The sequence below is a fragment of the Aythya marila genome (assembly GCF_965140915.1).
Source record: "Aythya marila genome assembly, chromosome: 12".
Taxonomy (NCBI): domain Eukaryota; kingdom Metazoa; phylum Chordata; class Aves; order Anseriformes; family Anatidae; genus Aythya; species Aythya marila.
This window is the reverse complement of record NC_139053.1, coordinates 17,226,415-18,358,390: the sequence shown is the minus strand read 5'-3', so window position 1 is coordinate 18,358,390 and position 1,131,976 is coordinate 17,226,415. Positions and strand designations below refer to the sequence as shown.

Sequence of the window (1,131,976 nt, the reverse complement as noted above, 5' to 3'; positions counted from 1 at the left end):
TGCCCAGCACCAACATTCCCTGCACACACACGCCGCTGCCGGCACAGAACGAGGAAAATAAAAAGTGAGCGAAGCATCTGTGCAAGGCTCACCTCTCCTGCAGCAGGATAGCCAGCACCCAAAGAGCCCCAGCCCAGCTTTCACAGCAAGATCCTTGCCTGCGGTTGCAATCCCACATGCACTGTTGAAACATGGTTTGATTCACTGCAAAAGGAAGTGATTGAGCAAAAAGACAAGCTGAAAGATCCTTTTTTTTTTTTTTTTTTTTTTTTTTTAATTAAACAAACAGGAAAACACAAAGCAGTACCGTGAGTAATTACATGAGTGTCTTACAGCACTTCTGCTGCAGCAGCAGGAAGCTGCTGTGAGCGGAGCAGGTCCGGGCATCACCACCCACGGGCACCAGGATCCCCATGGGGCTACACATCAGGGGACACCAGCAATGGGCCAGCACAGGGACAATTAATAATAAAATAGCTTTATTTTTTCCTAATATCCCATCCTGTCCTCTCTTCGAGGTTCTTGGGAAGAAAAGTCCTTCCATTCTTCTAAATAGTAAATATTTATTTCTTGAAGCCAAACAGCAAACTACTTTATTTATTGTTTAAAGAAGGACGCTTGCAAGATATTCTGCCACTAAGTGGCTTGCTTCAACTCCAGCAGTGCTCAAAAAGCAGGATGATGTTTATCAGACTTGTTCACAAGCAAAACAGAAATATTGACAGCTCACAGAACAACTCCAGAGGGTGAAGGCAATGAACCCTGTGAAGTCAGGCCCGTGATATCTCTGCTGATTTAATGTCTTGCACCGTTTTCCTGGGATAACTTTTGCAGATATAGCAGATTCTCATCACCTGGGGGATGTTCAGCACCGTTTCTGGTCTGCGTTGCAGCTGGGACATGGTGGATGCAGCCCCCCCAGTCAATCCCAGTCTATCCAGTCAGTCCCAGTCCCCGCTGGCACTGGTACCATCCCCTTTCTGGCTCATAGATGTATTTAAAGAGAGTTTCTATTTACTTCAATGCAAACCATACGTGTGAACCAACAATATATGCTGCTTCATTCCTAACAAGCACTTCTACCTTGCCTACAGTGATTCAGAGCTATTCAGGCAGCTCACTCCCAAAAGGGCTGAGATGCTGCCACAAACATGAGCAATTCAAAGACAGCACAAAACTGGGCTGAACGAGGCTCTGCGCTGCTGTACCTTGAAATCTCTGCATCCTTCCCATTTTTCTCTCACTCCTCCAAGACGAAGGCTGTCCCCAGGGCAGCTTTACAGCACTGACTCATGGGTCCCCAAAGGTGATTTTCACTCCACTTACCAGAAACTTGGATTAGCTCGTTTAACATCTCACGTACCAGCATACAAATTATTTCCAGCTCTCTGAAAAACTTGGCATTTTGTAATCTCCACAAACGTTCCTATGGGAAATTATTCCTCATAGGTTGGTCAGAGCTGTCTAAACCCTCCATCAACTCTGCTGCCTTAAAAATATTTGATTTTTTTTTTTTAATATATACCAGTGCAGTTTCACTGTGCACAGTTTTGTTCAGTGATGAGCACAGCCTAGAATGAGGCTTTTTATTCATCTTGTTTTGTTTCAAGTCAGCAGTTTCAGGTCATAAATGCGACCGAAGCCAAAACAATCAGGTTACTTTTAATCATTCAGCGTTATTACTGCCCTGATTATAACGTCTCAATTTCATATGTGGTAAAAGCCACATAAAGCAGGCTGCATATGTAAGTACATATTAGGAGAGAAAGCTTTTAATGTAATAGCCAATGCATAGGAAGAAACACAGATTTCACTAGTCATCCCTAATTGAACATGCAGACAGCATGTCTTGATTTTCAACCTAAACTAAATTCCCCTTTATTTCTTATTCAAATATGAGCTCAGTAATAACGGCACCATTGATGAGCAGGGACAAAGTGAAGATCTGGGCAAGAGACCCAAAACTGTGGTACTAACTCACATTTATCATTCTTCTCCAGAACCAAGGAGCACAAGTAGAATAACGTGGATGAAGGAAACCAAGTGATAAAAGAAAATGGAGAGAAACTCAGCCATAATTACGTACCATGAGAAAAGCAGGAGCTGTGAGCTCCCCCTGTCCTGTGGGTCACCCGTCCTGCCTCCCGCAGGCTGAGGATGCTGCTGGACACAGGGAGGCTGCTCCAGCACTGAGGGAGCAACTGCATGGGGATCCTGAATCACTGCAGTGAAAGCCATGCAGGTATGGATTTCCCCCAAAACACTACTAATATTTGGCACCAAGAACCCCTATTTGATCTCTCTTGCTTCTCTCCCGGTTTGGGGCAGCCTGGGCTGAAATCTCCTGGGTTCATCTGCAGCAGCTTTTCCTCCTTTTTGGAATAACAAACATTTCCCAAAACTTTTAGTCTGATGGTGATGTGCAGGACAACAGCTTCACACAAAACTTCCCAAAGCCTGGGATGTTTCGTGAGTGCCTATTTAGGCACTAAGACAAGGACACTAAATTTAGGACACTAAGACAAGGAAATGAGCACACAAGCAACAGAAATTTCAGAAAATTAACTGCTGAATTTGGGAGGTGCCGCTGACCTCACTAAGCACAAATGAAACAAGAACACTGAAAACTACAAAGGCCAGCACCTTGTTATCGCAGCTGGCCATGTTTCCTGGTCTCATCTGCAATAAGCAATGTTGAAACACTGTAAAAGATTTTTGTTTTTCTTTTTTTTTTTTTTTTTGCAGAGAACTGCAGGCTGAAACAGCTCGGAAATATTAACCCAACTCTGTCAGCTTGGGAGATTTTACCCCCAGGTGGAGAAGGTGAATCACAATCGCGTGCAGTGGGTGAAGCTTGGTTGTGCGTCTGCTGACAGAAACCCTTCCCAAATTCCTCGGGTCTTCAACAATAATAGGGAATAAAATACACAGTTGGATGAACCCCTTAACACCTCGGGAACATCCACCACGTGTCACAGCCATGCTGGTTAGATGAATAGGGTGTTTGTGACGGGAAAGCCCTGCCGTTGTGTGCCACCACTGCCCTCTGCTGCAGCAGCCCTGCTCCAGCCCAGCCTGTTGGGCCACTGCCACGGTCCCCTGCCACCCATGTCCCCTCATGGTGCCTAAGGGCAGCAGCACGGCCACGAACAGCCTGCTAGATTTTCTGAAGTGCAGCTGATGTAAAACTGCAGAGATCCTGAGGCACATTTGGGCTGGGCAATCCCTGACTGTGTGAAATTTAACATGAGCGAGGCCGGATTCTGTGCCCGGGACAGGGCAACGCTGGCTGTACATGCAGATGGGGGACAGGAGGCTGGAGAGAAGCCTTGTGAAAAGGGATTTAGGGGCTCTGGTTAATGACAAGATGAACGTGAGCCAGCAGTGGGACCACCTGAGCCCCGGGGTGCCTGAGGCATGGCCCTGCTCTGCTCTGTTGGGTGCGGCCTCACCCCAAGCACAGTGTGCAGGTTTGGGTGCCACGACATAAAAAGTACATAAAACTATTAGGGAGCCACTAAAGGAAGGCTATGAAGATGGTGAAGGATCTGGAAGGGAAGGTATATGAGGAGTGGCTGAGGTGCCTTGGTTTGTTCAGCCCCAAGCAGAGCAGGCTGAGGGGAGGAGGCCTCATGGTGGCCTGCAGATCCCTCAGGAGGGGAGCGGAGGGGCAGGCGCTGAGCTCTGCTCTCTGGGGGCAGCAACAGGACCCGAGGGAACAGCATAGAGCTGGGACAGGGGAGGGTCAGGCTGGGGGTTAGGGAAAGGTTCTGCACCCAGAGGGTGGTCAGGCACTGGGACAGGCTGCCCAGGGAAGTGGTCACAGCACCGAGCTGCCAGAGTTCAAGAAGCATTTGGACACCGCTCTCAGACATGGTTTGATTCTTGAGTGGTGCTGTGTGGAGCCAGGAGTTGGACCTGATGATCCTTGTGGGTCCCTTCTAACCCAGGATATTCTATGATTCTGTGATTCTAAAAACCCTCCAAACTTACTCATTTTCCTTCCCTCTCTCCCCAGTTAACCAGGGTATTTTCCACTGTTTGCATCAGCACAAGTCATGTCATTAAAAGCAAGGCACGTAAGCTCTCCGTGCTTTGATTTCCTCACAGAAAATTGGAGCAGAACAGCTTTTCCCTAAAAATCACACAAATGCTGGGTGCTGGCTGCCCCGCTGTACCTCTCATCCCAGCCCACAGCCAGGCACTCACCCAAGGCAAGGACAGACTCGTGTCCTGTGGCAGCTTTAGGGAAGGGGCCAGCTCGTGGGGTCTCTTTCATGGTCCACACGGGCATTTTGTCATCACAGTCCGTGTTCTCTGCTCATCGCAATGGGGCAAAGGAAGAAGATGCCAGCATGGCCATACAGGAGTGGGGTTGCAGCTATGTCCTCCTTACCCCCCCACCTGGCAGCTTCCCTCAGCCTTTAAGTGATGCTCAGAGACCACAAATGCTTTCTATTGTAGGCAATACACAATAAAAGATACTCTAAAAAGAAGTATGTTTTCTTAAATAATTGAAAAATAAAACCCACAACATCCCCCACCCACAAATACCTTCTGGTTTTGGAAGTCTTTCTCCCCCATACCATCAAATCCTTCCCCATGAATGGCTTATGGCATAGGATTTTCCTAACATCACACATGGCCAAAGTTTCTGGTTTGGAAAACTAGGTTTAGTTTCTTAAAATCTGGTTTAAAAATCATCGAAGAACCACCAAATTCATGGTGCATTCATGTGGGTTGGGGGGTGTTTTGGTGGTTTTTCTCTTCTACATAATTGCAGACAAAGCAATCAAAAGGCTGCAAAATCTTTGTTTTGGAACAATGAGAAGCATTTAATATATATAAAAAAATGTGGTTGTGCGTGTTCATGTCAGACTTGCCACATGCTTTTACTTTTTTTCCCATTTTGAGCAATAGACTGCAGAAGACAGATTTTAGCAACAAGTGCATTTGTAATACCCCTACTGAAAATCGAATAAATGAATACCAGCTGAATAACCTCCGTTTCATAATAAGAGAGGATTTCAACGCTGGCTTTTTAAACTGGCAGTTACTCATTGCCATTTCTTTAAAATAATTAACAACACTTGTAACCTGCTCATATCAACTGAATGTACCGACTCAGAGTGTATTGCAATTTTGCAACATTTCTGAAGACAAGAGCTCCTCTTTTACAACTTTATCTGACCTTTTAATATTTTCCAAATATATTTACTTGTTTAACACTTAAGGGGAGTTAGGATACAACTTTTCTAAGACACCCATACAGGTCTCTTATAAACATTTAAGATTTAGATTTTATATTAAAATCCAAGTTCACATATAAATTCCTTCTCTGTTCCTTTTGAGCAGGAGAAAACACAGAGGACATAGGAAAAGGCCCTGGATCTGCCACAGGTACAAGGGAATGCAGAACCTTGTGTCTGAACACCAAAAACCACCTGACAGCAAAAAATATTTAATGGATTGTTCTTATGAACACAAATAGTATTCCCCAAAATAAAAAAGCATTTTATTACCCCCGTATTTTTAATATACTTGTATTACAAACCCACCCATAGCTGACGAGACCTTTATAAATACTAAGTTTTTTGTTAGAAAACCCCTTGCCACTGTGAGTTCTCCTGTTAGTGCAGGAGTAGATCAGGCAAGAAATCCAATTTGCTTCTACTAAACTTATCTAAGACCTTATCCACAAACTTGGACCTGTAATTTTTGACATCGGTCAAAACTCACCAGCCTATCACCTCTTCCAGTCAAAACCAACACCTGCAGCAAGGACTTGCTATCAAGTAATATTTAAATTAGCGATCACATGCAATTTTAGCTGGAATACTTGGAAATGCTCATTTTCTTCCCTGTTGCCATGACTGGCACAAGACAAAAATTGCTGCATGCAGCTGTTGTAGTTGTGACTCTGAAAGGTCACCACAAAGGCAAAAAGCACACAGTAAGCCTGTTACCTAAAACATAGGTTTTCACAATCCACTGGAGATACAGTTAAATACCAGATGAACATCATTTATCTTCTGGCAGCAAGAAAAAATGATTTCTGCAGAACAGACAACTAAGGTACAATACACTCCCATGTGCAATTTTCCCAGCAGATTTTAGGCAACACAACAGCACATGCCTGCACATTTAAGCCTCTTTGAAAGAGATCATGATCTCCAAACTGATGCTATAATGTGCATAGAGATGCTTAAACCCACAATCAGAAAGATTATTCTGTCTCATTTGGAGAAAAATGTTTTCATTTAAAAGATATAACAGATGAAAGTACTGCACAAGTACTTTTAATTTGAGGTTTACGACATCTTCACAAAGCTCCCAATGAGGGTATCAGAAGCTGCAGAGATGAGTGCCTCTACACAGCGGTAAGGTTTTCCTTCCAAAAACCAACACTTTGGACACATACAGCCGTAAGAGCAAAAGCTGCAGCCGTAACCATCTGTTGTAGGTGTACAGTGAGGCTAGGAGACAGAACAACCAATTTTTTTCCCCCAGACCAATCCTACAGCTGCACAGGCTGGGTATTAAGCTGCAAAGAAAGGGGACTTGGATATAACTACCACAACAGCTGAGCAGAGAATAATAATCTCATTTCACAGATTTCAAAACATGGTTTCTCCTATTTGGAACAACTAACACAGAACCAATGTCTCCAGAGCACCAGCTCCAAGGTAATTCCTCTGATGGGCAGCCCTGGAAGCAGCAGCCCCCTGGCACATCCCCTTGCTAGCCCTGGCCGCAGGGACTCAGGAGGGATGTCTCAAACCCAACCTTCAAATCAGAAAATAGTAAGGATTTGGTGATCAAACAACTAAGTATGTACTCGGCTACCCAGAACAATTGAGAAAATACTGTAACATTTTCTCAGCCTCAGGATTGTGGCACAGTGTGCAGTTGACGCTACCTAATAATTTTTAAAAAGCCAGCGAAGATCATCCATCTGAAGATCATCCAACTTGGAGACACGGGGCTGAGCACTCCTACTGCCTGCTGGCTGCATCCCACGGGAGTCAAAACCTGGGAAGGGGCCCCAGGCAGCACACTCATTCCTTACGCGGGAACAGCACCTCCAGGACTGACTCACTGCAGGAAAGCCCAAGTTCTCCACCATCCAATGAGAACATAGAAAAGTCCCAGGGCAAGTCAGCAGGGCTTGCTCCAGCAAGCCTTGCTCCTGCCACCGCCAGGCTGTTGACTCAGCAGCCTCGGTGCCAGGACAGCTTCGCTGCTCCTCAAACACGTGGGCCTGTCGCGGGAGTTTCGTTTCCGCTCCGGGAGCCACGTGTCCGCTGCCCTGCGTGGTGACATTGTGTAAATTGCAGCCACGACTTCACATCTCCAGCCTACTCCTTTCACAGAGCAGCCGTGAATAAACTTCCCGTCTTTTGTAAGGTGACTAACTGCTGTTTAACTTGGGCAGAGAACACAAGAGGGAATCCCATGTCAACGGGCAAGTGTTGAAACCTAAGGCATTTACAGAGCTGCGTCCTTCTTTTGGAAAAGCTAACGCTGCTAAGACCTGCACCCATCCATCTCCCGGACACGCAGGCAATGCAAATTAAATGCAATCGGCAGTTTAAGGAAATGTTAAAGAAATCTATTGGAACAAAGTTCCTGGAAAATTAATGCAGCTATACTTTCTTCAGAGCTTTGAGGAAAATATGATTTTTTAAAAACCTAAATACCATCTAAAAATAAAAAAAAAAAGAGCAGTGTATTTGATCAAAGTATATACACTTTAACCTCACATTGGCTATGCATGTTAAAATCAGCCGTGTTTTTTTAATGAACACATTCTTTTAGTGAGACAAAACCACATCTACCTCAAAGCATCTGTGCTGGGCACAAAAGGAAGTCACCCCCCCGCCATTTGCTCTGGGACTAGGACAGGCATCCCAGGCGTGGGCCCTGCAGGAGCCTCGTAGCTCCTCCAGGCTGACTGATCTCTTCTCCCTTTTCCTCTCTCCTGAAAGCTCAGTTGGATCCCAGTGCCAAATGGGAGCATTTCTGAAGTTGTAAAAGACAAAAAGCATCTGCACTTCATTTGGGGGACATCATCTCCACCTTGTAAAAAGTGTTCTGAAGCCATTTTCAGGAGCTTCCAAGGCTAGAATTTACACTAGAGGAAAAACAAAACCCACACGCACACACCTTAAACCAACTTTGTGACTTTTATTGATGGGCGACAACTTTATACTTCTAGATATCACTAAACTGTGTACAATTAGGAACTCAACATTATAGGAGAGCAGACAGCAAAATTAAACAAAGCAGACTTAAAGAAATATCAATCTTAATTATTTTGCCCATTTTTTTTTAATTTCATGTACACAGAAGCACAAATGCAGTTTGAAATTTCTTAATAGCAATAAAGTTACAATCACCCATCTATATAGACTAACATCTTAACTCCAAATATTTGATCTGCAATGTGTACTTAAGCAGTTTCTCATCGCACAATTATTAAAATGTGTCTTCCTATTAGGAACCAGCAACTCTGCATTTTGTACGTTTGTACATTTTTTGAAGCACATAGGACCATTCCCATCTCATACAGATTGGCTCATATTTTACCACTTATCAAAAACTATTGGGGAAGCAGAGAGCGCTTTTTATTTTTTTTATTTTTTTATTTTTTTACTTAAGTAAAGATAAAACATTTTCACAGAAATCTACAAGTTCTGTTGCTGGTGCAGGGTTTTCTTCTACTACGCAATTAGAAAGTGGGAATCAAATGCAAATCCCCTTTTATTATCTTAGGATTCAGCATTAACTCAGATTTTTCTTTTTTTTTATTTTTTTTTTTTTTATTTTTTAATATTTTTGTGATTCTTGAGACTGAGTCTTTCAACCAAGTGACTTCATTCTGCAAAGTCAAAAGTCAACACAAACTATGTTGTGCACAAACCCAAGGTAGTTTCCTTTTTCACTCTATCCCATAGTTGCAAGGGAAAAAAAAAGATTCACTCAAAAGAGCATTTACAGGAGGAAAAAAAGTTAGTGATAGTTGGCGTTCTACAAAGCAGGTATCTTGCACACACAGCATAAAAGGGAGAAGTTTCACAGCAGGTCAACTCGGCGGTAGTACAGGAGGTAGGCTGTGCGTTCTGCAGACGGCTTCACCACCTGGTACTGATTTATCACTTTGACTGCCTGGTCATCGATGCGTAACCAGCCATTTAGACCAATTTGGAAGACGTCCGTAGTGTAGTGGCCACCAGTTGCGCTGTTTCCGTGATGATAGACAACTGCAAAGAGAAATTCATGATGCACATACACTGTATACATAGATAAATATCCCCTGAAAGATGAAATCACGAAAGAGTCACGTCCTGCTTTCTTCATAACATACTCATGGTGGTTTAGCCAGATAGCTTGATCTGGCTTAAACGAGAATCTGTAAGTGCTTCCTTACACTTGGTGATAAACTTCAGCCAAAACCTCCACTTACAAAAACCTGAACGCTTCATGATAGCATTCATTCAGAGGAATTTCTTATTCCAAAGTGTTAAAACTGTGTTTGCAAAATGTAACTTCAGCCTAAAAAGTGCAAAATACTCCATATTATTAGTGATGTTTCTCCAATATACCAAATCTCCTGATTCTAAAGGACACTGAATTAAGAACAAAAACTGCCACAAAGCATTTTAAAAATTCCTGGAGAATTTTCTGGGAAGGGATTTGCCTTACAAAGGACATCTGCAGCAGAAGGCAACCCTTTTCAACTCCCCACAGATACTGCCATGCTTAAGAGATACTACAAGATACATGTTCTGTCTGCTGGTGACAGTATTTTATTGAAGCTACTTATTAAAAAGAAAACTCAGGCAGAACTACATGTTTTTAAAAAAAAAAAAAAAAAAAAAAGAAGGCAAGACTACTATAGGGCATTCTATATGGCAAACAAGCGTAAAGCTTTCCTTTAGGCAAAAAAAATAACTGAAGATATATGAGTGGACAATAAACTCCCAGCAGAACACAACACTGTTCAAATCACACTGATTATTATACAGCAAATTATTTCATCCATGATGATTCTTTTGTTTTAACTAGAATTTTGTTCTGAAAACAGGTTCTGTTGAAGTACCAATGTACACATTTCCCATATATTAGTTCTCAGTAATTTCCTTAAAACTGTGAATGGGACATAGCTGATTGACTATGAATACTACTACTTCCAGAAGAGAATCAAACTGTCTTCTCTCCTCAAATATCTTCACGTCCAAAATGTTTTCAGAGGATACATCTTAACTCTCCTTAGAGAAATCAAACCTGAAACTCAACACTGAGCTCTCGGTGTTAGGTGCAGACAGTGCCTCTAAGTGGAAGAAATCTTTTATATGTGTAAGTGTAAGGATGCATAAAGTTGAAAGCCATTTCTTTCAGGAACACATAAGCCATAACCTTATGCCTAACAAGCACAAAAAAAGGCAGAAATATTGCCATATTTGACAACAGCAAAAGTACATATTTATGAAACATTTTTCAATCTGTCTTTTCAGCCTAAAAACACACTTTGAACTTGCTCAAATTTTCTTCATACTTGTACACAGCCAAACATTTTACAGCAACGTGAACTAAGCAAAGCAAAAAGGCAAAATATACCACATCTACAAATTCTGGGGAATTTGTGAAATAAGCCTTTTATGGCAACTTCAACTTAAATTATCCACGTTCTAAAATGTAGTTTATCACTACGTAATTAGGACTATCCTGTGTGGTATCTGTGGATTCTTCAAAGCCTTATTTAATGATTTAAAAGTCATCTAACTAGCTGAGTTTCTGTGGATGAGAAGTCCTAGACTGACAGAAGACTGAAGTACTCTAACTTTTCCATAGAAGAAATCAGAAAAACACAGTGCATAAACGCTGAACCACCCCAACTCCCTCAGTCTATCTCCATAGGAGCGGTGCTCCAGCCCTTGATCATCTTTGTGGCCCTCCTCTGGACTCCTAGTATGCTCATGTCCTTCTTGGGCTGGAGGCCCCAGACAAGATGAATTTTCTTCAAGCCATTTAAACACAGTCTCCGAACTTGTCCCATGAAATCTACTACCAATAAAAAAAATTACACTGCCAGGAATAGTTCTGAATTTCCAAAAAGACAGTTTCTTTTTTCTTGTTTTTTTCCTTCTATGACCTCAGTGATCACAAAACTGTATCCAAACCACCAAGTCACATAAGGCCACCAGTACTGGCACAGATTTGGTGACATGAAAGTTAAAACCTCTGGTTCTCCCGTTTATTATGTTCTCTTAATGCCAAGGCAAATAGGCAGGTGCAGATCGTAAACTGTGTAGGAGTGCTAAACTGCAGGAAATCCATTGCTGCCTAGAGACTGTTTTGTCCAATATTAAAACGCTGCTTCAGAGTTCCTACATGAGCTTCCAATCTTAACTACCAATTTAGGTATTCCGTATACATCGCAGACTCTCTTAAAAACATCATTTCTTCACACAAAAATCATCATCTCCTCCAAGATAAACTTTTCTACCTACAGCATGCTATTCATACACTGCCAGCAATATTCATCTCGAGGGTTGAAAGCGATGCAAGGACAGCATTTAAACAGCTATTTCAATAGGTGTTTGAAACGTTATTGTGAAAACCAGTGGTGTATTTTAGGCAAAACTATATTACAGCTGTATTTCAACTTTTGGTGGTATTTTTCAAGATGGATCTGCTACAGAACTTTTTGTAAGAGTTTCAAGCTGAATAGTCAGATATATAAAGAGAGAGATAGCATTATATGTATATATGCACATAAAAAAAATCACTAATAGAACTTGATAATCCCAAGTTATTTCAGTGTAGCTTAAAAGAAACTATTATGTTATCCAGGAAACTCCACGGTTTCTAGAATTCTATACGCAGAATTTGTATTTGCAATACAGGAACTAGAGGCAGACAGATAATTACAGATAGCATACCTGCAAAGAGCCGGTAGGTTCTTTGGCCTTTAAAAATTTTACTTTTCACACCGGGAGACAGTAGCTCTGGAGGAAGGAAAAAAGACAAAGACAGTAGTTAGCTAGTGTGGAAATTCAGTTTCAACAGACATCAGTTATTTCTAAAAACAGAGAAACCAACAACACCATAACGGAGAAAGTTTTAACTAAAATGTCTCCTGTAATTTTTAAAGCATGTTCAAAATTCTGATACCTGGCAATGAAAGCAATGAATTTTGAAGTTTGATGAAAGCTAGTATTCACGGAAGGCTTAAAACTACCATTTAAAAAAAAAAAAAAAGAAAAGGAAAAAAAGAAAAAAGAGAGAAAGAAACATGCAACAGATCAGATACACTAATTCTACAAATACCCGTAATACCCATTAAGGCATTTGAAAATGAAATATTAAGTAAAACAAAAGCATATTACTACCCGACAAAGCATGTTATCCAACCTGAGATCATTACTAATAGTTAGTAATAATTGATTTTATTTCTTTTCCCTATCTAAGCTGGATGGCTAACAGTCATCTTGTCAGATCAAAACAAAATGCATTTAATGTTGCAAGCTTCAGATGCTGGATTACATGCAAGTTCGTAAAAATCAACGTCTCTTAAAATAATTATTAAAAGGCAGACCTTTATCATTTAACCTCTGAAATGTTGCTTACTAGTCTGTCTTCAGGCTGTATTTTCTATAAAGTGCTGATTTCCTTTCATCAGCCACTATTTATTACAACAGTTTGCCAAGTCTGAGTGAAATCTGACATAAAAGTATCTAGTATTAGTTGGCACCAGCCTCGGGTAGGGACATAGCCCTTGTTGAACAGGGTTATTTCCACTGTTTGTCCTCAGCCTACAACCTTACTCCTTACATCTGCAGGAAACTCTTATTCAGCCAACTCAATGCCTAGGATGTGGCAGAGGTTTTAAGATCTTTCACCACTGCACAATGGTGGCCCAAACTGTGTTACAGACAACGTCAGAATCAGCAAGACTGAACCCAGAAGCCTAAATATAATATATTCTCTTTACAGAGAAAAAGAAAGCATACAAGACATTCATCCAAATTACTGAAGTTTCTAGGTGGCAATACCTTTCATGGAAAAGGAATCTTGTGCACAAAGCTGGGAGTAAAAAAGGAAAAAACAGTAACACACTACAGAATTTAACATTATTCCTTCCAAAAAAAGGGGAAAATTCTGTTCCAAAATCTTTACCTTTACTAATTTCCAGATCAACAGGATACTCAATGTTCTTGATAAGCTTCTGACATCCACCAGTCTTCTCATATACAAACCGCTTGAGGTGTAAAACAAGAACAGGGGGGAGTTCTTCTAGTGTCACTCTTCGACTGATTTCCACCTAAAAAGAAAAAACAAAGATCAAGAAAAACTGGTTCTTGTTGACTGCTCAAAATCACTCCTTTAAAATTTGTCTTTAATTCGAAATACATCAGTTCAAAAGAGTCTACATAATATAACACAGCTTATTTATTAACTTATAATAAAAACTGCAGTTTAAAATCTTAAAGCATACTGGACCTTTAGCCAAGCTACTCATAAAGTTACTGTTTGGAAATTAAAACTGGACTCAGAAGAAAAAAAATGCCTTCCTAGAAATTCTGAAATAAAAAACAAATCTCCAGGTAATTACTTTAGTGTTTTTTTGTGTTTTTTTTTTTTTTTTCCTGAATTTTCTGATCGAGAAACGCCGCTTTCATGGTCTTTATGATAAATCAGCATGTTGTATTCCAACAAATTCTGCTACTGAATGTGGAATAGAAATTCATGCGGAAAAGCTATCACTTTTCCAAGCCTGACCATTAAAACTTAGGCCTCTTAAGATGCTGAAGCAAGCAGATTTTGTAGGGCACTTGACTTCCTCACGGATTTGAGCTAATCCGATTTACAAGAAATAATTTGACATTTGAAACAGAAATAGTCTCTACAAACTGTAAAATTTTACCTACATCCTAAGGGTTCAAAATACACCTTCCTGCATCCAAAAACCATCTAACCACTGGCAACAGTGGCAGCTTCTGAGCTTTAAGAGAGGTTTTATTTTGTGCTTTTCGTTGTTGTTGTGTTTTTTTTTTTTAAACCAAGCAAGCCAAACAGAGCCCTGTTCTTTTCCACTCAACTAAGTGCCTGCTGCTGCCCACCTGTCCATCTTCCAGGAATAACAGGCAGAAAAAGAAGCTGTAAGGCAGACTGTGAAAGGGAAGGTGACAAGACGAGGTTCACACAATTCTCCCAGGAACTTAAGGGAGCATGTATGTACCATGCATCTTAGCACAGAATGGCTCCTGCTTTTAGGGAGCAAGTCTGTATAGGTTTATATATATAGAAAAAATATGCACTCAGTTCACACAGTTAACACTACTTCAAGATTTTCCTGGAATTGAGTCTTCTCAATCTCAAATCTTTAATTCAGTTTTGAGCAAAAGAAAAAAAAAAAATTCACAGACCCCAGCCCAGACCAAGAACAGAAGGGTGCTGAAGAACATCACTGCAGGGGTTTCAGCAGCTGCCATTCTCCACCCCCAGTAAGCCAGCTGGTGTATGGGACCAGATGCCTGCCCCTCAGCTGTGCCACCACCTCCAGCACATTGGCTTAGATCGCAGATCAAAGCAGCTGTGTGTGTGTCTGTGCCAGGCTGGAGAGCAGCAGCTGAGGAGCAGGCACACGCTCTGCTGTCCTGACACTGCTAGGGGCCCCGATTCCTGGCAGCAACACCACCAGCAAACACTGCCACAAACGCCTGTTTAGGGAACACGACTCAGAGTCCTAAGAAAATATTTGTATGAGCCTCAAGGAGCAGCTTGAGAGCTCCAGGGGATGTGAAGACTCCTTAGAAGGAGTTTGTGGAAGGTAACCTGGAAAAGTAAATGAAGCAAGGCTGCTTTGCTACTCAAGAAGATTCACTTCTGGTAGAAAAACGCGAACAGGTCTGTGAATAAGAAAAAAATATCATTCTAATGAAGTTAAAAATTAAGCTTTTCGAATACACATATGTATTCACTGTTTAAATGTTCAAGATTTCAGAAACTGATCTGCTTAACCACGAAGAACCAGAGAGGGATAAACAGCAAGAGAATGACATTCCATTTTAAACATCTGTGTAAACTACCTATTTATTTTCAACTCAACTGCAACTCCCTGAGCGATTTCCTGTTTATATTAATACACACATAAAATTCAAAATTAGCTCTAATGACTCAAAAAATTAAACTGTAAGAGAAATCATTCACATACGTGGAAGATTATTCTTTTCACATATATTGCTTATTCCTCGAACTCGTAAAGAACACAATTCAGATTATAAACAAACAGAAGACAACAAAAAAAAAATCAAATAATACAATCAGATTTTTAGCTTGAGCAAAAGTTCCTGAGTTTCCCATCTGGAAAATGAGGATGGAATGCTTCTTCGCAACACATTTAGAAAATTACTATCTGCAAAGTCCTAAAAGTCAACGTGTTCAGTGTTTTCTCTACAATTTGTAATACAAGAGCAGCTATTTCAACTTGAATTTTTCCTTAAAAAATCTAAAAGACATTGTGAATGCTTGTATTTCCATTCAGACTCTAAAATATAAAGCAGACCAAACCTCCAGCACCTAAACTGAACACCCATTTATTGCAAACGGTATAATTGAGCACTGGGTTGTCAGTAAAGAAGTTAATACCATCTGCAGTAAAGACCAAAAAAAAAAAGAATGACTAGCAAAACAAAATTGATGTGGTAAATTTTGACGAGTATGCATTGCAAATGTTTCTTCTACTTGGAAGACAACCAGAGAAACAAATGTTCACTAACACTCACTCACTCCTACTGAGCACACAAAGCAGACAAATTTCAGCTATCCACCTTCAGGTTTTCAAATAAAGTAGTCCATGCTCTCTTAATCTGACCCTATTTTTATTTGGCATATTTAGAAGACTAACAGGTACAGAAATAAAATGACAGACAGAACAACTACAACTGAGGACTCTTTCCATACTGGACTACTGAAAACAATTACAAAAAGTGTATGAAAAATTGACATCTGAGCAATCCATCCACAACAGAGATGACCTTCGTTAGTAATGCATTCCGTAACAAGCATGACACTAGGGAAATAAGTTTAATTTATTACTCTGTATCACAAGTTCTCAAGCAATTACTCCTTTTACGTACAGTATTATTTGAAAACTATGATAAGCAGTCAGCAGAACTGCATGAGTCTGGTGGCTTCACCTGGCAGGGCAGGTAAACTGCACCACAATCACTCTCACTCCTCCTCAAAACAAAACAAAACCAAGAAAGGCTATAGAGCAGCAAAAAGGAAAAAAGCAGGGAAAGTTAACTCCAGCCCAGCCAGACCCAGCACAATGAGGGTGCAGAACAAAACGTCTTGGTCCTCCAAGTGACAGAAAATCACAAGGCTTGGAAATCTCTAAAGGTCCTCCAGTGCATCCCCTCTAAATTCAATGATAAACAGTTCATATAAATCCTGATGGGTGTTTCTCTAACCTTCTCTTAAATAGGAACGACAACTCCACAAGCACCTCAGGCAAGCTCAGCCTGGTTCCTATTTCCTGTTCAAGTATCACAGAGTAATTAGTCTCTTCCTTTTTAGAGCAGCCTTTGCCAAGTCTTAAATCCAGTTTCATCCCTCTACTTCCATATCATTTCTTCTTGAAGTTGAACAGCTTCTGCTGCTTATTCTTTCCTTTTGTAGCAGAGCTTTTAGCCTGCCATTCACCGTTTGCTCTCTTCTGGATATTCCCCAGCTGTGAAGAATATCCTTGTTCAACTGATTACCTAAAACTGAATACAGTATTTCTGCAATATTGCATACAGCAAACCAAGCAACTACGTAGTTGTCATGGACACTTGAGCAGTTCTATTGGCTATTGAAAGATTTTAGATTTTCATTCCAGACAACGATAATGACCGTTATGTGTTTTAGGGAGGTTCTGCATGGGCCTCTACCAAGCCAGTGATCGACAACTAATTTCATTGCTGACTTGTAAGTTAAATGTGTGAATAAAAACCCATCAGGGACAGCAAGGCAGTCAACAACGCAGGTGTAGTGCTTCCAGAGCGTTCTTCCTAACATTACGGTGCGGTTTCAAGCAGTGCTCTGAAGAGCTGCTCCTGTGACAAGAACACCTGGCAGTCCCTAGGAATCAGCACGTTAAGATTAGCTAAAGCCATTTTGCTTAGAATAGTACATATTATTATCACAGTTTACCCTGTTAATTTAATATATACTCAACTAAAATCCTCAACCAATTACTACGCCAACTCAGAAACCATACCAATTTACAGGCACAGTCTTGCTTAAGAATTAGCTCTCTTCTTTGAATGACTTTCACTGTATGTATTCAAATGTATTACATTTTACCACTGGAGAACACTGAAAAGGTTAGCACCTCTTTTATTAACATAAGGAATAGTGTTCAAGTAACTATTTGTAAACCAAGAGCTGAATAAAAACCCTTAAAAAAAAAAGTTTAATATTTGACTGTAAAAAGGGGTCAACAAAACACACCTCTTGCTTGGTTTTTGTGGTATAACCCTGGACAGACTCTCTTGCCACCAAACTTTCCAACGCATCCTGAACTGTGCGTATCTTGTCAGACTGGATATCCAGTTGTAGGGTGAAGAAAGGTTGCAGTGTAGCAGACTCCTTGGAACTCTGCTGGTAAACAACAGATCTACAGGAAAAAAATAAAAATAAAGTGTAAAAAAGCAAGGTAATTTTCAACAATGTAGAATTTTTTAAGTTAAAATGGATCGAAGTCTACCTTAATAACGCAATTAATAGTTTAACCAAAACCAAACAAGCAAATAACAAAGCTTAAGCATAAGTTTCAACAACTTAAATCCATTTTAAAGCAAGTAAAATGACTTTCACACCCCCTTAGAGCATACTGGCTGGAATTATATATGAATTGTTTTATTTATGCAAGGATTAAAACAGTTATTGGGTAAGCATCAGATAGTTAAAGAGAAACATAGAAATTCTTGATCACGCATTTAAAAAGATTCAACTCAGGACAATTTTTTTCTCTCCCATGTAAACATGAAATGTGAATACAGGAATGGAAAATAATCTATCATAAATTAGGACCAAAAGATAAAGTATCAGACATTAAAACATTTATGATCAAGTCTACTGAATTGCATCTTGAGCCTTCAGACAGTTCTACCATTTTATTCTGAGCTGGAAACAAAAACACTGATGTGTTTCATAGCAGAGCACAGCCAAGTATGATTTAGGTTAAATAAAAGTCTCAAGAGTGGGAATAGTTTACACTAAAAAAGCAGGTAAGATACCGCAGGGCTATAGTTAGATTTTTGTAAAAATTGTAAAACACAGAGCTTTAAAATAAAGTCCAAACTATACCTAATTGTATTCCTACCTTGGTCACTAAAGCATGTTTCTACACTGCCAACCACAAAAATATTTCTGCTCTGTGAAACATACCTACTTTTTGCAAGTATGTTTGGAACCCAGCTCTTTACGCATGGAGGCACAGAATGCTTGTATGTAAATCTAAAACCATGGCTCCTACCATTTTAAAATCATCCCTTATCACATCAAATCTCTGAAGTTATGCTTTTGAAATAAATATTCAGAAATGCAAAATATTAATCTTTATCTAATCTACATTTTGCTGTAAAAAATGACAACCAACTCTAAATTCTGCAATAAAAACACATTTTTTCAGCCACTTCACTAAGTCCAATTTCATACTGATTTTAAATTGTTTGTTTAGATCTTGCCATAGGAAATATAAACTATGCTCTGTCAAGGACTGGCGTTTCCTTTTCCTCCCATCATTTTCTGTGTCCAGACTTTGTCTATGTACTCTTTTGTACAAAAACTGGAGACTTCTGCAAAACTGGCAGTGCTAGCGACCTAGGGCATGGGAACATGTTTCCTATTTGTTTTTGGGTTTTTTTGTAGTACATTCAGTTGGAGCCTGTAAGTAATCTGGCTTGGTGCTAATTGTTTCGTGCAAAGAGATAGTACGCTCTTCAAACATGTCACTGCACTGAGTGGACTCTTCCTGATTTCCTGAAGACCATCAAACACAGCTCAAGAATTTATTTTAGTTTGAAAGCAGTACTTACATTAAAAAGTCCCAGCTGTTTGTTTTATACTAAAGAAATGATTTGTTTATGATATTGTTCAGTTTATTATTGTGCCACACTAAGCCTGAAAGCAGTGAAATAATTAATATAGTCCTAATTCATGTAGCCATGCTGAAATTTCTTTGCATTATATATAAAACACTAACATACAGGTTTTATGCCTCTACTGCAAATTCCTGTCAAAAGACCCCTTTTGATTCAGGCAAAGCCCTGACACAGTAACAGAAAGCCAATGCATCTTTATATTGGCAAACATATATTCTTCAGAGGGAAGAGAGCCTATGAAAAACAGTAGCATCTTTATTTCAGTTTAACACTTCCTCCTTGGCTATATTTAAGGACAAAACCTTCAACACATGGCAAGCACAGTGTTCCAACAAACAAACTCTCCACTGTGTAAGTCCTTGCTGCTTTTGGATACATTTCCCAGCCCCTTTTTAAGCTAACCATTATTTAGTGCAATAATCAACAGAAAATTGCTAGCAATTCCAACTGTTTTCAAGTCCAAAGATTAAAGACTTCATTAATAATATGGATGATATTCTGAAAAGATAACACGGTGTTTGTTTTTTTTAAGAAGTCACATGAAATAAGATTGCAACATTTCTTCAAAATGCAGAAATGGATCTGGCAGCAAAACCTTTGATGGAATTTAGTTTTCCATAGATAAAATGAGTAATCAGAATAATTAGAAATTTCAGTTGATCAAGGAAAAATCCATCATTTTCAGTAAATAATCTCATGTATTCTAAGAACTCTGAAGTTAGCAGTACTGTTCCAAAATTACAGTTAGCAGTACTGTTCCAAGATAAAAATTTTTTCATGAAAACAGGCACTTCTCATTGCTATCCTGCTTAAATCACACCAATACGTTATATGTATATCCTTTTAAAATAAGAGTTCATTCGAAGGGAAGAATTGTTGCTATTTATGGAAATATTTAGCAGGCTTCTAACTGGATATAAGCTAGCTTGTGTAATTAATATTTGAAATTCACGTGAGCTGAAAAAAATCAAAAGGGACTCTGCACATGAACAGATCAGACCCTGACAAAACTCTTCTATGTGCTTACATTTAAGCCTCACATTGCCCTAAGAAAATAAGTTGTTTAAGTGATTACACCTAAATAGGCATTTAATAGTCTGACCCAAGCCAGAAGATGCTAACGCACACCATGTTCTCCTAGCTGCTTTTTCCATGGGATTTTTTCCAAGTTTTGATGCTTCTTTGGTAGACTTCTACTGGCAATTCTGTATTCAATCCTTCCTATCTCCACCCTCAGCCTCAGAGGAGGAAGCCTTCCAACATCACAACATGGGATACTGTTTCTGTGGTAAATTGTGTGACCTAGTTTGGAGGCTAAATAAAATGGGTGTGGTGACTGTAGACAACAGATGTCAGATCGGACCTTGTGGTTCTGTCGCTCAGTGCAAGTTTTTGCCTTTTTCAGTACCATCTCTATTTCATGTCATTTCCTGTGGATTTCTACAGAAGACAGCATTCCCTAAATATTCGTAATTTAACATACTGATGGATTCCTACTGAGATCTTGACTCCAACCATGATAAAAACACTACAGGGTGTTAACAATACTTTGGGTAAATGAAGATACCATCAACATGGAAGTTCAATACGTACAAACAGCTGTCTGCCAATTTTTATGGAAAATATCATTTTATTTGCCAGCTGTCTGACTGAAATCCCTAAAGAATAATTTCACTGTATTTCCCAGGCAGAAGGCATTATTCACACCTCTGGACTGAATACCTGGCAACGTAAGGAGTCAAACACTAGCAATTAAGTGTCTGTCTCCAATATAAAAATAATTCGTCAAGTCTAGCATTTTTGTTTCAGAATATGTTTTTAATAAGTGTTTACCTTGTTTTCATTTTAAATTACATATTTCTCCAAACAAGCCATGAGGCGTCCTTTCCAAAAAATATTCCTTCAGTATCCACTTTCTGACTTCCTCTGGTATCAGACCTGAACACAAGCAATGTCCCACATTCTTTTCATTCCTGTAACATCTTGTAGCGATTTACATTTTTCCAAACTTTTCGTCTTTAACGTTTTATTTATTAACTATTACACATAACTTTCCTGCCGCTGTGAAGCACGTGTCTAAACAATAAAAAGTTAATAATTTTTTTGATTATATTTCAGTTCTCTTACTGATTGCATTTAGCTCTTGACAAATCTCGCTATACCTTTCTGTTCTGAGGAAAGACTCCTCAGAGTTCATAAAAAATAGGCAGCTGTAAAGTTCTTTGGAATTTTTAGATATTAGTATGACCATACAAAGCACACATTTCACACTCCTCCTCTATATGCAATTGAGTTTTGTTCCCTGAATAACCTGTTTACTTAAGTTGCTTACAAAAAGATTCATACTCTACAACAAATCACAGAACCATTTGGAGCAATCTTTTGATCATTCTGGTTCATTTTCTGAACCCTCACATGCATAACAAATGCTTCATGGTACAACGGTTTGTTCCTGCTGGGAGAGATGAATGTTTAAATTTCTTCCATCCAACTACTGTGAGAAACACAGAAGAGGAATAAGGTATTTGTGAAGGCAAAGCAGCCTACTTGTCTCAACATCTTTTGTTAACAAGTACTATACCTTATATGACCACCAAAAATATCAGTAATTGGAGTCTGAACGAAGTCAGCCTGTCGAGTGACTGATGACTTGTTGCGAGGTCCCACTTGCTCCCATTCATCCTCACTGCCTTCTCCTTGTTCATCTTGCTCCTCTTCTTCATGAACAGTCTGAGCCTCAGGGCCGTTGGAAACTGTGAGTTCTTAAAGGGAAGAAGAAAAAAATATTTTTTTTTGCAAATAAACCTGCATCTAAGTAAAGAATTTAAAAGGAAGATAGGAACTTTTTTCAGAAGATAAGATGTTTTCTTAGATTATCTAGATTTCACAGACCATAGATTTGAGAAGAAAACTTAGTACATTCCTGGTTTCCTCACAGCTGGACCTATCCATATCCATATACAAACAGAAAGCAGCTCACTAATGTGTATGTAAACAGATGTAATTTCCTAACAAAGCTTCATATATTTCAGTCAAATTTGTTGGTTAGAAAACTAGAAAGTCAAGTGTTATTCTGGAAGCATAATTATGCTATTATTAAATAAAACTCCCTTTCTGCACATGTATTTTACAGCGAACCCAAGACTTAGCAAATATTTTCTTTGTGAATGCCAAAGTGAGGAGGCTATAAACTGCATACAGTTAAACAACAAAATATGGAATGATCATTTTATATCATAGAAAAAATTACCCTGCTAAAGAGAAATGGGTAGCTGGTGATCTAAACTCTATACTTGGCTAAGTATTTTGTTTCATTTTTAATAGGGGACCCAGACATAAAGCCACCATAAAATAAAATGGTGTTTTAGGCTGTGTACATCTCCTAACACTTCTTTCAAAGAGAACTTGTCTCTTGTCTCTGCCTGTGTCAATAAAACTTTAAGTTATAGAATATGTTCCGTTTTAAATTAGATATAAATTAGCCGTTAGTCTAGAAAACTGCACTTCCAAAAAGAGATCTTAATCAACAGAGGTTTACAGATCAGTGACAAAATACACATATTTTTGAACTTCTATGGAGAGAGCCAAAACCCCAGTAAACAACTGACACTGGAGATATTATAAATGGCAGAGAAACATACATATGCTTAAGACAAGGCCAACGAACTTGAGTTAGCCTCAGATAATGTTCAGTTGAGCTCAATAAAGAACTGATGTCACTCAGTATCTATAGAAGCATAATGCTTTTACAAATACAGTGCAAAATTTTGGGTTATTTGTAAACAGGATGGACTTACTTTATCCTTTGGAAAGACTTTATTTAGCAAAAGATTATTTTTTAAACACATGAGTCCTTGAAAATGTAGCATTCTAAACCTATCTCAACTTCTACTCCAAACATTTCTCGGTGTTACAAAATTAACACAAAAAGAGGGGAAACATCTTTAGTGACACGTATTTGAATGAAATGAAGTTCGCTACAGAAAAAAAAAACTAACTTTCATTATGTGGAGAGAGAAGTTTCTTTAGGGTCAGCATTTCTTCGTGTAGTCCATTGAGAATAAATCCCAAGTATTCTTCAGCATCCTCTTGTCTGCCCTAAAAAAAAAAATCCAATAGTTGTATAGTATTTTCATATTTTCAATTTAACAGTAGACAGAAGACATTGAACATCTGGCTTTCCCATTAACATTGTATCAACTACTGAGTCTGAAGTGCAAAGTCAAAGTTTTTATTTTATTGTAACAGCCCCCCATTTTTATTTCAAAAAGAACCAACATGTTAATTGATAACCTCCCATGACAGTGAGTACATACATAAGTTCCACCTAGATACAAGCATTTTTTCCACTCTTTTTGATACGTATTTAATTTAACGTGCTAGTTTATAATATTTTTGCAATTTCCTTTAGAAATAAGACTAAAGTTGCAGTCAAAGTCCAAATCAAAAGATGGCTTGAACCATTATAATTTATTCAAATTTAAACTAAACCTGAAATGGTATTTTTAAGTCTCACTGGAACTTCCATCATTCCATGCTGAATCCCAACCAGAAATGAGTAACTGATTATTTCTTAAATACGAATCAACACAGTACCTTCCCTATAGAATGAGAAGTTTTTCCGTTCCAATTTTTTCATTATTCTGACACACCGAACTGTTAAACTTCTTATGAACATCTTCCTACCATTTAAGTCTAGTTTAATTATAACTAACTACCAAGTAGTTGATTTTGGTGATATTTAGGCATGGAAACTGATGTATGTATGGCGTTTACATTGTTTTAGGTACAGTGACTCTCCTGTGATGCAATTACGGAAATAAGAGACTTGTAAGCCACACCTTTTCTGACAGACTTGACTTGATAACTGTCAAAAGTCTATAAATATATGTAGGTTCAAAGGCAGCTCCTGGTCGGATGTCTCTCACAATTTTTTCGCCTAAAGCTACAAGACAAAGAGAGGTATATGTAAGTAACACCATACAGAATTTTTTCTACATTATACCTTCATAATCATTTCATACATCACTAGATTTTGGAATCCAAAATTCAGTTTCATTAACAGTTTTATTACAGTTTCAGCCAAGTAACTGGAGCTCAGAATCATTAAGATACAACTCTCACATCCATAACCTTTTTCCAAGAGGCATCTTACATGATTCCACATTTACTTACAGATGGTCTGGAAAATGTTATTACTCTCTTTTTGCACCCAACACTATGAAGATTAACAAGAATATCCATAACCACCACAAAAAAAAAAAATCTGCTTCTATTTAAATTTTTGTAATACTTTTGTTTTAGGGAAGTATTTGTAATGGATCACTTTTCCTTCCTGCAAGGAAGGAGGGGAAAAAAAAAAAAAAGACACCCCTGAAACATTTTGACACAGCACTCAACTTAAAGGTGATACAAAGAAGGCCTCAGAAAATATCCTTGAAAACTACAACACAATGAAAATGACCTAGAAGTAAAGTAAGTTGCATAAGGCAGTAAGATTTGTTTTACAGAAACAAAACTTAAAAGCAGCAAACCACAGAAATGTCTGAACTGCTTGGAAATCACTGGAACAATCAAGGCCTAGTGGTATTTTCTTATAATGTTACATAAACACATTCCTGAAACTGATTTTTATTTCTAATTTGTAATTTCTATTTGTAATATAACAGATTTGGTTTAGAGATTGAACAATGAAACCTGTAAGACAGTTTACTTACACTGAAAAACACTCTATTCCCCACTACGTCATTGATCCTAAACACATATTATCAAGAATCATACAAAGTTTTAACACTGAGATAGTGCACAGGATGGTGAGGAATTAAAAGCCATGATCACATTCCTGCAAGGAAGCTCTAACTGCTCAAGAGACTTGTTATGGCCCTGTCTTGTTATGAAGTAATGTATGTGCAATGCATTTAAGGAAAAAAAAAGAAACAGCACAGAATTACAGAATTGAGCAAGCTGATAAACCGAACAGCTGGAAGTATCTAAGGAAGGAAACAGTGAATACCAAATGATTTGTTAGGATGGGGATGTTTCCAGGAAGACATCTCAACAATTAAGCTAACCTTTATAAAATATATATATATTCTTATTGCATTTGTACATTTGATCTACCAAATGGAATAAAGTACGTAAGGTCCAACATGTACGACTTCTTGATACAAAACGCCAATAAGGAAAACCATGACACTGACAGAAAAGTAACTGCAAACTTTTAAAGATACCAAGAAACCCTGAAATCTGAAGACCAACAGAAGGGATCAAACACCACTACTCACATATCTTATGTACATCGCAATGTAGATCCTTACCCCAAAGCTTTCTTATTATGCTTTTAAAAGACTTTTCTCCTTCTACTCCCACTCACCTTGTTTGGCTTTAGGAGGTACAGGCATATTAGTGAACTCATTCATTAAACGAACACTGAAACAGAATGGAAGGAACAACTACACATGAGCAGCAAGTTAAGACTTAAAAGGACAAATAATAAAATTAGATCATTGTCGTTATAGACAACCAAAAGCCCTAAATTATCACTACAGAAGTCTCAATGTTCAGATATAAAAATTAACCAGACCGTCGCTGATCATGATGAGGTGCGAGATTAGCTCTTGCAGTTCTCACAGTTCATTTTTGCACATAGAACGCTAATTAAAAGCTATACTTAGGCAACAGGAAGTATCTTCCTTGACAATGCAAGTAATTATAAAGTATAAAGTTCATGATGAAAGTCAAGTGTCATCAAAGAAAAGCACAAGAAACTTTTGGATAGATACTAGCTTTTATCAGTTGCAGTAACAACCATTTCTTAGAGCTTTCTTAATAAGATTAATCCGATCGCAGATTATTTTTTTAAACAAGCTACTTACAAACTGTCTATCATTGGTGTTGAGGTACACGGCCGCTGTGATTTTGAATACATTGGAATGGACTTCATTAAATGATACATTGGAGGGCAAGCAACCAAGGCTTGCAGGGTCTACGCAGTGGCATTAAGGAAATATTCAGAAAAAATAATCTGCATATTAACCAAATATTCAATCATATTAAAACTATATACATAAACTTAATTCTTTATTATGTAGACTAATCTGATAACTATAGAGGAACTCATGGATGGACTTATCTTAAAACATTAGCTTATTAATGTACAGAAGTCCTGCTTAAAAACCTCAGCATCTTGAAACGTGCAGTGATTTCACTGACATTTTAATCATTCCAAATACTTTAACTAAAGAAGAAGGTAGCATTTGGTCTAGGAACAGAAGAGGAAAGCTATTTTCATAGGAATGACTTCACAGAATTAACTATTTGAAAGTCAGCACGTGATAACCTGGAAACATTTGCGTGTTAGACTAAGAAAAATGGAAGAAGCCAGAAGACAAAAGTGGTGATTCACCCTCATAACCGAAACAGTGATGTGAAACATTCTTTGGTTTAAGGGCAAGTCTAGAGCAACCAGTAAAACTACAGTACGCCTTGGGAGAAAAATATTTTAAAAACATCAATCTGCTACTATATGATGAAAACAGTGAACAGAGGAAATGTACTACAATACTGAAGGGGCAAAGAAATAAAAAAGGCAGCTGCCTCAACAGCTAGTGAGATATAAACCTGATTCCTAGACCGTGTAAAAATTCAGTAACAAGTTCTCATGGAACATGTTAAGAGTGAACAATGGGAGCTAATAGAGAAAATCAGATAAGTGCAGAATCAGTTATAAGACAGAAGTGGTTATTTAAAGCAGAACTGCTCACCTGGAAATAGGTTATGAGGTTCTGCAACGATCGGTCTTAAAATTAGTTTTCATATTTTCACTAGCAGTACTAGCACTTCACAAAAGAAACACTTAAGTTGTTGCACAAAGAGCCACCAGTAGACACAACTAGAATTTACAAGGAGGTTTCCTTCCAGTCATGAGACAACTACAGTTCTGAAATATTTTGACAGAGCTAAGAGAAACTGAACAGGACTGTGCAACCAGCTGCAGGGAACCTCAGACACTGAGTTCAATGACACCCGAATACCCAGATGCTAGCATTAAACAACTCATCCACAGCATTACGTTACGTGAAGATACTTTTCTGTAGCACTTACCAGAGTAAACCAGGAAAACTTTGAGACAGATAGAATACATTTTAACTTAAGCATATTATTTTTTTCCAAGGTAAGGATACAGCATTGATGTAGCACCAGTTTCCTTTGTTGATCAGCCCTCGCGGTTGCAAAGACACTGGTTTATGTATTAGTTTTACATTTTCCAGTATTTCTGCAGAATGAGAAACAGTAAATTGAGCATCAATAAAATGCACATGCTAGGCATCAAAACAAGAGTGTAATGCTTTACACAATAATGCAAATGAGTTAACAAGATTCACAGAAACTTTAGCAAGTAATTTTAACTTCATTTAAACAGGATTCGTATTTTAATCAGACAGATTTCTTCAGCAGAAGACATCCTGGAATTTGGGTCAGGTGTATAAAAAAATTAATCACTGTTGTTTCAAAATTGAGAACTATTTTTCTTAATTGTTATTTTACTACTGTAAGACTATTTTATTTAGATAAATAGATATAGATGCATATGTAGATGCAAATTCCCATTAGCCGTAATCCCTTGCTATCAATTTTATGGAATATTTGTGAAATTCCTCTCCTGCTCTGAAGAGAACTGATACTGATGTAGCAGCCTTAGTTTACAAGTTTCAACACACACTATCATACAGCGAAATTATCTCAGTGCAAACAGGATGGGCGGATATTAACCTAGTCTTCTGAACAGAACATTTTATTTACTGCTTTAAGACTTAAAATCTACAGGATTACTTAGTGGCTTACACAATATAAAGCTTACTGTTTTCACACTTTCAAATCTATCAGCAATGGCACAAGCGTAAAAACTGTGGCCAATAAACTGAAGTCTGTCACAGCTATGAAATGCAGAGCAAGCAGGGAATTTTTTCCTAGAAGGCTGACCTATTATTTAGGTACCTAAATAAAACCTGTTTAAGGAAAATATTGGGTCTGGCATGTTTTACATTTGCAAAACAAGGACTAGAAGCATACAAGACAGAAAATACAGAAAATACAAAAACATAGCAACTGCCTACCAAGAGTGCTATTTGGTTTTATAATGAACGTGAGGGCCTCTAAAGCCATCACGCTACACACCGCATAAACTTAAGAGCTGGAGCTGTTCACTAGAAGAATTGTCTAAATAGATGCAGTAAGGTGACAGGAGAACAAGGCACGGAGCAATAAGTAGAGGAGGCGATAATAGGAAAAATCCACAGCTTGCTTCTTCCAACCTCTCTGCAGCTATAACCTCTGAAAATGCCAGTTCTAACCAAAACCCAGGAGGTGTAAATATCAGTCCTCTGTTACATTAAGAGCCTGGCATGCGAAAGGGCAGATGACAAAAAGGTCTAACAGCAGACCTTAGCATCTACTGCAGGTACAGACAAAAATCCTTCTGGGACTGAAATGCATTTGTCATTGAATTATTAATGCTCACATATTTCAGAATATGTTAACGCAAAGTTTTAAATGTGTTGTCCACACATTCGATCTTCCTGTTAACATAATTAATCACTGTTGAAAATTAGGATAAAAATAACCTAAAGGCTCTCGTTTCTAAAGCCTACCAATACCTTTTTAGGCTAACTTTATTTTTCCTCACACCATATCATATGGAGTAAAAATATTAAAGACTTTAGCATCCTCTTGTGGTCATAAAACTGCTTTGGAAACAACGTCTAAAGTAACTGCAGCACATTTTGTTTCTTTTAAAAAAGAATTGCTTTTGTTTACAGTAATTACATTCAATACAATTTTTTCATACCACATCTAACATTTACACAGTAAAATAACTTTTACAAGAGTATTGGAAGAAAGCAAAATACATATAATACCATAAGGAAAGTTTCTTAAGATTTGAAGTTATTTTAAAACACACATCACTAACTGGAATTCACATCTGCTTTATGTATTTAAAGTTAAAGCCAGGGTAGCTCCTACAATCTTTTCTAAGACAAAGAAAATCCTAATTTTCCACGTTTGTTGAAACATTAGTCTTCAGATTTTACTTCTCTTTCCTCTGCTGCACTATTACATCTTCCCAGAGAAGTAAAGCTCAAAGAGGAACAAAACAATTTCATCAAGCCCTCGTCAGCAACAACAGAATTACAACAGTTACCTTCCATCTTATTACAGCTGTATAAATTGGCATTAAGACAAACTGGAAATCAAATTTAGTCATCTTCAACTCTACTCAGGACACTTATCAACTCCCTAGAGTTTACAGAATAGCTTACTCTGAGCCTAGATAAGACTATCAACTATCATCCAGTTACGCATCACAGTGTAGTTATTAGCTGTGAAATGTGGCAAGTTAAACGTGACCAAGTTTGTTAATTTTTGACAGATACAGAATATTTATAACTGTACTATCCCTTAGAAATGAATTATTAAAACGTTTATCCTAGCATTTAAATTAGGCTAACATGAAGAACTTGTACTGTGCTCCCTTTCTAAATATGCAAGCCCTGCACATGTTCTTTTCTACCACTCTACATGTATTACCAGATTTCCTCGAAATTTGCTAAATTAACATCAATTGTTCATAACTTGCTTCAAAAGTTCCCTTTACCTGTTTAGTAGCTATGCCAGTAAAGCCACTCGTAGCACACCTTAGCCACTTGCTGAAGTTAACTGTTCAGGACTTTTGTCCCCATGAAGATTAACGTGAGAACTGTTTTGTTTTTTGGTCCTGATTCTCACCTCCTGACCTATTGCAGGTTTCATTTGAATTTGAGGACTAAGAAGCCACAGACCTTTGTGGATGAATGAAATAGCATCAAATTTCAAGGTGCCTGTGAACCATTAATCCCCATGTAGCAACTGGTGAAATTAAGGTAAGAAACACTGATTTATCCATGGAAAAGGCACCTGTGCTTGTGTCCTGAGCACCTGTTTTAAACAGAAGCTATACAGAAGGGCCTCAGAGCTCCAACATTAAGTCAGAAGATTTACTAACATTGCTTGCTGAACTCGAGATACTTATGTAACACCTTTTGTAAGTGGGTGTAGAAACAAAGGACTTAATAAAGTGTTCTCAGTCCTGTTTGGGAAACAGGTACATCATCTCTTTTCTTTATTTTTATTTTTTAAAATCCCCTTCTTCCACAGAGCAAAGCACTGATCACATGGCATTCTGATGCTTGTGTAAACATTTTGTAGTGAAATCAGCAGCATCTGAACAACAGGAATTGCAGCAATGTAATTCCTATCTAAATTAACTGAAATGAGAAGATGTATTCCTATTCACTGGAAACATATATAATCAAATTTTTCCTCTGCAAAGCAAGCTAATAGTGAAGGTGCAAAAGAAAACTGCATAAAAATAATATTGCTATTTCAATACATTGAGACAAAATAAAAGCTCTGCTCCCACCTGGTGGCAAAATACTGTAGACATTTACTGTTTCTGTACGAAGTTAACCTAAAACTGAAGCAACTTGGACATGACAAAGTAACTTCATCTGTGGTAAGCAGTTCTATTTTTACTGTTACCACAAAAGTTTTTAAAGTTGCAATTAATCACCAAGTGATAGCGTAAGTTTAGAGTGTAACATACACTGCAGGTATGGGTTCAAACGAACCAGCATCTGTACATACACACACACCGTAGTCCAGCCCTCTATGACACAAGTGAAAAATACATAGAATAAAGCTTTCCTCTCAACAGACAGGTTTAAGCAACGAGACAATTACTGAGCAAGCATGTGGATATGAGGCAGGCATGTACTTTGGGGTATCCTGAACAGAAATCTCCAGGTCAGCTTCCAGTTAAGAGTAGAAAATGATCTTTGACTTGAAGTTGTCACACACGAACTGCTGCAGTACTTGTAAATTAGCTTCTGGCTTAAGTCAGCAGGATTTCGCACAGACCTTTTCACACACGGACTATTTCACAAATTTAAAATACTTATTTTTGTTCAGTGACATAAAATACAACTGGCTGTTTTTTTTTTTTCCATGTTTTTGCAAATTTAACTGGGAAACATGTCATTCACATCCTAGTATTTCTCATTAGAGCCACAGATACAATACCAACAGCGCAAGCCTTTATATCACACGTTCTTTCTGAATGTACCCTTTGGACGGTTTCTTATAATTACTCTTAACAGGCAGGAAATAGCATTATTTCTGAATAAAATAATATCATTTAAAATGGGTAAGGATTATTCTTCAAAATTTGGAAGACAAACCATTAAAACAACAGATCAATAAATATAAGTACTATTTTCTAAATTAAAATTCCTGAAGCAGAACATATTTAGATGTTACACTTTAGCTCCTGCAAGCATCCAGGAATTTCAGGTACTTTGGCATAGAAATATTAACGCTTTTCTGGAACGCATTACAAGATCGTAAATACCAGATAATATGACACACTGTTTTCACAACAAACTTTTCTAATGTGTTCTCCCTATTACAACAGTATACAGTTGAATCTAACTCGTACATTAAAAAAAAAAAAAAAAGACCATTTAAGCATATTGTTTGAAAAGCAGCAGTATTTTTACTGCACTTGGTACAATATGACAGTGTCTTGTTGCTGTTTACTCAGCTCAGGGGGACGCAAACCTAGCTGATTTAAATCACACCTTTCCCAGCTGTATATTAACAGTCATCTTATTAAGAACATTAGCAGAGGAACCTTCTCTCAACACTGTACACTCCTGTTTACAAGCGAGGAAACAATACCCTTCTACTGTACCATCCACTTGTGTGTGTTAACTATACCTGCAATCTTTATGGCTACAGGATCCTCTGAAACTGGAACAGGCCCCTCTTTGACTTCAACCTGTTTTTCAGGGACCAGAGGAGATGTGGCAGGAGGGGTATACTTAGTCTCAACATAGACCACAGATGTGGAAGCAGAGGGCTTGGAATTGTGAAAAAGACTAGCCCACGATTTTGCAGGCTGATTAACAGGGACTGATCCTGCAACCGGGACAGTTGCCTCAGTAGTAGGTGAAGCTTCCTCAGGCTTAGCTTGGTCTGAGTCAGTGCTTTCCACAGTGTGCAATTCTACCCCATTGGCAGCTGTGTCCTCACCCGAGGATTCAAGTGTTTGTCCATTAGTAACGCCAAGAGTTTCAGTAGTATCAGTACCAGCATAAGACTGTACAACAGCTGTCCTTAAAGGGCTATCTCTGCCAGTCTCTGAGGGGATGCAAAACTGTTCAGAATTAGTAACACTGCATACCTCAGGCTGCCCTGCAGTCCTGGTATTGTCTAGTGCGCTAGAAACAGAATCATCAGAAACAGCTTCGTTAACGAAGTCCACAGAATTGTCCGGGCTGTTGCAAGTCCTTGGGGTGGCCAGGGAGGGGATGTCTCCCGTCAGTTCCGTATCCTCCGTGCTGTTCAGTCCCGATGAATTGGCATGGCCATTTACAAGAGCTTCTGTGGGAGCGATGCCGTCTTCCAAGTAGCTGTAGTATCCAGGGGGTCTTTTTTTCTTCTTTTTGCGCTCCCTTTGCCCAAGGCCTCCAGACAAGCCATCGTTTTCAGCATTAGAACCGCTATCCAAAGCGAGGGTTGGATCGCTGAACTGGCAGTCAATGGAGTTGTAGTTTGTTTCGCTGAGGCTATCATCAGGGGTTTTCTGAGCAGGTGCACAACTGAGAATGAATTCTGGAGCCTGAGGATTCAGAGTGCTTGAAATACTGTAGTCAGTGTTATTTAGTACAGAGGACTCTGTCTCAATAACTTCATTAACACCAAATTCAATTCTCTGATACTCTTCCCCTGGACAAAAGAAAGCAAACCTGAGTTACTGGATGACATCTAGTCAAAAAGCTACAAAAGTCAAGGAAAAAAAAAAAGTATTTTCCTGCAAGCAACATTCCCTCAAACAAAAATTGTTCTTATTCTTTATCTCAACCCTAATGACCATTTCAAAAGCATCATTTTCCTGAGGACTACAGAATACGTCTCAGCTTCTCTTAAACAGTTTTTTCTTTAATTATGTAATTTTCAAAACCACTGCACTGTTCCTGCAAGGAACACCTGTTAAACCGACCTATTAAGAATAACTATTAAAACCTAATGACTTTAGCAATGTAATGCATTAAGTTAATTACTCAGTAAGTGCATCTAGAACATGGTGCAATATTTAACTCCACACTTCTTCCAAAGTCAGCCTTTTCCACAGCCAACTAGAAAGTGCAAGACTTAAACAGTTTAGCCCTTAAAAATGTAGAGTTTGTTGTTGTTTTTTTTTTCTGGCATGTAAAGATTTATCATAATCATTAACAACTGAAAAATATTTTCATTTTAAATTGTACAGAAACAGTGCAACTAGTTTTTCGAACTCTAGGCTCATCAGTAACTTTTATGACAGCTGAATGTATGACTGACAGTGTGATATGTATGACCAATTGCAAGACAAGAAATGGAACAGACATACCTCAATGCCAGTCAATGTTCAACTCTTATGTACAATCAATGCTGAGAAATTTGTGGATTACATTTTTAAAATTTATCCTGGAACTTTGACATGAAATGCTAAGAAATATTCTCATGGAAGGCATGAGAGTATCAGTATCACTAAAAATTATCAGTCACAAAGTATCGCAATTTCATGGAACTTAATTAGTTTTATAATGTATGTGCTCCAACTACTAACACTGACTATCTCAGTTACAACCATTTTAACAAACAGAGATAAAATTAATGAAATTTCTGAGTCTCAGAAACGTTAAAAGTAAGCTCACATTTTAGTGCTTGCAGGTCATTTAGTTTTGCAAGTCTTCCTATGATATGGATGTCACTGTGTCAAATACATTAATTTTAATATTTTCTGTTCGCTCCAAGATGAGGAGCTAAAAAGCACTTTTCAAACTTTTACAAGAGAACCAAACAACACCGAGCGCTATTTCCAATAGAATAAGTTGGCACACCAAAAACTTTCAAAGTTTTTGACCAACTTATGTATGACACGTCAACAGGCGTGTGTTTTCAAGTATATCAGTGAAATCACTCAGCAGAAGTTCCCAAAGAAAAATAAAGGAAATAATCCTATGGAAGAATAGAGTCTAGTGGAGAAAGCTTTGCTACGTAACTGTTTCAGAACTCCCCAAGTCCTTTCTAGAAAAGTCAGTTGGCAAAAATATTAACTTCAAAAAAAAAGAAGTGTGCATATTTTTAAAATCAAGTGAAGAATAACACACATTCAACGTGTGTTGAGGTCTAACGCATGCAATAGCAAAATACTCCAAATTAATTAATAAAGATCAGTCAAGTAATCATATATAATGTCTTGCATGATCAGTAGCTCACACAATTTCAGAATAGAACCATGCTAAATTACAATATAAAAATATAAATACAGTTGTTAATTGCTTTTCTCTCAATACGTTAATTAATGAGCTGTAAACAGATGTGACCTCTATCAATTTTGATCTGGCTGCCAGTTAGGCTAAAAGAAACTTTAAAAGGGAGAGAGAAAAACTCTCCATACAAACCTTCTATCTTTAAATCATGTTAACAAGAGCCTGAATTTCAAATTCGCTCAACCTCACCCCCACGCCCAGGATTTCCTAACACTGTGCCTGTCAAGCCACCTTTCACCAGCTACTTCTGCAATCAGCACTACCTATCACCCAGCAGAAGAGAGAGCTTAAGTTTCTTTTTAAATCCACAGCCTGGAGGCAGGGAGGTGGAATGATGTTGCCTGATACCACTTAAGAGGGAAGGGCTGGGAGATCTCAGGCATCACCTAACTCTGTTCAGCACCAACACTAACTGGCTACTGAATCAGTGCTACGCGCTGGCTGCCTTGCCAGGATGCACAGCTCAAAACCAGCCACAGCTTCATCTGCTTGCAACAGCTGGCCATAGGTTTTAGAGGACATGGGACACAAATCCACAACATAACTAGTCCTCATTAGTTCATCTGAGGATGTAGCAACTTGTTAGTTCACACATGATCTGAGAGCTAGTTCTTTACCTGCTGTTAAAACAGTAAAAAGCACAAGCAACAACTGGTAACATGTAACATTCCTCCAGCCACAATAAGAGTGAATTGTTTCAAATCCCTGCCAATTAAAAATAAACTGGAACTTTTTGTTTCTTTTCCAAAATCTGTTTGGAAAAGAATCAACAAATAGTAATTGCTTTGAAATAAAGACTGGGGTTTCCTTTCATGGGCGAGTTAAGTCTACCACAGCTAAAAGCGAAGGGGCTCAGGTCTGTCCTCCCAGCCTGCTCCTCCATTCACCAGCAAGCTTCCAGCACTTGTGCTACCAAAGGCTAACCTGGCAAAAAAAATAATCCACGGGAGTATTTTCTTCTGTTCTGGTGAGCTAATCAGCTTACTGTACTCTAGACAATCGCAAGAGCCAACTCAGGGCAAGTGGGGAACAGAAAACAAAACGTACCCTTTGTAACTGTGGCAGAAAGTTAATTTAGCTGAAGGTGCAATGCGAAATTTGTAGGATAATATCTAGTCAAGAGAATAACTAATATTCTAGTATTTAACACAAATTAGGATGTCACAACTGAATAATTGAACTTTACACCTTACGGCAGGAATAATAATAAACACCAGTATCTACGCTACAGTTAGTTTATGGGTGGCTGGCAGAAGCTCATTTGCCTTAAGATTGTGTCAAGTTCTTTGAAAAAAATTAGTTTTTTTTATTATTACTTGTTTTGACCTTCCACTTTGCTTCTGGGCAACTTTGTTTCAATCTAGTTCAGAGCACACCCCCTGAATAGACTGAAACAGATGCATCTGTCAGGAACAACATGGAAGCATATTGAAACAAGCATCAACAGATGCTCACAGGACAGGGTCTACGTACAATAACCAAAGCTGTGAATACTTGGCACTAATTAGTCTGAGCACAGTTCTGAATATTAGAGCTTCAGCCATGATTTGATTATTTAGGTATTAACAAATCTTCTAATTATGTAATAAAGTTAAATACTGAAGACGAGCAGAAAAAATTAGGCTAGGGGGTGACAACATGGTCAGTAGGTGTCGTCTCGTTGTAATTACAAATACTCTGCATAAGCACAGCATTCCATTTTAGTTTCCACAGCTTCCTATGCAGCCATCACAGTGTAATATGCATGCACAGTACAGTGCAAGCTTGTTAAAGACATTTTTCAGGCAAAGCCTAATTTGCTGTCATTACCTAATCTCAAGGCTGGGAGGGATTCTCTCAGGGTCTAGGAATGATCTGAAAAACATTTGTACAAACCAACTTTCTGCATGGCTTGTTAACATTGAAATCTAAGTCTTAACAGAACTTAAACCCACAGGTAGACAAAACAGTATGTGACTGGATGTCCCTGCCACCAGCAGCAGCTTGCGCTACTCCATGGGCCTTTCAATGAACTCGTCAAACGCCTCCTTCAAACTATTCAGGGTCCTAAAAAGGGTCTTGAGCTAAAATAGAGTTCCCCAGTTTTCAGAATGCTGTACATCTGCTTTCAGATAGGATCTGTTATCCCCTTTATGACTGGTTATCTTATTTACCTTGAAATATAAGGCTATAGTTGCTAAGCATAATGATCATGTGTTCTTAAACTTTAATATGTGCATGTTGGTCCTCTTAAATACTGAGCAATGTCCTGTCAGAAAGCTGGATTATTTTGAAGACTATCTGGATGTCACTTTTATCCCTCTCATATACTCTATCTGGGTAAATCTCAGCTTCCTTGCTCTTCCCTAGGGTTCACCGTAAAAACAAACAACCAAAAAAAAACCAACTGTAATTTACCTGCTGCATAAAACGTTGAGAAAGTTTTATACCACAAAAAGCTATAATCTCAGGGTGACTCCTACTTAGTTTTCAGCTTTACGCGACTATGAAGTAAGGCCAGATTTCTTTTTCTAACTGTAAGGTTTAGGGCTAAGACGGAGAAGAAATGTGACCGTTATAGCCTCAAAACAGGAACTCTGTAACACATTCTTACATCGTGTCATAATTTCACCAAAAAAAAATCTCCCAAAAAATAGCTGAGCCAGACAAAAACAGTGTCAAAGGGAACACTGGAGAGAACAACGCTTGCAGAGCTGTCTTCAGGTTAAAACTGCCAGAAAATACTCAGTCTGTGGCCTTAGAAGAGGGCCAGCTGAACGCCACACAGGTTAGTTGCTTCTTCAGTACGAATTCTCTAGCAAGCTCCAGGCCTCCAGATTTTTACAGCTACTGCACTATTTCAGCAGGACGCTAAGACTGTGTGGTAACACAACTGAGGAGTAAGCACATCCACAGCAATAAGCTGGAGTTCAACGCAATATTTTTAAATAGTCTCACCCATCTCATGCAATAAATGGGTTTAAAAAAGCAACCTGCCAAATATACACACATGACTGAGCTCCAAAGAATAAATTTAAAGAGAGCTTGTAGCAAGTCTAAGGAAAGTTTCACCAACTATGTTTTCAAAAAAGGATGTTGATTTCTAACCATGATGACACTTACCTGTGGACTTAATACCACACGTAACTGTTTCATTGTAAGGGGGAAGCTGTATGAAAAAAAGAAATGAAAAAATCATTAAGAACAATTTCATTTGAAACATCTGATTTCTTTAAGAATAACCCCATTGTTAAGATCTAATTTTCTGAGAGTGTGTCTTGAACTCTTGTTTCTATATTTATCAAATCCCGCACGGCAGCTTCAAGTGTCCTTGCAGATTAGAACAATCACTGAAAGATAAAGATTATCTTGGTTACACATCGTAGGCTCATCAGCTTCTCAACCGATTCACCTCCCGGTATCAGGATCTTCCTTTATCAACAATAACTCACCACAACCTTAAAAAATGAGGAATCTATCTTCCTTTTATATAAAAACTGAAGCAAAGACAGACCAAATTACCTGTGAAAGGACAAAAACAGAGCTTTGCACAGACAATATTCACATATAAACCTTATGACTCTCAACTCAGTTCAGCTACAGTGCTGCCCTTCAAGCGTTTCACCTAAAATCTATTGTTAATCACATTTAACAAAAGCAAAGATTTCTGAACATCAGCCTAAGCATAACATAATCAACCTACACAGAAACCATCTGGATTGTAAATCACTCAAGTATAAAACACTGGCATCATTTTATGAACTTGGTGGCTGACAGAACTCTTTGTGCTGTGTAACCAGAGGTGGGCAATTTCTAATCCCCCCCATCAACTCCGCCCAAACTTCCCCAGCAGCTGAATGCCTTCTCTTGTGCCTGCCATAAACTGGTAACCACTGCCTCTGAGCATTCCAGCAGCTGCCTGGAGAACAGCTGAACTGTTTCTGCAGTGGGAGATAAAGCTGTAAGAGTACAGTGCAGTTTTATGAGACTATTCTAAATATTAATTCAATAATCAATAATTTTAAAGACATCCACTGAAGTCTTCACTTGTGTAAAAGTGCAGTCATTTGAATATTGCCTTCTTAAAGCATCATAGACAACAATGTATCAGAGGTAGCAAGAAAAGTATTTCTAAAATTGCATTATTAAGAAGTACATAAGATTGCATATCATAAAATCCACAATACATCAACTTTCCAGGTTGAAAAATCAGAATCCACCAGTGGAAAAAAAAACTCCAAAATGTTAGGAATCTATTATCTAAATTAACTTTGAACACCACTAATATATTTTTACAGTTAAAATTAGAAAAAAAAATGCCCTAGAAGTCCACAGTCAGTAGCTTGTGGCTAAAATAGTGATTTATTATTTTTGCAATTCAATGGGCTTTATAAAATACAAAGTGAAAAAGAAAATTAGAAAAGAGTAGTCCACCTACTGGTCACCTATGTATCTGGTTAATCATCAGCACATGTGTAAAGTTCAGATTTCTGAGTTGACTTTTTTAATGCAGCTGCGTCATCTGAATCATCTCAGTCAACAGATGTCTGACAGAATATGTTCAAAATGCCAAATAAAAAAAAAAAGAGACATTCTAGACAAGGTTTAGCTTTAATTAGTCCCTTGCCTCAGCCTGTGTGTAAGTAAGGGGCTTCAGAAGGACACCAGCAGCAACAGATGCTGGGACTGCCAGAGCAGGCACTGCCCCCAAACAGAATGTATGTCAAACACCGCTGCAGTTTTATAATCTAACTCTCCTCTTTCATCATCCAGATAATTAAAACATTGAACTGAACCAGATCAAGGACAAATGTAAGGAACATCGTTCACCCATTTTTGATTTTGACAGCTAACCAGCAAGTGGTACTCTTGAGACAGTTATTTGAACCAGCCTCGCATCATTTTACATTATAGGTTTATGTTTCTTCAACATGCTGTACAAGAATAGCTTTAAAGAAGTCAAAATACAACATCTTCATCTTCCACAATGCAAGTGTTAGAATAGCTGCTGTAGGACCTTACGGTGACAGGAAGTGGAACACAAGCTTCATGCTATTAGGCTTACTGTATTTAATGGTGGAGTAACAGTAATAAAAACAGAAGTGTATTTTACCTGAAGATCTATTCTGCACTGCTTCCCATCTCCCAGAGAAGGCACAAAGCTATCCCTGAAGGGGAGCAGAAGCAATCTTTTTACTTCTGACCCACCCCCAAATCCCCTTCACACATTTTATTGTTGCTAGAGGTGCACTACTCTAGTTAGACCAGGAAAATTACGTTACAGGAAACGAATTGACATTCGCAACGCTCATCGGATTTGTAAAACGTGACAAAAGACTAGGCCTAGCTACAGCTGAAGCAGTCGCTTCCTTTATGGAGAGGGAGGAAGACTGACACAGGATGGAAATGTTTGGAGGAAAAACATGGAACTTGACCTAAAGGAAAAATTATTTTTCAAGTCTGGAGATCAGGACAATGACATAATTCAATACTCTTCCCTACACAGGGAATGGTTTCTTGCTCTCTACCAAAAACTAGAGAGTAAGAATCTGCAACAGTATCTGTAGTACATTATACACTCAAATACACATTAGACAACTGTTTCCACTCTGTGGTCCTCACGGCAATTGTAATTAGTTCATTATTGATCCACAGATCACATTAATTTCTCATTTCTCAGACCTCATGCACGGCCTTCCTTTTAAGTCTAGCTTTGATGGTTAGCAGTGTTCCACCTGTCAAAATGTATTACAAAAACCTGTGCTTCAAAAGACTCAAAAGATTTAAAAGCTCACCTTACAACCAAGAACACTGCTGAAAAAGTTCTCTATATCCACTTCTAATAAAAAAAGCAAATCAAAGCTGAGGTAATAGGGCTGGATAACTCATTTTTCCACATCCTGTCACTACAATGTCAGCTATTCCAGCTCTGAAAGACGGCATGAAAAAGAAAGAATAATTCATTTCTTATTTCTAAAAATGGATTTAATATCCACATACACGAAAAGACTCCTGTTGAATATCTTCAGTTTGTAAATTAGCAAGCTAAGAGCATGATAAAAATTGTTCTATTTCAAATAGGACATTTTACATATTTATTGTAACATATTACAATATATGTAGTTTTAAAATGTTATTTCTAAACAAAATCTTTAAAGTAGATCTTACCTCAACAGAGCATCGTGGAGTCACAAAGAACTGATTAAATTCATCTGGGCTGAACTCCCCAAAAATATACTACAAATAAAAGAGAAGGATATTTGTTAAAGGATTTGTATACTATGCAATTAATAAATTCATAGTAAGACATTGGCAATCATAATGACCTGTGTGTTGGAAGCCAGAATCTCACCTGTTTGCATCCCAGTCTCCACTCTTCCTGAGTCATTAGCAAACTACATCACAGTCTCTTAAAAACCTATACAAAGGATTTCCTTCAAATTCCCAGGAGAGTTATCCACAGCATCAGCTCCAGCTCATCCCATGACTAGTTCTAACCCAACAAATGTAGGGTGAGGCTTTGCATCAGTTCATACAAGCCCTAGACATGATCTGTTTTACCTTCTAAAACAACATAGATACTTACGCTTCGCAACAGAACCACCGAACTGAAACTGTCCAGGTGCAGAAAAATACACAAGGTCTAAATAATCTATTTCATTACAGTTGCTCTGATGGGTTTTGTTACCCCAATGCCTGAAGTTCTGCATAACCAACCTAAGATGAAATGCTTTTTCCCAACATCAATTCCTGCACTCTCAGATACTGTCTATATTATAAAAAAGTACCTACCCAGACAGAAGAAAAAAAAAAAGAAAAAAAATTACATGAAGATGATAGTTTGCATTTAGTTTACAGCAAACGAAACACTGGCAACCAAAAGGCCTGATATGCTGGCACTTCAGAGCACTTAGAGTTTCTCTAAAGCACCCTCATCAGTCGTAACTAGCTGAAGAGCATCTGAGCACTCAGGACAGCAATTTAACCATTAATCAACATTAATTACCCCACAGTCTATTTAGAAGACAAGAAGTATACACTAGCACTTGATAAAACTTCTACAAGCTGCTTCAGACTCTTTCAGTTCCAAGGTTAATACTTTCAGATACGCATCTGCCCAGAAATCAGACACATCAAATTATGATTCCTTCAAATGCCCGCCTGGAATGACACCGCATCAATCTCTGCGCCTCCACGCCATTCACATAACCTCAAAGTCCCACTCATAGATAATAAATCAGTTGGGACTTACACCACACAAGCTCCGAGGAAAAGGGACTTCAGACCCAGATTGCTTACACTCAGCTTTAATGCAGCAAGAGCTTCACTTGCTCAGAGGTAATGCTGCTTGTCACGGATGTTTCCAGGGCACAGATCGGGGCATCAGCAGCCTCTTACTATACAGCAACTCCAGCCCCGCAGTTACTTGAGCAAAGGATGAGCACAATCACTGGCAATGCTTACAACAGGGAACAGGTCCAGCCTCACACAGAAATCATTTGTCTTACATCACCACTTAGTCCTCAGGCCTCTTCAAAAAGTCTACAAGTCAAATACTAAGGTATGAAAAATTAAAATACTACAAAAAATTTGGATGAAGAGGTCATGTTGAGATGAGAAAGGATCTTGTTTTCTTGCACATTAAATAAGTCCATCTCCTATAAAAATTTCATACAAATTCCCTCCGTGTTTTCACAGAATAACAAAGTGATATTACATAAATTAGTTTACCAAAAGGAATGCTAGCACTTTAGAAGCACTGGGTATTTGAACAGTGAAATGCTACATTACAAAATACTATCAGTGAAAATCTAAAGCTTAATTACACCAAGGACTTCAAAAATTTCCTTTTAAAACAATAATTAAGCAAAAATATTGCTTAGCACTCAACTGCGTATTTCAAAAATTAATCTTGATCTATATCTTCAGCTGCTGAACAAGAGCATCTGCTTGGAAAGCATGCTGAACAGTTAGCAGTGTCAATAGCAACTCACAAAGCAGAGCAGGAATAATGGGTGGAGGAAAGTCCGGTCTTCTGACAACACCAGACTGGGGAGAAAAATTGAGAGGACAACACAGAGTTTTGAAAATTTCCTATTGTAACGTTGCCCATAGTCTTTTACAGATGCATAATCCCTAAGAGGCTTAATTCAGAGTCAAATCTGATCTCCCCCTCCTTCTCAAACTACCTCTGCAACCTACGTACGAGCTTTCTGTTCCAGCTCCTGGGAAGCAATCCTCCCTCCCATTTCAGTGAGCAGGTATTTTGCATTGCATTTCTCCTGCTACTCCCCAGCCCATGTACCTTAGCAGAGCAGCCATCTACTTCAAAGTGCATTCATGGATCCTTTAAGATAAATCAAAGTCCAGTGAGCTTGATTTCTGCCATGGATAAAGAGCAATGTGAAAACAGCCTCGTATTATAAATTTCAACTATCTTCCACTTGTAGCTGTTTTAGAAAAACAACTGGAAAATAACAGTCTCTTCTGCAGGGGGCTAGAGGAGGAGACTTCATGGAACTCTTGGGAGAAATAAATCCCTCTCTGCCACCTTCCCAGTTTCTCGTTAGTGTTTCCAGACCTCTTCTGGGGAATGGAAAAACAAAATACCAATCCTTGAACACAGGGATGGATCCCTTCCAGCTTGGAATTCACAACTATAAACCAATTTGACTGTTTGCCAGACACATACAATATGTTATTAAACGCATCAAAACAAACATTATTTTAGCTAATGTGAGTAATCACATAGCAACGCAGCAAAACGCCTTCCCTACAGCACAGGAGCAGAAACTGACATTTTTGACATAAATTCTAAGGTTTTTAACCATATAAACAAGACAGCACAAGGCATGATGGTAAATCTCTTCTTTCAGACACTGACACAACTGGCACACAGGTGACAAAAAATCAAAGCAGCATGAAATATAGTTTGTGCACATCTGAAACAGAACCTCCTTCACATGAAGCTGCTAATGGCATGGGTGCTCCAGGTTTTAATTAAAATTTATGTTATCCGTATTTCAGATTTATCTGCTTTATTTCCACCTATCAAAAATTTGCAATTACAGTTCTGGGACTGATTCAAAACATTCTCATACAGCTTTGGATAGTGTCAAAAAAACAAAAATACTACTGAATTCCAAAAGGTTTCAAAGAACCAGGTACAACTGTACTCTGAACTTCCTATCTGAGCAGAGCACATCAAAAGACCTGGACCTTTGCCTCCTGCTTCAAGGACTTAAAATTGTGACAGACTACAATATTATACAAGTACTAGACAGATGTATTTTTTTTAAAGCTCATGTTTACATTTTTTACAATAATATAAGTTAAGAGTATTGAATGAATGAGCCCACTGAAGCTGGTAAAGCAGGAAGGATTTCCAAAACGCACAGCCCACTGAAGCTGGTAAAGCAGGAAGGATTTCCAAAACGCACAGCAAGCCTGGCATCACTGGTTCTTGCTTCCAGCCTGCCGTGCTGTAAGGGATCACATTTCCTTTTGTCGAGTAGGAGCCTCTCAGAGTTCTCATGTTAAACACCTCTTTTAGAGCAACATCTCCAAAGCCCCTAAATGTCACCTGAAATACCACCAACTGGTAAGAAAACTAAACTAACTTTTTAAGTCTCTACAACCTGATTACAAATTAACAAAATACATCTGCATTCCAGCAGATTTTATTCCATTTTGAACAAAAAAAGAAAAAGAGACAAAGAATTAAACAGCCTGACCTGCAAGCTCTCTCCACACCAACTTTTCTTGCTGTGCTCTCCTTAAACACTTATAAAACGAATGCAAATGTTACCCCTCTGCCTGGAATTAAACCTCCGCTGTATTCCAGTCTCACCACATGAACGCTCTCCAGAGGAGCACAAGGAAGAAGAGCACGTTACGCAGCTGCTTGTCCTAGAAAATTGGGTAGAAATAGCCCTGCTCATGCATCATCATCTCGGCATCACCTGTGCAACGAGAAAGCTAGGAAAATGAAGTGTCAGCTTTTGCTTTCAAGATGCATTAATGTGGCTTTCATCTGATAACCAACAGCTTCAGATCTTCCAGTCAAATTAGTTTAAGTTGCAAATACTCCCACTTCAACGGCTTTTTCACAAAGGAGTTAAAAATACAGCTTTTTACTTAATGGCAACAAGGAACGTTTCGAGCGTATCTAAGCAGAAGGCCTGACAAGTAAAAACTAGTTCATGTACAAACTGACAAACTAGTTTATGTACACCAGAAGCTGTACAATCTTGCTCATCGAGATACTTCTAGAAAGCGTGGTTATTCTTGGAGCTAACAGAATGACCCGGAGCGGAGGAAGGAAGTGAACCACGCGGACAGAGGCCGCAGTGGAAAGCCACGTGTCTGGGTGCACATGGGTTTCAGTAGTAGAGAAAATATTCTTCTATTAGGTATCCCAGCGGCACATGAAGGGTCTCTCTCATCCTTTACTTCACTTGCGCTTTGTCGGGATTTGTCAATTCTTTTTTTGTTGAAGGAAGGTTGTTTTTCCCTACATCTTCAGGTCTTTCCTCCTTTTGAGACAGAAATCCCTTTAAGTCCCAGTACATGGATTGTTACTTTGTTTGATACAAGACTGTCTGAACTTTCAAATCCCATGAAACATAATGCTTAGATGCTCATAAAAAACAGACAAACTCCCACATCCAGGAGCTAAGACCACTGTCCATCCTTATGGTGGTATCACAGCAGAAACAAGTATTTTAGACAAACCAGCTTCTGAAAAATGATATATTCTCTACAAAGACTGCACAAAAATAAAATACAATTAGTCCTCTGCGTTAATGAAATAGGAAAGTCCATTTTTAAAGACAAATACTACAGGAATAAGGTTGTACTTGAGGGTGGAGGGGCTGCACATTAAAGCCTGTAACAGTTGAAAACCCAACAACCTCTTTGCACTGCTCACAGGCCTCTCACTCGCCTGCAGCCCGTAACCAGAACACTAACAAATCCACACAGTGCCCGGAGGAAGATCAGAGCTAGGTATATGTAGGTCAGCTAAGCCCATGAGTCAGTGCAACTCTGCCTGCCTACCATTTGAGCAATCGCAGGCTCAAAGAAAAAAAAAAATCCAGGAGTGCGTGACTGTACTTTCCCTTTTTTTCCAGTTTGGGTTTCTGGGATGTTATTACAGAATTCTTCCAGCTGCATAATGTTAGGCATTTTGCACACATTTTGCTTGAATTAATCTGAGGGGTATTTATTCCATTATTTAAAAAAAAAAAAAAAAAAAAAAAGGATGACAGTTTTCAAAAACTCATTTTCTGATCACAGGAAAAAACGTATCACTGACTAGTACGAAAACACAAGTTGGTGAAGTTTCACTTGCCTCCACGGAGTTCATAAAAAAAATTTAATGAACAAATGGCACCTACAACCTCATGCCATCACGGGGGCACAACATGATCTGAGCAGTTTTTCCTGAAGATTATAATCCACAAAAGCAGAGCTGGTTGTGCTCTTCCACGACAATTAGTTCGCATCAATTACCTAACACTTTAAATAAGACCAATGCACTGATCAATCATCAGAAATCTGCCTAGACTCTAGCTCATTTCTAATACCAAAATTACTTCTCTTCATGTGCTCTCTTCTTTTTGTTACTAAAAATAAGGTACTTACTGGAGTTTGGTATTTCAACCCAACAGAAGCTGCCACAATGAGCAACTGGTCCAAGGAAGCTGCCCACAAAGCGGAGATTTTTCTTCTGTTCCACAAAAAAGAGGCCCAAAACCATTGGCTGGCCACCCTTTTTTTTTTTTTTAAAAAAAAAAAAAAGCAATTCTAGTGTAAAGAGGGGAAGTTTTTGTCTTTGAAGAGGGTGATGCACCTTTATTACTTATATGTGATCATAAAGCAATGGCTCAGTGACAGGAGGATATAACCATTATTTCTATACTTTTTAATTTGCATTCTTTTGAGACCATCAGCTCCTCTCACTTCAGTCCCTCTCAAAATACAGAAAAGATCTTCCTTTGGCCTTCCCCTGGAGCCCAACGTAAGCGTGCAACAAAGGAGAAGCAGTAGGGAAGAGCAGCCCCTTTGGGACTCCAGCAGCAAGACCCAGTAAGCGCACTCCAGCCTGCAGAAGGGTAGATAACTGCTGAACTGTCAGAGCTGATCACATATCAAAACTCTGGAGAGCAAAAGATAGAATTTCTGACACCCCTACACCAGCAGCTCCTTCACTGCAAGCCCACAGAACATCTGCCTGTGACCCACAGAAGTAACTTTTTCCAATCTATTTTCTTGTGATCTCTTCAGTCCTAACAAGAGCCAAACAAAAAATTCTTTCCTATTGAATTCCCCAGGCAGGCAGTCATTGCAATTAGCAGCAGAAAAATAAATGCTTCCCAAATGGGCAGATAGGTCCTTATGCAGTTTGGAATTCAAGAGAAGTTGTTGGTAAAACATGAATGCTAAGCCTCCACTTTCACACCTTTCAAAGAGTTTGAAAACACCAGCTTCGAGCTGGTTGCTCACAATCAGCAGACATTTACTTCAGAGCTCTGCTTGCAGTGAACAAGTTTCCAATGTGCAAATTCCGAGCTTCTCCTACAACGAGAAATGAAAATAATTAAGGCCTAACTATTCTGATTTATTATAGCGTGATAAGGACTGAGGAGACAGAAGCTGGAACATGAAGTTTTTCAACAACACAGCCACTTGAAAACTATTTTATTATAGGTGGGGCAGACAAAATCTCTTACTAAATTTATCTAATACTTCCCAGCAGAAGAACCTCAGTGATAACCATTTTTCTCTGCCAGACTAAATCATTAGGGCTGCAACCTTTTGTGCCACATACCTACAGCAGAACGAACTTCTAAGAACACAGCAGTAAAATTGGTTTTGCATCTGGAGAACACCATCTTGGCCACGGTAAATAGCAAATTGTCTTTGAACAGCTCACGGAAGTCCACCCAAATTCCAGGCATATGATACAAATTGGCACTTTTCTGAAGTTTACAGAGCTTTATTTAGCAGCTGAGATTTGGAAGGATTGGTTTCAACAAGCTTTTCCATTCCTCCAGGTGGAAGAACAGCACACGTGCCACCCTGCCTACCATCCGTACGTTCCTAGTATCAAGGAGCCTGCAGAGGATGCTTGGGGCTAGCAGAACCCAGCCAGCCTTTCCCCAGAGTGGCTGCCAGCCAGCAAGCTTCGGAGGTACTTGGCAGAGGAAAGTCATCCTTCTTCTGTGCTAACTTTACCTGCATTTACCTCATGGGCAACTTTTATCCTTCAAATTGATGATGCAAAAAAAATCAAAACAAAGCCAATGCATCTAAACTTGAGCAAGGTTATTATTAAAGAACAAAAAAGGGAGGTAGAGTTATAGAAAGAAAATCACCAGCAAGGCCCTGGGCTTTAGAAATTAGACATGTTTGAATAAAAGCACATTTTAAAGTGAGTTTAAGGAGATTACAACTGGCTTGATAGGCCAAAGATGAAGAAATAAATGTTAAATGAACAGAAGAGATGGGATCAGAAGTTATTGGTGGAGATGGCATAATAAAAAAAAAAAAAAAAAAAAAAAAAAAAAAAAAAAGAACTTATCTGTGCCTGCCAGACCCTTCTCCTCTGCAAACGCTGAATTCTCACCCAAAATTCTGGAATCATGTCACTCTTCTGCTGCTGTCAGAAGTCTCTCTAATCCAGCTACAGCAATCTGTATCTTGAATCCTTTTAACAATGTTCCTTCTCTTATGAACTGCTCCATGAGCTTAAATAGCTGCTGTGGGTAACAGTGCTCACCTTGCAGATGCTGTGGGTGAGGCTCCAAACAGCACCCTGGTATTTAAGACAAGGAAATTACACCAAGAAGTTACACTTCTAAAGTTGAGTACTCAAATACAAAGCTGCCCAAAAATTAAGATGGCTTATATCTGCACTTCGCTCTGCTCACCCAGTTGGGTACATCCCGTATTTTTTGCTCATTTTCCACTGCTGACACCTTCCCAGAGGACTAATGCCTCACAGAATCAATGCAGACCTGTCCCAGGAGACACCATGCTGGGCAGTAAGGGGACTGCTGCTCTTCCAGTTTGTCAAGAGAGCTAAAAAATGCATTTGGAAATAAAGAGAAGTGGGAAAAGAATGGATAGCTTGTGCTTAACTGTAGTTGTGGAAAACTAAAATCCATCTGCAACAGCACCACAGCTGAACGAGTCACCCACACAACGCTTTTCACAAGCAATTACTCAAGGCAGGATTTAAGATGGCTAAGATTAGGCGAGGTAAAAATTAGCTGTCTGGACTCCAACCTGACAGGAGGGCAGATTAGCTCCCTCGGAAGGCAGAGGAGCTCAGCTATCAGCTGCACGCCCCTTCTGAAGGCCCAGCTCTGCATCCCAGCCTCACATTTCGGAGTGCTCAACGCTCACAGCTACAGCTGGGTGAGCCTTAACCTAAGCAGTTTAATATTAATCTAAATGCCAAGCAAAGTCCTATCAAAACCACAATCACATTGTCTTTTTTTTATTATTATTATTCTTGGTGGCCAAAGCTAACGATACCAACCAACGTGGCACAGTACCGTGCGTTTAACAGTGACAGCAAGAGGAAATGCTGCCTGACCATTAAAGCCAGGAGCCATCTGCTTCGTAAACCATGGCCGCAGCTTCTCCTCTCCTCCTGCTGTATGCACAATCCCACCTTTTCTCCTGTGCCAGCGCTGGCACACACTGAACAGATCGATGAGATGATGACACTCTAACAGAGAAAACTATCCATGTTTTTTCTTTGCAGTGGGGGGTGGAGATCCCAGGTGAGGAACCAGTATAAAGCAAAAGGTGCAAGTGGTAGGGAGCAAGGAGCAGGGAGACTTCCCTTTCTGCTGAGCTGCAACTTGCCCACAATGGATTAGAATCTCATGGAGAAACAGCCAAAAATGAAAAAGTCTGGGAAAAAAAATATCATGATTTGACTCAAGGGGGTCACAAAAATGAAATACAACTATGACCACATTAATAATGCCAACCCTCCAGTCCTGCTGAAGTCTGGCACCAATCCTACAGAGGTTCTTTCCCTGTTTTCTCTCTGCAGGACCTCCAGCCCCTTCTGCTACTTCAGCAGGTGACAAATGCGTATGTCATCCACTCCCCTGGCAGAGGCTGAGGACACCATTTATCACATTGATTCCTGGTCCAGACGCAGCCATCCACCTCTTCTACCATCCTGACACGTGGTAGGTAAGTGGCAGCAGAAACCCGAGCGAACGTGGCACTGCCCGTGGCAGCAGCTTTCTATTTTGCACTGGTATTGAAGTTAAAATGAAAATTGGGACACCACACATATGCCACCCCTGCCACCTCCTCCGAGGACGGTTTTAGAGCTTAAGTAGCTGCAACACAACTTTATATAGCTACAGGATAGCTGTTAGAGTGCATTCACAGATTTGTACACTGCCGCAACTAAATCCCAGACAGTCAGTGCATTAAACACCCATATTTTTAAACGGCAGCCTTAAAAACTGGGCATGAATACGGCAGTAGATTCACTGTATGATAATGCTGTTGATTTTCAAGCCATTTTTAGGTAGCTCATTTCAAAAGAGCAACACTGACTGTGATGCTACTTAACATCTTCCCTCATGCAAGATCCCCCGCCAGCTTTCTTCTGCACAAATGAGGGAAGAAAACGCAAAACAGAGCGCCCAAGGTACTTCCAATGCTTTTTACAGTATTGAAAACAAGTTCAGTATCTTGCTTCCCGAGGAAAAGAACTTAGACTGGAGCAGTGTGGTGTGTAACTGCTGCTGAAACCAAGGCCCTGGGAGATCAGAGCACATCTCCTGTACCAGCAGAGTCCCTGCATTGCTGTGCAGGAGTGGGAGCAGTGGCGGGACCCCACACATGTGCCACCAAAGTGTCATCTGACCTCCAAGGCTGGCATGGCTGGGCCAGGCTGGGAGCAAACCCTCATGCCTCAGCCCGCACACTGATTTCATAGAACTCTCTGCTCTCAAACAGCACCAATTTATGAAGCTTTTGAAAGAATGTGCTTCTAACCTAAGCGTGCAATGACTCCTTTGGTCCCAAATCCAGGAAAACAGATTCTTGAAAATCATTAAAACAGCTGGTAAATACAATCAGTTACTCATGTCGTTGTCTGAAATGGCTGTTTTGCAAATAACAGAAAACCCAAACTAAGTTTCCAAATACTGGCATCTGCCATCATCAAATATTGCAACTTTTGGCTTCTCAGTAAGCAGACCAGATGTGGCAGCCTTCCACTTGGAGGCAACCTTCAAAGATAATTGAATCAGCTGTTGTTCACTAACTGCAGGCATTTCTTTAAATGCTGTTGTAAAATAAATTTGAAGCACAAACACCAATAAAAAAAAAGGTACACAAAGCAAACTGTGATAAAACACCGTAGCTCTTAGCTAAACCCAAAGATTTTGAGCTGTAGAAAGCGTAAGAGCTCAGACTAACTGTGAAGTCGTGCTACCACGGAAATGTCTCACCCGCACACTGCACGTAGCTCTGCATGCAGCCAGGAGCCATCGTGGGAGCGAGGAATCCCCCGCCAGGGCAATTTCTCATCCTGGAACCAACAATCACTGGCAACACCATAAAGAAAGGAAAAACGGTGCACAGCTGGCCTAATCCTTCCAGGAGTAAATGCTGGTGAAAACGCTGAAAAAACTATCTTAAGGATGCACTTACAGCAAAGTAGAAACTGTAATGGCCTTCCCATGACTTCGTTTAGCACTGAGCATATACAGGCATGTTGCCTTTATCCTCTCCATTAAGGCAAGTTACTGTGACAACACCCGAAATGCCCCTTTTGCCACACGCCACCAAGAGTGACCATCACAACCCAGCGCTGGGCTGGGACAAAGGTAAAGTTCCAGAGCCCAAGAACACAAACTTGTTGGCGTGAGCACTCTCAGCAGCTTTACTTGGCCTGCTCCGAAAGCTGACTGCTCCTCTTTCACACTTTTATGATTCTGCTGCGCTTACAGTTTTTGTTGCTTGCAATTGATTGTCGCTTGCAATGGTAATTTTATGTATTTCATCCTTGCATGCCATGAGAGCACATTAACTGCACAGACACTTCCATAAACACTTTGTTGTTGTCGCAAGCTTTGTTAAGGAGTTTTCACTATCTAACTTGCAGAAGTTTAACTTGTGAAGGGGCAATAGCCCACAATCATAGCTTTTAGCTGAGAAGTAAATGAATATCAAGACTTGCCTAAGTAAGTTGTCTTTGACTTTCTTCCAGTTTTACAACAATTAACTACAGTGCTCCCCAGAACTCTCCAAACAGAGGCAGCTTTGGTTTTCTATCCTGAAGGCAGCAAAGGAACACCGAGGTTTTCCACATTATATGGACATTTATAGCACCACTTCTTTCTTTCTTTGGTAACAACCAGCTATTATTAGAGGCCGTATGATTTAACGGATAGACCGAGGTTGACTGGAACTCAATAGATCAGGATTCTTGCAGTTCAGCTGGAACTTGTGCTGACTGCGACTCTCTCTGCTTTATTTCCCCTCTCCTTTTATCACACCTATTCACATTTAAACTGAGAACACCACCCCACATCATGCACAGGTAGAGCATCAATTTTAATCAAATCCTCTCCCAAGCAGCACAGTCCAAAATATACTGGGTGTGATTAATCTAATTGCTTATTGCTACCATTAAAAAATGCAGCTGAACTTCTTCCATTTGCCTCCTCATCCAACCTAAATCTCGCAGCAAGAAACGAAGAGAATATCAGAATCTTGCCCCGTCTCCCCTTCACTTCTGTCGATGTAGTTTCCTGAACTCCCACCTTGTATAGAAGCACAGTTTGAATTCATGTCCCTCACTAAAAGGTATGTGAATCTGACCAACCAAGTGGCGTATGCAACAAAAGCTCTGCTTCACCAGAAAACCAGGAGAGAGAAATCCGTGGTGTGATACTGAGGCCTTGCCCTCACACACTGGAAGCCTGCACATCCAAAGGACTCTCTCTTGTTGTCCGATACATGGCGATCTGGTCTGCAGTTCAAGACTCTTCGGTGCTACATCAGGTGATCTTAAACCAACCTCAACCACATGTGTTTTTGTGACACAGTCTGAGGAGCGAGCTGTGTACCAGTTCCCACTGAGATAGGTTTGTGCGTATGGTCATGCTGGTAAGCACCCGTGAAAACAGCAGCATTACCTTGCTGCTGTTAGGATCGCTATGGGGAACACGTTGCTACACTACCTCCAAAGGAATCCCACCCCAACGAGACAAAATATTTTCATGACAAAAGCCCTGACTTCTTTGCATGAAGGATATACGATTCCTGTATTTTAAATTACACTTGTAAATCCGTCGCCAGCCTGCAAAATTCATGGGGAAAAATGAGGCAGGAAGCCTGTGAGTCACTCCAGCAGGCTCAGAACGTACGAAAAAAACATGCCTGCTGCACTGAGGGAATACAGCACGGCTATTTCTGCTCGCATGCTCAGCTTCATTCAAACAAAGAGAGAAATGTCTTCCATACACAGGATTCTTGCAAAAAAATCTACTTTACATTTTTTTTTTTATAAATGCGTCTTTTCACACAACCTGAAACAAGATGTTTCTTCTTACAGATCGGGCATTCTTCTCTTCCAGCTCAAAGCTGAACCCCAATTCTTTTATCAAAGTGAAACAGTTACAGAAGGGGTTTTCCAGTTCATTCAGGGGAAGCTGATCCACATCCCTTTCTTTCCAAACTTAACTCCAAGACAAACAACACCTAGTACTTCTTTTAAAACTTTCATAGACCATGCGAATCCACATACAATGCTATAAACAGCAGAATTCCCCAAGGCACCTTTGTACGTTTCATTTGTACTGTGCTAACTTTTGTGACCATCATAGGATTGCAAGAACACCTTTCTTAATTTTGTGTTAAACTTTTTTTTTTTTTTTATATACTTTTCCATTGGGTATATGCTTTAAATTAGCCTTACACAATCACTTTATCAGGGCTACGGTGATTTAAACTACCTCCTGCCTGTAGGTGAAAAACCAGCCCTTGCAATGTGCGCTGCAGATTAATAGATCTTACACCGTCAAACAAAGAGGAAAAGTTCTTAAATGTATTTAAAATATCAAGAACATCTGCAATTAAATGAGGTATTAGCGAGTCAAATACAAAATGAAAAAGACTAATGTACTTCAAAGTTCTACTCTATTAGGGTGTTAATGAATATATTACCACGAGCTCTAATCTAGCAAAATCCTTGAAGTGTTTTCAAACTAATCCACATGGCACCATTATTGGGAATAACACTTAAAATACATAGTAATAAACCTATACATTACAACTTCATGAAATAAAAATAGGGCTTAGAAACCCAATTTTAAAGTATTAGCTTCTCCATTACTGTGTTGGTGCATATGTACATGTGTACACACACACACACGCTATTTTTCACCATGAAGCGCAACCCTTTGTCCCATAATCCCGAGTTGTATGTTTAATGACCACACATAAAACACTTCCATCAAAAAAGAAAAACCGCAGTTCTAGCATGTTTAATTCTTTGGAAATGAACATCTACATTGCTGAAATGGCATTAGAGTGACAAATGACTATAATCCAGTGGCCCAAGGCCAGCAAGTTCTATTCCAACGGCTCTGCCTGTTTTGTACGACACAGCATGTTGCACGTATATCACCCACCAGAAACCAGACAGCTTGGTTTACCTATAAGCAAAACCCCACTTAACTTTACAGCTATTTTAACAGCTACACAAATGGAAAAAGCAGCGTGTCTATGCAACTGCCTACAAAATTTGGATTTATTAATAGGTAAATGGCAGGATCCATTCTAAAACATCGCTGAATCAGTGCTGTACTCTGAAATTCACAGAATAAACAGGAGTGATTCACAAGAAGTGTGGTTTTCATTCTATTATTTGCATGCTGCCACACAGCTCCAAATTTAAGTTGTATGTCAGTTTTCCCAGACTTCCTTTTTTTAAGCTAACCAGCCCACACTCACGCACTGCACTGCAGGGATTCACCATTCACATTTTGGAGAGACAAATGATACCTTCTGGCTACCTAAACTCGCAGCTTCGGTTGCAGCCTGAATTCCCCAGACCTGGACGCTGAGGAAAGCTGCTGGCTGCAGCAGCAACAGCTTCAGGGCAAGGAGCAAAGCAACCAGTTCTCAGCAAGGAAAGAGGGGCTCTAAGAACAGGCTGACATGAATCCAACCTCTTTACTCCCTTAAAACATGGAAAAACAGCTGAGTACAACAGCAGCAACAGGATGATGAATGCACCTCTCTCCCAGTCCATCCACTTACAGCACTGGCCCAAGGCCACTTTTTGTGGTCGGAGTGCTCCCCAAACCCAGAGCTTTCCATTTATTTCAGGATCCCAAAAGAAGGAACCTATGCTGCCCTCTCTTCAAACCCTTCTGCCTGTAAGGACACCACAGCGTTAGACACATCTGCGCAGATACAAGCAAGCTAGCACAAGAAACCCCTCCAGCTGCATAACAAACTTTTTTTTTTTTTTAAGGATTATTTTTGAGACGGATCAATTTCCTAATCAAAGTCACTACTCACAAACTTCAGGCAGCACGCTGCCAAGACAGCACAAGGCACGTGCCTACGGATTTTCTTTTACCCCTCCAGAGTCGGCGCTGGCTTTAGGGAGCAGCAAAGCCTCCGGCCGCGAGGGAGCACCGCTGCGAGGAGCCGTAAAAGCCGAGGTCTGCAGCACGGTACTTCAGGGAGCCGGGCTGCGTGCCACGCTCCGGCTCCGACTTCCAGTTCTTCTGGTTGTCGGGCCAGACTCAGGCTTGGGTGAGGATGAGCAGCTCAGCAGCTTGTTCAGCTCCTGCTGAGCACAAACTCTACTGGTTTTTATTTCAGCTGGCGTTGGGGCAATACGGTACGTTTAAAATGGCACCAAGTTAATTTGACACCGCACTAATGGTGAAAGAACAAAACAAGCATAAATGATTCATTCCGCTACAGTATCCTTTCTTCTGCTCACCTTGTTTTCACAAGATTTGTGCTTGAAATGTTTGTATTAATTCACCCTACCAAAACGATAGGAAAGGGGCTAAAACAACTCTGCGTGCAGTTCCTACAGAGCATTATTCTTCCTCAAACGGGAAAACAGTTGTTAATTATTTTTCTTTAAAAAGAAGAATTTAGGTGTCCCTGTTGGAAAATGGTTCCCACTACATCCAGCATTAACTCAGCTCTCCCTCTGTGGTGTCACACAGAACCAGGAGTGATACAACAGGTTTACTTCTAGCTTGCCTTCAGAATTTTGAATACACTCAGAACACGCCCAGAAAACTGACAGCAACACTTTAATATCTCATTAAATGATTATGAAATAAACGACAGGGACTACAGAGGTACGAATGAATGACCAGCGTTATCTGAACTGTGTCACCACCTACTCGTGTGCTTGCTGACCAGCCGGCCATCCAAAATTAATCCTCCCTTTGAAAATACGCAGTATGGTCATGTTCCTCGACTCATTCATTGCAACACGCAAACTGAGTGATGAAGTATTTCTGCACGCTGCTACGTGAATCCACGAGCCGGCAGAAATCCGACGATGCATTTTAACTGTTTAGAAGAGCACAGTTTCCTAGAAGACTTTCTCCCATGGGACAAAAAATGCCTGTTATCAAATCACAGCCGTACAGCAAACCTCTGTGTTCCGCCTAGAAGCCAGCATTGTGACAAACATAACAACAACATTAGTTACTCTTGAGCTCAGAATTTACAACTATATCAGAACACTTTAATTTTTCTACTGTTCTTCAATACTACCACCCTAAAATAAAAGTTTAGAGATGTAATTTCCCTTTATCTCCAGGTTCTCCATCTGGCAGAGTCCAAAATATTGCTACCTCAATGCAGCAGTACAGCACTGTATTACTCTAGAATAGGAATTCGTATGAATCCCAGAAAACACTTAAATAAATCGTTTGAATTAGGAAAAAAAGATAATGAAACAAACAAAAAAGATGCTGTGCTCAATAACACAAACAAAACACTAACTGTAAGATATCTTCCAGATCCATTTCCTGAATTATATATAAATTGAATCCTCACAAGATGTAACTATCTATCTTTACCTATGGTTTGATTTAAAAGAGTACATACTGCAAGTTACAACTAAAGATGAATGTACAGCCTACTTTTAATTACAGCTTTGCAGTGCTTCACCATAAACTAGATCATCAGCTGAACTCTTTACTTTTTCATTCCAAGGTACAGCAACTTAATTAAGTACGGACACAGAAATTGCCTTTATTCTTCTAAATCAAGACAAAAGCTGCAATGAAGAACTCAGCCTTATCAAACAGACTGCATGTGCTGCTGTCTAGTACTAGAAGGGAAAGGAGAGAGTCAAAGAGCTTGACACGACATCTTTTTGTTATATACCACGTTCTCTATATCATCAATTAGAGCAGTCGATGTGCAAAACCGAGTTTCCTCCACTTTGAAATAAAAATTGAAGGATGCCAAATATTGTAATCCCAGACTACATGACTAAATTTGAAACAAACTCCTGAAATACAACTGCACTGTGAACATCCGCATCAACAAAACCAGGTCCTGCTCTCTCTCAAGCACAAAAAAAATCCCATGGGACAAGAAATATCAGGTCAGTTTTCACCAATCACAAACTTTTCTTTAAGGAAAAATCATAGCACCGCTAATACGCACCTTTATTACGTGTGCGCCTTAATCACCCTTTGGAAGAAACAGAGTACAGGATAGCACATCACCTTGTTTAAAACAATTTTCTTTTTGTTTTTTTTTTCCCACCAGAGAGTACACTATTTGTTAGCAAAACTATTTTTTAACCCCAAGTTTCCTAAACTTTATTTTTTACTAAAACCAAAGTTGCATCAAGTTTTGCAAATGCACACCGCAGGTCCTGCCTAGCCTTTCCACTACGAAGCGTTTGGGGAGCAAAAAAAAAAAAAAAAAAAAAAAAAAGAAGAAGAAAACCCTTACAAAGGCCACTCTGAACTTAACCCATTGAGCCACCGCCGTGCCTCGAGCACACGGGGCTGAGGCTGGGAATGGGGCCGGGGCCGGGGCCGGGCGCTCCCCGCCCAGCTGGGGCTGGGGCTGGGGCCGGGGCCGGGGTTGGGGCCTCTGTGCCCGCGTCCCCACGCCTCGATCTTGCGACACCCGGCCCTTTGCACCCCGATGGGCGCAGCCCGGCCGAGAGCCGTGCCTGGAGGAGGGGGGAGGTGGGAGGGGGATTCCTTCCCGGCCCCCTTCACCGCCCCCTTGTTCCCTTCCCATCCCGGAGCGGCTCCCGGCGCCCCCCTCCCCACCCCAAATCCCGCCCCAAATCCCTTCCAGCCCTCCGCTGGCTCCTGGAGGGGCCCAGCAGTCTCTCCGACCCCTCCCCGGGGGCTCCCTCAGGCCGCCCCTTCCTCTCCTTCCCCCTCAGGGCCCCCCGCCGCCCTTCCCCCGAGCTCCCCTCAGCGGGGCCGGGCGGTGGCGGCGGGACCCCCCCCCCCAGCAGCGCCCCCGCCAAGCTGCACAATCACCGCGGGCCTACTCCCAGCCGCCACGCTCCCCGCTCGCGGGGCCGGGCCCGCTCTCCTTTACGGAGAACCAGAGGAAAAGACGGAAACCTCCTCGGCCTGCCCCGGAGGGCCGCGCTGAGCTCACCTGGGCGCTGTTGAGCGCCATGGCGCCCCCGGGGAGCTCGGCGTCCGCCGTGCGCCTCACGCCGCTGCCCCCGCCGCCGCCATCTTCTCGCTCCGCACGCAGCGGGCGGGCGGGCGGCGCGCACTGCGCGTGCGCAGCGGCTCCTGTGGCGGGGCGGGAGGGAAGGGGAGGGGAGGGGGGGTGGTGGCGCCTCTGCGCCTGCGGAGGGAGGGGGCGGCCCTGAGGGGGATGGAGGAGGGGGGTGCTGAAGGAGTTTGGGGGTTTTAGGGGGGGGAAGGAAGCCGCCTGATGGACGTTTTGGGGGTAGGGGGATGGGGGGAGGCAGGTTGAGGCGGTGGGGGGATGCTAGAAAGGTTCTCATCCTGCTCTGGAGTGGTTTAGAGCGGCTGTGGGGAGATCAGCATGAGGGGATGAGCACCTCATGAGGGGTGAGCCCCTCATGGGCAGCCCTCAGCTCGTCCCCGTGTGGGAAGGAGCCAACATCCATCCCTGCTGGGTGACCCAAGAGAGGCAGCAGGGTCCTCCGCCACCCTGCTGCTGAAAAACCAGGAGGATGTGAGCTGCCGGGCTGCCCCACACAGGACATGGCTCAGTGGGTGCTGTTGGTAGTAGGCGGATGGTTGGGGCAGATGATCTCAGAGGTCTTTTCCAACCCTAATGAATCTGTGATTCTACAATTCTATGGTTCTATGATCTGTAACCCACTGGGGTTCTTGCCAAAGGCCACGTGCATGATGTCACCCCAGCAGGTAGGCTGGAGGCAGCCACCACTCGAAGATGCAAGGGCCGAGGGATCTGGCAGCGAAAAGCCTTGCTCCCGAGTAGTGAGAAGGGAAATGAGGGCAGCACGTGTTTGGGGAAAGAAAGTAAAAATAAGTGACTAAGCCAATCTCATGATTTTGGGAGGGCTGAGTCATGAGTGGATGCTGAACCCCCCATGCAAGAGCCCATCGAATTAATCACTGATACGCTCCGTAATTTTTTCCTTAAATTGCAGGACTGCAAAAGTCCGCTTCAGTTGGGGAGGAAGCATTAGGAAGAAATTTAGCATGCCTGAAAGTTGAAGAGAAGAAAAGGGAGTAACTGTGAGTTTGGCAGCTCAAAGAGGAGGTTCACTGGAAACACAAAGACTTCACCCGCCGCATTATCGGATAAGGACATTTGCCTTTCATTTTATGAACTGCAACACTTTGTCTGTGCTCGTGACAGTAATGTGAGGAGCAGTAGATGATTTTCTGTATCGGCTTTTGGCCTTTTAGTCGACACACCCTGCTGCCACTCCCTTTCTTTTGTTTCTAGCAAGTGTTGCTCTTCTGTCCTAAGGCAGAGAACCGGCAGTGAAAATGGCTGTTTAATATTAAAATAGAAAAACAAAAAAGGGAGAGAAATATATAGGGTTTTTGCATATAGCATTTCAAATATCTGAAACCCTCTCTCCCTTCTAGAATCTAATTTACAAGGTAAATAATGGAGTGAAAACCCTGAAGCGGCTCATCCATCTGAAGGCAAAATTTCCCTCTGCCCACAACACTGCTTAAGTAAACCGACTTTTTGCTGGAAAGGTTGCCCTTTCAAATGGCTGAAAATACAAACACGCATAGAGCTTCCCATCTGGAAGCCAGTTACTTCACATACCAGTACTGCTGAAAGCCATAGCTGATGATGGAAACCGACCCGTGGGCAGAAAGGATGTTGCTGTCTCACACTTCAGCAACATCTAAAACACCTTCAATTTTATCCTGTCTTAGTAGAGTTTCATTGTAAAGACTGTTACAACTTCACCACGATGTTTTGTAATAATGTAAGTTTTGTAAGCTCTATGGTAATAGCATGCTTAGAAAGAAATTTCTACCTGCAAAGAGTTTCATCCTCAGTTCTGCATTATCAAGAACAAATGAAGGCTATGGCTGTGTAAATCAGAAAGAATCGTCTAACATTAGCTGGAGACCTGAATAAAGTACTCCAGGTCGCCTTCCTCTCACTAACTGCTGGAATTGTTCTTACCCTACCGTAAATGCTTGGGAATGGCTTATCCTCCCATTCCTTACTCCTCATGACTTCACAGGATCAAAAGACCTGTGCACATGACAGTGCCCAGGAGGTGAAGGATTTGCACATCTGACTTCTCCACACTGAAGCACCTGATGGGACCCGCACATCCATTCTTTCAGGAACTGAACATCTTCCTGGAGTGCTGCATGAGCTAGTTGATCGCTGTGGAAGGTTGACTGATGTCCATGTAAAGCTCCCCTGTAGTGCTAAGAGCTTTAGAAGCTCTAGAGACTTTCCTTTGGAGATCGAGAGCTTTCATTCCAGTAGTTTCTAGGTACAATAAAGGCTTTGCTATTCCTCCAGTTATTCTGGTAATAGGATTCAACTGGAAATTAAAAAAAAAAAAATCAACACAATGTGTTGAGGGGACTAAGACACAAAGCTGGGGTGGCTGCTGTGTGTTTAAAGAAAAATCAGAAATAGTAAAGCATCAGGAGTCTAAGGGACCATACTGGTACCAGCCTCGTGCCTGCAGTGGCACAGAAACAGCATAGGGAAGGAAGCTCTTTTAGTTCCATCTACCCAGACACACGCCATAAAGCACTTAAAAGAAGCAGTCGTGTCTAAGACTTGCTTAGGTCCTCGTTGTGAAATCCCTCTTGGACAGCTGCTTGCACAGCGGACAGTGTTCTGCTGGATAGTTGCTCCCGGGGCTTTTCCCAAAGCCTCAGACTTTCAGTGCTGAAACCTGTGCTGAACAATCGTAAGCTCTGACCTTTCCGTGACCTAAACTGCACAGGCCAGCACCAGGCATCCTGGATTTACCAAAGGAAGTCAAGGGAGCAGCTGGAACGGTTGTACAGGTGGAGCAGCACAGGACACCGATAGGAGGTATTTTATTCCAAAATAGATTAACGAAAACCCGATTTTCTATTCCTAAACTTTCTGAAAAGCTGTGAAAAATACGTTTAATTTGTTGACGGAAGGCACTTTAGTGTGAACTAGTTCAAGTTAGCCTGCAACAAATTTCAAGCCTGGACAGGTCTCTAATAGATCATGTGGATGCTTGACTCCACATACTTAGCGTTTCAATTATCTACGCAGACCCTTTGGCTGAATTATCTGTGCCTTTTCCAACCTTATCTCAAACACGAGCCATCTCTCATGCAACTGTACATTTCAGGGCTGCAATCTCAAAAGAACCTGCAAGTCTCTCTCACCTTCCGTTCACATTCTGTTGTCACTGAACTAACTCGTCATGATAAAAAACAAAGGTGTATTTTGGTATTTTTCTCCCAAAGCTATCCAGAGCTTCAGAGAAAGGCCATGTGATGCTAAATAAAACATTTGGTATCAGCAAACCTGCTACTGGGCTGCGTCTCTCATCAGTCAGGGAGTTGCCAGAAGGGAGAAGGAACCGTAAGGAGCTGGAGCTTGTGTACACTCGAACTTGCATTGCCACCCGGGCTGGGGGCGCACCTGCACTGACCACAGGGTCCAAAGACAACCCGAAGCCGTAAGTTCATGAAGCCATAATCAGCTCTGAAACAAAATAACATGCAAGATTGGTTGTGCCACCTCTTCTTCCATTGAAACTTACTGCTGAGATCTTTAGGATGTATCAGCAAGTTAAGAATCACAACTGGAATCCAGATTTTTTTCTGCGAGTTAAAGCACTTCTCTGAAACAGTACTAAAGGCTAATTTCTTCCTCTAAATTCTCTAGAGGTGAGACCCTTTGCTGTCACTCAAGAATACTGAATCCTGAGGAGCACACAGAAACCACCAGCGTCTGGAAGAAAGCGGTCTGATCTCTCACAGAGAAAAGGCAGACACTCAGGCCCATTATTCTTAATTTAAGACTTCAACCTGAAAACAAAAATATTTCCTGCTTCTTTCTCAAGCCTTCAAAACAACCGCATCTCACGCTGTGGTGTAATTTTTCCTTGGGGCGTCTCAAGGGATTTGGGTTATCTAACGCTAGCGGTAGAGGCGCAGCTCCCCGACGTGCCGATGCCGAGGCGCACGCACGGTGCAAGTGTGGGACGAGAGGAGCTGCAGTTATTGGTAGCTGTGTCAGGTAAAACGAGCTTTCCGCAGAATTTGGCAGCAGGAGCCTTTTTGGAAATGAGGTAGAGCAGCAGCTATTTCTCCCCAGGGCAGGAAGAGAGCTGCGCTTCCTGACAAGAAGCAAAGCACTGTATGAAGCGTGGGGATGAAGGCTGAGGAATGCACAGGTGCTGGGCTGACCCTGTAAGTGCAGAGAGCGGAGGGAGGCGCCTGCTCTCTGTTCCCTTCACCCTCATTGCTCCCAGACAGGCCTGTCTGGGCTGTGAGAATCGAAGCAGACATCCCTCACACCTCTCCTCCCTTTTGTTTTTGCTAAATTGCAGCACCCTTATTTCATGAAGCTGTTTTGGACCTGCTGCTGCCTAACATGCCACTGCCCTGTGAGCGATGCTGAGCCACGGCCGGGGCACCCAGAGGGGGCTTTTGGCAGTGCTCACTGCCCCGGGACTCGGAGGTGCAAATGGCAATCATCTGTTGCTTAAATAATGGAAAAAAGCTTACAGCAACAACAGGTACAATACCCTGGTGGCCTCTAATAATGGCAGAGATGTCACACACTCACATAGCCTTTGGTTTTGGAAGGATGATAACTGGACTGTGAAAAATGAAGCTTACTTTGTTGAGAACTGAGGTTATATTTTGCCTGTGTGATTAAGTTTCATATTATGAAGTCCTAACTGTGTTTACCTACTCCCCATTAAACCCTTGAAAATCACTATGTTTAGCTTCTGCCTTTTGTAACATTTCCATCATGATCAATGCCACCTAAAATAATTATAAAATTACTTCTTTCCAATTTCTCAATAAGGAAGACATCAGTTAAACTAATACACAAATCAGGCAGTGATGAATATAATATTCTAAACTGGATTTATTTGTTCCAGGCATTAATGTAATACATAAACACATTTAATGAAAAGGGGGTAGGGAGGGAAGGAGGAAATATAGTAACAAGTAACCCATTAATAAAAACAAAGCGAGTCTTTGAAATTTGTTTTACACTTACACATGAAAATGTCCCAAAAAGTTAAGTAGCTGTCAGTCAACATAGCAAGGATTTCAGATATAAAAAAAACAAACAAAAACCAACTCGTTAACGAGTTTGTCATAACCAAATTTTTTTTTTCAATTTTAATTTTTAGGATTAAAAAAATGAATATCAATTACCTCATGCAGTGTACAAAAGCTTTCAAACAAATCCATTAATGCAAATGAGACCAATTCCTTCAGCTTTTTTTTTTAAAAAAAAAAACTTAAGGAGTTTCCCAAAATTCATTTCAACTCTTTTTTTAAATCATTTCTTAGCACTGAAGAAGACACCTGTGACTTCCTTGCACTTGAAGTTTGTTCAGAGGTACCTCTTCCAACACAAATAGGTTCTTGCAACGTGAGACTTCTCTGCATTACAAGAGGTTCAAATGATGGTAAGTGCAAAAATGTTCTCTTAGTGTTTTCCAATTAATGAGGTAAATAGTTGCCAAAATAAAAAAAAAAAAAAAATACAACCTTAAAAAAAAAATTGGGAGGGTAGCAGGATATTAGCAAGGTATCAGCCATATGTACACCAGGTGGAAAAAGGGGCAAATGTGAAATACGGGGCTATGGCGCACAGGAGAGAGGTGCAAGAAGGACTGAGAAAATAAGGAATAACTACAATCAATTGTTCCCCAGCAGAACTTTAAATCAAACCACTCAGCAGATCCCCAATAGCTGAAAATAAACCGTGTTTATTAGCGTGTCTGGCGAGCTGGGCTGTCAGTGCAGAGGCCGTCCGCTAGTTACAATTATAGCTGACTGCCTGACAATGCTGGGAATGCAAATGCTGCTCTAACAGCTGCACTACATCCCAACCAACTACACAAAGACTAAAAGATCCGTCAAATTAGGAGTTCCTGACAGCAACAACGGGGCCACAAGAATGGAGCGGTAGCCTCTGTAGTAAATAATATAATATATGGCAAACAAGAGACTGGAGTTAGCAAAATGCGTTATAAAAAAGTATAAAAGTTTTTAAAAACTTTCTAAAAACTTATTTTGGGGAAGGGGGAATCTTAAATCTGTGGCCTGGCATTATTACAGTAACTGAAGTGGTTGTATCAGATTGCTGGTGATTGACTCGTTGTGAACAAGACGTGCGTTTGTAAAACGCCCCAGGGTGAATGCCTGCAAGCTGGCCAGACAGTCGGGGAATTTTAATATCTGCAGCAGAATCAGCTGTGTTTGTAGAGGGTGAACCAACACTTGGGGCAGAAATCTCTTTACTTGGTATGCAGAGGATAGTGTGACACAGGATCTAGCAGATTTTAGTTTGGTCCTGCTGTCTGGATCCCAAGCATGGTCTCGAGCATATTTTAGATTTCTTCCTTTGGAACCCACCTCGCTGGGAAGGGCTCTGTCATATACCTGATGGCCTGGGGTTCCCACAAAACCCATTAGAAAAGGCTACTCTCATGAGAAGCCAATCTGAGTTTGAAAAAGGAGGAAAGCAGGAGCGACTAGCTCAGGTAGAAAGTGAGTTGCTCTTCCTCAGGATTGCTGAGCCCCAATTAATCATCCTGGTTAATCTGCTGCTTGACAGCAGACAAGTCCAGTACGGGCCCCTGCTCCCACTGGCTAGCAGCTGGGACCTCTGCGAGGTCCAAGTTAAATGAAGCAAATCCCAGCTTGTACAGCTGGGCAGGGCTGGGGAAGGACATACTCTTGCTTCACACTTAGCTAAAGGATCCTCCTGCCATTTCCCTACCCTCTGTACCCCATTAAAAGCAAACCCCAAACTCATAGCGAGCTCTATCGGTTCCGTCTGCTTTGAAGCTCAAAGCAAACCGTGCTGTTTCCATCCACATCCTCAAATCTTGTTTCAACTTCTTTAAAGGGGTTCCTCTCCCTCTTTCCAGGGCACATTTTAAAACCTAAAAAATTCTCGCTATTGTGTCTAGATACGGAAAGTGTTGCAACGAGGGATACAAAAGTCACGTTGCCCCCTAGATTTCAAAGCTCACCACGCTATCAGTCCGAGCCCAAATAAGCCCCAGCTATTCTCTGGCCACACAATAAATAAGACCCTCTTGATCTTAAGAGCACAGTGGAGTTTCTTGTGCTCTGAGCTGATCTGACCTGCATTCACCTGAAGAATATTTCCTTTGAACACTCACATGTTCCAGAAATCTGATACTAACAACTCAAGGACGTATTGGAAATGGACTTTAATGTTACAAAAATTCAAGACTTACAACATCAAAGATGTTTCATTTTTTCAGAGCAGTTCCTTCCAAGTTCCTTTGAAACCCTCTGTTACTTCCAACCGATCGCTTACTACTCTGCCCCTCCTCACCCTTGACATTATCATCTCAGCCAAAGATTCAATCTTATTTTAAAAATGTCAAGATAATATGACGTGTGATGTAAAAGCCTAATCCTTAACATTCAGGAGATCAGCATAACCTCTTTTGCCACGCCATCCCTTATACAGTAGGAGGGACTTTTTGGTCTTTTTTGGTTTTTTTTTGCCTTAAACATGAGCTTAATCCAAAAAGCACATTCAACTGTACATATCTGAGGCTTCAGAAGATGTCTTCCCCTCCCACCCCCCCATTTAAAAAGAAGAATAAAGAATCAAGGTTAGGAAGAAATGATAAATACAAGGTTCTTTCGGGGTCCACCACCAAAGGGTGGTTATCCAGAAGTAGTCATCTTCCTCGATCTTGATGCTTTTTTGTTTTTGTCTTTTTCTTTTTGTCCTCTGTTTTGGGTTTCAACGCACAGACGCACGCGGACACACCAGCGATCGCTTTGGGTAGATCAGTTCCTTTGTACCACTTATTTTTCTCCTTATCATAAACCTGGACCGTCTTGGAGAAGACCGTTTCTTCCCAGCTGTAGCCTCCAAGTATATAAATTTTGCCTTCCCAAACAGCCACCCCCGACTCACTGTTAGCTTGCAGCAGAGGAGCAACTCTGGTCCACTGGTTACACTGCGGGCTGTAGGACTCCACGCTCAAGATGTCAAAACGGGCCATGGTTTCTATGTTGTCGTCGCTGCCACCGATGGAGTAGATGCTGTCCTGCAAGGTGCACATGCTGTGCCAGCCCCGGGCAGTGATCATCGGCCTCTTCTCCTCCCAAACATCCGTGCGGTAATCGTAACACAGCAGATTTTTTCTGTAGGGGCCAATCTGGTAGTCGTGGCCTCCCGAAATGTACACAAATTCCTTGTAGACTGTGCCGGCGTGGCCATAGGTAAACCTGGGACAGGCAACAGAAACAATCTGACTTAGTGCTGGTGGATTTCATCCAAATACACGAGCATTCAACAAGGACTGGTACTAAAGAAGAGAAATAAACAGTAACTACAGACAGAAGAATTCCTAAGCTGCTTAGTTACCCAGTAACTACTCTTATTCACGCTGCTTCACGCTGCTCTGCAGAGTGTGAAGGTTTGACAACCACTTTTTAAGGCATCCTCTTCATACCTGGTCGCTACAGAGAGCTAAGGTATGACAACCAGTTTTTAAGGCACATCCTCTGCAGTGTGTCACAGAACAGAGGTAACCTGGAGGTGCCATGGCCTCCACTCCCATTTTCCTGCTCCAGTGCTTGGGTTGGATCAGTCTGAGAGTGCCAGAGAGGAAAAAATCCACATCTCAGCAAGGGGTTCTATGACAGAAAGAGGAAATAATCATGACACCTCTCAGACTTACCGGTAGCCATTAACCAAGAAAAAACAGCAACAAAACCACTGTTGCCGTCCCCTTTCACAGCTTCAAGGGTCATGAATCGTGTTTCTTGCCCACCAGTGTTCAGAGCACCAGGTATTTACGGTCATGATACACACAGTGTCCTTTTTGTGTGCCATCCACTTGCTCTACCACTTCTGCTACACAGGTGATAACTTCTCTGGTCACCCCATGACAAAGGAACAGACTTTAAGCAGAAATCACATTTCAAATAAGACAAAATGAGATGGCAGAAGCCAACTTCATGCATGCCGTTTCCACAGGGCAGAGAGAAAACCTCTTTGATATATAATAAAGGCACTACAAACCTAATTGTTGCGGCTGTTAACTTCACACTAGGATATTTCTGACTGAGACCTTTTGAGCTCTTGGAACACTAAGGGAAGGAACAACCTTGGCCTCCTTGAAGATACCCTTCCTGCACATGCCTTTTTTTCTCCATTTTAAAAGGAATAGCACCAGCCACAGCAAACTGGCTCACACATTGACACAAAGAGCCCAAACAATTTAATACCCACAGGGCTGCAGAGCAACATACACTTCATGCTGCGCTCCTGAGCCTCTGCTACCATCCTTTGTAGTCAAGGATTCAACAACTCAACCTCTATGGCAGAGAAACCTACGTTAGCATTACTAGAGCCTGGAATGCTTTTGAACTGTGCCTGAACACGCTCAAAACTCAATGTGGATAGAACCTTAAGCTGTTTTCATTTCGTACTGTAATAGTTCATCTCAGCTACACAAACTGTATCATAACTGCTTCAACAAAGAAGTGCCAAGCACTTTTGTGCCAGGAGAAAAGGTGGAATAGAAAGAAAACCCACATTTACCCTGAAAGCATGATACTTCTGAGAAAAGCTAAGATGTTTATTATCCTGTATGCCTACCAAGGCTTCTGATCCTTGACCAGTGTCTGAATCAGATATTTTAACAAGCTCCTGCTACAAGAAACAGAAAAAAACCTTGACACACTTGGCCTAAGAACGCTGAGTGGCCAGGACAGGCATTGCAGCTACAGGGGCTGAGCACCATCCCTGGAGACCTTGAAGAGACAACTTATGCTGCTTCTTAGCCACTCAGAAAATGGAAAAAAACAAAACAAAACAAAACAAACAAACAAACAAAAAAACCTAAAAGGACTAAGGCATAGTTATGAAATCTTAACCAAAAAGGCAACTCAGAAATTCCACAGCTCGCAATCTGCCTACCCGTGGAAGAATGTAACTCATGCCTGGTGTGCCTGTTTGACGTGAAATTCCCTGAGCACGTGCCTGCCTGCTTTGGCACCTGCCAGAAATGCTGTGGCAGGTGTAGCGTAGAGAGATGCTGCTCTACCTTGTTTGTGGTCCCTTAGGGACGAGAACTGGGAGCATAAGTCTGCAGAGGCACACAGGCAGGTTGTCTTTGCTTCTTTATGTACACAGCAAGGGGTCTTAAAAGGTAGAGTACTTATCTGGGAAGTAAGGATGGACAACGCTTGAAAACTAGCAAAAATAACAACAAAAACCACTCCCACCACCAACATAAAGCATAAGTTATGAAAAACTCCAGTGACATTTAGAGAAGTAGACTAAATATTTTCCTTCGCTACCAGGAAAGAGAATTCTCTCCACATAAGCAAGCAACAGGCACTCCCTCTCAAGCACAAGCAGCCTAGCATAAACAGCCTCAGAAAAAGCCCCGATGCTTTTCTTTATCCCCTCAGTCCATGGGTATGTCCAGCAAACAGCAATAGCTCCAACAGCAATTGGAAAGAGACAATCATATCTGGAGCACAAAATTGCCCATCAAGTTGTTGTTTTCCAATACAGGGAGATCACCTGGTGAAACAGGCAAGAGGTGTTTCACTCAGCCTCATTTCTGAAAAGCCCATCCACGACTGCACATAGCTGGCTTCACATTAACAGAAAACTGCACAAAATATAGTGTGCAAATTGAAAAAAAATCAGTAACAATCCTCTAGATAAGCCCTGTGGTTTGAACAGCAGCATTTCCAAACCTGCAACAGAACAGGATGTGTCAATACCACGGGTCCAGAAACCCACTGACAGAAAGCAAGGAGCATTTTGGCAGCAGCAGCTACAGGAGTGGCCAAAAAAAATACTAGATAAAGGCATTAAGGAGAACGAGGTTTCAGTTCAGAATATCTATTAGAGTCAACTGCCAATTTTGAATTACTTTCCCAGACATAATGCTGCAAAAATTACAGCTTCTGTCACAGGGACACCATTCAGTGAGCCCCAGAGTATCTGGGATTTATTTTCTTAAGCAGAAGAAATGCCACACACGTGGCCCAGCCCGATAAAGCTTTGGGAATCCCCAGTTGCAAGCAAAGTCCTGGCAAGCTGGGCTTGCTCAGAATCCCGATGTCCACCTGTTGCAACCCAGCGAGATTATTCGTGACACGACTAGCAGAGCAGATACCATCGTTTGTTAACCTGCTGCAACACATTTCCTTACGCAGCTGCCGTCAGTTGTTCTGCCAAACTTTCACCTAGGGCCACTCCATTAATTTCACTGATGTCTGCAGCCGGCTTTTTCAAGGTCTGCTCAAGAATACGTTGCACAAACTTCTGCTCAGCCAAACCTGGACTCACTGCTGTTCCCTTCCGGGCTAGAAACTACGGCAGCAACTGCTCCCAACGAGCCTGGGAAAGTGGCTAAAAAAGAGAGGACGTCTCCTAAGAATGGGAAAAGTATTGCACAGCCAAGGCCCTAATGAGCAAAACGCTTTTAGCAGACTTCGACCAGGTCTCACTTGTAGCAGACTTGGACTGTGTGTGTCGTTGAGTTGGCTTAGCTAAAGTTTTCCACGTTAAGCATCTGCCCCAAGATGCTGTGCTTTCCTCTCCGGTAAGACAGCACTGCTTCAGTCCCAACAGCTCAGCTCCTTCCAAGAATTTGGTCAGGGAAACAACATGGTATTTTGGCCCTGTCGGGGCAGGGAGGAAGAAAAGAGGGAGAAAAAGAGCCTGAAAAGCTCTTCCTCAGATGAGCATTTCTGTTCCTGTGTACAGCTCCGTGGATGCAGAATCAGGCAGTGGACAGGAGGGCTCTGTGTCAAGGCTGCAACCATCACTGTTCCCCTGAGAATCTTCCCACCCAAGGCAAGCTATAACCCTTGGAAAAAAATCATTAAACCTTTTCTGCATGCTCAGAGTAGAATCTTTAACAAATGTAACCTCTGAGAGTCCAACACCACGCAGCTCAAACCAAACTATGTAAGACAACTCCCTAGAATGACTTAACAGGAGCCTTTTGCTCCAGCAACTGCCTGGAAAACTACTCCTTGGCTTAGCACAGCCAGAGAAAAAAAATCCAGAGCCGTGGGCAGGGTGCCTGCTTCTGGTGGCCATGCACCTAAGAGGACAAAAAGCTGCACATGTTCTCTTCAAAGGGAAGATGACAGAAGAACGCAGGAAACCAAAAGGCTGTATAAAGACGTGTTGCCTGATCAGACAATTGGGATGCAGAGGACTGGAACCTCTAAGTTCCTCTATGCAAGGAGAAAAGACTCACTTAGATCTCAGCTGGGGAAGATCACAGAATGGTTTGGGTTGGAAGGGACCTTAAAGATCCTCAGTTCTACCCCTCTATCACGGGCAGGGATCCCTGCCCCAGCCCAGGCTGCCCGAACTTCATCCAGCCTGGCCTTGGGCGCTGCCAGGGCTGGGGCAGCCACTGCTTCTGGGTAGCCTGAGCCTCACCACCCTCAGAGTAAAGAGTTTCTTCCTAATACCTAACCTAAATCTACCCTCTTTCAGCTTGAAGTCATTACCCCCTGTCCTATCACTACATGCCCTTATTAGAAGTCCCTGACCAAGATGTCCTTTGGGTTAAAAAAAAAATTGAGGAACAAAATCATATGATGGGAAGGAAAAGAGAAATCATATTGAGAACGTGCTGAAGGGAAGACAGTAGCACCCAGAAGCAAAACCAGCGTGTTTTCTCCAATTCTGAGCAGAGCACAGAATTCTCTCTCATCCTTCCACTGCTCTCAGCAAATACAGCTGAAGTACATCAGCAAAGGACTGCCCAGACCCCTTCCAGCAGCCAGCCACACCTCTCCGAGCTCCAGCAGCATTTGCTTGTCTTTCTGTTTCGAAACGCTTCTTTTTTGTTGCTCACCTTTATGCTGATTTTTGCCTTTTGCAACCTGCATGAAGTTCTTGCCACTTTATTCCTGCTGTGTAGAAGAGCAGTGGTTGCTAACATTGTATTGCCTGACAGAAAAACTCTCAAACAGGAGAGTACATTTAGATTTTCAGCCCTCTCTAAGTGTCCATTAAAATCTAACTTAAGCCATATTAACATGCAAGAGAGCTGCTACATGGGAAATTGGGAAACCAAACAGTTCCCTGTGCAGCTGCACAAACACCTGAGCTGGCACAGGGGACTGAGCACAGGACCCAGACAGAGCAGGCAGGAAGAGAGGACACAAAACCATTTCTTTGGGATGCAGCAGTAATTAAAAATAGTTGCTGTACTACAGCCTAGCTCTGCAGTTTAAATCAGGTGATCCAACATAAGTGGGGTCTATGCAGGGGAACTTTTGCCAATCTGAGTGGATCAGCTGGGCAATTTAATGAAAAATTCACACACTGAGAAAGCAAAGTTCATTTATAACTGCTGCAGCTGCAAAATTCCCAAAGCCAACACCAAGATTTTGGAAGGAACACAGAGGTGAGACTGCCCCTTTTCAGACAGCCAGCAGCCTGGCCAGCTCGGGCCAGCCACACGAGCTTCCCCAGGACCATTTATACACTGGGAAAAAGATATCCTTACCTGTTCTAAAGTGAGTGTTTTTTCTAGCAACATAGAAATCAGTCAGGTCACATCCACATTTCTTTGAAAATGCTACCAAAAAAGCTGTGCTACAATTTCTGTGAGTTGTTACCAGGCTCTCGCAGCCCATCCCAATTAACAGAAGGGCTTAGGAACAAAAGATTCTGTCATACACAGCTTCCCTGGAAAGAGCGTGGCGTTTAGCCTCGACTGTTAGATCTGCCTGTGTGAGCAGAAAGAAAAAGCATCCTGCTTCTTAAGAGCACTCGAGCCCAGCTGTTAGCCTGGCTCAGCCTCGCATTGCAGCACCTGCCCAAAATAGAACTGGGCAGCAGGCTTCTGTGCCCTCACTGGCTGCCTGTGGCTCTGCAGCTAAGGGAACGAGGGAAAAAGCCCCGAACTCCAAAATCACACTGCAAGCATCTCGTCAGCGATCCTGACAAGAAAGCAAGCAGTGCTGCTGAAGTTGCAGGCATGATGCAAATACCATCCGTATAGCCAATGCCCCTGTCATTTTCAAGATTAAAATATTACAGAATCTGAAGAGCTGTTTGCACATGGAACTCTGTCACACCATTTTTACCACTCAGATGTTGATTCAAGATAGGAGCAATATCCTGGGCTGCTGTCACTTACAGCAGGAGCTGCAGTACCAAAGCCTCTCAGAAGCAGAGCAGCTACGTTTTAACCCTGACTGCATTTTTGGACAGGGCACATTCGCTGGGGTTATGTGGTATTTGCAAGACAGGTAAACAGGATTCACTTGCAAAAGCCAACCTAAGCAGCCAAACAGACAAAAACACCTTACAGAATAACGATCACACCGAGGTGACAACGCAAGGCCAAATAAATTACAAAAGCCTTGGATCACCATCTCAACAGTGCCTCTGAAAAGACACAACTCCGAGTGACCTCAGGGAAAATATTTTGAGAACAGCATGGAGAAATTTCAAGGTCTCTTCCGTTCCATCCTTCAGATGTACCTCAGGACAGAAATTAAACCCAGTCAAGCTGACACGAAGCGCACTGCCTGGAAGAGATGGCTGCTCAAATAACCCCTGCTGATACGGTTTGTTACTTGCTGATAACACGATGCTGACAACATTTCTCCTTACTTCCCTCCGAGGGATACCCATTCATCAGCTAAGTCACCAAGCTCCCGCCACTGCCAGTTCTCAAACACCTTTCCAAATGCCCCCGTTACCTCGGCAAGCCTGCTATGTAGGACCACGAATCCTTCTGGGGGCTGTAGGTCTCCACAGAAGAAAGCGCCCCGTTTTCATTCCTGCCACCAACGGCTACCAGCATGTCGCCAATGGCTCCCAGGTAGAAATCTACACGACGCTGTCTCATGGAGGCAACCTGTCAAAAAACAACACGTTGACATCTTCAAGCATCTGGAAAGCAAGCCGACTTGACGTATATTCATGTCTGAGGATAGGATAGTTGCTTCTTCCTGTTTATTATTTGAGCTACTCGTTTTTATCTATCATATTCACAAAATACTGTTGTTTTTCCTGCAGAAGCATGTTTCATAGCACCCCTTGTCAAAAAAGGGGACAAGAGAAAGCATCTGAGAGCCAGGACACTCTATAAATGTCTCAGCGTTACACAGACCACCTTCCAAAACTTGGCAAGTAATGTACATTGGAAGCAATCAAAACCACAACTGAACTGCACAGGATGATTGACTGGAAACGTAGGAACAATATAATATTTTACAGGTCCTGCACGGGCTGCAGGGTTTTACGGCAGGACTGTAAGTGGTAAGTGAATAACCTGTTCTAAGACAGAGCACAGAGACGCTTCACAAATGTCAGAGACATTTTCTTTTTGCATTAGACCCATTTTTGGTTTAATTATGTAAGCTACTGCTTGGGAAAGATGAACTAAACAATCACCTCCAGGTTCACATTAGCACTATTCCCAGAAGTAATTTAAAGGGTTGCAGGTGGAGGTTGGCCAGGAGTTTTACAGTTCAGACGCCCACTTCCCAAGTGATGCTGAAAATCTCTCCCAAACTCTCGTGCTGCGTGCATAACTTAAGCATCCCCACAAGAGATTGAAGTAGCTGCTTCTCCACTTAGGTAACTCAATTTTCTGTTTGCAAGTGTTGCTGCCCGTTAGCTATACCTACACGCCAGCCCTTCCCTTCCATCAAAAAGGAAGAAAACACCCTAAACATCAACAACTTTAGGCAGAGAAATAATACAGCTTAAGTCTCACCTTTATCCACTGGTTACAGCGGGGATCATACCTATAAAGGAGATTTGAAGCTGCATCCCCTCCGTTGTCCCTTGAAAAGCTGCCCCCGGCTATGAAGATGAAGCCTCCCAGGACTGCAACGCAGTGGTGACTTCTCCTGGCTGGGAGAGGGGTCTCTGCTACCCACTGCCCCTTTCGCACATCCAGGAAGCAGGTATCGTCACTCAGTTCCAGGCACCGCTCGGAAACCTCCCCGCCCACAAAGAGCAGCCTCTCCTCGCAGGTCCGCAGAGCCGTCCGCTTGTTTTGCAGCACTGGCTGAGCGGTGACGTTGTTGTGGTAGTTCACTGCCTCCTCTATAAACCCCTCACAGTTTGCTTCTTTGGGAAGGAGAGAGCACACGGCGGGCTTGACGCGGTGGAGGAGATCGCTTTTAGGTATCAGGGGGAAGTGGATGTTATCCAGAACCTGGTAAGCCTCGTTCTCCCTTTCCGGGTACTGGGTAAGCCACTGCAAGGCAGCCTGCAGCAAGTCATGCTCACACTCCTGCTGCACGTTGCTGCTGTCCAGGTACTGGCACAATTTCTGCAGGGAAATGTTCTGCAGGAAGTCCGGGGTGAAGGACAGCGTGCCGAAGTTCTGCAGGATGAAGGAATCGATGTAGGAGTCAAGGCGCTTCAGGTTGTAGATAGAGGCGAGCTCCTGCAGGTACAGGTAGTTCTCCTCGCTGACTTCATTCTCAAGGTACTCACAGCAGAAGTCAACCACCTTCCAGATCTGCAGCAGGTGAGCTGTTTCCAGCACGTAATCGATGTTGCCTCCATCTAAAGAGAGCTCACTGCCATAAAGGAAGTCCACCACTGCCTTCAGACCGATGTAAGAGGCTCCAAAGAGCTCAACTTCTTTTTGATGGGCTTCTCGCATGCCAATGGTGAACATGGAGTTGAAGTAGTCACTGCAAACAGCGAGGAGGTTCCGATGGGCAGGGACCCTCTGCTCATCCACCACGAGGACAATATCGCAGAAGAGGCCTCGGTGCCTCTGCTCATTCAGACTCTGAAGGACCAGACTAGAGTGGTCGTCCCATCTGTACACCTGGAATAAACACACAGGAGTACCACATGTTGTCTTCACCAAGATAAAAATCAGTGTTTGCAAAGCGTTTTCCCCTTAGATATATTCAAACAGAAGAAAAAGTTATGTTGTACACAAATAACAAATTCTGATTTGAAGCAATTGGCACACAACATATTACCAGCCCAAGCTCCTCACCTTTACTTTGAACAGCCTAAGCAGAATCTTCCCACTTCCTACTACCCATTTTTGATATAATTCACTCCTACTTCCTCCACCACGCTGAATCCAAACCTCCTCCCTGATGATTTATACAGGCCGAGTTTTCTGAAACTCTTCCACTCATTGTCTCTCAGACATCTTGCTGACATTTCCTTTCTTTCTTGTCCCCCAAATGACTTCTTCACAACTAAGCTGCTTGCTAAGTATCTGGAGTGGGAGACACACGCAGAGCAACACGCCAAGTTTTCATTCAGCCCACGTTAGTGCTTTCTTGACAGCTACCCCCTCCTAAATCTTTTCAGAACTGTGCATTGGTGAACTCGTTATGGTAAAAGTCCTCTCTTTCTTTCCATATTATTCCAGACACACACACTGCATTCAGAAATAATAGCTGTTTATTTATGTGCTAAGCCACACATGTGGACGACTTATCCCCATAAGACTACTACGCGCTTCCAGAAGCCAAGGTAGTTTTTGTTTTAACAAATGCAACTAAATATTTTTCTTTTAAAGACAAGGGAAAATGCCTTTGGAATCCATCTGTTGAGTGCCCTTCTGGGACCATTCTGGTCCAGGCATTCTTCTGTACGTGCCATGGAGCTTCTGAGGCAGCCAGTGGTCCCTCCTTTCTCACAGACTCATGTTACCAGCCTTAAGAACCAACAAAAGGGAGACGTCCTGTTACCCTTTGAATGTCCTGCACAGCATTTATCGAAGGGGCTGTTTGCTCCGGCATGTCAAGCAACACCACTTTTAGGACCATCCTACAGAGGGAATGGAATGCTCTATGGTACAGTCAGTTACCTTGTGATCTCTCTTACTAAAAGCCAGGTTAAGTTAAATGCAAATACATAACTTTAATTACCAAATCCAAAACAGACAGAGCTGCAGAGCCTGTAAGAACATGCAGAAGAAACCAAAGGGGGTGGAAAGGAAGCACACCTTTATATTGTACCAACAGTGGCTTTAAACAGCTCTGGTTGTAGGACTCTGAATCTTGCCCAGTTCTATACCTTCAGACTGCACTCCTAGAAGTAACACCCCGAAAAGGGGCCTCAGTCCATATCCGTACTGGAAACAGACACACAGATGGCCTGAGGTCTCTTCAAGCCTCCCAGACATTCAGCCTTTCCTTTCCCAGACTGCTGCTCCTCCCTTACTGCTTTAGAAGTCCTAAATATCCTTGGCGTTCCCAGCTTCCTGAGCAGAAAGCACATGATGATTTCTGTCTGGCTAAGCCATTAATGGCTTGGTTAAATCATGGTGAGACAACTTCTCTACCCACCTGGATGAGAAAAGTTCAAGTCCTAGAGCCAATTTTTTTTTTCCCCTGCACGCAACCTCACTCTAGATACACACTCTGGGTTTAATAATTTGGTAATTGTACTTTTATACAACCAGATAACCAGGATTAACGTGCACAGCTCACCACTGTCCAGACACGATGGCAGCCAATCACCCAGAGCTAATACCAATTTTGAGAGCCTGACCTCCCACGTCTGCCTTTTAGCAGCTGGTAGTATACTGCCAGGCAGTCTGCCAACGATCAGACCCAAATTAATAACCAAATGTGCTGCAACAGAGAAGGTTCAGCCAGTGCAGAAACATTTCCATTCAGCAAGACAAGCTTCCACAACACGATGCATTACAGAAGCAGGCTTCCATAACAAAACTGAGCCTGTTCATTTACTTTGAGGATCAGGTTCTGAATTTGTAGAAAAAAAAAAAAACAGCCCTTTGTACACCTGGCAGGCTCAGAAAGGACCTGCAGAGGACATGATTGTTCCCTGAGAGCTTATGCTTTCTCACCTTAAAGCTAGTCCTGTTCCCCACCCCAAAAACAACAAAAAACCTACTTAACATTTACACAGGAATTTGCATTTTCCACCAAACTGGAAAACTGCAGGGCCGCTTAATAATCACGCTGTATTTGTTGACACTTCAGGTCAGGAGGAAGTGCAGCATGCATCTGGGCCTCTGCCTGCTTCTCTGTTTAGACGCCGACTAGAAAGGAAGTTTTATCAGATGTAGCTTCCCAAATGGGTGCTCTTACTGTGATATCCAAGTGGCTTCTCTTTAGTTTTGCTTATGCTCTTTTTTAAACAATGGAGACCAAGCTGCCAAAAAGCCTTCTGCTGGCCTAACTTCGTACACGCAAGTACACAGAGTTGAACCGATACAACTGAAGAGGCTTCAATAATTTTAAGTTTCCTGGGCCAAAACTCTTTAGTCTGCCTCATCATATGCCCTGAAATTAGGGCATAGACAACAAAGTAACCTCCACTGAATAATAAACTTGCCAGAGAGAAGTAACAGAGAAAAGTATGGGTTTTAAGGACTGTAAAGTTTTTATCTTCATTTTTCTTAGCTTGAGAAATGAAGATGCCACACAGTAGCCCAAGCAGAGCCCATGAGTGGAGGAGGTGGGAAGATGAATAAACGTGGCAGAGGACAAACCGTACGTTTGTGGCAACTGCGATAAAGGAGAGGACAACAGACACTAACTGACATCTCATAGCACCCTATTCCAAGCCTGACTCATAGGGCAAAGTCATTATATTAAACCAAAAACATCTTCCCTCTTGTCCTTGTAAGTGGCTGATCTCTCTCTAATATCCCCTGATACCACCATCGTGCATAACAAGATTACACCAGCCCGAAGAGCTGCCAGAGATCCCTGTTTACCTAACCGGCTGTGGAGTCAGCAGCATAATCCTGACCACAAATACATATAACAACTTGTACTCCTCAAATCCTTGTTGCCATGCAGAACTGCTGCTACTTCAGAAATCAAGCTTAAGACTACGCATGGCACTGGATGGACTCGGAATACATTAGCATATTTCAGCCACTTAGCACGTTCCTTCGTTCAGCGAGCAAATAACATAAGCTGATAGCTGCACATTCCAAAACCAAGACAATTTTTATATTAAACACAAACAGCTTTCTCAAGCTATTTATACTCCGTAGAACAGCTTCAGTATTATCTAGTAACTCTAAGTTTAACAGATAGTGACAGCTGCTGTCTTAGCAAGAAAATAAAACAATGCTGTCAAGTTAATTAATTTTTAATGTGATGAATTACTATTAACATTCAGAATAAACCACTTAAATGGCAGACAGGACCAGCACTCACGGAAAGACTATACTGCTAGGGATGCTTTTAAAAATTAGTTCTGTTTACCTTTTATCATTTATTATTATTGCTTTTAAAATTTTAACTTCTTTTGGATTCAAAGATCCAATTTCTTTCAGATTGTTAATGCAGTACCACTGCTCCCAGGGAAGCAGAAGAAAAGGAGATCTGTCTCATTCAACTTTGATAAGACAGATACTGGCACTGAAACTCAGCTATTCTAGCAACTCTTGGTAGCACCAGGTTTGTTCTTTGCAGCACCTGTAACCTAGTGCTCACACTAGAGCTGAAGAGCAGGTGTCACTGGTATGAAATAAAGTGAACATCACAATTACTGCTGATATTAACATTTTATAAAGCTCAGGCCATCACCCTAATTCTGGATGAAGGGTCACTTATGATGGCCTTCTGTGGATTCCCAATTGGGACCACAGTATTTTACAGAGACACCTTACAAAGAAAATTAGCCTCACAAATCCAAGAGAATATCCTGAGTTCACCAGAATTGCTACTGCTTATGGGATCAAGGCTCCTGATTTCTACAAAACATAGATTAAATCTGAAAAGCAATCCTAGCTTTGCTCCTATAACTAGCTTTGATTTTAAGCAATGTATCAATATGTAAAATTCCTAAAATAAACACCTCTCTTTTAATGACTGAAGTTTTGGTGTAGAGAAAATACTGTGCTGTGATGATGTGGGTTTCTTTTTTAAGTTATGAGTCATGATGAGCAGATGCCCATTTGCTGCTGCCCTTTTTTTTTTTTTTAATCACTAGGTAGCAACTTCTTATTTCAAAAATACGGCTGCAGGTAGACCAGGGTTTTTATACCTGCTTTTAAAAGCTCCGAATATTCGCCTTCCTCCAAAACTGGCCATCTAACAGAGAACCTTTCACCACTCTTGTTTATTTTTGCAATTTGTTTTTCAGTATGCAACAAGAAAACACACAGACCTTTGAGGATTCACTTATCTTGTGTGGGCGACAAATCCTGGTCTGCCGGGTTCCCTCCATGCCGGGCTGATCCGCAGTACTTCTAGAACAAAAGCCAGAAAGTTGTTAGCAGCGCACCGATCGTTGCAAGGTGCTAAAAAAACATATTGAATAAATAACAGAAAGGATTATGACGGACTGCAGCTTGAAAATGTTACGGCATAAAAAGCCAGGTGTTTTCCCTTCCCGGAGGGATGCTCACCCCTCTCTTCACTGACGTTTGTTGGTGTCAACAAGTTGGGGGTGCGCTAGGCTATCACCGAAGATGAGCGCGTGAAATATCGATGCCGCAGCTCGGCACACCTGGGTTAGCTCCTACAGCTTTGCCAGAGGCAAAAATCGCTGCTTTGTGAACAGTGCCACGCTCCGGACCCAGAAGGGCAGCTTCTCCTGGGGCACCCAGGGGCACCCTGAGGCACCCAGGGGCACCCACAACTTTCCGTGCCCTCTCGCCCCCAACCCTCGGTCCCCTCCCCACAAGGAGCTAACCCAGCCTCAGGCAGAGCCACCAGAGCTGCATCCGCTGCGGTTTTGTTTTTTTTTGTTTGTTTGTTTGTTTTTTTCCACGCCGTTTCAGCCACCGACCAAACGAAGGCGAGCGCAAACAACGGGGCTGCGAGGCAGGCCCCAGGGGGCGGCGGCAGCTCCTGAGGGGGCCGCTCCTGAGGGGGCCGCTCCCCGCAGCCCTCCCCGGCCGCCTCCCCGCCCAAACCGCGGCCCTGCGGCCGTTCCTGCCGCTGTCCCCGCAACGTTCCCCGCCCGCCGCGGCCCGGAGAGAAAGGGAAGGAAGGAGGGAAGGAGGAGGAAGGGGAGTTACCACAGCGCCGCGTCCCCACAGGCTGCGGGCGGCCCCGCCGCAGAGCCCCCCGCGGCGGCGGTGGCTGCCGCCTTCCCCCGGCCGCCCTGCGCGGCCATGGCTCGCCCGAGGAAATGCCGGCCGGAGGGAGGCAACGGGCGGCGGGGAAGGCTCGGGGCAGGGCGCTGGGAGGTGCCACGGGGGCCGGGCCACGGCTCCGCCAGCCCCGCGGCGGGGAAGGGCGGGCGGGAGGCGGCTGCCGGGGAAGGCGCCCCCCGAGCAGCGAGGAAATGGCGGCGGGGTCCCTGTGGTGCCGGGTCCCTGTGGTGCCGGGTCCTGTGGTGTTGAGCCCCCGTGGTGCCAATTCTGTGTCACGATTATTTGTTACAGAGGGTGCGGGACGATTGGCAGCGTTATTTTGGAAGCTGGTGCTAAGGTACGCAGCGTGTGTGTGTGACAAGAAGGTGAACATCAGGTCTGACCCGGGCTGAAACGATTTGATGGCAAAAGTCCCCGGCCTGCGGCTGGCAGCGTGCTGCTGTAAGGCTGCTTCTCGCAGAGGAGGGCCCTGGGGGATGAAAAGTTAACAAATTGCACTGGTGAACAGCAGGGCGGGCAGGGCACTCCTTCCTCAGAGAAGGGGTAAGAAGTGGACCCTTCTTAGACACCCCCCCAGACTGCCATCTGAGTGCAGTTTTTCATTACAACGCTACAAGTCAAACCCTTTGCTAATTTCAGGGTAACTTCCAGAGGTTATCATCAAGACAACAGAAACTGGTGAGGTTGTGTGCACATCGAAGCTCCACATGCTTCTAGGACAGCCCAGCATGGACACACGTCCCACATCCCACTGGTGGAGGATGTGTATGGCACGGAGCAGCAGCATTTTAAACAAGCAGTGCGCTAGGGTTGCCTTGGATGTTAGTGCCTCTACCTACTGCGCCATCATCCAGCCTGCAGGTGGCTGCTCCAAGAGCTGGGGCAGTTGTGTCCAGCCAGCTCTGTTGGTTTTTCACCTATCCCAGATAAACCAGAGATGATGATGGATTTCTACTAATCGAATGGATCATCAGTTCTGAAGAACAGACGCGTTTTTGGTAGCTTTGGTCTCTCCTGTATCCCTCATAACTGTGGAGGCCCAGGATAAAGATCCTCAGCTCCTGCATTGAGTAAAAAAAATACCTTGGTGTCAACCGTAATGCTGATTGTGATCTGTAAATTCATAGCTGCCTCTTCCTGAATGAACAGGAGAACATCAGACCTCCCAGGGCACCGCAGCTGAGCAAAGCCATCCTGTTTGCTCAGCTGAACATCAGTCCACCTATCCAGCAGTTCATGCTAGCTGGAGGGAGGGAGTCTATGTGCTTCTTTTAAGTCAATGACAATGTGTCAGAGACAAAAAAGCAGAGAAGAGGTTTGGTCCCACAAGGAAGGCATGTGTTTCTGGGGGTTGAATATATTGCTTAAAAGCATGAACCACAAAGTTCCTAATGAATGCAATTTGAACATTGCGGCTACTGGGTCACAGAGGCCTGAAAGAGGTTGAGCTTTTCTCCTTCTAAGGGAAATGACATTTCAGTCACCCACCTCTCCCCTAGGAAACATCAGGAGCTGAGGAACGAGTTAGAAGAGACAAGGACAACCAGCAGTTGTTACAGGTATAAATAGCAGTGAGGTGGTGCCAAAGGATGATAAATGCAGACTATGAAAAAAAAATAGGCAGATAATGGTCAGCATTAAGGCTTTTAAAAAAGAAAGAGTGTTCCTAAAGACAGTTCCAAAAGAAAATCAATAGAAATTCAGACCTATTAACGTGTGATTATAATATCATCTAGAGTCTACAGTCTGCAAAGGTACTATGTGATGCACGCAGATGCTGTGTCCTACACTTGTACTGACTTCAGGAATATTTCTCTGTTCCTGTGACCTCATCTTGATCACAGGGAGGCACTGCAGCAATAAGCTCTTGTTCTGGGCCCTGATGCTACAGCAAGCCTTACGTCATTCGGGACTCTGGAAGAGGCTGCCTGCTTCTTACACAATCCATAGGATTAGGGCTTCGTGCTGTGCGGCAGTAAATGATAGATCTTACAGTTAACACACGCACCGGTGATCTTGTTCCCCAAGGTCTCTGGAAGCACGGAGTAACTGTGGTAATGAGGTTTCCTAACTCTACAGACTTTACACATACAAAACATACATTCAACATCTTCCTGTGAAATAACATCGCATTGCAAACTTTGAAATAAAAGCAATATTTTTTTTTTTTAACCACGGGATGCATTTTTTATTAAAATCGCAAAAATCCAGCCTGACAGGTTTTGGCAGAAGCCTGCTAAAGTGTACCCTGGTACTTGTTTTGTAAATCCAACCTGTGGGCACGACAAAATCTGGTGACATCTCTGTGAAGCTGCGTGCTGCTAAGCCAAGGACCCATCTCTGCTTCTGTGGGCGCAGGCTTACAGACAAAGCTCATCATTTTGCCTCGAGCTCAGCATCCCCCAGCAGCGGGCTGACGCCGCCTGGGTGCATTTATTCTTTTTTTTAAGTCCCCAGCGCTGGGAGCGGAGCCCGGCAGGGGGAGATCGCTGCATCCGAAAGGGACCCGGCCGCACAGACACACAGACACACAGACAGACAGACAGACAGACACGGAGCTGCCCCCGGCTCCCGGCCGATGCCCTCCCCGCCTCCAGCAGCCCCCGGCCCGGCTCCTGCTGGCCCCGACCCCCGGGCAGCCCCCGGCAGCCCCCGGCCGCCTGCGGCACAGCAGCGCGCTGTGCCCGGGGCCGCCGCTCGCCCCCCGCCGGCTCCATCCCGCACCGAGCTTCTCCTTCCTCCCTCCTCTTCCTCCTCTTCCTCCTTCTCCTCCTCCTCCTCCTCCTCCTGCCGCCGGGGGCTGGCCAAGCACGGCGGGCTCCCAAAATAGCGGCGGCCGGACCGCGCATCACCGCAGCGAGCCCAACGCAGGCGCTCAGCCCCCCAAAACACACCCCTATACCCTTCATACCCCCCATAACTCCCCTCACAGCCCCCCATCACCCCCCACACACCCCTGTACACCCACATACCCCCCCACATCCCCATACACACCTCCCACCCCCCCCACAGCCCCCCATACCCCTCCACATCCCCCCCACGCCCCCCTCACACCCCCATAACCCCCCACGACCTCCCACATCCCCTCATCCCCCCCTTACACCCCCTACATCCCCTCCACGCCCCCCTCCCACCCCCAATACCCCCACATACACCCCCCACACCCCCTCCACGCCTCCCTCACACCCCCCCAATACCCCCCCACGACTTCCCACTCCCCCCATACCCCTCCACATCCCCCTAAACCCTCCTCCCATACCCCCCACATCCCCCTAAACCCTCCTTTTCCCCCTATTCCCCCCCCCCAATCTCCGGGCAGCCCGGGCGGGGCTGGCGGGGGCAGGCCGGGCTGAGGCCGCCGAGCCATTGGCAGGCGGCGGCGGGGCGGGGGCGGGCCGGGGGCGGCAGCAGCAGCAGCAGCAGCAACCGGGGCCGGGACCGGGGTTAGGACCGGGTTTGGGACCGGGATCGGGACCGGGCGCTGCGCGGAGCGCTGCGGGGCTGCGCGGTGCTGCAGCAGCAAGAGGCGGCGGCGGAGGGCCCCAAGCTCCTCGCCTCCCCGCCCGCCACCCCCCTTTCCCTCAACCCCCCCCTTCCCTCCCCCTTTTCCAAGACGTCCCCATGGCCACCAAAATCGACAAGGAGGCGTGCAGGGAGGCGTACAACCTCGTCCGGGACGATGCCACCGAGGTGAACTGGTAGGTGGCCCAGCCGCGGGCACCCCCTCGCTCTCCCGCAAAGGCAGCGGTGCTCCGCTGCTGCTCCGCTCCTCGTCCCCTGCCCCCGGGCCACCCCGTCCTCCCCTTCCCTTTTCCAAAGGTTTTTTTTTCTTGGAATATAATAGAGGCAGCCTTTAAATTTCTTCTCCTTGCCCATCTCCAAAGGCGGACTTCTGAATATCTCCTTCCCCCTTCTCCTCAATATCTCCTTTCCTCATCCCCAAAGGCTGACTTTAAACATCTCCTTCCCCCCTTCTCCTAAATATCTCCTTCTCCCCTTTTTCCTTTCCCCATCCCAAAAGCCTGACTTTTAAATATCTCCTTCCCCCCTTCTCTTTCCCCTCTCCCAAAGGGTGACATTTAAGTACAACGGCTCCACGATCGTCCCCGGAGACCAAGGGGTAGACTATGAAACCTTCAAAAGGAAGTGCACAGGTAAGCTCCCTCTTGCTGCCTTTGGCACGAGTGGCATTCCTCGCTGCCCAGGGCAAAGGGGAAAAAGACGGGAGAAAACTTGGGGGAGAAAACTGCAATTTGTGCCGCCGCTGCTGCCCCGTGCCCTGTCCTGCACGGCTGGGTCTTCTGCTGTCACAGAGAGCAACTCACTCAAGTCCGTAGTCCTTGCAGTTCTTTGTCTCACCCCTAGCCCTAAGGTCCTCCAGGCTTTTTTTTTCCCCCCTTTCCACAATTTGCCATTCCTTCCCAGCTATAAACAAGAGCCGAGGCTGGCTTAGCAAGGCTCCCATTGTTCGGCACTGCAGTTCGAAGGCACAGCCTCTCACTGGAGAGCAGCGAAACGCTCCGTTTCGGGGCTGGAAAAACACAGCCGCACAGAATATTCCGCAATAAAATCCTTCTGTAAACCCTGCTCCTCGTGCTCAAGTAACCGCGGACAGAAGGTTGCTCAGATTTTTTAAGAAAGTGAAACGTGAGAGCGGGTAGGCAGAGGCTGGCTGGAACAATACAGCCCGGGAACAATCGCCGCCGTGCATTGCACAACCGCACCAGTTGCGGCCCTCGCCTTAAACGTGGCAGCTGATTGTTTAACTGTCGGATGTGGCTGATTAACAGCAGAAACAAAGCCTGGGGAGAACGAAAATAAGCGGGCAAATATTTAACTTCATCCGATCTTGACTTTTGATGTGTCTTATACAAAAGCGCGCTTTGATTTCTCGCGGAATAACTTCTGGGGGGGGGTTGTGTGGTTCTCCCCGTCTTGGCGGCTGCTTAACGATATCGCAAAGTGATATGAGGTATAAAGCGTTTGTAACTCGTACTGCCCTATAACTGACAAAGCCTGCCTCCCTCATCCAGCTATTCTACAGCCAAGTGTTATGGTTAATCTGTAATTCTTGAGTGATGTGTCTGCACTGTAAAGGAACTGTGTATTGAGCAATTCTCTCTTCTCAAGGTGTGGTGAGCCCCGGAGGCGCTGCAGTCAGAGCCCCACATCCGTGGAGATGCTGGTGCCTGTCCCAGTTGGTCTTTCCAGTGTTAGGGTTCAGCTCTATTTTATGGAGTGGAGAGGAGGACTTCCAGTAACTTAATGAGGGCAGGGCTGGGCTGAGCAGTCAATAAATATCACAGGAGAGAAATACGTTGTAGTCTTTGGAAAGGAGTCACTAAATCAAAAGGGCTGAGACTGCTCTGCTCTGACATTTGCAGTGGGTTAATTTGGGTTAAAAGTGGGTTAAATTGACATTTGCCAGGATTAAGACAGCTACTCAATTCTAGCTGCTCTTGGGACCTCAGAACTGAAAGTAATCCTCCTAGAGGTGATGTCAGAAGTGCTGATACCTGTACCCCAAAAACTCCTTCCCACCCATCTCTCTCCATGTGCAACCTGAGGCAAACAGCAATTACCCAGCACACCGGGAAACCTTGGGCTCTGCACTTCTGAAGTTCCTGCCCACTTTATCTGGGGGGTTAGTAGTTTTCCCAGTAGGTCAGCAGCTTCAGCATCAGTGCCCTGTTCTCTGTCTCTTCCTGTGGCTGGGATAATATCTCCACTGTGTCCAGACATCTGAGGCTTGCAGAGGAACCTTCCCTGTTTACTTTTTCTCCTTATTTTTAAGGAGCTCATCTCTTATTCTGTCTGAACTGATATTTAATGTTTGTTCTGGAGCAGTACCCTCTTCAGGAACAGTTCCTGTCCCTTCTGCAGCAGATGGAATACTTCTGTCGAGTGGATAAGGAGCAGAGAGCAGTCACTGGTTGGGTTGGGTAGGATGTGTCTAACAGCTATTGAAGGCACATATTGCACTTTGGAATATGGCCAGTTTTGTTTTCTTGCCAATGCTTGCATGTGTCAAACCCTAATAAAATAGGGTATTAAAGCAGACAAGAGTTTAAGGAAACTTTTTTTATATCAACAGAGGGGCAAGCTGGCCTGAGTACTGAAGCATTTTTACAGCAAAAAAGGAAATTCCGCGTGTTTGAGGCATAAGTATGGAAAGGGAAGAGTTAAATAAGGGGCATCAGTGGGGTAGAAGTAACCTATTAGCCTTTGATGTGGAGCCAAGTCCCTCATAGCTGCTTGGTTCTCTTCCTTTCCCTCTTTCCTCATGCACCTGGCACGGGCTGCTCCTTGGCAGACCAGAAGCAAGAGGTTATATCCAAACCTTCGTCTGGAGCCTGGCTGCTTGAGGCTTGGAGGAGCAGGGAAATTCAGGTACCAGGCTCCCGGCTGAGTGCCAGAAAGGATCTTACCCCACCCACGAATTAAGGGCAGCGGTTGGGGAAGGATGAGACACGAGTTTTGGTGCCTCTATCCGTGCAGCTGCCCTTCACTTGGACCACTATCCATGGTCAAAACCCAAGGCTCATGCCAGCAGTTGCAGCTTTGGCTTCCCATCTGGAAGAAAGGTGCCAAATGAAGTAGAGCTGCTTGGGATATTTCTGCTGAAACAGAGTCAGTAAAAGGAGTAGGAAGAGATGGGAAGAGCTACTAAATATTATTCCTCCCTATTGCTACATCGCTTCCCTCCTGGTCCTATCTCATCTCCTTCTACATTTTGCTGGAGGGAACAAGGGCTGCTATCAATGCGAACAGCTTCAGAAAATGTGATTAAAGGTTAAAAAAAAAAAAAACTGACATCAGAATAAACTTCCTTCCTTGTTTCAAATTCCTGTTTTGTGAAAAACACTGCCCTGAAAGCCACAGTGTGCTGCAGCTGCCTCTGGTAGAAGCTGAGCATAATTTGGTGGTTGAAGGTGAGAGCGCGAGCTGGAATGGAAAACCTCAGCATGCAGAGCGGCACCAAGCCCCTCAGACAGGGCTTGCTCTGCTCCACTCGCTGCACCATCCATTTTGGTGCTGTTCTGAGTGGCAAACAGCTGTGTCCCCTGCTTTCTCTAATAAGCATTCTTATTAAAAGCACCTTTGGTGTGCTGTACATATTGCTTCCCTCTGGGGCATTAAATTACAGAGCAGGCGGTGTCAGCGTGTGCTAATTGTTGTGGCTCGGAGACCAAGAAGGGCTTTTGTACCAGCTGGGAAGGCATTTGCCTGTGGTGGATATCCGTCTTGTGCAGTGACAGAGGCTGGGAAGGGCTGCAGGGGGTTGTTGGTAGCAGAGGTGTGTTTTGAGTTTGATTTCCCCCATGCATAACCCTTTTCATGCAGACCATGGCCCAGCCCATTACCGATTCTGCAAACCTCCTCAGGGAGCAAAAGTGGTTGAGGACAAAGGGTGAAGTAAGAAATTACCTAAAATTGCTTCTTTTAATGGAAGTAGCAGTTTGTAAAGACCATGTTGGAAGCCAACTCTGTGAACCTGCAGCAAGGCTCCATGGTCTGCAGCCCAACAAGCACAGGACAGGTCAAGATGCAGTAAGGTGCATGCCCTGAGCTGGGGACTGCTGCCATACCTGGTCTGTCCTGTGTAGGTTTCCTTGCCCATCCTGCTTCATTCCCAGGTGTGTGTCATGCATCAGAACCACGTCATGCATCCTGGGCTCAGGGCTTTTTCTTCCTAATCTTTTTGCCCAGCTTTGTGTACGAGCAGAGCTTAAGGAATCACAGAATCACAGAATCACAGAATTTTCTAGGTTGGAAGAGACCTCAAGGTCATCGAGTCCAACCTCCAACCTAACGCTAACAGCCCTCCACTAAACCATATCCCTAAGCTCTACATCTGGATACTGGAACTGGATATCTGGAACTGGATATCTGGAACTGGATAATTAAAGTCTCCCTTCCTTATTCCATTGTTTGGAGACTGTGACTGAATGTGGTAAGGGAAGCATTTTCAGTGCCCTTCTGTTCAGGGTCCTGGGACTACACCTGTGCTGCAAACACAGCCTGAACCATGGACTTTGGCACATCAGTGAGTGTCATGCCAAGGGCTGTGCCCAGCCTTAGCATGACTGAGATATTTGGGCTGGGAGGCTGCAGCACTGCTATACCCTCAGGGAGCAGTCTTCTCTGCCTTCCAAAGGCCATCCCAGATGTTTGAACACCTCTCCTCCAGCCTATTCCAAAACAAAGTCATCAGGTTGGTTTAAACCACTGACACAGTGAAGTCCTTGTTAGGAGATTAGAAGGAGGCTGCCGATGGCACTTCCCCTTGCAGCCCCATGTAATGACCACCCTGCGTGACTGCTCTGGCCTTTGTCTGACCCAGAGAGTCTGGAGACCGTAAGTTGAGGACATTTTAACTGTGTCAGGGTCATTAAACACAGAGTAGACACCCCCTGTGTCTTCTGGCTAAAGACTGTTTTGGTTGGGCTTAACAGCGCAGATTACCTCTGCCTTAAACAAGGGCTTAATTCAAGGCTTTTGATCCATTTGACTTCACAGTTACAGCTCTTGCCTCTGCGGATGGCCCGGCTCCAGGCATAGCTTTAATTTGGTGTTTGGTGGTACATGCCGTGAGCATGCTCTTAAGCAAAAAGCTGAGCTGGTGGATTTGAAGCCAGAAACACAGATAAGAGTTGAAGGTTATTGTACGGAAGGATGTCAAGGCTCTTGGGCTTTGTTGTTGTTTTCTAAGTCTCATAATTGGGCTGGCGATGCTGCTGCTGAGAAAAGTACATTCGACTGAGATATCAGAGTAACTCAGCAGTCAAAAACATCCGCCTAAACTTTTGTGTGTATCCGTAATACCTGACTGCACTGGACAGCTGGGTTCAGTTTCCAGATTACAAAGCAGCAGAGCATTGCATTGTCTCTGACTGTAGTTCATTTTATTTTTATTTATTTATTTAATTTTCCATGTGCATGCTGTCAAGAAGTAGCAGAGAGGCTGGAAGACTGTTTTTGACTGCTTCCTCCCCATGCTGCATGTGAACAGTTGTTTCTCAACGCATCTCTGACAAAAGAAATAATGAGCCTTCTATTGGGGAAGCCTCAGTCCAGATAAATAATTGCAGTGACAGCATGAAACGGGATAGTTATTCATGTGTCTGCAAAGATCAGACCAAAAACACACAGTGCATTCAGCATGAGGAAGAGCTGAACATCTTCGGTCTGAAATAAATACCCTATAAAATCATTCCTCGTTGACATAAAATATTGGGAAGAAAAAAGACATAAAATGAGCTTCTAATACAAACGCAAGATCTTTCTGGCTCGTGACAATTGCCCAGTAAACCCAGGCCTGTATATAAAATTTAGGAGCTAAGACTTGAGAGACAGATCACCAAGATTACTTTGGCACCTTAGGTTGTAGGAAAGATTTGTAAAAATGCGCAAGGCCATATAATGAGATAGGTGCTTATCTGTACTTGGCAGCATCTTAAGTTGCTAAAATGGGCCTTGTAAGTCAGTCTCCTACTGGGTTTGTTTTTCCTCCTTAATGTTCGCCTTGCCTGCTTTCCCTTAATATCTATTTAAAGGAAGACCTGGGGCCGGTGGTGGCTGTGGGAAGTTGAAACTGGCTTTGTCTGCAGCGTGTCCCTGCCATGCTGCCCTCCCTGTGCTCTTTGCACGTTGTGAGCCTGCATGGCACGTGTCTGCCAGCCAGCTCCTGGCCACCAGCTGAGGCTGGGGATGTCCCTAGCAATGAACGGGAATTGGTTTTAGGGAGTATTCTCATTAATTTCGGTGGGAGCAACTCATTGGGTCAATTCTGTGCTGAAATAGCGGAGAGGGAGATGGGTGGCTGCCCCAGCTACAGCCCCCATGGTTACGGTCCTGTGGTCAAAGGTTACATGTTTGTCCTAAATGACTTAATGACACATCTGTATGGTGCAGGGCATCATCAGAGGTGCACAGGCTTCCTTACAGCATCAGAGAAGGAAATAACAGCGTGCTGAGAGGTAGGGATGGTTTTGTCTGTGCTTTTAGCCACGTGGCTGAAAGGGTGACTGAAGAGGTAGAAAATTGGCAAATGAATCTAAAATGAATACAATTGAAACAAACACAATAAATCCTTCACGAAAGCTGTCATACACTATCAGTAATTCAGTGCTGGGGAGACCACAAAAGCAAACCTTGCTATGAGCTACCTTGCTGTATCTGACCTTGACTTAGCAGGCAGGTGATGCTGAGATCAGTGGCCTTATCTTGGCACGTCTCTGGCTTGGTTGTTCAGAGCCCAAAGACAAAGAACCGTGAAAATTTGATGGTGTGTTTCTTTCTCACAGCTAATTTCTTTTACTGATGAGTCAGTGCATTTTAATCCGATGGGAAATTTTTTAGCACAGCTGAAACAAAGGGTTTGAGTGGATGAAAAAAATAAGAAATTCCATCAAGGAAATCTCTGCAGCTCAGCATCAAGCTTTGTTGACAGCCACGGGCAGCTTAATCAGTATATTTGGGAAATCCTGCCTACTGATAAGTAAGAGCTTTGGAGAAAAATACTAAGTGATGTTCATTAAGGCATTCATTGTACTTTTAATTGTTTGCATAGCCCTATTGCCTTGCTCTACAACACTTAGGGGAATAGTGATATTAGTACGAATTAAGGTTAATTTCTGCTGTTTGTAACTTGTGAGATCTTCTCAAATAAAGCTGCTGTTTCCCAGCTCTATTAATATTATTAATTGATTCTCTCTGCCCTGAAACCCATGGCTTAGTGACAAGGAAGCTGGTTGTGTAGAGCGAGGCAGGATTTCCTCTTGCAGAGGAAATCTGCTGTCTCCCTCTGATTTGTTGGACAATCCCCAACACCTAGCAAATTCCCAAAACCAGTGTAAGTGATGGGTTTTCTTTCTGAAAGGGGTTGGGGGCAGAAGGAAGAATATTGACGCCTTGGGGTTTCCTTCAGAGTTGGCACTGATGGCATCGAGGACTTGCAGTGTAGTGAGGTGATGTGGCAGGGCAGAGCTGATCAGCTGTGAAAGAGGAAAGCTGGCGGTGTTGATCCTGCTACCGCTCTGAACAAGCTTTGGACTCATTCTGAAACCCCTCCAGGTAGACCTGCCCCAGGTAGATTCTGCCAAAGACGGTGACTCAGCCCCGTATCTAACCTTCAGTTGCTCATTAAACTTTGTGGGACTTGACAAGATGAGGTAAGAGTTGCTCAGTCACCGGGCATTAGGTGATCTAATGGGCAAAAGCCCATGGGAATTGCTGGGCTTGGCTCTCAGAGCTGCTGTAGATCAGGCTGCTTTCAGGCAGGACGGGAAAGCACTCGAACGGTTCTGCTGGGAAGAGAAACCTGTTTCCAGCCATCTGTGGGCTCACCTCAAAGTGAAGTTCATGCTGGCAGATAAATCCTTTCAAACTCCTTTATGTGTTGATTTGAGAAAACACTGCAGAAAAGCTTGGGATTCTTCACATTCATTATATTTTTGCATTATGTTTACTACAAAGGGGCATCCTTCAAAGCAGCCCTCAGAATTTGTGATAGTTTTTGGAAGGAGAAGGGATCAAGACCCTACACAGTCGAGGTGGGAGGTGATCAGTCCACGAGAAGGGCTGCGACACACTTACAGCATTGTAGGGGCCGGGACTTGATGACCTTAAAGTGCCTTCCAGCACTGGGTTCCCATAGGAACCCCAGTACAATTCTTAGCAAAACGTGGCCTCCTTTAGCATCAGATCTGGGAAAGCAAGGTTTTTTTCCACAGAACTGTTAATAGTAACGTTTGGGGATTTACTGTCTCTCTTCACCTTGGTATTTCCTGGCTGTCGGTGCATTTATTGTTCTAATCAATCTTAGCAAGAGGATTTACTGTCAGGAACGGGAGTCTCACCGTGGGTTTCTTCTACTTGCCGGTAATAGGGTACGAGTGAGAAGTTTTGTTTGCCTGTGCTGTCGATACACGTGGCTTTTATTCTCCTTCAGAAAATCCATGTGGATTTTTATCTTTTGAATCAGATTTCTTTCTTTCTTTCTTTCTTTCTTTCTTTCTTTCTTTCTTTCTTTCTTTCTTTCTTTCTTTCTTTCTTTCTTTCTTTCTTTCTTTCTTTCTTTCTTTCCTTTCAAATCTGAAATCTTTAGAGGAGTTTGTTTTAAACATTCTTACAGGCTCACAGACCCCTACATACATTTTTCAGTTTTCCCCAGTAGTCCCCTGTCAGTAGCAAAAAATATCTAGAGAGCAAAATAGGAAGAACACAGGTGGTTTGGTTTATTTTTAAGCATTAAACCTTGACATCTTTCATTAAAGGAAGTTGTCTTTACCAAAACCTTGGCAAAACACAGTGTTTAAGAATCTCAGAGATATATGAGCTTTTAAAGAACATAAGAACATTTCATTTTTGGCCTTTTTTTTTCTTTTTTTCTTTTTTTGGTATTGATTTCTAGCAGCATATTTTCTAGGGATCCACAATTTAGAGCTGCTTTTCCTCATTCCCTGGAGCTCCAGGGGCTGGACCCAAGGAAAGGGATGTTGGCAGACATTGCTACACCTGGAGACTGTGTTCTCACCCAGCAGTAGTCAAGACAGCGAGGAGCTAGGCAACATTTTGAACTGGTCACAACAAGCGTTAACCAGAATTAACATGATTCTTTTCAATCAGCAAGCTTGCTCTTCTATTTTGAGTCATCTCATTTCATTAAAAAGGTCTTGAGTGGCCTATAACAGATGAAGTAGCTATGATTAGGTATATTCCACGATTGCACAACTGTCCATCTGTTCTGCTGTTTTTGCACAATCCTGGTTGAAGGCTCCAGCATCCTGCTTGCCACCGGGGCTGGGGATATGAGAGGATGGTATCACACAATTTCCAAGTGCCAGTGATCATGAAGGCGTCCGACTGCCTCGGGTGATGAGTCACCCTGCAGTGAAAGAACAAAGTCCCCGAGACAAGGAGTTTACAAGGTTTTTACACATATGGCCAGACTAAATAAGCCTAGTCTGGCCTGATATAGCAGAAACCAGCTGTGAAGCAAAGATCAGAACAGTTTTAAAATCCAAGGTCTTTCTCTGTGGGGCTTAGGAAGGAATAGAAAAGCACATCTGGGGGAGCAGTTGCAGATTTTCTTTCGCTCCTTCTTCTCTCCTCGTCTCCTTCATGTAAGCTCATGCTACAAGTGAGGCAGAAATGTTGCTGAAGGGAAGGCGGGAAAGGGTCCGATCTGCACCATGGCCAGTTTCTGGGTATATTTTACAAAACGTGATCCTAAACCTGCTATCCAGTAGGAGGGAGGCTGGGAAATCACTTTCTTCCCTTCTTGACCAGTGACCTGAATGCAGATTGGTGATCTGGCTGAATGTGTAACTTGGGTTAATCCTGGGCTGAATGTGTAACTGGGGTTAGCTTTGTGCTCTTGGACTGCCTGTTGACTGTATTTGAGCCATTTCCAGACTTTCTAGCAGTGCACTAGTGTGGCATGGCAGAACCAGCTTCCTCCCAGTCCCTTGGAGCACCCCAGGAATTAGCAGACCTAACACTAGCAACGTGTACCTTGCCAGCAAAGAACAGATAAGCAGAGCCTCTGTATTGCCCTGTTAGTCTAGAATAATGCTATCATAATGAAGTATCAGTGCCTTGACTTGGTCTTTAAGTTGGGAGCAATAGTCTTACCCCGGAGAACAGTGTGGCAGGGATGTTTCTGTTGTTAATCACTTTACCCCTATTGCTCTGTCCCACCAGATGACGTTCGATTGTTTGGCTTTGTCCGATTCACCACTGGCGATGCCATGAGCAAGCGAGTCAAGTTTGCCCTCATCACTTGGATTGGAGAGGATGTCAGTGGCCTGCAGAGAGCCAAAACTGGGACCGACAAGACTCTGGTCAAAGAAGTAGTACAGGTAACCACTTCCGTCTGCTTCTAAACACCAATTCTCATTGATTTTAGCTCTACGAACATCGGTAGAAGGTGAGACAGGGAGAAGGATTGGATCATCCTTCATCTTAGTGGTTAATCTTTTAAAAAGAAGACAGTTTCCTAGTGCCTGTCTTCTTACTATGAGGACGTAATATCTGCCTTTTGAGCACTCAGACATAAAGAAGCACCTTTGAGCTTAAGGTTTCCTTAACTATTTCATGAGGAGGGAATATGAACTCTGCTCCATGTCATCATTAAGATGTTTCCAATCTGCTTCCTTGATATGAGAATAATATAACATTGAGTGGTAAGGAACAAGGCACTATTAAATTAAGCAGGTAAAATTAAATAGAAAAATCCACGCCCATGTGTGAACTTTTCTCTCGATGCCTTTTGTCTCTGCACAATGTATTCATGGAGAAAATCAACTGGAGTCTGAAGTCCTTATCAGTACCAATTAACTAACAGCTTTTAATAGCTAACTAGATTTGAATAGTCTTCTGTTTGGCCTTGGGCGTATCAGCAAAAAAGATAAATGTGCTTAGTGCACACCTTGGAAGAGCTTCACCCGAATTTGTCTGTCCCAAGCACATCATTTAACTCTGCTGAGGCCTCCTAGGGCTTGCTGAGCTGTGCTCACTCTGTTGGGCTCCAAGCTCAGTCAAAGCAAGGGAAAACAAACAACTGCCATGAGAGACACGAATTGTGGAAGGGTACAAAGAATTGCTGACAAGACAGAGAAGATGCTAATGTTTAACATGTTTACTCTGGAGATGTTTTTAGAGCAAGGTTAGCTGTTTCAATGAAACCTAGGGCCAGCTTTTAAATGCGTGAGAAATGGTCTTTTGGTGTGCTGGGAATCTTGCAACAAGACAATATGGAGGATGAGAATGAAGACCCCCCCCCCCTCCCCACTGATAGTTTGTATGATACAGAAGATATTTTAGGTAAGAAGCATAAGGAATATAACAAAAGTCTTTCAAAATGGCAACTATGCTGCGGGGGCCATTCTGAACAGAGACTCCCATGATGATACCTGAGAGACAGAAAAGCAAGTCTCTGTTCATGTGAGGCAGATGAAACTGTGTTATTGCAACTGGGGATGAAATTATAGGGTACTAATGAATGACTCATGTAAGAGTCACTAAGACCAAGATTTTTTAAAATATGTTTAGACAGTTTATTCCTGTGGAGCTGAATAGCATTCCCAACTGCTGTTCTAAGATCTGTCTCTTAGGTCTGCTACATATTATTTGCAATTTCACTTGTTTCATGTTTGATTAGTAGCCTGTGCAAGTTAATAATCCGGTGGAATATTAACCATTCCTGGCTGTTACTTAAAAGCTTTCATATTCCAATTAACCTAAACTAAAATATAAAAGCAATATGTGGTTGTACACTTTTATTCAGCAACCGTGTCTATAACCCATTCTAAAGTGTTTCTGAATGTAAGGTCAACAGTGATCTCTCCATAGGAAAGTTTCTTCGTTATAGAGAAATTAAGACTATTTATACAGATGTCTTTGTGAGCATCTTACAAGACCACGAAAGAATACAGCATGTCCTGTTTGGATATTGTTGGATAGCTATGCAGAAACTCCACAGATCAGCCTGTGGCACAGGTCAAGCCAGTTCTACTTTGAAGACATTTTTAATTCACTTTTTATCACTGTAGAGATGTGTAGCAGGACAAATGTACTATTGCCAAGATGCTGTGGACAAAGAGAGGCTAGATAGTAACTTGTATTTCTTTGGCAGTCTTTTCATGCAAATTAAGTTAGTGGCTGGCTGTTTAAAACCAATGTAAAGGGGAAAAAGGATGTATGACATAATCCTAGTACGTAGTGACTAAGATAGCTATCCATACATGCAACAACGGAACCCTCACAGTGGAGTGGGATAAAAGTAGTACTATTGTCTTTTTTCTAATGCATGTGACCTTACAGGTAGCCAAAATAAAGGAGGACAGGAAAGTCCTGCAGTTTAGTTGAGGGAATTTATCCCAGAGCTATTTCTCTCTTACTAGTTCACTTGACCTTCATCTTCCAAAGTATATTTCCAGTCATCCTTGTTTCTGATTTTTACAGGGATTATTTGAGATGTGGGTTATACAAAGAAAAATAGTTCGTTTGCTGTGATGATAAACTACCAGTCTGACTCAGTGCTTGTTTATCTTTTGGAATAAGCAGTACCCTAAAGTGAGATTTGTCTTTGTTTGTTTTTAAATCTTGAAGAGAAACTAGATTTTTCATACAATTTGGCTCTCTGCAGTTTCAGTTATGTGCATGACCCGTAGGTGCACTTACTCTGTGCAACATGGCTGTCTTTCAAAGGAAGTGTGGCACAAAGAAACTTATTTATACAGCAGGTAATGACTTTGATTTTCATGATCTATGGAAGAGATTGGTTGGGATTATAGAACAACAGTTCTTCAGACTGAGAAGCCCTCCATGAAACTTGAAGGATGCTCACTCTCTTGTAATATTTGCAAAAGCCAACTGCAGCTCCTTATACAAGACCAAAGCTCCTGTGTGAGAGGAGATCTGCTTTATATTCTCGGATACGTTGTAGACGCATTGATGAGCTACGGTTGAGCTCTGCTGAAACCTGAACAAATGCCAACAGACATTGTTCTTCCACCGAGACACTTCAATACTGCCTAGCAAGCAAAACCCACCATGTTGCATCTGTACAATACAGAGCGTTCACACATGGTGATTATTAACTTTCCCCCAGAAGCATCTGCCGTAAGGAAAACGTAAGGGATATTAACTGTTGAAGAGTAGATTATGGGCTTTTGAACAAAAGGATGAAATGTTATAAAGCATGGAGAAGAACTGGGTTGCCCTTGGTTTTGTATTCGTCCCTTGGAAGGGGGATGCTGTGAAATCTATGGGGAGGTGGCTGGGAAGCAATGCAGCCAGTCATCGGAGGAGGGGGACAGCAAATCTCTCAGGAAGAAAGGACAATTGATTTTTAGCTGTAATAACTGTAAAATTATAGGGACACATCTCATCAGGTACAGTTCCCCTGTTCTGTACTAGTTGAGAATCAGGTCTTTCTTATTTGGGACTATCCTTATTACCTCTTTAATGTTGTTGGAAAGTGGGTTATTCATTTACTGCATTTATTTTGGAATGCAGAGAAAAAAAATGCATTTTGCATTCAAGGAACATTCAGCAACCTTTTTTCACAGCTTTTTATTTTCCATCCTTTCCTCTTCACCTCAGCTGGAAGTCTTGGGACAAGCCTGAGGCTTGGCCCAAGCAGTTCAGCTGAGAGCAGGTTGAAAGTAAGGGCAGGGTGGAGAAAAGTATTTATCTATAACTTCTTAAGGGTATGGCTAGGTATTGATGTGTCGAGGCTTTCCTGTGTAAGTGGAACCATGGAGTAAGGTGATGCAGTATCTTTTCTCCACTGAGTTTCTGCCTAGGCCAAGTACAGGCCTAGTGCTGGGAGCAGAAGCATACAACATCCCGTGCTTTTCAGACCATGGTTTAAGATATTTGGGAGGTCATTTCTGGGGTACAGTCTAAACCTAGATCTAAAATTGTCTACACTTACAGCTGAGGAACCTATTTTATGAAACAGTAAGTCAAGGATGACTTAGACTAAAAGGCTTCATCAGTTTTGCCATTGGCAGTAGCAGGTCCTGTCTTGTGCACAGGGGTGAACTGGTGGAGGCTTGCAGTAAACCACACGTGCAGCCAACCCCACAGCCCTTGTGCCCTCTGCACAGCTGTGATTTGATCTCTGTGAGCCACTTGCTGTCATGCCAAGGCCCTACGCAGCTGCCAGTAGATACCAGCTGAATAGAAAGGCTTTGGGCATATTTTTCACTTGGCTGTAAAAGAAATCATGCAAAGCTGGTCTTAAACTCTTCTTTTATGCCCCTGGCAGTAAGCTTGGCTCTGCCTTTTGCCTTCTTTATATGCACAAGCTGTGGCTCATTCAGCATTAGTACAAATCTATCCAGGAGACTCTCTCAGCTCTGAGGGCTGTTGTTTTGACCTCCTTTATCCCAGAAACCCAGGAGACACAGATAGGTCAGCCGGAGCCCAGAAACCAAGGCTGTTGTAAGCTGCTCAGTGTGGTTATCAACAGCCGGTGGCGTGAGGTTCAATTCAGCCATAAAAATTCCTGCGAGGTCCAACCTGGCAGCTGTGGGGTTTAAGTACAGGAGAGTCAGGCCTCACAACATGCAGCCCCATTCGCTCCGAGGAGAGGCAGGAGGATGAGGTTACAGTGCTTGTCTTCGAGGAAGGACAAACCCAGGCACTCCCAGGGGGAGGCAATCAGTGCTACCAGGGTCTGTTGTTGATGTAAATGCTGAAGAACTGAAAGCAGGACTTTGTTTCCCTCTGAGTGCTGCTTCCCCTCTGAGAACTTGTTTCCTTCATGACAGCATTTCCTACCAGGAGACTTTAACCCTTCATTAGGCTGTGTAGAGGAATTCAGGGGAATTCAGTTCTTGATGGACTGAATTCCCCTGCAGAGCTGTCTCAGCAAAGGAACTGACCAACCCTTGCCCATTTGTCTTATCTTCCATGAATTTTGGCTCTTCTCTGTTTTCTTCAGCACTCCTGCCCCCACAAAATCATGTGCTCTATTATTTGCCAAATCTTATTCAGGGTAAAACAGCTCCGTTTCTGTAGGCAAATATTTGTGGCATTTTATTCATTATTATTTTTGGTGAGGAATTTGCCTGACTTTAGTGATGTCAACAAGTTTACTGAGTTCGTGCTTTGGAGCTCATGATCAGATCTTTTTGTTGATTTTTCTCTTTCCCCTTGGATTCCACACTGCACCGATACTGCTCCTTCATAAGGACCGATTTATGGGATTACTGTCCCTGGTCTTGGGGCAGATACAACATATGTAACTCCATGTATGTACACTGAGTTTCTCATGTTAGTACAATGGCCCAAACAGAAAGAGGTTTCACAGATTTGTCAGAAGCAGTCAGAAAATCAAACTCATGTGTTACTGGCTATACTGGCTTCAAGACAGCCTTTCTCAGGACAGGGAGTGAGATTCTGCTGGGAAGGCAAACACAATTGTACTTTTTGACAGTTTTTCCTATTCTGGTTTACTGTAATGACCATACCAAATGGATATTGAATTAAGAACTCCTATTCCTTTTCTAGCGAGGGCGGTAACTTTATAAGTCATATCTTTCGGCCAGGATAAGCAGCCTCCCATCACCCCACATCTGAAACGCAGCCCTGTGACTTTCCCAGTGGGATGCATCAAGATAGGAAGAATTTGCAGATCAGCTGAAATGCAGTTCCCATTCCTGTGAGATATGTTTGCCAGAGGTTAGGGCTGGCTTCTCCCAGTGGCTGGAACTGGTGCGTGTAAAAATTGGCAGGGAGTTTAGTGGGAAAGAGGAGTTTTACTTAGACTCTGCCAGCTGATCTCAGTTTAGGTGCAGCCAGAGTACAAGGCAGTGGTGCTGTATTGCTGCAGGCACTTGTCACTTTAGAGCTGTCCTTGCACTTAGGGAAGCCCTGCTAGTACATACCTTTGCTGCAGCCAGAGCACGTGTCCTTTCTTCCCCGTGGCCCCAGCTCTAGGACTCACACCATGCTGGAAAAGAAAAATGGGAGATGTCATGGATGGGAGTAGGGACTGTAAGCACAGTGGATCTGAGGAGTTTGAACATCAGTGGAGGCCCTTGCAAGGCCCAGTATAAATAAAAACAGCAAGAAGCTGCTTGACTGCCTGGCCCCATCCCTAGCTGCTAAGAAGCCATGTGCCTGTAGACGATATAAGGATTTTCCTTCTGGCTCGAGGCCTGCACATGCTGGGATTTATAAGGGCCTCCCTAGACCTTTTTGGTACAGTATCTTCACCAGGCAGATTTTCCCTTGGCCAGCTTAGGGAAATTTTATGACCCCATATGCTAAACATTCAGAGCCTGGAATAGGCAGAAAATCTACTCCACCCTTTTCTTTTCCTCCATAAACTTCTCTGGAAGAGAAAGGCTGCACAAATTTCATGCCTCCCAGGGAGAGATGCAGGCTCTGTTTCTGTGACCTGGCCTGTCTGGTTGGAGCCCTTTGTCTCCATAGTGTCAGATGGGGGCTGACACAGAGGACTGGATCACAAAGTTATGACCCTTTTCTACTCAGGCACAGGGTGAAGCGTGTGCTAGATAGGTGTATTGAAGAGCCATGTGTAAACCTTACTTTTTGCGTTGCATTCAATGACTGAAGAGGCAAAGCAAAGACTCTGGTTACTGTTGTGTGATAAATGGGAGTGATAAATGGCATCATTGTTTTTGTTATCTGTAGGCTGCTGGTGGCTCTGGTATGAATACAAAGGGCAGAATTCACTCCCAGGGCTTGCAGTGGTTGTAAAAAGCTTGGGGGTTGGGGGAGGAGAATAGAAAAGGAAGTGGAGGAGGTAAAATGAAGATGCTTGTCAGCAAAGTAAGGGCTCAAGCATCAGTTATGCACCGTGCCTTAGGCAGCTGTAAGGGTTCTGCAGTTCACTTGAAAGGCACTAGATAATGCTGTGTGTGAGAGAAGAGGAACTGGGGACTTTCCCCACCCCAAAAAGAAAAGTCATAAGTAAAATCTGACGGTAGAGCAGAAATCTGACTGAAGTCGGATGCCTGTTGCCATCGCTGTTAGCCAGTTTGAAGCACCGATCTTGCCTGGTGCTTTGCAGGAGCCATTTCAGTATGATCAGTTATTTATAATTGCAGATGACAGTCATGCCAAATACAGACCATTGCCTGGTTTAGCTAACATCAGACCCCATTAAATCAGCTGGGAGTTGTTTTATATTCTGGCAGTTTCAGCAGGGACAAGGAAAGAGTGAACTCTGGGTAAGATGGCCCTTGACTGCAAAGTGCTGCTGTTGATCACAAGTGTTTGATCCCCTGATCTGAGAGCCACGGTCTCTCCTGCCTTCCTGTTTTGATGGCACAGGAGGCAGCAGATGCTTTCATCTGTCTCTAAAACACTTATATTCCTCCCTTCATCTTGTGATTTGTGCCCTGAAGTCTTCACAAAGCTCAACCCCAGAGAGCTCGGACAGTTCAGAGCAATGAAGGAGATATGGTTGAGGAAAGGTCAAGCAGGATACTGCAATCAGGAGTCCCAGGCAGCAAACTCACCTGAAACACCTTCTCTCCTTGGGGCCAGGCTTGACGAGATATCGTGGTGGGTGAGAACCAGTGCAAAGAACCAAAGAAGTCCCTGACAGCACCTGCCAACAGAAAGGAATAAACTGGAGTTATTTATGGCAGTGACCCAGATTGCTCGCCGAGGGTACGAATCTGGCCGAGGGGTGGCCGGGTCAGCTAAGAGGATATTTATGAGTGGCTGGGAACATAACCCATCTGGCCAACTGCAAGGGGGAAATTATTCAGACTTTGCAAGGTGGCACAGGGGTGTCGACATGAAATAGTGGCTGCTGCCCCCAGATCATCACCCAGGAAGCATCTGGGTAGCTGTCTAGTTGAGAAGACATTTGAGTAATTGTAATTACTTTGTGGCACATGTAATTTAGTTCCCTGCTATTAATACATGACTGGACTTGCAGTTTTAATTTCAGAAGCAGCTTGATTCTGCAGACTGGGCATTGAAGGAAACCCTCCCTGCATTTATAAAATACGCACATTTTTTGTGGAATCCCTCTCAGAAATGACTTTCTGGGCCTGACCCAATTGTCACTGACCCAAGTCAGAGACTAGTACTGAAGTCACCTAGTCCCAAATAACCTGTGTTTCCTGAGCTGTGAAAGTTTTCTTAAACCTGTTAATACATAGAGAAGAAACTGAAAAGGCTCAGCTCAAAAATCCTGGGGCCCCATACCTCGGTGAGCACCACATAGGTGGCAGTCATTGGTTCAGTCCCAGCAAGAGCTGAGCTTTGCAAAGATCTCACACAGGAGAGCTAGAAGGAAGACACATGCTCCAGACTTGTGAGCATGACCAAATTTGATGTTTTCAGGGGTTTGCCTCTATTTCCAATTTCAAAAAAGGATATATATATAAACTTTTTTTTTTTTGAAGAAACACTTTCTTTCCCATTTTCCCTGAGCTCTGCTATGACATGGAGGAGTGCCTGTAACGTCTGTCTGTCCTCACCCCAGCAAAGCCAAACATGGATGAAAGCAGAGCAGACAAGGCTCCTCCTGGCTGCTATAAGCTTTTTTTTTTTTTTTTTTCCTCCCCCGGAGCAACTCTTCAGTAGTGAGGATTTCCTACAGTGTGAAACAGGATCAGCTGCAGCCTGGGAGACTGGCGGGGGGGAGGGAGCCGTTTTGCTCCCCCTTCCATTTTTTCCACCGCATGAAAGAGGTGCTGAGGCTCTTTCAAGCTGAATCCTTCCCCACCCCCTCCTTTACCCAACTGTGATCCCAAACCGAGACCCTTGAGACGCTGCCAAATAAAGAGCTCTGCCATGGCTCCGAGTCTGAAACCAATTAGAAATCCCTTCTCCACGTTGTGCTGGGGCTGTTCCAGCTCTGGGGAGACCCGGACAAGATGATGGCATCTCCCAGCACATCGCCTCCTTCTGCCAGGCAGCCTCTGCCACCTTATAGGGCTCTCCCTGCCCAGAGAGCCCGGTGCTGCTGCTTCCCTGAGATGCTACAGCAGGGCTGCAGGGATTTCCCTTTGTTTTGTCATCAGCTGTTGGTGCCTGGCCATGTAGAGAGCGATGGGTGCTTGTGTTTTTCATGCTGTGCGCTGGGGGGAAGGGAAGGATGCATGAAACAGTTTCAGTTGTGGTTAGGAAGTGAAGGAAAATGCTAAAGCAAGAAGCAAATGTGCAAGTTTGCTTAAATGAGTGTGCACACGCATGCATGGTACCCTTGCTGTGAGGCGGGAGGGACATGAAGGAGCGAACCCTTGACCGCAGTGACACTGTGGTGACAAGTGCCCTAAAGGCTCCGCACGATCCCATTCACAGCGATCTGTTTCAAGAAAGGTTTTCTCTGTCTCCAGCCTCACATTACAGCATGCTGCCTAGGGCTTGCCCAGCTCACATCAGTTGCAAAGAGCATTCCAAGAGCTAGATAGCTGCCCTGCAGTACACAAGTGTGCTGATAAATGTGTCCTTAAAGGGCACTTCGATCATTAGACCGCAGAGCGTTCTGAAGCCCATTAACAAAGCCTGTCTAAGCGCAGCATCGTGGTTTTGGCCATGATGTGAATTAGATAGCTCAAAGGAAGGGTCAGTAAATCTGCTGAAGTAGATGTATTTGCTCTTGGTACTGTCTGCATCTTGCTCCGTCTTTAATCAAAGCATCCTCCCACCAGCCTGTGCAGTACACTACTGTAGTGTACTATAGCACTGGCTTTTTTTAGAAGAGCTCTGAAAAAGGACAGGGGCACCAACAGGATCTGTGACTTGCCCACAACCATACTGAAGGTCTGTGGCTGCTACAAGGTCCACAGTTCTGTGCTTTTTAATTTCCATACTACTTAGGAAGCTTGACATAGCCCAGCCTGGGCATTTATGACTAGGAATTGCTGTTGCACAGGGCAGGATTAGGCCTTGCAGATGGTGACTGTAGTAGTGGACATGAAATTTCTCCAGGATAAGTCCTTTTGTCCTTTTTATATGAGTACTTGGACAACTATCCTCTTTTTAAACAGTCTTTTTCTTTATCTCTTGCAGAACTTTGCCAAAGAATTTGTGATCAGTGACCACAAAGAGCTGGATGAGGATTACATCAAGAATGAGCTGAAGAAAGCAGGGGGGGCAAATTACGATGCACAGACTGAGTAAATGCAGGAACCTCCTGGCACCATCACCTGGATCTCGAAGGGAGAGGGAAGGCACAACAAACTAACACAACTGAGAGATGAGGCAACTGAAATCCCCAGCTTTCTGTGTGTGCACCTAAGAACTCCCTTTCTTTGCGTACAGCGGACTTCTGTTTTCCATTCCATCTCATAAAACATCCCTCTCTGGGGTTCTGATTTTCCCCCCATTTTTTTTTTACTCATAACTCTGTCCATGTTCTCGCATCTGTGGAATTTAGGTTTCACTCTGCTTTGGTCCATATTCAGCATTGTGTTTGTAGCAGCTTGCCATTGTGTCCTTCTTCGTCTGCATGCATGTGTGTGTGTGTTTAGCTGGGCTCAGCCTGGTCTCTGAGGGGAGAAAGTTTTGGGGAAGTTGTGAACATCCATTATTTTCTTTTTGTTTTAATTTGTTCTCACTGATATTTTGGGGAAGAATATTTTTTTCTGATCTAGGCTCAGATCGACTTGAATTGAGTGCACTCCAACTTTGATTAAATTGTCTAAGCTTAAATGTCCAGCTCAGATGCTATCTAGCAGCTTAAAACACAAAGTGAACAAACAAACAAAAATCATCTCTTAATAAATGGGAATAAAATTGCCTTAAACATTGCTTGACAGTTGCTATGCTATGTGCTACATCTCTACCCCTCCCTCTTTAAAATAAGATCCAACATGATCTGAATGTGAGGGTTTTGTTGTTTTTTTGGAGGTGTCACGGCACAGTAAACTGGGGGGCTTAGAAATGTCTGGACATTTGTTCACTATTTTGTGTACATCGGTCTCTGGGTTTGTATTTGACTTTCCTAATGCTGGGGCTCAGGAGGTGAAACTGAAACGCATAGATTTCCTTTTTAAATGTCTGCAAGAATAGCAGCAGCTGAATCCTAGCAGCCTTCTCTGCCCATGACCCCCATTTTTGCAGTTAAAACACAACATCTTTGTTATTTGGGGCCTTCAGGTAGTGAACCACCCTGCAGCTGTAACTGAGGGATGGAGCAGAGCAGCTCTGTCCCATTCGGGATGAAAATTCAACAGCATAGGCTCAGAGAGAACCTGGGCACAGTTTGTTCGGTACCAAACTGGTTGTTTGGGGGGCTTCTTTTATTCCATCAAAGGGAATTGTCCCCTGATCTAGGCATAGGGGGAAAACTGTGTTGTACTGAGGCTTGGAAGTCAGCGCTATAAACCCATTACAGAAATAAATGTTTTTCAAGAACAGTTCTCAGAGACTCTGTTGTTCTTTTACCTTCCCTGCAACAACAAGGCTATATTTAGGAGGGCTGTTAATCCTTGGTGTAAGGCTCTGAGCTCTTGCAATCTTGGTGCTATTAGGAGAATTAAACACTGGCTTAAATGTAAAATGATCTTGCTGCCTGCAGCCCTTGTCTGCTCGTCTCTGCTCTGACAGGCAGAGGTGACCATGGTGCATCCGACACACTTTTTGTTCAGCACCTCTACCTCTAAATTTTGAGCACCAAAAATCCAAGTGGGAATTGCAATTAGGTCAAAGAGAATTTCACACCCACATGAAATAAATGTAGAGAGGTCAGGAACAGATTTGGGAGCAAGAGCAACACTTCGGAAGTGAAGTTTGGAAGTCTCCTGCACAGACTTACACAGGTGTTTCAATTTGGGGCCTAACCTTATTAAAATTTGCCCTGAAAGGAGTGAAATACTGGTTATTTTAACAGGGCTGACAGTAAGGACAGGCATAACTAAAGGGGAAGAGCTTTGCAGAGAGCCTGAGATGCTCTGAGGCTTTGCCTTATCGGTTCAGTGACCACAATCAACTTTCATGTGACAGCTTGTGGGGTGTGACTGAGGCAGCAGCCTTGGTCTGGTCTCAAAGCCTGGTGGCAGCATCAAAAGAAATTTGTCAGCAGCAGCTTTGGTCTGGGGTTTGATGAAATGCTCAAGAAAGAGCTCAGCACAGAGGCAAAACAGCTCTCAGCCGCTCAGAGGCATCTCAGCAAGACAAAACGGGGCTCTTGGGCTGCTTTCAGTGGGCTGGCTCTGGGGATGGAAAAAGTGAAGGCCTCACCCTGGCTTTGGCTGCTTTGCTCTCCTCAGACAAGATAAGCCTCCTACAGAGTATTTTTCTGAAGACTTCCTAAATATTTTCTAGAGATTTGTCTTCTCCAGGCATGTCTGTCCCATACCCTCCATGACAGCCGCTGTCGGGGCTGGCTGCAGCCCATGTCCAGGACTAACTCACTCCTGGTGGCTGGATCGGCTGGGGGGGGAGCCCTCCGCTTCTGCACTGGTTTGAAGTGGGTGTTTAAAGTACTCGTACAAGATAACCATCCCATGTCCAGTTCACAGACCATACAAATCCCATATTCTGTCTTTGAATTGCCTCTGTGAGGTACTGCCATCCCATTTCCCATATTGTGGTCCCAGTTTGATCACAGGAATATCAAGCATGCAGTTGCTAGCACAGCAATTGCATAAGCAACATTAGATACATAGGAGAAATATGAGGAAGATAAGGAATTACTCATTCTCAATAGGACTTGAGGACAAATCCTTATGGAAAAAACAAGCCTGATGAATTATACCAATAACGGAGAACTAGTGATTTTTTGTTTTGCTTTGTTTTCAGCCTCAATTTCATCTTCTCAGGTAAACTACCTAACCATACGATCTCGCAAATGCTCTGAAGAGCTTCATGGGGACAAGGTGAGATGTACAAATGCATTTGCTGCTGCTCTGTCTCCATCCTCACTGGAGGTCATTTCTAAAAGTCCGAACAGGGAATTCTTGTCTGTACAGACCCGTTCCTCCATCACTGTAATGGCCAAGTTAATCAAGTCCATGCTCATCAAACTCTCGGTCAAATGTAAGATTACTTTTGTCATAAAGAATGTCTTGGAAACACACCCAGCCCCAGCCCAAGCTGATGAATGTATGTCCCAGATGGCTGCTTTGGAGTATGGGGAGAAAAATGTCTTTCAAGAATTTGATATTTCCTTCTCTCTCTCATGACTCCTATAAGAATAATCTGAATTAGAAATTAAATGATTTTGTTTTTTAAATGTTGATTATACTTCATCATTACCAAATGGTTTTTATTTTCCTCAAGAGAGTGACTTCACTGGTAGTAAGTCAAAGCCTTCTCGTGTCTGTAATAGGAGCAGCTCAGCAAGTCATGGGGGCTGTAGGCGCCTGGTGTCACTCACAATCTGCTCTGCAGGCTAAAACTTATCTCTGGGGTCTGCTGTCACTTGGCTGGAAAAGTATCTACCCCACAGTCTTTGCATGCATTATCCTTCCTTGTTAATGATTAAGAATGCAAGAAACAATTGACAAAAATTGAGCAGAAGAAAGACTGGGACACGAAGAATAAAAGCTTACCACCAATTATTTGTGGTGCATTTGGGATCTCACGCTTGGCGTATCACAATAACACGACATAAACTGGAAATTTTAAGTCTCTATTTTAAGACTGCAGGCCTCTTCAATATCATCTTTCACAGCAAGTTAGTGTTGCTGAATGTCTGCAAATGGCTGATCCTCTGATCAGATGTATTAGGGACAGTATTACAGAGTGCATTTTGCACCCAGAGTGGCGCAGGCAAAGCGGGAGTCAATAATACCTATTTTCTCTGTAAGACTTTTCAACAGGAGGTCTCAGAGTGTTTCGTAAAGATTAGTATAAGCCAGACGGTACTATTGTTCCTGGAGCACAATAGCCTTGTTTAGGAAAGGGCCTTTTACTATGGAATAGAAGCAAAAATAGCAGCCTGTGTGTTACAGGGCCCCACAGCACAGCCCAGGGAGTCAGCCTCGTCATATATACATTCCTCACCTTATCAGAGCAGTGCTGATAACGCTGCATCCTGGAAGTTATGCTAATGACCCTGTGAGACACGGATTTGCTTTTTCATTTTTAATGTAAAGCATCCTGTTTTGCCTCTATTTAGAATTCAAAGCCCATTTTTGCCTTATCAGCACTGCCATTGGACTTTAAAGACCCACTGCTGCACAAAGGCTTCCAGCCACGTTACGGGAGCCTGTTGTGTCCCTTGCACTGCAGCTCGGTGTTGTGCCAGGGCTTTTGCTTCAGGCTTTGCCATATGCCAGGGCTTGGGGCTGGGGAGGTTCTGCTCTGCCTCCAGCACAGCAAGGGAGAGCATGAGCGGCAGCGACAGCACGCTGGGGGCTGTGTCTGGCGAGGAACAGATTGAAACGGTTCAACGGCTGCTTTATATTTGGCATCGCCGAAGGATTTTCTATTCCACCGCATTAAGAGTGCAGCAGATAACGAGGCAGCATCCACTTTTAGCAGGGAGGGAGCAACGGAGCCGAGCAAAATATCCTCCAGCATCTCCTTGATTAATACAGAGGGTCAGACACAGCAGATGACTTCGTTTCAGCAGACCCAGTTTGGGGGGCTTTTATGCAGCACAGTCAGTGGGACGAGAGGGATGGGGTCAGTGGGCAGCCCCCAGAGGTGGTTAGGAGACCGTGGTAGCCATCAGGCAGAAAAGGGGTGAAGTTTGAGCATGGGTGACAGCAAGGCTGCTCTGACTCATGGCTGTCTGTACATGCAAACAGCCCATTCTCACCCCTGAGTAGGTTGGGCAGAATAGGAAAGAGCTCAGCCAGGCAACCCTGGCCACACAGACTGGCCTGCGGAAACTGTCAGTGCCCTCTGCTTGTGTTTTTATAGACTGCTGTCCCAAGGAGTGCATAATGCCAGATTACTGGCTGGTGTTAAGTAGGCTCTGCTGTACGGACCCCTGGGGCGATCTAATCTCTCCAGCTTGAATTGGCGCAGTTATTTAGCATCTAGGTACTGGAGGAGCTGCAGAGAGGGGTGGAGGGGAGCTGCCAGACGTTCTCTGTGTTATAGTATGAGTCTAGCTCAGTTCAGGCCCCCACGACACAGCACAGAAAGACACATTGTTCCGTTGCTGTCAATACAGGAGCTATAAGCTCCGTCCAGGCATGATGACAGCAGCTCATTTTCTCACCCTGTCCCGGCGGCTGCGCTTCCGCTTGCTGCTGGCGCTGCATCTCCCACGAGATGCCCCATGCTCGGGCAGCCACCGAGAGCAGGGCACTGGGGGTCCCTGCCCCATTTCCCCAGTTTGGACCCACAGGCTCGTGGGAGTGGAATATAATGCCTCTCTATTGAGCTATGCAGTGAGATCTCCACCCAAAATTTCACTTTTGGGACCTCCACCCCACAACCTCACTTTCAGGTGTATAACGGGAGCAACGTGCTAATGCAATCCGAACCTACAGCTGAGCTTTATAGCCAAATCAAGCAAAGCACTGAAAAACATTCTTTAATTGCAGCTTATATAAGTATATATGTATAAATATATATGTATAAATACACAACTGTATTGCTCGGTGGGAATGAATGACCACTCTCATCCTGCTCTTAATCTTTGTAGGGTCCAATCTTTCCTAGTGTAATTTGTGCTGATGCAGGCAGTCCATGTGCTAAAAGCACCGTCTCTTCAGACATCTGTTCCTGGCCTGGAGCAGCTCACTTTGCTCACAAGGAACGATTGATTTGTGTGAATTTGTCAGTGCTGGGAAACAAAGAGAAACTGAGAAACCTTCCAAGATATTTCACCTTTCCTCCTCCCCCCATCAAAAAGTCCAATAAGGTTTTTCATTAACCTTAAGACATCTTCAGAATGAAACCGCATTTCCATGTAAATACAGCTGAAGGGGAACAAACAGCATCTGTTCTGCAAATATTAAATGCGGGCAGTAGATGAATAGACTTATCTCCTTTATCATGATTAGCCACATTTCTGCCTTGTAATTTTGGCCTATCACTCAGCAGAAACTGTAATCAGGATGTAATACATCCTATTGGCAAATTACAGCAATGCAGCTGTTCAAGGCAGCAGCTGAATCCTTCAGCAGCTTAAGCAAGGTTTTATAACACCCAGGGCAAGACTCCAATCAGTATATTAGTGGCATGTTTTAAAAATAATAAGGGTTGGATCTCGTCCCACTGAAGTTAATTCTGACATTGGCTTTCATGGGAAGAAATGTTTTGCCAAAGTCAGAAATCAAACAGGTCTCAGAGGTGGCCTCGGTGAAGTCGGAGCCTCTGAGAGCAAAGGAGCTGTGGAGAGATCACCCCTATGCAAATGCTGCATTCCCCCAGTGGTGTCATGGCTATCTCACACCAAGAAAAGTGAGGAAACTGTTGAGGAAACTGTTGTACCAAGTCAGGCAACAGAACACAGGGCTCAGAAAAGGCTTAAAATGTGCTGGGATGAGCTCTGAATTCCCAGCTCACTTCTGTGTAGGAAGCGACAATGAAGGGTGTGCCATCATACCAGAGAACATGAGAAGTGTACTAAACACAACATTTCGGTGTTTCAGTTTTGCTGTGTTCCAAACGAAAATGAAAACTAAAGCTCTTATCACTCTTGAGAGCAGAAATCCTGAAAGAAAAAGAAAGAGAAAAAGGAAAAGAAAAAAAAAATTAAAAAAAAAGAAATAAAATAAACAACCACCAAAGCTAAACTAAAAATTTAAGCAAAAAATGCTGGTTTGTTTTAAAGAATCACAATTCTTTGTCATAAAATACTTATGTCATAAAGTGACCAACTATTCTGTCATTCACATACTACTAAAAGCATTTGAAAATAACTAGTAAGAATAAAGTGTAGCACTACACTCTTTTCAATATCAAAAGTGACTTCCCTATTTTGCAGTTAAATGATTTGATATTTTTTGACAATGTATCAATACTCACTGACTACCCAGAAAAGCAGCTGTTTTCAATATCCCTGTGCTGGGTGTCGTACCATATTCTATTTGCAAAAGTTTAGACTCTTTTTTTCTTTTTCTTTTTTTTTTTTTTTTTCTTTTATCAGCCACCTTCAGTTCAGGTGGAATTACAGGGTTAATGAAAAACCTTTAAGACAATCACAAAAAACCTTTAAAGTCAGAAATAAGCACTTCCTTTTTCCTTTAAGCTGTTTTCCAGGAAGCATCTTGCATCTAGCTGTATTGTCCTTCTAACACACTTAGGCAAACTTTATGGATAATTTTTATGCTTCCAGAATCACCCTGCTACTGGGATAACATCGATGAAAATGTGGAGTGATTTGACAGAGAATCCCAATGATGACCTGTACAGGGTACTACATCTCATATCAGAGCTGTAAATCAGAAATAATAGGGAATTTATTATCTTCATCTTGCTAACTTAAAAGCTAGAACATGTCAGATGAACCCGTAAATCTGTTAGCTGGCCCTTCTTGCATCAAACATCTCAATGTTCCTGTTCATGTTTGTTTCTGAAAAGTCTCTGCCAACATTTCATTTTCCTCTCATACTGATTCTTAATGCCTTAAGAGCTTGGAAAGATAAACACTGTCTTTAAGCAGTACAAGCTCCTGATCAGTTTATCTGAGGATTATTACACGAGTGCACAGAGGAGTGAGTCATAAAGTGAGCACATTTTTTGCCCCAGCTGGTGATTTCATTGCAAGCAGGGAGAGGGCATATTCCAAGAAGATTCATGAAGCTGGGACACGGAGGAGCTTCAGCTAACAATTTAATTCAATTAACAAACCCACTGTGGTGGGGCAGCAAACTACATAAAAGCGAAATAGGCAGATACACACCAGATACAAAACAGAGCAAATACAATTGTCTGTTGTGTACAGATGATTAGATTTGATATAACATCCTCTGAAGTTCTGCATAATATATAATTGACATGTATTATATTAACATGTGATATTCTATCAATTAATATCATATAGTATTATATTGATATAATGTATTCTGAACTTAAATTCCAAGCATCTTCACTCTCTCAGGTACAGTGATACAAAAACTGATTCAAAGTACATCTTCACTGAACTCTCACGCATTTGAAGCCAAGAGGCATAAACCAGACAGCTTTACTCTAGCCTGAGTGAAGGGACAGAGCAAACAGCTCTGTAATGTCTTAAAGCCTCACAGCTGGATCCAAAGACCAAACTTGTCTCCCATAGCCGTAAGGTTCTCAGCCTCAGATAAAGATACACAAGCCTTTGTTAGCAATAGTGCTCTTTTTCCTTTCAGCACCATTTTGATAGATTAAGTTGTCTGAAGAAGGGTTTATGACTTATGCCAAATGCTACTTACAGCACAGCCAGAAAAGCTGAAGCATCCCAGTGGGGAAAAGTATTTAAGAACTGATGTGGAATTAAATTAAACCAGCACAAGTTCATCCTCTTAAATCTGAACCAGGCAAGAAACCAAGAAAGTTTGGTTTTAGTGCATGTTGGACCAAAATATATATATAAAAAAAGAGTCTGAATGATGTGCTGGGAAAGAGCTCCAACAGAAATATACGGGTGGATTACAGTGACGGATGGAGCTGGTCACTGGCCCCCAGCCGCCTGCTCTGCCCTCCTGGCAATTGCTCCCACCCCAAACAACTGCCTCTGGATCAGCTTGCAGATCACCCAGTTTTCCTCCCAGCAGACGAAGAGAAACTGAAAGTCTCTTGAATAAACATCAAGAACACACAAAGCCACTTAACATGAAACAGAGAGGCAACCCCAAATAGCGGTTGTGGAGCCAGGAGGGAGGCCCTGGTTACATTCCTGCTACAGACACCACAAAGTAGTACCCTTCACGCAAGGCAGAAGGGCACAACGCTCTAAAAATTGAAGCAAAAGCAGTGAAATGTGTGTTCAAGTGTCTGTCTTTTCCATTGAAGCGTTTAAACTGCTCCCCACAAGTCAATCTCATCACTGGCAGGAAGCGCGAGTGTTGCTTGCCAATCACTTAAGGCGCGTGCAAGGAGAGGGGAGGAGGCTGCTCATTAGCTATTTAGCATAGCAAATCCTGTGCAAAATGACAACAATTAGAACTAACACTAACGTCCAAAGAGACCTGTTAGGGCAAAGACGATTAATTAAGGATCTATTAATGCAGCCATCCCTAATATCCCAGTAATGTTCAGCTTACGGCCTTTCATTCCGCAAGAATATTTTTCGGTGAGTTTTAAAATCTGGTTAGCAGAGAACATCCACGTTCTGCATCCACCAGCTTGCAAACACCCCACACAGGCCAAAGTTCTCCCGGCATTAAGTTTTACTGGAAATGTAAATCACAACAACAAACCAGTTTTCACTATAAACTTCTTTTCCAAGCCTAACTGTTCCCAAGATTGCTCCCTGGTGACACTGCCAGGCCAGTCTGCAATTTCTCTCTTTTATTTGGTTGCAGCTTGTAAAATTGATCTGCGATTGTGATCCAGTAACAATTATGTTGTTCCTCTATGAAGGGTTTAGTTTTTGAACTGAATACAGCTCTCCATTTACAAGAAGGTTCTCAAAACTGCTCCCCAGTTATGAGTTATCTTTGCAAATACACACAAATATTCCTCTGAATTCACATTTTACTACGTTATTTATACCAACAGATGTCGAGGCAAGAACACAGTTGAGTCCTTCCTGAAAACTGGCACTAATTTTAGTTTGGGAATACATTTTCCTAATAAGAAACACGTTAGAGACAAGGATGTTTTCAAAGCAACTGATTCTGGCATGTTACACGTTGAAACTAAAGACGTTTCTTTTCCAAAAGGATTCCATAAGACTCACACATACCGAGGACAACAAAAGATCTTTTTGTATGTGTGTGAAAATTGACCCATGGCTGGACCAAGAAACCCAAGCTAACAAACAAACCCGCAATGGCAATAGATCATTTGGGGACTCCTTTACAATGTAGGTTCTTGGACCATTCATAGCGGTAATTTTTGAAATTCTTTGCTTTTGAAAGGTTCTTTGTGAGGGAAATGTGGTTTAGATTGAATCAGGCATATGGGAGCTGGAATAAGAACAGAGTCCACTTTCTCACTAAACAGACTACTTTTCATGTTGCAAACACGACAGACCAGTATAAATCACAGATAGGCCCAAAATTCAGTGTGTGAATCCACAGCCAGATTTGACTTATTTCAAGACAAGGGCAAGGATGCGTCCACGGTTTACATTCAGACCCAGTTCAGAAATCACTGAACGGTTCAGAAAGAACCAGAGAGTTCCTGGTTCAGGTCTTAAATTGGTGTAGGAGATGGATTCAGGATACCCCTCCACGAAGCCCTGAAGAGACCTGAGAGAGCTGAGAGTACTCAGACCCGTCCAGGGACCTCCAGGATTTTCCAGGACCAGAACTGGCAAACTCTTATCAGTCCTGTCAGGCTACTCCACAGGTACTCCACAGGTTACTGCAGGGAGTAACTAACATGCTTCCACAATTCCTACACCCAAGTAAGTTGTCTCAATGTCTCCTTTCCTTGTGTCGTCTGATACAAGCTCTGTTTGTTCCCCCATCACTGAGATTGTACCTTACAATCCTCTTCAAAAGAACAAGAAGCTTTTTTCAGTTTATGAGGCCTTCTGATCCATATTGTGCTCCAATAGTTACAAATGTGCTGTGGTAGAAGCATCACCAAAGAAAGTGTCCTATAAAAAGTATCAGGGTTCTGTGTTACCCCCTCACTCTTTCTGAGATAAAGATGATGCTCTTCATTTCAGCAGCAAAGTACAGAAGAAATAATAAAGACCTTTTGTTACAGCTCTTCTGGTTCTTTTTTTCTGTTCTTTTTGATTAAGTGGAAAAGATAAAAACAGACTTAGAAATGTGATTTTTTTATTGTTCATTTACAGTTTTATGTTGGATTCAACTACATGAATTATTATGGAGCTACATGTATTAAGGAACACTGTCCAGGTAAGATCAGCATCTCCTGGCTCCAGCTCAGCTGAAATCAATAGGCATTTTGACACCAATTTTTATAGGATCAGACATAGAGATAACTCTGTAACTTGTAAGGGTAAAAAGTTTGGACAGGCAGGCAGACAGATAAAATGCGTCTGTGTAAACTGAAGCCAGAGCTTTTCTGCCTCTAGCAAGACTGTGTTCTTAATTAAGTATGAAAAGGAAAGATAATTTGATTCAGAAGTAAGATTATCTCTCTTCTACCTCCACTCACACCAGAAGGTACATTTGGTTCGCCATAATGAATCAATCGCACAGTGCATCGAGCTTATATTTGTGGTGCTCAGAGCTTCCCCTCTACTCTGGCTAAACCCAAGATCAGATTAATCTAGAGCACAGGGCCAGGTGTCCTGAACCAGCTTTCAAGCTGAGAGTGCTACAAAAAAAGATGGCTGGAGGTTGGGCACCATGCTGGGTATCTATTAAATGGAAATGGTGTTTCTCAGCAAGATCACTGAGCCAAGATGTTCTACTTGATGAGCTCAGGAAGAAACAATCACTGAAAGGAATGCGTTGCAGTGCTCCGACTCTGACAGCTTCATCGCTGCACCGAGGTTATGTGTCTATGCCTTCCTCTCACTGCGATGGCTTCATGTTGACTTGAGGAGCAACTTCATGTTGACAATGGCTCGTTTCCACTAATGTGATTTCCCTCATAGCTATAATCAACATTTTGATGCAGTTCCTTGAAAAGGAGCTACAAACAGAAGCGTTTTTTCAGGCTAACTTAAGAATACACAAGTGATTCGATAATTTTTAATTCCATCACAGATCTTCACAATGTCCCTGAGAAAGGCTTTAGAGGAGAGCAATATTTTCCATCCTCCCTTGCTACCTGACGATAAAGGAGAAGACATCCAGAATTCTCCTACTTCCTTCCCACCTAGACATCACAGCGTGCCAGAGGTCTGCAGTCTGGATCACTTTCCTGTTTATTTTTTGTTTCCTTCAGATTACCCCTGGATTGACAGAGAGGGGTAGCTGAACTCAGAGGACACATTCAGAACCTTAACACTACTGATTATTTTTTCTCTGACTTCAGTGTTTTAGACAATGGAGACACAGCAATGGCTACCTGTAAGCCAGCCTGACAGGAAAGAAATGGGTTCAGAAAAAAATAACTGACCCCAAAAGGCATCACCAAAGGTGATGAAGAAGAGGACGACAGGAAGGTTGGTTTTGAAGAGATCTTCCGAAGGCCTTGAGAGGGACTATCTGGAGTTATCTAGAAATTTTCTAGTGAGAAAATTAATTCCCTAGCCACAGTTCTCTGTGTGTCCAACACGCTAGGAAAATTCACATTAACATTTATTAACAGGCATGCATGTTCTCCCTTGTTGAAGCATTTTCTATCTTCTATTTTCAGCACTCTGGAGTGCTCAGATAACCCAACTCTGTGACTCAATCCCAGCTGGAGGCTATTTAACAAGAATTTCTTTAAGACCCTTTCATTTCTACAAAGGTGAAAATAAAGCAATATCCTATGGTCCTTTTCAAAAGAAACAGCATCAGAGAAGTTTGATGTGGAAAAACCCTTTTTGATCATCCTAGTCCCTTTCTCATTTCTGCAGGATACAGGGCTCCAGACTATCTGCCCAGAACACAAGTGACCGAGGTGCAGCTGTGGTGTGTGATGTGTGATTATGGCAATCAGTAGGGCTCATCTGGGGATCCTGATTTCCATAATTCCATTCCACATCCTTGCCACTGACCTTGGCATGTCCTTGCACTTACTCACATCTGTCTGAGGGTGGTTTTATCTTATTTTGTCTGGGGCTTGTGCTACAGCTACTGTCTGCCTTCCTTAGGCTGGAAGGGAACAGCACGGGTAAGTAACAGAGGAACCTGCTTTGTCTGCTCCAATTTAAAAGAAAATCCCCTCTACTGGTGTACCCCCATGTGTCCAAACATACTTAACTCTTGACTGAGCCTGACCGTACCATAATCTGCCAACCTGACACAAGAGTTCTGTTTCTTTCTGGATCCTAAAAAAGTCCCCAGGCTGCAGGCTGTGGCTTGTGCTGGCAGAGTCAGATGGTTTCATTTCACTCAGCCATGGGCAGTGGTAATCCTGCTCAAGTTCTCCAGTTGATCTGGTTAGTGTTTTCTGGCTCCATATCCCATTTTTAACTGAACCAGCACTTGAACTGTGTGTGCATTGCACAGTTTGGACTGTCTGTACAGGTGCGGACTTGCTTTTGTTCTGTACTTCGGAGAATTATTTGTGTAAGGCATGATGGTGGTTGTTTATTTATTTACTACCTTCATCTTTTAATTGCTGAGCACATTCCCTCCAGACTTCAGAATTTATTTTTGTAAAAGTCAGAGAGAAACATTTTGATTACCTCTTTCAACAGGTTTTTCTGTTCAGGTATTTCTGGCGATGAGTGGTATCAGCATCCCACCTCTACGCCTGTGTACCTGTGGACAGCCACACACGCTGGGCTCTCCTGAGACTTGGTTCTTCTGTCCTTTCTACATCTGTGACTTATATCAAGGAGAAACATCACTCTCCTGCCAGATGAGAAATCTGGCTCTTAGAGAGGAAATCTTCAGGCTTTGCATGTCACTTCACAAGCAGGAAAATCAACAAAGTAAAAATGTGCCAGGTCTAATGTACCGTCCAACAGCCTGAATTGCCAGAAACCAGGAACCAAAAGTCTTTTCAGCTTATTCATTAATCTTCTGCCTCCATACACCCTCAAGATAACAGGATAATAGGACAGATATTCTATTCCATTTCAACTATATTTCAAATGATGAGAAGTTTTAAACACCGCCATGGCTTCAGAAAACTTATTTTTTGTTTAGTGAAATTATCACTAGTGTTAAAAAGAGCACAGCAAGGTGAAGCTTAGATTAGGCAAGCTGCTTAGTGTACACACATCAGTGTTTACAGGATACTTCCTCAGGTGTCCTGCCTTACACACTATATATCAAGCCCCTTCTGAGTGCTGTTTCCCAGCCCTGCAGCTCACACGTTTACTGAGTTTAATGAAAATTGTTCTGTCTCATAGGACATGACAAGCAACATATAAATATATATATATATATATATATATTTTTAATTCTCCTTACAAGTGTGACTACAGCAACTGCAGTTTGCTTCAAAACCTTGCACCTGCCCTTTACAACATGCTTTGGTCTCCCATTTCAACTGGCAAAAGAACAATCTGGGAGCTTGGTCCTTCTCTGGCTGCTTCTGGATAAGGCAGTTGCCTTTCCTGGTGCAGTCAGGAAACCACCTTAGCTGTGCCTTTGTCTTCAGACACTGGGGGATTCCCTGCTTTTTGGTGTTTTACAGTTCCACCCAGTGCTAAAAAAGCAGAGCAACGAGTGCTGCAGATGTGCAGGAAACGCAGAGCCTAACATTTTGCACTCACACAAAAATGACCCGTTGGCTTGACAGGAGGGTACGTGTGCTTTCTTAGCTTAGAGTTTTCTGCGTATTACAGAAGCCAAAAGATGTTTTCAGTGTCTCTATATAGACTGCTGCTGAGATAAAGATTGACACCCTGAAAGATGTTGGTGCAAGCGGGTGTAAAGATAGTGAAGAAGTGGTGGGCAGGGACAATTCAAGGCAGCAACCCAAAACCGTGGATGTGGCAAGTGAGAAACTGCCAGAGCTGGTCTCTCGGTCACCCTGCCCTTTTGTCTTTTCAGTGTGGTAAATGTTAGCCAGTTCCTTTTCAGATGATACTTGACAAAAGCAGACAAAAAGCAAACTAACACAGTTTGCTTCCTCATCACCACAACATCCTGCATTGCCCAGCCCTGCAGTTATGGCTCGCTGGCCTCAGGGGCATAAGCACGGAGCTGAATTGCAGGAGGCCTGGACAGGAGAAACCCACCGTGCTTATCCTTCTGCAGCTCAGCTTCCCAGAGCGATGCTATGCTGCGTGTGGTTTGAGAGGAGACAGCTACAAGTCACAAAAAGGGAAGTTCTGATAAAATCTAAGAAAAAAATAATAATATGTATATATGTAGATATATATATATGTAGATATATATATACGCACAAAGAGAGTGGTTAGGCATTGTAACAGGGATGCAGAGAGGATTTGGAATCTCCGTTCTTGAAGAATTTCAAAATCTGAGTGGACAAAAGTCCTCAAAGACCTGATCTAACTCTGAAGTTAGCTCTGCTCAAAACAGAAGGCTGCACCACGTGGCCTCCAGAGCTTCCTCCCCGTCTCACAATTTCTATAAAGCTGCAATTCCAAACTTGCTTTGTTCCAAAATGGAAGAAAACACAGACACAAAGTTGTGATGCTTCTAGCAAAACAGATTTTTTTTTTTTAACACAATCAAACCATTTCATGCTGATTTCAATATTATATTTGTACGTGTATAAAGAGATGTAGATTTTTTTTTTTTTTTTGGTGACATTTCTTTCATTGTTATCTCTTCAAGAAATAGTAAGAAATAAATACAATCAATTCATCTTATCTCTCTTGTTTGTTTGTTTTCTTCAATGCTAAATTGAATTGACACATTCTGGGAAGGGGGGGGGGATCACGCTTGGTTTTGTAGAAACAGCACGTTCCAGGGAATTTTTGTCCCATAGGAAAATTTATCTCTTTGCATCCGGTAATTGTTCTATTTTTCACTTTGAAAAGAGCTCAATTTTGATCAGTTCAGATTTCCTACTCTGGTTTACATTTCTTTCCAACAGGAAGAAACATCTGTCAACATCTGAGCATTCTGCAAGCAATTGGAAATCTAATCCCACACGCAATATTTTTTCTTTTTCTAGCACATTGCAAGAATGAAAAAGGGGCATTTTGAACACATTAGGGGTATTAATATGACTGTGTTTCACATACTAGGCATTGTTGAATTGCCATGGCAATTATCTCCATGGAGATTTCTAAAATATTGATTCCTGGGTACAACTGTAAATGTTTTTGCTGTTGAACAGAGACTTGTCTGGAGATCCCTAAATCTGTTGGTAATATGTGTGCCTTGGTGGCTCTGGGTTTCAAAGGAATTAGAACCAGCTTGGATGTAATTTTGGTTCTACATTTCTGAGTTTGGAAGTCCACAAAGTTTATTTTAATTCACTTGCACAGTTTTCATTCACCATTAAAGTTTCAATTATTCCATTTACTCTAGGTAAAAGAAGTTGACAAGGAATGGAGTGGCTCAGAATTTATGCAGCTGTTAGTATTTAGTGTAAATATCCAAGAAGACCAAGAATGCAGAAAGAAGATCAAGAATGTATGAAGTCTTATAAGAGATAGGCTTTCATATTGCGATTTGCAAGCAACCAGGATTTCAAGGACTACTTCTAAGGGATCCATGAAACACTACTAAGAAAATCAATACCAACTGATGGTATTGGGCTTAAATTCGCTACATAGGGACCACACATCTAATAGAAAACCTACAGTTCAAAAATGACTGAAAACCTCTGCCATGGAATAGATTCGCAGCTAAGTATGAGAGTAGCATGTCTCGTTTTTGCAAATGATTTATTTCACGGCAATCAAGCAAGTAGGGAGTGAGATCCCGTCATACCAGTGTGGGAAGAAGCAGGCTCCAACTCTATTTTTGGCTCTGCCACGTAGCTATTGTCTGGCTTGGGGCATGTTACTCTCCTTCTCCCTTCCTCTGTCCTTCCCCAGCCTTTCCAAGTCTTGTTTTTTTTTTTACAATATAATTTCTCCAGGATAGGGGCTGCATCCTATTCTATGATTTTATGATTCTATTATGCATTTATATGACTGAGCACAGCAGAGCCTCCCTTCTGATTAGAATATTAACAGCAGAACATTTCTGTAATCTTTCTGCCCTCATAATCCCATCCATTTGTATTGCTTATACACAGTTGTCACTTCCTTAAAAACAAAACAAAACAAAAAACATTTGATTGTGATCATTTTATATGCCCAGGTATCATTCTCTTGTCTTCTGCCTCTCTGATTTCACTTTAGCACCAGGAACCCATCCCTTCCAGGAGCTCTGTGAGTTTTACAGACTCCAAGAAATTAAACTAGTGATTTCCTTACACACTTTCTTTCTGTTTGCTGGGATGATAATTTTTCCTTGAAATAAATAAATAAATACATAAATAAATTATATGCTAAAAACAAATAACACAATAGTTCAGAAAGAGGACTCTGTCCCTAAACATGTCCATCAAAGCCTTCAGCTTTGTAAACCCTGCAAACTCCTATGCTACCTCTGTTGGGAATGACCTGCAGGAGTACTGCAATAGGCTGCCTCAGTCGTCCATGGCCCGTGATGTACTGAGCTCACTGAGAAAATCCTTCTGGGAAGCCTCTCCCTTTTTTACAGCAATCCACTGCCTTCTGGAAGAGGCTGCAGAATTGTCCTGGCTATTGGGAATGTGATCTGAGATGTCTTCATTATCATTTTTGGCATCATGAGGGTGTAGCTGCATGGGCTGGGGACCACGAGGACGTGTCCCCAGTTAGTGGAAACTGCTCACCTGGCTCCTGTGTCGCACAATGAAGTTACTCCTTGAGTCTAACTGTCCTAATGAAAACGGGTAATAAAAGTTCAGTAACACACCTCACAGAGAAAAGTTTTCTTTTGTGGCTCTGAGCCACAAAACAACTCCAGAAAATCTCAAGCAAATTCGCAATCAGGGGTCAATTCTTTTTCTCACTAGGAACTCAGATTGGAACCGCTATGTGCTTTACATAAAAGTATAATTTACTTCCTTAAAATCAGATGCTAATGGTCAGGAATTTATTAAATTGATCGCATCAATTTGCTAAGCTTCTCCTTGCTGCGAGAAAGCATTTAAACTATTTCAGGCCTGACTGCTTCAGTCATTTGTGTAGACTTTTATGCTACCAGCAAATGTTAGCATGGGGCCATTTTAGGAAATCATCACGTGGTGGAGTGAAGACGAATGGCTCTCCTCTCTAGCCACTAAGCTGATGTTTCACAACCACTTTCTTGGCTGGTGATATCTTGTTAGACTCTTCAATCCTTCCAGTGCTCTAAGGAATAATTCTGCACAAGGATTCACCTGTGCAGCCATGCCCAGTTCCCTTCTGCAAGGTTCAGGAGAAGTGACTATGCTGAGTGCCCCTAAAAAAGCACCATTTCTTTTTCAGGCATCTTCCCACGCTTCTGGATGGACGCCCCAGTTCAGTGATCATTAATGCCAGTCCTCGGCACTGCTGATCTGCCAGGATTACACGTTTGATGTGGATCAGACATCGGCACATGGCTGTATTTCTGTTGAATTAGCTGCAGTCAGAACACGATGTTTACGCTAATTTTCCGCAGCCTAGATGAGGTCAGGCAGATTTTGATACAGTAAAAGACTTAGAGCAGTTGTGGCAGAAGATGCTTCATCTAGGAGTGAGACTTCTGGTCCAACATAAGCTTGTCATTATTTTTTAATACATTTGAATAGGAGGGTTTGCTTACTTTGGATCAGTGCTCTGTGTCATGACTTTTCTGATCTGACACGAGGAGCCCTTAAGCTGGATTTATTGTACTGTTGAATCCTGTCCTCAGGGATTTGCGAGAGAAGTGAGCTGCTGCCAAGTGCCAAAGATTTAAAGGCAATTTAGAAGTGAAATCTTGGCCATACTGAAGTCAACAGCAAAACTCTATTCTGTTTTGGAAGAAAATTGATGATTGCTGAAATGTGAACTTCCTGCAGGAACATGTGGAGCAGGTTCAGTGTGGCTTACGTTTCTGGTCTGAACCTTGAAGGAGAAGAGCACTCACCCAGAGCCATTTCTCCTGTCTCTCCCTCAGATTCTTTTCCTAAACATTTGAAGGTCTCAAGATTCATTCCATTGTGGAATGAAAATATTTTGGAAGAGGAAATGTAATGTGTCTGATATATAACTACAGGAAGCAAAAAGCAGCCCCACTAAGATACAGCCAAACATTTAATTTGGTTTATGTACCAGTTTCTGGTTGCTCTCTCTCTCTAAATACCCACAGGTAAAACTCTGGGTCCAAAGCCTTGCACAGCACTTCATGACTTGGGCCATCCAGCAGAATAAGGAGCTTTCCACACACCCCACTGTGATTTAACAGGACTAACAAGGACTATAACATGACTTCTTTTCTACTTATGCTGCAAATTCAAGCAGGTATGATTTTCATTTCAAATTTTAAACAAGTTCGGATTATAACAAAACAAGTATTTGACATTCCTAGAAAATTCCCTGTTGCCAGCTTTTCAGAACCACTAGGCCAGCTGAGTTACTTTTGAATGTTAATTTGGTTCCAACATGCATTTTCTTTTGACCAATAAATTATCCTAGCTAGAAAATGATTTGTATTAGTAGAGTGCACTGGTTGACTCAAAGACAAGATAATTACCGAATACAATTCAAAAAACCTTTGCCTACATGAAAGAAACTGGAAAAAAAAAAAAGTGCTATCTCTTTTTAAACAAAATTGCCTGTTACAGAGGTTGGTACTTTATTCAACATAAAACAGAATTTTAATGAAATGAAGAAGGAACAGAGAAAACAAGACTGTGAAGAAACTGGGAGAAAAAGAAGAAAAACACATTAAATAAAATGAGAAGTCTAAAGGACAGATTGGGTATTTTTTTTCTGTATCATTTAAAAGTGTCCAGGGGAGACTGCGGTAATGGTGGCAGATGGAAGAAGAAAGAAGACAGAAGTGACTTGTGCTCTGTCCAATCCTCTGCTGCTTTAAGGGAATTTCTGCACAGTTGCAGCAGGGCTCTCACGCCAAGAAGAGGAAGTTCTGGATCCAAACAATTTCTACGCAGCTACCACAGACTCCCTTGTAATTGTGCTTGGGAGCAAGGAAAAATCAAAGCCACAGCCTGAGCAGACCAGGCTGAGTCGTGCTTTCAACTTAGAATATCTACATGCAGAACATATAATTTCCAAAAATAGCTTTAAACACTAGGCTGATATAATTCTGCCTCTGTGTTGATCTCTTCCAGATTACACATGTGGATATGCATTATGTACGTAAATTTATGCTGGATACAATTAATTACATCAATTACACATGCTTATGGGCATAAACACGTGTGTGTCATTGCAAAGGCCAGGGAGAGGCCCAGCAGAAATTCTCACCAAAATCTTCTGGTCCCACTTCAATCCGATAAAGCCTCTTTGATAGGACATCTGGCAAAGTCTTTTTGCAGATTAGAGCCACTTGTTCCGGTACGGGACCATTCAGAGATGGGAAGCACACCCAGGCCTAACTTCTCAGGCCCCAAAACTTGGGATCACTAAAGGAATTCACCTGGAAAAGGAAAAGAAAAAAAATATGAGGCACCTTTTCCATAAACGTGTGTGTAGTAAATGCCTGCAAAGAGTCCAATCATTTTCAGGGTCATTCCATTAAACTTCAGTGTAAAATCTGCCTAAAAAAGCTTTAGGATCTAAAAATTCTTACATGAATTCGTATCAATATAATGAATGCCAGGTTGTCATCTGTGTTTCCTGACATTGCTTGTACAGGATAGAAAATTATAACATCACAGTTATAATTATGTTATCAAAAGCAGTGGATATTATGTGCTAGCTGGGTGCCTGCTCTTTTCTCTTATTGTTCTTTCCTCATTCAACCTTTCATTTATCCAGCATTTGGGAAATGAATAGCATACAAACCAAGCAACGCTTCCCATCTGACATTCCTCCAAAGCTCAGTATGGTTTGATCCATTTCCGAATGTGCCTTTAGCTCTAGGTCAGACAAATGGCGGTAATGACAGCTTTTTAGACTCATTTCAGCATCTCACATAAAAGCAGATTTAAGTCCCCGTGTTTCACAGTACATCACTTTTATGGGCTGTGTGGCAGGTCTGGGCATTCCTGAATTCTCTGCCTCTCAGCCAGCCCTTTTCTAAGCCACTCTTCTGATCATAAGTAAAAAAGGAAAACATTCAAATAAATACCTGGAGATTTACAGAGGTCTAGGAATGAAGTGGATTTTTTATTTTTATTTTATTCATCTTTTTACAGGGAATCACTAAATAGTTTGTGGTTTAATCACTACACAGACACAACATTCAAAACCTTCCCAAGCTGCGTGCAGTTTACACGTTTGGGTTGTCCTGTATTTTGCAATGACCACCTCTAAGAGACCCATTGAACGTTAATTTCCACATGTCTTTATGGATGTAAAATATTAATATATAATCCTATAATTCAAGTGATGGAGAAGATCTGTGGATGCATTTGCCTATTTAAGCTTCGCAAGCCAGGAATGTAGCCATAATTAATTCTCTGAAAACAATAAAAAGATTCAAAGATGTCATTAGAGGCATAATTTTGTCTAATGAACCGTCATTACAACATAAATCTTCTCTTGGCTCAGAAATTATTGCCAGTTTGCACCTGAGTCTAGACTTCCCTTGTGTCTGTATCAGCAAGGAGATAAATAGGTCCAGGCTTGGGGCAACGAGGTGAGACCTCTCTGGTGGAAGGCCAGGCCTGTGCTCTGCACTAATGCATGCTGAGAGGGCTTTTATTTGCCTCAGGGACTGTGAAACATAAGTTTCGTTCTAAAAGGACCCCGACATATCCCATGAGGATGGACGGAGCTTTGAGATAGAAGAAAATATTTTTAAGATCCAGTTAGTTCAAAAGGAATTTTGAACAGGAACAAAAAGCAAGCATATATGGACTCTGACTTCAAGCAGGTTTCTCACCCAAACACTGCTCGGATGTTTAGCATCTGGGAGTTGACCTACTAAAAATTTATCCATGACCTGGTGACTGAATTGGGTTTTCAAAGCCGATCTGGAGTCTAGCTGGGGTGTCCTGGCCAGGCAGATACAAACCCATCAATGCCTTAACTGGTGCCAGTTCAGGGTACTGCAGTGGCTATAATGCCTGCGATGTTTACATTCTCCTTCCACTTGTCTCGGCTTTAACACTGCCTAATTATCAGCTTTACAAAATGCCTCGGGGACATTCCTCTGTCTGAGCAGCACCACAGCAAGGCAGTGTTGGGTAGGTCTCCTATAGCATCAAAGCCAGAGTAGAATTGAGGAAACAGCACTTTAACCCTAATTTGACACGTTATTAAACTCAAAAAGGACAAGGAAAAGCATCCTAGTGAAAGGGGGCCACGATGAGTGGTTTTAATCCACAACCTGCCAGCAGTAAATCAGCATTCAGCACACTGAAGAAGGAATGGTTTTCTTGTGCTGTACCACTTCAAAACCAGCTCTTGAGAAAGCGTTTCGAAGCATGCAGAGAATAGCTGAAGATCTTGAAAGAAAGGGGCGCATTCAAACCAGCTCTTGGCTCTTGCAAAGTTTTTAGCTTTCTATGACCTCATGTCCTCCTGTTCTTCTATAACCACCATCCAAAAAGAAATATTTTCATCCAACTGGCATCCCATGTAACAAAATAAGCCAAGATCTTTGTGAGATGTACAGTGCTGACTGGTAAGCTTGGCATTTTTCTGGGATCTGGGAGCTCCTAGCTCTGATTTAGTCCCTCATGTGACATTTATTCCCAGCATGGTGGCATTGGCAAGTCACAAAGGGCTGCACCAGGACTGGCTCTGACCAGGGTCGGGTAATTATAAAAGAGACAAGAATCCAGGAGGGGTGAGAGTAGGACAAAACAACCATGAGCTCACCGCCCCAATGGAAGGATTAGTTTTTCTGTCCCATCCCTCTTCTGCCCCTTTACCTGACAAGAGCATCCTCGCCTGGACCTTATTTACAGAGTGGCGAAATTCACTTTGCCTTGCTACAAACCTCGGACAGATCCAAGATCCAGCTCATTTCCATTGTTTTGATTTAGCTTAACATCAAGTCTTTAATTCCCCTTAAGCTTTGAGTTCTTCCATGAAATTAAATCACTTAGCTATCTGTTCCTGATAATTTTCTTCTTTTCCCTCCCTAGGACATCAAGTGAGATTGTATCTGTAAAGCCCTTTGAAGATGTAAAAGCGCTTATTACTATATTCTGAAAGTCAGCAGACTCATAAAGTCGAGTACAAATACTAAAAACAGACACCCCCTCCTGCCCTCCTTCCCCACTGGAAGCTGGGTCCTCCTGAGCCTGATTTTGCTGTGGTTATCACCGACGGGACAAAAAGAGGCAGCCTCTAGTGCGAGATCTCAGCTCATTCCCAGCTGAAGTCATCCTCTGGGATAGAAAGCTCTCCTCCCCAAAGCAGAAAGGGTGCTTGAAGAAGCCTCTTCCTACAACTCAAACACATGCATGTCCCTCCCACCAGTCTGACTTGATGCAAGTTTCTGGAAAAGGAAAGGAATGCCCTGATCTACAAGCTATGACACCAAGAACTGTCTTCTCTCCATCACCAGAAGATGTATTTAATGACATTTCTTGATGATGAATGGCACCTAACTGGTGATCCTGTATACCCTCAAAGTGGGCAAGAAGTCTAATGCAGGACTACACGGGGTTAGGTTTCTCTGCAGGCAGCTGATTTCTCCTTTCCCTACTCCTTTCCCCAGCCATCAGCTTCACACTCCTCTCAGCTCCTGAATCACCACTTTCTGGCTTTGCATATGTAAGTAAATCTCTCTGATTTCATAACTCAAATATCATGGCCTGCAAATTACAGCATGATTCAGGATGCTGCTTCATATGCAGTTCAGCTGTCCCTCCTACAAGCCGACTGACTGCTGCGAGGTAGCCAGGCAGACTGCTGCCGCTCGGTGCTTCAAGTTGGTCTGTCGGTACTGAGGAGTCAACAGCCCAAAGGAATGGGAAGGAGGCACAACAAGGAGCTTTTACAAATTTGGGTCAGGAAGAGTCAGAAGGAACATCCAGCAGATGGATTTCCCCGTTCTCCAGTCTGGGATAATTGAAGAATTATTGTGCAATTAGTGGCAAGATAATATAGAGCAGAAAATAGATTCAGGGTAGATGTCAAAACTGGGGAGGAGGTATTGAAGGTAGTGAAAGGACATGTCATGCTGGCACATGGTTTATGTACTTTTATCTCCTGGATATAATCTATTTTGGGAAAGGTTCCTCCCCAGTCACTGAACGTCCTGAGTCGCTTTGGTGACCCTTGCCATATGGGAAAGATTTCAGTCAAACCAATCGGAACAATAGAGAAGCCTCAATTAGAACTGATTTTCATTGCTCATATGATACATCTTGCTGACCTTTCAGTGAATCTATTAGCACTGGTCACCGTGATGCTTTAATTTCCCCAAACAGCAAGGAGAAATTAACAACCAAAGGGCCTCAGCTGAGCTCTCCAGTACTGTGCAGTGAGGGTGCAGCTGGGCTGCGGCCAAGCTACGGTCCCCAAACCACACCACAACAGCATCCACAGCGCATCACTTCATCCCTGAACTCAGTCTAACAACATAATTTGAAGCTGTAGAAACTCACAACTATCAGGATCCTTTTACAAGCCTTAGAGAGTACAGCAAAGGAACAGCACCATGTGCGGAGTTTTGGTTCGGACATCCTGCACCTTCTTTGTAAAGAGCTTTTCTAGAGAATTAGCTATCTCCGGAGTGCTTCGTGCTTCTGACACAAAATCAGGTCAACTAATGCTTTTACAATCCAAAGAACCTCTTCAATCTGATTATTTTTGGCCACTTGAAATTACACTTTGAAACTGCTCTTACAAACGAGCCTTCTGAATTGATGAATTGATGTGAAAAATTAACTTGAGTGCCTGTCAGAGAAATATCCGGACAGTCAGCTGCTGCTGTGGAAGGAACAACTGTGCTGAGCCTAGAACAAGAAACACCAAGACCTCCTTGGTCCCTTTTTGCTTCTAAACAGGAAATTGTGCGAGCACAAATTAAGGAACCAAATGGGGAGCTCTGAGATCTGATCTCTGCCCAACCCCAGGCACGGCGGGGCTGGGTCTGCACTGCTGGTTTTAGCAGTTCAGAGGAATACGCATGGAGCAGGTGGTTCACAGACCTTAAATGCGAGGATATGGACAGAAAATCAGCACCTTTCTCATGCAATGTAAACAAAAAGAAGCCAACAAGAGTAGGAAAGTGTTGGTTTTAATTCTAGACCAGTGATAAGGAACGCAGTTCTTTTAATTTTCTGTCTCTATGGTAACTGCATAACAGGACACTCACTACACGCATTGCTCACTGCTTTTACCATTGCACGAGACATACACATATCTTCTACATGAACTCCAACATACGTTGAGTTCACTGCATTAACATACAAAAGACAAGAAAATGTGGAAGAAACGGAATTAAAATTCCCAATTGCAGATGTCAGCTTTGGAGCTCAGCAGAGCCGAGCAGTCTCTTTTCACTCACTGGCTTTATCAGTGAGAAAGCAGCGAGTGGGAGGAAAATATTCCCTCCGGTGCAAAAGGAGCTCTTTGTGGGCAACACGAGACGTTTTTTGGTCTGTGCCAGAGATGTGTCTACTTTCTGTCACCTGTACCAACTCTGTTTCAAGCATGGAGATAAGAAGAAGTTGTCTATTTTGTGTCTCTGAGCAATGATTTCGCCCTGACAGCACACAAAGGCAGACGTGGGGTGTGATCACACCACCTAACAAGCTTGGAGAGAGTGGACAGGATGGCCTCAGGCCTTCCTATCTGAGCTCTCACTGCATCTTTTTGAAATTCAAGGGACTTGTCTTGACTTCCACAGTGCCTAGATCTGGTCCTAAGGGAAAAATTGAATCTGCAGATAAGTCAGCCTACAGCATCTCAGCTCTTTTCCCTTACACAAAGATGGCATCTCGCATCCTCTCACTGACAGAGATAGAAGGAGAGGATGTGAATGAAATCAAACTCAATAGAAGCAGAGTTACAGATGGATGCACCTGTAATGCTGAAAGGAAGGAAATGGCTCAGGGTGATGAGAAACACCTTGGCTGTGTCTAACCTTTGGTGACAAAGCATACAACCTGGGAAATCCCTGGAATGGCCAGGAAGGACTTTTCAGTATAATCCCTGATGTTTTCTTATGTAAATATGAGAAAAGTGGCTGAGGCCATTCCAGCATGAGGAAAGCCTAACCATATAAAAATATTATTTTTATCTTTTTCTTCTCTTTTCTTTCCTGAATGATACTCTGATGCACATTGAGGTAAGCTCTGATTCACTCCAATTCCAGTAACTACTCTCCCCACACTTTTATTCCAAGTTAATATTACAAAGTTTAATAGTTACCATGTGTGTGACAGGTTATCAGCTCATCAAAGATAAAAGACTGGAGAAAGACAATGTCAATGTTGTCATTGTCATTAAGCGTTTCATGATGATGAGTTCTGAAAAGGGCACCATGAAAGTTTCTTCCTATACAACGCTCAACAATGGCAGTAACACTGTGGGCTTTTAATCGTGTTTTTGTTAGATGCTTCAGTATGCATTTCCCATTAAGTCTCTCTTCTTCTCAGTGTTTCTTCTTTCTCAGTTCCTCTCTGAGAAACTATTGCCTATCCCAGGCTGCTTGTGTTGTTTCAAGTCTGGGCTTACACAGAGAAAGTGGTTTACACAACACTGGGGCCTTGGAGAAAAACAGTCTTCTGTATCTCTTTAGTGTCTCAAGACTGAAGCAAGAACCTAGCACAAAAACAAAAGCAAAATGAAGCAAAAATGATAATGCCAGGAAACAGACCGAGTTCAAGGCAGATTAATTTGCAAGGGGTTTTTCTGCTTGTCTTTCCATTGAAGTACAGAGGAAATAAAAAACAATTAACCTACTTAATTTACTCATGACCTGAAACCAGTAATAAATCATTTTGGAAGTGAATTGAAAGTGTTTGCATAACCTCTCCTTAGTTCTCATAACCATGCCTGTCCCTGGAAAACACCACGGTGGGCTCTGCTCTGGTGGGACAGACGGTCAGACACTCGCAGGGTGGCTGCAGCTATGCAGCACAGTCACTGTACCGAGTCCTCCGAAATCACAGGCGTGCTTTATTCAAGGTATTAAACTATAACTACAATGAACTTGTGTGAATTGCAAACAGTTTTAAATATATAATGTCCTTATTTCAAGGAATTAGTGACCTCAGTTGGCTCCAGCATTCATAACTCATAACGCTTTTGCTAGTAAAAGAGAGAAGGAAATGTGATTTTGAAAGATTTTGGGTCAAGTTCACCTATGGCTAATGCACCAGGGAATAATCTGTCCCATTTTGTGCAGCTCAATTTGTTTGACTGTTCACACAGCAACTGTGCCTGTATCTGAGCAAAGAACAAGGCCTACACAGGCAAACATATATAATTCATGGACTTTACTACACTAACAAAAATGAAGTGGCTTTGTGGCAGTGACACGACGCAAAACAATGAGTTTTTACTGTGAATGGCTGCAGGCCACATCAGGCGTTACAACTAAAAGAGTGAGAGGGGGAATGTCAGCACAGCTGGGACACTGACAAGACTGGATGTTTGTACACTTCCTCTTGACAGTGCCTTTGTGCAATTTCCTCCTTCTAGCCCCAGACCTTGTCCTTTCACCTCATTGCTCGTCCTTCGTTCTCTTTTGTTTTGCCCACTGGCACTCTGCCTTTACCCTCTCCTCCCACTGAGCTTTTCCATATTCTCCTGCTACGTCCTTCAGCTGCAGCAGCTTTTCTCTCCCTCTCCAGCCACCTTCCCACTTCCCATCCCATCCTTCTTCAAATCTGGGGTTTTGACATCAATTTGGCATCAACATTTAGTAAAATGTTTTTGATAAAAGCTTACACTGTTGTGTTAGCCATGTTATGCATGTATTTCACACTCAGAGCAGGCTGAAATCAAGGTGTGGAAGAAAGCCTGGTTAATTTAGCTAGTGTTTGGTTCAGCTGATGTCCCCAGGCCAGTCCACCAGATCTGCTTCATCCCCTTGCAGTCTCCTCAGGCCATTGCCTCATCTGGGGATCTTCCAAAAAAAATCAGAATTAATCTTCGTGTGTGTTTTGTTCTGTGCTGAGCACACTGGTCTGTGCTGAGTTTTCCTGGAGGACATGGAGCTCCAGGAACCTCCGGTGTGCTGCAGGTTCTGCCTGACCAGCAGGAACCAGGAAGAACAAGGTGCAAACGTTCAGCTGAAATTTTGAGTAATCTTACTGAGTATTTGGCAGAATGATGAGCACTCTTCAAAGTCAGAAAATTGCTGGTGCTGTGACCATATTGCAGGCTATGCACATATGCTAAATACCAGATTGAATCTAATAGATGTCTGATATATATCAGCAAAATATTTTAAAGTAGATGCTGTAAAATACAAGCTAAATTTACTAATTTCCCTCCTACTTTATCCCTACAAAGGGATTTTTAAGTTTATAAAGATACCACAAGACCTGCTGCATCCCCAGTGACAGATAACATGGATGAAACATGGAAAGCCTTTAAGAATGCCCATAAGAGCAATTGCTCATTTAGGATCTCAGAGCCAGAATAGCATCCATTTGAAACAAGACAACGAATTTAGGTCAGGAGAACATAATTACCCACGCTGGAGTGTGTCCAGGTTACCTGGATTACTGCTGCTAAAAAAAGCAGAACGGGACCATCAGTGAGCACAAGTGATTAGGATCTGTGTTTAGCAAAAGCTTTTAAAGATACTAATGCGAATTAAGCATCCCATTCCAACCAATTTTTGGTATGAGCTGGGCATCTGCTTCATTAAAATCTCTGGGTTACGCTGTAGCATTCAGCTGGTGCTTTCTGGTTAGTCACAGCAGTAAATGAAATTTATTTTTCCCTAAGCTCTAAACGCAATAAATAAATAAATAAATAAAAAGACTTACATACCATAGAGGTCTTCCACAATAAAAAAAATAAATTAAAAAATGCTACTAAGCGCAAAACAACTGACAGCTAGACATCTCTTTTTGCCTTTTGTTTTTGGGCCCTTTGTGGTCTCAGTCCTGCAAAGAACCTCCAGACTGAACAGGATTAAGGGCTCTTATTCCTATGAGCCATAAATTGGTATCTCCAGCTCTGAACTTATTAGAAAGTCAATCGCTTCCCCCAAATCTACTGCAATATGCATCTGTAAAGCACGATATATTTCCAAATGTAGGTTAAGAGGGTAAACTGGGTAGCAGTCTTTGCACAACGGGCGCTTTGGTAGAACATCCTTGTGCACGGTTCCTCTCTGCGTTCATGCCAACTCGGTCAGGCTGACCTGCTTTTTTATAATCTGCCAAGAACCAACACTTCTCCTTGCCTTCTATGCATTCAGCTTTCAAAGAAATTAAAACTGGCAGACCTGTCATTCCCAGAACAATGGTTAGTGCTAACGGACACAGAAACATGGGCATGATCAGCATTGAATAATCCCTGACAATTTTCCTTTTTGTGCTGGCCTGTCCCTTGCAGACCTCTCTACTATGTTTGCTGACTCACAAATCCTTCCGTGCAGCAGACTTAAGACTTTATTATAAATACACTAATAACCTGAGCTGTCGCTACTGCTGGCTGCTAAGCTCCTGCTTGGGGCACTGATAATAATGAGTTCTTACATTCCTTTATTTTCCATGAGGGAGAGCTAAACTGAATGGATTTTTTTATCGGACATCTGCCCTGTAGGATTCTACAGCTACTTATTCCCACTTCCACTTTCTGGGGAAGGGACAGATTGCCTTGGTTATTTTGCTTGCGGGCAGAAGAAACTCCCTCCTTTGTCTGTGTGAATTGCATTATTCAGCAAGAACTGCTGCAGTTACTTATTTTGAAGGGCCGCTGTACTTAACACAAGGGCTCAGGGAACACGGATCTGCGACTCGACGGCGTGTCAGAAGCACAGCAGCCTTCTCTCCGTGCCTTTTAACATGAGCAATATGAACAGGACACAGAGCTGGCCCTGCATCCTGGCGAGAGACCACAACCAGTTCAGGAAGGAGGCTGGGACTGGAGCTGAGCACAATCAGGGAGGAGGAAGTCACACAAAGCCCCTCGCCAGCAGAAGGTCATCCTAGCTTCCCCATTCATACTTTCATTCTGCAATGCTAATCGAGAAAGCTAATTATATATAAGCCAGGGCTCACATTGGCAGGAATCACAAAATTAGAACGGCCTCCCACCCCCTCACACTTCTCTGTTCAGCCCCAGAGTATTATTAATCTCCTAACACCCTTTCAGTTTAATTCAGTCCATATAGTCATGGCAAACACATGTACAAATTAGACTTCTGCTCATTAATTTGCACATGCTCCTGGGTCTTGAACATTAAGTCTTCACAGATCATTTAGAGAAAATTGGTCAAAATTCAATAACAAATCGCGCTGCCACTACAAAAGGCAGTTGCTGCAAAACCTCTGCTTTCCTTGGGTACATGTTGATTTTCACATGTTAGCATGTGAAAGAGCCCTCAAAACATGATTTTTAAAAAAATATTAAAGTATTAAAAATTAAAATATTAAATGAATTATTAATAAACTTTAAAAATGTAAATATTCTACTTTGGCTTTATGCCCAGGAAATATATATTTATATATACACATAAACTTGTGCATTTTAATTCAGAAGTAATAGGATTGATACCCTAATTACTGCTAGGCTGCTGTGTGCTGTGCTGTGTTGCATGCCTGAGGTGGGGAAGGGGAAACCACTCATGAACCATTTCCCTGGGACTATCTGCATGTTGCATCTATCATTTTGTATGCACTGAAACTTGTTTGTTATCAGAACTACAATCTGAGAGGCTACAGCTGCTCAAACCCAGCATGACAAAAAAAGAAAAAAAATCTTCCCACAGTAAGCATGAAGGCACTACTGAACTGACCTCCTTATTTAACAAATGTACTCATGAAACACCATCGTGTAAGAGCAGGATTAAATACTGTACACTCTGTTCTTTAAAGCTCAATCAGACAATAACAATATAATCCCTCATGCCACCATAATTTTCCTTTAGTATCAGCAGTTCCTCAGATCATTCCTATTCGCTTTGGCCTTGCTGCTCTGCTACTTCTGTTTAAAAAATAAAATTAATTGAAATCTCTTTCCAATATATCAAGAAAGTAAGAGATAATCAAAGCCAGATATGTCTGGAAGCTCACCAAGGAATGTTTGCTAGAGAATTGAAAAAATCTTTTTGGCTGAATTATCCCAATTTCCTGTTGCAGCTGCTGTGATCCAGGAAATCCCCCCACCCATACAGCTGGTTCCCCTTTCAGCCAAAGGATGCAAGTGCCAATGTGTTGTTCCATACGTTGTGCACACCACACCCATTTGTATAAGACCTTGGACCGGCTTAGAGGGAGTTAACAAATGGACAAAATCAGTTGAGATAAATCAGGAGATATTTGGGATCGTACCTATAAAGAAATCTCCCGTTTCTGCCAATTGATAATCTTGCAATAAATTCTAGGCAGGTAGCAGAAAGGTGAATTGTGTAACCGTGGAGCCACTGATAACATCCAGTGTGACTCAGAGCAAATAAAGGAGAAGTTTTTCCTCAGAAGCAGAGAAAATATTAGCTGTGTAGGAATCGGTCCTGTCTATGAGGGACACGGACACAAAGGTCAGTGTGCTGAACAGAATCGCCTTTCATAGCCTAGTCTGGATGAGGAAAATGGTTGTGAAGTGCATTCAGCATATGGGAAATAAAACACTACGGAAGATCCCCCAGAGCTATTCTCCCAGACTATGGGCAAGCAAAGGAATTCCCCAAATCTCCTGCTCAGCACAAAGCTCATCTGATGGACAGAGCTTTGTGTGAACATGTTATTTGCATAAGTAGGATAAGGATAGAAAAATTAAAGGTCTAATTATGCCACCATAAAAAAAAAAATAGATATCCACAGTGGGACCAAGCAAGCAGCTAGACTATGGACTGTGATGGTTTGGGCAGAGAAGCCAAATAAGTTTCCATCCACGAAAGCTCACATCATGCTTCCAGCCTGCAGCTAGAAGGGTGCATGGAGCTAGTGAGTAGCTGCTTCTGCAATCAAATTAGTAACCTTTGGAAGCAGGGTGTAAGGAATAGGTGAGCAATAATCTCTTAAACCACTCCTGCAAGACCTAACAGAGCTTCTCTCGCAGGACTCTAAAAGTTTTGGCACAGAGAAACTACAGCAAGAAAAGCTTTGGTGCGTTGAGTGCCTTTCCAAGCAGAGCAATGCACAACCAGCAGTTACAGGCCTCACCCCACCAAGATGCTCTGGAGCTAAACTGGGTGATTTCATTGCTGATCTGAGCAACTGGGAAACAATAACCTGATATGGCCCCTGACCCCAAAAGCAGCTGCATTTGCTCAGCCTCGTGAAGCTGAGGAACAAAGGGCTCCCCGCACACAAAGGGGCCATGATGAAACTGCTACAGGCCCATCTGCTCAGACATGATTTCCGTGGTGGAGAAAATAGGAGAGGAAGAGAGAAAGCCCTTAAAGTGCGAACCTTTTTGGGTTTTAGTCTGAATCCTTCACAGCGTGTGATTGAGGTTGCCATAGTAATTCTCAGCCTTTTGGAATAAAGGTAGAACTGGAGCAACGTTGAAGGTGGCGGGCATGCCCAGGGCAGGCCACCCACAGCTGCCTGGGTCCTGCAACCCCCTGCAGCATCAATGAACAGGCAAAACGATTGCTACAACTACTTACTACAACTAAAAAGTGCCATTTAAGCACAAATTCTTATTTTGAAGCCTCTTATCCCAAGGTCTACCAAACCACCTCCTCATATTGCAGAGGGGCAGGAACAGAGGCTGCTCGCTCAGCACAGGCAGTCGACAAAGCTGGGCCTTTAGGGCAGGTCTGGGCCTCACAGCAGCCATGCTTGGGAGCTTCAGAGTGGAAAATTACAGACCTGGGATCTAGTCCCACACATGGTGAAATCAATGAAGTTTGATGCTACTTTCAGGCAGCAGGGCTGAATTCTGGATGGGGGAAAAAAACAACCCCCCCCCCCCCACACACACACACACTATCAACACTTACAAAACTGCCTTGCCCCCTTCAAAAAGCCAAGGTTATTTCTGCAAGGCATCCATTTGATTTTTAGGGCACACTTAGCACCTTAAATGGGGTATTTAACTCCCAGGATATATGGAGGGTGATCCCCTAATCCTGCAGGAGCTTTTTCTGGAGTCATATACAAAAGAAAGGCTGTAGCTCCACTCTGTTATAGAGAGGAAAAGATCCCACTGCAACTCCTATTCTGCAACTTTCTAATCAAAACTTTTAGTGGGGAGGAGGAGGCCATGGGAGGTGGGTGTAAAACCACAGCCATGACACATCTCTCTCCAGGGTATCTGTGTTTTGCTCACATTTCTTGGCTCCTGGCTTCCTTGTTACTTGCATGGGAGCTGAAGCCAACACTTCTGCAAGTCTTCCTGATCACTTGAGAAGGCACCAGCAGCTCCAGCTCAGCACCAAAGAGAAGCTGGATGTTAAATCAAACAAAGAAAAGGTCACAGCACTCAGCTCCACAGAGGCCCACTGGGATGAAGACAGCTTGCAAGGGATCTGGAAAAGACCTGTTCTTTTCAAGCAGATTCTTTACTAGTCTGAGACTTGGCACCTTCTGACACAGCCTTGTATGTCCCTGGGGTTAGCCACTGTCAGAGAAGAGCTCAGGGCTGAGACAGGGATGTAGGAGGCAGGCAGGTATGTCCTGCAGGCATCCTCGCCTTTGGGGAACACTGCAAGTCAGCTGCTTCTGGTACATAAATTACTTTGGGATAATGGGCCAGGGCAAAGGCATTGACTTGCTTCTTCTCAGGAAGGCTTTTTACATCTGATTCATTGTGTTTTCAGTGGAAATTCTCAACTCATTAGTATTTAGAGAGGTTTTCAGAGAATACATTTCTGACAAACTCCTGGGAGGTTAGTGATATTGGAGTAATAGTAAGGTACTATTAGTATGGCTGTAGGAACCAACTAGGCATTATCTAGAACAACCTCTTTTTGTGCCAGAAGAAGCAAAGGAATAAACCAGGCTATTTTGAGAGAAAAAGAAAAAAGAACAACACTTTTAAAAATAGCAGTTTTCAGCCTAACCAGTTCCCCAGTTCAGGTCACTGACTGGTCAACCAGAGAGCTGCATAGGCTGGCATTGCCATTAAGACAAAAAACACACACTGAACTTCCTCTCTGGCCTCTGGCTAGTTACCAGATCTTTGAGCAGTCAAATGACAACAGGCATTTTGGAAGGTAAAATCCACAGCCTATATTCAGGCTTTGGTACTGAATTTGTATGAAAACAACAGGATCTAGCCCTGGGACGTGTGTTAAAGAGGCAAATTATAATTCCTATAAAAACTTAGCATAAGTAGGACTGGATCTTGTCTCTGTTCATAAAGTACTTGGGGAGTAACTTCCCCATTAAAAATGGCAGAACTTATAATGATCCCAGGAAGGGGAAAAGAGAACATCTTTGTTAGCCAGAATTTCTGCACTTACCTCACTCAAGAAGTCAGCACAGCATGGCCTTTCAGGAGGAATCTCAAGGGAGTGAGGCTGAGTATTCCTCTTAACACTTGAGACAATATCATCCTTTTATACAGCAGGTTCCCCCCCCCCCCCCCCCCAAAGATTCATGTGCATTTTTATTCTATTACCATTAATTTTACCTAATTTTGATTCCAAAGCCAAATAGCCTGTGTTGCTAAACCTCCAGTGACAAGAAGCAGTGCTCTTTTAACCAAGCTCCCATTAACCCTGGTACAGTGGCTTTTTAATAACCCCCTGAATTCAGCATACTTTGTGTTGTTGCATGGCCTGGATGGGCAGTTATTGCACATTTTATAGTGGATACTGCATTAAACATCTGTTCTGCAAAATAAGCAAACTCTCCAGCTGCACAAATTGCTAGGTAGTGTTGGGACTGTTTGGTGCTGTGGTCATTCACTTGACTTAAAACAAAATCAAAACAAAAAAATCCACCACTCATGCAAGCCTTAACAAGAGAGTCCGGTGCACGCCAGCTGTCAGGATGGGAAAAGCACCGTAATTGGAGTGATTAAAAGCTCACAGCGGCAACAGACATGCTACTGTCTTTTAATAGTGTCATGGCTGCTCTGTGTAGCCTGCCAAATTACCTCTGTCATCTTTGCCTTATTGTTTTTCATTCTACAGAACTAACCCCAGCAACTTGGCACCTACATAAACTCCTCTAATCATTATTGTATTTATTACAATTATATAGCAGGTGCAATAAAGGGATCAGATAAACTCTTAAGTTATACTACAGCTCTCTGCCATAAAACCTACACTTTGACATATTACTAAAGTAGTGGCAATTTTGGTACCTCATCACTAAGCTGACCGGGGAGGGCCCTCATTTAACACTACAGATAGTGCAGGAGCAGTGGTCTAGGAAGGAAAGATTTCCACGTGCTTGGAAGAACTCAGATCTCAGACTACACCAATGAGCTTTTGCAAACGAATCAGCCTCTTTGTCACTCTACGAGTTGCCTCAGGCAGTGTGGATGTGCAGGATACCTGAAGTTTCTTTAGGTTTTCTATAAAATATTATCTCACCTCTCTGCAGTATAAAGGAGACCCTGAGGAAAGACAAACAACTCTGTCCTCCATTTCTGAATGATGTTTCTCCACACACATTTCATGTGGGATAAAAATAGCTTTAAACCCTGGGTTAAGTAAGCTTCTTAGAATCAGAAAACCTGCTTCAAGTGGGCAATGGAGCCACAACTGAGACACCACAAGAAGGCCTCGGTTTCAGTGAAAACCGAGATCTCCTGGTATCATTTTGTGTGTCCAAGAGGGAACTTACTAACATTGAAGTGCCGACAGCAAAGAGCAGAGTAAGCATGAACAGGGAGCTGTTTGGAAAGAGGGTGTGGGTGTCTACTTCTCCTTTCCACGTTTCTCTCTCAAGATCAGACTAAAGTTCCTTTTCAAGACTAACTGGAAGCTTTACAAATAAAAGTATATCTACAAGAAAAGTTGCAAACCTATTCTGCATATCTCAGCAATACATCAGGAAAGGGTAGTAAACCTACAAAGTGGTCAAGATCTTGGCTACAGACAACATCTGGAACATCTGAACAAATACACAAAGTCCCTTAACTTTTTTCTTTTACATTCCAGCCTGATGCAGTAGATGATCTTTACCTCTGAAAATTGTCAGTTAGGTGTTTCAGAGAGTTCCATTTTTTTTTTTTTTAATTGTATTTATTTTTTATTTTATTTTTCTCTTCCTCCTCTAAACAGCTTAACCAGGAAAGATCCTTGTAACCCTGAAAAAGGACAGGTCTCCTGTGCCTACTCAGTGATGAACCATAAGCCAAGTTTGTCAGTTTGTTGTTACATGGGCAGGGATTTCTGCTGCTGCCATGCAGTCTGAGAGCAGATAAACAACTCTGGCTAATTTAACAATAATTACTGAAAACAATTACTGAATAAACCAGAAGCAGGCAATGCAAAACTGCAGATTTGAATTTTCTGTAGAATTCTCCATGGATGATTTTAGTAGGAGAAAAGGAAGAAATTTGTGAGTCACTTAATTTCTCCCTTTAGACAAAGGACTGACTCACCCACAGTGGGCATAGGTATTATGCAGAAAACCCAACCTGTGCTTCTATTGGTATCTTTGGAAGGCGATTTACTCCTGGTGGCCAGGAAGCTGTCCATGCAGGGCTTTACAAGGCCTGAAGCCAGAAGTGAGGTACGTACCACACTGCAAAAGAGAGAGAATTGAAGGGGAAAAGAAAATTTCTAGTTTTCTTTTATTTCGAAATAGATACTCAGCAGGATTGTAATCCAGGATTATGACAACTACATAAAATAGAGTGAATATGCCTTTCCCCTACAAAAGTCAGCCACCAAAGCTGGCTGAAGCTAGTTAAAACACTCAACACAATGTCACATCACCAGTATCTTTTATTTAGCTATCAGCAACCCAGATGCTTCATGCAGATAAAGGGATGGTGGTCTGACTGGAACCAATTGAATAATGTTGTATGAACTCCGTACCACACGGCCATGACTACAGTCACTAAAATACACCATCTTTTGTGAAGACCAAGAAGTTTAAGAGCACCAGTGATAAGGTGGAAGATAGGGAATGATTTTTGGGCTCAATGCAAAAAGCACTGGGTGAAACCTTGTGGCCTCTGTCATGTAGAAGGCAGCTTAGAGCATTATAATCATCTCACTCACTTCAAAAATCAATGTGCTGTGGCACACATAAGGAAATAGACTTCCTAAGAAAAAGCAACACTAAATAGACATCAGAACTATGATGTTCAAGGTAAAGCAAGCAGATGATGCAGGTTGGCTTTACATATGCGAGCTACACTGATGGTCTAAGAGCAGGACCTCAAGTCCTCTGCTTCAGGATAAACAGTGCATGAGAACAGATTTGTAGCAGAAAGATTGGGCTACGTGCACTTTATACCACTTCCAACCACCCTGCTTATGGCTCATCTGATTTCTTTGGCAGTTTGTTCTCACACATATTAACAGATCTTTCACAGAAACTTTTCAGCATTGCTTTCCATGCAAATTTCACCTCCAAATGCACAGAGGACTGGGTGTTTAAGAACTGTTAGGACAGCATATGTAAGACAGCCAAACAAAAAAAGACAGTAAGCAGGAAATTCAGCAGGGGAAAATATAGACTGAACAAGAAGTTCACAGGAAAAGTATTTGATACACCACCATTTAATATTTAAATCATCAGCTTCCCTAATGCATATCATAACAAGGCAGATGTTTGTTATTTCCCCCCCACTAACAGTTGCAGCGAGTGGCTATCAGCATTTTAACATTTTATCCCCAAATTTGTCGTATCTCTGCTCTCTTCTATAGCCATTCTACACCCAGAGAAAACTAATTTCAAACCTTGGTTTTCCCTTTTTTTTTTGTATTTCAGTGCATGACTAAGAACATGCCCAGGTATTAGCTAGTTCTGGAAACTACCCAATAAAGAAATCTAAATACCGTGTTACTTAAAAAACTGACAGACTGTCACTTTATATATCTGTTGTTTTCAATGTGCCCAGCAAGCTAGGATTTATTTATTCAAAAATAAATAAATAAATAGTTAATAATTTCTAAAAACAAATCCCTCTGAGAATTTTGCAATTTGTCAGCAAACAAAGCAAGTGGCAGAACTTCTCAGATAAATTAGTTTTAATGAATTATTCACCAAAGCTTGCTGTATACGAAACAGGGAATAATTCTGCATTGACAGACAGGATGAAGAGAATAATCTAACGGATATTTTTCATCTTTTGTTTCTACGAAGTGAAAAGGACTAGAAACATCCATTTGTGTGCCCTTCTTCACTGCCTTTAGCAATAGGACCTAAGGCAGATTTAACACGCAGCATATGATAACATGTTTACTAACATAATATTGCATCACATATTTTTACTTTTTCTAGTACAATAAAAATAAAAGAAATTAATAAAAAATTAAAGGGAAATTACACCGAAATAACTACAAAGTCCTCAAAAGACATTGCCAGGGACCAGTGTACGTTCAGAGCAGCCCTTCTAGCAGTCTTACCCCAGGGCCTATTCAAAGCCACTCAATCACTCCACTTGCATCCTCATCATTTCCTTTTAAGCAATAGCTGGAAATAGCCCCATCTGCTTTAAAAATCAAAGAGCAGCAGCTGGCGATCAGTCCTCTTTATAGAAGTCTGTGAGACTTAGGGATATTGTCCTGAGCAACTCAGTCAAAATTAATTATAACCTAGATGGAATTAATTAGAGGCTATCTTTATTTCATCTCCATTGTTGTGCAGACAATTGTTTAGCTATCCCTCACATGGCTCGGTAATTACAGTAAGATGAAACCACTTGAAATGAAAAGTCCTGAATGGGCTTTGATTTAAATTTACGAGAGTGGGGTTGTGGAGGTGGGGGGAAAAATACTGATTGTTAAACGTATGGCAGATCTACACACAGAGAATGAGATTTGTCAGTTCCTGTTATCCATCATTTGTGGCATCCAAACAGAAAAGTTGCCTCTCAACAATACACTGCATGAGGAGTACAAACGGGTGGCTATATATTTGGAAGAACACAGTCCCATAACTTTGGTTAGATAAATGACCAGGACTTCAAGACTCAAATGCTTCACGTGGCTGAGGGCTTGGTCTGTTTGTTCTGAAATGAATCCATCAGCACAGCAAAGAAAAAAAGAATGCTATGTTAATGTCCTATGTATAAACATATACACATGTAATGGTGTGCACGTGTGTATAGCTGTATAATGTGTGTATTTCTGTATACAGACACTCACATACATCTGCTAACTTGACAGCATATGGTTCCTTTTGTTTCTGCCAGTAGGCACTCAGGGGTTGTTTATTAGGTATTCTTGCAGCATGGTGATCAGATGTTAAAATACCTTTCAGCTGGACATGAGAAAGGTGCTGCCAACTTGCCATGCTTAGTGAGGCCATGTCTTCTGGTTAGAGGAAAATCCCTTCTATTCAGAAGTGGCTTTTTGTAAAGAAAACAAGAAGAAAAAAAAAAAAAAAAAAAAAAGAGAGAGAGAAAAAAAAATGAAAAAAGGGAGTGGAGGGGGGAGTTTTGCTGGAGCTCTGTTATAATATTCAGAAGACTTCAGATTTAGGAAGTCTTCCCCTTGTAGCTGAAGGTCAAAGAAATTTCCTGCAATCAGTGATGTGCAAGGAACCAATGTTTTTATCTTGCACTGTAGGAGTGAGTTCCTCGAGGCACTCGAATACCAACCCAGATCAAATTGCTCCAATCAGCATTTCCACACCCTGCTCTGGAAGCAGGCAGGCATATGTCTACAAGCAATGCCCAGCTTCCCAGGCTGGCTGCAAGGACAGGCTCTCTTCAGGACTGAGAGGAGATGGTGGCAGTTCTCTGTGTGTCTCTCATTACTAATATCCTTCATTGTATTGTTGGAATCAAATTCTCTAATTTGATAGTATTAAAATAGTTTGAGAACAGAAAAACAAGCAAACAAAATCCACCCTGGGAGGGGAAAACCCACCCATTTCATTGTAATCTATTATAATGACCTCTCCCTATAGACATAGAGAAGCTAAATTCAGCTCAAATCATAATCTCTCTTTCACCAGGGCTTGTGGCAGGCTAAACCCAAGATGACTCCCTCAACAGACACAACTGCTCCATGCTTCCAGGGGTAATAAATAACATTGCCATTCTTGCAACTGGCAAATGTGGGTTTGGCCCTCCTGGGAGTTAAGCTAAGCTGAGCCGGTAGCACACAAGTGGAGGTGGAACTGGATGCTTAATTTATGTGGTGCCTGCTGCTAGGAAGATCCAGAGGCCCTAGGTCACGCAGAGACTATTTTTAGAGAATGAAACCCTATGAAATTATCATGAGCTTCAGATGTATAATACATGAGGGGGCAGGGAGGCCTGGACTCAATCTGGCTTTTCTTGCAGAGAGTGGCTCACGAGAGAAGCTTTGCCTTATCAGTCTGGTGGCAACCTCAAGCGAAGGAGGGGGGGCAGCAAAGAAAATTGGTCTCACTGAGAGCCCCCCAAAGCCTTCTGAATAGATACCAAACTTTTCTGAGAGTAACTCAAGTTAAAATCATCTCTCTGCACCAGTGCAGCTCCTTTTGGTACTATGCTACTGATTTTGCCATGGATGTACAGAGTTATACCTTGTATGATGAATTCATACACTGAAATGTCCTCAGTTATACAAGACAAACACAAAATAATCAGAAAAAAATAAGCTTAAAAAATTACATGACTCTCTTATGGTTGTCAGGGGTATGAGAGAAGAACTACCTGCAGCAGTAAATGGAAGATGCATTTTTTCCTTAGACCCTACCAGTCCTGTGACACTGCCTTAGTTTTAAAATATATAGTTAATTTAGTTTTATGTTTATTTTCCCCCCCTCTGGAGAACAACTACAGGTTACTGAGTTGCTTCCCAGAAATACTACAATCAAACTATGGCATGCAGGAAAAGGTCATCAATTATATTTCTTTGGTAGAGCAGGGAAAAACTTCATTAATTCAAAAAAAAACCAAAACCAAAAAACAAACAAACAAACAAACAAAAAAGTGTTTTAAAAAATGACATCTTTGCAAAAGGTAACTGGTTTAATGAATAGGAATTTTAGTCTAAATCCAAACTGGCCACTAAAGGTTCTCCATAAGTTAGCAAAAAAAATGTGATTTATATATGTTCTCGAAATCCTAAATATTTCACACACCGCTGTTCAAAGGTATCTTTCTGCAATACAGAAAGACTAATTTTAATCTTAACAGGGCAAGACAGATTATTTACAGTTTCTCTGGCACTAGAGGAGGATTTAATAACTATGTGTCCCAACCAGCCACACTATAAAAAATATTTCCCATGTTTAATTAGAAAATAGATGAGATCAGTTTATTTAAAATGGTACTCGAAGTAAGCAATTAAGTGCTTCACTAAAGAGGAGTACGTGCTGTAAATCTGGCCTTTCATTACACGTACAACTCCTAGCACAAAAGGTTTCCAGTAGCAGAGAGGAGCTTGCAGGCATTGCTTTAATAAAAATATGCTATTTAAGAATATTGTGATGTATTTCCACCGCCTCTGGGGGACTTAGGCTAATACAGCCTATTATCTGGCCTTATTACATAGAACTAAGTGTGCAATTAATTGGCAATCTGTAGTGGATTATGGCAATATTCCAGATGGATGGGGATTTATCACAGCATTTTTCAGCAGCGGCTACTGCAATTTCCTACATTTGGGACACTGAATTTACAAGAACACATTTTTTTCTCAGGTAGGTCTTCTGAGCAAGAATTTCCATTTCCTTTTGACATCAGAGGCAACAGCTCGAGATGTATCACAAAGCACCTGCGAGATAACACAATATTGCTACAGCAGACGTTTCTTTGTGATCAGACGCACAATAGGGTGTGTGGGCTGAGCGCTCCCCCAAGAAATGAAAATGCAATCAATTGCCTTAGTTAATATTTTGCTCTGTGGGAAAAACTCCATCAGACAGTCTGGAGCTTCATTAATCCGTGGCACTGCAGGAGTTGCCTCAGCCTAGGCGCAGGAAAGCTGCTTCGTGTTTTATTCTCTACTGTGCCAGCCCTGCTGAGCAGGCTGGGGGTGTTGTTAGCCTTCGCAGCCCTCCCAGACAGCACGGCTGGAGAACAGAAATGGGACGGATTGCATATTTGGTGCTGTGGCATGGCCAGCTCTGCTGCTGGGGCTGGTGGCCACAGGGAGGGAAAGCTCTCCTCAGTACCAATTCCAGGCTACATCTAGAGGAGGCCCTGGCGATGCACCACCAATGTGGGTGGGGGTTTTGAACCACTCTCTGAGGAACTGTTCTTTAAGACGTTCAGATCTGATGTTGTTGTTGTGCCAATATAGGCTTTTTCTTTAGGGAAACGGAGAGAAAATGTATAGAGAGCTCCTTCTGCTCTTGCTTTTTGCAGCCATTCGGGATCTACCAGCATGTGGACTCCTGCTGGGATGCACGGTGTCTACGCAGCAAACAGAGATGGAAGCACAGGCACGGCCCCTCCGACTACATCACAGTTTTGTACAAATTCACATTGTTTCCTTTCAATGGCAGCAGTAAGTGTTGCTGGTCCTCGGACTGCCTAGGCTGGTGTAGAGAAAAGGTCACCTTCAAATAGCACACATCATACAGCTGCTCTTATTCTGCGGTCTCAAGACTTCTGTTTTCTCCCCTCATCATAAATACACAAGTAGACTACTAGAGCACACAGAGGAGTGTTATATTCTTCTTGTTTGCCTAGGTACACAGCTCCCCAGCAGCGAATAGCTTACTGCTTTTTCTACATGCTCAGCAAGTATCTGAATTCTCGTGAAGGTTTATAAAGGCATATTTGCACTGGCCCCATTTCAGCTCAGTAACCTAATACTCATGTGAACTGCATGCCCTGCTCTAAGCATTTTCACTTTAATGTAACTTAAGATACGCATCTAACTGAAAAGTAAAATATCATTTTATTCTTCCAGCTATACCAAAGCCTGATCTGCTGATCCCCCTCCTCTTTGGCACTTACCACTCTCAATTATTTTCAGATGAATAATCACACCCCGCTCCCTCCCCCTTACGCTTCCATCAGCAGACCCACATGTACACGGTGCTCTCCAAATTGCTTGTGCCATGTGTTTGCATTAATAATTAATGAAACCAGCTGATTATTCCCAGTGACCTATTATCATGTCAGGGCAGAGATGAGCCAGAGAGAAGGTAGGCTTCATTTCTGAACCTCCAATTTCAGTATCAAAGTTCAAAACTGAAACACCATCAGCAACGTAAATCTATTTCTCTCAAGAGATCCATTTCTTCTGAGAGGTGGCCAGAGCAGCCCCCACAGCCTGAAAAGTAGATATTGCTATTCTCAGGGCATTTTAAACATAAAATACCATGTTTTCCTTTGGTACGTGATATTTCTCAGGACTTTCTTGACATTTAAGTTCCATCCAGGCGTTTAATAATAATAAGGAAGAGAAAAAGAATGGGAAAGAGAAACACACATTAGAATGAAGGATTAATGGAAATGAATATGTATAGGACATAAAAAAGAATAAAATGCTGGTACACAATGGGAAGCCACAGAGCAGAGTGGGAGGGCTTGCGTTCATTAAGTGTTGATACAATGGATTTAAACAAAATTGAATAAAATCCAATTTAAATGCTAGAATAAAAAGACTTGAATGATCAGCTAGGGAATAGAATGGCTTTCTGCCTCTCAGAGGTCAGATCATTGGGTGACCGACAACAGCTGCAGATGGTCTGACAGCAGACGCCTGCAAAAATAAAAAATGACGGGTTAGATCAGATCTGCTTTTTTTTTTTTTTTTTTTTTTTTTTTTTAACCCCATTCTTTGCTTCCATGCCTGTTCTTCTAACATCAGTTACCCTACAGCACACAAAATACCTATCGCAGACGCCACACCAGAGTTGGTATCTTATTAATTTTATCACGTTTCAAATTATGTTAGCTTCTATGTGTGTGAGCCTAAGACAGTACTATACCATTTTACAAGAATAATTAATACTTCAGCAACCAGCCAGTAAATACTTCCAGTGAGCAAAACCAAATAAACAAATAAATTACAGCTCATAAATTTATTCCAAGTCATGGGAAAAGCATTACTGGAGATAGCACTGCAGACCTTATTATCAGCCTCCTGTTAACACAGGGATCCCTGTTCTTTATGATAAGATTATTTAAGGATGACTAACTCATGTTACATTTATTTCCTCTAAACTTGCCCTGGACAACATGAAAAGCAGGAATTGGTTAACTATGAGGAGGAACCTTCATACAGGGCCACAAACAAAATTTAGACATTCAACAAAATGTTTCTGTGGGGTGCCATATTGCATGATGTAGTACCACTAGAAATAAAGATAAACCCAAACATGTAAAAATCATGTCTTTTCCTGTGCCCTGGAACATGAAAACCATGGAAGTGTTCAATATGTGAGAGAAAATGAGAGAATGAAGAGTTGGTATCTGGAAAGGTAATGCAATATGCAGTTGCATACGTTTCACTTTTTTCAATTGTGTCTGCTTTTGTGTCTTTGCTTTAGTCAAAGCAAAAATTTATCTCTCCCCACTCATAGTCAGCCTTTACAAAATGCAAGAGCTTTCTTACAAGTCATCCTGCTGCCACAGGATCAGTACATTTTCCAGCAAATGACTCACTTTTTTATTCCCCTGCATCTAACAGTAAGGCAGAGAAAACAAGTGCATTTATATTGTTTCTGGTTGGCTGTGCAGCTAGAAATTGTGCTGCTATGACTTCATTCTCACCAAGGGACTTGCCGTTACAGCAGGCTGATCATCGTGTTTTAGGCATGACAAAAGGGAAAACCTGTGCATGGTTATTTAAGGCAATCACTGAGCCACTTTTGGTAGTGTGTCATGATATCGATTCACTTAACTGTGCTTTGTGTTCAATAATGCTTATGGCAATCTCACCCTGCCACGAGCTACATTAGGTATCGCATGGTCAGGGCCTAAGTGTTCTTTGTTTCAAGGATCAGCCTCTAATGTAGGCTTTTTAGAATAGTATGGATGAAATAAGCCTACATGAGATATTCCTGCATTCTGTCTTAATGGAGAATATCTAACCAACACTTGGATTTTTCACTCAAAAATACAGGTTGGAAACTCCAGCATTAAGATTAAATACTCAGAGCAACCCTGCACTGGTTAAATGAACAGCTGGATAGTCTATCATGCTGCTCCTGGCTCAAATATAATTAAGATTATCAGAGATTGTCACACCATAATATAATGATACCTTTCTATATGGAGCCATAGTGCCTTTTATTCTTCAGCAACCAGCAAACATTAGGATGAACTCAATAAGGTGAACATTTTATCTGCAACCTTAGTGGACCGCATGTTTGGGGTACCTACTACCTGGTACCCAGAGATGTAGGTATCGGTGTCATTCTTCTCTGCAGGAAAAGAGAGCCTCTCCTGGGACTTTCTGAGGGGTTTGTAGAAATAATCTCTTTATTGTCTTAGAACTGGAGTTACTACACCACTTGGACATTAGAATACCAGCAGCCCTCTATCTTCATTTTTCCTCAAATTGTTTTAAGTGCGAGGAAATGATAGAAAAATCCTGGTGAAGCGGCTGTGCTTTATTTTGAGGCCTTTACCAACCATGGCCTCAAACACAGTTTCACATTGAAGGAATATGGCCGACCTGTGACTGATCCAGTCCTAACAACCTGTCGTAGAAAATAGGATTAACCGAGGGAAGACATACAGGTAACGAGAATCCACTTCAAACAGTAGTGTGCATTCACTACTAATTCATCTATAAATTCATTACATGAGTGAATGGCTAAATTGGCTTTGCTTGGTTATCATCTGACATGGCAACATGGTGATACCTGGGCCTAATGGATCACTTTGTAAGTTTGTAAGCAACAGTGTGACAGATGAGTGCATTCCCTACAGTTATACATGAACTTGACTTCCAGAGGACAAAAAATCCAGCTCAAGCTCGTGTCAGGTGAGAAGTGCTACTCTTCTCATACATCCTCACTCATGTTAGAAAACTGGCTGAAGCAGCTGGTTTCAGGGCTGTAGATCTGCCTTCAAGACAGTTGTTTTGCTTGCCCATCACACTGTTACTGGAAGGGGAACAACTCTTTCCAACCCAAGATGAAGGGGAAGAAATAGCCTCAAAAATCATACCTGTTGTCATGGAAACCAGAACAAAGATTTTGGAGCCCAACTGGATGCATTTATTAATCAGAGATGAGGAAAATCCTGCCCATTTGTAACAATACCCTAAGTGTAAAATGCTTTTATTATCAGAAGTCAAGTGGCTACTAGCTCAAATGCTGCAATGTAAAGAAGTACGTGGGTTATCATCTTCTATAATACATGATCACATCAGAACCAATGGTACTTGTGTTTGAGAGAGGCAGAGAGACAGCAGTAGCCATAGAAACAGCCTGCTCTTCCTCAGTGGCAGAAGGCATCACGCAACACAGTTTTGGTGGTGGCCTCTCACTCTTGCCAGCTGGGTTTCTGTGTGTGAGGCAGTTTCTGGTGCACCTCGAGCTGCTGGGATCAGCACATTTTATTTTGTGTGATTGCTTGGCTCTGAACTGAAAGGGGAATACATAGGGAATGTATGATACACAGGGAGGGTTTTCCCACCACCTAGATCAGGACCTTCTTCTTCTTCCGCAGTGGCTCCCAACCATTTGCAGTGTTTCGCTGCCTCACCTTCCTTCCCTCCCCACCTTGAATCCCCATTTGCCCACGTTAGATACCAGCACAAAAGCCTGCCAGAGCTTGTTGGTTCAGACTCTGGTCTGTGACGTACATTTTTAGTGTTGGAAATCACCACTTCAAACAACAACTTGAGCCCTGTCGGGGACACACAGGCTGTGAGCCAGTCCCAGCCTGCAGGTGACTAGCACAGCAGCCTCTCAAAGCTATCACAGCTTCCTGTTATGATCTTGATCTCTTGATAGGGTACCTTAGTATAAAAGCATACTGCCTCCTGCATGTGTGATAACAAGGCCCACGCTGTAAAAAGCCAGCCTGATCCTCAAGACTGTGTTCATTATACTGAGGAGAAAGGTAGGATTTAAGGTTTAAGTCCGTTTATTATTGACAGCTTCACTCTATTAGAGCAGGTCAATACAGCTTGGAAACAGAACACAGAAACAGCTGGTATGCTCTGGAAAGCATTTGTGAGAGATGGATCTGCCACACTCATCTTACAAAGGTACTGGACTAACTGTACAGGGGATAAACACAGAAGATGGAAGCAATTTGCTGCCCTGCTTCCCTCTCAGAGCCTATGGCTCCAGTAGCCAGGACAGATGGACCACACAGAGAGCTGCTCCAGAACCAGGCTTCTACAGCCCAAAATTTGGGGATAAAAATGTAAGTGATTGGAGTAATCTGGCTATGAAGAAAAGTGCAGGGACATGGCTGAATACTATCACTTCTACCAATTACTCCTGGAGCAGAAATCACAGCACAGAGCAGTCAGCAACAACTGGGTGCTGTCCTAATCTGTGCTGGTTTGGCAACTATTGCTTTGGGAGATGATCATCCCATCACGGTCTCTTGTTTATTCAGAGAAAAGTAAGCCAAGGACTTGGAAGTCAGATAGCCACATTCCACTTAATCTGGACAGAAATGTGGAAAGCAATAAAAAAGGCCAGCTACACCAGAAAATACACTGCACTGCACAAAAAGAAAACTAATAGATAAAATCCAACCTGTGCGGTAGGGAAGAAGGTAGTGTTACGGGAAAAGAAGCCACAAGTAACAAATAAAGCAGTGCAATACTAGTTGCACAAACAACCAAAAATGGCACAAAATTTATTAGTTTGCTTAATAGCTTTTCAAATCCCACAAGCCCTGATCGTGTTTCCATCACTTCTTTTCAAAACCTAAGAGTTCACCATACAGCACATGACAAAACACCGGTTTCTTGTTACATGGTGGGTGTAAATACTGTACAGTGCCAAGAAACACAGCTGTCCTGCTGAAAAAGACTTCCTTCACTAGTAACTACAGATCTAAGATGCTTGTAAGGGTTTTTCTCCCACTGTTTGCAGAAAAAGAGGGAGTCTGTATGTGTTACAGAGGTGAACAAGGGTGCAAATGACTTCAGGAATTTTACAGAAATTTTCCCAGCTCCTACTCATTTTTTTCCTTTTTTTTTTTTTTTTTTTTTGTTTCTGTTTTGTTTTGCTTTGTTTTGTTTTCTAGAGACAATGCTCTAAATTTGTTTGATTCCTTCACTGTATTTCCACCTTACTGTCTCTGCTGGTGTTAACACTTCCAGGGTTTTGGTCCCATAGACCAAACAGTCTGACCACGAGAGCACAATGGTGATAGCACACTGTGAGACTATCAACATTCACATACACTTCCAAAAATCCGGGCCACAGTGCTGCTACTCGTGGTGTTGTGTGCATTACAACTGAAACAGATGACATGCAGACTGTACTCTGAGGAGGTGAGACCTTCTGTTTCCGTCAGGAGCAAGCAGATCCTCTGCTTTTCATCCTCAAGTTCTCTATACGGAAGCAGTTAAAGTTATGAATTGCCAGTCTCCATGAAAAACTTCCCTGTTAGAACAAACACCCTTGAACAAATTCAGAGATTGAATGTTTCTGGTAGAAGGTTCTCTTGTTAAGGATGATTTGCCTTGTTAAATTTACTCTGGTTTGTATGAAGATTATAGCAGATTGTTTCTTAAAGATGGTTTCTAAAACCTCCAACCTGGGCCACAGGCCTTGGTATGAAATAAATTATAAGTGCTATATATCAAACCATGTTAAAAGCATGTTAAAATGGCCAATTTTATTATTCCAAAACTAGAAGATGCTGGAGTTCGGGGCAGCTGAACCCAGGGAATGTGAAGGCATTTGCCTTTGAAACACGCAGTAAGAGAGACACCAAACTAGTCTGTTACCAGACCAGGCCAGGGGAGCCCAGGAGAACTTCATATTCTCTCCTGACTGTGGCTGTGCATTTCTTCTAGTTGTCAGGATCTGGTTCACAGTCCCCAGTAATCTTTCTGATCTACATAGCTGCAACACACACTACAATTTAGTTTAGTAAAATTAGGCATTGCAGTTTTGCTGTAGACACAGAGGCTGCTTCTTGGTGACATCAGTTAATAAGCTGTAGCAGGAAGCTTTCATCCCACCTGTAAATACATTTTCTAGGATACCACATATTACTATCTTTACTCATGATCAGATTAACCTCTTGACTGCACCCTTTTTTTTTTTTTGCCCTTTTATAGAAGGGAGCTAGTTACTAGCAGGCAGAGGTTTTTGTAAAGGGAAGTACAAAGAGTTGCAAAATCCACAACTTCCTTTGTGACTACCTACAGCTACAGCTCTGATTAGTCAGAGTCTTTCTTTTAGCCGTATATGGCAATCTCATAAAAAAAACAGAAGAGAAATCAGGTAACTGGCTGCAAGGCTGGGACTGTCACAGGAGCCAATTAAATGCAGAGACGAATAATACATATATAAAAGGGCATCAGAGGGTAGGGTTAAGACGATACCTTTTAAAGTCAAAGGAATTTGGTGCTGAGGTCACCCTGCAAGATGACCAGTGGCCTAAGCCTACAACAAGTTTCATCAAATATCAACTTTTTTTTTTTTTTTTTTTTAAGGATTTAACTTGCTGTTAGTGTAGGTGGCCTGCCAAAAATCAAGTTTACAAGCAAAATAGAAAACACAGAGTGTAATGGCATTAAAAAGAGGTACAATGACTTTTGCGTTCAATAGAACCCAAAACAAGGTTTTTATAATCTCATTTCACTGTTTTCAAGAGGTCAAGTTTGACCTTGTTGGCAAAGGCCAGATTTAAGCAATGTAAGGTAACTAAAATGCTGAGTAATAATTGGAAGCTAGAAGTATTGAATGTGTTTCCTTCATGTGAATGCAACTAACAATAAGCTCTCTGGAACAGAAGTCATCGATATCTCTCTGCATAATCTTTGGCACAGTAGGGTCCCATTCTAAGCTGTCCTCTAATAATAATAATAATAAAAAAATATGTTACCACAGTGGAAGCTATGTATCGTATCAATGACAAACGGCAATGATTCTCTGCATCATTGCCATCAGAGAGTAATGATCTTAACATACGTGTACAAGACTGATCAACAGCAAAACTTCTCTCTGTTCTAACTCAAGGTAGGAAAAATGTAATTTTAAAGAAACTAAAAGATAATCTAGGTAAGACAAATGTGCTTGATATAAACAAGGGTGCTCAACACACTGTTCACATTCCAGGTCGTTATCTTGTAGTGGCTTCCTTAAACTGAAAAGCAGTACTGCTAGAATTACTGGGAATGAAGGCCATAGTCTTGGTAAACTAGTAAAACCCTAAAAAATCAATTTAATAATTTCATACAAGTCTAAAGCATACTTTTTTTTTTTTTTTTTTAATAAAAGGTGTTTTGAAGTTGTGCTTTTTGCACTCTGCAAATAAATTCACATCTATCACTAGTTCATAAAAATAGCCACAAACATTTCCAAATTTCTGTTGTTTCTTCTTTCCTCCACTTTTTTATATATCAGTATATTCTTGAATGTCCTTAAAAGGCTTCTTAGTGTATTCTCTCTTTCTTACTGGTGGAAACAAAGTGGCTTGAGAAACCTAACTCAACTAGAGCATCTGAAAATACATTTGAGGAAGTGACTAGTCATTTAAAGAGTGTTACAAACTATTACACTTATGAACCTGATTTCTAGCTTGTTTTTATGCACTCTTGGTGTTAAAAGATTATACAAAAAGGTGTTAGTGTGTGAAATTGTTAGTCTTGGAAATTCCCCCACAGTAGGAGCATAATTTGTGCAATTTAATGTTAGTATCCTGTGGCTTGAGGAGTACATCTGCGCTGTAGATTACAGCTTAGTGCTACAGGCAAGTGGCCAAGTGCCATCCAGTAGCTACAGCAAGCTCAGTTTAGACTGGCAGGCAGGGTAAATAAACCAAGCGTCATCTCTGTTACACGTGGGCAAGACTTAAACAAAAAGGGCAAAACATCACATCTTCTTTGCAAAAACAGCTGCTTGGAGCTGAGGAAGGCCAGATATCCTCCAGTAGCTTTGACTGATTCAGAGCTCAGCAGTTAGACAAGAGAGGTCATGAAATTACCATGCATTTGTGAAGATCATAGAGATGCTGACAAACAGATTTAGCATAAGGTCAGTTAGACTAGAATCTCTAGCCCTGTACTTCCAGTCAAGAAAATACAGCAGACAGAGATACAATACAAAATGCAAGCTTTAGGGAAAAAAAAAAAAAAAAAAGACTTCCAAAGTGTCAAAGAAAAGAAAAAAAAAAACTAACTTGAATTAAAAAATTTTGCTTTTATTTATTCTGTATGTTTACCCTTTCTCCTTAGGCATAAGCTGGAAATTCATTACTTCTGACAGAAACCAAGCAATCGCAGTAGACTTTCTAGTAAGCGCTTATGTAGCCCAGGGAAGGAGCTTTATCAGGAACGGAATTTTGTCCTCGTGGTACATATTATGTTTACCGAGCTCGTGGGAAAGAGATTAAAATAATTTATTATAAGAATTTTTACTCCCACATATATGCCAATAAACCTGAGAATCACATTTTTAACGCAGCTGAAGCACCCAATGTAAGCTTCACAGTTAACTTTCTTAACATATTTCGCCACCGTGTGGACAAATAAGCTTCAAGCAGTTTCGATTAACTGCTGAATTTGTGCTCACATTACATGAATTTCCTATTCTTTTCCTCAGGTTTGATTGCTATGTCTTAATCCCACTGACACAACCTGGTTATCTTATGTGGCTCTAGTGACGACCAAGGCAAACCAGAATCAGTAGGTATTTATTCATCCATGACCATCTTGGTATGCTGCTCAAAGTGTTTTTAACTCTGGACTGATAACAAGAATACACTACATGTTTTCATAAAGCTTTGCATACCACAAAAATTTAAGAAAACTGGGTATTTGGGGAAGTTAACCTTATCAGAATTTTTCCTTGGTACAAAACAATAAAACAGGCAGGAGCTCTGCCATGACTATATCATTTTCTTTCTTTTGTAATAAAGGAACTGTTGAAAAGACACAGATCAGACTGTTATTTCAAGTCACAGGCCAAAGCTGCTAACCCGCCCCATATAATCTGATTGTGAGAATATAACCAACACTGCTTTGAGGGGAATATGCATGGGCACATTTTCCCCTTGGCTAGAAGGATGCTTCTTGTTGAAGTCTGGCTGAAAATAAACTACAGCTAGACAAACCACAGGCAAGGCATCATTGCTAATAAGGCAAAGCCCTCAATGTATTTATTACAGGAACCAAACTCAGTGACTGCAAGTACAAGGGGAATGCTGCTGAAGTAACATAACTGAGGTGGAAAGAACCAGTTATCGATCTGAAAAAATTGAGTTTGGGGACAAGTATTTCAACCACTTGGAGTTTTTTCCTCAAGTATTCCTGCCTCATAGTGAAGGGCAGATGATGACTTTGCTTCTCAGCACTTGTATGGCCTTTACTTTCCAGCCTGGCGTGATTTTACAGCCATAAGATAATGTTTTAACCAACTCATTGAGATTTTTTTTTTTTTTTTGTATTTTTGTATTTTCTCCCCAATGCCAAGGCATTTTGCCTGACCGTATACCTTGAAAACTACCTGAGAAGGCACCTTAACCCTCTCAGAGGGGCACCACCCCGGGCAGTCGGTCTTCTCCAGTCACAACATGCAAACCTCTGAGTTTTCACCACTCTTTCCACCTCTACTCTGCCCTGGTGAGGCCCCACTCGGAGCACTGCATCCACGTCTGGGGCCCCCAGCACCAAATGGATGTGGAGGTGTTAGAGCAGGTCCAGAGGAGGGCCACAAAGATGATCACGGGTCTGGAGCACCTCTCCTATGAAGAAAGGCTGAGAGCTGGGCCTGTTCCGCCTACAGCAGAGAAGGCTCAGGGGTGAGCCCACTGCAACCGTTCAGTACTTGAAGAAGACTTATAAAAAAGATGGGAGAACAACTCCTTCCTCAATCAGATATTGACAGTATGAGGGGGAATGGTTTTAAAAGACAAAAGGGATGATTTAGAGGTTAGTAGTAAATTTTTCACTCAGAGAGTAGTGAGTTGGGCAGAGTGGCTGTGGATGCCCCATCCCTGGAGGTGTTCACGACCAGGTTAGACGAGGCCCTGAGCAGCCTGAATCTACTGGGTTGCGTCCCTGCCTATAGCAGCAGGATTGAAACTGGGTGATCTCTGAGGTTCCTTCCAACTCAGGCCACTCTGATTCTTTTCAGGCCACGCTTTAGGGCCGAGCTGCCCGTGAGGCTGAGGTGAGCCGAGAGCTCCTGGTCAGTGGGGATAGCCCCTTAACCGAGGAGAAGCCCCCAGTCAGCGGGGAGAGCCCTTCCCCACACCGCCCCCAGCCTCGGGGGCTCCCAAGCAGCCACTCCAGGTTCTCCACAGCTCTCTGCCACCGCCCGCCTCTCTCCTTCTCGCTCTGAGACGCCCCAGTCCCGCCCTGCCACCGCCTCAGGGGCGGTGCCGCCCGGCGCCATTCCTCCGCGGCGCTCCGCTCCGCCCCGGCAGCCTACAGGCGCCGGGGGGCGCCGGCTGTCGGGTACCGGGGGGTGTGTAAAGGTCCGGGGGGGTGTAAAGGTCCAGGGGTTTCTCCTGGAGGGGGCGGAGAGGGCTCTGGGGGGGGCTCCCGCAGCGAGGCCGTGGCATGGGGCGCCCTGCCGGTAAGGGGAGAGGGAGGCTGGCGGCTGCGGGGCTGGCTTCAGCCCCCTCCGGCTTCAGCCCCCGAGGTGGCATGGGGGACACGCCGGGGGGGTTTGCAGATCTGGTGGGGAAGAAGGGGCTCGGCTTTGGGGAAATAAAGCTAGAAAATTGCAAATCGCCAAGGCTTGTGCCTGGCTCCCTGCTGGGGACTCCTTGCCTTGGGTCGCCCCCTTCCCAAGAGTGGTGCCCTCCCTGCCCAGAGCCCTGCTCCTCAGTTGCCTGGTAGTGACCATGTCCTCACGGCTTTTTCTTCCAGGTTCCTGCCATTTCCATTAACCTTTTGGCATTTATCCCGCGACCGACATCTTCCTTGCAGGAAGCAAGGCTTTTGGGCCTGTAACACTCAGTTAAGGTAAATAAGCCCAACCCAGACTCCTGTGTACAGTTGCTTATCAGCCAATTTCACATTGGGTTAGCCTAAACAAAGAGCTTCTGACGCTTCTGAAGGGCTGTTTTATGGCCTTGCCTAGAAAATGAGGTTTGTGTGGAAGTGGTAATCCAGAACCCAAAGTGATGTGCCAGAAATAATGCGGAGTTTGTGGAAAGGAAAACGCAAAAGGGCAGATTATACAGTTTCTCCCCGTTTTGGGGTTGTCACCCCAGAAGCATGTCTGCCCTGGGAAGGCCATTCACAGCAGTGTCTGTCATAGTGAAATCTGGGATTTCAGGCCCCTGGGGCACTTAGGTCTGTGCCATGCTGCTCCAGGGAGAAACCCGGTGCATATGGCCTCGGCAGTGCATTAAAAAACACACACAAGTTAAATTAGTAATGCAGGTGAATCCTGAGAGTGGGAGAAACCACAGGCGTACGTTAAAGGTATTAAAAAAAAAAAAAAAAAAAAAAAAAAACAGACAAAAAAACCCACAACACAATTCTTTGGATACCAGCTCCCAACAATTTATTGAATTCATACGAAGCTGTGTGTTAGGTCTTAAGTCTTTCTCCTAAAGGTTTTGGTTACTCTGTATTTCTTAGCAGCGTTTTGATTGATTGCCGAATTGAGTCTGTAGAAACACGTGATCTTAAGAGTGATGGGGTTTTAGTGCCATATATTATTGGCAGACCTAGCTTCAGTCTGTTAATGCATTAGAAACATGTAGCATAATCTGTCATAAATAATCCATAATTAGGCTATTCCCTTCATGTTACTGATGCATTCCAGCTGACAGAGTCACGGTCACTTTGTACAAGCTCATTTAATCATTAAATCTTACTGGTTTTTCCATTTGATAAGACCTGAATGACGTTTGAATTGGTAGACAGGGTGGTCTTAGCAGGGAGATGAGCTTTTTAAAGCACAGTTACTGCTCACACACATTATTCTTCAAGTTTATGTAGTTTTGATATTCATGGAGGCTTAAAAGTAGTTCTAATAGTTTCCTAGCAAGCTAGTAATTTGCTCTTCTAAAACTTGCACTGGTATGTCAGGCTGTTTGGTGCATCTTTTGTGACCATTGTAATAATCTTCAGTATCTGCATTTTTTTTTCCATTTCCCTTTGCTTCAGGTTGGAAAGATGGGAAATGCAGATAGCAATGCCTATCGGAACCACCTTTCCAGATTTCTTCCTGAGGAGCAGTCTGACATTGATGGAGTATTCGATGCCATATCGGGCTCAAGTGGCTCATCAGCAGCAAAAAATGGAAAAGCTACAAAGAAAACTGTGACTCTGGGAGCGCTACAGGCAAGAGAATATGTTATTCTTGATATATCTGAAATGCAGTGTGTTGAACATAATTCTAGAAAGGCACTAAAGATGTGGCAATAATTAATTTTAAAGGATTGTTTGCCTTAATTTAATAGTTACTGTTTTGAATTAGAATGGATATTTAATATTTTCTTACAGTTTAGCATCAGTAATGATTATTGAGTTCATATTTTTCTCTTAAATTGCACCGTTGGATCAATTTGCAGCTTTCTTGATTCTGAAGTAACTTGGGAGGTATGAAAATACTTTTATATAGAATCCAGAAAAGTGGGAAGACTGTTCTTCCCCTGGGATTTGAATGCATGTGATTACTTACAGGTTTTCTCAAGATTCTGTCACAAGCTCAGTAGGTATTTGGTTAGACCTTTCTCCCTCAATTGCATCACTGCCTCTGATCTTTCCACTCGCATCAAAAAGTGAAAATTCAATTTTACTTGATTAAGCTGCAGCTCCCTATTTTATTTAATTAACATATATTACGCTCTCTGATTAACTTTGCATTCATTTTCTAATCAAGAAAGAAAAGGAGTGATTTGTTATAATACTTTATAACTTCAGTTAGACAGGAATCAAGTGTCCAAATGAATGTAGTATTGAAGTTCATTTCTACATATGCTACGCAGTTAATGGAATCAAATTAGAACTCCATGGCAGAGGCAGGATATTTTAAGGTATTTGGCAATGAGTCTGCATATAGACCAGCTTGGGCCTTATCACAGCCAAGCTCTTTATCAGCTATCACCAGTCTGAAAGCAATGATGCTGCTGCCCAGTCTTTTAATCCTGATACCTCCAAAAACTTGGTTCTTGGTGTTTGTTACTTCACTGGGACCTGGAAGAAATCCTCTTTCTAGCTTTGCCTTTATCTCAATGTAATGTTTGATGAAACTTTGTCTTTTCCCATCCTTTTTGTTTGCCAACTTAAATTAAAATCTTCTCGAGGACTGCACGTAGGTGTCTACCTAATTCCTTAGCACAGGGACTATTGCAATGGCAAGCCTGCATTGTTGGCATCTGTGCTTATGCCTTAGCTGGATTGCTGTGTGGCAGATTTGATCTAGCAATAATCTGATAACATTCACTGGGCCCCAACAACAAACTTATGTGTTCTGCTTAGCCTTTACTAGAAGGAAGCTGCATGGCTTGTGGACCAAAGCAGGCTGCACTGCGTAGCTTGGAAAGCAGACAGCAAGCATCTCTTGATATTTTCTTGAAGCCATTTACAGCAAGGATCCTAAACTATCAGAGATCTGCATTTGTTAGAGGTTTTCTAAAGCTTCTCTTTTTACAGTCCACCCTCCTGAATCTACTCACTGGAATAATTACAAGTGTAACAAAATAGGGCAGCTAAGTGGTGGGTGGGAAGGGGTACGGAGTAGGTAGGTAATACTGCAGCGTGAAGTAAAAAGCCCTTCAGTGTAGTGCATTTTTAACGATGTTCCCTGCTGCTTGCTTACTTCAGGCTCATGTAGCACTTTCAGAAAGCTCCTCAGAGACAGCTGTACCCTCTGTGACCGTCCCTCCCTCAGTACGAACCACGCTAATGTGTCAGGCTGCAGCTGTGAATTCTGCTGCTGCTGGAATCAATGGGACTTCTACTGCTGACGTCAGCAGTAGCAGGGTAGAGCTCAGCACGCTGGATCTCACCCTATATGCGCAGCAACAAGCATTAACATCAAACAGGAATGTTCCTGGTGGCTTCAATAGCAGTGGTATTGAGCCAGCAATAGATGGGTAATAGCAGCTCCACTGAATTGATCCGGAGTGCTTTTACGCAGGTGGAGGTCTGTTGATTTCGGTGTAGTCCCCACTGGGCTGTGGCTCTGCGTGTGAGCATCAAGCCGTGTGTTCAGCATGTCAGGCACAATGAAGACGCTGTGTAATCATATCCTAGTGTATGGATGTATTTTAGATGATTTATTTTTAAACCCTGTAATTAACTTGAACGCTCTGAACGTTTCTTGAAAGCAGAGTCAGATCTTCCCGCGGTGTTGTGATGTATGACGGTGTACACCAGTTAGCCTTCAATTCAAAGGGCCAGCCATGCAACTTAAATAAACAATCTCTGATTTCAACATCAGGGATGCCTTATAAAACTCAGGTGATCTCAGTTCTGTTTCAGGCTTCTCCTGGATGTTGCTATCCAAGGGAAATTTTCTACAGTTGTTCCTACACGTGCATTTAGGGTTAAATACTTTGCCTGCATTTTCTCGAGGCCAAAACTGAAGCTATGTGAAGAACTTTACTTGCCATTTGGTTTTAAGCGTCTGTGAGTTTGACTATCAAAGGCAGAATTATAATTTTAAATGTCAGACTAGCAGGGTTGTAAACCTTTACACCAGAATTGCCATATACAAATCATTTGCTACTATCCTGCTAACAATTTACATTGTGTTTTTTAATTTGTTTTTTAAACTCCATAGCATTTATAGAATAACTATATCAATTTAAATCAATTACATTGGAAAGGATATGCTATAAAAATAGAGGTTTTTATTTCTCTTGGAAAACCAGTACTTAGAAGTCTGTTTCTGTTAGTAGATACTTGGTACAGAATCCTTCATTCATTGCAGTATATCTCAGCACACGTTAGCTGAATTATATTAGTTATTCTACATTTTAAAAATATGGTTTTTGCTACTTTTCTGCTTGTAGGCATATTTGCAAGAACCATTACCAGAGCAAATGACTGTTCGGTTGTACAATGGAATGAAAAGTATTGACCTGACTGGGAAATCGTCTGAGCCCAGCGAACAGATTGCTAAGGAGCAGTTTGTAATTTTTATGTCAAACCTCTTGAAAGGGAATGCAGATGAGAAGATTACCATAATAATGAGAATGATCTCCACGACAGAAGGTCCTGTGAAGGGCAAGCAAATCCAAGAGGTACACCGAGAGGTTAAATGTGTGTTTTGGTGGGCAGTAAGAGAGCAGAGACTAGGGTAGGTAATCTGAAGGTAATCCTTACAGTGCAAGAGGATTCAGAATAGGGATTCCTGACTTGTTTTTTTTTTTTCTCCTCTCTGCCACTGTCTTGCTGATCTTGGACAAACTGTAGGCTAGAGGCAGCAAAACCTGTGGTGTGACTGGTGCTTCTGGGAACTGAGCAAAGTGCTTTCCAGAGCCTTAGCCACAGGACAGATGTATGGATTAAGTATGTAGCTCGCTAGGTGGAAGGGTGGGATCTCAGAAAACTGATTAACTAGTGGCTTGTACCACTGTAAATTTTCATCCCCATTTCCCTCTATCTTTTGTGATGTATTTTACAGAAGTGATTTGTGAGGTAACATTTACTGAATGTCTTGGAAAAGGATCCTTTTCAGGACCTATGACACTGACAAAGCACTTCTGCTATTTCTGACTCTTCATGAGAATAGATGTTTCTGTCGTTGGAATTACAGCACCAGTACTACTTGCCTTTGTTCTCTGAAAGTCTTTGAAAGTCTTTGGCAGTTTTATTTAAGAAATGACAAAGTGGTGATGTTTTAATCTTTCAAGTTCACAGAGGATCTGATCATGTCTGTGGTCCATGTACTGAACTACAGGAAGGAACTGAAAGGTTGGAATTTGGAGAATACGAGGGATTCCGCAGGTGGAGTAAAGGCTCTGGCTTCTCAACTGCTGTCAGAACTGAAGCTTGCAGGTAAGCAGCACTGACGTATTGTATTCCAGAATGGCACAGGGCTTGCATAATCACCAAAAGACCTTTGCTCTTTGGGTCATATTTTCACTGAGTTTAAATGATGAGACCAGTCTCTAGTGCTTTCAGAATAACTTGGGAATTTTGATCGTTCTACTTTACCATCTTTCCCTGTAAGTTCAGGAGTGCTTTTGCCTTAAGTCCCAATTCAAGTGGATGTGCAAAGCTGTTTATCACAGAACATGTCTGTTTTACAAATACCTGACTTGCAGGTGACAACTGTTTTGATGCATTTGCAGATGTTTATGGTGGTATGTCCTTTTGCAAAACCTAGATTTACCTTTGTACCGTTGTAATTACAGGTGAGATATTTTTTGCAAAATAGCAATATATGTTGTAACCATGAGTCCACATTTCTTAATCATGACAGTCCAATGAATGGGTGTCACAGTCCAATGTTTCTCAGCTCTGTGCATGCATCTCTTTAATGTAGCTGACAATTTACTATCTCCATCTCCTTTTTTTTGTGTTTTCATGCCTAAATAATGCAGTATCTTTTGTGCACTTAAATAAACCGATTATTTTCCTGAAAGAAGGTACAGGCTAGGAGGCTTACTACTCTTCCGTGTGTCTTGTTATTTAGATGGGGCAACACCTGTGGGTCCTCAGCTAATGGAGATGAATTTTGATCAAAGTGCCATTGAGGACTGGGTGTACCGAGTTCCACACATCTCAACTTTTCTCAGTGTTGTTATCAGGCAAGGCCTCCACGTTCTGCACTCTCTCCCAGACCAAACCAAAGAAATAGTCAACTTGGTTCCAGGCTGCAAAGGCATCAAAGGAAAAGGACTTGTCAGTCTCTTTGACATCCCATCCATCATATACATCAACTCCCATTTGCCAGCAGAGCTGCAGCACAAGTGGCGGCTTTTGTTTTCTTCTAGACTTCATGGAGAAAGCTTTTCACAGTTATGTGGGCATATAGTGAACAAAGGTCCCTGCATAGTGATCCTAAGGGACTTAGATGGCTATATCTTTGGTGGGTTTGCATCTCACTCCTGGGAAGTGAAACCACAGTTTCAAGGTAAAACACTTTTCTTTTTCTGTTAATATCTTACGGTTCTGGTAAACATTGCTTACTCTGTGCAGGTATAAGAATCCTGTCTACTTAATGGATACTGTCATTTTACTTTCATAACACATGGTATTTCCATGGCTTCAAGTGTATTTTCCTGCAGCAAAACCATACTCATTTTGGAAGCATGTATAAAACATACCAAGTTATTCTGCCCTTGTGCCCAGTCAGGCATATTCCTGATGAATGTTTATAGTTTGTCGTTGGATAAGACTTAAAATTGCAGGACTTATTGATCACGGCTTCCTTTTCAGTGAAAGCTATCGACTCCTGTAGCTCCATAGGTGAAAGTGAAGTGAAAAATGAATGAAATATAGTATAAACAAGGGAGTACAGTTTAAATAACATGTCCAGCAGATGGCAATGTTTGTCCAGCAGATGGCAACGTCAGCTAAGCCATTATCATTTGCACACTAGCTCTCTCTGCCTTTGTTTCCCTTTAAAAATCCAACATCGAAAAGTTCTGCTGTACAGAACAAACATTTTATTCCCTTGAAAACTCTGGAAAGAGAAGAGATGCTTCTTGTAACTCTATGGAAATATTTTTTTCTTTCTGGAAATATGGCTTTCTGGAGGAAAAAAAAGAAAAGATGGACTTTGGGTAATCAGTCCTTCTGGGAATCCTTGCTTTTGATACATTAAAAAACTCATTTGCTATACTTAAGCAATATTTGATAATTACCACCCCACTCAGTTAATACATTATTACATTGGTCACACAACATTTTCCTTCTGTTTTTTCCTGACAGAATAACACATGCAGTGCTATTCTACACACCACAGGCTTTCTGGGTACAAAACGGGGCATAACTCTAAATTCATTGACCCTAAACTGATCTGTATATCTGTACAGTCAGAACAAAGGCTGTCTGCACTCCTACCAGTTTGTATGGGTCCAGCAGTTTGCCAGTTTTAGATGACACGATGCAAGCCTGTGATAGGTGTACCCTTGCTTAGTAATGTAATGTACTAGTCATGCCTCTGACCGCCCTTGGTCACAGCCACATAATCCCATTGATTTCTGTGACCCTGCACAGAGTTAACTGACAGTAAACAATAGGTCTAGATCTCGATTAGACATAGATATTGGCTTTCTGAGATTGCAGCTGCTGTCTTTCATTTATTCAGCTGCATTTCTTCAATACCTTTTTCCTATCCTATTTGTAAGCAAGTTACTGTCTGGCCACTTGTCTGACCTCACGTGCTTTTCTGTTTGCAGGTGACAACAGATGCTTTCTGTTTTCTGTTTTCCCCTCTCTTGCTGTATATACATACACAGGATATAATGACCACTACATGTATTTGAACCATAACCAACAAACAATGCCAAATGGACTAGTAAGTATTAAGAAATGACAACTTGGAAATTGGATTAATGGCTGATGTTTGCAAGTGTTTTTTTTTTTTTTTTTTTTCTTTCAGCAGATTTGTTTCACTTGTTTTTTTCTCTGAGGATGTTTTCATCCTTTATCTATGCTATTTGTCTCACACTTTTTACTAGGAGGATATTTATTATTTTATTTTTAGCATTAAGTATCAGTGTCAAGTGTGAACTATGGATAATGATGGAGAACTGCTTACAGTACTAATAGAGTTCTTACTTTTCTTTGTAGTTGGTAGGTATTCTGAAGTATCAAATCAACTAAGATAGAATTTATTAATGTCTGGTCCAAGTAGGTGAGCTTTATGCAGGTTAGGATTATGAAGATTATGGGAACACTTTTTTTTTCTTTTTTTCCAAGTTCGATTATCACACACGCCCTTCTAGGCGTCCTTGATTCCTGTTTTCTGGAAGAATGGGCAGTGTGTATCCACATCATTGAAGCAACATAAGCTGGCTGATCTAACTAATAGAAGAGCCTTCTACTGGCTGTTCTCAATGCCACAGTAACTGTTTTTTAAATTACTGAAGACTGAGAAAGCCCAACAGAATTAGAGTATGAGAGTTCTACATAGGCTGCTGCTGTTGTGTGATTCCAGTGGCAGAAGCTCCCTTTACTCAAGCCCATGAGTGAGCTCTCCAGATGCAGATTTTCTACAAAACAGCAGCACACCATCTATTTTGAGCACTGCTTTACAGATTTGTTGTGCTGTGTGCCTGTAACTTAGGGAATTGTAGCAGTCTGAGGTAAATTTGCTCTGAAGAAAACAACATCAAATTACATTATCCATTTCTGTGGATGCTTTTCTAAACAGAAAACAGGCAGCTAAATCCAACGCTTCTGCCCTATTTAAAACAGAACTGTCAGTCAATAGATAAAAGCCAGGGGGCTAAATTTCTGGCACCACATTCAGTATCTGCAAGCAGTTCAGCTGTGACTTTGTAAAATACACAGGGAAGGCAGTAACACTCAAATAAACTCTGGTTTGTCTGCAGGAATACCAGATTTGTATAGTAGCTGAGGTTGACTCAGAATATCCTTTTTCACCTACTCACAGAAGTATGGCATAGATACTAAAACTGGCAATTTATACTCTAGGTTTCGTAACTTTTCCACTGCATTGTACATGTGTAGCAAGTGTTTATTGTGCTGCTTTGCTTCATAGGGTATGGGTGGACAACATGATTACTTCGGCCTCTGGGTAGACAGTGACTACGGGAAGGGACACAGTAAAGCCAAACCTCGATGTACCACCTACAACAGTCCTCAGCTGTCAGCTAAAGAGAATTTCACACTGGATGCCCTGGAAGTTTGGGCAGTGGGAGACTTGCCTGAAAGTACAGAGGTTGGTGAACAAAACTGAAATCTATGAAACTGTTTCCTGTTTGGAATGGGAGATGTGAAGGAAAAACAGTTTTGGTTTTCTCATAAGCACTCTCTTTTTACCATAGTGAATAATGTTTTCTTTAACTCACTCTGTGGTGCAGTATATTTTGTAGCAAGAAAATCATAAAACAGTCATAGAATTTTTGAGAAATCCAACATGAAAAAACATCAGGAGCCATGAGTTGATAGAAGAGCAATACTTTACTCTCAATTTCAAAATGCCTTTCTGATATTGAGGAATTGTCTCAAGGAAGAACCTCCTTGCAGGGGTTTAGTAAAACCCAGTATTTGTAAAACAGATACGAAGCACTAGCAATGCATAAGTCTAATCTGTAGCTCAGGAATGAAACTGAGAGAGCCAAAATATTTCTTTATCAGTAAGATGTGATTTATTGTTGTTTTACAACAGATTAGCCGTTTATAATCCTTGCGCCTCCAATCCCAGCACTTCCTTATCTGACAGAAGACTAATAAAAACATAGCAAGACCTGCATTTAAACAGCTGATACTCTGTATAGAACAGTAATATTTGAAGTGCCTAGGAAACCTGGTTTCAGCAAGGATACAAAGAGCTTTTTGCTTAAATAGTTTGTGAATAGATTATTGTTGGTCTTTCTGCACCTCGTTTATTCCTGGGAACGAGTAGGAGACCTTTCCTGCCTCCTCTCTCTCTGCAATTTGGCTTATTAAACTGTCTGCTTTGCACAGTTGCTTGTTTTCTGTGTTTTTAAACTTTATTTCTTTTCATACTAAATTAATGTACTCTGTCTGTTCACTGGACACACAGCTCTAAGTAGAAATGGAACAAATTGTTTACAAGAACTGTTAGATTTTACTTGAATCTCCTTTTTTAAAAAGAGTTGACATCTACACTTGAATTTGTGGTCAGGTTAACTAGTATGTGCTAGCTGACTTGTAACCTGAACATACTTGAAACAATTCACTGTGCTCTTAGGAAAATTTTCTGACTATTTTGTGTATCTGCAGCAATTAAAGTCACTTGATGTATCCCAGTGAACCTTAAATGCCTCACATGGAAAGTATGCATCTGTCATTGTGACAAGCTTGCAAAATCACGTTACTTGTGGATTGTTGAGTGTATCTCCTTCTTCTAGCCTAATACTGATTCATTCATGACATTGTAAATTGACTTTATTTTATTTTGCTTTACAGACAAAAGGGAAGAAGAGTATCTTGGATGTGGATCCCGAGGCCCAGGCCTTATTAGAAATGGTTGGGAAAAGTCGGCAGAGTGAAGGTTTACGAGAACCCATTGAAGATGACGAAGATAACTAAGAGATTCACAGTAACATGAAACCCCCTTTTTTTTGCTCCTGAATTTTCATGTTCTTTGGACAGGATTCAGGTTCTTCCTCTTTCATTTTTTTTCCTTACATTTACCTAATTATCTGGGACTAAGCATAAGTCTTGTACTTATGTAACATTTAGGTCCAGTACAATATTCTGCCTGAAGGATTTAGCCTGGGGAAGACAGAAAAATTAACTAGGTATTTAAAAGATATCTAATGATTAAGTTCTAGCTGAATGTGAACTTACTAGCATTTCTGATAGATCCTGCCTGCATATAGAGTTTAAAAACAAAAGAATAACTTATTGACAGTACTGCTTATTGACTTGGAGAATTAATGTGTATTTACATAAAGACTAGATAATACTTTGATTAAGGCTCTTACACCTTGACTACACGTATTTATTTGCATGCAATGAAATTAGGAGGTGAAGCTTGCAAATTGTAATTGTATCTTACATTGGTAAACATAGAATAGTCCTCATGATTCCATATGAAGAATGCTGTTAATTTGCATTGCTGCAATTAAAGCAGTGAATCTCAGTCTTTTCTAAGTCAGATTTTAAGCAAGTGACTCTATGGGCTGTAAGGTGCAGGATGCTAAGTATACAGTGTTGAGTTTTATGGTGATACACTACAGTTTAGTGAAGCTCACTTAATATGCTTCTGGAGAAACTTGCCTATTGTTCTTTAAACTTAGGAGAACAAAGCCATTGGAATCACTGAGACGTATTTATTCTAAGAATGGGCCAACCCTGTGCTCCCAGAACAAATATACCTCATGCAGAAATTCTCAAGGGGAGGTGCATTCTTTAGTAGATTTGCTTGAGACTGGAGAAAAAGATGAGGCTGTAGAAAGGATTAAGGAAGAAGCATCCACAGGTAATTGGGACTAGTATCTGCAGATAGCTTGTAAATAAATAAAGTTTTAAAAATCAGGCTTATGCCTTTAACTTCTCTGAAGACTAATGCACGTTTTATTTCCACATAATTGTCACTGTATTATGGAAAAAAGTGCAAAACATAACTAGCAGGTTGTTTTTTTTCTGTTTTGTTGGCTGTTCACCAGCCAAGCCCAGTTTTGTGAACTCTCCACTCAGGGCTTTTTCTACTTAAATCTATTCGCGTGTTTTTTAGTGTGACCTTGCTAATTTTCCGTGTAATTAACGTGTCAAAAATAACCCTAATTTCTATCAGGGACTGTAATTTCTAGCTCAGCAAATGGTGTTTGGTTATTAGGAAGAGAAAGGCTGACTGTCACACACACTAAGTAAAAGGACTGTGTCAGTTCCTCTTTGTACTAGCGTGAATTTGTCATAGGAAAAGTTTGATTTCCATGCATCATAGAGTAAAACATATGCTGTAAGTCTGTATTATTGCTGCAATTCCTGATCACGTGGCCTTCCTTCAAATGCTTTCCATTAACGTTTTCTTGTATGTGGTCTTTTCCCCCCTCTGATGCTTTTCAGAGGGAACCACTTTTGAATATTCTGAATAATCTGTGCTTGTGCCTTAATATAGATCCCACTTCTGTTGTTGTTGTAGTTAAACAATGTGAATTTAGCCTTGAGAGGAGAACATGGAAAAAATCTCTGCAGCCATGCATCCTGGAACTCAGCATTTAACATGCTGCCTGCACTAATGATCAGAGCATGTATGCTGTGAAAGGCCTGAGCTTTTATGTTGTGGCTAAGTAAATGAACAAGATAGTTTCCCAAGTTTGTAGCAGTTGGGGAGGTTAAAAAAAAAAAAAAAAGTAAGCCTTGTAGGAGTTATACTGATCCTTTATGTAATTTTCTATCTGTATTTTTATAAGAATCTTAAAGGGTATACAGTGGAAAATACTGTATAGACAGCTACTAAGTACATGATGCTTTCTGCAAGTGTGGCGATGCTGGCTTTGTTTTAACCTGGTATTGTCAAACTCCCACCATAAGCCTCAGAAGCATTCTTTGTCTTAGGCAATGGCTAAGCTTACTAAATGCTGCTGAAGTGGATGGCGTGCAGAAATGAGACAGTTGAACTTCTGCAATTACACGTTAAGCAAACTGCTAACCTTTCTTTTTGTCCCGTAATGAGGCAGATACTTTTCCTTGAGGACTGAAACCATTTGCAAGGATATTAAAAAAAACAAAACAAAACAAAAACAGCAAGAAGACATTGTTGCAAGCAGTAACTGGGGAGGGTGAATTGCACAAAGCCTACTCTACACCTAAAGTATTACAGCGGCTGAGTTTTCTTTGATTGAATGTAAGTGTCATTCTAGCTGGTTCTTCCTAGAGTATGAATCAAAAGTATAATCCTGTTTAAATATAATCCTGTGAAGACTGGCATAGCATTTTGACCTCTGAAATTGTGTTTTATGACAAGTTTGTATCTGAGACTCTTATCTTCACTTTAAAGTGAAGGTGTTATGCTGGGGCAAGAAGAAAACTGACACTTTGGTAATCATAGCAGATGTCAGTGGAGCACTATTTACTAGGAAACTACTGATCCAAGCAGCAGATGGGATTATTCAAGATTGGCTTGGAAGAGAGTCAACTTTTTTTCCTCTCTCCCACCCTCCAGAACCTAATGATTAAGCAATCTGTTTCACGTTCCTGCATCAACAAATGTCCAGAAAGTGGTCATCAGCAGTGAGTTTAGCTATGATATAAACATCTCTCACTCACTTTTATGCAGCTGTTGATCCAACTGCAAGGCTTAATATTCCTGCAAGTGTACAAGTCATCTTCATTCTCATGTGCTTGTGGGAGCGAATCCCTTCCCCATTAACTCTGTCTGCCACTGTGCATCAGGTCAGCCATCCACTTTTGCCCCTTTGTGACCAGTAGGAGTAAAAAATGACTGTGGTTTTCAGCAAAGGCTGACAGGAGTGCTAGCACTTCAGGTCTCTACTGTTCATTTGAAATCTCATGCCAGATTCCTTGAGAGTCTGTTAAAGCAAAGCTAGGTATCACGGACTCTAGAAACCTATAGGAAAACAAGTGCTTGGGAAGGCAGTTCTTTTCCATTAATCTAATTTAAAATAAAAGGATGGGTTTAAATCAAGAGTCTTGTTCAGATACATGAATGTAATGTTTTAAAACATAGATTTTTATTAATAAAAATCATTGTGATTTAAATAAATAAAAATTCAATTTATGCACAGTAGGTATTTCTGTACAGGTATGAAATTGCCTTATTTTGTTTGGGGGCTATCACAGCAGTCTTGGCATACAGAGCAACGTTATAAAAATATACCTGATCTTGGTTTAAAACAGGAGCCAGTCCAGAGGTTTCTGTAGACAGCTCAAACAGCTTAAGTACAGTGTGCAGAAGGAACACACTGGAGTAGGAGGAACTGTCGGTACAGATTTACTTGGGTATCTTCAGAAAAGACGTGCATCATCAGCAAATGGTGCGTTTGAGTTACCCAGCATCACAGCTTCAATCCGAGTATATTTTTAGAGGAAGTCTGCATCAGTTATGACACTCCTTTGTGTGCTTTGGTTGGCAGCAGTGTTTTTCACAGAGTTTGACCAACTCGGACACGATGAAAACTGAGGAAGCCAGTCCAGTAAGAAACAGCAGGTCTGCCAAGAGGAAACAGAGCAGAGGTGAACACGGGACAGCTGGATTTTGGGCTGGGGACGGATCCCTAATTAAGGGCCCTCCTGCAGTAGGTATTTGTGTTGGTGTAACTATGTAGAGGTAATATCTGACTATGCTTGTGGTAGCTGTTGAATTAGAGAAACGACTGCAATAAGTAAGTAACATGAAGTCAGTTGGTACAATCCATTTGATGGGGAGACTACATTAATCTGCATTTGGAATCATTGAACTCAGCTTCTAACATGCCTAGTGTAGATGTGATAACAGTATAGTATGGTAGAGTTTGCTTAGACTGATTTAAATGGTAAAATATGCATTGCATTTAAAACTAGTAAACATTTACCCTGATTTTTTTTTTTTTTTTAAATTGAGTGACTGCATAATGATCATAGATAGATGTGTTTAAAGCAAGATTATCATATAGAACTCATGGAAAATCTTAGCCTGTCTGCATTTACATGCATTTATGTGCAGTAAATCAAAATTCAAAACCTACCTTGGGATATCATTAAATACTAGCATTTTTGTATAGCTACGTGTATGCATATAGGTATATGAACTGTTGATTGATTTCCCCTACCAGCAGTCTCATGGGAGCTATCACATAGCAACTTGGCAGTTTTAACTGCTTTTTAAAGTATCTTATATAAAAAAATATATATATATATAATAAATTGTAACTTACCTAGGGCTCCTAAATTCTCTGTCTGGAAGATCTTCTGTAATGGAGGGACATATATAACAGCCAGCTGTCCCAAGAATGACCCAAGCACAGAATACAGGAACATGCGGTTTCGAAAAAAGCCTATTTCAAATATCAGCTTTGTCTAGAAAAAGGAAAAAATAAAAAGACACATAGCATTTCCCAATATCCTGTTGGTACTTGAATGTCAGACTGTTTCTTTGCACATAAGCTCTATTACTCTTTGGAAAACTGAAATTACATGCATGCTAACTGGGGCAGAACTAGATAGCTGAAAGTGTAGTTTCAGTTGAACAATGATGAATAACTTTATAAAGATGATAAAAATCACACTGTTTAAATGACTGTAAAATAAACAACAAAAACTTCCTATGCAAAATATTTGTGTTCTAGTGTTTATATAGTGTTTAGTTACTGTTTTTAGACAAGAAATTACTGCTGACACAATGATCTCACCTGAGAGCGGCATGTCAGGGCATTGAAGAGGTCAAAAAACACAAAACACGTGAAAGTCATTGTGGTGGTTCGGGGAGTTATGCCGCTTTCTGGATTCTGAAAGCACATGCAAAGTTAAGCCTTACAAAAATATGTCAATGCAACAGATGGACTAAATATCCCCTTTAATGATCTCTGGCTTCCTAACACTGCCCTTCCTAATCCTTCTCCACTGGATATTTCAGGAAGTTCCCACGTAATTCCTTCAGAAATTGCCCTTCACTTTGTTCTCCACCCTGATGAAAATAAGATATGATTGAAGATTTTCCTCACCTCCTTCCAGAAGACAAAGAGGGTTCCACTGATGATAATTACAGCTGACATGAAGATTTTCAGGATCAATGATTTGCTGAGTATAGTGTCCGTAATACATCGGGGGGGCTGTTTGATAGTATCCCTGTCGACAGGTTCAACTCCCAAGCTGTATCAAATAGAAGAGCACCGTGTTTAGTTAACGTGCATTTTCCTGAAATGGTACTGCTGATAGGATGGATCTGGAAAATTTATTTCAAAGAATTTAAGTGTGACAGATGCCAGGATTCTGGCAGGGTTACATAAAGCTCCAAATTTGTCTGAGAGACCTATGATAAAGGTCTCTTTTGGAAAATGAGCTGCTACAGTGATATTAGACTACCGTAGTTCATCATACCAGTGATCCCATCCTAGAGGGAGAGCTAGGTGTGAGATTTTGGCCAACATCCCTTCTGTGATGGAGCAGTTGTAATTATCAGGTGGATGAGGCTCTTGGATCTCGTGATTTTGGGCACATACAATTGTATGTGTGCAGAATTTCCTGTCCAGTCCGACCTACAGGGTGATAGCAGGTGATGCACTTCAGAGAGAAGACCGTTCCCCGTGAAAATGTGGAGCAGTTAACTGGTTAAACCCCAAAACAAGAACATGTAAAACCTTTAATACTGATGAAGTGCTTTAGGAGGAACCAGAAGGGAACAAAAGTACAACTTCTCTTATATAACTATCATATTTTGCTCATTTGAGTCTTCTATACCTTTGGGCTGGGGGCCCGTCCATGATGATGTTGATCCATAAGATCTGCATAGCGTTGAGTGGATTTGGTAGGTTGAGCACTGTTGACAGAGTAATTAGGCTCAATGCTGAAATGCTCCTGCAAAGCACAGAACATCGTTTGTTTGCGTGGCCTCACCCAAAAGGTGCTTCCACTGCAATCGAAGCAAACACGAACTTACGTGCTCAGCTGGAACCGGACAAAATTTTTTATGTTGTAAAATATTCCTTTTCCCTCTTCTATTGCATTCCTGCAAGGGAGAGGAGAATTTATTAAATAACTAAGACTAATACTATTTTATGCTGAGCTCCCTGTGACACCCTGAAGACAAATTATCTTCTCTAGCACTTACCTTGGTTGAAATTCATAGCCCAGCTTAGAAAAGAACAATGCATCTTCCCAGTTAAAATGACTTTATCAGCATTAATCAATCTGAAAGCACTGGTTCGTATGGCCAGGTTTTGATTCATAAAGCAGGCATGTGACCTATTATAGCCTCACTCTACTCTGGCTACCGTGCCCATTATGAACCAACAACGCGTTTCAAATTATGCAGCTTTCCTCTGAGCTTCTTGCATGAGGCAGAGAGCACAAGTTATGATCTACCCAGACATCCAGGAGCTTTTAAATCTCCAGTCAGCTACAGTAACTGGGGATTCTCTATTGCTACAGCAACAAGAAACCAGGGCTTTCAGATGAAAGGTAGCTTTGTCCCCACCACCTGAAACAAAAAAAAGCCATTGCAGTGCATACAACTGAACGTGAGCCAGGCCGACACCGAGGAATCAATCTCCACTTACTGCCAGCTGACTTACACGTCCTGCATCTCGGATTTTTCCAGGGCTAGTCACATAACAGCCTCATTGCAATGGATAGCCAGAAAGCATCTGAAGCAAGAAAGCAGATACCAAAAGTCTCTGAACCTACATTACTGTTGAGAAGTCATCGTCCACAAGGATCATGTTGGCAGCCTCTTTGCTGACATCTGTACCCGCTTGCCCCATTGCGATCCCAATATCGGCAGATTTAAGGGCCACAGCATCGTTAACGCCATCTCCTGTCATTGACACAACAGCACCGGCCCTCTGCAAAGCCTGTGGTGGAGGAGACATGAGGGACTTTGAAGCCAGGAGAAGATAAGTCCTGTTGGTGTCACAGGATTGGCACTTAACAGAACTGCTGCACAGTTTTTAGGGTAGACGTCAGTAGGCCACATCTATATGGATTGTACAGAGCACACAACCAAACTCAGACAGACTAAGAATTAAGACACTGGGTTTTCAAGAGTTCCAGTGTCTCACATTTTCAGCAGAATATAAAAGAGGAGACTGAAGTCCTCCTGATACTGTGCTTGTTATTATCAAACATAATATTACTAGCAACTCAAGTGACCCAGGCCAGGTCTGCAGGAGAAACACTAACGAATGTTGTAAATGGTGCCAATTTCCTTTAGTTTGAGCTGATTGTGCCTTGGAAGACCAAAGGTGGCTCAAAGAACTCCTGAGGGCCCCCTATACCTTGTTTTTGTGAGGCCTATAATGGATTTGAGAAGCTTTTAGTACCTTTATGATTTTTAGTTTGTGCTTTGGACTCGTTCTGAAGAAAATGGAAACCTGAAAAACAAAAAACACATTATTGTATGAGATGAATGCCACTGGAAGTGGAAGCAAGCCTAGTTGTTTTATTCAAAACCATTACATTTGTGACAGTGGCTGAGAGCTCTGCCTCTGCCAGTTGGTCCAGCTCTTCCCCAGACATGGCTTTCAGCTTCCCATTGCAGAGACCAATATTCTGTCCTGAAAAGAAAAGCCCAAAATAAGATCATCAGCTCTGCAAAAAGCCAGCTATTTCCTGACTTGAAGAACAGGCAGCAACTGAAGAATTTACAAGAAAATACTTCTCAATCTGGAGCACCTGGGAGGACACACAGCTCTGGCTCTGAGCTGGGCCGGTCACCCTCTCCTTACTCAACTGGACGCAATGCAATACCCAGAACTGGAGCTGACACTAAATCCAGCCCTCTCCTCCCTGCTAATTGCACAGTGCATTTCTAAAGGCAAAATGCAAAAATGCAGAGATGTTCACACTCAGAACATCAGCAGAGTCCCAGGAATGCCATTTGTCTCATTTAGGGTATTACACTTCTGACTCTAAAATAACAGAATTAAATAATGGGAATTTGGCCCATAGTTCATAGCTGCTTTATTACTGCATTTAATATGATTTGTTTAAATGGATTTCCAGTCAAAAACTCAGTAACATTTAAAACCTATATAGCACAAACGATAAAGCCGATTACTGTTAGGTAGTATAACATAACATTGGATTGATCTGACAGATAGAATACAGACCCACAGGAAAAAAAAAAAAAACAAAAAACAAACAAACAAACAAAAAAAAAACAAACAAACAAAAAAAACAACAACTAGGTTTGCTACCTATAGCCACAGCAGTTTCCAGGGCATCTCCAGTTATCATCTTTACTGATACACCAGACTCAAAAAGGACTTGAACAGCTTCTCTCACTCCAGCCCTGGGGGGATCGATTATTCCAACCAGACCTAAGAAGGTTAGCTTGCCAAGTTCTGGCCCTGAAGCCAAAGCGAGTACTAGAAAAAAAGGGAGAAAAAGAGACGACAAAAATAAATTATTTATAATTAATTTCCTTACATTAAAATGAACATTTAGAGGAGATTTTAGGATTTTTAGGAGATTCCAGCTTTCCATCTGAAAAAGTCATTAAAGCCAGATAGTCAGATATTCTTGAATAGACACTAAAGTTTGCTGTTCTAAATAATACTGGTTTATAAGAATCAAAGAATTTCTGTCTCAAAACTTTCCCTTAGGGTTTATTTCTGTCTAATTTAATGTCTACCAAGACTTGCCTAAATGCAGGTGTATTAAAATGGGACAGTGCAACACCAGAGCAGACACTATTAAACTGCTGTGCTAAACAGTGCTACTGTGAAAACAATGTTTATTTCTAGATCTAAACTGTAAGAAGGAAATTCAGTTAAACCAGCAAAACTTCCGTCGTGTAAACAGCAAGGCTCTGAACATCTTGTTTCTGTTCTTGGTGCCTAACTGGTCTTGAATAACTCAAGGATATTTTGCCAGGGGTTCATGCCAGTGTTGCTTTGATGACTGAATCACAAGCTCACAGCAGCTGCCTTTGCTAATCGCTTTCCTTTTGAAAGGTGATTTGCCATTCACAACATCAGATGAGTCAGATATTGTAAAGCAAGCTCCGTACATGAGTTACTAACTGCAAGACACAGGACTGGTGAATATGTACGATAACTATATCATCTTCCAGACCTGGTTCCCAAGACTTGTTCTCATCTACTCACATCCTGGGGACATGCACAGGAGATGGCGTCTTTGTTATTGTGTGAAAATCTAAGACATTTTTGAAATGATGTTTCTAGCAATGAAGGAAATGGCACACATAAAACTTCTGCAGGCTATGCACTGACATGAAGTCAGGATCAAAAGGAGATTGTTAAATTTGGTCCTAATAAAGAGCTGAACCACACTTCAAATGAAAGTCTCAGTGCTCAAATCTGTGCTCTGATCCCCTTTCAAAGTTGCTTTTTTTTGCTTTAAAAGCAAAACTTGGCAGAGCAGCGATTAGATCAGGTTCAGCATGAAGCTTTTCAATGCAACATTCAGACTGTATCCCAGACAATCACAACACTTCAGGAAAGAAAAACATTCACCAGTACCAGTGCTTATTTTCAGCTCCTTTCACTTTCACTACTTTAAATCCAGATAGAAAAAAAAAAAAAAAAAAAAAAAAGATATTAAAAAAAAAAAAAAAAAAAAAGATTAATGGTAAGCAAGCACCCAGCAGATCTAAGACAGGACTCTTGGCAAACTGACATAGAAAAGGATCATGTAAGTGATGCTAGGGATTAAGCCTCTGCCTATCCTAACGAGAATCGAGCCAGAAAGTATTAGGGCATAAAAATCTTAAGGGACACAGACAGCAAAGACTGACCCCGTAGACCTGAGGAGCCCATTCGTTTTTCTTCCTGCTGGTAGATGGCTTTCTGCTGGGGCGTAAGCGTTAACGAGATGCCACTGCTGTTATACATAGTGCAGTATCGAATAACTTCTTCAAATGCTCCTTTCATAAAGTAAACATCTTCCTGATCCTTTAAAGCAAGGAGATAATATACTTTATCAAAGGAAGAAAAGAGGATGTTTTAAAAATACCTATAATGTATGAAGTTTTACATCTTTTATAAAACAGGTCTTTTCTTTTCTCTTTTACCTGTTTTGTAAAATTTCCACGTGCATGTGTTATTTATAGGATGTGAGGGTTTTGCTCTAGCCTTTTTCCATGCTCAGCCATCACAGACACAGGCAGAATAGTAATGAAAAGGTGGGTGAGTTTTTAAATCAGAGCACAGTATCAGCTGAGACAAGCTCCTTAACCAGGTAAGGAAAAAAAGGCCAACATTTTCTTCCAAACAAACATCAAATCTTTCTTCCCCTGTCAGTTTTATCCAACAGCTTTTGTTTTCTTGCTCAAACCATTACATGAAAAGAGTTATCTTTTCCCATTCAAGCACAGCATTAGAAACTAAAATTACACCCAAGTCAGGAATTTTGAGGTTTGTTCAGTTTTTCTCCTGATACAGTTAACTTTTGAGAGCACTATTTGCTAAAGAGATACCATTTCATGCCCATTGTCAGAGTGCACAATTAGGAACACGAAACCAGCCAACAGCACTGTTTGCTTTACCTGATTTTTCAGCATGCATTTCACGGCCATCCACTTTTGTTCAGAGCTAAACGGAATTTCCTTCTTTCTTACATAAATATCTTTTATGTCAGCTAATTCCATCTAAAGCAGAGTGAAATAAAAAGAGCACTGTAATGCTAAACAGTATCAAAGCTTGTCTATATTTTCTGCAGTACAGTATACTTAAAGCACCGATGGTTGACCATGTACTTCCAGGCAGCCATATTTCATAGAGCTCAAGAGAAAGCATGTGGAGAATAGAACCTGTTTCAGAAACACCTTTTCCTTTCGGTGCCTGATAAATTACACCTCAGCCTGAAGCTTTTGCAAGAACTTCTGGCTTTTGCAAGAGCTCTGCACTGTTGTCCAGGCCCTCGGTAGGGTTTTGGACCAAAGGCAGCTCAAATCCTTCCCCTGAACCGATGGCTAGGTGCTGGGTTGGGCTCCACACATTTTTTCCAGCCAAAGCTCGGGCTCCCCTACTTCAGCTATTTCCCAACCATCCTACTTGAAAGAAAAAAGGAAAATTGCAAACAACTGAATAGTCTATTACAGGTGTGGTTTCAAATTCTTCCCTGATGACTTAAGCTCAAAATAAATTCACCACAAGAAGACCCTTCAGCTCTGACATATAACAATCTGAACCAACACACGTGCCTGCCCTAGCAGCACGCGCTGTACTCTGTGCACAGTTGCAGCCATCAGAAGTAGCTTCCAGTCTCTCTCTGCCCCTGCTCCACAATAAATAAATCAATCAATAAATAAATAAAAACAGAAGAGAACTCCCCACATGTTCTGCTATTGCTTGGCTACTCAATGGCAGAGCAGAAGAAAGACATACATTTAGCGTTTAGGGAAATAAAATGTCATTGTTTTCAAAAAAAAATCCAAATAACTAGTTTCACTGGTAGAGTTACAAGCCTAAAAACTTGGAGGTAAAACCAGATATCTCTGTGCATCATTTCTTCAGCCACCTTCTCTGCTTTACAGCCCACCTGAGGTCGGTGGACCACAGGCTGCATAACATGGATAAAAGGTGTTTTATGGCTCCCTACCCGTGAGTATGAATACAGTATTAGTAAGAAAAAAAAATAAATATTATTTTACAAAATTATGACCAGAAAAAAGGTAAACAGCCATCAGATGATCCAAATCCAGGATGATCCTGTGCTATGCTTTCTAACATGGCCAGTTTTTGCTCATTTTTCACACTGTCATCTTTCTCCTGAACTCTTAATTGCATCTACAGAAAATACATATATAGATGTTTTGTCTTCTGCTCAAAAGAAATCCATTATGCAGCATAATTGCTCAGATTAACCAAGCGAAATAATTACTGCTATTAGCACAGAAGCTCAGGGAAGGTGTTTGTCCATGACAAGAAGGTTACACTGAAGAGGTGTACATCTCCAGCCCCAGGGAGAAGAGACAAGGAAAGACTAAAGCCAGTCTGTGGACTTTAAAGAAGTCTGATCACTGCTGTCAGACTTACAATTCCAGCTTTTATTTTTTATTTTAATTCTGAAATGTTTCAAGTCTCAACAATCTTACCTTCATTGCAAGGGCAATGAGAGCTCCTTCTGTGGGCTGTCCTATCACACTGTTTTTCCTGATAATAGCGTTATTGACTACACAGCCAGCCTAGAGAAAGAAACATATTTACACGGTTTATTTATTCCACAACTGAATTCATATATATATATATAATCTCTTTAAATGAAATAAAGAGAGATTGGAGAATGAAAACAGCCACATCCCAAAATATGCACTATTGCGCATAGGAGCACCTCTTGAGATTAGTTCTTGTGCTTTCTAAACCTGCATAACCCCCAGGATATGCCAATATTTTGGTAAAATATTATATTTTGTATAAATTAACATGAAGCAAAACATGATATACATCAAACCAGCTTGGTAAGTCATGAAAACTCAGTCCCTCCTACTGTTGCTTCTAAAGTGCACTATGTGTACAGTAAAGCCTAACCTCCATTTGAGGCTCCAGCTCAGATCATTTCACTATCCAAACACTCTGCTTTAGTCTACACTTGAACGCACAAGATTTTGTTTAATGCTAACATGAAATCCAGAGACCGTCGCAGTGCATTTATGTATTGATTACACAGCTGGCTAAAGTCTACGGTCTGTCTGCATAAAAAACCTGGACATGGTAATGTTAATTGCTCTTTCCCCTGCCAGAGTTGTGTTTTGATCCAAAACAGCAATGACACTTAACTTGATGACTCTGGTCTCTCTCTATATGTCCTATGATTGCTACCTTTCACCAATAAGCTTCAGGTTTCATATCATAATTACTCAGAGCCTTTCTGTGTGACTGCCCTCGCAAGGCAGTTTATTTTAGAAATACAAAAGTGGTGTTTTCACACTCATTACCCAAAGTGATCTGTGCAAATTAAAATTGAATGTAAATAGGACAAGCTGTTTCATAATTTATACTTACCTCCACTAATTTCCCAACTGAGACATTGGAAAATTCTTTAAGAATTTCCTTTGATGGCAGAAGATAAACATTTCCTTCTCCGTTGTAGCCAACCCCACTAACCTGAGGAACAGAGAGAGAAAGAGCAAATTTCTCACTGTCAGGCAGGACTATACTACATCTGTATAATGTGGTGCTATTGAGGAAATTTCTGATTTTGAAGGTACCCTGGGATTTTTCCTATAAGTGTTGCCTTGAGCTAGAAAGATTCACTGCTGGTAATGAACGTATATTATTAATTTATAAGAACAAAAAGAATTGGCTTGTCTTCTCAATTATGGCAGACAAGTTCAGCAGCAATCTCTCAGCTCAGTCAGGAGATCCAGTCCAGATCCAGTCCTTTGGTCTCAGTGGGTTTATTGGTGTGGGAGGCTCTGTCCCACTGATGCAGGGTAGCCTGCACCTCCAATGCCTTACGTTTTGCAGGCCTGTGTTTTTCATCCACTTTGCATGCAGGTAAATGAGCGAAGTAAAAATATCAACTCAGTCACATAATAAATATTCCTACAGTAGGTGGTCAGTGGCTGGTTTCTGTGTTTGCAATAATCTCAGAGAACAGCAGATGAAATCAGTGTAGAACTTTGTTTATGATATCTGAGCAGCTTTTGTACACGCAGCCCCACCTCTGCCTGTCTCCAGCACTGCGAAAGTCCCTTCTTCTTCACAGAACCAGCGACGTACAAGAGAGAGCTTGTTTTGGGACTGACTCAACATTCCTCACCTGGGCCTCACTGAACTAAAAGCAAAAAAGCAAAACTAAAAGCCCCACTGAGCTGGACTAGGGAAGGCTGTATCAGCACCTCGTCCGTACCTCTGCCTGGAACCCGTCCGAGGTCACAAGCCGAGTCACCGTCATCTCGTTGGCTGTCAGAGTGCCTGTCTTATCGGAGCAGATGACATTGCAGCAACCTGAAGCAAGGAAGTTTTTAATCAGAACTCATAAATTACGCAAATAACGAGATCCAAGGCCCCAGAAGGAGGAGAGCACGTTCCCCTGATGCTGTTTAAACTGCACTGATAAGGAAAGGAGAAAATACCAACAGATGGATGAGTTGTGAGGAAAGGATGAAAGGAAAAGAATTTGATTGCCCTTCAGGGTATCGTGCACAGAATTTGGTTGTGGGATGTGCTAGGAGACATCTAAAGATGTCTTTACATTGTCACGAGAATCATCCTGTGAGCAGTTGGAGAAGGCCCTCATCCCCAGGGAGGTGACCAGCGTACCTGAGCTGCAGTATTACACCTGGACAGAACAGCTCTTATGTTCAGAAAAGAATTATCAAATTCTCACTCTGCCACATGCTTCCTCAAACGGGCCGTTTAACCCTTACTTGCCTCTCTTTATGTCAGGAACAACAGCACTCTCTGCCTCCCCAAGGGGTTGTGAGGCTGGAAAACCACCAAAACTGTTACCAAAAAAATACTTTAAAATCCACACCAAAGAGTGGAAGCTGCCCCACTTGTGCTCTGCTTTGTGGCCATAAAGCATATTTGTTCCAGAGCCCATTTACACCAGAACACAGCAAAAGAATGAATTAGCAGTCACCGCAGGCTAGTATTTACTCCTTAAAAGGGAAAAAAAAAACATGACTTTAATGCAAAAAAGAGAATCAGACTTCAGCTCCCTTCTAAGTCTGAGTATCTTTCATTGCTCTGGAGGTGACCACGTGGCTTAGCACAGACCCATAAACGTGGTGACCGCCAGGTAAAAGCCCAGAAAGAATAAATGAGATTGGGCTGTGATCAAATTAATTGTGGTTTTGATGGATTAGCACGGAGAAAAGCTATCACCACCAATATTTCATGTTTAATTATTTACAATCAAAGAATCAGGTAAAGCAGGATTGTCTTTCTCCCTTTGAGAGATGTAACAGACGCGGTGCAATTAATGTGCAGGAGAGTACAACTTTTCCACACTTTGTCTGTCTTGCAGAGCACCTGGACATCTGGCAGTTATGCCTATTTGGGCACAGCCCTTCCAGAACAAAATTCTTACTGAGATAAGGCGGTCTCAGATGTCCTGGGTCAGGGCAGGTACAATAAAGTGAGGGTGATAAGATCCCTTACCTACAGAACAAACAAGGGCAGTTCAAACAATAGCAGCATTTCTAAGTCAGACAAATCTTAGCTGAAGATCTGGCTGCACAGCAGACATTTGAGATTACTCGGGCCGGGCTTGGCATTTGTTGCACATTTTAATGAGTGGGACTAAATGCACAACATGTCTTCTTCATCTAATTGCCACACTGACCAAGGTCAGAGTAGCAAAGCCTGGAATAATGTGACCTGGGGTTGAGGGCCAATTTGAAGGTAAAAAGAAAGTTATTAAAAATAACGCTTTCATTATGGTTTATTTTACCCTGCAGTTGTGAGGATTACTGGATGCCTTCTCATCGTCCTCTCTATCCCTATTTTCCATGATTCTTTGGACATCAGGGAGATGGCTGCAGAGAAGGGCAGATGGTTTTGTCTATGTCACCAGGCTTGACTTGAGGGGCTGCAAATTTTTTTAGTCAGGCAGCAAAGAAGCAGTCAGGAGGGACCTGCAGGATGGTCCCACAGAATAGGGAGGAATGAGAAACCAAGCCTTAAACCCAAAACAGGCATGCCTGCAGAGAAGCACAAATTTTGAAGCAGATGAACAAACCACATGGCTCCTGTGAAGCTTTACCTAAGGTTTCTACTATGGGCAGCTTCTTCACAATCACTCTTTTCTTGGCCATCCGGAGAACACCCAGCACTAGCGTTACAGTGACCACGATGGGAAGGCCCTCTGGGATGGCAGCCACCGCGAGGCTGGGGACAGCAGAGAGACAACAGCTTCAAGACGTGGGTCAAACTGCAAGGACTGACCAAAATGTGCCAAAGGGACATCTCCATGGGGGTGTTTTCCTGCTTATATGCAAGTACCTGAGTGGAAACGCAGAGCTTTCTGTTGGGACTACTGGCACACCACAAATACAAAAGCAGGATATTTATAGAACCCTTCAACCTTTTTGGGGGGTGATTGTGATGGAACAATCACTTTTCTTTTTCTCATTGCTAAAGAGCAATACTTTCTGGCTAAGTGGGAATTTAAGGGCTGGGTTTCATTCATTTAACGTTCTGAGGATGGAAGTTGAATATTCCCTGGCATCACAGCTCACACATTAGCTACTGGCCACATGCATCTCCATATCTCCTGCATGTAGCTTTTTTTTTTTTTTTTTTAAAGGACTGATTTCAGAGCCATGACAACACCAAACAACAGGTTTTATGGGCACTACTAAAAACACATGGTTTATTATGTTTGATTAGGAGGTTGTGCATGCATTTCGTGTCACATAAAATGCAAATTCCTGTCTTTGTAAGTAAACCTAGTAAGAAAAGTAAAGGCTAATATTTGCTGTTGTTACACTCCCACTGAATTCATAGTACAGATAGGAAAGGACATTCATGGCATGATGAGGTGGAAATGTCAGTGATGGTTTTCAAAATACTTTGTTCAGAGGAAATAAGGAAAAAAAGATTTGAATTTGATTAATTTCTAAAACTAAGTAAACCCTCATACTTCTTTTTTTATTAAACTCTATTGTAAAGCAAATATTAATTGCAGCAGTGCAAGATCAACGTGTACTTATGAAGAGTCATATCCAAGTTCTCTTTTGTGGATTGTCTATTGTTTTCAGCAGTAAACTCCCTGGGACATATTTCATTATAATCAAAGAGAAAGGTGCTCTCCAGTCCTCACCTAACTCCAATTGTGAACATGCTGAGAAGATGCTTCCCTTGTAACCAGCCAATTAGCATTATTAAACCTGGTGAGGGGAAAACATCTGATTAAAATACATTTATACAAATATAATCTGCTTTAGCTGCTGTTGGGGAATAGAATATGCAATGAGGCCCCCAGATTTCTCCCTCCCAGGCATCTGTGCTTGGACACCCCCATCCAGGTAAGCCATATCGAAAAGTACTTGAAAAAAAATGGCCCTGGAGCACAGAGGGCTCTCACAGCTGACCGTGCAAATACAGGCTTTGTGTTCAACTCACCAATTATTCCAAAGGAGAAAAGAGTGAGTTGCTTCCCCAGTCTGTCCATGCTTTTCTGGAGAGGTGTTTTGGGAGTCTGCAAACAGAGAACAGCTGTTTTGATTTGCTTATTATGTAAGATTAGAATAGGATGTTAGGCCAGAGTGACTGCCCCATGCAGTCCTGGTTGTGATTACTGTGGTCCTTACTGCTGCCCCATGTACCCTACTGCTTACACATCCCAAACCCAAGATCAAGATTTAATTAGTTTATAAAAACACATCTGTGTTGGTTGGTTCAGAGATCTAGCCTGTGAAAGCTTGGCATACGTAGAAGTAAAATTTTATATACTTAGAAGAAATTGAGGAGGGAAAAAACAAAAGAACAAGGACAAGAAGCCATGAGGTTTAGGTGTCCCTTGGTCACACAGTGGCATTCTGTAGCAGAAACAGAGATGGACCCAGTGCATTAAATCTCAGGACCACTCCTTCGCACCAACTTTCATCCAGCACACCCACCATTTTCAGAGTGACACGGAGGTTCCTTTACCTCTTCAGCTTGCATCATTTTGAACACCTCTCCAAACTGTGAGTTTTCACCCGTCCCAATAACTATGCCCTGAAAAGAAGGAAAGAAAAAAAAAAAAAAAAAAAAAAAAGAGGAAAAAGAGGCAAATGAAAAAAATCCTATTTGAAAGATTCTGTGATGAATATCAAGTAGAAGGTTGCAGGTTACAGGACTCACTTTTCCCTTCCCATACCGCACCAGGGTCCCCATGAAAACAACATTGCTCAGTGTGGTTATGTCTCCGGCTTCCAGCAATACGCCGTCAGTCTTGTTGCAAGGCTCAGCTTCTCCCGTAAAACTGGATTCATCCACCAGCAGATCTGTAACCTAATTAACACCACACATTTCTGGCACTGTTAAGACAAATTTCCAAAGCAGGCTCATGTCCATATAGCTATATTTACCTCTATTAGCCTGAGGTCTGCAGGGACCCTATCGCCAACAGAAAGGTATATGATATCTCCAGGCACAAGCTCTCGTGCTAGAAGATGCTGCAGTTTTCCTTCCCTTAGGCTATATTAGACAAATGGAAAAAGAAGAAAAAAAACCAGGCTTTATCCCTTCTGCAGACTTGGGAACATGATTGGCAGGGAGGCAAGAGCCCTGCTCCAAAGAGCTTTCAGTATATATAACATACAATCTGCATAGCCATGAGCGTGTTCCCCCTTGGGCTCAGTTTTAATTCTTAAACAGATGGGCAACTTACAGAAGATTTACATTTCAGCAGTAAGTGACTTGAATGGCACTTAATAGGGAGGAGTGACAAGGAGGTGTGCTTTCCCATTGCTCACGCTTTAAGTAGTAACTTGCTGATACCTTAACTGGAAGAGCTTGAAAAACTTTTTAATGACTGGCACATTTTATTGTATTAAAAGGATCGCCTTTCAAGCAGATAGATGCTTATGGCATCATTATATTGGAAAAATAAATAAATAATTCAACAGTGGTGTTTGTAAGATCCAAACCCAGGTGAACTTTGGACCAGAATAAAGCCCTACAGAGCTTTTGAAACGGAACATTCCTCTGAGCCTCACAGCTTATTTGTGTTGGCTGTGACATGGCCGATTTGCAAAGACACAAGCAGAAAAGCACAATCTCAAGCACTGATACTGAGCATCAAAGCAGCCGGGCGTGGGCACCTGCCATGCCCCACAGCTGCCACATGGGCAGTGGCATGGCCGCATTCACACGTGGCTGGCTGTAGGCCTCTGTGCCTGTGCGTACAGACAGCGAGGGCATTTTTTTTTTTAGTTTAAAACTCTTAACCCTTGTCCTATCACTATATTCCCTGACAGAATCCATCCCCAGCTTGCCTGCAGCCCCCTTTAGGCCCTGGCAGGCCGCTGTAAGGTCTCCCAAGAGCCTTCTCTTCTCCAGGCTGAACAACCCCAGCTCCCTCCGCCTGTCTTCACCTCCCAGACACCGCTTTCTCATCAGGCACATGATGACCCGAAGTCACTTTCTCCACAGCTAGGTTTTGCCCTCATAACCCAAAGGACGCAGAACCACCGAGCCAGGCAGCCAGCCAGCCGTGCCTCACCAGTTGCACTCAGGGGGGACCAACTTGTTCAGCTCTTCCAGAGACTTTTCCGAGCGATACTCCTTTTGAACAAGAAAGGAGAAGAAAGCCAAGTTACGTGAGTGACCTGCTCATGGCACAGCCCTGGCTGTGGAGCAGAACCCTGTCTCACATACCTGGATGAAGGCCACGGTGACCACGATAAGCACCGCCTGCGGACAGAGAGGTGTTAGAGACACATGCATGCCAGCTCTGGGAAGCAAAGGGTTGGGTGACAGATGTGCCACCTACCACAGTGATGCTCGCCGCATCCTCATATTCTTTAGTGATGACGCTTACTAAGGCAGAAGCCAGCAGCAAGAGAATGAGGGGATTTTTGAACTGGGAAAAGAGACAAAAATTGCAGTATAAAGTTAAACATAGTCTGAGCCGGTCTCAGAAAGGATTTAGAGGTGCTGTTTTGCTGTATGGACTTTGCTTCCCAGACAGAGCAGGTGCAATGCCCGTGGCTAGACTACATGGCACAGTCAGCATCAGGGATTGCAGGACAAGGCTGAGGCTCTCACCAAGCCACAAAAGTTTCCTCTCTTTCCCCCCAGCTGCACAGGCAAGGCTTGTCTATGGAGACATACAGTGCAGGGCTGACTCTAAAATCTCCTTAGAGTCACGACAGGTGCAGACAAAACCTTTTATTGTCTTTTTAGAATTTGAAACCAGAAATCCTCTCTCTTTTTTCCCTTCTCATTAATCTGCTAAACTCTGCCCTGGTCCCAGGCGCCAGCACTATACAAATCAAGTGCTGCAGTCCCAAAATCATGGGAAACATCACCAAAATCAGTAGTGACTCAGGAGAATCATGTGCTTTTGGAGAGTTCCTTACTTCCCCCTCCCCCCCCCCCCCCCCACACACACTTTTAAACATGGATTTTAAGGACCTTGCTCATAATCTCAGATCTATTTAGGTCTATTTAGATCTATCTCAGGTCTATTTAGCTAATGTAGCATTTGGTGGAAGTGAATCACATTGAAGAGTTTGTTTGGTGTCCTCATTGGAGAAATAACTTTTTAAAGTAGTCAAGGAAGAGTAAAAAAAACAAAAACGTTCTGTTTTTGAAAATTAAAGATCCTTGAAGAGATTTAGTGATGCTTACATCAAAGAGCTAAAACAGTATTATTTGAGTATTATTTACATTAAAAAAAAAAAAAAAAAAAAGATCCGTGCAATAACAAAGTCTTTCAAAGAAAGGAAAATCTACATTATCCAGCTAAAATAAAACCAAAGCATGAAAAAAAAAATAAAAAAAATAAATAAAATTGCTGTCTGAAAACACACAAAAAAATTAAAACCACTCTTCCTGTTTGGTTAAGAGCTTTAAAAGAGAGGTGAAAGATACCTTATATACTGATGAGAGTTGTTAATAAAAGCAAGACTAAAAAATAATGCAGTTGGGGAAAAACTGGACAGCACATCCAACCTTCTGCTAGGCTTCTTGGGTGCAGCTGGCTTGAAGGGCACCAGTGACCGCCAGTGTAACCGAAATCACAGCTATGGATGGTTTTCCCAAACCTTTCATGATTTTATCACTTGCCTTAAAGAGAATAAATGTGCTCCAGAAACCAGGTCACCGAGCTATATCTTTTGATTTGCAGGCTGCATGGAGATAAAAAGGTTTATTTTTATTTTAAGATGTTATCTCCACTTTAAATGAACCCACATCTGCATCTGACAATGGCTTTCCTGTGGGAACAGACAGTTTCAGTATCCCGGGCACATCCTGTCCCAAGGCTGAATCCAGGAAAGTCGAAACCCTGAATATTTCAATGTACAGACACTTGGGACACCTCAGCCAGGGAAAATGAGAGTCTGTACTGAAAACCCTTACCTGGTCTAAGTATTTCTTCCATATGGGCTCTGTGTTATCTACTGAAAATTCATTCCAGCCATGTTTCAACCGGCGCTGTAGCACGGAATTCTCTGAGAGGCCAGTGTGTAAATCAACCTAGCAGGAAATCAAAGCAAAACAACTTTACACATGGTAGGATAGTCATAGAAAAAAGCGTAAAGCCGATCTCATTATTTTAAGAAATTGTCAGTAGACTGGATGTGATGCTCATGGTTCAGTGTCACAAAGTTCTGGGGCTGCTCTTTGAGCAGTGTGCAGCTCCACACTGAAAAAAAAAAAACCAACTGCTCTTCTCCTTAGGTACTTCATTTTGCTAAATTATAAGACTTGACCACCAGCTCTCACAGGAACTCATAAAACAAGCACAAGTTAATTAAAAAAACCCAACTATTTCCACAGGTGAGAAATTATACAAGGGATGACAAATTGGAAAACCACACTGCAGCAGCGGTGTCCGTGGTTTGCTCCAGGCAGGGGATGGTGGCTGGGCAGGGCAGGACATGGGGCCAGGCTGCGAGGCAGCCACAGAGAAGTCACCCAGGATGCTAAAACCACATGAGAAATTTTGCCTCAGAAATGAAACTTGCCACAAAAAGCAGGGGAAAAGGGCTGCATGCATTTGCACTACATTTCCTAAGGTGGTGAGGATAATTTGGGTCAATAGGTGTGCAGCCTGCAGACTGTGATGCTATTTTCACAAGCACAGCTAAAACACTTACGTTTAAGGCTTTTGCCAAGTCTTCTTTATGGCATTTACATGCGTCTTTCGGGGGCAGAACTGTCACCTCCTTCTCCTGCTCAATGACTTTCAGTTCACATTCCTCCTGGCTCTGCAGAAAGGAGATAAAGCGCTCGTTAGGCAAGAACCCCATTAACAGAAGCCTTTCAGCACCTCTTCACCTCTTCAACCTAGTCCCATTCCCTTATCTCATCAGCCTTATGGCTCCACAGTTAGCTAAAACACTTCCCACATTGCAGCGCTCTATAATACTCACTAATTAATCCTCAAAGCCAGGCGCACCTCCTTACACCCAGCAGTGAGTAGCTCAGGCACCCACCCGTGACCCCTCCAAGGATGGCTGGTGGTGGCACAACCCTTCAAGCAGGAGCCCCTTCATTTGGGTGATGGCAGAGCAGGGAACTTGCTGTGCTCTACCCAAGAAGTGCCTGATGATGTTATTGTGTTCAGTATCATTCAATAATTAGCCCAAATAGTGACACTTTTGCTCACCCCCACATACATCCAAACAGTCAGCAACAATCAAAGGAGCTCAGTGTAACCCCCCAGCCCTGCAGCATCCCAGGCAGACCTCATTCCCCCTTCCACACCAACACCTCTGGTCATCTTCTACCCCCATTTCCCAGCAGAACAGACCAGGATTGTGCTCTGGCCCTTCACTGGCATGTGCAGCTCCACACAGCAAGGTGACAGAGATGCTGGCAGCACACTTCACCCCCCTACAACCTCCCTTCCCCACCACTGTCCCCAGCTCATCACCCTTGAGATCTCCCCCAGCTGCTCAGCAGAGGAGGGCAGGTAAAAATTGGGCTCAGCTGAGTTGTTTTCTGAGCCTTTACAATGATTTGGATGCTGCCTTGGTTGAAAGGCTGAGCCTGAACCTTTTTTTGTTGTTATCAGCTAGTGGAAAGCAATGAGATTAGGAGCTGGATTACCCAAAAGACAAACACACAGCAGCACCACGGGCAGGAAAGCATGCAGGGCTCTGCTGTTTGCAGGGATCCTGCCCAAGATTAGCATTTTTCCATGCCAACGTCTTCCAGCCCACTGCACACTTGATGCTCAGAGCAAGGAAAAAACATTGTCCCTTGCTAAAAACATAAACTTGTCAGAGGGAAAAATCAATGGTAAACATGAACTAGAAAAACTCTCTGCTCCAACGGGAGGAAGCAAACCCCCCTGTTGAGGCTACACAGGGGATGCTTGCTCACACAAGGCTCCTTTCCCACCTCTGCACCCATTTTCCATCTCCATGCAGGAAAAACCCTCTTAAATCTCATTCTGACTTCTCCCTTTCATGATAAAAAAGACATAAACTGGGGCATTTGTTGAGCTCCTATTGCTCTTCCTTCAAATGCAGCACTCCTGGATGCTGTGGGTGGAGGAGGCTGGGTGCTGCAAGGGTGAGCGCAGTGCTGAGGACCCTGGCAGAGGATGCTCAGCCCATGGGAGGATTTCAGCACCTGGGGAGGTTGTGAATGGAAATGCTCAGGCCCAGGCGCTCAGCAGCACCTCAGCAAGGGCTTAGAGGATGTCAGAGATGCCTGAAGGTGTATTTGGGGAATTAGCCCTTATATGAATACTCAGGAGGTTTCCAGGAACCTCCAGCATTTTGCAGTCCTGAGGTAGAAGCAGAAAATCTCTCTTCCCTACATTGCAGCACTCCTGTTACCGCTGTTTAAGCAGTTTCTTCAGGCTCCTCCATGCTGCTGATGGCATGGACAGGTACCGCTGCCTCCGAGGAGGCTGTATTTTAATTAAAGGAGACAGAGGTGGGAAGAGACACGGGCAGAGGAATAACATGCCCACAGTCCCACGGAGCTGCTAGGAGAAGCCAGACCTGCCAGCTCCCCGCTCTATCACTGCTATTTACCCTCGGAAAGGCGTGGAGGAAATGAATGACAAGAGCACACAGTGCATGGCTACAAATCAATAGCCAGGCCAGCAGCTCCATGCTCCTTGCAGCCAGGGCTGCTCCGCAAGGAAAAAATTTTCCTGTGAGTTGATTTCTATTGATTGATTCTATTGATCAGCTTGTGCCTGACAGTGATTTGCCTGGGATGACCATGGCACAGCTTCTCCTCCCAGAGCAGCCCCAGCAATGCCCAGCTTGGCATGTCTCATCCATCACTTTCTTTGCTGTCTACCTTTTAAACCAGATGTGGGCTGACAACATTATCAATGCACACTTTTATCCCTTACACATAACTCAAGCACATAAGCATGATGCCATACAGCAAGTTAGCAAAAAGCAATGGAAGAAAAATTACAATTTATCCCCTGCTCAGTGGACTCGGGAGATGCTGGGGACCTGGAGAGGCCCCATCCATGCAGCAGCCCACTCCATGCTGCCGCTGCCCACCCTGTGCATCCCCGGCCCCAAAATGACCCATCCATTGTCACACCGAGCAGCCGTGCTGACAGGGAGAAAGCACAGGGAGCACGAAACCCTTGTTGTGTGCTCTGGCAAGCAGCCCAGAAGAGCAGTTCTTGGGATTTCAACTCCCCCAGCTCTGCTTTTCCTGAGCTTTTGGATATTTCTTAGCCCCTCCGTCTTAGGTTACTTTGGACCAGCTAGTGTATCATAATCCGGTCAAAAGTGGGCTGGGTTATTTAGTCTGACAAGGAGCCCTTTAAAACCTTAAACAGAAACCCTCTTCTTGTCTATTCTTCACGCCTGTTGAAAAAAAATAAACCAGCCTAATCCCTCAGAAGCCCTTCGGGCTGCTTTTTGGGCACACGTGGCAGCTGGTGGCCTGGGGAGCTGCGTTTCAGGGGCACAGGAACCCCATGCAGCAAACCCCAGCCCCCTGAGCAAGGGGCTGCCTCGCTGGGCTCCCTTATCAGAGCCACCGGGTCCCAAAAGGAACAAAAAGCCAGATTTAAGGCAGCTTTGGTACATAAGGTCTCCCGGGAGGGAGCTGCTGCATCCCCAAAACCCCGGGGGAGCTGGAGGGAGGGAATTAACTCCTTGCTTGGTAGATGTTTTTCAGAATACAAAAATTGGGCATGACACTTCTAAAAGTTTGAAAACGTGTGCGTAAGGAAAAGCCATACCACTACGTTGCAGAAGCAGTCTCATGGGCTCTCTTTCTATGTGCTATGGGAGAAAGGACAAAAAGGGGTTTGGTGATGCAATGTGCCTGGAGCAGGAGCCAGCTCTTCCTAAACCTAAGAGAAGAGCCCCTAAACCACAGCAGGTGCCTGTGAGCTGGCAGGAGATCCTGGCAGGGAGCTCCCCTCCTCTCCTGGTGCCCTCTGAGACCATAAGGATGTTCCCACCTTGCCCTGGGCTTCAGCTCTTTGGGGATGAAGGAATCAGTGACCAGATCTGGGCTTGGATGTTCTTCAGGTTTCTGCAGGAAAAACGGGGTTCTCTTAAACTGAAAGCCAGCTCTGCAAACTCCTTGTGATTCTGAATGTGCCACTGTGGACAGAGAACTGAAACTTTATGCATCCAAGTCTCTGCACCAGCTGCATTTGTGCTTTGCTGTGGAAGTTAACTGTTCTGCCACCTCCAGATAATGCCATTGGCAGAGCCCAAGGGCTGCCATCACCTTGCAGCTGCCCATGCTGGGGCTTCTCCTTTGCTCACTGCAGTCTGTGTATTTATGCAGCCAGTGTATTTATCCTGCTTGAGACTCATCGGATCACCCGGACTCACGTCTTTAAGCCCAGGACAACCTTTTTGACCTGACCATTTCAGAATTATAAAACTGAAAGTGTTCTATGGCTATTTTCAAATAAAGAAGCAAAATATCATCCTTAGAGGAGACACGAGTCATTTACCAGACTAAATCACAGTCTGGGAATATGTTCTTGATTTATCAAGTTGTTTAAGGCATGGCAGTTACTGAGGTTAATAATAATAGTGGCAAAATGCAAAGAATGGTGGCAAAATGCAAAGAATTATTTGTCAACTTTATATAGAATAAATTGGGATCTCCTTTCAGGAGTACAATAACTGCTATTCAGTGCTCTGCCCCAGTGCAGTGGCTTCCCAGCAGTCACCCAATTGCTTACACACATTGCTTGGATTTATTTAAGCCTCACTGTGATGGCATTGTAAAAAGGTTTTCTGGTGGGCATCTAAACGATAGCAACATCCACGTGGGCTTTGAAATCAGATTATTCCTGACACCCTCGAGTCTCTGCAGAGCTGCTCTGAAGTCACTCCATCACTGTGCTCACCCGTTATGGGTTCTCCCAGGACTTGTCTGGAAGTCGCTTCCCCACTGCACTTGCACGTTGCTGCCTACTTCCTATGCCTGCAGCCAAAACGCCAACCGTTTCCCCGTCATGTTACACAAGAATGACGCTGCACAGGCTACAGCTCACATTCAGGCAGGGTGTACGTTTGTCAGTAAATATGTATCATTATTTATTTTGGCATGACGGAAAAGTTACTGCCAAAGAACAAACCAGCCTAATTGCCATCGGCATCCTGACTACATAGGATTCGAAACCTCAGCTTCCTATCGAAGTGAGATTGCAGAAATTTGTAATCTCAGCGGCGCCTTCCTCTCCTTGGGGTTTCGAGCTGTGTTTAAGTGGCACAGAGCAGCAACACACAACGCACTGTGTGGTGCGTGGGATAAGAGCTCAGCGTCTTCTTTCCTTCTCTCTGTTGCCCTGACCATCCCCCTGCTGGAAAGACAGGCCTCAGAAATGATCAGAGGAATAGCTGAAATGACAGCTGACAAAGGCCTCAGTCAGAAAGGAACACAAGCATCTTGAAATGTATGGATGGTGTTGTGGGGACAGAACTAAAGGCCAACCCTAGGTGCTGAAAGAATTAGATCAGGTTCACGTGGGAGGGCACCCGATCTGTCTGTTGTGTGGGAGAAAAATGGGTCTTGAGCAATGGTAATCCCTGTGCCGTGCAAACACGTGATGATAAAATAAACCCAGCCTGTGAGTTTCAGTGGAGAGAAAGCAACAAGAGTGACAAACGTGACTCCCAAACCACCACTGGCCACTCTCTGACCCATCTGTGATGGTACCAAGGAGCGGTAGTGAAGGGAAAAATCAATGTTCGTAGATCAGCATTTTTCAGGAAAAGAAAGCATTATGTAAGAGTTATGAGCAGAGGTGCCCAGCTCATCTCGGCCACTCATTAGCAGTAATGAACGCTGGCAGAGCACACAGACAGCCCCAGGGGTCAGCCCGGCTCTCCCAACCCATCTGCTGCGGCCTGAGCTGTGCGCCCTGCCCGTAGCACGCAGCATGCGTATCCTCATCTTGTCCCGCTGCCTGGTAAACATCAGCAACCTCATCCCACTTACAGGGAACAATTCAGCTCACAGGGCATGGCCACAGCAACACCAAGTTAGCAGCCGAACAAAGCAGACCAGCAGGCAAAGGTGACAGATTCAACCCCAATCCCACAAATTATTTTTGGCAGGTCCAGGCAAGGGACATAAGAAATCCTCACCTCCTCTTCTGGCTCGGCGCTTCCCAAGGGCTGGTACTTCTGCGTGAAGCGGACGAGAGACCTTTTCTGGAAGAGTTTGGTGAAGCCTCCCTCCACCATCTTTGCCGGGGCGGTGGGAAGAGCCCCGGGGGCCGCGGTGCCGCTGCCACCCGCTGCGGCAGGGCTCGAATTCCCCTGCAGGCGCGGGGCTATGGTTACGGGCGGGGAGAGGCCGGGTTACCTGCCGCCAAGTCACGCCTTCGGCTGCAGGTGCCAGAAGGAGCCTGCGCACCTTTCGCCCATAAAACCCTGCCAGGGGAAACCTGCGAGTGTTTAAGACCCATATGGGAGTGCAGAATGTGCAGGTACAACACCCAAAGGGCACCTCGAGGGCTGTGGTTTCCTCTGCCTGCTGAAAATGTGCAGCAGGAGGAGCATCGCCAGGTGCTGCGTATCGGGCAGGCAGGGAGCTTGTTTTGCCAAGGCCACTGTGCATCCCACGCGGCACCGAGCCTCCTTGTAAACTTCTAGGCTGGGGAAATCCTGTTTGAGAAGTGCTCCGGTCAGCAAAACACCAGCACTTAAAAGCTGAATGCACCAGGAGAGGGCATAAATGCGTAATGTGTGTGTAATGGGAGCCCCCACCTCTTTTGGAGGTGAACCTATTGTGAGTTTGTGGTGCTTTTTTTATTAAAAAGCAACAGGTTTTCATTTGCCAGAGGGGAATGTTTTCATGGTGGACCTTGACATGTGGGGAAAGTTAATTGCTTGCGTCCTTTTTGAAGATTTATAGCTGTCTGTCAGGGAGCATTGTGCTCAGGTGTGCACTAGGAAACCTACGGGCTCCCTCAGGCAGCATGGCCACAGGATTCACTTAGACTTAAATTGTCCCTGTGGTGTAAACTGCATTCAGGGAATAAGCGTAATTCCCAGACAAAGAAAAAAAATTGTGCAATTTCCTGCAGAATAGTTCTCTCCCAGGAGCTTCAGGTGCCACCTTCCTGGCTCTGGGGCAACGGAGGTGGTGACTCCCAGACTATGATGGGGACAAGACCCCAAACTCTCAGCAGTGTGACAGCTCATGGTGCCCCACACCTGTCTCAATTCACCAAACTGATGCCTTCCCACACAGCATTTCAATTTTCTTATTTGCACCTCCCACATCCCGGTTCTCACAAAAAGTGAGGAGCCCCGGGGGACACCCCACCAGCACGATGGGGTGTCAGCCACAGATCACGCACGTCCCCCCACGCCGTGCCCCACTGAGGCAATCCGGAGGGAGGATTTATTCCCAAAGGCTGAGGGGAAGGCAAAGCGATTGGGAAACACCCTGCAAGCAGCTGACCTCTTGTAAATCACGGCTGGGACTTCCTACCTCCCTCGGCTCCTGATTGAGAAATGCTTTCTTAATGACCCAGAGCAGATGCGTCAGGCAGATGAAGGAAGTTCCTGAATCAGTGCAACAAGGCTCCTTCCCATGGGAAAACATCCAGCATCGTGCTTCGTGCTGATTTTCAGGCTGCTCACATCCAGGCCTTGCCCAGAGTTTCAGGCGCTTACCCAGAGCTTGAAGGCAGCCTGGGCTCCCAAAGGCACCAGAGGTTCAAACCTTCCTGAAATCTATGGGAATTGTGTGGCAAAATGTCCTAGAGCTCGGCATGCTTTGATCTGTTCTCTCCTTCTGTGGCTTTTCTTAAGGATCAGGAGGGCAGGCAGCTGCTGCCGTAGTCCCAATGGAGTACACACTTCTGGTTGTCTCAGTGAGCTTGGTCTGTTCACAGCTTTGGGACCTTACTGAGTCACTCCTCATGGCTCTGATAGAAAAGCAGCAAAACCATTTTCCCCCTCTAAAGGCTGGCAGGAAGATTTACCAGGGTTTGTCCTTGCCTTTCGTATTCCAAGGCCTCATCCGTGCAAGCAGCACACAAGAGGAGCTTGCAGCGCCGCTGGGGCTGTGTGATCCTGAGCACGGTGCTCATTAGCCCCGCGCTGCTGACAGCACAGCTAATTGAGCAACAGGCCCGTGCTGTTGGTTTCTGTGTTTAACCTCCCCCTCTTGGCCAAAAGCTGCTGCTGGTGGAAGCACAGGGAGCTGGGCATTGCATAAACAACCCAGAGGAGAGCAGAACCAGGGTACACGTGAGGAGAACGGAGGCCCATGTGCCGTGGTCAGTGTGGAGGCACCCGCTGGGTGCTGGGCCTGCAGCCCCACGCCCCTCAGGGACCTGCCAAGACAGGCAGGGCATGGAAAGGAGCAGGACGTGGTGAGAGTAAAGTGCCACAGTCATCGTGTGTCATGAATTGCTGTCCAGCAGGCCTGCAGATCATGAGAGAGTCTTTCAGGCTCAGGACCATGCCCACATCTGTCACATTTATGTTCATTCAGTCCTGAAACATGAGGTTGCGTTTTAGCACCAATGACATGGAATAAACGCAGAAAGAAAATGTAGTTATCGCTGAACATTAACCACGCATTCTGCCAAATTGCTGAACGAAGCTTCATTTTCTTGCTGCTTTTGATTTCTGTCTGTTAGGAAATCTAATAGAAAAATCCATGTGTTATGTTATCTGATGGCTCAGAAAATGTTGTGAATAAACTGAATCAGGACCACAATGTAAAGAAAACAACACTAATACAAGTTGTATTTCTTCATTCTTGTCACATATGATTTTCACACTATAAAATAATAAATAATCTGTATACTATACTATACTACTACTACTACTGCTGCTACTACTACTACTAATAATAACAAAGCAGCAATTATACTACCTTTATAGTGTTTCCTATTGAACAATAAAGCTGGTCAGACTCCAGTTCTAAGCAGGCTATTCAGAAAACTTCTATTTATTTATTTATTTTAAAATACATGTAGACAATATTTGTTGTGGATTGGTTTTCATATCCTGATATGCAGGACCACTTCCCCCTCCTGGGCCTGGCATCTTGGAGGCTTGATTTAGAGGAAGATGTGAGAGCAGAGCAGCCTAAGGTAAGGCTGGGAAATGGTGTCAGAGGGCTGCTTCATTCCCAGAGGCTTCATGGTGCATGATCCCTGAGGCACACAGGTGGCTCAGTCTCCTTCACCTGCTTTCTTCACCATAAGCAGGGCTGGACACACTTCTGCTCCTCTTGTGCCACCTTGAGGGAAAAATCCTCTGGTGCATGGGTTGGATTTAGTGAGTTTGCTTCTACCCAGATGTCCGAATGTTCTGCTTTCAGGTCAGGTTTTTCCCATGCCCCTGGGCAGAATAACCACTTCTCCTGGTGGGAACGCAGGCCTGCCTACAAGGGGACTTCTTGGCACAGCCTTCAAATGAAAAATCTCTTTTGCTCAGAAAAAGACAGTATTGTGTAGTGCTGTGCTGCACAGTCTGTGCAGCAAGGGGTGGTAGAGAATAAGGAGATTTCTGACTTGAAAACTCACAGCCTGTTATAAAAGCAAAGAACCTGAGCCACAGACCCTTTCATTTATTTTCAATGCTATTGAAAAAAGCCAGATAAAATCCTTGCTTCATTATTAGTCTGTCCCGAGGCCTGTCACCAGGAAGAGAGGGGGGAATTTAGTTCAATCCCTTGGTTCCTGTTTGCACAGCCTCTGCTGCTTAGGTTGGGAGACTCACCTGGTGGGGTGGCTCAGGCTGGGTTCAACAAACCCCATCATTCCTGTCCCCATCAAGGAAACTGTCAAAAAGCCTTGTTTGTATTCCACAGTTTCTCCCCTGGTTCTTGCTACTCTATCTACAAAGCTAACTAGGAGGAGAAAATCATGTGAAGAAATAGGACTTAACCAGAAAAAGGTGTCTTTTAATCTTGAATAAAAATGATGCTAAAATATGCTTTTCAGTTTCCATCGTGGTATACTGTCAGTCCAGAAAAAATATCTCTTCTGTGGTTAGAAAAACTCAAATCATTTTTAAAATAAGAAGTGCTTCACAAGCACATCTTCAAGATGGTCTTTGCCTTTAGGGAAATGAAAGGTAGGGAGTATTTGATCTGCTGCACCTCTTTTGTTCTTGCAGTTTGCCAGAGGCAATTGATGCCACCACCGCCAGAGGAAAGTCCAGCCTGAGTGCACAGTATGAGGTGGGAGAGTAAAAAACAGCCTACATGAACCCATCCTTGCTGTGTGCCACATCTCCATAGACTTCTGTGGATTGTCTCAACCTTGTAGACTTCTTCACTTTACATGAAACTATGGGACAACTTCCTGAAGGTAACCAGCCACTTCTGCACCATAAAGTTTAATTGAACTCTGAACTAGGCATGTCAAAACATTAGCAATTTTTTTTGTTAATTATTTATTTATTCTCATATTTATCACTTCTGCAGATTGCTGACCTACAGATGCACATTGCAGTTTTAATGCAGACCCCTGACATTGTGAAGATCCATTGTAATGTTTGTCCTTCTGTTGATTCCAGCTGCTGGGCTCTTGGATGCACTGATAGCACTTTGGTGTGATGTGCAGATGATGCTGTAAATCACTTCATATTTTCCACAAAGCCTGTTAGCCAGCTGCATCGGCAAAATATATTTGCTAGCATTAACATGGGTAAAATTAAAATATAATTTTGTGACGCAACTCCTTTTCTTGAAAGTTTGGGACTCTCCTGAAGTCCCAAGAGAAGGATTTCTCTTCAGAGACATGCTGTGACTAAGTGTTCACAGCAGGAAACAGGAGGCCTGTACACCCACCTTGTAATCTCCCCATCCAAAAGACCATTACCACAAGAAATTCAAGTGATCCCAAGGATCTCTGCCAGACTGAAGAGCTGACATCTAGTGCTAGCCAGCCTCTTCTCAAAAGCCACAGAAAACCTGTTTTAAGCAATGAAACCCACTGCTCTTCCCTCTTTGGCAAAATTACAGGCAGTTTCTCTCCCTGTGACTTCTCAGCTATGGTTTCAGGGCAGAAGGGACGTGACGCAGAGGCACTCCTGCCTACTCCAGCCCAGCAGGTAGAGCAAGAAGGGCACGGGTGGAGCTGGTGGGATGGTGAAGTCTGGCCTGTTCCTGGAAATGCAGCGCTCAGCAGCATAGCCACACAACACCAGGCTGCTCTTCCAGTGGGCACCAGCCCAGCACTGGACTTTGACTTGGTTTGTTTTTCCACCCTTTGAGGAAGACTCAGCCGTCCACAAAGCTGCCTGAGCAGCTGCTCGTACAGCGCAAACTGCCTGAGTTGACAGCCCAAGGCCATCCGGCAGTGAGCAACATCTCTGAATCAACACAGATGTAGCTGGGCTAAACGCCCAGTCAAATAAAAAGGTCACCTTTTATCTAGGTCATCATCCCTGCCGTCCTCACAGCACTCTAAGCTCCTCTTCGAGCAGAAACGAAGGCTCCAAGAACTGAGCAAGCTTCTGACCCACAAGGGTGGTCCCCCTGGAAGGGGACAGTGGTGGTGGAGGATGTGTTCTGGGGTCTGTTGCCTTCCTTCTAATGGCCAACTGACTTTTGTCTTCTCATGCCTGTGTTTTCTCAGCTTACCTAACACCTAAAACGCACATTTTTTTTTCTCATTTTTTTTTCTCCTTTTTTTCCCCCCTCCCCTAGAATTTAAAGCCAAGCATCCATCAAGAACACACAACTGAAACTAGGCAGAGTTGAAAAATATACTGGTCACTTTTTTTATTGAGCACCGAAGTGGCAGAACCCACACACATCCAGCAGCAGACACACGAACCAGGAGATGTTTTGCCTGGGTCTGGCTCAGATCCTCAGCTGCCACAAGGCAGAGCAGCTTCACCAACACCACTGGCAGCACTTGAGAATCCGGCAGGCCATGAGCATTTCTAGCACGCAGTGATACTTGTACAATTGATTATAGCACCAAACATACTTTAAAGTGTACATGGGGACATGAAAAACAAGCTACATTAGCTATTTCCTATTGTGCTTCATGAAAGTGTTGTAAAGCCATTTGTCTTTGGAGAGAAGATAAGGTGAGGACAACTCATTTGGTCTGTTTTCTTTTCAACGTGTGATGGATGACAGTGTTGAAAACACAGCATTTATTCAAGCTGCTTCTGTGGCTTTTGTTTCCAAGTTTGACAACTGATAACTTGAAAAACCAAATGTAATAGCACCATGAGGAAGGGTGATGTCTCTGATAACACCCCATAAACAGAAAACCATTAGCAAATTATTAATCTGTAATTTTTCCTTTTTAAAAATGCCTTATGCAATTAGAAAATATCTTTAACAACCCATCAGGCAAGGTGATCAGGTGTGTGCCCTCTCTAGCCACCAAAAAGCAACCGCTGCAGTGAATGTATTCACTAACATTAAGTAGTTTTGGATAAAATTACAAAAATAGATCTGTTGGAATACAGTTGCATTTAATTCCTAGAACTTGGAGCAAAGGCATGTAGAATTGAATGGAGTTCAATGAATTAAGAGATTTAGGAACATGTGGAGCTCTTCATCTGTTTTTTTGCTCCATAAAGCACTGAGGAGCAAATCTGTTTATGAAAGAAAACAAAGAGTGGTTTGGCATCTCTCATCTCTCCAGCTGCAAATGTCATATGCAAAGTATCAAGTGTTTTATAAGCGTCTGAGCTTTGGCTTAAACTATCAGTGAATGGAAAGAAAAACCTCTTAGTTGGTGGGGGGAAGCAAGCACTTGTATTTGTGAATCGGGTATTTATAAACACTGCTACTATTCTGCGTATCAAAATGCTAATTTTATGCATGCAGATGGGGACATGTACTAAACAAGGAACCCAAAATATCTTCCTTTGCCTAGTAATTCCGACAGATTTGTTGGAATGAAATGGAACCATCCCTTTAGGAGCTGCCATAGAAAAAGAAAGCATTAGCAGAAAATGTGTTTTCCATTTCCTACTGCTAAGTAGCTAAAAGAAGCTGTAAAGGCCAAAACACAAATAATGTGACCTTAAGGATTTATGGAGTCAACATAAAGGTACAGGACTTCTAGAAAGAAGGTGCCCACCTGCCAGCCAGTCCTTATAATCACACATTTATCCTGCTTTTACCTAATAGGTGCACAAAATAGCCAGACTTCAGCCCTACTGCTGACGTTTTGCAGGTACAAAAAGACAGATATAAAACTTGTGAGCATTAACTGTGCTGGCTAAAAACAACAACTTCAAAAAGTTGTCATGCATGTTTCTCTAACTGAATAGATTTTTCTGCAATATCTAAGCAATCACCAGCTCTTAGTCCGCAGCTCATCAGACTGAGATGCTTACGGAACATAACTTAAAGAATTTTATTTTTTTTTGCTCCTACCTCCTCAAATTTTTAATATTTCAGGCTTAGGGTTGTAGACTGGGTCTCAAACCTGGTGAACCCCAGCTATAAATAGGAAAAAAAGAAACCTGCAGGTTTCTTCAATCTTGACGCTTATGAGAAAACTTTCATGAAGTAATTCTTTGAGATAGGCAGGGACTGTTTTTTTACACAGAGCTCCTTTAGTCTTAGTCTTGACTATTTTCATACAATTTAAATATAATATTTTGGTATGATTCTGACTGCATTTCATTCTTTATACTACTGAGTTATGTTTCTGGTACTGAAATCTGAATCAGTCCCTTAAGATGCACACAGAGAGCATGCTGTGTGCCAGCAGCCTGATAAGGGCACTGCGGCTTGCAGGGATCCGCTTGGTGATATTTACATATTGTCAGTAGAAGGGCAGCTCATAAATAATGTGGTTTCTTTCAGGGAATCATATTCCTCCCCAAGATGATAGGCTTAAAATCCAGACTCCTCCTGTTTCTTGAAAAGTGAAGTCTTTTTGTCATTGATGGGCAGGGTTCGGGGTAATGGCGGAGACATGCTCATGTAGATTTAGGACTAGAATTCTTCCAAAAGAAAAACGTTGAGTAAATCATTCCTTGAAAGCTGCTTAACAGAGTGGTCTGGCTGGGCAAGAAATCAAACAGAAAAAGGAATTAAAATATTTATCCTTCCTGGGATGTTTATACAGAGCTTGTCCTTACGTAGTCATGGAATCTTAACCGTCACCCTGACGTAGGTACATAAAAGACACACTTAACTGCTTTGTTTTCTTAACTGCCAGTTAAGTTCAGGTTAGCTTTAAAGTGAAGCTAAAAGTGTTGAGAATACCATCTTGGAACAGAATCTTCAGTATAATAAATATTTTCACTCTTGCCTAATTCAAAGCCTGATGAAAGTCGGGGAGCTCTTTCGTCCGGCCAGACAAGTACATTTACTCACCTGAGTGGGACACATTCTTCAGGACAAATGTACATGCTCTTAAAGTTACCCCACAAAGTCACCCATATGCTTAAGTATTTGCAAGACTGACCCTGACTGCAATCCATCCTTTTACTTTGTCTTGCAGCAGCAGTAATACCTGCAGTAGAAGCCCCTAAATTAAAACTTTAAAGTCTTAAAGCTCACAAAGTTTCGCAGCATTTTTCACCTTGAAAATCACTTTGTCCTGTAAATACTTAGAAAGCAAAGGTTTTTCAAAAAACAGGTCCATCTTGTGGAATTCAAATAAAAAGTGGGAGGGAGAGAGCAAAAGTTGGGAAAGACGCCAATTTATCCGTGGACATTTTGCAGAGCTCTATCTGCAATGCCACAGATTCTCAGGATACTTCCACAGCACCATCTGTCTGCAGAGCTGCTTCAGCTCTACTCTTAGAGCCTGAGATATCCATCTGCACGCAGTTTTAAGGTGCTGTTATTATGCTTGTGTTTTGATGAGAGGTCATTTCAGCCTCAAACAACTATTTCTTTAAATAATTGCATACTAAGCACCAACTGCTTTCACCCAGCTCTCCCTTTACTCACAGGACACTCACCCAGGCACACCTTTGATTTTAGCCCAAATGCTTCTGCTGGTTTTTCACGTAGCCGACCACATTGTTGGAATTACTACCTGTAAAAACAAATCTCAGCAAGGTTAGATTGCAGATTAGTCTGTGGCAAATATTTTCACAAGTAACTCTTAGCAGTGCAATTTTATCAGGGTCATTATTATCTGTTCTCTGCTAGGGCTGTGATAGCTGGCTGGACTGAGGACAGGAAAACCTTTCATAGTTTCATCAGCTGAACTGGCCAAACTTGGCTGGCTGCAAGTCTGATGCTATCAAAGGTCTTGTCTAGTTATACCCGAATATCACTTCCAGCTTGACCTGACTGTTGCCCTCTGGGTCCATATACCCCAATATACATGTAAATTCTCAGCAACAGACCCTGCTTTTGACTGAGTTCTGTGTTCATCTGCAAGACATCCTGGGCCATGACCAAACCTCCAAAAATATACTTCAAAAGAACAAAAGGTTGCTGGATTGGGTGTTTCTCGCCCTTGGGTGGGAACCCCTGGCAGAAGGCTGTATCATTCAGCACCGTGTGTCACAGCTGGCAATACTGGTTCCTAAGATTCCCGTAGTCAGGGCACTGCAGATACGAAAATAAGATCTTTCAGCCAAGACACTGAGAGTTCAGACTAAAGAATCTCCTTCTGCTGTTCAAGGACCTTGATTTCATAAGCTGCAAATTCCCTGTAAGCAATGCAATAGCTATAGGGCTTAATAATAGCAAACACTTCATGCCAATTGCTTACCAAAATACTCCTTGTAGTATTTTTGCCTCAGGTTGCGTCCATCTGAAAAAGAAAGGACATAATGAGAATACATCTCACCAGCCTTCATTCCCTGTGTTAAACTGCAGCTTTCCATGTACAGCACAGATATAGAAGTAATAATCTCACAAACAAGAAAACTGAAGGCCTCTGCAGCTGAAATAGCTTAGACTGCTATAAACCTCTTATAAACCTGTTTAGATTATTGAACCACGCGGGCACAACTCACTTTCCCTGAGAGTGGTTAACTGATGGCCACTATAATGTTACGTCCTTTTCAGTAGCTATGAGTCAGGGAATCACAGACTTCCTCAAATGAAAGAAAATTGGAGTAAAATTTGAGACCAACTATCATTGATCTACAAAGTTCAAGTTCCAGCTAGTTTTTTTTTTTTGTTTACCATTTTATTACATAAAAATGACCCTAGAAATAGCTAGTGTCTAAGAACCATAGAGCTATAAATTACACTAGGGAAGTTATTAAAGAAAGCATATCAAATAATAAAATCAAGGCCAAAAACTCATCTCTCACTGGTGCTTGCTTGGCAGAACAAGAAAGGAAGGGAGATTTCCAGTCAACTGACCTGGATTTCCACGGAGCTTGATGCATTGGCCCCTGTTGGGGATTCCTTCAGCTGTGTTACCGGGGTTGATGATATGGCATTCATACCCTGTGGGGCAATGCAGAGGCTCATCTCCATCCTCAGTGGTGCTGCAGGCCTCAGCTGCAAGAGAAGCCTGAAGATCATAAATTGTGGCTTTATCACCCCTGGGTAAACACAATACAGCAGCAAGGCCACCTTCTTCTGCATCTCCTCCCAGACAGGATTTCTGACCACTTCCCAAGTGAGGCTGCCAATGACCTAACACCTCTAGAGAAGTCTGGCGGAGTAGATGGCCATGTTCACACTTGATACAGAACCTGATTTTTTTTTTTTTCCTAACTCAATATAGAGAGCCCGTATCAGCCCATCTGCCTGTACCACCACCCTACACACAGCCTGCTTTGCAGGGGCTGAAGTGAGGTGAAGACAGACCAACACTGTCTACTGTGGTGGGCACTGATGAGTGTCTCCCCACACTGGTATTGCCTCTGAGCAGTCTGTTCCAGCCAGTGTTTGGGGCTGGCTGGGGAATCAGGGAAACGTGAGCAGGAAGCTGTCCATTTGCTGCTTTATTCTTTGTTCCACACCCATTACAGTACTAATGAATTTAAACCTCAGGTGTGAGTCAGTGTGGATGGAGTAAGGCAGTGCCACCCCTGCCACTACCAGAGTCCTTAATTGCCTTGACCCTGGATATCTAGCAGGCGCGGAGCAGAATAAGAAGGTAAAGCTGGACTTTCAGGTGGTGCTTATGTATACTAAGCATACAGCCTATGCAGGGACACTCCACCCTTTCATTTGCCAGGTTTTTAATTTCAACAACCTCTGCTGTAATTCCCATGTCATGACTGATGGCTCTTCACTAATTATTCCCTCAAGCTGAGATAAAGGTGATAAAATAGTAACAAATAACACAAGCATGACAGGGATGGATGAGGAAGGACCTATTTTATCTTAATTCTAGCAGGGCAACTCCAACAAGATGGAAGCAGAATTTCCTCTTGAAGAGCGAGGTGTTTCCATCATGGATGGGAATTAAGGTTTGCTAAGTCTGATACCATCTGTGGAAGACCAAAGAGGGTAATTTACTGGCACTACCTGTGTCTGACTACAGCTGATCAAAAGCTGGAATAGCCTTTCTGTGGTGAAATGAAGAACTTCAGGCATAAATACATGTCAGGATGTGTCATAGAAGAAAATTTCCTGCCTCCCTGCTGCCTCCATGTTACATTTTGAGGTATTTGAAAAATGTAATTAAAAGTCCTTTCTCTGTGGAATTAATTGAGAAGCTCAATCTTGTTAGCAGTCCTCAAGCTTTGATGCTCCCAGCTCCATCTCAGCTTCCCTCAACTCTGCAGCATTTTGTCTGGGCTTCTGTTTAAGGCAGTCTTCTGACACAAGAGCCAGAACTGAGTCCCCATCCCAGGGCATCAGCGCAGTGAGGCCACTCCAGGTTATGAGACCCCCTGAACCAAGCCTGCACACAGACTGTCAAGCAGCTGGCAGAAAATCCATGTATACTGACAAAGATTTTTTCTAAAAAACCATGCATTTCTACTTATTTAAAGAATGGATAAAAGCACAGTTCCCTGGAGTATTCCTAGTGCTCTGCTGCCTCCCGGCTTCCCCCTGTGTGTTGCACTTTGCTCTGGAAGGGCAGATCTGATCTGATCAAGCTCTCCTAGCACAGGATTTCCATCTGTTCCCATAGAAAAACTGATTTATTGCACCAGAAACTAGTGCCCTGTACAACAGCGTCATTTGTGCAGAAACTACAGGCAAATATGAGCAGCCCCAGCATGCCAAAGTCCCTGGAAAGCCCTGTATATGATGAATATACTATTTACTGTCTTTTGTACAATTACCCATATCACAGAGAAGACAGTGAAACATTCTGTACCTTGTAAGACTTCCTCTGGGCCATCCAAAAGCCATCCATTTCCTCCCAGCCAGCGGGGTTTGGGCTGAACCAACCAGTCTAAAACTGTAAAAGAAATGAGAAAGCACAGAGTCAAGGTGCAGCTGTCAAAGGGCATGCTGTTATAGAAAAATCACAGATTCTGTAACTGGCAGGATGAGGCTGCCAGGATCCTGACGGATGGATTTGAGTGGATCCTCCATTCCCATGGCATGGATCAGGTGAGTTGGTTGTCTGGATCCTGTGAGCACTAATCCAGATTAGGATTCTTTATTTATTGATTTATCACAATCCCAGGAAAAGGGCTGGCATTAGAGGAATTCTACCACTTGTGCTAATAGAAATTTCACAACACCAGCTGACTTTAGCTAATTTCTTGACTCAGCAGTCATTCCAAACTCATCTGCAAGAATTCAGAAGTGCAGAAACAGTTTTATCCTCAAACTCACACCAACCACACCTCACACCTGTGACCTGCTGCACATGGGGGCGACTACCAAAATTTTTACATGGTTCTGCCCCAATTTGACTGCTGGCCTCTCTACCTGGCGGTGGCTGCACAGACTCAAGGCAGGCGTAGATGCACCCGTTGTAGCAGCAGCGTTTGTGCCTCTCGCACTCGGAATCGGAGCGGCAGCTGGGCACCTCGCAGGCTCGGTCAGGCAAAGTCTGGGGCGGAGGTGGGCAGCGGTCATTCTTCTGGTAGTGGGCACTGTGAGAATGAAGAGGGTACTCATAATCCTTGCAAAGAAAAGAAAAGAAAAGGAAAAACACAGGTTTGGCATAAGGAGAGTACCAACCGTCCCATAAATTGAAATAGAAGGGGGATTTTCAAAGCAGTTCTCAAGTATTCATGAGGCAGAACAATTATATGCTCTGCTTTCCCAGCCCCATCTTCAATGCACTGAAGACACAGCTATATAACCACATTAGCACCTTCTTTGGAAACCCCAAACCATCAAATTTTTGTGTGGAGTTCACACTTGTTTTGATCCCCAAAGGGATCTGGAACTGATGTCCCAGGTAGTACCTGTCTCCAGAACAGGTTCCTTCACCCTTCATCACCTCCTACTGGACCAAAACTTCTAGGGGAGAGGTACAAAGTCTTTCAAGCTAATCCACTGTAGAGGTCTGGGTTGTTAAATTAGAAACTATTTCGCAAACTGGAAATGATCTGGGTAAGAGCTGTGCGGGTGATGTCAGTTTAATCACACAGCAAATGAGGTGGTGTTCAACTACAGCAGAAAGGAGCCCAGCTGCTCCACACACTGAAAGGAAAGGGGGATTTAAAGTGGATTAACAGGCACAGGATTTTACCAGAAACATTTGTAAGAGGCAGCACTGAAATATTATCTGTGCTGGTGACATTTTAGCAAGCAGCCAACTCCCTCCATCAGAGGTGATTCACCCTGGCCCGTTCCTTTTTCACCTTTAGCTAAAACACTCATCTCTGGGCTTAAACCTAGCTCCCCAGAGCAGCATAAAGTGCTCACAAAGGGCAAAAATCAGTTCTCAGATTTATTAATAAACACACATTAATACAGCTCTGGTCAAATCAGAAGACAGATCCTGGATTTGCCTTTTTTTTATCAAGGCCTAGCCCAAAGCTGGAAGTAAGAGCACTGGCAGGCTGCTTGGTTTAAGAGCCCTGTAGATACTTGGCCCCATCACTGCTGTGTTTTGAAATCTGTGATGAACAACTGGGTTGTTATTCCAAGAAAAAAAAATGTGGTGCAACTGTCCCCGAGGGGGTCCAGGGAAATTTCACCATCAGACTATGGAGAAATTTGGGGTGAGACTAATATCCTTCTTTATCCCGATGCTGCTTCATTCTAATTGTTGAAAGCTCCAATGGCTTCTGTGGAACATGTGTGCAAAATGTGTTGCAAAACAGCATGTCACCACACATAGTGCCCAAAAACACATCCTAGGAGAGGCCCCAGGAGGTAGCCTGCACTCATCCCAAGTCCACAAGCTGAACGCTCCCTTGGTAGTCTAATACTTCCACTGTGTTTTTGAGCTGAAGGAATGAACACTGACTGTTGCTCACATCTAACATGAGAACGCTTGCCAAAACTTTAGCACTCAATTGATCTGTGAAGGGGCCCATAGCCCTGGGGACTGACCCCTGGCCTGCTCAGCCTCTGCTGCTACACACCACTGAATACCAAACAAAGTAATGATTCACATTATTTGTGCTACCAGTGTGAGAAGTTTTGCTTCCATGCTTTGCCATGTATTGTACCTAGGATATAATTGTATTGCTGACGTGGTTGTTTTTGCATCAGAGTTGATTTCATTTCTTTGGGCAATAGCTAGGGGGAAATGGAGAGCAAGTTTCTCAGCTGCCTGCTTTGCAGTCATTGAGTCAGCAAATACACAAGTACAGAGCAGAGTTAGGATGATTAGAAGTTTTAATTTATACTAAAAGGTGTACATTATTTAACCAGGTATAGGATTTTCTTTAATGTGTGTATATCTGCACATAAGACACAGAACTGCTAATGTTTCTGTAAACAGCCTTCTGCCCTGTTCCCAGTATCAGCCAGGTCCCACTATCAACAGTTCCCTTTCTTCTGCTTTTGCCTGAGTTTCTTACACACAGTGAATAAGAAACTACTCAAGATTCCTTCCATAAGATTGTCTATCCATGAACTGATGTGCTGTTTGATCCACAAGAAAAGTTTAAAAATACATTCCCTACTTTTCATGATGCTTCAATGTTAAAGTGCAAAGCAAGGTGCCAGCTAACACATTAAACTGTTCCTCAAAAAGTTGAAAACATTCCAGCTTTGAAGCAATGTGCTCTTAACCCCAATATGCCTAAAATTCAACTTGTTTGTTGTTGGATTTTAAACGGAGAAATACTTGGACCACATAAGTTGCAAACACTTAACAAGTCTCCCTATTTGAGGGGGCATGTATCTGCAGACTGAAAACATAGGGATCAAAATAACACTGGCAAATAATGGATACATGGGAAAACAGCAAACACAAACAGCTACTGCAGTGGCTTTACAGATGATTCAGAAACCAAGAAGCCAAAATTACAATGAACACCCAGCTCAATGAATGAGATTTCCGTTTGGGAACAATGTAAAGTTTTCTGCCAAATATCTTTGGCCTTCATGACCTTGCTGCCCATTTTCTTTGATCAGCTACTGCACTTAATCCCTGCCATTCTAAACCTCATAGACAATAAATTATTCCTGTGAATTTTGTCTAATAAAATTATCGCCACTGCTTTATGCCTGCTGAAATCTCAGTGGGAAACAGGATTCTCTCATTCATAAAGCAGCCTGGCTAAGGATGTCTCTAGGTAAGGGCTACAAGGTCTCTATAAAATCTCTCCAAGGATTCAGTTTGGCTTGGAGCATAGCTTGGATTCATCACTTTTACAGATTGTGACAACCGTCAGAATTCCTTCTTCTAAGAATCTTTTTCAATTCCGGAGGCAAACTGTCATACCCCATGGAAACTGATTTTAATGAAAATATCTGCATTAGAGTTATGCAGACACAAGGTAAAGTAAGAAGTTTAGAGTTCAGCTAAGAACCCTAGAAGTCAGTAAAGATGATCATGGAAAACTTGAATGCAACCACTCACTTCCAACTCATGTTTTCAATGGTAACTGCAGGATACCTTTAAACAATCCCAAATCTGTTCTGTTATTTGCACCTGAATCTGGACCCTGGACTTGTGCCAAAGCACGGCTCTCTGCTAATTCATATTCATAGCCATGTCTAAGATCACATGTGAGGTTTTTGTCAGCCTCCAGTCACCAGCTCTGGCCCTGGAAGGTGTTTCCAGACAAAAGCCATAAACCCCATTTTCTCTGAAACAAGACCCAGCATCTACAGTACTGGAAGACTGTTGTAAAATGCATGATAGTGATAAGAGGACTGGAAAACAGGGAATAGAGTGCAACATATGTATGTATGCAGGTTTTAAAGGCTGAGAGAGGCTCTACTTGTATGTTACTCTTAGCCACACATGGGATAGAAGCCTCAACATGAAGTGTGCTAATCTGATAGACAAAGAGCATATCTCCTTGTTGATGTATTACAGCTAGCTGTAGGGTAAATAAATTGTTGGAGGAACATTACAGCAGCTATAAGGAATTCTTTGTTTCTGGAAATCTTTAAACGACTGGATTTTTTTTTCCCCCCTAAAATGCTTGATGTAGTAGACACCGGAATAAATTCAGGACTGCCCCAGGTTTTCCCAGTAGACATGTGGGTGTCTTGATAATAAATTGAAGGCCATTCCCAGCCAGCTTCCTCCCTCTCCCCTTTGGGAACAGTCCAGACTGTGCAGCAGGCTGCAGAACAAAGCTGCAGATCACTGACCTCGAGGAGGGTCCCTCTGACTGGAAAATACAAGGATTTGCTAAAAAGCTGGCCCTCTATCCCAACCTGACTGCCAGACATTTCTTGTCATTACATTCTCCATCCTCTTTCTCTGTTCTCAATCAGCTCCTCCCTTCCAACCAAAACCTTTCCTCAGAGTCCATAATGAACAACTCCTGGCTGGAGCTCAAGCTGGTTCCTCATCGTAACACCTGCCCATCCATCATTCTGCAGCCCTTGGTTGGGTGGATGCATTCTCTGGACTGAGTTTTGGATTTGGACACCTATTCTGTCACCTCCCTGCCTCTCTCGTCCTCCTCCCCCTAAAAACCTTGCCCAAGTCCTCCTGGGTGTCTCCTGGATATGGTCTTTGGCCCATCTCCCGTATGGCTGCGCTCTGCCATGAGCGCCTCCATCTGTTATCTCTCTATCCAACTGCCTCCTAAATCAGCTGTTCCACCGAAAGCCTCTGATTTCCTAACTGTAGGGAACAGACAACATTTGGTAGAAAAAGAAAGCATTTCTCTGATGAGGAAAGGATGCTGCTGAAACCGGGTCTTGGTGGAGAAGAGGATGGGGAGAGGACGGCCTTCCTCCTCACGAATCTCTGAGGTGAAGGAAAAAGAAAGGCGCTTTCTGTTTTCCCAAATGAAATGTTTCTGTCAATATGAGCAGTTCTAGCTGAGCATGCCAGATCAGTAGCACCTGGGTTCATGGCTGCCAGAAAAAACAGCCCTTTGAAAAACTGCAGATTGAAAGAGGATTTGTCCTCGGGGGAGTGGGCTCCGTGCCTCTACACAGCACATTATCTGAAGATCAACATGTAAATACCTGTTCTGCTCCTGTCCTATCTCTCTGGGACATTTACACTACGATCCTACTGAACTTGAGCCTCATGTTGAAATACGACAGAAGAACATACTAATGAATACACTTTTCCAATGAACGGGTCTGTACAAAACACAGCTCTTTGGTTCATTTTCCAATTAAAGTGCAAACCAGACACTGTCCCAAGGGAAGCTTCAGTGAAGAAAACTTCAGGTCTGAAAATAACAGGTTACCTTTAAAGTATTAACACACATTTTCTGCAAAATTTCAGTGAGACAAATGCACCGTATCTAATTTCATTCAGCATGGGCAAAAGATAGATCACCCTTCTGAATCAGCAGTCACACAATCCAACTGTAGTTGTCCCCACACATCACTCTAGATGTCATGGGCCAAACCCCATCCATTTTAAATTAAAAACCTTTGTATGTGGCTGCAGAAAACAAGTGGAGAAACCCCCTGTGACACCAAGAAGCTGTTTATACAGCTGTTTTCAACTGCTCTAAAATGAAATTAAACCTGAGCATGAGAAAACAGACTGACCAAGGCAATCCCCCATGGCCATCTCCAACAGTTGGCAACTTGTTGCTGCTTCAGTTTCAATCCCAGTGCTACTGCTGTAAGTACCACAGCAGATTTGGGAATGATGCTGGTGGTGCTCAGTACCCCACTAGTGAACAGCCACACAGCTCATTTCCCCCTCTGGCACACAGGCACAGCAAGTGCTCCAGCACTCCCATTATCACTAGGAGATGGAGGTATTTACCCAAAGTTACCCCAAAAGGCAGCAGGGAACTGAGCAGGGAACCCTCCTCCCTGCTCTGAGAAGATAATCACATTATTTTCTTTTCACTAAATCTATTCCCAGCCATGTAGTTTTTTCATTCCCCATTCAGCCTTCCCTTGTTGCCCTATGAAGTTTCTAGGAAAAACAGTGACAATTGCAGCTCTGATATTTTCAGCATGCTTTACAAGATTCCCATTGCAACAGCTAGGTGGCAAAAGTTTAGCACAGCCTGGGAAACTTAACACAGCCCTTTTATAGAGACTGGCTGTGCATTCAAATGCTTCTTGTTCTAAAATGATACACACACATAAGGAAAGCTCCCATTTCAGAGTGAGCACACCCAGCTCCCCAAAATCACCCCACCGCAGGCTACTCACATCATATTTCTCCGTCATTTTCAGATGTAGAGCACGTTTCCAGAGATGTCTTGCACAGCCTGAGTCTGGCAGCAAAATTAAGACACACAAAGCTGCAGTGAAGATCTTTTTACAGAAAATCATCTCTGACGGCATCCTGGAATCCATTTTTCCCAATGAGAGATCAAATAAGGAGCTCAGCTTTCCAGGATCCAGGCGATTCAGAGTCCTGGCAAGGAGGGAGGGAGACGGAGAGGGAGGGAGAGTGAGGGCTGATCGCTGGGGAGAGCTGCTTTCTGCTGCGCAGCTTCTGGGAAGGGAAAGGGAAAAATAAAGGAAAAAAAAAGAGAGCCCACGAGCAGAAGCCAGGAGCTGCCGTTGAACTTCTCTACGCAAAGTTAGATTGGGTTCTCCGCTCACATGTTCACACAAAGCACATGCTTTCCTTGAATGATAGATGGGAAGATTATTTGGAAAGATTATTTTTAGACCTTTGTTCCCAACATCTGGCATCCTCAGAGAGCCCCATTCAAAGCCAAAGCGTGGGATCAGATGACAGCTGCCGCAGGGGGAAATAAAGGTCTTGGAGGGGTGGGCTCGGCAGCGTCTAGCAAACAGCTCACCCAAACTTTCCAGGCTACTCGGCTCTCCCTTTGTGTGCTTCCCGCTGTGCCTTGAGCCATGGTTTCAGATCATGTCTTGACAAAGTGATAACTTTGTATGAAGGCTGCTTGAAGGAAATGATTTAAAGACATGATAAACACGCAGAGGCTTTAATTAAACCAAGTTGACATTAGCTTTCTGCAAATGATTTTGAAGAAAGGGAAGATGTGGCCATCAGGTAAAAATAAATCCATATGCATGGGTGGGGAATAGGGAAGGAAGGTGCTTTGGAAATGACATGGCCAAATGGAAAGTGAGGAAGGGGACATGAGTCAGCCTGTGCCTGACAATGGGAGAGACTGGACATGGGGTTGAGACACCTGCATGATATACAGGCACCCCGGTGTCTGAAGGACCAGAATCCCTCTAAGAAATAAGGAAGAAAACATCCCAGCATCCTGCCTGGGAGGATGAGACAGAGACAGAAGCAGGTGCTAAAGAGTAAAGGAGCAAAGTATCTAATATATATACACACACACAGACACACATATATAGAGAGAGTACATACACATATACATCTATACATGTACATATATGCTTTCTCAGCCTTTAATAGTAATTTTTTTCAGGGATTCCTGAACCAAACATGGGGACTTATTTTATAATCCTCTTTGATGAACATCTCCTCCAGTAGCTTGTCCAGCCTCTACCAGGAATGAGGTAGAAAATGGACCCACAAAATTAGTCAAGATAAGAGCACTGAGTCCTGCTTGCTTCAGTTTACCCCAAATGTAAAGTCACACTCTGTAGCCAGAGCCTCCCAAAGGAGCTCTGAGGGCATCTCTGTGGAGACACAGTGACTATATACATACTAGTCTGTATTTATGTGGTCTTTACCATGGGTTTCTACTGCAGTAACAATAATATCTCCTTAAGGTGTGAGAAGGGTTTTGGGGTCTGAGCAGATCTGGCTGACAGGACATCCTCCAGGGGAAGGCAGAGTTCAGCAACCACAGGTGTCTGTCAAACCCACCCAAATTTCACCTAAACATCAATCAAAAATAGGAGTTGTGCCGGCATTAGAAAAAGGCAAACTCAGACATCATTAGTACACACAAAGAGGAATATATCACTACCATAAGTCTTCTAGTTGTGGCTTTACTTGTTATTGTTCAGAGGGCTTTGTCTCACACAACAGAATGTCTCCAGTTCTTCTTAAAAAGAAATCTCCCCTGTTTGCTGCAGTGTTAATATCTGTACCTTGATAAAGCACCTTTCAAGCACAACCAGGAGCTCCCACCAATATCCCAACTCCTGTGCCATGAGGTGACAAATGACACAGCTAGTTCAAAAGAATAAACAAGATTTTTTCCTAGAGTATTCGTACTTAATTTATGTCTTTGTGCTATTCCACTTGTCTGATCTCTCGCTGAAACACAAACCAGCGAGAAACAACTGTTCACGATAAATCTCCCTAATTTTATTTCTGTTGTTTGTTTCATAGACTTGCAATCTGGATTTGGAGCAACTAATGCTCAAGATTAATAGCTGCTACAGACACAGTTTTCTGGCCTTTCTTTTGGCAGTTATGAAGTTTTGACATTTACCCAGGTGAAACTAGGATCTGTGCATTACAGTTCATGGATTGTATGCTGAAGAAACATGAACACTACTTGCAGTAACAGATTTCAGCAGATGGTCATGGTCTTCACATAAAAATGAATGTTGATGTCGCAATATTTAGGTCTCCTGCACACAACACTTTTCATCTTCACTTCCCAAGGTACTGTGTGCAGTGCCTGGACTGGATTATTCCTGCTGGGGAAACTGAGGCATGGGGTAAGGGATTTACTGAAATTAGACCTTCTCCCATCTGCAGGGCCAGACTCCTTAGAGTTATAAACAGTGCAGACTAAGCTGGGACCCCACGTTTCAGTTCTCTATCCTCACATCTATTCCTCATGCCACCCATTGCCATTCCTTACATGCTTCTACCTCCAGCCTGTCTTAGAAACTAGGCAAGGAATTTCATATTCTTTACAACATTAATAAAACCTGCTTTAGCTGGAAACACCAGAAGGAATATATTTCTTGGCCTTTCTAGTTATTTTTCTTCCTGGTGGCCCCTGGCAGGGCTGTCCTCACAAGCTGTCTGCCTGCAGGACAGCTTCAGCCCATTTTCTGTCCTTACTGCCCTCCCCATTTGGAGCCTAATGAACACCAAAACCAAGATACTAAGTCCACCAAGACCAAGTCCACCCAGTTATGGAGGCTCCCTGCTCCTGCTCCAGAGCAGTTCATGTTTTACCCAGTTCACTTTTGAATGGCACATTCAGAAGGAAAAAAAAATAAAGCAGCAGCAGCTTTGACTTTCTAAAGAATTTCTTGTTTAACTAAGAAATATTTGGCAGGTATATAGCTCTAACTTAATATGAAGGATTCTTAGCAGCTTGTGAAAGAATTGTAGAAGTCAGACAAGTTCTCAGCAAACACAGCCTCTGGAAATAATTAGAAATTTTAAATTTACTACTAAGCAGAATTCTGAGTTGTCTTAATTTAAGTGCTAGGCAGTTGATAACATATGACTCTTGAAAAACCCTTATTATAAGAAGAGGAGAAAATTAACTGCCATTTTCTCTTGAACTACATCTTATCTATACACACCAGTTGGGGCACAGTCATCTCTTGGCATGGAGCAACTCCTTAAGGTTGGCTACAGTTACATCTGTATGAAGTTGCTGTGTGCCTATCCCATATACAAAGTGGAATAAATGATGCTGGCATAAGACATCCTCACAATATTATAATAACTTGGCTAGATTTGACTCCTGCTTGTCTGAAATCTTGGGCATTGAGCAAGCAGGGTTATCCTTTTGGGTGCTGGCAGGTGGCGTACCTGCTGAGGAATTGTGGCTGACCCCACAGCAAAATATAGATTAGGGAAAGCCATTGCAAGATCCCCTCTGGTGCTGTCATCACTGTTACACTGACATCTGGGAAAAAGAGACAAGTATACCAGGATATATAACTATATCCATGCTGACCAATCAGCCCAGTGAAGGTGTTAAAGTGGAAAGCCCCAGCCAGACACAATGACCAGGTGCAAAAATGTGTGTGAATGTTAAGCACATTTCCTGCTGGTAAAAGTGTCCTGCAGGGTGTTCAGCTGTGTTATTCAAAATAGGACTATTTATTCTATACATTTGTCCTGAGAATACATACTATTTTACTAAGTCAAGATTTCTCTGCTTCAAGATCTGTGGAGCAGTTGCTCACATGAGATTCCCCCTGCCTTCAAGGATGTTAAATGAGATAGCTTCATATCTCATTACTAAGAAAATAATAATCTTCAGTGTATGGATCTGTGCAAGTTTCCATTCCACAAATGGCTTCAATAGGGCAGGTTCTGCACTAAGTTGCAGTCAAGTGATAACGGAAGAACATGACTGAGACTTGAGCATCTCCCCAGGACCTGTGAAACCTTCAGCTTCACTTCTTACAGCAAAGAAGAGCTAGGGGAGAGGTATCAGAATGGAAAGCATTTTATCAAGCTAAGAGAATGGAGTCACATCTGGAACCAGGATTCATGCAGCCTGATTAGAATGAATTAAATAACGGTTTATGGAATAATGGTTCTCAGGGAGGTTCTGAGTGAAAGTCCCAGGGTGTTTGTGCAGCCGGGAAAAATGTCTTTGTCCAGCCAAAAATAAGTGAGGTAGGTCAGCCCAAGCTGACTTCCCCTTTCCCAGAGGAAAGATCTGACTTTTAAGGAAAGATTATGTCAAAAAGAGAGTTTCCTCAAAGCACATAACCCCAGCAGCACAGCGTGACTCATTTAAGCTTGATACAATCACCATACCTTCATGCCAGAGGTTGCTGTGGCTCCTTATCCATGGAAATAACAGGCAGGCTGTTTCCTCACCAGCCTTATATAGGTTCTGCTGGCAAAAGCAAAGGCCAGTGGTTTTCTGGAGTTTAACCAGATTAGAGGTTATTGGTATCACCTGGTCCTGTGTGAAGGAAAGGTTACAGCATGCTCTGCCTTCCCCTATCCCCTGCAAACCCTACTTGCAATCCCATCCTTGTGCACACCCAGGTGTATGAATGTGATAAAGTTTATTTTAGGACCAGCTGTATAGGAAGACACCAAATCTGGGGTTTTGGTGTGGATTCATTCCTTCTCTGAGCAGGAAGATCTGGCTATTGTGTCTGTGCCAGATGTATGCTACCAGTGAACCCCCCCGGGAATTTACAGGATGAAATAAAAGATCAAAAGCAATGCAAAACACAGACAGGTGATTCTTTTTAAGCATCTGGCCTCAAGCTCTCGCAAAGCCTGGCAGGGGTCAATGTTAGGTGGCCCCTATCCATTTGGACAGGCCTGTAAAGGAGAATAGAAACTATTCCTCCTTTTAACTTGTTTTATTGCATATGAGATATAAATTAAGCAGATGAATGTTATTAGAGAAACACTCTCATGCATGCTGCATCCCACTAACAAAATTAACAGGAAGTCTTAAAATATATGATCAAAATATATTCATTACGAAGGGGAAAGGTGTTTTGCTGGGGGAAAAGGCTGGGCTCTGGGGTGCAGCGTGCAGCTGTGCCTCCGCTGCAATGCCATGTGCCCCGGGGGAACCTCTGGGAAGCCCAAACAATTCATCTGGGTGGGACTGCTGGAGCTGGGTGGTTCTCACCCACACCGTCGGATCTGGTTGTGCAAACACAACACTTGGTCCCCTCTGGGGTCTCGTTGTCCCAAAGCCTTTTGTCTCCAAAGAGGAGAGCAGTGAGCATTCCTGCAGAGAGGAGGCTCTGGGGCTGGGGGCAGTGAGGACCCTTTCCCTCTCGGGCCATGGGGTTTGCTGCATGGCTTGGGTAGGGAGGATGTACCGGGAGCTCACACACTGTGACCACCAAGGCAGCTGAGTCATGGACTGGAAAGCTCAGAGAAATCTCCCTGGAGGACAGGCTTAACCCTAAAATGAAAGACACTGCGCGTTAGTCTTTCTGTGGATTCGCATGGATGTTACAAGAAATCCACAGCCTTGTACCGTGCTGTGTGTGGCAGCCAGACTGAGCTCCCCAGGGGCAGAAAAATTGAAGCCAGGCTGCCTAAAAAAGCAGAGCTGCAATCCAGGAGATCGAATCAGGAAGAAGTGTGGGGCACATCATATCTTGTTTGGACCGTGGTAAGGCACGAATCAGAGCCAGGGACCATGCAAGCATGTGAAAATGGACTTGTATAAATCCATCTAAAAGGCACATTCCATTAGGAAAGTCACAATTTTACACAAGACATTGAAACGGGGGATATTTGCTGGCTGAAGGTGTGTCTGATTCCCTGCACTGACCCATGATGACTTGCTCAGGGCCAGGCACTTTGGTTTTGGGCCTGCATCTCTCTGTTTGAAATCTGCCTGCCTGTAACCCCAGAGACAGATGGTTTCCCATTACAAGAGCACCCTGCCTACCTCCAGAAATAGCAACTTAATACACGAAATGCCTGTCAGTGGCACTTGCAAACAAGGCAGATGAAGTGCCATTCATATACACATCATCGCTGTGCCTGCAGATGATTTCCATAAAGGAAACCTTTAACCTCAGCTTCCCACACACCATTACAGGTGAACTCCCTCCTGCTTTGCTGGGGCTGCTCTGAGGCAGTGAGTACTTTGGCAAGGACAGTAAATGATTTTCCAGGTCCAACCACAAGGCAAATGTCTTAAGAACTCTGAAAAAAACTCCGTCTTCTTACGTCAGCTCTGAGGATGTGCCAATACTCTCCAGAACAGAGACACAACCTCAGTGCTCAGCAGGATCCAGCAGCCGTGCAGGGACCCAGCAGGGCAGGAGCATCGCTGCAGTCATACGAGGCTTGTAGTTGGTAACATTTCTTCAGGATTTCTTATGAGATCTAAGGATTTGGGAATCTGAGAGTCACATTTGACACATTATCCCATGGCTATAAGGAGTTTGCTGTGAGAAGGCAGATGTTTTTTCTTGTCTTCTCTTATCCAAGGAGCAGGGTTAAACAAGCTAAAGAAAATCCCACTTGCCTTTGACCTCCTGATAAAGGTCTTATCTCAAGCTGGTTGAAGATGAACAGCAAAATTTTGAACCATTGCAGACTGGGCTTATCTGGGAACGCTCCCTTTTATCTCCTCAAGCAGTGTGTCTGGAAATCAGCACATGTGTTTCCGTCATCTACCTGGTCTGAGGGGACTTGCATACTCTCTCCTGTCCAGTAGCTCTGCTAAGTGGACTGCATCTCACTCACCACTGACTCCTGGTGCCAATAAGCAATGTTTTGAATCTTTTCTTGGCTTGGGCTGTAAATATAATTAGATGTCATCCCAAAATCAGAAGCCAAGTGATGAAAACGTAGGATTGCAAAGCAAAAACTTCCTGCAAGAATGTTCCTAAAACTACTTGTTGACACCCACATGTGCGCTTGAATGCTTAGAAATCAGCCCAAAAAGCCCTCTGGGCAGTCAGAGAGCTCCTACAAGCTTTGGTGTGGCAGGAAAACACAGGAGACATCAGAGAGTGCTCTTTTTTTGGTGTATGTACCCCTAATAGAGAGGCTGCATCTCATACCTTTTATTTTAGCTTATATCATTTCCTTAGCCAAACAAGGCATTTTTTGTAACCGTCAGACATAGATTTTTTGAAGGTGCTGGAAGAAGTTTAATAGAAGGGTTTTCCTCCCCTCTTGTCTCCATGTGAGGTCTCTGTGTAATGGACCTGAACAGAAAGGTTTAGTATTCCAGCTGAATTCCTTCTGAATAGTTCAGCAGACCGGGAGAGATACATGGAGAGTTTCCATCTTTTATCTCGGCACAAAACTTTCCATCTGAATAGAGTCTCTTTAATGGGAAAGTTATTGTCCTCCAGTGAACCACTCATTTTTAGGATGACAGTAACTTGCATTTTCCACAGATGTTGCCAATTACAATGTTTCCCATTCCTGACATAAAGGGGAAACATGAAGGTACTTTGGATGGATGCACTGTGCCGCAGCCGCAGTCAGTCGGTGCTTTGCATTCACTGTCATGTTCACTTGCTTCCAAGCTCCGTGCTAGTGCAGCTGCAGTAAACTATTTGGGAAGGACAGAGAGAGGAGAACAGAGGAGGATGGGGGATGTTTATATTATGGAGAATAACCCATGAGAAACGGTGACATCTCTATTACAAAGTCAATGTTTTGAATATTGCATGGAGACTCTGTCAATGGCTGTCCCTATTTCTGCAGCAAAACAATCTGGAAATTGTTAGCTAAGGGCAAAGCAAAAACTCTCTAAACACCCTATTAGCACCAGGCAAAGAATAAAAGCCGTGCTAAAAACCTGACTATTACAGACCTGGGTCTGTCATTACTTAGCGCTGAATGTGGCTACAGAAGATGGTCACATCTCTAACTCCCAGGAGAGTACACTCCCAGCCCTGCATGAGGCATCTGCTTTTGCCATTCACCATGTGAATTCAATACACTGGAAAATGTTTCATTGAGTTTTTGTTCAATGTTCTAGTTAAATATTATGTATTATATAACTGCGTAAGTTATATAATAATGAAATTATATATGTATTTATATAATTTAATCTCCAACATGTTTCTGGTTTGTTCATAAACCCCAGCCTGCCCTTCTCCACCTCCACCCAGCCCACTCAAAAAAAGAAAAAAAAAAAAAAAAAAGAGTAATGGAGCAACATCAACAAATCTCTTTATCTAGAGCTGCTCGGTACATTATAGCTCCTTCTAATTCAGGATATGTAGTATTTGCAGAGTAGGCATGCATCTTGCCAGAGTTTGAGTTCAGATTTACACTCACATTTGTGTGTATACTCACATTCCCCAGTCGTCAACTTTTTTGCTTCATCAGGGTTCACTTTTTTTTTTTCCTGAGATTTCCAGTGCCCAGCAATTCTGGACTCATTCTAATGGAAATAACTTCCACAGAGCAAGTACTTGTATATTTTGTCCTGCCTAAGTCCAGACATGGCAATCTAAGTCCTCTGTTAAAAGGTACCTAATTAGTAGAAGAACATGCTCAAAATGTCATAGAGACCAGTAAACACACTATTCCTATGAGGTTTTGGTGGGCTTTGTGATGGTTTGTCCATGGAATCCCAAATGTTTTACTGGTCTACAATGACATGGTCTTGAGTGTAACAAGTCCTACCTCATCATTTTTTTCTCCTCAGTTTTCCCAAAGTAGCTGCATTGTTTCATCATTCATGTTTTCAGTATTCTGAAAGTGTTAAGGAGACTGGAGAAAGTGAATAATTGAATATTCAAATGCTTTTTTTTTTCACAATATCTCTCCATCTTTCCTTTGAAGTCTTGAATTTGAACATTTTTCCAACTTACATCCAACAAGCTCTTTGGCATGAGAAAGCTCAGATGAGGCTTGATTCCTTAATTACATTGTTGGCAGACTACAACATTCCTTTGTTAATTTCTTGATATAAATCTCACAAAGAGCTGCAAAAAAGAGAATGGTGGATTAATTTAATCATCATTTCATTTTCTGTGTGGTTAAATACCACTCCTTTATAGTCTACATACATTTGGGTGCCATGAACTTAATCTTTTCCACCTAGAGTGAAAGCCTCTTCCACTGTATTTTTTTTTCCCTTTCAGACTTTATGTCCAAGCAATAATGCAAACAACAGTTCATGTGTTGGGAGTAAGTGGAAACTTAGTAGCTTGGAGAAGAAAATTCAAATGCTTTCTTATTCCATCAAGTCTTGTAGAGCTAAGCTAATTCAGCTGGTGGCTGAAGGACACCTCCCATAGCTCCATGGAGCAGCTCTGGGCACTGGAAGGCTTCTGTGGAAGAAGGATGTACTGCAGTGTTGATAGTCTGTGCTGGAACAATATGGTTTTGAGGATGTTGAGGTTTGCAAGCCCCATATTCATATTTTGCTGAGTATGTAGAAAGAGTGAAAATCCTTCTCATGACAAGGTAATGGAGATAAATACTGTACAATTCATTTCATCTGGGGCTTCAATTCAGCAGAACCTCCAGTTATTACAAACTTTCTGTCTCAATTAACTCAATGCTTCTGCCAAAGAAACCCAGGACATGCTGTTTGCAGCAGGGCAGATTTACTTTTCTGTGCAGACTTAAACAGCTGTTTCAGACTGTGACTGAAAAGTTATGGCATTTACAGTTGAGCTTTTCCAGACTTTTAAATGAAATGTAATAGCGGAAGTGTTAGTTGTGTCTCTTCATTTCTGTATTCACCTCCCTCAAATTTGAGGCCTCTTGTCATAGTCTCAAGGGGTTAAATTGCTCTTCTCCCAGATTAGTTTTGTAGAAAACCTGTCTAGCTCCATCTAGGTTTCCATTCCTCTAGCTCCCTTTTTTGGGGGGAGCTTGTTGTCATCACTAGGTCCTGAGCAACCTTTGCAAATTAAAGCATTTTGTAGTCTGAGCCTAAGGCTCAAAGGGTCAAGTCCATGAGTTGGAGCTGAAGATCCTTGTGGTTCCCTTCCAACTGAGGATATTCTAGGGTTTTATAAAACAATTAGCACCCTCTGCATTGCTCTGTATTGGACAACGACCAGTTGGGTGAGTGGTTGGTCCTGCTTCTAGAAACTTCATGGAAGCTCTCTCTCTCCTTCAAACACAGAATGGTTTGGATTCAAAGGGACCTTAAATTTCATCCTCCCAATGACCACTTGAGCAGTGAACCCTTCATTCTCTGTATCAACATGGACAAAGCAAACTACAAAACATGGCTGAAGTAGGATCTTCCCAACTGGTAGCCTAGGATTTATTGCTGAGCTGCCTTGAGAAGAGGTTTTGTTTGGAGCTGTAGTCCTGAATTTCCATACAGGCAATTCTTCACTCTGCTGCCATTAACCTGAATATTTCAATGATCAGCTCATATACAATAGTTGTGAATTATTACTGAGCAATTCCTCATCTTCAAAGGCCTACCAAGGAAAACAGATTTAACTTTGAATGAATAGACGGAAGTTATTCAAATTAAGGGAGAATGACCCAATCCTGCAGTCTATCCTATAGAAAGGCACCATTATTCATGAGAAAACATTGGAATTTGGGTCAGAAATTCCATAACTTTCACACAGGTCACACATGACTGGGCACAACAGCCAAGCTCCTGTAATCTCCCTCTCCCTCTCATAGGAAGAAAATGATGCTGCCCTCCCTCTACACTTGGATTTATAATGGTAACATGCTATCATCCTGATTGGTTTGCATGTGATTATTTCCTAAGAGATTGGTGCAGATAATAAACAGGAATACAAACAGCTTCCTTCAAGCGAATATTTGTAAGATCAGCCTGTTTGTGAGAGTCCCAGTCAGCAATTTCCAAGTGGCTGCTGGGACAAATGCAAAGTCTCAGGAATGCATAAGCAAACGCATTAGGCACAATTCATCCATTGGAGCAGTGATTCATTAAACAAAACGGCTTATGGAAACATGGAGAAGGCATGTTCAACACAGAAATAACTAACAGCTTTCCCCTCCAAAAAGTGGGTAATTATTGGAAGTTGTCACTACTTACAAATTGGCCACATAAAATTGTATAATTTAGATAGTAATGTTCACTTTTAATATTTTTTCCATGTATATCACAAACCCAAATGTCAATATATTTCATCAGCTTCCTCATTGTCAGAACAAAAAAATAAAAAAAGAAAATCCTATGAACTTTGACTGTCTTTGCCTGGACTGGGAATTTCAGATAATTGAGAGGCTGAGAGTGTGCTGACCAGTTCTGAGAGATATTTCAGCTGGTTTCACCTTCTCTTCATTATATACCAGCTCAAATTGGTTTAAATTTCCATACTCAGTGGAGAACAGATGTAGAAAATAATTTCTGGTTTCTTTGAAACATGAGCAGCATATTTTTGATTCAGGCCTCTGTAAACTAGCTTCTTCCACATTAGGAGGCTTGGGGCCACCCTGAGAAGAGGGACTTGCTGCTCAGCCCTGAGGACCTGCCCCAAAACCACCGAGACATGGAAAGGGCCCCAGAAAGCCCCACTGAGCTTGCAGATCCACAAGAAATCTTGGCCATAGCCCTGCATATCTTGGGACGTGAGTAATGTCTGCTGCAGCTCTGGTCTAACAAATGCCAGGCTAAATGGCTGGATCATTACCCTCCCCGGTATGAGACTGATCCAGCTCCCACTGGAGCCAGCTGGAGCCTTTCCACCGAATGGAGTGGGGGGGGATCAGCCCCACGGCTGCAGTTTGTCCTTCTATGGTGCACGCTGCCTCCTTCCCATTGCCCATGGGGGCCCTGTGAGCCCAGGGCTGGGAAATGAGGGCAAATCCTGGAATCTGCAGCAATTCCTCAGAAGGGACGAAACTCCTATTTAAGGAAAGCAGAAAAATGGAGGGAAGGTTTTATGACTAGGTCCAGAATGAAGCAAAGAAAAACATTCCTGTAAGCAGTTTGAATCTAAGTGGATAGTCTTTATGTTTCAGCCACCCTGGCCCTTGAGAATTACTGGATGGCAGGGCCAAGGTGCATCCCAAAACCTGCCCCTTTGAGAAAGTTTCATCTGCTGACATTGCAAGTATGAGAGTAATACTGGGGAGGTCTCATCACAGAGCAGAACTTTGTTGTTCCAGCTACTGTACGAAATGAACACAATGATGGTCCCCACCCCAAAGCACAATTAGCACTTGGAATTAAAATTGCTCTGTGTTCCCCAGTCTGCAAATTTTGACCCTCTTTGGGGTCATGGACTGGAAGAAAGGGAGCAGTGAAAGGCTAGAAGAGCGGTGATGGTTGACAGCAGAGCAGTGTTGACAGCAGATGAGTGTTTCCAAGAGGCAAGGATGAGCAGAGGTTGTGTTTACAGGCTCTGAGGGCTTCTCTGGGTCAGAGCACTCTGAAATGTAACACAATCCCTTCCCCATCCCACCCAGGATAGAGAGGAAGGGTTTACAGTGGAGTGTGAAAGAAATTCTCATTTACAGAAACCAAAGTTCATCAGAGGGCTCTACATTCAACCCTCATGCTTGACCTCCCATTTCATACATGGGGTATATTTTGGGACTGATTCTCATGTATGAGTGACTTTCCTTTCTGTTTGGGGACAAGATGCAGAAAACAACAGAGAAGAGAAAAACCTCAGTCCTATAAAGCAGGAATGTGGGAGTGTAAAGTTAGAAAACTGACAACAGCAAGAGAAGAATCTGAAACTATTTCAAATTCATTTTTTAAGTGGCAATGTTTCAAGTTATGTCCTTCTTGCTTTAATTTTCTCACTTAGTGGCAGATCCTCTGCTGGAGCAAACTGCTCTGAGACCACTATATTTTAGGATGAATTCCTGTTCTCAATGCAAGTGACATTGCTGTTGAGTTGCATAGCACAGGATTTCCAGCATCTGTGCTGAAATCTGTGGGTTTCACACTCTGCAGGGGGGCAAATATTGGCTTCAGATGCAGTTTTCATTGAGGATTTTATGCAAGGAAACATTCCAATTGTTCAAAGGCTGCTTTAAAAAAATGCTGGTTCTGTAACAAATTTAAGTTAATACTTACTCTTTCCTCATGTCAGATTCAGCAATATGAAATAAAAATGACAAAGGGCTCCTGATTAAAATCCGAGAGGTGAGGTCAAAGGGGTTAAGGAGCTCTGGAAAACAGCAATCCTTAAGATGCATGTTGGGTTGTTTTTGTCAGGATGGGAAAGTTGCTTTGTTTGAGCCTTTTTAGAGATGGGGTTTGCAGAATGGAAACAATGTCTGCTGATAGAGATGGAAAAAGCCCCACATCTGAGAACAAAATAGAAGTGAGACTCCACCTCAGGGCAGCAGAAATACTGCCTGCCTTTTGGACGAACTGCTCCCTAGGGGTTCCAAATCTAATACTTGATCCACCAGAAAAGCAAAGATAAAGAAGTGACCTTATTGGTTCAAATTTCTGCAAGAATAAGGACCATACAAAAAAATGTAACTTCTCTTGATTTTCTTGGTGAAAAGACACAGTAGCTTGGCTATTGATGCTCTGCAAAAATCCATGATGGGCCACTCCTTGTCAGTGCCAATACATGCTGGGGACTGTAAACAAAGTGTTTCAAAATATTTGGGATTGAGAGAAAATAGATTGCCTGCCTCCGAAGGGTGGTACTACTCTCTCCAAGACTTTGCCTCCTGCATTCTGTAACCTTTTCTCAAAATTTTCAGATTTTTCCTTAGAGAAAAAAGTTTTCTTATTTCTACCTACACAGCCCTGGGCTGTGAATTGCTGGTGCATCAGGATGGATGGGTATGTGTCAATCATGAGAGCTTTAAGGGCAGGAGACCCTTGAGTGCTGATTCTGCAAAGACGTCAGCACCTGAACCGCTGCAATGGTGTGGAGCCAGCTCACTGAACTCTTCCCTGAACTGGGGACAAGCATTTGCAGGCTGTTTCTTTTAAAGAAATAGCCAATGTGCGTTCCTCTTGGATTACAAATTAAAATATCTTCTGAGAATAAAAAAAAAAAAAAAAAAAAAGGTGTTATTTTCTCTCGGATATGCTGTGTAGGAGTATAATAGGAGCACAATTACCTTAAATCACACATGGACCATAAAGGAAACAGATGCTTATTTCTTTTAGAGATTAGACAATCTTGCACACTGCCCAATAGAAAACAAAGTAGAAAAGAGAAAGCAGGCAATATATCTCATAAGCATCAAGTAAATGAGAACATTGCTCAGGAAATAAGTAGATTTTATGACCGGTGGGGAAAAAAAAACACAACACACAAAGAAAAGCTTTTTTTTTATTTTTCCCTTTAGTGAAGACTATAGTAAGATTTCATTCATTTTCAAATTTCCAGCCTCTAGCAATTGTATCTTGGCCAGCTACACCTTTTAGTTCTTCCTGGTGTTTTGAAAGAAGAGAAAATAAATTTTTATTTTTTTTTTCCCCCTGAAACTACACCCAGCATTTACCACCACAACAACCAACAGTCATCCCTGAGCTTGCCATTCAAGGTCTTCTGAGTTCAGGCTTTCTCAAGGCTGCTTCATCTCCTAGCACGGACTTCAAAGCTTAAACACCTCTGAGGACCAGGGGCAGCTCCCCAGACTGGAGCAGTTCCAAAAGTAACATTTTTTGCTTTCGGCCTTGACTGCCTGTACTAAAACCAGCTTAGGAGAGGCGGGAACCTTAAAGCATCCTCCTGGCCTCTGCTTAGCAGAGATTTTCTGGTTCATTAAAGCCTTGATACATTAATGGCCTGTGTGCGATTTCAGAGACTGGTGCGCTGATCTCCTGCCGTTCGGGCCTGGAGCTTGTTAGTGTAATTTTCTAAAGATTAGCAAGCATTGATTCCACTGGGAAGCCTTGGGGAAATGCTGTTAATCTCCCCTGACCGCTGCAGCAGTGCGTGTTTGTGGAGGGTGCCTGCTGGCACCGTCCTCGCTGCTGCAGGGGAGGCGTGATTCTTAAGGAAAGTTTTTCCTTCAGAAAACTGCATCAATTCCAACTGAGAGTCATTAGGTAATGGGAGCTTCATTGAGTCAGACACTTCATTTTGCCTCTCCCGGGTTGTCTGAGCCCTGGAGGCCCTTTGCAGAAGATAGATACTGACTTGATTCTGGCTTCAGTTTCCCTAGCTAACTCCTATTAACCCCAACAAGCTCAGACAGGTATGAATTAGGTGGAATTTTACTCAGTGGAAGGACAGCATATATATTTTAACACAGACAAGTTGTGTGTTATTACACAGTGAAAAAAGAAAACCAGCCTGGATAATTCAATTTCCTAGCACGAAGGTAGAAAGTACTACAGTTAAATAGAGGAGGTAATTCAATTTTCTGGTTACAAAACAACATTCTTGGTAGAATTAATGAATGAATACTGAGTTCTGGGCCAGTGTTTACAAATCAAATCTCACAGTATACATATGTGTAGGGTGTTCTGCTACACAAAGAGGATAATAAAGTGCCTAAATCTATATCAAAGCCCCTAAAGGTGCATCTTGGATGCTGGTTTATATATTTTAATAGCTGTTTATCAATTCTATATGAACCATGGAGAAAGGGATGTAAATGCTGCCTTTCAGTATCCTTTTCCCAATGCAGAATGATCGTCCCTGATTTAGTTTTACGTTGGTGCAAAGCTCAACCTTATCCCATGAAATGTGTCATCAGTTGTACGTCAGCCATCTCCCAAACAAGGAAACCGGGAAACCTAGAAAGAGAAAAGCAGAGTGGATGAGGAAGGACAAATTGTTTAGATCATCCAGGCATTGTTTTCATATCTAGCTAAACTGAGGAAATAGATTTGTTGGTCCTGACAAAAAAGCCCTTTGTACATTGTAGGAGAAAGAGACCCTGGGGAATGGAGAACAATAGGCTTCCCATGACACAGGGCCCGATTACCTTCAGGAAGCGCATGTGGATTGCTCAGGGTGATTGAATTCCAGTATTGCTTTTTCAGGATCAAGTAATTATATTACAGACTCTATCATGGTCCCTTAAATGGCCACAATCTCTTTTAGTGCAGTAATGAAATTATCACTGCTTAAAATAATGATTTTATTTTATTTTTAATGGGCTTAGCAGCCAGTGCTAGAGCAGTTTCCTGTTGGACAGTGCAGACAGCCACGTGGATGTGGTGTAGCCTCCAGCCTTCCTGCGAGCAGTGGGGTGTGGATCTGCCCCTTCAGCTCCCATGTTCCATAACTACAATTAGCCATGCTGGGATCCAGCCGCAAGGACTTTGTGGCAATGGGGCAGCTCAGCACCTTCCCCACCATTCATGGTGGCAGTGAAATGGATGCTGACCGATGGCTGCAGACAGACGTGTGAGAAGGAAGCAAGGGCACAGCTCTGGGTTCCCCTTTGCGGCAGCAGCCTCATGGATTTTGGCCATTGAGAGATGAAGGAGCTGTAACTGGCACAAAACTTTGGGCAGTGAGACCAGACATCACTGGCACAGTAACTTCTGGGAGGTTTTCCTTTCCTGCCGTCAGTGCTAGAACCAAATGAAAACTTTGCACTGCTTACTGTGGGGATCCCTAGATAATGTGTACGTGGTCCTTCGATGCTGAGCTACCAAAGACACAAACAGGTCCTGCACAGAAACTTGGTTTTTCAATAAAAGTGATGAATTCCAGAGATCACAAAAGCTAGAAAACTGTCAGCAGAGAGCTTGTGGCTCAGGGAAAGATAAAGCAGCCCCAGGAGCACCTCTCCCAGCAAGGCCCTGCCGTGACCCCTCTGCTGAGGGATCACTGCAGAAGAGCAGTATCCTGCTGCATGACCTGGCAGGTCACCGAGAGCAATGGCAGAGAAATTTGGCGATGAAAAAGGGCTCCTCAGGTTTTTAAGATGTGTGAATCAAAACTATGGGAGTAGTTTACAAAAGATGCTTTGCTAAAAAGAAAGCTCAAATTGCCGGAAATTCCACCATTGCTCCCTAGCAATATATCTCAACCTAATGACATTTTTTTTTTTTTCTGATTTTGTGCAAAAAAATCTTTGTGAGTCTTGCAACCCGAGTGTCTGCCCAGTTCTTCTGTGAGAACAGAGACAGGATCCATACATAAATCATTCCTCCTTTTCAAACTTGTCCTTTTGCTAGGGTGGATTAAAATCTCCACTTTATTTACAAACATCAGCTTACTGAATAAACTATTGAGGGCTGTAACTGTTGATCTATGCTAAGGCCATCTGAAACATCAAAGCAAAGGGTATTTATGGGGAAGGGTTGATAAACCATGGCAACTTGCCTCTCTTCCTTCCTAGCTAGGTACAGCAGCGATGGCTCAATCAGTTCGGCTTCTGTGAGCATGTTTTAGAAGTATGGTTTGCAACTTTTATGGGCTGAAGATGAAATACCAAATGCAGTCTCGATGGCAGCAAGCACAAATCTTCCGAATTCCTCAGCACTACAGTGCCATTTGCTTCTATGCAGTGAATAAATATGGAAGTAGCAGACATGGGAGATGACGGGGAGGTTAGACGTGGGCTTTGAAGCATCGGGGGTGGATCGATGTTGAAAGCACTGTGTTAGCTCAGCCCTCTGGGCTGTTTTACTTCAGCAATTAAAGCCACTGGTGCAAGAAGTCAAAATGGCTTTGTCAATGTCATCAAAATGATAGAAAATTCCTGCTTGCTCCTAACTTTATGTTAGCAAAGAAATCCCTTTATTCCCTCTGTCCTGGGAGACAGATCGAAGATGTCCCCTTGAGGTTGTCTCCCTCAGATTTCCAGGTTTCAGACCCCACTAATAACACCAGCCAGACTTTCTTCCCCATCAGTTTATATTTTCCTCAGTCCTATTTGAATCAAGGTGATTGTTGCTTTTTTTAATTATTATTATTATTATTTTAATTTATTTTTTTAATTTTCTATCAGGTTGAAAACCTTAAGAGGAGTAATTCATATTTTCAGATAAAATATTTCACTGAACACCCCCAAGTCAAGAACTGGGACACTTGTTCAGATTCATGAGCAACTTCCCCCTACTTTTCCTGCAAAAGAATAAATAAATATGCAAATCAAAGCTATCAGTTACTTAGATTCTCATCAGAAACCATAAATAGCCACCCAGTTTATTCAGAGGAAATGCATTTTGAAAAAAAAAAATAAAAAAATAATGTTTCAAAAAGGCTATAAAACAGTGCAAAAGGAGAGGAAAAATAACCAGTTTCTTCTTGCTCCCAGTCCCTTCCTAATATTTAACCTGAACATTTGCTATTTAACATAAAGAATTCCCACAAAATGGGAAGGTTCCCACTGCTGAGAGAGAATGGGCACAGTCCAGAAGAATACCTTTGAGGGTGGTTTCCTTCTGAGTCTGGCTGCTGACCTCAGAAAACGTTTTCCAGCTGTGAATGACATTCATATGTAGCTTGTGGGACATGCTTGGCTAAACAGACCAACCCAGAGCAATAAAGACCTTTTTGTAAAACTGTACCAGGACATCAATTTCACCAGGCATGACAGACTTTCAGCTTTGTCTTGCAATCAGGAGAAAGTGTGGCCTAATTAGTTAACAATCACATTCTTGTGGTATTGACCACTGGATGATAATATTAGATGGTCTCTCTAGTCTTCTTCCTTGCCACACAGGCAAATATTCTGCCACAAACAATATCCTATGACTTTCCACTAGCTATCCTCTTGCTTTGTGTGTTGAAGGACTCCTAATGACTTTATGTCTCCCTCATACCCAAACACCAAAGGGCCTCCACCTGTTTATGTGAAGTGCTGCAGACATTTTTGACTTTTCCAAAGCAGTCCAAAGGAAAAAAAAAAAAATCAAATTAGTAATCTTCAAGTGAATATCACTTAAAAGTGTATAAAAACAGAGCACTTTGTTTGAAGAAGGTTTTAGACATATGCTTAATTTTAAGTGGGTAAATCCCAGAGAAGGAGGATTGCTGCTCAGACTACCCATACGCTTAAAATTACACAAGGGCTATAGGGTTTTTCTGGTTTGGGACCCTGGACGATAAACCGCACAAAGGAGATCTGCCAGACTTCAGATGAACCACAAGGGTGAATTTAATCTCCTCAGAAATGTGCGGCTGGCTTGATACAGATTTTCTGGTGCACAGATCAAAGAAGGAGTTGTAAGCTGGGCTAGCGTGTGTCTCCACATGTGAAATAGGTGACAAAAAATGGAACAAATGTAAGAAAACAAGGAATGGGGCCTCAGTCTCGGTAAGATTGCTTATATTTAGTTAAGAGACTCTTGTGTGTTGGCTAGTAGCAAGGACTGGGGAAGGCAGGGGTTTTGTTGCTGCCTTGTGACTGCTTCAGACAACCGCCAAATAACTACTCTAAGTAGTTTGCTGCCTGCTTCTTTCACCTCCTTTGAAAAAGAAATAGACTCTTTCAGCCCCCTGGGAGAAGTGGTTAGGCAGAAGTGATTCCAGATGAGAGAGGATGGGGTGGCTTTTGTATTCACAACATCCGTATAACACATATGGCAGCGGATGATCCAGAGAGAATTAGGTGACAAGTTGTGTGGCTCTCCGAGGTCACTGCTGAAATCAAAGGGTAAAGAAAAGAGCTGGCTTTGAGGTTTCTGATCCATCTGGAGCATCTCTGCTGTAGGCACATGGCATGCTGCATGACTCCTTGCATAAAGGAGCTACAGAGACGTCTTGGTAGCACAGAGAGCATGGCCCAGCCAGACAGATATTTCCATCAGCCTGCCTTGTTGTCCCGGAGGACAGATGATATAACTCTGTGCCTTCTCAGGCTGCTGGATCTGGGGAATAAAGTAACGGTGTTTGTGGGAGAATTTAAGTGGCAGGATAGAAGTGTGCTCAGAGCAAGGGTCTGAAAATTTGGTATTTTTGTGAGCTGTCATAAACCAGGATTCTGTATCCTTCCCCAGACAGGTGTTTGACAGCAATCAATAACTAGAAAAATGAAGCGAATTGTTAGCAGCAGGATTTAATATCTCCTCAATATGGTACTTTGTTTTATTTCCTTGTCTGGCTGTCATCTGCTGGAACAAGATCTGGGAGAAGTGAAACAAAATCCAATTTTTGTTGCATCTTCCACAGTAGGAGAAAATCTGTTTTACACCTTGGGAGAAGACTGCATTCCTCCATAGAATAGCTGCTCTACTTGTCCCCCATCCCCATATTCCTGAAAACCTCTAAAAGGTTAAACATAGTTCTGCTTTGACCTGGAAAATGAGAGATGTCTAACGTATTTTTACGGATTAACTTTTCCAGGGTGCATTATTTAACTCATTACTTCGGTGCTCAGCTGAACTGTCAGATTTGGTCTCTGTTGTGACACTTGCAATAATCTCCAATTAGACACAACAGATTACGCTGGGAAGCCAGACGTAAATCAGGCAGTGCCGAGCTAAATGGGCAGGCTGAGCACAACATATGCTCAAGGGTGCCCCGCCACTCTGCATGACTAGACATGACGAGATTTGCGGGGAGGTATGCGATGTGGGCCAGCAGCAAAGGGAAGGTGCCGAGCTCTTGGCACACTTGCCTCGCAATGTGAGGAGACATTGGGCAAATTCCTCGGCTTTGCACAAAGGCAGGGCTGTCTGAAGGGCAAACACCAGCTTTCCGCTGACTCCAAGGACCACAGCCGCCTCCTTCTGCACAGCCACAACAATTTCCTTGCATCGGTGAGATAATGCCATTATCAGAGTTACTGAACAGCAACAAGTGCCTCAGCAGCATTTGGTTGTTCAAAGCCGGATCTCAGAGACGGTCGCTCCATGTGAATTATTCTGCATATTATGGGATTTCAAAGCAGTGCTTATTTTAGGGAGGGGTGATGCATCCATAGTCAAAGCTGGTTTGCAGGACCTTTGCAGGACCTTTTTGTTCTGAGTCTTTAATAGGACAATCCCCATTTAATCCTAGAATCTGCTGTAATTTTCAGATCACCAGATGAGATGGTTAATGCTGAGACTTGTAGGACAACTACAGTTTTTTTGTTGCTGTAATTTTATCTTAAACACTCACCTAAGATGTCATGGATGTTTCCTTTACAAACTCTCCCCTCCCTCCACCGGGAAAACATGTATTTAGTAAATAGCTCTGATGACATGAGGCACTTTTTATTGTTTGAGTTAAATGAATGTAATAGACTTAATTAGTTACACATTTCCCTAGCAGGAAATGGGAAGCCATTAAAACTACTGCACTAAAATATCCCTCAATTATTGCTTCTTATAGCACATGATTTCAATTTTACTCATCGGTCCTTCTGTTGGGTGGGTTCAGAAGAGGTGCTCTAAGAGCAGCAGGGGCACATGAAGGGTGCAGGGGCACACCAAGTGGTGGGGCTGAGAGGTGGAAGCAGGGCATCCATGGGATGGTAACATCTCTTCTGTCTCTCACTGGGGCCTCTCTATTGCGAACGCCCTGTGCTGGTTCCCCAGTGAGCCCCAGTTGCACCAGGTATCCTCTTCATATCCTCTCCATAACAACAACAAGCAAAGAAATAGAAAAAGCACAGGAAAAGAGGATGAGCAGACAGAAAGCCTTTTAATTTGAGTGAGTTCAAAGTGATATGCTCAGAGGATAACAAGTATGATATACTGCTCATATCAGTTCAGGGCCATGTTGAAATAAGCTGAGCCATTTAATTAATGAATGTACTGAAAACAAGGAATATAGAGATAAATATCACTGAGAGGTGCAATTATTTTGACAGATGCTGCAAATAAGGTTCTGTAATTCCTCATGGAAGGATCGTATGCTGTTTGCTTTCACAACTCAGCTTTGGATCTTGCTCTCTGCCCTGGAGAGGAGCAGGCAGAAAATCTGCCATTACGTATTTAAGATCTTGTACATGTGGCCTGTATACCAAAGTGTGTGATGAAAACAATACCTCTCCACAGCACATCATCTTTCTTTCATCTCGTTCTCTTCCTCACCTATCAATATTCATATAGATTACATGAGAAAAAACATTTGGGTGAGACACAACTGGAAAATAATTTCCTAATGAGCCCAGATTGTGATGGATTTTTTTTCCCCTGGCATTTGTGGAACAGTTTTGGATGTTCCTGATCTTTGTGTTGCTGCTTTGGCTGTGCTGGAGGATGCCACTTCATGTTCCAAGCACTGAGATCAGGAGGGGCACCTCCATGTGCATGTGGTTGGCAGGTTTTTAGGACAGGAGGCAAGGATATGCTTTTTCAGGATATTTAATTCACCTCTTTGCTAGTGTAAGATACTGCACAGCTGGCCGCAGTCTTTGCTACTAGCTTCTTTGTAAACATCATCTGTACTGGCAGTCTTAGAAATTAATTAAGATCTAAGGGGAAAAGGGGAACATAAACTTGCTATATATTTCAAAAGGAGAATGTTTTGGTTTCATGTCCCCTTCTTCCAGTGGTAGACACTTGATCTAAGCATCACTACCTCCAGCTAGGCCCTACAGCTTGGCAATTTAATCTTCAAAGACATCAGATTTAAATATTTAGAAGTTTCTGATACATTACCGATCTCTATCCCAAGCTTCCCAGGTGGCAGATCCATGCGTTTTACCACACGACAAGTCAGACACATTGCACTGGATAACAGCATCTCTGTGGGGTCAAGGCACATCATGCTGGTGCTCAGGAGCATGCCAGAAAGCCTGGGCTCTGCCCCTGGAACAGCTCTGTGTGTCTGCACTGCTGCTGCTGTGGTAGCAGCTGGATTGAAATCCTTTAACTCTGTCACTGAAGATTGAGAACAGCACATCTGGAGAATCAAACTCTTCCTCAAAACAATTATGCATGATTTATAGCATAGCTAACTATTCATACCTTTCTTAAAACAAAATATATATTTTTATCTTTGTTAGAGTATCCCAGATTGTTACACAAAGTTCATAATAAATCCTTACATTCTCTGAAATCCACCTGCTCTGAGATTCTAGATATAAATTCCAAAAGCAGGCTTGCTTTGTCCAAACGTACGTTGTGTTCTGCAGTGGGGACCTAGAAGTCAGGGGTGAAACTTTTTGGAGAAATCTGCCACTTGGGGATGAATAGGATGAATATAGAGGGAAGTATTCTATCTGAGTGAGGTCTGATTTTGTTTGGAAATGAAATCTCTTTGTACAAGCTCTTTGTGGTTTAGCAGCTGTGGTTAAACCTGTTGTGAACACAAACGGCATTATCACCTGTTTGAGTAAGGTACTGAAAGCTACAAACTCACATTTTCTAATTTCAGAAACCTGTTTACATTCTTATTTGATAGCATCCTGTCTTTTCTGATGCTTCATTTCTTCCATTTCCAGTTACAATTGACTCTTCCATTACTTCAGTCATATCAAATATTGCAAAGGATGAATTACACAGAAATAGATGTTTGGCACTTTGTTAATACTACTCAGCAGTAACAATACAAAAAGTATTCTAAAGACTCTAAAAGCCACTCAGAAAAATAGATAAGACTCATTTAATTTATTTTTGTTATGCTGTTAGTGTCATCTTCAAATGTCATAGCATTTTCTCTTCTTTAAAAGCCAATTGAGAATCTGACTGCAATTCTTTTAGCCATTTTGCTACAACTGTTGATTTAACTTGAAAGGATGAGTGTTTTTATTCCACAGAAAATGTCACAATAGAAACAATCTTGCTCTAAAATTCAACATCCCCCACCTTTTGAAAGCATGGCTTGGCACTGAAAACTGGAACTAGTTTGGGGTTTCTAACCCACCTTACAATATGACTTTGTCTAGACGTTTAAGAGTGTCTTAGTAATTTATTAAGAATCCAACTGTCCAAATAAAAAAGTTTTTTTTTCTTCCTTTTTTTTTTTTTTTCAATGAAGACACTGCAATGTTCATGCATATGATGTTTTTTTTTTTTTTTTTTTTTTTTTTTTTTTTTTTGTTTGTTTGTTTGTTTGTTTTTAATAGGAGGAAGATTCACAGATTAAGGAGCTATCTGAGAACTCCTGCTTCCAAATGGTCATTGATAAATAAAGTCCCATGCTATGGAGTCCGGGTCCTCAGCAACATCAGGGGCCATAGCCACAACTCAGCTCTGCAGATTGATTCTTGTTTTGCTATGCTACTTCCTAGCTTAGATATTACGAGGTACCTGGGATAACATCTATTTTTCTGCCTTTTACAGCATTGATTAATGTCAGCGAAAAGCTTTCCACTGACTTTAACATTCCATTGACAATCTTTGATTCAGATTTGCCTCCAGAGACATGAACCACATGTTCTACAGAAGAAAAAGGGATAGAATAAAAGCAGTGGGATTTTAAAATTTTTATCCCATACTGGCTCTTCTACATGTATAACATAATATTGATCTACTGCCATTTTTTTCCACTGAGCATCCATCTAAGAATAGAAGGCACTACAGTGGTATTAAGAGACCTCTTTAACATTGGCAGAATATACTAACTGCTTAAGATGAAGAACTTTCTCACAGCAACTCATACGGTCTCTCCTACATTAAAAGAAACATCTATCCATATTTCAATGACAGCTAGAAGGAGCACAGCTGTAGGAGTTACTGCTACTGCATTACCACAATATCATAAAAAACTACTTAGGATAAATTTCTACAACAGCCATTACCCATCCTCACAAAGCCGTCACACTGCAGCTGAAAGGAGAGGACTGTTTTTCTGATGCCCATGCAGTGATGTTCCACAGTTGAGTGTTTCAGACATTTTCATGTTAGGCAATCTTTCTTTATAGACAAACAGTAGGCAAAAATGAAAGGAAATTTTGGGATAGGTTTGTTAGTAGCCATACTAAGCACTACAGGTTAAGTGCACACATATCCCTTCAGCTGATGATGTGAACAACCACTCAGCTATATTTAAATGATAACTTGAAAAACAAACAAAACAAAACAACACTAACCACAGGGAAAGGAAGCATTTTAGAAAGAGCTTGTAGGCACCAAAATATTTACTAAGTCTCAGATGAACCTCCTAGCATCACTAGGGAAATACCCTCTTATGAGTTCCTTGGAACTGGTGGGGACTTTCCAAGAATATTCTTAAAGTTTGTCCTAGACCAGCAATTCTGATCTTCAAACATTTTTTTTTTTGCTTCCCCCAGGTTCCCTCATTGCCCTAGACAGCCAGCAAGGAGACCCTGCCTGAGAGACCTTCATCTCTGAACACAATGTGGGAACAGCTGATAAAGACACATTGAAACTTGCATACAGAAAAAAAGAAAAAAAGTCAATCACGCTGTGGTGCTGTGAAAGAGACCTAATTATAATCCTTTTTCATCTTCAATTAACCTTACAGACAAAACAAGAAGGCATCTAGTCCAAAAGTGCTGATGAAAGAGAAAGGCTAAACACAGACAGAAAAATCTCCACTGCCGCAGTGCTACTGTAAGCAAAATGGAAAATCAGGAACCCAAATTTGAGACTCCCTGTATCTGCCCTGTTAGCTTGACACATCGTGTGAGTAGTCACTAATGGGAAACTCAGTTTATAACAGGCATTTGGGCAAACTTTTGTTGACCCACACTGCAGTTTTAAAGCAAACTTTTAGCAGCTTAGGGGAGAGAGACATAAAAGGAAGAAAATACATTTCTTTAGATGCCGAGCATCCAGAGAAGTTACGTTTGCAATAAAGTGCAGAAATAAACAACTTCTTGTAGATACTGCCCTCATGCTGCCTTCTAATTGAACTACATAGATCAACGAGTGCAATAGGGAAGAGAAAAACAACTTGGTGAAGAATTTAAATGAGATGTTGGAAGGAATTGGGAAAGTCATAGTCCAGCCAGGATGCAGTTGTAAATACCACAGGTAATAGATTTCCATATATATTGTTTGCAGCAACTCTTGCAGACTCCTGTGCAGAGCATCCCCCTCAAGCCAGGCTCCATGTTCTTTACTCCTTTCTCATATGTTAGGGATGTTGTTGCAGATCCTTCTTGTGTGAGCCCCCACTCCTGTCATAACCTCCATACACGTGGATAACACCTACACATAACTCCAGCTAGGGTCACCTGGGATGTTTTGTATAAGACAGTCAGCTCTTTGGAGGTAAAGCCCTTACAATACACTCTGGGGTCTGAGAAAGGAATTCTGTAAAGCCAGGATCTCCCAATGGCTCTGTAATGGGGTCTTTGTCCTCACAACTCCTTCCCAAGGTACCAGAGATTGCCTGACACCCCCTTTACCTCTGCCAGCTTTTATATGAATCATTGAGCCCTTCTCATTTGGGACTGATATTTCATCTCATTAAATGCAAATATATACTCCTAAAAGAGTCTGTCTGCAGAGAAGTCTGGCTAGCCTCAAGAATAAATCATCTGGCCATAGGCAGGCACTTCTGAAGGTTTTACCACAGAGAAAGGAAAGCACTATGTTATGTTTTCTAATAAACAATTCGCTGCTATGACAAACTTTGTTAGTCTCAAGCTCTGCTCCTACTCCCTGCCTCATTCCACCTCACTTGGCTGTTCCATTCAAGGGCTCCTTCTGCTTCTCACATGGCAACATGGCTAAAAACAAATGGCCACTTCATCTGCCCAGTGCCAGCAGGTCTGAGCTCTAAATACAGACCCCAGATAATAAATAACTATAATTATTATTCTCAGAGGAGTCCAAAACCCAAAAAGCAAAATTTGAGTTCCACTAAAGTCAGAGGGAGTTTTGCCAGAAACTTCAGTGCTGGCAGGATTTCATCCAACATTTCTTTCACATTAGATTTAATTAGAGGTCGATAATGAGGCACTCTTAAAATTCTCCACATCTGGGGAAAGAAAACCGTGATTAGATTAGAGTGTACAGTTATAATTCACAAATTGGATTGTTAGAACTAGTTCTCCTCTGCTTTTTTTCCCCTTCTTTGCCAGGAATAACACAATTAAACTCAGCGTCTCCACACGTAATCCAGTCAGGAATGACTGAAGTATGGTGGTGGTGAAGAAACCTGTTGCAGACTACTGAAATGGAGGCCTGATTTAGGGTTCACATTTGAGATTAGATGAAAGTTAGATTGCTTTGCATATGGTGCTTTACAGAAGATTACAAATTAACCACCAGTCATCCAAGAAGATGCCTTCAGATGGAAAAGAAATCAAGAGGAAATTAGAGGAAGAGTAAACACCCCTTTTCTTCTATCAGGTTAATGATCACAGATTTTTCTTGCCAACATTGTCCCTAGCTCAAACAAACGAGGTTGTGTTCCTGGGAAACAGGAAACACCATTCAGAAAATCAGCTGTGAGCATGCCAGAAATGAAGAGTCTCTGGTTTTACCACAGGATCCCCAGAAGCCAAGGTGGGGACACAAGCCCTGCATTGCCATGTCCCACACTGCCTGCTCACTCCACATCATGGGCTGGCTTAGTCCTAATGGTGAGACTAATTCAGCTTCATATTCATAAACCACAACATTTAATTCCCATTTGTCTTCTAGGTCTTTCATCTGAGGACCCATAAGTATTATGAACTGCATAGAGGAGAGCATTTCTTATATTTATTACATTGAGCAGCAATAAAAGGTATGAATAAACATCCAGAAGTAGATGTTGTATTGGGGTCACAGTAGGGGTTCTTCCAGATAAGGGATTCTGGTGCAAATCTACCCACTGGCTTTGCAGATCCATGCAGGAATGTCCAAGTACTAGGAAGGAATAAATTACAATAGAGAAGGGTAACACTGCTGATACAAAAGATGCTAATGGGAGATGCATGATGAAAGGGTATCCTATGTTCAGAAAAGAGGGAAAATGGGGTGCTTCAGAGGAGGTTCAGAAATCAGGAATGTAATTTTCATATTTCTTGGAAAGATAATATAAACAAAACAGGTGTATTTATATTTCAGTATTCCATAGCAAGATTTTTGTTTGATTTCCTAAACAAGTATTTTCTTGTTCATGTTAAACTCCTTCAGCATTCCAGGTCAGAAAAAAAACACAGAGTGGAAGCTGGGGTTGACATAATGCTGCAACATAAAAACAAAGTCAGACACTAGTTGGAATAATGGCTGGAAATGTGGATTTCATTTCCATTTGCTTTCCTGAGTAAGAGCTCCCTGGCTTTTATTAACATTTGGAAGAAATCATGCTGACTCCAGCCCGATTAGAAGGGGAAGCCAGTAAATTTAACACGGATTATAGGATCACTGTCTGGATTAAACTGACCAGAGAATGGCTTCAACCTTCACTTTCAGAAAACACAATAGTTTCCATTTGTGAATGTAAACGAGTGAACGGTGTAGTTACAGCCATATCATTTTATCCATGACCACTTTTCATTTCACTTCCCAGAGGATTACTACTTTTGCTCAGAATAATAAACAATAACAAAGAAAGAAAGAAAAAAAAAAAAGTAGGCTGTAAAATCTGGTGATCTGAATGGATTTAGCCCCAGCCTGCTTCAAAACAGCAAATGTTTCTGATCCCTGGTCACAAATCAGAGATAACGGACCATGGCCAGAAGCCTGCTGCAGCTGTGGGAAGGACAGACACATATAAGATGCAGAAGGGGTGAGTGGGTAGGCAGACTTCCTCGGAGACAATCCACGCTTTAAGATTGTTCTTCTCCTTCAGATGTCCTTTGCTGTTTCTGTGGAAGTGTGTGGGAAGCCAGCACTGCTTCACTCTGCAGCCTAGAAAAAATATTAAGTTTCTAACCTGCTTTTGGACAGTTAAAACCAAAATGAGCAATGAAATTTAGCATGATCATAAGATCAAATGTCATAAAAAGCCCAGTGCAAATACAGTGTAGGCCCTAATTCTGCCCTGAAGGTCTCATAATTTCATCCTCATTGAGTATAATTGTGCATAACTCCCAATGTCACATCTACTGGAAAAAGAGTCAACTTTGCATTTTACGTGCAATGTGAGATCTGTGAGTGATGCCAAAGAAACTTCTGTTGCTGTTTAACACAGTCAGGCTCACATACAATTTACATGAGCCAGTTATTGGCATCCCAAGAAATCTGACTAAAACCACAGAATAGTTGTTGCTCTTGCACAACCCTTTTTCTGCTCAAGCAGTACTTATCAAAAATAATTTTGAAATGAAGAGACTCATCTCACTTCTCCAAAATGTTTCTGGAAACACACAGCCTTCAGAAAACAAGGTGATACTTTGCTCTGAGACTGACAAACAGCTAAGCAAATGTTATTGTACTATTTTGTGCAGTTAGTAGAACCAGGCATTATGGTGCGAAGGATTCCTCAAATATGTGGTATTTCTTAATAGCAATGGTAAAAATGGGGACCCGATCCTTAGATGAATAACTTCAAAGTGTTACAGACAAATAGAAACACAATTTTGAGGAAGCTCCCTCATATATTTGTAAAGTTTCTCCTTGTATGAAATTGATATGTTTTCATAAATCCTAATCCATTCACTTGGGGAATGTTGAATATATCACCAGAGTGTATCACAGCCTTTCTCTTTGCCAGAACCTGAAGCACCCCGAGGAGCTGTATATATAATTTTACCAATTCTGTGATATTATATAATAGAATTGTACTCTATCCCTGTCTGGCCAGCTTGTACAATCCAGAGGGAGTGAAGCTCTGCAGAGCCTACCTCCGCTCCAGCAGTGCTGGCACATGCTGCGTGCTGTTGGCGTGCTGAACTTTTCCCAAAATTCAGGGCTGAGAACAAAAATGCGTCCCTCCAGAGGCAAGGAAGGGAGTCTGAAACTCAAGCAATTGCTTCTTTTTCCACAAAATGTTTTCTCTCTATTGTAAGAGCATACCTTGTTTTCCAGTTCTTTTTAACTCCTAGGAAAGCAATCACCTCTTCTAATGGAAGTGATGGCCAAACTCCTGGGAGCACAAGCATGGCCCAAAAGAATATAAAACCTTCTCCCACTTCCTCTCTTAATCTCCACTAAATCCCCTTACATTATGTCGAATTAGATAACAGGAAGGGCATTAATATTTCTGCAGATAAGAAATAAGCTGCCCTCAGTTAAACAGCCCCTATTATTTATATCCATGTAAGCAATGATTGTGGTTTAGAAGATTCCCCTTGCCTGGCTTTTTGTTGTTGTTGATAAATCCATTTGCATATTTTATATAAACTTGTGAAGCTGCAGACACACGTTATTAGAGTAATGGGAAAAGCCTAATGTAACAAAGCTGATCCAGAATGTGGATTGAGGAATATTATATAACTATAAAATGTTTCCAGAAAGCAAGTGAATAGTGCCCTGAATCTGCAGAGATGACATCACCGCCTCCTAAGAACTTAATTCCCACAGATCCAACGTATCTTATTATTATTTACAGGGGAAGCACTGAGTGAGATTGCCTCCAAATCGCACTGTGCAGCCATTAGGCTTAGGAAGGGGTGTTGCCTGTAATGGTTTGTGTAACTGGGTTTGTGGGCTTCTCCTTTATCACTGGAGTGCTGCTGAGACGTGGAGCCCAGCAGCATCCACAGGCTTCTGAGGATGGGGAACTGAAAGTTGTTTGCTTGTTTCTTTTTTTTTTTTTTTTTTTTTTTTTTTTTTGAGCAGCACTCCCTGTCAGGAGAGAGCACCGGAATGAAGGAGAAAAGGATCTTTAAATACTTTCTCCAAGCCACAGATGGTAGCATTAGAAAACCCATTAGACAAGGACAGTTTTTGATATGCACTTGATTGCTTGAGTCTGAACTGTAAGTATGAAAGACACAACCCCAGGTAAAACAAGATGTCTGTAGTGATTCCAAACGAGCCATTTGTGAAACCATTAGCAAATAAACTGCCTGAATCGATATTTCTTCATTTCACTCAGAAATTAATCCACGCTTCTGTGGTACAGGTCTGATTGTCCATCAGTTAAATTAATCGTTGGTAGAAAACTCAGTATTCAAATGATTCAACCAAATATTCATTTGCCATCAGTTAATGTGTACAGCAAGAGTTCGATGAGTAACTCCTTTTTACCTACTGAAATTAGCAAGATCTAGACAAACTACCTGTAATAACTTCTTTGATGAATGGAACTTTTCCTCCTTGGCAGAGAGCACATATTGTAATTTTTCTGAATGTTCTTACTATTTTATATCGTTTGTTTTATCATTGTCCCAGCAAATGAAGGGAAATAGACTGTTGAGATGTAAATACCTGTAGTTATCCAGTCTGCATGCTTAGACTCATAAAATGCATAATTTGTATAATTTTCTGTTCCTGAGTGGAAATATATTCTTCCCCTGCAATATTTGCTAAGTATGTTCTTGCAAAACAAAGCAATTTTGCAACTAAGCATAAAGAAGAAACAGAAACAAGTAAAACAATGTTTTTCCATGCAGATTATGGCATATTTGTATTTCTGTTCAGCTAGCCCCTACACTGGGTACTCCTGCTGACAGATCTGATTTCAAGCCCTTCTCAGCCTATCCCACATCCAGAGCACATCCTTCCACTTGGCTTGCCTCGCTGTCAAAGAAACAAACCTGCCAATTTCCTGCTACACCTGCAGTTTCAGTAAACCCATTAAACACCTAGCTGCAAAGATTTCACAGCATCAGGCAGGGAGATCACGTTAATAAGTTACATCTACAGTGTTTAAGCCACATAAATCTCTGCAAGACTAATTATGTGCTCAACTCCAGCTTCAACCAACATGAGGGAACATAAAGCTAGAGGAGCAGAGGGAAGGCATCTTCCCTTGCCTCCTCGCAGACACTGCCCATTTCTCCTCCCTGGAAAGAGGTCTGGCCATATAACCGATTTTTGTCCTAGCCTGAGAGAAGCCTTTTGTGTGGTCAAGTGAAGAAACAGGCTGACAGACTGTTCCCTGTGTCTAATCCTGCGAATCAGGACCAATAATCGTCTTACCTCCTCAGCAGATCTATTTTTAACGAGTGCCACCCGCTATCTGACTTTCGACCCTGACTCCAGATGTAAAGCTATTGGCTGGTGGCTAATACTGGACTTTCACTGGGGCCGTATAATCCATTAGGATTATTCAGTGAGATGCTTCCCCCTTGCTCTTACATAACCAAGGGGACCTTTCTTATTTACCATCAGAGTCAAGTATTTTCTAAATTCAGGCCTGAAAAGCTGTATGCTCATGTCTATCCATTTACAAATACAGTAAACATTCTGGACTCAGATAACTGGGCTTCTCATCTAAAGCTTTCTGCTTTTCAGTAATTGTTGCAATTAAATCTCAAATAATAACATGTCTCAGTTTTGACTAGTTTCAATTTTTCCTTGAAAAAAAAATAATAAAAAATTCATCACAGCCTAAGTCCTCTGTAACTGTTAGGGATATGACTTATAGTGCAATTACATCTGACGACAAGTGCATTGTGAAAGATACACACATACATAGACATTAACGTTGTCTGCCAGAATATCAATTTTCTTTGAAATACGCAAACTCATACTGCTTTCCTTTGACTGAAGGAAGAAATCTGTCAATGATTTTAAAGTTCACTATGAAACACCTCCCCTGTGACAAGAACTGAGTGGAAAGATTTTTCCTGTTCTCTGAAGAACTGCAAGACTTTAGAAATGTTTCATGTTGTGCATCAGAACAATCTAGAAACCCTTTGAAAATCGTCAATGACTAGAAATCAGCTTTCTTGCCATTGGTTCTATGCAGCCAAACAGTTTGATTCTTGTGATTTGAAAAAAAATATTATTCATGTTTGAAGTTTTTGAGTTTTTGAGCATATTACCTAAAATATTGAAATGAAAAATCAATACCACCTAGAAAACATTAATTTCCTTATTCTGAAAATCATTTAAAAATGAAACCAATAAATTTCTGTAAAAATTTTCATTTATCAAAGAAAAAATTCTATTATTTTCATGTCACAATTTCTCAGGGTGACCATTTCCTTAGGAATCAATAGTTCTTTAGGACTCAGTTGCCTGTGTGTTACAATGGCTGAATTGAAATAATCAACTTCAACTTGAGTAAGAGTCAGGGAGTACTACCATACCTTGGCAGCATGGCACCAGTATAATACCTAGGAAAGACAGGCAACAGTGGATGACAGCTGGCTGTGTTATCTGTTTAATGACATACACGTTTCTACACATGAATCTTACAAATATGAAATATTTCCTAATAGATTAATCAAGGAAAATATTGTTTTAATTTACAGAAATTACAAGTTTACATTGGCCAAAACTTTGACTGTAAGACTGCAGTGTTTTTTTTTTTTCCTATAATTTCAATTAAAAAAAAAAAAAGTTTTTTTTCTTTTTTTTTTTTTTTTAATTTACATGAAAGAAAAAATGTTAAAAACCCATTCAGTAGATAGTCAAAAGTCTAACAAACAAAGGATTTCATAAGCAAAAGCATTACCAAAATTTATATGTCTGGATTTAACTTTCGTAACAGATAATACAATGAGTGATTTCTAGACTACATCTGTACGATGTCTTTTCCTCATGCCTTTCCATTCTGTCCTGTAGTGACCTGCACATTGCTGATGCCAGCCCCAAAACAGAGCCTGCAGATGTTTGACACATGCCCTTGCCATCCAGAGTTGCTGTGCAATCTTTGTAACTCAATCAGTGGGCTCAATCAGCCAGCTGGGGGATACAGGCTGGGTGATTGCAAAAATATGTTGCCTAGGAAACCAGAAAATCCTCAAAATGTAACATTGCCTGATGAAAAGAGTTCAGTCAGTGATTCAAATACTTTCTCTAGACTTAATTTGGTTTCAATTACTTTTTTTTTTTTTTTTAATTTTGACTCTTTAAGAAGAAAAAAAAAGTAATTTTATTTTTATCTTAATTTTTAAAACTATATCTCAAATAGTTCATAGGATTTGTGTGATGATACAAGAGAGGCTGCTGGCAGAACTGGAGGCTGACCTTCCATCTCCTGACCTTCTAGAGTTGTGCTTTAACCTTTCTACAGATAATTAACTTTGAGATATTTTTCGTAAAATCTGTGGTCCTAGTTGGAAGTTCAGCCTTTGTCATTATCATGTTTCAATGATTGCGAAGCATTGCAAATCCATGTTGTGTTTGTACCAGCTACCACAAATTAGTTACCCAGCTAAATGCAATGTGATTGCTTTATATGTTTTGTTCTTGATTGTCTCTCAATTGCCAAGTTGTAGATTTTTTCATCTTATGCATTTTAAAAAATACTTGATTAATTTTGAAGTGTTGGGTATAACATTTTCCCATGTTTTTCATTTAATATCACTTGGATAAAGGCTGGAACAAACAATTATGAGATGCAGCAAGAGATTAAGGGTGTGCAATCAGTGCCTGCTTAGCGTGTCTGGCTTGGGAAGGGCTGGAAGCAGACACCATGACGCTTGTTATGGTGCTCTCTGACTGGGGCATCACATGCAATACCCCTCATTACTTCAGTCCCTAATGGACTGGATGACTGCGTCACTATAATCTGTTTTTAAAAGAGAAATAGCCATAAATGTCTGCTGCACCAACGTCCAGGTTGGCTTTACCAAACACCTGGGTGTATTGCGATGGAGAAGCCACCATCTGTTTCTGAACTTCTTGTCCCTTCCATCCTCTGGGCCTCTAACAACAACCTCCAGGAGCAATAAAATCTGCAGAATGACTCAATGGCAGAGCAGGGCTCAGAGACCGGGGCTCAGTGGAAGATGTCACATTGCAGAGCAGGTCAAAACAACCATGCAGTCACTCACAGCTACCCACCCACTCCCCCAAATACATGAGTGTACTTGGAGGAGCTCTGGCTGTGGAGTCATCCCACAAGCATCTGTGCTATTTGCTGCACTTCATCCTCCAGAGGGCTGTGGTAATATGGGTTGTGTTTGGAGGAAGCTAATTGATGTTCCTGAGCTAAGAGGGGAATGAGAAGACTGCCTGTGAATCTGTACTATGAAACAGAAATATAAGCAATCCCAGTCATTGCATATATGGGTATGTTCATGTCATTTTCTCACATATTTTTCTACCATGAAAGAAAATAAACTACAGGAGATCCATCAGCAGCTTTATTCTGGCTGCTTCCAGCTGTGCTTTTATAAATATTGAGGATTTGGAGAATGTACGGTATTTCCTGACTCTCTCAGTCATGCTCCAGCCCAAGTGAAACTTGTGGGCAAGAGCAGCGGGCAGCACCGTAGACCACTTGTGTGGTTATGGAAGACCCTTTGCTCTGACCAGCCAAATTTTTCCTTGGCTTTTTATTTCAAACTTGGATACTCAGTTCTGGATCCCAGTGTTCCCATTCTCCAGGGACTTTTGCCTGTTAGACAACAAGCAGTAATAGTGAGCATTACCCTGTAAAAAAGCCCAACAACTTGGAAAGACTCCTTGGCAAATTCTCTACTAGAAAAAGTCCTGTTGTCTATACACTTAAAAACAAAATACATGTAATAGAGGAAGAGAGAAAGTCATGAATGACTTCCCTTTGCTGTTCAGATTCTGCTGTTTGGCTATGCTGTGCAGAATATATTATTCAAACACACACAATCCCCCCAACAAAATTCTCACAGACCTAAGGGCTTACAGGTTCAGCAGACAGTTCTCAGTGCACAATCACATGGTTGTTTCAGTCTTAAAATCTCTCTGTTAACTAAATTTACATAATCCAGTGACAGATTGTACTCTTTCTGTGGAGACAGAAGAAATAATCAAGTACAGGACAGAAAATCACAGACACCCGTATGACTTTACTACAGAGAATCCAGTTGGATTCTTGAATTACACAGAAATGTCAACAAATAGCAATAATGTAGTGAACTATGCCACGGAATGGTTTGATCTCTATTCTCATACAATGCTTGGCTTGTCCAGCTTGGGTCTAATCTTCTTTAATATCAGTGGTTAGAGAAAAAGGAAATACAACATTGGCACCAGTCTTGCAGAAAGATTTTGGTGGCAACAGAGAATTGTTCATCTCTATTTCATCTCTCATTACTTATTTCTTTGGTTGTTAAGTGGAGCAGTTGTGGAAGGAGGGCATTTTTCTTTCTATTTTTCTTGGAGAATGATTCTTTTTAAAATAAGGTCTGCTTACATACGTTACAGATCTCTGACCTGTGGCATAAAGCTAGCACATCCCTAGGACATGCAAGACCAGTGTCTTGATATTGAGCTGTTTCCCTTCCTGTTCAGGAAGCCATGGACACAAGACTCTTCTCCCTGGTATATACTTTCTCTTAATAGCAGCGGAAAAACAGACCACAATGTTTTACTTGTTTCAAATTTCACATCACAGAAATCCTCTCTGCATTAGCACAGGCTCCCCAAGCCCTGTGGAAGACATCTGTTTTGTGTAGATGATTAAATGTAGGGCTGGTAGTGTCATGCAATTCAACCTCCTTGTCCACAACAGTCAGGGGCCAGCCCCAGAAAATGCTACTTACCTTTCCCTCTCTTCTAAATAACTTAGTGAAATACTAGACGAGCAGGCACTTCTGCAGTTCAGATTTACAAACAAATGGGCAATTGTCAGGTTATCTACCTGTGCATTATAGTCACTGTTCTAAGTGAGAAAAGAACATTCAACTGTCCAAAGCCTCCAGAATGTTTGGATGAAAGAAAAAAAAAATAATAAAAATAATAAAACGTACTTTAGTGAGAGATGGTTCTGGATGGTTTTGCAGCCTTAGCAGATCTCTCCCATTTCTATCCAAACTATTTTTTTAAAATGATTTTTGACTGAGTTATTTAGTGTAATGGCACAGAATCAGCCTTCAGCCGAGAAATAGCAAGTATTTTACCAGGTTTTGTCTCCCTTGTCTTGCTTTTCATTCCCTGATCAGCAGTACCTCACTCAGTGTCTTATGGAGTAGATGTTGCAGAAGGGTTCCTGCTTCCCTCTGACACATTCAATGGTATTTTTGCTTTGCCCTTGCTTTTCTCTATCCCACATTATTCTCTCCTCCTCCTGTTCTTGTTTTCTCATTTTCCTTTGATTTTCTGTCTTCTTTATCCTTTCGCTTTGTTCTGAGCTGTAGGTGCCCCGCAACACCCCTGTCCTTCCAACTGCTTTTGGTTTTCAAATCCCAGCCAGGAAGAAAGCAGGAGTGAGGAGAGGCCAGAGGGTTGTGTGCTGGGGAGCGAGAGGGAAGCCAGGAGCCAGAGGTGGCCAAACTGACCAAGGTCGGTGAGGGACCAATACACTGTGGATGTAACCAGAAAATATAGCTAAAAATGACAACTGGAGAAACTGAGGGGGCTGAGGGTCAAAACTTCCATTTAATTGCAGTATTGCCTGGACTTCTCACTCCTTTAGATCACTTCAAGTTGTATTAAATCTTGTGGTCTTCAGGCCAGCAACTTGCCCACTGACTATTATTAAGTATCCAGCTTGTGCACCTCCTGAAGGATGTGTCAGGCCCTGTTTCCACAATGGAGAAGTGATTTATTCCAACTGACACACCAGATGGACACACAGCTCTCCAAAGATGTTAATTCCAACACCCGTCCTCTCGTTTGTTTGAGGCAACCGCAGTAATGAAAATAAATGCCTCAGGCCTGACAGAAAGCAGGCGTCTGATTACATTAACAGCCAGTTTTCTAGCCAAAAGTGGTAACAAATTAAATAGCCATCTGAGATGTTAAATAAGAAAGCCATGTATTCTGGCACAAATTGCCATCTGTGGCTTGCTCACTGAGGGCTCTGTCTTCAAAGGCACTGAGAGCCCTAGCTCGGATCCAGCAAAGCATGTGAGTGAGTGATTTGTTTTAAGCATCTGTAGTACCAATGAAGCACAAGGAACAGCCCACATACTGAACATTAAGCCTGAGTATTTATCAACTTTGCTACTATGAAGCCAGAAAATACTACTGAACATTTAATATATATGTGTATGAACGAGTGCCTCTTTAAATAAAACAAGTGCCGGCTCACTTCAAGTTTGAGCTATTAGGAATGAAATCACTATTTCTCTTGCAGTAGATAGAGATAGTCCATACTGCTTTACAGCAGTTAATATTTAAACCCAAAGCATTAAAATTATGTTAATTCAGAAAGAAAATAAAAAAGACAAAAGGATGTGAATGTCTAATATGATAACTTTAGCAGACCCCACAAGCAATGTTTCTCATACAGGGCAATTTCACATTCCTGAGGTTCACAAGTTCCCGTGTAAGCGTTTGCTCTCACCAGAAACGTAGCTGAAGAACGTCAGTTCTGAAACATAAAATCCAACATCTTGAGGTCTCACAGGTTACAACCCAGGTGTTCAAGCTCTTTCCACAAGAGGCACCTTTGTGTGAAAATGTTTCAGCTAAAGCCATTGCTGCTAAATAAGGAAAAAAGCCAAAAACTGGCAGCTCCACAGGTGTGAACTACCTCTCAGGCCTGCAAGTAACATTTTCATTGCAGCACCACAGGACAGAATATATGCTTTAATGTTTCACAGCAGCTAATCACAAGATAAAACTGTGCAGTCAGTCTCTTCAATTTTATTTTCCATTTTTTTTTGGTGCTTTTCTCTCTTTCATTAAGTTCCAGGTCCAGGAATTTGTTGGTTCTGATAACTTCAGTTAATATTAAAATAAAAACAAAAATTAAAAACAATATCAAGCAATGTTAAAACTTCATGATTGCAATGGAAGTATTTAAAATGTAGCCTAAATATGCCTTTCTGAACCAAACAGGAGATACAAGTTGGAGAATCTTTTTCTCTTTTTTAAAAACAGTAATAATTCAGGAGGTTCAATTTGTGATTTAATGGCAGGTGTTGGCTTAATTCTGTTAAGCACCTGATCCCTCCATGTGAAACCCTGTTGATCCAAATGACTTGTACATGAACCAGAGCTGCTGGTGGGGTATTTCCCAGCAAGACTAAATTTTAAGATAACGGGTCTCCAAATTTCTCTGGCAAAATTCCCTTCTCTACTTGCCTACAGAGGTCCCTCTCTCTGCCATGCTTCCGAATGAAGCTTTGACTTGATGATTGTTGAAGGATATATTTCATGGTGAGTCCACACCAGCTGCTTGCTCCTTCACTGCTCATCAAGGACAAACTGCTTCTGTTCACTGTAGTAGAGATTTCTGTATTTGCAAAAAGCCATTTGTGTTCCAACCCAGGGACAGCTGATCCCAGCAGAGTAAGGGAGAGGAAGGTTGGCAGCTGAATTACCATGCCATGCAACATTTTTCTTTGGCTACTGGGATGGGCTAAAATCCCCTTGGCTCACTGATAAATCCACACAAAATACAAAACTATCTAATATGTCAGACAATCTGTAGGGTTCTTCTGTACTAATTCTACAATATTAAAAAGTATTTATAATATTTTCATTATAAAGGCTTTGTCAACCTGACCCATGGACACACAATTTGATTTCATTGACTTTCAGCACTCATAAGTCTCTTGATTGTCTTCTGCTGCTTCAACATGTGCTTTATGGCATCATTAAGAAAATAAACTGGCAAGACCTGCTAACTTTGCTGTCATCCTCACCTGCTTAAAATTCAATTTATATTTAATAACTTTGAAATGAAGAAGATGCCTTTGGAAGATGCTTTTTGGAAGATGCCTTGGAGTAGACTATGGGATTAAACTGTTCTACTATACCAGATTTGTTAGTCTTTATAACAAAGAATACCACAGTGACTATGCTGCATGTTTATCGTACCACCAGGCAGATACTGGTCCTGCAGTTCCTCGCAATCCCATGGCAAGGGCACTCAGCACAATTTATACATAAATATATATATTTTGTTGCTGTTGTTATTGCATTTTTCTTAATAGATGGTCCCCCATTCCAGATGTCTATAAAAATTAGAGCATCTGAGTAATTCAGTTCTCCCAAGTACTAGCACTGTGTAAGCAGAACAGATGGCCAGTCCTACAGCCTTGGACGTACATTCTCCTGACGTGAGAGATGGAAACTGCAGTACAGGAAAAGTGAGGTACTGGGCTTTTCATTAGCTTTATCGGTTGACTGACATTTTGCTGGAATAGTGAGGCTATTTCTGGTTGCCATGTGTGCTGCTGCTCATACCTAAAATGGAGATGAAGTTTCACAAAGATGTAAAAACTGTCATGATGCAGCAGACAACATAAGGATGAAAGTGTAGACAGATTACAAAAGAGACACATCTCTTTAATTTAATATTGAAGGGCATTCCTATCAGCATTGGCAGTGAGTCAACACATTCTGCTCCATGACAAAATAACCAATACTCTCTGTACAAGGAAGCGGTATTATATAAGTAGCAACAAGTGATAGTAAACTTCTAATATATATAAATAGATGTAAAAGGTTTCTTGCATCTAATTTTGTAGATGAGAAGCTTTAGATAGGTTTACATATAAAGAAACAATATCTAGACAGTCAATCAGGTGTCAAGACTGCAGTGCCTATCATTAAGTAAAGGCAAAGAGCCAAGTTTTCTCCTAACTTTCATATTATTGAAATTAAAAGACAGAAGAATAAATTTGGCCCTGCCTTAACTTTGTGATTTAGCATCTCTGATCAGTAACAGAACCATCCCAAGACCTTTCAGCATCTTTGAGAAAAGAAATCTTAAATTTGTGGCTGCATTAATTTCTTCTATTATAAAGGAAAAATGTGTCTATTTCTAACACAATAACCTTCTCTGATATGTGGCTGAAATCACACACATTTGGTTAATTTTCATTGCTGATTTTGACCCATATTCACCCAATTGTACACTTCAAACTAAAAGCTTTAGTTAGAAGTTAAGTTTCTCCTATACTTCTAGAAGGGATGACTCTAAATCTTGCTCCATTGCTCACATTAAAGCTGTGTCGACATATGAAATGACTGGAGGGTGCTTTATGCTGCCTCTCATACATGATACTTGGCAACAATATGCAGCTTAATGCCTCCGTGGCTGGGAAAGTGAGAAGTAAGAGTTCTCCTGTGAATGCTTACAGATATAGTCATAACATACAGCCTCGGTAGGACCTGGGTCAGTTAATTTTATAAAGATCATTTACAATCCAGATGTTTTTCTGCCAGCTATTCTGTGTTCAAAAATGATTACATCTATTCCTAGCCACGGTAATATGTTATGCAAACCAGTCTCTGCTTTGCAGACTCCGCATGTTACTGGGTTGCTTGAACTGTTGCAAACACTACACAAACATCCTCAATGGTTTGATCCTTCCTTAGAATGGTACTGAAATTTCCATTACTTCTAAAAGTGCAGGATAAAGCTCTATTTTGCTGGTTTTGGACCCCCAGACTTCTGTGCGAGATGCTGCACAACACCACAGCCTGAATTATTTTGGTGTCTTTGGAAAAAAAAACAGACCCACAAACCAAAACAAATCAAAACAAAAACAAACAAGAGAAACCCAAAAACATTGTAGCCCGGGGTTGTAAAGAATATTATGGCCTATCTCTTGAAATAAGAGCACAGCAATAACACTGACAGGAGGTCTGGAAAGCATCACTTACAAGGAAAGTCTGGATCTGGGAATGTTTCATCCAGACACTAAAAGAAGTTATAAAAGCCTTAAGCTACACAAGATGATTTTGCTGACTGTTTTCCTCCTTGCAGTTCTCCATATCCACTGGTGATGGACAAGAAAGAATGGTCTTGAACTACAAGAACTGAAAATAAGAGCAAAGCCAACAACTGCCTTTCTGCTGTTGGAGCTCCAGCAGCACTGAAATAGATCAATAGGGGAACTTCTGAGTTTACCCTTATGGCCGTAGAGGGGGAGCGGACAGCAAGGGAGCAACGTAGGCAAATAGCTGCTAGAAATGGCATAAAAATAATTAAGCCTGCTGTGGGATCGTGATATGTGGCCTCTAGAAGTACCCTCCCACTCTATTTTTTTATTATTCTGTGTTAAGTATAACTGGAAGATTTCTGCAGTCCTTCCAGGTGGAGATGATTCTGTGACCGAAGGCAACAGCATTTCTCCCAAGGAATCTCACCCAGCAACAGAGGATGTATGGGCTGTGCTAACTCTCCCTCTGAGCACCAAGGAAGTAATTCATTTAAAGTGCAGCATTAAGCATCTCCTCCCTCGGTTTCTTAACAAAAACGGTTGTAATAAAAGCATACTGTTAGGTACTCAGATGTCTGTGGGACGGTCTAAAACTAAAATGTTTTACAATGAGATTTTTTTCCTATTTATTTCAATCCATAAACAATTCCCAATCCCACCTGATGTTTATAAACCACCACAGTCACATTGTCCTCCATCCTAAAGAAAACAACTACTGTACATGCACATTTTTCTGCAGCATGTGTATTTTTTACCAGCATGTAGCTTATGAACTGGGTGCTTGCCAGACTGCTGGTGTTTCAAAATTTATCACATGTCCCCTTGTTCTCTCTGAGGTACTTGTGTTATGCTGGAATTATAATCCAGGTATTTCATTTTGCTCTGTTATGTCATGTATTTTAGAAAGACCTTCAAAGAAGGATTAAAACAAAACAAAACGAAAAACCTATATATATATAGTAGTTTGGAGAATATCACTGATGCAGATAACGTGCTCTTGATATACCTGCTTCTATCTGCTTTACAATTTCATTATTTACTCTTAATATAATACATGAATTGATATAAATTCCTGTGGGAGATTTGTTATGGTGAGGAAACTAACCTCTGAGCCAACTCACAGTGAAAGAAGCACATGCTTTAGGAAACCACAAGGTAGTGGGATTGATACAAGACCAACGGGATCAGTTATGTGACCAGAATAGTAGCAATGCTGGGAGACTGTCACATACTCTGTGTTGTAAGTACTTAAATTCTAGTATACTGCAAGAATACTGTGTATTCAAGATGAAAAATGTTGGTTGAATCACGCTCCGCAGAAGCCTTTTGAAAAGTAAGAGAAGAATAATCACATATCAGATGTAATTATACTTCTGGAGGCAGCCGTACTCACACAACTACCTACCTCATTCAACAACTACAGTAAGTGTTGCCTGTGGACGTACTGAATGGCAAATGAATGCCTGGGCACCTTATTATTCCTAGTCGTTGAAACAAACGCTTTTATATTTAATTATGGCAAAGAACAGTCAGAACTCGTCAGAAACAGAGAAAAATAAGCAGTAGTTTCTTTCAGCTTTAAGGGCACTGTGTTGCCAGAGCCAGGCATACAGAAAACCAATACAGATCACACAGTCCAGGTCACCTGTGTTAGCAAGTAACCTGCAGACAGCACACTGCCCTGCAAAGAGCATCAGTTTTAGTAGCTGAGCAGCTTTTAGTACTTAACAGTGCCATCTCAGTTTGCCTTGTCTCCTGCCTAAATAGCTAGAGTTTGCTTGTACATTTCCCTCACAGATCTTTTCTTAAGCACACTATAATGGTTAAAAATATAAATCTCTCTCCCAAGTTCAAAGAAAAAATAGCACTAAGGAAAAAAATATGTTCTTAAGTGACTCCAAAGGCAACATATTATAATTGCTACTTAAATGAACTGCAATACTGCTCAGAACTCTGAATTCAGACCAGAAATTGGGTGTCATTATATCACGTGTTGTAGGAGATGCGTGCCAGTTGTACCAACTTGATGAATATGTCAAACAGAGTAATTTAATTTATTAACTTTTGCCTTGATCACTATTTTGCTGCTCCTCAGACACCATCATTAGAAATTAAAGCACTAGAAATGAGAATAAACCCATCAATAAAGTTCACTTTTACTATGAACACTTAGAAAACTCCACTGGAACAATAACCTCACTCTGAAGTGTCTTATCAGACTCTTTCTTGCATTGAACAACAGCTTTAGATGAGCAGAGATTACTAATTTTATATTGGACCACACAGCAATTAACTTTCTTCTAGCTGTGAAAATAATGATATACCAGATGACACTTTTCTAATAAACAAGTTAATGAAATTATTTTCAGTTTTAAAACCTGTGACTAATTTGCCATGAGTCTTAAAGGATAGCTACAAAAAAAAAATGCATAATAAGTAACACTGGGAATGTTCTAAAAATCCTTAAAATGTCTTTTGTTTTGATGTGGGATGTGGGTGTAGTGGAGAGCAGCTCCAGAGAGGCCCCTGGTAGGGATGGGGCAAGAGGAACACACTAAAAAGCACAGCTTCAGCCTAGAGGAGCCCTAGGTTACTGATAACTGTGGTGGGTGGGAGGTCTGGATGGTGAAATACCATCCTTACCTTTTGGGCAGCAGGGTGTGAAATACCAGAAACACAAGTACAAACCACAAGTGTGCTCTGTTCAGGATAGCCCATCCAAGAAGTACCACAGTCATCTCCAGTTTTTAAGTGGTCCTGCAGTCAATGTTTTTCGTTAGATTTACTGCAACTATTCTGTAAAAGATAATATACATGTAATACATGCACATATGTGACAGGTACAGTGTCACATAAACTTAGACACTAAGACTTGCATGACTCAAAGTCCCTACAGTTAAACAAATACCACCTAATAATATAACTGCTAGAATGTTGTGGTCGTTTTGCTGAGCAATTTTGTAGCTGCTGGACCCAGGCTCATGACAGTCTGAGAGATGGGCAGAAGTACATGTTCCTTCTTATTCTTTTCAGACTCAAATATAATCCTGAAGATGTTAAATATTTATGATACTAAATATTTAATTCTTCCACCCTGCTGTCCTGGATACTTCTACATTCAACAAAATAGGCAATGGGAAAAAAAAAAAAAAAAAAAAAAAAAGTTCTAACCTATGTAAAAAGTTAAACACAAAAAATGTGTTCAGAAAACAGAGATATTTGGGAAATAATAGCTTTAGTCAAATGGTGATAAAGTATTCCATATGAATTGGAGATGAATATTACAAAGGCCTGACAAGGATAAACAACTTTTTTCATTGTACAGTAACTCAAAGAGAACTGAGTGTCAGAGTCAGCTCATTTCACAAACTTGAACTGTTAGATTTAAAATTTGGATCCAGATTTGATTTTAGAGCTCTTCATACTTCTGAGTCATACACCACAGGCCTGCTACACTTTATTAACACATACTTTTCTTTCTTGCAACATCCAAGCCAGGGATGGAAGTCATTAGTAAAACTCACAAATGGGCAACCAGCCTGTCACATTTGGGTTTGATGTATTGAAAATATAAAGCTACAGAACCTCAGGTGAGACAGATTTCCTATTTATTTTTATTTTTTTAAACATCTTATTCACAGAATGTAGAAATGTAAGAGAGAGGTATAAGACAGTGCATTAAAAATAGATAATATCAGAAAACACAGACATAGGAAACTGCCTGATGGGAATTTTCAAGCCAAGCGCTGGTGACTGCCATGTCCCAGGAGCAGGCCTCAAACCAGATTTTGGAGACTTTGCAGGGTTGCAAACGAAGGAGCACCTGCTTATGAAAGGATCTACTCCCCTCCAAACAGATGGGAGAAGGATATTAAGTACTGGTGTTAAGATATTTATCCTTGGTGTTAAGGATATTAAGACCTTGTATGAGGGAACAATTACTTTATGAAATACATTTTAAGAACCACGAGTCTGAGTCCTAAATTCTCTCTTCTCTTTAGAAACTTATTACATAGGGCATCCAAATCTTCTTGCACTTGCAGTTTTTACTGGTCAGCCTTTATGTTTTCCAAAAACATGAGCCAAAATTATCCGCAAATCCATGAAAAAATGTTCATTTCAGTATGCTGAATATGAAAAACACATGAGCAAACATCCTTCAGATATATTATTAAAATGAAAGCAATAAAGTTTATCCAACTCTGCAAACATAAAGAAACAAGCCAACAAAAAGCCAAGCAAATAAGAGGCTAGTTTAACCTTGGCAGTTTCAGTGAAGCATTTCTTACATTTCCAGACATATGAATGATGCTGAATTAATATATAGGTCACATTTGAAAGCCTTGCTCCAATATTAGGCCTTTGAATATAATATTATATTCTTCTTTCTTTCTCCGACTCTCTTCCACAATCCTGGGATATATGAGGTACTTCTAGTCCTTTAGATATCCAAGGTTTTATTCGCCTTGATATAGCTGCAACCTCTTCATTGGGTCACTTATTGCAATATCAGAATATGTTATTCTCATTACACAGTGATCAACAACAAGAGTTCGGAGCTCTTAGGGAGGTATTAGTTAAGAGCAAAACATCTCGTAGAATGGTTTAGAAATACTATTCTTGGAATTTGAACTGACAGGGTAAAATACCCCAAGTGATGAAATTTCAGAGATAATTTCATTTTCAGTATTTGATATGAACCCAATATACGGTTCTTGGAATTTTCATGTCACGCTTTTAAATTTAAATATTGATTTTTTAAAATGAAGTATTTTATGAAATATTTAGAGTACAAAATGTAAACAACATTTCAAGATATGTAAAACATATATAGACTCAACTACTTCAAATATTGTGATTCTTTTTTTTCTCTTCACAACCCCATGCTGCCATGTGCTTCACATTTGCACCCATACACCAATAGATCACACACTCAGTGGGAGCTGTGGCAGGAGGGAGGACTGACCTTTGCACCAGAGTGAGCAGTATTCATGCTTGCATGAGGCTTTTTGTTCTTTTGCCTAATTTTGGATGCTGGAACTGATTTTGTTCTGACCAGTAGGGCGTAGGCAGGAAATCAGTTTTTGCCAAACAACAGACCGATTTTCCAAAAAGCTGTTGGCATAAGTAATATCCTGAAAAGCAGCTCTGATTGTGGCACATGTTCAGCTCTGACCCTACCGAAACATGATGGCAGGAACCTGAACCACCAGATGTGGCTTTGTTTCTCAACACAGCTAGTTTGCACAAACAAAAAGATTATCAGTAATAACAATTTAAAACTTCATTTTCATTCGTATCTTTTTCTTCTGTCTGCTAAAAATAAAATTCATTCATTTGACCTTGTTTACTGAACCAACTCCTTTCCATATGGACCAGACTCCCATACCGTATTTAGGGAGTGAACTAATGAGAATTGTAAAGAGACAGAGACTAAGTCAGGGATGGAAGATTCAGCTGACTTCTACTCAGCTGCAGATTTTGCTCCGAGTCAATTTGAGAACAAAGAGGAATGGTCAAATATTTTCTATTGTAGAACAAAACAAAGTCATTCTCATCCTTACTCCTTGTGCTGAGTTTAAACTGAGTTTTGAATCCAGGAACTCTCTACAGATGCGTGTGGAAGGTGCATCTTATTTTTCAATCCCCACTGGACTTGGGCATGGGGTAAAGAAGCAGAAGCAAAGCACTGGGCTCCTTGGGAGCTTAACGAGCTCAGGTACCTACAGAGGGCAGCTACCTCCAAATGGGGATGAACACTGAATGTGGTTTTTAGGACTGTAATTCTGGTTTAAGTCCCTAACTTCCACCACCCACCACCCATCCAACTGCTTCAGTCTTATCTTGAGCATCAGAATCATCCTTTCTTGCTCTGGCTCTGCCCATTGAACAGAGTGCAGGAGCACTTCCACATTCCTTGGTCCAGGTGCACTGGGATCTTGCACTGCAGCAACATCTGCCATGTGGAGGGCTTCTCACACATTGGCTCCCAAGGAAGGAAACCCTTGTGTGCAGGAGGTACAATAAGCAGCGTTCAGTGAGGGGACAAGAATCCCGGTGAGTACCATGGATCACTCCAGTAAGGAAGAAAAGCTGCAATGCACCTCTACAGGAGAAATGGGGATAAGAGTTCTTTACACTTCCTGAGATTGCAAAGGTATTACACTGAAGCTGGAGAGATGCTCAGATCCTGTCATAACAGACCCACACAAGCACCTCAGATTGGAAGAATGTCATTTCTAGACAGCAAACTGTCTTTCCTTCCTTTGCTATCAAAGATAATCTTCAGCCTTTATATAGACAGCTCATTCACTAGGACTTTCTAAGCAATTTTGCAAATCTTTCTACAATTCTGCCCCAGAGATACTTAGCACAGGAAAGCAAATTGGATGAGGAGCCATATTACACTGCTCTCTTTCCTCATCTTCCCTTCGACTAAATGTTTAATACGAGCACAATCTGCCAAAGTCACCCACATGACAGTGTTCTGCATCTGTGTGGCCATATGACTGCTTAATCTGTCTGTTTCATAAGATAATTACTGAATGAGAAATTAATATTAGCATAGCAAGTCATAGCATGTCTAAACTAGTCAAGTTCAGATATAATTTTGCAAGGAACATTGAACACGGGTCCTTGCCAGTGAAGGAAAAAATACTTTCATTCTTAACAAAATGTTCCTTCACGTGTTTTCTTTGAATATAGTTTATGCCTGTAACCAAAAAACAGTGCTACTAGCCTGCAAACCAAGAGGTGGTTGGCACCTCCTGATGTTATTGTGCTGACACGGTGTGAAGGAAACCCCAGCCTCAGGTTTCTGCATTGTTAGCTGACAAGGGCAGGAAGGAGGATTCAAGGGCAAGGCAGAAGAGCAAGATCATCTGCTAGGCAAACAACACCAAGCAGGCTGATTTAAAGCAAACACGATACTATTGAAGAGTTGGGCTCTCTGATGACAGACAACCTCCTTCTGGAACAGTACTTTCCATGACTGAGTCACTAGTTTTAACACTGATCTCTTGCTGCTCCTGATCCAGGAGATCTCAATCGAACCACTGCTCTTTGTTTAAACCATTAATAAGGAATTCAACATGAGCAGGACTGTATATTAGAAGGATGATAAACAGTCTTTGAGAAGGGAGGTATTTTCCTTCATTAAATGTCAAAGGAGAACAGTTCCAAAAAACTATGCAAAACCAATACCTGTGTCATGTGGTTCTACTAATTAAAAAAAAAAAAAAAAAAAAAAAAAAAGGAGTATTCTGCAGAATAGGAAATAGGAAAAGGTCTTTGAGGTGATCCCCAAAATTCATGCCTTGTCCCCTCTTTTTTTCGTTTTCTTTTTTTTTTTTTTTTTTTTTTTTGCTAAAGAGATGAGCACTATCCATTTCCAGGGAAGATACCTGTCCACAGCTGAAATAACCCAAATGTAAATACCAGGTATGGCTCAGAAGTTGACTGATTTAATAACAAATAACACATAAGTAACTAACAGCTTTTCCTTAAAAACAGCAAGATGAGCAACAGTAGAACCAAACTGCAAAAAGCTGAAGTAATAAAAGATAATAAGATTGGCAGTAGCATATTCTTTAGATGCTATCAGTAACAGCATTAAAGGCAGAAATACAGCTAAACGCTTTTTCATGAATATGATGTATTCATTTGTTTTGCAGTGACATTACTTTGTACAAGTGTTATGAACAATTGAAAAAACATTAAATATACAATTTAATAAAAATACTTCAATGCAATAAATACATTTGAGCATCTCTGGCCTGGTTTCACTTCAGTCTCTTTTAGTTGGTATAACGTTATGGCATATAATAGCTTTGATCATCAGGGGATATGTCAGATGTAGAAATGAAGTTACAACTCGAAATGATTCCAAAAAGTCACAACTTGCTACCTTTTGCAAGGTGTCAGAGAAAGTCAGAAAGTGGAAGAAATCATGTATCTCTATTTCCATCTAGATAGGAAGACAAAGTATTAGGCAAAAAGCAATTATCAAGTTAATTAACATTTGACAACATCATTTAAAATACTCCCAGACAGAAATGATCAAGAAATTAACATCCAAAATCCAGAAGTACACAGACAAGAAGTCATGGTTCACTATTCTTCAGTATGTGTATTCATTTTACTTCTAGCATGGGGTAGATATTCCTGACTCCACAACTTCACATTCTTGATGGAAAGTATCAGCAGTGAATACTAGCATAAAAATCAAATACTAGTGTCAGTGGTGTAAACTCAGTATTTTCTGCTCCACTATGGACAAAGTTTGATGTGGGAGAAGTAAGGTGCAACTTACACAATAAAACTACCTTGGACTGCAGGGTGAGTGCATCTGCACCAAATTTTATTGGTTTTTATGCATATATCAAAAGAAAACTTCCCTAACACCTGATTGCTTTAGGGTACTTGTATTGAACTCACAGCATATCACTTTAATTGGTTTACTGCAATGCTTTCTCAGACAAGTTCAAAGTTCTCTCTGCTTCATAAACACTGCAGAGCATCCTCCAAAAGTTACTTTTTATTTATTTATTTATTTATTATTTCTTTGTTGAGGAACTCCTAGAGCTTCCCAGCAGAACTAACCCCCTTATGTACAGGTCTTGTGCAGACATGTACTGAGAGATGGATCATCTCCCAAGGGTTTTAACCTACAGAGAGAAGAAAGTCAGAGCATAAGTACCGTCATTATTCTACAGATGAAAGGCCAAAGCACAAAGGGTCGGATTTTCATTTAAGTGCATGCCTGGGGGAGCAGGAAGCAAAATGAGGCTAAACTCAAACATGTTATTTGATATCCTCGGGTAACAATGGAAAGCTATGCATAGATTAAGCATTAAAGGATTAAAATTAAGTTTCTTTGAACACACCTGATAGGACAAATAAACAGCACAGCAGGTAACTGCTTCACAAAGGTGAAACTATGGCAATAGCCTCATGTACTCTCAAAACTAAACTATCCAAAAATTAGTTCAACTTTCTTTTCCCTTGTGCTTTTATCTGAAATGAGTGCTACAAAGAACAGCAATAAAATCACTTTACTGACAATTATATATTGAACTGTGAGGCTGCTAACTGAGCAGGTTAGGGTTTCTGTATAAAAATCAAACATAACAATAATGATAATAAAAAAACTTGCTCTGGATTTTTTTTCTTTTTCCTTATGAACAATGTCTTGTAAATAATAAGTCAACTGGAATTTTGGGGGCTTTCTCATGAATATAGCACCTAAAGTGAGTTAGACATGAGAAAGGATTTTTATAGTCCTCCTTCATGTTAACAGAGGATGTAACATAATAAAATCAACAAGATGGATAGATTATATTTTTATCCTTAAGACAGCCTAAACTAACTTCACTGTGGCCAAGTGTACCTGTAGCAAAAAAGGAGAAGAGTTGCTGATATTGTGACAGGTTCCCCATGACCTTGTCCTGTGAAGGGTATGACAAAAGGACAGCCGTGAATTCAGGAGCGTGCAGGGCCCTGGCAACTGGCTGAGATGGTCACAATTGCTTTGATGCAACCAGAAGAGCTCTAAAAGGGCCACTAGTAAGTCAGCACTCTGTATGCTCGGAATGCCTGGGATCGGTAATTAAAAATTGATTTTTAAAACCTTGAATGTAGTGGAAATGCAAAGATAATAGTCCCACTCCTATCTTCATATTGCATCTTCAAACAGAAGAGATTTCCCCTTATCGCAAATTCACTCCAACTTCCATATACCAGGCATATAAAATCATAACATTTATCAAACAAACACTAAGTGTTGTGCATAACTTTTTATTAGACTTGTGAATGTCATGAAATGAAAATGTTCAAAATACATGGTAATGATATTAACGCTCCCTCCCTACAGGCTTTTTTGCACAGCATCTAAAGCCCAGCATTACCTTGTTGTAGTCTAAAATATTCAGCTTTGGCCCTGGCCTGAAAACATATGGTCCTTCTCTTTCTTGAACAAGTACTAACAGATTTTTCTTGTCCTGTCCATATGAACATGTTCTAATAACTAACAGGACAGCATCCTGCATGAGTAAAATGAACAGAATGATCCTGGGACAGAGGTGAACAGGATCTGGCCTTTACATTGCATGTATCGGGCAATTGGCCAGTTAATGACAACTGTGGGAATTCACTCAGAGTCTCTCGGTGAAACCAGAGACCCAGTTTTGCCTTGAAAGTGGTAAATGTTTTCAAACACTGCTGAAGTCCAAACAAACCCACAGTGCCTGGCTTAGTCTCTTGCATGTATTTCAAGGGCAAGCTTTCTGAGACAACAACCATCTGTTTGTCCTGTGTTTCTACCAAATAAGAGGGTGTTCAAGTCTATTCCTTGGATTCTTAAGCTCTGCTGTAACACCACTAATGACTGAGCAATAGCAAAAACAATCTTGTCTTATATACCAGAGAACCAGCATTGATTTCTAGACAATTCTCATGTAACAAAACACATTTTTTTTCTGGAAATTATTGAACTATAATGTAGCAAAAGTATCACAGAAAGAACATGGCAAATTATGAGATAATAATTTACATGAAAATAATAACACTTCCGTAACAGTAAAATAATTATCTGCCCTTCACAAATGTGAATCTGGAATCTATGAGTCCTGGCAAAGTCCTGCAGCCAGCCAAAATATGTTGGAAAATGAAGCTTTACAAGGTTATTTCTTAAAATTATGATCTCATCCTAAAACCAGGAAAACATCATACCATTTTTCCTTTCTCCAATCAGATTTAGTTCTTTCTTTCTCATACCACCAGTAATGAAGTACTTGCAGTGCTCTCCATATCCTTGGGTATCATCACAGAACTCTGCCTGAACTTGGTGACCAATTCTGTTGACAATGCACAAAAAGGAAGGTGATTTAGCTGCTTTTCTCCTAGCAGGATTGCTTCTGCAAAGCTGGAGGAGAGCAGCATTGCCAATAACAGCAGCAGTTCGAAGTTCAAGCTACGAGTCAGAGATGCTGAGTAAAGTGGTACAATTTTTACCTTAGTCATTGTTTAGAGTAGACTCTGCTTTCAATTGATGCCCTCAGATAATCTTGTGTTTAGATCACATCACCTCAAGTGCTCTCCTTGTTTTTATCTGCTGATGCATTTAAAGATGAAACAAGTAAGCATCTGTATTGATTTTTCAATCTTTTGCAGTAGCATATGATCAGCAAAGCCTGGAGGAGAACACAGGCAATAATACACCATACTATCACCAAATGAATAAAAAGATGTACTATATTACCTGGATCCATCAACATGGACTGATACATTGAAATGAGGCCTGAGAGGAAAACAGGCTGGTGGAAGTTCTTGTCGAAAGGAAAACTGCTGCAGAAGTAGTACAAAATGGCAACACCAAGAAACCACAGCAACAATCGGAGAGTTGCAGGGCTATGAAATCTCGTTATGTATAAGATTAGGAAGCAGGGAGTTGAAGTAGGCCATCCAGAATGATACTCAAGCAACTTGGCTGATATTTCTGCTGCCTGTTTTACTTGATGAGCTTATGCCAATTTGAGTTATTTTATATTATAGATAAAAATCTTTTCATATTTCTAATCCCTTCAGCAGATTAAATGTTGTTAGAAGGAAAATTTTCATCCCTACACAAAGCCTGGATGCAACCATTGAGTTTAGTTATCTAATTGAGGTTGTCAGGGTTGAAAGATTGTCCCTTTTGGCTAGCTATATAGTCGGAAGAGAAGGGCAAAGAACAGGAGGGAGTCAGGCTTTCTGAGCCTGATACCCTTTTTCTATCACCCTCTAAGTAGCTTCTTGTTTTCTGCTATCCAAATAAATAGCCTGGAACGACCACATTTCAAATCACTCTCTTTTCTTAACAGAGATGGCTGAGCCAAGTGCTGCTATCTACTCAAGTCTCTCTGCAACACTTTTAGAAAGGAAAGTTCTAAACAGCAAAATCTTGGAGGCAGAATTTGTCCTGTTCAGTCCATAAATAAAATGTCTGCACTAATGTAAAGTTACCAAGGAACTGAAGTTTCTACAGCCCATGTATAAAACAAGAACTTACCAGAGGTAAGAAAGCATTTCAACAAAATACAATGATAATATCTGTTTTCCCCAAGAAAAAGGGTGCTTGGAGACATGCTTATTGTATTTTATTTTATTTTTATTTTTTCTGTGAAATGGTTAAAATGAACTACAAGAATTCTGACTTCAGTACACAAAGAAATATCACAGCCACAATGAGCCTTCAAATTCCCTTTTCCCTCTCACTCGCTGCCATACATTTATATGTAACACAACTGCCTAGTTATTTCCCTGGCAGGCAGTAAGAGACCAAGTGGTAATTAAGTTACCTTACTTGAACGTCAGGTGTATTTTGAGCCACGGTAATATCTCAGCATCTCACATACCTTTCATGTCCTATTGTTTAATTATCAAAGGAGCAATGAAAAGGAGAACAGGAATGAGGTGTAGATGAATATGAATTATTGAAAGAGACTAGGAAGAAAGCACTGCAGAAACAGGAGTATCTGTCATTCAAGCTCTGCATAAGAGGCCTTAAAGAGCAAATGAGAGAAGTGAATGTGAAAATGCTCTGACTGGTGTTTGTACTGCTCAACAGAGAGTAGGGGGTGTTTGAGCTCCTGCTCAGCTTTCCTCTCTGCACCATGGGGAGATCCAACATGGGGGCAATGCCTAACAGTACCCAACAGGCACTCCTGGTTTCTACACAGCTTTGTCATGTTGTCATGGCTTCAGGAGGGACCTCAGGAGAGGACTGTGGGACCCTGGCATTTGCCAACTCCCCTCTGTCTGACCAGCCCTTCAGCACCATTATTTCAGTGCAGTGCATCCTGCCCTTTGTTAACCCAAGGGTAAAATCTGGGTCAACATTCTCTCCTGCTTACCCCAAGGGCTTTCACACATCGAGGTCACCTTCTGGCTGCTAACAACTCCTGGCTGGGCAAGGCCTCGGGACATAAGAGCAGCTTCACTGGAAAAGTTCCCCTCCACTCAGGAGCTGAAGTATCCATTTATTTATTTAAGATGTTTTAGTTAAGATGTTTTCTGTCACCTATCCTGAACATATAGGCTGACTCTTTGTGGCTTTACCTGAATCATTCAAAGCAATTATTTTCTTTTGCTTCATGTTAACACCCATATAACAACTGTGGATGGTTATCATGTCATTCATAGTCTCTTAAGCTCTGTTTTTATTTCTTTTTCAAATTTTGGCCTGAAAGACCAAAATTTAATGTCTTTAAATAATTCTGCAAACACCACCCCTTTCACATTCTACATATCTTCTTCAGATAATGAAATGTAAAGCAACATGAACTGAAAACTTAACACTACTTCAATTCAATCCACAATCCATCATCTTTTAAAATGTCTGTACAAGCATCTTTTGACTTCTTGGTGGATGGACTACATGAATGGGGTCACTTTATGTTTTGCTTTATGCTAGCTGCCCCATCATATTGGAAAACCAAACAGCATTTCTGCTTTCCAGACATTTGTTTATCTCTGCATTGATCTCTCTTCATACTTTATGGCTATTTTCCTTTAGATTATCCCCCTACACTGGACATATTAGTCTGTTTTTCCCCGTGTTCAGTCTAATTTTATTAATGCCTACCATTTTCTGTAATCTCCCTAGATCTATCACTGTCTCTCTTTCTATCCTCCCAGACTTTTCCCTTGATTTTATCATTAGTTAATGCATATCTGTAGTGTTTACAACAAAAGTTGGGTTATAAATGTGAATCACTTATCCATTCATTGCCCAGCCACCGAGAGTCAGACATTTTCCAAATCATTGTACTGACAATTTTAACATTACAATAAATGAAACATTTTTCTGATTATTTTTCCTCTCCAGTATTTCAGCACTTGCAGATGACAAATCCTCTGACTTTCCAGGAGAGAAGAAGGTAGAGAATACAGATTGAAAACAGAGTGACCAGTTTGCAAGAGGTAATGGCCCAGAATGTCAATGTTGTGTGGGAAAGCTCACAAGGGGCACTTGTACGTTCCTAATCCTTGTGCAGTTGCATGTCAAGACAGCCCCCTAATGTACCTTAGAGTAATTAAAAAGTTCCTCTACATGAAGAGCTGACAAAACAGCCAGAAATCAGGGAAAAGTGAAAAATACCATTTTAGTGGAAAGTGTCCATCTTTTGTCAGCTGGACAGGAACCTGAGCAATGATATAGGTTTTGTACTACTGAAGCTTTTTATTACTGAAACCTTGTAGTTCTGCAGGCTGAGAGGGCTCGCTAATGCAAATTTCCTTAATAAATAATTAAATAAATAAATAGAGAAAGAGCTTGTAGGGAATAAAATTCAAACCAAGGGCTTACTTTTGAAAATGGTTCTAATTCAGCTCCTAATTCACTTTTGAAATAGGAACCTGCACCATGAATAACAAAGAGTAGTTGTTGTCAGGTAGAATGAAAGATGGGTCTGAAATGGGGGCTTGAGGATTAAGCTTGGGTTCTCACCCAAAGGTGGGTTTAAAAAAAATATTCAGTGTTGGTCTGATAATTTTCTCACCAAAGGAAATGAAGGAACTCCATTGCAAGGAGTGAAAATTCTCTCTTTTCCTCTCAAACAGAAAAGTTAAACAACTATTCAGAGCCCACTGGATGGGGATCTTCCCACGGGTTTGAAGAGGCCAAAATGCAAGCACATAGCCTTTTTCAATTAGTTTTATACTACAATCAAATCATAATATCTTTGTATTTAGCCTGGATGAAGCTAACATTTCATTGATTAAAATAGATACAGATCTCAATGAGGAACAAGCTAAATTATTAAAAAAGAGCTTAAGGGTACTTTTTAACAAGTGCAAGGTACTATATGCACAACAATGCATTTTATGTATATTGCTTTTTAATGCAAGGCCTGAAGCCTTAGGAAAAAAAAATAGAAAGATTTTTTATTTTTTATTTTTTTTTAATGTAATGCATCGTAAATGCAGAGCTGGATTTGTATGGTAATTCAGTTGAGCAGTATTGTATTAGGAAAAACTAGATGAAGTAATCAATCTCAACAGTAACAACTTTAAAAATATTTTCAGACCTTCCTTTGTTACTTTTAAATGATTTGAGAAATAAATCCTAACAGGAGAGAGGAAAAAAAAATCAACGACATTCAGTATTCAAACCCACCTCACCTGCTTAGTGATTCACATTTTAATCTGGCAGTTCGTCACAGTAGCTAATGTAATTTTAACACCGTTTCTGTTTTCCATTTGAAAACTGAAAGCATTGCTGTATTTGATTCTCGAGCTATACGACTTTAGATAATCACTCTGACTAGTAACTTATCCGCCTATTAAAAAAAAGTCTTCTCCAGCACAGTTAATTGAAGATCAACTTCTTAATGCCTCCTGTTCTTCTCCCTGTCTGGGAGCTTGCTGCTCTGTCTTAGTAACAGAGTTCTCCTTAAAAGACCACAGGAGTTATATTTATTTGACTTATGACTAGGAAACAAAGACACACAGATATTAAGTGATGTGTCTGGGATGACAAGGAAAGATTTTAACAAAGGTAAGAAAGAAACCTTTTCTGTATTGTAACCACAATATTATAATTTCTCTTTCAATACTGCATCACCTGATGGCAGGTATTTTAGTGTGCACAGTAAGTCAGGTGTATGTTTATGTACACAAATACCTGTGATCCCACGAGCTCAAAATCAATGGTATCTGCAGGCATAAATACATGTACGCTCCCAAGCGAGCATTCTCTTAAGCCTGTAACAACAACATTCAAACCACTTGAAACTTCCAGTTAAGTTTCTTCAGTTTTTCTTCCTAGCCAATTTCCATCACCTTCTTCTGCCCATTTTCTTCCAATTTTGAAGCGAGTGTTATTTTCCCTAACTTATGGTGGCACAAATACAATTTCTTTTTTTACCTGCCCCTGTGCAGATAGCTTCTCAGTGAAGCAAAGGTTTCTTTTTCTCATCATGTGTCTTGTTACTGACTACAGAAATGCATGAAAATGGTAAAAGAAAAACAAACGAAACCAAACCATAAAAACTACCTCAGTACTCAAATGACAGTCAAATATATGTTTTTTGGAGGGTTTTTGGAAATAGCAGAAGGTACATCTGTATGTCTGAATCCTGTACTATCTACTGGGCATCTGTGGTATTTCAATGATCCTGAGGTCAACCATTGAAATGATTCCTTTAATATCAGCCATGAAAATGGTGTGATTCATAAATGCCTTGGAATTTTGAAATGAAAAGCACTGGGTTAAAAATAAAGAAGTTTAAATGATTTCCAATTTTTATCTCACCAAAGGTTTTAGGATGTCAAGATGTTCTCTACTTCAATAGATACATCAAGACCCACAGTCTAAATCTGCCTGCAGAGTAAGAGAGAAAACAAAATGCTTCTCCCAAAGAAATCTTCAATTTATTAACTACAATCTCATATTGATTATCACCAGGGACTGTGTTAATTCCCTCAGTTGCTAGGATCTCAGAAAGGACAAAAATGCAGTCTGCATATATATATATATATATATATATATATATATATTTTTTTTTTTCCCTGATGTGCATGCGGTTAGACAGATGTGCCCTTTCATTCAGACTCAAGGGAGGGAAGGTTGCATGTGTTTCCCATAAAAAATTTTGGCACCTCTAAGGGACCTGTGCTCAGAGATGGTAGAAAAACATCTTCCTGAAATGCTCAACTAGTGTGTAGTGCTCAGATGAGACTGATCACCAGAACTGATATCTGGAGGGAATTAATCTCCAGATCAGGTTATGAAAGACTTTAGATTGTCTTCCTCTGAAGCACGACTCTCAGATTACCTGGATGTTTCACTTAATCAATCTAGGTGGACAGATAATAGCACTCAGCTCTAAGCCACGGCATTCAGCTCTGTTTCATCTGCCCATGCCACACAACATTGTAATCCCTTAAACCTAAGTGATTCAGCTCTCATGTGAAAAATGCTTTGGGATTGACATAGGAATGATTATCCATTTGAAATTAGTTTCCCTGGGTACTATCCATTAACAGGTACAATTTTCTAGGCAGTCCAGAGAAGATGAGTAGAGAAAACTTCAGAAAATGTAACAGAAGTTAATTCCTAGGTTCAGTCTTTGTGCATGGAGAAGAGTGAAAGGACACAGAAATTTGTGCATTACATATCTTTAACTTCATTACCTTTATATAGCTAACAAATGCTTAGAATAATTCATTGGCTTTAGTGGTATTTTGCATACTGAGAAGAGGCTTGTTTGGCTTTCATGAAACTCAACAAAGAAAAAACAAACTACTTTCACAGTGATGGAAAGAAGGAAGAAAACACTGCCAACAATACACGTGACTCAGTAAATCAAGGGCATCCATTGCCTGATTTACCACATACTCCTGGGCAATTGCTAGCATTATTCTACTGGAATCAATAATTCTGCAACTCGCTAAGGCTTGAATAATGAAGAGGTGAATCCAGCCCTTTACTGTCAACTTAATTATCCAAACAAACTAGGCATTTGGCAAGAAAGGATATTTCTATTGCTCCATAAAGACAAATTATGAAGGAATAAACAGGAACATGAAGCTAACATTGCTAGACTGAATAAAATATTGACATAAATCCTGAAAGTTTACCTTGCAATGTGCAATACGATAATTAAACTAAGAAAAGAAAGCTAAGCTCTTCTTTATGCCCAATGAATAATATGAGGATCTGAAAAGACACTGAATTTTCATGTAACAAGGCTATCTAAATCCATTTACTTCCAGAAGTATTAACCACCTGTGAACACAATGGAAAGTATTTAAACTAATTTTGAGTTTTAAAATGCTCTTTTCAATTCCATGCCAATTATTTTGCAAATAAAGGAAAAAAAAATATATATATATTTGTCACAGGGACTCATATGGCATAAACAAAAAGAACCTGGGAAGGGACAGGTCTATACATTAGCTGAGGCTTAAAGAATTAATCTTCACAGGCAAAAGGCAGCATACTCAACATATTAAAAAACAGCACACAATAATTAAGTGATGAAATTGCAGCAACTCAAGATTCAGCACTGTATTAATTCCTAAGTCAATGAATGAAGACAGTATAGGTTTTAAAATTTCTTTCATTCATTTTTTTTTTCTCCTTTATATGCCTATTTCTTCTGTGCATTCATATGTCCTAAAATAATTATTTTGATTTACACTTTTGTTTTCTGACTTTAAAAGCCTGAAATGCATCTTCTGGTATAGATGTCAGGGAAAGTAATTATCTTTGTGTTATATTTAAGTATTACAAAAAGCCTGGTTGGGAAGAAAGGAAGATTGACAACACACTGCCTTTATTAAATTATTTGCCTGCTCCCTGCAGAATGACTGGAATACCTGAAAGCACATACAATTTCCAAGTGTACAGTCTACTCTTTTGTGAGATTACCCATTATAAACAGACATAATTAATCTTGAATAGATATATAAAATACATATACATACATATATAATCAGAGTTTTCTATCCAGCTCTTTTTTTTGCTGTTCTGACAGAGAAATACTGTCAAGTAACTAACTAGTGCATGATCAACCCAGAAAAGCATGACCAACCTAGAAGAGCTTAGGCCACCTTCCTCTGGTTTCTTAGCATAAAGACTTCTCCATGGGGTCACACCAGGGTCTGTGCAGCCCCCATGTACATCATCAGAAATCTAGAAAAAAGCAGAGTGACAATTCTGGCATTTCCACTAAAATACCTTCCCGCTGCCTGGCAATTTTTTCACTGATTTTCCATGCCAGAGATTGGATCTACATGGTGGACCTTCCTTGCTTGAATTTGTTCAGTCCTTTTCTGAATTCTTTACACTTTTGTACACAATATTCTGTGCCAATGAATTTGAGTTTTATTATGTCCTTAGTGAAAAAAAAATGTTGCTTCTGTATATCTAGGTTCTTTATATATCTGCTGCTTGATCCAGGATTCTGGCACAATTACAGAGGAAAAAAAAAAAAAAAGAAAAAAAAAAAAGCAGGAGATAAAATTGCAGGTAAGCAAGATATTAGAGCCAGTGACTTTCACTGTCTTTCCTATTTTCTACAGCAATTAACCATTATCAATACCTAAATGCTAATGCCATAAATAACTTCATTATCCTACTATATGGGAAAAATCTGTTCACTTCAGTGGATATCTTTATGAGATTCTCCTCTGCGTTTCACATGGACATGATGACAGCCTCAACATCATACCCACATGGTTTCGAGCCAGCGTACTAGATCTCCATTGTGCATTTCAAAATTTGAATTCCATCAAATACCATACAGCCAAGATTGAGGCTTTAACCTTGGTTTACATAGGGCTAGGCTTTGTCTGGTCTAAGACACTACAGTAGAATGGCAAAAACAGTAAGGGGAAACAACGGAGGAGACAGGAATGTCATTTATATATTAACACATAAAAAAAGCATATGGAAACTGCATTTAAGGCATAAAGGGCGTGTAAAAGAAGTTGATATGACCAGATGGCTAAGGAGCAAGGAGAGATCAATTCCAGGAACTGCAAGGGGAATAACAAACAGAAAAAGAGAATAAAGATTATAAAGCTCATACTGAATAAGGCAAATCTAAGGGGAATTTAACAGGAAAACTACAGACGTAGTTATGAAAAAGAAAAAATAAATAAATATAAAAGCAAGTCAGCAGAGGTTTGAATTGAGCCAGAAATATGATTTCTCACCTGGGGAGAGACTTCAGTTTTATGGTCTTGGCATTAACAGTTTTAGAAGCTGAAATATTAAGAAAGATCTCCTATAAATATAGTAGTAGAATCCGGGAGAGCAGAAGGCAGAGACTGACCAGAGAAGAAGGACGGGTCGAGGAGTAAGTTATATATTTAAGACCTTCAGAGATGGGTTCAGGGCTTGGCTTCCTCAGACACCAAATAAAGCATTTCCATTTTTGGTGTCTTCATTTCCTGCTAATAAAACTAAGATAAAAATATTTCTTTCCTTTCTGTCTCATTTATGAAGACAGATGGCTCTTAAGGACTGACTGGCAGATACTGATATGGTTCTAGTTCTGGCAATGAGGTCCTGATCTAGCTACAGACACAGCTGCAAGTCCCAGTAAAACAAATATTAGGGTGTACAGTATTGGAGATGAAGTTTTAAACAATTAAACATTAAAAAATATGTATTTGCTGTTAAATAAGTATAACACTCAAATTACTGAATTATGTACAAGATTTACTCGTTGATTTGGATTTATTCACCTTCTTGTCAGCCAGTTCCAGAAATATAACCTTTAGCAAAACCACACAAGGGCTTCACAAGGTGAGAAGGAAATGCTAATTGGTTTTATCCTTTTGTGAAACAATCCATCCAAAGTTAATTAGAATAGGTTTGCTTTTTCTTTGCAAAAATAATCCATAAGAAAGACTGAAAGGCAGAGCAAACTGCGTCTTGCACAAAGGTGGTAGGATTTAAGCGATTTTGAGCTGTGCTCCTAGAACTCAGTTGCCTTCAGGCATCTATCTGGTCTTTCTCAGTAAATGGCATAATTAGGGCCTGAGTGTAAACCCCAGTGGTGAAGCCTGATAAGAAGTTAATCTTCTGGGCACCACGTGGGCCAAGAGAGATGTGCCAAAAGGTCCAATTAGCAAAGGTTTCCCGTCCTAGGCTGTGCCACAGCATCGCTCAGCACTGATAAACAGCTGCAGGATTTGCTTCTGAGGTGCCTCAGTTCAGCCGTGCACAAGTCCCACACACATCACAAGGGCAAACAGCTCAGTGCAAGCAAAGGGCACCACCTGCACCTTGTACCCACTGTGCAAATGGCACAAACACAGCTTTGTGAGCCAAACACAGCCACTTCTTCATACACACAGTGGGACATGAAAATCCTACAGAAATAGGATTTGGGTTTAGGGGTTTCAGCTGCACTGGGTATAAACTAAGGCATTTCTTACTGAATTTAGGAATACTAGTGAGGGCACTTGTCATTAAGATCTACTCATAGGCCTCTTGAACCTGCTGACGGAGGCCAAGCAAGCAGAATACAGGTCAAATCCATGCCATCCCAATTTTAGGCTGAGGCAGCCCAAGACCTACCAGCAGTATGGAACCCAAAAAAGTTACAGCAAGCTCAGCCCCCCACAGCCACGTATGAGAAAGTGAGAAGAGGGTCCTGTGTGATTTCCCATCATCTGTACAGGAGAGAGGAGAAAGTTCCTGGCTGTTGGAAAAGTACCACAGAGCTGCAAAGAGTGATCAGAACATTCTCTGCAAGCCAGAGACCCTTTCTTTTATGGGAGGAAAACACTTTCTTAAAAGCCAAAGGAATGCTGAGGCCCATCATCCATGGACCCAACAAACTTCCCTATAGGGATAATTAAGAGCAAAACTCGGTTTCAAGAGGGATGCAGGACATGGAAACTACTCCTGAGGAATCTGACTGGAGCTGCCAGAGCAAGCAATTGTAGGATGACTACAACAATGGCAGGAGTTAATAAGGATTAAAATTGTTTTATTAAGCAGGTTCACCAGAATTTACTTATTGCTAAACCTGATTAGTCGGAGACTGTCTCCATGTTCTTACTCAGTTGCTGCCTGCTGCCTGCTGAATAGACGGAGGGATGCTGGAGAGATTATTTCTAAGCCCTTCCCCCTTCCCTCTCCCCTCCTCTTTCAGGACCACACTGACAGTCCCAAGGGAAACAGAGGAGAGACAGGGAGAGGGCAGGATCCTGCAGCTCTCACTCAGCATATTTCACCAGGAAGCCCCACGAGTCCAGGAGAGGAGCTGCCACTTAGGACGCTGTCTCCTTTGCAAAGGATCTATTAGTACAACATACATTATACCAACACATACAAATATTTTCCCCTTTCAGGGAAGAAGCAGCGAAAGAGAAAAGAGACTTTGATCTCCAGAGTGCTACAGTGATTTTTTTATGTAATCAATACCATAAAATATCCCCAGGTCTTTCTGCTGGATTGTAACTCAGCCGATCAGTTTACGGCATGTATACTTCACCTGCGGCGAAGGCAGGCAGTGGGCAGCAGCCCGTGGCGCGGTGGTAAGTAACTTTGGGGAAGTTTCCTTGGGATTTTTGTACTTTGCTGACTTGGGGTAATAACTGCCTGTGAATCTTCGGAGATTATGAAAAAAAACAGGGATTTGTTCCTGAAAGAATGAAGGGGGGGAGGTTAGTAATGTGTATTTCAATTGCTTTTCTCCCTGAGTTGATAGAATACTTTGCTTTCTGTCCATGTAACAAAGTTTTCTGTAGGGTGGGCAAACATTCCCTGGATTTTACCAGTGATTTGCAGTGACTGGGTGGATAAGAACACTTGTCATTTAAACAGCACTTTACTCTTAAAGCATTTTACAAACATCTACTAGTTAATGCTCACAGTGCCCCAGAGAGGCAGGCAAAACAGGCGAGTAGTGAAAGGAAGAGGAATTACAATCTGAGCATTCAAGTTAAAGCAATTAAGAACTTCGCATCCAGCTGACGGCAGGTAATTGACCACTCTAATAACTATTAAGCAGCTTAGTTGAGTTAGTGTGTATTTAAGGGTTTATAGCAGCACGAGAGCCATGTGCCACCCACCAGAAAAGGCAGTGATCTAGCAGTGACCACGATGTGTTGGGAGAAGGGACCGATCTGTTCACGTTTGGATTTGCAGGCATCCAACCCTTTGCGATAATTATGAATGAGGCTTTAGCTCTCCTCCGTGTCTGTGTGTTGCCAGACAACCAATGAGGCTGCCAAGGAAATCGCATTCACGGGCTGCAGATTTCAGGAAGAAGCACAGAGGTGACTTTTACTCACACACACACACTCGCTAATTCTGTGGTTTAGGAAAGTAGCCTGAAGCACCCTTTCTCTTGCAATAACTTCTGCTATGTTTTCTCCTTCTTCACCTGTCTTTTGGCTGACAGATAATCCTGGTCTGATGCCATTTCGGATGTCCCAGTGAGAACTCTTAGAGATGCCTATTCTCTCCGGAGGCAGTGACCAAGACTATAGTAACATTAGCTATGCTTCTTGTAATTCCTTGAGCCATTTCTTTCCTGTCTCCGTTGAAACTCCTTCTGTCAAAGGGGTTCATTACCAAAAAGCCAGGAGGATTTACCACCCCGATCAAGTCTCTGCAGTCGATCTAAAGACAGAGATCATGATAAATGTTGGAGGCATCAAGTACCTGCTACCTTGGAGTACTTTAGATGACTTTCCCCTGACCAGACTGAGCAAACTTAAGCTTTGCAGCAGCTATGAAGAAATTATTCAGCTGTGTGACGATTATGATGAAGACACGCACGAATTCTTCTTTGACAGGAACCCCAATGCTTTTGGGATGATTGTCAGCTTTCTAGCAGCAGGGAAGCTGATGCTCTTAAGAGACACGTGTGCCTTGTCTTTTCAGGAGGAGCTGAGATACTGGGGGATTGAGGAAACCAACCTGGAGAACTGCTGCTTTCGAAAACTATTTCAAAAACTGCAGGAGTTGGCTGAGGTACGGAAAGAAGAGGAGCTCCGGAGGAGTAAAGAAGCTGCTTGTGTTTTGGATGAGAAAACCAAATTCGGACAGTTTATGAACAGACTCAGAGATATGGTAGAAAATCCCCAGTCAGGACTCCCAGGCAAAGTCTTTGCTTGTCTCTCCATCCTCTTTGTGGCCACCACAGCTATAAGCCTTTGTGTTAGTACAATGCCAGATTTAAGAGCTGAAGAAGACAGGGTAAGTAAGTCCTTTATAACTGATCTAAATATAGAATTAGAAGAAATTTGTTTGCTTTGCTAGGTATGCATCATTAAAAAGATGAAACAGATACAGAAAATCCATAGCAATGAGGTTCAAAACTGCCCCAGTAATGAAATGCTCTGCAACAGAAAACACAGTAATAGCTAAAAATCAGTTTCAAAATCACATTCAAGAATAATGTTAACAAAGTACTTCACTAACTGTGAGCTAAAATATATCAAAGTGTTTCTGGACAGAACAGATATTGCAGCTCTATAATACAGCATTGATTTTCCTTCATAAAAAGCATTTGCTAGTGTAAGTTATAAACTGGTTACACTGAGATTCAAACTCACATTGTGGAGTTTTCAACATGCTTTACTCTCATTTATAACCAATCTCTTGTTTGGACACATCAGCAAAAGAAACGTTTTCCTATGACTGGTTTACTTTTAAAATCAGCCAGATATCTTCCCTTTTGTTAACCAAGTCAAATCTTGCAAGAGGAAGAAATATTCATTATTTTCTTCCCAGAACAATGTTACATTTCAACAGTTGCATAAAGATTAAAGGATAAGAGATACATGAACAATTTTCACATAAACAAATACTTGATGCTGGGCCTCCAAAAATCATGATTCCATGCTTATAGAACTTTATATTTGCCCACAAATATATGTATGTATTGTAGGAGTGATGCCAAATACTAGCTGAACTGCTAAGCACATATAAAGCCTTTTCAAGTAAATCATGCATAGTAATTCAGTGCAAATAAGTCATGTCTGTATCATACATGAATGATCTTTTCTATAACACTGTTGTATTTCAGCATGATAAATATTTGTTATTCTAATAATAAAATGGAGGAAAGTAAAAATCAGAAGTTATTTCAGATGTAGCAATGTTCAAATTTATCAAATAACCTTGGCTAGTCTGTTTAATGAATCCTTCACTTCATTTGCAAACTATTCTTCCAAAAGTAGTGAGCAAAATCAGATTAAATAAACTCCTCACCCCACTAAGATAAGACACTCCCCAAAGTACTGTATATTAATGAATAAAATCATTTTTACATTGGTAGAACAGCATGGTATATGCAACAATACATATTTATTTTATTTCCCAAGTAGTAATTCAAAGCAGCATAATCATGGTGAGGATGTTATGATATTTGATGTCTTCCAATAAAGCTAAGGACTGTACAGAAGGCTTTAATTCCCTGTTCTATTTAACTCTTTAAATATTAACTTATATTTGCATGGGAAAACTATTACCTTTTAGTGATAAGTCTGGTGCTCTTGCAGCCTTCCACAGCTATTACTTTTGGCAGAAAAAAATGTTACCCTGTTCCAATGTTTCTTCCAAGGAAATATTTTAAATATAGAATATCATTCTTAGAGTTAAATGCAAAAACATTACAAACTCTGCTCTAGGAAGTGCTTCTCACTAACTTTGTTAATGGAAGCAGTCTGATGCATTTAATTTTCATTTTCCAAGCACTGTAGAGAAATCTTTTGTAAATACTTTTTATGAAAAAAAAAAAAAAAAAAAAAAAGGACATAATCAGATCTCAGGTAGATGAAATATGTTATGTGTTTTTGAAAATAATTAACCACATTTTAGAAAGGGAAGGATGTTCAGGTTTGCAGGTATATCTGCTAGCTGAAGTGTAGTTGCTGTCCCTAGACTTTCTATAAAACACTGACAACGTTACTCCTTAGATATTGACATGAATATACTTTAAAAAAAAGCAGACTGGACTAAAACAAACTCAAAAGTAGGACTGCTTAATGTGCAGGGGAAAGGATGAAGGATGAACTTGGGCAAAGAAAAAGCCTTGTCCAAATAGTTAGAAACATCACATAATTTATACTTACAACACCAGACTAGTGCTCCTTGTCAGTGTGTCTCAGAAGCATAGAGAAGAGTATTGAAAGTCCTAGGATTTGAACCATTTAACACTATGCCAGTGAAAATATAGTGGAATATGTGGGACAGAATACTCACACCTTGTGGAAAAGCACAGAATATGAGCTGCCAGATATTTCCCATTCCTACATTCTCAGCCTGCAATACTTAAGATCTTATTAAAGAGATTTCTAAAGAGCATCCCAGCTATAACTGAACAAATAACTCACAGAACTTGAAAAAATACTACTTGGTTGTGACCAAGTCACACCCAGGGAAACTGCAACTCTGTACTGAGACTTGGTGCTCAAATTGTTCACTGGCTGACCTCTGAAAATGACCCACAAGATGAGGCCACATTTACCAGCAACCTGGGACAGGCATGCAACACCTGAAATTTTGGCACTGGGGGCTGAACTTAAAGATCACCTGACATCCTTTTGCCCAGAGACAAAAAAACAGTCAAACTCCTTCAATCAAGTTTCTGCAGAGCTTGTAATTCCACACCTGACCCTAAAGATGCCCCATTCTGAGGTTTATTCATTTCAGAGGTAAAGATTGACAAAACCTCTATGCATAAACGTGCTGAAGTATTTTAAGGATCCATATTCCAATGTCATTAACACTGGAAATGGACTTTATCCATTCTGAAATACAAATAAAAAAGGCTTTACCTCTGGTGAGTATGTACCACTGTAGGCTCCTTTTTCACATCATCACTGCCACACTAAGAGAGGGAGAAATGGCTGGGTTCCAGCTCAAGGAGAAGAATCAGGTTTAAAAAAATAAATAAATAAAGGAAAAAAGAATAATACAAGGTGACTTCCACTTTACTCAGAGGCTTGGCTGATCCCACCCTGCAGGCACACGAAATCACAAAATCACTTGTTCTTTTAGCAGCTGCTAAGCCAGGGCTGGCTTAGGAGGAAGAAGAGCTGCCCAGGCAGGCAGAAGAGCAAAGAGGAGTCCTCACCACCCGAAGGAAAGTGAAAAGTATGGTCTCTGGGAAAGGGATGGCAAGGAGCCAAGGCAGGAGCATCCGCACCAGGGCAGCCCAGTCACCCTGGCAACCCGAGGGGAGGGAAGGAGCCATCCGCATGGGCAGCAGAATGGGGAGGGGGGGCTGGCCTAAAGATAGACATCCAGCGGAAAGCAAAATATAGAGCAAGTTACTAAAATTGACACCACACACATACCCGAGAATAATTCAGACGACATTTAGGAATTTCCTCTTTAGAAATATGAAATAAAACCAGAGATAGATGAGCAAACAATTTGGTAACTATATATCATAAAAATACGTGATGGGAACAGCCTCAGGGAGAGGAGGTCAAAAGTTTGGGAAAACTCTAGAGAGGTAAATTTGTGAGGCTCTAGTGATCTCAAGTTTAAGCCTGATTGTGACGCAGGTGTATAGATGAGTCTATCATACACATTACTAAGGAAAGACAACAAATTAGGCTATCTGCATAAAACAACTGAAATTTCATATACAATATTCATACAGCTTTGCATAGGATATTTTCAGCTATTCCTTATGGAGGGCAAATTGTCTTCAGTAAGGAAGCAAATACAGCATCACTAAAATGTAGTAATCAAAGCACACATGTAAGTAGAGGTAGAAAAGAAAGCATACTTGGCAGCAAGGAAAATAATAGTTTATTATTGACCCAAACAGGTAGAAGCTGTAAGCCTGAGAGAACTACAAAGTTGAATCCTATTTAGGATAAGAAAGCTGAAGCAACAAAATCTACATTTTCCTCAAACAAAGGAATTAAGATGAGTCCGGTAGGGCTCAAGCAAAAGTCCCATCAAAGTCCCCCCAGAAGTCTCAGTCCCACATAAAAATTCAATCAGGATCCAGGGGGTATAACTGAAATAGGCAATGCCCAGCACATCTAATCCAAAGGGAGAAAAAAAATCTTTACACCAGTGAATTATGGAACAAAACCAATGCAGAAGGGCAGGAAGATTATCTACTTTGAAGCACTCTTGGGATTTTTTTTTTTTTTTGAAGAGATTTCTTTTAATGAGTCCCTAAAATTGGCATCCTCTGGAGAAATGACTCAGCAGAAAAGGTACAGCAAGGACATTTCTTCAGGAAAGGCAAGCAAATTAGGGTCAGGGGAAAAAAAATATTAAAAAAAGAAAAGAAAAAGAAACCCCAGATATTTCCACTCCCTTTCCCTCAGCACTGGTGACAATGACGTCTTTTTCTCCTGATGCAGAAGGCTCCAAAAAGTTACACTTATATGACATCTCAGTTAAAGGAAAAGGAAACATCTATTTTCAGTTCTCCCTCTGTTCTCCAGTGATAAGTGAGTGGTCCGACCTTGTTACTATTCATTTTTATGTCTGCTCTTAAATGATCTTGATAGGCCTGTAATTGCTTTAGGTATTGTATATAAGCTAATGAAAGAGAACCAACATACAAAACAACCAGTATTGCCAGGCCTAATGAGTTTATCTTGAGACTTAGTATATTAATTTGCTGAAGCTCCAGTTCATGAGGTCATTTGATTACATGGGAATCTAAATCATTTTAAAAGACTATGTTTTTGGTCACTGATTATACTGAGAATCCAGAAAACATGAACAAAAGAAGAAAAAACCCACAGAGATATATAATAAACAGAACCATTTCTAAATACATATATATATATTTTTTTCATTCTACATCATTATAAGAATCATAGAGTGAATCCTAGAATGGTTTGGGTTGGAAGGGACCTTAAAGCCCATCTAATTCCACCTCCCTGCCATGGGCAGGGCTCCCTCCCACCAGCCCAGGCTACCCCCAGCCCCATCCAGCTTGGCCTTGGGCCAGGGATGGGGCACCCACAGCTCCTCTGGGCACCTATTCTGGAGGCCCTGACTTAGGTTTTTCAATACTTGATGTTGTTGCTGCTGTCTGTATCACTCTGAAAATGGCCTATTTGGCTTGTAACCTAGAGGAAACTGCCGAGAAACACATTTTCTTTAAAAGCTGCATTACAGTGGTTTATAGGAGGAAAAGCAATTTATTGGTTTTCCTGTGAAGAGAAAGAAAATCAGACAAGACATTTGTTTCACCAGGGTTACTATCGCCACAGCTAAATGGGGTAATTAAAAAACATCACATTGACTTGCATTTAACCAGTTCAGTATGTGAAGATATGTGTGCAAGAGATATATCCTCAGCATTCAAGCTATTAAATCCATTGTGAAGACATTATAACATTATACTCCAACCCTGCCCATAACCTGCAGATAACATTAAATCTCGCTAGTGCACTTATTGAAAGAAAACTTGAAGGACTTGGGAATGATTGGAGAAGATAATAAGCCATATAGAGAGTGTCACTGAGAGGTGTGCAAACCCAGTCCTACCGCTTGCAGCCTGCAAAGATAAGACTCTCCATCAAAGTGTAATTTGGCCAACTGGTAGAAGCAATAACCTTTGTTAAATAGGATATGAGAGCTGAATTTTGACAGATACCCTTGGCTCCTAACTTTATAGCTTTTAAATAACAGGGTCTAAACACTGATCAAAAAAAAAGAATTTTCTAGCTGAATATCCAGGGCAAAATGATTCTTGCTGAACAATAACTTTTTTTTTTCAATGAGTAGTTAAGAGTACTATTAATGAAGTGGGGCACTATTTAGACTATATCTGACCAGCAGGGGTATTTAACAGTAACTCTATGTTCAAATTTATCTTCTAACACAAGTTATATATCACACAAATTATGGCCCAGAACTTGTTCTACTGCAAAGAGATTAATGAAGTTCTGACTTTCAGAAATACTTCAAATGCTCATTTCAAAGTGTAAGACCAAAAAGGCACATGTGTATATGCCTATTTACAAATATATTGGTATATACATATGACTTGAATTTACTTGGAACAAAATAAAGCTGGACACGCTTTGGTTTTATTGCATCTGCCCAAGAATTTTTCTGGCTTTTTATCAGAACACATATTGTGAATACTCACGTGACTAAATTATCTAGTCGTTCAGTACAGCTCTGATTTCTTCTAACCATTTCAATAACAAAATATTCCAACGTTTTAAGATATGAAAATGTGTTTCACTGAGGCACCAAAAAAACATCTACTAGGTGCACTTAGCACAGGTTGAATTAGTTAAATTACAATTGAATAAAGATATAAACATAAGCTGTAAAAAAAAAATAAAAATAAAAAAAATAAAAACAACAACAACAACAACAACAACAACAAAAAAAACAGAAAATTGAATGTTGAAATGTTGAAATACTTTGATATATACAAATATACATATTGTTGTACTATGGGACATACCTGTTTTTACATTTTTACAGCTTGCATATCCATACAGCAATGTCAACAGTTTAGACCTCAAAATTGGACCATTATGTTAAGACACTCATTTAACAGTTGCACACTATTAGCAACTGTAGTCCAAGTGCCTACAAACAGCATTGCATATTTCAGCATTAAATATAATATATACAACAACATTGGTGAAGCCTACATTACTTAAGCCCTGCTCTACATAACTGGAGAGGGGCACTGGGGGACAGATGCTGCTGAACATCCCTGTCTCAGCTCACATCCACTGCCACAGAGAGCAATTTTCTTTAGAAGATCTGGACACTCCATTTCAGTGACTAAATGGATTCTGCATGGTTTTCAGAAGCTGTCTCTGCCAGCACAAGGTCCAATGTTCAGAAGGCACAATTAGACATTATTAGTTTGCCTTATGTTCATCCAGCTTTGGCTGTATCCCAACAGCACTAAGTCTCCCGGCTCTGCACACTATCCTGGGGGGACCCCCAGCTGTTCTAGCTGCTCCGCAACAGGCAGGCAATCAAATGCAACTCTATGTGCTGGCACATGTGCTCCTCCCTGGGAATCGTGCTTTCTTCTCCTTTCTACGCTTTCAAGTTTGCAATAGCCACACTGGGAAAAACCCTGTTCACTTTCCTCACTTGAGTCATCTCAGGGGGTTCAGCACAGAGGATTACCTAATAAATGCTTTCTTTGGAAGATGGGTATTTCCTCCCATGGAGAAGGCACTCTATCTTTGGAAAATGCTATTTGGAATCAATGTATCCTTCAAATTCATAGAAGTAATGCTTCAAGCATTAAAAATAAACAACCACCCAAATTTCTCTGTGCTGTAGAAATTCCTCTTTGAATGTGACAGAAATCTCTGAGGACTCTTCAGCTTACTGCTACAGCCAAAATCAGAATCTGGTATTTTAGTTCTGAAGATGCACGAGCAGATCTAATTGCTAATTTCACTGCAGCTTCAGAGCTACGAACTGCATATGCTGTGCTTACTCCCACAGTGTCAGCTCCTCCTGTCAGCACAAGTATTTTCCCTTAAAACAGATTCAGCCGTATGTGGGGCCCTGCTGTACGCCCTGCAGTACACAGGTACAATAACAAGTACCTCTGCTGCAAAGAGATTACGATGCAGGTGGGATGAAGCAGAGAAGAAACAGTAACAGTACAAAAGAATTGACCAGAAGTAAAACTGGAAATTGAAAGTTTTTCTCCTAAGTCCCAGATAAATACCTGTCATTCTGAGTATTTTTTCTCACAGTTACAAAACGAAGTCTGCTAAATTTCTTACTGGAGAAATTAAGAAAAAGATAATACCTCCACATCTCTCTCTGAATACAAATGTTCTGGGGTCACCAATTGGCTTAGATCAAATTGAAATTCTTCAGAATGATTCTCACAGTGTTTGCAGAATAAGGACCCAAGCTTAAGAGTTAATTGAAATATTTTATTTCAGTTACATTTCTTCCCCAGAGGGGATGATCTGTGTTGGATACAGAGATAAAAATTTCCCCTTCACTATGTTCTTTGTAATACCCACATTAATATAATCCTACTAGTAGTTTAGTTTCCTCAAATTTACTAGTTAGAGCAATTGTTTTCATAAGTCCAGGTTTCTTTCCCATAAAGCAAAATGAGTGGAAAATCGTTCTGTGATCAGAATACACAGCACTCCTTTAACCAGCTCATCATTCTGTAAATCAGGTTACAGTTCTCCCTCAGCAGGCAGTAAACCTTTTGATTTTATTGCATGGCTCTGTAACCATAAATCCAAGCTTTGAAGTGATCCATAACATGGGGTTTTCAAGTTCTCCCTGACCATCATTTGATTCAGCAGAGCATGGTTTCATTATTCAAATAATTGCAGCAATGCGGTCGCAGTGATTCAGCAGTACCTCCAGCACTGCAGCTGGATCCCACAGCTCCAGGTAGGCAGGGAACGCAGACTGGTACAAGACTTACTAACTGAATTGTCATTTTACAGCCAAAAGAAATTTCTCTCCTGTGTCTGTTCATTTCCTGACACAGAGTGGGATAAGAATACCTGGGAGATGGTTTGGTGTCTTGGTAATACAAAGATCTATGTAAAGGTCTTGGTTTGGTTCCACTTCACCTTAATGACTTTCCAGACTTGTAGACTCACTCTGTAGACCCACTGTCTGAGAGAGAAGAGCTGAAGCTGATTTTTTCACTGCTACATTACCGTGCATTTTTATCCACAGAGGGAATTCTCTGGGGACAAGCTACAGCCCATGATGCAGTGCCCACATATAACCTTGAGAAGTGCAGAAGGCTGGAAAACAGCACTTTGCCCAGGAAATAAGTCAACCTTGGGCTTAGAGAGGATACATGCACAGCTGAATGGGTTTATTTTTTTTAATTTTATTTATTTATTTATTTATTTTCTGTGGGGGCCAAAAGGCCAACCTGCAGGAGCACCTGGCTACAATAAGACTCCCTGCCAGGTGGTGGGCAGCAGTCAGCCTGAGCAAACAGGCAGTGGGCAGGTCAGTAGCCTCAGTACAGACTGATCCCATCTGCTGTCATTTCTGTGGCCACTGGTCTCCATCTACAATATAGTGTGTGGACCAGAGAGAAGGATCTGAGCAGTAACTGGCTGTATCTGAATGTGTCAAAATAAATTGGGACATGCCAGGGTAAGTTTAGCAGATGTGGACTGTGACCTTGTACCAATCACGGTTCCAGGCATTTCTGGTGTGAAAGATGACTGGCAGCTGGTCCCTCAACTGCAGAGTACTAAGCAGGTCCAGGTCCTGTCTGTCACTGTTTAAAGCTCCAAGAGAAGGCTGAATCAAGAAGAGTCAAGCATATTGCTTTATTGAGTTTGTTCTCTGCTTTGCTTTGTATTTGTTTAGTGTCTTTCTGGGTGACTGAACACCAAAACAGCCTTTACTCAGAAGCAATCAAAACTGCATCAAGGGTGGATCTAGCTGGGAAGAGGTTTCAGATCCTTTCTGTCCAACACTTATTTGTTTTATGTCGATGAGCCAGCTGGTTTCCGTAAATGCACCCTGCAAATAGCAATGCTTGCATGTAGTGATTGAATCATGATTTCTAACTGGGTTTAAAGACTTTTATCACCTCAGATCCATAAGTAATATTACTTATCCTTCTAAAGTATAAATATCCACTTCAGAAAAACTGGGGTAAATCTTCAGCAGTAGAAAACTAATCAACAGGTCAGATAATGATTCAGAACAGGTTTTCCCTAGCATATTTTAATTATAAAATGCCTCAGAGTGAAACCAAGTAGGTCACAACTAGCCAGTGCAAAGAAGATCCTGAGGACATGAGAACAGCTCCTTGGTGCTCTTATCTAGTTATCTATAAATGAGTTTATAATAATAATTTTTCTCCTTGTCTAGAAAATGTAAACAAGTACATTGCATATGAAAACCAAGGTGGACAGACAAGATATATATTCTGCAAGGGAGATTCTGATTCAGTTTTCCTGGGCATTGCTACAGCTATTGATGCATGTACAGATATTATTTTCACTAGATGAGATTTATATCAGCTGTAAGATGGGATAGTACAGCATAATTCTAAGATCTGGTTTTGTTTATTAACCTAGATGTCATTATGCTTTAATTAATGTTTCCTGGTAAACTAAGAGGGCACTTGGCCAGGAAATTTATCTTATTTATCTTATCTTGTGAGCGGCACATATCCCAAGTTCATTTAGCTTGAATTCACAGTTAGGGAATAAATTTCACTTCTCTAAACTCACTTGTGCAATTAAGTCCTGTGATTTAGATGCATCACATCACTCTAGCCAGTGCTGGCATCAGAGGTGCTGAATTCCTGAACCTCAGATCCTTTCAAAAAATGTACTGCAAGAAAGTTGGAGCAAAGCTTATGAGAATTCAAACATTTTTCCGTAGTAGTAATACTACATTCTAAGCACAGTCCCTGTGTAGATCCAATTTGCTTAAACTTTTGTAAGGAGAGTAGATTAAAAAAAAAATATATATATATATATAAATATATAGAATTATTGATTATAAACAGGATATAGACTTGACTAGATGAACCCATGGTTCACCCAGGCTTTAAAACTGCAGTCCCAGTACTTTGCACCTCACAAGAAAAAAGGGCCAGAGAAAGGCAAAAGGGATGGAATGGCTTCATTAAGGTAGGCAGAATTCCTGAGGACAGGAACAAGCTATGACCTGGACTGTGATAGAAGTCTACAAAATTGTAAATAGCAGGAAATGAATAAATATCAATTGACTATTAAGTGTCCTTTCCAGTATGAGAGCTTAGGGGAATTAGATGGAACCAACAGGAACTTAGTTCAAAGCAAAGAAAGAAGCAAGTCTGCATGCAGTAGGCAGCAGACAAAAAGAATGACCCAACTTTATAGATGAAAAACACAAACACCACCTCCAGCATAGGAAGCTCTGGAGTGGAAAACAGAAGCCGGGAGACTTGTCTTGGGCACCCATGCTTTCTCAGGCTGGTAGAATAGGGCATTGGGCTAACAGGACTCACTGTGACCATTTCTACTTTTTATTATGAGCCCATTGCTTTCATATCTAAAGAGAAGCTAATAAAAGCATCGTAAAATGAGTATTTTTTACTGTAACACTCTAAACGTTCCAATACATAACAGAACCCAGAAAATGAGCCATTACCTTATACAGCAGAAGGAAATAATGAAAAAGAAGTATGAATTGCTCATTATCTCTGGTGGCAGAGAAATTTGAAACAGCCACTTTACTTCTTTGAGGTGGTGTATAAATTTAAGAAATCATTCAATATTTCAAACTATCAGGCTCAGTATACAATTTTTTATATACAAATCATTGTGTCCTTTGTTGCTCAACCAAATGTTCTTTTCATGCATGAGATCAATACCAGGCACGCTTTTTATTACATTCACACCATACGTTGTAGACTTCAGCTAGAGACTAGTTCCATAAATCCTGATAAATTCTTGCACTAGTCAGAAGTAAATCTGCAGGAAGTATAAAGAGTCAGATACTCACTCATGGCTAGCTTTGTTCTAACTGTTCTCCCATCAGAGTCAGTGACAGGATGAATTCTGATTGATGTCATGATAGTGTAAAACATCTCAGAGGATTTTGTGGAAAAATCCCACCCAAAACATTTTGTGGTCAGTTATAAATAAAACCTCATATTCCCTCCATGTTCATGATCAATGCTGCATTGGTTTGGTGCTTTTATAAGTTCTACTACACCATGATACTATGGGTATAAAAATACAGTCAGGAGGAGAAAAAAGTCAGTGATAGATTTGACTCAAAGATATAAAAATAAAAGCTTAGAATTCTGCTCTAGTTAATATTGAGGGCAAGAGAGGGAGTTTTTTGTTTTGCTTTGGCAGTCTTTGATCACTAGAATTTCCCAAATGTGTTTGCTTTGTTCCAAAAGAAGAGATATATAGAAGCTGTTTATCCACAGAAACTCCCTTATTGGACATTTTTGCAAAACACCTCTCATTGATCAGAATATTTGGTTCATAATTGGGCAATTCACTGAAAGTAGCTAACATCTGATAGGAGGTTGGTGACAATAGCAAATCTGAAATCTACCATTGACATAGAGGTGTCTGTATTTTGGTAAGTACTTAATATTTGAAGTCAGTGTGCTATTCTGCCTGCTCTTTGAACAACAATTGTAGGTGGAACATAAAGCACTACGAGGTCTGAAATCCTTAAAAATACCAGGAGAAACAGAAATTGGCCATGGTATTTGGTGTTTCCTTCTTTCCCCTCTTACTACAATATTTGCTGCTTTGAATGGAATATTCAAAAGGACCAAGAATCTTCAAAATGACTGGTGTAGAGAGGGATAGCTTATATAAAACATGTGACATACATTACACAATAAATACAAATATTCCTAATACATAAAACATTCACATAGAAATTATTTGGATTAAATTTATTTCACCATGTGAAATTTGTGAGCATATGCTTATCCAGGATGTTTTACTCTTTCTAGACACTGCCAGTAGAGAAATAAGCAGAGAGGCAGAGAAGGAGGCCTGGACATCTCTGGCAGACATTGCACAAGGATTGACTAACTAATTGTATAGCAACACTGTGGAATGGAGTGAAATGGCCCTGCAGTGGGATGATTGCCCAGTTGTGTTATTTCTAGGGTTCAGCCTAGTCACCTCCATGCACAGCTATGGTGCTGCATGGATAAATCAGTTGCCTCCAAGATAAACAGGGATGGTTTTGCCGCATGCTTTCATCCTGCATAGGCATGTCTGAGGCAAACACGTCCTCTTTCCATCTCTTTAAAAAAAAAAAAAAAGAAAAAAAAAAAAAGAAAAAAAAAGAAAAAAAAAGAAAAAAAAAGGAAAAAAAGAAAAAAAACAGAAAAAAAACAAGCACAGAATTCACTGCATTAATCAGTGTCAGAGACTGCGATACTGTAACTCTTGATTTCTGCAGAAGTAGAAGCAAAAGGGGCTGGTTTGAATCATACACAGACATTTCTGAAGTGTCTTTTGCAAAGTATATAAAAAAGACAAAGTGTGCTAACAGGGGAGAACTCACCATCCTTTATACTCACAATTCTGCACAAAGGAAAAATAAAATGCACAGTTATGTTCTTGAAAAGTTTGGTTTGAAGAATGCTCTTCTGAAAAGTGAAATATGCATTTGGGAAGCTGACTGCACAAATTGCTTTCTCTATGCACAAATAACTTCCCATGGGGATTACTGAGGCAACCAAGGTTGGAGAGAAGAAAAAAACTCCCAGTCAGTTCTTCCCACACTACTCCTTAACTTATATACTCTGTTCAAAAGACATCCTAGATCGTAACAGTTAAAATTCCCAGCAAACAATTTTTTTCTTGTATTTTCCAAGGAAGGAATAGTAAAAGCTACACAATGATTTGAGAGCAGCATCACCTGTAAATGTATAAATAGCAGATATAGTGGAAATTCAGCCCAGTTAACAAAAAATAAAATAAATCTTGATGGGACCAATGAATAATTCACAGGCCACGTCACTGGAGTGACCACAGGCAGGTCTGTGAAGAGTTCATGCTGTGCCGTACAAATAATTTACAACAGAAAAAACGTGAACACTGCATAACACAATTGCTGATCACAAGCAATCTTATCAAGCCAACTCAGCAACTCTGCAAACAATGCACTCTAGGTACTGTCACTGCAATGACTTCAAATAGGGCTATAACCTCATCATCTACACATAACTCTAGCAGAACTGAGTCTTTGTTACCTCTTGAGATGTCTATTTTGAAAGAAATTATGATCTCGTTTGTCTACTGTGCAGAAAGAGAAAAAATCCCCAAAGAGTGCTAAATCCCCAGAGACATGAATTGTTCTGACACTGTGTCAAAAAAAAAAAAAAAAAAAGTACAGGATATATTATGATTTTACTTGTGGAATCTCAGATAACCAAGGATCATAATGTGATAATGATGACAGAACTACAGGCTATTTTTATACAGGTTTATATTTTTTTATATAGGTTTATTTATAATATTGTCTTTTGCAAGTTCAGTGCTTGAACAACAAAAAAATATTATGTCTCAAGAATAGCTGTAATTTTATCAAAAAGGACACTCTCAAAACAACATCACATTCAATACAGAGTGTAACTGAACACTGTGAGCAATTTTAATTAATAATAGGGGTATGTGTTTCCCATGGTGTTTTTCATCAAAATTGCTTGTGAAATGTGGCTGACAATGGATAATAGTGTATAAGGAACCGTTCCCATATTCTCTTATTTACCCAATTAATCAGGAGTTAGTTTACATTTTCCTCCTCATTTCACTGCAATAGAGCAAAAGAAATTTAATTTAAGCTCAAAAAAAAAAAAAAAAAAAAAGAAAAAGAATAAAAAATAAAATAAGTGTGAATCTGAGGTAGCAAACTAAAGCAATTCCTTTGATAACAAAACCAAGGAAAGAACTGCTCGTAGCATAGGGTCTTAATACTGGGAGAAGATTCTTCAGGGCAAGAAGTTCTGCCTACAGGAGGGTATTTATTTTCCTTTCAACTGTAGTTATAAAACACGTATAAATATAAAAACATGATTTGTATATAGATAACTGAGTGAAGGATCCAGATGACTTACTGAATCTCTCTGAACCACTTTTAATTGCACCAGAGTACCCAACTTTTGCAAACGCACCATGCGTTGAATAGCACCAGAAGTTTGCAGAGACTTTTGAATGTTAATCTTTCTTTTGAAGAGACATTTTTTTGTATAGGTTAATGAACCAGTCAATTTAAATTAATTTGTCTGAGAGCTGAAAGTTGGAATTTACAGGCTGTATGCTCAGAAGGAGTTGAGTTTTTCTCATATTCAGAAAAGAGTTTCATGCATTTGGACTGGAAGAAGCAAAATAATAAAATAAGCAGGCAGTATATCTGTTTATCTAAATATTTCATGTGCTTATTACCTCCTATTCACTCTTGAAAGACAGCTACCATACAACCTGCTAGCTAGATTTTTTATTATTTCTGATGTTAGTGACTCAAGAAGGTACGCATGGCTGCCTCTTTAATATTTTTGGATGCTGTCTCACAGACTGTTCTTTTATTTAATTCTCTTTTTGTTTTGCGTCAGGGTGAGTGTTCCCAGAAGTGCTATTACATCTTCGTCATAGAGACCATCTGTGTGGCTTGGTTTTCCCTGGAGTTCTGCCTCCGATTCATACAAGCAAGAAGCAAGTGTCAGTTCTTCAAAGGGCCCCTGAATATAATTGACTTCTTGGCTATTTCACCCTATTATGTTTCCCTCATCTTGGCAGAGGATGACTCAAACGAGGCAGACGACAGGCCAAGCAGCAACACATATTTGGAGAAGGTTGGTTTGGTGCTACGGGTTTTACGTGCCTTGAGGATCTTGTATGTAATGCGCCTTGCCCGGCACTCCTTGGGCTTGCAGACTTTGGGCCTCACAGTTCGGAAATGCACAAGAGAATTTGGCCTGCTTTTACTCTTCTTATGTGTGGCTGTCACTCTCTTTTCTCCTTTGGTCTACCTTGCCGAGAACGAATCGGGCAAGGTGCTTGAATTCACAAGCATACCTGCCTCTTACTGGTGGGCCATCATTTCAATGACCACTGTGGGGTACGGAGATATGGTGCCACGGAGCGTCCCGGGCCAGATGGTGGCTCTGAGCAGCATCCTCAGTGGGATTCTCATCATGTCTTTTCCTGCAACATCAATATTCCACACTTTTTCCCATTCCTACTCAGAGCTGAGGAAGGAACATGAACGATTGCAGTCTCGGGTAAACAGAGTAAAAAATGCCAATCATTCTGGTGAAAGTGACACCTTCAACGACACAGATAGCTTGATCCTGGAAGAGCCAGCATCACCGATCAAATACATTTACACGGGGAACTAAGCCTTGCTGTAAAACATTCCCAAGAATAGGAATAGAAATACATACGTGTATGTCAACATAATACATAACGCAAAGCAAGAAAATTAGGTTGCAACACTATTTTTCTCTGCCAGGATAGGTATAACAAAGCAGTAGAAGCCAATGCAGCTGGCTCCAACACATCATTACGAAGGCGGAGGTTTTGAGAATGTCAGAAGTCAGAGTTTATTCGGTAATAAATAAATACTCATTCTTTACTAGGACTAACGGTAAGATTCAACTTTGTCTCTGCCAGCTATATATCTTGCTGAAAAACTAATATCGAATGAATAGCAAACAAAACCGCTTCTGTTGGCACAAATAACACTTGTTATTTTATTTGCCTTTGAGTTTCCAATGTTCTTTGCAATTAACACCTTGAGCCAAGCATTAGAAAGGATTTTTTCAGGGCTATGCATCAGTGTTATTTATACAATGCTCATTGGCCAGGCATAAAGAAGAAGCCTCAATATAAATCTGAGCTCTGTATCTAAAGCTACTAATAAGCTTATAATAAAAGCATTGTATGTGAAAGCTTTCAAAGTTTGCCTGTAATCAGATGATCAATTTCTAAACAACGAATTGCACTACTGTTGTAAGACACATAGTGTTTGCAAGAGAATTTGCTTGAAATACAGTTGCAGTCTGAAACATTTCATACTAGACAGAAGTTTTCAAACTTTTTTCATATATTTAAAAAATGAAAAAAAAAAAAAAAAAAAAAAAGGAATAAAACCCCAAACTTATAGAACATATAATTGAGTTTGTGTTTTTATTTTTATTTTTTCTCTTTAGTTGAATGGTGTTGGCTTTTCTAGAAGAAAAATAATTTTAAAAGTTATCAAAAATAAAATGACAGCTCAGAAGTATTCAAATGTATAAATAGCAAAAATGAGAGGAATGATTGCTGGAGGCGGTGGGAGTGATTTCCTAATGCAAATAGAAGATGTCTCTCTTGGTGTACACCAGACTAGCCAGAAAATACAGGCCTATAGAAGTAAAAAAATGCTACTTTTTGAGATATTCTCAATGATATTTTATAACATATTATATTATTTTATAATATAATTTTATAATTCTACCTTTTAGATGCTGTGAATGCAGTTAGTGGAAACCTATGCCAAGTCATGAAAATCGGGTTTGTGCATGCATCTATGTGTACAGGACCTGGTCAGCTCATGGGTCCTCAGCTTATAAGCAGTCCTGGTGGTATCTGCAGAACTTTGACATGCATTTAAGTACTGAGATGAAGCAATTAATTAATTTTTTAATCAGATTTTCAGCTTTCATTATTCCATTTCCTAAATCCTGCCAGGTTCCCTATGACCTTGCAGCAAAGCTGAGCTCAGTGAGATGACCCTTGAGTTCCAGTTTTCAGCAAGCACCGCGCTCAGGCAGGGCATGTCCCCGAAAGCCCAGGGGACACTTCCAGGCATGTGACCAGCCTCCCACGTGGACACACAAGCAGTCACCGGCAGAGTTATGCAACTTCGGGCAGGCATTTGGGAGTTTCAGTTTTTCGATGCTATCCTCACTGTGCTTTATAGCTTAAGTAGAGAAAACCACAGTTGTTGGCACAGTTTGTAGCACGTGACTCAAATTAATCTCTTGGGTTTATCTTGCTATTGACCCTCTGATCTAAAGCAGGGAAACTCTAGCAGATTATAGATGGGATGTAGCAACACAATTGGAGCAAGTAGACTCTAGATGACAGGAATTTTTATTTGTCACATAACAGGTGGAATTTCTGCTGTTTTATGCATAAATCCATCTGATAATTTATTTTTATTTATTAACTTTTATTTTTGCCAGTGATTTTCTACCACAGGACTACTCAGGTAGGAAACCAAACAAAACCCAGCCTAGATGAGGACCACGACCTCGACCCCTCCAAGCTCCTAGGCATGTCATGCCAACCGCATTTCTCCTAGGGATTTTGTATTTCTTTAGGATTGTTTCAGCTCCTCAGGAAAAACCATCGCATAGTACCAAAACACCCACTGCAGCACACGTCTATCCCTCTGCTCTGGCAGAGTTGAAGACAGTGCAAGAATGTGCTGAAACTTGGAGTAAAATTAAAAAAAAATTAAAAAAAAAATCACCAATGTTTAACAGTGAAGTAAATGCTGGTATGTTCGGCAGAATCAGGACCGTACCACACATTTCCATTTCTAACCAAATTTCTTCCTACTGCTAGGTCAGGCCTGCACCAGCTTTCATAGAAAATGTCCTTCATGATTCACTGTGTTATTCGGAAAGGAAAAAAAATATGTGGAGGGGAACATTTAGTTCCCGTATAATTCAACTGAGTAACAAATTCAGAACAAGCAGTTACAATTAGCAGATACTGTCGTTGCCAAGTACATATCATTTCATAACTAGACTTAATTAAAAGAGCAGTTTAGGTGCCTGGCATCCAGCCTCCTCTCTTAGTTCAGAGCCTCTTCCCTGAATCTAAATCCTAGAAGATGCAGGGGACCAGCACCCATTACCCAGTGGGAACCACATTCCTCAGCCCTTATCAAGGCATTACATTCCTTCTTAAACTTCTAACTGAAACTCTGATAAACAAGATATCTGCTGCATAATGAAGGACCCACAAAATTCCCAATGATTGCTTTCTCTGGGACCATCAGTAGATATCCTGCTCTGCAAACCAGCTAGGGACACCAAACAGAGGGACAGGATCACAGGGAAATGCAATACAGGACCCTTCCAAGTGCCAGTCTGACTCAGAACCAAAACACAGTGAATTGGTTTTGATCATGGACTAAATGCAAGTTTCCTATGATGTTGGAATAGTACTGAGGGACTAAGACCTTTGCTCTGACCTAACTGTAATTTCTTCAGGGATTCTGCAAATTACTTCAAATTCTCTCTGTAGCACTTGTACCTCCCAGCCATTCTCCAGCTGTTTCTCCTCTTTGACTTTCATCAGTTCCTCTGGCAGAGAAGCTTTATATAAAATGGATGTATTCTTTTAGTAATGAAGTCCTGTTACTTTCATGGGGTCAGTATTTTATAACTTCAGCCTACTGTTAGATCTCCTGAAAGTTGCTTTTTATCTGTATTTGACAATCTGAAGTTTGCATCCAGTCACTGGCATGCATATATAATTCAGATTAGATTTATTATTTAAGTCACGAATTAATTGGAGAGAATGGTACATTATTTATGTGAATTATTCTGTAATTTAATCCTAAGTATTATGCATATTCTAAACATAAATTAGAGCTGAGCTATTTTAAATTTATATTGGTCAATATATATATATATTTTATTTCAAATTTACACAAACAGTAAAGCTAATTATATAATTTCTGCAGTTATTATGAACCATTAAGCATGTGTGCTGATAAAAGTTATACAGATTATGCCCCCTCTAATTTTATTTTTAATGCAATCTTTTTACCTTTTTTTTTTTTTTTTTTTTTCCTTTCAGGAATTTGTTCTAATACATTGCAGTTATCTATAAAAAATGATGAAAACCTAGAAGGTCAAGGAAAAGAGAAGTACAGCACACTCCCTGAAAGGGTAACAGAAAGTTTCCACTTTGATGAGCTAGCCATATGGTAAAATTAAAACTGATAAAAGGCCAATATAATACTCAAGTATCCTGAATGGAGTCTGTTTTCTGAATTTCAGTACATTTTTACTGAAAGTGTTAAAATTCCTTTCTGTGAATTATTTTGCTTATGTAGCAATAGCTTGTCTGAGCTAAACAGCGTGTTCACCACTTCCCTGGGTAAAATTTACCCCTAAGCTACATCGTTACAAGAGCTGCGTTCTAGCAAGGACCAAGGAACCAACTCAAATGAAAACTACTTAGGTCATCAACGCCAAGTAGGAGTGCTTAAGGGCCACCTTAGCGGAATATTAAAGTAGACTCAGCAAGAGGGAAGGGTAAAAATCCAGCTCCATTTCATTATTTTTATACTTGATTCCTGCCTGGCTGTAAAGATAAAGTATATAGCTATAAGAGAAGGGCTGTAGAATACCCGTTTGCTTCTCTTCTGAAAGAGATAGTCTGTTATACCACTGGTAAAAAGTATCATAACTTGTAATAAGATGTAATCTTCTTGATACAACATTTAATGGCACTTAAAATTTTAAATCTTAAATGAGACAGTTTACTGTTTCATACCTGACAACTTTGTTTAAAACAATAAAAATCTTTTAGTACTTAATATATTAGCATAGAACACCATACATGCAGATGGCAAAGTCATCATATCTTCTGAAATTCCTTGCTTGCCAGTTCCAGTGTTCAGCCAAGAATTAGTCAGTTAGACACTAACTACAAATCAACAGGTTTCATCTCAACTTATTCAAAATAATTTCTTTTTATCACCTTTCAGGAAATTGATAGTTCTCAGGAAGAATAAATGGAGTGATACAGAAATTTTCTTCTGCCTAAAGTAGATGAAGTACAATTTATATTGACCTTACACAGCATTGAATAGCTTGCAATGCCTTTGTGAGTATTCAGTGATTTTTCAGTTAAATTCAGACAAATTGAATGATCATTTGCTGATGTTCCACCACTTGGCTTTAAGTCTGTATCTGGGTACACATCACTCCCTACACTTCAACAGTTATGTTCCTAGATTCACAACTTCTTCTGTTTTTGTCTTCCTGCTCTTGGAAGCTCACATCAGGAACGGTTCATTTGCTATACAAAAAGCCATATCGTTATGAATCCCAATAGGAAAATTCTATAACCTTAAAGGTGCAGAGTGACAAATACCAAAGATAATTGAATTGCACTCATGAACAGAGAATGACAATAAAACAAACATGAAGTGCTTTTATTTCTTTAGATCGACGGGTCTTGTACCATCCTGTAAGTGTCTAACGCTGTCTTTTAATGAGAAAATTAACAGATTTTCTTAAAATTTCACTTGCAAATCATTTTCTTGAAATATCTTCACCACAACAACAAAGTAGATGACAAAGATAAAACTTTATGTCTCGAGGAACTACTTTTCCTCCAAATTATAAAAATATTCATTAGTCTGGTGTTTTCCTTTTACCAAGATATCTTGAAGCTTTCCAAACTGCCTACTTTCACACCAAATTAGTTAGAACTGTTCTGGCTCTGAGAGACTTTTATATTAGAATTTCAAAAAAATCATCTCAGACAAACTCCAGGAAATTTCAAAGCTTCAGAGAAAAGGAAGAGCTAGGAGCTACTGATGATTAAAGAAAAGAGTTACACAGTTCATCAAAGATACATGAATAGACTTGTACAGCGCAATTACTATGTTTTTAACAGGATATTTCTAGGAATCAGAAGGTAAAACCTTGGAAATGTTCTCTGCCTTTCCCAGTGCCAAATTTTCAGTTTGATTAATACCACTAACATAGTAACATCCATAATTCCAACTTTGTTACATAGATTCATACCTAGGATATCGTCTGCATCTAATATTAAGTGGGACTTAGTTCAGTAATTTACTGAGTTGATAAAGATAATGCTATCAGCTCATGAAGGCATAAGTATGCATGCTTAAACAAATTAAGCTAATTTCATACCAATACAAAGATAGCTAATGGAAAATGAAGGTCAAATAGATTTGTGCCATTAGCGATCTGCAGATTGTGAAATGTTCTAACAGAATTTAAAATTACATTATCCTACAGAGTTCTGTATTTCTGAGTAAAATTGTGACAAAGAGTCTGTTCCTTTGAGTTATTAAATGAGTAACATTAAAAAACAAACAAACAAACAAACAGAAATTCCAAGAGTAAGATTATTGGAAGGAACGCTACACAGAACAAAAGATAAATCAGTTTCAAATTATGTCCCAAAAGAGCAAAGTATGTCAGCGCTACAGGATAATGGGCTTGCTGGTCTTTAATAAGAGTTTGTTGAATTAAGAGCAAATTAGGGGCCTGTTTTTGCAGGTTGTTGGATAATTCCTTTGCTCTGCTAAGTACCTCTGGCTCCTGTGGAAGTCTAGAGAACTTGAATCACCCGGTATACTAAAACTCTAAGTAGCTCTTAAATTTTATGCTTGATTTCCATTGAGAAAACAGATTTGTTCAGGCTTCCATTTCACTGAACACAGATTTTGACCGTTTTTTAAAAGGACTTTATTTTTTTTTTTACATTGCCAGGTTCAGTATCTCATCTTGGGATACAAAAAAAAAAAACAACAAACAGCCTAGATGCGGTGTGAATCTCTATCACTCTTAAAATTCATAGACTTCAACAGCTTACTGCAGTTGAGAACAGGGCTTCAAGGACTTCTCTATTGCTGAAATGTTTGCTGTCATTCTCCTGCTTCATCAAGTGGTTCTGAAATGCAAAAGAGATTATCAGAAAGTTGAAGACTGACCTTCCTTTTACGAATAACTGATCAACACTTCAGGCTTTAGAAGTCTAGTTAGACAGTGACACCTGCAACTTCCTTGTTAACATGAATTGCAATACCAGACATGAACAAAAGCTTTTGTATTTCCAGTCTTACCTATACTTTTAGTACTGCTGGTTGTCTTTTCATATATACCATGAACTTCCTAAAATTACAGACTACACACTCTGAAAGTGCCACACCAAGCACTCCCAAACACCAGCCTTTCCTAAAGGGAGGAAGTTTCAAAGGACCTTCAAAGCTCCTGCCAGAGTTCCAGCCTGGCTCATTCTGGGTGGGAAACTGGAAAAATAGGGAAGCAAGTCTTGATTCATCCTGTCTCCAACACAAAGAGAAGCCACAAAGGGCCCTCTAATAGCACCACAGGGAATATCCCAACCTGTAAATCGTTATTAGATAATTGTTGTGTTCACGTACATGGGAGAGAACACACTCTAATTAGAACTATGGGGAGATGCTGAACCTGCTCCTAAAGGGCATGCTCATTTGAGAAAAGCTGCCATAATCACAGCTGTTTGCTTCCTCAACTTTGGCTAAAAAGCAGCACTGAGGACTGCCAATATTTATACGATTCTCCCATTTTAATCAGAGAGCAAAAGCAACAAGCCAAAAAGTCTTGGAGCACCCTGCACACAAGACAGCAATAGCACTCATTTCTCCTATCCACTTTCCTTTTGAATAATCAAGCTTATCAGTTTCAGAAGTTTTCTTTTAAAATGTGGCAAGTAAGTCAGGTGGCTTCTAAGCTGAAGGCTCTGCACAGAGCTGAACTTTGCTCAAAGTCATGCATGGGAATCGTCCTGATGACTTGTGCTTGTATGACTGGGTCTCATGAAATAGCAAGGAAGCAGGTCTAGAGGAACAGGTATTAATGGAGGTATTTTGTCACAAAACCTGTTTGTTTACCTGTAAGGAATAACACAGCAGACAATTTTTAAGCTAATATCTCCCCAGCTGTGGCCTGCAGTGGCACATCTGAGGATTTACATGTGTCTTTGTAACACTGCACTGGTCTCCTTCCCAGTACAGTCACTGGGTGCACTTTTACTGACTGAAGAAAATTATCGAAGAAACATCAACATATGTGCCAAACGTCCAGATGAGCGTAATTGAATCTGCAGGAACATTGCTTTGGCGTGTTCTTTTGGCGTATTGAGCCAATATTGAGACATCAGTGTTCAGGATCTTCTCCCACTCTTGCAGCCCATCAAGGAAGTGAGGCGCACATGGACAGACAACGTGCTTGCGCTTCGGTGGCTGTGTTCCAGCTCTGCTCTAGACAACTCTGAGCCAAAGGCTACTGGCCAAGCAGGACCCCCACTGCCAAGTCACCATGCTGGTCCCCTTCTTGTTCAGTATCTTTTCTATTTTGTTACTGCATTCTTAGACTAACACTTTATAACACTGCAAGGCAGCTTTCAGATACATTTCTAATGCTCTTATACACCATACAAATTAGACTTATACACTTATACAAATTAGAACAGCAAGTTGAAAACAAACAAACAAACAAAAAAAAAAACAAACAACACATACAGAGATTCAGCCCCTTTTACCTCCAGAACTTCTCTCTCTTCAACATATGAATCACCCAAAAAGACTTCACGCACACTGCTAACTGTGGCTCACAGAGATGCCTCCATCCTCTGAAACCTCATAGCAGACCACAAGCACCCTGCCTCTGAATCATGTCTTCAAGTCCAAAATGACTCAGGAGGTTCATTTACAATGAACATCAATGTTTCACATCATAGAAACACAATTCAGGATGACTCTTCCCTTTCCACTTCCTAAACTTTCTGATAGTTAGGACCCTGCCTCAAAACCAGTCTGTAGAGGACCTGCACTGAACCCTGCTCTGCCCTGGACGCCCTCGCAGAGGTCCTCACTCCTTCTGCCTGACAGCCCTCTAGTGGTACCTGCACTACTCAGCAAGGTAAAGGAGCAGACAACTCAGAGCCTAGATGGATGTATGGTCCTCTCCTGTTGGAGCTAGCAGCTGTGCTGGTAGGATGGAGTTTATAGCCTATACTCACATCACTTTATTTATTTCTAGTTGTCCTATATAAAATAGTCCATGGACACAAACGTGCTGAAGGCACCACTGCAGCCTCTTGGAAAGTCTTACCAAAAGGTTTTCATCATGGAATGCACACAGCAATGATCCTGACAGCAGCCTTTAGCTGATGTCTCCTCCCCAGCTCCCCCCTTACCTCTCCCAGCTTTCAAGCATACATCTTGTGCAACTCCATTAACATCAGGTACAAGAGAAATTGTCAGAGTTCCTCTACAGACTAAGTTAATTGTTACAGTAAACCACAGCTGATTCCAAGGACTTCCTAGCCCCAGTAACAAACAGGCTGAGCTCTGCTGGTTTCTCCCTCTATTGACAGTTATGTCTTTTTGCATCCTGAATGTTCAGATTTACACTACCTGCCCTCAGAATCACCTAGAGATCTTTGTCATGCTTTTTCCTCCCTTTCATAACATTTTATGTGAGCCATGCAGACCCCATCAGCCTCCACTATCCCCAGCAGAAGCAACCAGAACCAGAAGAACCAATCTGCAAAGTGTTTTGCTTGACAAAGTAACAGAAACCCATGTAATGCTGCGCACATTTCTAAGCTCACTAGACCATTGCACTCATTCCTAACTACAGACATCATTCACCAGGCTTGAAACGTTACAGGAGCTGCATTGCCTTGAGGTACTGAGAGCTGTGAAATTAGCAGTAAAGTACCTTGGCTAGCTTAGCATGAAGGCAAGAAGATTGCAAATTAATGTTAAGTTTGATTCAGGTTTATCCAGAGGGCAAGAACGTATTCCAGTGTTCAGGGAAGGAAAAACTAGTTTAAAATAAAAAAGATTTAAAGAGTCAGCATGACTTTTCAGAGTCAGATATTATTATTCCATATATTAAATAAAATGCAAAGGGAAGTTAGCTGCCTCCGTTTTTTGCCTTCAGCAGAACATGTAGGGGTGAATATACAGTCGACTGACTGATACAGTTCAGGGGAAAGCTTCATTGCCAAAAGCATGATTTGGCCCTGAATAGAGTAGCTGGTCAAATTAGCTCATTTCTTCCCCTCTGAGTAGCATCATGCAGCTTACTGAGCCCAGGGCTCCTGATAGAAAGAGATGCTGCAACTGGGGTCTGTAGGAAGCGGAGTTCTGGTCAGCTACAAACAAAAGGACATCAGCAGGTCTCAGCTTCCTAGACTTCAACCTTGTTTTTCTTTTATTTCCAATACATTCAGTACCCAGCTTAATTAAATCCCTCAGCTTCTCCCCAGCAGAGGTGCTTTGTAGGGAACTTGAACGCAATGTTTTCTTCTAGCATTTGGAAGAGATACATGAAACCCTAGCATCAATAAATAATGCAGGAACTACTGGTTCTAACTTTAAAGATTGACAGAGAACACTACCCCCATTTCCTCCACCCCAAATTCTTTACAGAAAAAAGAAGATACCTTTCTTCCTGTCTGCCAGTACTCTGACCTCCCATCCCAGACCCAGGTGTCTGAGCTTTCCATAAGGCCCAGACCACTGCTGTTCATAGCAATCTATAATAACGTCCAGCTGGCCTTCATCCCCCCAGCCTGGTTCATCAACACAGAAACATTACTTCACTCACCCTGGCTCTACATCTCTTTGTAAAGTCCCACAGGCAAACAAAATGAAGAGTTTTGGCTAGCAGACCTCTAAACATGCATCTTATGTGGAACGTAATACCTCTTGAGAGGAAAATGACATGATGCTTCCCAGGATATAGCACAGCAAAAGGATGCTGTGTTACACACCCTGGGAAATTAATTTCCAGCTTTTTAACCCCTATTATAAAAAGGCAGCGGGTTTTGTCAGAGACCCTTACACTAGCTCCTTTCACAATTCAGAGGCATCAATCACAGGCCTGTCTCAGGCTCAGCCCTCCTTCAGAGTTTGTACTCAAAGAAGTAAACAGACTTGATTACTGATGTGGACCTTCTGAGAATGGAAACTCCAGCTAGCAGCTCAAGAGCTACCTGGGAGCTCTTGGTGAAACAAATTACTTTTTTTTTTTTTTTTTTTTTTTAAATGTAGCAGAGCAAGTAGACCAAGTTACATAACTATTAACATAAAACACAACAGCATAGCATTTTGTCATTTGCAAATAAATATAAAGAAAAGCAAACAAATTGGTTTTGGTTCCCACTTGTAAGGCTGGGTGGGAAGAAAACCTAACTAAATGCATTCATCCTTAGATCTCAGGCCTTTCTCTGCAGATAAATTTCTCTTGAAATGTTAGTAATGAAAGATCAAAAGGAAAATAGGGAATATTCAAAATGAAATCACATCTTTATATTGGTAGAAGATTAAATGCCATGTTTTAAATATTTTTAATTCCTTGTTTTTATATTTTATTAATCTATAACTGGCATTTATTTTAAAACGGTTTGCTTTTACAGTGAGCAGTGATATCTAATGCCAGTTAAAGTACAGCATGTAATTTTAAAAATAATTATTCTTGAGCACAGTGGTTATTACTGCATGATCATACATTGATAAGCACCAACAAATGTGACCCTATTAAATGGGGATGATTTTGATCATCCATTCTGCTCTATAGACATTTCCTTCTCATTAAAAGGACTGAAACTAAGCCTGGCACAGGGTTACTCATTGCTAATCATCTGTAGGCCCAGTACCACTGTATGCTGAGTGTATTGCTGTAGAGAAAATTGTCTGCTCTGAAGAGTTCGGAGTCAATGCAAAAGGTAAAGGAGGGAGAGTGATTTATGGTGAACATTTTCCATGTGTCTCTGTGGTTTCACATTTTTATGTAATGTTCTTATTTTCAGCCATCTATTTTTAAAACGTCTCAGAAGGATGTGCAAGTAAGTGAGTCAGGGGGAAGATTTGAAGGAGACAAATTAAAAAGAGAAAAATGAAGCACAGTGGACAAAGTTAAGAAGGCAAGTCCATGCACAGGGAGCTGTGCTGAAAGATGTACTGAGGCAGAATTGTCTCACTGACATAAAAGCACATTTTGAAATATGGCTTTAATGGTAGTCCTACAGCTAGTCATCAGTAGCTCTTGCTGATTTTCACTGTGCTGCTGACTTGTCTGTGAACTGCTGTCAGGCCTTCATTTTGTGTGGCATGAACACAACAAAGTGACCATTTCCCCACGTGACAGCAGGAAAAAAAAAAAAAAAAGGAAGGTTATGGTAGGGTTATGTTAACAGCAGAAGCAGTATGTTCATTAGTATTACTTAACAAGTAGATTTTTCCCACTTCAAGAACAGTGAAAAATCATTAAGAAAATTATGTCATTGACAGTATTTTAAGATTCAAATCCTGGGGGAGTATCACACAAGATTTTCACAAATTCTAGCTGAAAGGTAGGTTTTCTTTTCCTACTTTTGGTCTGCTCTAAGAGAATATAAAATGAAACCCAGTAAAAAATGACTATCTAGGATGAGGATGCCTGAAATAAGTGAGAATAATGTGATTACACCATTCAATGCAAAATAAAATAATTGAGGGGAGAAATACACATTTATTTTTTTTTTTCTTTCTGTAACAGCAGAAAGTTTAACATAATCTTTCAGCTGACAGCCAGTAAAACATGAATTGTTTCTTAGGCTGAATTATCACTACATGTTTCATAAGGATTAACCAGTATGTTGTTATTAGAGTAGTCAGTGATTCAGTATGCCAGAAGATTAAACAAAAGCTAATCTCTAGAAAAGTAGGACAAAATCCTTTGTTTCTTTTTCAGGAAAAAAGAATTTACAGCTTGCAGGTTCTCAAAAGCTGATCTTGGAAAGACAAAAAGCTTTTCTCAAAGCAATACTTGCCCATCCACCTATTTCAGAGGAACACAACATCCAATAAGGTTAGGAATTGGGAAGTGCTAGTGTTGTTCTTTTTTGGTTTGGACAGTTTAGCCCTAACAGTGATGAATTTCTCTATAAAACAGGCTAGTCTTTTGTTGCACTGGTGGCCAGAGTTGGACACAAATGGAAAAGGCTGCAGAGTTTGAAGAGGTATTCAGCAAACTCCTGGTAAGAAACAAAATGCCGTGCAAAGAGTTTATGTATATCTTAAAGAAAACTCTTGGTATAGATTCAACATTTATTTCAAACTTGAATGCACAGTATGAAGCATATTCCAGGTTCTCATCACTGACTGTGGGATCTCTTCTAAGAGAACAATGAGATCACATTGTGTTCTACCAGAAGTCCTTCACTACAAAGGTTACTGTCACTTTCACATAACTAAAAGTGCTGCCAACCTTTAATTATTTTTAGAAGAGAATAACTATTTGAATTTTGCATTCAAATTATTCAAGGTTATAAGCCATGTGTCTTTATTCTTCTGTTGTGTTTGCTTGATGGTCTGTAAAACTAATCCAAAACAGATGCATGCTCATGTCTTAGCTTTTAACATTGCACTCCTAAATCCAGAAGCAATTTACTATGTTCTGTATGTATATATTGTGAATGAATATTGTATTATAATGTAGACAGTGAGGCATATTGATGGAAAGGGTTATATGGAGTTCTTGACTAGGCAGCAGGCACATTCTGCAAGAGACTAATGAAACAGACAAGTGTACATTTAGGAGGATAATTAAATAATACAAATACATATATGAGAAAGATGGTGAATTTAGAGCCAACCTAATATAATTCTACATCAGCTTTGCCTTTTGTATTTAATTATTACATTTTCAGCAATCCTCTATTAGAAATATCAGTAGCATTTAGGACACTGATAAAAAAGAAAAAATAACAGTGACAGGTACAGTTCTTGGTAATATAAGACACAAACAGGGAGCAACTGACATGTCTCCCACCCTGTGGTTGATTTTTGAAAGCTAGCTTAGGTTCTGGACATTTTAAGGAGACTTTAAGTATAATTTAAGAGAATTTTGACAACCGTCAACCAAAAATCTGGGAGTTTAGCACTCAACTAATGCAGAAAGTTATAAAAATAATCTAGGAAAGTATCTGAAATGTCCAAATATCTTCAGCACTGGAAAAAACTCCCATCCAAATGCAGAAGATTGGTCAGGAATGGCAGCAGCACAAAGCTCACAGCTCCTGGGAGGATTTATCCACAGGGCAGTTAAGCTTTAAAACATATGCAATTCATAGCCAAGTGATCTTACTTTCCTCCAGGCTCCCTCTGCAGTCATGTTCTGCTGAGAGTCCCAATTAAACAGATGCAGATGCTAAAATTAGTTACCCTAGCAGTGATGTACCAGTTCATGCTTTTCCTTGGGATCAAAGGCAGCGCAGTGGGAGCACCTCTCTGACAGCTGGAGAGGTCAACTCAGAAGTCCCTTCTCATCTGCTCAGGGGTCAGATGTTTCCCATGGCAAGGTCTGGACCCAGCAGTAAGCAGCAAGCACTTTTTGTCTTCAAGCAAGTTGTGACATGAATGCCGTGATCTGCTAAGGAAATGGCAGCAGGATTGGGGCCTTAGGTTTGCAAAGTTCCCATCAGTTGTGTTATGCAGGAAAATGTAAGGACCAACTCTGATTTCCTGAGTTAATTTAATATTTCTTATGAGCCTTGCAGCACACAAGTGTCTGTCCTTTCAGATTGAAACAGCGTAGATTTGACAAGCCACAGATACTGGTAATCTGCAAAAGAAAAGTGTTCAGACTACTTATCAGAAATGAAGTATGTGAAACAGTCACCTCAACAGGATCAGAAATATGACAACAAACTGAAAGGTCCTCATTCCTTTTATTTCTTTTGTGTTTTGATCTCCATCTCTTACATACTCCACTTATGGCACCTGCCTTGTACCTCTCTCAATAAACATGAACAAAGCTGCTCAGTGAGCCCAGCAAATGGCTGGCTTATAGTTTCACTGAGGTTCTGTCTGGCTATCCATGTGCTAGGCATCATTGTAGGAACAGACAGTGAGCTACCTATAAACTCAAGATACTCCTGGCTAAGGACTTGTATGGAACATTTATTAATCAGCTCATATACTACTTACTGTCTCGTTCTGTTCCCACAAATTCCTCTGTCCAAACCCTTAAAACTAGAATAATGACTCTTCAGTAACAAATAAGCTTTCAGATCTCACAGTGAAAAATTATCTGTTATCAGTGTTACAATATTTAGCATCTGTTGCATGTCATTCATTGCTAGTTATCAGCACTTCTACAGCTCCCTAATGATTTTCTTAGAGAGGGAGAGACAAGGATGAACTCCATTCGATCCATGGTGAGATGATTTAGCTCATGCTGTCAGGCAGATCTGGCAACTGTTTGTGTTGAGTGACATTTTTGATGGACATTGCTGCAATGACAGTTGCCAGAGTAGCATCTGTAAAAGAGTAATGGATGAGCACATCCATACCAGCATTCTGTGCAGGTCAGCTGAAACAAGCGGTAAGGAAGAACACAGCAAGCATTACTGTTTGCAAACAGCCATTGGGGAGGTTTAACAGCCCTTTAGTCTGGATGAAATGGTGGAAGTTTGTTGTTTTATCCCCCCCGCCTTCCCCCCTGAAAATAGCTTTCCTAACAGACACAAAATCAGATGGCAGAAGAGCTGTTCAAAATTTTACTTGTATCATTCTGATTTCAGTGTGCTTTCTACTTTGAACAGAAAGGTATGAACAGCATTATTTCCAGGGTATTTTGGCCAAAACACAACTCTATATATTTGGTAATTAGAGCTTAGAGTCCTTCCAAATCCAAGATATCTCAAAACCCAGTCAGAAATTTTTATTCACATTCAAAAGTTTGTATTCTCAAACCACTATATTTGCAGTGTTTTGTGGAAGATCTTCTGAAAACAAGGAAATATCTGTTTATCCTCAGCTGATGTAAGCCAGCACACCTCCACTGAAATAAATAGAACCTGCTTCTAACGGTTTCATATTCAGCTAAGAATTTCTTGAATTATTATTATTTTTAAACTGGATACATACTGAGCCCTAAGCAACTATTAAAATAAACAGTGATGACTCACAGCTGACCTCATTCTGCAATTCAGGTATGGTTAGCTGTGCTCATTTATTTAAGTTTTTATTCAATAATCATTTTGGTTGACACCATTTCCATTGTATTTTATTATTTCAAGTTCACCATTGACTTGAATAAAGAAGCTGAAAATTAAACTGGTCACGTCAAGACTTATGGAGTGATATTACCAAGTGTTTTACTCCCTAAATGTACATCAAGACTTTGAGTTATGGTGACAAGTCTTAGTTTTCCTGAGACAGCTGGAAAGTAAAAGAATGCAGAATCTAGAGACTTTCATAATATTTCTACTACATATATGTTAGACATGAAAAATCATTTTGTGGATACTGATTTACAGTTACAAGATGATGAAGCTTTGAAAACAGGGATAGTTCTAAGTGTCTTGCAGATACACACTAATTACAATCCCTCCAGAGTGACTAGCACAGCATGGGCAAAACTCAGAAACACATCCCTCCCCAAAACCCAACCTTACACAACCAGCAGCTTTCAGAGTAGATCTGACTGGTGAGAGAAATCCTACCAACATCTCACCTCCGTGGAAGGAGATGGTAAAGCCTTGTCCAATGCTCCCATTTAGCTAGGTAATTGGGGTCCCAAATTATTACCACTTCCAGTAATACCTTGTATCCTTGGTATGATAAAGACTGAACCTCTGTTTAGGACTGTTACTCAGGCTGAGATGCTTTGATAGTGCTCAGAGTGAATAGCCATTCTTTTTTATTTTATTCCTTGCTCCGTATTTTTCAGAGACTCCAACAACAGAGTTATTCTGTACTCAGTCTACAAAATGGGTAATGACAGAATTAGAGTTGTGAATGACTGATTACTCTCCTTCGTTTCTAATTCTGCCTGAGTAAATATTACAAATCTTGAGATTGTAAAATAAGTCATAATATAATTATAACTTGCCACTGTTTCAAAGGAAAAAAAGAGCATGAATTGATATTTCTGATAAGCAGTCTTAAAATAACAGAGCCCTGAGGTTACCAGCAAGACAAACAAATTATCTTCTTTTATCCATGCTTCCATTTCGTTTTATTTAAAGATAATATGATACCTCATTTTTTGCCTATTATAGTTGCCTGCCTTTTCTCTTAGATAAAATCTTAATTAGAATAAATGTCACATCCTATCCAGGTTAAGGTGGATAAACTCAGAATTTAAAATGGACCTACTTCATTTTAGAAGAGCAGGCTAGTTCTTACAGACCCGAGGACTGTGCAGCAGTACAAGGATGTGTACATTTGGAAGGCAGCTAATTTCAAGCCTTCACACAGATCAAGCCAAACAGTGTGCACTGAAGCATTGTATCTACTGACAATGGATGCAAAGCGCTTTATTTTACATAATGAATGTGCAATTTGTAAAGGCAGTGTTTGGAACTCAAGATAGTGAATTAATGTTGTAAACTGCTTGATTTTTGGCTTTCAAGCTAAAAACCTGTCTAGAAAGGATGGAAGTCAAAGACTGAGATTCAACCAAATTCCAGAGCAAGATTGCTGTGACAGAAGAGAAAAACACTTAATGGCTTGTAGTAATTCTGTATGTTTGTGGTTGGCAGTGTAATCTCCTTGTCACCTCATCATTGTCTGGGAAGGCCTGCCTCTTGCTTTCCTTTTCTTAGGCACAAAGGTAATAACTCTTCTCGAGTGCATAAATTGTAGTTGGCCTCACTGCACACGCAGAAGCAGAGAAGTGCAATTTGGAAAGGCTGAATTAGCTTAAAGACTTCTGATTTACCCAACCAAAAGCATGAAAACTTCATCCTGAATTCAGCCCCAGATCCAAGAAGTAGAGACTTCTCCTGGACACTTCCCTACCACCCTGCTGCTAGAAAAACTGGGCCTTATCATCAGCCATGATGGATAATAATCTAGCTACTTGAGTTAATGTAGACTCACTCAGCCAGAACAGGACTCAGCTTGGCAGTAATCAGGACCCAGACCCATAACAGCACTTAATGTCACCAGTCACCTAAATTTACTGTGATAAATGGAATATTTCAGTGGATCCCTAATGATTTCTATTATGAGAGTATAAAAGGCAGAGACCTGAAAAACCTAAATCACACATCTCATTACGGTTTGAATGATAATAGCTCTGCTGCCCATTCGCCTGGCAGGCAGGGTGAGTCTCGCAGAGTAGAACATGGCAAGCTCTGACTGCTTTTCTTTTCTGTGACCCATTTTAATCAAGCAACACTCGATCTGGGAGACATTCAAGTTACATCTGGCACGTTATCAGAAAGCAGAGAACTGCAGCTTGAAGACGCTGGAGTCCATGCTTGCCTTGGACAGCAGGTAGTTTCTCGATATGGATTACTTTTTACCTTCTAGCCTTTTAATTTTTTTCTCTTTTGAGACCTTATCCTGAACTATCTACCAATATCTATTTTTTATTTTTTTTTTTTTTTTAGCAAAAGAAACTCATTTTAACCACTGTGATTTCTAATCTCATTGCAATTGTAGCGTTCAAGAATGAAAGGCTCTCAAATTACATTAAACTGATCAGGAGACACTCTGGGAAATGTTATATTTTAAACATCAGATAGCAACTTGAGCCGTAAATTCAGAACAATGGACTGTACTAACTAGATAAGGAAGGGAGAGTTAATTTCAAATTACATGATTTAAAAAGACACTCAGCTGCAGTCTCCCTGTAATCACCAGACTAGTTCTCCAAGGATTCAGCTCAGTTAAAACATCATTTATCTGCTGTGATTCCTGCTGTACTTTATTTCAAAGATGCAGGATTTTCAGAGCAGCTCTGTGACATTTTTTTTTTTATTATCTACCATTGATGATTCAAGAGGGGAAAAGTATACTAAAAACTGGGGGTATGGTGCTCACATCCTTCACAAAGACAAGATACTGCATATATCTGTTGATGCAAGGCAAGAGCACAGTGGTATGATCACTCTGGGAGAAAAGGTGAACTCTTGCCTCTCTGTGCTGCAGGGATTCCTATTTCTGGCTATGCTTAGAATTTATCAGAAAACATCACCTGGCATGGGACAACATTGAGAAGATCATGCTGACTATGAGAATGGATTTGACTCTGCACTGGCTTTGGCTCAACTGAAATGCCCTGGAAAGAAACAAAAGTTTGGGGAAAGCATGCTCTCTAACAACAACAAAAAAATATAAAGATATACTCGAAGATTTAAAATTACCGTGTCTGTCATCTGAATATATAAATAGAAATATATAAAATAATGTGCTTGTCCAAATCCAAAGACCGGATGAAAACACTCCAGTGGTTTGTCTTAGGCTGAATACAGGTCAAAAATTTATATATTTAAAAATAGCTTTTCACAAAGGTAAAGAAAGAGATGAATTTCCACAACAATACTAATTCTGAAATGAATGAATTTCAAAGAACTATCCACTCATGTAATAGGAGATTGAAATTTATTTAGAGTGTGTTGAAAACAGCATGAAAGAAGGACATTGATGGAGAAGAGCCTTTGTGACTTTGCTCAAGGCTGAGTTTCCTCATGAATGCTCATTTCACTATAGTACAATCTGAAAAACTTCTACAATCATCCAAGGCTTTTAAAACTGGAACAATCTCTGAAACCAGTTTGGCCTCCATATTCAAGTGATCCCCCAAATCTGAATGCAGTTCTGTCCTGACTGCTTCAAAACTTCCTGTTTTGCCAAAGACCACCCTGCCTAGAACAGAACAGAAAACCAGAAAAAGTCACCAGAAGAACCAGAAACAGAATTGCTCAGGTGGTGGTCAGACTGCTACCGTCATCCTGAATTAGGAGACTGCTATGATTCACTGTGGATATTTGGTCAAACAGTTTAAAATTCTACAGAATGTATCTGCATAAATTTCAAGCTCAATGGTGATTGATGTGTGACTGGGTTTAACCTGAGGCTAACATGAAATTAAAAACATAGGTAAACAACACTGCAATTTGAACAGACAGTAGTGCCAAGGAATAAATGTTTACTATACAGAAAAGGAATTTGAAAACAAAATCTTGTATTATAAAGTTATTGACTAATGAAGGCTATTAAAAAAGATTTCATACAAGCCACTGTTACTTAATGTAATTTTGTGGAGAAGACACAGAGCATTGAAAGTTCATATGGTGGTCAATGGAATATTAAAATAATGAAATTTTGACTCAGCAAGATATTTTAAAGCATATGACTGGGGCATGGTAATGCCATTTTCTGTTTCATCATCTGGTACTATTGAGGAAAGTAGCAGAGGGTGGATGAGACACTGAATAAGGACCTCAATGGCTCTGAAAAAGGGCCAGGGTATGGAAATCCAGTCCTTAGTCTTTGCATTAAGTCAGAATCCTGAAAATAACAGTGGAGGGGTGACACTGAAGCTCTAACATACAAGGAAAGATGGGAAATAGATGAAAGTCCCTAATTATTTCCTTAATGATTTCATAGGAAATTGACTTTCTATAAAAGCACTGGAAAACCTGAGGGTACAAGTACATCTCATTAGCAAGAACCATCGATAAATGCATATAGAATAAATAATAAATGCTTCATCCTATAAACGGACATTCAGAAGTCCTGTTTTCCCTTAGGGGAACTATTAACATAAAAAATTCAAACTGGCATTACACATAGAGAAGTTTGTAAACACGCCTGCTGCAGAGACCAATCCTATTGATGGCATGGCATTCCCAAGGTGGGACACTTACAAATGTGTTCCTCCGCATACCAATATTCAGGATCACTCTGGTGACCTAAAGGCTTCATAGTAGACAAAGCTGAGACCCATGATACTTGGAGAAAGTTTTGATATTGAAAGTTCCTTCCACAGAAAATGCCATTGAAGGGAAAGATTTTGTCCCAAACTGTTGAGTGTTTATTGCCATTGAAAGCAATCTTTTAATATCAAGAAAGAGCTTTTATGACAGTTTTTTAGATAACAACCCAGACTACACAACTGCTAGAGGAAAATGATTTCTCCACTAATTCCTTCTTTACACTCGATGATAAGAGAAAACAGAACCATGATTCAAAGACCGAGAAAAAAGAATTTCATGACAACAACCACAACTCTGCCTTCATGAAGCAGAAGGTTTGGGACATCCCCTCATCATTCTTGAGTTTGTTGGTAAAGCACCGATGCTGACAGTGCTATATTAGTCACTTCTGGTTAGCTTTGTATTTCGGGCAAGACTTACCATCTCATTTACAAATCGCCAGCTAGCATTCACAAAATATCTCGCTTTTTCAGTGCACAGGCAAAGTCTGCAGCAAGCAGCATTGATCATTCCATTATCACTGTGTTACGCTTAATTTCCTCTTCATCTTTCAAGTCAGAGACCATCTCACACTACATCAATAGTGGTGGTAACAGACTGATTGATTATCCTCCTCTTTGGCAGGCAGGCATGCTGCAGGTACATTACAAGACTGTTCTTGTGCGACCCCAACACAACCAAGTTCCCCTAAACTAGTCAAAGAATCAAATTAAACTCATGGAGATCTTTAAGCACTCTGATATGACTTTGGAACAGGCAATTAACTGATGCAGCCAGACAGTTTGACAAAGCACTAGAAATCTCTGCCAAGAAGTGGGCTCTGCTGCAAGCACAAACCAGCTTCAACATCCACCTCGGCAGCTCCTTGCCTCGGTTCTGCCACAGAGATAACAGGCAGGGCTGCGGTGATCTCACCATTTGCTAGTCATGCCAAGGAGGCAGTGCAACTGCAGGACAGAAAGGCAGGGGCAGAAATTCAGCATTCTCTACTCTGAGGAAATGGAGGGAGAGCAGGAAACTAAATGCAAGAACCTTTGTGAAATGAAACAACTGCTTCATCTTTCAAAAGCACAGGACCTTCTGGGAAGGAATGTTCCTAGATTTCCTCCTGACCATAGCAGAGTAATTTCCTGATGAATTCACATGGTTACCATGGGCTTTGATTTAAAGAATGAAAGATGCACTCTTCCTTTTCCTTCTCCCTTCCAGTTGCACCAGTGCTTACCCTTTCCATCGCCCAGCCAGAGCTCCATTGCCCTGATGCCCCAGGACATAGTGCTCATTGTGACTATGCCTATAAGAAAAGTCAATTTTTTATATATATATAAATGTATATCACCAGTCTATCTGTTCTGATGGAAAGATTCTGAAGAACCTTTGAACCTTTGACCTTTCCAAACATACCCAGGACATTATCAGTCATTTGATTTCACAGTTTATCAGCAGAGTACCTTGCAAGCTGTCCTGCACAACAGCAGTCCCTCCATATGTAACTGTAAACAGAACAGAAGCTGAACAGCAGGTCAGAAGCACAATCTGGTGTCATTTTTTGCTGTGAAGCTTTTGTCCCTTCACATTTATCTGTGCTGCCTGAGGCCCACAGCAGTGGAAGTTTGTTTCCCACAGGACAGGTGTTACCTGTAGATGCTAATTGCATTCTGCAAGCCAGAGGCAAATAAAGGAAAACTGCTCTATCCCAAGATGAACCAGTTCAAACAATAATACACCTCAAGTTTTTTGCCACCAAAAAAAACTCACTTGCAAACTGTCATGAAGACATAAGTCTATTTTAATTACCATAAAACACTGGCACCTAATTATTGTGGTGGTCCTCAGATCTAGTACTAGTAAAAAAGCAGTTCCCAAATTGGTAACAGTATATAACCCATCATTTACTGCCTTAAGTACATCTTTTCTGTGCTTGCTTTTTCTTTTTCCTTGCCTACCTCCACGCTACATGTACAAATTTAAAAAGCATTTGAGAAAATTAATTAAAAAGGAAACTTTTGCCTTTTTTTTTTTTTTCTTTTTTTTTTTTTTTTTTCTGGCAAGGTCAATTTATTAATTTGCAATAATAATTACAGGTGCTCTTGGTCTACTACTGTTTGTGTTCCCTAGACACTACTGGTACAGATCTGAAAAGAAGCGATAACTAAAACAGTCAGCATGCATGATTAACTCTGTGCTAGTTTAATTTCAGCAGGCTTTGATTATGGAAAGTGCAGGAAAACAGCAGCTAGCTTGAGATGAGGTTTATACCACAGCAGGCTGAATAATGAAATCACAATGTGCACAACTAACACTTTGAAAAGTACTGATTCACAAGTATGTATCACATTGTTTCTAAGAACATTTTCCAGTTTTAATTTACTATCAAGATGTGATTCTTTCTCACAGTTCCCATCTTTTATACGAGTACGCATTACTGACCCTGCCCAAATTATATATTTTGACCTCTGAAAGTAGGAAACTCATGGTACATAACCTTAACTCTTCCCTTGGCAGTCATGCATGCACATACAGTTTTTGAAACAATAAATAGCTTGGCGTTTTTCAGCCCATGTAGCTTTAGAGCAGGGAAATGAAAGATGCCCTCATTGTGCTCCTTATGTTTCTAATGAATTTCTTTTATAGCTTGAGGTACCATAAAAGTGAGTTTCTAAGATAATGTAACCAGAATTATAAGAGTTGAATTTTATTGTCGTGTAGTTAGGGTGCTGTTAAAGTTTAATTTCATTTCTTCTTAAACTTGCTGGTTGTTTCATCCAAATGGGCTATGACTACATGGTCCTTTCAATAACCTTTCACTAGGCATAGGATTTACATTTTTTTGCAGAGTAGAATAAACACAAAATTATAAAAATAGTATTTAAAAATATATATAAAAATAAAGAGTAACAAACTTTTATAGATTGATGATGCATATTGTTATGCATCTCACTGTATAAATAAGCACTTTTTACTGAACATCAAAGGAAATGTATTGTATCTAGGAATTGTTTCAGTAGTAGACTGAAAATAATCATATTCTATTGATGCAGTCTAAAACCAGGGAATGTTTTGAGCCCCAAGAGCAGATATGTTCTCTCACTTGCAGAGCATTTATCAAATGCTCTGAACATCTTTATACAATTTTTATCAACACTAAGAAAGAACTAGTTCTCTTCAATATTAGCCACTCATATTACCTACAGAAGGGAGAAAAGACATCAAGCAGATGGTAAAACCCAGTCTTCATATCTGGCAAGGAAATAGCCCTCTAACACATTCCTAGTGCTGTATCACAGATATAACAACACACTGAATCCACCACGAACACAGCTTCCCATAGGAAATGCTTACTTGAAACAGAAAAAGAAGGAAGTTGGAACAGTGGACGCTCTCTTTCACAGCAATATGTTTATTACTTTCACTGCATTGATTTCTTAGAGTCTTGTTTATCCCAGAAAAGGCATATGTCCAATGTTAGGAAACATCTGCAGTTAAGTTCACATCAGAATACCTTGTTGCTTTGTAATGAATAAACAGAACAGCATTGTCATAATCTGAAACTAAGATACAAATTGATGGAGTGTGGTAGCATAAAAAACTAAAAAGATCATTAGATATGAGTGTGGGGGACTAATAAATAGGAGTAATAAAGTTATTTTACATCACAGCTGAAACAGACTGGAAGACTGCGTGCAGTTCTGGAAGCCACATTTGCAAAGGACACAGAAAAATCACCAAATGATGGATGAGCTGTGTCTGGTACCCAGGGTTCTGTCTGACTGTTGCGTGGCAACAAGGGGTGCATGCTTCCAGCCCAGCCTTTCTTCTCGAAGGAGCTTCTTTAACGGGAACAGATCTGCCAGCTGCAATCTTTCCTGCAAACCCTCCTGTATCATCTGACCTAAGACATGGAGTGTCACATTCAGGTTCAGGAAAAGGGGGCCCAAAAAAGAGACATCCAAGGAATGCTATGCCAAAATGAGACACTATTTAAGCCTGTGTCAGGACAAGAATGTTTAGCTGAATGCAAACCACATCCATTTGAGGTGAATTTGTTAACCTCAGAAAACTTGGTTGGACCTTGAGAAATTAATTTGAGATTCTCTGACCAAAGGATGACAAGAGAATCCAGGCATTTATAGGAGTATAATGCATACATGTGTGACACAAGGTGGGGTGGGGTGACACAGATATTGAAGGACACACTGACAGGCACAAAGACAGGAATGCAAAAGAGTGAAAGCAAATCCCAGCAGATAAAGCCCTGACAGGTGACTATCGGTAATGACAACTAAACTTGCCATGTAATGCATTAAAAAAAGGCCAAAAAGCAGCACTGATGTGCAGGTACCTGCTGGAACAGCCCTCAAACTGGTAAATCAAGTACTTTTAACTGAAACACAACTGTTTGGGCAGTCCAAGCATGCCTTGTATTTTGTTTTGGCCGAGCTTCACTACCCAATGCCCTGGGAAATGCCATTTTATACTCTGTAAGAAGTTGCTTGGAGTTTTGAGATGGTTTGGAGTTAGAAGTTTTCTGTTCTCCCAGGACAATTCCTTAGTTATCCACAGAAAAAAAAAAACAAAAAACAAAAAACAAAAAACAAAAAACAAAGACTTTCTGTAAAATTACTTCTCAGAATAATCCAAGGTCTGATCCACACAAATCTGCATGCAGTTTATTAATCATGGTTTATCTTTCTTTGACTAGATAATACAGCTTGTGAAAGGATTTCCTCTGCCACAGTCTTCCTATAATCAAAGCAGTTGTTTTTTTTTTTTTTCTTTGAAGCACCTGGTATTGACAGTTTTGATGTGCTTGAAGGAGTATCTGTTTTTCACTAATGGCATTTCCAGCCTGTCTGTGATAAAAGTTTTCTGTATTTTCTACTGAAGATAGTTGAAGCTTTTCTTGAGGAAATGAAGGGACTGAAACAAATATCTTTTTTTTTTTTTTTTATCTTTTTTTTTTTTAATCTTTTTTTTTTTTTTTTTTTTTCCTTCTCAGTTGTGGAAGAAAAAAAAATCGAATCGTCTTTGTGTTATCAGTTTTTGTTGGGTAGTAGAACAAATGATACATATGTGGCTTCCATGCCCCATTTACAACTTGATGAAATCTAAATCTCATGGCTTGAATTTTACAGCACTATTTTGTAATTGTTTAAACACACAATCTTCCCTTCCTGTGGTGCAGGCAATAGGAATACACCTGTCATTTACACCCCACTCCATTCCTTACCCCTCAACTCTAGGGCTGAAAAATGAAATGTCTCCCAGACTAAGACAAGCAATGTAGTTAGTGCCTACAGCAAGCACCCTGAAGACTATAAAATCCAAAGTCAGACTCCCAAACCTATGAGTTTGCCCCAAACGAGACAGATTTTACTTTAAAAAATGTTGCTCATCTCCACACATGCATTGTGTTCTTCTGCCCCACTCTGTTGAAATGGATTCACGTGAGGCCTTAAGTGGGGTTACTGGAGAGACCCCTGTCACTTCAGTGTTTTCTGGTGTGGATTGTCATGAGCAAACTGCCTCTTCCCTTTCTGATGTCTAGGTACAGGGAATGCCCCACTTCTTTGCACCCCAACCTGATCTAAATCGGCCTAGGGTTAGGGAGTGCACTACCATTACATGATGAAGATCTTGCCTTCGCTTTACCAATGCCTTCCTTTGGAGTGCTGAGGACAGTTCAGGAGAAGATGATGACATTATCGAAAGCTCTGCTCCTGAAAGACACAAGTCCTGAGTGTGTGTTTATATCAGACGGAGAGATTGAATTTCATTTGACATGTCACAAACATCCAGTCTCTTGGCCACAAAATAAAGTGAATAATTTAGCAGGGAACTGCTGTATGCCAAGCAAACAGGCTGTAAAACAGCTCTGTACTAAATCTAGGGAACCAGCTGGCCAGCACTGAGGTACAGAACAGTATTTATTGCTTATGCGCCATGCCAAATTGCAACAACATGGCCTAAAATTAGGAGAAGAATGAAGAAATGGACGAGTTCTTTTTTTGCTGTCCATACTCAGAAATTCTTCTTCTAGCACATGAAAAACTATGGGGAACACCACGGGACAGGAGCTATCACTTACAACATTCTTAACAGCTAAAGGGCAGTATGTAATGGTGCAGTTTGGGCAGAAAATGAAGGGATTTTAATGAGTAACTCGGGAAACTAAATGTAGACCTCTCTATTGCCTGGATGTTGCAGTTAGAAAACCTTCACATTCCTTCCATTACGCTAAACAAACAAAAGCTGGTTTTATTAATTTCTCAGCAGGTAGATTTTGCAAAAGAGTTCAGTATTGACCTAATTCTGATAACCCTGGAATCAGCAGGAATTTATCACTAGATTCATTCACAGCAGGAATCAGCTATCACCGCTCCAAGATACCCAGTGTTACAGAGCTACACATTGTGTAAAGCCTTTATAATTACCCCATTACTCAGAGTGGCTGCAGAACCATCTCGCTGGCCCCGTTCCTCATCTGGCTTCCCTGCTGGCTTCCACAACTGTCCATCTGTTTTCCAGGTGCCACCGCTGTCCATTTACTAATGACACCTTTCTCATGGCTTTACAGAGTTAAAATTGAAAGGAAACAATTCTAATTTCAACAAAGGAAAAATTTGGCTGTCTAGGATATGAAGTTGTAAATTTGCAACTGTTTTGCCAAATTTCTTTCAATTCAATTCAATCACAGAGGGATAAAATATCTTGGCAGAGCAGACACTGGAAAGAGTTACCTATTCTCCTCCACACATGAAATATTCAATCCATCCAGCTTTGTTTCTTCAAAGCAATAGAAATGTCAATAAATTCTTTAAGAAATGTTTACAGAAATCTCATCCACTTCCATTCAAAATTCAAAATTTCTGCTTCTTTCAGCATCTTTTTTTTTCTTTTTTTTTTAAACATTATTTGTCACCCTAAATATTCTGCTCAGCTACAGCTCACATACAAGCACCAGAATGGATAAGTAAGAAACATTCCTTTTGTGTTTCTGAACAATTTTACATAAAAAGTAAGAGCACTTGAGCTGAGATGACCTTGACATTTTTACATCATCCCACACCAGGACTGAACATCAAATTTAAAGAGAAGATAGTAGAGTTTATAATTAGTTAAGATGGGTGCATGACAACTTTATGCACAATAGCTTATGCCCCAAACAATGAAGTTAATATTGGACATAAAGCACACTGTCAGAAATAATTTAAGAAACAATGACCTTAGTGCCAGGCATTTGCTCATGATTAACGTTTAGTTCTGAGGAGCGGATAGGCCCATAAAGGAATTTCAAGACTTAATAGCAATCTTTGTGGAGATGTGTGTTACTTATTTTAAAAATATATTTTAAAAGTATGAATTTTTACCGTAATTTCTCATAGAAGAGCCCAAATTGAACACATTTACTACTTTTCAGCTAATTCTGCATAGAAAGTTAACATTCAAAAGGTAGTACACACCTAAATTTAACTGCTTATCCATGAGAAGGCAAAAAATAAAATAAAGGAACATTTCGCTAATGTGCATGAAAAATAAAACTGGAAAATAATTCATTATATGATCGTTGGGGGGAAAATGAGGAGTTCAGCAAACAAGCTGTACATGGAGATATATTAAAAAGTGATAATAGCTGTAATTAAGGCAAAAATGTAAATCATTACAATAGAGAAGCTCTTTTAATAGAATGACAAATATAATGAATGTAGTTAGAAGACATGCGAATAACAATATTGATGTCACTCAGAAAATGCTCTTTAACACTAGTGTTAGTACACTAGAATTAATGATGAGAAGGATTTTTCAGGAAAAGTGAAACAAGATCTTACTGTGCAGTTACAGTAATTGTTTGGATATACTTTACAGTATCCAAGCCTCAACAATAATTTGATGGAAATCTCTCCCCAGTTGGAGTCTGTAACCTCGATAGCACTTCCCTTCCTATAGCTCACACAAACTTTTAGCACAGGAGCAAATCAGTGTGATTTGCATCCTACACTGAGGTTGCTGTTATAAGCTTGTATTATATTTATTTTTTACTCATCCAAGTTATGAGATGAGTTTATATATTATCTGTTCATTTGTAGCCCAAAGCACTTTGGGAGCACTTTCAGTACTTAAACCAAAAACTAGCCAATATTTAATTAGCATCTGGCATATCCCATAGTCTGCAGTGTCTTCCCCAAGGAAATGACTGTAGTTTTGCAGGCTTTTTGCCTTCTTCAGTATGACACTGACCTAGCCCTGCAGAACAAATGGTTTAATCCTGTGATGTCCTGAGGTGGTCAGCACCTGCAACTCCATGGGAAGGCTGCAGATAATCAGCAACTTTCAGGATCAGACTCTTAGTCCACAGTTTCTATTGGCAAAGAAGTAGACAGGGCTAATTAACAGGATAAAACCATAAAGATGTGGGCTTATTTGTCTTTGAGTTAAACCACAAAACAACTTAATTACACTATACCCTCATGAACCTTCAAGTAATCTCCTGGCTTGGTTGATTAGGCTTTGAATGTGAAGGCTGCCAAAACAGTACCCAGTTGTTCTACTTGTTGTAATTTCAGTTTAAAGCTGCAAGTAAACTAGCCTGCTGCCCAAGTGTAATTCCAGTTTCTCTAGCTCAGCCAAACCACTGCAAAATGAAATACATTATTTACAACTGACTATCACTCGCTTAACTTGGGAGTGTGAGTAGTGCATGCTCAAAGTCAAGTGAAAACACTTTGGCTGCATCTTCAAAAGCAATGAGCTTCCATTGAAGTGGGTCAGATGTGAGTTTGACGTCCACACTCAAGTTTGTGGATAAAGCACTGAAATGTCTCTTGAAGCACAAGTGTATCTCTCTGATAAAAAGCTAACTCCTCTCCCTGCACTACAATCTACAAAACAGCTTGATCTCTCTCTGCTCAGCCAGACCCAACAAGGTAAAAAACTTTTCACCGGCATCGCTTCCCAGAGAAGAAACTGAATCCCCATTTAGAACTCCTCTCTTTCTGTGCTGCAGGTTTCCTTTTGCCAGAGAAACTTAAAGCCAACACCCCTAATAATTACTTGACTGAGAATCCAATCACTTACAGTTAATTAGCAGAACACAATTATTGTGTTCCTCATATCTGTGGCATGCTTGCTTTTTGCAGAAACCTTAATGAGATGCCCTCTGGAATGCTTATAATTGAAGGTGAAAATGGACTTCATGTTTCTAAAGAAGAAGGTCTTCAGACACTGCAGGTCATAAACGTCAATGTATGTAAGAAAATATTTCAGTTTGGTGCATGCTTCACACTCCACGTTGTTATATTGACAGTTTCAATATCTGTACATTAATATTTTGCTTTTAAGGTACTGAGCATCCGCAAAGTTCATTCATCAGTTCTGATGGCAGGTCACAGCAAGCTGATCAAAGACTGACAAAGCAAGGTACCGGATAAATTACCAGAGAGGAATAACCTACAGCCAAAGTGATTTAATTTCTTAACAGGAGTTAACTTTGTGCAAGAACTACCCATACTAAAGATATTTAATTTAGTTGCTGAAGGCTAAACTGAAAAAAGCACTGTGAATCATTTCTGTTTTGCTATGAATCATTGTTACATTTATTCTTGACCTGATTTTGTGATTTCCATACTTTATGCTTTATCCAGTTAAATATTCACGAGTCATGATGCTAAATATTTACTTTTCCCTTCACAGTTGTTTTCTAAGTATAGTTCTTTGTTTAATATGCTCTGACCTCATGTATATTTGACAGCCTCTAAAGAGCGTTTTTCCTCTGGAAGTAATAAAGGAGTTCTGTTTGTTATATTTTTATAAATTCACAAGAATTTATGCTGTGAGCAACCCAGGCTGCAACTGAGATATTAAAATTTCATTCTCAAGACTTCCTTGTAAGTCTCTGGCTCAAATACAGAAAGTATTTTTGTGATTTTACATGCCGAGTACGTTAAGATCCATCAACTCAGCACAGTCAAACGAGGGGGGCAGGCAAGAACGGTTGCAGCAGTTTGAGTGCACAGCCATTGCACAAATAATACTTAGAACTACCACAATTATCCGAAAGTCTTCAGGGAGCCCAAGTAAGTTCTGATAGTCCAAACAATAGAAGTATAGTTGCTACTTACTGCTTCTTACACAGACAAAATAACATCATAACTTTTCTGAACTGTTAACGCTGAGCTAATGCACCAGAATTCTACCAGGGAAATGGTCCTCTGGAAGAGCTGCAATTTAAAAGAGATGTAAACATAGGACCACAGCTCTTTGAGGTCATTGCAGAATCCACAACAGTGTTTTCCGTAAGAGCAAAGTCTTTTACAAAGACAACTGTCTGCAAAAATTGCCTCTGGGAAATTTTATTTTGCTTTTTAACAGCTACCTTTTTCGTTTCATTAGATGCCTTCCAACCCCCCCTAACAGCAATATACAATTAATTCTGCAGGATTAACTGCTTACGGTGATTTTGACATTAACTGGCACAAAAAATAAGCTGTTAAATTAAAAACCTTTTTATTTTTAAGTGGTTACTTGATGAGAATTATATTAAGCCCTAATCCTATATCACCAAAATAAACAGGAACAGAATCAGATCTAAAGACACCAGCATCAGAAATCTCTGTCATGTTTCCACAAAGGCAAAGTGCATTTCGGGTTCTCTGGAAAACTGAAAATGTGCCTGCTTTCATACACAGCCTGACAATGACTTAGTGCTGCATGGTCCAATCTCCATTGGAATTATGTTTCCTTGCATTTTATAGTCGTTTCATTAACTGTTTTTAAATCAATCTTTGTAAATTTCCCTTGATTTTAAGGAACACAACAGGCCCTTTGTAAATTCTAAAGATCCTCCTTCCCTGTACACTTTAAATTAAGACTTGTCCAGTAAAAAGGTAGCACGAGTATTCAGCCTTATACAACTCCATTCATTTTAGCAACCTCTGAACATTACTGTGAAAGGGTCATTAATCCTACCAGTCTGCCTTGTATAGCATTTTCTCTGTGTCCAGTCTTAAGAAGGAGACAAACCCCTGCAATTTTTAAGTTAAGCACTGTTTAACTGTGCCATGCTAGGAAGAAAGTGAATAATGAAAATGTTTTATCCTGCCATGAAAAAAAAAAAAAAAAATCCCTAAAGTTATATAAGAACAAATGGGCAGCTATTCAACACCTATAAAAATCTTAACAGCCTGAGGAATCATTTTGCTAGTCTGATCAGACTAAGAAGATAACAGGACACAGCAATTCAGCTTTACCAGGAGAACACATAACGGAACAAAGATGACCCTCAGCTTGGCATGAAAAGGAACAAGCATACAAGTCAGATCTTTCCTGGTGTGTGTGCCACTGTTTGCTGTGTTTCCAACTGCTGAAGTTGCTGCAGAAAGCCACAGCTTCCCTGCCTGTTCAAGCCACACATGGTGCACATGCGAGAGAGCCCCTGTCAGTGAGCACCATGTTGTCAGGTCGTGGTTGTACTGTCCTAGACTTAAATTGTGCAGGGAAAGAGATGGCCCCCAGCCAGACACTGCTGTCCCACATCCTCTGAGAGTCTGCAGTAGCCACAGAACAGCCACAGCCTGACCCCATAGGCATCACAGTCCCTGTGTGGTTCACATCAGCACCCAGGACAGCTGAGAAACCTCTGCTTAAGATTGCACTTAGAGACTAGACATGATGACCTTTTAGAAACAGTAGTTTATGTGATGCAAATAAGTCATAAAAACAACCACCTTCCCATGAACAAATCAAACAAACAAATGAGAGTTAATTTCTTAGCGTTTCTCAGAATTAGAAACTATATTTACTTTTAAACAGTCAACAAAATTTACCCAAACTGGCACTAAGTTGTTGTTTGTTTTTTATTACTACTGCAATGTTCCAAAAGGCACATTAATAATGCAAATGCCCTGCATCTCCCATTTGTTACCAGTTATGGGATCAGGCAGAGAGTGTCAGCATATCAGCTTCCTCTAGAAATGAGACATTTGAGAATCATCTGCTACTAATGGGAAATGTTCTTCATTTACAAATGCACCTTCGATGCTTTTGTTGACTTCAGTTTGTTTAGATCTTATCTCAGTACACAATAAGCAAGCTGCGTAAACACTAAGTCATTTCGCAAATGAGAACTACAGATGAGTAGCTTTGGTCTAAAAAGCCTATAAATTTGCACTTAGGAAATGCTTATCCTGCAACCATTCCCACTGCAAAAATCCACTCTGAAGCTTTACAGTATCTTAAGGACCATATCACTAATCTGTGGCAGACATGAATTTAATCTAATGCATGCATCTTTGTTATTTGTGCTTTATTTCATGAAGACAATATGCCGCAGTAATGTACTTCCTTTAATCATCAATCCATGTACGGAACAGCCCTGACTTCCACCGCTAATCCGTAATGCTGCCATTCCTACGGCCAGCCCCTTTCTGAATCCAGATTACCTGCAGCTGCCTGCTAGCCAGGCTTAACTGCTCATTCCCTTCTAAATTAAATGCTGAAAAGGGTGAAGGCCGCTTCAGACAGCATTGTTTCTGAGGCTAGAAAAATGCACTTGTAATCTCCCCAACCTGCAAAGTTATTTTTAAGAGCACCAGCAAAACTACTAAATCTCAATATGAGGAAAGCTTTTATTCTAAGCGTAAGATTATGTTTAAGCTTAATGCTCTTGAAAATAAAGATGTTTTAATGTCGTCCCCATGCAGTTGTGCCAGGTGCTACTTTTTGACAAGACTGCCTCCTACTCAGCAAAAAGCATGGGTTAGCATGTACCAGTAAGCAAAAAACTGCTTGATCCTTACTTTTCACACCTGCAGGTGGGGGCCAACAGCCTCTCTGAAGACAGCAGAGGGTGACAAAGGCCAGCCAGACCCTCAGGGGCTCCCACAACCTCTCAGAGGACATTGGTAGCCATGGTATGGGCTTCGGGAAGAGTGAATGGAAAGTTGCCTGCCAGGAAAGGACATTAGGGTGCTGTCCAACAGCTGGCTGAATGTGAGATGCTGGTATGCCCAGGTGGCCAGGAAGGCCAGTGGCATCCTGGCATGTATCAGAAATAGTGTGGCCAGCAGGACGAGGGAAGTGATTGTCCTCCTGTACTCGGACCTTGAGCTTCAGGCCCCTCCTGATAAGGATGTGCAGTTGATGGAACGCGTTCAGAGAAGAACAACGAAGCTGGAGAAGGGACGGGAAGATGAGACTTATGGGCAGTGGCTTGGGGTGCTGGGACAGTCTGGAGAAGAGGAGGCTGATGAGACCTCATTGTTCCCTACAACTGCCTGACAGGAGGCTGCAGTGATGAGGGTGCTGATCTCTTCTCCACAGTGACAAGTGAGGAAATGGCGTCAAATTGCACGGCGGGAGGCCGTGCTTGGATGTCAGGAAGAATTTCTTCACAGAGAGGCTGGTTAGGCACTGGGACAGGTTGCCAGGGGAGGTGGTGGAGTCGCCATTCCCGGAACTATTTAAGAGGTGTGCACATGGTGCTTAGGGACGTGGGCTTGTGGTGCTTGGTGGACTTGGTGACCTTGAAGTTCTTGTCCAACATTGACTCTGTGACACTATGACACCGTGATTTGTGACTATGATGCTATGACACCACGAATCGTGACTCTGTGCCGCTAGGACAGCATGATTGTTGGCACTGACGCTATGACACCACGATTCTCCCCGCTCCACCAGCAGGAGGGCAGGGCAGGGCTATTCCCACTGCTCCCCTCCTGCCCCCTCAGGACTACATTTCCCAGAGCACTCCGGGGCCTCCTCTTCCCGCGAGACGCGCCCGCGCCGGAAGCGGCGAGGCGCATCCCGGAAGCGGTGCCGCTGTGGAGCCGAGCGCCCGCCGAGACGCCCCGAGCCCAGCATGGCCGAGCCCGACCCCAAGAGCGTGCAGGACCTCACCGCCGTGGTGCGCCCGGGCCCCGGCCGGCACCCTGGGGGCGGCCGCGTTATCCCGAGGGGCTGCTGGGGCCTGCCCGGCCCGGCCCCGGGCCCTGAGGGGCAGCCCCTGTCGGAGCCAGGGGCAGCGAGGGGAGGGAGAGGCTGAAGGGTTCATAACAGGGAGGGGTTGGCCGCGGGATGGGCGTGGGGAGCTGGGGAAGGCAGCCGCGGGGTGGTCGTGGTGTGCCCTGTCTTGAAACTGGTGGCCGATTCTCGTGTGTGTGTGTCTACGTGTTTGTGTGATGCGATACCTAAATACGGGATTATTCTGCGAAGTTTGAGCTCAGCAGTGTTGAAAATCAGATCATTACGCGTTCTGGTAATGTAAGGGTAAATGCTATGACAGCCTCTTTAATAGAAAGAAAACAAGCTTCTTACTTGTTTTTTTTTTTTTTTTTTTTTTTTTTTTTTTTTTTTTTTCCTTTTTATTAGGTGCAGACGTTGCTTCAGCAAATGCAGGACAAATTTCAAACCATGTCTGACCAAATAATTGGACGAAATATCCTTTTTACAAGTCCAATAGCTACTATACACTATCACCATTGAAATATTTTTTATGTATATTTCCTGTGGGATTTGTAAGATACATTTAAAGTGACCATAAGAGTTTGAGCAAAGCCATAATCAAAACCAACAACCTGACAACACTACTACGTTGTGGTCATATTCCTTAACGCCAGTGAACTTGATGACATGAGCTGTCGCATAGATGACCTGGAGAAAAATATAGCAGACCTCATGACGCAAGCCGGAGTTGAAGAACTGGAAGGCGAGAACAAGACCCCTGCTACTAACAAGAGTTAAAGTGAGAAAATCGCTTGCTAACCTTGAAACAAATCCTCAGATCACTTGAAATTACTGACTTCAAAAGACTAAAAAGAAATTTTCCTTTGATTTTGAGGTAGTCTGACGTTCCTGCAGAGCAGCACTGTACGTTACAATATGAGAATGTGCAGGAAGCTCCCTTCGGCAGGAACCTATTAATCTCTTCACCAAGGATGTTTTCTTCATGCATAGTTAGTTTTGAGGAACTGCCATAGCTGTATTCATCCTCTGTTGTTCACATGCTCTGATAGTCTTGCTAAGAGCTGAAATAATGACCATCTTTGCTGCTTGGAAAGGAGAAGAGATGGGAAGATCCTGCACAAAAACATTAGAGAAGTTTGCATCTATTTGGCAAGCAGTGATTATCTATCTAGTACAAAAATACTCAAAGAGATTTAAGTGGTCACCCCATGCAGCATTTACAACTGTTGCTAAGGGTATTTCAGAAGGAAGGGGCAATGCAGGAATGCCAAAGTATTCCAGCATAAACAAGGGGTGTGTGTTGGAGCCTAATTGCAATATGAGAGTGGAAAGATTCCATTTCAGTTTGTACAGAACTTGATTTTTGCAGTCCATGGAAAGGAGCTGGTAAATAAACATACATACGATGTTAGATTAACATTATCTTTTTTTAAGGTGGCTAAATGAGACATGTCTCAGCCTCATGCCTGAAATTCCGAGGTCAGTTCTAGAACACTATGCAACCTGTGTAATAAGCACATATATATATATTTGAAATGGGTATGTTTTTTGCTTGTTACAGGATCTATTTTTTGTGTGCTTTGACAAAAATACAAATTATAATGGGCTTCATTGCCCCCAGTGCCAATTTTCTTAGCTTAAACCCCCTGAAATGAAAATTTCTGATTCGTATGTTTTTTAAATTCTTCTCAGTAATACTTTATTATTTTTCCCCAACAGGTTGCCAATAACTTAAGATGAATGCTGGAAGACTTTTTTTTTTTCTACAGTCCCTTGGAATTACCGAACAGCTTTTTGCAACTACTGTGTGTAAAAGCATTTTTATATTGTTACAGAGCTTGCATTCCTAATGTATATTGTATAGGTAGGAATAGGTTAGTTTATATTTTGATTTGTGTACTGTAATTTCACTCTCTGAATTCTTGTTATGAGAATCAATTAGCTATTAAAACACAGATCTTATGGATCTCAACTACTGGGTGTATTTTTTTTGTTGTCACTTTTTTTAATACTTTTTCTAGACATTTCATTTTTGATAGCTAAGCATCTAGTGACTTTGATTAAATGGAATCTTAACTTCTATGTAACTTCGTGGAGTGAAGCACAAGTTTGAAACTTGGCATTAATCTTAGCTCTGAGCACCAGTCTCGACTAGCAGATGACTATGTATTGTGTTTTCCTCATAAATGTAGTAAGGTGATTTTTGGAAATGTAAGACACTGAATATCAAAATCATATCTCATGTTCATCGTATTACCTTACATGTGTGTTCCTAGAACATAGGACAGAAATACAGGTTAAACATTACAGGCATCTGTACACAGTGAAGCTATGACTGCCGTTCAAATGTGGTGTATTTAAACAGACTATTACTATGAAAAATCTCACTATGGGATTCAAGGTTTTTTAATACTGTAAACCTCTACTTTGTAACTGACCGTGTGTCACTTGGTATCACCTTTGAACAGCAATTATGATTAAAATATTGATACTTGAGAGAATAGGGATGGGATTGTGGGAGTTTGTGCTCTTTCAGTTTAAATTGCTGGTTTGTTGTACAAAACAGTTTGCTAAACAAGGCAATGATGCTGAGTAACAAAAAGAGAATCCAGTCAGAATTGTAAAGCCTTGCTACTCTTTGAATAACAGAGCTGGAACTCTTCAAAATACTTAGTTTAGAAGTGTTTGCTTTTATAATCATATCCACATTTATGGGCCTGAAGTTTAATGGATTACATTAAAGTATTTTGGTAATTATAAGCGTTTTTAGAAGAATCTGTAATATGTCACTGGTGTGAAGAAAAATGACCTATGTCGCATATTACTGACAATCATTACAATCCTACTCCAGCTTGAAATACAAATTCAAGAAAGCACTGGTGGCAGTCAGCAGTTACATGTGGACCCTGCTTAAGACTGCTCTTCGAGAGCCACCAAATTAGTACCCATGTGTTATGAAGGCAATATGACAGGTCATTTTTCAAAACTGAGAGGAAGTTGTAATAAAATCTGATAATAATAGGGCAATTTTGTGAACATAGAAAATGTATCAATATACCTTGTAATACCAGCCTTAGGCTATTTGTAATGTCATTTAAAAAAAAATCTAATAAATTATTGTGTGTTAACAAATAGTCAGGTCATATATATTAAAGCAAAATCTAGCATAAGTATATAATTTTATCTGAGATTGTATTTAGTTTTAAGTTATGGAAAAACTTTAGCATGACCTCTGTCTATAAAATACAGTCTAGAATATAAATGTATTCTGTACAGTAAAAGGCTAAGCACAATTCATGCCTTGTCACATCTGCATTGTGCTGGTTGGTTACAGCATAGACCAAAGCCATCTGCAATTATCTCAGCAGAAACCAGGATACATGTGAAGAAAGCCGTTCCTTATATTAACTTAAACCAAGCTCTGTAATGCTGTGTTCTTTTTAGGATTGTCATTTGAGACTGGGGCTTGCATTTTTTTTTTTTTTAATCCTATCTCTATGCTTGAGTCTACATAAGCACTTCTTTTAAGGTACCTTTTCTGCTGTCATCATGGTAACACACAGCTGTGTTTTATTATTGAGATATTTACAATTTATTCTCATAAACATTTACTGATTATATACACCCTACTCTGATTTCCTTGCAGATGCAGGTATGGTGGACGATGTATTTTCACATTTGTAATTCAAATCTAGTGCAATTTCACATAGACTTGCTCAAGTTCAGAGACACAGCAGACCCATGCTATGACAGCAAAATTGTCTGCTTTGCCTTTGTAGGTGAATATGGGTATTGGGTCATTTCTGCCTCCTGCCTGCCTGCAACAGGGGAGAGGGTTTCTGCTTTGATACGTGCCAGCTAGGAGGCAGTGAAATGGATGGAAAACAATCTCTTGAAATTGTCATTTTCTTTATTCTTTATTCTTTATTCTTTCCCTTCCTTAGTGGGCTAAGGAGCAAGTAAGTGGACAGTGAATCTGTTTTTCAAAAATGAGCATGAGGTACAGAATTACACAGAGCGAGCAGAGACTGTGGACTCTGTATTTATGGGGAAAAATAAAAACAGAGCATGGAGAAGACAGAATCCCATAACCATGCTCCTGCCCAAGTTTCGCAGGCTCTCCATTGTCTCTGCTCTTACCACTTGTTACTTCTCCAAATTTTCATTATCACCACCCTCTTCAACCCCCACTTTTCTTCAGCATGGAATTTGGGGTTTGGTTTCAGCTGTTACAGTTGACACAGTTTCCACGTAACTACTGAGTATAGAAGCATTCTCACAAAAGATCCATATTAGGAACATCAAGTAGAATCAGTCTTTTTCTATGACAAAAATGGTGACTGACACCACACAAGTCTTCGGCCAAACTTCTCATAGCAGATCATTAATAGCAGTATCATTTTCTGTCTGTTTAAGACCCGAGAACTCTCAAGCAAACTGAAGATCATAGAAGCTGTTTCATATGCACAAAGTTGTGCATACTGTTCTAAGTGATTTACACTTGGCAACAGAAGTAGGTCTGAAACTTCTACCTCACCTGTCGTTACAACAGGAGCGATGCTCTCATTTACAGAGATTCAAAACATAAATCCCTGTTTTGAAACACTTAGACCCATTGTTAAGTGACACAGAATCATGGTGTCCTTAAGAGGATTTTTCATTTAATCTCTGTCTTGACAATGCACAGTAAATAAGACTGCACACAGGTAGCTCTTTAACTAAGAAATACCATGGGGTGCATGCACTGAATGAAGCCGGTTATACAGAGACCCTAAACTACGATGCTCCTGTCTGCAAGAGGTAGTTTCAAAGCCCTCCGTTCCTATCCCTGAGCTGAACCCAGGGAGGTTTCCTCAGAAAAACTTTCCTGGTAAGTACCATTGCCCACACTACTGCCAGTTTGGGGATGGATCTCATGAGGAGTTAATACAATTTCATCTTGCAATTCTTGCAATCTCTTGTTCGCAAGGGAGACAAGGAATGGTTGCGCAAATTCACATTAACCCCCCCCTCTAGAATTGTTATCTCAGCATTCCCAATAAAGTTCTGTTGGTTCCTTTCCTCAGAAAGAATGATACATGGGACGTTGATTTGCCAAAGATTACTGGGGAAATTGGTAAGAAAGAGACCTCACCCTCCTGTCTTTCTGGGGAGTGCTGAGGCTGCTCACTGGTTCTTCCTCCAACCTTGAAAACTCAAGTAATGCTTTCCTTCATACTGTAAACACATTTGACACTGTAACCTCGAAAACCAAATAATTTTGATTCATTATGGTTTTGCTGTGAAATAGCTGTAAACAAGGCTAGATGCACTGTCCATCCTCTCTCTGAAATTGCACCTGTCAGCAGTTCTGGAGGTATTCACATGGAATTATTTATATGAAACTCTTTCCTCACTCTATTCTTTTTCTCGATATTATAACTCTCTAGCTGATAGTGCCTTCTAGTGGGCACACTACAGTCTCACGAATCGAAGGAATGCTACTCAGATTAATTATTTGGTTACCTTTAATATACAAGTTCAGATGTTAGGACTTTAATGAGCCACATGCTGTTTTGAAATGTGGTTATTACACAAGGTACTGAGGCTTTGTTTACAATTAAGAAATTAATGGGATATAAAAATCCCTTTCTGAGCTTTAAGTCTTAGCATGTTTTGAAAGACACGGTGCTTGCTGAATATTTTTTTTCTGACTCTGATGTAGAGTTAATGAAATTAGGTCATTATGAAAATAAAGCATGGGATTAAAAAACTTTGCATCATATAAGCTCTGGGATAAGTGATCAAATAGGTGTTGTCTCTTTGGAAAATGTACACCCATCAACAGAAAGTGTTTTTCATGTTATTTTGCTGGATACCTACATTTTTTATTTTTTAAGTGAAGCTCATCTAGTTAAATGCATATATAAAAATTCTTCAGTCTACAAAGCTGTACCATATGCAATCCTCACTCAAGAAATTAAATTCCATTTGAAATAGCAACTGGAGAATGGGAAGCGATGCAGGTAACTGTTATCCACAACAGACGTTGTGTAGTTTGGGAACATTGAAGCAACTGATAACAGAGGAACAAGACACACACTTTAAGACCCAAGGCTATCTGCTACTGTCTATGCATTTAAGACCCAACTTGAGAAGAGTGTTCGTGCTGAAGTGGGGCTGAGCTCTGACGCACAATACATCCCAGAGGCGATAGCCAGGCAGTGTCTGTTTGCTTCCCCAGGGGCTGCTCCATAGCAGAATAGGAATTTATTCAGTTCACCGGCTGCTATAGAACAGGAGAGTTTTCATATCATACAACAGGTGCCCAATTCAGTTAGACTGTAAGGCAATGAACTTCAGCCAAATCGTCTCTTCAAAACATAATAACCTTAAAAAGTATGCTTATATTAACCTTAATATATTAACCTTAAAAGTATATTTTTAAGTATACTCTTTGAGTTAGAAAGCAGTAAAATAAATAAATAAAGAATACTGCAGTAGATAAATATCTAAGGCCCAGAAATGCAAATGTCATTGATCCTTGCAAACAGATTGATTCTGCAAAGATTTGCTTCACTTGTGAAATACCAGGAAGACAATCTTCAAGGCTCATCACCAGATCTGGTAGGAGAAAGTATATTCCTGCCTCTACACAGCAGTAAGTTTTTTTTATGAAAATGACTGGTCACCAAAGATAAAACAACCTGAGTGCTTGCCTGCCTCAATTCATGCGGAGAGACCCAAGTACAGGCCTCAGTCATGTTATTATCTTTTATAAACATGCCTCATTCCAGCAACTGAGGATTCTCAATGAATATAAATGTGATATAGGGGAAAAAATAAAAAGAAAACCTTTCACTTTATTCAGTGAAGCCAGCTCGCCTGCTGTTAATGCACACACAGGAAAACCATTATAAATAGACCACACCTTCTTAAAAAATTAATGGGACTGCAAATGTTAAAATTAATGACAAATGCAATCGACATTTATTAGAAGGGACATCACTGGGATCTCCAACGAGTCAGGCAAAAAATTTAATCAGGTTCTTATCAGAGGGTTACAAATAGATGTGTCATTTTAATAAATTTGACAAGTGTACCATGCAACTGAGAACTGGGTGCATCTTAAAAGACAATTATCCACGTCTCAGTGGTCTGGAAATTCTTTGCAAGTCCTTTTTCCAAATTTTCAGTGTTACTCTATTGTGTGAAGCGGCACAAAGTTGTGTTCTTCTTCATAAACAGCCCCAGTTCTCACCTTTTAAACTGAACATTTGAACAAAAGATGTATTCAGAACCAGCACAATCCTTAAGCAAGAGGTCTTCAATTCTTTCAGCACTGTAGGGTGGCAGTGGAGGAGATGATTGGGCTACTTTCACAAACTGGTTTTACAAGCACTTAATTTTATTTCTTTACAAATTCTTCACAGTGATATTTTTCTTTAAGGTCAGAACCATTTTAAAATAAAAATCAAGACAGCAATTTAGGAATTTACCACTGGGAACTGTGGAGGTGACTGAAGTTTTAATTACCTCACACAGATCAAGGACGTGCTCAAGGCCTTCCCCCACCACATCCTCATCAAAGACTTTGGGATTCAAGGTGACCGATGACCTCGATTATTAGTGCCACTCATCAACAAGAAATGTATTAAATTGAAACCCTTGAAGGAGAGGTCTGTTGCTTGCATGATAAAGCTCTTGTTTAAATTCCACTTTGAGCGCTTCTAAAACAACAGACAACAGTAAACAACATTTAGCAGAATGACACCATCTGCCATTTATTTTTTCCTATCATATTTCCAGTGTTTTAAGCAATGATTTGGTTAAAAATGCTGACAATTGGCACTGTAAATTATGACTTTCTGCTCTCTGAATAGTCAGGAGTAAAAACAAAGTGCAGAATTAGATCTCTGTTTTCATGCATTATCATGCTTGCAAGATGCATCTCCAAATTAATCCGCTCCTGCCTCACAGTCACGGGAGGGGATCTACATACTGCAGGAACAAATTCACTAAGGTTTGGCATTGGTTCTACATTTGGTTGGGCTACCCAGAACCACGGATAGGGTTCCACTTCATGGAGATAACAATGAGATGAATGGCTGAAGGAGAGGAGCAAGACGAACCAGCCACCTTTGCATCTTTATTTGAGCCCCATTATACCATAGTGCTGCTCCTTCTAAGGCTTAGAACAGCAGAAGTGTACTGCTCCTCCAAACACTGTGATATTTACAGGGGCTTTGTGTTCTTCCAGTGATACAAGACAAGAAGCAGAATGTAAATTTCTACCACCTTTACGCCTGTGTAGCCTCCTTGTCCCAGAGTGTTTTATGAAACCCTGCTCCGCCCCCCCGCAAGCACTGAACAAAATTTCTGTTTCACACATCATGCAAAATTAAAAACAAATTTATTGAACCTGAGGCGTATTTAAAGATCAGGAGGCTTTTCATGCTGTAAGCTATTTTAAAACATCCTTGAAACTACTCCATAGACTGAAGTTAAACAATTAAAATGCATAATCACATTTAAAAAGCAGCACCAAAAATGTAAGTCATTTTGTCACAGAGGCTGCTCCAGTATGGTTTGATTATTTAACGTTATGCTGTAAAACCAATTTATACCCGATACCCTTGATCTCTATTTCAATTTCAGGATGTTAATGTATGCACCATTGCTGTATTAGCTGATAGGGCAGAACAAATACTTAGGGAAAAGTCACGATTAGAATTCAAAATCTCTCTCAGCCATGTTTAATGCCCAAACGCACTCACCTCGCTGGCTTCTGCTGTAGATTTTCTCCCCTGAACCCCATGTTCTTTTTTTTTTTTTTTTTTCCTTACCTGCAAAGAATGATTAATCAACATTGGTAACAGGTGAATGAGGAGCTCTACAGGGAGGATATAGGTGCAGTCACACCTGCACTGAATGATAAAATCCTCAGCCATTGACCACATCTCATCAATACGAGCTTTTCCACAGCCCAGGGGCCTCTCTTGCAGGGCAGGAAGAGCAGGCAGCTACCATGCAACATGCTACAGAAATGTTAGGACCCAGATAGCTTGGTCTGAAGGTGCCAAAAGCTATTTTCTCATTTCCTTCACGGCATTATTCACACCTCTAGTTTCTGCAAACTTTCTTCTGTTTCTTGTGCTTTGTTTCACTGCGCACAACCCCGCAATGAGAAGATGTGAGGGGGTTTGGATCAAGCTGAAGCAAGCTGTGTGTTTTGGGGCCTCTAACACAGTCCTGAGCTCCATTCACCCACTACCAGAGGGAACAACATGCTGGATTAACGAGAACACAGAGCCACTGTCACAAAACACATTTTGTATTCTGAGCACTGGCAAAGATATCAGGGAAAATTGAGCAGACATTTAGAGGAATTTAGCCGGCAGGCAGCGTTAACACAGGGGCTACCATCCTCTGTATTACTAACGCTTTATTAATTGCATGCAAACAGCCTGAAAAGTGATTCATTACCTTTTGTTGTTCGAGATACATTGCATATAAACACAGCCCACTATTGGAATACACATTCCCAAGCATTTCAAACTAAGGACTTGTCTAGAAGAATGATAACACGCTCTTGGCTCCCTGAGGAAGGCACAGAGGGGCAACAGCTCGCATCCTCCTTGAATTCCTCCAAGAAAGGACTATGGCAGGTGGTTTCTTGAACAGCACAGGGAGGCAGGGGCAGTGTAGAGCTGTCTCAAAAAACATCTGGTGGAGATGCAAGTCCTTTCCCCTTCAGATGAGAATGTGGCTATGACCCATTGCTAGTTTCCCACAGTTGTCATTTCAGGGAACAGAGGGACTTGCACTGGAACAGGGATTTACAAGGATGCCTTGGAGCAGGAAGAAGTGTAGTGAAATGCTGTGAACAGCAAAGATTGCAGTAACAACTTCTTCCAAGTCTGCAAGAGGGCTGCCATTCCAGCCCATTAAAATAAGCCTGATTCCCTTAAAAATAATTTGGAGGAGACAGCTTTGCCTGGAACTAAGTGAACAGTCATTTTCACTGCGTACTACAAATCCACTCTTAAGTATCTGCCTAGTTTTTCTGTAGTATATCTTCATTCTGAAGACAGAAAGCTTTCACTATGGTATCAGTCACTTTTTCTCACCGTTTTACAGCTTGTATCAGAAAAGGATGGAAATCTCTCCCTACAGCAACCTCTTAGAAAAGACAGAAACAAGTGGCTCATTCTTGATAGCAACACCCATGTATTTTCAGAGGCAGGTTTAAGCAGAGGGACTACAACACTTACTCTGCAAATGTTCTGCAGTTTTTCTTGTGTAAGATAGGAAGGGATGGTGAAAGTAGCAAGCTGTCCTTCAAGCGCCCTTGCCTAAACAAAATGAACAGCTTGAGTTCCTATCATTAGCAGGCAGAACACCTCTGCAGGAGGCACACGGCTTGAAACCCAGAGAATTCTGCATGATTACAGCTAAGCAACTCCTCAAAAATCAAACGAAGTTTTCCTGAGGGAATTTTTCTATGAAAAAACTGTTTACACTAAGGTTAGCATGTATTAACTAGGTCTGAGTAGAAAAAAAATGTTATTTGGAGATAAACAGGGAGTTTCAGCTCTCAGAGGGAGAAAGGGTTGAAAGGGTTGAGGGCACATGCCCTCGCTGCAAGGACACAGAAGATGTATGCTTCACCTCGGGGTACTGTGGGCACTATCTCCAGCTCCAAGGTGATGAGCAAACACATGCACTCATAACAGAGCATAAATACACAACTACTGGAAATGTGTTTCTTTGAAGCTGGGGAAGACTAAATGCCTGGCAATGCCAGGCTCGTTGAAAGCCACTTCTGCTAAACAGAAATTGGAACAGCTGACCACCATCACAAAACATCACAGTTTTCCTATCTCTGATTTCTACAATTCTGATTTCAGAATCATAGAAAAAACCACCACCAACAACAACAAAACAACAACAACAACAACAACAACAACAAAACACACACTAGAACAAACATTGAGAAGCTAGTTAATCTCTCAGCCTGCTCCAAAGCTTAATGATGCTATGAAGCCTGACAGATTTAGTCTAACCATTCTTACAGACACTCAGTCATTACTTCAGTGAGGTTTTGTGGTTCTGGAGCAACTCCCACTACACCCTGTGGACCTTTTTGGAGGAGGTCCTACATGTGATGCTTTATCACAGAATAAATATACACTACATAATTCTTCAGATTTATTACACATATCTCATTCTATATGTTTAACTAAGGAATTTGAATCCATGACTAAAGATCTTGTAATCTTCATTAGAATAACTATTGTTGTTTAAACATCAGCCTTGCTTGTTACAATGATTGTTAGTGAAATGCAAGTCTTACGGTTATATTACCTGGTTAGCTTTTTACCTTTTTCCCATGCATAGAGCTGAATCATCACCTAGGTGGCAGAAGTCTTACTACCAGATAGAGGAAATACTTTTGTAGGTTCAGTGACAGAAATATCTTTTTTTTTTTTTTTTTTTTTTTTTTTTCCCTGAGCAGACACCTTAGGCCTGGTGCTACATTTTGATCACAGGAGCTTATTACAGCTCAAGAGTTTTGCCTTAGTGTGAAATTATTATTGAGTCCAGGAAAGCTGGCTTGCACAGAAAATACATGTCTTATACTTCAACTATTTCTTTGATTTTATCAGTTTTTAGGTATAGTTGTTGGAACTAAACAGCTTCTGAAGACATCACATCAGTGAGCGCATGCACAAGCCAGACCCAACTTAGAATCCTGAATTTTGGCAAGGTTCAGAGGCACACATCTTTGTCTCTATTGCCTTTAGTGAGATAGTTCAGCAACCTCCAAATGACAGCCAAAAGCCTGCAGTTGTCACACTGGAGTCAGAGCCTCATGATGACAGCAAGAACAATTCCTTTTACTTTTTTCTGTTCCAAAGAGCAGGAACAGATTTGCTGCCTGAAGGGAATGAGTGAAGAAACACTAAAGCAGTTACAACTGTCAAACCTAGGGCCCATGGGACAGCAAACCTTCCAGGTTACGTGAAAGGAGCAAATCTCATTCATTTTTCCTTTTAGCTAACAGGGGTATATAGCCTTTAAAAATGGCAAGAACAGTACCACTTAGTTCATTAGAATTTAGAAAATTAGAAAACCCTCAATGTTTGAGTTAAGAATCAATCTCAATATATTGTAGGATTCCTGGCCACTGAGTGGATCCTGTATTCCCTTCATCTCTCAGAGCAGCCATGTTCTGTAACTCTTTATAAATGTAACTTAGGAAGCTTTCAAATAAGTGGGATCTGCAATAATCATTCACAAACAGCGCAGAGTTCAAGAGCTATACAACTGCAAAAGATCCTAAAATCTGAAATATATATTATTTGGATAAAGATATTTTTCTATGAAATATGTCAAATAGTCTTCAAAATGACACAAAACCATACAGCAAAATGGTTGGAATAATGTGATTTCAGAATTGCTAGTGTGACTCTAACACACCACTGATGCTAAATTACTGTCCATTATTTATCGTTAGAGTGCTCAGCTCCAGGCAGAACATACGGGAGGACTGAACTGAAGGAGCAGAGAGGGCTGTCTTAAATGAATAGTCAGCAGAGAGCACTAGGATAAATCGATAAAGGTACGAGATCATTTCACATTTTTGTGGAAGTTACGAAAACACACTGCCAGCCTGATTCAGTAGATGGCACTCTACCCTCTGTAATGAAGCAATGCTTCAGCATAGCGTTAAGGGAAGAATCAGGTTCTGGATGAGAAGTACAGCTGAGATCCTTACTCCTTGTAGTCATTAGATGCTCAGATACCGTGGCACTAAGTGCCACTGATAGGCCTTAACAGATGGCAGGATCCAGGGTGCTTTTCAACTCCAGGCTTGATAGCCCAATGACCTGGTTGTAGATTGGGTATTGACATTCTGCCTCCCAAAATTGCTGTGAAGTTGAAATTGGGCATAATGGCATCATTCATTTCCTGTCCTGAACTCCTTGGTCATTTCGGTGCCAGTTCCCAATGCAGCAGTGAATTGTATTCCAGATGGTGCTGGAAGATTTCTATGTGTGTAAGTATAACACTTGGGTAATCCATTGGGGATAGAGAAATACTTCAGACAATAAAGATACTTTGCTTAGGTTCAGGGGAGGAACTTTCCAAGTTATATAATTAAGCAAGAGGGGACATGGCCCTTCAGTTTTTCACAGCCAGTCTCCTTTTCTTCAGCTCTTTCTTTGCTAAGGGAAGTTATTTTCTGCCCTCAGCTAAAAAGTGACATACTGACACATTCCAATACCAGCACCTTTGGGACTGTGACCTCTTATTGAAGTGTGGGGTCGGACTACAGTCAAATTCCCCATAGCGTTGAAACTGGACAGAATAGTATCCTTGACTTCCAGTCCTCCTCAGTCACTGCTGATTGCAGTATTTCTACCCAGCACATAGGCTGCATATCAACTACTGATAAAACCACGTGGGCATACATATAGAGCATTATAGGGATACAATATATAATAGGGATAGGAAGGTATTGCAAAACTAAACACAAGCAATACAAGAATCTGAAGTTATTTTACTTATTGTAAGCCCTGTGTCTGAAAAACAGAAATGGGTCAGAATTTTAGCAAGAGATTGTGTTGGTGACCAAATAGGAAATGGCATTTCTGACCTACTTTCCCCTAAAAAAATAGATGTAGAAGGCTTGAACTTCTTTTCAAACAAAACAAGAATCTGTAGCATTTGTGCTTCTCTGCAAAAATCCTATTCTCTTTTATTACCCCAGCAAAAATCAGAAACAACTCACTTCAGTGAGGTAGAATCAGAATGAACATACACTAGGTGTGAAGAAATAAATCTTTTTGTTTCTGCAAGCTGGCACCGTGCACGAGATGGGATGGATGGCTGCATTATTGGTGTCCTCCTCCAGCTCAGGTGACAGTTCAGGATATTAAAAACCCATGTCTCTAGGGATGGTGAGGCAGGGAATCCAGAGATGAAAGCCACAGATCACATTGTTATCTCACTTATGGATGAAAACTCTCTCTTCTTATATTCACTTGAATTTCAAACCCCATCTTGACAAATGCAGGATAAGCACAATTTTGAACTACACTGAAAGTCAAATTTATGTTGTACTTCTATGCCTGCACAGTTCTGCTATCATAAGAGACTACATAGTCAAGAGAGGCGATGTTTCACCCATAATTCTGGTCCCACTTTCCCAAGCAAAAAGAGGAAAGAATGGAAGATTCAGCATTCTTCTGCTGATAATTTATCACTGTCAGGCTCCAGAAATAATAAATAAACCCCAAAACAAACAAAAACCCATAAGCCTCCATCTAGTTTTGAATAGTGATTTTCAAAACGAGCTCATTCTGCCATGATTCTTCTCATGACACTTTCCATGATTTTTCCACACCAGCAACTTTCTAATAGCAGCAGAGAAAGAAAGAGCAGCTCCATAAAATAGCATTAAACAAGGAGGCTCATTGGTAATTAAAGTGGGAATGGAGATAGAGGAATACTGGGTAAAGCCTGCTGGAATGCCTCTTTGGGATATTTCAAACAGTTTTTTGAAATAACATTTCTGTCTTCCTGGAGCTAATTATACATTTGCTGCACACTAAGCAGAAGGCTAAATTAATTGGAAGAACAAAGGTAATTTGTTGCGGGTTGGAAGGAGGCCATGGATGCTTGTTTCCCTTGTGGGAGAAGAGCTGATGACCTATCCTAGGTTTGTCATCGACAAAAAGAGGGATGCAGGACCAGAACATCCATCCCACCCAGTCCATCATACGGCACTACTACCCTTCAGCCTCCTCTTCATCCCTAGCTATGCCAGGCACTGTGACTACTGACTGGGTAGCAGCAGGTGGAAAGTCTCTCTGCCTCTCCTTCCAGCCCCCTTCCATTCTTTCACCATCTGGCAGTAGATTGCTTCGGTAAGAGCTGCCAAATTCAATGTGTCAATATTAATCATGAAAGTCACAACGGAGTATTTGGGAGGCCCATACTCACGTTCTGCCTGTCAAATAGATCATCTCCTTTGCGCTGGTTCTTCATAAACATCTGGAGACACCTTATTAAAATAGAACAGATCATCAGCAGCTGGAGCATTTCAAAGATGAATGGGCTTTATGCCAGTAAATATGGTGCTTGCCAAAACACAGGTGGCAACTATGTCTCTACAAGACTGCTACCCTTCCTATTGTATATATTCATTCAGACAGGCTATACCACGTGGGACAGGTATTGAATACCTACCTCTTTTCCCCAAGTTGTCAACATTTGCAAATATGAATTATGCATTCTCAACCTTCCAGAACGTCTGCTTAAATACAAAGCAACTCAGTAGTTCCTTTTTTTTTTTTTTTTTTTTTTCCCTCTGATAAAAAAGTATGATCAAAGAATCTGCTGAACATTTGCAGAAAATCAATTTCTCTGAGGTGCAAGAGAGACTATAATGCCAAGCTTGGAAGCCATTTAAAAATATACATTTCAGTTTGAGGTGGTCGTGCTTTTTTGGGAAAACATACACATGCAGTTGGTGTCTTTAAACACAGTTTCATTCCCCCGTGAGAAGGATTTAATTGGCTCCAATAAGAAACTACTGTTTTACATAGTACAATCTTTCACTTAATACCCAAGAATCCATGTCACGTATTTAAACTACAAGTAAAATACTTACTAATGAGCTAATGTTTTGCAAACACCCACAGAAATATTTGAACTTGACCACCTTCCTTTTAAACAGGACACGGTCTAGAGAGGGAGGTAGCTTTCTCAGCTAACCGTCGTGTTGATGAAAGAACATGGCTGTTAAACACAATTGTGGCCCTTCATTTTACTCCCAGCGTTTCCCTCTAATTCACTGTTTAACTTCAGGAAAGACACTTAACCTCTACGCGCCTCAGTTCACCCGTCTGTAAAATAGTAGATAAGTCACCTAATTCACAGGGATGTTATGGAGATTAATTAACTAACGTCTGGAAAATGTCTCAAGATCCTTCTGTGAAAGGCATTATAAGGGCAAAGGATAGTAGTATAACCGTATGCAAAAGGTTTTATCACTTGGCACAAGACAGTTTGGTTTTATCCTCTTTCGCTCTGCAACATCACTGAGTATTTTTACAGGGACCATTGGCTAATAACAGACTCATGCAGCTTCACAGAGTACCATTATCTTAAGTCAAAGGACATGTTGTTTCACCCTAAATAAAACTATTTAGTCAGCTCCTGATACTGCTTCGAGATCCTCAGCGAGGTCAGAGCCCCAGCAGGCTAGATGCTGTATGTAGTCCTTGAAAAAACAGCTTTTGAATATGCAAGAAAGCTGCATCTACTTAACATAAGAGATCTTTTTAAGCTAATTTAATTGATCTGACAAATGTGCTATGCAGGCTGTCTTTAACAGCGGACTATTTTCACGGCCAGCTCTAGGTGGATGCAACCCAGGCAGAGCTGCCTTGAGCAGCAGACTGCTGTGGCCATGGGCTTTCTGCCAGCTTTGCCTGTGCCGATCTATGGGAAGTCTGCCTAACCATTGCTGCTTCCTGACAAAAATGAGTTGGGGTAGGCTGGGGGTGAGTTAGCGATCCCTCCTACCCTGAAACTCAGTGGTAGCAGTCTTCCACCCCAGCCTTTACTTTTCCTTTGCCATTCTGAATTTAGTAGGTTTCATTCAAACTGAAAGAACAGATGGTGAAGCTGACATGATTTTTAGTCCATGAGATGACACGAAGTCAGACCTTACATTAATTCAACTTTGCAGTACCCGCAGTAACTGCTCTTTGGTGCTTGCCACATGAACAGGAAAAGAAAAAAAAAAAAAAAAAGGAAGAACGGAACAGGGACAAAATGAGAAAAAGAAAATGGCTTGCCCATCAATAAGAGCCAGAAATAATTCCCAGATCTAGCCACTCCCTAATATGTATTAGTGATTCGTTTTGGTCAACCTGCTTTTCCATCAATACTTTTGTGTATGATCTGATAGCTCCTTTACCCAGGAAATTGCATTATGCTCTGCCATCTTCTCCACTAAGCCCTACATACAGCTCGACATGCTCCACTCCCCCACCACTTGTTACCTGCTCTTAGTCAACTTTAAAATAGAAAAGTACCTGTCACAGCCACGTTGCCTTCAACTGCACATTGCTGTGAAGTTTTACATTAGGAAAGGAGCTGAAAAACTTTGTTTTCAAGTAGTTGTTTATCTTCTTGTGCTATTCTTATTCACCATTTCCTCTTCAAACCGCAGACCTGGAAGGGCAAGGGAATGGGGAGAAAGAAAAGTTTGGTCACAATTTATAGTCATTTGTTCCTGTCAGAATTTATATGAGCTAAATCTCAAGCCTGGACAAGCCTTAATAACCATCATATTTAAAGTTCAGCTTTACAGGGGATGACTTTGTTGCCCAAGGGGATAAGTAATAGAATATAGAATAGTTCACCTTTCATGTGCCCATTCATACCCAATCCAGCAAGGAAAGGCTGGTGCTGGCCTTTCAGAGGCATACATGACACGAATTTATCAGTCTCTAAGCTAATCCCATTGGACTAAACTACTGCTAATTGGTGTCCTTGCTAGGTAAAGTCACTTAGAAGGTCACTGAGAGAGCCAAAAGAGTTAGCTTTACTGCTAGGCCTGTTCTGGAGGGATGGGAAGCCTCTACATTTTGATAACCTCACCCATCCAAACAATTTTTAATGTTCCTCTCCATTCTTTATCTTTATTATCAATGTTTGTTTCAAGAGATTGCACCCTACTGAGGCAGTGATCTACAAATGAGAAAAAGCAACGCGTGGGCAGAGAGGCTTTCTGCAAAGCGAGGTGCCTTGTTGATAGCGAAGACATAAAGCAAACAGGGCAAGAGTGGATACTCCACTGGAGTATCACAGGTCACAAATGGAAATGTCCACACAGAAGACTGAGGAAAGGCTCGAGCAAAGAATTTTTACCACTGCAGACTACTTGGAAATCAATAATCATCTGCCAGTTACCTCTTCAGAGACTGGCCGTGAACAAAGACATTTCTCCCATCATTGGCCTCAAGTTCAGAGCTTCCCTGCCCAGGATTACAACTTCACACATTCCTGCTCCAGAACAGAATAGCTACCACTACCAGTAGGCCATTACCAGAGAGGTTTTTATTTCAGTTGATAGAGGCCAGTGCTTTCTGCGTGGAAGGTCCCCAAGCAGGTCACTCCTGACCTGCTGCTGCGAGGTGTGCGAGCAAGAGGCATGAACAAGCCTGCTCAGAAATCTCCCTTGCTGAAATCACTCCTGACCTGAGCACACAACTCAAAGGCAGCGTGCTCTGCAGTAACCTATTTCTCATTAGCAGCTCAGTCACACAAGACATCCACAGCAGCAGCTGGCCATCCCCACGGGATGTTGTGCAAGGAGCAGTGAGTATGGGTGTCTGCCTTCAAAAGGGAGAGGGGCAGTGGAAAACAGAACAAAGATGGGAAAAAGGGTAGCTAGGAGTAAGTTCAGTTGGGCAACAGCCTTGGTGGGGGTGTGGATGAATGCTAATGTGCTTGAATTATTCACGTGTAATCTGGTATGAAGAGGTTTAGCCCAAAAGCCTCTGGTGGTAGCTCTCTGGAAGAAGAAATCTCACTGAAAACAAGGCTCGGGGGCAGGAGGGAGAGAGAGAGATCTGAGGAGAAAACAAAAGCAAGAGGATCCTGCCATAACACCTGTGGGTAGAGAAGACATTTCTCCATCACTAGAAGCTTATACCTTTAACCAGCACTAAATTTGTTTTAGCAAAAGGCCAACACAAAGAAAAGTTCTGACCTTGTTCTTTATCACAGCCACATCTGTAACGAGACAGAGACTGCCAAAGGATATCAGTCTCACAGAAACTTCCCCTCTTCACTAATCTGCTGATTGTAATCCTTACTTGAGGGGACCCATTTTGTGTCTCCCCATATCTTCATGGGGAAGCTGGGACCTTGTGAGGAGCTTTATTCTGTGATGTGCATACTGTTAGTGGGAGTCCATGCTGAAGAATACATGTGCATTAAAAACAATGTAGGAGAAAAACAAGTTTCCTTACTTTTAAAAATTGATCTCAATTTGTTTATAATTCTGCAAGTTGAAGCCAAGGCCAATTTTCAATTGGTAACACCAGGTTTGTATTGAAGGGAGAAAGAAACAGCTCTAAAATTAGAAGACTGAATAATCTTGGGTTTAAAAGCATCACAAATGCTGGTCTTGTAAATACAGTCATCAAGAGAAATACAAGCATGTTTGCCATGTAATTGCATATTCAAAAATAATATGGAGAGAGCATTTTGTAAAGAAATGCAAATTTAACACTCATGAGAGGTCCAGTCTGGACAGCTTGGAGAAGGAAATTGCTCCACTGACTCACTAAGGAAACGGAGCAGTGTAGCAGGTCAGTCTCCATTCAGTTCTGCACGCAATTGAACAAAATCAGTGCAAATCACCCCTCATTTACACGCTGTTCCTGTAGCTCACCCCTCTTACCTCTTCCAGCCTTTTGTTTTGTGATCACAGGTGGCAGATCTGTAAGGATGCAAGCTCACCGATGTCTTTAGCCATTTTGCCTCAAGAGCAAGTTTGTAAATGAAGGACAGAAACCTACTTGCTGTCCTAATTTCATTTCCTTGGACTACCAAGCTTCACAACGTTCAGACAAAATATTTGCTGTGCCTCTCTGAATTCAGGGAGAAAAAGATTTCAAAAAAGGCAGTTTCCAGAAGAAAAAATGGATAGAGATAGGGAAAGAGATGTCAAGATGAGGGAACAAAAGAGACTGAAATAGTTCCTACTTTCCAGCTCCTCAGGAGTTTGGTGTGGGCTGAACACTACAGTTCTAATGATCTAAACCCAGACACTCCCACCAGTGGGTGTTCAGCCTGCAGACCCAAATACCAGAGACCTGAATCTCCATTGGTTTGTCACAATTACATATAAAGTACATATAAAGTTGAGCAGTGGATGGATCTACAGAGCTGCTACTAAGCACCGAACAGAGGCATGCTTGGAGGTTTCTCACAAAAGTTATCTACTTGGCGGTTTCAATGTCTCAAAAGCACATTTGCTAAAATAAACTAAAACATCCCAAATTTAAACCTCTGCTCATGCCTTTCAGACAGGCCTAGGATCAACACAAAGCAACCAGATAACATCATACATGCTTACTGACCGCATATGAGCGCATACTCAGGGACTAGATAAATTGGCTTAAAAAGCAATGGAAGTAAAACCCATTACGTGGTGTAAATAATAGATTTGCAACTCTGATGTAAATAATAGATTTGAAACTCTTGCAGCATCTTAAGACACAGACATGTTCTTCAAATAGCCTGAAACTCTACTACAATCAAATGATATTGAGCAGTATGGTATAGATCTTACAATATCCCCAGATATTGGTCACACCAGTTACTGTAAGCTTAAGCTGCAAAGAAAATTTTTACTGAGGCTTAAAGGCTTCTATGTCAAGAGCATAATACAAATCCTACCTGGTAAACTTCAGCATTTAGGTCCCTTTTGAACATATAACTTCATTTACAGCAGACAAGACCCAAAAGAAGTCCTGCCAAACAATGTTCTCCATGTTAAATCTGAACACTACTTTTCCAGAGCCATTCTTGTGAAACACTGGTTTATCAAGGGAAGCCGCAAAAAGGGATGGGTGCATTTTGTTCCCACTACCTTTATCCAGATGCTTTGGTGGAGGCATTCCTTAGTAAGAGTGAGAGGGAAAGGAAGGCAGCTGGAAGAAAGCAGAATGGTTTGAAAAGGGATTTGGGAAATATTTCATGAATGCGATTCATGTGATAAGATCACTGGTAACTCCTTCACAACTGAATCACAGAATCACTAGGTTGGAGGAGACCTCAAGATCATCGAGTCCAACCTCTGACCTAACACTAACAGTCCCCACTAAACCATATCCCTAAGCTAACTACATCAAGATAGATTATTACAGAGGGATAATTACAGAAATAGAGATCTCCAAGTGTTTCCAAAAGGAATTCTCTTTGTTACTGCTTCCCCTATGATAGCAAGTGCTTGTAATAGGTCCAAAGTCCTCAGAAAAGATGTCCTGAGAGCCTGCTGTGCTGGGCTGTCTAGATTTACCTAGGAAGACACAAGCCCCAAAGAGCTCAGCCTCACTTGTCCTCACCTGAACAATGTGCGGTACCTGTATGGTAACACAGGGTGAATGAAGATCTTACAGGCATGGATGCAAGTTGACCGTCTTTTTGAACAAAAGAGAAAGGTTATACGTAGCTGAGAGAGTTTAGCAGAATCTACTGAGATTAATCAGGGTACGAAGAAGGGACATTCTCCTGCTGCCGGCAGCGGTTAGCACCATCCAATTATGACAGAAAGCTTCCCGGGGAGTTCAGCCACCTCACCCCAAGGGCTCTCCCCTTCAGACAAGCAAGCCCAGCTTTCCTTTCTGTGATACAGACACCTGAAGCAAAATTCATGAGTGATGTTCAGCTGGAGTGTTTGCTTTGCTCTAACAACCATCGTGCTTGCATCCCGGCTCAGATCAAATGTAGCACTGAGTATATGCACTCCCTCTGAGGATTAATCATCAAAATAGGGCTGGAAGAGAACCTCAAAGGTCATTCAGTCTATCTTTCTGCCTAAGGCAGGCTAAGCTACACAAACTGTTCTTGACAGACGTTTCTCTAATCTGTTCTTGAAAGCCTCTAAGGATAAGGACTTCACCACCCCCAAGGAAATCTCTTCCATGCTTAACCACCCTTGCAGTCCCAAAGTTCCTCCTACCAAGTAAAATCTCCCCTGGTTTATGTGACACATGAAATAGGAAAACAATGCAAAATGAGGTCAGACAGACCTTGTCTCCATCTTGCCCATTTAATTGTGATTGTTTTTTCCTTATAGCTAGAGCACATGCCCAGTCCTGAGTTTAGAGTTCATATTCATATGTTACATCCCTGCATCTTGTCTGTCCAAGATGCCAGAAAAGTGATGGAATTGTTGTTGAACTTTCCAGTTGTGACTTAATCTTTCAGACTGTATTGGAAATGTGTAATATATTGCAATGGAAAAAGGGGGAATTTTTTGAAGTAGTGCCCTTAAAAAGAAGGCATCTATGAACAGAAAATAGTTTATTTTTTCTCTTAACCTGATTGTTAATTGGATTCTTTTCACATTTAAAGACTTTACTGTATTTCTGCCTGTTTGTGCTGTGACACAGGCAGAAGAGAACATTGATTCAAAAGAGATTCTGTTGGCAATCATGCTTAAATGCACTCAGCTTTTAAAGATAGACTTCCCATAAGGTTTCCCTTGACCTGAACTGGCATCACTTCCATCCACAAATCTCTCCCAAACCTCAAGTCAATGATTTAATCTCATAGTGGACCAAAACGAGGTCAAAGACCTAAAGACAATTTCTTCTTCAGGAGTTCAGAGTATTTCAGAGGGACTTGCCCTTTGGTCAAGATATACAGATGTTAATGGTCAGTGAGCAGCCCAGAAGAATGAAATTGAGGGCTAGAGAATCTAAACAAGAGCCTAGGAAAGGGAACTCACTGCAAAAATACAATGAGCAGCAGGATCATGGGGAGAGGTACCTAAAGACAGGCAAGAAACACAGGAAATTCTGAAGCCCTTTCGTGGCAGTGCTGGGGAGGAGCAGGTCAGAGAGCCATGCCTGCAAAAGCAAGTGGAAGTAGTCTAGAGAAAGCTTTTGCATTTGCTAAATAGAAAAAGACAGCAAGTCTTCCCCCGAGCACTGGTTTACAAGCTTTCACTTCTACATAGTAGTCTTCCCCTTCAAGCAGAATTTAACTCAACAGCAGTGCTCTCAGGAATGGAGACGGACATCATCCAGAAGATGGCGCTCTTGGGCAAAGCACAACTTCTGGACAAAAAAAAAAATAAATATAAAAAAATCAAAGTTTCTTTAAGATTCCCTTGGCTTTCATGGCATAGCAGGATTCCTGCACATTTGTTCTCAATTCACTGAGGAAGCCCATGCAATAATCTCCAAACAGCACGGAGGAAGGCATAAGGAGGCAGACAGATTAATGGAAATAGGACTGGGCCATGGAGAAAATCCCCCACCCACCCCTTTGTGGGTACATACACACAAACAATAAAATTGCAAAAATAAACAGTTTGCCATCAGCTTGATCCAGATCTTTTCAGGATCAAGGGACTACTTGGAGTCCTCTTCTAAAACCCAGCACCGAAAATATGCCAGAAATGGTGTGGGAAAGGGGAAAGAGTTAAAACATGAGAAGCATGCCTAACAATTCATTCCCAGTCATCACATAACTTTTTCTGGGTTACTCATGTGCTGAGAGCACCACCTCCAACTATTCCCCACAGGGAAGGAGGGGTTAAAGGAATGGCAAAGAAAAAAAGAAAAAAAAAGCAGCTGTATTATGAAGGCTCATGAATCAATATTATTTAGCTAGCATTTCATTTTTAAATGCACTCATGCATCTATCAAATAAATGTTTTCTCTCAAGGATCTCCAAGTATTTTACATAAAAAAATAAATATGACTATTTACACAACAGAGATTGAAATGGAATTATTTTCATTGCCAAGGCAATCTGTTTTTCTTACCTTTTTAAAAGAGCACATCCACCATTGTACTGGTGAGATGATGCATTGGAATATGCTACTGTAGCTTGTTCCCAGATTTTGGTACAATATATACAAACTCCAGAAAGAAAAAAAAAAAAAAAAAAGTGTATATAGATAGACATGAAAGCTTAATTCTCAGATGTAGTTATGTTTGTATTTGAGGGCTAGTGAAATCAAAAACAGACAGAAGGCTTAACAGATTTTAAGGTAAGCATCCAGCAACTTTCTTGCACCAAGGGCAGGGCACCTCTTGCATTCAGCTGAGCCTTCGCTGCCACCTTCTTCGTGCTCTTTGTTTCAGAAACCACAGCCACGTGAGCCAGCTTTAGCCTGGGCTAGCAGTGAAGCCCAGGCTGCCTTTTCAATATAATTCTGCTACCCTGTGAGATGCAGAAAGCATAGTTTCTCTCTTTTTATTAATCTAACAAGAAGTTAATAAACCTGTTCTCTTCTTCTTTTTTTTTTTTTTTTTTTTTTCTTCCCCTTTTTAAAGAATAACCTTGTACCTCAGTTGTTGGCTGAAAGAAAAAGACTTCAACAAAAATAAATGAAGACCCAACCAGCAGGCTCAGAAACCTCTATTCCCTAAACTAAGAGTCAATTAGTTATAATCAATTAAATAAAATTAAGGAAAACAAAGTCACATGGGCTTGGGGAAGGAAAAATGATAAATGAACTACTCTTGTAGTCACTTGGGGAAAAAAATGTCACCATCAAGGAGAAAAAAAAAAAAATGGAAGCAATTAAAAAAGTTAAAAAGTTTCCTTATTGCAAGGAGACCAGGGAGCGTGCCAGCCCCCCAAGGTTTTTATCGAGACTTTTGAATTTATTTAATTTCTCTGTGTATGCTGAGGTACTGTGGGAGGTACGAAGCCACGAGGCCAGAGCTTTGCAGTGCCCTACTTTGCAAACCCAAGTGTAGCTGCCATCACTTGGGCTGCCGCAGGCCAGATGCTTACAGCCGACTTCAACCCAAATGTTTTGTCCCCATTACATTTTAAGAATGCCCTCCATGAACAAAGGACAATCCTACAGTCTACACAGGTGCCGGCCTGAGAAAATGAATATCTACCACCAGGAAGATGACTAATTAGACTCTATGGCTGCTCAACTAACTATACAGATAAGACCCAGAAGGAAAAGATTTAAAAGATTTCAGATGAGGCATGCAAATCACAGTAGAAAAAAAAAATCATGAAAGTCCAAGCTGCCCAGGACATAGAGCATCTTCTTGATGATACCTTTGAAGCCTGCACTGTCTGGATTTGAGTTCAGACAAATCTGACAAGTCTAGTATTAATATATCTCACTTTTAACATAGATGGAGCTTCTGTGACACACTGCCAACAAGAATGTCAATGAATACCAGCCTTGGTGGTAGGTTTCAAAATCAATATAATCAGAACAGTGTTCTATTCACAGCTTATAAATTGCTGTCACAGTGGCTAACTTCACAGTCCTATCAGTTCCAGAAGCCTTGTTAAAGCTGCCTGTGAAGTTTGCTGGACACAGTTTTGTCAGAAGGTATTCTGCCTGCAGCTTAACGCTGGCACACCATTCAGTCTCTGCCCAGAAACTCCCCATGTTGCAGCAGCAGAGGCCACAGAAGAGGAGGAAAACATGCTGACAACATTTCAAGAGGTAAGGCAGAAACAAAAGTGGCATATTTGGAAATAAAACTTCTTTGTTCCTTCTCAAAGAAGCATTCTTAAAGGCCATGAATTCAGGAATCTTTAAACAGAAGCAGAAGGTAGAAAAATAAAGTAATTATAGTGCACTGTTTTCTACTTCACCAGTTCATATTAATACCGCAGACTTCCAGACATCTAGAAGCACATGACTGCTGAAACATGCTATTTTTCACCACAGGACAACTCCACACCACCCACAAGACATACATCCTTTCAAGACAAAATCACATCATTATCAAGCAGCTAATTTAGTCTTTCACCTATCAGGTAATTAGGTGAAGATCTCACCATCCACTTTCTGTAAGCTCAAATATTATTTCAGGATACCTGTGATATGTGCCTTGTGCCTTGGACCTGGATTTGGCAGTATTTCATAATCTTTCACTAATCCTACTTCTCTAAAAATATCTCTGTTTTCAAAGAATTTGAATAAATCGATTCCTGGTATGGCTCCCTTGATTCAGTTGAGTTATACCCTTCAGTTTCAAACTTAACAACATATTCTTAAAGCTCGGAAGAATAAAGTGTTGTTCTACACCCAGACAATCCCTTAAGGTTATAAGGCTTTATCATGATCCTCAGTGGTAAGGTGTCATTTATTAAAATATTTTTTTCTCTACTATATGCTTTATCCTGCAACTGTTAAGACCTTCAGAAATCAAACTATCACCTAAATAAGGTGGAAAAGTACTACTGCAAATCTACCTAAGGGGAAATAGACACAAACATTAAGTGATTTGCCTGCAACAGTTGAGGGAACTCACTGGGGCTGGGAAATGAACTGATGTTCCTCAGTTCTTCATTCAGTACTTTATTCTTGGGCTCACTCGTCTTTCTCAGAAGTTAGCTTCAATAGCCTGGAAAGACAAAATTTAACTGCCGTGGGTGGTGTCATCTTCTTCCATTCAGCCCTGAAGCTCCTACAGACACGACAAGCTCAGAAAGCATTAGTCACTTCCATAGACAAGGGAAATTTCTGCTTTTTTAACAAGAACAATTGCCTCCCAGTAGTTTTTTTTTTTCTTTTTTTTTTTTTTTTTTCTCTCCCCAGTAATTAAAAACCACAGAGATTAACCCATTACTCCCAGGATTTTCTTTTTTTCTTCACAGCATTGCTGTGAAAGCAAAGAAACATTAAATCTGTTGTCAAACATATGATGCCAAAACACTGAACAGCTACAGCTATAAGCTTTGTTGGGTAGCTTGCTATTTTCTTTTGAAAGAGCACACAGGAAATATCTGATGTCAAAAAAATATTACTTTGGTTTCTAAGGCACTCGAAATTAGCAACCACCCCACTAAATTCATTCTTGAAACTATGCATCCCATTTTTTTCCAGCAAAACAGATAACTTCAACCACAGTACAAGCACACAGATATGTAGTCATCTAGGAGAACTGAAATGTTTTTTCAGTCTATGTCGGAAGCTTGGCTACAGATTGTAACTAAAGTAGTCAGACTATTTATATTCAACATGGGTTGTGAAGTATTGTATCAAGATTAGATTAGTGGGGCTAATTTTTAACCCAAAAACCTGACTCCCAAGTTATCAGCTTTATATAGAAAATGTCTGCCATACAGCCTGGCTAGTAAGCAGGGAGCTATACTCATTTTCACTTTTCATCTCACTTCTGCATTATCTCCTACAAGCCATTGCATATCTATCATGAATTTTCTTGTATGCCTTTGCCCAAATTTTTTTTTTTTTTTTTTTTTTTTAATATTTTGCTGCTGTCAGAATGGAACCATGTGCGTGCACTTTGCTCATGTTCTTCTGCACCTATTATCTCATGTAACCTCACAGATGTTAGCAAGAAATTCAATATAAATGTTTTCAAATATCAGCTGTCATTGTTAAGAATGCTACATTTGATGAAAAAACAAGATCACACTAGATTTTTACTATCCCCTTTCTATGCTATCCTGTCATCAAGAGCTCAGATTTACAGCAAGATAATTCCAGTGAAAGCTGAACCTCCACAATTACATATGCTTTGGGAAGGTGTCTAAGCATTCTCAGAAGGGATGCCAGAACTGGGCATGGGGCTAAAACCTTTGAATGCTCAGTGGGACTGAGTTCTGAATTAAATGCTGCCTTGATTAAGTTACTGGGAGCTCTTTTTCTCACCACAGACTTCATTAAGAGTACAGAGACCTTGAATGGCTTGAGGGTAAGATTCAACTCACCTACTCCACTTGTCTACAAATTGGGTGTCAAGTCTAAGTTAGTCTCCAGTGCTCCCTCCCAGTGCCACTGACTGTGTACAACATCCTGGGCAAGTCATTTAATTTCTCTTAGCTGCGTTAACTTCTGAAGTGTTTCCTGGAAGTGAAAGTAGTAAGAAAGCCTCACAATGGCAATGTCTGCTATAAAATCAATGTCTACAGACAACTTTCAACACTCCCATGAAAGAGGCAACATCAAGACATGACATCACTTATATGGATGCTTTTCAAGAGGCAAATGCTATAATGGATCTTATTCCACTGGACAGGTGTCACAGACTCGGATGAAAGTACCATGGGGTAACAGCACAGTGCCTTTCTATAATTATGTAAATGACACTGGTTATGACTACTGGTTATATTCACATAAATGACCCTGATTTTTCAGAGATACTCCTCTTCCAGGTGTAATTTTGCATGCAACATAAACTGTGGACTTCAGAGAAGCACTTTAAGCATCTAAATATCAGACTGTGCCTACAAATTGTTTAGACAGATACTTTAATACTGTAATTTGTTAGTGCAATTACTTCAGTAGGCAAGACCGTGTGCAAGGAGGCAGCAAATAATTAAGACCACCAAGTTGGAGCCTAGGGCACCATTTTAAAATATTTTATCTAATATTTAAATTTGGCAAATGTAAGCAAAAGGCGCTTAAGGAGAATGCACTTAGACAACCAGCACGTAAGCCTCACATTGCACCACAAAACCTACTTGCACTTATTGCTGAAGATTATTTTTGAATGCTCTGATTCTAAAGATATCAAAATTGGCTATTGTAAGTAGTTGATGCTGCTTGGCTTTTCAAAGCCTCATCAAGTTTTTAAAAACACAGATGGCTGTTCTACGATAAAAAAGAATTTACCTGCAGTGATGCATTTACACCAGAATAATCAGTCTGTAACAAGAGAAAGAACAAGCTGTATATTCAATATGGAAAGTTACATCCATGAACTCTAGTGCCGTCAGTATAAACAGGTGCTATGCTGAAAAATGTGAAGCCTCATTAATGCATCATTTAATAAAATGCACCTTTTTCTTATCTTCCAGGTCTCTTTACATCTTCCACAAAGATTTGCTTTTCTAAGTTAGTCATCACAACCCAATGATGTGATAGATCTCGAGTCTCAGAAATGGTTCTGACTACAGCAGTTGACAACATAAAATGCCATACAAAAGAAATACTAAAACCTTTATGTATGTGATTAAGGCTACTGAGAATGCTCCATCTAAAACCCTGAAAATAAAAAGCTTCTTGCTGCTTGAAAATGTTGCTCCGGCAGCATTTCAGCTCAAAAATGTTGTAGGAAAAACAAGAGACAAAAAGCCTTCAACAATCCCCTTTGCAGAAAAAAAAAATAAAATAAAGCAACATTAAACACAACAAATTTCACAATGTCAAATCAGTAGCCTGCAGCTTTTTCGCAGGCTCAGTATTTGTACTGGGGAAGCTGTCCAAGCCAACAGAGCATGGCATGAGAGGGACAGAAAAACCTTGCAGAATCAATGCAGGAGGAATCCTGGAGTGAAAGAAAATGAAAGGCAGCGGGGTAGAGATAAAACCACCGTTAGGAAAGTCATCACTCTGTGGCCAGCAGAGAAGTCCCTTTAGAATCAAGTAGCTGACAAAAAAAAAAAAAAAAAAAAAAGTCTTTTCTCTCAAGAGAAGGTGACAGGGTGGTCTTTGGCTATGTATGGGCACAACAAGAGTTTCACGCTCTGGACATGAAGAGGAAAAAGATGGCTGGGTTACTACCAACAGACTGTTGGGAAGCAACTGATCCACCCCCAAAAAAGTGATTTGTATCTTACAACCTCATTTTCTCCTCACCTGCTCAAGTTATATTAAGCTTCTGGACTGCTTCTGGATGTCTCAGCTCAAAAAAGTCACATCCTGTAAGGCTTAAGAACTCTGAGTTTTGAGATGTAAATATCCCTAAGGATTTCAGATCTTCAGACAGGAATTTTCCCAAGAAATCTTCACCTTTTACAATTTCCACAAAGTCTTTGCATCAAGATGATCAGTAACTTTGTAAGTATATTTTGATTTCACAAAGCTTAGATGTAATTTTCTGGTATAAAATTCAAACTTTAAATTTGCTTCCAGACCAGCACCAGGGTCCACTTATGGAACGTGTAGGCCTGAAACATCATTTCTTTGAGGCGTTAAAGTTTCAAAAACAAATTCAGGTTTATGTTTAAATGATTTAAATGTGTCATCTATGTTCAGCAAACAAAGTGAAGTGTTGTGACTCATAACACCCAAACACATCTTGTTGGTGAGAAAAAATGTCAAAACAAAAGTATTCTCCAAATCAACAGTTTTTTATTTATTTTTTTCCTAATTAAGGAAGTAAACAAAAGATGGAAATATCTGATCTTCCCATAGGTTACAAATGAGAAAAGTCAGTTTGCTCAGATCTGCAGAGTACAGGTTTCCACATATCTGATATATGACAAAGTCAGAATTGCAGAAATTCTCACTGCCAGCGTGTCTCTTTTCCCACTAAAGGCAAAACCAAAATCTCTGACTTCATGGAAAAATTCTACTAGTGACACTCTCACATTCAGAGAAAGGCAAAAATGAACAGCCTGAGGAAAATGAACTACTTCAGAGATAAGTTCAAAATGCAGCGCAATAGCAGACGCCTATTTTAGCAAGATATTATTGCTCCTATAGGGCTTCTATGGGAGTAGAAAATAGATATATTTATCTACACACAAATATTCATCTCATTATCAACAGTCAATGTTTCTACATGAGACTTCATATATCCATGCTACTTACACAGCCTTATGTGAACTCTCTGACGTCTGATAACATGGCTGAATTTACATCGCAGACAGTAAGGCCATCCATTGGGATTTATTCTCCTTTCCCAACTGCTTGTTTTCAAACTACTTGTTAACAGAAACCATCACTGATACCACTACAACTCTGTCAAATTTAGTTGAAAATAGCTAATAGGATCAAAAGTTATTAGAGGAACAAAGAAGAGACAGTGTGTTCATAAATCTTCCTTCTTGATCAAACCAGACATAATGTACTGTATTAAAATAAGAAAATCCTCTATTAGGAATCAAATGTTTTACCTGTTGATGATAATGATTGATAACAACATGATCAGAAATGCTTTTCAGTCCATCTCCTTGAGGGGGTGTATTCTCATTGCTAAAATTTATAACATTGAACTGTGCTGTCCCAGTGATTCTCTTAAAGAGCAGCTTCTAATTTAATAAGCTAAGAATCTTTCATTGAAATGAGGATAAATAGTTTAATCAAAATGAAGAAATCTTTTGTTTAAACAGAGATCACAATCTTCTGGCTGGTATGGGAGAATTATCCACGCAGTCCTTAAAGCTGGGCACTTATTTCTTTGATGTCATGTTGTGTAGCTCCCTCTAACATATAAGAATTTGCTCTCTTATATACTATATACCTTATATACTGCACCCATAAGCACAGACTTATGCTTTAAACTATATTCTTACAATAAAAATTAGGAAGACCTCTAGAGAAAAGCATAACATTAACTCACACTCTAACACCTCATTGAAGAGTCAGTTAAATAGTCCTATATTAAAAGAGGAAAAAAAGCGAGTTATCAGTTACTCAGAGATATAAGATATAAGTACTCACAGATCCTAAAATTAGCTCGAAAGTGGTATAGTCTTACTACAAATTTTGCAAGTCAAATCCACACCCATCTCTTGATAAATGAAGCTCACCATAACATCAATAGTATCGCTTCACTGTCAGACTACCTAGAAGTTGTCAGGTTTCATACAGTGTGCTTGTCATGTTTCTCTATCTTAAAATATACCATTCCCTTTTATCCTCATATTTCAAGGCAAAAATAAACAGAATTCACATATTACTCATGCAACCTTTTCTTCTCTATTAGACCAGATGTCCTTCAAATATTAGATCCTACTTGAAATAGCTGATGAAGACATATTCAGACAGTACTTTGGTATGTTTTTTTCTTTAGCATAATTTATTTTCGGTAATCCCCTTGTACTCAAAATTATTTGGGAGGTTCTATGTTGAAGATATCAATTAGGTCTTGATAATCCCTGTACAGCTTTTTCATTGGTTTCCTTTATTTCTTTAAGAGGAAAAACAAAAAGGAGGGAAAAAAGAGGGCATCTTTAATGCCACTGAAGACAGTTCATAGCTGGCTGGAAAACTCTTTTTAGCTATGCGAATGAACAGTTTGCATCCATATTCTACCTTGTAAGAATTATTTCAATCTTAAACCTCAAGAATACTTCACTTTAATACCTCTACAAGGACTTTGTCATGTCACTTCTGACTGCAAAGGAAAAGAGAGTCAAGTACGTGCTATGCAAAACCCATTACTAGTCATCTAAATATTGAACTATTCATATTTTTTTAAAAAATAGAAAAGATATTTCCTCAAAAAAAAAAAAACAAACAAAAAAAAAACCAAAAACATTCTTAAAAGCAGGTATCTGACATACACTTTGTTTCAGGACTCAACATTTCAGCTGAACTACTTAGGAATGGGAGAAAGTTACTGAAGTGACTTCGATGACAAATCCTTTAAGTAAGGGTCACACGAGCAGAGCTGCAGACAAAATTCGGCACAAAGCTGGACCCACAACCAGAACAGTTCTTGTTACAGTGCAATCTTTGATAATAACTATTACCAGTAAATAAAAAAAAAAAAAAGGAACAAGAAAGGTTAAAGCTCCATTTGATAGCATTTTCCTAAAGTTTATTCTTTTGTTCAAAATCCTTAAATCATGCTGAATGCTATTTTTACTTTAAATATAATCAAGGAGAATGAGAAACTAATATTCTCTAATTGCAATTATGAAAGAAAATATGCAACGTTTAGGTGCTTCATTTAGAGAACACTCCAGGTTAATTACATGATTTTTCTAATGAAGATATTTCCATGAATACTTAGGATTGTTGCATTCATCTCATTTGGTAATGAATAGATTGATACACAGATGATTTCAGCATTTCATTAAAATAGCTGCAAAATAAATGCTGAAATTCATTCAAGTGAATTGAGAATGCTAGTTCCAATTATGCTGCTTCCTAAGATTAATTAATAAGTTGTATTGTTATGATTAATCACAGTCAGATGATTACAAAAAGTGAGGTTTTATCATCTGAATGCTTTCTAATTGCATGCTGTGATATACCTATGTCTTTCAAGTCCACATGCAGTAAATCAAGCAATACATACAATAATATCCAAGAACTTGGCATAACCACCATGGAGATGCTGTGAAACCCTTTTGGAACAGCTCCGTCTAGATGCCCTCCTTCATTTATTGTAATAAGAAAGCAAGCAGGATTGAGGCCCCAGCTCAGCTCCTGCCAGGGAGGTAGGTAAATAGAAAACAGAATGCAAAGTTTGAAGGACCAAGATGGAGAATAATTCAGAGACCTTTTTATTGGACTGCTGTGATTGCCAAGCAAGAAATTCCTTCCACCACCTGCTAAAAAGCCTGGCTAATAAACCACACACACACAGCCTGGCCACTTCCAGGCCCCTCCACAATCCCTGCATTTGGCCTTCCACATTCCTTAAAATCAGCTCTTGACACTATTTCTTACCCATTTTCCCCTCTCCCTTTAATCTGTCATAGCCACAAGAGTAGCAAAAGCATTTCAGATGACAGTTTACACCGCTACACATTAATTTCCTTGAACTGGAGTAGTAAAAGTCTTACTGTCATTCTCAATTGAGGGCTTATTTCTAACTGTAAAACCAGTGACCTTTTTTTTGACCTGCTAAGACAGCGTTTGGTTTTCTACTTTACCTGGTCATTCTGCAGCTTTCTAGCCCTCTGTCTTTTATGATGTTTTAAAATAAAACTCCTTTTGACATAGCATTTGAAAATGAGTTTTAAGGATTACTCTCTGATAATAAACTATGAGCCTGATCCAAAGGCCGGAGAGGTCAGAAGATTTCTATGTGCCATGAGCTTGAGATCACAGTTTAGGTTTACCAATAGCTTTTATTTTTTTATTTTTTTTTTTTTATTTTTTTATTTTTTTAGTCCTTTATAAGTATACTTTTGCCACAATTCTGGATAACTGGAAGACTTGCATTGTGAAGAAAGAACATTATAGGAAAAAAATCAGGAAATTTTTACTCTTAATTTCTAAGTTGAATTACTAAAAGGAATACAATTGAAAGAGATTATTTTAGATCCATCCTTTTCTACTTCTAATTACACTTAAGATTTTTAATAACAGCAAACTGCAAGCTCTTCTCAAAAGATCAAAGATAAATTGCTTTCATTGGATTCTGCTTGGCTGAATAATAATAATAAAAATCTGCTCATGTTTATACAAACCTTTATTTGCAAGGAACACTGAGGTTGTGCTTCTCCACCAGAATGATATATGGTTTTCTAATAATGTTCCTTGAAACTATGCAGTTTGTTCTTCATTTCAAAACTGCCATAATTTGGGAGTTCCTGGTTCTATAATTTCTCAAAGGATGATCTGTTAGCAAGGTGTTATTTTGACATGCCATTTATTTTGGAGTGGACTTGGAAAAGCAAAGATGACTTGAATAAACAAGTAGAAGTTATTATCTAATAATGATGTTTGTTTGAAGGCTTAGGGCAAGTTAGTTTTAACACCACTGATTTATTTCCAGATGCCTTTTGTGCTAAAAGTGATCATGTTATTTTGATCAAAATTATTCGATGAAAAAAATATAGATAATATAGGTATTTTTAATAAATCGCTATCACAAACAACAGAAATTATTCTGTTGCACAAAGGAAGATATGCAGCCTCACAATCCTCACAATTCCCCTTGATCTTTTCTGGGATCCTCATGCCAGACAAGTAAGAAGTGAACCAGTTGAAGCGAGGGTTTGCTACACGGCATGCTGTTACTGTCCTGCTCTGCTTCTACAGCCTTTAGGAGAAAAAGCATGCTCTAAAGTTGTTAGCATACAATTTAAGTTCCCATTGTCAGATTTGCTGCTTGAACACACCTAGTAAGTATCTGGGTTTGCCATTTCAGATACAGATATACTGAAGATCAAAGTAAAACATTTCAGGAGGATTTTAATACATTCCAGAGATCTGACTATAAGACAACTCCTCAACTAAAATATCCCTACCAGTATTTCTAGCTTTAAATTTTCATTCACAGGAGATTCTAGATGAAGCATTAAGTAAGGGCTGGGGAAGACATTACACTTCAATAATACCTCACCTCAGTTTAAAAAAACCTATTCAGTCATAGAAATACAAGGCAGGGACAATAAGGACTTCACTTTTAAGAGGTGTCTTTTAAGACAGTTAGGAACCAAGTGTTCTGTCTCGCCGTGGTGTGTACTAAGTAAATCATAGACAAAAGTGTTGATAGTTTGCTTTAAATATTTTTCACCCATATGAAGGGAACTCAAAAGTACAAAGTTTGATGATGTTACCTCATTCAAGCAATGTCATTTCTTTCCCCGGAAAGTAAGGGCAGTACAGCAAAACCTCCATTGAATAAGATGACTGGTCTTTACTAACCACATCTCTATATTTTATACCAGGTATCAGTGACCTAAGATGCACAATCAGGTTCCAGAAACATTCAATCAAGCCCAGGAAGCACAGTGCCTTGGTCATACCAAAACAATATAAACTGAGAATTTACCTTCTATGGCAGCTTCTGTAGGTCATTTATGCTAAAAGGTGTTCCAAACCATTAGTATGGTATATGAGAGGAGACCTACATTTCTGGGAAGCTCCATTATAAAAAATAATAATAAAAAGTGATAGTTTTGTGATGGCTCTCTACATTAATTGGTTGATGTGGAAAAGGATGTGCAATCAAACCACATCACTGCACTATGATTTTTTAATTAAACAATAAATTAACAGTGTGGAGATCAATACTCAATTCCATTTGAAAATGCCAGATGGGCCCAAATTCAGAAAAGGTCACACATTGTAGATGAGCTCTCCTGAAATAATTAGTGAAAGAAGATGCAGTCTAGCCTCTTAATTTGGAGCACATTTTGAAAAATGTGAGTAATTACTTATTTTCAGTATTAGGAAATTAATACAGAGATTATTGAAAGTCTGGAAATTTTACAACAGCATAAAAAATGTGAACTGAGGGTTGTGAGATGGATGCTATGTGTAAAGGAGAAGTGTAAAGCTAGCTGGGCAAAAACAGGAGAGGGATGAGGTGTTTGCGCTTTTGTTCTGCTCACCTTTAAAAGATCTATCCAGCACAGATATGCAATTTCAAGCCCTACAGAATTTATTCTCAGAAGTGAATAGCCCAAAGCAAGCTTATCTCTTTAAGCAAAAGAATAGGTAAATATAAAAGCACCAGGAAGGAAGCTGAATACATTCAGTAATCAAATACCACCCAGCGGACCTCAACTGGTATCTATAGAACTGATCTGGCTATTATTTTGTTGTTGTTGTTAAATATTGAGATTTAAAATGCAATTCTCCTAGATGCTGCAATATGCAATACACTATATTGTACTACTTGCAACAGCAAGAAGCAAAGTCCTACTACTAACATCAGTTTTTCCATCTTCCTGCATGACCAGCATTCTAACAAAGTTGAGATCCAAACTATAAATAATTTGATCCAGAGACACCAAAATCAGTATGGTAAATTTACAGCAGTACTGAGCCCTGTCAGAGTGCTCTTTGGAAGATTAGGATCAGCCTCTGCAGTGGCAGATGCAGCAATCTGGTATTGCTACATCAGAGAAACAGATGTGTCCATCTCATGGCACTGAAACCTACACAGCCAGTTGTCCCTTTTTCAATGGACAGCTCAAACTTACTGCTCTTTTCTTCAAAATCTGGAACGAATCAGTCAGTAGCTCTTTTAAAGGAGTAAAAAGGGAGAGATCCAAAGCACCCACCCCAAGAACTACGTTCAGTTTCCCGTTCCCTGGAGGAGAGGTAGGTTCCTACATTAAGCATTTCAGAGCATGAGCTTCAGAGTCCTGCTGTCTATTTATCATATTAGGAGATTAATTTCTCTAAGCTTCTAATATATATTGCTAAAATTAGTTGGTACTAATCTCTCCTTCTTTCCCCATTCTCCCAACTTTTCTCTTCTAAGGTCTCATATTTCTTAGGCTTCATGGATTACTTACAAGAAAGAGGGCCTTATCCTGGTTTCCCGGGATAACTGACAGAAAAATAGATGCCTAATTATTTTAAGCAGCTGTATTACTGGGACTATACCACAGGATACAGGCAGAATTCTGAGCCTCAAGCTAACCCAGAAGGGTTTTAATGCACTTATATTAAGACCCTAGCAGTATGTAGATTATCTTTGTTACTTGAGATTCACCGTGATATCGATGAAAACAATGCTGTATTCCTCAACAGAGCTTAATAAGGGTAATAAATGTAAATGGACACCATGTAGAAGATTTCTCCTGCTCCAGCAAGCTGGAAACACACCTTCCATCTCTACGTATCATTCCCTACAAATAAGCGCAAGCCTGCAACTGGCAAGAATCAGTCCCTAGAGACAATCAGAGAAGTATTAAGTGAGATCGCACCTCAAAATGGGAATAACTAGCTTAGCAATAACTCCATCATTAGTATGTGGTAGCTGCAGATCCTAATTACACTTAATATTTGGTAGCTTGTTAAGTATCTGATGCAGTGGTGAAAGAAAGGTGCAAAGGACAATGAAGCCAATAAGCAAACACACAAACGAAGCATCTATCTTTTGTGAGAGCTTTTTTTTTTTCCTCTTCCTCTTCACAAAGCAAACTCTGTTCTACAACAGATAGGAAGATTGATTTCACACGGCAGCTGGGATATCCCCCCACCCCTTTTCAAAATCAAAGTGCTGTTTGACCAAGGTGGCAGTCTGTCTGACACCTCCAGCAGAATAAATACTCATTCTTTCTCTTGTATCCTTTATGGCCTGAAAAGAAAACATGTCTTTCAGGTGGGGGAAAACTAGAAGGGAAATATATGCATTCACCTACAAGGAACACAAATATCAGTCTTCAAAACAAACAAACAAAAAATATTATAATTCTAGTTCACTAATTTGTACCAATATAACTAGGGCTTGAAAGAAAACAGTTTTTCCATAGGGCACCTTACCACAATAGGTATGTGAAGCAGCTGAAATGCTTCCTAAATAGTATTGACATCTAAGAAAAATAACAAAAATCTTGGAATCCAGGTCTTAGTAACTAACAGATGCTAAAAAATAAAAAATAAAGGCAAAACAAGTACAGAACAACTCAACATTTCACAGGCATCTGGAAAGCAAGTGGCTTAGCAAACTGCAGAATTTGGGAACAGGCAGAAGGACCTGTGCATCTCACTGGGCCATGTAACACCAGCACACACCAAACAAGAAACTGGAGCACGTCGGATCTTACAGCGTGGTTCAAGCTCCCCAAAGGCTGATGTTCCTTTGCAATTCTGTTTCTAGGTAACCAAGTCCCTGTCACACACAGCTTTCCATATTTCTGCAGGGGACACTGACACGAGCAGCACAGAGACCGCTGCTATCAATAGGTAACGCTAGCTCTCTGTCTTTTGATAAATTGTCAGGGAAACGTAACATTACATTGTCACCTGTGACTGGCAGTGGCATAGGGCTGAGGCTGGGCTGCATATGCTCAAAAGGTTACGTGCGCTGCTGCAAGCCATTAGATTTCTGTAACACCACCTCACAGGGCTGCAAGGCAGCAACCTCAGGATTTGCAAGAGCATTCTTGGTTGGGGAGAGCTGTGCTGTCACAAGGATTAGCCTGAAAGCTGTGAACGCCTGCCAGACTTTGAGCTGCTGCCATCTGCAGCATGAACGGATGGACAAAGCAGCTCGAAAGCCAGCGGGCGCTTTGTGTGGGGATGCCGAAGGCTTGTGCTAGCAGCTTCCTAGGGGAGATCACAGCTCTTACACTCAGTTACTTGGAAGCACTAGCATAAAGGACTGGCCCTCCAACAGCAGAAATGGTAAGTCAGAGGGAGACATATTTGGGGGCTGACTGCTACTGCCCTGCTGCATGCAGAGAGCTGCACCATCCTGGCTATACATTAAGACAGCAGAACCTGCTGCATCCAGCCTGAGGCTTTAGAAGGCTTTCCCTTGAAGCATCCCATGCTCAACAGAGAGGCCTCAAGACAGATGATATCAGCAATTGATAAGCCTCACTTAAGACCTCAAATTTAATACCAAGAATTGAAACCATATGAATAATATCCTTCGAAGAGGAACAGGAAGATGAATCCAGAGTATCTGTATTTTAAAAAGTTACCTTTCTACTTTTATTAAAACCTTTTTTTTTTTTTTATCTTAAAAAGAAAATACCTAACAAAAAGAACCACATATAAACCAGGAGGTAGTGCTAAGAGATGGTATAGAATTTGGGTGCTTTCATCTAAGCACACTCAACAAGCTCTATAATTGTTCAACATAAGCCAGCTCCTCTCCTGCTCTCAAGGCTCTTTCTTTTAATATTCATTTCTCAGAGAGATGCATCAAGGCAAAAATTAGTATTTAACCAAACATCAAATCAAGACAGCATACAGGCCAAATATCAGACCCCTATTTCCAGGCAAGTAACAAAGCTGAGGCAGTAACTTATTTTTACATATACAACCAATGAATACTATTAGTGAAGAAGTAAGTTTGGCAAGAACCTCCAACGCTTGTGTTTCCTACAAAAATATCCTTCACATGCAGACCTAGTTGAAAGCTGATATACAAAAAACAAACAAACAGAACTTTTAACCTCAGTATAAAGGTTTCATTGCAATATATCCAAATGGCAGATTTCATAAGCTTGAGGTAAATGTTTGCTGAGAAATTATGCGGCCTTTAAAAATACATCAGAATTGGGTTAAAGAAATTCAATGATTTATTGATGAAAATCACGTCCATCAAAACAAAATTACTTTGCACTCAACTCTACAGAGAAAGCCCAGAAAGCCATCCTTGTTTCTCACAATCATGTAGTTAGATCTATTTTTAAATACAGACAATAAGGGGAATTGAATTTGTCTTTAGGTTTCTGATGCCTGCTATAAAGTTTTAAGGCTCTAGCAGTAGTGAAAGCTTAGCTTCCTTCATCAGTGATGCCCTCTCCCTCTTTCCCCCCTCGGTACCATGCCAAATGTTTGGTTTTTGGCATACCAAATGATGGCTGGAAGAAAAGCTGAGACGCAGGGTGGCATTTCAGCATAAGCGGAATGGACAGATTGGCTCAAATAAGGCTGCCAAGCTAAATACAGTTTTAAGGAAACCTTCAGCTTTACTCTAGTCTTGCTATCCGTATTCACTGCTGCTGCACATGTCTGAGAGAAGAGAGGTCTAAAAGAAAGACAGCAAGAGATGGAGTCAGGACTCAGGGAAGAAAATTCACTGGGGACGAGTTGACTGATCACTGTATCAGTCAGCTCATAACCCTTAAGTATAGGGGTTAAGCTGCAAACAGGCTGCACGGATTCACAACAGCACAACCATGACAAAATCCATTCAGCATAGACAGCAAAACCTTCCTGGGCCTCTGGGTAAGCCCTGGGACAGCCAGCTCCAGGGCCCTCTATTGCCGGTAAGCGACACAGCTCATTTGCAACTGCTTTGCCCTGCAGTTCAGCCATTCCTGCAGGATAACCCTAACACTACAATAAGATGACAAGCCTTTGTATGTTAAAGACTCCTCAGATGCACAGGATTGGTAAATATACGGCTATTAGATGCACCCGTACCAGCCAGCTTTAGTCACATGTAAACACCTAGCTTTCAGGTATCTGTTAGACTACACGTGCTCTGCATCTCCCTCTGTAAAACTACACGTGTCCTGGAGCCAGGAGTTGCTGGGCATACAGTTCAAAAGTCAGTGAGCAAATCCATGGATCTAACTGAAAAAATTTACTTCTCTTTTTAATCTTATAAAATGTAACAACTCAGCAACACTACCAGAGCAGTGAAAGGTACCTGTAAAGTGCTCTTGCAATGAATTTTCAGTTCAGTCACAGCTTGCCAGATATATTTCTACCTCTTCCACTAGCTATGTTATTGCTCAAATTTGCATTTTTTCCCCCCAAGATGGATATCACTGTAGTAGCCAGATTTCTGTTGGAGCACTCCATGATTCTGCTGGAACAATGACAGCCCTTGTGACAGCAGTAGAAACACAGCGTGCCTTACCCATCACTAAGAAAAAACATCTCAGTACCGAGTGTGGGTTAGATCCCTGATTCCCACCTGCAAGACTACTGGGGAGAGAATCAACATCTTTGAAACAAAAGATGACACACTGCTTCTGCTTTCTGTTCGAAAACGTCATTTAAGATAGCTTCAAAATTGTTGCTGAAGCTGATAGGACATACACCAGTTCTCCTGTGGCTATATCAAAGAAGTTAACTGGATAGTTTTATCCAGAGCAAATTTCAAAACAATGCTGTCTCTTACTCATCCCTTTCTTCTTTTCTAATTTCACAATAGTGAATTAGAAGCCATTTAGAACAGGGCTTCAAATTGCTGGCATCACACACAGACTTTTGAGATGCTAGCACTTGCCATGCTCATCTCTTTGCCTGCACGAAGACATGTGGTGAGGGAAGGTGCAAGAAGAGTGTGAGGCTAACTGGGTAGCAGTATCTCACCCCATGTACAAAGAGGGAATTACTGCAACTTTGGTATTTATAAGAGGACTTTCCTCTCATAGTGACTTCAGATCTTCTGTTTGGAAGTTGTGTTCTAGATGATATTAGCAGCATTAATCCTAAAACTTTGAAGCTGTAAAAAGTGTATATATTCTAATCTGTATGTTAAGCTAGGGGGTATTTTCTGCTGAAACTATAGAATCATTCCACTATCTTTCCTTATTCAGCTATACCGTGACTATTATTACAGTAATGCCATTCTGTCAATTGCCCTTTCATCTCTTTTTTCTTAACATAGATCCATTTTTAAACCTATCACGGGTTTTATAACACACCACTTTAATGTGTCATTTATGTTCTTCCCACTTGAGTTTCAGCCTTTGTCCAAGACTTGAAAACTATATGATAGCCTGCTCAATCTTCAGGCAAAGCAAAATAATCCCATTTCACTTACACAGGAGTAACCCATTTTACTTTGAAATGTAAATAATTCTAAGTGTTGGAGGAATGTGAAGGAAATTTCCCAACACAAAGTTCCTATTTGATAGCTTATAATAGAGTTCTGTCTCACTGCCACTGAACTCCAAAAATTCTGGCTGCAGTTCAGCAGCATGGTTAACTTATATTTAAGTCCTGCTGATCAATATGGAATTTACGTGCTTTGTCAGATCAAGATCTACACAAATTAAAAAAATATATATTGGTACTTCCCTGTGCTTCACATTTAAATACCTCTAATTCCACTCCACAGACAAGCACAGGAGATAACCAGCACACAGGTAACCCTAAAACATATATATGAATTCACTCCCATGAGCCAGTATTCAGTAGATTGGTGAGTTTTTACAATATGCTGTAGCAACTGCAGAGAAAGGTCATTTATTTCATCACATAGCAACAAATGGGCTTAGAGCTAGCTGCAATTATCCTCAGGGAGCAACAGAAGCCCCAACTGATCTCAATTAAACTGGCATCAATTCAGAAGAACCCCAATGAATCCCGGCTGTAAGTGGAAATGGCATTTAGCCATTTTAATACAGGTAATGCATTAATAAAAGTTGCAACATTCCATCTTAATCTCATAATTTAATAAAACTCCAGAACAGTTTTTGAGCAAAAAAGCATTTTTTTTTTAAATATTTGTTCATAAAAAAAAAAAAAAAAAACAATTTTTAGTTAGAGCTAGAAAAATAGCAGTTTAAGATGAATCTGACATGTTTTGAGAAGACACTAGAGTGTAATGGTATTAATAAAACAAATGTTACTGTTATTCTGGAAACACCACCAAGTAGGTTTGAGAGCTTTTGTTTTCCCTGAACATATTTTTGCTTTTAGTCCCAATCACTATTTACTGTCACTGACAGTCAGACACAGAAATACAAGCCTAGCAGAGATTATTTTACAGAAAAATCAGAACAGCCACCACATTATTTATCCAGGTTGACACCCGGTTCTGCATTACGTACATAATATATTCATAAGACACCTTCACTGTAAATCAAGTTGAATGTTCTTTAAAATCAAGTCAAATTATTGGTTAGAAATGTTTTTGTTATTGCTTCTATGAAGAGAAATACCATAACATTTTACTGCTTTTTCAACAGCTGAGAAAGGCCCTGTCCCCTCTGCACCTTTCAGTGTATTATTTTTCAGATTTTATGAGGCATTTCATTAGATGAATTATGGATGGTAGATCTGACCTTGGTGCAATTTAAATTGACCAGTCACGGGTCAACATTTGCAAAAACCGCTGAGCACCTGAGGTTTATATACATTTTTCAAGTGAGTTATAAAGGAATAAAATTAGTGAGGAACAGCATTTTTTAATTCAGGTTGAAAGATAAAGTGGAAAATATATCAGGATTGATGCTGCTGAACCTAATAAAATTTTAATTTCCTCTCTCCACAAGCATCATCTTTTGTTTAACTTTGAATCAATTGCTATGTTCATGCAAAACCCAATGGATGTGCAGTTATACTACCTGATCTGAAAAGTGCTCAAAGCTTACACGTTTTAGGGGAAAGAAAAAAAAGTCAGCAAATTGGAAACAATTCTCTAACAAAAGCCCTCCTTGAACAATACATTTAAATTATAGAGGAAAAGCCAACTCAAAATGCTCTTGTACATGTTCAGAACTGGTTCTGTCAGGGCTTTGACATTTTAGAGCAAACTGCAAGCGTTCATTTTGAGTCATCAGTACAAGGAAGTAGCTGCCACATCTTTCCTTACGTATGGGGTTACCCTATGAAAAACTCAGATTCTCCCCAGCACCCCTAATTCCCCCCATGCAGACAGCCACCACTATTACACAGGTCAGATCTAAAGCCTTCTAAAAGGTAATAGATAGATTACAAATATTTTGATAGCCTTTGCATCAGAACTGTGTATGCACAGTTGTACGAGAAAACATTTTTATTATGGTATTTAATGAATAAGCACAATTTTATTTTTAAAATGCATAAAGTATGAAAGAAAGGCAGACAAAAGATGGTTTCAAAAACATTTAAAATAAGCTATTTTCCTACTACTGATCTATCTCATAATTCTCTTATTAAAGATTATAGAAGAAAGCAAGTCGCTTGGCAGAATTAAGATTAACTCTTTTTTTTTTTTTTTTTAAATGTTACTGTTGATTCAGCATTTGGATCTCTCGGAACAAATCAATTATATAAACTACCAAACTTGTTTCAGTAGCTACCTTGATACCAAATAAAAATCCATACTGAAACAATTAGTGCTCATGAGCTCATTACACAAGACATTAAGGCCCGTTGATCAATAATCTCGTCAAGTAGGTGATTACCATCATAAAAAAACATTACATCTCCAGGCAGTGGGCCAGAGGCTGTGTCAAACAACAGGCTCTGTTTTTCCAGAATCTTCCATTTAATCCCATCTTCATATTTCTTCTCCTCCTATCTGCAATTCATAACAGAGTAGGCAAACTTTTACAGACACCTACTGGGAGTTGTTAGCAAGACAAATATATTTCTAGGGACTAAATAACTGAGTTCTTTGTTCACCTTATTACCTCTGGCAAGGATTTGATGTGATCCTAACTCCCAGAAAGGCAAATCCTCAGAACAGCAAAAGCAAGATGCCATCCTGGCCATGCCTGAGTATTCCTTTATTTACAGCATAGAGGAAGAAAAAGCTAGAGACACATCCATCACATTAACCTATTACCCAATCTAACTTTGTTATCAAAGGACATAATTCTTCTAATATATGAAATCATCATTCTGCTTTTGTTTGTTTTAAAAATGAAGCATTAAGTCATTACAGGCTTTGTCTCCGCTGCTTACTTTCAGAATGGCCTCATCTCTACCCCAAAACAGAAGCAATCACTTCTACTCACCCCACTTATATACTATTCTATATAATAGAAATACTTCTATTCACCCCACGCTACTGTCATTGCCAAAGACTGCTTTCAAAGTTTTTTTTTTTAACCTAACATTGCATTAAAAAAACTTGATAAACTCTTTGCCAATATTAATTCTCCGTAAAGCAGATATTGCGAAAGCGTCTTCATTTTAAACATGAAACATTTTTAGCTACTACCATAAGACAAAGAACCAATTATCCCAAACATTGTTGACAGTAAGTTTCTAAGTGCAGCAGAAAAAACTGATTTCAAAGATTATGCTCAGACCAAATAATATCTTTACAAATGAATGTAATCAAATTCAGTAGCATCTCATTAATAACAACTTGTCTGTGATTTGGCACTGATGTGACTTTGGCAGCTGTTGCTGTTACCAAGCAAATAATATAATAGAAATGTTAGAAAAATGTTACCCAGAAAACATCCCCTGGAAGTAAGTGTTGCTCCTTCAGGCAATGCAGCAAATTAATGCCCAGAACACTATGGTGCCACCAGCACTAAATAAAATATTTCAGAGGAAAAGTTTGTGTGAATAGCAGAAACTTAACAAGCGAAAAAATACCTACCTACTTAAAATACAAGGCACTCAATAGGAAAACATCACTGAATTTGAAGGTTTTGGTCCTTAAAAAAAAAAAAAAAAACACCACAACATCTTTAATCTTTTGATGAAAGCTTTATTCTTATGTAAGCATAAAAGCCCTGGAAAACCCTGGGGAGCTGACTATAGGAAATGTTTAATAATTTTGCAATGTAGAATATTCTTAAATTGATTAGTTTGCTAAAATCACAGTGCTGAACACAATGTTGTGTCAATTGAAAGCAAGTTTGTAATGTTAACTTTGAACTTTTCCTAACCAAAAATAGTCTTGACACAGGTCACCTTATAAACACTGAATATTTTCTTCAGAAAAGATTTATCGGGTTTCAGCACTATATTGCAGTTATAATTCTTTCAGTCTGGCCATATGCATACACACTGGGAAACTGATCTGCCTATAAATTGTTAGTTGTTTCTACTCCCCCAGGTAGGAGGCAGCAGTGGCAGTACTAAGGCAGCAGGGTTTTTATCCTGAACTCATTCACAGTGTCCTGAATTCAATTCATTCTGTGTCTCCTACAGTGAGGACTTACTGTGTGGTAAGTAGATGAGAAGCCCTTAGGCTGGGCTGACCATTCTGTCTCGGCTATCATGGATGTGGAGTGCTGATTTTCCTTTATAAACAGCTGAGATTCAGCCATAGGTACCCAACAAATCCAATTCCAGCAATAATCTAACATTTCAAGTAATCTAATTTCAAAAAATATGAAATTGAGTTTGGAAGTTACAATTCATTTATGTGATCCTCCTCCATATGCTTACTCAAAGAAGTTCAGCTTTTTTACCTGTTAAAACCCATGAAAGCAACCACAGATTTATTTACATGCATTCCCATGCATGCTACAGTTAAACTAAAACATGATTTGGGACCTTGAAAGAGAAGAGAAGACAGTGACATAGAGGAAGTTTGCAGCTAAAGAGTGGGATTTAATTTCCTAATCTTTCCCCTTGCATGCAGAAAAGAAAGGAATACATTGATGTAAAATGCGTACAAAAAAAGTAGATTTAAACTGGCAGGGTAGAACTACACAGCCAAATGAAATCTCATCATTACTTGAACGTGAAGCTCTAAACATCTGTACAGAGCAATCTGATGCTTCTCACTAGCAGACAGGAGGAATATGGATACAATAAGGCTTGATAATCCACAGGGGCTAAATCATTTGAAAGGCTTTCCCATTCCCTGAGGCAATAAGTGTTGTTTCAGTTCAGTTCAAAAATTATTGGTGGCATAAATAAGGCATTGGAGTGCTTAGGTGAGGGCAGATGGAAAATTCCATCATGTCTGAGGGGAGGCAGGATAAAAGGAAAACTGCTTCCATCTTAAAGCTGGAAAAGTTTAACAGCTAGACAGGAAAAAAAAAAAAAAGCCAACAGCTTTTAAAATAAGAAAACCAGTTTGTATTTCCTCATTCAGAGCTCTCCTAAGAGAGCTATTTTTTTTTAAAGAGCTGCCTTTCTTCAAGGGATATGTGGGGATATTGTCACAGAATTAGGAAGCATAAATTTGCTTCATCAGTTCTGTCTCATGTTGCTTCCTCCAGCATTCAAAGTCACACAGTATTCAGCACTCCGGTTCTTTATAAACAAACCTCCCTTCAACAAGGCCTGAAAAGTTGGAAGGTGGGAGGCAAAGAAAGTAAGTTGATATATCAACATGAAGGAAATAGCATTTTGAAAAAGGGAGGAAAAAGCCAAACTACTTTCAGAGTCAAGCATTGGGAACATTAAAGCATCAGGGACCAAACCTCAATTACAAGGCTTCATACAAATCTGAATCAGAGGAAAAGCTTTCATTAGAATCTGAGTGACATCCACATCCTGGGAGATACATCCCTCAGAAAAGGTCTCCAGTGCTCACAGGAGTTATATCAAGTAGAGACGTTGTTTTCCTTAAAACTGGAGGAGTTACTTGCAGCAGAGGAGTCAAGGGTAAATATTAATCCAAGTTTGCTTCTTACTTGTGCAATATAGCCTTTACCTACATTCACTGCCAGGTCTGCAACACAATATAGACAATTTAGGGATGCATAAAAGTGAATAAACCACCACTTCCTAGCCTTGTCGAGTCTGTAGAAGTGAGCTAGTGGGTAAAATTTCACAGACTTTTCAAATGGTTAACAAAATGGTTAAGGATGATGAGCAGACTATGTTGGAATACGAATACGGCATTTGTAACTGTACGTTTCAGATGTTGTCATGAGAGTCAGGAGTATTTGTATAAGTAAACAGCTTTAAAAAGTCATTAATATGAAGTTAATCTGGGAATAAAAACAACCCCACTTACATTCCTCATTATAATTCTGAGTTGAAAAATCCCAATCTGAAGTTAAAACTCTCAATATTGAGCTCCCATGCACTCATCTGCTTCACGTATGTCAGATTTGATATTGATTTAGTAGAATAACCTTTATTTCAACCAAAAAAAAAAGCAGCAAAAACAGTCCCTTTACAACCCTGAAACAATAAATACGCAGCATCAAAGACAAAAACCTCTACTCTGAGTCTTGTCTGAGACAATAACCTGGGACTGAATACCTAATGAATACTAGCTTGCTCTAGGAAAGAAATACAAAACAAATAAATACAGGAGAATGCTATCTACAGAAAATAAATCTGGGATAAACCTATATATCATTTGCAAATAGCACAAATCAGGAGAAGAAACATTATGAAACAGATGCAAATATATGAACATCTGAGTGATAAAAGAGCCTTCAAAGTAGTTTCTTGTGCCTCAATGAAGCTGGATGCTGGTAGAGACAAGCCCTCATTTGGGAAATGAGCAACTTTTCACTTAAGCAAATAAACAAAAAAACAGCCAAGATACTGCACTGAGGTAAGAAAATAGTTTTCTTATTCCCCTTACTATGCACTGATGATGTCTCTGAAGTGTAAAGCTTGGAGAATTTCAGTGAGCTGGGTTTTATCTCCCTAACTACTGACACTGCAAATTTCTTTTAAAAAACTCTCTGAGAAGCTTCTTTGGAAAATCAGAAAGTGGAAGCCATTTGTGCTTTGAAATGCACATTTTTATCTTTGGTGGAAGACCAGTAGCTTGACAAGCAAGACCTCACATTCACTACGCACTCTTCCTCTCGAGACAAAGAGTACATTGCAAACACAGTTTGGGAATATTGCAGCTGAATCACAGTTAGCCCTTTTAAATTAACCTTTTGCAATGACTTTAGAGTTTAACTACTATATTTATATAACATTCTTACTGGGATTTCTGAATTTAATCTCAGTTTCATCAAGAAATGGAAAAATCTTTCCATTCTTTTTAAGGGACCTCATAATCCAAAACACAAAACAGAGTCCTATATACATGAAAAGTCAGGAAAGGGGATTCTTATGCTCAGGTGATGGAATAAAGCATTTAACTGTGCTTGGAAATAAACTGGTAGTGGAACATCACATCATTCTACTACTAAATGATAATGCAAAAAGAAAGTGTTTACAAGCAAGTCCTCCAATTTAAAATCAGTAGTACAATATGTACTAACCTGGCAATGAACTCTGATATTTATGGGTAGTTGCTTTGTAAAAAAAAAAAAAAAAAAAAAATCAAAGCGTATTTACATCGATCGTGGGTGCTGTATGGGGAACACAATTCATTTCAAAAGATAACAGCAGCAAACAGATTGAAAGAAGAATTTTAGTCTGCTCCACTGTAAAAAGAACAAATAACCACAACTAGCAGAGTAATGCAAGAATATATTTGCAAATGCCTTTATGATAAAGTATTGCATATTAATTCTCTCTCTTCTTACATTTGTAATATCTGTTAAAGTATTTTCTAACAGATACTGGTTTGTCTGTAAATATTTATGAACCCCGAAGCTACAAGAATGATATTTCATTTGAAAATATGTTCTAGAAATGCACTTTTCAACCCTCACTTTCCTTAAAAAAGACTCAGCAAGCTAGCCAAAATGCAAAACAAGGACCTTTTGAATCCAGCAACAAATCACAGAGGAAACTGACACCCCAAATGAGTAGTTTGGCCAAAATTCATAGCTTGGAATTCATCTGCAAATGTTATTAATTAGAAATACCAATTAATACTTCTAGATTTTCCCTTCCTTGGGAATGAGAACATGGAAGATTTGTAAGATAAGTGACTAAATTTATAATTAATTATCCAATATGATCTTTACTTGTCTTGCTCTAACACAGATAAAGTGCCTAAGAATCCGTTTAGAGAATACATTGCTTTAACCCTCCCACTGACTGAAGAAAGATGCACATGAACAGCTAGAGTAGAGCTGAGGAGACAGTTTACACAATTACGGCAGCTTGACCTGAAATGACCATGAACACACTGGTCCCAGGATCTAGAAATGTAATTTTAAAGTCAAGTATTAAGGTTCCCAAAGCTCATTTCCCTCCTTCATAAACTAGCATTAGAGATCCTCTGAGTACAACAGATTTGCTCAAGTTCACATTCAAGTATTATTTTTCCATTCAGTGTTAATTCAGCCATTCTCCCAGCATACAATAGTCTACCTGCCACTGCTGCTACTAAAGCAAATACTGGCAAAATGGACTACCACATATATGTCTAGAGAGTCACTACATCTTTGTTTCTAACAGATGGTCATCGGAATCACATTGTATAATTCTTGGACACCTAAAATCTGTCAAAAACCCTCATGCAGGTAGATTCCAACCACCAGGCCCCAGCAGCTCAGCTCCAGTAAGAGAACTGTAGACTCAGGTGTCCAGGATAAAGTTGGAAAGCCTTGAGCCAGTAACTCAAGTACAATCTACACATTCTGTGCTCAAACTTCAGCTTTACATCTGAGTCACTGGCCTGTAATCCACAGATCAAGTTCTACTATACGCAATGCACAGACTACTTTTTCGTAGTAAAACATATATATATGTATATATAAACACACACACACAAATATATTCCTATAGGAAATTGATCTTGTGCTTATGCATTAAGACTACGTTGTCTGGTTTAAAACAAACACATTTTAACTTGGGTAATCTTGATTTGGCAACCTGTGCATCATCTAATACTTCAAATAGCCTGAAGAGTCGGTTCAAATGCTGTACACTAAAGAGAGATGAATCTGTGTGGTGTCTCAAGAGATTTTTTTAAATGACTAGAAAAACACATGCAAGTCAAGAAAAGTGAACAGAGATGGATGCTACACAAGAATAGGGAACTACTCAGTAAAACAATCCCATAGCAAGGCTACTAGCAGTCCTGCTAAATTAGTGCTGGAAAGCGTTCAGCTTTCTGAAGCGGAGAGTAAGCAACAGCCCAGAGGAAAATAATAAACCTTTTATATATTTTACTCACTAAAAAAAAATCTGAGAAGCAACTGATTGATAGTAGGAGCCAAGGATTTCCTCTGTCTTGTGTTCCATATTTTGGTATTTGCTTTTAACTCTCCAGAAAGATCACACATTATTCTGCCTCCTGTTGTTCATTACTGTTAGGAAACACATGGCATGCATACAAGCAAAGTACTGTGCATTAATTTAAAACTCTGCTCCACAACCAGACTTGTAAAAAACATGATTTTGAATGAATTAAAAACAAAACAAAACAAAACAAAACACAACAAAACACAACACAAAAGAGCAAAGTTTGGAAGACCTAATATATATCCAATAGTTATATTTTTTTTCTTGTCAAGTTGGTATTACACATCAAAATTAGTCAGGTATGTGACATTCCTTGCTCTTACAAACCCTAAAAACCTGTCAAGTTCACTCCCAGCTGGGCTGTTTCCCATATCCTAATTGGAAAAGGGGAACTTTTTCCTGAAAGGTTCTGAGTGAATGTAAGATACTCTTATTCTGACTTTAAGGTACCATACTTTGATAAACAAGAAATCTGACTAATAGTAGCAAAGTAGCTTCATGGGAGATGACTGTTCTGCTTTAAGACAACAAAGGTTACTGTGGTCGATATAGAAAATACTGAGTTTATCATCCCATCTGCACTGATACATCAACTTGTGTAACACTCTACTAGTACCCATTTAAATATCTTCCTTATTAAGCCCTACACATAAATATACCACCCATACAACCTGTTCTTCATCCAAAGCCACATCTCTGGGTTACAAACTTTCAGTAATTCAGCTAAGATTTGACATTCTCATCACTGGATACAAGTTTTTGTATCATCTTTGATGCCTCTTCCCACAAGCCTTTTAAATGATGTTAAGATGTCCTAAAGAGGGATGAGGAGTGAGTATACACAAGCAAAAAGAAACAGCAACAACAAAAAATGAGCTCTGGATTTCTGCAAATAAGGGATGAGTTGAATTTCTTTTCCCATCATAAAGTCTCCTGATGATGGTATAAGCAAGGTACTTTTCCAGCCACTAAGAGGAATATTTCACCAAGTCAGTTTTCTGCTGTTACAGCTGATGGGACAGGTTTTGTAGTTATTATTGAAGTAAAATATTGCTTCAGATGCTTTAACCATTTGCAGACACTGTCCTACCCACAAAGACCAATGAAAGCACAAGCACTCTCCAGTTGCACACTGGTCATGCAGCAGCTTGTCCTTTATTATCACAAAAGTGCTTTGCCCCCCTAGTGTGGATGTTTTTGATTAAATGGCATTTCCTAACTAAGCACTTTCTCACTCGATTGTGGCAGCTTTTCAGTGCTGCTACATCTGTGGAATGTTTTCAAGTTATTCTCTTAAGTAAACATAAGACTATAAAATGTAAATGTAAACATAACAGTTCTCTAACAGTAAAAGCATAATTTGAATAAATAGGGAAGTTAATGAAACACCATTACATGTAAGAGACTATCATCTCCCTCTATGCACTAAGCAATGAACTTGCGACTGCAAATTCAAAAGTAGAAGAATCTATTCAGCTCAATCTTTTGATTTTTATATAAGTCACAAAACATTTGTTTCTATACATTAGCCATTCAAACTACCTTGTAATTTTCTTATTGCTATTAGCATTTCAGTCGTGACTTACCAATCTGAGAGCAGGCAGGAAGTGAACCATTTATCTGTAAACTAACTATCAGTGCAGCAGAAAGAAGCAGGCACTAATCTGAACTGCAAAATGCAACAAAAAAAGCAAAATATTTTTTCAGGTGAACAGTTAAGAGGTTCTTCAGTACTGTCAGTCAAATTACCAGACACTGACACTCTTCCAAGAATGTAAAACAATGAAGAAACAGTGTGTGACCTCCTTATCAAAAAGGAACCCATGTATACATCCTTTATTTTTCTTCATAAACCATCATTTCAATTTCATAATGTGTTGGAATCAACACTTTTCAGTGCAACACTTCATATACATACAAGAACATCAACAGAACCTGGAGTCAAGATTACTTTTGGACCTTTCTCCTTTAACACAGAAAAATTCCATGTTCTCAACTATACTTTCAAGCCTTTAGCTCTAGTCATGTAATTACAAACAGTGGAAAAGTGATACCTACAAACCCATACAACATTATAAATTCTCACTAATTTTGGTCTTCTTCAGGCCTAAATTCTGTCTCATCTGTGGTTTTGATCTCATTTTGCTACAAAACTCCAGAGGTCTGTGTTATATTGTTTTGATTCTGCTTAAAATACAAAGTGGTAGAAACCTACTATGTCATAGAGGCTTTGGGGACAATTTGGGAAAAATTCCCACAACCCAGAAAAAACAGATACTTCCAGTTAGACAAAGCAGTTTGAGTCTGTAAATAAAATTAGACATGAAGTAATAAATATAGCAATTTATGCAACTGTTTTGAAAGCTTTGATCAGTGATAGATTTGAAGAGAGGTAAGTATTATCAAATGTTTGTGTTTTTTTTTTTTTTTTTTTCTTGCTTTAAGTGTAACTGTGATTATCAATTAAAGAAGAGATTATATTGTCAACAAAAGACAACCGAGTCTTTCAAACGGTAGTTTGCATATGTTTACCTAGAGTGCTTAAGAATCTGAGACTAGATTTTCCTCATTTGGGTGCTTTATTGTTAAACCAGAATGTAAATTCTAATATGTACTTACCATTTCTTTTGTAGTTTTTTCTCTCACTTTAATTTCAAGACAGAACCATTCTCTACTCCTTCCTGAGATTGTATTTATTTTTCTGGAAATTCCTTTTGATAAGTCCCTCTTCCCTTTAAGGGCAGACATACATGCACACATAAGAAAACCTCAGAAAGGAAAATGTATTGTGCTGCCTGAAGTCATCTGTCACATAACCATAAAACGTATTGCTCTAAGAGGCAATAAATGCAGCTTTGCTCTCTGTAGTAACAGTGAAGAATAACTGGGAGCTATAAAAAAGTGGAATCTTTTGCTACTTCATTCTCTTTGCAGCCTTGATACATTAAGACAAATTTAAAGATTCTGCTTTATTACAAAATTCTCAAACATGAAACATTTAGCATTTATAACACAGAAAAGCCCTTATCGTACTAAAAGGTAGAGGAACAAATCAAAGCCAAGAATGACCACTTTCTGTCTGCACTGAGAAACAAGTCTTTCCAAAACAAGAGAGCCTGTCCTTCTGCTACCTGAGAAGTTCAAATGCTCATGCAGGGTGTTCACCTGCTGCCAGGAACTTCCCATTCAAAGTATTTGTAAACTACTTCCACCTGCTCTGAGAATTTTTAGGAATCATCTCTTACTCAGAAAAGCGAAAGTTAATGTGTATTCTGTAGACTACCTTTCTCAAGTCTATATTAGGAATTAAGACCAAACAAAATACAGTTAACTGACAGTATAATAAAAAATGAGCAGAGGATGACTTAATTAATCGATGGGTTGCGTAACACAATGGTCACAAATCATCAGTCACACAATACAATTAAAAGCAAAAAAAATAAAATAAAATAAACTACATGCATTTGCCTGATTAAGTTTGGCTGGGAATAGAAACATTAAATTCACATTATGATTTGACCTTATCTCACCTTTCTTAATGTTTTCAGCAAGTTCCATCGTTTTAGGGGGGAATTCAAAAAATGTTGTCTTAACTGGTGTTTTAAAAAAATGTGTTACACTTCAGAAAATTCACTTAACAAGTTAAATCATACTACTTCTTGAGAATTCATCTGTTATTGTATGGTTTTGCTTAATTGTCCTACTCTTTCTCATGAGAAACTTAATTAAACAACAGTGGTAAGCTGGCAGGGGTATACAAACTAATGACCAACTGACTTTTTGATGCCATACAGATGCCATTAGTTCTAAGAAATGTAGTTGTCACCATAAGAAATGGCTTATTTCTTCATAAACTTCTGCCAATTGGTCATGAACACTGTACCAGCACAAGTGATACTTATATTTCCCTCTGGGCAGCTTTTGTGACTGAATACTCTCCTAAAGATGCACATCCAAAGTTAAGAAATTTCATGGTCTTCAAGTATCACTTCGGCCAGTTAGACTCATTTCCCTGCAGTCACTACGTACAGCTGAGATCCTGCAGACAACAAACACATATCCCGAGCTTGGGTGAGCCATTCTAATGTCATACTGTTTAGAAAGGTTTTCAAAAACCACAGGCTCAAACAACCACAACTTGCTGTTGGCTTTCAGACACGGCCATAAGGAAGCAAGGATATAATCTCTTCAATAAGATGTACAAGGACTGACTGCAAAAGGGGGCCGTTGTGCATTAATTATAAACAGCACCTCTCAGTTTCAGAGTAAAAGGAATAGCTTTCTCTCGAACAGTTCTTAAAGTTGGTTTAGTGGAGACAAACTGAAGCCAATGCAGTCTGGCTTTTGGACTTCTCACTCGTTGGAAAGCAAGAAAATTTGTAAGGTTTGTAGCTAGATTTTCCATATGAATACAATTATGGTAACAGTAGTTCCTCTTCTCATGCTTAGGTGGAAAAAAGGTTTTTTTGTTTTTGTTTTTTTTTTTTTCCTCCCTCTAGCTTAGTACCTCTTTTTCTACCCATCATACCTTTTGCTGTGAGATTACTATCCTCTGGGGGAGGAAATTATAACTCTCTTGGTCTGGTACTAAAACACTCGATGTGAATTGAACACAAGACATCTCTTACAATAGGTATAGCACTTTCTACAAAATTAGAGCAATCGTGAGGAAAGCCTTTTATAATTCACTTGGCTTCACTTCCCTAGTGCTCTCAGGAATATTATTTTTGTTTTTTTTATTCTCTTGAACATTATGATCATTGAGACAACTGTTCTCCAAAACTCTTTATAACAGCCCCTTTGGAGAAAGGCTTCATGAACATCGCAGATTATGCCAAATCAAGGGATAGTTTATTCCCCCAAATTCCAAACCTCCATAATAAACTTAACTGCACCTGAATTTCAAACACTTGCTCAACATTCAATTTTACAGCCTCATGGGACTTAAACTGGCAATAGAAAAAACGATTTTATGACTGGAGCAGATCTGGCTTAAAAAAATTTCACTTTTCCTAAGACAGGTTGGCTACATTTCCCCTGGAGAATCTTGTGATTTGTTTGAATTGACTTTCCATGATGCATCACCTCTCTTGGAAGGGGTCCTGACCCAAATCCTAGCAGAGTAACCATCATTTACTGCCATTTCATTGTACCCTGGTGATGTAATTGTTCACAAAAGTATAAGGTGCTAAGCCAAAGAACTGAAGAACGAACAGCTCACAGTCACTGAAACAGATTCAAAAAACATTTCTGGATATATGAGCATCCTTTGACTCAAAAGCAAATCATTGCTTAACTTTGACTTTTTGAAAACAAAGAGAAAGGAAAAAACAATCCTCATTTTTCACTTGGCGCTGGTTTTCTTTTTTTAAAAATGTTCCCTTGGTTATGCTTTCCTCCTGCAAGTCATGCAATGGAGCTTGTATTTTCATGCAGCCACGTTTCAGCCGAACTTACAGTCAGTGATAAAACCACCTACACCACTTCGTATTTTCCCTTTGCTGACACTAACAGAGAGTGCTTTGCCAGTCAGAAGTGATTCTACATCGGTATGATCTTGTTTCAGCCAAACACCAAGGAAAAGCACATACATTATTTTTATCCAAAGCACACATTGGAAAATAAAAGAATTGGAAATTCAGCCAATGAATACAGTAGCGAATGACTTCACAGTGCAGCATCAGTAGTATTTTCACTCAATGTTCCCCGTCCTTTGTTTTGCAAATAATAAAAAGAGCTTTGCAGAAATAACATGAAATAATAAAAAATGACTTTTTACTATCATTTTCTATGCTATATTTGGCTTCATCATATCTGAGAAAACCTAATCATCTTATTGAAACAGTATCAATACATTCTCCTCTAAAACCTCTCACCAAACTGAGATTGAAAGTAAACCTTGAAGTGTTAAAGCTGGTTTGGTCCCTACCACACCTAGCCATGTAGGAGCTGTTCCCTTGCTGTGATTAGCACTGCATTAACAGCTGGAATTACAGCAAGCACAGAGAGAAGCTTTGGCAATCATAGGCAAAAGGGGCACAGGGGAATTCTGACTTCACCTAGTCTGGCTTTCCTTCCCAGTGCTTAATATCTTATTGTCACATGTACTTAATTCACTGCAGACATACTAAATGTTCACTGGCAACGATTGTGACAAACCTGGCAATCTATGTTTAAAGGTTTAACCTGATGACATAGCAAGATATGAGCTCATCCTTTTTATTAAATCAAGAATAAGACATTCCGCAGGCTTAAAAAAAATATATCAAAAGATATGGTTTAGTATAAGTTTGGGGTTCAGTAATTTTAAAATATGAAGTAGTTTTTAACACCATGATAAAATGTTCACAATGGGCTGTTAGAAATGCAAAAGTTTCCAAAATGCAGGTAAGACTGAAGCAAAAAAAAGCAATGGCTTTCTGACACTGATGCCAAAGTGATTTGCAAAGTGTTCTTATCTCCTATTACTGGTTGTTCCAACCACCCTTTACATCTTTTCAGTCTAGCCTTGCCTGAGTTGTACCACATGCCTTGCTTTATGCTTTCAACCTCATTCTGGTTACCAATGTCACTTGATCTCTTCCTGCTTGACTTTTTTTTCCCTTGCATACCTTGCTTTGATCTTTGCTCTTGTATACATCTAAGATGTGAATTCCATGCAAAAATATCCATGCAAAAATATTAGAAACACCTAAGAAGCCTGTTTAAGAGTACAATATGTTTTTTGTTTTTGTTTTTTCCTAGTCAAAGCCACCAAAAACATCAATTGTGAAATCAATTTTCATCACAATTCACTCAAGGGACACTATGAGTTTCCTATAAAACTAAAATTTCAGGTATTTTGAGTCAAGAGGAATATTAGATTTCAGCACTGTATAGTATAAAAATTAACACACTTGGAAAAATTCAAGATATTCTCTTCCAGAAACGAAGTGTTTTGACATTTATTTAAATGACTCCTTTCAACTTTTCTTTCACAATTAAGTTTCAGTGAAGTTGGTATGTACTTGTGGAAAGTTTCCTTTTTAGCAGAACTGTTTTCTCATGAGGATATATTTTGTTGAAAGAGTCTCATGTAGTGATAGCTACACTGTAGATGCACTTCCCCTCTCCTCCCCAAGCTACCTGCTCAGATTTCCAGCTCTGAAACAGCTATTGCTTGTTTTTATAACTCAAAAGCCTCCAGATCTCACTGAGGATCCTAAAGGCCATGCCAATAAATACACTACCATTTAATAATCATTTAAGATTAAGTCAGTGAGATACGTATGAAATCGGTACAAAAGTGATGCTTTTACAAGGATGCATATTAAGAGCTGACATAAAGTTAGACTATGATGGCGAAAAAACAAGTATTACGCAGACAGAGAACAATGAGCTCTTTTCCCCAAAGTAATAGCGAATGTAAAACTGGCTAAAATATCTATATTTATACTTTTCTAAAACAAAATGTCTCCAGTTTCATCTTTATATTAAAAAAAAAAAAAAAAAGGTTAAAGTTGGAACTTGGGGGTTAAAGTTGGAACTGCTTGTTCTGCTTGTTCAAGCTTAAATATTTGAGCATTTGCAACACTCAAAAGTACTTAACTAGAAGGATTGTTTTTAAAAACCTCCAAGCAAGTTCAGAGCTTTCACGTTTGTAGAAGAATAGCTTATAGACAATATGCTGTCTTCATTATGCTTTGTTGATAAATGCCACAGGTACAATTCAGAAGAGAGCTAGCCATTGGCTTTAACAAAAGAATATAATAGGAGTACAATATACATGAACAAAGAGCCAGAGGCACTAAGTTGCTTCCTCCATTGGCCATTCTGCAAGCAGAACATCTTCATTTGCAGATCAACACCATCTCTTAAGCCAATAGAAAAATGCCTGTGGATAAATGCATCTATCACATCACATAAATATCACATTGTCTGCAGTGTGCTATGGTGTCTCTGCGCTCCCAAATGCCAACATATAATAAATAGAAAACGTTTTTACAGGAACTAATGCCTGTCACAGCAAGAAAGATTTCACAGTAGATTTTTTTTTTTCCCCATACAATTGTATACAGCAGCATTTTATATTGTTATGAAGATGTAGTTAATTGGAAGAGTCGTACCTCCCCTCAGCCGTGGTATTAAGTCACTCTCAAAATTTGTCCCTAGCTATAGAAACCAGCTTTGTAAATTGTTGTATGCTCCATTTTCCCATTCCTCCAAAACCCTACAGGGAGCAAAAAAACAAACCGCAGTGAAACATGAAATATTAGCCCAAATATGAATTATGGCAGCTCTTTTTATACCCCTAGTTTCTTGGCTACAATTGTAACCTGAAGTCAGTGTCTTGATCTCTCTACAATGGGATTGGTTTGATAAGTTTATGACAATTTGTGCTGCTACAACTGATAGGATTTTGCTCTGTACCACAGTTTCTGTAGTTTCAGTACTACAAATCATGATATGTCGTTTATAAAAGCGATAGAAAAATAAAGTAGCAATTTGGAAATTTTGTTAGGTTTTGCTTCAAGTATTTTGCAATGTCCCAGAGTTTCTTCCCTCCTGTTTTATATTTCCAGTTGCAACTCTACCATTATTCTAAAATTATTTTATAGCAGCACATCCTTACAGTTGTCTTTTATAGCATTTGGATTGCCTCTCGTCTGTCACACACCGCATAACAGACTTTTACTCCCCTACGTGCATCTAATAGTCTGGAAAGGATATGGAAAGAGTGGTGGAGATTTGATATCAACTTACACATATCTTTGATCTCAAACAGCACATGGCCTCTTTCCTACCTTTGGACAAGGATGAAGTCAGAATCTCTGTCCCTTCAACATAATAATTCAGGACTTCATTATGATCAAACTCTTAAGAGCTGAAAAAATTCCCTGAAAAAGGGAGGAGCACCATAGGAAAGAACTGAAGTAATGAACATTTCTGTCACTCACCTTACAAACTCATATTTCTTCCACATATTAGATGCTGCCTTGCTCTTCTCCTCAAACACAAGTGACAGATTGTATTAGATGCATGAATTACATGGATTATATTTATGTCACCAGCAAATTAGCTGTTAAATTTAGTTTGTGTGATGTTATTGACAGCTCCCTGATTTAAGAACCTTTTTACTTTTTAGTCTTTTTTTTCCTCCACTTCTTCTTTCCTCTTTTGTCAAGATCTCTGCCACATTTTTGGAAGCACCCAGTAAACAGTGCAAATGTAAGACACAAACTTAAGTACAGCGAGATTAAGTTACTCTTAATAGGGTGGGGAAAAGACTGCTTATAAATGAATTCATAAATGAAGTAAATATTATATAAGCATACGAGCCAATAAATGCACCTCTACTGGTAGATAAAAGTTGTAGCAAACTTATTTGTTCTTGTCCTTTTTTTTTTTTTTTTTTTTTTTTTTTTTTGTATCCCTAGAAAGATCTTCTGTTCCAAACAGAATTCAGGTAACTTCTGATATTTTTAAGGAATTGTGGAGATTTGAGCTTTATGGCTGGCCCCTCAAATTGACTTTTTTTGAGGTTTTTGACTTTTTTTTTTTTGAGGTTTCTAGACCTCAGGAAACAATTCCTTTACTATGAAACCATTTCTACGCATCATGGGCAGCCAAAAAGTTACAGCATGGCTCATTCATGAACTACAGCTGCAAAGTTCTGCCCCACTGAGTACATGCAAATCTCAGCAGGATGCATGAGCTTCAGCATAATGAGGTATGATCTAGTTTGAAGCCCCAGGTAAAAGATACATACTCATCATCACTTATGATTAAACACCACAAAGGCAATAAATCTTTTTTGGGAAAAACTTTTTTTTTTTTTTTTTTTTTGTATAACACTTTCCAATTCATTGCGGTCCATAAAATACTTTAAGAAGAACAAGGCAAAGAAAGTCCCACCCAAAATTACAGAAAAACTGTCACCATCTCTGCCCATTTAAATGACACTGTTAAACCTCAAGTTGTCTTTTTAATAAGTTATCAGGAAGAATACAAGCTCTCATCTGAAAGAGCAGGCAATGCCAGATGTGCTGTAATAACCAGTGTGTTGAAGTTTGAAATTCGCAGTTTGCAGTAACACATTGTTTGAAAATACACAGATTCAGCTCACTGCGCATCACAGCATTCTCATGCCAAATCCTCAGATCACCTCCTCAAATTAGTTGTAGAGGAATCCCCAGGAAGTTATTAGGATCCACAAAGCCTGATGATGCCATTACATTTACGAACTAATGGAGTTTCTACACATACAAAATTATAACCAAAAGACCACTCTGAAGATGAATAGTTTCTCCTGGGGTTCATTTTGTCAAAATTCTTAAGTATTTGGCCACAATAAATTCAAGCAATTGACAAGCAGATGTTCCATGCAGCTCTTTCCTTACATGCACAGAAATATTTATCCTTTCAGGATTGGTTTCTGAATTATTGCATAAACTTAAGGCAACTGGGATCTACAAGTTTGAAGAATAAACAAATGTTTTGATGTCTTGGTTGAACTCCGGATCCAATATGCAGAAATAATGTCAAGCTACTTCACATGAGGCATAGTACCAGAAATAACCACATGTTGAAAAGTTCAGTATTAGTGTTTCTGAGCAACAAGGGATGTCAACTGGTCATTTGACCTATGGACGAGGTCAAATTTATGCTGCCTGTAGTTTATCTAGGTAGGGAAATTCCATGGCACAGCTTGGCAAGAAAAAAAAAAAAGGAATTCCCTTAGTAAGGCAACTCACCAGAACTGAAACTTTACCTACAGGATCATGAGGATGTATCTGTGATCCAGGACTCTTTTATAAGGAAGAGCAAAAATACATTATGGAGCAGTTAACTAGAATAAACACTGGAGGTTGAAAAGGAGTCTGTTTAAAAGCTTTTAAATGGACGTATGAAAAAAACTTGCTCTGGAGGTTTACTCAAGAAGTATTATACAAGGTTCCTTAAATGTGTTTTAGCATGAAATAAGTGCAATAATGTTTTAAATCTAAATAGCCCAAGTACTATTGTTTTGTCAATGCTTCCACAGATATGCATTCTGTGGACTCAGTAGCATGTGGCATATTTGGCTGCCTAACAAGTCACCTGAACACCCTTTAAGCTTTTATGATACTTTTTAATTAGGACTTCTGTCTAAACTCTGAACCAGACAACAGACAGTTTTGTGCCTGCCTAGAAAAACAGGGGGAAAACGAGCGCTAATGAAGACTCTCCCCTCATTTAGCTTCCTGATATACAAACATGCTTCACAGCATAAATAGAAAGCCACACACTGTAGTAACATCACAAAGAATCATTGGCATCTAACCCCCGCTGCATGCACACAAGAAAGTCTCATACTAATGATATGTGTGCCTTTCAAGGTTCTGGATTTTTTTAGGGCTAGTCAGATTTTGTTTAGAAGCCAGCTCCCTAGCAGAATTAAACTATATTTGACAGAGAGCCAACTAAAATCATCAAAACAGAGGTATACATAGACTTCTTTTTAAACTCAAATTTCCAGATTGACTCTAATCTTCTTACAGTAGAGGTTTATATGAAGGTTAAAAATAAAGCATATATAAATACCTCTTCTGAGCCAGACTCAAGTTCTCGTTCCCCATTTACGTGAACATAAATTCCAAGGGGACCTACCTACCGGGGGGATGAGAAGGGAAGCTTTGAAGACTTTGGTCCCAACACTTAATCTTAAGCACCTCGAATTGCAAAGGAAAGACAGAAAAAGAGAAAAATTGAAATTCTTTTCTCGTATGCCTACGTGTTTTTTTTTGGGGGGGGGCAGAAACAAGCTGCTTGCAAGAAAGTATTTCAATTTGCTTAATACATTCCTAAGAGTCTTCCTCTCCCACCCCATGCCTCCCCCCTAATTCAGGCCCTGTTACAAATTCTCATCTTTTAGGATTTAAAAAGTAAGTTTTAATCCTGGCTCTGCCAATAATCTTCTGGATGACCTTGAGGAAATCGCTTAGCCTCAGTTCTTTCAGCCTCGCTGTAAAGCTGGATTAATTCTTATTCACTCACAGTGGTGTAAAGTAAATGATTGTCAAGCAGTATTCTGAAGCACTACAACATGCAAAAGATAAGCAAGACATACACTAAGCTTTGCATGAACTTTGCAAAGATAAGCTTAGAAACAACTGTCTCTGAGGTTTGAAGGGAAGCTATCAATATTCTTATTCAAAAAGGTTTTCATCTTGCATCCCAAATGAATCCCACCTGAAACTCAAGTTTTTATTAAAAGCGTTCAAGACAGTAAGCACATCCTTGATTAGCGTTAATAGGATAGGAAAAACACACAAGTAATTACCTTTTTTCTTATATTTTTTCTTTCCATGACATAAGGCTCTGTACTTAAGTATATATATGCTTTGCTTCAATAGCATCCAAAATCTTGCTGAAACATTGAAATGACTCCATTTTGCAAGACAGCAAAATGCAAAGCCAGACCACCATCTTATTGTGCCTGTAACATGGCTAGACACCAAACAGTGCAAGATGATGGCAAAAATGCCTACTAATAGCCATTATCCTCCATTTCAAAATTTAAATTAATGGTTACTGGCTAGTCACACATTCGTTTTTACAAAACATTTCTATTAAATGCAAAGCTGTGTTACCTAGTGTTCCCAATAATGATTTTAATTAAACTGTCAGCTTTTTGAAGCCAGAGTTATCTAAAGACTGTTCTTGCTGGTCTCTTATTACAGCTAGATTTTGTTTTCATTAGTCTCCTTCTCGTGGTGACTTTGTTCTTTGCACTCATTACAGTGAAGGTTTGTAGATCAAAATGACACTTTTGCAGGAAACTCCCAATTCAACCAACACCGTGTTTTCTCATAAAAGATACAAACCTGCTTATCAGGAACTTATTTCCTCTGCATAAACAAACACACAAGAACTACAATGACCTACAACACTGAAATTAAGAGTCAACCATTGGCACGGGCTGAGAAGAACTGTTCCTAAGGATGCCAGGGGTTCTTCAAGTACGCATACACAGGAATACTGAGCATACCTCTATAGATGTTTGCAGGAATACGTTTTGCAAATCTAAGGTAACTATCTTCAGGCTTAGCTATTTATTTGTTTCTACAAAAGAAAAAAGTTGCAATTTATACCAGAAGAAAAACCCACACTTCTTAAAAGCATGGCTTATGGAATTTGATTCAAAGCCTTTATCTTCCAGTATCTCAGCATTCAGTGAGCTGCTCATGTACTAGAGATTCCACTAGTCTGTGAACTGGCATTCATTAAAATGCAACTCTTAGCAAGACTCATTCTCATTTTTGACTTCTTTTTATTACCTATTTTCTTAATATGCTGATAGCATACCCATGGCAAGAAATGCTTAAAGTACTAAGGGGTACACCTGCAATAGTTTACTGAAGATGAAATAAAACATTATAAGACTGAGAATCTCAATAACCAGACATAAGAATTACATCAAAAGGTCTCGAGTAATTAATATACAGTGATATTTCCGGATAAGCTAGTACCACCTCAGTCCCTAAAATAATCCATCTTTTAAATGAAAGTTCTTTAATGTGATCTTTTCCGTACAGATCCTTGGAACTAATTGAACACAACACTGAAATCTCATGCAGTTTGGTACTGCTCTTAAAAAAATTCTAAGATCTCAAGCAACAGTGTCTCAAGGGAACAGAGTGAAGCCATGATCAGGATTGCTCTTCTGCCTGCAGCTGAGCTTGGTTCCAAGTTTACTGACCTGAGCAGAGCTGGCTCACTCCCTTCCTGCCAAGTGTTGCTGCCCCTTCACACCTGCTGATAGAAGGCTTCTGTAATTGCTTTCTACTCCTGTCAAGTGATCCTGCTTCCTGCTTTTTTGTCTGTTTTTAAAAAACATCACCACTACAAGAACAATTTGCTATTAAAGGCAGATAATATTACTAGAAGTGAAAAGCATTTAACATTGACATGAAGGACTTGTGTGTTAATTAAAATAAGAAAAGAATTTTTGAAACCTATGAAATCCACTGTGGCTTCTGTCTAAATATTCACATGCCTAAGACAAAGAAACCAGAACAATGACAACAAAAAGGATCAACTTAAAGCCTCGCAAAGACTTCTGCTAAAGAAGCACTTTTCAGGAGGCGGATGCCCTGTGGAAATGAAGGCAACAGCAAAAGCAAAGCATGGCACACATCGAATGCAGAACAGACCCTGCAGAAAGCTCTCACGCAAGAACTCCATGAGTTTGTCTGTTGGAATCAGAGAAAAATAACTCAACGTATTAACCGCTGCAACCTTTTACAAAGTGCTTTGTGTGTTGTTGGCATTCTCTAATCTGTCAAAAAGCGGCCTTAAATCTAAATGGGAAATCTTTAGGTGATGTGGTTAATGCGACCTTTGTTTCCTATTTAGATAAAAGCTGTTGGTCTTAGTATTTCAATTGCGAGACTCAAGACAGGCACTGTCTATACAGACATATAAAAAGTAATAGGATTACGTTATTCAAGCTATTTATCCCGCATTGTACAAGCTTTTTCTGCCTTCAAAGTGTAGAAACAGGAAAAAAACATATTTCCATCAGTTTCAATCCATCAGTTCAGTGGCTTTCCTCATCTCTATATCCATTCTAGAGAAAAAATGTTTCCTTTATATTAAAGCTTTTGCGCCGCAGCTATCCATCAACACAGAGACCAGCTTGCTTGCAGCCAGCCCAGTGCTGGCTTCGTATGAGTACCAGAAAAAGCTCAGACTTGGAGCAATAAATATGCATTTATTTCCTAGTAAAAACAACAGTCAGCACACTTCGGTCAGTGACTAGGAGGAAACACTGAAACACATCACGTTGATAGATCATGATCTGACAAGTTACCTAATACCCACACGCACCAAGATCCATCAGAAAATGCAAATTCAGTCACAAACTAAACACCTCAAAATAAACAAGCATAAGGCCATCACATCAGATCACAGGCTTGCAAGGTACTGACACAAGGGTCAGGATGTTGTACTCAGCAGTAGAGCTACTTTCAGAACTACTTAGTTTATTCCTACCCTATCACAATGTGCTAAAAATCAATTTAACTATGCTCATCACAATCCCATTACTACAAGGCCCTATATATTTGATTGTATAATCAGATGAAAGTTTCTTTTCTATTTATATATATGCCTCAACAGGTCATATGGATAGAATTAATAGTGTGCTTAAATGAAGGATTAGGGTGTAAATGTGCTTGCTTTTCAGTGAAGCTACACAATAGGAGACAAAATGCCTTCCTCTAATGTGAAGACCATTTCAAAGAAAATTTGATTAGATATTTTGAAGAGCTATTTTATCCATACCAGTACTCACAGCAAGCAAGAAAATGAATGTAACAAGCAGACAAAGCACTCCTGCAATCCAAACTAGGAAATAGAAAAGCAAGGATCTTTTTTTTCCATAAGAGAACAATAAACCCAAAGAGAAGGATGGAAAATATCTGGAAAAGGCCAAAAGATTTTGGAAAATGCAGCAAGAAATATTGGCTCCTAGAGCTGCAACACCTTGGACAAAGCACCTTGCCTTTGTATCTGTTATTCTTCTAATTTCTGTTTAGACTGGAGATCTAGAAGATATGTACTACATATTACTTGTCTGCATAATTTCTAACGTGAAAACCCCCAAATGTGTTTGACTTGCCATCTAAAGAAAAATGATGCATTTTCACATTTTCAACGATAAAAAAATTAATTTAAAAAAGTTAAAAATAAAATTAAAAAAAAAGTTGATTAAATAAACAGAGGAAACAAGATAATGTAAGAGCATTGGAATTTGAAAATTATTGTTATTATTTTAATTAAGAGTACAGGAGGGCCAACAGTTACAAAATTAATGAGCTAAACTTTAAAGTTTCAGGGCTGGGAAACTTAGATATTATCCTGACTGCAAACTCCACCAATTCAGAGCCCAGCTGACAGCCACACTTTTCAAGCAGCCCTACCACAGGGACTGCAATAAAGGGAACCATTTCACCTCTGAAGGGAGAAAAGTCAGAGGAATATTTAATATGGCATTCATAATTATCCAGACGAGGTAATGAATCTTTCCCCCTCCCCGAATTTGCTCTTATTCTGTAGAACATAATAAACAAGAGGTCATTTTAGGTTCAAAAAGCTTACAAGCATGTGAAGGAGCAACACTGGAGGCTTCATTACTGCAGAACATTGGAGCAAGAAGGTGGTTTCTAGAGGCATCAAGTGACAGAATAATAAAACATTATTGATTTCCCTCTTCAGAAGGAAAACTGAATTCTATTTTAATAAATTAAATGACTGTGGACACAAGAATAATGCCGGTGTGAATTCTAGGCCCAAATCTATTTTGGCCTTGTATGAACAAGAATCAGAAAATAGAAAAAGGCCAAGCTGGGCCTTAGGCCTGTGTTGTTTTCAGCTACCTATAACTTCATTGTACTTTCAGTTAACTGGCACTTCTGAAGTATTTATATTTACTGGGTGTCAATGGGATAAAACCCTCCAAAAAAAAAAAAATCACTAGAAATGTGTATGTACTACTAGAACATGTGGCCTCTTATGTGCTGCTTGACCTATACATTATTTTTACTAAAAGCTATTCATTTTCCACTCAAAGCTTATCTGTGTTAAACTGCCAAAGACAATGGTGGGTTTGTAATTATCATTAGTGTCTAGAAATATTTAAAGCTGAATTTAGTACATTTTGAAATGAACATTTAAGGAAGAAGACAGCTATCATTTTACTTTATGGCACACAGTCATGCATTAATCCCTAAACAATGTCCCAGGTTTCAAAACCTATGAGAAATGTATTTCTGACACAATGTGCATATAACTGCTTTTATGGTGCCCCTCCACTGCAAGCATCATAAAACGCTGAACACATAACAAATAATTCATAGCTAATAGAGGTATGCGTGGTATTTGCCAAACTGCAGGACAAACCTGCTTTTTGTCAAAGTTAGCTTGCCAAAGCACTGAGTGTTTAAAAAAAGGTTAAAATATAAGCTTAAATAATTTTGATATGACCAGCTTCAAAAGTATCATACAAGGAAACCTATTTTTTTTTTGGTTATTTGAGCTTGAAGGAAAAAAACACAATTTTTCTTTTAGTTTTTCTCTTCCTTAGAGGTGTCCTTGGGTTTGAGTAAAAATAGCCCATGTCAGTGGACTAGTACAATACGGACTAGTACAATAGTCCCTTTTTTTTTTTTTTTTTTTAATCCATTAATATATTTGATGGGGCCTAGAATGGCACACATTTATGAATTGTTCTTTCCTGAATGGAATCCAGATGATCTTAACACAGTTCAGCACAGGCCACTTCCTAGCTCAAGCAGCTTTTCTGGAGGCCACTTTCCATAATAGCCATCCCAAGCTTCAATGAAAATTACGTACCATAGCCCTACACTGAGAGAAATACTTCTGTTGTTGTTACCATGATCTGATATATGGCTAGAATGAACATCAACACTAATAAAATATTTAACAGCCTAGATTTAACTTGGCTTGCTATAGGGTACAACAAAGCTTTTGACTTGATTAAATATTCCACTTGAGTGTGGGATGCAGGTTTAGCATTGTTTAATTCTTCCCCAGAGCACCATGCCAGGTTTTCACATAATTAAGTGGGTACACTCCAGACTGTTTACAATTGGGTCCCTGATGAGACCACTGCCTGAAAACTTTATGTTCTTTTCATAACTACATATAGGCTATTAAGTTCCTTAATATTTCCTTTGTAGGGGCTGTTTCAGAAAGAGTTTTAAGTAATTTATCATTAAAGAAGCCAAATAGATGCCACCACCACCTCTCTCCGCCGCCTTTTATTTTTTATTTTTTTTCTAATTTGTTCTCTGCCATGGGTTTATGACTCTTACTTACACAAGTAATTAAGAAAAAGCTGAAACAGAACTAGCTTAATTTGAGGCATAGAAATGAGCCCTTTTACAACATATTAATCTGTGGAATAATTACAAAGCAAAGAAGAAACCTTTAGTTCATTTGAAAAGAATGACTGTCAAGGCTTCAGGAAGAGAATTATGCTTGATACATTAAAAATATTAAATTTGAAACAGTGTCATCAGAATCAACTGCTAGTGCATGGAAATACTCTAATAGTGTATGAAATCATTCTCTCAATATATATATTTAGTACAAATTTACTAAGACAGAACAGTTCCTTTATTCAGAGGTATTCGTGCTTTATCAGTCCGCTATCCTGTCACATATTGTTAGGATGCAAGTATATATATTAACAACAACAAACATCAAATTGGAAGGGGATTTCCAATAAGAAACACCCATTCAAGGTAAGTACAACAGTAGACAAGGTCTTGTATACAGAGCAAGCCCTAGAGTTTTAAAAAAAGATGCCTACATTGGCTTTGTACAATGACACACAACCCAACATTAAATGAATTTGAGTGTTCTTACACACGTCTTCCTTAGAGTCCACAAGAACATACAGTAACCACAGAATAAAAGGCACTTCAAGTTGCAGGTGATGAAGTCACAGTCAAAGAACGCAAACTAGAAGAATTTTAAAAATGTTTCCAATAAGCAGTAAGAAGATATCCGTGAAAGAATCACAACACTGAGCCTTTCCTTCTCGATTCACATAATTACTTTGAATGCCACTTCCAAAGATCACGAGCGATTCCAGAGATAAACTGCTTGCTAACATGGATCCTATCCATGTTCTGATCCCATCCAGAGTATCGTGTAGGTGACAAATTCAGTTGTTCCTCTTAAAACCCGTCTACAGCGTAGACATTTGCTTATTAAGTATTTTGAAAATAAAGTACAATAATATTAATTATAAAAATAACAAACAATTGATAATCTGAAATTTAATCCAACTCTTTAACTCAACTCTTTTGAATACATGGTATTACCGTGAATTCATTACGCACGCATTCAGCATTAACTCATGCTCTGTTGCACACACATGATGGTGCACATCTTTGCACCAAATCCTGGCTTTGGCCTTGCAGTTAAGGTGTAGAAGAGTTATCAGCCCCAATCTCCACTCACTGTAAAAAGGGAGACCAGACACACAGTACATCCTTGGTACAACACTCAATTACAAGGGCAGAAATACAGTGGCATATCAAGAGACACAAAATCGCAATTTCTTCCTAAGAGGAGCATTCTCTCCCAAATCCTTTCAATTTCTAATTTTGTTATGCTTTAAATTGAGGTTGTGGCCTTGACTCTTTTTTTTCCTATCCTTCAGAGATTTCACCAGCCACCGCAGTATTTGCAAAAACCATCTGCAGCATCAGACAAGTCTCCCTAAGATTCGTCTCCCTCTTGTATAACTATATTTACTACCACATTAAATGAAATACACCTCTGCACGGCACACGTTTTCATGCTCCAGTTTGTGGGTAATTTCTTTGGGGTCAGTAATCAATAAAAGTTTAAATGAAAACTATGAACTAGACCCAGCTGCATTTAGATCCCTAAGTAACGGCATAACAGTACTTTCACACACATTAGTATAAAATTCAGAAAACTCCCCTCTTCCCTAAACTTGGGCGCAGACATTTACATTTCAATCTCTGCTCGCAAATCTCATGGGTGCACATGAATGACATCAGCTGCATGCAGCGAGGCTCAAAAATTCAGGCCTAGGAACAAGGACTACAGCCAAAATTTAATTCTGAAGGAGCTCTCTGCATTAAGTACATAATACATCTGATCCTTAGCATTTGGACTGATTGACATAGAAGTGTCTGTTTTTCACTTTTTCTTCTTTAATGACAGCACAATGAGCAGTTTCAGTCAAAATTCGAGTGTTTGCTGGTGTGAGATACTTGCTCAAGCTTACAGTTTCAAAATCACTTCATTATTCAACACGTTCATCCTTCACTTGAAGGCATTCTCATGTTTCCAAACCATCCCCTTGCCTTACACTGCAGCACGACTGCACCCAAATATTGTCCACTGCAAAACATGGAGTGCAGATCTTTAGTTCTGGTGACTGTGCAGCACAAAAGCTAATAGGGACAGACCACTGACATCTGCCATTTCTGAACTCCTGTGGTGGGCTTCTGTGGGAGGGAAAAATAGGCTGGAGCCTGACAAGAAAATGACATACAACTCTTGGAAGTAAGTACACTAAAACACTTAATCTCCAAGATACCTTTTATTAGTACATAAAATAGACTACAATCCATCCTTGGCAGGGAAAAACAACGTACTAAGCAAGAAATATTTCAATGTCTAGCAACAACCACCGCAGTGCCTGCTGGGCCATAGCATATGGGGCTGTACCTCCAGTGCTGCTAAAGTTGAACAATCACTGGTTTCTTTACACAGCCTCTTACGGAGCTTAGTGAAATCCCCTTCGACCATCTATGAGACACAGCATTGACCTGCTGCCCTGTAATCTGAAGGCATAAGGAGAATATTTGCTAGCTAGGTTTGGCTGGGCGATGATGGCTACAGACACCAAGATTCCTCCACTGCCAGTTGGGTGATAGGAAGGCATTTAATTCCTTTCTGGAAACTTGGTGAGATGAGCAGAACAGAAGATAATCGATATCTATTTCCTACTCACCAGTGATATCACCAGTGAGAGCTCCTTTGCATACACCACTTAAAAAGGCCAGATTAAGTGGCTGAGAAGATCTTTTTCTCTTGTTCATTCTACAGTTGTAGCAACTTTAAGAAAGTTAGCAAATAGTATGTAGGACATACATGGTAACAACAGAAATTACAAAAATTAGCATCACCATCTCCACACATGGGAATATATATATACACACACACTGAGTCAGTATAATATATACATTAACCAAGGGAATAAGGCAGAGAGACCTCAATGAGAACTGATCTTTCAGAGACCTTTAGAGTCGGTGATAAAGACTAATACGCTGGTATCATCAGTTTTGACACCCTTGCAAATTCAGTATTATCAGTTTTATACACAAACTAACACTGTAAACACTTCAGTGTATCACCTTTAGCATTACACATATGATTAGTCTCCTGGTAACTTTATGAAATATGACCCCGTACTTATTTCACATAGCAAAACACCGGAACAAGAGAAGTGAGTCCAAGGACCACAATTATTCCAATAGGTAACTTTCAAAAATAAAAATTGCTTTCCTTTCTTATTTCCAACAACATAAAGTCAAGTCTGCTGAAGACAATAATATAAAAACATTATTTTAATTGCCATCGGTATATAACCAAAAGATTTCAAAACATTTTGTTTTCTGAATATTGGGCACAATGTTGTGTGATTGCCACTTCTCTTAGTTTCCCAATATTTGCTTTATTCTGTTAAAACCAGTGAATGTTTTTAGCAAAGAAGAGACCACATAAGTTTTCATTTGATTGTAACAGCCAGCTTACACTCATTGCCGCAGCATTAAGTACCAATTGCAGAAGCAAAATTTTCAGGGTAAATAACTATGTTGCATCCTGAATTGCTTCTCATATGATTGAGTTAATCCTTTAACTGAGCAAAATTCTGCCTGAAGCAGAATTGGAAGGGGATGAAAAAAAACAAAAAACAAAAAACACAGAAATCACTCTAATCAGAGAGAGGGAGGGAGAGAGACTGGTCATCCAAGGTAATGCCAAAGTCACTCATGGGCAACGCAACACTTTGCGCATAATCCAGTTACAAGAAATCAGGCCTCTACTATAGTAAGAATGCTTTGACTGTCAGCGCTTCGGGTCATGTTTTGCTCTAAGCTCCACAGAGCTCACTCTGTCTCATTGGGCTATATGGAGCTATTAATCTAGTCTTTTATGATGGAGAATTAAAAGAAAGCAATGAAAACTAGAAAATTCACATATTCCAAACTGCTTCACAAACTAAGAGGACACCTGAGTTTAGCTCAACATCTAAAACCGTGTCACAACAGACGAAAAGCTGTATGTCCTCCCACCAAGAGTACCAAATATTTCATTACATTTCTCATCCAGCTGCTGTGACCGAACACAGGAATAAAATACAAAGTAGTTTCCATATTTGAGACATGCAGCTTCTCCTTCTTGATACCTTCAAGTTCAGGGAACTGAATAAACTGGGTAAATACTAATAGAAGTACTATCTAAAAACTGAATCATGAACTAAGATTTCACAAAAGTTGGGAAAAGACAAAAAAAAAAAAAAAAAGAAAAGAAAAATGACAATTTGCAAGAGGGCGGGGGGAGGGAAGGAACTTTGTTTAACATACTCAAAGTCTTCTATTTTTTATGCTAAAACAGAAGTTAATTATCAATAGAAGATGGAGTTTTGTTGCTGTTTCTCATCAGTCCAGAATAAATGGGAAGAAAGAAAAAAAGCTTGAAGTCTGTATGTGCCAACTTCCACACTAATTGCAAGGACTCTGGACTAACAAGGATGAAGTACATACTCAAACTCACTTGCTAGATTCCATTTTTATTTGCTATCAAATACTGTAAGCGCACAATCAAGCATCAAACAATGAAGCAAATAAGTGTTTATCTGTAAATTAGCAACTTCCAACATAACTTAATCCCCATGACTGAAAATAAAAATATCACATTTGTTTTTACCTATAGATTGAAATCTTAAAGACTGCTTAGAATCAAGAACATTTCTTCTTCTTCTTTTTTTTTTTTTTTTAAGTAAAATTTAAGTGTGAGAAATGTATTCATCCTTCTGACAGTTACAAATATTCTTAAAGTTAGTAGAACTAGCAAGACCAGATTTTTTATTATTTATTTTTTTTTTAAATCATGAAAGCTCTGATTTTTCAGGAACTTGTGGGAAAAAAAAAAAATAAATCCTTAACTTCTCAACCATTATTTCAGAAGACTGCTCAAAACAGCAAGATTAGTCACTTGAAACAAATATTACAATGATCTGATCTTAAAGACAAGCACCTATTCTGTTCAGCAATTCATTTTGTTACCTAGAGAACTACTCTCTGCAGGCAAATTAAACAAGTATTTGAGGATCTGAAGAATGAGGAAAACACTGGACCCAACTAGCCTTCCAATGAAGCTCTAACAAAATTGTTCAGTGGAATTTAATTTATTGCTTCTGTTTATAAGCCTCGTGTTTAAAGCCAAATAATTCTATAAAACAATATCATATTTATCTAAAATTAAGATTAAAGCTAAACACCGGCTACAGCTCTGGCAATTGAACATTGCTATCTAATTTTAAACAGAGAGCTCTGGGAGTTGTAACAAAACAAGCCTCAGAATTGCCATATAGTATTGCCTATCTGGAGGGCCTAAATAATTGAAGGCCAACTACGAAAGCTGAAAAGATCCTGCTTTTTACTAAGTAACTAGAGCAGCATTTTTTTTCCAATTATACTTCTTGAGATTTATGAAATCTTCAAAACAGGATATTCTCTCATTTAAAGTCATTTTACAAACTCTTTCCAAAGCCATTACCAAACTCATTTAAAGCTTGCAACGCAGCTTGCCACTGTGTTATGACACTGTAAGCACTGCTAACTCACCAACCCTGAAAGAAAAAACAGGGGAAGAGGCCCTTTATCATCTCTCAGCTTTTTTCTTGATATCAAACTGAAAAAGGCTGTTTTTCAATAAAATAAATAGTTCAATGTTTTTAATATGTTCTGGTAGGTACTTAAAAAAAAAAAAAAAACAAAACAAAAAAAAAAAAAAAAAACACTTTAATTTGAGAGCTCTGCTTAGAAAAAGAAATTGTGTATATGCCTGATGATTATATGTAAGAATAGAAGTCATGATACCCTTATGGCAGGTGTGGAGTAACATTGCTTTATAAATCTCTCTAGGATGAACAGTTATAAACACAGGCTTTATTGGAAATGCCTCTTTCCATCTTCTTCCTTTGAAGTTAATGGAAGTTTTGATATTCTTTTTAATAGTAGCACAGTTTTCTCCTCATTTAAGACTCCCATTTTACATATACTTGCACACATAAGTGCAAATACTAAAACCCACAGGACTGTATTCACATCCAACATAAATCAGTCTATCTTAATTACAGAAAAATTACTGAGCAAAGAATCCAGGCTATCTTCTTTATTTTTACTTAACATTTGAACTGATTAAAAAGAGGGAAAAAAAAATCAACAGTCAGATTGACTTACCATCTTTTTTTATGCTTCTCATTTTGCTGGGAGACAAAAGTGACAATTACTAAAGTATAATTAGTCTCTTTCAATCTCCAGCTTTCTGATAATATTATATATATTTTTTTTCAGCAAATCCAAGAAAATACTTCACTTTTTAAGGTTATTTTAAATTAATTTCTAAGTCTTCCAAGTTTAGCAGAGTCTTTGCTATTTCAAGGAAGGCAAGTTCTTGGATCAACAGGCTGAGGAGCTATGGCCAGTAGCAGCCCCGACTCCTGAGCAGGGTGAGCAGGGCAGGCCTCGCTAGCAGTCTGCTTCAGCTGAGAGGCCAGATCAACATGTAAATCCAATGTGTAAAGTAAAGCCAGGGGTGTGAGTCAGAATCAGACCTTGCAATAGCAACCAGAGTCAGACACAGGACAGTAACCGCTAGGTAGGCCCATGGTGGCAGTCCAAAGCCAGGCCAGGAAGCAGGGATGCCGATAAGGATCAGTAAGGCCCGCGGCCAGGCACAGACAAGGCTCTGCCTGCACTGGAGACCTACGCTCCTACAACTTAGTTCAGAAAAGATCTGAAATGCTCCAGGCTGAATCAAAATGGGGCTCCAAGGCCCATGGAAGGGGCGAGAGGAAGCCCCAGGTGAAGCTGGTCAGGCCTCTTAATCTCCTTTAGTGCCCTCAGGTCCCAACAGAAAGAGACCTATTTTCATTTTTGAAGCAGCAGCTGACAACAATAATAGTTTTCCCCAGGGAACAAAAGAAGTAATAGAAGATTTCAAAAGAAATCTATTACCTCACAAAGCCTTATATCTTACATCATACTGTATTTTCTTGTAAATCAACTAGGTAGCTAGTTTTTAACTGCCTGTAGGTTATAAAAGAGAAGTATGTTATTTCAAGAATAACCAAGGCCAATCTGTGAGGGATGTCAAAATGAATTTCTGTGTACGATTTTTAAAAGCCAGAAATACTGGACTAGATCCTAAGAAATGCTGTATCTTGGGAGGTTATAAGGAAGCCTTCAGCTTCTGCGACCACCCTCCCTTTATTAACATACCTGTGTTGAGCTTCCTAAAGTTTCTAGGAATCATTGAATCACACAGAAACTGAATCGGCGTGTAAGGCTTCCTATATTTTTGTAAATACCTTAATGCTTTGATTTAATTTATTTTACTCATAGATACACAAGGGTCCTGACACACTAAGGAGACATGTCTTCCTGTAGTTACCTATGCGCGTACGTCTTTAGGTTTTCTGGCTGACGAGACAGAGGTAACCATTTTGTAATACTGTTTTCAGAAGCAGATGTGCACTACCAAGAACAGTCTGAAAGACTAACTAGGCACAAGCAGTCTTCTGGCACAAATGTTAGGGTTACGTTAACCAAATCTGCATCACGGCTTGTAAAGAGGTTTATGATATGATCATGTATCTGACAAACAAAGCCATTTAAAGATAACTATCAAGCATACAGAAGAATATGTTCAACTTCTAGCCACCCTGATGTAAAAAAATAAATAAAATAAAATAAAATAAAATAAAATAAAATAAAATAAAATAAAATAAAATAAAATAAAATAAGAATAATTCCACCTCTCATTATGGAACATTGATTAATAATGTTTTATTTTATTTTTCAAATGGAAAAAGTTGTGCCCAGCTAATGGGTACTGCAGCATCAATGTTTCTAAACAGTGTGCATAAAAATATCATCATGTTAATTGGTGAAAGTCTCGGAATTCCTCTCTCTTGGAAAATATTAGTGTGTGAATCTGACATAGAGAGAAGCTGTCTTTGACAGCCTGTTTCATTTACAGGAGAAACAGAAGGAGTAACCAGCCAACTTCTGAGTGTTTTTACTTTTACTGAAAATGAAGTTATAAAGTTGTTAAGGGAATTTCTGAAATGTAATTCATTGCCTCTGGATTTTTTTAGAAGTATTTTTCATATATTGTAATCCTTCTGAGTCGTATTTCCCTCCCTTAAGGGTTTCTAAGCTTATCTTATGACCCTCAGTTTCCCAGTGCTACACTGCTGACATCGCTTTTTTTTTTTTTTCCTTGTGAGCTCTAGAATATTATTCTAGAAATTTTTAATTATATTTCACACAAATAATGGTGCTGTTTTTATGTTTCTCTGTTCACTGGTAGAGAGGGCTTGATTCTATTTTCAATTCTTCCTTCAGCTGTGGAGAATCAAGAATCTTTATGTTTCCCAAAGTGGGGACAGCTGCTGCTCAGTCCTCATCTCACTGACAACAATCTGACCTACATGTTTTTCTTGGATTAATGGGCATGTCACAGTAATAAGGATAGAGCATATGGAATGTCAGAAACAAATACATCTTTGTAAAACTGGACGTATAAAACCCATAAGCAGTGTGTATACATTTAACTTTATTCATAAAGAGTCCTGTCACACTCCTCCCCAAGAGGACTTTTGGATTTACCACTGGAGGCTTTTTTACAGGTTCCAGAGAGCGCACTGCTTTCAGGACTACATCCTTAAATTACAAAACTGAATTTGCGCAATCTCATGCACTTATTTCAGACTGAAAATGTCATCCGGCCTGGCCCTGATTTCCTGGGACTGCGAAATAACCCTTGTGCCCACACTGCTCAGCCACTCAGTTTGGCAGCCTTCCAGGAGCCCAAACAGGTTAACTCCCTTAAGACCATGGGGACATGCTGTTTTAGATGCTGCCAGTCTTAAATCAGCTTTACCCATGTTGCCAAAGTTTTGTTGTCAGGGCCTTTGGGTCACCATGGAGCTTGGCCTAAAGCACAATTAGTTCATGCCCTGGGTACAGAGGAGCTGTGGGGGAAACAGCATTGTGTGCAAGGAAAATGGGAGCAACAGGTGAAAACAGAACAGGAACCGTTGGGCTGTACAGTGAAGGGTAGAATCATAGAATCCTAGAATGGCTTGGGTTGGAAGGGGCCTCAAACATCCACTGACTCCAAGCCCCTGCCACAGGCAGTGGCTCAGGTTGGCCAAGGCCATATCCAGCCTGGCCTCGAACACCTCCAGGGATGGGGCAGCCACATCCTCTGGGCAACCTGTTCCAGTGCCTCACCACCCTTTCAGTGAAGAAAGGAGGGAGAGAAATGCTTTGCGCAGCGAGCCACAGAACACCTCTCGAAGAGGAACACCACTCGCCTGCGCGCCACTCTCAAAATGGCGGCTGCAGCGCCCCTCCACACTTGCCACACTCTCCGGCCCTTCTCCTTCTCGCCTCCGATTGGCGGAGCCCGCGACGCCAGCCAATCAGCGCGCCCGACGCTGCTCCGTGGGCGGTGCCGCGGCCTGGCCCCGGCGGCGGCCGAGCAGGGAGCAGCGATGCGCGGGCTGCGGCGCGGCCTGAGCCGCCTCGGACCCCGCCTCGGGCCCTGGGCGGTGCCGCGGAGCCTCCGACGGGTTTTGAGGGCGGCCGGGCCGTGGCGGGGCCAGTCCTCGGCGGGCTCCGTCTCTGAGCGTGGAGGCGCAAGCATGGAGGAGCTGCTGAGCCGCTCCGTGCCGCTGCTGCCGCCTTACGAGACCAAGGAGAAGGCGCCGCCGCCGGCGGAGCGGCGCAGCGCCGAGTTCGTGCGGTATTACCGCGGGCTGGAGGCCGGGCCGCGCAGGGCCGAGCTGCTCGGCTGTCTGGCCCGCGACTTCGGCGCCGATCACGGCCGGGTGGCGGAGTTCAGCGCCAAGGTGCTGCAGGCCCGGGAGCAGGAGAGGGAGCAGGGGGCCCTGCTGCAGGCCGAGGACCGGCTCCGCTATTACCTCACCCCCCGCTACCGGGCGCTCTTCCAGCACCTGGGGCGCCTGGAGGGCGGGCTGCGCTTCCTGGTGGAGCTGAGGGGCGACCTGGTGGAGGGGCTGGCGGCGAAGGCGGTGGATGGGCCTCACGTCAAGGTGAGGGCAGGGCTGGGGTTCCCCAAAATGAGTCGGGGGAAGGCTTGAGGGGATGTGGTGTGGGGAGTCCTGTGATCCCAGTTCACTGTGTAACAGAGCAAAGCTCCTTCCCGAAAGCCATGGCACCAGCAGGAGCTGGATTTGCTCACACAGCTCAGCCTGGAAGGAAGGGAGTGGCTGGTGGTGTGAAGTAACGGCCTCTCCAGTGGGAACCTGGCTGTGAGCTCCTGTGGGCTAGCATTAGGGCACTGGAGGAAAGGCCAGGCTGCCACAGCATGACACAATGTGGCTGATGTTAAAACTGCCAGGCAGTGTCATGCTGCACCAGACACCGCAGAAGTGAGGTGACTTCTGAGCCCAGTATAGGGCCGCAAGTGACATAGCAGCTGAGCCGCACTAATGTTGAAGGATATCAACAGGAGAAAGGAGTTGTATCATGGCTCTGTTCAGCACTGTGTAGAAAATGGGTGAGGTGGAACATCCGCCATGATTATATGGTGCAGCAAGGTGTTGTGAGCATGGAAGAAGGAGCAACATAGCAGCCAGCGGTGCCAGGCAGTGACAGGACGTCATGAAGGCAATGAAGATTCTCTCTGGAAGAAAGACAATGAGTTGGCCACATGTACTGACTAAAACTTGGTAAAACCAGACTGAATTTGCAAAATTAGCAAAATAGAAATGCGTAAAACATATGAACGCCTGTGCAGCAAATAATACGTTATGTCAGAAACAAGCTAAACACATTTGAAAGTAGGAGAACGTTGTCTGCAAAACCGAAGCTTCAATAAAAGGGTTCTTCTCAAAACATTTTTGAACGGTTTGGTGTTGTCATACATGTATGAGCGTGCATAGTTCACTAAATCTGTTCTTGCAGTCTCTTTTTGCACTTGTTGGTAAGATTTATTTTTCAAATGTAATGTAGGCTAAAGTGAGAGGTGGCGGTAAGTAACGTGTAGCCAGGAAAGCTTAAGCTAGAATTGGTGTGCCTGTTTGTTTGTTTGCGACCCTTTTGGCTATGAGAATTTACTCCAGATTCTGCTTCTTTTCAGTTTGGAGTTTCATTTGTGTTAGTCTAATTTGTTTTATGTGAAAACCCAGATGTGAAGCTATGTGTTAACTCAGCTCTTCTTGCTAGGTTGTCTGGGAAAAGTTAGGACTTGCTTCTGAATTGAATGTCTTGCTCGGCCTTTAAAATCTACTTGCTTCTATTACAAGCAACCATCGGAATAACTAGAGGCTATTAAGGCTACTAGAGGTTACTTCCCAGCCCGCGGGAAGTTCTGACCGTCTCTGTGATGGAGCTGCTTACTGGCAGGTGATCAGCTCAAGTGGGTTATCAAGAAGTTGTGTGAGGGCGTGCGTATTTATGTGGACATCTCAAGATGTAGGTGTGAGTTACTGTATTACCTGTTCTGAGGTTAAATGTCAAGAATAGAGAAATCGATACGGCACAATATTCAGGCCATTTTTGAAGTGGGGATTGTTGTTTTTTTTTCTATTTAATAAAACGTTTAAGTCTTGAGTAGAGAAGGGTTCTCATGATACAAGATGTATCTTGTGATCTTTTAGTGGACCGTTTTAGAGCGGCTCTTGACTGGATTCCCTAAGTACAAGAAAGAGATGAAAAAAAATTACAGAGAAGCTCTGGAATTGGGGATGGGTAGTAAATCCTGCAGTATCATCACTACATGTGATGAACTCTCATCAATCTAAATTTCTTAAAATATACTTTTAGACCAAGAAGATGCAAAATACCTGACAATTTTTTCTCCATTAATGTCATCGTTCTTGAATCATTAACAAAATAGATGAAGCTCTGCAAATTAGGGCAGTGTTGTCTTCTAGTCTAGTGTTGTCTTTTAGTCGTCTTTTTACTCCTGAGTACAGACACCTTCATAAAGCTTTCAGTTGCCTGTTTCATAAATCATTCTTTACCTTAAACATCAACTAAACTTAATCGAAGAAATACATTTGCTTAACTTACTCTGATTTTATGTAGTGTGTGATATGTGCATTGCTGCTCTGCTCTCCAAATTGCGTCTCATTATTAGAGTTGTGAAAGCCTCAAAGCACTGAGGTCACTGAACTGTATTAAGAGTGTCCATTAAATCAGAAGTCATAGAAAAATTCTGTGAGTGTCGTATCTGTCAGGATCCAGTGTAAAGCAAATTGGGTTAGAAAGGCTCATTTATAAGAAATGGAGAAGAATGGTGACTGCCTTACTGGAAGACCTCCATAGATCCTTAATATAAACTCTGAACAATGCGTTGGAAATGCTTAAAATGGTAGGCTGTGCAAAGAAAAGGCACGTGCTGTAAGCAGAGTTCAGTTCATGTTTAAGTTCATTATTATAAGGCAAAACAGTCAACTAGAGCAAGACAGAGAAAATTATTGGTACTTCCAGTGACAAGTTATGACAGTGTCTTTCTGTGGATGTTTAAAAGGTGATGAGTTGTTAATAATCAGATAGCAAAAATTAGCAGAAAACTGTATTTTTGAAGCTGTGCAGCCTCTTCTCTAAGGAGTCCACCAAAAATATGTAGAAGATACATTGAAAGGGGAAAAAAAATCATGACATCCCAGAGGTGGGTTTTCTTTTCTGTTAAGCGTATGGCTCCGTTGTTACTATCATAGGCCTTATGGATAATGTTTTTGGAAATGGTCATTGTAACCAGTAGTGTCAGGAGGTGCTGTTTGAAAAGTTAAATCACAGTGTAGCTGGCCACAATTGTTTTTCATGCTGCTGGTTGAAATTTTTCCCTTTCTCATGTTCTTTTCATCTCTTAACCTTCCTTCCACCAAAGGCTGGGCACGTTTTCTGGTGTTTTGATACCCAAGTTAATTTTCTGATGACTCGTCCTTACTTTGCTCTGCATGAAATTTGCTGAAACCCTCTTGTTTGAGTGTAGCATTCCATATTGCAGTGCAGCACGCTCCCAGCTACATTACTTCTTTTTCTGCCCCAGCTCTTTCCTACTGAGAGGTGGTTTTTATATTTTGCTTGCTTTCTCAGTTTTGGCATTTGAAATATAGGCCCTGGTGAAGAATTCCTAACAACATTCTTGGTAACAAACAGTGATCTATCACATTTAGAATTTTCTTCATCTTTCTATATGATTTAGGAAAAAGTCAGTTGAAAGTTCAAGTTGCTGGCAAGAAATAATGGAAAAATAATTTTTATTAATAAGCCTGGTTCCATAATTAAGCAGTAGTTAAGATGTATTTTCAATACTGTGGTTCTCATGTTTGTCTACTAGAAAAACGGAACAAGTGCCATAATTGTTTTGATTTTTTTCCCCTCATAGCAGCCACTCATAAATACAAGGATCTAAAGCTATGTATTTTCTTGAATTATTATTTTTTTTTAAGTGTCTCAAAGGTTTGAACACTACATATAATCAGGGAAAATGGTTTTAAATATTTGTGGAGAAATTGGACTTTAAGGGCAAATTTTTTGGTAAGTAAGCTGTACATGACTATCTGGGGAGAGGAGATATTTGTGGCAATAGGTGTTTTACCTAGGTACATCCACAAAAAGATGTATTTATACGTATGTATTTCATACAGTTGTATTGACTTGAAATAACTATTCTCCTTGACAAGGGCAGCAATGTTCACTCTGAATATTGAGGCAGTTTCCTTTAAAGATCTAAGCAGCCCTTATCTAGAGAAACAACCAAAATTTAAAAGTTTTTCCATTGGAAAAAAACAAAGTGTTTGGTATTTACCTATCAAAAGGCATCTCTAGCCTTTCAGTTACTGTGGATTTGATTTAAATTCTAGCATACTTAAAGGCAATGTTGCAGTAACAGTTCTATAATTTGTGTGTTTGTATCTGCATTGAAAACAAAATGTGGAAATAAAATTAAATGAATCTCCATGATGCTGGATGGAAATTATAGAATGTGTTATATGGCCTAGTGGGGTTTTGGTTTTGCCCAGTCTAAAATATTTCGTAGATGGTCTTAGGCCTTTCAAACCACAAAGTAAAAAACTATTAAAACAAGGATTACCCATTACTGTGGTGTGAATGTAAAACATTTTTGTATTTCCTCAAAGCATATCAATGCAGAAACAGCTTGGGCTGTTAGATATTAGTTGATAAAGCATTAATATTCAGTAGAGTACAGTAAATAACATATACAGGTAATAAAGTCACTTGAAAATGCTTGTGTACACTTTAATTATTGTGTAATTGAGCAAAAATGATGCCCAAAAGGGGAAAAATTAAAATAATAATAAAAGATTACGATATCAAGCAATATAAAACGTGAGACAGCTGACCAGCAACTGATAGTAACTGAGCAGTCTTTCCAATCTGCATGGAGCGCTTGTTCCTACTGCTTCATATTGCATTTATTTGTTCATATGTGAATATGAATTTTTATTGTAAGGGATATTTTGTTTTGGTAGTTAGAGAGGGAAATGGAAGAAATAGTTTCCTCATCAAAAGCAGGTTTTCTTAATTAAAAAAAAAATAACTTTTTCATAAATTTTCCCATCTGTTCCCCAATAAATACGGACCTGATGTGAAGATCAGGAAGTCTGCGTTTTGCTGCCCTGTAGCAAAATCACAATTTATTGTACACAGCTATTAGAAACCAAAGTATAGCTGGTAATTTTTAATACTAATCTGTTTTGTTGCTCACATTCAAAATTGAGCTGCTAAATAATAAATGTGTGATTTTTATTTTTTTAATGAAACTGTGCCAATAATCTTATGGCTAGAAATTCCTCTGAAATTAAAATAATTTATTTACAACTACATTTATGGAAAGGCAGAACCTTTCTTGAGAATGCTATTTGAATTGAACCTTTCAGTGACTTAGTCTATGTTATAATGTTAAACACAACTCAGTATTTTGCTCAAAATGACTTGAATTAAACTGAGTTTTGGATCCTGCAGAGTATGTTGTGTTTCTCTACGCAAAGAATTTTTGTCAGTATGCACAATTCTTTGGCCTGCGTGCAGCCCTGTTATTGTATGAAACATTATTATTTACAAGTGACAGATTATTTGAATTGAGCTACAATTGCCCATAAACAATACTCCTGTCTGCCAAAATCATTACCAAAAGCACATCTGCTTCACTTTCTTTGTTACAGTTGCATGGCTTTTATACCAGCATTACCTTGGACCTAAAGCAGCTCAATAATATGTTCTGCATCTTGGAAAGCAACTTTTAGTTCAGCTGGGCAACATTATGTCCATCATGTGGAGTGCACTTGCTAAACCTGTACCCGCTTCAAAGAGGCAAAATGCATCAGATTTCTGCCTTTTCCACTTGTACCAGTCTCCCCGTAGTATAACTGGCCTCCTCCCAAGCCACTCATTGCCATCTGAGCCGTGGCAGTGCCAGTAGATGCGGAGCAGTGCGTTCAAACTGACTGGTGGGAGCGCAGCCATCAGCAGCTTTCCCTCCTAGCTGCTAGCCTGCAGCTGGAAGTGGCGCTGCTTCTCCAAAAAACAGATGGATGATGGGAGAGCCACAGGAATCTGATGGTTTGACCCCAGTTCCTACAACTGTAGCTCATTTTTTTCTGGCTTACATTGTGTCCTGACCAAAAAAAAAAAAAAGCAAACCAAACAAAAAGACCACCAATAATCCTGAAATATGTGGAGGTGGTCACTACACCAAGAGATATTTGACTAATATGATTTACGGTTATTTTTGAAAGCCTTCAGAGCTTTCAAAAGAAAAGCAAGGAAAGCTTTTTTTTATTAACTTTTTTATTCATTTATTAGCATATGTTGCCTTGTGATACAAGCACAGGTGGAAGTAGAGTTTGACAGAAGACTTTCGGCACATCTAGCTAGTCTATTAGGTAACTTAAAGGCAGCTCTCCTGAGCAAGACCAACGAAGAATTAATTTATTAAGTTAGTTTCAGGTAAGCCTACAGTTCTGCTCAGGCTGCTGGTAAGGTGGTGCTGGTATCACACTGTGTCCTATATGCAAAGCAAAAATAAAGGAAAAACAAGCTTTTAGAATCTCTATAAGGAATATTCATGCTGTGCTGACTTCAAGAATACTTTCTAAACTCAAATAAAGAATTTTAGACAGAAAGTCTTTAATAATGTAGGCAGTAGGAAATTAGTAGAGAATATAAAATTCATTATGATGATGAATGCTTTTGAAAGTATTTGGTATTAGAGTTGGCTTTAATTCAGTATCACACTGTTTCAAGTCTGTTGTGATTTCTGAGTTCTGTAGTCTTTTTTTTTTTTTTTGCTCCTTTTGCTTTTCTTCCTCAAAATTTTTCACATTTATATAGATGTTAAAAATTCCGTAAAGCCTATGGTTTTAGCTACATCATTGTCAGAGGTATGCATTTTTCTGTTTCATTATCCTGAGTGGGCGGGCACGTGCAGCTGCAGTACTGTTGGATTTAGTGCAGTAATCTTCCTAAGGCATGAGCTACTTGAATACTCGGAAGAGATTCACAGGTAGAAAAATTTCTTGAATTTAAAATCCTTATTTTCATCAAATTTCCTAAAACTTGTTCCATAATATTTAAACTAATGCATCTGAGCACCGGTGCAACTGCTGCTTTATCGTCAAGACTACTCAAACACTTGCGTTTATTGATTGCTTTTTATCTATGTTGTTTTGTGTTATCTTCCATTTTCCTATCTGCAGTTTACTACCGATGTTAAATTCATTCTGTCTGTAAACAGTCATTGTTTTAGTCCTGTGTGAGAAAAGCTGAGCTGTTAGGTCTTTCATCAAATAGATGCATTGTTGTTTTCCTTGAACTTCCCAAAGATGTAGTTTGAAGTAATTAAGGTTGTTTTTATTTGCATTTGTATGCTATACCTAGCTTACTTAGCAAATATGTCCATCTTTCTTCTGTGTGCAGGAAATGAGTGGTGTTCTGAAGAACATGCTTTCAGAGTGGTTTTCAACAGGATTCCTAAATTTGGAACGGGTCACGTGGCAATCACCTTGTGAAGTGCTCCAGAAAATTAGCGAGTAAGTGCTAAAGGTTCCTAAGGCTCGTGAGTGAAGTGGTGATGAAATGCATCTAACTGTAGAGATCCACTATTTTCAAGATAACTGCTTCTTCAATACTTTGCCATAGGCAAAGAATAATTAAGGAGTAGTTGCATTTAATGCACTTAAGAGCACACTTAGAAAGATTGAATTAAACAGTGAAGGGGATCTATTGTCCCACACTACAGTCTTTCAGCAGACATGCTGCATGTGTAGACAGCTGTCATTTCTAGTAAATAAATTTCCTTTCATCCTTCTCGGTTACCCTCTCTACCACACTCCCAGAGTTGGTTTCCTGGTTGGAACTGGTGAGGTGTGCAGAATTGATTGTAAACTCTATGTGAAGACCATTATGTTTATTATTTTAATAAGCATTCACACAGGATCACAGAATTGTAGGGGTTGGAAGGGACCTCAAGATCATTGGATCCAACCTCCCTGCCAAAGCAGATCTACAGCATTTATTCTTGACCTTCTGTCTAATACTCAAAATTGTAGTGATGAAGTTGGAGATGATTGAATAAAATTTAAATTGTATGGCATTTTGTCATATTAAAATCTTAAAGAAAAAAAAATCCCTAAAGAAATTTGTGGAAATACGTGACTAAAATGTTGATGAGGCAAAGAAAATAGGTCTTATGCAAGCTGATTTTTTCCAAATAAAAAGAATTTGTAATATGTCACTTAATCTTCTGGGTATTTTGGCAAACATGCTAGACTTTCAAATATCGTAGAGAAAAGAATCTTTTGAATGATTGTTTGAAGGTGTGGCTGTGGGAGTGCTAGTAGAAATTTAATTTCATCTAGGTGTATATATTGTTTGTCAAGATATATTAAAGCATTTGGCTAGCTTACTAAAACCTATTGAAGTAAAAGATGTTGCATTCCTGTATCTGCCCAGTACACTACATAAATATTCAAAATAACAATTTACAAAACACCCTGGAGTAATATCTGAATACTTTTAAAAGCAAGTGACACTATATGGGTGGTATATTAGTGATGAATACATTTTAGAGTAGGTTGAAGTAGAAGAGCAGAAATGCATTAAGATATGCATCAAGCTGAACTTTTAAAGTTGTATGCTAGACAGTGTTGCTAGTGGAAATCCTTTTCTCACCTTTTTTGTGAAAATTTTGAAGTATTCTACAAGGATGATCATATCTCTCCTTTGTAGTTTGGGAAAGCTAATTCCTCAGAAGTGTGTTCAGACTTACTCAATGACGTAGTCATCTGAATCAGGTATTCTACACCAAATAGAAGGTGCAAATGAAATTTCATAATGAGCATATCCCTGAGAGAGGTAGAAAGCCTTGGTATGCAGTAGGCTTTTACAGTTGACTTTGTCACAGTTTGGTGATGGATTATACTTTTTTGAATTGCAGCCTGATTCTCCTTTTTTGGTTTGAGAATTGTGTTGCTGATATCAGTGGGGAAAAGTACTGAGCTTGTAGGATTGGCAGTGGACATTTGTAAATGAAAAAGAACAAAACAAAAAAACACTTTTTTTTCTTTTCCCTCATTGAGTTCTGAAGCTGTGCATCCTGTTAGAAACTGGGTTGATTTGAAGCGCCGAGTTGGGCCGTATAGAAGATGCTACTTTTTTTCTCACTGTGCAATCCCAGGAGAACCACTGATAATCTTGCATGTTGCTTTAACCAGTGATATCTCCAGCAGCATCCAGGTACAGTCACTGATATATTCAGTACGCAGCAAAGTGCTCAAATTACAATGTATGCCTTGGGTTTGTTTCATTTTTTTAAAGAGTTGAGAGAGTTGGTTTTCCTTTTAAAAATGACAGGGGTACTCAGAAAATTTTGGAGCTTTCTTCAATCGCAAGAAGAATAAGATAAGAAATTAAGAAATGACAGTAAATGAGATTAAAACTTCAAAGCAGTTACAAATGCTTCTGAAAATTTTAAACCCCATTACAGTTATTTTCTGCACTTCCTAATGGATAAGTAGCTCTTCTTAATACTTTTTGATTAGATTTTTGTTGTTTTTCACAGAGAATAATGAATTAAACAGCGGGAAAATGTGTTAATGCATTTGAAAGTTAAAAGAGAGGTCCCCTCACTATAATTAGAGTAATAACTACAACTAATTTTTTGTTTTCATTTTCATTTCCCAGTCCATAGTAAAAGATGTGGAATCATTAGAAACAGAAGATGCAGACAAAATCACAACAGCAATTTTCTACTCAATCAGTTTGGCTCAGCAAGGACTGCAAGGTGTAGAACTTGGCAATCACCTCATCAAACGGGTCGTAAAGGAGCTGCAGGTAGGTGTGGCACGTAACATAACATTTGGCCAACGTACTCCCCTTATGTCTCTGTTGTAGTTTCCATTTCCTCACGTTTATCAATGTGGGGAACTGCCAGGTCTACTGCACTTTCAACTTCTTACCAGATCAGCTTTTGAAAAAGTAGAAAGAGTTGGAAGAACATTTTCTGCGATTGGTGGATGTCAGCCAGAGGTAGATAGTGTAGACACTTGGTTGACATATGCTCGTTCCAGTTGGACAGGTGCTTAAAAATCAAGTTAGTGCTTTTCTGTTGAACGTATCTCTAATTTAGCTTTAGTTTGATGTGTATATTATCAGATTCATTATTGTCCCACAGTTGAGCGAGTGGGATATTGTTAACACATGCTAAACAGGAGCCTTCCTCTTCAGCATGTGTTAACAGGGCCTTGATCAACATTTTCTCTTTTCAGAGTACCTGATTGTTTATTGTTTGAAATCTAATGGCTGCTCCAGTAGCAGTAATACTTCATTACATAAATGAATTATTTTTCCTGTTTGTTACACTGATTTGCTGCCAGTTATATATAATGTTCACGTTTGCCTGGTAAAAAATGTCTGAGTAAAGAAATATCTTTTTTCATATTAGACATTTCTTATAATATAGGAAGATGTCTTCAATGCTTGAAAGTTACAGGAATCAGTTACTTTATGAAAATCTATGAATGTATAGAATATTGTGGTGTGCTGTAGGGTCTGTTGTTCACAGTTTTAGGCCTCCTTGTAGAGCCTTCTTTCAAGTAACAGGAGAAAAGAATGAAAATTCATTTATACAGAGTGCTGTGAAAGAGACAGTCAGATTTCTGTTTTAAGTCCATTATTTCATTTAACAGTCTTTAAGTATTAAATTATTAACATGGATACCACTTCAAAGTAATGGTCAATGCCTGTGTTTGTTTTCAGTGTTCCAACTTGTGGATTAGTAATGATGCCTGGAAAATTGTCTATGATTTAGAACTTCAGTTCTATTTACAAAAATAACTCAAAATTGGATGCACCAAATTTCTACTACTACAAAATGATTGATTAGTCAAGTACTGAATCATAGCTGGCTGCCCTGAAGTTTTTTTTTTAATGGATATTTTGGCTGAATTTTGTTGCTTCTTGCTTTCAAAATGGCTTTTAAATTAATTGTCTAAAGTGCAATAGTCCAGGTATAATTAGGCTGTGCCATCTGTCTGATCTTGACTGAGGGGAAATTGGAATAAATTCATGCAGTTACCTACTTTCACATCTGAAAAATAATTTCTGGATAATTGAGTTGCTCTCATAAAATAACCCCATTGACAATGTATTTGTCCATCACTAAATTGCTTACAACACTGGAAGAATTATGAGTGGGTTACAAAGGAAAATGGACAAACCATGCTTTGATAACATAGATCCAAGTTCTGAAATTTGATTTGTCTAACAGAATTGTTTTCTTATTTGTAATTAAGACAAAAGTTTCTACACTTCAGCACCGTAAAATACAGCCCTCCTTCATTGTTCATCAAATACACAATGAGTAGAAAACAGAATGGTTGAGATACATTTAAAAACTGGATCAGGCTGTTCTCTTGTGATTCAGGAACAACTGTCATTATCTGTGCTCTTATTTCTCATTCCTATTCCCAATGCTATTCTGTGCTGCATAGATATAGTGTATTCTATCTGGGAGTACAAAAACTGACAGTTGGTTGTGTGTTGCTAGAAATCTTAATCTCCTCATCTCTTCAGAACAAGGCCAGATACTCTTCTTCATCCTTCAGTCAACCTGAAATGATCAGGCTGAGTGCAGGTGAAAATTTATGAAGTTGAGCGCAGGCCAGTATTTCAGGAGGCCTGATCTGATTGTACAATTTGACGTAGGCTTTAATAATCTGCCAAAACCAGCTTGTATTTACAGGTCAGGTTTTTCCTTTTAGGTCAGACCTTTTGAAGTTAAATTTCATCCTCCCAATCTTGGCTTACTTCTAAAAATATTAATGGCCTTGCAGATTTCGCATCTGGACAATAAGTCACCTCTACCCACTCTTACCTCTTGGCTAGCCACCAATGTCCTTCAGAAGTGTGAGACTGCAGTAACAGTCAAACTGATGTTTAGGAGGGAGTTAGAGGATTTTCCCTCACTGTTCATGTTTTTTTGAACCATATAGCAATAGAATTTTCAATCAGCATAGGAAGTGTCTGTCTCTTTTTTTGATTGGAGTACATTTGAAAGATAAAGATTTTAGTATTTTTTGTTACCTTCTTGCTTATCATAAGATTCATGTTGTAATAAATGAAGTTTCTGTGTAGTGTTTTATTGTTTGTTATCAAGCACATTGACATTATGAATTTTTATGCATATAATCCGCATTCACTTTGCATCTTCAGCCCTTTTTTTTTCTACTGAATCTTCTTAAGGCATAAAATAACCAGCACTGTTGTGTCCCATTCCTTGTTTGGAATTTCTGGTCTTACGCCTGTTACTCTTGAGTCACATTTCATAAACAAATAACATTCTGTGTAATAAGTGAAGAAAAAAAAAAAAGTAGTTTTGACACTAACCTGGGGAAAAAAATCAGTAATTTGTTGTGGCCATTAACAGCGTGTAAGACATGTATGCAAAGCAATGCATACAGAAAAATGAAGTGCAAAGCAATGCTTATTTACATGTAGGAATTCAGATGTAGAAGGTGAGTTAATATTTTAAATCCCACGGTGATGAGATCCGTCTTTGTATACACATTATTAGGTTTATTTAGCCAGATACCAGTCACTCTTTTTGAATAGCAACTGTCAAAATAAGGTATTATTGTACATCCAAGTTTTGTTCTGCATTGTGAATTAAAAGTATGGCACTCATCAGTCACTTTGCCTTCCGAGCAACTTCATATAATGTTACTTTAACCTGCACCTTGTAGTTTGAGATAATTGATTTTTTTTTTTTTTTTTTTTGAACAGACATACACTCTTACTGGTCTTACAAAATCAAAAGCCCATCTAGTTACTATGGCTAATTTAATAATAGTAATGATGGGAGCATAGCACAAGAAAAGACTTTTTTTTTTCCCTGACTCTTCGGCACATTTCTGATTCAAAATCAAAGCATGGTTTTGGCTTACTTTGAGGTGGGCAGAACAGATAGATAGCTTCACCTCATATCCACTGCAGATCTATTTCTCTGCTGAATGGATATGAAGAAAGTGTATATAGAAGTCTAAAGTTACAATACATTTCATGCCTTTTTCCAGGAATCTTTTTATTTGGTAGTATTTTATGACAACGTTGTAAAGCTTGGACAGCAAAGGACCTCTTCTTGTAGGTAGATGGCAAGCTGTATAATTTTTGTGAGGTCTGGAGTGAAAAGAATTTAATCCCAAACTGCTTGAAGTACCACTTGTAAGCATGTGGAAATGTCGTTATTTTGGTTCTTCTATAACTTGTGAGTTAAAAAGGGCTTAAAGCCCCAATTTATTAAAAAAGTACAGTGATTTTAATGAACGGCCAAGTTAAAGGCTGTTATACATCAGTAACAACCACCACATATCTCATCTACACCATTCCTCATCTTTTTGGGGTGCCATTATAGGGCTGAACAGAGCTAGAGAGAGGAAGGATAATCCGGGACTGTTTATCCATGATGGATATGGTTTTCTATAGTTTTTTTCAGTTCTTTGATATTTTTTTCTTATCTTCCCAATTCTATCCTCCTCTTCATTCCAGAGCATAGTTCCTGAATTTGTTGTCTTGAAATCTGTGAGAACCATTTCCAATTACCTATTTCCCATCTGTGAAGTGACTCTAAGTTCTCATGCTGTTGTTATCAGTGTTTGGGGTGAGAAATTATTTAATGTACTTCTGTGATGTTTACTCATTCAGCTTTCATTGTAGATGTGGTGACTCTTGCCTTGGCAGACTCCTCCTTTCAGAGGAGAGAAGCTGTGTGCATTTCAGCTTCAAAATACTTATATTGTGAAATACTTACACTGCAGTTAGGTTCAAGGCAAAGGCAGGGCACGCGATCGGTACTGCTCTTGGCAGCCTGTTTTACCCTTCTCTGGAAGTCCCACTTCAGTGCATTAAATTGCATGCATGTGCACTCTTTCTCTCTGGTCAGGTCTAAGTAAAGGACTTCCCAAGGTTGTGTATGTTCAGATTGAACATAATTCTTTGCAGCAGCATAATAGTCATTTACTTGAGAAGGCACAAATGACACCACAGTAGTGCTGAGTTGACTTGTTGACAGCAGCTGAAACAATGTACTCTCAGCAAAAAAAAAAAAATTGTTAGTATCAGAAATTACATCTCATTAAGCTTGCAGCTGCCTTTGTAAAAAAAAAAAAAAAAGTCTCTGGTAGGAAAATATTTTTTTTCTATTACCTTTGCATTGCTTTGCAATAAACAAATCTCTCCGTAGAGCACTGCTAAACGTTCAGGTGTTGCAGGTTACATATGTTGAGACTGTCTTTAAATTAACTGATTAAAAAATACTTTGCAGAGAGCATTTGAAGGACTTGAGGATTTTGTTGTTCATTGTACAGGAGTAGTTGATGCTTAATACACTTATGTAATTTTCTATTTGTTTGAATTAACTTTTGTGGACCTTTGATTTTCAGAATGTTACTTGATTCAAACTTTCCCAAAACACTACAAACTTTTAAAACTTTTTCTTACCCTCTAGTAAAAATCCTTTATCTGACTTTGCCTTAGCTTAACCTGCTCTGACACTTCCACTTGTAAATGTCTTTGTAACCTCAAAACTGAATTCTCAGCTGTCATTCCTCATAAGGAAAACTCTGAATCAGGCATGTCATGAATGTGTATCACTAGATCAGAAAAAGACATAAGCTAAGTTAGAAACATGCTAATAGCCATTCTTTCCCCCTCTCCAGTGAAACCTTCATTTGGGAAGACTCTTGAAAACTGTACTGAGACATTGAACTAGATGGTATCTGCACTATAAAGTTATGTCTAGAAATAAAATAACATGTCCAGATTCCTTAAAAGAAAATCTCATTAGCAGGCAATTTAGACCTTAATTTTTAGAAATCTTCTTGCTAATTCTCATGAACCAGTTACATAGACTGCTAACTTATATTGGGTAGCACTGCTTACCTTCAAAGACTGTCTATCACAGCTTGCCTCATGAAAATATTTCTTGCAAATGATTTTTTATTAGGACTGTTAGGGAAAGTGCAGCAGTAGAGGCTCTGGTGAGGATTACAACCCTTGGTGTTAAACTCAGTTAGTCTGCGGTTCTGCATAGAAGCCAACAGCCTCCCTTGGAGTCTTGCAGTAACTTAAGCAGCTGGAGGATGTGTGAAGTTGAGTCACAGAAATGGGTCCTCAGTTTCATCTCTTTATATGCGCACAGTCAGTAGGTTGAATCCTTAATCTCTGCATAGCCATTACAATTTGGTACAGGTATTGGTACATTACGATCTGCCACAGGTATCGTAATGTAATTGGGTAAAAGGGAGGGATATAACAGGGAGAATAACAGGGCCTCAGGGAAGGAGCTTGTGTCACGAACAAAGGAAATCCTGGGCGATAGCGTGCTGCTCTAAATACGGTGTTTGGTGGGGTTTTTTTGTTAGTTGCTTGATGAAAGTTTGTTACACAAGTAATTTAGAAGGGTTTTGTAAACACATTTCTGTTGTTGTCCAAGTATGTGCTTTTTTGGATTATTTTGGGGCAAGCAGTGGGATGAATTCATTCATCTGCTGATGCTACTTTAGTCCCAGTTCTCCCTGTACATATCTGAGAGTAGGCTACATGTTCATTGCTGGTTATACCGATGTATATAGAGCAGGGAGCAGACAGCATAAATAATCTCTTCCATTTCTTATATTTAAGCTTGTGTTGCTCCTGGAAATGAATTCTGAAACAATCTCAGAAAACTAGTTTAAAGAAAAAAAAAGTGGGTGCTGATGCTGGAAAACAAGCAGGCAGATGCCTTTCTAGCAAGCTGATAGGTGCTGGCAAAAGAGCAGACAGATAGATTTCTCATTAACAGACATTTAATTCAGAATGTGTTTATAGCCAATCTAAGTGGTCTGCGGCTCTGCAGAAGGTACATCATAGCAATTCAGTCCGCAGATGACAGACACTGATAACTGGTGGAGCCTTTGAGAAAACTGCTTAGAATTTTATAGCCTGTGGCATTTGGGGGAGAAAACTGATAGCTACTATGTGACTCAATAGAATGCTTAACAATTGGTGGCAGATTTTAGCTTTCTGGTTGGACTGTTGATAATTGCTACCTTAATTTGATCTAGGTGACCTGGGGAGATTATGATTTCCAAAACAGACTTTGCTTTCATTGATGAAAAATGTGACCTTGGACTACAGCTTTCAGAGTGCAAGATAGTTTCAGATGAGTTTTAGATAATAGGAGAAATCTGCACGCTTCTGCAATTTAAAAAAAAAAAAAAAAAAAAAAAGCCCCAAAACTAAAAGACGGTCAAAACGAAAAATCCACTCCAAAACAAAATGAGCAGCTGCTTCTTAATGGTGTGTGGGTTTCTGACAAGAAAATAAACATTAATGGATCTCCACCAATAGTCTTTAAAAACTAGCACATCAATTTAGTAACAACATAAATGTGCACACTTCACTGCATCTATTTATTTTTACAAGAAGTGGCCGGCTAAGATAAGCTCCTACACTCAAGAATTTATCAGATATGTAATAGTCTGTACTATAGCTTCAAAATGGGGTCACTTTCCTATGTCTTATCTGTCCTAAGAAGTTAAATAAATAAATCCATTTTGTATTTATTAATAGAGCAGGACCTACCAACTTTCTGATAAATATTTTTGGGTTGGGCTTGGTGAGCAGGTCACTCCTGGAAGTGAATGATAAATAAAGAGCAGTCAACATCACAAGTCCTGTCATTTTCCTTCCTTAATTAGGAACGTTGCAGCGGTTAGTATTAAGACACAGATATGGGAAGAAACTATCCACTTGTTTTGTCATAGTGGATGGTGTGTTACCGTCTTACCTCTGCAAACTAAGAGGAGCTCAGAATTTTTAGCCTATGTAAGCACGGGGGATGTTGTGTGAAGAGCCATTAGTTTTAGTTCACTACCAAAACAGTATTTTCAAATACTGTGCTTTCATAGTGGTGGTGCAGAAGACTTTCAGATTCCACTTTCTGGTAAGCAGCATTTTTTTTCCAGTCCAGTCAGTTTTTTTCCTTTTAACCTGAAAGAATAATTTCAGCTTCCTCAATTTCAACAGTACTTTCCATCTTCCTCTCTCAGGTTTTAACCCCAAACAACTGTGAAGAATGCATGAAAAACCTAAGCCATGTGTTCTCAAAGGCAGTTTTTATAGGATGAAATAATATAATCAGGGAAAAAAAAAAAGGGGGGGGAAACTTTCCTGAAAATGTTGAACTGTCTACTCCAAGGGACATTTTTTTAATTAAAACATATTCACTGTATTTATGTCTTAAGTGGCCGTGGTTTGCTGTAAGAAATTACACAACCCTAATAAAATGTTTTTTTTATAAATGCTATATTTTTAAAAATTGTGGAAAGAGGTGCTAAGATATCACTAGAAATTACCTTCCACAGACATGTTTCCATCAGTTTCCAAAGAATGCTTTTTCTTCTATGAAATCCAAATGCAGTGAAACCTTGTAGTTGTACTGCATGAATCTTGCTACAAACACATGCTTCAGAATGACTCTTAAAATAAAATATTATAGTGTCCTTGAGTGGAGACTTGAAAAAGTCAGAGATCAACGCCTCAGTAATATTGCACTCTGACTGTAGTTGTTGGGAATATGACCCAGCCAGGATCTCCTGGGCTCTCTGATTACAGAAATGCTTGTTTTGTTCAATATGATACAGAAATGAGTGTTTTATTAAATAATTTGCTTTTTGCTTTATCCAGTTCTCCAAGGAGATGAAATGGGATGTTTCTTTGTAACTTCTATCTCCTGATCTTGTTCCTGTCTGGTCCCCAAATAATTCTTTGCCTTATGTATTTGTGTACTATTTAATGAACTTCTGATGAGGGGAGGTGGTAAGGTTAGTCAGTTTATGCAGTTGTGTATCACAAAAGTGAGGAGATGGTAGTAGGTCTGAGATGACTGGATGTATCATGGCGCTGGAAGCCAGCAGAATAGCAGTATGCTATTTGGGAAGCTCCATGTCGAAAGGAAAAAAAGATGTAAATAACCAGCTGAGTATTATTTCAATTATTGAAGCTATTAGAAACGTTGCATGGCTTAGTGCTGCAACTTGTAATGGGAATATGGCATGTCTGCTTTCCCTGGCTCCTGTATCCTCACGAAACAGACCACAGACAGCAGCAGTTTGCGGAGCACAGCGGTACCTGAGGCTGCAGCAGTGCAGGTGCAATTCAGGCGCTGTAGCAGCATGCATGCCATTAACATTTGCTAGCGTAAGATAGCGTCTAAGTGATGATGACTTTTTAATGGTTATCTGGGAAATGCTTAAAGTAGAACAAAATGTAGTTTGTAGTCATTTAAAGACAATTTTCCATTGACATTAAGATGCTTCTATAATGCTGATAAATGTCTCTGTTCTTACCACTGCCTCCTTTATGAATAGTAATTAAAACACAGTGGTTGTTCCACCTCATCAGCGGCTTACCTCCGTTCCTTGTCCCCCTGCTCCTTGAACAGGTTTGAGTTTTGATGTCAATTTTGTTAAAACCAAGTAAGAGTGAGTTTAACAACCTGCTCTATTCTTTGCTATTGTGCCTCAAAACAAACATAGAATGAATAACATGAAAGGTAGCTGGCATGTATAAAGAACCTCTTCCAAAACTTCAGGAAAGAGTTATTTCATAAAAAACACAACAAAAAACACAAACCCACCAAAACAACAACAAAAAACCAAACATCATACCTCTACTGGTTTCCTCATGGTCTGAAATCATGAACCGTCTTTCATTTTTTAAACATAAAAAGTAAATTATTGAAAAGGTTTTGACAACTTCCATGTTGATTTACTTGTTTTTAAATCTTTTTCCTCTGAGTAACATCCTTATGGATGATTGCATTTGTTTATTTCTGCCTATAAAATTATACGCCAGAAGAAGGGTTTGGTAAGTGCTATGTAAGTACTTTTAAATAGATGGCGTGTGCGGACTGTAATTCAGTCAGTGTTAAAGTTTCTTAGCACTCCAAATGCTTTTTAGTCACTTACCTGTTACTGTCAGTGTGATAGACTTCCCCCCCCCCCTCTTTTGGTCTATGTGTATCAGTTAATTCTCAGAATCCTTCATCTTTACTCAAACTTCTAATTGTGAGTCAGTACAAAACTCATGAGTTTTTTTTTCTCCTTTTGTCTGTAGAAAGACCTTCCTCAGATAAAAGCTTTTTCTTCTCTGTCGCCTATCCCTGGATTCACGAAATGGCTTCTTGGTCTCCTCTCCTCACAAACAAAAGAACTGGGAAGAAATGAACTTTTTACAGAATCAGAACGCCAAGAAATCTCTGAGATCACGGAGGACTCTACTACTGAAACTCTAAAAAAGCTCTTATCTAACAGTGAATGGGTGAAATCAGAAACATTAGTCAAAGCACTGCATTCGCCACTTATGAGATTGTGTGCCTGGTATTTGTATGGAGAGAAACATCGTGGCTATGCTCTTAATCCGGTAGCTAACTTTCATCTTCAGAATGGCGCTGAGTTGTGGCGGATAAACTGGATGGGAGACATGAGTCCTCGGGGCATTACAGCTTCTTGTGGCATGATGGTAAACTACCGATATTTCTTAGAGGATACAGCCAGCAATAGTGCGGCGTATCTAGGGACAAAACACATTAAAGCCTCAGAACAGGTTCTTTCCTTGGTGTCTCAGTTCCAGCAAAATAGCAAGCTCTAAGTACTAAAAGAACTAAGAACAGGTATCCTCACCTATGAAGAGCTTTAAAGTATACAGTGTCCGTATTTACATGAGAATATCCTTTATAAAACAAATTTAGTCAGCACAGCAGGATGCAAAATTATTTAAATTATCAGTTGTTTTATTTACATTGTCATATATTCAAAGTGTGGTTTGTTGTGGTTTAGTCACTGAGTTTTAGACATCTGTTATGTACAAATGAATTGGAGGTGTGTATTAAAGGGTGACTAAATTCTCAGTCAGTTTCAAGACAACGGTAACTTGTATGGGAAATATTACAGCAATACCATTATTCTGTTGATGATAAAGCTGTATAAATGTCATGCTTTTGGTGGGGATAGAGTTAATTTTCTTCACAGAGGCTCGTATGATCTGGTGCCTTGGATTTTTGATGAAAATAGTGGTGATAACACACCAATGGTTTTAGTTGTTGCAGAGCAGTGCCTACCCAGAGTCAAGGCTCTTCTGCTCCCTGTGCTGTAAAGCCAGTGAGGAGGCTGGGGGTGCACAAGGAGCTGGGAGGGGACACAGCCAGGACAGGAGACCCAGCATGTCCAGAGGGCTATTCCGTGCCATATGGCGGCATGCTCGGCAGTAAAAGCTGGGGTAAAGGAGGAAGAGGAGGCAATGTTCAGAGCAATGGCGTTCATCTTCCCAAGAAACCTTTACATGCAATGAGCCCTGCTTTCCTGGACATGGCTGAACAGCTGCCTGCTGATGAGAAGCAATGAATGAATTCCTTGGTTTGCTTTGCTTGTGGCTTTTGCTTTACCTGGTAAACTGTCTTTATTTCAATCCATGAGTTCTTGCACTTTTACCTTTCTGGGTAAGAAAGGTTAAAAAAAAAAACTCTGGGGAGAGTGAGTGACCACCTGCATGGTGCCCAGCTGCCTGCCAGGTTAAACCACAACACTAAACCACAGCGTCAAAAAGAGCTGTGTTTCTCTGTTACACCACTACCATAAATAAATCAGTACCAAAGCACCTGGAAAGTAGCACTGTATGAAAGTAATTTTTGGGTGAAACATATTAGCAGAACAGTAGTCTACAATTTTATTTCAATAATACCATTGCTTTTTTCTACATCGAACCCTTACATAAAACATCTTACTACTTTTTTCAAACTCACTAAAAATCTCACTGATTCTGCTTTGTTGGGAGCATAGAAAAGCCTTGTATTAATGTTCTTGAAAATCAGGTCTTCTCAGGGAAGCAGGTATGTAATATTATAATTGCACTTTAGTCTGCTAAAATATAATGAGCAAGAAGGAAGTGTTCAAATAAAAGACTTGATAAAGAGCTTTTTTAATGAAGAGGTAGGCGTGATGTGTAAACCAATAAAATAAGATTTCTCATTAAATCATGTGTTTTGTATTTCATTGTGTACCTTGATTTACTTAACACCTTTTGTCGATAATAGTATCACCAGAGAAGTAAGACCATCTTAGCACAGTTTGATGCTGTCATATAATTCCCAATTTCTTCCGTTTATGGTCAAATCTTGTTCCTGTTTTTGGGAGAAGAATTATACAGGGGAATTGAAAGTGGTAGAGTCCCTGCTCTTGTATGAAAACAGGAGTGAAGAAAGCTGTAAGTTTCTTCACTAAGAGAAATTGGCCTTTCTCCTAAAATAACATTATATAATCGGTTTTGCAATTTTTTTTAAATATTCATTATTAGAGAAAAATCCCATTCTTTGGACTGGTAACCGTTACATGGACCTTATTTATAAATATTTTCTAACCAGAGAAAAGTCAGGCTAACTAGCTTGTGTTCATGGTAGATTTCACAGTACCGATTAAAGGAAAGGGTATATCCCCCTGCCTGTTACTCTCTTGAGGGGGGGGGAGGGGGTGGAAGACATTTTTACGCAGCAGCTGGTCATCAGAAGTGACAATTACATTCCAGGTTGCCTTCATTGTGTTTTTGAGAGCTGGGGAACTAAGGCCTAAGGTTTAAAACAGTTGAAGAATGGGAAATTTTTAGTAAGAGACTTTGAAAAAAACACCTCCATCCTGGCCAATGTGAGGAAGTAATGTCAGAGTGATGGTCTAATTTTGCTTTTGGGTCAATAGTTATGGTAAGTAGTCTGCACAACTGCACGTGTGTGTAGTCTTTAGAGTATATGGCTTCAAGTTCCATCTGAAGTTTGATGTGAAAGTTTTAGACCTGGGACTTGAACATACAGGAGAACACTGTGTTACATATATATATATATATATAAAATATATTCATTTTTCAAACACTTCATCAAAGGCAGCTGTCTACAACTTAGAGCATCAGAGCAGGTGACCGAACAAACTACATGCACACTTTCTTTTTCAAGTGGAATGGGCATTTTGCTAATCAGGTCTTTACCTGGTGCCTTAGGGTGAACATGTGCACATAAGTATATTAGTACAGCAATCTTCGCTGAACTATTACAGGATGTGCTACTTTTCACAGAATAACACAATCACAGAATATCACAGAACATTAGAGATTGGAAGGGACCTTGAAAGATCATCCAGTCCAATTCTCCTGCTGGAGCAGGAACACCTAAATCACAGAATCATAGAACTGTAGGGGTTAAGTCATGCACACAGGAATGCATCGAGGCAGGTTTTGAAAGTCTCTAGGGAAGGAGACTGCACAAGCCCCTTGGGCAGCATGTTCCGATGTTCTGTCAACACTTTTGTTCTGAGTGATGGTCAGAAGATGGCTTCGTCCTGTTGCTGGGTTTCCAAGCTTATTGCAGTTGGAAATAAAAGAAAATGCAATAGTTGTAATGGCTACACTTACACGATAATGAATTTTTGCACTTGAAGCCCCAAACAAATGTATGAGACTTAGTTCAATAACTTGATAATATCTTATGAGGAAAACAAACCTTGCTAGCATTTTGTTACCACTTAAATTACGTCCCCAGATCTCTGGCTTACACCCAGTGCAGAAAGTACATTATCGTGCAGTGCTAATATCTGCCCTTGGCTTGAGGGAAGCATGCATGTCTCTTTCTTCCTATCACTCCTGAAAGTGGGAAGACAGATACTGTCATTTTGGCATGTCAAAGCAGCCACAGAAGTTTCTCTAAAATTCCGATAAACTCCTGTACCCCACGGTTCCCAGACTGCCTGCATAGTTGCCTACCAATGTAATTTAGCTGACATGTTGTGAACAAGTCTGCCTCTTCTGCTGTGCCTTATGTGTATGCCACATTTCTCATGAATTGACTTACCAGTTGCTTCCTGCATTAGCAATAAACTCAGTTTAGTTAAATTCTTAGGAGTTGTGCTGAGGTGCTTGAGATGTGGGGCTGAGCAGCAGATTAAAGGCAAGGATCTGCAGCATCTTCCAGGAGGCATTATGGATGGGTACGTTTGTTACCCAACATCTGTTCTCCATCAGAGCCCTAGCACCTGCAGAGTTATTTCCTCTTCAGCCATTGTTATGGTTTTGGTTATTGATTGTGTTTTGCTTTCTGAGGTCACTTCATCTGTTTTATTGATAAGCTAGCAATGGGAGGCTCAATTTCCTACCGCGAGTTCTATACCAGATTCACAGTACAATTTTAAATGCAAAAAAATCAGATGAGGATGAAGGTGGGACATTCCCTGCTCATAAAAGCCACCAGCTGTTAATTGCTATTAGTTTTCTTTCATTGGTCATTGACTCCTAAGCATCTAGCAGTGCTTGGATTTTCCAATTTCTAAAGACCGATTTTAGCATGAATGATGCTGAAGAGAAAAAATAAATATTCACCATCTGTACTACGTCTTAAGATAATAAGCATGTCATTAGAGAGGGATTTTATTGTATCAAAGGGTGTCTTCACAGCTCAAAAAGACAAGAGGAGGCCAGTTTCTACCCCTCCTTCCTCTCAACATGTAAAAATTGTTACTCTGGTTTTGAAGAGCAGCCGTTAGCAGCAGGGGCATTGATAGCTGTCAGGTAACACCCACGGGTCTCTTATGGGGTGACAACTGGCAAAAATAAAAGAGCAGTAGCTTCAAATCTGTCGCTTATAAGTTCTAAAATGAGACATACTAAAAGCTGAGAATGGTTTGGTAAAGTTACAGTTCTGTACCAGTGCTGTGTGTGACCGTGCCAGCAGCCCTCCCAGAACTAATGCTATTCACCTGTCCCACCAGGGTGACACGCAAGTTTCTGCTCTGGTAGGAGGCAGTGCTATTGAGTGCAGGTTTTTAAGCAGCACTGCTGAAATAACTGTGACTTTAGGCCATGATGTAACGCTCTAAACAGTGTTTGGGCTGTCCCACTTGGGGCAGTCCATAGGGGGAAGAAAAGGCCAAAGCTGTAAGGTGTGGTGGTGGTTGTTCCTCACAGAAACCACCTCATGGCCTTACCTGCTCAGGCCCTCACAACGTCCTGTGATCGCCTCCTCAGGAGGGCCCATTTTGCCAGTAGCTTTCACCAACCACCCTGGCCCTTCAGCCTGGATCTGTGACCTTCTCAGGACACTTCTGTCCCACCTTGGGGTACCATTTGTCTAGAAGGAAAAAGCGGAGGCTGGTTTTGGTGGCTCGCTTCCTCAATAAGCAATGAGAACTGCCGTGCTGTTAGGTGCATCGCGGTTTCGCAGCTGCATCCTGCTCTTGAAAGCAAATCAATAGAAATGATGTTACTTTGTCACTTACGCTTGTTTTATGACCAACTTACACCATTTTTCTTCTCACAGGAGTACGGCCTCTATCGGTACAAGTCGTGTGGAGTTTAGCAGGAACTGTGCTCTAGCATGTGCCCTGGAAGGGCAATGAGAGGCCAAAATCTTGCTTGAAGGGAAGATATTCAGATTAGTTGCAGATGCTGAGCTAACACAAAGTCCTGTTAAAGAAAGCAGTAAATGTTTCTTGAAGCAGATAAACCTATGTATTTCGCTATATTCTTTTAGTTTATACTCTTTTAGTTTAGTTCAGACTTTCATGGCCTACAAAACATGTTGCCTGTGGTCTCTGTGCAAATGAGTACAAAGGTTTAGTAGACCTGATGAACTAAGATAATAACTATGGTGGTCCGATTCTTCAGTGCTTTAATAAAGAAACCCATGGAGCATTTACACATTTTTAGCATTGTTTTCTTTAGAAAAATAAGGAATGAGGAACAATTACATTTACAGAAAGATTAGAAAAAAAAAAAAAAAGTGTTTGAATTTTTCAACAAATTAAATAGAACAGAAATGTTATGTCTCCAAGATACTCATTTCCAAACACAGAAAAAATATGGTGGAAGAAAAAAAACACGTTATTAATGCTACTCAGAGGTGGTTTCTCAAGCAGGCGAGCCAACCACTAGGCTGTTGTATGGATGTTTCTCACGATTTAGTACTCCTCTTTCAATGAATAGACCTAAAGGGAAATCCTGTGTCATAAGCTTGTTCAGACATGTCTCTGCACTTATTCAGGTGCCTGTCTGTTGGTGGATATTTTTCCATATCCGGCTGCCATGGAACTTGCATTAAGGCATCTACATACATGGTATGCAGGGTAATAAGGCAAGCTGAACGATCTGATAGTGTTGCATCCAAGCTAGGTGCCTACATTTAGGTATTCGAGCAATTGCAAGCAGGTCAGATTGAAAATACTTTGCAGTCAGACGAGTCACTAGACTTTTTTTTTTTTTAAGAATGTCTGAAATTCTTCAGAAAAAAAAAAAAAAAAAAAAAAAAAAGCTTCTTGCCACATAATATCTAATAAATGATAAAATGAACATATACTTATTCATATTAAAATAAATTTGTACCAGCATTAGTTAGTAATTGGAGAATGCTGTGGATACAGCAATATGTAATCTGCCTTGGTAGTTATTAAGTTAAGTTATTAAACCTTGTATACTCAGATTGTAGCTGAGAGCCAAAAGAGAGCTTAACGTGGGATTGGGTTCCAGGCTCTGCTTTCAGCTCAGGTTTGTTACGACAGTGCCCAGAAGCCATTACCTGCCTGATGAGTCTTGCAGCAGACAGTAGTTCACACAACACATGTCAAACCTTGCTGAAGTTGTCACTGTTCATTGCCTTCTTCGAACTTGATACCAGCCCACCCATTAGCTACTACTCCAGAACTTGTCTAGTTTCCTACGGCTCTCCTAATTCCCTCAGAGGTGCAGGGCTGGAAGAACAGCTGGCATCTTAGCCAGCTTTCTCTGGTTATCAACCCCAGTTAAAGCCTGGTATCAGCACCAGATGCTTGCTGTCTATGCAGATTTCTTAAGGTAAGGCTCAGAAGTTCCCTTTAATTTGGCTTGCTAAGCACTGGAATCTGCTGATCTTATTTAAGCACTGCCACTGCTGAAGTCAGTGGGAGGTTTGTTCTCTTGGAAAGTGTTGAATTTGGATGTATTGATTGTTTTCTCACAGTGAAATCCTTCCAAATGCAAACACGAACTACATGCTTTCAAGGCTGTAATAAATGCTGCAAATGCAATTTTTTAAAGGAGTTGCATTAATTTTTCATGTGACTGGAGCTGCAGTAACTGCAGGATGCACTATCTCATTGCAATAGCTCACATCACATTGAAAAACAGGAAAAGGTATTGCCTTTTTCTATTCTGTATAATATTTATGAATACCCATCTCTTCCCTTTTTTATTATCTCTTTATTATGGATAGAACTAACAAGGACAATCTCTGAAAGGCAGCTTATGCAACTAGTTGCTGAAACAGATAAACTAGGCTGGATTGGTAGGATCATGAGGAAATAAAAGGTATTCTGGTTCCTTTTCTTAGAAATGGCAACCAAAGCTTTATATGTATATATATGTATACTACAGTTGTTCAAACTATTAGAGCCTTCTAATTTTTATTTTTATTTATTTATTTATTTTAATGAAAGAACAGGAAAACAGAGGAAAATTAAGGTAACTATTTTGCTGAAACAGATATGCAAAGTTCCCACCCCAATGTGATTCATAAACCAGGCAACTCATGAACCCAATTACTGGGGATTAGGCTGGAATCATGCACTGAATCTTAACTGCAGCTGGAATTTGGGAGTATTGGGGATGCAGGACAGATAAAGGGAAAAAAATTAGAATTAAAATGACCTAGGCTGTTTCTGCTTAATTACAAAAAAAAAAAAAAAAAAAAAAAAAAAAAAAAAAAAAATTTGAAATGATGCTAAAACTTTAAATAGTGAAAAAAAAAAAATCATTAAGTTGGTATGATCTGTATCTAAGAAAATACTTAGATGGTCTTTATGTCCCAGGACAGTGTTTAAAATGCAATTTAAATATTTAAGATGTTTGCTTAATCTTTTAAAGCGTTTTTTGTTTGTGTGTGTGTGTGTGTGTGTGTGTTTTCTCCCCAAAGAATATTCTCCAGAAGAGATGGCCTTGTTGAAAGTTCATGTACTTACTGGAAGTAAAGCTCTCATAAAGACTTTTAAAGTTAAGAGAACGGTGATAGTGAAAGTATAAGGTTTTAATTTGATTTCTGAATAAAAGTCTTTTGACTTCTAACCAAATTTCAAATAGTTCTGTATTCAAAATATGTACTGTACTATAGATCTTTGATCCTGTACTGAAATTCTGAAGCTCCCTGCTTTCCTTATGGCACACTCTCAAGCCTTTCTGTAATGTGGCAGTTGCAGACTTGGTCATGGGGTGCGTGTCACTGTGCTACTTGACAGGGCTGTTAGCTCCGCTGGGGAAGAGGCAGGATAACTGCTGCAGAACCATGTGTGACAGAAGTGTCCCACTAATTTTGGGAGCCCAACGTGAGATGTCTGCAACTTGATTTGAGCTAGTACTCTCGTAGCACATTATTCGTGCAAAGTGGAGCGTCTGTGTTTTGACTGTTAGTCTACACTGCTTGACAACTTTATGAACTGGGGCTCAGCTGTCTCTTGCTTGACACTTAAAAACAATGGAAAAATCTCCTGCTGTGCCTGTGAATGTCTGCTCTGGGGACAGCTCTTCAGAATCCCAGGGAAAATATGAGAACAAGCCTGGATAGCATTCAGGTCTGAAGGAGGGCATCAGAACTCAGGTTCCCATGGTGCCTGTTGCCTCCTTCCAGCACCACTCTCCTTCCTGCTCTGCTTTGGTCACACTCCTTCCCCTTTTTGTTTTGGTGACCCACAGCAGAATTGATGCTGCAGGTGACGTTTTGCTTGCATCCCATTGACTTGGCCCGTGCTGCACACTGCCCTGGGTGCCAGGGACCCTGCTGTAGGGCTAATCCTTGCTCAGACCCTGCAGACCTGACAAGGAGCATGAACTCAGCAGTACAGCTGAACTGCTTCATGGACTTAGCTGATTATTTTCCCCTGAGCCTGGGCAAGCAAAGATTTTGGAGGTTTAGCAAGGAGGGAGAGCCTAAAGCATCTCTGTGAAATACTGGTAATATGCACTTGAGCAAACTGATACCTGTTCTCCCTATGTTCTGAAAGAAATATCTGGCACTTTTCTTGCTCACAATTTTTTACCATTAAATAGTTGTCCACTGTTTCCTTTAATTTATTTTTTTTCCCAGGCAGCCTGTAGGGGGATGCTTGACCGAGCCATAGTGAAAAACAAAGGTTATATTTGAGCATAAGAAATTACTCTGTGAGTCAGAGCAGCATAGCTGCATTTCTCTATGTTTTTCGTTATGAATCTGATTAAGATAAGGTCACTCGGAAAACCAGTGAAAACAAGAAAGGCTATTGTAGTAGGCCACAGTTACACAGTTCAATCAGGATCCTGTGAAATGTCAGGTGAGAGAGCAATAACCATGGAATGAATGATGTAGGAGTGAATGGTTTTAAAACAGAACAAGGTTGTTGGAACTTCTACATAGACGTATCATTTCTTTTTCAGAAGGAAATGATATGGAGGATTTGAATATGTCCGGGCTGAAACAAGTGGCTGAGAAAGGGAGTACTGAGAGAACAGGCTTTTGATAGAAAATATATTGAAGTAAGTTATCATGTGAACACTTTGTGCCTCCCTGAAGTGCACACTTCTATGTGTAGGTCATTGTTAATGTAATAGGATTTATCAAGAGGGATTTATTCACTGTGTTGGCACTTCTGCTCTTTCTGCTCCTTCCCTAATGTACAGCGCATATACCAGTAAGTATTTGATGCATGTATACCATATATACACACATACAAGTATGTATGCTTTGATGCATACCTGATAGAAAAGTAGGAGGAAAGGAAGTGCTCATATTATCTTGTTTGTAGAAAAGTTCCTAATGAGAGTAACCTAATATTTGGGATGAATACATGTCTGTGTCTGTTCCCTGAAGCAATCAAGCCATTTTGTTTCTTTAGCCCATACTAAACTCTAGGGTTGTTATGGGTTTATACAAGGAAAACAAATAATAGAAAAGAGTGAACCAAATCTTGATTATTATCATGTTGCACATGTATTTTTTCTCAGAAAGCTTATTTATTAGCGTATCAGTGAGTATTATTTCCCATGGCCAAGCTTATAAAAGGAGAAGAGAACAATAATTAGATAATCTCTCTGACTCTTATAGGATTAAAAACTTTTGCTGAAATACTGGTTCTGTTGAAATCAACACTAGAACTCCTAATGACTTTCAGGGAGCCAATAGTGATTTGTCTGTCTGCTTGATCATCTGGTCTATCTTGATTTATCTCAGGTTTGCTCTTCCTTTGTGTGCTTATTGCTCTTGATGCAGCCTATCAAACCATGCAACCCTCTATGATAGCTCTGTGGAGATATATTTAATTTGATTTGCTGCTGTCCCCAGGAGCTTATTCTCTGTCAAACAGCTGCCTGTTGCAGTGAAACCACAATCTAGAAGAGTATAATGGTTTACGGATAGAGCATTTAACCACCACCACTGAATGGCATATGTCTGATAAATATGTTCAAAATATAGTCTTGGATATGCAAAGGCCGTTGTTCTGTAGCAGGTCCAAAGATACGGCTACAAGTGCAACACAGAATTAGCTGGCAAACTTAGTGAAGAGTTTACAAATGCTTCTGCTGTTTGAATGTTTCCACACCATACATTTTAGTTCATTACTTCTGCTCAGGTTGTTAATGTAACAATAAGGTAGCTTCAGTATATGTTCCTGTGCTTTGTTCCTCTTCTATTCTTAATCTCTCTCCATCCCCGCTTGTTGCTCTCTCTTCCCTCCCCCTCAAAAGGTGAAATAAATGTCTGCAAAGGCTGGCTCAAAATCTATGTTAACAGCAAATTAACTGAGGCTGCTAAAGCAAAAAAAGACACAGAAATGCACATCATTTGCATGTGTTAATAGGAATAAGGAAACAAAAGAAAAAATAGAAAGTGCCTGTACTCCATCACTGCCAGTGCAGTCATTTGTAGCTACCCTGACACTGATCTACTGACACTGGCTACATGCCAGAGTACATCCAGTAAAGTGAAGTCCTGCCCTTGGTGAAAGTGCTTTGATATTAATTTCAATAGGGCCTGGATTTTATCCACTTATTTTAATGGAGTAATTAATTTCTATTATTCCCATTTGTATGTTGCTTCCCACATGCTCTTGGGATCATATAGATGAGCACTAAAACTAAAAATGGAAACACTGGAGTGTCGTGTTAGAATGACATTTTCGACTGGTCGTAAAGATGTTACCTTAAACCTTAATGAAGTTTCATGGGAGTAGGATGGCACATTCCCTAAAACCTTGCCTGCCCACCCTTTCCTTGAGCTGCTTCCCATCCACGCTTCTCCCCAGCACTTCAGGCAGTTACCTCTCTACCTAAGATCTTCCAGCTTGATGGCTGGAAGAGTGTTCACTAATATTTCAAGGAGTGTTCACTAATATTTCAGTGCTCCAAAGATCTCCCTGGAATTTAAACTGTTCAAGCCAAACCAGCTCATTGTGAGGGAAGCATTTCCCAGAGTAGCCAAGACAGTGTATCAGAAGGGTACCAGCAAGACCCCATGGATCAAATCCTGGCTTCACACAGGGCAGAGGAGATGGTCTGTATCTTCAAGGACCCTTTTGAAGTTAAGTTGAGTTTCACATTGGCGGTATCAAATTCAACTTTTCCTTGCCTGATGGGTTCTTCTATTGTTGTTTTGTCCCAAGTCTTTGCTACTCTCTTACAATTTATAGACTGGATTTCTGAAGTTTATGTTCATCCAGCTCCTCACACAGCAAGGAATTACCAACATGTGGCTTAGGCATTCACATGTGTTCAGGCAGCTTCACTTTTGAGAACATCTGAACAGATGCAAAAAGTCAATCTTCTTTTCTAGATCCCAGTATTATCTTTCATTCTGGCCTTGGTACTCATCTCACAGGCATATTTACTCACAGGATCTTGAATAAATATGGTCCAAAGGTCCTCTGAAGCCACTACCAAAGGGTCTTAGGGTCTTTTTTTCCGAAATATTCATCATAACATAGGCATGCTTTTGGGGCAGATATATGCTTCTAAAAGGTCTTTTGCTGAACCCAGTTCTCCAAAATGCAGAATTCTAATAAGATTTTTTTTTTAAGAAGAAGAAGAATGACATTTTATTTTTAAAGTGATACTTCATTTCTCACAGAAAACATAAACAAAATATCTGTGCTTTTTTTAACTGCTGACTAATGCTCTTAATAGCAGCTCCATGCTAATCATTGCATGAAAAAAAAAAAGGCCTATAAATGTACTGGGCATTACGGGGATGCACATCCAGTTTAGATTGTGTTGGTTTTCTTTATAGGAGGTGTCAGCAGATGTCCTCAAAGTGTTTTGTTATTGAGCACTAACTACCACTGTGTCTAGCTTCATAAGCACAAATTTTGTCATCAGAATTTCATTGGGGTGAGGAAGAGAAAAATAACACTTCCTTACATGCTGCCAATCAAGTGACTGACACTTATATTACAATCTCGGCTGTGCTCTTCACATGAAACTATGGCAGGTTACTGCAAGCTTCCAGGGAATTGCCCTTTTTAAAGAGCAAAAAAAGAGAGGAAAAATTATATTTGCCTTCTTTCACCAGGGTATGTCTGTACACAGCAAGCACATTTCGTAAGCTTGTTCTGTGAGTGGCAGGAGATCCTAGGGTGGTCACACATGTTCTAGCAATAAGAGGCACAACACATTTGGAGGGGAAAATTTGCAGAATAACTCTAATCCAAATAAATCAGAAAATAGTGATAATCAAGAGTAGGATTAAAGTCCTAACCCAGATCTTTCATAATTTCTGGAGAAAATGCTGTTGCAAAATTGTACCAGCGGTGTAGCCAATATCCATGCTAGAATAGAGGAGGTGGTGAATAATGATTAAAAAATATATATTTCCTTATTTTTAATATATTTTTAATTTTACTGTATTTGAAGTAGCAATGGAGATGAACCAGGTTTTGCTTGTTTGCCCTCCCACAGCCTCATGGTCATGAGCAGCAGAGCCAGTGTCGTGCCGTGGGCAGGTCTGTGGCGGGCCGGCCAGCGGCCAGCTGCTGCCGTGTTTGTGTCCAGCTCTTTGTCCTGGAGCAGCCGTGAGGACGTGGGGATACCAGCTGTCAAGAGCTCCTCATGTCTTAGATTGATGACCACATGCAGGTTCTGAACATTTATTTTTTTTTACCAGCAATTGTACCAGTCTTTGCCTTTCCATTGCAGTTCTATCCCACAGCTCGGAGAAGCTGCCTTAGCTGAAATCCCCAAGAGGCATCTATAGATTGTTAAAGCATTTGCAGTCTCTGCAGTAGCCTTTATAATTCTCTAATATGTGCACTCTTTTTTTTTTTTTTTTTTTTTTCTTTTGCTGTGCACAGTAAAATATTGCATTGCTACTCATTTGCCTAGCTTTAGTAATTGTTTTATACAGTACTTCAGATAGTAAATCTTTTAGGTGCAATGGTAATGAAAAATTCTTCTGAAAAATTAGTCAGTATATTTAACCAGTTTTATGGGATATATGTGTACACCTCTGAATAATGAGATCATTGTCTGTATGCTTTCAGTTTTGTTTTTTTTTTTGATGCCGTGGGCTTGAGGTATTTTGCTTCTTGGAGAGTAAAGAAGCTTCAGGATGTAGCAAAGAGGTCTGGGGAACATTTCAAAATAAGAACAAGGGCATCAATGAAGATGAGTAAGCAGAAGGTGGCTGTAGAAGAAAACTGGATTAAAGGGAAAGTTATCACAGGTCTTACTTCTACAGGGTCAGTGTCAGTCTGCCCTGGATGCTCTGGTGTCCTTGAAGTTTTTCTTGATGCATTTGAAATGTTGTTGTGTGTGTGTGTGCTCAAACAAAAAATGTACTTATATATTTTTAAACAAGGTGTTGTGTTTTCTGGATGTATTGTTCTCTGACTAGAGTTTTGCTGTGCATTTAGAGTGGGTGAGCACTCCAAGTAGACAAGCGTGAGGTCTGATAAATACTGCTTGAAGAGGAAAATGAAAAAAATCAGAAGTCCTGGACAAAGCCTATCCTTTGAATGTTAACAACAAAAAATTGAGGACGAGTGTATGTTCAGGTGTTGTACATTTATTGCAGGTTATTATGGAGTGATCTGGGTTATAGTTTGAAGCTTTTCTTATGAATAGAGAAGTATGGAAGTAATATGTTTAGTTTGTCAGAATATCCACTAGAGGGTGAAAATCAGAGGAACCTTTGGAGGATTTAGCACTACCTCATTGATTCAGTGGGACTTTACCAACTTGCCCTGGCTAGAATATAACCCAGTAAGTGTAAAAAATACATTAAGCCACATGACAATATGAAGTTAAGCAGCATGAAGATTGTTTTTGCAATCCTTCCTTAAGTGGCTTGGGGTTACCATTTTATGAGTGAAGGAATTTGTCTTGAAATTTGTCCAGAGTGACAGGGAGCAGCTGAGCATAGAAGCTATGAGAAGAGGAAATGTAAACCAAAAAAAATACAATAAATTCAAACCTTCATTTTTCTCACTAAGTACCCACTCGTTAATCCAAGTAAGTCTGCTTACCCCTTTCTTTCTGTTCCAAGGCTGTACTTTGTTGGTAGCCATCTATGGTAAAACACGCACACTACCTGTTCATGTTTTTTTTTTTTTTTCCTCCAGTAGGGTCCCATAATTCTTTCTAATCTACTTAAAGGATTTAGCCAAAGTATTAATGTGAGCCAGAAGGGATAATGTTGTTATTTGATTATAGAATAACACTGAATATCCTTTAATATAGGTAATGTCTATACTCCATACCCCACCTTTTCTATACTTTACAATTTCCTTCTCTCCCCTTGTTCTTTGTTTTCACTTTGGCAGTAGGTCAGTTCTTTCCATCTGTTTATACATATGATCAATAATTCAACATGAGATACTTCCCAAACAAACCCCTGAAAGAGGTCTAGGTGAGACCAAGCACATTGTCAAGGGATCTTTCCGAGTGTTCATTCTAGCAGCTCCAGTGCAAAAAGCTCTGTAAGCATGTGCCAAGTCTAAAGCCTGTGAGTGGTCCCATTTCTTTGACTTAATTACTGATGTACCCTGATGAATTAGGTCTACAAGTTGTACCAACATTGTATCAAATAATATCAGACAAATCCAGCCTTCATTGTCTGTGCTCAAAGCTGGGCAGACGTGGGCTAGCTCCATTTTGGAAACTGTACATGCATATTAATGAAACAATTGGTTGGAGCTCATAAGCTTTGTTAATGAGCTAGCTTGGGCATGACTCTGGACCCATGTATTTAAATGGCTTCAGATCGAAGCAGGCTTACATCGTACCAGTAATAACACAAGCAATCCATGTTTGCCATCCTCTTCCTTCTTCCAAGGGGGGATCAGAGGGGACAAGCAATGAAGCTAGAGTCAATGTGTGTGATTGAGTGGCTTACCCAGGGCTCGGCGAGGTCTCCTCTGCCAGCACCACTGGGCCAAGAGCTCGTGTTTGTGTGTTACATCACTTGCAGAACCTGGAGATATGCTGACAGTAGTCATCCTAGTACAGCATTATGCTGATGTTGAACTGGGAGGGTTCTAGACTGGTAGGTACTAAGGCTTCGTCTCCATCCATTTTAAAAACATTTTGAGGGGCAGAAAATTCATTTTTGCTTCATTTCAATGCCTTTGCAAAAGATTTACTATAATCCTTGTTTGCAGTAGTCAAACATAACCAATGATTCTAAGGTTTGATTTGGCAATTGAGCTTATAAAATAATGAATGTAATCCCTCCATCCTCTACTGAACAGCTGGTGCAAACTTATTAAAAGGCAACCTCATTTTGCACTGGCTTCTGTTGGATTTTTAGCTATTCCATCCTCTGCATGGTGTGCTTATTCCACACATTCTTTATTTTCTGTATTTCCACTAGTCTTTTCTCTATTTACTTACTTTAAGAAAGGTTACTTTCAGTACCTACTGTTCTGTATGATATTACATGCATCACTTTGTGTAGTATTACCTTTGATCTAATGCCTACTATCGACCCAAATGCTGTCATCATTCTCGACTTCTCACTCTATGATGTTTCTGAACCACTTTTAAAATCAACACTTCACAACCTTCTCTAATTGATTTCCCTCTCCTACCACTCTGTGTTTGAAAACTTCTCATATTCTTGTCATGCCACACCTCCTCATTGCTGTCTGTCATCCCATCTGCTCACTTTCCTATGAGACCTCGGTCTATTCCATACACATTTTTATACACGTAGTGTGTGTTGGTGTTGTTGGTCCTCTGTAAAGCAGCAGATACTTAGAGAGCCTTGGTGTTCAGCTTTCCCCAGATAAAATTTAAGCAATACTGAAGCAGATTTATAGCATTATTGTACTTAAACTGTGTATAGTAGTCCTGTGAAGAGACAGTCACGCATGTAATCACTCCGGTAATTAACCCAGAGACGAATACCTGGCTCCTACACCAGAAGTTTAGCCTAACTGGAAAGAGTTCATCTCATACTGGATACTGTCTTCTTACCTACTGCAGTTTTAGCCATAATGCTTACATCATTTTACTACTTCTTGAGTAAGCTGTTCTTCCATGTATTAAGACAAAATAAAAAGAAGTGTAAAAGTGCTGTTTAATGGAATGGTTTCCCTATAACAATGTAAGTATGGGTGCGAGTGTCTCACTAAATATATAAACGTAGATAATCCTCGCTTTCTAACTCTCTTCTTCCAAGCTACATTTTTTCCTTTATAACTCATCCCTGGAGAAAGGTTCATAGTGAAAAATCATTGCTAACTTCATTTTTTCGCCTTCCCTGTGCATTTCTTTCCTGGAGCAATAATAAGAAATAATGGGTATAATGCTTTCCTATGGAGTCCATAGTATGTAACAAATAGTCTGTTGTTTTATTTGTTTTTGCCATATTTAATTTAAGTGTATTAATTTTTCTTCTTGCCTTATCTATTTTCTTTGTAAGTTCAGAGGGCTTTCCAACCCTTTTTATAATAATATTTTAGGAGCAGATCAGTTTTGTAGTTAGATGAGGAAATTAAGATTCAGGTCTCAAGTCTCTCCCACTTCCTTTCTGGATTAACTTCCACAGTTCCCATTTTTCTTGAGCAATCATCAATAAAAAGTTGTAGGTATCTAGCTTAATAAATTGATTGTAAACCAAAATCAATCAGTCTACAACTTAAACTGACACAGGAAGACAGATATTTTATTGGTGTCACTGAAAAGCAGGTCAGCTGAGCCACAGAAATCAGCCTTGTTAGTCTTAATTCCTGTATGTCTCTATGTCTCTCTCTCTCTCTCTCTTTTTTTTTTTTTTTTTTTTAATGGTTGTAATATCTAATTTATAAGGAAGGAGCATTCAGTCTATTTAAGGCTTGTGAAACATTCACAGCTCTGAGTGGATTGCAGCTGATGGGTGCTAAGTTAAATGACATTTTCTGTCAGCAATTCTTCTGATTAAAATAGTTTTGGAAAAAAATGCCTGGATGGGAAGATTCTCTTGTTATATCTAAGCAAATTTAATGAATCCAAGGACAAAAATATTTCCTTAGTTATGTCTTTGTGACCTTGTTTTGTTTTCTTCATTTGTTCAGAGTTAGAGGAGACATTTGTATTATAAATGGAATCTGTAATAACTTACTGTTCACTTCCTGGACTACAGGTTCAACTTGGTTTGACTAGTGAGGATTCCCACTAAGTAAGGGTAGAAAAATAGAGACTGAAGAATCTAGGTCAGAACCATCTGGACCAGAATTGCTGGGACCCGGTCTGTGCAGATAGTCTCTGTCCACCTGGACAGAAGGTTGGAGGGACAGCGAGCAACAAAGCAAACCATGCAGGCCTGCTGAGTGCTCTGGCGGTCCTGCAGCTGAGCAATGCAGTCACAGAACACAATTCATCCTCATTCAAGGCTAAAGTGGCACTCAGGTGTGCAATTGATTCTTTGTGCTTTGTGTCAGTAGCAGAGGAAACACCTCACTGGCCTTTCTGTTTTGCTGTGTACCCACACCATTCCTGCATGCTGCTGAGGCCTAGGCTTACCTGTTGCCCAGTCAGATAAACATCAAAACAGAGAGGAAATTTTTTACGTATGTTAAAGAAAACAGGGTTTGCCGGAAGATAAATTCTCCTTCAGAGCTCTTAGGGAAAAGAAAAAAGGAAAAAAAAAAAAAAAAAAAAAGAAAACAAAAAAGAAAACAAACAGGTTAATAACGCACATTAAAATGTTGGGTTTTTATTTATTTATTTATTTTTTCACTATCTCTTTAGATCTGGGGAGACTATATCTGCAGTCATTCTGTGGCATTTTCTTTTCTGCTCCATAGGGTTATTGAAAATAAACAGCTGCTTGCTGTTTATTTTGCATGTACTTCAGTACAGGCATTGTTCTGGATTATGCTGCAAATAACTGAAGACTTTCCCTTCTTCCTGTGGTATCCGTGCAGGTTCAGTTGTACAGCATCACCATAAATACAGAGTCACTGCTTGAGCACTTCATCCAGCATAGCGGACCTTCCATTTCATGGATGTAGTAAGCAAAGGAATGTAGTTGCAGGAGCGTAAGCATGACTGAGAACTGCTTAATTCTTTGGCTTATGGACCAAGGCTGGCAGGGGGTGCTTGTTTCCTCCTTTCTTTCTGGCTAATATTTGCTGAATGATTTTTCAGAAAAAAATTTAATCTGTGTTGGCTCCTTTGCAAAACGGGTAGCATTTTGTTCTTGCCCACATAAACGCTGTTTAATGGTACACTGAGATCCTGGAATGAAAGCTGCCTTATAACTTCAAAACACTGTCAAGCTAAAAGTGCAGCAGCATCAAGTATGGATTCAGTTACTTATGCAGGATGCTTAAAAAATGTAAAGAATTCTTACTCTGGTATTTGGGACCTAGATGACTTGTCAGTGCCTTAGTAGATTGTCCTTAAACAGAAAATAATCTAGTGCCTCATCCAAGCAGATGCCCCACAAAGCAGGGCAACAGTATAAGGAGGGGAATTTGAGGTCTTCATCTGCAGCACAATGCTTACTAAAGATAGTCATTTATTTCTTTTTCTTCAGCTCCCATTCCAGATGGGAAAGTTTTCCCTAGCCAGCTCAGTTTGTCTTTTCAGGTAGTTCTCACATTACATTCTTTTGACGGATGTAAATTGCAGTGCAATTATAATTTACTCTATATGAAATTACTATTATACTTTATAATCTTTTCATTTCTAAATTTCTTCTCATAGCTGCAAACCAAAATAAAGACTGTCTTTCTTTTCTTGGAGAAAATTAAACATGCATATTACTGTTTTGTTATTAAATGCCACTTACTTTATTCCACTTGTTCTATGCAAAGAATGGACCCTTTTAAAAATAACAATGATAAAAACTTACCCTTCCATTCAACCCATGGGTAATCTATCCTTTAAATTACAAAAAATATTTGTAATAATCTTAAAAAAATTTACACATCTCAGCAGTATTCAATTCTGAACCCAAGTTGCACTTTTTTCTTGTCACCTATACATATTTAATACACTTCGGGACTTATAAAACAATATGTTTTAGACTAACAGCTTAGACACAGCTGTTCAAAGCAAGTTTCAAATTAGGTTCTTGGCCTGTAGCTAACAGTATCCTAATAAAATATAATAGTAAATAAAATGCAAATAAATAACTGGGAAATATAACCAAGAAACAAGAAAATAATCTTCCTTATTAAAAATGAGATTGAATTGCATAGGCATGACTCCAAGTGCCATTAGGATGTTGGCTCTCCATTATCTATAATACCTGAAATGTTTAATTTGCAGCTATGAACAATATTTAAAACACACACAAAAAAAGCAGGGCTCATGCAAAAGTAATTTGGAAGTAGTTGAACACCCCAACTTTCAGAATAATATTTCATTTATTTACAGGATAATATTTCATGTTGCAATACTGAGGCAAGGATCCATGATTTGGTGCAACAAACGTGCTAGTTTGTCTTTAGGATCCACAGGCTGGCCCCTACACTGACACAATGCCTTATTTCTGTTGATGTCATTTGAATTACGATGGCTTACTCAAGCTGAGGTTCTGGTCCTATAAGTTAGTAGAAAGATTATTCCCCTTTGGTGACTTTGAGCCAAAACAGAACAGAACTGCAACAGTGGGAAACTGAATTAGTCATAGATGATAATTCAGCAGTGCTCTGGCCCAAAGCTCTGCTCTGGGCACAAAAGGGGATAAGGCAAGATGCTCCTTAGTTCAGGGCATGAACATAAGTCTTTCTGCAAGTTATGCTGCTGGGAAATAAAGCTATGCTAGCAATGTTGTGTGCTTTTAACCTTCAGTACATTTATGTGAGAAAGCAGGGGGAATGAAAATGTATAAATGTGCCTGTCAGAAATCTTGATCAGTCTGGGAGGTTTATAATGTGCTTGTAAAAATATAGTATGGTCTATGGCTTTTATATGGTAGTTCTTAAGACAGAATCACAATTTTTAAAATAACTGCTACTTAGTCATAGGAGAACAAGTCATAAAGAAAATTGTACCGAGAATTTTCTGATGTTAAAATCTTGGTGAATTTAACAAATGAAATGTTTCAGCCCCTATCAGGCAGCTTCTTATTCTGTATTTATTCATGTGCTTAACCTTGGGCTTTGTGAATTGTCCCATTAACTGCCCCCGATGCCCTGCTTTTATATTAGTTAGTTAAGATGGGTAACAGCAAGAGCAAGTAACCCTGGAGAGACATCAGGATGCTACTGCACTAAGTACTGTACAGACGCACAATAAAAATGCTCCAAAAATCTTCCAGGTGGAGTCAAGAGAAAAGAAGTGGGTACAAGAGAAGCAAGCTCTGAGAGAAGTAGGGAAAGCACCAACATTTTGTGGTCTGTCTGAAAGGGGCTGGTTTAGAAAGGCCTGACTCTTGGTAGGTTTGATGGCACTGAAGGGTTTAAAAAAGGACAAAAAAATTGTTTCAGAGGTACTTAAAGAATGCATGCCTTGGGGGTGAGGCAGTGAGAGGACAAATTATAGTTCCCCTTGAACAACTTAAACCAGTGGGATGAAAACTATGCACACGTACAAATCTGCAAGACCAGTAGCTATGTGTTCAGGGTGATTTTTCACAGGTTTCTCATAATGTATTTGAGTGGTATAGTCAGAGCTATAGACCTAGCTCTGTGGGGTAAAATAATTGAAAATTAATAAACAGACTCAGCACAATAAAATTCTAATTATGAAAAGGCACAATTTTTCAGCTTGAAAAGATGTAGGGATAGATATATAGGAGCTATGTGCAAATAATTTCCATCAAGTTGGAAAAAAAAAGCAAATATAGCTTTCACTATTTATGACTCTTTTCTTGGACAGTTTCTTTGGTTTTTAAAAACAGTTTTTGGTATTTCCTTAATTTCTTTCTTTTCCTTCCTATTCTCTTTATGCCATGGTTGAGGAATTGCTACCATTAATATTTCATAACCTCCAGAGTACGTGCTAAAAACGTGGAAATGTAGAAACAAATCACATTTTGGTATTAATGCAATATTGCAGAGTGTAGTTCTCAAGGCTGTGCAAAGAAAGGATTAGACTTTATGGGGAAAAACCTAGCAGTAAAAATGTGTCTAGCAAAACACATTGAGAGTTTTTAAACAGTTTAAACAATTTTATCACATTCTGTAGTGACTTATTAACAGTGTCTTCAACCTTTATATATTCCAATAACAACCTGATGTCTTCATCTTATCTTACGGAACTATAATTGGCTGAATCCAGGTACCAGTGCCTGGAGGCCATACAGTCTTATAGACTTTAATGACTCATTAGGTATTTATTCACTTTAACTTAAACAGCTCAGCCATTTGTGGAAAATGAGCCTTTAAAATAGAATTAGGGTTTTTTTACCTAAGTGTAGTGTATAACCTGAACTGCTACTGAATTTAAATTTCCAGACCTGCCAGTTTAATTTGGCCTTGCTGTCTTCCCATTTCAAAATGGGTTATAGCTTTGTAATAACTTCTTATGCTGAAGCTCTGGTGGTAGTTAAAACTGTTTGAATTAAACAGAATGGCACCTTTAGTTAAAAAACAAACCAACCCACCGCTAAATATCTGGTTAATGTATTTCGATAACTCATGCTGACAGGTGTCATCTCTACAGGCTATCTCTAGCCTTTAATCATCAGAAAGGATGGACTGAGGGGGTCCTAATTAATCTGAGTTTTAGCCAGGGTGGTGGGTGGTTCTACTTCACTGTTCGAAATAGCACAAGCCTCAACACACATGGTGAACCTTGGGCTGTGTCCAAAACCATGAGCCTGTGAGAGAAAGAGACTGTAAAAGATCACAGAAGACGGGGAGAATGTGATAGGCAGTTGCCTTTAACAGCTCCAATTGAAGCCTGCACTCTGCACATTGAGCAGTGGTCACACAACAGGTGAATCTGTTGTCCCCTTCCACTTACTGATCTGGAAGGTCTGGCACAGAGGAAAACATGGTTCATGTGCAGGATTTCACATCTCTGTGTATGGGGCCACAGAAAAGGCTGAGCTCACAGTGCAATGGCAGGCACTGTCTGCTAAACCATAGTGTTCTCTTCACAGGAACTGTGGTACAGCAGGTAGGGGCTAACACTGAAATTATCACTACACCGGTGTGGTTTGGGACATCAGGACTGGTGGATACACACTCTCTATTGTCTTCCATTCATGCAAATCCTCTCTGCACATGATAACAGTGACTGACAATAAGAGACTGTTCCATCCTGTTTTGAGTCTCTGTCTTTTTCCTGAAAAAATACAAGTAGTTGAGCCAGGGGAGTTTTAGGTTAGATGTTAGGAAGAACTTCTTCACTGAAAGGGTTGTGAGGCACTGGAACAGGCTGCCCAGGGAAGTGGTGGAGTCACCATCCCTGCAAGTCTTTAAAAGATGTTTAGATGTAGAGCTTAGGGAAATGGTTTAGTGGGGACTGCTAGCGTTAGGTCAGAGGTTGGACTCGATGATCTTGAGGTCTCTTCCAACCTAGAAAATTCTGTGATTCTGTGATAGTTCAATGAAAATGTACTACAACCTTCATGTTGTTGAATGGTTTTTTTTGTGTGTTTTTTTTTTTTTTTTTTTTTTTTCAGGAAATTACTAGGCAAGGATATATGCTATTGGGCATAAAGGAAGTTAATTTATTTAACACAGTTAGTTCTATGTAGCCATCACTGATTATCTCTTGGTGCATGCAAGTTTTGCTAGTGAGCTCGTCCTTCACTGCCCATTCTGCCATGCTAGGGAAAATGACATGGGCACGTGGCATGTGAAATAGAGAGCATTATGTGAAGTACACCATGGACTTTACAGCTGTATTAAGGTTTTTGGAACATAGGGTTCTGAGTAGGAATGGTGAGGAATGCTAGGAAGAATTCTTGCCCCATGAGAATGCTGACTCTAGTAGGCTTGTGATAATGACAACTGAAAATTTTCATCTAGAGTCAAGCTACACGATTTTACATTCTAGTAGTCCTATTTCTTTCAGAGACACCTGTACCATTAGTCTCAGGCATCACAACCTGAGAAAAGTTCTATTTTATGAATGCATAAAATAATAATAATCTGGAGATTGCTTTTAAAATGCCATTTTTCCAAGTTTCCTTGTTTGTTCATTTCTATTACGTATATGGTCTGGAAATGTCCATATTTATTCTATTTCATTGCTCTTGTTAGAAGAAGATGCTATATTTTTTTTAAGGGGGTGAGGGGGGCGGTTTTGTAAACTGAAAAATTCAAAGCCCTTAAAATGCTTAATTGTAATGGTACCTTTAATATGAACAGATTGTGATAGGTTATGCATGCTTCACTCTCATGGAGGCATGGGGGTGGGGGCAAAAATATAGCCTTGTTAAAGTTGTGGTCTAAAGAGTAAACAGGCCAAAACTGAGGAAAAACAGATGTTGTTTGTTCTTCCATTTAGAATCAAAGGAAAATTAAATACTGAAGGATTGATCCTCTTCCAGAATGATCATTAAGGTTGGTTAGTTACTTTAATTCACTTAGAGTAGTGCTCAAGACAATTTGTTTCTGATATTCCCATCAGCTGAAGCAAATGGTTTTCTTTTCCTTTCCTCCCTTTTTACCTGATGAGACCACAAAAGGCATTGTGAAGAGGGAAGGGCAGGAGACAGGAGCCTGTTTACTCATGCCACGTCCCTTTTTCATTATCCCGTGTCTGTTTTCTGCATGCTGAACACTATCTACAACTTTTAATGCCCAATTTAAATTGATTTCAAATAAGCATCAGAGGAATGCATAAGCAGAGATGTCTGTTTCACATCAGGGAACAGCAGAGAAAGTATCTTGGTCACCCTTTCTTTTAAGCTTGTATACTCTGCTGCATGTATGCTAACTCCATGGATCAGCACCTTTGAAAAATGAGTCCATTATTATACAAAATGTCCTTATGAACCATTTTTTAAAAAGCAATATATCTACAAAATTAACCCCTGGACAGCTTTCAAGGCTCTCTCCCTTCCATAATAACATGGTCACAGTTAGAAAACACATCTTGATATTTAATTACTGCAGACAACCAGGATGTCTGCAGTATCTATGCTATTGAAAAGACAACAGTGATAGTATAACCAGGTCTGCTATGATGTATATGAAATGCTGCTGTATCCTCTACTGTGTGTACCTCATATCACATAGTGAATAGAGGGGTCACAGTCCCTTAACCTTTCCTCTTTCCATCCCAGTAGATCCATCCCAAGAAACATTATTAGGATAATGGTTCTTCTGGGGCAAGATAGTTACCTCCTAAATCAACATTACTTCCTAATGAATAGCAGTTTTTTTTCTGTGGAGCTCTTGAGTTGGGCCTAGCTCTGTTTAATTTAAAGTAGCTGTGTTGACATAATATATTTAGACTTCTGTAATGTGTTTGACTTAGTACTGCACAACATTCTGATTAAAAACAATTATCGCTATACAAAATCGGTGTTGTACATATTAAACGGCTCCCAAACTGTCTCAACGATAGCTTGTGGAAGGGAGCTGTAAATCAGGAATCATCACTCAGGGGAGGTTTCCAATTCCTCTGGGGTCTAAGTGTAGGTTTGGTGAGACAGAGCAGAAGATCCAGCAAAGAACGGCTGTTATAAAAGACACAAAAGGCTGATTTCAATAGTAAGTCAGGTCATGCAGTGGACGGAAATCATCCAGTGTCTGCTTTCAATCTAACAAAACCCAGGCTCATAATTTAGGCTATACTTCTCCAGTAAGTGCTGTACAATAGAAGTGAATTAATCTGAAAATGCTGGAGGACATCACGTGAACATGGCTGAATGTGACCCCTCAGAACAGTGTGGTAACTGAGGAGGCTGATGTGTGGCCGCATGAACAAGGAGGGTGAGGCATGGTGAACCACTTCTGTAATAGCAGCCTCTGTTTGACAGAGAGACACCGTGTCAGCTTTTGAAATCTGCACTTTTTTTTTTTTTACTTTTTTTTTTTTCCCCTTTTTAATTTTTTCTTCTGTGAGTGGTGCCCCTGCCTGGGAGCCAGCAGTGGGGGCCTCTGTGAGGGGAAGCCTGTGCTGCCTCACGCAGGCCACAGCTGGTTCCAGATTGTTCTGTGGCAGCTCCACCTCAGCACACCTGAGGCACTCAGCAACAACGGCGCCTCAGGGGCAGCGTATTTATGAAACAGCAAAAAATCCTGCCTGGCAGTGAGGGATGAGGGGAAAAAGTGTGAGAAACAGCAATGTAAACCTCAAGGGCAGAGAAGGAGAAGGAGGTGCTCTGAGCAGGTATGCCCCCGCAGCCTGTGGAGGACGTAACATGGGAACAGGTGGATATTCCTGAGCAAACTGCAGCTTGTGGAGCACGGGAAAAGTGTGAGGAAGAAACAGTTGGTAGAGAGGAGCTGTTAGGTACAGACTACAGCTCCGTTCCCATTCCTTTCTCCTGCTGAGGGGAGGGGAGGAGCTGGGAATGAAGGAGTGGGCTGAGCCTCAGGAAAAAGGGGTGGGGAAAGTGAGGATTTAATTTTGTCTTTGCTTCTCACTATCCAAATCTATTTTAATTGGGAATAAATTAATTTTCCCAAGGTTGAGCCTGTTTTTCCTGTGAGAGTAATTGATAAGTGATCCCCTGTCTTTCTGTTGACCCATGAGCTTTTTCATCCTGTTTTTTCCTCCTGCCTTGCTGAGGCAGGGGAGAGAGAGAGCAGCTGGGTGGGCACCTGGATGCAGCCCAAGGCTAACCCATCATTATTTCCCTTTGTAAAGGGTTCATAACGCACATATAAAGATCTGAATTGGTAAATTCAAGGTCATCAACCTATTAATCTGTCTGAAGAGAAGGTTTTGATGTGTTTTGGTCATAGCCTGTATGAGGGAACAGACTGCATGAGGCACAGCAGGTAACTCCTTAACATAACAAGCAAAGTCAGGATAAGATCCCCCTTAACTTTGCTTAAACTATAGTGACTTATTCTAATTGAAGATATGGCCCTACAGGTCAGTGGAAAAATAACTGTCCTGTGTTGACTTTGAGCCAAAATACAGTAACTTAGCAACTGAAAGCAGGCTGAGACCCGGTGGCAGACAACTGGAGCCAGCAGAAATACAGGTCAGACTTCAGGTGCTAACATGTCTCAGAAGAAATAACTAAACATTGGGATGATTTGCTGAGAGCTATAGAAGAGTTTTCATTATTCCTTTTTTTTTGTTTTGTTTTGTTTTAATATTTTTCGAGAAATCTATTAACTCCTACCACAAAATAGGATGATGATGCAGAGTTACCAAGTGACATGTTTTGACCTGGATTATACTGGAAGTCAAATAGATAAATGTAGTATTCCCTTCTGGTATAAAAATTCCATGAGGCTGAATGAGATCACAGCCTGCTATGATAGCATTTGCTGTCTCCTAGCACCACAGATGATTAGAGGCAGAATTATAGCAGGGTGATTTCATGTCAGAGGACAATGCTTTATTACTGTTTGATTTACTTAGTAATATAAGTATATTGAATCAGAGCAGAGGAAGTTGTTTTAGAATTATTTTATTTTATTTTATTTTTTTACTTAGCTCAGTTATTTTTCCTTAGTTCTTTCTAGTGACCTTCATTTGAGCATAAGAGTTTCTGTATAATAGAGATGTGAAATGTTTCTTTAAATTATGACTCACCGAAATGTAGAAGTAGTGAAACAGCAATCTTCCAGAGGGATGGAGGAAATTCAATGGACTTTACAACAAACTGATTAGTTTTGGAATGAACTCTTTCTGTAATTTCTGTAAAGATGCTAACAGCTAATGTTGATTACTCAGTAATCACTGGTAAGACAGGTTTCTGTACTCAGATAGCAGGAAGAAATTTATACCATTTAATTTGCCCATGTATAAGGTAGATCTAATCTAACTTAGGAATACAAATTCTCTACAGTCCACTGGAAAGAATAAGCCTCTCCAAAGATGATCATCCCATCATAAGATAGGTTTTTGAGATAGGTGGGCCAAAACAACTTCTGGAGATATCTGTATTGCTATGTATCATTAGAGTCATCTTAAACAGGTGCCTAACTTTCAGATTCCAACAGAAAAAAAATACTTGCTGACTTGAGCAACCTTGTCTCTGCCTATGATATCAACTTCCATGATGCCCATTTAGTAGCATCAGCACAGTAGTTTGTAGAGCTGTGTCACAAATCACTGGGGAACTGTCCTACTCCCTGCTGGAAGGGCATGATAGAGGGCAAGGAGAGATGGTGGGGAATAAGTAGAGCAAGACGATGAGTAGGTGGGGGCTGCTGCCCAGGAAATCTTAGTGCATTTGTAGCCTTGAGCAGCTAAAGCTGGGGGAGAACCATACCTAGGTGCTCACACTGATCGCAAGACCTATAAATAAGCCAAATGAATAAGAGGATTTGTATTTGGAAAACTTGTTAGCGTTTGATGTAATCTGTCTACAGCAGTACAAGAGATATGGGCAACATAGGTTAGGGAATAAGATCTGTAGCTGTGATTTAATGAGGGTGGTGATCCTTAACTTTCCATTAAGGCTAATTCAGTAGTTTTCCTGGGCACTTAAATTCACATGAAAAATACATTCTTTGCTATTGTATAGTTTCTGTCACATTAACCCCTGAGTTCCCCACCCTCAAAGGTAACACATGTTCCATACAGCAACGTGACATATAACATCTTCAGTGAATGCATTGCCCTTGAGTACACCAGGGGTTAGTTAAGCAGTATTTCTGGATGTTTGATTACCATGTTGAGTTAATTAATGGGCTGCATGCGATCTCTATTAATTAGACCATGCTCAAGCCTTGATAAAGTGTGTGTCCTTATAGTACAGCATAATAGTTTCACAAATCCCCTACAAACTGTGGTTAATTACAAGCTCATCACGATTTCAGGATCTAAGGCATTTTTGTCTTTTTCTTTTTCCTCCTTTTTTTTTTTTTTTTTAATGGTTGTTAAATGGTTCTAAGACAAATCTTCCATGAAGTGAAAGTAAGGATGCTTTTCTGAAGATGAAATGGTTTGGTGAAAGGATACAGTTTTTCTTTTAGAAAGACATTTTTGACAGTTTTCCTCTAACTTTGTCATCTTAGGTGTATATTTATGAAATTCAAAATAAGAACCCCAAGACTCTTTTGCTTTAAAACTCTGGAGAATGCACTCTATTTTTGTATCTGTGGGGTGGAGCAAGCTTAGGAAGGAAAGAAGAAAGTGGGTAGGTGTTGCTTCAGTGTCTTTCTACTGTCAGTGGAAAGACAGCAACCTATATTGTTATTATTTCTTTAAATGTGATATGTGGACATATGACCACATTTAGCAGGTGGACTAAATGAGTGCCTACTCTCTTCAGGCAGATCACATATATAGGTTTTGTACGACAGAGACTGCTTATCTGCCAGCTCTGAAGGGTCAAATTCAAGGGTGAACAAGCAAATTAAACAGAGCTAATTGACAACTGCCTGCAGTGGGCAATCAGTAGCTGCCAGGCAATCTGTATGGAAAATTCTCATAAATATAATTTGCCAGTTTGCAGGTTGGCTTTTGGATTTGTGAAGCAGGAGACCTTGACTGGTAAAGTGGCAGTGTGATTGGTAGGGGTTCAACAAGCAGCTTCTTAGAGAACATAATTATTTACATTGCAGCTATAGAAACGTCCATAATTTTTCTGTTTGTATTGATCCAAACCCTTCAGTTCATTGCCCTTATTCTGGCTCAGCTGCCCTTATAGTCTACAAGAGCTTAGCTTGAGCAGGAAAAAGGCTCATTGTGTACCATAAAATTATTTTAAAATACTAACATTTAATATTAAATATAGTAGTTAACATTATAATATGTATTTAATATATATATAAATTTGATGATCTATGTGGAACTGAATTTGTGTCTAAATTACAGCTTTGCTGTTTCCTCAGTTACCTGAAGAAGAGTCCTTCTGCAACACTACATATTGCCTGTTTACTCTGATTCGCTGCGGCACCGCTTGGCCTCTTCAGCTATTCCTCTCCACCAGACGAAGGCACGGAAGCACCAATGTAACAGTAAGCTTGAACTTAAATATGAACTTTAGAATATTATCAAAACAGATTAGAGAGTATTTGTTCAGTTATTGTCTATCCAAACCATTTCACATGACATGAAAGGCAATCAGCTTCATTTTAGGAGTGCTGTTTCACTTTGCAAGCACCTTGATTATGATAGATGCAAATACAAGTCTGGCTATCTTTGAAAAGGTGGTTGATCACAACTTGTAAGACAGTTTAAAACTGCTTCAGGAAATGTAATTGTTGCTGGGGCAAAAGTAACATGTCTATCCAAACAAGTGGTTTGTCTGGTTAGAGAAACAGGTTGCTTTCAAAAAGAAAAAGAGAAAAAACACAGGGGAAAAAAAAAAAAAAAAAAAAAGGCAGGAAAAAAAAAAAAAAGAATAAAGAAGAAAAACCCACCTCAGTAGGAGCTGATATTACTCAATATTTCTTACAACAAAGCAGGAAGAATGATTCTCAACACTGTTGAATCAAACCATCATAAAAGAAGTTTTAGTGCATTGTAAAAGCAAGATAAACTTTTCCATTCCCCTGTAGAAACAAGCAACAATCTTGAAACACAACAAATTTCTCCTGCTTTGACTTCCTTTTCTCAACCATAGCTGGAGCGTGGCCAACAGCAGGACATATACAAAAGTAAACTACCAGATCACAAAAGGCATGCAACACTATTTCTGTGTAAACCCAGCTTGAACACAGGGATCCCTTACTGTTTTCTGCACTACATAGGTGGTAATCCACGACAGATATTTAGTATTCCTCTGCACCTTGTAGAACAAGGAAGGACAGCAAATAAGAGCCAGATGTAAATGTTGGAGGATTAATTTTGAGGAGGCTGACAGCAGGTGAGTGAGGCAGAGATGAGGTGCTCACAGCAGCAGCTTTCCAGTAGATGGCTCCATTATTATATACCAGACTGTCCTGCAGCTCCTCCACCTCTCCCCAGCAAACTTGTGTTTTGTCTCAAGCAAACCTTTAACACAAAATGGATGTACACATTTTTGCCTTTTCATTTGGGCACCAGTGTCAAGTGTAGGTGTCTTTTATTATTACTAGTTTTTCCCCTGGTCATAATGTGTAATTACGAAACTATCATGACACAGAAACTTTCACACAGAATAAACCAGCACTTGGCAAGCTGATAGTCTGAGTGAGGACTGATAGCTGATATAGAGAGTTCTACTGAATTATTGGTTGCACGTTTATTCAGATAAAATTTAACAAGATCAATTAAAGCTTTTTGTTTAATGCAAGATTACTTCACAAATGTTATTTCCAATTTCAGATTTTTTTGTTTTGTTTTTTTGCAAAGAGCACAATATGGGATTGATGAGTCTTGTTATTTTGCCTATAAAGAGGTCTTAAATGCCCACAAATGCCTGCCAAGTGCAGCCATTCAGTTCTACACCACAGAATGAGATGAGTTTTGCTCTAGTTATAAAATGCATTAATTTAAGATTATACCCCTGTATGCTGTGGAACATATGTAGGTACAGCACAAAGATGACAATTTGTCAGGCCCTTCTCCAAGCCCTTTCTGTGAAGAATGAGATATCATTTGGATAGATTACAAGTGAATAGACATTATACACTCAAAATCGTGCCTTTGTTGCTTAACAGTGCAAAATATTGTTGGTGTAATTATTTTTGTACAGTCCTCTTGCCCTGTGGCATCAATCCAAATGTGATTCCGACTCTACCTGGCTTTAACCCAAGACCATTCCACATAAAGCCCTCAGGATCTTGATTCTCTCATTCAACTATGACCAGTGTCTGTGGTTTCGGTTCAACATATGATGATCTGTGCAGGGAAATCCAAACACTGTTCTAGTTGTCAGTGGCCTTCTGCAAAAATTTGTATTGATCTCTTGTATGCTGCCAGTTTTTCATAGACATCTCCTATGTACCTGACACAATTTTCCAATTTCTTCACTTTAGCCCCTGATATTTTCAGAGCCATTACGTCCTTCTGTTTAAACTCCTGATACATTTATTGCATTACATACAAGCAGCCATGCATGCAAGTAAAGTATGTTTCCAAAAAACCTTTATTAACTGGGGCACCAAATCCATTTTGAGTAGCACATAATTCAGAAGGGAGCTGGAGCATATGACACATAAGCAGAGGGCAGAAGAACAGGATTTGTTTTGCCTTGAAAAGACAAGACTGAGGGAGCTCTAATTACAGCCTTCCAATACATAAAAGAGGATTAGAAATAAGTCAAGAGTCAGATTCTTCTCAGAAGGGTACAACAAAAAGGCAAGACATAAGAGTTACAAATTTTAACATGAAAAGTTCCAATGAGTTATGAGGAAAAAACTCTTCACGTGTGAACCACTTGTTTAAACACTGGAACAGGGGCCAAAAGAGTCTGTGGACATTTCTGTCTTGGACAAGGCCATTTGCAACCTTATACAGCTCCAGAGCCAACCCTGCTTGGAGTGGGAGCTTGGATTAAATGAACTCTTGAGGTTCTTTCCATAGAATTTCTTCCCAACATCTCTTCTGGGTTGTTTGTTTTTGTTTTTGTTTTTGTTTTTGTTTTCTTTTTTTCTTTCTTTCTTTTTTCTTTACTTTTTTCTTTTCACTTCACCTCATAAGAAGTATTCTAGAACAGTTCTAGAAGTTTTGGGTGAAGAAAGCCAGGATAAATCTCCTTGGATTGGAAGGGCCTGAAATTTGTGATGCTCTTTAGATCTTTGGGAGGGAGGAGGAGAGGAGCCAAAATCTAGGTATGGCTCTTATGAAAGCTCATTTTTCTACAGCGATGGGTTTCCCTGTTAGAAAATTTTTCTTACTGCCAGAGAAGCAGCAATATTTAACCATAGCCCTTATTATTTATGCTGAACACAACCTATTGAATAAGTTGTAGCTACCTCCTGTCTAGCAAGACTCCGTTCTTGCTTTCTCAAGTCCTCAAGCCCTTACCTATACTTTGATGTGTCTAAAAATAAAGTAGAAAATGAGCCTGGTGTCTTATGCTAGACTGTATTTCTGAGCTGCAGAGTACAGTTTTCTGGAGCACCTGAAGTTTCCTGGAAAGTAATAGTTGCTTCCATTTGGATTCTAGCAAGATTAACACTGGACCCACTCAGATGGTGCAATCTGACAGATCAATCTTTGACTGAATCAGTTGTGCCCTGATTCAGGAAAGTCCTGAATCACCACACTGTCCTGTAGTTTGGTGTATAAAATACATTTTTAGAGGCCACTGAGGAGGTACTTTTTACATTTGCCTACAACCTTTTGCCACAACATGGAGGATATTTTCTCCCTTTTCAGAATTTACAGATAGATAATCGAGTTCAAGCCTTTCTCAGAAATAACTTGCAAGAAACAGCTCTTCATGCTACATAACATAAACAATTGCTAAAATATGCAGATCAGGAAATGTAATGATGTGTAATACTATAATGTTTTAAATGTCTTAATTTACTTTATAGGCACTCCAAAAAAAAAATCTCTTAAGGAGCCAAGCATCAATAATATGAGCCTGTGCTAGCTGAGTAATTACCTCTTGGTGCTGAATTCTTAAATATTAATTTGCTGTATGCTATTCATCATGTGCAACACTGTAATCTCTGAACGAGAGGCAAAATCAGGGATCCAAAGTAAAAGGAGAAAGTAGTTTTTTCAGCCAAGGTTCAGAGTTGCCAGTTCTTTAGTCTTGCATCTCCCACGCTTCCTGACAAACATGAATATGACATAGTTTCTAGTGCCCATTTGCACAGCAAGTTTAAGTACTGGATTAACAATATCAGATGACATGACATCACTACATACTCTTCAAAGCACTGCTGTAGCTTACTAGTAGAAACCAGTTTGACGTGATGGATGTATGAGAGAAGGTATGAATCTCCAAGACTCTTAGAAGTATGCTGATTTGCTCCTAAATTACTCAAGAATTGCTTTTATTTCCTTGTGAGGTGTCTAAAGAAATACTCATGAGTTTATTTTTGCCCTCAGCAAAGAAATGCAGTTCCCGTTGTTAGTGGGGTCAGTGAATATCTTTGCGGAACAGCTTCTATGTAATCAAGTCAGGATATATTTGCATTGCAAAGTGCAGTATGGTAAAGACACCCAAGGTAAGGTCAAATGAACGAGGTCAGATACCAAAGACACTTCAGCTGCGGTAGTATACAACCACCCCAACTAATTCCCTGTGCGTGATAGACTGTAAGGAAACAAACAAATATTTAGATTTAAATCCTGAAATGACATATTTTAAATTAATCTGACACCATATCTCATGCTTTTCTACTAGGAAAACTTAATTTCTTGGACTTGAGCAATTCTGTCATTTCAGAGAGGCAAGCATATCTTAGGCAGGTAAACAGAGAAAAAAATCAGTATTTCATGTGCCCTGAAAATAAATAAAGCTGACTTGGAGAATCTTCTCCTAGATTGAGCAGGTTGTTTTGGCTGAGGGGCAGTCTTTTAATGCAAATCTACATTCTGGTGCTATGATCGCACTGTTGGTTATGGTCACACTGTAGTCATGTTTTATTATGGTTATGCTGTGGTCATGATTGCTAGCTGTAACAATCACTAGGATAACAGGTTTCTGACTTGAGAAGGAAAGCTCTTCCCTGGTGGAAGTCTCTGGTTCTGCTATTAAGATGATTTGTACAAGTACACCAGTGTGCTTAATAGATAATATCAATAAGCATTGGGATGGAAAAAATAAAACTGCTTTTACTACTTCTTTGGTGTAGGATTATTGGTAAGTCATTAGAAACATTTGGGGCCTCAAGGGTCTAATTTAGGTGGCAAGTCTCCACACAGCTTGTGAAGTTACAATACCTAGTGGCAGCATTACGAATAATAAAAATCATTCATTTTTCATTGTGCTTCATGTCAAAAAGTGTTCATTTGACAGGAGAGATCCATCGGGGTGGATGTCTTCCTTCATCTGGAAAACACAGGATACCTGAAGTTAGGCAGAAAGAATGATCTTTTCCAGTAGTTTATCCAGTAGTAAAATAAGGATAATTCTGTTTATACTCTCGCAGGTGTACTATAGAGTGCAGGAGTTTTCCAAAGTCCTTCTCAAATTTCCTGCCAAGTTTTACAGTGAATCTATGAGCTAAGATAAAAATCTGTGGCTGGGTATTAGATGTATGCAGCTGCCTGAAAGGCTATGGTTCTCTTCTCTGCCCTCTCTGGGTATTCTGAAGGTTTTTTTTGTTTTGTTTTTAATCCTACTGTAGGTAACATTTATGTGGAAAAAATATTTCTATATTTGGTCTCAGTTTTAACATCTGTGGCTTTTCAGCCAAAGCTTACATCGTGTCCTTCTGCCTTTGCTTGTGCTTCTCCTGTTTGCTCACACCTCCTGTCACAGCCTCCTTTTCATCCTGAGCTAGCTGGAGTACCCCAAGAGTGTATACATGCACCACATGTGAGCATGCTTAATAAGGAGCAAGTGGAAAAGCAATCTTGTTCTAGTTCATCAGTTTCTCAAAAATCAGAGTCTCTTGGGTATGAAAATTGGAAAATGCTACAGCATAGTCAGACCAGAACTCTCACTGGCTATGCACAGAGACACAGTGTGCTCCTTGGGCTGATCCTTCAGGGAAGCGCATTTTCAAACTCTGCATCATCCCATTTGGTAGTTGTTTACCTTTTTTAACATGAAATTTTTAAATGATGCTTAATCATACCAAAGAGCTTTCTTTTCCTCAGACAAATTATGTATTTACATACAATTCTCTAATTGCTTACTGTATGTTGTCTTCCAAATGTAACACCTGCTTGGGGATGCTGCTAATTTAGATATAACAAGATAAACAGTAGAGTTCTGCATTGTATGAGGCAGGAGAAAAGTCATTCTTAAGACATAATTAAATAAGATTACATAATAATAAGAATAAAAATGTTTTTTTTTTTCATATTTCATGTCTGCTTCTGTAGAATTATTTATTTTTCTATTGATTACCGGCATATTTCTAGGAAAATATAGCTTCATTATGTGACAGAAATGAAACGAAAAGTGCCTCCTGTTTTTTTTTTTTTTTTTTAAAAAAAAAAAAAAAAAAAAAAAAAAGAGTTGTTGGTTTAGCTGGTAGGTGGCTTTGCATCCTGTTTTAGTGCTGTGGTAGAGGCAGATGCCTATGTCATTTCTGAGCGACAGTACAACGGTGACTCCTTCACCATATGCTTCACTTCTACATCTGCCACTGTCCTTTTACATCCTTGACTCTTCCTTTATATCTACAACTTTGCCCACCAGGGTGAAGATGAAGCATGCTGATTTTGCTCTGTCTCCTTTTTGCTTTCTTTTGCTTTCCCAGGTCTTATTGCAGAGACCTCTCCCAAACCTTTCTCCTTCATGTGCAGCTGCCTGTAAGTATAGCGGAGAGCAAATATTCTTTGACCATTGGGAATTCACTGGCAGGGCTAGGTCAGTGTTGGTAAATAAAGCTGTGTTTGTCCTACTGGAAGTCTTGCTGCAGTTCATAGTTGCTTCCTTTATTGAAAAAAATGAGCTTCTATTGCATTCTGCCTGCTTGTCTTGTTCTGCTCTGTACATCATAAACTAAAAGGCCTATCTGGCTGTGGCTGCAAAAATGTTGGCTGAGGTGAAATGACCTCGGCTGAGAAAAGCATTCTGATTTCCACAAACCATGTTTTGAATATTGTACTAGCCCATTTGTAGAAAATAACTGAACAGTGATATTTTGTAATGTTTTTGTTCCTACCACTCAATTTCATTTGCTGTTTTTTGTTCCTCCCTTGGAAATAGTTTTTCTCTTCTGAAGATCTGAAAGTGCTTCACAAATTACTGCTTTCTCAAACTCATATGTAGTTAAATGTAGTTTGCCTCCTTTTAAAAAATGGAGGGAAAATATGAAGCCTTCTTTGTCCATAGTGTACAAACAGGTTGGTTCCTGCCTCCAAGTTTGGTTTTAATTCATTCAACGAGTTTCTGAGTTGTTGCAAACCCAGCTCCCCATAGCTCCAGAAATGTGTTCCTTCCCTGTCTGGGGTCTGATTGTCTGCTCTTTGTATTCGTAGCATGAGCCGCAGGTTCCAAGCTGCAATGCCAATCTGCCTACCAACCTTGAAACCCCCAAAGCATGCTTAGCTGCCTGTCTGAATCCAGCAACATCCATTCCTTCTCACCTGCCATACAAAAGGTTCCTCTGAGTTTATTTCAAAATAATAATAAATATATTATGCAACCTGATAACCAAACAAATCCATGACAGAATGGGTTTTAAGTGATTTTTGTGTACTCACATCTGAGTCTAAACCAGAACTCAGATTCCATCCATGCTTTTAGCATTTGTTTTCAATTTGTTTTCTTTTTATTTTTTCTTTTCTTTTCTTTTTTTTTCTTTTTTTTTTTTTTTTTTCACTGTGGATCATTCCTACTTACGTAAAGCTTGCTCTGTGAAACCTAGGGGAGTGTCTTTGATATGTGTTCTGTGACAAGTGGTAGTCACGCTACATGATGCAGTGATCCCTGACTTCTGTGGCTTGAACTTTCACAGAGTTGTATAAAGTCACTCTGGATTCTTTTTTTTTCCTGAGGAACATATTTCATTTTATGCATGGGTCTTACTAAATTCTAAATGAGCATGTAAGGAAAGGACAGAAGAGAGCTGTGAGGTAATAGTGCCTTTTGCTTCTTGCTTGAAGTCTGTTCTTTGCTGTAAGCAAGCAAATAGCTTTGCCACCTGCAGCTGTTTGCAAGCCAAAATGAAATGAGCTGATGTTCTCTATCCTATTCCAAGCATACAGGTGTCCACTGTACGAAAAGTGTTATTGCCATTGGCATCATTTTTAATGGTGTCAACACAGAAACCAAATGGCTCTGGTTGGAAATTGCCCTTTACACTGAACTGGGGCATGCTGGCTGGCAGTATGGATGAGCTTTGACACAAAGCTGCACCTCATTAGCAAGGAAACAGGATTTCAGTCTTTAATGGTGGTAGTCCAACATCTGCACCCAGAATATGACTCAAAGTTCATTAAATCACTGTGGTATTTTTATTGAATGCAAAAACCTTTACAGAAAGCCCTGAAGTCCTTGTTAGGAAGGATGCGGAGCTTACATTTGCAAGGTAGACCAGAATTTCTCTATCCTCACTCACCTTCTCTCTGATAGCATTGTTATCCATGTTTGCTTCAGCAGGACAACCTGTTAGGAATTTTGTAGTGGAAGAAATGTACTGCTCATGAACCAAAAACTTTTTGTGGGGATATATTTACTAGTCTTGACAGGAAGGAAGTCTCAGACCTCAGGTAGAATTTCATTAGTTTATTAACCCTACTACAGAAGGAAACAAGGCAGCTATCAGGGCACTTCTTTGCCAACTTAATCAGCCAGGATTCCTCTCATTGCGAGAACAAGAGGTTACTGTGTTCACAGAACACAAAGCCTTATTTGTGTGTGCTTAATTTTTCAGCATATTCACATACCAAAGCACCCTGTCTTGCCTCCCTTTTGTTGTATCCAAGAATCTAAACACTTTCAAAATTTGAAAGATTTTCATAGGGCAAGGAAAACTGCATTGCCCTCAGCACTACGTTATAATGCAAGGTGGGGGTTGGTCTATTCTCCCTCGTGCCTGGTGACAGGACGAGGGGGAATGGGCTTAAGTTGCGCCAGGGGAGTTTTAGATTGGATGTTAGGAAGAACTTCTTTACCGAAAGGGTTGTTAGACATTGGAACAGGCTGCCCAGGGAAGTGGTGGAGTCACCATCCCTGGAAGTCTTTAAAAGACGTTTAGATGTAGAGCTTAGGGATATGGCTTAGTGGGCACTGTTAGCGTTAGGTCAGAGGTTGGACTCGATGATCTTGAGGTCTCTTCCAACCTAGAAATTCTGTGATTCTGTGATAATTCTTTCTCCCTACTCTACCCATCTCTTGGATATTTTTAGTAGTATTATTATTATCTTGTTTGGGACCCTAAGGATAGGTACTGAATTCTGTTCTGACGGCAAGATTTTGGGAGGCTTTATTCTTATAACTCTTCTAATACTGTTAATAAATCTGGTTTAAGGTGACCATAATTTCAGCTGCCATGTCTGAAAATTGCCTATTTTAGTCTTATTTTTGGCCCCTGAACAGTGCCAAAAAATCCAATATAGACTGTGAAAGCAGCAACAGCAGAGAACCCCCTTCACCTGAATTCTGGTCCAGTGCAGAGGTGAGCCTGAGAGAGCCAGAAAGTAAGGGCTGTGCAACAGCAAGAGAGTCAGGAAAATACAAAAGCCTGAATGAAGCCAGAGGGAAAAAATAACAGCAATGCAAATCAAAGCAGAAAGGCAGGTGAAAAACAGACATTGAGGCAGTCAAGTTAATAGGGACTCAGAAAAATCATGTTATCTTTTGGTTGGAAAACCCATCAAATGTACTTGGCAGGAAAAAATTATTTAGATACAACTTCAGAAAATCCCACAAAGGATCCATTCTGACATGTGAACGCCTCACATTATCTATGAACACACAGGTGGCTTTTGGATGCAACATGCTGCATAACAGATGCCTTTGCCAGTGTCTCAGGAGCCACTCTTTGTGTATTCATATTGAGCCAAAATACTTTGACAGTGCAAAAGATTTGGGAAAGGCTGCTTGGCTGATACTTATGTTGTGAAGCAAGCATTTAAAACAGAAAATCAGGATTGTTTTCATTGATCATTAGAGGATAGTTTAACTAGCTTACTGCTTTTATTCCCATAAAACTACTTAAAATAATTGTGGAGACTGAACCATTGCAAAATAACCCTTGTTTATACATATGTATATTGACATCACTGTCCAATTTGGTCTTTGGTACAAATTTCATTAGCACAAAATGCATAAACACAAGTTTCAAACAGCAATCAATACTTCACTAATATACCATAAAGTGCTATATCATACATTTACGTAAATGATTAAAACTTCTGCTTTGCTAATGCATGCAGACTTGGTACAGTGCAGATAACAATGCTGCTCACATGGCATTTATTAGCACAGTCACCAGCATTGCAAAAGTTCAGTGTTAGGGCTGAAGGAACTGCAGCAATACCGAGCCATTAAGTAAGAACCGTTGCCTGGAATGACAGAGTTCTGCTCAAAGAAATGCAGCATCTTTTTTTCCCTTTTGGGAATTAGCGTGATTTTGAAAACAAATCAACCCCCTTTTCAGCTGTGTCTGTTTCTGTGCTTTAAGAAAAAAGTTTCTTAAGACTGCTAGGCTTTAGTTTTCTGCAACAAGGAAGAATTCTGCGTTCATTTCAGTGATTTAAAGGTATAAGGGAAGCGATGCTAGAAGCTAAGGAGCATTGTGCTTCTGGCTCGCAGAGACATCTGTAGATTGAACTTTCCCATAGATGATGCAGAAATATTGTAATGATTACTGTGAGCTCATGGTCTTCTAGTTTGGGTGATGAAGGTAGGAATAGCTCATATGGGACTTACACTCCATCTAGCCGGAACTACAGTTCTTTGCATGACTTTCAGCATGATTTAGATTAGTTCCTCAAAAGCAAAGGAGTTTATCCATGTCCCCAAATTCAGAGCATTGCTCTGAAGTATTTGTAACCACTTCAGTATTTTCATTGCTGTGCCTCTGTTTTTCCACTCTTTAGCAGAAATACATTCTTATTTCCTATTTCTGGAGGGATGTTTGCTTATTTTCTTTCAACTGTCCTGGCCTTCAGGAGGTTGAAACAGAAGGGCAGAGACCCCCTGCAAGAGATTTTGCATCACAGTGGTATAGTATGTTTTATTGCTGAATGATGAATACCAATTTAATTATACTTGGGAGCCCTGGTTGTGTTTTCTTTTGTTAAGTCAGAACTGTGGAAATGAGTTTCAACTACTGCTAAAAAAAAAAATTGTTACAATACTACTCTAAAATAGAGAATTTCTAGTGTATCCAGCTTGTTCTACAGCCCTTCTAAATTGAACTTAATTAGGCTGTATGTCTCCTTTATTGTCAAAAATATAATACTTTTACTGTCACATATGGGACGTGGTAATGCATTAAATCAGGAAAATTGTCAATATCTCTAAACAGTGTCCTAAGGTGCCCTTTGTTGAAGCTCATTTTAAACTAGTGTGAATAACTGCTGAGATGATAATACGTCTTTATCAATACTTAGGATATTTATTACAGAATAGAACCAAGGGTATGCCATAAGACAAAGAAGAATTTTTCTACTTTAGGACTTCTGAGCAGTGTTCGTGTGCATAGATACATAAGTGAGTATGATCACTATAAAATTTATTTTGTAGCGTGGGTGAAGAAACTTCACATAGACATGTTTGCCCTGAGTCTAGTTGTTCTGTAGAAATATTATACACAACATGTGCTTCTGGTAGAAGCTGGTGCATTTTCAAAGACTTCAGTGAGCTTCATCACTTAAAATTTGCAGAAAAAGATTGGCCGTATTTTGTGGAAAATAAAACACAGCAGAACACATAAGAACCCAATGCAAAATTCATTTAAGTTTACAGAAAATTGTAGTAACCTCTATGGGCACTTCATGAAGCACTAAAATTATTCTTAAAACCTGCTTTTGAGTCATTTTATCTCTGTTGTTGCTGATTCTTCCTGCACCCCTTTTAAACTTTACTAAGCAATACTGGTATTGAAGTGATATTTCCTAAAAGTATGTGCTCTAGATGACAAAATGTCAGCATACTTTTAAGCAACAACAACAAAATAAAATGAAAGTGTATTTATTTTATCCTAAAGAAGTGGGATGAGATGAAAAGCCCCATTGTCAGACACCTATTGGAGTAGTGAATTAAGAAGCAGCAGTATACTATTCAAATTCAGAGCATAATTCAATAAATACATACTGCATATTCACATTCCACAACTAGTAATTACAAACAGATGCAATCACCAGGTCTTTTTCAACATCTTTACAAACCTCACCGAACTGTTAAGAGACCTCAAAGAGGAGTTAATTGAGAAGTACGCCCACAGCTCACGCTCTGCTCAAATGTGTGTGCTTTTAAAGCTCAGCACCCCCACCCCTAAATAAATAAATAAATAGAGAAATAGAAGTGTGTGGGCAGGCAGTATTTATATAAGGAGAGAATTCAAACTTCAGCATGTTTTCAATTATAGGAAAGAGACAACAATGTCACCTTTTAAAACAGACTGGGCCTAACTTGTCAGACACCCTCACTTCCCATTGTGATGTATAAACTGCAACATAGAGGGTGCTAGGAGAGGTGACATAGTTACTCGGTGATGCAGAGGTGTCAGAGCAGTCCCTGCAGCTGGGCTCTTCAGTAGTTAGAGGGCCAAGCAACGAATCTGTTGATGAAGACGATACGAGCAAAAGTAGGTTTCCTTCTTTTTCTTGGGTGTCATTTAGAAATGCCACATTTGCCTGATGTGTGGGAGTGGCAAACTCTATTCAAAGCTAAATATTATTTTCATAGATTTTAACAGCTTTTGAAACACAACTAACTTGCAGTTCCACCTGCAGTTTCCTTTCTACACCCTTGGACAGCATCAAACAAGGAATCATGATTACAAGAAATGTTCCTTTTTTGTGATCGGTATAGTAGTTCATGTCACAAGAGGCATAATCTAAAATGTGGGGGAAGTTGTGGAATGAACAGCAAATATTTTTGTGAATAAGCTCAAAGCGTTACATTAATTGACAATACATACTTCAAACAGAAGACATGGCGTGAAAACGTCTTTCACAGTATCAAATTAGTTATCATTTAATGTTCCAAATATAAAGCAACCATGTTCTCTGTAATGCCATTCTGTTTCCCTACTTTAAGAATGGAGCAGCATCGCACTGTCTATCAGCAGCATGAGCAGATACCTCATGGAGGAGTCTCAGATCCATTATTGTAAGGAGAAGGTGTAGATGTAGGAAGTCCTGGTGACTCTGAACAGGCCAAGAGGGAATGATTTGATGGGATTCAGGTTTTGATTCAGTTTTCCTTCCCATAGTTCTGAAAGTTTGTTATTTCCTCATTGCTTTCTTGGCTCCAAAAAGGGCAGGGCATTTTCCTCCCTGCCTACGTGTTTGTTTGCTGCGGGATTGGTAAAAGTGGTAGGTAATAAAAGAGGGATTTATGGAACACAGATGGATAAAGCATTAGTAGAGGCATCAGGAGCTCTGACACTGATTTATGGGACAAGTGACTTGGGGCCACATGCAGTAAACAGTTTGAACATTGTTCATAATCTTTAAATTACATTCCCAAACTATTCTAGCTGAATTCTATAATCACCAGACTATGTTTTCTAGTGCTCCATTTCTGTGTTAATGAATCTTTAATTCTTCTCAGCACAGGGGCCAGATCTAAGGGAACAGTTGGTGGGTATTTCTTTTCTGACAGTGTTTCCTCCTCTGAAAACTCCTCTTCCAGATCCTTTCCCAATCCCCAGAATATAGGTGTTCTGGAAAAACTCATTGAACTCAATCTCTGACAGAAATGGCTAGGGAGACCATACCAATTCAATCACAGGAATCATCGGTAGACATCTAGTTTCTGAACATGCAATCATGCAAAGTTCCAAGTGGGAGCTGGTCCTAGGGCAGTGTCTTGAAATCTTTCATGGTAACATGCAAGACTGTATTTTATTATTTTTTTTTTTTATTCTTCTCAAATCAGAGGTAAGGATAGTGCTAGAAACTTTGCGAGAGCTGGAACATAATGTATCTCAAAGGGATAAGCTACTGCCAATCAACCGATGAGCAGTATCATCATCACTCTCTCTGCAAGGCAGAAGCTGTCTTGTTGCCAGGTTTCACTGAGTTCACAATTTTGCCGAATGCTGTTTGCAATCACACGTGTAAGTTGCTCAGCCTGAACTAGGAGCAAGAAATACATTCCTTTTTTATTTATTTATTTATTTATTTATTTTTAAAAAGATGATTCTGCACCATATGCTGTGAAATAAAATTTTTAGATACTCAAGGAAATTTTGAGTAGAAACTGTATTACCTCTGGGATGGATGGTCCTAAATGATGGGAGCATGAGTATACTTTGTACTTAGGTACCTATATTCTGACTCAATCTTATTTTATAATCTAAAATAATTGGATCTAGGTTTTCTCCATGTTTTCAATGCTCATTTACCTTTGGAAAGCATTTTGTGGCCAATGGGTAGAGTGTGGTTATTAAACATGAAGTATCACTTTATTTAGTTGATGTTTAACTTGAGGGCCATGTACAGCTTTATAGCAGAGCATAAAACAAAGCAAAGACAAAGAAACTATCATTCAGATGAATTACAAATACAAAGAGGCCTGTCCGCAGCTGTTTTATGCTAGCTGTATGAATTGCCCCTCATTATCTCCAGTAACAGGAAAAGAAACTTTTTTCTTCACATTTTTAAAATATAGCAGTCCCAGACTCTCCTGTAGTATTCTTCACCCCAGGGATCAGGGATCCCATAGTGGTTTCCGTATCAAGACTGTGTAGAGGAATCACGTCCCTGTGAGAAAATTCCTGGTGGGACAGAAGGCAGCAATTGCTCACTGTGAGCAGGACCATTCTGGGGAGTCTGAGGCAGGTGGGAATGCCCTGAATCTGAGTTACCTGAAGGTCAATCTGGGCCAATTTTAGAAAGATAAACTACAAGGGAGTTACTGAGAATATTTTTTGGGTGGTATTCACTAGACCAGCAAGAAGGATGAAAGAATCTCCAGGATGTTCATGGTGACGGCACATGGTCTGAATTCAAAATGGAGGACTAAATCAGCTATACAGCAAGCAAAATTCCCATGATTTGAATTTCTATAAGACAGGTCCCAAAGGCTCTTTATTTAATGTGTTTCTGAAATGACCAGCAGTCATGTTCTCCTTATGCTGGCTGTGTGGTCACTGAACCAGCAGCCTTTAATTTGCTACAGCTCATCTTTTCTAGTCAGATCTTCACATTCATCCAGCACACCAAAGTTTTCTCATTTCACTTTTTATCCTTAAGTGCAGCCAGTCATAAGCTCATAGATTCAGACATACTCTTTTAAGGAACCCCCTACCTGTGCTGCTTCTGTATTCAACTAGATACAAGGGTCAGTAGTTTTCCGCACCACCATTTCTTTCTCATCTCTTTCTCTGCTTCTTTGAGCCTGGGCCAATTTTTCATTAAGGAGAGCTCAGCAGTAGAAAGAACACTTGTGGCAGCAAAGGCAGAGTGGCTTTTTCCATTTCCTACTGCCATGTGATTTTTTATTTTGAAATCTAAGCACAACATGTAGCATGCTGTTCTTCAACTCAATGAATTGGTAACTTGCTTCTCTGTATGTTGTCACCAGCAATCATGAACTAGGGAAAGGCAATCTCTCCTAATACTGTTCCTTTCTAGGCTAGGGTAACAGAAGCCCTAGATGAAAAATTATTCATATTCTTCTATTCACACAGTCTCATACGGTGATTTTCTTTGGAGGAAAAAAAAAATCAGTAAAATTTACACTTCCAGGATCCTGTCTAAACTCTGAAGTTTATTTCATGCCTCTAAGTCAGAATGTCATTAATCAAAATACCTGCCACAGAATTTCTAGCTGCTACTTTACTGACTAATCTGGACTTCCTGACATGTTCACGTGTGTAGGTTAAATGAGAATTTGCACAACGGGGCTGAAGTTGTCCTTGCAGACACTTCAGACACTTTTTTTTTTTTTTTTTTTTTTTTTTTCTCTCCCTGTTTGAGGCTGGTGAACAGTACGTTCTTAACTGGGGACATTTCTTTCAAGTAATCAAGTGCTGGATTTGCAATTGGAGGGACTGGAGTTTGAAGAAGGCTCCACAGGTATGTCCAGATGATCACAAGGAATCCAATTCAGAAGCAGGGCTGCCCACCTGCCAAGGGTGGTAATTTTCAACTAATGAGTCGTTATGTCTTAAGATACCCTAACTTGGTCTCTTGTGATCATCTGTGTACATTCTTACTCTTGTTGGAGGTACAGTGTTGAACGCTTAATTAAATCTCAAGTCTCTTAAATATCAGGGAATTCTGCTCCCTTCTACAGTTTTTGGCTTCACAGTGCTGTAGACAAAGAACAAGGCTCTCCCTTAGCACAAGAACAACAATGGTTTATTGCAGGTGGCCACATTCAAATTCTAACATAAGAAGGGGGCATGTCAAAATGCAATCTACAATCAGAAAAAGCATATCCAGAAAAAATAGGAGATGCTCAGCTGTATCAGGCTAGAAGGCAGCCCACAGGTAGAGCCTGGAAATCTGAAGAGGAAAAATAGTCATTTCAAAGCATCTTAGGCCTCCTGGAGAATCCCCTCCCAGAAGTAGGTGCTGCCATGGGAACAGAAAGAAAGAGCCCTTTAATATTCTGTGCATTGAGTAGATTTGCTATCAATATGCTCTTAGGTTGGTAGCATTTCTGAGCTTAATGATTAAAGATGCAAAAGTATGGTGTTGTACTTCCCAATGAAAATTGGACCCTCTAGAGATTACAGATAAATGGCTAGATATCCCAGACCATAATTTGAGCAAGTTCCAGACCACTGACCAGAAGAAAATTCAACTACTGAACACAAAGACATGTTTGCAGCCATGAACACTATCTGACAGAGTAACTAGATTATATCAGATTTTGCTTACAGGCAAATGAAAGTAAATAAACCTGAAAAATTATTTTACAGTGTATGACTGTAGGTGTTGAAAAATACCACTCATGAAGAATTATGATACCAGCAAGAATTACCTTTCTATCCCTAATCTGCTCTCAAGGCTTCCTTTTTGTCTTTAAAATAATAATAAAAAAGGAAGCTACTGCCTTAATATTTCTTACATGTCAGCTCAGACCCCCTTGGGTTAATACATTCCGCAGTCTTGTTGTTTCCTTCTCATTAAGCTAAATGTTTTATGCAAATCATCTGACATAAAGCCAGACGACCAATCTAGAAAGGCTGTAATTCCATCTGATGAGTTCATTCAACTGAAATCTGTACTTAATTTCCATAATTATACTACCCTATTCTCATAATGTGAACTGATTGCTGCAAAAACACAAAATAACTAAAATGCATTCAGATTTAAAATATGAAAATGATATGTCCCTTTGGGCACAAGAGTTATGTTTTACAAACAGTTTCTCTCTTTTTTTTTTTTTTCTTCCACAAAATATCTCTTTATTTAAGGCTGTGTCAGCCTAATTTAAAGACTAATAAAATGATAAGAGCCATTTCTAATGCAGTTTTGTCTTGATAGTGAAAAAAAAGAAATGGAAGGGAGGAAAGGAGGAGGGGGGAAAAGAAAATTGAGAAAAAAAGACACCAGGGCATTAACAATTATATTAATGTGTTATGCTCAGAAGCCTGAAGATTGGTATCTTCCTTGTCATGCAGCTTAAACTTAGAACAAACTGGCTGTGTTGTTGCTGACAAGTCTAAGTATCTTCTTAATTATAGAATCAGCCAAATTAAGTCACTGCTGCACCAATCAAGTTGTAAAAGAGCTAGCGTAGCTGCTTTTCACATGGCTTGAAGGAGATGACAAAGGTCTGAGCTTTCTTTTGGGAAAATCATGCTTTTCAAATATGTCTTGTTTGGTTGCCCAGAACCAGAATTGAAATCTGTGTTGCTAACTTTGATTTATTGTGGGTATTTGAAGGAATCTAGTCTAACATAGAGTGATATCTGTTCAGCACGCTCTATCCAGCAGGCTCCCAAAGTATTCCAAAGTTTGAGCTCAACATAACTCCCTAAAAGACTAAGTCATTGAATTTCTAGAAAGCCAGGATTTTTATCTTTTTCTGTTTGGTTCTATAACCATGGTCCAACTGAGAACAGCAGTTAACAGTGTGTGACACTAAAATGTGGAACAATATTCAGAAAACCTAGTTCAAAGGGCAGGATGCAAAAGGGGCATTCAAAAAGGCTGTCTGCCATTAAGCAGGCTGCATTACCAACCTCTGTTGTTGTGCAGCCCTTGCCATTAAAGTGATCCATGAACAACCTGCAAAATTGAATTTGTGGCTGTTACCCAAAGAATAAGTGCAAACTGATCAATCCATCTCACAAGTGCTATGTGAAAAGGTGCGCTGATATTCAGAAATATGATTCTGTTTAATATAAAGCCTCTTATTATATTTTCATGCCTTGTATACAATAAAGCATTTTTTCCTTTTATTACTCAGAAAGGTAGTGGTTAATTTTTGTTTTGGGTCATTGACCCTATCAGGTTCTGCTAGTTACCATGTACTGCATGATTTTCCTTCTCCACCATCGACTGAGGGTCCTTTAGTATATCACGATTTGTGACTGCCCATTTGTCTGTCATCTAGGATTTGTGCTCCTGCGTAATTTTTCTACACAGGGTAGATACCCTTGACTGATAATCTCTCGTTAGGAAGCAATGCTCAGCAATTCATTTCTACTAATGATAATTGTAATACTGTACTTCAAAACCCAGATTCTTTCTGTGCAGGTGGAATAAGTAGAAATGGTGGCTGTTTTATTTCTCTTATATTTTAATCACTCTTGTCTCAGATATTTCTTCTTCATCTAAGCTTTTGTGTGTGGTAGTTGGTTTTAGGATTTGCTTGAACTCTGTGCGCTCTTAATTTGCAAGGAGCTGAAAAACAGAGTTCACTTCCTTGAAATCTTCCAGGGGTTCAGGTATGCAGTAGATGATGTTGCATATGATGGATGTTGAAACCAGTTAAATATGCCATGCTGCTGTGAGTATGTGCTATAACATTACTTCAGGAATTCTATGGAATGGAGATAATATTGTTGTTACCATGATGACCTTTCTAGGGAAAAAAGCAGAATCACATTATAGCTTTCTAATAAAAATAAGAACTAATCCTGTTAAATTCAAGCTCATCTAGCTAAATCACTTTAGCTTTCTCATACCCCCTAGTTTAAATATCCTCAGCTGCCTTTCTTCAAATGACAAACACTCACAGATAAAACAGCATCAGCCACTGCTGTGTAGGGAGAGGGGAGGCAGTCCATCCATCATCCTTTTCCAATAATGTTGAAATATGCAGGCTTACACCCATCTTTGGTCAGAGAGAAGTTCTCAGGGCACTTGCATTTGTGAAATGGCTAAAGAATTACAACAAACACTGTATTTCTGTGCAGTTGCCTTCGCCTCTATTTAATGATTTGTTCTAGTATGTCTAGCTGAGCAAAGCTCCTTGCTGGGACACTTGCTGGTTGTGCTTCAGGAGAAAGAGTGTCACTTACTTAATTGTCAGCATCACTTCCTGGAGCAACTGGTTATTCCAGAAGAATGAACTCTCTCTCATCCAATTAGCTTAATGGACTGGAAGTGTCTAGACCCAAGTGCTCACACCAACTAACTGAAAACTTTCTGTACTGAACACAAAGGTTGTTCGTAGCCTTACGGATTATTAAGTTTATAAATTGTAATCAAAACTCAGAAGAAAATATTGTTTTGTAAGCCAAGCTCTATGAATTTTACAGTTGAGAGGAGTCCCTTAAAAAAACTAAATTTCATTTTATTTGGATGCAGGATAGATTAAATAGGCTAATGAAGCCAATTTGAAAAGGATGTCATTTGTTCTAAAAAGTGTTCATTATTGTAGATTCCTCCATCTATTGGAGAAAATGACCTAATTTTACACAAGGTGAATCTAGTTCTGGAACTAGCAGTTTTGATTTGCATACACTGAATGAATCTACTTTTACCAGGCTTATTTGCATGAAACAATTTGGAAGCAGCTTGGTCATAAAAAGACTCTTGTCTGTGTTTCACTAGAGTTTTCTAACTGGTAAAGCTCTGTAATTATTTATTAGGAAATATAAGAATATTTTTCAGTGTCTGTGACTCCCTAAAATTTACCTTGAACTGATCTCAGTATGTTATTGCAATAGTGATCACCAAATACACATCTTGGTGATTTCTCTCCTCCTTCTTATTCCTTCCACTCAAAATTACATTAAATCAAATGGATTGGTTTTATATTACATAAAATTTCCATGAATTTCAGCATTGATTTGCATATCAATTGAGGATATATAAAAATTAATTGTATTTTTATTGTGGTTGTAAGTACAGAAGCCCTACAAATTTGACTTAGTACAGAAGTATCACCACTTACTTTTATCTTGAATTCTCTTTTAATGAGATAGCTGTGAGTCACAGAACTCATTGGTTTGTGCATCTGAGGAAAAGAGTAAACTTACCTGCTGTGAGCACTCTATTGCCATTGCTAGATTCCTTCTAGTATCTCATGGCTTGTTTACAGCTAGCTGTACACTGCACTGCAGGCTGTAATGAAGGCACACCCAAGATTGTTTTGCTAGTACAACTTCTCAGTATATTGATACTAAATCTGGCAGATAAAGCACTATAGCTGCAAGTCTGTTGCTGGAAATATCTCTTCCTTATTATGCCAATTTACAAAATGCCCAGTTAAAGTAATATCCAATATTTAATAACAGAAAATGTGGGTCTTACGTCTTACCTGCAGATCTAAATATCAGACCTTAAGAGAGGAGAGAATTGAATAGTCATTGACAAAATGACTCAGAAAAGGATTTTCAGTGACTGTTCACCGCCTTCAAGCAGTCAGTTCCCTCAGCAGAGCCTTCCCACTGAGGATGCCTTGAGCTATTCGCAACTCATTGTTAACCTAAGATGATAAAAGACCAAAACTCAATTGGCTTATGGAGACACGCAGGCAAGTTACTTCATTTTCTTGGCCCCAATTCAGCAAAGCAGTTAAGCATGTGCTTCTGCATCATTAGAGTCCAATGGTGCTTTAAACCCATCCCTTCAAAAAGAGTTTTAATGTTGCTTACATCAGGTGGAACAAAAATGGTTAGAATGAAATAATCAACTAAAGAGAGTCTTGGGGTATAGCAGGGCAACACTATATGTACAGAAAATGTCTAGTACCGAAATAAGTATTTATGAGCATATGCAAATATTATTGCACTGTACGTGAAGTACCCCTTGGTAACAGCTTAATATTTTTCCAAGCTAAAGGGAAATACACTAGAATCTTCAATTTGCTAGAAGATCTTTTTGTGAGAAGTAGATAAGAGTGCAGAAGGAATAGAGAAATGGAGTTGCCTTGGGGGAAAGAAAAGGAATTAAATTGAGGGGTAATTATAGAAATCTGCTTTGCAGAATCACTCCAATCTTACCTCAAACTAACTGAAGTGACTTATAGAAGCTTAAACTATTGGACAGTCTTAATCACACTTGCTCTAAAAGTTTGCATTGAAAATGCACTCCCTGAATATTGGTTGAGTAATCAGAGATCATGTAGCAGCTACTAATTGAATGGCTGATCAAAGTCCAATACAGCATCTCCTCCTAGCAAAAAAATAAGATATGTTCTGGAGTGTATCTCGAATCAAATCATCTTTCATGTCTATAGATTCAGCCCTCCTAATCTTCGGAGAAAAAATTGTGCAGAGCAAATATTGACACATCATACACATGTCAAGTTGCTATCTCCCTTGCTCTTTTTCTTTTTCTTTTTTTTTTTTTTTTTTTTCTTTTTTTGTTTATTCCATTTAAAAACCAAACTTGATTTTAATTTTTCCCTAGACCTCATATGGTAATCTATGCATGTTTACTTTACAAACAAGCTGTCTAATTGGGAGAGTTCTAATTAAGTTCATATGCAAAATGGTTATACTAGGTCAACATTTCAAGCAATAGACTCCTTGGAACTCCCAGAATAGCTTCTGGCCGTGGATGGCATCTCCATTTACATGAAGCAAACACTGTTTTAAAGTATCAACTAAGCTCTTGTGCTTTTGCCTAATAGTTTTAATAATGAATCTTGCACTGCTGTTTCAAGTTTTGCCTGAAGAAATGTTATCAGGTTAAGCTGCTTGGAATCCTAGGGATGGTTGAGACGGTGACATGATCACTGGGATCTCAATCTGGCTGTAAATTTGCTGTCAAAACCAACCCCATGCACAGGATTTTGCATGTCATTTAAATGCCAGCTCATCTAATTTTGTGGGCCTACCAATGGCAGATATGTTGTGGGAAGATGCACCTCCCTTTACTACCTGTAGGTCTGGCTGCCAGAAGAGCCAACAGGTATGCCCCAAAAGGGTAAAACAAAGATGTATTACTCACTTTTCAGGAGTACCCTCTAGATAACCATAGTTATGGTTCTCAGTGACATCTTTCTTTTTTTTTTTTTTTTTTTTTTTTTTTGAGAGAGAATGCTCTCCTGTGGGACTGTAATGAGAAGGTTATTAGAAGCCAGAAATATTCTGCTTTGATTTTTTGGAGAGATGACAAGCTCCCTGCATAATCAGAATGACTTGAGCAATCAACCTCAGCAGGAGCTTATTTTCTAGTTCTAGTCTGTTTATAATCCATATGATATCTTCACTGTACTTTCACTAAAGACATATGTTCAGTCTTTTATATATATTTCATATGGACTTTACATTATGGATTTAGATGAAATTTGCAATGTAAGTTCATGCATACACTAGCCATATGCAAATAAATTATACATTTTCTATTAATTCTCCTTTTTCTTCATCACCTATCATGTATAAACCAAGAGAGAAAAATATATATATGAAATGGATTGCAGTGCTTCTTAGGATGTTCTTACTTTTCTGTTATGTTTGTTATTTCTATTTACTGAACAAGAGTGAAGATTAAAATTGGAAAAGATATTTCCATAGTTTTTCTACTTGGGAAGAAATCAAACAGAATGAACTGATTACTGCATCAATAGATACATAGATTTACTCTTAGCTTTAGGAGAGAGACAGTAATTGGAATGAGAAGTGATCTTGGCTGGTATCTTATGTTTATGATGGATTATGAAATATAATGATTTAATATTTGATGCAGGGGGAAGAACTGTGACATTCTTAAGCTTTGATTCAGGAAGGAAATGAGATATTCACACAACTTTCAGCACACAAATAGCCTATGTTATTCTAATGAAATTCCTCATGGGTCAAGCACCAGCTTTAGCTGTAGGTAAACCTTTGTAGTAACCATAGTGTCATCAGCTTTTTAATAGGTAGCCACTGGAATAAGGACAATCGGGATTTAGAGATGCTAAAGTGAATCCCAGATGAATCATCTGTTGAATGACTGGGTAATTAAGCATGCCTTTTCTGAACATAACCCTCTAGGGGACTTTAAAGCATTAAAAGGACTTGATGCAAAAAGAGGAATAGCAGAAAGAGCTTGGAGTTGTGATGAACAGCCTGTAGTGGTTCTCCCTGTAAGTATAAGTGAGGATCTTGTTTTTCCAACGCTCAAGTTAAAAAAAAAAAAAAAAAAAAAGAAAAAAAAGTAAACAATTATCCATAGATTCCAAGTCAGTGTGCCTTCCCAGAGTGATACACTCATGCCAATAATTTTATCCATGTATGAAATGTGATGAGCACAGAATGACTGTCTGTTACCAGTAAATGTATTACAGGATGTTAATTAGAATTCATTAGTCAAGATGTGCAGCTACACTGCAAAATATATTTCCTCTCAGTGCATGTTCTGGGGTTTGAAGCAAGAATACTGAGGAAGAATGTGAGGTTTTAATGCCTAACTATTCTGCCTACTGGACTGAAGGCTGGTAGAATATTTTTCATTTTCCAGTCCTAACATCCTTCTTGAATACTTATTTCACTTCAGGAAAAACAAAACAAAACAACAACAACAATAAAAAAACCACCTTTCATCAAAATTGAGTACAGTCCTATTTCAGACTTAATTTCTTGTGAATGTTCTACCAAACAATTTTAATCAAGGTAGACAACCTAACAGTAATTTTAGCAGAAGACACATTTGTAACTGTCAAGGTTCATTCCAGAAACATTAGATTTTGGAAAAGACAAATATACAACAAATTCTGTGTATGCAGCTGAAGCAATTTATGTTTTAATATATAGTATTTGTAAATGAGCATCCACCAATAGTTACTTGAGTAAGTTTATTGGCACTGGAATAAGGAAGGAACATAGAAGTTCTCAGAAGGAACTTCTGAGCTGGTCATATACAATTTACCAGAAAGAAAGAGGTGAAATAACTTACAACTGTACATTGAATTTACTATACCATTATACCAAGACATTCTCTCTCTCTTTTTCACTATCTCACTCATTTTCTTTCATTCATTCTGTCTGTCTTCATTATCGGCAAAAGGGTGAATCCTTTCTGGAGATTTTCTTAACACCAAGGTGGTGAATATGTGTGATAATATGTTGAGATATATAACTGATAAGTAACCAAGCTGTCTCCTTAGATATGATTGCCTATGCTGCCACCAATTTCGGTTGTGTTTCTGGAGTAAAACAGCTCATTTTTGACCTCCTCCTCTACAGATGAATTATGTTATGATGGGAGGGGGAAATCCAAATCAGAAAAGGATTCCTCCAACGATATTCTACAGTGAATGTTTGCTGCTTTACTTTACTTTCAATACCAGTTTTGGTTCTGTGGAATAAGACTATGTTCAAATCTCTCCTTTAGGCTAGTTGCCCACATACATGCTAGGTAGCTTGCAGCCCGCATGGTGCTGATGGACCTAAAGCTAGCCAAAGTTCAGTGAATTTCAAACAAAATTCAAAACCATCTTTACTGAGCACCTCCTGAACTGTGTTGCATTTCCCTAAGCAAGAGCTGAGGATTGTGTTTCTTCATAAGTTGCTTTCCAGTAAGGGACATTTTGATCTAAACTGATCATCCTCTGCTCCTAAAGCAATTCTTAAAGTAAATGCCCTCCTCATATATTCATTCTTGGTTGGCAGCAACCAGACAAGACCTAACAACATTTACCTCCTATTCATCAGCTCTGTGGGACAGCACAGTGGATCTAATCATAATACACCGCAACACTCATTTTTGGGAATAAGCTAATACAATAGTTACATAAATAGGAAAAAATCATTTCTAAGATGGGTTAAAATGCTGCAGATATCAAATGCATTTCCTTCCTGTAATGGCATTCAAAAAGAAAACAGTCTTCCAACATACTCCGTTGTACTGTCTGCAGTACAATTTAGTCCTATATTCTGTAGTCTTCATGCCCCTACATCCTTTTCCCTGACCTCGTTATTTGGATGTCAGCACTCTAGAATTAAATTTTCAGCCTTATAGAAATAGACTGTACTTCTTACAGTGAGCATTCCTTTCCAGTAGAACTGTTGAACACCTTTACTTTCTTTTTTCTGGGCAGCAGTAGCTATGATCAGTCTATTCACATCTGTTCATCCAATGGCCCTAATTTAAAAAGGCCCATCTCCTTGTCAGTAGATGCTATTCCCCTTAAATACACAGGTCTTTTAAAAGAATAACTGTGTCAATAAAGGCCAGAAATTAATCTGGTGTCAAATGCAACATGGAATCTAGCAGCTTTATTCTAAGCATCAAGACAAGGTCAACTGCAGATCAACTACAGATGAGTGGATTAGTCAAGTCAAGGTACAGGCAAACCTACATGTTTTCTTAAATTCCTTTAAAAAGTAAGTGTAAATCATTTTTAAATACTTCATTTTTCCTGAAAGGGTAAAGACAGATGTCATTCAGCCCTGATCTAATTTTTGGATGTTCTACTTCCTTAGCACAAATAGAAAATCAGCTCAACTGTGAGTAGAGAAATGCTATTGTGTTGTCTCCCTTTTGAAGGAAACAAGCTGAAAGAAAGAAATGAATGAGACCTATGACAGTCTCCTCTTGGACTCAAGTGTCTAAGAGCAAGATTTTAATAGCCTTTGCGGGGAAAAGGAATGTTATCTCCCCAAACTTTTACCCTGACATTCAGTCAAAAAAAAAGAGAACATCTGAGAGCAGTTAATATTTAACACATCGGAAGGTATGGAAGCTAGCTTACTATAGCAGCCAAGAAAGTCTGTAATAAGGAAACGAGATTTGTCTGAGAGAAGAAGGTTGCAGAAGAGCCTGCATAGGGTCTGAAGTAAAAGAAAAAGATAGAGCATTTGAAGTTGATGTCAAAGCCGGTGTTTTCTTTGGTTGAAACCTTTGCTCTTGGAACAGTATGTCATGGTGGCAGTAACGCATCACATCAGTACATTCTCCAAGTACAGACATGGCAGACATTTTAAAAGTAAACAGAAGGTAATAGAGCCTTAAACGGTACCACAACAAGTCAAGAGGAAAGGAAAATAGCCTACAGGATACATTTTTGACTCATTTTCGGAGCATCTGCAGAAGATACAGTGTACTATCAGGACTATGGGTGCCATTCCCAGTGTAGGGTGACTTTCTTCCTTTCCTTAACTAAGCTAGGGAAGCAGGAGACGCATCCAAAATACTCAGGCATAACCCAAGAACTTTTGGCTGTTAAAGCAGTGTCCACTACCTAAAAGTAAGCTGGGTGGAAATATCATGAAGGAAAAGTGAAATCTGACCCAAAACTGCAACTGGTCTATACTTATCAAAAATTTCAGCCTCTACTATGTAAGATGAGGGACTTCTCTCATACTGCTTTATTTGGGGAGTTTTTTTACTAAATCTTCTGTAAAAACACATCCAGTCTGGAACTGAAAAAAAATTATTTTAAATTTTTGGGCCTCTATTCTATTCTCATATCTTCCTGTCTTTTATTCTACCAGATTAAAAGACTATGGGACATGGCATTTTTATCTTCCCCTTGGTCCTCAAGACACATTTTTCTTTCTTTATGATGAGCTAAATAGAGTGAGCTTTTTAAGTACTGTATTGTAAGGCATCTATTTGAATCCTATTTTTATGCTTCTTTTTCTACTGTTTGTACTAGACCTGCAAGAATTTCTGTTTCAGAATCATGAGTGTTGGGTAAAATGATAAAAATCATATTTCTACTCAGATTACCTCTGTTTATATGAAGATTTTTGTTAGTTCTTTTTGGTACAGCATCATCCTGGATTCTCATCCATTCAGCTGCATATCCACTCTGAGCAGCAAATCTTTTCAGAGCAATTTCTTTCCAGGCTATAAATCCTTTGTGTGATAGGCACGGCCTGTCTTTTTTGTGTTTAGCTATGTCCAGTTGCATTTGGCTGTATGTGTCCCTTGCTTGAATTCCCCCAATTTACCAAGCAGCTCTGTTCAGTGTTCTAAACAATTTTTCTCTCAAGCAGTAGCTACAGCCACCACCAATTTTCTCAACAGTGATTTTATAGTTAATTCTGGATCACTGATGAAAAGGTTGAATTCTGGTAGGCAGTGATGTGCTAAAATTCCATTTTTCCATGACAACTTTCCCTGAAAATAGGTTTGTAAAATGTGCCATATGGCTGGTTATTAACCCACTTAATGTTTACCTTAAAAAGGTACAATGCTAAACTTAAACAGAATATTGTGTATTACAATATTCTAACATTACATTTATAGGAGTTTAAGTGTGTTACCTCCCTAAACCCCACTTGTAATTTTACCATGGTGGTAAATGCAATTAGGTAGTCTGACAAAACCTTTCTTCCATAGAACCACGGTGACTCACACTCCCTTTTAATCCTTTATCAGATGAGTTCCTTGTCAGATATTTGACAACAGGCTAACAAGGCTTTGCTGAACCATTTCATTTGGTCTTCCTGAATACTGGCTCAAAATTTGCATTTTTTGTCCAGGGTTTTTCTTGGTATTTTACTCAAGCAGCCTAGATATCTCCTAAACTTGATCTCAAGCTCTTGAGAAACAGCCTTTCTTTCTGTCTGATCTTTGATTTTCTGATAGGCTTTATTAGACATGTTCTTGGAAAGTACTTCATAATCCTTATGACTAGAAAGTACTTCTTTCTTTTGCTATGGGATAAAAACCATAAAAATAGAATTTAGGTAGAAAGCCAAACACCTGCTGCTGAACCTTCCTTTCGTTTGTGGGTTTTGTTTGCTTTGTTTTTCCTGACCAACTAAAATGCAAATACAAGCGTTTGTTCTACTGAAAGATCCCTTCTCTCTCACTCAGGCTTTCTCCTGCTTTCAGAATTCCACAATGCTTAGTATAAAAAGAATTTTGGGGTATGCTAATATTTGAGTATTTTCCTATGTACCATTTGAGCTGAAGTTAGCACGGCACTGGGAATTTAAGAGAGAAGCCACAGGAACAACATAGTTTGGGAAGAGGAAAAAAATCTCCTTTGAGAAGCAAAGAGTTTTTTCTTGTCTTTCCCTGCATACACTTAATAAGAGGAAAAAGATTCTTACGGTGTCATCTAATTGCTTTTGTTCCTGCATATTCCCTTTGCAAATCCTCTAAAATTGCAGAACATCTTCAGGATTTGAGGACAGTTGCAAATCACCTTTTACTGGCAAAAAGACAAAGGATTGCAGCCCCCCTAGGCAAATAAAAATATTTATATTTTATTATCTATTTCCTGGCACAATATTTTTTCATTTTTCTGGACATACACTTATTTCGTACATCATATGTTCTCCACCATCAGTAGGACTTGAACCACTGGGTCAAAAAATACCCCATATTGGAAGGTCACCCTTCAGGTGAGATGTGGTAGAAGGACTTGCCAGGTGTAATTGAACAATTTCATTTGAACAAAATGATAAGCGAATACTCATAGTTTCCCTGATAACAGGCTGTGTTTCTTCCTAAAATTGAATATGATCTTGTTATTAAATTCTTCTTTACACCTCAGTCTACATGACAATTTTTTCAAGCTCTAATATTGGTCTAGAATTGAAATGAAAACAATGTTTGCTTTCTAATTGCCCTATTTATTTTTAGTTTGATCTCATTTATTTAGCATTAAAATGAAATCTTTCCAAAGCAACTGCTCCATAAACTAAAGTGACAGCACTTAACACTGCTCCAGCACATATGTCTGTCACTCAAATAAACAGCCGTCTGTAAACACATATAAGCAACTTCATTCTTCCACCAGAAACCTTGCTGTTCCCAAGTCAAAACAGAAACATGGGTAGAATATAATTGTTATGAGAACTTGTTCCACAGTTTCGATGCTGCAGTACTGGCCTAATTTCACTGGGGAGGAATAGAAGTTTTATGGAGCTGGGAAAACTAGTGTTCAAAAATTACTTATAATTTATATGTGCCAAATGGTACTTCTGGCACCTTAATTATTCCTTGTTTCATTATTCCTGGAATCCTGATAGCGGGCTGATTCATAGCTTTCACTTGTTCTCACTGTAAGATAATACAGGGAGAGGCAAAGCAGCTGCTGTTTGCAGCAATATCTGTCACGGGGGAGAATCCTGAGTAGTGCCTAGGGGAGTCCTTTGAAGAAGGTCTATATGATGTGCTGGTCTCTTTGAGGAGTTGTGGAATACTTTGAAAGTTGGTTTAATGATGCTCACTATTTTGAGGGAATGAATCACCTGAAATTCAGCAGCAATAATACCTATATTCATAACAATGTCATTCTGCAATATGTCTCTGAAAGTGGACTGCAGGCAAGAGGCAATGCATAAAGGAACAATGCCAAAGTCAAGCAAAACACTCAGGATCATTACTTTTACCAGCCATTGCCCTTTTTTTCTTGCAGTGAGTGAGCATCATCCATGCAGGTTCAATTTTCCTCTGTAGCTTGTAACAATATTTTGCATGCAACAACTCTTCAGCTTGTGCATTTGGGAGAAGAGGAACACAGTCATTATAATTACACACTCAGCAGTCTGATGTGATCTTTGTCCCATTTTTCTGACATGTCAGTGCTTTCAGAGCCAAGTCTTGGGGTTTGGTTTTAAGAGCTACAGCCTGGAATAGATGTCACAGGAGGAATGGGAGAAAGACGAGAATGCATTGTGTGGGTTTCTCAGGGTACAAAGGTACTTGCATCAGAGCTTCCACTTCAGTGTGTTTGGAGTTGAGGAATTAAAAAATGCATTGATGCAGGAACTCTCACTATAGTTCATGAGGCTGAAATGAGTACGCTTTGAGAAAAAAAAAAAAAAAAAAAAAAAAAAAAAAGGAAAAAAAAAAGAGAAACAGTTCATTTTGAAATACGGAATTAGTGAACAACTTTGTACTCCAAATTCTGTTAGAGTTTGATGAGGTGTCCTAGCAGGAACAATGAAGTGTAGTTCTTCAGATCTTCAGATCATCATGGCTTTGCCCAGCTTCCACATGAATTAGTCTGCTGTGCTGCTTTGTAGGTAGATGAGCGAGAGTTTTCTGGAGGCTGATTATATTTCTGTGGCACTTTATAAAAATTTCCACTTATGGCTGTCATAAGTCAGCTCAATTTAAACTGAATAACACCTAACTATAGAGAGTGACATACTGTACTTAACCAGATCTGACATTGCGTGATGGCGTTTGTAATGAATGCCTCTTTTCCTTCATCACTTACTCCTAAATTCTTTCCTCCTCTAAACATGCTTTTAGTTTGTGAAATTGAGTTGAAATGCCAGTGCTTCATGCTGACATGCTTCAGTTTCTGATGGATTCATTTCTTCTGTGCTTCTCTGTGTTACTTTTCATTTGTTCTATATAAGAAAAAGGTAATAACTAAATTAGATTTCCAGGGATAATATCTCGTGTGTAATTTATGTTTTGAAGGACCTTACGTAGTGCTAAATGGGAATAACTGTTTGAACTATTTGAAAAGTTTCTCTCATAACTTTTTGTTTCCTTTTGTTGTTGTTGGATTTCTTTGGCAATAACTTTTTTTTTTTTTTTGTTAGCAAAATGTGATAATTTTGTTGAGTACTTTCACTTTTCTGTTAATAACCCTCCCACACCCTTTTTAAAAAGGAGTCTAAAAAATAGTTAAAAGAATGAAAAAGAAAAAGTCAGTTCATCAACTTTTTTTTTTTTTTTTTTTTTTTAATTCTCATTTGCCTTCTTACAGCATAGGCATAACTGTGCAGTCTCAGTTCAGTAATGGTCCTTGAAGGTATTCAATGAAAGGTGTTTTAAGAGGGCAAATTATGAAGAAGCTGCAATTTGCAAGGCCATATTTACACCAAGTATTCATTCAACGTGAAGAGTTGAGACCTCTGTAAAATTAGATGAAAGCCAATCCTTATAAATTACTCTGTACTTTTTCTAGTTATGTCCAGATTCCAGCATTTATCTTTCAATTGTGTCTTATGCGTGCCATTGAGTGCACTGCCTTTACAATCAGAAATTATCCAGTATCTCTTCTATCCACAATTCAGTTTGATGTTGTAGTTGTAGGAGGCATTAATTCTATGTAATTTACATACTTTTTTTTTATTATTATTATTTTCTAACTCTCAAAATTCTTCCATTGTTAATCAATAGGTGATGGCAAGGACAAAGCACCCTAGATATTCCTCAAGCTCTCTTAGGACTTTTAATGAGTTTTCCCTCCATTTTCTTTATTTTTAAAAATGTACATTTTAGACATAAGGATACAAGAGAATGTTTCTCTAATTTACTCTGGGCTTGCCACATGCAAATGGACAGTTTCATTTCTATCAGCGTAAAAAAAATATCAATCAATTATGCATCCCCCTTTTAAGTAGAACAACTTAGATTACAGAAATCCCCAAGACTGTATACTATGGACATGTGACCTGGTGAAGAAGATAAAATATGAACTCTCCCTGGAATGTGAGAATCTGTAAGAACAGGCTTAAAATCGCTTATAGGTCTTGCAAGTGTTCACTCCCTTACAATCCTCTATTTCCTCTTTCTGTGAAGGGTAATGAACCTATTTTTGGGAGCTGCTTAACATTTGCAACCTTCTCTGTCTTGCCTGGGTTTTGAAGCCTGGAAGGTGAAATTCAAAAAGCATGTACCTTTTGCAACTCTATTTAATGTGTCTCCTCTACAGGTAAAAGAAAAACAAACAAACAAACAAGCAAACAAAAAAAGCGTCAGATTGAATTTTTTTTTTTTTTTTTTAGTGATGTGTAGTCTAAAATTAGAAATGCCACCAGGAAATCTGCTGGTATTAAGATAGAAAGCTACAGTTTGGAACTCATTTTCTCAGCTTTCCAGCCAAGCAGAGTATTCCCAAAATGTCTGCCTACTTTGTATGCAGTCTTATAAACAATGATTATACAGATTTCATTTATATAATATTATAGACTTGCATATCACTTTGCAGAGATAGAAGACAAGGTCCTAATAGACTTACTGCCCAAAGGAGCAACTAGCAAGGCTGGATGCGGCTTGTTGATAAGTAGCAGCAGTTTCTCAGATTGCATGACATTTTGCATGCACCTTGTTAAGGTTCTGCCAGTTACAGGAATTATGCTTTCCTCAACCCCCTGGATAAATCCAGGTGTATATAACCCATAAGATACATATATGCCCCTGCAAAGTGAGTCCTCTCTTTCCACAAAATTCATCATGTGAGTTATTGTTATACCCAGATACCAAGTAAACTGGCACACAGCCAACTTGTCATGATTTTTTTTCATTATTATCACTCACTTTTTGTGTTGACTGAGCCCTGATATCCTACTCACTTTAGTAGTTTTCCTCCTTGTACACAGGCCCAGTGTCAGACATTTCACTGTCCTAGCAGAAAAATGCTGGAGAATCTGACTTGAGGCTGCTAAAAACTGACACTTTCAGTACTCTTACCAACGCAAGCAAAAAAACAAAGATGTGCCATTTTTGCTTGCTGCTTAAATTACTTGAAATTTCATTTAGACAATTTTAAAAGGTGCAAAATGTAATCAAGAACTGCCATCCCGTTCTAAATTATTCAGATTCTCGATTGGAAGGGGGATGTGAGAAAATAAGATTTGTTAATGTTGCTAGTTTGTGTTGTCTTGCTGTGGCAATTATACTTTCAAATATGATGTGCCTGGATACACAAGCACTGTGTGCATAACTGATTGATTAGAGAAGCTGTGAACAAGCTACCTGTGCTGAGCTAATTTGAAACAGACAGAAGGCTCCAGCATGGCCCAGGCTGGGGATCTCATGGCACAACCCTGCCCAGGACTGAGCTGTGTGCCTCCTGGGGCAAGTCGTCTCTGACAGGCTCTCATGTCTTTTTGTTAGTTCAGGCTAAGGTGCTTGTGACAGGAGGGAAGTCTGTGTTGGTAGAAACACAGTTGTACATCTTGAGTCTAATTTATTTATTTAATGACTTGACATAAGAGGATGGGGTCTACCTTGCATCTCTTTTCCTTCTTGTCAGAGTACCAAGAACACTAAAAGGGTTTTGCAAATTCTAGAACCACGTCTTAGAAAACAGGCTAGAACCATGAATTTTTAAAAATGGAGAAAATTTCTAAGTGGGGCAGAGTAGCAACATCTCCCTACATAAACATCCCATGTCTGTGCAGCAGCTGCCCTCCTTTTCAGGTTTGTTCTCAGCCCATCAAGGAGTTTCCTGGGCTGCCACGATCTCAATATGCTTTTGTCTCATACATTAAGAATTCTTTTTCTTTCCACGCAACTAGAGCTTGTTTAGAATCTCCTCTCCCCTTTTCTCTGCCACATCCTTTTGCACACACTGCACAGTCCATGCTGGCTGTATCTCTTCATCCCTTCCCACACCATCCTGCATTGCTTTACATTATTTTCCTGGGCTTTATAGTTTACTCTCAAAGAAGGTGCAATGATCGCCCCACACTGCACACAGTAGCCATCAGAAAGAAAAACAGAAGACCTGCTTTGCTGCAGCCCAATCACAACCTCTTTAAAAGAAAGTAACACAGAGTACAAGCAGTTCCTGTGAGCATATGCATTAAATTATTACAGTCTATTGCAAACAACGTTCAATGTCAAATCAACACCGTACATGTTACACAAGCAAAAGGAAGTGATGGGGTCTAGAGGACTTCCAGCACAGCAGTAGAAATTCAGCTGAGCAGTCACCAGTATTGTGAGATGCCCTCTACCAGGAACAGAAGGAAGACAGGACGTGTTTTTCTAGTAAAGCTCCAGAGCAAGGTTCACACAGTAAAGCACAGCTTAAGAAGTGGCCTTGCTTGGGAGTACCTGGAAAGAGGTCCTGTCTGGGGATGGTTTTTCCCTTTCACCTGCTCTGAGGTCTTCTTTCTCTTGCCTTCATCAGTGGTGAAGGGCACATGCTTTCCATTTCTCTGTTATGCAATCATCTCATACATTTCTTGTCTTGTGGGTGCAGTTTCACAGCCTGGCCTACTTCATCTTTTGTCCTTAAAAGGTTATATAAATCCTGGCTAAAATATCACAGGGTTTATCTCTCTCAGGCTTGGAATGTATGTGAAATTAGAATACACATGCTCATTTAAAGTGTTCTCTCCTTTTACATGTATTCTAGGATGCATTGGAAGGAGCAAACCCAGGCACTTTCATACAAACTAACGAGCAAAGAGGGACAGAGTTTCTTGGATGCTGAGGGGAGCTAAACACGCAGCCCCTCCACAGTCAATTGCCTTTTTAACATCACTGTTATGGCTCAGACTCTTTCCATTTAGACTTTTCATAATTGTTCCTCTGAATGTTCTTCCAAATAAATATATACTGTGGCTTGTGTTAGAGGCTTTCGTTTTAGACAGGTATCACTTGATTATTTGGTTCTCTATTTATATATGAAGGGCCAAATTCTGCTGTTTTGTAAGAAGGTACAAAGCTAGCGATCTTGCTGCAGCTCCATTTACCATCACAAAAAGGAAATTCAGCCCATCATCTCTTTTCTTAGAGAGAAATCACACCGTCTTTTTTTCCTCCTTGATAGACCTATTTCCTTTCCTGCCATGTGTCCTGGCAGGTAAGAAGCAGGATTAGGTTATAATGAGTACAAATGGATTTACATATTGAGGCTTCTGGACACAGATAGATGTTGCATTTCCACCTGCCTTTTCAAGCTGCCAAACAGTCTGCACTTGCCTGTTCTGGTTTGTGTCATGGCTTTGAACCTCCTTTGAACATCAATTCTGAGGCAGCAGTCATAGAAGGGGTGATGCCACACTTTCAGCTGCCTTCGTTCTGCCAGGGAAATGTGGCTTGTCCCTTATCATTATTGTTAATGCCTGTTTGGGAGGATTTAGCATATCATTTCACACAGCGCTTTTTCCCTTCTCTCAAACTGTCAGGGATCCTCTTTCTTAATAGAAATGGAAAATTAATTTCTGCTTCAGAAGTTGCTGTGAAATAGACAATATACTGCAATTTGATTTCTGGTATAGCATCTTTCCTACATCCTGAATCCATATCTCTTCAGTGATACAGATACTGCAAAAAACGATGGATGGATGGTATAGTTTATAAATCCCCCCCCCCCCCCCCTTCCCATCTTTCTAAAACTTAGAAAATAACCTAAGGAGTTGGTTCTTCATACCCACCATTCAGAATCTTTATCATTGAATCTTTTACAGGCTGGACATTATCTTGTCTTAGTATCACTTACCAAGATATAAACCACTAGGGGGTTAATAGCGTAAAAGAATGCCTTGCCTGCCAGAGCTTATGGACGGACTAGTTAAATGACTCAGTTATATTCTCCATAAAAAGATTTTCATGCATTACTCCCAGCACACTGAGACATGAATGTATCTTGCTGTCTCCATTTTAAGGTGTTCTTGAGAAAGTTTCCTATGAAAGAAAGGATTTGTTCTATGGGCTTCAAAAACCCACATCCAGGAAAAAAGAGAAGCAATGGCAACAGTGAATATATACTTGGAATTGAAACAGCACATACAGCAAACAAGACTTGCATTTTCACAGACAACCAGATTATTGTCAAGTAGATAGAGCTGAGAACTCAGAAATTGAGAGTTACCCTTTCAGATGTTAGGCTTTCTTTCTTAGCCCAAGGTACGTCAGGGCCTAGCCTTGATTTCTCTGCCAGACGGTGGCAATCATACTTGCTCATTTTAAAGGTGAACTTGTAACTAGGTGCTTCATAAGACTCCATAAGAGTTTTTGATGATATATACATACAGGGCATCTTTATTGGTACTTCTCAAACTGCAGCTGGTTCTAATTTAAAAGATCCAGAGACACTGTGGTAGTTCCCAGGTATTTCTCTCCCCTTGCAAAGTAGGTGAGAATTTAAGGAAAGAGAAGTGATTGGGAAAGCAAAAGGAACAAAACAAATCCAAAAGTTCAAATTCCACTTGATATAAAATCACTGTGAATTGGGAAGCAAAAGGAAAGAATATCCTGAAATCAGAGCTGGCTGTTAGGCATGCAGAAATGAGGCTATATCTTAGTATGCATATCCAAAGTGAGACAAATAAAAGAGCAAATGAAATACTTGGTTGAATCATGGGGGAAATTCTGTAGTGTGCGTGACTGTCATTGCACAGTGCGTGTCAGCCCTCAATCAAAGCAACAAATTCTGGTCATTGCATTGGAAAGAATATTATGGGACTTGAAAAAAGAAGAACAGGAGAGTAAAGGATTGACACTGTTGCCTTCAGCTTTAAAGGAAGGAGTTACGAGGACTAGGTTAAAACCTTAACCTCAGAAAAAAAAAGTTGAATAAGGGTATCTAATTAAAGAGCTCAAGCTCTATAATGGTAGAACTAATGTCAGCATTATTCATAACTCAATGCAGAAAATTTGACAAAAGAGCACAAATGGAATTTAAATTGAAATAAAGACACAGGGGAGGATCTTCTCTGTCTGAAAGTAATAAATGTTTGGAGCAATCTACCTGGCAAGGTTTAGGAGGTGATGACACCAAGGGCATTTTCAAGAAGCACCTAAATTTTGCTCTGTGGAAACAAGGCATTAATATGGATGAGCTCAGATAAGCCAAATAGCCAATTCTCATATGTTTGCTGCCAGCACCAGCAGCTGCTTGATTTCTAATGAACACAGGAGATTGGCAATGGCAAACAGCATCCTTTTTCAGGCTGATGGTGTGAGCAAGACCCTATAATGGATAAAGACATGTTTACCTTGGACTCATGTGTGATGTCTTCTTTACTGTAATATTTATGAAAATGCTTTTCTCCCTGGGGATATACTGTTTTCCATTCCATACACACAACCTAGAAATAATTTACACCCAAGGAAGAAAATGGTTAAATTCTACCACTTGTCAAAGAGCTAAATCAAATAATTTGTTGCTATTTCTTTATAAAACATAATAAAATTGCAGGAGGAAAGGGGAGGAGAATGGCTTAGAGTGAGCTTTACTAAAAAGTGTTTTAAAGATAATTTTTTTCCTTTTGCTGGCCCTTACTAACACCTTTTCTCACACATTAGAGTTCATCATTGATCCCAGAGGAAGAGCTGCTCATACTGGCATTTAGGATGTCTCATGAAATGAATGCCTCTTTCATGGTTTAGTCTTTTTGTGCTGAAGCTGGACTTCTTTCTTTCTTTCTTTCTTTTTTTTTCAGGCTCAGGCCAGTGTTAAATTTTGTGAGGCTCACAGTGGAGTTTAATGTAATATAATGCTATGATAGCTGTTGTTTTGACAGGTCTTTGAAGATTTAATATAAATGCAGGTGTTCTGAAGGAATTACATAAAGTTTCATTTTCATCCATAAGAGTGATGAAAATTAAAAGTCTTTCATCAACAATCACAAGCTTCCAGGAGAACAAGACTGTGTGAGCCATAAACAGATTCCTATTGTGTTTTAAGGTTGACATTTCTTCTTTTAATTATGTCTTGAGAAGGTATTTCTGGTGACTCTGATGACTATTCCTAGGTATACAATCTGAATTGTGTTCACTGAAGGTGTAAGCCAATCTCTTTATGCAAATTTCCATAGAAATGCTCCCAAAAGTCAGATCTGAAATTAACTTAATTTGTGATAAGCACAATGGAGCTTGAAGCAGTTTTTGAGGTTCTGTTCTTGAATTTGCCATGTAACTGCTTTGTAACTGTGGGTTATTTGTATATTTAGAACAAATTCCAAAGCTTGGTAAAGTTGATGTCTTTCTATTTATTTCAGTAAGCTCTTAGAATGTGACCCATTTCCATTTGGATGAATTGATCTCTCTTACGTGGACCTAGATGAATCAAATTCGTTCTATAAAATTATCCTGGATTTCATGCAAAGGCATGAATTCATTTCCTTGAATTTCTCATCTATTTGTTGAAGCACCCTTGCATACTTCACTAAATATTTGACTGTCTAGAGGAAGTTTCATGATAATCACCAAAATCCATATGTGGGGCGAATTTAGGGATTTGCTGCAGTAGTTTTTTTTTTCCTCGCAAAAAGTAACATGCAAGTAAAATACACATGGTAGTATTCTCAGCTGCCCTAAAAATCATCATTACATCCATCTGTGTGTATCAACATTATATAATCATTTCAAAGAGGCCAGTTCTGAACTGGTTCTCAATTCCAGACTGATCTGACATCCGTACTGTTTGCATGCAACGCATTGATGAGCACAGTGGAGGCACTTCATGACCCAGCTGCAACCAGACTAATAGGCTGCAACCAAGACAGATTGCTGCAGGGCACAATTTGCTGTGCTTAAGTCCTTTCAGGGGCCCATTCCTAGTTGTCTAGTACAGAAATAGCCAGGAATCTATAGATCCCAAATATGTGATCTCCCACAACTCATTTAAGAAATTTGGCTTTTTGGCAATTTTAATTGGGTCCTTGAGAAGTTTTATATTATTACATGTCTTGTAAGCATCGTCTAAATTACATTTATTATTGTGCTTTCAGATGATGTTCTATAGTTCTATTTTCTTTGCAAGAAGGCCCCATAGCCCTAAACTGCAAGTTAGATCGTATCATTGTCGTCCAAGTCCTTGGGGTCTTTATGCAATTTCACTACTTTTATAAGTTTGGTCCTTTATGAAATCCTTTGGACTTCTCAATGAGCAGGAGAAAAGATTGTGCAAGAAACAGCTATTTAAAAAAATCACTCTTTTAAGACAATTAACCCCCTGCAAGCTGTATTTGTTAGACAGGCAAAACATGTGGAAGTCTAGCTTTCAAAGAAAACAAACTAAGGTCATATAGAAAAATAAAATGTTACTAAGGGAATCTATGAACATGCTAGAAGAACAACTTCCTATGCCTGATTTCTATTTTTAGCAGATTTCTATTTTCAGGTTGCAGGAGTGGAGCTGTCAGTTCAACTAGTGATTTGGATTTAATCAATTTAATCACCTTAATTTATTCACATTGACCAGAACCAAAAGTACAGAGTTCTATTAATTAAATAAAAGTCCCACAGAACGTACAAAAAAAAGTGATATCCATAAGGGATTCTCATTCCACCTTTCCTTCTTTCAATAAGGACTTTCAAAACCCTCAAGAGTCACTTATGGTCCTTTTCTACTAATGAAGTGATTAATACAACATCCTAATTATTCTTTAACAAGGCAAGAAATACTTCCCTCTGAGCCAAGGGGCAAACCAAAACATAAGGATTATTCTGAAAAATGTCGTCAAACAACTGAGAGGTACAGAGAGGAAGATTAAAAAAAAAAAAAAAAAAAGACCCCCAAATTGCATTAAATTCAGGTATCAGATACTTTAAATTCCTCCTCCACAAATTGCACACGAAGGCAATGATTTCATATCACTTGTGCTTCTGCAGGAGGATATGAATTGGATTGAGGAATAAAACTATAGCATTTACTGGAAATTGTGAAATTTCCCGGTTCTTTCATTCTCACTTTATTTGTTCATTTTCTTATTAAAGTCAGACTGCATGACTAGTTATACCTAGGAAGAAGCAATGAATTTGAGGTTTGTAAGGACATTCTGACATACTTAGAGAACATTTACCTAGTATATTGTAGAGTTAAGGATGTGACCTCCAGAAGCTCTAAGATGCGAGTTTGCTCTCCTTTAGTCCAAGCTTACCAGAAGCTGTTACTGTATTAACATAGCACTTCATCCAGGCTAATAAACCTGCCAAGTGTTCAGGTATTAAATATGCCTTTAGTCATGGCAAAAGGTTCCTTACTCTGCTAATACTTTCACTATAGTCAGTGAATCTAATTTCTGCTGTTGTAAATCAGCACAACTTCAGAGCAGTCCCTGGTACTCTAGCAATATCTATCAGCTGAGGCTTTGGCTCATTATGTCAGGAAATCACAACCTCGACAACAGAGAGCTGTGTAAGAGTTTCTGCAAAGCAGCTGTATTGCTGGAGATCTCTAAGCATGGTTGTGTTTATCCCATGGCTAGTGAAACTCATGCCATTGGCCTCTGAAGAGTTTTTAGGACAATATCACCTTGTGCTGTGATCTTGCCTTACTGAGACGGGCTGTGCTGAATCAGTTGTTGAAACCCGATGTCAAGGTTTTTCAAAGCACCTAATTTTCCTGAGCGCCTCAGGAACTAGGAGTAGAATGGCTTTTGATAGACAAGATCAAAGTTCTGTAGATTCACAAAAGCTATAGGGACACTAGGAGAAGTGATATGCTATGCTGAGCTGAGAAATTAGGAGTCTTAAGGAATCAGGCAAATTCTTTTGCTTACACAGACATAATTTTGGGATAAGCCATTTGACTTCTTCTATCTGTTTTTATCATGCATTGACTAGGAGTAAATGTTATTAAATAAAAAAAATTGGTACAAAATGTATTATTTAAAATAACACAAGGAAAGAGCAAGTTTGTTCACTCACTGTATGCATTTTATTCCTAGATAGTGCTCTACAAAAATATCATGTCTAATAGGCAGTCTGTCTCCAGGAGTCACAAATTACTACAGTTAGAATGGATTATAAATCTCAAGTAAAGTCTAGTCAATTCTACAAGTGATGTATTTCTTTTATTACTGACCCTTTATTGCTTCTCTCTCTCATACACATTTATCTTTTTTTCTTAGGCAGAAGGGGTGTCATGCTGCATTAGTAATCTCAACAGCTTTTCTAGTCAGACCCATTTTCTTTCCTTTTTGCATCAGAAAACCTGAATCTCTCTCTTCCCCCCCCCCCCCCCCCCCCCCCAGTACTTAGCTACATAACAAAATACAGGGATGTGAAAGCTATTTAAAAGGGCAAGCAAGGAAATTGTGACATTTTAAAAAAGAAGTATTTTTCCCAGAACAGAAGGATTCATTTACTATCACTGTCTTTTTAAGGGAAGAGAAAAAGTTCCATTTCAGTTGAATTTTGCATCAGAAAGACAAACCTTTAAATTAGTGAACATGAATTTAATTGATCTGGGTTGAAATTACCAGAAAGAAGGCACTTGCTATTTCTAAATAAACATTCCAATAGGTGTTTTGTTCCCTGAAAAAATTTGCTTTTCCAGCTTTCATCTTGACTCACCTTGGGGAAAAACAGTCGAAACATCTCTAGCTGCTGCAGAGCAGTACCAGCATCCAAGTCTATTAGCTGCTCATAGTGCTTGAAGGAGTAAGTTTCAAGGGATGTGGGGGGTCTGGTCTGAGTCCAAATCTAAGCACTGAAGATTCAGAATGTGATGGCCTCTCTAGTAACTGTGGTCATGAACAATAAGCTCCGAGTCAGTTATGCATAGCTGTTTAACAGCCAGGTTGGACACTAGACCTTCAAGCCTGAGTAATCAGAAACCTGCTAAATTAAATCCACTTAGACACTGAAACAACGTGTGGGGACCAATCTCTTCCACACAGCAGAGAAGCGTGAGAGAGAAAACCCTTCCTGCCAGGTGCAGGGTGCTGAGCAACCATACGGACTCTTTACTGTGCGCAAGGAAATCTTAATCCTTTCCTGGCATCAGACAGGAAAGTTCTGCAGATCTTTACGCTATTTTGAAGTCTGAATGTAAAAATCTCTTAAAACAAATATACGAAACATACTACGCTGGAGAGAGACAAATCTCCCTTCCACCCTCAGGGACTGAATGCAACTTACAACTGCTGAGTGAATAATTAGTGGTAATTAGCACTAGAAATTGATGCCTTTGGAGATAGTCTGCCAAGTTTTTAAGCACTTTAATACTAATGGATTTTTTTTTTCTCAGGGATAAATCTTTATAGAGGAAGCAAGTGCAAATTGATTTTTAAAGAGCCTGTCCAATGTTGAATTTATCTTACAAAAACATTGGGTTTAAAAACAATTACATTTACCTTCAATGTATTTTAATGGTTTTTTCCAGTGTGTTCATTTCTCTTTAAATATTTTTGCTGTTACTTTATGTCTAGCTCCTTGGAAAATGAGTATATGGAGTACATTTGAATCTTTAGAAGGTGTTAGGATAACATATGACACTATGTCAAGCTATTTAGTTCCTATATCATTTTTCAGTTACAGAAAAGTATTCAGCTTTAGTGATAATGGCAATATAATTATACTTGGAATTGTAAGAGTGAAGCTCTCTTAGCAGGGTAGAGGCAAAGACCTAAGCATTAAAAAAAATGTACGTGCAATTTCGTCTCTCTGTCCAAATAATTGTTGACTGAACTCAGAATCCTTATTTAGGTTTCTTTTCAGATTCTTCCAGCTAAAATCTAGTATTAAGGCAGTAAGAGCTGGAAAACGAACTTGAACTTCTCCCTTCTAACTTGTGTAGCATAAGGGATTTGTGCATTTCCATGGGGAAATAAGGATTAAACATGTAAGCAGGACTTTAGAGTTGGTGTACTGACAGGTTAAGGAGCACACAGAACAGATTCTTATTGCACTGCTGGCTTTGCGCAGGATTAGGGATGCAGTTAGGTGCAGAGTCTGGTTCCAGTACTTTACCTGCTGAATTAGACTGAAATGTCAAAGATAAATACAATACCTTGATTTCCAGAAGTTCTGGGTACCTTGACCTCCGCCAGAAGTGTCTAAGAAAACATATATTCAAGACCTCAAAATTCTGATTGGAGAAAGCTTAGAGATTTTTGCAGGCAGTCGATGTGGAAAAGCCTAAAATAAGAAAGAAAACTGTTTTATTATATTATATGGTAGGCAGGAGTCTGAGCACTAAATCAGGGCAGCAGTTTCTTTGTTGTTATCACCAGCAATACACTGAGAATAAAAAGATGAACTCCTGGAGAAATCAGAGCTGAAAGCAAGGTTTGAAATACATACATGCTAAATATTAAGTACGTTAATTAGAGCAAAAGTATGTAACTTTTATAATGTGGTATATGGATGCCACGTTCAGTGAAGCAGTCTGCTCTGTTTTTTTTTTTTTTTTTTTTTTTTTTTAACCATGTTCAAATTATGCAGACAATGTAAAAATCAAATTAATTTCCTGCAGCAAGAAAGAAGGACCAATTTTTATTTCTAGGGAAAATGATTCTTTTTCACTGCCATCTTGAGATGTCAGAATATTTGTTCATGGCAGTAAGAATGTGAGAGTTACAAAATGAACAAAGACACACGACAGCCTCTCTGCTCCTCCCTCCCTTCCAGTTAAAGAATAGACATTTTCATATAGGTTATGATCCAAAAACAGCTCAAAGCAATGAAATACCACTGCTGATCTCCATAGCCTGTGAATGAGGCTTTTGTTTGAAATGACTGCCTACTCCACATGAGAGAGTTCTCTGACCACGTACAGGACCGTATCTTGTGAGGACAGGTTACATTTGCATTTCCTCTGAAGACAAACAGAATTTCTCTTCATTAAGTGCATGAATGAGAGGCAAGCCATAGAGTTTACCTTGTGGACTCTAGCAATGTCAGATTCAAAGTCCAGAGACCGTTATCTGCAACCTAGTTTCTAAGCACACAACTGTGACAGCTCATGTATGATGTGTGTATGCTTCAGAGTAGCACGTGGAAAACTTAGGCAAGTAATGCTTCCTTTCCTATTTTATTAATTTTCATTTTTAAAACCTGCATACAGACAGGTATGACTTTTCTTTTGCTGCAAATAAAAGTTAATTAATGTAAAAGATGCTTTACCCAAACAATCCCTACTTCAAATTATTCACAGATCCTACCAATATGAAACCTCTGCATTCATACTGTGTTTGTCTTCACCATTTATTATCTGAAGATATTTCAAATGCAAAGTCATTAAGATGTGTTCTAATACTTCTTTGGGCACAGGTTCTGTGAATTGTTTATGAACAAAACATCAAAGGAGACAAACAGGGGATATTGAATTATATCTGTTTATGCCAGCTAACACTAAAGGCTTTTGTGATCCCAAGTATGTTGTACATTGGTATTAAGAAATTCACCATTCTATCAAAATTTTGAGTTTATAGTCTCCCTACATCTGTCACTCTTCCCTATTTTCTGGTCAAAAAATTGTGCTAAGATCCAGTACTCTCCCCTCCCCCTTTCTCCTTTGCCCTCCCTCCCCTTCCATTGAATAATACCTTTTGCTCTCGGAGTATATTAAGTACAGCATGATTCTCTAGAGATTATTTTCTCCCTTTTTATTGCTTTTGACTCTTTATTACTGCTCATTAGAATGTTATTAACTTGGCTGCAGTTACAACAATATTCAACACCTGTTTCATATAGCAAGCACATTCCCTTTCCCTTCTGTAGCATTGCACACCTGGGCCTTGAATTATTCCCTTTGGCTGAGTTGAAAGAAGGAGCATGAGAGAGCAGGTCCTGGATTTTTTTCTGAGGTCAGAAGCTTTTAATTTGTGACCCAACATGAATCCTGTTATTATTGATTTGGTAGCATAATTTTCATCCTGACTATATGTAGGGACTGACGCTGACAATTATTTTGGAAGAGCAGAGATATGAGTGGTATTTCAATGGAAAGAAGATACAAGATTTAGTCAGGTATTAGCTGAACTGGATTATTTGTTGGAAAACTTCATGTTGAGAAAAAGAGACACATACAGATGGGCTGTGGCTTGGCTGCTGTGTGCAGTACAAAAAGGCCAGCAGTCCTCTGGAGCTCCACGTATGTTTTACTTCCAACACTGTTATCAGTGGGTCAGAAACAGAGGGTCACAACTTTATTTATTTATTTATTTATTTATTTATTTATGTATTTATTTTCCCCACTAAGATAAGGCTAAGCAAAAGCCAGGGGTTGTGTCCTTATGAGTGATATTTCTGAATGTGACACAATGAAATGCTAGTGAAGTAGAGGTCTGTAAGGGAAAATAAAATCATGGAAGAAATGGAGAATATGGAATGAGATTATCCTGTGATAACATGTTCTCAGAAAACCAAGCAGAGCTGCATTTTGGGGGATTGTACTGAAGAGAAATGTTTCCCCACCTCTCTAGTCATGGTTATTGCTTACAGATAAAGACCACAAACGTTTTCTTTTCAGGATTTGTGTTTTTCCCATTATTTAGTCAAGCTTTTTCAGTTATCAAAACCAGAATGAAGTCACGGAAATATCTCACAAAGAGTGAGGACAAGAGAACAGGGACAGGATAGAAACATGTCCATGCAATTTATTTTTTTTTTCCAAATCCTGAAGTACCACAGCTTCTGCACCAAAGACACTGATATTTCCACAACATTGATTCAAGGTTAGTTAGCATTTGATAGGAAATAAGAAGCTATTCAAAAATCTATTAATTTTACCAATGTAGGACATAAGGAGAATGAAGTTGTAACAAAGAACAAGTTTCGCAGCCCCTTAAATCTATGTAAATCCATTTAAATCAGCCATTTGCTTAAGCAGGTTACTTAAACTCCAGTACATACAAAAATCATGCTTTTCTTTTTCAAACACACTTATTATGTACCGTATTTTTTTAAAATATGAATAAAACTATATTTATTCCCAGACCTTCTGCTATTCTTTCAGAAATAAAAATTTGAATCAAATTCAAAAATGCAAATAATGAATTTCTAAATTCACAGTTCAATATTGTTAAAGTAGAAAAAATGATTTTATCTCTATTGTAAAGGGCAGGGTCTTCCCATAAAAGAATATGTGATGTTTCCCTGACAAAGTGAAAAAAATATAATTTGAAGCCATTGTATTTTACCTGGTATGAATTGGAATTCCTTTAAGTAACTATAACCTTTTTTAAATGACTAACTGACATTTCCAATTGAAAAATTATTTTGAATGGAAAAATAAGATGTGTTGTCTGGTATATGTAGAAGCTTGGAATGTATGGTTTTTGAGAGTGGAATGGTTCAGGCTTATTTAAGAAAAATTAACAACAAATAATGTTTGCTGGATATCTTTTTGCCCATTTGCCATTTTTTTTTTTTTTTTTTTTTTTACCAGTTGCAGAATTTCTCTTGGTAGTAAAGGGATATGGAATGGGATCTGTTTTAAAAACTGACATATGGATAAACCTTGAGACTCCAAAACCTAGTGCCACTCCAGATTCAGGGAATGTGATTTCACTCACACCAGAAATTCAGTCCATTAAAGAATTTAACTGCCTCACTTCCCTTAAGGTCTTTATCAAGTAGGCAGGGCATCTTTACAGCAAACAGCAACACCATATCTTGGTATCCCTACAAGGACCCTAAGTAGGACCAATCCATCTTGTGTTCATAACAAGCCTTTCGAGATGAAGGGGATACTCCTTCAGTTTGTCCTATTCTCAGAGAAGCTGAGTTTTCAGAACTTCAGCTGAAGCTACTGATGATCAGGCAATGGAAAGTCAGCATCCTGGAAAAGCTGCTTTGAGAAGAAGGACTGTCTAATCTCCTTTTGCTGATATATGGCTTGTTTTCTGGAAGGAGTTGATGGAGTTTGCTGCTTGTCTGCTGAGGTTGTAGGGATGGGAAGGAAATGTGTAAAAATACATGAACTCCTTGAGTATATATGCATTGTGAATACAGGAATTGTTTGAAAGTAGTAAACATCTATGTGTGGCATCCAGTAGACAGAATTTTAAATTTTATAGCAAGTTAGTAGGCAGCTTTTAAACATTCTCCTATTTGTGGGTACATTCATTTCCTAGGCACTATAAGATGATAAAAAGCTCAGGGTTTTTCTTTATAGCCTCAACTCTTTGACCCAGTCTGGCTGTATATCTTGTTGTCTAGAAGTGTGAAAAGATTTGAGGCTGAGTATTTTCATCCTAGGTCAACTTTCCCCCATACCTAATGCATACAAAGGAGGCCGTCAGGAGATTTCGCACACACTGGAAAGTGATATTTGAAAGTATATGCTTATGACAGCTCTAAATGTAACATTTGTCACTGAGAATCCTTCCCAGCTGTACACTCTGTTCTATCACATTTCAAAGGAACTGAAGTAAAGGAAATTCTCAGATGACCAACCTAAGATGGCACTAATGGCTTCCTCACCCCTGGGTTTCATGAGAGCAACTGCAGTTGAAGGTCCTATGTAACTGTGTTAGCAATAAGTGTTAATCAATATTTGTCCATCTGAACTAAAAAGGAATTAATAGTGGCCTTTAAAATAGAAATCTGCCTCCCATTAGATAGCTTTTTAAAAATTATTTTTGTCATCCATTGATAGTAATGGATATTTATGTACACAGTTTTCTTTGTATTTCTCACCATCCGTCTTTTGCCCCTATTCATTCATAATAAAGTGATTATTAGTCACAATAATAGCTGAAGTAACCGATTGTGCTGCTGGAATTGAGGCTATACTGATTTTTCTGTAATGAGCTTCTTTTTTTTTTTCTCAAGGCTGTAAGTCAGCCATGAAATAGCTAAGAGTGAGGCAGCAGAAGGTCATAATTTGGGAAAGCTTTTTATTTTTAAAGAAATATAGATACAATGGAATTGATTGTTTTGAAGTTAAAAGGAGGCAACAGACACATTTTTGTTTGTTTCTTCTTCTGGATGAATTTTCTTTCTCAGGCTTATAATGGTTTTTTTTTGTCTCAGAGAAGAAAAAGTGGCTTCTTTTCAGCCTGAAATGCTGTAATGCAGATTGTTTTAAAAAGCAAATGGATGAGATGGCCATGGAAGTGAATATGGGGGGAGAGATGAATGGTATTATTATGTGATATGATTAAAATGGTAAACTTTGGAAATAGAAGAAATACCTGCATTTAGACATAGCTATACAGCCAGTAATTTGGCAGCAAAAGGTTGTGAAGCCCAGGAAGTCTTAGTAATGTGTTTTAGCTGACTATTTCAGCATCTTTAGAAACCTCTGATTCCCCTGCTCTCACTTTAGAGAGGAAATGCAAAGTTTACTCATTTAGATTTTGGTAGAGCAGCCTCTGGTGTACAACGCTGGCTTGGTTTTGTTGCTTTGGTTTAATGCAAGGGAAGTTACACATATCCCTAAGCCATGGTCCTGTGAGGCGTATGAGGTGAGTTACTGTTTGAGCCACTCCTGATGCTCTGTGGTAATACAGAGTTATTTAGTCTTTTCATCTTCTCCTCCTTTACATGCAATGTTCATAATGCTTTAGTGAATCTTGTAGCTGTAAAAGGTACCAGCTAGGCAGCACTAAAATGCAGAAATGAAAAATCTTAGCTGGCTGAAGATGTCATGGATTTAGTTGAATCTGTGAAGCTACGAACATCTGCACCAGCTATGGATTTGTGAGTAAGCTGAGAAAGCTGAGGAATTGCAGGGGCAGAGCAAGTACATCATGAGCTGGTCAGTTCTTGACAACCCATAATGAGAGTTTTATAAAGAGAATGGCAAGGATAGTCATGAGTTTCAGCATGGTTGAATCGTACTCTAAAATAGGACTGAGGATTTTTTGCTCACTGGAGCACGCACAACATTCTTGAAGTAGTAAAAATATCCAAGGCATCTTTCTATTTGGAATCATACTCTTCTCCGTGACTAAACTAGCCAATAGATGTGATGAGAATTGGATGATGACTAAGTAACATTTAAAAATTTCTTGATGCTTCCTTTAGCATAAGAACCTGTTGTGGACAAACTGAAAGTAAAGAATCTAATCCGATAAGTATCACCCATTCCAGTCATAGGATAAATACAGCAATTAGACAATAAACCACATCTGTCCACACTGTGAAGTTTACCAGATTGGTACAAAAAAGGCTGAATGAACTTAAGTATTTGTTAAGAAACAAGAAAGAATATTACATTTGTGTTTTGCAATGCTTTCAGTCCTGACTGAATAATAAAAAGCTGTAGTTCTAAAACACTTCTAACACAAAAACAGTTTTCATGAAGACATTTCCCGTGCCTTATATTACATCAGAGGAACAAAGGAACAAAAAAGTGATCAGGATGCTAACTATTGTTTTTGTTTTGTTTTTTGATGCTTAACTTACTGCTTTTTTTTTTTTTTGTTTGTATTTTTTTTAAGTAGTATGTATTATTTTAATTAGTTTCATTAGTTAGAGTAAATCATAAAACCGTCCTGTTTTTCCTCACCATCCTATTATAACATGGTACTTTAAGGCAAGCTTTTGGGAGTTAGGCACACTAGAAGGGGAAGGGACTTTTACCTAAGGTTTTCCTGAACAGAATATCTCACCTAGAGATGCAGCAAGCCTCTTATTTTTAATTTAAACACCAGTGAACACATTCCAAGCATGTCAGATCCAGCTATCGCAATACTCCTGAGCTGCTGGTTATATTCTACATTAGAAAATGCATGTACCATACCACAGAGCTAATTACAAAATCTGCAGGCTGAGATGAATGACAGTTATGTGCCACTGGAAAGAGAAAAGAACATGACGCATCCAAAAATTTAACTTAGAAAAACAAAAAATATGTATGTGGAGGGAGGAATAAGACATACTAGAAATGTGTAGAATTCATGCAGACATGCATTTTTTTTTTACTCTTTGAACAACTTTTTCTGGTAAGCCAGGTATCTGCCTCTTCAGAAATCCATCTGAGAGCTGTTTGTCATGTAAAAAACATTGACTATTAATAAATACCATGAAGTGAATCTGTGTTACCATGACTTATCATCCAAACACAGAGATTAAATTCCAGCTTAAAGAAATGGAGGAGTGATTCAGAGGGTGCTGAGTTACCCAGTACACCGAGCTTTATGACACTGTGTTACTGAGGAACTCCTGGTTACTTAAGACCTATTCATTTTTAGGTTGTTCTAAGTTGTGATGTACTGGATATGTCCTATAAATGGGAATATTTTGGAGTCACGCTCAGCTTTATCACATCCAGAGATGTTTTGTTTAGATGGCTCAGCTGAAATGTTTGAGATAAAAAAAAAAAAAAAAAAAAAAAAAAAAAAAAATTGTTCCAATACTGATTATTTTATTTTATTTTATTTATTTATTTTCTGTAGAAAGAACTTAGTACATTTTAGGACAGCTGTTTAGTTGGCTGAGGCATTGATGCCAAAAGAGAAACATAAATAACAAAACCACTGCTTTTCAGTAAAGCTGAGGACAGAACTCCAAGAGTTTATCTGCTCATCAGCTTTACTGGAAAACATCTGAATTTTTCAGAGGAACTTTTAAAATTCCATACCCAGTCTGGAAGGAGTCCCTCACAGCCTGACTGACCCAGTAGATGTAGGGTGACACTAAGTTTTCCATGAAATGTAAAGGCATCCTCCACATCACAGTATAGTCATTCTGCAAAGCTTGTATATCTATAAGAACTCTCTGCTTGCTGGAAGGCAATGGGACAAATTAGTTATTAGGATTTGCCCCCGCCCCCCCAAATCAATAGATCAGCATACTGAAAGCATGTTCAACAGGCTTGGGAGCCTTGTCTTGTATAGTTTCCCTACAATTTAATCTGCATTTTTGCTTTCTCAGCTGTATTGGCTATGGCTTCTTTTAAAGCTCCAGGAGACCCCATCCTTCTAACTACTGCTCATGTGCTTGTTCTTCACTTGACACTATTTCCTGTCAAAGACCATTTTTTTTTTTCATCAGCGAGGGTTCATGAAGAAAGCTCAAATGGTCTTTTCCAAGGTCAGATTTTAGTCACTCATACAGCAACCTTCCCATCCTGTCCCCTGTTTTATGGATATTCCAGACAGTAGAAATGACTCATCAGACTTCTGGCTCTTGTGAGCATCAGGTCACATGGAGCTTATCCATTTTTCCATTCAGAAAACTGGTGGCTTGTCTGTGCAGGGTGGCTTTTTTCATAATCCAGTAGGAAATAATTGATTTTCTTTATAAAACACCTGCATATTTTGGAAATAATAAAAAAATAATTTACAGACCAGAAGGCTTTGCTAATGTGCTGTGTTTATGTAGGTGCATATCACTGTGTAATATACAATATAAAAGTATTTGCTGGCTTTTGCTCCTGCAAAATCTGAAGGCTGACAGAAATGTGTCTTAACTATAGGGCCTGAACAGTTTTGTTTATTCTCTCTCTTTTTAATATATTTCAATAGGTTTCACACTATATTCAGAACAAACCAGGGAAAATGACTGTAAGCTTAAATAACCAGTGAAGAGAAATGTTAGATCTATTTATTCTGTAAAAACGGATGAAGAAGGAACACCTTAAAGTTTACATTTTGTTAATAACTCATTTTTTCTCACTGTTCTTCAGTTTCTTTTCTGATTCCATAGATATGTCTGTTCATTGATCCCCTCCAACTCTGTCTGTACACAGCTTCATGCACTGTGTTTGCACACAGACAAATTCTACCCCTCCTCCCAGGTATCACTTCTATATTCTTAACAGCGTTGTTTGTAAAATTAATTTCTACTGCTATATGTGGATTTTTCTGATGCTATTTGCTGCAGTGATTATAGCGTAGCAGTGCTTTCCCAATAGAAATGTTTATGGCAAACCATATCACTGTAACTGAAACAATCACTGTTTCGAGTTGTATGAAGAATTGACACATTTTTTGCTGACTTTATTTTCATTTCCCTTAGATACCATCAAAGTCAAATCAAATCAAATCACCCCCAATTTATAACAGCATTTAACACCAACACAGCAGCAACACTCACTACTCACTTGTTTGAAACTGCTCTTTAAAAGACAGTTACATCTCTTTTATTCTCCCTTCCTCCTTTGAATAAAGTGGTAACCATTAAAACAAAAACAAAACCAACATAAGGAATCGAGGATGTGAGGATAATTTCAACAGCTCCTTAGTTTTCTGCCTGAAGATTGGCTTCCCCAGCCTATTAAAAGGAATTGGAGTCTTCCAGTGACATTGTGTGCTCTGGGTCAGACCTGAATTTTCTGGAATACTCCACCTCTGGTGAGTAGGCAGGCTAGATTTGCATGGGGGAGTTTGATTTACTCTGCCTTAACCATATTGTTTGTCAAGTTTAATATTTTTTCTTAGATTTTGATATGTTTGAAGTGTTTATCAGACAAACTTATAAATTAAATTGTATCAGACTTTCAAATGCCAAGACCTTTTGTGTTGTCTCTGCACATGTATAGAGAATAAAATTGCTGCAGTGAGTGATGCTAGAAGACTAGCCAGAATATAGCTTTGATTAATACTTTGAATCCATTCCCAGATTAAACATATATGTAGGAAAACATTTAATAATAACCTTTTTCCTGGCAGAGATGATGTGCTTTGCATTTTATTCATTTCCGTTTGGGGGCTACTAGTCTGATTTCTGAAAGTTAGGTTTTGAATGCTGCATTCCTCAAGCCACAGAGATGTGGATGTTATTTTAGTTGATGAGCTAGAGGAAAATGTATTTTCAGCATTACTAGGATGGTTATAGCAGCAACACAAGCTATTATTCACGTGGTCAGGTGGTGATGTGGTAAACATGACTATAAGTTACTGTGCAGTAATCCTTTTTGTCAATGCAGTTAGCCTGGAACCATTAAAGAGCCCCTCAAATATAGTATGTATTATTTCACAGCAACTCATCTAAGTTGTATGACTTGTATCAGCACTACAGCTCATCTTGGCTTTATTTTTTTCTAGTGGAAATGCTTAGTGGTATTATGACTTTATACCAAGGCAACCAAGAGAGGGAAGCTTGTGTTCTGTATGTGCGTTACAGGCACTATGTAGCTGGTTAAGGGAGCTCACTAGCACAAGAATCACAATGGGTGGTTTTAAACAAAAGATTGGGTTATTTTATGATGGTGTCGTTACAGCAAAAATGATAATGGTTCACGTATCATAGTTCAAGCAAGGAACCTGTAAGTACAGTGGATAACAGAGGTGAACAAATGCTGTCTTAATGCAGAGCCAAGGTGAAGAGACTTTCCACCCTGAGTCATGAATCAGAGGCCATTTATGGAGCCAGAATATTAGACGTGACAGGTCCTTATCAGAAAGGCAGGGCAGCAAGGCCATCACTTTGGAATATTCTATTGCACATCAGACAGTTTCCTTTATTAGATATCCTGGCTAAGCAGTGTTATTGTGCCCTTTAATAAAGTATGCTGATCGATGTCCCATGGTAGGAATGTTTATGCGTTATTATCTGTATAGCCAGCTGTAACCCAGGTGATTCAGAGGTACCTAGTGCTGGCAGCACACAAACTTTACAACTTCTCTTCCACAGCTTTTGAAATGTTAAAATACTAGACAAATCTAGTGAACACAAGGAGTTCATGGATTTAACATGAAGCTTGAAACACTCGCAAGGAAAACACCTTAACAATATTATTTCTTCACCGATAAGATGCCCAAATCTCTTGCAGTTGAAAAATTACAGAGGATTTAAAAGGCTTCGTGCACCAGGTTATAAATTGACAGTGAGCCAGTCACAATGAGAAGTTCTGTCTTACAGGGGCACTGAACTACTATTACTTCAAGCTTTCTAAATCTCTGCAACCTGAGTCTTGACAGATGACTGCAAAGAGAAGGCAGAAATGTCACTTGTTCCACCCCCTATCATGGTTTAGTTATTTACTTAAATGCTTCTTATACCATCCTTCTGCAGAGATAGAAGAATAATAAAAATGGAAAAGAAATCTGTCTTGAAAACACGGTGAGGTCCTCCCGAGAATATGCTTCACTGAAGCACAAGGGTGTTTCCTGGGGGAGGAAAAACCATCTGGTAACTACATTGATGGGGAAACCACAGAATGTCGAGCCTGACTACTCTGTTACCCTGAGTCTTCTGCAGCCATTTACTCCGGTCCAAGTGATGCAGCCTCATTCTGTACCCACCTTGCACTGAGCACAGGCGGCTGATGCTGTTGAAAAGAAGCTAGAAGGGCTTAGGTTGCTTCTTGTGTGATACATCACCTCTGCAGTTTCTCCCTTGGAAACATTGCTCTCCAAACCACAGCCTCTCCCTGAAAGCTATTAGAAGAAATCTGCTGTTAAAATATTGATTTCACTGTAGTAACGACACGGTTATGCTGCACCGATACATTATAGTTCCTGTAAGTCAGTGAGTCCAGGATGTCAGGCTGGGATTCTGGATACGAAGCTGTGTATGTTAAATGTGTCACTGATTTACTGTATAACTGTGCAAATTAAAAGGCTGTCTGTAGTAGGATTTCTCTGCAGGAGGTGATTCAAACTGACATGTCATAACTTAGATACCAGTGAGATGGGCCAGGACTGTACACAGTTCAGCTGAGGACAGATGTCCAGGTTGTACGTCACCATGACCCCCTTAGGTCACCTCAAATCCTTACAGAGAAAGAAAGCTCAGTGCTTCTGACCAAGATCGAAAGCCACAGATGTTGGGATGGCTGAAAAGGGGGCGAGATTTGTGATTCCTGGCTTACCCTGGCCTAATACAGATACAACAGGGAGTCTCTAGAACAATTCTTTGAGAGAACTGGAGCAGACACACACCCTTTTCTTTTTAAAACACCCCAGCCGTGATCCAGGGTCTCTTGGTTGGCATAAGTGGGAAAAATACTTGTCTAGGAAAAGGGTTTTCATTTTAGGATTGAAACTTGAAGCTTCCTAATTCTCTGTCATTCCACCATGCCTGCCCTTCCTGGGCTTTCAGTCCAGCCCTGCCCGATTCTAATACAAGCAGAAATGAGAAAGAAAGAGTTCCTGGTGCACTTCTTCTGCCCCTTAAATCTTGTGCATTTATGTGATGACCTCATCTATCCAATGTGACAACAGTGACTTATGAGTGCTAATGCCAGTGGAAGGCAAGAACCCCCAGCCTGCAGCAGAGGTAGGAACACTGCTGTTGGGGGCAGCACCGACAAAGCTTAGCTCACTGTGTGCAAGTGCACCCACTGACTGCGCTCTAGGACCCCTTAGAGAAGATAATTTCACCCCAGTGCTTAGGCTGCGATTCAACTGTGCCCTTTAGTTACGCTACACAGAACCCAAAGGACTTTGAGCTAAAACCAAACAAATGGTGGTTGCATTTTTATATTAATGGACAAGATCTGTAGTAAAGGCAGGTACAAAGGAAGTTTCTAGGAATAAATACTGAATGTAGCTGACTGTCTTGCAAGTCTCCTTATCAGTTCAGTCCTTTCAGATCCCAGTAGGTTTAGTAATAGAACAGACTTTTAAAAGAGTTTTTGCAGATACAAAGACTTTTAAAATTCTTTTCAGGCCTTTTCTTTCCTGAAATTACATCCTCCCCCAACCAGCTTAAATAGGTCCATCAGCTGCAGACCCTAAGCAAGAGCTCAGGTGGAGGTAAACTGTAGTCATTACACTGAAATGAAAGCAGCTGTATGGACTTGCACCAGCTGGGACTGTAGTGAGGTGCTTAGAAATGGTTTCTGTAATTTAAACAGTATCTGGGATAGGAAAAAAAAATAAAAATAAAAAACAATGCTCACTTTTCCCTGGAGATAGCCTAGAAACCCACACTAGGATCATATCATGCTGTAAGTGCAGGGAGCTGTTCTATACTGCATCTCAGCTACAGTCCCTAAAGCACAGAGAGATCTTCAGGCACGGTCTCTGGTGTGTTGAGTCAACACATTGAAACTCGTGGGCATGCTCAGGGAAGTGTAACTTAATGATGCAAAACTGCCAAGTTTTGCATTTATGAAAAAAGGGAATGCTAATTTAATGAGTGCATGTGTCTCATATAGCTAGTTTTCTCCATTTTTTTTCTATTGATGTTAGTTACATTCTAACTGCTTTCTCAAGCTCATTCTTATTATAAATCCATCAGGATACTTTTTATTTGTAAATGTTTTGCATTTAGCTGCTTCATATGTATACAGAAAACAAATTTAGAACTCTCCTGAGAAAAACGAGCATTATTTTATCTAAAATATTATTTTTCCACATGAATAACTACCCATATGCAACAGCTCAGCTGACTCATGGTTTCAATATTTTCATAAGGGAATCCAATACAGTCCATATGTGTTAGTGTTTCTCAGACATTAATCAAGGCCACTTAAGAAGTATTCTCCCCTAACAAAAAAGAGAAAACACATGGATCAGTCACCTGAAGTCTATTGAGGTTTTCTGGGGGGTAGTGCTGCTGGTGTAGATCATAGGCTGCACAAAGGAGTCGAGGTCATATGAAGGGCTACAAACTGGGACTGTAATGTTTAGCTGGCAATTCTTCTAATGCAGACATTTTTTCAATGAAGTGTCAGTACTATTTTAGGACTCAGTACTTCTGTCTTTTGTTACTGGATTTTCTTGTTGAAAGACCAGGTGTTTTCACGATTTCTTACCTAGCTCCCCATTAGAGGTAAGTGAGATGCTAACTCCTAACCTTTGCACCTTGTCAGGTCTGTTGTTGATCATCAAAATGAGAAAACAGAGGGGCACGGAGTGAAGGGCAAAATAGCTTTCTAACTGTCTGCATTTTTTTTTCTTGATTTCTCTCATCTTTCTGAAGTTGTTGTTGTTTTTTTCCTTGGGGGAAGGAGGCATCTACAAAATATGAAGTTACTTATGGGTAACTCTCGTGAGCTGGAGACTGAATATTTGGATTAAAGATTTAAGATTTTAGTAAACAATTTAATGAACTGAACAAATAACATATAGATATTTTTTTTCCACATGTCAGTCATCCTAAAACTATGTGAGCATCTTAACTTTTGTTTTTACATGTTAATGACATCTCATTATTCCATTAATGGTCTGCAGTGGGATTACATATATCTATTTTCTATTGCTGCTTATGCACATTGGCATGTTTCCATGAGTATTAGAAAGTTAAGCTTCGCTTTTCCTAGGAAACATGGAAGAATGGAAGTTTCTTACAAAAAACTTCTCAGTATGCATATTTAAATATTTAGTTCTAGTTCATACTTTCTTTCAATTCCTCTAAGTTTTACTATTTTAATTTTCCAGTCACTGATTGAGAGGTTGGTGGAAACAGGTGCTGTTAGATAACAGGGCAGCTCTGCCCAGGATGGGTTTTCTCTAGTGACGTGAATGGATACACTTTTGCTAATTGCTGGAGCTGTGATGGTTTATACTGTTTAAAGAGCTGGCTCTACAGCTTTAGCGAAGCTATCAATATCCTGCAAGTCCTTGGAATCAGCTGATATTATCTTCATTAGTTATGTCTGTAGAGTATTTCTATTAGGACAAGGTGGAATAAAGTCCCTAACCTCAAATTAAAGAGGCAGAAAAAAAAACCAACAATGTATTTTCTTAGTTTTCTTCAGTACTTCTTGCTAAAGAGCGCTCTAGAATCCTGGCTTCATGACAGTGTAAATTCCCTCATGATCTGAGCAAGCGCTTTCCTGACTCAGTGCAAGACCTGATAATCAAAGAGGTTATGGGAAAACCATGGGGATTGAAGTTGATGTTATCCACTTGAAAATATTTTTGAAGTTCTGAAATAATATCTATTAAGAAACATTTGTGCTAAGACATCTTGCATAAGGAGATGGAGGTGTTTGAATATAAAAGTATGACTGCTTCAATTTGGCAATACAATTCATGCTAAAAGACAGTTGTGAAAGAGAACCTGAGCCAGGCAATGACCTCATCTGCTCTGCTATCACTAAGGCAAAGTAACTTGCTACTTTAGAAAATAGAGGGGCTGGTGTGTTTTCCAAGACTATAAAATAACAATGAAATATGGTATTTGATAAATGGTTTCCCAGCATGTAGCTCCTATTTCTTTGATGTTCTTTTCACTGTTACTGTTTAGCAGTTTTGTTTTGTTTTTTTCCATAATGATAAAACTTTTTACTTAATACAAAGTAAATCTTGTGCAGTGATTTACACTTAAGCAAGCACAGAAAAGGGATTAAAAGTCAGGATTAAACTGAAACTGCTGCTTTTGCCATAAAAAGTCCTGTGTGGTTAGGGGCTGCACTACTAGAAATCTCTTTCTTCCTGTTTTGTATTTACAAGTATTGCAACAGGTTGAGGGCCTTGCTATGGCTTGTTACAGGTTTTGCCCAAAGTGGAGGAGAGGTAGTGTTGTGCATTAAAAAGTTTTAGCTGTTGAGCAGAATTTCATCTCAACTTGCAAAAGCTCAAGCCAAGCCTGATGATGTCCCATCCGTGTTTGTACTGGGTTTGATGGAGCTTGATCTTTGAGAAAAATGAGTATGTGTGGTCAAAATGAGTTTTAGTTTACCTGCAAAACAAATTATTGACTTTCTGCAAGAACTCAGACTTGCAGATGTGGGCTCCTTCAGTAAATTGTTCATATATGACTTATTCTTAGTCTTTTATAAAAATAATTTCATGATTGATCAGGATTCAGTGGTACTGTTGTAGAAGTGAGTATGATGTAGGACTTTTTTTTTTTTTTTTTTTTAACTCTTTCAACTCTTCAATTTCTTTACAATGTTTCTCAGATTACCTTTCTTTCCCTTTCCCATGTTTCATGCTGTACTTGCTACAAGCTAACCAGGTAGTTTATTTTGGCCCTGCTGAACTGTGATACGTCTATTTTTGTCTTAGTTGTGAGGCTTCAGACATGCTTTGGGAAAGTACACACCTTATTTCTACTGCATGTTTATCATATGAGTCCTGGTGTGAAGCCACAGGATCTGACAAGATATCCATGGTGATTTCAGTTGATGTTGTATTAGCCCCATGGTATTGTTTGATAGTGTTTGTAAAGCCTTCAGTTAGGTTCATAAAACAGATCATAGAATATTTGTAGCCCAGCCATATAACCTACTTTATGGTGATGGAATAACCTCTTCAAACACTTACTAAATTTATGATGTAGTACAATATTTTGTTGGCTTTCTTTCCAACTTCTGTAAAGTGAGATTTATAGTTTTGTTTTTTTTTTTTTTTTTTTTTTTTATATAATTATTATTTATTTAATCTACTGGTAGTCCTACTTCTCCCCCTTTTTGGCACATGACCAGTTGAGTTGTTGCTTTTCTTCATTCCATTTTTGTCTGCTCGTGTTTCTGTCTAAAAATGCTTTGCAGCCTTGGAGAAATGTTTTTAAAGTATAACTTTGGTTTTAATTAAGGGAAACAAGAAGTATTACAGAAAGTGAAGGAAAAGGTGAATATGTAACAGATGTGAAGAAAAATGTGCTCATCCCTATTTGTCTTTAATTGTTTAGTGTCTCTTCTGAAGGAGTGGGAAGGGTTATTGGTTTGAGAAAAGAATTGCTGCGACTCTGGCTGCCTTTCTGTGAGACCATTAAAGCTCATCTAAGTTAAAATCAGAGATGTTGATATTGAACTTCTTAGGAGTATTCCAAGATGCTTTGACCTTTAGTGTAGCTGCTTTGGGCTAGTTAACAAGTAAGTGACTGTAATGTGAAACAATCTTATTAAAACGTTCAGAACCACCTTTTGATGTTGAACGTAGGCTGAGTGTGCAAAAGCGACCATAGTTCTCTAATGTTAGCAGTGGTGCTCACAAAATTTCTGTGCCTTAATTTAATCTCTGTAATCCCATAGAATATGAAGAGGAGTCAGTCTGATGAATAATTCATTCTTTTACCAGGGTTTGGGCTAAAGAAATTTTAAATTTGCTTTCTATGCAAGAACATCAGAGTAAGATTAAGGCAAACTAACTTTTTCTGGGGTCTGTCGGATTTCGGGTAAAGTTTAGCTTCAGATCAGATCCAATTGGCCTCCAGAAAGTAAATGCTTCCTTCTCTACAGCACTGTATTGGATCAGAAAAGGGCTCGCATCTACTCGTGACATAGACCTACCAGTTGTCTAAGCTCTGATTAGAAGGATACCTAATTTGCTTTGGTGGTGGCTACCTTTAGGAGTTACCTCTCCATCGTGAGAAGTAGGTAATGTTCTAGTGAGGCCTAGCAGAAATTTTGACAGAATGGAAATAAACATTACTGTGAGAAGTGTCAACTGCCAGACTTTACTGTGCAAATCTAGCAGTCTGCTAGGTGAAGTGTTCTGCAGGTCTTGTTTTTGCCAGTTTAGGTTCTTCATTTGACTACTTACGTATAGGTGTTTTGCTGAGGTGATCAGGAACATGTCAAAAAAATAAAACTGCATTAAAAAAAAATTGTGCCATGTAAAGCTGCAGAACTTTGTTTTATGATATGTATTATAAAGTCTTTTTCTAAATGTTCATTTTTTATTTTCAAAAATTATAGAACTGCAAAATACATCCCGTGAGTCAGCACCTTCTGTATCTAAGAATAATTTCAGGGAGAGATGGCAAACTAGATGTGCATGACAGAGCTACATAAAATGCTTCTTAGACTGTAACACAGTGACAGTTCTTCTGTGACAACAAATAAATATTCAGCGTAGAAATTAAGAAAAATGCTTTTGGTGTGTGTGAGGTATGTGTCACGCAACACATACCACCAGCCAAACCATTGTTTTCAAGAATATCTGAAGTATCTAATGTTAGATCTGCCCTACCCTGCTGAATTCATGAAGCAAACAGTCTTCCCTGCAATCCCTCTTTGGGAGAGCATACTAGAAAATACACAGAAAAATACCTGTAACTCTATTCCCGTGGTGCAACATCTGAATTACTCTTCTTGACTACAGTGGGAAAACAATCTTCAGTTTATTGTACATCTCACACACCCTCACTGCTTAGCTTTGCAGCTTTCATTTTTCAGCATCAGTAATCAGACATATCACAAATTTCTCAGAGTATCTTACTTTTCTCTTTCTTTGGCTCTATTTTAAGTGGCCACGTTGCACTCACTTACTGAGATGATTTTTACCTGCTACTTTGCAGAAGGTCCCATGCAAGTTGTAAATAAAGAGCAGGCCACAGGGCATTGCGTGATAATTCTACCTTTACCTCCTGAGTAAGGAAACCAACCTAATTAATGGCTTCCTTCCAACTAGAGATGTGCAGAATAGTAATTTGGATACTGGCAAACCAGGGATTTATTGTCAATTCAGAAGACTATGAGTGCCAACTCTGCAGTTCTCTATATCTCAACTTACAACTGGGATCAATACTGCACTTGCAGCTTCCCCTTGTATATTTTATTTATGAAACACATATTTTGAAACTTTTTTTTTTTCCTGTTGTTTTTAGAGCTACTGCTGCTACCTACTTTGATTTAGGCTAACCAGAATTTATTGTTTTCTTTTGAAATTGGGACAGCTGCTAGTGATAACAGGGTGCATTTAGGAATGTGTGTACCTTTCCTTGTGTGTTGTTAGAGGTACCAGTATATATGTAAATCTGCCAGTCTGAATTTCAGTTAACTTTAAAATTTCTTTCCACCTACTCTGTCAATGCCGTTGTCATGAACACCTACGACATGGCCACCAGAATGGAATAAAGTCTTTGGTGTGCATGAGAATTATGTGTTTGTATACACCTGGAAAATTCCAATAGACTTTCTATGGGCAACTACAATTGATGGTACAGAGGTGCATTTAAACTACAGTCACGGATCTGAATATTGCTTTTTTTTTTTTTTTTTTTTTTTTTTTTTCTTCTCCTGGGGTTTGTGTCACCATTTGTATTCAAATGCTCCTGCTCTGTCCCTGGTGTGTTGACCCTTGCAGGTTATGCTTGATGTTGCATTTAATGAGGAAGTATATGTTATTTGATCACAAAAATAGGACATGCTACTTCCAGATCTTCATTGTGGTTTTACACCCACCCCTCTCTACACAGAACAATAATGTAACCACTCTAATGAGCATAGGGGTGAGCTAATACATTCTTGTCTTTGAAATCTAGCATGAGAATGCCTGGTTAACTATGTATAGGCATTGGGAAAAACAGATATTTATTTATTTATTTATTTATTGTATAGAAGCCATGATATATAGTTGTACAGTCACATACAAAATGGCACTTTGAATACAAACAGGAAAATACTTTAAAGGGTGTTTGTCTGTCTTACTACTTAGCTCAGCTTTCACACAAGTGTTACTGATGCCAAAGTATGCAAGTAGGGATCAAGCTGGCATCATCTGTCCATTTGCTTTTTGGGGAAATCTTTCCTGTTTTATGGGAAGAGTACTTTAGAGCCCATATCTAATAGCTGTCACACACAGCAAACCCTATCATTCTGTCTGTGAGCTCAGATGCCTTCTTGGATGGTTTGCCACTGTAACATGAAAATTAAAGTATGCACTGTATACAGAAAGATCAGATATTTAGAATTATTTGCTATAACTTCTTTTGATGGATAAAGCTTGGTTGCTGTCCTCCATAAAATTGGAGGAGCCTATTTGCTCAGGAGCGGGAGTCGCAGCTACCAAATAAATTGAATGAACCTAACATTATTTATTAGTACCTCTGTTTTGCATTTACTTAATTTATTTATCTCTATTTTATTATATTCATTATATAATAAATATGTATTAATATTACATTTATATTTAGCTCTTTATTTATTTATTTATTTTCAGAAAGCCTCTTGTTTTAAATTATAGATTTGCACTATGGCAATGCAACTGTGGGTGTTTTATTTCCAGGTTGTCCTGGACATAAGTTTGTCTTCTACTAAATACCTGTGAATTTGGTGTGGTTTTGTTTTGTTTTTGGTCTGGTCAGAGTAATAACAGCTGAACAAAATGGAAATTAGGCAAACTTATATTTTTCATTCACTGCAGTTAATGCATCCCAGTTCACTGGATTTCATGCTTTACTGGTGACAACGACTGTGTTCAGGCTAATTGCAATATCCCTAGGTCTCAGGACTTCAAGAAAAACAGCTAGAAAATTCTAATTAGGTCTGTGTTTTTACCACCAGACAAAATAATATTTTTTTTTTCTTTAATTTTTTGGGGTGTTTTCTGTTCTATAAACCATGGAATATCAGTTTAACCATTGCCTAAAAGGTAATGTGATGGAAGCCTGGCTATAGATTTGATATATTGCAGGAAGGCTGCTTACATGAATTGTGAATAAGAGCAACAATTTTTCAAATATATATTGTCAAAGACATTTTCTTTCCAATAACATTGCACATAAAATGTTACAAGTGTAATGGCTATTTTACTTGCAGTTAAAAAGTGCATACAATTGTAATATATCAGCTGTTGTTAAAATGACATCTAGGGATATACGAAGACCTTTTTTTTTTTCCCCCTTATTCTGTTTCAGACTTCTTTACTACCTTTGTTTCCTGTTAACTGTACTAGTATTAAAGAATTTCTTGAGAGGCACAGTACCTATACACATTTATAAATAGATGTATATATTTATATATATGTATTTGTTCTTGGCAGGATTTAATACTGTATTTAACATTTCTTATTCAGTAGGTAGTAACATAATTGTTTCTCTCTAGTTCAAATATTGGACCTTGCAGTTTCAGTTGCATCTGTCAAATACCAGCATCCTAGCTGGCCTATGGTTGTTCAGAATGGCTGTAGGTTCCTACAAATTTCTTGGAAAATTCAAAGTTCTTTGAATTATATGGTTGATTCTTGTTGCAGATACAGAGATCACAAAACTGTAGGGGTGATCTTAATTCAACTTGCACGGCAAAGTCAGTTGCAATAAAATTAATTCTTCAACTGTGTTTCAAAGATATTCTAATACAGGTTGTTAAAAACTCCTGGTCTGACAAAGAAATTTAAAGTGACTTATCGGAAGGATTTCTCTGTCATAAGCAGCTGTTGTGCAATCCTTGATCAGCAGAGGACAAATGCAAAGCTTTCCTTTTTCTAAGGCTAGGATTTCATCTGCAGCATAGGATTTTTGAAATGTGCTTGTCATGCATATTTGAAATCTTTGATAGGAATACCCGTGCTGAAAAATCCCTCTTAATATACTGTGCATATGGCACACACAAATCATCATGTTCCTTCAACTCATCATTGAATAAGTCATTGCTTAAACTTAATGCCTTATTTTTATAGTTTCTCTGTGGTCCTACACAGGAGTTTGTACTTGCAAAGTGCACACCACAGTTTCTGAAGGATTTGCTAGCTATGTCTACTTTGGACCAAGGCTTTTAGAAGGCAAATCCTTGAGAGCAGGAAGCTGCATTTATTCATTTAGAAATCTGTAAAGCTTCTTATTTACCTTGGGTTTGGATCTGACTCTGAGAAGTGCAGGCTGGGACTACTGCATTGCCTGGAAGATGCTCCTCTAAACTTTCCCTGCTTGACCAGTGATCCTGGGCTAGCAAGTGCAATTCCTTGCACAAGATGACTGCAACTCCGTGATCTTGGATGGAAATGCAACTGAGCTTTTGTGACCAGCCTCATTTCAAATTCTAGAAATGAGAAGGCTGAAAGCAAGAGTCTGTTATGAAAGTTAATATATTTGAATATCCCTGCTTTTGCTGAAGTGTCTCCTCTGTCCTTTTGTCTGCATTTCCTGAGCACTTTCATACTGCAGCATGTGCTTTATCAAGCTCTATTCTGAGCTGCTTACCCCATTAGGTTTAATGTTTGATTAGTGAGTCATTAAATCCTATAAATCAGGATGCAAAATGTATCCAGTTTTCCTTTGATTTCTAGTTATGATTTGAAAGTTTTCAAATCCTGTGTGACATACGTTTGTCATGGTCAGGACAGAAGGAATGGCAGTTGGTAAAAAAAAAAAAAAAAAAAAAAAAAAATAATAATAATAATAAAAAAAAATGAATCCTAATCAAATATTTTATAATGCTTATTCACCCAAGATTTGTACACTGAAATGACTAATCTAAAGACTTTGTTACTATTTTTTTTTTTTTTTTAATACGATACTTGGCAAATTCTAGTCTCAGATGAGCATCTCTTTCTGTTGTGTTGAGACAAAGATTACTTTCAAAGGAATTCAGCTCTGCTAAGAAAGCAGCAGCAGAGATTGCGGTAATGCTAAGCCAGAGAAGTGCCATAGAACAGTTCAAACCTCAAGAATGCTGTCAGTGGTGACTGTTCTTCTCTTCCCTTCCCTCCCTGCATTCCATCTGGTTTTCCTCAAAGTAGTCCATTATCAGCCATTCCTAACATAATCATGCTGAAAGTATGGAAAAGTTTAGCACAGCTATGATCAAAGCCAATGGGGTTTTCTTTCCATAACCAGCCTGTAGGCTACTTTTGATAGTAAAATTATGATGATTGCAACTTCTTTTGACTCAAGCACATGTGTGTGACAGTATTTTAATGGTGAAAACAATCTTGCTGTGTGGGGGAGAGGGCAGGGCAAAGAGAAAAGAGCATCGCTTAGGGATATGGTTTAGTGGAGGACTGTTAGTGTTAGGTCAGAGGTTGGACTCGATCATCTTGAGGTCTCTTCCAACCTAGAAATTCTGTGATCCTGGGATCCTTGTAGCTGGGCGTAGTGCCCTGTGACAGGTGCGAGTGTCAGGGCTGTGCAGCAGGACTCGAAGCTGGCTCCCCCAGATGTTCTGGGGAGAGGTCTTGCATGCTGTGATGGACTTCTTGGAGGGATGCTAATTGATTGGAATGTGGGTGTATTGGGAGTCCAGCAAATGAGCTGTTAGTGCTGCATGTACCTGATTTGGTCTACTTGTACCACCTCTCTTCTCCCTATACTCCATGTGTGTGTATATATATATTTCCACACACACTTTCACTGGATTGCTGCAGGCCTCCTGAGCATTAAAGCAGCAGTCTGAGTTTGGTAGCAATATGTTACTGTGCCTGTGATAACAGCAAATTGGCAGCATCAGCCTTTTTACGGCCTAGTTTAGGCTGCTGTATGGAGCAGGCAAAGTCAATGTAATGTGGTCAAAATATTACAAATGCGTGTTTATTGGAACCATATTGTTGCCCTGACACTGACTTTTTTTTTTTCTCTAATAAAAGTGGCTGCATGTTGGCACTCTGATATTCATTTTGATACCTTCTTTCTTATGGAGCCTTTTTTTAACATTAAGGATTATTTTTCTAACACATGCTCAGATTCCATATTCCTACCTTAATCCTTTCCTTTATCACTCTTGAATGCTAGGGATTGAATAACAGCTACTCTGTTAAGAGACTTGGCCACAAGAGACTGGGATTAATAGAGTCATACTGGTAGGACATTCTCCTGCTCTCTGGAGGCTGAATATCTCTCTCAGACTTTTCAGCTCTGTGTGGCAAACATGAGCTAAAGCAGAGGATGTCTATTAATCTCCTAAATTAAGATTAATTTTGACTTTTTTCACCTTCACTTGTTCCTTTTATGACATTGGTATCTACAATGGAGCGAAGGTATTTCAAAGTAAATTCTTCAGTGAAGTTTTTAGGAGTTCTTTCTTGATGGGAAGTTTGGACTGTGGGAAAAGGAGCTAGGGAGATGGCTGAAAGCATTAGGATCTGATTAAAATCACTGCTGGAGAGGAGAAGAGCTCAGGACCTTTCAATTAGGATATTGGAAACTTTATAATGAGAGCTGGATAGGCAATTCTTTCATATCTGCCTTAAGAAACTGGGTGTTGAAAGATACAAATGTATTGTTGAATAATGAGTTAATAGCACATGGTGTTAATATGAATGTTTCTTTGTTATTATTATCCTCTTACAACTTTTTCCTCTTGGGGGAGAGGGGGAGGATGGGGATGACGAGACTGTTGGCTAATAAGACATCTGGCTATCTTAAAGCAGTGTTAGCTTTGGGTCATATCAAGGTTGTTTTCTTATTTGATTTTGCTATTGATCTTTCCTTCATACAACTTCTATAACTGTCATGATGTCACTCTTGCATTAAACAGGTTTTCCTGTGGTTTCCAGTGTAAAAACAGTAAAGCAGACTAATGAAGGTATAGTCTGGCCCTAAAAAATGATGTGGCAGATGAACCTGTAAGGGAAGCCTTCTAAAATTCAGAATTGCAATGCTAACTGGTATTATAGAGCTGTGCCCTAGCACCTCATGGTACAGAGCAAGTACTGTTAGAGCTCAGTTTCTGCTTGGTTGTTTTCAGGACTCTACGGCAGAGTCCTTTTGCTTAAGGTCAACTGTGGGAAGGGGAGGGCAGGGAAGAATATTTCAAAGCTCCCTCCCATTGCAGGTGGCATTGACAAGAATGCTCTGAGCATGAGCTGGATAAATTTGATAGCTTTCTGAATGGGAGGTTACACAAGCTTTTCAATTGCCTAGTTTGATGGGGAAGATCCATCTCTTAAAAAATGGAAACTTATTTGCCTGCAACTTTTTTTTCTTCTGGGTGTAGGGGTTTTTTCATTTTATCCTCTTCTCCCCTTTTCCATTTTGATACATAGGAGTTTAAATAAAGGGCAAAGAAAATACACCAAATCTAAAAATGAAACTTTAAAAGCTTTCCATGGCAAACCATACTCTTTTTCTTCTTGCTTTAAGTAAAGGACTGCACTAGCATGAAGCTGGCTCATTCTTGCTTTACTCAGAATCCATCATGAGATCAGGAGCTAATGACTCTTTGTTACCCCTTTGGGGTAGTGGCATATTCTATTTACTGTCATCCTTTGTACAGCTAGTGTAGAAGGGAGCAAGAGAGGATGGGATAATCTCTTTGGAAGGCAGCATTTAAAACCTGTCTGGTAGGAGATAATTGCTGCATTCCTGGGGGATTAGCACAGGGAACTTTATTATAGTGGAGTGCAACTGTATCCAGCTATCTTCCACCAGATGAATGTCAGACTATTTTGTTGCAGGAGACCCAGAGCAAGGAATGAAAGAAGTGTGAATAAAGCATGTTTGTGCAGATGAAATGTAGTTTGTGCCATCCTCTCTGCTTCAAAACTGGATAGAGATTTTTCTTGCTGCTGTCCTGCTTCAGAACTGTTTGAGGAACACTTGGGAATGACTGAGGCAGTGTCTATATTGGAGTCAGAGGAGTGACTGCATAGGAGGCACATCTATCTGTCATCTATCTTGCTGAGCAACAAAAGCAGTGTTTCACAGCAGCATGGCTTTTGGACAGGTAGCATCCTCAATCAGAAGTCTGGGTCACCGTGCCTGTGTTGCTTTCCACTGAGCAAGCAAAGTTAAAGATATCTTGGAAGACATTTGCTGCTTCTCTGGCCAGTTTCTGTTGGCATCCCTGGGGATTTGCTGACACACTGAGATATCGGCAGGTGCACCCGAGTCACCCTGAGAAAAGGGTTTTGGATCATCTGAAACCACATTAGTATCCAAGCAGCTCTCTTACTTCTGCTATGTAGACATACCTTGGCATTTTTCCACAAATGTAGTAGCCGTCAGCGTGTACTGACCTTTTTGGCTTACAAATAAAAACAAGTATTTTCAAATGCACGTGAAGTAACTGGAACTTTCTTATGAAATGAAAAACCCCTTGGACACTGGTGCTGTAAACTAGAGGGGGTTGGTGCATTTTCAGCAATGTAGTTTGTCTATATTTGGATCCTCAGCACAGAATTTGAATTGTTAGCTGATATACTAAGAAACATATAACATGTAGGAGAGACAAAGGAAAGGAAGCTGAAAAGGTAACAAATAAATTCAGGGATTGGCATACATTCAGTAAGCTACAAATACACTGCAAGTTAGTTTGGATGCCAGTTCCTTACATCAGCTAGAAGAACAAGTTGATAGCATATAAATTCTGATGTTTATTTGCTTTTTCAGTTTGTTTTGTACATGGATTATAAAATACTGCAATCATTTTTTTTATTATTTTTTTTGTAAGCCTGAATATTAAATTGCATCACTTCTTTCTATGCAGCACATAGGGTTTAAGTCTCCTGGGCAATGCCGAGTCCTTAGTCTGATTATTTAATCATACTGTGATATAAAGAAAAATACATGTAATTGTACGATCTGTCCTAAAACATCTTCATGCTCTGAAATTGGGAGTTCAGAATAAGAAACTACTTAAAACCTTGCTTTGCAGTTCTTCTTTTGTTCTGGAATGTTGTTTGAGCAATGAAAAGTATTATTTTTTGGCACTTAATTTGCAGTACAGAGCTACTTTAAGAGTAGACTTGATTTCATCTACTTAATGACCTTCACTATATATAACAGTCGAAGAACTGGAAGTTTTGTGATAGCCGCAGGATTCAAGGGTAGAGGAAAAACAGTTTACTAGTTTTGTGAATAATAAAACCAGAGCAGTACAATACTTGGTGTGCAGCATTTTGATTCAGGGGTGAAACAAAACAACAAAATTTTCTATTTCCATTGCAGTTGTGTGAATGTTGTCAATACAGAGCACTGCTAGTAGCTTCTGAGAGTTGTGTTCTTTACTTGCTAAAAGAAAAAATGGGGTTTAAATTTCAGTGTTAATTGGTGTAAGCTGGATGATGGATCTGGAAGTAGATCTTGTTTTGCTGTGGACTTCATCATCCATAATCCTCAAACTGCTATTCTTTTACATCGTACACAAACTTGTTTTGTGGTGATCCTTGTCAAATGAGATTGCTGCCTCTGAAATTTAACTTAAAAAAAAAAATCTGAACTCATCTTTTCAACTTGATGTTGTTAAGGTAAAAAAAAATAATATATATATATATATATCTTTGGATAGATTGGGTTATATAAGTAATTTCTTATGCTATTTCTAAAGGAATTTTAAAGAATTGTTGAAAGCGTCTGTCAAGAATAATAATTCTAAATCATCTTCATCCTAGGATCCTTTGAAAATTGTCTTCCATCTTGCTGATGCATTGGGAATTGTCTGTTGTTTAGCAGGCAAGATAAGTCATAACCCAACTTACCGTCATGGCCTGAAAACACCTGGTGTTAGAGTGAAGATTTTATCACAGTCAGGAGGCGAAAAATGGACTGTTTGTGTTAGAGTTACTTTCCTGTCACAGTGTGAATGGTGTTAATAGACAGGGGACTGTAACTACCAAAGGTGTTTTCAGCTAATGTGTCCTAGTGTTGCATTGGTAATAGGAAAGGAATAAGCAGTAAAAACTTCTTATTACATCTTGATTAAATATATCTTCTTAAAATGCATCAACTTAGTTTGTTATCATATGAGCATAAATGGAGGAAAGCTTTTTGCCTTTCCATGTTTTGAATATATATTTTAACGCACATTCTATCATGCTGGAAGCATTCAGCACTGACGCTAATTTCCTGTGAAACCAAACGATCAGAAAATAGTGAATGATCTAGTAATCAGAATCAGCAAGTGGAGTTTAATTCATTTGCCTGTAGAGTGCTTGCCAACACTGTCGTGTAGAGCTCGCTGCTGTTCCAAGAGCCACTTGTGCTTATAATAATTAGAGTTCCAATGATCTGGAACTGCTTGATTCAGCTAAAGTTTTGGCAGGTGGCTGACACACTGAAGCATATTTAAACACTGTGCTAGCCTTGAAAAAGTTGCTTCAAATTATTTGCATGCCTGTAATACTGCTGCCATCATCAGAAAAAAAAAAAAAAAAAGTGGCCAATCTGTCAGCTATGGATGTATAGCTATCACTTTATGTCATATAAAACATATGAATTACTGATTTGGAGGAAGAAAAGGATGAGGAAAGCTTAATTGGTTAGCTTACATTAAAAATTTTATTCCTATAAATTAAATTGTTCCTCTGTATATTTTGATGTATGATATCTCATGCACACTTAGCAGTATTAGTAAGCCTTCATAACTGTAATTATGTCTGAACATGTGGATGTACCAGGATATATATATAAACATGGATTTTATTTTTTATATATACGCACACAAAATATGTATCTACCCACGTTTCATTTTTGAATCTTCTCAACTTATATTTTCAGTCTTATTTATCATAAAATGTCAAGTTTGCCACCAGATGTCAGTTAAGGCCCAAGGAGCTACTGTTTTCTTAGATGTCTAAACTGAAAGGTACTTTTGAGATGGTTTAGTTTAACCTTTGTTTGGAACTGATATAATGAATGCTTCAGGATTTATTTTCTACCTGAATGTTAATTTACTTTTTAGATAAATTATAAGAGAAGTCTTTTTGTCTGTATTGCTCACTGACCCTCTATTTAGCTGATTTTTCCATTGCAGCTGGGTAAAGCTGTCTCATGCATCCTTTGAGGATCTGTTTGAACTTAAGGGGATTTAGCTGGAACTTGTGTGTGTGTGTGCACGTGTTAGTTTAGGGATAAGATGGTCACAGCTATTGTCCTTACTGTGAACTGTAGAACCCACAGTTCAGGAAGTCAGTCTGTGATCCTGATGAACTTCAGATGTAGTCCAGGAGTTTGATAAATGTGAAATCATACTTATTTGCTTGAAGTTCCTGGAGTCTTGTGTCCAGTTAATAATGTTCAACAAATAATAATATTTGTGGTCAGCTTCCAAATCCCAGGGTTAATAAAATATATTACTTGGGAAAGCAATGTGGTGAGCTGAAGTGCAACAAAGTGTATTTCTTTGGGATGAAAATGTCTGTGCCTCTTATGGAGGAGTAGCTGGTATAAGTAGAAGAAAGGGGAGGAAACAGAAGGGAGCCGAGATGAATTGAGGACTGATGTCTTTTCACTGATCTCTTACTGGCTTATTTTATGTGGTCATAAACTTTTTGTCATCACATGAGTACTCACATAAAAATGACTGCTAACAACTCCCATTGACTTCAGTAGGAATTGGGGTTTTAGGCCTTAAATGATCTACCTCCTTTATAAAATTTTGTATAACATTTTTTGATAAATTCTACTGTGTCAAACCATGGTACTGTTTCATTTGTTGTCAACAGCCTTTTGTGATGCTGTTTACTTGTCACAAGTTCTCAGGGGGGCTCCAAGTGCTTTGCATTTTTCATCTGATTCATTTGTTAACAGCAGTAGATGCTTATTTAGGAGAACTATAGACAGAAAAAAAAAATGGAATAAGTTTTTTTTTTGTTTTTGTTTTTTGTTTTTTTTTTATAACTTGCAAAAGTCAATACAAAGCCAAAATGAAAGTAACTCAAATTACTATGTTTCCACCAAGAAGGGGAAAAAAAAAAAAAACAACAAACAACTTACAGGAAGTTTTTCATAATAAATGTTGAATTACTTAAAGCCAAAAAGCAGTACAAATAAGGACTTGTTATGCAAAGATGCCTGTTTTGTGGCTTTCTGATATTTGAGTCCTGACATAATGTCTTGAACTAGTGCTATCCACCTGTGTTTTTGTTAGTGTGCAGTAGGAATGTCTTGAGCACCCATTAGCATTGTATCTTTACTAAAAAGTGCCCTGATCTGTGAAGGGACAGGATGCGATTAGTAGAAGTAGTCAGCACTGTAAACAGTGTAAACATTGTGCAGGCAACATTCATTAAATACTAATTGGCACCAGCATATAAACACGTTCTGACCACGTGAGAACTCTGCACCCAATTTTGCTGAAAAGCTTTGCAGAAAAGAAAAAAAAAAATGAATCTTGCTCCCATCAATAACTGGTACACTGTTAAATAGAGTAGACATATCTGATCTTGATAGAAAAGTTATGGTGAAATCCAGTGACTGGAGCTGAAAGACAAAATCAGACACTTCCCAGTGGATGACTTTCCAAAGGGTATGTTAAAGCTCCAGCAGAAGTGAAGGGCAAGATAAAGATGATGCCTGAATGTTCTTGAGCTGTGCCTCAGTAGTGGGCTGAAAGTTCCTTCTACAGTCTTAAGATCAGTGGAAGAAAGCTTGGAATAAATCAGTGTAACGTTTAGGAGCAATACCTCTGCATTGGAGCAGCCCAAGGCTTAGGTCTTCTGGGCTTGGTTCCTATTGCACCCCAGGTTCTCTGTGCAATTTCAGGCAGATTGTTCATTGAGCTGCACTTCAGCCCTTTCCCTGTAAACTGAGTGTTATCATCTCTTGGCACGCTTGGAAAGTGACACAGCCTCCTATGTGCATGTGCATTATTTGCCATATAATCTTAAACACTTGGGTCAGTGGTGACGAGGGAATTGCAGTTGTCCAGACTTGGCATTGGTGCTGATCTTTATCTTCTCCCTTCCTTATGTCCTCTCTACATGCTTTTCTACTCAAATTTTTGTATTGTTGGTATTCTCCCTTTGTCTTACCCTCTGTCCTAACCCTTCCCTCCCTCACTGGGCTGGATAATAGAGAGTTAGTTGACAGATGTGAAGTTAAATACAGGAAAGGTTGTGAAGTACTTACCCAGCTTCTGTTGTGGTAGTGTGTAAGTACCTGAGAGTGCTATATGGATGCACATAGGCACAAAACCTCACAACATACATACTTGTTCTTGGTATCAGTAACATCTAAGCTTCATTCTCTATAAAGTCTGTTGGACAGCACAGCAGTTTCCGTAGTCTTTTATCCATTCTGTCTTTAGTGCTCTCTGAAGGAGTCACTCTTTGTCAGTGTCACACCACTAAAGGAAGAAAATGTAAATAGTCTTTCTTCAGTAATAACATAAAAATTGGCTAGTAAGAGCCTGAAATGAAGTTTGAAAGCTAATTCTCTGAAGATGAATATTATGACTTTTTTTGTGCACAAAACTTGTGTGTCAGGTTCTGCATTACATGAACTGTTTTGTAATTTTGTAAATAAAGCACCTATGGGCTTTTCAATGTGCAGAAAGGGGGCTGAAATCTTGTCTTCTGCAGTGATTCATCTCAGCCTTAAAATTCAAATGTGAATGCATCCAAGCTGTTCCATGCACTCAGTGCAATAAAACTGGAAGTAAATGTGCATGTAAAAAGTTGCATGTGCACAAATAGTCTGAACCAGATCTCTTTGAATATTCAGCTCTTAACATGTAACATTTAATCACTAAATACTGAGTTTAAATAGAGCTTTTGATGATGATGATGAAATGATTAATAAAGTGGTCTGAAATGCAGTTCAGAGCCTCTCTCTGGGGAGTCTTGCTTTGCCAGTTCTGGCAAGGTGGCCTCCTACAGCAACAGAATCAGAAATGCCAATTCTAATTGAAGTCTTTAATTACACTTCCTGCTTTATTTCAAGGTAACAAGCATTTGAGATTTTTTTTTTTCCTCTTCTTTGAATTTTGGTAGTACTGAAAAATGTGTTTAGGCTTCCTGTGAGCCCTTGGCTTTATGAAAATAATAGATGAATATGAAGGAAAAAATTAGTCTCTTCCAGAAATAACTATAGCATTTTACAAGCCTTTTCAAAGCTGTTAGGTCTTGTCAGGCATACTGCAAGTTTGCTTGAATATACTCTTCAAATTTCACTCCATATTAGAGGAAGATTTAAGCAAGTAGAATGGTATAGCTGAAAAGAATAGTACATGCCCAGGCTCTTCAGCCCTCACAGCATGAACCATGCCTTAAATCATAAATCACAGAGAAAGGGCAGAAGGAGATGAAAACAGCTATGCCATTTCTTAGCAAGACAACTTCTTTGCTTGTAAAAGGTTAGCACCACCATCATCCTCATCAACACAAGAAACACAAAAAGGGGCTGCTGGAGGGATGTTACCAGGAACAGAAGGGTGGAGAAAATAACTTGCACTGTGCATCAAGAAAACATTGTGCCTGATCACCAGATGCTGGGCAAATGCTGCTTTTCATACAGCCTGCAGATAATGTTCTGGCCTGGTATCTACTAAATGCTTTGATGCACTTAGTCATAATGTCATGTTTATGCCAAATCATTCTGATGAAGCTATTTGGGATTTGTGCAGCTCTGGAGTGAAAATAGTGCAGTAAAAGGCAAGAGACATCTCCCCAAATTGTTTCTCCTCATGTTGCCCACTTAAGCAATATGTGATTAAATGACTCACCTACAGTTGCTTTCCACAGTGCTGTTTTTGCATGCCTGTCTGACCGTTTATTTTTTTTAGCGTACTTTTTTTTAGTGCACATTTAAAAGACTGGAGGGAAGATGGGAGTTCTAATTTTGACAATGAGAGGAATAGACTTTCAATATGGAGTGTGTTCAATGGAAAACTGGTGCTTTTAAATGACACACATGGAACTGCTTGATAAGTTGCAGCAAGGACCATAGCAGCCCTTCCTCTGGTCTGATATTATAATCTTGTTTCATCCTGGTATTCTCTTTGTGTAGAACTGAAGAGAAAGCAGAAAAGCAGCTTTGTTCTGGCCTTGATTTCCTCTGTTCTCTTCTGGTGCACATGAGCTGCTGCAGAATCTGTTGCAGACAGCTGCCACATCTTGTCCTCAGCAGTGGATGTGCTGTGTGCATGAGTATTTGCTCTTGGCTTTCAGTTCTGCTTCTGTCACTCTCACTTCTGGAGAGGAATACTCAGTGAGGTCAACACTGAGTTGTATAAACTGTTGTATCTGTATCTTGTTATTGTGATTAACCTTTCAGATGGGTTTATTTATTTTTTCTACTGGAATAGTGCAAACAAAGCTGAGACCTTGGTCTAAAGATATGCTGTTCAACACCTTTTGTAATTTATTTTTAAATGCAGTTTATGGTTATGCTAGATGTCACTCTGACAGATTGCTGGTATACAGCAATATGCAGGTATATTCCCGGAGAACTCCTATTAAATTTGTATTTCACTTGGCCATAGCTTTCAAAGTGAAGACAAAACTTCTTAAGGAGATCTGACACGTCACCATTGTGATGGCTTTGTTTGTTTTAAGCTGATGGCAATGTTTCTTATACATAACAGGGCCAAATTTGTCTTTCATGTGTCTTTCTACCCTAGAGATGCTACAGCAGACATCTCCTTCGGGCTGTGTTGTCAAAAGACTATGCCTCTTACTTGAGAACCAAAATGGCCTGATTTTCAGAACATATCAGTGCAGCAAGGACATTTGGACACTGAGCATCTGTGAAAAGATTGGGGATTTCTAAAAAATCTTTTTTTTTTTTTTTTTTTTTTTTGGGGGGGGGGGTTGCATAAACTGTAGCTGAGTGGGTTTTTGTTTGTTTTTAAGGAAAATTTTGTTTTCGCAATAGTGCTGATAACTTCAAAGTCAGTGAACATCCTAAAAATTTAACTTTCATGGAGCCAATAGCTGGTTTTAGAAGCTTTTGTGCATGTTCATTGATTTCAAATATCTCATTTAGAAATATAAATTAGCAATTGTAATAAATATATATAGTTTACAGGACTTATAATAACTTTGCTTTTAAAACAATTTTTTCATCTCAAATATATTTCCTAGTTATTTTTTACTTTTCAAGAAACAGTCTTTGAAGTTTTTTAAGACATTAGATTAAATTTAGAATGCCTTTAGATTGGGAGGGGGCAGGCGGTGCAAATCCATTTTCAAAAGGAAACTTTTGAAATGGGGAAGTTTCAGTCTTTATTAGGATTTTAGAAATTCTTTTGAACCCTATCATGTCTGAAAACAACAGTAAAAAGTGAGTTAGTGTTCCAATAGGTATGGATTTCCATGACCAGTGTTTTGGCACGTGATATGGAGAATATAGGGGGTGGAGGAGGACATGACTTGAAATATTACAAAAATACATCTATTCCTTTTCTGAGCAGCATTCCACCTTTTTATTTATTTATTTATGACTGCTTAGGTTTTGGTTTCATTGAAGTGCCAACTGCAGCAGAGTCCCTGGAGTACTTTGTCTCTGTTTTGTTGGTGCTTGTTTTACAAAAACTACTTCTTGCATGACAAAGATGATTTGGGTTAAGGCTATGGAAATTGTGTCCCCAGAGAGGTGGTCACTGGAGGAATTATTTCTTTATTCTTAGCATGAGAATTTGCTATACACAGCTGCATATGGATAAATGATATTACCAACTTTAATGCTTCCACTGAAAGAAAAAAAAAAAAATCTAAAGGAAGTTTGCATTCTCACCAGGGAAATAATTAGTGATTGCAGGGGAACATGGTAGCACCTGAAGTGCTACATGCAGCACTATCTGTAAATTGCTGTTTTCTTGTCCTTGCTTTATTCTGCCAAAGGGTGATGCACCAGTTCGATGTCGGAATAATCCTTGATGTGTTTTGTTGTTGTTGCTGCTCTTGCAGCTCTGTCAGGGAGCCCTAGGAGCATGCGGTGGCAGCCAGCTGCCCAGCAGGTGACTTGGCTGCGTTGGCTCAATTGCCTTGATAAAATCTCCTGTCTCCCTGGCGTGCCTGTTCTACTGTTTGGTGTGGTGGAACCTTGCTTACTGCCTCTCTAACAGGAATAAGAAATTTTCAAATGGGAATTTGCTTTGGATATGACTAAAAACGTAGCTACCACCTTCTTTCTTCCTTGATGTTTGCAATAAAGAAATAGTCATCGGACAGCAGAGGTTATTTTTATTCACTCTTGTTTTGCTTTCCCTAGAGTTTATGGTTCACTTGTGCTGTATACATAACTCTTCTTCCAACTGTAATGGAAAAGCATCTTTATTTGAGAAGTTTTCTTCGTGAGAACACAATACTCTGTCCTAGGGCAACAGCTGCAAGTTCAAAGTTAACCATGACTTAATAGAAAAGGGGGAGAAAGAGACTGTAGGCTGCTGAGGAGACATTTATACTATGAGTTACAAAAACAAGTATTTTGTAGTTTTCATATTTTTTCCAAAATTCTCACATTGATACCTAGCTTGAACTCTCACAGTCTTTCTCTGTAATGTCTCCGAATATACAGTCTTTCCTAACACTCCTTGCAGCAAATGCTCTCAGTAAGGCTCATATTTCAGCTGTAGCAATGTTCCTTTTGTTGCCCTTGACTAATTCATTCGTGCTGTGTTTTCTTGTATCCCCATTTTTTGCAAAGATCTTTTTCCTTGCCACTGCTCTCTTGCTGTTCCTTCTTTGCCTCTTTCTTTATCGCATTAAATCTCCCAAGTTCACTGTTAGGGCCCTTCACAGCCTGTCTGTGCCCTACTCCTTATCTTAAGGCTGGTATCAAAAGTCAGCTCCCACATCTGATCAGCCTCAGATGCCAGTCCCTATATCCCAGCTGCCAAATATTATGAGCAAACATCTATGTGCCTCTCCCTCATCCTTGGGAAAAGAATACATACAGCAAAGCCATGTCATGATTCTCTTTCAAATTCCTCTCTTAAAAGAAGCTTTTCTTCTAAAACTCTACTTTGTTACAGTACCTTGGAAACTTCTGAGAGTGTTTAGCTTTTGCTGAGACAAACCATTGGTGTATGATGTGGATTTAGTACCAGCTCGGTGTTTAATTCTTTTCCCTTATTTGTTGAAATCCATCTCTTTTCTCATGTGGTAGATCCTTGGCATGGGCCATCTCTTTCTTTTCTGTCTCTGTAGCCTGAAACTTGACATAAGCTATACAGAAATGCAAATAATGTGTGTAATACTGACAGAAATGTTTATCCTCTTCATGCTATCTGTAAGCTGATGTCCCTTAAATACCTATAATGTTAGAAGGTAACGATGTTCTTTGCAATGTGAATTTTCTCATGTTCCCTATACTGATATGCTGAATTTCACTGTGTTTCAAGTACTTAATTGCTTTTGGCTCTATTTGAAACCTTAAGTGTAGAACAATTCATCTATGCTGTGCTGTGAAGTTAAAGTTGAATAGCTTTTCTGGGTTTGCTTGTTTTCTGGATGTATAGAGGCAGGCAGAAACTGTTAGATAAGTTTAGGGTGAGAGAAGCCACCTCTGTCTCTGTGCCAACACCAGGCATGTAGTTGTACACAAAAAATGGAAATGATCTGGCTCAACACTGACCCAGGAGGGGCTGAAAAAAAATATTACAATTAAAATGAGCAATGGCCACATAAGCTTCCTGCTCTGGTTTGCTAGGAGGTCATGTGATGTGCAGGCACAGGGATGGTGTGGAAGCAGAGCACCAGCCAGAAGGCAGAGGCTATCTCTCGGCAGCAGCCAGCCCTTGGATTACAGCTATCGTGGGGTTGCAGGCGCAAGTAGGAATGTTAAAACAGCAGAGATACAATGAACAAAAATAGCAGGGTTATGAACTAGGTAGTATATCATCTCCTGCAGTATTCCCAGAATGAAAACTAGCTGGAAATGCCCATCTTAACATTGGTTGTCACTTAGTCCCCTTAACAGAGCAAGGCTACTTGAGAATGAGCCATATTTCCAGAGTTAATGTATGTGGGAGTTCGTGGCCTAAGAATGCATTTAATACACTGTTTTGATTTAAAACAATAACAAAGTTGAAGTAGCAGGACTTTGTTATTCCCAAATAGGTTGCCATTTTAACAAACTAGCACCTATGCTTCTGGTAGCTTGAGAAGGTGAAAGGGGAGAATATTTGAATGGGGGCTGTAGCTTTTGTGAGTGTTTTTTTTTGTTTGGTTTTTTGTTTTGTTTTTTTTTTTTTTTTTTTAAAAAGATTTTGGCTGTTTATGTAGGTCCTTCAAAACAAATCATAATTTAATATCGTGCCTGTAAAGCTGTCTTAGTCTTGATAGGAAAGATGCTGAAAACAATTCTAAAAAATTGAGAAAAGGTTTATTTTGACACTTTAAAATTCTATTCTGTTGAGTGACAGCTCTTGGAATACATCTTTTAATGCAAGTTTAACTACTGGAAAATGAAATAAATTCAAGTTGAATTGTGTGAATTTAGAACTGAATGGTGGGAGTTTGGAGGCTGAGGAAGGCATATGAAAAGGCTGTTTGGTCTTTGTAGGGAACAGTTCTGGAGAATGGGATGAATCTGATATAAAAGCAGCATGTATCAGACCGGAGACTACTCAAAGAAAAGGGAAATGTAGTTGCCTGTACATAACTGCAGACCTAGAACAGATCCCAAAAGACTGTCCTGTCCATCTTTCCCTATCAGGATCAAGTACACTTCCGAGATCTGTCACTCTGCAGCTCCAGAGGCAGGCAGACTGTTACAGTACCTTTCTTAATCTGATGAAGTCTTTCCTACTACCTAATGTGACTCTTTTTTTCTTTTTCCTCCCTACTTTAAATCCATCGCTATTTGTGATGATTTTTGTGGATATGGTTACCATACTTCTCTTCCTTGCTTTTATTTTAAAACTATTTATTTCCCTTTCTGTTTTTATGTCTTCAGCAGCTGCCTTTGTCCTCTGAGGAAAGATGACACACATCTTTGAGGCTCATTGATGATTAGGTATAGATGACCTATATATATGGGTCATTCTTCATCTTCTGAGCTTGTGTAAGACTTCAGAGTAGAAAAAGAGGGTGTAAAGACATAAAAGTCCTGCAATCCTAGATGGAAAAGGATTTTGTGGAGAGGAAGAGTTTCTGCAGCAGAGGGACAAATAGGTGATTGAATATTTAGTTAGGAATTCAATCACTGTATAGATTCTCAGTAGGCCTTAATTATACTCTTCTATGCATGATCCCACATGCTTTCTGCAAGCAAATTTTTATTAAAGTTGGAGAGATCTTTTTTCTTCCCTGAGAATTACAAATTTAGCCCATTGGCATGCATTGATTTTCTTGTTTAATTCTATGTGTTTTAGGTGTGTATCTGATAGTTAACCTTATAAACTCTCCTTCTAATGCCCAGATCTGCCCAATTTTTGTAAGGTAAATAAGGACAAAATTGTGCTTTTTAGAGCAACAAGGTAGAATTAATATTTGGTTATTTCTGTGATCACTTGGTTTCTTGTCTTTAAAATAAATAAATACATAAATAAATGAAGTATGTGACTTTTCAGTTTTGCCAGGAAATTCCTAAAATAGGCAGCAGTAAAGTGCATGCAGAACCTTGCTGGCTGTTTTCTGTATGGGCATAAAGGCAACACAATCAGATGAGGAAGCTAAATCCAGTTGCAGAGCCAGAGGAGTATGTTGTATGTTGGAAAGTTCTTGCTGGTCTTCGTACAGGAGTCATGAAGTAGCAGCAAACTCTGCTAAGGATTCCGCCTCATGGGGACTGCAAGCCCAGTGCCCAAGTTCCCTGCTATGAATATCTGCGTGAAGCTTGTTGAAAAGCTTTCCTTTGCATTCTTACATAATGCTGGGGAAAAGCATTTGGAAAGGATCTCTTCAAAGCTATAATACTAAAAATAAATGCTTCTTCTGTATTTTAGCATAGCTTCTATTCCTCCCCCTCCTCCCCAGGATTTGGCCTTACTTCCTGAAAATACTGAGAGAAAAAATGATAAAAATCCACTCTCTACTTTCCACAGTGATGGAGAGGAATATTTTTTATAATCCCTATACAAATAAGAAAGTGTTCCAAATATGAGAGAGACAACATTTTGCAGCTGAATTTTCAGATCTTTGCTCTCAGTGGAATGTGTATAGGATGACAGCGTGCTCATTTGGGGCACAAGATAAAGTGCTGGGTTTGAATAGCATGCTTCCATTTCTGGTATCTGACTTGGATACTGCATTTGACAGTAGAGCAGAAGTAGTAGAAAATGATACCAGAGTTTGTAGAGGTCTGGCACTCTGTGCCATGCAGCAAGTTGCATATCCTGTAGCATTTGCAATCGAAGTAATTTGGAAATTATTCACTTAATATTCAAAGAACTGTATATAATTGAATGTATGCAGTAGGATTGTGATTAGAATTGGTTAACTTGCAAAGGATGAATAACAGGAAGCATAAAGGTTTACCTGAGAGGTGCAAAATTGTCTTACAGCACTCACTTCAGAGAAGTGAACTTAAGGATGGGGCAAGGAAAGAAGAGTATTTGTTCAGGTTAAGTGTATGTATCTGGATGCCCTGGAGTAACTGCTGTTGGCCACACAAATCTATAGCTCTGGCATCTGGGTTCTGCATTGCTAGCAAAGCATGCTTCTGCTTTTGTACCAGCAGTTGGAGCTTGCAAAGAACACTAATACGGGCAAGTTTGTCAGCTACTCCTTCATTTGCCTTACCTGAATTATTCTCTGCTCCAAGGAGATGTGCTAGTTTAGTTAGTATTGAACCAGCAACTGGTCTTTTTTTCCAGAAGGCTGCAAACTGGAGCTTGAACCAATTAGAGCTAGTTGTTGTTCTGCCCCACAGAAGCAAAGCCACTGCTCGTCAGTTCCTGGTTTGTTAAATCATGCTTTCTGAGACTGATTAGCAGATGTGTATATATACTGCTACATTTCTCTTCTTTTTTTTTCTTTGCTGTTAACTTTTACACATTGCGTTGTTTTTCCTTTCTTGAAATCTGTTTTCATAGGCATAAAAAAGCAATAACAAAAAAAAAAAAGCCATCTACACCTATAGACAGAACTACTGATTTGTTGACCTGTCCTGAGTTTGCAGTTTTCACTAATATTTTACAGCTTAATTCTGATTACTCATCACTTCGGAGAACAGAAATAAACAATGAAGGGACAAAAATTTCCTGTAGCTCTTTAACTAATTTCAGTATTAGATACTTAAGGACAGAAGAACAAAGAACAACTTTTTTAAAAATCTCCTTTTTTTTTTTTTTTTTTTTTTTTAATCATTAGGTCAAACATCAAAGAGGAGGATAAATAACTTTAATGTGTTTCATAGTTTATTATGTTACCTTTCTAATCTTTGGTAATCATCTTATGAAGCCAGAACAATCAGCTACCTCTATCACAAAACAAAATGGCATTTCCTAGGCTTACATCAAAGCTCATACAGAGGTTTAAAACATGGCCTTTGTGTTCTAGCTACTACTTGGAAGGCACTAAAAGTAGGTCTGTTTTTCTCAGTGGTCTTTCCTGGGTTTATTTATTAATCCAATTCTTATTCTCAAACCTCATGAGACATTTGGCTCTGATAGAAACCTTTTAGCGTATTTGTTCATTCCTTGGGGAAGGTCCTGCTCCACTGTAGGATCAGGCTGGCTCTGACAGATCTGCTTTATTCGTAGTTATAGTCATTGACAATTACCTTGGTAACTGTAACTACAGACTAATTAGGAAGAAGCACTATTAAAACACTAAATAGATAAGCAAACTAGAATTCTTTTAGCTTGTCAAATTGGTCCATTAAATCTGTGTGTGTGTTGTACCTGTAATTGCAAAGCTCCAATTATCATACGCTTAGTGAAAAGAGTGATAAGGTTTTCTGGAGTGGAAAGAGATAAGAGATAAAAGTGAAAAGTTTCCTAATAATAACTTTTAGTAAAAGCTATCAATGGCAAATGTATACTTCTGATAAGAACCAGAAGCAGAGAACTTTTAAATCCTGGAATCTCCAAGCAAACCAAATAAGGGCAAGTAGAAAAAGTTGGAGAGAAACGTCATCACCTCACACAGATCGTTTAAACAATATAAGACACTTCAGTATTCACAACCTACTTGTATTGCTCCTAGTATGTTCTGTTTGGGGGTCTATGCAGCACTGATATCAAGAGACTATGGTCTTTGGTGAAGTTTAGCACTCAGCATGCTAGAGGATGAAGGGTCTGACCCTTCACACTTCTTGCTGGGGAGCGCTTTTGACCATAACCATGCCTGGGAGATGGCCAGCTCATAGGGATCATTATAGTTTGTTTTGAAAATGGTGCTTCCTTACTGGTTCTCTTCAAAATCTTTTGAGTGAAGATGGAGACGGATGACCAAATCAGGGAGTTCAGAAATACAGTTCTGAATTCAAGCACTGCTGAAGACTTGAGTTTATGTAGAGGGGGAGGGAAATAGATGTGTTTATATTTCTGCCATAATTCACAGTGGTAGTAAGTTGAATAAAGATATATCTTGTCTTAGTACATTTTGATCTGAATCTTTAAAGAGGAATCTGGAGAGATTTTAGAAAGCCTGGAATCTGTCTGTGAAGGGGTAAAAAGGGGTAGATATGTACTGTGGAATCACTAATTTTGAGAAATACATAAAAGGAAGAGAAGGGTGGCCTTAAGAGCAAGCAAGATTGAAAGAACTGTTTTTACTAAGTAGAATTTAGTGGTTTTTTGTTTATTTGTTTGTTTTGTGAAGTGACAGCTATTTGTGAGAAGGGGGTGGGAAGGAAAAGGATAATTCTTCTCTGAGGGCCCAAGAGGCTTTATCCATTTTAAAACTAATTCTGTACAAAATAAAGGCAAGCAAGCATATGTATTCTAAATGGCACTTCAACCTCTCTCCAAAAAGAAGTCATCAGTGTTCAAATAGGCATCATTACTCTGTGGTGTTGCTTTCTTTCTTTCCTTTTCAGTTAGTGGATTGCAAATGACAAGCCTGTTTTCTAATTGGTTTTAGAGATGTTTGTGAAGTTTTGCATGAAAAGGGAAGCTTTTTTTTTTTTTTTTTTTTTTTCTTCCTAGTTATATCAAAAGGAAAAAAAAAAGATGCAGATAAAAACCAGGAAAAGTGGAAAAGGGTGATCACTTCTACACTCAGTATGGCTTTGGAAATTTGATTTGAAATGAAGGAATGTTCTCTTTTGAATGGTTGAGATAAAACAAAAATGTTTTGCCTCTGAGAAATCAAAATGTTTGTTCCAAGCAAGTGAAGTCTGATGGTCAGGTGGGTAAAATTACACTTCTAATGGCTTCTTAAGCTGAATTATATCCACTCAAGCAGTGGCAGTCAAGCATGATACTGGGGGTTTATAGTTAGAAGAAGAAGGTAGAAGAGCATGCTGGGGAAGGAAGTAAAAACATGCTCTCAGATTCTTGTATTTTTCAATAATTAAATTAGTATACTACTTTTCCAGTTTTTGTTTTGCAGAGCCTCATTCTGAAAGACTTTTTTTAAACTTAAATTTTGTAATGTGTCTTAGGAAGGAATAACAAGGCAGTAAAATGAGGGATACATTGGCAGCAAATCTGCTCTCAAAGAAGGAGGAATCTTTACACTAACATTGTCATTTTCAAAAACAATTAGCTTAGGCTCTGATCTTGAAAACCATGGTTGTTACGATGTAGGGCCTATCTACTAGCTGTAGAGCTGAGGGTTTCTAGATGAAAGTAATCTGACTTCATGAGCTTGTTGCTAAAAGGAGATACTTCAATAGTTGTGCTCCTAAAAACATAGTTCATATACTTGTCTCTCTGTTCTTGTAAATATATGCCAGTTTTTCAAAGGTTATTAGTAAGAGAACAGGTTAAGTACCATTAGAATGTGGAAAATGTGAAACCCTAAATTTCACATTTCCTTAAGTGGCAGGAAGATCTGGTCATGTTGTGATTTATGTTTGACAGACTGCTAACATCCAATCTGACAGGACAGAGGAAAAGGCAATTACTCAGTTTTAAAAAATTTATGATAGCTTTTCAGTAGCTTGGATCACAGCAAATGATTCTTGGGACAATCCAATATCAAATTAATAAATGAAGGATTGAAGTACTGACAGAAGAGGGCAGGGGGTAAGAACCAGCTGAAAATTTTCAACTGTGTGAATACGATCTCAAAGAACACATTTTCCTAATGTCAAAGACAGCCTCCAGAACCATGCTTCTTGAGAAGTTAATTAATATGGGAGAAAGGTACCAAGCTACGACCATTCTGCTACTGCCAAAAATGTATTGGAATCTGTGCTTTATTCCACATGGAATAAGCTTGCTGAGTTTCAATGTGGGCAGAAACAATCAAGCAATATCCTTCTGTAAAGTTAAGAAGCAGCTTGGGCAGTTGAAAATAGATGATCTTGAAGGTCCCTTCCAACCCAAACCATTCTGTGAAATGCTCTAGCACTTCTTGCTTATGAAAAGCAGCCCAAATAATTTCTGCAAGCTATTGTAAAATAATTTTTATTCTCTCTCTCTCTTTCATTTTGAGCCCTGATATGCCAAACTTTTGGGCAATATGCTTTATTTAACTGAATAACAGCATACCTGTGATTTAAGAGTGGATCATGCGATCTACAAATGCTGGCTACAAATCTGTGTCACTTTGAGCTTATCAGCACTGGAGGAAGCAGTTTGTTTATTTACAATATTTGAAGATGCATTGGGATGAAATATAATAACTTAATAAAAATAATAATACTTGAGAGGCTGTAAATATCACTGGATTTTATTAGACAATGTTTATTAAGTGTGACTTAAAAACTAAGCACTGCATCGAAGGTCTGTAGTGACACTAGACGCAAACACTTCTACAGGATAAAATATTTCTTGACCAATTTTAAAAATAAAAAAAAAAGCTTGTTTAAATCCGAGTACATTATGCTTTTTCAAACGGCACTTTTATTTTCTTTTTATTTTTTTTCTCTGGAAGTAAGGGATGGCTTTTGATTGCATAAAGAGGTTTCTTCAGGGAAATCAAACATTCTTGGAGGACTGTAGAATTCCTTTGCTGAGCTACAGATGCAAAAGAAGGGCTTTAGACATTTGTGTCATGTTAAATGTTCACAGCAGGAAGACAGCCAGGTACTTGGACTGACATGATGGATTCCCCTTTCACCTGCTGCCTCTACCTCATTAAACTGCAGTGATTAAGGAGTTATCAAAATTTAATACTTCAAAATGACTGCACAAAAGCAACTTCTTATGGGAAGTGATCTTTTAAAAACTGCCACCTACATACACAATTTCTCCCACAAACCTCTTCCTTTGTGCACCCCTCCCTCCCCTGCATATTCTTCCCTTTAATTTATAGGGAAGTGGTGAAACCTTTAGCCAGCAAGAGCCACTCCTGAGAACAAATATGGGCTCTAAATTATTTGAGCCCATCGGGCATATTGGTTATTAAACTTCATCTGGTGTAAGAGGGCAGATGGATGTGCTGTGTCATTGCCAGTTATATTAATTGCATACTAAAGATTTTCAATTTTTTAGGTAGAAATATGGATTGGAATTATAGCAGGATTATTCAGGTAACTCTGACAAGCTGTAGTGTTAGAGATGTATTAAAACAAATTAACACTTTGGCTTGATCAGGCACTAAATGTTGCCACCTTGCTACTTCTTTTTTTTCTCCTTTCCTCCTCCTGTGTAGTCCACACACGTTAGCTAAACCTGACAGAAAACAGATGCTAGAATTTGGTCCTAAATCACCTAATTCTTAGTATTTTTCCATCAGCAGATCTCAGTGAAGTAGATTTGCCCCCACCTTTATTACTTAAGAGGAAATGAAGGAAACCAAGTGACATGCCCAAAGCCTCTTGGAAGAGGAGGCTGCAGCATTACCTATATAGTCTGCTTATTGTGAATCTCAACCCATTGCAATGTTTACAAAGCTACACTGTTTCCCAGTTGATAACCTGCTGACTGACATGAAAAAGTGCCTTAAGAGAATAGTGTCTGGCCAAGGCTCAGTGCAGATTGTGCCAGCCAGTGGCACGGCCCCTGAACAGTGTTATTCCCGTGTGCTAAGAAGGGCAGCTTGGAGCTCTCTCTGTATCAAGCAGCAAAAGCAAGGGGATTAAAAAGTGGGGAAAAAAAAACCTTTGGGGCCTCCAATTTGTCAAGTCTGCCCGCAGCTGACATAATGTGATTTTTTTTTTTCCTGATAGCAGTAGATCCTGTGAATTATGATACAGTGCCTGGCAAAAATCAGCTATACAGCACGGGTACTGATAAAGCTGACAGTTGGTGTAGGATGGAGCTCCTTGATGATGTTCCTTGTGCACTGCAGTTTTACCATTTTGAGGTTGGATGCCTTGTGTGTTTAGGCTTGTAGTATTTTTATTAACTAAATTCCTAGTGGCAAATAATAAAAGAATGGCCTTTCTACCAGAAGAGAGAACTTCCTGTAGGAACCCCAAATGTTAACAAAGCTTATGCAGTCCTGCTTTTATAGGCAGCAAAAGCACGAGCCTTTAGCAATTCACAACGTTAGTAATAGATATAAAACATTGAAGGAAATATTTAAAGATGTAATTTAACAAGATCTAGATTATATTGCAGGAATCCCTCGTTTAAACGAAGCCTTTAAAATTAGTGCTATTAGCACTATTACAGATCTGTATTGTGAGCCTATCTCATAGAGTGCTTGTGTTGTGTGTACACATATGCAATGCAAAGATCTCTGGCCTTAAAAGCTTTTAGCCTGAATATAGGAGAAGAAAAACAGATTGATGTAGGCAGACAGTGGAGAAAAGGAGGCAAGGCATTGGTGTTGGTTAGCCTGATGGATGGTGGTGTCGCTATGTGCTGTTCAGCTACTCTGAAACCCTCTGAGGCATTACAGGAGGGAAGCACTAGGAAAGGATTGTAATGCATGCTCTTCTTTTGACCATGGTTGGTCTGGTTTCCAAGGGTGATATCAAAGTCTGAAACATGTAAATCAGATTAAAGTTGCATTAATGTCTATATTAACTACATTATATGGGTGTCTTTATACTCCAATTTAGAACCCAGTGTAACACATCTAAATTTATGGTCCATGTATATAGAAAAGTGTGCACGTGTATCCTCAAAGATTCCTTTTAAGGAAAATGGAGCAACTGCACAACACTTGCTTTTATTTCTTGAGTTTTGGGGGCAAGAGTTGTTTAATAAAAATTAGTCAATCTGCCTTCCCTCCTCCATCACAGATGTCATTAATCAACTCACAGTTGTGCTTTATATAGATTACTTATTAAAAGGCAATATTTAGGTCTTCACTTCCACTCCTATTTATTAGCATGTCCCATTGGCTGCTCCTGTGTTACATATGTCAAAATCTTATGGCCAGAGGAAATAAAGGGTTATTTAGGTGATGTAGTTACCATTGGAGCACTGTGCTTGCTTGTCAGAAGTTCCTAATATAATTTTCAGTATATAAGAGAAGAGTGTGTGAAAGATGAAGTAGTTAACATTGGTGTTGGTCGGAGATAGCAATGGCTGCAGCATACCTGTGGGATATTTGTGTCATACAGAAGTTTGGTTTTTGTTTGACCTGGTGGGGGCAGAAGCCCTCCCCACTTTCACTGCAATGTTTTAGCTTATGTTAGAAAATGCAAACGATAGCAGAGCCATGATCAGTGAGAATGCTCTTCATTCTATTTTTTACCATATATGTGTGTATCCAAACAGCTTGCACTGTATTAATAAGCAGTGGAAGGCAAAAAAAACATCAAGTATCCTGGACAAATAGATATTAGGACAAGATACCCATACTTTCAAGCTCATAGTTGAGGGGTCTGACCTTGTGTAGAATAGTGCACATTCAGTCTCTTGTAGATACTTGCCTTCAGTCTACTTCAGATCCATGATATGACTGCAGGGATAAAGAATTTGCATTGTTTGTGTACAGACATTTTTAACACTACTCTAGAAGCATAGAAAAGTCTTGAAGATAGTAAAAATGACATTATACAACATATTAGGTTACTACGCAACCTCTTTTACCCTTGGAGAAATTGAGCTAGTGATTGCTTGTGAAGCCTCTAAAGGTCAACATTGTCTACTGTAGGGTGAATGAATTATTGCAAATGGTGGTCAAAGTGCCTATCAATAGGCTTGTGTATATTCAGTGCTGGTATTGCTGAGCATGTTGCCTACTTGCACATTGCCCGCTTTCACTGTAATTTGTTTTGCTCTGAGCAGAACTGAGGGTGTTGCTTTTAACTGGATATCCCAATGATCCCAATGATCTTGGAGCTGCTGACTGTAGACATATGAGTGTTGTAGCTCTTCTGCACAATAAGGAGCTGTACAGAAACAGTCATGATAATGATGGTATGAATATGCAAGTAGCTCTCAATGCCAGCATCATCATCACAGATGTTCCCATGCATCTGGGGTCCATGCACGATTCATTCATTTTGCACATGTTCCCACTCAACAAGCTTCTCTGAATGTTTTCACCCAATGGGGGATGGCTGATTGTTCAGCCTTTTTGTCATGTTTTTCTCAAGTTTACTCTAGTAACATCTGTGTACAGTCATTATAGACCTGGCGCCTGTTCTGTTGGTACTGATTTTTCTCCCATGGTGACAGGCAGTGCTCCTTTTTTCTATCCCATTGAACAGATCTGTAGTAGAAAGCAACTTATGCTGTCAGATTCTGCCTGGCTAAATGTATTTCTCAGAGACTCTGACAAGATAAGTCTTTCAAGAGCTGCAGAGCATTGGCAAAACTGATGACAACACCTATTGTACCAGAAGCCTTAGGCTGTGTTCTGCTGGTGTTGACCTCAGATTTGGCTAGCCAGCTGGACATAATGCAGTGCCATAAAGCATTTTCTTAGCTTGGAGTATGAGAGATGCTCCACCAATCAGATTTCACATCACTTCCTTGTTTTCTAGCATATCCCAAAAAGATGAAAGCAGCTATTGATCAAATAGTTACAGAATACTTCTGGGATTTGGGTCTGACGGAGTCAATCCCTTTTTGGGTAAGGAAAGCCTAGAACCTTTCTTCCCTTTCTTGAGAGTTGATGGATGATTTACCTGTTAAATAATTGTCCAAAATTATTTGCTTCTTCTACCATACCATGTATGTGCAGAAATGAATGATAGCAGAGCTGTCAGTTTAGCATGACCTTGTTCTGCCCATATTTGAATTTCTAAGCACATCATAGGCACCTATGAAATGTTGTGCTTGAGAAGCCAGGTGCCAAATGAACTTATAGTTGCAAGCTCTGGCAGTCATGATAAATACAAGATCTCTACTGTTCACATGGATGCTTACTAAGGTACCTGTCTCCTGCCTTGGCAATGCAGAAAGCAGCTGAAAAGTTCAGAGAAATCTCTATTTGTAGGAGAACATGATTGGAGAAAAGTTATTGAGTATATAGCGTGTTTTGATTATCAAAGTAAGTTTGTAATAGTTTGTTTGGAAAGGAGATTGTTCTTGGCTTGCTCATTCTTGGTGTGTGCTTTTCATGAGCAGTAATTGAGATTAAACATTCTCTAGGGTTGTAAGTAATTTATCTTCTAGTAAACTGATATCTGTTTATATGTTAACATTGCTTACATTATTTATATGTAGATTTGCATCCATGAACTGGAAAATATAATCTTTTATTTCATAAAAAAGTAATGTTTAAAAATCAATAAAATATTAATTACATATGAAAAGGCTTCTGTAACACAGAACACGTACTGTATATTTTGGCAAATTGTTCATGCTGAATAAATCGTGTAGCAAAGGAAACAAGAATGCATTAGCAAAAAACAAAAACAATGGAAGCTGGCCGTTGTGTGCTTAAACAAGTTGCACGTGTAGATTAATCTTTACTTGAAGACAACAAAGAGAAATTGGTGTACTGCAGTTATCTGCCCTTGCTCCTGAAATGCATCTGATGGCTAAAATTTTCCCAATTGTACTGTATTAGTGCCGTACACAATTGTTTTATTTCTTTTTTTCTGTCTCCCGTTGCAGTGTTTGAGAACTTGAAATTGGGAAACTTTGGCTTCCACAGTACAGCTTTACAGTTCATCACAACTCTAATGATTCAAGCAACAGCGTAATTGGGCAGAATCGGATTAATGTTTTGACAATTAATTTAAGACTTCAGTTCTTGTCGGGCAAAGGACAAGCTCGGCTGGTGTTGGGGAGAGCGTTTTGTTTCATTGACAATGCTGATATTCTCTGTTAACAACAGATTTCATTGCAAGCCATCAGCACACAATTATTCCTAGACTGTACATTAATTTCCGTGTTGAGTCTTGGCGTCGCTTAATGTCTTATGTGCTGAACTGAATGACATCTGAAACAAGGAACTGTTTTATTAGATAGGTGATCTCCAGGCTGTAAATGCAATACCTTTCAAAGTTGTTTGAATAATATGTGCTCCCTCAAGAAGGAAAAACCTACCTGACTTTCACATGGCTGAGAAAAGTCATGCCTTTTAACTTTGCATTGCTTTTGGTCAAGATGATTTATTCTGAGGAAATACTCTTACCTCATGCACTCTAACCTTTGCAAAGCTCGTTCCATTACACTTTCATAGCCTCTTCTACAGGAATGGTACTTCTCCTTCTAATGTGCTCTGTGGCTTTATAAATGGCAAGGTCATGTCTTTGTAGGATTTGCAACAAAGATGAAAGTTCTCTCAGAGCCTCTTTCCTGAGAGCTAAATCCACCATAAATCCAGGGCTTTCAAGATTTTTCTAAACTGAGAAATGTTGAGCACTTGGATAAAGATCGATCTTTTTTTTTTCTTTTTTTTTTTTTTTCCTTCATTGCAGTAGCTGCAGAAAGGAATATGTATGCAGAGTGTCCATAAATTAAGTATGTTTAGGACTTTCCTATGATTCCCATAATTTTTCTGCAACCACTGTAAATCTGAGCTAATCTGGGTAGTTCTGGTTCTACATGTTCCGTTGGCTGGCTGTTGACTGATTAATTATTAATACCGTGTATGTTTCCTCTGAATATCTCACAGCTGATGATTTTTGCAATATCCTTGAGTACTTCAGATTAGCAACTTCCAGTTCAAGCTTGTGCATGCAAAGCAATTGTAAAATTTATGGATTGAGGCCTGAATATTTGGGCTGAAGCTAACTACATTTTAATAACTTCCAAGTGCTAAGATAATATGCATATTCAGTATGCGTAGCTGTCATGGTGTGTCTGTTCCTTATGTTTTCCGTACCTTTCTAAGGGCTTTTAAATCACAGCCCCTTTAGGTGCATACAGTGATGCATGCATGTAAAGTTATGATAGTGAAGTGAAATGTTTTCCTAGTATTTCTGGCTGCTCTTGGCTTGGACTGGCGCACGCTTCGTTGGGTTAGAAACTGGCTGGATAGCCGGGCCCAAAGAGTCGTGGTGAATGGAGCCAAGTCCAGTTGGAGGCCAGTCACTAGTGGCGTCCCCCAGGGCTCGGTGCTGGGGCCGGTCCTCTTTAATATCTTCATCGATGATCTGGACGAGGGCATCGAGTGCACCCTCAGTAAGTTCGCAGATGACACCAAGTTAGGTGCGTGTGTCGATCTGCTTGAGGGTAGGAAAGCTCTGCAGGAGGATCTGGATAGGCTGCACCGATGGGCTGAGGTCAACTGCATGAAGTTCAACAAGGCCAAGTGCCGGGTCCTGCACCTGGGGCACAACAACCCCAAGCAGAGCTACAGGCTGGGAGATGAGTGGTTGGAGAGCTGCCAGGCAGAGAAGGACCTGGGAGTGATGGTGGATAGTCGGCTGAATATGAGCCAGCAGTGTGCTCAGGTGGCCAAGAAGGCCAACAGCATCCTGGCTTGTATCAGGAACAGTGTGACCAGCAGGGCTAGGGAGGTGATCGTCCCCCTGTACTCAGCTCTGGTGAGGCCGCACCTCGAGTACTGTGTTCAGTTTTGGGCCCCTCACTACAAGAAGGACATCGAGGTGCTTGAGCGGGTGCAGAGAAGGGCGACAAAGCTGGTGAGGGGCCTGGAGAACAAGTCCTACGAGGAGCGGCTGAGGGAGCTGGGCTTGTTCAGCCTGGAGAAGAGGAGGCTCAGGGGTGACCTTATCGCTCTTTTTAGGTACCTCAAGGGAGGCTGTAGCGAGGTGGGGGTTGGCCTGTTCTCCCACGTGCCTGGTGACAGGACGAGGGGGAATGGGCTTAAGTTGAGCCAGGGGAGTTTTAGGTTAGATGTTAGGAAGAACTTCTTCACTGAAAGGGTTGTGAGGCACTGGAACAGGCTGCCCAGGGAAGTGGTGGAGTCACCATCCCTGGAGGTCTTTAAAAGATGTTTAGATGTAGAGCTTAGGGAAATGGTTTAGTGGGGACTGTTAGCGTTAGGTCAGAGGTTGGACTCGATGACCTTGAGGTCTCTTCCAACCTAGAAAATTCTGTGATTCTGTGATTCTTTTTCTCTATATGTTTAAGAAAATTCTAGTGCAGTACATACTTATGATGCGGGATGACTCCTGCTTATTCCTCTTCCTAAACTATCAGTATATTTCCTCTGTTTCCTCCTTGACTCTCTTGGTATCCAAGGATGAACTTCCTTCTGTTAAAAATGATGCTGTTGTATGGCCACATGTGCACACTCACTAACTATATATTGCTTAGGGCAGCTGTGATGGAAGCAGCGTATGTGCTTCTACCAGCTGCATCGGAGCTTTTGTATGGCTACAACAAAGACCGAGTCTCTTCAGATGGAGGCAGGAATTCCTTCATTCATGAGAACACATGTTCTCATGAACATATTAATATATATCATTGAAGCAAAACATTCAGATATTTCCCAATAGGAATACCATTGGGATTCTATGTGCCTGTCATAACATTGATCCAGGCAGTCTGCTCCAATGAATTTGTTAAACAGGTTTTTACATCAGCACATAAAATCAGGAATTTATGGCTTGCCATAAGGCATACAAAGTGAGATTTCAACTCCCTGTGGTGCACAGCACATCGCACATCAGGAATGTCACTATTCCGTGTAGCATCTATTACTCCAACCTGCTGCTAAAATGCAATTCTGGGCTGTGCTTCATGTATTTCAGGAGCTAGGATAAGACAGGAAGATGGATAAACTGCCATAGGCTAATGGCACAGAGGTTGCAAAGCCTATCATTCTCCAAAACTACTTTTTAAATTTTATTTCTGAACATGACCTCTCCTAAAACCACTCTTGATAACCCTAGCTGTTCAGATCCATGGAAACAGAACAAATTAAGTAGGAGAAAAGTCAAAACACACTTAGCACGTAACAAAAAAATAGTGATGGAGTTTAGAAAGCATAACAAGTGATATAATTGATTGTCAGTCTGAAATGAAGTTTTCTTTCATGCAGGGATCAACAAACTATTCTGCAAGCTTGATTTGTTTGTATAGTGCCTACTGTTAGTTCCTATAAGCAGTGCTACTTGAGATTTTCTCTAGTACTTCTCAGCTGAAGGGACCGTTTTGGTCCTGAAGAACAGTTCTTGGCCTCATACAGCCAGCAGCAGTTATCTGGAAAGTCCTTGCAGGGTTTCAAAACCTTTTACCAAGACTTCATTTTCCTTTCACCTACTCATGATTACTAATCCCAGTGTTCTCAGTGATAATACCAATTATCCCCAAAATAGACAGTGAGCATGGCTGTATTATAATGCTTTTAGATGTATTGAGTTTGGGTATATTAAACCAGTGATGTGCTTCATAGCAGCTAGAATCGGATAGTCCCATGCAGTTAGTGTTGCTTCAGTTTTCAGTACAACAGGCAAGGTCACGGTCAAAGTGTAGCTTTTGTTATCCTCAAAGATGTTGAGAATCTGATGATGGTGATACTTTAGGGAGGAAAGTCATAAACTCAGTTGTGCAGGTTTTAATTACACATTATTTGTGTTTTTCTGGAAGGCACTGAATCAGTCTTTACATGTATCCAACGAGCCCTTGAATTGACTGCTATTTTGTTGGATGAATTTCAGCCTTGTTTCATTTTCATTTCATGCACCGGTGTACAAATTTCCTATCAGCTTCTTGCCAGAGTAATGCATATGCCATGCCAGAGAACTTGGATGTCAGGGTAGCATAGAAGTAAAATCATTTTTATTGGCTGGGCTTTTGAAATGGATAATGAACTGAAAAGCGTGTTACACCCTGGCCTCTGATACATTTCTCATGTAAGTAGTGACAACAATGAATGAGTTGCTTGCTGGCTAATTGATAGCTGGTATGAGGAGAATTAGTAGCATCTACTACAATGACTGTTGTTAAATTCTGTACCTTTAAGATATGATCCCTGTCTTTATATCCTCTCATCCACAGAAGATGCCAGTGCATTTTTATTATACTATACATACACAGTCAGACTTCTCAAGGAGGCTTCTAGTCATTTTCTCTCTAACTGTACCCCCATTTACAGATTTCAGACTTTAGTTCTTCTGTGGAATCCAAATTCACTTTGTAATGAGTGGATAGTGGTAGATAGGGAAGCTGGTTGGATGCTGCCTGACTCTTGCCTAGACTGCAGCTTCTCAGCCTTCTGAGCTCTTGCAGTAACAGAAACTCACCATCTTTCAAGGTGCCCACACATTGTATTTTATGCTGATAATGCCACCCTTCAATGGGACAAGGACAGACCTTGTAGGGAGTGAGAGCTGGATTTTGTGCCATCTCTTAAGTGAGCAGGGGTAAGCAATTGCAATGGTTGGCTTGCTGTAGCTGATCAGGACTCCCATCCAAGCTTTACCAGGCATACCCCTGCCCAGGGAGAGTCGTACCTGCCCCTGTTCCACCCTGGGAATACATTTGTCCTGCTATATTTAGTCATCCAACTGTATTCACTACAGAGGCACAGGGAGTTGTGTCTTCTCCTTGTGAGCATGGGCTCCAGTCTCCCACAGTAATGGAGTAATATATGGAAGGGGAAAAAAGTTTCTATTTTAATTCATCATAATTTAACTTCCTTTTCTCATTTATTTTGGCATTGATAAAAAATGGAGGAGAGGCTGCTGTATGGCTGTGTTATTGCTTGGCTCATTTCCAAGAGAAACCTAGCTGATTGAGGTTTCTGTGCTAAAGGCAGCTGGTCTGCCCTGCTCGGGGGGATTTGAATCTAGCCTGCCAGCTTTTGCATGGGTACATGTTCTGCCTCTCAGGCTCTGAGGCCACGTTCCAATTACTCCTTCAGAAGGGCAGATTTAAGAATGAGGGTAGGCACTACTTTATTTATTTATTTATTTAGCTTATTAGCTAAAATCAACAGTTATGATGTTGCTCTGCTGCTTTCTGGCTAGGTGGCACAGAATGTCTTGCCATCAGAACTACCCAATACTTCTTAGTATGGCTAAGAGGCTGCTTTGTACAAGGCAGGCTTAAACAGAAATACAGGGAGAAGAGGGGAGGGAGTACAATGAAGCTGAATCCTACCAGTCTTACCTACTCCTGTGGTGTAAGCTACAGCATACAGCTGGAACACTGAAAGTCCAGGACTGTGAGTAGGCAAAACCACTAGTTGTGCTATCTGCTACTGATTACAGATGGATGCTATCTGCTGTATACTGCTAGCTTTTGTAGTGAAACAACCTTTCTGTGTTGAGCGGATGCTTTTGTATATATATATTTTTCCCTGTAGTTATACTTTGAGATGGAGCAAAAGTGTAGATCTAGAACAGAACAGATGTCATGAAAGGTCAATCAGAACATCACTGGGTAGTATCTAAGTGTCTAAGATTGCTTATGAGGGATTGATGGCTTGTATGTGTCTAATGAAGTTGCATGTAATCAAAGCTTTATCCAAGTTAGCACCCCTTTATGAGAAAGTTCTGTCTGGTGGCATTCTACAAATGGGAACTCATCCACTTCTCAATTCATTGGAGCAGTCACTTCAATGCAGTTTTCAGTATATAGACAAGAAGAGGGACAGGGAAACTCTGGGAAGTGATGTGTGGACAGAGGCTGAGAGCCAGTGTTGTTCAAATTGGTGATTGCAGAAGTTTGGTCCAAATTACTTAAAAATAAGTAGCCCTATGGGAAGAGGAACTAATGAACCCTACTTTGTAAAGCATTTGGGACTCTAGTTGATCTGGAATAATAACTTTTTAATGCTGCATCATGGCCGCACCCTGATCAGACATGAGAGTCCATGCAAGCAGAGCAAATTGTTGGGAGTGCTTCAAATGGTGTTGTCTGGATTTGCCTCTCACTGAAGATGAGGGAAACCTTAAGAGTTGATGAGCTAGTAGTATCTGATAAAGATCTGGATAGCAGTGCAATCTTTTTCTCAGGGCATAACCTGTATAACCTCTCTGTTCCCTGAGATCTATCCTCCATCAAAATTGATTGAAACATAATGGACAGGTTTAAAGGCTGTTTGGTGGAAGACAAAGATGTGTATGTTGTCATATATCTTACTACCTGATCAGATACTAGGCTAAAATCTATAAATCTGAGAAGAGCCATCCTAAATTTAGCAAGTTAGGCATTGTCACAAGGAAGAAGAAGGGATAAATTTGTTTATTCTCTGGAAAATGTTTCAGACATCATTATTCTTGGAACCCTGTAGTTTGCCACATCAAGCGAAGCATCAGTTTCTAGACACCCTGCTGACCACACAAGGAGGAATGCCAAGTCCTTCCCAAACCCAGGACCTTCACACAGCAAACAGATGTGCTGCCTGCAGTGCCGAGCCACTGAGTATAAAGGTTGGATCAGTTTCTAGGAAATTAACATTATTTAGCCTTTAGCAGAGAAATCCCATCCCTGGTACTCTTCTAATAATTTTTCTAGTAGCCTCTGTTTTATTTGAATGTGTTCCCCAGGGTTCCATCTAATTTTTGTATCTGCATAGAATCCATTGTGGAGGATCAAACAGCAGAGTCTGAAAAAGCAAACACGTGAGCATGGGTGATATGGCACAGAAGTGCAGTCTTAACACCATTGCCTACTGCTCTGAGCACAACAAAGTCAATCACTTTCAAAATACAATACAATGACCGTCTGAAGTTTATTCAAGCTGATGCAGTACAAACCCCAGAATGGCCTGAGGTTCTGGTTGGCTCAGATAAGCTTCAGAGAGCATCCAAATGTTTTGATGATTATCAAAAACTCTTGGATCTGCTAGACTGTGCTGGAAAACTTATGAGAAGCTCCCTGCTTTCTTCTGGGATTTTTGCTACTACCTGCTTTAGTCCAGATGTGCCTCTGGAAGGGTCTCAGTAGTGAAGATGAGTGGCATGCTACAAAGAACTAAAATGGACAGAAGCGTCTCATCTCCAAGGAATTTGGCCCTTCTGTTTCTGATTCCAGCTGGGAAGAGATGATAGAAAAATATGTAGGAAGGATGAACAGCCGTTGCCTTTTAGATCTTAGTAACAGCAATTAAAAAAAAAAAAAAGTCTGCTCTTTGTTCTGGTTGCAAGACTTAATTTTCCTGAGCTAGTTGTGTGATCTCCTTCTGCCACCTTTATTCCACCTGGTGAAATAAAATCCAGATCCTGGCTAGTGTTCTTACAAAATACTGTAATATTATTGGATGGCGTTAATTTAATTTCTGTTTCTTCACTTGACTCTGGTCAAACCATTGACTTTTTTTGTGTTGATCCTGCCTTTTTGTTATTTGTCACCACTTTCTTCCTCTGATACAATTTTCTTTTCACTGCTAGCATTCAGAGAAATTGATAAGGTAGTAGAAAACTAAGTGTTAGAAAGGAACAGCCTTTTAGGAAAGAACACAAATATCATTATCTCATCATGAAGATTCTGTGTGTCGTGCTGTATTTGTCTGTGGGAGTTGGGCATGTGCATATTCGCAAGACAGTGGGAAGAAGAAAGTATTCTCCAAAGAAATTATAAATGTTTGAAAGTAGCATTTATCTTTTAAGGCTGTTCACTATATTTTAAAGTAGCCCTTTCATTAGTTAAGTTTATGAGATTTGTCAGCTAAGTGAAGTTTGACACTTAAGAAAAAAAGGAAAACAGTGAGCTGTCCCTGTTGTCTTTCATCCTACATCTCTGCTTTATGAAATGATTTTGATCACCAGATTATCTTGATCCAGTATGTAGCACATCATGCGTGGTGATGCTTCACAGCTGTAAGGCTACTGCAGTAAGTGCTGCCTTTGTGCCATACAACTCCTATGTAACACCTACCCAAGGACCTTATGTTGCACTTTCTGAAGCTGATAACCAAACTCCACTGGGAATTTTGGTGTTACGCTCTGCAAGTGAAAGATTTGACCCACTCTGAATAGTAACAGACTTCCGTTCATTGCTTTGGATAGGTCAACAAGCTTGCAGATGCACATGTGGTGACTATGTTCCTTTAAAACAAATGCATGTAAATTGGAAGTTTAGGTTGCTGACATGATGTATAAATATCTAATACATTTAGAACAGCTTGCTTGCTTTCCTAAATAGTTTGAAAAAAAATAAAAAAATTGCTGGGATCTGTTAGCTCTAAAATTGTGATGCTCAAGTATAAATATTTGATTAAAAAAACCCCTAATAGGCAGTTAATGGATCATATTGCATGTGAGAGAACTCTATTTAAAAAAAAAAAAAAAAAAAAAAAAAAAGACTAGATCTGAGAATCATAGATCTGAGAAAGAAATCAATTGTTTGCAAGTATGAAACTGAGATGGCTTTACAGTTGGGAGTTTTCCTGGACTTGCTTGTCAGGGACATGATCTTAGAGTCAGGCTTTGTGCTGTAAGCTGAAAAATGCATTATGACATCAGATCCCTGAAACATTATCAACGTCAGACCATGAAGGCAATACAGGAGTCATGTGAGGAAATTCTGAAGAAAGCACTCAGTGAGTAAGCTCCTAGTTTTTTGTCAACAGCCATGCAGGAAAACTGCTTTCATGTTTCTGTTGTATTGAGTCATATGCCAGAAAGCAACTGCTTATTTGTGTGTAGGTTTTTCTTTGGTGAAGTTATGGCTCGTCTTTCTTTGGGCTCCAGAAGCTGGGATCCAGTTCCACCTATGTTGTTCTGCTGATGCCAGCAGAACTGGCAGTGAATATAAGTTTGCAAGTTCTCCTTGGTTTTGATCAATTTGTATATATTTTTTTCAGTTTCTTTTCTGAAAGTCAAGTATCTTTAGCTTTAAAATGAGAAATTCTATTTCTTCTACTGTTATCCCTTCTAAATCTGAAGGGCCTTTGGCCTTAGCTTAATACCTTGTTTCCCACAGGACCAAGCAATTAGGTCAATGGGAGTAGTCAGGGTTCAAAGACAAACTGCCACTTCTAGATCTAAAAATAAATAAATAAATAAGGTGGTTTCTACATTTTTTTTTTTTTTTTTTTTATCAGTATTTAACTGTATTTTGGTTATGGGAATACTAATCAGCAATAATATATATTTTAAAAGCAACTTTTAACAAAAATGTGATATCCTTGCTTCAGAGCTTTTGCTGAATTCTTAAAATTATCAGGGTTAAAACATTGTTCACATGGCAAAGGGAAAAATTCAGGGCTTCTCGTCTTTATTTACAGAAAATATGTCTAGAGGTAACATTCACTGGTAGTTTCCATGTTATCTGTGTTGCTTTAAGTAACTCTTGTTGAAAGGGACATGTTGCCTATATCTAACTGTGCACTACAGTCTTTTGTGATGGAATTCTCTTCTTTATTACTTCCACTGTGCACATTACATTACTAGAAGATGACAGACTCAGACTTCACTTTATGTTCTGAACAAATATATGATGAGTGGTTTAGAGACTTTGCTGTGTAAAAGTGATAAGCAGGTAGACTAATAAAGAAGGCAAAGGTGAAGGATGGTAACATGAACAGACATGCTTATGAGTAATAACTGCATTGTGAGAGGTGCTGATGTTAAATCTGATTATTATTATTTATTTTCTTTAAGAAATTCTAATGCATTTCTGTAGATGTTATAACACCATCCTCAAAAATTCAGTTAGGGCTTCTCTGCTTGCTCACTCTCAAGGACTATATATTTTTTAATTTTAGCTCTGCAACAAATCCTCTATCAACTTGAACTGAAATTAACTACCAGAAATAAAATTTCTAATTTAGATTCTTAATTACCTGCCTTCAGGTAGTCTCATGGATCATCAGAGGCTAAGGAAAATCTGTAATGATTGTGCAATAATTTTGGACTGGCAGTACATTAAACAAATGTATTCAGCCACACAGGTTTACTGAAACAGTTACCTTGGGGACAGCTCTCCAAGCTGCCACATACATCTGTAACCTCAAAGACACTCAGATTGTTGCAGATCTCCTCTGGACAAGGACAGATATGTGCCTGCATAAGAATGTATTCAAGGGGAGGCTCTAGTTGTGATGCTTGAATGAAATGCTCTGTAGGTTTTGTTCTGTTAGTGCAGAAGAAAGGCTTTTTTACTAAGCAGAACATTGCCATGTTCAACTATATCAGTCTGCTAACCAGTTGTGCCTGTTCGTAGGTCTGAGAGGTAGATAAGGCTTTTATACTGCTTGTCCCTCAAGGAAAAGCTTTTTAATCAGTCTGTCATTTGAGAGACAAATCCTTCTAATTTTGTCCATGCTGATAGTCTCCTTATCTTGAATGGGACAACTTCTACTGATACTGATCTGGAAAGTTTTTTTATTTTATTTTTTTCAACAAGAGAAAGACAGCAACAGTTATCCAGGCCTTATTGTATGTGGTTAACTACAGTAGCAAATTACAGTTTCTCTTTCATTTTATTAGCCAACTTTGGATTCTATATATTGAGTATATATGGAAATTCCAGTGACTAATTCTCAGAAATCCAGCAAAACTGTAGAATCAAGGGGATGTTGAATCAACTGCTGCAAGGTAGCCAGTGGAGCTAGCCACCTGACAACAGGAATAACTAGTGGGAGAGCAAGCACTGCACCAGTGGTAGTGCAGCTGGAGGAGGGTCCTTTCTGTGATAACTCTTCTTGGTTTTCCTAAGTGCTGGTGCATGATGTTGGATGAAGAGTTGGTGTGTATTTTGTCTTTTCAGATTTGGCAAAATATTTAATTGGAAAAGTGATTTTTGTTGTTGTTTGCTGAATCAAAACAAAGATATTTATTTATTTATATATATATATTTATATATAAAATTTTTCCTTTGGAGTGCACTCATTGGCCAGTATCTCTCTGCTTCTTTACTGCTATGGCTTGTTCTGGGTTGTATAAGAGTATCTAGAAAGGAAAAGGCTGGGGTACAGGTTTGTTTTGTTGAGGAATTAAATAAAGCTACAATGAGGTAGGTTACCATATTTCTTTGTCTCTTACATCTCCTGCAAGTGATCAGTTATATGGAATAATCAGTGAAGAAGATTTACCTGTTCCATAATTGGTGTTTTTGCGCTCATTTAGTGAACTACCTTTTAAAACAAGATAGGTGATTAAACCATGTCAGCTTAAGTGAGAGTGTATAATGAGGGTCCAGCTTCTAGGATGTGCTATTAGATGGTGATTAAATATAATCCTGTCATGTAGCCCAACCAGGAGCAAAGCAGCACCGGGGTAATGGTGCTTGCAGGGACAGATTTCCTCACAGCCACTACAGCAAGCTAGCATCTGGTGTGCTGAGACTGCTACCCCTCGTGCTGAACAGCACTCTCTGCTTTTGCTCTGACTCAGCTGTAAGATAACCACACGATGTCCAGCTGAGCTGTCATCAGGGTGGGCGAGCTTACTTTTGGCATTGAAGAGCAGCAGTGTTAGGTTGTGTGCTGTGCAATGACTGTATGCATACAGTTGTTGTCCTTTGGTTTAAAACTGCCTGGGACTAGAATTAGCATAGTGGGGAGCTGTTTATAATGATGCTTCCTGACCTCGCTGCAATATAGTAATTGTATAGAAAAATATTTTACTTGCAAATGTTTCCCGATTGAATCTCTCGGTTATGTTCAAATTAAGCTACTGTTCAGTGTGAATGAGGATGACAGAATTTAACCATTACAGAATAAAAAATCTGCCACAATTTACGTTGCACTCCCTACCACTTTCCCACTTCTCTGCAGGAAAATGAGCTTCCCTTGTTACCAAGACTAGTGTGTGCTGAGATATTCCAGCTAAAGCACGTAATGTATGAGTCAGCCTGCGTTAGCCTTGCAACCAAAAGGTTCATTAAAGGCTACAAAATGGTGCTATGTTTCACATAAAACCCAAGGGATGAAACAGCAAAACTCTCTTCAGTTTTGTTGAATTCTACTTAGAAGTTTGGGTGCATCTATAGAGTATAAAAAAACAGGCAGAAACCAGGCAAAGGTCACCAAATAATGTGAATCCATTCTTTAATTAGCTTCCATTAGTCAAGTAATTTTAAAGAAACATCACCTAATTTAAAAGTTTATCCCAAGACTGTTGGAGTTGATCAGATTTTTTTCATTGATTTTTAGCAGGCTGAAGTCTGAGTTTTGACTTAATCTGAAAATATGTCCCTGTGAAGCAAGCCATGTTTGCTAATACATGCCAAGTAGCTTTTTAGCTTGTTAATAAAATGAAATATTTCATTTGAACAATAGTTTAATATAATTGAGCAATTATCTGATAATCTGTACATGCTTAATGGGGTAAATGCAAAAGGCAGGTGCAAAAAAAATCCTTCAGTAAATTGAACTAATACAACATTGAATGAACTAATGAGGTGCTATGGGAGTTGTGTTTCAATTAAAAATCTATGAAGTTATAAGCACCTTATGAAAGTTGTTTGTTAGTTTTTCCTGCTTTCAATGGAAGGGAGAACCAGTTAAAAGCTCCTAAAACACATGACTGAGTCTGAAATGAAAGCTGAAAATGTTTTAATGAAGAAATAACAGTTTCTCTTCCAACTGCATTTGGCAATCCTACTTCTTAGCAACCTGCCTGCCCTCACTTACGTTCCACATAGAGCAACTTGGATTTTCTCATAATGCTTTATGAAAGGGCCAACTGTAGACAATGACCAACATACGTCTCAATTCCTACAGGCGCAGTAGAGACTAGCTGTGCCTGAGAAAACCATTAGGTTTATAGACTTTAGGAATGAATAACTCCTGATATGCTTGCAATAAGCTAAGGGGATTGATCTCCAATGGTCTACAAGATATGTGGAGAGTTATTCAGCAATTTGGAACTCCAGAGGCTGCAGCTGAAGCAGCCAAGAGCAGATTTGATTGTCAGCCTTGCAGTTGTCCGATGAAGATATAGATCATTCAGCAGAGTAGTGTTCTACAAATGGGCTATTTGAAGTGAAGTGAAGCAATAGGGAGGACATGCACCAAAGGGAGTGCCATTGGCAGGACTACTGTAACTGCTGTAACTACTATAAGCTTGAACTAAAGTTTTTTTGAAGTTGCAGACAGTTCCGTGTGAATTTAATGAATATTAAACCAGATGCCATCTCTATGTTATGATGTTATAACAATGCTTTTATAAATTGTAGTTACACTTCTTGAATTGTGGTACCAATAGAAAATAACACAAACAACACCAATGCCTAGATCTTTCTTCATCTTTCACAGGAACATGCAAAAAGAGGTGGAATTTCTCTTGAACAGCTTGTTCTCCTTATTTTGTTAAATTGAATCTGTTCTTGAAGAGTTTATGGAAATATGAGAATTCTTCTGTTTTGTTAAAATTTGTGTCATGCTGTTGTATGTGCTAAAACAAAACAAAGCAAAGTGATTCATCCTGGACTTCTAAAAACAGCAAATAAAATTAACAACAACATGCCTCCTCCATGTATAGAAAGCATTAATGAGAGAGAGAGGTGGCCGAGTAATATTGTGGAACTCAATCACCTCCTTTGATTTCTCTGTTTTGCTGGGAAACAGATTCCCAAACAGTAGTAGAATGATATTTGCCTGATATTATACTGGTATGTCCCACAAAATAAATTATTAGATCCTATGTAAATGATTTATTGTGAGGGAATTTCCACAAAAAGGTTAGAAATAGACTTTTAAACCCTCAAAATGAGAGGGACATTGTTCTCTACTAGAATAGTAAAATTACCAATTATGGGATTAATGAGCTTGGAATTTGCTATTATTTTGTTAACCTGAATGCGTATACGTGTCTATTGACATAGAATTATTCTTGACAGGTGAACCTGTAATTTAGCGTATCAGTTTCTTTTTCTTGTTATAAAAATAATGTTTTATACCAGGAGAAAATTATTTGTCATACTCAATGTGTCCAAATATTTGGAAAGTTGCCCAGAACATGAATTAACCAAACACCATACAACATTAGGTTTAATGTAAATTTCATTAGCTGCTCTATAAATTACACAGTGGTTGTTTTTCCCTTATCTACTGGTTTATCCCAGTGAGTGTATCAGTATGAAAACTGTTTTGATAATGATAAACTATGTTTTGATAATAGACAAGCTATGGAGATAATCAAAAGTTCTGCCTTGGAAAAGAATTAGACTTTGGGCTGGAAATGGTTCCTATTCTGCACAAGCCTACCTTCACACCCACTGAAATCAACAGAAAAGATTCAGCTGACCTTAGTGGCCATTGAGTAATGATCCATATATCTTTCTCAAAATAGCTCAAAATGTACCTTCTCTGAGATCAGTGGCAAAACTCCCAATGTCGTCGTTATGGCCACAGTTTGTCTTTCATTTTGATTTTTTTTTCAGCCTGCATGTAGACACAAATTCAAGAATGAATGAGAAGGTCATGCAGTCATCAACGTTTCATAACTTGTGATGATGTTTTTAAAGATTTAATAATGCATTACATTACAGTTTTTTGTTATTTTTACAAGTGCAACTATTTCAGCAATTTTTAAATATCACTTGGAGGGGGTTGCATTGTTATGCTTAGAATCAACATTTAGTCTTTCTTAATATGTTACATTGCAAAAATAGAGTTCAAAATATCAATCAGTGTTGACATTGTCATTGTAGCAAAATGTTTTAGAGATATCTGCAAGTGGTCTATGAAAATAGGTATTTCAGAGGAAACATAATTCTCTTTGAAGTACTTATTTTAAAGCAAAGACATTATCTGTATTGCAGCCTTGTATGCTTTGGAGTTTTGCATAATTTCTAGCAATCTCAGTGTCTGAGTTCTTCTCCATTATGCATTCCACTGGTTAATTTATGAAGTGTAAGGAATAAAGCTGGTTAAAAATAAATTTACTTTGGTGATAGTTAATCTTTTTCCACAATATGTGCTGTAATTAACATATTAATCTGTAACAAATGCTAAAAGTTTCTTCCTAATCGCTTTGCCATACATTTCATTTGACATTTCAGTTATATTTCACTGGCTTGTCCTATGTGCATAAAGTGATAAAAACATTCAATGAAATTGAGCATATTCATACTAAGAATCTGATTTATTTATTTATTTTTTTAAGATTAATTTGATTTTTGTAAAAAGTCCCCATAGTTGGGAAGAATGTGATTTACATGAACAAAACTACTATTTGCTAAATGTCATAAGTCAGGAATAGAATACGAACATGGAAATGATTATGTAACACTTTAGGTGCTCTCCAAGCTATCTCAGTATAAGTTAAGTGAAAAACATTACAGAGGCACATTAAGTTGCATCTTTACAGGGAACAAAAAGCTTACAAATCACAAAACCTGCTACATTCTGCAATGAATGAATAAGTGTGCTGGCATCATACCATGCTGTGGGTCAAAATTCTCTCTAAGCACAACAGCCATACACAGTTGAACTTTAGAAGCAGTTTGAGAACTTCAATAGGATTGATTGAGTGATTCATTTTGTTGCAGTGGCAGCAATATTTAGGATTTTTTTCATTTCAGTGGTGGGAATTAAATGTTAACACTGAGATTAATATCTAAGATTTATAGAAGCAAGGTGATTATGAAAATAACTCAGTTTCATCAGTGTTGTATTCTATCAACTCTACTCTCTAATGCCCCAGTGCATTTGGGTAGTTAAATTATTATAGTTACCTTACTGCTTCATTGGACTAGCAGTTTAATGTGCTAGTCCTGGACTCCCTAGTGACAGATAAACCGACGTGGAGAGATGTTGGTGAGATGAACCCTGCCTCTGATAGCTCATAATCTACTATGAAAGAATAGTAGGAACCCCTATGATAGAGTACTGAGGTGGTACTTTTGGCATAATATGCAACGTGATATACCTAAACTAATTTAATTACGAATCAACACTCTCCGAAGCTTCCATAATTGATGTTCCAAATACTGCAGGAGGGAAAAACCTTTTTATGGGGATTAGAGGCAAAGTATGTCATTACAAAGAAGGAACAGGGGGTTAAGGTGCCAAGTTCCCATTAGTGCTCCTGCAAGGAAGAAGGTCCAGAACTTCAGATCCTCAAGATTTCTGTTCATCTGCGACTGAATCCTGGCAGCAAATTCTCTAAGTAAAGGTTGTAATCCTGGGTTATAGAGGGAAAAAAAAAAAAAAACACAAACAACAAACACCATGGCTCCAGACCCTGTCAGAGCACTGACCTGAGAAGTGAAAATTACAGCTCAATACGGATTGTTCCAATTGTGACCCCATTCCCCCTTGTCATTATCCTTTCCTGAATTGTTCCTGCTTGTTGAACTCCTCCTCATATTGCATTTGCCTGTTTGAATCTTCTTTCCAAAATGAAGCTATTTGCATTTGCCTTTTTAACAGGCATAATACTATAGTTTCTTGAATATTTGTCTATTTTACTAGCTTATTGGTAACCCTTCTCTAAAGTCTTCATCAGTTACCTTTCTGTCTTTGGATCTGTTTTTACAGTTTATTGTCAGGCATCCTTAAAGACAATCCTTCTATGGCCAACTCAATATATAATGGCTCTTTGAGTAGGTTTATTAATCTGTTCTTCTTCCTTGTAGTAACCGACTACTGGATGGGAAATGCACATAGGCTATCTTTGGCCCACCAGAAATGTTCAGTCCTCTGTGTGTTCCCCTAAAGCCCTTTTCCTTGAGGAGTGCTACCTGCAGGTACTTGGTTGGGTTAGTCTGGTGTAGAAGGCATCAAGATGCCAAACAATGACGTGGCAAGGCAAAGAACAAGGAGTTATCTGCAGCATAAACTCTTCAAGAACAGATTCAATAATCTATGTCACTGTGTAGGAATTATTGATGAGAAGCTGTACTAGATCTCAGATATATGACATCTTACTGCCTCTATGTATTAGGCCAGTTACCTTGCAAGAGATGGAGACCAGACATGTTAGATGTAATAGATTCTTCAAAGAACTTGTCAGCCATTTCTTGTCAGTTATTTATCCCCAGGCACTTACAAATTAATCCTCTAATATTTTTTTCTGGGCACTGAAGCCAAACTATATGGTCTCCAGTTGCCTATATCCTTCTTTTCACCACTTGTGAAGTTGTGTATGATATTTGCCCTTAGTCTTCTGGGGCTTCTTCTCTTCTTTGAAAGCAAGCCTGCTTATGGAAACCAAGTTAATCATTCCATTTTGGCTTTGAGTTGCTGCTGTGGCATGACTGACATTTGATTCAGCACTTCTATGATATTAGCATTTGAGAGCATACAGAAGAAACAGCTTCCTCTTTTTTCCTAGTTAGCATTCAAGGCATGATTGGAGCACAATAGACAGAGATGTCCAGGCTTAGCAGGATTATAATTAGAAGAGAACAAAGAAACTGAGAACAAAGGTGAAAAATAAAAGGGAGGGGTGAGAAATAGAAAAGACCTTAGAGTGTCAAGGAGTAATAAGAATTGGATCTCTTGATTTAAATCATTGACGTGGTTTTTAGGTCATTTTTAGCTTAAGGTCTCGTCTTTCTACCCCATTTTTGTCTTAAACAGAAAAAGGAAGTTTTACCACATAAAGTTGCTACAAAATACAAATGTTGTGATTTCCTTTTTCTAGGATATCGAGGCGTGTTGTATACTTATTTATATATTTGTTTTATAAATATGTGTGTATTTATATAGTATATATACACACCAAAAATCATAGCTGCCCAGTGTAGCACTAAGCCTCCAATCCATGTAGAAATAGATTTTACTTGGGATACTGGCTGTAGCTCATAGTAGTATCTTAACGTGAGATCCCAGTGTTCCTGAATTGTGGTTTAGTTCCTGAAAGAAAAATTCATTACAGCTTAGCACTGGACATCTGGTACAACCCATCTTTGGCAGCATGTTGTTACAAATGTCCTCTAATATTCTGGTTGGAAGATGGCTGCCAATGTACTCGGCATCAGACCAGAGACCAGAAAAATCTAGGTTTTTAAGCCCTCATCTCTTATGTAATATAACACTGTGTGATAAGTGATTTGGCTCTCCCTGCTACAGAGGATGGAAATTATTCTGTAGCTGGGATATTTGGTACACAAATACATTCTAGTGAATTCACCACTGAAAGTCTGCTCTGTTTTTACACTATCAACTTGCAGATTTGGCTGGGTTTTGTTTTGATTTGTTTGTTTGTTTAAAGACCCATTCTCTAGATGAGCTGAAGTAATAAATAACTGCTTTCTATTTTCCAACTTGTTTCATGTATATCAAGAATACAGAGTCACTCTTCTAAACCATAAGTTGACACTTTAAAAACAATAATAAAAAAAAAAGCATGACAGGGTCCTAGGATAAGCACTTGTTTTCTGTTCACCTTTCTCAAACAATCTGATTGTTCATACTCCTGTCAGAGGTTCTCTATTCTAAGATGAAGAGCCCTAGTATATTTAACCATGCTAGTACAGAAGCCAATCCATGCCTCTCCATGAGGTGCCTTGTTTTGTACATGCCTAATTCCAGTAACTGAGAAAAAAGGCAGGGAACCAACCTGCAGATTGAGAAGGAGAAGATAAAGGATTGTTGGCAAAATGTCAGTCTACATGCACGGATATGAGTTATGAGAGTATGGCCATAAAGACAATAATCCTTAAAGGAATGAGGTCTGATTATTGAACAATAGGATAGTTGCAAAGATTTCTGTGCAGCTGGAGTAACTCTTACCCTTGGGGAAGTGCTAAAATGTCTCCTGTGTAGAGACAGAAAATGGATAAAAATTATGATGTGGTCTGGTTCACACACGCGCGCACACACACAAAAAAAAAAAAAAAAAAAAAAAGATGAAAGCCGTGCATAACACAGAAATACAGTGAAAACTGTGTGTCCTTGAAGGTAAGGAGAGGAGGAATATCATTATGTAACTCCTGGGAGGGAAACAACACAACAACAACAAAACATTCTATTCAATATCTCCTACAGCTGCTCAAATACATACCAGATGATCAGAGAGCAGATGAGTGCATTATAGTATTGCATATTCTTTCAAATGCTGGTTGTACACCAGGAAATGTATGAAAAGGCTGCGCTTCTATAAACAAAAAAACTATAACAAAGAAAGCTAGAAAACTGAGTGGATAGGCTTTTAAGGAAATTAGGTGCACATTTATCAGCATATCTGTATAATGAGTTTGTAATGAGAGGAGAATGAAGTAAAGTAACTGAAATGTGGAGCAGGGGGAAGATTTGCCAGCATTGAGACATGGCTTGCCCTTTTACATGGTTATGCTTTGCACAGTACCTGTGTCACTAGGCAACATTATCATGGGGCTTCAGGCAAGTTAATTCTCATCACCCTCTTAATTCTCATCTCAAATACATTGTAGAAAGCCTTCAGGCTGTTTTTCAGAGCATTTTGATTTTATTAGGAACTTGAACCAGGGGTAGCTGGATTCCCTAAACTAGTGAATCTCGATACGAGAAATGATGATGCCCGACAGTGATTACTAAAGGACAACTCTGGAGTGGAATCAGCAATACAAAAAACTTCCATCTAACTATACCAAACAAAAGGATGCTGGATAAATGAAAAGCCAGCACTTTTCAATCAGAGTTCTGAAGGCAAAGGAGGATGAAACGAACAAAATAATTTTGGGTGCAATGAAGCATTCATGTGTGGTATTTGAGGAATTTCTTAACACTGAGTAGTATCAACAGAGTTCTACGTTATCACTTTGATGTATCTGGAAAACGCGTACATGTGGAACTCAACAATTTGTCACATATATTTATACTGAAGTAGACCAGAGATAGGTTACTTAATTTAGCAGAAAGAAGTGGAAATGTGGCAACTCAAAAAGTTTATAACAGAGAATTACATTAGCAAAGAGTATAGTTAGTGGTAGAAAATAAGAAGTGTGGCATTCATAGGTGAAGACAGTTAAGTATCCAAAGTAATTTGAAAAAATACTGCTGCGAGGATTGTAACATCTAATGTATTTCTCTTAGACAAAGCTCTTAACTGTGAAAAAAAATTCTTAGGGGCATATTCATAGCAATTTACATTGGATACACCTCCAATGTTTCAGAAGAACCATGAAATCCTATATCAGCTAAAGAAACTGTCTAAAATAGTACTGAAAGTGATGTCTGAAAAGAAAATAACACATCCTGGTATTCAAACACATCCAAATCAAATAATTATTGTGATCAAATATTTAGAAATTTAAGGCTGCTGCTAAAGTATAGCTCATTAAAATGGTGATTATAAAGCTGTTTCCTAGATGCAGCTCTAGGATTTGTCTACACATTTTCATGATCTTTTATTGCTCTAACTAAAAACTTTTAATAAATCTCATTAAAAAATGCCACTCCCCCTTAATTACCCATTTTTTTCCCAGGAAAATAAAATTATAGTCAGTGTTATCAGTGACTTAAAAAAATACTTTAATAAATTCTGCAGTTTTGAATATCTGGAAAAAGTTTTTGGCAGCATTTCAAAGCTCTCAAAGACATTGCCGCTTTCACAAAACATTCAGTTTTCAAGAAAAAGCCGTTTATCGTAGGAAACACATTGTATAACAAAGTTGCAATCTCAATTAATACAGGAGATTTTCACTGTGAGTTGAATCCCAAATTTGGAATTATCAGAGAGAGAGGTAATTAAGGATAAAGCTGCTGGAGATAAGTAACTCTTCAGCCATCTTCCAGGTGACATGAAAATGTCTATCCACTACTGCGAGCAATTAGTCTTCTATAACTCGCATGATATGCAGATTAGAAGAGATCTGGTACCACGCTACACAGTGTATATTCAAGTTTTACATCTATACGCACAGTCAACATCACTTTTCAACTTTTGCCTTAGTGTGTCTTTCATTAAAGGTTAGTTCTGGAGATGAGAAAAATAATATATGCTGTTAAATTGTTTATTAGCAGAAGAACTTCACACAGTGGAAGAAATGATTGTTTATTGAAACAAGACCTTCAAGGGACTCTTTAATTATAAAACAGCTTGATATTTTAAAGAAAATGACACAGACAACAGAAAGAACAATTTGCTGTGGGTAGCAGGTTGAGTATAGCTTGGGGCCTATTAATCAGTCATGCATAACAAGTATCCTATAAAGGAATTGGAATAAACATACAGATAATGCTGCTTGTGCTAGAGGATGCAAAGAAACAGTGCCAGGTTTTCAAGTGTACTTAACAGTTGCATCATGTTACATTAAGAGGAGCAAAAGCAGTATGTATTTCACAAAAATAGATAAAATAAAGACATCAGTTCTTCAGATTTGCAGCCTCCTAACAGCAAAATAATTGCAAGTTCTGAAAAAATGGGAGCATATTAACTATGTGCCATTACCAGCTGCAGCCATTGGCATAGTGGCAGCAAGCAAGGGTTTGAAGTGGAGTTTTGTGTTTGGTTTTGTCCCTATCCCTCCACCCCCCCTTTTTTTCCTGGACATCTGACATCTCAAAACTGGAAAGATAGTAACAGAATTTTGTGCTGAAGATTTCTAGGAAGTAAACACAGTAAAGCCATTGCTGTTAGTTTTTAAAAACCATACATCTGTAAGTATGCATAAATGCATAATGATGGTAGAGGATGTTTTCCCATTTAAATTGTCTACAGCAATATAATTAAAATGTATGGAGGGGGCAAGAACTTTCCATGTTTAAATCCTTAGTTTGGGTTATCTAAATAGTTGTTTGTGTGGGACCCAACGGGGTTATTCAGTGGGCAGTGATCAACTTTCAGCTCAGCCCTGCAGAGGCCTGAAGTAACCTGCTCGCTGCCTTTGGGATTCACTAAAAGAGCTTTCCCTTACCCCCAGCACTATTGTGAAAGAGCAAAGCCTTTTGAAAACCATTATCTGTCAGATGATCTTGCCCCAAGAAGAATACATGAGATTACTCTGACAAAAGGGCAGCAATTTTTATTTTTATTTTATATATATATATATATATTTATTTATTTATTTATTATGAAGCAGACAAACAGAACAGTAAGGAGGTATGATGGAGAGCTTGTTATCAGACATGATATGAGGTGAGATAACTGGCATAAGACTTCTGGGATTCAAAAGCTACAAATATTTCAGATGAAATAATAACCTAATTTCCCAGCATCAGTACTGTTCTGTTGCATCCATTGAACTGCAGCTTAGCTATGGTTATTGTGGTGTTTGGTATGTAATTATGTTAAGTTTGGCTGTGATAACACACAGATTTTCCTGCCCTTGTGTCTTCCCACTGGCTGAGTGGCAGGACAGCTGTTATTTACAGCAACAGAAGTGGGGTCTGGTTCACTTGTGATTCCCAAGTGGGAATCTGTGGGCAGACAGCATTCGTATGAGTGTCATTAAGGGAATAGTGGTTGGCCGCCAGCATTATCACAAAAGGGTTAGATGGTGTATCCAAGTCTCTCCACAAAATGCATAGACAATGCAGCAGCAATTCTCCATGTTGCAACAGATGGTAAAGGGTGCAGAGAGCAATGACCTAACATTTTGCAGTGGTAGGATGTATTTCTTCTGGAAATAAATTGGCTGTAGCAATAAGTTAGCTGGGCATCTAGTATAATATATTCAACAGTAAAGAACTGGCCCCTCCAAAGGGCAGTTTGTCCTGTCCTAAAATAAATTAGGTGAAGTGACTCACGCTGACTGCAGAGGAAGACTGGATAATTAGCTTAGGTTCAATTCTTGGTTTTCAGTTGACCAAAGTTAAGCTGGCCCGGATCCCTCTCACATACTTTTCTGAAGCGAATAGAGGCATAGAAAAGCTTCTAACGGCAGCTCCCCCTTGATTATCAATGTTCACAGGAAAACAGCACTAACATGTTGAGTGAGTTGTGAGGTTCTATGGCTTCAGTGTATACATGCTGGTTGGTAAATGCTGAAAATACCATTTCTGCCTGCAATAATACATCTTTCAATAAGTCAAAGCAGACTAATGCATACATCAACACGTGTAAACAGTGTAACTGCAGGGGATAATAGCATGCATAGATAGTGAGTTACGTGACTAAGTGTAAAAGCAAGTAAGTATTTCTCTTCATCCCTCCAGACGCAGTGGTTTTGGTCCATTTCTAGGCCTTTCTAAATTGTGGAGATAGAGACCAGATCACTTGCAGTGGTCTTCACCCTCTGTAAAGCTTGAATTTTAGCCATTCTTTTTTGCAGCATCTCCAAATTAGATGCATTTTACCTCATTAATCACTGCTAGGAAATATCACATTTTATTCACCCTGAACCCAGAGTCTGATCCCCATCATTAACTGCCATCTGCTGCTTTGTGATAAAGTTATCCTCAGGCTTCCTCTATCTGAGTCAGGTAAGAATGTCAAAATGGCATTATTAAAATTGGAAAGACTGTTGTGTCATTAGCACCCCTGCAATCACAGAGCCTGGTTGGAAAATTGGATGGGTTAGGCTGTTTACAATCTGCAGTTTGGTTTTGTTTGTCAGAGCCTGTAGTGACAAGCACCCATGACTTTCAGTCTTCTGCAGAGCTGTGGTTGAGGCCAAGTCCAGTACATGACTGCCAGGGAGGGTGGCGCTAGACATTTTAGTGTGAGGTCTAGACATACAAAACAAACCAAAGAGGCTGGTACCATTGCACTTCATGTCCTTGTAGTCTGTTAAATATGTGTTTGGCATTGGTGGTAGCAGACCGCATGGCACAGGGCTTCATTGCAGCCTCCAGAATTTTCTTGACTCCTCTTGCTTCCCTTGGATGCAGAACAGGTGGTTAAAGTCTAATAGCAAAAACAAATAGTCATGGGGTTGCAGCTTAGCCATGGGTCTTGTTCACTAACCTTCCTTCTTGGACTTATTTGGACTTTTTCAGTGAATAGTACAACCTAACACCTATCTACAGCTTGTCTGATAATGCTGAGTGATAGGTGAGTGGCAAAGCTCCAGCAAACACCCTATAGAGAGGGGGAAAAAAAAAAAAAAAAAAAAAAAAAAAAGTAATATGATATGAAATTGCTGATCAAGGGGAGAGAAAAACATTGACAAAATAACCAAAAGCCAACCCCAGAGCAGCACCATCAGTACTGACCTCCTGACAGGAGCACAGGGTGCTGATGTGGCACCTTGCCCCCAAACTGTCTACCAGGGACACAGCAAACCAGGGTCCTTCCCCCCCCCCCCCTTCCCCCCCTCCCCCCAGTAGGGGGAAGGAGCTCAGATAAAAGTTATTAAATAGCATATTCTACATGTTACACCTTTAATTATGTTATTAATTCCTTCTCCTTTAGTCAAACAGCTTGCATTGTTGTGCAGGTGACATTTTAACTGGGCTAGTCATATCTTTAGCTTGGTTTTAATTGGAGTAGCAATAAATTCTTGTGCCTGTGTCTGAGGTATTTTTTGTTTTTGCCCATAGCAAGTTTTTGAATGTAACAATTAAAAAGGCCTTCCTGAGTCCTTCGTTAATGTCTCCTGCTACTGCAAACACAGACACTGTCTTTTTAATAAATTTTCACATTCCCACTTAGAAGTAATTAGGGTTTATGAGGCTTTTCTGAACACCTCTATAAAGAAGGGTTTTATTTTGTTTTTTAAATGCTCATTCCTAACCATGAGCTCTCTTCTGATCAGAGTGGGATAGAGCTTGTCCCTAGAAGGGACATTTGAGGTCTCTCCTAAATTGTCTGAAGTTAGACACCGACATGTGCAGCAGGATCAGACCCCTGGGCAAAGTAAGTGAATGTGTGAAGCAAGAATATCCAGTGCTTTGAGGGCTCAGCGTCAATGCCCTCCTGCAGCAATACCTCCTGAGAGTTAATGAAGATTTGATCTCATCTCGATATATAGCTCCAACACACTGAAACTTCCTTAATAAATTTTAGGGTAGATTTTAGTGTGGAATTACAGTGTAGGTCTCTAGCCATTAAAAAATGAATTATTGTTACCTATGTAACTCAGCAGCGGAGCACCCTGACAGCAATGGCCCGAGCTAATTCCCCCAAAGATTAGTCTCTGCTCCTGGAAGATAAGTGCTCTTGCCTTGTTTCCTTATGTTGGATTTTTATATTGTACCTTTTGTAGCCCTGCACCATTTTCATATGCATGTACCGTACAGTACTCTATCGACAGTATCAGGGAAGGTATTATATCCTAGCTAATTTGGAAAGACTTGGTGAAGGTTATCTCTGCCTCAAGCAAAGGTACTACTGGGCTGAGTATAAAACTGTTGGAATAATTTCTACTGAACACTGCCTTAAACAATTTTGTTTTCCCCCTCCCTCCACGCATGAATCATTTGAGGCCCTTTTTAAAGAAAAAAAAAAAAATAACAATTTAGTAGGGAAACTATAATAATACTGAATTGAGAAGTTACTTACAGGTAGTATATCTAGAGACAGACTTTAGTCCGGTTAGATACTTTAAATGCTCAAATTATTAGCTACTATTCATTGCTGGTAAGTTTTGATTTGTAGGTCTTTTATGAGGGATCTGTAATAGGCATCTTGACAATCCAGTTTCAAGCTATTTTGATTGGATGCTCAATCTCCTGCTGCTATTTTTCCTCCCTAAATGGCTAAAGGTTTTACCCTTTTCAGTTTGAAGATGAAATTTAGTTTATACCAACAAGCTGAAGCACTGATTGCTCTGATAGCCATTCCCTTTTTACTTTTTTTTTTTTTTTTTTTTTTTTGTTGTTTTAAAGCTGGCAGAAACAAAATAAAAAATGGGCAATTTTTTTTTTATTTTTGTAACACAGCTACATGTTTACAGGAAGATAAATGTGAGGGACTCAAACTGAGAAAACATTTATGGCAAATACTTGTTAAAATCCTCACGAATGCACTGTATTTGCAGACATTTAATGATATGTAGGAGAGGTCTCTAACATTCCTATTTTTATGGAAAATCTTTGCTTTTTCTTTCTTTTGATTATGCTATTTTGCCATCAGTGATGATGTGGTTGCCTGAGTTTTTGGTGTCCTGGTAAGTGACAGATGTAGACTGTCAGCCTGATCTCTTTCATGCTTAGGAGCAGGTTGATTTGGGTGGCACTAAACTTACAAGGTAACATTCCCTTTCCAGAGTTCAGTTCTCTGGAACTGTTTTAAATTTTATGAATTCCTCTTTGAGGAACAAATAATAATGAGAGAGGAAGAGAGAGAAGTTCATCTGTAAAAGGGAGAAGCTCTGCTCATGATTTTGTAAAGCTTGTTCAGATGTAACAACTTCATAGATAACCAGAAGCTGTATTTTTCTTGAGGAAAAAACACTAAAGTAACTGCCTTCAAAGAAGTAAGTAAATATATTTTCATGACACCTTCCTATTCTAGTAGTCTTCACATTGTTTCAGTAATGACAGCTTCACAGCAGTCTTTCCACCTTTATGTTGTTCCCCACCACCACCTCCCCCCTCTATTTTTTTAAAGCAGGTTTAAAATTGATAATTGCACCTATCCTGGGATGTTTGTGGTATATTTCATAAAAATGAGATAAATTCAATTAACATAATATGCAGACAAAGCTCATAACATTTGAGTTCAATGCATAAAGGGGCTGCATGATAAAGCTTCTGACTTTTTTTTTTTTTTTTTTTTTAATAAACAGAAAGGCAAATCATTTGCACAGGGCTGATATCAAAAGAGCAGGACCTGGTGCACAATTTAATTGAACATTTCTTCTTAACTTTACTCAGGGACATGTGACATGAGAATCGTTACTATATTTGGCAGGAAGCCCCACTGATTTCACAGATGAAACCAGTTGCATATATCCAAAGCTTGATGGTTTAGCGAGACAGTGGTAGGTGATTGCTTATTGTACAATCTCACGGGCTCTCTGGGGCAATTAGAAATGCAAACCTGTTACCCTGGCAACTGTGGAATTGGACAGGACTTGAAATATCAGATCTCTTTGGATAAAGCAGCAGCATTTATAAAATTTCCTCATTCACCTTACTATAGTTGTGCTGTTGAATTGCATCAGATACCCTCTTCTCTGCTGAAAAGACCTCAGATGACTATAGAGCTAATAAATAACAGCAATTGTACAGAATAGAGCTTCCAAAATTTCACTCTATGGACCACTGCTGAGCTGTCAAGTGCCAGCTGACTGCAAGATGGTGGTTCACCCCCTGTATTTCCAGCTGTTAATATTTCACTAAAAGGCAGCTAAAAACATTAAATGTTCTACTAATAACTCCAGAGAACAATAAAATCAACATCAAACATCTAAACTGCTAATGCCAAGCTTGTTCTCTCATTGGTTTTCTTTCTCATCCTCTCTTTTGCTGTGGTCACATGCTCTAAGTTTTGTTGAATTTGGAGGCCTGTCTGCACTCAATCACAATAAAGTCATATTCGCATAGCTGCATGGTTTTGCTGTAAAACTGAAAGTGGGGAATTCTGCCTTGTATGGAGCTGGATCCTCTCTGGAACTCAGTACTGCAGAGGTTGATACCAAAGAATCCAGTTTAGTCTTGGCGTCTGTATTGTTTCTTTAGGTTTGTCCTGATTTCAGCTGGGATGGAGTTAATTTTCTTTGGAGCTGGTACAGTTCTATGTTTTGGATTTAGGATGAGAATAATGCTGGAATCACCCCAATGTTTTGCTTGTTGCAGAGCAGTGCTACTAATAAGTCCAGTCTTTTTGGCTTCTTGTGCTGCTCTGCCAGTGAGGAGGCCAGGGGCCAAGTTTTACATAGTCCAAACCACAAGGTTTATGGTGAGTTTATTGAGAATGAAAAAAAAAAAAAAAAAAAAAAAAGGCCCTAAAATGATAGAAAGAACTAAAGGTAATAAGTAGAATGTAAAGAAGACTGACAAGAGTCTTTTTTCCACATAGAAATAATTTAGTCAGGGAAAAGCACAGCAGGTTCATACAGGTGTCTTCACAAACAGAGGAGATAACAGGAACTACACGTGAGTTAAACACAGAGAATTGTGAAGTAAAATATATATTTTTTTTTAATTGTAAGGTGAACACTGCATAGGGAAGCTCTGGATTCCCTATCTTTTTGAACTGTTCAAGGAAAGACTGAATTTCCTTTTTTTGTATGTGTGATAATACTAGTAATTTTATTCAGTACAGTCATGATACTGTAGGGATTTAAATATAGAAAGATTTGGCAAAAAGTATTCATGTTCAAAACCTTAGCACCAAAATGTATTTCACTCTTCCTCTGATTGTTTAAAAAAAAATAGTTTTACTGTGTTCTCAATATTCTCAGTTAATGCTCAATATTATATTTTTATTCAGTCAGCCTACTTTAGAATGTTTTGTCTAATTTTATGAGAATGATTTGGAAGAGTTCACTGAAAAAATGAAAAATATTGATCTTTTTGCTTAAAAAAGGTCTGCATTCTATTGGCTTCCTTGAAGTGCCCTGGTTAGAGAACTTAAACTTCTACTAATCTTGGAGTATCCTGGGTAAGATTTGAGAAATGTCAAAATCATTCTCCACCCCTTAACTAGAATCTATTTCAGAATGTTTGTCTTGGCTTTATGCTACAATAACTATTAAAAGCTCTGATAACTTCTAAAACACTTATTCTCCTTAATTAGAATTCTGGATTCTACTCATCCTCTTTTCCTCTCAACTTTCAGCAGATTTGGCATTTGTGCCCAGCACTGGTTCATAGCCTTAGGAATGAATCCTTCTATGCAGGGAACTTCCTCTTGCCTAATTTTCTTCCTCTGATGGGAAAAGAATTGCCTCCAAACTAAGGTGCTAATTACATCATTGGCTCAGTGACACAATTGCTGACTTATTTTACTTACTCTTCTTAATAACTAGCACTAACTAATGACTTGGCTGCTGTTAAGCTAGGGCTTTGACATTAAGTGGCAGAGTCAGTGAAACAGATCCACATGCCTGTAGCTATCTAAATCCCTGTAATCTTAAAACTAGATTCAGAAAGAAGTTTCATGTAATGACATTTACTTTTCTTGCAGATGTCAATGAAAGGGCTAAGAGATTGCATCTCAGCTGCATCATAGTTTCATTTACTTCTTAAAACAAAAAACTCTTTTTAATTATTTAATATATTATTCTTTTTTTTCAGAAGCAGGAGGTTTGTTTGTGTATGAATTTGTGAATTTGAAGATGCAAAAAATTCTGAGGGTGGGTCTTTTTTTTTTTTTTTTTGTTCTTGCATTTTATTTGGGGTTTTCTGCTTGTGAAATGTCAGCTAATTAGTTTTTAGGCAAATTAATCTTCAAGTGACTATAGGAGGTGCAAAGTTAATTCTCACTCATTCCTTGTTTCTTTATCACTATCTAATTATTCATGAATGTTGTAGGGGTTATGTTCTAGAAAGGCAACTCAACATGGGGTTAAGCAGTGCCCCAACAGAGGAAGTAGGGTAAAAAATTTACATATTTGACAGGCATACAGCTGCTTTGAGATTGTCATTCTCCAATTTTCATTTCTGTCCTGTTGGTGTTGTAAATTATTAATCAAACAATGATTACCTATACAATCCCCTGAATTTCCAAAGAGCCTTGTTAATATGAACTAAGACATCTGTCGTGCTCAAGAGAAGTTCTGGTCTCGGAGCCAAATTTTCCCTTGCATTATGGTTATGCATACTTGCTTATGAATCGAGGAGTTTGGCACACAGGAAGAAATGTCATTTTGTTGAGAATTAAATAGTACAAGGAAAGACTTGTGATCCTGTTTGGGATAAAGTTTTTTAAAAAAATGGGAAAAAATGCTGGATCAGATGGTCATGAATCTGTACAATACAGAAATAAAGGTAAAGAAATTTCTATAGATACTGTGATCTAAAGGACAAAACTAAAAGCAGATAATGATCATAAAGAATTTTAATAAAAATCTGGGGAAGAATGAGGATATATGGAGATAGTTGAGGACGAAATAGTCAATGAGACTAAAAATATATATGAAGTCTTACAAGAGCACAATTGAATTTCAGGAATCTCTAATACAAGAAGCAAATATTTCTGGAGGATTGCCAAAAGAGAAGATAGACTCAGCTGCAATAACTGAAGGAAAGGAGGAGGATGAAGCCACAGAGGTAGGATTGAGAAAGTTTTGCATTATTTCATCTTTTTTATTTGCAGTTACTAGAGTTGTATTTAATCTGCAGGTAGTGAAAGTGGTCAAATGTGTTCAGTGACTAGCAGAAATAAGGCCTGCAACAAAAAGATAGAATACTGCGAGTCAGAAGGGGGAGGGGAAAATGCCTGTAATATTTTCCCCAAAGATTAATGAGAAATAGCTTTGCTGAGTTTTGACAAAAACATGGTATGTTATTTGGTTTCTTTGAACTTCTAGATAAATAAATAGATAGAGATGCCAAGGATAGCCAAAGGATCTAAAATTCAAAAGACAAGCTTTTAAATCTGAATGCAAACCATAACAGCAACATTTGAAACAGAGAAAACTCAGCAATGCAGATTAAACTGACAACCTCTCACCTTGCCACTCTCTTTGTGCAGGACCCTCGAGGTCTTTCTCAGTCCAACAAATTTCAGTGCATTCCCTGTTCACAGCGTGTTCCACTTTAAGTCCTTCTGGGACTTGGTGCTCACTTCTTTCCATCACCTCTAAAGCTTAACTCTGCATCTGTTCCCTACCAACACCAACACACTTGTGTTGCAGGTTTCTTGTTTTCTGCCTGTTTTCCCACCTTATACTCCAGAATCTGCTTTTCCTTATTGATTTTTGCACTTTTGGTTGCTTTACAAGAAGTAACAACTCCTGTTCTTGCCCGAGGGTCTCACCTTGGCCTGGGTCAGGGAGATGTAAGCACAAAGCCTCCTCCCATCCTCCCCACTGCAACCTTCTTAGCAGAACAGAACATACAAAAAAAAAAAAACAAACAGATGCCACCCATCTTATAAACATTTCATTTCTGAGTACATGCTTCCTCCTGCCCTCATGTTTTAGACCACTATGAAACAAGTACTTGGAATGTTGTTTTTTTTTTAAATAGAAAAAAAAAAAAAAAAGGCCAAATTAACAACGACAAAAAATCCACTACTTATTGGTCAAAAAGCTACTGTTTATTAAATGGTTTATATGGTGATAGTTCTGAACCTGATTTTAACTGTAAAAGTACCAAAGAATCACCACATACTGATTGCTAAAGAAGCCAATGAGTTTGCCCATTGCAATTCCAGGCAAGCAAAGAATATAGGTGTTAATCAAATTGGCAGTTGGTTTAGAAAACAGAGAAGACAATTAGATTTTCAGTTATGGCAGAATAAAAGCTGAGGACCCAGTAATGGGAAAAAATATTTACTAAAGTAGGTGACAAGGTAACTCACCTCCTAAAGCTTGTCAGTGTTAGTGAGAACTGCAGACAGGCTGCAGAAACAAAACAGTAAGTATGTACTAACTTTGTGTGCCATTTTATTTTGATCCATCACAGACAGAAATTATTTTTCAAATGGTGTTTGTCCAGCCAATTTCACTACCTCTTCTCTTTTTAAAATCAAAGCACTCTAAGCAATATAACGTACTCTAGGGGGAAGAAAAAAAGAAAGGTAAAAAGAAAGAAAAAAATGGAAGAAAATAGGAGCATAATATCTTGATGATTTCTTAAGAGATCTCTTCTCACAATTATAGGTATCTTACAAAGGAAATTGATGTATCTTCCTTTCTTCTTTGCGTGTTCTTGGTACCACAAGCTGTGCACAGCATGCTTTCAATTAATTTAAACTAACTTTCCATCTGCTCCAACAAATGTAGGATTTGAGTGAAAGACAGTATGATGGAGTGACGTGAAATACGCTAATAGCAAACGCTAATGTGAGAGCCGGTCTTCTGTGGAAAATGTAACACACAGTACACTCTTTTTAGTCCATATTAAAGACTCACTTTAGTGAAAAATGTTTATTGTTTTCAATATTTGCCTAATCAAGATGGGGAACTAAAGCTTTACTGAAGGAGACAGAGTTTTACATTTTACAGAGCATAGTAATTTGAAGAACAGGATGTATCAGATCGATTCCTTTTTAATTGCTACTTTCATCAAGCTTTGTTATGGAATTATTTCAAAGTGTTTCTACATTTAAAACAAAAGAACACAAAAATGCTGAATATGATTAGAGGTTGGAATGCTTTGTCTTTATTATCTGTTCAATCAGAATAGTATGTATTTTGTGAATATTTTGTTTTTCCCTGACAAATTAAAGTTCCAACATTTAAAAGATATTTAAATTAGAAAAGGCAAGCAAAATATACACAATGTCTACATTCAAGTAATGACACGGACTAAATTATAGTAACTATGTACAATAAAAACCTTTTACTATTGAATGTATGCACTTTACAGACATTACTGTAGTCCTTTTTTTTTTTTTAATTTCTTTTTTTCTTTTTGTATAAGTTAGGAACCTAACTAGTTCTGGCACCCACCTTTCAAGCAATAACCATTTAAAGCCATGTGGTAATTAAATTCTACCTGCAGCATGATTTTGTTCCCTATTGAACCCTTGAGAATAGGGCTATGGCCTTTTTACCAATTTAAATTAGCATGTGAATTTGCAAAGGAGAATTTATTTTGGATCCTGGTTCCTCCTCCCAGTATTTCTCACATTAAGTACTGTACTTTTTAACCCTGGTTTGTCCACTTTGATCAAATAGCCACAAAATTATAGACTTGGTGAGATGCACAGTGAAGCGTGGTGGCAGCATTAGTATGAACAACAGCAAGTGGGAGATAATGAGCTTATTCTTGGTAGTTATTACCTCAAAACCAATACCACTTGCACTTAAAAGTAGAGTTCCATAGAGGATAATTCTATGTAATTTTGTGCAGATCCCCAGGAAACAATGTCATATTTTCATGACAATTATGTGCCCGAGTTCAAACTTGCAGTAAAGGTACCTCTCAGCTGCTGCGGTCTGCAGCTGCCACCTCTTGCCAGGTTAAAATTCCTCAAGCACTGACAGTTTTCTTTAGAGCTGCCCTCAGTCTTGGCAAGGCTGTGCAAGAGCTGACTTGTGGGTGTCCTCAGAGCCTACCTACAGATCAAGCAGTGTAAAAGATACACAGTAGATGAAGGAAAGGGTCCCTCGAAGTGAGAAGTTAAGCACAGAATTTCTTTCCTTGGGAGAATATAAGCACCTAACATCTAATCTCTAGCAGCAGTGTGCCCTCCACACCAGTTTATGGCAATTTGGGGAGACACAGCCTGTCAGAGCTGTTCTATTCTGCAGAAAAGAGTTAAAGATTTCTCAGGGCGTGATGGTATATGAGCAGGAACTGTTTAATTTCCTTTAGATCCCTTTTGGTTTCCCACAAGCAGACCCAAATAAAGAGAAGTGTGTTTGTCAGCTACTTTTCTTTACTTCAGATGTATCAGTTGCTGCAAAGATGGAAGGATATGAGATGTGGAAGGTTCATAAGTCTTTTTTCTGACCAGATGAGACAGGTGAGGAATTGCAAACAGACATGCTTTTGGACATACAATAAAATCATTCTTCACTGATCTTTAGCAAAGTGTTATGTCTCCAAAAGCTTGTCCTTTTTCCTATACAATCTAAGAAAAAGTATTAACTTTCTCTATGGACCTTTCCTCCTTACTATTCTACTGGACAGTTATACACCTACAGCAGATAATGTCCTAGAGAATTTATATGTTCAGCCTGAAACCCTTGTCTGAGAAGTGATTAGACAAGCTTAATTAGAGCTGGCATGACAAAATATGTCAGTAAATCTGCACAATTCTGCCCAGAAAGGCATTTCCAAAGGGCTCTGACTGCTCTGTTAGTCATGCTCATTTTTCAGGTAGTATATACAGCAGTGTGTAATATTTAACCACCATTAAGTGTTTTTCCACTTGGGACTGTTTCATGCACAAGCCAACCATTTAATCAATCTCATTCATTGTTAGATTACAACTGGCGTTACTGCAAAAAAGTGAGAGGAAAGGGGAAAATGAGATGTACTGTTAGAAAACACCATCTAAAAGTGACAGATTAAGCTATTTGAAATGAAGGCAGTGGTAAAATAAGTTTGGGGGTGTTTTACTTTATGACTAAATTGGATCATTGACTGAAAAATAATCACTTGGTCCAACAAAGACATAACCTGGAAATGGAATAGAGGCAGAAGTCAACCCGGGGATGAGTAATAGGGTAAGAGATCAAGCATGCAGCAAGGCAGTGGTGATAATACAAGTTATTTAATGTAGGAAACAATGGCAACTAACAGTAATTAGCAGTAATGCAAACACATTTTCCCTTCATAAATTTGGTGTTGGTGTCAGTGTGACTTGCCTGAATGCAGATTCAGGGGAGAACATGGCACTAAAATGCTAACAAGAAACCAGGAAATAATTACTAGAGCATCACTTGTGAAGGGGGAAAAAAAAATCCAAAAAGATTAGGAGAAGAAACATCAAAGAGGAATGTATCAGAAAAGATGTGCAGTCTATTTGTATATGTATTTCTAGGTCTTTCCAGTGGCCAGAAGAATAAAAACTCCTTATGTACTTAACTCTAGAGATCAAGTTGCATATTTTTAGCCTGTTGTTTCCAAATTGTGTTGATAGTCATTACTGAAGGGAAAAAGTCTGTCGTGAGATTAATTGCCCTCCCAAACAGAGTCTCTTACAAGATGAAAATCATGTCAGAAAAGTGTTTTTTTTCCTTTTTTTTTTTTTTTCCCGGTGTCTCATATGAACACTCATGCCTGTATATGCAATTGTTGTACCTATGGCCTAACATTAGCAGATCAGTACTCTTCTAGGTTATCCTAATGTTTTATAGCTGTAACAGTTCCCTGCTAAAAATTGTTCCAAGCTGTGATAGAAGAGGGTCTTCACTTAAGAGTTGTTTCAGCATTTCTTTCATTATTAAAAAATGTTATAGTTTTTGCAGGAGTAGGAGGATGCATCCTGATAAATAGCTCAGCTGCTATTTACAATTTTTTTTTTGAATAAAATAATAGATATATTTATAACATAACCTACCTGTTTATGAGGTAAATTAGGATATATTATCTGGCTTTCCTGCTTATTTCTTAGAAGCTTGAGATAAACCATACATGCAACATATGTGAATACATATATAAGTATGTGTGTACTTCCCAATTGTTATCAGGGCTACCTGTATAATGTAAAAATATTTTCAGAGTCAGGTTATTCCATGCAGCATATGAGGGACAATCCAGTTATCAGGTACTCAATATTATTCATTCATGTACTGGCAAATTCTCTCTCACCTACTTGTCCTTAGCAATGCTTATTACATGAAATCATTCAGTGTCCCAGTCATGAAGGGTATGAAGGATAGGATTCAAGATTAAGTAAAGCTGTTTGTGACTAGAAAGACATGTAAATCTTGAGGCTTCTAGATTAAATTCAGAAGTTAAACTTGTCTAGTATAATCATAAAATGAAAATACACCATCCTACTGTCAAAGTAGTTAAATATTCAGGAGTAAGACTACGGTTAATGGGATATTAGTCATTAACCATTAATCAGAGACAGTTTAGATCAGGCTGGAAGAAATCAAACTATAAATGAGCTCTGAAAAAGCCAGATAAGTTTGGATGACAAAGCTATCAAGTGGACAGGAAGAAAAAAAACTACTCTGGAGCCAGGGAAGACCTGTACCCATGACAGACCCGTGGACTATAATGAATGAACAAGTCTCTGGCTGATTGATTTACTCAGATGTTAATGAACAGTTTGCTATCAGACAGGTCCACTGTCTCAGTACACCACTGGTCTCCTGGGAGTCATTCATTGACGGGCTTTGGTCTGCCCACGTGGCAGCAAGCTGCAGAGGCTGCTGTATTTCACTGTAATTCTTCCTCCTGTTCAAGAATGCCCTCTTAAAGAGCTTCTTACGGGCAGGTACACTGCCCTGCGGGATGGTTACAGGGGATACGCAAATGTAGTGAAGGTATACATGAAAGTGGTTAAGTCACGGACCTCCTGTTAGCTCCTGGTGAGTTCATGAAAATTCTCCAGAATTGGAAAAAAGAATTGTTCTGCATTTAAGCAATCCAGACACTGTATTCCTTCAGAGCTCCGGTATTGTACAGATGAGTAAGAGCTGTCTTTTTTTTTTTTTTTTTTTTTAAAAGCCTGCACATCATTCCTGTGCCGCTGACTGAATATAGATGTGGTTTAATTTTATAGTAGGCTACTGGTAATACACATTTCTTTATAATGTGGGAATTGATTTAAAACATATAAGACTTTTTGAAATACTTCCTGACATAAAGTTTTAGCTTCCCAGTCTGAAAATGTGGACTATAATTACTAAATGTTTAAGGTACTCCACTGTTACGAGAAATACTTTTGAGTACTATTTACCATTTCTTTTGTTGTAATTTTGTAACAGTTTCCATTATAAAAAAATCAAATCTTTTGTATGTGATTTAAATAATTTAGAGGTAAATATTAAGGTTAAATACCTGGTTTACATAAGGCATGTCACCTGAATTTATAGTCAAGTAAACCATAATTGCAATAAATATATTTTTTTTCCCCATATAATATTTTTAAACACTGTTTTTGGTATACTCCAATTCTTATTATTATCATTTTTGTCTTGGTTTCTGAAGACTGGTATTAAATTAGTAAACAGGTTTCAAGGCTCATGGTAGGTCTTAGATAAGGTGCAAAAACAATGCTAAAATATGCAGTGATAATTGAATGTCAATTTAAGAACATGTTCCCCCTTGAACAGGTGCCTGTTGTTTCCTGTGAACTTGAGGTTATTGTTAATACACTGTTAACAGGATCCCAGGAGTTTCCATGCAGTTCATTTCACACTTGGACGTTGCAATATTTGCAACAATTCACAGAGTTCAGAAATGTCCAGGAGACTGGCAGGGACAGCCAAGCAAAATGCTAATAAGGAAAACAGAACAGAAGCTGGAGCCAGGTTTGACTGTTGCCAGACATCATCGGCACTACACAATGTTGACATGAAAAAAAAAAGAGTTCTTTCATCTCCTATAGCCATAAACCAATGGGGATTTTATTTATTTATTAACAGAGAAATAACAGAATGAAATGGAAGGGAGAGCTTGAAAGAAGCTCATTGTGTTAGGCCAGTGACATCTCTCTCAAATGAATGAGTATTTGTGAATGGGTTTTGCTTCATAACACAGCTATATAACACAATGATCTAACAGTCAGATCAGTGTTTGTCATCCTGCAGAGTAATTTACAGCTCTACCAACTGGGAGGAAAATACTAGAGATTCAAAGGCAATCTGATTTATGGTCATATGCTTTGGTGTAAATGCAGCAGTTGTATAAATGACATATAGGATATAAAGCAGTAGTATGTCAGCCAATTGGATTTCCAAGATCTCAGGTCATTGAAACATCAGATCTTAAAAAAGTCTTAGACTTAGGCTTTTCTTCTGCTTCAAACAGTAAAGTCATGTGATATAATGACTGACCAACCTGCAAAAGACAGGAATCTGAGTAGTCAGAGTTACGATGTTCCCATCAAGATAAATAACAAGACAAAGATTTCTAGGCAAATGGCTTGGGGGCACCATCATCATCATCAAACTTTTGTTTGGCTTTTAATCCAAAGCTCATCCTAGCTTTTGGTATACAACAACAATTTTTAGCACGTTTCTGGAGCAGGACCCTTTGCTTTTAACTGTTTTTATGATGCTATTATAATCAAAAGTGAGTGGCAAGTTTTCAGTCTTGACTCATGTGACATTCTACTTCTAAACAGGTTAATTTCTGGACTGAGTTTAAAAATAAATAAATAAAATGTTAGCAGGCTCCTTGAATTGCATTTCCTTAGAGAATCAGCATACTTCTTTCATCTCAATTACAAGAAAGACAGCCAGATACATTTCATAAAAGTCTGTTCTATAACTGGTAAATGTCTTCTGACTCACAAGAAATTGGACAGCTCATAAGAATTGTTCTTGAATCAGCAGCCTTTGGTAAGAACAAACTAACAGGGATCTCCCATAGGGAAAAGATACTACATGACTGAGGTGCTAAACATGCTGAGAATCTTATATTATACTTTCTAGTCCTAAGTTGTTTCAAATGTATTTGTGTAAAGAAAAGATGTGGAGAGCCAAGAGTGGGTCTTCTCAGGAGAAATGACAGCTGAATGTATTGTGGGGATAAGTAATATCTAAATCTAGTCCCTTTTTTAAATTATTATTTTAAGATTTTTTTCCAGATTTTGTAAAGATCTGTATTAGATTTTTTTTCCAGACTTCCTTTGAAACTATAAACAAAACAACGACAACAAAGAAACAATAGAGCCCTCAGCAAAACCTAAATGTAGCAGAAATTCCATCTTCTGGGCTAATGAAGATGACTAGTACAAGCCCATGCTGCCTACAGTCCCCACTTCCACCCCTTTAAAGATATTTGAATCACCCAATTCCCATATTAATTAGTCTGTAGTACAGTTTAATTGCATTGTACTTTTTTTTTTTTTTTTTTTCCCAACAAACTGAGCTTTTAATGAGTACTCACTGTTTAATAACAAATTTAAAAAATAGATTATTCTTTTGTGGGAGAGAGTAATGAAATACATCACTTTAAATTTTATATTTGTATATATATAGACACGCATTTATATCAGCTTCATTTGGACATTACAATTATTCCGTTTATGTATCTATCTTTGTTGTAAGTGAGCTACACCTTTGCTAAATAATGGCATTTAAATGTACCTACTGTCTTCCTCTCTCTTCCTCAGTCTAAGCAGGGCAACAGAGGAGGACAAGCTGCAGCAAGAAAATTCTTATTTAAAATTGTTCCATGAAGAAAGTATGTCTTGGATTATATCCACTCAACCCCGGAAGACAGAGCTGCATACGACACACATTTTCATTAGCTTCAGGTACTCAGTGCTCATTTGCTGAAGAACAAAGTACACAGTGCCAAGGAACAGAAATTGAGAGAGCATGAAAGAACTGCAGCCCACAAGTTGTGTAAATGATGAAGACAACTGCAATTAAAAGTAAGTTTATCATGGACCTGATAAAAGAGTAAGCCCTGATAGGCCTTTAATAAGGTGCCAGGAAAGTGCATCAGTACAAGGGTGGTGACTGGATGTCAGAGGCACAGGACCCAGATGAAAGAACTGTCTTCAGAGAGTGAGAAGGGGGGGGGCGGGGGGGAATAAAACAAAACAAAAAAAAAACAAACTTCCAGTAACGCTGTTGTTTCATATGCTGACGGTCTGTTTGTCTTGTACAAATGCTGACTGGCAACCCAGTGATATGCTGGGCCCGACATGTCCGTCAGGATTAATAACAGGTTTAATGTCTGGCAGGTGTCCTGGGCAGAGTCTGACAACTGCTTGGCAGCCACGCGGCCGTGGGGCTACCTGACCTTTCCAGCCCTGTGCCTGAGTGGCTGAGGCTGTGGTCCCTGCCCCAGGCAGGGTTCAGCTCTCAAGCCAGTGCCCATGTGAGGTACTGGCACAAGGTGCCTCTGCATCTTGGCTCTTTGGTCACTGTGCTGAGGTGGCTGCGCTTGCCAGGAGGCTGAGTCTCCAGTTGGCTCTGACACCAGCATGGTTTTGAACTGTGCCCTCTGACTATTTCTGTGTTTCTACCTTTACATTGCAGTTCTGTCCCTACCGCCAAAAACAGAGTGAGAAGAGGGCGCTTTGTGGTCTTGTGGAAGTAAAAACAGAAGAGAATGCAGCTTGATGAGTACACACAGGTCAAAATGCCACCGTCACCTCTGCCAGCACAATGGTGAGCAGCTGCACTGAGCCCTCGGCAGGGCTGAGTGTGCAGGGTTTTTTAGTCAGCTCAAAGAAAGGATTGCTCTCTAGAGCTGCTATTGTTTAAATTTCTCTGTGCAGCATCCAAAAGTGAGACATTTTCAAATGGATTAATGCATTTTTTACCATTAGTAACAATGGCAAAACTTGCCAGGTACCATGGCTAAGCTTTCTAGCACTGGTCTAGTTCTTACATGATGGAGCTAATAGCCACAGCTTGAACATGTGCACCAGGAAGTCTAAATCTTTCCTCTAAACTTACTGTCTAAAGGAAAAAGGTTTATTGTAGTTACTGCAATATATCATTTCTACTTCGTTTTATTGTTGGACTCTGTCACATTCACTATCATCCCATTATGAAATAAGTATTTTGATCTTGTTCTTTTTGTTTTTGGCAATCCAGTGTATGAAAGGCTGAATATCTGTTAATTGGGGCACCTGCTCTCTAGAGGTTTTGCTGGTTTTGTTCGATATGAAGGATGATGACAGTTAAGTTACCTTGGAGATATAGGGAACATTTCAGTGTATATTAGCTTTGGACAACTTAAAAAAAAAAAAAAAAAGAAAAAAGAAAAAAGTTTACAATTACGTAATTATTTTATGTGTTGGGGAGTTTCAGCTCTCAGTGTTCTAGCTGTTTAGCACTGCCAGTGAACTAGGTGGTTCAAATCCCACCAAAAACTAACTCCCTTGGTACCAGCCAAGTCAATAATACATGCTGTAACCCCAAGGCAGGTTATAATCCCTGTTTTATGGCTACTTGGAAGGTGTTTACTGCAGCTGATCAAATAGCACAAAGAATGAGACACAGCTGTTGTTATGTTTTATTTATTTATTTGTGTACAAAGAAGCACTGTTTGATTTGCTGTCATTTCCAAATGCAGGCTAGACTTATTATCTTGCCACTGTCCCTAGCAGATCAATTACAGCAAGTGTAGAGTTGGCAAGATAACTAGAATGGCAAAATTAGCCCCATATAAAATTTGTTCCCTGGTGGCTCCTGGCATGAAGCAAGATAACCAGTGTAAACAACAATGGCTGTATCTATAAAAGTTAAAATTTTAAAAACCTGTTAGTGACATGAAGATTTAATCCAGTCTGTAAGCATAGTCTACTTATGGTTCGTTATCCTTCTGTTAAAGTATGTCTTCAGTTTGGAAAGACAATACAGTGAGAGGTGTTTGTTTTTTCATATGTACCCCAAGAGAAGCTGCTTATGAGTATCCTGGTCCCAGGTCAATTATTCCAGTATTGTAACTGAAGAACACTTTGCAAACAATTTGTTAAATGTAAGAGTCCAGATACAGTTTTTCATTCTGAATTTTCAGCATGCCTGCAGTAAACAAGTACTGTAAATACTTTCACTTTTCAAATTTGGATGGTAAGTCATAAAAAAGTACATCCAGCTACAGTGATGATAGTGAGTATCCCACAAGTAAAACACTAACCAGAAAATGAGTCATGAGTTATAAAATATAAAATAATGTTGAAATGTACTGGACTACAGTGACTTACATGCTGTTGTAACTGCAGGAGCAGCGAAGGTCATCAAGCACCAGGAGGTGGCTGAGTAGAGTCTGGCCAGAGGCGTGGCAGTTGAGGAAGAGCATCCCGGTAGTTTTACAGCAGGAACAATGACCCTTGCTTTGTTTCTGCAGGTAAGAAGGTTGTACTGAATCCAGAAGAGGCTGTTCTGATTTACTATTGCAGGCAAAAAAATGTAACTGGATTGAACTGTGCAAAGTTAGCAAGTAACAGTAAGACTGCAATCCAGAAGGTGTGCTGTTAGATGAGGCATAAGGTCAAAAGGGCAATGGAAAACTTCTACCTGACTAAAAACCTTCAGCATTTTCTCTCTCTGTTACTATTTCCTTACTTATGATTTAACTTTATAGTGTTTCAAATGACCCTTTTAAGATAAAAGGCACAGCATTAGTTGAGGACAATGATCTCAACTGACACCAAAGAAGGTGACACTCTTTAGCCATGGCTTTCAGGTAATGACCTTTTGCTCAATTACACTGCAAGTGTCATATACACTGTTTCATCCTCTACTTATTACGGACCACATAAAAAGCCCCCTTTAGATTCAAAGCCTGATAAACGTTAGGCAATAGGCAAAGATACAAAGCAGAAGCCCGTGGAGGTGGATCTCAGGGAAAGCAAACTGCTGTGGCTTGTACTCAAATGTTTCCTTCTAGCACTGCCCTTCCTCCCCTGTGTCCTCTATTCTCAAATGTAGTAAAACCCTTTTTCAGGGATATTCTATCTTTATGCTTCTCTGTCACTTTAGGTAACTTTCTAGAAAAACATTAAAAAAAAAAAAAATCAACTCACATGATTTTCAGAAATCCAACAATCTCAGGCTATGTGCAGGAAAAATAATTTCCTGGCAAAAAGGCAATACTGTCATAGTGCTATGATGCAAATTCCCTGCAATATTTTAATTCTGCCTAGCTTTAAGTTCTTTATTCTGGCCTTGGTTCTGGTCTACTATTTATTACGTCACCTGCTGGAAACTTTTGCAATGACTGGGAGCAGCTGGCAGCACAGGAAAAAGCACACAAAGCACCCAGCTTCCTTACCTCTCATAAATAGAGATTGGACAAAAAAGAAAATAGCATCTTATAAACCTTGAGTCCTGCTATTAGGAATGCATGTTAAAGGGACAAACTTCATCAATAAAGCCTGAAGTTCTTGGTACAGAACATTAGAGCAGTGCAAACTTCTGGGGACAACCTGTCCTAGAGCAGCACAGGCTTGAAGGACATATGGGCACTAAATGTTGGACTAAGACTTTATGAGTCAGGGCAGCAAGTAGACCACATCTGCATTCATATCTGCATGATGATACTGCCACGGCACTTAAGCAGGGGGAGGGAGCATATCAGACATGACTACAGACTATGGCAATACTCACTGTTAAATGCCATCGTGTCATCAGCCATGACAGCAGTGAGTACTACTGAATGACAGCAATGCCATCCTTTCTGTAGCTTGCCAATGCGGTTCTTGCCAACTGATATTTGTTCAGCATGTTTCAGTGTTACTATGTGCACTTTTCTGGATATCTCTTCTACGTAAGCTGAAATGATGGTAGTAGGTGGGGAAGGTGAACAGGTGAAGCAGAAAGGAGGTGCAACAAAAATCCATTAAAGCTTCTGCACACAATTCAGACTAGGGACATCTGACCTGGATTTCACTCAGTGTGACTCTTTGTAATGAAAGTGTGGCTTCAGATCGCAAAGCATTACTGTTAGCTGAATAGATGCTGAATAATCTACTACTGCTTTCTTGTATGGTCAAACTTCAATTACATCTGTGACCTCCAGATTTTCACTCTATAAACATGGCATGATGATGATGGAGGCCACAATTCATCTCTTTTGCTTAGAGCAATGTAGGAGCTTCTTGTATTTAGCTCAGGCTACTCCAGTGCTTTGACAGTCACATGGTCGTTTTGTAGTCCTCCTTTCCTGCTATACTGCATCAGCAAGGTCTACGCCCAGACAAAAGTTAAAAGCCCATACATCCTTTATTTGAGCATTTCACAAATAAATTACAAGTTTCTTTGCAACCACGTCAGAAATCAAAACGTTTATTTACACCTCAGAAACAGCAAGCAATTCAGCAACTAGGGCCCAAAGGAACAATTAACTGGAAAAGTAGCTGAATTATTATTATTATTTTTAATCAAACAAAATATTTTCTCCTTGTTTGAGCTTTAAAAAAAAAAAAAAAAAAAAGAAAAAAAAAAAAAGAAAGGAAAGGAACTCATAAAAACATCTTGTTGATAACAGAGAGAGATAGAGAGATTGTTATGGGGCAAATATGTTTTTACAGGCGGTGTCTGTTTGAAATGGCAGTAACAACACAGCTTGTTTGTACTGAATTCACAATCAGTTCACCAGACTTGCTCTTGCTCTACAGTCCCGGGTGGTGTGTATGCATGTACATACACATAGTCTATCTTTACATTAATTTCTACCCCCAAATGATCAAATACAGCCACTTATTGATGCAGAGAAGGAGTGTAATGGTCAAAGGGTTAATGAAACTTTCCTAAATATTTGTCCTGTCAAAAGCAGAGAAATGCAGAATTCTGGCTCTAAACCCTTCCCTTTCCACTTTTGATGACCAGCTGATATGTAGACAAGAAAAAAGAAAAAAAAATTTAAAAAAAGAGAGTCGGTAAATAATTATAGATATCTTCAAATGATATAAATTTTATTAAGAGGGGACAGCTACAGGTAGCATAAATACAACATGAGAGTTGGAATAAGCCTGGATTTCAGTGTGTGGAGTTTGTTGTTTTTTTGTAATCACTCTGGTTTGGCATACATGTACGTAACACAAGCTTTCTCTTAACTCATCTGTGAATCATTGGATTAAACTGCTTATTCCAAGTCCCCATGTTGTATTAGTCTCCATCTGCATATAGTATATATATATATATATTTATATATGTATGTGTATATCTCTATATATCTACATATATACACACACATAGCAATTGTGCAACTAATAACTTTCCACGGAGAGTGGATGAGTGTATCCATTTCATTTTGACAAATATAAACCAACTAGCATATCTTGATGTGAAAACAGTGTAGTCAATGGGTTATATGGTTTACACAGTTAAATAGTCAGCTATATCTGCTTTAAAGAGAATAGCTGTTATAACTACTACTGAAATACTTTGCTTGTTAACTCTAAATATTATAGATCAGAGTTAATAGAAAATTATTTTTATTTTAGTTATTTCTCATTTTGTCACCATTGGCCAGCATATCTCTCAGACAACTGAGTCTCTAGAGATGCAACAAAGGAAAGATAGGATCAGAGTTTTGTCCTAGACTTGCTGTTCTCAAGCTGACATGACTCTGTTTAACATGATTAATCGTGTTGTTTTTTTTTTTTTTTTTTTTTTTTTAACTTTAATTATATGAGTAATTATTAAACCCATTCAGAAAGAAACTTGGCTTTTAGATAAGGTGTAAAATTATTTGTGTACAAAATTCTGCTGTGTCTCAAATGGCTAAGTGCACTATTGAGACAAAACCCAGCATTTTTCTCAGTGTTTCAGCAAGAAGTCTTGCAAAGGAAAGATCAATGATGTGAAAGTTGTTACTATAACATCTTTCCTTTTCTAGTGACAAAACATTTAACATAGGTTCCTATGAACTGATTGTAAGTCCACAATTTAATAAATGAGGATTGTATTACAGTGATACCTAACTTAAATGGCTACACGAGAGACCAGGACAAATTACTTGACTACAGGCCACAGCCACTTCAAATAAAGGTTAAACCAAATTATGCTGGGTTCCTTAGAGACATGTTAAAGTGGTTGGTGAAGGAAGTGAGTCATCTGTGCTTTACTGTTCACAGCAGACCAGTAAAAACAATATGCGGAGAGGTTTAAATTAAAAATTTCATCTAAATACAACTAACTGAAGCTCAAACAAGACTATTAATGGCGTTGCTCTTTAATTTACACCAGTGTAAGTAAGATGAGAATGGGGCTCAGAAAGTGTATTAGCCAGTGTTCCGCTCTTACCTAATTTTCCTTGCTAACCAGTAGGAAATTTTAGCTGGCTTCCCTTTGTTTTAATCTTCAGACCTGCAGTTACTGAACAAAATGTACATTAATAAATGCACATATGCATATCGTGAGCACAAGCATGAGGTGTACAGACAGAGTTCAATTAGCAAGTACACCACAAATGACACCTTCACCTTGCTAATGAACTCCTCTTGCTGATTGTTATACCCACTTTGTGTTTTAACAGCAGATACTCTTTTAAATTGAAATGGTTTTTGCACAAGACATGATGTTTCAAAACCAAAAATATTAAGTTCACTGCCTTTCTGACACCAGACAGCATTGTATGTCTGCAAACATAGGCTGGAATAAAAATTGTAGTGACCAAAATAGCTAGGGAGAAATCAGCGTTGTATTATAAAAACAGCAAGCTTGGCTGAACACGTTAAACATAATTAACTAAAAAGAAAAAACAAAAACACCAACTAATTTTGCAACCTCTCTGCTTTTTCACGATAGTGTGAGAAACTAAAAAAAAGTGTTACTTTTCCTTTGTTTCAGGTAATGAATAGCATTTTTGAGCTTATTTTCAGGTAAGAAAATTCAGATTCTCATGCGGTTCCTCATTTGTATAATGCCACAGAATGTGACACAGTCACTTGTTAAAGTGTTGGTTCTCAGGTACGGTGGAGAAACATTAACATGGCAGCTTCATCTTCTCTTTGAGTGCTTAGGTAGTCCAGTGATTAGCTCAGTCGGAGGCCTAAAGAGATACACAGTGAAGGCTGGGTGACTTTAATTTGGTTGGAGTGATAAAGTGATAATGGTGATTAAAGCCTTTGACGCATCTTGACTCAGCATTTCAGCCATTGTACTGACTTCTCTACATGTCAAAAGGTTGCAGTATTATCTGAGAAGAAAGATTTATTGTCCTTGGGCACAAATTAGTAGAAAGAGTCTATCCATTGTTAGTGCAGTTCCAGGTAGAAGAATTTTTTCTTTGTTCCTGGTTTTGGATGTCCTTGGGATGATCCACCAAATGCTGTGTGAACCTTGGTGTAAATTAGAAAAGGGTAGCTTTATGTGGTACTTGATAAAAATGACACAAATGGCAATGGGTGTCTCTTCCAGAGGTGGGTTTTGCTTGATAGAAACAGGAAGAAAGCAAGTAGAAAAAGAGTATTTTGGGGGGAGGATATTATCATTTCTTTTATTCAAGATAGAGTTTTCATAGATAAAAGCGGAGAGTGCAGTTCGTCTTTGGGTGCGCTTGGATGAAGTCACTAAATATGTATCCTGAAGATCCAGTAGTGTTAGGCAGTTGTTGATTTATTTTTTTTTCCTTTTGAAAACATTGCCTTTTTTTTTTTTTTTTTTTTTATAAGACATGACTGCTGATGATAAAGCAGCAGCACATGATTTTTACAAGGCATGGGCAGAGAAAGAGAACTAGAAGCATGCCCATGTTAATGTTTGAGACCAGGCACTTCCCTTTTAAATGCCTGCAGCTGCATAACAGCCCACTCCTGAAGTTCCTTGCTCAACAGAAACACCCACTAACCTCAAAGCACCACTGTGGAAAGCGAAACACCGAGAGCGTGCTGCAAGAGAAACAAGGTCAGTGGGAGATTTCACTTGGCTAGGACTGCAGGAGTTAAGCTGGAAGAGAAAAACAGGTTCTTGTTTGAAGGCAGCTTGTATCTTATCAATAAATTTACAATGATAGGGAAACTCACGGCACAAACTAATTTTTCCTCTGTTGCCATTGTTATTACTCCTTTTGAATAGAAACAAAACAAAAATCTGTTGTCATATTTGGTACAATACAGGAAGTCAGAGAAAAGCTATTGTACAGCAATTTTTAACCACCAACACACATTTAATATCTAGTGTAGCATTATGGAAAACTAAATGTATGTTTGGAGTTTTTAATGTTTCCAAAAAGCTTTACTATTGAAACATATATGTGATGTGGAAGATATGCTCATAATCTCACTGTAGTAAAGACAACATACAGTATGACTCATAAGTACTGTAAAAATGCTAACTAAAGAATGCAGCTGCAAAGTTCTATTGCATAAGGAAGCTTTCTTGTTTAAACTTTAAATAAGCAAGTTTATTAAAATATTCTAAGACACTTACCTTACCCTAGTTACTGGCAAGCTCTAATAAAAGCCACAGTCTGTCACTAGTATACTTGTGTTAAATTTATAAAAATTTGGTGTGAGCTTTGATGGATCATTTACAATTTATCGACAAGATGATCATCTTGATACAGTTAGTTTTTTTCTTTTTTCTTTTTTTTCAGCCTTACATGCTCACAGAATATAAAAGGATTCATATTCCTGTGTAACGAACACCCTTTTTTCCCATGTCTGCAAACAAGTGTGGTAAGTTTATGCACACAAAGAAATGCTCTTGTTACTCTTAACTGGAAACTGTGTGTACATGTGTATGTATGTATATATATATATATATTCAAAACTATATATATATGTGAATATATTTATATAATAGGGTATCTGTTTTCCTCCTTGCGCATGTATGTGTGATGACAGCTGCGCAGAGGCTGAGAGAGAGACCAGTGCTTCTGAGAAATACCTTGCTTATGCTGTTCTGATCAGCTTCTCATGCAGACATCTACTGACTTAACTGTGTCTGCAGAACTGACAAAAGACTTAAATTTTGTAAATTGCCCCAGCAAATAATTATCTGCAGGAACATAAAGGAAACTGACTTTACCCCCTTTAAAATCAGGCCCAGCATGTCCCACTGCTGTCGATAGCAACCCACACGGAGCCAGTCGCAGCTGACTACTCCCCACTGTCTCACAAATCTGAGCTCGTCTCACCTCCTGGCACTGCTCCCGCTGCAAGGGGAGTCTAAGAGCTGTGTTCCTGGGTGATCTTAAATTTCAAATGGGGCATAAGGAAAGAAGTCCAGATCAGAAACGAGCCAGGAGGACTTGCATTTCCTGTTTGCTGAACCTGAGGTACAAGAAGTGCTGCTGCAGAGCCTTGGGCCTGCTTAATTTGGTGTCAACAAAGAAGCTCTTTTAGTGATATGCTTGCAATAGGCTCTCTCCTTCTGGCTACACCATAAACAGCAAATACAGTAGGTTTAGCCATACAGAATAGTTACAATTCATCTGTGGCTGTATTATTCTGCTTTGTCACTTGCACAGTCCAGATGAATATTTTATAAAAGCTAAACCAGTCCTATAACTCTTCTCTCCATATAAATATATATATATATATACATACACTCATACATATACAAATACTAACCCACAGACAAAATATTTTCTGAACAGTTGAATAGCAACAAGTCAACAGTTAGAAAAAAAATGGAGTCAATCTGTTTTCTGCTCCCCGAAGGTCAAGTTTAGATGTCATGGTCTTTTAACATTCAGTGAAAAGTCACATAAACCTTGCATCTTGCAAGAGGAGTCCATTAATAAATGGAAGTTAGGGTAGAGGCTGTCAAACACCAATGTATAGTTGGACAGATTGTGAGGTTGCAAATTAAACAGAATCTGGAGCAACTGAGGCCTAGTAGTGAAGAACAGTAACTGTAAACTGCAGTCTTCAGATCTGACATTTTCTTTTTTCTTGTTGCCACGGCAACGTGGTAGGACAGCTTCAAATGTCAGGAGTTCTTACAGACCTAAATGATGGGAAATGGGTATGATTATTACTATGCAGATCACAGTACCTTTTACCTTGCCCTCCCCCTCCCCCCCAAATTACTTATTGAGTAGATGCACATTCATCAGTAATTCGCTATGAATTATCCAGGTTTAGAAACAATTATTTGTGAACACAGAAATCTCCAGGAGGAAATCCCAAAATGTCACTTGGAGTATTCAGAGTCCTTTGCAGTGCATTTCAGAAAGATGTAGAGTGGAGGCCTGAACATAAATCTTGAGTCAGGACCTAATTCAGGACCCATCTGACACCTTGTTCAGTTATGTTGGTGCAAAAGTGCAAGTAAAATGCCAGTAAGCCTCCCTTGCGTGTGCACACTGACTAGTAAAGAGCAAACAAACAATATACTTTTTAAGAATAACATTCTAATTTGTGAATATACCAGGGACTAAAAGAGCTGACATAGTTTATTAACGTTGCTACAGAAATGCAAATCTTATCTTTGTTGCCTAACCTTTTGATTTATTTATTTATTTTAAGTGAAGGTAGCACAACTTGAATGATTTTTCCTGTTTTAGATGGGTACCCTGATAATACGAAGCTAGTAAACAAGCTTAGGAAAAAAAAAAAAAAAAAAGAAAGATTAAGGGCTAATCTATCAGTTGTAGATAATGGGTTTCTTTCCTCCAATTTCACTTGGCATCAATAGGACAGTACTGAGTTGTGAATATTTGGCTTTGCAATAGAGTCATAGAATCATTTAGGTTGGAAAAGCTCTCTAAGATCATCAAGTCCAACCATTAAATAAAAAACATATAAGAATGATATTAACAAAACACATAGCTAAGGTCATCTGGACGTCAGTTTAGAGCTTGCTTGTGGGCTGATGCTGGTCTGGCCCCTCTCAAATGAATTCAATTTCTGACCTTACAGTATTGGTTTACTGGTTGTACTGGATTTGGCTGGGATGGACTTCACTTTCTTCTTAGAGGCTTTTATGGTGGTATGCTTTGGATTTTTGATCAAAAGAGAGTTCATAACAAAGCAACGTTTTAGTTACTGAACAGTATTTGCATGGTGTGAAGGCCTTCTCTGTTTCTCATGCTGCCCTGCCAGCTAGTATACTAGAGTGCACAAGAAGTTGGTAGGAACACAGCCAGCACAGATGACCCCAACTGACCACAGGGATATTCCATACGCTATGCCATCACGTTTCTCAATAAAAGCTGGTGGAAAGATGGGGAGAAGGATATCCAGTGTTATGACCTTTGCCCTCCCAGGTAACCATTATGTGTGCTAAGTCCTGCTTTCCTGGAAATGGCTGATAGGAAGGAATATCAGGAATATCTATATAGGATATATATATTCCTATGTATCAGGAATATATAGGAAGGGATAGCAGGAATATCTGCCTGCTGATAGGAAGCAGTGAATGAATTTGCTTTGCTTGTGCTCACAGCTTTTGCTTTACCTGTTGAACTCTCATCATCTCAACCCATGATTTTTCTAGCTTTTACCCTTCTCAGTCTCTTCCGTGTCTCACTGGGGCAGCAATGAGTGAGCAGCTGTGTGGTGCTGAGCTGCCCACTGTGATTAACTCACAACAGTGTAGCAATGGCCTTATGGAGATGCAGGGCTCTGTAACCTGGGCCAAGGTGACTGTGGCATCAAAACACACAGCTGCTATCAAGCATGCACATGAAAACTGACACAAAGGCAGGAAATGTTTGTCTAATGTATATTGCATTTGTACCCTTAAATGATTAAGTATATAATTCTGTTACTATTACAGACACCTACAGAAGAAGCAGTAACATCACGGTCATTAATAGACGTTAGGCTGTGCTCTTTATTTGTTTTTAATTATCTGCTTTTCCTTCAAGGCAACTCAAATTTAATATAATTATTGATAAGGCTGTTTTTACTTTATCTGCTTTTTTCTTGTTATTATTTTGGTATTATTTTAACTGGCTTCAATATTAAATTCCTCCAGCTAGGGGCCTGTCCATATGGGCTGTACAGCAAGACAGACACCTGGATAGCACGCCACAGCCTGCCCTTCCCCTGCAGCATGGCCTCAGTTCTGTTAAACAAAGGTCAGTAAAGCAAATTAAACAAGTATGAGAATCCACAGAGGGAACTGATGGATGGGGCTCACTGAAGTGAGAAGTGCCACTGAGATTTCCAAATAAGATAAAATCTGGAATTGCTTGGGATTGGGATTTTTAGCATGCATTTTAAAGAAAAAGTCTGACCACAAAATTAGGCTCTAGGCTTCTATAGGAATTTTGTAAGCATGACTGCCAGAGTTTGGATATGTTTGGATTAAGGACTGGCTGGGACTAAATTCTCATAAACAACTTGATCTCCTGGGATAGTGAAAAGCAAAAGTTTGGGAGTTTGATTTCACAAACTATCTGAAAAAAATGTATTTCCAAGTCACAATGAAGTTTATTATCATTTAAGGGCATTTGTTCAAGCCTGACTCCAAGTAAATAATACTAGCTTTTGAATCAGCAATGCTCCTCTGAGTCTTTTGGAGGTCCCTGGAGGTCTCCTTGCTGGGGACAGGCACTGGTATGTGATGAATGAACAGCACCTCTTACACTGAATTGCTGTATAATCCATAGGCTGAAACTTTAGAGCAATCTGTCAGCACAAAATTTATAAATATCACACAAATTCAAGCAGCTAGTGACTGCTTCACCAACAGCTTGTAAATAAAGGGCAATATATGTTGATTTATGTGCAGACCTGAATAAAAGCTTGTATATTTTACATCATATTGACAGATGCAATGAATGTTACTACCTTATCACGCACCTTGCCTTTGCTGAGTAAACTATATATTAAAACTAGTTAGGTCAGCTTTAACTATGAATATGTTTGTTTGTTTGTTTGTTTGTTTGTTTTACAGTACTAGTTGAAGGCTAGCTTTTCTCACAAATGTAAGCATGCTTTTGATTTTCCCTGCCTGTTTCCCCACTTGCCTCTCCAAACACCGCCCCAGTTCCCTTCTCCTTTTCATCCTGAAGCACTGCAGTTCCTGCTTTGACTTTCCTTCTACTGAAATCACTTATCAACCTCATCATCTGACCTGTCAGCTCTCTTTGACACATTCTATCACATGCCTGGAAATCTGATGCTTCCCTCAGCTCCTGTGACTACATCTTCCTGTCATTTTCCTATGAGGTCTGTAATCACTTTTCCTGCACGTCTTTGCCTTATTCTTTACATTCCAGGTTTCTGGGGAAATTTTGTTTTCCCCACTTCAATTTCTTCCCTTTCTCTGTGCTACCATTCATACACGTTCACCGATTGCTTCAGGGCTGGCAGTTCAGAGATCTTACTCTTCCTACCTGTTTTTCCATTTAGGCTACAATGTTGACCTCTACCTTTTCAATGTTTAGCAGAGAGCTCTTCACAGCTAAAAACTGAGCTCTTAAATCTTTCCCCTAAAGCACTCCCTTCCAGTTATTCTTTTGATTGCTCTGGACAACACTATCATCTTATTCAAACTTAAAAAGTGAGACAAAATGGAGAACATTTTTGTCACAGAATCTTCTTTCTAGGTCTGTGTATTTAGGTTGCATCTTAATCTAGAGGATTCTTTCACACATCATCCCAAATGGCTGTTTCTAGCCATTCAAACAGCTAAATATCCTGCCCAGGCACTCCTCAGCAGGTTTGTAACATGTTTTCACAGCCCTTGTCAAAATCAAGATACTATAGTTCATAGCCTGACAGTCTTTTGCTGTACAGAGTATTTTCCTACTCTGCCACTTCAACAACACCTCTGTTACTGTGACTCCTTCATTGCTTCTTCCCTAATGCGTGTCTTTTCATGGATCATCCCCGCATGACCACCTTTTCGTATTCATACACTATGACACCAACTTTCATTGACATGTTTTCAAAGAAACCTTTTGGGCTTTCTTTTCTTTTTTTTTTTTTTTTTTTTTTTTTTTTTTTTTTTTTTTTTTTCCCCCCAGGCTTTCTTGTGTAATAGGAGTAGCTCCCTGCAAGCATCTGTAAAAAGCTTTCTCCTTAGCATGTGTTTCTTCTGACAGATCTACAAGAATCTTGACATTTAGCAATGGGTGATAAGACTACTATGAATCCAGCTCAGCCATTTCACCAGCCTTAATTAAAGTTGTGTTAAAATAATTTGTTCTAAACGTTGATTGGAGGAATAGTACATATCCTTTGCTTCTGACTTTTAAAACAGCTCCAATATTCAAAATTAGGGGGCTATAAAAGTTATGTAGCTAACCAACTTCAGTACTTCCAGTAAGACTATTCAAGACCAAATCTGTTTTGGTTCTTTCTATTGCAAACAATGGTGAATTTTATATATATATATATATTTTTTTTTTTTTTTTTTTTTTTTTTTTTGCTTGCATCCAATGGTGAAGTTAGACTAACTTTTAGTTTCTGTGGTTAATGTCAAAGTTTGTCGATAAAAATTTACTTTCTAAAAATATTCTGATATAATCTTATAAGGTGCGTTATTGGACATGCATTCTGGCTAGTAATGCCCTTAAAACAAAATTCACAGAAATCAGAAATGACCAAAGTATTGTGCAGAAACCTTAATGATGAATATAAGCAGAGCTATAGAAATCACAGAACTGCTCTAGTATATATTCTCTGCAGATCTGATCAAGTATTGTATTTAAAATGTCTTTATTTTCCCAGCTGGATTGCTCTTGTGCATTATTGTTTTCTATAGAGGAATTGTAGTTTTCTTGTTTGCTTTTCTTTCTTTCTTCTGCCAACAAGGACCAAATGAAAGTTCCAGAAATACACACAGACTGCCAAAGTGTTAGGGCATTCTCATCTCTAAACAACCAACCTAAAGATGACAGGCTCCAAGTGTTTATCCACTGACTTTAATTTTGTTTTGTTTTGACACATTTTCATGCATTTTATATTTACAGTTTGTGTTCAGCAACAGGTTCTTACTATTTAAGGAATATTGTGAGTATAAAATGTGCAAATGCATGCAAGAACATTTGCTGACCCATGCTGACTAGTTCTTTTAGGAACCTAATGTCCTAGTAAGCCTGTACCTGGCAGGTTTAGATCTGTACATTAATTACCATTATGCATAGTAATTATTTTATATTTGTAGTAAAATATAGATTTGTAAAAATCATCACTATATTTTAGCTCATCTCAGCACTCAATTATTGCACACTGTGTGTTAAAACCATGTTTTAAATGAGATTTTCTGTCTACCTACTACAAGTAGGTAGGTTAATGGCTTGCTAGGTTGGACATGATGATCCATGATTCCAACTGTTTTGCTGTATACAGCTGCAGGTATGAAAGCCACAAAAGTGATGTGTACATCGTTGTTCTTTTATTGCCAATAGCCACCTCTCACCCCTTCCATTTAGAGTATCTGGGGAATGCACAAGCAGCATAAAGCTAGCATAACTATATAGAACTTATTTTCTCCAGAACTCACTCTCAGCGCAGTCTCCAATGTGATCATTGCCATTTTTAATCTCACAGGTCTCTGCTCTAGCTCTTCTATTCCTGAGAGAAATGTTCAGCCACGTTCCTTTTAAGATAGCAGTCAAATACGAGGTAAGTGAACTTTACAGCATTGTTCTTATGTGCTTGCTGTCTGAATTGTTACTATTATGGTTAATTTGTCTCAGATAAGAATTCAGGGCTTGTTATTGTAAATGGATGATGTTGGTTGGCATTAGTACTTTGGAGGATGATTTTTGCTTTTGTTGGTCAAGAAAATGAAAACTGGATGTGTTTATCTGGATGGAGTGTAATAATGCTATAGGAATATAGGTCTAAGTATGCAGTTTAGGGTAGGGAGATTCATAATGTAGTTACCTAAGATGGAACAAAATCCCCCTTCTACTCCCACTAAAGTTGATTGGAAAGTCAAAAGGTTTGAAGTAGGTAGCAGAAGACTCTACAGGACTGATATCTGAATCATCATCTAGGTATCATGGTTTCAGACACTGAATTGCTTCAAAAAAGGAGCAAGCCGCCTAATAAAGACAGTGTCTGTAATATCGATTTCTTCAATGACTGCAGCCACCTGTCTACTTCACACTAATTTAATGTTTATTCCCTACTCTGATTCATATGATAAAAGACAATGGAGAAAAAAAATGCACATAACTCTTTAAAACCATGAATGCATAATGATATTAGAAAAAAAAAGACAGCCTTTAGCATGTAACCTTGTTTACCATGGCTCAGGATCTGGAGAGCTCATGGTCCATCAGAACCCTCCTAATCAGCCAGTAAACAACCTCATTTGCCAAATTACTTCTACTTAGCTCAGAAAATTATTTGTGATTTCCAGACACTTTACCTTTCTGCATTGCAGCCTTAGCTTTCTCTGAACATGTTTGTAAATTAGTGACCCATACCCCTGCTTATTTTAAAGAAACAGAAACAACTTGATTAATCCAAAGCCTTTGAAAGATGTGTACCTTATGAGACCAGACAAGCTCCCTTCTTTACCCACCGTTACAGATCCTGTGTCTTAAATGGCAGTTTAAACCTTATAAAAATTAAAGGCATTTAGGTTTCATGCTGACCCTCTGTACAGGAGTGAACTTTACCCAAGATGTATTCATCCTGTAATTCTCATTTAACATAGTGGAGAGAGTTAACACAGTTGAAGTCTGGAGTTCAACTCAGGCATGCTCCATTTCCTTAGATTTCCTTTAATTACCCTCTCATCAGAAATACTACATTAATCTCTGCATAATATAAGGTCTCCATTACATCATGGACTTTATCAAAACCTCGGTAATGTTAAAGGAGTAATGGGAAAATGGAAGAAGAGATCAGAACCATGTTTTTGATTAGACAGTTAATCAACATTCAGATACCTTTTTCCTGGCTTTAGCATCTATAAAAGAGCATTAATTGGATACACAGTTATTAATATAGCCTTCTTGTAGAACTTGCTTAGAAAAATTTAAATTGTTTTCATGTACATCACTGGTTGATTTGTTGTGGGTTGTTTTAAACACCAGAAGTGTCATAGTGTTTGCACCACTTGCCTATAAAGTATATCTTGTACATTTCTGTAAAAATAGTAATTTAATAACTATGTTATACATATATATATATATATATATATATATACACGCTTTTTAGATAATAACTGTGTATGTTCACCTGTAACCTCTTCAGTGGTCCAATGCACTGGCTATGTTTTGGGTTGTGTGCCAAATTTTAGTGGTCACTAGTTTTGACTGTCCTGGAATTGTCTTCTGAAGGAAGAAGGGAATCTTTTCATTGCAACTCTCACTGAATTTGAAAGGCTGAAACAGCTGTCTCCAGACAGATAACACACAACCTTATTCCAGCAGCTAAGAAATCAATTTTTAGTATCAGGAGTAGCAGTAGGTATGCTTGTGGCTAGAGCAAATGCATGAACTCATTGAACAGTAATAACATTGTAAAAAAGGTTTATAAAGAAGAGAGAAGTAAGTGAATTTATCCTTAAAATTTGCAGCTTATAACATCACATAAATGGGAAACAAATTATATATGAGGAGATGATTCCAAAATTCTTAATGCTAGGAAAAACACAGTATGCGTTAGTACTGTGTGTGTGAAATGAGTGTCTTATAATTCTACTCAAAGCTCCAGTAGGCACTCATATATCAATGTCAATATTTAACTTCGGGAGCTAAAATGTCGGCATGTGCTAAGCAATTGGCCAAAATTGGCAAGACTGGGGAGAAACATGCCAATCCAAACTAATCAGCTTGCACAGGGGAATAGGTTGCTCAGGCTGAAGTCGTTTTCAAAGGATATCTGTTTGACACCAGCAGATGATATTTCCGAGTCTCTCGCACACTGCTAACTCATTTATTATAAAACTATACTGGCAGATCTGGAACAGTGCTGATATACACCAACGCACTCTTCTAACTTCTTGCACTGGCCTTGCTCACTGCTGAATCCTTGTTTCTGCTTCTCCTACTTGTCTTGTACCTACATATACACACCCTATTGGGCTGTTCTTGTGATGTGCAAAATGTACATGCATGTAGGTAATACTAAGACAAAAGTTCAGCAACTAAAAGACTTTGAAATTCAGAAGCATATATTACCCAGTGCAGTGCTATGTTTATGTAATACAATTCATATTTACATGTACTACAGATTTGACATATCTTACTGGGGGTGATGTAATTTCTCTGGTAAAGCAGCTAATAGTGTAGATATTTTATTTTATATTTGACATTGTTACAGATTTTAGTTGATACTTTGCCAGAGTAATGTCACCTTCATTTGACCAACACTAAATAAATTCTCCCTTTCTCTTCTGATTCGTTCAAAACAAAACAATTGCAGAGGTGATTACCTGCAGTCTGGAAATGCATTTTCCAATGCTCTAATATGATAAACTTAGCTGAACAACTGGAAATATTCAGAAAGTGAAATTAATAGGTACAGTTTTGAAACAGTAGCATTGAACAAATCTAATTTCTCATTAATGCATAAAAAATATAAAAAAACCAGCCTTTTAAAGCACAGTATAACTTTAAGCAGTCAGGTCTCAACTTCCATAGGTTAGTTTACTAATAGTTATCAGTAAGTAGAATATATGCATAAATAAGTTCGTAGAATCATAAGGGTTGGAAAAGACCTCCAAGATCATCTGGTCCAACCATCCCCCTACCACCAGTATTACCCACTTAACCATGTCCCTAAGTACCACATCTAACCTTTTATTAAACACCCCACATTTTGTAGTCTATCGCTTTTCCTAGACAGCCTCTATAGATGTCTATTTCAGCAATGTTATTTCTCAGATCTGTAGGTGTACACTAATCCCAACTTACTTCATCAAGTAACATCATCTAACCTTCAGGCCCAATCTAATCTTTCTATTCAGTTTCAATATCACATATCACATTTAAAACTGAACATCAAGCTGTCAGCATGAAGAGCATATTCTGAGGTGTTGGGATGTCACAGAGTGGGGAAATATCCAAGGAAGTAGACACTTAAAAGAAAAAAAAAATCCCATTATGTGTAGTAGCCATTATTGACAGAAAAAAATAATGAAGTGGTAACCAGTTCAGTTCTAGTTTTTAGTCACAGTCCACCCCAGAACAATTCAGATAATTATGTTAAGTTATATATTTAGCTGACTTTAAGTGGTCACTCAGAAATACAAAATATTATAAATCTACGGTTTCTGTTCAGAAAATGAAAACATAAATGTTCCTTTGAATTCATACCACTAAATGGTCTATCAAACCAGTCTCTTTAAATTTTCATTGCATATATACAGAATAACTGTCAGGAACGATATTACAGATTTAAAGGAACTAGCTGTATTTGCTTATTTATTTATTTATTTATTATTTTTTTTTACATCACAATCACACATCTAAACTGTAGTGTTTTTTCCATTGGTATATTTCTGGAACATGTTTGAATGGTTTAAAATGTACAAAACCTGTCACTTCTTACCTAATTAACTCAATAAAACTTAACATAATTAAGTACATTTTAAATATGTTTATGTACAATTTGAGGGTATTTCTACTTGTCATGTATATGACTAGGTATAACATCCTCTGTACAATTATGTATGTGCATATGGACTTCTGTGTTATTTCAAGCCCCATTTACTTTAGGTGGGCTCCCAAAGCCAACTGCACAACAGGTTGCAGAACTGAGTACACCTACACAGAAATTAGAAGACTTGACACAGATGTCTGTGGTACAAGTGAAACTCACATCATGACAATCTTGATTTGACTTCAATCCCTTAACCCTTAAACTCTCCTTCCCTTACTAGAATGTAATCAAGCAAAGTATCTAAAGAGACCAAAAAAAAAAAAAAAAAAAAAAAAAAAAAAAGGTATTTTTCTCTTACACACATTCAAGAATGTGTCTCTATTCACTGATAACTTAGCAGTAACAATAATGATGTTAATACAAAAAAAGCACCTGTAACGAAGATAGTAAGTATTAAAGTAATAGAGGGAATTGCTGGTGTCACTAGTTTTAGGAATTGAGATTTATACCTCTGGAACTCACTGATTGTCAGTATTTCCAGTTACTTGGGTATCGTCATTTAGGTACCAGGTTATATACCCACATGGTATGTACTCTAATGGAAGAAAAGAACTTTAATTAGACTTGTGCAAACAAATAACTTTCACAGCAAAACTCTCCCCGATTTTTGAAATTCTGGCCAATATAAGAATATTTTGCTTCTCAGAAATGGGAAAGTTTCTTCAGCAAAATTTCCTAGTTGTACTAGTTAAATTTTTGTTTTGTTTTAATTATCACTGCTCTGAAACACAGAAAAATGCTAAAGAAGATTAAAATATGCTAAAGCAACCTAAAAGGTTCAGGATAAACATAAATAAATTTACAGGTATATATTGTTCTTAGCAAAGTCACCTTTTGTAACAAGCTCCTCTGAAGCTTCCTCTTTAGAACAGGATTTTTTTTTTTTTTTTTTTTTGGGGGGGGTGGGGGGGTGGAAGGGAACAAAAATACTACAAAAATAAATACTAGTTGAGCCCTGAAAAACTTAATTACACAATTGTCTAAGACTCAGCCAAGCCATTCACAGTAAAGACTGAAAACTGAATCTGTGGGTAACCAAACTGCACTTGTGAACAGAAAGAGCAATGACCTTAAAGGTCTTTTCCATTTGAAACTTTCTGTGATCTGTCTTAATCTCATGCCATTCAAGAATGTATTGCTTCAGTCTTCAGACATTTGATGTTCCTGCATAAATAACACAGGATGTACTAGAAACACAGATGCTTCCATTGCTTTGGAAAATGAACTGAGTGAACAATAACACTTTAAATCTGCCTGTCCATGTTCAGGACAATTCAAATCTGTCAGCTAATACCATTTAAAATTTTCTAATGGTTTAATACCAAACATGTAATTTACGAGGAAAAAAAATAAAACATTGTCTATTGATACTGTAGCTGCATGCCTCAAACCAGAAAAATATTATGGTAGGGGAGGAGGGGCATTAAAATTGGAAAAGTGAATGTAATTAATAGAAGTTAAATTCAAGATTGTCTTTAAGGCTTCTTTGCAATCACAGTACTGACATCTGTCCAAGTCTCTGTTTTTCAACACACCTGAGGCCTTCCATTCTCAGTTTAACAAATTAATTCCAATGTAGAGACTTCCAGCTCATTTAAAGTCTTCATAGCACTATTTCCCCTCCAGCCTCTCACCTTACTTTCTGTTCATAGTAAATATTTTGCTTAGTAGGTTCAAGTCAATTGGCCAGGTTAACAACGACAAAAAAAAACAACCACAAACCAAACCAAACAAAAACCACATACACACACACAAAAAAAAACAACCTTATCTTAGTTGACTGTCAACTACTGATATCGTTTTTTGTTTTGGTTTTTTTTTTTTTAACATGAAGTGTTTAAATTTCCATGTGAGAAAAAAAAAAATAGACTAAGTAAAATATTATTTCTGGTGTGACTGACCTACTAATGAATGCTCCAAAGTCTCCTTGTTCAAGACATGACTGCTGTGTTTTTGAATCTTATTTCAGTACCTTGTTTCAATGAATTTGAATCTAACTTCATCTTTTATGTTTGTAAAATATAAAAGGAAATATGAAATGCAATTATCATTCTATGATTAGCCAATTAAGTGAAATAATTATTGTCAAATTAAAATTCCAGAATTAAAACAGTCCCTTAAATAATAATATAAATATTTTGTCATTGATATAAAGCCTAATCCTGCCAGCTAGAGTAGTTCTTTTGCAGATTTCCATAGGGTTTTTGTTGCTGAGCTCATTATGACAATATACACAGATTTGTTTTTGATATTTTACCTTTTTAACTTGTCATGTTTTCCTCATCACCTGTGCGTAACTCAAATCCTAAAAGTTCTTTAATCTATGTCTTTGACTTGTTCTAACCGAATTTTTCACAGAAACTTTCTCTGACACATCATTCCCAGTGTAGAAAAAGAACAGCTTTACCAACCTCAATATATCTTGTGATGAGATTGCTGTTAAATGTAAAACGTACACTTAACAGTCATTTGTTTTTAAATTGATGAGAATTGAGCAAAATTTGCAGGGACTGCTATTCTCCCTTTTAGGTATGTTTCATTCAAACCTAAATTAAATGTCAGCTACCACTTTGTAGGTTGCCGTAAGGGGCCTGTTTTCTCTCCCTCTCATCATTAGGAAGTTTGTAGATATTCTCTTGTTGAAAATGTTTGGGAGCCTTCCAGAGGTACCGTCTGTACCTCTAGTGTTGTTGAGCCCCTCACTTTGGTTACGTTCAATCTGAACAGAGCTAATTTACCTGTGTCAGTTGAAAATATGAAGAAATGAGTGAGCAGTAAGGAACAACATGGGCAATCTCAGGCTCAGCACCAGTCATGCCCCATAACATACGTTTTTTCTCCTGCTTTTCCCTTCCTCAAGTATGATTTTTGTAGTCCTGCTCCCTGACTAGGAACCCAGATCTAGTTTTTGATATCTTCTTCTTCCTCAATCTGAATTACTAAAGTCTAAGTTATATATGAACAAATTGGTTCTATGTTGGCTGCAGTAGGACCTAGAAATCAACTGTTCATTCAGCATCTTTTAATTCCACTAAACAGTTTATTGTTTTGTTGTGGAAAAGCTGCAGTCTGCCCATATACTTCATTATCTCACATTTCTTACTTCTGATTGACAAGAACTCCTAAAATTTCTCTTGTTATAAGTATATCTGGGCAACTCTCTAGTCTGTATACCATTATCCCTCAATATCCTGAACACAGTAGGCAGCTACAGAATAGGTGAGACTGCTGCTTTTTGCATGCATTACAGTTTTAATCAGGCTCTTCAGTTCTATGCTGAGTTACTTCAGAAATCTGCCACATATGACTTCTTCCATGACTTACAAAAGAGGCACATATTCTAAGTATAGATAATAATTGTACCATTTAAATGATAATACCAAGATGTTTTGTAAAGGGAGGAAATTCATGCAGGGCATTTTTACCATGAACAGCTCTTTCACAGGGCTATCTATCCTCACACCAGATGTCAAATACAAAAAGAAATACTTTGGCATGAATAACAAAGTTCATTTGACTGAAGGATTTACCTCCTAGGAACAAGAGCCTCATAAAACATAAATACTGGGAGCAAAGTGAGCCTCGTAAGGGCTTTTGCAAAAATTAAACCCATAACTTGCCACTAGAAATGGGATATTTCATCTGTTCAATAAGCACTAAAGTTCTCTTTGTTTTTATGGCATCGTAATCTTTGATTACTCTGATAAATATTTGGACTAGACAAAACATTGCAATGGAACTAATCGCAGCTATAAACGAACTGTGTGTAGAAATGAATTGGGAATGCAATGATACCAGCACATTCTATGATTTTATAGAAGTTCAGATACAGAACCACATTATTTAAACTGTCTCGTGGCCCCATTCTTTCACATCTCTCTGTCTCCGTCTGCACCTAAGGAAAATGCTTGTTATGCTTGCTGGCTTCGCACAAACATGAATAGATAACTGTACCAGACACGGAGTACTACCCTCCCTCTGCATGACTGGGTGAAACTGAAATACACAACTAAATGGTAGCAAATGTTGGCAAAGAAAAACAATACAGTCCTGTGCTGAAGACTACATCTGGCTGTGCTGAAACCTAGCTAGAGAATTCATGCTATCACTTACAACAACTGTGTACAAACATCCTTAGTCTCAAGGAGGAGATCCTTCACCATCCCTTCAACTCACCTGCAGTGTCCCTTTGTTTTGGTTTTATTGCTCAGAGAACAGACTGGTACCAGTAAGTAACACTGAATAAACTGCTGGCAGATTACGTGCACATTCTTACTCCACTCGTTGCTTAAGATTACAGTTCTCTTTCTCAATACTTACTATTACAGCACTCTGAAGGAATATAAGACTTGCCTAGAAAGGCTTGAGGCATGTCTTATTTTTTCACGTTGTTAAGACTATTCAGTGCTACTTAATCTTTTACAGTAGGAGAGGGAATCCCTGTGTCATTCCGAGCACCACGCAGTGCTCAGATGCCAGGGGCCTATATTCCGCCCACAGTTCAGCTGGGGAAGATCTGTAGTCAGAAGATCAACTCAAGAAGCATTTTCCAACACCTAGAACTGCTTTTTATAACTCAATCTAAGGAAAGTGATCAGACCTCTTTGGGGGCTAGAAAACGTCAACATGAATACTTTCAAATGCAAATGCTTTTCTCTACCCGAATATATTCTAAGCAGATTTAATAATGCAAACAAAGTTCAAGCACAAATCGTATCTAAAAATGTTAGCCCAGTGGTGAAAGTCATGCTTAGTGTAGCCCCAGCAACATTTATGAAGTGGTAACAAGAATATATTTGAATCAATGGGCTGCATATTTATATCAATGATGCAATGGTGTCATGTACTGTCACATATTTCTAACATATTACTTCTAACAGCTGAAGTCTGCATTTGTTTCCAGTCGACTAAACTCAGAACAACTGAAGCAAAGCCAATGGAGATACTTCAGATGTCACTGATTGGAACAAAGAACAGGAATTTGCACTTAGCATTTATATAGTCTTTTTCATCTTCAAAGAGCATCACAAACATCAGCTACTTCTAATTCTCTCACAATGACCTTCATGCTAACCTTTTGGGATAAAAGTAATATGTTATAAGAAAACAAAATTGACACTGTGTGTTATCAAGCATACACCAAGCCTCAGATGTGTAAACTATATCTGCCTTGACCTCTACCTCTGCCTCATGGTAGGCTGTACCTCATCAAGAATATATGGCCTCTTACTATGGCTCAGGTAGTATTTCACCATGCAATGCATTCTGCTAACATTAGATGATGGTAATAATCCTTGAATAATAGTTTGCTACAATAGGGGATACAGCAATTCCTTTTTAACAGACATCAAAAAATTGCTGAAAACCGTCACAGGGCAAGGCAGGTACATATCTAGGTTAGACGTCAAAATTCTGTAGCTTTGAATTTCTACTCTGCAGTTATTCTGGGATTTCCTTTTTTTATTATTATTATGATTTTTTATTTTTCATCACCTTCTAATTCAGATTAGGAATTTCATAAGACTTTTAGAAAGCTTTCTCAGAAGCAGCAGAAGCGTCCTCTGTATGCATCAGTTCTCTCTCTCCCCCAACCCAGATGTGCAATTCTGATTATCAATTTTGTCTGTCTCTAAGGCCAGAATCTTGAGTAAGTTCCTTATGTTCCAGTTGCTTGTGCACTTCATACAGAGGAATAGATCGAAGCAGGCAGTACTCATTTTCATGGTGACCCAGAATAGCTATTGTTACAAGAACACCTTTAATCTCCTGTTTCTGATTTTGAATTGAATTCAAGTGGGGAGAGATGAAAGAAAGTGTCTCACAAATCTGTTACTACAGCTGGTACTTCTTAGTTTATCACATGCTAGCTTTAATTCTCTTTGATTCTTAGAATTATTGCTTCTATTTCTTAATTTGACAACCAGGCATTTTTTGCTACTTTGTGAGAGTGAAAAAGCCTTCCCCTCCTACTTTTATGTAGCTACTTCCTCAGGGAAAAAATAAAGTTACTGCATTATGCTATCAATGTATGAATTTAACTTCTCCCTTGGTAAGTTTTCTTATAGAGTGCACAGATAAGCAGCTAAATAACACTTCATTACTTACAGTTAAAGAAAAGACTTACAAAATAAACTGAAGAGTGAAAGAAGGATCAGGGTCATGCTGATATGAAGGGAATCAGTTGCACTGCAGTCCATTCTGGATTTCTTGCAGGAACACACTTGTAATTTCAGTTCTGTGTTGTTAGTCAGAGGTGGTTTTCCAGAATCTGTCACTGAGATTGGGATGTTGTAATTGGCCTTTTTCAGGTTTTGAAGCAGGACGACCTGGGCATGAGTATCTGAAAATGATCAGGAGGTAAGAATTAGCCAAATAGTAGTCACTTGGGTAAGAAGAGGAATCTGTAAACAGTATCAGATATGCCACAGTTACTCCTGGAAATTAAGAAGAAAATGAGAGCACTCTAAGAAAAAGATTAGAGAATTGAACTGAATTGAAGAGAATTGTACTTCTTACATAAAGAAGAGGCAGTTACAGAAATTCTTTCAGGGGCTTACAGCTAATTGCAAACATATTCCAAACCCCATCAAAAGAAAGACTTTCAAGAGTCCCTTTTGTTTAAATATATTATTTGGTCTTCAAATTATTGGCAGAGTTTACTGTGGAAATGAATATAGTAATGAAATGCTAAGGCATGTCATCCCCAAAGCAACACGAGAGGGAAGAACTTATCTATTTGCCAAAGGAAAATTCCCTTCTTGCAAGGAAGCACAGGTGAAACTGTTTAACTGCTTCCACAATTTCACTAAGGCAGCAGTGAAGGGAAATAATGCCCCTTCAGATCCACAGTTCTGCTTCATCTAAGCAACAGTGAGACTTAACAGCTCTTAGTAGCCAGGTGTGCTCTTTTAGGAGGTTTAGCACAGGGTGGTTTCATCACTGGCAAACAGGGAAACAGCAAAGAAAATGACTCCTTCACACTGTCCATGATAGCACAGACATTTTTAGTCCTTTCTAAGCAGAATATGAAATGAGTTGCTAAAAGTCCAGAGAACAGCTTTGCTGAAAGAGACATGGGGGACATCGAGCTTAACGTAAGCAGTGTGCCACTGCAACAATTGAGACAAAGTGGATCCTTGGCTGCATCAGTAGGCTCATCACTAGCAGGGATAGGGATGTGATCATCCCACTCAGTGTCAGGCCACTCATGATGTACTGTGTCCAGTTCTGGTCCTCACAATTCTAAAATGCTCTTACTGATGATAATATATATATATATCCAGTACATTTGGGTATTGTATTTGTGAATTCTAAAGTTCAAATACATGAAATCAGCAAGTTTTTCAGTTGTACTGCTAAAGCCCATGCAAAAGATCCATGCTGTCCTATAGCAAAGCTTTGTGCATCCCTTGCAAACAAATTCCATGGAAAAAAAAAATATGGTAACCTTTACAAAATTATAGGTCATCAGTAGACATTCTTTAAAGCAATACTAAAAGAGAAAAGTTTGGACGATGTATTAAGAGGAGAAAGAATCTTGTGTCAGACAAAATGCAGACAAACTATTAGTATTTCCCACCAGGCAGCTGGTCCTAGAAAAAAACACTGGACAGCAGCAGTAATGGATTCATCCTGCAGGACTTCCATGCACTGCTGCTGTTGAATTCACATAATGAACAGCCTCGAGGTGATTATACTTTGAGTTAGAGGCAAGAGGACTAAATGCATAAGAAAAATAAATAAATAAATAAATACATAAATAAATAAACTTACTGTTAATCTTGCTGATTCTCCACAATTTTTCTGGGCCGGATTGCTTACTCAGTTCAAATTTAAATGGATCTGTGTTGGGATGAAGGTCTTTGTCTGATGCTCCTAGTACCACTACTCTGAGATCTTTTGCATCATCACAGACTTTTGCCAGTGTTGGATAAAGGGATGGGACATTGTCATTGACATCCTCCAAGGTGATGTGTAAAGTTCCTGTACCTGTAGCAGGAGGGTTACCTAAGCGAAGAAAGAACATAAGTGTTTATTAAATCATACTTCATAAACATTTCTCTTATTCTCTTGGCATGCTTGCCAAGGAAAATAATTTTTATATGTCTTCCTTCTTTTACATGAAAACTACTGTTTCAAGATATGGAAGAGTCACTATTGTAAATTGTTGCTATATTTTCAAAATGCACCCTATCTGTTTCTCTACAGTATGGACAATTATTCTAAGGAAACCTCTGGAAGAATAATATTTTGAAGTCAAAATGAGATTAGGACATGAATAGGTATCTGGAACAGAAGCTGTTCATGGACACATACTGAGAGAATGATAGTGGGAAACATCCCCTACATAGACAGTGTGGTATTAAAAGAACCAATAACAAGACAAATAGGAGGAAAAATGACAGCAGAAGAGAATCAATTTGTATGGTTGGGACCCATAAACAGACCAGGAGCAGATCATTCCTCAACAGCCCTTAGGCCCAACGTTTACTTATGTTGTGAAGTAAAACCTGCCAGCCTGCAACGCTAGAAAATGAGATCTTTTATTTTCCCAGAGCCATCCTGTGCTAGCAGTGGAGTTTCAAGCTTTCTCGAATTATTTGCCAGCCTGTCTCAGCCCTGACCTGAAAGATCCAGTTTCAGAGGTGAGGATGGTGTTTATTCACCATGGTACCAGGACAAGCCTTTACACTGAGGCTATGACTGACAAACCAGCCATGGCACTGGAAGTGTTTGTAATGGAGACATCTGCCCACTGGGAGCCAGACTGATCCAAGCACCTCATTTCACAGAGGTCAGAGAGGAGCTGACAAGTAATAACTTTCAGTCACTACAGATGTGTGCCATGGTTGAGCCAGTAACCTACTGATTTTGGTCTAAATATCAAAATCGTATTACAGATCCCTTTGCTATCCCATTTGGACTGATCTAAAAGTTTTCCAAAAGGACATTTTTTCCTTCATTATATACCATACTTGCTAATTTCCCACTTTAAATGCGGAACTTACTGAAGAGTCGTTTGTGTTGCTCATTTTACTGGTTTACTATTCAAGATCTGTAATCTCTGCACTTCCCTTACCTATAAACCCCTCAGCAGGTAGAAAGGATTCAAGAGATTGTTCTTAACCTGTAAAGCAGTACTGCAACATGTGACAGTGGTTTTGAGTTTATCATTGAAAGAGGTACACTTTAGCAGCCCACCAAACTATGGAATTACTGCTGAGTGCATAGCAAGGGAGAAGTAAATACTCTGTGGTCTGGATCTGATAAACTCCTAACTGTAACAGAATGCAATTAGTCCTTTCAAATAACAAATGTTACTAATGGTGACACTTCATCTGTTTCATGCACACATAAATGCATAATAAAGGCAGAATTTTCATAGTTCCTTAGCTCCCCCCCATCTCTCACTTTGTCATCAGGAGGTTTAGGGTTGAGTTCTTTTTAATGAAAAAGAAATTATTTTTCACTTTTTATTGGACTAATTGAATTTGCAGAAAGACTCCAATACATTTTTTGTTCTTGATATATTATTAAGTAAAGTCATACAGCAGAATGGATGAAAAGACATTCGAGTATTTGAAATATGATCATAAAAGCCAGCCTTTCATGCACTTAATTAAACTGCTGTCTTTAATTTTGAATGCATTATTTCCACACTGGACTGATAATGTCATATGCACTGCCCTTCTTATCTTTCTCTGAAGTCAGTAATATTAAAATCTGCCTTTTGAAATTAAGAAGCCAACAGCATTATGAATGTACTGTTATTTTGTCAAATGCAGATATGGCTGCATTTTTTTCTGCTATGTTAATGTTTCACTATCTTTATATGGCTTATGGGCCAGTCAACTATTACGCACAAATAAGGAGAAAGGAAATTGCTTCTGTCCATTTCAATGACTTATTCTCTGGTTGTTTTATTTCTAATGATTCAAACAAAATCTTTCAGTGATTTATAAAGTCTTCCTAAAGAAAAAATAAGCTAATGTCAAGGTCATAAACTGATGCTTGTTAACATGCATGTCATAAAAAATGCAACAAAAAGTGAATCAAGGAAAAATGGTCACAACATATCCATTGGGAATATATGACTTTTATAAATTTGACAGTAATATGCCTTTGAAATAAGAAACGTTCAAAAATCCCATGATCTCTAGACAGCTCTAGTTTTGAAATGAAAGAGTTCCTTAGCATTTTTAAATTCTGAAATAAAACTTCTAATTTTTATTGTAAAACTTTAGCTGAAAGGATAATCAAGGCTTAAACCAAGGGCTCAGTCTGATAACCCTTGGAAGCACCTTTTCAAAAGAGCTCAGCTCCCATTTTTGCCACTGAACTGGCTATTCCTACTGAGGCTGAATTCTTTGAACCTGCAGGTACTTAGAATCATTTGGGACAGAGAAACTTTCACATTCCTCCTAAGGCTCCCATAAGTGGCATAGCAGTGAACATACTATAGCATATGAACGAAATCTCATCGTGTTACTCATTACTCACATATGTAAAAGCTGCTAAACAGACTGAAGGATGGCTAGTTTGGATACTGAAAGAAAATCAGAGCTTGGTATTGAATCCTGATTTTAATAATCTAGGTCAAAACTGAGAACCTTAATGAGTAATCTTCAATGAGACTGTAATGCAGGTAAGGTCTTCCAAGTTAGTTAAGGTCTGTGAGACTGAAAATGTGGTTGGGAACACTAAAAATGTACAGATTTGTCTTAGATCATGCTGCAATTGGAAATCTATGATACATTATCTGAATTGCATTAGGACTGTTAATGTCTTCATATCCTAGCATTAGACCACATAAAAAGCTTCTGATAGCAGTCTTCAGTTCGGCAATAGCTACTGCTGTTGTAAGATGCAATGAGCAAAAAATAGACTAAAAAAAGTAGTTCTATTTCATGAGTTAGATACCACCATAGAATATGATGGGATCTATTGTCTGTGGATCAGACTCTGTAATGCAAAGAACTGTTACTAGAAGATCTAGACGTTAAATTTAATTTTAGTGCTATCAGCATAAATGACTGTGTTGCTACCTTTACTTTAAAGAACAGTATCAAAAGAAATATTATAGAAAAATATAATATGTATACTTTTATTTAGTTGTATTTTAATGAAAAGCTAGGCAGAATCATATCAGAATTATTAATATAATGTCTTGAGATATGAGCCCTCTATAGAAAAACCTGGCCAAGAAATTTGAAAACTAGCGTTAAGCTTTGGTCCAGAAAGTTCCCATAGGAACAATGATGGCATTTAGACATCTAACTACTCAAATGAGGCTGCGAATCAGGTAGTTAGATTCTTAAAAGATACCAATTATGGACAACGATGGCCATGGACTAAGATGACATTTCTCTGAAGTATCAAGACTTGCATAAAATGGCATGTCTAACAAGCAATCATATGGTTGAATGGCTGATGATGCATTTAATCTGAGCATAACATTTTTATGGACATGAAGAGACATTTCATGTTCCCCTTTCTAATTTTCTTACAGAGATGTGATGTTGTTGTATACAGATTTCTAATATGGCTGAACTATGCTTCCTGAAATTAAAGATGATATTTGACCTGTTTTGAAACTGAATTAAGATATTCCTCATCAGTGTATCTTCCAACAACAACTATTTTCATTTACTTGACATGACAACAGAAACACAGAGTTGGCAAACACCACGCAGGAAGTGAGACTTTCAAATATGCCTAGCACAGTAAGAAACCAAACATCTTTAGAAGTCAGGGAAAGTCAAGGGCTTAATTTTTGGGGGTATCCAAAGGAAATGTCATGTGACTAAGGATTGCCTGCATAGCATCCTATTTCATTGCACCTGCATTTCTATCCTACAGTTAGTATCATAAAAGTTTGATAGATGGTTCCATTCTGCATGAGTAAGTCCGCAATCATGTCCAAATGTCTCACCACACTTTATGTAGACATATCTACAGAAGCTTTAAAGTAGTCAGTGAAGATGTTAATAGCTATGTAGCATCAAATCATTTATATGAAAGTTGTTTTTATATGATGTTAACTCAATATGTGACTTTCATGAGAGCATTTTGAGTTCACACATTTGTTTCACTCAATGCTAAGGAAGCCCTGGGAAACATACCACTGGCTGTACCAGCATGTGAGCCATGCCAGCCTGACATTTTCACATGCAATGGTGTTTTCCTCCATTAACCGAGCAATAACAACAACAATAGCACTGGGAAAAACTAATTAGGCACTTCACTGTTGGAACAGTTTTCATGTTTAGACCCTACATTCACTTCTAAGAGTAGGGTTGGGCATGCAGTGGTTAAGCATAGACATCCATTTACACTGAATTGCTGGCATGTACTTACAGGAGCCAGATAGAATGATTGTTCTAAATTAGTAGAATATTTGCAAGATGGAAATGTTGTTTAAATGCAACATAAACAAACACACACACAAACAAAATCATGAAAGATTTAGTCCTTTTCTTCCAGCTTTCCTATTTTCAAGTGCCAACATTAGCCTAAATGACCCTGAATACATTATACAAGCATTCAAAAACATACTCAAAACTTAGAAAATGAACAGTTTGGGACATCTGAAATTACAGTGAATTTAGATTATTCTTGAAAATGAAAAAGCATATTTCTTAAAGCTGTGGAAATGTTCTTACGTATGTATCCAGGTAAAACAATTACTTGAACAGTGCTACTTAAAATGATATTCTTCGGTTAACAGGCCTCTAAAATCAAATAATTAAACCTATATTATCCATCCTTCATTAAGCTTTGAGTTCTGAATTTTATTTTGTTTTTTAATTCCAAAGTCCCTCTTTGGAATAACCGAGATATATATCTTCTAGAAGTGTGTTTTTAAAATATATATATTTTTTAATTTGTAGATTTAAAGGATATTATTAGCTAAACAAATTGGATATAACAACATTTTTTCAGCTAAACTGAATTTCATTTGTGAAAACCAACATGAAAATCTTCAAGAAATATTTTCTCTTTGAGCTTGACTTTTTTTCTTGTTTGATACCAAACTTGATTTGATCTAAAGCAGAACAAGTTGCACAAGGGATAAATAAGTATTATCAAACACAAAAATAATTTTCCACATGCTATGTGAAAGGTAGCCTTTGCTAAATCAGATGAAAGTCAGTTTATACTTGTACATAATACAATTTGTTTAGTGGCGCGGTTAAGAAACAAAGGATTGATAATCAACTACCAAAATCCCAAGACACGAAACATAAAGAGTTAAGGCATAAGAATACATGTTTTTACTTAAGTTTGGAAAGTTCACCTAATGGCATCAAAAGCTAAATATATAAATTATTCTGTTTATAAAACATTAATGTTTTCTATCTTGGTCTTTACAGCAAAACAATATTTATAGAACTGCTTTTACAGAACAATGTTTAATTAAGAATTATTAGGAAAAAAAGGAATTTAATTCAAATTAATATACCTTCTTTTTGAAGAGCATTGGAGATCAGGGATTCTGGTGGTATTTATCAAATTTCCAAAGAAGAAAAATCAACCGCTTTAAAGAATCCAGTGGCTACATACATGTAGATCTAAGCCATAGTACTGCTTGAAACTAGAACAGTATTTTAGGAAGAATAGAGCATGAACTGTCCCTTTCTACATGCTCATTACGAATGGTAAAAAGACTTCTGCACTATTTTCTTCTTACTTAATTAAGCTTCCAGAACCATCAAATTAATACATATTATTTATGTCCTTCTATGTCATGATGCAGAAATTACAAGGCCATTTAATTCCTAGAGCAAGTGGTTTGTCCTCTGCCAAATCTGTAGGGTATCCATTGCCATACAGATTTTCTCTCAAGCTGATAGAATGGAAATTATTTATTTTCAATTTTGCTATTTATGGTTTACCATTTAGCAGTATTTTTTAATCTTGCACTATCATTTATTTAACCCGCAAAGACTAATTTTTTTTATTTTTTTATTTTTTCCAGATGCTACTTCTTAGTTGGCTAACAGTTAAATGGATACAGAATGAGAAGGTAGAACTAACTGTTTGAGCAATTACAGTAAGAACAATTTTTCTTCATATCTGAGCAGAAAAAAAGCCTTTGAGAATATGAGTTTTCTAATTTCTGGCACAATTACCTTTCCTCTGACCCATCATGAATAAAGCTTTCTCTCTTTAAACTTCTATAAGCCATATTTGAATCATAGTCATATCAAAGGTCAATTTGGAACAACTCTAATGATGTCTACAGAATTTCCTTCATTTTACTCCCATGTAACTAACTACAAATTGTAGGACTGCCTACGATCTCTCCTTGGATGTGTTTTTTTTCACCAATTTCTCTATTTTCATCTTCATGTATACGGGAAGGAGAAGCTGTTTTGTTGTATTCAATAGGGCAAGAAAAGAGGAGAACAAAGAATGAAAGGAACATTGTAGAAATTTCCGAAGTGTTGGAGGGAGCTATGCATTCAGACTGTGCAGTATGTGGTTAGACTATGTAACATGCTCTCTCTTTAAGTGATTATATTTCAGATATAGACTGTGAGAAATAATGGTTCATGCTTTATAACAATACTGCTATGAAAATTTAACTGAAATTTCTGAGTCTCCTCCCTCATAATTCTCTTTTTCCTCCATATGCTGTTTTTCTAATCAGAAAACGTGTGCATGCCTGGTGATTTGGCAGCAGGTACTCTCTGTGCAGGCATAAATCCCATTCAGAAAGGCATATTCCAATACTTTTTGTGTTCAAGCTGAACTCCATTAATGGTTCAACTAAAGTAAATGGAACCAACAGTGGGAAGATACTAAGATATGGATGTGCTGCTCAGAATCTGACATACTCAGAAACTGGCCTTATAAATGCCACACGCTGACATTTTCTATAAAAGAGGTCCCAAATTTCCCATGAGCTGAAATTTCCTATTTTAAAAATATGCATTGGCATATTGATTTTTTTGATTTATAAAATAAATAATTGCTAAAAGTTGCAATCCTTCATTCATTCAGATAATATATGCAGATCCTATTTTTGAGTAATTACATTTCAAAAGAGCACAGCTCTTTCAGCATATTGAATTGCTACTGACATATGCCATCCGTCTTAAATACTGTTTTCAGCATTCTAATTTCTTTTTCTAATCATGAGTCCATGATGACAAATTAAAACAATATTTTGTGTGCGATTCATATTTTATTGAAATTTAAAATGGCAAGAAAAGGATGAGTATTCAGTTTATTTTCTCTTCTCAATTAATACAGCAATTAAGATAAGGAGTACAAAACTGGCTTAATTGGGTAGCCATGGCAACTAATTGCCTGATTTCTTCAAAAATAGCATGTTTTAGGTGGAATCAATCTGTGGTAATTTAATTACGTACATATGAAGCAAGAAGACAGGTTAGATACATGTAAGGAAAAATTCTGTTTCCAAATTGTTACACATCTTTGTTACTCCATTTTTTTTCTAGCTGTTGTCTGTTTCTGTTCATTACCTGTACTACAGAATGAAAATTTTTCCTTTTAACGATTAGGAGTATCAAGAAGAGCACAATGAATGCCTGAAAGTAGTTCATGTGGTACCCAGAAAAAAGGAAAAAAGTGAAAATTAGACTCTGAATCCTTCCTCATTTTCCTTAGAATGGCAAACTGGATACAGTCATGGAACCAAAATTCCCTTTTTAAATATAAATCAATAAATAAATAACGACCAGTGCAACTCGAGGCAAACACTGAAATCACTCCAATCTAGACATAACTTCTTATGGCTTCTTATAACTTATTGTTTCATGTATAGTCCATGAAATAGAGATTACTGCTCCTGAAGCTGATTTCCTGCAGCTCAACCCTCCTGTTGGACATCCTGCCTATACTATGGATGGCTGCCATGCAAACACTTAAGATGTCAAAAGCTGGGGATGGTGATGGAACACAGGGAGCAAAACACTTTCATAAAAGAAAAAGGTGGTTTTCACTCCTGGGTTATTGCTGTAAGAAACTCTGCTTACTGCGATTTAGTATATTGAAAGCTGTATCTATTAAAAACGTGAACCTGGCAGAAGCTGGCTCACTGGCAATAGCTGAGAGTTTCTGTCTCAGTGGGAGAACACTGCTAACTTACTTGTGCCCTGCCCAGGTGGCATCAGAAGAGGGAAGTAGAGAACTGTATTTAAGCCAAGTCAGCAAGACTGAGCATTGGTTTTTCAGCATTTTTCATCAGCAGCTTACATACCTGAACAGCATAGGTGGTTTTTCCATGTATTATGCAAACAAAGGTAACCAAGTTTTTTCTTCTAAAGAGATGGAAAAGACTATACAATGGGAACATTAACTAGGATATTGTGCAATAACATTGTTCATTAACTTAAGACTGTTTGAATATATATCGTTATTGCTTCCTCCCTCTTAAAGAAAAGGAGAAACCATAGTTAGCTTTTTTTTTTCTTTTAGATTTCATACATCTTCCAGATTATTTTTTAGCTTCCCCTCCATAATACTAATGTTTTTCTTCTGCCTTATGTTTTCTAAATTCTAACGTAAACTCTAAGAATGTAGGTGAAAAATGGACCCTTCCTGCAGAGTCTTTTAGCATGACTGACCTTATAAGAAAAACATAGAGACATACACGTATTCTGCTTTATGAGTCCTCCATATACTCCATAATGTGCTACCATGTGTAGGATGACCTTACAACATGGTTACACAGCAGATCTCCTGGAAGGTCTGATGCAAGCAGATTTCTCAAATTGAAATGACTTCTTGCCTTTATTTAATCTTTACGAGTTTTACAAATACACTCCCAGTAATTGCACTGTATTGTGGTGATATTGCATTGTTTTTACTGAATAATGAATTCAATAAATAAAATGATCTCTATTGTTGGCACTTTCGTTAATTGAAAGAAACCTCTGATGTTTTCTAAGTTTGCATAAATATGACTTTGTCCCATTATGAGCTCATTCTCAGATTAAACACAGTTCATGACACTTCAATGTATTAACTCTGCTTCATGATATTTCCTACCATTATTTAATTTCTTCTTTAATAGACCAGAGACTCTATGTCCACACAAGTATTTAATAAAGAGTTTTCAAATTTCAAGAGGGCCGGTCCTCTTTAATATCTTCATCGATGATCTGGACGAGGGCATCGAGTGCACCCTCAGTAAGTTTGCAGATGACACCAAGTTAGGTGCGTGTGTCGATCTGCTTGAGGGTAGGAAAGCTCTGCAGGAGGATCTGGATAGGCTGCACCAATGGGCTGAGGTCAACTGCATGAAGTTCAACAAGGCCAAGTGCCGGGTCCTGCACCTGGGGCGCAATAACCCCAAGCAGAGCTACAGACTGGGAGAGGAATGGTTGGAAAGCTGCCAGGCAGAGAAGGACCTGGGAGTGATGGTGGACAGTCGGCTGAATATGAGCCAGCAGTGTGCTCAGGTGGCCAAGAAGGCCAACGGCATCCTGGCTTGTATCAGGAACAGCGTGACCAGCAGGGCTAGGGAGGTGATTGTCCCCCTGTACTCAGCTCTGGTGAGGCCGCACCTCGAGTACTGTGTTCAGTTTTGGGCCCCTCGCTACAAGAAGGACATGGAGGTGCTTGAGCGGGTCCAGAGAAGGGCGACGAAGCTGGTGAGGGGCCTGGAGAACAAGTCCTACGAGGAGCGGCTGAGGGAGCTGGGCTTGTTCAGCCTGGAGAAGAGGAGGCTCAGGGGCGACCTTATCGCTCTTTTTAGGTACCTCAAGGGAGGCTGTAGCGAGGTGGGGGTTGGCCTGTTCTCCCACGTGCCTGGTGACAGGACGAGGGGGAATGGGTTTAAGTTGAGCCAGGGGAGTTTTAGGCTAGATGTTAGGAAGAACTTCTTCACTGAAAGGGTTGTGAGGCACTGGAACAGGCTGCCCAGGGAAGTGGTGGAGTCACCATCCCTGGAAGTCTTCAAAAGACGTTTAGATGTAGAGCTTAGGGATATGGTATAGTGGAGGGCTGTTAGCGTTAGGTTGAAGGTTGGACTCGATGACCTTGAGGTCTCTTCCAACCTAGAAATTCTGTGATTCTGTGATTCTGTGAAATTCTAAAGACACTACCTTGACCTTTACTGAAATCAAAAGTACAGAGCAAATTAGGATATTCATTCCAAAAAGTCCTTTTTAACGTAAAATTTTCCTCAATAAAAGGTCAAACTTTATTATCTATAAAATTAATACCGTGTCCATCAAACTTGCTATTACACATTGTTTCACTTGTGTTTCTGAAGGTACAGGAACCTTTAGATGTTTAGAGCAGAAGTAATGTAGTTCATACTTACTTAGCTACATTTCAGTTAATTAGACAATGCTGAAAAAGAGCATCAAGTTCAAAAATAATTTTGTAAACAACCGTATTACTTACTGCAGTAAAATGACTCAATTTAGAGTTGAATGACAGTAAAGAATACTTTTGTGATTTACTGAAAAAAAGATATATGGATTTATATAAAGAACTACCAACCATGAAGCTCCTGGTTTTACTTCTGACAGAAATCTTCAACATTTTACAAATAAGAAAAATGCCCCAGCACTTGTCCCCTGCACTGAAGTGTAATAACCAGAAGCTAGTGTCTGATGAATCCAGTGACAGATTCTCTGTTGACATCAGTGAAATGGTATGAAAAAAGTATTACTGTAAATTTTGTTTTCAGCTGTCATTTCTTCAACTAAAATAGCACCCAAATGGTATGGTCACTTTAAAAACAATGACCATATGTGACAAAAAATGTTAAAAACATTTTTTTATTTCATAAAAAAAATGAAATATGATGGGACAACCGGATCCCTTCTGTAATTATATAAACTCTATATGCTATGAATACAAATATTGTTAAAAATTAGCACATAACTCACAGACGTTTCCACAGTAAGCATCATGTCTGCAATCCCTTATACTATCAATTGACATTAACACTGCTGAAACTCTTGGCAGTACTGTCAGAAACTGAACTTGGGAAGATGTGCAAGCATCTTCCTCTGGCTTTGCCCATTGAGGCTGGAGCTCCAGAGCAGCTCTTGCTCCTACCAGCTCCCCCAGATATCATTATTACATAGTTAGACAAATCAACAGCAATTTTTCCAGTTACCAACCTGCTTCTAAGTTTAATGTGTTCTTGTTAATTAATCCAGGGCTGATACAGACCACAAGGTTAATACCACCTATTTAAGCACTACTATTTAATGCTATTTCCACATATGTCTGAGCTACATATAATGAAGTAGTACAATACTCTGAATGATCATTATTAACACCTTAGCATCCCCATACTAAATACACACTTGTGGTTTCTAATTACTTCATTCAAAGAAGTCAATAATGTTCAAGTAGATCAGCTCCTGTGCTAACAGGACGACCAAATTACAAATAAACACAACAGATGCTAGAATTAGATGCTGACCCAGTATCTCAATGGAAGAGGGTTCCTTCCTCTCTAACCCATGTTAAATACCTTCCCTTCTTCTGCTGTTCAGTGCACAGACACCTTTCCCTCCTCTTGTTTTTCCAGAGTTTTAATGTTTCCAGGGAAGCGTTCTGGGACTTAAGGGGTCACCTAGCAGTAAGGCTCCTGGCTTGGAATGAATGAATGAGTGTTACTGCCCTGAGAGCACGATAAAGTTCTACCCAAAAAGTTATGAAAATCCATTTTCATTCAGACCAATTTCCACAGTAAGAAATATTCAACTTTCTGTTCCACATTTTCTCTTGAGGATATTTGACTCCACCTTTAAACAGGATGCAAATTTGTCCTTCTGATAATGCCAAAAAAATATTATCCTGACTTTTTACTCTTATCCTAAGACATTTCCCAGTGTACCCCATTTTATAGATGCATTTAAAAGATCTTTATTCAATAGCAAGTAAAAACAGAAATAAGTTTAGAACTACATTTTTCTATGAAAATTTCTTAAGCCAAATACAGAATCACAGAATTTCTAGGTTGGAAGAGACCTCAAGATCATCGAGTCCAACCTCTGACCTAACGCTAACAGTCCCCACTAAACCATTTCCCTAAGCTCTACATCTAAACGTCTTTTGAAGACTTCCAGGGATGGTGACTCCACCACTTCCCTGGGCAGCCTGTTCCAATGCCTCACAACCCTTTCAGTGAAGAAGTTCTTCCTAACATCTAACCTAAAACTCCCCTGGCTCAACTTCAGCCCATTCCCCCTCGTCCTGTCACCAGGCACGTGGGAGAACAGGCCAACCCCCACCTCGCTACAGCCTCCCTTGAGGTACCCATAGAGAGCGATAAGGTCACCCCTGAGCCTCCTCTTCTCCAGGCTGAACAAGCCCAGCTCCCTCAGCCGCTCCTCGTAGGACTTGTTCTCCAGGCCCCTCACCAGCTTCGTCGCCCTTCTCTGGACCCGCTCAAGCATCTCCATGTCCTTCTTGTAGCGAGGGGCCCAAAACTGAACACAGTACTCGAGGTGCGGCCTCACCAGAGCTGAGTACAGGGGGACGATCACCTCCCTAGCCCTGCTGGTCACACTGTTCCTGATACAAGCCAGGATGCCATTGGCCTTCTTGGCCACCTGAGCACACTGCTCTATTCATACGTATATGAATAGATAAGTAAATCATCGTGTCAGCAGATTTTTTTTCTTTTATATTGAAGATAATACTTTCTTTTTCCTGTCAGGCCCTGCAAATGTTCCCTGAGTCATGTGGTTACAAAAATATAGAATTACCCTCCTAAAAAGAACATTTTACAATTCATCAGCAGGACTAAACCAGCTGCAGCTGTGAAAAAGTGTTAACATATTAGCTGTTATATTGCAGACAAATCTTTTATTTATTTTGTGCCGTCAGCTCTAGAGATTTGCAGAAATGCTCAGGATTTTCTCTTTCTTTCTGTGCCACTGAAGTCACTTACTGAGTTTTCACTAGATACTTTAATTTTGATTATATTTGACAGAAGGAACTTTAATCCATGTAATATGTAAAAAATACTGCATTTTAACAAGGGCTTTTACTTATGTTTTTATTGCCACTGTCATTTCATAGAATAGAATTCAGCATATCAGGGATGGGTTGTTATTGGTATTTAGGTGCCCGAGGCTTACTAACTACGCAAATATTGTGAAGAAATTAACTCTGAAAAAGATTATTTATAACTTTCCAAGACTGTTCATATACTATTTCCATCTCATATTGAGATCTCAGCACAGGAATATATGTGTGAGACGTAGCCTTAAAGTGGTTCTAAATTTAAAGTTTTTTTTCTGTTTTGCCACAATGACCTCTGATACCGTTAGGTGTCTGCTTACCAAAGTGCTGAATCATATGCTTACTGTTAATGTGCACATTTTGAAGATGAGCTTTCAAACAGGGAAAAAAAAAAAAAAAAAAAAAAAAAGTCATATACTTTAATGAATACAATCCATAATAGTTACTCACCACTGTCTATTGCCAGAAAGAGAGCAGTGTATATGTTGTCCTGAACATAAGGTGATTCCCGATCCAGGATAGCAGTGGTGCCAATGGTACCATTGGTAGGGTTAATTTCTAGCCAGCCTGCTGGATCCTTATAAACTGAGTACCTATATAAAAAGATAAAAGTCATTAACAAATTATATATCTAGACATAGACTAATTACATTACTACAAAAGAATATGCCTTTGCACTCACTGGCTTTTATGAGGTAGATCTCTTAAGGCTTAAAAAATACAACTTAAACCTTGTGCCTTCCTTTGAGGTGGATCGTTACTGTTAGGCTCATTTGAAAGAGAAAGGTAGAAAAGTTTGAGTCAATGTTTTTGGGTACAGATGCCCCAAAGCTTCGTACAGAAATCAATATTTGAAACATTACATATGACCTGTTTCCTACTAACAATCTTTGGAGTGATACGTAGAGTACCTAAACACTTTCAATGGACTTCTGCAACAACAGGGGTATTTACAAACTTCATAAATTCTCTCACAGTATTTTTCCAGACTCAAAATTCTGTCTGGACTAGCAGTTTTATTTTTTATTGCCTGAGTGTTTTTCATTTTTCTATTAAAATTATTTATCTCGGGCGGGACTGAAGATGCTATAAATGGTGGTGTACAGTATCAAAAAGAGAGGTTTGATTCATTAGATCTAACGCAAGAGCTGGTTACATGCAGACCCCCTAATTTGTACACATTTGATTTGCAGTTTGTAATCCAAAGCTACCTGCTTCTAATGGTTTCATTTAGATGCTCGGAGTCTTGGAACAATTCAACCACATGTGTGTTGTTCAAACAAGGATTTGAAAATGCTGTCTGCCCAGATCCTGTAACATAATTCACTGCTGTGCTTTGTTTGCAGTCATCAGCACAAATATTTAGACCCCACTACTGGAAATATTTAGATTGTGAACTTTATGCACTAAGAACTGCCCTATTAGACTGAAGTAATAAATGTAGGAATGTTCTGATTCTATAACGAGTTAAAGATATTAAGTCATATAACAACACAGAGATGAATGAACTGGCATGAATTCCCTCTCCAATTAAATGTTTATTATTTTAAACAAAACCTCTAATCATATAGTCAATACTTACTATAATAACCTTTTAACCTTTTTTGTAGTGAATTGTTATAGGTCATGAACAGACATAAAATCTACAGATATTTTAAATTGTAAATAATTGACATGAAACCTGTTACTATTTAATGAGTAGGTGCCAAGCCTTTCATGTGAAAGGTGCCAACACCTTTCAAGTGAAAGGTGTCCTATGTGATAATGCTGTGAAAAATAATTTATCAGTGCAAATATCTCCCGAGAGAATAATCAAAACTAACAGATTGTTAGAAGGGGAAAAATAAAGTAGGTAAAATGAAATAAAATGGCAATAGGTAGAAGAAAGGAAAATTTGCAGGCCAACAAAGACATGGTCTCATTGAATTCCTACTTCAGAAGCGTGATTTGGTCTCTTGTGTGCTCTGAAAAGGTAAAAATAAGTGGTGGTGAGTTACTAAATCCGCGTAACAAACTGTAACAAACCTTTTGGAGTTCATGAGAAAAAGAGACAAACACTGAAAACAGTTGGCTCCCACAGAAGTCACTCAGAGTTTCTCCACTGTCTTCCCCAGGAGCAGAAATCGTCCCCATAGACGTTATATGAAAAAGAACCAAACACTAAGACTTTCCATCAACCCAACATGTTCTTCCACTTAACTATGTAAATATTAATCAATCCAGAAGCTTTATCTTCTGTAAAAACAAATTGCTAGAATAGTAACAATGCAGATCATTATTTCATTTCACTTCTTTGTTTCTTTTTTATTGTTGTTTTTATAACTTTGCAACAAAGGTATGCACAAAAGTATGGAATCAGGGCAGCCTAAACAATTCGTAGTCTATTGTAAAACTGCGAATTCTCAATTAACCCTGAAACAATTTAAGAAGATTCAACACTTTTAAAGTAATGAGAATTTAAAATGGATTGTATTATCTTCCCTGATTGCTCTACAAAGCACTGATGGCTGTGCAAATAAAAAACTAAATTGTATAACCTGTGATTTGGCACAGGATATTGTGAAAGTAGTACTTTGTCTTTCCTACCACATTTTTTACTTATTGTAAGTACATTGCAGTACAGATGATTATTCTTTTTTTTTTTTTTGAGTACTCTTCTAGAAAAAGATTTAGAATAGACTCATTAAGAAAAGCACTATTAAAAAACAAAACAAAACAAAACAAAAACACAGATATAGAATACAGAGCTTCACTTTTTACGTTTAACTGTAGTGAGACCTATTTGTATGGCAGTATTGAAAATCAGACCATTTTTTAGGTGGTTAAACATAAATGTTTCTGCCTACTTGCACCCACTCCGTTTTTGAAAATCATAAGCACGTTGATAAGTCTGTATAGATGTGTACAGGACTGTGTTCTCTGGAGTGCCGATTACTGCTTATTCCTGACTTTACATTGCACTAGTGAAATTTAGTGCTGCTTTGTGAGGTTTCTGTGTTCTGTTGTTTAGTTTTAAAACATGTCAACACGTGACAGTCCCCAAGGTTTTATGTGAACACCAGGACACGAGTAAGTGTTGTTGTTTGTCAAGCCTATTTTCTTTGTCATTTCCTTGCACTATGTTCATGCCCTGGCATTATATGTATTGCAAGTATTATATATATATAGGCCTATATATATAGGCAAGTATTGCAAAAGAAGCAGAAAAAAAAAAAAAAAAAAAAAAAAAACAATTCCCTTAGACTGGGATCATCTACTGCAAAACATTAGGTATACATTTCAGATACAGACCTACAAACAGATGCAGAGAGGCTATAGCTGCAGAACAACAGAATACAAATCAAAATATGCACTTTGCCTATTCAGTGCAGAACTAAAATAAAATAGCATATATATGGAAATAATTTAAAATGTTTAAATGTCATCATCTTCTTCCTGTAATGCAGGTAAATCATTCAGAGAACACCTCCTGGGGTTGCTAGCAGACATGCATGGTGGTTGTGGCTAGCGGCTTGATTAGCACAGAAGACTCTTCACAGAACAGTGTTGATAATATGGACATGGAAATCTAATCAGAGTCACAACCTTGCACTAGACAAAAAAACAATTTCACAGCCAACAGTCAAATAGCTCAGGGGGTCAAAGGAGAGCAGCCAGGCAACTAGGCACAGAGCCAGATGCTGCTTTTGACTTCTAGAGCTTGGTAGATGCCAGACTTTTCCCATGTGGAGTCAAGGGGTCTTGGCTCTTATGTTTTAACAGAAAGAGAAGGAAGGCAAAATGAAGCATTTTGAACATACTGAGTATCACCACAACAGAAAAAATCAGTGCCAAATCTGTGCTGAATGACACATCTGTGCCAGCTTGTTGTGCAGCACTGACAGGAATTAAGGTGAGCGATCTGGAAAGGCTCATTGGGGTGGAGGTTCTCCAGCCTTGTGCATCTGGATATTGCTCAAGTCACCTTCCACAGAGACTCTCTAACCAACAAGATGCAACAGAACAGAAGTGGTACAGCAGTACTGGCCGCATGAAATATCTACCTGATCCTTCAGTTAGGCTTTGTACTGCTGACTGCAGGCATTAAGATGCCACTGTAGTAGACTACTGGGCAAGACTGTTATAGCGTGATTACGACCTGGAGATTTGTACTCCCAAGTCGTGGCGCTGTCACGATGGAATCTGGGAAGTCATTTAATTCAAGCTACACACCCAATTCATAGCGGTAAAATGGTAAGGATGTATTTCTGCCTTGAAGAGCTTTTAAAAGTATAACATCTATAGCTGATTGCTAAAGGACAATGAGAGACATCAAAAGTACTGAGATGCAGAACAGAAAAGAATAATTTGAACAGTTTTCTAAAGATGCGGGGAAATAGTTACTGTCATTTGCAAATTGTAAAGTTGCTTTTTAAACTATATTTAAAACAGAATTAAACCCAGATGATTCAAAATTCATTCTCTCCTCTGCATACATGTGTATGCATGTATGCGTGTGTATGCTGACTGGTCCTGGGTGAAACTTAAAGCGTCAAAATATTGATAGTAACCATTTTCATAGTGCTTCAATCTGTTCAATCTGATTGGAGGGAGTCTGTATCAGAAATGTAACAAAGCTTATTCAGACATTAGATTTCCAAATCATATTTGCAACTTTTATGGATCCTGGTCCTGCTGACATAAGGAAAAAAAACAGAGTTGAATACACCCAATATTTCCCCTAAAAAGTATAGGCACATTTGTATTTTGAATGAAAAGCATTTACATTATCCAAATTTCTGAATCCACAGCATTTCACCTACAATTAAGTTACATATTGAAGTTACCATATCTCTCTTGCTCCTGCTGGGACTATACCATATAATGACAGTCTCTGAATTTTTTCTATGAGCTCTTCATGAACTACTCAAGTGAAATGATCAGTGGGGAAGGTAACTTGATATTTTCTATGCTTAAGAGCTCAGCATGAGAACTCCCTTTTGTCTCTGAATGAAAAATCCTCTAAATACAGATATTATATAATCTTTAAATCAAGCAAATATGAACTTCATCTCATTATATCAAGTCCACCACCTTTGGAAAAACATTTACAGGTATTTGGGAGAGATCAATGTAGCAATTGCAGCATAAATATACACACCTATATAAAAAGTGTTGTTCTAAGAGAAAGATAAAAAACACTTCTCAAACTGTAAGCATAACATTGCTTATCTGGATTAAAACCATGTGGTGCTGCATATGCTATAGTAGAGATGACATGACGTAGAGCTTTAGAGATCAACCAGCACCCCATCATCATGTTCCATCTTTTCCCCTGTGCTAACATTACCTTTTGCTTGCACAAATTATGGCAGTGTATAGCACCAGAAAGAGCACAAAGGAAGCTCAACTGCAACACAGTGATTCTCCAGATGAAATATACTCTAGACTCGTTTATGATGACACATGTATTTTTTCTGCTATTTGACTGTATGATAACAAAGGTAGTCCAGCTCCTATATGGTTTTAGGTTATAAGCTTTGGGAGAGAAACTTACATGTTGTGTATGTATATTCACAGCCTGGCACAGCAGGGTCTCTAATTGCTATCCCACCATACTGAACACAAACAATAGTAATTCTCTGACATATATTACATCTAATATTCTCTAACTACATTTCTACATTTTCATTTTTTTTTTTCAATGTTTGTGTCAGTAAAGCCATTGGAAGAAATTCTTTGGAGGCATTGTGGGTTTTCCCTTTTTTTTCAGATATTGAAACAACTGTTGATGAAAAAGAAATTATAATTTCAAGATCCAAGTGAATATACAGGTTTACTTTCCTTATAATATCCAGAAAGAAAGCTACTGCCTGAAATTTTCCACTGTAGCCCCTAAGCACTATTTCATACAGGTCAGTCACACGTGATTCATGGTCCTTGTGTTTAGTGTGTTTTCACATCTCCTTTTTGTGTGCTGAACTTGGGCTGGTAGTTTGATGTTCAATTTGGAAACACCTGGATCTGAGCCTGCATGTGAGCATTACACTCTTTGGCATTTCTTTCAACAGTCAGCAACTGTCTGCAGTCTAGCAAGTGCCAATGCCAACCACACAGCCCCAGTGCAGTTGGCACTGGTCTGTCCTAATAGTTTTGAGACTTCTTTTGCAACTCCTTTTAAATGAGTTAGTGTGGCAGTGTTGTCAGAACTATGTAATTACTATTATGGGCACGAGATCACAAAAATTTCAGCATAACTCTGCTATTGCTTAGGGTGTTCTGCAGGCATATCTGAGTAATAATTTAGAGCTAAGCCTTTTTCTCATGATTTATTAGCAATTCAAATAAAACTGCCTGAAATAACAAAGGCATGTCAACAGGTAAATGTCTTTGTGTTAGAAGAGATAGGGACAAAAACTAATCAGTATTGTTTTCTGTACATATACAAACTTCACTGCTGTTGGCAAATGAATATGCAATGCTTCCCTGGCACTTTCTAATTCCCATATTCCACACTGCTTTCAACACACTGCTCTGTACCAAAGCATGTAGGCCTTGTGCTTTCCAAGGGGCTACAATGGGCATTTCCCTCAATTATAGACATATTATGCATATATGCAATACCAATATGTATATGTGTCATCAATATGTATATATGACATTAATAGCTCAATGTGCTATTTGCAATAGGTCTATGGTTTGTACACAGTAGATTTGGCTACTAGACAATTCAGATATACATATGACATTTGAATTATCAGTTGGGCATTTTTGTGGGAATTGGTAATAAGTACTCATAATAGCTAATGGAGATTTTTGTTGAATAATGACTATTGTTTCGTCATCCAGTGAAAAGGACACCAACACATGCAGACCTACCTAGGGCTAGCAGCACATGCAGCCCTACCAAGTCAGCCAGATGAACTAGCTCTTTAATTTTTGCATTTTCCCTTTCATCCATGTAATATAAATGAACAGAAAAAAAATATATCCTGCATTACAAAATCATAGAATATCTGTAGAGTTGCAAGGGATCCACAAGGATTATCATCCCCAAAGGCCAATACACACACACAAACAAAATAAATCAGATCATGTGTTTTAAGAGTGTTGTGCAAACATTTCTTGAACTCTCCACACCATTACTAGTACCATACCGGGACTGCTAGTAGTAAATTTTAAGCTAGACCAGATACCTGTCTGTACTGGGGACACAATCTAAAACACCATTTCCATCACAGGTAACAAACTAAAAAGCAACTTTGAATTTCAGATCACAGAGAAAATAGAAGCATAAGTATTTCATCACAGAATATTACCAAAACCTACACATTTATTCCTCTCAAAACCTACAGGTGAGGATATACGTGGTATAAGAGAAATGACAAAGGCAACAGTGCTGATATCCTGTTAAAGGTCTCTTTCAGATCTTTCTTAATCAAGTGCATAAACACATGTGTTGATTCCTGATCCTCAAGGCTTTAAAAAAATCTGTTATTCCACAATACCATCACTGACAGTTTTTAAGACCCATTTTGTATCGTAAACCTACCTGTATCTGGTAGGTTTGACATCTACATATCCCTCATAAACATTCTCTATTAAGAGATTTAAGAAGCACACAACAACCTGCAAAAGACACTATTAAAAACTCAGAAAGGAAAAACAACCTAGACTGTCTACTTGTATTTTCCCCATATTTGACTTACACACTGCAAATGGCAGACCAAGCATAGTTAGACATCTTTTCCCATTAAATATATGATCATACAAAATGAATGCCTTTCAATTTGGGTTGAAATGCTGTTACTAAAAGTATGGCTATATGCTAAATGTGCAGTAGTCTGTAAAATATCTCCTGTAGTGCTCTCCTGCAGAGATTCAGGCACGCTCAAATTATTTTGGGTAGGTTCTTTAAAATAAAAAATGTTAAAATAAAAAATGTTAAAATAAAAGAAGCAAATTTAACAGAAATATGCTATTATTGATAAGAATAAATACATCATTAACAAAAAAATAAAACCTGAAGTAAATCACATTTTCTGGCAACATTGTTGAGAAAGGTATTAGGTCAGACGCATTTTTAAACTTACTGAAGATAGAGGATTTATGCAATAGCCATTTTTCAGCTTCATGGAACAGATTTATGGGCTTGTGGACTGTCTGTATTTTTGCAGGGCTGAAAATGTCAACTTAGAGTACAATTTAAAAAAAAATAAATTAAAATCCCCATCAATGTTGTGCCACAAGTCACTCTATGCATTTTTTTGGTCAGAAAATTCATGTTTCTGTGTGATAAACTGGACATATTCCAGGGTGAATTCATTAGCTACGCACCAGTGCATAGCTTAGCTCTGCAGGCTGGGCATGACGATCTCTGTAGTAACTCACTGCAGAAGCTCTTTCCCAGGTGATCCCTATGTGCCTCTTGAGTTTCTAGTTTATGTATGAACATAAGCATGCACATACTTTATTCTAACACTATCTGAATAGCCATGTAGTTCTCTGGCTACAATGCCAATCTGGCACATGAAATAATGTAATAATTCCCTCCCAAGTCCACGCATATCTGTTAGGATGTGGAGTGGACAGGATATACACACTACTAAAATCAGCACTGCTGCACACGACTGATATACATTGCTTTTTAAGGTTTACACATTCATGTTTTCGGTCAGACACTTGATGTTAATATCAGCTTTCCATTGATTCAGTCTCAAGAAAAATTCCTTTCAGCTTGTTCTAAAGAAATGTGTTTATAGAGAACCAAAGCAGGAACACTGTGGTACTATGGGGCTGAGCACACTACTGAAAAAGTTCAGTTTTTCCTAAAACTCCTCCATGCTATGTGAACACAGAATATTCTCTAGAACAAGCTTCCATTTGAGTCTTCTTTCAGTCACCCTTTCAGGTTATGAGTAATATACAGAAATGTATGGCAAGAAAAGGAGACTGCCCAGTGCTTGGGAGGATGACTTGTCTCTCCTACAGCCCTTCTTATGGTATTTGTCTGAACCAAGTAATAAGTGACCGTAAAGTCTGCTGGAAGTGTAAAAACAATTTCTCAGAAATATTGAAGCTGTTAGTTTTTTTTCTGATCTTTACGACTGAAAGTGTGCACCTTTTTAGTTACAACATATTTAAACAGGCAGACAAAATAAAATGGAAACTTTAGATGCTACTTGGTCTACAGCAATATGCCAGTACACCTAGAAATACTGTAACATTCTATTCCAGTTTTAAAAAATAAAATTCCAATTTTTTTTTTCCATTAAAAATAATAAAAATTAACACACACAAGGGTATTTTCTACAAACAACAAATCTTGGCTGGAATGATAATAAATAACAAAGCAAAACAAAACCACAAAAAATTGCTTACTTAAATCCTTTTTGCAGTTAATTGGGCTGTAACATAAATATAGTTTTATGTGAGTGGGAGGGGTTCATACTGTTGAGATATATCTGTTTGTGGAATTTCCTCTTAACTACATTCAGAGCCAAGTGCAGACCCCACAGAAAGAATTAAGTAGCATACCTCACACAGAAATGTTTTTGTCCTGTTCAAGTAAAAATGAAGTATTGCCAGTACAGGCAAATTGGAGCATATGGGACTTCGCATAGAAGGTCAAATGAGAGAGCTTCAGCTGCTCATCTCTACTGCTAAAGACAGATCAATATATACCCAATATTGTCTCCCGCTACTCACTGAATCAGAGGTAGCACAGTGGAAATAAAGTGTTAGAAATGTTAAGTCTATTCTGCATGAGACTTAAAAGGCAATGAGCTGCTTTGCTTGGACGGTGAGTAGGCTGGGGCTCTCATCTGGTAAATTTTAGCACTGGGAATGGTTCTGTGCCCAAAAGGAACAGTTTGTAGGGTTGCAGCCACAGTACAGACAGTAATTTCTTCTGTTTTCATCTGCAAGGCACTTCTAAATTATGCACCCCACCTCATCATCTGAACAAAAATAATTTTGGCTTTATTTTCCTTGTTACATCAGTGCTTTAGCAGGTTTGCTTTCATCACAATTCTCTATCTACAATGATATGATGAAAACAGAATGAAAAATTAGATGAAATTCAGTTTCTAGTCCCCTGCCACTGAGAAATATGAGCTCAGAAAATGGTTGACTAATTAGTTATTTGTGTGGAAAAAAAAAAAAAAGTAAAACCCTTGGTAAACATAAAGTAACTGTAGAGTCATTGCAATTATAATAATAATAATAATACACCAAAACCTACAGCAATTAATCAAATGAAATTACTAAAACTGTAATAATGAGGTAGTTAAATAAACTGTTATGAAAAGGAAAACATTTTTGTTATTTTCATTGTACAGTCTTCCAAACACTTCTCTACACCAAGAACTAATATTCAGTGTTTTTTTATTAGTAGTAGTAGTATTATTATTTTCCTTCAGGGCAAAAAAAAATCCTAGAAGCTGATGTGTAACAACAACAACAACAAAACAAATGCATTTATGTCTTTTTTAATCAGAAGTGATTAGGGCTATGGTTAAATGAACCCAGAGGCTATAACTATCTGAATTATTCCTAAAGCTTGGGAATAATACACCATATCTGGGACTAACATACCTAGCATAATCAGGTTGTTACTGTTAGAATAATTGTTGACATGCAAATCAGTAAAAGTTTTTTCATTGCAGCAATTGTGCCTCAAAAGCTAATCAACGGGAAGAGCTGGAGGTTCTTTTATACAGTACCTAGAGAAGGTTTTGGCAGTAAAACCCTATCAAGTTTCTGTATATGCCAATTCTTTGCAAGTGTGCTTCCAGCAAAAGCAGTTTCTCCCACTGCAAATCCATTTGCTGCTTTTCTTTCAAGCTGGGGTCCTGGTAGCTCTCAAACATAGGAAAATTTTCCTAAGAGCCCAGCAGATTCACTACTAAAATGTCACTATTGAACACTGCCACGAAGTAGCACATTTCTCCAGATTTAGTGGGAGGTATTTTTTTTCTGAGGGATAGACAGAAAAGAGGTGAGAATTGGCTCACTGCTGTGAAGCATTAGTCTATCTCGATCAATACAACTCCCGTTGCACTGCAGATCATACTGCCAGGAGCCAGGCTGCTCCCAGCAGTGGATTACTCTGACCAGCTTGCCATAAAACCTCAGTTTTTCCCTGGCTAGTACTTCCCAGAATTGTGAAGTGTTCTCCCCAAGAAGCAGGGCAGTGGAGCAACCATTCTAGGTTTGTAGCCTGTGCTTGTGTGATGCTTGGCTGTTCATGAGATCTCCTCCAGTCCCCATCAAAACTGTTAACTCTGGGACCCATCTCATAGGGAAGCAACAGGATTAATGTTTCTGCAAATTAATTTTCAAAAGGAATGCATAACAAATTGGTGAATATACGAATAATCATTTTAGCACAGTTTATGTCCTGTGCCAATCTAAGGCCTTCACAATATCGATGCCATTTAAAGCAGAGGTTAGTGTACCAGGTAACCCCTGTTCATTTGTTTGTTTCATGCTTGCTTGCCTCTTTTGTTGCCCTCTTGTTCCATCTTCCTCATCAGAACTTTTCAAAGAATTACAGGCCAGTATAAATCTAGATGGGATCTAGATCCTAAAGGACTAGGCCATGCCAGAGATGGGGAATAACTCCTTGTCACACTGAAAATAAACAGTAAGCTTTGAACACTGATGGGTCATTTGTCCTATTGCCAGAGAAGCAAGCCATACCAAGGAGGACATTTCTTGAATTGGTTCCAGCAGATTTAGCAGGATGACTTCCTTTGATATTAAACACACACAACTCCCTTTAATTACAACTGTTCATTAGGTAGTGAAGAATATTAACAAACAACACAAATGAAATGAACAATGTCTAAATCTGAACACTTTCAGAACATAAACATGTGGGATCACTGGGACCACGGCCTCTGGCTGTCCTCAAGGCATTCAGAATTATTAAGTGTGACTTTCCTCTCTTATTGCCTTACTATATGTAGCCATTTTTACCTCTTCAGTGCCAGAGAAAATCCTTGGAAATTTGAAACTATGAATTTGACACAAATTAAAAACAAAATGCTTCCTTGACTTATGTGAGGGATCCTAAATGGGAATTTGAAAGAGGAAAAAATGTGAAGTATTTTTTATCATGCTGGCTAGTAAAAAAAAAAAAAAAGAAAAGAAAAAAAGAAAGAAAAAAAAAAAAAAGAAAACTTACTTTTACCCCTCTATCAGAAGACTAAATTATGATCCTCAAAGTGCTAGACAATGCTTGGAATTTTTCCTAGGGAAAAACATGCCCAGTATTTATGACTTATAGCCTTTTTGTTTGTTTTTTGTTTTAATTTAAACCTGGACAAAGGGGGGGGGAGGGGGGGGGGGCAAGGAGGAAGAGATGTACTCTTATAGAAGTCATGAAAGTTATGAATTAAGTTTTAGCCAAAACACCGCAATTCCAAATAAAGAAAAAATACTGAATCTTACAAATTGTTATCTCTGATTTGAAAGAGACAGTAAACATTTCTGAATGGACAGCTGCTTAAAAGTCAGAGGCCTTGAAAATGCAGTAGCTCTGTGAAATCTATTCTACCAGAAAAATCTGGATAATGGCCAGAAAAAGCAAATATATTAAAAAGATAGACCTTTTCTAGAAGATAAGTGCCAGACTCACAAACCTCAGCCTTGGAATCAGTGGACAACATTAGTTAAAGTTGTAAAAGAGATGCCACCAAGGAAATGTCTGCCCAGTCTGTCAAGTCAAGGTCAGCAAAGATAATGTCAAAGGCTCCAAGCAACAAAGACAATGAAGCAGAATCTATCTTGGATCCCTCAAACAGGGGTGTGATGTATCTGCTATGAAGAGCATGTAACTACAGAAAAGGACAGACCTGGCAATTAGCATTTACAGAAAAGCTATCACATTGATCATGTGGCAATTTTCTATGCCTAAGTAAATCCATGAAAGATAAAATTCATTATGAAGACCAAATACTTCTAACAAAGTAACTTGGGACCAGATCCTAATTCCATGAAGTTTTTCTTCAAGGAAAAAAAAAATAATTACGTATCCCTTGGCCGTATCAGGTATTGAAGCCAAAACACTTACATAAGACTATTTACTGTGATGAACCAGCACAAACATTTTCACTATTTTTTTCTTAGCTTAGCAACAAAGGACAAAGAGAAAAAGAGACTAGTGTAAGAGAACAAAATTTAACACACAATAAATTGACCATGCAGTAAGTAGCAACTCAGAAAGAAAATCTGTGAAGAAGCTGATACTGCCAGAAAAGTAATCGAAATAGTTTTCTGTGCTGACAGAGCTGGGACATTCCTGAGTTGGCTGAACTTGCACAGGACTCATTTCTAAGATTCAGCTATTTCTAAGGCAAGCACCGTAATGCAGGAGATGATAGGAGAGCAATAATGTTCTGCTGACTTATAAAAGCCTCCACGTGGCTCTGAGTTTCTTGGCAGATTGCAGTTAGGGGCCTGGCAAGAGAAATAGTCCCACTCCAGCTTGTTTGCTCTCCTGTCCCCATTGAGTGCACACCACTGTACCCCCAGCTCTGTTCAAAGTGTGTAAGTAACAGCTAATAAAAGTATGCAGCTGGTGCAGGTTCTCTCTCCAGAAGCTCATTGTGGTGAGATACAACGTAGTTTCTTTGCTAATCATATAAGAGTGTGTTTTCATGTATTTGACAGGCCTAATCTAGAGTGGCAAAGATCCACATTGGAATCCAGACTTCCCCCAAGTAAAAGGAAAACGCTGAACCTGGGAGTAGAGTTGAACCTGATCCAGGCAAAAAAAGCTGGCTTGAATCTTGTTTTTCCTCACATTAGAGCACTGCCTGAGCTATTATTTATAGCCTTTGCTGTATGTAGAGCTGATCCCCAGAAGTGTATTTCATGTTACCAGTTCACAATAACAACTGAATTAATAACTGACACCTCTTAGAGAGGATTTGTTCAACAGGGAGAGAGCTGTGCAAACCCGTGGCAGGCTGCGGCATCACCCCTGGCCTCTCATGTCATCCTCCAGAGCCCCGTGCTGCTCTTGCCACTGCAGGCTCCCATCAGCCCCTGCCACCCACTGATCCCCCTGTGCACACCACTACACAGTCCCATGCACATGCTTTAATTTACACATCTCCCGATTTGTTTTTCTGTACCTGTGGGATGGGTGTCTGACAGTAGAGCTTTATCAGGAAGACTGGACTGCTTCATTAATCCACCTCCTGCACCTGCCACAACATAGATGCCAGCTCAAAAGACCAAAATGCCACCACGTCTCTCCCCTGCCCACCACCAGGGAGCTTGGCAGAAGCAGCAGCGTGCTGCAGATTCAAGTTCCTGCTAGTACACAGCACTGGTAGTGGGGAATGAAAGGCTTTTCCTGGCTCAAACCCTTTATGTGAATGTTCTAAATGCTATCTCTAGGGAGAAAATATGTGGAATTCCCAACCTAGTCAAAATCACAGAATCACTCAGGTTGAAAAAGACCTTTAAGCTCATCTAGTCCAACCTTTAACCTAGTAAAAAGTCTACCACTAAACCATTCTACGAAGTTCTACATCTACACATGTCTAGATGACCACCAGGGACAGTGACCCAACCAGCAGCCTATTCCAGTGCTACACAACCCTTTTTCCATAAAGAAATTTCTCCTAATGTCCAATTATATTTTAGAATGAAACAGAATCAAACCTGAATGATCTCAGTTGAGTGCAAACCCAAGAGTTAGTTAAAAATTAGTAAACTTCTTGTTCCCTATTTCATCTGCTAAGCATCTATTATGAAACTTAGATTCTCTAAATGTCAATGCCAGAGGAGGAATTAAGGATGGGGTTATTTTACAAGAAAAGAGTCAGGCTTTTAACAACTTTATTTTAGCAGCCTACATTTTCCTGTGTTTTTTTTTTTTTTGTTTTTTTTTTTTTTTTTCCTGAAATCCTAGTGTTAATTCATTAAAAGTATTTTACACGCAAACACAAAATAAATCTGTCCAAGAAGCACTTCTTAAGGAAATTCTATTAGTTATTCACATAGATGTGAGAATCACTCTGCGTGCGCATTACTTTTGGAAAAGTATACAGAAGCACATATGCAACAACTCATGTTAAACTGAAGTCCTAGTGAAAACAACATCCTTAACATTGCTCAGTATCCGACTATGTTTTCAGTTGTGTATTACAATACATGAATATGATGATGCAAATTTCATGTCAATGTCTGTGTGAAAAATATATACAAGGCTGTCTGATGTTCGATTAATGGTCTGAGTTTATCTGGAATAACTGGAAATTCTCAAAGGTTTTTTTCAAATCACTTGAAGAGCCAAGAAATTAATATCTTTGTTTCCATAGAAATAGAAGTCAACTAATTCCAGAAAATATGTCACTCTGGTATTATTATTGCAGCAATTAAGATGTTTTTCCTTTTAGTTCTTTAGTTTAGCTTTGTTTAAAAATAACTGTATTTGTAGTAGGAAAACAGTCTGTCTTGATGCATTTGTATAGTTTTGTAGCCCTGAGGAATTAATACCCACTGAGTTAAAATACTTTCCAACATTGTAGCATTTAATAACAAAGAAGGAAAGGGTAGGTTAGAACTTCAGTAGCATGTCTGATAATGTGAGAATGTAATATTCAAAAAAAAATCACACTACTGTCCAATCCAATAATAGGAAGAAAAAGGCATATTTATTCATGGCTAGTAATAACAAAAATTAAGTTTTCAGTTTTCTCAGCTGATTTTGAATACACTATGCACTTCATGGTGCAGTTCTTACAGAAAAAAATTAATTCTCTTTCATTCTTTTTGTAGTAATATTTTCCTACTGTAATAATTAACTGCTATGTACCAATAAACTGCTAAGTTTTATTTGACTGAGTACACTGAAATATACAAAAAAGTGCAATCCCTTTCCGTCAGAAATGTTCAAGCAATTTGTGATATCATGTCATAACTTTTCCTTTATTTTAGGCCACTCACTTTGGTTTGCCTAACTCGCTGTCTTTAATGGCCATGACAAATGAAAAGGGAAGTGTGATTTACCTGATCTGATCTCTATGAATCAGGTTCTTAAGCACTCAAGCTGTCCAAATGCACTTTAAAATCCATGGAGCACCCTCCTACCTGTCTGGCCCTCATCACTTTTCAGGATTGTGTATAACCAAGTCTTAGTTGCTTTATTTATAAAGTCATCAAGTCTAGGTTGTTACATTTATTATAGGTTGCTGTGATTTTTTTTTTTTTTCTCTTCCTGCTTGTGCCTTCAAGGAATGCTGGAAAAATGAAATACTACTTTTCACTTGTTGAACAAAAACATTGAAAGCCAGATTCCATAGAGTTATATTCTGAATGCTTACTCTGATTGATGCATTGCCTACTACAAGCCTACTTTGTACAGCCCAATTATTCTATCGTGTTCATCATTATAACAGCCGTGTCCCTTCCAGATGTACATTAAGCAACCTGACAAATATGCAGCATTTAAGAGATCTGCTGGACAGTGATGGAGAATTTGAAGAAGTTAGAGGAAAGAGCTTCACATAAGTATTCATTTATGACACAGAAAAAAAGCTTTCATTAGAGGTTATGAGATTAAGCACTGAAAAGACAAGAAATGGAAGAACTACAGTTGTTTGTTTAACCTTAATTTGCCACAGTGATGCTTCTTGACAAAGAAAGACATTTTACCAACAGTCTTTCACTATTTGGTCGTAACTAGTCATAGTTAACTTTGCTTCCACGGCCAAAAGCAACTTTTAAGTTCTCCATTTTGAAGCAACAAGCCTTGAGCCCTATTAATACAAAAAAAAATAAAATAAATAAAATAAAATAAAATAAAATAAAATAAAATAAAATAAAATAAAATAAAATAAAATAAAATAAAATAAAATAAAATAAAATAAAATAAAATAAAATAAATCTTGTTTTAGCCCTGAAGCATAATCAGATAAATTCTGTGGCTGCATTTGGTTTTTATGTATAAAATGCTACCAATGACCCAGGGCTGAACCTCCAGAGAGGCCATGCCTTAGGCAGGTAGAATTCTATTGGAAATTTCTCTTTGGAAAGGAAAAGAAGGAAACATTATTCTGACAGACACATTAAAATAGGTAAATGTGTAAAAATTCTCCAGGGTTTGGAAAATTCAATGAAATGTGGGTTATACAGGTTAGCATCTCCAAGGCAATGCTATGCCAAGTACTACCCAATAGAGCTGCCCCAAGGGATCATATGGATAATAATTATCTAGCTACATGTAGGCAGGCATGTCTCTATAGGCATATTTACCAAGAGCATACTGGTCATAAAGTTAGGAAGAAGTCAGTCCTGAGCAATTCATGTTTGAATCAAGAATGGATCTGCAGGGTTACTGCTGCTTAACAAAGTGCATAATTTCACACTTACTCAGAAGCTATTTTACAGAAATTGGCGTCCTTATTACTAAGTTAATAGAAAAATTCCAGTTGAACTCTACAAGACTTTTTCCTATTACAGTAACATTGCAGAGCTCCATTTAGTAAAAATGAGTGCTTAGGCCTTCTGACAATTTCCTTACTGAACTCAGATTCCACTGTAAAAATTATCATTTGTGAGTCTAAAGATGGGATTTTTCATTTTTTGAAACAGCCAGACTAGGGATGTTTTGCTGTTCAGTAGTGGTTATAGACATATATCAGAAGCTCTGTGTATTTCAGAAAACTTCTGCTCTGAGATGAAATCCTATACTCAGATTCAGTGGGAATTTTACCACTGAATTCAGCATGTCCATGGTTTACTCTCTCTTTATTCTGGAGACTACAAATTAATGAAATGTAGCCATAACATCAGCATTTTATATCTTCACAGCATGGCAAAAAGCTCTGAAAGAATTATAGTGCTTCCTGTTTCCAATCAGGAACTGAATACCTGACAACACCTGCTCTGGTATCATCTGAGATCTGCACCTGCTTTAAAGAGGGAAGCGCTGAGCTCCACAAGAACAAGAATGGCTTACTTATACGCTTCTGCTTGGTGACAGGAGTCTGGCCTAGATGCGTAATTGGTCTCCTTGGCAAACTTTTGAGTACTTGGTTTCCCAGCTTTTGCCGTGTTATAAAATAACACTGGTCACTGGGGTTACAATCTTAACATATTACCAGTGCAAATAAAACTCTGTAAAGGCACCGCTGAAAACTGTTGCAGCTACATCCAGACATGCAGGCACAATCCAGTTTGGCTGAGTTGTACTCAAGAATTCAATGCCCATAAAACATTAACTGAACTCCTACCACCTCCTTCCCTGTCAACTTGCCTCCTCATACGGCATCCACGGATTTGATGGCCAACTTATTATAATCAAGATACACTTTACTTTTTCCAGAGGCAAAATCCTGCCTTCTTTGAAACCAGAAGAGAACAGTAATGACAAAGTGAGTTATTGTTAGGATATGACTTCCACTGCAAGCATAACTTGTGACTGATATATCCTATTGTTATACTTCTCAAGAAGATCTGCAATATTGTTTAGTCAGTGACATGAAAAATGTGCCCTATAATTTCACAGTTCACAGAGATTCGTTCTGAGTGCTGACATGGTTGAAATCATAATATGGCATAATATTGTTATTCAGGAAAAAGACAGAGAGTCTAATTAAACTCCCCTTAAATGTTACATTTATCCTTATTAATCAAGAATTTTAGATTCTTAAGGTAATATCAAGGGAAGTTAAAATTGGTTTCTGTGGCTTATTTGATTACATGGAAACACAGGTTCTCAATTTTATCATATACAGCTTTAATATCAGCATATTAGGTATAATTTATGCCAACAGAGTAGAGCAGATAGAAAATTTTAGGAATACAATCCTCTGACAAGTCTTGTCAGGAGTGATAAAGGCTGGTTTCTGGTAGATAGGTTCCCTTCAAAACTGTGAATGACTGGATTTAAAATTCCTGAGACACTTGTGTTAGCTTGTCTTTTACAGTTTAATTCATACACTTCTGCTATTTCAGGAACTAATGAAACGAAGAGGGATTAACACCCTCTACATCACCACCACCTTTTTTTTTTTTTTTTTCTCCCCTCCCTCAGGAAAGCGATGCTGTTCTTCAGGAGACCTGGCTCACTCAGATTGGGTGAAAATTTGCTCTCTGCTGGGCCTCCATTTATACTAGGAGAGGATAAGGAAAAATAGCTGTTACAGCTACCTGTTCGCATACATTAATCTTTCCCCCAAAACCTTGGCAACAGCTGGGAAGAACAATCCAGTTCTAAGACGTTAGCGTAGATAAACCAGAGAGCATGGGAAGAGAGCATGAGAGCATTTACACCTCCCTGCAAGGCAAAAGAAGCGATATCAAAACTTAGCACCAACTGGTTAGATGGGATCGTTGTTGAACACAATAAACTAAAAATGAAGATATACAAAATCAGAAAAGAAGAGGGCTAACATCTGCCTCTACACAAAGACAGAATATCAGTAAGAACAGGGTGAAAAGAAACAACTAGGGGGCCTTTGAGCTGTTTACTAAGAGAAATGCTGGAAGCAACTGAGGACTCCTAGGAACTCCCCAGGGTGTTAAATGGCAGGTGTTGACAGGTTGGCTGTAAAGTAAGCAAGACAGGGAATCCCTATGAGTAACAAAAGAGCTGAATAACAGACTTTGGGAAGCAAACTATCAACACCTGTTCACTACCCTGAGGAAGAGTAGGTCCTATACAGCTCCAATATCAAAGCTGACAAGAGTTCAAAGTGACTTTCCTGAATGGTCAGTGTAAGATGCTGCCCATAGCTCTTATAAGGCCTTTTTTCCAGATTTGGCAGTTCAGCTAAGATCCCAGCAATGGGATTTTACTCTGTTTACTTTTATTCCCTTAAGTCTGATCTTGGGAATTCACAATGGTGATTCTGATTTTTATCAGTTGTTTCCACCAAGTTAATTCAGACTCTGTGATCTGTCTGAATAGTGCTGGCCAGCTTCATATCAGCTGAACAGGAAAATCAGGGCCTGATTTTGCTCTTAAGTCACTAGCAACCTTCTAGAGTTAAATCAGTGTGATCACGGGTATAAGAGGAGAATAAAAGAGAGACAGTATGCTCCAGACACAATTTTGCTCCTTTCCCATCTTTATGCAGGCCTAAAGAGTTTTCTGTAGAGGGAAAGAGTGGTATGTTTCGTTTATTAAGCAAAAGGTGGAAGTCCATTTGGTCAAGCAAGGAAAATAAAAGACAATGTATTACTATTAGGATAATTACACATATACATATCACCATGATTACCAACACTGCTAGTATTAACACATTCAAGAAACAGTTTCAGTAAAAAGACTATTGAGCTAATTACTGATGGGAGAGTACCTAAAATTATAGGTGGTAATTGTGTAGCATGAGAGAATTGGCCAAATTTTGTCTTTTAGAAGTAATTGGATTGCTCCTTTTCTGGCTTTGCTTGCCTGCCCTAATACATACAGTTCTCTAGAATTACGTTTTTCATGTCTCAAAATTTTGCAGGAAAGACAGAAGGGGAAAAAGTTTTGCTTTGAGCAGATTCTCTCTCTACCTGTCTTTCCTTCTAATTTAAAATTGTGAAAGGAAGAAAGAAAGAAAGAAAAAAACAAAACAAAACACAATTTCCATTGTCCAATATATGGCAACTTCAGATCCAGAGATGTGCTACAAATTCCCAATGGCTGGGTTCAGGCAGGTCATAAATAAAACTGCAGAGCCAACTCAAGATGCTCTTGGGTGTAACTTACAGTGAAAAACTCTGGTGCTGCATGCAGAGAGCATGGCTTAGACATTCATTTATAACAACAGAACTATTCTTCTGTCTGCAGAAGAAAAACAAATCTCCTGTTGTTAGGAATCAAAGACAAGTCCTTCAGACTCTAGGAGACATATTTAACAATGACTAAGTATGCTTCATAAGCATTCACTTTTCAGGACTTTCTGTCTTTCATTATATACTACTTCTGCAAATGATTGCAGTGTATCCCAAACAGCAAGTTTCTTGACCTCCATCTGCAATAAAAGTGCTTTTAAAAGGCATGATGTGAAACAAAGTATGTAAAATTGATCCCTCGAATGATTGTGAGGAACATGATTTGAAGTCTCACCCTAGTTCTGATGGGGTTCAGAATCTCTGAAAAAATCCCAGCAAGAGACATGAAATAGACTTCTTGAATTTTCCTTACTATTCAAGGCTTATATATTCACTCATACAAGGGTGGTGATTGGTAGCAACAAGAGAAGTAACAGAAGTAAACTCTCCCCTGCCCGCCCCCCCCCTTTTTTTCCCCAGTGAATCTTCCTTAGTTTTATCAAGTATTTGAGATTTTGAATAAACTCACTGAACTGATTTTTTTTGAATAAACTCACTGATCCCACTTCAGCATAGTTTCAGCACTATTTTACAGAATTTTAGGCAATCTTTTTTGAGACATTGTACCTTATTCCATGCTTCCAGAAATAATTTATACTATGTGGAGTCAGCTGGAATCAGGTGCAGATAAAAAAATACACACACACACAAGTTGCTTACATACACTGCTTTAGATATTTTTGGCAACCTTTTGTATTCCCATGAAACTTATTGTAGTTTGGGTTCTGTTTCTAAGTTCTCCAGCTCCAAATACTTCATTTTAATTCTACTTAATGAATTAGATATGCTTTAGAGCTATAATAAACTTTTCTTGTGAAGATATCTCTGAAGCACTGAATCAAATTGCTTACTGAGAATAAATACTGCAATAATATATTTACATAAATAATTTAAAATCCAAGAGCACAGTAGGTAATAAAAATATATCGCCACGATAAACCATGAAACCAGAGAATAACACTGCTTTAATTAAAAATTACAAATAAACTGCAGTAAACAACTTATTTACACATAGTTAAAAGTCTAACTACTGAATATCCTGGACTTGTTGAATACAGAAAGGAAAAAATATTTAAACCAATCTCTCCACACAGACAAAATATTGAGGACCGTAACTGTGTTTAATTAAGATCTACTGTTAATAATGGATTTCAGAGAGTAAGACTCTTCTTTTAATTTCCCAAGGTGGAAAATGTTATTAAATTTGGCCTTTAACTTCTCATTGACATGTACACTTGAAACTTCTGATTAAAATTTCAGAGGTTGGGAAGAGGCACCCAAAATTAAACTCTTAAATCTGGCACAAAAATAACAATGATCCCTGATTAAGAAATCAAATTTCAGAAACTTCATTAGTGTTCTAATAATAAATTGTTGGGTTATAATTAAAATGGTGCCTGCTGGATTTCTTTCTTTTTTAATTCTAAAAAAGTTAGAAATGAGAGGAAATTAAATACTTTAAAAATAGGTTAATGAATCTAAGAAATGCGATCCAACTTCAATAAGTTTTTTTTCTTTCTGGCAGTGATCACAGAGGAAAAAATGTTGCTCACCACCCAAATGTATGTGTTCAGGTAAATTCTCTTGTTCTGTCTGCTCCTTCCTTTCTATAACATCCATGGTACAAAGCACACTATACTCATTGCAGCATTTTCACAGGAAATCATAAATCTGGGCATAGTTGGGGAAAAGTCAGTGTTACCCTAGTTTTAAATGGGTATAATTTAGAGTAAGATTAAACTAGATTCCTACATTATTTGGCTGGTCAACATAAGCAAGTGGTTCTTGTTTCCAATAGGATGTTTCTCCCTTGAGTTTCTTTGAAATGTTAGCATCAGTAGGTCAGAGAAGAGCTGACAGTATGAAAGTTCACTGCTAATTGTGTGCAAAACAGATAGCTAGAGCTTGTTACGTGGTTTTGAGTCTAACAAATACTCAGAGTCATATTTTTTTTTCAGTGTAATATATTTTGCCAGCTTGCTTGAGCTTTTAAATGAAATTTCTCAGTCTGCAAAAACACATCAAGCTGAACAATAAGAAGGAAAATTGCTTCAAAAGTACAGCTGTCTTTAGGAATTTTTACAACATAAGCCATATTTATCAAAGAGATAAGTAATTTGAATCTCATTCAAACATGAAGTGTTCAAACTATAAATTCAATCTACATGTGGACAGTGGTACGAAAGTTTTCAATACACTGTTCATGGTTCTTGAAATGCATTTATAATGTTATATCTAGTAGAGTAATTAAATTTCCTGATTACCAATAGCCATCAGCCCCTTCTAACAAGTTTTATATAGAAAACTAACCAAAAAAATAAGGCTGCAATTAGACATATCTCAGTTGTTATAGGCTGAAAATAAAAAAGTAAAATTAGTAATTCTCTTGTTATTTTGTTTGTATGTCTGCACATTTTGAATAGACACATACTTTGTTGTGGGTGATGGACATTGTTCACATTCATTGCCATTCTGATATTCATTGCCTGTTGCAGACACACAACATTGCCTTCTCATTGTCACTGATATTTAGTGTAACGTTTTCTTAAAAATTCTGTTCTGTGTCTGCATGGCCTATATTTTACCAGTATAATCAGAGTAAAGACTCTGATGATGTAATTATTACAGAATGGTCTGAGAATTATGTAAGTTGGCATGCAACCTGCATAAAAGCCCTGGATGTAGGCCCAAACTCTAAACAAACACCTGCCTGTAGGAACTTAAGACAAAAACATTTCTGCCAGACCCAAACCAGTGAGTAGCTTTGGCCTTTATACATGCGATTTCACATGACCCAAATTGTAGATGCTGCTCCCATATACTGCAGACTTCCTTTTTCACTGCTGGTAGCTGTGTTTCAGTCATATTGGTCAGTGTTAAAAGTATCTTCTAAGAATGCTATTTTATGCTTTTCTGTAATTTTATCAGAAGGACATAAAGGTAGTGAAACTAGCCTTGCATTCCACTTTTTCCCAGATTTCCATTATATTTACACTATTTTCTTCTAACTTATACAAGCACTTCCTTTTAAATAGTTTCCATATATAATAATTCTTCATTCCCAACCCAAACTAGCTTATTTCTGTTCTTGCATATGCAGAATACAAAAGAAAATCTTGCTTTTGGTTAAAAACCTTCCAGATTCTAGCTGCACAGATATGAACACACTTCTGAGGAACTTCTTCATAGTTTATGAGCCAGTAATGGTCAAGCTTTTAGAGCTCCTTTGCAACCAATTGTGAGGTGGGGTGGACTGCAAAAAATGTTTATGTTATGCAGCTGGTTACACACAACACACAAAGCTAACAGAGTTTTCAGTGACTTAATAATATTTCCTAAAATTTCAGTGGCAATTCAGATAGGAGAAACTCAGCAAAATCAGTTGGTCAAGGAGAGAAATTCAGATAATAGGTTCCAGATTGTTCATTCTGATAACCAAATCCAAATATTTTTCTTGACTTTTTTTTCTTTTCTTTTAGAATTGCAAAATCAACTGTTAGAATAACTATTATGACTCTACTTATCTGCCATGGAAATATGTAAACTTATGGAGAACTTCAATAATTTTTTCTTAAACTGAGTCCCAATCCCAAAAGGCATAAATATCTTTTCACTACACAAACCACGTTCTGAATAGTGCTGCTGAAGGTCATATTGCTGTATGCAATAGAAATCCCATAGTTTTACCATCCATCAACACAAATCTGTGTGACAACAGTGAAAGAAATAAATCCTTAGAGCAAAAGCTAAAATTAAGAATATCAATGCATTCAGTACACAAATAAATTTAGAAAACAAGGGAAATGACATCTGCTAAAAATCATCCTTCAGATAAACTGATCTGAAGATAAACTGAATGGCAAAACTCAAAATTTCTTTTGATAGAAAGAACTGAAATATTCACACTCCATTAACTAGGTATTTTTTAGGTGATGCAGAGAATTGAAGCTTCTAATTATGTGCCTTGCCTTTTTCCTTCTTTATTGCAGATGACAATGCTCACCTGATAAAATTCACCTTCTCCTCATTTGAATCCAAGATTGTCAGTGCAGTCCTTTACAATGGCATGCTTACCAACATTTATTACTGAAAAAGAACATCTTCAAGATCCTTCTGTAAATCAACATTCCTTTTGTAAAACAGTACCTATGCCAGACCTTCTTAAGGAAATGCAAAATCAATGCTAAATAATCGTGTAATAGTAAGGAAATCTACCTCCACAGTGTAGACTGATGTTACACATTGTTTAGGTAAAGCTTTGAAGTCGTTTTCACAAAGATATTTATGCTTTTATAGATGTACGCTGATATCTAGGGGAAATTAGACTCCCGAACAAAAAACAAAAATTACCTAAATGTAGACTTTAACTTTAGTGCCTTATCTTCAGTCCTCGAATGCTAACAAAAGCAGTCTGTAAAGCCAAGTTAGTATTAGGGAAAAAACTGTTGATCTTTCATAAAAAAAAAAATAAAAATAAAAACAAATCTGAAAACAAAAGACCAGTAGAGGTGGATCAATTTATAAGACCATGGCATCACTTAATACCCAGTTTTGCTCCTTGTGGCATGGTGCCTGTATAGATTACATTACCATAGTACAGAAATCAGCATTTACTTGCATTGATCTGGGCAAGAACAAGTCCTAGCTTACTGTAGCTTCAGTGTTTCAATGAGAAATATTGTCCCGTAGCCCTTGAACACAGATGTACAATCACTATTTCACTAAGGAACATTATAAATGATCATAAACCAATATAATCAATATGTAAAATAGATGAGTTCTATCCATGTTTTCAATTTTACATGTTTTCTCTGGCTCTCATGAAGGAAAAGGTGTAAACAAGCAGGTTAAAGGTTATTCTGAAACACTATGCTAAGGTATATCTATTACTTGTCACACTTGATTATTCCACTATACTCTCATAGCCTGGAAAACTATTGTCCCCTGTCTAATGCAGTTCTTTGTCTCCATCATACTGAATCTCTTCACTGCAGGAAAAAGAAGGCCACTTCTTCCACTTTTTATTATCTGGAGCCCAAATGACTTTAATTTAACTCTGTACTGACAGACAAATTATTGGGCACAAAAGACACTCACTTTCTAGGGGATGAAAATTAAAGGGTACTGCACTCACCTGATAGTCTGATGTTGCAAAGTATCTGGATCAGTGGCATTTACTGTTAACACGATGCTGCCAATTGGGATGTTTTCTTGTTTTGTCACTGTCATTGGGTTTGGGTGGAAAACAGGGCCTTCATTCACGTCCTTAACAGTGATCTGAACGGTTGCTGTAGAACTGGGGCCATAGGCTATTTCTGGAACCAGTGGGTCTTCATTTTCTACTTTAATCAGCAATGTGTGGAATGCTGAAATCTCATAGTCTAAAGGCTGTAAAACATCATAAATCAGAATAGAAAGAGCAAAGAGAGTGCTTAATACATTTCTTCATTCAATTTCCCACTCAAAGTTTGTGGGAGAAAAAAATTAGCCAGAAAGGGACAACAGCATTTATTGCATCTGATGCTTGGCCAGAGTTTAGTGATAGACATGGCAGTAGTTATAAAATACACTGAAGATAATTTCTGCCTTTATATTTATATACCATTCATTTATATTACCATTCATGTGAAGGAAAAGGGAAATATAATGTGAAAACCAGAAAGTTCACCATGCTTTGAGATTAACAGACGTATCATGGGCTCCTAGAAATTTTCATAATTCCTCTATTTCATCACGCTGAAGAATTCATACTGTTATACTATTCAGCTGTTATTTTTTAACAGCTTCATTTGAGCTTTATTATTTGCAAGTTGACCAGTTGCACTTAATGAAAGATCGAGATGTCTCTGTATCCAAGAGCATATATTTTTCTGTCATACCTCAAACATACAGTTCTTACATGTACGTGCTTATTTATGATATTATATGCATTTTTCAAACAGAGCAGAGTTACACTTAATAGGTATATATGATAAATAACATAAGGCTCTTTTTTCAACTCCTACATTAAAACCAAACCCCCTGCCATGGAAAAATACTCCATTACTCTTTAGAATTGAAAATGCATTTTCTGAGGCATTCTCAAACAGAGAATATTCTGGTACAAGCAGCAACCAGGATTATTATTATTTTTTATTTTTTTTTAAATACAGGATTATCTTCAACTATCTTCATACAAAGACAGGTAGTGGGTTTGTTTGTTTGTTTGTTTGTTTGTTTTATGATACTTTAGAAATGTGGAATCAAAGGCAGCACTCTAGTTCAGTTTGAAGCCACATTCCTTACTTCCCTGGTATTTGTATATGTGTCCTCTGAGTACAAAATGTGGCACTCGAATTCTAATTGTGCTCTCAGTCACAAAAAAAACAGCACTGTAAAGTCTCACTATTAATTAATTGTGATGGTTCCGAAAAAACTAGCTGTTACTTAAGGACAAAGGCAGTGTAGTTAGCATCATGCAGGTTGTTATCATTAAAGAAGCAAGGTTATTGTAACAGAAAGGGAGTTATACATATTGGTTTAAGGAAACAAGTGCTGGTAGCCAAGTATGTATTTTTGAGTAATTTATCCTTGCTGTGCCTTCTCCAATGTAGTAAATCCAGGGGATGTAACTTACAGTAATAATGCAGTATAATAGCAAATTATCCTTACTTTGACAACAGAGAGCATTCCCTCATTAGTCTCGGGATTGGTATGGATTTCAAAACTCTGGCCTGGATTTCCATTAATAATGGTGTAGACAGCTCTCCACGCTCCAGTTGCGGGGTCATCTCGGTCACCAACAGTTAAGTTTACTATTACACCTGTGACTCCTTCTTTTACTGTGGCCTGAAACTAGAAAAAAAATGGAGAGGAAATTGTTAATATTTTCAATTAATGACCACGCAGATGAGATATACAAGCCAGCATTAATTATTTATCACAACAGGAGAAAGATGTAATCCTTGAGTAAAACTGAATGTTATTGGCTCTAAATAATACATTATCACCCATGAAATATAAGGTAGCACACGTTACTACTCTACGTTCAATAAAGAGCAGATAAATAGAAATGTGATAGTAATCAAGCGTTAGAAAATTCTGACCACAGACAGTTCATCTCATATTACTGGAAAAGTGAACCCTGAAAATATATACAGGGTTGCATGGATGCATGTGCTGTCAGAAAGGGAACTACCCTCAAAGCTATGCACCATAGGAAGCTATCTAATACAGCCCATTCTTGTCCCTTAATGTAATTTTTTTTTTTTTTTTTACAAATAATCCAGTCTTGCATTTCAGACTATTATTTTTATAAAGTTCCACATCCTAACTAATTGTTCACTATACTGTTATCAATATGTAAAACGGTTTTCACAAAAAGTGTCCACATGCCATTTTGGGCAGGCGGGTGGGTTTGCTCTAAGACACTAAAATAATTGAACATGCTATCACTTTGTCTGTATAACTTTATGTCAGTGTTACTTTCTCTTTTTAGTGGAAGAATTTTTTATGACCTTGTGAAGTTTGTTGCATTGCTGTCTTATTCAGCTGGCCAAACCCTATATGAGAAAATTCTAATTTACTGTCCAGCCAAACAGTGTATAACATCAATCTTATTTATGTAGGAAAAAAAAAAAAAAAAAAAAAAAAACAAACATTAAGAAAACCATTCAAAAAGCTTGTAAGGGTCAGACTTAATAACACTCCTCACCTTTCAAATACTTACAGTTGACATGCTAAAAGGATTGTATGTAAGAGTGATAAGATAATACCTGCTTTAGAGCTGGATAAACCAGAATAACATACCTAATCCTCAGAAGAGCTGAACATCGGCAGTACTATTTTGGTTTATTAGGGAATCTTAGCATTTCTGGGGATTAAGCCTTCAAAAGTTCAAAATTACAAACCTTAATGACGCGAATAGGTTTTGATATACCTCCACTACTGAAAAGCTACATTGTCAGTGGCAATGCTTGATATATCAATCAAGAGCAAAAATCACTCCAGCGACTTCAGGACCTGAATAGACAGATGTTCTTGTCCTGTCTTAAGACCACATCGTCATAACACTACAGAAAATTTTGTGAGAATGTGAGAAAATGGTATTTTACTAATATAGAGATTTCAAAATCTGGGCATATAGTAGGTAAAATATATTTCCTGATAGTAAATTACAGAGGAGACAACTACATCTGCTGTTATCTTTTTTTTTTTTTTTTTAATAATTTATTTCTTCCAACAAATTTGACTTATATTTGTAAGCCCTTTTTCAATTTGCGTGCATTCAATTCAAGTTATCCAGCCTCAAATCTGATTTTATAAAAGGATGACATTAATGATTGGCTATCTCCTTCCTCTTTGGTACATTTAACAAAGAATTTAAAGGTTCTTTTGATTTTGATAGTTAATATGTAACAGGTTGTGATTGAGCTTTGTTTTGGACAGATCATTAAGCTCATTTGCAGTTTAATTAACGTTAAATGATAATATAACAATATTTTCTCCTGCTTTGAAGTGAATCAAGAGAAATGCTCTATTCAGGATGTTGAAAATAACAGAGGAATTATTACAAAGATTGTATTCCCTCCTGTTCAGCAAAAAACATTGTCACTGGAACACATACTTGGATACCTTTTAATCTAACTGAAAATAAATGATTAGTCTGATATTTTTGTATTATTTCTTACTGTCTCAGTTTGATCATGTATAAAACACATCAGCCGACCCATAACGGTCAGAATTTTTCTCAGCAAGTGTTCAATACCAAATAATTCCTATTAAACTATGTAAAATGGTGCCAAGGTTTCAAGGAAGTGAAAAGTAAAGAATCTAACTCTTATCTTATCTGCTCCTAATTCATATTGATCCTTCATGAAAGTCTTGTCCTTAGGCCACTAGTCTGATTCAACTAAGTGTTCAATACTCCCTCCATCACCTGGCGAACAGTTAGACCTGTTAGGGTTAAATATTTTAAAATCTGTCTTATCTTATTTAGATGAATAATTATGAAGCCAGTGAGATAAATTTAGTATGCTTCATCCACCAGTGACAAACTGTGATGGAAAAGGTTGCTGTGGTGTGCCACCTATCTCAAAAAAATATTTAATGTCATTTTAAGGATATCTAATTCAAAGGTATCTCAGCTGGGGTTGGCTCTCTTCTGCACTCTTATTTTCTCCTTATTTAGGAAGGGCTCTCAGAAGCTTCAGTTGCAGTGAATTAGCAATGCAGAAAGGGCACGTACACTTGCTAGGGGCATAAAACTGCAGAGCTTCTGACACCTGCAGATCAAGGAAATGACAACGTCTATGGGCAAAGGCTGTGCCAAGATGGATAATTCCAAGCATAGTGGTACTTTCGCCCCTAGCATTCCCTACATTTTAGAAATGACCATATAAACGCAGGGGGTATTTGAAGCTGTCTGGAACATTAGACTAAATTCTGTTCAAGATGGATGAAAAAGCAGAATGATCAAATCACAGAAGTTGTCATATGGGTCTACTCTAAATTTATAACATGAAAAGTGTAATAAATCACAGATTTGTGATTGCAAAAGCTAAATATCTACTGTGAAACATAGAGGCTCAGAAAAATACAGGGCATATGATCTAGAAAGTGAACTCTCTTGCCTGTTAATGTCACCTTTATATAAAAAATAAGCTTCTTGTTATTTAGAAAAATCTGTTGTATTTATATGAGGTCCCTTTCAAAAACATAAGGCAAGAAGGAAATTTTAAAACCATTAAAGGACAAAAAAAAAGGAATTAAATTTGCAGATAGGGAAAAGATAACCACAGGTTCATCATATTTCAACATGAAAGCTTTACATTCTCAAAGCACAGTGCTTAACTGGGAGATGCTGATCCAATGCTCTAAAATAAAACCCCACAGGGGCTAACACAAATAATTGGATCATGAATTAATTGATTTTACTCTTTTTAAATATCTGCACATCCCCTAAGCACCGCTATAAATTAAGAATAAAATAGATGAGTTCAGAACTTTATTTAACTGCCATAATCTGGACCCATATTAAAAATAATAATTTGGAAGGCCTTGGGACAGAGCTACATTTGGCTGGAAGGAGCTATGTTCACAACCAAGCATTTGAATATGTAAGGTTAACTTGCTCTGTGAGTGATATGCCACATTGCCATTTAATTGTCATTTATTGTCATTTAAACATTTAATTTTGATATTAATAAAAAATATAATTATGTTTATCATTAATACAGACTACAAGTTCTAGTCACTGTGTTATATTTGGAGGTTTATATCCAATTTCTTATCCAACAGTCTTATTTAAAGCTTCCATAACAAGTGAGGGTTTTTTTACTGAGCAGAGAACAGAGTACAGAACAACAAATGCACTTAACTGTATCAGAATCACCTCAGTGTTTGTTGTCCAGCAATGACATGAGCATGCAGGAATAACCTTAATGCCCTTATGAAGTCACTAAAAAACGTCTGCCTCAGAGTGGACTGCTGACATAACCTAAATTAAAGAGCTGCCACAAGCAGCAAACACAACGTGAGATATACGTGTCTGGGATTGGTGATCGCTACTCCATGGCTCATTAGGATTCTACACGCTGTGATTCCCAGTCAAGAACAACCAAATTAAAACTGCACATCAGTTTGCATTAATCAGGGTAACATTCCAGTTGAAGGTATTCTGTGTTATCATCATCTGTTTGTTTCCCCATTTATATATCACAAAAGATGAGAAATAATGGGATATGTTAATTCACACAGCTCCATTACAAACTCCCCAAGGAAATTGTATTATTGTATTTGTCCTTCTCCACTGAAGACCACCTTTTACAACCACATTTTTCTATCTACTTTCTTGAAAATACAAGAACAAGCTTAAGAAATCTTTTGCAATCTGTTTGCTGTTTGTCTTTACTTCTTTTACTTCACATGCTGTCACTCAGCATGTGTGCACCTTAGTGGCCAATATTTTGTTGTTAATAAAATAATGTATTTTTTGTAGCTCTGTATCTGGAATATCTCCAAAGACAAATAGATTTTTAGAGTAATCACAAAGGTTTGCATATTCAAGCAATCAGGAATTAGGATGTTATGTCACTAATGTGGAATTTCTTGTGAAATTCACTGGGACACAAAGCCCAGCTTGCTAGCTAACAATAAAACAAGTAATCTGGTGCTCAGAGCTCATCAGACTTCAGACGTGAGGCAGGTGAAATAAATACTAGGTGGAAATACTTACCATAACATTTAAGCATCGAACAAAGTGATTCTGATGATTCTTCAGTCACCTTTTCAGCACAATGACCACATGTGCTGCCCTAGTATTGGGGGCTCCAGGTGGGCCATAAAACAGAAAACCTGACTGACTGCAGCCAACCTGAACTCTTCACACCAGCAATTTTATTTTTAATTTTGTGGCCAGGGCAAATTGTAATTTAGTAGTACATTCTCCCTAATCTCTTCTACAGATTTTGAAGGTATTTTCTCTCTCTTTAAACTGTGCATAGCCTTTACCATATGGACTTGAATAGCTGCTGTACCTTGCTGCAGAGATAGCTGTATTAATGTAATGGATTAAATTGATGTAATCTGTACATGGAGCAATGCATGAAGCACTTTGGAAGCCACTTAGGTGAAAGATACCCTGTAAATATAAAGCATTATCATAGCATGACAAGAATTTGATGGTGTAAACTACATGCAAAACACAAATTAAAGCTATGAGTCACCTGAACAGTCTTTAGTAATTGTCATTTTCTTACTGCTATAATGCGGGCTTGTAGGCATTACATTATTTCTTAACTTAAAGTGTGTCTTTTAGTTTATTCTGTATTTTTTCTAAGTACATAATATTATCCATCTCCTTAGTGAAATTACAGAAAGAATTCAATTGTAGCTTAGAAAAAATCTTTCTGAACATATGAAATTGACCGTAATCATTTTGGATGCATTTTCCCTTTTTACTTCGGAATTAATTTCACAGGCTATGCAATGTAAATGCTGTGTGATCTTTCAAGGCACAGGCCAGTTACTTTACAAAACAGAAGTACTTCTCAATAATGAAACACCAAATGGATATTTGTGTTCACTGTATGCTGCCACCTGCAAAAACAGCAACAAATCCAAAGGATTAATTAGATAAATGGAAGGCCAGAGATTAAATTCTGCTCTCCGTAATATGGCTATAATTTCTGCAGGTTCTATAAATTTGTGCCTTGTTACTGAAAAACACAAAGATGCTTAGCAATGCTGATATTATATGCATGAATGATGAAAGGAAAGGCAAGAGGGTTTCAGCATGACTTTATCTTGTTTTGCTGCTCATCAGTCTGCTTGGAAAAGCACTGCTAAGAAGTCCAAGTAATGCAGCAAACAAAGAAACAAAACTCATTAATCAGGCTGTTTCCCCATGTTCCATGTACAAATCCTTCTGTGAGCAGCCTTCCATGTAATGAAGCCAAGCCATCTCCAGGACTCGGTTGGATCTCTTGAAGAACTCTCTAGGTATTAGGACTCATGGTGGTGTAGGGCAGGAACAGAACGCAAGTGTAACAGGGTAAAATAGATGGATGGATGACCTGCCGGGTGCAGCAGGAATTGCCTGTTAATTTGCCAAAGTGGCCATGCGAAGAGCTTTTTATTTCTCTTGCAGACATCATAAATCTTAGAAAACTTTGAGAGATTTATAGAGTAAGATACTCATAAAATTCACAAATGAATGAATAGAATTTTCCTTTCTGCTTCTTTCCCCACAACAGTGGCTCAAATCTCTTTCAGAGATGATGCTGTATTCCTATCCCCTCATTTACATGCTTGCAGTAGAATAAAAGGCCTTTCAGAGACTGTAAGTGATTGTGAAGGACACTTGGAAATAGCTACTTTGGGGAGTTGTTTTGAAGACCTTTCCTTACACAAAATTTTGACTACTTCTCAATCCACTTCTTGAAGTTGGAATGAAGGCAAAAAGAGAATTCTAACGTATTTTAATCATATTTTGAATGCCTGCATCAAAGCCTATTACCTAATGGGAATACACCAAATGTAGTACAGAGGTCTAAAGATTCAAAAGGAAGGCATTTATTATTATTATTGTTATTATTATTAGCATATGTAAAACATTTAGAAAGGATTCATTCTCTTTTTTTTCCACTTATAAATACAACATGCATTAATTTATTTATAGAATAATTTAAATATCCTTAAATGCAATGAATACTTCTAGAATGATGGTCAGATCACAGAAAATACTCTTTCTCCAGGTGGACAGAAAGGTGACTATAATATTTACTACACTTTAGGTACTTTTGAGAACAAGCCAAAGCAATAGTGACGTTCTTTTCTTATTCGCCAAATAATCTCCTCCCACACCCCTCTAGAAAGAACAAACCTTATATTTAAAACAACAGCATCAGAGAAAATGATGATCTGACCAAGCCTGAAAGAGCAAACTACACCTATTCACCTGGTTCAGCAACAGTGTTACCTAGGGACCAGTGAGAAATTTGCTTTTCACGTTTGAGACCACTTGTGATGTATTCAGCCAACCTAGCTAAGTATTATTTCCTCCTAATTGCTCTCTCCATCAAGAGCAGTGGAAAGCCTATCTTCTTTCTAAGATCCTGGATGTATTTTTTAGATAAAATGACCATAGCTGGATTTTTCTTTCAGTCTCTTCCACTGCATTTTAGGAGCAGAAAGATTTTACAAGAATTCCCCCATCAATCCACATAGAGTTCTTGCTGAGGCTAATGACGGTCAGAGAGGACATGGCGATTTTTTCTCAAGAAGGTAGTTATTCATTGTGCCAGCTTACAGCTGATCACAACCCATGCTGCCAACAACAGATGTTTTGACAGTGGTTAAGCTTCTTCACGTGGTCTTTGGTGCGCAGTGCCTAACAGCACCATTCAAAGCAACTGGTATCTCTAGAATATTTTAGCAGTGAATTTCGTCAATTCCCCAAACTTCTGGCATTTCAGGTTGTGCCAACTGATGGGGATGAGATGCCCTAGATTTACAAGCCCCTCCAGCTGAGAGCCGACTGAAGTTAGTCCGATTTGAAAACTCTCTTTTGGAAGCAGATAAGAACTCTGCAAAGTTTCACACTGTGCCAGTGGAGGCAGGAGGTACAGATGGAAGTTTACAGGCAGTTTTATCTGCAGTGATACAGAATTTGTCTGAATTTTAAAAACGAAATCTCTAGCCAGCATTTTGTTTTCTGAGGAAAACTGGGTGCGGAAAGGAGAATTTAGGCCAACACTCCGTGTTTCAGTCCATCTGAACACAAGTGTTCCAAGACTAACAGCAAAATAATGAATGAAGTCTACCACACACAGTTTCTTCTACTGCATATGCATTACTTTCTGATAGAAAGTAATTCTGGTAGATTGTCTAGCCTACATCCTGTTTACACAATATACACTGAATATGAGTATTACTGCTATATCAAAAAGGAGGTGTATAAATGTATACAAGGAGAATAGTTCAGAGATCACAGACATAAGTGAATTTTCATGATTAATAGTCTCTCTTCTGTTTTTTCCTTCCATAGCAGAAACATCTTGATCTTATTTTGAACATCCAGGAAAACAGTGTTCTTGTTAGTTAATCTGACAAGGGAACAGCTAGGTCCTGGGGTCTCCAGCCGCATTAGAACAACAACAACAAGTTTTTTCCAAGGTCAAGAAGAGAGAATAACAGAAATAAATGCAACCTATCGGACTAATAACTATGGAGTGATCTGAGCCTCCCCATACAGTACTGTGATGTGAGCTTTCAAAAGGCAGTTTGAGAGAAGTTCACTTGCAGCTGAGGTGGCCTGCTTTGAAAACACATGAGATTTAAGCATATATTGAGACCTACAGTGCTGAAGAGTGATTGAAGCATGGAGCAGACAGCTACGCAGTTTGGCTCTGAAGAGATGTGGAAAAGGTCAGGAAGAAAGCAAAGATATGCTAAATGGATTCATTGCTTTCTGCTTTAAGGTTACCCACGGTCTCCATCTCCCACTGCCCAGCTCTTTCTGCCAATGCTCATTTCATCTCTTCTTGAAAGAAAAATATTTGTAAAAAAGAAAAGCGAAACATTACTTTTGTAAGTGCCCATTGTGTGCCTATTTCCTGTCTAGAATGTTGCAGACAGAACATTGAGAGCTCTTTCATTTTTTCACCTGCAATTTATGTACACCTAACCATACATTCTCTGTACACACAGCCTTCTTAAACACAAACACCTTTTCAACCTCAGCTGGATAAGTGTTGCTGTAAATAAATAAGTGCCATTTGGTTCTTTTTATTAATACAGAAGATAAAGAACGAACTAAGGATTTTTATATACCCTGATACTGAACTCTCTCTTAAGCTACTGAATAGCTCTCTAAGCTATTTGGACAAGGTGAACAACTACAAGTTTGACGGCAGTGCGTCTCACTTTATGTGTCTGAACACCAAGAATTAAAAGGGAAGTTAAGACAGGTCAAGGCACCACGTGTGCTTTGGACAGAAAGCTGCGCATACCATGAAGCTTATGTACAGTGGATCAAGCCTACCAGAACTATCATGTATGGGCTGCAGGGATTACCTGAACATTAACAGCAAATGGCCTGTACCAGTGGCATGGCACATCATGATTATCGTGCCTGTAAAGACCATCACTGCAGTGTGTTCATAGAATGTAAGGAAAATCAGCACAAATCTGCTCCACAGTTAGTCTGAACATATGCAGAAAGTCCAGTGCATCTAGACAGCAAGTAATCACTGAAGCTGACTTGCTGGAATGTCCAGACTTTATACAATGTCTTCATCGAGACACAGCTAACATGGCAGCATGCTCAAAAATCCTTGAGAAGTGGTGTAAGCCCTCTAATTTCAAGCAAATCAAGTTTCTATTGCAAATAAAAGCAATTCCCAGGAAACACAGGTGACACCAATAAGAGAAACAAGCATTTGATAATATCATTGGTTTACATAAAAAAAATAAATACATCTTTTCCATGAGGATCAATGCTCATTAAGTCAGTACACGTATGAAGAAAATTAGTTTATTAAGCATCTGTGCTATTACTCTCTCTTAAGACTGCTTCTCCTTCTTCTGTAGCAAGTATCTACATAATATGCTAATACATCTGCATCAAAATTGCCACACTGAACTCTTCCCAAAGAGAGCAAGCAAGCACACCAGTAATTAACTGGATCCTAACGCAAATTTCTAGATACAGATTTTTCAACTGAGCTTGCCAGTTCTGAGGGAAGTAATTTTAAGGGACAATAAATATCACTTAATTCCTACACACAGCTGTATGACACACTGTAAGCAGCCACCCTTTCTTCACTTGGAAGTGAGAAAAATGCTGTGTTAGCAGGTAGCTTGAAACATATACTATTTCTTGCTTCTGAGTAAGCTCATAATTAGAGTTGAAACATGAAGAATGATTTCAATGGAGCTGTAAACTCCAACAGGAGGAAAAATCTATTTGAGGTTAGAACAAAATCTTTTTTAATCTGGCTAATGCTACTTTTGTGCTGATGCTGATCATTATATTTATTACAAAACTGTGCGACATTCCAAAGCGTTGACACCTGACTTCACTTAGTAGAAAAGCAATCACTTTCAGATATTCTTCTTGGTGATTAATATGTAGATACCTAATTTTTAGTGAATTAAACCATGTTGTATCAATTTGGTGGTCTTTAGGATTTATAATCAAGCCCTGATGACATCTGATTAATGCCAGCGTAGGCTCCCTGAACCTTACAATATTCTTGTTCCTTTGGAGCTCAGATCATGGCAGGCTGATTACCCCCCTGATTATCCTGAGTAACTGGGGTCAGAGGTTAGCTAGCACCATAGAACACATTTAATTCAATCAATTTAGTTAGTGAAGCAGTTAGGAAAAAATTATTCCAATTGCTGTACCACTGCATTAGAAAATTTGCCCAGGATTCCTGTGCTCCAACTGATGAGCATTTTTGCTTAATTTCTAATTTAATATTCTGCTGGGATTTGCAGCTTCAATTACTTGTGATATTTTCACTCATAAAGTCAGGGACATTGAGCTTTGTAGGTGAAAGAAAAACCAGAGGAGGAAGAGATTCCTGTATTAACTGGTATAACAAACATCCTCACAGACACACACACGCTTTCATCGCTCAGAGCATTTTTCCCTGTAACACATGCTAGAGGTGGCTCAGAGAAGACCTCTTAGTTCTCTCCATTTGTCCCTCCTGCCACTGCCAGATTTTAGTTCTTCTTTTGCCTTTGGTAGATTTTTAATATTGTTTAGCTGAGTCCCACTTCATTTTTCTTCCATGCAGAGGCTTTGATTACTTATGTTATGCCACGGTCCTACACTAAGGCTGCCCAGCACCCTTGTGTGTGTGCCCTAATGGAAGCAGTGCACACTGTGCCTGGGATGAACTATAAAAGAGATCCCTTACTAGTCCCTGAAAGCCTTGGGCACTTCTCACATGAATACAAAGGCCCAGCAGATCGGTTTGACTCCTACTGGTTAGTTTTACATCTGTCGTGGTTTAACCCGACCGGCAGCTAAACACCACGCAGCCGTTCGCTCACCCTCCCCCCTCCCTCTCTGGGACGGGGGAGAGAAATGGAAAGTGAAGCCCGTGAGTTGAGATAAAGACAGTTTAATAAGACAGGAAAAAAAAATAACAAAAATAATAATAACAATAATAATAATGATGATACAATGGTGATAATACGAAAGTAATAATAGTATGTACAAACAAGTGATGCACAATGCAATTGCTCACCACCCGCTGACCGATGCCCAGCCTAACCCCGAGCAGTCCGGCCCCCTCCCCCCGGCTAGCCACCCCTATATATTGTTTAGCATGACGTCAGATGGTATGGAATACCCCTTTGGCTAGTTTGGGTCACCTGTCCTGGGTCTGTCCCCTCCCAGCTCTTACTGCACCCCCCAGCCTGCCCGTTGGCAGGACAGAGCAAAGGCTGAGATGTCCTTGGCTTAGTATAAGCACTGCTCTGCAACAATTAAAGCATCGGGGTGTTATCAGCACTCTTCTCATTCTAAGCCAAAACACAGCATTCCACCAGCTACTAGGAAGAAAATTAATTCTGTGCTAACTGAAACCAGGACATCTATCCACCCCTTATTCCATACCATTTATGTCATGCTCAGGTTACACTCTTTTCCATACATTCTAATTAGTCACCTATAGTAATCATGGTAGTGATAACATACAGTATAATATACTATTTAACATGGTGCAATTCAGTTCATGGGCTATTCTCACCCAGTATTAAATCTCCTTGAGGTACACACCGGACCTCTCCGTTCTTTTGCATCACCCACCAAGTATATCCAGGTCCCTGAGCGAAAACAATTCCACGAATAGGTTTGCCTTTTCCTGAGGCAGGAGTAGCCCAGACTGTTTTACCCAGCATATTTTTTACATGCACTACAGGAACTTTATCCCCATCTACAGTACGTAACAGGTTTGATTGGGCAGGTCCAGCTCGGTTGGTAGATCCCCTAGTATTGACTAACCAGGTGGCCTTTGCCAAATGCGTATCCCAGTTTTTGAACGTCCCAGCGCCCATTGCTTTCAAGGTAGTCTTTAACAGGCCATTGTATCGTTCAACTTTCCCGGAGGCTGGTGCATGATAGGGGATGTGATACACCCATTCAATACCATGTTCTTTGGCCCAAGTGTCTATAAGGTTGTTTCGGAAGTGAGTCCCATTGTCTGATTCTATTCTTTCTGGGGTGCCATGTCGCCATAGGACTTGCTTTTCAAGGCCCAGGATGGTGTTCCGGGCGGTAGCATGAGGCACAGGATATGTTTCCAGCCATCCGGTGGTTGCTTCCACCATTGTAAGTACGTGGCGCTTGCCATTGCGAGTTTGAGGGAGTGTGATGTAATCAATCTGCCAGGCCTCTCCATATTTATATTTCAGCCATCGTCCTCCATACCAAAGAGGCTTTGACCGTTTGGCTTGCTTGATTGCAGCACATGTTTCACAGTCATGAATAACCTGTGCTATAGCGTCCATGGTCAAGTCCACCCCTCGATCACGAGCCCATCTGTATGTTGCATCTCTACCTTGATGGCCTGAGGTGTCATGGGCCCATCGGGCTATAAATAATTCACCTTTATGCTGCCAATCCAGGTCCACCTGAGCTACTTCAATCTTAGCAGCCTGATCCACCTGCTGGTTGTTTTGATGTTCTTCAGTAGCCCGATTCTTGGGCACATGAGCATCTACGTGGCGTACTTTCACAGCCAGGTTCTCTACCCGAGCAGCAATATCTTGCCACAATGCAGCAGCCCAGATAGGTTTGCCCCTACGCTGCCAGTTGTTTTGCTTCCATTGCTGTAACCATCCCCACAGGGCATTTGCTACCATCCATGAATCGGTGTAGAGATAGAGAACTGGCCATTTTTCTCGTTCAGCAATGTCTAAAGCCAGCTGAATGGCTTTCACTTCTGCAAACTGACTCGATTCACCTTCTCCCTCAGCAGCTTCTGCAACTCGTCGCGTAGGACTCCATACAGCAGCCTTCCATCTCCGATGCTTCCCCACAATACGACAGGACCCATCAGTGAACAGGGCATATTTCTTTTCATTCTCTGGCAACTGGTTGTACAGTGGGGCTTCTTCAGCACGACCCACCTCCTCCTCTGATGATATCCCAAAGTATTTGCCTTCTGGCCAGTCCATGATCACTTCCAATATTCCTGGGCGACTGGGGTTTCCTATTCGAGCCCGCTGAGTAATCAGTGCAACCCACTTGCTCCATGTAGCATCAGTTGCATGATGCGTAGAGGGGACCCTTCCCTTGAACATCCAGCCTAGTACCGGTAATCGGGGTGCTAGGAGGAGCTGCGCTTCAGTACCGACCACCTCCGAAGCAGATCGAACTCCTTCATATGCTGCCAATATCTCCTTTTCAGTTGGAGTATAGCGGGCCTCAGATCCTCTGTATCCCCGACTCCAAAACCCCAGAGGCCGACCTCGAGTTTCCCCAGGTTCTTTCTGCCAGAGGCTCCAGGTGGGGCCGTTCTCCCCGGCTGCAGTGTAGAGCACATTCTTTACATCTGGTCCTGTTCGAACTGGCCCAAGGGCTACTGCATGGACTATTTCCTGCTTGATTTGTTCAAAGGCTTGTCGTTGTTCAGGGCCCCATTCAAACTCATTCTTCTTACGAGTTACTTGGTAGAGTGGGTTTACAATCAGACTGTAATTTGGGATGTGCATTCTCCAAAACCCCACAACACCTAGGAAAGTCTGTGTTTCTTTTTTGTTAGTTGGTGGAGACATAGCTGTTATTTTGTTGATCACATCCATTGGGATTTGACGACGTCCATCTTGCCATTTTATTCCTAAAAACTGGATCTCCCGTGCAGGTCCTTTGACTTTATTTTGTTTTATGGCAAAACCGGCTTTCAGAAGGATTTGGACTATTTTCTTCCCTTTCTCGAAAACTTCCTCTGCTGTGTCACCCCACACAATAATGTCATCGATGTACTGCAGGTGTTCAGGAGCTTCCCCCTGCTCTAGTGCAGACTGGATCAGCCCATGGCAAATGGTAGGGCTGTGTTTCCACCCCTGGGGCAGCCTATTCCAAGTATATTGGACTCCCCTCCAAGTGAAGGCAAATTGTGGCCTGCACTCTGCTGCTAGAGGGATGGAGAAAAATGCATTAGCGATATCAATTGTGGCGTACCACTTGGCTGCCTTCGATTCAAGTTCATACTGAAGTTCCAGCATGTCCGGCACTGCAGCACTCAGTGGTGGCGTGACTTCGTTCAGGCCGCGATAGTCCACTGTTAGTCTCCACTCGCCATTAGACTTTCGCACTGGCCATATGGGACTATTGAAAGGTGAATGAGTCTTGCTGATCACTCCTTGGCTCTCCAATTGACGAATTAGCTTATGGATGGGAATCAGGGAGTCTCGGTTGGTGCGATATTGCCGCCGGTGCACAGTTGTGGTAGCAATTGGCACTTGCTGTTCTTCGACCCTCAGCAACCCCACAACAGAGGGGTCCTCTGAGAGACCAGGCAAGGTAGATAATTGTTTAATGCCCTCTGTCTCTAAGGCAGCAATACCAAAAGCCCACCGGAACCCTTTTGGGTCCTTGCAGTATCCTCTTCTAAGATAGTCTATGCCAAGGATACATGGAGCATCCGGACCAGTCACAATGCGGTGCTTTTCCCACTCATTCCCAGTCAGACTCACTTCAGCCTCCAATACAGTCAACTGCTGAGATCCCCCTGTCACTCCACAAATATAGATGGGCTCTGGTCCTTTATAGCTCGATGGCATTATAGTACATTGTGCACCGGTGTCTACTAAAGCCTTATACTTCTGTGCGCGTGATGTGCCAGGCCATCGAATCCACACAGTCCAATAAACTCGATTGTCCCTTTCCTCCCCCTGGCTGGAGGCAGGGCCCCCCTAATCCTGGTCAGAATCTTCCTCGTTTCTGTGTTTGAAGGACTGTCTGCTGGAAGTTGGAGCAGCAAACTTTTCGGAGAATCCCTTTTTCCTGATTGTTTTCTTTTGCAACTCACGTACCCGTGCCTCTAGGGTCGCGGTAGATTTTCCATCCCACTTTCTCATGTCCTCTCCATGGTCTCGTAAGTAAAACCACAGGGTGGCACGGGGTGAGTACCCACCATATCGTCTTCCTTGTGTGGGTGAACGCCTACCCCTGACAGCTGAGACACTGCTTTGTACAGGTGCGAAGGAGAATAATCTCTCTTCAAGTTGGTGAACCTTTTCAGAAAGTTTCTCCCAAGTGTTCTCCTTTGGTCGGTGGGCACTGGTTGGTTCAGGTGGGGAGGACAATAGATTCTCTTCAAGTTGGTGAACCTTTTCAGAAAGTTTCTCCACAGCTGAGACGCAGGCCTGTAAGGAAGAGGAGAGACTTTCTTCGTACTGCCGGAGTTGTTTAGCCGCTTCACCCACTGTGGGTTCCTCATCCTCTTTCCAGGCCATTATTGCCAATGAGCTGGCATATGATGATGGTGCACTCCGTACAAACTTCCGCCACATGGGTCGTGTACACTTGACTTCATCTGGATCTGTCACAGGGTTTGGAGTGGCCGCAGGGTCTGTCACTAAGTTGACAGCAGTATCAATGGCAGCTCGATAGGCATGAGCCAGGCCCCAGCACGTTACAATGATTTGTGTTACTTTGGAACTGCCAGAATCATTACACCTTTTTTTCAAGCATTCTGCCAGTTTTTGAGGATTTTGCCATTGTTCAGGGGTGAATTTCCAACACACTGGGGGTGCCAACTGCTCTAGATGCCTGCCCATATCCACCCATACTCCCTGCCACCCACAACTATACTGCCTCCGGGCAGATCTCCGGATGAGCTTCATAAGTAGTTGTTTAACTTTAAGCAGAATCTGAAGTGCATTCATGAGGCAGAACAACAAGACTATGGTATTCTGAGTATTCCAGAAATATTCAATATCTTGGAGAGCTATTGTGACAAGCTCAGGGGATAAGAGGGTGGTGAAGGAGGAAGGCAGAGTGACCCAGGAGGATACAGGGGTGGTGAAGGAGAAAGGGAGAGTAAGCAAGTAAGGAAAAATATCCTCCCCTTTCCCCTCCACAGATTGACTCTCTAATGGAGAAAAACAATAGGTATAATTGCTAATAGTTCCCAAGATGCTGTTTCCAAAGTACAGAGTCCACGATGTTACTGAGTATAAATACCAAGTTAGAGTCATGACCAGATATTTTATCGTCTCATAAGCCATTGCTATAACACTTAGTACCATAATGGTCTGAAACCAGGGCCCGGAGAGGAGAAACAACACTACAGAGAGCAAATACGGAAAATAATGTACTATAATACTCAATTTGGAAAACAGGCGCAGCAGAGTTGTGATTAAAGCAATCAGCATCATGACAAGTGACTATTAAGCAGGTCTAATCCTTCCACCAATTTTAGTTTAACACACTCTGATCAGATCTGCCGTTATCTCAACCTTTCGGGCCCCACGTTGGGCGCCAAAAAGACTGTCGTGGTTTAACCCGACCGGCAGCTAAACACCACGCAGCCGTTCGCTCACCCTCCCCCCTCCCTCTCTGGGACGGGGGAGAGAAATGGAAAGTGAAGCCCGTGAGTTGAGATAAAGACAGTTTAATAAGACAGGAAAAAAAAATAACAAAAATAATAATAACAATAATAATAATGATGATACAATGGTGATAATACGAAAGTAATAATAGTATGTACAAACAAGTGATGCACAATGCAATTGCTCACCACCCGCTGACCGATGCCCAGCCTAACCCCGAGCAGTCCGGCCCCCTCCCCCCGGCTAGCCACCCCTATATATTGTTTAGCATGACGTCAGATGGTATGGAATACCCCTTTGGCTAGTTTGGGTCACCTGTCCTGGGTCTGTCCCCTCCCAGCTCTTACTGCACCCCCCAGCCTGCCCGTTGGCAGGACAGAGCAAAGGCTGAGATGTCCTTGGCTTAGTATACGCACTGCTCTGCAACAATTAAAGCATCGGGGTGTTATCAGCACTCTTCTCATTCTAAGCCAAAACACAGCATTCCACCAGCTACTAGGAAGAAAATTAATTCTGTGCTAACTGAAACCAGGACAACATCCTATGTAACGATCCTGATGATCACTGATATTCTTTATTCTGAGTCCAGAGGCTGCTGCCACAGCCGCTGTCTCTGCCTTCTGACACACAGATGGGTTGGTTAACACAGTTTCAGTGGACTAATGATGATGGAGAGCTTCCATCACACTTTGAAATGTGTTGGAGCACATCACTCGCTCACTCCCGCAGCAGTGAAGACAAGAGGCCGCAGTTGCACGAACTCTGCATCAACCATGATATACTCAAACTTCTTTTTCTGTGAATAGGGCCCAAAGTGCTGTCCTAGATAACACAGAGCAATATGGGAACATGGTATTGCCATTGCTAGTAATAGCCCTAAGTTGTGAGTTTGCAAGGCCACAGGACAGAGGTTGGTCAGGCTTGCTCTGTAGGAACCGTTCACCAACTGCCTGCAACTTTGTTTTCTTTGGACTTAAATTGGACCCACCACCTTTAAGACTCAGAGGAACCAGGAAAAGGTGAGCATACAGAGCAGATAAAGCAGTAGAAACCAAGAAGCATGTGTGACAATTTTATAACTGTATTACTATCATTACTGACACTTTTTCTGCACAGAGGATTTTTTTTTTTCCAGTTGTCATTAGATCTGGATTAATAATGGCTGTTGGGATCGGATAGCCTTGGATTAGTTTTCAATTATGCTAACAATAAAATTTTGGCCAAAGTGGACTTCCCTTTGCCCAACAACAAGATTTTGAGGGTAACACTACAACACCAGGGTTAGCTGTTACTGGACATGCTCCTTTAGAAATTAAAGCAGCTTTCCTGAGTAGGATCCTTTAATAAAGGAAACGAAGTCATAAGACTCCCTTTTCCCTGCAAGCAGCAGAAAGCTGCAGTTTAATCTTCTGCTTGCCCATGGAGAGGATCCATTTTCTGTATGTTCCTTTGGGGTTCTTTGGAATGAAAAATGCTATATACTTATAAAGCATTAACGAAACTTGCTCAGAACTAACTCTGGAATTGATGAATCTCCTCCTAGGCCCCTCTGCACATTTGCCCACGGCAGAAAGCCTGACTCAGCTGTCAAACTCCCTTAGCTGAAGAGAAACCCAAAATAGGAACTATGGGCTAATTGCAGGTTAGAAGTTAGGTATATTAGCAGAATCGCATGGAGAAGATCACAGTGTGCCTAGCTATGACACAAAGGTCCCTAGCCAGTGCTTATACATTCTTATTTGTATATGAAATATCCTCAGCTGGTTACATAACAAAACCCAAAATAACTAAAAAGAAAACATCTGGATGATTTAATCAATTTCTCTGTATTAAACACAAAACCACACATATAAGAAGAAAATAAACAGCTGCATCCAAGTGCTCAAAATCCATACACTCTTCCCCTCCTGTGGTGAGGATGAAAGAAGAAGAAACCACATATGGCAGATGTTAGTTTTGTCACTTACTCTGCTACTGGAAAAGAATCGTGGACAATAAAGGCAATTTAATGTTGTGAAAACAGCAAAACTGCATGAAGATGTGTAAGAAAAAGTATAGTGTGCAAGACAGAAGCAGGAAATCTTCCATCTGCTCAGCACTGGGAAGCCCCAGCTGTAGTACTGCACCCGCTTCCTGCCCACACTACAGAAGGCAAAGAGCAATTGGAGAGCAGGCAGACTTCTCACACTCCTGGCCTTGAACTAACCTGCATAGCAAAAATACACACAGGGCTGCTGTAGAGAAGGGAATTGTCTATGTGCCACCTTCATAGTGGAAAAGGCCAAGAAGCAATGGGCTTCAGTGGAGGCAAGAAAAATTGCCATTACAGATGAGTCAAAACTTCAGGGTAGCTCAAGTACTGATATAGATTGCTGGAGGACCACAGAGACTGAACTTTCAAAGCTCTTGAAGGGAAAATAAGATATACAAATACTAGAAATTGTACAGATAGGAGGACAGAATGTCATTATATCTTGAGATCCTTTCCCCTGCAGATTTCATGATAGGACCAAGTCCAAAATCCAAAGCAGAAAGGGGAACGAAGCACTTTTCATAGCTTTCTAACATTTTAAATGCAGATATACTCATTAACTTCCATGAAGCTAACTTGATTGCTAAAATAAAATAAAATAAAATAAAAGTCTTTGCCCCAAACCAAGTGATAGGAAGGAAATCCTTCACTGAGTTCCCAGTCTCAAGCTCCTCACCATGCAGGACTCTTCAGCACAATGGATTTAGGGCTGACTGCTAGAGGTACAGTATCTAGCTACAAAATCACATTTGCCCTCCCTTCTGCAGATAAAAGATGAAAATTATACTTCTGACATTTGCCTTCCTATCTTGTACCATTCTCTTTTGGCAAGAAAACACAAGGAAAAAGGAGAGGAAAATAATTATGATCTCAGCTTAGGGAAGGATTGAAAGGGAACCAGATACCCAAATTTAATTGTTTTGAGATTGTCTGCAATGTGGTCACTGTAAATATCTGCTCCAATTATAACTCCTCCCCTCTTACTACGGAATTAACAACTCTGTCTTAGCAGTTGCATGGGGACAAACTGCTCCTGCCACTACAGAGACATCTTCTAAAGAAAATCATGCTTCTTTACAAACCTCAACCATTACTTCATGATGTTCAAGAATTGTCTGGCAAAGAAGTATTTAAAGGTCTGCATTTAAATTCCAGAGCAACTATGAAATGAAGAAAGCAGATTGATTCACATTCTGTTCCACTACTCCCTTTGCCAAAGTGATTTTTATCAGGGAAAAATAAAAACAAACCAAGAAAAAAAAATATCTGAGCCTGAGAATTCTGTTGTCAACTACAAAACCATCGAAAATTTTTACAGCTCACTTACAATATAAACTCTTAGAAACACAGTTTACAGAAGAAATGCTGCCAGCACCCCCAGGGCATATTATCCACTCTTTCCTCACATGGAATTAGTGCAAAATATCACCCTTACATTGCCCACAAACATTGCCAACAAATAAGAATGGCAATAGGCTGAGAGCACACTGTCTGGGATTTTTATACTCATTTTTTCCCATGGCAACGTGTCTGTTTCATGTGCTTTTAAGCTTCCATAATTTTATTCCATCTAATCTCTGCACTGCCTTGTTTTGTTTGTTTATCACTTCCAGGGAGCACCTGCCATGCTTGTACACTGCCACAGGACAAATAAGACACATTTTTGTCACTGGTTGGGGCAAGCCGATGTGTGTTCCTTTGCTACAAATTTCACTACAATTATGCCCAACCTCCTCACCTCTCCTTCTTACTTGTCATTATCTGCTCCTTCCTTCCTTGTTTGTTTTCCCCAACTTTTTGCTAAGAAATTGCATTGCTTCCAGTGGCATTGTAAATGCCAACCAAAAAGATTAAACACAGCTGAGTGCCACCTCATTCTGTCAGAGAGAACAGATAGTGTCTTCAGAGTCCACCTGCCAGCCTTCAACGTAGAAGGCAAGGGAGTTTTGCAATCAGATCCTGGGGTGTTCCAGTGCCTAGGCTTTGCTGAATAGGCTTGAAGAGATGGGATTTAAATTGTACTGAGGATATTAGTCTAAAGTGAATGAAGTGGAGAGTATACTTCTCGTTTATATCCCCAGAGTGATAAATGTGAGAGTGTAATTTTTTTTATTTTTTTTTTCTGAGGCAAAGAAAATGGGAAACCAACACGGATTTCAGACACATGAGAAATAGCTTATGAATTTAGATGATAGTTCAGCAGAAATAAATTGTACATCTGTTCATTCATTTTAATAAAGCAGGGAAATGACACACTGCTGGAGCCCTCTGAGAACACTGGTATTTTTAAATTATTATCCTATAATAGTAGCATTAACATTTGTAATGCTGGCCATACTTTATGATTTTAAGAAAAATAAATTTATGGAATAAGTGAGCTTCAACCTATATCCTGGACTCTGGGCATTGAAAAGCGAATAAGGTGCTCCCTGAACACTTACAAATTAGTCAGCAAAGACATGACAATAGCTTTACTATGTAACACAGATAATCCTCTGTGTAAGTGTTGACAAACCATGCTTATTATTTCTGAATAAATAATTCAGATGTGCAACATGCAGCTGAACGCATTTATTTCTGCTGACTAGTGCCTAGTTTGTTTGCATTTATAGACAGCTACAGTCTAGTACTTGCCTTTAAAGGGAGTCTTTTACAGAAACAAACTAGATGCTTTTCTTGGCTGCATGTATGCATGGAAACATGCACTACCTTCTGTTAAATACAGGCAGGAACACTTCTTTTCTCTTGCACCTCCCATAACAAAAAATGGGAAGTGGAAAAGGTTATGGGTTGACTACAATTACTTCATTGCTTCCATGTTACCATTATTTCCAAGGATGACATGCTAATTTAAGAAACAAACAAGTGACACTGCAGGAAATGTCACTTTAAAAAAAAAAAATAATGTTTTGATATTTCAAATTGATTACCGGGGGAATAATAAATTAATAGTTCAATAGTAGCTTTCATGTTTCCTTTAAAAGCACAATTAGTAATATCATTAAAATTTCCTTTTAATCAATTGCATTAAAGCAATTGCTACTAGAGGAAAGAGAATCTAAAATTGATTAGTTGCTCACATATTGCCTTATCAATCAACTGTGATGATCTTCATCCAAGAAAAGGGAAAACAGGCAATCCTGACATCCTCGAAAAGTGGTGAACTTCAGCTGAAATCACATCAAGATCTTAGAGCTCTTTTTATGATCCATCCTATACAGTTATCTGCTCACATCGCAAATGAGCAAAGGATGCATGCTTAAATATTTAATGTTCCTAAAGCAAACTCTTCACAGAGGCTATGCTGGATCTCCATATTGTTAAGAGAGTTATCTTACTACTAACATCTATATCTCTATCTACCAGCCTGTGAGTGTGTTTGTGTGCTCTGTATTGCTCACTGCATTTCCAGCAGGCAGTCCAAAAACAACCTCAATGGGTGGCCTAGGTAAACAAGACTTATCATAATTTGGTTCTCTGGTGAATACAGAAGAACTGAAAAAAAGAAATACCTCTGGGACACAGAAGACCCCTGGGCGAACACTTACCATTGACAGAAACTGTACAGATTTATTGATTGGAACTGTATTTTAATCATGTGGCTGGAGGAAAGAAAACAGTTCCTAGAGACTACCAGTCAGCCCCAGCATGGGGCACGATAAAACTGTTTCTGCCATTAATATCAGACAGTGGCTATGTTCGAATAAAAGGACATTACAGTTCAACATCTGCAGGCAAAGTTGGATTTATTTACTCATGGCTTCAATTATTATTTAAGATAGAAAACTTGAAAAGGTCAGAGCTGCTAACTTAGAAAACATGCCCTTCATTTGTCTTCAAACATACACTTTTTTTCTTAGCCTAGATCAACACCAAATCAATTAATCAACTACAGTGTTCTCTGTTTTTAAATGTGAGTTATTTTCAAGTAGACAAGTAAAACCAAACCAAATTTCATTTTTGATTTAATCCATATTAGCAAATGCAATTTTAGGGTGTGAAAGCATCTGGTCTTTGGTTTAGGTAGAAAAACACCTGTGGACCTTTGTTTCTATATACACATGCATACATATAAAATCCAGATTTATATTATAGCCTAATCCTGTATTCACATCTCTATAGAACACTGAATGGGAGCCATAGCTTGGATACAGGCAGCTAAGACTATCAATACAACAGATAAATCTTTTTCCTCAGTATGATTTCAGCAACAGACAGCTGTTTGTTTAGATATAAGCTTATTTAGTAGGATTCATTTTTCTTATGTATGTTTTGCAAGTTCCTCAAATAACCACCTAGTTTTTTCAAACTTTTTTTTGAACCAAAAGATTTCTTTCAACCCCTGAAACTTGTTGAGGACAGCAGCACTCTCCTTACCATCAGTCTTTCTAAATGAAGAAGAATCGTTGATCTAAGAATATCTGACAGTACAACATAACGTATGGGCACTGTTGGCCTCAGTGACTGAAGACGGTCAAAACAAATGAGCTGAGGAGGAGGAAATAAAGCATAAAAGAAAAAAAATGAGATGATGCGGGGAAGCAGACAGTGATGGCACTCAATTTATAGAAGGAAGACAAAGAGTGTACATAGACTTCTGCGAGTCATAAGCAAACAATCAGGTTAGGTCATGGAAACAGAAAGGTGGTTCCCAAGGGGAAGCAGGCAGTGAGAGGATGAAGAAGAATTCATGGGCGGGGAGTAAGATCTTACAGAAATTAAAGGAGAAAAACAATGAAGACAGAAGGTCGCACGATGACAAAGGACAGAAACATAGCATTTTAAGAAATATTACAGGAACAGCTTTCCATATCAAAAGACAGTGGGGAAAGTGACAAAAATAAGGAAGAGAGAGAAAAGAGGTGTCATGCTTGTCAAAGAGCAGTCAATGGATACATCACTGAAATTAGCCTTGGTGGAGCTGAAGTGGGAACTGGAAACAAGAGCAGAAATGCATTTAAGGGATACTAGATGTTCAAGCTCTGAGAGTCAATGACAGATTCAAGGACTTCGGAGAAGGAAAAACTAAAGGTAATTATTAAAATTCAGAGAAGGTTAATTACAGTTCGCTAACCAAATAGCAGGCTTGAAAATAAGAAAGACCAAAAGAGAAGAGCTGTCTGTTTGTTTGTTTTTAAGACACTGATGAAGCAGGAAACGTGAATTTTGAAGGATGATATAAAAACATGATAAATTTCAGCACTAGGCAAATTAGATATCAAGAAGACTAGGCAAGTAAGTAGCTGGAGATATTCCAAAATATGCAGAGAATTGAATAAAAAAAAAAAATCTCTAAAAAGCTTCATCAACCTATGTGGAATCAGAGAATGGAAGTTAAGACAAATTAACAAGGACTGACCACAGAGCAACAGCATTGAAGGGAAACATAGGGTCAGGTAACCAACTTGGATTCAGGGAATTTTCATAATGGGGTCAAAGTCTAGAACAGGAAAGCGAGGATAAAGTTAATACTTTGTGTAGTGCTGAGATTATACATTTTCTTGTGACATATGGAGTGGGAACACAGGGGAAAACATTTGTAAAAACAAATAAATATTAAGTGACTGTTAGACAGCCGGCTAGAGAAAGGGCTACCCTTTAAGCAAATAAGCATCTGGGACTCTAAGGCAAACAAGTCCTGGAAATAAGCCAAAGTAGAAAGTACAAGGGTATGAATAAATTACACTCCTGAACCATTTTCCTCAACAGAGACTATAACTGCAGAGTTCTGTATGAATCTCCTAATCTGTTTTTTTTTCTTAAAAGTATCAACACCATTTTCATTCCAGTAACTTCAAGAGACGATCAGCCCTATAGAATTTTATTGCTTTCTAAATGAGTCTCTTTCATAGGCACTTACTAACAATTTTACTTGAATAAATGTACAGCTCCTTTTAGCATGTTGATTTTTATCGGTTCACTATTTTAATGTTCCACAGCAGAAGGAAAAAAGATATTTTGTCTAAATAATCCTGACATTTTGATTCGTATGCACAGATGGTTAGCAAATTTTGTAGTGGCCAAATCAGTTTTAGTGTTGCTGACAAAAAAATCTTAAAATCTCACTTGTCAGTGAAGAAATTGATAAACTGATCACAAAACTCTCTAGTGGAATGACCTACACAGTCATATAGCTGTTATTTTTGTATGAATATACTTCAGTTTTATAAATCCCTTCTGTTCATATAAATGACTACTATGATACCAGCTCGCACATATTGTGTAATTGCTATTAAATAGGGTTTTGTCTGCTGCAAATTGAATATGTTTAGATCTATAGTGTGTTATCTTGTTTAATCCTACTTTTAAAATAGAACTCCTACAGATGCTAGAGGCATATTAACAGTGTGGGTTTCCTAACTCATAGGATTAGAGTGATTTTGCCACACATCTAACAATATTTCTATGTTTTGCTCCTTGGATCAGCTGTGTTGTGTCAAACAAGGAGATTTAGAGTTACTACTGCCTAGGCTGAATATGAATGATGTAATGATGGTTTAGGAGCCACCCCGAAATGAATATATCAAGTATGAAAAACCACTGTCCTTGCACGCAGAATTTAGGATTTCAGTCAACTGACTGTTACACAGGCTAATGACATCTCCACATACAGAACTCAAAAGTCATTTTGAGAAAAAAAAAAAAAAAAAAAAAAGATGCAAATTTTCACATCTTATCTGAAAAATATTAGTGTGAGTTTCCTTTGAGTGCTCTGCCTGCACTCGGTGTTGAAGGTGGAACTCCCTGGACAGTTCACGAGGGACAATATGCTATAAAACTGGACAACAGTGAAATTAAGCTAAATTTCCAGGGAGTGCTTGAGCAGCACATTCATTAAAAACAAGAACAACAACAACAAAAAAACACAAGAACATTTAATTTCTCAGGCTAAAAACTCCATTTTTAGACTTTATGATAAAACCTCAATCTCTAGAAAACAGTCCTAATTTAATTTGAAGGTAACTGCAAAATTCCAGCTGAACAGAAAATGTTTAATTGGAAAATCACATAGACATTCCTAGCAATGACGGATAACTTTTTTGAAGAAATGATCCAAGCCTAAGCATAGAAACATTATGTTATCTTTGTTTAGCTTGTGCGACTCTCAAGAGCCTTTCCCTGAACCTTCCTTCCTCATTGATTTCTACTTTTTCTAATTCTACCATCCGGTTACTTATCCAAACTTGTATTTGTGCTAAATGTAGTCAAAACCCTTACTGCTACTGTTTGCTTTGTAATTCAGAACTTAATATCTATGGTAAAGTTCACACTTCACAGACCACATTGAGAAAGCATATTAACCTTCACTTCTTGCAGAAGAGAGCGATAAATTGTGGCTTTATGGCTTTTTTGTTGCTCACACTGTTTGGATATTTGCTGTTAGCAGAAGCAGATGGAGAAAGTCTTCAGAGGATAGTCAGCACTGGAATGGTTTTGTGGTGAGAATTTACCAGCTGTAGTAAGAACTGCTGTTATTACCACTGAGTTGATGCTGACCTTCTGAGTATAACCAAAGGGTTACAAAAGGCAAGGACTCACGCAGACATTCACATCAGGACTGCTCAGATCAGCTGATCATAGCAAATCAATGAAACTAAACAAAGGGCAGGGAAGGAACAGGGGATGAAGAAAAAAAAAAAAAAAAAAAAAAAAACAGATTGGCAAAAATACAAGTTTACTATGTGAGCTCATTGGAGATCAAGAATGCTGGGAAAAAATCAGATCTGGAGAAGCAGTGAAGTGCCTTTCTGTTCCTCCCCAATTTCACACTGTTTGAATGATCATTTCTATTCATAGAACCTTTCCTGTACTTATACAAGTGTTTCTCAGTTGCTTTCAGATTATAAAGCAGGCACTCTGTTGTTTTATGTACCACTGAAATGTGTTTATCTGGAGATTAAATAGACAACTTCATGTATTTCATGACCTTGGTGGAGAGAAACAAAGCAATGAACTCACCCCTCACAAGCAAAGATAAATGTAGAAGTCTGCTGCCTACTGCTATGCAGTGTATCCAGCTCTAATTATGTGATAAGTGGATGGACTCAGTGTTAAACATATTTTGCAGAAGTTCTTGAACAAAGTGCTTACACTGGTTATGCAGATAGCTCACTGAAAGCCACATGAATACAAATTATTATGCACACAGTTTGAATCTGGATGAGTACAGGAAATACTGGTCTTCTGAACACTTTTTTTTTCTTACCAACCTTAAATTTCAGTCAATGCACAGCATAAACATTTGTTTTTCTTCCTCTCTCAAATTATTCCATTCCTACTTGTAATGCTACAGTAGAGTGTTTGTTTTAAGGTCATTGGTAATTCAATCCTGAATGGTGCTGAGCATTTCTTGTTACGTGAGAAACCTCAAACCAGCTAATTCTGATAAGAAGTGACACTCAATATTGAATAAGAAGAAAAAGAAATAGCAAAAAGGTAATTTAATTATCCAGATAGCCAGACTGTTTAAATAAATCTTCCAGATGTCCTTAGATTGGTACCACCACAACACAACCCAGAAATATTAACGTTTTTCTCGATCACAGGCATTTTTCCAAGTTGTTTGAAAGTGATTAGGTTTAGAAAGAAGATAAACATTTGGGATCTTAATTACATTGAGAATCAAAGCAATCTATGCTCCTAACACCAGCTTTTAAAATTCTAATGGGACTTAGGTGTCTTTACATCCATTTTTTAAATCTAGCAAGCTTTTCTCTTTGGCATCTAAAATTATTCTATAAATGAGATCAAAATGCCCGGGTTATTTCAAGACTTAGATTCCTAAACTGCTTATGTGATTTTGGAAGAATTTTGCATCTCACAACAGTGGAGAAAACTGAATGCCTTGGACGTTAACACATGAATGAGCAATGCCCAATTACTAACCATGTAGAAGTGGTGCAGTTTATAGAACTGTAGAATGTAAATTTCAAATATTATTTTTGCAGTGAGAACAGAAAGCTCAGTCTTCATTTACAAAAATAAAAAAAAATAAAAAATAAAAAAAAATAACAAAACACATTTAGATGCTTGTTTCCTTTCACATGGATATGATAAATAGCTTTCCACTTGACTAATAGATATTTTCCAAACTAAATTACTACATACTTTGCAAATGAATTCTAGTAGAAACACATTTACATCTTCATCTTTGTCTTTGTTTAAACATGAAAGAACACAAGTCGGTTATGGGACAACTTCATCTCTTCTGATTTCAACTAATGTCCTGAGTTACTATTTATGGGAGAAAAATGAATGTCACAGGTTTAACAGAAGAATTATTTTTTTCTTTTATTAAATAATAATATATTCTGAACTACAGGTCTTCTCCATGCATAGCCCTCTTTACACATGAATAAAAAAGACATGAAGGGCATAATTTGCCCTCCATATCTGAGGACAACAGAAGATGCAATGATCTTAAGTTCTGGCAAAAGAAGCTAAAATCAGACTATGCATTTTCTTTTACTGTTAAGATTTGAACAGAAACAGATAGAGAAATCTTTTGATTCTCAGTCTCTGTATGTTTTAAGAACAGGTGAGACAGACAAATAACAAGGATGACGTAGGAATATCAATCCTGCCTTGATCCTATTTCCTCTGTTTTCCATTATCAGAGAAATTTTCTTTTAATTCTACTCTTTATATGTGAAAAATACACCAGGTAGTGTCTTTCACCTGTTTTCTGGAGGACTCTTGGACACCTGGGCTTCAGCAATGTTAAGTGTGTTGGTTGGCTGCTCCAAGAGTATGACAAGCAAGTAAAACTGAATGAAAAAGCTAGTGCAAATATTTATGTACCATAGGGGGTTTCTGAAGGGTAAGGTACACTTCAGGAGACTTGCTAGCTGTATTTACAGCTCTAGAAAACACGAGGATGGCCTTGTTCTAAAGCTGTTCTTTATGCCAGAGTTTACTGACATTGGTAGAGCTTCGTCCTGGTCTGTTGAGTTTCTATACGGTTTCTGCTTTCTGCATACATAAATTCTCAGCCCAAAAATGGGAGCCAAACAGAAATTCCAACATGCATTTTGTCCATCTGATTTTACTAAAACGGTTTTATCCATTCTACTAAACTATTTTTTAATTTTTTTTTTGACAAAGCAGTACTGGGGACAATTTGCTCCAACTTGAACACGCTGCTAGAATTTAAAGCTGATTCTCATATCATTTAGGCCACAGCACAATTCTATGTCTTAACTATTAGCCTGGCAACTGCTTCTTGGATGTTAGGAAGAACTTCTTTACCGAAAGGGTTGTTAGACATTGGAACAGGCTGCCCAGGGAAGTGGTGGAGTCACCATCCCTGGAAGTCTTTAAAAGATGTTTAGATGTAGAGCTTAGGGATATGGTTTAGTGGGGACTGTTAGCATTAGGTCAGAGGTTGGACTTGATGATCTTGAGGTCTCTTCCAACCTAGAAATTCTGTTATTCTGTGATTCTTTTCATCTGTTCAGGTCTGCTCAAGTACCTCAGCTCAGTCATCTGGCCTTCCAATACCTAGCATGAGAGAATGGTATGTGAAACAGGAAAAAGCCAGGCCAACTTGTTCTCACCACCTTGCTGAGCCACACTGGCAGTTCCTACTGTCTTTTCCTTGCATTCAGTCTGGCTTACATGCTCACTTCCCTTCCAACAGAAAAGTAAAAGAAAGTTAAAGAGGGCTGGTACCTTGTCATGCTCCTGAACTGTGTGTTAGTCAAAGCACAGCACACTTGCTACGTTTTTGCACACAGGTATAACTCTTGCTAGTGATTTCTCCAAAACACATGTAAGGGTCTAGAGGAGAAAGTTGAAAGGGGAATCATGTACCATTTACAGAATTGTTAGTGTCCAAACATAGGGTCCTTCTCAATGATGAAACACTCAAAGGAAGGAGATTATTTAGGAGTCCCAAAGGGCAACATTTTCCCTGTAAAACAAGATAAGACAAGGGCTGACTTCCAGATCTCCAAAAAAGGGAAAACAAGATTTATTGTTTTCAAATGAGCAAACTAAATGGACAGATCTGGCCTGTGTTTCTACGGTATGTATAGCATGGAAAACAACAACATTAAGTAATTTTCTAGAGGACGTATGGAAAAGAAAGCCAGGAGGAACCTCAGAAGTACTTTTAACTCAGTATTTGGTCTTCAACATGATCTAGCTAATACCAAGAATCAAGACAGGGGCTCTCAAAGCTACAAGCGTGTTTCTCAACTGCCTGAGTTGAAAAATAAATCTCTCCAGATGGTGCTCTGAAAGTCTCATATCCTCTTCGAACCATGAGCAGACGGAGATACATATTGTACTCCAGGGGCTGTTTTACCCCAGTGGGTAGCACAACTGAATCAGAAGATAGTGCTGGAAGTCATCATAAATCACGGTGACAAGCAACCTATTCGCTTACAGGTCTCTACAGGAATTGATGAATCATTTATTAAAGCACACATTAGTCAGTTATTACTCTTTTATAAACCATTAGTCAGTAGGTATTCAAATGTGAGCAAATCATATTTTTCATTTAAGACTCACAGCATCACTATATCTCAAATATCACTGTAGTGATGTTTTGTCAAATTATACAAATTTCATTGTGTTCACAGGAGGCAAGCTTCCTTATTTAACTGGAAAAATCACTTAACTGGAAAGATCATTTTGCATGACATTAGAAAAAAAGAAAAAAAAAAAAACAACAAACAACTACATTCATAGATCCCTAAAATTTAAAATAGTAAAAAATCTTACTCTCCCGGTAGAATTCTTTGTATTTTACATGCTTTTTCCCAGAAATGGATCAAGTTGATGGTGAGGATGGAAGAAGAAGAAAGAGGAACTGTCTTAAGAATGAGACTATACCCTGGCCAAATGAAGCCTCTCTTTCTAATGTGCTAATGAGAATGCTTTGACAGGTCCTGCTACTTGCCCAAATATGACATGGGATATGCTGCTGTCCCAAATCTGTGGTGAAGAACAGATATGAGAATTACGTGGACTATAGAAGAATCATCCCTTTAACCCACATCACTGCATTCTTCTCTCCAGTCCCTGAAAACATCTGCTAAGGAAAGGCAATATATCTCATATTAAAGAAAAGATATTGTACTACTAAAGAAGAACGATGGAATCCTCTTCCTTTGGAAAGAGATACTTCAAAAAATCATGACAGCAGCCATGAGAGAAAGGCAAAGGAATTCAGTGGAATTCCATGTTTGAGCATATATACTGGTCAGGAGTTGAAGAAGCAGATTTTTTTCTTTTTTCTTTTTTTCTTTTTTTTTTTTTTTGGAGGAGAAGGAGGAGGAAGAAGAGACAAAGTATATATCACTGTCATGTTGAAACAAGCTAGGTTTTCCTCCATTGTGTCTCGGGGAAGGACTGGCCAGAAAAATACCTACAGCAACAGATGCAATAGAAGTATTTGCCAGCTTGTGCCTTCCAGCTTATGCTACGTTGTTCATCCTTCATCCCTCTTCAACCACAGTGACATTAGCTTTAGACTAAAATCATGGTTTTGCAGGAACACAACACTGCAGCTGCCTGACCCAAGTTGTTAAAGTCATACAAGAAAATCATTTTTTCTTAATTTGTTAGGTTTAAAAATAATACCAGCACCACTAGCATTCACTCAGTCTAATTCATTCCTGTGCAGTTTGAATATCCACGAGTACACAAACCAGATGTCAAATTTTCCAGAATGATTAATTCCTGCTCCACGTTTTGCTGCATTACTTCCTTTTAAAGAAGTAGTCCCTTGCTACTAAACAAAAGTTCAGCCTAAGGCCTTAACTTGTTGGGAAGGAAATGCCAAATTGCTCTTTGTGATACAAAATACATGTTGTATAGAGTAATTACTCAAAATTTTCATTTAGAAACTCTTTCATATTAAAGAAATAGGATAGCAAATTAAAAAACAAACAAACAAACAAAAACAAACAAAACAAAAACACTAACTTTACAAATATCTCTATTTTCATTTTCTGTAATTTAAACCTGGCGTGATGTCCTTCCTGGCCATTGCGATGTTTTAAATGGTAGACCCGGTTACCTCACTCAAGGATTTTTGGAGGAGTTTTTAAAACATTGCTCTTTTAGGCATTAAAGATGAAATTATTTAAACCCCTGGAGGAAGCAGGGTAGAGTTTGCAAGTCTGAATGGATTTTTGCACTGCTCAGAGCCTATTATGAACAGTAGGGGTAAGTATATACGTGAAATAGAACAAGGCAGATATTTTGAGAGATGTGTATAGTGATGGGGCAGTAACAAAATAATTAACTGGGCTGAATCTCACGGAGCAACGTCTAATACATTAACCCATCAAAGTACCTGACACATACTTATAATCTCAAGGGCTTTAACAATTCCTCTGAAGTTAATGGAAGTGCTTTGCTGGATCACAGCCAGGTTGCTCAACTTCTGTAGTTATGCCCTAAAGCACCATCAGTGATTTTTTCCCTAAGCACAAAGGCCACAACTGCATCAGAATGGTATGGTTGTGGTATACTGGGGAAAAATAATAGCAGATGGAAGAACAGATTCACTAGCCAAACATTTCCTCTTCCAGCAAAACTTGAATAAACCCAATAGAGGCTCCTGCAAAGCTGTGTACAGCAGCAAAGGAGCATTTAGACCTTTCTGAAAACATAAAATAAAACCCATTAATGTGCATTTTGAATAAGTGTATAAGGTCCTGGCCTCCAATGAATAAATATAGTAGATACGAGTACATGGAAAAGTACCACCGATTAGGTGTAGATCCATAAACTTGTTTCAAAGATACACAATACAGTCATAGGCTTTGTAAGAAAAAAAGAGGAAGAGATCACTCCAGTGTCAAGAGATGAAACTTATCCTCAATTGACAAAGACATGTTCAAGCATGGCTGAGATTGCCTTGAACTGAGGACTCAAAGATATATCTTTTAAAACATGCAGGGCTTCTTGGAAAAAGAATATATAGAAATACATAAATTTTCAACTTAGGAGGCTTGAAAAATCATCAACCTTTTGGCTTAGCATTAATGTTACTGAAATAATATATTTTTGAGGTATGTATAGCAACACATTCCACAAAACATTTAGTCCAGAACCTGTACTGCCTTGCATTGTACTAATACAGTGTCCAGATCTTTCTTTAAAGGTTGGTGAAAAATATTTAGAATAAAATCCAGTTGGTACAACTTTATTGTCCTTCACTGTGTTGTATCAGTAATGAATTTGACCCTGTGTTTACAGATGAAGAGAATGCATTGAAAACTTCACTTAATCAAGCTACATCAAAAGCATATAACAAATAAAAGCAGAGCTATTCTAGGCAGAAATTATACTGTCAGAAGAAAACACAGGTCAGTAAATATTCATTTGTTTTATAAAATGGAAAAAGGGACTGAGATGAAGTATCTTTAAAGAGAAGGCTGAGAAAATACAGCAATACTATATAAACTAAATGCTAGAGAAGCCAACCTCTGTATATTAAAAAAAAAAAAAAAAAAAAACCTTCAGATTTACTGTATTTGAGCTTTCTACTTCAAAAGTTATCTTGTAGAATATGTCTTGTTCTTTCAAGTCTTCTTCAAATCAATGGTATCACAGCATGTGGTACACAACTAGCATATAAATACAATAGCTAAGTACTTTAAGAAAGTGGCATTAGCTTTATTAATAGACACTATCCCTCCCCTTACACTACATATTTTAATAGAGCATATGTTCAAAAGGGGTCCAATACCATATGCCTAAAGACTGAGTTTTCCTGCCTTATTCATGAAATAAGAATAAGAATCAGCAAGGTAGAGTGAAGACTGATGAGGTCATTAACATCTCTAAATAGTAGTTAAAGGTTCAAAACCATGTTATACTGTATATATATATATATATATAAAATAAATATATATTGTATAGAAAATATACAATAGGAAATTTTGTATAGGAAATCTTGTATGTCATATAAATTGTAAGAAAGACATACAAGACCAGACTTTTCAAAGACAATGCTATCTCTCATATGAATTGTTTCTAAAATGACCCAGCCAGCCTTCTAAGGGTGTAGATTACCTTTTACTATCATTAACTGGAATGAATTTATAAACATTTCTGAATTTCCACAGAAATAGATACCATCTAACAGTAGATTAAGGGCCTAACTAGGCACCCAAGATTTTAACATTAGCCTGAATTACCAAAGAAAAATATTAAAGATATATAAAACATACAAAAAACACGATATATAATTGAAGCAGATTTCTTGGTTTGGATAACGCACGTGTAGTACTTTTCAGGTGGCTGTAATGGTCTTGCCAAAGCAAGTAATTATAGCTATTGCCATTCCTTAGCAAAAGCTAACATTCCTGCTGGCAAAATTGTCATTGTTTCTTATTTCTTACTCTTTTTAGCTTAAAAAAAAAATATATATATATATATATAATAATAATAATCTCATCCCTTCTTTTTTAATCTTATCCAATTTGCATTTATTAAAGAAGTAATTATTCAAGTAAAATTGCAGTAATTTATTTCAATATAATCTGTTGTCAAACTGCTAAAATTAGGCCAGAAGGAAAAAAAAACATATATATATATAAATGAAAAAAAAAAAAAAAAAAAAAAAAAAAAAAAACAGAAAAAAAGAAGAAAAACCTAAAGAAAAACCAAGACTTTTACAACAGATTCTCATTTTCTTTTTCTAAAATTACCTGAAAATCAGCATCCCTAGTGCTTACTTCTCATCTTTTGGGAATATTCCTTAAAACTTGCACAGCTTCAGGAAAACTTTATAGCAGAATCCAAACCAGCTGCTATTAGGTAAAACTTCAGACACTCTAATTTTCTCCAGATACCAGAAGAACAAAAAAAAAAACAAAAAACAAACAAACAAACAAACAAACAAAAAAAACATACTAATAATAAATGTAGGTGAGGGAAAAGAATAGTGTGTGAAGGGCAGGAAATTGGGTGGATGCTTTCCCTGAAGCCAGAAACTTGGCTGTAGCAGAGCCACACAATCCTGCAGGCAGTGAATATTTTTTGTTACAAACTTCTTAGTATTGTTCAGTGGAATTCAACTTGCAGGGAAAAACAACAACAACAACAAAAAACTTTCCTTGAAAAATTTCACCTGTAGGTTGAATTTAATGCTTTCAGGACTGGATTTTTTGTTACAGAACTGACAAGACTAGCTTTCTCACAGGTGAAGTGGGTGAAGTGCTGAAGTCAGGACAAAAGACACTGCTTTCATCCATGTTCCCTATCATTAAAAGCCCTAAGCTAGTATGGAGGGAGAGCTCTGTTTTCCTCATAGGAACAAAACAAGAAAATTACCATTAGCAAACTTATTGTACAGGTTTTCATCCCATTAGCCAAGTTCTCAATTATATCCCTTGACATAATTTTTTACCTTGTGGTTGCACTTTAGAAATGATGCATACCAATTTATTAATGTAAAAGAACAGCTCTTGGAAAGTCCATCACATTTAGCTAAAAAACGTCTAAGTATTTTCCTTTTCCATTAAGGAACATTTCTGTATTACTTACAATTACAGGCAACAGTTTGTAGAACACAGATGGCAAACTCTTACCTCCTTCTTGGTAAATTCTGGTGCATGGTCATTTTTGTCATCAATAAGAATAGTGGCAGTTGCTGTTTCAGTTAGCCCCACATCAAGACCTCCCATATCCTTAGCTCCTATAACCAGCTCATATTTGGGGGTTTCCATAGTCTGAAAAATAACAGAAAAGGAAAGGGTTCAAGAAACCAAATAATTACATAGAACTTTTACTTCACATTAAAATTAACAAAATCTGAAACTTAATTTGGTCTGACAAAACATAGCATAGAAATGAATATGATGACATAGTTCAGGTTTTAGCAAAGCAGAAGCAAAACCTTCTCTGAACTTCAGCTGCTAGGATGGAAACCTTATTTAGAATATAATAGGAAGGAAGACAAGTAAATATTGGTAAACAGTACATAACCTATCCTGATATTCATGAAGATTAGTAAAGAGGGAAGAAATTAAAATACACCTGCTCTTTCAGAGTAAGCTTTCACTTCGTTGCACCAGTATCCAGCAGTTTACCTCCTCAGTATTATGATGGATATATAATTAAATACTGATGTCACAATCTACATATACATTCATTTCATTCATTTTATTTATTAAATTTCATTCATTCTGCATAATAGCATTTAGAATGGTCATCTAAATTTGCTTCTCTGTAAGAAACAGGGAAGTAGTTTCTAAAACAGGCAACAAGTGCCTGTTATTCTACGTAACAAACGTGAACAGTAATGTTAACAATTTTACATATGTTTAGCCACTTTTTGTGTTATGGTTACTGATCTGATTGTCTACTTCTTGTGCAGCTAGACAGAGCTAACTGCACAGGTCCAGAGGAAAAGCAACCTTGAAAAACAGCCATGACTTTGAAAAAAAATAATTACGGAAATATTACAGCATATGTAATTCACCTCTCTCACATTAAACATGAAGTACATCCGTATGCTTACTGGACAACTGAGTATTAGTACATTTGATCAAAGGGAGTTATTAGCCTCAGAACCCGCTCTCATGGAGCTCATAGAGAGTTTTGACATGGATTTCACTGGAGACAAGACTGGGTACCTAATGAAAATGACTATTTTCCACATTTGTATGGCCATCTCATATGGAACCATCTGCACAAAAACCATATGTGCTGCATCATCAATGGAGTACACAGATGGGAAAGTGCTGCAGTCACCTTTAAAGCTATATGGTAAGGATCACCAGTGCTCGGGTGGTTTTTCAAAACTTCCTTGAAAAACAAGTCTGGAGCTCAGGAGCAAAGCTACGTAATGGTACCTGAAAGGGTAGCTAGGGCACCACAGCTCAAGTGCTTTTTTAACCTCAGACTAGCTCTATCAGCCATCTGTGCATACAAGAATCAAGGCTGAACATCTTTGACATCATTCATCTATGTCCTTCAGCTAACAGTCTTCCAGAGAATTAACATGCAAGGAGAAAACTGGTGTGAAATTCCATATAGCAACACCGTGATCTGTCTGCCACCCATACACTGCCTTATAAAGCAGAATCAAAGAAGCTGGAGTAGGGCTTATCCCACAGCAGAGAACCTCTCACTGTTTAAAATTTAGAAAATAGTTAATTTTCATCTCTACAATAGCAAGCTCTAACCAAAGGTTAGCAACCTCTGGGCCACACAGTCTGCTCCACAGCTAACTGATTGGAAAGTATTCACTAAATGGTGCTTTGTATATTCTCGTGGGTACATCACAGCATCTTTCTTGGAGCATGTCTAAAAGGGGGGCTCTAATTGCTTAGTATATGTACTTCAATCCTGAAGCATTTATAGGTCAGAACAAAAGCAACCAGGTCAGTTCCTCATCTGATCACCTATTATGAAGCAATATATTTGCATGTGAAATCAATGAGTCGAGTCAGAAGATATGTTTAGTTCAAAGAACATATGGACTACTAGAAAATTGGGTGCCATTGCCACTAAGAGGATCCTAAGAAAAGTATTTCCTTAAGTCTTACAACATTGTTCCATGAAATTCATCTCAGAAGGCAGCAAACTCAGAACAGGATTTTGATTTATATCATAGGAGAAATATACACAAAGAAAAATTACTGACATTTTTCAAACACAAATTCAAGTTATAGAGTGGAACAAGATTTACAGTTTTCATATATTTCTTTTCTAAAATGTTTTCAAAGTATTGAAAACTGCATGGAGCCTCTCTCCCCTCCCCTAACTGTAACTTTTTCATTATTTTCATTAGCAAGTTGTTTTTATTGCATGGAAAACTTGCAAAGCTATTTACTGCTTCATGTTTATAAACCTTTTGTTCAAAAAGAGGCCCATTTTTACTCACAAATTGGCCTTTCTTCCGTTGAAAACTGTCCCATTTTCTGTTGAAAGCAAGCCCATTTATGCTAGAAATTGTGTCTACTGCAGCAGAAATTTCTGTGACAGGAGTCCAATGTTTAAGCTTGCAATGGAATGTGAAAAACATCAAATTTTGAGTAGTATTTCATATCATTATGAATACTTCACACTTTCCTGCTATGCAGCACTTTCTACATCTAGTTCTGTCACCAAATATTTGCTTTGTTATAGAAAGCAACTCTTAACACGTCCAAACCCATGAGCAGAGGTTTGTTCCCATCAGATGTTCTCTTTAGACTTGGAGATGCACGTAAAGGCCTTTTCAACATTTCTCATGCTTCTAGCCCAGTTAATTCAGTTCAGTCACTAGCAGCAATTACTTGGATTGTGTGATTTATCACAATACTGGTAAATCCTGGGACATGGGATTGGGGATCTGTGTTCCTCAGCAGGTGATGCTATGGAGGGCCCAGACCTGTGTGGGGCCCACCAGGGCCAAGCAGCAGCAGGAGCCTGGCAGCTCCTGGTCACTTCCCTCTCCCTGTGCCTGCTCCTGCCTCCTGAGAAATGAGTGCCTGTGGAGGGGGTGTGTGGAGGAGAAAAGCAGCCCTCCTTCACCTCCAGCCTTTCCTCCCTCCTCCATCCCCACTACACTGTGTGGTCCAGGGAGAAATACAGCACACCACTAACAGGGGAGGATTTGGGGACCCACAGTTGCACAGACTGCTGCTGCACCCTGACATTGCCTGTCACTAAACCCAGGCCTCACATTTTCTCCAAGCAGTGACCTAGCCTCTAGAACACACTCCCGCAAAAACAATCCAATTAATGCTGTTTGGATAATGAGACATTAGCAACATAAATATGCATCAACTTTCAAGAAAGTGGATCTACAGCTAAAAAGGAAAATAGATTATATTGAATAAACAAACATTAAGTTGCTTTTTGTGTGGCTTAGTATTTATCAGCTGTGACTGTGTGGAGGGTAACACTGTTGAGAGAGTTTGTATAATTACAGCGGGAGATCCATTCCTTTCCCCATAAATTTTCACTGCAGTCATTTAGCCACGGCAGGGGTGATGCTGGTAAATTCTTTGGATTGCCAAGGAGGTGAGTTGTGTCTTGAGTGCTTTTCTTTGGAGGTCCACCCACTGCCATTCTCACCAGTGCTAACACTGGTATCAGATTGCACTCCCCTGCCGCCTTGACATAGCTGGATCAGCACCGGTGAGCATCAAGATGCCAGAAAGGCACTTTTTTAGATTTTCAGATTCCTGACAAAGCCAGCAGGATCTAATCACAACAGAGAAAAATAAACAGTTCAGTGTAGATACATGCAATTAGAATAAACCGGATGATAACTGGTAGGTAGTGGAGAATGGAACCAGATAATTATGATTTTCTGCCAAGGTTTAAGCTTTTAATATTTCCTACAGATACGAGAAAAAACCTATGTGACTTCAGAGATGCAAGCCATAGGTAGTGCTTCACACCACCGGCAGTAACAGTCCAAATCTTGATATGTGTTATTAAGATCACAAAAAGCAGCACCGAGGTGAGGAACATACATGTAAACCATATTGTGGCATCATTCTTTAACAAAGAAATCTATCCAAGCAGTGAATAATTTGTTGTTCACCTAAACTTGATGGCCATGGTAACTACATTTATGTGTGAGAGGACGAAGAGCAACTGTAGTTTGCTATTCTACACCATCAAAAAAAGTACACAAATTTTTCAAACCTCCTGAAGCTCCTAAACCAAATGAATGAATGCATTTGCAGCTTTGCACCATTTCACTGGGGTTATGGACTCAGCATTTTGAAAATCAAGACCTTTATTTATGTGCCTAACATATAATGAAATGCTTAACTTCTGAAGTCCAAACATTTTGGTCAAATGTTTTATTTGAAAATGAAGAAAAGCAGAGTAAGAAACGCAGATTCACAAGAAACTGTCCCAGAAATTGTCTCTCCAGCATTTCCTCCTGGCTGGAGACCTTCATAAGAGACCTACAGATTGCACGTACAGAAAAGAGCAGACAGCTCTCAACAGTGTCACAATACCACAGACTTCATTTGGCACTACAACACATCACCTAAAAAAATAAGGGGAGAATAGGAATTCCCAAATTCACATGAAATAGTTGCTAAGATCAAAACAAACACTGTTTAGAAAACTAACTTTGTACAGAATATTCAAAACACCTGTAGGGGTTTTAAGTGTATTTACAAGCTATCTTAATGCCTACTGCCAATAGAGTTTTGTATTATTTTGTGGATATTAGTATTTTCTATAGCAGTGCAACAAGGCCTCAACGCCTCTGTTTATAATTCTGTTTATAAACTACTTATTCATGCATATTAATATATCAGCAGTATGCTACCATATCATAGTTGTTACTAATGCCTTTATAATATAATGCTAACCAGAAAGAAAAATTCTTTGAATTTAAATAATTTCAGTTAATGCTAAATAAATGCTTGTGTTCACTTAAGATGATAATTGCATGTAGTATGCACTGAATACATCCTATTAAGACATAATCAATCTTCTTGTTGAGTAACAATATCAACATTCAATCTAACACTGAGTATGCTGTCAGGATTTTGACAAATGTAGAATAAAAAAATGAAGTAATGTGACTATTAACAGCTCTAACAGACATAACGCTTTTATAATCATAATATCAGTATTTATTTTAAATGCCAATTGCTGCTGTGTAAAAAGGGCACTGTAGACAGACTTTGCATTCAGAGCATGAATTACAGTTAGATGAATACAAAAACGAAAACAAATTTGTAATGTTAATTCTCTTTAGCTCACCAATTTACAATTTTTTCATATAATAAAGGAAGGTCTACAGTTTAATCACTGTAATAAGGTACTTCTGTTATGAAGAAAATCAATATCTGTTTACTACCCACGGGAGAGATATAGTTCATACGCATATCTGGGAGCAAAAAGATGAGTAAATTTTCTCTTTCAGCAATTGTTCTTAAAAAATAAAATAAATTGTTCCAAAATGCTTAATACAGATACCTTCCTGTATCTAAGGCCAGAGATATTTGTCTCCCATCAGGAGGAAACCTGTAACTATTTAATATAAAGGACATAGAGTATAAGAACTTCAATTCTTTACAATGCTGACCTAACTACAGGCCTAATATATATGGGTATGTTTGTTATATTTAGTGTAGAAATACAGGAACTACATGTGTATGTTTCCAATATTTTCTGTATAGTTATCAATTTTGACCCAAATCATGTATATGCAAATTAAGCTTTAGAGTTGCCACTGAATTTGCACCATTTTGGAGAAGGCAGCCAACTGTGATGGGGTGACAGGCTTTCTTTTGAGAAATATTAGAGGCCTGCAGAGAAAAACTATTTGTTTACTGCTCATTCACGTATCCATCCTGGCTCTTGGAGACAAACACCACAGTATTTATGCAGATACCAACTCCACTTTAGGAATCATCCTTACATTGAGAATGTTACTGATCAGGAATCTCTCTAATTTCTAGGACAAAAATGATTGAAGCTCCATTTACTCTGAAATTTCCATTTGAATTACTGCTGTCAGTTAGGCTATGCCTGAAAATATACCCTGGGAAGAGAGCAAGTATTCAGTATTCTGAACAAAATCCTTAATTGCTGTAAAAGGTATTAACACCACTGAAATCAGTACCTATACATTGACTTTTACCATATTTTCCTAAGTATAATCTGTCTGGAACAGGCTGTCATGTTGAACTGCAGCAACCACTCACTACATGCCCATGGCTAGTGAAAAAAAACATTTTCCATGTCCACAGCACTAGAAGTATAAAGTACTATAGCAAATCTGAATAGCATTACAGAGTAAGAATAACAGTGTCCCAAGGAAGCTATTCTCAAATGTCACTAAATATATACTTTATTATTATTTTATTTTAAACACCAACTGTTTCAGCTTTCCTTCTGGACTACTGCACATATATTTTTTTCCCCCCAGGAGAAAAAAAAAATATATATATATATATTTTCCTCACAATTAAACTGTGCTGCTGAAAGCTTTCATTCCAGTGTGAAAGCATCAATTATTATACAACTTCTCTTGCTGATTTTAGACCCTTTAATCAATCTATTATTATATACTTGGAGGCATTGGGAATACAACTACCACACTCATCTCACCTAAGCCTTCTGTCAACAGCCAGTAATAGCAGTAACAAGTGCCCCTCCCCAATACTAGGTCTGAATTAAAAAGTAGCAAACTACATTACAGTCCTTTTGCAACTATACGACCTGAAAAACACAAGCACTCCTTTTGCATTTACGTGTCATTAACACTATTTACATGTTATTAACACTGTCCTTATTTCTTTGCTCTTCCAAAGATTGTCGTGAGTTTAAAGAACATGTATAATTGTGCTTGCTAAATCCAAGTTTCTCCAGGCTCTGTGTTAACATGGCAGCTCAGCTCACCGCCTCAAGGCTCAATGGAGTTTGGTACCTTCTCCAGAGCCACAGGCATAGCTTTTAGGAGATGGAGGATGTAATTTGGATATTATAATCAGAGAGCAATTCACATACAGAATTTGAGCAGGAAGCCTGTCCTTGTTGGAGCAGCCTTTCAGTTATCCATAACGTCCTGTGGTGCTGACTTTTCACAAAGTGACATGCTGCCCTAATGCTCTTTCCCATTTGCTGCATACCCAAAGGCCAGCATTCCCCTAAGGGGACAACTGAGTGACATTCACAGTGCTCTAACCAAAAGAACCCCTCACCCTTCCTGCACACCAAGTGCCAAGTGTTCTGCTACCCTTTAATGTAGTATCAAACCTGTACTGAAACCATGGTATATCTATTCCTCACTGACTGTACACCTACCAATCCTTACACACTCGATGCTGGATAGAAAACATTATACACTTTCACATTAATTAAGAAACTATTGATGAAGCAGGTGACAAACAGTTTCTCTGATGTTTAATGCTTTACAAGCCTTAGTGTCTTCGTTATTCAACACTGTAATATTGCTAATATTCCAAAATTTCCAAGGATTTTTTAATGAAAAAGCAGAACATATGATCACAAAAGTTAAGTCCGACTGGCAGATGTAGGAGCCACCATTTATTGTAATCCTTATTAAAACACTTTTAAGGTAATATTGAAACTACTATAAAAATTCTGCCAACTTAATTATTTTTTCCAGAGTGCATCAAAACTGCTTTCTCAGAATGAAGTGTCTGCATCAGTGCACCCCACCAGAAGGAGGAGGGGAGGAAAGATCCTGTTCTCCTGTATGAACAAGGACTTCAACCTGACCATCCCACCTGCTTCAGAAAGAACCAAGCCTCAAGCTAGCTATCAGCAGCACTCAAAATAAGAATTCCATTCTGGATTACAGATATTTCTCTCAACAAAGTGGTTTTTGTTTGTTTTCCCCAAATAGGCATGTTTCTGTAACACATTCATTTTGACAAATCAATAAATTCCCTAAAAAATTGTTCTCCTGTAACACCCAATCAGCTCTATTTGTAGTGTTATATATTTCATTTTAACAGTCACAATTTATGATTCAAATAATCTGCAGACCAAAATATATTTGCTAAAAAAAAGTTCAAATAATTTTCAGCCATTAACATATTAGAGTCATACAATCTGTTTGCAGACAATTTGCAAAGAGAAAGAAGGGCAAAGTTGTTCTAATAAATTGTAGTTGCATATTATTTAATCACTCTTAGTCCCTGCCACATGTAAAAATAAGCATAAAAGGAGAGGCAGATTTCCCCAACACCGTAACCTATCATGGTTATCAGTAGAGACAGCTTTTCAAATACCTCTGTATTAAAATACCTCTGCCAAGAGGATTCTGTAAGCATACGAAGAGTGCTAAGGTCACGTAATAAAGGTCAATACACAGAGATGAGTTAAGGCTGTCTGCTGTAACTTTAAGAAGAAAAAATCAGGAGCAAATCCCAAAGTATCAAGCCCAAGAAGACCCTCAGCCCAGCATAAATCATCACATCTGCACTGTCTTTAAATAGGCCACCCAAGATTATTTCCACATTTTTATTAATCTGTAACTGTTTATGAATAACTGCACATGTATGCTTTCATACCACAACATAAGATTCTGTGTTACTTGTAAAACTGTTGGGTTACTACAGAGTTGCATTCAAAACAACACAGAACTAAGTGCATGAGGGTGCCTTCCAAATCATTATGGCATCAAGAGCATGAGAGCACATACACATAAAATATACGCTTTAAAAAAAGAGCCCCTAGATTCCTCAAACTGTGATACTGAAGGAAATATTTCCTTCCTTTTTGCAGGTATAATCACATTAGAATTTGGGAAATCTTCATCAGTAACAGCAACAGGGTGTCTGTGCCTGTGCTTGTGGAACACAGGGCTGGGGACTAATGAGAAGTTCTAAGCATTTAACCCATGGTGAGGAAATCAATTCATGGTATAAATATTTCATACAACAGCAATAACATGCAGCTGGTCAGCACTCCCCTCTGTTTACAGGAAACAAATTGCTTTCCTAAATTGTGTGGACAGCAGCCAACATCAGTTATCAGTGATCTTGTTGGTAAACATACATTGTACCTGCAGCCCTGAAACACAGGAATCCTTCACTGAACAAAGAAACAAAAGGACCTGTGAAGAATGCTTATCAGTGCTTGAACCAGTTCCTCCTTGAAACTGAATCTGGTTGAAGAATCCCGGCCTTAGGAGGAGGATACTCAAGAGTTCCAGGAAGTAAATACTGCCTTTCACAAGTGTGTCAAGAAAAAAAAAAAAAAAAAAAAAAAAAAAAAAAAAAAAAAGCACGAGTTTTTTTCAGTCTGACCTTTATATCCCTAAAGTATCAATAAGAGAGCCTGAACAAGACAAAGGTAAAATCTGAAGCTGTGTTCAGCCTAAGCACTGTCCCGGCACATTTCTTTCCTCACAAAATCACCTCTGAACCAAGCAACACACCAGTAATGAAGCTGAAATCCTGGACAGTAGGTGCCTTTGTACTCCCAGGATGCTCTTACTGGCACACATTTCTGCAGGAACACAGTGCAAGAAACTAAGTGAAACATAACGCTGATTATTTTATGATCCATCACCATTGAATAGTCTATCATCTTGTTAAAGATGAATTTAGATTAACAAAGTTTATACCACTGAGATCTGCCTGGGTGCCAATGCAATACTTGTGCTAATCTAGTTTGTCATTCTGAGACATCGCAGATCCATACAATGCCTTTCTTCACCTTTTCATCAAACATCACATCCTATATGGATATTCTGGCAAGTCAAGTCCATTTAAAAGCATCCAGCTGAATAGCAATCCTAGAGAAGGCTGCCCACCACGTGCCATGCAGGGTTTGCGTACACTGTTGTGTCTGCACTGATTAGCAAATACCTTTTGGAGTGGATTTTCCCATTGTTCATGCTTACTACACTTCAGTTTGCATCATGGAGAGGTCTTGGAGTGTGGCAGCTAGATTGCTTTCAGCTGAAATTCAACTGGAAAATGTGCCCCAGGAGCCATGCTCCCAGCCACCAGTGTGATTGAGTCTAGGGGACAAGAATAGAGCTGTCTCAAGTTAAAAACTGCAGAACACAGCATGGATGTCAGGTCCTCAGCTTCAACTGTTTAGTTCTACGGATCTGCTTCTTCTGGTCTGTTCTATCTGCTTATGCAGAAAAATAGCATTCCAGTCCACAACAGACAAGACTGCTAGCCTTTAAGTAAGGAGCCAGTACCAGAAAGGTCATACTCCAGAGACCAGGTGAGCAGACAACAGCAGGGGCAAAAACCAACAGATCCCACAAAGTTCCAAGGGCAGTCAAGAGATTACGGTGGTATGGATCATCTCATAAAGCATCTGGTGGTACTTGCTACAAAGGCTTTTCAAGTAGATGCTTCATCCTTACCCCCAAACAGCATGTCTAGATCTCCAAAAGCTTAACATTTTTACTATACCCAGCTTATTCTGAACTACGAGAACGTGTTAAGGTCTGTGACTGACCACTGGGAAACAGGTTTCTTGAGGATCTTTACACAGCAGCTGAACGTGGAAGTTTTCCTTCAGTTTCAATTTATAATCACCTAAACCAATATTCTCCACCTTGGTAACAAAAGATAATAAGTTTTATGCAACCTCCCTAATGCTAAATCTTTACGTAATCCGTTATCAAATGAATCAAAATGAAGCTTACTGGGTTAATGTCAGAAATCACATTCTTACAAATTAGGTGCACTTAGGCTGTATTTCCCTCCATAAACATTCCAATTCCCACAACAGAAAGCAATGTTATAAAGGTCAGGATGGAAATTGTGTTTCTGCTGTGTAATCTGCTTTGCAAATTTGTACCGGTGGTCCAAATGCCCAGAAAACTCAATTACTGACTTGCTATGACAACCGTACATCAGCAGGCCTAGATGGACAGAGGTTATTTCTAAAATTATTACCCTAATGCAAAAAGCATATTCTATAATTCCAGTTGTACAACCTTTGCCTGATGTTTATATTGTTAAATATTAACAGAAGCACTGTCTATTATTTCAGGCATATTGTTAGGGACATAATATTCTAGTTAAATAGATGCATTCTAAGTTGGAGTTAGAGGGTAAAAAACCCTCCACGTCTGTTTGAGACATTTAAACACGGTATTCCAATCAAAATAGTCATCAAATGTTAGTTTTAATCACTATTATCATTTTCCCTTTAACTTTAATTTTTTATGCAAATCTTATTTTACTTTAGTGTTCTATTGCCAGTAATAATTCCAGGTAGCTTTTGAAATAAAGGACCCTGCTGAGAGTGTAATGAATCAGTAAATGATACCAGTTTTGCCCATGGACAAAAACAATTCTAGTGGCTGCATTTACACTCTCATTGGGTTATAGCTGCAGAATATAAATTGATCTAATTCTAAATCATCCAAGGGAAAATGATGTAAAATGGATTTCAATTACACTATTGCTGTTTTACAAAATGGCTTATCACACTATGGGGTGGAAAAGCAACCCCTCCATAGGATTTACTTTCTGATGAAAGGCGAAAAAAAAGAATTTTCCATTTAAAATTTCTCCAGTTTCATTTTTTTCTTACTTAATCCTAAGTATCTTTTTATCAGCTTTCTTTCTTGATAAAAATAATTACATGCCTTATTTGGAATTCCTACACTTTCTGCGTTGGTTAGTAAGTTTTATTTTTGTAAACCTTTCATAATCCTACTTATATCTTCTCAGAGCATCCACAAATAAAAAAAAAAAATCTTAGCCAAGCTCCCCTCCCCCTCCAAGTCAGACTGTTTTCTTGCAGCCAAACCAAGATGGTTATTCTCCCTCTCAGACTAAATGTCTGATACTCTTTCAGTGCATTGTGCAGATTTTCCACTATAGCACAGCTGCTATTGATAAATAATATTAACTGCTAAAGTTTGCTTGTCTTACAATTTTGTGTCTGTGCACCAGAACTATACACAGCTTCTTTCTGTAAATCAATCATCAAGAGCTTTACACATTCACTGTAAAAGAAATAAGAGATTTCTAATTCATATGTTTTATTAGCATACCAAGATAAAATCTACTTATAGTATGAATTGAATGTAGCGACCCAGGGGAAAATCAAAAGAAAATAAACAAAAAAGTGTGGGAAGATCATACATGTAGAAGAATTTTCATTTCAAGGATTTTGCAAGACTGAATAAATGCATACCTCTGATTTTAAATAAAAAAATCTCACAAAAAGGCATATTAATCAGAATCCTGGCACATACCTGACATAAAATACGGGACACAGTGCTCCAATAATAAGAAATATTATAGGGATATAAACTTGCCTTCTCATTTGTACAGTCAAGCAGTTGCATGTTCTTTTAAATGTTTAGCAGTGTAATTTTCTGGCACAAAACCTGGCTGAAGACTTTATTTCACAGAAATAAATTTTGCTTTATAGGAAGTACATTATATTTTTATTTGCTGTAATGCCATGGCACTCATTAAAATTTTTGTCTGAATTAATTGTTCTCAAAAAGTAAGTAAGTGGCTAATTTTGTCTGCTTCCCCCTGATCTCCCAGTCACCACAAAACACTGATGGAATGTTCCTGAGGATCTGCCATCCTGGCCTTCCCATTCAAGGAAATATTCTGCCAGAAGGTCTAAGCTGTGGCAGACCAGGGGCACCTCTCCAGAAAAATTAGTGGGAAAGTTCCCTTCAGCTTTCAGCAGGTCTCAGTGACACGTTCCCATGGGAAGCAGAGTGCACAACTATCTCCTCAGGGAGAAACACTCAGTGATCCAATTTGATTTTAATCATTTGATCATTTAAATCAGGATATTGCTCTGGCAAAGGACCAAAGAAATCTTATGCTGCTTTAATAATGAGACATTCAATTAAAATTTTTAATATTGCCTTTTTGTAACCAGTTTAGATCATATGTAATTTAGCAAAATCTACAGATTTGGTATAAATAAGGTTAAAATGAACTAAGACTGCAAAGCATATTATACACTAAATATTGTACCAAAATATCCTTCATTCATGCTACTCAATGCCAGAAATTACCAGGAGGCCTGGTTTTATATGCAACTTTCCTTCATGAGGAGTCACACTAAACACACTAAAGAAAGAGGAAAGAAAAAAAAAGTGATTTGAAGAATTAAGAAAGAAATATAGATAAGTGTTAAAGACTAAGTGAACTCTGCTGCTTTGTATTAAGCTAGAACAAACTTCATTTAAGTGAATGAGTTGTACCTGCATGGAGAGACAGAGGGCAGGTGAGTATATGAAGTAGGATATAAGTGGATGTGGGACTAAGGAGAGGTCAAGGAACTACTTGTGAAGAGTTTTGCAAACTTGAAGTGCCATTTCCAGACAGTTCTTGTAGACTAAAAACAACAAAATCAGCAAAGAAGATAATGGGATCGGAGGCACTGCTAGCAGGAAAATAAAGAGGAGGAAGGAGTACTTGTCTCCCTTAAGGAACTGGGAGGAGACATCTGTACCATTATTATAAGAGTATTTCAAGGCTAGAAATTGATAAGTAGTAGCTGTATCTGTGGATCTAAGAAGCACTACCATGCTTATATTAGCCATGGGAAGCACAGGGAGTTTTCAAAACAGCCCTGTCCTGCTCCCCTTGTTTCTTGCTATGAAGGGGAAGGATTAGTAGCCTGCTACTCATCCAGCAGCATATTGTGCTCCATGTGTCTATGGCACGCTCTTAACCTGTTCATTTTAGTTGTCTCAGCTCTGCCAAATCCCCATCCATCTGTTCGGGAGAGGTACATGTGCAGTGCCTGCTTACTGCCTGTGCCTGGAGGCCTGATCCAAGTAGTGTGGATGTCTGAAGGGATCCATACATCCTTGTATTCCCCAGCATGGTATTTTAATGTAATTCATATGTCAGAAGACAAATACAGAGCTATAGTACAGATAAATTCAGGCTATACTCCAAATGTTTTGATAAACAAGTTTGCCCACAAGCAAAGGAAGAGCTTTTAATAGCGTGAAACAAACTGGATTGCACTGCAACCAACATCCTTTCAGTGCAGTGCATCCTAGACACATGTAGACAAATATAATTTTGTATGACTGTTTGGCACATCATCAAGATTTGTGATAACACCAAATAAATGACTGAGGCACCTTTTCAGCTCTCTACAGATTAGCATTTTCTGTGTCTTGAATGAATACCAGAGAAATGCGTGAATCCCACAGTTCATATTTAAGGATGTCCTTCAACAGCTTTTAGAACCAATGGTACATTTGATAAGCTCAGCCAGATCAAGATCTAATTCCTGACATTTCTGCAGGTCAGAGACTACAAGAAGTAGTCAATCTGGAATGTCCTGCAACCTTTACTGAATCTAAGAATCTTCTACATAATTAATTTGTATGCATAAATCTCCTACTGAAGCCAACAAAAGAGTCAGAGTTGCGGGATCAGGTTCATGTGGAACTACTTCAAAACAGTTTTGTAAAAGAAATTTGAAGTGGGCATGGCAACTGTAAATCTAATGGGATTTAAATATAATTAATATTGAATACTAAAAATTAGGGTGTATAATCATAGTGACAATTCAAGCTTAAGAAGAGCAAAATGGTAATAAAACTCGTCCAAGCAATATCCCTCTCTTTCTCTCTCCCCCACCCCTCTCAATGGAAGTGTTTCAAACTACGATTTAATACAAATCCACTATTTGAACTAAGATTAACAAATATTAGTCTCATTATAAATTTTAATATTATTTGCATAAACCTTATTGAGAGAAAACGAAAAGGAACAGAGAATTTTCAAATGCATAAGAAACAAATGCAAAATAGTAGTATTTAATTTTCTACTGCCTTAAAAGCCTATGTAGGTCATTGAGTTAAACAGATTTCTAAAGGTAAAAAACGCTGAGTTAACATTACAAAAAGTGGAGCTGATTGGAAGGCAGGCTAGAAGGCATGTAGTGAAATAATTAGCTTAATAAACAGATGAAGACGACACTGAAAATGACTGCCTTTGTCAAATGTTCAGTATCAGAAGCCTAGTAAGATCCTGTTTATTGAAGCAGGAATGCAATTATTAGTGAAAATACAAAACAAACTTTATGTGAGTTATGTATTAATTTACTAAAGCAGAACTATTGTACACAGATGAAAGTAAAACAGAAAAAAAAATCAACATCTATCTTTCTCTCTCAGGGAATTTAAAAGCTGGTAATAGATTATCAAGGCAGAATTCAGCTATCTTCCACTATCCTCCCTCTCCTCCAGCTTTGTCTTCTCTGCATCTACCCCAGTTCTAAAAATATTTCAAAGGCACTGAATGAGAAACTCACACATTCAGCTGTGCTTCCTGTCAGGAGGGATATCACAATGGGAGACAAAATTGAGCAAGGTTCTCTCTCCATGGGAGCAAAACTGCCTGCAGTTCTCCAGGCTTGATGGGGAAATGCTGAATGAAATGCATGATTCTTGGCCAACAGTAATATATGCAACGTGTTAAAAACTGTAAGGTCTGAATGTGCCCTGGAGTACAGTGTGTCCCAGGATGGATGTGTTACACTTTCTTGGGACTTAGAAATGCAGATGAGTTCAACTACTGTGATCAAGAAAAACAAAATCCCTAACAATACTCAGGAGAGGAGCACTTTAAAGGAAAACAGTACCGCAACAAAAAAAAAAAAAAAAAAGGAAAAAAAGAGAGGAAAAAAGAGAGAATTTAAAAGTGCTTTTCTAATGTGAATTACAAAGTGTTTCTTTCTTTTTTTTTTTTTTAAAGTTACATTGTTTCACCAACATTTCTGAGATATGCTCCCATAGAATCTAAGCATTTTAACACAAAGTAGCTGAGATCTTCTATCAATATTCAAAATGCCCAGCTGACCACACCTGTTAGACACAATACAACTCCTACAAAAGCACTTATATTAAAGAATGTCAGATCATATCCTTTGTTTGTCTAGAGATGCCCTGTTTGCCATAAGTCAAAGCCTGTAAGAAATCCATGCTTATGATGCACCATTAATTCCTATATAGGTGGTTGTATGGGTTCAAGCCATTGAACATAATAGAAACAACAAACATTGGTTAAGGATCTTCAAATCTTCAAATACAACAAGGATTTCATCCTTAGAAGTGTCTTTTTTTTTTTTTTTTTTTTTTTTTTTATACATGTATATATGAGTTCTTTATCTAAGCCTTGCACCAAAGTAAGGATGCAGCTACTAAACAGTGTACTATTTAAACCTGTGTTGGAGCAATACGCTCCTGTTACAGCGTACTGACATCTATTTAGCATGCAGTATAATAGTAGGTATAATGATACCAAAATGCAACTTTACATGACAATCTTGATGTCCACCGAAAATATCCATTAACTGGATCTAGCAACGCACTGCAGACAGGTTAATTGAAACAATGATAAATGACACGACCGCGGTCAGGCTGAGAATCACTCATGGACTTGGAAGCAGACTGAGACTTCCAGTTCCTAGTCTTTAACTCCAACCACTTCCTCTCCGTTAGTTATAGATGAAAAGATTAAGACTCCCTCCCAATTTCTATAATGACTTGTACACTTTCCTTGCTTCAGATGGCTGATGTGCATATCCCTCATGTTATTCCCTGGCCATACTAATTGACCAGCTCGGCTGCCTAGCTGAAAATCTGCACTCCACAAATACAGCACTACAGTAAAAGGAAACAGCACGTGTCCTAATCTCTACCAGGCAAGGTTTCTGTGATTCAATGTTTTTTGTTTGTTTGTTTGTTTTAATATTATAATCTTTGCTGAGTGTTCCAATTAAAACAAAAGTTTAATTGCTTTAGGAGACAGTGGGAAGGGAAGGGCTTCAGGTCAGGTCAGTTGCTGACTACTTTTTTCAGAGTGACTCTAATTGGAATATTTGCCTCCAAATTTTAAAGGGAATAGGCTGTGGGGATATTTCCATAGATAGTTTGTTTTATGTATATCCTTGTTTATTAAATTTTCTGAAGAATCGACATTCATATACTCATTTTCCTGAGACTAACTTCAAATCCTCTAAGCTCCTAGGAAGTACTTAGTTTCTACCATTTAATCACTACCTTTTATTTGATGTGACAGGGCTCTGTAATGATCACGTGAAGTCTGATATGTAAGTGTTCAGATGGACGAACATTTTTTATTTTTTTTACCTCATGACCTCATCTTTTTAGCTGGGGAACAACAACTGAGCTTCACTGCTAAATAATAATAATAATAATAATAATAATAATAATAATAATAATAATAATAATAATAATAATAATAATAATAATAATAATAATAATAAAAAGCCACTTGTAAAGTTTGCCCCGAGTTTCTCGTTTCTCAGCGGCCAAAAGATATAACTTTTTTTTTTTTTTTTTCCTGAAGAAGACATAAAAACATTCTAATATTAAATAGATCAAGGCTGAAAGATTATCAAGCACACTTGAAAAATATTTTGTGTCAACCTTGGAAGTCATAAGGAAGGATCTCTTATTCATGCTACTGTAAGCTCTGCATACCTTCCAATTCTTTATACAGAAAGCTTAATGGCCATGGATTATTTGCCTCATTGGTTATGGTGCTAGGAAATAAAACAATGAGAAATATTCATTACAATACTTTCCTATATTGAACTTCCACTTGGTTGAAGTATTAAAACAAGCTGCAAGGAAAATTAAACCTCAGAAAGAAATGGCAGGTGTATTTATGAATGCAAAGGACAAACTAAAGGCTCTGCTTCTCTTGGTTTGCAGTGGTTATACTGTAAGGGCTCTGTGCTGTAGGCTTACTCTTTTCTCTAACAGCTTTTCATTCATTTCCATTACTAGGTGGCAGCCTAATAACAGAAACTGGGAGCATGTGGGAGGTGAGAACAAAAAGGAAAAGAAAAAAATTTTTTTAAAAAAAGGAAAAAAAATCATCATAGGCAGTATTTCAAGAAGAATGATGCTGAGCTGCATACTATATTTTTGATGTGTAATTGTAGAATTACAATATACGTTTAACTACTGTAATTACTGTCTTATGATTAGGTTAACTTCTTCTGTCCATCCATGCAGTAGTTTGTGCTGGCAAATTTGAAGGCATTAATAATTTGAAGCTCAATACACGCTGACTAAAGGCTAATCTCAGAAAAAAATAAAATATCAAGGGAGCAAAAGCTGTGTCTTAGTCCTATTGTGCCAAAAATTTAGCTTTAACATTTGGCAGTTAGCATAGATTGTAAATGACAACATACAGGCAAAAATTAAATGGCAGGCCATGATTGGAGACACTTGAAACAATCTCCTTGGTGGATTTCTTCCTATTATATTCCCAGTATCTTCAGAAAGCAGACAGATTAGACCATTTTTGGGTAGGGGTATCACACAGCCTTTTACTTTTCATACAGCCATATATGTCAACTACAGAGACACAATTCCTCTTTCCTTTTGTCTATGTCTGATGGAAATATTACAATTTCCCACTAGTTTATCTAGTAGTTTATCTAGAGTAGCAAATTGTGTGAAGTTCTGTGCTCTGACTGGTACCAATGACAAGCTGTTAAGCAAGGCAGCCACTTCTCTGCCAAATACCTCTGCCCCAGTTATCTGATATCTGTTAGATGTGTCGAAAAGACTTAAGGGAAAAAACATTGGAGAATCCTTTAGGCTTTGCTCACATTTGTGAGTCCAAGCTGAAAACAGTGCAGTGAGTCCCAACACCATTTCACCATCACTTTCTAAATGGCATCATAAGACCAATGTGAGAGGCTTCTATATACATTCCTCCATTCAATACAACCAGATATTTGAAATGGGGTAATTATATTAACTGGTTAGAGCCATCTAACCAGCATTATGAGTTCTGCTTTCTTCAAAACACAGACAAAAGTCAGGACAGTGTTCATTTTGTCTTACCTCCTAAGATCAATAGGAAGGAAATTTTAAAGGCAAAACTACGATTCTGGAAATTTGTCACTGGCACTGCTGTGTTACCAAAAATACTCCTACCACCAACCTAGGCTTTGAAGGGATGTACACAGTCATTTTTATTCATACCTGCAATTTGTCCAGGCAGACCTTTATCTTGTTCCAATAAAAATCAGTGTAAAGCTGCATCTCATCCACCTATAAAAGGATTGCAACCCAGCCATCTCACCAACACAGACATTACAGCTTCCCATTCAAAATGAAGAAGGTGAAAGAATAAACACCTCTACAAGTCAAAAGGAAGTGCATTAAAGCCAGTAGTGTTTGAAGCTCTCAAACAGGACAGAAGAAGAATTTCTCAAGAGCAATGAACATGCCTTTCTCATGGCCTGCAAGACCTTTTTTCTGCAAGACCAATTCAGAATTCATTGTCCATTAGTAGACCTGAAAATTGGGCAGACTTTCATATAGAAGGGAAGAATCAACTACCTATCACTAAGAAATGAAACTAGAGCGAATTCTGGGCAGTAATCAGCCCAGATGCTGGACTGACAATGAGCACAACCACGGCAGAAGTCCATATCTGTAAACAATTGGCTCATTACTGCTTTTCCAATACCCTTTATCTGCAATGACAGAGTATACAATAGGCATTAACCAACAAGAATTCAGAATCACAGTCTCAGCAGTATGAACTTGCACAGCCTACCGAGAAGCAAGGAAATCACACTGGGTTATACCAGGGGAGGATCTGGCTCTCCTGTCCTCATCTTTCAGGAGGTGCTGCTGTTTCTTCAGCGTGAGTGACCAGCCATGCCAGGACCAACAGATCCAGTGCTGAGGCTACTCTCTAGCTGCTTATATTCATTTCTAGCCCTGGTGTCAGGGGTATATTTATGACAACCATAGGAAAAAAAAATCATTAAAAACTAGTCTACTGTGACAGCTAACTTTCCTATCTGTTTGATTACTTCTTTCATTCTTTCCACACTAGTGGAGGTCTTTTTTTTTTTTTTTCCTCCCACTTGTACTATGCATATTAGGTAACAAAGCCAAGCCCAAAAACCAAATATAGGAAATTAAGATATGTAATTTGTGATAAAAATTTCCAACATATTTTGACAAAAACAATATCAAGGTGTCACCTAAAACCGTACACATATATGAATGTATGGTATTATTTTATTGTGGATAAAGATCATAGATTCATCAACTGGTAATAGTTTACTACATGGAATCAATAGTCTAAAACTTGCAGAAATGTCCCTAATCCTTAATAAGTAGTTAAAAATAGGCTTTGAGTGACTTCATAGAAGAACTTCACGTTAGATACTGCAGGATATTGACAGTTCATTACACAAATAGTCAACAATTACTTTTTTTTTTTTTTTTTTTTTTATGGCTACTGCTTTCTTCTGTCAGTAAGACATGGCTGCAATTGAAAAATACTGCTCTAGGTCAACACTGACCTGAATCCACATATCCACATCACTCAGTAAAACTGATAAATAAGGCCACTGAAAATATAATACCTTAAAACCTGGTTAGTACATTTGATGACTGCCTCATTAATAACACAGCAAAAATACTTCAGGGATTTTATGGCGGTTAGAATTGATGATTACATCCTTTTTTAGATTTAAGGCTGGCAAGAAAGTGCCATCAGAGATCTAGGAAATGTAATAGGGACTTAGCCTTGCTTGCTTCTTCCTGAAGATAAGGTTACTTCTTTCCCAGCACTTTTTACATTTCATTTTAAAAATAAATTAATATTTTTAAAGGCCAAGCTTGTGGTTTCATTTTTCACTTTGACAGCTCCTGAAATGCAGATAGATTTTCTATCATATAGAATATTTCCCATGGTTTAGTTTAGTATTCTTTTGTTTTAGTGGCAGACAGCAAATCAGTGACTTTTCAAATGACCCTGTAAAAATACAGGATTGGGAAATAAAGTTATCCCAGCTGGACATTTAGTCAGGAACATCATCCTCTAAGCCAGTTTTTTGCTCGTTTTCTTCCTCTTGGGCAATTCCTTTTAATCTGTTATAGAAAGAGGTTTAACAGCTTAGAATCCTTTTGGAAAATCCTGGTGACATTTTTAACAGTGAAAATAAGTAGCACTTAAGTTCAAAGACTTCACGTAAGTCCTTTCCCTTACTAATCTCTCCTGTTTGGAAATAAAAATAAAATCAGATGAATATGGCACATCTGTAAATACAGACTCCTGTAGATAAACCTTTCAGATGGGTCAAGTTAGGACATGCATGCATGCTTGCATATCACTTCAAATATAACAAGCATCCTAATGCATCAGCCTGGTGAAGTCTGAATATGCTGTCTAGATAGTAGCTTTTATATTTTCAAAAGTATATTATTTAATTTGCCACTGAAAAGGATATTATGCTTTCATTTTATGAAAGAGTATGTGGTTTTAAAAGACCTTTTACCTTCCAACTGCCTGGATGACCCTTGCATGCCCATAGGAAGCTTTAGGTATTGCTGAGAGAAACCACAACCCTGTTGAGATATTGAATTTCCACTTGTTTTTCTAGAGCTGTAGGTAAGGATTCTACTTCCCAAAGGATGAAAAGCTTGTCTATATAGTGCATATAAAAGAATAATTAAAGGCGACACAGTCAGGATTGTCCAGCATGTACATTAAAGCATTAGCACAAATACGATAGCTAGGCAGAATGTACATTGTCTTGCTCTAGAAATTTGCTTTAAAGTTTTGTAATTCTGATTTTAAAGTAACTACTAAACTACAGTATGTGGCTTATTAAACCATAATTGAAATTTGTTCTTTTAAAATAATGTTGAAATTATTAATCCATCATAGGTTCATTTGTTTTATATAAAGCATGTATTACTGCTCTTCTAAAGTATTTTTGTCTAACATTTCTTCAAGAGGAACTGGAAAAGGCCCACGTATGTATCCAACAGTTCTCAGTGTGATTTATTTTTGAGAAACTAACACCATATGGGCTCTAACAGCCTACACTATAATGGCATTGGACACCAGCTTATTTGTCTGTGCTGTTTTGTAGACACAGAGGACATGAGGTGAATGTAAAATCTGACTGTAAGGTATCAAAGTGATGGAGCATTAGCCAGTAAAAGAGAAAATTTTTCATCAAACTGATGATTGACTAGATATGTATTTTCCTACAGACATTTTACATCGTATAATGAAACCGTAATATGAGCATATATTATTCCTTGTCCTCATTAGAGATTTAAACAAGCTGTAAAAACACAAAGTATAGGCCACAACATGCACAGCAGAGCTCAGTGGGTGATTTATTATCATCTTAAATAGAAGCAGAATTGGACTTGACACTGCAAACTTTGATTCACCTGCATCAAGACAACTGTATGCCACTAATTTTGACATTAAGTAATACTCAGAATATAAATTAGTAGTAGAACATTATTTTCCAACTGTTTCAATTTATTCTATAGCAACAGGCATGTCATGACAAGATAGAAATTAATTAAAAAAATCCAAAAATATCAAGCCAGTGTCTGATGTATCAATTCTAAAGCCATTCAGTTGTGTTCTGTAGCTGAAAGGCTGGAATTTGATATAGCTAGATTAAACAAAAGAAACACAAATCAATTGGTATGAGGTGCAATACTGAAAAATGTATGTAGCAGCAGGAAAAAAAAAAAAATGAAGCACAATTTACACGTTTCCTCAGGTCACAAAGAAAATTTTTGGAGTTGCCATGGAATATGATTAAAATATCCTGATTTCCAGGACATGACTACAATTACAAATCTGTCCATCTTGGAATACCGTATGATTCCTAACACAAAACAACATTTTATTTAGTAAAAGCATCCAGTCCTTTACCCTGTCCTAAGCAAAGACTAAAATAAGGCATGAATATTGGCTGTCTAGGCTTGTATTTGGGAGAAGGAGGTTAAGGAAGAAAAGAGCTTTTAAAGGAATTGTCATGTATTTACTTTGGTGAATATACAGCTCAGATATTAACTTGAGAGCACAACCAAAGAGAATAATGAAATTTCTCTTTCATCAGAAGGCACCTTTTCAACTGTTGCTGAACGTCATGTGCTTAGAAACATGGAATTACAATACAGGTAGCACATGTAGGATTCAGCATGGAAGACTGACATTGTGCACAGATGTCAAGGCTGAAAATCTTTTGATACATCTGCAGCATTACAGCTTTAACATAGAAAAGAAAATATGTCAAACAGGATTTCCCCTCTCATGGGGTGCTTGTACAGCTAAACCTGCATGTATCTGGGAAGATCTGTCCATTGCCACCACAGTACAGTAGACAGTTTTGGGGATTTCCTTTTTATTCCTCCTTCAGAAACATTTGGGTTATGAGGGGTTATTTGGCTTAGACTAATAACAGTCTTTTTGACAAGTGATCTCACACTTTGGCACTAGCAATAAATGAACAGGCAGTTCTGGATCTGGATACATTAATAGTTTCTGAGACTAGAACTGACTGAAAAGTCTGTCTACCCAGATTTCCATCACAGGTGGAACAGATGATGTTCCCCAGTTCAGGTAGAGCTAGCTGACTGCTTTGGACTCTATTTGGTTTTGAAGATCTTAGACTGACACCATCAGCTACCATTAGGCAATGAATAACAGTCACTCTGATTTCTTCTTGGGAAGAAAGAAAAAAAAAAAAAAAAAGATTTGTATAAAAGCCAAGCATTGACAGTTAAAGAGATTCACAAAGTAGATTGAATTGTAACTGAAAATATCAAACTTAAGTCCCTTACCCTTCAAAAATAATATTCCCTTTCATATCTGTGCCTGTGAGTTTCAAAACACTGCCACCTCATTCCATCAATCTTCTTCCTCCATTTTCTTCCCTTCTACCTGAACTCAGTAACATCTGTCACTCTCCTCTGATAACAAATTCTTCTGATTTACTTTCTCTTAATTTATTCACTTTTTTAAAAGGGCACAATAAACAATCATAGCTATCTAAAGACCAAAATCAAGGATAATGAAAATTCAGTCACTAGCAAACTGCATTCTATTACTGACCTAATAATGAAAGACTTTAAAATATGATAAACCTTCTGCTAGGACTTAAGATTAAACAGATATAATGCCTGCCTCATTTAGGTCATTTGGTCTATCATTTATTTTAAATTATGTGAGAAATAAATTAAACATTTCATGGGCTAAGCTGTCAGCAATTCCTTAATGTTAAATGTAACCATGCACTCCTCACTCTGAAAGCACAGGTTGTGAGGCCGCACTCAGGTTATTCCACGTTTACCATTAAATTTAAGGGGAAGAGGGACAGGTTGGGTTTTAGTAACATTCATATACAGGCAAAATACCTTGGCTAGCAGTACAGTATAGCCAGTGGCTTCTGCAACAGCACTTTATGTATCTTTACAAAATTATGATATTGTCATATAATATCTCAATTATAAACACTTTGCAGAAGAACTGGACATCAAACTAATGCCTAGCTGCATTGGCTATGCATCCTTCAAGGAGGAATCTGACACCAATTATTGATCCTACCCTGAATATTGTTCCTGTCCCTGTTGGCACTGTTGGTATTTTTGGAAAGAATTTCTTTTCTGTTCTGCAACCTGCCAATGTGTCTGATTCACCAAAATACCTTGGGATACATCTAACTTAACAACAGAGCCCAGCACAAAGTGATCCCAGAGGGTGTTATTACATGGCAAAGGGCAGCAAGAGATGCTTGACTGGTGTCCTGTAAGGACTAGAGATGTTAATATAGCCCTCCATTGGACCTAATCAGCTCTGTCAGCAGAGCTAATTAGCGGCAGTTCACCAATGTGCTGATGTAGCTACACCATTTCCAGGCCCAGCATTAACTTGCTCATTACTTGCTCAAAGCTGCATGAAGCTTCAGCAGAATCTCCACTACTCCTAAGTTGGCTATTCGAATAGAATATAATTGTCAATCTACAGAAATTCAACTTTTTTCTTTTCTCTCTCTTGCCCTTTAAATATTTTGGCCTACTGAGGCTTTACAGAAGGTGACTCTGAACAAGTTGATTTTAAGTTGACAAAAACGTACTTGAGAAAACTAAAAGCAGCACCACTAGCAGCTTCCCAAAATCCCACATCCAACCACAGGCTAGGAGTTATCTCCTGAGGCTACTGTATAATGCAATCTTATTTCAGGCTGGCCTGACTTACTAAACTACCCAGCAGAAGCCAACTAAATTATGGCTTTAGATCATTTATCCCACACAATTCCCACCCTGCCACTGCTCCTGATGAATCTGTGCCTCCATTAGAAAGTGCAGCTTACCATCACTGGTGTCTTAGTGACTTTCCAAATCAGCTGCAGCTGCACTGGGCTGTATCTAACATCAGGGACTATTGGTCACTACCTGATTGCTTTGTGGATTCAGAATTTCTTGTTGATAAAAGTCATCTGCTGCAACATACTTCAAGCAAATAAAAACAAGCTTGAAATAAGAAACAGGAAAAAGAGGTTGAAAAATAAGAAATAAGTTGATACTTTTCCACCCTCTTAACAGATACCAGCTTGCCATGATCAGAAGAGCCTCTATTCTCTATTGCTATTCTCACTTTAATGGGGAAAAAAAATGAAATTTCCTTTAACACAAAGTATGGGTGGAAAGACTGGCTGCTCTAAGGAATAGAAGACTAGTGGATGTAAAAGTACATATATACAAACCATTCTCAGAAATTCCGAGGAACTATAAAACTGCCAGGAAAAGAAGTGTAGTCAAAGCAACCTCGTTCTCCCTCTCTGGTTTATCCTCCTCTTACTTGGAGGACGTAGCTAAGAAAAAAGCTAATCTTTTTTTTTTTTTCTTTTTTCTTTTTTTTCCCCTAAGAGTTGTCTTGTAAGAACAAGACTTAGAACTCAGTTTAAAGAGACATGGGGGCCTCTTAAAAATGAATAGAGAGATTAAAAAAAAAAAAAAAAAAAAAAAAAAAGGACATTACATAGGGTTTTGAGCACTTGTGCAAATATACACAGGAGTTCTCACTATTACCCAAAGCACAAGACAAACACTGAGCAATCTTCCATGCAATTTAGTTGTTATAATTCCATGCTTACAAGCAGCCAATCTGCACATCATTGCTAACATCTCTCTAAAGACACTCTATAAGCTTTCCCTTGGTGCTACAAGATACCGGCTTCGTAACAAAAAATTCTGTAAGACTGGAAGGCAATTACACCAAAATTATTTTAGTGCAACCCAAGACAAATCTGAGGCTTGACATATGGAAGAAGAGTGTATGGGGGAGATCACAGGGGGGACAAATACTTAAAACTAGTGCATTAACTTACTGAACTTTCTATCTCTTGCTCTTGTGTCCCTCTCTATTTAAATGATTTTCTATTGAATTGCTCAGCAGTGCCTCCCCATTATGGTCTGAATATGTATAGACACAGCAGGTGGTTTAAAAATAGCTGCAAGTGTCTCTGAAAAAATATGTGGAATGTATTCAGCTTGTTTAGGGAGAATTTTAATGACACCTACAGCAATTTACAGTTGACAAATTTTTATGTTTCTGTGGTGCAGAAATACCCAAAATGAATTATCTTGTTTATCACTGGGAAAAGGACAGTAATGAAACATGCTAATTTAGAAGGCAAAATTAAATTCCAGTCAAGGCAGTATTCAAATAGGTGCCTTCCCAATTACATTTGTTACACCTTGGAATAACAGTCTCCAATATTAAAGGCAGAAAGGTAACAGAGGTTAGGCCAAACAGACTTAAATATGCTCTGCACAAGACCACTGCTGCGAAAGCCTGGGTGTGTGCTTTAGACTGCCTGTATTACATCTCAGTAGGCTTTTGCCCATTACACGGCAAAAGGAATTTTCTCCGTGGGATACCAAGGAATAGCTGTGTCACCAAATAAAAAGGCACACGTTCACAAAACCAGATCCTCAGCTTAAACTGCTGGATTCCTAAAAATGTGTATTGGAATAATAAATGTCCTCTTCCTATAACATATTTGATAGCATACTCCCTGTCCTCCACACCCTCTCCCCCCCCCCAAAAAAAAAAAAAGGAAAAAAAAAAACACAATCACCACACAACACACACACACACAAACAAACAACAACAAAAAAAAAAAAAAAAAAAAAAAAAAAAACAGCCAACCAAAAAACACTTTTCTAAAATTTCATTTATTCAAAAGAAATACAGTAGTACCAATTCTAGTTTGGAATATTTCTTTATGCCCTTATGATGATACCACTTGCAAACAGTAAACTATAAATACTATTTCACTTCTAAATGCTTTAATTAGGACCTCAAGGGTTTAATTCCAAGGAATTGTGGTATTAAACCATTTTAGGAGAAGGTGATGTCTCACTCTGTTGAGACATTTATTGCTTTGGATCTGCAGTCCCTCCTGTGGCCACCAATCATCATTTCTAATTATCACTTCAAATCATACAAAGTATATCCCCTGCTATGCACAGAAGGCAGGTGGGTGAGTGGAAATCTATTATAAAAACAGGCCTCTGGGGAATGAGAATTACACTATGCTTTTTTTCTTGGTTTTCAAAAAGTAGTGCTGTAAGTTACAGCCCCTCTTCCAGAATAACTTTAAAGCTTCAGGGGCTTCCCTGTGACATGACTAACCACCTAACAGCAAGAAGTGGTTGATATAACACAGAAAGTATGTGTTTCAAAGTAGTAAAGAAGTAGTAGAGCACCAATTACTACAGGATGACATACATGATAAAATGCCTCCAGGACAACACAGTTGTATATCTATAAAGTCATCCTGGAAGAAAAAAAAAAAAAAAAAAATATATATATATATATATATATATACACACATATATATATGTATGTATATAACAGCTCACTTCTGGGTTCTCACACATTCTGGGTCTGAAATGCAGATCTCAGTACATAAAGGATCGACCAGAACTCGTTGTTTGCTTAAGTTTAACTAATAGTTTTGACAAAGGTAAGTTAACAAGCAGATAAGTTTCTTATGTATTACTGCTGCCATCCCAGTTAGTATCTATCATTTAGCACTGGGAAGAGGCTCTCATGCTTTCTCCTGAAATGACCCTGCTTATGTGAGGCATTACTCAGTGTGTCAGGGGATGTGCTACAGTACCCCTCCTCTGTTAATGTCCTCCTCAGCATGTTCTAAAATCTGGTCTTCCAGGCTTCTACTACTATCATCCATCACATTGACAAAGTCTGGGGTTTCACTGTGCCTATCATACCCAATGTCTATCATACATGCCTATCAATTTTTTAAAGGAAGGGTTAAGGAGTTTTTATATTGTGTTCATACTGTTATGTGATACGTTGGGTTCCTGGTCCATGACTGAGAGTCCTATGCACCAGTATTATGGACAGTAAAACAGTCCCCAAAGTGGAAGAATGACCTATGGCAAGGTTGTTGAAGGTCTAGGTAAGACGTAGTAATAAGAACTGCAATAAAAACACCTTTGAGATATGCTTCTCAGCTCTAATGGAGATTTAGACTGGACAATGTGATTTGCCTTTGCTGATCATCAGTTAAAAGACAGTGTCTTCTGAAGGCATCTCCTATTGCTCTGCTGGATACATTAGGTTGACTAATGAAGCCTTGCTGCTGTTTTGGAGCCCTGTAGGAACACACATTTGAATGCAGCACAGTTGTCAAGGATGGAGCAGCTTAGCTCCCTGCCGTAATATGTCGTCTAGTAAGGTTTCTTAGCTCAGTAATGGTGGATAGTGTACAGAACTGAGATGAACTAAATCTTACATTTCTCTTCATCATCTCTCTGATGTATTTATTTTTATTTAATATCTCTTCACTTAAGAGCTGGAATGCTCTTTTTCTGAAGTGCTAGTAGTGTAATACAAGATAAGCTGAATGGACCAAAGCTATTCCTCCTGGCACCAAAAAGAACAAGGAGCCTTCATATGTCTCAATATAGACATATGAAGGCATAATAAAGAGCTGTCTTAGTTGTAGATATGAAAACAGAAATATTACAGGTCAGTAGTATGCTACATCTTCAAAAAGTATTTACAGGAACAGTCTTTTCATCTAAAAGTTTTATACTAAATAGAAAAGGGATGCAGATGGTGAGCAGGAAAAACATAGTATTTTACCATTTGTAGGTCAGGGATGGAAATAGGATAAGAAAATAAGGTTACTTCAATATTTCTTTTAAAATTCTAGTCTCAGTTCCTCTACCCTCTTTTAAAGACAGAATTAAAATACCAAGACCTTTTGGGTGGGCAGGAAAAAAGGGCAAGAGAGGAAATATATGCAGTTTCAATCAGAGTTTCTATAGGACCCTTAAGGGGAAAATCACCAAATAATATCCAGAAATCTAATCGGGAAAGCAAAACGAATCCATAAAAATGAAATTGGAGAGGAGATGGACATAGTTCAGAGAACCTTATAGTTCAGAGTTCCTTATATACTACCTTTACTCAAGGATGAGTCAGCTAGGCATTAAGGTAGAGACAAAGCTATCAATCTCTGTACTGCATCATATTAGAATACTACCTGTAGCAGCTAGAATAAGGTCCAGGATGTACAGTGGGTGAGTAGTTAGAGGCTTGTTTTTTTTTTGTAAAAAAAAAAAAAAAAAAGCTTTTCTAGGTGAAAGAGGTTAAAAAAAAACTTGAAAAAAAAAGAAAAAAGCTTCCCTTGAGCACTGTGTGGTATTGGCGGCGATCAATTTTGCTCTTCCTCCAGCAACTTTCACTGCCTTCTCAAACTGTAACAAACTCACACAGACCTCCCAGGAATTCTCTTTTTCTCCATAATGACTGAGGCTTGGCTGGAAATCCGCTCCCTGCTCCGTTTGGGTGTTTCCTGTTGTTTTGTGCATGAGAGGCTCTCAGCTTGCAGTCTCTCTCTTATGCCTGCACTCCTGATACCTGTTCCCAAATGAGCGTACTTTGCTGCTCTCCCCAGAGAAAGAAAAACTGTCACTGTTCTCCTCCTGCTGCCACGTTCCCCCACCCCACTTCCCCTGGATTGCAATCTGCAGGAGACAAGACAAGGCAATCAGACAGCACCCCTTCAGCTACCAATCTAACGCATTCAATCATACTCTTCCCAGCCAAGAATAAGCAAATACAGCAGAAATACTTCCCATCCAAAGGAGTCTATTAAGAACCGTAAGACTGCTGGAAGAAGGAACTAAGAATGAGAGGGGAAAAAATGTCAGTGCGAAAAGCAGTGTTAAAGCTGATTGGCATGCATGAAGCCACCAGCGATCTTCCCAGTTTTTTTCAAGTACAACTTAACATGCTGATCAGGTCTACCTTGAGCAAGTGATGTCAAGAAATATTCCATTTGTTTCAAGAAATGTTTTTCCATTTTTACTGTAGCAAAATACCAGGATCTCCAAAGTATAAGATACAATCTTTGTTTTCATTATAACCAGTTAGTACATTTCTTATTAAATGTTTCTTATCAGGAAACACTGATCCTTCAAACCATAATTTTTATTTGGAAAGCACTGGTTTCAATGAAATATGTACCAAGAACTTAGTTCAACACCAGTACAGTCTCAGTAAAGACAGACTGAGGTTTAAGTCCTTATATTGAAGACCCCGAGAATGCTTTCCAAGTGAGTATTCTAACCATGGTGGCGCTTTTTTTTTTTTTTTTTTTAAACAGTCTCCATTTCATCCTTATAGTCATTCAGATATCCTTTGAAAACTAAACAGGATAAGAAAGGTGTGCTCTGTTTAATCAAACTTTTCTTAAAATTTCTAATCTAAAATTTCTTATTCGTTTCCTAATTAAACTTATGTTGTCTTTCAGGCCTCCTGTAAGGTTTAAAAGCTTCAAAGTCATAGTAGGAACCACTGCATTCTGATGAGGATCTTTAAATCTCACACCCTATAACACATAAGAGTCCAACATAAATCACACATTAAGTCACTATACTGCCAGATGGAACCCATTTGTATAGTGCTTGGAAGACAAGGACCTTCATTGCGTTTGAGCGTTGCTTCTTATTAGTTACAGGTCATTCAGTCACAAGATGTTTCTAACACCTAACACAAACCAATTATGACAGCACATTCTGTGCAAGGATGAAAGTGTTACAGTCTTGCTGCTGAGTGGCAAGCATTGCTAAAGGGGCTCTGATTAATATGCAATTCAGCCTGATTTGATTTGTGCACAGCAGAGCAGCCCTTGTTTCAGCATGTGGAAAGTAGGATGCAGAATCTCCTGAGCAGTTCTTATTTTTGAATGTGACAGAAGTGTACAGCACTCCTGAAAGGCAGAACACAGACGGACTCTATTCTGTTTGATATGCTGTCTTATGTCTGTTTTTACTGCATTTAAAAATTCCATTTCATTATGTTCATAAAAGCTGAATCTATCACACTGCTGAGTCTAACAGCTGTGTTGCATATAGATATTGATACCCACAGGCAAAACTCTTTTATGGGACATCTCATGGGATCAGATAGAGAAGCTCCAAATGTTTCAACTGAGCAATAGCTGGGATGACAAATAAATATTTGAGACATACAGACATGTACTCAGACTTTTCACTTTTGATTTCTAAATAAAGTCTATAAAATATGTAGCTATGCCTAGAAATGAATGCCCTGTACCACACACACTGAAACTTATTACCTGCCTTTAACAACAATACCATCACCTATTTAAGCAGACAACTTAATCTATGTCTGTATCAGTGCCACAAAAGATTAGGTTTAATATTTATTACCCTTCCTAAACCACATCTAAAACACCCACAGCTGTTGATGCCTACTGCATGAGGAACTATTTGTGTGGAATTTCTAACCCAGCTAAAGTGTGAGCTAAAACTGCACAAAAAGCTTTCTCTTGTAAGTTTTGAAGCCCAATTTTCTAGTTACAGAAACTCATTTTCAAAATGGTGGTCTAACTTGTGCAGGTGCAACTTTTACTGTCAAACAAGTGGAAAATATACTCCAAGGTACTGAGCTCTTCATTGGTGTTGACTTCTTGTATTGCATAAGTACAAAACCGAACTGTTAAAGCAAAAAACAATGCAAGAAGCCACTATTTTTGTTCCATATTAATCATGCCATTAAGCACCTGCAAGGCATTTAAAAAGAGAAAATGAACACTCACAGGGGCTAATTTAGAAACAGAGTAATTCTAGGTATGCTCATTTCTACTTGTATACTTTTAATTGTGATTTAAGTGAATTCTATGAATTCAAGCTTTCTAGCTGATTTTGGACTAGGCATTTTATATTCTTAGGCTTAACCTTCCCCACCTATGGAACTTGTGCAATAATAATTAGCTTTGCCCTCAAAGGCACTGAGAGGCATTCCAACTATGGGACAAGAACTTGGGAAATCTGGAATCAGAGGGGTCACAAACAGAATCAATTGGAAGCAGCGAACCATCAATAGGTAACATAGAAAAGCAGCTGTGATTTCAGCTTAGCTGCTCTTTTTACCCTTTTATGTTAGATTTGGTGGTTATTTCTTTTATAATGTATTGCTGCAGCAAAAGACTGGAAATGAGTAATAAGAGTAATTTGCTGTGTACATTGCAAGACAATACAAGTTATACTTCCAGTGTCTAACAGAGAGCATCACAGGGAGAGCGCACACAGATCTGGCCGTAAGCTAAATCTACGGAAAGGTTAAAGGAAAATGCCAAAACTGCAAGTGGTTCAGTCATTCAAAAAGAGACAGGCAGCAAAGTTCAAAACCTTGTGCGGGTGAGGGCAAGGGAAAGCATGACTCCAGGCTATGCAATTGCAGGGCAAAGGCACTGAGGAGGTCATGGCTGGAGCAGAGGGGAGAATGAGCGTACATAAAAGCTAGAAAGGTTGGGCAAGTACCCAAAGAGGGTCCAAACAACACGGACTATTTTGAATGAAGTACTGTTGCAGAGCATTAGAAGTTGATGGAAGTGTCACTATCCTGACTCCTTTACAGTAATCAGTCTGATTTCTTAATCAGATCCAAGTCTGGTTTCAACATACATGTTTGACCTGTGTAATTTGAGGTTGAATTTTTAGCTGCCACATCCCAATCTGATGGCTCAGTTACCACTGAAGGACAGACTTCCTGGCTGGCATCCCTGGGTGACCCAGTGACACTCAGAAAGCACAAAACCCACAAGGGATGCATGCTCCCATGTCCTTTAATACCAGCAGGGCTACAGCTGACACCAACTAAAGCACCCCTTGGCTTTCTGGGAGAGAGTCAACTGGGAACATGAGTGAGACCTCACACCAGAAAGTGTCTCAATGCAGTATTTTTCAGCATTATGATCTTCAGAAATTCAGCCTTCACACTGCTGTGGGGTCCCTAATTGGAACCTGTTTATTGAGGATTTTTTCTTTCACAACTCTCTCTCCCTCCCCCCCCCCCCCTATTTTTTCTTTGTTTCTTTCTTTAGTGGCGAAATACCTGCACGCTATTTCTCCAATTTCATCTCAAAACTCAAAAACAATAAACCAAACTTATTTCTAGTGTTAACTTGCTCTGCTCTCCTGATTGTTAACATATATCCTTGGGTTTTCAAGAATAGCAACAGACTGATGCGATGTTTTTTGTTCAGCTCACGTCTAGGAATGAGCTACTTCACAAACTAAATATTTTGATGCAGTTGTAACTAATGAGGTGACAGTTATTTTAATTTTGCATATGATTTTGCCTGTTGCAACTAAATGTCTTTAAAATACCCTGCTAATGACACTAGTATTACTGATGAAAATAATATGCACATCTTTAGCTCAATGAAAGTTTTCTATTTGTTAATACATTAAAAATCAGTATTAATGAATAAGAAATAATATATCTGGCTGAAAGCCAAATGTTCTGATTCAAGCCCAAGCACCATTTAGAGCTAATTAGCAATGTTTAATGTGATGAAACGTGTGTTTCTCACAGCTAACGACTGACTTGGGCTTTCATTTAGAATACCTCTATATTGTAGAGTCAACACAGGGAATGGTCAGGCAAGGAAGGTGAGCAGCAGCTTATCACCAGCATTTGCGGTTCAGGATTAGGCAAATGGTTTCAGAGACATTAAAAGTACTTTTAGATTACTGAATGAGAGTCAAAACGCCCTTTGGAAAATACCATGTTCAGCATAAAATCTACCTTTAATTTATTTTCAAGGGCTTTTAAACATTCCAAATTTCATTCCAATATATATAAAAAAAATACAAAATTGAATAATTTAACAATATATTAAATATGTGGTCCATAAAAGCCTCTATATGGGCCAAATGTACATTTTGCAAATATTTTCTTGAACAGCTTAAGTTGAGCCTATATTGAAGTAATGCTGAAAGTCAGACCCTAAAGCAATACACTGTTTTTATACGTTTACTAAATACCAGGAGGTAAAACAAGTGCTATGATCATATCATTGTATCTACAAAGTATATTTAATTTTTGTTTGCAGGCTAGGTCTTGACCTCCTTACACTAGTGTAAATGTCATTTAATTGCTGTTTTTGACTTAAAAGGCTTAATGTGAGTGAAAAAAAAAATGAATTATGTAAAGTATCCCCTAGATGGAGCAAGTTAGCAAGGGCCATGCATATGCAGTCATGGGCATTCAACTGCACTGCCACACTCAGATTTGCAAATGATTACTTCATAACCAAGTTTTAATGAAGGACAATCATTCTGCAGTCCTTAAGCATATGCCTGCTCATATTCAGTGTCAGTCATCTAGAAAAACCCTCAGTACATTTCTGTCTTGAAAATGGGATACAGATTCTTCTTTCTCAATAGAACTACAAAATTTGCCTAAAACAAGCTCTGCACCCATGAGATATTTTCTTCTTCTTAGCACTATAGACAGAGCCTTATATACAGCTGCAAGAGAGCGATGTTAGTTTTTCCAATGCTTTTTTTACTAGCCTTAAAGGTCTAAAGTTCAAACCTCAGAATGAAGGTTCAAACAGAGGCTGAGGTACCACGTTCACTTCTAACAACTAAATGTTCTGAGGACAGAATATCATTTTCAACATCTTCAGTACTTAGCTCTAGGGAAAACAAAATATAAAAATCATGGCTGTATGTAAAGCAATTAGATTTATTTGTCAATTATAAAAATAGGTTTACAAGTCACCAGGGAATATCAACAATAATGAATGCCCCATAAAGCTCTGCGAATAACTATAGATACCTATGATCTTGACCTTTCTATTATTTAGACTTATTTTTCCTTCTGATTATATGACCTGATAAAATTAATGATGCTTCACCCTTTTACTAAACTTCCCATGCTTAAAATTACTTCTAAAAAAATATTTTGTCTCCTGTGTTTTGTTTCTTGTACAGACCAAAGTTAACAAGAAATCAAATGGCCCAGTTAAAATCAGGCCATGCAGAAAAGTTTTTGGAAAGTAGGAAGTATCTGGGACAGATCAAGAATTCTCTTTTTTAGTGCAGTCAAATAAAAACCCTTGCATTTCATAAGCATACCCATCTAACACTACGGAGAATGCTTATTTGAAAAGCCTCATGAGAATTTACAAGCTTGTAAAGTGTTTCTGCTCAACTTGCCTCTGTTTTTTTTTTTTTTTTTTTCCCCAAAATACTATAAATACATCATAAAATCTCAGATGGCAAAAGTAATGGATTAAAAATAGTAGCTGAGTATTTTCACGAAATGGGCACTGTTTCCCAACATTTCAGTTCAGCAAATAAGCATTTCAATAACCTAAGTAATTAATAGAATGAAATAATAAAAAACAGCAGTTTCTACAGGGCATAATATTTATTTCTAAAATGAAAGATATGTATTAAATTGTGGAGAAGTGCAATAGCAAACACGAATCAGTGGAGCACTGGTTACAAGAAAAACATGATATATAAGACTCCACCTTCATGTACCCTGTTTTTTGTGAATGCTAAAAGCCATGAGCCAACATGTAAAATCTGTTTCTGCTTTCCTCTGCCCAAGACCCATTAGTTTCAGTGACTGTCCATACCACCTGCACTCATGCAGCATCATGCTGTCTGCACTTGAGGCTCTGCATTCACAAATGGACCAAATGGTTACAAGTCTACTACAAATTTAATGCTAGTCTCTGCTGCTGAATGCCAATATCTTTATTCCTTATTCTTCTGAAAACCTGTAATACAAGCCTCGTCTCCACTAGAGAGAAAAAGGTTGCTTTAATTATTTAGTATAAATAGGTCAAAATTTTACTAATGAAAAGCATTTTGTGTTTTTCACCTAGGACAGCAGCATAAAAAGGGTCTGCCACCACCTTTAAGTAGGTATGTCCAAAACTCAAATTTCAGCAGAGCTTTTTTCTTCTGTCTTTGCCTCCTGTATTACCTAAATTAGGCAACACACTAGCTTTTCCACCAATAATGTCCCAGAAAACTACATGTATTCTTTATGTAACAAGTTCAGTTTAAGAATTATTCAGACTACACTGTACAATATTTATTAGTTTTACTTCCTTGTTTCAGTCTTGTTTCACAGATCTCAAATTATGACCAAAATTTCAGGTGCATATACGTGCATTTTATGCTGAAATAATACCACTCCTATGCTGTGCATATGTTTGCATAACTACTGCCATCTTGAGTCAAGCTTGTAGATTCCTGCAGAGGCAGATAAATTCATCTACAAGGGAATTTCTTGGATTTGGATTTTCACTACAGTCGTCTTAAGGGCAAGCAATGTTGAATACGCTTTCTTGTTTTACTTTAAGCCACTCTGACATGTTTTATATATTAACTTAATCTTACTGATTTAGTAAATTTAGAGGATATTCTTATCTAACTATTGTATGAAATGTAAAGCACACCTGATTTCCAGTAGTTGCAACATCCAAAACAACATTTGCAACAACCAAAACTAAATAACTAGGGGCTTTCTGCACTTGAGGAGTGTGATGGTTTAATATAAATGAGCGCTACTCATAGAATAAAACATCAAAAATAAACATAAAGCAAACATACAATTACATAAAGTATGACCTAAAATCTTTACATATTTGAAAATAATAGGTATTGCTTCAGTTGTCATTGTGTGTACTGTTTTTCAAGACCATACAACAATCACTCAAGCCTAAGCAGAAAATAAATCCCAAGTCTAGGAAGAAATTCAGCTCATTCTGACAGCTCGGTTAGACCTCAACCTAAGATTCATGGGTAAAAACCACAGTCAAAGAGGTCTTTACCTATTCAGAACAGTCCATATATGTTCCACAGAAAATGCCATTATTGTCCATACTGCTCTTCAACCACTCAAATAGCTCTTCACAATAAACAAAGATACAGAAACATTTTCAGACTGCTCCTATAGAAATAGGATCTTTTTAAGGAGACACAACACTAGAGTAGTCCTACCTCTGTTTAAGACTGTAATATAATATAGTCATGGCTTCCATGTATGATGCTTACAAACCAATTGTATACAAAGAAATAGCAACAAAAAAGAAGACATTGATCTGCTAGGGTCCGTATCCACTTGATTTAAACCTGACATTTAATAATTTCCCATTTGTTGAGGAATCCAAGATTTGAAAGACCTCATTTGGTAGGAAAATAAACATACTATACCCATGAACAGGAAATCCATATCTAAGCCTGTGATCTGTAGTAAGCATTAAATACGCTTTTTCTAGGTAAATGATTTTCAAAGCTTTTCTGTTATTTCCTTATGTGCTAACATGCGTGTAAAAGGAACAGGTCAAGTGAACTACAGGTTACAGAGTAGAGTGTCTTCAGATGAAACACCTATTTGAATTTGCAAGAACCTAACATTCTGCATATCAAAAACAGATTAACTGAAAATGGATTTTGATACGATTAAAGGGGAAGTAATAAAATGTATTGCTGTCTTCCTCTTTCCATTAGCTCATTTTATATCCTTCATATCCTTTGTATTTGAAGTGCATGTCTTTGAGGAACATTTTTATGTAAATTATATTTTTAAAATATTACTTCCTCATTACTGATACCAGGTATATTGATATTATCTCTCTATTGCCATTTACTTTTCATGCAATAGCTAGGATTAAGCCAATACAAATGAATGTGACTTTCTGGTTGTCTAAAATGAGGTTCTTAAATCTTTCTTTAGCCACCTATGTGGAAAATAGTCTAATTTCAAAGGTGTTGATCAGTCCCACCTCTTGGCAAAGTCAGTATTTTTGAAATGGATCCTTTTTTTTTATTGATTAAATACGGAGGAGGCCATCTAATTTCACCCATCTCTATTCTCACTATATTAGGAAATGCTTCACTGATTATTTTTTTTTTATTTTTTTTTAAAGAGGTAAAAAAAAAGAATTCCTTAATGCAATACTCAAATATTTATATGTAAAAATATGCAGAGATTTCAGAAAAGCTTGCACCTTGCTAAAGTTCAAAGTCTGGGACTACAACCAAATTATTTGTGTCCATTTAGAGTGAGCAGATGTGAACAAGTGTAGTATGTCTATGAACAAATCTGGAAACATGATTTTTGAGCTAACTGCCTGAAGCAATTTCTGAAGCAATTTTCTACAGAAGAGAAGAAGCTTGGATGACTCACAAAGTCTAAAACAATATGGATAAAATAACACTTCAAACCCTTTCTTGTTTCCATTCTTCTGCCACGCTTATATGTGTTGATTTGCATTTTTTTTCTGAAGCACTCAATTTATATCTTTTAAAAGACTTCAAAAGTCTGATGCTATCTAGAGAGATAGAGGAAAGTTTGTGCTAACTTTAAATAGCACCTTATTATATGAACATCTGGATATGCAGAAATGAACTGTTCTTCACTAAAGTTGTCAGAGTTCTTCAGAAATAGCACAAATGTATTTCACCTGTTTACTTTTCCATTGCATTCACCGGTATATCCCACACATCTGATGAACACTGATATCTACTGATTGCTCTATACTGTATATTCTTTAAATGCTTTTGTATGCCTTCTAAAAAAACATTCCTTTTGGATAACTCATTCTATGTTTTTGAAACCTTAAACACAGCAAAGTTATGCATGAAGATTGAAAATTAAGTATTTCTAATTCCACGCTAGAAAATTTCTCAATTTACATCAAAATGCATCTTTAAGAAATACCTCTAAATGTAGGAAAGGAAGTATCTTGAACCATGAGTACTTTGCCCATGAAGGGTGTTTGTTTTTTGTTTTTTTTTTTAAAAGCATATACATAAGTGTTGTTGATTTCTTTTCCTATTCCACTCCAAATTTATACATTTGATAAGTTATATAGGATATTTATTTCATAGTTTACTCAGCAAATGGTCCTGGTTATTTTTCTTTATCTGTTTTCCTTCCTTTACCCATAAATAAAATAGATACAAGTGAACTACCCAAAATTCTAACTCAACATGCTATTTATTGTGCTTCACTGTCTTCAATAAATTTACCTATCTCTCCTTCTCTTCACAGGCCGTTTGCCCCATAGTTTTGCTCAGATGTATTCCAGGGTGGTGAATTGACCAATGTTTTATTACAGCATTAATACATTTCCAGCTCCTCATGGTTTCTTTATATGTATTTTTTATTTAGCTTCACTGATGTTGAAAACTTTAAAAAATATAGATTATTTTCTAAAATATATGTTGTTTGTTGAGAAAGAAATTCATCAGAAGGTGAGAGCCACTGAAAAGATATTATTTACCACACTAGAGCTTTAGAAGAAAAAGGCAAATAAGTAGAAACAGAAAATAGCTTTACGATAAATAGTCAAAAGCCAATCTTTTTTATTCTGTCATCATCCATCCAGTTATTATTTTTAGATATAAATTTCTAATGCACCAGCTACCATAGTATTCTGTTGCCAAACACACGAGGATTAGCAGAGAAATAAATCAGCGTGCCACCAGCACAGGAGTTTCTGGTCCTCCCAAAGAGACAATTATACCTAAGAAAGATTGTTTCCAAAGATGGATTACCCAGAAAAAGGTAGATGGGTAGACAGGCAATTTGAGGTTTTCCTTACTACAGAGAAAGACTGAACAAAGAGATAAATCTTAGTTGTGCTTCTCTTCGTCAGCCTCTGCCAACATCAGCATGCATTTCACTGTAGTATTTTGGAAGAGAAATGCAGAAATGGATGGGTTTTGTATTATAGTTAGGTCCCAGCCAAGCAACTTGAGAAGGGTATTCAACTACAAAAGAAATAAAATAAAATGGAATAGCAATAGCAGCTAGATGTGCTCTTAATTCATTTTATTTAGGAACCAGATGGATGCAGACAGTAGCAGGAGAAATGTTTATGAATCTTTTACAAATAGACAAAAAAAAAAAAAAAGTCATAAATTATGTGACTGATTGAGGATTTTTGGAGATGAAGCATTGCCTTTTATCTGGCTAAGCATGTGGTTACTCTTTTCTGTTATGACAGAGATTGCTATTAGATAATATAATCCACGTACCACAGAAATAAAAGCTCTGTGTTCTTCCAAGTTTCAGATGTCCTCTGAGTTGAAGGCCAAAAGGAAGAAGAAAATCCTAGAATTATTTTCAACTGCAAACTTGAATTCATGTGACTGAGATTTTGCATATATATAGCCATACATTTCCAGATGTTTTTACAATAGTGAATCTGCAGAACAGTATTCTGGGGATAGGAAATGATTACGCAAAGCAGAATTTCTCTTTTTTTCACCAACTTTTCCTGTGAAGCTTTTATAAGGTAGTTAATAAGAGTAGTCACCTACTCCTTATGCCCAAGAGGAGTGGGATCATGATATCTAATTTATGTTCTTATGCATGGTCATTCTGGATCAACATATCTCCATCAGCGAAAAGAAACGGGCATTTGTAATGGACCACAAAACATGCTGAGATCCAAATCCCCTTTCCTCATTGACTATAAAGGAGCACTTCTTGTTTGAAAGCCTAAACTAGGTACAGTGAATCTCTCACAAATTGAACTACTTGCCACTCATTATTTTCTTCTCTGCTCATTACTGTTAGAATTCTTACACAAGTGATTATTCATTTCTCAGCCTTTACCTCCTATTTGCAACATGAATACTTATTCACCTAGAAGTCTCAAATCAGGTACCATATCTTTGTGTGATTACTCTTATGCCCATATATGAATAGGAAATATATTTATAGGCAAAACGCTGTAACACACTTTCCCAGCTTTCTTCAATATTTATAACTGGCTAAAAAACATGCTTAAAATGATATAAAATATTCTAGTATGTTTTCCACAGTGCATTGTATGATTTGTTTTAAAGATACTGTCTATTATTTTCTGAGATAGGCTGTGCAGAAAATAGGAAAGTGTTTAGAAAGTTACCTTTCTTACTACTATTTATTGAAACTTAGAATATTCTATTTGATCCATTACACTTATCAGTCATAGTCTGAATTATGCTATATAATTTATCTTCTCTGGATAGGATTGAAAAAGACAGGCTTTGGTCCAACTAAAGCACAAGGCATCTTCTGCTTATCCATTTCCTCAAAATGTCATCTAAATTCTTAATTTATATTCCAAAATCTGTGTCAGTTTTCTGTCTTCTATCTTCATGAAACAAAAATTACACATTTCTTCTATCATTTCAGAAGTGATGAAAAGAAAAACATATCTATTTTATCTATTGGAAACTAATATCCTCTGTTTAATTTAAGCCCACTCTGTTCAAATAGGAGTAATTTACCAAGTCACTAAGATCATAGAATACAGAATACAGAAATACAGAATCACTGTATATTCTGAGTTGGAAGGGACCCAACAAGTATCGTCACATCCAACTCCTGGCTCCACACAGGACCACCCAGAAAAATCAGCCCTTATATATATTGGAGAGTTCAAATCCTTCCTGAACTCTGACAGGCTTGCTATCATGACCACTTCCCCAGGGAGCCGGTTCCAGAGCTTTACCACCTTTCTAAGTGAAAGAGAGAAAAAAACAAACAAACAAACAAAAACAAAACACCTTGGCCTCCCCAGAATAACTCTGACATGTCACCTCACATAAACTCTTTGCCTCATTTGGAGGCTGATAATCTGAATATGAAATATAAAGTATGGGGAAACATAACAACTAGTTATGTTTCTATACATAGAAACATATATATGCTTTCTATATATAGAAAACATATATATGTTTTCTATATGTCTACTATGTTATAACAACATAGGAAACACTGATACTAGTGGGAAGTACCTAACAAGGAAGAAGTTTCTACTGAAACTTTTTGAACACAGGTATTCAGTATCCAGCTTTTCCAACCCAGAAAGAAAAACAGGACCTGCTTGACAGCTGAAAAAAATAAATACTGCTCATTTACACAGCTTTAATTCTTGATTTTGTTTTTAAAAGACTACACCCTCTTTAAAATCAAGCTGTGACCCTCCATTTTGTAGCTATTTTAATAAAAGCTTGATTTAATTGTATCTATACCTTTCAATGTGATGCAACTGTTCTTTCATGCTGATGCATGACAGCTACAACACAGTCCTATCACATTTTCCAATTAAGGACAAGCCACTAATAAAAATCTCTCAAAGAATTCTCAATGGAAAAAAAAAAAAAAAAAAAAAAAAAAAAAAAAAAGCCGAAGACCTCCCAAACATTATGCATATATACTTACACAGATTTACATATATATAAATGGATACGTACATGGACAGTTCACAATTATTAGATTAAGGATCTGTTAGCTGCCAAGAAACACATTTTCAGTCAAGTCCTTTTCCCTACTTCATGGCACCCAATGAATTGAAAATGAATTTGAAAGAATTCCTATCACCTAAAAACAGTTCTTAGTGTAGTCTCACCCATCCCTTAATGAATTAGGCAAGATAGAAAATTCACTGCAAGCTTGAGGCTATTGCTAGTGGAATTTTCTACTATGTAAGAAACAAATCCCTTTTCTTATTCCCTGGTGAAGAACGGCCATATTGTTTGTAATGACAGAGCACTGAGAGCATTTTATTTTATTTTATTTTCAAGATGGAAAGTGCCTTCAATTGTGTCATTCTGTACTTGGGAGGAAATCAATGCCCTTTACAGAGAGCTGGAGTCCTGTACAGTGAATTCTGAGTGGTGGTACAATCTGGGATACATTACAACTGGTGCCCAGCAAGGTAGGTGTTTTCCAGCCTTATTTGCTGTTCTTCTGTTGGATGAAATGGAGCATTATTCTTGAAGGTTTTGTTTTGTTGCTCATTTGTTTCGATTTAATTTTTTAAAACAGTGCTGCACCAAAATTTTCAAATGTAAGCTTCATGTTGGATTTCTAAATAAGCCTCCAGGCATTACACATGCTTGAAAGAAGGAACAATTCACATCAATAAGACTATCTACATACATGACATAAATCACAAATCCAGGGGAGGATTACCGGTGTAAGTGAGCTAAGGGAACGGCTCACTCATTCTTTTCACTGCTGTTTCACATCCTGGTCCCCCACTCAGCCACATGGCTTCATCCCCAGTTCCCCCATGACAGCATGGGGAGACTTCAGGCATTTCTATGAGCTCATTCAACTCAGGAATCCAGCAAGCTTCTGTTACTGGATCAGTTTCTTGCTCAGTTAGTAAACGTGGTGATGGGAAGGTGGTTGGGCAGGCAGTCACATTACCTTTTCATGACAGGGACCTGGCAGATCAGCCCACCTTGTCTCACCGTTAAGCTGTTGCTGCAAGCACAGAAAAACACAACAGTTTCCAAAACTTCCTAACTGGACTGGGACCTTTTGAGTTCTCTTAGAAAAACAGGTTTGAAAAACAATCTACTTGGAAGTGCTGAAATTTTCTAACTGAACCACACAGCTTACTTCTCTGAACCTCTTACAACCATCTCTTTAGCCACATTGCTAAAAGCAATGCTTTTACCTATTGTTATCTGAAAGTGCTACCTTTAAAAGTGAAGAGACGACAGGGTACAGAACCTGGTGATTATTTTTCCTTTGAGTCAAGAAGATGAAGCCTTAATGCTGTAATTTGGTTATGGTGAGAAATCAGAAGTCCAGGAAAAAGCCTTGCTATCTCTAATTCCCCTGTTTAGCTGTACAGTTGCCTTGGGCCTGCTGCAAAGTCTGCCCCAAGAATCAAGGGAGATGACTTTTCACTTACCTTGAAAAAGGCTAAATCAGACTTACATTACCATCAGCACAGCTTTTACTATCTTTCTTTTGTATTCTCAAACATTTAATGATATTAGTGGAAATCTTTGGACTTCTAGATACTAGAAGGTACACTTCCAATACATTTCTCTGAAAAATGTCTCGTATTTCAGCATTTAACATCTACCACTTGCAATTCATTTAAAAGATAGAAATACTTTAGGGAGTTCTACAGGAATTTTGTCTCTTTAGTTTGTCTCTAAGTTTTATAGTTCTTCAAGGACACGTTAACAAAAGTGCAGACAGATGATTCAGAAATTTCTAAAACAACGGAGATTAAAGGAAAGAAAGGTAATACATGCAACAGAATTTCTGCCACTTCTTATGGGTGAAACAGCATTTTGGTGTCTCAGAATCACCTTTTTCCTCAAGTCACTCTTCCTGCCCAAGACTTTCATGCATGCAGTTAAGTGCCAATGCTGAAGTAAATGTCAAAGTAGCAACTGCCTCAATCCTGAAATTTTTCTGATAATCCCACACAGTCTTTTTATTACTATGCAGACCTATTTACTCTCTAAAGTGCAGCTTCCACTGAACTATTACCTAGATAGCTATTTAGAGCTGCATTCCTGTACCTTCTGGTGTTTCACTGTCTGGTGACATCTGAATCAGATGTCAAAAAAACATTTATGTCAATCCAGAAATAATGCTTAAGTGAGATATTAGAGCAAACACCTACATTTGATCCCTATAGGCTGGCTCAATCTGTCTCAGCATTGAAAGCTACCGTCTATGATGGTCATGGCATGAGTGCCATTGTCCTCTGTGAAATTTAGATTAAGTTATTAATAGGAGAAACTCAAAGGCCTGAAAGCTGAAAATGAAAGTATATTGGAAGAAAATTTAATTACGATCTTTTAGTTCATTAACAGACTGTGGAATGAGTGTAAATGAACTTACACAGCTATAGAGAATTGTGCCTCCCATAAGACTATGACTTCATAACTTTCCTTCAACATTTTTAAAAGTGAAATTCAGCAGTAAACTTAAACTGAACTGAGACAGCATATGTAATTTTTACAGTTTAGTTACTGCTAATACCAAATATTAATTTATCCCAACAAGCAGGTAACTATTAGCAACAAACACAACATGAATGTATGCAAAGGTGCTGAGGAACAACAAAAAAAGGTAAAAATCATTACGTTTATCTTACTACTTTTAATTCTTGCCTCAAATGTTTTACTTGTTTAACCTTCTTTAGAACTTACCAGTACAGCTGCCAACTGTTTAAAATATCTGCAAATGATTAATTTAGTAAAATATTATGGAGACACTGAACAACTTCTGTACACACACTAGAAGAATTCCATTCCTCTCTGAAAACTGCAATCAAAAATAATTTCCAATTAAAATACTTTCTGTCAAAAAGAAGAAAATTAATTTAAATTTTAGCTGTAGGACGAAAGGAGAACGAGCAACTTCATGTTTCATTTTCTTCAGCCTGTCACTTCAATTCTCTTTTGAGGAAGACTTATTTTCAGATGATATAATTACAATCCCGAAATGGCAGTTTTAAATATACATGACAGATGTTTATTAAATTGAAGTACATTTGGAATAAAATTTCCTTTCCTCCTCTTCGCTGAAGAAGCAAAGGCCAGATTCTAGGGTCTCTCTTTGTTACAGTCCCTTAAATCTGAAATATTTTTATGATTGTCAATGGAATTATCCTACATTTTAAAGATTAGAACTCCTCTTCCCTCCATTACCACCTCACGTATCCCACTTCATTTGCAGTGTGCATGTTGCTTGGCCTGTCTAAGCATGCTTTCAGACTTTACACAAGGCAAAATCCTAGTATTAATACTACGACAAGTTGTGGTCCATTTTTCTAAAAATTATTAAGTAAGTATTGTCAGGCAACGTAGTCTAAAAACATATGTAGTATGTCAAAAAAAAAAAAAAAGCCAACATTCATAAATACTGCTCCACAATACCATCAACACACAAGGGAGAATTCATCTTTTAGATGGAGGTATCTATTTAAAAATAGCAGTACAATATGGCACTAACTTAAAGTATTTACAAATCACTTTTCTAAGTGAGCAGTATCTTTACTTCGGAATGATTTATGTATGTGGTCCTGAAGGCATCAGCTTATACTTGTTCTGCAGGAAGAATGATACTTTATAGATTTCCTCTCAAGAAAATCAACCCCCCCCCAGGTTTTTTTATTATTTTTATTTATTTATTTTATTTATTTATTTATTATTTTTTATTTTTTTTTATTATTATTTTTTTTTTTGCCTTGAAAAACAAAATTCCATGCTATTCCATTCCATTCCATGGACCAAATTAAAGATGTCAAAAGTAAAACAGAAAAAAGTAATAAGCAAAACTGAATTATATGCATAAAAGGCAGAATTCTTATACTGGCAGAATTCAGTGATCATCCAGCAAGAGAAAAAAGAAATACATATCATATAGAGAACTTTCATAACCATACCAAAAAAAGAACATAATGCATATAAAGACTAGCCCTTCAGTAGTAAGTTGACCTTTTTTCTACAGTAATCAACCATGTGAGTACGTAGCTTCATTTAAGCTTTAGATTATGAGCTTCTGAAATGTTTGTATATACATAATATAGGAGGTGGTTTTGTTGTGTGCTTTGGGGGTTTTGTTGCCTTTTTTTAAAAAAAAAAAAAAAAAAAAAAAACTTTGAATACAGTTCTATATTTAGATGCTGACAACTAAATAGAGAAATGCTACCTAATGCTTCACAGAGACCAAAATAATACAATTACGCTGTGAGGAAAAGCTAAAAATACATTTATAAATTCATGTTACTTTTTAATGATATGCTCCAGAAAAAGGATAGATACAACTTCGAGAGAGAGTATTTTCTGATTGATGGTATTAAGATAAAAAGAAAAAAAAAAAAAAAAGTTTTAATCAGTTTTTCCTACATACAGTCTAAAAACACATGAAATACAATGGGGTCATGGAATCTAGACCCAAACTAGTTTTATAGCTAGATTCTTCTGGATAATAATTCTTAATCTAAGAATTTTCTTAGTCTTCTCTTGGGAACATGACCATTGTGTAATCTTAATTTCTGGCACTCGATAATACTCTCCCTTGCCAGGATGTTAATACAGACGCAAATATTTTTTTGTGAATTTACAAATACAATTTTTATAAATTGACAATATAGAAGCTAGGTGCTACCTGGGTATTTCTTGTAGAGAAATTACTAAGCATTCTAAAAGTAATAGTATTTGGTGCAAAAATCAAACTTAAGATTTGATAAAAACAGAAGTATTTTTTTCAAGCAGATTTTTTTTTTTAATGGCAGAATATCACTACTTTTACAACAAAGAGTTCATATTACAGATACAGCAAAACCAGTCTACAAACTAGAGATATTTGTAGAAAAAAAGGGTTTGTTAAGATAGACAAACACTTCTACCTTTTGTAGAAAGGTATTCCTTTAATATTCCTCAGCCCTAAGAAAAGACTGAAAGACATGGGAAGTGTGCATATTTCAGATTTGCCTCATCTTTTGGCCCTTCTATTCTCTTTTTTAAGCTGACATTGACACAGACATCTACAAAACACATGGTATGACACTAATCTGGATATTGTTTTATTATCTTCTTTTGTAGACGAACTTCAGCTACCATTGGACCCTCTGTACTTGTAATACATCCCAGCATTTAGCAGCAATTTACCATCTCTTTCTGCAAAATCTGTTACTTTAAGTTTTTTGTTTGTTTGTTTTTAAAGGTACACCACTTTTTTTCTCCTCTCTTAGTCATTTGACATACTGGGATTTTAGTATCTGAACATTTATAGACTTAATATTCCTTTCCATTTTTTAAATAAAGAAACTCTACCCAAAAAGATAACATACATCAGTTATCAGCCTCTATTCAAAGTACTTGGGAAGCTGTTATCATGCTTTGTGCCACTCTTAGTAAATGCCTTGAAGATATTTTAAAATATTTCTGCAATGTATCAGAGTCAGAGAAACTCATGATATTTAGATGAGTTGCACGTCTAGAGGATCAGCAAATCTGCCACAGATATCAACACCAAAAACTCTAAGCCAAACATGAAACAGTGCAGAAAACTGCACATTTGAAAAATCATATTCACATCTTCTTCTGGAAAATACTGAGCTTTCCCAGAAAGCAAGTTATTTTAGGAGTACGTTTTTTCAAAATATGCTTGGAGTCATCAATAGATGAGAGTAGTTGAGAAACACCTGTTTTTCCAACTATGGCAGATAATGCACGATCAGAGGAATGAAACACCAGTAGCCTACCAAAGAATTAAATCCAAGATCCTCAAGAAGAGCTGGGCATATTCTTTTTCTTCCCTTAGCATCAGCCATATTTTCAGGAATCAGAAAACATAGTATAAGGAAAGCATTAACTAAGGGTTAAAAAAAAAAAAAAAAAAAAAAAAAAAAAAGCCTTTTCTATCATGTATTCTAAGTGGAAAAGAAAGAAATGTTAGATATTGCGATATATGTCACTTAAAAAAAAAAAAGTAGAAACTGAGGTCCGGCTATAAGGTAAAGGTGTGCAAGTAGGAATTCTGTCAAAGACAAGACAAAATGATACAATTATTCTAACTCAGAGCTGGTAGGCTCCAAGGTATACATTTTCCTACAATCACTGTAAATATGAATATTTTAGAGGTTAATACGAAGATCAAATGTGGAATGCATTTGCTGAAAAGATTAATATCTTTTCATTAAAACTGAGGGTGCACTGTTAGTTCAGCATTTGCATTTAGATCGAGTAAGTAATAAGTATATTGACTGCTTAAGACACATATCTCAAAATGGAAAATATGGATGAAGTGGATAGTGTCCATTGGCAGAAGTGGAGAAGGTCTTTCTGTTTTCTACTGGTCTGCCTTCAGAGAACTTAAGCCCTATCAACAAGAACACTGATTTACTTATCACAGCAAAACTGATTGAATACTGTAAAGAACATTTATGCAAGCATTCATCCTTCGTGCAACCAGTGTATTGGTGAATATGTATCAGCAGACTGGCATTGACTTGAAAAATTGTAAGTCAACGTACAGTCATTCATAAATGTGTGGGCAGGAATGGGTATCTGCTAGGTGTTACAGACTTCTGTTGTTGCAGTTGTTGTTTAAAGCTTAGAGTCATCCAGAAAAGTGAGAGCCTCAGCCTGCTATTACATGATTACAAGTAGTCTACATAAACATCAGCAGGACAGGCTAGTGTAACTCCAGGTTTCTCATGGTTTATAGCATAAAGCTATCAGCTCCATCTTTTCAAGTAATAAAGAGAGGGACAGGTATATATGATGCAAATAATGATATTTAGATGCATCAAGACTGATTCAAAAGGTTAAAAATGTAGGAAATGCTTGCTGGAGTGGTGCCATGGCTTTGTGCAGGCACACTGAGTGTCAGTCTCACTGGAGAACTCACATTTATTTAACTGACTCCAGCCCTGAGTTTCTCAGAATCACAGAATACTTGAATTATTTTTCTTGAGAAGAGTTTTTAAAAAACATATATAACAGCATATAGTCCAGCACAAAGCAGATATCTCAAACTATTTTTTTTTTAAACTTTAAACCAAATTAAACACAGCAGTTCCTATCAAAAGCATATTACTCCTCAGTGAGAAGTAAATATTTCACTTAACTGTGGTGACAACGGTCTTATAGTACTATAGCCATGCAAAATTTATACTAATCATACAGGTATTTTCCTACAGACCAAGGGTCTGTAACTGGCAAAACAGCATTGTGGGTAAGCAGAAAAACTGATTACTGTTCCATAAAAGAAATTTAAGAGCTGGTTCTACATTTTACAAGTGTTTTCTCCTCCTATGAACAAGAAGTGTTATTTTTCTTTCACTGCAGGGAAGTGTCACTTTGAAATGGACTCTCCATTCCTAAAATCCAAAAATCAGGACACTTTCTCAAGATTACTTTCATTTTGCCCTCCCCCCCCCCCCCCCCCCCACACACACACACACACAGACACCTTTTTTTCTTCTCTATTTGGGATCATTTAGACCACACTCTTTGGTAGAGGGCATCCTTATCTGAATCTATGAATCAAATGTGTTCTCCAATGGATATCTGGAGGTATAATTTGCCCCCTAACACTCTTCAATCTTTATCTCTGACACATTCAAGGATGCCTACCTAGCTCTCGCAAGAATAAAATGCTCATTAATCTTCAAAAATATGTCCTTACCTGCCTTCTGAAAATGAAAATGGATGTTCTTGAATAAACTAACAGAGATTTGATGCAAACCCTGAGGATCATGCACTTTTGGAAAAATTTTGAATGTGAAAAAATTACAAATGAATATAAGTTGGTAGATTCAGGCCATATAAATCCTGCATGGTGCTGAGTTTTTCTTTGAAGGCTTGAAGCACTCTCAGCTTCCCTCAGCAGATGTCAATAGGAATCAAAAGCACTCAGAAGTTGATATAATGTGGGATTCTTACATACACTTTTTCTGCATATTAGAGAGTATGACCTTGTTGTTTAACACTTTTGTAGGTGATATTATACAATGGAAATAACTTCAAAGCAACCACTGTCACCTATCTGTGCTAATTTAAACTTCTATTCAAACTTGTTAAGCAATCAAAAACCACGTCCAATTACTAGTAGAGTTGCTGGAAAATTCTAATTCATGAAAACTGGATCTGGCTGAAAGATGTATTTTCTCACTTTACAAAATTTTGAAACTATGTCTTATCTTACGTATCTTCTAAATAATTAGAACAAAACAAACAATTAAAACAAACAAAAAAAAATAGCTAGGTTGAAGATCTGCAAATGGATATGCAACCCAAAGAAAAGACCTGAGAATACTTTTCTATTTCTAGATAGTATAGAAAGAAAGCAACCCTAAAACGAGTGAAATGACTTTCACATTACATATTCCTTCTGCTGCCTTATGCATGTAACAACATTCATAAAGTGTATGAAGTCACTTACCACACCTGAAAGCATTATCAAGACACCTAATAACTGTTAAGTCACAGAGAAAGAAATTTCAAAGGCTTGTAGAAATTAAACAAAATTCATTTTGAACTGATCCTCTACAGCTAAAAGAACAGGTGCAGCCTGAGGTTCACCAGAAAGAAGTTCATCTTTTTTCTTCCCTTTAATTCTTTTATTTTTTTCTGAAAAAGCATCTATTTAGAATTCACTTTCAATCCTCAAATATTACCAGAAAAAAAAAAAAAGAAAAAAAAAAGCTTGACTTGATTTTTATCTCCTTATATTTATTGTTAGTCTAGATGTTTACTTATGAATGCTGAGATTCTCCCATATATATTTAATCAGAAATAAAAACTGAGGCCCACACTTCACTCTACTTTTGGGTAAATACCTTTGTTTTGATTCTTTGCACTGAAACAAGAATTTCTGAGGTTGTGTCATGTCAACTCCTATGAAAACACTGAAGCATAACAAAGTAATATGGGCTTTAGAGTATGTTCAAACCTACCAGATAGTGAGACGTAGATACAAGGCATCTTGCACTACACAATAAACCCAGTTTCCTGTTTTCTCTGATATACAAACATGAAACTGATTATACTATAAATAAACAAATAAGCAACAAAAACACAACACAAAACTTACATGCTGCTAGTTTATCTTAAATTTCCCAAAAGCATCAAAATCCAAGTGGTGGTCAAAATTACAAAAAGAGATGTAGAACTTGCAACTGTAATCGGTGTTTTAGCATAATTTAAAACAGTTTATATCAACCTCTGGTGCCTATAGATGTGATTAATGCAAAACAATTTTCTCCTTCTCTATGTCCATATCCTTGAGAAACTTCTACTTTAATGCAGCTTCTCATTTGGTGTCTAAGGCTAATACAGTTTTAAACAGTACATGTCCTAGGAAGAACTGAAGATAATCCCCTTTTGACTAGTAATAGCTTTTTTTTATGATTCATACGGAAAATAAATACAGCTAGCAAAAGACAGAAAAATTAGTAGTTTTTGTAAATTTTTTAGTTTAAGTAAAATCTAGGAGAAGCTGATGGTTTGAATTGGCAGTCACAATGCTTCAGGTTCACCAGAACCTATTTTTTCAGATTCTGAAACTGGAATTCCCCAGCATAAATCTTCCCCCATGGAAAAACTATGTTCATCTTCATGAGCTACACCTGCAAACAATGCTGACTAAAATCACAATCATCAAAAAGGAGCAGCTGAGTTGTTCACATTCATTTGCTTTTCCAAGGAGTCAATGGAAAACTTAAACAACTTGCTGTTCTACATTTGCATCTATCCTAGCATAATACGTTATATCCTGAGACACTGACTAGAAGTATTTATAGTAGCAAGATTATGTTGGTAACCAGAATTGTTCAGAACAGGATCATTAGGCCATTTGTCCCTAAAAATTATTATTCTGATTTAAAATAGGTGATGTACATCTTTGCATATGAATGGTAAACTTTAGAGATCCAAAAAGGGAGGTATGTCTACTAGTTCCTATACAAGCAGGAAGGGGCAGAAATGGCTGAACCCACAAAGATGACAGAAGACAACACAGCATCTTGAAGAAATAAGAAACTTGCTTTTTAGCAAGTCATTCACTTGACAAGTCAGTATTAGACTGGTCTTTAACAGCAGATGTTTTTGTTTGTTTTTTTTTGTTGTTGTTGTTAAAATTTTATACAGCTCACTCTACATTTTGACTCATAAACAATTCAGCATGTGTTGCAACAATAACAATTACTTTGCAGTTTCAACGGGACAGCAGTTTGCCTTGTCACCTTCAAAGTAAAGGTAACAAGTTGACTACTATTACAAATCACGAGGAACTCAGATCTTACTCTCTGAATATACTACCGAGCTGTAATATCTGTTCGATTGTGGCCAGACTTCTTGTGTGGAGACAGCATCATTATTTCATGAATCACCAGTGACCTTTGGAAGATACTAGGAAAAGCAGGCATGTTCATTCCCTTCCATTGATTTTCTAATTTTGAGTAAATTGGTTTAATCTGGGGAATGGTTATCTATTAGGAATAAAAATACCTAAAGTGACTTTAGAAAACAGTATAAAGCTTTTGAACTGAAACAATGAAGTTAGAAGGGAAATCTGAGGCAAGAAGGTAGTGATTATATACATCTTAATTTGCGCATGATTCTGTGGCCAGTCACACAAGTATGAAAGAACTGAAATTCCTCTGAACTTAAAAGACCTAAAGGCCTAAACCTTAGTTTTATTGCAACGTGTGTCTGGAATATGTATTTGTTTTACCCATGAACTGTCTGATGTTGGAAAAAAAAATGCAGAAAAATGAGTCACCTAAAATGTGTATGTGGTATAGGTATTGTTTTCACGTGGTTAAAATAAGACATAACATGCTGAATATTGACAACATTGGATAGTACTGTATCTAACCAACATAAAAGACCAGTTCAGTAAATCAGCATATACACTCAAAATAAAACAAGGTTGAAGAGTGACAAGTTAAGATCTTTTGGATTTCCCTGAAGCAGACTGCAAGGAAAGAACCTGGTCGCCTCGAGGAACCTAAGAGCACGCAGCCCTACATAACTGAGGAAAGTGGTTATGTACAGAATAACTCTTCAGGTCATCACTGTAATGGTTTCCAGATTTCATACGTGGTGATAACATCTAAATTTAGTTTATTGCCTTCTGAATCTGAGATTATCATATGTAAGTTTTCTTTATTATCTGTTCATGCTTTCATTATGTTAATGATCAACAATAAATGTAGTAGATTTTTGCGTGATAGTAGCTCACCTCCAAGACACATGCAGACAATCTGTCCCTTTACTATTCCTTTCTTGTATTTTCATGGGGTACTAAGTATTGGTACTAAGTTAATTATTCCAATAAATCTCATTAAAAACAAAATTCTAGAAAAAAGATTTAAAGCACTGAACTGTAACAATCTCATAGCAAGCTACACACACTATTAGGTCTTTTTTGTTTTTAATTTGCTTTTTTTGTTGTTTGCTGTTGGTAACTCTAGTTTGACTTCCATTTATTCCTGGGATCTTTGCTCTCATCAACCAACACCAGAAGTCTTGTCCAACAATGAACTATTAGATTTATAAATAGTGATCACAGAACATACCTTCTTATGCCAAAATAAGAAATTAACAGAAATCTATAAAAGACTCCTCAAAGTTGATCATTCCAACCCCCAACCCCAACAATACTCCTGAACATTTCCTAATATCATAGGAGATTATAGACGTGAACATTAAAATATCTGGTGATAGGAAACTTACCTCACGATCCAACATTGAAGGTGACACCACTGTGACAATATCTCCCTTCTCTGGATCTATATAGAACATGTTTGGAGATGGTTTGGTGGGTGTCTGTTTGATGATGTTATATCGCAGAAGAGCATTGTCTGTGCTAGAGTCATCAGCATCAAATGCTGTCATACGCATAACAGTTGTTCCTAAGGGAAAGATGGACAGACAATGTAGTTAGCGAGAACACTTAAAATTATGCTGCCTTCACCTGTGAGAACCAGGTGGGTACAAAATAATTATCTCATCAAGACCATTAAATAGTTTCACATGATACTTAGTCTGTAATTGCAATTTTCCTTTTTTTTTTTTATTACTACTGAGCTAACAACAAAAAGTTGTTAGTGCTTCTGGTTTGCAGCTGACAAATTACTAACCAAAAACTTTGTTGCTATCCACATTAATAACATTACACTGGGTGAAGTGCAGATGCATCTTCTATGCTTTAGATTCTACAGGTAGAAAGTCTACAAGATATCCATGATGAAGACGGCAATGCTGAAATAAGAGAAAGATCTCTGTACTTTGAATTCTTGCACAGTTTCAAAACTGGCTGGACATTTTAATCCTTCTGTCAGTATGACAAATTTTATCATGAATAAAGCCTACATTATTCTAATTTTGATTTGAACATACTTATGGGATTATCGCATCATTCTCAATATAAAACACCCACCTTTATTGCCAGACTATCCTTATTGTGATGAAGTTGCTTTTAATATGAAAATGCTATAGCGTACACTTCTGCTATAGAGAGCAACAGGGTGAATGCTGCTGATTGCACAGATTCTTAAATAATTTACAGAGGAAAAACCTTAATACTCTTCTACTTCGCAGTTAATACAGAGGCAACTGAGGTGCTGCCAATTCTCTGGTTACCTAATGGAGCACATACTCCCACATCATGGGATCAAGTATTTTGCCCTCTCTTGGATAGGAGCACCAGACGATGACAAAATTAAAATGCTATCATAGCATCATTTATTTGCTTTGTGAAGTAATTTGGGAACAAAGGAAAGGAAATAATTCAACATCTGTGATATTCACTCCTAGACCATTAAAACTTATTCAGTTCATTTCTAGGTATAAATATAATTTTATGTATTTTTTTAATATAACTAAAAGCAATATGTCATCACACCAAAACTAAAGCTTTTCTGGTAATATTTTCCTGAACAAAGAATAGAACCCTAACAAACAAAAAAGTTGTGATCAAATCAGTGAACTAGTTCCTACGGTGGATAAAAATTAAGTAACAAATTACTGCAAAAGTTATTAGCAAATTTTAAACCAACAAGGGAATATAAGAAGGTATCTGTTCCTTTGCCTCAAAACCTCAACCAAAACAATTTATCAAATTCCATCAACTATCCAATTTGCACTTAAGTTACTTAAGTAGTGAAACTGTATCATGTAATGTTTGAACCACAAAGTTAATTATAATTCTTTGCTAGAGTTAATTCTTATATAGCGTCTAACTCTTTACTCCCCATAGACTTTCAATAGACAAGTATTACTCTAAAATGTCATGAGGAATCATAAGAATGGCTTCAGTTGGAATGTAACTTAAAGATTGTCCAACTCCAACCCCCTTGCCACAGGCAGGGATGCCACCCACTAGATCAGATTGGCCAAGGCCCCATCCAGCCTGGAATACATTTGAAATACATTTTCACTTCATGCTGGGTCTGTAAGATTTGTCCTCAGTATCCATACAGACTTTGCAAAGTAACTACAAGGGATTAAAACCCTCTAGTACAGGCAAGGCCTAAGACATTACATTGGAAGTGCCTGCAGAACAGAAATAAATATGTAACATTCGTGTATGGTAATAAGCAGTGAGCTTTTATTCTTTGTGAAGGTCTTCAAGCACAGATTACTTAAAATCAAATAAAAATGAAGTATTGCAGTAAAAATAAAAACAACTAATCTACAGGCTGACATAATTGCTTCACTCACTGTTAAACAACCACAACTGGCTTGTTTAGATGTTTCTTTTTTTCTTTTGCTGCATTTCTCAAAGTATTGCCTCTTGTTGTAGTGACCTTGAATACAAGCTCTCAAAGGTTTTGCTTCATTGCTACTTCAGGCAGAGTTACCCCCCTGAGAAATATAACAGAGATCTGACAGCATGTTGGTTTTATTCACCAGTGATTAAAGGTCAGACAGCTCAAAAAGAAGCTTACCACTGGATGCCATGCCATGTTTTCCAATATTACAAGATGATCCTAGCCCTGATATTTTCAACTACTTTGAGACTTTTTCAGAAGCAAAAAGAAAAAACATCTTTCTGTTTTGAAGGATAAATATTCAACCTCTTTTTAAAAGTACAAGGAACTTGTGACACACTGTGCTATTTTTTAGGTATTTATTGTATTTGAAGAAGATTATTTATATTCATGTTAGATAACGTTTCATGAAGATCATCCAAGTCACAAGACTTCACTGAAATAAATAAGAGTTAGGGCAAGACTTCAAGAGATCTTAGAGTGCTCAAAAAGTGTTTCACTCAAAATGAAATTCAATGGTAGTCAGTACATGACTCATTCTTGAAAAATGCAATTTAATGGGATGCTATGTTCAAGTACATCAGACTATATTTTTAAATGAATTTAAATTTCTACCATTAGTCATCTATTAGAGGAGTTATGTTCAGCAGAGATTCAAACCTGATTCAAATACATACTCAGGTGGAAATCCTATTTATACAGTTGTCCTAGACAGTTTTACTGAAATATTTCTAATGATGAGTGTAGAAGGCACATACAGATTTTAAGATCTGATGTAAATCCCCAAATCGCTAGTTATTCTGGCATAAAACTGGCTTGATACAATGGCTGAATCTGATTCTGATTTGCCAGCTGCAGTTCTTTAACCTTTCTATTCTCTGGACATGATCTTGTTCTGTGTAATCTGTTCTGCTGCAAAAAGATAAAAAAAATTCTAGTAAGTCAGAAGAACAGAATTTCACATTCATTTTGCACAGAGATGCTAGTGCCAGTAGGGCAGGTGTTGAGAATATGATCCATTTGTTTTTATCTTGCCTCTGCCAAAGATTTTGAGATACTGCTAACTAGTTAACATCAAGGTAATGTGTATGCTTAAGCAAAAGTTATTCTACTCTCACAAGTTCATATAATAGATGCAAAAATGCACATAAAAATTGTCTTTAGATGTCATTATACATTAGTACAGTCTGTATAAAACTTTATCTGTTTTCTGTTTGTGAACATCAATAAAAAGAACTACCTCTCTTTAAACACCACCTATATAAACTCATCACCACAACCACCAGGGAAGCTGCTTAATACTGCTACTGAAAACAGCAAGGAAACCTTGCACTGAGTTGAAAACTGGTGCTAGGCTTCTGCAGCCACGCTGAGAATGGCTTGTACTCAGAAACATATCCCTGTGCATACTCACAAGTATGTTTGTAAACTAACCAGAGTTCACTGTCCATTCATCTCAAAGCACAGTGGTACCTCCTGTGTATTCTACTCCATTAAAACAAAACAAGTAAACCCACCTCTCAAATAAAAAAAAAAGTTATAATGGGTATTTGTTATTGATGCCTCAAAATCACAGCAGTGTTAAACCAGGAGCTAAATCATATTCCAAGAACCTGTTGGAGAAGTCTCATAACTGTATTTCCAGATAAGAGCTAGCCTCAGTTGGGGTGTACACTGAGAGTACAAATGTGACCATACATTTAGGATGGGGCCACCACAAAGACTATGTTTAGAGATTTGATTCCTAAAAATGCAGTCACACTAACTTTTATTTTAAAAGGTCCTACCTCATACATCCGGTCCAAAAGAGTTTAAATCAAGATGCATGCCTCCTCAGTTTTACTCCTTCATCATAAAGTTTTATTCTTCATAAAAGATTCATTTCCCCAGACCCATAAACTGACTACTTCTAATTCAGTGTCATTTTATAAATACTTCCATTCCTGGCATCAATCAAATGCAGCTGGCTTTCAAACCACAAAACAACAGCTTGCTACATTATCATGTTAAACAATATATATTAACTTATCAAGCTGAGGAACAAATGTCTGCAAAATCAGCAACTTTATAGTTCTGCTGATGATGTGCAGATAGTCATTGAAGCAGTCTCTCTCAGTGAAGGTATAGTTATGCTGTGCTGTATTTCAATATTCATGCGTTATTTGCCACACCTTATGTGCAGTTTCACTGTTACCATAATCACTCAAAGCCTGTGCTTGCACCTCCCAGAGCTGCTCATCGATCAGGAATATCCACTAGCCAAGTCATTGCTCCAGAGGCTGCAGCTATCAATCTGTTGATTGCTCATTTGGCCTGTAAGTTGGCTTGGAAATATTGGCGAAAAGCTCCCTTTAGACATTAAGAAGTAAAGCACAATGCTTACACAATTTTGTGGTAATCGGAGCAGATGGTTTCTTGGGAAAGGCTCTCTGGCATTTTGTTATTTACTTTGTAATAACCTTTTTCTTCCTTTCCTCCCCTCCTCCCCCCCCCCCCCCCCCCCCCTTTTTTTTTTTGAATTTCAAGATGCCAAGAGGATGCTAGGGACAGTTCAGCTGATGGATGAGATTACTACTAACAGCCTGAGCCCCTTTTTTATTATTTATTTTTATTTTCTTCTTCTGGGTGGCCTTATGACTTTGTGTCCAACTCCTTTTCCAGTTCTGGCATAGAGGGCAACTGTTCTACATCCTGTTCCCAACTGTCTGGCAAAGGATTCATCAGGTGTAACTGAGTGTTACACTGATGCACATTGTGATTTATGAAATTTTGTAGAGTTTTACTGAGCAATACAAGCATTTTTATTTCTGTCTTTCAACGTGACTCAGGTAACATTCATTCACTCTTGTTATATTTAAGTGCAATTTATTGCTATTAAAATAAATTTACAAAAAGGACTGAAGTTTAGTGGACGTTAGACCTATTTCTAGCTTGATCAAATATGTGAACAAGTGTCTTTACATAAACCCTTAGAAAAAGACTCTGAATTTGAATAGAACATTAAAATATTCAACTTAAGGACTGAACAATTTTGAGTTAGTGCTTAAAAACTTCCTTTAAAAAGTAGATTTTTTTGTTTGTTTCCACTGTATGTTCAGTTCTGTCTTCTGCACGTACTGCAGAAAGAGTCCAATTTCATAATTAACATGACCAGTTCACTGAATTCTATTTCCATCTTCTTCAAAAGTTCAGGTGTACCTCTGTATACTGAAAATAACCAGTTCCACAAAGGTATGCTTTTGAGAAATAAAGCTATTTTAGCCCAAGAAGAACAAAGAGAAGTGGGAAGAAAAAGGAAGAAAACAAAAGGGTTACTAACATCTCTAGAACACTTTATTGCTGTATAAAAAAAGACCAAAACACCAACTCAGAAAATGGAGCAAAGGAGGAAACACTTCTATACTCATCATAACTAATTACATGTTTAACTGTCATTTTGTACTTTAAAGACAACAAGCCCCAGGGAAGCAAAACAAATATAAGAATAAAGGTCTATTATGTCTCCAATCAAATGCATTTGAATTGCAACTACAATTATTAACTTATGCGTGTTATTAAAAACTTGAAGGCTTTGCTCAATAGAGAAGACATTTAGTAAGAATTAATGACTTCGGTCTTTTAGCTTATTTCAGATTTATATAGGACAATAATTTCCTATCCTGCAGGATTTTTTCACATCATCTGTTTAGATGTCTGGCAAATGCAGGATATATATTCACTTTTTAAACTAGAGTTTAGATAGCATCACTGATCAGCACAGTGGGCATGCCAACATATTGCAGCCAGCAGGACTAGAGAGATGCACTGGTGAAATATCAGTGGTGGAATGAATTACTAACTGCTGTCGATACACAGAAGAAATTTCAGTGATGTTAAATAGAGATGAAGAACTGTTAAGGATTGCTACTATCTATAGAGAGTTAATGTGTCCAGGAAGCATGTAAATTGAGGTAGAACTAATGGGAGATTTCTAGCTGAACATTATGACAAAACAGTGAAGTAATATGGGCAGGTCAACCATTAGCAATACCAACAATAATTTTCTCATGAGATATACAGCTAGAAAGTACAGACAGAAGAAGCCATAGGTAGCAGAAATTATTCACTGCTGCCTTTTTTTTTTTTTTTTTTTTTTTTTGAGACAGAGAGAGAGAACATTTTCTATGTCTCTAGATATATCATAGGGTATAGCATTCTGTGACTGAAAACAATGTTAAGAGCTTTAGTGTATTTGCAGCTCCAGGCGAGATACTGACATATGAAATGTCAGTAAATGAATTTGTGTTAGCTGAAGTTACGTGACATGGATGATACTCTGGTATATTTTGCTTTGTCTCTCCATTGTTATGGATGTATCTCTCTTCAGCATAAAATAATTGAGAGAAAATGCTGAAAATAGTTAGCCCAACCAAGGATACCAAAATTATATATGAGATCCCTATCACAGATCTTGCACTGCACAAAATACAGAAGACCTGGTCCCTGATCAGGATAACCTACATATTAGATCATGTGCACTCTTCTTCCAGAGGAAGAAAAAAAATAATAAAAGAGGCATGTAGTCTTTTTATTTATCTGATGAACTACAGGTACCATGAAATCTGCATTTGCCTAAGGAGTAACATTAGTTAGGTTTCATTTCCTATCTCTTATTGTCTGAAGGCTCATCTGGATGGCTAAGATGAAATGTTAGAAGAGCTAAAGTCACTCATTCCCTTAGCAAGTCCATTAATAGAATTGGTTTTTTCTTCTTTTCACCTTTTATTTTCACGAGACTTCCATGAATTAAAAAGACCTCTACAAAGCAATTTATGCCTACAAGAAAATTAGTGAAAATAGAATGATGAATTGGGAAGCTTTGAGGTACCGACTGCCAGCTGGCCAGTGCACTTGCTAAAAAGATAACTCATTCAGATGACTCCTTGCTTTTATGTGCCAGTTTATTTTCATCAGGTTTCTATATTCAAAATCAAAAATCAAAGCTATTTGCCAGCTACCAGTCCATCACGGGAAAGCAAAAGCCTGGTTTCTCCTCTGTGTCACGTGTACTGCTTATTAAGCTTCCCACCTATCTGAGCATTCACAGGTACAGAAGTAACAAAAGAAATATTCATCTGTGGTGACATGTCTATAGAAGGCTCTTGAGTATCAGGAGCAAGACTGGTTGGTGGAAACATTCTCTTCGTATTTCAGAGTATGTGTTGAGCTCCTCAATTTTTAAAAATATTAACTTTGCACATATTAAAAATAAAGAGGTTTAATATTTTAACACACAGGATTCCTGAGACAGGGGAAAGTGTCATGATGCATTTCTGAACCAAGTTTACCCTTGCTCTAATACAAATATAAATCTTCATATAACAGGACCAAAGGAAGTAGAGAGGAACAGTGACTGCTGTGCTGCTGTTAGAGACCCTTCACCAAACAACACCTACCTACAGCTCTGTCTTCCACTGAACAGTTTGCCCCAGTTCCCCCCAGCATCATTGTTACACCTTCAGGAAATAAGCATTCCTTGCTCAAACATAAGTAAGTCATCACACTCAATTGCTTGCAGACTCTTCAGATGGACTGGGAATTACAAATTTATCTGACATTTGCTGAAGGAGGGCTTAGAACAATAAAGCTGTAGATGGGGAAAAAAAAGAAACAGCAATCCCCTTCCTCTGAATATGAACAGGCTGTAGATTTATGCAAACCACCATTTGCTGAACCAGAGATATTTCCTTAACTAAGATTCTGCCTAAACTCAGGATCAGCATTAAAAACACAGCACTCTCATGTCTGCTTCCATTTTGACCAGTACAGTCTATTAAGAAAAGGCATGAATTACTTCTTGGATCATGACCATAAGCCATAAAAAGTCCCACTGTTCTAATATTCTAACTGCCAATTCATAACATAATCTTGTATGTCAGATAACATAATTCATAAAGCAATATAACACGTTCTCTTGAAGTAAATGGTTTAATGTAAAAGATGATATGCACTGAACATCTCACAGCAGGTGAATATGACAGAACAGTGATTTACGTGCAAAAGAATAGCTATCCAGCACACAGTGCAAGATTCAGTCATAGACACACACAGAGAAAAGGGAGGACCCACATTCCCCCTGGAGTTTGGTTAGCATTAGAAGTCAATCGTAAGATCACAGGAAATAAAGACCATATGAGACATTAAAATATCATTGAATTCAGTCCCCTAAAAACAATGCAGGACCATTCTTGAAAAGATACAGAATATCAGCTTTTTTTCTTTTCTGAAAACCTCAAACAAAGAAATTTCTACAATCCCTACATGACTTATCACCATGATGACTGTATTTGGTGTACATCTGCCAGAAAGCCAGCTCAAGCCCTAAGGTAGTCTAAAATAGCCAGCTACACTCTAACCTGTCACTGCACAAGTGGAGACAGAACGTTAAGCCCTTTCCAAACCTTTTACAAAACTATCATAGGTAAAATGTCTGAAACCCAGAAACTTCTGCCTAGAGTGACCTCATTTACTCAGCCCTTTGATCTGAACTGTTTGACAGCTGAAATATTTTGTCAGAGATGCTCACAACTCACATGATTCACCATGCTGCTTTCCCACTTCCGTATGAAATTGGAATTGCCTGCAATCGTTCAAATTTGATTTCAGGCATATACAAGCTGTTTAAATGCAGATGCAAACTTTATAGTCTAGAACAGCTAAGCACAGAGCTTACTAAAATATACATTCTGCTAAGCTTTCATTTATCTCTGTTTTATAATCCAAATGTTTTCTTTTAGCTTTACTCTTCCTTTACTTTAATAGTTTCCCATTCTTCTACTCTTCTCTGTTTATCAGGGAGGTGTAGTACTGGCCAGAGCAACTCAAGTTTCTAATAGACAGCAATTTTTAAAGTAACAAATTATATAAAGTCTGATACAAATTTCATACCCAGAAACACCCATGAGAAACAATCTTTTGAATGTGGTAGAAAGCTTTCCCTAAACCTCAAGACAGAAAATAAACTAGATAAAATTAATCATTTAACTTTCTTTCAAAAGAGAAGTTAATATCCCATTTTTCCCAGCCTGCAATCAGGGAGGAATTCTTAATCAAGATATATGAAGAAAAGAAAATAGATGTTTCAGAGACTTAGTTTAGTAAAAAAGGACTGACAGTTATTTGTATTCTCAACTTCTCAGAGAGAACTAGCCATTATTCACTTTCCTAGCCATCATTCACATTTTCGCCTTGTCTCCATTCAGTCCTGTTAAGAGTTAGCATTCTGAATTTCTATAGGAAAGACTAGAATAACAAACACAGGCTCTTCTCTCAGTCCTTATTAAGCAGAACATACTAATTGGAAACCTAGTTCACGTTCAGCTGTCCATTAAGCTATGAAAGCTTCTGAATTTGAAGACCTGGCAGCACTTCCCAGCTCCTTGATCCAGCCATATTGTAAACTCACCACCCTTCTGCAGCACCAGGATCCTTTGGAAAGGAAATTTGGCTGCACTGGTAAAGAGGAAGCAACAACGTGTGTTAATATGACCATCAATATGGACTACTGGTCACCATGGACAAGACATACTACAGCTTGAGAAAGAATCAGAGTAACACTGTAACACTTCAGACAGTTTTTTTTTGTTTGTTTGTTTGTTTTGTGTGTGGGAGGGGAGGATTTGCTTATTTGTTTTTAAATAGAGGAATTCAACACCGAAAACTGCTCCAATGTTTGTCAGTTATGTTTGCTTTTAAGCTAGAACTATCTGTAAGGCAGCAGTGAAACCAGTTAAACAAAATTAATGGAAATGAAAGAGATCAGTGTCAAATCTAGTTTTTAAACAAGTAGTATATTAAAATCTAATAACACTGAAAATAAAGAGGCAATGAGAATATTTTTCATTTCAACATAATTTCATTTTTTTCAAAATGAAACAAAACTGTAATATGTTGACAGTAACTGTCTTAAAAAAAAAAAAAAAAAAAAAAAAAAAGCTGTAAAAATATGTTTTGTGTGGCATGTGTAATAAGAAACCAAAGCTTCCTGGTTGTGCATGTTCTGCATTAAGCCTTGTTCAACAACAACAAAATGGAGACATTTTTTCTAAGAAGGGAGTATTTCCACAGATTTCAGCAGCCCTTTGATCAGTGCCACACTTGATAGATAGAAAATCTCATTCTTCCAATTACTTTTGTAAAGGAATTTACTGGCTTCTTAAAACTATCTTATAAGAAAGACAGCAATTATACTCCTGTCCCAGTGGGCTTTAATCAAAAACATGTCATTACACTACAGAAACCACTTTAGACTATTCTGCTACATCTAAGTAAGGTATACTGGCATCCTTCCTGATTAAAAGGTAATATTATTATATTTTAATATGATCTCTCAGTGCAAGGTCAGTTTTCCGTGACTGGAAATGCTTTTTGGGACAGTGGTCCAGAATTTCTGTTGATTTAAATCAGCCCAACTCTACTAAAGCAAAGATTCATATTAGGTGAGGCTACAGAATACAGGAACGACCTTGAAACACTATTTTTGGAATACACAGTATTACACTGCTTTTATTCCTTTTTTTTTCTTTTTTTTTTTTTTTTACCTTCCTAATTTCTCACTTCAGTATATGTGAAATGGAAGAGAACAGCTAAAGGATGATCAGTGCCTTTTCTATACCTGTGCTACAATAGACCCCTTTCTTTCTTACTACCATTCACTTATATAAAAATCTGTTTTCTCACATGGATAATGAAAATACACCAACATCCACTTTAGTCACTGCCATCTTCATTTCTTACCTGCAATTAATATGAACTGGTTATCCATTAATTTCATGTTACAAAACAGGGATATAACGGAAGCACCCATCTTATTCTTGATTCTGTCACTGTGATTCTCATCAGCTACATCAATCTAAAATTAATCTATATAACCCAAGGGTGCTTCAGTATTATAAAAGTATCAGTCTGAATGAAAACAGAATCAGGCCTCATAACGAAGGGGGCAAATCTTGCATCATTTCTGGCTTTTCTGTAGAACTGGAGTGCACACTTATTCTAATGTCATCTTTCTAATTTCATCTTTGCATTGATTTCAAAGTCAAGTCCTAGCTATCTGATCTATTAAACATCTGAAAATTCCCCCCCCCCCCCCCAAGGGATGTGTTTCTGTCTTAATACAGGAGCTTCTAAGGTGAGTTTCTTTCTTTTTATTTCCCCTCCTACAGATACACTACTAGATAAATTTGACTGGTCTCCCAGTGTCTATTGAAGTTATTACAGTTACTCAAAATCATCCTGACCAGATAATATTTCATAATGAACTTCTCCCCTGCTAAATTGCAATAAATGAATTAGGCAACTATTCCCTGTTCTTTGTCCAGAGAATTGTATTAATTCCACTGAACTTTTCTAGATAAATCATATCAAAGATGCAATAATTCCTGCTATGACTACAAACAAAAGTGGAGTATTTGATTGTAAGGTCTTGAATTTAGTATTGAACAAATCCATAGAGGATTTTAAGGCATACCTTGGGAAGATATCCTTTACTCTTAAGAATGATTCATTCCTTCCCATACATTCTTCTGAATGAAGTTCAGTAGCTTCTCACAGTAAAGAAGCCCATACACAGCAAGGATAAACACAATCAGTTATTCTGGAAAGCTACACTTTGAATTGGTCAGCCTTTAAATCAAGTCCATAGTTTCAACTCATTTCCTAAGAGCGTTCCAGAAAAGTAGCTGTTAGAATGTTTTTCAGCCATTTCCTCATCTTGAGATTGGAATATCTGCATACAGAAATCTTTGCAGCTCCACTAAAAGTCCTCTTTTTGGTTAAATTTTAATTTAAAGCCACTGATAGCTGAATTCAATATATGATACAAATACTGTAAGAGTATGCTGTATGATTTTAAAGCAGATCTTAGAAACTACCTTATAAATCACAGGTTTCAAAAATCTATACACACTATGTAACGAGAATAGAGTTTTGTGCATGTCATATTTTCAATAGTGGCCTTGATATTCTTTCCAGAATTACATCATTAATTAAGCCTCTAAGCACAGCAAATTTGGGCTTAGTATGATTCATTTCACTCATTTACAACCATTTTTTAGGCCAGGTACCTAAGTCTTCTACACTTTTTAATAATTCCTGGAGATGTACTGGCAATTTTGGATGAAATTTATTCCATTACAAACTGAATATTTAAGAAAGGGGAGGTGAAGCATCTTTAGAAGTGATTACTAACTCTGGAGAAAATCTAACCTCAGAAAAGATATCTCCCAGGTCCTTAAAATATGAAATCAGTCCTATTAATTCTGTCCATCAATGAAGATGTAGAAAACAGGGATAGATCAAAATGATTCTCCTGTACTTTCCTCCTAGTATCACACACTCCAAAGAGACTCTTTCCCACTTCATGACTACTTATGGAATAAAGAAAAACATGCTTGTATGAAATGTATCAGAAGCCATGCCCTAGCTTTGTGCTGGACAGCTTTCCAGTCTGCACTGACTCTTGACCCTCAAAAAGTGGAGGTCTGCAAAGATTAACAGAAGGCCATGGTACTCACTTCCTTAAAATTGATGCATCATGTTAAGAAAGAACCTCAAGCAACAAATCAAGTTATTTTAACTTTGTGTGTAATTGATTTAGTATTAAAAGGACTACATTATGTCCCTGCAGAGAAAATATGGGTATGGAAAAGGCTCTGTATGTCATAAAACATCTAAATATTGACGTGGAACTCCTTAATGTAAAATTAATAATTAAGCACAGAACAGCTCACTATATATCACTGCCAGGAATAGGACAGCTACAGATCATAAAGGGTTGGTGAGTTACGTGCAAACATGGCGCCACCAAGTCATAGGCTTAAGTATATTTATCTGTAAGCACCTACACATTCTTTCTTAGGCCTAGAGAAAACAAGTCAGAGGTATATTGCGACAAGAGGGAAGACTAAGAAACAGATTTCAAATGACACCACACTTTGCATTTCCACCAAGATCATTTACACAGCCTCCAGCTTGACCACACTTGAATCTTAAGTGGTTCATAGGGTTTGCAGTGAACTGAATTCAACTAGCTACTAAAACCCCCTAATTGAATAAGCCGTTTTCCATACTCTCTCCATCATGTCTCGGCTCTCTGAGGACAAAAGTGGGTTTGTTCCTCAGCTCTCCAAGCTGGCTGGCAAAGATCTAACTAAAGTCCAGAAGCTATAAACCATATCTGCAGTGAGCTGATAAGCTCTCCTGCTGCCATGACCTTAATTGCTATACAGTTTTGAAGCTGAGCTTCATTTCTTACAGGGAGCTTTATATGAACGTGGCAACATAGCCTTTGGTCTTGGCACAAGTGTGGGGCAGCTTGGAGTGCAGATGGATGAAGCTGTGTCTGTGGGTATCCACACTGGCAACTTTTTTCCTGTATTGTGATACTATGTAGACCTGCTTGAATCCTAAACTATTTCTGCATATAGGCAGACCTGCATACTGCTTTCTGGGCTTAACACAGCCAGAAATGGGCAATATTGCAGCTAGAAATGGGCATAATATTATATGACCAACTAATGCAGTCACCCCTGTTATACTTTCTTGTACAAAGCAGATCATTTTTTCTCCCCATACATCTGATTTCAGTTGGTATAATTAATGTTTGCAAGGACAGCAAATGCTAGTGGGAGCCATCACAGGTGAGTGTCTACTCCACCCCTCTCCTTCCCCTACTAGAATTAAATGCACAAGCTACTGGGACATGAGAGCAGACAGAAGTGGCCCTAATCTGGGTTCTCTGTTGATTTTGACAATTTCCAGAGCTGAAACTGTTAATAGCAATATACAGACAAGTTTAAAGGCAATCTGTAAATAACATTTTTTCAAAGATATGCAATTTTTTTTTTTCTTGTATACCTAGAAGCCCTGGTGCACGGTATATGGAATACTCACAATTTTAGTAGGCATCAACCCTCAGAATCAAATATTTAATTTGTTTGGATTTCTTCCATGAAAATCCTGAGTTACAAAAATCAAGGAAGAAATGCTTTACTTGATAGCCTTTGTGCTTCTGTGATTTGTTTTTTTTTCACTAACTTAAAAGAAATCTTAATTTCTATGGATGTGAACTGTAAATTTTCCAGCTAGTCAACTAAGTCAGGGTCAGTATTGAGTCATAGTTTTTGTCTCTTAGATGACTTCTAATATCTTTTTGACACTACCATACACTCCCCAATATGCTGATGATCTCATCCAGCTATTACACCTACAATGGGTGTAATAATATATATATATATAAAATAAAATATAGGGCAGAGTACCAAAGAATTGCCACTACAGATATAGTCCTGTAACTTCCTTGACTTTTATCCAGAAAAGTAACTTCCAAACCACCCCTTGAACTTGACACCCACTAAAAAAACTCACAAGAAAACTTACTTTGATAAATTTAAATTATGTCTGTTATATACAACAAAATACCTACCTACAACAATTTTAAGCAAGCCATAGTGACTTATATCCGCAGATTATGTATTAAATTTGGAAAATTGTAGCTTAAATTGTACATTCACGATAAATCTTGAAAAACTTAAGCAGAGATAGGGATTCCAACGGAACATACCAATTTTGTTAAAGCAAGTAAAAGGCATGATATTTTATAAGAGTTTCTCAGTTATACTGTAAAACAGAATATCAATAAAATTTAAAAAATAAAGAACAAGTCGTGTATATTCAATGCAAGCACTGACTTTTCAAACTAAAATCTGGTGACAATACAGTTATATTGTCAAAAATACAGAAATATATATATATAGTTATTGTATATCCAGTTGTACCCCCAGCTTTCTGTGCAATATTAAAAATATAATGGTCTCAGACACTTGATTTGTTCCTATATATATATTTTCTGAATTCTCCAGACTTTCCTGGTTAATAAAACTAATAATTAAAATATACACGAATACTTGCCTGAAATAGAATATATTTAATAACATAGAAGACTTTGTAAGGTGACATTACTTCTTTATATTAAATACCAGGGATAATTTCTGCCCTTTGATTGCTTGTAGTTTGAGACTAGAAGGAACTAGTACCATAAGGCACAGTAGAAACTTAGACACATTCAGTCTCATGTTAAAAACACCTCAGAATGAAAAAGTTCCTCTAATGTTCCATACAGCTTTTGTATTTAATAAATACAGAACTTCTGTATTACATTACTGCCTTCATGGTATGCTATTCTCTCAGCTTCATGTACCATGAAATACTGTAGCATACTAACCGATACTTTATCTGCTGGAGTAAAATATAGCAAGAACAACTGAAATTGAAGTTGATAAACTATCTACAAAGGAGAAGCTCCCAGAAGCATGTCCTATGCCAACTTCACTATAGGCTGACTTCTTTCTACTCATTTGCAACATTTTCAAGAACAATTATACGTCCTTCAGTCTATGAGTTTATGAAGAAAACTGCTTTTATTCATGAAAAATTAGAATTATAAAATGGTTACTTTGATGGCAACAGTAATGCTAGAATATTTACATTATTTGCACTGACATTTTGCATATGGAAATAACATAAAGCAGTTTCTAGCAAAATAATGAATCTGCCAACTTCAGACTGGAATAGGTTCATCCTGGTGCCTAAAAACACAGTCTGAGACAAAACTTTTTTCTCCCCACTCCTATCTGTGAATCTGCTGGTAGTGCTGAAAGTAAGAGTTTTGCTAGAAGCAACATTCACACCTGGGTTCTCTACTAAATAAAATGAAAAGAGCTGCCATTGTCTACTTAGACCCTATCCATAAATCAGGTTTTACCTTTGCAAAATTAGCAGATAGTACAGAATGCAGAAAAGCACAGTTTTGTTTATTTGTTTGTTTGTTTGTTTTCCTAGCTCAGCACTCTTAGTAGTAGTTCATAATATTATTCTGTTGCATCCTACCTGCAAAACAACCTGGTTATGCTAGTTTCAGAGTGATTTTATCACATCTATATGTAGAAAACTAAGTTGATAAAAGTTCTGTTGGCATTTCAGTTACGAACCTATGGTGTGGGTGTGTATACTACCTGAGATCCATATACAGATACTTCATGCTGCTTCAAACAATTGCATTCCCATGTGCAGGCAAAAAGTTATATCATGAATAATTTCATGTAATTGAATGTACTCTTCAAATTTGATTTAAAAATATTCATTTTAAAATAATGCTTTCCCCACTGATATAGCAAGGTCTGGGCACTGGCATCATGAAGGCAATGCTTCAACAGGATTTAAATGGAAATGGTTCAAAAGGGCAAAAGGGCACCAGTGCACAGTAGTTGGAAAGTAATCAGCAAAAAGTAGGTAAGGATATTTTTCATCCTCTAGTTGTGTGTGTGTTTCTAAAGCAGTTAGATCTTTGTAGATATCTACAAATTAGTTTATTAGATTATAAATTAAGCACAGCACAGATGTTTATAAGCTATAATTAAAATCAAACCAGTGACCCTCAATTAAACATTTATGAAACATCTATACATAACTTGTTAACCATGTATAAGGCATTTAGATGGGAATAGAGTATAAATGATGACTTTCAATTTTGCGGGCAAACTTTACAAAGTATTTTCATTATTTCTTCTCTCCTAGTTTCTGCATGTAGAGACACTCTGATACTGGATATGTGGCAACTTCTTGCAAGTTTTGATTTCTTGATATTGGCAATGACGCTGTGAATAATAGTGCAGGTGCACTACATGCTCATAAAAGTGAATGAAAGCTTTAAGAACTGACAGTATATACATTCTTAAAACTAGAATCTAAATGTACTGCTGTGAAGCAGAGATAAATTTTAATATACGTACAATTATAACTGACTGTGTGGTTTTCTTTGGCAATTTCATTTTGAATAATACTATTTAAATATGTAATGTAGATAATTGTACATATTGCACAAAGATATAAGTGGTAATACATACACGTTAGATGTATAGATCTGGAAAAATGTCATACCTAAACTAAAAGTAACTTCATTTTAATCTGCTTATCTCAGTGCTAATGAAATTCAAACATAAATTCTTTTCATTGACATTTTCACCTGAGTTATCCACATTGATTTGGATCGACTCAAATAATACAAAAAAAGAAGCTTACCACCATTTCTTAGCTCTGGTAGCCAGTGTCCTCCCCGTGTCCGGCTTCTTGTGCATGTCTTAAGATGCTGATAACTGATTACACAATCTCCTAAGGTCCTACAGAAAAACATACCTACAAAGTGCAACATGCTTCCCCCCCCCCCCCTTGTCTTGTAAAAAAGAAACAACGCTAATGTATTTAGTGTTCTATTGACAATAAGACAAAATATACTTGTCCAGTGATGGAAAGAGCAGTTGTAAAATTTGAAGGTAACACTGCAAGGTTTCCTTTCATGCTCTTTTGAAACATGCCAGTACTACTCTGGACAGGTTAGACTAAAGATTTCAACCATGTTTTACACAAATCCTCAACTACTCATCTTAACATCAATTAAAAATCACTTTTTTCCCCCTTTTCTTTCTGTTGCAGATTTTGGGAATAAGACTGAGACCTCAAACTAATTTCACGTTGATTACCAGTAAGGCATCAAAGTTTTTCCACTATTGACACACTGACCTCTTGATACAGTTTTTCACCTGTGAGCCTGAAGATAAGATTACAGAGACAATCAAGTATCTGAGAAATTCAGGTCTTCACGATTTCACTTTCCTAGGTATATATAATATTATCCTAACCACAAGCTACTGCTCATCATACAAGTTTGTCCAGGACCTGAATTCTTACCTAATCAGCCAGCTATGGTAATTAAAAAGAAAGAAAGAAAAGCATATGTTTTTTAAAGTAATCAGTGAAGATATAGTATTACTACTGCTCCTGTTTTGCTGCATACACCAAAAGCAATTAGAATTAATGAAAAACAATATACTAGGAATGCATCACAATTATTACACAGAAGGAACTGAACATCATTTCTCCTCCTGCTCTGAAAATACTTTCACTGAAATCACTGAAAATTGAAATGTGACATTAGAATAAATAAATATATCCTTTATGCAAAAAGGATGTATTTTTGCAATTCTACTGTACAGAAGTGACAGTATTCCTTCTTTATAGGGTATATTCAATTAGAAAATTTGAAAAATATACAAATACATAAGGCAATCAGACACGAATAACTATGAAATGCAAGATATTGACTTTTATGTTCAAAGGCACCTTAGAAAGTATCATAAGTAAAATTTCCATTTAATGTTTTGATTCCTAAACATAGTAACAGAGAAGCAATTACAGAAGACTAACCACAAATGGAGTTTAAAGAGAAAAAAAAAAACTGATTCCTCCAATTTGTTTCATGTAGGCAAATAGACAAAACCTAAACAAAAGATTTAAAGATCCCTCCTCCCTCCATAGGAAAACAGCTTCATTTGCATAATCTCCTACACATCTAATCTTCCTTTATGACACTGTTGAATGTTTTCCTGAACAGCAAATTCCTTACAGCCACAAAAAAAGTTCTTCTATACTCAGTAATGAAACATTTTTTTAAACCACAAAATGAGGACTTGCAGAGCAAATATCCCTGGCATCCTACTGTAAGACAACATTAATTCCTTCCTTTAAACAGAATCCATATAAATAACATTTATGCTTTTGTAATAAAGCAAGAAAGATTTCACAAGATAGGGATACTTGTGCTTATGACTAACCACCTGACAACATTGTTAAGATCAGTTGAAACTGTGAAAATGAGTCATTTGCAATCTCTATATACTTCCTGTCCTAAATGGAACAGATAAAAAGGACCTTGAACAGAAATCAGAGAAAAGATGACATCAGACAATTAATTTTACCTTGAGCAGCAGTCTATGTGAAACATGACCCCAAATACTTCACTAATTTGTGCTGCTAACAAAAGGTATTACTACCCATCTCACAACACTTACACAGTGTTGTGATGTTCAGACCTGGGCAATTTGTAGGGGAGCACAGCATCATACCTGCTACTAGAAGAGAACAGGATTTGCCAGTTATACCTCCCTCATCTGTACTAGATACTACCTACTTGCCAGCAATGCAGGGGTACCAAAAAAAAAAAAAAAAAAAAAAAAAAAAAAAAGTCAAAGCAAATGAAACTTGGTATATTACAGAAGGGAAAGAACTTTCAATGTTGTGACAGTAGAAGACCATTCCTCTTGTATACTCAGAAAGCTTTGGTAGATCTTTCAATTTCTAACTTAACAATTCCAACCACTTTCTAGGGAACTTATGAATAACAGGGTGATCATCATATTCCTAGAGTTATAGTAGAAATGAGTGATCTCCATCAAGAATTCTTCTGATGGCAATATTACAGGAAAAGATGGCGAGGAGATGGAAAATTACATTTTGATTCATCAACAGCTGCAGCATTACCTTTACAGAAAGACTATAGGCAAGTACAATGCAGTGCTAAGCAATCAGTCCGAAGAACTCCTAGACCTATGCCCAAGACCTCCTACTACACCAGAGAAAGTCAGAGGGCACTATGGATGTATGTTCAAGCAGATGTAACCAAATGGAACTATAAGATTGGAAACTAAGGGAGACAACCTAGAAAATGTAATAATGCTGTTGATTCTGAAAGTGAAAATTTTTCATCCTTGCATGTTTTTAGAGGTTATTTCATCACATAAAAAAAGGAATGAATGAAAAGCTGTTGTTAGTGATCAATTCAAAGAGCGTGCAGAGTCATACTGCTCTATGAATCACCGCACTTTAATGTACTGCACAACTGGTTAGTGGTCTCTTATTGTTCTTCTGGAGACTTGCATAAAATTAAAAATGTTTATTTTGTTATGTACAACCTATACAGAGAGTGCAGGCTAGACGTATTACAAGGAGAAACAGACCTCTTGAAATACATCAGCACAAGACCAACAGATAATAAAACTGCCATCATCTTTTCTGTCCTTGGATATACTGAAACCTGCCTTGTCAGGCTTCAACCACCTTCAAATGTTAAGTAACTACACAATTTTAAGGTCCTAAATTTAAATCTGCATTAGCAAGCGAGCTGTCTCCCAAGTACTTTCTACATAAATATTTCACCGACAGTGACACTTCTGTCATGTATAAGTCTTTCTCTGAACAGAGGATGTGATGAGAGGTGCTGTCTTAGGATCCAGTTCTTTGAAAACTAGACTATATTTTATTCCACATTAACACAGCATAATTATTGAATGTTACTACTGCTGACATCAATAATATTGCCACAAACTAATCATAATTTTCAGTTTCCCCATTTCTGATTTGTTTTATAGTTTATTTTGCAACTACACAAGTTTAAAAAGACTTGTTAAAAAAAGTCATAGAAACAGAAGACAGAAAACCAATCAGATGGTCAAGTTCAAGCCTATGTCATTATGCTGTTATGTGCACCAGGTTACACATGTAGGAACAAGAATGTTTATTTTAAAGGTATTTCCAATAATCTATTTTTGCTGACACAAAGTCCAGATTTTTCTGTGCCTCTTTTCTCCCCTCTACAACAGGCTGCAGTGACCAGAAGGAAGTGCATTTATGAAGTCTGAGACTCACCAGAAATGTTGCAGCCCCACAGTACAGACTGTGCTTTATACTCAGCTTCTGCTTGAAACCATAAGAAATACTTCTTTTTGTCTATACTGTTCTTCTTCAGATCAATGATGTTCAACTGCATTTTAATTGCAAAACTGTAAAACAATGTATTGTTCTTCTGTATATGCAATACAAACTGCTCTAAGAAACACATATGAGAAATGAGGCTCATTCTGAGCCTCAATCAAACATATGATCTAAAAGGGCTGATTCAGCTTTTCTTCCAAACAATGCAGAAGAAACATACTTGATTCTCAGTTATATCAAGCTAAAACTAACAGCCTTTCAGGAAACGAGGGCAGAGATGAAGATGCTCTACGTGGTTTTTAATTTCCCCAGTCAAAGGCAGGCTTATTGAAAACAACCTCCATTCAGCCAAGTGTCTCATCAGTCGCTCTTGTGCTGTATCACAACTTGTATTGCCTCTTTACACCATTAAAACATTCCTTGTACTGACAGTAATAGTGATAGCTATACCTACAGGATCTTCCACAGTTAAATTCACTGAACAGCTCTGAACCCTATACCAGGTATCTCATCGAACTTAAGAGGTCCGCTATAGAATGCATAGGCAATGAAATTTCCACTGAATTCCAAAGCAAACAAACCACCTTTCTTCTCAGAAAAACAGTACTGGCTTTATCTGACCAACTAATCTAATTAGAAGAAAACAAACAAGCTTTGAGGCACAAATCTCTTACTTCAAGGATACTTTTCAAATGAGTTTGGTGCCCCAAAGCTGTCTTGTTTTCTGTTTTGTTGGGCAAAAAAAAGTACTGTTTTCACCTTACAGATATACCCTACTCACGCTCTTAGACAATCATGAGCACAATGCACTGTGCAAGAGGCTTATTCTGAAGCCTTTAGCCAAACATGTCCTGTCTTTCAGCTGTAAACTAGGCAGAATATATCCTATGTGGTCATGGTGGAATGTAGCAGCAAAATAAATAGACTGTTTCTAGTTCACACTAAATAATGGCATGCCTGTGCCACCGAGATGGAACTTGCAGCCCAAACCCAGACAGAAGAAAGGGCTTTTGACTGCAATACTCTTCTAAACCACAGGCACTACGGGAGCTGCTTGCACAGCCAACCAGCAGCCCATGCCATTGCTGGCCTTCGTTTCCCCTGTGCAGCAAAGATTTTGGCACACAGAGGAGCACTGCACTGCACAGAGCTCTATGGAGGTTCTATGGTTAAAACAACTGAAATTACATTTTGATTTCATATATAACATGAGATAAGAAACATTTGATTAACTGCTGGTTATTCTTTGTAATCTTCCTGTTTAGCTTTTATCAAGACTCATTTAATTGCATCTGCATGAAAAAAATCACACAAAGTATAGGGCATAAATAAATATTTTACTAATCTCAACCTTTTTTGTTTGTAAACTTACACAAGAATAGTACTGTGTTTCAGAGAGGAAATCTACATAATATCATGTGCGATAAACCTCTGAAGATGAAAAACAACTGATATTTGTTACATTTCCTACTTTGTCCTTGGAAAACCTGCCTGTATAACAGTACTATATATATATAAATAATATTTCTGAGGCTGACTAACTAGTTTGTTTCCAGTAAAATGACTTTCCCTTGAGAGGAACTTTAAGATTTCTTTAATGCAATCTTCATCCATTACCATTGATTATAGTTTCATTAAATATGAAAACGAGGATTTACTCTTTGCAACAGATATCACTTTCTGCATAAGAGAGTAAACATTTTCCTCTGTATGCTTTGCTCTGAGAGCGAAGCATGAACAAATATTTTATTTATGTACTATTTTGAAGGAAGAAATTGCCTGTAGCAAAAAAACTAAGCACAGCTCACTGACAAAATACCCGCTTCTTGGATGAGGATGGAGCAACAATAATAAAGTCTGGGACACAAAGCACTTGCAACCCAGGTACCCTCTGCAGCACCAAGGTGTTAAATGCAACTAAATATTCATTAGTGCGATAAGATGATGAATTACACTAATCCTTACTTGTGCATGAATCAATACATTTTTGAAAAGGCTGTTTTAAGACACAAAGGTATTTCAGTCACAGTGTATAGCTAACCGTTCAGTCAGTTTGGTAATAAGAATGAGCTCTGGCAAGTGCAATGGCTTAACCTGAAACATGCATGGAATACCTATAAATTAAGAGAAAACAGCAGAGAAATTACATATTAACGTGTTAATAGCACGTGAACAGCACTAAAAATATTATTAGTTTTCTTGCAACGTTATTTTTTGGAAATGTCTAAGTTAATTATGTCTTTGAAAAAAAGAAGGATTTCAAGAATCTTCTAGAACTGAGAAAACATCACAAGAACACATATTACTTACTCTAATTAATACACTGTTCTATAATCAATATTTAGTACGTGACACTTTGAAGTGCTAAGTTCCAGGTACAAAGGCAACCATTCTGACATACTATCTGAGTTGCCCACCATCAGGTGAACAGGTCTGGCTTCTTTAAATCAGTTTACTCCCATGGTGTAAGGAGATATTTTGAAGATCACATTCAAATTCTCCCTCTACAACTTTTGCCCACATTGTAAGTAGACAAATTCACCAAATACTTGCTGTAAAGTATATTCCCAGCTTCTCCATTTATCAAGGAGATTTTTTAAAGGGCTGATCTATAACCCGAGGGATCAATTTGGGCAAAAGCACATCGGATCAATAAAGTAAGGAAGAAAAAGCAAAAGGAAGACAGGAAACTGAGAGAAATAGGAAGACATTACTTTTAACAGGCACTGCATACAACCCCTTGCAAACAAGAGCTATTCTCATGAGCAGGCAGTCTCGCTCTTGGCTGCTCTCTAAACCAAGAAAGAGCACACATTTAATACTCATGCAGCTTGTTACCTTTGCATCGAAGTGCCAGACATCGGTTTCTCTCTTAGGGCTAAGCACATTTCCATTGGTATACATATAACTGCTCAGCAGTTTATTAAGGGGCAATACGTTCAAATACATCAGAATATATTCCCATCTCTTGCAAGAATAATAATTTACATGGTACAATACTGATTTAACACCCAGCCTCTTTACTGTAAATACTTTGACTCTCCACAAGAGGAAGGCCATTTCCTTCATGCTTTGGTCAAAGCCTAAACAAAACCCTTGAGAATTAGCTGGACACAGGAAGCAGTGATACCAGATAGATTATTGTGTCCACTGTCATGCATTTGTAATTAATATTTATGAATTCATTTTAAAGGAGGTAGCTATGTATCACCTATGATACATGCCCCTGGGGTAGCCAGTGCTGAGGCAGGCAGACCAGCAGTCACTCTAAGGTGACTCTGGGAGCCAGATTCTAAACAAAGGTTTTGTCTCACCTTAGATGTCACAGACATTGTGCTGGGGTCTCTCTAGAACTTCCTAGCATAGCCAGAGGGTATTTCAGTTTGCCACTGATGTAAAAAGCTGGTATTTTATCCTCAGTATCCTATGGGATAAAGAAGCTATACAAACTTGAAAACATACAGCAAGAAGTTAATTTCGTTCAATGCCATATAATAAACTGCACTTGAAAGAAAGTGAAATCATCCTGTCAAAAAGAATACAGGTTGTCAATCTACAGCATGTCTTTGAAAACAGACTGTAATAAGCATTGTGAAAAAGCATCCCATCAGGAGGACTGTCTGTGATTAAAAACATTGCAACGGTATCTTTGAAATTCCTCTTTATTCAGAAAAGAGGAGCCCTATAGAACACTCAATACCAACATCAGTGGGCAAGATTTAGTTGCATTCTCAAGACCTTGTTCTCAACCATCTCCTGTTTTCAAAAGAATTATAAGAACAGTGAAGAAACCTTGTTAAGTACCAAGCCCCAAAGTGTTAGTTGTAGATATTCAAGAAGTGGTCATGAGCCCTCTGTCTACTACTGCGCATGGAAAATACTTTTCTTTGTTTGTCATTTGACATCTAGAGCACATGGATGGCCCCTACTCTGCTAACCTTAAGTGTTCCAATAGAAAGGTGAAAAACAGACAAAAAAAGTAGAGTGATTTTTATTTTCTTGCAGTAGGCCTATACTCACTTAGAACAGTCTATGCTTTCTTTATAACTTTTGATCAGCATAAAATAAGAAAAATATTCAGGTGATACAATCAAGGGTTTATGACAGCATCAACACTGAAGTCAGCCCAGGGCATTCCTACATTTACTACTTTGGGAGCAGAACTCTAATGAAAAGCGTGTAACTTCAAGATGTTAGTGAAAAAACAATAAAACCAAAAGAAATCCCATCACAAAACTGAAATGCCAAATATTTTATCAATTTACTGAACAATACAAAATAAGCACTGTTTATACTATGAAGATACAGAGGTAGGTGAAGACAACCCAAGACTTTCATAAGTGATTTTATTCAATTTCTTATAGAGTATCTACAGAATAATCAAAGTAATAAAAAATTACCATATCAGTTGAGTGTACCAAAACACTGAGTCTCAAGATCTCCCTTCAAAACACTTAATTTGTGCGCCTTCACCTTTTGCATTTTGCATCTCTTACTTGATCAAAGAATAGCTATATGAACACTATGCTGATGAGAAGTGCATACCCCTTCCGAGCTTTAGTTTGAGTCCACTGCTGGAAAACTGTCACTCATGTTATCTGTTATCGTTAATACTCCACAGTGTATTCTTTGCTTTTGGTGCTCTATTCCTGGGCACAAGTCCCCCTAGACTATCCCCTACTATCAGAAACAGAACCCGCAGGAAGGAAAATGGTTGTGTATTAAAAAAAAAAAAAAAAAAAAAAAAAAAGACTGAGAAGCAAATGGGGAAAAATGTGAGTTATTGCAATGACTAATAGCACAGTAGGTGTTATATTAAAAAAGGTGTAGTATGAAATGAGATAATAAAAAACAGGTTAGTATAAATTCATCCCCAGTGAATCATAAGTTTAAAACATTTGCAGAAACAAACAAATGGAATTACAATATAAAATCCCAATTATTTAGAATTGAGATGAGTATCCTCCTGCCTTATATATTTACAAAAGAACTATAGAACTGCTGAAAAAGCTTTTAAAATATCAAGTAATGAGAAAAATCATTTTCTCATAATAAAATCCTTGACAAACAAGTTGTTATCGCATAACAAAAAATTCGCCTATTAAAACTTCCTAACTGCTAAAACTTCATGCATTGAAAGTTAACCCTGGCAAGAGGCATAGAAAATCTCATTGCTGCTAAAAGATTCCAGTTAGAAATTTGGATGGAAAAGCTAGCACTGGGGAAGTGTTGACTTCATGCTATGTTCTTTCCTGTTCTCATACTCACTTACTGGCTAACATTTGAACATATGGTTCCACGTTTCTTTTATTTTTATGGGAGTAAACATTCTGTGACAGCTTTTTCACTATTTCATATAACTACAAACTTGCATGGGGTACTCTTGAATTTTGAATTGGCTCCGGAACTTACATTGCTAGACAAAGTCTACATTTGTGAACAAAACTGTCTTAATTCTTTGGATTTTGTTTGTTGCAGAAGATGGCAACATCAGGAAGTGATGTTTCATTTATCCTAGTATACTAAAAAATTGAGAAAAAGCCTTCCTAGTATGTAATATTTTCCTCTCAAATGCTGTGAATTGTTTGTTGTGAAACCTATCCTAGAATTCAAGGTCGTTGGCTGAGATATGAATAGTTAGGTAGCTCACATCAGTGACAAGTCTTATGGCCTTTTTGCAGCCTTTCACTCTTCTATAATCAGCTCTCCTGTGTCTTCTCTAAACCAGTTAAGTGGTCAGCATGCAGTCAAAATTTGCAAGGTGAATCCATCCTCCATGGCCTCCTGCCATCAGCAATTAGCACAGTATTCTCTAAAATGATAGTTTCCTATTACTCTCTATATAATCCTTGCAATTATGAGCTTGCTAATGTGACTGAGAATTTATTCTTGGACACATTACATTCATGTAATCATTTATATTATTGGCACATGAACTAGCTATATGTCATTAAAAAAAAATACTAAATGGCAGGGGTGTATGGCTGTCATTTATTCATTTTTTTCTGCATCTCATCTGTCAAAATATCAAAATTAAGTTATAACAGATATAGATTATTTTTAACAATAAGAACTATCACCTTCCCCTCCTTCTCCCTCCAAGAACTAGAGGCAGAAACCACATTTAGCATCAAGTTTACCCAAGCATCAAGTTTACCCAAGTCTTAAAATTGTTGAAGTGATGCTGAGGAAGCCCTAGGAAAGAATGAAGTGAAATATCAGTGTCAAGACAATGACTTTTTTCAATGAAGTCCATATAGCAGTGTTGATTCTGTATTGCACTGGATAACAGCTACTGAACCAGAGAGGAACCTAAAGAATACGGTGTCTGTTTCCAAACAAATATCCACAAAGTTCTGCTGTTGGAAAGCTACAGAAGCAGAGTTCTTAGCTCTTTTGACATATGTTATAAAAAAATGAGTTAAAGATCACAAGAAAATGTCATGAAGGAATGTCTCTTGGCAAAGCATCTAACCTTCCCTAACATAATCCTTACAGATTCATCTTGAAATGCCAGAGGAAGATCTGGATATGAAACTTTTGTTCCAGTCCCACATTCCCAGTTTTTCACAGTGGTTACATCCCAGCTCAAAAACAAGAGAATTAACCTAATCAAACTCTACCCATGGAAAAGTTAGACATGCGGTCTAATGTAATAATACATGTTCCTGTTAAAATCAAGGACAGTGAGAGTCCCCGTTGGAGTACAGTTCATCTGCTGCCACAAAACCTCTTTGAGGATGAAGTGAATAGTTCTGAAAAAGCAGACAGTAGCTAATTTTTTATTCATCTTCTGCTCAGGAAGATTATTGCTATGATAATTCTGTTCTGGGTGAGGTTTCCACCATTCACAAACACCAGCAAGGAATCTTTGCAGTACCTGCCCTTGCTTAATTTGATCCCTGTGCGTACACCAACCATTCTGAGTCCCTCTAATCCCTCCTTAGATCATCTCTATTTCTCTCTCACTTAACAATGAAGTCAGTCTTGAGAGGTATAAGGCAACCTCCTCAAAAAGCTGAGTTTCTTTCCTTTTCTTTCCTTCTACAGAGTAAAATGGATGCACTTCAGCACCTCGAAGGATCTGCGAGCCTTCTGGGGAAAATGAGAAAAGTGCAGGAAAATAAATTGTTGGGATTTGAGACTATAAAGCCTCCTCAGTGGTAAAAGCAATGAAAAGATGTCACTCAACAGCAGGACAAGGCTTTAGATTTTGCTGATAATTTAGATATCGCTGAACTTTGTCTGTTTACAAATCCTGAAAGAAACAGACACTAAATTCCATTAGCAATCTGGTAGTTTGAGCATTTCAACTGAGTTAAAGAGATATAGAGAAAGGTGAAAAGCAAAGAAATCAAACAATCAGACTGAAGGAAAAAAAAATCTGAAATCGTAAGCAACTTTTAAACCCACATAATATGCCACTCCTTAATGATATTTGCATATATAGCACCTAGAGTGTGATTTATAAAGGAACCTATTTCTTAATGAAGGTGTGGCCCACAGCTAGGTCTTCTAAACAGAATAAAAGATCTTCCTCTACCCTGCAGTGTCCTTCAGCTTTATCTGTCTTATTGTTTTGATATATCACAGCTACTTAGAAAGGTAACAGTGTCTGTGCCAAAGCAAAATAACATCTGTACAGTTAGTCATGAAGGTGATATGCCAAAAGACACAAAAACCTCCAGCACACACAGAAAGAAAGCACAGCACGAGACAGGCTACAAAACCTCCACAAAAAGCAGTCAGCACTGGATTCTGCAAGAACCCTGAATCAATGAAATGAACCCTCGGTCTCTATACAAATAAAAAAGGTGAGATTCAAACTGTTTAGCAAAACATGTTCTGAGGTAAAAAAAAATAAAAAATACAAGTAAATCTGAAGCTAACAATGCAGGCAAGATAAAGAGCAAAGACTCCTTTCCATATAAAGGGATATTCTGCATTTAAAGTTTACGTCCACATACATTATATGTATTCTCTACATGCATCTTCAACTCCCAGAAGACTTCACTTATTGTGATTGCTGGAAGTTTTTTAATTCCCATTCTTAAAAACTAGAGAAGAACACTGCCATTATTTGATACCTGCAACCTCCTCTCATAACAGGAGTTAAATGTGGATTTGTTCTTGAAAGTTTTACTTCAGAAGGTCCCCCACGAGTTTAACATCTGCTGGCAGCACACTGCATGAGAGGTCTGTGCTAAACTCACAAGTAAAATAGCTCCTATTTTATGTGAAGGGTTCGTAACCCTGCCTAATAAACTTACCCAAAGGAGATAAAGGCGTAAGATTCCCTAAAATCAATGAGAGATGCATCCCAGAAAAATACTATGTACAATTGTATATTGACCCTATTTTATTACTATGTTCAATACATATTGTGTTTCTTGTTTATTAGGATATCATGAGAACACAGTACTAAATGTAATAATTAAGTATGTTTTCAGGGAGTAGCAGCTCCCCCTGCTCTGAAGAAATCTGAAACCAACTCATAATCAGAAAGCCAGAGGCCATAAGCATATGCACATAGCTTAGCAACTTTCAGTATCATGGCCACTACAAGTGTTTCAGCAAAGCTTTAACTAGCTTGCATGTAGCAAACTGTTATATGCTTGATTAAAATGTAAGCAAAGAGCAAGTCTGCCATCTCTTTGAGATGTCTTTCAATTATTATTCCATGAAGAAAATGTAAGTTCAGCCAAGGTTGCTGCTTCAAGGGAAACTAATATTGTCCAAAAAGTTTACTAAATCAATTGCAGATATTCACTTGATCAGCAGTCTAATGAAATCTGAGGCAAAACATACATGTAGTTTATGCTATGCTACGGCTTAGACTACTTGAAGGACCCATGAAAATCCACAAGCAAATAATTTAACCAAATGATTTTAAAGGAGAGCTGAACACCGCTGTTTTATCAGAAGTGTTTTCCTCCAACTAAACTAATAAAGAAAGGAGAAAGAAAGATCTATTAAAATAATATTTATTATTTGACCACACTAATTTAAGGTATATTAAACGCATGGCTCAGGAATAATGCTGTTACAGTAAAACTGAAATAGTTTAGCAACAATTTCAGCATTTCAAATCATGCATCCTAAGCAGACCGTAGAAAATTATCATTGTACTATTAAAATAAAACATGCTGCAAAGTGATTTGAGCATTATGGATGAAAAGCAGTTTTCAAAATAAGCATACATCCTGAAAAGATATCCTTAAATCAGAAAAGCTGTGAAAAGCTCTGATATTACCTTGTTATTAAAGGTGTTTCTCATGAGTTCGTATGATTTTGTGATTTGCCTTTATTTTCCTACTGGAGTTCCAGTTCAATCTACAATTTCATGCCAAATATTAAGTAATTATGAAACAATTACACCCCACTGCTTCTGAATCTCTCTGTCCTTCAGATAACTGTTAATTTAGCACAGAAATGGCACATTAGAATGCTGGACCTAGTGGCTGTGGTCATATCTTGATTTGCAAAGTCTTGGAAGGGAAAGTACAATTTGACGCTGCAACAGAGAACTGCATGGTGATTCCATGCTTGCCTGCTCCTAACACTGAACAAAGAACATTTCTATAGGATCTGAAATAAGGGCAAAATATTTTAGGAGCTATATTGCCTTCAAACAGCCTTTATGCACACTCACTGTCACAAATAGTATGTTCCGTTGCAACTTGGCAATTAGCGTATCACTTCAGCTTAGTTTCACAAAAAATACTGCTGATGGTGCTGAGGGAAACTGTGCTCATAATACAATACTGTCCTGAGATGAACCAGGAGCATGTGTGTCCAAACAGGGAATAGACCATATTTCTATCTCTCATTTCTATTACAAATGGCAAATTAACAGGTCTGGCCTGCTCTTGGACGTGATGTTGACTGAGACCATGGACTTGCAGCACACTTCTAACTCAAATGCACATAACTTGATCCTGTGGTTTCCTGGACAGGACTTCTGGGCACTTATGACTTTGTAGCCATAGAATAGAATGAGTCATATTGCTTTGAAAAAACATGTTATCATCATCAAGTTTTAATAAATTCTCTACAGTATCACTTGACAATTGCCTGATAGCTTGAATTACTCCCCATTTCATGTGTTTGCAGGGAATTACCAGCCAATATTTTCCGTAGCTTAATAGATCCTCCTCTTAGTCCTTTTCTCATTTTTTTAATATACTCTCCAACATATAGTTGTCTGTTACACATTTAATTGGTATCTTTGCAACTTTTATTTAATTGCTTATGACTTCTCAGCTACCACAGTGCCCTTTTTCATGTAATAACAGACAGCAAGGAATGTCAGAAAAGCTGTGAATTTTCAAGGCTTACTGATTTTTTTTTTCTCCTGTAAATCTATTCCTTATGATAAAAGAAGCAGTATACATCTGTTCTGCAATAGAGAACTCATTATCTTTTGGGGCTTCTATTAACTACAAGCTGTGCAACATATTATTATTTTTTTTTTATATACATATAAAAAGATTGGTCATTTGCAAGTGAAGTAGGGGATCTGCTGTACACATTTAGCCACAGATTTCCTCTGAAATTTCTACAGTTAGAACCAAACCCTAAAAAGTTAAGAAGTTAAGAACTGAAGGGAAGAAAAAAAAAAAAAAACACCACCACCAAAAAAAAAAAAATAAAAAAAAAAAATTAAAGTATTTTGACTAAGATGAAAATATTGCAATTGCAGTGGAAAAAAGACCAACATTTTGAATAACTGGGTCAATTACCCTGAACATAGAAATGATGTGGCATCATAGCAGCAATCTGCCAAATTCCACTGGTGATGTATAGTGCTATGTCAGCAGTCCAGAAGCTAAATATTTCTGCTAATTTATGAGACACCTTAACAACACAAAGTCTATATTAGATTAGTAAATGTAACACGGTATCCAACATCCTTTGCAGAAAATAATGTACCAGATTCATATATACACACACATATATATAAAAGAACAGAACCACTAAAAAGATTACAGCATGCTTCAGTTGAATGCAATTTGCTAGCTGCAATTAATAAAAATGTTAATGAGACATAGGAATTAAGAAAAAGGTATGCTTAGATAGCAGAAACCCATAATCATAAATATATAGATTCTCTTCAGCTTTGCCTTTTTTTTCTTTGATTTCTCACCTAAAGTATGTAAGACATAAAACAACATAGCAAGTTTCAATACTAGAGCTTTCAACGTATTTACTATAGAGGAATAGTGTCACCTTCAGTAGTTCTTGAAAATCATTAGTAGGTGTCTCCCAGACTCTCTAGAGGCCTATTTTACAAGATATTTTAATTATTCCTAAACTACTCTTAACAGAAATTAGCACATCAAAGCAATGGGAAACCAACAAGAAAAAATTCCCTTTGTAGAAGTCCTGGAGTTCACGTATTGAGCTTTTGTGATTGTAAAAAGTTTCCATTTCTGTAAAAGCATTGTAAAACGAGGACACAAAGATAGAGTAAGAAAGTAAAAATTTTCCTAGCTACGTAAAATTCAATTAAATGAAAGATTTCTTCAAAACTCCCAATGTTTTTACAGATTGGCTGCTGCAATGTAGTTTTTCAAAGTACATACTCAAAATCAACATCAAATTGGCTTGTTAGATTAATCTAGCTTCCATTCAAATCAACAGTTATGCTAAATAAAAACCTCAGTTAGGAATAAAATCCTAAGAGGACATCCAGATTTTATATTCTCAGTGCATAGCTCTTCGTTATATTAATGGGCCATAAATAAAGTGATATTTAATGGCATCACATTTGAACTCCATCTTTAACAAGCACTCTGTTTGTGATACAGTGAAAGAAGTTGGACCCCCAGTATTTTGATTTTAAGAAGAGTTCCAGGATAAGCTAACACATTAAAATTAAGAAATGAGAAATAGTCAATTATAATCAGCCACTTTATAACTCCACTCCATAAAATACAACTCCCAATAATTCCTCTTTTCCAATGCCACAGCTGAAAGTCTTGTTAACTGAGATCTCAAGGAAAAAGAGTTCCAGATCATTGGGCATTTTATGTCACTTTAATGTTTAGGGAGGCAGCTGAGGAAATACCTTAGCTTATGCTTACATTCCCATATTCATAGTAGACAGAATTTATAGTCTAAATGAAGGATCAGGTTTCTTTTCAAATGGATACCTGCAATATTGTTTCCAAGGCATGAAGAACAATTAAACTAAGTTAAAATATTAATTCCATTATGCATTTAACTTCACGTTGAATCAACTGTAGAGATAAATACATTTGCTGACTTGTTTGCCAAGTTAACTGTCTGCAGGGAAGAAGATTAACACAGAAGACAGGCTGTGAAACAGATTCATTCTAGGACTTCTGGATTTTAAGATTATATTGGCCATTTCATTTTATGCAAAATGTAAACGTATTTGCAATTACTACTAAGAAAAAAGTAAGTACTCATAAGATATGATTAATATGTCATGCTACTGTATGAAGACATGTAGTTGCATTTTTGCTTTTACTTGACACTCAAAGTAGTCTATGGTAAAAATTGTCACTAATCTTGTCATCCAAATGAACTGAGATTAGCAGGGCTGATAAACGACTGCTTTCTTATTCATTCATTTGAAGAAGAAAAAAAAAAAAGAACACGAACAAACCATACAACCAAGAAGCTGACAAACACTCATTTTTTCTTCCTCTCATGAGAAGAAACACGAGTTTGATGGCTGATGCCTATTTAGAAGTCATCATTACTTTTGAGTCTGATGTACATGTTAATGAAATAACTCTGTTTAGATTTGATTTTACTCCATGGCTAGATTGTGACAGATAGATAACAACTTACAGCAGCATCAACAAAACAGTGTCATCATCATCAGATAAGGAACTTGTAGAAAGATTTGTTATTGTCTGCTGTAAAACTCACTAATCCCAAGTTAAGCAATTTCATGAAAGATGACTGCATGAAGACTCATCTTCCCAGTGGGTGCAAACTGCCACAGCCCAATGTGAAAAGTTGGGAAGATTGCCCAGCTGTCCTACTGAAATAACATCCCTGGCACAACACAGTGCACACCGAAGACAACTCCTACAAGTGCACTTTATCTTAAACGATAAGAAAAATAAAATCTATGCTACTTAGACTGTGAAATTTTCACCTACCACCTTTTGCAGGCACAATAATGCAAGCACTTAGCATAATGATCAAAATATCAAATCCTACAAGCATTTCAAAGTTATGCTTAAAATTCCATTTTGGGATAGAGTGAAACCTTCCATAGAAAAAAAACTTGTAGTGAGTGAGGACTCTTGAGAGAAGAAATGGCCCTGAAGTTTACTTCTATTCCATTTACCATTACTCATTGCTGGAGTAGTAGCATTAAAGACTAACAAAATTGCCTCCAAAATGAGTAGAGCTGAAAAGCTATAAGAAAAAGTTTGTTAATTTTTATCCTGCTTCTCTCAGACCCGATATACCCTTTCAACTTGAGATGAGTGATGAGAGTACCCTTCTGAAGGGCCCTTCCACCTCCTCTTCCTGAAAATGAAAACTTCCAGAGTGCCACCAGAGTCAGTCCTCTGACTTTGCTGTAGCAGTGCTGCAGAGAGCACAAGCAAGGCTCTGCCAGGGCAATCTTCTGTCTCCTGTCCACAAGACCAGAGATTTTTTCCATCCCCTATGACTTCTGGCTTTTTGTTATTGTTGTTGGGTCCCACCCTAATTAATATCCTGTCCAAAAACAGCTACCCTCTTCTAAGTCTAGGCCTAGGCTTCTGTAGCATCTAAAAGACAAGGGCCTTTGGAAAGCAAATTTAAGAGGACATGCAGAGCTGATTAAGTCACAGCTATTAAGCTGGAGATCTTCACAGATACTTGAATTTTGTCTAAGTGTAAAGGACAGTATTAGCAACACAATTTTAAAGAGGAAGCCAACCCAGAAACAGTACCCTGTCTCCAAATTACCAATTATCATTACAAAATGTTATCTCACTGACAGTGGTAGTGTAAATTTATGAAAGAACCAACACGCAGCTTGTGCAGCAGAATACATGATCCTGTGCGACTTTATTTCTGTTCTACTTTCCAGTTATTACTGCATGCCTGAATATTCATAATCTGTCTAATTCTTCATCCCCTTCTCTTCCCTCATTTATACCTTGCTTTTCTCTTTAGAGTTATACATAATGGAAGCTACATGGAGGTCTTGGACCTACGAATTTTACTCTGAATTAAGAAGTTATACTACATGCTTCCAATATTCTGCCAGATTACAATTCCAGGTGAAAATAAATGAATAAATAGGTACCATGTTAACAGTTATTTGAGCTTTGTAATAGGAAGAAATGGGGCCAGCTAATTTTACTGAACAGTTTGACTTGTTCATAAATTCCCAAATGGCCAAGTATACAAGGAGAAGCTTGTTCCTTAATATAAATTAATTACATTATCAACTCACTCCTTATTGAGTGTTTTTATTGTGCCATCTCTAGAGAATTGTTATTTATAAACAGACATTGTAGATAGAGAATTTGAGTCAGTACCTGAATTATACTTCCAGTCTATTAACCCATCTGTGGCAAATAACAGAAAAAAAGTTTTTTAAAATCAAGACCTATGTGATTAGCTTAAAGCAAATGAATAATACATGCTATGGTCTTTATTGGGGCTATAATGGCTAATGTTAAGCAGGAAAAGACAAGTTAATTTTATTTTTTAAAAATCACTCTCAATCCCTGGGGTTTGATTCATTGTACATCTCTTTCCCTTCACATCACCTACTTTTTGCAGCAAATGAGAGGGGACCTATAAAAAAGAGTTTACAACTGTGTAAATAGAAAATGAAATGAAGTAATAGGCACATGGACTGAAGACTGACAAATACTGAGCAACTAATGGAAATTGGGGCCTTTTCTAAGCATTTCTGGGGCATTTTCTTTCATTTAAAGCTAAAGCCAGTGAAAATTACCAATTTAAAACCGGCTCTGATCTGCTTAAAATATTTCAGTCCTTATTGTTATGGAATGGTTTCTCATTGTTGAAACTAAGAAAGTACTATTCAAATAAGATAATTCTTTTCATGAAATGAAACAAAAAAAGTTAAATAGAAACATTTACCATAGTTGAATCAACACTTTTTCTCTTTTTTCATTTAAAAGAATATTTTTATAAATGTAATGTTTAAAAACCAAACCTGCAATTCAAAATACAAAGGAAAATACTTGTTTCACCTTTCCACTGTCCTGTTTTAAGCTAAAATTAGTACTCAAATTTGATTAAAAAAAAAAAAAAAAAAAAAAAAAAAAGTGGAAGTTTTAGTGAACCAGAACTACAAATATGAGATCTCACCTGCTGTGTACCCAGGTAATGCACCATGATTGACCATGGCTTCTAGTAATAGCATTGAATTAAGCACACATGAGTAAGTAAGATGAATCAAGAACAAATAGAGAGAAGGAATTTGAGAAAATTTCCATTTCTTTGTTTCACTAGCCTTTTCTGTAGCAGAATATGCTCATTACCAGAATTAAAATATCTATGACATAGTAGGACATTATTTAAGTCTGTATAACCAACCTAATAATTACCCTTAAACACATATACAAGAGACATCTATACAATGAAGATGTATTTCAACATAAATGTTAATTTGACTTAAGAGAGTTGCCTGGTGTTAACCTGATGACATTCATCTTAAAAGCATTTGGTTATCTAGAGTGATAGAGTATACTGATGACAAAACATTTAATATACTTAAATCACATTAACTCACTAGAGGATTAATCACCCTTTAGAGACACCTATTTCTTCACACTGACTCTAGAGGGAAGTATAGGACCAAGCTATAATACACTTATTCATTAGATGAATGCTCCTACTTCTCCTATTTTACACCTCTATTTTTCTGTTTTATTTTGAAGATGGTTGCAGAGATATGTTGATGCATGACTCAACCACCTTCCACATTTTAAGTTCCTGTTGGTTTTTGTTGTTGTTTGCTCTTGGTTTCTTGTAGATATTGACTGCATTTGGGAGCTTGACACAATCTTTTAAACATTTTGACAATTGAACTTTTAGAGTATTGAGTTCTCATGGCAAAGCTCCCAGTGTATTTACCAGACCCAGTATTTCACCTTGAAAAGAATTAAATTTTAAAAGAAAAATGAAATCCAAACTTCTACGATTCTGTGAACATCCTTTATGCTTCAACAGAACTACTATTTCAATGGTATTGTGTGCCAACATGACTATTGTTTCTTAGTGACTACTTTATAAAAAGCAAGAAACATTAGTAATTTGTACAATCACATATAAAGAATTACATCTTTCTCCAATAAGTAGAGAATTATGAATTTGCTATATGTTTTTGAAAAATTCTGCATGTTTTACATATTAGAAGTTGCTAAGAAAATATTAGGTTCAACATTATTTATCATTTAGAAAATGATTTACATTATTTAAATATTCATGTAGCTTTTAGCATTTTAGGACTAAGGAGTTCTGAACACTAAGCATTTCATTACTTCTAATATTTCAGCTAGTTATTTATGGTATGACACTAGGGAAATTCCTGGAGGGGTTGCTATTATATATTAATAAAAGAAAATGTAACACAAACTCCCTTTTAAATCTAAGAACATTTTTCTAGAACCAGTTAAGTATCCCTCAATGATCCCTTTGTCATAGGCACATCCTTTCATTATTAAAAGATTTGGAACCATTCTTCATTGGAGCTCTCCCAATATATTTTTGTTTATAAATCCCAAGAATTCATTCTATCCACAAGATAACATGATTGCTAGCAGAGAACCAATGAAACTTTTTTTTTTCCCCTTCTCTATACTGAGCACTTCTTTTTAAGACACAAACAGGAATGGTAAAGCATGAGTTCAATACTGAAATACTCTCTTGAAGACTGCACTACTAAATATTTCTTTTTCATTGTTGGGTTCATAAAGTTATTCATAACAGAAAACTGTACTTGAAACCAATATGACACACTGACTGCTTTTAGCTTTGAAATATAAAATTTTGCAAAAATTCAGTATATGTGCATGGGGTCAAGAAAGAAAATCAGGTTTTAGTGCCAATCTCATTAGATCCTATCATTTTACTGATTTTTTTATTTTTTTTTTTTTATTCCTAGCATTGGCCCTGAGGCAGCTTTTCTGTGGCTATGTGAAGCCTTGCTTCAAACAGAAGCTGACCATCCTGCCATGCAGCTGCATATGATGTGTGAACTCAGGCACCAAGAGACAAACTGTAGCAAAAATGCAGCAAAACTAAAAAGTTTCAATCAGGTTTGCTTGTATTTCCCTAATGAACACAAGAAAAAATCTTAAGAGATGCAATGACTGAGTTTTGCAAACTGTTAACTTTATTATTTTCTTAGTACCTAAAATCATCATGCAGTGATACTTATCGTACTTAGCTTTGAATAGCCAGAGTTTGACCTCAAAACCAGGAGATTAAAATGAATTAATAAACAGGAGTATTAAAATCCATTTAATTTCTAGTCTCTTGGGCAAATTAGGGTTATATTTTTAAGCTTTTTGCTGCAGTGTAAAAGTTTTGCAAGACTCTTCATTCAGATGTATTCTCTTACTTACAGAACAATAACTTAAAAATATGCAATAACTTGCAGCTCTCTAGTATATCATAAATTTTGGATACATTTGTCTTTTCTAATAGTGTATTGAATTTCCAAGAAATGTAAATAGAAACAACAAAGGATGAATGCTATTTGAAAAATAGTTGTCTTACAACATAGGCAGGATGTTATAGTTGCTTCATTTCACCCCAAAGCAGGAACTCCAGAGTTACATAAGCTCTTAAAGCAAACTGCTGTAGAAGCTAAGACTGTGCATACGCCCTTTGCTGACCTGTGGCAACAGGACAGATTTCATCAATGGAAAACACTGGCTTCCCTGTTGCACTAACTGCAGCAGATAACTTTTATGAGCAATAAAATCCATGAACATGGTCAAAACATTCAAAATTTGAATAATAATTGAACAGCTCCGTCTGGCATTTGCACAGCTATTTATTTCAACTAAAACTGCATTCCATTCAAAAACATGTCTGCCTTTTAGAAACTGTTCAGGGAATCTGGTTTAAATTATTTCTATTTCTGAAGGCCCAAGATCTATTTTCTTCCATAAGGTTTTTCATACCAGTCTATACAATGATCTAACTATAAAGTTGACTCTGTTTTGAGAAGGGCTGGGCCAGACAACCTCCAGAGACCTTCCTCCTTCATTATTCTGTGACTATATAGAGTAATCCATCCTTTACAGTTATTCACTCCAAATGACAAATCACAGCTTGACCTCACTTACAAACTCCTAAGTGCTTTTCCAATCTATACCAACAAATGGCCATTCTCAAATATATAGTACTTCACTGCACCAGCTGTGCTACACACCAGAGGTTTTCTCCAGGCATTGTTTTAAATAGCAGAATCTGAACCCGAGCTTGCTTGAAGAGCAGAGCAATGGTAAGAATAGCACTGATAAGAATTTCAAATTTATTTCAAACTAGCTACTCACAGAGTCACTGAAGAAGTTTATACTCCCTCACTAACAGAAACTTTAACCCAAAGTCTAGTGGGGCTTCATTTCCCTACCTTATTTCTATCAAACTTACAGCTGATGCTCTCTTTGTCAACTGTCTCTGTTAACATCCTAGAGAATAAACAAACCCATGCGACCTACAAAGAGGCAACTTTCATGCTCCATAATCAGTTTAAAAACTCCCTGAGATATTGCAGAGTTATTTGTCCAACTCTGAAAGGAATTTCCAAAACTTGGAATATAATGTTATTTAACAAATATTAAATCTAAACTATACAGTAGAATTTTATGAATTAAGATGTAAATGTACATACATACTCCAGGTACATGATGAGTAAATCTAAGTATCATCATTCACCTAACAAAGCCTAAAGAATATATCTCCATAGCAACTCGTAGTTGCTAACTGTTGCAGTCATCTCCAACCATGCAAGAAAATAGTTAATTAGAAAGTAAGACTTACGTTCTTGAAAAATAACTTGAAAAATCAAAAGTAGGAGAGTAATGACTTCTGCATCTTATACAAGTGGTCTCCCAGATTAATCTTAAAAGCCCAAGTAATATATTTAAAAGTAAAAATACACAGCTGGAGGTGCTCATCATGCTTCAGAAAAATTTGGAACTGCTATCTCAGACCAGTTTTCACTGGATCCAATCCCAGGAGTGATTTGCAAGAAAACAAACTACATGTACGTACGTACATATGACGAGGGGTTTTCAAAAAATGTCGTCTACCAGCACATAGAAATATGTACTACTTGACAGCTTACAAGCAATAAAATTCTTACCGTGTAACATACCACTGACAAGGTTACCACTCACATCAAAGCTGAGACTTTCAAAGCAACCTCATATATCCAAGATGCTCACTTGACAAAATTCCTTACACGTTTTAAAAACTTAACCCAAATTTATATCCTTTAAGAAATGTATCTTCTGGGTCTTGCAGTTTAACACATGAGAAAATACACAGTGTATGAGACGCAAAAAGAAATCAACAGATCTGTAAAGAAAAATTGTTTAAACTCTTGATTTCTACACATTTAAGCTTGTGCCCTCAGAACTCAGAAGCGCTTTGCCTCAACGAGGACCATGACAGAAGCCAAGCAGGGGCAGAGAGATGAGAAAACATGCTGATCTGGTATGTAAAAAGCATCCCATATTTCCCACAGCCAAATGGGAAAAAGATACTATACAGATCAAAGAGAAGCCACAAAATTTAGCTTGTTTGGAGTAGCATAAAAACAGCAACCATGACAGGCCCCATCAACTCTTTCTCAGAGATACCAGTTGTTACAAGCATTTAAGTAATAGTTCTTCTGAAGCAGAAGCAAACAGACAGTGAGGGGAGTGTCTGTTTTTTCAGTTTTCACTTTTTTTTTTTTTTTTTTTTTTTTTTTTTGTGCCCAGGAAAAAAGAAAAATCTGCAAAAATAGCATGAGGTGTTTTTTTTTTTTCAGTCTTCTTTTCTTAAGATGCTATTTTCAACTGGCAATTTTTTTTTTCAGCTGCAATTTTTGACCAGGACTCTCATTTCTTAAAAAGTCTTCCACCTATGCTTTAAGAAGCAATCACATCCTTGAGGAAGATGTAAGAATTTTTTAGCTACTGCATTAGAGCAAATGCCAACTAAATAGCAGAAGTCATATGAAGTCTGCAGGCAAATGCACATATGGATCCTAAATGTATCTACAAACCAAATCCTGCCATTTGACTAGAAATCATTAGAAGTGAAATGACTTTCAGATTTCCTCAGAAATTTGACATAAATTATTTGGGGATACCATGTACAGAGTTGCGAAGCAAGCACAGTTCTCACCTCGCATGTTACCTTCAGCTTCCAATTTTGTTTGGACCAGGATCATAAAGAACAGAAATCAAAAACAAAAGTGATTCTTTTTTCATGAAACATTTTGCGCCCCTACTTTCCATGCGCTAATAAAAATTAAGATGGCTGTCTGCACTGCAGACTGACTGATCCTACCAGGAAAAACTCTCAAGGAGAAGGAACTTTAAGGGCATCCAACAACAATCACAACTATGCCTGCAGCCAAGACTCTCCCAACCAGCCATATTTCACTCTTTCTTGTATTCTGAAGATCTACCAGATAGATCCAGGGAAAAAGCATGCTTTAGCAAGGACTTAACAAAATAAGGTGTGAATAAAACTGCAAAAAGTTTTACTGAGCACAAGGACTGGAGCACAAGTCCTCACTTTGCAGCATCAAGCCATTAAAATTCTTGACAGCAGCACACGTTCCTGGCTTGCCAATGGCCCACTTTCATGCAGCCTATTTTTGCTCAGAAAAACTTCTGAAAATCCTGAATATTAAACCTTTCTTCAAGCTATAATGATCATGGAGATTAGCTCTGATCAGCAGTTTTAGGCCATATGTAAATTTGATATCCCTAGGCATAGTAGCAAACCATGAAATACCCTTCTTTTTCCTTTGGCTGGCAGTAATAAGACGACTGCTCCACAGCCCCTCATTAATATTGGTCCACACCATCTACTTAGCATTCAACAGGTCGTAATTCCTAGACCTTGTCAGGGACTAGCCTACAGCTAAGGTACACAAGATTTGCAAGAGAAAACATAATTTAAGTCCTGAAATCAGCTACAACAACAACAAAAGCCTTTTACCTTATTCTGTTTCTCTTAATCCTTCCCCCCCCACCCCCCTCAATGTTTTCCAGTTCTTTGGCTGCTGCAGACCAAGTAAATTTATTACTATTTAAGTATGCTCACCCTCACCATTCTCACAGCCATGCTTATGAAAATGACAAAATTCAAAAGCCAGGGGAGACATTTTTCCTCTACTGTAGCCCACATGGTTTAAAACCCCACAACAGGCCAAACGAATAAAAAAAAAGAAAAAAAAGTACTATTCATGACAAAATATAACACAACTTTTTATGCAATATTATATTTAATAGAGGCATGGTAGGAATGAATGAACTTTTTCCCTGTTACAGCCCATGCATAAGCACAGCATCTGTCTGTGGGTGAGGCCTGAGAAAACAATCACAGCCTTTGTCAGGAAACTTGATTTATCTTCATTTAGGAAAAAGATATTTACAGTCAATAAACCACACAGAACAAAGGTTTCTTGGCAAACAGTTTCCCACATTACAGTGCATGGCAGAAGGTGGTATAACAAGCAGCTCTGAACGCCTCTGTGCAGGGGCTTTTTGAAATGGCATGGACTTCCTTATTCATGCTATTTGGAAGGGTATGCTGCTAATACTGTAATTGCTGTTTTAATCTATATAGGAATTGATGAAAGCATTCTAAATCTTGATGCCCTTCCACTACACTTACAAGTTATAAGTAGCTACTTGTAAATAAACTGATAGTCAAATTGTAAGCTAGAAACCATTAGGAGTAGAAAACTAAAAGTTTTGGTTACTTCCAAAAGGATTATTCAGTTTGAAGAAAAAAAAAAAAAAAAAGAAGAAAAAAAAGCGTTAAAACTTTATTCAATTGCAATGAAGCCTGAAGCTCACAATTTCAACCTTCACTTCTTGGATACAGCTGTAGTAATGAGAAAATAAGAGCCCAAAGGATGGATAAACTACATTATCTTAACTAGCAAAGGCAAGCCTTCAAAATATGAAATTGGAAAGGAAAAGCTATACTATTAACGTTTTTGCCCTGGCTAAAAAAAATAGATCAATTTTCAACTCTTCAGTTCTTATTTAGTAAGCCTGCAGCACATACCAAACCTGTTGAAAGTGTAACCTCCCAGAATTAAACTGCCAAATAAATATGATCACAAGCAACCCAACAGGTAAGCCTACCTTTTTGTCTTATGATTTTAAGTATTGTAGATTTTTATTAACAGGAACTATGATATAGTTAAGCTTAAAAATCAAGAAGGCAAAGCTGTTTAAATTAAAAAACAAGAGTTTGCAAAGTAATGTTTGCAAGCGTGTCCAAACAGTAATATATGCAATTTCACGTTACATTACTCTGTCTGCTAAAACATGCTGATGTGCTTCTGTTGCTTTTGTTTTCCATAGCTATGGTCTCCCTGCTGCAGTTGGATGCTGAGCTCCTATACCAAGTCCTATTCTCAGATTTGGGGACCTCTTGTTCCATCACCTTAAGAAAGTCGCTATAACAAGAACAGTACCACCTATTGTAACTTTTTTTTTTTTTTTTTAACTCCATCATAAACTTCATTTGCTGAACTTTTTTTTTTTTTTTTTTTTTTTTCCTCCCTTATATGACTACTCCTTCAAAATATGACCACTCTTAAGTTACCAGAAATTCTCATAGTGACTTTGGGGGTATTCAGCTTTCTATGCAATAAGATTTGGATGAACAGTCCTCAACGTTATTTGACTACTGCAGGATTTGACAAATGAAAATCTTAAACTGCTTTTATTTAGGTGCTGCTACTAATGTTACGACACCTGAGTATAACACAGATCCTGGTCACCAAGTAGCTGGATATCATTTTTCCTCAGTTTAAGGAGTTGATCTTCAGTCTCTTAGTGTAAGAATCCAAAGCAAGTTCAATTCAAACAGATCAGCAGGATGTTTCCCTGTCTTGTTCTCCCTGGCTGCATTCCAGGGCTCTCAAAACCAGCCCAATCCTGCAAACGTTTACAATTCTTCTGAGTGTAGCACTTACATAGCCTGTGGGAGTAAGAACCTAATCTTGCATATAGAAAGGAACTGTATATTGTTTAATAGTTTGATTTGCTATTATATGCTATTGCATAAGTTTTATTTTAGTATCATGCAACTGCTGTGATTGCACTTTTATAATTGGTACTGTACCCCAAAGGAGAACTTTTTGAAAAGTAAGTGCTACCTAGGTGCTGAATCAGAGAATTTACTACAAGAGCTTTGGGTAGCAATACTTAAGTTATGAAGCTTCCTAGAAAGGGTTCTGCAGGTGCTATACAATTCAGACTACAAGATCAATGACGTTAATTAATGGTTCATGCAACATAATATGAAATAAAAGGAAGGTAAGTGAATTTAATTTCTGAAGAAAAGTCCTGGGCAGAATCCAACTCAGACACTGTCGCCCTTCTGAAATTTGTGTATATTTTATTAACAGATTCAGGCTTACATTATTGCCATATTCTGAATCAAACAAAGGTGTAGTAATGTAGCAAAAATTATTTTTGCCATGCTAAATAGATACGATTGAAAACTTCTTCACCAAAACTCTGGTATTTTTAGTACACTGTTTTGTAGTAATAAGAAGCCAGCATCAATTTAATTGACATTCCTACACCCATTGATTTAACAATACCAGATTTCAGCAGACAGAAAAAATTGTCATTTGACAGAACACGAAGAGATCTTTCATTAGCACTCCCTTTAACCTAAATGTCTCAGATGCCTCCCAAACTTCTCAGATACACCGCAGTAGCACAGCACTGATGGCAAGAAATGACAGATAAAGAACATTCAAATAACTACATCTTCAAAATTAGAAACTGTTTTAAAGAAAGAGACCATTTCTATAATTGCTGACGTAAAAGAGAATGTTTATTCAAAAGAATGTTATTTAAACAAGTGTCATGGAATTTTGATTGTAAAAACATACTGAGACACTCACAATGGTTTCAACTCCCAGAGGAGTTGTTTAACACCACAGATGATAGATTATAGCTTTGAACAACTGATTAGTGTATTTTCATTTGAGAAAATTAAAACAGGTTTGACAAACTGAATTTGCAGGGTTGTTTTTTTTTTTGTTTTTTTTTTTTTTTGCTTTTGTCCTTGTCCCACATCAACACACCTTCCACATACCCCCAGCCACGGGAAGTATATCTTACCTCCCTCTGCAAGATCAAGTGTAATCTGGCCTATTAAGCCCTAAACCAGTGAGGCCAAGAAATACTGTTGGTGTGTGTACTTAATTAAAATTTTTATCCCTGGTGAAAAGAACTTGAAAGGTGATTTGTGTCCTGAGCTAAAAGGGAGCTGATATCTGTTCCTGAAAACTGTTTGGAAAGTAGGTGCTAAACCCTGCTGTACTGACACGACCAGTTGACTATTGTAACAATTGTGCGTCCCATCTTCTGAGTTATTTACTAGGATGGGGTACACACTTCCAGGTAATAAAGTTCCATATACTTTTGGCCAATATTAGGAAATGAATTAATTTTGGAACAAGACTGTAACAAAGAAAAACTTAGCAGCAGGTCTACCTAAACCAGAGCTGGTTAGGTAGTTAGTGTCTTCAGGAAGAAACAGGTGTATCGGAACATTGCCACGTAAGTTAATGGATGTGAAGACCATGTGAACTATTCCACAGTTTTCAATTTTCTTACACCATGACTTGATTTATAGTGTTATAGAGACATAACGGTAGTAAGAATCAAAACAAATGCTCTTAGCATTATTGCTCTTAACAAACGTGAAGAAAACTTATTAGAGCTATTCTTGTACTGAAACACGTAGCTTTGTTGCTATGCTGTTACTACTGAGACATTTTGAAAGACTGGGTCAGTTCTCCAGAATTTGTATATAAAGAAAATCAGAAAAACAATTCATAGTGTTAAAAGTCAACCATGTGAAATTGTTCCACTGACATTTTCTTATCAATTGCTTTGAGATGATTATAAAGTTGAATTAATTTAGATGCATTTATGCAATTTTCTTCAAGAACTTGAATACTTTTGCTTTTATTGTAATTGCAGAACAGAGCCAAATTTCAAACTCTCAAAAGATTTTTTTTCAAATAGACCATCATCTGTTATCCCAGTAACTCATAATTATGAAATAGACATAATATATAAACAGTGGCTTCAAAAGTTTTATTTCTGGCATGTGATCAATAGAAGAAATCTTAGTGTGGTAGAGTTTTGAAACTTCATTTGTAGCAACTGTGAAGGCAACTTTTTTTTTTTTTTTTTTTTTTAAGCATAAGTGCTCCTGAAAACCATTTGTAATCCATTGGTGAATACAGTCTAAATTATAACGTGTCCCTGTGTCCCTTCTATCCAACTGGTTCAAACTTGAAGTGAATATACTTAGGTTATGTACCTAGCTATGAGACAGCTTCAGAGTAATTCTCTGTGTTTTGGTCTTGCAGAAATTAGTGCTTCTTAAAATGTCAGATGAAATTAAAACTCAAGTTCTTGATTGAAAAGTGATTCTTAAAAATATGTTTGTTTTCCCCCCACCCTCTAGATTTAGAGTTTTATAAAATAGTCTAACTTATATCTATGTAAAAACTGTAAGATATCCTTCTGATAACAATTGCAATAATGATTATCATGTTTTACTGCTGTATGTTTGAATCACAACACTGATGAGCTACATTGGGTATTCCAAAAATCATTGCCTTGGATATGTAACATTTTCTCAGATCCATATTTAAAATATATTTATCTTCACTACTCTGAGACTTCACCTTCAATCTATCACACTTGTGTATGATTTTAACTCACTCATGTGCTCTTTGCTTATCTTATACTGACATGATTTTTTTTTATAATTTTTTTTTTTAAGAAAGCCAATCATAATCTTTTCAACCTTACCAAAACATTCTCAGGGAACAAAAAGATTATTTTAAAATACATGTATTATCTTACTAAATTTCAAGCAATTTAGTAGTGCTTAGTAGTGCTTACTAACAGTACCAGATTTCTAATAATAAATGTGTTTTCCCATCTTTTTTTTTTTTTTTTGAAAGTTGTGTGATATACCTAAGACAAGATAACTATTTTGAATATTTCTATGAAGAAAAATAACAGTGTAAAGTCATGATTTTTTCTGTACTTTATACTGTCCAATCACTCTTACTAAAGTTATTTTTCATGTATCACAATTGTCTGTACTACTGTACAACTGTCCTTTGACCTCTTGGGAATACAGACTACAGACTGCAATTTAAACCCCAAGGGGGCATGAAATTAAGGGAGAAACATGGAAGAAAAAAAAAAAAAAAAAAAAAGAGGTTAAAACAAAACAAAACAAAAGTTTAAAATATAGGGAAGCTCTCTCCTCTCTCTTTTAAAGACATGATCTGTTAGTAGCTTTCAAATAATACTGGGAAAAATATAATCAAATTAACCTGCAAGGCAATAAATAATCCTGCAATTTCATGTTTTCTATTCAGCTACGTGACTTTTTCACAATAAAGGTGGTATAGATCTGTCTATTGGCTGCTCCTGGCATTGTATACTAAGGCAATCAAACCCTGCCTGCACTGACAATTTACAGGCCTTTTTCCATTCAGCACTTGGAGTAGTGACCACACCATGGCATTACTGTCAAAGGAAATGATGCCCCATTGTTATAAAACCTGGTAACACAACTCCAGGATTTACATCCAGCTGCGTGAGAGGACAGGGAAGTGGGGGTAGGGTTTCAGCTACCGTATCTACTGCCATCAGTCTCCAAATCATATAACAATTTTATGGCACATGATTGCAAGCTGCGAAGATTTAACACCCTTTTCACACACCTCAAAGGGCTTGAACAAAATACAGCAGTGTGGCCACTGACAGTCCGCTAACTTAAAGCACAACTCACCACATCGCCTGCAGGGCTGCTGGCCTGCAAATAGATGATGGGCAATATCCAGAAATGGTGCTTTAGGACTGTATCTACACAAACTGAGGTTTTATACCACTAGTAAAGCCTATCAAGAGAGCTGTGGCATCATTCTGCTCTCCAGTATGCCACAGAGCTGTGTATTTTTTTAATTATTATTTATTTTTTTTTTTTCAGATATATTTTCCTGGCAGTACAGTACCTTTCAGTTAGTCAGTTCTAAGGATAAGGTCATCTCAAGTGCCCAAGCTGCTTAAACCTTTCAAACCCACCCTTTCCTTTTCTGAGAGGTATATATTAGCAGATGCAAGAGCAAGGGGAAACTTTACTAATGCATAAATTTCCCTTTGCAAAGAATTACAAATTGAATTACACTAATACACTTGAGACCTAGTTTTTCAGTAACCAGAAAGGACTCCAGCACTTAAAAAAAAAAAGTTATTTCAGAAACATGCTTATTTTTATTCAACGAACCTAGGCTATAACACAAAAAGAGCCGAGCCAGCTAACCATCTTCGCTTTCATTGTTATGTGCCTGCCAGTATATTACAGAGGATATTTTACTATGTGAAGTGTCCAATGTAAAGAGACCATAATGCGTTTATAACCTTTAGCATCAGTCACTAATGCTGATCTGGCTGTATGGCTGTAAGAGTAATTTTTGGTATATCATCGCATAACTAGAGGAAAGGTTTCACCAAAGTTACTTTAGCAGGAGAGGCAGTGAGCAAATCAGTTGTGCATAAAAATAAGAAGTCAAAGGGAACTTTCTGTCTGGGGCTGAAGGGGAGTGGCTTGTTTCTGGTCCTTACAAACAATGGCAGCCACTGTGGCTTGCGCAGCCAAGGTGATCTGGAGCCTTTTCTGACTCTCACCTATTTCTGCCAGAAAACAAAAATAATTGAACCCTGGAGTGAACTGCAGACTCCTGCTTCCAGACGCTCACACCAGACACTCAGTTCGAGTGAACTGCTAATTGCTACACTTGAGATTATTTAAATTTACTCAGAAGGTGCTGGTTTAACCACACTGGCACTGCTGGGCAACCTGTTAATGACTGGATAATACTTCAATGGGTTGATCCTCTCAAGTTCCTCCAAAAACACACAGGGGTGTTAGTTTAGATGTACATCCTTCTCTGCTACAGTACAACTACATGTTATTTATAGATACAGAACATCTTTTGTTTTCTTTGTATATAGACATTTTTATACATAGACAATAACTAGAATACCAGGATCCCTAAGCTAAGTCTAACTACTTCATGTCCATTATATTTACAGGCTAGATTACAAAAAGCTTCACAGACACAAGTACATATTTATTGAAAGGCAAATGATTAATCCTAAGAAAAGATTGCTAGTTTGTGGTTAACATTTAAAGTATGCATAAAACTACACACATTGGTACACAGAACATACAATCCTTTTTAATATACTTTTCTCATAATCATCTACTGAGGGAGATGGGATGCTAGGCTTTAGATGTAACTCAGCATAGCAGTTTGTATCTCTAAAGATAGATTTTTCTATATTCTGTTTCCTTTAAATCAGAGGCTTCCTAGGCCAGAATCTAATTAAATACCATAATACAGAATAACTAAGCCATTTAGGAAGTTTTTCACCCTGGATAAATCAAATTCCTTGAACCAATTTATACTTTTGTTTTCTACAACAGCTCATAGTAATAAGTTTCATAATTAACTGTGTGACATTTCAAACCTCCACTAAAATCAAAGTATTTCTGCAAGAGACATTGCTCTGAATCAAAAAAGCTCAAGTTCAAGTATTTAACTTGGAGATAGTTTTGAGGTGGATTTTACTGAGACATTCCAGCTTTGCAGCTCAGATCTATACATACTTCTAAATTCTCTACTGCTGATTTTAGCAAAACTATGAATATTTTAAAATGAAATAATGATCTCGGACATTATATACCTTAAGCAGCTAGCAGGCAGAAAATGAGATTGAATTGATAGGTCTTCAGAACCTGTTAAAGCACCACCCATAAGTGGGGTTGCAATGTACACTCACGTTTGCAGCAGTTCTGTTAATCAGAGGCAAAGCCAAAGTGGCTCAAAGACAAGCTTTTTTTTTCCTCTCTCAAGAATATGTACCACTGAACCATTTTTTAGCTCTGGGTTACACACAGGATGTAAAGTTAAACCATACCTTTACAAGCTTTTCCCCAGTATTTTCTTCTTGTAAATGAACAAATGGGGAAAAAAAAAAAAAAAACAAACAAACAAAAACAAACAAACAAACAAAAAAAAACCACCTTCTTTTATTTACCTTAGGTGGAAAAAAAAAAAAAAAGTAACTTGAATCAAGCCAGTACAATAAATACACAGTGAGATAAGTACTTTCTTCAGGGCCAGCAGATCATGCCCACCCTGTTGAGACCAAGACATGGTCTAGTAGGCATGCTATTAAAGATTTAATTTATGGTATGGTGAGATTCCTATAAATAAAAATCACAACAAAAATCACAACAAAGAGCCAATAATAGTTTCTATTCTAGTACCAAAATGCATCAGTACTGCCATACCATACAAAGTAGTTCTACAAGGAATATATACAAGCCTCCATCACACAAAAGTTAAATGTATGTTTGATATTTGCCTTGGTAAGCACGGTAGAATTTTTTGTAGCTGCATACCCTAAAGAGTTTATTACAATCCCTCATATCAAAAGAAATACCAATAAGTGATTGCAATTATTTGATTCTCCTTATACATTGTAAGCACTAAACCATTTTTGCTGTGTCTTGAACTCACTTTTTCACTGTTTTAAGATCATCATTAGTGTCGGCAGTACTTCAAGTACATGCTTTTACTTAGAACTACACTTCGAGATGTATCAAAATGTGGCTCTTTCCTTTGATTACATTTCCTGCAATTCTTATTCAAACATTCTATATTTTACTCTCATTATGGTCATGAACTCTATCTTCACTCAAACTGCTTTTCAAGTATTTGCTCCTGAATACTCTGCTGTGGAAAGCATTTTGTTTGGCAAAACAGTTTTACACAGTATGTTTGCATTCCTTTAAATCAATTGCAGATTTTCTGTGTGGAACTCTCCAAACCTTTGAAAATCTCCCTGTCATACTTTGAGTAAAATTCAAAGTGCAAATCATCAGCACAATACATATATACAATCCATTCTTCTTCAGATTTACAACATCAAATGATGCTTAGTTCTTATTTAAAGAGGTGTTGATATTTACACTGTTTTTGTTTTTATGCTATTTAAGTTTTTATATCCTGAACTACCCCTCCAAATTCATCTTCCAGAAAGAGCATCATCTTTATTTTCGAAATGGTTGCAATGTGTATAAAACCACACAAATAAGTGTATGCATATGCACAATTTGGTAACTTATTCTGACAAAAATGATTGAAGTAAGAAGAAATACCATCTTACCGTAATGCAGATGGAATCAGAAGGCACTGGAGAACTTCAGATGTTACTTAAGACAAAAAGACTTTTTTGCTTTACTATTCTCTATTACTATTACTATTCTGATGGCTCTTTGTGAAAGTTCTTAAAAACACCCCTGTGGGTTTCCCCCCAATATTACTGAATTTACACATCACAAGAAAGAAGTGGTCCTGGAGAGCTCACCAAATTCAACGCAATTTGTCATTTTAAAGCTTTGGTAACCTTACCTCATAAATCAGAAGGCATATCAAGGAATTAAAAACCACAGGCCAGAAAAGACTACTGCATCTGCAATGTATTGAGGATGACTACTGGCACATAAGAGACAAAGGAAGAGGTTTTATGTTATATATCCTCACCATTTTGCTAAGCCAGACTTCCTGGAGTTTACCTTTCCTGGTATCTTTTGATTCTCATCTATTATATCCAATCTCATTTTCATTCATAAGTGTACTAAACTGCTAGTTAGTTGAATTATCAAAAGAATATACTAGCAGGTTGCTCTCAATAAGAAGCCACCATCTTAAGAACCAGTTTTTATTTATCCTAATCATAGCCATGTCCTATTAAAAGCCCACAGCTGTCAACAGTACTTAGTATTACAGACCCTTCCTCATGCTTTATCCATTTTTACAAATAATTATTTTGTGATAATGAACATCCCTCTAGGCTACTATTCTTAGTTCCTTCTGTTTGCCTCTTTGAAGGTTTTTAAACATTCCTTTATTTCCAGCAATTATTTGTAGACATCTATCAGTCCTGCTTTGGGGCTCTTCAGCTGAAATGCAATGTATTCAGGCTATTGTTCATTGCTGAAAACTTTTTTTTTTTTAAATGCAATTCTTGAGCAATTTTTCCAACCACTTCAGTTAAGATTTTACCCTGTTGGGCTTGCAGCATATTGTTACAAGTCACATAATGTCAAATGTGTTTAAAATAATTCCTGCTAAATGCCTCTAGCAAGTGAAATGAGATGGCTGCCATGTTCATTTAACCAGCTTTCTCTTTTCATTCTTTAAGGAGTGAGACATACCCAAATGCTTCTGCTTATATAATCCATAAAATAAGTCATTCATTAATTCACTGAATCTGCAGTAGGGCACAGACCCTAGAGTTGGCAGCTTGATAGACCAGAGATCAATAGGAAATAAACTGGGTCATAACTTAGAAAACAAAAAGGTGAGAAATCAGCAGTACAGTTACCACAAAACCCGTTACAGTCAGTAAAAAACACACCATAGTTGTCAATGATTCAGGCTCATCTATTATTTCCCTGATGCAATAGATGCTGAATTCAGTACCCTGTTTGAAATTAGAGAATACAGTAACCAACAGAAGTAAAAATAAAATAAAAATAAAAGCCTATTTCTCTAGTAGATTTTTTTTTTTTTTCACCTAAAAAATACATAGCCATCAACTTCGTTGTTTGTTCAGGAAAAGGATACCTTAAAAATCTAAAACTATCTTTAGTAAATTTAAACATATATTTGAGTGTACATTTGTTAGAGTGTGACTAAGGTACTTTCAGGAATTTCACAGTTTTCCATGAAAACCAATTACCCATAACTACCTATATCATGGAATCACTCCATGAAAATATATCAATAAATATATTACTATATCAGCTACCATTCAAATACGTTAATCAGAAAATAAGTTTTAAGTTATGGCAAGCCCTAGCTTGATTTTTTTTTTTTTTTTTTTTAAGTGTAATGAATATAATATTTTGTATTCTCTATGCCCAGGCATTTGCATCTGCCATAAAGTGATGCCATACATATCCTAACTAACAAAATAACCAGTGGTGATTACTGTCAGTTCAAAAAATCACACAAACAAAAGGTGAATCAAAACAATGAGCGAGTCCAGAGAAGAGCGACGAAGCTGGTGAGGGGTCTGGAGAACAAGTCCTACGAGGAGCGGCTGAGGGAGCTGGGCTTGTTCAGCCTGGAGAAAAGGAGGCTCAGGGGCGACCTTATTGCTCTCTACCTTAAAGGAGGCTGTAGCGAGGTGGGGGTTGGTCTGTTCTCCCACATGCCTGGTGACAGGACGAGGGAGAATGGGCTAAAGTTGTTCCACAGGAGGTTTAGGTTGGATATTAGGAAATACCTCTTTACCGAAAGGGTTGTTAGGCATTGGAATGGTCTGCCCAGGGAAGTGGTTGAGTCACCATCCCTGGAGGTCTTTAAAAGACGTTTAGATGTAGAGTTTAGGGATATGGTTTAGTGGAGGACTGGTTAGTGTTATGTCAGAGGTTGGACTAGGTGATCTTGAGGTCTCTTCCAACCTAGAAATTCTGTGATTCTGTGAAAAGCACGGCCTTAGCAACACAGATAACATCTTAAAACACCACCAAAACACATCTGCACTGGGACAATACACAAAATTCATTTAATTTATGAATAATTAAAAAAAAAAATACATACTGTTTCCATGCGTTCTTGTGATTTTTCTACTTGTAACTAGTTTCAGTGGCAACAAAAAAGAAGATTCTTAAAAGGGGCATAGCACAATATTTCACTGCTCTCCCGTAAATTTAACTTAGAGAATTTTAAGCTTGTAAAAGATAATGTATGATTTTTTAGAAAAATTGAGACAATCATCACTTTAGCATTACTATTGATATAGTGATCACTGCAAAAGCAAGTTTGTGTCTTTCCATAATTAAGGAACTAAACTTTCAAATAACTAAGGAGAAATGGTATTTCAGGAAACAAAAAGATAGAACATATCTTAGAGCAACATGAAGGAAGTCCAACATAAAGCTTAATTTGAATATTAAAATAAAGATTTATAAATTTAAATTTCCAATACTCTCTCCAAAATTAATTTATTAGTAGTTCTCCAATATTTCCAATAAATATTTCCAGTGAGTGATAAACGTACATGTTTAAATTTAATAAAATTAAAATACATGGAAATAATATATGGAAAGCCACTAGAAAATTCCAGGGTTTGTGAATGCTAAAATTATGGCCCCACAAGAAAACACACAGGAACCCAGCAATGAATGACTTAAAGCAAAATAATCCCTAAATCCCATCTGAATCCCTTACCAAGGCATCAAAATCTTTCAGACAAGTTTCACAGCATGTATCTTTGCCTATATAATTACATATCTCTAATCACTGAATTATTGGAACCCATGGACACTTACTTGACCCAGTGATCTTAAATACAGAACCAAGATACTTATGTATATTAGTGATTTTTCAGTAAAAAAAAAAAAAACAAAACAGCAACAACAAAAAAACACTTTTCAATTAATGGGTTTGATTTATAGCTGGAATGAAGATGCCTGTGATAGGAATTCAGGTTATACATAGTACACAAACCCTTTCTTTTAAAAGTTTCAGAGAAGAAACACAACAATACAATATTAATACAATAAGAAGGAATCAAGAATCATACATGCAAACGCATGAACATAAAGGTTTCTATCAAGCTGTGCAGTGGAACTATTGATTGGGAGCAGCACAACAGCAGAACCTGATGAATAAATTTAAGATACATGCCATAAAGTTTGGAGAAGTATGGAAAACAGATGTAAACAACGTAAAATTGTTGTTGAGCAGACGCCATAGCTCTGTGTACAGAGCTATGACAGATTCTTGCTGACATTGATTACACAGGTTCATTTTTGCACAAAATAATTTTACAAATATTGGTATTCCTGACACACACAAAAAAAAAATGAGCTTATGAAGTTTGACAGGATGAATACCTGGGGGAAAGAGAGAGAGGATAACAAAAAAAGATGAAGTTGAGCAAAATTATTTAAACTTTGATTAACTGGTAAGACAATGATGATGTCAAATGTTACATGGACAAATATCAAGAAGAAGCAAGAGAAAATGGATTATGGAATTAAAGAATTCAGTGGTAGTTGGACTGAGGAACACACATACTGAATTAGAAGCAGAAATTTCAATAAAAGGAAAAAAAAAAAAAAAAAGCAGGAATTGTTGATGAGCAAAAACAGAACTGCCAATTAAAAAAAAAAAATCCTTAGCAGTGAAAAGAAGTTTTGTATATAGGCTGAGGAAAGAAAGAACATCCAGCAAATACCAAACAAATATTGTCCCATAGCCTGGAATTAAATCACAGCTAAATATTACACAACATATTGTCTGTGAAGCGTGCCTAGCACATACGAGGACTAAGCTTCTGCTTTGATGCAGAGAAATGAGACCACTGGAAGGGTTGCAGAAGCACACAGCTCATACATTAGAGGCTTAAACACTGCAGAGTTTGAGCTGTTTCACATCATTTTCTGTTGTTGAAATGCTGGATTTGGGAGCATTGAATTTAGTAGAACTACACCACCTGCATCAGTGGTCTAGGAATGTTTATTTAAGTAGGTATAACAAAAAGAAGCTGTAGTATGAATGAGAAAATAAAGTAGTGTTCCATACTATTGGATGATTTATGCTTAGAAATTTCAGAGAAAATTGATAGTAATGTATCCTAAGTTTATGATGAAACTAGTTACAACACAAGGAGAATGGAAGTAGAACAGTGTAAGGAAGTTTTTTTTGAATTCTTAGTAAGCAATCAATATCTGAAGTAAATCAAGAATGTGATAGAGAACTACAGTAGGAAAGAGAGAATGTTCCAAATGGCAGCCATAATTATAAAATATGAAGCATGTTCCTTGCTTGAATGAAGAAATAGTCTAAGTTGCCTTGTTGGTTTGTTGTGTACTTGTCACAACGAAAGTAAACTTTATATGAAACGTGATTTTTTTTTTTTGATCACAGCTACAGTTGATCAAACAATAGCAATTATATGCAGAAATGCTAAACTCACTAAAAAGTCAACATGATTTCTAGGAACTGCATAAATAATAAAGTATGAACAAAGTATAACACCTAGTTCTAGTCCTATCAACATACAATACAAGGAATTGAAAGGGAATATCTATCCCCATTCAGAGTAAGCAAAGCACGTCACCACATTAAGCTTCCATGACTATTAAATATTCACAAAATTGTATGTATTTGAATCCAGATTTCATTTCAGTATGCCTATACAGATATATGACTGGCATGGACTTACCGGTAGGGGATCCCTCCATGACGTGACCAACATAAGGTCCTTCTTTGAACATTGGTCTGTTATCATTCTGATCAATAACGGAAATATCTAGGCGGACTGGCCCATCAATGACTTTTCCACTTAAATCTGTGACCTCAACTTCCAGCTGTATAAAAAAAAAAAAAAAAAAAAAAAAAAAAAAAAAAAAAAAAAAAAAGGAGGGAAGTTGTTCATTATCACAGTGAACAAAGAGTAAGAAAAAAAGCTCCCATCAGTACTGTGGTAACAGACCTTGCCAGGGTTACCACTTCCAGCCCATTCACTTGGACTAGGGTCACAGTAGGTTTTAAATCTAAGCAAATGACAGATGTACATTCACATCAGGATATCTTTTCATAGATTGAAAATACCATATTCCCTGAAGAATGAAATGGGTAGAGTGTAAGGAAAAAAGACTCCCAAATTTGATACTAATCATGGGAAGATTTGCTTATAATTTGTTCCTTTACTTTTCTCAACCACATTTAAAGAGTACAAGTATGGAACTATCATAGTATAATTGACATATCTTCTAATGCGCTGTTAAGAACTTTCTTTTTCTTTTCTTTTTTTTTTTTTTTTTTTTTAAAGGCAAGAGTGCCTTAGTGCCTTGGACATTAAATACATTTTCTCAGTGATCATGGCATGAGGTATTATGTTAGATATTTTTGATAGTTCATTTTTTTTTTAATAAGGTATAAAAGGACAAAACATATGCAGTTTTATATAAACAGGTATATATGCACACACACCCCCTCACATCCTGGTGTACGAAAACATCTGCTGGGCAAAAAGCCACATTTTTTTTTTTTTACTTCCCAAAACCTGGAAAGCAAGATTAGATCATGCATATCTCAATCTTCTTTTGATGGAAAAAATCAGAATTAGTTACTAAAAACTTAGTCATTAGGGCAAACCATACTAAAACTTCTTATACATGATGACAAAAAGGGTCAGTTTAGATTGCAGCTGCATTCTATACTTGCAATTCTCTCTTCACCATGACATCGGTAAAAACAGTAATAAGTGTATCAGAGAGACAGTTATCATTTGCACCCACTCTACCCATCCCTAAACCCAACTCTTCAATGGAGTTAAGCCAGCCAGAAAATGGACTTGGGCACAGATGTTAACATCATTTTCTTCTGTTCCCCCCTCCCCCCCCCCCGAGAAAGTGGTAGTAGCAGGGGCTGAAGTCTCTGAGCACTTTGTTTATTCTGCTTATTTATTTCTGTTTATTTATTTATTATAAGACATTGCCACGTCTTATATCTCTAAGTTATTTATAAATTGGTGATAAGTCCTACCAGGAATTAGGTCAGAATTCTAATTCCTTATAACAATGGATGTTTATCATCACATCTATGTCGTTTGTTACACTTATGAATTCTACTTTCATAGCTAAACTTGCAGGATATAAGTAGGAGTATTCATGTTGTAAGCAAGATGTCTCATTGCACTATTTGTAAGTAGTGTCACAGTCCATTTTAGCATCTACTTACTTTGCTCATCCTCATTTCTCAAGTAATTTCTCTTGCAAGCCTTTCCAAATGTTATTTTTTTACTAGATAAAAATGATATTTTTTACTAGATTTGTTGGCTTAACAGCCAATAAATGCTCTGACATGAAGACAACTGACTCATGGCATCAGCACAGCTGAAGTGTTACAGGGGAACATGCCCCTTCACATTTGAGGCCTTGAAGAACATTGGACTCTGAAGCCAATGTAATAATTTTAGGATCGTGTATGATGTGAGGAGAACTAGAAAGGAAAAGGCAGTGTTATTTCTGAACTACATTAAAGCTAGATAAAACTTTAGATACAGTTATAAACTGCTGACAGAAAGATTTATCTAAGTAAATGTTGACTCATCAAAACTATGTTAATTGCTTTGGGGAATGAAAGAATAGAAATATTTCTCTGTGAAATTCCAGCAAATTCACTTTCAAATTCAAGATAACTTGCTCTTAATCTCTCTCTCAATATTAAGTAGATACATTGCTCACTGGACAGAACAAAGGCTTTCCTAGGTTTAAAATAACTACATCAGCTGCTTTCACAGAAATTGCAAGTGATCTAAAGCAAAGCTTGATCTAACATTTGTCTGTTTCCTTAACCTGTGGAAGTCTGTGGGAAGAGAATAGGAGACACAATAAATCTATCGCAGTTATTAATAAGTATCATTAAGTCCACTGGTTCTGAGTCCTCCTTGCCGAAACTATTCCAGTAACATGTCCACAGAAAGTGTTACATGTTGTCTGCTTCATTTTATTAAGATGACAGAAGACTTCATTTTTATTAGTCTCTGCACAGTGAATTGTAGGTCCTAACCATTCTGTAGAAAACATTAAAAGCCTGCAGCACCTAATCACAACCACCTGTCTTTACCTGGCTGATACACAAAAAAATGCTTGCCTAGATCTTGTCTTACACAAACCATACCCCCAAAACAAAACAAACAACAAAAGCACCAGGGAAAATATACTTTACCTTAAGAAAACAAAAAGCACATGCAATGGAAAGTAGTATTTAAGAAAAAGACAATACTGGCACAGAAAACATTACCTTAAACAGGCTGTAAATAAAACCAGTGGAAAATTAGATTGTGTCTAACTATCAGAAGAGTGAGATTTCAGTCTTTCAATAAAAAAACAAAAAACAAAAAAAAAAAAAAAAAACACTAGATAGGCTTTTCTGTTTTTAATATAAAACTTGACTGATGTATGACAGATACTGCACTCTTTCTTTTGATAGCAACAGACTGTAATTTAACATTCAGAAAGTATCTAAGTTCCTGCCTGATTACAACAACATAACTTGAAAGAAAAATGGTAAGCATAAATAGATTTGGGCAAACTGACAAAAAAAAAAAAAAAAAAAAAAAAAGCCTGCAGAGCTCTGTAGCTAGGTATTATGTGAAAACCTGATAAGACTGACTATGCTTCTCATGTTTCAACTTAAAAGTTGGGAAATTACATTCATAAGGATAAAGTTACATTCATCATAATCTAACCAACCATATTTTCAGGAATTCCAAAGGCTAAATCCCAATCTCATTTCTGACAAAAGAATACACACAAACTACAAAGGATAGTCAAGGGTTCATAAGAACCTCATGCTTCACAACAAAAATTGCCATGATAGTATATAAAGCAGACCTTGGCCATTGCTGTTAAGATAACTGAGAAACACTGATAAAATTAAGCACACCAATAAAACAAGAAGAAGCAATGTAACACTGAAAACTGCAGGCAGGAACAGATTTTAGCCTGTTTGTCCACTCAAACTCATAAGGATTTAATCGGAAGTTTAGTAAGCTTTTCTAAGCTGTTCAAACCTCTTTTAAGTATTCTCTTGTAATTTATATAGACTTGATTTCTTTCCACTACGGTAGTCAGCAATAACATTTACAGGAAAAGATTACCAATCTCAACCTTACCATTACTTCAAGCAGTTTCAAAGGTTTCTCTTCACAGGACGGTTGTTTCCATTCATTTATTGCTTTTGGTGAAATGATTCTGGATAGCCACATTCCTTCTTTGCATATAAATGTCTGTTTTTACTTTGCAGCCAGCCAGCCAATGGCCCACACCAAATTATATCATAAATTTAAAGCTTTTCATAAAGTAAACCTGGAATACCTTTTAGAGCTCAATTATCTTCAAAGTCTAATTCAGGTTCTTTAGTCATTAACTGCTTTCTAATTTTAATTTCCAATTTGTTGCTGATAAGAATGTTTCTTACAGATTTCTTCCAGTTGGCTCAACAGATGGTTTTGCTACGTGGTCCTTGCATCTGGCTTTACCCCCCAAAAAAATAAATTCAGTTGTTTGAGTATGCAAAACCAGCAGCTTTCCAGAATGGCACAGTCCACCCCAGGGCAAGGAGCACCCAAACAGCCGGGTGTCTCTGTGAGGAGAAGCCGTAGCTGCCTCACACTGTTTCCGGATGGTTCCAGATGGTTCCGGAAGGTTCCACGGTGGCCCCACCTCAGGGTGCAGCTGAGCCCCTTAGCAACAAAGGTAGCACCCCAGGGAGAGGGTAGTTAAGAAAGAGCAAAAAACACTGCCCAGGTGCTTTGGTTTTCTCTCAGCCAACCAATTTTTCATGTTGCTTCCCTCACCCATTGCATTAAGGAGGGGAACAGGGAGCACAGCTGGGTGGGCCTCTGGCTGCCAATGAGGGGCAGCCACCACAGCAGGAAAAGCAGGCCAGAAAATGGTGAGGTGGACAGAGGAAACGTGCCTCATACTGCACCTAAAAAATCTCACAGAAGTACTGTGTCATTACAAATACTACTGTACCACTGCCTGCCCAGGTCTCAATTATTATGAGGTATACATTTATAGAGACCACTCCTGGCTCTATTTGTTCCTCCCTTGGTTAGAATTACCATTGAGAATACCTGTTAGGGTAGTTTATCATCAGTTCCTAGGTGTGGATTGACAACAGGAAAAGCCTCATGGATTTAGGGACCTTTCATAAAAGCAATTTTCAGGAAAGAAAACAGAGTTGGCTTTCTCTGGGTCATAAAATGTAGCAAAGAAATTCTCTTTACACTGAGAAGTTGCATTCAAAATTTGTTGTAATTACCTAGAACAACTCAGAGAAGACAATAATTTAGACACATTACAATTAAATTTTCCTGCTATTAAGAATATGAATAAAATATTAGCTGATTATTATATGGCACAAAGGGAGACAAAGATATAAAACCCAACATGCAGTGTTTCTAATAGATATGGATAATTTTATCTCAAGCTACTTGATGACGGTATTAATTACCTCAGCAAGGTTGTGTGGATGATGGAAAAAAGATAGCAGTTATCTGTAAGGGAAGAGTTGGGTCTCACATTCAGAGCTAGATCCTGCATGTGAATTAGCCAGCCCTAGCATACCTGCCCTATTACACGAAGTGCTTAAGTTCCTCTCAGAAAATACAGATTTCATTGCAAAACTTCCATGTTTTTCAATATGACTCTCTATAAAGTCTTTAAAGAATTCCAGTAATGTAAATTTCACTAAAAAAAATAATTAAAACAGCAACTGAGTCTTCTGTGAATGCTCAATTTTTTTCTATGCAAACAATAGTAAATTGGGCAATGCCTAGACTGTACCTCATACAGTCTACAAATTGAAGAAAGCAATAGTGCCTGAATTTACAGTGGGAACAGATTCCAAATTCATATAATTTCATTCTATTGTTATTTTTTTTTTTAACTTCAGTTAACAAAAGAAGAATATAAATCAAAGCCAATATCCAAAAAATAAAATAATTTTTTTCTTTCAGAACAATTGTAGGAATTTTAGTATACAGTACATGATTTGAAAGGTTTTCACTTTAATGCATTCTCCAAAACTGTATGTTTAAAAGTAGATGATTTTATGGTAGCATGATTATCCAATTCTACTCAGCAAAATGTCTGAACCATTAAAGTCCAAAAAGAAGGGAAAGATAGTTTTGAAAATAAGTGGGCTCATATGAGTAGTAGATTCCTCAACACATCTTTAATTAATATTTCTTTATATCACACCATAAACTTCGCAATGATGTGTCAAACTGTAACAGTGGGTTCAGTTCAGTATTCCCCAGATTAGGTCATTGATCAACCTTAACAATGACCTTGCTAAAATAGAGCTTTCACTGACCTATCTTACACTTGAAATTACCCAACAGTTATTTCATAGTTTCCATTTTCTTAGCACAACTACCTCTTAACTGTGTGCATTAATTAAACAAAAATTCCAACAAAACTCAAATTCTGTCTCCCAAAAGAATGACAAAGGATGAATTCTTCATTAGGCAAGTGTCACTTTGTCTTCTTTGATCACATTAGATACAAGGCGTTGGAGACATATTTATAGAAGCTTTGTGAAAAGGAAGAGGAATTTAATATTATAAACAGCCAGAGACTTCTCCCACTTGTTTAAAATGTAGTGCTCTTAATATTTTTAATCATCATTCACATAAGGAGCACAACTGCAGAGTCACACTATTTCGGTTTGTGAACTGTAAAATAGCAAGTAATTCCAAACAAAGAAACAGGGAATAAATATTTTTTATTCTTTCTGAGATTTTACTTTTCTAAATTTCCTGGAACTTGAACCTCATTAAGAAAAACAAAACTACAGGAACAATATGTACATGTATTTACTTACTTTACTAGACTTGTAAGAAAGTGTGGGTTAGTTTATTTACTCACACCTGTGCAGAGCTCTTCACTGGGGAAGTAAGAGCAAAACAAACTGGAATGACTGGTCTAATCCTTCATAACAAGACCATAGAACAACAGAAGGAAAGGGTAAAGCAAGGATGTTTCATGAAATTGTGCTGTATATATGTTGGAAGTTTGATGTCATTTGATAGCAAAACTTTTTTTTGCAGGAAGTGCAGGTGTGTCCAGAGAAGCCTCGAGCAAAGTTACCCCAAAAAATAAACTAATAATAATAATGAACAGAGGTGAGAAAATACAACAAACTGCATTTTCAAAGTTCATACAGCTGTTACTAATAACAACCTTTAACTTTTCAAATCTGAGTTGTACTTGAACTTGTCCATAGAGGGGTTTACCTATATGTGGCTATAAGTAACAGTGAGATTTCCACGTCATTTCAAATGTTTTTCTTGAAGCAAAACCAGCCCAAGTCAAAAAAGTTTCATTAATTAAATAACTTACTGTCTATTTTCTACATTTACTCATAGCATATATTTGTAATGTGAATATCTTACTGTCTATTCTTCCCTAGAAATTGGAAGCAAAATGACATTGCTTTTTCCACTTTCTGTTCAGTAAAGGCTGACCTCCAAAAGCACATTGTATGTGAACCTCCCTTTTCCTTAAGATAGCATCAGAAATCCTCCATCTCTCTGAAACAGCTGGCATTGAGCAGCTCAGATCTTCCTTAGTGCCAGTTTGAAAACAAATCTAGTGACAATGGGACTTGGAGTTTTCCAGGTTCTTTATTCCATACTGGCAGTACCACTGCCTGTCTTCTAGCACCAATACTCTTGTTTTGCAGTTCACTTTACAGAATATGCCTAGAAGATGCCATCAGTGAAAAACACTCATTGCTGCAAAATGAAGCTAAAATGCTATATATACATTTTAGTGGTTTTTTTTTTTGTTGTTTTTTTTTTTTTTGTTTTGTTTTTAATATAGTAAATTCTTTCATAGCACTAAACTAAGCAATGAATTCACTATCTAATTGAATGTATATACTGTTATGCTATTAGTGTCACAGTAAATGTATTTTTTTCCCACAGCTGTGTCTCTCTAAATCACAATATTGCTAGAAAGGTGCTATTTTCTTGTAGAACTTAAGTCCTAATTTTTTTTCTCTTCTGTCAGCATGAAAAGGTCCCTTTCCTGTGAACAAGATCACAAAACAGGAAAACAGAAAATAAAATAATATATATATATATATATATATATATACACAGATGACGATAGCATAAACCTTAGAGAAAAGAATACATTAAGTATTTATAGAAAATAGATACTTAAGCTATTAAGTATCTAAAGTATCTATTAGTAGATACTTAATACTAGAGAAAGCTTATATCAAAATGAACTCTCTTTTCTACAGGGCAACACTAAATCCAATTTCAAATTTTATAAAATTTGCAGCTCATTAAAAATAATAATAATGTTGTAGAAATTTTCTTGCATGTTAATGAAGAAAAAGAAAATGAAATGGATAACAATCTGATATCTTTACCACCTATTCCTCAGGGTAGTTTATAAACACTAAAAGCAAAACTGATCATCAAGAAGTAGATGCTATTTTCAATTATTTGCATCAGCCCGGAGCAGACAAATTGTGAGTTCTTGTAACTTAAACTTTAAGATTTCATATTTTTAAGGTTTAAATATTTGTAAGAAGCAATTATTTGCACATGCCAGATTCCTTCTTATGTTCATGGAATATTTAGTTTTATGTACAAGATCAAACACTAGTAACCAGCAATTTTCAAAGCTTTCGTCCATTTTATGCCCTAGATTCACCCCTCATAAAATCCAATCACTCTGATGAACGTCACTGTCTAGGGACACTACAATCCCAACAGTTGAATTGCATAGGGGAAAACTGGGTTTTACTGGTTAGCTATGCAAAAGTCACAGTGAACAAAGGAATTGGAAGCAGAGAAAGGAAGATACTGATACTATCACAAAATTCTCTACTTTGTTGTGGAAAGCCTGACCTCAAAATCACTGTCACCATTTTACAAGTGAATGGAAATGAGGTATTAGGTGCTTAAATTGGTCATAACTATCCTGATTAGTTATGATATAACTGATGGGACCAACTGACGCAATATAACAGAGCATTTCAAAGGAAAATCAATTATATGTATAATATAGGCAAAAGATGGGAGAGGAAACAGATGAAATGATTTCATGAAAACCATACACCAGGCAAAATTTAAATCAAGCTTGCTTCCAGGTTTTTTGATCTCCAAATACAAGACTGATAGTGAAATTCTATCTCTTGCTGAGCAAGTGATGTAAAATTAGATTTACAAAGGTTATTAAGCTACCAACATGTGCACAGTGTGATTTTCAAAGTGCATTACAAGACTGGGTAATATATCCTATTAAAATCAAAACACCTTTGAAAGAGCTTTGAAAACCTAATTGTCCTCTCAGTGTCTCATTTTTCCCCCATTAAGCACTTTTCTACAGCTGTATAGACACAAAACAACTGAAAATACTTTTGTGTCCTCACAACAGAAAGCTGCTGCACATTTTTAAGGGACTCTCATACACCTACAAAAATAGAATTAAAATTACTTCTGAAACATACTTCCTGTTAAATATTGTCTGGGAGTTATGAAATTAGAACGTCTACTCCAAAAATAACCTCAGTGAGCAAATGAGAAGGACATGCCTCGAATCTGTGGAGCAATACAGCTCTTCAAACAAAGGCATGTGCACTTCACACAGAGCAAAAGTATTATGGATGATTACATAAAAACTAATTAAAATCTTCCCATATCACAAGAGAACACATGTTGAGCCACTTGAAAATGGGGGGGAGGAGGGAGGAAGGGGAGGAAGTAGAGGGGGATATCAGGATTCACAAAGCAATCAAGTCTAATCACCACAAAAACAAACAAACAAACAAAAACGCAGTAAAGAAAATCAAAAAAGAAAACAACAACAAAAAAAAGGAAGTAGTACTGAAAAAAAGGATTAAAACAAACTGCCAGAATTTTTAGGCTCTATGCTGTACCACAAAAGCAAAAAATACACATATGTAAGAAAAGATGAAAAATGGCTTTGCACTTTTAAATAGCTCCTAGCAGTATTCCAGCACTGTTCTTACTGCTTGAAAATCACTCTAAGCAGCATGTAAGAAGTGGCAAGAGTGTAATGAATTTCATCTCTCAGAAGGATTCAAGAAGCAACAGGGTCAGAGAGAGTCCATAACTAATCAGACCAACAACAAAAAGCCAAGATCTAAAAAACTGGGGTGACAAGAAAAGTGACTTATTTAGTCATAAGAAATAAAGGCCAGTGTAAATGTCAGGTATATATCACACACATATTTTACTTTGTTATTATTGCTTAAAATATCTGTTCCTACAAATAGGTAAGAAAAGGTCTTAGAAGTCAAGGATCACTCAACTTCTACCCACCTAATGTACGTGTAACTAGGTTTATCTATCTCAAAGCAACAAACCAGGCTTACAAGAGCACCTGTAGGAACTGTACTCGAGGGCACCCAGCATGCTGCTGCCTTGCTGCCCAGCTTCCTGGCTCTGTCAGTGTTCCTGGGATGATGTCTCATCTTCACACTGTCAGTTTTGTCAAGTGATAAACTGCAGCCAGGAGTCCTTAAAAGCCCTAAGAAGGGAGTAAGTGTGCTTGGCCTCTAAGTGTCACCGAAGAGAAAAAACTTGGTAAGTTGGAAACAATATTTTCCCAGTGAACCGTTTTTTTTCCCTTCTGAGAAATTTGCTTATTCTGCAAATAAAATTGCTCCTCTCTTCAAAATTTAAAACAGTATCAGCATATCTTATACTGTAGTTGCCACACCTTTGCAAGATGGAATTATGTTGTCTTTTTAAATTTCACCTTAAAGGTTAGTCTGTAGAAATCAGATCAAGAGAACTAGATGAAATTTCTTTGTATCTATATCTATAGATGACTGTACTGAAAAGTGTAAGAGTCATACATTATGAAACCCTTTCAAACTGCATATCAAAAACAAACAAACAAACAAAAACCTTCACAGAGAGTCTTTGCTGAGAAATGTTGTGTTATGAGGCAAAACATCTGCCACTCCCTTTTGCAGCACCCTGACTGCCATCATAAGGAACTCTTAAGCACGCTGTGTCTGCACATATACAGTCAGTTTCGGTATGGTTTTTATTATTATTTTTTACTCCACTGCTAAATCTCATTCAACTTGTCTGTCAGTCTCTGGCAGCCTCTCGTCTACTCAATGCAACTGCACTAGCAACCAGAGCCTGCCTGTTTAACCACAGAGGTGAACAAACTTCCACCGAGCACAGATCTCTTCCCTCACCACGTTCTTTCCTGGTAAACGTTGTATGCTTTGCTGACTCTTTCTGCTAAGCTGAAGATAATATATTTCAGTGCTGATGATAGAAGCTTTGGGTGTTGGAAATGCCATCTACATGATTCGCTATCTACTCTATGTTTGGTTACATAAATCATGTAAAAGCAAATATATTGAAATTCCTCCAAATCATCATAAGAGATTGTATGCTCTGTTACATTAGGAATGCTGAATTTTGACATCTGATTGGTTAAATATATCATAGGAATATTCACAGTGAGCACTCCTTTCATTTCCCTCCTGTATTCTTTGCCTGGCCTTAGCAGTTACAATGATATACAAGCACTGAAGTTAACAAAGCACTGTTTATCTTTTCCTGTTATTCTGAACTAAATGAGTTTTTGCTGATTTTGTCTACAGTCAGCTTTATTGAATTTCACATAATGCCAGGTTGTTTTTTCCAAGAGGATGTCTATGGCAGATACTTTTATAATTCAGACAGTTGATCTTCCTGGTAATATCTAAATGGATTAGCACATCCCAGATGACAAATATTTAGCAGCTTCTCTGTTTCAAGTAAAACAGCATAGCTGTTTCTTCTACTTTGCCAAAGATGGCAAGGTATGTATTTCATATAAAGAAGAAAGGAAATACCTGAATGGTTTCCACATGTTATTTTAGTAGAGATGTTGGCAGATACATACATAATAAAAGATATGCCAAGGGCAGCCTGATCTGAAATAAAATGTTGTTTCTAATTACCTGTTTTCTCTCTCTAAACCTAATCTTTGTAACTTAACATGTTGGACCATCTTTCTACATTAATTGTCAATAAGAAAGATTTAGTCAATGAGCCTCAGATTAGCTAAATTAACACAGTAATGGTCCCTTTCAGCAGTCAAACAGTTCTAATGTAGTTCCCAAATGATCAACAAGGGTCTGTTATACAGTGACACATCAAAAGACAGAATTTATTTCATGTACATCTATTTTTATTGCTTACATTTAGCCCAGGAACTCCATGCAATGCTTCACTGATCTTCAGCTCTGATGACAGCATCATCTGGTAAAACTATTAATCTTAAAGAAAAAATCACAAGTACCAGTGCAACTTCCTGGATTTTGTTGTTGTTGTTGTTTATTATTATTATTTTATTTTTTTTTGTGTGTGTATTTGGCTTTAGATATCTCAGTTAGCTGAGATACCCAACTCAACTCTGAACATTGGGTATGTTAATAAAGGCATCCTGTTAGTAAACTATCTGCTCTATCAGCACTGTCCCTTACTTCTGAGCTTTCACTTCATATTTTATAACATCAGGTAAAATATCATGCGGAACAGCAAATCCTCTGTTAGTACTACATCTTCATAAAGATAAATCTCAAAATAAATCTAAAGACCTCTAACCTATTGCCCTTCACTACGTTTCAGTACTTTCTCTGTGCTATACTTCTCTGCCTATTCTGGTTTTGGATTTAAATGAGACCTCCCTTTTTCTCTCCCTCGTGCTTTTCCTAAATTACAAATTATGACAACAGCGTGTTGAGATTTTCCAAATTCCAATACTCATAATGTATTTTTATTTATTTATTTATTTATTAAAGTATAAGAATGAAACACTAAAACATTTTTTTCAAGGAAAATGATTATGTTGCAGATTGCATTTTTTACACTGCTTGATGCAACTGAAAAAGACATATGCATAGTACAAGAACACTTACATATTGACAAAAGGAGAATTGGAGAGTTGATGTTATTGCAACAAAAACAAAGCCCGGATATAGTCAGTCACAAAAATTATGAAATGCCTTTTGCACCAAAATTGCAAATGCAAAAGGCGTTTTTGAACTATCACAATCAGCAAGACTTTTTTTTTCTTGTACCCTCAAAATAAATGATCATAAAAGGAATAAGCATACAGAACTCATTACAGAAACCTGTTGCAGTGAAGTTTGCTTCTCCTATTGCAATGCTGTAACTGAAATAAGAAAAGTAACCAGTGTAGATACTCAATTAACAGAACACCAGGAGTGAATTACAGTTATAGCAAAAATAAAATAATGCCCTATTACGTACTAATAACAATCAAATAAAGGCAACTGTAATTTCCAAGAAACAAGTTTACCACAATAGAACTGGAAAATTGAATGCACAGTAGAAATATTCCATCGTTCTGACCTGTTTAAATCTACTGAGGTACACCATTTTTTGCAAGACTTAGATGACCTAGAACAGGAAGCCCTTGTACAGACCCACTGAATTTTATGCTCCAAAGTAATATTATGAGTTCTTGCATATTTCAACCTTCCTTTATATAGTGCCAAAGTGTCATTGCACTCACAAAGTGGTGAGCATTCATTCTGTGGCTATTTTACTCCATTTACTCCCCTTGAGCCTAGCTGCATCGATTCAGAGACTGTACAGCACAGTACAGATCTTTTCTAAAAATAACAGGCCTGTCTATGTTAAAATCTTGAAAAAGATGTGTATATTAATTTGTATGTTAAAACTTGAAAAAAAAAAGATATGTCAACAATACAATATGATTTTCACAAAACATATTTATTATGTCTATAAGTATTCTACATATATCTATTTAATGATAGCTTAGAAGTGTCACCATTGTTACTAATGTCATGGCAGATAGCCTCAGTGAGTATAATAATTTCTTATTGTACAAGTTCCTGTCTAAAAGCAGAAAAATAAGGTTGTACCTAGTATTCTTCCCCATAATCTGACATAATCTGTGACTAAATCTAATCTTGTCTCTATTCCACCTTGTCTCTATTCCATTGTTACTATAACCTTCTAGTTTTTAAGTTAATGCATGCAACACACAACTATAGGACTTGATTGTAGAAAACAAACAAACAACAAACAATTAGTTACAAAAATCATAAAGGTTCTTCATTCAGCTTTCCCACACCACCAAGAAGTGTTCTCCTTTGACTTGGCAAAGTCACTTTTTGTCAATATATTGCTGGTTGAAATATAAGATAATTTCTTTTATTTAGAGTAGCTTATTTATAAATCCGTCACTATTAAGTAAGTTGCTAGCTCAATATAAAACACATACAGAACCTCTGTCCAATCAATACCAAAAGTTTGATTTTTGAGCTCCAATCAGCAGCAATCCATCAGCGATACGGACTCTATTGAAGATTGTAAAACTATTCTGTTTGCAACTGAAGTGTCTTGAAGAACCGAAGGTTTGTCATTATGACACAAAATAAATATAGCATCTGGATAAACAATGTGACTAAAACTGTACAGCAACCATATCTATAAGGAGTACGATATATTAAGAAACATGGAACAAACAATAGATCACTTTTTCTTGCCATATAAAAAGGTGTTCAGTAAACACAGATAATGAAGACATTAATGAAAAAAATGTTGAAAGAATTGATGTCACAGAAATGAGTTTATGTTTTGGAAGAAACCCAATGGAAATGCAGAATCAACCTGCAAAAACAACTTAAAATTTTTTGATCTACCTAGGAAAGCAGTACGATCTCCAAATATTTTCTCAAATGTAAAGTAGGCCAAGAATAATTATTTTAGAAGATCTCTGTTCCACTTTATGTCAAAGAAGGGAATGAAAATACAATAAAACATCCTAGCAAGGTGGTTGATGCCTCAAACCTGTCAGTGTTCAGGAGGCATTTGGACAATGCCTTTAATAAAATGGTTTAACTTTTGATTAGTCCTGAACTGATCAGAGAGCTGGACTCAATGGTCTTTATAGGTCCCTTCTAACTGAACTATTCTATTCTATAATAAATTCTCCAGTAGGTTGTTAATTTTTCTCTATGTTCAGTATTTTACAAATTCGGTTGTGTCTCACAATCTTTCAAATTCAAAAACAAGGCTGTAGGATCACATAACTGTTCATTAGGTGGCACTATATATTCTTCTACAAATACCTTATGTAACATTAAATGGACACAGCTGAGAGAGAGATGAGTGGACTGAATTTAGTCATCTGCCGTAATTTTACTACACATACTGCTTAAAAAGAATTACCCCTTATGAGAAGAAAAATGAGCTTCACACTAATGAATTCAAAGTGTAAACTTTAACCACAGCAAACATGCCTGACAGAAATGTATTTTAAGTAATCAGACCCTCATTTCTCCCTCTAAAAGGTCAAATAAATAAGCATGTCTGTATAAATAAGCATGTCTGTAGATTGCATCTTCAGGAAGGAACCAAATTTGTACAAGACCAAGATTCTCTTGCAGGGGAAAAAAAAAAAAAAAAAAAAAGAGAAGGATGCCCGTCTGTTTAGTAGAATGCTGGAGAAATTCTTATAAAAATGCATACTACTAAACACAATATTCATACCTCATCAAACCCTGACATGTTCTGGAATATGTTAGTGCCAGACTGTGTCACTTCAACTGAGTTTGACAGCAGGTAAATTACATTGTGCAAGAGTTTAACTAAAATGAAGTTGCTTACCAAAACTATCTTGATCTAGATAGGATATTCAATGTTAGAAAAATATCCTATTATTAATGAAATAACAGAAAGAAAACTGACATTAAGTTTATTTTTCTGCTTTATGTTCTGCTTTAACTAGCAGAAGGTCATAGAAAGCAGAAACGAATAAATTTGTGGAAACTTTTTTTTTTTTTTTTTAACCTTTTCCTCTTCTCTCTTTTCGGAACCACATTTATCATTTAAAATTATCCATCAAAAACTGTAATTGAATGCCTTTCAGCCCTTAGATTTTGAATACAGCTTTGAATAGCTGTGCTGACTGATCACTTCAATCACATGGCATTTCTGGTACGCTCTGACTTGACCTTCCCAATAAACATTTAAAGAACTGGAATAAGTCATTTCCAGATCAAAGCTTCATGAAAGCATATGGTAGTATGACTATCCTATCCAATAGCATGACTATTATTTTCATCTATAAATATTCATATGAATACCAAGTTTCTTAAACTCAGATTACTAGAAAACAGCTGCATGAGTAACCACTGCTATTATCACAGCAAACCTAGTGTTTGCTATACAAATACATGTTTGACCTTCCATATAGCTAATTTGGGTCATTTTGGATTATAATTATTTGGATAATATCCATATAATATTTAGTAATAGATGCATTTAGGTAAATTAACAGACAATCCAGTAAGTTAGAAATAGGCTCACATTGAAATATATCATGCAAAAACCTATTTCCAGTTGCCAACAGCTGAGAAGACCTCCTTCTGCCCCCCCAAATTTCTTTTATAGGTGATTATGTTGCTGGAAATGTTTTAAAACTGCTAGCCACTTTAAAAATACATATATAAATATATAATAGACGAAAGTAATAAAAGCAGCAAGTTCTTAACTATAATGCTATTATTGTAAGTCCTTTTATAGTTAATTACTTTTTCAATAGTTTTTATTTTTAGTCACTTACTGGTTTTGTCATTGATGTTGATTCAACATAAACCAACTCTGTCACACTTCAGTATTTTCTGAAGAATGCAAACTATCTATGCTTCTGTGATCTTGTTGCTGTAGCTTTGTATCCTGATCACAAGTAGTAAGATTAGTGAATAATATGACACTTGGTCAGCCTGCAGGTATGCAGCCAGAAAGGAACAGTATTTTTAAAATCCTCCCACAGAAAGGAAATTAATACCAGTGTTCTTTTTATGTTGTTGTTGTGGTGTGTTTTTTGTTGTTGTTGTTTTTGTCACACAGGAGACATTGCTATTTTTTTCTTGTCATAATGAAACCTTCATTTGTATAAGTTAGTATGTTAGTATCTAGAGATCAAGAAGCCTAATAAAAGCTGTATCATAATCAAAGAATGACAAGAGTGTGGGGATTTTCCATTTACCAAGGTGATGAAGAATACAATAGCCTAAGAAAAAATTCTCTAATTTTCATTCAATTTTCACATCACACATTCTGTGACTTAAGAATTTTTAGTTTCCCTTACCAGGCCAGGTTTCTGCACACACCTGTTCCCTTCAAGTAAATCTGTATACAATTATCAGCAACATTTTGTAGACTTATTTCTTGTTCCTTCTACCAACAACCACAAAAGCTCATTTACCTTATGCAGAATGTAATTAGTTGGTATCGTATTTATTTGACAGCTTTCTCATTTTCTCAGTTCTATGTAATTTGACAGGGACCATTACAGATCCGTAACTAGTCTTTCAGAATGACTTTCACAAGGTTAGCTCACTTATTAATTGACCCTTGGTAATGGTAATTTAAGAAGCATATTAATCTCATCTGTCAGTTCTACCACATACTAGATGTATAAAATAATTTGTCTTTTGCAAGGAGCCTTGCAACAGAAATGAAGTGTCTAAATTTTTAATTAATATGCATTTTCTTTCAACAAATGAGATTGGAGTGAAAGGAGACTTCTTTTCAGTGGTTTTCTTTATTCTGCTTTAAAGCTCCTGCATTTTCTTATTATGAAGATAAACACTATTTCACCAGTCAACAAAGCCTATGATCTAAATAATCTTCTACAAAGGACATTCTGTTATTCTCAACACAGATCCCCGAGACTTAAAAATGTGTGAACAAAGCATTCACCACTTCAACAGCAGTGTTACTTATTACTGCATATACTGATTAAAGGTTTCTTGTACTTAAGGAGATTTAATTCACTAAGAATATTAAACAAAAGATTACTATTTAGAAATTGAAAAACTTCAACCAGTATCAGATCCTTGAAGTTGTAATCTTTTTAAATCTGTTTTTCTAATGCATCATATGTTGAGCAGAGCCTACAGTTTAGCTCTAAGAAAGGGTTATATAAAATTGTTAATCCAAAGTACTAGTAGGGGCTATGGGTAAGTTCTCCTTTATTTCATTCATTTAGTAAATAATGGGAACACCTAACAGCAAGGGGAAGGGAGGGAAGTACTGTGAAAAAAAAAAAAAAAAACAAAAAAGAAAAAAAAAAAAAAAACACAACACCTGTGCCCTTAGCAGGTGACTATCTGCACTTTGTAATACACGGTTGTAATACACAGATGAAGTGCAGTTCTCCACACTTCAAAAAGGCACAATGCGCACAATTCTCATTAAGGTTAGCACAGGTTTGAAGTGGAACAGTAATCCTATAGTCTTCCTTTAAAAACAGAGAAGTCAAGGAAGTACAAGGTAAAAGGTGAGGTCTTCCTCCACCCTGTTTCTATGTCTGCTTTTGAGACCAAAGAATGAAGAGACTTTCTGAAGGATAACTTCACAAAGAGGAGACCCTTATGCTGTAAATCCAGGAAGGCTGTACCAAGAAGGCAGGTCAAGCCAATATTTGTGCACCACCTTACAATCTTTTACAGAGACTGCTATGTTTTGCTTCATACTCACAGTAGATTGCTACCATTACCACATAACAGCAATGCAAAATCCTCTCTGCTCTACAGGATATAAAACTATTACTAATACCAGAGACTCTACTATATAGACACCTTGCAAAATTAAACACAGAGGACAGGCCATAGCTATCAGCATGTTCCACAGCATACTCAAGGAGGGCCTTCAGGAAGTAGGAAAATCAGGAGGTTGCTGAATGTGGCTAATTGCCCCAGGTGATTGCATTCAAGTCCTGTGGCTGGGGGTGATGGACTCAACACCATGAAAATCCACCTCACTGGTGCTTGTGTTTTCTAGGGTAGGAATGGGAAGCAAATGTAGATGACACAATTTCCCACAAGACTCCACATGTGACTTACTCCCCACTAATGAAGACTATCTATTATTTAGATTAATTCAGCTTCACAGTGGAGAAACAGATGTAAGACCAAACTGTTACCAAACATGTTGATAAATGTTACCATGCTTAAACTCCAATTGGTTCCACATGAATTCAGATCAGGACAGCAATTTCTCAAGAAGCAATCACTTGTATGTTTAGAAAATGAAATAAATATTTCATATAAATACTTGATAAAAGATATAAGCAATAATACTATGAAATGTTTTAGTGAAGCTTATCCCACTGGAATATTCAAGCTATTAACAATTTTGATTATTAAAATCTAGAGGCTACTAGGCCAAAACCACAGCTCTGTCTTTACCACAGCTCTGTCTTTACAGAATTTTACAAGTATGCGATTATCTCTTTCCTCACAGACATCATGCTGGATTTTGTTGGCATGTATTTCAGGCACTTAAAAAAAAATGCTAACCATCTTATTTATTGGCTATATCGTCACAATGTCTCCCCCACTGTTATAGTCTATTGAATAAATACGTATTCAAGCAATATTTAGAAAAAAACAAATTACGCACTTGACAGTATACAGTGTCTCCTTCAGAATCATTAGTGTCGATCATATGAGTACAATTTTAAGTGCTATTGAAATGCTTGCTACTTAAACAATTGATCATCATATGGAACCAATCCAATCCTAATACAGCCATAAGTATATACAGTACCAGCAACTCATCTCCTACATTAGCATCTGTATTTTTAACAATATAGTAAGAATGTACTAGAAAACCAATGCCTATTTATTCACTCATAATTAACACAAGCAACTCAATAAGTTTTTAATTTTTTAAACTTTGGAAACTATGATTTTTGATGAAGACAACAGTTTTTAGTGTACACAAAGAATGCTCCTTCAGGAAAGGATATGGACCCTGTATGCAGATGACAGAAGTCAGGAAAATCAAACCAGACTGTCAAATTGTTAATAAAAGTATCTTATCTTGCTGCCTGTGATTCCTAGAATTCAGCGACATCAGCTGAACTGCATTGACTTTTGCCAGCTGAACATTTGCATCTCATTTGAAGATCTGAGTCTAAAATGTTTCTGAAGACTTGTTAATGTCACAGAACTTGTTACAGAGAGAGCATGCTTTCCACTCTGTGGCATTGTATGCTCCTACCAGCTTATAATACAGCAGCAAAGATTAGAGATGACCTCGACCATGTATTACACTTCTCCACTGTTATTACAAGATTGGCAAAGTACACTGTAATCAGTAACACTTCTGCTGCTGAAAGAGTTATTGACAGCTGGAGTATCCTGCTTGTTACCATTTTTGACAGTAAGTGGAGAAACTAACCAAATCATCAAACCAAACACATTCTTAACACTTTCCTTTATAACTTCTAAATCCCTAACATCCATATTGTATCTTCAACTAAGTTACTCTAGATTGGTATCTGTAATAAAGAAAAGAAAAATGAATAAAAAAAAAGGAAGGAAGGACTCCTAGATTTTCAGTGAAATCCCTTTCATACATTGAAAGGTTTCTGTGAGTAACAAAAACATACTTTGCTGTTTGTTCATTTTTTATCTTCCATAGTGGTTATTGTTGTTATTTTCTGATGATTACTCATCTTTTATATTTGACAGGAAACCCATGTGCCCAAACAACTTACTTCACTTCATATTAGAGAGAGTAATGCAAACAGAGTACAAAAAGACAAACAATAAAAGTACTCACACACACACACACCCTGCTGATTAAGTGTTTAATTTCTGATTGAACAAAGTAGGAACATTTCAGTACAGGAGGCAAAATCTCTTGAAAAAAGGCTGCTTCTGCAACTCAGAAAACAAGAACATCCTATATGCTTCCTACAAAAGGTTGACATGCTATAGGGATATCCATCATCTTAATGGTTCTCACAAAATAGTAAAAAAAAAAAAAAAAGAACACCTTTATACTTACGTTTTGCAGACCTAAGGGGATTGCATTGCACTTTATGAAAACCTTCATTAATATGAAAGGAATCCATAGTTGCAAACTTGTACACATCTTCACTAGAATAAATAATTATTCTCAATAGTATGACACATGGTGTTAGTGTCCAAACAACCGGAGCACAGAGTCAGGGGTGGGCCAATCTGGGAGATCTACAGAGCCAAAAGTCGATGCTGAGGACCTGACACCTGTGCTCCACACCTCTCCCACTAACCTCCCTCTGATTATGAGCATTTGCAGCCCAAGCATGGAAAGTTCTCTGAACTACATCTTCCAGTTTGCTTTCATTCAAAAGGACTCCAGGTCAGGATCTCCAAACCTATTGGGAGGATTAATTTCTAAACATCCCTCCTGATCTGAACTAAAAGCTAATGAAAAGAGACTATCAGATTAACTTCACAGTCTCACCTACGTAGTCATTCTGCAACCTGTGCACTTTCCTCAAAGTCCCATGCAACTTGTCACCAGCTGTACCTCCACTGGCAGATCCAGTTCTGGATAATGCCTGCTGCTGACCTCACTTACTCATATTAAAAGACAAACCCATGGTATGAAACATTTGCATCCTTTCTGAAGAGTAGTTATGGAGGAAACATTACACATAAGGAAGTTGTTTGTCCTTCATGGAGATGAAACTCCAATCAAAAATAGGCTGTTATGTAGACAGGGCCTAATTTATGCTTTTCTGTATAGCCAGAATGAAAGGAGCCCCCACAAGAACCTGAATAGTGAACTTTATCTGTGTGCAAGTCAGAATCAGGCTTTTAATATTATTTTTGCTTTGCTGTTTTTAAAAATTTCCAGGAGAAAAAATAATAATCATTGCACTTTTTTTTTTTTTTTTCATACAAAATGCACGTTCTGAATAGACACTAGCTGACATGAAAAAAGAAAGAGCAAAAGTACACAACACAATTACATAAATCTTTTATGAGAATGGAAGCTTCAGGAAGATGTAAAAATCAGCAAGGAATATACCTAGATTAAATGGAATTATCAGTTATGCTGTCTGAAAATGAAGTGGGTACAAGTCTGATAGGCCTGCAGTTACAATCTTGTAGGTTGCTTGGTAATGGGCATTGAAAAATAAGTCTAAAAATCTGTTAAACATCTTCCGCAGTTTGCAGAGTAAGACCGTTTCAAGATGCTTATTGTAATGAAATGTTTAATAGTATTTTTATCTTTTATTGGAATATGGAAGTGCTGTGCATATATGCAGAGATTAAAAATGAATAGGGCAGAGAATGGGATAAGCAGGGAAAAGGGACAGATTTGTAAAAACCCAACCATGACTTTCTAATGAGCCAAGCCAATTTTGTAAACTAACCTTTAAAATGCAAATTGCACTCATTCCTTCAGTAAACTGTCAGCACAGGATCTAAAAATGTAAAGAACAACATTTCTAAAGACTGCTGACTAAATTCTATGCTCTCTATTTTCACGTTATTTCACCTTATTGCTGCTTATTATTTCTATTATGGTAATAGCAGGAATAAATTGAGATACTTACTTGGATGAGCAGCATATAAACTAAACTATATGGTTAGAGACAGGCCCCAATTCATAAGCTCAAAATCTAAATTTAAGATAGCCTCGCAACTGTGAAGACATCACAGTGTTGTTGTTTAAATTAAAATACAATCTCTGTGGCAAATTTTGCTGTAATCGTTCAGAACCAAACTATGCTGTACTACCTGGACACTGCCAAGATTTAAGCTGGGAAGAATGAATGTTTAAAATCTTAATACTATCAACTAAGTCCTCTGTAGATGTCATGGATGGCTTTTCCTAGATCCTGATAGATCTTTACGTAGGTATTTCATCATCAACATGGGAAACACTAAAGGCAAGGTAGCTAGAAGTGAACCATCATAACATAGAAATCAATCAATAATTGAAAGACCCAAAGAGAACTTGGAAGTAGCATTCAGAAATTCAAAACTAGCAGTACCCTCAAAATCTAATGATTACTTCACATACCAAAAAATCTGTGATATTAGCTACAAGTCTAGCAGTGGCCAGACATCAGAAAAGAGAAACAAAGGCATAGAATGATGGCAGCACAAGAGCAAATGACAATTAAAACAAACAAACAAACAAAAAACTTTATTTTGGACTGTCAGGGAAGTTTCTAACAAGAGCAGCAAGGGTCTGAGTCAGCTTTTCAATGGGAACTTGAGTGTAAAAAACCAGAGTGATGATGGAGTTGAATCAGTTTATGCCACAAACTGTAATGAGATGAGTCATCGTATATGAGATCCCTTTCAGTGCTTTTCTAAGGCCTAGGATCCTTCTGGGGTTCTTCTCACTTTTTCTATACTTTCCCTTCTTTTTGCAAAGAGGTGGTAGAACACAGGGAAAATGCAAAACGAGTTTGCACTCTTTTTAATCTTTTTTTTTTTTTTTTTTTTTTTTTTTTTATATTATAATTGAAGAAGAAAACTATTGTTCAACATATATCTGGCCACCATCATGGTCAATGATTGACTCTGAATACTTTGCTCTAGACAGCTCTTCTTTTTCCATTGTCAGTTTTTTAATTTCAATTAAATTCCTGTATTTTACAAATGCAGAACATTTGCTAAAATTGGTAGTGGTAGTTAAAACACAAATACCATAAATCTTTTCAAAATTAATGAAGATGAATAGCTAAAATGACCAAATGCCAATTGTACTCACTGAAAGCAGTAACAAAGCTAGCTTGGACTGCAGTAAAACAGGATTTAACCTTGTGTATCCAATCTGAAAATACTGTTTACTATATTTTGCTTGTACCATATGGAATGTAGATATAAAAACTTCGCTCCCACTCCAGAGCAATCAGCCTTGACTACAGCCACACCTAACATCTTTGCACAAACAGATGGCAAGTCTCTTAATATTTCATGGCACTGCCCCTCATAATCATGGCTTTTGTACAAATAAACAAATCACACATTACACAGCACTTTCCATCTCACAATAAAATAAATAAATAAATGGTAACATTTCACATAAGTTTAGTAGATAGCAGAGCAGAAAATTAGGATTTTTATTATTTATTTATTTTTAAATATACAACATACATTTACAACCTACATGAATTTGGTGACTTTTCCATATAAAGCCTTTGGTGAATATGCTTTTTACATTATAAATGTATAATTGAATGATAATTATTAAAGTAATAGCTACAATGTCTAATGCACTATTTGTTAACACTTGGTAATTGACCCCTTAGATTGTTTAACACTCTCACTTCGCTAAGGTTATTTAATTATAAATGGAATCTATTATCTAGTATTAAGCAGCATATCAAGTATCATTATCTGATTAGTGAAGAGTGATTATTTACAAAAAATATTAGATAGTATTTCAGTGAACAAGATAAATATTTAAGGCATACATGTATGTTCTGCAAATTAAGCTTAAGCAAAGCTAAAGGTCTACCCAAGTAGGCACAAGTAATTGGACAGTATAATAGCAAACCACTCACTAATTTTGATGACTTTTCCCTTTCAACTGACTTCAAAGATATTAAACAATTTTCCAATCAAAAGCCATTTTCCTTTAAATTTAAGATTTTACCATGACTCAAAGAAATAAAACTGGAGATGAAGAACCAGATTCATCTTTCAATATTATCTATTAATTCATCTCTCACAGCTATGAATTATATAGAATATAATCCAAAGACCGTAATACCCAAGGGAAGTTATTCTTTTTCTATTATTTTGCTACACTGTTTGCTAATCTAAATCCCATTGAAAACACTGGAGTCTCCTTAGTGACATGCTGAATTTGGTTTATAGTCTTGCTTCATCAAAACAAGCAGCCACAGGAAAATGGACAGAATTCTTGAGATAAGAACCGGAGATTTTTATCATTGATGCTATTGCCACTTGGAACTGCAAAAGTCAATTAACAAAAAAACATTTTACATCACCTCATGTATCTTTCTGTTCTATAGAGAATCCATATGGAAAGACCCTTTACGAGACTTCTGTGTAGTTTCCTCAAGCTCTTCACATAGCCTTGGTATATTCTGACCTGTCGTGAGTGCCACCGATTTAAAAAATTTCTATATAAACTGTAAGAAACACTTCTAAATGGGCAAGAGAAGTAAAATCTGGATCCAGGATGGAAATTTCTAGACAGGGAAAGCTATGTAACTGGGCTACTATATCTTTTATGGTGTTGCTTCCCTACTCCCCTCTTTTCCTTTTCTAGCCACAGAGTAAAAATAGGAGTCTATGAAAATGCCTCTTGTCAGAAAGTGCTCAACTACCTGTGAAGTTCTTCAGCAACAGTAGCACTCAAAGCTATTGTTACAGTATGACACACACACACATTTTCTTTTCAGAGTGAAAGAAAGTAGGTCTCTCTAAAACAAGCTGTGAGTAATTACTTCTCGAGGTCCTATTCATAAAAAAAAATAAATCTGTTTTATAGTCAGGTCACATTTATTCCACATATGTTTTTGTGTGCAATTCAAGTTGATTTGTTCTATTCACAAAGAGGGAAAAGAATATTCTTTTCCTAGTAAAGACCAGAACATTGCTGGGGTCAGGTCGATGCTCCCTTACTCCCTTAGTAAAAAGTAACAAAAATTACTGAGAGAAATTTAGTATCAGAATAGCTTTGTGAGCTACCTGCTAATTGAAGCACCATGGTTCATGAGCACATGAGCACGTTTCACCCCTATTCAATGGCTCATCTCAGGATCACCAGCTACTGAGCTCTTGTTGCTAAGAAACAGTACTCAGTTATATTTGAAACATATATTATGAAAAGGTGCTGCTTTTCTTTGGGAAATGAATGTGTTGCCAGATTGACAGGCATGGAAACAGGCTGAGCAGTATGCATTGCTTCTTTCAGTGTTCCACAACATAGCCGACCATGCTACCTGATTGATGTGTTTAAAAATGTGAAAAGCCTGTTCAGTTGTTGTCAGTATGCTAAGACAGCTAAAACTGTACTGCACCGATTAGATTCAGCCTTTATTATAAAGATATTTATTCCCATTAAGCTAGGAATTGAAACTCAGAATCATCATCTAAGAAAATAATGAATTAATACATAACTATGAAATACACATAAACATATATCATATTTCCGTGTACACACACACACATATATGAGATAGTAATAACATGCTGCTTCTGTTTTGGAGCAGACTTACACTCACGACAATTTCCTCACTGAAGAAAATTATTTCAGTTGGACCATACTGTTGCTCCCAACGACAAAGAATTTAAATGACACATTCACACCTTCCTCTCCCTTTAAGCAAGCCTCTTTGGCTTTTATCAGAAATGAAGTATGCACAACTGCAGATGAATATTAAAGTTTGTTTGTTGCACAGTTTGTTGAAAGACCTAATTTCTCCTAGGTATAAACAAGCAAACAAATGAATATATACATTCATAATCTTTTAAAGAGCTTCTCTTGACTCTAAGATTTCAAGACTACAATGCAATTTCTGCCGTGAGATTACTTTTTGTCAGCACATTGCTTGTAGTCATAAAACACACTCATCAGAAAGGGTTAATTAATCTTAAAAAGACACACAAGTTGAATTTCTTTTCAACAACACATTAAGCTACTACTCATTGAAATACAATTGAAAAATAAGACTATCATCTTTTCAACTTAACTGAATCCCTCTAAAATTATTTTTTGTAAGAATTTTGTATTCATTTTCTTGTGGATTATCAAATATCTTGTCCTTCAGTCACAACAAAAGTTAGTAGGTCAACAACCTTAATTTACCATATTGTGGTAACTCCTAAGGCATTAATATTTATAAGAAGCCTTTTCCAATGGAAAGTTATTCAGCACATTACCTTTTTAAATAATAATTAGGGCTGAATTGCTACCCTCATGAGCTAGTGATGTCTTTGGTAATTCAGAAGATATGATAACTGCTAGATCCTATTATGCTGAATGTTATTGAAGAACCTGTATACCCTAAGTGCATTTGATTCAATTTTCAGCTCATAGGAGCCCGCTTCATATTATGTAGTGACAGAGCAATAAGGTCTGTCAAAGAGTTGCATATATTTAGGTGTTAAAATCAGGAACATTCACTGGCACTATATGATATAATATCTTCTGTGATGCTCTTCAAATAATGTGGGTTTGAACAAAATGAATGTTCTGAAGAATAATAGTACCAGAAAATGGAGTTAGAATTTGCTGTCATAAGCAAATTTTAGCATAAGTGAAATAAATTTTCAATTGATGCAAAGAGTCATTCTAACTTCCTCAATCTTCTCTTGAAACTGTGGTTCTGCTTCTATGATGCATCAATGACCCTTTACAGCAGTTTCACAATGTGAAAGATAAGAGTGGCCATGAAAATAATTTAGATTTAATTTAGGAATACTTAACATTACCCTGTCATGTGAAGTCATTTCTTTTTAAACTATGATGTCTATCAAATTCCTTGCTGATATGATACAAGTCCATGAAAAAAATGTCTTCAAATTCTCATTTATTATACACCTCAGATATTTTCATTCCAAAATATGTATGTTTTCCTGTAAACTTATATGGATCAAGAAGTACAGAAAAATATAACTGGAAACAAAAAACAAATACTTTGCATTAAAAGCTCTAAACTATTAAGAAATCACTTTTGCTAATCTTAGGGGAAGAAAAAAAAAAAGCAATGGCACAAAATTATGGCCTGTTTATTTCAAGTCGTGTTAGAATGATACCAATGTTTGAAGGAAAAAATATTATTGTGCCCATGAACACACCAATTTTTGTTGTATTTTGCAAGCATATACTGTCAGTAAATGCACAAAACAAAAACAAAAACAAAAAACACTTGAAATTATATACTTTCTCCTTGCAACATATAGATCTTTTTCTACCAAATAATTCAGCATTTCATATTGCTTTCATATTGCAGTAACCACCTTATGGAAGGTGGAAAAGATTAACCTATAAAATTTTATACATATTTTTTATTTCAGTGTTACTAATTCTTGGAATTATGATTTTCCCATTCAGGCCCACAGGCTGTGCATGTTTGTTCAGTTTGTTTGCTTTTTATGCAAATAGGTAAAGGTAATCATAAACAAACAGTTGTTCAAAAGAAAATGAATTTCAAAAATACAAAAATACAAGAAAGCAAAGAATTTAAAACTTTCTAAAAACTTACTGCCACTGCCTTAAACCTGCTTTTTAAAATTTCAAAATACGATCATTGTTGTATACAATTTTATTTATTCAAAAAAGATTACATAAAGTGAAAAAAAAAAAAAAAGAATAAAATAATTATCAGATTGCTTTATGTTCAAAACTTTGAAAACTATTAGGACATAAATACTAGCATGAGGCTAGATGATGTATTAATCTAACTGAGGCTAGATTCTGTAAACATACAGTTTTCATATTTTTCAGGTAGACAAAATTTGAAATGATACTATTCCTCTAAAAATAAAATATAATTTTAAGCTTTAAAAATACATTTCAAAGAAATGCTTCACTTGAAAGGTCTACTTGGAATATAGTATTTGAGTTTCCAAATCACACTTCCGTAAAAAGTAAAAGTACTGTTTCCCATAGAAAAGTTATATTTTAGATTCAAATCTCCAAATATCCAACTAACCCACTAATCTTGGCTGAGCTATCCCTCAACCACAACATAAGGCATAAACAGGCATTTCTGGGGAAGTTATTGACATGTAAAAGCAAATTTTATTAATATCGTGAACAATCTTGTACGTGAAATAAATGCTATCTCAAGTAATTGATAACTCAACCAAAGTTGGGTGAATCAAGTCATGAAAGAGCAATCGACTTTAAATGATATCATCTAGAACCACTACAGTAATTAAAACAATAAAAATTACCAAACTAGATTCCAAATAAGTTTGTACAGTTACACAAGGAGTACCTGATTTAAGGTTAAACCTCTATTTTAAATATTTAAGCTAATCAGACCTTGACTGCAGAAGTAGTTATGTCCAGTTGGAAAGACAAGAATCTTTTACTCTCTGTTGAGCTAACTTTAATGTCCCTGTCTTCTCTGCGCATACACACGGTACCATATGTTTGTTCATCAAATTCTCCTCTTTCAACCATTCAATACAACATGTAACCAGAACTATTGATTTATTTACCATAAAAAAGTATATATATAATTCTAGCAATTTGTTTCTCAATATAGTAAGAAATAATGCACGAAAATGTGAAATATTCTAAATCACTCAGGTTTGTAAGATTTCACAATGCCTCAAAAAAAAAAAAAAAAAAAAAAAAAAAAAGCCTCTTGGATAATACATTATGTTTCCTATTTCTATCCAATGTATAGGGATATAGTTTTCTTCTGCCAACAACTTAATCCATGCCTTAAACTTTGATTCCCCTTCTTTGTTTCTCTTCCACAAGTACAACTAAGCTTCCTAAAATTCATCAACTGAACTTTCTTTAATCACTCTATATTTATGTTTGAATGAAATTCCCTTCAAATAAAAGATATCCACTGTGCAGTTTCAACAAAAGCTCAGCATGTTAATGAGGTTACCTAATGAGCTTAAAATGGTTAGCTTTGGTACAAAAGATAAGACTTGCTGAGATATACCTCAGCACACTTACCAAATAAATGATTTCATATTGCAGTACAGTTTATTTTCAAGATAAATATGTATACGTATATATACATATTTAGACAGAGAGTTTACCAGAACTTCCAAACCAAGAACATAATAATAATAAAAAAATATCCCCAAGCTGAAATAAACTGATTACTGTCAAAGTCTATGTTCTTACAACCTACAAAGTAACAACCTTGGATTTCAACAGGGGATGAAACATCGGGGCTCCAGTCCCCAACTGCTTTTAAAGCTGCAAGCAAAACACACATGTGACTCGTTACTATGAGATTTTCTATTGTAATATTCTCTTATAAAGATAAGAGAGAAATATGCAGTCACAAAAAATGTAGGTGATAACAAACAAACAGTGCAAAGATAGATCTCTTTTGCAAAAGATTTGGGAAATTTCAATTTTTATTTATTTATATTACTGAAAGTGAAAATAAAATCCAAATTTCAAATTTATAAAAGAAATTATTAAGGTATGCCTACCCACAGCAGGTGGGATTGGAACTAGATATTTGTAAGGTCCATTTCAATCCAAACCTTTCTATGATTCTATGAAAATACTTCAACTGCTTTAAAATAATAGCCAACTAACTAACTAACTAGATAGATAAATAAATAAATGAACATTGAGGTTGGGAAGAAAGAGCTGAGCTGGATCTTAGGAGACTTTTGTCACTTACCTCCAGTATGTCAAATAAGTATGAGCTCTATTTTGAGATCAACAAAGTGTGTGAATTTTCTAAACAAGTGCACATTTCAGACAGCAATCTAAGATAACTTTATTATTTTTGATTTACATTTATACCTGCCCTTAAAGAAGTCACTAACACACCACCTCTGACCAAAATGGCACCTTCAAAGAATTTATGATATCCTCCAAAAATGACATGGATTTACAGAAGTATTTTGGTTCTGCAATATTGTGAGGTGTGTTCCTTAACAAATGTCCGAGTTCGGTTTCCCTTGACACCTTCTATTACTGCTGTGGTAATTCAATGTTAAAATTGTAGGCCACAGCAGTAAGAAAACGTCTACAGAAACTACTCCTTACTTTAAAGAGGTAAATGCATTTCAGTCTATCAATGGCATTATGGTTTGTTCCTCAAGGGTAAAAAATTGTGTCCTCAGAAAAGCTGTACACCCTTGTAGAGCTATAATTGTGGCTCTAAGAGTCTTTCCAGGTAAGTTCCTGCCTTCAAAAACTCCACTTCAAAACTCCATGAGGATTATTTTTTCTTAACCTGTTAGGACTAAAATTAAGATTCTTTAATTCCAGAAAGTATTTAATTCTTAGAATAAATTCCAGCAGATAGATCAAGAGCAGAAGACAGGAATATCTTAAATTCATCAGCATTGAGAAGAATTTTGCCATCACCTAGGCTTACACTGTTGATTTGCATAGTGAGAGATGTCTGCAAAGAATTTTTGCTAGTGGCAGAAGAACCTAAGTGGTAGAAGTCTCTAAGAAGGATTGTCTTCCATCCTTCCAGGAAAATGCAAAATAATGCAAACATGCCATTTTAATTTATACAGGTCTGTCTTACTATACTAAAAATAACTTCTATAGAGAAGGTTTGTATTAAATTGCATCTCACCAAATACATACATTACAACAATCCAGTATAATTCAGAAGAAAAGAAATGTTAATCATCACCACTTGTGATGTGACTATGCAAATACCACAAAACATATATTCTTTTATTTTATTTATTTATTTATTTATTTAACATTTCTCCTTTATTTCTTCTTATCTGGGACTTGATCATAGAGACCATGGACAAACAAAGCATCTCAGTTCAGCTCAACTTTTAAAACTACTTCTATTTGTATTATTAAAGATGTTTTTGAGAGACCTATAATAACCATTATGGAGGTGAAAGTAAGGATGATCCACATCATAATTTCAAAACGACAATTTTGTTTTCATGTTGCTGTAGTATTTTTTGTGATTTAATAATAATACACAAGATCACAAGGACAGGTTTGCTGTGGCTAAGGCTTCAACTGCACAAAAATATAAAAATCAGAAAAATAAGAGCAAAAAGACTATTTCCCAAGCCACAGCATCCCAATACTTGGCTATCACAGCAGGAGCCACTGTGTTACTGAGACAGACTATTAGTCTCTCTCACAATCTGAGATATACATGTAAATGATCCATAAGAGAATTAATTCTGTTTCTATCTAATAAAAATAAAAATAAAATAAAATAATTGTGACAACAAAGAAACTAAAACATAAGTTGAATGTATTTGGAACTTTTTCTTTTAAAGCTTCTGAAAAAGGATGGGAGAGCTAAAGAAGCTGAGAAGCATTAGGATCCCCAAAGTGTGATGGAAGGGAAACTTTTACTGCTTGGTGGAAGCAGATGGCAAAAAGTGGGAACTTCTTAGCAACTGCTTCTTATACCTCACTGCTTCATCAAATGTGAGCCAAGCAATTGGCTCATTCTCTTGAAGTTCACTGAAGATCTTCCCATAAGGGATTTATTGGCAGCTTGGATATTACTTCAAGTTTGTTGTAAACCACCTGGTTTAATCTTAAAATCAAAGTGTTTCATTTACAAAACTTTTTTAAAGTTCTTCTGAGTCCATAGCAGCTAAGTATATTTCACATCCCATCTGCTGTCGTTCTTCTTTTTTCCTCCTCACAAGAAACTATTCTGGTAACAATCACACTTGGCAGAAGTTGAAGCTGGGAAATGCAATAAATGAATATTCTAGAAAATACAGAAATTATGATGGTCATATCTATTTCCCTGCAAAAGCCCAAGAGTATTACACTCATGACTGTGTCATGCCAATATCAGTAGTATGGTTTACTAGAATGTAAATCAGATCAACATGAGTATGAGTAAAATGAGAGAAAGCTTTCTTTCAAGAAAAGAAAAGAGGTTTTCTATCAAATTATACCACAATCAGGAAGTTCAAAAGATAAATTTGGACAGAAACATCTTCAGGAATCCATATTAAGGATTTTCTGATATCATTTGAAAGTACTAAAACTTGCTTTAAAATATTCCTTAGAGACTTGTGAAAGAGCAGAAGTGAAAAAATCATCATGGAAAAGTAGTGGCAAAATTAAAAGACCATTTATTTTTCAAGTTTTCCAAAATAACCTAATTTTCTGGTTGCAATTATTTCTAGATATTAATGTTTTTTTCTTTAAGAAGCTGCCCTTCCTTATCAGTGGTTTAATTCTGTTTACGAGGCATTTATTCTTGTTGGAAATATTCCCCTCCTTAGACAAGTAGTCAACAATACAGAAAATTAGTGTAGAAAATACACAACAAAGAAATACACGGCTCTACACAGACACACACATCCTCAGTCAACACTTAGAGATCTAAGCCATAGTCATGGAATTTCATTGTTTTTTTTTTGTTTTGTTTTGTTTTGTTTTGTGTTTTTTTTTTTTTTCATGTTCTTTTTATGATATTGGGCCCCACTTTGAATGCACAGAATGCAACTAGATTACTGTTGACACCGAGGTTGAAGATTTTAGCAGCAAAGTGAAAAAAATCAATGAATATAAATTGAAAAGGGGCATCTTCAGTCTTTGAAGATGTTTAGACAATAACTGTTACAGAGCAGTGAAGAAAAGGTATACTGCTTATAGACTAAAACTTTAAGTATTACAGTAGCAGAGGTATTCAGAGCAATATCCTAGATACACATAGTGACCATGTGCCTACAAAGAGCAAATAAACCAAGATGCTCTCAATTACAGGTTAATATCTTATGTCACAGATATACAGATTTAAGAGCTGTAGCTCTGAGAGAAGCTGATCAAAATTGTCACAAAAGTATTACAGAAGTAAAACCAAAAAATGAAAAATATTTGATCAAGTAGTTATAAGGATGAGAGAAAAACGAAAAAAAAAAAAAATACATATGAATACAGATAGTTTAGGATAGCAAAATTCCACTTCAAGCATTATCAATATTTATTTATTTATTATATATTTAGTAATCTAAATATTCTAAATTTAGCACTTGCAGGGGAAGCAGGCGATCAGGCCCAGTCAGCATGGCTTTATGAAAGGCAGGTCATACCTGACGAACCTGATCTCCTTCTATGACAGAGTGACGCGCTGGGTGGATGAGGGAAAGGCTGTGGATGTGGTCTACCTTGACTTCAGCAAGGCTTTTGACACCGTCTCCCACAGCATTCTCCTCAAGAAACTGGCTGCTCTTGGCTTGGACTGGCGCACACTTCGTTGGGTTAGAAACTGGCTGGATAGCCGGGCCCAAAGAGTCGTGGTGAATGGAGCCAAGTCCAGTTGGAGGCCAGTCACTAGTGGCGTCCCCCAGGGCTCGGTGCTGGGGCCGGTCCTCTTTAATATCTTCATCGATGATCTGGACGAGGGCATCGAGTGCACCCTCAGTAAGTTCGCAGATGACACCAAGTTAGGTGCGTGTGTCGATCTGCTTGAGCGTAGGAAAGCTCTGCAGGAGGATCTGGATAGGCTGCACCGATGGGCTGAGGTCAACTGCATGAAGTTCAACAAGGCCAAGTGCCGGGTCCTGCACCTGGGGCGCAATAACCCCAAGCAGAGCTACAGGCTGGGAGAGGAATGGTTGGAGAGCTGCCAGGCAGAGAAGGACCTGGGAGTGATGGTGGATAGTCGGCTGAATATGAGCCAGCAGTGTGCTCAGGTGGCCAAGAAGGCCAACGGCATCCTGGCTTGTATCAGGAACAGTGTGACCAGCAGGGCTAGGGAGGTGATCGTCCCCCTGTACTCAGCTCTGGTGAGGCCGCACCTCGAGTACTGTGTCCAGTTTTGGGCCCCTCGCTACAAGAAGGACATCGAGGTGCTTGAGCGGGTGCAGAGAAGGGCGACGAAGCTGGTGAGGGGCCTGGAGAACAAGTCCTACGAGGAGCGGCTGAGGGAGCTGGGCTTGTTCAGCCTGGAGAAGAGGAGGCTCAGGGGTGACCTTATCGCTCTTTTTAGGTACCTCAAGGGAGGCTGTAGCGAGGTGGGGGTTGGCCTGTTCTCCCACGTGCCTGGTGACAGGACGAGGGGGAATGGGCTTAAGTTGAGCCAGGGGAGTTTTAGGTTAGATGTTAGGAAGAACTTCTTCACTGAAAGGGTTGTGAGGCACTGGAACAGGCTGCCCAGGGAAGTGGTGGAGTCACCATCCCTGGAAGTCTTCAAAAGACGTTTAGATGTAGAGCTTAGGGATATGGTTTAGTGGGGACTGTTAGCGTTAGGTCAGAGGTTGGACTCGATGATCTTGAGGTCTCTTCCAACCTAGAAAATTCTGTGATTCTGTGATAATCATATATATAATCATTTATTTATTTAAATAACAGCAGAATGGTACATTTTGGAACATTATATTCTTTGACAGTTCATTATGCCGTATTTTGGACTACTTCAATTTACCATACAAAGTGATGTTCATATTCTACAATGTTATAACAAATGAAAAGGTAGCAAACATCTTATTTCCACGTTCTATGTTCTTCAGCTGCATGCAATCTCTGGCATGCCTTTCTTCCTAATTCCTTGATAATTTTCTGGAAATGGCTGGTCAAATATATGCATTTACTGTAATGATTCCTTAAATTGTTTAAGTCAAAGCTCAACTAAATTTTAGAGAGAATGAAATTCTAGGACATATACTATACTGTAACTGACCTATTTTGGTATAGAATTGGATTACCCTTTTTTGCCTTTAATATCTTAGATACATTTTACCTCTTACGTGTATAACTGGAAGCATTAATTATTAATTCCTCCCCACAAGACTGGATGTTAAGTTGCATAGTATAATCAATCTCAGTAAAATTTCAAACACAGAGACTTTAAAGTATTACCAGAACTCTTTTGTTCTTAATATAACATATATATATATATGTTATATATATATATATATATATTATATACTATATATGTATATATATATATATATATATATATATATATATATATATATATATATATATATATATATAACCCTTTCCTTAAGTCTCCCACAAGCTTCATAATGTGATCACAATATTTTCATTTCAGTGATCTCTACTGGGTTCTGCGACTGCTGCTCCTACCTAAAGGTATTTTCAATGTTAATTTTACTGCCACTGACAAAAAGTTGTTTTATGGTTTTTGTTTGTTTGTTTGTTTGTTTTTCTTTAGGTTCTAACTACGATGATGTCCTTACTTAAAATTGACAAATATAATCTCTCAAACTTCCAATGACCATAAAATACTTTAGCTTCAATTATTTACATACTTTAACTAAAAGCTCCCTGACACATCAACATATTCATAAAAATCAGAAGTGGACTTCTTATGATTGAGATTTTTTTCCTTTATGTTAAATATCCATATAAATACAAAAAGTAGAAAGCTCTATTGCTCCCCTTCTCCCCTGTGCTTTATTTATCTAAAAGACGCACATAAAAAGACACAGTTTTCACTGTCTGTCCTCTCAGATTAGACTACAGTTCAGAAGAAAGCCTATACTGTTCCCAAGAGATAGTTTACATGCTGGGACCTCTGGAAGTTAGTCATTGTACACACACAAAACACAATTTTAAATACATGAAGAGTCCAAGAGTATAATTAGAACGAGTTTTAATCAAAGCCTAGTGCAGATGGAATGAAACTGAGTACACTCTCCTTAAAGGCTTTAAAAATGGATTACCACGTAGACATCAACTCTACAGAGGTCAGGTATTTCACTGCCCCACATGCTGGGTACCAAATCAGCCAGGGACTTGAAGTAAAACTGCCCTACTTTTTCTTTAAATTGAGCAGACAGAAGATACTTGAAGACTGGTAAGGACAGAAGTTAACTTTTATTAGAATGCACTATGACCCAGTAAAATGTATCTCTTTAAATAAATAAATAACAGATGTGCTGGTTGTGATGAATTAAAAATATTTGAATACAGATCTACTCTCTGCTTACAGTGCCCAGTTTTAGTACTCAGAGAAAGGAAACCTCATTGTACCTTCTAAACTATGACAGCTTTTTCATGTTGGTCTTTACTCATTTCTTTGGGCCAGTTTTTAGTGTTAAGCAAAACCATATCATGAAAGCACTTCTCAGCTTTAGGAAAATCATGATTTTTTTTTTGTTTGTTTGTTTTTGTTTTTAGCTTGTTGCTTATATTAGATTATTGCCCTGCTGTGTGATAGCATCTAAAGAAACGGTAGTATAACTCACTTGTGTTTTCTGAAAATTAAAATTTCTGATACCAAAGTAATTAATTTCTACAGGGAGAACTGTTTAACAAAAAGATTAATGAAAAATGTTGCAGAAGACAAAATGCTGTTAGGCAGCTGCAATGTCACATTTCCTCTCATTGGAATTGTTTTAAATGACTATCCTATCTATTAGTGAAACATCCTGTCTTTTTCAGGTTGTTTAGCTTTAAAAACATATAGGATTCAGGAAACTGCTGGCCTACAATGAAAAAGATAATGGAATAAAGCATTAACCTACTTAAAACTGATGAAAAGCAGTCAGTAATTCTACTACATCATTTCCTAACCATAACAAGCTTTTTCAAATACAGCATTATTTGTGCATCCATATATTTAGAATAACATTTATCTCTCTTGCATTAATCTGGTCATACCAAAATGTCTGATTTGTACATGGAACCACAGTTCTAGAGAACAAGCATTCAATATAATTGCATTCAGTGTATTTGCACATGACTAAATGAGTCATGCAGGAAAAGGAAAAAATAAGTGAGTAAACAAATAAAACCCTAAATAACTCACTTATTTCTATGCAACTACTTCACTGTGTTGTAGAAAAGTAACATTTAGAAAATATCTGTACAGAGGACATCAGTACAATTTCTATTAACTTTAATGTAAAGTTCCTTATGTATTTTAAAGTGAAAGAATATCTTTTTAGTTTTTGAGTAATATAAATTAGACCTTTCTTCTGTCTAAAGGTATGACCTCTTTTGCCACAAAGTTAGCTAGACAACCTGCCACTTTACTCCTTGACAAATTAGCTCATTGTTTTCCCATTGACTGCTCAGATACTATACTTTTACCACAAACACATGTTCATGTGTCCATATGTTTATCAAAGTGTCGGTGCTAAAGTTCATCTGTCGAATTTTAAAAAATCTGAATCAAAGGGTAAAATAAGGGAAAAATCATATTTTAAGTCAGTCAAAAGAATATATGCCAGAAACTTTGGAAACTGTAACAGGCTTTATTGATAATTGGAAGTTTAATGCTAAAACTATGATAACCCATCATATGTGATAAGAGTAAGAGAAAAGTTTCATTTTTAAAAGGTACAGTATCACTTACACTTATGCTTCCTGACCCGTTAACGTCAGCTGCTCTGTCTGAGTTCAACACCATTCATCTTTTCCTAGGTATACATCATTCTTGTCAATATCAGAGAGAGTTTGGGCTTGGTTAGGGAGAAAATAGCGGGATGGCTGCTAGTAAATAACCACAAAATGAAATTTAAGAGCAACATGAGTTCAGGGATCATGGCATTCCAGCTACTGTAGTGAATCAGATTTAAAGGTCTTATATTAGAATATAGTACCATTGGAAAATAAAACAAAACAAAACAAAAAAACAAACAATAAAAATGAGTGCGACAGATAGAGAGACATAGGAGGATTCATTGCATTAGCAATTGACCATATGGTAGAGGTTCTTGAGTGTTTCATGTTTCATAAAAATGCACTAAGCAATGAAGAAGAAAACTGATTTTTGGTGACCATCTGGTAACAGACTGACCCCATCCTTTCTGCAGTACTGACAACTCATGAGGAAGAGGTTATCCCTCTGACTTAGCTGAAGCTACCTGTAACATCCCACTGACAGTACTCGAATAACACAGTCACAGTGCATGTCCTAGAAAAAATCTTGAAATAATCTTTGCTATTCAAGAGGATAAAATGCTTCTATGGATCTGACATGTAAACAGAGAAAGCTCAAAAATTTATATTATCTTTCTTCCAAATAAGATTTCTATCTGACTTTGAAAACAAATGGGTTTCCACAACAAACAGCTTGGAAATTTCCAACATCTTACAAAAAGATTTTAAAAGCAATACATACAAAGCAAATTAAGTCAGGATATCTCTGTCACAGAAAAGCTGAAAGAGATGTCAAGACTGAGAAGACGAGGACATGGATGAGAGATATAGTATGCAAGGACAAAATAAGTTTGTAATTATAATGGAGGAAGACCCCAAAGTCTAGTACATTGAAAGGGTATATGGAGCAAGCAGAAAAGATGACGGTTTACCAGCTTGATTGGCAGGAGGATGTTTGTGTTGTCTATATTGACAAAGAAGAGGGAAGATGAAATGATTATTCCTGAATCGGCAGTAAGACATCCAGAAGGGCATGTCAAAGAAAGGTTTTGATATAAGACTCCATCAAGAGAGAGGTCAGCATAGAGATGGAGCTGTCAGTGTATATATAGGCAAAGGAGCAGACAAGAGGTACAGAGACAAAAGAAAGTGAAGACTTCTCAGGGAAAATCCCCCAGAAAAGAGATTCATCAGAAGAGATGCTGACAGAACAGCCAGAGATAGGACAAACCAGAAAAAGATGGATTCATGAAAGATGAGGAGCCTGAGATTTCCTGACTGAAGTATGCTGGACAAAGTCAAAAATGGTATCCTTTTTGTCAGGTTAGCTAGATTATTATTATTTTTTTATATTCTACTGGCAGTCTGGTGAAATCAACCCTTTCCTTAACAAAGGTTGGAAACATTGTATGTGACGTTTACTTTGTGATATAATAAACATAGTTATTTTTTTTTTTTTAAATAAACATATTTCTATGTGTCTACTCAAAACAAAGACTTTCAGTGATATGAAGACAATTACAGTGCATTTCCAAAGTGCCAATATGAGGCACAGTAATTGAAAGCACCATTTAAATAACAATAATACAGATATGAAACATGTACCCATAGTTTATAACAACATGATGTGCTCTATACCATTAACTTTTAATTAACTCCAATTTTGCCACAATTAAACTCAATTAGAGCAGAATGTCTGACACTGCAATTAGCTGTATATAAACACCCCAGTTGGTGTCACATTGAATTAATGTCTCCTGATGGTGGATTCTCTTTCCAAGGATAATGGATTTACCACCATCAGACTGTTAATTGGACCTGGCACCTCATGTATTGTATGTATTTGAGACATAACACCAGAACTTAGTTTCCTGCACAATTGTACTTGTCAGATCTACAGATTTCAAATGCAACTAGCCAAATTTGTTATCACTCTGTACATTCTGTAATAAGTCCCATGTAGAAAACGTCTAAAAACTTTAATATCTCACAATTTTACATTCACATTTCTACTCATCCAGCAACAATAAAAATTATTATATATCATTCATGTTGAAAAAATACCATAATGTATCTAGAAAAAGAAATCATATCTATTAATAAGCACCACATTTAGCACAATACATCATTGTTTATTAGCAAAGTTTATTCTGAATGATCTATTTCTTCTGTTCTTGCTCATATTAGAATCTCAATCTTATCTCATGAACAGTGCTACTGAGATTATTAGGTTTTGTCTTAATATATTACAGCCTCAGTGGAAAGCAGCTAGCCAATGATTAGTCTTAGTTCAATATAAGACTATTGATGCAATTATACTCCCCAAAAGATAGATATTACTAAGACAACACCTATCGCTTCACTTTCAACCTCACCACTGTAGAGAAATGCATGAGCTAAAGCACATGAGTCATAGAATAAGACAGCACTTACTACTAGTAAGTGTGCTTGTATCTGACTTTAAGAGTAGAATCTGTGATTTGCTGTGACAGCATGAGTAAAGAAAGAAAACCACTCCTTGCATCTTTAAGAAAACTGATATTTAAATCATCTGAATTTCCTAGATACTGTTTGAAAAAAGTTACAAACGAAGCAAAAACACAAAAGACAAAGCAAACTGAAATATTGGCTTCACAACATGAAAAGAAAAAAAAAAAAAAAGAGCATACTTAACCTTAAAAAAGCCGTAAAAATAGAGCCATATAAAAAAATGAAGATAATCTACCACATCTTTTGAAGAGCTGAATCTTGTTTTAAGAGATTTTTGGCATCTAGTGGTGAAGTCAATGGGCAGTAGAATTACTTAAATAAGGTGTATGTATATTGAGAGTGATACGTTTCACCTCCAATTTGCAAAGAACCTCTGGCTTCCTTTCCTACTATCCTTCCTTTCCTACCTAAGCTTTATTCTTCTGTGAGATAAGTAAATAGCCTGCACAGAAGCTGGTAACTTCTACATGCTATTTGCACAGAACAAGTTTTGTGTTATAAAAAGGAAAACATTCTCATTAATAACCAGCTTTAATAATTCTGTCTCACAAGGATGCTTATAAGCTTCATACATATCTCCTGCCATTCTCTGTGAAAAGATAAAAGAAAATTGACCTGGTGGATGTGACTTACCTTACTCATATACTTTTCAAAAGTCTGGGGATTCAGAGCAGAACATATAATTGGTGGAAATCATACCCAAATCACACAGTTGTCATAAAATATCATAACTTATGGTGTTAAATAACAAAAAATAAAATTGACTAACTAATATCAGTACATCATTTTTTCACATCATCCAAATGACAGTATCAGCAGGAACAAAATATCCTTCAACATAGGTGCAGCTTTGTTTTACACTACTAATGCTATATGAAGAATAGCATTTACTAAATCACAAACTGCATCTTTGGAGATTAGAATGTGCTATGGATTTCTGTAGGATATAGTGATTAAACTGTGCATGTTTTTCAAGAATTGCTGAGATGTAAAGCTCAGGTTCTGTGGTCACATTGGCCTATAACATTGGATAATCATATATATGGATGAAAAAGTTCAAATGATAATGATGGAGATGCAATAAGTGATAAAAATATGTTCAGAAAGGCTCCAATGAATATTCAAATAAGCTCACAGCAAAACATAATGAAGGAAAAACTCATAGCAGGGTAACAACACACTGCCAGTATTAGGAATGAACATGCTTATAAAGCCCTTGGCATTTTATCTGTCACTGAGGAAGGTACAGGTTAAGACTCAAATGCAAATATGTATGCCTGAAGTATGCCCTGAGACTGTTACAGCAAAGCATGTATCAGTGCTCTGTAAATACTAATTGCAATTGAATGTACAATGTCCACGCTGTTGTTTTAAATGCTTTGAGCAGAGTCCATTGGAAAAAATAATATTAAGAAAAAAAAAATATGCTACATTTATGGTACTTATTTGTAATTATTTTCACTGAGTCACATCTTCAGTATTTTCAAAAATCAATGGAATTTCCTTCCCCTGTGAGCTGAAAAAACTATTTTTTTTTTTTTTTTTTGCTTATTAATTGCTATTATTGTCATGATTTGATTTAAAAACAGGTAAAAGTTATTGAAAACAGTATTTATTCCCAATACAAACCCATGTCAAAAGCCTGTAATCTGACTGCTATACTTCTGGGAAATGACTTGGAGGATAAGAAAGATGATTTTGCCTTTAATTGTAATTTTAATTCAGAACTCAACTAATCAATTCACTAATTTCACCCACCAGAATTTAGGAGACAGCTTCCTTTCTATATTTCAGCATGGTTAGATCAGCCAGAATAAACCAGGGAAAAGATTTATACACTTGCTTCTACAAGTTCGGAGCATGTGGTAGAGGTAGTAAGCACAGTATTGATCAAAGCTACCAATAATGAAATAGAGTGAAATTAAATGCACATCCTCAAATACACCAATTCCTTTAAAGCATTTTCTTTAATAAATATATTACCAATATCAATTCCAAATAGGTCTGATAGGAACTAAGTACCAGTATCAGTAGATGACTTGGTACCTTAAAAATAACATTGAAAATTAATTTTGCAATTTAAAACCTGACAAAATGCAGTGTATTTTTCCAGTTGATGTATTGTTAATATAGTAAAGGTTACAAATGCAGTTACACTCTCCTGCTTCTGTACTGCCACAAACGCGTTCTGCAAAGCTGAATGACAAGCAAATTACATGTTTGGAGAATCAGTTTGCTGGCTCATAAAGCCCATAAACATAGCAGATTGGGCTTTAATTTATTGGTTTCATGTCCAGCAGATCCACAATTCAATAAGGTCAGTGTCATTAGACATGCCCTGCAGAGCATAGCCAGCACACGATACAAATAATCATATGCCAAGATTTGAACTTAGAAACACTCTAGTCCTGACAAGTACCAAAATTGCTGCTTTTTCTTTAAGTCACCATTGGAAGCTCTACATATCTAATATTGAGACCAAAATTGCAGCCTTCACTGAGGAGAAGCGTCAACTGCTGGGAATAAGGCCTTCAGACCTGCAAATCCCTAGACTGGTGAAGGAAACTCTGTTCCTCTGTACACAGTGAGCATGGCTGTCCCACTGATCATTGGGAAAATAGAAGCTCATATGAAATGACTAATTAGGACAGTATTCTTCCATGCCAAATGTTTTCTGTCCTGTTTAGAGAAGAAAATGTAAAATAAAGTTCCATGGAATCTTGAGCATATATAACATATTTAGAACAATTTCTTTTACTCCATTTTGTCCTCGTTCCCTGTTCCTTAGCAGCAAGTTAAGGAAAAAAAAAAAAAAAATCAAGTTATTTTACAAACTGTTTTAGAAAACAAGAAAAACTGGTAGTTTAAAACTGTCAAAATTTTCCTCCCTCTTAACAATTTGTAAGTAGTACACCATAATCCTGTTATTTAAATCTATTAAATCTTCTAAAACTAACATAAATACAACAGCAGTACACTGCTTTATTTGTTCACATCCACATATAAAATCTGTAACCTGTATTCATATCACCTGTGTACACATAATACATTTAAGAAATAAATATATAATCACAGAGCCTCAAATAGATAATAGGTATTTTTAATGCACTGCATTCAGATATCTGAATTACCATTATGTAAAATAAATACTAAGGATAATGGTAGAGCAGAGGTTGGGAAGAATTCTGCAAAGATGAACTCTCTCTATTTTGCAAATATAATCCACAAATACAAACTCATAGCAGGGTTTGCTAACAACAAAAGCTAGAAGAAATTATAATTAATATTACTCCAAGACTCTCATGCATATAACAGTTTCAAGCAGAGATTTTCTGGCTCCATATCACCTTCTCCAATATTTTACCCATGTGTTTTCCCACTCAGAAGCCTGCAGTGCCAACTGGACAATATTTATGATCATCTTCATTTTAGTGTCAGGCTTCAGGAAAGATCCAAGCAGAATATTTACCAGCCCCTATTCCTGCTGCCAGCAGCCTAGCAAGTTTAGATGAAATATTTCAAATATGGTAGAAATGCTCTCAACAAGCACTGCCCTTTTGGATGCATGGTGTAAACAGGAAGCAATTCTCAAGACCCTGGTGACAGTATGGAAATGTCCTAGAATTTTATATCTCTCAAAAACATAGACCTGAATTTTTCAAAACCCATCAACTCTTATGTATATTATGCATATATTAGATGAGAAAAAAAAAAAAAAAAAAAAGAAGAAAGAAATAATTTCCATATGGAGTAGCACCTTCAAAAGGATCAGGATTACAGTTTCTGCATCCACCCTTGCAAACTTTAATTGAGTCACACACCTGCACAATGAGTTTTGCCAGTAGCTACTGACACCCATTTTATCCTTTAAAGAAAATTTAGAATGAAAGCCCCTCAAAACAGGAAGATCCATCATGGTGTTCTACATGTACTGATATATGCATCTTAAATCAGCTGATAAAATAATTAAACTAAAGCTGTGTCTTGTTAATGAGCTACTAGAAAATAAAAAATAAGCAAACAAAATCACCTCCACAACAAAATAAAACAACAACAAAAAATCACCACCACCAAAAGCCTCCAGGACATTCACCAAATATACCTTGGTTTTAAGGAAAATATGTAATTAAAAAATTATTTGTAATTACATGAGTAAACCAGGATGAATACAGCAAGACTTTCTTCATTTCCATGTCAACAAAACGATGCCAACTAATATTTCCATAATGTTAGAAGCCTTTTCATACAGTTCTTTATTTACAGCTGTAGTCCAATACAACTCTCTCACTCATTTGCTATTATGCATTGAAATAGATCTAAAGGAGGAAAAATGTGAACACAGAATTGCCTGTTTTCATGAAAGTTTTCACCACAAAAGACTAATAATGGGAAAATGGAGATTCTTACAGCTCTGCCTGCAATAGGTAGCAATGCCAACTCTTACATTTTTATGAGTTTCATTACAGTCGGTGGTTTTCTTAGAGCTCCACCTATCGAGTCCTGTCATATTTTAATTTTAAAGAGAGAAATACGTAACTGCCAAAGAGAGTTTGAAAGATCAGGTACATGGGTCAAAAAAAGCCCAGAAGCCATATTAAAGGGAACTCAATACATCAGTATAAAATCCTCATGCAAACTTTGAAGATCTGACATGTATATTTTAAATTCTTGGGAGGGGTAATGCTTCAGATGGTGAAAGTAGGATGCCTACAGCTCAGAGTGACTAAAGTCTCCACAGATAACTCCAAAATGCTGTAATTACAAAAGACTGATAGTGCACATTTGTGTTTATGCACAAATACCTACTTGTGCCTAAGTAGGTATTTAATCAAAGTACAGCAGAAAACCATAGTGCAGTTGTAGTTTTAAAGTGAGTGGGTAGATAAACGATTCTCTTTGTTATTGGCAAATGTTATCAGTCAGACCTATATTCACAAAACTTGCATTTTCTTACACTTCATTTCTTGCAAACACTACAGAGTTCATGTGTGATGCAATAAGGGAATGGATTCTGTTTATGTTCATGCAGCATCAGTCAATTTGTTAACCCAGGTCAAACTGCACGGCCGAATTATGCAGTTAGTTATACCCATGGCACACTACTTGAGACTAGTCAATTGCCATCAAACATTAGCCGATATACTTGCCAAAAAAAAAAAAAATAATAATAAAAAAACCACCACCACCAAATTAAAAAAAAAAAAAGGGGGGGGGGGGGGGGGGAGGTGAGGGAAGGGGGGAGAGATGGATTCTAGTTTCACTTCCACAGTTCAAAACATAAAATGTTCTTACCACCCACCCAGAACCGGTCATCCTGCCTTATCTGTGGGACTGCAGTGGACTTAAAATCTCGCAAAGAGCTTTGAAGATGACAAGGGGAAGTGGCTTCTGGACTGCAGTCATCAAACTTTTTTAAAATTTCTTTTTACAATTCACAGATATTTTTTCATTATTTCACTAATGAAGACCCCATGGTCCATAGTGCCATTTTTCCTCAAAGTCTCTGGCAGACATTGAAGAAATATAATAAAAATCCTGAGTATGTCATTGTAAGGGCTTTATCAAACAATTGCATCACATTATGGCTCCTAAACATTGGTGCAAGAAAGAGCAGATGAAGAAAGATTGGCTTTTGAAAACAGCTTAACTGCACATATTCGAATATTTCATAAACGAAATGCTAGTCTTTTCCAGGCAACCATATACTTAAATTAATACATTTAACCTGACTGAAGAGATACACAAACTAAAAATCATTAAAATGTAAATAAAACTCCCTTTTCCATCAAATTCCTTATCATTACACAAACTACCTAGGCTGTTTCACTAGAATTTTAGAAAAGGCAGCTAGCAAGTAATCCAAAGTTCAGGGTTTCCAGAACACAGGTTTCTAAAGGAATTTATTTATGAACACACCGGATTAGAATGGGCAAAGCAGAAAACTTTTGCAAAGACAGTGGAAAGGTTCTGTAAAATAGCAAAACAAATTTATGCTTAGATGATGGTTATGCATACCCCTAGCAATGCAATTTATAAAGAGTCTAAAATAGGTCAGTATGTCTGAATAAGGAAATGCAGAGAGTTTAGAAAAAATGTAAGTGAATGACATAAAACATCAAGACAGACAGGGGGAGTAGAAAGGTTATGGAATGAAGTTAAAAGTGCAAGGGAAAAAAAAGACCCAAAAAGGTGGAAAATGAAAAGAAGATTGCAGGAGAGGATAAGAGAGGTAATATGATTTTCTTCAGGTACATAAAGAACAAGAGGTCAGAAAGGAGACAGAAGGTCCTCTAGCTGCAGAGAAAAAAAAAAATATTGACATAAAAATATAATGAATTCAAATAAAGAAAGACAGAAAGACAGAAAGAAAGACAGAAAGACAGAAAGACAGAAAGAGGAAACGTGATTTTTGATGGGATGGGGAAACAATGTAGATTAATAATGAATATTCTCATTTTAGAATGTGCTCAGTTTCCAAATACACACTGTTTCTGTATGCTTAACAAAGGATCTAGAACCTCACAACTTGTGCACTTATTCCAGGAAAATAAACAAGAAATAAAAACCCAGCAATAGATGAAACTGAACACACACACACACACACAACACATATATCTCCCCATTCACAGACACAAGATTAATAGTTCCTGCTCAAACTATGGTTAGCTAGAACAATACCAATGCACCAAAATAGGCCCAAGAGAAGTTTCTGAGAAGAAAAAGATTTCCTAAGCAAGTTGTTTGTCTTGTTCCAACCAAAAAAAGAATACTCCCATTTTTCCTCTAGACTGCACCTTTGCAAACACGAGTGTAAACAGGTATGTCTGAATACACAGCAGAGAAAATGGGCAAATGCTACAGCATTGGGGTACACAAAGTGTGTGTGTGTGTGTGTGTGTGTGTGTGTGTGTGTGTGTGAGAGAGAGAGAGTGTGTGAGAGTGTGTGAGAGTGTGTGAGAGTGTGTGAGAGTGTGTGAGAGTGTGTGTGTGTGAGAGTGTGTGAGAGTGCGTGCGTGCGTGCGTGCGTGCTGGGGGAGGGGGGGGGGGGGCGGTACAGATCTAAGCTGCAGGAGCTCACCTAGTCCTTCTCTCCACTCCACACAGAGTTGAGGGGCCCTGGCCAGAGATACAGCATGTCAGCAGTCCCTGAAAAAGTGCTGCCACATCCATCGCTGCATGAGGCTGCAAACAATAATCTGTGTTTGCAAAGCAATGCACACTCCTTCCCTTTGCTGTAGGAAAACATAAGGTTCGGAGAAATAGCAGTGGTGCCTTTCCAGGTATTTATGCCAAGTACTTCTAGGCTCACCTAGAACAGTGAGCCTTCTGCAAGAACTTTTGACAGTTGCTATAATACAAGTAGACAAGGAAAAGAAACAAACAGATCATACTAAAGAGTGAAGCAGTATCATGATGACTTTTAAATGCCTTACAACGCAATTAATAGAAACTGGCAAAAATGGTTTCACAGACTATTAACATTACATGACAAAAATATTATTAGTCTCCTCTTGTGTAACTGAACACATCATTATTCTTTTCAGGAATGGCGTTCTATTTCCAAGCAGTAGTCATAAAAAAAAAAAAAAAGGGGGGGGGGGCAAATAAACAAAACCAAACATGAAACCAAAATTTGTCTCATTTGTTACTGTTTCAGTAAACTCCAATCATTCTTTATTTCTTACTGCTGTGCATTTCCACCTCCTACTCTTCAATAAGAAAACACTAATTTTGCCTGATGTTTGGAATTTGAGTTATTTTTAGCATGGAGATCCAAGCCCACTACCTTCTCTTTGCAGTTATAGGATATAAACAAACCTTTGCTGATTTTTCCCTTTAGACTTCATTCTGTTCCTCCTACAAATGGCATGACAGTGCTGTTGAACAGCAGGAATGACAAAGCCATGCAAGCAGTTAGATCTAAGAATAAAGCATATGCCCTCTAACAAAACCAACTGTTGACTTTTGTGTGCTTTCCACAATAAGTGATATGAGGATGCCAGTGATTTCTGAAATGAATCACAGTACCCTGCTGATATCTCATAACATTTAGATCTGCAGTATGTATTGAATAGACTATTTACAGTAAAAATGAACAAGATATGGTAAATTGGAGAGTTTATACAAAATAAATATCTTATTCCCCCAAGACAAAATGGCAGAATATACATAAAAACAACATGAATTTTAACTAGACTTTCTGTCAGGTTTTCATTTCATCCAATAAAAAAATAATAATAAAATTGTGAAGAAAGGAGATATTCTCAGTATCTTGACATCCCACTTACATCCCAGCTGTGTAAGCAACTATTTAAATCTTAGTTTTACAAAATATGATTCTGTGTAAAATGTATATGCACAAATACTTGATGTATGCACACAGTTATGATGATCACCTTGTTTTTCATCTTAGTGAACAACAAATGCCAAAAGTTCCCAATTAAATCAGGAGTCTGCCCATACAGATCTCACTGAATGATGTAGTCTGCTGCTGGGTTTTCTCAGTGCTGCATTTTCAAGTTAAATGAAAGTAAAATTTCCTAAAGCACAATCTTTCATTTTAGAATCTCTCTCTCTATAATAAAGGTTAAAAAAATATGAATTATATTAAAAAAATAATAATGCAAATTTTCCTCAAGTTTAGGGCATTCTCTCTACATGTCTTCTTTGTCTAAATCCATTTGATACAGAAGAACAGGACACACCATTTTTTGACTAATTCATCACTCTTACTTTTTAGATGAAAAGTATTTTTTTAGGTTGACAGATTAATTTACTTCAGTCTCTTCTAATACAAGTGAAAGCAGTGCTAAGTCCTGAGCAATCATGTCAGAAGCAAAGACCAATACTAGTTCAGTACTGTGAGAATGAAGAACAAGTTCCATAAGATGTATAGTCCTCTGTAATATAATGCCATTTTAGGGGCTGAATACTTTTTTAGCAAATACAGAAGCCAACAGCAGATCTTTAATAAGGCAAAGAGACAAACAGGCAGAGACTCAAATCAAGCACCATAAATCCATGGAGCTCCACAAACTGCAGAACTTTCATTGCCACAAGCACACTAGTACAACCTAGCCCACTGCCAACAGTGGTGAAACTTCGCTGCTCTGAAACTTTGGGCTGTAGTGAAAGCTCTAGAAAGAAGCATGAACACAGGGCAACATTTTGCCCAAGGCAGACCTTCAACTTCCTTCATTCTTCAAGAAGTAGAAGGGATTCTGATATAAAAGCAGAGTTGATTTCTTCTTCCTACATGAAAATGCCTATACTGGAATAATAGTAGTGTAACTGAGCTTCAATTGTGAATTGATCAATTTCTAATGGTAATTTGGAAGCTAAGCCAACACAGGTTTTTAGAAATTGCAGCCTGTGACTGCTAAGTGAACACAAGTGCAAGTGCTGAGATGTAAATCTCTGCAAAGTTAAGATTATCATGCCTACCTCAGGATACAGAGCAGCCTGCAGTCCCTTCATGTGTAGCTATGAAAGAAGGAATTCAATGTTTTTCAAGATGCAGCCCCCTTTTTTTTTTATTTATTTTATTTATTTTTTTTTTAATTTTTATTTTTTTCCCTAAGATCCTACCTAGAGAAATTCTTATTTCTAGCATTCACAGTGATGAATTTTCCTCTTCTGTACAGAGCTGATCAGCTTGCTTACTGAAGAATCCACATAGGGACAGCTAAACTTCAAGCAGTGCTGCCTGGTAACAACCTAATGGCACTTTCTCAGCCAGTGTTCATTTCCCTTTCTGTAGTTTGACTATGAAATTAGTTCAAAACTGTCATCTCTGAGTTTACTCGCAACACGTGAACACTTTGCTGAATATACACATACAAGCATATTATAAACTTATATTTTTTCTTTATATTGACATCTTATGAACTCTTTATGTATACTTATATAATGTAAGCTACAGAGATCATTTTCACTTCCAGAATTTTTAGCTGTATGTCAGTTGATCTAACTAGAGCCTATTTATACAAATAAGTTTCTAGCTAATTAATAATCAAATTCAATAGCTACACAAGAACTGCTCCATTTTATTATTATTTTTTTTTTCCAAGTGAAATCTTTTCTCATTGCCAAATGATCAAGATTCTTCCCTAACAAGTTTGTACTCTGCCACGATTCCATGTTTTTTGGATGTAACACGTGTAGTTTGGGAGCACCATTATATTATTATGTTTTCTCTGTGTATCATTTACGTTTTAATTAAGTCAAACACATTTGACTGAAATTTACATCCCCACAAGACCAAAACCCTTCCTCCCATGGAATGCTGAGTGCCTTCTCCTTTTCAGGAAATTACTGGGAGATGACGGAGGTCTGACCTTTCCCAGCAATAATTGGTTTCAGCTCAAGACAGAGCAGATCACTTAAATTTCATACAATTCTGCCAGTACAGATAACCAAGATAAAAACATAGTTTAGACCTGTCTTGAAATTAGAAGCAAATCTGTGGTTTTCATTCTCAAAGGGAGAGAGAAACACACTTGTGTGCGCTATCTATCTCCATGCTGCATATTGCAGAGATTCAGTATCAGGGTATGTTAAATCATTCTGAAAAGGGTGTGGCTGCAGTATACTCAACTTAAACACAAGACAAACTCATTTTTCTGTACACGATAAATTACAGTTGTTTACTTCTAGGTTTTTATACCGCTTTCATTATATGCAAAAATACATTCAAGTACTTGAACATCTTTGTCAGAAAATACTCCTAGGCACCTGACTGAGCCAGTTTTCCTCAAACCTCTGAAGCATTTCCATTTTTTTGTTCCTTATAAAGCACAGAAATAGAATCCAGTAGGACTGCAAGCATCTCTGTAAATGTTTGTCTCAGTCACAGAAATAGCAGTCTCATGTAACTTGAACTGATGCAGTTCATGCTAAAGATTTGGTTGCTGTTCATTGGTCTGAATCCTTCAGCCTGTTCTCAGTCTACTTGTTATCCAATGTATAGAAACAGTAATACATAGGGAATAGTCCTAATTTACTTTTCAGTACTGTTAACATAACTTTTCTGAATATCTCAGTCTAACAGTTGCAAGGCATCCTTTCATAGAAGTGTGATGTGTCATTATATATAAAAAAAAAAAAAAAGATGAAAACTGATTTCTCACCTCTGCTTGTGAAGTATTTTCCAAAGCAAATAAAGCTCTTCACTTAAAAAAATAATTAAAACTAACTCTTCATTAACAGTTCAAATTACTTATGTAAATTTGTTCACAGCTCTAATTTGCACACTGTCGCTGAATGGTTTTATCAAACTTCATTTTGTGTTTGCAAAGGATCGCTTTCTGATCGTTTCCCTTCCACACACCCTGCAGTTATGAAAAAGCCCACCAATGATGGCACCATCCTTTAGCATCTTGACACCTGACTGAAAGCCAACCATTGACTAGATGGCACATTGCCACTGATGCTTAACAGGACTGGATTTTACTGTTGCAAGGATCACATGGTGATGGAAAGTGATAGGAAATGAGTTTATACAGCTTCAGTCTTTGTCCTGTACTTGGACATACCTAGGAAAGAAGGAATGCCTAACCAAAATCTCATATATGAACTGTAAAAACATTAATGGATTCCTATCCCTATATCTTTTGGACACATCCAACCTTTGAATAAAGACCCAAACATAGTTCTTTATCTAGTTCTTCTTAGTAATTTTTGTCATCTCAATCATGGTAATCTGCTTGTACTTTCATGCAAGCACTTTGCCTGTGAACATATAGTATTTGTGCAAATGTGAGGCTTGGAAAAACTCCACATTTTCAATTAACAAGTTACCCCATAACCTCTGTTTCTCAGCCAGTCTTCACTGGCTTCATATTTGAACCTTTGTTTCCCAATTCACTAGCCTTTTCTTTCAATGCTTAACACAGCTAGACTTCCAAATTCATTGGAATCCTTCAGTTCTGTCGTCAGACATTAGCATGACTGAATTCTTTTGATATTGCCTAAAGATGCAGCTGAAAGTCAATAAAATTCCTGTACTTTTGGAATCAGAAAAGACAGCAGAACTGAAGTGTGCCAGGAATTTCCCGGACTATTAGAAATTTTTGGACATACCTCAGTGATTTGAACCAGAAAATACGTCCTCCCTAAATTTCTGTATTTGTTTTAAATACCTGCAATTTTTAATATTAGATAAACAATCTTACATTCCCTGAAATTTCCAACCAGTTTTATTCATTCAAGTCTTGATAGAAAACTAAGGACATTATTTTTGATAGCATATTTGTAAACGGAATGCCTTTTTCTTATATTAAGTAGGGGCTCTATGTGACATGCTTGTCTCAACAAACCAGAAATAATTCAATAATATAACTATAGTCTGCCTAAGTCCTTTCTTCAGACCATTATTTAGTAGTTGCACCAACAGGCAATTAACCCTAAAATAAAACTACTCAGTGTAAATCCATTCCTTTCTCTGATCCATTTCTCTGATTCCAAAAGAAAAAGAATTTCCACAAACTTTTCTAAAACAATTTATCTTAGCTGGCATAGTAACATCCTTACATCCTCTTATCCTCTTGCACTTCCTCATAAAGAGCTTTCATTTAAAATTGCTGCTAGCAGACATTCTCCAGCCTTTAAGAAGGCACCCCACAAAGCTAAAGGGACAAACATACCAGAAGAATCTACCAATTTCCACTGGCAAATAGGATTTCATTACCATGATTTCATATACATGAGAAAAAAAAAAATTACTTATGGCTAATTTCACTGTAGTGGCTTTTGGACTTCTGCTGTCACATCCAGCCTCCTCTGATAGTTTCATTTTCTCAACAGAAATCAGCACATTTTCAAAGATGCAAGTGGTTGGGTCATATTTGCTATGACAATTAATTACCCTTGACATTAATATTTCAGTGGAATTTCATATCCTTGTCCACTTTTGAACAACTTGACTAATTTCATTAAAAAAAATAATAATAATAATAATAAATGAATCAAATAAGTCTGTATTGGGAAGGGAGCTAGAGGCTCAGGTCGTTAATGCATCTGCCTTCTATTCCTCTCCCAGCTTTAATTTCTTCTGCTATTAAAGAAGTAAACTCTTCTCAACACACAAGTACCATGCAACTCAGCTGTAGCAGATAGACTTTAGCAGGCCCCAACTCTCAGATTTTTCACTCTTTGAAATTTTTTCTATCCTTTACTAAAAATAAAATAATTGAAACAAACAGTGGAAAGTGGCAATTAACTCAGACAATCAATGGTTTTCTGAGTGGAATTCAGTTGCCGTATAATTTAATCACTTTTCTCTTGTAATGAATTATCATAGGAAAAAGTCCTACAAGCTTTTCAATATTCCTCCAGGATAAACAAGACAGCAAAAACTACTCTTGAATCTTCAATGGTAGAAAGAACAACATTTTTTGTAATAGATTAAATACCCTTAGATCATTTATAGTGCTTTGTGGTACGTGGATGTGTAAAAGCTGCAAAGTTCTATGAAATACTGTGATCACCAAAGCTCAATTTTGTGCCCTATTAACATCTGCTTTAATTCTCATCCCTTGAGTGTATATGCACTAAGAATAGGAAATAAATCAGTGCTAATACACAGCAGCCTTCTGTGTAGCTGGAATGATTCAAACAAATTTAATTTTTTCATCCTTGCCCCATCACTGATTACTTACTTGATAGTAAGATGGCTTGCAAAGAACTTGCACTTTTTCATGGAGATCTATTCTTTTCTTCTTTGCCTTTTGCTTTGAAATAAATCTTTCAGGAAATCAATACTTTGTGGGTAGGGGAAGGAAGTTAAATTTTTTTTCAAAAAACTTGACAAAAATCAGTCTTTTTGGTAATTCATCTTTCAATGTATCAAGGAAATCAAGGAGAAAATCCCACTGCCTTCCTGACACCATGAAACATCTTTATTGGAAAACAACAGGCTGGATTCAAAGACAGACTAAATCAAGTTGAGGGTTCTCCTTCTGCAGAACTTTTCAGCTACATTTTGCACAACAGGATGCCAGTGAGCATGCTGAGCAGAGTGCTATATAACAGGTTAGGAAGCACTACAACCTATTAGGATATACATTTGCATTGCTCTGGATAATCTGCTACACTGCACTATTTGTATATAATTTGCATTGCTTCAAAAAGACTTCTCTAGGGAAATGTTTTTTGTCTTAATTTAAGTGTATGCTTTGCCAGATCAGATAGGAGGGCCATTTGTGGTTTGATGCATTAGGCTGAAAAGACTACTATGATTTTCCAGTAAAAAAAAAAATCAAGGTTTATACTCAATACATTAAGGTAGAAAGCCACTATGATAAAATAGGAAACAGCTGGAAAATGAAGATGAGGAACAGTATTATAAAGAGAAACTGCAACATTTCTCTTTTAAGAAAGACAGCAGTGGCTACCATAAATCCTATGCAAGTGGTTAACATACATTTCACTGTAAACCCAGATGAGAAATAGATGTTTAAGTGTTGAAAATCAACATATGGTACATTTTAGCAATGCTTTTTGGGCAAGCATGACTAGTCATCAAACTAGTAAACTCTTCCAGAGTAGGAGAGAAACAGCACTGAAAGCAAAAGTAGTAATTACTACACAGCAGAAGACAAAACTAAGAGGCTGGGGACAGCAATCAGAAATGTCAGCAGACCCCAAGCCCCTCATAGGCTGGAGCAGTACACACTCCCTTCTGCATGATGATACAGAGATCAGATCTGCTATGCTGGGGCAGAAGTGGCAATGAACAAATCTACTGAGCATTTTGAATCCAGCTTCTCATCTATATTGAAATGCCAAGACACAATTTAACTGAGTGCACATTTCCAGAGTGAGATAAAAAACATGAATTGACAGATCCTCTATTTATACTACGCAATTCAAGACATCATGATGCAGTTATTTTACAGATTTCCAAGATCACTTGCTGTATTTCAGTGAGGAGAAACATTGCTTTTATTGACAAGGAAAGGAATCCTTTATAAAATCTTTGTTGAAGACACGTTTGACAATGTATCTGCTGACATTAACAGGATCTTCTGCAGCTCAATTAAAAATATCCATTACTACAAAATAGAGATGAATAGTATATTCCATTGACAACTTGACAACCAAAAGTAGAAAGTATAACCAGATAGTACCTCAGAGGCAACTTCCCAAAATAACTTCTTTTGTCCAAACATAATTTTGTATTCACAAATCATATGCGTACGTGAATTTCAGACAGTAGTTCTACTGAAGAAAAGTGACAGAAATACATGCAGAAAGCAGAGCAGAGTTTTGATTGCATGTAAAAAGATACACATTTACGATTTCCAAAGGATAAACGGTTCTTCTGGAAATTTTTTAGCACGGTGTCTCACAGTTTAGGCTTCAGTAACTGCAGTCTTTTTCAACAGCTAATACGCATTCAAAAGTATGTATTACCAACAGAGAGGCAAAGACCCTATTGCTATGAGTACTCACCTCATAATTGGCAATTGCTTCTCTGTCAAGGGCTCGGGTCACAGAGACATCCCCACTGATCTCGTTGATTCTAAAAATTCCTTTTGGGTCTTGATCTACTCCCTTACCAGAGAGTCGAAACTTTGCTCCCTCAGTCCCTTCACTCCTGATGACCTGCATGGCAGAAAACAAGAAGTTACAGGCCACATTATAAAAATAAAATAAAATAAAATAAAATAAAATAAAATAAAATAAAATAAAATAAAATAAAATAAAATAAAATAAAATAAAATAAAATAAAATAAAATAAAATAAAATAAAATAAAATAAAATAAAATAAAATAAAATAAAATAAAATAAAATATAAAATAAAATAAAATAAAATATCATTCTAAACCCACATAAGCAATTTCAATCTTTATCCTAATGTTGAGGCACATTCCCAGCCAACAATATGAAAATATAAAATATGGTTTCAGTCATTCAGAAAACACTGCAATTCTTGTGTTAAACCATGGAAAAGCTAGTCAGGTCCTTAGACAGTTGCTATCTTATCTTCACTGTCTTCTATTTCACTACTTAAAATTTCTATTATTCCGTTGCTACTGTATTCACTCCATGTCTAGCATTTGACATTTTATTTAATTCTTTTTCTTTTTTTTTTCCCATTTAAATTGATAAACTAGCTGCGAACAAATCCTACAAGTGAAAAAAAAAAAAAAAAGACATTCCACCAAATGGCATAAAGCATACTTATTTCACAACTCTTATCATATCAGATAGCCATCACACATTATTTTCCAATTAGTCATCCCTTTTTATTAGCAATCTTAGTAATTTCAAAATAGATGACTTTGGGGATTTTTTCCCCCCTTTCTCATTCTCATCTATACTCTTCCTTTCCCAGGATTTTAAACCAAGGAAAAATCTCCTCACAGAAATATCTGGGTATCCTGCCCAGAACTCTGCTTAGTCACACAGTTGGAATTCCTCCACTTTCCAAATGCATGAATACTTATATACATATGCGTGTAGTGAAAACTCCTGGTTACCATCACTATCTTGTTTCCCATATGAAAAAATCCCTAAAAATCCAATTTCAAGGCTGTCTTACATTACTGACAGTAGCATATGTAAACTTGCATAGCTACACAATGTTTCTTATAAACTACATGCTTTGCAAATTTGTACTTGCACACCAGAATCTAGAAGGATTATAAATTAATCTTGCCCTTTAAGGCTGACAATCTTGCCAAGCCATTCTTTCCCACTGCTGTTTCATGTTCTTTTGTTTCTAGAAATTCTATATTGTTAATGTTTCCGCAGAAACATTAAGTCAAGTATTTATATGCTAGTCTAAATCACAGCTCAGGAATCGGAAGGAACAAGGGGCATTAGAAATCTGGACCTGTGCCAATTTTGCAATAATCAATATGCGGGGTGTTTAATAATGTCCCTGAGAAAATACACACTTGTTGCCCTATTGCTGTGGGTTCAGCAACACCGGTAAGCAGATTACTGAGCAGGGAGATTTTGACTAAACTCCATAATCATTATTCCTTTATTTTAATTGAGGAAAAAAATAGCCACAAGTTATGAAATAGAAAACCAGCATTTTCAGAGATAAAGTTTCAACTTTCAAACCCTTTGGGAAATAGAGAAATTTCAAAGTAAAAAATTGTTTCACTTTTTTATCCCCTTCCTCCTCCCAGTCAGAAATGCTAATTGATTAAATTTTCTCCTTGTGTATATTTGAGCATGTCATGACAAAACACAGAGGCAGACAACACTGCAAGTGACAAAAGGGCAAACTAACTTTGTGCTTCAGGTTCTGTGATGAAGCTAAAACTTAATGGCTGAAAGCTACCCAATATTCAATACATATTTTGACCAATCTCTGGTTTTGCTCGTTTGTTACATCAGGTTTAAAAGTATGGTTTTCTATTTCCTTATTATGCTTATGATTTTGCAGTGTCATGACCACTGCTGACTTTTGTAGGGAAAAGCTGAATTGCTTGTCCTTTGTCCTGATTTCTGAGACTTCTTTTAATAAGTGCTCCTTTACATATAATATAAGAAGAGTGGTTTGAAAGGCACCATTTCAGCCACAGACCAGCACAAAAATCTAATTCAGAGATGTTTGCACAAGAGTCCTATCCCACCACAGCGGTCTAACATTTCCTAACTGTTCATCACAAATTTGAGACATAGGATAGGCCAAAACCCCAGCTGCAAGGAGCCATAGAAAGAAAGCACAACAACTCATGGACATTACTGATATTCTGCAAGGGAATTTATAAGACAAATTCCAGATAATTATGTACAGATCCTTCTTCACACTAGATAGAAAGGCAGAAGAGTAATAATAATAGCAGTAAGAAGCATCCCTACAAGCCTGACTGGAGGGAAAACTTACTCTTTCCTCCAAATCTGACAAAGACCTTAATCTTGAATTTGCTAGCAATTTATCCCAATGTGGTACCTGAAAGATTTGTTCCCCCTGGAGCTACATTGCATCCCATATCTCATCCCAACCTTAACTGCAACCATTCCTCAGCATACAGTGTACGGGGTCAGTGAAGTTACCAGAAAGCAGAGGTGGTTTTTTTTTTTTTTTTTTTTTTTTTTGTCTAAATGACAGGATGTGTCCGCTGAACCTTTTTAAAGCTTCAGGAAGCAGGCACAGTCCTGATTCAAGCATGTGCAGAGGCTTCTCTCCTATCTATTTAGTCAGTTAGGCATCTAGTTATTGCACAGCAACTCATGCTTGATGGAGTATTAAGAAACCCAGGTTAGAGATGCTCCATATACCACTGCATCACTTGCTCTGATGCAACGGTGGTAATTTAAAAAGTAATTTTCAGTATGATATTTTTGAAATGTTTAATTAGCCACAAGAGGGAGCTACATACTCCCAGGAATGTAAAGAAGAACATTAACATCTCCTAATTAAGAAGCTTATATAATGGCTGCATAGTTCAAAGAAAGTGCATTTCCCAGTTCACACTAAGCTCAGTACAATGAAAAGTTTAATACAAATCAGGCTTAATTTGCCATATGGTTTGGTGCTTCAGCAAGAGCAAGGAAGAAAGAACAGGAGGATTGTCTGACATCTCCTCTGGCAAGACTGCTATTCTGAATGCCATCTAAAACACAGCACTGTTGGTATGAAAATTTCCTAGGTTACAACATATTACACAACAATGCTCTCCCAATCTACAGGCAAGGCCAAATTATTTCTGCTGGAATGTTTGCTTTGGGACGTTGTTTCTACATTTCTAAAAAAGCTCAGTTTCCACAGTTGCTACCACCTACAGACAGAAATGTTTATCTCCAGGGTTTTTTTTTGTTTGTTTTTTTTTTTTTTTTTTTTTTTTTTTTTTTTTTTTTTTTCACAGCTTTAGGACCTTCAGTGCTTCAGTGCAGGTTCTAATATTGAAAACATCTGCACCGTATGACAGTAGCTATGTGTTGCATATAAAACCTCTTAATTCAAGGATGACGAGAATGCCTCTCACTCCTAATGCCTCACCATTAGAAGTGTTCACAGTCAGGCTGGGTGGGGCTTTGAGCAACCTGGGTTAGTGCCTGTGGCAGGGTGTTGGACTAGCTGATCTTCAAAGGTCCCTTCTAAACCAAACCAACATGGGCAGATGGGGTAGACAGAATAATTGCTTACCAAACATCCCACAATAATACAGACTTGTGAAGGCTACTTCCTCCCCCAGGACCCAAAGAACAGCACAGATGCACTTAGATATGCCTCATTTCCCCACCTCAACAAGGGTTAACAGCATTTTCCCATGTGAAGGGTGCACTGGAGAATAAACATACTGAAAACTGACATGATCCACACTAGCCTTGTCAGAACCCCTTCTATAGCACTGAAGACAGAACAGCATTCTTTTTGAAAAATCAAAACAAAATAAAAAAAGGCAGAGATGAGTATAGGGCTCAACTAAGAGACACTTTCAAGAAAACAGAGCGTTACTTAGCTGACGGGATCTGTTTTTGCTGAACCATAGCCAAAACATATTTACCAAGTGTTGTTTTCCACCTGACATTATGTATCCCTTCCAGCTAAACTCATTTCAGCATTCTGATCCCCCTATTGTTACAGGTACACCACAACAGTAAACCAGTGTTCTCAAGAGAAGAAGAGAAATAGAAGTACAAAAACCACACTACCCCCAGAGACACTTTACAGTTCTGCAGCCGTAGTAATTGCGTCCTTAACAGCACCATCTGAGTTCACCAGCCTCAGTAGGTGTTTGCTGCAATCAGTTCTGTAATTTCTTAGTTCTTGGCACTGTCTGAATTAGAAGTACAATATATTAGTTTCAATTTTAATTCGAAAATGATTGCCACCTTCAGAGAGGTACATTTGGTTCCAGTCCTAATACTTTTCACTTTGGAGTGTTAAACTGCCTCCAGCATGTTTTCTAGTTTTGTGGTTTTTTCGGTTGGTTTTCATGGTCATGTTTTTCTCACCTTCTCCTTCTTCTAGGAAGCAAAATTATCCATGGAATATTTAGCACTGAACTATTTTTTTCTTTAATCACTGTACTCCAGAAGAGCAAAACCATGGTTTAAGGCCCATTGTTTAGACAACACACAAATATTCGAACAGACACTTCCTGTCCTGCCATACCGAAAACCACTCTTTACAGCTGGAGGCTCCTTCTGCTCTGTGCTCTGACTCAAATAATCTTTCAATCAAGACAAACGCAAAACATTTTTATCATTATGCAACCCCCCTAACCTACAGAACCTTCTTCTATACCTACTACTTCACTACTATAAGATAAACATACAAAAACTGTTGTTTTAAAGCAATTCAAATAAATTTGCTGGATTTAATAATTTATTAGTTTATTGGTTTTTAATACATGTGTCTTCATTAATTGAGGATCAGATCATCTAGTTTATCTTGGCAACCTAGTTCTGCTCTTTGTCAAAGGGAGACGTATTGGCCAAATCAGACCTTCCCTCTGACTCGGGCCTAAATGCAAAACTCATTCAATACCTGGGTGATGCTAAAGAACTTTCAGGTGATTTATTGACATACCTAAAGGTAACAGAAATTAAGTTTCTCCACATGACTCTGTCCATTGTTCATGATAATTAGGGATAAAACAAACACACTATAAATGACAGCATATATTTTATGTTACACTTTTCTCTTGTTCACAAAGCAAGCCTTGCTGTTAAGGTCCACAATAACTGCCTTTCACAATCACCAAACTTAAAAAATAATTATTAGCTGAAATGCATCTGAACAAATACCTATTCAGTATGTTCTCCGAGAAACAAGCTAGGTTGGTGTAGACTAGCCTGAACAATATTTGCAAAACTCAAGTAAACAGCAGAATGAGCCATCAGCAATTAAAGATGCTCATGTAATACAGTAGCGGAGGCAATATTACAGCCCTGAATTTCAAAATAGTTCCAGATCAGGTTTCAGTCACCAGTCTATGTGCGAGGCAAGATTTTCAAAGCTGTATAAATCTTCTAGACCATGCACTGTAACCCCGACGCTTAAAACAGCATATCAGCTAATCATTCAAATTCTAATATTTGTGCTTGCACTAGAGCAGCACTTTTGAAACCACAAGCAGGGAATGAAAAAGGAAATGTGACCAGCCATGGGAATACACAACACGGACCCAACCTCCAGTGATAACTGAAGTAGGAAAACAGTCAAGGTGAAGGTTTTGGTTTGTAAGCTGGAGAAAACAACAGCAAACAGTGCTTCTGTATCATCATCTACAAAATATTGGCTTGATGCTGTTGACAGTCCTAAGTAGAATATATAAATTAGAATATATACATATGTATTTTCTAGAGAAAGCAAGATGTATATGTATATGAAAGATTTAACTCATAAAAGAAAGGCATAATTCAGTTATTTTAACTTCAAAATCCCGTGTCAGGTTCCAAAGACTCAGTTTTAACTGGGAGAAACACATTACCAAAAAATGTTTGGATTTTTGTACTTAAAAGTACAAAGGTGACTATTGGGCAAAAGTACTACTACAAGGCTAGCAATTATTTCTTATTCATACTCTTTTGTATTAGACCTCTTAACACAGAGATTACAGAGAAAAAAAAAGTTCTTCAAACAAGACAACGTATTATTGTAAAATGCATCTGTAAACTGAAGCCTTTTTAATAGCTATATAATTTTTTTGAAGTATTGAGCACTAGGTGTTCAAATACCTCAAACGTGGAAAATTTTACACCATCACAGATGCAATGTGGGAATGAAAAAAAAAAACAAACAGAAGTTGAAACTGAAATTAATTGTGAAAATGAAAAATCATACAATGATATTCTCAAGATAACAGCGTTGTTTTTTTTAACATTTTAACTATGAGCTTTGTCATTGAAAACATTACAGGAAGTGTCACATTTAGGAATACCATTGTGAGAATTAAAGTTCGTAGTTTTAACATATTTTTGATGCATGTTTGCAAGACTGATTTGGAGCTACAAATCGTACAAACATTCCTTGCCTGAAGCAATCTAAAAAAATGAATACTCTTATCAGGTAACATATTTAGAACTTCAGGTACATGAAGAAAATAGAACTTGTAGTGCTTGAAATGCAGATGGCATACCTAAATATTTTGTTGCACTGGGGCTGTGCTTCAAGAAGTTACTATACCAACTTATATTTTGTTACAGCAGTGAAAATGCAAGGTTTTAGTCCCTATAACACAAACAATTCCGCTTCTAAAATTTGCGAAGGTTAATAAATTCCACAGATGAAAAATTCAATGTCATATTGTAATGTATAAAAATTATACAGTATATAAACAATCGGTGAAGTAATTTCATCACCAGTGCTCATTTTAAACATTCTTTTTAGAATAGTCAACACAAATAGGACATTTTATCTTCAACCAAAATATATCTTCTCAACATAACGGATTTTGATTGTAATTATGCATAGACTTTTACAAAATTCAGATCAATTTTGTAGCAGGATGCACAAGCACACAAATGAAACACAATCAGTTTATGTATGTGGAAGCCCTGTGTCCCAGTGGTTCCCTTTCATCTGAGGTTCACTGTTGTAGTTCTACACCAATGTAACAATTTACCCTGAAGAATAGCGATAGCACTGGGGCCTGCAGACTTCATCTACCAAATCTGAGGATTTGAACAATATGGACTACTACCAGTAAGCATTTGCTTTCAGACAGAAGTAAATTAAGTCTATGAACATATAATGATTTGTGTTATCTTTTGTAGCAGGTAATCCTTCAACTTCTTTTGCTCTTAATTTATAAAGAGCAAGAAGATGCATTACAAATAATTTTCACTTCCCCTTTTTCCTAAGTAGTAGTTGATTTCAGATAAGTATCTGCAAACTCTAGAATCAGCACACAATAATTTCCTCCTACTGGCAGCACAGAATTTATGAACACAGGTTTTTGTAATCTCAAAGGAGAATTACCTGGAAGTATCGCTTGTCACAGAAGGACTGGTTATTTCTGTGGCTGATTTGGCCTATCAGTAGGCATTTAATAAGCATATTTTAATTAATGCTTAGGTTACTAACTTGTAACACACCCTCTTAGCTGAAAGCATTTGAGGATCACCATATTTTGAGTGACAACTAGCTGAAGAATCTACAAAGCTATAGTTGTTAGGAAAAGTCTGACTGACTACAATACATGAAGAAAATCTCAAAGAATGTCCTTTAAAAAATAATAAAATGATTATTTACATTTATTAAGGGGGTCTATTGCAAACCTATCATTGATCTAAAAAGGCAGAAATGCAGAGACAATGTTTAATGGTTTCTAATTGCAGAAATTCACGACAATGGACAAAATGAATAACATGTAACCAGCACATATGGAGCAGCAAAATCTTCAAGGAATAGGAGAAAAGAGAATATAGTCAATTTACAGTAACTGTTTCCAGGTATTTCACAGTACTGTCTATATCCAGAAAATCATAAGGCTGTCTGATCTAGCACTGGACTGGAATAAACACAGCACCATTTTGGCTGTACCGTGCCCTGGCTAAAATAAACTGCTGATAAGGTCTAGAGAAGTCTGCCCTGGGCTGAATGGGGAATCTTAAAAACAAAACAAAACAAAGCAAAAAACACTAGTCACTTTCTTTCCCTGCAGCTACAATTACTACCCACAGATTGAGCTACAAATGTTATCTTTAGATCCATGCACGCAGCAAAGAAAGAAATCAAGATCTGGATTAAGTGGGAACTTCCAGCCGGGTGGAATAATTGGAATTGCAAAATGAGACACTGAGGTTGCAGAGCCAACCTGAAGAATCAAATAGAAGTAATAAAGTGAGAAAAATGGAGTTGGTGAGAATGATTCACTTAAAAAACAGTCTTGAAAATTAAAATTCATTTTAAGTTGAAGAAATTTGTTGGAAGATTGTGTCTAATTTTATTTTGCTTTAACTAACAACCTGTGGAGTCTAGACTTCTAAGAATACTTTGCGGTTAAGATGAACATAGAGGAATAAGTAGTCTATCAAGAGCATTTAGTTTTTTTAAATTGAAGATATTAAAAAGCAATATTATGATGAAGAGCATTTTAAAAAATTTTGTTCCATTATATGAAGTCAATGTAATACTTCTGGATGCTTTAAGAACCTGCTTAGCACCCAATTCCCATTTGTAGCAAACAACCCACAGATCTAATTATAGATTTTTCTCAGCCACTAGTTCCCTAGGAAACAAATCCATGGCTCATGCCTTGTGCATGGAAGGTCATAGTATAAAGATAAATATTTTTCTGTGTATAGAAACTTATCTAGAGGTCACAGGTCTGCATCTCAGCAGACGATGGTGCTTCTGTCAAGGACAGACAGCAGCTACGTTTGACGGATATCTCAAATATTTAAAACTTTAAACACTTTAATCTGATGAAGCACTTAATGATTTTATTAGTTACAATGCTCTATGGCTCTTTTTACCGTAAACAAAGGATTTAAATTTTCATTTTCTGAACTCATTCCCATTTTTATCAATGGGTCCACCTCACTTTTTATCTTAAATGTTCAACAGCCAGAGGTGAATGCAAAACAGCTGGTATGTAGCTACAACTGATTAGAACTGAAAGGCAGAAATTTAATTTCAAGCCATGAAAGGTAAATATGATTTGAATTTTCAGATATTGACTCAAAGTTAACAGATGTCATCACAAACTATTACAACATTTCTACCTACATGCATGCAAAGCTGCAGTAGTTTTATAAAAAGACGTAAACATTGCTACTCATCTTTTCATCTGATTCTAATGCATAGCCAAAAAAAAAATAAACACAGACAAAGCATAATTGTGTGTGAAATATGTGTGAATAAAAACTAAACCCAGATATGTGTGAATATAAAACTTGAACAGAGGTGAAGTAGAATGAATTTGAGGGTGGCAGAGGGAAGCTTTTTCAGATTTATCCTCCTCATTTATAACACAAAAATACTATTCAACTCCATCCTGAGCCATTTACAATGACAGCTTGGAAGTTAAACAGTCTTACTCACACTAGTATAATATTCAGCCTGACTTAAGGTCACATAAAGGCTTTAGGCTAAGTCAAAGTGTCTTCAATCTGTGGAAAATGAGAAGGAAGCCTGCACTGTCAGCACGTCTCAGGTAACATGCAACAATCCATGCCAATCCAAACCCTACAGAGGTCTTGTTCCACTTGTGTCTGTGGACAGGCTGCCACCACGGTCCAAGCCATCAGCTAATACCACAAGCCTGGACAGCTTTGCACCTTAGATCGCAGAATGGTTAGATGGATGCCAAAATATTTGATTCTCAGAAACGTTTTTGGATCCTTACTTTGTTCTTTTAAATGTACATTCTTTCCCACACTTTTTTTTTTTATTCCCTCCATTTTTGTTCCTTATTCACTTTTGCAGATGCTACCAACTGTGCTACATTGCCTTTGCTTCTTTAGCTGTAGTAGACTGAATTCTCATTAGCTAAAACTGGAAAAAAAAAATCCATGTGGCTGGTGAAATTGCTACCACAAATTTGCATTTCAAATCTTTTAATGACTGTTAGCCTTAAACTGGTCTTTCACTGCTGAGTGAGGGTTACCCACTTTATTGGGCAAAGCACTGCAGACATGATTACATAGCCAGGGAGCACTTACTCTAATCTGGGCTCTGCACACATCACGTTCATTCAAAAAACAGGCTGGCAGCTTCAGAAAGTGCAGGTTTTTCCAGCAGCATAGCAGGTACCTCACTCACCAAGACCCAGGAAGTCCCATGTTAAGTTTGCTCCCCATTTCTGGGCACTTAATTCCTTCATGCTCTCTACTATCTCTAAAGGACACCCTAACTTTCATGTGTTGGTATTTTCCAGATGGGGCTGAAAAGCATTTTAACAACACCAGTATTTGATTGGCCTACTTTTAATAGTAAAAACATTACCTGAAAGTGGTTTTGCTAGCAGTTTCATAGCTGACTTTGCCTTCAGACTCATTTCAGAACTCGGTGTTCTGAAGTAATTATTTATTTATTTATTTATTTTTGACAGTGACAGTGTCACCAAAGTATGGTAAGACACTCCCTTCAGTCTCCTGTTATCTTTTCAATAAAGTTTGCTCTTCTCCTATTCCTTCCTTCCTCCTATATTCCATGATAAAGACTCAAAATCCTCAATACATTTCAGAAATGTTTTAAACTTACAGTTAAAAAAGCTACCACTAACTTGAGTTCACTTTCTCATTTTAAAGAGGTCAGCTTTTAACTTTACTGATTGCTTGACTCTTGCTAGAATTAGAAACGTAATGCATTAAAACTATGGATTCCAATGCATAAACAACTTGATGGAGTTGTAATTAGTGACAGGGTTACATTAGTCTGTTAAGAAGCTTTCAGATGACTATCCAATAATTGCAATACAGTCTTAAATATATATCACTCTTCGTGAAATCATGCTGCGGAATTATGGAATCAATCACGATGAAATTAGCTAAAAAGAACACAATTTCAAAACTAGTCATTGTCAAGATGCAGAACTTCAGACTTTGTTACTCTTCTAAAAGCTTGAGGATCTTTAGTCGTGGAACAATTAATCTTCAATAATACTTATGATGCATTGTTGTCTGCCATCTCAGTTATTATCTTCCAGATATATTATTACTGCCTTCAAGAAGTCAGCATTAAAAATTATCTAAGTCTAATGTTCATTCACTGTGCTACAAAGACATACATTTTCAGTGAATAGCAATACCTGGAACACCTTTCTGAAATAAGGCCTCCATATGACAACTCAGAACACTGGACTAACAACAAAAAAACAAATATCCTACCACCACTACCCACCCACCCCACAAAAAAAGAAAAAAAAGCCATTCATTGGGAAAAGCTGCCTAATGGGAGGCCAGCAAAGCATCTCTAGCCTGGGAATCAGGCTACTGCATCTCTCTGTTGCTACTGCAACCTGTCCTGTAATCACAGATCTGCACAAATGACTTTTCCAGATCTTTTCGGTCTTAAACAAGAATTGTAATAATATTTCATGAGTACAAGAAGAAATTATATCTCTGAAATCATGATAAAAAATAGGCACTATTTATAAGCTTGCACTCTTATATAGCCGAGTCCAATATTCTATTCAAGTTATTCAATGCTGAATTTTCTACTCCCTGGCTGAGAATTTTGAGCTATCATAGGAAATGAAACTTTATTATACACAACTCAGTTTATCAAAAATCTCTTCTTTAAGTAATTTTGTGAATGGTTAGAAAGCAAACAGTCAAAAGAGAAGCTGTTTTTGCTGCACTTATAGACATACAAGAAAACAGCAAGTCCTAAGCTGTGAAAAGTATATCAAAAATCAAAACACAAGCACCCATGAGTGCTCTTTAATGTTATTTTCCCACCTCTCTCTTTTCCTTTATCTGTTTTTTTTTTTTTTTTTTTTTTTTTTTTTTTTATTACTGTAATCCATTATAAAGTTGGTTTCAGTTTGACATTATATGACACACCATAGCCATCCTTATGATGCATGATGCACCTTCATGAACTATTAAAGTTAAGAGAAAATCTCGACTAGTTTCTGATCATTCAGGTCCTCATTGCTTAGGCTGTGTTTGGAGATATAACACAGAAGTGGCAGTAGCCAGTGCTAACATTAAATACTCAAAAGAAAGCTACTTTGAGAAGTCTGATTGCTTCTAAGGTGAAACAAAGTTAGTTTACTGGAGATTTTTTCCATTCATTCCATAGGAGTTTCATTTCTACCTAACAGTTTTCAATACAAGTTGCTGAGCCTCAAGATGCAATGTGCTAAACATACAATAATGTAAGGTGGCCGGCTGTTTGTAGAGCACCATTCTGTAACGTTTACATATGTTCTTTGTATGGTGCTTGACAGAAATGCATCATGTCTTTGGAACTGTACTTTTAACAGTTACTGCTAAACTTCCAAACCCCCACAGACAAAGGATATTACACATTACTAGTAATTAACATGGAATCAATATGGTTCCTTTTACTGGCACCCAACAAGAACTTTATCTTCATGTATACATTGTAAAAAGGTCTTCAAGTGTTCATAATTTTTATAAGAGCTCTTTCCAACAAAATCACAGACAATAAAATATTACTGATGTTCATTTGCATCAAGATGCTTCAGCATACCTGATTGGGCACTCCAATACAAAACTATTTAATTCAATTTTGCAACAACACCAATTATTCAAACTTCATTTCCACAGAAAATAATCACTCTAGGTTAGTGTAATAATTCATTCATCAAATTTTATAATTTCCTTCTTAGAAATACTAGAAGCTAAGCCATAAAATTTAATTATGTATAACATCTATATTTTCTGACTCAGCAAGCCAAAAGCTGTCTTCATTCCAACCGAGGATGTCTTTTAGTCTTTTCTCCTATTGACGCTTATATAAATATGTATGCATAAACACATGCATATGTGTGTACAAAAATTGGTAACTATTCATTATGTAAATATATAGTTCAATGTATGTGTATGCAAACATTAATGTTCTTTCAGTGGTTTCACTTCAGCCTAGAATAGTTGGCAAGAGAAATTACAGTCACCTAAAGGCTTACAGGTACAAGTCAAATACATGCTCGTCATTTGCAGGTACAGATATGAATCATTACTTCAGTTCATTATACTAAAACAAACTACATATCAATACTTGCTGTACTGCTGGATGAAATGCCTTAAACTTAAAAGAAGTAAAGCAGAAAGCAGCAGCAATGTCTTTTTTGGGTTACCATGGCTTTTGGTCTGTGGAAAAAGGCCCAAATTTGTAACAGGAAATGCAAATACTATTAATTAACCTTCTAACATATGGAGATCTATTACAATGACAATACTTACCAAGTTTTTCTTAATTATCCAAATTACAACTGACTTTTCCCTAATGGCAAACAAACATTAACCTGCATTCATCTAATGACTCATTTAGAAAGACAACTCCATATATATTTTTTTTAATTTCCTACAGAAATCATTTTTTAAAAATCTAACTGCTTTCAAGGATATTGGAAAGAACTGCACAACTGCTTGCTTTTAGCTTTAACACATGACTGTAAGATTATAAAGATTTATTGATAGCTCTTTGAGAATAAATAACAACCCACAGCAAAAAACATGGTGTTAATTTTGTTGAGTGATTAATTACATTGCATTTGAAGTGTTAGGTGATCTCTTTGATTAAGAAACCTTATGTAAGAATTCACCCAAATCAATATCTTGTTGACCTCCACAAGCAAAAATCACCTCTAAGAGATAACATAGATTCTTCAAAATATTTCCCTGTTTCCAAAGGAATTTGATAAATCAAGATCTTTCTGGTTTCCTCAGACTCTATTTAAAAAACAAAACAAAACAAAAAACTCATACACAACAAAATGAAGCTATAATTCTCACATCCAATTTGCAAAAGACTCCAACAACAAAAATTAAATGATTAAATGTACCAATTCACAATTTAGTAAAACCTTGAGTAACATTTTATTTTTCTTTAAGAATATACATGTTAAGTTTTGGATGTTATAACCTATAATTATTAGAGACAGGTTTAAACTGAGTTGCTCTGCCTATATATGAAACATTCCCAAAGTTTAAGATGACCTTTATAGGAAGCTCTAAATTGAAACCTGTAAAGTACTCTTCTTTCTTTTGAGAAAACAACTTTCTAAGCAGCCTAACAAGTGTTACTGTTATCATGTACACCACTGTAATAAATAAATAAATAGATTTAAGTCTTTCACCAGCTTCAAAAACATTTTTTGATCACTTATCTCTGTTTTCAATTCATATATGATTGAGCTTTTCAATCTTCTGTGAAACTGAGTCCACCAATATATAGTTTGTGTCTTCTCATAACATATATGCTTACAAAAAAGACAATATTTCATGATATCATAGCCTGCAGACTAGAAATAAAATATCATAAACCATTAATGTAATAATTATATTTTCAGACTCACATCAATGGTTATTAACAAATATTAGCATTCAAGGAGAACCTATATACTACAAATTCTGCTCATGAGTTTGAATTAAAATTATTTTTGAGAGGAAAGAACTGGAAGGTAAATATACACGAAGTCCTATAATAAAAGGTTTGATTTTGCCCAGTGTTTGCCTGAAGCAAAGAATAAAAATAATCTAGGCAATAGAAATAGATTGAATTATTTTTTTAAGGCACCAGTACATTTGATAAATTTGCTAGTGAGTATCAGCCCATGAATTTATCAGTTATCAACAAATAAATCTAAATTATCACTATTATACAATTAAAACTTTTTTTTTTTTTTTTCAAATGGAAACAAACACATGCACACAAAAACATTCTTAGGCTTTTTAATCCACTTGTAACTAAATGCGTAGAAGACTTTTTTCCCCACCTGTAATAGTATTATCTTTATTATCTTTTCTATGCGTGAAAAATGAGATGATTTCCAGTCACATACAATTACCTATCATAACATTGATCAATGTCAAAAAAAAGGAGAAAAAAAAAAAAGATAGACAGATAATGGTAAGATTTTGTGAAAGTTTGAGTAGTTAAATTATTAAACTGTTAGATATGGAAGTTTGGTGGATAATGGCTATGCATTCTACAACTTGCAGAATGTAAATGTAGCGATTAGTATGGAAAAAAAAAAAATCAGTTTAACGCTTTAGTTGAGATGGGAGAAAAAAGAAATAGACAAATTAATTCAAGAAGTCTTCATATTCAATAAAGTAGAGCTAGAAAAGTAAAGTAGGATGTTTGTATAAAGTATTCTAAATGTTAGAAAGGAATTTGCACTCATGTAGCAATGAGGTCTTGCCTGTAGCAGGACTTAGAAGTCAAGGAGGTTCTGTTGCATCCACCAGAAGAAGCTAAAGCAATTTTAAACCTGTCTTAAAAAAAAAAAAAGCTGTCTAGTAGAGATGAATCTGTTATAGTGTGGCTCTGTGACTTTTAGAGGAACATCAAGATCCAACAGAAAAGCTGTAACAATCTGTGCTCTGGTAACATCTGGCACAACAGGGCCTTGGAGCAGCCTCTAGTGGCTCCAGTCTGTGTGCATGGCTTCCTGGCTCCCATCATCAGAAATACAATGTTGGTGTTTGAATCTGGAAGGTGCTCTGCATTGAGTAAATGTTTTGTGTGTGTGTGTTTGTTTTTTTTGTTGTTGTTGTTGTGTGGGTTTTTTTTGTTTGTTTGTTTGTTTGTTTTTTTGGTAGGTCCTTTAATTAACTAAAATCAACATTCTTTTGCACTATGTGCAACAAACGTAACCCATCTTAAAGTCACGGAACTAAAATAGAAATCAGAGATGTAGGTGTCCAGAACTATTTTAAACTGGCAAAATATAAATATCCCACCAGGACCTTCTCCACCTGTACTGTGGAGTGAGAGGATTCAGCTATGCTGTGCTCTAAGCAGCCACTACTACTCTGGGCCTTGGTTTTGCCTTATTCAAGCAATAGCTGAAACTGCAGCCTTGGGATTACAGCCATAACAGGCCACTGGCTCACAGCTGATACACAGAAAGGAGAATCCACATTTTAAAAGGAAACAGAAGTTAATTTCAAGGCTATTTCCACTTCATACTAACCGCCACTTTCTGATACTGATTTTATTAAGTGATAATCTATAAACACCTATGGCCACATCTGGCTTCAGTTACATGGGTGTAGCTCCAAAATATACCAAGGTTTCATAGACGTTTCTTCAACTGAATGTTAACAAATAGCACAAGCCATAGTTTATCATTTCATATGGGATTAGATTATTTCCATATTTATATGATTTAGAACTAATGAAAGGGTTAACAGTTTCATATGTAATTAATTGTGGTCTCCCTCTATTTAAGTGTAGTTCCAGAACAACTAAAGCATCTAGTGATAACACATACAAAGCATGTTATTCAAATAGCGCACCTGCTTTTATTCTTATTGTCTACTTGATACAGAAACAATCATATTGCACTCTCAGGCAAAATGAACTGAATTTATCTAGAATTTTAGTGAATCTTACAAAATAGAATCAAAATATTTGGAGAGCCTCTGGATAATTTGCTGGTGCATATAACAATGAAGGCACAAGAGCACATCACGCTTCATAAGGAATTCAGAAATAAAGCATATGTGATTTTCTCTTCTAATTTAAGTGAAATGCAGGGCTGGCAAACAAGCTGTAGGGATAAATAATAAGGTAAAACAAACCTTTAGATTAATGAAGCAGGTTAGTTTCCCCAGGATCAGACCTTCTTGTTTAATTTTTACTGAAAATTAAGGCTGCAGGCATATGATCACTTTTCTCAAATACATATATATATAATGATATTAGTAACTATTTGTTTTTCACAAATTAAGCAGCAACACATCATGAAGTTAGACAAAATAATTTAACAAGGTCTACTAATTTTATTAATAATGAAAATCACCTTAATACATATGTTTCTATGGGCACGGTTATTGTGTCTAGGATACAGGAAGATCTGAAAACAGCCCCATGTTTATCAAATAATATGAAGAGCACAGAATGTTTTGAAACTGATATTTAGAAAGAACAGTCAATTCTTTTCAATTATAAATCATTTTAACTTCAGCCAAAGAAATCAATAGGCAAGAAAACAGAACTCTTGTCAATTAGGACTACTTCACTAGATCTATCATTTTGGCATATCTTAGCAATTTTCAGTCGGCAACACAGTGTATCAGCATTAAACCAAATTTGCAGACCAGTTGGACAATTTAAACGTGACATGATGTTCAGAAATTTAATCCTGTAAAACCCTCAATTTAAACAGTTAAGACAAGGGATAGATCCTCATTAGAACCAAAGGTCTGAGGAGTGATCAGTCATTTGCTTGCACTATTGTCTTGTTACAGTTTTGATATTTTACTCCAAAACGCAGGAACCATAAGTGTTTTAAAACTTGACCTTTAGCATTCCTGTCTACCATATAGTAATGAAAAAACTGCTAGCATACAATGGTATTTAGCTGATGTCAGACATCATATTCTGTATACTTAAATTGTTACCTATTGCGGCAGTATATTTCACTGAAACATATGTATGTATATATATATATATTACAGTCCTCTCATTCATAACACACAGCATCTGCTTGCCCCTCGCCTCTCTGAGTAATAGCACATTGTAGAGGAAGAAGTGGAACTGAAGCCTTAAATCATCCAACTGAAAAGCCAAGCTTCAAATGACCCTAAACTCCAGGGTCAACTCCTGCATGCGTTATGGGTAACTCATTAGGACAATTTTACCTAAAGGCACTATATATGTCAGCGTGACATCATAGGTATAAATAGCAGTAGGAACCAAATTAAATTACAGTAGCCTTAAATAGGAAAGCACTTTTCTCCCAACTAAGTCATAGTAAACACTATGGACTTCCTTCTAAGTGATTCTAGAAACCACACAGCATTCAGCAGCATCTAGAACTTTTCAACAGGTTTTTGGTGGACTTCTCAAGGAGTTATACTAGGTGCAAGTTGCAGTGGTTCTTACCAGCTATTGCATTTTTCTACCTATTTCAATAATCAGACATTATAATCTTTTCTTTTACATTACAGTAGAGCTGGAGGTGCCCAAATGCTCACAAAACATCAGAAGAAGTAACTGTTTAACTCCACTCTCTAACTGCAGATTATACACCTTCACGGTGAAGGAAATGAGGCACCTAAATTTCACTGACAATGTGTGCCTCAGTAACTTAAATCTCATTGCTTTCAGAAATAGCTTTTTATTTCTAACATTGCCTACATACTTTGGAAATGTGGAATGACTCTATAAATAATAAAGCAATATTTGAACACAAATAATGAGTCAGACATTCCTCACCCTTTCTCTCTGCTTTCTCGATACATTTGCGTGATAGAAATTGTTTTTAGAACAAAAGCTTAAACTTGAGATGGCTTGTGAGAATATAGAACAGCAAAGGAGGCACTTGTACAGCCACTCAAATCTTTTTGCAGACTGTTATCTGCAAAAAGAGCAGTAAAATAAAATGTAATTCAAAGACTGATCATGCATACTGCATTATTCAAGAATGGTCATGGGTCAGCTCATATAATCGGTGATAATGACCAATAACATGCTGTACCAACAGCAGAGCAAAAACAATCAGGTATAATAGCAACAAGAATACCCTTTATTTTTGGCATCCACAAGATCTTGTTACATTATATATTACAGTACCACAATCTTTGAAAAAAATCAGGGATTTTTATTATTATTATTATTTGGTATTTTCATTCTATCCATGACCTGGTAGTCTATGGAAGTTCCTTAGTTCTTCAGCAGGAAAAAAATATATATATATATATATTATTCGTAGTGTGTTTCCTCCACACTATCTCAAATCCTAGAATACTATCATATTTATCCTTAGTTATTTATTTTCCAGCATGTCCTGTTCTATTTCAGCTCCTGATTTTTTACCCCTGATTATCTGCATTGTCCTTCCCAGAAGCTTAAGTCTACTGAACCCTTCTTAAGGCTGCATGAGAAGAACACAAAATTAATCTATTTGTCCTCTGGTCACTATTAAGGATTGAGCTGACATTTTCAGAGAGCAATCCACAATGGTTACAGAATTGCTCCCAATTTTTTTATGAACTTAATCTGAAGTTATCAATAAAGACGATCGTTCAGTACTGTTAAATCCTTCTGCAGATCTTCCTTTTGTTGTTGTTGTTGTTGTTTTTCCTTGTTTATTCTACACCCATTTATTTATTTTGACACTTCAGTCTGACATGCTCCTTCAGAGTCCTGTCCACTTCTTTCACGGAGAATATCTGCAGTGTGACACAGCCTTCCCTTGCAGGGAACACTAAAATGTTTTTGCTGGTAGTTTATTCAGCTTTAGGAATCATTTCACAAAACTATGCTTACTCTCCCATTTTAACAGGACTTTTACTTTTCAAGGGATGTTGGGATTTTGAGAAACTCTCCTACAGTCTTTCTGAATAACCAAAGGAAGGACATTTGTTTATGTTAACTTCTTAACAAGACTGCTTGGGATTGGAAAGTTTTCTACATAATGAAATACGGTCAAAGTCTACTTGCTTGTCAATGAAAAAATGAGCTGGAGGATGCATCAGCAGCTAACATGTTCAGAGCTCAGAGCAGGTGACTGTGAACTACACCTGTATCTTTTCATCTGCAAGTTTTCAAATCACCAAACTTTGTGGAATCTTACTTTAAAAAATAAAAATAATTAAAAAAATAAAAAATAAACAACCCAACTCAGTCAATATTCTTCTACTTAAAAAGTGTATCCTTCTTCATCAGTCATCCCCTGAAGGAAACAATATGCCCATTTTTTAAGATTTCTCATTAACAATTATTATTTTTTTTTCCCAAAGCGTTATTGACTGTATCATGATTAGGTGCTTTTTTTTTTTTTCTTTTCTGAAGGAGATAACATTAAATAATAATTACTGTAAGGTCCTCACATATATATATATAAATTGCTAAAATTCAGTAATAGCACTATATTCTTTTTTCAAAAAAATTAATAATCCACATATAATAGATTCTATTAATTCAAATTAATTTTCATGTTCCAGTGACCCTTAGCAAATTCACACTAGAAAGCCCAACAGCACAGTATTAATGGCGAAGTTGATTTATTATGTTTTCCTATTTACACAATTTCAGCATGCTCTGTATCGCTCATTAATTTTTATTGATGATAAAATTCACATAGATCTGTAAAGTTTTTCCCTTACATAGTCTGTGAACTCCTCATCGCATTGGTCTTTGAATGAGCCTGATGTAACCATTAATCCAACCCACAATAGCTCTTCGGTAACATTTAAGGGCTTATGTGTCAAGTAGAAAAGAATCTGTTTAAGAATGGCAAAACACCTGCTTTTATTATTCTGGTGTCCTAAAAACAAAAAACAAAACAAACAAACAAAAAAAAAACATACTACTTAGGTGATCAAACTATCTCATCCCTTTTAAGCTTATTGCGTAGTTTCAAACTTGACAATAAATAAATAAATAAAAATCCAAAGTTCCTAAAAGTTCTATGAAAATTACAGCCACTTACATGACAAAAAGACATGCTAACAGCTGTAAAGACAAAAGAAGAGTTTTTGTTTTGCACATGCATATTCATTGGCCAGTCTGGCTAGGTGTAGCTCCAGGATGTGCTTTCTCTCACCCAGTTTGAAATGACAGAAAGTAGAAAATAACACCAGTGGTGCTGTGGGACGACTTAGGGTCATTGTGCTTGAGGTGTTATCATGGGTAAGAGGACCTGGGTTTATTGCAGGAAATGAATATTTGCAGGAAACCAGCCTTTACTGCTTCAACTGTTCATGAAAATACTTGTCATATATTGTACATCAGGTCTGGACATGAATTTGTTAAATTAATATAGCCCCTGAATTCAACTTGCATCCACATAAAGCTATATCCACATTTCCTCTTCTTTTTGCAAATCTAATAAGTAAAAAATACATTAAGACACATGTTATTGGATTACAGGGATCACTACTACTTTCAATTTCTGGACATCATTGTTGTACAGACTTTTATTACCAAAATCCATTCTCATCTCCAGCAAGTTCAAATGAAAATATAAGTTCAATAATTTATTCCATGTGTTGTAGAAATGAAAAGCAGAACTTCTGAAGCAGTGTGAAAATACTTATGATACAGAAAAGATAGACAAATTTAAACCTTGATTAAAATAACATTTTCCAAAGGTACTTTAACAATATTTCCTATAAATATGATTAAAGCAAAACTGCAGTTTATTGCTTCCAACAAGCTTGCCTTCTCCCTACAGTCTCCCAAGATGATTGCCCTGACCAAAAGTCCTTTCCACCTACATGGGAGTTGCTAGTTGCACCATTCTTAAGGTCAGACATCATTGTACAATGATACAGAAAAGCACTTGGTATGCGTTTAACAAATTGTCACTCCGTTGGAAGCGCTGACTGGTAAAGGCAAGCTTATAAAGCCTGAGCATCTCAGCTTAAACTGCAATTTACACTAGATGAAGTTGTTAATGTGTTTGCAAAACCTGCAATTGTTTTAAGAGATATTTCAATTCTTAGTTAGCATTTGTATAAATAATCCATTTCATTCAGCTGTTCTTCAGAAATATGAGAAAGGAGTAGAATAGAATCTGGAGGAACAACAATGCTAATGATACTTGTTGGCATAAGAGCAGACGAAAGTGATACACTTTCCTATAGAATTAATGTGTTCAGAGCAGCATTTTATAGATGAAAACTGGGCAAAAGAGCACATACAAAACAAATAGCATTGACCAAGAAGAAAGTACATCAGAGCCTGAGTGTGTGTGTGTGCCTGTACTCATTTGTTGCTATGCATTTCTGAGTATGTATGTGCATATAAATCTAAAATGGAGAGCTTGATTCCTGTATTTAAATTCTAAATATAGAATTTCCAGCAATTACATGACTTCATAAACAGTCTCAGAAAACTTAAAGAATATGATAGTAAAACAAAAATCAATGCTCTTTCTAATCTAATTAAAGAATATTGGAAAGCAGGTTAATCCATAAGTACAGTTGACTGAATTTTCATTTGCTTTTGTTTAAGCAATGTTTCAATGGCAGAAAGTAATTTTTCTCATTTTGACTGATTTTTAAGAAAGTAAAGTGGTCAGACTAGAATATTCTTTTCAAAAGATAGGCAAAAGGAAATTGAAGATTTTAATTCAACAATGGATTGGTGATTACAATGAAGTAATTCATGCTTTTTATGTATTTGACCCTGAAAGAAAAATAGGTCAATAGAGCAGAGTAACATTTACTTCAAAATGACATATTATTAACCATGATAAAAGACATCAGCTAGTCTTTAAATAAGGTAAGGGAAAAAAAAGTTTGCTCATTACACACTTAAAGCTACAAGGATACAAAAGTCATTTCATCCCTGTACGCTATAAATGACAGTTCATTTCTCAATTTCACAAATAGGGTTGCAAGCTAAGTGATAAAGCTGATTAAACAGAAAGGTTAAAAAAGAAAGTTCCATTTAGAGGGCAGCTGGGAAAGAGTAAAAAAAAGTCTTGGGAAGGAATAGGAAAAATGTTTATTGAACTGAAATATACCTGCCATCATATATATCAGCATCACACTCTTTCACCTACCATATTGATCTGTTACTATGCAGCAGTATAAATGTGAGAGAAAAACATGCAATTGAAAAATTGTCTATGTGTAATATATCCAAGAGCAAAACAAGAGGTTACAATTAGTCATCACTGAAGAGATCCAGCAGTTAGTCAGAGGGAAGAAAATGACTACTGTTGTGTGTGTGACAGCTGTTTACTCCACCTTACATGAGCCATATGCAATGCATATTGTTTTTCCTTCTGGAAATACTTTACCAGTCATCTTTCCTAATGCCACTTTAACAACCCACATGTAGTAATATCAAATTTGTCAACAGTCCAGTCTACAAAATGTCTTTTATAAAGTCTTTCCTTAATGCAAGTACTAAGGATGACAGTATGATAGTCTTAAGTTTGTAGGTTGCCAGGGATAAGTTTTCTTCCTAAAATTTAATTCATGCAGATATTGCTCTGTATTCGACTATTGACTTACTAGTTGCATAATAGGAAACCAAAGAAATAACTTGGAATGAAACAGGAAAACGATTGGATAGAGAAAGAACAGTACTCAGGTAACAAGCTGATCACATCCTAAGCTGTCTGGAAATTCACAGCTATCAAATATAATTCTGTAATTCTCTGAAATATCTTTACTGATTTACAGGAAGCTCCATGGCACTGCTCTCTCTACTGACTTCTGTATTCTGCAGAACTCACCTCCTTGCTAGTAATACATATTAACACAGCACACTGCTATGTAATGCTGGTTAAGTCTGTTTGTTTTACTCCTTAAAAGGAAACATTACTATAAGTGGATTTGAAGGGAGCAATTTTACAAATTAAAGGTACCAAGCAAACAGAAATCCTTACTCAGAAGATTAACTTACTAAGAAATAACTTACTCAGCATCCCCACATGGGGCTTTCTGGCTGCTCCCTGTTCAAGGTGTGCTCAGTAAAACCTCGTACAGAATCACACCCTAAACACGAGCATTAAAACACAAATCTGAGAATTTATTTGAGTCAAGAAAGTTAGAAAGGGGATGGATTTTTGAGTCTCGAGAAAGCGTATTTTGTTTTTGTAAAGAAGAGTATAATTACCCATTTAAGGAAAAAAAAAAAATATGGAAAGGCATGTAATATTGGGCATCATTAAAATCATTGGGCAGAGATGAAATAGCCGTTGTATTTAAAAACAATCCAAACACATTTTCCTTAAAAGTGAATCTAAAATTCAGTTAATGTATGAATGAAAAATTAGTTGTCAGTGTTTTATTTTATCTCAGTTATTTTACATAGGTAATTTACAGGCAAGGACTGACTTTTTTCCCCTCTATCTTCATCTGCAACACAGTTTAAGATATCAACTTCAGAGATCAAAGTTAACACAAACAATGTGACAGTTAAACTGTAGTATACTTCACTGAACAGCTTCAGAGAATAAATTCTCCTCTCTTTGGTGCTCTACTTAAGGTCATTAGCATGATTTATTACAGAGCAGGAAATTAGGTACTGGATATTTCAATATTGGGTAGAAAGTGTAATTCCATCGTTGCCATAGAACTGCTATATCTCCAACAAACTTGTAACCATAGTAACTAGATTAGAAAGCATCCCTCAAATAGTTAAAAATTCTTTTATCCATATCAACGACACCAAACACTGCAAAATGATGGTAAATTCTTATTATTTTCCAGTTTTCCAATGCATCTGCTGCTCAAGTTTGACTCTTCTAAAAATTCTTAAGTAAACAAGGGAAGTTTGAAGAGAGACCTTTCAGAAAACTAGATAAATTTGAAGTGCTGTTTTCACGTAATGATTTGTTGGGATATCAAATACATATCCTTTAAAGAAAATTAATTTACTGTAGCTTAATAATTCATGAACTTGCATCAAAAGCCCTTTAATTTAATGGACTGCTGTTTGTTCATTTACATTCATTGCTGAGGTAGGCTGATATTTTTCCACGAAGTACAAAAGTGTGCTATCCCTTCAAGAAAGCCACAATCGTCATCTCCAATGGTCCATTTTGGTCCAGCTCAGCAGCTCAACTGTTACACATTTCCTCCAGTTCTAGTGTTCTTGAAAACCTCTTGCTATCTGTTTTTTCATGACCTTAAGCAGGCATATTATACAATTTTGACTGTATATTTATCAAACTTTGTATTCTCCTACTTAGAACACTGGTGAAAATTAATTCTTCCATGGGGACCAGAAGCTTTTTTCCTGATCTTCAGCCAAAATTGTACATCTATTTGCTATTATGCCAGTATTTTCCTTTGCCTTAAAACACTACCATCACTCTAAATATAAATAAAACACTCACTGTACTAAGCTGAACAAACTTATCTCAGATGTATATATTTCTGCCCAATCTAATTATACTAGTAACATAACTGGATATTTTCCCTCTAATTTTAATCTTTTTCCTAGCTGGAAGTTTATTTATTAAGACTGACTTTATTACCTAAGAGCTGTTCACTGATATCAGATTTTTTCCCCTTTTCTGCACAACTTTCTTCCACTCTGTTTGCTGCTAGTTTATGGATCCTCATCTGTGGATGTGTCTTTTCCTGCGCAGATTGATAGACACATTTCTTCTGTACACTTTAGAAGATTGTTCTCCTTATGTGCCATCAAACCTTGATGTAAGAAGCCAGAACAATTTGTACCTGAGCAATTCCACTCTCTGAAAGAGGCCCTCACCCTGCAATGCTTCCCCGGAGTCAATCATTCCAGCATCTCCCTGATGGCACTGCTTTTTCAGCTGTCACATCCTAAATATTCTTGCCTCCTGGAGAAGGCAGAATTCTTGGTGATAACCACCTCCCCTTTTCTGAGCATACTCTTTGGCACAGTCTGATCATTTAGATCTGATGTGGCAATCATTTGAACACAGCAAAATGGACATAATTTGAACACAACAGAAGTCCAGTGGATTTTTCCTACACAGCTCAGACCAACTTCTAGATCTATAGTAGGGAACGCATTCTCTTGTTTCTGCATCATTTTTTGTAACTGATAAAGATTCAGAAAAAGAACTGATACTTGGAGTTTACCAGCTGGGGTGTTGGTAAGGAATCACACAGATTTCTCTTGGTGTTGGAAAGGCATTTAGGGGCATCTCTGTTCTGCACATTATTCTGTTCTCTGTCAGTGTACACCATTACCTTTCAGACCTGGACAACAATCCTAGCTATCTCCTTTCCCTCACTATCCCTGCCTCATCCCCCATTTTCTGCTTAATCTGCCTGTAAAAAAAATCCTCTTCTTAATTCAGCTCTTATTTCACTGGCTGATCTTGTTCCCTGTTGTCTTTTACATGTCCTTCTGTAATCTACAATACGTCTCTCTAGGTTTTCTTCAAAGATTTGTAGATCATGATAATCTCTCCCTTGTCACTTCTATCACCTTCTTTTCAAACTTTTGACTCAAGTTTGGCATTTTTTCCAGCTTCATCTTTAGTACTTAACACTTCTCTTCTGTGAGGCATATAATTTATCATATACAAAAAGCCTCAATCAGATATCCACTCAGAAATAATAAGCTTCCAGCAGCTTTTCCATCCAGTTATCTTCAGTTTCCTCTCCTCTTCAGGTTTTTCTATTGCTGCATTAACAGACAAGCTGTGTTTTCACTTGCCTTAAATTCACAAATTGGAGGAGGAAAAAAAGAAAAAAAAAAAAAGGAAAAAAAAAGAACACAACTCCTCGTAGATATTAAGAGATTTCTCTTCTGTTTGATTGCCTGCATTACCTTTTTCTTGAGCTTATGACAGTTCTGCCATCTAATTGTCATTTGGCAGCTATCCGTCTATTAGCACAGATGAAAAGCAGGGAGTATATATACACTCTCTGATATTAAGCATCTGAACAGTCCTGCCTCACCCCCTTTGTCTTCTAAAAGACAAAACAAACAGCCAAGCAACTAAGAAACACATTTTCTTACTGGCAAAACCCAAAGTTTTGCATTTTCTTTGTTCAGAAATTGTTTGCTAGAGAATCTCCAGGGTTCTTCTCTGTTGTTTTCCAGCCTTCACTGACCATTAAAAGTCCAGCCAATTTTTGCCAGCCCACTCATGGCTTCCATATCTTTTGTTAAAATAATTAAAATACTCATTATAATGAAGGGCATTCCTTGAAATTAAAGAACAGAATCACGGATTCATGATATATCAATCAATAAATCCATAGCAAATCATTCTGGGCTTATTAACACTCTCACTTTGCAGATGCCCTTCTCTCTAAAGATCTGTGTGAAGAGCTGGAACATGCCAACTGTCCTCACAATTACCTTCTGGCACTTTGAGCTCTGTGTTAGTGCAAAGATTAAACTTCAAAAAGGACCATCATGCAGTTCATCATCACAGTTAAAGTGTGTCTGGAGAGTGTCATCAAACAGATGCATAGAACCACCACTCTTAAGTTAATTGTAGAATACAATTAGTATTATTTAGTGCACTCACAAATAACCTATCACCATAATTAAGGATAATCCTGCACCCCACTGTTTTGTACTTCATTTGACTTGATGTGGACAAATAAACCGGAAGAGTAACATATGGAGAGAGACTAAAAATTGAATATCATATCCCTCTGCTTTATCAGCAAGAGCTAAACCAAACACATCAATAACAGTCAACAGTTGTAGCCTGGGCCATCTGGACACAGAAACCCATGTTACCAAGACTGTATTAAAATATTTTAATCTCCCTGTTCTCCCTCAAGAATGAAGAATAATATGAAGTTCAGATTTTGCTAAAACCTGAGATTTCTTTACCTGTGAGCACAGCACATCTATGATAGTTTTTAACCTAATAGATACCCCAACCAACCTTATGCCTAAGTGGATATGATAGAAAGCCCGTAACAGCAAAGAAAACAGCCTCTACACTTGAATTTCCTTGTTATGCCAAGTACTTATTTGAACTTTTTAAATTAAAACAATCCAATTTTCCACTTGTCCAGTGCAATATCTCCTTCCTGAGTTATTTCACTAAATCCTAATGAATAAGGTCCTCTGAAATCACCATGATTTTCTTTTTTATGCTATTGTTTCCTAATTATGAAATATATACTTTTTCTCCCTCTGCTCTTCTATTTTTGCACATCTGCCCTGCACCCAGCCAAGTGCTAATAAGCAGCTCAACTGCTGGCAGCTGCTGCAATCACTTCCAAACAACCTTATGCATTTTCAGGCAACACAATTTTAGCATGAGTTAGGAAATAGAAGGCAGCCAGGACAGAGGAATAAATTAGATTGGTAATTTTCCGAAATAAATGGAAGAAAGAGAAAACAGTCAGGGTGCAACTGGAAACCTAACTTTTATGTGGACATCCAAACTGCACCACAAGAATCAAACAGAACTACTCATATCTGAAATTATCACTATCCTGACTAAATAAAGTGTGGGAAAGCTTTTATTTTCTGATGAGCAGAAAGTGTAACAAAGATAAGAACAAAACAAACGTCGTAATTGTTTTTCACACAGCAAAGTGTATAGTTATTCCCTCCACCCCAACACATTATTGCATTAGAATTCTTAGTTCCTAAATGTGTTTATTGCTATGTTTTATCACCTGAAGAATTTCATATTTCCAGAAGATACATTCCTTTAAATGTTTAAGTCAGAAATAAGCCTGACATGTTAAATACGTTCACGCCATTCCAATTAGAAATTACAGTGGCATGTTGCACTTCAATCTCACAACAGGTGGAGCAATATGAAGATCCAACGTTACATCACTGGAAACGCCACACAGAGCTGCTCCAGACCCTGAAACAGTGCTGACATCTCCTGCACCCAGGGACCTTCTGACCCTCTAGCAGGTGATGGAGCCTCCAGGCATATTTGGATACCTGCCACTATGTTACCATAAGGAAAGAATGCAAAACATCTGTTATCCTTTTTTTGTAGTCTCTCTCAGACACCAGACATGGCAGAAAGCAATTTTCTGAAATAGAAATTATTCTGAAAATGGCTGCATTGAGTTGGAACTAATTCATTTTTCCTCACTATAACGCTTGACCAACTGAGTCAGCTGTGTTCGTCCTTACAGGAAGCAAGTTCAATATACATGTACGTTTTTATTATAGCCAAACTGTATATTCCTTCTCTAAATTTTACTCTTTAGTTTCCCTTTGAGATTTTGCCAATGGAGATGGAGACATAGCAATATGGGTTATGAAAATACAATACATATATACAGTATTTATGTCTGTAAACTTATGGGTTGCTCTGTATCCTATAGCTCATACAAACAGGGTGCCTGACTATGTCTGAATAAAACATGAAATGCCCCGCAGTGCATACTGAAACAAAATTTTGCTGAAGTTTGGAAGCGTTTGTTTAAATGCTACAAACTTCCTTAGGTACAGTCCTTTTCATAAACCTCTATATTTTGTATATATATATATATATATATATATATATATATATATGAGAGGCTAAGCGGTACAGAAAGAACAGGGTTCTCATAGAAAAATTGTCACAGTTCAGCTTGAGTTGACCCGGGCTCCTGGCTGAGTCAACCATGGCTCACAGGAATTTGAGCATGAACCCCCGTCACGGTGGAGCTCAGAAGGACATTGTTCACTGCCTTGGACAGACGAGGTGAGCCCCTGAGGTGTGAGAATTTTCCATTCCCTTCACAGCAAGCCTACACAAATCCTCAGCCCTGACTGCTGGCAGTTACATGACAAAAGTATGGTCCAGAATGTGCTTTTTCTTCCCTTTCATTTTTTAAATTCTATCATAACATGCAAATTAGCCTAGTTAGAAGCTTGGGATCAGCATTCTTTGTTAGTTTTCTCTTCCTCCAAGCACTACAGAAACCATAGCTAAAAAATATGCCTGCAATGTCCCCTTCACAGTGCTTACAACAGAATAGAGAGACAGAAATTTCAAGAGAAATTCATACACATCAGTAGCTATAATTCATCAGCCCATGCAGTACCTTGTTGAGGCTTCTAATGGCAAGCCCCAAAATAATGTGGAAGAGGGAAGTAATTGTGATTCTTTTGCCTCACAGGAGTGTGCAGAATTCTTGTAAATTCATGAAGCTACATACAATTCACAATAAACACCTAAAGTTAAATGAGAAAGATGATCAACCTTTTCTGCAAGTTGTGGCTGAAATGAGTACATGAATTGGGTGTCTAAGGTTCTCTAGACTACTACAGACTTCATCATGCAGCTTATAAAAGCAATTATTTTAGGTCTTTATTTTCAGCATTGACTTCTACTGAATTTTTTATTTAAGGAACAATAGACTGTCTTTCCTACCATCAGTATGTCTGAGACTCTAAACCTTTTTATTTATGCTTTATTAAGCATTCAGTTGCAAATTACTGCAGTTGACCTAGAATGTTTTATTCCCTTATTTTAAATATCTCTGAAAGTTTTGTCTCACTCATCACTTATTCACTCTATGTTACTCCTTGCAACAGACTATAGCCAAAATAGTCATCTAGATACCTAAATTGGAAATATACTGGGGAAAAAAAAAAAAAATATATATATATATATATATATATATGTATGTATGTAAAGACTTTTTAAATTGATGACAGCTCAAAGTATTTCAAGGTGCTGATCATTTGCAGTTCCTATAATTTAAACATCAGTTGAGAATAGGTGTCTCAGGGCCTTTGAAAAACAGACTGCCAGATGCTTTTATACTTCTGTGTTTGTACCTCATCTACCGCATCTAACGTGTGATCCCTAACTAGCATTTCAAGAATGATAACAAATAAAGATGACAAGATGCTAGGAATACATTTAAGTACAAACAATATCAGATTCATCTCATTCTGTTTAAGGAACCTCCATTACCAGGACTATCATCCTAAACTACTAATAAAAATACTTAATGGAGGCAATTCTAGAGGCAACTCAGACCACTTGAGATCTAAAACTTTAAAGTAATCACAGGCAGTAGGGAAAGAAGGAGAGTGAAGGGGAAAAATAATCAATAAGAAAAACAAAAATGACTGCAGATCTGTGTATAAGTAATCTTCTAATTCTCTCACTCCTTTAAAACTGTGCAACAGAAATCTTAAAAATTAACTATTTATCACTAGTATATTAAACAACAATATCAAGTTATTGATCATTAATTCTCAAACACTGAAACATGAAGGGAAAAGTTGAGAAATATCTTTAAATAAATTATTCAGAGTGAAAGGGGAGAAAAAATCTTCAGAGATTATTCTTTCTTTGTACTGAACGGAAAACAATCTTTTCTAATTATTCAAGTAACTGATTAGGTACCAGCTAGGAAGATTACACATTCCAGAGAAAAATTTTGCCCTCAATCTGTGCATATAGCTCTAGTAATCCCACTGGTAGGAATTGCGAACATACTCTACAGCTATATAGGCCATTATGCCATTGTCACACCTACTAAAATCAGAGCAATGCATAGGATTCCTGTTTCAGAATTGCCATTGTGCAAAATATATTAATATAATTACAACTTATGTTGCCTAAGTAGCCATTTTAATAGTTATTTTCTTTTTCAATTTGAATGATTTTGTATTCTAGCTGTATATCTGAAGTTCTGGAAAAGGGGTTCACAGAATCACGGAATCGTCTCGGTTGGAAGAGACCTTCAAGATCACCTAGTCCAACCTCTGACCTAACACTAACCAGTCCTCCACTAAACCATCTCTAAAACATCACTCCACTAAACCAAGCTCTACATCTAAACGTCTTTTAAAGACCTCCAGGGATGGTGACTCAACCACTTCCCTGGGCAGACCATTCCAATGCCTAACAACCCTTTCGGTAAAGAGGTATTTCCTAATATCCAACCTAAACCTCCCGTGGAGCAACTTTAGCCCATTTTCCCTCAACCTGTCCTGCCAGGCATGTGGGAGAACAGACCAACCCCCACCTCGCTACAACCTCCTTTAAGGTACCTATAGAGAGGTACCCTGAGCCTCCTTTTCTCCAGGCTGAACAAGCCCAGCTCCCTCAGCCAATCCTTGTAAGACTTGTTCTCCAGGCCCCTCACCAGCTTCGTTGCCCTTCTCTGGAATCTCTTGTGCACCTCCACATCCTTCTTGTAGTGAGGGGCCCAAAACTGAACACAGTACTTGAGGTGAAGCCTCACCAGAGCCAAGTACAGGGGGACAACCACTTCCCTAGACCTGCTGGCCACACTGCTTCTTATAGAAGCCAGGATGCTGTTGGTCTTCTTGGCCACCTGAGCACACTGCTGGCTCATATTCAGCCGACTATCAACCAGTGCTCCCAGATTCTTTGCCAGGCAGCTTTCCAACCACTCATCTCCCAGCCTTTAGCTCTGCTTGGGGTTGTTGTGCCCCAGGTACAGGACCCAGCACTTGGCCTTGTAGAACTTCATACAGTTGGCCTCAGCCCATCGGTGCAGCCTATCCAGATCCTCCTGCAGAGCTTTCCTACCCTTGAGCAGATTGACACACACACCTAACTTGGTGTCATCTGCAAACTTACTGAGGGTGCACTCGATCCCCTCATCCAGATCGTTGATAAAGAGGACTGGCCCCAGTACTGAGCCCTGGGGGACACCACTAGTGACCGGCCTCCAGCTGGATTTGACTTCATTCACCACGATTCTTTGGGCCCCGCTATCCAGCCAGTTTTTAACCCAGTGAAGCGTGCGCCAGTCCAAGCCGTGAGCAGTCAGTTTCTTGAGGAGAATGTTGTGGGGAATGGTGTCAAAGGCCTTACTAAAGTCAAGGTAGGCCACATCCACAGCCTTTCCCTCATCCACCAAGCACGTCACTTTATCATCAAAGGAGAACAGGGTCGTCAAGCAGGACCTGCCTTTCATAAACCCATGCTGACTGGGCCTGATCGCCCTGCAACTGCCACATAATGACACACAAGATAATCTGCTCCATGAGCTTCCCTGGCACCGAGGTCAAACTAACAGGCCAATAGTTCCCTGGGTCTACCCTCCGGCCCTTCTTGTAGATGGGTGTCACATTTTCTAGCCACCAAACGTGTTGTTGGAACTCTCATTCATAAAACCTTCCTGCAGACACAAGAGAAACTTTCCTCTTTTTCAGACCTTTGCAAACAAACAAACAAACAAACAAAACAAAACAAAAAGCACAAACAAACAAACAAAAAAATCAAACTGAAAATGTCTGCAAAAACTTGCTTAGTCTTTGGATGCTAGAAATGAATTTAAGGACATGAACTTAGGACATTTTTCTATTTCATGACTTCTGAATTCCTACCAAGTGTTAAGAATAGACACAAGATAATCCACACTATGCAGTAGGATATTCTTCATGGCATTTCTGGCCTAGATTTCAGCCCCAGCCTCACACGTAGATACACAGTAACCTCTGTTGCAGATAGCAGTCTCAATTAATACTTTTTTACTAGAATGTATGCTATTAAGGTCTCCCATGAATACAAAGCCATGTTCACCTGTCTATACAATATCCATTCTGTTCAGCTTTAAGCTTCTTAATTTTGTCTGGGATATTACTACCAATTTGATAGGCATCACAACGTTTTAAGAGAAATACATTGATTACTTAACATAAAAAATTGACTCTATTATTTGATGACTTACCTTGCCAACAGATCTGGGGAATGGTGGTCTTTGATTTTCTGGAATTAATATCGGAGTTGCCAAAATAGCCCTTTTTTGTCTTGGAATTCCAAGGTTGCTTTCTATCTTAAAAATTTCCTAAAAAAGAAAAAGACCAAGTACAATGACTTTCAAAATAGCATTTGTTATTTCCAATCCCTATATCTTCAGGTAAAATGAACATGAACTGCCATGTTCTAAGTTTTATATTATGTGTTTTCCAGTGATTAGTGATAACATATCAAACTATTTAAAACTGTTGATTTATTCCACTTATGACAATAACAGTGGACAGGCCGTATTCATTTTGTATTCCTACTGACTAGTTTTAAACTTAAGTGTGTCTACCTTCCTAACAAGAGGACTGCTTAACTCATAAATCTTAGACAAGGTTTGGCTTCCCTCAAATACTTCCATACGACCTTTAAAAAGCCACACTTTAAATGTTTTAGATAATTTTTCCATTATCACATTTCAAGTCACCTCTATAGTCAGCCATTTCTCAGTCCACACTTCAGGTCAAACAGAACTTACAGGTGATTTGCTGAGACTGTCCCCAGATAGTGATCTCTCAAAAAGGACCAAAAACTTGTAAGTTAAAAAGCAATGGGCACCAAAACTCAGTGCAACACAGAATATCAGACAGTGGGTTTCTTTTACATAGTGAAAACTTCATGCTACTGTATCTGAAAGAACAGTAATAGAAGTGGTTTATACACAAGCCTGCTCTTTTCCCATTGCATTTTCTGAGGTATTTAGTTCCAGCTGAGCTTCAGGCAATTCAGCACGTTATGAGCTACACCTAACTCTTCAGAGTGGCCTCTAGCCCTTGGAAAACTCTGTCCATCACACCTCTGCCTTCCCTCCCCATCATTTCTCAGTGCACAAACTGCAGCTTTCCGGAGGCCATTTTCTTCATTTTTGCTTCATCCTCCAGCCTCCACAAACCTCTTCTCCAAGCACACTCAGCAGCTACCGAGGTCAAAGACAGCCTCTTCCCATCTCCCAGAGCTCTCACCTTGACTCAGACACCTTTCTTAAAAAAGATAATAATAAAAAAGTGCACCAATTTGTACTGTGTTGGGAATTAATTTTGAAACTGGAAAAGGTTTAGATCACTACAATTTGTTCAGGTTGTCATGACAATTTTGCAAAACAAATCATAGGGTGAAAGAAATGTCTAATTTCAATAAGGTAGTTACGTCCTACCATACACTTTTCTCCCCTTTCTTAATACAATAATTTTTCAGTCAGTTCTGGAATCCAAGTTTTTGTTTTAATAGCTGCTACTTTATAACCTAAGGACAGCTTCATCTCTATGCTATATTTTTATAAAACTGCAAAGATGAATGAGGTTTCTTGATAGCATGATCTGAACATCAGTCAAGAACTCCACAGGCTGCTCTGCTGCCACCTGCATAGATGCCTTCCATCTAGTGAGTATATCACAGCCAGAACACTGATTTACATCTACTAGCTTTAGTGTGACTTTGCAAATTTGATGACAAGCAGCAGCTAGGGAAACAAGCCTACAACTGTCAGCTTTAGACACAGTAAAGTCAAAGAGCAGTGAGAACCATGCAGAGAATCCCTTCTCACGATTTTGCCAATTTTCATAACCTTTTGAGGCTCACCCTGATTTGGAGTTCCCATCTCTCCCAAAGGCTTTGCCACTTCTCTGTAATCTTTTGGTCTGAAGGTCACTTGGGTCCCTATTTTTGTCTTTCAAAAGAACTTTCCCCAATAAAAATTCATGAGAAAGTTCAAGGCAAAAACATTTGAAGTGTCAAATAAAAAGGAAAGAGCTGAATTCTGTCCAAAGGCAAATGCACAGAGCAGCTTTCAAAATCACTTACGCTATAAGCACAGCAGTTTGGCTGGCATGGATCTGTGACGCTGCTAAGGACAGGAGGAAAAATGACTACTGGTATATCTGAGAGGGAATATCAGTTCCTTAGATCAACTGCAGCAGTGCTAAAATGATCACACTTCTGACTTATGCTAACTACTACATTGATGGTTTCTCTTCAGCTCACAAAAATGTACGGGTAACCTCCCAGATGCATTGTCATTGGAAATGAGTATGACACGTATTTAGATCCTTGTATCACGTTTATTCCTATACTAGTTCATAATGTTTGCCCCATTTCTGAAGAGGGAAACAGAAGATTTTGCTTAATGCCAAGCAGATGGCAACTGATGGCTTTATCCTCAACCAGTATATATGACAGAAACCAAGAAATTTGAAAGTGCATGTGCATTTAACACCTGATTCAACAGTCAAAACACTGAAAAGATTCCCATCCAAAGGAGGATATTTTGCATACATAAGCATTTTTACTGAATTCACTTACAATTTCTTAAAGAAGCAAATCACAAGGCATATGAAATCACTCCAAAAGGAGTTGGAAGTTTTGCTTCATATCAAGCTAGAATTACAGGAGCCTCCTTTTGGCCTTTGACTGAAGTGAAGCACACACAGTTTTCTGTGATCTTTGCTGGACCTAGCTCATCAGAGACTACAGCGTCTACCACATCTTTCTAGCATCAATGGCTCCAGACAAGTGCTTCTGTGCCTGGAGTCTGGAGTCATCAGTCTGGAGAGCCCACAAACATGGGGTTCAACCAGCACCTGAAGAGACAATGGCTGTGATGGCTGACTGCTTCTCCTACTCCTGCTGCTTTGTGCGACAAACAGAAGCCTAAGAAAGGTGTGCTTCCAAAAACATCCATCCATAAGAAAAGGTTTAAAGAAAATATATATGTCATAATAAGTATAGGCCTTTCTAAGAAGAGTGCAGCAGAAATATAAATTCCGTTTCTCTGATTGCAATTAAAAAAAAAAAAAAAAAAAAAAAAGTGGTAGGAGAAAAATCCTCCCAGGTTCTTTATTTTCACTGTTTAATTGCCCTGTCAGGCCTATGCTGCTATTTTCCTGATTATCATCTAACTATCATTTCATTGTCCAATTCAAAATTTCATAACTAGTTTTTAGACCTATTTTTCATTTTATTAAATTCCCTTTCTAGACACGGAATCAGTACTTTTAACAGCAATAGTTCATAACTCAACAAGGCAACACTGTTCACTGATTCACTGGTAACAAATCTCAATTCCCTATTCAAGTTAAGGAAGCAACAAAGCCACCTCATTTTGCTAACATTTAGCTTAGTGAAAGGTGTCAGTCTGCCCAACCTGTGATGCTACACAAGTATGAATTTCTTCAGTTCCCTTGAGAACTCTCCAGTCTGTTGTTTGTTTATTGATTGTTTGGTGCTTTTTTTTTTTGTTTGTTTTTGTTTTGTTTTGTGTGTTTTTTTTTCTCTCCCTTTCTTCTCGCAAGGGGTTCTTGGGGTCATTGCACTTCTTGAATATTTGAATGAATGGCCTAGTCACTATCCAGTAGCAGGCACCATTAGTCTTAGCAAAGAAAATTTCATTAGAACTTGTCATGGGAATAAGGTGGCTGAATACTTATCGATTCGTCACAAAAAGTGTTGGAAACATCACTGGAGTAGCAATTTGTAACCCACGATGGTGACCAGAAAAGTGGCCGAGTTTCTTGCCATTTTGTTGGTTTTATATGCTAAGCTTGATGGTATTAAATGGGATCAATCCCAAGTACTACTCCAAAAATAAACAAAAGTAAATGGGTGCTCACTGCAAACGAAATTAATCTGAAATGGCAATTGGGATGTGGTATTCAGTGGTGTATCAGTCTTTCTACTAATAAGACTGCTTAAGATGACAGAAAATAAAATTGCACGCAGATCAACTTAAAAAATATTTTTATACAATTCTCAGCTGGCATTTCAGACTTGTGCTGCAATTCTTACTTAATGTCTCATAAGTTCATTATAAGTGAATTCTATCAGATTATTGTTATTATCAACAGTATTAACAGCAGAATTAATGATTTCTCAAATAAATACATCAAAAATATTTTCTCATATTTTTAACAATACAAAAAACTAAGAAATATGCTGAACTTTACTTGCAATTCAAAGAACAAATGCTTACCACCAGTAAATCATTAAATCAAATAAAACTGAGAATTGTTAAGGTCAATAACATATACAGAAACATCTGCTCAAAAGTAGTCTGTCCTCAATACTCATAAATGTCATGCTAAAAAAAATCACACTTTATAATTTAAAAGAACAAATACGGCCAAAATGTAGCATGCTAAGGAGATTCAGTTACCTCAGAACTTCCAGCATGGCCAGATATGACATCTGAGTAATGGAAATTGCTACGGTAACTTGATTTAAGTGGGGGGGGAGGTATTTCTACCGCTCTGATTGCTACCTAACAGCAGATCCTTAGTCTAGCCAATATACCCTTAACTTTATAGGTGCTTCATAGTCTCAGACTACAGCTTTGCTACTGTAGATTCATTTAGCTGTGTTATATGTATTTTTATAGGATGGAAGTTACTTTATCTTCAGAGGAGTCAATAATAATAAAATTATTATTTATTTATTTTTTTAAACATTTGGTAATGTGTAAATCACAGCTATTTTAATGCTAATTTGTTCTGATGTATTTTTGTAATGCGTATGTGACAAATAATGTAAACTATCATGGAGACAAATCTGAACTTTTGTTTTATGAAATGATACATTCTATTGAACCTCTGCAGCATCTTTTGTGGTGGAAAAGCCCCGTCTCTATTCAAGTATAAGTTTCATTTATCTTCACACCTGCCTTATTCTATGTCAGGGGAAAGGTTTTCTAGGATCATAATGGACTGACTGCCGTTAACTTTCCTTTCTGTACACATTAACCATAGGAGTTACCTGTTCTGAGAAAAATACAGAACTGGCAATCAAGCATTTATTTATTTATTTCAAATTAACATTCCAGACTTTTCTTGTCGTCATTTAGTGGGTGTTATTTGCATTTTGAACCATATGTGAATCACCCCCTCTTTCAGAAAATCTCATACCAGTTCCACACTGCTCATTAAATATAATGAGATACCCCTTATACACAAGCAACCAAACAAGCTCTGACTGACTGCATCTGTCAAAAACATTGCAAATATGGGCTTACAGAAAAAGACAACGGCTGACCTTATGCCTCTGTCTTCACCAAGGTACATTAACAACACATCACTTATCACCATTAAAAATAGCCTTCTCCCCACCTCTACTGTGCTTACACCAGTTGCAAAGCAAACAAAGAAGAGTGATTTTATAGCATGCCAAAAAATAAAAAATTGTGAAACATGTCCCAAAACCTTCAGCACCTTAAGTAAATGTAACTGAAATACAGAAAACACTTGCTGATGCCTTTGCCAAGGCATCCGGCCTGAAGAAAGTGTCCTATTACAAAACTTTACCTTTGAAAACAGGTGGTAGGTTTTTGTTTGTTTTCTCTGCATTTTGTTTTGCTTTTAATGAAAGTATTGCCTGTTGAAGTAAGATACCAAACTGCTATTGAAAATAGTACTAGACACATGCTGGAGTTCTGAAGCAATTTAAACCTTTCAGAAAACTGATCCTTTTGAGAATTAACCAAAACCACATGGAAAATTTATTGCACAGCATGGACACAAAGCCTTAACTTCCTACTTTTCATATTCCTACCCACTGAACAGACTCCTTTCTTCACTCATATTGGAAGACTCATAATATAAGAGCTTCCCTTTAACTCCATCAAGCTTCAGGCATGATGAAAACACCCTAATCTCCAGAGTGAGAAGGAGAAAAAACATATAGAAAACACATCTTGATTCTAAGGCATGATAAATGAATCAAAGATGAACTGTCTTGGGGCACTAGCCTATAAAAGACCACAAAATCTGTACATCAGTAGCAGACAATTGATACAAATACAAATTTGGAACAGGACGAGCAGCCATGAGCAAGCTGTTTCATGTTTCAGTACTGGGATATAGGGACAATTCCTAATAAAGAAATTTTAGTTCTCACAAAAAAATTAGTCCTATTCATAGCAGTTGTTGTCCCACCTTGGAAAAACAGCTTTCTATCTGTTGCTTCAGGGCAGTGAGATGTAAGTATGTGGAAGAAAACTAACACATTTTATACCCATGTTCTGGATTGCTCAAATGCTATGAAATTCACTGCATTATAACAGTGCTGCACAAAAGCAATTTCATCATACCCTAAAGCAATAATACTGTGTGCTAAAATCATGTATGCTGTTTAATAGATCTAGTGGCTGCAGTCCTGGTCCCATATCTGAATGGGTGCATAAAACACACTTCTTCCTATCCCCTCCAAGGCTCCAAGCTGTGATTACAGTCTTTTCAGTCTTGCTACCTCAACAAACAAAATTTTCAAGCTCTATCACCACGTATTCTTTGCTGTTGTTCAGTTTCTTCATTATCCCCACTCCACCAACAAAACAACCCATAATCTGATTCAAAACATTGATTATTTACTTTGTTATTCTTTAAACTCTGCATGATCCTTCTATATTTCCTGAACACCTCCCACAATCCCAGATAACACCCCTCACTTTCTCTTGCTCCAGGTATCAGTGTCATTCTATGAGTCTTGTTTTCTTTTGGAAAATGCTCATCCTTTAACATTCATTTTGAAATTGTTTCTCTTGAAACTTGATCATACAACTTTACCCAAATGAAGTTATCTAAAATTTGTATTTTTGTTTAACGGAATGCCTTTTTTATTTTATGTACATGTATACTCTTAGGCATTTTTCTTCAGCAATATCCTTCTGGGCATTACACCTCCAAAGCTTTCCTATTTCACCTATTTCCTATTTCTTTATCAAATAACCAGTTCCAGTCCCTCACAGAAAGCATATCCAGTATCAAAAGTTCTGAAATCCTTGTAGGTTTGGGAACACTTTTGGCACAGGTTCTTCAACTCATTCAAGGAAAGAATGCAGCGGCCCCTCATGATGCCTTTTATTTTAACCCCTGTCTTTCTCATTAGAAGCTGACAAGACATGCATGAAGTACTGCAGCAAAGAATAGATTTATATGTACTATATATCATGCAGGAGCTGGAGAAATCCCACCATAATACACACTGAACCCAATTTTCTCCTGCCATTTTTCCATCCCATAAAATTCTCGGAGGGGAAAATGAACTTTTTGGCCCTTGGTCTGCAATTTCACAAAACTCAGAAAATTTTTCACAAATTATATGTGCTACAACCATACTTTGTACATTTTAGCAGCTTAAACTCTGCAACTGCAGGCGGTTGGACACACCCAGATCAATCACTTTCTTTGCACAGCAGATTACATATAGAAGATGTGGTCATGTGTATTGCAAAAATCTGCCAGTTACCTTATGCTGAAAAATAAGACACGTTTTATTCAGAATCTGAGAGGTCTGTTTCTTCTTGAAGTAATCAAGGACTATTTATCTGGAAGGGAGTTTCAACACTTTTCTTTCCATTAGTATTGGTACATTCCTTCATGTAATGTAATGCTGCAATGCCCACAGCAATTTCTTCCTCCTCTCCATTAGATCAGGTTTATATTGACTACTAGCAAAAATAATATATTATATGAGATTGCAGTGCAGGAATGAATTATTTTGAGATCATAGATCTGCACAACAAAACTCAAAAAAAAAAAAAGCCTGGATATATTCTATTTGACTTTACTATGCATGCATGGTGCTCTACAAAGCTGGCATTCTTGTGCTTTCCAATACAGGAGCTGCCAGACTGACAAATGGAGTGGTAGTCTGTGATGAAGACAAAATGCCCACTTAGATCCAAGCTAAGGCAAAAATTCTCATTCACCAAACTAGATTTGAAATTTGGTCGAAATGTTAGTACATTAATCCACTTCACAGCTTGGTCCAGCTACTCAGACCAAATTAATTAACAAGCATTAACTGAGTGCAAAGAGCCAAAATGGTAGTGTATTAATCCACTTCACAATTTGGGTTGTATTTTTATTCTTCAATACAAACGAATTAACAGACAGTAAGTGTCCGATATCAGAAGCTTAATTCTGTTCTGTGATACAAGTAAGAGACTGTGGAGTAGTGTCTTTTAGACACTTATTCTTACTCCCTAAACTCCTGTGTTCTTTGTTCCCACTATAATGGTGTGATTAAATTCACAGGACAATGCCCATACTTCATGAGAAAAAGAAAAAAAAAAGTAATAATAATAATTAAAAAAAAAAATCAAATGGCAACAATTACAGGTTACTGAAGTTTGCAGTTGCTTCTCCCCGCCCCCCCCCCCCCCCCCCCCCGGATTATAACAGCTGAAACTAAAGTCAAGTGCAGCTTTACAATACATGAGATGTGACACTGATAGTGCAATACCATATATCATTCAAATTCATATGTTTGGATCTGAGCATTTTGCCCTAGCAACCTGCAGCCATAGTAGCATACAAATATTCCCTCCTTCATACCTGTTGACTTTTAACTACATATCTCCATGGGATAAGAACAGTCACCACCTACACAAAACACCAAGTAAACAGGTCTTATTCAAGTTTCCTGGCCAAGAGGAGACAGATCCAACCTTCCTGCATGCCATCTGTTCTGCAACGTCACTGCTACTTCTACTAACTTGTTTTTGTAGGGTTGACTGTTGGTTACCTGCTGTGGGTTTCTGGTCAGTGGGACACAGCATCCAAGAATGTTAAAAATAAATAATACTCTCACAAGTTTTAGAGTAGGGTGAGAACACTCCATAGCCCTTTATCAACTACAGAGTAGTGACTGAATACAGACAGACAGTCCATTGTTCAAAGTAATGACAGGGAACAGAGAAGATATATAGAATCAGCATTTTCCGTTTTAACAGTTGCCTCCAGAGACTTTCCAGTGGATCACATTATTTCAGCACTTACACCCCACAGATCTAAAAACTCCATTCAGATCGCAATTTCTAATCCAGTGTCTTTCTGAGAAGGGATGCATTCATAAGCCTGAGCACTGGCTAAAGCAGAATATTATACATCTAATATCTACTTTGCTTGCAAACATTTTGTTCATATTTCATATTTGTTCAGTCTTATCAAGTAAGTTCTACTTTTATCTAACACAACATCTTATTCCAAAAGCAGTGAAGTCATTCAGTGAGACCTGTGATGTCTGCCGCCTTTGCTGACATACTGGAATCTAAACAGAAGAATTCCAGAATTAAAAACCTGAGTACTCACAGCTTGAGCTAAATCAGCAAAATCTCTCTACTCCTCATAATTATCCATCATGCAGCTAGCCCCAGAAGAACCTTGAATGGGCTGTATTTAAATAGCACTGTGAATTCATAAAATAAATTCTTCAGTTCTTGTCACACATGCCAAGTACAAATGTCCTACTTTAAAAAGTGACTGAAAACCCATTGTGTACATCAGATTATGCACAGCATGTTGCATTTATAAAGTGCAGAGTTTCCAAAGAATGTAAAAAAAAAAATACTAATTCTACGCTGTTATTCAACTTTCTTTGCACCATTCCCTTTGGTATATGAATGTAGCCCTACAGCAAAATCAAGCTATCAGCTTAGTGCTTAAGGTTGTGATTGCTATTTCCTGAACATTTCAAAGTGGAGTGAAACACAATATCAGAGTCTCTTAACTTAAAATAGTTCTATTTCGCTGAATTTATCTAATAGAGGTTAATAAATTACAGCATTGATAATTGGATACATTTTTGGCCCTGTCTCAGTTTACAAACTGTCCACTAACAGACCTTGAAATCTGTGAATAAATACATTATCTACCATGATATGCAAGTTTCTCAGATGAGTAATTTTTGATCTTCAGATTGCTCAGGCAGTTGCTTGGAAACATTTGTCTGTATTAGATACACAAGCCATGTGGTATTATTTTTCTTTTCAGATTGGAGGGCTTCTGTGAATAAGCAACAGAGCATGAAATGCAAATTTCATGATATAAAATTCAAAACTTGCTTTTGGCAAGGATTTGATTTATTACATTTACAGCACAAGATGAAAACAAAAAGGTTATCTTGGTGATCTGAAAGACTTGACAGGGCAAATAATGTCTGTGCCACTTGGAAAACTAGTGACATACTATGCAAAAGCAAAAAACATAAGCATTAAAAATAAAGGAAGAGCAAGAATCAGTGGAGAGAGTGGCCTAGGGATCTTACTTGGCTAAGACATCATTCACAGAAACATGAAGAAAATAAAGAACAGGTTGAAACTTTGGAAGAGTCTTGCTATAATATCAGATAGAACCTATGCAGTAATTCCTTTACTAGTTATCTATATAGAAATTATTAATTTATCTCCTATTGATCAGTACTTTCCAGGGATTACTATTTTCACTCTTGTATAGATAGTTATTTGCCTTTTTCTGAACTTTGAGCAAAGAAAAAGAAACAAGAAGTCCTGCTCATATTGTTCATAACAACCATGCCTCATTCAATAATGCTGAAAAAGTATTTCCTGGTATTTCATTGTAGATGGTATACAAACTTAATAGATTTTATTATTATTATTATTTTCTGCTAATGTGATCAGTATGAGAAACATTGAAATTCACACCTTTTTGGTTTTGTATTTGCCTAAGCGTTTCTGCTCCAGTAGCAATGATTCCTATTCTCTACTGAAACAAGTGATTTATAAAAGCAAAATCATTCATTCAAAACTAAATATAGAGTTTTGCTAGCAGAGGCTGCTTCTTGCCATTGGAGAGAACCAAATATGGTGAAACTATGTTACTGAACACACTCTCAAACTACCTCAGGCTACTGCTGCAAACCATAAAGTCTACATTCAAAATATGGCCAAAGTTGCAAAGACCAAACATAATAAACCCTGAAGGAGAAAAGACAATTAAAACGATGGAGAGAAACTTAGAAAACAACAGTAATCATCATTATTTCAGTAAATATTTAAACCCAAGCTGTAAGGACTGAGGGGCAATCAACCCATTTGCAAAGAAGAAAATATATCTGAGTTTTCTCCAGACTTTATAATGTGATAGCCAAGGTCTCATCTCACCGCCAATTAGGCAAAGACAGACAAAATTCCTGGTACTCTCCATCAAGCCAGCAGCTCTGCAGGAGGCCAATGCCAGTGAGCGCCAAAGGAAGCAAGTGTGCCTAACAGCTGAAGCCTGACATCAGTGCAAAATATTTGTGCCACCCATGATTTAAAACAGGCTTAGTTTTGGGAGGACTGTGACTAACCCATGATTAAGTTCAAATCCTTCTGCTAGCAGAAACAGCACTGGGTGAATGTGAAATATGTATGCACAGCCGCTGCTTACTGTTTAACAGCCTATCTCATAAATCCAAGTAAAGGCATTCCACAAAAACAGCCAGAAGTGTTGTCACTCTGTCAGCATTTCTCTCCATATTCAGCTGAATGCCAGTGTTATTAATGAAGTATTAAAATACTGAATATGAATTTGATTAGAAAACAAAGGTATAAATTTTGATTTTAGCAAAAACAACCTCTTCTATAAACCCAAATTTCTCCACCACATGCATCCAATTGTGTAAAAACTTACACATCCTTTAAATAAGAGTCAGTTTTCACTTTTTTCTCCTGCCTTTCTCCAACATGCATTTCAGTCAGATCATGCTCATTCATTTTCAATAGTATATTGCTCCCTTCATAGCTGCATACAGAAACTTGGTGTAAGGAGTATGAGCTTATAAACTGCCATCCTTTGCCTGTCTTTTAAATAAGGCAGAAAAAGAAAGAAAGAAAAGAACCAACATCCTGAGCTAAGATTAAAAGCTGCATTCATATTAAAGAATGGTGTCTTTTTACCATTGAAACTGAAGCTGTAGATTATTCTGAGCTGATAAAGTACTACAGTGGGCAAAGAACTTTCTTATAATGAACACTGCTGTAAAACAATTTATCTACAAGAAAGGAAACAAGTTTGCATAATCCATTTATGGTTGGTTCGGCTTTAGTGGAATTTGTTATATAAATATATCTTACCCTGGGGAATTGTTTTGCCAAAATAACTAATGAAAGCATTTGAGAAACTTAACAGTGATAATTAATAGGATTTTTCAGTATCACAACGGACAATGACATCTTCCTATGTAAATTAACTGTCTCACCAGTGAAGAGACAAAAACTTGGCAGACTCTAAGAGCCAAATACATCAGAAAATGAAAAATGAATTAACTTAGCACTTACAAAAATGCTAAGTAGATTATATGTTTTAACTGATCATCAAAAGGTGTTTTATAGTACTTTCTTCACAAACATTCCTTGTTTGTGTCTCAGTAATTATCACTTTAGAAATCTTAATTAATAGTTCATCAATTGTTCAGCTGGCATTTCTAATATTCTGCTATCATCCTGGAGTGTTTGACTAAACATAATCAAGTACCATTATGTTGTTACACACTTTGCTAGCAATCAGAAGTTATGTTTTAAGTTTAGGTGTCAATATTAAATCATCAAGAAAGATTACCACAGGTAACTCTCTCACAATCTCATCAGCAATGCCTTGCCAACTACAACCCTGTAGAGACTTAAAATTTACAGTGCACCTTACCTGCTTTTGTGGTCACATAATTATTTTTATTATGCTTTGTGGCAACGTTGGCTGCCAAAAAAGGTTGTCCTAAAATCCCAGTGTGACAAAAATCAATTTTCAGATGCAAATGAGGGTGCCATAGGTGACATTTTTCATACCCAATAAATTGCTTGTCTGTGGCTTTGAACTAATGGCCACATAAACAAGAGAGATTGGTGCCAAGGTATTGCATTATAATCTTAGCGAAGTTTTATGAGACTCGTGCTACAGGCTCCAAAGAGAAACTGATATTGAGAAAGGGGTGTGAACAATTTGAGGAAACCTGTAAGAATAGATACAGCTTTTTTGTTATTATTATTATTTTCCATTTGTTTGTTGTTGTTGCAGCTGCTGCTGTTGGTTTTGAGTTCTGATTTCCCGCCTACTATCTACTTATAATAAAAAAGTCAGTGTCCTCTATGACATCTGTCCACCACATTTATCTTATTATTATCTCCCAGCCATCCTCTTCACTAACCCCTAACTCTTTTCTCAGTTTCTCTCCTATAAAATTTGTCCAAATGGGATTCCTTCTTGTTACTCCTTTCTAATTCTGGCAACACTGTGCTCCTTGAACAGTGTGATGAGCCACTAAGGTGGCCCACAAAACTTTGATGTGCACTTCTAAAGCATCATGCCTGAAAGAAAACATGAAAACACAATTTATCAATGCTGTAGGACTCTTTACAGCAAATAAATGCAGAGAAGAGCTCGATTAAAGCTGCTGACGTGAACGTCAGGGTACTGACGCAAAATCATCATCTCAGTGACATCTCACCAAGGTCTCAGAGATCCACGTCCCCTTCAGTCACTGGGACTATGTGAGACTTCAGTTGAAGTCTGCAGTTTCAGATTGTTTTCTTCACAGATACAAGGATTAGAACAAGATTACTCCAAGACAGCTTGTTTTCTTTTTCTTCTTTCCTTTTCCTCTGAATCAAATGCACTTCAATTTTTGTATTTAATAATGAAGGAATATAGATTAGTTGTGTTCTACTAAATCTGTACTTGCACTGCAAATACATTTAAACTTTACAGCTCTAGAAATCCAATGCATCTAGGCATTTGTTCTGTACTAATACAAGGAATACACTGAAACTAGCATTACCTTTAAAACAGCAAAAACTTTAAGTGACCTTGTTGCACATGTCAGTTGTGGCTACGCTTCAAAAACACAAGTTTGCGTTTGCATAAAACACCTGCAATGTTTTATAGGCTTGTCTGAGGCTTAGTTTAGATAATTATGAAGTTTTAGAGCTTGCAAATTTATGCTGGAAGTCCTGAGAGACATTTACTCTTGCAATACAAATAGAATCACAATAAAAACAGTACTTTTATGATATGTTGATGGTATTGTTTCCAACTGTAGCTAAAATGAAAGATATGATTACATAACAGCTTTTCAAACCTCTTCAAAAGAGGTGAGTAAAGTTCAACTCAAAAGATTTGGAGGCTTTAATCTTGAAATAAAGATCAATCTTTCTGTTATTTCACCTTTTTCTCAAGTTAGGAAAATATGAACAGTACTAAAAAGACAAAGAATTTAATCCTGCTTGAGATTTGTCCCATGTATATCCAGCTGCTAGACTGGGATAATAATTGGGATGTACATTTTAAAAATACCTGTTAGCCTCTCATCCTGTTTTACTCAATAACTAATACTATTGCTACTGCTGTTACTTAGTTTTTGTTTTCAGTTCTGTTTATTTTGGGGCAGAAAGGAGAAAAAGGTATTCTCTTCTGCTCCATGTCTAGCTCTCCTCCTGAAAAATCAGAGCTCCCTCTGAAGTCAAGAAGTCACAGCACCTTGACTTTGCCTGTCAGCATCTTCAGCACAACAGGGAAGCAGAGCCGGCTCCTAATACTGTGCAGACATAGCTTGGAAAATACAGTTTTAAACTTTTGTTTATGCCTCTTGTCTGGTTGGCCAAATATCATTAGTGTATTCCCCGGAGATGAGAGTTTATTTCTATTGCCAGAGCAACCCCTGGCAAGGCGTGCATATGGAATTCAGGGCAGAATGCCATGACCATCTCCACCCTGTTCTGAAAAGAGAAATTATGATGGAAGATATGAAACGCACTGTTCCCTGCCTTTTAAGGTCACCAAAGAAATTTACTTCACAAGCTAGCTAATATATCTAGCTTCTCTGTCAAATGGCCTCCCCATCTTTCTACTTCTTCAGTCTTGTAACCCATGCCAACATTTAGAAAGCAAGTCTTTAATTCTAAAAGTCTGCTAGTGATTTAGGTGGCCAAATTCCCTGATTAGATTAACAACTCTTTGCACTACTGCTGGTAATGGAGATAGTTCCTAACAGTAAATTCCTAGGCAGTGGGGAATTACCTTCTAGTAAATCTACACCACAGCAAAGTACCATGGTTTCTTCATCCTCTACAACCACAGCAAAGTCTGCACACATAACAGATGGGCATTGGTTACTGGAGAGCACAATTTTACCCTGTTTTACAGTTCTTCCAGTCTGAGAGCACCAATCTATATGTGTTAAACAACAATAAAATAGAAATTGGAATAATATAAATTTTTAAAAGAACCCAATACGCAAGGGAAAACATCTTAGCTAGAGGATTTATTCATTGACAATGAAGTCAAAAGATTTACAAGCATATTTAGAGAAAATTCTGCTGAGTAGTTCTACAGTTCTGAGCTCCTTTTCTATTGTCCAAATGGATTCATTTGTATAATAAATTAATTTAAAAATAGAAGCTATAATACAGCATAGTTTTATGAACTCTCACTAAATACATTTAGAATTTAGTTCCCTTTGGCTCAGTCTACGTTGTGTTCCACATATAAACATTACAGACTTAAATATACTGGGATAAATGAACTTAGACTTGTTAAGAGGTTTCCATAAACAACTGTCTATTATGTCATTTCTCCAGATAGTCTCTGCTTTGTTGATGGTTACTGTCAGAACAGACTATTCCAAGTTCTCTGTAGTTAGCGTGAAACAGTCACTAAGGAAAACCTTTCATAATTAGAACAAGGCAGGTACTAAACCCATTCCTTGGCTTATCTATGTATTTGTAGCTGGAGTTCATTAACTTGTCAGCACTGATTCCTTTTGAATAGGAAAGTGAAACGAAAAAACTATGTGCAAATCAATATCCACTGTTAAGTCATGTTCCTGTTAACACAGTGTCAGATATGAAATAATGAGAAAAAGAAATTTTCTGGCATAAAAACATGCTTAATATGCTTTAAAACAAAATAAAAGAACTACTACAGTGAATGACTTAAGCTAATTGTTGTTTCATGATAAAAGTTAAGGCACGTTAAAGGTTAAAGAAAGGCTTTGAAAACCTACTGTTATTTTCAGGTATAATTTAAAATGGCATTAAGCTTAACAATAAATGGAAGAAGCATTTAAAAATTTATAATTTATGCTCATTAGTTGGCACAAAAGCTGTGTAGCATATCTATATATATATCTATAGAGAGAGAGATATCTGCTAAAAGGACTTCCATACCACAAGTCCAGTGGCATATTTTCAGAAAATACATTTCATTTGCGTAAAAGTGCACCATTATCAGAAAGGGACTATAAGTAACTCTTTATGGACATGTAAAATGATAATAACAGAGGTGTTAAAAGCACAGAAAAAATTGTTGGAGATAAGCATAAGGTAAAGGCAGGTAAAGATCGTACATCCTACGTGTATATGCTGAATTGCTTATTACCTTTCCAGAGAAAAGCAAAGTCAGTGAGCTCTGCAGAGCAGTCTGCAGGCCACACAAGTCCCTCAAGATGCTGCTGCCTGTCCCCCTGAAACTGAGCTCAAACTCAACTCCATTCTAAACCATCTACTTGTTAAATCAATAACACAGTGAGACGGCCTTAACTTCAAAATTGTGAGGTCTCTGCCTGCAAACAGTGAAAAGTCCTTATTACCTTTTATCTAAACACCTTACCTTTCAATAATGAAAGAGCATTTTATACACAGAAGTTGGAGGCAGTATTATTTAACAATGGAAACTGTCAATACTATAACACTTTTTCTCTTTGTCCAACCTCTATTTTGTCTGGTTCTTTGGGCATATCTTCTACAACATTCATAAACAATGTCTTACAAGTCACAGTCTTTGTCAGTCTTTCTATACTGCCACAGAAAAACCAAGGAGAAATAATGCAAATCCAATCTGTCTTTGCTCTCTCCCTTGATTCTCCTAAACACATACTCTAACACTGAAAACTGGAGTTTTATCTTCCTGTTGTCTAGAACCAAGATTAATTTCTCTCACCTTATTTTCTCATTTTATAGTCTTAAAGACTGAAGGTCAATAAAGTCACTTATCTAATTCACAATTGTTCTGAAACACATTTTCAATTAAAAAAAAAAAAAAAAAAAAAGATCCTAAATACAGCCTAACACATTAAGAGCTAACTAGAGGAAAAGACACAATAATTAGCAGCACTGACAAGGAATCAGGAGAGCTGTTAAATTAAAACAAACAAACAAAAAATCCCACACCTCGAGTATTCCATAGTTTTCTGCCACTAGAAGATACAGCAATTATATCTGTGTTATCCCATGTTAAAACAGTAAGTACTTCCATTTGGGATACAGATGACTGAACAGATTATTGAACTTTCCTTGCAGATGTTAAATTTATTACATATCATAGGACTGGACAGAATCTGCCTTATGGTATTTACAAATTTCAAATATAATCTTTAAGTACTTACAGTCAATACATAAAATCTGTGTTTAAAAAAAAAAAAAAAAAAAAAAAAAAAGTGTGAAACCTGAAATCCTTTAAAGAACTGCTTGATCAAAAAAACAAACAAACACACAACAAAACATTAATATCATAAGGATTCAGCTGAAGGCACAAGTGTCATTTAAAATGTCTGAAGAAATTCATTTTCCTATCTTATAGACCAGCAAGATGACTGGCATACTGTGGCTGTCCACTAACATTGCATGCAATTAATATTATATGTATATATCAACATGATTCTAATAGCATCCAATAGAAATGACTATACTGAATGACAGTCCCACTAATACACTCAGTTTTCCTGGCAATGGAACAACATGGATGCATTAACAATTAACATCAAGGTCACCCTCAAATAAATTTTGATTTGGACACTTCTCATGGCAGATTTATGAGTAAATTCAAAGCTCATTAAAGTCGGTGGAATGACTCCTATTGACTTAATGGAGTTTGCATTTGGTGTACGGCTTTCTATGATTTCCTGATTAATTACACGGTTTTGTGAATAGTCATGCCTAAAATCAACCCTGTAACTTAAAGCTTCAAGCCTCACCTCGCATATACATGGAATTTTGTCAGCTGTGAGTTTTAGTGTTACACGAGTCAAATCTTCGCCAGATCTGACTTTAACCTGAAGTTTTAACATCTCCTCCTCTTACTCAGTTCCCAATTTTTGAGGGGCAACATGAAGCATGTCACACTTGTCTGATTTCAATGATCCACTATTATAGTAATAATGTTTCTATGGACTTAGCTAGAAATTAAATACATGTGAACAGTTCCAATAAACCTCTCAGTATGGAGGTTCAGTGTAGGATATAATTGATGGCAATAAATGAGACAGTCTATAATTGATAAAATCTCTGTTGACTGAGCCAGTACCAAAACAAATAATAAATATGCATTTCCTAAATCAGGAACTCAGTCTAAGTATTTTTAATTCTATCAGTCAATTCTGCTGCAAAGTACTGTTAGAATTCACACATGCCACATCAAACACAGAACACCAGTGAAACAATCATAATCTAAGGCATGTGTTTATAGCTTATATCAGCAACGGCAGTAAGAATAGAATATCCAGTCTGAATATTCTTGTTGCCAGATGCTACTATGCTGGAGCATATTCAGCTGAGTACACCTGGTCCCACTAGTGGTTTTGTCTACCAGCAATGTCTTCCAGCAGTCATGAATTTCATCTCATACAGGAGTGGCTGACTTTTCATTTCATCTTAGGGGAAAAAAAAAGTCACAGCTGAGAAAATATTCTTCCCCTCCAGATAGAACAAACTACAACATGTAGTATTTGCCAGCAAATCAGGAATTTTGAATTTACTGAAACCTTTGTTAGTGAGTTCAAAGATATCTGAGCCAAACTGATATGCTTCATGAGAGCACTAAAATGCCCATTTCATAGGGGCTGACAGACTATTTCATCACTACACTCCTGTGTTTGTAGGAAACCCTCTGCATTTTGATACAGCTTTATATTTAATGTATTCACAGCGCAATCAAAATCAGATTTCTTGTGAGCATTTCTTTTTTGGGAAGGTCAAGACTACGTCAGGTGGTACTAAGATATACTACAGTCAATGCACGTATAAAGTGTTCAGCATCTCCTAGGATAGTCCAACACTTCACAGGATTATACACTTGAAATCTTTATAGCAAAAAATAATTATGCCAATACTTGAGAATTAAATTTTTATACAGTCTTTCATATATTTATAAAATTTACAGTCACCTTTCTTTTGGGTGATTAGAAAATACATCTTTATATGGCACAACAGTTTTCAATAATATATATATATATATATAAAAGCTCGCAAGAGGGCCAGTACAATAAGAGCTAGATCCAGCTCTTATTTTAAAAGGATTACAGTACATTCCATATCTTTAAAAGATGCATATGCTATACCCATGATTCATTTTTTTCCCAAACCACAGGCTAATTCTAGAGATAGAAAAGAAAGAAAAGACAAAATGATTTCAAGATTTCTGCTCAGTTCAAACATATGTTAAGTGATTCAACAAATATTGAACACCATCAACCACAACGGTATTTGCTGACTTACAGGTAAAGTAGAGTGTATCTGTTTGTAGTGGTAGTCTGAACAGTTGCTGACAATGACTTTCTGTTGCTAAAACTTAGATCAAACCATTTTACCAGAACAATTACTAAAATTATTTTAACAAATCTATTTCCATCACTCACCAGCAAGCTTCTTGTTTACTGCTATGCAACAAATGACAGTCGTAGCAAGGATCTGTTAGGAAACTAGAGGTAAAATTCAGTCTCTCTTTTCCTATCTCTGTTTGCCAGTTAGGTTAGGGTAAGAATCTTCCTTTCCATAGCAATAAAATATACCAAGGAATTTTAGTGGCACCAAAAGTATCTGCAGCAACTAACTACTGGCCATAGCAGGACTACTGGCCACTTCAAATTGTTCTGCTTTCCCTTCCATTCTCTTCTTGTGTAATTACTATCCCTATATACCCTCTCAGTAAGAGGAGGAGATATACACACAACTAAAACTATTTTTTCTAAGATAGATCAACTGCTTAATGCAAAGGTTATGCAGCTTGATTTGGTGGTGAAATAAGAAGTGAGCAGCTGCATGATTAATAACTCCAAGATGACTGCACACATTAACAGAGTTGTTTATTATACAAAGATATCAAATTATATTAAACTTTAACTCTGTCATTCTTATGCTGAATATTTCTTTAACTTTCCCAGTTATTCTAGAGACAAGAGAAATCTAGCTTTAAAGTAAGATATATAGGAATATTCTTAAAAACAACAGTTACAATGATCAACAAATAAGGAATTTCAGGTCCAAAAGCAGCCATCTGTCCTTGTGGTGGTAGAATAAATTATTGGAGGAGGAAAAATGTAGATTTTTATCCTGTGATGCCCCATTAAATGCTTAAGATGTGTGCTGAGATAGGTGCTACTATAATAAACATAATAAATGGTCCTTCAGGTTTGTGAAAACCAGCATGGAACTATTGGGGCAATCATTAGGGATGATTATTGATGTCTCAGATGGAGAGAAATGACTAAACTCATATTCCAGAAATCATCCTTTCATGTGAATAATTTCTCCTATTATGGCTCTATTTCAAATCCACCTTGTTTCTGTAAGCTGATGGAAAAGCTTGTAGTGGGAAAATATCTGCAATATTTTGTGTCTCTGACACAAAAAACAGAACCTTGAGTTTAGTGTGAACACAACTGAGTTTAATTTCCTCTCAGAATTGTCTCTGCTCCTTAATAAATCTGAGGTATCACTGGTGAAACTGGGATAGTTGTCATACATTGCCTTCATCATTCCTGCATGATGAGAGAACATGGAAGAATGGAGATATTTTCTTCTGTACCAGAAGTCTCACTTTTTTCTTTTTCTTTTTTCTCTTTTTTTCTTTTTTTTGGTAACATTTCTGATTCATTATAATTTTGAAGACATTAAGGATATCATGGCAACTTTAGCACAATATGGAAATCACCACATCCTTTTTCCAGGGCTCCTGTTTAAAAATGACTCTATTGATATCTTGATGTGAAAAGATTATGAAATATGTATTAACAATATAAGAAAATATCTCTATACTTGAATGCAAATACCTCTTTTTTGCAGATGTATGTATACAGACATGCACACACACACTTTCTGTGTACGCCATGGTTATGCATTAAGGACCTTACAGGATGAAAGCTGCTTTATAAATTCATGAAATTACACATCCTAAGAGACATCTACTTATCCTTTATGATCTTGCTTAATGTTTCACTAAATCATGGTTAGCCTGTTGCCTTCCCTCTTATATTCTCATTTACTACTGTCCTGGTTGCAGCAGGGATAGAGCTAATTTTCTTCCCAATAGCTAGCATGGTGCTGTGTTTTAAATTTGGGATGAGAATAATGCTGATAATACCCCAATTTTTTAGTAGCTGCTGAGCAGCGCTTACACTAATCATGAACTTTTTGGCTTCCCATTCTGTCCAGCCAGCGAAGAGGCTGGGGGTGCAGCAGGAGCTGAGAGGGAACAGCACCAGTACAGCTGACCCCAACTAGCCATGAGGATATTGCACAGCACAGGACGTTGTGCTGAACAATTACATGGGGTGGCTGGCTGGGGGATGTTGCTGCTGCTAAGGGTCTGGCTGGGTATCAGTCAACAGGTGGTAAGCAATTGCACTGTGCATTACTTGTTCTGTCCTATTCAACCCATGAGTTTAACCTTTTTATTTCCCTGACTCTCTCCCCCATCTCACTGGGTGGAGGGAGTGAACAGCTTTGTGGTTCTTAGCTGCCTGCCAGGTTAAACCACAACAGCTGCAATGATTTTTTTTCTAAATGCTTCTTTAAAATGTTCCCCACACCTCTGGCACAATTTCTCCACAACTTCATCAATAATCTCTGGAGATTAACACAAAAAAATAGGAATCGTTTTCTCCATATCATCTGAATACTTTCAGGCTGGATTCAGAAGAGTAACTTGAAAAAATATGTATATGTCAGTACATGAAGATTTATCACTCTTGCACAAAATTTAGTGGATTTTGGACAGTTAGCATCCTTGATCTAAAAAAAAAAAAAAAAACAACCTAATTCAATTCAAAAGGTCTTCATGCAAATCATCTACCATTCAAACCCTCATAAAAATGTTTTAGTGGTAAGAGGTAGATAGGTATTTTCTTGGCACCGTGTGCCAGGGTGAATTTTAATTCAGATAGAAGACTTAAACAATCTTTGAATAATCTCTCTCACTGAGATTTATGGTGTTTTGCCATTAAGTCTTATGGATGAAGGATAAGACCCAAGTGTGTGTTAAAAGAAAATAAAATTGATTCCTTTCCAGAACTGCATTTGGTTTTAAGCTTCCAAAAAATAAAATAAAAATAAATAAATTTATGCCAGATACACAGCAAGCAATAGTAAAAAGGGCCTGTGGAAGATACCTGTTACTGCAGTGAGAACAGAAAGGCTAAATGCAATTCAGTGCTAAAAGGAGATACATGTATGATTTTAGATGCTTTTAATAAGAAAGTGTTCATTTAGAATATTTTTGCTTCTCATTTTTCATTAGTCCATTAATAATTTGGAAAAATTAACAAGGATTGGATTTGTTTCCAGAATCACCTCATTTCACCTTTGAATTCCTGTTAGCCATATTTTGTACTTGTCCTAGATCTGTTTGCTATTGGCAAGCAAAAGTCCCTTTTCCAGGGCAAATGCACCCCTAGATCATGTAAAATCAGAGAAATTATTCACAGAGGAAAGCACTGAACATTCACAGAAGCTAACAGCTTCTTGTTTCACAGTCAATTATTCATATTTCTAGTCTATAAGACCATTTTTCTCTCCTTAAATAACCAAGTACATCTCATTTACATGCTGAAGTTGTGCACTGAGGGAAAGGGAAGGAAAGCTAGCCCACATGTTTGATCTAAGCATTTATACATACAGTGAATAAACTTACAAGACACATTTTAGCCAAATAAGGAATGTTAAGTTAATGAAAACCACCAGTGGCTCATGTTCTTTACAGTATTTACTTGGGTATTCAACACAATATGTAATTGTTGCTATGGCAACTGCCACATCTCTTGGCACCATGATAATTCTCAGATAAATGGATCTTTGTCAGAGCAAATTCCAAAGCCAGTGCATACGCAACCTGCATTTCTTTGGTGGTGGGAATTTGCAGAGTTAAGTCAGAAGGATAAATTCAGCCCAGGCCTGAGGGAAAGCACAAGCCTATCGAAAGAGGTGAGGCTCTGCTGCAGAGCTGAGTAAAGGGGGAGTATGGTTATAGATGAAAAACCACGACCCATGTGCACTGTGCCATGGGATTTGCAGGGTCACTCAGCAACAGTCAAGGAAAGAGGTGCAGAAATCACATCCATAAGGTACAGTCAAACAAAACTCCTGCTCTGAGGGTTTGATCTAAAGTCTGCTGGAATCTGATTATTTCAGCAGGTTCTGGATCAGGCTGAAGGATAAAAATGGAAATTAAGTGACTGGAATTTTTATAGAAAATAGCTCATTTCAGTGGCTAAGGAGATTTCTTATATAAAAGGAGTTCTTTGTTGTTTCCCAACAACAAGTGGTGCACAGAGGATTTTTATAAAAATATAGCCAAAAAGGCAGCTAAATGATACTACAGAATGACCCATTGATGAGAACAAGCTCTTGCTTTCACTGACATTAATTAAGATGTATTCTGTGAAACCTGCAATGTAGCACTGCAGACTTAAAAATAAATAAATAAAATTACTAGCATCCTTTCATTGATGATTAAAGCAGAGAAAAAGCCACTTACCAAAAAATCACCAATGTCCAGGTATCAAATTCTAAAATTAATTACAGCTCAGTATTTAATGCATGAAGTCCAAGTCAATCAGTGTTTGCAATGTCATAAAGAACAAATATAAAAGTAGTAATAGAAAGTTGATCATTTAACGGCTAATAGGCAAATGTTACTATGTTAAGTTTTCTAGCAAACTGAGAACAAAAGCAAGAAGTGGGATTTTCATTTGTTTGCTCTTTAAGAAAACCATGTTTATATGCATTAAGGAAATCCTCATGTCCAAAGGGAAAGTATCTCCACAGATTTTCTGAAAGTAATTTTATTCTACATACTGTTTTGAACAGTGTAATAACTCATAAGTGGGTTGTACATATCGATGTACCCATGTGACTTACTCTATTTTGTGTCTTAAAATGAAAACAAAACATTGTATTTTATTTATGCAATGCATTACTTTTTGCAGCAACTGCTGTATGCAGATCTAATAATATGAAACTCTTCTAGCCTGTTTGTCAATATCTCATATGTGATTCCATCTTCATACTTCTGCAGTCATTTTCAACCTATTTGAAACTCTATTCTGAACTGAAAGAAAAAAAAAATGCTAATATACATTAATAGGAATGATTGCTCACTATAGCGGAGCAGTTGATTTTTGATCTTATTTTCTAAATAAATGATTGAACTGCCAGATGACAAAACTCAACCCCTCACTACCTTGTGTATTTTTTCCATGAGCGAATCCTGGTTCATAATAAGACTATTAGACTATTGATCCTTTATCATCTAAGGCAGAAAACTATGCATGTAGGTTTTAAAGCTCAAGGCACTTTTTATCTCATATCAATAAAATTTGCAATCCTTATATTGCAGGGATAAAGCAGAGAGTAAGACACAAACAAGAAATGCTAACATTTAGATCCAAGGAGTTTAGTTTCATTATTTCTGTTTGATACAGAAACAGAGGAAACAGAGGCATAGACTTAAAGAAACTTGCACAAATATCGAGGCAGTGACTTAGTAGGAAACAGAATTCAGGTCTGCAAGACAGCAGGGGAAGTTCTCAGACAGGCTGCCACTCCCATCCCCACTATAATAAACATATCATGGCACTGATGTTGGGAAAACAATGCTTGGACAAAAGGAAAAGTACAAGCAACCTATCTGTCTAGCCTCTCACTGTTACAAAGTGGACTGGACAGAGTAGCAGGACTGCAGCAACTTCATTTCCTTCAATCTGAGCTGCTGCTGGAGACGACTTTAAACTTCCGTCGTCTACAGCATGCTGTCTCAGGGTGCACTCCTCCCTCTTATATCTTCTTTTCTTTCTCCTTTTCCATCTAGTGCCTGAAAAGTGTCCTGAGGGTTTGACAGTTTTTATTTAATCATTTCATCCTTCTGTATGGACAACTGCTGAGCACCATACAGTGAAGTTACTACCAGCCTAGAATTTCTGAATATCTGCCTGCCCTCTTATCTGCTTTGGTGCCAGCCTCTTGATATCTAGCTCCCCCCATTCAGTGTCTGTGATGCAGTAACAAATAAAAGTTCTAAATAACTCCCTTTGCTGTGGAAAAATAAAGGCTGCATTTGCCATCACACAAAAAAAGCCTATCTGCAGAGAAAGATCATTTCCAAAGGTTTTCTTCCAGCTCCTAGTGTACTAGGAGTATAGTTATTAAATCCAGCATTAGTCCTTCTCCCTCTCCATAATCTAACAAACACCCATTTTATTTAGCCTTGGAGGACACAATTCAATTCCCAGCTTGCTGCATTTCTCAACCCACAATCTTTTATGGGACTCTACAAAAGATTAGCTATACTTTGTCTTTCACAAACCCAGACTCTAAATAAATAAATAAAACCCCTAATGTCTGGTTAAACGTTCAGATGTGATGAAATTTCCAACTACTATTCCTACAAAACAAAGCAGGGACAAGGCACTGGATGAGGTATAATTTTGAACAGTAACTACTGCCACTCATCAGTTCTGTCAGTTTGTTCCCTACCAGGGTTCTGTGAGTGATTTATTTTTTCCATTAGAGATCTGAACCCTATCAATTCTATGAATTATTCAGAATGAGCCAAAAGTTCATTTTGGGAATCCTGGATGAATAAAAACATTTCCATAACATTTTTTTTTTTTTTTTTAATCTCACAAAGCACTCATGTTCTGGTGGTGTGAAAGGGGAATTAAAGAAACACAGGGCAATGCAGAGCATAAGCACAGACTGTGTGTACGCCTCATCAGTGCTGCCCCAAGCTGAAGCTAAGTGAACTTCATTTCTTCCACCGACTGCCCAAGGGTGCAAGTACACACACACGTGTTACTACAGAGAAGATGACACCCTGTAATGCTACTCCCTCCATGGGCCCATGACAACTCTTCTGTTCAGTCATATACCACATACCTCTCAAAAACGACAGTGGCTTTTTGAGAATTTTCCCCTCTGTTAAGACAGGGGGAACCCAATATATTTAGACAAAAATATAGCAGGAATAGACACTAAAAGCTGGGTGTAGAAATCTATTTGCAATCTAACACACAGACTTTGGTTCTTCTGACACTAGATCTTGCACAAGATTCTTTGATCAGAGAGCAACTGTTGGATGATGATGCTGAGGAGCCATCTATCTCCTCATATTGTAGTCAAGGCCATCCTATGATTGAAAGCTTCAGGCTCTGCAGGGCCAATATGTCTCTGGCAGAAGAGTAAGAAAACATAACTTTTAGACTAAAAAAGCAGAATTACACAGTAAGTGGTATTTGAACAGCCACCAATTGTGTTATGGCCACAGAGGTAGTTTAAAGTTAATCACTGATTAACTGATCAGTAAGGCTAACTACAATCTTACCACATCTTCAGTGGGAAAGGATCACATCCTTCAACCACTAGAATACCAAAACCTTTTCTGTGCATTCCATATATCAGCTGTAAATACTTCCAATATTCCTCTAAAATATGGTTGGTAGCAACCACCCTTCAAAGTTTTAGGAACTGTGCTGTCTCTTTCCAGGCTCAGACTGCCAGTCAGCACATTAGAGATCATTGTTGTCAGTCATTTCCAAACATGTTGGGAATCTGCAATTAGAAACATTAACAATGGGATTTCACAGATGTAGGTTACAGGCTTTCAGAAAAGAAAAGGCAGTTGCTGGCAGTGAGGAAATATTTAACTACTTATCCCCTAATTAAACAAGGTACTGTACTCTAAGTACTGAATGCTAAGCAATGCTCTAACACGTGCTTATCTTAACCCTACAAAATTATGCTGAAATACTAAGGCTCCATCTGAGCACTTCTTAGCCAAGACACCCTGCCTAAACAGATGGAGCAGTTCTGCTGTTTCCATGCTGATACATTCAGACTGTAAAAGTAGAAGATTAAGTTCAAATTTATCATAAAATCACTTCAGATAGGATGCTGCAATCTTTATATCCTTCTTAAGTATGACAAATAGAAAGACAAGACTGTTATGTTTAAAATAGGCAAACAACAGCTGAAATGATTGCTAAAAACCATCTATTTAACAGTTACAGAATGCTGGTTGAGGTCAGAGTAGGACAGCCAGTCCCAAAGACCTGCATGTTGTCTTGAAGTAGGGGATGATCTTCATTACATGGATTTCCCAGGACACATTAACACATTTAACTCCCAAAGGCACTGCAGACACCAAGGATCAACATACTATAAAAAGCAAACTTCCAGTTATGAGCTGAATATCAAAATCCATAAATAAGTGATGAATGCAGGTAGAGATGATGTTATGAGATTACTCTGAGTAGCCACCTATGAGGGAAGACCAGAAAGTAGCAGAATATACCAGATCTAGACTGGTTTTCTCTCTCCAGAACAACTCAAAGTGGTTGTAACAGAACCCAGGAGTGGGACCAAATTAGATTTGACTTCATCTGGTAATAACTTTCAACACTACATATTAATGAATATTGCTGGAACTTTCTGAGGAGAGACTACCCAGACCCTGAATAGGGCATAAAGAGAAAACGTCACTGATAAAGCTGTGCTGTAGTCAGTGCAAATACACATCTTAATTCCTACTCAGGGAGGCTATCTCCTGTTGAAGACATGGAAAGGCTGCTTCTCTAAGTAAACCAGAATAAAAACTCCAGAATATGATTCTCAGAGAATCAGATCTTTGCAGAGAAAACAACCCCATGGACTCTGGATCTCTAGTCAGGGATGTTTCAAACTCCTACACAGTTTCATTGACTTCTCACTGGAGAATGAGAAACCCCATTTTGAAACTGCTCCTAAGCATCAAAATGTGAAGTGAAAATAAAATCATTTTCACATTCTTATGAGTGCACCAGAAGGAAAATGTCCTGCTAGTTTGAGACAAAGGACAGCCAAATGCCCAGCTCCTCCAAGTGTACTTTTTCTATTCTGAATTCAACAGTGCATGGTCCTGAATCCACAGCTCCAAGTAAGACAGTCTCTCAAGTACGACTTTGTTAAAATTGAACTTTGTGAAGATATGGCATATTTAAATAAAATTAAATTCCCTCTAAGTGTTCTGATCAGCTTTCTGCACAGTTACATATTCTGATACTTTTCCCCTGCTGGCAATCTATATTCACATCTTGTGCTGCTTAAAGTGCAGATCAAAACCTTTCCTCAGCCACAGACTTTGAGAAGTTTGTTCAACCTTTCCCCTAAAGCTAAATTGTTTTAATGGAAGACTTAAGTTATATTAAGCCATTGTTGGAAATATAATGAAAATGCTGGAAGCTGAAAGTCTAAATACCAAAATAGGACAATAGATCAGTCATTATCATCATGGCTGCTTTATACTTCCTTGAAATTATAGGTTTGTAAGGATACCAGGCTTAATTGTGTAGTAAGTCACTGTCTTGCCTGCCTCTTACTAAATGCCATGACACAGAAATGAAGGCTATCTCACATTTCTTTTTGCTACTCTCAGGGGTGTGAAGTAAACATTTCAATCAATTTGTGAAGCACTTTTCCCCATATTATGAGGTTAGTATTACACTGAAATTCCAAAGTGGAAAAGAATGGATGCAGCATTCACTGGGAAGAGTGGAACAAAAATCAGCAGTGCAAACAGACAGAGGGTAAATATGGATTGTTACCTGCATGCACACATTTATGTAATATAACACATAGTAGTATCAGATAAGCAGACCTATGTGAAAATTTAATTTCCACAGCATGGAATTCTTTCCCATGTCCCTAGACTTGCAGGGAACATGAAAGTTCTGTAAATTCTAAATTACATATCCAGAAGTATGACTTTTCCATTTTTCAGTTATTGCCAAACTTGTTATCTAGCATAATGTTCACCAGAAGAACCAGACAATTTTGATAATCAGGCTCTTTTATACAAATCATTTCTTTATGAATATTTGGTATTTACAACTGAGGATGTAAAGTATCTTTCAAAACATGGAAAATTAATATTTTATTAAGTTAAACTAAGTGCTAAAGTGTTACAACAATGCCCGGATGGAATTTTGATCTCTCTGCTAGCAGATTGAAACTGCTTACAGTCCTCAATGACACACGTCAATGTAAATATCTAACAGTAGCTTCTTGGCATTTTCTTCTAGTCCTTTTTATTAATCTTACCTTTAATGCACCACGTTTTTCATTTGCTCCAACAATCAAAACTTCTGCCATATCCTCTGCATGCTCAGACCGTGCGTGGACAAACAAGGCTCTGCCAGCTTCTGATACATTCTTTACTGCAACTAGAGACCCATCATGTTCCACCTTAAAGTCTGGGTTAGAAACTTCGAAGTTCAATTTGTTATTCCCCTCGCAGTCATCAAACACCACTGCGGAAGGAAAAAAAAAAAAAAAAAAAAGAAAAACCACAAGTTTAAGTATCCACTTTGGAACACAGACTTCAAACAATTTTATGTTATTGGCTTGTCTACCAGGAAGAAATGGCTCCAATCTATGGGAAAACTCTCAAAGCTTTATATTTGTATGGTTATTATTTCAGAGACAACATTATGAATATGCAATTGCAGAAGGATAAGCAGATTTACTAGGTTAGTTGGGGAAGGAAGAGAGAAACTAGACATTTTGGACATAAGTATTTTCTGATCACTTAAAAGTACAAAATGCACACCTAATTCTACAAATCAGGTGGCAGCAGCAGAGACCTTGCTATTCTCCTCAATGTAACAAGGGAGCTTTAAAGGCTCTTCTACTGCCAAAGTGGTTTCAGATAACCCAATTTTGTTTTCTTTATTTTTGGGATTGGTTGTTTACAGAATATTCAACTTTATATTCTACTGCAAAAGTGTTACATAGTGGAAAAATCAACCTACAACATTTCTTATTAACTACTGGGATCGTGACATAGTAAACAAGCTGCACTACTAAGCTAAGGAGAACTCTCAATTAAACAACAGCTGTCAAAAGCCCTGTTTTACTTTACATAGAATATTTAAAGTATTTATGAAGGTTGACATAGAGAGAAAAACATCCCTGAAGATAAAAATCTGAGGTTTTGCCTCTAGTTCCTTCTCTGAGTCCAGTAGATTCACTTTGCACAAAATACTGGAATAAACATTGCTATAACTACTAGCCATATGATTAAGAGGTGTTCACCACAAACTTTTAATTGCTAAGTAAACTTTTCCTGGTTTGACATCTCTGAAAGATATATTTGCATGTGTGGTGATTTTTTTTTTTTCTTCCCAGACAATCTGTTCTATATTTCATACCTGTTCCTTAAGTTACTGCTGCTACAGTCTTTTCGCTTATCTGTATGCTCTTGCTATTTTATTTTTACATTTCATTTCTATTGGATCTTTAAAAACTGCATTACAGACAGGGATAGAGACTATAGAAGAACAAAGACAATATGGTTTTACTGAAAATAAAGCACTTTTTATAATTGTTTAAATTCATTATATAAATTATCTTGTTGTATTTGATAATTATTTTTAAAGAAAAAAAAAAATCCTATATTCTCTCATGACCTCACCAAAACCTAGGCTATTCCAGACTGTGTAATTGCTATAAGTGAGTTAAAACACAAACTGAATCTCACAAGGGATGGCCACAAAACACTCTTTGGAACAATTTCACACACAAAAAAAAATCCTCTTCATTCACACCTCTGCAAGTCAAATCAAATTTTGCATCCATTTCCAGACAGGCCAACTTGAAACCAGAGCTGCCAGAGAACCTTGTGGAGAACCTCCCTGTCTGGGCATTCACTGGGACTGAATTCCAGAGTAGAACCACCACAGGGGAAAAGGAACTGTTGCTGGTTACAGAATTTGAATGCAACTGTGTTTTATGATGAATATCGATGAGAAAGGTTAAAAAAAAAAAAAAAAAAAAAAAAAAAAAAAGCCCAAAATTCAAAATAAGGTGTAGAATGTAAGATTTGTGACATTGTTTAAGTATTTAAGTGTTTAAGTAAGCAGCCAGCTGCTCTCTCACTCCCCTCCTCAACTGGATAGGGAGAAAATAAGATGAAAAAGCCCATGGGTCAAGATAAAGCCACGAAGATCATTTAGCAATTGCCATCACAAGCCAAACAGACTCAACTTGAGGAAAAACAGTTTAATTTATGGATGATTAAACTAGATTTAGATGGTAAAAAGCAAAGACAAAACTAAATCCTCTCTTTCCCCACCCCTTTTTCCTGAGACTCAGCCCACTCCTTCACTCCCAGCTCCTCCCCTCCCCTCAGCAGCACAAAGGGCTGGGGCTGTGGTCTATACCTAACATTTTATCTCTGCCCTCGTCTCGTCCTCATGTTTTCCCCTGCTCCAGCACAGGCTCTCCGTGGCCTGCAGCTTCCTTCAGGACTCAGCCACCTGCTCCACTGCGGTTTCCCCATGGGCTGCAGGGGAATACCTGCTTGGAGCACCACCTCCTTTATCTCCTCCTTTGCCCTTGGGGTTCACATTGCTTTTTCTCACACTTTTTTTCCCTCATCTCTCACTGCCAGGCAGGATTTTTTGCTCTTAAATACGCTGTCGCTGAGGCGCCACTGGTGTCGCTGAAGGACTCAGGCGCGCTGAGGGGGGGCTGCCACAGAACTTTCTGGAAATGGCTGGAGGTGGCTGAGGCCTGCCTCGGGCAGCGCAGGTCTCACCTCACTGAGAGGCCTCTGCAGCCCCTGAACATGGGCACCCTGTACTCTGACAAAGAAATTCAGTGCCTGCAGTGTGATTTTTAAAAGAACTTTATGTTGTGAACCTGTAAATTCAAGCCTGACTACCCTTTTACTGTGAAGTATCCAAACCTTAATGTCACCAAGCGTCTTTTAGAAAAACGATCCCAATACCTGAAGGATCTGGTCTTCACAAGGTTTGAGCTTGCTTACGTATTTTTAATGAAAGCTTGCTCCCATTTCCTCAGATTTACTTGAGGGCAAGAGTACTATCCTTGGATTCACAGTGGGATATCAAACCAGAATTTCATCAGCCCATTTGCCATTTCATTGAATTTTGCTGAAAGCAAGAGAGATTATAAATAAAAAAGAAACAAAAAGCTCTTTTTCCCCTCAGATACTGTAGTCCCTCCAGACAAATCTATCTCAGTCTGTCACGTCGCAGACCTCGGCTTGCAAAGTCTTATGTTGCAGTAAAAGCTGGGGGCAGGCAGGGTGCGAACCACAGAATTTCGGAGCAGCAGCACTTTGAAACAATTTCCCAGTGCTCAGACCAGGCTGGCATCTGTGCTGCCCAAAGAGCCGCAGCTGCTCTCTGAAGCCAGGAACTGCTTGCAGAAAGGGTCCTGTGATCACAGAAGGGTTTTGATAGAAGGTTCTCTATTGGTAAGGCCTCCCCGGAGTAAAACTACTGATTGCAATTGATGATGGTGACATGACAGGCGTTTTAACAGATTCTCTGCAATCTCCTAAAGCTATCAACCCACAAAGAGACAAAGTTTCCCTGTCACCACAAATATGGGAAATTGAAATTTTCTATACTAATCACTGTATAGATTACAGCCTTGATAAATTATGAGTGGATTATCTTTTAACTTATCCTTCTCCTCCCATTAAAAAACAATGAAACATGGCTTTGCGAAGCTACCTTGTTTTACTGAATAAATATGTACTTCTCATAAGCCAAAGCTGCTAGCACGTATAAATATATATATATTAATTTTTATTAATAGTTTACAACTGGGAAAAAATGGGCATCTGTGGCAAATTCATAGCAGGAGCAGAAAGACTCCTACTAAAACTTAAATAAAAGAAAAGCCTAACGACTGTAGCAGAGTAATCACTGGAGGAAAAAAAAAAAAAAAAAAAAAAAAAAAAGTCAGAGTTCAGCTCTATAATATCACCCAGCCAAACACCACATTCAGAAGGAAGCCATGCTGTGTTATGTTTCTAAAAGAGGGGTGAAGTTGGCTGGGAATACAATTCTCCCACTTTGCTGCTCAGCACTCAGAATTCTTGAGGTTCCAACATTGCTGCCATATGTATGCATTGCAGAAGTTCAAAGACCACATGCAGATTTGACACATTGAATTAGGAGAGATACTTGAATTTATATTTTATGTTTACTTGGACTTATGAATTTGACACTTTCAGACCTTTTATATTTTGCTCACCTATTGGCCCTACTTTATGAAACTGCACTTTTTCCATAAAAAGGGCTGAGGTAAAGTTCCTTGAAAGTGGGAAACTTTTCTTACCATATCTCATCCAAAAGCACTCATGCTTTCAATTCCCAAATCTACCATAGAAACAAGGGTATTTGACGAGGTTAATAGCAAAGAGAGGGAAAGAAAATGAAAGGGCTATGAGAAGTACTGATATGTAGGAGAGGAATTAGAAGTGGGTGGAAGGAGATGAAGTGATCATAAGGATAGAGAACACTGAAGATTATATGGACCAGGGGCCAACAGAGATGAAGTTGAAGCAAATTGTTAAGAGAGTTGAAGAGAAATGTAGCCTTAGATAAAATCTCTAGTCTGAAGTTAGAGGCAAATGAGAACTTTATCAGAATGATGATGCCTCCTGGACTGGGATGACTGGGGAATGTTGTATGAGGTTGTGTTACATTCCCAGTAATTCTCACAATGCCCCTCACCAGGAACATTTGCTTCCTTAAACTCATGTGGATTCTGGGGAAAAAAAAAAAAAAAAGTCAATTCAGAGTCAATTCACTGGCCTATCTAAGTGTTCAGAAGTGCTAGGCTTTAGGAAGAAAATATGGATATCTCTTTTCAGAAATAAAACATCCCATTACAAACAGTTCTTTCAATAAGAACTTTTCAGATTATTTAAGTAGTGCCCTAATACCAAAAATTAAGAACAGTTACCAGGGTCTACAATAGCAGGATGGATAGCACATGCCCAAAGGAGTCTGCTATGCTTCAATGAAAGAAGATACCAAACCCTCTGGCAGTCTTTCTAAAATGAAAAGGCTGTATCCCAGCATAAAACATTTCACTGCCTCACAACCATGATAATGGTTATTTATGATGGATTATGATGTTCATGATGCTCATGCACTTATCACAGAGATTAGGTATGAGGAAAGCCATGAGATGGGTAACTAACATTATTCATACTACCCAGCTGCAGTATAACAGATGGGATGAACGGTAGCCTGTTGACTGTCCACACGCACTCACATACTGAATCTTCCCACAACCTCTTACACACACTGTGTTAGAGCTTAAGGAGTTTAGATTGTAAGCTCTTCAGAAAAAAAGACCACTTGCAACTCAGGGTGCTATAGAATTACAAATAAATAAATAAAATAAATAAATAAATAAATAAATAAATAAAAGGAGTTGTTCAGCTATAGTCATAAACTAGAATTTTGGAAATGCTATACCAGGCATGACCACAAAATGATTGTGTCTCATTGTCAAGAACTCAATGGCCAATTAAAAAAATGATCTAATATTTATTTACATGAAAGCAGAATTCTTAATTTATTGATGCATATATGACTCTTCTGATGTTCCTAGTCATGCTCCAGCTGCCAAATGAACATCTTTATTGTGCTTAATATGCCATATGGTATGAGACAGGCTCCAAAACTCCATACAAGCAGAATGAAAATACTGCCAAGCATCTCCCAATGAAAAACAACATGCATGTCACTCATCATCCTCTGTTCATTTCTCAGCCTCCTATACTAGACTTTTACTCCTTTCTGTAAGAAGGCACTCTCACATACAAACTGTACAGAGTATTTTTGTCCACCATTATTAACAATACCTGCATGCATCCCAAGGCTTTAATCACTGACTTTGAGTTTATCGTTATCAAGGCAACTGCTGGAAAAAGGATTCTTGTGTAAAACCACAAGTCCATTATCGTAATGATTGGGAATGGAAGCTGTGATTGGAAATATTACCTATAATAGACCTCAGCAAGAAATTTCAAGTTCCTAATATTCATCAGTTCAGTACATCCCACCTTGCTGTTATGATGTGCTACATATGTGAGGTTTCTACACAACTGTGATATTTATGATAATGAACCACAAATGTTTTAACACCATTTTAAAACATTGAAAGGTTAACAGTTGGATCTCTAGTAAACTACGTAAAGATTAAAAAAAAAAAAAAGCTAAAATAGATTTCTTATATACAAAAGCATCTTAAGCTGATATATTCCTCTTTCAGTCTTCTTTTTTCAGTCTTCTTTTTTCAGAATTTAATTCTCAGAAGTTTAATTTGTTTTGAACAGAAGTACAGAATCCATAATTTTCTCTGACAATCTCTACAGATATTTGAATAATTAAATATATGTATTTATAAACATAGAGAAACATCCTCTGTATATCTCTATATATGTGTACACATTTTTATGTTAGCTAATGATAGCTAGCAACAAAACAGCTCTTCAGTGAGGAAATTTCACACTGAAAATACATATCAAACACAGAGACTTAATTATTATAGTAATGAAGGTTAGGGTCCTTTGTGTAAATACAGTCTAGCCATGTTCAAGTCAGTGGGAGTTATAGCATCAACAGAATTTTATCCTGTGTATTTTTTTTTTTAATCTGTTTTAACAAGTATCTTTAGATCATATTGAAATGACAAGTTGTTTTCTTCTATGGGAAGCTGTACCTGTGAGAGGTCTAAAGAGACGAGATAAGCACATTAGAGCTGCACAAAGGCAAGCTAACTTTCCAGCCCAGCAGGGAACCCTTGTCTGTTCTAAAAAGTCTTCCCTGCTCAAAGATATTAGCAAAATACAACAGTTAAACACATAGGAACCGGCAAAGCTGAGCTTCATTAACTGCAATGAGAAAAGTGATTGTTGAAGCAAAAGTGATTGAGTGCTGTTGTATATATATTAAAAAAAAAAAAAAAAAAAATCATGAAGTGCCATAACCTACCAAAGCTCTTGTTAGCCATAAATAATGGTGTTGACTGAAAGAAGCAGGCAAGCAACTAAGGAGATGGTAATAACAGGCCACCCCATGACAGTGTTAGCCATGCTGCTGAATGCCTGACTGGTGCAGGGTGTCACACAGCAGCCTAACACCAAGTAATAGAAACGTGAAGTGTTATGAGCCTTCAAGAGATCAGTTAGCCTGTCAGTGTAGATAGGATGAAATCTCCCTGGAACCAAAACATCTGGACAACCTAAATCCATTCAAGATTAGCGAAGGCAACTGTTAGAACAGATTATGACAAAGGCAGCTCAGAAACAAAGAAGTCCTGCTTTTCAAGCCAGCAATATTGTCAATTAGGAGAAACAGCTTTTCTCCTTCCTTTGAGAGGCCTTCAAAAAGAATCTCTGGAACATGGGTTCTGGCAGGGAGCCCACAGCCTGTTTATTTCTGCTGTTTTTCTTCAAAAATACCTGAACGGGAAAAGAAGAAAGAGCTGAAAGAGAAAAATTTTGCCCCACAAAACTTCTGGAAGCGGACTATATTCCAGAAAAAACAGTGTCAATAGTTCATTCCAATCTTTTGAACCAAAATCATTTCATAGCACATAAATCAATCAGAATATTTATTCACTTGCACTGGACATTGAGCGATGGAAACGGTATGTTTGGCACAGAAACATTGTTTTAGAAAGCCACTACTTTAACTCCACCACCAGATTTTGGGAACAAGCAACAGTAAAGCAAGTTTCCTTCCACGCAACAAGCACCCATCATGGAGAAGCTGCAGGTTTACTTTAGAAAATCCATCTTCAGACTTAAGTTTTACATAGCCAGTTCCTTTACATTGAAATCTAAGCTAAAAATTATCAGGCAACAGGAACCACCTTTTATGGTGATGCTGAATTCCTTGGGTGACTTATTCCAGACTTATTTTGAAAAGTAAAGCATACCACAATTTTGTGTGTTAGCCCTAATCTCAATCATCCTAACTCTGGCACATTTAGCAAAGATTTACCATCACTATGGTTTATATATATATATAATTGGAAATTAGGGAAAGAAAAAAAAAAAACTGAGCAAAGCAGCAACTTTTAGAAAATTGGGACACATTTTTTCCTTCAAAAGTGAGTTAATCATTATTTAATATCTAAATGTTCTTTAGAAATAATGGGATTGTGGCTTAGACAAGCTGCACACAAGACTAAAAGACTTCTTAACGTACACAAAAAAATCTTACTGAATATTTAATAAAATTAATAAAATTAATTTTATGAAAACTTTTTGCATTTTTTTGTTTGTTTTGTTTTGTTTTAATGGTTTGATGTTAAATTCTAGCTCTGCAACAGAATTATTTAAAAAAATCAATGCTGGGCTGTTATCTTCCACTGTGTGTTTATGTTTTCATGTTTATGATTCTTTTGTATCTATGTAATTTCTTTATATGCCTTCTGAAATAAATTATAATGATGAGTTATTTAGCATATAGATAGTCAAAATCTGTGGAGACATAAGCAACAGTTCATCAAAATATTACAAGGATTGCTGAACACACAAATGTGCATCTATATTCAACTTCTTTGAAGAACAAAAACTAAACAGCAGACTTGATCCTTGCACACCCTGATTACCTAACCTGGCAAAAATAAAAAGAAAAAACAAATTGATTACCTAAATTGGCAAACATCTCCATGCAATTTGTGTGTGATGATGAGATTTGAGCACAGTCTTGTTAAAATGTGCAAATTAGGCCAACAGTTCATCCAGTAGGCACTACGGCATATGTATCTGCTCTTCAGAAAACACCCTTTCAACAGTATGTACTGTAGCTATTAATAGTAACTATTTTTTTTTTTCTGCATTGTAAAAATACACGGGAAGAATATACCACCGACAGCAGATAAGGTTCTCATAGATCAACAGGAGGTATTTCACCTGGAAACCAACCACCACCAATAAAAGGTGTAACGTTTTTGCTAGAATAATCATGTCAGTCCCTTCCCTCTCCCCATGTTACCTGGCTACCACTGACAGTCCTTGCAGAGCTGGAAAAATTATTAACACTTTGAAATTCTGTAGTGCACTTCAACTGAGCTATAAGTGATACTAGACTAAAGGCTTCCTCTGCTTTTGGGTAATGGGTATTACGTGTGATTCCAGAATGAGCAGCTCCCTCCCCACTGAAGTGCCACCTTAGCAGTGTTCTGCTCCATCCTTGCCTCCTGCTATACCCAGCCCTGCATTCTGACATCTTTTCTCATGTCACCAAGCTCTCTGCCTCTCTTCTAGCACAGCACAACGCTGCTTGGCTAGTTATTGGTATGGCATCAGGTACCCTGAGTTAGAGCTGAACAACCACAAACAGCACAACTCATACCAGCCCAGCATAGAAGCAAAATTTATGTTGCTGGGGACTTCAGTGAGTATTTTCACAGAGCACAGAATGCTGTATGAGAAAAATGACTCCAGCAACACCAAAGTCAAGAATTGCCATCTTTTTAAGAAGGATTCTGGCCCTGCTAATTCTTGCCTTTTCCACCATGCTCACTCTTTTCTTCCTCTCAGTCAGAACACCCCACAATCGCATCTCATGTTCTTCAGCAAATTCACTTCTACCAACAGGACTCCATCAGCAATCTCTAGCTCCTTGAAATTATGGAAAAATACAAACACTACAACTCAAACTGAAGGCACTTCTCCCCCGAGGCAGACTTCACCAGCTCACATTGCATGATACCTTCACACATTTTTTTGCTGCCTGTTGTCTCATTTAGGGCAAAAATCTAATCAAGTGGAAGGAGTTGTAATGAGTTGTTCTCAGCTGGAAGTTATCTCAACTTATTCATTACAATGTAGACATGTTATTGACTGATCACTTAGGTCAGTGGCTGCGTTATAAAGTCATGGTAATACTACAGCTTCGGCTCTAAGCCCTGGAGAAAAATTACTGTTTCAACAAAAAATATGATGTCAGTGAACGTGTTTGAAGAAAAAAATAAAAAATGAAACTTAAGATGTTATATCACAGCCATTGATCTTCTGAGCGCAACACATAGTTCAGTGTAAATGGAGCTGTTGTCTCTTTGGAAATGCAGAGGACACTTATACTGATATTACATTTGTGTAGCTAGTCTCAGAGGAGCTGTCAGATCTCTGGAGGAACGTGACATCTCACTGCTAAGACAGTGTTGATTCCAAACAGTCCAAATGACCCCAAATCCAGGAGCAATATGTAGGAAAGATTCTTTTTAACTTTGTTAGTTTCAATGAAAGAGTTTCCCATCACAATGCAAATGATCAATACTTTTCCATCTTCGCAGGGTTACATCACATTTTGCTGAGAATCCCAAGAGAACATACAATGAAATTATTTTCACAGGCTGAGTCCAGGACACAAGCAGACAGAATCAAAGACATTCAAATGTATTCAATACGCTGTGGTTCAGCAAATTACTGTGAGAAATTTGTCGATAGAAAATTAATTGCATCCTATAGCAAAAGGAAGGTGGGACAGAAGTCTGAGTTCATGCAGAAATTCCCAGTGGGATATAATGGATATTTTCCTTCAAATGTTCTCTGAGTAAAGCTTTAAGAGGCAGTGTACTCCTGACCATGCATATTGGCTTCAGCACAAATATACATTTGATCTTTGAACAGTCACCCTAAATGCTACCCAAACCAAGCTTCTTGATATATGCAGTTTATTGAAAACTAATCAGTTGAGGTTATATTCAGCAGAAGAAACAGGGTCCCAGGAGATTTAACTATGTAAATAAATTGCTGCCAGCAGATGTCAAAAAGTAACAACAAGCAATCACTCACAGGAAATAACTACAGCACCAACCGGCACAAAAATACCTTATTTACACCAGTATGTTTTTAAAATGTCTCCAAAGCCACAAATTTATTTAGTAAAGGTTTTCAGTTAACTAGACAATTAGCTGCAGGTCACAGGGATTTTTTCCCTCAAGTTCACAATTAAAACTGTTTGCCTTCAAGGTCGGTTTGTTATAATTACACTGATCTATCATTTTTTAATGTGATCTGTCATAACTTATTTCCTCTCCTTTATTTATTTTATTTTTAAATTCTTATGGCACGTGCTTTTGTCAATATTCAGCTGGCTTTCTATAAGCCTTAAGTGAATCGCTGGAATTCTGATACACTGTTAGATGAACAGAAGATTCACTAAATTGTGCAGATATTTACATTTAGCTGAAGTTTGGGCCATCATTAAGAAGCCTACTAAATGTCAGAAATGAAATACTGGGTCTCATTGGAGAATGTCTGCTTTGTCTGTTTCTTCAGTTGGAAGTACAAGTACCTCTGATTTGGAAGAAGAAACTACTATCTTTCATCCCATAGTCAATCCGTGGCAGCCACTCACACCATTGTACACCTGTTTTTTGGAGATGGGTAGAGGAAAAAAAAGGTACTGCTTAATCTTTCTCTCTAACTGTAGCGGTATGTTGAGACAAAAAGTCAAAGTCCAAGAGCTTTTCATTAAACGTGCTATCAATACGAAGTGCTTTTTACACAGATACTGTCCAGAGGCAGAATTGCCTTCATCTTCTCAATCTTGGGTCTTGGTTTCACCTTCCGTGTGAAATAAATTCACACTAATCTGTAATGCAAGAGTGAGTTGCACAGACTGCTTCCTAACCTCAAGACTGCACTTCAGAATCAACTTCACCTCTAACTACAGGCACTAACTTCAACCCTAAGAAATAAAACTAGTGGTCACGCATGCTAGCAAATGTTACAAAACCAGAAATACCTGGACGTCTATTTACAACTGCCCTTCTCTTGGAATCATAACTATGATAAAAGTCTTTCTTGGCATACAGTAATGTTTTCTTAAAAGGCATCCCTAGGAATAAAGGTTTCAGCTTGTGCCGTGTGGAACTAATTTCCAAATAGCACTCAGTGGTAGGAGTTTGTTTCTGAAATAGAGAATGACGCATCATTTACAATGCATAAAAGGAAACAAGAGTGAGTAATAAATCCACTGTGTAATATTTTCCTTTCAAAATGGATTCTGTAGGTTGCCAGCCTATTTTCCCAGCTGCTGAATGAGTAATACCATGCCTGAAAAAGTGCTCAAGCCATTTATTCAGTGGATAGTTCAACTTTCCCAGGGACAAACTGGAACAAAGTTCTTCATTTACATGGGTAAGCCTTGTGCCGCCTTACCTTCTCTATCAATGATCTTGACAGAGAAATAACAATTTTCTTGCAGTGTTTTCAACTGAGTTCTTTCAATTGAGTTCCCTCCATATTCTTTTTTTAAAGAGTCACCAGTAAAAAGGTTTTTTTGGTTGTTTTTTTCCAATAAATGCATAAATAATAGACTTAAGCTCCTTTTCAGTCCTTAGTCTAAAAGCTATGTTATTAAAATACAGCCCTTGGACACAGTTTACAAATAGCTTTTGAGACTACCTTCAAAAATCTAAATTACGTATCGGTTTGCAAAATTAGTTGATGGTTAAACTTCTGTTTTACTCGAGTATCAACCCAATTCAAACACACAGCCCATTCCATAAACCACGGAAAACCAACCTCCTAACTGCAGCCTATAAAGTACAAAACTTCTATGCGATTAACCGGGAAAGCCACCTCTCAAAACTCTGCTGGATTTTAAACTTGCTCAATTTATTGTTATCTCTTTCAAACAATACCAGAGCCAGACTAATGGTTACAGAACCAAATAACCTTGGTTTGAATTTTGACTCTCACACTATGATCAGACAAGTAGCACTGCTGAGAACAATGTAATTAAAATTGCACCATGTAATCTTGCTCTACACAGTCATTCCCAGAACACTTTCTATTCACATCAAACACAGGCTTTTATACTTTAAAGAAAGACAGTCTTTGGCATCTTCCACAAAAGAACTGACCTGAGGGAAAGTAAATTCTGTCAGTCAAGATCATTTAAAAGCAATGTGAAAGTTGTTTACATAGATAAACCAAGGAACGAGCATCAGACTACTGAAGTTTCTGCCTCTCTTTACTAAGTAAAAATTAAACAACAACAACAACAAAGAATAGGTAGCATATAAAACTCAAAATTATTCAAGAAGCTAGGTGATACTGTTATTTGCGTTCACTTCTTAAAAGGGTGGTGTTGCTACATGGAGGCTCACATTTAAACAAGTGGCATTGCATATGAAGGAAATGATAGAGGAAACTTGTGTTAATTACTTAACAAATTCTACATTTCAAATATACACTGAGTGGTAGTGCCATGTGGCTGCTTGCTGGTTTCTAAATGTGGATATCCACTTTCATGTAAACGCTGTGTACATAATATTACCAGCACATAGTTAGCATCAGCGTGACCACAAGCTAAGTTTGAAATTAATGCCGTGTTTGATTCCAAGCCTTTTTGTCAGCTTTAAGAGTATGGATTAAGCCAATAGTCGACAGTTTCTACACAAAGCTGCAACCAGTCAATAGAATTTTTCATTATTTTAAACTCCATAGTCAACAAAAAGAGGTGTAATGAAAAGCTACCTGAGCCAGCATTCCAGACATGAACACCCACAACGGGCCTGTTTGCTGAACGAAAGCCTAACACTAAAAATGAAAACAGAAATCCCTAGTGTGGAGATTAAGGACACCAGAATACCTCTAGTGAACAATATTTCTTATATTTCTTATCAGCGTCATATTTATTTTCATATAGTAATCATGCTGGGACAGATCAGACAAGATGCTGGCTTACCACACAGTAATTACAATACTGATTTAGTATGGACCAATTTAAATACTCTCTATGATTTAATAAATTACATAGTTATTTCCTATGACTGTGAATTCTATGTAGCAACATAATTGTCAACACAACAAAATTGCCAGTCATTCAGTGGAAAGTCTACATCTACTCATTCAATTCCTTTCCAAAAAAAATAGTATTTACTGTAATTATTTTTTTTCCCTAATTCAAATAGATGAAAAATGCACAATTTCTAATATTTTTTTTTCTCTTAGACTTGGTATGGTTGTCATTAATTGCAAATACTCTGATGACTGCACTGGGGATTAAAGATATAGATTTCCTAAACTACTGCCTTTGTAGTGTTAGAATGCGGAAATGTTAGCATATTTGTTTGAATAACTGTCGCTTTTATTTCACATTAGAATAACTGTAATGATTACAATGCTTAGCAAGTTTGAAGTGATAAGATAATAATCAGTCAATCTTTACTTTGCTTCTGGTTATAAACCCATTTAAAAAAATCACTAAATCGGTGCATTTTTCCAGCTCACGTCCCCTTCCAAAGCATTAGTCTCTTGTGATACAATAAAGTGCCATTGTTCCAAACACTGATATATCCTTTGTGTTGTACTTTGCTCATGGCTACAACCATGATAAACAGAATTTGTTTGGTAAATGTCATTTGCCAAAAGTTTTCAAGGGACATGGTATAATACATTTTTACACATGGACACTTAGCAGCTTTGTAGTATTTCTATTTGAGAATTGAGGCATAAATAAAGAGTTATGCCATGTCAGAAAATGCCTATAAGACATTTATAGATCTAGGAACAGAAAGGTTATCAGAAATGCCTTATCATATAACAATAAACATAGTATCATCGGCTCCCCTGACTAGTAAGCATCCAGCAAGATATTTATTATTAACTCCTCTGACTAGTGAGTTAACTTTATTGTTTGAAGTTTAAATGAACTCTAGAGCTAATTAAACTTAGTTCAGTGCTTCTGGAGGCTGTACGTTTGCATTTTAGCACATGCTTCATTCTGGAATAAACAGTTGCCATTCACTCATCAACAGATGGATCACATTCAAAAGCTGACAAATTCCAGGGAATTGAGAATACAGAAATACCATCCTTACAGTTCCCAAGAAAACGAGAATGGTTACATAATGCATGTAAATACAATGCACAGAAGCAGTTCTGAGTACGTGCTGAGAGCCCTGCAGACTCCAAGAACATGATCAAACCAGTGTCAACATGGTTTCCACAATGCAGCTTTGGCGAGGATTCCAGTAACAAAGATTGGTTTTACAACACCACACTCATCTTAAACATTTCAAAGTAATGGATGTAATTATTCACTAGGATCATTTAACAATAGACTAGAACTTGCATCAATGAATATTAACTAAAAACAAAATTAGTTCTCAAGTACTAAAGGCTTTGTGTATTCAGCCTGCTAGACAACTTTCATTCCCTCCCTTCTCTTTCTCTCTTCCCCAGCCCCCCACTGCTTTGCATAAATACTCTATTATTATGAACTCCTGCTTTCTTGAAACTAATGAGATATTATTGTATGGGCAATGCCTGCTGTTGTATTTCAATGTAGAGTGATATAGGTGCACTGTTAACATCATGCTTTTGAGTTGTTCATCTTGTATTATTTTAGGAATGCAAATTCTTAATCATCACCTCTGAGACCTTTCTTTTCCAAACCTCATTATTAAAATTTCTTTGTAAAGCTGAAGGCTAAACAAAAACAGATTTTAGTACAGCCCTGTCACATGTCCGTTGATGTTATGAAGTTGGGCCAGTGAAGTCTAGAACAAGCACATTCTTCACCATGGAAGCTTTCATAGAAGACAAAACTGTAGCCAGAGTGCTGGCATAAACAGGACAGCCCTACTATTCATTTCCTATACACTGAAGAGTTAACATAGATATATCCCGATTCCAACACAGGAGAACATTTCTCTACAGAAGGAATCAGAGCCCAGCAGCCCTGGCATATGGAAAGTTGGTTAGCTGACCAATCAGGACAACTAATTAAGAAATAAAGTATGTACCTTTTACATTCACCTATATCTTTGGCTGTCTTTGCAGACCAACCCTTTATACTGTTTGTGTACTCAGTCTCTATGCTACTGTGCATGGCCCACATCTTGAGAGCAAAAGACGGAGCAAGTTCAGAGAATGAATGCACCCAGTTCTTCAAGGAAATGTTTCTCCTATGGTGATTTATGCCTTGCATGCCTGCAGGCCACCAGCTCCTCTGCTGATGCTGCCTTTCCATAGAAAGATCCTATATATTAACTGACAATACATTATACTGCTCAACTTAGTTACTCTTCCAGAGTTGTTTACTGTGTCTACATTCATCCTCTGGTTTTCCAAAACACCAGACTAGAAACATTATTTCATTATTGCATTCGCTTGCTGTTCCAGAAGGAGAATCTATATTTCTGTTTTGTTGTGTTTTGCTTTTTTGTTTTGTTTTGTTTTTCTTCCAAGTATCTATAAAACCTTCCTTTTTATATTAGAAAATAAACCAAATTTATCCCAACTTGGTATACGAGGAGTTCTAGGTTCTGTAACTGTGAATTGCTCTTTTGAAATCACAACTACCAGCCACTTCCAGAGCTAGTGCAAGAACTCAGTCTGGCCACAGGGATTTGCCAGCTGGCCATGGGTCTGTCTAGGTCGCTACTCACATATAATGGTCTGAATCAGCATACTTTGTGAAGTTGCACAGCCCAGAACTGCAGACATTTTGACAGAACCATTTTGTTTGGGAAGAAATACAGAACCACAAGGGTGGTTGATAGGCATTTGTAAAATAGGCTCAGAAAGTTAACTACCACCTGAAAGAACCATTTGACAATAGACAATGTTACAAAGACTGTCACTCTCAGAAACAGCAAAGCTTTCCGTAGGCAAAGGCATGTTAAATTTATTTCAGTCTCTCTAGAGAAGCAGCCAGTTTTTTATTTGCACTGAAATGGATTTTGGCTACTGATATTGAAAAATCATTTGTTCAGAGTGCACACTGTGGCCTACAGAAATCAGGCACAGCTACAGAAACTACCTGAGAAAGTTCATCTCAAGGGCAAGCACATATATAAGTGTTGAAAATGTTAGACTGGGATGCTCAAATTGGTACTTAGGATTAAATAAGGATATTTAAAATTCAGCAGTACCAACATGAGCATCCAAATGTTGAATATGGACAATAACTAGACACTAATGTTTGGAAACTGGACACCTAGTGCCTTTAATTATTAGGAGTGGAATAAAATGTACCTGGACATATTTTTTTATTTACACTACTATCCAGAAGAGAACTTAATTAGACAGCAATGCATGCAAAGAAAGAACGTTAAAGTGAACAGAAAATGTGATTATCTACTTTGGTGATTCAAAATCTGTTTTAAGATATTCTGTGGAAAAAAAACATTGCCATCATACTGCTCCCTGCTTGCAGGTGTCATAGATCAATTCATTCTCCAATGCTGGAGATTTCCTAGTTATAGAAAAACATTTCAGGACACAGCAAAGTGTTTTTCTTTACAGGGCTTTGGCATCAATACAATTTTTAACAGTCTTCAGCCTGATCCCCCACTGTTGGATATAAGTGAAAATGTTGCAGTGAGAAGTTTTATTGAAATGCTTGTACACTCATCCCAAAACTAGTTGCATTTTTAAGTTAAATTCACCAAAATATTTTGAATTATTTTTTTTTTTTAAGCCATGCTAAATACCATACGTTTCTAAGATAGGATTTTTTTTTTTTTTTTAATGAAAATATGCTTTTTCCTCATCCAATTGCTTCTCAGAACATTAGATTTCCATGTAGTGAGTTTGAACCCTTCTCCATCCTGGGTTAATTGCGTTAGGTGTAACTGTTTATCATACTTTGCATTCCAGATAAATTCTCATTTTCTTTGCTGAAGGTCTCTCATGTTGTATTATCTACATTCTCTAAGAAATGGCTTAAAGGTGAGTTCTCATTCCCAATGAAGGAAGAACGCTGTCTTAATGCTAATAGGAGAAGTGCTTTCTACCTCCATGACAGCAAAGGAGAGAGCACATGAATCTGACAGCACTGGTTCGGGTGTTCACACAAGCTTCAAATACCAGGGTCCTACTCCCATCCCCAGCTAGACATTACTTATATGACACAGACCAGTCTCTCGACAGACATCACTTCTTCTCCAGTTAGTGTAAGCAATACCATCAATACTGTACCATCAACAGGAGAAAACAAGAATCAACAATCAGAGTCTATAACACTATGCAGTGTTATGGGTAAGAGGCAAATGGATAAGGAATTTACATACTCAAAAATGATACTTTTCATTTGAGTGAATTCTCAAATTACATAGGACAGATAGGGGATTTCATTAGTGGGAAGTGTTTGATTCCACACAACAGGAAAAAAAAAAAATCCAAAACATGTGCTCCAATTGTTGAGCTCCTGGAGAAAGATAAGACTAAGACTATCTACATTTGGCAGAGACAACCTTTGAGGTCTTGTTTGTTTTTCTCCTCTCTCTATTATTCCAAATGCAATTTTTTCACTTCAAGTCAAACAGAATAATCCATTAATATTAAGAGGATTTTATTTTTATTTAAGCAAGAACAAAACAAACAAAAACAAATGAAAACACAGAATTTTTAATATTAAAGGATTTTTAGACCAAAAAGTAATAGTCACAGGTCTGAAAGGTTCATTATGAGGACTGACCCCAAGAAACTAATGTAACAATACCACCTAAGAGTTATATCAGAAAGAGATTTTGAGTATTTTTAGATAAACAATGAGATTAAAGAGGTTTAAAAACTACAAAACAATCAGTTCCCCCGTTTAAAAAAAATAAAAAATAAAAAAATAAAAATTAAAAAATAAGAAAAAGAAACCCTACCATCCAAACAGTAAAACCACATAGCTTTCTTTTCTTTTTTTAAAAATTTCTTTTCTTGAATTAAGTACTGTGAGGTAGTGAGGCAAACCAGATAAATGATCATTTTTTCCTTTTTTTTTTTCTTTATTTTTAATGGACCCAATATCCATCCCATGCAGAAACAAACACTGGTGCTGTGTAAATTAATTGCTTGCTTATTAAAATAATATCACATTCCCAAAGGCACAGAAGGGAATTAAGGATTTCTCTTTTCAGATGCCACCTCCTCCATAAATCTTAAATCTTTATACATAATTAATTAAAAACTGATGCAGTGCATAGCTCACCATTATATATGTATACACAAACATTTCTCATTAAGGTTACAAATTTTATGATTGCAGCTGCTGCATGTCATATAAGATCTTTTTATACGCACCTCCAATAAAACAATCTATGTTACAGGTTGACATTGTTCCACTCCCTCCCCCTCCCCCAGCAAATATATATATTTATGCTATTCCTTTAAGGCAGCATTTACCTGAAAAGTATGAATTTAAAATGCAGCATTTTAAGAAAGTCCAAAAAAGACACTCCTTAGCAAACATCAGAGCAGAGCAAATAATTCAGAATAATCATTTATTTATTGGGTTTGCCATTTATTTTTCTATTCACTATAGATTGCTAAATTCTTATATGTAAATTATTCATGAATTTCTGCCAATGCTTCTTCCATTTAAATTACTATGAAAATGCAGTTGCGATTATTCAGATTTCAACATGGGCTCTGTCAGTTTTTTGGAGCACTGGTTGTGTTCCATGATTGGTTGCAACTTGCCAATTTGGAATATGTTTCAAGCATTACACTTGAGTACACAGTTCAAAATTTACTTTGTCAGGTCTATACTTGCAATTTGTGCTCTGAATATAATGTTTTCTGACATTTCCATACGGACAAAAGCTCTAGTGGAGACGCAGCTATATTTTGCTTCAATGGATGTTTCAGTGTCATTATTTTAGTTATTTTCAGTGCCAACGCCATTACTAAAATACACAGGAAAGAAAGGAGAGTTCTTGGACATTATCTGCCTGTATTTTCGACCATTTATAAAGGTGCTGCTGTTGCCTGAGGCAGGAGGGCTCTTGCTGCCAATCCCAGCTGGTTGCTGCGCAAGCTGTCCTTAAGCTGGACATGCAACACATCATGGGTAACCCAACAGCTCACAGCTAAAGAGTCCAAAAGAGACAGAAAGATACGACAGGGACCAGCCCCTTCTAAATAGCAGGTTCAGGGCATAGAGGTTGAATCTATGAATCTAATACCAGGAGGGGGTGCTCTGCTGTTGGCTGCAGCACCCTGGCATCCCATTGGGTTACCTCTGCCAGAAGTCCCTCTTCTCTAGAACCTGGGGCTCTTGCACACCCACATGGGGAAGCCCGCACTGCTGCCACTACAGATCACGTGCCAAAAAGAGGCCGTGAAACTTACAGACAGAGATACATCAGTACCAAAGCAAAAGCTGAGTCCCCCTGTTGTGAGGTTTCTTGCTCTTTGGTTGCGTTACTATTGGGGGTTTTTGGTCTTTTTTTTTTCCTCCCCAAGATTTCTCCCAAGTGTTTCACTGTATCAGGTTCAAACTCAAGTGAAAGAGTGAAAGAAAAAAGTTTTTCACCTCAACATTAACACAATTGAAGATTGTCATGACTTTAGGCCTCTTCCATCTCAAACTCTGCAAAGCTTCTTGTCAATCTACATCAGCACCTTTATTACTGAACCATTTTTTCCCATCCACAAGCGTGGCCTGACTACTGCCTAGTTAAACACAGGGCAGAAGGTGGAACAGGAAGAAAAAAAAAAAGGGCCACAAAAAACATTGCAAGCTGCAAAATTCACCATTCTTTCAAACTTTTAAAAGTTTACTTTTCCCATCACTTTTTCAGAAGATGTATCTTGGAAGAGAAAGACTATAATTGAGTCTGCCGGTGTTAGTAGTAATGCATTTTACATTAGAGAGCCTGATCTTGCTTCACAAGGTTGAACAATATTTGCAAGCCAGTAAAGCCACACCGCTTACTGTAATACATTCGTCTCTCTTCAAAACAGTAAACGCCAGCAGTGATGGAGAGGGCACTCAATTGAAAAGATCCAAATAAGAAAGTATCGTCTTGTGAAATAAGGGTAGATTATGCACTGTGTTCAGACTGCTTATTTCAGGAATGAAGTTTATGTAAGAAATGCACCTTTATAATGATAGGAATGAAAAACACTGAGAGAAGTAGTAAAATAATCTAAAAATTAAATCAAATGTAATCTCAAATATCAACCTAAAATTATGTTAGTAATTGTAGCTGTGGTTTATAAACAAAGCATTTAATAAGAGGATGTATTTTGTATATAAGTTTTTCTTTGATGTCCCTAGGCAGCACATCAAAGAAGGGAAGATAGCATGCTCATTCTCTAGGGATGATTCTCAAAAAATCATCCTGCTGCAGAACAGAGACCCGTAAAAACTATACTGGGGACACATTTTGTCACTCTTCTCAGCAGAACAAATGTGTGTAGGCAGGTTCAGTATATTGCCTTCAATGAAGATTTGATCAAATTGCAGCTGTCTGATAATTGCCTTTTGGTACAAAGATGAGCATGCATGCTACTGAGCTGGGGAATTAGTCATCCCTCTTCAGAAACATCCACAGGAACGTGGGATGTCATTGAGAGAATTACCCAGTGAGGTCTCTTACTGGGACCGCTCAGAGTTGGTAGAGATTCCCAAAACACTGCGTCCTGATTTGCAGCAGAAATCGGGCTTGAAGCCATAGCATATGAAAGCAAAACAGAGGAAGAAATATGCATCTCATACAACTTCAAACAAGAGACGCTGCTTCTTTCAGCAGAACCAACCTTTTATTTTTACTTGCTTTTATAGGAGTATTTTAATGGTACTTGAAGGATCAACCTGAATGCTTTTGCAGCCCAGATAATAAATAGAGGAACAGAAGTAAATCAGTTAAATTAAAAAAAAAAAAAAAAAAAAAAAAGTAATCTAGATGGTGCTCTGCAAAAATTTGTGCAAGCCACTGATGCCGCAGAAAATTGATTTTCCCACAGGTTCTGCAGCTTTGCATTGCCTTTTGAAGTACAGAAGCTATATATGTTTCACTACGTATATTTCTCTGAACTAGAGCCCATAACGGTTTTATATTTTGCTGAACATTTTCCAGTTGATTAATGTTATGTTTACCAAACTATAAATATAGGATGATGTTGCCTTCTTGAAGAAGTAATTTAACTATTTGCCTCTATTTTTGAAAATTGTTTTTGCTGTGTTTTTAAATAAATGCCTTAAACATAAAACTAAAAATAAATCTTTACATTATATTTTATGTACAGACTTTCTTTTTAATAATGAGTGGTATCAAAATAGCTGTAACCATCTTATGTACAAACACAACTTAGATATTAACCAAACAATATGTGCTGAAGTTTTCAATACAACATTAGCTAGGTATTTAATAAAGCAGAAAATTACATTGTCATGTAATCAGATGGCATGAGAGGTCTTTTTAAATGGAGTTTGAAGTTCAGCTTCACCCCATGCTTTCTAGGAAATGTCTGCTTTACTGTCATCATTGAAATAAACACAGCTTCAAGTTTTTGTTCACTTGTTGCTTTAGAGGGGAGATTCAGAACAAATGGTTCTTCATCTGTCTATAGCTTTTAGCCTGAACATTTATGCTTTTCCCCTGTAAAGAGGAAACAAATACTTGCCTGTTGTAAGTTCTTTTGCCTCCACTGACAGAACTAATTAGAAATCTGAGCTCAAGCCTATTAATGCAAAGGGGCTCTTGCATTGATCTCAGAAGGTTTTGTTAGGTTCTAATTTGAAGATATTTTGTAGAATTGATATGCAACTATACCAGCATACCGGTCTTTACGGAAATACTGTTCCTTCTCACCTTTCTTTATTTTCATAATTATATATTGCCCAAAGATTCTGGAGAAGATGGAGAGCTTTCCTGTGCCAGGTGCAAGATACACGTGTAGTAGACAACATCCCCCCTTAGCCACAGTGCTGTATAGATTCCTCAGCATTTTGTGAAGCCCTGGAAATGCCATTCTTCAAATACAGGTGACATCATCCTGGTGTAAGGAAATGTCTTTGCTAATGATTTTACGGATTCAAACCAGGGCTTCTTTCCAAAACTCATTACATAACAACTAATTTCTCATATCTCATCTTGACGTTTTTTACATAGCTCAGTACTTTTCCCCTGTGCTAAGCATTCCCCATTTTATGTGGTGTACAGATTATAAACAATGCTGAAATTAATTTGTATCTCATACATTCAGCTTCACCCTGACTTAATCATTCTGCTGTGTGTTTACTTAGATAAATGCCTGACAATGTTATTGACACTTCAAAGAAAATAAGCCATCTCTTTTATGCACGTACGTCAGCACCGCTCACATTCACCAAAAAAATGCAGAGAGGGATAAGATCAAAAATAATCCTGGCTTAATCCAAATTCCACTTTCCCAAATTTGCAAGCATTGTAGTGCAAATATTTCACTAAATTATACTATTCTGTCCTCCAAACAGCAAGGAGCCACTAACAAAACACTGATTAGTCAGGCCCCCTTCTGAATGGCATTAAAATGATTTATATTTTTTCCACATCTTTCAACTCTCTCACATTCAAAAGCACGGTTCATTTTAGTATAAGAATAACCTCCATTCCAAACACACTGATGACTCCTGATACTTATTGGGGAAAAAAAATAATTATTTCCATCAGAAATAAAGAATCTTGCAAGGTAATAGAAAATACTTTTTTTTTTTTTTTTTCCCCCTACTAAATGAATTGATTTTCCTGCATCAACATGTTCAGATCTTACATTTGGACTTAGCAGGGTAAAGAAAACATTCATGTTTCTGTAGAAGTAATAAGGCAGTGCTTCCTTAGCTCCCTTGCTTAGCTCCATAATATAATTGAAAAACAACAACAAAAGAAGAGAATGATTTTAGACTATGCTTTTATAAAAGATTGCTAGCAATTGCAGGTGAAACTCCCATCAGTGGAACTTCTCAAATAGTATGTAAACCATGGAACCAATTACAAATATTGGTAATCACAAGAATTTCTCAAATATTTTTCCTATCTTGTGCTTGGATTGGTTTGAAATCTCTTCTGCACAAACCTTCAGATGCACAATTTGTAATGCTAACATGCATTAGTTAATCCATGCTCTGCAACTAAATAGTTACATAACCTCATATAATTTTGTATTAAAAATGTGAAGCATTTCTGCAAATGTCTCCTTTGTGACAAATACTAACACTGTAGTTTCCATTTGAAACTTCTCCCCATATTTATTATAGAGTTAATAAATTTTTAGTAAAGAGTTAGTGGTGTTCCCATGAATCTGTGGTCAGGTAGACTGGCAGGAACATCTTTCTTCTCTAGTTTCTCCATGATGCTAAACCAATAAGTATCTGAATTTACAAACAACTCAAGTTATGTGTCCTGATTACCAATAGCTGAAGAAATGATAGCTGTCTTTCCCCAATCTGAACACTTTAAGGAAACATGTACATCCTCTGTAGTTCCTCTGGCACACACTGGAAAGACCTGAGCAAGGTGATGGGATCTCATGTAAAGTCCTGATATATTAAATAAATGCTGAAGCAGTTAGGCACGTACTCCCCTCAGTTGCAGGCACAGATGTCTATTTGGGTACCTAATGGATCATCGGTGTGTTTGCTTACCATAATTGTTTGTGTACTTTTGAGACCAATATGCACTTGAGTGTGTGTGAAGTTCTGCAAATCTGGGCCTGATTGTTTTGACTTTAAAAGTAGAGCCCCTCTTTTCTCCTGAATAGCTAAATAATAGCCTTACATGCAAGAAACTAGAGCTTCCAGATAAGGCTGAAAGGCCATTTATCTTCCCGAATGTTGCTGGAAGTGTTAATTTAGGTAGTTAAAAACACACTAGCTTGCCACATTTATGTGGCACCTTCAACAATGTATAAGGTGTCATTAAAACCAGGAAACAGCCAATTTGGATCTTAAAGACCAGCTTAAAAGATTCCACAATCCCACCTAATTAATGTTAACAGAGGAAACAAAACTCATTGATTTCAATCTAGAATCACAAAAGAAAAAGCAAGCACTTATGGACTTTTAATACAGATTCTGCAAAACCAAAGCAAAACAAAAAATCCCAACCTCTGAGCTGTCAATTAGTTACTGTGCTCTTCCATTGTGAGCTTTTCTCTAAGTTATACATTACAAAAGCATAAATGATAGCTTCATGACTATATTTTCTATAAACTTGACAGCTGCCTTCAACACAATGTTGTTGACTTGAGCTTGCATTTAATAAAGTCTCCTTTCTATATTACTGTGAGCAGCATATTATAGTCCATCTTTAACACTTTTCTTTCCTCATTGACAACTCTTTTCTGATAGTTTAGGCCTTACCAGCAAATACTTGCTTTGTTAAATGTTCTTCATACCTACCTATGCTGGCCAAAGAATCATGCTTGGTGGCTATAGAGAGTACTCCCCAAAAGCAATATTATTTGGGTCTCAGGAGCAGAAAACTGTATTATTGCAACAGAATTCAAAAACAGCATGCCACACAAGGCACGAAGCTAAGTAACTCAATAACTGTGCTGAAAAGTGAAAGATTTATTTGTCATGGAGCATTCAACAAAATACTCCCAATGCTCCATATGGTCAGCAAGCTACCCATGCACAGCATCATTCTCTGAGAAAGAGACAATCCTCACAAAAAAGGAAAGAGCAAAGGAAAGCTCTCATCAAAATAATTCCAGCGGGGCTGAGATAGCACTTCAATACAAAAAAAAATATATTTGTCTGTTCAACAAACTTTTCCACTGACCATTTTCCAAACAATGAGTTGAAAGTGAATTCATGGGCTCTTCCACTCCTCTAGCCCTAAGAAAGGCTACTGAAGCCTGTCTCAATAACTGCAGTCTACCATACTTTTTGTTGTTGTTGTTGTTATTATTCTGATGGGGAAAAAAAAAAAAAAATGTAAAAGGGAGGAATTCCTTGGTAAATTATACTAGTGAATGGGAAACAAAAGGGGCTTTTGAGGTATAATTCTTTCCCAGTGAGGCACAGGACACAAATAGTTATACAAAACACTTCATACTCTACCTTGATTATACTGCAAACAAAGAAAAAAAATATTGCATCATTTCACTAAGTATGCTACTACCAAGCTCACATATATCTGAAATTCTTGGCCAACGCTAAGGCCACTTTTCCTTTGAAGTATTATCACAACTGAAGCATAAATTATTCAAGCAGGGTTTTCAAAAGTGTCTGAAATGACATAACTTATCTTCTGTTCCTTACGCACTGTGAATAGTGACACAAAGACAAGGGAGAACAGTATTTGGGGAGTTACTTGAGGCAAAACAGAGGGAGAAGACAGAAACTGGAGAAATATAAGTACAGAAGCTAAGACATAAGAGTAAGACCAGATGCTCATAGTGAAGGATTATATTAGGCACAAGCACTCACAGGCTCTCCTCAGTATCAAGAACCAGGTGTGGGCCCTAAACAAGTTTTGGCATGATATCTCAAGGCTTAGTTCCTTTAAGTCTCAACACACATTCAGACTTCACACTCCTGTTTCTGCACTTTCAACTTCAGCAGCAAACAGTTCACCTAGTGGAAATGCTAGCCTCTCCCTCAGGCTTGGACAACTCTAGCAAGGCTCTGAAATCGCTGACAATATATACATAGCACTGCACCACGTCCACAAAGAGAAGAGTAACTGACAATATAGCTGTCACAGCATCCTATAGCATCCCATTGTTTTATCAAACCAGCCACTTTGCAAAAATTAAAAATAAAAATGGAAATAAAATCTTCTTTATATAGAGTAGTGATGGTTTTAAGGTTTTCCCCTCCATGCAGAGGTTTCCATGCATTTGGACCAATCACTACTATACTGTGGGAACAGAGTTGTGAGAACTTCCATTTCCCTACAAGCTTAAGATTTACTTCAATTTACAGAAAAGGTGCCTCTTTGGCCTTTTTTATAGACTACAAAATAGCAAGATAGTTTTGAAGTAATAGCCGCTATTAGGAGAAAAAATAAGAAATAAAATAATTTTTTATCCTTTGAGAAATAACTTTAAGGTCAAATCCTCCTAACCTATGTAAGGCAAATCCTTCTCTTAACATATCAAGGACATGACGGTTAGGTTTCTCAGCTTTCTTCCTCTAGCCTACAAAATGATACAACTAGGAAAATAAATCCTTCCATCTGACTTTTATAATCTTAGGTAGGAAGAACACTTCTGTCTTTCAGGAATTCATTCTGGGAAAGAATGCAAGGCTGTATGTTATAAAGTAGAGTAAGAAAAGAAAGTCAAATATTTGAACAGTTAATTTCATTCCACCCAAAGCAATTATTCCATAAAATATATTGCTAGAGGAAAGCATAAAATGTCAGTGTGATACTGCAAAAAGTACAAAGTATGTATAAATAACCAAGCAACTAAGGGGTCTGTGTCCCTTTATTAGCATTATTATTTTTGGTGCATGCATTCAAGTTTAAAAAGTACTGTCTAGAAGATGCTGCCAAATGAAGGGAGGGCATAGTAATGAAGATCATACATGCAACTGTTTGTTCACTTTTTAGTAGGGAAAAGATGCTTATTAGTTTTAGAAAAAAAGTCACTTTGGTGACTAACTCACCTTTGAAAGAGAAATATAAACATATAATGGCCTGTTTCTGTACCATTTCATCAATTGGACTTTTCCTGTTGACTTCCTGTTCAGGTTCCCCATTGGATTCACAAACGAAAGCATTTATATCCCTTCACTAGGGTAGAAGTGGTCAGTCAAATCCTTCCCCCCACCACAGAAGGTGGCTCAACCCAGATTTTGAGCAAATGGAGTTAACATTCTTGTTGAGGCCTGATGCTTTTGAAAGGGAAGTTTTCTGACCATTTTCAATAGCTTGACTTAAAAGCTGGAAATAAGAGATAGGTTTGAAAATGCATAAGATGGACTGAATCTACATCTGGAAGTTTTTAGGAGTTTCATTCTCCACTGATTGTACAGGAAATACAAAAATTGAAGTGAAGCAGAGCAGGAATTTGAGCTATGCAGGAAGCCCTCCACCACATTTGCTACATGACCTACAGAACATTAATGAACGGGCCCCCCTGTGACAGACTGCTACTGAGACAGAGATAACATGTACACCTTTGAGGAAAAGGATTGTGGAAGAAAAGTAGCTGAAATTAGGCATAACTGTAGTATCTGTCTTCTGAAGAAAGATCTCTCATAGCCAGGGCTTAGAAGTACAGAACTAGATTCCACAGGCCTAGTTACACACATAGCACAACCGCACCACTGTAAGGCCTCAACTTTGCTGCTGAGTCCACAAAGGAAAAAAACTGAAAAAGTTAACAGGGAAATGACTTCAAAAGCTTAAGATACTGTAGTGGGTTTACGTGGCAAGGTTTTGGTAGCAGGGAGCCATAGGGGTGGTTTCTGTGAGAAAGATCTAGAAGCTGCCCCATGTTTGGGAAGGGCCCCATTGTTTTCCAGATCCGAGCCAATAAGCGATGTTGTTTTGTGCCTCTGTGAGAGCATATTTAAGACAGGGAAAAAACGCTGCGCCACACAGCAGCCGGGAGAGTCAAGGGAGTGAGAAACAGCCTGCAGGTGCCAAGGTCAGTGTAGAGGGAGGGGGAGAGGTGCTCCAGGCGCCGGAGCAGAAGTCCCCTGCGGCCTGTGGTGAGGACCATGGTGAAGCAGGAGGTCCCCCTGCAGCCCATGGAGTACCACGGTGGAGCAGGATTCCATGCTGCAGCCTGTGGAGGAGACCACGGTGGAGCAGGTGGCCCTGCACCGACGGAGGCTGCCGCCTGTGGAAGACCCCTGCCGGAGCAGATTCCAGGCCAGACCTGTAGCCCGTGGAGAGGAGACCACGCAGGAGCAGGTGATCTGGCAGGAGCTGCTGCCCGTAGGGGAGCCAGGTTGGAGCAGTTTTCTCCTGAGGGATGGACCCCGTGGTACGGACCCATATCTGGAGCAGTTCTGGAAGAGCTGCTGCCTGTGGGAAGCCCACGCCGGATCAGTTCATCAAGGACTGCATCCCGTGGGTGGAACCCCACAGCAGAGGGGACGAGAGTGACCGAGAAGGAGCGGCAGAGAAGAAGTGCTGTAGACTGACCATAACCCCCATTCCCCGTTCCCCTGCGCCGCTCGGGGGGAGGAGGTGGAAGAGGGTGGATGGGGGGGGAAGGTGCTTTTGGTTTGCTTTTTCCTTTGTTTTCTCACTTCTCTCGCTTGTTAGTTGTAGGCAATAAATCTTACTATCTCCTTATGCCGAGTCTGTTTTGCCCGTTACAATAATTATTGCGTGATTTTCTCGTCCTTATCTCAATCCTTGAGCCCTTTTTCACATATTTTCTCCCCATTCCTCTTTGAGGAGGGGGAGCGAGAGAGCAGCTGTGGTGGAGCTCGGCTGCCCACTCGAGCGGAACCACGACAGATACCCAGACAAATTCCACTCTGTAACTCAAAAAAACCCCGCCTGCTTAGGTTGATATGGCAGTACTGCAATGCAACCATTGCCCTCATTCAGTTTTGTGCTCAATACAGTTACCAGGGCTGCAACTCTAAAACAGACAGTGCAAAGCAGAAAGATAATTGAAGGTATTCTGTCAAAATGAGATTGCTCCAGTGGCCACTCTTTAAAGTCTCCCACATTTGTATTAAACAAAATACAGCTAGCTCAATGTTTTAGAGTTACTTAAATTTTAACCAAGGTAGGCCTTAACTACAATACTAACTGAGATAAAGGTATTTCTGCTCTGAGAGATTGTATCAGGGCAGTTAATCTTTGAAATATTGATAACTGCATATCAATTTTTCCAGATGCTTGAGGACGTTTCAACATTGACGGCAAAATATAATTACAAGAAATTCTGTACAGACCCAGCCTCCAGGAAGATGACAAAATGATTCATACAGGTCCATTAAGCATGTTCTCTGCCCTTCTCACCACGTATGGTCCTGAGTAGTGGACATAGTATGAAACAGCCCAGATTAATAGCTTTTTCAGTGAACAAATTACTTCTACATCCACAGTTAGGTCAGGAATTGAATCACAAAAGATGTGTTATGCTACAGGAAAAATTCTTACCCCTTGCTCCAAGGCTGACTAACCTGATCTACACAGTGATGAAAGTGTTGTGGTTAACAGTGAAGAGGAAAAAAAAAAGGTCAATTAGCATGGAGTCAATGATGCCTGATGTCATACTTCTCCTACAACTTCAGCGTAGCAGATGCAGTATTTAACCATACAGGCTGGAAATAAAAAGCAAAAGCTATACAAAAGCTTTAAAGGCTCTGATAGTTTTCAGGTGACACTCTCAAAACTCTTTGATGTTACCATAGCCTTTACCTGTACCTTTGCACAAGAAAAAAAAAAAAAAAAAGAATATATATATATATATATATATATATATATATATTCAACAGTTCATCTTCCCAGGAAACAGTGGAATATCCTTGCTAACTTTCCATCAAAGAACATTCACAAAATGGTAGCACTTATTTTACTCTCTCTTCCATTGGGAACTCGTGTTATTCAAAATCACAAAGTTCCTTGGCAAAGGCAGGAAGGGTACGGGAAGATCCCCAAGCTGGATGTGGAGTATTGTGCTCTTTGGAGCTCCATACCTGGATAAACTAGGAAAAGACCTAAAGGTGGAACACCTGGAATGTCTACTGCTCATATCAGACAACCACCTTCTGACAGCCAGCACAAAACTGTAACTAGATTTGGCCACTATTGAATAGTTGGCTGAGTTACAGAATTCATCAAGAACCTCAATTCCTTTAATACTTTGGGCAAACAAACAGAACTTTCCCCAATGTGCATAAATTGGAATTGGAGACAACACCAGAAGATACAGAGGAGGAACACATTATTGCAATCAAATCAAGAATATATTAGAAAGAAAAAAAAAGTGTTGCCTGTGGTGCTTTGGATCTTCAGTATCTACAACCTCTAACAGGGCCTCTCTACAGATGACAACCCATCGCAACTTCCAGACCCTGACTGTAGACCCAGATCCAGCAGCGACTCCCTCACAGCCAGCTGAGGCAGCACTTATGAGGAATAATGGTTAACGTGTCTGTTCAGCAGTTGGCCTGTTTATCACTAGGCATTGAACACTAAAAACGCCACAGCTGAGACCATAGCATGAAGATCTTTAGTATACTACAAACAACCTACCCGAGTAGACATTAATCAGACTGCACAAGTATAGAAAGCTGATTAGACTAACAATTCCTCTCTAAGGCTCCATGATTAAAGCAGAATGAAAATACATATACAGTCAAAGACACACAAGAGGATACTGAATACACTGTCGGTATCAGCACTGTTAAGACTATATTTTGTAGCAGCCATAACAGCTTCTTGAGCTGCTTTTTAATGCCGTGTAGTTGTGTCATAAAAAAAATACAAGAATTTGAATGCCCCAGAGTTTTCCCTGGACTTTTATATGGGGCTTGATGGAAACCCCATACAGACCTTACATGTGTTAGCAGTGAAGCTGCGTTTGAACTGATTTCCTGCCAATGCACCCAAGAACAGCCTTGTTTCAAGACTGTGCTAAATACTGTTTTCTGAACATAAAGCAGTAGCTTCTGGCATTCACCTCAAGTAAACAAAGCTTCAACCAGCACTTGCAATTTTTGATACAATTGTCCCAGCTGAATTTCCCAAGAGAGCTCCCTCATCTGGAAGCTTATAATTTGTGATTCTGTGAATTAGTAAGTAGCAAAGCAAATATAAGTTCACAAGGTGTTTTCAGTCACGCTCCCCCATTTGGCAGATGTTATAATGTATCCCAAATTGGATTTACTCTCACACTGCACTACTTTACCTCTCTCTTCCATTAAGCATTCTTTCCACCCACCCTGAATCTTTCTTAACATTTCCTTTTATCAGGTCCTTTTAAAGTTTTTTTCTCCTGCTGTTACTGGCCAAAAGACAGACTTTTAAAATTCATTCACTACTCAAAATATTTAAATTACAAAAACCCAGATTTCTATTGTGCTGTTTTCTTCATACTATTTAATTCCAGAACGTGTTCTGGGATACAAAGAATGCACTTCACATAAATTAAACAAGGTACAGGAATGGCAAATGTACAATTTAGAATTTTGTGTTTTCATTGAAACACGTATAGATTAAATATAGTTATTGGCTATTGCAGTATTGCCTCCTTCAACTATCATGTCACTAGCAAAAGGATAAGAACATGAACATAACTTTTTTTAAAAACATATATAAGCCAAAGAAATAATATCACTGTATACACACCATTTAAGATGTTTTAGAAACTAAACTAAGTTTGCAAAACATGACATATTTTGCTGTTTTTATTGTAATACTGGAAATACAACATTTTACAAAGAGTGCAAATTAAATTAGCCTTAATGTCATATACAACACGTACCAACTTTAAGTGCTTTTCTCTCACTGACTTTGGTTATATAATCCTAGAAGAAAATACATGCTTTTAAAAATGCCTGTTTGGGCTTTAAGCTGTTGTAGGGTTCATTTTTAAATGAGGAAAAAGACAGGTTAGTAGACTGAGTCATCCTTTTAAAAGTTTCTTAATTTGTCTATAATTTACAAAAAGTCCTGGTGCTCTTTATGCTCTTAAATATAATTTCTTCTCAATTCAAAAGAAATGAATTATCAGAATGCAAGAGAAGCGCTGACATCAACTTGTAAGCCATTATCTTTCATGTAAATGTAACCTGATTGAAAATGGAAAATTGGCAGGTTTTGTTCGCAACTCTGCTCTGCAGTCTTTGGGTGTGGAAGTGTTTATTTGTCCAAATGTGTATAGCAGGAGAAGGTCAAAGACTCAAAGTCAAAATTACCCAAGTTTTGCAGTTGGTGAAACAAAAGGATTGTCTTTCTCTCTAGGGAAGTACATATTTTCAAGAAACAAATAGATCCTTGATGTTTAAGTTGTTCCATATACTTGATTATTTCTTTGAGTCCAGAAAAGTTTGATGCAAGCCTGAAGAGCATTCAGCAGAAACCAATCTGTTTCTTAATATAAATGTTTATTTAAAATAAAAAGTATTTTCAGATGCTCTGATGTGCCCAGTAAATAAAACAATCCTGCAAAGGATAAGTCATCATCTGTCCCATACACAGTCACACCTATATGAATTTTGAATTTTCAAAATAAGCACTTTGTGTAGATATGTAACTATTCTACTGTTTGGTAACTATTACTGAAAAGAACCTAGCCTGAACTTGTATTTAAATATATGTGATATATTGCAACACATCTGAAAAAAATTATATGATTCTATCATGACTGTGCTGTTACCATGTCTTTCTATTTAGCAACCAATAAGCAACAAAAACACGTTACAAAACTTCAAGTTTAATTCTTTCAAATGGAGCTGGAGATGCACACTGATACATTTATGTAAATAGAGCAATACTGATGCTATGAGTAATTAGGGGAAAATGCAAAGGGAAATCTATTTTTGTATATAGATTTAAAACTAAAAAATCATTTGTGTTTTAAAATAAAGTCTGTGAGGTCTGTTGTGCCATTGATTTTTGAGTAGAAGTCTCTGTTTAATTCAACAGGGGAGTTCTGCTTAAAAATAAAAAGCTACAGCATGCCTGCTATATTTAGGGCCAGCTGATGTAAATCAGAGCAACATTGATTATAATAGACATATCCTGATTTACTCCAGCTGAAAATTTGGCCTTTGAAAGCTGATGGTAATCATTTGTATGTGCTACAGAAGTATAATGTAAAAAGAAAAATTCTGAGATTGCTTTATTCAAATATCAGCAGGTAAGCTATCACTGTAGAATATAATTTGCTTCTAAGTAAAATTAACAACAAATGAAAGTTGCCTTTTCAAAAAAAAAAAAAAATATATATATATATATATATATAGCTGTCACTGTGGCTGCTTGTTTCCATATTGATTCTATGTGATGTTCTATTACAAGTCTGATCAGAACAGCAAAAAAACATATGTTCAGTTTACTATATTTTCAATCTGCTGATAATAGCAGATTGAAAAAATATGACTCAAAAACCTTTAAAAAATTTAGTGAAGCAGAATAAACTAGACCTAATTTTTGATTATTAAGAAAAATCTTCATTATCAGAACACATGCATGTTTTTATTTTGGCATCAGTGTAAAAGAGTATGTGTTTTGACAAAGGTGTGACTGTAATGTATATATAATACACTGTAGTTAAAGCCTGGATATTTTTCCGTTATTTTCAGTTCATTCTGAAGAGGTTGTCCCCCACACAGACTCTGCTTTGGCTTCATGCTTGTAAGACCATTTTAACTTCCAGAAGGATATTGATAAAATGAGGTAGTCAGTGAGGAGCAAAAGAATGACTGAGGATTGCAAGGCATGCCTTTTACAGTGACAGCTCAGGAACAGCAATCAGTTTAGTTTATAGGGCTTGCCAAAGAAATGTTTACAGGTTGACTTGATCACGAGCTCTAAGTAGCAATACAGGGAGTAAGATGGACGCTCCACTTTGCTTTGGAAAACAAAATAAAGTAAGATACGTGCAAGGGTTGAAATTGAATTTCTTCTCAGCTCGCCAATACCGGCTTTTTTGTTGTTGTTGTTGTTTTTTAAGTAACAAAAATGCCAGGGTCAAATGAACCACTTCAAGGAAACCACCTGATGTGTGAATACAGTAGGTAGAATGAAGTGATCTTAGGGGTCCCCTCTATGGATATGTAATTGTTAAGTTTCCTCCAAAGTAAGATGTTAATTAGTGAAAATACAAACATGTTTGTTGACCTTACAATGTAATGAAAGACATTCATTTCTAATTACAAATTGGAAATACATATCTCATTAAAACATGAAAGAGAAGGAAAGCAGAATTGCAAAAACAAATCCATTTCCTTCAACTTACACTTGTTTAAACAAAGACAAAAGTGTAAACATCAACATACATCTTACTTTAACTAACCCAAACCTGAAATTCCCACTGCAATATAGCTTAATCCTATTGGCCAGGGAGTATAATGAGGTAACAAGAATATACTTACCCAACCAGCAGAGACAAAACGTAAAATTGGAATTAAATGTTTCACCAAGAATTGCAACAGTAAAATTGGCCCATTTGATAAAAAATTGGCAAGATATGTTGTGTGAAGAGATGCTTTAAAAATAAATTTAACATAAGTTTACTGGGGTCATGTTCTGCATTTCATTGCAATATTTTCCTCCCTTCCAAAGGCAGTATTTTACTGGGTCTTCACTGAAATCACAAGTGTAATAGCCAGATACTTCTCTGATCACACCATTTGGACTCTCCATAAATCCCAACCACTTTACTGCAATAAGAAAGAACATTATTTCCTAGAAGGTTTCAATAAACTGAACAGATGCATACTACAGGATACATACTACAGCCTTGGAAAGGGAGTGGTTTCTGCTTTGAAGTGAAAAAGGTTTTGATAAATTGATTGAGAGAAAATCTTTAACCTTTAATCACAAGTCTAATTTATTGGGCAATTCTAGTAGTCATGTTTGCCTGTTTTTATGACCTTCAGCAGTAGCTGTCTTTTTGGCATGAAGGGGGAGCACAGTTGACAATCATCTTTAGCAACTTGTAGTAGTTCAGGGCATTTTCATTTGCATGAAGCACAAGCTAAATTGTAAGTTTCTTTTGCTGTAGCAAAGACCTGAGTCTCACTGCAATTAAGTATCTGCTACTAAACTACTTAATGAGTATTCTGACTTCATAGTTTTAATTAATGGAAGTCAGTTGTAAGAGAAGGTACAAGGTAAGCTCCTTGCCAAGGGCTCATCTTTGCTTCAGATCAATGGAAGCAGAAGAAACTACTAATTTCAGAGTAGGAAGTACGACAGTATTTTCAAAATCATTCCAAGAACCTTAGTTAAGGCTTCTATTCTCTTGTAGACAGGCGATTTTGAATGTTAAAACTAAGACACAGAAAAAGAAAAAGAAAAATAAAAGAAATAAATACTTTAAAAAAAAAAAAATGAGATTGATAATAAACACTTGATATGCTTCCCTTAGTCTTCTAAAAGTGCATTTTCAAAATACATTGTTATTCTACACTTTGACATAGCATTGCAACCTGAATAAATAGAGGTACATATTTAGTTAACACCATCCATTCTGTCCAAATACTTCATAAGATACTTTCTAATAGTTGAATTAGGTAAGTATCATAACTATTCTACCATGGAAGGATTAATCTTCAAGAAAATTTCCAGAATGAAGATATGGACATTTTATATAGAATGAGATATAACCAAAATAAGCACTTAATCCATATCAGTTTTTGTTTCATGATCAACTCAGTTCCAACAGATGACCTTATAACTGCACGAGAAAAAAAACTTGGATGCAAATGAAAACCCAAATAACTAAAGTAAAAGACCAGGGTATTATTATTATTATTATTATTATTTTTTTTTTTTTTTTTTTTTTTTTAAAGATAGCTAACATACAGTAAGAGAAAAATAAATTTAGAATAATAGAATTATTTAGAAAATAAATTTTATTAGAAAATAATAGAATTAATTTTCTCATTCTCCTGGAAAGCCTCAGAACTGTACCAGCAGTATTTTAAGACAACTTTAAAATGCATTCTGTGATATTACAAGTTACTGTTTGAAAGAGATAGTGGAGTCTTTTCTAGGCTAAATGGTTTTACAGTGCATTATGCAATGATTAGAACTGATTGGCACTTAATTAGGGAGTGTTACTGATTGATTATTGATTCATCATTGGGAGATTTCACATCTCTTTTCTATTTTAATGTTAAATTTCACCCTTGAACAAGGTTATTGGCACTACATAATCTCATCTCAGATACAAAAATAGATTTTAATTAAATAATTACTCAATATTAAGAGTATTGAATAGAAGCATATCCCTGCTCCTTTTATATTTTCATTCAACGAGATGATTCAGATCTATATTGAGATAGCATATTTTCTAGGCTTCTGAATCAGAAAGATGAGAAATCAAAATGAAAAAAATGCATTTAACATGTTTTTGTGATTTTGATTTGTGTCAGTCTATTACTGCAATTTTGCTGTATACAACATCTAGACTACTTTAACTAGATATTTACCCAAATACCTGGCTTAAAAATATTGGCAAAAAGTCCCAGCAATTGGTGAGTTGAGATTTAAACTTCAAATTAATATGGGAAGAGTTCCCTTCTACTTTTATTTTTAACGTAAATGGAGAGTGCTTTTTTCTCAGGGATCTCAATATCATTGTCATACAAATAATAAAAATTGATTGTATGAGCAGAGGCTCCCAAAACACAAATACATACACAGTTAAGTGAAAATGATACTGTTGTTCTTGAACCAATCCACCAAAACCATGGTCTCTTGACATTCATCTAGCTAAGCAGATAAAGGATAACAGAATATAAGATGAATATTCTTATAACAGAATATATTTTTATAAATATATATTTTTATAAAAATAATATATTTTTATAACAGAATATAAGCTCATTCATGGTGTATCTGATGCACAACATGCCTCCCTTAGTCACTCTAAAATGGCTTATTTATTGAGAACAACAATTATAGCACCAAACAAAATTATATCCAAGAGGTGTACTGTACTTTCTACTACAGTGAAGTACAAACGTTGCTGGTAGGTAAAAAGCGCTTTCTCATTCCTTCTGTGTGAAGAACTAAACTCAATTTCCAGAGATGAGCATAAAAGCCACTTGTTTTGGAGGTGTTGTTGAGGAGACAAGGGGAAAAGCTGCAAATAGTAATATCCTTCCCTTAGAAGAAAGTTATGAAATTTTAAACCTACCAGCAAATTCTCATTATTTAAAGAAGAAAAAGGAAAAGGAACTTCTTGCCCTAAAATAAGTATAAAAAAAAAAAAAAAAAAAAAAAAAAAGCTGTTTTTGTCTATCAAGCATGGCCACCTCATTTGTCCAGTACTTTCTTACTCTCAGAGTACCATAAATGCTAAAATATTGGACCTTATATAAGCATGATAGTCAAATATTCATTTAAATAAAGTAGAAAATGTAACACCCTCATTTTTGTTAGACATTTCTTCATAATTTATAAGTTATGGAGCTGAAAAAAAAAAAAGTTTCAACCAAATTATCCTCCGGCATGTAGTGAACTAAAACAGGTTACAAACCTGTCCAGCAAGCAATAAATATCTTAGAGTCACTGAAGTTTCATGTGGTACTAGCAAGTGTAGCAAGTGAAGTGTTGGATTTGGATCTCATCCTTTAAGATGCCATCAAGTATTATTTGCCCAATTTAATAGAATGCTCAAATCCATGTATTATATAAGTACACTAATAATCCTTTTGAAGTCAAAGGACCTATCCATGCATTGAATATTTAATGTCAAGCAAAGCGATCAAGTACATATTTAACGTCAAACACATGGGCCCTCAGAGTATGAAAAAGGACTACTCATTAGCTTCAGTTATTTGGGTAAATTGGATGATGGATTAAGAACTCATTCCTAGCCAGGTATCCAGCCTTCCAATTTTATTTTCCCAGCCTTTTTACAGACACTAATTCATGGGAACATAAGTAACTTTGTGCCTAGTTTTGCTTGTCCGGCATACTATCTATCAATCTTAGTTGACTTTCCAAACAGTCTAATATCTTCTTCTATTTTAAAAAATAATACATCTGGCATGTGATGATTCCACACTGGAAATATTACTCACTTCTACTCATTTAATTAAAATCCCCATGTTCTTTGCAATTTTCTCTTGGATTTTATCATCTACTCACATTAATAAACAATAGTAACTAGGTCACCATTATATACTGCTTTAATTAAAATCCTGTTTTCTTTAGGATCACTACTGTTGGCTACCAAATTACTTTCAGCCAAGTAACTCAAAAAAAAAAAAAAAAAAAAAAAAAAAAAAAAGCACGTGTGGGTAAATGCACTATGAAATGAATTCTTGACACATGAAAGTCAAAATATTATGAATCCTGTGTCTGGAAGACACTATTTAACCTACTCTTAAAGATATATCCTAATATATTCTAAGATCACCTCTTAGAAACTCTTCTCCTCCATTCCCTCCCCAAGCTTTCAAAGGAAAAAACACATTTTGATTAATATATATAGATATTTAAATATATATGTAGCCTTTACTCTTCCTCAAAGTTTTCCAAGCCTTTGATCTTTGAAGAGCTCTGAAATAACGATTTCAAGAAATGCTTCTTCCCCAAGGATAAAGTATAAATTCATTTTTTTTTTTTCTGACTACATTATATTCAATAATACAAATAAAAGTCAAAAAATAGTTGCAACTTCTGTGGACTGCACAAGTTTAAAATGTAGAACCCAACATGTGCATCTTGATCCACAATGAAAGAGCAATTGCTACTGAGAGAAAGACAATATTTAAAACTATTACTTGATGATAGTACCTGAAGTGCTATATTAAGGGCCTGACTCAAAATCTTCTGAAATCAAAGGAATGTCTTCCACTGTTTAAAGTAGAATTTGGGCCAGGTCTTTTCCTGGTTTTCTAAAGAATTATATTTAAGCATCACTTGTAATGGGGAACAATAAATACAAATAAAATACCCTCATTATATAGCTGCTCAGTGTGCACATGGGGGCACAGGAAATATTATCCTGAATTCAACCTACAGAGGGGCAAAGCATGTATTGTACCTTACATGGTAAAGGGAAAAATTATATGTGTTCAGGCAGTAGTTACAGCAGTAGCACACTTGATGGAGGAAGACAGTTATCATGCTTTTTATAGCTCTGATACAACGGCATCTGGAATATTGCACTCCCTTGCATGGAGTTATTGACAAGTCACTGAGGAGAAATACAAATAATCAAGGGGTTAGAAATATTGATCTAAGGTAATGACTGAGAGAGACAAATATATCAGGCTTGGCTAAGAGAAAACAAAAGCTGGGATCTGATAACTGTACAAACAGATGAAAAGGGCAGCTTTCCAGAAAGGTAAAGGCATTATTTAGGTCCTTCACAGAAGGATCGACAACAGTAATGGGGGAGGGAGCCTCCTCAATCTCATTCCTTTCAGAAACAAATTTATTCCTTTGCTAGTAATGGAAACGCATAGAAGAAAAACTCACGGGTAGCTAACAAGTAACTCAAAACCAACTGGGCTGTGCACAGAGCTGCCCTATGGCTTTTTCCTTGTCTGCAAAACCACTTGACTTTGTAATTAGGCTGAACACTTCTGGGCAGAGCACTGCATAGTGTAGTCTTTATCTTAACTGATGTTCTGGTTATAAATAATGCACTAAGCTACTTAACAACTGACTTATCGGGCAGCTTTAGGCTGGCAGCATGTAACTGCAGTAGAGTTTGGGCTGTACAGAAGAGCAGAACTCTGATGGCACATCTGTAACATTAGGGTTTCAGTTTGGTGAAAGGCTAATTAGGATACTTTCTGAAATCTATATGAACACCTGTTTTATTACTATACCAGCAATCTGTAAATTCTCCAGTTATGCAAATTTTCTTACAGTGAGAAAATCAGTGGAAGAAAAGCATTAACAAAAAATAGCTCACTAAATAAATAGCCCTCAAAAAAGCCAGCAATTTTCATCATATTTCTAAACGGGGATTGTCTTTAAGTTATGAAATCATGGAAATATTAGTGTGTAGTCAATTTTCCAGTGTTTGTTAACATTATTATGATAAATAATGTATATACAAGTTGAGATACTAATATAAAATATACAAGTTACCACAAAAAGGAAAAGGTCATATGAACAGAATATGAGCAATGCTAACACAACACAGAAAATTGCTGTTTCTTTATTGCACTCCAAGACTGTGAATATCTATTTATTTCCAAGCTTGCTTTTAGCTACAAAGCTGTAATATAGGCTTTAGACATGAATTCTGGGACTTGCATTAGGCAATGAACTTGTCAAATGGAACACTTCTTTTCAAGTTAGTGAAATATTTCAGAACTCGCCTATTTTCAGATCATAAGAACTAAGGATTCAAGGAGCTTGGGGAGCTCAGTGAGAAACAAAGAAATAAGTACTTAAATTTCTCTTGAAAAACTCAAATTCCTTGAATTTTATGGAAAACTGGTGGTCTAGATGTCACATGGCCAAGTTATAGGCCTAACTAAAAATCTATCAAGACAACAGAGCCCAAATGCACAAGAAAACTGTCTATGTAGATTGTCCGTTGTCCAAAGAGTAGTTTTCAAATGTACCAGACATGGAACTGAGTTTGCAGTTTGATGAAGTGACTGTCAAGTGAAGCCAAGCGTTCCAGCTCCAGGCAACGTGTTGACTATTCCTGCTTGAGATTCAGCCTCTTAAAAAATAAATAAATAAATAAATAAATAAATAAATAAATAAATAAAGACTAAAGCAATAACTTCACTAACTATACAGATTTTGCTTTTGAGATTACTAACTTTGATTTAAAATAATACATCTATTAATTCAATATCTCCTTCATGCACTATCCAAATCTTTGCAGGCTTCCTGGAACATGAGTGTACTCAACACCCATACTAACACATATTACGTTCTCTTCTACCCTCAAGAAAAAAAAAAAAAAAAAAAAAGAGGAAAAATAAAAACTACTAGGACTTTTAAGTCCTCTGTATCCCCCCAGAAATAGTTTTATATTTCCACAAGGCCCAGGTAAATAGCTTGAGTCCACTGGAATAATTCCCCTCACTAATACTTATTTACATAAAATCTAGCTAAAGTTATGTATTTAGTATGATGATTAAGCACAGAAAGAAGAAAAAAAACGTCTCTCCAGTCCATACAGTCAATGGACTTTCTGCAACCTGAGCATGGTCTTCAGCCAAGGCAAAGAGTTAAGGGCCCAAATGAACTGAAACTGTGTTCAACCTTGATTCCTCAGCCACGTGCTATTCTCATAGGCTTGGTGTGTTTTGTACAAACTCAATATATTACCTGTAATACATAAACCCCACATGCTTCATCTTGAAAGCTTACTTTCTTGAAGTATTAGTTTTAGTACTAAAAAAGGAATGCCTTTAATTGTACAACAATGGAAGGATTTAAAGCAAAGCTCTGAATAATTGAACTTTATCCTCCTGCAAACAAGAGAGCTGACACAATGTATTCAGTATTATAAATCCTGCTGTGCTGCCAAAGTTATAATAAGGCATCCTTAGAGGAGTGCCTAATGAAGGGGGAAAATACAAGCTTTTTTTTTTTTTTAATGTGAATTCACAAATTTTCTCAGAATCGTGACTAAACAGGAAGGTACTACATGCAGGAAGATATTTTAACATAAAATAAGTGATCACAGCTTTCAATATAGGCTTTCAACATAGGTATTATAGCACAGCTTTTAACACAGTCTGAACTGTATGGAAAATAGCTTTGGTCAAAGTGATTTGTCACTATTGGATCTGTTTAAATAACTCAGAAAAATACCTCTTGGTAACTCTGAAGTCTATAGATAATGTTACTTTTGTTGCATGATTTTGAGGGTTAAGCTGCTGGGAGTAACCCTAAAGCATTAAGAAAACACATTAATGAAATTCAGAGAAACCTTATTTCCCTTTCTGAATGTGAGAATATTGTGGCAGTTGTGTTTTTTTGTTTGTTTGTTTGTTTTTTGGCTGTTGTTTTTTCTTTTATTTGGGGGAGGGAGTGGCTTTTTATTTTTTGTGAAGGTGTAAAGGCCCTTGGTCACCAACCTAACTCTTAACAGTGGAACAAGTAAGCAAGCAGCAAACACTCTGGAGCAACAGTAAATGAGTTTTTTCCCCATTATTTTTACCAATTTGATACACAAAATGTTCCCTCGTTCTTGTTATCTAGTAGAAAAGAAACACAAGAATTTGCAATACATTCACAGTTATTCCTATGTCTGGGTGCCTCAACTTCATGTTTCAGTTTAATTACCCACAAAAAATATTTATTGACTAATATATCTGTCTGTTATGAGCAATTAATTAATCTGAGTATTCTATCTAGGGCCCAGCATGCCTGAAAAATAACTCTGCACTGAAAGGCAAAGAAAATAAGAATTTCAGGTAGTTCCAGGCAGAAGCTAACCCAACTTTGGCTTTGTATTTTATTATTATTGTTAGGCCATATAATCAAATGACTGACTCTGTTTCCAGATAAAATGAAATTCATGAGAGCGTGAAGCTTTCAAAACTGTGTGTGAAAGTGCACTGGTTTGCATGTTGTACAATAATCCTCTATTCATCACTGAAAGCTACACAGAAAAGATATCTTATGCAGCAGCAGGAGTTAGATACCGAATACTAAGATAAAGCATAATACTTAAAGCAGGCTTACAACTCTTACTGTATTGGAAAAAAGAAAGGTGAGGACTGCCATAGCTTCTGTGGAATCTAACAAGCATATTGTCCTCTACTCTGAATGACAGTAATGAATTAAATCATGGTTAGATAATGAATTGCTTCCTTCCGGGTCTAAGGAATAAATCCTACTTGATCACAATAATTCCAATGCCACGTATATTTACACACAAATTTTCAATGATCAGAAAACTGAGGGCAGCAGAATTACATACAGCCAGGGTATTTATTTAATGGGGTATAATTTAGTTTTGTTTTTTGTTGTTGTTGTTTTGTTTTTTCAAGCTTTCACTTAAAAAAAATAAAAATACTCAATCCCATAATAGAGATTTTTAGTGGTTAATTCTGCCTTAGGAAGAGCTAAACCTTTCACACTTGAGCAAAGCTAAGAATAGATCCCTTGCAAGCTGGGTTTATCAGAAGCTAATTCTGAACTGCTGAAATTCTGAACGTATTGAAATGCTCTCTCCAAAAGGCCAGCTGTTCCCTCTGGCTTCACAGGGGCTGCTCAAATACTAAGCCATGTGGGATACAGCCCTTGGTCAGCAAGGTTAGACTTGCTGCCAAATTGCAGTAAAAAACTTTTACCTAAGTCTTCAACATCAGCAGAAACATTTAACGATCTTCCAGAAAAGCTTTGAGATGCATCAGATTTGAAACACTAAGTAGGAAAACAATATTTGCACTTTTTTAGTGAACCTTTACGAAGATGACTGTGTGCAAAACATCACAAGAAGGAAATCCAACATATATCCAATGAATTCTTGTTTCCTGATTCTAATCCACCGCTTTATTCTTGGCTATAATGGACTTTTGCTATAGCTTCCAGGGGAAGAGGATTTGAGTTTTATAAATGCAATTACTAAAGAAAGTCTGTAGAAATTATCAGAGAGCTCTAAAATGAGAGTACAAACATCCTACTTGATAAAAGTGAGTGCAGTGCCACTGTTTTCAATAGTATTTCACCAGTTAATAATAGATATGGCTATCCCATACACAACTAATGTTTTGGTTGGGGCTTAGATGGGTAGGAGTGGAGAAGGCTGTGGAAGTGGAAGGAGTGGAGAAGATAACACTCCCCCACCTCCACCCCCCCCCCAAAAAAAAAAAAAAAAAAAAAAAAAAAAAAAAGAAATCCAACAACAAAAACATCAGTTCATCACCATAAAAATAAATGTTAATTAAAGCACTGAGTTTACATCCTGGTCAAAAATAAAAACATTGAATAAAAAGTAAAAAGCATTCTAAGAATATATTTTAATCCTTATTCCTTTGAGACCAATAGCCTCGAAACAGTATTTCTGCGGCAATGACAAAAATCATTCTCAATAACTATACCAAACTATGATTCTGGATAATTTTCTAGGAAAAAAATGACTATAAAAATAACTTCATTAATACTGGCACAGTTTGCAGCCCTGAGCAATATGTTTCACTTATACCGTGCGAATAAGATCACAAGGTTGTGGGTTGTTTTTTTTGTTTGTTTGTTTTTCTCTCTGTGAACTGGAGTGTACTGCCTCAAAAAAATAAAAGACTTGAATATGGTGGTAGATATCACAAGCTTGTGATATTTTGAAGTAATAATGTTAAAAATGTATAAGTTCCACAATGTATTGGGCTATTGACTCAATTCTTTACAGAGTTTAAAATACTCAGGTGAGCAAAAGCTCATGAAATACAAATACAGGCCATGTTATTATTCCTAAACACCAGGTCTAACATAAAAGACCCCTAAATAAAAACAAGTTGGCATGAGCGATATCAAGTATTATAGTAGTAGCAACAGCATCAGGCATATCAAAGGATTTAATAAATCATAAACAGATTGATAAGCTGTTTGTTACACTACCACAAAGCATTCATCTGATAAATTTAACTTTGACATTTTAGATAGTACAAAGATACAAAAATATATTGTGACCCCATTTTGTATAAAAATGCCTTTCATCTAATCTCACTTCATGAATGGACATAGATAAAAAGCACCAATCTATCATGTATTTCTTTAGAACTGTTTTTAATTTGGAGATTTGGAATTGAATGTCTGTGGACAGACACTTGTGAAGTGTTTCCAGTAAAAGATAACAAAATACGTCAAACTCTACAAAAGAGTTTGTGAGAATCTGTCAGGGGGACATTTTGAAGCACTGGTGTCATAAAGGTGAAGGCCCCAGCGGAGTTCAGCTCAAACAGCTATGTCCTGTGCTAACCCATTAAAAAGAATTGCTCTAATTAAAAACAAATTAAGTCAGACTGTCCAAAACCAACACTCTGAAATTCAAGACATGCTTTCATTGTCCTTAGGGAATGTCCAATGTAAAATATTGAATGGTTTTGTAATGTATTCAGTAAGAAAGCCCTCAATATTTAAACAGAGCTGTGAAGAAGTAGTCTACCTCACCTAGAGGGACTTCCACCATTTGTTTGCCTCAAAGAGGCCATTTCCCACAAAATCTGCTGCCATATGAAGTAGAATAGTCTTCTGGAAATAGAAGCTTTTCTTCCTGTAGCTTCCTGGGTTTGACAGCCTTCTCTGTTGCAGCGGACAGAAGTTGACAGATTGTAGGGAGCAGCATAAGAAAAGCAAAGCATTGCCTGGTGGCTGTAAAGAGTTGGATCTGGAGCTGCCTTAACGTTTACCTTCACATCACACCCAGCAAACGGAGACCTCAGCTATTTCTGTGTGTTACCACTTACCATAACAAATCATAATCTAGGTCACTAGGCCTCAACAAATACAGATGTGACAGGAGATGGACCAAATTTTGTGATTACAATCAACACTTTACAGAAGTAACAGAGCTAATCTGGCCTTAAAATACTGTTCCTAGATCTGCTTGGAGAATGAATTTTGCTCGCTCTGCTTAAGATCTGAAGACTGGCTTGTGAAGCCAGCAGTTTGTCTTTCTTCCAATTATTTCAATTATTATAATATGCTTCCGCATCAAAAAATTTTATCCTGTTAACATTCTGAGAGCAACATGGCTATAACAATAATATTCTTCATAAAACCTCTGACAGATATGTTGCCAATATGACTTAACTGAAGCAGGACTCAGATTAAAGTACATACACTGGAGTATTTCTATGTAAGAGCAACTCCTGTAGCATCTGGCTAAAATAGCCACATACCTTTTGGAACTGTTCTGAACCATCATGATCCCTGAACTGTCACAGCTTTTGTGACCAGAAAATGGTCAAAAGTGCTTAGCGCTTCAAGAGCACTCTCCACCAGAGGAGAAGTTTGTTTGTATGCACGAATAAAAGGTTTCAGATTTAACACAGGAACCTGACCTGGCAGCATAACATTGCACTTCACACCACAGCTCACGTTGGCCCAACATTTACAGATCAAATTCTGAATACCAAAGTATTAACAGTGATGCTCATCAAAAATAAAACCAAATCCCACCAAATCTGGCTTCTTTCATATTAACCAATTCCAAAAGAATACCTGATTACCTTAAGGAAAAAAAAATAAATAAATAAGTTAAAATTCTGCTGTTCCATCATGGCAGTTTTGAAACATTTATAAACCCAGACTGTGTGTTCTAATCCCAGTGGCTGGCATAACAGCCCGAGGATCCTAGGCTGTCAGGAACAACAAATTGCCAACAAGAAACACATCCTGTAAAACACTGCCTTGGTAGTTTATTTAAATTTGAATCGGTATCTCTGTTGTTGGCACATAACATTAGTCATGACTTAAACCATTAGTAACAGAACACTCGTCCCCACCTAGCACACAATGCAATAACAAATGTGACTACCGTATCAGCAGGGAGCAGGCTTTTTTATCAGTTTATTTTTAAAAAGCTAGTTGTTTGAAAAAAATAAAATAAAATAAAATCAGGAAAAACTAAATAGAACGTGCAGCAATTTTCAGCTGGTTATCTAACTCGGTGCAACAGCAGAAACCAGAGTATTAGAGGTTATGGTGTGCCTGTTGCATTGATCTTCATGCCAGCAGAGTTGGCATGGTGCAAGAGCATCCAGTACATGATAAACTACAATGTATTTCATAATGGGATGGTTTGCATTAAAAGGGGAAAACAGTGGAGGCTTGCTGGGTGTAGGCCATGGCATGCAATTTTTACTGTCTTGGGGGCAGCATGATTTATGGTACACTAGCAGACAGTGGTTTATATCTAGCTGTACCAGCTGCATTTAATAACCTTAACTGTCCCTTTTCCCGACGGGAAAGCACCCCCAAGCCAGCAGTGCCCTCAGCAGGGGATTACTGTGTTCATACCTATAAGAAACTGATGCACTCCAGCTTGAAACACTGGCAGAATCCAGCCTGTCATAATGAGGATCGAGTAAACCAAAGTAAATGCATGGAAACATAGACCTCTTCTACTTAATTTAGGCCTATAAAAAAATCTCTAACAGGAGCTGAGTCACTGTAAGGCCCCTCCATAGTCACTGGGTGGGTCACCTCCATAGATTGTGATATTGTAGTTCTCAGGAAGGCTAAATTGCTCCAACAGTGCCTGTTTCTCTGCATTGATAACAATAGTCACCTACTAGACTCCTGATACACCTCACACTGTCATCTCAAATAAGTGCTAGAGAAAGGTGGGATGAAACTATGCATCTGTACACTTATTTCATTTGCTAACAATTTCCCCAGTATCAACATCCAAGGTCCAGTCATGCCTTCAGGTGCAGAGATTTAGTAGAGAGAGGACTAGCCTAAAAAGCTTATGCCTCAACTGGAAGACATTTAGCAGCCTTCCAAAATATACAACCTCTCCTGCTTTACAACAATCTTAGGGACTACATGACAAATGAAAAAAAAAAAGTAACATTTTTAATAATGAAAATATTAGCTTTCATATTCATCAAAGGCTGAATGTAAACTGCATTTTTAACATCTTTAACATCCCTTTTAATCAAATACTCCCGCACAGCAACAGCAGCAAGACCAAATGATTTGAAGATTTGTAACAATTCTCACTCAGAATCACAGCAGTATGTGTTTTTCAATGGCACAAAAATAAATTCTTCAAAGAAAGCTTGGTACTCTTCCATGCAAATGTGAAGCTAATATTTACAGCAGTTTGAGTTCAGATTTTTCCTCCTTTCACTCTTCTTTTCCCTCCCTTGTATTTGGAATGTATTTCTCCTGATCCAATTACCTCCATCTCTGGCTTACCAGACTGCTAACCACAGTTTACATGCTGCTTTGACGTCGTACCCTGGCATGCTTATCAGGTTTCTTACAATCCCTGAACAAAACTAAGGAGCTCACCCAAAACTCCCTCTGTTTTCTCTGCCTCAGGGTCCCGTTTTGGCTCAATGCTCGCTTTTGAACCTGGCCTTAAACTTATAAAAAACAAACCACTTGAAACCAGAAAGCAACCATGAATGTGGCTTTACTATGAGAAGTATTTTCTTGGCTCTTTTCTCAAATATTCCAGCTGTAACACTTCTGTTTTTTCTGCTTGCATCTTTCAACAAACACCTTTGATTTAGCAAAATGCATTCAAGAAAGAAAATAATATACTGGACAAACTGGGAAGCATACGTTGTACACATCATTCACGAGGACAGAATGCTGGCTAATTGTTTTTGGGTGGTTTGGTTCTTGCACAATGTAGATGCACTAAATTTTACATATGCTCAAGTGTTTACAAGCAAAATAAAATAAAAAGCAGACAATTAAGATATCAAATATTTAGCTGCTTGGAATTGGGAAAAAAAAAAAAAAAAAAAAAAAAAAAGTAGATATTTGAGGCTTTAAGTATTTCTAACTGAAATTAAGTGTTGATAAGGAATAACTGTTTTCCCCTAACGTGCAATAGTCTGTTGAAAGATAATGAGCAAAGGATAGTTAGTAGTTAGTAAACAGCAAATTTGATCACAACAGACCTGTTAATTTGGAACAGACTCAAATACATAAATAAATACACGTTTATTTTCAGGCTGAATTTTGAGCGTCCTGAGATTTTTATTAATAAATCTGCAGGCAATGTCTATGTCCCCTAAGGTTTCCGGGTACTTTCTACTATGTTTATTAGAGAATAATTACCAGTTACTTTTAATGGCTTACATTCACAGCTTTGTAGAAACTTGAGCTTTCATATAGTATCAGAATGAAAACTGCAACTGAGCCATTCAAAAGCAGTTGTTACAATTGCTTCAGAAACCTAGATCAATTTAAAACATGTAGTTCTTTTTTGAACTAATAGGTCAGTCTATGCAGAAATATTGTAAGTATGGTGCAAATATCCAGTGAAGGTGACAGGCAGAGAAACCAGAAAAAGCTGCAAAAAATATTTCACTTCATGAAAATGGAATGAAAAAATGAATCTTGAAATACATATTCAAAGAAAATATATTAAAATCTAATCCAACACAAGTGAACTGAAAAGCATGTTTTACCATGTTCATAATCATCTGTTTTGACAAAAACACACTGTGGTGACTGTTTAATATGCACAGCATACGCTCAACCCTTTTTGGAAAGAAAAAAAAAGTAAATCTGTGGATAATTGCCTTAAGTATACCCTGGAAACAATGATTAAGGATAAAAGCAAGACAGGAATCAGATACACCAACCTGAAAGTTATGAGCTAGCTTCTTGGTTCCACAATTTCTCTAGATCATTTTTGCTGCTCCCCCTTAAATATCTTATAAATACTTTTCTCACAAAAAGTCTTTATGCATCACACACTGTTTAATGAACCACCAGATTCTTTATATATCATTACAGGCTCTTTACTCCAGAAAGTTGACTGCTCCCACTGTTAACATGAAATACAAGACATTTCCCATTTAAGCCATAGATGTTTTCCATCTTTGTGTACCCTGGACAATCACTTAGGCGCCTTTTTTTTTTTTTTTTTTTTAAATATGCTTTTGCTGTGCACTGACCTTGGAGTGATTTTGCCATGCATTCCTAAGAGAAAAAGTTTCTCAAGCCTTACAATTCTGTGTACAAGTGTTGCTGGGCTCCATCTGCAATTGCAGCCCAGAGGCTGCCCTTTCCCCTCCTGGATTAGATGAGTGCACAATCTAGCAGTAGAAACTGCTTCCACAGTTTGTCAGTTGTCTTGCAATCCAGTAACCTCAAAGATCGATATGTCAGCACACAGCTTGTTCGTGTTGTTTCTAGACGTTGATTTATTTGCATGTTCAACCAATTCTTTCTTGGAAGTGTATCATATTAGAGTGATTTCTGTCACTACGCTTGACATGCTGCCTGGGCAGAAGGCTCCATGCTTCTATCACAGAATGATTTATCAAGGGAACCAGTCAATGTGGTGTCAGAGTTCAGCCTGATTTCCCATTGCTTTCACCAAAGTCTTTCCTGTTCTTCCCTAGTCCCATGCAGGTTGCTCTCTTTCCCCAGTCCCATGCAGGCTTTGTATAACTTTTTTCCCAGAAATCCAGGTGACAGTCTACAACACTCATCACAACAAGTTTCAGCATGTGCTGGAAACACTACAAATAAACAAATGTTATGTCAAGAAAGCTAGCAGCATGTGCAAGAGTTAGTAGGTCCACTTGGGAGAAAATCATTTCACATCTGCTTCAAAACCAATTTCAGAAGCATAGCATGTCTCTTAATTAGTACATATCACAGTATGTTCCAATATCTTTTATTGCCCTCCACTCCACACCCTAGATGAATCAGTAGAAGGAGGGACAGAAAGTCTTTCTAGACAAACTGCCAGTTGAAGCATGACTTGGAAAAAGCGGTCAAGATGTTATTCAGCCTCCAACTATCCCATTGCAAAAAGATGCCTTTCAGTTGACTGTGCAATGTCAAATTGCCTCACATGAATCACAGAGGAGAAATTATATATGACCTTTATCCTCATGCTCAGTCTTCTCTATCCTACAGCTTTTTATTATAATTTAGCACAATTATTTAGAATGATTTCACAGCAATATGAAGGCAACATTTTCATACAACCTTCTGAAAGGCATCTAAGATATAAATTAATTTCATGGACACTAATTTCTCTGAGCCCTCAAAATAAAACGTAACTAAGAAAGCTCCACTGACAAATAGGATGCAACTGTGCAATTACTGAACATTTTTACAAGGAAGAAAAAAGCTGAGTTTTCATGTAAATTTACCTTTCATATTTTGAGCATTTAATAGCATGAATTTACTCTTCATTTATTGATACAAAGTTTTTTTTTTTTTAGCATTTTGGAATCATATTTTATTGAAGGAGATTAACAGGCCCACAGGTCTGGGGCAGACATTACCCGATGCCACAAGAAACTAAGCTGTTTTTACCTGAGCCTGAACTTTAAAACATACTGAAGCCTTTAGATGCTGTATCTACGCTGGCCAATAAACCAAGCCACATACACAATATACTATTTTATTTAAACAGTCTCCTACCACTGCCAAATCAAAAACAGCTTTCACCCAAATAAAAATGTTTCTTAACAATGAGTAATACCACTTTTCTGAATTCCAGCTGTCCTCCTACACTAGTTGAACCATACACTGCAGAAGATTTGTTTTTACAGAAAGAAAATGGGCATTTTTATTTTTACTAGGGGGAAAAAAAACAAACAAACAAAAAAAAAAAAAACACTGTTTTCCTTCTTGAGTTGAAGAGTGTTTTGCTCATTGTATTTTTTTGTTATCAAAGATAAAATTAAATGCAACCTCAATAAAACTACAAAAAATATCTGGGTAAAAATTAAGTGTTGGATATGAAAAGTTAAGAAAACTAATATATGGAACACAAATGCTTAAACAACCTTAACTGTACCTACACACTTTTCCAGCTATAACAAGTCCATTAAGGAACATTAATTTTAATAATTACATGCTATAATCTGACAGTCATAAGTAGTTTAGTAATACTTTAAAGGTTTTATTAGTAAGTATATATATATTTTTAAACTAACACTATTGACAAATTCTTTGGTGGCAGGAGTGGATTGCGACATATTTAGAGATGTACAGTTCAAGACTCTCATAAGCATGATCAACATCCCAATACACAGGAAGAAAGATATTCTTCTAGAGAGGAAAACAATTCTTGGAAGGTTTACAGTACACATAAAAATTAAACTTCTTAACACAGCAATAACTTCTATAACCAACTGAGTATTTTGAATGAGGATAAATGACTAAGTAATTAAGTAGGCACACAGCAGAGAGAGCACGGTTTGAAAAACCTCTGGACTATAAAAACGTACATGAGCTTCTGCTTAGTCTAGTTCTTCTCCCTGGCAATGTCGAACACTCTCAACAATGGGCTAAATCTGAATTCTGTTCTAAAGCCTGATAATGATGACAAACACAAAATAAAAGAAAAAAAAAAGGATAAAAAAAAAAAAACATTCTTCGCAACTTTGAAATTTTCCATAAATTCCAACAACATCAGCAGTTTTCTACACATTTTGTAATAAAGTGTCAGAAAAGTCTTGCAAAATCTTTGCATTCAGTTTTGCTGACCTTGAGTCTGCATCTCCACATTTGCAGAAGCCCAGTGTTAATGCAAATGGCAAACATCTAGCAGAAGTCATGAAATAAACGGACATTTTGAAACCTGATTTCGTCCTTCCAACCTTCAAATGGAGTTAGAATGCTCAACATTCCACTAGTCAACTTGAAAACAGATACTAAGTAGTCTTTTTGATTAAAACCAGCCAAAACAGCAATAGCCATACAGTTCGTCCTGCGTTAAGATTTCTAAAAATAAATACATAAAAGAAAATAAATTTGAAATTTCTAAGTTATCAGAAGACAGTTATACACCCTGAATTAACAAATAAAACAGATACAGCCATTGCAACAATCCCCAGAAGATGGCTTTCATTTACAAGGATTAGAAATTAAATACTAGCTTAGAGAAGGATGCTACTGAATTTATATTATGTAAGAATGGAGAATTCTCAAAAACAAGATTGACTTATCAGAATTGCAGAACAGACATATGAAGGGGGAAAGAGAACTTGAACTCTGTCCATTTGTAATTATTACACATACAGGTTTTTGTCAGCATACTTAGTGTGTTGACAGACTAAGAATTACAGAGTCTATCTTGATTAAATTGGTTCTATACTGTAGCTAATTCTAATTCAATGCCCTTACAAATACAGATCAGTCTCAAAACCTGCTGCAAGCATCTAAACTTGTTCATTACATAGATAAGGACCTGTAGCAGCTATGAAAAGTCAACCAATTCTTCAGTAAGGCTGTTCACAGGAGAAGAGATCAACTGCCTCACACACCTGCATAGCTCAGACTTTCCCTGCTTCACAGTGAACTGGGCACGGATATTGTTGATCCGCATATTAGAAGCCTACCAAACATGTCTGGGATGTACTGGCATTGCCATACATGCTCATATCAACTGCTTCATTTGTATTTTAAAGTTAAGACTTTGTTCAGGAGTCTCAGGAGGCTTGAGGGCTGGTAATTTAATAGGGCTCTGGAGAGCATAGTCATTTCAAATTAGGTCTCCTCCATGCAGACTGAGCTGGCAGAGACATTGGGAGCCCTTATAAATGAGCAGTCCAAGAACAGGGCTCAAAGGAGACAATAACACCTCACTGCAAAGCGCTGCTCTTAATTAGAGTGTGCTGGGAGGGAGGAACAAAAAATTATTCTTAGCATGACTTTAGTCTAAGTCTTCAAACACTGAGTTATATTCAGCAATAAATTCCACACAGTATCATCTATTACTCATAAACTAACATTATATTTTTTGCAGAGACTGGTGAGTTTTGTTCCTAATAGACAGCCAACAAGAATGGCAATTAAAGTGAACCAAAGCAGTGATGGGTACATGTTACAAACAAAACGCTCTCTTTGATCCTCCAGGTTGAAAGGCCTTCTGAAAAACCTTTATCTCATGAGGAGACAAGGAATGTTTTAGAACCTTTTGACTTTTCTGATACGAGCCTTGCAACTTTTTTTTGAGCCAGATTTTAATGATTCTTTGTAATTAGTAACACTAAAGTAGAAGTTGATTGACAGGCTACCAGCAAGCTGTTTATACAGTGGGCAATCAGGAAAATTATGGCAATGTTTGAGAGGTTTGTTTAACTCTCTGTGCAAATACAACACAATCTGACATAACCTACACTGCCTCAGAGCTGTATTGCAAACAGCAGGAACACAAAAGATGTGCTACTCACAGCTAGCAAGGCCACCTTCTTGTGGGCTTTGCAAAGGACATTCACCAGGATAGGCACCAAGGTACGGGAAATCAGTCACCTTCCACATGGGCAAAATGTGGAAGCATGCATCTCATCCTTGCTGCAATCACTGCACAGTCTAACCTGGCACTAAGGTTCACTGGGATCAAACCTTAAAATTTATGCTCAAAGCAGCTGTCATATCAAAAGACCAAAATCACAGAGGATCAAACACCTAAAGCCTGCTTTCCTCCTAAAGTACATTGCAATAGCTTACAGCTATGGCATCTCCACGCCAGGTAACGTGCCCTTCTTCTCTTAAACCTCTCAAAGCTCACACAAATATTTTAGAGTAGGTCTTTTTCTCTCCATGCACCCTAAAAGGAGATAAGTATAAAATAGAATGAATTTTCTTTTTTTTTTTTTTTTTTTTTTTTTCTCCTCCATTCTGTAGAGATAAAAAAGTGGGGGGGGGGGGGGGGGGGGAGAAATATGGTAGAAAAAATAATGGTAAAAAAGAAAAAAGTTATCAGAGTGATGGCCTATGAATGAAGTCCTGTTTCACCAGCAAATATCTGGAACACAACAGAAATCTACTCAGCACTTGCAAATATTTAATATTCTTCAGCTTTCCCATCACAGCACCCAAATAACTTGCAAATTTGAGTTTAATCAATCTCCTAACACACTTGTAAAGAAAGGAAGTATTCTGATTCCACATTTACGTGAAAAGGAATACCTAGGCTCAGATCATCAGTAGTACTTTAACACTTTTTGAGCACCTTGGTTCAAATGACCTACCCACATAAAATCTGTGGCAGCTGGGGTATAAAGAAGTAAAAGTCATCGTAGTTCTAAGTGTCTAGTCCCTAAATTGATATTTCTTAGGCACTTCCTAATGCTCTGACCATAAGGAGTTTGGACAAGGATCTTGTGTATTTTTCTCTACAGTTTTGCTCCTTTTTACCATAGGATAATAGCTTTTGGTCACTGGGATTTTGATCCAACTCATCAAAATTCAGTAGGATTTGACTTCCCAAAGGCTTACCTTATGTTTGATCTATCTCTATGCTTTATGATTTCAAGAGGAGCATTACTCAATATGGTGTAAGGGGGGAAGAGAAGCAGACCTATCAAAACAGCCATATCATACAAAAGCAAACGTTATTTTCACTTCATTTCTCCCCACTGCTTAATAGCTTGACTTTTGTATACCAGTATTTCACAGTTATAATATGAAGACAGCTACAGCATAATGTGTTTTCTTCTAAGAGGTCATCATTATATTAGCAGTATTTGATGCATTTGACCACTGCACTTTTTTTCTTTTTCTTTTTTTTTTTTTTTTTTAAGAGATAAGAATGTATGTACAATTTTCCTATAATTTATTGGCATCAAGAAAATCTATTTAATTTTTGCTTTCAGAAGAACATCTGCAAGTGATTGGCATAACTCAAGGAACCTTTGCAGCTGCAACTTTCCCCAAGAGTAGAGCAGAAAGCCATGTTTATCAAGATGCGTGAGTAGGATTAAAAAAGAACAAAAACAAAAATCTAAACAAAAAATCCCCCAAAGTACAAAACAGTTAATTATTGAAAGTAAATGTTTCATGATCTGTGTATGGCACCCAGAGCTGAATAGATCGTTAGCTAAACTCCCCGTCAGCATTCCACATAAGAATATGTTTTCCTCATAAGCACTTGCATAAGTTTGCCAGCAGTCTCAGTGACTTAACTGGAAGTACTTATATGCGTCGTGCAATAAGCAGGAACAAGGAAAAGCAGTGATTTTTCCAGGGTTTTAACTTCATAATCATATGCATTTCCAACAGTCTTATAACCTTCCCTACACTCCAACTTTTACCACTTTAAAATATTTCCCTCTATACTTCTATCCTCAACAACAACAACAAACACTCCATCTAGCAAATGCTGTTAAGAGGTTCATCCAAAGCCTTCAATGCCACTTAGTATGGCTCCTATTTTCTGCTTGTGCTTCCCTGCCGCAGCCTAATTATGTGCATTCTCACACCTGGCTTGGGAGCGCGCATGGGTCAGGGATCACACAATGTGCAGCCACCCTGGTTGTGAGAGTAAGAGAATTTAATGGTACAAACGCAGGTAGTTCAGTGCCAACTAGCCCTCGTGCCATTGAGCAGTCCCAGGCACATTCAATTTACTACTGTAAGATGTAGCTGTTGAGCATTAAGGAGCAACATGGACAAGACTTTGTGAATTGCTGGCTCCCATTCACACACCACATACACTGTGCTGCATGAATGCTACCCGTAAATGAGCTGACAGCTGAAGATCAGCATACAGAGAAACCAGCTAAATGCAAGTCCAGGTAGAAAACATTTCTGTGAAGAGCCCACAGAGGAAGGAATACAACAGCTGGTGCTGACACCAACTCCATACCGTTCAGATCTGACCCATAACGTTCAGGCCATTTTTAGTATGATGGGCTGAAAGCGAGCATAGGAGCCTACAGGTCCCTTCAGCATCAGCCTTCTGCCTTGGTAGCAACAGGTGTGCACAGGGCAAAGTGCCCCCAAGCAATCCCAAGAAACAATCTTACTCAAAACTCCCAAGCACCGAGTGTGCTATCCATGTTTATCCTTCAAGAGCACATTGTTTTAAAATTAAAATAATTCATTTTATAAAGTACTGTAGAGCCTGGAAAAGATACTAATCTCCATTTTTCTCCAGCAGTGATCTACTAAGGTTCTCCTCTATTTATCTCCAGCAGTGATCTACCAAGGTTCTCGCTAACTGAAAACAGATGTAGGAGAGTATTCCCTGCCTCGGATGTCATATTACTTCTAGCAGGTAGAATTATTTACCAGCTACAGAGTGTTTCTGTATGTGGCATAAATGGGATGCAATTTCAATAATGGACAATTTTAAAACAGGTTTTGCATCTCATATAATTTTAGAACAAGAGGGAAGTGCTGTTTGCTGAAACCTTCTGGTTAGATCTATTTGTTTGTTTGTTTTTTTCTGGGCTGTAGGTGGGCTGGCACTTGGATCATTTGGGCTCGAGGAAGCGTGGGATGGCAGGGACCTTCACTTCCCCCACTGTACTAATTTCCAAAGACTGAAATAAACATAAAAGAAGTGCAGCTCACAAAAGGTGTTTCAACACACAGAATGAGTTCAAAAGCCTCCTGGAGGTAGAGTCTTCCTGAACTGAGAAGCTACAGTACCAAAGGAGCTCTTTTAATTGAATATATCTTAAGTATCTGCTGGGGGACACTTTACTGGATCCTGGCTGTTCCTGGAATTCTCAAAATGAGGCCATGAACAGAAACTGGTTAAAGAGCAACAAACGCTGGAATTTCTTTCATACGAAAGAAGGAAATAAAAATAATCTTCATGGATATGGCACATAAATTAGGCCCTGAAAACCACACCGTCTTCCTCACTGATCTCATTTTTCATAAGTGTCATTACAACATTAATTATCTGTATTGATTAGACATTGCATTCACTGTAATCTAAGGTCATTTTGCATTGCCACATAGCCTATACATGGCTGCTGCATAATGTTCTTGTGAAAATTTAACATTAACCAGTGAACTGAGTATTAGATTAATAAAGGACCCAATTCAAAGCATCAAAAGATACATACAATGGTTTTCAGAGTGCTATCTAACTCCGCAAAAAAAAAAAAAAAAAAAAATTTATACGTGCCTCCCTAAGAAACCTAGCTCCAACTACCCCAAAACAAAAGCAATCAAGCTCATTAGTTAGTCCACCTTTGTGAAAAGCAGCCCTGGGCTGCTGGGACTCAACACCAGGTCAGCAGTGACCAGCCTGCACTCAGGCTGTGGTCTGCTCAGACGAGCAACAGGCAGAAGCTCAGCCATACGTAAAGCTGAAATGCAGCAATGTATTTGCAAATCACAGAGCAGGGTTAAAGGAACTAAATACATTATACGTGAAATGAGTAAATAAATCCCAAGAAATGGAATTAAGATGAGCATTAATCAGAAGGGTGTTGAGCACGGCATGTGCATGGACCAGTTCATAGGAATCTCGCTAATTGCCTTTCAAAGGCCACTTTATCCTATTAAGATTATCCTCAGGAGGCTCGAGACATTGAGGGCGGGGGGGGGGAAGGCTGAAAAACCTGGCCACATTTATCATGTTTAGAAACAAACAGAAATTGATTTTTATTTATCTTATGAAGCAAAACGTCTGTTATCTTTCTCTCCTGATATTTAATCCTTTTTTCCCTCTAGCAATATAAATAATGAGACACACCAATTAAGCTGAGGGTAACCTTCTAGGCAACGAGAGATAAATACCACGACAACAACTTCAGTAAGCAGTACGTGAAATTTCTCTTGTGCACAAGTATTGATGCAGATTACATGACAGTTTAGACTTACTGCTATGACCAAGCGAGGTATAAATTATGACAAGTCTACATGGATTACAGATGATTTGAAGCAAATCAAAGACATTAACTTTAATAAGGTGCTTTGTCTCTCTTAAATGCCACTCTTACTTGCTGTAACAGCAGCCACTAAAAATCAATGATCAGAGACCTCTGTATGCAACAGAGCTGTTAACCTCTGGAACTTCAGCTAAAGGAACCCATGCATGCAGGACCACAAACCCACCTTGCAGATTCCTCCTCTAACTCACAGCACCAGCAAGAACTCCGTGTTCCTTCAAACACAATGTTTCACATTCCTCAGGTGAAAGGGAGCCTGACACTGACGAAGAGGAAAGATGATGTGTTCTAAATTATTTTATTTTGTTTTGGTTTTGTTGTTGTTGTTTGAGTTTTTTGTTTGGTTTTGTTTGTGTTTTTTGTTGTTGTTGTTGTTGTTGTTCTTCTTCTTCTTGTTTTTGTTTTTTTTTTGTGTTTGTTTTTGTTTGTTTGTTTGTTGTTTTTTTTTCTTTGCTTTATATTTTCAGAAGAAAAGTCAACTAAATTTGCAATTAAAAGTATTTTTTTAATTTACAAGTTCTCTTTCCTATTTCCTTCCTAAAAGCTATAATTTGAGAATGCAGTACCCAATATATTGCTACATATAGCAGAACGACATGCAGAGCAGAGCTAAAATACAACCACAAAAGAGACTGAAAATTGAATCAAAATGCTTATTACACTTTCAATAACAAGGCAATAGCTTGAACTGAGCCTCAGCCAGCTCTCAGTAAAATCAATGAGAATTGTTTCATTGAATTCAAAGGATGTATGATTAGGTCCTCACAGAATTATATGCAGTACTATATGCAAAATTGTAAAGAGTTTCAGGATGACATCTAAAAGCTTATTTTCCTTCTGGAATTCTGCAATGAAGCTACTGTAAAAAAAAAAAAATACATAATTCAGAATAGTGGAAAGATTATTATAAAGGGTTATTAATATAGCTCAGAGATTTTGGATAATAAGAATGAAATCCCTCATGCCATACCGACTTATACCAAACACGCTAATGCTGTTTAAGACTTCAAAAAACCTGTTCCAAATTTCAAAATGGAATCCCTAATGCAGTAAAAACTGTAACAGCATCATTTTGCAGAGGGGGCAGTGAGAAAAGGTTTTAAATCTCCTCAAGATAAATTTTAACTGAAAATTTAGTTTTTCATGAAGTGTTCCAGGACAAGGCAAGAAAGTGTTTCCTAACCTAATTTTCCAATTTTACTTTCAGGCTTGCACTGTTATTGATAATATCCATCACAATTCTCAGTCTTCCCATGAGGCTAGTGGAAATATCTGAGTAAGTGCTGACTCACACACCTCAGCACCTCCCTGTCAAAGTTAATCTGAAATTGATTTTACTTTCCAAAAGGTAAAACAGAACTGCATGCAGTCAGCTACAAATGGCATTCAACATATCTGTGTTCAGCATTTTCTACAGTTCTTCTAAAGTTGCATGAGAATACCACGGTAGTTTTCTACCAAACCCTTGGAAGCTCCAGATCAAAATACAGTCAATAATAATTCCACCCTTCTTTAGCAAAAATACATTTTTCCCTACCTTGTTTCAGTTCCTGTAACCTTTCTAAGTAGTTTTCTTTTAACACAAAATTGGGCAGGAATTACACAGAATGGTGTATTTACATTCATTACCAAACATTAGACTTTGACAGAGTTCAGTTTTGAAAGTAGAACTGGCAAATGCCATTTCTAGTTTGAGCATGGTAGAAAAGGAACTTTAAACTGACGTTAATTAATTAGAAACAAATGTGATTCTGATATTCAAAAAGTCTTCTTTAGAAATTATTTGTTCATCCTGCTGTTATGATTAGAAAAGAATATGCTGACTAATGTAAGGAAAAGAACAGGGAGCCTACTTAAAATTCCCAGGGAACTGATATATTTGATTGAAGACAACATTTTATTAGATTTAAGAAACACCCACAATTTTGTGGGTGCATCTATGTGTCTTATTACAGAACTACATAACCAAGGAAAAGCAGTACACAACCACACCTGGTGACCTAGCAGAACATGCATGTTATTCTCAGAAACTAAAATAACCCCTCAATTAATCCCTATCACTAATCAATATCTCACCACCATGATATCACTAAACAAACATTAATTCTATGATAACAGGTCCACAAGTTTTGAGGGAAGATATTGTTTTCCCATATGAAGTCTCTGAAATACAGCTGAGGAAACATGTCCTAAATTCACTGATATCACAGAAATCAACCATTATCACTTTGAGTGGAGGTCTTTGGCTTTGTTCTGAGGAAAGAGGAAAAAAAAAAGTGACCAACTGAAATACTAACTGTTCACATCTCTTACTCTCATGCAAGCTGGCACGCCAAGATAAAATGGCTCCATAACCTCCTTTGCTTTTTAGGGCAGTGCTGTGTCGTAAGCCAGATGGCAAATAAATCAGAGTATAGCTTTCCTTTAATCTATTAACGAACATGAAGTAGATGATGCACAAAGAAAGAGATGCTTGGGATCCTTCAAGGGCATCCATGTTGCTTTTCTCATTTCATAGCAACCTCTAAGTTATTAATTTCTCTGCAAAATTCCTGTTGTCATTTATCACTAATAATGATCACTGCAGGGCATTCCAGAGAGGAAATGCACTCTCGTGGTCTATGGAAATCAATTTACTGACGCCCTTAGAACTATACAAATAATTTATTTTTGGTTCATCTGCCAAGCAGGAGGTATTGAGGGAAAGGGTTCCACTAGAACTGAACTCAAAAGAAAAATCATTTTCTTACCAAAATGAAAAAAAAAAGTCTTTCAGTGCAAGTGAAAATATTCCCAATGACAAATAAAGGCTGGGTTTTTAATAAATGTAGGAAAAATAAGAAGTTCTAGAATAAGATTATAAGGTGGAAGAGAAAGAGTGGTTGATGTTCTCCATGTACCCAGTAGCTCCAGTATTCACCAGGATCCAGTTCAGCTGCTCTCCTTGCCCAGAGCTTCTGGAGCTTGCACTGCCCCCACTGCTTTTTACACAAGTTTCCTAACTAACAATCTATGTCAGCCCCTTTTGTTGAAACCATTTCAGTTGTATCCAATTAATCATTGCAGGGGGAAAAGAAAAAAGATAATCATAGCAATGATACTTTAGCATGGAGCTTGAATATCCATAGAAAATCTAGAGGTACTTTTTCTCTGCTTGTTGAAGCTGACGTTTCAATATTTCCACAGTTTGAAATCATTATACACAAGTATTCTCCAGCACACATCAAAAGCAGGTTCCAGTTCCCTGAATACTTATTAAAATATCTATAAATATACTTATTTTAAAAATCACTAGTGCTTCTGATGGCTTTAATATTTTCTTTTTGAAAAGCATTAGCAAAGCATAAGTACTCAGGTGAGCAAGGGCTGAAAGAGCAACATTCCCTCGTGTGGAAAACTATCAGCCTCCAGAGTCACTTCTTTGTTCGATCCACTTGTAATTAATCCATTTAAAGTACAACAGTTCCAATAGAAGGAAGAGGCAACAGAAGGGTAAAGCAAGGAATATGCGTGTAGTTAAAAGATTTCACTCTCCTATGTGGTCCAATAGCACACGTAAATCCTAGTAAAATCTCCTCTCCTCAGGAAATCCTAGATGAGAAAACACTACCTGGTACCTAACATTTTGAAGACCATCACAAACATGTCACAGAGAAATGCAAAGAGATGAGAGAACGGGAAGGAGAAGAAAAGCAGTTTGCTCTCTAGCATGCTATATTTGCCTGGGTCTTGCTTTGAAGGCTCTACTGAATTTGTTGCTGTTGTTGCTTTTGGTTTTACGACCCAGAGAGGCAGGAGAGGCACACAGTGCCATTCTCTCCTGCACACAGCACTCGTTGGCTGAGTCCCACGCACAGCTGGCTCAGCATACGTTGTCACTCAGCACATCTCACAGCTACTCCCTCCAGCAGTCACAAGTTGTGCCAGGCGAGGTTTAGCTTGGAAGAATTTATTCACGGACAAGGTGGTCAAGCACTGGAATGGGCTGCCCGGGAAAGTGGCGGAGTCCCCATCCCTGGAGGTGTTTAAGAGATGTGTGGATGTGGCACTAAGTGTCATGGTTTAGTGGTGGGACTCAGGAGGTCAGACTGACTTGGTGATCTTGAAGGTCTTTTCCCACCTAGATGATTCTATGATTTTTGGTAATGTTGTTTTCGTCTCGATGGGCTCTTTAATTATCCTTTCTAGTCACCATCTTTCTGTTGTAATTTGGAGTGCTTATTTCCATTAGGAGATATCTTCCAGATGGTTCTCTCCCATCATTCCTAAACTTTCCTAAACTGGCAGTGCCCTATTAAATTCATGCAGACATTTCCACAGGTGACAAACTAAAAGCAGTGGTTGTGACTTGGTTTTCTGAATCCCCAGAGCTCTAGGGACAATACTGTATTACAGGCCTGGCATTAGAGACCAGTATGAGCAGTAAAGCTAGCCAGAGAATGTGATTTTATGCCCTTTACTTGTAACCTACCATAACCTGGTTGCATTAAGCCTGGCCTTTGATCTCGCTTAGCAAATATTTACATCTTTATGAAACTTTTAAATGTCAGTTCTTATGGGGGCTGTGGCAGCTGTTCTAGCAAGGGCTGTTCCTCACCCAGCCCAGGGGCAGCCACTGCTCATTTCCCACCACCTTCCTCAGCAGGAGCCCTGCCAGCAGCCACCAACCTGATTTCCTGGGGCTCTTGCCCATGTACCATGGGCAGCGGGGGTGCAGCACCAGCTTTCTCCACCTGTTTTTAGAGTTCATTCTTGTCCAGAGCTTCACTATATTTAAGAGGTCATTACCAGGTAATATAAAAGACCAGTGGATCTAAATTTTTTAAGTTACCAAAATCCAGGCCCACTTGCATCTAGGAAAAAGACAAGTCTGGGCACAGATTTATGCGTGAAAACCAAACTTTAGCAAAAGCAGCACCTATCTGGGAAAACTGTATTTCTTGCTGTAGATATGGTTCAGATCATAATCGCTCCAAATTATTTCCTTTGACACAGAAAACACAAACAGTAGAAAACTTGTATGCCTTTTATTTTGTGTGGCTGCACAGGTAACAGTCACCTTACAGTTCTGCTGTAGTCCAGTCCTTCAAGAACGGCAAACATTTTGCATAAGCAAAACCTTCCACTGAAGCTACCAGAGCTAAAGCATATTCTTACATTGAAGTAGAATTGAATTTCAGTATAAAGCATAGAGAGAGCTTAAGTACCTTGCTAATCAGAATCTAAAGCATAGCTAAGGTACCAGAAAGAGTTAAATCAAGTATGTCCAGCACTTGTTCAATTACAAGTAATTTCATTTCAATTAATTATCAGCGCTAACTGTAGTTAGTATCATACAATTCTGGGAAGTGATGCTGACGTATAAAAACAGTAGTAAGTAGTCAATGACTAATATTTCTAGGAGCATTAAAACTAATAGATTTATTATGCAAGTGTTAAAGCTTCTATACTTCAGTTTCTTCTAACTTTATTGGAGAAGCTATTAAAGACAGAGTGTCTCAAAGAATAAAAGTGCCAGAAGTAATAATCTCATTTTTAATAAAGTTTCTTATTTTGATTTACAGTCAGCAGAAGCTGCTATTCTATTATGCCATTATGCCTCTGCCTACCTGCATAAGATCTCTCAGACATTTCTCAGAAGAAACACCAAATCTTACAGAACATTTGGAGCATTGTATTTTCTTATTAATCAGAGGAGTGAACTGATTGGCTCCATTATTTAAGATCATTTTACAGAATTTCCTGCGACACAAACCTTATTCTTAAGAATTAGAAGTAAGCTCTTTGGTTATATATCACACTGTATAACTCCCAGAATACTGATCTCTTTTCCTTAGAGCATTGTAAAAATACCTATTTCCTATTTTCTTCTGCCTACAGAACATTTAATTTGATTCTCCACAGACGAACCAGGCTGAATACTACCTTTACCTGGAAGAGCCAAGATTGATAACAAATAAAACAAGCAACCCCCCGACATGCAAAACAAACAAACCCACAATAGTAAATAAACAATCAAACTCTTTTTCTTAGGCAACTGGGTTCATGGCCTTCCTTGCAGCCACAATGAACCTCAGGGAAGCTTCCTGACCACAACACTCAGTAGCTGCCTTCCTACCCTCTGCATCATTTTTTGCATGTAGCTTCATGCTGGAACACAAATTCCTGAATTCCTGGAGAGGAATTAAAGAAACTCCCAGTGCTTTCATCACAGCTGCCTGGTCCTTCAGGTCTAAGGGAGCTCTTTGGTCAACAGGGTCACAGCTGCACATTGGTTCCTCTCTTCCAGTGGGCAATCTCTTGCAAACACTTTACCGTCCTCCCTCAAGCACTGTGATAGCAGAGGAAGCCTCTCCTCACGTGCAAAAAAAAGCAATTATTGGAACTGTGCTGCTCCCCACAGCAAAACAGACGTACCACCACGTGCGCAACAGCTCTTCAAGGCAACTTTTAACTATAAGTAGGTCTGCTAACTGTGAGGTTTAGGAGTCCTGAAATATTGTACTCCAGGAAATTAGTACAAGTTCTCATTCATTCTTTCTCTTCCTCAGCATATCTGGCATACAGCATAAGGCAGCACAGAAATAATGCATCTTTTTAATGGAAGCTATCCATAACACAAAGCATCGTGAAACGTAACATCAGGAAACACAATTAAAGATAGATTCACACAGTTCATGCTTCACCTGTCAAATGAGCAGCAAAATAAAGGAACCATAGGCAATGAAAACAAAAATATTTTAGGTCACATAAAAGCAACTTCTAATCTTGACATTCAAATCTGGAACATTACTGGAACATTAAAAACACTCATTTAAAGTATTCTTATGTTTACAGCTTCAATTCAGTTCCATGAAAAGGAGCTAAAGTTGACTGAATGATGCTCTGAATGGTATTAAAAGACAAAGGAAACCTGGAAAATATTCTTAAGCACCTTTCTACAATGACAAAATCTCCAAAATTTATAATGAGCTGTCATGCCAAAACTCATGAACTATTGTAGCTAAAATTAACCCAAAATTCATACATACTTGTGACTGTTCATGGTGCTCTATTCCACTGGTCAAAATTGACATTCTTCTGCAGAGGCTAGTGTAAAATTCCCCATTTCACATTCCAGCAGTACAGTGGCATCAACTGTCCCATGCAAGCCTTGCACAGGGTGTCCATTCCTGCTTCCCACCCCACCTTGCTCTTTTGAGACTCAGCAGGATGGAGCACTTGGCCCAGTGTGTAATCCACAAATGCTGACTGCTCTTACTCCCCTCTGAACCATACGGTGAGGGACAGCAGACAGAAGAGTGAAAAGAAGCAATTCAGGAGTGGGCACCTGAAGTTTCCTGAATTAAGTTTCCTGTGGAAACATGAAGGCTTTGTCATCAATACATCAACATTTTCTCCATAGTTTATGTAGCATCCTTTATTCTGAACCTGGCAGAAGGACTGCAATGCCCGAGATGTGGTAAAACTGAAAACACTTCTCCTACCTTTCAGTCAACAGTGCAGGATTTTTTATTTTATTTTATTTTTGTTTTTTAGTTTTTAAGTTGCTTTTGAGTACCAGAAAGTGGGTACAGGGAACCAAGCACACCAACATTGCATTGGTGGCCACACTTTTACTTCTGGAAAATAAACATTATCTGAAGAATTTTTTTCTTTATAGTTCCTTGAATTCCTTCAATTTACCTCCCACTGTATATATTCTTCAAAGTTGAAGCTATATTTTTGTATAGGTTGGTGTTAATGTTAATGTAAGAGGTCAAATTATAGTGGTCTCCCTACTGTTTTATTGTAGGAGTTGAGAGCTGGCACTGTAATTAAAATTCCAGCTAAATAAAGCCTGCAGGAGTCCTACTTGTAAACCAAGCACTTTGGTTTTCTAGCACACCAGCATGTTTTCTGTTGCCACTAGTTCACTACCACACAAAAGAAGTTAAACAAAATCCACGTGACTGAATGTATTCTACAAACACTTCTTATCAGTATGGTAGGCAGAGAATATACATGTACATAGATTCTAGTTACAGAATATATTAAAAAAAAAAAAAAAAAAAGGAAATAAAAAAGCAACTTTTTTTTTTTTTTTATATAATCTCCTCTGCAGTATTTTGGCCAAAATTGTCAGACAGGACAACAGCCTGTAATATAAACCTAGATCCTGCTGAAAGGAGGATCACAGCTGATGAAAAGGAATATAAGAGTGAATTGCAATTTGCCCTTCAGAAAACTAAACCTGAACTCCTGGTTACAGAATGGTGCCATACATCAATTAGGTCAATTATCATTTACTTCAATCTGACATACTTTTAGTTCTGGAACTTGCTAGCAAGCATTTTGCAAATATGTCAAATACATACTGACGGTTGCTACAACTTCAGTGCAGAATTTCTCTTTTGCTGTCTGCTACCTGTAAACTGCTTTAGTGTTACCTCTGTTGTGCTGCTCTCTTTAAAAGCACCTCAGTTCTTGAGAGAGAGAGAAAGTGGCACTCATTTTTAGAGAGGAAACAATCCAAGCTAATATTGAAAGCAGAGCCCCTGTCTAAAGAGCAGCATCCCAGATTTCTAAAGGCATTATCTTTTAGGCCCTCCCAGTGCTCCCAGTTTTATTTCCACCTTTTTTAAAAAAGGATTCTTTGCTACAGGAATTTCAGATTTTTGATCACTTTCAGTCTGGCTTTCTTAAGACAATTTCTTATTTCAGTAAATCCTACCAGCAAACACTTTAATTAATATTCAGAGCACAGAACATGACATGCACTTACTCCACTATCTACAGCTGTACTTGTCTGCCCAGTAAGAAGTAGTCAGTACCAGGCATACAAACATGCACACAAAATCACTCCAAAATGACCACAGTTTTCAGGATCAATCCATAAAAAGTTCCTTTCTCTTATCTAGAGAAAATGTTCTGGTGGTTAAGCAGAACTGAGACAGAAGACAAAATCAAAACCACCAGCCTCCAGCTAAAATAAATAAATAAATAAAGCACTCAATCTAATAAATTTCTGAAAGACTTCATGAGTTTATTGCCAATGTTACTTAGAGAGAGACAGAGATGGAGAGACCACATGCCACAGAAAAGGTATGTAAAAAGGAGATGCATCCATTAAAGCAGACAGTAGCCAACATGTGCAGACAGATTGCTCTGTCAAGGAAAGACTGCTTTAAATAGTCAAAGGGAAAGAAAAACTGCAAGTTGAAGCCTGAGCATAATCACAATACAAAAGTTATCATTTGATTTGGATTAGCAGAGAGAAATTCTAAAAACTAAACTTAATCATGAAATATGTCTGCAATCATTTTCAAGAATACTTGCATGCTTTAAGATATGATTAACTTAAATAGGATTCTATGTTTAAAGAAAGATTTAACCTCTCTTACTTCCATTAATTCTTGCCAAGTGTTCACACTGCACTTTGAAGCACAATGGAACAGGTTAGCCATCTTTTGCATGGTGCTTTTCTAAGATGCTCAAATTTAAAGCTGTCAGAAATGCAGTTTGTGGAAATATGAAGCTAATTAAAACAGAAGAGCAGGAACATTTCAGCATGCAATCATTCATGCTATGTCTGTTTGTCAGATGCAAGCAGCATCCTCCTGATAAAGATGGGCTGATGCTGAAGGTGAAGCACAACCCCAGCTCCAGTGTCCAGATGTCACACATCCCTACCCCTCATTTCCTCAGGAGGATTGACCTGATGAATTTTGTCAGCCCTGAGCAGCATTTCATGTCAGACTACTTGCTTGCTGCGTTATGCCAAGATACTTACATTTCGTTAGAAGATTTTAGCCTTCCAGCATGTTCATACAGCTGAACGAGGCTGCCTCTTGGCCTGCATTGTTTTTTGGTTAGGGAGTGATAATTTAGTTAATGTAATTTTTGTTTTGGAAGTGCCAACTGGAATCGAACAGAAAAAGTCTTCCATTAAAGCACCTAGGGACATTATTAATACAGGGTTTGCACTGCTCTGAGCAATGGACCCATCCTGCTAATACTGAGCAGTTGGTCATTGATTTAGATTATTAGAAGAACAGCTGGCTTGCTTCAGCCAACCAAAGCAGACACATATTTCAAAAAGTATTCTCTGCAATTCATGGAAAATCTCCATGAAAATAAATAAATAAATAAGCAAATCTGATCTCAAACCAAGTAATCTGCTACTTTTACCTTCCAAATATAAGTGCAGTTAATAAAGCATTACTGTAAACATCTCCCGCCCCCCCCCTCCCCCCCCCACCTTTATTTTTTTTTAAACCCAGGGTTACATGGCTTTTCTGACCAAAACAGACAAGACTTTTTCTGGGTTTAGTTTTTCATTTTCTCTACCTTGGAATAATGATAAAGACTTGATAATGGCAAGAGGAGGTTTCACCAACACATATGGCTTTTCCTCCATCACTCTTCTAGAGCAGACTACATCCATTTGAGATTTTGACTTAGCATGGAAGACATTTCTCAGAGACTAATTATTTTTTCCAAGTTGTCATCTAATATCTTACCCTCTTGCAAGAAAAAAAAATAGTTTAATTAAATGCATATGCATAAAAATCGAAGTATATTTTTGAAACAATAACCTTCAGATCCTGTTCATAAGCTGACAAGTACTGTTTGGAAGGCAACTCTCTGGTCACCCATTTTGTTTTGTTTGTTTGATTTTAAATTGTTTTTGCTTTAGTCATGTGTGAAAGGAGTATAAGAGATGATGGTGTTAAGTTGAAACATTGCTCTGCATGCATCTATTCAGAAACATTCCCAAGGTGTTCTATATTAATACTCTTACAATAACAATACCTATTTGCAGTACTTATGCAGAAAAATTTCTCATTATGTTTGTGTAAGAGTTAGGCAATACTGAAATTTTGGTAACAGGAACTTGGCTTCCTGCAGCTATTTAAAGGGGAACAGCATGATTAAGGGATATCCCTAATGTCTGGCTTCAAATCCTGACTAATATTTCCATCCACATGGCATAACACTGAGTCCCAGAAGCCTGGACTTAATCATGCATTCAAGTGAGGCTCTGGTATTCAAGTTCTATGCATTGCCACACGCACATTGAGATGCATTTTGGAGTATAAACAACATTTGGCTTTCTGGTTAGAAAGGTTGACAGGCATATTACTATAGAACCTGCTAATGCACGTCCAGCACAAGAATTATTTTTCAACATTTTGTAAAGAAGTACAAGACATGCTACAGAGATATATATATATATATATATACACACACACACCTGATTGTTTCCCAAAAGTCTAGACAGTTTTGCCGGCATTAAATTACTAAGCCAAAAACCTTACCTCACTCAAACTTGTCATTTTGCAAGCTGCAACTACCACCTTTAGTTCTAATTACCTAAAACCTGGCATGTTCAGAGTGAAGAGCCAACTCTGGTGTAAAAACCTCATGTTAAAACTCTGTAGAGGATCTGGCAAATTACAGTATATTGAATTAGGCTGCCAACATTGGCTCTATACAAGTTGCAGAAAAAGTGAAGCAGGGGAGATGAAAAATGTGATAACTGTATGGATCAGAGTAAATAGAGAGTAACAATGTAATATCAATAGACTATTTCTGCAACCGGTTCACACTGTCTGTAAAGTCAAATGGCACGGTAAACAGTGGGAATAGTGGATGTGATAAATCACAGATCTCACACAGCCCTCATCTATTTATCTGAGAATCTGTATGAAATGTTTCGATGTGAGCATGATCAGCGCTATGATCCATGTACACACCTGATGTTGTAACAGTAGGAATGGTCTTCTCTGATCTTTCCACAGGCATTACTCAATTCAAACAAGGGAAATCTGTTGGAGGCTTCAGCCTTGCTAAACAGCAAAGTATTCAAGTATTCAGCCTTCAAGTATTAATGATAAGCAGACTAATGTATTTCCCACCATATGAGTAAATAAAGATTTTCTATGACTGAATAGAAATGTCTTTGTTCAAATCCACAGAATGAAAAAGCACACAAATGCAAACAGACAAAGCTGTGATCTTGAAACAGCTCAAGCTCTGAAACATGCAATCTATCATGTAAGAGACAGAAGAGGTCAGCCATTAATTAACATCCAAATTAAAGCTTTTCAAGTAAGGGTCAAAAATTCTTTTGTTTTGACATTTAAATCACTGACAATGTATTCCCCAGTTTAGTATGCACAACACATCACCTAATGCCTTATGTTAATTGCCTCAATTTTTCAAGTGTATTATTTGATTTATTGTCAATTAAAAGTACCCCCAAAAGCCCAGACACATGTATGTTAAGTATAAACATGATTAATGTAACACGGTTACATTTCCACGTTTGATAGGTCTGATTAGGAACTTTCTATCAGCCTGCCATGACAGAGCATTGTCACTACCCGTGACTTGTCAGCATTGCTGAAGACAAGCTTGCTGATGAGAAAGTATATTGATGGCCACAAATGTTTCAGAAAGGTAAAACCTGCAATTAATGCTGTCATTTATCACCTTATCAAGAACCTAACAATCTTTGTGATCTCCTCTATTTAATTGCAGAAGACAGTCTTAGGTATAAACTAAAAGAGCTACAAAGAAGAAAAATCCAGTAATGTTATTGCCTGTTAAAGCAACAGTTATGTGGAAAGACTCTTCCGTATTTCCAGATAGTGGCTGTATGAATCCTCTCCTAACACATCAAGGGACCATCTGGTTTTAAGAAGGTGGCACTTGGGGAAAAGAACTGGGCAGTTCACAAGCAGGTGAGAAGTGCTTGGTTTTGTGTGTGGTCATAGAAAACACAAGGGACATGGACAGAAGGTGGTCTGATGAGGAAAAGAAAACGTCCATCGTAAAATACAACAAACGAAATTAGGATAATGAATTGTCTGAGTAATGCTAGAGGGTGCTGTTAAGTGAGATGTAATGATAAATCAATAAAAAAGCAGTTCAATCTGAGAACAATGGGATAAAAGATAACAAATAGCAATAGGAGCCCAGTGAAATTAATGGGAAGGAAGGCATGCATACACAACCGGGCTGATATATATCTGTTACAGTCAGCTTATACATTGGTTTTGGTAAGAATCAGTACAAGTGAAAATAAGAAAAGATAAAATTCTGTACCCTTGCTTTGGGTTTATCCTCCCACCAGTAAACATAAAATATAATTAATATTGCCATATTTAAAAGTAATAAATACATAAAAACCTGCCATAACCTATATCAAATTGCTAGGAAGATGCTGACAATGAACTGTACAGTAGGTCCTTGCTTAATTTGGAAAAAAAAAAAAAAAAAAAAGAAAGAAAAAAAAAAAAGACTTTTATAGCACTTCAGAAAAGAATTAAGAAGATCCTTTCCTTTCCTTATTGAGGACTACAAAAGCAATCACTGCTATAGACCTGCTTTGCATATTCACTCTATTAATTTACATAGCCCTGGAAAGCCTCACATTCCAATGCAACCGCTAAATTATGCTGCTCTTGGGTAATGGGTATAAAAAGATGCAAGAGCATGCAAAGTGTATTCAAACAGACAATTAAAAATATCAATTCTGTTGACAGCTAAAATGAAGAAACTGTGCAGAGGTTTAATACCACTGCATGAAGGACATACTATTTACAAGTGATTGAATTAACTAGAATCATGCATCGACAATCTGCCTTTGTTGAACATTACATATTAGGCCAATTTAGTGTCTGCTTATTAAAATAATTTAATTTCCAAGATTGTTTCCAGACATTTCTAGATCTCCTCCTGTTCTTTCCTTCTTACTTTAATGATGGCATCTTAATTAACTTGCCAGTTTCACACCAGTGCAGTTTGCTGATTCACCACAGAGCTGACCAGTCAACACTGGCTTAGTTAATTTATCCTTTACTTGTTTAGCAGAGCAAGCCCAAATCAGCAGGAGATCTGGCCAGACATGCAACAGCCTCAAAATTCAGAAGCAAATAAAGAATACAACAAAGGTTATTTTCATTCAGGTTAACACTAACTAGTTAATATTGTTTTTCCTTGCATAAGTTTTCAGCATTGGAGGCTTACTGGCAGCATCAGCACAGGAAAGACATGAACCTGGTAAAGCTGGTCCAGAGAAAGGCCATGAGTATGATCATAGGGCTGGAGCACTTCTCCTATAAAGAGCTCCTATGGAACACCTCTCCCTCTCCACCTGGGAGAGCTGGGGATTCTATTCAACCGTTCTCTGAATCTATGATTAAATGCAATCTACAAATTTTTATTTTAACAATGTAGGAATGTTTAAATCCAATCAAACCACGTTTATCAATGCCTGAAAGCAATCTTGGGAGTTAACAATTTAGAGCAAAATTACCTAAAGAAATTGGAAGTTTGAAATCTGTCTTCTAAACTGTATAATCTTACAGTTCTGAATAGCATTTCTGTTTTGGTTTTGTTTTAAATTTAGTGGTATTTTAAAATCCGTATGCAAATATATTGTACCTTAATCCAAACAAGCATAACAGTGCACATATATCAATATGTTGTAATAGTATCTGGAGGCAACCGAGATGGGAAACATACATTTAATGAGTAACATAGCTTTGCATGTCTTGGTTTCACTAGACTGTCACTATGCGCTGCCTTATATGATCTATATACTGTATTTAGATAGTAGTACTGCTATCTCACGTGGCATATCTAGAAATATTCATGATTTAGCAGCAAGCAACCAAGCATAACTAAGGAACTATTAGTAATATACATATCATGTGCAAATGTGGATGCGTTTAAAAGTTATGAAAATGACAGCAATGTCCCAAAGACACAGAAATGAACAAGTTGTATGACTTGCTTATAAAAAAATATTTGAAGGAACCAAAACCAGGACTCAAAGACAGTTAAGTCTCCTTTAGCTAATGCTTTAAGCATACAGCAGCAGCTTGGATGCGACACCTGGGCATTGGAAGTATTATTGAATAATCCATTTGTACAATACATGTAGTAAAAAGTTTCTGTCACTGATGACCTTAAGCATGATCCAGTCTTCTGAATTTCATGGAAAGGATTGGACTTACACTGGCTTTGAAGAGAGGTTGAATTCTAAGATACAAGCTTCTAAACCTGATTTGCAGAGAGGAATTACTAGTGACATTTCCAAGCAATTGCCAATATTATAGGAAAAACTGTAAAAATTTCCAAGGAAATTTACTTTTCAAAAAGTGGATGATTTAAAGTTTTCACAACATTCATATTATCCTAAATTTATGTATATATAGTATTTTGTCATCTCTAATACATTAAACCAAGTAAACTCTCTAGAGATATGGGATTAATGCAGGGGAGCACAGGTAGAATCATGGCAATATTCAACACCCTACGTACAATAAAAAGCTTTCTGATAAATGGCAGGAGTGACACAAACATATAGGCAATTCTGATTTCTGCACAAGAGTAATATATGAAAATAACATACGGTTCAGAACTGGCTGGTCCTCTGTGAATTCAAATGGCTGTTCAATATAAAAAACCTTTTGCTGGAATCCAGGGATGCATTCTAAATCTTCTGCACATGCAAGCAGCAGAACCTGAAGAAACAAAGGAAATGGACTTTGAACATCCACTCACTCATCCATCATGTTAGCTTCTGGGAATGATACTGGATTTGGGCTCAGTGCTCATAAAACCAAATATTGGGCTCCACATTCATAAAACAAAATATCCATCACATCACACTTCCCCCTTCAAACCTTGCTAAACATAATTTTCATGTAAGCTTTTGCTTTTATATGTGTGCGCTGGCACGGAGATTACAAAACAGTAACTTTGAGGGCTAGGTTCTCAGTCCAGATGATGAATAAAGGATATTATTTGTCTTTATGAAGACATAGGATGCTTTTAGGCTGCTCTTAACAACACAACTGAACCCAGTTCAGTTTACATACGTGCTTAAACTAAGCACTTTTAAGTTGATTTAAATAATTGAATGTAAACTGATTATTTTCTTTTTTTTTCCTCGAGTCACATTTAATTTATTTTCCTCATAATCAAAAACTTCTTTACACCAAGGGAAGACTGAATATTAAATGTGTGCATCATATTGGAGATGGATCTAAAGATTAAAGTTAAATACAATTTGTATTACTCTTATTATATAGTCACCAAACTTCTTTGTCACCACAGGAACACCTTGACAAAGGAGGGAGCTTAAAAGCTAAATAAGATTTGTTGGAAATAGGTATAATGCCAATCTCAGTCTCTGAAGGTTTGTGTTCTATCCCTGAGTACAAAAAACAATCTGAAGTGCTATTTCTCCTGGCAGTTTTTAAATGAGAGCACAGGGGCAAGAACACCTGAGAAAGAGGCAGCAGGAAAAATATACTAAGTAGTTTAAGAGGTTAAAGAGAAAGGCAAAAGGAGAAAAGTTCAAGAGAGTAAGAAAACACAAATCTTTATTTTTCAACTAATATAAACATAGCCTCATTTTCAAAAGTAGTTTCTGCTTCAGAACCTCCAAAGGTGGTTTTCAAATCCTGGCCTTAACCTGGTGTACACAGCACTATGATCTCAAAATTGTTGTGGCTAATGTGCTTCTTGTTGGACATCCAAAAAAACTCAAAGAGATGGGACACCCATAATGACCAAGGTAAAGAAAGTCAGGATAATGTGGTGGCCCTGAAAGCCACATTTCATGGTTCTACCTCCACAACATTGCTGTCTAGGTAAACTGATTCTAATCCTACAAAGATGCCCTGCAAAGTTTTTAACATCTGTATGTTTCCCTCATACCTGCACCACTTGTAATCCATTCACTTAAACAGAGCAATACATTTCCTGCTCACTCTCTTCATGCACTTCACACTCACCAAGTTTCACATGATCCCATTTATAGAAATCAAAGGCAACAGTACCTAACCTGGTCAGCATTAGTTCTCCTTACTGAAACCAAGCATTGGATCATTTGTTTCATGTCACTGACATATGCTATAAAAGCTTGGCTAAAAGTGCTACAGACTGAGAAATAGCCAGACTATTTCATGACAATTAAGCTGGTAGTATTCAAATGCAGCAGATAGACACCTTTCCTTTCCTCCCTGACCTCTGCTACATTTATCCCTTTGAGGGATTAACCAAGAAATAAAAGAAAGACTTAAAGTAGTAATACATGAAGCAAGGTGCAATACGCTCGACTATTATTCACTTTTATATGTCCATGTAACTGCTGCCTTTCTTACAAAACCTTGAAAAAGCAGAGTGACTAATCCCTCATTCAGTTATTGAGACTGATATATTGATTTTATTGGAGATTCTGCAGTCTACAGAGGTTGAGAATTGAACTGTGTTCCCCTTCAGTCGTCCAGTACAAGGTATCTGTAAACACAAATGTACTCAGAGCCTCCCCTCAAAATTGTGTACGAATCTTGATTACCTATCATCAAAAATATCCTGGTATGTACTTAAGTGGTCAAATGCACACATTAGTGAGATTTAAACGTGTATTTTCTGCATATATTTTCACTACACAGATGTATTTTTAAAATACTTGTCTCTGACTCATGCTATTACAAAATGAATATGCGCAAAAATACAGTCAAGCAAACTATGCTGAAATTTAACTACGAACCTAATTCTTCCCCTAAAGGACTAATGCATCAAATAAGAGGCAAATCATATTGTGATCTCCCAGCATCTGAAGTCTTAAAGTTGAAACTCTTGTCTTATAGAACTATAAATGAAAAGCCTGCTCTGAACATCATCTATGTCAGTTCTCTTCAAGAAGAGAATACGTCTATTTTATCAGATTTGTGACAGTATAAGTTGACTTTGAAATCTGGGCAATCTAAATAGGTCATGAGTGAACTTCTGTAAGCCTGGTACAGAAGCTTCACATAATACTGATGTAGCAAATAGAAAATGACCTTTACTCCCTTTGAAATAATTACAAGACTCAGGCTTGGCCTTGCTGTGAAATGGAACATTTTATTCTACTTGTGCAATTCCAAGCACTTTTTTCTCAACATGTCAAACAAGACATTAGATTTGCCACCACACGGAGAGTTTTTAATTAATTATCTTTTAGAAGCACAAGCATTCTTCTAATTTACTTCTCTTATGAAGAAACTTCTTCTATAGAACTAAATGTCTATCATGTTAATTTCTTTTAAGTTTCTTCGTATTGTGAGAAAAAGTCTTTAAAAATATCTTGAAAAGAAAAACCAAGCACAGATTTACATTGGAGGCAAAGAGAATATTGTTCAAAGTGGAACACATTCTGAATTTATCACCATGTAGATTTCATATTTTTTTTTTAACACAATGGAAGTGTTTGTGGGCTGATAGCTACCTAGAGAAAGAGCTCAGCTAAATACACTGAAAGTAATGTTTAAAGTGTCATATACATAGAATTTGGAGTATATAAACATTTTTCACATGTACTTAAATATGTACTGGGCAATTAGTACAAAAGGATCCTTCACCCACTGCTAAGAAAAAAAGCTGCATTCTTGAAAGAACATGACCATTAAGCAACAAAATTTGCACATGAAAAAGCCTGAGAAGCAAACCAAGGAGTTTTGACCACTCAGACCTGAAACGCCTCTATTCACTGACAAGCAGAATCCAAATTTTTTTTATAACCTAATGTTTTTCAGAAATGTACAGAGTGAAGACTCGTTTTTAATATCCTGACTATTTGACTTTCTGAATTTATTACCAGTCACTATAAGGAAATGTCACTAGTTCAGATAACTCCTGTGAAAGTTTGGACACTGGGCTAGAACTAAGCATCTGATGAGATATCAAGCCTAAGAAACACCTTTATTATTATATTTTTTTGGTAGTTAATAAAGCAGCAGGCACATGTTTCTGACCTTACTGACCTCAACATTTGCACTGAAAGCTGCTCCCATAGAACATGGGTTAAAAAATCAGAAGAGGACTGCAATTTTATACCATGCCGCAATGGAGATTAATAAAGCCCCTGACGTTAAAGTACCTTTGGGCAATGCTGCATCTCAAAACCCAGAGTTCCTTACCTCTGTAGTGATGGAAAGTTAATCTTTGTAATGACCTTCCCCAAAATTTCAAATGAATCTGGGAGAGCCTAAGAGAACAATGTATGAAGCAACTCCATTCAGATTTGATTGGCCACTCTCAAAGTGAATTCGCTCACCTTTAACTGTAAAAACTCTCACACCTTCATTAGCCCTACTTGCATTAAATCAACTTTCTATTATTAAAAATGTAACCTTCAGAATATTAATTACATTTCACATATATTCCTACAGTGTTAAATTCATTCTAGTGCCAGGTTTTATTTAAACAGAGATGTAACTGGTGCAGACACCTGTGAAAACCATCTGCCCAGCAATGAGTTTTACAAACAAATGCAAACAGATCTCATTTCATGAAGCAGTATTCTATAAGAACGCATTCTACTTTTGACTTCAGGAAAGTAACTTTAAATGCAAAAATTAAAAAAATAAGTTAATATAAAAATCCACAAAGGAGTTAAAATCGATATGACACCTATCTTGAACATTTCCACCCATCATTTCAAAAGGCCCCCAGTTAAAGAGTAATTTCTTTAGAAATTAGATTTATTTTCTTGGAGGGGGATGGGGGGGGTGGGCAGTTTGGTGGGAAAGTAGGGATAGAATTTATTTGTACTTTTTTACTTGTAAAAGTATATGAAAATGTATGCACCTGAGCTTTTTTCTGGAAGCATGAGTACTAGATTTTTTTTTTTTTTTTTTCCATATGACAACCTGAGATTTCCATATAAAATAGTGATCCTAAGAGCTGAGCACCTAGAGGAAAAAGTAATCTGAATAATGAGAACCTCCAACACCAAATTAAATTGCACATGAAAAACTATTTTTTATCATGGAGATTGAGAACTCTGGATCTTAAAATCCTTTCTATCTTCAGGTGCTGCAATATTAGACCCCCCAAAAATGGATGAGGAGGCAGCTGTCAGAGAAGAAAAAATAATTAAGATGCACACAATTGCAGTGATTTGCAAAGAGATGATGAAATCCTTTCCTACTGAAGTCAGTAAGAGCTATTCACTGATTTCATGATTTTACTCATGATTTACATGAGGGAGCTATTTAAATGAAATTAACAGAGGGATACTTAAACAGCTAAAAAGAGCACTGCTTTAAGTAAGGTTCTTATTCTGCATTATGACTCCAATTAGAGTGCCAGTAGATCCTGAGGCAATCGTTTCTTCAAATCACATACAGACTGGACATGAAGTACTCCTTGTCTTCTGGTACTTTTTAACATCAGTTGGCACAGGGAAAAGCTCGAAAGCCTGAATAACTTTTCCTCTTATTTGCATAATTATTAAAGGTTGTTTTATATATATTATATCAAGGTATGCTGAATTATTTATCTCCGAAAGTGACTAAATTGAATAAAATAGCTATTTTGCAATAATTTGATTTCTAGAGCACAAAGGTTTGGTGATATTTTTTATTCAATATTTTCACTATGGAAGGAAAGTTTTCACTGTTTCAGGCTTTAACCTCTTCTTTTTATCTGAAAAGGGTCTCAGAAAAAAAGTATTCACAATCTCTACCTTTAAATCTGATAGTGAATTCAAGTCATTTTTGTAAGAAATGCTATTAAGATTTGGCACTAAGATTCTTCAAGGATGATAAATATCCTTTTAAAGGGCCTACATATCCATTTACTGCATAGCTCCATCCTAAAAATGAAAGTCACACTTGGAGTACTGAAGGGTGGGCTATGAAAATGCAAATTAGAATTACTTTATTGGCTGAAATGAATTCAGTTCTCCTGTCACTAAGTGGTGTGACTGTGGTAGGCATCCATTAACTAGAAACAAAATATGACAAACTCTTTTGTGAGAGTATCTAGCACAAGAACTTTCTTTTTACGAGCACTTTCCTTGTGAACGTATGTTTATTACGAGCATTTTATCACAAATTCGATAAAAAGTGTGCATCTTCCATGACACTGGAAATCTTGTTAATTTAAGTTATTTGAGAAGTAATTTGCCAGCACTATTGTCTGAACAGACAGCTACTTTCCTTCTGAAAGGAAGGGCCAGAATGAGGAGGAAGATGGCATACCACCATGGAATTATACTTGGGTAAACAAAGCTGCCAGGAAGTGCCTAGAGCTCAAAGATGCGTCACAGTCATTTTGTCCTGTTGAGCTGGGGTGGGGGACCAAGAACATTTTATATTAAGTTTCTTCTGAGGTTCAGGCACACTTGAACACACCTCCATGCTGTGAACACAGCCAACACACTCCGAAGCCAGAGGTCACTGAGAAGCATAGCTCAGCCAGGGGTTGTACCAGTGTCATTGCAGCCATACTGAATGCACAGGGTCCCTGGGTGTTTTCTTACACTGGAGTCCTTACTATTACAACTTGCATCAAAACATGAGCTAGCACTACTCAAGAGCAAGCTTTAATTTAAACAAACAAAAACTAAACAAACAAAAACTAAACAAAACACATATATAGGCCTATATAATTTGGGTCTGTGTATAAAGAACCATCTCTAGTTTTCATCTGTGGCATGAAGGCATAGCATAGTCTCCTGGCCAGATCATTTGATTCTTCTTGTGTTCCACAGTTCTGGCCCCTCATTCTGATAAGCATTTCATAGCTTCCAGAATAAATATGTTCATGGTCAATTTATAGCCATTTATTCCTGTACCAATTTTTGTTTCATAACTTAATTAACCTTTTTTTCCTCTGTAAGTCTTCAACTCGTTAGGCTAGCCAAACCAATTTTTTTTTATTCTGATCCTATAGGAACTGTGCATTCCTTTGATCATCTCAGTAACTTTTCATTGTGCCTGCTCACGTTTGCATATGTGCAAAATTCCAGATGAGGGCTCTCCAAGGCCTGGTAAGCAACGTTCATATTTCCTTAAGCCTTAAATATGTTGCCTAATGCTCCCTAATATTCCACTTCTCCCTTTTAAAGAAGTCTTGTCATTCTTATGGATCACAATCATTCTAAAAATTAACAAACAAAAGAGCTGAAAATTTTGACATCAGTGGAGGTATTGCTTCCATTTAGCTACAACAATGTTAAGAGGCTTTTACAAACAGAATCAGGATTAATCTTTATGAAATACAAATACAGATGCAAACCCTCGTGCATTGTTAAACCTATGCCCTTTCTGGCCAGATGGGAACCAGCTCTGCTCACAGATGGCATGCATCTTACAGCACAGAGCCCAGGCTTAACTTTCCCTCTCAATAGAGCTTATTAGCTGAGACTCAGGATTTGCTGTGAGAAAATGGTCTCCAGCTCAAGAAAGATTGTATCCACATGGCTCAGACTGCAGGATAAACTTGCTGTTTCATCTGTATAGACATCTCTGAACATCGCTTGGATTTTTGTAAGTCTGGCAATAACTATCATCCCAGTTCATTAAATACTTTAATGATTAGTAACAGAGGCCAAAATGTGTTACTTGTGCTCAAAGTGAATAATATTTTTAATTACTCAATTATTTACCAAGTAAATACCTACCCATCATGATTAATGACACCATTTAACAAATAGAACCCTTCAGACAAAAGAATGGGTTGGGCCCCAAGGTTTTTTTGTTTGTTTATTTTTAGGCGTTATGAAAAGAGTAATCACATTTTTCTGAAACCCTTACAACACTAGAATGAGATTACAACTGGTTAGCCTATTTACAGAAGCTGCATAATAAATTCATTTTACAGGGCACAGAATAATGCAAATGAGCCATTCAATAGCACTTCTGCACTAGTGAAAGAGGCATAAAGAAGAAACATTGAAAGTCAAAGTTCTGTTCTGGTTATACTGCAAGATATGGAATTACCGAAACCTAAACTGCATTACAACAATAACCTGTACAAAGACTGGTTTATGCTGAACATTTTAGTTATTTATCACCTAATGAAGTAAACAGGTTGATCCTATTTTCCAGCAGTAATGACTTCATGAAACACTTAGATGAATGAAAATATCAATCTCTGTTTTAAAAAAATGAAATAAATTAAGGATTTTTAAAAAAACATATTTATAACCCTTCACATGCAGTTGCACAGGGCAAAGTCATTATTCCATACAGGAGAATGCTGATGTGGTAAAAGCCATTAGAGAAAAAAATATAATCATATACTTCTTATAGCAGATACTGTTGGTTTTTGTTGATGTTGTTTTGTTTTGTTAGAATGTTTAGAACCTATAAGGAACATGATTAAGGTTTAATTTCCCAACAGTGTGATCATTATCAAAAAAGTACAACCTTCCATCCATTGTTCTCTTTATAGTCCACAAAGTTATAAAAATAAAGCAATTATTATTACACCACAAAACTGAACTTACTGTAACATTGAATATCTGTCTTTTGCACTGGTAAGCTAAAACCAAAAATGAACTTGCTAAAAACAATCTTTCAGAGAATAGCGTGGATTTGTGCAATAAGTACATGCATGGTGCTGTTACCTTGAAACATTATGACAGCAAGAACCAACCCTCAGAACTGTTAACTTAAAAAATAAAATAAGGTATGAGAAAGTGAAAATGTCTGCTTTTTCAGCTTCAAGAAAACATTTGGTGAACATTTTTTGACCTTCTCCCACACAGTTGCAAACATAACATTTTTTAAAAATGAATACTTTCAAGTAAATCCCTTGATTCCATCAAGGGTATTGGAGAAAAAAAAAAAAAAAAAAAAGAGAGAGTTCAACGTCCATAATAAAAATTGAAAAATAGCTACAATGCAAGGACCCCAATGCAAACCTGTCAACTGATTGTGTCTTAAGGAGGAGTTGGACTTGATGATTCTTGTGGGTCCCTTGCAACTCAGAATATTCTATGATTCTGGGAAGAGGACAATACGTTCTGTAAAACCACAAGCTATAGGCAGTCTGTAGCAGCATAACATTATCTGCACATCAAATGGCTGTTGTGTTTTTTGTTGTTTTTTTTTTATTAGAATATTAGTCACCTGAATCTTTCTTTCCATCATGATGCCAACTTGGTCTCTATCTTCTCCTCCACTTCCTATTTTCATTAAACTGGTATGAACATAACCCAGATAACATAGGGTTATCTATCTGATAGATGCAGAAGATTTATAGTATACTTTAACATAATTTCAGCCTAGAACTCATTTCCTAAGCCGATTATTAAAATTATTTACATGCTTCTGCATTTTTCTTGTTCAATGATATGTTTCCCAAGTTATTTTATTTTCATTTTCTAAATATGAGGCATTCCCTATGCCTTTTTATTAGTAGTAGGCTAGCTACCATTTACATTTTTAATTTATTTTGTAAAATGTTTTAATTTGTTTGGTCCCATTTGTTGCATCACTGTTCATTTGATCAATCAAGGGCCTATGCATTTAGTTACAATAAGCATGAATTTCCAAGCTGCCAGAGTCATACAGAGGTAAAAACAAATCAATAAACAAACAAACAAAAAAATATATGGCAGCGCCAGCTGTTACTTGAGGAGTATTTTTAATGAAACAAAATACAGTTGAAAAGCTAAAAAGCACTTGCACCAACTCTTCTGACTCTAGAGGAAGCATGCCCCAGGGGAGAGACAGCAAGCTGAACATTTTTGAGAACATCACAACAAAGCAAAATATCCAAAGCTTACAGACTCCCTTGTGTTAACAGTGACATTGCATCATGAATGACCTTTCCAAAGAAATAAAGCCCATTACAGCTAGGAACATGATAACTGTTAAAGATCAACACTTAGTAGTCAAGGGAGGAGAAAAATTTAAAAAAAAAAAAAAAAAAAAAAAAAAAAGAAATAAAAAGAATTTCACTAGGTGGTAAATTAATTAGAACATAAATAATATGAAACGAAGACCTTGGTCTATAACCCCCTCTCTTATAATTGCTTGCCATTTAAAAGCTGAATGAAATCTTTTATTCAAAAGATACAGCTATTGACCCCACACTTATTAGGAAGTCAAAGAAAATCCTGCTACATGGGGATCTGGTGAGTCCTAGAGAATGCTTTAGTAACAACCTACTGAATATCTATTTATTTTTATTTCTTCATTGTAGAATTTAGTTCAGTTATCAATGAACACTACTAGAATATATAACAGTTAACTTGCAATATATTTCAACCATACAGAACTACTGGACAAAATAAGTATACCCAAATGAACATTGTGATTTTTTTTTTTCTTTTTTACATGAACTGACAGTCCTGAAACATAAGAACATAACTATGGTTGTATCCCACAAACTCCATAATGAAATGTGTACAATAAACTAACATTTGCTTTTTAAATCTATAAGTCAATAATTTAGGTTTCTGCAGTAGATAGGAAACAGTATGTTATTGTAGCCTCCCCATTTAACCTCGTATACAGCACTTTGAGTATCTTCCTTAGTTCTACATTTACCTGTATTCACCAAGTCTATCATCTGTTCTACAGGAGATGCCACAAGCAAAAGATACAAGCAACAAACGTAAAACATACTGAAGTTTGTGGGAAAAGTTGAATCTCTGCCTTAAGCTGCAAAAGCAAGATCCACATCTATGCTAATGTGAATATAACGACTAAAAGTATTGTGAGGTCAGATTCACATCCTTGTTCAAAAAATTCCTGGACAGATATCACATAAGAACATGCTTTTACATTCATCTAAAATGAACAGGTAGTATTGTCTAGCAATTTAGAATTGAGGGGATCTGCAGAAGTCTATTTTTCATCATAGATTTAGGCTAAAGACGTTGAGTTAGAAAATGGATTTCTAGTTTATTTGAGCTACATGTAGTAGACAAAGTATTGAGAATTCCAACACCAGTGCATATGCAGTTGATGATGGAATGTCCTACCATTAGTATTTGTAATAGGGGGTTATTAAACTTGTTTACAAGTTTAGTCAAATGCACCAAAAGGTCTGATTGTATAAGTAGAGCTGTTGAAGTTGTACACAACAATAGGAAGTCTTAAAGAACAAATTCAACTATCCAATAATTTAAAAGCACTTTTCCTTGTGCATAGCAATTTAAAATTACTGGAGCACTTCAACTTTTTTTTCATAAGTGCTTCAGCCTGGAAGTGATTGGGGTTCTGTGCTTGCACAGTATAAAGCAATTTAAAATTATTCAACTGCTTCAATTTTTGTGTAGGTACTTCTATTTGAAAATGATTGGGGTTCTGATCATGTTCTGTATTGAACAATTTTGTATTATTTAAACGCTGATTTATTTATTTAAATCAGCACTTCACATTTGGGACTGAGTTCTAGGAGACTATACTAGAGTATAAGGCAGTTTAAATTATAGAAGCATTTTACATGTTAATGTTTTTCATCTCCTATACAAAAATTTCAGTTTTTAATAGTGAAAGTATGAAGCATTACACTTCAAAATACATCAATATTATATAAAATTAGAATCATAATTTCTTTTTAAAATTTTATAAGACTTTCATAATCAAGGTTATATATGTCTTACTACATACTATGAAACAAGTATTTTAGAAACTACAGACTTACTTCAGTAAATAAAAATAATTTCCAAGGGTAAGAGCAAAGTCTAAAAGAAGTTTTGAGTCCAAAAAAAAGTGAGGGTTAATTGCCTCAGCATTTCACTTGTTCATCCTCATGTTGAGCAAGTGTTCAGGTCCTTTGCAGTACAGATAGTGTGTTCACCAGGTTCTGGTTCAAGTTTATTCTAAATATTAATTTTTATCAAGTAGAAAATTCAGGTTGCAACTTTAAAAATGTAACTTTAAAAATGTCATTCCTCCTTTCATGGGACTGGCATATAGAAACCTGTTTGGATTCCTCTCTCCCCCTCTTTGGTTAATGAAGATATCTTTCTCAATAGTCACAGACATCCTCTGCTCTCAAGCTTTGCCCTTTGACAAGAGAGGAAATTAAGCTGTGATGTTTGAAAAATAGGACTGGAGACATACAAATGGAAAACTAAGAAATACAGCTGACAGACATCACACTATTAGTGAATCCTCTACTTTTTTATTGCCCAGTGTCTTTCACTAATATTGTGCATTCAATATGCTTACATTTACTACTAAACACATGGCAAAAATCCAACACCAGTATTTTTGTACTTTCCACAGGGATATTCAATGAACATGAATGTGGTCTAACCACTGTTTTAAAATGTGACATTCTGGAAGGAAAAATTAGTGACTAATTTCTTCACAAGGCTTGTTTCCATATTTAAGCTTTCACTTTTTAACACAAATCACATATAAGAAATAGAAAAATTTCTCACCAAGAAAGATAACTTCGTATTGCTCTGCACACTCATTGGAAAGGATAGTGGCTAGTCCTTAAACATATTTCATTGGCATGCCTTACTAATCACAGGTTTTTAATTTTGTGTCTCCAGTTTCAATTACAAGTAAACACTGACATCCTCAATAGCACTACACAGAGCTCCCCTTTATCCACAGTTAATCATGCTCACTGCAGCTATTCCCTAGGCTGAGGTTTCAGAGTTCCTAGCTTCTGCAAATCCTCAGTATTACATCTTTGGATTCAGAAACAAAAATACTAACATGTCTTATCATTCAAAAACATGTGTCCTGGGTTCAGGAAGGACCGTTTTCTGCTCTCCCACTAGTGAGCTGCTGTGCTCCATGTACAGAATTAAGTTGTAAAGCATTGCTAAACTCATTTGAAATATTTTGCTTAAGTAAAACCTCGTATTACTGTAATTAAAGAAGCTGTGAGAAACTGTAATTAGACTGAGTGTCCCACAAATATTAATCAGTAAAGTAATATTCTATTATTAAGAAGCAGCTATGCACAGTAGGAGTTTCTCTTGCGAGAAACAAGATTAGGAACCAAGCCAAAAGCAAGCCAGAAGGCACCACAAATTAGTCTATTTGATGCTTTGTTTTACTTTAGTAATGCTTTCACCTGTAGTTTACTCATTCTTGTACTGCATTTTAGTTAAGAAGGTGTAAGCAGGCTTTGGGCTAAAGTCCTAGACCTGCTCCTTAGCGCCAGTGTGCCCAGTCATTCTCTTAGCCTGGAACGCAGCAGAGGAACTCAGTGCACACCATGGGTAAACCACTTAACCTCCCTAAGTTCCCCCATCTGTAAATGAAAACAATACAATTAACATACTTAGCAGGGAGGTTCTGTCATTTACATAAGTGTTTTGAAGTGATTTGAAATCTTGAGTAAGTACCATATAAATGCTTACAAATATTGGCTGTTTGAGGGACAATCAGTAACAATTTTGAGCATACAGGAGATAAAAGATTATGTCAAAAGCCTTAGTCTCTGAAACGTGAGGTGTGCTTAGCTTTATGTTGTTCCCCCTGCTTTGCTTATCTGTTTAAAAAAGTGATAGCTTAAACTATTTTTCTCTTTGCAAACTGAATATACTGTGAGGTTCAGACTAGAATCCAAAAGCAGTAAGTGTTAATGTAAGATGCTTACTATGTTCATGTCAAAATTATTTCTAAGTTACACTATCACATACAGGTTCACAACAATATTGTGCAAGACTGCAAAGTTATTTTGGGGAGGAACCTTTAATGCACTGGTTTATAAGCAAATAAGTATATGGACCAGTTAATCAAGTATCTGTCCTTTCCAACTCTGAGTTACTTCACATAGATCAAGATGAAGTGATAAACTGAGCTAGTAGACTTTCCCACTGCTGTTAAGAAGAATTATTTTTCAAGCTGCACTTTAAATCACAGATTGTTACCTGAGCTGTTAAAAATAGATTTAAAATTGAGAATTTATCTAAGCTATATCTATTTGCTACATCTAGAATACAACCATTAACTTCCTTCTATATTGCTCTTGCATGTGTTCACCACCTCTAAAGAGAGAGGTTTGCTTTACAAGAGAGATGGAAGAAGAGATCTATAAAGAACAAGGCTTCAAAATTTGAAAGTCGGATTTTTATTTTTTAATTAGGTTGAATAGCTACATTCATATATAGATATGCAAGTCAAGCATTAGCTATTATGATCTTTTCAGTAGAAAATTATAATCAAGCCCAACTCTTAGTTCTCCGTGCCCCAGTGCTCACAGATGTTCTTTATGTATTACTGAAGAAGTGACAAGCAAACACACCATCCACAGCTTCCATAGGACTCTGCCTTTTATACATGATGAAATGAATCTCAACTAGACAGTCATTCTAGTAGCTCATGTATACTGAAATATTACCTTTTTATTTTGCACTTGTTAGTGCCTTGATGACAGCAAATGCTTCATAAGTAACTTGCATGAAATCAATATTAATATACAAAATTGAAAAGCAAAACTCTTACAAGCAGTTTATGCTCAATGTAACCCAGGTATTAAACTCACACAGGACATTTAAAAATTCAAAGTAGCGATCTACATTGTAGAACACAACAAAAACTTTGAAAGACAAAGCCATAATACAAATGAGACAACTATGTTTGCTTCTGCCAAAAATAAAATTGCAAATCCCTTGTATACATTGTCCAGAGAAACAAAAGCCAAGTAGTAAAAGCAACAAATATTACACCAAACACATAGAGAATGAGAAAGTGTTTGGTCACATCTCATGGAAAACACTCATTCTATTCCTTTCTTTCAAAAATAAAGAGAATCCAGAAAGTTAGGCATGGCAGATTTGGCAAAAGTAGGAACATTCCCAAAAAGCAGGAGTTTGCTATGATGTGTTATTCTCCTGTAGTGAGATAAGGGATTTACAATATCTATAAATATGTATAATTCAATTGGTAAAGAACCTAGAGGAAGAACTCATTAGTAAATGTCAATTAGCCCCATGGGGGAAGCAAGCAACAATAGAGATGAGTTGAATGAGAACTGAGAGTTGAGGGGTGCAGAATGTTCTCTTAGAAAGCTCACAGAAGATGCTTCACAACAGTGTTGTGTGCATGACGGTTCTTTATTCAGCACCACCAAATTGCACGGTCAACATCACAGGCTGCATACTTTTCTATCCAATATAAACACACCAGTGTTTCTTGGCACATGATGTGTTTCACTAACAGTTCAGATTGCTTCCATACTCACCAAAAATTGGTAAAAAAAAAAAAAAAAAAAAAAAAAAAAAAAAAAAAAAAAAAAAGGAATAATTAGTCTTCTTTCATAGCTTGCTCTAGTCAGCTTAGAGGATGGAGAATTCTCCTGCCAACCTACAAGGGCAAAATCCTAACCCTCTTGAAAGCCTCATCTGCAATGAAGCCAAAATCCCATCCCACATATTTTTATTTAAACTCTGTGCCTTTTTACTTGGCAATTTACTTCTTGTCATTAGCTGTCTTCTGTGGCCTAAATTTGGTTTCTCTCTGTTTTGGCTTTAATTTCTGTTCCCTTATCCTACTTCCCAGAGGCTGCCAGGATTATTGGACAGTTCAAAGGGGCACATGTGCATGAATTCCCTTCACAGCTATGACAAAGACAAGAGCATCCATTTTGCACTAAGCAGTGTTCAGTTGCCAGCTATAAAAATGCAGGTGGCCTGTGTGGTTTTAGTAAGGAGTTTTAGAGAGGGGTTCATACAAACGCATACCCAACAGCATGTGTAGGTCAAGTTTCCACTTGAAATTGCACTACGATTGACAGACTACAAGACTAATATACTTTATAACCTTTACCTCCACAACAATGTTAACTCATTCTAAAACTTGGTCCAGTACCACATTAAGAATCGAAGAGCTAGAAATTATTAGTTAACTCATTAGTAGATACCCATCTCTAATTAAATAGAATCATAAGTGTAGTGAGAAATCAGTATGTTGAAAAGGTCTCTCTCTCTCTCTCCAGTTAAAATATCAAGGGAAAAATTTGGTAGGTAGAAAATTTCTACTGAATAATTGATATACATCTTTCTGCCTGTGAAAAGCCTAGGGAAAAAACAATAAAGTCAATATCTTCAAGGTAGGTCAATATTAAAGCACTTTGATAGGAGAGCAGAAAACCGTCTGAGACTAGCTAAGATTAAATTAGGACCAGAAATGAAGATGAATAAGACTTCAAAAAGCAGAAATAAAATAAAACCATCTAATTCACTTAATATGAATGACATTTGTTGTGGTCTGTTATGCACAGCTTAGATAAAATATTCCATAAAAATAATTCTAGAGTGATTTTCCCTCCCTTGGGCAATATTGCTGTTCTAAAGGGGGGGGGGGGGGGGGGGGGAGGTATTCTGGGACACAAATAAACAACAAAATATTTGTCTAGTTTAGAAGTGCTTGGGAAAAAAAAAAAATGGTCCTGAACTGTCAAAACATTTTGTTACCATTTTTCAACAAAATGAACAGTTAAAAGACTCCCAAATCAGAGTGAATCATGTAATTTTTTATTATTATTTATTTATTTTAACCAAACTGTATGGTTTCATTCATGTTACTTCAATATTATGCTTCTTCACTGCTGCTGCATGGTCTAGAAACCAGTAATTTTGCCTCTCTCATCCCTTGTGACAGGGTACCCATCTGAATGATAATTTGCTACATACTTCTGCCATTCAATGGTACAGGAGAATTAGGGATACCAACAAGGCAAGGCACCTGAGCTGTAGCCTTCAGAGGCCACATTCTTCACACCAAGGAAACACAGATTGCTATTAAAACCAGCATAGAAGAAAAAGGTTGTTTGCTAGTCTAGGATGTATCGACTGTAGACGATATGATCTAAATTAAATAAATTCAATTTTTAATTTTCAAATGGAAGAGGAAATAAAGGTAAAGTTATTTAGAAGATATCAAGAAGAATTTTAGAATTTCATACTAAATATTCATTAGTTCAGCATGGTGTTCAGCAGGCATAACCAACAGTATAAGGCATTAGTGGGGCATCGCAACACAGGCTGATCAGCTCTGTTCAGAAGGAGGATGAAGCGTTAGGCCAGGAGGATAAGAGCAGCAACGTAACTAAGTTGTTTCTAGTTACCAACTCACAACTTTCAGAGTAACACAGACAAAGTCAAGCTCCGCCAAGTTGTGGAGAAACGTTTCCATACACTAGTTAAGGTTATACTGCAGGAAAAAAATATCATGTCTCACAATTTCAAATAAATAAAGTGTTGGGAGAAGAAATGGTAGCAATAAAGATTGAAGAGAAGCATTTCCAAACTCAGAACTGCATTCTGAAGTAGTTCACATGTTAACCAAGCTGCCTACATAGTTTTTCTAAGAAATTGAAAACCAGACTTGTCAACTTTGCATGGCTTCAATGTACTGAATAACACAATAGTTTATTACTAATAGAATTGTTACTAATGAAAACTATCATTTAATTCTTTTATTATTATTTAAACTATAGACTAAGAACTTACAAAGCTACAATAATATCTCCAGTTTACCTGACCTAGTATCTACAAAGCTATATTGTAAGCTACACTTTCATTATGCTTAAGTGATTGCTCACCAAAGCAGATTCTGGCAAGCAGGAGTAAGGCACAAACTCCAAAGGTATTGCGGGGTGCCTTCCTTCTCTATTATCCTCTTTAGTTTGTATTCCCCATTATATTTAGGGTCCCCTGTTGTGCCATAAAGAACAGTGAGTCTACCTTGAGCATAAATTAATGTGAAGCTATTGCAGCAGTTTCTTGCTTCCCCTATGAATTCTCTCAACAACACACCTGTTTTAGGCATGCACTAATTATTTTGCAGTTACCTGCTGGAAGGAAAAAGGAAGCCTGATTGCAATGAATTGAACTTGCCCTTTGTCCTCTTTCATTGTATCTACCTACAGCAGACAGCACGAAAATGCAACTCAATTAAAGACAGCCCTCTTGTCATAATACACACAGAAGCTCTCCTCACAGCAGAAGCAGGAAAGTTTTGCCGTGACACTCCTTGTTGCATTTGACAAGTTTATTCAAAAACAAATATGTCAGTGGGGAGGTCTGTCATTCTAATCCCGTTCTTTATGTGAGAGCTGCTAATGCAATTTCAGCTACCTGAATAGAAGGTCTCTTGCTTCCAGATGTTCCATTGTGCCTTGCAGACAACAAGTGCTATAGAAGTGACACCAGAAGTGATGAGCATTTCCCCCATCACCACCATTGATAACTTCCTCTTAGCACAGGGCTTACAGCTGCCTTGTTGATTTCTGTAATTCTGATAGGTATAGTATAAACCAGTATAATGCTATCCTTTTATAGGTCAGTCTGTCGCATAATAGCAACAGAGAGAGGGCAATTGTACTGAACAAGGTGGTAAACTTAAGTTTCTCTTGAGCTATTGAAAGACTATTTAAAAGCTGAAAGAAAAATAACAGATTGATTCAATGAATCAAGACTTGGAGAAAATTGTAGACTATTTGTACTTCAGGATGCAAACCTCAAATTGCAGTGTCAGAGATTAGCCATACTTGTACTGATTGGAGATAAAGCAAACCTGCAGGAAAACCTCTGCAGGGAACACCAGGGTACTGAGGATAAGGAGTTGGAGCGGCCAAGCCAGTGCGAGTGTCACAGCCAGCTGAGGAAAGGAGATAGAAAGATCAAGTAACTTTTGGCAGCAGCCTTAGAAGGTACATGGACATCTCCATTGCCTGCTGGTTTGCAGTAAGGCTAAGTAAAAGAAAATAAAACAAGAAAAATCCTAATAACAAACCAGGTAATAGCTTTTCCTGTTGCATTTGTTAACATTAGCTAACCAATAAGCTGGTTTTATTCCATTAATAATGTATTACTGTTTTCTAATCAGCATAACATGTTTTAATTTTTGTTTTATTTTTTCATCCAGCCTCTGCAAATATTAAAAAAAAATAAGTCTTGATACGACACTACTTGGAGATTTATTTTTTTTAAAATCCCATTTGAAAATAGCAAACAGATGCAAGTAAAGCCATGCACAAGAAAGAATAGTAGAAGAACACAAGTGTTAAGATTTTAACGTAGGGATGCTTTCAATGAATTGAGATCTGCATTTGGCTTTGCTTCTAAATATCAATTTAAATTATTCTGCATGCTGTTTGTTGTCTAATAGAAACATGCTTTCTTCCCACTACTGATGATTTGTGATGTATAAGTAGCTTTTATCTAGACATGAGTCTGTTTGTTTGTTTGTGGTTTTTTGTTTTGTTTTTAAAATGTGAGCTTCTGCTAGGACATAAAGAGCTTTACTTAAAGCACATAGTGCAGCTATTAAGCTGCTCCACAGGACTACATTTGCAACTCTCTCTAAAGCCAATGGAGGCTGAAGGTGCTCAGTAATTTTCCATGGCTAAGAGACATTTCGGAGAAAGAGCACTGGACCAGAACAAGTCTACCACCTATGCCGAGCACAGTGTGCTTTGCCCAGAGGAACTGTGAACAAAGATATTTGCTATATGGATTGTCATGCCCAGTAAGTGCACCACCCAGAATTTCACTCTACATACAATTACTCAGACATATAAGCAAATCTACATAGCAACATTGATAAGTTTTCTCGTTGCCAAAAACCTTGGAGAAAATGATTTGTTCTACTCATCTTCACAGAATAGAAAATGTGTTATAAAGATCAAGATCAAAATCTGATCTAGGGAGAACAGGAGTCATTGGTATTTAAGACGCGGTATCACCACAGCTTATCCAATTCAACAGTAGCAACCGTTTTCTTAAGTGCAGAGATGCATTCATACTCCACGAATGGCTCACACTCAGCAAGATGGAAAGAAATAGTTGTGTCTCAACTTACATAGAAAAAGATTATTTTTCTCTAGGCCATTGAAAAAATTGTCTTATTTTAAAGTACTGTAAGTGATCCCCTTTTCGCTGAAAGAAAAAAAAAAGTAATTGCTTCCAATTTGCTTGTTATCAAAGCATGATGATGCATCCTTTACTTCTGTAAAAATTCATGTAATAGATGTACATAGCCGCTCCTCATCCATATGCCATTTTCTCCTACCTTGTGATTTTTTGGGGAAAAATGACTATAGAACAAGTGCAAAGTGAGCAAAAAATGCAAAGCCATGCAGCGAACAATAATAGAGATGTTCTTCCAGAGACTTGACTGAAGACTGCACCCTCCCTTGTTAAACATGCTAACTAATGTGAGCAAATTAACCACCTGGTTTATATTCAAATTCCTTTTCAAACATAATTCTCTTGCTGTTCCTTTCCATGTTCATCTCCTGTTGAAATAAGAGAAAATCTGCACAACCTTGGAATGTAATTGTTATCAGATGGTAATCTGGTGCTCTACCTATATGAAGTACATTGTTTTCCTAACCACAGAAGGACAGAAGAATTGGCTTACAATTAAGGCACTATGCTCTGTGAAAATTGGGTCAGGTTTCCAGCAGACTCCTTTGTGTTATCAAATGTCTTTTGGAGTGGCTGGCAGACTTGTGACTGACGTCTGTGGGGTTTGGCTTGGGTCCCTCTCTACTTCGAGGAAATGCAGATAGCAGCTGCCTCCTCTGCCTCCCTTCTCCCTTGGTTACCAGGTATTTGGGGGAGGGGGGATTATCAGAGTTACATCTCTTGGCAGTATATAACATCATGTTTCCCAAATCTCAGTCAAGCAAGAAGAATTCCTTGAGGCCATGCCTAGATTTTCTCCCCTTTTCTACAGCACAGAGCACACTGCTTCTATTATAATAAATCACTCTCTGAAAATGGTAACTGACAGAGTAAAAACACTTTGAATAGTAGCATATTTACACCAGATGTGAACATAGGTCACCAGAAAGATGTTCAAATTAAAACAGATGGAGAATCAATGAGGCGGAGAGCTATAGGAAAGCACTTCTGCATGGCAGAAGTAGCAAAGGCGGCTGTGCCTTGACTCTGGAAAGGGAGACATTCTGAGGCAATATGGAGAAAAAGCTGCCAAGGTCCTCACAATTTCCCTTCTTCTACACTGACACAAGCTGCTTTTGTGCTGAAAACTCATAAAAATGGTTCCAAAACTTATGGAAATCAATGAGAATCTGTCCAGAAATTATAATGGATTTTGAATCTGACATGCAGTGAAATATTTCCTCATAATAAATTTTAAAAAATCACATAAGATCATGAAGTGAGAGTAGTAACTCTCCTGATATGTCATACTGTTTGCCAGGGGATTGCAGTACATACGTAATATAGGCTGTTCAATTTTACACCAATTTGTAGTAAAATTGAGGGTTTTCATGATGCCTTCTACACAGAGTAGAACAGAAAGAATAAATGGATAGAAAATAAGAGGTTGTATTATTTTTGTATTGTCTGGCATAATAACTTCAAATGAGTCATGGATGATATGCACATCTTTATGCTGAAGAAACTACTTCATAGTCATGGTATTTTTATTTATTTATTTATTTATTTAAATTATGCACATGGGTACCTATTTCCTGTAGAGAACTTTTCCCCTGCTAACTTCTGTTTCATAGCAGTGAGTCAGAAAATAGAGCAAAGATGCTTATGCCATCATGTGCTTCCTCTGAGGCTTTGAGAACTTCATTGTATATATGACATTGGTTTGTATCCTTCCTTTCCCTCCCTGCTGTTCAGTTTTACCTACATACTCCCTAAATCAATAGCAGATGCTCTGAAATGACTAAATCACCATGGAACAAGTTTTAATATTGTTGGTACAATTTTACAGGAGATGGGAACGGTTCAAAGAATGAGAACTGGATGAACTAATTGATCTTTTCTTATCTAGGATATACAAACACATTAGTGTTGCTTATGCACACCAATGGTCTGGGCCTTCTTAAGAGTCCCTTAAGCTCTCTTCTCTCCCAGTCCTGTTTCTTCACATGGCCTTAAGAAACAGGATTTGAGAGAACAACTTTGCCTATTTTCATGCACTCACAGCAGGACAAAAAGAAACCATAACATTTAAGGAATAAAGAAGCGATGTCAGAGATTTTTTGTGCTATATGTGATGTAAAAATACTTACTGGATTGACTTTTAAGTAACACTGCTTGGGAAGGGTCCCCCTGGTATAAGGGCAGACTGACAGACGTAGAGAATAAGCACTTGCAAGAACAGTCTTTGAAAGAGGGTCTTGTACTCAACTGAAAAATGAAACACCAGCAGATCCACAGGCAATAAAGTTATTTTTAAAAGTGAAAAATAAGCTTCATGACTTTTTTCCATTCAGATGTCTTTTAAATTAAAATAAACAAACAACCACACATGCACACGATAGACACTTTCTTTACTTAGGCTCTAAACATTTCCCCCACACATCTCTTCTTGCTACTTCCTTTCAATGTGTTTGTTATGAAAATGCCCTATATCAACTTAATTTGATAACTTCCTCCATATCTTCACTGCCTTAAAAATATTCCCTGGATTGACACAGCAATCACATTGGGAAGATATCCATCTGCCTGGAAAGCATTTTGTTTCCACCGAGAGCTTACCTACCCATGCATCCACCACCAGGAATGGCAGTCTGCTGAGTTAAAAGGCTGCTATTTAATGTGTGTGCTTACTGCCTGTAGACAGATCCACCCCTTTTTATGTTACAAGACTAGTTACCAACGTACTTTCGCCAGGCTGATCCATGACTTCTCCCACTACTGCCCACTTACGCTGTAGCAATAGAGTTTCCTTTTCCTAGCTCGCTTTTGTAATCCCCATTTTGATTAAAAAAAAAAAAAAAAAAAAAAAAGTCTTCCTACCCAGCAAACAAAAGCTGTCTGTTAAAGAGAAAAAGATTTCATTTCCACATATTGGGCACCACAGTGATCCCATCTTGCTGCCTGTCTCTTTGGTAAAAGCAGCTAGGAAACGTGGATGAAAAAAGTTATCAGACTGGCAACTTCACTGCTGAGGCAGCTTCCCCAGCCTTTCAAAAGAGAATCCCATCTGACAGCGCTTCTTCTGTACTTGGGATTCGTGCTCACAATAAGGAGACATAATAGCGAGGTGGGAACTGGGTAGCACTGAAGAGAAACTCCTTGAAGGGCTGTGATAAATGATAAAGACACAGCAAAAGAAGGTGAAATCGGAAGTGCTGTTGCTTTTGTGAACTCTGTGGCAAATCACTTGAGTACTATACCTGAAAAGCCAAGTTTCAGATTGCATTTTTAATTTCCCTGCCCTCAAAATTGCTACGTGGTGAGCTTTTCAGTAGACTAAAGTCCTGTGCATCATGTAAAGCTTTTGACTTCCAAGATGACTTTGGATCATTTTAATAATATAGCTATACTATCACAGGGAATATTTCCAAAGAAGCAACTGTAAATCTTCTACAATTCCTAAGATTTCATAGGTTTTAAAGTCAAAAGGAAACAAAATGATCATCTAAGTCTAACCTGCTACATAATAAATGCCAAATATTTTTCCTCAGTAATCTGGATCAAAAACCTGAGCTATGCGCCAAGGATGAGATTTTTTTTTTTCTCATTAAATCGCCTACTTAGGGACATAATTTCAATAAGGGATGTAAAAGTATTAGATCAATGTCTTCATTTGATGGAAACCCTAAATAGCCTAAGAAGTAGCTTAGCTTTTTTTATTATTATTATTTCACTTTTTTTTTTTTTAACTGGGAAAAATTCAGAACACAGCTTTCTTGAAGTGTTTTTCCTTCCCTCAGAATATCAGTTCCACTTCCCAGCCACAGTTAATCTGATCCACTTTAATTAATTGAAACTTTTTCATTCAATCTCATAAATCCCAACTCAGATGCTCTAAGATTGACTATAGGGTCAAGTTACAGAAACATAGCATTATCTCCTCTAATTCAATAAATGGGGGAAGGTTCCTCAGCTTGTAAGCATCATGCCTGGCAAAACAAGCCTTGCTTGTAAGCCTCATAAACCTCTTAAATATCAGCTACCACCTGCACCTGAATTACTTTTCACCTACAGCTCACAGTTCTCAGGTACACTTCTGATTTTCAAAAGCAGCTATCCCATTCCTCTAAATAGATTATGTACAAATTTGATTATAAAAATGTGTATACTTCACATCTTGGATGACAGTATTGTTAGTACATTTTATTTGTGTTTCTTTTCTACTTGTTTGTGAATGAGGTATATTGTAAATCCTCCCACCGTTTAAACACTTCTGTGTGACTGTAAAACTTACATCCCCAGGTTAACTAGGTGTTTATAACCCTGTCTACACATTGGTTTCTAATCAGTGTGGTTACATGGGTAAAAAAAGCTATACTGATCTGCAAAGTTAGCATGCACAGGTATAGTTTAATCCTATAGGGCTATGTCTGACCCAGGAGAAAGATGTTCCACTAAATAAGCACAGTTTGATTGCAACAGGAAAACATTAAATGGAAAAAGAATTGGGCCAAGAATGAGCACTTCTAGAAGTCTCCTCATCACTCTTAAGGTGGGAGTGCGAACAATGGCACTCAAAAGTTTAATACATGGCAACAATAGAAAGAAGTGGCACCCATCACCCAGCCTTTCTTGCCGTACACAGGGAATTGTATAATCAAAGGAAAAGCAGAACAATGCACATGCAATCACACACGTCTTACAAAGGCAGGAGAACTGCTCCAGCCCTCCTGCCACTGCAGTTCTAGGAACTGCAGGCTCACCTCCTTTCTTCAAGAGTTTATCCAAACTCTTAATAGAAATACAGAGAACAAAAGCAATGCATGAGTATCTCCTCTGACACCATTTCACTAATTTGATACAAACTATGACACCTGGGTGCCACATCTTAAAATCAGCATGATTTCCTTCAAAACTTAATTGTCATGCAGCATATAACGCACCTTACTCTGGTGTTCCTGGCAGGAGACAACAATATTAGCTATGAAATCGGTAGGTTTCTGCCAAATTCACAAATACTGGCAGCAAAACCTATGGAAAGGCCAGACTGGGCTGTGAAAATGAGGAGTAATTTAATGCAAATGTTCTATAGCACTCCCCAGGCTCCAGGATTAGGGATGTCAAAAAATTTAAGTGCTCCTTCTGGTTATTACTACGGAGAACTGATTATTGCTCACTGTATATAAGGTTTTCTAAAATGATTGTATTTTTCTTAAGTCTTTCATTATTTTGTTCACTAAAGTATATTTTGCTGTGTGCTCAATAATTCCCCCCCACACAAAGTGAACGTTAATTGTTAAGTTCTGATTTTAACCATGATTTTCCTTTCACTTAACTTATTTTTACTCCCTAGTGTAGCAGATAATGGCACATGTTTTAAAAAATAAAAAGATGGGGGGGAAAAAGTACATTTACTAATGTAGGTAAGCATAACTTACATTGGGAGCTAGACTATTTCAAACATACCATCTAATTTTCTCAGAGAAATGTTAAAAAAAAAAAAAAATCTGGAGATTGTTTTTGAAGGTGAAAGTACCTGTGTGTACAAGGTGGTTGGAAGTTACATAAATATATTTGCCCAGACTTCCAAAAGCTGTAAAGAATGTTCATACAGGTGGCTGTGATTCATTGAGATGGATACACCTTACAGTCACATTTCCGTAACAGGAATAATCCTGATTAATTACTGAAAATTTCTGGATTAACAGCTGTGCTCTCATGCACAGCTGAATAGTTCATTAGAGAATTTAATCTAAGTGCAATCTGTCTAAAGAAAAATAAAATATATTGAAGAACTGTAATGAGATAAGCATAGTCAGCATTCTTCTCTTACAAGAAAGGAAGCAAACTTTTACTTATCACTCCCTTCAGGAGGGGGGTTGAATGTAGAGGAGAGTTTGTTTCTTGAATCAATACGGAAAAAAAAAAACTGCTAATGAAAATTTTGTCATTCTTTGATTTATAAATATTTACTCATTCAGAATAAAATGCTTAAGTGGCAGCATCCAAGAGCTAATTCTTCACATAAATAATCGAAATAATCTGTCTTGAAAAAACAATGAATTTCATGGAAATACAGCCTGAACTTCCTCAGAAAGACCTTTGGTTTGGTAGATTTTCAATATGCAAGCTGCGTTCAATGGTTGGTAGAAGCTGTGCTCCTGCAATAGAGATTGGTCTACTAAGAAAGTGATGCAACTTTACAGATAAACCATAGTGGTAAAACTCTGATGAGATCCAGAAATGAAATAGTGTGGATACTTCCTGTAAAGTATCACCATTTACTAGTACTTAATCTTCATACGTGCTGAACCTCAGTATTAGACCCATCAACCATCTGTTTGATATTCAATTCTTTTGGGTAGGTTGGTTTCTTTTTAAGCCACAGCTAAGAATGGTGTTCACTCATTGTTAGTCTTCGGATCTCTAGAGAGAGACACGTCTTTAGTATAACAATTCAGACCTATCATAGGACTGCACATCAGGTAAACATGACCTACACTCAAAAAAAAAAAAAAAAAAAGTCTAATCTTTTTCATTGACTGTGAAAATAGTCAAGAGAACTAGGTCAGGCACAGACGTATCTTATTTTAGACTTCACATACATATGAGATTTATAAAATGGAGTACCCAAAGAAGGGTCACTTATGAAAATCTGGTAAACTTTCTGTCTACCTGCATGCATATACTTAATAGGATCCACCTGCTCTTGTAATTGATAAAAAGCCACCATCTTTTATCACAGAGAAAACTAATTTCTCCTTTCCCATTACTGCCAGAAAACTATCTTTTATCACTTTTTTCGAAAGGTATGCATTTTTCCCTTCCTTATTTACTGAAAACAGTCATAATGAAACTCAACTGTTTTCTTAAGTGCTTTATTTCTAACAACAACATAATCAAGATAGAGTCACTGCTGGAAAGCTGATGGAATGAAAGTGTTCACTAATCACGGGGTGCATAAGTATATGGGAGATGCTAGGCTATATTTTGGTTGAAAAAAGGGTGATTTACAGTTGCGCACATTCCTCAGAATTGATCCAAGTTCTGTAAGAGATTATTATGGACTAATTTGCTATGCAAGTATTCTCTAACAAGATTACAATTTATTTATTTTTTAAATCAATCCATAGGCAATGAAAGGTTTGCTTGGTACTGAAAGTCTAGGACAGAACGTGAAATTAAGTTTACCACATAAAGACAGTATCAGTTATTGGAATTCAGAGTACAATTAATCAGGTAATTATTGGGAATGATTTTCCCAACCCTTCTCGACTGATGTTGGAAACGCCTGTTGTGGACATCAGCTATGTTGTTCTGCTTTATAAACCCATGTGATTCCAGAGCTGTGCATTAAATATTGTCTTCAGACTTGCTAAAGGTCTCTGGAATTTTCATAGCTCCTAGTATTTCCAGAAATAGAAGTGCAGAGCTCTAGCTAGATAACTGTTTATCCTCTGGCTCTGTGCTTTTCTGTAGTACAACACACTTGAATAGTGTGGCCAAAAATCTTCAGCCCAAAAGGGACCAGTAGAGGAACTGCCTACTTATTTATTCCAAATAAAGCAACCAACTTCCAGAATCTTGGCTATATTATTACTCTGGTGTTTTCTTATAAGTACAACAGTGCAGCTCATTTCAACCCCAAAGCAAAAAACCATTACTGCAAGAGGCTTTTCCCTTGCACCAGACCTCCAGAAAGCAACCCTGTCACAAGGAGCACACGTGCTGCTCAAAGCCAGTAAGAGGGCTGCCTGCGTTCTGCAGCACTCTCAGCACTGTGCCAGCAGCTCTCACCTATGCCCCAGAAGCTTTCAAAATTAGGAATGCTAGGCGTGAATGAAGAAAGGCAGGGTAAATGTTTCCTTGCCTCTCCATGCAGCGCTTCATTTCACCTGACAAGAAAGAAGGTTCATTCCACACAGGTATGGGATGGACAGTGGTTATTCATTTGCATAGATGAATCCTGGTGAATTACATAGATCTACTTTTCCAGAATCTCCTGAGATCACATGAAACCACCAGATGAAAAGACACAGGAAGAGGGGCAGAAATCTTGAATGCTCAAAATGTGTGTTTCTTGCATGTAGTGCCCCGCTGGCAAAGCCAAAGTTTACCCAAGCAGTAGAGAACTGCAGTGGTTCCCCAAGGACCACACATCAGGATAACACTTGTGGGTGCCAGGCTTGAGTGACACAAGAGCCAGCACATCTAGCAGAGTGTAGGCTCCCAGCTCTGCAGAAAGTCCATCAGGAAAGGCTCTATGGAAGTCATTGATTTATTTTTTTTTCCCCACTCAAACTGCTACTGAATCTGGCTTGATCTCTCTCTTCTATGTCATATATCAGCCATAGTTTCTTATATTTGGATGCTCATCTGTTGCCAATCATCAGGTCATTAAAAGGGGAAAGATGGGAAATGGTAACATGAAATTTTGATGAACATCTGGCAGTAAAAGGTGCTAAGGTGAAGTGTAAAAGATGTAACTGAATGGAGTATAAACCAAAATAAATAGAAGCCAGCCTTTTTTTTTCCTGTGACACCAGCTCTAGAGCAAAGAAACACCAAAAGGTAAAAATCAACTCCTTACACCCAGAACATCTACATTTCATTCTACTGGATTTGCAAACAAGCCTTATTCTGAGTCACTACCCAAAAGTATAGAAAAACTTTTTCTTGCTTAGTAATAAGGAAGTTCAGAAGGTTGTTTTACATTTCAATTTTGCTTCATCAACTTTCCAGCCCTTGGGGGACTCAACCTGAATTGCATGCACATGGAAAATGAGTTAGCCAGCCTGCAGAGTCCCCACAGCATATAAATGCATATTCTTTCATCCATTTTGGACTGCTGTCTGGATAAGCCCATTCAAAAGAATATTCAGGTAAAACAAGCAAATATCAAGAACAACCTGCAAAATTATCAGTATGTTCTAAGAGACTTTTTCCACCAGATATAAACATAAGTATATGAGTGCATTTCATGTATATATACGAGTTTTCTTTTTTGTTAATATATAAAAGACAGATTTGGACAATTATTATTATTATTATTTTAATCTGGACCATATAAAGCAGTAAGATTGCTTTGCATCTTTTGTGCTAGTTCAAACAGTTAGAAAGCAGCCAGATCCTTACAGACACTGATCAGAAGAGAACATCTGATTTCTGAACCAAACGAAGCAGTCAAAACACATGGTCTTTGCTCAGCTGCCAAAACTATAACATCCAGATTTGTGTCCAAATAGAACCCATCATAATGTAATCATTAATCAGTCTGATTTAGAATAATGTTTGCACCAACTGATTACTGCTGTACATTAACATTTATCCTTTAAAATGCGAAAACATATCCCCTAGCATTTGAGACAATGCAACTAATTCTGCCAGTATGCTGGGGTTGGGCAGAAATGCCAGTGACTCATCTCGAAAGGATGGAGTCCTGCCTAAAATAAGTAAGTGCATACTTTTTGTATATTCAAGGGCTAAAAGCCACCATTATACTCACAAAACACTGATGATAGGCATCTGTACCCAGTTACACTCTGACTTGCGACATTAAACATCATTTTTCCTGATCCACATGCTGCAAGCATGCACTGAATTTTGCTGCTGACTGGCAGATTGAATTTCCATATGCTGAAGTTCGAGATGAAAGAGAAAACTTCATGCTACGCAATAGCAGGAACTATGGAAATAACTGCCATGCATGTAAAACAATTGGAATTGCACCTGGTGAACGTTATTTGAAATAGGAGTTGATCAGACTTGGTAAAAGGTTGATTCAAGCAACGCGAGACAGGCTGTTGTTTATTCCTTCACAGCATGTCCCAGTGAACATTCAGGTTCAGACTGCAGTGGGAAGTGTCTGTTTGGGGATGTCCCACCTCGCACAGGTAAATATGCCCCGACAAATCCCAAGTGAACATCTGACCAGAGAGGAGGGAAGAAAGCAGAGCAGATGGGGAGAACTGTCATGTTTTTTCTGCGAGGGTGCCTACTCCAGCTGCAGGCAGAGCCAGAGCAGCACAGGCAGCAGCTCAGGGCTGCCAGCACAGCACCAGCACTAACACGATGGCACGCAATGTGCCTGAGCCCCCTAAGCTGCCACGTGCATCTCTTGCTGGTGGCACACCAGTAGGCAGTAGAACCATGTTGAGAAGGGGCAAGCAGAGTGCGATGGGATGGTGAAGAAGCAGAAGGCAAAACAGAAGTCCAAATGACTGCACTAAATTTGATCACAGGGGTGACAGGACAATATCTATGTCAAGCCGACCATTCTTCCTGTCACAAACACCATCAGCAAAGGAAGAGATGAAAGCAAATACTTGGTGAAGGAAAAGTATTAGAGGAAATTGAATTAATTCCAGGTATGGGTAGAAGAGGCTCTGCTTTCTACTTCTCCAGAGCATGGGGACGGGACATTTTTCTTGCATTTCTCATTGCCAAACAATTCTCCAAACAGCTGTTTCAGTTCTGTAACTGGACATAATTCCACCTAATACAAAATTGAGCATTTCATTGTTGGCATCAGTGAAGGCCTGGGCCAAGCTACTTTCCAATGAACAAGCCATTCTGTCTACCTGAGCATACAGCCTGGCATGTAAGAGACGATAGAGCAGTGAAGTCAGAAGACACCATAGCGAAGTGCCTACACAACACTGCTCAGCAGCCACAGCCTCCCTATTTGTCTCTAGAATTAGATGCACTTTTCTCCAGACTTGCCTAAGTGTCTTGTCAAGACACTTGATTTGTGTCTTGGCACTCAGAAACAATAAATGAAAATCCTTCCCCCACTGAATTTAAGTAATGCTGAAGTTGCAACGGGAGACAATGAAGCCAACATTCAACATTAATAGCAGAATCCATTCCTCATTACAGCAGGCTGGTTTCACAGGAAAAGAGAATATTGTCATCAAAACATTCTCATTACTTTAAGTGCTCCATCTTCCACAGAGATCCAGATTTACTTCTGCTTTTGCCTAAATTATTTAGTTATTTATACTTTTGCATTCAATCTAACTCCAATATAAAATAAAGACGTGAAAGGGTCTCCTCCACAGGGGTATTTAGTTTTAACTTTTGAGGATCAGAAGAAAAATTTATTTTGGGGGATTTTTTTAATTTTTATTTTTCAATAATAATAATAATAATAAAAAAACATATTGAGGATCATGTGGTTGTTCCCTACAGAGAAATTCTAAGATGGTCTTTCAGCATATGAGCAGTGGACCTCATCTCCAAAATACCTATATCCATACCACAACAACAAAATCAGTGGAAAACCTTATCATCGTAGCCTGTGCAAGGACCCCATGAGAAAATTTCCAGTACAGTTGGCTACGAGCAATTAACTTCAAAAATCCTCTAAGGAGGCATTCTCATTGCTTAGCATCACATTTAGCATGATGGGGTCTCAGGGAAAGATTAAGACAGAACCACAATGTAATTAAATAATTATTTTAAAAGCTCAAGAGCCTTCATACCTCTTACTCCGGGAAAAGGCCACTGTCTTCCTAAACAAAACCACAGTACAAATAGGGAAGCAAAGTTACCCAAGGAACTGAACATGTGCATACTCTCTTCTGGTCACACTTTGACCAGCAGGTCAAATACCTGGGATGTCCAGGACAAAAAATCAGACCGTTTCTTCTATTTATCTGCCTAGTCCATAAAAAAAAATAAAAATAAAAAATGCAATTGATATGGGGTTTTCTGCTTCCCATTTTAGGGACTTCCTTTGAAAACTAGTATTCTAAGAAAAATAAAATGAAAGCCTTTCCTTTAACTCTCAATTAACACTCTACAGCTGTAAGTATTGATTTGATGAGTGAAGACACAGATTTAATGGCAAGGAAATCAGATTTTCAAAGAAAAAGTGAACTCCTAACCAGCTTGGGAAGGACAGTGTAATGTGTGTAGATGTGTATGGTCTCAGAGATGAAAAATGTGTGTTAGAAGTTGCACTGCAAAAGTGATTAAAGTAATCAAAGCAATACAGACATACTTAACACAAGAGGATCCTGATATTTTGTTTGGAATATACAAGTCGAATTTCAATAATTATCAGTAGTAAAAAAGAGATTCAGCTACATAAAGTCTAATTACATTCTTAATCAAAACATGAGAAATAAAAAAGGTTACTGGAATACCTTTGAAGTACATCAGGAATAAGAAATAGCATAAGCCCTTTGGTATCATGCTGGTTAATTAAACACCAAAATAAATTAATACTTGTAGTTAGTTTAAAAAAAAAAAAAAAAGAAAGAAAGAAAGAAAAAAAAAGAAGCCTTCAATCAAGGCTACACGAACCAAGCAAAAACACAGCCTGTAGTCCTGAAGGGTTAAGTTATGCCCCCAGTCAACTACAGTGTGGGTGCAAAGGTGAAATTAGATGCAGAATTTGTTCCTGCAGGGTAGCCATTTGCCCAATTACCAGCTCCACAGAAATGCCTCTGTACCTCCAGTAGACATTAGTGCTCCTTTGTTTTAAGGAAAACAAACATCCAAGGAGACCTGCTCCTTGCCCTGTGGAGTTTAAAGTCCAGAGGCAAAAAGAGACAAGGGGCAGAAGAATGACAGGATTACAGAGAGCTGGTTCCCCACCACATATCTCTGCAAGTCTATCAAAGTTCAGAAAGCTGAAGTAAACAAAGAACTGCTATTTAAATAAGCCCATAATAAAACCAGGCTGCAGCTCTATCACACCTGCAACTTCTTCATGGATCTGTATCAGCCATTAACTGTCAGTGCTCAAACACCTGTGACAGCTCAGACATTGCTTATGTTATTTTCAGAGCTGTTACAGTCTAAGAAGCATTTACATCACTCTTTCATATCACATCACTTAACTCAATGGCAGAGGTAAAAAGAAATCATCTGTCTGTTTCTTTTTGCATGACCTCATTTGCATGCCATTAATACAATTAATATTATATTGGAATTTATACTAAAGTATTTCTCATCACTCTAGCTAGCAACACTCCAGGAACACTCCAATCTGTAGCCTGCAAGATAATTTCAGGCATAAGCGAATCTGGGGTCACTTCAGAAGCCAACTAAATCAAGAAATAACCGTGTTTGTTGTGAAGTGACAGGTCACTTGAATCCTAACAAGATTATATCAACAGCCAGTTACATTTTTTGTCTGAATACAAGAATCAAATCATTCAAGGGAGCATTATAACACTAATGAAAAAAGATGGTATTGAGAATGAAACGGGTTCCGTTTAATCATGTTTCTACTTTTGGCAACACCACACATTAAGAGGCAATTAAAGTAGCTATAATGTTGTTGGATTTTTATTTATTTTATTTTTGCTGTAACACACTTTGCTTCAGAAACAAATCCAATAAGCCATCTGAAATTATCTTTGAAATTGTGTTCATAACAGTTACTTTAAACTACAGAAAAGTAATAGTTTCACTAACATCATTTACTTTTTTTTGACATCCCGAGGGAACCTTTATTTTCTGCATTCACACCAGGAGATTGAAGTCCACCTCTGATTAATTCCGAGTGCCAGGTTCTCACCCGTGTTTGTTAAACGTGCTGCTTCACACACTAGGAAGCAAATCCCCTTTCCCCATGAGACCCGTGTTGATTCAGCAGCAGACATTAGGCCAATCTATTGCCTGGGTGACATCTACCTCCAACATATACCAGGACTGCACTGTGATATATTGCACAGTTCTGGTCTCCTCGGTGTCCTTACCAGGTCTCTAGGGGCGTGCAACAGCTCCCATCAAACTCACGTGTCTGAATTTCCCCAGGGAGAAATCATGGAGCAGGATGGAGCCAGACAACCCCCTGTTGTGCCGCCACTGACTTGGGAAGAAGGAAAATCCTGCTCCAGAGCAGAGAATCAACTGATGCCACAGTCAGTGATTCCATGAGCAGCTTTCAAATCAACTGCAAAATTTCTCTACTACTATTAGTTATCTGTAGGAGTTTACTCTTTTCCTAGTCAGAGACCAAACAGTCCTTTCATATTCCTTACAACTATATATTCACTTTGGGGACAATTTCAGGATTTTGATGATCATCCATCATAATTTCTTAATACCAAAATATTAAGGACATGGGTAAACAGAAAACAGCTAACATTTTGCCATCATAACAGTTTGCTCAGGGCCACATACCCAGGCAACTCACAAATATCAGCCACTGCATTGAACTGAAGACACAGCCAAAAATGCGCAAGTTCTTGGCAAGATAAGAACCTTTCACTGGAAATGCAGAAAGGTGACAAAACCGTGCACGTGAAGCAGTGTTCATATTACCCAATAGCAAATGCACTGCCAGAGATTGGATAATTTTGCAAGCCATTGTGCTATAAATGGACATTTTAAAATGACTGCTGAGAGAATTGCTCAGCTCAAGGAAATCACCAGAAGTTCTAGTTTAAGAAATAAAGTCATATTACTTTTAGGATCATGTTTAAATTGCTCTAAACTGAATAACCTACTAAGGGAGAAAAAAAACAGTGACAGTATGCTGGTCTCAGAGGAACCTGCTGTCACTTGAAACACCACCTGTGCTACAGTGATAAACCATTAAGAGAAGAACATCTCGTCTTGCTGTTTAACCTGACAAATTAATTGAGAAGGTCTATAGTGTACAACATTGGTATGCCCAAGTTGAACTCTCTGCTTTATCAGCAACACTATATCCCTCTCTTTTACAGGAACTATTTTCTGTTGCAGAAGGAGTAGAGCCAGGTAAACTATGTTACTGGGATCCAGACCATTGCCTGCACTACCATCATTCTGATGGGCCTGGAAGAAATCAGCTGGGTGGATGAAAGAGGCACCAGCAGGTTCTGTAACCTTCAGAGACAGCAGCTCCCTGAGGGGCTTACAAATCAGGGTGCAGCAACACTGCAGGACAGTGGCAAGTAAGAGCCGCACAATCCCAGCCCCAAACTGCTCTGAGCTGGAGAGGTTTTTTCCATTGCAAAGCATGGTCTGGAGTCTATTAAAACCTTTCATAATCACATTTACCACTGAAATACACTTCTAGCCTTCACAGTTAGCCCAACTACATAAAAATGGCATGCATTAAGGGATCATATTTTAGGCGAAACAAGGTTAAATCTGGTGCCAAAAGAAAGATACAGAGCAATTTCCTTTTTATTAACAGAAGATAACAATTTAGAGGCAATCAATTCTAACTCTACTGAGCCCTCAAAATCTTGTCTTGAATAACTATGGCTGGAATTGGAGCTGTTGCTCTGCACAACAGGCAGATGGGTTCAAATCAACCTTCTGATGAATAAATTAAATGCTTCAGACACCAGACTGTCCAATTTCATCCCTCACCCCCCCCCCACCTCACACACAGTTTGAACTTCAGGGCAGAGATCATTGAGCTGAATGCTTGGGAAGAAGGATGATGTTTGCTGCTAGAGTGCTAGAGGAAGAAAATTTTGAAAGGGAGAGTAGGTGGCTAGTGTCTCTATATTTACTTACGTAGCTGAAGGGCAAGATATCCCACCTTCAAAACCCTCAGTCTCCCACATACAGAACTTTTTTGTTCGTATTTTTAAACACAAAGTTATCATTCATGACGGTCAGGACTATTCGGATTATAAACGCTTTGAAGTAGCAAATCTGTGTTAGACTGTGTCCAGGCACAGAAGGAGAATTAAAACTGACATCTGAGGTGGAGCTGAAGGAGAATTTCTCTATTATAACAGTAACTGCAAGAAGAAATAAATTTTAGTTGGCTTGATTTCTTTTTCTTAAATTGTTAGGATGGCCTATATATAAATGTGTCCAGCAAAGTGGGTACTGTATCCTTGAGGGATATCTTGCCTCTGTCCCAGATCTTTGAGATTCCATTTAGCACTCCAGAATAGCTCACGAAGGCACACACTGCCAACTACAAACTGTAAGACATTCTCTCTCTTCATTAGCAATGTGATCCTCTTCAGACAGTCAGAGGGGAGAATGCTCATGTACATAGCAATGATCATTTCAGCTAATTAATTTTAGCTGAGATGCTCAAGCTGACAGTTTCTAAAGTTGTGCATCTGTGACTTGGGATGTACTTCCCCAGCAGAGATTCATTTATTCTGAGAATACTTGCCCCAAAGGGTAGATCAGCTTCCCCCTCCCACCCCTTTGCTAGCACTGATAACAGCCTCAGGGCATCAAGGTATCTGGTCCCCCACCCCTAGACCCATGGTTCACTTGTCATCTCATGGTTTATTCCTTGAGGTGCAGCTGCTCCCATTCCATACCAAACCTATCAACAGCCTGCCTGCAGCTGTTGTGCTTCAGCAAGGATGTTCCTTCAGCCCAAGATCAGCCTGCTTAGATGGGATAAGTTACCACCTAATTATTTTACTTATCTATGAGAAACAGTTCAGTCAGGGAAAATGGAAGCGCTATGTTGACCTTTGAAATGGTAGTCAAAATTATTACGACCTCTGTCTCTGAAATAAAATAAATTACAACATTAAAGTTTTTGTTTGTTGGCTGTTTCACTTTGTTTCTTTTTTAAGTAGTGTGATTGTAGTATTGTAATAAAAGCCCTGTTCCAGAGGCTTGTTCAACTTCAGTTATCACCTCAAACAGTGCGACTATTCAGATACTTCAAGGTAGCAATTAGTTCAATGAGGCACACAAGATGCTTACACTTACCAAAGACTTTCCCAGGGTAATAACAGAAGGTAAAGAGAATGACATGCACAACTGTTCATTATCAGGAAGGAACAGGCTAAGCATTAATTCAGTAAATTTTGATATGTCTTCCACCTTCACCACCAATATTTAATTGAAATAAGTTACTGCACATGAAGACTGCAGAAAAGATGCATTGCACTACAAAAGGGAAGATCCAGTCTCTAACCATATTTAATTCCAATCTCTAACCATATCTCAGCCTGTTGCAAAACCCACAAAACAGAACAAACCAGTAGCTGACAGTTTTAAATGACATCCTCACTACCAAATAACTTCCAGTACATGACTAAAGATCCACCACTTCAGGTCTATTATAGCATTATCCAGAAATCATCCTATAATGCAAAATAGAAAGACAGTTTTTAGTCTGCTTAGGTGCATTTGTATGCCTTATTTGTGCATGGAATAACCGTGATTGCATTTGTAATTTGGGTAATTGTGCATGCACAACTGGCCAGCTGCATGCAGAATCGCCCGATTTGCACATGCTGCCTTAATTACCACTTGAATTATGACATTTCACAGTTATGTGCATGCAAATATGAGCAGAAAAAAAGACTCATTTCGTAAACAAAGCTCTTTGCACTGGTTTTCAGTCCTTAATCAGTCAAAGTACTTGAGGCCAGTTCTGCTGACTCTTGAAACACTATACGTATCCTGCATTTGGTACAGGGTACTTCTGCTGAAGAAGCTTCTCCCAAATTTAGATAGGCATGGTTAAGAAACTCTGGAAAACAAAGCTATGCAGCATGGCTAGAACTTCACAGCAAGCCACTTCTCACAGCCTCACTCTGTAGGCCTCTAGGCACCCAGGAATACCACAGAAGTGAAGTTACTCTTGCTGAAATGATCTGTGTTGGAGAATATCCACTCTGCTGAAGACTAAAGCAGCAGAAAGAAGTCTGCAACTCAAGAGAAACGGAATGGGAAATAATGCAATAGGAAATAATAGAATTCAAAGATTTCCTGCACAGATGAACAGTAATGGCCAGAAGGGACTGAAACAGGAAAAAATAAAAATAAATAAATACACAAAATCAGATATATTACCCACTCTTTACAATGGCGGGAAAGCCATTTCATTGGCTAAGCAGTTCATCAGTCAATAAATTTCTATGATTACTAACTATTCAATTATCAATTGTGATTAAAGGAATAGGAAAGGGAAGAATAAATGAACTCTTATTGATTAGCATTCCAACATAGACTAAACATATTTCAGTGACTATTTCTTAAACAAATTATTGCCAAGCGACCTTAAAGCAATAATCAGGGACCAGATTAAAAGGTTGGGTTAGGAGTTCCCCCCCATAACTGTAGGCAATAAAAAGAAGGCATGTTATTTACCGCTGAGCTAGCCATGATTAAGACATTTATATACATGAGAACGGGATGTACAAACACAGCTTTCTGCACATTACACAAGGGAATTAGTCATCAAGCTAGGGGGTGGAGGGATGGGGGGGGGGGGGGGGACAAACCCTATCTATTACTTAACTGCAGTTTTTAGGTAGTATCTGCTTATCACAGTAATCTTCAGTTTTCTACCCTTAAGTACTATAGAATATTTCTATATTCCATTAATATACCAGACATGAATTACGCACAAACCCAATCAGTCACTTTTTCAGTAGGTGGAAGAATTTATATATAGCAATACAGTGGTTTATTTGATGGGGATTGTTTAGAAACTACTATCTGTCAGGCATCTCAACAGCTTTGTCAACCTGCCTTACACTCTCATTCTCCACGGTCCATCTTGCATTCATCTATACTTTGTGATGAGGCTGACAAGGTCTATTTATCAAATATAAAAATATAACTGGACAGAAGCACCCGAGAGATTAGGCCATCCTCTTCAATCGAGTTACACTTTTTCATGCTACAGTCATTTTCCCTGCTAAAGAAAAATAAGTAAGCCTTCCTGCTCACAATTTATTGTAAGACAAAAATAAAGAAAACCTGTTGGCATAAGAAGATGCTCAGCCTCAGGCGCACGGAGTGCAGAAGATAATTCCCCACCCTGTCAAAGCAGAAAGATCACAGCAGCAGAGCCACGTCCATCCCCGTGTGCTGCACCTCTGCTCTATATCACATTCACACAGCCCTGGGAACAAAGGGGTCTATTTTTGTCACATAAGTAAATAAAATCCAATTAGTTATTTTAAATGCAGCCGGTTGCATCAGAAAATGTTGACTTTCACCATACTGGAGCTGTGAATGCTAAACTTCCTACATGTCCTAGGCTACATTGTTCTCCATATAGACACTCTCATCCCCATTTCTTGGGAAACAAGAGTCATATTCTAAAGTTAGTTCCAGCCAGAGTATCTGTCTCAGCAACACATTATTAACAATGTCTTAAATGAGGAGCATCCTTCATTTTTTATTTGTATCTTTTATTTTTCTGCACAGGCTGAATCACTGCACAATCTGGAAGTCTTCTCTGCTTAGGAATTTATTGTCACGACACTTCAGTGCAACTGGGAAGTAAATTTGACCCTTTTTTAAAAAAAAAAAAAAAAAAAAAAAAAAAAAGGAAAGTCAGGACACAGATCTTCATGGTCTGCTCAGACTGACAGAAGCCCATCTCAGATGTGATATTTTTCTGTCAGTAGCAAGAGTCCAAATAAATTCATGCCACCAACCCAATAACCTTAGCGTACACCAGTCTAAACCAGTTCTTCAGCCTGAGGTCAGTGATGCAAAGGCTGCCTGCACTGGTCCTTCACCTCTCACCTGCTTACATCTCTTAAGAAGTCCACATTACATTAAAGCTGCTTACTACCAGAATTATAACAATAAGCCTGCACTCCCTTCCACATGCTCCATGAGGTGTGCAAAGCAGATAATAGATGTTAATTGATAAGCCAGTGAGATCAGCTATAGCAAGGCTTTAATTGCTAATTCACACCTGGTCAAGCAAACTGTCAACATGTTAAGGAAAGATGAAACTTCAATTTCCACAATACTGTTGGACATAAACTACTCTTTCCACTTCTTTTCTACACTCTGTAGGCAATTAAGTCAGATTCAAGCAAGTATAAAGATGTTACACAGTATATGAATTTTGAAGTAATCACATTATAGACCCATATAGCCTAATTCTCACATGAGATATAATTCTATCTGTATTCCTTATGTTTTACACACAGGTAGCTAAACAGAATTTCAGGCTCTGGCAGTAATCTGCCAAAAAAAATAAAAAAATAAATATGGGATGCTCAAAGACACAGTACTCCATTTTAGACAAAAATAATGTTCTTCTTACCCCTTACTCAAAACATCCGACAAGAAAAAGAACATTTAACTAAGATACCAAATAAGATACAACACACTTGAAATTATCTCATCCAAACTGTGGGTTGTTGTTTCCCTCCACCCCCAATATTTCTTGTAGCTCTCCAGTTTTGTTTAGACTTGTTTTAATTGCAAGTTTTTTCCTATTGAGTCACAGTATGTTGATGCATTTCATTAGTGTTACTAATAACCGTCTGAATAAATAACTCTTTACTGCTTGGTAAACCTAAGGCGCAGCAGGGATACAGCAAGTTTCTATCCACGAGAGAGGGCTGGGCTATTGCTGTATCTTCCAGCTTCTTGGGTAAACATCCTTAAGTCAGCTGCAGTTCCAGGAAGCTTAGTGAACACCTTGCAGCACAGGCAAAACAAAACAAAACAAACAAAAAAAGGATTTTCCACTTTTTCCACCACTTTCCAACTTCCAAGAATGAAAAACCTGCATCTACAGATGGTTTTCCACTGAAGTTTTGCATTTAAATCTCAAACTTGGGTAGCTTTCCATTTTCCCCTTTCTTTTCAAGGATCAGAGGCTACAGAAATATTTTGCACCCCACTGAAACACTGCAGCCTGCATTCCTCTCAGTAGAAATACTGCTGACATTTTAAGGTGAAATAATTCTTCCTTACATTTTTCTCTGGATCACAGCATACCGTTCTGCAGCATGTCCCACTCTTTTTCAAAATACTCTTTGTTAATAAACATACAAGAATCACCACAATCTATTTCAACTCCCCACCACCACCCATCTTCCACATAAGCACATTTCTTAGCTTCATAAATGTCAGTTACTCCAGACATCCCTTAATTAATATATTGTGTAGAAGCAGAAGTGATCACAGGCCCTCTAGTGTTATGCCCTCAAGCAACTTTGCCAGTACCTATTTGGCAATTTTGTGTAGACAAAAGGGCATCCTAGCTTAGCAAAATGCAGAAACTGATCATCACCACCACCCCAGAAGCCCCACAAAACATTTATCTATTTACTTTGTACACTATTTAAACTTATTACAAATAAAAATAGAGAAGAGAATATCAGGGAAAAAAATATTTCATTACTAGCATAGATTTCATAGCCTCTTGCCCTTTTTTTTTTCCAGGTGTTTGAATGAACTCTTCTACAACTCAGCTGTGTCAAGGGAATGTTTCTTATGCAGCACTGGGAATGATGCTGTCCCCCCTAAGGCCTCTCAGCCAGTGCAATGGAAGCACAAATGGATCCAGGAACAGAGCAGAGTTCTTGGATCAAGATTTTTTCTTTTTAAATATACAGTCTTTGATCAAGGTTTAGAGGCTACCTTCTAAATATCCACTCAGAAAAGGAGTAAGGATGAGAGGCACACACAGATCTTTGATTACAATAAGCAGAACAAGCTTGCCTAGAACACTACTGCCACACTGGGGCCTCTTATTTGCTGGTGAGGCACCCTATATACAGAACTTTCCACATTTTTACATTCAAACACACCTATAAATAAGAGAGGGAGGACAGCAAATTACCAATTAAAAGTAAGGAGAGGATTCCAGCAGTACAAAATAAAACTATTTCAATTATGGCAAATAGGTAAGAAAAAAAAATGGTGCTGCACATCAGTCCAATCTCAGCAGGATATCATAATTTTTTTTCCCTCCCCAATGCTTTAAAAAAAAAAAAAAAAAGTTTTCATATACTTTAGAAAGCCTTCATTTAAATCTATAAAATATACGTATATATTTTTGAATTACCTGTGAGTGAAAAGGATTTAATAACTATACTTTGATTTCTGTTTTAGAAAACCACTATGAAGCCTAGGTGCATACCTTTTTCCCACTACCACTTTCCACAATTTGGCTTTCACTGTGAAAATTTACTGTGCTGCTATAAATCTGACATCCACAGGAATAAAAATCTAAATTAAATATTAGGCATTTTTACCAATATGATTTATAAATGTGCTAATCATTTCCTAAAAGGAAGCCTTTATCCTCTGTAGAATAGGATCTGATTATTCTGCATGATCGCTGTCCACTAAGTCTTCAATTATTAGCTTTACACATGGCAGGGAGGGGACACACATGTAACTGTCGCTTACAATTTATTACAATACGTCCTGAAATTAAGTCGATCAATTTATTGTTAATGGACTCCTAAAAGAATTTTTAAGTACATTCCTTAGACATACTGTAGTTCACCAACACTTTCTTTCAGCGTATGATGGATAGTTTCCATTTTAAAATATGACATTTGTTGTAATATAGTTTAAATTACTTTTCTTCCCAGAGCATGTGTTATTCAGAGTTACCATTATGCAGTAGGAAATTGTACATTATGTTGCTGCTTTATCTCCTTTCATGGCTCATGTTACAGTTGCATCCATTCAGGTACGATTACATTGGGTAAAAATGATTTAACATTTGTATTAAGAACAATCCTGTTCAGCAAATTTATTTTAGCTTTTGGTTAATTACTAAAGAGTAGTGAGAATAAGCCCAAACAGCTACAGTATGCAGCCTTTTTAATTAAGTAAATAAAGCATATTTCCTCCAACACAAGTACTCACAGTAAAGCAGATTTATTGCACTGTATTTACGGTCAAAGTTATAGTAATCTTTGTATATTACATAAATTAGTTCTAACATAGGTTAAGCAATTTTTTCCCTAAAAGCCTTGGTTGTAGTATTTCTTTACCTTATGTCTGAATTCTCAGAAGTTTCACAAGCTGAATTTTGGTGACAAACAGGTAATTGTATATCATTACTATACTAGCAACAAGTTTGTCGCATTCAAGGCACTTCCATGTTGTTATAGGAGACTCCAAACAGTGGAATGGATATCCATTCCAAATTCAACTGTTACTCTCCTACCTTCAGTGTAAAGGAGAAGGAATACTCCACCCCCATCAGTTCATATTATAGATGTGAACACTGAAAAGTTGTATCATAAATTAGAATCTGTTTGGTTCCCGCTGCCAGTAAGACAGTGAAACGATATTTTATATATACACTGTGTAACCTGTTGGACAAGTACAAAGACATTTTAATCAGGATGTAATAGGTATTCTTATTCTGTTCATTAAGATAAAGGAATGTTTGGCAGGCAAATGTTTCATTAGGTTGTAATTTGCTTTGATATGCAAATTAACATGTAATTAGTTTTGAATTTCTGAAGAGGTAGCGTCTATGTGCTAGACGTATTTTTCTGTGTTGAACAATGAAATTTCAAGTAGCTTCCAACCTCCTCCCCCCCCCCAAAAAAAAAAAAAATATATATATATATATATTCCTATTATTCTATATACTCTTAAAGTCTTCCATATGTTTCCCCTACAGTTGTTTTAGTTCTTAAAAATTTGCTTTTAAAAATGAAAGGATGTCTATTAAAGTTTTGTTTTTTTCTTATTTCAACTCTATTCTGTCATAGTAGGCACTGCGAGACACAATGAAAAGCTGCTGTAAATAAACATGGGTAGAGCACCAGTAGGACAGCTATATCAATTTACACCAGCTGTGAACCTGACATACATACTGTGAAAAGAGCTTGAGGTTAAGTAGGGTTGCATATTTGAAATGAGAGAATTAAGCTTAAGACACAGAGGTATCTAGGGTTATTAACAAGCAGCAAAGTGAAGCACAATTAATTCTATACTTGCCTTGTTAAAGATATGACTTATAATATAAAACCGGAGCTAAAATTCTAAAATAATCCATCTATTTAGTTCAGCTCTCTGCAATAAATCAGTAGAAATTAGGTAGCGTAGTGAACTATGAAACAAGCCATAACAGTACAGGTCTTGGGAGTTTCCACACGCTCTAAATCATCACACTTGACATCAAGTGACATACTGAGGCCACAGCACCATCAGAAGCTACAATGCAGAGAGCTTGATCCAGTGATGCTGTCACCCAACAATAGTGGTTCCCCACAGAGAGACTGTCCCCAAGACAAAGCAGTTTGATAAATCTGCCTTTTTGGCATGTCAGTGGGTTGGAAGAGCCCCAGCAAGATCTCTGGCAATGTTCCTCAGGACAAATACATCCAAGGACTGGAAGTCACACCGATGTCTGCCAGGCCGCACGCATTCAACACAGCAGCTGCGTGTCCCTCTAATACACAAGTTACCAGCAGCCACTCAGCTACGTTTAGGACTAATTAACGTTTCATCTTTTTAAAGACTTTTTTGTTAGAATAAACAAAATTTTCCCTTAAAAAACTGCACTGCTAACAATTTTGTCAATATTTTCCTTTAAGCAAAAAATCTTCAAAAACACATTAAATAAAATTTACATTAAAAATTGTTAAAGAATTGTCGTGTAGGAGTTGGCAGAAAATATACATTTTTATTTATTTATTTATTTATTATAAATCCCTGCATCAATTCATGAGCATCTTGATCATTTCAGCATCCCATTTCATTCATTTCCCTTCTGTTCATCACTGAAAGAATTAAACAGTGAAAGAGTTAATTCTATGCCAATAGAAACATCTCACAAAACACCATAATTTCCTATAAGAAGTTTAAGATACACCAACACAGAGTTACTGTAGTTCCAAGCCAAGCTGAAAATCACCTCAAACATTTCATACACAATAGAAAGCCCCAAGATTTCAACTAGCTCCATCATTATTATTTTGGATAGAAATAATTTTTTCTCTCTTCTCAGAAAGGTTTGGGATTGGAGAACTGTGTGGAATTAACTTATTTGCATGCTCCCAGGCAGCACGAAGGTTGCCAGTGCTGTCCTCCTAAGAGCTCCAAACACCACACTAGCACAGCAATCACTTTCCCCTCAGCACAAGTTGTCTCCATGAGGTATTACACTTACAAACAAAAGTGTAACTCTCAAAATCCAGGAGTTTACAGAATCTGTCATCCTGACACTACATACTTCATGTGGCACAACACTGTTTCCCTCAGTGTTTATTTTCCCTTATCTGAAATCAGAAGACATAGATTTAATAAATTTACACCTTATATCAAGGCACAAACTGAACCAAGAGAAGTGATCAAAATTTTTACATTTTTTTCAAAGAAAATAATGGGGAGACATTCACAGGAGATAAGGAATGATTGAAACTGATCTACAAAGATTTAGAAGTGTAATCTGTCATGTTCTGGACAGGTCTGATTTAAAGCCTGTCAGGCTCAATGGAAATACTCCCCTCAACTCCACTACGCTTGGGTGCAAGCCCTTAATCTTTAATCTTAACAAGATCCACAGGCTAGAATTTCAAGCTGGAAATACTTCCTTGGAAATGAGATCACAGTTTTTTAAATGAGTTGCTCCCCAGCTTTTCAAGATATATAACAGACTGACCATCAGCACAGTCTTCAGAAAGACACTGAATGGTGACATAAGGATGTGCTGTTTCCCCATCAAAAGATTCAGACAGGAATTGTGATTCAGATCTATAGGCACAACACAGCAGAGCAGGTCCTCAACTAACATAGTTCATTCTACTCCAACCCCCCTGCAAGTGAAAATTAAAATGTTGGTTGAATTCCATAGCTCTTTGCAGGGAATGGGGAAGAGAAAAAGAAAAAAAAAAAAAAAAAAGGAAAGGAGTACAGATGAATCTGTCATTTGCAAAAGGGGGAACTACATGAAAAGCAGCAGGCTGGTAGCAGCGGTTACACGTGTAGGATGACACCTGAAGCTTTATGCTCCAAACAAACAGCCCTGTAGCTTCAGCGCAGCAATATGTGAGAAGCTATGCCAAGAGTCTAAAATAACACCAAAATTGTCTCTTTTGTGGCACCTTCCCTTTGATGATCTTCAAGTGCATTGCAAACATGAATTAATCAGTTCTTAAATCACTCTGAGCACAAAAGATGGCTTTGACTGCCTTACAGACAGGGGAAACATGATAAAAGTGTTACAACTGCTTGTGCTGTAGAAGTCATGGTAAGTACCTAATATAACGCTACATTATCAGTGTTTCAGGGGAAAAGGTTTGTGGCAGCCTGCAAGAAGTTAAGGCCCAACACATTAAGGGATGCCATTTAAGAGGTCATTCTTTACTAGCCTACACCTTGTATTTAGTGTTAACCTAATTCTGCTACAACAGAAACATTTAGGAGCTTTCAGCAATGTCACCCTCAAAGTCTTTTGCTCTATTTTATCACAAAGTGCTCTATGGAAATTTTCATTCTCTGGTCATTAGTTTGATCATCTCAAAATACTCGGATAACAGTCTGCCTTTAAAATGGTTTCAGTAGAGCTATTCAGTACCTAGCTATGTGATGAATACTTAGCTTCATAGCTCTAATGTGACTGGTAATTACGCTATCTTTTGCTGTATAACCTTAGCAAACAAGTTTGGGCTGTAATGCACCTGTCAAGCCCATAACTTTTTTCATATGGAGAACCATCTTAGCATGCACTTGCAAAGGAATATATCAGACACTTGATTGACAATGACATAGCTTTCCTTTTAAAGAGACTTTGTAACAGAAGCAGCACTGCAGATAGTTGAATTGAAATTCAAACAAAGGTGATTAGTGATAGGAAATTGCACAATTTTATTTATTTATTTATTTATTTTTTACAGATGTGATCTACTTAGCAAGCAGAGCAATGTTAACTACTGTTAAAATAATAACAAACAAATCCCATTATTAGCTTTCAATAATCCCCACAGATAGAAATCTTATTGGTTTATTCTCATTACTAAGCTGCGTTTGAAAATTTGCACTAAAGCAAGAATGTACTTTTTTTAAAAAAAAGTTTCTCACTTCTACTGAAAATTTATATCTTTATTATTGTTGATGATGATGAATAATAGGAGGTGTAAAGCTCCACTTTTATAGGTGCAGAAATCTGAAAAGGAAAGAAGCAAACAGATTTAATAGCATGCTCTAATCTACTTTAAACTTACAGCATGAAGCAATTTTAAAGCAAAACAGGTCCCAATGAATTTCAAAGCATCTTCAGTCAGTCTGCTGGGCAAGTAAAAAAAAAAAAAAAAAAAAAACATCAAGACTAGACAGCAACTTGACACTACGATGAAAATATGAAAGTCTCAGGGTCATTTAACTTGGGAAGCTTGTCTCGATGTAAATGCTCTCAGAAACTAATTTACATATGCATCTATGGCATCTCATCATCAGTCTCCCACAAGCATACATATTAGAAAGTGTTTCAGCTGGTTGCTTGGACAACAAAAAGGGATGCAACAAGCCCCTCTATTCTTTGCTAGGTTGCTGTGAAAAAATGACTTCAGTCTCATCACAGACCTGGAAGTTTTAACTGCAGACAAACTGATGAAGTGAAATTTTAACTATATGCATCCTGATGAAGTGGAAAAATCTGTATATGTGACTGTCACATCCTAATCTTTACTCTGTTTTCTGCTCACATGGTACATGTATATAATGAAAGGAATGTTCTGCCTTATTGATCTTCAGGCCATAGCTAAGTGCTTTAATGCTTCAAGCATACCAAAGATGTTGCACTTTTTTTCTTCTGTCTCTCTCTTTGTATGCTCATGTTACATTATGCTAACCTCTGCAAAGTGTCTTTCATTACTTGGTATGTTGGTGGGCTTTTCACCTTGAAATTGTTGACAGGAGAATAGAATGCTCTGTGTTGTATTTTTAATCTCTACTCAAATATACATCTTGCTGTTTTTCACCCTGTCAAGTTAATCCCTTGAAAGTATCATAAAATAGCAGTGAGGTACATAACTGCAGAACTGCTCTGTAGCAAGACAGAGCTCAAACGTGCCAAGCATCAGCACTGAAAGTTTTGTCTCCCCCAGAATGGAGAAAGAATCCCTTTGGGCTTTTTGTTTGTCATCTGAAACTGAAAGCTGTCTCAATGATAAGGTGACCTGAAATAGAAAACCTTGCAAATGAAGCACTCTGCCTTTGTGCTTTCTAGGATCAAGTGGTTTTTTGTTTGTTTGCTTTTGTTGTATTTTTCTTTACTCACTTCACAGCTATTACTTTCTAGGATTTTAATTATCAACTGTATAGAGTCTACCTAATATTCTTTTTTTCTGCCTTTTACTGCTTCTCACTCATGCTCTGAAATGTTCATAACCATCTTATTGAAGAGATGTGACTGAAAAGCCTTTGAGAGCACTGGCACACAGAACAGATGATATCACAGGACAGAGATCAGCTGTTCTATTCCCACAAGCATACCTTCAGGAGATCAAAGGAAGCTTTAAGATTATGATCTCTGGATGGATCCATAGAAAGGAGCAGATGAAGGTCACTCTTTCATGAGATGTGTACAGGACACCATTACCCTAGTTCATTCATATCTCACACACACACATTTCACTGCAAAGCAAGAAGATTCTTTTCTGATTTGAGGGCCATTGAGCTTTTTGATAAATCAGATTTGAAGAGCATCTAAAGTAACTCCTGTAAAAGAAAACTAATTGTTTAGGTTTCCACAGCCACTCCTATAAAATACAGAGAATTTGGTTAGATGTTACCAAGATATTAATCAAATTTTCATGAAATATGTATTAAGAAATAGAAAAATACTTTAATTTTTTGTATAAGATTGTTCACCACTGATGACACTTATTTATTTACATTCATGTAACTTTAAATTAAATGCAAACTATGCTAAAAATACAACCTGTATCTTCAGAACAACACACATGAAAGGTAAGCCTTGAAATTTTAATGAGCTCTTCCTAACTTTTCTGGACAGTTGACTGTAGCTAAGTTCTCAAGAAAAATGGAACAAGCCACAAATTAATTATTCTGTGTTCTGTGGCAGAGAAGTCATAACTCTATAGAATTAGGGTAATGGCTATTGCAGAGAATGAGATTAAGCAATCATGTGACCAAAAACCAAGTGTCCTTGTCTAGAAATATCAGAATCCCTGCTGTGCAGTCTCAGCTTTGACCTGAGGCTTTATGACAATGAGATGTCATACATAACGTTGATTCAAATTCCATTTGAACAGTTTCTTATTGACTAATATAAAAGCTTCAGCAAAACCAGTTTTAACACAATACTAATTTTAATGTCCTTTAAATCAGGGCCTAGATTTTGTAACGGCTGAATGATTCCTAGAGCAATATTCTCCATTTGAAGCTGATGTTAACAGCAGATAGAAGTTGAACTAGTCAAATAGATTCTCTACTTGATTTTCACTCCAGGCAGTCACTTTGTTCCTCTCTTCAAGGAAGAGCAGTAGGATAAAATTAAAATTGAATTAATAGCAGGCATTATGTGTTAATGCCATCACACTGATATTAACTGGACACTGAGTATAGGAATACATTTTATATGAGGTTCTAATCCATTCCCATAAGACATTTTAATGCTCCTTTCTGTCATTTGCCAGCATATTTGCCTGTATTCACATTCAGTAAAACACTGAAATCTAACGAGAATTTGACAGAGTCTCTAACAGTAAAAAACATGCATAGGGTAGAAGCATTAGGCTTCTATTTCTTGCATTTAAATCTTTCTACAGGAGATAATTAGCTAGGTTTCTTGACTAAGTCTGTCAGTATTTCTACTGACACTTACTGATTGGCTTACAACAAAAAAGAATGATGGATTGAGTTTGGCTCAAGTTGGCTCTGACTTCTCACTGAGCCAAGTAACAGTAACATTTTTCTGTGGCAATCCAATTAAGGGAAGAAATGTTTGGGAATACACACTTTGTGTGAACCCATGCGCAAGGCCATGGGGATGCTTCATTTATGTGATCTGAACAACCATTCATGTAGCACATGCTTAGAACTGCTAGAAGGTTTCCATCTCCTCTTGAATGATTTAGACTTGTTAGACCAAACACTTTTGTAGGAATATGCTGATTTGACTGAACCTTTGCCAGGAAAACCTTCCTTGGTTGTACTTCTCTACACAGGTACGGACAAACACCCTCCCAGACAACCAACAAATCAATGGATCAGTTCAAGCTCTACCAGGCTTCTGTTCCTACTGGCTATTCAAGAATGCCTCTATTGATTGTATCAGAAAAATCCAAAAGCTTTAGAAAAACTTGGGGTCATAACAGTATGCCAAAAGGAAAATCACTAAAATCCAAAAGAAAGCCATTAAAATCTCAAATGTTTTCATGAGATAGAAGTATCTCTCATCCAAACCCCCACTAAAGCTACTTTGACCTGAGCTTTATAATTTATGATCGAGAGCTTGCTGCTGAATCTTGTGAGAAGTTACACTTCCCACTCCTGGCCATTATGAAATGATCCTAAAATATGCTTGTTTTATTTAAAACTTAAGGTTAAACATGCATCATGAACACAGAAAATGAAGATTAGGACTCCACTTAAGCCTGCTCTGCTTCTGCTTAGTAAATTAAATATTCATTACTGTCTTAATAACAGCTATCTTTCCTTTCCCATGTAGACAAACATAAAAAAGGTTATTTTGTTTTTTACATAAAATGTTGCAGTGTCATCTGTGTTTATTGCACTATCATTCATGGATGATGCATTAAGACTGTATAGGACATATGTCTACAAAAATTTAAAAAAAATAAAAATCAGGCAATACAACAGAAATCAAGTTGTTTCCAGACTGCTATTTAAAAGGCTCAATTTTTTATTTCCAAATAAATATTTCTGCTGTCAAAGGAACTAGGATCTTCTGGCTTTGAAATGCTGGTGGTTACTCAAGAACAAGCTTTGTTCTAATAGTCCATTACAATTCATTCAATATTTTTTAATTTTGTTTTTAAATGATAGAGAAATTGTAAGGGAACCTTTTAATTTCAGATTCACAGTCTGATCTGAGGAGTATTTCCTGTTGAAAACATGCCCCAGTGATTTGTCATTCACATATGTTCTAGTATTTTCAAGCTGTAGTGTCACTTCACAGTTGTTTTACATCTATAATCTCTTTTGGGGAAAAAAAAAAAAAAAGAAAAAAGAAAAAAAAGGATGAAAATAATACTGGAGCAGACAAGACCATGTATTGAGGAGGTTACAAAAGAGTTTTAAGAGGAAAACAAATAATGAAGAAGTTACCAGACAGCTTTTTCATTGCCACTAGAGTAAGAAAAGCTTATTTACTTATCCCAACATGTATCTAACAGAACAAAAAAATAAAAATTATTTAAAAAAATGAACAGTTTTGTCCATCTTCTATGATTCAACAGCAAAGAACCTTTACTCTTCCATTTTGTCGTTGTGATTTGCTTTATAGCGTGCTTTGCTTATCAAGTTTGCATTATCCTTTTATGTTACTGCTCTGTAAAACAAAATGCATTTTGGGGAGAAAGAGACATGGAAAGAGGGAAAAAAAAAAAAAACAAAAAAAACAAAAAAACAGAATGTGAGGTTAGAACTGTGCCATGCAACCATACAGCAGTGCTACATGAACTCTCAAAGAAAGATGAAGGGTTTGCTGTCCACAGTCTGCATTTGCAGCACCTTCTGAGCATTTCATATTCTTCCAATTTAAGTAACGAAGCCCCAGTTTCCAGTAGTTTCCAGTCTAGAAAGACCTAACTGCATTTTGACTGTCCATCACTAAAAAGAAAAGATTGAACCTTTGACATGAAACCAGTCAGTTTCATCATGGTTTTGTTTGTTTTGTCATTTTTTCCCTCCCCCTTTCACCACCAAACCCAAGGTAAACAAAAATCAGCTAGCCTGCAAAGCAAACATTATTTCCATAGAACCAGGGGCAAACAGAGAATGAAATGAAGTGTTCATAGTTTATCCTCTTTAGTTCACATAGAGCTGCTTCAAAGCTTCTGAGCATCGCAAGCTGATCTGAATTTTGGCATCCCAAAGACAGAGGTACAACACACCTGGAATAATAAACCCAGAGAAAAGCTCTTCAGAGCTGCAATTGCAACACCTGCTCCAATTTTACATCCACAGTCTGTTTTGGAGAGATGACAACAGGGCAGTAGGAAAGAGACCGATACCTAAAAAATTAGGTGTTGCTGCATCCCTGCCTGCCTCTCTGCAAGAGTCATCAGCAGCTCAGCGGAAAGCAGACTGGGGCTCCTCAGAGATCACACAGGGCACAGACACCATTCCCATTTCCCCTGGCTCAGACAAAACATGAGCAGAGCCAGGGTCACCCCCTTGTGCAGTCATTTCGTTACTGCCAGTCCTCTAACATTACAGAGAAATGCCACGTCTTTAGGCTTGCTCCAATTCCAGTCCCTAGAGGGGCCACACCTCATTCAGGATCAGCTGCAAAACCTCTATCTAAAGCAGACAAAACTCTTGGAAGAGAGATCATCATTTTGTTGAAGGCGTTGCTCGCTTTTCAGAGTTTCTTTAATATTCTGTGATACATCCTCTAACTTAGAGCAGCAGCAGTCATCACAGTTCTTGAAGCTCTGTAGAGCAGATTTTTCTGTTACTCACAAGTTCATTTGAGTGTACAAAAAGTGCTTTGGAATCAACACGGTTGCCTCTATTGTAAGAGGTAACTCCAGAATAAGCCTTGAATTGGCACTGTGATGTATTGTAGAAAGTGTTGCCAAAATGAGAATATACAAAACAGAATCTATGCTCAGAACACATTTCACAAAGGATATTACACAAAAATCCCTTTAAAGTAAGATTCAGTTTCTATATTTCTGACAGACGTGAATGAATATAACAAACATGGTAGAGAATTATCTGGAATTAGAAAAAGTACACATAGCAGTTTGCAACTTTGGTTTTAGTTAGTTGCAACCCTAGAAAAGTTTTCCACCGTCTAAAACCAGCCTGCTGTAATCATGTCCTTCCCCCCAAATCTTAGAGCATCGTGTCATACCACACAGACCATGCATGATGAAGGCACGTATCACTAACTTCAAGCGATTAAACGAATTTAACAAAAGAAGATTTCCATTGTCAGAATATGCTCTTGCAGTCTAAGTAAACTTGAGATTTTTGCTTGATTGACTGCTGAAATAGTACAAAAAGAAAAATAGAAGCTAGCAAAACACCGTGAAAAGGGAATTAGGAAATCTAGCTAAAGGGGAGACACAATGCGTAGGGGTCTAAAAAGTGTACTGATGCATAGGAAATTCATAGTCCTAACTCCCATTAGCACTAATTGAATTTACACATTCCAACTCCCATTACCATTAGTACAAGTCATCCCCTGACTCTGGCAGGCAAGCAGACCCTATGAAGTGGAGAGCAGAAACAAATCTTGAAGCAGAAAAGACAGGGAGAAGATTCAAAGCCTGTCTCAGCTCCAAATGCATCTGCTGAACAAAAGCAGCTAATGAGAACAAAAGGGGGTGCAGATAGAAATTTCCTGTCAGTAATATCTCAACTACTTTTCTACACAGCTCTTTGACAGAGTTTGAAATAGGCTGGGTAATTACAAACATGAGAATCAATGGAAATGTAGCCACGGAGAAAACATCACTACATATTTTTTTTCAGGTCGTCTAAACAACTCCAACCTATTTTGACTCCAAAAAGAAACCATCCATCTGTGGATTTCTGGTTTTGATTTTTAAAAGCACCACAAGATACACACACAAATTGCGTTAGATGTAATAGTTCTGACTACCATAACTACATAAGTTCTTAATTGCTCTGAACTGGGGATAAGCACAGGCGGGTCAAATTTGTTCAGTTTTCTGAAGTTCACATTTTCATTTTTGTAATATAGGACTAAGCCTGAAGGGCTTCTCTGGCTGCTATTTCCCTTCACACCCTAGATATATTAGCACTTTGAACAAGAGTGACCAAAACAAATAAAAATCAGCCAAACTGAAATTAGAATAAGTCAGCAAAAGTGATTGTGTCTCCGTAAAACTCCAGGATCTGTCGCTGCTGATGACTCAGCAGAAGATCTATGTTTTGCACAGCCCTGGCATTTTGCAAGCTAGTCCAGATTGAGGCTTTACAAAAACAGTTTCACATTACCCGTTACAAAAGAGATGAGCAGAAAGTGAGAGAGACAAGGACGTGATAGCAAACATGCTGGTAGAAGTTGTTTATAATAGCTATAAACTATGTGGGGAAAACATTGCCCTTCTACATCAGGAAAAGGCAATTTTCAGCCAAGATGATGTAGATGTCATAATAAATCATATGGTAGTATTCACATATCTATTAATCATCTCACAGAACATGTCCCAGTGTCCTACTTTGCCTGTTGTAATGGCAGGGATAACCTTCTAAGAATGACTGTGCTTCTGTTTATAAGAGATTCAGTAGACTGCCAAAGTGACAAACATTTATTCTATGTACTATTGGTCAGGGAATGACAACTGCTGAATATACAGTTTAATAATGTGCCCAAAGCAGAGTACAGATGATAACAATGGCCAGATCAAAAGCAACTCCTGGCTCATTGAATTGAAAAGATGAAAGTAATTTTTTGCATTCAGCCCTTGGGAACAGTGATCAGGATGCTCTATCATCTTCCAGATAGGGGTGAATCCCATTTAGAATTTGAAGATTGGCTATTGCAATTGCTATTGGACTGCAGTATTTCAATTCAGGTGAGATACTTGTGCTTTTAAGGGAAACCTACGCAAGGTTCATTTCCCAATGCCAGAAAGAAAAACTTCACATGCACCGGTTGTGCTGTAACAAGAACCAAAAGAGCTTCAGGTTTACCCCTTTTGGCATATTCCCTCTGGCTTTGCACTGCCCCTTTATGCAGAATTTCAGTGGCCTTTGCAGAAAAGCGTATCTGCTAATGGGGAAAGGACCAGTATCCTGCAGGTACAAAATACACTTCTTACAGGCATGAAGCCCAAAGAAGCAACTTGCTTACCTGTGTTGGAGGATCTACCCAGTGCAACAGCTCATGGGAAGACATTAGGCCATAAAGCCTGTTTTCTTTCTTAGGAGCCCTTTCCTTCTTCAACACAGCTTAATAAAAAGCTTTTTTGAGAGCTAGCGATACTTTTTCTTTTCTCAGGTCTAGCAACAGTTTCGTCTTATATTTAAACAAAACATCCACTCCCATCAGGCAACAGACATCTGCTGCGAGGTGTTTAGGGTCTACCAAGGCACAGGCAACTATACTTCACCAGCCTTTCCAAAATCACATTCCTAATTGCATGCTTAATGACTGGTAAAAATACAGATTTGATGCATAAACAAGCAGCTGCTTCATCTATCTGGAACACATTAAATTAGCTCAATAGCTATCAGAGAAGTCATCTGCCCCAGCAATCCTTGTGCTGAAAGCACAAAACTACAAGCACAAACTACTAGTACCACCAATGTTCACTCAAGAAGCAGGAGAGTTTATGTCCCAGTCATATTTCAGTGATGGCAGTTCAAACAGAACTGTTCTGCCCTACAAGCTGAATCCAAGGAGCTTGCACTTGAGGTGAGTAGTCAGGAATGTTGTAAATTCTAGAGAGAATGCGTTTAATTGAAGATTGACAGAGAGAAGTCTCTAGGATAAAGAATTATGTACAACCAATTAACTAAATTAACATAATAAAGATTCATATTGAAAAAGAGAAAAATTAATAGTCACCATTTCTCAGGTGAGTGCCCTGCTATGAAGCCTAAATGGATCCAAGTCTTAACCTTACCTCAGCAGCCTCGAATCCCCAGCACAATTGCACTGATCACATTTCCTGGCTTTTACACAGGAAGGGCTCAGACCAGCACAGCATCACTACACGGCCCAGTCATGCTGAAATATGCACACAGAGGGAACTAAGCTACAGCATCTGAGAACAGTTGCTTGTGTCTATTTTTAGAAGTAATTTTCTAATCCTATACTGAGTTGCACAGGTAGGTACTCCAGCAATTTGAATATAATCTACCTCAGGCAATAGCAAGGCTGAGAAGTGACCTCCTCCATCCCAGTCAGTCCCAATTAGCCATTGTATGAAGATGCCTTCTTATCTGCTGATATAAGGATACATTCATTTTTGTAGTGTACAAAACTCAGAGTAGGTGTCAAATTAAAAAATATATATATATATCATGGAGGAAGTGTGGAATCAAGCCCTTATGCCAAGGGACAATTCAAAACAGATCCTCAAAGTTAGAAAAGTGGAAAGACACAAACATAAGTAGTACTCCAGAAGGATGAGAAAGAGGAAAAAGACCACTTATTTCCATGCTAGGTGAATGGAGGTGGAATTCCTAATCCTTTGGCATCAGAATAAGCAACAGACACAGAAACTGTCCATGTACTTGCATGGATTAATACAGACCACTCTTTCCTCAGAAGAGATCCGTTTATCATATCTAATCCAATTTTTGCTTCTAACAAATACAGTTGAGATGGCACTATCAAGGTATTTTTGCACAAAGATTGATGCATCCTGATGGCAGTTGCTCACCTGGAAGGTCTGGCCTCCTAGAGTGCAAGGAGGCAACTTTCCTACCAGCTGCCACATGCTGCATTCTCATATATTAGAACTTAAATTAGCTTAAATAAAGCAATCAGTTGTTAAACTGTCAGAGTCAAGTACCTCCTTTTTTATTTAAGTTTCATGGGAAATATTGGCTGGTTGGAAAAAATAAGGACACCCTTCAGTTGCTCCAGTCCAGGGCTGAACCACCAGGGCTGCACAGGGTTTATGACACTGCAAACAGAGAACATGGCTTTGATCAAGCTGCAAGTTAAATATCTTCTTTCCATGCATAAAGTGCCTGCTTACCACGTAAGCGTCAATCCTTAACACTAAATATTAAAGATTAATGTACATGAACACTGACCAAATCCCCAGTGCCTCATTCAGGCAGAATCCCATTGACTTTTTGGTCAACATTTAACAACAGAACGCTAGAGGAAAGACGCTTATGGGCTTTTTGGATGAAAGCGCAGCCAGCCTAGAATGAATCGTGTATGAACATATCATTAACAAATTTTCACACAGTTCATAAATATGCATAAATATTTGGGGCTTGTTCTTTGCCATTCAGAACCTGATCTAAAGTCCTCTAAAGTCAATACAGAGGCTTCCATTAACTTCTCTGGAACTGGGTTTTGCCACCTAAGCTGAAAGGATAATGAAAATGAAAATAAATTATGTGCAGTGAATATTTTTAAGATATGATAAAATTAACAGGAAAAAATGTGTTATTCTGTCAGCTTTAATCTTCATCAATGTACTTTTTTTTTTTCCTTGGGAAGTCTCTAGTACTTGTTGCAATCTGTATTTTTCTTAAATTCAAATCCACTGGTTCCCATTACGCATTACAAGGTCACAAATGAAACAGGCTGTCTGCTACAAGGTCCCGTACATTTTGTTGATATGCTCTTCTTGCTATGTCAATCAAGAAGTTAGCTCTGCATAAATTCAGCTCTGTTGGGAAAAACAGCTTAAGTGCACTTAAAGGCTAAAGGTAGTAAAATAAACAGTTTGCTAATCCTCCAAATGCAGGGAAAAAAAAAAAAAAATCTTGACATCCAAGAGCCTCTATCTTCAAGCAATTATAAGGCAAATGCATACACAGGCCTTTGAAGTGCCAACACTTGTGACATTTTATTTGCATAATAAATCTTTCAATAAACTTTTCTTTGCACATGCTACAATAAAGCGTGACGTACAGCTTTGTGATCTGTACCATAGCACCCTGACAATCCCATACTTTTATTTATCCCATAGCCCACTCCACATTCATGTATTCACACACTACTTCACTTTCCTGCAGCTTTAGAATGGCATTGGTAGAAGATGACTTACCTATAGCTGAAATGTTGCTGCTCCTAACTTGTGAGCTGTGAAAGCTGTCGCATTTCACAAGCAGTTAGACAAAATATTTGAGTAGGAACTATATGACACAGAAGCTGAGTAGCCAGTCAACTACTTCATAGTTGTAAGCAAATACTAAAAACACTAATCCTGGTAGGTTTTCTGTATTTATACACATATAAATACACACATATAATACAAATGTATCACCTAATATATGATACAAATCACATCACTTGAGATGTTCTAAGTAGTATTTTCCAGAAATTTTGTTTGCTTGAATAAGCCCTCTTTCATAAGGAAGGAGGTGTGCTTTAATTAAATGAACAGAAAAGACTTCCCAAATCATCTCTAGTACTTGATTATTATGAAGCTGTTGTATGGTGAGTTTTCCTTTGGAAACTTTTTTTTTTTAATACCAAAAATAGACGTTAGTTTCCATAGTTGATAAATTATGAGATTGCAGCTAAAAAAAAAAAAAAAAAAAAAAAAAAATCAGATTCTGGGATAATCTCAACACTTTCATAACTCCCTAGTGAACAGAACATTAAACACACTTGGCTGCTTTGAGTCAGATGGCCAGAGTGTGTTTGACACGATCTTTGAGTCTCTGATGCAGAAGGTGCTTATTGTTTCTCTGTCAATTCTGAAATAAGTTCATTTCATAATATTGTTAAGCTCTTTAAAAATATGCTACTTCAACATCTTTAAACTTCTGTATGAACATCTTGTCACAACTCAGTTCTACAGGAAATACAAGAGAACTACATAGCTCATAAAATATTTTTCCCTTTTCTCAAAATAAAAAAAAAAAAAAAAAAATTGATAGTATGTGTAAGCTGGAAGTGAACAACTTCATATCACATCATATCACTGGTGCTTTTTCACTTCAGTTACACCAGTATTGAATTCCCAGCTGTGGGAATCATAGTTATGTTTTATAGTAGCAGAAGTTGAAATTTTGTTTTCATGCCACAGAGGGGGAAGCCTTTTTCAGCATACAACCAGGTGCTCTGCATACAGCAGAGCAGGATGGAAATAATGGCATGAAGAGTAAGCAAGGAAAGAAAAAAGGGCAGAACAAGATAGTGTGCAATCCTTGAGAGTCTTACCCTCTGAGGACAGAACATTCTTGAAGGAGCCACAGTTGGGCAGCATTTCCAAATGCAGTATCCCATCCAGTTTAGCTCATCTCATGTGAAATCATCAAGTCTCAAGTCTCACCAGCATCAGGACAGCTAGCAACTCATGCAAAGTAGGGATGTGGTCCAATATTCCCTGAACACTTCACTTACCAAATTTAAACAGACCTGAAATCCTAGGATTCTTCTTTGGATTTCTCTTTCAGAACTCCCCAGCTGCTTCTCCCAAGTGCTTGCACAGACCAAGGAAATTTGATTTTCTGTTTGTAAAATCTCTTGGCAACAGTTTGGTAAGGAATTCTCTCTGTTAGTGAGTTTCCTTACTTGGTTCATGTTTAGCTTCTAAATTATTTGTCAAATAATCCTTTAGCACATTTCATGTGTTTTTATTACTTGTTAAGTTTATCCAAGCACATTCTGACCTCCCCCTTTCAACATACCAAGCAAAATATGGCTCCTGGAGCTCACTGCATAGTAGGAGCTCCACATCTCTTGCTGTTCCCCTTTCCATACAGGTTTCAAATTTTATGTTTCCAGATATAAAGCGGCACACTTGGATTCCTGGAGAAAGGTCTAAAACTTAAGAAGTACAGATAATTACAACAAGAAAAAAATCTATCCATGACTTCAAACTAAGTGCACAGATTTAAGACAAGCTCAAAAAAAGCTGACAGACATCTTTCCAATCTGTAGAAAACTTTATCTCTATATGTATTTGTACAATTTTAAGAAGGAACAAATTATGTTTTCTGTAAAGTATAAAGAAGTTAAAGGAGTAAGATAATGGGACTAGTATAAACTGTTTGAATGAGGAGCAGACAAGTCATACAAACATGCTCAGCACTGAAGAAAGAAAATTTCTCAGATAACTAGATTAAAGAATGTTTCTGTCAGGGCTTTCAACAGTCATGTTAGTCATTGAGAGAGTAACTACTGATCTTTGTCTATCCTTCAGACTTTCTCTCATTAAAAAAAAATCTTATATATAATGAAACATTTTTCAGTGGGCAAAGCTAAGAAGAACATGCAGCAAATGATCAGCATCTTGTACAGAGACAATGAAGAAACAGGAAATAAACTCATTACAGCGGCAAAGCTTATAAAATTAAATGAAAAGTAAGGACTGATCCCATGCTATGCCCATTCCAGGTGTTCGCATCTATTAGAATCAATATCTGATCTGGACTAATTCCCTCTTATCTATCATATCGAGGCCTTGAAGCTAGTGGATTTTTAGTTTTCTTGTTTATAATCATCATAGCTAGATGTTTTCAAGTAGTTCCATTTGCAGAGACCTTGTACAATAAAGCAACATAAATAGTTAACAAATCTGAGAGAACCATGACACTGTCACACAACCTAGTAACAACAGAATTCCAGATGTTTTGTTTTTTCCTGATTAAGTTACAAAACAGCAATAGACAGCTCTTATCTAGGGTTTTAATAGTGCATTCTAGAGCTTAATGTGGTTTACAAAAGAGGTCAGTATCATTTTCCACATCTTGAGAGGTGGAACAGGAGCGAGCAAATCAAGCACCAGAGGCAACCACTCTTAACTCCTACTGCAGCACTCTAAACCATGTTATATCACTTTGTGAAGACGGTTTAATGAAGCTGGTTGCTAAAATCAAGTAGAACACCCTTTTCCTTCAAAGCATTCAAAGAAAACTTCTCAAAAACCCTAACAAAAGGGAACACTGATTTTTTTTTTTTGGTTCAGACTTCAGGTTTTAAACCAGCTGATGCTTATAACAGCAACATCTTGCTCCATCTCAGCCAAGCAAGAAAAACTGAAAACAGCAGCCTTTCCTCCCTACCTGCTATGCCCCCTTACTTTCCCATCCATGACAAGCAAAATTATACCAGCTTGACTGCCATAGATTCAGCGTAGCATACACTGACATGTTCACACCTGGTATGCAGCATTCAATTAGTCATTCACAGATGCTGAATTTGTGGCAGCAAGGTCAAAAGCCAAGTCTGAGCAGGTATTAGTTGATTTGGCATGCAAACAAACACTGAGCAAAGATGCCAAGAAACCATTGAGATAAATTGTCAAATGAGCAGTTAGACAGGGGGGGAAAAAAGCCTATTAAAGTTCTTGCTGGTGAGAGCACAGCAGAGCTGAGTATTCCTAGTGTGAGCATCAGAAGCAAGCCTGTAAAAGGATTTGCAAAGCATGTGCTTTGTCAACATTTGTTAATAGATGCCATACTGTTACCACTAGAGCTAGGCAAACCACATGCCAAGGCACTCATTTGCAGCTTTTTGTGATGAGGTTATGCCCTGCACTCAGTGCAAGAATTCACCTGTGCCTCAGACGTCCAGAGCTTGTCCTGGGGGACAGAAATCACCACTTCTGTTGGAACAAGCAGGGGATATAAAAACAGAACTGGCTCTTTCCTCCATCCTCAATGTGCCAGCTAGCACACCAGGTAGATACAGATGAGATCAGCTGTATGGAATCAGCCTCTGTGTTGTAAGCAAGCACTGGAAGAAACCCTGGCAGAGAGCTGTCTGAATCTTTATACATTCTACCAGTAGACCCTTTCTATTGCATAGTTTTATGTTGTAAAAGAGGAATTAAAAGAACAAAAATATTTTTGTCTAAATCCTCCACCCCTTACTCCTCTTTCCTATGTCCTCACCTCTTTCCTACTGATTCCTGAGCATTCAGATAACTTCTGTCCAAACGTACTTCTGGCTTGGCACCAAGAATTCTAAGTGCCAAGAAGATCCACCTTATAGTGGGGCAAGTTTTGAGAAGCACCTTGTCTCAAAAACTGCTTTTAACCAAGTAATTGAGGGAAGACAGGCCAAGGATTGCAAGACCCTGAGTAACTGATGAGGTAGGTGGGCTGAAGCCTGTAGTGTAACAGGGCTGACAGACAGGTCTCCCAGCATTGCAGGATGCTCCAAGGGATCAATGAAATCACTCCATAAAGTGCATAATCACCGATTCTTTTTTTCATCTAGACTGTGCAGTAGAAGAGACAAGCACCACGGCTAAACTCTGAAGTTCAGGCCATTTTTTTTCCTGTAGATCATGTGCACATGGCATACTTAGTTTCTTTGGGACAACTGAAATCACTTTTTACTTGGTTATTTCAGTATTTGCATATCTACTGGTGGCATTTATTGGCATGTCTCACCACTATTGTGTGTGTGCCTGAACACATCATTTTCTTCTACAACAGCATAGCATATTGCAGCCTACAAGGCTTATTAGCTTAACTATTGCATTAAATGGGCAAAAGCTATTGCTCTCCCATTGTACCAGTGCAGTCACATTGTAAACCTTTGTCTTTTGTAAACTTAGAGTTCTTCCAGAGGGAAAAGTAGGAGCAGATCACATGCCAAATGACACAGAGAGGTCATATTCATTCATGTATACTGAACCAACTTAGAACCATCTTAAAGCTCTCACTAGAGCAATACAGCACCTGTCACAGCCAACTGGGTATTATGATATGTAGCAACATTCCCTAAATGTGGCATTTTCCCTCGTTCAGTATACACCCTCTGATATAACTTTGCATCTGATATCAGAGCTCCCTGCAGCATCTGCCAGTGCTGAGCATCCCCACGGCCCTGGGACTTTGACCCAGACCATTATTTTCCAGGTGCTAGCATTAGCTATCTTCCTGCTGCTGTAACAGATGCCTCGCTAGAGAAACAGACCAATAAAGACTTTTTAGTCCAAGAAGCCTCTTCCAGCTTTACAGTAAAATCTTGCACTTTGTATGGGGAGAAACAGATGTTTGAACATTAAAATTGAATTAGCCTAAATAAAGATTATTCTGAGAAAACCAGACCCTTTCACAAGCTACGCAGTAAAGCATACTGCTGTCTTCTTTCACTGAGGGAAGGATATTAGATACATAACTGTGCTAAGGATGGTGGTGGACACGTTTCTCATTACAGCTGTCCGCACAGATACAGCAACTCACCTGAGCACCAGAAACTGCCAGACCACAGTGCTGGTGGAAAGGAGCAAGGAAGCTGATGACCCAAGCCAAATACTCTGACAAATTTTCTGCCACAAATTCAGACCTCTACCAGCTCAGCCACTGCTTGTGTTTCACCTGTGTATGTCAGCAGCTCTTTCCCAATGAGCAGCATTGGAACACTCAGATTCTGAAAGAGCTTCTGTAGATATTATCTTTACGAAAACAAAGATTTTTGATTTGTAAGAAAACCCTCCAGCAAAGAACAATAAACAAGTTTTCTCCACTTTCCTTGTTCACAAAGCATATTGTTGCTCCTGAATGAGAAATATGGATCTAATTGTTAATAAATAACTGCAGTTTGTAGCAGACAAGCTGTGGAATGCAATGCCATTTTGCCTCCTGAGTGGTCTTTATTTATAGGATATCCCCACTTCTGCTGCATGTATTTAGCTTACAAGCTAATGGAGGCTGACAGCACTAAAAAGCAGTCTGACCTCTGCTATATTAGCCAGAGATTCATCCCACATCATACAACTGAATAAAGGGTCATGCCTTTAAGTGCCACAGCAGAACATGCAAATGGTAAAAAGCATTTTTATACCAGATTTAAACGGGCGTTTGACAGTAACATTTTATCTGAACCATAAGATTGCACAATGTCTGGCAGGAAAGAGCTGAAAAAGCATAGTAGTGAAGCCACAAATGCATAGGATATTTTTGTAAGAATTACAGCAAGGAGAAGAAGTGTTGATTGCGTTTGCTTGGTCTCTCCTCAGACAGTTCAGATACTTACATGAACCACTTAAGTTAGACTTTCCTTTCTATTCATTAGCACTATAACCCCAGGTAGGTATTTGCCTAGTTTTCTCTAGTGCTTCGAAAAACACAAACAAAACCAAAAAGAATAAATTGTAGAAAGCATCTAGTACTGTTCTCACCCAACATAATCAGTCTCCTGGGCCTTACATGTGAAGGGGGAACTCTAAACTCCCCAGTGAAGGGGTTCAAAGGTCTGTCTCCACAGCTCGATCACCCCTTTTCATGCTCAGAGGGCTTCAAAAAATAAAGGAGTCTGTTGCTTAGATTATTCACACAACAGAAGGTGTCAAAATCAGGCACACAGCTTCATGACACTGTGAGAAGAGAGAAGTAGGCTTCTAATTTAGATGCTTTCATTTGCCTACTAATGACTCAATTACCATCAGAAAGCACAGGTATCTAGCTTAGGCTCTTATATCTGGATGGTATAAATACATCTTCTCCTACCTTGCTCTCAAAGCTGCCTTTTATTCACTAATTGGTAAGTGCCAGAAGGTAGCAAAACAGAAAACACCATTAGCAGATCTGCCTGTGAATTAATACTTGCAGCATCATGAGCATGTTCAAGAGATTCAGGTGCAGAGTCAATATCACGAATGTTTCACACTAAATTTGTTCAGACTGATCTAATGCCTCAAACAACTCTCTGGGATTTCCCCTAACATTCATTACTTATATGTATAGTAGTAAGGTTCCTGGGTCAGAGCTTGTTCACACACAGACACAGAAGCAAAAATTGCACATGCCCAGGCTTCCAGTCCAGGATACAACAAATAAATCAGAGAGAGGCACAGTGAGATGGTCCTGATTCACGTTATCTGCAGATGACTCAACAAAGTAGCCACTGATGCATTACAGCAGCAGAGAACTTTACAAAACACTTAAATGAGGACTATAAAATGGTCTTGCAAATAGCTCTCCCCAGGTCAGAATAGCGGCATTGTGAAAGTATTTCCATCATTTTTTACATCACCAGTTGGAAAGAAGAAATAGTTGACATTTCACTAACTAGGAGACATACAGTAATGGGCCAAAAAGGTACCCATAATCAATGAGGATTGATGCTGCCCCTTGTACAAAAAAAATCTAAAAATAAATACGTACAAAGTCACTATGTTATTCAATCTAAATCTCTTCAAGATTGAGTGTTGCCTGTTTTTGCAGGCATAAATGAAGGGCTGCTAACAAGCTGAAAAGGCTGCATTACACTCATACATGTAGCTGTACTCGCATTGTGCTTTCCCCGACCATGTTTCGCTTTTTTCCTCTCTCAATGTGATTTACAAGAACTGTTTTGAAAAGATAAGCAATATACTTAATGTTCTGGCTTTCTGATACAGTATTTCTAGATTCTGCTGCAATGCAAGAAAAATAAGATAGCCAAAATGTGGAATTATAAGAAGACTCCACACCTGAACTGGTGATATTAAAGCTTTTATTTAACAAAGCCATTGATCCCCTTCAAAACAAAGGCAGGCACAAGGCAAGCCCAAGCCACTTGTTACAGCAAGCTTTAAGTTTAGAATTTGTTTAATGATGCGATTAAATGGGCCCCCTCCACTGTTATACAAACTCTGGAAGAACTTCCTCATTCTTTTCAAAACCAAAGTATTGTAAGAGTACAGTAGAATGTCCTTTACAATACCAACACACACACACTGGTGTACAGATGCAGCAAAATAAAAAGCCTACATTAGCTTGCTGAGAAAAGAAAGACAAATTCAAAGCCTATCAACCCTAAGTTGCTCTTACATCACAACACAAGGTACAACAGCACTTTGGAAATTATTGAAATTGCAGTTGATGCCATTTGTCATCAAAGAGCCAGAATGAATTATAGGGAATGAAAGACATAAACAGAAATGCTATTAGTTTTTCTTCTGGACATCAGATATCAAAAATGTACTTTCAGTTTGCAGGCATACCAGGGAGTCACTTTTGCAATATACAGTTTCTATTTTTCCCATTTTTAAAAAGGTACATTAAAACCAAAAGCCAATTTCAGTTTGTAAGATGAATATGTCCATAAGGAGAAAGGAGCATTTTGCAAGAGCTCTACAAATAGTGAGATTACTGCAGTCACTGACTACTTGGGGCTGGAAGAGGCCACTGGAGGTCAGCTGGTCCAACCTCCTGCTCAAAAAGCAGGGATAGCTTCAAAGTCAGACCACATTGCTCAGGGCTTCATTCAGTTGAGTTTTAAAAAGTCTCCAAAATCTCCCCCGCCTTCCCCAGCACAGGACTGCTGTAATAGCTTCAGCAAAGCTCTCCCAACTAAAGTGAATTAAAAATTCTACAAGGAGAGCTTGGCTGTCTTTAGCTAAAAGGGATTAGGAAAGCAGCCATAACAAAGTTCTTGACATGACAATACTTGGCACGCACGCCATAGACAAAATAGATGTTTGCCACCTTAACCTGCTTCACTTGCAGGCTTGAAATTAAGCAATTTACAGAGAAACAACTGCTGGTCTTTTCCAGTCTTATCGGCTACAAGGCCCTGGAAAGGCCAGAGTCCCACAACTTTCAGATTCGCACCCCAGAACCTGACAACCCCAGAGGTGTCTCTGCTGTTCCCTACACAGGGAATGTCAGGCACAGCTGCAGCCCAGAAGACCCAGCACATAGAAAAGGGGAATTAAAACAAACATACACACAGGGTGTAAATGCTTTTCATAGCATCAACTATCTCAGCTAGTACCCCCAACAGTCCCTTGGGACATTTGGGAATTTACACAGGGCAGGAACCATTTCCAATAGGCCTTCCTCATGCAGAGAGAGAGGATTTTATAGTATAGACACATACAGCAGCAAGATAGTTGACTAGTGCTAGATCACACTCCTAAGCATGTGTGTGAATAGCTAATGGTAGCTCAAGAGCTGCTGGAAGAAGCTCCTTCTATCTGGGGAGATTTAATACCAAAGAATTCATTTCTCCTTTTATTGTATCCTAGCCCTTCTCATTCAGAGGATCAGCCTTTTCAAGTGACACAGAAAGATGACAAGTTAATGGTTTAGCATCCTCTTTTTCTTCTCTAAAGCCAAGAACATTTATTCACATTCTGTTTCATCTTCCATCCAAAGGAGACTCAAATCCATACTTTCCTCTTTCCCAGGAGAGGACCCTAATTTGTCAATGTGGATAGAAAAAACTCTTCAAGATGCAGCACCTGTAGCCTGGTGATGATTTGGTTGGATTTGCTGTTTGAAAGAACATCAGATTCCACACAGCAAAGATTCAGTAGCAAGAGAATCCACTGCACACAATACAGCAGAGATACTGTAAACACTTAGAAATGAACACAAGTACCCTGCATATGCACTTACAGGAACCTCTACATTTCGTAGATGCATTAAAATCTGCAGGACTTAAGTCACAGTTTATGGTACGCTTCCCAGTTTTTAGAATAATAATGGCATACAAAACTATGCAATTGATTAATATGAATTAGATTAAGTAAGAACTAAAGTTTCATCATTTCATTTTTTAGGTAACATACTGAAATACTTAGGTAACATGCTGAAATCCAGGCATACTGAGGCCAAGGCAGTTTTACAGTCAGCCCACTGGGAGCCAGAATGTCATCCACAGTGAATAATAATACAAGATTACTGATATTTAGCATTGTTCAGCATGGGGCCGTAAGTTATTTGCACTTGAACATACATACTGAATAATGTTTTTAAATCAACTTATAGGTAAAACAACTGAATCATTGATTAGAAGTGTCACTTTACTGTAACAGAAAAAAATATGAAGGAATTTTTCTGGTTAAATGTGCCTAGAATTAATAAAAAGTGTGCCTATACAGTCACAGATCTAGTTATTCTGCAACAAATATATTCAGATTCATGGTAGGCACAGATGAAGATGCCGGAAGGGTGACTTTTAATCACTGCTGGAAATAAACAAACATCAAAAGAAAACCAATGCCCCAGACAGAAATAAACTTCGTTGTGCTCATGTTCTTAAAGAGTCCTCTTGTGTCCTTACTAGGAAGTGAAAAGGAAAAACAGCCAGCCAGCACCACGGTTAACGGGTTGCCCTCGTCAGGGATCCTTATCGCAAACACAGTGAGAAAAATCTATTCACGTGTCAAATATCATCAACATTATTCTATCCTTGAAATGATATTATTCAGAACAGGCACAGCTTAAACATGAGTAGATAAATGGATTACTAGAATATTGGTGCCCTAAATGGAATTCACAACCCAGAGGAATTGGGAAAAGAGGCGCAGAAGAGAAGGAAAAGATGCTAATGCCATGCGTGCTTCTTCCAGGGCTCTGCGATACCTCTGAGATCTGAATCTGCAGCTGTGTGAATTCCACTGACTTCAAAATTACCACAATCTGCTACAAGTAACACAAAAGTCATTTTTTTTTGTTGTTGTTGTTTTTTCTCTAACATCTCTGCTCCTTACATTGCAAATTTTAAAAGGAAATGTTTATAAAGACATATCAGATGGACAGCTACTTGATTGTGTGCATCCAGCTCTACCACCTACAATTGTTTGGATGTCTGCAATACCCTTGGATGAGTAATACCCATGTCAAAAACAGTGAAATTCCTCATGTCAAAGGGATCCTGAGCAGGTGTAACTGATGCTACATCATATTCTTACACTCACTCATAAAATATACCTGGTGCCCTGGGACACAAAGAGAAAATCTGAGACATGAAACTTGAGAATGGGTGTCTGGGCGGTATTACAGGTTGCAATACAAACCTCTGCAGCCCAAAGGCACAGTTCTGTCTGCTCCCCAGTCCACATGACTACACAGCCTACACATTTCTTTTGAATCTCAAATTAGAATAGGATAGTAAAAGTCAGCTGCAGAGGAGGAGGAAAAAAAAAAAAAAGAAACACTTGTCACCTGATTTTTACTTTGTTTTGAAGTTTTTGTTATTTTTCTTCTGGTACTCAAAGGACAGAAAGGTGATCCTATGTACAACACACTCAAAGCACTGCAAAATTTCCATACAGGAGTGTGGAATAAATAAACAAATAAATGAGAAGTTCTGTGATCCGTTAAGATTGTGTTAATAGGATGCACTTCAGTACCAAATGGCCAGTGTATTTAAGGACTGTGATTTGGTTTAGGATTTCTTCTAAACCCTTGATTTCAGTAAAGTTTTTGTTGTTGTTGTTCTTTTAATACATATGCCACTATTCTTAGTTAAGCAGATTTTACACACTGCTCTGGTCTATTTGTTCAAGGTTTGAATATCTTGTTTTCTACCTATCCTTTGTTCTGACCAGCCATGTTTCCTACTGCACCTACTCCAAAACCAGTACTTCCAGGAAAATTAACTATGACAACTATGGGTAAAATCATGTTTTGTTTATATTTCAGGTACTAAACAGCTGCTAGTAGATATTGCTACCAGATGTTCTAGAATTATATGCAACATTATGCTCAATTTTAACTTTTACAAAATTACAAGCTAATAAAAAATGACACTGCTGTAGTCAAATGATTTATTAAAGGAAAATCCATTAAGTTCCTTTTAAGCTTCACACCCTACTACCCCAAATAACTCGTCATTATATACATCAGTGAACAGATGCAAATGTCTGTACCGTTTTGAGATTTCAGTACTATCCCATACAGTAATTATATATCCAGATGCCTTTTGCTCTAACAGCTTCATGCACATCTGTCCATCTTAACCTGAATGCATGGTGACTGTTCATTTCATGGTTAAACTACCTGCAAGATGACACAAGCCTGGGATTCAGACAGTTCGTCTAAGGATCATCTTTTTTGTGCCACACAAATGAGCTTGTACACAAGCTAAGGCACCATCTTATGAATTGAAAGCACCCTGAATCTAAATGACGGGATGAACAAAAACATACAAAAAATTGCAATGTGACATTCAATTCCATTTAGACACCTCACTTCCCAAATAATTTAAAGGGCTGGAGCATTTATTGTTGCGGGGTGGAGTTTTAGAGGGGTTTGCTGTTATGTGTGTGGTGTTTTTTTGTTTGTTTGTTTTTTTGTGTGGGTTTTTTTTGTTTTTTTTTTTTTTTTTTGGGGGGGGGGGAAGACTGTTTTAGATACATGAAGTCCTGTACCCTGATGATAATCATAAAGCACATGCTTTATTTTGTGCAGGCTCCCCAGATTACAGTCACAGAGCAGCACACAATAGGCAGTGCAGCAAACATCTTTTCCTATCCACCACCACAATAAACAGAAGCAACATCAAAGGGGAGTGACAGCCAGTAATTAGAGAACTGAAAACTGCCATGGATTCTTCTATACTAATGAAGCCAGGCACAAAAAGAGTAAAACTAAATAGCTCCTTTCAATCTTCTAACAGGAAAATACACGCATTAGCTGATCCACAGAATACTTTAAAAGTTTGTATAAATCTGCAAATGAAACATTCCACCTAATGCTGCCCTCACACAGAGCAGCAGAAGGCCTTCACCAAGTCAAGCAAAAAACTCAACCTGATGCTTGGGAGAGCACCCCAGTAGAGGCAAAGGCACAGTGAAAAAGTCTTTGGACTGTGATCTAAACCAGGGGTGAGTTTATTTAAGTCAGAGCAATTTTCCTGGGATGACATGGGGAAGAGAAATACAAGTGCAGAGTGGCTCCAGCTTAACTCCAGCAGTTAAATATCTTATACTTAAGAGTATGCGTGCATTACTCCATAAATTCTTTCTACTCTAAGTATGTCATCTGGAGGGGGAAAAAAGAGACCAAACACCAGAAATAAAAAAGAGAAAGAATGAGGGAGAAGAGATAGAAACCATTATTTATAACTTCAGATATCAAACTCTGAGGCGGCAGTAGCCACACAGTTTACACAGCTGAGCATCTGGCTCTAAATATTTAACTGTTCCAAATTTCGGTGTGCATCCTTGCGTAGCAGAGCTTCTCTGACTAATCACGCTAGAGGTAACCACATCTTAAGTGTGTAGTTCTAAATTGAGTAATATTACCATTAATAACAGTGCCTAATTAAGACATCTATAATGTTTTTAATGAGAAAAATTGAAAGTCCTTCTGGAATTTTTCCAGTCAAATTAATTCTGAGGACTTTAGACGTTATTACAAGTAATGTTACAGGAATGAAAATTAGGTCTAAATTAGGACATGTCACTGTATTTAAAAGAAGGGGGAAAAAAGGAAACATTCCATTCCCTTCTCTATATGCAATTCTCTGTTATAACATCGCACCACAGGGGAAAAGAAAAACACTACTTTGTAGTCTGCTCTAAGTTGTTCTGCATATTGTTACAACTGATGCATCTCCAAGGTCTGCAGATATTTTAACACTTTGCTTTCGGCCTCCTTCCAAATATCTGATCAGTACTCCCTTGGGAACAAAGATTTCCAAAAACCTTAAAAGGACAATTGTCTTAGTTATGCAGAGCCAAACACTCTTGCCTATCATTTTCACAACTGATGCTTGTTCAAATAAGAACTCCCTCTGTAACTCTGCATGCTTAAGCAGAGAACACTTGTGGTTAAGAATGATCAGATCCAGCCTGTTGTACAGGAAGGAACAAACCCCCATGGTCCAGAATGATGCTCTTTAAGGTAACTACCAGCCTTTAAAGGCTATCAAACCCAGTGAGTCTTTATTTGTACCTCTGATAGGCCAGTCCTTCAAACTACTACATGCACATACCTGCTTTGCCATCGCCTTTTCCTTATGACTGCTTTCATCAGGGGTTTATGCTTGCTACTTTCTTACAAGCCTGCTACGTGTCACTTTGAAGACTCAGAAAGACACTGTCCTTGCTCTTCAAAACAGCTCATTTGAGCATTTGCTTTCATTTCAGGCATGTGAGTGTGTGTTCAAAAACAGATGAATTCAAAATATAAGAGCAAATTCGTACCATGCTCTGACTGGATTTTATATGGAGATCTCAGACTTCATTTAAAGGAACTCGAAGCAAAGCTCCAATCTTAAGGCACACACTAAGAGATTAATGAGTTACAAACCAAGCATTACCTTTGCGGCTAAGAGAGGCCACTGTAGTATGACAAAAGCCACAAAGTTTACCTTTGATTTTGCCTGAGCTACATGATGTTTATAATCCTGCATATAAAATTCAGATATACCCTCACATACACAAACATACACGTAGCATTCACATTATTGGGGTAGAGTAATGCCTTCCCATTTCATTTCACCTCTCTATCGTGAAATGCTTTTCCTTCCAGATCTTTCAGATTTCAAAACCTAAGTTCTGCAATTTGCTGTGCCTTAGTAAACAGAAATACACTAGTGTACATTTCAGGTAGGTCAGCTAATTAGGTTGTTTGTCCTTGAGAGCAGAGATTGCACAAATGCTTAGTTTTGAGAGCGTTGTGCTAATGCTGAAGATGTCATTGCTCAGGTAATATTCTGAATGGACTTATAGCTGACAACAAGCAGAGTTATGAGAATAACAAGGATGTTTAGACACATGTATATTCCCTAAAAGCTTGGGGAGGGTTATCCTCTTTCAAGCCAGTTTTGTTTATAAAACACTGGCTTAATTGAGTTTTAAGGACTCCTCAGAGAAAGAAGATCTGATTTTTATCTTTTGCTAACACCATAGATATTAAAAGCGGGGAAGAAACAAGATGTTTAACTGTTACTGATATTTGACAGATACATACCTTAAATTTTTAGGAACATCACAAACATTGTTCTCAAGAACAATGCCAAAATGATGACAATATTTAAAGAGTAAGCACTGCTTTTTAAGGCCTTGCAATTTAAATGCTGCATTCCACCAAATACTGAGATGTCTGAGAAAAAGAAAAAAAAAAATCTAGTATTGAGCTAATATATATATATATATATCAGGCTGCCATAAATACAAATTCATATTTAAGTTTTACCACTCATATAGGCCAGAATTACTTTATTTCTTGCCTGCTGTTTCACATACAGGAGTCTGATGGGATATTTATTTTAATAATTAATTCTCAGCTGTTAGCTCTAACCTCTACTTTGAAACTTGCTATAAACAAACAAACCCATTTGCAGCAGTCAGCTGTGAAGCATTTGGTGCAAGACTTCCAGTCAATATGTCACCATGGCCACTAAAACAATATTATATATTCCTAGTTAATATGTGACAGTAGACACTATAGGACTGTTATATATTTCAAAGCTGCCCAGGACACTACACATAGAAAAGAGACCACCAATGTGGTCATGCAGGAAAGTTTGGGCGGACCATATTTCTCTCCTGCTCCTCCCTCAGACCATCTCAGAGGGAAGATTGCAAACAGGACCACGAGCGGCTTGCGCAGTGTCGAGTTGTATGAGAAAAATTCAATCTCTGCCCTACTATTGCACTAAAACAGTTGTTGCCCAAACTCAGAAGTAGGTAGGTGAGCACATTCCAGTGAAGGAGAAAGCTGTAGTAATTTGTTCTCTTATGCAGAAAGATAAGCATTCCTAGAAGACCACCTCCACTCTTCTTTGATCACAGCTAACTGCAGACAGCATGAGGCGAGAACAGGAACCTACTTCTTTCAGCAAGTTTAAAGCATGACAGAAACATGGATCCAGCAATTGTCACACATGCTACTGAGTTGTTCGACATTGTATTGCCTCAAGTACCTATGTTTTCATTCCGTAATTCCTGAATGCCTTTGCACATTAACACCTATCAAGGTGACAAAGGAGGACAAACTGAAAAGAGAGTACAGCCCAACAACTTCTGTGAGTCTGGGCGAGATGGGCTGCCCTTCTGCCAGGGCTCATGTTGACCACCATAAAATATTTTTGTGCCTGATGAACATGATTTGGAGGGTGGGGTATATTAAGTGCAGGAGAAGTAAGAACATGTTCCAATAGAACTCTTCTCTGCTTTTATCCTCAGATTTGTAAGCATGCAACTCAAATTAAATCTGGCTTGTGAGCATTTAATGTAAGTTGTCAAGCAAAGAAAATGATGGAGCACTCCTGAAGAAATAAAAAAAAAAAAAGAACAAACAACAACAAAAACCCAACAAATCAGACGGAAAAGTAAAATATTCTTCAAAACCCATTGATCCCTGTGTTATTTTACTTTGTTGACATCAATGTTGTACTGAATGTATTTCAGATTACTGAACAAGAACAAACTGATAACAGCAAAGCTTCCCCTTCGGGTGAAGTCATTCTGTTAACCATAATTCCCCAAGTGCACTAAAAATACATCTTCATTGTCACAAGATGACTGCAACCTATCTTTAAGACAGGCATTAAATGCTGGCAATTGGATATACTGCAGAAATAAAGTAGATAGTTTATATCCTAATTAAAAAAATAAAAATTAATCTGTTTACTGTAATTCAAATTGTAGTCAGTCCTAATAAACTGAAAGAATGCAAGACTCTTCCCAAGGTCCCTCCCCCCCAAAAAGGTATGCTGCTCTGGGCTCTCTGTACCAGGGGCAATAAGCACTGATATAAGTACTGATGGGGGATTTGGGGCTCTTGAGCTGTAATTGCCTCCTCTTTGTTAAAGGCTTCCTATTGGACTGCACGAGCTACTTTTCTTGCGTTGCATTTTAAGTTTTCCCCTCTCTCAAAAAGATGATCATCTTACTTAATTTCCCAACTTCTGTGAGAGATAGTGGCATACAGAAAAACGGGTCGCTTCATTATGTAAGGTTATTCATAGCATGCAGTAATGTAATTCTGCCTTGAAAAATGCATCCACTAGGTATTCTTAACGATAATAAATAGCTGTAAAACACATTTGGGAGGAATACAGATCACTTGTCTTCCCCTTTTGTTATGTTATCCAGTTCAGGGCCTGGTTTCATGCAAGTCTCCTGTAGCTTTGTTTTTTGGAAGAGGTGAGCACCCCAACCTCAGCCCAGTCACCCCAGTAGACGAGTGTCCTGCATCTCTAGATTCTCAGCTCATCCACCTCAGAGCCATGCTCTTATTATATCCTTAAAATGACACACAAGCTCATGGCTTAATTTCTAACTTTTCTGAATGCTAGCACCTTTTGACTAAGAACTTGTTTTCGCAGTTTTTCTTTTATCAGTTTCTGCCACTCTGGAGCCAACATATCAAAATCCCTTCCTGATTGGCCTCCAGCAGTCCATAAACATCTTACAGTAAATCCTGTAGCTGGAGACGTGCTGCTGGTACCTTGCTGGATGTGCTAGACAGCAAAATGAAATAAACGTCTATCATGAGAAACCGTATTAACTTAGCTTCACAGAGCATTTAAAGATTTCTGTTACTTTTGGTTTCCCTTGATTTATGAAGCAGTTGAAAACTTCTGAAGTTTCCTGCCAAGCAGAGTTATTGCTCCCTGCCACCATCCCCAGCTCTAGAGCAACTGGCCTGGCAGATGTACTCAGAAACTCTGGAAAGCCTGTCCCTCCAGGACAGCCTGACAGCCAATAACTGACCAAGAAAACAGAGTTGCTTCTTCATGTTAGCACACACTTTAGTTTAAACAGTATTCTAGAGAGATTTCTTACTACTAGGATTCAAAGCCCTTTGCAAATGTGGAAAATGAGGCAGAGGCATGCTCACTAGATCTTACAAAATCTTGGGTAGCAGAACCTCATCTTTCTAGTTGTTATTCAAACACAGGTCCCCAGACTGATGCTGCAAACTGAGAGGAGGCTAAAAGAATTTTAGCAGATAAAATAGGCTAATGAACATGTGAAAAGAAGCCAAAAGGATTTCAGTAGATAAGACAGGCTAAGGGATATGTACTATACCTTCCACTACATATTGTGCGCACACAAAAACAAAACCAGTTCCTGATAGAAACAGGAAACACATTTCAAGAACCAACTGAATGTGAATCTGCAGTTTAAGCAGAAGCTTATGAGTCTGCGCTGAGACAAGAGGTGAGCCAGCATTGATGAGGAAGACTCGCTAATTTTCATCCCCATGACCCCCAGCGACCACTACCAGAAAACACTGCGCAAGTGTGGATAGGAGGAATCTATGAAAATGACTCCCTGGAATTAATTTTAATACAAAGAGGGGATAGGTCATGCAGATGTACAGGTGTGTTGAGAGACTTCATGGATATATAACTCTTCAGCACACATAACCAAGGCAAATGCCACATTGGGGTACACACAACTTTGGTGGGACTACCTCCTGTGTCACCCAGTGCTGAATAAACATGCCTACTTTACAATCTTACTGATTGTGGAGTTTGCTTTCTGCATGTCACAACCTTGATAATCATCCCATACATATGTGTGTGTGGATATACTATATATGGAGACTATTTCCACTATGTTTCCTTTTAGTATTATAGACACAATTCAATGTTGAACACATTAGGGACTGCTATTGGCAGCAAACAAAAGGTTAACGTTTTCCAAAGTGCACTTACAAGACTATTCTGACATTTCAGAAGTCAAGAGGAACTATTATTAGCTGTGTCTAATAATATTGCAATTTCCCACCCATGGAATCTGTGTGCAATCCTCCATTGAATTGGCAGCCTTTGGTAGTATCACTGCCACAGGATTTGAACCAGGCAAGTCTCAAAAACATTGCCATAGCACTGTGTAGCCAGCCTGAAAATATCTTCACCACTCTAGGGAGATGAGTGATCCCTTTGGAATTGGTTTTTGGAACTGTAAACTAATGAATCACTAACAGCTTTAAAGTAGACAAAATGTATTGCAACACAGCATGTAGTGCCGCAGAACTGAAGGAAATCTGTTTACAGTGCTTCAACAGACACTTGAAATCAAGATGCTCAAGAAGGATGAGGCTGTTAAGAGAAAAACAAAGCTCCAAGTGCTGTGAGCACGGTTATCCCTACCAGGGCCAGCAGCCACCAGGGGTACCAGCCAGCACGGCACAGCAAGCAGCAGCTCAAATGAGAGGGTCCACATGGAAACTCGAGGAAGAGCCCTCTTCTGGGTCTGTTGGGCATGTGCTTCAGTGATAAGCACAAAGATCAGAAATTCCTTCTATCATTCAGACACACTCACTGCCTAGATAAGCCCAGCCAGAGCTGCCTGGAAACCTCGTCAGCAAGATTTATGCTATATTTGGTAACAGGACAAGGCTGACCCCAAACTCCGTATTCAAGCCAAGGGACAGCCTCACACATGTGGCTGGTGGGAAAAGGCACTGTTATACAGTTTAAATTCCTAGTGAAGCAGCACAGTCTGCAGGGAGAGGCTCCAAAAAAAAAAAAAAAAAAAACCAAAGTCCATGGAGACGTTGCTGGGTGGGGAAGGGCAAAGCTTGAGATTCTCAACCTAAGGATGCGCCACAGCTTTTGCTTAAGAAAGTTCCCTGCCCTACTTTTGTCCAGCTGAAATGGGGCTGTTAGACAAATAAGATGTCTTCAGCCAGGAAGAGACTAACTTTGAAGGGAACATAACTTTGAATGGAACAGTAAAAACCCTTGCCTGGAAAAGACGTCAAGTTTGATGTTCAAGTGGTTATCCAGGGTCTAATCACATATTTACAACAAAGAGTTACTGCAAATACCAAGGGACTCCTTGCTTGAAGGATGCTCTCTACCCATTAAGCTGCAATCACACTTTCTTGCCTCCCTCCCTTTTAGCAAGAAGCTTTGCCAATAGCACTGAACAAAACCACAGAGATTTGTTTACAGGTGCTAACACAGCTAGCTGATCAGATAGTTCAGCGATTCACAACAGAACCTATGGAAGAAGGGCAAATTAAAAGACATGCTGATTATTATTTAAGCAGATTGCTCAAGATTTGCTATTAAGGAAATTCATGTAACCACAGCCACAGAAAGTGACTGCACCACAAACCAGGAAATAAGAAAGTGGGATGAGAAGGGAAGAGTGTTTCTCCCTTCTGTACTGGACTTGACCAGCATATATCAGACAGAAGCTTATTACAAATAAATCAAGGAGGAGCTACTGTTACCATTTACTTAAGCTTCTGACCCCAGAAATAAATCTTAATTCCAGTGCCCCAGACACAAGGTAGACATAGAAATACCATGCTGGAGATGCATCCCCTACCCCAGCTGCTGCATGGCCCTCCCTGTCTCCCCCAAAGAGGCCTAAGAGAAAAGCTAACCCTGATCTCTTAGTTCAAAACCCACCCCAAGAGCCTGGCACAAAAAACACCACATCTCTTGCTTGCAGGCTGGGAAAGAGGTACTGCACGTACTTCTTCTGCTTTTAAAACAAAGGAATGTGCTCAGAAGTCAGCAACAGTTTTAAAAGGAAGAAGAGAGGGGGATTTTTAGTTCCCATCATATTTTGAGCCATATTGAGAGCTGCGCACATTTCCCAGAGCAGTCCCGGAACAGGGAGCAGCAGTGTAAGAGGCCTGGCATGCCCCTGACTCAGCCACAATGCTATTTTAACAAACCCAGCCCTTCCAGGAAGGGTGAGCTCAGGGCACGGCCAAACCCTGCCGGCAGCGCTAACTGAACGGGCATGGGCACACCAGAGAGCACTCACAGAATTACTCACTTTTTAAAGCTGCTCAGAGCAGTACTAAGAGGAGGCTGCACCCAAACTACGAAAGCTGCCAGCTAGGGGCACCACATGTCTTTTTTTGGGGATGTAGCAGACCTGAACTGCAGGCCAGTCCCTGAACTGGAGAAAATCAAAGTTGACTTCAACCCCAGCTCCATTGGAGCTTGCACGCATCGTCCTGGGAACAGCAGGCATACAACAACAGTTCTCAGCTCCAGAAACCCCTGTGCTACCAAGGCTGACAAAGCAGAAATAACACTAGCTTGCTCACAATCATCGCATTTTTTCTTCTACATATGCCAAGTAACTATTTTTCTATCTTTGTTTTATTTTCAATATTTTAAAAGGTCAAATGTATTTACACTCTCCTGTGTTCTCTCTTCTTTATCAAGGCTTAAACTGAAGCACTGCCAGATGAATCGTGAGTCATGCAAACACCACAGGAATACAGTGTCAGAAGCAGAGCCATTGTACATGAATTGTATGCTCAGTTGTCAGGAGAGTTTTTTTCCCCCATTTTGAGCACGGAAGAACCTGTAGGAAACTAATGGCTAGTTTGCAGATATGCCTAAAGTCATGTTCTCTTCTCTTTAATCTTTGCTCTTCAGCTGGCCTCCAAGAGATGTCAGAAAATAAGTAAAACAGGATCATACATAACAGTGGGCCCATAATACTTGTTTCAGCAACAGACATTGCCTACTCTGAGCTTTTCCTGGGATCTGGCTCTCTTTGTATTTATTGCCAGAAAGCCGTAACAGAGCTAAACCGTTCCAGGTCCTCCAACCTTTCCTTCTTCTCCCTTATCTCTGGGACATGCTCATTTTTTGTTATGCAGTTAAAAAGTATGCTTGTGTTAGACAGGACGCGTGGGAAAAGACTTGCTACACATAAACTTTTCAGACAGCTAAAGGAGAATTGACATACAAATAGTTTAAGAAACTGCAAGGTGCTGTCCAGCAATGAAGGTTGTTTTAGCCTCAGACCTTATCCCTGTTTGTCAGCTGTTCTCTTCCCATTCCGTCCCCATTCAACTAGTCAATTAGCAGAAAGACAATGCCTAAGTTTTATTTCATCTGTGCCTGTAACAAGTTAACAAGTTTCCCGAAGCATTGGTAGAATTGATTTAATGATTATGGACACAACAGTGTGAACATCGCAGACTAAAAAATATCATCTATTAAGACAGAGCATAAAGCAAAAGCAAAAAAAAAAAAACAAAAAAAAAAAAACCATAAAATGTAGAGGAGGTGAGTTCTGTGGCTGGGCAGCTAATGAATGCTCAGAGCTGGGAAGCAGATGCAGAGTGAAAAAGGATTAAATTTCCTGTCTCTCATAAATCAGCATGCTGATACATACACAAAGACATAAAATGGAGTAGAAGTACTGCTGTTTCTTGATGCCAACAGCTTCAGATCCAGATACAAGTGTCAGCCTAAATGAACGAGCATCAGGTAAGATTGCTGGATTTCCATGTCTTCATTTAAACAGAGTCACACTGAATGCTGCACCCTATTCCATTATATACCTTTTAACTACATAATAAGCATAAAAGGTTATTTTCAAAATCATAGCAGCTGCAAAAAATTACAAGACATCGAATTCTTTTTTCTCCTCCCTTTTGCCTTCCTCTTCCCTTCCAGTTGTTATGTTAAGGTTTGTTCTTCTGTTAGCCAAGGAACAGGACAAGAAATGGAGCAGCTACATCAGGAAGTTTATTAGTAGTAACTATCCCAGCACTTCTGGCTCTCTAAGAGATCACCAGCTTCATACCATTAATGGAAGAGAGAAATTAAATCCACCAACAGAAGTGCAACTAGAACTAGACTACCTTCAAGAAAGGAGGAGAGCCTTAAGAGGTCAAAGTCCCAAAGTAGGTTTGCGTAACTGGCAGTCTCCAGTGGCAATAGTAGTTTCCATTTCATTTTGGTTAATCTGAATTTACCAAGGAATGCATGGGCTTAGTACACAAGTACAGGCAGCACAACGCTCAGTTACTTACCAGGTTACTACATGTTACAATTTAATGCTGTACCACTTCTAGGCAATCTGCAGATTACTCAGTGAAAATAAGCAGGGCCTATGTAGGATGACAAAGGAATGCGACTCTCCTTAGGTACATCTGTTTTTCCTCATGCTGCAGGAAAACCCCTATCATCTTCTCATCTATCACCAAAAGAGAAACATCTCTAAGGATGTTCTACAAGCACCAAAAAGAACAAGGATGGACTTTCCAAAAGGGCCCACTGAGGCTTATCTAAAGGACAAGTTCAAACATGGCAGTAAAAATTATTAATCCTTTAAATGGTCAGTTTCTCCCATCACCAGAACTTCTGGAAGAAAAACTAAAAGCACTCGGACCATCTGAATTTTTTTTTGGAGCAGAAGAAGTGTAATTTGAACAAGGATATCACAGGTATGCTGATGCTTGCAGCCAGCCCGGAGGTAAGGGAGGGAGAGCTGCTCATGCTATTCACATTCACTTTTTCCTTTTCATACAAAAAAAATCAAAGTCAAGAACAAGTTGGAAAAGCAGCGTTGTTCAGGTTCAACGTGAGTTCTGGCAGACAACCAAGTTGATTTCTATTTTAGCCAAACTCCTTCAGCAGCCCTTACGGGTGTGTTATCACTGTTTAGTTCCCACACAGAATAAATAAGAAACAGGTTCTCTGCTTGTATGCCTTTGGCTCATGAAAGAACAAATGCTTTGAAAGTTACATTCTTCAGAAGAAAAGTGTGAAAAGATTGAATCCTTATTTCAGAGGGACACTATCAAACAGGAGGAGGCATCTGTTTCACAAAGTCGGAGATTAGTCCATGCAAGTCTACTTTCTCTTGCTTTGGGCTTGCAGGAAATGGCATCTCCCCTAGTCCAAGGGGCACAATGAGCCTTTAGGATAGCAACACCACACTTCCCGGAGGAAGACACCAAAGTGGAACAGCCACAACAGCTCACCACCTACCAGCACAGCCTAGGCTTCTGGTAGCTCTGCCTCCTCCAGTCTGTGGAAGGGAGGGAAGAGGGGAACATCATCACATTGATACCATTGTACCATCACCTTACATCAGACAGGAACACACACAGGCAGGTGCTCAGGAATACTCTGCCACTGAGACCACATCTCACATTGGGGTGGAAATATCCAACAGAGAATTTTGCCAGCAGCCATCATGTAAAACCCAGTAATAAGCAAATACACTTTTTCCTTATGCCTAGAAGAGCTCTGTGCAGTCAGCTAAACACTTCCTTTTTATAATCCTTCTACATGTAAAAATATTAACTGTATAGAGATAGACGGGTTTTTGGCAAATCATAACTAATTATATTCTTGAGAGTTAAGCAGAATTATTAAAATCATATCATGTGCACCAGCTTCTGATTGGCCTAAAGACTGAATTTATTCTGGGCTCCCTCCAATCAGAATTAATCTTTCGATAGTACAATGAGCTGTCACTACTGAATCAACACCAGCAGCAAAAATGACAGCAGCCTACATCATTACTCAACTAAGATAATAGAACTAAAGTCATTGGAACAGGCAGATGTTGGAGGCTGTCTCCCATTTCAGAATAATGTTCCTGTTGTAACTCAGCATTTATTTTAGGGAAGCAAGGATAAATTCATTATTATTTGCAGGGTGTACAGATATAACAGTAATAGAAGCCATGTAAGCTTCCCAATATGAACACGGTAGAAATGCACGTGGCATCAATACTAACCATCCCTCACCTCGATGACACAAAGCAGGGTGATGCAATCAATCCACGTCTGCTGAAGACCTGCTCCTGTGCTAGCGTGCACAACAGTGTTTTGTTATGGCAAACTCAGAAAAGTCAAGTCAAGAGATGGGCACAACCAGGAGTCGTTCCCACATGACACATTTCATGCTTTATTCGCAGCAACCTTATCACTGTTCCCTGTAGCATGTCATATCTGAAATCATCATCTAAAATGCTGTGTGCCAGATTGCAATAATCAGCATCCCTGCTGCACAGAATGCTGCACTTCTGCTCTGATAACCAAACTGCACAGAGCCAACAACTAGGAAAAACTAGTGATGACATTTAAAGCTGGAAATCATATTCTGCTTAATCATTTCTAAATGAGACCTTTTAATTAAAATAAATAAGAAGAAAATAATAATTCAAAAAATAGAAGCAAATGTCAGACCCTTATCTATTTCAGAACAGTAGCGTAAATGGGTTTAAAAAGCTGTGCTTCCCAGTACTGCTGGGCTCTAAGGACCATCCTTACATCTTCGTCCCACGGAATAATATCTCCTGCAGTGATATTACCATGTATTAAGAAAAAGTGACTGAGCATGGGTCTAACTAATTTGGTATTCAGATCAGAGTTCTATATTAGTAAATTAGCAGGGTTATCGATATTCATAAGGCAGGATTTATAGAGTTCATAGTCCAGTTAGTTCAATGAGATCATGAATTATGAAAACACAAGACATTTTCAAAAAGAATAAAGCCACTTAGCCTGACACCAAATACAACCATCAGGTAGCAGGGTAATAGAAATATCCAGAAGTTGAATCTGATTTTCATGTATTGTTCTATTTTAATTTCATTCTCATTTGTCTTTGCCCACAGTTTTTTCATGTTGCATTTCACCTGGATAAGAATGGTAGATAACATCCATGCCTTCCTGGCACTTGTAAGGCCAGTTATCTTATCTTGGCTGAAGGTCAAGCTGAACACCTTTTAATTTGACCAGTTATCTAACTACTGGACAGCTCAGGCCCACAGCTGAAATACCCATTCTTGCCACGTAGCATGGTTGGAGTTGCTCAGCTTCCTCTGACAGAGCTCAGAAACAATGGGTTTAATGGGGAGGGAAATGCCCATCCAATTCTAATGGCTAATTCCATTTCCTTTCACTTAGAGAGCAAGGTACCAGATGCTCTGGATTTCCTGCTTTGTTAACTGCAGAGCAGCGTTACCTGCAGCTCTCACATTTTGATATAGATGTTTGTTGTTCGATAAAACGTGGCTCCCCAGGGGAAACATAGGGCTGTCTCTAGAGAAGTGTGTAAGTACCTTATTTGGCAGTAGAGGAACTCAAAGCCAGCAAACTTGTCGGGAAAAATGAAAGATTTTTGGAATACTGGTCCTAGGATTTTCGGTTGCCCAAGCAATTAACAAAAATTGGTTCAAAGTCAAAATGCATCTATTACATTTTAAAGATCACCTTAAGTTAAGAAAACTATAACAGTCTGAAGAAGGGACCACTCTATGTGATTTTCTCCCATCCTTGTACACCATCTGTAAAAGCTATCGATCATATTCCTAACTCACGCATGCTGAGCTAATTTCCTAGTGGATCCAAATGAATTAACAGTAGCTAATTTCTGCCTTTGTACACTGACTATAATGAAAGCCAACGGCATTTATTCAACTCCAAATGGGTTCAAAATCCCCCACATTTGACTCTACTCAGAGAGACTCTTCCTTTAAGATGCTTTGAACAGAAACCCTTCTTAAAATTCCAAGTTATGCCAAGACGATGAAAAGAAATTGATTGTCTATAAAGCAGATGAGCCAATTATCAGGGTGCTAAGTATGTTCTAAAATACCTTTTGCTCCACAGTGATTGAAACAAAACTCAATGCACTAACAACGATTTGGTAGTTGTTAGTGCATTATTGTTAGTGCATCCTTGCCAACTTTGCACTGGAGCAGATAAGGAGCACCCACACTTGTTGTCAGGGGGCGAAACAATGGGTAACCTTTAACAATAATCTTCAGGACAGAAGTAATAAGAGATGGAAAAAAGCTTACAGGCATATTCGTTTGCTGATGGGCATCTCTCACATCCTAAAGTGAAGATGTAGACCTGCAACTTGCTCCATCTTCATGCATATTTCTTTGCATGTAGCCACATTAAAAGTGCTGTGACAGCTTAATGGCCTAGAACCTGTGGTTTTCAGCATTTTAAGTCCTTGTTACACACAAGGTCCATCTGCAGTGACTACTGATTTGCCAAAAATTTCTTCAAACTCCTAGAAACACACTTTGTCCGTACTGTTGTTAGCACATAACTTTCAAACACACAAATTATTTACTCTTCATGAGATACCAGACTGCAAAGTCCTTGGGAATTAAATAAATGCTAGCTTTTGGAAACGTTTATTGCTGCTACCAACAAGGAATTAAACATTAGTTGTTCACAGCAAGAGAACAAAAGAGGCTAGACTGAAAGAGATAGCTACTGTTAGTTTTTGTTTTGTTTGTTAGTTTTTCTTTAAGTCACAGTTTTGAGAGTAGAACCTTTATCAGAAGAAGTCTGAGGAACCTTAGATGAGAAAAAACGATGAGTTCCAGAGGGCTGTATATTGACACCCAATTTTGAGATGCTTCAAAAGCTTGAAGGTGGGTGTTCAACTCCCTAGAAACCGGGCTGCTTAAAGATACCAAGACACATCCATACATGGATGTTCATAGATATCTGAAGTTATTTAAATATCTGAATCAGCTTTTCCAAGTGGTTAGAGATACTGATAGACTGCTGTGTGCTGAGAAGATTCACTCCATCCCTCTTTTAATAGCTCATATTTATTTTAGCCTGTTCTTAGAACTGTTTTAACCAGCTCCATCAAACCAAATCTTAAATTTTTTCTTCCTTTTTTTTTTTTTTTTTTTTTTTTTTTTAAGCCAAGCAAATTAATGGTGCAAACAATAGTTGAATATTGAATACTGAATAAGTTAGCAATGGAATGAGTCCCCTATATACAAAACAGTAAGGTTTTTAAAGAATCAGATTCTTCCATTTGACAGAGAATACAGTCCACATCACGAGTCAACACTAAAACAAGCAGTAGGCAAATTTCCAAGACTTTTGAATAATGAAACAGTGGTTAATAAAGCAAGCCTTATTTTTCACTCCTCTTTGGCTTTTAATATCCTACTGATTTGTATACACTAACACTGTTCTAGCTGCAGGCCATACAAAGTGACACAAAAACACAGTCTCCCAGCTGGGCTGGTCCCATTTGTATGGTGATTAGGAACCCACAAATATCATCCAGAGCTAACAGGGAAGATCTGTTGGCCACCTAGGTCTTCTGAGGACGTTATCTTTCTCTGTCTCTCCTCCCCAGCAGACATGGTAGATTGTCTTTTTGTCCACACAGAAGAAAGACTACTGGTTAGACTACTAGTGATACACACACAAAAAGTATATTTGATGTTAGCATCTGTCAAAGAAGGAATGAAGAAGTGATTTCCATGAAACCAGTGAAGCCGCAGCACCATCCACTAGCCCCATGTTTCTGCCTGAGGTCCCAAACAGAGCCCCCTCCTCCCCAAAGGCTTAAAGGCCAAACCCACACCCAGTACACGGGTACAAACCAGCAGCTAGAGGCAAGAGATGCGGCTCCAAGCAGCGATGCAGGAAGAGCATAACACTAACAGCTGTTATGTAGCTTGCCTTCACATACTAAAAGAATGGAGAGAGCCTACTTAACTAGCCAATAGCAGGAAGAAAATGAAAGACAGAACATCTCTTCTTGAATATTTGCCACTGTTACTATCTACATAGATCTAACAGCTCCTGTTGCTCTGGTCTATTGAGCTGTCTTTTAGAAATGCTCCTTTCTTACTTGGCAAGTTACTAAGAATAAAGTCAACATGCCCCGACGGATTATAGCACAAGTATGTTATATAAAGTAGAATAACCTTTTTCAGTTTTTGATTATCAGAAAGAGAAACCAGGTCCCAACATTTTGCTCGAGCAACCTCAGGAGCAGAGAAATAGTAGCTCAGGTAGTACACAAAAAAAGTAAGTTTAACTGCAATGCTGTAACTCACAGCATTTTCATGACTAGTTTCCACTCACCTATTACATCAAATCCCCCTTGCTTAGCAGTAAAGAGTCTGGTCAGGTCCTGTGTAAGAATGTCTTTAAAAGGTTAGAGCTGTTGCCTAACATCAGACTAATTCACCAGGGGCCAAGCTTCCCTTCAAGGCAATATTTGACAAATAGTACAGCAGGACTGCTGGAATGGTTCTGTGTTTTGGGAGACACCATCTTTTGAATGAGGTATGCAAGAGGAAGATGTTTGACTACATAGCCAAAAAAAAAAAAAAAAAGGCCCTGACGCTGTCAGGAGTAAGTGTGAGCCTGCTCACAAAATGCTCATCAGTACAAATAATTCTACACAGTAATTGGCAATGAAGTTTCTCTAACATTTTTAAAGCATCTTTTTAAAAGCTCAGGTATAGCACAAGGACTATAGGACTCTTTCCCTCTAGAATTCTGAGATTATAATCCTATTTAAACTAAACAAGCACCAACAAGATACAACAGGGAAAGTCTGGTCAGAATTTGAGCATAGTAATTAATGTTGTTTAAACAGACTTTGTGAGCAAGACTTTTTTTTTTCCCCCCCTGAAGCTGATAAATTTCTTTTGCTTTTAGCACATTGGTGTTGACTTTCAAGCTGTACATGGAGCCCTCTTCTGGAGAAATTTGAAAAAATAAAAGCTTTAGGATACAGCAATGTGGTCTGTGCATTTGTGGAGAGTTTTAGGACTAATTGTCCCTATTTGCTATAAAGATGAGCTTGTAAAATTTATACACTTTGTCCAATTCACTTAGTTCTAGCCCAATAGAACATGACAGTTACTATTAAGGCTATGAAAAATTATTTTTTCCTCATCTTGTGTGCTTTATTTAAAAAAAATTATCTCGGATTCATCTGCCTGCATGTAATGCATAACATACAGTAGCAAACCTGTGAACAACTTTTGTTTTAGAATATTTGTGTACGTGGGCCTTAAAAACCATCCTTTGGGGAAAACAAAAAACCCTCTGACTCGATAGATTTAGAAATCTGTAGGTATTTACTGCTTAGTGTACATTTTATAGTGAACTGCACAAGCTACCAGAGTACACTCAGTTTTTATTGTCAACTTCAGATCAATAAAGCTGCATATTATAGATACGCTTTCTAGTTTTAAAGGTGATCATGAATTAAAGGGTTCCTTGAAACATATCTTATTCAGCTACTCCAAGTAATGTTCAGTTTTCCTCTTGGTGAAAACAGGATAAATGGTAGTAGTGTAGACTAGGTCTTTGCAAAAGGAAAAAAACATTTATCACCCACCTGTTTAGTACAACTTTTAATCAACAAAGCAGCCCACTAAATGTTTGAACAAAAAAGTGATTCCCCATTAATATCCTCATCCTTTTAATGCTTCAAAAGATTTTTTCCTATATTTAATAAATTCAGTTGAATTAAATGTAGACTAAGAACACACAAACTAGAAGTTACCAGTTTTATAAATATCTTTCAATTATAATACCTTTCATTTATTTCAGTTCATGCTCTCAGTCTCAACAATTTGAGACTTTTTCTATACTCTAAACTTTGCTATCATTACTTTGAAATGAAGTTCTTCCTATCCTCTACTTCCACAGAAAGTATTACATTACTAGATTGCTACTGCTTAGAAATCATTTTATCAAAATTGAGCTTTGCTGGTTCCACTAGCATTGTATTATAGGAGACATTATTGCTACTGCTGAGGAAGGAGAAAAAAAAAAAAAAAAAAAAAAAACTCATGAAAAATCCCAAAATGTGTTACAACCACTACACAGCCAGATGGCTGCATTTGTTTAATATGTTGTTTCTCACATTCTTCTGTTTACTTTTCCTGTCACATGAAAGTTGTGCATGTGATGTGTCAAAGAGAAAAGCTGAGCAGCGTTTCAGTAATTCCCCTTTTTCATTCCCTAGAATGCCATCAACTTCAGTTCATACTTTAACCTGTCAATACTCAACATCCTCACTCCTGAAGACGGATGTATGAATGCTTGCTTATTACAACTCTAATTCATTTACTCTTAGACACAGTACATAAAGTAATCCTGGAGGTGTGTTAAATCACCAGACACAGACGTTGCTAGATAAAGTTATGTATGCTAGTAAAGAAGCGGGGTGCCGTTTAAACAGAAATGCAGAGCTATGCCAAAGTACCACAAGCTCATCCCTGCTGTGTGCTCGGACTTGCCTCAGCCTGGGAAGAGAAGAAATGCTGAAGTATTGCTAAAAGTTGTCAATGAAGCATGCAGTTATGCTGTTTCCAGAATCAGGTGGGGTGGGGGTGATTCTGCTATGAGGTTTAACAGGCCTTAGAAGTCTGCTACAGAAAATGGGCTAAAGAAAAGGGACTGGAGTCACAGAGAATGCCAAGCAAACTGCAGTTCATCAGATGGCAGGTCTCGAGCCCAGGGGCACCAGCTCGGTCTATCCGCCTGTTGCCTCTACCCGCTCTCCCCCTAGCTCCCTGAGCATTGCCTCCCACTGGCAGCTGTGCCAGCTCAGGCTGGATCTCAGCCCACTTTGACAACTTCTCTGCTGCAGAAGCCCCGTGGACACCCTAGCCTGTCCAAGAGGCACTCTGCCCTGCCTGGAGCCAGACAGCAGGGCTGGCGAGCTGCCTACTGGGGAGCCCCCTGCAAGCCCACATAGCCCCAGCTGCTGGGGACACCCCGCAAGGGACACCATATACATCCCCTGCACCTCAAACACACCCTTCGTCAGTGCTTGCAGGCACCATGCCTATGGCCCAGATCAGTAGCTTTCATTTATTATATTTCTCTAAAGGAGGAAGTTGCCCTGAACCCTCCCAAATGCCTGTGTGCTTGCTCACAAGTCCCCAGCCACCAAGTCTCCTGTCCTGCAACTTCAGCCACCCCATTAATGCTTCTCCCCTTTATCAGGTTCAGTCAGGACACAAATATCCCAGCCTTGACCCACAGCATGTACGTGTTAGTTCACATGACTGCTGCTTACACTCTTGGTGTGTCTCCTGTCAGCAGTAAAGCTCTCCCAACGGTCAGCCCTCACCATTTTCCTTATCCTCCTATTTGGAAAATGAAACTAAATTCTTTCCAGAGATTGCAGTCACACAAACACAAGTGCACAGACTCAGCGTCCCAAGCACTAGTTTGGCTCTAAAACCTACCAACCCCCTAAGGGTTAACAAAACCACTCAATCACAAGTCAAAAAGGAATTAACTTTTATCTCTACTCAGCGCACAGGATGCCAGTGCTACCGCCACTAAATGCAAGAGTTTTCAAAGCTCCTAAAACAAAAGAAAGAAAGATGCATTTGTGCTGGACAACAAAGGATTCTCAAACCTCCCCGGAGCTTCTAAAAAGTAAACCTTGAAACAGCAGCAAGAGGAAAAGGGAGCAAACAGAAGGTATAGAGAAGTCAAAGCCCAGCGAGTCCCTTTGCTTTGACAGACAGCGGCAGCAGGGCTTTAGCAGCTCCGTGTTTTCAAGGCTGGGTGTTTTTTCCTCTGCTTTCTGGCAGAGGGGGATCTATTACATTTAATAAGAGAAAGGCTACATAGCAAGTCACTAACCGAGTATTACACATCTATCAGGAGAGAGTACGGAGAAGGGAGCCTTTTGCAAGGTCTGATTTTATTTTTCCTCCGCATTTCCCCCTCCCGTTTTTAAAAAGCAATAAATAATGTGAGCTGCCTATAACAGCCTATATGCCTACTACCCGGCAAAAGCCACAGAGGAAAAAGGCAAATCAAAGTTGCAGCATTTGATACGACAGAAAATATTGCTGCTGCAGCTGCTACTGAGACACTTGAAAGATTCCTCCCCTCCCTCCCCCCCGAAAGGAAACAAAAAAATGCTATATATCAGACAGCAAATTTGTTGTAATTGTAAATCAGGGAACTATGAGATTCTACATTCCTAGCAACTGGCTTGCAGCAGAGATCTTGCATCTTTCAACAGTAATTCAAGCAATGTATAATTACTCAGAAATCAGACCTGAATTACAAATACTTCCAAATCCAAATGCACAAGAGAAGGAATATGAAAGAAAGCAAGTGGAAAAAAATACACATTTCTTACCTGGGACAGCAGAAAAGACAGAGTAAGTTGAGTTTTGTGCTGCATTTTGCCAGACTAGAAGGTACCAGAGGCTTTTTCATTCATGCACTCGGCTGCACTGAGCATATTTTCACTGTGAAACAGCCTTTGAGAAGAGACTCTGCCTTGAGAGCCAGCCAACTTCCCAAATAGATCAGCAGCATCATCACTAAAGCATTGGATAGAGTCTGATGACCAGAACCAATGGCTTTACAAGGATGATTTCTTCACAAAGCATCCCCATTTTGCATCACACATATTGGGCAAGCACCTCTCACAAACACAGCACCTTTAGAAAGCATTTTGCTTTGGTGTATGTGTGCTTAGTTTCAGTCTAACAAATCACGCCTTACAGATCTCAATAGTATTTTCCTTTTTAGAGAATCAAATTGCACAGAGAAAAATAAGAGCAACTCAGAGCACCACTGCCAAGACATTCTCTTTATTAAAATGTTAATAAGGTGTATTTTATTTTCAAGAAATCAAAAAAAAAAAAAAAAAAAAAAAAAAAAACACTGCAGTTTTAGTTACTTCCAAGCCTCAGAAGAACATAGTGAATTTTTTCAGTGCAGCAGAAATACAGATTATATTTTCTGTTTTCCCCTCAATCTCACAAATCACAATGAATACATCAATTCTAGCCTGCAGAAAAAAAATCCATCATAAGGCAATAGATTTTTATTAACTGCTCAGGTAATTGCAGAACTGGCTTTTGATTCAATGAACTTGAATCTAGGACAAAGTTTCTAAGGTGCATAACCTTCAATGACAAAAAACTTTTCTTGTCTGGACCTGGTGTTTCAAGAACCTGCTTTTTCTGGATTGGTTGTGTTGCAACCAAGCAAGTAGCACCAGGCAGATAGACCAAAGATTGAGAACAAATTCCCCACACACTCTGCATTTCCAGCTCCACCTCTCCTGCCACTCCCCATTATCAGAACAATCCTATTCTTTTTTGACTTGTTTTCTTGCAGTCACCAGGGTTATTTAGCAGTCCCCTTTCCTCATCTTCAGCAGGCTCTCAAGTCTCATCTCTGTTGACTGCCACTTTTCCCTTACTTGCTCATCAGGCAGAGCCGTCTGCCACGATGCTCTGCTCTGCCCCACCACAGGTGACTACTGAACCGGTGAAGATGAGCAGAGACATGGGGAGCAGAAGGCAGGTAGCCAGATGGGAAGGGGTATGCATTCAAAGAAGCTGCCAAACACTTTGAGTTCCTCAGCATCAGCAGGAGCTTCCTGCAGTGAATAACGTGGTTTGATAGCTTCCAAAACTGCTGCTAGTCTACTGCTTGCAGCTCACGTCTTTCACTTATGGACTAGACAAAAACCAAAAGGAAAATACTGTCTTTTACATCTAGACCCTCATATACAACAAACACTTTGCTCCAGTACCTTTAGTCATACCTAAGGATCAATTAATACTCAAAACAGATCACAATTAAAACCGAACTTAGCAGGAATTACTGTTAGCAGTTATAACACTCTATATAACTTCAAAAGGTTCATCACATACACATTAAAAAAAAAAAAAAAAATCCATCCCTTTTTTCATTAAGAGCTTTTTTTTTTTTTTTTTCTCCAGACGGCTAAAGAAAAAATCGTACAGATCTTTAGGATTAAAAAAATATAAATAAGTGACCAATCATCTCCCATAGCTCCTTCAAAGTCTCAGCTTTCCCCAAATTGTAAATCCCAGCCTCAAGGGAAGCACCCTGTAATTTTCTGAAGGTTGTGGGGTCTATACAGGGCACAGCCTGCAGAGGGCCACACCAGCAGTACCATTGCACACCACACAGCCCATATGGGAGCAGTGGGATTTGGACAATGCCTTAAACCCCATAAACTGGGGTCACACAGCTGAGTGAGTTTCCAGATCAACCAGAAGTAGGTGGTGACTGAGTGGAACAAAAGCGTACCTACATCCTGTTACACAGGAAAAAGGACTCATTTAAAAAATAATAATGGGGGAAAAAAAAAAAAAAAAAAAAAAAGAATTAAGCCATGAGGTAGATAATTCGTTCCAAGATAAAAACCTGCAGTAACACAGGATTTGAGCTGATAGTAACATTTAATTTCCACATAAGGTACCTCACAGACAAAGGGCCACCCTCTGAAGGGGGACAAGAGGGGAATTGCAGGCCTGAGCCCTTCCCACAGTGCTCCAGCCCTAAGGAGCCATGCTGGACCCATCACCTTCCTCCTCAGAGGGGTGGGCCAGCACAGCAGCCATGTTGTGTGACTCTGGGCAGAGCCTCACACCCTGAGGGACCTGGCCATAGCCTCCAGCCCTCAGCCCAAATACCAAAGGAACCACACACTGTACCTTTGTAGCCCCAAAACAGCAAATATCCTTTACCAACATAAATAATAATAATAATAATTCATTAACCTCTTACCTCCAGTTCCACTCAGTTTGTTCTCCAGCCGCAGTCTGAAACCTCTACCTCCTGCCTTTTCCCCTCTCCTCGCTACCCCCGGAGAAATGATTAACTACTTCTGGAGGGGCAATTAATCTCCCTCAGTAGTTAACTTTTCACAGGCTGCTGCCAACCCCAACGGGGCAGGTGTGTAAGGCAGCAGCATCTTTCTCCAGGGCTCAACTATGCAGGGCTTAGCCACTTTTGGGGAAAGACCCCTAGAGCAGCGCTGGTGTGAGGTGAAATCCAGCACGGGGTGGTCCTGGGTGATGAGAGGGTGCAGGTGGGGGTTATTAGGGGCCTCTAGCCCCCCAGAATCAGCCCTTGAGGGCCAGGGCAAGGGTTTGGCCCACTGCAGGTGGACTCACAGCAGAAGCAGGATGATCTTGACTAATTCTCATTAGATTATTAATGAAAAGCTGGTGGGTTATAAATTAGAAAGTAAGAGGTGCTTTCTTGCTTTTTTTCTAAGCCTTAGAAAACAGGAGGGGGTTCAAAACCTTCATAATATTTCTGTTGAGTGCCCTAGAAGGCAAGGATACTGATAATAGAGCAGAAAGTTTGCTTTCTAATTTATTTTTTTTTTTTTCTTTATAATGCGTGTCCTATTTTATAAGAAAAAGGTTGATAAAATGTTTATGGATTAATTGGGAGGAATGTGGGGAGAAGGAAGAAGGCAGCATAGGGTTTAGGGCATGGTCAGAGTACAGGCTCTAGGGTTCAGCTTATTCCTTCTTAGGACAAGCAGTGCTTGTTGTGCCTGCTGTCTGCTGATGTAAATTGTGAGGTAATTTTAAGAAATAGCTGAAATGGGTTTTGGTTTGTGAGAGAAGCAAGTTCTTGCTAAGTCATTTTTGATCCAAGCCTAAATTAACTGATAGATGTAATGTGCTCTTCAGTCTTTATATATAAGATGGCATCCTTTTCACTTATAAAATCTTAAGCTGTATAACACCTCAGGTCACTTTTCTTTCCATAATATACTCTGGCAGTAGAGGCCAATGCTGAGCTGGGACTACTATGAACAGTACTAATTGCCGGCAACGCATTAGGTGTTGCCAGAGATAGACCCATTAGTGGATGAGGGAAGGACTCTATGGAGTGGTATACCTCCATGCTGCCAGAAATACCTTTTGACCTTCAGAAGATTTGTCCTTGTTCCAGTTTGTACATCCCGAGGGTTGGCTGCCACGAATCTATCAGAACAGTTTAAGTTTAATTTTGTGTTAATGTGAGTCACATAAGAAACCTGGATGTAGGAGAGAGGGACTAATTTCCTCTGCCATAGCTCTGGTAATCTATATACTTCTGGCTTCCATACCATACTGCAGCTTCTGACTCCTTGAATCCTGGAAAAAAGACTATATTCCCGGGCAGAAACCAGAAGTGTGTAAACTTGAGTGGCATGTCTCAAGGACAAAAAGGGCACACCGCCAATGTGAGAGCGTAATACAGTCCAAGACAACTTGATCCTCATATGATCAGAAATTGCCCCTGAGGACCAGTATTGTTGAATTTCTTCTAGGGAAGATGGGTCAAGTACATAGTGGAACAGAAATTCAGTCAAGCAAATGAATTCAAGAGTAAGTTTAGCTACAGCATATTTGACATTGACCTTATTATTAGGAAAAAACATGCTGGTTAGGGCTTTCTGAAATCCTGCTGGGTTCACTCCAAGAACTGCCAGAGAACAGAAGAAAACAAGTCTGACCTGCTGCGTCCATCAGGTTTGGCAATGCCATGCCTGCGGAGCTGCTACCACTTCCTGAGGCCAAGAAGTTGTACTAAATATACCTGGCAAGAGCTAGACTCTGTACCAGAAGTGAAATCCCATCTTGTGCCTGAGGTTCTCCAGTAGCAAGAAATGAAGGAAGTGGCAGCAGTAATTTATTCTGGAAGACAGAGATTCGGAAGGCTACAACAGAGGTGAATTAATTGAGCAGTTAATGAATATGTTTCCAGTCACCGTGGTTTTCTGCTTGGCAGTTCTGCCGAAGTAGGTTTGGGTGGCAATCTCAGTCTAAAAGCAGCTGGAGTGTCTTTGAGAAAGCTTCACAAAAACACCAAAAGAGGAGTTTTGCAGTTTGAAAGTGAGCCCACGGCTTTTTATTGCGTACCCAACCCAGTACCTCCATAATACCTCAAACTTCTACTGCTGTTTCTTACACCAGGGGCTTATTGGCAACAGGAAGTTCGGCATTAATGTAGCTTTCTTTAAAACCTGTGGGACTGCTGAATGCTTTGTCTGCTGCTGTTTCCTTACATACCAGCCCAAACTCTAGAATAGTAAATGAGTTTTGTTTTCATACATGCTAACAGGCAACTAGAACAGAATGATACTTCAGTGAGAAGAAATAGGGTGTGTTTCATAGTCAGGAGGGGGATAAAAACAGTTGGTGAGTCAGACAGGAATCGCACATTTTAGAGAAATCCTGAAGAGATCAGCACACCCTTTTCTCTCCAAAAATAAATAAAATAATCCCTGTTTATCATGACTATGAGAGCTATTTCTTTAGCTCTTAAAGTAGAAAGTCATATTATCTTTTCTTTTTACATTTCTGAGCCCTTTAAGCATAAAGAAAAAATCCATGTTCAACTTCTAAAATTGAGTTGCTGTAAAATGTTCTAGAGTAATAATTTGCAATGCTGTACTGTAATGTTGTATGCACCTGTAAAATATATGTTTTCATGTCTTAAACCTTTTCTTCTGGAACTAGAATTGAGTATTAAGAACTACCTGCACTGCTACTTACCCAGCTAGTACGTTTCGAACCAGGAACTGCTAGTAAAATGCCTGGTATGTTGAGTTGATAAGGGGTAGGCACACAGTTCTGCACTTTATAAAAACCACTACATGAAAATTACTATAATTCTGATTGCATATACATGTATGCATATGTGTATAAATACACATATATACCCAAAAGCCTTCAGGTTAGCATCCTTCAGGCTTGTCTTCTCTATCCCAGGCCAAAAAGAAAAATAAATAAAATTTCTGACTTTAAAATAAAGAAAAAAAGATAACTAATCTAACCCTTCCTTGAGAAGCAAGCCATTCCTTAATGTACCCTTCATCTGAACTAAGCTGGGTGGGAGTAAGGAGAGCTTTAGGTATGTGTTGGGTGGGATGTTCCACAGGGTCTGCTTCATGGAAGTGACTTTGTTTCTCTCACTTTCTCTCAGCTGATCTCTGTGGGCCCAACTCCTCAGCTGACATCCAGCATCTAATTCTGGCTTTTGGAGTGGTGGCAGGTATTTTCTCATATCTGTTATGGAATTGTGCCTAGCAGCTGAATAATTGCAACTGAGCTTGCACTGTAACTTTGCCCCAGCTGTGAAGCTCCCAGGCAATTTGGCTTAGTGGTTATCCTATATCCGTACCTCTGGACAGGTAGTTGAATTATGCCTCCCCTATTTACCTACTTTTCAGAAATACGAGGTTTCCTGACATAAATTAACACATTTGGAACACAACATATAGCAAATTATTCCTGCAATGCTGCTGAAGGAAAACTGAGACACAGGATGCAAAGGGAACTGATTAAGACCATAAAGGTGGTCAAAACTGGGCCACTCGATAAATGCTTTAGACACTGGCCCTTCCATCTATTGAAAGAACCATTCAGCCTTCCTTTGGGGATCCGGGAGCTTCCTCGTTTATTGTACAAAAGCAAAGCTAAAACACAATTTAAAGGAAAAGATCTTCATTGGCTGGGTTATTTCCATTCCCCACATGGGCCTCTCCCTCTTCATTTGACCACCACTCCTTTGCCCTCCCTCTGTAAGCATGTTTGTATGTTTATATCTGGCCTAAGTACAGGTGTTCTGGAAGCAATTACAGCTCTGTTGGAGCAGAATATGACGCATGGTAGCTCATCAGTGCTTTGCCCATACTAAAGGAATGACTCCTCATTTCCCTTCTGACCTCACCTATTGTCTAGGAAATGAATAGGAGTGAGAAAACTTGTTTTGGCAACGGGATCTGTATTTTCCAAGCCTCTGTTATACTGAATTGTGCTCAGAATTGTTGTTTTTTTTTTTTTAAAAAAAAAAAAAAAAAAAAGGTACAAAGGAGCTTATTCTTTTTTTTTTTTTTTTTTTTTTTTTTTTTTTTTAGCAATGTACAAAGTCAAAGTTATTATTTAAAAATCCACGGTGCAAGTTTGTTAGAAAAGTTACTCTTTTAAACACACACACACACACAAATCCACAGGAAACACAGGAGAAAAAGCAAGTTATCAATGCCAGAGTTCTTCTAAGACATATCCAAACTCAAGATATTCATCATGAGTTATGGGAAAGTTAATATTGTAGGAATAAATTAACCACAGAATTTTAATGGCTTTATTGTGTGACAGTTTCTAAAGCCCAACCAAATATCAGCTAGGAAATTCAAATGTGAGAGATGTGCTCTTAATTCCCACAGTTATGGATTTTTTTTAAATCCCTTCTTATGATATAAGGGTCATTTTAAATATTCTACCATGAATATACGGCTTACTTATGGGTAGCACATTTCACCATTCTCATCCAGCCAGAAGCCAGCTTAATCTTTCATCTTTTCACAGAGGAACAGCAGATGCATAAGTATATTTTAGGGGGAATAATATAGTTGGGAGAGAGGGAGAATGTGTAAGTCTGAATATCTCTGTGCACAGGACATCAGCTGACAGATAGGCCCAAAGCTGCTAAACCTCCTGACTTTGGGCATACCAGCTTTCATTGTATGTGATAAGAGATGTGCACAGCTCTGTTTCCTGGCTTTTTCGGCTACTCTGCACTGGCCAGTGCTGCTCTGTATTTCACATAACGCAGCTGCAAAGCCCCTCCATCAGAATCACAATTGTATCTGCCCTGGGCAGGGCAGCAACCAAAGTGGCTTGAGTTAAAAATGGGGTCAGATACTAGGGTTCTGTGTCCTAACAGCTGCTCCAGAAAAAAGACAAGGTTGTAGGAAGAGAGACATAAGCAAAACCTCCCTTATAAAATATAAAGACATATTTATGAGGACCTTGACCTGAAAGAACACACTGGACAGCCTGAACAAGCTTTGGGTATGCCAAAGGATATCCTTGTCCCACTGAACTCCAAATGCCAAAGATTTCAGCTGCATCAGGATTTCACCCTCCATCCTTAAACTCTTTCTTCCCCATTTATATTCACAACCTTTTCTTTATGCAACTGTCATGGCTTTTAGGCAGATAAATATCTTACATGCTTCTCAAGGGTGTCATATGCTATTTAGTATTTTCCCTCTGGTATCAGCACCTGTTAAGCATGGAAATAAAGTGATTAGTCTTACATGTTTGGCTTCAAAAATTGATTTTGGATATGTCTCCATATTATTGGCAGATTTGCCAATTAAAATAATGATTTTGCCTTCAATAATAAGTTTTCTGAGTTTTGAATAGTAGGAACTGCACCGAGAAGTTTTGTGGGTTTGCCTTTCTCTTGGAATTTTCTAGATCTATCAATTCTTTTGTGACAAAGCTGTCTGATATTATGTAGCCTTAAAGGAAATTTGTCTCTGTAGATCTAGACATGACTTTAAAAAGTCCTTTTGATGCAAGGGAAAAATACATTTGAAAACTGAATGTTCTTTAAATAACCAGAAAGATGTATTTATTTATATATTTATTTTAAATCTGAAAATGTCCTGTTACTTTAACCAATCTAAGAGGGCCTGAATAACAGGTTGGATAAAAAGAAGCACTGTACCACTATGCAATTACTTTAGAACTAAGCTAGTGGCATCTCAAAGAGCAGCTAAAATCAGCTAGGTGCAATTTTAATAGGTCACTGATGACCTTTAAATTAGTTGAGCGTTGCATTGTAATAATGTATACAAATATAATTATGAATATAATAATACAATTATTAGTGAACATATTAAAATGATCCTCAAGAATGCACGTTGATCCAGAACTCAACCTAAATCATGGGATCCCTCTTGCCCTCTTGCATCCTGAAGGTGCAGTGTGCCTGATGCATCTTACGACTCCATAAGGAGCAATAAGTCCCAGACAGGCTGCTCCGTATACACCAAAAACATCTGATTCCTGGGCTGCTTTTTTACATGCCTTTGAAATATTGTATATTATGCATGAGCTCTTGGTTCGCAATGTATCTTGAGATCTCTTTGTATTTTGTTGTTTGTCTTCAATTTTGTATCTTTCTTATGTAAAATTCATTAAGCCTTTGTAAATATGAAGAAAAAAAACTGTGCCTTTTGCTTTCCCCCTTGGGATTCTAGAAGGTTACCTTGCTTCATGTGCAGCTATAATTTCTCTCTTGGGCTTAGTTTTTAATACAGTTTTTAGTTTGTAACCCCAAGAAGGGGTCAGTCTATGGTGTTTTGCTAAGTCCAGCTCCAAAGTGAAATGAATAATGTCCTTTGAATTAAGGAATTCTCTAGCACTAGAACAGAATATACTCATATTATTTTGCCTTGGTAAGCTTGTGTCCAGAAAGTTACTGTCCTTTTTGCTGAGTACGTCCCTCAAAGGAGGTGAAATCGGGTTGCTGTGGGTCATTCTGGAGATCTGAGGCACTGCGGTCTCTTGTCAGCTAGAGCGTGGGTTGGAAATGTGCTTTGGTTGATACAGGAAGAAAGCACTTAGCTTTGAGAAATGGAATGCTGTGAGAATTACCCACATCCAGGTATTTAATTCCCTATTTTTTCCTATGTGTTCAGTCGAAGTAGGACTTTGGTAAATCTAAGAAAACCTACTGGTCATGCTTGGTAAAAAAAATAGCATTACACATTCTCTTGCCTGTCATATAGCCAGTATCCACAGGTTGATGCTCTCCTGGGAGCTGCAATCAACTGGCACATATTAGAGCAGCTCTGGGCATGTTCTGCTCTAAGCTGAACCCAGCACAGACAAGCCAATAGATCAAAGAAGACACAGTCAGCTCCACAAAACCTTTTTCCTGATGCTGTGGTTAACAGCAGATCAGGAAATCCCCTGGGCTGCAAATAGTTGGAAGCTGGAAAAGCTCTCAAGGGAAAGATCATATGAGAGTGACTTGTTCCTGCTTTCTTAAGTGTCTGTTTATGGCCACTGTTTCCACTGATCCCCTCTGAGACACAAGCGTAAATGCATTCTTAAAAAAAATAATAACTGTCTAAGAAGGTGAGGGGGCGTGGTAAAAAGAAGTGAAGTGTTGGTGACACTGGTGTAGTCATCTCTGCACAGTGATGGTGATTATAGAGGCTGGGGACTCATCATTTTGGGATGTAGAGAAGACAGGATTGGCTCATGCAGGCAGCATTCTGTCCTCATGGAAGAGCCTAGAAGTATTCTTTAGAAATAGAGATATTTTCTAAGAAGCATTTTTTCCCCCTCATGTAGGGAATAAAATACCTATCTTTCTGGCACCAGTTTCAATCTGGTGAAAACAAAATCACTTCCTGAGTGCTTACTTGCAGTGATAGCTGTCTGTTTCCAAAAAATGGCCAGCATTAGGTCCCCAGACACATGCACCACATCCTGTGTAGTCAGTTGGTGTTGCTTCGGCCCTAGGGAAAGGAACTTCTATGCACTACGGTTTGGGGATGTAGCAAAGATAAGATGCTGAGAGATGGCAATTTTCCACTTTTCAGAGAGTCTCAAAGAGATTCAACAGCATCCAGGCAACAAGAGCTCTTATGAGAAAGCTCAGGTGAACGTGTCTCAAGTACACATCCAGGAATGGCTCAGGTGGGTGTCTCAGTGTGGGGACAGTCACTGGTCTCTTCCCAGCATCTAAACTTCTCTGGGAACACAGGGAGAAAACTCTTTGTGTCCCACCCTTATTGGGAGCCCAGCATATTCAGGGTGCTGCAAAAAGGACATTTCATAATAAAACATATAGCTTAAGGTATTGGCTCCATGCCTAAACACAGCCTACTCAACAGAGATGCTAAAATTTTGTGCTATGGCAAAGAAGTTGTTTTTTCAAGCTTTTTGCATCTTTTTATATCTTATTTGTATTTCTTTCTTTTAAGTAAAGAGGGATTAAAATAAAACTCCAGGCCAGAATGTACAAACTGAAGTACTGCTTTATTTTTGGAAGAGAGCTTGTGGGAATGCTGACTCAGATATTAGAGTCGGTGCTTCCCTGGTTTCCCTCCCTTTGACACTAAAATTTAAGTAGTTAAGTGAGATACCGTGAGCTGAAGGGGCACAGATGAGTTTGCTAGCCAGTGTCTAGGGGGTGCACCTTGGATAAGACAGTTCAGTGTATGTAAATAAGGTAATTAACCCTTTCAATTTATTGAACCCTGATAGCCAGGGATGAAAAATAATAGCAATCAAATGTTATTAAACATGCTAAGTGCTTTAACAGATAATCATATACAATCAAGCTCCAATAATAAGAAATAAATTTTACCTATGATTACAACCAAGTCAAAACAGTCAAAATAGATGCAAAAGGAGATAATAAACTCAGCAGGAAAAAAAAAATAAATCAAAATATCTTCTTATGTCAAGATCGAATGTAGTTTACTAAATAAGTGAATTGACTGACTATATAAAAAGTGATAAAAGCTGCTTTCTGAAGTGAGCAATCAGATTGTATGCTCTTTGGGAAACATCATTATATATCTACATAACACCTTTTCAAAGCATGTAGTTATAATGTTGCCAGGGTGCCATCAGCCTTAAAGCAGAAAACAATAGTTGTTGAAGAACTTCCAGAAAAACAGCTTTTAAGCATGGAAAGCTGAGAAGATATAGTTTTAATCACAGATCAAGTTAAGAAGGAAGAAAATAATGAAACAGAATTCCAGTGTAGACAGAATGCTGCTTCAACATTTAAAATCAGTTGCAAAGAATAGCTGCAGACAATGTTTCAGCTTTATACTTTATTCAAAAGGTGTCAGTACATAAATTAGAAGGCCTATTAAATTAGAAGACCTATTCTGCCATGACAGGACATTGGCTCAGAAATACAGAAGAAGAAAATATCAATACTATTTTCTCCGTAATAAACAGAAGTAAACAGAGGGGCACTTGTTGATCACTAACTTAGAGCAACTTCGGGTGGGTGTTGTTTTTGTGCCTCTATGCAGCCAGCTAACAGGGGAGCTGATCCAGCTGTTTTGGAGCTTTGAGCTGAAGTGATGGAGGGAAAGCCATGCAGGCTGTAGTGGAAGTAGAGCTGAAGCCAAAGGACAGGTTGAGCTCCTCAGAACCCATTACTCCAACTGGTAAAAAAAGAGTTTAATTTCTCTCTGCAAACTCTGCCTCACTATGAACTCTTCTGCACAATGTCATTATTTGGACTGTAATGGAAAAAGAGAGGCAGGAAAATATGTAATGTAATGTTGTTCTTTCAAAGATAGCATGCATTTCTGACCTAATGTTGCTGGTGTATTGGGCATTTATAAAATACTGGGTGGGGGATTTTCCAACAGAGTATTTGCAGAAATTTGCCAATTCTGTGTGAGCTGCTGTGCCAGTGTCCACAGCCACTGCCTCCTTCAACCATCTTTCACCAGCATAATCCAAAGCTGCAGCAAAAAAAAAAAAAAAAAAAAAAAAAAAAAAAAAAAAAAAAAGGCTTTGGACAGCCTGCCCCTGCATTTATGCAAAACACTTGCATACTGTAAACCTATTAAGGAAAATAGAAAAAAAGTCTCTTGTACACTGAGGAAAAAGCCCTGGAGGTCTAACCGAGCCTGCTAGTGACACTAACCCTAAAGAGAAACCACTTTTTTATTGATTAACCATGGAGCAGTCAGGAGGCAGAGTGCTAATATGTCCTGAGGGCACTGATTAAAGAAATCAGTGTTGTCACATATTTATGCCAGATTTTGTTTGTTGCCATACCTCTTATTTTATATGGATTCCACAAAAGCCTACTGAGCCACTGCTGCTTCGAACACCTATTGCTGAACACGAATCTTGCCTGAGTTCATGTGGTGTCATGGGTTTTAGCAGCAGTGAGTTCAGTCACGCTTAGCTCCTTGCTCTGACAGTTTGTAGGGAATTTATCCCAAACCATTTCTTCCACACCAAGAAATGCATTAACCTTAGTCAGCAAGTAAGATACTGTCTGAGACGACAGGTTGCATTGTTTCTTACTCTTTACAATGAAACGAATAGCATGAAAACACTTTTAGGTTGATTCATTTTTCAGGCCCTTTACAATATGTACGCAGCTGCTTCAGTTGACAGAACTGCCCGAGTAATATAAAGCATCTGAACATTGCATCTTTATCTCCATGCTGGTCTAGCAGTCAAAAATATTTTTAGTCCCCACAAGAGAATTCAAGCAGGTGTTGTTTGTCTACAGTTATGGCACCTACAGAAGTTCCTTCTTACTTTCTGAATTTGCTTAGGCAATTCATAACTTCGGTAGATTTGGTCAGCTCGTAGCACCAACCGTTACCCATGTGAGTAATGCAGACCTTCTGGTTTCATGCAATATTTTGTCTCTTCCTACACTGAAAAAGCTCATGGATTTCATTCCTGTGAATGTAATTTTTTATCAGAGATGTTCAGGCAAGAGGCAAGCTTTAACAGTGATTTTGGGAGGAACTGTACCACAGCTGATGCTTTGCATTTCATGAGATTCCCTGGGTATCCAGATGAACAGAAGACAGACAATGTACAATAGCACCATCTGGTGACTCCCAGTAATCATACTGTTGCCCCCAACTCCCAGAGACAGGATCCATTACAAAAAGAAAGAAAAATAAGTATACATACATTTCTAAAAAGGAGCAGAATTCAGTAAGAAATTGTTTTAAGGTAGAGCCAGTCACCTCCATGTGTTCAATTTTCATATTGCTTGTAAAGATAACAACAAAGAAGATGGTTCCTAATGGATTTGGGGGATCTATTCTTAGTTAAGAATAATTACTGTGTAATCTTCTATCTCTATTCTAGCAGATTCCAATATTTAACAAAATGTTCAAAAATTGACTCAAAACCCGAGAAAAACATACTTGGCAAGTGTTTAATAATTAAGCATTCTGCACTTCGCAATTCAATAAAGTGGATCATGCTTATAATTTCATTGCAATTTCTTTGGGCAAAGACTGTTTCCTATATGCTAATCTGCAGCCTCTGGATGGAAGAGGCAGATGGGGGAATGTTGTTTAGTGGGGCCTCTGAAAGACAGTGAAGTAATCACAAATATTTCTGAAATAATTACAAAGCTAATTCCTCCTGACCATCGCCAGGAAAGATATCCTTAATGAGTTTAGAAAATCTTCAAAATTCTTTAGTTTAATTTCTTTCCTTGCTAGCCCAGTCTGTGAGCTGAATTTTGCACTACTCAAACCCCAGGTTTCTGCTATATGATTAGAGACATGCTATGTGATTAGAGGCTGCATGTGAGTAGAGACAACATCTAAGCAATAAGTTGATGCTTGGGTAACAGTCTGTCTTCAAAAACAGAAAAGACTGAAAGGTTTCCTGTAGAGCACGGGTGAAGCATGAAGAAGTCAAGGTGCTTCTTTGCATAGTTATGTGGTTGGTTATCATTAAAAAAAGCAGTTGCAGGAGAAATATTGAAGAAAAAGGTTCAACTTGCTGTGACTGCAGCCGTGTTTATCTTTTTCTAACAAATATCTGGAATAGTCAAGCACAATAAAAATTTCTGCAGAGCTAAAGCCAAAGGAGAAGGATTGGGAATTTAAGTAGCGGTCCTGGAGCTGATGAGAAGTCACTGGAGAGTGAAGACAGTAATTACAGGGTCACTGTATGTCTTATGGGTCCGACTGATACCCTTAATGTGTTTTTCTGCTGCACATGGATCCCAGAAGATTTCCATTTCTCCATTCAAGTCAGCTTGGATGTAAGTTTGGTTCTGTGCCTTGAATTCTTCACTGAAGGCACTGCATGGTTTTACCTTGGCTAGAAATGGTCTCTTCATATGTGTTTTTCTGTATTCAGTCTTGTTGAAAGATGCATATGAAGGGACAATCTTACTGGAGAATATTTTCCATTTATGCATGTCTCGAAACTGTAAAGAAACCATTTTGAGCTGTCTTATGTGGTTAAGAATAAATTATCTTCCTTTTGATTTGCTGTATATATACCTAGTATTGAAATGACCTGCAGCCTGCAGGAGCTAAGGTTTTTACTATAACGTAACGTGTACTGCTTTTATTTATTCATGAAGAGGGAACAATCCACTCTCTTACTATATATGTATGTATATTTTTTTAATGAGGATATAAATTGGAAATGTCCAGAGCATGGGACAGGAAACTATTGACTGAATGCCAAACGTCTTTCCAAATCAAAATAAATAAGAACTAATAATCCTTGTTGTGCTTGTCAGCTGTAGCCTAGTTAATGATATGATGATAAAAATAAACAAGCTCTTTCTCAAATTGGCTGTAGCACACTATGGAACTTGTAATGCACCACTTGTGATTGGCCTTTCCTGCTGATTTCTCCATTTCTTGGGCAACAGAGCTCCTTCCATGTTATATGCCATCTGAAATACCAATTCCAGAGACTAACTAGGTCTTAGTGCACTCTATAAAACTGGCAGATGTGCATGTATGTGAAAGTTGTGAACATTGTTACATCCACTGAGGGCTTGAGCCATCCAAATCTTTTGCAGGTTCCATCTCTCAGAGAATTTAGATAGAAAATGCTTGTGCAGATGGAGAAGATTTCTTCAAGAAGACACAACTTTTTTTTTGTTCTGTAATGTCATCCTTGGTGAGCTCTTGACTTCTTGTTTGGGATCCATGAAACATCATTTTGAATACAGAGAACCATTTCAGGATGATTTATTGCATCAAAACAATTGGCACAAGCAGAGGAATGTATTCTGGTTACTACTTTTTTTCTGGTCCCATGTGTGCTCCTATCCCTCATATTCCTTTGCTAAATACACAGGGGAATAAGTATGTAGGTGTAAATATGTATTATTTATTTGTTGAGCTGAGAGTGCGATCTGACACATAGATGATTTGCAGCATTTCCCACATCTTACTATAGGCAATGCATGCAATATAAGAATAAGCATTATTTTGTTCTCTTTAACAAATGGCTAGATTTTAGGAGAAAGTACAGCAAGTATTTGTGAATACAAAGCACTAGCCCCTCATATTGCCTCCCTCCCTCAATACACATTCACAGTGTCATGTCAGCATCCAGAGCACTGGGATGTTGGAAGAGAAATGCACAACCAGCAAATTACTGCTCCTCACATACAGAGAACAAGACAGGCCTGGCAATGCTGCGGTGGTTATTTCTGCTACAATTTTTACCTTTTTTTTTTTCTTTTTTAGAAGTCTTTTGAAAATCAGCTTGCATCTTTAGTTACTTAAATATTTAAACATACAGAGGTTCCAGTTCCCAAGAGGGTTTTGTTCTCTCCACTTGTGAAACTCATTGTATTTTCTGTCATTTTTAAGTAGCATATTGATATCCTCAGAAATCCTAACTGTGCTTATGACTGGAAGGAGAAGCAACCTCCCAGGTATTATTTGAACACCAGGACCGAAAGTTGTGCCTGGTAAGATGCTCGTACGGACAACTCTAACAAGCTTCTGCATTGACATGCAGCTGGTCTGCAATGTGGGCTGTGCAGTGCCCTCAAACACGCACAGGCATGTCAATGCCTTGTTCCGATGATTCATGGAAGGTGTTAACATCCACTGCATCTCGCACTGAGTGCTAATGTAAGCCCGTACGTTTCTATAATCACTTAACACTGGAGCAGTTCTTAATGTTTCGGTATAATACTCCTCATCAATTCAGACCTGTTTTTCAGATGTTTGTTCTTTATATCCCACTTTCTGCACCTAGTGACAGGGTTGGGAAACTGCTGTTTGCATGGGGAGAGGACTGTTTAGGAATTCAGCCTGTTACATTTGAAAATAGGGCTCTCAATTACTGTATGTTCCAGCTCAATTTACTTTTGTGATCTTCAAATTGTAAATCATTTTTTGCCAGGTGCTTTTTAAAGAATGGAATTTTAAATGTTGGGGAAAAAGTGAAGGAACAGAGATCAATTTATTCTTGGTATAGTTTTCTTGTCATGTCCTAAACCCTTAAAAATGAGGGTTTCAGTGTGGTCAGAGACAGAAACATATCACAAAGGAGTTTCTCAGGCTTATAAGCCATTCACTGAAAGTCAAAAGTTTATTGAAGGGTAGGTGAAATTTAAAGTTGTTTCCTCTAAAGTGTTATTAACATTTGACGGACACTGATAGATGTTACTAAAACATCTTTGAAAGGCAAAGGAATAATTCAGCCAACAGTTCCACTGATTTTGCTTTCTGATATATCCCGTCATAAAATTAATATCCCTTTGATGGATTTTTTTCAAGAATAGAGCACTATATCTGAAGAAGAGAAGGAAAATATTTCCTGCAGTATTTCCTCATTGATCAAGAGCTTGCAAGAAGGAAAAAGTCACTGTGCTGGGATGTAATGAAATAATACTGAAGACCTGGATTTAATTATTACAAATAGGCAAAGGTTACCTGGATGACTTTAAAAGAATGTTGACAACCGATTTCATGGTATTATGTTACTATATTTTAACTCTGTGAAGCCTTTAGATTTTCCTTCTTTCCTCCTGCAATTATACAGAATGCTCTCATGCTAACTTGGAATTTTGTAATGCACTTTTTAATTCTGAATCTCAAAATGCCTTTAAAAAGTTACAATATGACCTTTCACTTTTTTTTTTTTTTTTTTTTTTTTTCCCCAAGGAACAGAGAAATTAAATAATTTGCCAGGCTGCAAACTACATTACTACATTTATGGTAAACTATGAATCTAATCCCAACACCTTCCATAATAATGGTCTTTTGCCAATTGAAATGGTCACAGTAATCCCATTTGGGGTACCTTTGGAAATAAATGGGATATAGCTACAGCCAAACTCCTGGTCCTTGCAGAGATAAATAAGTAACTTGGATCTGACAGGGTATCTTGCCAGTTCTTTGGCTATAAACCCAGTTCAACTGCACTTCAGTCAAGTAGTCTCAGTAGGGCAGAAATCATGGACAGGCTCCGCCTGAAATGCCCAGAGCCATGGCATGGGTTACTTTCCTCATTTAAACAGGAAAATTTGTGAGTTTGTTATTGAAGAACTCCATAGTTGCTTTTAAATCGTTTCCTGCTCCTGAAAAGCTATTAAGTAAAAAATTTGGTCTCTTTTTCCTTTGTGTAGTGTCATTTTTTATCTCAGTCCTGCTGTTGACTCTGGGCAGCTAAACTTTTGTATGAGGCTGTTCTGAAACTGCTTTTGCATGAGTATCTCCCTTAGCTTCAATCTCTGCCCTCTTTCTTCTGAATTATTTAGTAGTGAAGATAACTTATTGGCATAAATCTGTCACCTTCGTCAAGAGTTTATCTACCTCTTTTCTACGATAATTCCCCATGTCTAGCTAATCTTTCCTTTTGACTCACGTTCCCCAAACCTTTGAACCCTTATTTTTTGTCGTTGCTGCAGCTCTACCAACTCAATCTCTGCTGAGAGCATCTTATATTTCAAGGACCAAAATTGCTCATAAAATGTTAATGGTGTCTATCTTGTTTCCCCATAATGCTAAAATAACTATAATGTTCTGTGGGCTTGTCTACCCAGAGAAACTAGTGCACAGTAAAGCAAGGTTTGAATTTATAGCTCCTCACTTCACACATAGACACTTTAAGGGCATACTGAGTAGCGGATGAATTCTTCCACTATTCAAAGTGAAGTAAGCCACCGTGAACTTGAATGTGCTTGGGACTTTAGAAAGTAGTAATTAGGGCAGAGCAAATCCATAACAGCTCACTACCTCCTGTAGCAGAGAAGCCCTGTATTCTTAGGCAGCTCTTCCCTGTCTCTGAGAAGGATTTTCTTGTGGTTGTACTAGCGTGGAAGAGGGCTTTGTCCAAGTCCTCCACGCACCTCCGTTGGGTGGACACCAAATAACTTAATGTAAGCTGATTGAAAATTTACTTTCAAATTAAAGTTTATTTAAATTGGAAGCCTGGTTTGCAGAGAACTAATGTGCATATTAATGAATTCATGCTTATGCTTCCTTTGAAAAGGCTTTTCTTGGGAGGGCAGAGTAGGAAAAGACATGCAAGAATATTTTCATTGTTTTTTTTTGTTGTAACCCAAAACACTGAGGTTTTAGCTGCAACTCAAAATTTCCCATGAGAACTGTGACAAAATTTGAATATTTTTCATTTTCAGCCGTATTTTTAATTAAAAGGTCACATTTTTCCAAGCAGCTCAAGCTTTACCATCTCTATGCCTCAGTTTTCTGTCTGTCATTGGGGATTATAATTCTTTTCTATCTTTTTTTTCCCCCTGTCTGTTTAGATTATAAAATGCCTCTTACTGTGTGTTGATGCAGAGCCTCACAGAATGGGATCCTGAACTTGGCTGGTATATAAAGTTGCTACTATAATGCAAATCAATATTAAGAAATGAGCATCAACCTCCCTTCCGTTTCACCTTTTACATTTCACATGTTTCAGTCAATATGCTCTTGAAATTGTTGCTGGACTTTCTCTACTCTGATAAATAACACAGTAGTTTACTATATCTTCTACAATGATCCTTAAGTCCTCACCAGGATCAATGTCTCCTAAGAGTATAGCCTTATAATTATTTTCTGTCCCCTGCTGCATTACCTTATACTTTCCCACTGGAAAGAGTATCACATATTTGCTTGCACATAAGCCTAATTAATTTCCTCAAATTATTTTTAATTTGTTGGCTTTGTTCCATCACATTTGTTGCCCTTCTTCCCTGATACCAATAAATTTATTCTCTTTTGAAAATACAACTGCTGCCAAGTTTACGTATGTAATATAAAAAGTAGTCCCTAAATCATCCTTAATGGGACCAATCCTATTGCCTCACTTACCCTTTTGAAACATTGCTTATGACATTTCTTGTCACTCAGCAGCCTTTTTTTTGGAGCCAGATGAACAGTGTTCTCCCCACTTACCAGGTACGGTGGCTTTGTAGATTAACCTTTTGTGTGGTGTGGCTTCTAAATTTGCATAATTTATATCGTCTGCTTCACCTCTGTCTGCGATGCGGCTAATGTACGCAGCAATTTCACACACATCCCTCGTGGGAGTGAGGCAGGAGACTGCCATGTGTGCCAAGTTCAGCTGCACAGCCCCATGATCGTCCTGTGGGGCAGCCCTTAATTTCACATGAAGATAGCAAATGGTGGAAATATTGCTGCACCTCGTTACTAGAGAAAGCAGAAAATAAAAATTCAGAAGAGGTACTGCCGATGTTTAGGGAAGAGTTTGCTTTGCTTTCTTTTCCAAGGGAGAGGAGAAGGGAGGATGAACAGTTCCATGACAGATTAAAGGAAAGAAAACAAGGCATAGCACAAACCATGCTTCAGTGCTGAGCACACTTTCAAATGGAAGATTTTAAAGATAATTTGAGAGGATTTTCATCATTGCACTAGTTGAACATTTGTCAAGATGCCGCAGCAGGTTGACCTTTCCTTGCTGCCTAAGAGACCTGAACCAGAAAAACCTGATATCTCATGAACTCATCAGGTATCTCACAGAGCTCTTGAGATTGACAGGCCTTTTTGCATCCACACAATTAAGCTGGAGCATATTTGTTCTTCAGTGCTATCAGGTCTAGCCTTGTGAGCTTCTTCCAGCTGAAATACAGAGTTTTCACAGAAGGAAACTGGAACATAGGTAGGAGGTAATCTTTGAAAAAGAGGAAAAGAATCAATTAATAAACTCTCCTGAATTTGCTCCAGCTCTAGTTTTGCAGCAGCATCTTTGGAAACACAGCCATCTATGAGCAGTCAGAACTCCCCAGACAGCACGAGATCGTTCAGTGTGTGAATTATAGACATCAGCCTTGAGAATATAAATGATGGTCGGGAACAAGAGGGCAACTACAGAGTGGTAATCATTCCAACTTCAAAGTTAACTCAGTACTATATTGCTTCATTACAGGGCAACAAATCAGCAGAGAGATCTGATTAATCCTTGATGTAACTTCCTTGACATGCCCTGGTTGTTAAAACATGCTGTCTTTCTCTAACACCTTCATGCTGTTTCAACAACAAACATATGAATAGCTACTACAGCACACAGACATCAGAAAAGCCAAGTGATGTATATTATAAACTCATCCTTAGAAAGCAATGAGTCAAGATGACAAAATGTCCTAACACACTAGGAAAATACACTTACCTAATCAGTTCATCTCCCTTTATCAATAAACTGATATGACACTATATATGCTAGACCATAACACAGAAAACACATTTGTTCTGAATTTGGTGACTGATAACTTTTTAATGGCAACCATTTAAATGCAACTAGCTAGGTGCGGTTGTTCCTGCCTGGAACAACAGCAGATATAGAAGCTGTTCTGTTGTATCTGCTAGGAGTCTGAAAATCTCTAAAAGGTAAATGCTTGTCCAGAAATGTACAAGATAAAAGCAAAATGTGCATGTGCAGTGACTACAAATCACAAAATAAATATTCTGATAGATTAGTAGGTAAGGAGACAGGCTAACAGTATATATAAGAACTAATATATGTACAGATATAGAGATATACAGATACAAAGATATATAGCTATATGGCTGCACAGATATACAGATATATAAATATATAGATCTATACATGGAATGAATTAAATGCACAATGCAGTTCCTATAAATCTGGAAGAGTAGTCAAGTAGTAGTCAATCGTAGCGTACTGACCTGTAGCCCCTGCAGCCAGCAACAAAAGCACAGAGGTGATTATTTGTCAGAAATGCTCTCTGGGGTTGTAAAATGTATTTTGCGTAATACAGCAATGGGGGAGCCTGGGGTCATGGGGAGAGTGAAGAGTGGGCTTTGTAATGAACTTTAAAAAAAGAAGCATTCTCAGAGCTTCATCTTTGTATGTCCTGTCACGTAGATCGGTGTTTTCCCTTCGTGCATTCCAACCCCAGCTGTCAAACTGAAGTGTGTACACATGCACCCACATACACACACACAAACAAAAACCAGCTCACTCTGAAAATCCCTTTTAACACTGTTTCTCCTTCTTAATAATCTCTCCACCTCTGTGAAAAGTCTCACTTTGGGATAATCTCATTATGGGGTATCCCCTTGACAGGTTAATCTTCTCAGCTACCCAGCTACCTCCCGAAGATCTTGTCATCTTTTAATCTGGAATACGATCGGATAACATCTACAGATCAATATCTTCTTTGTAGTCATATTCCAAAGGCTATGAGAGCTGTTTCTCCATGCAGTTCAAATGCCTCATTAAAGATTTCTCAAACTGTAAAACCCTTCCAGAGATATCATGCTTTCATTTGCTATACATCCAGTATAATGTTCCTTAATTCAGTCAAGTGTTTTAATGTCTGTCACAGTGACTGTTCCTTCCTTAAAGCCCATATAGTTCTTTAAAATAAACTTAACAGCTCCTACACATTTTGAAAAAGCAGTATATTGATTTGAACAAGCTTTAAGTGAATTATATCAGAGCATTTCTTATGATGCACTGTCATATTTACTGCACGTTTCAGCATGAATATGCTATCTTCTCATTAGCTTTATGTCTCTTGTGACAGTAAATTAAAATGATTCGCTGAACTCTGATTTTCCATTTTTGCATTCAGTTCCTAACATAATTGCTTTTCAACATTTTATTGTTGTTGTGTGGTTTTGGGTTTTGTTGATTTTTTTTTTCTGTAGTAGGATGATTCACATATACATGTATTAAGATCTCTGATATTATATTCAGAAAAAAATGTAAGGTTACCTGTTGAACATTTTTTGCTTTGTGCATATTGTTAATCATTAAGATTTCTGATGCATTCGCAGAAGTTTGAATGTGCTTCTTTTCTTAAAAGCACCAATAAAGGGATTATATAGGCCATTGGGTTCATAACCCTTACTGTTGCTGAGTGCTATTTTTTACATTGATGAATTCTGCTTGCCAAGAAGCAGTGAATAAATGAATTAGACAGTTCCTTCTGGAGGCAAACATCCTGATGACAAAAAGAAAGAACAGAGCATCTCAGGAAGGCATGTGGAAAAAACTATCCAAAGGTATATGAAGAAGTGAGACTAACACTGAATGCACTTCACTCACAAAGGAGGAAAGAAAAAAAAAATGATTTGCCATTTTGCTCTTTTGTAAGCTTCAGTGATTAAGAGTCTGAAAATATACCTGGTCTCCATTTACACAGCAAGGTGTTTATTAGTTTGTCAGATCTCACATAGGCAGAAGCTAATTTGCTTCTGTATGGTATGCTGTAATTATATCACTGAATAGTTGTTTTAAGTATTCCCGTTTTAATTTCTTCCTCTTTGATATAGTCATTTAATTACAACACAGCACGATTGATTAATTGCAATTACAGTATTTTCTTACTGAGAACTCACCTACAAAGTACAGTAGGATACTAGAGAGTGTGAGGGAAAGCTGCAGGATTTAGTTTGTAAGGCCAACAGAATAGATGCAGAGATAACCTGTTTTCTTTAGATAGAAATACAGCATGTGCTATACTGGTGAGGTGATGCTGCATTTAGTTCCCTGCTTCCACCTCTGTTTAATACCTGGTGGGAAAAGAATCTCTAATGTTTCCCTGTGCCCACTTGTCAAAGCTCTCTTAATGGCCCTGATCCAAAACTCACAGAATTCAATGAAAAGACTTCTCTCAACTTCAGAAGCCTTTGGACTGAGCTAGTTACAAGCTCGTCTTTCTTTCTGATCTGCAAGTTACCTCAAACCTTTGAGGGCACTAAAGATAGTCGCAGTAATTGAATCAGCGCGGACTCCTCACCTCTGCTCGCTGCTTGGGTTATGCTGAAGTAGCCAGCGCTGGCTCTGCCCAAGAGAGCTGATGGAAGTCAGAAGCTGTCAGATGATGCCCAAATTGCCTTGCTACCTTTGTCTCAATAATTTTTCCAATAAACTCAAAGGTTAGAGACAGGCTAATAGCCAGTGAGACAATCAGTGTCAACAGAAAGCTTCTTCAGTGAGGGTCTGATAGCAGTTAAAGAAGTGCAAGAGAGACAAAAGGACACAGATGTTGCGATGCTGACTACCACAAAGCTTGACTTCTGGGGACCCTCAGGAATCCACACAGCCCTGTGTTTGGTCAGAGGCTGGTAGTAAGACGAGCAGGTTAGCCTGTGTGCAGCTCTGAGCTAATGCAGTGGTATTCCTGTCATCCTCCAGCTGGGGAAGAGGGGTAGGGGTTAGGTGGGGTACTGAGCTGCACTCCAAGCCCCAAGTGCATAGGCACTCCATGCCATAAGCCCAACCACACATGATTGTTTTTGGGGAGGGGGATTGCAGACCCAGAGTGACTCCAGGTCACCCTCATCACCCTTGGGGTAGATACAGCCCACTGTGCCCCCTCCTCCTATGTATAGATATTAGTGCACCTAAGGAGAGAGGAAGGGGAGTGGGGAGCTGCAGCCTTTAACCCAAACACTTCAATTCTGCCAAAGTCTTTTCTACATCTCAATACCCTTTTGAGGATCTTAGCCTTCAAGACTTAGTTTCTCAAGCAATTTACTGTGATGATCAGTAAAACAATATAGGAGTATTCTTTAACTCACCGTGAAAAGGTTGAGCTTTAAATCTAATGAAATTTAATTACAGCATTAACGTTATACAGATACTGATTTCAATTCAGAGCACCAGAGTCGGAGGGAGCATCTCAAGAATTAACTCTGTCCTAACTTACCCTGCTCTATGTGGTGGATATTCTCCGTAGACAAGAAGGGAAGTATTCTAGTGCTAAATTCATGGTTAAGATGCTGCTTTGACATATCCCTGAATAGTGCACTCAGCAGAGTTCAAACAGCTCGACATTCAAAATTAATACCATAAATATGACCCTAAAAATGTCTGGAGTTCTAAAGTAGTGGGCCATTAACTTTTATAGTGTCGACCTATTCACTCTTACATCAGTTTAATTAGTGTACAACATAAGATATAAGGGTAAATATCACATGGACAAGCACAATAATCATTGTTGGCTTCAAACAGATAAACTTTTTGATGAGCTGCAAAGCATTAATACAACCACCTACACATTGCCCACACATACCCATGGCAACAAACATACATCAACATAAAGCAGAAAAAAAGCTGCAACCTTTCAAAGTTTTAATATTCATCATCTGAGGCTAGTGTGATTACATTTGCATGCCTTTGCTGCCTTTTTTCCCCCAAGGACAAAACGAGAGAGAGAAAAAAAGAAGCTTAGAAATCTAAGAGAAAGTGCTTTGAAGCCTCAGAACGGTTTTGATCATACGTCCAAAATGAATCAACAGTTACTTAATGCAAGTGTGTGTTATAGGACATTGCCTATGCCCTCTGTAAATAAATCAAGATGGACATTAATCGATATGTGAATGTGCACAGAAAAGCAACTGGTGGCACTACAGCCTGCTGCCTGGACAAGTGATCTGCCACCAAATGGAGGCAAAGTGTCATAAATTCAATGCAGCTGAGAATCTTTTTCACTCTCTTGAAAGAGGAAGGTCTTTACTATTTGTGTATCTATTATTCTTCAATGGTAAAACAAAACATCTGATAAATGGTGACTCTGAATTTCTATAAAATATTGTTTTCTTTCCATACATGTGTATTGACTTTTTTTTTTTTTTCTTGGCGTGGGCCCAAATCCACTTCTTGGATGCAGCAAGTTTTATATTTCCTTCTGCTTTTTCCATTCTATTTCTGTGGCATTTATCTGAGACTTTGGACCTTCTCTTCAGATTGTTTTTACAGCAGCAGAAAGGGGCTCAAACTTCCCAGAAGCCCAGCCCTCCCTGCAAAACACTGAATGCTTTCTGCTCAGTGAGATGAGAACATCCAATATCCTGCAGAACCTGTCTATGTGAATGGGTCTTCGGGGCAACATCCAAAGGGTTATGAGCTTCTGTTGTTGTGTGGTTTTTCTTTTGTAATAGGTTGTGAAATGGGTCCTGACATTGTTTCAGCTGTGACATTGTAGCTTGAATTGGAACCAGTGGCCTATGAGATTCATCATTAACATCAGTTCAACAACATCCTTTCTTGCTCTCCTCTGCAAAATTTTATGAACTCGACCACCCTATCTCAGAGAAGACACGATGTGCAGATATAGGCAATAAAAGTGATTAGCAGTCTAGAGAGGCTTCTATTTAGAGGGAGGCAGAAAAAAAAAAAAAGAATAGGCCATTTAATCTAGAAGCAAGAGAAACCCCATGGACGGGACCCAGCGAGATATATTCAGTGGGATAGGAAAAATACATCTGTTACCACTGTTTATCCTCTCACTTAATGAAGTCGCAATCAATTGATCTGAAAGGCAACAAATTAACAGCTGATAAAAAATTAAAAGAAAACAGCATGATCCATAGCAGCACTAGCCAAAATGAAATATCAATCCAAAACCAGATTAGATATGCAAATAATGTGGATGTAGATAGTTACAATACAGAGAAACACAATTGATTTTATTCATATGAAGTAAAAATTACTGTGATATAGGTCATAAGTCAACTGCCACTAATAAGGTTTAGAAGAACTTTCCCTAGGATCATTTTCTTCTGGACTGGGCAGACTAAAGAGCCAATAACTCCTATGTTCTTCCAGCAATTACAGCCGTGCTTTTCACTGTAGATATATAGTTATGTTGGAGGCCAGAACAAGGTTTGCATATACACTCAGTATACAAGACAATGTCTGGAAACAAATAGCTCTGTGTACAGTGGAACCAAAAAAAGCTTCATGCAGCTGTCTCAAATCAGAGCTGCTGTGAATTCTCTTTTAATAATGCCACTTTCCCCATCTGATACTAATGGATTTTCTCTTTTTTCTCCTTCCAAAAAGTTAAACATCCTAGGAAAATCATTCTTAGGCACTAGTCATACATGGTAACCCTATCTCAATGAGAATATTAATAAAGTCTCTCTATTCTTCCAGTTTGTCCACGGAAAACTTACAGGTTCCTAATACCTATCCGAATAGTCAATATTTAAAAGAGACCAATAGATTGAAACATATAAAGAGCATAATTACATAAGCATTACAATCAGAAAGCAAGACAGAAACATTTATATAGGAAATGCACTGCAGCCCAACCACTTACCTTCTTCCCCTCCTATCTCCCCCCCTCACCCCCCCCCAAAAAAAAAAAAAAAAAAAAAAAGCATTTAGGAATAGCAGACTGCAAAGAGCAATCATGCCAGCCACAGGTTGGCAATCACATCTTCTCCAAACAGCAATCATGGCTCCTACTGATGGACAACAACATGTGAGAAACTGTCATTTTGATATTTAAAATCTGTGGAGTGTAAAGCACCGACTGTCAGTCTCAGCTGGTGGGATCTGAGTTTCTGGAGAAGCAACTACAGGAATTACTGGATCTGAAATGGATCCTACCAGTCAAAATGCTCTTTTTTTTTCTTTTTTTTTTTTTTTTTCCCCTAACTTATTTGTCTATGCTGCAGACTATATAGCTCATTTATTTACATGACACAGTACTTCAGCGAACAACATTTGGACTTCAAAATTGTATTTTCTTTTCTCCCAAGCTCTTCTTCCCAGGTATTTCTTAACTCTGGAGGAACAAAAAGGTGTATTCTTGCTTTCAGTTCTAAGAGCTCAAAGAAAAGTTGTCTAAGGCCACTTGTCAGGAGAGAAAGACTGTGTTAGCACCATCTTTCCTGTCCTCTTCCTATATATAGTACTGCTATAATGGTGGTAATGTGATCAGTGATGCTGAAGAAGGATTAAGGGCTTGACCTAGTCAGACTTTATGGTTTTCCAGCTGGCAGTGAGAAATTACTTCCTGTGTTCCCAGTGCCAAAGAATGACTTAACTGGAGGAATTGGATTTTATTATTTTTTTTTCTTCTTTTAAAATAGACAGAAGGAGGGGGCCCTGATGTCTTTATGAGAAGAACAGAACAGCAAAAATCTTAATGGATTGTCCAGCACAAAATGTCCATGGGATGAATGAGGCCCTTAAAACATCATGGCTTGGGCTGAAATATTGCCAGGCTTTTGAGTAGTTTCAAGACTTTGCTTTCTATCTGAACTTTAAATCAATTGTCCCATTCATTTCAAAATCAAATTTCAAAGTATATGGGATAATGTAACTTTTTGACTTCATTGATATTTATAATTGTTGCGGAAAAATATAGGGGAAATTTTAAATGTACTTTTTTTTAAATAGACATCTTGAAATGTCAAGAAAACTGATAACACATTGACATAACTAGTAAGGATTTTATGTGAACAATCTGGGGTTCACTGTTAACACTGAACAGCAAGAGCCTTTCTTGCCCAGAAAACAGTAAATTTTCTTACGTTCTATTGCACTCCAAAGAAAGTAAACTGGTGTCTACACAGAAGAAGAAAAGTTGTCATGAAATAAAACACTGATGTTAAAATACAGCTGGCGACAACATCCAAAGATGCAGCACATTCTTGCAATGAACCAAATTCTGTTTTCTTTATCAACCAGGAACAGTGTCTGAGAATTGACCTGGTATTTCTAATGACAGAGGAGGTACAGTCATTACATGAATTGCTAAAAGCCTGATTCAGCAATTTGTGATTTAGAATAGGCTAATGGACCATAAAACAAGGAAAAGGTGTTCCTTGTTAAGTGGCACCTACTTATTCCAGCTGGAGGTTCTCCATTAAATTCCATGAGCTTTGAGTCAGGAGCTGTATGCTTCTACATGGTTCTCTCTGAAGCAGTTCTAAACCCATCTATCTCAAAGGACACCATTTGGCATATTTGAAGAGACTTTAGCCATTTTTGAAACTAAAAAAATATTTATTTTTTTTTTGGATACTCAACATCCAGGAGAAATCAGTCAACCTGCACATTTTCTCTGATTTGGGTATTGGTTAACACAAATGTAGCACAGCTTGTAGTGTGGCCTTGAATGTGCTCTAGGTCATGCTGTACCAGCACAACAACCATGGTCAAGGATACCTGAGGACACGCAGTCCTGCTTCAGCATGCCACCGATAACCAGCCGTAGGCAATGCGAAGTGAAATCGGCCTTTGCCTTCTCTGCCAGGGCACGCATGTCCAAGATGTGCCCTAGTCCTGCCACAGAGCCACAGCTGAAACCTCTGCAGAGGTGCCAGCTGCAGCCGTTGGTGCTCCAGGTTGTAGTCTGTTGCTGCTAAGTCAGTGTCCTTTAGCTACCACAAACTTCAGCTGCTCTGATTCTCCTTTAGAGAAATATACGTACATTCTCTAACTGTATTTTGATGCTACTATCCAAAAATTTGGCTGAGGGGCTTTTCAGGGCCTTTTGTTGTAGTTGTTGTTCTGTTTCTCAAAGATCTACTGACAAAGCCCTTTACTGAGCACAGCACTGGTTAGTAATTCATGAGTTTCAGGGAAATCTTTCGTGTTTCCATGATGAAGAGCATTTCTGCTGCTGGAAGGAAAGCTGATCTGGAGCATAGACCCATCTGTTCCTTAATAAAGTTTAGAGGCAATATTCCATTTCTACCTGGAAGGCAAGCCTAGAGACAGAAAATAATGATTTTTGATGAGGTATTTAGATAACTATCACAGACTCCTGCTTCTTATAGTCAGTTGTATCTACTACTGCTCTTCTTTATGCTTTAGTGGTTTGGACTTGTGACAGAAAATTCATCTTTGGGAAGATATATCTGTGAGAGCCACGGCACATAAGATTGATCAACTTCAGCTGCTGCTCTGCTGTGTTCAGTTCTTTTTCTGGATATATAGTCAGTGAGATAGGCGGTCAATTTTTTCCCTTTTTTTTAGAGCACAGATTACTTCCTGCTCTTGAGGCATAAAAAGACGATGATAATATACAAGGACACTGGACACTATCCAGAATCTGTACTGGAGAAGATGGTGGAGTGCCTCCATGCATCCATTACGGGTCACCTAGGAGGAAAGCGGGCTGCCAACTCTGCAGACTTTTCTGCATAGTAAATCTGAATTTTCAGGTTCTAAATAAATATGAAGTTCATTCCACTGAGTGACAGGAATGGAAAAGTAATCACTATAAGAAAGGGAAAAGATAAAATTCTGTCGCTCTATGGTGCCTTTCATGTGAGGATTTTACTCATGTTAATGAGGCCTTGTAACATTATAGTGATATTGGATTTCTTATGAAGGGTGAATTCAGGCTTTCCAGAGCTGTGCACCATAAAGTCACAGTGCTGGGGGCAAAAGTGGAGTTTGGGCAACAGTTTAGCAGTCCAGAGATTGTGGTCTTTTAAACTAACCACTGAATCATCTTGATTTAAGGGAAGGAAAAAAAGCAACTTCCCGAGGCTCTGTCACATTGCTGTGCATGCCAGCCTCCCAGCTGCAGTGGGAATTATGCAGAAGTAGCCAAAGTGGGGAAAGGACCAAGCCTGTTTCACCTCCCTCTAATTAATCTTTTGAAGGGGCTCAGAGGTTGGGGCTGTACCATGGTAGGAGGGTTGGTGCTCCCTGGCACATCAGATGTGGTCAGCACCCACAGGGACGGTTACCACAATTAATGCATACTACAGACAAGCTCGGTTTTCTCTTTTCCAGCCCTATTAAGAGAGGGACACTGCAAAATATAATTGCTCACGCCAGTACCTCTTTTGCCTGCAGTTTTCATTCATGAAGCTTTATTCTTCTCTTTGTCCTCCTCCTTCCAGCTGACAGAGCCAGGACACCCTCACTGCACCTCACAAACAGTATGAGACTAATTATAGAGGTTTTTTTCAGACTGGATCTTAGCAAGTTTAAGTGGAAGACAAAATATTTAGTTTCTACAAATTAATGAGGACAACAGAGCACACATCCTTTGTATGTCAATTAGCAACATATGGTGTAAGGCTTGCAAAACAATCAAATGATCAAACAATAATGAAATGAAAGAATGTAGCAGTTTCTCCCATTCTCTTATTAGCTAAATATAGCACGAGGCTTTTTTTTTTTTTTTTTTTTTTTTTTTACAGATTTTCCAAGCATATTGTGGAACACCTGCAAGTACATAGGTATTGTTTTATCAGGATGAACAGCAGGTACTTTTTCTATATAAACCATTATGTTTAATTTCTTTTAAACAGTTAAAATTGCATTAAAAAATAATAAAGACATCAGAGAGCTTGTAGTTGTTTTTCATAAAAACGATAGGATAGGCCATGGAAGAGATTTCTTAAAACCTTCTGCCTAGATTTGGTGTTGGTGATGGCTGGTTGTTTTTTTGTTTGTTTGTTTGTTTTTTGTGCACCCACAAAGCATTGTGGTTCTTTTTGTTGGTGGTGGTGATTGGTTGGTTTTTGGGTTTTTTTTTGTACACTCAGGAGCAGCAAGTAAAGATGGGAAGGGGCTGGGGTGCACCTATCTGTTGCAGCGCCTCTGGGAGTTCTCCATTCCCTGTAGAGGGATCATGTCCCTGGTGAACTATAGCTGTTTCTGAAGAAGAAATTTGGGTTAAACTTGACTGGAGTCTGTCTGTCTTGCCCTCCTTTAACAGCTGGTACAGACCAGGCTGTTGGGAGCCTAGGGGAAGTGAGGAAATGAGGGGAAGAGGAAGAAATATTCACTTGTTGCGGTTTCTGTCTGTCTCTCAGGCAACGTCCTTCTCTTTCATATTCTCACTTCAGATTCTGGCTCATGAACCCAAAAGAGGCAAACTTTTTTGTTAACATTTCTGAAAATCTGGCCGTTTATTTAAATGTGAAATATAAATTAGGACTTGTATTGAAATCTTGCTCTAAAGCCTTGGGTAGCTTTGTTATATGAAACCTTTATTAGTTTCACACTACAAGCTATCTGTAGAAAAATCTCCCTATTACTACATATAGCTATGCTCTTTGTAGATAATATATGTACATCCTTAGATCCTGATTTTCTAAGGTTATAAATCCAATACTCAGAAGCACAGCAGCAAATCTAGCACTTGAAAACACACTTTACTGTTGATGATGATGAAAAATACTATTCACTGGTTTCAGCGGCAGAACAGGCTTCTTGATCCATTTTACCTAGATGCCTAAATTGTAAAGTAAGATTATCTGTCTGCAGAAATACATGCAGGACAATGTCAAGGGATTGAATAGAAGGCCAAATGGGGATTACTGGGCCATGGAGGTCAGGAGGATGAGAAGATAGCTGAAATATAAAAGAAGGTTTGTGGGTGCACAAAACCATTACCAACGAGAAAGGAATATTGTGGTTTTGGGTGCCAGGCAGATGATAACAAAAATTTTACATCTAAGCATTTAGAGATCTTAAAGAAAAAAGTAGAAGGGGGAAGCAGTGTTACAATAAACACAGCTAACAATGGCTAATTTCCCCAGAACTGGATATCTCACCAAGCATCCCTTCCCAAACCATCTCCATGGCCCCTGTCTCTCCCTCTGCTGAATCCTGTTCAGCAGGGGCAAGAGAGGAGGTCAGAGAAAGCCAGGGTGTTCCTGGAAGCATACCAGAGGGAGGGAAAGCAGAGGAGGAAGTCCAGTATAGGAAAAAAATGGAACAACTTAATATCCTGGAAAAGCATCAGATTATAAAAATAATAAAGTAATAAATCAACTGTTCTTTTGGGGGATTAGTTATGAAAAGCTGCAGGTTGACAGTGAGAATAGTTTGGAGTAGCAAACAGTAATAATTTCAACCATGGTTTCTATAAAATGAATCACGGTGTTATCTGGACTTTATTCTTTCACACCATATACAGATTCTGAGCTAAGACAGCACAAGAGCAAGAAGAAAAAAAAAAAAAAACTCACTACTGAGCTATAATATAGTGCATACATTAAATTACGAAAGAGGCAGGCATGTGGCAACCACAGGAATGGCACTGCAAGGAGAAGTGAAGGAGAGGAGATGGCGGTGCCACACAGCTGCTGTCATGGGCTCTGGGGACCGTCACCACGGGTCTGCTCGGCATGGCCAGGAAGGTACAGCATCTGTGGACCGAAGAGATGTCAAGATCAAGGGCAATGTGACCACTGATGCTGTGCCTCTATGGCCAATGAGAACTACGCTTTTGATGCAAGGATATCCATCACAGAATAACGTCTTTGTGGAAAGAAAGCCTGCTAGTTTTCTTAGCTGCTCAAGGTCAAGTCCAGATAGGGAATATAATACTGCCCTTGACTGTACTGTAAAGGGAAAATTACTTTGGTGCTTTGTCATAGAGTTCATCCATTTCCAATAAGTAATCTTAGTTTAAAATAACGCATAAGTTGTGGAGTGAGGAGTGAGCCCAAGTGGGTTTTTGTGCCCTACCCATTGAAAAGTAAACTGACAGGAGCTCACTTATATAGGCCACCAACTATCTATTTAATTATAATAGCTTACATTCTTCACCTACAGAGCTGGATTTGAAACAGTGATCAAAGGATTTATAACTCATACCAATAGCATAAAACAAATATTCTGGATTGGTTTAGCTCGCACAAGTGATTAAACATTCCTCTTTAAGCAATGTGATTTCTTCTTTCTCTCTTGTAGAATCAGAAATAAAAAAATCCTTTCCTCTTTGTTGTACCATGAAATCTCCCTTTTCTAATGAGTGTATGAACCAGTCATTTCGCTCTTAATAGGCCACTTACTGAATTTGATGGAGGACATAATTAAATGTGACAGATATTCGCATACATCTATCTTAAAACTAGCACTCAAAGATTATAAAAGCCATAATATTCTCTTAATGAAATATAGCAGAACACGAGAAAAACACATTACAATGTATCTGAAAACAATTGCAAAATTTAGAGATAAACACTGTTAACACTTGATAAGTCTTTACAGTGTTGGTATGTACACCAAACATAACAGAAGCAAACAAAAACAACAACAAAAAAAACCTTTTTGAAGTAGATGAAAGCTGGAGATAAATTTGTTTGGCATCCAAACAAGAGAGAATGAATTTGTAGGTCCAAGAGAATATATGCATTATAACTACTGAAGCAAGAGAGAGGCTTTTTATACCTTATAAGGAAAATGCCAAGGAAAATACATTTAAATAAACCCTTTCAAAACTTCAGTGCTGAATTTCAGTGGCTGTTAGAGTCCAACCTCATATTCCTAGATGGTGTTAAAAGGCAAGACGCCTGGATCAATAGCTCCTGGCACTTCTATTCAGTCTTAGTCCTGCTCTATCCACCCAGCTGTGTTCTTGGTACTTACACTTAGCCCACTTAACTAAAGGACAAGGAGATGTTATGGAAGGTGGGGAAGTAATTATAAAAGCTTTCAGAAGCCATGAAAATTGGATGATTTTGAGAGTGCATGAGATGACAGAAAAGCACCTGTGTGTAGATGTGATCTGAAGCCAGTGTGATGTGAAGGGAGCACCAGGAAAGGGCGGTGCTCCCACTCCTCACTTGGCAGAGCATCAGCACTACATGAATATTGTTGAGTGGCAGTTCTAGAAAAGTTTAAGCAATTAAACCCTCGTGACAGGTTAAAGATACCTGAAAAGAAAATAGTCACAGAAAAAAAAAGCTTTGAAAACGCCCAGGAAAATGGATGTGAAGCGGAAAGTTTCCTTACCAGGAAAGAAAGTGCTGAGAACCCAAGAACCCAATTTAGAGTTTAGTCTACTTGTAATATATATTACAGTGCAAAGCTGAAATGATTCAGTGGCTGATGAGTTTCTGAATCTTTCTTTGAAAGTGTGAAACACTCCTGAGCCCGAAGCCACTCCGTTTAGGCAGCAGTGCCTGGCTAGGAGAGGCTGGCAGACTCCCGTGAGATGCAACTAGGCAAAGTGTGGGCATAGCTGAAGTACAGCAAGGGAAAAGAAAATAACTGTTTATTGTGGGTGAACACTTCATGTTGACTGTAAATAAAAGTAGTATTACTGCTTATTATTCATATATAAATATATGAATATATTCTGGCAATATTTCCTTTCCACTTCATTTGACTGTGAGTCAGAGTTGCCTACTTTGTCCTGAGACCTGTTGTGGGCAAGATGGGGGAACAGGCAAGGGCACTGGGTAGCCTTGCTACCAGGTCTCAGGCACAGAAAATACAGACTTTAGCCTATAGTGACCCATACATGCTGAACAGATCGCAATAGTATAGTGTGATGCTGTGGGCTCGCCTGGGACTCTGCTCCAGGATGGGAAGGGATTCCACTTCAAATTTATGCTCATTGGAAAATACATGCTTGCCTTCCCACGGGGAAGGGACAAGTTTAAGTATTGCTATGACTGCTGTCTTGTTTGACAGCATTTCATGTTGCTGACTGCCTCAGTTCAGAAACCATGCTGGGATCCAAATAATCTGAAGGGGAATAACCTCCCTGTCTTGTGTAGGGACAATTCTGCTCAGACAAAATTACATTCCACCACCCCTTAACCTTATTTTCAAGAAATCCCTGTTTACATGGGATTTGGATTTAAATGTTCCTCGGGTGGAAAAAAAAAAAAGGGGGGGGGGAGGGAAAGGGGAGAGAGGGGGGATAAAAATAAACAAAAAAAAATTGTTCTTGGAGACTGGTTCTAGAGCAGATAATCTCTCCTATTCCTCCTCTGCCTCTGAGGATGAGCCCCTTTTAGGAATCTCTCTAGCTCTAAATGGATTGATGAGCAGCTTCTGCCAAAGTATTTGCCCCACAGCTCTGCATCAAGAGCTCAATAAGAGGTTCTAGTGCAACAGTTGAATTCTGTCGTGCAAGGTGTCGGTACATGCCCTCTCGGATGATTACTGTCATTAGAACCCAAAACTCAGCCTCATAAACAGAAATTAGCATTTCCGAGCAAAGCGGTGCCTGGCAGTTGCAGGCCTCCTTCCAGCAGCAGAGTTCGCAGAGCTGAGTGAGATGCCTGAATTCCCTCTGGGGTGAATGGAAAGGATTAAGTGCCTCAGAATGAGATTCAGAGCAGGCAGAAAGTAAAGCAGGGAACACTTAAGCCTGCCTTAGGAAATACTAAAGAGAGGGGTGTAGTTGAAATCCTCCATATATCCTGGGTTTAGCATTGACCCACATCCAGGAGATAGGAGAGGCTGTGAAAATGGGATTCAGAGCCCATAACCCCTTTCCAGAATTAATTTGTCACTGAGTAAAAGACTTCTGTTTGCTGTTGATGCCAGGGTCGGAGGCCAGCTGGAGTGGGAAGTGGAGGCAGCAACCACAGCCACCTTTTGTAATAGCTTAGTAGCTAAAACACATTCCTGGGAAGCTGGGAACCTGCATCTGCAATCCTGTTCAGTTTTGAAGAGGTAAAAGTATATCTTTCCCTTTCCAGGAGGGTGTGTGTTAACCTCAGAGGCTGTTTTCCCTTTCTTCTTTTGGAATAACTGTACAGCAAAGATTGCAGGATTCATGGGGCCAGAGACAGAGAAGGAAAAGAAAGCCAGGCATGGCAAGGAGAAATGAACACTGTGATCCCTCCTCCAGTGACCTGCAGTGCTTCCCAACATGTGTCATAAGGGGATATAATCCACACCCTTCTCCTCCTTGTATCTGCATCATTAATGGGAATATTCAGCAGGGCCCTTGGCAGGCATGATTTTCAGTCTCTCACCTTCCTCTCACAACTGCCTTTTGTCAGGCAAAAAAGCAGGACTTCAAAGCTCCCCACTTTCTCCAGCATCCAGAACAATTTATATCAGCTGCTTTATAGACTCAGATAAATAAGATCAGCTGCATTTCTTCTGCTTACTTAATCTATTGCTTTTGGGTTTTTGTTTTCAAGTAAAATATCAGGATATTTTGGCATGAGCTATTTTTAGAAAGTCTTAGCTGCATGTTCTGTTCGCTGCTCTCCAGAAGGTTTTTTCCACCACAGTTAGCTCTGAACCTTGCACAGAGGCTTTACTAGTAATGATGAACCCTTCTGGTGGATTGTGGCAAATGCATATATTTTTTCAACATCCTATTGTCTCAACATCCTGTTGTCTTATTGTCTTAACTGGTGGCATCCCAAATCACTCTCCATACCAAAATTGCCCCTACAACCAATGGTTAGCCATTGGGTTAAATAAATTGGGTTAAATAAAGATACCTAATCTTGCCTCAGTGATACTGTCTTTGCTGTTCCCCAGTCACACTAGTCTCATACCAGTTTCAGCAATACATTGCTGGACCTGCAGTTTGTTTTGCTAGTTCCCCCAGAAGTCTGGGATGGAAGTTATTTCAGTCCTCTTCCTGTGGATGCATTAAGCTTTTTATTTTAAAGGAATCTTAAAAATGCAAACAAACAGTAATGGGGAAAAATAAAGCTTTTTGGTCTTCTTGAATAGAAGGGATTTTTTTTTTCCTTTCAACATTCTGATATGAGGAGGTTAATGTGTCACTATAAAAGAAATGTGGCACTCTGCTGTTCTCTCACAGAATACATTACTTAAATTCTCACTATGAATTTACATCTTTTTTTTCTGAAATGTAGTTTGGCACTTAGTGGGAAATGAATCTTAAATATTTTGAAAGTATAATTTAACATCTCAGCAAAACCCTGAATTGTGAATTGTGCTTTATAGAAACTTTAAGGGCTAGCTGAAGCTGACATTAAGAAGAATAGAGAATTACATCTTTACATGGCGCTTTAGCTACAGATGAGTCTCCTACAGTTATTACACACTTTGTTTATCCAATTATATAGCTGGGCTACAGTCTTTATAGATTTTTTTAGGGTGATTTATTTTGAATGACTTTTCATTCTTTGTTTAAATATACATTAACATATATGAAAAGTTGTATGTTATATAAATAATTTTGAACTAAATCACAGAAAAAATCCAGTAACTAATCCCAGTACCACACTCTAGAAAGACAGATATGTATGATGTATAATTGTTCTTCTATATGATTTATTATTTCTGGATGCACATGTGAACCATGGAGGCCAACTCTATGAGACTTGAAACAGAACTGGTGTTGGACTTATTATTCTCTGCTGCTCCCACCCAATTTGTTAGAAATAAATTTGCCCTTCTGCTTATATCAATTTTACATCAGTGTAAATTTATGCTCACATCGATCAATCAATTCTATTTCACTTGAATTTGTCAGAAATTAGGGAGGCTCTGAGTAAGGCAAGCCCAAAACATTCAGAGGAAAAAAAAAAATAAATAAATAAATAAAATAAAAAAAAAGAGGCAGTTTTGCTTGGTAGAGAGCCATTACTGGATGTCTTCAAGCCATTGTTCCAGTGCATGAAAAAGCCCCCTGCAAAACCACTCATTCATCTTATATTTCTTTTTACAGTGAAAGAATATCAGCTTGTCCTGGGGCTCTACATCTTCAGACGGACTTGAATGCAGTGCAAAAGCACAGCTCTTGTAAGCACTTCAGGAGCCCAGAGAAGTGGACGCACTGGGGCACATTGAGCTTGGCAGTGTACCTGAATGGAGTGCTCGCCCGCACCTCGTGCTTCCTTGATGGTCAGTGCTTGGCATTAAGTGTGAACATTATGTTTCCTCCTGAAGGCCTGATCCAATATATATTAAGTCAATGGGAATCTTTCTTCCAGCCTCAATGAATATTGCTCTTGGAAAGGTGCCCATTTTAAACTCTGGTTCTGACAGCGTGTTGTGCATGCACTGGGAGAGATTGTATTTTAGCGACCTTCCTTCCGGATTAATCCTTCCCTCTGGACTAATCCATTGTCTTATTCTTTGATTCATTTACATCTTAATGGTCATCCTGGTCTTGTTTGCAAACAAGAAAAAAAAAAATAGCCTGAAAAATTACATGAATGCTCATTTTTTAAAACTGGGAAATTGATGTGTACACGTAACTGCTGAGAATACCAACTTGCATTTCCCATTAAATCCAGTTAGAATACGCTACATAATAATTACACATTGTGAACAGAAAAAATCAAATCCTGTTATTTTTCATTATGTTCAGTATCTTGTTCTTGTTCTGAGAAACAGTGAATAGGATAATCTGATTGGCCTTCAGTCTAGCATCTTTTATTCAGTAAGTTAACTTCATCTTGTTTTTCTGTTATAAAAATGAATGATTTTTGTATGTCTTCTTTTATTTAAACTCCACCTATTTTCATCCCTCTTTTTTTTTTTTTTTTTTGGTGGGGGGGGGAAGGGGAGCTTTTCCTTGGATTCAGTCTATATTTGTACATTTGCAGTTTCTTTTTTTGAAACAAGAATGCCAAAATTAAATGCATGACATATACAAGGTCACTGAGAGTCTTGTACTTCTCTATCATAGTCTTGCCCCTGGGTTGGTCTGCGTATGCTGACTCAGGACATTTTCCTTTCACAGGCTGGCTGTGTCCCTATTTATTTCCTCTAATCAGACTGAGTCAAGCATATGCTCTTCATGCTCCCTTCTGCTGGAACTCTCTCCTCTCTAGGATTGTTTTGGCTGAGGCTTTATTAGGTTTTTAGATCTATGTTTCTTGCCCTCTTGTTCAAATCTGCTTTTGGGCTTTTGTTTTTTATGCTTGTCTCCCATCAGTCCTTTTAAAATGAGTAAGTGTCAGAGCTCTGTGATTTATTTTTATTCTTGCCATCAGTTTCTGCTAACAGAATGACCTACTCAATAACATGGTCCTTTGCTTGACTTTCTTTCTTTCCCACCGTAAGAAATAAATGCTCTAGAGAATGTTTGGAGATTGGGCAGTAAGAGCAAGAGGGAAGTAGGGAATCCAAGAGCCCCCAGAAGGAAAGAGGAAACATCCAAAAGAAGTGAATTTCAGCTGCAGACTGATTTCTGAGGATCCTATTTTTCAGCTAAATAAACAAAATAAAACTAGGGGTAGAGGGAAGGAAAGGGGGTTGAGGGAAATGTGAGAAGTCCTAGAGGGGAAGGGAAGTCTTTATGTTCAGGATAATTCTGAGCTTAAGTTAAATGTTAATTGGGAGCAGGAGACAATGAGGAAAATCAGATCATGAGAAAATAGAACAAAAAACTGACCAGGTTAAATGTGAAGAAACGCAAATGAAAAAGTTATTCTAAAAATGAAAAGCAGAGAAGCCATATGCTTTAAAATGCCCTTCTGCTGGCCATCCTGGTAGATTAAAAAAAAAAAAAAAATTAAAATCAGACCATATGAAATTTCCTATCAGAAGAAAAATCCCAGATCAATTACTCTGGATAGATCACACCACATTAAAGCCAACCACCTGGCTGTAGGAAGCAATTTGATCTTGTGGTGGGACCAAGAAGTCCAGCAACCCAGGACTGAGCTGAGGCACCCAGCGTTTGTACGCTCAAAATCTCAGGCTCCCAGAGGACCTGTGTTACAGGTATCTTGCTGGGTCCAAGGCCTGCAGTCCCAAACAGGGCTTTCTTCAGACAGGGGGCTGCTCCTATGGGTGCCTCAGTACCTCAGCATGCAGCCAAGGATCTGCCAGCAGGCTGGGGAAAACACATCTGCACTCTGGCAGAAAGGAGCCAAACCCATGTGCATATTTATGAAACCTTGTTCATTTTGGCAAATAGGCCTTTTCTGATGAAAAATAAATAAATAAAATCAGTCCAACTGATTTTCAAGCAAAATCTTCAGTTATCTTTATTTGTTTATTTGTTTATTTTCTTCTGACCAGTGCAGTAAGAAGCAGGAAGGTGAGAAAGGCTCTGATAATATGTGTTGCTATTCCTCATCATCTCCAGACCACGACAATTAATGAACTGCACTTTCTTATGCTGTGAAAATATAATGGGCATTTATGAATTTTGAGCTCAGAACAGCAGGGAGTAGAGAATGAGTTTATTGCAAAGCAAGAACTCAGACATATCTGCCTTCCCTACCCAATTCTTGTAAGATGTGTGCACTTGAGATCTGGAAGAATTTTGTTATACCAAGGGGGCAGTTGTCAAAGAGAGAAGATCAGTTTGCCACGCCATCTGCATGAACAAATGTCTATGTATGGTCTTTGATGCCCATATGCAAGTAGCAGCTATTCACATGCAAGACATCTGAGTAAAGCACTCCAAAATACTCAGAAATTAAAGTTACAATTCAGTTTATCTTGTCCATGTTATGGGCAGTTTTGATGATTTCTCCATTGATACCAGTGGACATACTCACAGGCTGAGTACTCACTAATCTGAGCTGAAGTTATACACTCAGACTCATGGAGAGCAAACACATCAAAAAGCTGTTTGCCTTCCCTAGGGTTTAATCTTGCTGTCATGGATGTCCTGACTTGTGAAGCACATCACAGCATGTCGAGAAACAGCCGAGGTACAAGTATGGAATCCAGGTAGACAGCAATACCCTGGACTGCTGTTTTCATATGCAGTTTACGAGCCAAATCTGGCCACCTGCATTTTGCTCAGCATTTTAGCTTGTGAATAGAGAATATTTGCAGCTGGGTAATTAAATCTATTTGTACTTATATGCATATGCATGTTTTGCAGGTAGAAGTTACACATCTATTTTGCAAAATGTAACCTCTGATGTAAAGAGGAGATGGCAGTAGTTATAAAAGAAAATGCTATTTCCATATCAAAATGCAGTTTTCTTCAAAAAAATTCACTTGGATTTTTGAGAAGATTTGGCCCCAGATATTTCAGCAAAAGCATAAGTAACTAGTGACTATTAGCACACATCCTTTAAATATGTTTGTGAAGACACACAGAGATATGTTTTGCATCTACTGTTTCCACAGTACTGGGGACTTAGCTCTCAGCAATAGAAAAACTGGTGTTCTCCTGGCATTTTTTTCTGAACCCCTAGCCAATTATATTTTTTCTTTCTTTTTTTTTTTTCTTTCCTTTTTTTTTTTTTTTTTTTTTTTTTGTTAAATGTAATGGATATAAAATTCAGACAGCATTCACATCTGCACAACTACAAAGAACCTATTCTGTTCTGTGACACTAAGATGTGTACCACAGAGGAAATCAGCTACAATGATCTAATGAACCTAAAATCTGTAAATCTATTAAACTGTGAACAACAGAAAACTCAGCGCAGGGTATCTGTTTGCCTGGTCTGCTATATAAAAGTATCTCTGTTAATGGGCATCATTCTCAAATGGGAAACACACTTGTTAGCAATGCAGGAAATTCAATTGTGAAACCAATCATGGTATATTGTACTATCTATAAAAACAGTGGCAACCAGAAAAGCCATTTTATCCCAGGTTTTGACATAGTTTTAATTCACAGTTGATTTATAACATGATCATGAAGACCTGAAAGTCCATGCACCAGGTTTCAGCCTGGGGAGAACTTTGCTTTTAATACTTTACATTAAATATTGTTTATTGTTGGCCTATTCTAAAGTTATAGAGTAGCAAGGACAAAATAAAACAAAAGTTGGTGTCTTTTGGCAGTTTTGTGGCAGTTCTGAGCATCTTCTGAGCAGAGACAACAAATTACCTCCTACTGACAAGCTGAACTACCCTAACCTATAAATGAAATGAGGGAAGATTTGGCATTGTCTTTGTTTGTTTTTCAAGGTATGTTTTTTTTTTTAAAGGATTTACAGTTTAAACCCATGAGTAGTGCTTATGTCTCTTTTGAAGTCCAGAATGTGTCAGCTGAACATAGGCAATAATTTATAACACAATCTCACCACTTCTGTACCTTTGCACCTCTTTATCCCCTTGACGTTAGCATTACAGCGAGCCGCACCTTGGTGTCCCTCAGGCTGTCCCATGCCCACCAGGAGCACATGTGATTAGAAAGGCACCATGTCAGCAGACAGAATTCAGGAAGCCTCCAGAAATTAGAGCCTACTGAGCAGGTCCCCTGTGCACCCCACTAATGCCTCTCCTTCCTTTATCCCAGCACCCCTAAAGCAGCACAGAAGCTGTGGGCTGCCCTCCCACCACCCATCTCTTGATGGCTACCTCCTGTCACTGATGGCATCATGTCAACAGCCCTTTGCTGAGGAGCTGGAGGTGTACACAAACCTTTTCATGATTTTCTGGCGTCTGGGAGAAGCACAATGTCAGGTCCACAGAGCACAGGGATTAATCATGAATCTGCCCAAAAGACATCAGGTGCTGCCTGAGATGTGCAGCCTCCAGACAGTAACAGGCTGGCAACAAGGAGGGAGAGATAATTAATGCCTGTTTTCACCCATGCTATCTGGCCAAAGTGAGTGAAACGGTACTGTCCATCACATGTCCAGCTTTGCTACACACCCTTTACCCTCTTATAAGAAACAAAAATATCTGGAAGCTAACACTCAGTAAGACAAATCCATTTGCATCCCTGGTGATCCACAGGGCTCTGATTTTTATATTAATGACCAACTGCTTAAAGTCCATTCTTTTTTTGTTATTAGTGCCTGACCATGGTGTGATTACCCATTACTGAGGCAATCGCTTGGTTCTTTGTATTCAGCAAGCAGCACGGGTTAGAAGATGAAGAGATTGCTTTTCACATTTACCAGTTGTGAAGTTTCTCCACATTAAATACTTGACTTTAAAGTAAATTTATAATCTTCATTCCTTCATGACCACAAATAAGAATTCTACACATTTTCCCCATTAATTACTGTTTTTCATTTTTTGATGTAGATCTAAACATTTAGAATACCACTTATGAAAGCCCGAGGAATGAGTATGAATGGATGACTAATCCTTGTAAACATGCAGTTTGCATGTTGTATCAGCAAATGCAAGTTAGGCAGCCCAACCTAGTACCTGGGCCAAAAAATGCTGTCACTGTACCCTCCCAGCATGGCCACAAGCAAATTGTGGAGACACAGATCCAAAAAACTGACACAGAGGCTTTAGCAGCATAGAAAGGGTCAAAGGTTGAGAGCTTTGCTAATGCCCTTTGTAAAGGGTAAATTCAAGCCCAGACCATACCCTTCATATAAGGTGCAATGGGAGCTGCAGGGAAGATTCCAAGCACTGAATTTTAGTTGCTCACCTTTTGATATATTGATGTTTTCTTTCAGCCTTTCTCCACTGTTGTAGAGATGCATCAGTTAATCAGCTGGAGGATGGAAGATTTGGATTTAAACCTCAACATAGTGGTATTGCAACAGCATAGCTGGTAAGAAGAGGACCACAATGGTTATTTGTATATGGTGGGTATTATAAATTATGTCATGGGACATCCAAGAACATTTCTGGAGCTGAGCCCCATGCTCCTCCGTCTTTGGTCCATCAGTCTGCAGGAGGGGGAGAGCATCACAGATCTACTTTTTGGCTACATGACCAAAAAGTTGCTTCTCACTTTGCTCATGTTTCACTTCCTAAGAGCTGTGTAGAAGGATTTAGAGCTGCCTGAGTAGCCTGTGATATTCTCACTGTAGCTTGAAATTCAACTTAATATTGACTCTTTCAGAGGAGGTTTGACAGAGAAAGGCAGTATCTTGGACCAGAGTATTTGCACTAAAACCCTTGAAGATCAATGAGCCAGAGTGATCAGACAGTTCCAGTTGTTTTGGAGAACTGCATTTATCTTCCAAGCCAGCCTTAAAATTTGGATTTCATACATTATTCAAAGTCCAGCTGGACCCAGTCTTTATGTATTTCTTATTGCATGTAAAGTCTCCTCATTGCTTTTATTGCCACTGTAATAATAAAGTAAGCTTTTTTACATGCACAGTAGGAGCTCCAAAGCTGTACATATTAAGCAAACATTTTGGATCAAGTCAGTTCTGTGTAAACCAGACACTGATGTGTCCAAATGGAAATGTCTCTCCTGCAGGAGCTCCCAGGAGGCAGGAAATTAGACGTATAGGCTGCCCTGTGCCTAACGCAGACAAGCCTTGTAACACTGAGCACACATTTTCATGGTCGTGTTCCTATGCATGTAGCAACAAATATTTTCTTTAACAAAATGGTGGTTTACAAACTGTCAGAATGTGTGTATGTACAACATGGGGCTCTGGGATTATTTTCCTCTGCTTGGCAGCTCTGTTGGATCAAGGCTTTAGGGCAAATATATGAAATTATTGTTATTCATAGTTATATAATGCACGCATATGTATGTCTATATTTAAATGTATAAACACACATATTTTAGTTAGTATTCAATGTCAATAATTCACCTTTCTAAGCTGTGAGGTATTCTTTAAGCAGACCACAATTTTGATGGTAAATGCCTGCTCACAAGCATACTGCAGGAACCAAAACTTCATCAACTGCTGGAGCAAAAACTTCCAAAGGAGGCAGCACAGAAATGAGAGGTTTGCAACTCATTTGCAGAATTGAGAACTTGGAGGCAAGTTACTCTCACTGCAGCAAATTTTGGTGCCATTTGGGCTGGGTCAGGTGTTACACTTAGGACAGGGCTCTGCAGGTGTGTGATGTCTGCAGCCTGTGTGGCTGCTTTCTGCGGTGTCCCCACCTGTGCCTTGGCCGCTCATTGGCTCTGACCATCTCCCACCTTGCTGCTTCCCCTTCTCCAGCACACAGTGCTGCTCTCACGGGGAAGCAGTTTGCCTCCCTCTGACCAGGGAAGGATATGCGGCCTTCATCTCTTCTAAAAGTCACATCCTTTGGGTGGAACAAAATCTGCAATGCCCAGCCTGGTGCCAGCAAAGCAGCGTAGAGGTAACAACAACCATGTGTGGGTGCTGGGAGAGGGGCAGCACAAAGGGCTAGCTTTTCTCTCTTCTTAATGATGATAACTGTGTTTTGGTCTATTTTTTGCAGTAAATATATTGCCTTAGTGTTCCTCATGCCTTTGCTTTGCTTTATGTTCCTTCTGGAGTAATGCAGTCCCAAAGGTTTTTGAAAGCTTGAGCCTGAGCTATCAATATCTGTGCTACACCTAACCAGAGAAAGGAGGAGATGGATGGGAAAATCAGTTGTGCTGCTTCTCAGGTGTGGTTTTGTGAGCTCAGAGTAACTCAGGCCTCTGATAGGGTTTCTCTGGCTTTATATTGGTGTAACTAAGAATGCTGCCTGGTTTGCTGTGGTTAGGGGAATAGAAAGATGTGAGTTAAATGAGGCTACAGAACTTCTGTGGCTGTTTTTTATTCATTTGCTGTTAGCTTGCAATGATTCTTCTTTTGTGTGTGTTTTCTTTGTTTTCTCCCTGCAGCTTGTTTACTTGCCAACACTTGGGAATTTTGTTTTTACAAGGTGTTTATGGTGTTAGCTTTAAGGCATATATTTAAGCATCTGAAACGTTTTAGGTTTTTAAAGTTTGAGGTAAATACGATATTACTCTGCCATGTACAACATGTAAATATCTACTCTATGAACACTTTAAAGTACTCAGAGCTCAAGTCCCATTCATCCAAACAAATGTGTTGCTTTCAGTATGAATGGAGTAGGACTAAATATATAATGGCTGCATAAATGAACATAGGTTTGAAAACACCCTCCTCTCTAGGCAGCAACTTAAGCCTGGTGTCCAGGTGGGTTGGTTCAAGTGCTGTGCTGTTGCTGTGGTGCATATTTGTAGGGTGTGGGACAAATTAGAGTCTCAAGAGACTGAGATTGACTTCTTTACTCTGCCACAATCTGCTTTAATTCTCTGTGTGCCTCAGTTCAGGCAACAGGAGTTCACTGTTGCTGATGGAAGTTGAGATAAAGGCACTGGAAACTGAAAGCCTCGAATTGGAGGTACCGGGGCTGTGTCAGTGGAGGTGTGTGCTGTTCTGCTAATCTTCTGCCTGTAAAGCCTGCAGAGAAGAGGCAAGCTTTATGCTGAATGAGCGTGACAGGGTCATGCAGGACTATGTGCACCTCAGGGACCAAGTCTCAGAAAAGAGTTTCAGGTTTTTATCAGCATTCTCTGCAGCTGAAATGCAAACAGAATTGTTTAAAGAGCTCCAACAGTGCCATACAGACGACTGTCCTGGGGAAACAGGCTAGTTGTTAGACCATCACCAGTGTAAGCTTATTGACCACAAAGTTGTGTAGACAATAAGCACGGAAAATGTAAGTCTGAAACTGAAAAACCTCTGGAAAGTGTCTTTGTGAACAAGTAGGTTCTCAGAGGATGTTTGCCACCTCTCTATCGATCTGTTGATGTAAGTCACAATGACCATCCTGCTTGTAAGAAAAGGATTGCTTCCCTCGGAACTTCTATTTGATAAAGAATGTAATCATTGCTTCCTAACAGTGCCAAAAACCATACACAGCGTCTCCACACGCAGCAGGTCTGAAAGCCCTGGATGGGAGGGGTGTGTCCTCGGTTAATTGTTGCTGTCTGGATTATTAAAGTATTTGCTATGTGTCAAGCTTCACCTCGCTTGCTGGTCTCATCTTGCCCTCTAGGCAGAGTTTGATGTACGCAGGAACAGGGTGCTCAGCATTGAGGAGGAGACAGCAGCCTCCAGATAGGTGCATGGTACGAGGGGAGATGCTCAGCTGCAGCCTGTTTTTCCCATTCAGCTCCTTACCAGGCCACTGCTGTATTTACAGCTGCTGTCCTTGTGAAGTGGTGGTTTTGTTCTGCTGAGAATTGCTCTGGTGAGCTCCTGCCTCTGACTGCCCTCGACTCACGTTATGGCTCCAGGAAGGCAAGAACCCAACTGCAAAACCATCCAGACTTCATTATTTATTAAAGCTGGGAAAAACAAGTTACCCAAGTCATAAATACATGGGTAACATCGCTTAATCCTGTGAAGGCAGTATTCTTATCAGAAAAGGTTCAAGCACAAATAAATTGTTTCTGGGCCCAGTAACACATTTACAAAGTTGACCAAAACTACCAGCAGCATTAAGATGAAGATGAAGTGCTTTTAGAGCATGAAATAGTGTTGCTGAGGGTAGTCTTGAAATAAGCACTGTTATTCTTGGTGCTAAGTATGCTTAACAGGTACGGCGAGGCACAGACTTCACGTAATGTCACAAACAAAAACCAAAAGTGTGCACTGCCTGATAGTGATATATTGCATGCGATGAGTTGAATGAATCTTTTGTACTGCAGTTGTGCAACTGATTGCATGCCCTGAGGGGTTGTTTTCCCAGCTCCTGTTGGGAAATGATTCATCCCCTTGAAACTGGGAGTTTGTATTCCCTTCTCTGGATGGCTGCACCGGTTGTTTTGCTTCTGTGCAAGCAAATTATTAAGATCACTGATATAAGAGTGGAGATTAGAAGAACACCACCCTGGTTTTGAGTAATCCTAAGATTAATGTACTGCCCTTGTAATGACTGTTTGCAGCAGACGTATGTTAGTGTATTGCCTTCCTGTTAAAGGCACTGTAGTCACAGTTTGATGGATTGTTACCTGTCTACTGTATGCTGCAAAACAATGAGAAAGCTTGTGCAGATTTGAGTTTAATTGCTTCTCACACTGGTGGGTTTGTTTCCTTTTATTTTTAGGGGATAAGGGTCAGAAACCCATATGTATGTAGGTTTAAAAACCTCTTGGGGGGGGGGGGGGGGAATAATCTGCATCTCTTCTTTTAGATCACACTCTAATCCCTTTGCCTGTTATGATTACAGCAGACTTCAGAAGGTTTTCCACCAATTATAGTCTTATTTCTGGATACTATCCGTACAGCTTAGAAGGGTACTTTTTTGTCTTCCTCTCTCCCACAATACAGCAGCTGCACAGAAAACAGATGGCACAGAGTCAATCCAGTTGAAATTAATGGAGTCAGGCTATCCACACAAATCTTTGCAATGAAAAAGAAGAGATACTTTCTTCTGTGAGTTGTGTACAAGATGTATGTTTGTAAAGGAATTTAGTTCACAGAAGGACAAACTGTAACAAGTGAAGAGGAAAGCCTGCTTTTTAAAACAAAACTCAAATATCAGTATGTTGAGAGTGGTTTCACTGTCTTAATAAAAATAGCCTATTTGTAGTTAAGGATGGAATAATATTTCTGTTCATACAAAGTTTTGCTTAAACAACTGCATGCAATGATACAACATGTAGCTCAGTTTTGCATGCAGGTTAGTAATGAATTTGCAGCTGGACTTTTTTGAACCCATGGATCTTCTTAAAAAAAAAAAAAAATCAAAATTGCATGAATAAGCATTTGTACATTGGTGTTTATAGTCTGTGTCCATAAAAACCTGGTTGCACAGGGGAGCAGATTTACAAAGGTCTTCTGATGTCTACTGGGAGTTTCAAAACCACTTAAGCAATTAGGCTCTGAATACCTTTACAACTGGTACAAATTAGGTGACTAACTTCTGCAGGTGCTTTTGCAAATCCCACTAGGCTCATATATGCATAAATAGGTGTCTAAACAATGTTTATATGTTTGCTCCATAGTCCCTAAACCTTTCGGTGACATATTTTGTTCCTTCCTCTGAGTAACCGAATTGTCTCCTTGCTGTGAGTAATCCACTTGTCAGGAGTTAATGCCGTGTCTTGCAGCTGCTCTGTGCAGGTGGGGTCACGGCTGGTGTTGAGCCAAGAGAGCTCATTCTCCTTCTTCTGTTGCTGCTTCTTGGGAAAAGTCCAGGAAGGCACTGCACGTACAGAAGGAACAAGCATGTTTGCTGCAGTGCACCTGTGTTTGGCACCAGGGAATGGTAGCCTGGGTTTCTAGGAATGGTTTGTTAAATACGTGATCATAGAGTGTGGTGGATGTATGCTAGCCAGCTCAGTTAATGCTGTGTCAGGAGGAGTGCTGGGTGGATGTGTTAGAGACTCCTTGCTGAAGGAATGTGTCACAATCTGGTTGTATTAAATATATCTGTGTTGAGGCTGGAGTCTTACGCTGTTGTGATAAGACAAAATGACAAGTGTACTCTAAGCAACAATTTTACATATTTTCAACAACTGTAGTTTTTTTATTCTTCATGATAATCAGACAGTTGGAAGAAGAAATGGCAAATAGGGTATGATGAGGATTTAAAAGCATTGGAAGAAGAGTATCAGAAGATACTGATTAGCGATGAGATGTGGCAGGTTATGTATGAATAAAACAAGCTGCCTAGGATTACAGCAGAATCCTGTTGTCAAAGGTGTAAGCTCTTTACAAACAAAGCATCAGCAAGCCTAATGCAGACCTCGCTTCTGAAGTGAAGAGGAGAAGCACCGGGGTCACAAGCAGCAGTCAGACTCGCATTTTCTGCCTCTTTGACTGGGGCGACATTACATGGCATGTGGCCTTTATTTGTGTTATGTTTGGGCTTATGCACTGACATTCCTGTTTCTGCGAAAGGCACGTCTAGTTAAGTATTGTCATTTCATGTATAAGTGTCAGCTGGAGAAGAGGGAGGAAAAGAAACTTCCTAAAAGTGAGCCCATTAGCAGAAAAGGGGAAACTACTATCAGCTAATACCAGGGTGAAGTCTTGAGATTGCCAGCCAAACCATCAGGTGTTTTACACATACATCTTCCTGCATGAAACACTTTATTCTCTTCTACTTCAAGGCTCAAACAGCCTTTTGGGATTTATAGCATTTATTTAAAAACAGCAAACATTTTCATTATTTCCACACTGTTCAGGGACTATAATTTACTTAATGCTAGGAACAATCACATTTCTCAGGGACTCCTGTGAAATGTCACCTCTAAAGGATGGCTCCCTTGTTGGTAGAAGTGAAAGCCCCATTTGTAGTTTTCATTTTTATTTTGATTTAATTCTCAAACGATTCAACTTTCACACCATGCATGAGTGATTAAATTCATTTCACTTGTCAGAAGAGAAAAACTTTCATAATTAAAATCTAAAACAAGGATGGCCTTTTGCTTGCTGACCACGTACTCTACATCTGTTTTATTTCTTTCTTTTATGGTTGGCTCCATTGGCTTTTGTTCTGGACATAGTCTGGGGCTGGGTATTTTCTTCCTTCCTGAGTTGTTATCAATGGACAACCTTCAATAATTTGTCAGAGCTTTGGAAGAATATCAATGGAAGGGACAGATGTGCCTTGGATAAAAATCCTCACTGTCCACATGAAGACAGCCCACTCTTGTTTATAAGGCTAGTACACTGGGAGGTGATACCATGTGTAGGTCTCAAAGGTGAGATAATGTGCAGCTGTTCCTCAGTATTATCCTGGCATGAGAACCTATGCAAATGTTTTTTGTAATTCTACCTAAAACCAGAGCTTTTGTAGCAAGGTGGTCCTGGCGTGTTTATTTTGTCCATCTTTGGTTGATCTCCACCAGTCCTGCAGGGGCCTCTGTCATGCAGATCCGTCCCCTAATTGAGCTACCTAGCCATTTTACACAAGCCAGCAATCAGCTACTACGTGATAATAACTTGAACTTCTTTCCTGTGCTGTGGACGGTCACCAGGCAGAGAAGATAAAGGTGAAAAGTTCTATTCCAACCAACCAGCTACAGAGCAAAGAACTAATTCAGTTGCTGTTTAAATTGGCCTAGGGTTCAGGGCTAGAGCAAGGCAGCAGACAAGTCTGGTAGTGGGAGGAGCAGCAAAATGGTTGTGGTTCCACTACCTGCTTTGCCCATGGCAGAGCAGAGCTGGTTGCTTTCTTTCTCCATGCAGGCAAATCTCTGGTGGGGAGGGTCTGTAACATTTCGAAATGTACCTGGAAAAAGCATACTGAAGTCTTCTTCCAAAAGTTGGGCTGGTTTTCATTAAGAATCTATGCACTATTATTCTCTAAACGTACTTGCCACTAAAACCTTATGCAAATAATTATTACAGCTAAGCCATGGTCATAATTTCCATTTCACTGAGGTCAGTTGTGCTACATTTTTAGGATTAGTTGCTAGTGGTATAAATGTCTTACATTCATCTTTGAGGGTGCTTGCTTTAAATTAAATATAGAGCTGGGATATGTGTATCTGCTTTAGGCTTGCTAGTTGCTAATGTGCTCCTTTTAATCAAAATCCATTACCTTTCATTTGGCACAAAGGATTAACCCTTAAGTGGCTCTGGGGATGCTGTTCAGTTAAAATAGCACTGATAAAGTCAGTGCTATGTAGCATTTATGCTTTCCTCTTGAAATAGGAAACTTCCCTGGGAAGTTCTGAACCGGGCAAACCAACAAGCATAGCAATTCACAGGTTAATTATATTCGGTCTCTTCCAAATGTGTCTTTAAAAAGATTACTTCTTTTTTCCAGGCTGTTTGAAACTTTTCTTAATGCTGGATCTAACCTGTGCGCTACCTGGTAATGTTTTCCCTGCTGCCAGGTACATGTCTTTAAAAGACATTGAAACACAGATGAGGGTGGGCTTATGTTAACATAAATTTATCTTACAGTTGTCCAAGGTAGAAAAAAGTTTGAGGAAAATCAGAAGTTTCAGTTGCTGCAGAAAGTGAAGGAGAAACCAGATCTAATTTTAAACTGGGTCTAATGCATACTGGAAAAGAATTGTACTTTTAATTAAGTATGTCAGCATGTTATGCACGGCTGAAGCTTAAGGAAACATTATGGGAGTATGGAAATGTAGGCCTGCAGTAGGTAGTATTTTATCTGGGGCATCTGAGAGGAGAAATGTAGTACATAATCAACCATTATGTAATGAACCTAGAGTTAGCAAGACAATATCCATTGGTCTAATTAAAGAGTTCTCCCCACCAACCTTTCTTTACTAATAGCCATCAGAGCCATCAGTCTCTCTTTTTTTTTTTTTTTTTTTTTTTTTTTTTTTTTTTTTTTTTTTTTTTTTTTTTTTAAATAAACTGCTGCGGTAACTCCAGCACTTCTAGGATGTAGAAAATGTGTTATTTATCACAAGCATAGTTGCAAATTTACCGGTAAACTTAGATTAATTTATATAACAGATTTATGAGACTCATGCTACCAAATTAGTTGCCTGGGACTACTAAATCCGAATTGCCATCCAAGGAAGCCCTGTGTGGTGACTGATAGCCTCTCTGGTCATGCATTTTATATGTATGTTTGTTTTGGTGGTTTTCCATGTGTCAGCAGGTTTTATTCTGTCTGTACCAATATCAGACCTGGTATGAGCAGTCAGCTGGTGCCTTTGGAAGCCAAAGTGAAGCAGTATTGAAGTGCTTTCAGCACTCAAAACAGGCTGAGATCAGATTCAGTGAGCCTGGAGAAGAGGGGGAGGGGAATGATGAAACTACAGCAAATGATGGGTAATCCATTTAGTAATAATCTAAATATTTGAGTAAATATTGAGGAAGGAAATGAAATGTCCAATTTTGTGCCTTCTTCGAGTCCTTCTTTACAAAGAAAGGTCCCAGTACATCAGGCTGTGAGGTGATCTGGGCAAAGGGCAGCTTCCACCCTGCTTTCAGCAGCTGAGTGGCTGCTTAGCCCTCCTGACCTAAAAAGGTCACGCTTTTACCTAGTTCTACCTTAGAACTAGGTAAAGTTCTAAGTCTTGTTTGTGTTCTAAACTTGAGCATGTTGTTTCTTCTTTGTGCATGAACAAACAAGAACTTTTGTCTTGTTCCTGGTAAATCTGCTTAAGCATTGATTTCTCTCCATCAAAGAGAATTGAAGCAATTCATTGTTCTGACAAGCATCTCCTTACCAATTTTTCAAGGAGTTTCCCTGCTTGCTTTTAATATTACGATCTTCCCTCAACATTTCTTTAATCATGATACTTTCTCTCTCCCCTCCACAAAGTTAGCAAACATGGTCGTGTGTGCCCCCCCCCTTTTCATATCCTATCAGCCAAGTAGATCCTGCTGGAGTGGGACAGGAGACGTGGTAGTCAGGTCTTGGTGCTCCCCCTTGCTGAGACAGGGTTTCCATATATGAAGACTTTGCTTTATTAATGTTGGTTTCTCATCGAGGAAACAAGCAGATATCCAGTCTGAAAAGCAACGAAATTTCTTGCAACCGAAGGAGGTTTGCCAGAGTTTTTGCCAAGGAACAGAATTTTATCTGAGATTTTTACTGTTGCTGACAATTAACAGAATCCTGAAATCTTCTTTTACTTGATCAGAGTCAGCTTGCAAACATTTATTTTCTGTGTACCGTCCTCAATATGCCACAGCAGTCATTAACCTACATAAATTAACTGCATCCTCAAAACATATAAACAAGCTAATTTTAAGCATCCTCTACATCTGTATGAAATGCATTTTGTGTGCTAAAACATTAAAATATGTAATGGTGAGAAGAATGGTGTTTGAGTGCTTTTAATCTTCAAAGAGTTTAACAAATATTAGTTGATTTAGTAATTTAATAAGTGATATTAACGTGCAAATGCAAGACTCACCGTATATTTTGATTTGGCTTCAATGATTCAGGATTTTCATTTCTTTTCTCCAAATAATGTCAGCGTAAAGATTAATTATTTGAGCAGCTAAACTAGTTCGTACACTCACTTATGATTGCAACTCTGAGTTGCAAATGTTATTACAATAATAAAAAAAACCCTCAAAGTATTTCAAAATGAAGAGTTGTTTACTTCTTAATTTCTGGATTGGATGGTCAATAAATAAGATGGCTGATAAACAAACAATTGTTAGAGAAGTCCTGCACTGGAGTGTTACACTAGCTGTCATGCTAAATTACATTTCCAAATGACACATCTTCCATTTGATGCTTATGGAACAAATTAGGCAGAAAAGCACTTCATATTCCTAAATACTTTTAGCCACTGGGCTTTTCAAGGTTAAATAGACAACATACATGATCTTTGAAGTAGCAAATGGTCCTACTAAAAATCCATTAATATGCACATTAGCAAAAATTTGACAGGACCTCATGGCAGTTCTTGGTGATAACTAACAAGGGATGTTTCACAGGACCGATCAGACTTCCATGAGGTTCACTTTGTTAATTATTTGTAACTTTGAGTGCAGTGATAAAAGCATGCTAATAGGCCATAGAAGCCTTTTTCTTTCCCCTGGCCTAATTAAGGACAAATTCATCTTTTTTGGCAAGACAGTACAGTGGCATGTCTTCAAAAAGGTCCTTTTAACTTCCTTTACTTCTCACTCTGATTCACCTAATAATAATTATCAATGAAGAAGCAAGCCACTGATTGTGAAGAGTTGAATAGCATTAGATGTCTAATCAATAAATACTATCTTTATTTGCAACAGCCAGCAAAAATGCAAGCGTT

The 1,131,976-nt window shown here is 38.4% G+C and overlaps 10 protein-coding genes across 17 annotated transcripts; 5 read left to right on the top strand and 5 right to left on the bottom strand.

The window, feature by feature from the left end:
* Positions 1–8,163: 8,163 nt before the first annotated feature.
* USP10 (ubiquitin specific peptidase 10) lies at positions 8,164–58,344 on the bottom strand. Its single transcript, XM_082769917.1, has 14 exons — positions 58,229–58,344; positions 40,718–40,786; positions 37,673–37,718; positions 31,974–32,984; positions 27,344–27,435; positions 26,036–26,145; positions 25,534–25,589; positions 24,002–24,105; positions 23,159–23,258; positions 21,742–21,922; positions 17,506–17,671; positions 13,183–13,327; positions 11,946–12,011; positions 8,164–9,263 (listed from the first exon to the last, which is right to left on the bottom strand). The coding sequence occupies exons 1-14, from the start codon at positions 58,247–58,249 to the stop codon at positions 9,076–9,078; spliced, it is 2,355 nt and encodes a 784-aa protein (XP_082626043.1). The 5' UTR covers positions 58,250–58,344; the 3' UTR covers positions 8,164–9,075.
* A 7,570-nt stretch (positions 58,345–65,914) lies between these two features.
* KLHL36 (kelch like family member 36) lies at positions 65,915–80,359 on the bottom strand. Its single transcript, XM_082769663.1, has 5 exons — positions 80,256–80,359; positions 79,400–79,481; positions 74,034–75,107; positions 73,012–73,169; positions 65,915–66,531 (listed from the first exon to the last, which is right to left on the bottom strand). The coding sequence occupies exons 2-5, from the start codon at positions 79,457–79,459 to the stop codon at positions 65,976–65,978; spliced, it is 1,848 nt and encodes a 615-aa protein (XP_082625789.1). The 5' UTR covers positions 79,460–79,481; positions 80,256–80,359; the 3' UTR covers positions 65,915–65,975.
* Positions 80,360–83,751: 3,392 nt separating this feature from the next.
* Positions 83,752–105,213, top strand: COTL1 (coactosin like F-actin binding protein 1). Its single transcript, XM_082769847.1, has 4 exons — positions 83,752–84,031; positions 84,405–84,487; positions 94,041–94,198; positions 103,854–105,213. Exons 1-4 carry the CDS (start codon positions 83,955–83,957, stop codon positions 103,962–103,964), a joined length of 429 nt encoding a protein of 142 aa, XP_082625973.1. The 5' UTR covers positions 83,752–83,954; the 3' UTR covers positions 103,965–105,213.
* A 51,897-nt stretch (positions 105,214–157,110) lies between these two features.
* On the top strand, positions 157,111–171,367 carry MEAK7 (MTOR associated protein, eak-7 homolog). Of its 4 annotated transcripts, XR_014318334.1 has the most exons (10): positions 157,117–157,196; positions 157,604–157,699; positions 158,855–159,031; positions 161,710–161,940; positions 162,553–162,697; positions 163,338–163,778; positions 165,049–165,167; positions 166,377–166,556; positions 167,771–168,788; positions 169,990–171,367. XR_014318334.1 is itself a non-coding variant. In XM_082769947.1 (9 exons), the coding sequence occupies exons 3-9, from the start codon at positions 158,864–158,866 to the stop codon at positions 167,891–167,893; spliced, it is 1,407 nt and encodes a 468-aa protein (XP_082626073.1). In that variant the 5' UTR covers positions 157,111–157,206; positions 157,604–157,699; positions 158,855–158,863; the 3' UTR covers positions 167,894–171,367. The 4 variants fall into 4 exon arrangements, 3 of the variants coding, with proteins under 3 accessions (XP_082626073.1, XP_082626074.1, XP_082626072.1); XM_082769947.1 differs by having other exon boundaries at positions 157,111–157,206; positions 167,771–171,367; XM_082769948.1 differs by having other exon boundaries at positions 157,116–157,186; positions 167,771–171,367.
* ATP2C2 (ATPase secretory pathway Ca2+ transporting 2) lies at positions 171,349–195,483 on the bottom strand. 2 transcript variants are annotated; one of them, XM_082769944.1, is made up of 27 exons: positions 195,147–195,483; positions 189,693–189,803; positions 188,953–189,069; positions 187,361–187,450; positions 187,246–187,281; positions 187,091–187,152; positions 185,955–186,063; positions 185,728–185,877; positions 185,533–185,601; positions 185,005–185,080; positions 184,703–184,769; positions 183,644–183,768; positions 181,784–181,881; positions 180,934–181,035; positions 180,027–180,116; positions 178,476–178,577; positions 177,726–177,882; positions 176,164–176,334; positions 175,424–175,521; positions 175,288–175,338; positions 174,653–174,819; positions 173,907–173,975; positions 173,708–173,824; positions 172,972–173,119; positions 172,660–172,755; positions 172,186–172,327; positions 171,349–171,481 (listed from the first exon to the last, which is right to left on the bottom strand). In XM_082769944.1, exons 1-27 carry the CDS (start codon positions 195,243–195,245, stop codon positions 171,369–171,371), a joined length of 2,832 nt encoding a protein of 943 aa, XP_082626070.1. In that variant the 5' UTR covers positions 195,246–195,483; the 3' UTR covers positions 171,349–171,368. The 2 variants fall into 2 exon arrangements, with proteins under 2 accessions (XP_082626070.1, XP_082626071.1); XM_082769945.1 differs by lacking the exons at positions 171,349–171,481; positions 172,186–172,327; positions 172,660–172,755 and adding an exon at positions 173,348–173,505 and having other exon boundaries at positions 173,011–173,119.
* A 5,247-nt stretch (positions 195,484–200,730) lies between these two features.
* Positions 200,731–214,188, bottom strand: WFDC1 (WAP four-disulfide core domain 1). Of its 4 annotated transcripts, XM_082770081.1 has the most exons (8): positions 213,909–214,074; positions 213,574–213,781; positions 207,778–207,973; positions 207,215–207,298; positions 205,294–205,434; positions 204,692–204,733; positions 203,928–204,004; positions 200,731–203,019 (listed from the first exon to the last, which is right to left on the bottom strand). In XM_082770081.1, exons 2-7 carry the CDS (start codon positions 213,718–213,720, stop codon positions 203,946–203,948), a joined length of 669 nt encoding a protein of 222 aa, XP_082626207.1. In that variant the 5' UTR covers positions 213,721–213,781; positions 213,909–214,074; the 3' UTR covers positions 200,731–203,019; positions 203,928–203,945. The 4 variants fall into 4 exon arrangements, with proteins under 4 accessions (XP_082626207.1, XP_082626208.1, XP_082626205.1 ...); XM_082770082.1 differs by having other exon boundaries at positions 213,574–214,188; XM_082770079.1 differs by having other exon boundaries at positions 200,731–203,015; positions 213,574–214,074.
* A 62,506-nt stretch (positions 214,189–276,694) lies between these two features.
* Positions 276,695–294,872, top strand: KCNG4 (potassium voltage-gated channel modifier subfamily G member 4). The gene is made up of 3 exons (XM_082769820.1): positions 276,695–276,979; positions 277,849–278,648; positions 293,476–294,872. Exons 2-3 carry the CDS (start codon positions 277,899–277,901, stop codon positions 294,259–294,261), a joined length of 1,536 nt encoding a protein of 511 aa, XP_082625946.1. The 5' UTR covers positions 276,695–276,979; positions 277,849–277,898; the 3' UTR covers positions 294,262–294,872.
* Positions 294,873–328,199: 33,327 nt separating this feature from the next.
* HSBP1 (heat shock factor binding protein 1) lies at positions 328,200–330,332 on the top strand. Its single transcript, XM_082769819.1, has 4 exons — positions 328,200–328,301; positions 328,766–328,832; positions 329,019–329,138; positions 330,080–330,332. Exons 1-3 carry the CDS (start codon positions 328,257–328,259, stop codon positions 329,135–329,137), a joined length of 231 nt encoding a protein of 76 aa, XP_082625945.1. The 5' UTR covers positions 328,200–328,256; the 3' UTR covers position 329,138; positions 330,080–330,332.
* Positions 330,333–406,212: 75,880 nt separating this feature from the next.
* On the top strand, positions 406,213–427,316 carry MLYCD (malonyl-CoA decarboxylase). The gene is made up of 5 exons (XM_082770183.1): positions 406,213–406,812; positions 413,672–413,784; positions 415,333–415,489; positions 415,937–416,086; positions 425,408–427,316. The coding sequence occupies exons 1-5, from the start codon at positions 406,252–406,254 to the stop codon at positions 425,939–425,941; spliced, it is 1,515 nt and encodes a 504-aa protein (XP_082626309.1). The 5' UTR covers positions 406,213–406,251; the 3' UTR covers positions 425,942–427,316.
* A 161,533-nt stretch (positions 427,317–588,849) lies between these two features.
* Positions 588,850–1,077,970, bottom strand: CDH13 (cadherin 13). The gene is made up of 14 exons (XM_082770306.1): positions 1,077,852–1,077,970; positions 988,862–988,973; positions 915,092–915,300; positions 885,917–886,033; positions 852,755–852,907; positions 797,654–797,798; positions 741,394–741,572; positions 687,344–687,484; positions 652,352–652,534; positions 650,835–651,088; positions 625,325–625,467; positions 611,681–611,914; positions 610,032–610,247; positions 588,850–594,332 (listed from the first exon to the last, which is right to left on the bottom strand). The coding sequence occupies exons 1-14, from the start codon at positions 1,077,894–1,077,896 to the stop codon at positions 594,325–594,327; spliced, it is 2,139 nt and encodes a 712-aa protein (XP_082626432.1). The 5' UTR covers positions 1,077,897–1,077,970; the 3' UTR covers positions 588,850–594,324.
* Positions 1,077,971–1,131,976: the final 54,006 nt, after the last annotated feature.

Excerpts from the sequence above, each read along its gene's own strand:
- COTL1 (XM_082769847.1), top strand. The coding sequence starts at position 83,955 with ATGGCCACCAAAATCGACAAGGAGGCGTGCAGGGAGGCGTACAACCTC. Across the intron at positions 84,488-94,040 it reads CTTCAAAAGGAAGTGCACAG|ATGACGTTCGATTGTTTGGC; the intron begins GTAAGCTCCCTC and ends CTGTCCCACCAG. Across the intron at positions 94,199-103,853 it reads TGGTCAAAGAAGTAGTACAG|AACTTTGCCAAAGAATTTGT; the intron begins GTAACCACTTCC and ends TATCTCTTGCAG.
- WFDC1 (XM_082770082.1), bottom strand. The coding sequence starts at position 214,065 with ATGCCAGATGTTGGGAACAAAGGTCTAAAAATAATCTTTCCAAATAAT. Across the intron at positions 207,299-207,777 it reads GTCTGTGCAGCCACCGCCAG|TTTTAGACTGGTTGGTTCAG; the intron begins GTAGAGAGGCCA and ends TTTCTTTTACAG. Across the intron at positions 205,435-207,214 it reads CCCAGAGGAAGTCTTACAAG|CTGAGGCCTGCAGCACCACT; the intron begins GTACAGAATGTT and ends CTTCTCTTGCAG.
- MLYCD (XM_082770183.1), top strand. The coding sequence starts at position 406,252 with ATGCGCGGGCTGCGGCGCGGCCTGAGCCGCCTCGGACCCCGCCTCGGG. Across the intron at positions 406,813-413,671 it reads TGGATGGGCCTCACGTCAAG|GAAATGAGTGGTGTTCTGAA; the intron begins GTGAGGGCAGGG and ends TTCTGTGTGCAG. Across the intron at positions 413,785-415,332 it reads GTGCTCCAGAAAATTAGCGA|TTCTGAAGCTGTGCATCCTG; the intron begins GTAAGTGCTAAA and ends TCCCTCATTGAG.
- CDH13 (XM_082770306.1), bottom strand. The coding sequence starts at position 1,077,896 with ATGCAGCACAAAACTCAACTTACTCTGTCTTTTCTGCTGTCCCAG. Across the intron at positions 651,089-652,351 it reads GAATGCTCTCTGTTGTCAAA|CCTTTAGACTATGAGATTTC; the intron begins GTAAGGATAATT and ends GATGTTTTACAG. Across the intron at positions 610,248-611,680 it reads GAGAATCAGCAAGATTAACA|ATACTCATGCCCAGGTCGTC; the intron begins GTAAGTTTATTT and ends GATCATTTTCAG.
- KCNG4 (XM_082769820.1), top strand. The coding sequence starts at position 277,899 with ATGCCTATTCTCTCCGGAGGCAGTGACCAAGACTATAGTAACATTAGC. Across the intron at positions 278,649-293,475 it reads TAAGAGCTGAAGAAGACAGG|GGTGAGTGTTCCCAGAAGTG; the intron begins GTAAGTAAGTCC and ends GTTTTGCGTCAG.
- KLHL36 (XM_082769663.1), bottom strand. The coding sequence starts at position 79,459 with ATGGAGGGAACCCGGCAGACCAGGATTTGTCGCCCACACAAGATAAGT. Across the intron at positions 75,108-79,399 it reads AGATAAGTGAATCCTCAAAG|GTGTACAGATGGGACGACCA; the intron begins GTCTGTGTGTTT and ends TGTTTATTCCAG. Across the intron at positions 73,170-74,033 it reads GCTGTAACCAGTGGATAAAG|GTTGCCTCCATGAGACAGCG; the intron begins GTGAGACTTAAG and ends GTTTTTTGACAG.
- USP10 (XM_082769917.1), bottom strand. The coding sequence starts at position 58,249 with ATGGCGCTCAACAGCGCCCAG. Across the intron at positions 32,985-37,672 it reads GTGTGGTATTAAGTCCACAG|GGGAAGAGTATCAGAGAATT; the intron begins GTAAGTGTCATC and ends TCTTTTGTCCAG. Across the intron at positions 27,436-31,973 it reads TGTAGCCATAAAGATTGCAG|AAATACTGGAAAATGTAAAA; the intron begins GTATAGTTAACA and ends CTCATTCTGCAG.
- HSBP1 (XM_082769819.1), top strand. The coding sequence starts at position 328,257 with ATGGCCGAGCCCGACCCCAAGAGCGTGCAGGACCTCACCGCCGTG. Across the intron at positions 328,302-328,765 it reads TGCAGGACCTCACCGCCGTG|GTGCAGACGTTGCTTCAGCA; the intron begins GTGCGCCCGGGC and ends CCTTTTTATTAG. Across the intron at positions 328,833-329,018 it reads TGACCAAATAATTGGACGAA|TTGATGACATGAGCTGTCGC; the intron begins ATATCCTTTTTA and ends ACGCCAGTGAAC.
- ATP2C2 (XM_082769944.1), bottom strand. The coding sequence starts at position 195,245 with ATGGTGGAGGGAGGCTTCACCAAACTCTTCCAGAAAAGGTCTCTCGTC. Across the intron at positions 181,882-183,643 it reads GCCCATAGTAGAAACCTTAG|GTTGCTGCAATGTCATCTGC; the intron begins GTAAAGCTTCAC and ends TCCTTGCTTCAG. Across the intron at positions 172,328-172,659 it reads CCCTGACATGCCGCTCTCAG|ACAAAGCTGATATTTGAAAT; the intron begins GTGAGATCATTG and ends TCCTTTTTCTAG.
- MEAK7 (XM_082769947.1), top strand. The coding sequence starts at position 158,864 with ATGGGAAATGCAGATAGCAATGCCTATCGGAACCACCTTTCCAGATTT. Across the intron at positions 163,779-165,048 it reads AGTGAAACCACAGTTTCAAG|GTGACAACAGATGCTTTCTG; the intron begins GTAAAACACTTT and ends TTCTGTTTGCAG. Across the intron at positions 165,168-166,376 it reads AAACAATGCCAAATGGACTA|GGTATGGGTGGACAACATGA; the intron begins GTAAGTATTAAG and ends TTTGCTTCATAG.